This window comes from Microcebus murinus, chromosome 10 (assembly GCF_040939455.1).
Source record: "Microcebus murinus isolate Inina chromosome 10, M.murinus_Inina_mat1.0, whole genome shotgun sequence".
Classification (NCBI taxonomy): domain Eukaryota; kingdom Metazoa; phylum Chordata; class Mammalia; order Primates; family Cheirogaleidae; genus Microcebus; species Microcebus murinus.
In genome coordinates, this window is record NC_134113.1 from 31,590,430 (window position 1) to 32,743,862 (window position 1,153,433).

The 1,153,433-nt window shown below is 33.2% G+C and overlaps 3 protein-coding genes, 1 long non-coding RNA gene and 2 pseudogenes across 9 annotated transcripts; 3 read left to right on the forward strand and 3 right to left on the reverse strand.

The window, feature by feature from the left end:
- Positions 1–198,513: 198,513 nt before the first annotated feature.
- On the reverse strand, positions 198,514–199,823 carry LOC142873434 (kinesin-like protein KIF27 pseudogene; annotated as a pseudogene).
- Positions 199,824–202,352: 2,529 nt separating this feature from the next.
- MGAT4C (MGAT4 family member C) lies at positions 202,353–881,324 on the forward strand. 5 transcript variants are annotated; one of them, XM_012745562.2, is made up of 9 exons: positions 202,353–202,681; positions 291,754–291,786; positions 504,299–504,409; positions 587,432–587,494; positions 841,077–841,126; positions 867,522–867,608; positions 869,958–870,110; positions 876,977–877,124; positions 880,153–881,324. In XM_012745562.2, exons 7-9 carry the CDS (start codon positions 869,964–869,966, stop codon positions 881,292–881,294), a joined length of 1,437 nt encoding a protein of 478 aa, XP_012601016.1. In that variant the 5' UTR covers positions 202,353–202,681; positions 291,754–291,786; positions 504,299–504,409; positions 587,432–587,494; positions 841,077–841,126; positions 867,522–867,608; positions 869,958–869,963; the 3' UTR covers positions 881,295–881,324. The 5 variants fall into 5 exon arrangements, with proteins under 5 accessions (XP_012601016.1, XP_012601013.1, XP_075863242.1 ...); XM_012745559.3 differs by lacking the exons at positions 202,353–202,681; positions 291,754–291,786; positions 504,299–504,409; positions 587,432–587,494 and adding an exon at positions 663,186–663,219; XM_012745552.2 differs by lacking the exons at positions 202,353–202,681; positions 291,754–291,786; positions 504,299–504,409; positions 587,432–587,494; positions 841,077–841,126 and adding an exon at positions 862,371–862,614.
- On the reverse strand, positions 825,685–930,488 carry LOC105858013 (uncharacterized). 2 transcript variants are annotated; one of them, XR_012921420.1, is made up of 4 exons: positions 930,416–930,488; positions 922,094–922,255; positions 826,547–826,671; positions 825,685–825,843 (listed from the first exon to the last, which is right to left on the reverse strand). It is a non-coding gene; the product is annotated as an uncharacterized LOC105858013 (long non-coding RNA). The 2 variants fall into 2 exon arrangements; XR_012921421.1 differs by lacking the exons at positions 825,685–825,843; positions 826,547–826,671 and adding an exon at positions 902,955–903,025.
- Positions 930,489–953,282: 22,794 nt separating this feature from the next.
- On the reverse strand, positions 953,283–963,229 carry NTS (neurotensin). Its single transcript, XM_012740847.2, has 4 exons — positions 962,892–963,229; positions 960,541–960,602; positions 956,307–956,531; positions 953,283–954,051 (listed from the first exon to the last, which is right to left on the reverse strand). The coding sequence occupies exons 1-4, from the start codon at positions 962,962–962,964 to the stop codon at positions 953,899–953,901; spliced, it is 513 nt and encodes a 170-aa protein (XP_012596301.1). The 5' UTR covers positions 962,965–963,229; the 3' UTR covers positions 953,283–953,898.
- Positions 963,230–984,218: 20,989 nt separating this feature from the next.
- RASSF9 (Ras association domain family member 9) lies at positions 984,219–1,018,596 on the forward strand. The gene is made up of 2 exons (XM_076007128.1): positions 984,219–985,441; positions 1,013,641–1,018,596. Exons 1-2 carry the CDS (start codon positions 985,395–985,397, stop codon positions 1,014,899–1,014,901), a joined length of 1,308 nt encoding a protein of 435 aa, XP_075863243.1. The 5' UTR covers positions 984,219–985,394; the 3' UTR covers positions 1,014,902–1,018,596.
- Positions 1,018,597–1,025,622: 7,026 nt separating this feature from the next.
- On the forward strand, positions 1,025,623–1,026,167 carry LOC105858008 (TM2 domain-containing protein 3 pseudogene; annotated as a pseudogene).
- The last annotated feature ends 127,266 nt before the right edge of the window (positions 1,026,168–1,153,433 follow it).

Sequence of the window (1,153,433 nt, forward strand, 5' to 3'; positions counted from 1 at the left end):
CCCAATTTAATTTTTCCTCATAGCCCTAGGCTAACTGACTAGGAATGGAGAATATTTGATTACTTTAATACTGAAGGCCTTTTATAATAGGAATAATTATAGGACATAAAGTCTTGTTCATATATCATTTATTTCAGAGCACAGACATTTTTCAAAAGTGTAATAAAATAATTTCATAGAACATTAAAATGGAAACAAAGTATAAAGTTAATTTAACAGATAGAAACAAAGTATAATGTTAATTTAACAGATAGTTTTATAAATAACTTGTTGTCTTCGTTCAAAATGACCTCCTTAAAGGCCTTAAAGATGTTCATTTCTCATCTTTATTTTTCATCTTTCTCATCTACATTGAAAATACAAAAGATGATATGATATGTCCAGATATTTCATATTTAAATTTTGATTTCATGTGGTCATATCTTTTTACTCATGCACAGAATTGCAGGATGCGTTTGTGGATATATTCCTTTTGTAAGAAATATCAGGGCTTTATGTGAAAAAACAGATTCATATAATCAAATATTTCTGGGAAAAGCTGTATAAAATATAGACATAGTTGATCAATATAGTCAGGAAGTGGGCAGGGGGAAGGAGGAGGAGGGGAAGGGTATGTACTTACATGGTGGGTGCAGTGTGCACCACCTGGAGGCTGGACATGCTAGAAGCTCTGGCATAGTGGGGTGGGGAGGGGGGCAGGAGCAAGATATGTAACCCTAACAATATTGTACCCCCATAATATGAAGTAATAAAATAAAATAAAATAAATTTATTAAATTAATATATAGAGTGACCCTACAAAAGTAGAATATAGAATATAACGATTTTATTTCTATAAATTGTTTAACCATGTAATATAATAAGGGATTTGCTTTTTTCTGGAACACCTTTCTGAAATTATGCACTGTAATGTAAGTCACCTAAATAATAAACTAATTTTATAATGCTAAATTATATTTTTATACATAATATCAAGAATTTGAAACTTGTTTTGTATTTTAATCTTATCTGTTTTTGATTCCCCACTGGATATACACCTTCAGTTTAGTTTTATGAGAATTTCACCTATTTCCCATCGTCAATTTGCTTTGTAAACTTTTGTGTATCCTGAAATGATAGGCTTTATAGATTGTTGAATATATGTAACATTAGTTGCATGCTATTTTAAGATCAAAGATATTAATGAAAGGGGCAATAAGAAAATGCTACAGTTGAAGGAGTCCTTTTCTGGAATGCTCATTTACCATTTTAATATTTATGTTTTTCAATCTTTTATTTTAAATAAACCTTTTATTTTTAAATAAAATATTTTATATTTAAAATAAAAAATATTTTATTTTTAAATTATCCTTTCATTTTAGAATAGTTTTAGATTTACAGAAAAATCACAAAGATTATACAGAGAATTCTCACATACCTCACACCCAGTTTCCCTATTATTATTATTTTATATGTATATACAACATTTGTTACAATTAGTGGAGAGTAATAATTCATTATTATTAAGTAAAGTCCATACTTTACTTAGATTGTCTTAGTTTTCAGCTAATGTTCTTTATGTGTTTCAGGATATCACATCATATTTCTTAGTCATGTCTCCCTGTACATCTCTTAGCTGTGGCAATTTCTGACTTTGCTTGTTTTTGATGACTTTGAGAATTTTGAGGAGTAGCAGTTGGGTACTTCATAGAAGGTTCCCCAATTAAGTTTTGTCTCATTGTTTTTTGGGTTTTTTCATGATGAGAGTGGGATTAAAATGCCATTTTCATCATCTCATCTGTTAAGGGTCCATGCTATCAAAAGACTTATCAATGTTGATTTTGACATTGTTCATCTGGCTGAGGTAGTCCTTGTCAGATTTCTCTACCTTTAAATCACTCTTCCTAAACCCATTTCAAACTATAATATCTGAATGGAACACATTGCTGCACAGCTCATACTTAAGGAGTGAGGAATTATGCTCTTCTTCCTTAATGGCAGAGTATCTGCATAAATTACTTAGATTTCTTCTGCATGGAAATTTATCTTTTCTCCATCTATTAATTTTTAACTTATTTATATCAATACAAAATCATTGGCATGGATGTGGAGAGACAGGAACACTTAAACACTCCTGGTGGGACTGCAAATTAGTATAACCTCTATGGAAAGTAATATGGTGATACCTCAAATAACTAAAAATAGAACTATTATTTGATCCAGCAATTCCACTACTGCGCATTTACCTAAAAGACAAAAAGTCATTCTATAATAATGGCATCTGCTCTCAAATGTTTATAGCAGCACAATTCACAATTGTAAAGATGTGGAAATGATCCAAGTGCCCATCAATACATGAGTGGATTAATAAAATATGATATATGTGTATGTATATGTGTGTGTGTATGTATACATACATACACACACACATAATGAAATACTACTCAGCTATAAAAAACAATGATGAACAAGCACCTCTTGTATTATCCTGGATGAAGATAGAGCCCGTTCTACTAAGTGAAGCATCACAAGAATGGAAAAACAAGCACCACATGTACTCACCATCAAATTGATACTAACTGATCAACACTTATGTGCACACATGGAAGTAATATTCACAGGGTGCCAGGCAGGTGGGAAGGGCGTGTAGAGGATGGATAAATCCACAACTAATGGGTTCAGAAGGCATTGTCTGGGGGCTGGGCACGCTTATAGCTCTGGCTTGTATGGTGTGCAAAGGCAATATATGTAACCAAATTGTTTATACCCCCATAATATTATGAAATCTAAAAATTAAAAAAAAATTAAAAAAGAAAAAAGAAAGAAAAACATCATATTCTTTTATAACTTGGGTCATAGTTATTTTGTTTTACATTCTAGCACTACAAGGTCTTCTAAGATCATCTTCTCCATATCCTCCCCTAGGCTTAGAATTAGCCATTTCTTCAAAGATCCTTGCTCCTTTTATTTGAGAATAGAACTAGAAAGCAAGATTAGGGTATTACGTGTGCTTGTTCTAACTGAGGCTTCTTTTCTTGGAAGCCCTCTCAGCTGACAGAGATAGGAAATGTATATGTATATACTAACCAATGTATATGTACATATTTATAAATATTTCTATAAGTTACCATCTGTACCTATAGTAAGCTAAATATTATTTAATATTGATGTGTTCCACCCAAATCCATTACTATATGGTTCATTGTAAACTCCCTTGTTTGTCTGTAAACATCGGCTCTGTGAGATGCCTTACTCCCACCATTCACCACCCATTTAATTAATTGTTCAATTCCAGTATATATGCATATCATTATCAAAACTGTTAACCCCATACATCATGGGAAAGAATTTCATAAACCATAGTGATTATGTACAGTTTTTGTCACTTTTATTTTTGCTCAGTCTTACAAATTCTGTGAACTCCTGAAGATATCTAAACTAGTATCTATTTTTTCTAAACACTTCAGTGAAGCTGTTTCATACATTTATAAGACAGTTAGATTGATTTGTTACATTTTTCATTACATCCTGGAGTCCTTGGTTCTGCAAAATGATTTTTAATTCGCATATATTAAGGTTCACTCTTTAGGCTGTAAAATTCTGTGGCCCTAGACAAATACATACTGGTATATAACCATCACTACAGTACTATACAAAATAGTTTTGCCACCCTAAAAAGTCCCTTGCACTTTACCTATTCAAATCTTCCTTCCTTACACTAAACTCCTTGCAAACACTGATGTTTTTACCATCTATACACTTTTACTTTTCCATATATTGGGGATCATATAATATGTAGCCTTTACAGGCTTGCTTCTTTCACTTAGTGATATGCATTTTACATTCGTCAATGCATTCTTATGTCTTGATAGCTCATTTATTTTATCCCTAAATAGTAATCCATTGTATGAATGTTGTACAGTTTATCCATTTATCTACTGACAGACATGTCAGTCTCTTCCAGTTTTTGGCAATCACAGATAAATCTATGAACATTCATGTGTAGTTTTTCTGTAGACATACGTTTCAAATCAGTTGTATAAATACATATAAGTGCTATTTCTGGTTGTGTGCTAAGACTATGTTTAGCTTGATGATAAACTGCCAAACTGTCTCCCAAAGTGGCTGTACCATTTTGCATTCCAACTAGCAATGCATGATATTTTCTGTTTTTCTGCATTCTTACCAGCAATTTGTATATTCAAATTTTTGGATTTTAGCTATTCTCATAGGTATGTAGTGGTACCTCCTTGTTTTAATTTGCAATTCATAAATGATAATGATGTTGATCATCTTTTCATATGTTTATTTGCCATCTGTGTATCTTCTTTGATAAAATATCTATTTGGATATTTTGCCAATTTTTAAATTGACTTGTTTGTTTTTTATTGTTGAATTTTAAAAGTTCTTTGTATACTTTGGATAAGGTTATCATATTTGTGTTTTGCAAATATTTTCTCTCAGTCTGTGGATTTTTTTTTATTTACTTACAAATGTATTTCACAGAGCAGACATTTGTAATTGTAATAAAGTCCAGCTCATCCAGTCTTTCTTTCATAGGTAGTATTAATATTTTTGTTATTGTATCTAAAACTCATCACCAACCAAAAGTCTACCTCGTTTTTCTCCTATACCTTATTCTAGAAGTTTTACAATTTTTTGTTGTTGTTGTTTTTGTTTTTTTTACATGTAGGTCTATGGTCCATATTTAGTTAATTTATATGGAAGGTATAAAGTCTGTATTTATTTTTTTTTTCTGGCATATGTACATATAATTATTCCAACAACATTTTAAAGAGACAGACTATCCTTTCTCTGTTGAATTAGCTTTTAGTTCAATTTTTCACCATTTCCTTAGGAGGTCTTTAATAAATTGTCCAGGAAGTTCTTCTCTATTTCTAGTTTCTGAGAGTTTTTCTCATGAATTGGTGTTGGGTTTTGGCAAATGCTTTTTCTGTTTTACTTTGTATGATTATATATTTTTTCTTTTTTATAGCCTATTGATATTGTAAATTTTATTGATTAAATTTTGAGAATACAAAACATAATCCTTGTCCCCTTAACTCTTACAGACAAGTACAGGACTAAATTATATAAGAAATATGCTACATCTGTAGCATTTTTGTATTCTCAAGTCAAACATATGTTTTTTTAGTACTTTTAGGTACTCATTAGATGTTTGATCAATGAACCAATGTATTGAATAAGACTTATCTTTTGGCAATATAAATTTAACACACTCTTCTAACCTTCCTTTAAGGGTAGAGAATTTTTATATTGCAGTATTTGGGCCAAGAGTTAGAACACCCTGGTAGATCTCCTATGAATTATACAGGATAAACTGGGTAGTGTGAATTCAGGTCTAATTCTAGTGTGAATTCAGATCAATAGATTGTCATGTACTCTCTAATATAACTTTGCTTTGAGGAGTTCAGTTTAAGATTGGTCAATTTTTTTCTTTGCTTTGTATGTTTGATTTGGGCTTTTAACGAACATTTCTAATTTTTGCATTTAGTCTCTTTTCTTATATGCTCTTACCTTGTTCATGGATTTTGAGGATACTTTAGAAACCTGAATGAGAAAATAAAATATTGATGTATCTCCCTTATATTCAGAAAGATAGTCTAAACTGATGAGGAAAAACTGTTGGAATAGTGTGAAATCGACTGGTACCAAATGAAATTGGTAGAGGGAGGAGTAAGAACCACCCTGAGTCCTGGAAAGGAAGTGAAGCATGATGGAAGTTGATGGAAGGTAATGGAGAAAAGAAAGGCATTAGCCAAACATTACCAAGGTGATTACCACACTCTGGTGAAAGTCGTTCAGTGGAAACACTTTTCCCCATCTATTTCAATTTTCCATGCAATTGGTCATCTGACAGCTGTAGTATAGCTTCTCAAATTCTTTACTAAAGAGAAAAGATGTCTGAAATATTTCAAAAGCATATTAGTAAGGGTCAAGTAACATGAAATTAAAATTGCTTTGCTATTAATCTGTAAAAATAATGCTTGAGCATATATGATTTCTATTTAAAACAAGTTTAGAGCTGTCTCTCCCCTTATTTTAGGGTCCATGTACAGTACTGGGATTATTTCTGGAGTTCTCTGCCTAAACAGTTTTAGATAAAGCCCCACCATTTAGGATGAAAATTAAGATATGCAAAAGGTATACTGTTTTGTAAAAAATCAGTGAGAGAAATTGGAAAAGCTACTCTCTGACAAATGATGGATTGTATTTTTTTTTTTTTGCATAAGAGGGGCTGAATTTATCTGTCACATAATATCCTTTGATGAAGTGTGAAGTTATATCAATAGCTTTGTACACCAACGACATAGACTATGACTGTATCTCATTACTCCTAGAATTGGCCACATATGATGAATATTTACTTAGACTATGAACACTGTCTTCTACTACTGTGTTTCCCCAAAAATAAGACAGGGTCTTATATTTATTTCCTCAAGAAGACACTCTAGGGCTTATTTTCAGGGGATGTGTTATTTTCCCCTCAAAGCCTAGCTTGTAGCATGCACAGGATGGCCAGGAGCTGACAGGGGGAGCTGATTTTGTTGGTGGGGCTGTCTACACCTTTCTGGTCACCTGTGGGATTGTAGCTGTCACGATGGGGCAGATGAGAAGGGCTGTTCCTCTTCTTTACCGTTCCGCAATGAAATGCATGGGTTGTGCAGATAGACTGAGTAGCCACGCCCTTCACGAGGTCTTATTTTTGGGTAGGGCTTGTATTGCACAAATGCTTAGAAATCCTGCTAGAGCTTATTTTGTGGGTAGGTCTTATTTTGGGGGAAACACGGTATTTTATACATGGCTGGATCAAATAATACTTTAAAGGGTGCTCTCATATTAATGTTGATAAAATTCAATTCTTATGTTCTACAAGATCTTTGGCAAGAACACATGTATGTAAACTTTTAATATTCTATCTCATCTAGAAATATCTCTTTATATAGAAATAACTCCTCCCCAGAGGGGACTAGGGAAAGGCCTAAAAATAAATCAATTTCAAAAAAAGACCTCAAAGAAATGTTCAATTTTAGCCTTGAAGGTCAATAAAAGGGTTTTGAATTATTGTTCTTCCCTTTTCTAGTCCCCTAAAAACCACATGGACTGTACCAAACAATGCCAACTTTTCATAGTGGAGAATCTTGATATGGTGGAGTAGTGACTGCTGTCTTGAGCCTGAATGCAGTGTTGTTTACTATGCAACTTGAGCATATTGAGGAAAATGATAAAAGTTCCATATTTGTGTATAGGCAGTGCATTAATTATTGAAATCCACAGAAAATTCATAAACTATATTGGAGCAATTAAGTTTATAAATTACTCTATGTCCCAGAAAAAAATGGAGAATATAATATGATTAAAACCCAGAAAATAATATATATCTTTCAGCTACTTCAAATTTGATGATACATAACCATTGAAAAAAATTTGAATGATACAGAAAATTAAAAATAAAAATCTTAGAAGTTAAAATATAACTGAATATCTATTTGGTGAGAACTCCATACAGATTCATTACTCCAGAAGTATGTCTTTATACTAAAATTAAGATGACAACTAAAGCTATTTTGATATACCCTTGTAAGCTAGAGACATTAGTCTCATCTTTCCAAGGTTCATAAACCCGAATCCATACCAAAATAAATTTGTTTACATTAGGGAGCAAAAGCTTTCTCTGTCTTTCTCAGTAAGGAAGAAGGGACAGCTGTTCCTTTCCTATTCAAGACTCACATTAATATTTTCAGTGTTGTTTGACTATAGTACAAATTCAGATATATATTTGAATTTGTGTGTGTGTGTGTATATAGTGACATCTCATCTGGCTCTCATCACTTCACTTAAAGGGGAAATTTGGACATGGAGAACTAGAAAGATTGTTTACTATAAGTAAATAACCTATTCCACTCTAAAAATCTGTGTTTGCATTTAAACACATATATGTATAAAACACATATATCTTAATAGAGGTAAGTTTGGGTAAAATTTGAACTTAACTATTGTTTTCTGTCAAAGAAACTACTTGTTTCTAATAGCCAATTAATTATAGGAAGATTGGAAATGTGTGTGACTAAGAAATAAACTACAGAAACAACCCGACTACCAATTTATTACTATATAGATGCTTTTCTCTTCTGTATACCATAAAAAGGTAGAATCATATACCAAATATGATCTTGAAGCAATATCAAATTATATGACTACTAAGCTCATTTCCCTCATCTAAACTAAAAATTTTTTTATTCATTCTGAATTCTCTTTCACAATCAAAAGCATTAGCACTCACCTAATCAATTAACCTAGAAACAGAGTAGTCAACTTTGTTCCTGGAGAACTTTCATTCTCCTAAGTGTCTGTGGGTAATTGAAGGTGTCTAGTAATTCTTTGATAAATTTTCATTCAGAGTGTGATTCCAAGGTATGCTCTGTATCTTCTTTGATCAATGGAGAATAATTGGAAACAGCAGAAGCAATGCTATGCCAGTTTCTGGCTTAGACCAGCAGCTTTCTCTTCCTTGGATCCCTGTGTTTCCATGTAAGAAGCCCAGCTACCTTCCTGCAGAGATATTGTGAGGTCAGGAGAGCACAGAGAGAGGGAGAGAGCCCCCTAGTTAAGCCCAGTTTTTCTGCCATCACAAACAAGGGACAAGGCATGTGAGAGAAATCATACTGGACTGTCTAGACCATAACATGCACAACTGAGTACAACTAAGTGATACCAGTCAATGCACATGAAACAGAAAAATCATTCAGGTGAGAACTTCCATAATGTTTGGCCTACAAAGTACTAAGCTACAATAAAATTATTGTTGTTTTAAGTCATTAAGTTTTGGGGTTAGTTTGTTACACAGTAGTGAATAGTGAATACTCTTATTTTTTTCCAGAAGTCTCTGAGTAGATACATGAGCCCTGCATTTGTAATGTATTGTTGCATGACATATTACTACTAAACTTAATGCCTTAAAAAAAAAAAACAGTATTATCTCATTATGTCTGTGGTTCTGGAGTCCAGGTAAGGGTTAGGTGGGTCCTAAAACTGGATCTTTTGAATTCTGTAATCAATATGTTGACTTGGGCCAAAGTCATTTTAAGACTTGACTGGTGGTAGATTCCTTTCAAGTTTCTTAAAAAGATTGTTCATAGGATTCACTTCCTTGGTGATTGTTGAACTGATAGTCTCTGTTGCTCCTAAGCTTATGGTACAATGTTTTTCTCGATTTTTTACCAAACTGCCAAATCAGGCAGTTTACATTGGCTTCATCAAAGCAAGGAAGACAGTAAACAAGAAAGAATGAAAGAGAAGTGACGCTAGAAGTATGAAATTGTCAGTTTGTTGTAACCTAATCTCAGAAGTGGCATCCCATCACTTTTACTGCATTTTAGTCCTTAGAAGGAAGCCACTAGGTCCAGCCCACACCCAAGGGTATTGTATTACACAGGTAGTGAATACCAGAAGGCAGTGATCATTGAGATTACAGAGATATATAAAGGGCTTTCTTTTAGCCCCTCTTACTTCACAAAATTATTCATGAAAGTTGAGTTCCACAAATAATCCAGGATATTCTATGGCTTCTCAGTTTACGTATTCAATTTATACCAATAGTCACTCTGGGATGTATTTTCTCTCTCTTAATAAGGGTTTCACTCCTTGTGTTTTTAAAAAAATCTATTATAGTTTTAATAGAAATCCTTGTGTATAAATGCTCAATAACTGAATTCACAAAGAAAATAAAATTGCACACCATTCAGATGTATATTGGTAGTCATTTGATATGTTTGGATTTAAATGACACTTTTCATATAAATTGAAATGGCTCAAAGAAATTTCAGGATTTGTTATCTTTGATATGCATGCATGCTCACTATCTACACTCACCCTTGAGTTATCATATCCCACCTGTATAGGCATGATTTAATCATCTGTTCTAAAGCCAGGCTACCTGGTTCCAAGCTGGCTATGCATTTAACAGGCTTCATGAATTTGGCAAGTTATTTTTCTGTGTTTTGCATAATTACATAATAATGGCTGTGCCTTTTTATCCTTTCTATTAATATTTCTCATCCCATAGTAATACCTCACAGTCAATATATAAACAAACCTTACTGTTAGTAACTCAAAATATATTCTTAATCCAACCTTCCCCATTATTTCCATCATAATTTCCTTGTTCTAAACCACTGCTTTTCAGTTAAAGTTATGCCAGAGGCCTTATAACTTTTCTGTTTCCTCTCTTGACCTCCATCCTTACCTTGGGCAGCAAATATGCATTGGAATGTGAGTCAGATAATGTCATTAGTTTGCTCAGAAACTTCCAGTGGCTCCTTGTCTCATTAGGAATAACATTAAAATTCTTTACTATGGCCAATAGAAAAGTCTAACCCTTTGTTAGACAATGTTCCCACATCTAATTTCCTTTTCTCCTCTCATTCCCCATCCATACTTTCTTTCTCGCTGTTCGTTCATCATCTTATGTGTGTTTCTGCCTTTCAGCACTGCATTCGTCACTTCCTCCATCTAGAATAGTCTAAAGTGTTGTGTGACCCACTCAATTACTTTTTAATTTTATATTCAAATATCAACTTAACCGTGATACCTGCCCTATCTAGATATCCTATCCTACTGCACCCTTGAGTTCCTCTGCTGTCACTATTCTATTTAATTTTTAAAAATCTCTCATGACCTGTCATTATTATATATATTGCTTATTTATTTATTGTTTCTAAGTTTCACCCACATATGAGCTCCAAAATGTAAGGAACAGTATCTATTTTTTTCATTGCCTATAAAATAAACATTTTATGAATAAATGGATTTATTAACATATAGCTGAATAAAAACAATGAGGATGCATAAAATAAGAGATAATTAATTTGACAAAACCACTTAGCATTTGTTCTGACTAAAAGTGCAAAATTTATTTTATTTTATAATATTGGAAGTAATATGGACGAAAACTCCAAAAGCTAATTACATGATAATGGTAATGGCTTTTTGTCCTTTTTATTCATATTTCTCATTGACCATAGAGAATACTGGGATTCATAATAGAGTAACACATTTGGAATGTAAATTTGTACAAGTTGTGCTAATACAATAGTTAGATAAGCCATGCCCTAATATATAATAATATGGCACAGCATTTGTAAAAATGCCTATGATTCTTATATGAAGATAACTTAGAACTTTATATAGGTGATATGGTTTTTGAAATCTATTGAGGTATCCATATTAACAATATCATTTAAATTGTGCACAATGTAAATGAAAGTTCTATGCTTCTTGCTCTGTCTGTTTTTTAATGGCACTAATATGTGTTAGTCAATCTAGCCTACATTTTATATTTTTCAAGTGATATGAAAGTCTTTAATTTTCTTTAGTATTTTAGAAAGAGACGATTAAGAGCCACAAGTATCAAGTACTTTGCTCTTCAAGAATAGTAAAGAATGGATCATAAATTGACAAGTAAAGAAGGCTGATTAAAAGATATCCACAGATTTGATTAAACTTTCAAGATTAAATTTGATCTCGTGTCTTTATGATATTGGCATTGAAGAAAGAGCTCCCTTTTCTAGGGTATGATTTTACAAAGTGTCATATAATTTTATATGCTATTTAAATATCGTTATTCAATAATACATCTCTGATTTAAAAAAAAAGACTTGCACTGTAAGCATGTGGAAAAAATATTATCTGTACAATATAATTAATAGCCTGTCCAAAGATCAGTGATCAGGATGCATGCTGATATTTCAATCCTGAACACTCTATATTAAAGATGGACTGCTCAATATATCTTTCATGTAAGAAGTTTATGAGGTTTCTTAATAACTTAGCTGGTAGTGTAAAGACCTCACCACGTGAAATATCTCGCAATGCTTCATTTCAGATATACGACAATGGCCCTGCAACACAGTGTGGCAAGAGAATGAGATAAAGTAGCTATACTCATGCTCTCACGAGTGATTGTGCAAGTGAAAATAATTACTTTTACTGTATTTTTGACCTTTCGTCCTGGTTAGTATTTGACTAATAAATGAATTGGTATATATCTTGAAACAAACTATAATAACTGGTATTATAATACCTTTTTAATCTCAAGTTACACAACCTTTAGTGTTCAGCAAGTCAAATTAATGAAATTTATCTAGAGGATTCAACTCAATTAGATACATCATAATCCATCTTCCAAAGCAATCATCTCAAGACATTATTATAATTATGCAACTATAATATCAAATTACTGAAAACTCATAGTTTGTGTATTCAACCAAAACTTTATGTAATAAGGTCTCCTTCATTTTATAGATTCACTATCCTTCTGTTAAAAGGACAAAAATATTAACCTTTCAACAATAGGGAATAGTCCCCCCGCCCCCAGGAGTAGTGACCAGTTTGCACTGCTTAGTTATAATGTTTGGAATGAGCAAACTGGATATTTTCAAGAAGATAAATCCTAGGTCAGATTTCCTTTCTTTATCTCCACTTTTCCATTATCCCTAACTCAATGTACCCTAGGAATTAGCTGCTGTTCTGTCAAATAATGCTGTAATCCATACTGCCCTAGGACCTATATATATCTTTTTCTTCTGAATATCAGCCCTGGATAAATTGATACTGGACTGCAAATTTTATTCAATTAAAATAAGGATTGTGGTAAATAATTTTGAAAATAATAGTGAAATAATAATGAGTAATGAATAGGTTACATATAGAGTTAAACTTGGTAAAATAGAATTAAGCTCGACTTAAAAATATATGCTGTAAGGCCGGGCGCGGTGGCTCACGCCTGTAATCCTAGCTCTCTGGGAGGCCGAGGCGGGCGGATTGCTCGAGGTCAGGAGTTCAAAACCAGCCTGAGCAAGAGCGAGACCCCGTCTCTACTATAAATAGAAAGAAATTAATTGGCCAACTGATATGTATATGTAAAAAATTAGCCGGGCATGGTGGCTCATGCCTGTAGTCCCAGCTACTCGGGAGGCTGAGGCAGAAGGATCGCTCGAGCCCAGGAGTTTGAGGTTGCTGTGAGCTAGGCTGACGCCACGGCACTCACTCTAGCCTGGGCAACAAAGCGAGACTCTGTCTCAAAAAAAAAAAAAAAAAAAATATATATGCTGTAAAAAAAGTGACAAAATATACAAAGTATTTTATAGACCTGTATATTTTCTTTGCAGGAAACACCCCAAATTATTAGCACATAATGCAGCATGTTATAATTGTTTCCCTTGTATTCATTTACTGTAACTTCCATTTTTGTGAAAGTTACATAACAAATAAGTATTAATAGTAAAAGTAAAATTATCAAGTACCATTTAAATTTGAAATAATCAGAAGAAAGGGGAGAAAAATTAGACTATGATAATTCAGGCAAGAGCTGTCAAAAAAGATGTTTGTGTAGTCATTTGAAGAAAGAAAATTACTTCAATCCTGAATAATCCAAAAGCTATGAAAAGTCAAGATTTGGGAGAAAACATCAGCTATTGACATAATGGTTCTCCTTGTCTTCCTAAGGTTTTGGGAAATACAGGGAAAGCTAAAGTGATTCGGCTAACATGATTCCACTTGAAATATCTGGCAAAGGGAATATTCCAACTAGCATTATTGTGAAGCGAAGTGCTATATATAGATTTAGGAAATTTAAAAGGAGGTGTCAACGGCACTAGGAAGCACTCTGTCATCAATGGTAGTTCAGAGGAATGAAACCCATTGGATTCAGTGGTAAGTGGACAAATGTATAGAAAAGTAAACTATAGGAAATTAAATGACAAAGAGGATTTCATTATGTTGACTATTCTATGGATAAGATGATCTGCCTGCTTTTACATTTATGTGTTCATTCCACATCTATTATTCACACTATAAGAGTACCATATTTAGTGTCCTAAGAGAAATAGTCTGAGTTTCCAGTCTTAAAAGATTATGTAAAGTTACCCTCCATAAACTGATTTGTTCAACATTCCTTTCTGTGTCTATACCTTTCTTTTGTTCTATTTTCTTTTGCCTAAATGCCATTCTTTTTTTTTTTTAACAGTTGACTTGAGTAACAATACACTGAGTCAGTTTTATTTTTATACTCTAAAAAATTAAAGTTAGTCCCTTGTATGTAATCACCCAGGTGTGGCAGCGATAGCCATAAATTCCAGAATGTGTAGCCTTAGAGAAGCAGATATCCCCTGGCTCAGAATTTCAAGGTGGTTGCTCCAGGCACTAGGCATAGCTAAAGGACCGAGATTAGCAGGGATGGGCAAGGTGAGCCACCGAGGGCATTTCCTATCCCCAGCTTCTCTTAGGGTGACCCCCTAAGATCTTCAGCTGAACCCCGGTGGCTGTGCCTGGCTTAGGTCACCCCTCCCTTGAGGGGTCTTATCTGTCATTGACTAACCAGCCATCTTATGGGGTGTTTATCGTGTGGCCTCCAGACCCCCAATGCCGTGGGGTGGGGCTGCTCTTGCTACTTGCAGCTCAGGCCCTTTCTTACGCCTCTAGGCAACACCTTTGCTTATCACAGGGAGCCTGTCCGGAACACATTACTTTCAAACACTCTGGGCAGAACACGCACATTACTCACTAACTTTAATTCTTAAACTAGGAAAATATATGTCAGTCCCCTACATCCCCCCCTATCTTATTTAATTTTGAAGGCGAACATGCTGGAACACAGCCATGGCATTTTGTTTTTGCTGTTGCCGAGTAGCCTGCCTTTTTTTCCAGCACCTGTAGATTAAGAGTACAAAACATAATACAAGGAGGAGAACACCCAAATTACTTCCGATACTACTAAGCATAGTTTTTAATGAAGCCAAAGGATAGGCCTGCCACAATCCACTGGCCAGGCTAGAAAAGAACTCATCATTATTAAAATCTGGCAGATAGTCTTGAAAAGCAGAGGTGATTTCTTGTCTAATTTTTGGAGGTTGCCAGTTAGGTTTCAGCCTCCGTTTAACAGTTTTCGTAATGACAACCAATGTTTACTACTATTGAAGGGAATTGGAGTGACACAAAAACGGGAAGAATTCCAGTCACAACGGAGAAAAGATCGAGTTGTCAAAACCTGAATTTGGTCTCCCAGACACTGAACTGCAACAGCGACTGAGAAAGCAATAGATATTAAGCCAACTACTGGCGTGATTATCAGACCAATGACTCTTTTTGTTCTTTGAGCCAGAGAAATTATTTTATTTAAAAGAGTGGTGACCAGGGCTGAATTGCCCCAAGGTCAAGATAGGTTGACAGGCAACCATATCTCTGTACGAGCCTTGAGAATATATAGACTATGTAAGGATTTGTTAAAAGTAGCCCATGAAATGAAGTTTACACAAGTAAATAGGGCACAATTGCTAGGGCAAGTCAACTGTCCTGTAGACCTATTCCAATAAACAATTCCCATGAGTAAAAGATAAGGATAAGGAACTCATGCCAGTAAAGTTTTAGAATGGTGATGCTGGAGGTGTACTTTTATGCCTCCTTCTCATCTTAGAGGAGTTCTTGTTAAGGCACAAGGTAATAAACTCATTCATTGCTTTTTTTTGCTTCAACAATTTATATTTTATTTTCATTCTTGAATGGCTAGCTGCATATCTAATTCTAGATAAATATTTATTTTCACTTAGCATTTGAAGGTATTATTACATTGTCTTTGGCATACTGCTAATGGGAAGTCCATATAAATCTAATTGTTACTGCACTGTATTTTATCTCTTTTTGCACCTCATTGTTTCAAATTTCATTTTATAATTCAAATTTTGTAATTACACCATAATTGTACTATTCTCAACAATTACCCCAGAATGCAATATTTTCTTTTAGTTTACTATTTTTCTATGTAGTGACATATCCACTGGTTTCCACTTGGATCATCCTACAACATATAGCTTTTATCCTACGTGTCTGTGAGCCAATTGTCCATTCAGCCAGTTGCTGAGTAAGGCTATTTTCAACTCTATTCAGGAACTGGGGGGAATCAAAAGGTATGCTTATAGATCATTCAGATCCATTATAAAGTGGATTGACATCATGACTCTGTCGAGCACTTGACCTTTATAAGTTTTCTCTGTGCCTTTAGATCACCAGGATATTTAAAGTACCAGGGATTATTGTAAATTTATAGCCTGTGACCAGACATTCTGTTTTTCTGGGATTTCCTTCAGCACAGTTATCAGTCATCATGTTACATGCTACAGATTACTTTAGGGGAGTTGAGTAGGAATAAAGTACGTACTGTTGCAGTGCTGCAGGATCCTCTCTAAGGGTGATTCAGAGCCTTGATATCATTCAAGAGATTCTGCATATATGGATAGGCTCAAGATTAGAAATTCAGTGCGGGACATTGATTCACCATTTTGGTAACTCATGTTAGATCTCTCCCACCAGGTTTAGATTTTTCTTTTAGTATACAGATTGAGCAACGTTTTACTAAACAACCAATTGACAATAGAGTCAATAGACCATAACATTGTATATCATAATTTCCTCTGCTGCCTATTATTATAATGTTCTTATTTTATCTTAGGTTTGTGAATACTGTACCCTTGAATTGTGTGACTCCAGGATCTTATTACCCACTCACCAGAAAGCTAATTTCAATACTGACATTCCTACCATAATCTTTGGTTTTCATAATATAGCAATTATTGTGTTTTCTACAAATGCTAGAGCTCTATTTACTGATATATATTTTAATGTTTGGAAGGATGTCTTATGAACATTCAAATTTATATTTTTAATATGTGGTTGAACTTGTCACACATGACAAATATCCAAATTCCTAGCCTCCCAATTTTGAGTAAATTCTTTTACATTATGGTCTTATATCTTCATTTAATCTAAGCCACTGTCATAAATACAGCTTGATCCAATGTTTTGCTCTTTCTTCCCTATCCAAACACTGTTGGACTCCATTCTCATGCATAATCCCTAGGTTTTGACAACTTTTCTCCAAGGTAACTTTCACACATCATTCTTTGGGGAGTATTCAAGAAAAGAAGACTAACCTCAACAACAGAGGAGGAAAGATTGCTTTTGTTAAAAGATCAAGTTATTTAAAATCATAAAAATCTTCCCAAATATACTCAATCCAATTTTAAGACCCCCAATTTTAAGACTCTCTAGAAAAAATATTTTGATTTTCAATAAAAGACCCAGAAATACTTTGAATTCATGTGCTATAATTCTGTAAACCATAAGGTCAAAATGTGTGCCTGGTTTTCAGATCACTGGTCCTATGATTATAATAGATTAAAAAACCCTACCTAGGCAATAAAGCTATTGTCTGGTCTCTGACTTGTCAGTTTGAACTCTTGAGTCTCATTTTCTTTTCGTAAGCTCTCTAGTGCAGTAAAACTGGGTTACCTAAGTTATATTTGTGTTCATAATTTCCTCTATAATATTCTAATACACAAGACAGTTTGTCTCCAAAAGTGACTTGAAAGATGATAAGTCAAATAATTTGTTTTATAACTGAAGCTACATACCATGAATGGCCAATATTCCATTTTCTACTTTTTATGTTTTTGAATCTGACCCAATTAAACAAATAATCTCACATTTCTATCTTGAAGTTTTTAGGGTCCTTTTTCTTAAATACTGTATCAGTTATAAATTGGTCAAGAAAATAAACACCAGTGTAGATATTGTAAATACAAGGAGATTTAGTGCAGGAAATAACAGGCTTTCAAGCATGTTGGAAGAGCTAGAACCTATTCCTACCAATCTGAAATGGCTGATTCATGAGAGGGAGCCCAAAAGGTGTAAAAATACTGTACCTCTATGTCTTCATGTCCCAATGTAGTTTCTCTAATTGTATGGATCTATCCAGAACCCTGCTGGGAAGGAAGGGTGAGAAATGCAGTTTCCAATGTTTTTATCCTTTACACTGTTATGAAATACTTTGAATGGATGAGAGGGTACCAAGTATCAGCAAATGATATATAATACAAGTCTCTAGGGGTCATAAAAACAGTCTACAGGGCAGCCATTAAATTCATATTTTTACCATCATCCTTTTCAGGTACCTTTTTGACTCAGCTTAGACAATTTTTCTTTCTTGAAAAATGATGCATATAATACCTCTCTCTGTCTCTCTCTCTCCCCCATTGACTATGTCCCTATATTCCTCCATCTATTTATCAATATATATTCAAGCATTTTTAAGTATAGGTTTGATATAAGTATAGGTTGCTATAGGTTTTCTCTATTACTTTGATCTGGAATCTAAGATCGAAAGTATCTCATTTATTTCCATAGCAGTGGTTCTCAGCCACCCCTCATAGCTCCTGACTCTGCTCTCTGAGTGATCCTTTCTTTTTCATGAAAAGAAAGCTGAGCAGTAGCTGTAGCTGAGCAGTTTAATGAAGCTCAGGCAAATAGCCCACACTTCAGATGCTGTAGCAGTCATGAAATCATTACAAGAACAGATTAATAAAGCACTCTGTGCATGTTATGGAGTCATTCATATGGAAAATGATTTATTTTCTATTTTGATTACAAGAGAGTCATAAGGATTTTACGTCCATGTAGAATTGACAACAATTTTAGTTTGTAGTAACCTCATAATTATTTAAGTTCATACATACACTCTAAGATAGTATGAGGGTAACTGCACTTCCTAGATATCCCACAAAACAATATATTGATCAATTAAATCAGTGATATCATGCCGATCAAAGAGCAGGATGGCAGTAAGAAGGGGCTAGTATACTAGACACTTGAGTAAACATGTGCACTTCAGAGGGTGCAATATATTCTTTGAAGATTTAGAAATATTCCCATAAGTGAAATTTTTTTTTATGGTGGTTTTTATGGTCAGGGCATTTCAGGATATTTGTTCAAAAATATGACAAATTCCATTTCCTATTGCAGGGAAGCACCATTCTAGAGAATTTTTTGAGTTTAATAATCAACATATTTCATACCTATGAATATGCTGCTTCGGCCCCATGTGTTGGGGAAACAGAAAAGCTTCCTGTTTTGAATGATGTCTAGAGTAGGAAAATGTTCTGCAGAAGGTCCAGGCTACTATAAAAGCAGTTCTACCACCTGAACTACATAATATGACAGATCCCATTGCATTGGAGCTGTCATGGATGGAAATGATGCACTGTGGAGTTTATGGAAAACTCCAGTGTAAGAAACATAATAAAGGCCCTTGGATTTTTGGGGCATAGCCATGCCACCTATGGTGGAGAATTATGTACATTTTGAGAAACAGCTCCTGATGTGATACTACCATATCCTAGTATATATGAAATGTTTGAACATTAGACATCAAACAACTACAACTACATTCTGTTTTTTGTTCCTATAAAAATACCTAAGACTGAGTAATTTATAAAGAAAAAGAAGTTTGTGATGTAGCTCATGGTTCTGTAGGCTGAAATATTCAAGGGCAGAGCCCTGGTTTCTAGCAAGGGCTTTCATGCTGCATCAACAGCATGGCAGAGAAGGTCAAAGAGGAAGTGGACACATGCAAACAGGGACCATATAAGAGGAAGAAACTTGCTTTATAACAATGTACTCTCTGAGAAGTAACAATAGTCTCAGAGCACAGATCCAGTCTTATGAGAGCTGGAAATCTCACTTCCTACTGCATGAAGGCACTAAGCCATTCATGAGAGATCTGCCCTCATTACTCAAACACCTCCCAATAGGCCCCCATCTGCAACATAGGGAATCAAATTGCAACATCAGTTTTAGTGAGACAAACCATATCTAAACCATAGTACTGTGTAACTGTTAATGATGAGCTGGACTCCATCAGAATTTCCAAATCATAAAGTCTGATGGGTATAGCAGCACTACACCATACATTGGAAATGGCAGATAATAGAATTTGCTTCAAGAAAGACCAGAAGATATGAGTAAGCTTCATGAGCAGACCACCTAGAACTCTGAGTCACTAAATAAGTTGCATCACATCCTTTTTCCAGATCCCACCTATGTCCCTGCAAGTGTCCCATGTAATAAGCTGAAGGAGGAAGAAAATGCCAAAAGATGATTTGTGAATGGGTCAGCCCAGCATATGGGTGCAACCCTTAAAATTAATAGTGACTGCATTACATCCATATCCTAGGTTGACAATAAAAGTTAATGACAAGGAAAAATCTTCCCAATGGGTAAAGCTGATCACCTACTTCCTGTGGAAGGAAACATGATTGTAGATTAGAATATATTCATGAATGGTGAAAAATGGCTAAGGATTTTGTGTTAAAGACTTGAAAGTGGAAAATTTGAGGCTTAGGGACAAGATGTTCTAGGGTGGTTTTGTATATACAGACACATATAGTAGAAGGTATGAAATATCAAGTCTATTTTATTACATGTTAACACATATATGAAAACATCAACTGCAGAAATGACACAGAACAACAGGGTAGAAAAAATTACTTGGCCATTTGATGGGAGCACATGAATGGAGTGATCGCAATTGTAGTGATAGAGACTGCATTTGGGATCAATGGTTATGCATAGGCCCATCAGCTTCAACTCCTATTTATCAAAGTAGATATGTGTTTTGTTACCTCTGTATACCCAACCTACATAGAGACTAGTCTTGAGCCATTTATATGGTACTATTTCCTTGAGAAGAAAAAATTCTACTCGTGAGCAAGTTGATTGCATACAGCCCTTTTAATCCTTAAAGGGACAGTGGTTTGTTTTCACTGTGATACATGCCTATTCTGAGTATCAGTTTATATTTCCTGCCTGCAGAGCTTAAGCCAGCACTTTTATCCAGGGACTTATGGAATATTCATTTCAAAGATATGTAATACTGGATAGCATAACATCTGACCAGAGGGTCTACTTTACAGTAAAGGAGGTGTGGTGGTCCATAAAATCCACTCATCATATCACATACTGTACTAGTCAGAAGCATCCTGCATTATAGATCACTGAAAAAATCTATGGAAAGCAGAGCTGAAGCATCAGGTTGAGTCAATACTATGAATGGATAAGTCACCATTTTCTGGAAACAATGTATGCACTTAATCTGAGGAATTTCTTCCACCTAACAGGAAGAAAACATAAGTCCAAAAACCAATGATTTATTGGAAGAAACTTTGCTACCTGCCCCTACAACTATGACTATGTAGAGTTGTAATCCCTGTCCCTCACAAGACACACATTATTGCCAGAAGACAGAGCCTATGGAACTAAAAAACAATGGCTGCTGTTAAGGCAATTTGGTCTTCCTGTGCCAGAGAGACCAACAAACTAAAAGAGGAATTACCATCTTGGCAAGAGTAATTGACTCTGAACAGCCAAAAGGGCACGCAGGAGTATGCATGAAACATGAGTGATCTACTTGGGTACCTTTTGGTGTAATCCCTTGAGCAACTGTAACTGTGAAAGACATGTGCAGCAACATGAGACTGAGAAGAGCTCAGTCACCTCAGAAATGAAGATGCTGGTCATACCACTAGGTGATGAGATGATAGCAACTGGTGAGAAGAATTTATAAAGAACAGAAGAAGGAAGAAGAAGAAGATGAGTACCAGTTACAAACCAAAAACTACCTGCAGCAATGAGGGATGTCATTTTCACCATTAACTTCCATTTTCTAACTTTCTCTGTAGAAAGTGAGGCCCACAGGAACCATGGGGGAGCTGCTCCCTGAACCTGCATAAAGAAGTAGACTTCTGTGGGGAGGCAGAGGACTTTGGCAGTAACATAGGTCCGTTCCTTAAATCCCATCAACAGTGCTTATTATGGGGAGTATAATTGAATGACAGTCCCAGCTGCTGTCCCTTTCATTGCACCACAAATTTTCAGGCAAAGCCATGATTACTCCCTATCAAATATTGAGCTTGGAAGATTACTAAAACCAACCCATTTCTGGATCCCGAAAATAAATTGTGTTTGAGAATTCTCCATTGGTCTGAACAAGACTTAGAATTATACTTTTTTCTTGAGGTGCTTCCAATTTGATTCTTCCTTTACCTTCTCCTTTCACAGATAGCAGACTTGCATTGTAATCTGAAGCGTCTACTTGCCTATTCCTATTCCCTTCCATTTTATCATCTATAGTCATATTTACTCTTTCTTCTCCAAATCTCTTATACATATTATTGTGTCTTGTAATCTGCTTCTTGGAAAATCCAAATAGATACAAGAGAATAACATTCCAATCAGAGGGATAGTCATTTGCAAAAGCTTAATGTTGAAATAAAATTAAGCTAATAGTTCACTATAATCAATCCAAGCCTGATGTGGAAACACACACACAAAAAAAGTTCATAAAGTTCATATTCAACACACCTAGTGCTTTGTAAGACTTTTAAGGAATCGAGATGCCAGGATAATGAGTTGAAATCTCATTTACAGTTCATATTTCATTATGTTCTCAGACCAATAAAATTGATCTGAGCATGACATTTTCTTCAGTGCCATTGAAAGCTTTGCCCTTCAGTTAAAAAAATATGTAATGGATGTATTCCCTAAAAATAAGTAAAGAAAAAATCACCATATATTTTTTTACATTGGCAGTTTGGTTTATCAGGTGTATATATTATTCAAGGAAGGAAAAAAATAAAACTAGACTCCACATTGTAATGAAAAATGTTGAAAAGAGTTGTGGTCACTTTTTGCATTCTACCATAGCTCCTAAACAGAGGTCACTTAAGTATTGAGGCAGCCCTATAGAAAAAAAAATTTCATTTGTTTTCAGCTTCTTAAGAAGAATTCCATAATGTTTTTGCTTTTATTTTGTTATTACTATTGCAGTGCTAATTGTTATTGCCTAAATCTGTGAGGTATAAGAATTACTAGAGAAGCAATAAAGGTGATTCTCCTCTGCTTTCTATAAAGCTTACAGGAAGGAAATTTACTGACTTTCATAGTTTTCATGGTGTTATTTAAAAAAAGAAATCATTTTTCATCTAAGTGCCTTTTTCTATGGCTGTCTCCAAGCTCTATTCCAAATGGATCACTGATTAAAATAATAAAGGCTAAAATTTCCCACTTGCAATAAAGACTATATCTCCTTTTAAAAAGTGATGTTTGTTTCATGCACAAATGTTATAAAAGTCTGTCTTACTCTTGTGAAAAATATATTTACCTGTCTTATGTACGGTATATGATGTTAAATCTTTGCACTATTATTTTTGAAAACATTTTCTCTTAATTTTGGATTTCTGACATTGCACTGTTTTTAGTATGTATCTATTTTTCATTAATTTATTCTCTAAGTACTTCCTTTTCATCTAATTCGCTCACTTACATATCTTTTTTATTATTTTATGTCATCGCTTTTGTTGACTACTTCTATAAAAATTAAATCAGCACTCCTTTCTCTGCTGTATAAGGCATGCAATAATATCAACATACTCTGTGATTAAGATTTATTTTCAGTCTTACATGTTAATTAATGTTACCACCAACTTGTTATTTTTAAAAGAATCTTTCATGGGATTATTTTCTAAAGTAAAAAAGTGTTCAAATTGTAACTGTATAGTTGGACAATTTGTGAAATAAACATACCCATGTAACACTACCCTGTTCAAGAAATGATACATTCCAAACATTATGAGCACATCAGAATAAAAGAGGTGAGACACAAAGAGATTGTTGTATGATATGTTTAGTGACTGAAATAGGCAAAACTATTTTATAAAGTTAGAGGTTATCTTTCCGAGGAGAAGGTATTTGTTGGATATGTATACAGACCCACACACAATTTCTTTACTTGTGGTTTTTTTTTTTTGTTTTTTTTTAGAAATTGACCTTGACAACTTTAATTGACATACATGGAAACTGAGTCCCAAGAAGGCAACCACTCACAGTCATAAGGCAAATTGCACTTAAAATATATATACATGTATATGAAATGTTAGAGTGTATAAAAATCATTTGGGAGACACCACATATATTCACTATTAAATAGGAATAAATTGATCAACACTCACATGCACATATGGAAATAGCATTCATCGGAAATCAAGCAGGTGGTAGAGGGCAGGGAGAAGGGAATAGGTAAATTCACACCTAATGGGTACAATTCACACCATCTGGGGGATGGGCACTCATAACTTTGACTCAAACAGTGCCAAAGCAAATTATGTTACCGAAACATTTGTACCCCTATAATATTCTGAAATAAAAAAAAATAAAAATTAAAAAAATGTAAACAAATCACTTGGGGAAACTTGTTAAAATGCAGATTTGTAGGCCCTGTCCCAAAGTTTCTGATTTTGTAGGTCTTCTCTGAGGCCAAAGAATCTATTTGTTTGTTCTTTGTTATTTTTATTTTATTTATATCTTTGCAATTGTGATGATTCTTTGCAAACTCTTATCTAGACTAAGAAAAGAGAGAGAAGCCTCAAATAAATTAAATCAGACATGAAAGTAGAGACATTAGAATATTCTCAGGCCGGGCGCTGTGGCTCACGCCTGTAATCCTAGCTCTTGGGAGGCCGAGGCGGGCGGATTGCTCAAGGTCAGGAGTTCAAAACCAGCCTGAGCAAGAGCGAGACCCCGTCTCTACTATAAATAGAAAGAAATTAATTGGCCAACTGATATATATATAAAAAAATTAGCCGGGCATGGTGGCGCATGCCTGTAGTCCCAGCTACCCGGGAGGCTGAGGCAGAAGGATCACTCGAGCCCAGGAGTTTGAGGTTGCTGTGAGCTAGGCTGACGCCACGGCACTCACTCTAGCCTGGGCAACAAAGTGAGACTCTGTCTCAAAAAAAAAAAAAAAAAAAAAAAGAATATTCTCTGTTTTTGGTGGCCTCTAAGAGACTAGGATGAGTCATGTCCTGCCAGTACCCCAAGACATGTAAGTAAGGTCAAACCAGAACTTTTAGATGCAGCTGGAAACGTGGGCTATTAGATCCTTCTATCTTCATGTTGTAGTTGAGAGTGAGTAGTTAATTCTCACTGATCTGCATGTACTAAGCCAAGGAGAAGCTCTGAAGTAAATGCTTGCACATTTGTTCAGACTGTACCTTCTGATTGATTCTAGGGAGATAGCCACTGGAATTAGGCCTACTGTACATTCACCTTTTGTTTTCTGTGGCTGCAGGTATGCCGATGGTTCCTGTTAGGTCCAGAGCTGAGAGAGAGACACATGAAGGCTCATGTGTAGCAAAATGCTGTTTTATTTTGAACATCTGGGTGCAGATTAGTTGAGGCAAAAAAGTGTCCACACCGAGGAAGGGAAAAGCCTTGGGTTTTGTAGAGGGTTTTTTCCAAGGGGAGTGAGTAACACCTGCAGAGATAGGGGACAGGGGTACCTTCATCCTTATCAGGTGGGATAGGAATGCTGGCATGGTTGCAGCTGCCTGTAGTCAAAGTTAGATTTATAAAATACAAGAGATATTTTGTAAACAATCTAAATAAAAAAAATAGAATAATGCGTAAATAAATTAAGGTATAACCATACATATAATGTGCATGATATAATAATGAAAATAGTGCTTTCTGGAATCTTTAATTCCACAGGAAATTGACCAAATATAATGCTAAGTTTTAAAAAAATACAATTTTTTATACAGCCTGATCTCATTTAATTCAAAAATATAAGTATTCTGATATTTTTATAATAACAAATATTGAAAAGGAATAGTTATCATGAGAACAGTTAATTCCTCTAGGGATTAGGATTATGAGTGCTTTGTTTTTTCATTTGCATCTCCTATATGTTAAAACTGTAATAATGATATATTACTCTCAAGATTACAAAAGACAAAAATAGATGATGTTTTAAGAAGTAAAACACACCTGGGCTATGTGGTATAGCCTACTGCTCTCCTAGGCTACAAACTTATATAGTATGTTAATGTGTTAAATCCTATAGGCAATTTTAACACAATTGCATTTGTGTATAGAAGCATATCTAAATATAGAAAGGATAATTTTTTGTGCTAAAATGGCTATCAAGTCATTAGACAATAGGAATTTTTCAGCTCCTTTATAATTGTACCCCATAGATACTTTTTCATCCCTCCCACCTCCAACCCTTCCCTGTTGTGCGTCTCTGATGCCCATTATACCACTCTGTGTGCCCTTATGTAGCCATAGTTTAGCTCTCACTTATAAGCAAGGACATGTGCCATTTATTTTTCTGCTTTTGAGTTACTTCACATAGGTTAATGGCCTCTAGTTTTATCCAAGTTACTGATAAAGACATTATTTCATCCTTTCTTATCACTGAGTAGGACTCCAGGGTGTGTGTGGAATGCCCGTCAGTTGAGGGGCACTTAGGCCGATTCTAAGTCTTTGTGATTGTGAGCTGCATTGTGATAAACATATGAATACAGGTATCTTTTTAATATAACAGTTGCAATTTCTCTGGGTGGAACCCAGTAGTGGATTGCAGAATCAAACCACAGATCTACTTTTAGTTCTTTGAGAAATCACCACAGTGATCTTCAAAGAGATTGTACTGTTTTACATTCTAACAAACAGTTGTTCCCTTATTCAACACATCTGTGCCAACATCTATTGTTTTTTGACTTTTTAGTAATGGTCATTCCAACTGGAATAAGAGGGTATTTCATTGTGGTTTTAATTTGTGTTTCTCTGATGATTAGTGATGTTGAGCATTTTCTCATATGTTTGTTGGTCATAAGGATATTTTCTTTGGAAAAATGTCAGTTCATGTCATTTTCCCACTTTTTAATGGTGTTGTTTGCTTTTTTTCTTGCTGAGTTTATTCAATTCCTTTTTCATTTCTGATTTATAACCTCAGAATCTCCAGACTCCCAGGGATTTTGTTCACAGGCTTTACGAGATTTTTCAGGTTCCCACCTGGAACAAACCTAATGGTTCCCCAGTATCTAGGCTTTCGTAATGGTATCTGGTTCTAGATTTTAATAACTGTGGGATTTTGCATGTGTTCCCTTTCTGGAGTAATAACTCTATGCAAAGGCCAAGCAGCTCCCTATGTTAGGCCAAAGACTGCATGGGCCCTGGGGGTTCTCTTGTAGCCAAGATGATGAAAGCTTGTCTTGAAGAGTGGATCCCTGAGTGCTTCTCTCTTACCGTTTCCCTGCCTCCAGTCGCTTCTATTGGCTGTTCACCAGACCACAGCTGGGCAAATTCCCCTAAATCTTCACCTTACTCACTTTTAGTGCTACCTGTCACTTCCCTGGTGAATCCTAGGGTTCTCTCCTAGGTGATCTGTTCAAAATGTGAGAATCTGCTTACAATTCTGGTTCTCTGTGGAACAGGCCTATACTACATGTGTCTGGTAGCTATCTTGATTCTGTTGCCAGAATAATGCTTCCTTATAATGCTTATAATGCCTTATAATTCTTATAATGCTTCCCTATAAGAAATTAAAGCCATCCCTAAATTCAGCACTTACTAGTCAAGGGTGGATGAAAAGTTACTACATTAAGGAAAATTACATCCAACAAAATTCATTTACCTTATTCTAAAATTTCTTAACATATTTAAAAATCCTCCTCTTTCCTCCTCACCCAAACACCACCATGTATTGATTTAAAAACATAGCGTATATTTTAAAACATAGATTAATGTGAAGTGAGGTGGAGAGAGAGAGAGGGTGAAGTAGAGGATCTCTGTCCCTTCTTAATGTTTAAGAGATCAGGTATAACAGAACAATTTAAGAAAGAGCAAAACTATGTTTCATTGTGGAGGATAGCAAGGTTACTCAGTTTGATGGAAATCATAGGAACACGGTGTTTAGGCTCTTGCATTAAAGAAAGAAAATGATGACACTGAACCCTGACTCTGGACTTGACATCTTCATTGTGATTTATAGTAATGTCTGTGGAGGGGAAGGTCATCATGCCAAATAAGCTACTGGTGTAGCTCAGGAAGAAAGTCATTTGTGTATATTGTAACTTCTCATCACTTGAGGAGCAAAGAGAATTTGGAACCAGACCTTGACATTTGCAGAGAATATTTATAGTGCTAAAGAGTTCAAAGTGTTTATTCTTGATACTTGGAAAATAAAGTGCCTTTTGCTCTGAAGTTTTCAAATAGGATTGCTGTATCAATGTTTAATAAATATTCAGTCAAAAATATTCATGTTAAGGCTGAAGCTAGATAACTGAATTTATGATTCCTCTCCTTGGACCTTTAGTAACAAAGGCAAGTGAAAGTAGAATGTGAGGACATGAAAGAATTTAAGTGTTGTTTTGTAATTATTTTTTTCTCTTTGGCATAGCAAAACATAAATTGTGTTCATTTTTCCATTCTAATGCCTTTATTTTATTTGTCATACACTTCTAACTTCTTAAGAGAATCTCATTCTAGAGTTTTTTGAAAACACACAGACACACACACACACACACATACTCATCATATCACATTAGAGATAAAACTAAATTTTCTTTCCAGAATATCAATGGTCACTTGCAGTAGCTTTTCTGGCTACATAGTTCAGCACAGAAATCAAAAGGCATAAAAATCAAAGATAATAAAGGAAAAAGGAATAAAGAAAGGAAAGATCTGTATTTTTCCTCTTTATTGTATTTGTCTTGATATGTCTTCTAAATGTGTGGGATTATTAATAACACCTTATTTATTTTTTTCTGTTATTTTTAATATTTTTCCTGAGGCAAAACAGGTTTCTGGTTGGCTATACCCCACCTATATCTTGTTTCTTTTATATAACAATATATCCTCTAGTTTATATGCTGAGTTATGCCATATCAACCCATATAGATTCAATAAACAACATTGTTTATTCAACGTGTCATTGAGCACACTTGCAAATATATATGCAAGAAAAATTCCCAGAAGTGGGAGAGCTGATTCAACATGTATGGACATTTAAAATTTTGATAGACGTCAAATTTCATTCCAAGTTGTACCAATTATACTAACAGTGGAAGGGAGGTAACTATACCCATTTAAAATTACTTGCTTGTTTTTTTTTTTTGTTTGTTTTTTTTTTTTTGTTTATTTGAGACAGAGTTTCACTCTGTTGCCAGGGCTATAGTGCCATGGCATCAGCCTAGCTCACAGCAACCTCAAACTCCTGGGCTCGAGCAATCCTTCTGCTTCAGCTTCCCAAGTAGCTGGGACTACAGGTATGTGCCACCATGCCCAGCTAATTTTTTCTATATATTTTTAGTTGTCCAGCTAATTTCTTTCCATTTTTAGTAGAGACTGGGTCTCACTCTTGCTCAGGCTGGTCTTGAACTCTTGACCTTGAACAATCTTCCCACCTTGGCTCCCTAGAGTGCTAGGATTACAGGCGTGAGCCACTATGCCTGGCCTACTTGCTGTTTTTAAATATTCCATTTAGTATTTTAACATTTTATTTATTTTAACCAGTCTCTATTTACCAGTTTGATCAAAATAAAATGAAATTCCATACTTTTTCTTGCTGTTTACTTTTTACTTTTAAATATTCATTTAATTATTTTACTTTTAAACATTGTATGGTATTTATTTTTTATAATATGTGTTTTAAACACCATTGATTAAATAATATATATTTTCTTCAAAATTTATTATGCAATGTTAATGATAGACTAAAGTGTCACATATGTTTGGGTTCATTTCTGAAATATCTATTTGGGTTTTAAGATTTTATAGTCATTCATCAGAATTACACTTAAAAATTCTGTTAGCTTTTTTGTATATTTAAAAACATCTTGTAGAGCTATTCAGTGCCACTTTATTATAACCTTAATTTTGAGAATTTTCTCAATTTTTTCATGTTTATGTCCACATGAACATTAAAATTATCTTCTTTAGTTAAAATGTATATGTATTATTTGGAAATATGCCCATATAGATTAATGTATCAGAATGCTTTCTACTTTAAGTGTAGTTGATTAAATGTTCAAGATAAAATATTATACATAAAGGAGGGTATTTAGAAACCCATATGGTATGATATCCAAAGACACGATGTGGCTTAGATTAGCTAAATTACTAGTTCATATTTGAACTGGTAATATATATACATATACATATTTTCTGTTATTTTTAATATTTTTTGTATTCTTTTCTTTCTGTTCTATTCTGGCTGTTCTGACTTTTGATCTCAAATTTACTCCAATGTTCATGTGGCAGTTGTGTTCTTCAAGCACACCCAAAGTCCAAAATCAAGAAAATAAAATGTTTCTTCCTTATATTTAAAGTGAAGAAAATGTTTCCAGGAATTCTCCAGCAGGTCTTATCTCTATTTTGAAAATCCCATAGATGCCTTTTTTGAACTTATCACTGGCAAGTGGACTAATCAAGATTTCCCTTCTAAGATGTGAAAAATCTCAGCCTTCATTAAAGCACAGAGCAGCCCAGTACCTGAAGGAAACTGGTTTCTGTTTCCGAGGGAGAAGAGGCAAACAGGCTATTAGGTATCCTAACAACAGAATAGCAATACTTAATCTAGGGATAGGGAAATATGTAAATTATTGAGTTTTTCTATTCAAAGACATTTAGCATTCCACAATTTAAGTTCTTTCTATATATTCCATAAGAGGTTTTAATTGTTTTCTTCATGAAGAATTTGCATAGTTCTTGGTACATTTTTTTTCCTCTTAGAGGTTTATCTTTTAAGTTGTTTTACATTTATGCACATATAACACATAATAAATATTAAAATATATAATAAAATTTATAAATTTTATATTTCTAAAAATATAAAATGAATATACACATTCACATGTACATAAATATGTGTATATATGTCTGTATAAATACATGTATATAGGTATATATGTATATTAGTATAATGTATATTATGTATATTTTAGTGTAATCAACAAAATGTTGGGGAAACTTTTATTGTCTATAATATGCTTTTTTGTTGGCTAAGTTTCAAGTTTCTTCTAGTGTTACTTCTAATGTTGCTTCTGGCACTTTCTCGTAAGACATTTGATGTACAGATCCTAGTTTTAGGGATAAGCTTGCCTAGCTTTGAATTCGAGCTTCACAATTTACTAGATACATGGCTGTGACAGGTTACTGAATCTGTGACTCAGTTTATTCATAAATAATATGTGGTGACAATATTATCTACATCATGGTAGAGTTGCTACAAAGTTGGATAATCGTGAGGGTTAATTCTTATAAAACAGGAGCACAGTAAGTGTTAATTGATTTTTATTATCCTTGTCAGTAATAACACAAATTCTTGAGTTCACGTTCCTAATAGATCTTTATTTCTCAGTTTATAGGACTCATGAAAAGAATGAGATGCATAATTACAGTGATAGAGACAATTTTAAGATAACATATTTAAGATGATTCTAGTTGAATGCAACAATTACTATAATGGAATATTAACCAAGTGCTCTGGGAGGCTAAAGAAAAGATCAGCTTATTTTCTGGAGGGATCAGGAAACACTAGACAAAACCTGTGATATTTGAGCTGCTACTTTTAAAAAGTATATTTAAACAAAATAGGTCAAGTCAGATGTTTTCTATTTTTTTCCTTCTGCTTAAAGCAAAAGTATAATTTTCTCAAAAATCTGAAATTAAGAAGAAACAATGCAAGTTTTCCACTTAATAGTGGATATGAAATTCTTAAAATCGTCTGTTATTTCTTTGGTGGGTGAAAATATACAATGGATATGCTTGAGAACTGAATAAGAGAATATGAAACTTGGGACTTTAAATACAGTATGTCAGGATTTTCTATTCTGTTTACAGAGAGCTTAAAATAGAAGCTTTCACAAAGTGAAATGACAGGAAAAAATTGCTTAATCAAATTATTTAGGTCAAGCACTAGTATAAGCTAAAATGTACTTATATTGAGATTGTGTTGAAAGACTACATTTTGTGCTACTAATGATTGAGTGAGAAACAAAACAAAACTAACTGACTCTGCATCCTAATTTTCTTCTATGTGAAACAATTCTCATATTTGTTCTTTAGAGAGACAATATGGCCAAAACACTATAACTGCTACTGGGCTTTGGGCCCCAAATTTATGACATATCTTAAAATGTTTTATTTGTTAGTTTAATAATCTCTAGGCTATATCCTAAGAACAGTAAATCCCTAGAGAAGTATCAATAGGCTATCAGAGACCATATTCACTTTGTGGAAAATATATTTCAAAAAGCCCTTCTAAAAAAGAGAAAAAGAATCAAACTAAAAAGAAAACGTAAGTGGGGGGAGAAAAGGATGTTGGAAAGCTCTTGTTCTTTTTCTTTTAAAATATCAACCGAAATAGAGAAAGGGCAATATCACTACTGTGCTTTACACATCTATAAAACATTGCAATTTTTGATGTCTGTGATACATGTCAACAAAATAAAACAAAATGCAAAATAAAAAAATCTTAGACCTTTTAGAATTCTTCTGAAAATTTAAAAACTAAAACAAATACCTCTCTAGCCTCTAAGAGGAAAGTCTTATTAAAAGACTATAGTGGTTTCTGTAATATCACAGGAGTTTCATAATTTCTTAGGGTATTTCTTTTCACAAAGTCTTATCAAATTTTGCCAGAAAATATTTACTGTCGGCAGAATCTATTCATTGAATAGGACAACACATAGAAAAACTCCAAAATGTGGACACGATAAAAATGAAAACCAAAATAGAAATCAAAACAGTAGAATAGGCCAGGCGCTGTGGCTCACGCCTGTAATCCTAGCTCTTGGGAGGCCGAGGCGGGCGGATTGCTCAAGGTCAGGAGTTCAAAACCAGCCTGAGCAAGAGCGAGACCCCGTCTCTACTATAAATAGAAAGAAATTAATTGGCCAACTGATATATATATATATATATATATAAAAAAAACTAGCCGGGCATGGTGGCGCATGCCTGTAGTCCCAGCTACTCGGGAGGCTGAGGCAGAAGGATCACTCGAGCCCAGGAGTTTGAGGTTGCTGTGAGCTAGGCTGACGCCACGGCACTCACTCTAGCCTGGACAACAAAAGTGAGACTCTGTCTCAAAAAAAAAAAAAAAAAAAGTAGAATATTCTTGAGCAAAAAGAGAGAATGAGTAGGGTTAATCATAAAAGTATCTCATTAAAGGTGTTTAGGAAGAGTGAATACAGGACTGAGTTCTATTAATGTCACTAAAGATGGTTGAAAGAAAATTTGAAGAGAGACCTTGTGTTTTACTTACTTTGATGCATGAGAAACTAAAACTTCTGCTGAAGAAAAGTGAAACTGGTATCACACATAAGACTTGATATTTTCTCATGAAAGTTACATTGATAAGATGATTTAATGCTTAGGAGTACAACCTCATGAGAATAAGATGTCCCCCAATCACATGAAATATAAACTAGAAAATTTAGCAAAATTCCCTAAGAGTAAGCAGAGACCATGAACTCTAAAGAAAATGCATGCTATATGGATCCTTTACTAACTATAATGCCAAGGACAGTTATTTAATATCATTATTCTTATGTTTTATTATTTATATAAAAGAGAAAACAATTCCACTAAGCTCATAGTATCATCACAAAGATTAAATTATTTATTTTATGCAAAGTACTTAGAACAGTGTTTGGCACAGTGTGAACACTCAATCAATATTACCTATTATTACTATTTTCACTGGGATTTCACTTTCCCTCTTTTTTTGCCTTACCAAAAAACAAATAGAATGCAAATTACACAGACCTCTCATTGCAGCTGGGAAGAAAAGCTGACTTCTTTCTGTTATAGAAAGAAAAGCCAAGTTGTTATCATTAGTCAATCACAGAATATAAAACACTTGAGTGAAGCCTTCTAACATTCATAAGAGTAAAAATAATGGCAAATATACAGCAGTGAAAATGTAAAATAAAAAGGAATATAACATGTAAAACTCAAACATAGCTTAAGGAGAATAAAATAAAATCCTGTACATAAAATGATTCTATTTTATAGAATAATTTAAAAGATAGATTTCATTAAAGTATTTCAAGAATGAAATACTGAAACCATAAAATTAAAATAAAAATTGCTGACTCAAACACATAAAAGTCAAAACAATCTTATTGCAGAGCTTAAATTGATGAAAATGTCCCCTAAATTATTTAGACTTAGAGGTAGATATTTATTCAGATTTGCATGGAGAAAAAAATGAAAGTCAACTAGAGGAGGAAAAATCAGGCTATATTATCATTCAGTTTCAGAAGATAGAAGAGCAGTATCCCTATCTGAGAGGAAGCATGAGTTAAGAATGTGAAGACAAATAAACATGTAGAAGAAATAGAAAGAAAATAGTTAACAACTTTTAAACATGGAAATACAGCCAGCATATATTGCCCAGGAGCTCTTCTGATAGAGGTGAGAAGATAATCCTTCTTGAAGGATTATTAGCAGAATAAGGGATGAAATAATAAAAAAAAAGAGCTCAGGAATGAAGACTATTAAGAGAAATATGTTAATAAATTTGGGCATTTAATAAATTTACTATAAACTGTTGGAGGGGGAGTGATGTGATTTTGGGACTTTGCATTAGAAATCAGGGCTGCCCTGTCACAGGGGAATATAACACAGGGCAGACTTCTGCTTGTACTCACAGAAGGAGCATTTAAACCAGACCTAGACAAGGGGTTACCTCCACCCCAGTAGTAGAAACTTAAGTTTTTGCTAGCTCCACCACCGGTTAGAGCCTAGAATAAATCTGTAAGGCAGTCAGGCCACAAAGACTGTAGTCCTTGGGTAAATCCTCCACTGTACTGGACTCAGAGCCAGTGGATTTGAGGTGCACATGACCTGTGAGACACCAGTGGCGGCAGCCAAGCAAGTGCTTATGTCCTCCCTCCCCCAACTTCAGGCAGTGCAGTTCAGGGAGAATCTTCTATCAGGGGACTGCAAAAGTTGAAATGTTACTCAGCTTGGGGCACTCAATCATACTGATGTAGTTGCAGTGAGCAAAGACTTAGATCACAACACTCAATTCCCTTTTATTACCTAGAAAACCTTCTCAAGAAAGATGGGTTCAAACAAGCCCACATTGTGAAGATTAGAATAAAAACCTAACACTTCAATGCTCAGACATTGACAAATATCCACAAGCATCAAGAACATCCAGGGAAACATGACCTCACCACATGAACTAAATAAGGCACTTGTGCCATTTCCTATAGTGATGAAGTTATGTGACCTTTCAGGTAAAGAATTCAAAATAGCTATTCTAAAGAAGCTCAGTGAACTTCAATACAACATAGAGAAAGAATTCAGAAACCCATCAGAGAAATTTAACAAAAAGATTAAATTAATAACAAAAATCAGGCTGACATTCTGGAACTAAAGAATTCAACTGACAAACTGAGAAATGCATTTGAGTCTCTCAACAGTAGAATTGCTCAAGCAGAGGGAGGAATTAGTGAGCCTGAAATTAGATTATATGAAAATACATGGTATTGAAAGAAAAAGGAAAAAAAAAATATAAAAAAGGATGAAACACACCTACAAGATCTAGAAAATAGCCTCAAAAGGGAAAATCTAAGAGTTATTAGCATTAAAGATGGGATGGAGAGAGAGATTGTGGTAGAAAGTTTATTTAAAGAAATAATAACAAATAAAGACAAATCTCTCATATTCTCACTCATATGTGGGAGCTAAATGTTAAAACAATTGATCTCCTGAAGACAGAGTAGAATGATGGTTTCCAGAGGCTGGGAAGGGGAGCAGGGAGTGGGGGATAAAGTGGGGATGGATAATGGGCACAAAAATATAATCAGATAGATAGAAATATTTTAAAATAACTAAAAGAGTGAAATTGCTATGTTCTTGACACAAAGAAATGATTAATGTTTGAGGTGATAGATACCTCAATTGCCCTGTTTTAATTAATACATATTATCACATCACATGTACCCTATAACTATATATATATTATGTATCCATAATTCAAAAATAAAAATTATTGAAAATATAATAATAGATTTTATTATTATACCTACATATAAAGATCAAAACTTCCTTCAATTTTATTATTTTTCTGTTAATCTTAATTTGCACAAATAATCTGTATCTTTTTAAAACAAAAATAAAAATAATTTTACAATAACAAAGACAAAGCAGTTAGCTGGAAGCAAATTTCCTGGATATTGATGTTGGTAAATACTGGGTTATGGAAAGTCTCATATTTAACATGGCTTTTGGGTCATTAAAACTGTCATTTTCTTATTTGGACTTCATGCATTTATTTCATGTAAGACTTTTTAAAGTGTTATATAAAATAAATTTACTTGAAATAACGAATTAGTTTTTGTTACTAATTCTTACTAATGAATTAATTCATTACTAATTCTTAGTAATGAATTAATCTTCATAGTTATTGAATATCATAGTAAATATTTTCTAAAAATTTCTAGTTTTCTTTCTATCATATTTTTCACGTCTTCAGCCAAATATATAAAGTATCCTTGTCCATTTCTCTAATATTCTGACACATAATAGGCATCATGGCACATGCCTATTACTTTAACCTCATATTTAATTTAAAATATTATCAAAACATCATAATTTTTTCTGAGCATACCATAATATATTGTTCCATAATTATTAACATACTAGACCATGTGCAAAGAAAGATGATAGTTTGTTTTTTTTCTCATAAGCTCTCATCTAATGACATGTCAGTATGAAAAGTTTTAATCTAATTTAGAAAGCTTAAACCATTAAAATAAATCAAGACGTACCTTTAGGTTCAATGACTTAAGCAATAGTTTTATTTGTTTCTTTGTTTTTATGTTCCCAGTTCCTTAGAAAAGGAAGCAGAAGGACTTTTATATCACTATGGTGTTGAAGATAAAGGAGCATGCTTTGGTGAAATCCAGTTTGTTTGTTTGTTTGTTTGTTTGTTTGTTTGTTTTGTATATGTGACTTTTCTTTTAAATGTCAGAAGCTATTATTAATTCTTTCTATTTCTTTGTTTTCATACTCCAGTGATCTTTATCCCTTTAAAGCAAACAGAATATTTTGCCTTACTGTGGAATTAGCCAAATACACAGTTTTTTTTTTCAAATTTTACCTATACATTTGCCATGGTCTTAATGTTCTCCCAAAATTCACATGTTGTTAATTTAATCCTCAATGCAACAGTATTGGGAGATGTGGCTTTTGTGAGGAGTTTAGGTCATGAGGCTCATGAGTAGATGAATGCCATTATAAATAGGCTTGTTGGATGGAGTTCATCCCTTTTTGCTGTTCTGCCTTTTGCCATGTTTGGACATAGAGATACTCCTTTCCAGAGGATGCAGCTTTCAAGGAGCCATCTGGGAAGCAGAGAGCAACCCTCAGCAGACATCCAACCTGCTGCTGCCTTGATCTTTCTCTTCTCAGCCTCAAAAACTATGAGAAAATAAATTTCTGTTTTTTATAAATTATCTAGTTTTTAGTATTTTTTATAGAAGCATGAAACAATAAAGCAACCTTGCTTTATACTTTTCAATGGAGCTGTCACCTCATTATTTCAGTGGAGTCTATTACCAGTATGCAAGAAATAGGGCTGGAACACAAGGGAACTGAGACGAAGGTAAATGATTGTTATTCAAGTTCTCATTATGTAAGAGTGGTGCCACTACAGCTACAGGTAAAGGAGAAAAAAGACCAAAAAGGCAAAAAAAAAAAAAATGTGGACATAAGTTACACAAAACCTTGTAACTACAATGTAAGGTATAGAGATAATTTCAATAAAATACCTGACAATGATGAGAAAATAAAAATAGCATTACAAAAGAAGTAAACTGCATTCCTTATAGCTTTATAATCTCTAAGAATGCATTGCCTCAAATTCATCCTTATTTTGTGAGGTATATTAAAATTGAATTATGCGAATTTAAAAGTATGTAATGGGTGTTGTAACTTTTATTCATTTTATAACATGTTATTTTGGGAACATCAAAATGCTGTGCTTAAAGATACAATATTTAAAAGAAAATACTATTACCCATAAAGATTAATTCAAATCAAGGGCTGTAAATCAATATAGTCAATATATTTTTAAATAAAAATGCTTATAATTAGAACATTTTAAATTGAAAACAAATTTACTGTTTTCTCAAACATTAAAAAGTTTAGTCCATTCCTTTACCGGCAGAGCTCAAGCGGCTGGTAAAGGAATGGACTAAACTTTTTAATGCTTGAGAAAACAGTAAATTTGTTTTCAATTTAAAATTTTCTAATTATAAGCATTTTTATTTAAAAATATATTGACTATATTGATTAAACAAAACAAAACAAAACAAAAAAATCTTTCTAGGAGGTGGTGGGCAGGCAGGAGTGGGGAGCAGGAAAGGGATGTATGTTTCCATAATGTGTACAATGCACATCACTAGGGGATTGGACATTTCAGGGGGAGGGAGGGGGCAGGAGCAATATTTGTAACCCTAACAATATTTGTACCTCCATAATATGATGAAATAAAAATCATGTTCTAATATAAAAAAAAAAATTTAGTCCAGAAGTTAGGAATTGGGAAAGAAACAATATCAAATTACACAAATATAACATTACTTGGTGCTATACTTCCAGGTATAAAAAATGGATGCTGACATCCACCTCTAATTTGTGGAGATCACAAGGGAATAGTTATAAGACCAATTGTCATATGTAATTGTCTTAAATCTGTGAAACACTAAGGACTCTTCAGAACCAGGATACAGGTAGGACTGCTTTATCTGTATAAACAATAATTGGATTCAAGACTCCTTTACAATACTATTTGGAGAGACATAAAGACTCTTCAGTCAAACTGTTGACAATGAACAATTTCAAATGATGATTAAGGTAATGAGCAAAGGCTTAAAGTTTTCTAGTAAAGAAACAATGCTTCTATTATGAGGATTATGATTTCCAAGAATCATATTGGTAAAGATCAAGCATGCAAACATACTGATATAGAACTATAAAGAAACAGAAAGTTCTAAGAACAGAAAATATACTTTAAAGCAATGTTAAAGGTTTATTTCTGTAAGTTCTCTTTTTTTACCATGTCTTCTTTATAAGGTTATAAAATTTACATATTAGAATTCTATCTTTTCAAAATTTCAACTTTATAGTTTTATATAGCATGCCCAAACTAACTATAGTAGGACATACACACACACACACACACACACACATGCATATATATACACACACACAGATGAAAAAATAGAAAGTATATAACATACATATGTGGCATATCTGTATAGAAATACATAAAGATATACATGCATGTGTGTATGTGTGCACATGTATATATAAGAGGTCTTTGAAAAGTACGTGGATAATTCATATTATGAAACAAATATACCTGGAGTTCAATTTTTTCACTAAAATAAACTAGTACTAACTTGTTAAAACATGTCTGAATAACATCTACTTTGAAGCACTAAGTTTAAGACATCAGTTTGTAAAGCACCTTTTTCAGAGCAACATGAATTCTCCTAAAATTGAAGCATGTGCAAACATCAAATTTATGGTAAAACTTAAGTGGAAGATCGGTACAATCATTGATGCTTTACAAAAAGTTTGTGGGAACAATGCCCAAAAGAAATCAACAATTTTAAAATGGATAACTTGTTTGAAGAAGTGATGAGACAATCTTAAAAATGAAGCCTGCAGCACCAGACTACCCACATCAATTTGTGAGGAAAAAAATCCTCTTGTTCATGGCCTAATAAATGAGGACCAATAAATAACAGCAGAAACAATAGCCAACATCAGGGACATTTCAGATGGTTCAGCTTACACAATTCTGACTGCAAAATTAATGTTGAACAAACTTTCTACTCAATGGATATCAAAATCCTTGCCCCCAGATTAGCTGTAGACCAGAGCATCTCTTTCAATGGAAATTTTAAACTAATGGGATCTATCTAGTTCTTGAAGCACTTTTTCAAAGAGTTGTAACATGAAATGTGGCTTTACCAATGTGATCCTGAAGCAGAATCTTATAGGGGGCCAAGGTGGTGAACCAGAAGCAGCCTGGACATGCTGCTCTCATGAAGAGGACTGAAAATGGTGAATGGATATCCACATTCAGATTAATTGTCTATGAAAGAGAATTGGGAATCAACAGAGGTGATAGGAGGATCCCAAATTGAATGAGAAGGAAGTGGGGTGACTGACTCTGCCAGATTGGAGGTGCACATGGTAGGCACTTGCATGTGGGGAAAGGACAGAGGAGAGAATCCTGGGGCTCCACACTTCCCTCACAGACATTACAATTTGAGGTACATCAGGGCCCCTTCACCACAGTAGGCTTCTAGACTGACACAGGGAGTTTATTGGAGACTGTGCAGCCACATTGCTCCAGAGGGAAGGCACAGCAGGGTCTTCCTGGTTTACAAACCCTGGGCACTATAGCTGGTGCTATTCTGAAGTCCTAGCCCCAGACTGGTGCATTTATCTAGGGATCAGCTCTAGTACTACCACATTCTGATTACTCATGACAGGTTTAGTGGGTAAGCTGGGAGGCCAGGTGCTCTCATGCATCCCATAGGCAGGTACTGTGCACACCCACTGCCATCAGGAACCTGGGTAGAACAGGTGTTCACAGACTCTGTGCCCACTGCTGCCACCTGGGTGGCCCCACTCAGCCAAAGCTCCTATGGGACTCAGAGACTGCATCTGCAGCCCCAGATACCCACTGCTGACATCTGGGTGGTACAGTTACTGCTGTGATCAGCTGGATAATGTCACCACAGCTGGAGCTGGGCAGAGTGAATGCTCATGCCACCACACTCTGACCCCTTACCACCACCAGTTAGCCTGGGCAGAGTGAACACTCATGCCATCTGCTCCCACTGCCTGTTGCATGCTCCCAAGTGTGGCTACCACTTACTACCCATTGTGAGGTGACTGCCCATGACAACCACAAGGGAATGGGGAGATGCAAAAGACCAATAATGTTAAAAATTCACAGTGTACCCACCTCTCTACTGCCTGGTCAATCTTCTAGAGTAGGATTCAAGCATGCAATCCTTGGACCAACAAATAACAGCAGAAACAATAGCCAACATCAGGGACATTTCAGATGGTTCAGCTTACACAATTCTCACTGCAAAATTAATGTTGAACAAACTTTCTACTCAATGGATACCAATCCCCCTCTTCATAAAGCAACAGAGTTCTCAGCAGAGGAGACTAGGTGTACTGCAAAGATATCTGTCTTGAGCTAGGAGAAGAGGGTTCAGATGAGACTGAATCAGCATAAAAACTATGGCAACATGAAAAATATTGGCTGTTTTGACACCTCCAAAGGGTCATAACAGTTCTTCTGCAACAGAATCCAACAAAAAGGAAATTTTTGGAATGTCAGTTATGGAATTCAGAATATGGATGACAAGTAAAATCAAAGGGATTGAAGAGAAATTTGAAAACCAACACAACGAAACCTTCTCTCTCCCAAAAAATTCAGGACATGAATGAAAAACTCACTAAAGAGATGGATAATATAAGAAAATATATAACAGAACTTCAAGAAATGAATGTCATTTAGGGAATCTCAAAATACCGTAGAAGCAAAGGAAAGAATTTCAGTGATGTGGCCTAATTACAGGATGGGGGATGAACACAGAACATAAAATAACAACACAGACACACACATGGACAATACATGATTCAAGTGTCCAATGCACTGGTCACTTTATTTTATAACCCCCAGACCCAAGGTTAGTTCCGGTTAGTTCCTTGTATGTGAGCATCTGAGCATCTAAGGAGCACTAACTATTAATTCCAGAGTTGTTTCACAAGGGAACAATTCTCCCATAATTTCAGACCCCAAAACGGTTACTTAAGGTGCCAGACATAGCTCAAAAGCCAAGGCCGAGATAAGCAACGTAGAGCAATGCATCCATCTGAAGAACTTCTTGTTCTCTCTCCCAGCCAGCGGCTAGCCCCCACGGTTGTGTCTGTCTTAGCTTGCCCCTCCCTTGAGGAGTCTTATCCATCACTGACCACCAACCATCTCAGGGGCCAGACCTTGGGAATTTTCTTCTTATCTTTATGACCTCCAAACTCCCACCATGGGGCCCCATCATGTGGGAGCTGGGCAACATTTGCTTACATGCAGAAACTCAGGCCTCTTATCATGTCATGAGGCAGTAACTGTGTCTGAAGAAAATGCTATCGCTATGTCATGCAGCACACATACATTACAGGCTATAGTGAATGATTAGTATAAGGCATAACACCAGAATCAGCCCCCAACATTTCAGAGCTTGAAGACTTTCAAATTAATCCAGTCAGTCAAAAATGTAGAAAAAAAAGAATCAAGAAGAATCACCCAAATCTCTGAGAAAAATCGGACTATGTAAAGTGAACAAATTTAAGAATCATAGGTATCCTTGAGGGAGAAGATGATAAAGCAAAAAGCATGGAAAATTGAGGAAATAATTGAGGAAAACTTCCCTGGTATCACTAGAGATTTACATATGTGGATACAAGAGGGTTATCAAATACCTGGAAGATTCATGGCAAATAGGATGTCACCAAGGCACATAGTAATCACTTTGGCCAAAGTAAATTTCTTGTAGAAAAATATTCTATAGGCTGCAAGATAAAATTATCAAGTAACTTACAAAGGAAAAAACATCAGACTCACAGCAGACTTCTCAACAGAAACCTTATAAGCAAGAGGGACTAGGATCACATTTTTCATCTTCTTAAACAGAATAACTGCCAACCAAGAATTTTGTGTTCTTCAAAACTAAGTTTTACAAATGAAGAAGAAATAGTATTTCACAGACAAGCACTAAAGGAATTGTCACCACTAGATCTGCCCTAAAAGAAATGCTTAAAGTACTCTATCCATCAAACAGAAAAATTGATACCCAATGGTATAAAAATACCCCAAAGTTAAAACTGGCTCTTATAAAATAGTAGCACAAGAGAGAATACAAAGCAACTAGGCAACAGTCAATATGATGAACAGAACAATATCCCACATGTCAATAATAATATTGAATACAATCAGTCTTAATGCACCATTTAAAAGATATAGATTGGCAGATTGGGTTTAAAAACACAAAATTCAAATATATACTGCCTCCAAGAAACCCATTTATCTCACAAAGATTCTCATGGAATCAAGGTAAAGGAGTAGAAAGAAATATTCCACACAAATGCAAATCAAATGTAAGCAGTAACTATTTTCATATCACATAAAATAGACTTTAAACCAATATGATCGTGAAAACAAAGTAAATCAAAACAATGGCTACCAAGAGTAGCCATTCAAAAAAAAAAAGAGCGATCCAATCAAAGCAAAAGTGGACCAGTCAAAAGCAAAGGCTATGTCAATTGTTTTTTGAGATGTTTGAAGCATCTTGCTTGTTGACTTTTGGGAGGGCCAAAGAGAGATAACATCTGCTTATTATGTTTTGAGAAAGTTAGCCAAAGCTGTATCAGAAAAATGCCCTAAAATCTTTGCCAGAGAGTCCTTCTCCACTACAACAATGCTCTTGCTCATTCCTTTCATCAAACAAGGTAAATTTAGCAAGGGTTCCAATGGGGAATAATTAGACATCCACTTTAGAGTCCTAATTTGGCTCCTTCTGGTTTTGTTTTGTTTCTTAATCTTAGAAAAATTTAAATGGCATCTATTTTTCCTCAGTTAATAATGTAAAAATGACTGTGTTGATATGGGTATATTCCCAGGAACCTCAGTTTTTAAAGGATAGACTAAATGGCTGGTGTCATTGCTTACAAAAGTGTATTGTACTTGATGGAGTTAATGCTGTGAAATAAAATGTATATTTTAAAATTTTGTCTAATTCCATTTGTCCATGAACTTTTTGAAGGCTCCTCATATATATTCATAGTGTTCTGATTCCATATTATATATTCAATCATTACCAACAATTTATTTAATAACTTTCATAAAGTCATTATTTAAAAGCCTCTAAATGTTTATTTTCAATTAAAATAAATAGAAAGAGATTACCATTACAGGATTCTATTTTAAGCAACTTTGTTTTGCACAGGTGGGTTAGATAATAACATATTCCAGTCACCCATATGCATGGATTCAATAACTTATCTCACTGGAGTATAAATACTAACTCTCACATAGCCACGTTTTCGAATTATCTGCAAGTTTTTTTAACATTAAAATTAAGGGTTTTTTTTAGAATCATATGATAGATTTTAATTATCCCTTATTTTGATTGTGGCATAAGCACTAGTCTGGGAAAGAGGAAGAAGATATGGATTTAAAATGAACTCTAAAATAAATGGGAAGAATCTAGTGGCACTTACACCTAGCATGGATAGGTGATCATTTGCAAAAGAACCACATATTTATTTTCTGGTGGAAGTATGAATTTGTAAACCTATATTACAAATATTATAAAATACTTACTAATATTAAACCCTTGGAAAGAGACAAAGGGTGGGGGAATATGATTTATAATCATTATCACCTCTGAGATGCTATGCAAATTTATACAACTCCTTTATAAACCTTGGGATTTAGTTCCACATCAGTGAAAGAGGAGTGGAAGTTTAAAAGTTGATTTCTGTACAACTGGTCATTGTCATTAATTTGTTCTAAAGTTTTAAATTATATTGGTTTATGAAGTCTAAAACTTTGCTTTTACCATTTAAATGATATTAATCTACTTCCTTTCTAAACGTTTTTTAAAATTAATGGTTATTAAGTTGACTATTTTGACAAGTTGTTTATCTTCATGTAGTCTTACTTTTCTTTTAAACATAATGCTTGTAATTTTCACATCTTTTTATCATAAAATTCATAAAATATCATAAAATTCTTCAGTCCTACAAATTTCATCTAAATTCATTACTATTCCTAAAGATTTAAAGTATGTGTGAAGAATAATTTGAGTCTTGAATCTTGTTAAAGATTCCACATTTTGTGACTTGATTATATGCATTTATTACCATGATCAACATCATCCTCATTGGACCAAACATGTGTGTATAATGTTGTATATAGAATATGTATGTACATATATGCACATACATATATAGTATGAAGGATTTTTATGAATTATGTATATGTTAATTCTTTTAGTCTTTAAAACAAACTATGTGGTGGATAACATTGATAACATTGGTATTCTTCTTTTAGAGGTGAAAACACTAAAGTCCCAAAGGGTAACATATTTGTTCAAAATCATGCAACTAACAAATGGCAGCTATTCATTTTGAGTCCTCATTATATTTGTGGAAATCACACCAAGAAGGACAATCCTAATTATTATCATGAAATTGAAAGCAATGTCATTGACTGTCAGTGTCACCACTGGCAAATCACAAATCTATGTAGATTTCAGTTTTCTAAGCTATAAAATGTGGAAATTGTATTAAGTCTTTATAAATACGCCCTTTAGCTTGCATGTTATTATTTTAGTTTTGTTAATTATTTTAAATTCTAGTTAATAAAACTTTCTTACAACAACTTGAACTAGTTTTTTTTCCCTCTTATCTAAGGCTTTAAGGGACAGTCAAATCAGTAAATATGTACTTACCCTCATTCATATACTCATACATTAATTCTCTTATTTTTTAAACCTTCACTTATTTATTAAATGCTCATTTTGATTCAGTGTCTTTTCTGTTCACTGGAGTATACTTATATAGCACTAATAACTTGAAACCACAATATATGGAGGAGGCAAATAATGATTAAATAATTACACCAGTATTTTCACAATTATAAATTAAGTGTCATGAGAACAAAATGCAAAATATCAAGAGAGTATATTAAAACAGGGGGAATAGTGATGGATATGAGTGTTTAGTGATAAGTAGATGAACCCTACATGCTTGTTATGAGAAGAATCACTATAATATTGAGATATGCTATACAAAAATAAACATTTTATATATAGAAGCAACTTCTTTCTCACTTAACCACTTCATTTTGGTAGCAAATGCTTAATATTGATATGTTTAAAATCATCAGCAGCCATAATGGGCTAGGTTATGCTGTGGCAACAATTAAAAATGTTATTGATATACAAAACTGAATATTTTCCCTCACACTAAATGTCTATCAGTGAGCATGTTCAGTATCTGCTGATCATTGTCACTAAGAACCCAGGCTTAGACAGGTTCATGCTCAATATCTGTCACCATGACAGATAGAAGAGAATGTGGAAAATAACACATTACATAGTAAAGCATTTGCCTAAATATAACACACACTACTTCTACTTTCATTTCATTGATCAAAGAGTCACTTGTTCGGAACTACCATTTCTTCTTAGGAATAATCAAGTTGTCCAGGTAATGACAAGAATAGTTGTGTTTTTTCTATGATGCCAAACAGTGTATTTTGAAGAGTTTGAAGTATTCCATTATTGAATACATCCAATCAGCAAACCTATACAGCAAAATACAAATAAGTTTTCTAAATTATAATCTTGATAATTGCTCTTGCATCCAAAACAATAACTCTTCCTTCAAAATAAAAATATTGTAGTTCAGATTATAAAATTAACATATCTGATATACTTTCCTATATTAAGAAAGTACAATTCTACCATGTATCCAGAAGGAAAACCTGAGTGTTCATGAGTTGCCTGACAAATATCATGAAACACAGCTGACATGGGAGCTTTGAATAGGGGTAAAATAAACCTGAATTAGGGTGCAAATATCTCACTTGTGACATTAGCCTGGGTTCTATTATCAAAAGTGGTTGAATTTTGCACAGAGAAAAATAATCAATTCCTTTATTTCTTTGAACATTTAACTTTCATTATTTAAGACATCTTTTTTTTTTTATTTTTTTTTATTTTGGCATATTATGGGGGTACAGATTTTAAGGTTTCAATAAATGCCCATTCCCCCCCTCCCCCCAAAAGTCTGAGTCTCCATCATGACCATCCCCCAGATGGTGCACATCTCACTCACTATGTATGTATATACCCGCCCCCCTCCCCCCTCCCACCTGCCCAATACCCTATTACTGTAGCACCTATGTGTCTACTTAGGTGCTACTCAGTTAATACCAGTTTGCTGGAGAATATATCTGGTGCTTGTTTTTCCATTCTTGGGATACTTCACTTAGTAGTATGGGTTCCAGCTCTAACCAGGAAAATATAAGGTGTGCTATATCACCATTGTTTCTTAGAGCTGAATAGTACTCCATGGTGTACTTTTGGATTAATAAAATGTGGTATAAGACATCTTTTTATCCACCTGATACATATTTTACTCATTCTTAAGTCCCAAAACACATATCACTTTCTCTGGAAAGTCTTCTCTGATCCTTTTAAGTTGCAATAATCATTCACTCTCTAGGTAATATCTGTATGCTTTTCCTGCTTTGCATTTATCATGCTTAACTGTCATTTGCTCATTTATCTCTCTGACCCCCTTACAGGATGACATGTGCTCCCAGTACAGAGACGATGCCTTGTTTCTCTCTGTGTCCCCAGCATATGTCATGGTGCATAGAACATAGAATATTTCCAATTCAAGTTAAATTATTTATTGTGTCTTGTGAGTAATGTTTTCAATAGCAAAACATACGTAATTGGTTGGTGAAAAAAAGGATATTAAATATGAAAAAAGTTTTGGATTTAGAGCAGGGAAAAAGCTTGTTCAGGAAATTGTGACAGATGAATTCCAATGGATACAACTGCATCAGATATGTTAATTCTATAATCTGAACTATAATATTTTTATTTTGAAGGAAGAGTTATTGTTTTGGATGCAAGAGCAATTATCAAGATTATAATTTAGAAAACTTATTTGTATTTTGTTGTATAGGTTTGCTGATTGGATGTATTCAATAATGGAATACTTCAAACTCTTCAAAATATACTGTTTGGCATCATAGAAAAAACACAACTATTCTTACCATTACCTGGACAACTCGATTATTCCTAAGAAGAAAATAATTATATGAACTTTTTCTGCATCCAAATATATTAAAAAGTAAGGTTTCTCTAGGCTCATCTCAGATGAATTTTCCATTTCTCTCACTTATGGTTACCTCAAAATTTAAAAATATGACAATGTAGCTAACCACTGATTGTAATATGTAAACATGAGTTTTAACTATTGAGTTGCATCAACAATCTTTTTGAAAAGAAAGTTAATTCAATTTGAATTTATTAGCCTCTAGGTTAAAAAAGAGGGGGCATATATTTGTCTACTCTTTGTCTACTCTAAGATGGTACATAGATAAATGTTACATCACAAAGAAATGTACGATTTTTTAGCTTTTATAAGTCACCTCCTTTTTCACTGTAAAGACTATATGACATGTTTTTGGATCTATTTTAAAAAGACTCCTGTGTAAAATTAGAATTGGTGCTAGAAAACTTTATTTTTAAAACAGACTAGTAGGTCCGTTTACAGAACAGTTATGATGATGTAATTTGGAAGTAGATTACTTTGAAAGAAAGTTGTCTGGTTTGGACTTGATTATATCACAATTTCAATAAAATGAATATTGCCTTGGAAAAGCTTTAGGAACTTTTCTAAGTGATTAATAAAATACCCTAAGGGGAAAGATTTTGAGTTTGAATATATTTTTTTTTTAGTGTCTTGATAGAAAGAGCCAAATAATTCAGTTTACATTTAAAAATGAGCTAATTGCTTTATAAAAGCTCATTTGCTCTTTCAGATAAATGCTTGAACTTTAGCTATGCTAAGATAACTATGCCATTCCTGTGGCACAGTTGTGAATGAAACTATTAATAAATTAGGAGGCGAGAAAACCAAAACCATTAGTGTTCATGAAATACAAAGCATTGGCCAATAATTAAATTATAGTTCAGGGCAGATAAAATTATTTTGTTCAGCCATGTCTGCTAGGTAAAGAATGATGGATACAAAGTGAAATAAAACTCATCTGCTTTCTGTGGGCACTCTGTTAGCTCCCTGAAGGAGACAGATGCATCTGTACCTGTCAAATGTATTAACTTTATCACAAGCTGAGCTTTGGCCCCAAACTCCATTTAGTTGCCCAAAATTGTGACTATACAGGAATCACGGAGACTAATTTGGATCTCCAATCTCTGGATGAAAATAAAATCAAATTGAGTGACTTCTTTGACCCATTTCCTGTAGGTCTTCACCCCAATTTGGATTTCTAGATCTTACAATTTTGAAGACAAAGGCAGATGGAGAAAGCTTTCTCAAGGGGAAAAAGAACATTTATATCCCTATGGTTTAGGGCAGAGATTTAGTAGCTCTAAAAAGTGTCCAGAGATAAAACCTATTTATTAAGGATTATCAGAGAGACATACACTTTATTTATTTCTCTCTGAGGTATAAAATATCTCTTGGCTTAAGATAGGCCACCTGAGAATTAGGTACTTGGATCAATTCTTCCCATCTAATTATAATAAAATTGTTCTTTGATGTGAACACTTTAATCTCTATTGAAAGATATAATAACAATGTGTGTTTATTCCAAGCATGTGGTGAAAAATATTGCTCAGAATATATTCTTTATGGGGGCAAAGCCAAATAATAATTTTTGTATTTTTACAAAGATTATCTGTGCTTTTTTAAAACAGTTGATTTATATTCACCTCGGGTACAGTGTGAATACTATATTTGCTATAAAGTTTAAAGCCGTGTTTTTTGGCCCCCACTTGAAAAACTATAGTATCCAAGGATATACTAAGCTTACTCTCTAAGTCTTCATATTTTTCTTTAAATTTTCTTACATAATTTAACGTACTTTATGTTGCCATAATGAATCTTTTAATATAACCATACATCATTTTAGAACAAGACCATATGTCTGTGTATTTGTGTTATATTAAGTATTTTCTGCAGTTGAGAAACATGATATTTTTAATTTTATATTCTTAAACCAATATTTTTAGGTTTTTTTCCTACACAGAAATTACCTCTAATTATTAGTAAAATTTTCTGTATAACTTACTAGTTTACTCATTTCTTTTTTTTTTTATCCTTTCTATACATGTTGGATCTGATCCTTTAAAATGTAGGTAGAAATTTTGCATGTATGTTCATAACAGATACTTTTTTTTGCTTTTCTTTTCTTTTGTTTTATTTGTCTGTTTTTGTCATCAGGATAATACTACGTCATAAAATTAATTGGGAATTGTTTCCATCTCTTTAGTTGTATGAAAGAGTTTGTGTAGAATTACCCTTATTTCTTCCTTAAGCAGGCAGAATGGACAAGTGAGGCCATCTGGGCCTGGAGTTTTCTTTAATGGAAGGTTCCCAAATACAAATTCTATTTATTTAATAAACATGAAAATATGGTCATATGTATCTTCCTGAGCGATTGCTGGTAGATGGTTCTTTTAAGAAGTTTGTCAACTTCATGTAAGGTGTTGAATATATTGGCACTATAATTTTAATGTTAATAATAGTCCTTATAGTTCTTTTAATATATATAACATAAATAATAATTTCTCCTCCTTCTTTTATGATACTGGATATTTTTATCTTCTTTTCCTGATCAGTCTGGCTGGATATTTATCAATTTTATTAATGATTTCAAAGAATGTATTTTTGGGTTTCATTTATTTTCTGTATTTTTTATTTATTTATTTATTTTTTTGTTTATTTGTTTTGGTTGGTTTTGTTTATTTTTTTTATTTTATTTTTTTTAATTTTTTTTTATTTTGGCATATTATGGGGGTACAGATTTTAAGGTTTCAATAAATGCCCATTTCCCCCCCTCCCCCCAAAAGTCTGAGTCTCCATCATGACCATCCCCCAGATGGTGCACATCTCACTCATTATGTATGTATATACCCGCCCCCCTCCCCCCTCCCACCTCCCCAATACCCTATTACTGTAGCACCTATGTGTCCACTTAGGTGCTACTCAGTTAATACCAGTTTGCTGGAGAATATATCTGGTGCTTGTTTTTCCATTCTTGGGACACTTCACTTAGTAGTATGGGTTCCAGCTCTAACCAGGAAAATATAAGATGTGCTATATCACCATTGTTTCTTAGAGCTGAATAGTACTCCATGGTATACATATACCACATTTTATTAATCCATTCTTGGATTGATGGGCACTTGGGCTGTTTCCACAGCCTTGCAATTATGAATTGTGCTGCTATAAACATTCGAGTGCAGGTGTCTTTTTTGTAGAGTGTCACTGGATCATTTGGGTAGCGATACAAGTGAATCTACCATTTGATCCAGCAATCCCATTGCTGGGCATCTACCCAAATGTATTTTTTATTTTTTATTTCAGGAATTGCTATTATTATATAAATTTATTCTTTTATTGTTCTAACTTAGAGATTAATTTGCTTTTTCCTCCTTTTTCATGTCTTTAAAGGGAGTCTAAAAGTCTTGAGACCTTTCTTCTTTTCTGAAGTAAGTGTATAGTGCTATTAATTTTTTCCTAAGCATTGCTTTAGGTCTATGCTACAAAATTTGATATGTTAATTTTCTTTCATTTTCACTAAATTCAAAATAGTTTCTAAGCCTTTCTTAATTTCCTTGCAGACACAGGGATTATTAAGTAGTTTCCAAATGTTTGGGGATTTTCCAAATACCTTTCTGTTATTGGTTTTCATATAATGCTCTTGTGATCTGAAACCACGCTTTCCTTCTTTACACAGTTTAAAGCCCTTTAAATTTATTTATACTTAGTTTAAATACTAGAGCATGCCTTATATTTATAAATGTTCTATCTGTACTGAAAGAGAATGCATATTTTGCTGTTGTTGGGTAGTGTTTTATAAATATCAATTATATCAAGTTGGTTGATGACATTGATTATATGTCTGCTGTCACATGCTTACTCTATTTTGGTCTAGTTATTCTGTCAGTTATCAAGAAAGCATTATTGATATCTCTGCCTTACAATTGTGAATTTATCTATTTTTCTTCTCAGGTCTATTAGTTTCTGAAATAGTTTATTATGTGCATAAATGTTTAGAATTATAATACCCTTTTGCTCATTGTTACCTTTATCATTATAAAATTATCTTCTTTATTTAAAATCTCCTTTTCCTAGTATTAATACAGTCAATATGGCTTTCTTTTGATTAGTGTGAACCAGCTTATCTTTGCCTGAACTTTTGTTTTAATCTATTTGTCTTTATATTTAAATTGATTTCATGTAGGTGGCATGTGTTTGAGCCTTGTCTTTGTGCCATCCAAATCTGAAAATATCTTTTATTGGGATATATAGACTATTTAACTTTAACATTGTTATTAATATGGTTAAATTTAAACCTACATCTTGCTCTATTTTTCTATTTGTCTTTTCTTTGTTCCCTTATTTTTTTCTGCCATAATTTGAATTAGTTTGTCAGTTTTTATGATTTCATTTTGTCTTTTGTATTGATTTATTAATTATAATTTATTGTTTTATTATTGTATGTGCTTATAACCCATTTGTTATTAATGCCTTCCAACTAAAGGTCACCAGGAGCATACCTGGATCATTAATTTTATTTGGCAACTTTCCTGTATTGTGAGATGTCCAGATATTTGGTTTAATATTATTCTGGATATCTGTGAGAGTTTTTCTAGATGGCATTAATATTTGATTTGATAGATGGAGTAAAGCACATTGCCCTCTCCAACATGATGAGCCTCATCTAATCCATTTAAGGCCTAAATAGGACAAAAGATAGTAAGAGAGAATTTGCTCTCCTTGCCTGTTTTTGAGCTAGTATGTCTGTCTTCTCTTGAAGTTGAACTGGAATATTTATCATCAGCTCACCCAGTTCCCAGACCTTCAGACTCAGACTATCACTATACTGCCAGTTCCAGTGGGTCTGTAGCTTGCAGATAGCAGATTGTGAGATTGCCTCCATAATTATGTGAGACAATTTCTTATAATAAATTTCTCTCTTTGGAGAACTCTGACATACTCTCTTTAGTGAAATTTCTTATTTCACCAGTGGAAAAAAAATGTACCGTGGAGAACAAAGGAGCACCCCAATAAGGAGATGTTAGAAAAGACTTACTACAGAATTTGAGTTTGTTTTAGTTGATTTTAGGGAAGGCTTAATGAAGCCAGGCTTTGCTATGGAATAAAGGCTGACAGGAAATATGGAAATTCTATACTTTGTTATCTTAAATTTATATTTAAAGTGTGAGGAATTAAATAAAATTTAAACATATAAATCATTAAGTAAACAATAGTTATTCATATAAGACAGAATAAGGCATTTAAATCACTTTTGTTGTTTGGACAATGTTCATGTTTTGCTTGTATTCAGGCATGATTGATTTAGTTTATTTGCATCCATAAGGGTCATAGAGTGCTCTTGTCTGTTGTTGGAATTCTGTGATTTTCTTTTTAAGGTTCAGCAAGATAACACCAAAGCTTGATTGTGGTTTTATTCATCCAAACTCAGCATAAAATAAACTCTGTGCTCTTTGAGCCTTGAGAGTGGGGCTTTTCCAGTGTTCCTGTTCCTTGCACCACAGCAACCATATATTCACCTATTATCTGTGGTTTGTCTTTAATGAGAGATAATTTTCTGCTGTTGCCCTAATTATTGCAGGGGACTGCAGAGATATGACAACTAAGTGTCCTGTATCATATGTGATTGGATTCAAGATTTAGAAAACTCCACATATTTATGAATTATAGGACCAATGGGGGAAGTTTAAGTGTAGATTTTATATTGTGTATTTTATCAATTTGAATTTTTCTGAGTACTTAAATATATATTAGTTATGCAGAAAAATGATCATGTTTTTTATTAAATACAAACAAATAAATAAAGGTAAATATGACTTGTGGAACTCACTTTCAAATGGTCCCACCAAATAAAAATATATGCCTACCTGAAAATAAACAGAGAGAGAGAGAAGTGAGAGACAGAGAGAGAGAGAGAGAGAGAGAGAGAGAGAGGAAATAAATGTAGCAAAATTAATAACTATTGAATCTAGATAAAAGTTAAACAAGGTTAAATATACCATTCTTATAACTAATTTGGAAGATAAAATTTTTAAAAAGTTTATAAAAATATAATACCTAGTTCTCCTTTAGAAAATAATAGGTACTTCATGAACTATAAGGTGGTAAAATTCAGGCATACACAATAGTAATTTGTTATTTACAGTCATGAAAATACTGAGGAAATATAAGTTTGTAAAGAACATTCAGGAGAACATTAATTTATGGAGTCAATTTACATCTACAAAACTTGAATTCTTGGATTACCAATGATATCTACTTTCTATATATCCCATAATATTTTATTATAACTGACACAAAAGTGTTTTTCAAGATCAAATGACTAAAATAAAAAAATCATATTTATTAATTTATAGCATGTGATTTAATATAAATACGTTAAGTAGGTTTGCTGTGAATATATAATATAAAAAGAAGAGATTGTATTTAAAATAATGAAAGAACATTATGGGCAATGGAAATACTAAAATCCAAAAGCAAAATTAGGTGAATGCTGTTTTTTTGTTAAAAAATCCCAAGAAACTATTATTATCACAACAACAGCTGTTTAATAATTACCTACTGTGTGCAGGGAACACAATAAGGTAGGCATTGAAAAGTTGTAAAGATAAGTCACACTTTGCCCTTAAGGTCATGAATAGTTTATATTTATTTCAATATCTTGGTGAATTATTGAAACTATTTGCAATGCTTAGTTGAAAATTTAAAACTAATTATTTTGTTTTCCATTTTTTCTACAACAGTAAATTATATGTTTAAAAATATGCTACTCTGCTTCTTTGCAATTAAATATATTTTTGTGTTGTAATGAACTAAAAGGAAAGAAAGTATTTGATCCATTATTAAGCTGACATTGTATTCTTCAAGGAAAAACAACTCTCATATTTAGTGAGTCATTTTATATTCAAATTACTATTTCTGTGGACTACTGTTATCTGTTAAAATAAGAAGTCTACATAATCACAAAGAAAGCATGTTACTTTCAGACTAACTGAAATATATTTTAAATGCTCTTTTTTAAAACATTTTATTTCATTAAAGTTATTTAAATATATAAGATCAACATTTTAAGAACATTTTAAACTTGTGTGTTCAAATGATTATTAATAATGACATTTGGAATGAGTTGTTTATCTTTAATCATATAGCAGAAATTTGAGGTTTTCAGAGGATATTCTCAAGAAATAACTGAATATATTTTATGCTTGATTGAAATCTTTGCAATTACTCTTAAAAGCATAGGATAACTATAACTTAAAAGCATAGCAAAACTATAAACTATTGATGAAAAAATTGAAGAGGACAAGAATGGAAGATATTCCATGCACATGGATTGGAAGAATCAATATTGTTAAAATGTCCATATTACCCAAAGCAATCTACAGATTCAATGCAATCCCCATCAAAATCCGAATGACATTCTTCACAGAAATAGAAAAAAATCCTCAAATTTATATGGAACAACAAAAGACTCAGTAGATTATAGTAATACTGTGAAAAGCATAGCATAGAAAAATTTCAAATTATGCCAAGAATGGAGAGTAGCAATTGTTAAAATAAATAAAAGTGAAAAATCTGGGCAGACAATATTTTAGATACATATGCCAAGAAAGAAATACTGGGAAATATTGAAAGACATTAGATTACATAATTTGCATCACTGTGAAAGGGAACTTTTTACATATATAAGAAATACAGTATATATATATATATATATATATATATATATATATATATATACATATATATATCTGTCACTCTTTATGTGCTAGCCACACTAGATTCTAAAGACACAAAGAGACTGAGATATAAAATTAATTCAAAGCAATTTCTAGCTAAGTAGGGTAGATCTTCTAGATAAGAGCAAGTGTCTTATGGCAAATCAATGTACTTATGAAAGACAACCAGAAAATCCATTCTATATCTGAAAAACACAATGACTAAAACTAAGAGCACTATATTTGGTTTCAACAGAAGAATAAAACTAAGACAATCATAAGATATGAATAGAAAAGTATAAATCATGTTAATAAAAAATGCCCAAATGGAGCACACAAAAAAGAAAAGATAGAAAAATACAGACAAGAATATAAATGGAAGGTCTAACCTATGTATAATTGAAGCCTCAGAAAATGGGAAGTCACATAAAAGTGTGGCAGTAGCAATATTTAAAAAGTTAATAATCATGTTTTTAAAATTATTTAAAATATAACTCTAGAGATTCAAGGAGGATTGTGACTTGTAGCAAGGCAAATATATGTAAAGGACAACACACAATAGCACATTACAATAAAATTGTGAAGATAAGCATAGGAATGAAATAATTCTAAAAGTAACAAAAGGAGGGAAGAGAATATTTATCTTCAAAAGTACATGAAAAATACTGACTAATGATTCTCAGTAGAAACAATGGAAGCCAGTCATTGGATATTATTTGCTAATATAATTTTAAGGCTTTTGGTTATATCTTTATCCATCACCAGGTTCTATGCCATCTAAATCTTGGTGAAAAGTAACATCAGCTAAATTCTCACTCTAGGATATCATCTTGGATGTCCCTACAAGCAATTCAAACTCATTATTTTTGTCCCTAAACTCTGTTACTCATTCTTTGTTTTTTTCTCATATCCTACAATTTCAGCACAATAGAGTGCTATTGAATTCTGAATCAATTTCAGGTTTCTATAAAACCTGGCTTTTCAACTTCTAGGTGAGTTTCTTATGCTTCAATTTCCCTCATTGTATATGCTAACTTTACACTGTCCATTTAAGTCACAGCAATATTAACTATTTGTGGGACTATAAAATATAAAACTCTCCCACTAGAATATAAGTCCCTAAACTCAAGGTTGTTTGCTCTTTTGTATATCCCTAGAACTTAGCACATTGCCTGTTGCTTTATTGGTTCTCAATAACCATTTAAGAAATGAATTAACAATTCTTTGCTTCTATATATATTCTTCCAATAACTCCTGTCACATAAATTAATCTGGATCCATGGCTTCTTTGCAATGGGGAAAAGCCTAACTACATATTAGCTACTTGCAGTTCCCTCCAAATATGATTGTCTCTTTTACCTCCAAGCCTTTACCCCTACTATTACTTTCCTTGAAATGTCCTCCATCTGCTTTTTTATTTTACTCAGTATTGTTTATTATCTAAACATACATTGGTTGTACCTGTTCCTTGAGGCATGCTTGACTTCTGCAAGAGTAGGTTAAGTATCTCTATTTGCAATCTTAGAAAACAGGTTTATGATGGCTAATATCAGCTCAACCCTCTTCTATCATAAACCATTGCCTAAGGGACTATATAAATAAGTTAATAGTAGAAACAATTTCAATTTGCATAATTTGCAGCTAATAAACATTTTTTTTTTTTTTTTTTTTTTTTTTTTTTGCATAAAGAAGGTATGTGGCAAGTCCTGGTTTTGATTCAGGAAATCTCATTCAACTGTTATTTACACTGAAAAACAAATGTTACATGTTTCAGAGATCAGATGTCTCCATAAATTTTACTTTTTACAATTCATGTTACTACTCAGTCATTAATTTAATAAATTAAGTAATTCATTTTTTTAACATCACATTATTGAGCAGTTGAATATATGTTAAACATCAAGCTCTAGAGCATAAAGGACACTAGATTAGGCCCTAATGGAAAAAAATTTAGAAAAAAAATCCTGCTAATCACTTAAGAGCTGCTGATCTATAATATATATATATATATTATATATATATTATGATATAGTAACCAAAGTATCTATCAGCCCCAGTGTTAACATTGATGAGGCAGGTCCACTGGGAAAGAGAATTAAACAGATGCTTTTCAAGGGAAGCAATAGTAAATTTGAAAGTCAAAAATTATTACTAAGTGAAGTATCCCAAGAATGGAAAAACAAGCACCAGATATACTCTCCAGCAAACTGGTATTAACTGAGTAGCACCTAAGTGGTCACATAGGTACTACAGTAATAGAGTATTGGGGAAGGGGGGGAGGGGGGGCAGGTATATACATACATAACGAGTGATAGGCGCACCATCTGAGGGATGGTCATGCTGGAGACTCAGACTTGTGGGGGGAGGGGGGGAAGGGCATTTATTGAAACTTTAAAATCTGTACCCCCATAATATGCCGAAATAACAAAAAAAAAATTAATTGGTTTCCAAAGAATGAAGAGAAGAAAATTACATCAGAACTATATGTCTAAATTAATTGAGAGAAAGAATAAAACAGCACATTTAGAAAATTATAACTCTCTCAATACTGTTTTAGTGTAGCATGCAAAGGGAATGAATATGAAGACATGGTAAGCAAAGCCTACCCGTGGGGTCACGTGTTATGTCATGCTGAGAGTTTCCGACTTTCCTATACAGGTCATAGAAAATCTTTGCTAGGATTTAAGTAAGGGAGTAGTATGATCATTGATGCAGAATCAGCACCCTGTGAGCAATGGTTACACTTTGGAGAGCAAAGACTAGAACAGAAAGACCAATTTAAAAGCAATTCTAAGGATGATGGTGGTATGTAGGAACAGAAGCAAACACAGTTGAGACTGAAAATGGTTTTGATTTGGGGAAAATAATAGATAAAATTAGGTAGGACATGGTTACCTATTACACAAAAGCAGCAAAAGCACATGAATGTGAATAGCAATTATCTGATTTCTAGTTTAGACAGCCAATATCACAGTGGTATCATTAACAGTAATAGAGATAATAAAAAGAAATAGAATATATAAATCTTATTTTTATGTAGAGAAATAATCTGCTGGTATTAATGAGCAAACAACAATAATCAGATTTCACAATATTGCTTAATATTGTTTGTTCTAGTTGGTTATGCTCCTGTGATTTTTTAAAAGCCTTTAAAGAGAAAATAAAAATGAAAGTGATTTATTGTGAGACTCAAACAATGCTACTGACGTTCATCTTGGGATTTAAGTAGAAATACATAGCTTGTCAGTGGTATCCCCATAGAATAAGTCAGGTAAGAGATACAATATTCATATACTCATAGCTGTAGGAATCTGTTTGGGTCTTTTTCATTTGAATTATCCCATATCAAATTCACTAAGAACACATTTCACAAAAATAGTGTTTGTCCCAGAAAAAGGAGGGGAAATAATACATTCATAGTAATTACAACCAGAGTCTGTTTTTCAAAAATGGTAGGAAAATGGCTTTTTGCATCTGAAGATGAGATCTTAATTCTCTCCCTCTCTCTCTTATTCTCTTTCTTTCTCCTCTTCTTTTTCTATTTTTCTTTCCTTCTTTTCTTACCTTTCTCTCTCTCTCACTCTGTCTCTCTCAGGTTTTCAGTGTTTTTTTTTCTTATTGTACTTTCTTATAAAACTTAATAAGTAAACTGAAAATTAAAAATAAAATTAGGAACCCAACCAAGTCAATATTGTTGGTAACATTTATTACCAAATACTGTTAAAGAATTTAATATCATAAGCCCTTATTCAGTAAAGGCTGATGCAAATTTTTCTTGCATGCAGGTTGCTAAGCAACAGGCCTGAAAATGTTTTTGTTTGACCATAAATACAAGGCTGAGCAGTCCCCAAAAGCATAGGCATTTCCCTCAATCATTTCTGAACTATCATATCACATTATGCAAACTATGCTCTTAAAATAACAATGTTATGTATAAATTAAAATGCTATGTATGATATGCAAACACTTTCATATAATATTCAAAATTCTTTTCCTGTCAATAGCTATTGTAGCAGCACAAGCATAGTTAAAAGTAAAAACATACATAGCCAGGTGCGGTGGCTCACGTCTGTAATCCTAGCATTCTGGGAGGCTGATGCAGGTGAATGGCTTAAGATCAGGAGTTTGAAACCAGCCTGAGCAAGAGTGAGACCCTGTCTCTACTAAAAATAGAGAAAAATTAATTGGCCAACTAAAAAATATATAGAAAAATTAGCTGGGCATGGTGGCACATGCTTGTAGTCCCAGCTACTTGGGAGGCTGAGGCAGGAGGATCGCTTGAGCCCAGGAGTTTGAGGTTGCTGTGAGCTAGGCTGATGCCATGGCACTCTAGCCTGGGCAACAGAGTGAGACTCTGTCTCAGAAAAAAAAAGCAAAAATGTATAATATGTATTTAATGTGGATGGAGGTGGTAAAAAATCTTAATATATATAGACTACAATCAGAAATAAGTATGAAAATAGCTCAATCACATAACAAAGATAATATATGAATGACACTAGTCTTTCATTTGTTCAAAAATTCAAAGATACTACATATTATTAGTAATACTAACTTAAGTTGAAGTATTTTATATGGTTCATAATTTATTGCAGTTAATGCATTTCATGACTTCTCTATGTATGAAATTATCATAATATCAATATTTAATTACCTGTGGGGGCAAAAGTCTAAAGAGAAAGATGCTCAGAATCTTCCAGGAGAAATGGACAAAGGGAATGCAGGTTGCTTATTACGTTCTATATGTAAGATCACCAAATCAAAAGTTCAGAGTTACATATTACAGCAGATGGATCTGGGGACATTATATAAAAGAAAAACTTAGAGTTCTAGGGATGAACTGTGCCTGATACTTCTTGAACTTTCTCAGAGATAAGGAAAGTGGCCCACAATTTTTCTTTCCTGTAATTGATATCTTGATAAATAGGATTCTAACCCTTTGGGGAAATAAAAATAAATAAATACAATTTTCCTAATTTCACTTAAACTTTGTGAAGTTTTTTCATCTGTTCCTTAATCAACAGTGGACATTTCTGATTTCAAATTTTGAATGTAATTTGTCATTACTAAGACATGTATCTTATAAGAATGGGGCCAGAATTATGTTCAGGTTCAATACTGTTCAATACAGGTTCAACTGTATTTAAATAATTTAGTAAGTAACATTTCCAACATTTTTCTAATACCTATTATTATGTTTTATGAAAGGAATAAAGAGTGCAGATGTTTATTAGTTGTTCAGAAAAGCAATACGGGATAAAAAATAAAAGTTACATGAATGCGCACTAAAAACAAAGGAAATATGAAATAATTTTTGAAAGGTCTATGTATACACTACTCTAACTGAAGTGGAATTTCTAGTACATACACTGCAAAAGATCATAGTAATAGAAAATTGGTAACAAAGCATAAAGTACTAGCTTGATTTAGTTTTACTTGCTGTATAATAAATAATAGATATTTTTATTATTACTCCAAATTGTAGTCATTATTAATAATAGTCATTATTATGTTTACCTATTTGGGATCCAAGTTTTGAAATTATAAAAGAACCTGTATCAAATAGAATGAGTGCATTGTACTGGAAAAAAGCCTTAAACAAAAGGGATATTTCATTATTTGATCTAACAAGTAATCAAAATATAAATATTTCCAGTTTTTATGCAATAATTCATTGGTTAATAATCAAGCCCTTATTATCCTTCTAATAAATTGTATTATCTTTTTGCCCTTAGTGTTTTCACCTTGTTTTCTAAAAATGGCTGTTAAAGATCCATTACATCTTCATAAAACCAAATTTAAGGCAAAAAGAAGAAAGGAAAACATTCTCTCCTCTTGAGAAATAACTGTCTTTCTCAATATTCCATTCATCAGATTTCTATGACTCATGGATCAGTATCAGGTCACACTTCCACTCTTACCAGTAACTAAGAGAGGATATAACATTACCATGCTTGCATTAGATAAATAAAAATTCTTTCCTGGAGTTAGTTAAGAGGCTTGTGTTAATTCTGCATATTGTGCCTGAAACAAAATTTGAATTTAATGAACTGAAGAAGAGAAATTGTTTGTTAGGAAACAAATAGTGTCTGACCCCAATAATGTACAATCAGCTGCTCTGAATTAAGTGGCACTTGTTGACCAGGGAATGGGAAAAGAAACAGTCAGAATTGTTTATGTAATAACCAGATTCTGCAGAAGAGTTTGCTAATTATTTGGTAAATATAGTATCAACCATATTTTTGCATAGTTTTCATTTTTAAATTATGAAGATTACATGCTTTTAAATCTAATTATTTTTCAAGTCATATTCATTTTAATCTATGTGACAATATAATTTCTAATAGGTTTTCATCATTTCAATGAAGAAAATCTAGAGATTTTATAATAAAATAGTGACTTAAAAATCCAGAAAATTAAGTGTCTAAAATGCTTTATACATATAATATGAAGAAACAAATTAATAATTTAGAGCATAAAATACAAATTTCTAAGAATACAGCATCCGTAGTTCTGATTCTGTGTGTGCTACTAGATAAAAGCTTATAGAATTTTTGCTGATAGGTCAAATTCATTGCAGTTTTTTTTATTACCTCAGATTATGGGGTACAGATATTTTTAGGGTTACATATCTTGCCCTGCCCCTCCTCCCCCACCCCGCTATGCCAGAGCTTCTAGCTTGACCCTCCTCCAGGTGGTGTGCACCGCGCCCACCGTGTAAGTACATACCCATCCCTAATAACAAGAATCTATCTAGGACTTAAAAGAATAAACAAGAAAAAATCAAACAACCCCATCAAGAAATGGGCATTAGAAATGAACAGAAACTTCTCCAAAGTAGACAGAATAATGGCCTGCAAACATATAAAAAAATGTTCAACATCTCTAATCATTAGAGAAATGCAAATCAAAACCACAATGAGATACCACCTAACCCCAGTGAGAATGGCTTGTATCAAGAAATCCCAAAACAACAAATGCTGGCGAGGATGCCGAGAGACAGGAACACTCTTACACTGCTGGTGGGACTACAAATTAGTGCAACCTTTGTGGAAAAGAATTCGGAAATACCTCAAACAGCTAGAAATAGAATTACCATTCGACTCAGCAATAGCATTGTTGAGCATCTACCCAAAAGAACATAATTCTCTCTCTATTATAAAGACATCTGCACCCGAATGTTTATGGCAGCAAAATTCACTATTGCATGGTCATGGAAACTATCCAAGTGCCTGTCAATTCATGAGTGGATAACTAAAATTCATTGCAGTTTGAAAAGGATGCCCAATCCCTAGAATAAGTGCATGTGATTATGTTTAAAACATTCAAAGATGTTGCATGGATTAAAAATATTAAGATGTAATACTGTAGAGAAGCACAGAGATACATTCCTTAATGCAAACTACTCCACTTGCTTAGATAAATAGAATTCTTAATGCAGTAGAACCACAGATGATTGCAAGAGTAAATTTTACATTTCTTTCTAGATATTAAAAAGTTTGCATGAAATGAAATTTCTCTCCTGATCCATATCAACTTTTAAAGGTGAGCAATTCATTTTGCTATGAAATATATCCTTATGAAGCATAACAAAATTCAATTTACCAGTAAAATTCATTTAAATTAAAATAAAAGACTGATCTTCATATAATCCTTTACTTGTAATGATAAAAAATGAACAGGTACCTAAAATGAACACTTAGTTATCCTGATTATTTTTATTTCATTTTATAGAAATTATCTTCTACCAGGAAGAAAAAGTATGTGAAAAGGTCACATTACTTACTTCTTGGGACTAGTACACTTATTAAAGCTATAATAAAGAAGTAAAAGACAGTCTATATTTTCTCAGTCATAGAAAATAGAATTGCAGAATGATTTTCTTTAAAACCAAGTCTGAAATATATAAAATCGTTCCAGTTCCCATAAAATTTTCCTAAACAACTTTCCCAAGCTGCTGAAAGTGCCACCGTTCTGATGATCATATACAATTTTATGTATCATGGAAATTGACTTGATCTCTCTAAAATTTTTATTAACAGAAATAGCTACAAATAGGAAAATATTGAAGAACAAAGATGAAATTGCACTATCAGATATAAAATTTTATTATAAATTTGCAGTATTTCTTGGTTTTGAGTGGAGAATTGATCAGAACTGATCTATAATTATAAAAGGATCATTATGACTCCTTGTCAGGAACAAACTGAATGAGGGATTTGTCCAGCCTATGCTCCTTTCTGGCAATGTTTCAGCTGATGGAACATTCCCAGAACCCTTGTTGGTCTCCAGTGTAATTCACAATTGTTCATGCCATTAGGAAAGAGTTCTCTATAAATTCTTTCTGGATAAATTCATCTACATTTCTGGGTTGTGCACAGATGGCTAATTAAGTTTATGCCTATCAAATCTTCATTAAATGATTTTCTAGCCACATCTTTAGCCTTCCCTTCAGAGCACACTTTTCCAAAGGTGAATTTCCTAAATTTTAGCTTCCTTTGCAATCTGGATAGAATGAGAACTCCCCAAATTATTGAATGTTTGTTACTTTTTGCTCAGCAATTCCTTCCTCAATTTATCTTCCCCCCCCCTCACATTTTGTTATCAGCATCAGGAAGACACCAGGTGTTGGCTTCAACATTGCTTGCAAATATATCCTCAGCTAAATTATCTCATTTCATCTCTTACAACTGCCACTTTGTACCCAACAGTAGAAAAAAATATCAGCCAAGTTTATGGCACTTTATAACAAGGACTGCTGTTGATCCAGTTTCCAATAACAGGTTCCTTATTTCTTTAGAATACTCACCAGAGTCACCATTAACATCCATATTCCCACAATCATCTTTTCAAGAGAGTTTAGGATTTTCTATCGCATGCATCTAAATTCTTCCAATCTCTACCCATTATCCAATTGCAACATAACACCACTTCTAGACCTGTAAATAAATATTTGTTACCCTGCTTTTTAGTACCAGGATCTATCTTAGTTTCCTAAAGGAGCTGTAACAAATTAACACAAAGTTGGTAGATTATAAAAATAAACCTTTATTCTCTAACAGTTTTGGAGAAAAAAAAAGACAAAACCAAAGTGGCAGAATGGCTGGTTCACTCTGGAAGATCTGAGGGACAATCTATCCCATGCCTCTCTCTTAGATTCTGATAGTTGGCAGCAAGTCTTGGAATATGTTGACTTGTAGATATATCACTCCAACCTCTGCCTTTGTCCATAAATAGACCTCCACTGTGTTTCTCTGTTTTAAATTTTCTTCTCATTTTTCCTTTAAGTAGGAATCATTGGATATAGGTCACATCCATAATATAGAATGATCTCATCTATACATCCTTAACTTAGTTGTATCAGCAAAGATCTTATTTCCAAATAAAGTCCCGTTCACAGGTACTGGGGTTTAAATTTGGACATATTCTTTGAGGATCACTATTCAATCCATTCTACTTGTCACCCTTATGTTTCTTCTTGACTGAATCACTTTATTTTTTTAACATTTCTTTCAAGGTAGTTCTGTTGGCAATGAATTCTCTCATTTTTTTGTCTGAAATAGTTTTGATTTATCCTTTTGAAGGATAATTTTCTGGATAAAGAATTACAGTTTGGTGAGGTTTTTAATTTTTTTAAAATTTTAACAGCTTAAATATCTCATTCCACATTATTTTGCTTGTACAATTTCATCAAGAAGCTTTTTCTAATTCTTATCCTTGTTCACTATAAGTAAATTTTCCCTTTATTTCAGGGTTATCTCATTGTCTTTGGTTTTTTGCAGTTTGTATATGATATGCTTCAGTGTAGACTCTTTTTTTTGTTTTGTTTTCTATTATGCATGGTGTTGTCTGAGGTTTCTGAATCTGTGATTTAATGTCTATCATTAATTTTGGAAAGTTCTTTATTACTTCAAGTATTTCTTCTGCTTTGTTCTTCCTATCTTCTTCTTGTGTTCTAATTATGTATGTGTTATATCATTTGAAATTGTCCTTCCAATCTTGGATGTTTTTAATGGTTATCATTTCCTTTGGATTTCAGTGTGAGAAGTTCCTATTAACCCATGTTTAAGCTCAATGCTTATTTCTTTCTTTATTATAATTATTGTAATTATTGAGGTCTCTTCTAAAGACCTCAATAATTCTGTTCATTTCTGTTACAGTGTTTTAGATTTCTAGCATTTCCTTTTGTTTCTGTCCTTGAATTACCATCTTTCTGCTTATATTATTACCTATATGTTGTGGTTCAAATGTTTTTATTGCTCCAAAATTTATATGTTATAATCTTAACCACCAATGCAACCGTGTTCGGAGGTGTTTAGCTTAAAAGCTTTCTGTACTCATGAATAGATTATTGCCACTATATAAAAGTCTCGTGGAACTGGTTTCACTACCCCCCCCCACCCCCCACCCCCGCTCTTCTGCCATTCGGGAAAGCAGAAAGAAGGCCCTGCTTTGATCTTGGACTCTTTGGCCTTCAGAACTGTGAGAGTAAAAACTTCTGTTCTTTATAAATTACCCAATCTCAGGTATTCTATTATAGCAGTACAAAATGAACTAAGGCAGAGTTCTTCCAAATTATCTCCTTTTTCTGTTTGAGCCCTTATCATATTAATTATAATTGTTTTAAATTGCAAATATAATAATTCCAATACTCCTACCATATCTGAATCTAGTTCTAATTCTTTCTTTGCCTCTTTACAGTATTACATCTTGTCTTTTAGCATGATTTAAAATTATTCTTGAAAACAGGACACAATGTATCAAGTAATATAAACTGAGTTAATTAGGCATTTTATATGAGGTTCTATGTTAATCTGGCTAGGAGTTGGGCTGTGTTTAATGTTGTTGTAGCTGTAGATGCCCAATAATTCTATTTCCTGTTGTGTCCTTGTTTTTGTTTCTGCTGTTGTCTCTGGGATTCCTAACACCTCATCAGGTAGAGTGCAAATTTTAATACTATTTCAGCTGTAATCCTCTTTTATTATACTGAAGTTCTATTGGTGAGGTCATTAAGTGTAGGGGAGGGAAAGAGTTCCATGATCTTATTATTAAATCTTCATCTTTTAATTATCCTATGTCCCTGCATTTTTACCTTCACAAGTGTATCTTAGCATTTTTTTAAACCTTAGGTGAGACAGGAAGGCTAATGGGTTCTAGAGTGAAAGAAATGCCCTTTCGTTTGGCAGGATAACATTCTGATAGTCTTTTCACCTGGACGGTATGCCTTTGATATGTAGAACCCTCTATGTATATTTCACTATGTTTTTTTCTTCCTCTTCTGTTGCCAAAACCATGAGTGGATCTGTTTTGGTTCTTCACTGTGAGAACTTAGATGGGAAATAAAACCCATGAAAGATGCCAACCATAAAGACTATGTAGTTTCTCACCCTCAACCTAGTCTATATGCAGCCTCCAAAAATTCATCAAAACAACAATTTAAGGGAAACTCCGAGTTTATGGGTGTAGTGGGTTTTGCTGCAGGTAAGCAGATCTCAGTTGTAATGTTGTATTTGCCTGTCTGTCTAGATTTGAGGGTTGTGATTTGCCCTGACACTTCAGTTTCTGATGATTCAAGTAAAGTCATTGGTTTTCAGTTTGTTCACCTTTTTTGTTTGCTGTAATTCTTTATATGTTGGAGCTTAAACAAAAAAGTTCCTCTATTGCTTTTAAAAGCCAAAACTTTTCAGATAGTTGTCTACAGATAGTAGGCCTAGTTTTTACTTCACATTCACTTTCTTTTAGCATTTTATTATGAAATCATCATTTGACTTCAATATTTCTGAAACGTACGAGAGGAAACTGTGAAGTCTTTTCATATGACATAGAAAGTAAACTATTAATACACATATGACTAGGTTTGTGTCACACACTTAAGAATCCAATTTATAGAGGATACCAGTAACAAAAGATGAGGTAAAATGAGCATCACTAAGGACAATTACTGCAATAATTAAAACATTGAAAACATTTAAATTCATGATTTATAAAAATAAAATATATAAGAATTAATCATAATTTTTAAAACTGATGAATAAAGGAAAAGTTGAACAATTTATCCTGTCTTTACCAATAGTCATTTCTAAATATAAAATATGGAAAATTAATTTTGTGAAATATTTCAATATAAAATATAATGATTGACAGCATTAAAATATCACCACTTTGCAACCACTAATATCTTAATGAGGTTAGGCATTAACAGTCAATAGCTAATATTATAAAGAGATGGTATCCAGCCATTATGTCCTTCCTGGTAAAAGAGAATAAATTACTCTATGAAGTATTGCTGTTAAAAATTTATAATATTCTGCATATGTTATTACTGAGTTATAGGAAATATAGAATATAGAAGAACATGATAGTGTGCACTGTGAGGATGTAATCTGCAAAATTCAGACTTTGGAAAGCACTATATCAATTAACCCAGTTTCTTCAATAGATATGACAACAAAAATACAATAAATAAAATCTTAATCTATTCAGACATACTCAGGCACTTTTCTTGTATCACATCTGATAGTATCCCTTGGTGAAAACAATTCCTATCGTAAAGAGCATGGATAGATGGATACGTGAATAATTGGGAACCATAATGCAATCTACCACAATAATAGCACTAAACTTATGGTAATTGTTTACATTAATTGCCATAAGTCTATTTTAATTTAGTTCATTAAGAAATTATGCACAGTTTTGATAATAATGAAAGTAATTTCTTTAAAAATATAAACCAGGCTTCAAACATATAAACCTGTTATCTGATATACCATAAATAAATTGCTTACCAATTTACCAGTGGAAATATTATGTTCTTACTTATATAAACCCTTTCACTTTTGAACACTAATTTTGATACAACTTGTTCCTAATACTTATGCACAAATAGAAGAATCTCAAGGTCAATTTTGCCTGAAAGGAGACTCACATAGCATAGATTTTAAAGCAGATTTACTCACAGTTATAAACCTTAGTTTACAGTCAGTTTCTCCCTTGGGCACTCTCTTCAGGAAGGTCAGTGAAGACACGGTTTGCCTTATTTTTGCTAACAATCTCTTTCCCATTCACATTTATTTTTGGACTAGGAAACTGAAGATGCACATTCACATTTTTTATGATTATTTGTTTATCCTTGTTTAATTATCTCTTTAATCTTCTACTACTTACCTCAAAGAATCTTTTCACTTTCCCTTGAAAGCAGAGTTATGGTAAATCATCTTTATTCATTTCCTTCCTCTAAATTTGCAATGAAGGATTGGTGTCCCAGATACTAGAACACAGAGTGGAAATTATCTGAAAGGGATCTGATCTCAGGCTTCTACATTATCTTTGAGTTATACTTGCTTGCCTTTCCAGGGACAGAGGCCAGAGCTAATATGGGAGTACTTATAAAAGTTGACTGTTTTCATCTTCTAGTTTCTATAGACAACATAATGTTCAATGATCTTCCCATCCAAAAGTTATTTTGGAATGCCCCACAGGATGGCATTTGCTCTGTTTAATGATCACTGCTCTTCTTTTCTTCCACTAAAACAAAGATCTGACAGCACTTTTACAGCAGCAGTCTATTAATTCTGGTAATATAAGGAATATGATCAGCACAGATCTTGGTTATAACTAACTTATTGATTATGAGGTCTCCAGGAATAAAATGAATATACCATGCCTTAGTCAGTTACAACTGCTATAAAAAAACAAACAAACAAACAAACAAACAAAAAAACATCATAGTTCCTTAAACAACAGAAATTTATTTCTCACAGTTTTTAAGCTTGAAGTTCAAGATCAGGGTTCAATCATGGATGTGTTTTTGTAAGGGCCCTCTTCTTAATGTGTCCTTACATGGCAATGAGAGATTGGGCTCTGGTGTATCTTTGTCTTTGTCTAAGGGCACTAAAACATCCAATCCTGATTATGTGGAAGCTAAATATTAAAAACAATTGATCTTATGGAGACAGAGAGTAGAATGATGGTTACCAGAGGCTGGGAAGGGTACAGGGAAGGAGGATAAAGTGGAGATGGTTAATGGGTACAAAAATACAGTTAGATGGAAAGATAGAAAGAAAATAGTTGCTAACACAACAAAGTGACTATAATCAACAATAATTTAGGGTAGACTTCAAAATATTAAGAATATTCCTAACACAAAGAAATGATAAATGCCTGAGGTTATGGTTATCCCAATTACATTTTATTATTATTTATTTATTTATTTTAAATAAATAAAATAAATATGGACCAGATGGATTCACAGCTAAATTCTACCAGATCTACAAAGAAGAGCCAGTGCCCATACTGCAGAAATTATTCCATAATGTCAAGAAGGATGGAATCTTCCCCAACTCATTCTACAAAACCAGTATCACTTTGATACCAAAGCCAAAAAAGGACACAACAAAAAAGAAATCTACAAACCAATATCACTTTTGCATATAGCAAAAACTTGGGAAATTTGTATACAACACAAAAAGCTAATTTTCAAAGGCATGAGGTAGCTGTAGAAGAAATGAAATATAAAAAAATTGCAGTGAAAGAATAACTTCCTGAGTGACCTGAAAAACTATATTCTTTTTTAGACTCCTTTGGACATTTGCTGATTCTTGGCACAGACTTTGGAGCAGGCTTAGCTCAAGCAGAGCCATTCTGCTGGGAAAAGGGGAAACTACAGAGCTTTTAGTTGACGTAGAATAACAAAGCATATAAACCTTGAGGCCTTAAATGGTTGACCAATTTTCTCCACAGGACATTTATGAGTTCTGGAACTATGTGGAGGTCAGGGGAGTTAAGAAAAATGTTCTGAAATGTCCTGGAATCTACAGTGCTTAAGAAACAAAGTCCTGCTGAGGGGAAGTGGCTGAACTCAAGCACATGGCTGGATTCTCTTCAAGACATTTGTCTTTGAACCTTCATGAGAGGGAGAATGTGATGTTTGGCCAGGAAACTCTGAAGGGCAGAGCCTGATATTTTATTTTAAAACACCTCAGAGCTATTCCTTTTTTGTTGTTGTTGTTGTTGGAAAATATATCATGTTAATGTTTCTAGTTATAAAGAAAATAGATTTTGAATGTTTTTCAAATATTTTCAAATAATTATGAAACTCCGATTCGCAAAGAGCACAGGTGTTGCTAAAGCAGTCACTTTGCTCCTAGCTTGGAGGCCATTAGAAACTCACATAAGCTACAAATAGACACAAATTTCTGCTTTGCATAAAGACAGAGAGCTATTGTCTCCAGGTTCTCAACATCCAATGTTCACTTGGCCTAGAGTTTTCTTTTTCCCCTACTTTGATATACTTCAGTCCTTCCCATTCTTGAGATTTTTAGCTTGCTTAAAACCTCCTCAAAGAAGCTGTGATTGGTCAGATTACTGCAGGTAGACCACCCTTCATTTCTTGCCTGTACACTCTGTGTCCTTCTAAGAGCTTATAGCAATTTGTAGGTAATGTATATATTCTGAATTCACTTTCTCTTGCAATTTACCTCCCAAAATATTAGCTTCAGTGAAGGTAGGGATATTTTGCATGTATTTCTGCTTTTCATGTGTCCACAAGCCCTAGCACATGGCAAGTACACAATAATTACTGAATAAATATTGGTTCAATAAACTCAAAGAATCAGTAAGTTATTATTATTAGATATATGTTGTGACAGTCACTGTGATAAGTTCCACTTTATTTTTGCAAGATACTTCTTGGATGATTTTTGAACTTGCCCAGGTTACAAGTTGTATTACTCTGTCCATAAAAGAAGATATATGATCACAAGCACAATATATTATGCAACTTTTGACATGTTATTTTGTTAAATTATGATTCTACAAATAAGTGTACCCTGTCCTGAAAATAAGTGGTTATTGAATATAGCACTATTTTTATAGTCTTATTACTAAAACACATTTAATATATGTTGTTTTAAATGATTTTTATGATTAAAAACCTATATAAGTATTTTTCTTAATTTCCAATTTTTCACTCAATAGGAGATAATAGTGCATGAGATTCCAGTATGTTATTCATGCCTCGATGTCTGTTTACAGCTATCCCTTTGATAAAAACAAGTCAGTGTTAAGCTTCAGTAGGCTGAGAAATTTAACATGATTAGTTCTCATTAATGTCAGAGTTAAGCGTTTTCCTTATAATAAGGGCATATCCATTCAAACAAGATTCTTGTAGAAAACAAATATCTGTCACACAAAGATTGTCCTTTCTTGCACCATTAATTTCAGGTCAACTAATGGAATGTTAAAGGAAAAATAGCACAGAAAATTAAGTCCAGAGACTTAAAATCATGTATGTAAATTTAACATGTTTGGGGAAATATAAACATGTACAATAATGAAATCTGTCTACTATAGGTATTTATACTTTTTAAATACCATCAGTTTATTTTGTGATATCAGAAGCTATAGTCAGTTTAAGCGATAAGGAAATATGCAAGAAATTAAGAGCTAAATAATAGTTACCAACAAACTTAAAACCAAGGGAAAATAGCCACTATAATTTGTGTATATTTCTTTCTTGCCCTAACAATTGGCAAGCCTGAGGATGACAGAGAATAAATCACTCCCTTGCAACTCCCATAAGCCTTTGTTGAAGGAAACCCTAAAGGAAAATAGGAAGTTCTATAAAAAGGTAGTTTGGGGTGTGGAATTTTGATTTTGATAGAAAAAACATTATGACTCATAAGTTTGTGAAGCATTTAATAGGCCAGATAAAGCCCACTTTATATCTTGCATGTTAAAATATTTAATGACAATATACTTTCTATAATTATGACAGAATTTAATAATTAAATTTTTCACATATCCTGTATTATAAATACAATAAAAATAAAAATAATTGAACCTAAGTCTTTCTGGGAATTTCTGATTGTTTCCAAAAAGGGAAAATATTGATAAAATAATTATATTTCAAAGCGTATGAAAAGTTGGTATATATTGATAAATTAGCACCAAGATAGGTTTTAATTTCACATGTCCCCTAGAAGCTATAAGGGCAAATTTTTAAAAGAATCCTGGAGAGCACCAGATGCCATTTTTTTCCAGTTATAATCTAATTTGTCAGGACTTTCATCATATTAAAATTTGTGACATTGATTTCAATTTATACTATTTCTCATATGTGTATTAGTTATTTGGCTACTTTTGGTTACTTTGTTATTTATCTTACACCTTTCTATTATAATGCAACTACTCTAGCTCCAGGAACTGGGTCCTTTTACTACTAAATTGCGCTGCATTGCCTCTTTGCTTATAATGGATCATAAAATAACATGCAAGAGAAATTCTATAAGAAAGCAATAAGCAAAGCTCTATCAAACATAAACATAGTAAAATGAGCAGCAGAAATGCTAAATAGGAGAAACATAACCCATTGCAACAATCATCCTATGGGAAAAGAAGGTAATTTCTTATTTATTAAAGACATAAGTCACTATAAATATTTGGCTACCTGAATGCAATAAGCAATCTATAACTACACAAATCAGATGCCTTTTAAGTTAGAAACATATGACAACATATAATTGATATGCATATTCACACAGAAATAAACATACTAGTCATAACCAATGACCTTCAAGAATATATGTGTACAGTAGAACAAAGGCATAATAGCGGATTTGATATTACATGCTAAGGGGCAGAGAGTTATCACATGTGATGGTTTGCTTCATGGCTTCCACACTGGGTGATGGTCACTGGTAGAAGTTAGAAACCCATTGAATTTATGAAATTATTTTTTTCACTAGGGATGTGTGAATCTGTACCTCTAAGAAAACTAAATGAAGAAGTCAAATACATTGTTGAATATGTGGGAATGTAGCTCAGAAGAGAACATTAGACAAGAATTATATTTGAGATTAATAGAAAATGAATGAAATAATGGTTGTGTTTTAGATACCCAAATGAAAAAAAAAAATAGAAAGAGCAGTGATATCAAAATACGGGGTCTACATATGTGTTTTATTTGGTCAAGTGTTTAAAAAATCAGCATATATGATTTTCAGCAAGGTATGTATTCTCCAGTAGGCAGTTTTCTCCCATTTATTGTGACTTACCATGATTCCTCATTTAATTATATTATCTACATATCTTCTGAAGTCATTTCAGTTTTTAATATTTGTAAAAGATTTAAAATAATAGATAAGCTTAGGACTCAGCTTTGGTAAACTCAAACTGTATGCACATAATTTGTGAATGTAATACACTTTAGAATAATCCTTATCAAAATATCTGTGGTGAAGGACCAAGCTTTATTTTATATTACATATTTTTAAAAATTTTCAGCACTTTGAGGCTGGACATTATTATAAATGTATTAGTTTTCTAGGGCTGCCGTAGCAAAGTACCAGAAACTGAGTAAGCTTAAACAACAGAAATTGTTTCACAATTCTGAAATTCTAGAAGTCAAAACCAAGTTGTCTCTTTGTGCACCCTTTTGTCCAAATTACCCCTTTTTAAATGGACACCAGTCATATAGAATTGTGGGCTCATACAGGCTCATCCTAATGATCTCTCTTAACTAATTACATCTGCAAGGATCTATTTCCAAATAAGGTCACATTCTGAGTTAACAGAGGTTAGGACTTAAATGTGAATTTTGGAGCACACCATTCAATGCATAACAAGAATTACAATAATAATGACATAGAAATGTCAATTTGTTTTAAATATTTTTAAAGGCTTTCTCCAGTTTCAATAGTCATTTCATGGTAGATCTGTAGTTAAGAATATACACATTGTTTCAAGGCACAAAACATTGTTTAAAGAAAACATAAAAGAGGGAGAGAGTCTTAAATTTGGAAGGTTAGGAAGGGTAATATCAGGGAAAAAAATTAGCTTTGGTATTTTTAGGATAGTTCTTCTCTTATAATCTGAATATCTTCTCCCAAGTATGCTGTCAGAAGCAAACCTTATACCCTAGTGTTCTAGATTTTTTTTGTTCCTTTTGAAACTCTGTCTCCAGACTTTCACTTTTCCTGCTCAACTAGTCCTAGAAAATCCCTGCTACATCAGCTTCTCAGTATTTCATCGCTCACTCTAGATGGAAGTCACATATTAGGAACACATTTTGGTATCTTGGCTTGACTGCTTCTAATCTATCTTCATGGCTCTGTATAAGGAGTTGTTAATAGAGATATTTCTGGATCTATGCCATTTTTTTCAGATGTACTGCATTTTAAAAATTGGAAATATGAGTCATCCTGAAATATCGCTCTGTTTGGTTTACTCTCCACTCTAGCAAACATTCCTGTATGTTTATGATACATGCAAGATACTCTATTGTTCTGTTCACCCATTTTCCTACTAATTTTTTTCCTTCTGATTTTCATTCTAATGAAATCAGAGGGAAAAAAGGAATATCTATGCTCACATGACTCACACAAAATCAGGTAATTTTTCCTTTAAAGCAATCTGTCAAATCAATAATTTCTTAAACCACATTTATACATAAGAGTAATCTATTTTGTGTTTCAGAAAATATATAAGTTTGTATGCAACTATAGTCTTTCTAATAGGGTGATTCAAAAGTATTATTTTGAATTCTTGCAATGAACCTTGAAAGGTTCATTGCAAGAATTAAAAGAATATTATCATACAAGGGAGTAAAAATCATACATAACATGTAATATTCCAGTATCAAAAACGCTAAGTAGCACATAAGATCCATACTGAAGTGAGAAAATGACTAAAAGAGAATTACTTCAATTCTACTATGAAGCAACATAAGTAATGACACAGAGTACAGTATTTTCATTATACTAACTGTATGTTATACATATTGTTTTATACTAAAGTCTTGAAGATACTTTAAAATAGTTACTATATCATTAATGGAATTACCAGGACCATAAAAGAATAAAATCCTGTTAGTTTTGTGAAAAAAAAAAACAAAAAACATAGTAGTACTATATAAGTTATTAAAAGAATATAAGTCAATGTAGGTTTTATTATATATGAAATTTTGTTTTATACTTTCCTTTTGGTACTTTTGTTTAGTTTTGAAAATTGATGTTTAATGATGTGATGACTTGATGACAAATAATGAAACTGTATACTTTTTATAAATATTTTAAGAAATAAACTTTTTAAGGCATGTAAAATGTAACATATTCTAGGCACTTTTTCTTGTGAGATGTCTTTAACTAACTGGGTTACTCAAACCTACATTCCCTAAGGCCAAAGTCCCAAAAGTTCTGCTATTATTGAGTTGGAGATTTTTCATTAACTTTTATGTCTGGGCATAGATACAATAAGAGGTTCACCAGTGGACTTTTTAGTTCTAAATATAGTCATTCCTGCACTCATGATTCTTTGTTTTTTGATAGGCTAAAATGACAAGTCATGTAATGGACACCTATAAAATGTGATATTATACTAAATGTTAGATATAAGAATCAAGACAAAGCAGTTCCTCATAATTAGGTTAGTTATCAACATATAAAAACATTTCTAATTAATAGAGTGGCTATGATGATTGTAATGACAATAAGAGCCAATAAGGAAAGAACAAATAGAGGAAAAGCTGTAACTTTAAACAACATAACAATTAGCATACACCAGTAGCACACTCACTTTTAGAGAGCAGCAAATGAATGAGATCCTTTGGGTTTGAGCTACGGTCATGGTGTTCCACATTTACTAATATTTGATAATGCTGACTCCAATATGCAAAATAGATTAGAAAACGCAGCCTGTAAAGACTTAACATGGAGACACACACTCATGTTCATGAAGATCTTCAATACTTACAGATTTTCCTTACCCAGATTCACATATCCCACAGTGCAGTTTCAAATAAGTTCTATCAGCATAGACAGGTAAAGAGCAACTGACAGAAATGAAAAGATCAGGTGATCAGCTTCCATGTCATAGTCTAAAGTTTCTAATGTTTTCATCTTTGGATAATTGGAAGGGAAGAAAAGAAGCAGAACCACCAACAGTAGGAAGTGATGGCATACACTTTTTTTCCCCAAATCACTTACAGTAACAAATAATATAATATAGGAAAGATCTCTTTTGATATAAGAACATGTATTGATTCTGTAAGCTATTTTATTTTTCTCAACTTTTAAAAAAATCCTATCATCCAAAGATATGTCTTAGTAATTTTCAGAATGAGTACTGATAGAGGTGCTTTAGAAAATAACAGTGATGAAGAATCATGTCCTTGGAGAATATTGGACTTTGGATTAGACCCATCACCTCACAATAATTGCCATATTGTAGCAATTATATAACTATATAATTATTAACAATAAATGTCATGCATTAAAATGACATGCCAGATACTAGATATACTTATTGCATTATTTAATCTTTACAGTAAGGTAAGATTTGGGGCATCTTTTCTAGAAAGGACTGGAAGAAGCTATTGAGATTGAAAGACATATAGAAAAGTATTAACTATTTTAAAATTATGTTTTAGACTTTAATGGTAACTTCAGTGTGTGCATTAGTGAAAAACATTTTTCTGCCTCTTTGTCATGTTGGTGCTTTGCAAATTCTACTCTTCTCTCAAGTACTGTACTAGGCTTGCTGTTTCTAGAAAGCCCTACTGCCATTTTGCTTTTTATAACTCTCCTGGGCTCAAGTCCCTAGATTCTAGGGTCCAATCAGCAAGTTGTCAGGGATATTTTTCCTTTCATTCTTCTCATTTTATTCTGTCCATCTGTACCCAAATTATATTGTTCCTTTTCTTTTTTTCAATATAGACTTTTGCAAAATGAAGTAAAATAGACAATAATTGACAAGTCAACCACCCAACTAAGAATACCACGTTTATTTTCTGTTTCTCAAATGCAAGAAGTAATCAATTTTCAAATACAATCTGATAGCAAGGAGGATAGATAGAGGTGCTACTAACTATATGAATTTGAATCATTTCATAGCAGCAAGAAAAGAAAAACAAAATGTTAAGGCTTATATTAGAACATATTAATATAATGTTCTGCTATAACTGCCTAGGATGTACTGATCCAGTCATTCTTAGCCCAGTATCTCTGTATCTTGTCCAGGAATTACTTTCAGGGAAGAAAAGAAATGAACACAAGGAAAAAAAGAAAAGGGGACCCATGATTGAGCAAAAATAATTGTGCATTATACATAGGCATGGGGAACTTTTGAGTTCATTCCAGTAACTGTAGGGGTCCTCTTATTTACACAAATGACATTATCCCATATTCTGCACTCAATGGGATGAAAATGCAACAAGCATTTATCATAGAATTAAGTCGAGTAACAGTATTCCCTAGGTTATATTTAGCTTCAAACAATCTCAATATAAAACCCCATGAAGAAAAGCTTAGTGCTATGAAAATGGTTAAAAAATTGGTTAATAAATTGGTTAATAAAAAATGGTTAATAAATAAACATTATGTGCAGCACAAAATTAGAAATAGTTTATATTTCTTGATTTTTTTCCCCATTACACATCACCCTAAAATATATCAATGTTAGAGTCATTAGAAATGTCATGTGTGGTAGGCTGAAAAGTGGGGGAACATCATGTTCTGATGTGGGGGGAGATATGAGTTACCTCATATGGCAAAAAAAGTCTTTGTACATGTGACTAGGTTAAGGATCTTGAAATGGACAGATTATTTTAGATTATCCAAGTGGGCTCTAGATGCAATTGCAATTACGTGTATCCTTATAAGACAAAATCACAGGGAGATTTGATATACACAGAGAAGAAAGAAATGTTAAGGTGGGAGAGAGAGATTTTAAAATGCTGGCCTTGAAGATTGGAGGCATGTGACCACAACACAAGGAAGGCCAAAATCTGCCAGAATATGGAAAAACCAAGGAATTGATTCTTCTCTACAGCCTGCAAAGGGAGTGGGCCTGCTGACACCTTTAAGTTAAATCCAGTGATACTGAAGGTAATGAAAGTATGCTACAAGGTGTAGGTTACTCAGATCAAATAACAGATAGTTTCCAGAAGAGGCCATGGGATCAAGAATATAAATGAAAGAATCTATGTAACAAAGAAGAAAAGATGCTTCCTCATTTCTTTAGACAAAAATAATAGAAAAAAAAAGAAAAAGAAATAGAATCATTAAGAACAAGTGGGGTAGATTCTGAAGTCACCATGCCTAAATAAAAATCCTGGTTCTAACACTAATTTGTTAACTTTTCTACTATCATGAAAATGAATATGCTAACTATGTCTATGTTAAAGAGTTATTTAAATAATCACTTAAAATAATAAATATGAGATTTTAATGGCTGGCTCATAGTAACTGCTCATTAAATGTGGGTAGTTTTAATCATCATTAAGATTTTGAATAGAAGAAAGATTAATGAGTTTGTTAATGATTAATGATCTCAGTCAATATCCTTAATAAAATAGAAAACCAATGCTAATTTTCTGGAGGATTAGAAGCATAAGGAAATTAGACAAAGTTTAGTAGATGAGTATTTGTGATGTAATAGTGAATACAAAATAGGTGGAAAGAGTAGCTCTAAAAAGATAGTGTAAATTCATTTACTGAAAATTAGAAAATCAGTCACATATAAGACATGGTGAATTAAGACAAAATAAATTAAGGTAATTAAAAGGGTGGGAGAACTATATCCCTTTCCTTTAATTTTTGATTCACAAATCATGATCAACATATGGACACATGTAGGCCAGACATTTAAGGTTTGTGGGTCTTATAGTTTCTGAGGCAACTCTTCAACCCTACCATTGTAGTATAAAAGCAATGGTAGACAATACATAGATGAATGAGAAGGTATGTCTTCCAAGAATACTTTATTTATAAAAACAGATGATGAGCTATATTTGATGCTTCCTGATTTAGATAGTTGTGTGACTTTGGAAAGACTCCTACCTTAACAAATTTCAACTTAAAGATTTATAAAATTCAGAAAATGACATCTTCCTTGTTATCTTTCTTGAATGCCAAGTCATGCATTAGAAACATGTATGAGCTATAAAAACACATAAATTCCACAACTCTCCTGGACTTAGTGAATCAGAAATTCCAGGGTTTCATCTGTAGTTTTGTTTTCTTAAATGCTTTCTGAGTGGCTTGGTGCAAGTCATTCCAGCATCAGACTAAAAGCTAATTGAAATAATGACAGTAAAATAATTGTTATAGAATCTAGCACAGTATGTGCACTCAAAAATTAGCAAAGCAAGTATGTTTATACAATAGAATATAGACTTTTAAAAATACCAAAGACAACTGTGAAGAAAAGGTTCACAGAATGACCATGTTAGGGAGTCAGAAGTGATAGAAACTAAGAATGATAGTTGCTTCTACTTTAGTTAATGCTGGAAATTTAAAAGGGGCAATTTAATGAGCATGTTTTAGCACAAGTTTAATAGGATTGTTTTCTTTGTCTAACATTCTGTCTTGAGTACAGTGTCCCTTTGCTAGGGATGTAAAGAGCTAACAAAAGGATCAGTCTCATACATACAACATTGATAAACCTGGACAAACTGCACATTAATTACTTTTCTTGAACCCATCACAGAACTGAGGTGTTGCAGTGTAATTTAGTAACCTGAATTGGGAAAGTGAGCCACCTGCAACAAGAAACAGGACACTCTTATTTGCTTAACTGGAGTGGATAAGAAATACAGGTAAAATTTTGGAACGACAGCTAAAGACCACCTGTGGGCTATGTAAGTGTGGGAAGCCCATAGGGGCTGCAGAAAAGGAGTGTTCACAACATTTTGCAGACTTTCCCTTCTTGAATCTGACCAGGAGATCACAGAGGTCAGGGAAAAGCTAAGAAAGCTCTCTCCTGTTGCTTTCTGGGAAAGTGGAACAGCATTCATTCCTGAAACTATGCCCAGATTCCACCTCCAGTATCTCCCATTCAGGTTAAAAATTTAATCTGCAGAGAGAAAGCAAAATAAATGCTGCTGCCTTAAGGGACTTGTGAAAGCCCACCACAGCTGATGGGAGGGAAGATATTATAACAATAGTAAACAGTATATATATATATATATATATATATATATATATATATATATATATATATATTAGAAAGAGTATATTATATTAGAGTTAATATAAAGAGTATAATATAAAGAGTATAATATCAGAGTATAATATAAAGAGTATATTATATTAGAAAGAGTATATTATATTAGAAAGAGTATCACTCTGTTGCCCTTTCTAGAGTGTAGTGGCAACATCATAGCTGACTGCAACCTCAATTCCTGGGCTCAAATGATCCTCCTGCTTTAGCCTGCTGAGTAGGTGGGACCACAGGCACAGACCATGCCTGGCTAATTTATTTTATTTTACTTTGTTTTTAGTAGAGACAGGGGTCTCATTTTTGCTCAGGCTGGTCTCAAACTCCTGATCTCAAGTGATCTTCCTGCCTCACCCTCCCAGAGTGCTAGGGTTACATGCATGAGCCACTATGCCAGGCCAATGATACCTTTCAGAAATAGAAAGGGAGTAAACAATCTCCAACTCATTCTAAAAGGCAGTATTTAATACCAAAACCAGATAAAGCCATTAAAAGAAAAGGAAATGAGAGACCAATGTGCCTCATGAAAATGGTTGCAAAAATCCTCAACAAAATATTTCCAAATCAAATTCAGCAACATATACAAGAGATAATATATTATTATCAAGTAGGGTCTATCCCACGAGTGCACAAATGTTTCAACAATTTAAAAAAATGTAAATAACCATATTAACAGACCAAAGAAGAAATAATCTATGATCAGCTCAATTGATACAGAAAGAGCATTTGATGAAATTCAACATCCATTAATGCTAAATATTCTCAGCAAATAATAAATAGAAGAGAATGATCTTACCTTAATAAAAAAACACTCTTTTTCTGTAAGTTCAGAAAGAAGGCAAAAACATCCATTCACCACTGCCATTCAACATCACAGAGGAACTTCAAACCAGAGCAATAAGGCCAAAAATAAATCTATTCACAAGAGATTTGTTTTTCTTATAGAAAATTTCAAAGATTCAGCAAAACCTAATGTGTTTAAATGTGTTCAACAAGGATACAAGGTCAAGATATAAGCCAATAATATAGCTATTTCTATATCAGACATTTCTAATTAAACATTAATAGCATGTTTTAATGTCTAGGCTCTCTAAGTATTCCCTATCATGCTCCTTTTTGGGGGGAATTATTGTTAAGATTTTTTTGAGTATTATCTTTCCATAGGAATGTCATTATTAATATTTTTTTCAGAAAAAAACAAAAAATAGCTTTTAAACAATTGTATTGGGTTACATTAAGTATAGAATTACATCAGTAAGGCAAGAGATTTTTGCATTGAGATTATGTTGGTTTTATAGGTTTTTCTCATATTTCCTTAAATTCTATTCGAGTGTATCAGGATTGATATATACACGCATGCATGTGCATATATACATATATAAACAAACATGTGCATGACAATGTATGTGTGTGTGTGTGTGTGTGTGTGTATCAGAAGCAAATTAGCCAGAGATCTTTACATCTTTAAGATGTTCCATAGACCCTTGGGTAAAACACAAGGGGCAAGATGGCTGATGAGAAAAACCACCAGCCAGAGTGTCTCTGCAAGAAAGATAGATTTAAGAAGAAAGTGAAACAAAATAAACAGGCAGACAACCATAGATGGATGAGGGTCGGAAGGAAGGGTGCTTGCAACTACAGGAGACTGCACTGAAGAAGTTGCTGAGGAGGAAAAGAGGATTGGAGACCAGTGACAAGGGTAGGCGAAACCATTAAATTTCCCCTCCCTTGCATCTCAGACTGCTGATGTGCTCCAGAGCAGTTGGAGAGACCTGCTAACACCAGGCCAAAGACGGCTCCTGCCAGTGAGTGGTGAGCCTCTTGCTGACAGGGTACCAGGCTCCCAGGTCCCTCCGGGGACCTCCCAGCCCACAAACCTGAGGTAGTTAGCAGGCGCCATATTGCTTCATTCTCCCCTTCCCCTTCCTTACCTGTGGCTGCTGAGAGAGCAAATTTAGCCACTGTTAGGTCCAGAGCCCCAAGAGAGACACACAAAGCCTCCTGTGTAGCAAAATGCTGTTTATTTTGAGCAACTGGGTGCAGATGGGTTGAGGTGAAAAAGCGTCCACCACAGGAAAAGGAGAGCAGTGGGGTTTTTTTGTTTGTTTGTTTTTGTTTTGAGATAGAGTCTTATTCTGTTGCCCAGACTAGAGTGCCATGGCATCAGTCTAGCTCACAGCAACCTCAAACTCCTGGGCTCAAGCGATCCTTCTGCCTCAGCCTCCCAAGTAGCTGGGACTACAGGCATGCGCCACCATGCCCGGCTAATTTTTTCTTTTAAATATGTATTTTAGTTGTCCAGCTAATTTCTTTCTATTTTTAGTAGAGACGGTTGTTTCAGTCTTGCTCAGGCTGGTCTCCAACTCCTGAGCTCAAACAATCCTCCCACCTCAGCCTCCCAGAAGGCTAGGATTATAGACATAAGCCACCGTGCCTGGCTGAGCAGTGGGGTGTGTGTGTGTATGTGTGTGTGTGTGTGTGTGTGTATACATATATATATTAAGAGTCTGGAATATTAGGCAAGTAGCCTTTGCCAGACACCTATGGAGATAAAGGAATGGAATGCAAATACATCCAATATATGTAACCTAAACATTTGTACCCCTGTAATATGCTAAAATAAAAAAAATAAAAGAAAGGTGTATATGCTTATCCATGGCTAAAAGATGATTTTACATTTGTTCAAAATACTTGTAAGGTTTTCTCTAGTTTGTTGTTGTTGTTGTTGTTGTTGTTGTCGTCATGTTTACCTGTTTTTAATTCAAATGTTGCGCATTTTTAAAATTAATTCCCTGGCATTGTATATTTTTATTACTCTTTTAAATGACTTTTTCCCCCCTTCCATTACATGTTGGAATTATTTGTATATATGAAAGAAGTAGAACTGGACAGAAGAAACAACTACCTGTGACACCAGCCTGAGAAAAACTCAGCCTGCTTTGTAGGGAGCTCCACAGCAAGGATTGCCCATGGCATGGCCTCAGATGAGGTGCTTCTCTGCAGCTGACGCAGAACTTGAAGGTGCTGAATGCTGGAGTTTGAGGCTATCTCATGAGTTAACTCTCCATAGGTGAGACACAAGTCTATTTGTGAAAAGGAATTTGTGTAGTGCATCTGCCTACCGCAAAATGGGAATCACTGTTTGAAGCTCAGGAAGGTAGCTAAGGGTGTGAACAAGAGAGAGCTAGTAATAGAGCCTTATAGAACATTGAATGGAAATGCAGAAGAAGGAGAGTCTGAAAAAGTAGACTGAGACTAATACTAGAACTGGGGGAAAGTCCTGGAGTTATGTAAAAAATCTAAGGGTACAGAATAAGTATTGAAAAATGTTGATTACTTTAGCAGATGATTTATTTTGCAGGTTTTGACTGTACATTTTAAAATGAGGAAGAATGTTAGCTAGAGTGGGTTATAATGTGGAGTAAGAAAAGTTTTCTAATGTCAATTTTTAAGAAAATTGAATATATTAAATATTGAGAAAAAATCCAGAATAAAGGAATAAACTAAAAATACAGAGGAAAGGAAGGCTAATTAATAATGATAGATATCCAAAGACTCCCCCAAACCACATATGGAATAATTATTTTTGAGAGAATTAGTGACATTTTGTCCATTGTGATTGGATGGAAAAAAAAAAATGGTTGGTAGTTGTGAAGTAACTTTATGGAGTTTGTGGAGCCACTTAATGAAATATTTGTGTGTTAAAAAGTCAAAGTCATCCACTGAAAGTAAGGAATAGTTTGGAGGTTAAGACTAAAGAACTTGGGGAAGCCCAGCTCTAAGCTAGAGCATTGTTGTTTGAGAAAGAAAGCTAAGAAGGGGGATACTAAGATTTCTGTGCTGCATTAAAAGTCCAGTTAATTTTGGTTCCACACATGCATAATAACATCAGTCAAGATCTGTGGTGTCCAATATAGTATCCAGTAGCCACACATGGCCATTAAAGTCAAATGTAAATTAGTTCAAATTAAATAAAATTAATAACTTAGCTCTTTAGTTGTAGCAGCCACATTTCCAGTGTTCAACAGTGGCTAGTGCATACTCTATTGGACAGCACAAATATAAGATATTTTTATCATTGCCGAAAATTCTATTGAATAGTGTAGAATACAGTTGGATGATTTGTCTGCAATAGTATTTAGCAGCCTAGGAACAGCAACTGAGAGCACATAGATTTAAATGTCTCCAGGATTGCTCTTATGCTTTCCTGGACAGGAGACTGATGCTAAGAAAAAACAAACAAACAAACGAACAAAAAACAAAATGAAAACATTATCTTGGAAAGTCTAATCTGCATAAATAAAGACAGGAAGGATAAGAAAGGACTGATAAGTAAGAGGCACCTAGAGGTGTGAGGACTTTGGTATTTAATAAGATAGGCACAGAGTGAAAGAGCTAGAAAGATTGTGATTTGAATGAGATGACTTGATTTAAGATTTCAGAGGTGCAATTGTTCCTGGCAAGAACAAAATTCAGGGTGTGACTGAAGTGGAATGGACTTGAAGGTTTGCTGAGGTTCAAAGAGTCAAAAAAATATGGTGATAACAAATCTCTGATAACAATAACTAATTTGGATGCTGAAGTTACATAAAGAAGAGTATAGTAGTGTAACATACAGAAAATAGTTTGATAAACAATAAAAATGAGGAATAGGAGTAATATAGTCAGGGTGACAGATGACCTTTAAAGACATACAAATAAATGTGAAGTTATGCATATGTTAATTAGCCTAATTTACCCATTCCACAATTTATACATATTTCAAAACAAGCTCTTGTACATAATAAATGTATACAAGATGATTTTTTGTCAATTAAAATAAATAAGTGTTCATAAATGAGTAAAAATATAAAATAAAATAAGTAAGAAATAGGGACGGAGGGACATGTGAGCTTGGGATCTAACTTTAGGGTTAGGAATCTACCAAACTGGTCACATTTTAGTCTAACATTATCATATTATTATTATTTTCCCTGCATATGAATGAGAAGGCAGCAAAGCATAACTGAAAAGTCATGAGCTATGGAAGTCAATAAATCTGAGTTTCAAATACCAGATCTATACCACTTACCTGACATTTAGTTTGTAGCAATATTATGTAACTTCATTAAATTTAGTTTCTTCCTCTTTGAAATAGAGATTATCTTATTTATCTTTAAGAGCATGGTATAGATTCAACAAAATGATGCATAGGCCTCATCTTCTCCTTAGCTATTTCCATTCTCCCACTGTCCTCAAGCCCCACATTCAATTTCAGTTCTTTGAACACATCATGCTCATTTTTAACTTTAAAGCCTTTGCATTCCTGTATCCATCAGGGTTTCAGCAGAGAAACAGAACCAGTAGGTTATACAAGTATAACTGATTGTCACAACCCCTTAACACAATGCTTGGAACACTATCTTGCTCTTCCTGTATGTGCAGATTGCAGGCCTAGGTAGATCTTTCTTGACTGCTTTATAAAATATGCCTTATCCATTTACTATCTATCCCAGCAACCATGTTTATTTATTTTCTTTACACTTGTGACCACTTTCCTTATTTTGTTTCATTTTATTTCGTGTGTCTTATGTTATTAGCTTTAAGGACTTGGACTATGCCTCAACAGGTCACTGCTATTTTCCATGTGCCGCACAATGAACTTGGCATATAGTGTATCATAGAAGCTAAATAGATACATATTGAATAAATTAAAACTTGGAAAAGAGGGGGCATTTCAATTAGTATACCTTCCAACTTTCTCCATGAGCCAGCATTTATGCTATGACTAACAAATGAATTAATGATCATTTTTATTTCTTTGCTATGTGTTACTAAATTATATTTATAGATTTTCTTACATGTTAACTGGCCATAACCCTTTCCTACTCACACACATATATATATGAAGGTAGTTTACCTAACAAATTAGTCTTTTTTTAGAATGTCATATTATAAAATATGATGTATTATATTTTAATATTTTGGGTCATTTAAAAGTGACATTTAAACTATTATATATGTGTGTGTTTAAATACTTCATAAATGTGGTTAGGATATACAATTTGAAATCTTAAGCATACTTTATTTTCCTTTTTTGGCCATTTTTCTTCTTTATCCTCTTTACATTTTCTCTACTGATATTAGAGAAATATAATATCTCTAATATTACTACTCAGTGTATTCCTCTTCATTGAAGGAATATGTTTTTAATATATTTGTCCATGCTCCATGCTTTTGTATATTATAATCAAACTTACATGGTATCATATCTTATTATCTGCTGAGTCATATTTTCTTACTCAATAAGATTTTGTACACTCAATTGGGTGGTATAGTAATAATGTACTCATACTAGCCACATGAGAGTACATGATATGGATGTACCATCAATTTTTTAATGTTTTCTTTATTTGTGGGTATGACTACATTTTCAGAAACTGTAACTAGCACACACAACAATATTAAAAGATTATATCCAGGGAGACATTTGCTGTTTAAGATTATTGTGTCTTCTCTTCATTTAAAAATAAGAAACATGCAAATTGAAAATGGTCTCATCATGCTTCTTCTTCATATCATATACTATAAAACCAGTTTTTCAGTTTATTGCACAGGAAATAAAGAACAACTGGAAAACCTCTGTTTAATTTATGATGTCTCCTTTCACTTAAAAATTTTGCAAAAGTTTCAGTCGCTTTTCTCATGTTGACAGTAGCTAGAGTTGAGTTGTTAATTGTATTTAGAAAAACAGCCCAAGATAATCTTATAACATGCCTGAGCTTCAATATTTTACCTACCTTCCAAAGGATAACTAATTGGTAGGCAAATTCACTATAGTTTTTGATCAATCAGAATTGCTCAGTAGGGTACTGCAGGTAATTCCATGATACTGAAAGCAGATACAAAGTTCAGATATTAAAAATAAGGGTGATAGACAAAGGTTAATTCATTTGGGTTTGGCTTTCTCTAAACTTAAGTTCACACTACTATAACATGATGTGATGCCCAAAGCTGTCATGAAGGCAGATGAGAACTCTAGGAAGTCTCCTGTAGCTGAAAGTTGCATGTCATTCATTAATTACCTTTTGTTGAAGAATTTGGTTATTACTATTCTTGAGTATTGAATGTGAGATAATATATTTGCTTGAGAGGTTTATTAAGTATAACTATAAGTATTTTAACATATAGAATTAGTTTTTATTTTCCTTAAAAATAAAGACTAGCTAAGCAATTTTTTGTAATATTGTCAAGTGTGTTAAGTTATAAAAATTTGGATAGTTTTAAATGATTAAGGTATAACTCATGGCCTCAGTAAAAAAAGTGAAGTTTGATAAGTTTATACAAAAGACATATAAGGCCATCCAAAAGCAAAACAAAAGATATAAAAAATATCGGTGTAGCCCTTCAATTTCATACCAAAAACCAAAATGTAAGACCAGTACCTATATTTCATAATATGCATTTAATTATATTTTATATAATTCTAAAAGTCTACATTAGTTTCCCTATTCCTATGGAGTATTTTTATTCCTGTCAAATACCTATACTATGTTGTGAGCATGAAGCCTTACCTAAGCACTTATGACAATAGCTCCCTTGGGCCACATTTTCGGCTCCTTTTCCTTTACAGTCAATTATTCTCTTTGTAAATTTCAATACTTTAATTTTTATGTTCCAAAAAGTTTTTATGTAAGAAATCAATAGCTCTCAGTGTGTGTTCATGAGTAAATGTATTATAGTACATATGTCATGTTTCATTCAGATATCTCTTCAAAACCAAACCTTTTCCAAAGGTCAAGATTCAGGGTTTATGATAGGAAGGAATCATTAAGATAAGTGTGTCTTTCAACCCGTTTCACGCCACATTTTGCAATTCTGGCAAGTCTTAAAGAAAAAAAATTAAATATGACCATATGGATACACATTATCTGCCACATATATTGATAGATCGTGGGGCAATTTCTTTTAGTTTATCTGGTTCACAATTTCTATGATAGAGATCTAATGCACAAATTTGTATTGACTACATACACTGTGTTTTCTGTGAGGGTGAGTAAAGAAAGACATATAATAAAGCATTTTTGGTGCTAAAATGCTACATCAGGCACCTTAATTTGCTGCAAATAAGACCAAATTAGAGTTTAAAATGAGAACATTGCTACCTTGTGCTTCTGGTAGCAATGCAGCATCCTAACAGCATGTAAGCCATCACAAGATTTAGAGCTCAACTCAATCAGTGGCAACAAAATTAGAAATAAATAGAGGAGGATCAATACAAAGTGTTGTCTGGAATAATGAAACAGCCCTGGGCTGAAAAATCTATTTTATTTTTCTTATCTTAGGTAGTTGCTCTGGAAATTTCTGACTGAGCTCAGGAGAAACTAAGACTACTTTGTTTATAAAGAGAAAGAAGAATAAATGATGGACAATACTATATATGATATATGAATACAAACATATACATTATTATTTATAATAATTAAAAAATAAAGATTGACTGTAATATGTACACACACAAGCACAACAAAAACACCACCAAAAAGTCATCCTATTGTGACAAAATATTTATGTAACATATTGCCATATTTAGATGAAGAAATTTAGGATATTTTTAAATTTTTTAAAGTTTGATTTTGTACTATCTTTATGTATAAAAATGAAATAAGAATATAATAGACAGGTAAAATATATAACGTGATCTGTGTAGTGTAATAAAAATTAAGAAAAATTAAAGACATATAATTATTTTTCTTAATTTTTATAACACTATACAGATCACGTTGTAATATTTTACCTATTATATTCTTACTGGATTTACATTTGAAAAACTATAAAACCTCAAATACCTTCATTTAAATATCATTATATTCAAAGTCATTATACTAGAATGCCAACTATACTAAGGGGAGTTTGGTTGGCATATATTTATACTATGTGTGTGTTTTTGTTTTTTTTAAAGTTTTCAGAGAAAACAAGAACATAAAACACATTAATACTAGAACCTCATCTATTAATAGTTTTAATTTACACATATAAATTCAAATGGGCTTATATTTTAGTTAATCTACTAAAGCCAGATGTGTAATAAGTCATTTTAGAACATAAACAATTTGCCACTTTGCTAACTAGAAGTAATGCAATAAACAAGGTTGAATCAATGTTTTCAATAAGCTTCAGTGTTTATGATAAAAGAAGGATGCATACCTAATTACTACCTTAGCCCTTTGCAAAGGTGAAGAAATGTTACTTTTGTACCTCAAAGGTAGGTGATAATGAGAAACAGCTGCTTCATTTTCTGTGCCTTTGAGATGACCACTTGAGACATCCCCTCTTTCTCAGTTATTCAGAATTAGGTCACTGTTATCAGAGTTCTCAAACACCATTTGCAAGAAATTCATTTCAAGGATTAAACTTAGCATTACCCAAATTCTCTTGTGGATACTCTGAAAACATGTAAAATGAAATTCAAAAAATGTTCTTTTCCTAGCCAAAATATTGTACTCCAGTTGTAGCTTTAAATCCTCACTTAGCTGGGTCCCAAGTAATCAGACAAGATCAAGCACCAGACAAAGTGAGGAGAAATGATATTTCCTGGCTAGCATCTCTCTTTTACTTCTTTCTTTTCTTTTTAGAATTTCCTTTTATTTTTGTACAAGAGGGAGTAGAAGCCTGTTTCTATCCTAATTGCAGATTTTGAGGTGAATTTAGCAGCAGTCATGTTACTCTATATTTCTCTTTTTTAATACACATCATTTCTATCATAGCACATCAGTTCTACTATAGATTACTTTTTGCCTATTTTGAACATTTTATAAACAAAATCACTGTGGGTAGTCGGTGTTTGTTTTCTTTCACACATTATATTTGTAATATTTATTCATTTTGTTGTACATAGCAATAGTTCAGTTTTTTTTCATTGCTGTGTAAGAGGTCTTTGAAATTTTATATAATCTATCTACCCATTCTACTGTTGATAAATATTTAATTTTTTTAGAAAAAAATTGCAATTATAAATAAAGCTGCTATTAATGTTTGGGGGCATATGTTTCGGTTGATATATTCACTCATTTCTCTTGGGTATATACCTAGAAATGTAATTACTTTGTTTAGATTTAGTGGCAACAAATCTATATCAAATCAAATAATTGTCACTTATTCTATAATGTTAAAGTATCTCTCTCTCTTCAAGTTCATTTATTCTACCTTCTGTTGTTTCTAGATTGCTTATAATTCCATCTAATGAGTTCTTCATTTCAGATATTGTATCTTTTAATTCTTTACTGTCTTTTCAATACTTTTTAATATATTGAAATTCTCTGTTAATCTCCAGTTTTTAAAATTTCCTCCTTTCCTCTATTGACTTATATATATTATCACTATTTTAAAATAACTTTGATAACCTTGTATGAATCAACTGGAGGTCTGTTCTCATAGCCTATTTTTATTTCTTTTTGATCATCTGTTCATATTTTTACCTCAAGCTTTTGAATTTTCTATGGAACTCCAGCTATTGTGGATAAAAACAGTTTAGAAGAACTAGGTGATATAATTTTTCATACAGGATTAATTATTTTTTTCTCCCAGGTAGAGGATCAGTGGATTTCTTTGATACTAATTTGGGGTATTTTTAGACTATCATAGGATGATGAACCCACCATTCATATCGAAAATTTAATGGAAATTTTTCTCATTACACAGATTATTCCCAAATAGAGCTTGAAGTTAATCTTCCATAGGGATATTGGTAATTGCAGAATTCATGGATTTGTAGACTTTCAGAAGTATGAGTGGACTGACATCAGTTATATCAGTTGTTACCTAGACATACAGTGTTTATTAGTTCTCAAGCAGATGCATATTTTTGGAATCAGCTGATTTTTATTAGCTGATTATCATAAATGAGACATTGGCACTGACTGGTTGGCTTGTAAAGTGTGTTCAGTGAGTTGCCATTGATCAATTAAACACATGCCGATGGCTATTTTCAACAATGGCTATAGAATAATCAGTTTTTTGCTTAAATTTGTGGAAATATTTTTATTCTGAAGGGTTTGCTAAGTCTGTAGTTTTGCTTTACTTACAGGGTGTAACTCTAACACCTGTAGCATGTCTCTTATTTTTTAGCCACATCCCTTCTTCCTCGAAAGCTGTTTAGACCAAACCAAGCTCCTGTTTTCTCAGGCCAGTGATTCTGTTGCTTTCAGCTTGTGTACCATTTCTGTACAAAATGAGTTAGTAAAAAAAAAAAAAAATTACCCTCAAGAAAAAACATAGGATGTAAGCATACTTTATCATATATGCTTCACTTTTCTCAATGATTTTCAATGTTCAAGTCCTTCCTCTACTAATTGTTCTCCAAAACTTTTCACAATTTTTATATATTTATTTTGTCTCACATTTATAGCTATTTTCAGCAGAAAAGTCAGACCAATACAAGCCAATTTATCTTTGCTGAAATTGTAAGTCTTTGGAAAGAAAATTAATTTTAAATATTAACTCAAGAACCTGTAGAATTGCTTCTTATTGCAAGACAGCATGCATTCTCTAAAATTAACAGAATTTGACTATAATACATGGATATAGCATGCACACTTGAAAAAACAGGTACTTTGACATTCAAATCTTAGAATCATCAAATAAGTGGTGATTGAAAAGAGTTCCAATTTTCAAACAGACAAAGTAATACCCAATTCTGTTTGATTGATTGCACTAATTGCATTATTTAAGGGATCCTCTTATAATTATATCCTTTCTTCTATAACTTTTGACCAGCTTTCACTCTGACTTTGAGTACAAACATGTATTAATAACTTGCTTTGCCCAATGAGCAATTTAATACAAGCAAAGTCTCAAAAAACTATTTGCACATTTCAACTCTCTTTTCAAATTCTTCCACCGCCATGAGAACAAGCCAGGTTTAACTGAAGGAAGATGATGGATAACATGGCGGAGTGTTCTCTAAGTGAAGATATCCTAGAGCAGGCGTCCTCAAACTATGGCCCTCGGGCCACATGTGGGCCGCCTAGCACATTTATTAGGCCCTCATTTGACCCTCCGAGTATTTTTGCCGTTGCTGCCTGTCCTGCTTAGCAGCCGACTCGTCCCGGGCCCACAGTGCACACACTCCAACAGTCTGAGGGACAGTGAACTGGCCCCCTGTTTAAAAAGTTTGAGGATCCCTGTCCTAGAGGAACAGGCCTCCTTACACTCTAAGTAAAAAATAAGTTATTAAATCTTTAATTTCCAGAATCTCTAAGGCCAAATGGATTATTCCAACATTTTAATGAAGTGATAGCACTTGAACAAAAGTAATCTCTTAAGGAGTGTTTGCTTAAAAGTTCAAGTTTAGTGACTACTCATATTCTCCAGTCTCCATATTCAACAGTAGTCTTTGCTGTCACAAGTACCTCTTGATTTCATTATCTAATATTAAACATTTAATTGCATTTATATTTATTTTTCTTGGCTAACAGTTTTTAAATTCAGCATTCCAACACGTTTCATATGTTTACTTTTTAAGATTTATTTCTTTTAATATTTTGGAAATATTTCCTTAATTTCTTTAATCTCATTAATTTTATCCACATTTCAAGAAAGTGTACATTTTATAGAATATACTTTCCTCTTTTCTGTCTTTCTTTTGTTCTAACTTTAAAATTTGTAGGATAATTTTTTTTTTCAAATAGATGTTAATCCAGCAGCAAATGTTGAGTAACACTATAGGCAAGATGGTCAAGATCACAGTTCTTTAGGGCCAAGCTCTGTGACATGATCAAGATACATGTCAGTATAACTGCTATTAGAGAAATATTTTTTTCCTTCCATTAAAGTACGATGTTTGTATGCTAATCTGTGTTCCAAATGCTAAACTAGGCACTCAGTATATCAAACATGGCATCTTGGTCTCAGTGTACATACTTTTTATCAGGAAGCAATGTATATTGTTATTTACAGAATGGTATGTTTGTAAGTGCTACATCAGCCCTTTATATTTATGATGAAACATCAAACAATAACAATACCATGACAAACTTCTGCAGTGGTATACTGTGTATTGAACCATACAGTGGCAAGTGGAAAGCTACTTTCTGTTGTACTTTTATTTGTACACACACAAACACACACACACATACGTCCTTTTGGAGGGGAATCAAATATTTAATGGTATGTCTACTTGTTTTTATTTATTTTATATCTTTTATAGCAACTTTTAAAGGTTGTTTCATACCTAAGAGATTTTTCTTGAATTCCGTTTTTCTTGGACTTTAGTGAGACATATCTTATGTGTTTGTCTTCCCGAGACTTTTATTGTCGCTTTCCCATTTTTATAGTCCCCAAGTTGTTGTATAGGATTTTTTCATTATTTTTTACTAGTTTATTTATTTTAAAATAACAGTACCATAGACTCTTGCCATGATTTTCACCTTGAATGTGGCAAAAGTGTTGTCAAAATAATCATTTTACAGTAAGGTAGCATTTCAGTCTTTTTTTATTTTATTTCAACTTGAAAGTACCTATTGATCTTCTAAAATTTCTAGATTATAGTAAGAGATAAAAGAACATAAAATGTGCCATTTCATCAAATAATATCAATTTTTTTGACAGTTTATTGGGAAAAACTGTCTTGAATTCTATTTTTCTAAAACTTTAGTCTTTAGTGCATTTTCATTCTATTAATTCTTATCTGTATTTTTAAGCAATACTTACATACATTATTATAAAAAAAGTAAAATTTATTTAGCATTGGAAGTGGAAAATAAGTTGTGTTTATCCATCATAAAACCCACATTTATTGAGTATCTACAATATGCAAGACACTGGGTCAATAACTGGGGATAAGGAAGAACAAAAAGTATCTTTGATTAGACTGGCATTAGATGGGAAAATGATTGCTTTAAATAAAATAGCATCAAAAGACTTAACTTGGTATTCAAGGTGTCAATATATACCAGATGTGGTGAGTTACAGAGAGATAAGGCCTTCTTTTTTCAGTAGCTGCTGAAAGTAAATACATTTACTTGGTAACAATGGCTTTTCTGCCCTTGTTTTTTTGCCCTTCACTTTTGTCTTTGTCTTTTGACTCTTGTTTGATGAAGTCCCTTTTGTTTCTTCAGAGGGCAGTTGGGTTTTGTTGCCTTTTGTGTCCTCTCGCTCACTCATGTAATTATGTTGCTTTAAAGTCTATCTCGTGTTAAATATAATGAATTTATATTCTTTTGACCTTTTTTTTCTGTTGATTGATAACACTATCTTTTTTTTAGCATATTATGGGGGTACAAGTGTTAAGATTACTTATATTGCCCAGCCCCCCTCCCCCCTCAATAAGAGCTTCAAGCATGTCCATCCTCCAAACGTTGCACATCTTACTCGTTGTTATTGTATATACCCCTCCCCTCCTCCCACCCTCCCGACACCCGATAAATGTTTTTCCTATATGTCCACTTAGGTGTTGATCCGTTAATACCAATTTGCTGGTGAGTACATATGGTGCTGGTTTTTCCATTCTTGAGATACTTCACTTAGTAGAATGGGTTCCAGCTGTACCAGGAATATACAAGAGGTGCTGTATCACCATTATTTCTGAAAGCTGAGTAGTATTCCATGGTATACATATAACACTATCTTAACCTCTCACTTTTTAATTTAAAATTTATCAGATTATTTGGCCAAAAAAATTGTTATGCTTATTTTGACTTTTCTGGTCTCAGTTTTTAACTACTTATTGCTATACTAACTCTTTCCTCCTAGTTTGACTTTTAAAGTTCAGAGAAACTTGGTAGTTAGAGATAAGATATTCTTTCATCACCTTTTATCTACCAATAAATGCAGTTCGTTCCTTTGATTGCTATACGTTTTTCAGCAACTTTGTGTATATTATAGGATCTGTATTTTTGGTAAAATATCCATCGAACATGATAGATAAAGTCATTAGTCTCTAAGATTAAGTTCTTCTTTATGGAGGAAAGTACAGACAATAAATTAAAGCAAAATAAAATATTACACAATAGTGTTAACTGCTATGTTAGGTTATTGAGTATGAAATGTCTGATTTTCTTAAGCATTAAGTTTGACAGTTGATATCTCTGACATTTCACATTGACATTTCTTATGTTGTTTTTTTTTATTGTGAATGTAGTATATCTTCAGTCTTTCAAATGCACTGTTTGGCTTGTGACTGTCTTTCAAAAATTTTTAGAGCAATTTTTGTGAAACCATGCATAAGTCAAAACTTCATGTTATTTTTTAACATAAGTTCCATCATGGAACCAATGCAGCCCAGACAGCTTGAAATATCAACAAAGTGTTTGGGAAGATGTAGCTAATGAACACACAGTATATTGTTGGTTTGAGAAGTTCCCTTCTGGTGATTTCAATCTTGAAAATGAGCCATGTCGACAACCTGAGACCAAGATGGATAATGATGAGTTGAAAACTATAGTGGAAGCAAATCCATCTCAACCTATGGGTGAATTAGCAATAAGGTTTGATGTTACAATTCCAACAATAGTGGACCATTTGATACAAATTGTCAAGGTAAAGAAACTGAAAAGATGGGTTCTATATGAATTAAACAAGCATCAGAAGAGAAATTGTCTGGAAGCTTGCCTTTCTTTGCTGCCACAACATAAATGTTAGGTAAGGATCAAATCTCCAGGTGGCTGATACAGGCCAGGAAGGCAGTCCCTTGGGGTGGAGAAGCTGGGGACCAATCAAGGGAAGGGACTACAGGAAAATGCAGAACACCTGACAATTGCATATATCAATTATCTGCTAACATTCCACACCCCTGTAAGCCATCCCCTAAACGAGACTAGTAAAAGGAAACCACCTGAGAGTACTTAATATCTTTCACCACTCATGGAGACTGATTCATTCCTCTCTCTGGAATGTATTTTCACTTTTTTTTTTTTATCTTTATGACCTTAATTAGCACTGGTAGTCTTGCAAACTTTGGAATGAGCAATCAAGTTTCATGCTTCTTGGCTCGGGTAGGGAGCAGAATGGCTTAGAAAAGGACCCTTTACACGCTTCTGAAGGGAAGAGAGCATTCCTTAAGTTCCTCCACCTTTGCTCTAATGGGGAAATGGGCTTGTATTTATTTATTTATTTATTTATATTTCATCATATTCCAGATTGATCTATTTTCACTTTTTATAGCTTCCTTGTTTCCTCCTTCTTTTCTACAATGAAAGCTGTTGTGTGGAATTTCTTCCTGTCTGCAATTACTCTGTCACACCTGCTTGCTTGTGATTGTTCCAAGCAAAGAGCCAAAGAAACAGGACAACAGTCTGCCAAGAGGCTGGACCCGACAATAAAGGTGAATCATTTCTACACCATATTTTTATGTGATGAGAAATGGATTGTTTTTGACAATCACAAGTATTTGGTACAATTATTGGATAAAGTGCTAAAACACAGCACAAAACTGAATTTTCATCAAAAAGATGCTAATGGTGTCTGTTTGATGGTGCAGCGCTAGTGTTACCTGCTACAGCTTCAGGAAACCTGGTCAATCATTTACAGCTAATGTCTACTACAACCAGTTGGACAAAATGATGAGTATGCTTGCAATTAAGCAGCCTATATTGGTCCATAGGGACAGGCCAATCCTCTTGCAGGACGTTTGACAACTTTTTGCACAAACAATGCTTCTCAAACTACAGAGGCTGGACTTGGAAACTGTCATCCATTGTATTCACCAGACCTCACACCAACTGACTAACACTTCTTCCATGCTTCTGACCACTTTTTGCAAGGAAAAATATTCAATCCTCAACAAGCTGTGCAAAAGGTAAGTGCCTTTTGCAATTTCATCACTACTTGCTCTCTACACTTTGTCACTGCTGGCATAAACAGGCTACCATTAAGATGGCAAATTTGTGTTGGTAGTTTAGGCACATAGTTTAATTGTACTGCTTTTTGTTTGAGATATAATAAACTACACTTTTGATTCAAAATTGGACATTTTATATTTAGTGACCTAAGGCAGGATAAATGGACAGAGAGTGATGGAAGTGAGAACAACCTAATTCTTTTTTTAAGAATAGTCAGGTGATTCCTCTTTAAAAAGGAGCTAGCCCTGGAAAGGGCAAATATTCATGCAAAAAGCTGTGTCCAATCAGATTGAAGAGTATTTCAGCAAAAGAAAAATAAAGAACAAAGACCCTGAGGTGGGAATGAGGCAGCTGCTTATTGTATAGAAAGGAGACTTGTGAGATTGAATATAGAATGATGGTATGAGCAAGCAGAAAGGTCTTGAAATGACATAAATATAAATACCATTTTATATTTATATTTTGGAGATGTGAGTATGATGTCTTTGAATAAACTGTACAGATATTGTGCCTTCATTCATAGTTGTTATTTACTTTCCCAGGCCCAGCATATAATAATGTTAGTACAGCAATTCACATATACTATTTTCTTATTCAGTCATCAAAATATATCTGTGTCACTAGAAAAACAAACACGTCAGTGCGTTTTACAGGTGAGGAAAGTTAGGAGTTAGGACTAGGGTAACAAATTAATGCATCTGTCTAACAGAGTAATGCATTTGAAGTTTGTTGGGAATATTTGTACAATCACCTAACTCTCTTTATCACCGATTTCCACTATTAATTAATTAATTTTTTTATTATTTCAAAAATTATGGGGGTACAAATGTTTGTGGATACATGGATCGCTTATTTAATGCTTGAGTCAGGGTTACAAGTGTGGCCATCACCCAGATAGTGTTAATTGTACCAGTTAGGTAGGTTTATGCCCATCCCCTCCTTCCTGGTGCCCCCTGCTTGATTCCACCGAGTTTTACTTCCCTCTATGGACATGTATGCTCACTGGTTACTTCCAATTTAATAGTGAGTACATGTGGCATATGTTTTTCCATTATTTATCAGGGGTCCTCAAACTTTTTAAACAGGGGGCCAGTTCACTGTCCCTCAGACCATTGGAGGGCCATTGGAGAGTGCGGCACACATTCCACACTTGCACACTGTGGGCCTGGGACAAGTTGGCTGCTAAGCAGGACAGACAGCAGAGGCAAAAACACCGGTGGGCCAGATAAATGTCCTCAGTGGGCCACATGTGGCCCACGGGCCACAGTTTGAGGACCCTAGATTTAGATGCTTCACTTAGGATAATATTATATCCAAATTGTTACAAAAGGCCTTCATTAATCATTCTTCATGGCTGAGTAGTATTCCATAATGTACATATAGCACTTTTTTAATTTCAGAATTTTATGAGGATACATACATTTTGGTTACACAATTTGCTTTTGTATAGTGTGAGTGAAAGCTGTAAGTGTGCCTTTCACCCAGCTAGTGTGCCTTGTACCCATTAGCTATGAATTTACCCATCCTCTCTTCTCCCCTCCCACCTACTTGATTTAACCTCAGTTTTATGTCCATATGAGCACATACACACATGCTGATCAATTAGTTCCAATTTAGTATTGAGTACATTTGGTGTTTGTTTTTCCATTCTTGCAATACTTCACTAAGAATTATGATTTCCAGTTCCATCCAGGTTGTTACAAAAGATACTAGATCACCATTTTTTTTCATGACTGAGTAGTGCTCCATGGTATACATATATCACATTTTATTAATCCACTCATATATTGATGGGCATTTTGGTTGATTCCACATGTTTGTGATTATAAATTGTGGTACTATAAATATTCAAGTGCAAGAGTCTTTTTTATAAAATGTCTTTTTTTTCCCTTTGAGTAAATACCTAGTAGTGGGATTACTGGATGTATTTTTCCAACATTTTCTCTGGCATTCTTATGGTTTCATACCTTACATTTTTTATCCATGTTGAATTAATTTTTGTGGGTGGTGAAAGGTATGGCTTCTGTTTCATTCTTCTGCATGTGGCTATCCAATTATCCCATACCCTTTATTGAATAGGGATTCTTTTTCCCAGTGTATATTGTTGTCTTCTTTGTCAAATATCAGTTGGCTGTGTGTAGATGGTTTTATATCTGGGTTCTCTGTTCTGTTCCATTGGCCTATGTCTGTATTTTTGTCTCAGTACCATGCTGTTTAGTGTACTATAGCCTTGTATAGTTTGAACTCTGGTAATGTGATACCTCCAAATTTGATATTTTTGCATAATGTTGCTATGTCTTTTCTGGTTCCAAATGAAGTATAAAGTTATTTTTTCTATGTCTGTGAAATATGACATTGGCATTTTGATGGGGATTGCATTGAATCTATAAATCACTTTGGGTGTTATGGACATTTTAACTATGTTGATTCTACTAATCCATGAGTATGGTATGTTTTTCCATCTGTTTATGTCATCTGTGATTTTTTTCCTCTGTTTTGGGGTTCTCTTTGTAGATTCTTTCACCTCCTTCATTAAATATATTCCTAGGTATTTTATTTTCTTTGTGGCTATTGTGAGTGATATTGAGTCTTTGATTTGCTTCTCAGCTTGACTTCTCAGCTTGTATAGAAATGCTGCTGATGTGTGTACATTGATTTTTGTAACCTGAGACTTTGATGAATTTATTTATCTATTCCTGTAATATCTTGGGTTTTCTAGACATAAGATCATATCATCAGCCAAAAGTGATGTTTTACCTCCTCTTTTCCAATTTGGATACCCTTAATTGTTTTCTCTTGCCTGAATTCTCTGGCTAGGATTTCCAGCATTATTTGAATCTAAGTGGTGAGAGTGGCCACACTTGTCTTGTTCCAGTTTCTAGTAGGAAATGCTTTCAACTTTTCACCATTCAGTATGATATCAGCTGTGGCTTTGTCATATATGGCTTTTATAATTTTAAGATATGTTCCTTCTATGCCTAGTTTGTTGAGGGCTTTTGTCATGAAAGGGTGGTGAATTTCATCAAATTTTTTTTACTGCAGGTATTGAGATGATCATATGGTCTTTGTTTTTGCTTCTGTTTATGGCAGTGAATGACATTTATTGATTTCCATTTGATCAACGATTCTTGATCCTTGGGATGAAGCCCACTTGGTCATGGTGTATTATGTGCTATTGCATTTGGTTTACTAGCATTTTATTGAGGATTTTTGTGTCTGTATTCATAAGTGATATTGGCCTGTTGTTTTCTTTTTGTTATATACCTTTCCTGTCTGTGGTATCAAAGTGATACTGGCTTCATAGATTGATTTGAGGAGGATTCCCTCCTTCTTGATGTATGGAATAAATTCTGCAATATGGGTATCAGCTCTTCTTTGTAGAGCTGATAAAATTCAGCTATGAATCCATCTGGTCCATGGCTTTGTTATCGTTCAAAACTTCTTTATTACAGTTTCAATCATGTTGCTTATTATTGGTCTGTTCAGGAGTTCAATTTCTTTCTGAATGAGTCTTGAGAGGTTTTGTGTTTTCAGGAATTTGTCCATTTTCTCTACATTCTGAAGTTTATAACGCATAAAAATTTTCATAGTATTCACAGGTGGTATTTTGTATTTCTGTGGTATCAGTTGGAAAATATCCTTTTTAATTTCTGATTGAGCTTATTTAGGTTTTATCTATTCCTGGTCAATCTAGCAAGAGAGGTCTATCGATTTTTTTTAATCTTTTCAAAAACCAACTTTTTATTTCATTGATCCTTTGTATTTTTTGTTTGTTTGTTTACCATTTCATTTAGTTTTGCTCTGACCTTAGTGATTTCTTTTCTTCTCTTTTCTTTGTGTTTGGTTTGCTCTTCCTTTCCTACTTCCTTGAGCTGTGTCATTAGGTTGTTGATTTGTGATCTTCCTGTCTTTTTGATGTAAGCATGTACGGCTAGGAATATTTCCCTTAGGACTGATTTTGCTGGATCTCATAAATTTTGATAGCTTTTGTCCCCTTTGTCATTTAGTTTGAGGACTCTTTTGATTTCCATCTCAATTTTATTATTGAGCCAATAATTATTCAGGAGTAGGTTGTTTAATTTTAACGCCTTTGTGTAGAGTTGAGTGTTTTTCTTGGGGTTGATTTCTAGTTTTATTCCACTATAGTCTGAGAAGACACATGATATATAGATAGATAGATATAGATATAGAGAGATATTTTAATTTGTTAAGACATGTTTTGTGGCCTAAGATATGATCAATATTGAAGGATATTCCTGTACTGATAAAAAGAATGTATATTCAGTAGTTTTGTTCTGTACATGTCTGTTAGGCCCATTTGTTCTAGGGTCCTGTGTAAGTCCAGTATTTCATTATTTCTTTTTCAATGATTTGTCCAGTTCTGTCAGTGAGGTGTTGAAGTCCTCAGCAATTATGATGCTGTTTTCTATCTCTTTGCTTAGATCTAGTAGGGCTTGCTTTATAAATCTGGGTGCTCCTGTGTTAGGTGCATAAATATTTAGGATTATTATGTCTTCTTGTTGAATTGCTCCCTTTACTATTATGTAATGAAAATATTTGTCATCTTTTACTATTATTGATATAAAGTCAATTATATCTGATATGAGAATGGCTAGCCCTGCTTTCTTTTAGTTTCCATTGCATGAAATATATTTTTTTTCTATTTTTTCACCCTGAGTTTGGATGAATCCTTGTGGGATAGATGTGTTTCCTGGAGAGAGCAGATACTTAGACTGTATTTTTTCCTCCATTCAGTCATCCTGTGTCTCTTGAGTGTGGCATTCAAACTATTTATGTTGATTGATAGAATTTATATGTGGTATGCTATTCTGTTTATCCTGTGGAGTGCACCCTATTGCTTTGCTTTGCCTTTGCACTATTATTTTATTTGAGATCTGAGCTTTAGCTTTTGGGTGATTTTATACTGCTGAGTGTTTATTGTGCTGATCCATGTATAATATGGTTTGAGTATTTTCTGCAGGGCAGGTCTGGTCTTGACACATTTCCTCAGTGTTTTCTTCTCTGGAAAAGTCTTTATTTCTCCTTCATATATGAAACTTAGTTTTGCAGGATACAAAATTCTAGGCTGGCCGTAATTCTGTTTGAGAACACTGAAGATGAGGCCTCACTCCTTCCTGGCTTGTAAGGTGTCAGTTGAGAAGTCTGCAGTTAGCCTGATAGGTTTTCCTTAGTAAGTCACTTGATGTTTTCAACTCATGGCTCAAAGGAGTTTCTCCTTCATGTTTACTTTACCAAGTCTGATGACTGCATATTGTGGTGATTGCTTCTTTGCAATGAATCTCTCAGATCTTTATTGAGCTGCTTGTAACTGGATATCTGAATCCTCTAGCAAGACCAGGGAAGTTTTCCTCAGTTATTCCCTCAAATAAGTTGTCCAGTCCTTGTGTGTTTTCTTCTTCACCCTCAGGGATTCCTATAATTCTTATATTTGGCCATTTTCCAGCATTGCACATTTCTTGTAGGCTTTGTTCATTCCTCTTAACTCTGATCTTTATTTTTGACTGACTGATTTAATTTGAAATATTTGTCTTCAAGCTCTGAGATGCTTTCTTCTGCCTGGTCTAGTCTTTTCTTAAAACTTTCTGCTATGTTTTGTATTTCCTTAAATAAATTTTTAATTTCCAGAAGTTGTGTTTCTTTTTATTATTATTTTAATGTCAATTTCTTTAGTGAATTTTTTATTCATTTCTTGAATTGTTTTTATGGTTTCTTTAAGTTGGTTTTCCCTTTTCTTAGAGAGTTAATTGTGGCCTAATAACTCAAAAATTCTTAATTTTAATTAAATGCAAGATGCAGACCACAAATTCAAGCTGGAGTCAGAATGGGGGTTTCTACCAGAGTTCCAAAATCTATATACATTTGTAGTCTGTGTTTGGGCAATTTTGCTTTTGTATTAAGCCTCAGAGTTCACTTACCTGAGCATCTTCCTGTACCATCTCAGTTTTGCTTCACTAATTCAATTACCTTTCAAAGAGAGTATGTGAGAAAGAATGGAACATTTATACCCAGAAATTTAGATTCTGAGGACTAAGAATGTAACCAACGTGCAGACTTCCTGGTATCAGAAAGCAGAAAGAGACTTGCTTTTCTTCTATCTCATCCATCTAAACATCAGAGAGCATAACCCAGAGAGTCAGAGAGAGATTCTTTTTGCTGTAGCAGTTCAGTGACTTTCTACTTTGTTAATAATATAATCCAATGACATTTGGCCCTCATTGATTCAATTGACTGCTCTTCCAACCCAGAGGAAGTGCAAAGAGAAGAGTTGCCAAGCAACTCAGTTACCCTTTTGGAAATCCATCCTTGCAAAGGTAAAGGGACAAGGAAATGAGTGGAATAATTATTTTCTTCAACATTATCAACCACAATTTTTGAATGATATTCTTATTTTCTGTCCATTTTATTTATCCTTTAGAAATTGTGCACTATGTATATATAATCAAATATAATCAAAAAGAATAGTTAAGGAGAATGTGTTGGCAGGTGAATGACACATAGAGATTAGAAGCAGAGTCAAAAGATAATTCAAACATAGATTTGGAAGATTAGTTGTTATTGATTATTGCTAAATCATAAATTATTCTAAAACTTAGTGGTATAAAACAAAAATATTTATTATATCAATTTCTGTTTCTCAGGAATCTGAGCATAGTTTAGTTCTGCTGCTAAGGGTCTCATAGGCTTCAATCAAGGTATCAGCTGGGGCTGCATTCATCTTGAGTGTTGGCTAGAGAAAGATCTGTTTCCAAGTTCAATCACCTGGTTGTTGGCAGGGTTCAGCTCATATGCTGTTGCAATGAGCCCTTTAATTTCTTGCTGGCTTTTGGCCAGAGATTGCCTTTCATTTCTTGCCAAGTGATCCTCTTCATAAGGTAGCTCACAGCCTGGTGGCTTGCTTTATCAGAACAAGTAATGAGAGAAGAGTGAGAGACAGACAGACAGAAATAGAAGGAGATAACAGTAATTTATAACCTTTTTAAAGCGACATTTCATCAAACTTGCTGTATTCTGTTTATTAGAAACAAGTCACAAGATCCAGTCTATACAGAGGTGAAGGGGTGACACAAAGTCACAGCTGTTTGGGTATAGAACTTATGGGGAGCCCTTTAAGAAGCTTCATACCATATCTGGATGATTAGGGGAAATATGCTGTAATAAGATGTTTCATCACTATTCAGCTTCCAAAGAAAATGCTGTTTCCTCATCTGCTAAATGGGATCATGATACTTCCCTTGAAAACACTATCATGTTGTAAGAATCATGGCAAGGTATATATGTGAAATATGTTAAAAGTATCAGGTTCTGTAAAAAGCAATAAGTATTGCTGTTCTTAAGTATGGTATAAATAAAAATAATAGTTTGCTAGTGATATTGAAATAACATATATGAGGTGAGGTTTGATTAAGGAGCCTGCAGAATAACATTTTAGACCATATCAGAAGCTAAAGATAAAACCTTAGTTTTTAGAAAATATGTGGGTTTTAAAGTAAAGTATTTGCTAGAGTGAGGGAAACAGTTACTCATTTACTTCCCAAGTATTTTTGAATACATTAGTAGTGCCAATCAAACTAAATGTACTTTGGCTATAGATCTAAAGTGATTTTAATTTTTCTTTAGTATTATGAATAAATTTAAGTTGCAGTAGTAAATGCCTCAAAAGAATATTAGAATTAATCTAATGCAAAGCTAATGTTTTATATAGGTGAAGAGAGGAAGCTGCAGAGTCATTCCTAGAGTCCTGATCCCCTGATATCTAGGCCAATGCTTTTTAAGAAAGACAGTGATTTCTATTTTGAGATGCACTTTTCAATCACTATTTCAAGCACTATTTGTTATATATTAATATATAACAAAGGAAACATAGATATTACTGTCATTTTCACTTGCACAAAATTTATTTATGGCACCTAAACAAAGATACTTAATATGTAAATTTACTATTTATAAACAACTTTGGAAGACATAAGACTGACTCCATAATAATAGGTATATGTTGGTGTGGGTACTTAAGTGCTGGGTTAAAACTGGTTCTCATCACTGGCTTATAGGTAGAAAAAGTTGATTGCATAGAAGTAAAACATAGAATGATTAATAGGGGATAGGGGAATGGAGGATTGGCATTATGTTTGTCAAAATATACAAAATTTCAGTTAGCTAGGAAGAATAAGTTCAAGTGGTCTATTATACAATGTAGTGGACTATAGTTATAATTAACAATATTTTGAAAATTGCTAAGACACATTTTAATTGTTCTCACCACACAAAATATGTGAGGTAATGCACATGTTAATTGGTTGACTGAACCATTTGATAATATAGATATATTTCCAAATGTCACATTGTACACAATAAATATATGACACTGATGCCTTGGTTCCATACCTGACCAAATAAATCAGAACTGCTGGGATTGGGCTCAAGGTGTGACTATTTGTAAAGTTTTTTAGGTGATTCTAACACTCAGCTAGAATTGAGAATCTCTGAGTTCCAACAAAGAAGATATTGATATAAACTCTAGAGTTGTATGCATACACAGAAACTACCCAATTCAAATACTTTCTAAAAATGTACAACTTCTTCAGTCTTTAGTATTCAAAGGCATTTACAGTTACTTTCTCTTATTGACCTCTTTTGGATGAATATTTTTGATGGCTTGTAAAGAGTTCAAACCATCAAGTTATCAAATTAATTATATGTCATCACTTCCTAACATAAAATAGGTGTTATGTTTCTAACAGCAAACGCTAGATTAATGTCATTTTCATCACAAGGAGTTCAAAATCAATTTCAATGCTAATCAGTGGTTGAAAGAATAGATTAGTAATGCAGTGAATGCCTGTACCCTTTCAAGCAACTCTTTTATGAGATGCTCCCTGCTGAGGTGAATAAGGTCATTAGGCTGTGATGTCATACAGCAAGGTTTATCAGTTAAAAAAAAAAAGGAAAAGAAAAATACCCTGCAGAGAAATAAGTTAAATTAAAAACTTCCTTACTGGATTTATTTTTCCCACTTCACCAATAGAGAGAACATATTACTATTTAAAATAAAAATTAAAATATTATCTAAATTGAAAAATTCACTTGTATGATATTTGAAGATTTTCATGTTAAATTTTTTTTTTTTTTTTTTACATTTTTTTTTTTTTTATTTTGGCATATTATGGGGGTACAGATTTTAAGGTTTCAATAAATGCCCATTCCCCCCTCCCCCCAAAAGTCTGAGTCTCCATCATGACCATCCCCCAGATGGTGCACATCTCACTCACTATGTATGTATATACCCGCCCCCCTCCCCCCTCCCACCTGCCCAATACCCTATTACTGTAGCACCTATGTGTTCACTTAGGTGCTACTCAGTTAATACCAGTTTGCTGGAGAATATATCTGGTGCTTGTTTTTCCATTCTTGGGATACTTCACTTAGTAGTATGGGTTCCAGCTCTAACCAGGAAAATATAAGGTGTGCTATATCACCATTGTTTCTTAGAGCTGAATAGTACTCCATGGTGTACATATACCACATTTTATTAATCCATTCTTTGATTGATGGGCACTTGGGCTGTTTCCACAGCCTTGCAATTATGAATTGTGCTGCTATAAACATTCGAGTGCAGGTGTCTTTTTTGTAGAGTGTCACTGGATCATTTGGGTAGATGCCCAGCAATGGGATTGCTGGATCAAATGGTAGATTCACTTGTATCGCTTTAAGGTATCTCCATATTGCTTTCCACAGAGGTTGAACTAGTTTGCAGTCCCACCAGCAGTGTAGGAGTGTTCCTCTCTCTCCGCAACCACGCCAGCATTTATTGTTTGGAGATTTTTTGATAAAGGCCATTCTCACTGGGGTTAAGTGATATCTCATTGTGGTTTTGATTTGCATTTCCCTGATGATTAGAGATGTTGAGCATTTCTTCATATGTTTGTTGGCCATTCTTCTGTCTTCTTTAGAAAAATTTCTGTTCAAGTCCTTTGCCCACTTTTTAATGGGGTTATTTGATTTTTTCTTCCTAATTTTCGTGAGTTCTAAGTATATTCTAGTTATCAGTCCCTTATCGGATGCATAGGATGCAAAAATTTTCTCCCATTCTGTAGGCTGTCTGTTTACTTTCATGACTATTTCTTTGGCTGTGCAGAAGCTTTGTAGTTTGATCATGTCCCATTTATTTATTTTTGTTGCTGCTGTGATTGCCTTTGGGGACTTCTTCATAAACTCTTTGCCCAGGCCGATGTCTAGGAGAGTGTTTCCAACTTTTTCCTCTAGAGTTCTAATAGTTTCATACCTTAGGTTTAAGTCTGTTATCCAGCGTGAGTTGGTTTTTGTGAGAGGTGAAAGGTGTGGGTCCTGTTTTAGCCTTCTACAGGTGGCTATCCAGTTTTCCCAGCACCATTTATTGAAGAGGGATTCTTTTCCCCAGCGTATGTTTTTGTCTGCTTTGTCAAAGATGAGATGGCTATATGAGGATGGTTTTATATCAGGATTCTCACATCTGTTCCACTGGTCAATATTCCTATTTTTGTGCCAATACCATATTGTTTTAATTACTACAGCTTTGTAGTATAGTTTGATATCTGGCATATTAATGCCTCCCATTTTGTTTTTGTTGCCTAGAATTGCTCTTGATATTCGGGGTCTTCTTTGGTTCCATACGAAGCGTAAAATTATTTTTTCTATATCTGTGAAGAATGCTGATGGGATTTTAATAGGTATTGCATTGAATCTGTAGATCAGTTTGGGTAGTATAGACATTTTGATGATATTGAGTCTGCCGATCCACGAGCATGGTATGGATTTCCATCTGTTTACATCCTCTGCTATTTCCTTCCTCAGTGTTTCATAGTTCTCCCTGTAGAGGTCTTTTACGTCCTTGGTTAAGTGTATTCCTAGGTACTTTAATTTCTTTGTTGCTATTGTGAAGGGAATTGAGTCTTTGATTTGGTTCTCAATTAGATTGTTGTTGGCGTATATGAATGCCTCTGATTTCTGTGTATTAATTTTGTATCCTGAGACTTTACTAAATTCATTGATCAGTTCCAGGAGTTTCTTGGTTGAATCCTTGGGGTTTTCTAGATACAATATCATATCATCAGCAAACAGTGAAAGTTTGATCTCTTCTGCCCCTATTTGGATACCTTTGATTCCATTTTCTTGTCTGATTGCTGTAGCCAAGACTTCCAGCACTATGTTGAACAGAAGTGGAGATAGTGGGCAGCCTTGTCTGGTTCCAGTTCTAAGTGGGAATGATTTCAATCTTTCCCCATTCAGTATGATGTTGGCTATGGGTCTGTCATATATGGCTTGTATCATTTTTAGGTATGTCCCTTCTATGCCTATTTTCTTAAGTGTTCGTATCATGAAAGGGTGTTGAATTTTGTCAAAAGCTTTTTCTGCATCTATTGAAAGGATCATGTGGTCTTTGTTTTTGCTTCTGTTTATGTGGTGAATTGCATTTATAGATTTACGTATGTTGAACCATCCCTGCATCCCTGGGATGAAGCCCACTTGGTCGTGGTGGATTATTTGTTTGATAAGTGTCTGGATTCAGTTAGCTAAGATTTTGTTGAAAATTTTTGCATCTATATTCATTAGGGATATTGGTCTGTAGTTTTCTTTTTTTGTTGCATCCTTTCCTGGTTTTGGTATCAGAGTAATATTCGCTTCATAAAAGGTGTCGGGGAGGTTTCCGTTCTTCTCGATGTTGTGGAATAGTTTCTGCAAGATAGGTACTAGTTCTTCTTTGTAAGTATGGTAAAATTCAGGTGTGAAGCCATCTGGACCGGGACTTTTCTTTTTAGGGAGATTTTTAATTGCTGTTTCTATTTCAGCTGTTGAGATTGGTCTGTTCAGGGAATCTATTTCTTCCTGGTTGAGCCTAGGGAGGCTGTGTGTTTCTAGAAATTTGCCCATTTCCTCCACATTTTCCAGTTTGTGTGCATAAAGATTTTTGTAGTATTCATAAATTGTATCTTGTATCTCTTTGGGATCAGTTGTGATATCTCCTTTTTTATTCCTGATGGAGCTTATTAGAGATTTCTCTTTTCTGCTTTTCGTTAGCTTAGCCAACGGCGTGTCAATCTTGTTTATTTTTTCAAAGAACCAACTTTTTGTTTTATTAATCTCCTGAATAGCTTTCCTGTTTTCAATTTCGTTTAGTTCTGATTTGATCTTGTTGATTTCACTTCTTCTGCTGGGTTTGGGGTTGGTCCGTTCTTCTTTTTCCAGCTCTTTGAGTCGTTTCATTAGATTGTCTATTTGTGATCTTCTTGCCTTTTGGTTATAGGCATTTATGGAGATAAACTTTCCTCTCAGAACTGCTTTAGCTGTGTCCCAGAGGAGTTGATAACTTGTCTCTCCATTGTCGTTTTCTTCATAGAACTTTTTTATTTCCGTCTTGATTTCTTCATTTACGAAGTAATCATTTAGTAGGAGGTTGTTTAATTTCCACGTTTTTGTGTAGAAATGTGAGTTTCTGTTAGGGTTGATTTCTAGTTTTATTCCACTGTGATCTGAGAAGGTACATGGTATGATTTCTATTTTTTTAAATTTCTTGAGATTTTCTTTGTGTCCTAGGATATGGTCAATCTTAGAGAATGTCCCGTGAGCTGATGAGAAGAACGTATATTCAGTGGATTTTGGGTAGAATGTTCTGTAGATGTCTGTCAGACCCAATTGTTCTAGAGTTTTGTTTAAGTCCATTATTTCTTTATTAATTTTCTGTTTGGAGGATCTGTCTCGTGCCGTCAGTGGGGTGTTGAAATCCCCGGCGATTATGGAGTTGCTATTAATCCATTTGCTTAGCTCCAGTAAGGTTTGCTTTATGAATCTGGGTGCACCTAAGTTGGGTGCATATATATTTAAAATTGTTATCTCTTCTTGTTGGACTGTGCCCTTCACCATTATATAATGACCCTCTTTGTCTTTTACTACTTTTGTTGGTTTAAAAACAAAATCATCTGAAATTAGAACTGCCACACCAGCCTTCTTTTGGCTTCTATTTGCTTGGAATATTGATCTCCACCCTTTTATTTTTAGTCTATGTGCATCCTTGCAGGTTAAATGTGTTTCCTGAAGACAGCATATACTTGGCCTGTATTTTCTTATCCATTCAGCCAGCCTATGTCTCTTGAGTGGGGAGTTTAAGCCATTCACATTTATTGAGAGAACTGATAGGTAAGGTAGATTACTGATCATTCTGTTGGGTTGGATGTTGTTGCTATGATTTCTGTCTTGAGCCATTGTAATATCTGGCCTTTAATATCTTTGGGTTTTGGTTGTTTTTATATCCGTGGATTATTATTATGATGTTCCGTGCATAACGCTGTTTTAAGTACTTCTTGTAGGGCTGGTCTTGTCTTGGTGAATTCTCTGAGCCTTTGCTTGTCTGCGAATGTTTTTATTTCTCCTTCATATATGAAGCTTAGTTTTGCAGGGAATAATATTCTAGGCTGGGCATTGTTTTGTTTCAAAAGAGTGAGAATGGGGCCCCAGTCTCTCCTTGCTTGTAAAGTCTCATTAGAGAAGTCTGATGTTATTCGAATTGGCTTTCCCTTGTATGTCACTTGCTTCTTTTGTCTTACAGCTCTTAGAAGGGCCTCTTTAGTTGATACTTTGGTCAGTCTGATGACTGCATGACGTGACGTCTTCCTGTTTGCATTGAATCTCCCAGGGGTCCTCTGGGCTTCTTGAACTTGTATATCGAGATTTTGAGCAAGGCCTGGGAAATTTTCCCTATTATATCTTCAAAAAGCTTGTCCAGCCCTTGAGTGTTGTCTTCCTCCCCTTCGGCTAAACCTATGACCCTCACGTTAGTTTTTTTCACATAATCCCACAGCTCTTGTAGACTTTGCTCTTTTCTCTTGTTTCTCTGCTCTATTTCTGTGACTGATTTATTTAATTGGAAGGTGTTATCTTCAAGCTCTGAGATTCTTTCTTCTGCTTGATCTACCCTGTTCTTGAGACTTTCCACAGTATTTTGTAGTTCTCTGAGTTGATTCTTCATCTCCAGGACTTCGGTTAAAGTTTTCTTCACTGTGTCAATCTCTTTGTTGAACCTTTGTTCCATTTCTTGGAGGTTTTTTGTGTTTTCTTGGTGTTGGTTATTGAGTTGTTGTTGCAGCTGGGTGAGTGTTCTTATGATCCACATACGAAATTCCTTTTCTGTCATATTGGTTGCCTGATTTTGGTCGGTGTCCGTTTCTAGGGGGCTGGTGCTCCTCCTTGGGGGTGTGTTTTCCGTTTGGTTCTTCATATTTCCTGAGTTCTTTCGCTGATTTCTTCCCATGTCGATCAGTTGTTGTTTCTTTCCTTAGGTTATTGTTTGGGTATTCACACACCTTGTTTAGTTTCTGAGGCGTTAGGTGGTGCCTGTGGGTGAAATTGGACCACTCTCTGTATATTGAGTCAGTGGATGCCGTGGAAAGGCTGTGCAAGATGCCGTCCCTGTCAGTAGGTGGCGTTTGCTTGGAGGAACAGGCTATGGTGTTGATTTTGAGTCCTGTTATCAACTCTCTTTCTGGGCGGAGCTGGGTTGGGTAAGCCTGCCCTCAGGCCGTTAGCAGGGGTCAAAGTTCTGTTCTCTGCTGTCAGGGCGGGGCTGGAATGGTCCCGCTCAGCCAGAAAGTCTGGGTGTGGGGGTGGGGCTGTCTGAGACCCACAGTCTGCAGCAGGCCTCGCTTCTTTCCACCCTCCCCAACTCCGCAGCTACTCCTGGGCCTCTGCCAGCAGGCCAGACCACAAGCCTCCAGGCCTCCCCGGACTGTGATGCCGGCGGGGAGGTTCCCTGCACAGGAACGCCACCTGGGTTGGGCGCACGGCCTCCTCCTGGGAGGAGGGTTGCCCTCTAGGACGCCGATCCGCCCCTGGAGTCACACAGACCTCAGTAGGCTGTTCATGTATAATCCTTCTGTGCCCCGGGCAATGCTAGCCCTAGGTGCAGGGGATCTGGTCTGCAGGTCCGACCTCTGGGTCCCAGAGTTCAAACTGTATTCCCACCAGGGAGAGGGTTTCCGGTCCTAATTCACCCACAGGGAGCCCAAGCTGGGTCTATGTCTCTCAGCCTCTGAGTCGGCACCGTTTTCCTGGGAACACGGTGCCAGCAGCACCTGGGAGGGCGGGCGGGGTCCCAAACGGGAAGGTCCCGTTCCCTGGAGGTGCCTCCGGCTGGTGGCTGTATTGTCTTTCTGGGCAGCCGCGGGTAGGGTCGGCGGAGGGGAGGAGGAGGCAATATGGCGCCTGCCGCGTGGCTCTCCGTGCACACGGAGGTGCCCAGAGGAAGTTGGGAACCTGGTGCCACGTCTGCTACAGGCTCACCGTTGGCAGGCGGCGGCAGTCTCTGGGCTGATGTCCGCAGGTCTCTCCACCCGCTTGGGAGCCCACCAGCAGTCCCGAATGCAGGGGAGGGGAAACAGCGAATCCACCTACCCTTGCCGCTGGTCTCCGGGCTGCTCCGGTGGTCTCAGCCTCCAGTTCTCCTCCGCAGCCTCCTCCCGTGGAGTCTCCCGGGGTCTCAGGTACCCCTCCTTCCGGCCCTTGTCCGCTGTATGCTCGTCTTCTTGCTTCTTTCCTCTAGTTTCTGCTACAATCGGTCTTTTCTGCAGAGACCCTCTGTCTGGCCGTGTTATTCGTCCGCCATCTTGCTCCGCCCCCCCTCATGTTAAATTTTTAAATTTAATTTATTAAACTCAAAACTGTTATTTTCATCTCTACTATGTAATGTTTTTTTTTTTTCTGATATTGCTGTATTTATTCCACTATATTATTAAAGTAACCTAGTCAATAGGGAATATAACATCATGATAATATTCCTAACAGAAAATACAATCTTATTACTCTGGTTTAATGATTATATGTAAAGAACTCAAAGCAATTTTCTTCCTTTTTTTTTTTTAACTAAAACTCTCTTACTCATTTACATGGTAGTTTATTTTTATTTTTTTTTAATTTTGGCATATTATGGGGGTACAGATTTTAAGGTTTCAATAAATGCCCATTTACCCCTCTCCCCCCACAAGTCTGAGTCTCCAGCATGCCCATCCCCCAGATGGTGCACATCTCACTCATTATATATGTATATACCCACCACCCTTCCCCTTCCCACCTGCCCAATACCCTATTACTGTAGTACCTATGTGACCACTTAGGTGCTGTTCAGTTAATACCAATTTGCTGGTGAGTATATGTGGTGCTTGTTTTTCCATTCTTGGGATACTTCACTTAATAGTATGGGTTCCAGCTCTAACCCTGAAAATATAAGATGTGCTATATCACCATTGTTTCTTAGAGCTGAATAGTACTCCATGGTATACATATACCACATTTTATTAATCCATTCTTGGATTGATGGGCACTTGGGCTGTTTCCACAGCCTTGCAGTTATAAATTGTGCTGCTATAAACATTCAAGTGCAGGTGTCTTTTTTGTAGAGTGTCATTGGATCTTTTGGGTAGATGCCCAGCAATGGGATTGCTGGATCAAATGGTAGATTCACTTGTATTGCTTTAAGGTATCTCCATATTGCTTTCCACAGAGGTTGAACTAGTTTGCAGTCCCACCAGCAGTGTAGGAGTGTTCCTCTCTCTCCGCAACCATGCCAGCATTTATTGTTCGGAGACTTTTTGATAAAGGCCATTCTCACTGGAGTTAAGTGACATCTCATTGTGGTTTTGATTTGCATTTCCCTGACGATTAGAGATGTTGAGCATTTCTTCATATGTTTGTTGGCCATTCTTCTGTCTTCTTTAGAAAAATTTCTGTTCAAGTCCTTTGCCCACTTTTTAATGGGGTTATTTGATTTTTTCTTCCTCATTTATGTGAGTTCTAAGTATATTCTAGTTATCAGTCCCTTATCGGATGCATAGGATGCAAAAATTTTCTCCCATTCTATAGGTTGTCTGTCTACTTTCATGACTATTTCTTTGGCTGTGCAGAAGCTTTGTAGTTTGATCATGTCCCATTTATTTATTTTTGTTGCTGCTTTGATTGCCTTTGGGGACTTCTCCATAAACTCTTTGCCTAGGCTTTTATATACAAAATAATTATAATTTCAGGATATCATTCAAAACTACACTGTAGGAGAGGAAAAAGTTGGAAACACTCTCCTACAGTGTAGTTTTGAATGATATCCTGAAATTATAATTATTTTGTATATATAAAAATATTCTCTATGGAAGAAATTTAGATCAATATTAGTAGAATTTCTGTTTAAGAAAATTATTAAAAAACTTAAACAGAATATCTTAGCATAGTATTTCTCTACTGTAGAAAGGTTCAGCAGAAAAAAAAGGTAAAATATTTTTAAACTTTGTCATTTTACATGGAACTCTAGTATAAACTCAGTTTTTATGTTGCTAATATTGGGTTCTTGAGTCATTTACTATATTGTATACTAAGTTTTGAGCAATGTCTTCTTAATAGATCATTATGTAGGAAAAGAGCCAAACAAGGGAATATTGTCAGATAATACCTTAATCTATTTCCAGTTATAAACATGGGATCATATGATACTCATGGCCTTGTTTTAATTCCTAGAGTAAGGCTAGATTTTATTTTGTGGTCTTCATTGCTAAAAAGCAGCTCTCTTTCTTATCATTTCATTTTGACCAAGTATCTATCAGTTGTCTTTTTCATCCTGTGACTTGAATTTACTGACTCGTTTCTATTCCCTTTAATTCTTGTTTACAAAAGGCCTAATTCTCTGCTTAGTAGTTAGTTTCTTATAATGCCTTGTCAAACATAGCAAACAGAAAAAAATATATATGCTATCAACAAGCTGTTTATAACCTCTCAGTACCCAGTAATCCTGGGTAAATTAGGTGTATTATATGTCTTCTAATTTATTGCTGGTATATTGCACTAAATATTTTCACTACATAATATGGATATTGTTTCATTCACTGATCACAAATTTTTTCTTACTACCTATTCCTGGACTTCTAAAACACTGCTACCAATATTAGATTTTAGTTTTTAAGGTGGTACCCCAGTTGGGTACTAATTTGTATTTCAGACAGGATAGGCTAAATTATTTTGCTTTAAAAACAACACAAATATCTCAAGACTTATTTTTAATTAATATACTTTATTGATTAGAGCAATTGTAGTTCTTATAGAAAAATTGAGAAGTACAAAGTGTTTCTATATTTGCCTCTCTGATTTTCCAGATAATTAACATCTTGCATTAGTGTGGTACATTAATTATAATTGATGAACCAATATTTATACATTATTAATAAATAAAATTTATAGTTTATTTTAAAGTACACACCTTGTTTTGTACAGGTCTATGGGTTTTGACAAATACATAATATCCTGTATTTGTCATTACACTGTCAAACATAATAGTTTCACTATACTAAAAATCCTCTTTGCTCTACCTATTCATTCTTTTTTCTACCCAAGCTTCCTAGCAACCATTGATCTTTTTACTGTCTCTTTAGTTTTGTCTTTTCCAGAATGACATATAGTTGGAATCCTATAGTATTTAGTCTTTTCAGATTGGCCTGTTTCACATGGCAATATACATTTAAAGTTCTTCTATGTATTTCATGTCTTGATAGTTTCATTTTGTTTGCTGAATAACATTCTATCATATAGATGCATCAAAATTTGTTTATCCATTCACTTTTTAAAGGACAGTTTGGTTGCTCCCAAGTTTTTTTAGCAATTATGAATAAAGCTACTTTAAACATTTAGATGAAAGTTTTTGTGTGGACACAATTTTCAACTCATTTGAGTAAAGACCCAGGAGTGTGACTGTTGGAATATATGGTAATACTCTTTAGCTTTATAAGAAACTGCCAGATTATCCTTAAAAGTAGCTGCACCATTTTTCATGCACACCAGCAATGAATGAGAGACCTTGTTGCTCCTCAACCTGGATAGCAATTGGTGTTGTAAGTGTCTTGGATTTTAGCCATTCTAATAGGTGTAGTGGTATCTCATTGTTGTTTTAATTTGCAATTTCCTAATGACATAAAAGATGGTGTTAATCATCTTTTTATATGATTATTTGCCATTTGTATATCTTCTTTGGTGAGGTGTCCCCATATTTTGCTCATATTTTAATTAAGTTATTAGGTTTCTTCTAGTTGAGTTTTAGAAGTTCTTTGTATATTTGGATGCAAGTCTTTTATCAGATATGTATTTTGCAAATTTTTTTTCCCAGGCTGTGGCTTGTGTTTGTATTTGCTGAAAAGCTCATTGGCAGAATAGAAGTTTATAGTTTTAAATAAAGTAAAAATTATCATTTTTTCATTCATTGATAGTGTTTTGATGTTGTATATAAAATACCATCTCAAACTCAAGGTTAGCTAGATTTTTTTACTGTGTTATCTTCTAGGAGTTTTATAATTTTGTATATTAAATTAGGTCTATGATTCATTTTGAATTAATTTGCTTGATATATGTAGGTCCATGTCTAAATTTATTTTTATGTGCATGTTTCGACATTATTTTTCCTTTTAGTTTTCTTTTCCCATTGGATTGTCTTTCTTTCTTCATTAAAAATCATTCGACTATGTGTCAATCTATTTTGAGACTTTCTAGTCTGTTCCTGTGATCAATTTATGTATTCTTTTACCAGCACCACAATGTCTTTATTACTGTAGCCTAATAACAAATCTTGAAGTCAGGCGGTGCTAGTCGTCTAACTGGTTTTCTTCACATCATTGTGTTGGCTATTCTTAATCTCTTATCCTTTGGTATAAGCTTTAGAATCAGTTTGTCAATATTCATAAAATAATTTGTGAAGCTCTTGATTGAGATTGCATTGAAGACCTAACATCTTAACAATATTGAGTCTTTCTATTAGTGTTCCTAAAGCATCTTCATTTATTTAAAACTTTTTTGATTTATTTCATCAGAGTTTTATAGCTTTTCTCATATAGATCTTACACTTATTTTATGAGATTTATACCTAAGCATTTAAACTTTTATAAACTAAAAAACTTTTTTGAAATAACATTAATGATACATTTTTCACTTCAAATTCGAATTATTTCTTTTTTTTTTTTTATTTCGGCGTATTATGGGGGTACAGATTTTAAGGTTTCAATAAATGCCCATTTCCCCCCTCCCCCCAAAAGTCTGAGTCTCCATCATGACCATCCCCCAGATGGTGCACATCTCACTCATTATGTATGTATATACCCGCCCCCCTCCCCCCTCCCACCTGCCCAATACCCTATTACTGTAGTACCTATGTGTCCACTTAGGTGCTACTCAGTTAATACTAGTTTGCTGGAGAATATATCTGGTGCTTGTTTTTCCATTCTTGGGATACTTCACTTAATAGTATGGGTTCCAGCTCTAACCAGGAAAATATAAGATGTGCTATATCACCATTGTTTCTTAGAGCTGAATAGTACTCCATGGTATACATATACCACATTTTATTAATCCATTCTTGGATTGATGGGCACTTGGGCTGTTTCCACAGCCTTGCAATTATGAATTGTGCTGCTATAAACATTCGAGTGCAGGTGTCTTTTTTGTAGAGTGTCACTGGATCATTTGGGAAGATGCCCAGCAATGGGATTGCTGGATCAAATGGTAGATTCACTTGTATCGCTTTAAGGTATATCCACATAGCTTTCCACAGAGGTTGAACTAGTTTGCAGTCCCACCAGCAGTGTAAGAGTGTTCCTCTCTCTCCGCAACCACGCCAGCATTTATTGTTCGGAGATTTTTTGATAAAGGCCATTCTCACTGGAGTTAAGTGACATCTCATTGTAGTTTTGATTTGCATTTCCCTGACGATTAGAGATGTTGAGCATTTCTTCATATGTTTGTTGGCCATTCTTCTGTCTTCTTTAGAAAAATTTCTGTTCAAGTCCTTTGCCCACTTTTTAATGGGGTTATTTGATTTTTTCTTCCTCATTTATGTGAGTTCTAAGTATATTCTAGTTATCAGTCCCTTATCGGATGCATAGGATGCAAAAATTTTCTCCCATTCTATAGGTTGTCTGTCTACTTTCATGACTATTTCTTTGGCTGTGCAGAAGCTTTGTAGTTTGATCATGTCCCATTTATTTATTTTTGTTGCTGCTTTGATTGCCTTTGGGGACTTCTTCACAAACTCTTTGCCCAGGCCAATGTCTAGGAGAGTGTTTCCAACTTTTTTCCTCTAGAGTTCTAATAGTTTCATACCTTAGATTTAAGTCTGTTATCCAGCGTGAGTTGGTTTTTGTGAGAGGTGAAAGGTGTGGGTCCTGTTTTAGCCTTCTACAGGTGGCTATCCAGTTTTCCCAGCACCATTTATTGAAAATGGATTCTTTTCCCCAGCGTATGTTTTTGTCTGGTTTGTCAAAGATTAGATGGCTATATGAGGATGGTTTTATATCAGGATTCTCACATCTGTTCCACTGGTCAATATTCCTATTTTTGTGCCAATACCATATTGTTTTAATTACTATAGCTTTGTAGTATAGTTTGATATCTGGCATATTAATGCCTCCCATTTTGTTTTTGTTGCCTAGAATTGCTCTTGATATTTGGGGTCTTCTTTGGTTCCATACGAAGCGTAAAATTATTTTTTCTATATCTGTGAAGAATGCTGATGGGATTTTAATAGGTATTGCATTGAATCTGTAGATGACTTTGGGTAGTATAGACATTTTGATGATATTGAGTCTGCCGATCCACGAGCATGGTATGGATTTCCATCTGTTTACATCCTCTGCTATTTCCTTCCTCAGTGTTTCATAGTTCTCCCTGTAGAGGTCTTTTACGTCCTTGGTTAAGTGTATTCCTAGGTACTTTAATTTCTTTGTTGCTATTGTGAAGGGAATTGAGTCTTTGATTTGGTTCTCAATTAGATTGTTGTTGGCGTAATGAATGCCTCTGATTTCTGTGTATTAATTTTGTATCCTGAGACTTTACTAAATTCATTGATCAGTTCCAGGAGTTTCTTGGTTGAATCCTTGGGGTTTTCTAGATACAATATCATATCATCAGCAAACAGTGAAAGTTTGATCTCTTCTGCCCCTATTTGGATACCTTTGATTCCATTTTCCTGTCTGATTGCTGTAGCCAAGACTTCCAGTACTATGTTGAACAGAATTGGAGATAGTGGGCAGCCTTGTCTGGTTCCAGTTCTAAGTGGGAAAAATTTCAATTTTTCCCCATTCAGTATGATGTTGGCTATGGGTCTGTCATATATGGCTTGTATCATTTTTAGGTATGTCCCTTCTATGCCTATTTTCTTAAGTGTTCGTATCATGAAAGGGTGTTGAATTTTGTCAAAAGCTTTTTCTGCATCTATTGAAAGAATCATGTGGTCTTTGTTTTTGCTTCTGTTTATGTGGTGAATTGCATTTATAGATTTACGTATGTTGAACCATCCCTGCATCCCTGGGATGCAGCCCACTTGGTCGTGGTGGATTATTTTTTTGATAAGTGTCTGGATTCGGTTAGCTAAGATTTTGTTGAAAATTTTTGCATCTATATTCATTAGGGATATTGGTCTGTAGTTTTCTTTTTTTGTTGCTTCCTTTCCTGGTTTTGGTATCAGAGTAATATTCGCTTCATAAAAGGTGTCGGGGAGGTTTCTGTTCTTCTCGATGTTGTGGAATAGTTTCTGCAAGATAGGTACTAGTTCTTCTTTGTAAGTATGGTAAAATTCAGGTATGATGCCATTTGGACCGGGACTTTTTTTTTTAGGGAGATTTTTAATTGCTGTTTCTATTTCAGCTGTTGAGATTGGTCTGTTCAAGGAATCTATTTCTTCCTGGTTGAGCCTAGGGAGGCTGTGTGTTTCTAGAAATTTGTCCATTTCCTCCACATTTTCTAGTTTGTGTGCATAAAGATTTTTGTAGTATTCATAAATTATATCTTGTATCTCTTTTGGATCAGTTGTGATATCTCCTTTTTTTTCCTGATGGAGCTTATTAGAGATTTCTCTTTTCTGCTTTTCGTTAGCTTAGCCAATGGTGTGTCAATTTTATTTATTTTTTCAAAGAACTAACTTTTTGTTTTATTAATCTCCTGAATAGCTTCCCTGTTTTCAATTTCGTTTAGTTCTGATTTGATCTTGTTGATTTCACTTCTTCTGCTGGGTTGGGGGTTGGTCTGTTCTTCTTTTTCCAGCTCTTTGAGTCGTTTCATTAGATTGTCTATTTGTGATCTTCTTGTCTTTTGGTTATAGGCATTTATGGAGATAAACTTTCCTCTCAGAACTGCTTTAGCTGTGTCCCAGAGGAGTTGATAACTTGTCTCTCCATTGTTGTTTTCTTCATAGAACTTTTTTATTTCCTTCTTGATTTCTTCATTTACGAAGTAATCATTTAGTAGGAGGTTGTTTAATTTCCATGTTTTTGTGTAGAAATGTGAGTTTCTGTTAGGGTTGATTTCTAGTTTTATTCCACTGTGATCTGAGAAGGTACATGGTATGATTTCTATTTTTTTAAATTTCTTGAGATTTTCTTTGTGTCCTAGGATATGGTCAATCTTAGATAATGTCCCGTGAGCTGATGAGAAGAACATATATTCAGCGGATTTTGGGTAGAATGTTCTGTAGATGTCTGTCAGACCCAATTGTTCTAGAGTTTTGTTTAAGTCCATTATTTCTTTATTAATTTTCTGTTTGGAGGATCTGTCTCGTGCCGTCAGTGGGGTGTTGAAATCCCCGGCGATTATGGAGTTGCTATTAATCCATTTGCTTAGCTCCAGTAAGGTTTGCTTTATGAATCTGGGTGCACCTAAGTTGGGTGCATATATATTTAAAATTGTTATTACTTCTTGTTTGACTGTGCCCTTCACCATTATATAATGACCCTCTTTGTCTTTCACTACTTTTTATGGTTTAAAAACTAAATCGTCTGAAATTAGAACTGCCACACCAGCCTTCTTGTGGCTTCTATTTGCTTGGAATATTGATCTCCACCCTTTTATTTTTAGTCTATATGCATCCTTGCAGGTTAGATGTGTTTCCTGAAGACAGCATATACTTGGCCTGTATTTTCTTATCCATTCAGCCAGCCTATGTCTCTTGAGTGGGGAGTTTAAGCCATTCACATTTATTGAGAGAACTGATAGGTAAGGTAGATTACTGATCATTCTGTTGGGTTGGATGTTGTTGCTATGATTTCTGTCTTGAGCCATTGTAATATCTGGCCTTTAATATCTTTAGATTTTGGTTGTTTTTATATTCGTGGGTTATTATTATGATGTTCCGTGCATAACGCTGTTTTAAGTACTTCTTGTAGGGCTGGTCTTGTCTTGGTGAATTCTCTGAGCCTTTGCTTGTCTGAGAATGTTTTTATTTCTCCTTCATATACGAAGCTTAGTTTTGCAGGGAATAATATTCTAGGCTGGGCATTGTTTTGTTTCAAAAGAGTGAAAAGGGGGCCCCAGTCTCTCCTTGCTTGTAAAGTCTCATTAGAGAAGTCTGATGTTATTTGAATTGGCTTTCCCTTGTATGTTACTTGCTTCTTTTGTCTTACAGCTCTTAGAAGGGCCTCTTTAGTTGATACTTTGGTCAGTCTGATGACTGCATGTCGTGATGTCTTCCTGTTTGCGTTGAATCTCCCAGGGGTCCTCTGAGCTTCTTGAACTTGTATATCCAGATTTTGAGCAAGGCCTGGGAAATTTTCCTCTATTATATCGTCAAACATCTTGTCCATCCCTTGAGTGTTGTCTTCTTCCCCTTCTTGTAACCCTATGACCCTCACATTAGGTTTCCTCACATAATCCCACGGCTCTTGTAGGCTTTGCTCTTTTCTCTTGTTTCTCTGCTCTATTTCTGTGACTGATTTATTTAATTGGAGGGTGTTATCTTCAAGCTCTGAGATTCTTTCTTCTGTTTGATCTACCCTGTTCTTGAGACTTTCCACTGTATTTTGTAGTTCCTTGAATTGATTCTTCATTTCCAGGAGTTCGGTTACACTTTTCTTCATTGTGTCTATTTCTTTTCCCATATCCTGGAGACTTTTTGTGGTTTCTTTGTGTTGGTTATTGAGTTGTTGTTGCAGCTGGGTGAGTGTTCTTATGATCCACATACGAAATTCCTCTTCTGTCATATTGGTTGCCTGATTTGGGTTGGTGTCCGTTTCTAGGGGGCTGGTGCTCCTCTTTGGGAGTGTGTTTTCTGTTTGGTTCTTCATATTTCCTGAGTTCTTTCGCTGATTTCTTCCCATGTCGATCAGTTGTTGTTTCTTTCCTTAGGTTATTGTTTGGGTATTCACACACCTTGTTTAGTTTCTGAGGCGTTAGGTGGTGCCTGTGGGTGAAATTGGACCACTCCCTGTATATTGAGTCAGTGGGTGCCGTGGAAAGGCTGTGCAAGATGCCGTCCCTGTCAGTAGGTGGCGTTTGCTTGGAGGAACAGGCTATACTGTTGATTTTGTTTCCTGTTAATAGCTCTTGTTCTGGGCCGATCTGGGTTGGGTAAGCCTGCCCTCAGGCCATTAGCAGGGGTCAAAGTTCTGTTCTCTGCTTCCAGGGAAAGCTGTCAGGCCAGGGCTGGAATGGTCCCTCTCAGCCAGAAAGTCTGTGAGTGGGGGTGGGGCTGTGTGAGACCCGCAGTCTGGAGCGGGCCTCGCTTCTTTCCACCCTCCCCAAGTCCGCAGATACTCCTGGGCCTCTGCCAGCAGGCCAGACCACAAGCCACCAGGCCTCCCGGGACTGTGATGCCGGCGGGGAGGTTCCCTGCACAGGAACGCCACCTGGGTTGGGTGCACGGCCTCCTCCTGGGAGGAGGGTTGCCCTCTAGGACGCTGATCCGTCCCTGGAGGCACACACACCTCAGTAGGCTGTTCACGTATAGCCCTTCTGTGCCCCGGGCAATGCTAGCCCTCGGTGCAGGGGATCTGGTCTGCAGGTCCGACCTCTGGATCCCAGAGTTCAAACTGTATCCCCACCAGGGAGAGGATTTCCGGTCCCAATTCACCCACAGGGAGCCCAAGCCGGGTCTATGTCTCCCAGCCTCTGAGTCGGCACAGTTCTCCTGGGAACACGGTGCCAGCAGCACCTGGGAGGGTGGGCGGGTAGCTAGCTCATAGTCTGAGTTCTCCTGAGTCAGGTGTAGGGTCCCAAATGGGAAGGTCCCGTTCCATGGAGGTGCCTCCGGCTGGTGGCTGTATTGTCTTTCTGGGCAGCCGCGGGTAGGGTCGGCGGAGGGGAGGAGGAGGCAATATGGCGCCTGCCGCGCGGCTCGGGTCTGTGCACACGGAGGTGCCCGGAGGAAGTTGGGAACCTGGTGCCACGTCTGCTACAGGCTCACCGCTGGCAGGCAGCGGCGGTCTCTGGGCTGGTGTCCGCAGGTCTCTCCACCCGCTGGGGAGCCCACCAGCAGTCCCGAGTGCAGGGGAGGGGAAACAGCAAATCCACCTACCCTTGCCGCTGGTCTCCGGGCTGCTCCGATGGTCTCAGCCTCCAGTTCTCCTCCGCAGCCTCCTCCCGTGGAGTCTCCCGGGGTCTCAGGTACCCCTCCTTCCGGCCCTTGTCTGCTGTATGCTCATCTTCTTGCTTCTTTCCTCTAATTTCTGCTAGAATCTTTCTTTTCTGCAGAGACGCTCTGTCTGGCAGTGTTATTCGTCTGCCATCTTGCTCCGCCCCCACCTCGAATTATTTCTTTCTGGTATATAGGAAGGCAATTGACTTATGTATATTAACCTTGAATCCTGCAACTTTGTTGTAATTGTTTATTACTTCCAGGTGCTTTTTTAAAACAATTTTTGATTCTTTGGAATTTTCTACATAAACCATTATATCATCTGCAAACAAAGATATTTATCGCTTTCCCCTTAATTGCCATAATTTTTACCCCCTTTCATGGCTTATTGCATTAGCTAGGACTTCCAATAGGATGTTGAATAGTCATGGCAAGAAGGGACATCCATGTTCTAATCTCAGTGTGGAAGCGTTTAGTTTCTCACCATTAATATTATGTTAAGTGTTAGTTTTTTGGTGTACGTTGTTTACCAAGTTGAGAAAATTCGCCTTTGTTTCCTGTTTTCTGAGAGATTATCATAAAAGGGTATTGGATTTTGTCAAACACCTTTTGTAATCTATTAATATGATTGTATGATTTTTCTTCTTTAGCCTGCTAGTATGGTGGATTACATAAATTGAATTTTGAAAATTGAACCAGTCTTGCATACTGATGTAACTCTCAATTGTTCATGGTATATGATAATATTACACATTGCTAGATTCATAATACTTATATTTTCTTAATGATTTTTGCATATATGTTCAACAGAAATGTTGGTCTATTGTATACCTTTCTTGTAATGATTGTGTCTGGTTTTGATACTAGGGTTACACCAGCCTCATGGTATGTATAGTTAAGAGGTGTTCCCTCAACTTTTGCTTTTTGGAAGAGATAATAGATAATCTGTATAATTTTTTCTTTAGAATTTACCAGTGAAGCCATATAATCTGCTGCTTTCTTATTTGATTACTGGTTACTGATTCAATTACTTTAATAGACAGAGACCTATTCAGATTGTTTCTTTCTTATGTGAATTTTGGTAGACTGAATATTTCAAGGAATTGTCCATTTTATCTAATTGTGGGTATAGAGTACTCCTTAATATACCTTTATTATTCTTTTAATTTCCATGAGGTCAGTAGTGATGGCCTTCTTTTCATTTCTGATAAAAAATTATTTATTTTCTCTATTTTTCTTGGTTATCATGACTAATCTTTTCTCAATTTTATTATCTTTTAAAGAACAAGCTTTAAGTTTGGTTGATTTTTTTTTCCTTTTGATCACCTGTTTTTAATTTAATTGATTTCTGTTGTAATTTAAATTATTTTTTTCTTCTGCTTACTTTGGATTTATAGTTTTTTCCCTAGTTTTGCAATGTGGAAACTTAATTTTTTTTATTTTAGATCCTCCATTTCTAATATATGTATTGAATGTTATATTGAATTCCATGTATTGAATGTCATATTGAATTCCAATGTTATATTGAGTTCCATGTGAGTACTTTTTTCACTGCATCCCATAAATTTTTACATTTTATTTTTGTTTTCATTTAGCTCAAACTATTTTTAAACTCTTTAATAAAAGTATTATTTAGAAGTGCAATTTTTAATCTATAAGTAATTTTTGGTCTAGTTTAATTGTCAACTGAGGTCAAACTTTGTATGTTTCCTATTTCTTCTAAATTTATTAAGGTATATTTTATAGCCCTAAAATTATTTTTTCTTGGTGAGTGGTCCATACTGTTTTGAAAAGAATGTGTATTCTGCTGTTGTTGGGTGAAGTGGTCAATGATTTTTTTTATATATATACATTGAATGATGACACTATCCAGTTCATCTAGATCCTTCCTGATTTAGGGTCTGCTGAATCTGTGAATTACCCATAGATTGAAGTTGAAATTTCCAGCTATAATAGTGGGTTCATTTCTCTTTACACTTATATCATTTTTTCCTCACATATTTTGATGCTGTACTCTTAGGCACATACACATTAAGAATCATTATGTTTCCTTGGAGATTTAACTCCTTTGTCATTATGAAATGCCCCTTTTAATCTCTGATAATTTTCCTTATTGTAAATCTAGATTTGTCTGAAATTAATATAACTACTTAAGCTTTCCATTGATTAGTCTTAGCATGCTATATCTTTCTGCATTCCTTTATTTTCAATCTATGTGTCCTTGTTTTTAAAATGAGTTTCTTATAAAAACACACATAGTTGGATCCAGTTGTTTTAATTTTTAATTGACAAATAATAACTATATTATATAGTACAATGTGATGTACTACACATATGTATGCACTGTGTAATGATTAAAATTAATTAATATATTACTTCACATAGTTATCATTTTTCATAGTGAGAATATGACATTTACTCTTTTAGTAATTCTAAAATATACAACACACTATGCTTAATTATATTTACCATGCTAGGAAAATGTTCTCAAAAATTTATTTTTCCTGTATAACTGAAACTTTGTCTAATCCTTTGACCAATATCTCCCAATTCTACCCCTCTCAACCCTCACCTCTGGTAACCACCATTCTACTCTAGTTCTATGAGTTCAACTTTTTAGATTACGCATATAAATGAGATATGAAGTATTTGTCTTTCTGTGCCTGACATTTCATTTACTATAATGTCCTCCAGATTTATCTGTGTTGTAGCAACACAGATAAATGTATCTGTGTTTTAGTTCTTTTTTTAAGACTAAATATTATTCCATTGTGTATATATACTTCGTTTTATTTCTTTTTTAAAATCCACTATGATAGTTTTATTTTTTAATTGGTGTAAATAATTATGGATATAGTCGGTTTCAACTACTTCTAATTTTTAACTACTTTAAATTATCCTTTTCTTAACTACTTATTTTTAACTACTTCTAAGTATCCTTTTTCTTTATTTTTTTATTCACTTTTTTCTTTCTATATGATTACATTTTTCTTCTCTCTTAGCACATCAGTTATTCTTCTTTTAAAAATAAATATTTAGTAATTTCCCTAGAGTATAAAAGATGCATTTACAACTAGTAAGTCTAGTTTCCATAGCACTATAGTATTTCATTGGTAGTGAGGTTACTTATAACAGCATTTGCAATTCCTTTCTCCCATCTATTATAAAATCGCTGTGATTCATTTCATGAACTGTGAGGTTGGTGAGCTATAAATACCTAATGCCTTGCTATTATTAATTGTTAATAAACATTATTAGGAAGAATTGAGAAACATTGAGTATATAATGCCCCTTTGAGGTCTCTAACTTATTAAGTAGCTTAACATCTAGTCTTAGCAAACAACTTGGTAACTATGTACTAAACTGGTGCACTTTTAAACTGTCTTGGTTACCTCATCATTCTATTTGGCAACGTCAAACAACTAAAAACCATCTGAGTGTTCAATGCTATGATTGACATAAATATGATTTAAAATTTAAATCATATTTAAATTAAATTTAAAAATATTCTCTTGGTTTTTCTGTAAAAGCATTCAAAATATTGGAGATTTCATGGCTTACATGAAATCATTACTTGATTATTTCTTTCCAAAAAGAAACAAACTTTAATAAAATGGCAACAACATTTCTGTGTAAGTCTATATATATTTAGGATTTATTTTAGTCCATGTAACAAAGTGGTGAATTTAAAATTAGTCATCACTTTTAAAATTCAGTCACAGAACACATGAAAGACACTTGTAGTGAGATAAAGTTAGGTGTGATTCTCAGACATTTTTGAGATTACCTATATATTTTTTTAAAATCAGAGTATGAACATATTGCTCAAGGTAACTGAGAAAAGGAAAACCAGAGTATGGTCACAAGCTTTAAGAGTTATTCATAGCAATAAAATTTCTAACTCTTTAAAATCGCTTCAGTATCCATTTCCATTTTGCTTATTACCTGTTACTTTTTATTTTTTCTGAGATATATTTTGCTGACAGGCCATTGGAAAAACTTTACTTATTTTTATAAACCTTAGAATTCCAGAAATAGACTGAAAAATTCCACAGAAAATTTATTTTTTTATTTTTTATTTTTATTTCAGCATATTACATGGGTACAAATGTTTAGGCTACATATATTGCCTTTGCTTCCACCAAGTCAGAGCTTCAAGCATGTTCATTCCCCAGAGAGTGTGCACCACACCCATTAGGTGTGTATATACCCATCCTCTTAACCCCCTTCCCACCTGCCCGACACTCGATGAATGCTACTACTATGTGTGCACATAAGTGTTGATCAGTTAATACCAATTTGATGGTGAGTACATGTGGTGCTTGTGTTTCCATTTTTGTGATACTTCACTTAGTAGAATGAGCTCCAACTCTATCCAGGATAATATAAGATGAAATGCAATGCAATCTTACCCATACAATATCCAAAAAAAGGTGAAGTCTTAGTAACCAAAATGTTGAGTATGGAATAAAACTGTAACAAACATATATTTAATTTTACTTTTTATCTAGCTTCACAAACTGAGAAACCCAATTCATTCCAGTATTCCTCCTTGAAGTTCTAGCTTCCATTTAATTTATGGAGATGGTATTTCAACTTTGGTGCTAGAAAATGTAAAAATATTTACCATTCAGATAAAGAAACTAGTCCCAAAAAATTACATGTTACATGATTCCATTTATATGAAGTGGCCAGGGTTAGAGTTAGGGTCAGGGTTCTTAATTTGTTATATATATTCTTAATTTTAATGGTAGTAAAGCATAAGCCATTTCAGTAGGGTTTTTATTTTCAGTAGGGTTTATAAATATAACTTTTCATCACAGTAATTATGTAATTGTAGTTGTATTTCATCAATGAAATAAAATATATTTCAAATTTTATAATATTACTTATAGACAAAATACTAATGAAAGTGTAACTCTATTCCAAGCCATAGTGATAAAAATGTTCACTAGGGCAGGATAATCTATTCAGCCATATATATTGTATCTAACATATATATAATATTGTTCAGTATATACTATGAATTATAAATATACATGGAAGTTTATTTTCAAAGAATCATCCAAAACTCCTAACATATATATTTCCACAGACAATTTGTGATGAACAGGCCAAATGATATTTGTGTCTTAATTAGGTAGGAAAAGAGACAGTGTGCTTTCATTTAAAAACAGCTCTACATGAGAAAAAAAATGGATCATGCACCCTGCAATTATGCATATTTCCATCAGTAGGATGACTCTAAAAATTGATCTCAGTCACTGGTACAATGAAAATTTCTTGATATAAGCATCAGCCAAAAAAAGCTTTTGCTATGAGTAATATAGAGAATGAAAACTATATGATGTCCATATTTATCTGTAGATTTTTATAATTCAGAGAGTTTGTGTAAAAAAATCTGTTGCTTTCACACTTTACTGTGTGCATGAAGCCCAATTATAATATTGTCTCTTTTTCTATTTGAATGTGTCAGTTTTCATATTATGACTTTCACACCTGGACTAGCTAAGATTAAACAGCCATGTCTTCTGAGACCACCCAGCAACTAAACTGTGAAAATTAATTTCAATTTCACCTAAGCCCAACCACATGCTGTTTTCTTATTACTCTCATACCAGGATATCTGTGACTTTCACCTACCAAATGGCTTATTTATTATTATAGAAAATATTATAAAGGTTTGTGGTGACAAATTCTATCTCATATTTCACTATAACTTTAATAAACACATTTTATGTTTGATGGAAGGGTATTATAAAATTACTTTTTTTAGTTTCTCATTGACAATGTCTAACCCCAAACCTCCTAATGACAAATATTAAACTCTTAATAGTACTTTGGCTAGCTGGCAATATGTGTGGTAACATAAACTTGCATATGCCTTATTTAAGTATTTAGTAATTTTAGAAAAAGTGTTTCAAAATAAATGAAACAAAATTTGACAAAACTAAAGGAAGAAATAGAAAAATCACAATCACAGTTTGAGATTTAGTAGTACTGTCTTTATTAACTGAAATTTAAAAACCAGACTGTGACATTACAAGGAAACTACAGCTCAATATGAGGTTTTTTTGTGTGTATGTACATGTACATATGCATGTATAAACATATGATATATTGCATATATATGAAAATTTTTATAAAATGTTCAAATTATAATGCACCAATGTATTAAAATGATACCATACCAAGTAGAGTTTATCCCATAAAGACTACATTTATTTTGAAAACAAATCAATTCAATCCACCATATTAACAAAATTAGCTAGAAAAAAATGATTATTTTGATAAAATTCACTATTTTGTCACTATTCAGATAAGGAATTTTCTTTCTTTCTTAAGAGAATTCTTATCTCCATAAACAGTAGCTTGAATAAAACAAATAAAAAACCTAGAGATAATATTATACTTAATAAATATGAAATGTTTTCACCTGAAAATCAGGAACAAGGCAAAGATCAACACCTGAACCCCCTTCCATTTTTAGTCAATGTTATACTGTGATCCTAAAAAACAATGAGAGACAGACAGAGATAAGTAGAGGGGCGGGGTTGGGGGAAAGAGAGAGAGGGAAGGAGAGAATGGAAAATGCAGATTGGAACAAAGAAGTAAACCTCTTTGATTTGATTTGAGGATATGATTAGTATATAGAAAATTCTAAGGAACTTACAAAAAAAAGGTTATTAAATTTAATAAAATCCACTATTAGCTTAGCAAGTTATAAGAAGTTAGGTCAAAGCACAAAAACCAATTATATATAGTAAAGATATAAATTATATATAGTTTGTAGAAACTATAAAGAATTGGATTTTTTAAAAATCCAAAACTTAAGCAACATTAAATATTTAGGAACAAGTTTTACTATATATGTTCAAGATCTTTAAACTGAAAACTATAAAATACTATTGATGAAAAGAAAGAAGTAACAAAAATAAACCAAGATATATACCTTATTATTGGGTTGGAAGACTCAATATAGAGTTAAGATATAATTTTCCTCAAGGCAATCTATAGAATCCTTTCAATGCCAATCAAAATCCCAGAAAACTTCAGCAGAAATAGCAGAACTAGATGAGATTATTACATAATATATGCGAATTCTAAGAACATTTCAAAACAATTTTGAAAATAAAGGACATATTTAGAGAACTAACACTGCTACTTCACTGGCATACTATAAAACTACAGTAATCAAGACAGTATAGTATTGGTATAAGAATAGACACATGAATCAATGTAACAGAAAAGAGATTCCAGAAATGGACCCATACTTACAGAGTCAGTTAATTTAAGGAAATGTATCTAAGTAATTCAGTAAGAAAAACCTACTATTTTCAACAAATTGTGCTGTAATAACTGAATATTCATACAGACAAAATAATCCTCAAACCATACACTAAAATTAACTTGAAATTAGATCACAGAACTAAATATAAAGGCTAAGACTATAACATCTAGAAGAAAACATTGGCAAAATCTTTATAATATTAGGTTAGGAAAAGATGATTTTTAACCAAACCCCAAAACATGAACCATAAAAACATAGTTCAAATGCATCCATTAAAATTTAAAGCATCTGCTCTTTGAAAAATACTTCTGAGAAACTGCCAAAAGCCAAAAGACTTATATCCAGAATATTTTTTACTCTTACAGCTCAATAAGAAGAAGACTATTAACCCAGTTAAAAATAGGCAAATGCTTTCAACAGATACTTGACTCGCCCCCACCACAAAAAAATACACACACACACACACACACACACACACACACACACACACACAAATGGCCAATACCTATGTGAAAATAAATTCCATATCACTAATCATAAGATGGCCAATACCTATGTGAAAATAAGTTCCATATCACTAATCATGAGACGAATGCAAATTAAAACTCAATGAAATGCTACTGTAAACTTATTAGAATAGAAAAAAATTAAGGAGATCGCAATATTAAAAATTGATGAAGTTGTGAAGGAACTGGAACTTTCGGAAAAGAGTTTGGAAATTTCTTTTAAAATTAAATATACACTGGCCAGGCATGGTAGCCCACATCTATAACCTTAGCACTCTGGAAGGCCGAGGTGGCTGGATTGTTTGAGCTCAGGAGTTCCAGACCAGCCTGAGCAAGAGTGAGACCCTGTCTCTACTACAAAAATAGAAAGAAATTATCTAGACAACTAAATATATATATATACACACAGACATATGTATATATATATATGTGTATATATATGTATGTATATGTATACATATAATAGCCGGGCATGGTGGCACATGCCTATAGTCCCAGCTACTTGGGAGACTGAGGTAGAAGGATTGCTTGAGCCCAGGAGTTTGAGGTTGTTGTAAGCTAGGCTGATGCCATGGCATTCTAGCCTGGCAACAGAGTGAGACTCTGTCTCAAAAAAAAAAAAAAAATTAAATATACACCTACCATACAATCTAATAATCCTACTCCTAGGTATTTATTGAAAATATAAAGCACATAAAAGATGTTCTAAAATGTTTGATAAGGTAACACATAAAAAATTGTATTTTAATCCATGTAATGGGATACTACTCAGCAATAAAAAAGGACTATTGATACAGGCAGCTGTGGAATGAATCACATAAAACATTTGTTGTTTATTAAAAACCAGAAAAAAAATAGTACATACTGAATGAGTCCATTTATATGAATTTCTGAAATAGGTAAAATTAATCTGTAGTGATAGAAATGAGATCACTGGTTTCCTGAATGAGAGATCAGCAAATTAGTGGGAAAAAGGAATGTGGGGATGGTCTTGAAATGTGTCAAAGGGAATTATTTGGATTGATGGAATCCTTTATATGTTGATTTTAGTGGTGGTTATTTGGGTATATAAATCATTACAACTATTAAAAATACAATATATACTTAAAGGGGTCATTTGTTTCAAAAAGTGATTTAATATTTATGAAATACCAAACTGAAACCATATCTCAGTGAAGATTTTCAGAGGAGCCAGTTTCATAATTTTTAAAGAATAAAATTTTCTCATGTAAGGGAATAGAAAGACTAAGAGAATGATAAGTAAGAGAGCATAATTTTGTATTTGGAAGATTCTTTAAAGAAAATTGTTTGCATACCATAATTCCTCCCCACTACCATATTTACAAAGTAAACAGAGAATGGAGGTGGTGATGCCTGTCTTTAAATGTAAACTGAAGGAGACAATTCAGAAAGCTCGGTAAATATGGTGTGATTAGATGATTTAATGGGTTGAATTGTGTCTTCCAAAAAGTTATGTTGAAAAACTAACCCCTGGTACTTATGAATGTGACCTTATTTGAAATAGAGTCATTGCAGACAAAATCAAGTTAAGATTTTTGAGACTCTGAAAATGATATCATACTGGACTTCAAATTGTTCCCTTTGGGAGTAGCAAATGCAGGGAAGAGCTTTTCTGAAGTTCTCCTGTCTTTCTTAAATGCTAGATCCTCCAGAAGATACTCTACTGTTGTAAATCCCTTACCCAGATATCTCATCAGCTAGGAGATATGGATGTGTATGGAAGGAAGAAAGACTAGAGTTTGTCAATACAGCCAGAGCCCAGAGAAACTTCATTCTTCCAGCCCATTCATCTACCCTAAAAATCATTTTCTTTTCCTGAAAAATTGCCTACGTCTCCCACTTTTCTCTCTCTTCTGAAGAGGGCATATAAGCTTCTGGGTTATTGCATGGTCTCTTTTTTCCCCCGTGATGCCCCTGTACATGTAATAAATGCATGTGTCTTTTATCTTGTTAATTTATCTATTGACAATTACTCAGCTCCAAATATTGAAGCCCCAGGGGCAAAGAGAGGGTTCTTTCACCCCTACAAGATGAGGCCATTAGGGTGGGCCCTATTTTAATATGACTTTAGTCCTTATAAGAAGAGGAGAAAAGAAGCATAGATATAAGAGGAAAGAACACCATGTGACAACAGAGGTAGAGATGAAGTGCTGCAGATGCAAGACAAGGGACACAAAGTATTTCTTGGAACAAGAGGCAATGGAGGATTATCCCTTGAAAGTTTCAGAGAGACCATAACCTTGCTGATACCTTAATTTAATTTTGTCCTCCAGAACAATAAGACAATAAATTTCTGTTACTTTAAGCCACCTAGTTTATAGTATGTTGTCACATCAGCTCCAGGAAAGAAAGAAAAGACATTTTCATGAATTAGATTATAACTTTCATAGAGAAAATCTAAGAAGATGAGATATTTTGAATATTTATTCCAATGACTGGTATAAGGGGCAGGTTGCTTCCATGTTGGTGTTAGATTGTGCTCTCAGATTTAATCAGGCCCAAAGATAGTGTAAATACTGATGTTTCCTGTGGAGCACATATAATCCATTTGGGAGACAGCCAGGAGGAAGTCAAGTTCTGCTTGAGCCAAGAAGACTGTCTTCACGAAAAAAAGGGGATTTGTGTGGAGTGGATTGCTAGTAAGAGATCAAAACTTGAAAGGGAGTCAAGTATTCCCTGTCTGATAATTACATCATGATGAGATATGATGTGAAAACAATATACTAAGACTCCAAAACAACATTGCAGCTTATTCCTTCTAGAAAGCATACGACCTACTGACTGGGAGGTCAGTTTGCATACCTTTTACAGTATATACTGACTCAATCATACAGTGTGTGGTTTATGCTCACCCACAAGCATCACCTACTGCCTCAGCAATTAAACTGGGCATGCCATTACAGCTCACACTGTTAAGAAGACCACAGGACTGGGGAAAGAGAGACGATTTCAAAGATGTCCATTCTCTTTCATCAGAGAGAGGCAGTGAATATGCCCACGTAGCTCACCACTCCTACAGCCTACAAACAACTAGCAACTGAGAAAACCACCACACCAAGGATGTCCATAAACAAAGCAACCATTGAGAACCTAGATAGCCATCAAACACTCACAAGCAAAGTCAAATCTTCTGACCCAACATATGCTACAAACACAATTGTACAAGTGAGGCAAGAGGAAAAAACCCTGTCTAAAGAAAATCCAAAAATAAAAGCAGTAGCTGCCCCAGATGAGAAAGAATCAGTGAAAGAACTCTAGAACTCCAGAAGAAGCCCTATTCAATAAATATGCCAGGAATATTGGAGAGCCACATGTAGAAGATAGAAACAGGACGCATATCTCTTGCCATTCACTAAAATTGATTAAGGATGGGTAACAGACTTAAACCTAAGACATGAAACCATTCTAAATGAATGGTTTAGAATTCTAAAAGAAAATGTTGGAAAAATTCTTATAGATATCAGACTAGGTAAACAATTTATGAAGAAGGTCCCAATAGCAAGCACAGCATCAACAAAAATGAATAAATGGGACCTGATTAAATTAAAAAGCTTCTGCACTGCCAAGTAAACAATCAACAGAGCAAATAGACAATCTACAGAATGAGGGAAAATATGTGCATGTTGTATATTCGATAAAGGGCTAAAAACCAGAATCTACATAGAACTCAAGCAAATGAACCAGAAAAAATCAACTCCATTAAAAAATGTGCAAAAGAGATGAACAGCAGCTTTTCTAAAGAATCTAGACTAATAACCAATAAACATATGGAAAATGCTCAATATTACTAATCTCTGGAGAGAGAAATCAAAACCTGAATGAGATATCACATAACTCCAGTGGGAATGGCTTTTATCAAAAAGTCTCTACACAATAGATGTTGGCATGGATGTAGAGAGAAAGGAACACTTACATACTTTTGGTGGGACTGCAAACTAGTGCAACCTCTACGGAAAACAGTATGGAGAAACCTCAAATATTTAAAAGCAGACCTACCATTTGATCCAGCAATCCCACTACTGGGTATTTACCCAAAGGAAAAGAAGTCATTTTATAAAAAAAGACACTTGTACTAGAATGTTTATAGCAGCGCAATTCACAATTGCAAAGATGTGGCAGCAACTTAAGTGCCCATCCATTCATGAATGGATTAATAAAACTGTGGTATATGTATACAATGATGTGGGAGATGAAACTTTGAGTAGTACTTAAAAGAAGTTGAGTTGTTTAGGTGCAGTAAGTAAAAGTTTAATTGTATGTCAAGATATTGCCTAAATAGAAACCTCCTGGAGTCTTTCTTTATTTAACATAAGATTATGACTTTAACAGTAGAAATTTTATTAGGATATTTGAAGGAACATCCTGGAAATACTTTAAAATTACCTTAATAAAGAAAGATTTAGGTATTTTAAGACACTATTATGGTACACCCCTATTCTAATACAACAGTATAAATGATCTGTCTTAGAATGTGTAGGTGAGGGTAACCGAGGAGATTAAATTAACTCTTCTAGCTTCCTAGTTTTTATGAGATGAGATATTTGATTTTCTTTTACTGCTGTGTACAGAGTTTATTTCCTGAACCCTACCCACAATGTTCCATTCCCTCAATGATTCCTTTGGTGCCTTTACATTACAATAAGTAGGGCTTGCCACTTTTTCTGTAATAAATCAGAGAATAAAATTTAAGATATTTTAGGCAACAGTCTCTGTTATTTGTTTTTTTGACAAACTTTAAAAATGTAAAAATGATTCTTAGTTGATGTACCCACACAGAAGTCAGGTCACAAACTGGCCTATGAGTCATTGTTTGCCAACTCCTCCTGTAAAACATCATAATATTTGTGGCTGCCCTCTCGGCAGTGTGTTATGTTATTCTCTAATACATTCTTGCTTGTTCATTATTCATTTCTATTAATCAGTCTTGAGTACTATTTCCTTCTGACTATTCTGACCTTCTGACCAAGTATTTCCTACCTGAGCATGGTTTATCCTCCATTACTGAAATTTAATTTACTCTCTCAAAGTGAACTTTAGAACTTTGTGGACTCTATCATCAAGCCAAGTTTATCACTCCCTTCTCTATGTATTCACTGCACATTTTTGGTTATTATTTTTATTATATTTTAAAGTGTCTAGTAAATTTTAGGTTTACATTTATCTCTCCTATTAGACATTACCCAACTGAAGGCAAGAACCATGTCTTACTTTTCTTCTTCTACATGCCTAAAAATATAATCCTGTGTCAAGAGAAGTTACTTAATACGCTTCTGTAGATATGAATTAAATTAAATTTAACTGAATGTATTTGAATCTATTAATATCTGCTATTAATGCTAATGTATGGAGCTAATTGATGCTACTAAATTGTGAGAGGCAGCATGACATATATATAGCCTATTGGTGCAGACATGTGCCTATTGCATGAAGTTTTATTTCTTATGTGTTGTATAAACGTTAGCATTAATTTTCAAGTCTATTAAATGTAGGTAGTGATACTTTCACTTGTAAAGTGCTAGGATAAGACTAGTTGAAAAAGGTGCTGATGTTACTATTATTAAGTCTAAAATGTCCTCTTTTCCAAAAGACATTTGCATTTTAACTAGAAATTTCAATGACTTAGTTCAAATGAATTACCAAGTGAAGTACCATCATTGGTCATTGGATACAAAGTTTTTTGATCAAAACAATCTTCTCCCCCAATCTAAAAATTATTCTTCATGTTTTTTAGCTATGTAATAATACTATCACATAAATTGTAAATAAGTGACAGTTGAGCTTATTGTCAAATTTCATAAGGAGTTTATAACTGTACAATAACATTGTAAAAGTAAAATGTTGCTTGGTCTAAAAATACAAAGAGTAATTTAATTCAGGGAATTCTTAAATTTTAAAGAACTGTTCAATCTCTGCTGGCCTATAGTACACACATATCTACTCCTTGGGGAGTCGGTGGTTGTGAGAAGCTATAAAAGATCTAATATTTGTAAGGCTAGATTAGATTTGGGAAAGCTACAGGATTCTCAAATGTTTAGTTGATGTAATTATTCAAGTAACAAACGTGATTGTATCTAATAACAAAGTTTTCATCATATGATGTTTCTGCCATCGGTAATATATCACTATAAAAATTATTTTTCAAATCCATCCAAATAAATTATGTTAGAAAAAGATTTAGCGGTTGTTTATGTCATAAAAATAACCATAAATAAGTATCAGCTTACTTTTTAAGTATAAAATGCACATGACCAATAACATCATTTAATTCACTATGAAATATAACATCATGATAAAAAAAACAGTAAAATTACATTTAGTGACATGCTGCATTTTAATTAGGGCTAATTAAATTGAAGTATTGACAGTTGTGGCTTATTTGCCTTATTTAAAAAAAGCAAAGATTTAATTGATAATTGAAATATTTATAAGACAAAACTATTTTTCCATAAACTTTTTTCTTATAAATACAGATGGCTAATATTGTCATTCTGTAAATAATAGTGTAGATTTATTTTTGAATATCATGCATTGAACATAACTAAAGAACATGAAGAACCTAGAGTATAAATGTAAAATTTTATTTTAAACTAACAATTACTATGTTGATTTTATATATATATATATATATAGAGAGAGATTATTCCTAAACCCCAAGAGGATACTCTTTTGTTTTAAGAGCCTTTTGTCGGCATCACTGATCTGATCATAGCAATTGAGTTGTGCCTGCTTTTATTCAGCCCTAGTATTCTCTCCAATTCTTGGATTTATTTTATAGCCCCTTATCTCCTTTTCACAGATCTCAACCCAAATTTAAACTTCACCAAGCTCATGGCTACTGTCTTAATTGCTTTATAATTTTCCTGTTTCTATAGTGAGAAAACTTATTTTTCATAAGTTGTCATCTCTACTGCTTACATTTATCCCCAGCATTTCATCACCTCTGAGCAGCCTGATCTGGACCTGGCTAAATTATCTATTTCTTCAAACTTCTGTAAATAGCTAGCCATCCAACCATCAGCATAATATATGGTGGAAATTTCAGACTAGCTCAGGATGTTAAAATTTGAATAGTCACTCTACCATTTACTGGCTATATGATATTGGGTGGTATAATTAAAAACGTTTTTCTTTTTCTGAGACAGAGTCTTTTTTGTTTTGTTTTGTTTTGTTTTGTTTTGTTTTGTTTTTTGAAACAGAGTCTTGCTGTGTTGCCCAGGCTAGAATGCTCTGGCATCAGCGTAGCTCACAGCAATCTCAAATTCCTGGGTTCAAGTGATCCTCCTGCCCCACCCTCCTGAATAGCTAAGACTACAGACATGAGCCACCACGCCCAGCTAATTTTTTCTATTTTTTGTAGAGGTGGGATTTCACTTTCCCTCAACCTGGTCTCAAACTCCTGACCTCAAGCAATCCTCCTACCATGGCCTCCCAGAGTACCAGGATTACAGGCGTGAGCCACTGTGCCTGGCCGAATTAAAAACTTTAATCTTCAGTTTCATCAACTGTAGAATTGGGGGAGTATTCATGCTTTTTAAAGATTAATGAGATAATATAACTAACCCATGTTTTGCCAATTTTTATCATTGACTTTGGTCTTCTATACTTTGCTTTTCAGTCAAGTCTGAATATTCATTATCATCATGGTCAACCCATCAGTTCTATATGCAGAAACATGGTCAATCACTGAAAACTGCCATAGTGACATGATATCTTAAAATCCGCTTTAGGTAAATGTATTTAGTGTAGGAGCAGAAAGTATCTCTTTGACCTGAAAGACAAATGGTACATTGATGAAATGGCTTACCAGTTGTAAAGATATATTTATTTCTCTGCTTTTTCTATATCATATCTCTTATGCCTTGGCCACTTGATTCCATGCAGCTCTAGTTCAGGTAAATGTTCATTTATGGATACAAGTAAGCAAGGTCTTAGTAAAAATTGAAATCAGGTAGAGTTGGTACTTTAACCACTGAATATTGAAGTAGAACCTTTCATCAGCAAAGCCACAATAAACGAAGTGATTTTCTTTTGAGATGCTCTGAGCTGTCTTTGGCCAGATAAGAGACTGAGCACCTCCAAGATTTAATAATATAGCTAAGAACTCTGGAAATGGAAAATCTAAGCTTTAATTATGATCAGTTTTTGTTTAACACAAATCATATTCTAAAGTAGATGTTTCTTATTTTTCTGTGGGATAGCAATTACATTATATGATCCAAGTTCATATATTCATTTTTTAGTCTGTAATCATGCATCCCTGGATAGAAAACTTAATACTAACAAATACAGTGCTAAAATGTTGCAATCAATTTTTCAATGCCGATAAAACAAAATCTAATATTGCTTGTTTTGGGATTTTGTTTTATGAATCTTATAAATTAGAATGTTTTGGAAATATATTGGAGAGGCTTGCACTGTTAAAAGATAATCATTTCATTTCATATTATCTTTTCATGATGTCCTAAACAAAATTTTAGCATCATGATATCTGTTCTAATTTATTTTAGTGACTCTTCTTTCATGGTATGCTTTACAGATACAAAAATACTATTGAAATGATAATTAACATGTTAAAGATACTAAAAATGATTCTTTTTAAAACTGGGTTTCTTAGAACCTATTAGGGTTCTTTGAAATATATCTTTCTTATATAAGAACTTGAAATATGACACTAAAATAAGTTACATTTATCTAATATTGTTATTGTACTAATTATATATTCCTGTGTTATTTCATCCAAAGATATAAATAAACTTGCCATAAGAAGCAAACAATTGGCAATATTTAGAATAGAATTTCTTTCTTAATAAAATCCATTTAGAATTTTCTCAATGGCTTATTCAGCTAAATAATTATTTTAATGAAATTATATTTTAAAAGTGTAGGCTGGGCGTGGTGGCTCACGCCTGTAATCCTAGCACTTTGGGAGGCCGAGGCGGGCGGATTGCTCAAGGTCAGGAGTTCGAAACCAGCCTGAGCGAGACCCCGTCTCTACCAAAAATAGAAATAAATTAATTGACCAACTAAAAATATATATACAAAAAAAAATTAGCCGGGCATGGTGGCGCATGCCTGTAGTCCCAGCTACTCGGGAGGCTGAGGCAGTAGGATCGCTGAGCCCCGGAGATTGAGGTTGCTGTGAGCCAGGCTGACGCCACGGCACTCACTCTAGCCTGGGCAACAAAGTGAGACTCTGTCTCAAAAAAAAAAAAAAAAAAAAAAAAAAAAAAAGAAAGAAAAGTGTAGCTTTTAAAGTATGACATAATTTTTATAACTTAAATACAAAATATAAAACTGAATATATAAAATATTTACTTCATGGGCACATATGTGTGTGCATGCTTACACAAATTGATTTAGAATTATATAAAGTATATACAAATATGAAAGTGTTTTATAATTCATGTGTTTTAAGTAATTCAAATGTAGAAAATTATGGCCTTCCTTCATAATGTACCACAGATATTTTAGTGCAGCTCACACTTTTAAAATAACACAAAGTGATTAATATTCATCATAGGGATGTAGGAAGGAAGGCATCATTTTATTTTCAATTAATAGAAAACACGGCATTGTCTATTTTTAGTTTCCTAGCTATTTATCCATTCCCTATGGAAGTGAATGGTCTGCCACACTCCTTGTCTGCTTTCTTGCTGAAAGTGCTTGCTTGTGCTGCCAACCTCACCACACATTTTATATCTGGCATTGAAGCACTATCTTTTTCAGCCATGCAAGTCTGTGTTCTGTGATAAAGTTCAGTTATGTGCAGCCTTGCTGACTCTACTCTGCTATAGAAAGAACTCTCTCTTTCTCTAGTATTCCATTTGAAAACTGTCTTTTCTGAGGCTTGACTTTCTTCTGAAATTGTACTTGCTATTCTAATGGTCATGTCTTTAATATTTTAACTCATTGTTCTTGTTTAATATGAACGAGATATTTAATCCTAAATTGAACAGCAAAGAAAGTTCCTTATTGCTGCAGAGAGCAAGTTTTATAAGAGATAAGCCACAATCTATATACTTGATTTAAACCAGAATATATCATTTAAATTTAGGAATTTATTGTTTCCAAGCTATTATAGATGTAGTCTGACTTGTAATGTGTTGGTCTATTTATTTCAAATTCTATAAGATTGACAGTAATTATTTCAGTCAATGTGATGGCATAGTATGCTACATCTGCAAATCTTTTCAGCATGAGAAATGAATGGATCAGTTGTACTATCAACTTTTTATTTAATGGATGAAAGGGCATCACCTTAGATCAGTGTCCCCAACCTTTTTGGCACTAGGGACCAGTGTCATGGAGGACAGTTTTTCCATGGACTAGGGTCAGGGGGATAGTTTCAGAATGATTCAAGTGCATTACATTCTTTGTGCAGTCAAACCTCTCTGCTAATGATAATCTGTATTTGCAGCCACTCACCATTGCTAGCATCACCGCCTCAGTTCCACCTCAGATCAACAGACATTAGAATTTAACAAGGAGTGTGCAACCTAGATCCCTCATGTTGGCAGTTTACAGTAGGGTTCGAGTTCCTATGAGAATCTAATCATGCAGCTGATCTAAAGGAGGTGGAGATTATGTGATGATGTGAGCAATGGGAGTATTTGTAAATACAAAAGAAGCTTTGCTAGCTAGCCAGCCACTCACCTCCTGCTGTGAAGCCCAGTTTCTAACAGATCATGAGCAGTTACCATTTCACAGCCTGGAGGTTAGGGACCACAGCCTTAGATCATCCATTTATTTTTTATTATTTTTTTTTATTTCACCTTTTTTTATAACACTTTGGTTACATATATTGCCTTTGCACCACCTGAGTCAGAGGTACAAGAGTGCCCAATCCCCAGGGAGTGCACACCACACCCATTGGATGTGAATATGCCCATCCCCTTCAACTCCCTCACACCTGCCAGCACCCCATGAATGTTGCTTCCATATATGTATATAAGTATTGATCAATTGGTGCCAATTTAATAGTGAGAACATGTGGTGCTTGTTTTTCCATTCTTGTAATACTTCAAAGGATGAGCTCCAGCACCATCCAGGATAATACAAGAGGTATTAGATCACCATTGTGTTTTTTATGGCTGAGTAGCACTCAATGGTATACATATACCACATTTTATTAATCCAGTTTTGTATCGATGGACACTTGGGCTGTTTCCACATTTTTGAAATTGTGAACTGTGCTGCTATAAACATTCTAGTGCAGATGTCTTTATTGTAGAATAAGAAAATACTCAGTAGTTAGATTGCTGGATCAGGAAAATACCCAGTAGTTGGATTGCTGGATCAAATGGTAGTTCTACTTTTAGTTCTCTGTGGTTTCTCCTTATTATATTCCATAGAGGTTGTACTAGTTTCAGTTCCATCAGCAATGTCTGAGTGTTCCTATCTCTCCCCATCCACACCAACATTTGTTGTTTTGGGGCTTTTTGATAAAAGCCATTCTCATTGGATTAAGTGATATCTCATTGTAGTTTTGATTTGCATTTCCTGTAAGATTAGAAATGTTGAGCAATTTTTCATATTTGTTGGCCATTACTCTATCTTCTTCTGAAAACTTTCAGTTCACATCTTTTGCCCACTTTTAATGGGTTGTTTGATTTTTTTTCTAGTTAATTTTCCTGGGTTCTATACAGATTCTGTTTATCAACATCTTTTGCCCACTTTTAATGGGTTGTTTGATTTTTTTTTTCTAGTTAATTTTCCTGGGTTCTATATAGATTCTGTTTATCAGCCTGATATTGGATGTGTAGCATGCAAATATTTTTTCCCATTCAGTCAATGTCAGTTTGCTCTTGTGATAGTTTCTTTGACTGCAGAAGCTTTTTAATTTGATCATGTCCTATTTATTTATTTTTGTTGTTGCTGTGATTGCCTTTAGGGTCTTCATAAATTCTTTGCCTGGGATGATGTCTTTAAGAGTTTTTCCAGCAGTTTCTTCTACAACTCTTATGGTTTCATACCTTGGATTTAAGTCTTTTATCCATTGTGAGTTGATTTTTATGAGAGGTTTGAGATACAGATCCTGTTTCAGTATTCCTCATATAGATATTCAATTTTCCCAGTACCATTTATTTAGTAGGGATTCTTTTCCCCAGGGTATGTTTTTGTCGGCTGTGTCAAAGATTACATGGCTATATGAGGATGGTTTTACTTCTGGCATCTCAGTCCAGTTCCATTGGTCTATGTGTCTGTTCTTTTGCCAGTACAATACTGTTTTTGTTACTATAGCCTTATAGTCTTGTATCTTGAAGTCTGGTAGATCGATGCTTCCAAATTTATTCTTTTTGCTTAAGGTTGCTTTACCTATACGGGGTCTTCTCTGGTTCCATATGAAGTGTAGAATTATTTTTTCTATATCTGTGAAAAATGATGTTGGTATTTTAATAAGGAATGCATTGAATCCATAGATCACTGTGGGTAGTAAACACATTTTAACAGTGTTGTTTCTGTTTAACCATAAGCATGGTATGTTTTTCAATCAGTTTAAGTCCTCTGCTGTTTCCTTCCTCAGTGATTGGTAGTTCTTCCTATAGAGGGTTTTTACCTCCTTAGTTAAATATATTCCTATATATTTTATTTTCTTTGTTGCTGTTGTGAAAGGTATTGAGTCTTTGATTTGGTTCTCAGTTTGAATGTTGTTAGTGTAGATGAATGTTTTTGATTTGTGTACATATCTTTTGTACTTGAGATTTTCTGAACTTATTTAAAAATTCCAGTAGTCTCATGGCAGAATCTTTGGGGTTTTCTAGATATAAGATCACATTATTAGAAAAGAGAAATAGTTTGGCATTTCTGGTATTTTGTAGGCACTTAGATGCTCTGCTGCTTCAAACACCTAGAAGGATAAAATATCAAAACTATTTTTTTATCTCTGAGCTTACAAGAAAATTACAAGAAAATACAGAACAAAATATAAGTCCAACCTAGTCAACTATTGAGAAGTAGTAGATTAAAAAAATAAAGAACATTATTAAATTAAATGGTTCTATAAGTCCTTGGTATGATTGTGTTGATAGGTGGATGCAATTAAGATTGATGTTTTGCTGTCTACATAGAAAGAGAGTCTTGACAAAGAGCCTGCTTATTAAAGAGAATTTAGAGGGAATCTTCCACTTTGAAAAGTTCCAGTAAAGGCTATAAACTCAAAAAAAAAAAAAAAAACCCAACAAAACAAAAACAAACAAACAAAAAAACAACGTACTGGAAATAAAATTCCATTACCTATACAAGAGTATGTCAGAAAAGTTTATAAGTTGGTCTGACCTTTCACTGAAAATAAAAATGAGTCCACACATAATAGTGGTTCACTGTCAAACAGATTTAGCTGAAACATTGCAATCTGAAACATTGTTTCATGTTATTTGATATTATGCAAGTATAGGCAAATAGACCAATGGAATAGAATAAAACAATCATTTCCAAAATTTATTGGACATGATAATCACCTGAAGGGTGACACAGCAGAATTTGGAGAGGCGGTCCATTTCCATTAAGTTCTCAGGTAAAAACTAATGCTGTTGGTCTGGGCACCATACTTTGAGAAATACTGGAAGTAAGCAAGTCCAGAAATAGTCTGATACTTACATATTTACTGCACATATGACAAAGGTAAAGTTCAAGAATATTTATTTTAATAAATTTTACTGGGTTATTGAAAATTTAGTTGGAAAAAATGAACCCTAGTTTTAAAACTAGCAAAGAAACATGCAAAAACATGTCACAAGAAAGGATAACCATATGGCCTTTATAAACATGAAAAGTTATTGGACTTAATTAATTATAAGGGAAACATTAATAAAGGCCATTATAAAACACTCTTTTCTAAAATATCTACAGAATGATAAAATTTGATAATGGCAAGTATTGGTAAGGTTTTGTATATAACTCATATCTAGACACAAGATTGGGAGTACAGATCTTAAGATTATAAAAGACTGAAGAATAATGTCAAACTTGAAAAACTACAAATGCCTTAAGATAGAAAATAAGGACAATTAAATTTATAGCATACTTTTTAATAGCAGCAATGATAATACAATGTAGTTTCAAAGGCTGAGAGAAAATAGAAGTCAACCTAAAAAGTATTCCCACCTAAATTATAATTCAGGATAAAATAAGTACATTCTCAAACAATATCTGTTGATGTTAAAATAATGACAAAAATTTCAAAAAGAGAGAGTTTAAACTAAGAGTGATATATAAAAGAATTATTTGCATATCTAGAAACAAGTAAACATGCAGGTCAATGTATAGTTATATATAAGGATTGAAAGTATAAAATAAACACAAAAATAAGTTCTAATTTGTGATCTATAGAAACAAGATAGATGATTTACGAGAGCAAACCTGCAGCCAGAAGAGGTCTGTTAGCATTTTAAAACCTCTGTTTCCTGTATTTTTCATGAGTATGAGTAGAGTTCTCAAGTTGTTTTAGATTTTTATGTTAAGCATTCATTCAAAATGCTAAGGATAATGATTAATAGTAGTAAATATACAAATCAATATTTTAAAATAAATAAATAAAGGGAAGAAGGAAATCATGGTATCCAGACATCTCAAACAAATTAACACAAGGCGTAAAAATGGAAAACAAAAGAAGGGCAGATCTTTATTGATCTAGACTGCAGACCCTGCCCAGTGCCAAGCAAGGAAAATCATCACATGATAAAAGGATCAACTCAACAAGAAGATATAACAATCATTAAAATACATATATACAACTTTAACGCACCTATATATACAAGGAAAATATTAACACATATGAAAGGAAAAACAGATAGCAATACAATAACAGTAGGGTTCTTTATACCCCACTTATCAATAAGGGAAAAAACAGACTTGAACTATACTATAGAACAAACAGGCCAGACAGAAATATATAGAACATTCTGCCCAATAGCAGCTAAACACACATTCTTCTCCTGTGCACATGGAACATTCTCCCTGATAGATCACATGCTAAGTCACAAAACAGTCTTAACAGATTTAAGAAAATTGAAATCATTCCAAGTGTTGTTTTCAGCCACAATGGAATAAGCTAAACAAGAACATTAAAATGAAAATGGAAAAATTCACAACTATGTAGAAATTAAAAATATAATCTTCAACAATCATTGGATCAAAGAAGAAATCGTAACAAATAATCACAATGATCTTGAAGACAAAAATATGAACACAAACAACAAAACTTGCAGGATGCACCAAAGCAATACCAAGAGGGGTGTTCATAGACTTTAACTCCTACATTACAAAGTAGAAATATCTTAAATAAAAACATAATAAAAATAAAACCCCACAAAGAACAAATAAGCCAAGTTAGCAGAAGGAAGGAAATAAAACTTAGAGCAGAAATAAATGAAGTAGAGAATAGAAAAACATTTGAGGAAAACAGTGAAATAAAATTTGATTCTTAGAAAAAATGAACAAAAATTCACAAACATTTAGACTAAGAACAAACAACTCAAAATCAGAAATCAAAAAAGAATCATTACAACCAATGACACAAAAAAGTGAAAACACATACAAGGAACTGTTATGAATAATTGCATGTCCAAAAATTGAACAACCTAGAAGATATGAATAAATTCCTAGAAACATACAACCTACCACGAATCACTCAAGACAAAAATAGTCTAAACAGACTGAAAAGAGATTTAAGTAAGTAATCAAAAGATCTGTACAGAGACAATTACAAAGCATTGGTGAAAGTAATTGAAGAGGGAAGGATATCCCATGTAAATGGATTGAAAGAATAAATATTGTTAAAATGTCCATACTATTCAAAGTAATCTACAGATTTCATAAATCTCTATCAAAATACCAACGACATTCTTTGCAGAAATAAAAACAAAACAAAACAAAAAACAATCATAGGTTTTTACATGAAACTACAAAAGACACAGAGTAGCAAAAACTATCCCGAGGAAAAAAAGAAAAAGAATAAAACTGGAGGCACTACATTGCCTGACTTCAAATTATACTACAAAGGTAAAAATCAAAACAGCATGGTATTGGCATATTAATAGAAACATAGACTCGTGAAATAGAATAGAGAACTCAGAAATCAGTCCACACATTTACAGCCAACTCATTTTTCACAAAGGCATAAAGAACATGCATTGAGGATAGAACAGTCTGTTCAATAAATGATGCCAGGAAAACTGTATACCCATATATAGAAGAATCAAACTACACTCCTATAATGCCTCTTGACATATTAAAAAAATCAAAATAAATTAAAGAATGTAACATGTAAGACTTGAAACTATGAATCTACTAGAAGAAAACATTGAAGAAATGCTTCAGAAAATTAGTCTGGACAAAACTTTATTGAGTAATATCTCAAAAGCACAGGCAAAAAACAAAAATTGACAAATGGATTCTATTAAGCTAAAAAGCTTCTGCAAAACAAAGACAATGATCAACAAAGTGAAGGTACAATCCAAAGAATGAGAGAAAATATTAGCAAACTATGTACCTGACAGTGGATTAATAACCAGAATATATAAGAAACTCAAACAACTTAGTTAAAAACCCCCAAATAATCCAATTAAAATATGGGCAAAATATCTGAATAAACATATTTCAAAAGAAGACATACAAATGGCCAATGGGCATATGAAAAAATGTTCAACATCATTAATCATCAGAGAAATGGAAATTAAAACCACCATGAGATACCACGTCACCCCAGTTAAAATGGCTATTTATAAAAGACAGAAAATAACAAATATTGGCTAGAATGTGAAGAATGGGGAATGCTTGTACATTCTTTGTGGAAACAAAAATTAGCATAGCCATTATGGGAAACAGTATGGAGGTTTCTAAAAAAATCTCAAAATAGAACTACCATATAATTTGGCAACAAATCTTCTGGGTATATATCCAAAAGGAAGGAAATCAGTGTATTAAAGAGATTTGCAGTCCCAGGTTTATTGAAGCATTATTCACAATAGCCAAGATATGGAATCAATCTATCAATAAGTGAACAGGTAAAGAAAATGTGGTACATATACACAATGAAATATTATTCAGCCATAAAAATTTTGAAATCTTGTCAATTGCAGCAACATAGATGGAACTGGAAGAAATTATGTTAAGTGAAATAAACCAGGCACACAAAGATAAGTATTTAATATTCTTACTCATATGTAAGAGCCAAAAAAAAAATTGGTCTCAGGCCAGGCGCAGTGTCTCATGCCTGTAATTCTAGCACTTTGGGAGGTGGAGGCGGGAGGATCACTGGTGGCCAGTAGTTCAAGACTAGCCTGAGCAACATAGCATGACTTTGTCTCTACAAAAATTAGAAAAATTAACCAAGCATTGTGGCATGTGCCTGTATTCCTAGCTACTTGAGAGGCTGCGATAGGGGGATTACTTGAGCCCAGGAGTTTAAAGTTTGCAGTGAGCTATGTGATGCCACTGTATGCTAGCCTGGGAAACAGAGCAATACTCTGTCTCAAAAAATAAAAATAAAAATATTGATCTCATGGGCGTAGTGAACAGAATGTTGTTTTCCAGAGGGTGGGAAGGGTAGGTGGGAGGGGAAATGAGTAGGGTTTGGTTAACAGGTACAAAAATACAGTTATATAGAAGGAATAAGTTCTAGGTTTTGATAGTGCAAGAGGTTTATAGTTAATAACTTATTGTATGTTTCAATATAGCTATATGAGAATATTTATAATGTTCCCAACACAAATAAATGATAAATATTTCAGATTATGGATATCATATTACCCATATTTGATCATTATACATTGTATATTTGTATCAAATATCACATGCACCCCATAAATATGCACTACTATTGTTTCCATAAAATTAGAAATAAGTAAAAGCCAAAATCACCCACTGAACTGACTTCCATTAAAGCAGTTATCAAATTCATTATAATAAAAAAATCTTCCAATAAATAAAACACTGGACTAGATAACTTCACAAGTGAATTCTACCTAAGATTTAAGCAAAAATTAATACCAATTCTTTTGAAATTCTTCCAAAATTTACTAAAGCAGATGCTCCAAACTCTTTTTATAAGGCCAATATCATTCTGCTACCAAGCCCAAAGAATTCATAAGAAAAACATTACAGACTGATATCCTTGATGAACATGGATGCAAAAATCCTTACCAAAATCAATCAGTGTGATATACTGCATTAACAATGTATAAGATAAAAAACCACATTGTCACCTCAAAAGATGCAGTAGCATTAGGGAAAAACTCATCACCCTTTCATGATAAATATTTGTCAATAAATTTGTTATGGAAGAAACTTATCTCAATGCAATAAAGGTCATATATGAAAAGTGCACACAGGTAATATATTTATTGAAAACTGAAAACTTTCTTATAAGATCAGAGAAAAGACTAGGATGACTACTTTTCTCATTTTATTCAACATAGTGTTTGATGTCCCAGCCAGAGAAATTAGGAAAAGAAATAAAAATCATCATTAGGTTGAATAGGAAAAAACAAAATTATGTTCATAGGCGACATGAGCATATATGTAGAAAATGCTAAAGACTCCATAAAAAACGTTTAAAACTAATAATTTAAGCAAAGTTTTCAAATTCAAAATCAATATAAAAATATTTGCATTTATATACACTTATAATAAATTATCTGAAAAAGAAATTAATAAATTCTCATTCACAATAGCATCAAAAGGATAAAATAAATAAAAATAAGTTATAGGATGTTAAAAAATCTTTAAACTGAAAACTACAAACCACTGATAAAATAATTAAATCATGCATAAGTAAATGAAAAGATATGTCATGTTCATGGATTAGGGGATTTAGTCTTATTTAAATGTCAATACTACTCAAATTGATCTATAAATTGAATGCAATCCTATCAAAATACCAATGTTATTTTTTACACATACAGGAAAAACAATCTGAAAATTTATATGTAATCACAAAGGCCCCAAATAAAGCAATTTTGAGCAAGAAATAACTTCTTGATTTCAAAATATATTACAAAGCTACAGTAATCAAAATAGTATACTACTGGCATAAGGAGAGATATATAGATGAATGGACTGGAATAGAAAGCCCAGAAGTAAACTCATGCATATATGGTTAACTGATTTTTGACAAGGTTACCACAGGTACAGTCATGGGGAAATGATAGTCTCTCCAATAGATATTGTTGGAAAAAAATAGATATCCACATGAAAAAAGTACCCTGGAGGATATTATGCTAAGTGAAATAAACCAGACACTGAAAGACAAATACCACATAATACCACTTATATGATGAATTTAAAACAATCAAACTTCCAGAAGCAGAGGGGACTGGTGGTTGCCAGGGGTTGAGGAAGGGAGAAATGGTAGATATTAATCTGATTCAATGTTTTGGCTATTCAAGATAAATAAGTTCTAGATATCTGCTGTATAGTATAGTGCTTATAGCTAAAAATGTAGTGTACACTGAAAAGTTTGCTATGAGGGTAGATCTTATGTTAAGTGTACTTATCACAAATAATAATAATGGTGGCAATAAATAAGAATAGGAGGAAAGTTTGGGAGGTGATGGATAAGTTTATGGAATAGATTGTGGTGATGGTTTTACTGGTGTATACTCAACTCCAAACTCATCAAGTTGTAAGCAATACTGTGTTTCCTTGAAAATAAGACAGAGTCTTATATTTATTTTTCCTTAAGAAGACACCCTAGGACTTATTTTCAGGGGATGTGTTATTTTTTTTCAGTACGGTACAACAATCTACATTTATGCAAATATAGTTAAGTCATCTTCTTCTGGACATCATAACTCTCCAAACCCCAAATTCCATCCTGAATTTCTTGCGACTCTATTTCCTTTAGAACCATTAGCCCCAATCTCTCATGTCGAGCAATAGAGCTCTCATGGGGCAGATGAGAAGGGCTGCTCCACGTCTTTACTGCTCTGTGACAAAATGCATGGGTTATGCAGATATGCTCTGTAGCCAAGCCCATTACTAGGTCTTATTTTCTGGGTAGGCCTTACATTGCACAAATGCTTAGAAATCCTGCTAGGGCTTATTTTATGGATAGGTCTTATTTTCGGGGAAACACAGTATTTATGTACAGCCTTTTGTATGTCAAAAATTAAATCACAAAAATTACAAATAATTGAAAATAAAATAAAATGGATAATAATTATTCCAGTAAATGTTTTATTGATGAAGGCATTTTAAAAAAATAGGGGCAGAAAACACCACAAAAATTTAGGATAAATGAAAAATAATAGAAATAAATACAACAGTAAATAATAAATGTAAACATACTAAATATAGTAGTCAAAAGAGATGGTTTAAAGGCTTGTATAACATTTTCAGAATCATCCCAAAACAACAAATGCTGGCGAGGATGCAGAGAGACAGGAACACTCTTACACTGCTGGTGGGACTGCAAATTAGTACAACCTCTGTGGAAAAGAATTTGGAAATACCTCAAATAGCTAAAAATAGAAATACCATTCGATCCAGCAATAGCACTATTAGGCATCTACCCAAAAGATCAACAGTCATTCTATAATAAAGAGATCAGCACCCGAATGTTTATAGCAGCACAATTCACTATTGCAAGGATGTGGAAACAACCTAAATTCCCATCAATTCATGAATGGATTATTAAATTTTGGTAAATGTATGCAATGGAGTATTACTCAATTATAAGAAATGATAGTGATCTAGCACCTCTTATATTTTCCTGGATTGAGCTTGAGCCCATTATCCGAAGTGAGGTAACACAAGATCAGAAGAATAGGCTCCACTTGTACTTGCCATCAAAATGGTACTGACTGATTAACACTATATGATGCTCACATAGTAGTAATATTCTCCAGGGATGGAGGGTTGGGGGGTAAACTCACAGCTATAGGACACAGTGTGCATTGTGGCAGAGAAGGACAGACCTCTAACCCCACTTGGGAGAGGCAATGATATAAAATGTAACCAAAATGTTTGTACATTCACAATATCCTGAAATAAAAAAATGATTCTAAGGCACAAGATTATTAGGGATAAAGTGGACCACCAATTATTATTTTAAAATTCTCTAGTAAGGCATAATAATGCTAAAATGATATGCATAGAATAATATGGTTTTGTATATTTAAATATTTGATGCTAAAGTGCATAAAATTCTATACAATATGTTTCCAAATTTAGTTAATGGTATTTAATGCAACATGATTTTGGAATGTTTATAGGAAACTATAATATCTTTATATTGAACTTGTTAATTTATAAATATAGTGTTGTTTGAATATTTAAGTAAACTTATAAAAATTGTTTTAATGCTTTTATATATAGTAAATAATATTTTTAAGCAAGACCTTTGAATAATATAAATTAATTCAAATTAGACAGAATAAAATATCCTAAAATAAGCATTCTACAAAGAATTGTAATCAACAATATTTTTAAAACTTTTTTATCTACATATACAAATTAAATATATTTAATTTTCATTTTAGGCATCTCACAAGCATAACAGAGAAAACTTACAACTTTAACAAGAAAATTTCTCCCAGAATTTTAAAAGAATTTTCGTGACTACAAACTTATAAATGTATAAATTAAATACACTTATACACTTTAATACTGGTTACAAAAATCAAATCATCTTAGACATTTTAGCTCAAAATAAAGTATCAAATAGAGTATTCAAATTCTTCTAAATATCACAAGCACTTTCATAAAAAATCCTGATTGTTCTAAACTTTATAATAAATATTAGTGATTTATACTTAACTCTATTCATTATGTCTTAACTTAATTATCTCTTCACTTACTAAAGGGCATGCTGGGGTTACTTGGTGGAAAATTAAAAACCATTATACTGTTTGCTGTAGTAATTTGCTGTAATTATTGACACGATTGATTTATCATTCACAAATTTGAAATCACTTTACATGAACTTATTCTATGTCATGGGTTCCTCCCAGGTACTGATTAGACAGCCAGGACCATATTTAAACCTGCCTGATTTGGTAGATGGAATTTCTCACTCTTTTCTATTTACTTCCTAATTGGATTCTGCTTTGTTCTCATAATCTTCTCTGGCTAAAGTTGGAAAGTATTTTGATGTCTTCTCCTCTGGCTTGGCCACAATTATAAAGATATTTTAATGTCATCCATTGGATTTCAAAATTCTTCCTGTCTTCACATACATTTGTATTCTGTAGCTATAATTCTCATGACAGACTAATGATATTTTAGAAACAATGAAGGAAGGAATTTTATGAGTAGCAGGAAAAAAGGAGTGGTGTTTGGTTTTTTTTCCGTCTATTATTGACTTTCTTTTCAACCTGATATATTTATTAAGATGGTTTTCAAGTCCTCTTCTCATTGGATAATAGCAAGTTCAACAAGTTATTCATATAGCAAAATATAAATCTCAGTTATTATTTTATACTTAGACAATATTAATGCCAAATTTCAACTGAGAACATGAAGTTACAATGCAGAATACTGGGAGGAACTAGGGCAGGTATCCTCAAACTTTTTAAATAGGGGGCCAGTTCATTGTCCCTCAGACCATTGAAGGGCCGGACTATAGTTTAAAAAAAACTATGAACAAATTCCTATGCACACTGCACATATCTTATTTTGAAGTAAAAAACAAATGGGCAAAACACCCCCATGTGACCCGTGGGCCATAGTTTGAGGACGCCTGACCTAGGGTTTTAGTGTTAGACTTATTGCCAGACTGATTACTGGCTCTATTAGTTATCACCTATATGACTTCAAATATGTTACTTAATTTTTAGATATCAATTTCCACATAATTATATCTGGGATGATTGTATGTACCACACTGATTTGTTGTGAAAATATAATTAGCTCACATTTCTGAAGTACATTTTAAAGTTCCTGACCCATAGATAATTGTTATTAAATTATAGTTGCAATTATTTAATCTATCAAAATAATCTTCTTCATGGAAGGGTGGATTGGTTCATGACTAATATTAAATGTATCATAGTTTCTAAAATAGACTTTACTTTTAAGTTCACTAGTGCAAAAAATTTAATTTTAAATTTGCCATCTTTCATGCAGATGACAAGAACTATGAAGGGCCTGAGGTTTTACACTTCGCGGGAGCTAAATGTTAGCCTGCCACAAGTTCGTGGATTCTATGAAAGACACAAGACTCCTGTATAAGAGACAAAGGGCAGTATATTAGTCACAGCAACAGCAATAGTCAACATTACATCATTTGCACCAGTTCCCTACACCCCAATTTCTAGATGGTGACATGACTAAGTCCAGGTGATGCTTTCTTATACAATGGTTATGTTAAAGGCAAAACTCTGACCTTAGGAAACTCAAAATCTTTTTTAAGTAGGCTGCTAGGAAACCCACCCAACCTTTGAACTTTATTGTCATTAGTAATATGAACAGCAAAGCAATATGCCCTTTGCTCTGGAAAAAGACACAATAACTGTTTATAACAATCTTTGTAAGAGAATAATACTAATAATAATACCATGTGAATGCCTTTGCTCAAAAGATGTAGAAACAGGCAAGAAACTCATGGACAGGTGTGTGTCACAAACAGAATGATGAAAACTTGGGCCCTTCTAATATAGCTTAATCACAATCCAAACTCATAATCATTTTAAAGTATTTGAAGTGCTGAATTTCACTTAAATAACATACTCATAGTCACGGTAAAGGAGATCATTTATTGAGAATGTCTTCATAGTATTTCAGAGAGGGAAGGGAAAAAGTTGGGCTGTTTATGAGGTTTTGGGGGTAAAATTTAAAGCATGAATTTTAATTCAAGGGCTTAATTAGTATTAGGTCATGATATAATTGCTTATAATTGTTAGAGCAAGTTTAAGGATTTAAGAAAAAGATTCCGTGTGAGTACTATCTATTGAAAATGTAGCAGTCTGATGTTCATCTACATGAGTGTTTTTGTAGTTCTTGAAATGAACTACTATTTGCATTTTTTTATCTTTCTGGGCAAGGGTTTTCCAAAGCAGCAAAAGTAAGTTTAAGATTAGTGGAGTCATGCTATGATAAGATGGACATCAAGCTTTATGGGTATATATGATTTTGGTTCTCAAAGGCCAAATGACTTTCAGCCAAAGCCTATCTATCATTACTTGTATATGAAATGGAACTGGTGATAGGGAAGGGGGAGGGTTCTAATCATTTTTAGTAGACTAGTTTTACATCTTGAATACAAGGATTCGAAAAACAGTAATACAAAAAATGTACCAAATAAGGATATAAAAAATTGACCATGCTTTTCAGGGATATGACTTATTTATGATAAATAAAAATATTTGTAGTGAGAAATAAACAAGGAAGAAACATTAAAACACAGAAAAAACGAATGTTTGCAAAGTACTAGGAATTTACATAAAGATGAACTTATATTAATATATAAAAGATATCTTTCTCATTCTTGAATTTAGAACAATGGAGAAAAATAATTCTAATCATAAAGCCTATTCTTCTAAGTATTTACACATATTTATTCTTCTATACAAAATACTTGATTGAGTAGTGTTTTAAAAATAATCACAATGATTTACAATTTACAACTGGCAGAGAATTAATTCATGTCTCTCCAGGTATTTTTATTTCTTTCCTTTTTTTCTTTTTCTATAGATCTACTTTTTAACAACTCAAAAGTGGCTTAAATCCCCATAGACAAAGGGTGATTTATAAGCAAAGATGGCCATTTAGATTAGGATGGAGTTCAATAGAAGCAATAAGAGAGAAACCACTTGAGAAAACAAAAGTTATTTTATGTACCAATAAGAATTCCCTAAGCCTGTCATTCTCAAAGCAAGCTGTCTACAAAATAAACTATTTATTGAAAATAAACTTTCAGATTTGAAAAACATTTTTTCTTGCATATGACAAAATTAGAGCTTTTATAATCAATGGTCTTCCATTTCCCAGAGAATAATTATTTAAATGTGAGAAAAAAGTGGCAATAAAAGGTGTACATTCAAAACATTTACTGTTATTTTATTTCAAACAGAGAATTGGCATCTGCTCATATAGTTTGGTGAGCTGCTTTTTTCTTGTATTCTGGCTTGTATCTCAATTTGTGCATTGGAGATTTGCAGTTGGTGCATTACTGGGAAACTTATTATTGTAGCACACCAACAATCTATCCTCTAAACTCACCCATATCTATAATAAAGATGACATTTAATCTTCATTATTCTGACTCTTTTATCAAAAATTGTTTCTATATTTGGACATGGTAAATAGTATAGCAACATCTAATAATGAAGATACAAGAGATTAGAAAGAAATATGCAATGACTCTTTCAGAGGGAACTGAGAGCCAGTGAAAAATTGAAATGTGACCTCTTAAAGTAGTAGATTCAGGGGCAGTAACAACAGCAATTGAAAAACAATAATTTAAATATTGTGACCACTGTATTGAGTTGACAGAGGAAATCTGGACAAACATTATAGTTGATGACTAGAGAAATCAATGTAAAAACTTAACAATTATTGTGTGACATTCAAAGTGAACATTTATTCTCATTAGAAACACAATACTTTGTTTACTTATGAAATGTCTGATAAATTAATGCAATTTAAGTTCTAATGGAAGACACAGCCAAGATGACACATTAAATATTCCTTAGCCTAAGGTCCACCCTGAAAATAAAACCTGAGTCAAAGCTTGTATGAGGCCAGACTATATGTGAATGTGATCCCAGGTAGGAGGTGGAATGCAGGGCAAGGAGAGTGAAATAGGGAAAGATGGAAAGCCAAAATAAGAATGTGTTATTAAATTAGATGCCTTCCAAGAAACTGATTAGTTCCCACTTGGACCTTTAGAGAAGTCTTATACAATGTACCACGGAATTGTCCATCCAAAGAAAAAACAAGGAAATATTTACCAAACATCCTTTGTCCCCCCCTGGCTCAGGGTGGCCCTCTTGACATTGATTCCTTATATTTCCAGATTGCCAAAGCAGTCTGATTGAGTAGCATTCCCTACATGGGTCTTAGAGAAACTCCAGGGCAGAAATCACCTTATAAGATCCCTAGCCTTTAATAACATGCTATAAGATTATATCTATAGGCCAGGTGTGGTGGCTCACACTTGCAGTCCCAGCACTCTGGAAGCCTGAGGTGGGAGGATCTCTTGAGCTCTGGAATTCAAGACAAGCCTGAGCAAGAGCAAGATCCCGTCTTTACTAAAAATTGAAAAATTAGCTGGGTATCATGGTACATGCCTGTAGTCCCAGCTACTCTGGAGGCTAGGGCAGGATGATTGCTTGAGCCGAGAAGTTTGAGGTTGCTGTGAGCTAGGCTGATGCCATGGTTCTCTACTCAGGGCAACAGAGTGAGACAGAGAACATTCCATGTGCTAAGAAGAATAATATGTAGGCTGCAGCCGTTAAATGACATGTTTTCTAAATCTATTAAACCCATTTTATCTTATAGTACAGATTAAATGTGATGTTTCTTTTTTGACCTTCTGTCTAGATGATATGATATGTCTAATGCTGACAGTGGGGTGTTGAAGTCCTCAATATTATATTATAGTATTGGGGTCCATCTCACATTTTACATCTAATATTTACTTTACATAGTTTGGTGCTCTGGTATTGAGTGCATATATATTTATAATTGTTATAGTCTCTTCCTGAAATGACCCCTTTATCATTATGTAATGACCTTCTTTGTCTCTTCTTACAGTGTTTGACTTGAAATCCATTTTATCTGATACAAGTATAGCTACTCTAGCTCTCTTTTGGATTCCATGAGCATGGAATATCTTTTTTTATCCCTTCATTTTAAGTCTATGTTTGTCCTTATAAATGAAGTGAGTTCCTTATGGGCAGCATATAGTTTGTTCTTATGTTTTGATATCTAGTCAGTCACTCTATATCTTTTAATTGGAGTATTTAATCCATTTACATTCAATGTTGTTGTTGATAGGTAAGAACTTACAACAGACATTTTGTTATTGCTTTTCTGTTTGGTAGAATAATAGGGCACCTATAGTTAATAATAATTTGTTGTATATTTTGAAATAGCTAGAAGAGAAGATTTGGAATATTCCTAATACAAATACATGATAAATGTTTAAGGTGATAGATGTTCTAGTTACCCAGATGTGACCATTATACATTGTGTATGCTTGAATCAAAATATCACATGGACCCCATCAATATGCACAGCTATCATGAATCTATAAAAATTAAAAATAAAAATGTCTTAACTTAAAAAAGAGAAAAGAACATTGTACATAAGAAACATGAGAATTTGGGATTATTTCGTTTGAACTTTTGCTTCAAAACCATCATGCATATTGGTCACAGTTGTAGTGTTGTATCTTTGACCATTGTGCAGTTGTTTCAATATTTTCTCTAGAAGTTTAGTAGCATCTTTCTAAGAAATAGAAGAATAGCTCAAAATTAATTCTTGCATTTCATATTAACTACAAAGTTTTTTAATTTTTATTTTATTTATACAGGATATTATAGGGGTACAAACATTTTGGTTACATGTAATGCTGTTTGCCCCACCCAAGCCAGTACTATCTTCAATGCTGGTGTGTCTGATCAACTTGTATATATAATAAAAGTGTAAAGTTTAGAGAATACCATTAAAAATTTCAAACTATTTTACATTAGTAGTATCTTTAATTATCTGTTTTTCAACATATTATAATAATGTCACAGAAGATGAATGCTATTATTTATATAGATCTCTCTTCAAGAAAAAAATGACATACTCTTACAAAATATTCTTTCAAATTTCAATAATGATTTAAAAGAAATTACTTCAATTTCAGTATAATGTCCTTTATTTGCTGATAAGGAAGAGATTTTGAGATCAGAGAAAGAAGATTTTGTTTGGTCAAAAGTATAATTAAGTCCAAAATATGATAAGAATGTCATTTTTCTTTAACCATTTATACTTTATATATATATATATATATATGATGAAAAATATAATATCAATTTTCAGTTCAAATACAGAACTGATTTTTAGTTCTGTTGCCAAAACTTTCTGTGTTTGTAAGAAGAGAGCTCTCACTCAAATATTTCTAAATCAGGGGTTATAGGTTATTCCTTTCAACTGGTTTAAAGTGTGTATAAAACTGAGGAGTCCAGCTTTTGTCTCACTATCTGCAAAGAGATAAAAGAAACAACCCATGTCAATTCTCTACACTTTTTGACCATATGGTAAATATTATACAACCATAAAGTTTAGAAGACTTGACTTTGTTCTTTATGCTTTTCTCATTCTTACTCAACTGTATATCAATGTTCATTATGAAGTGGTTCACTTCTCCTTTTAACAAGATTTACTTTCAATCACCTAGAACCACTATTGATCAAGTAGTGGCATTATGATATCTTATAGGTTATGAAGTATAAAATCTCTGATTTCCTTAAGTACTAAGTTTGACAGTTGATATCTGTTACATTTCACTTTGACACTTCTTTTTTTATTTTTATTCCTTCAAATACATGTTTTGGCTTGTGATTATCTTGCAAATTTTTTTTAGAACAATTTGTGAGAAATCACAGATAAGTCAAAAGTTCACATTTTCAAATATGGGTTCCATCGTGGAACTAATGCAGTGCAGACAGCTCGTAATTCAACAAAGTGTTTGGGAAGGATGTGGGTAATGAGCACACAGTATGCCAATGGTTTGAGAAGTTCTGTTCTAGTGATTTTAATCTTGAAAATGAGCCATGTGGGTGACCTGAAACCAAGGTAGATAATGATGAGCTGAAAGCTATAGTGAAAGTGAATCCATCTCAAACTACACATGAATTAGCAGCGAGGTTTGACATTATTATTCCAACAATAGTGGACCATTTGAAACAAATGGGCAAGGTAAGGAAGCTGGATAGATGTATACCGCATGAATTAAAGGAGCATCAGAACAGAAATCTTCTTTGAAGCTACCCATTCTTTACTGTCAGGACATAAAGGAGAACCGCTTCTATTCCATATTGTTATATGTGATGAAAAATGGATTGTTTTTGACAATCACAAGCATTCAGTACGAAGGTTGGATAAACATGAAGTACTGGAACACAGTTGAAAACTAAACATTCATCAGAAAAAAGCTAATGGTGTCTGTTTGGTGGTCTAGACTGGTATTATCCACAACAACTTTGTGAAATCTGATCAATCAATTCCAGCAGATATCTACTGCAACCAATTGGACAAAATGATGAGGACACTTGTGATTAAGCATCCACAATTGGTCAATAGAGACAGGTCAATCCTCTTGTTGCACAAACAACGCTGCACAAACTACTACTACTACTGGATTTGGAAACTGTCATACACTGTATTTGCCAGAACTTGCACCAACTGACTACCACTTCTTCCAGTTTTTGGACACTTCTTGCAAGGAAAAATATCTAATTCTCAACAAGCTGTGGAAAACGCCTTTCGTGATTTCATCACCACTCGCTCTCCAGGCTTCTTTGCTATTGTCATAAACAAGCTACCATTAAGATGGCAAAACTGTGTCGATAGTTTAGGCACATACTTTGATTAATTGTACTGCTTCTTGTTTGAGATATAATAAACTAAACTTTTGATTCAAAGTTGGACATTTCACATTTAATGACCTTATATAATCTCATTTAGCATGTCTTTATTAAGGTCTTGGTCTTGGTAGTTGTAAGCGCCATTTTCTTTGATTATTGTTATTATTACTTTTAATACTTTTTGGTTCTTGATAACACTACTTTTTAACATTATCGGGACTTAGAGAAAATCATTGTCATCTTTCACTTGTATCATTTAAATCTTTTCTTGTTTCTTGTGTTAATAACTTGAATTTGCAAGATTGAATTTCCTACAAATCTTTATGAACTATGTACATTATTATATTTTGAAAATATTATACCTTCCAAAATAAATTCAGTGTATAATTCCATTATCTACATTTTTTGCTTTTTTTTTCTTTATTAGACTGCACTGTAACGATATTGTTTCATATTGATAAGGATATCTCACTTCACAATTCTTTACAAAGTTTAGAATTATGAACCACTAATTTAGGCTCCTCCAAATTCCTGCAGGAAAAACGCACAACTATGTAATCAATACTTTTATGGTTAGTGAACATCATAAACTTTGAACTTTTGATTACAGTCTGACATAATAACATATCAATTATTTAATAAGTACATTTATTAACACCAAATCATAAAATGTTCAATTTGGGTAACTACAATACTGAATTGCTCTATTCGTGTAACATTTTATTTTCATGATTTATTTACTCTTTGAAAACAAAGAAAACAATAACATAAAATAAAAAGTCTAACTTTAAATAATAATGTATATGTGAATTAATTTGAAGTTGTCAAACAAAAACTATATACTTCAGAATTCACACATAATTTCACTCTTAAGTTTTAAGATACGAACAAAATTTCCATGGTTACATATAATGAAATTATTGACATAATTCAAGTTCCATTTCTTCTATACAACTATGCTATCGTTGTTTGTTTTGTATATACCATTGAAAAATAGTAATATGTAGTACCACGTTGGTTGAGACCTACACTGTACCAGAGGGGGATTCAAATCATTACAAGCCATTACAAACTTACTTTAAATAAAAATTATTATCTCAGTTCTCTTCTGTCAGAGGCTTACCCTGTAACTGGCAGTTCTCTGAATTAACTTCCATGTAGTATACAATCTTTAATAATAAAAAATATGTAAATTGATGTCACACATACATAATTTTAAACTTAACTAAACTACAAAATTTTGTTGAACTTAGACTAGCAAAAATTTTTCTCAGAGTATTTTTTATTATCAACATTGCTTAAAATTATTGGATCATGGTGATAATAAAAATGTAGAACAACTTTTAGCGGATTTTATTTTTTTTATAAGTTATCTCCAGCCCTTCCATGCCCTTATCACTTGCTCTCAGGCAGACTGCTTCCACTGCATTTTCATCATATGTCAAAATGGAAGGTTATATTGAATAGAATTTTCTTTAATAGTCAATGCTTTGGACAAACTCAGTACTCATTGATTTTATATCTCTCATTATAAGAAGTCTATAAGACTGAATTTAGGGATTATTAAGAAATGGAAGTATCTGGGTTAGAAAGTAATGGAAAAGAAAAAGAAACAATGGCACCAGGTAACATTATCAATTTAACAAGCAATTTAGGCAGAATAATGTAAAAAGCATATCTAAGCATTGTGCAATCTGTTGATCTTTTCTAAAAGTATCAAGAGGAAGCAAAGAAAGAAATAAAATACTTGGGGGCTGTTTCTAGATTGTAGTAAAGAGATATAGAACAATACATGCTACTTTATCCCTAAAATGTCAAATCTATGGAAACCCAATGCTTGGGGGCTAATATGGAAGAAATACTGGTCACAATTATATCTTCAGGTAAGAAGTCTTGGTCTAGGAAACAGGATGCAGGCCTCTTAGGCCTAAGCAATTTCCATGTTAAGATACAATGGTGGTCATACTTATTTTGCTTAAATATGAGTCAGAAATTTTGTTTTATTAACTTGCCACTAATCTACTTCAAATAACATTTACCAAGTAGAATGTCTGATAATTGTTACAAAGTGATAGCCATTAATGCAATTACTATTATTATCCTTAGTTTTCAACAACACCTACATTATGTCAAAACATTCAGTTTTTTTAATCAATTTAAACTCTTTGGTGTCCTATACATCATAATCCACTTTTACTAATAACTTGTTTCTAGGTATATATCTCATTTTCAACTTTCTTGCTGAATTGTATAGAAGTATCTGATCAGATATTTTCCTGTTTCCCCTTCTTCATATGTCTGGTCTTCACTGAAATACACTGAGATGCTTCTGTGATATGTCTAAATGGAACTGGCACCTTTCTGACTTTGTTGACTGGCTCCTGAGTTTAAGAAGCTCTTCTTGGGTTGCCTTTTTTTTTAATTGTTGGTTCTGTTCTTAACTACTGTACTGTTTCAAAGCCTCCTCATAATCTATGTCTCTCTGCCATAGAAAGTGAAAGTTAAGCTCTAAATTTGGGAGTTTGCCAAACTTAGTTATGAGAAACAGGGAAAGACTTCAAAGATCCATTGCTGGGAAAAGATGGTGTGAAAATGGTATATTTTATAAGTTGCTACAAGATTATAGCTTCCAAATAATATTCTGAAAACATTCAGAGGAAAAATGAATGCCTATTATTTCACAATTATTGGCAATATATTATCAATAAGCCAAGGAATTTTTTCATTTACCTTTTGATTTACTCTTCACTATTCCATTCTTTATAGGACTAATTTCTGAACCCTAAGAACATGAAAACATATGAAAATTTTCATATAAGCTTCTTCAACTAATGTACAGAAAAACATACTTCTAAATTGTATAAACTCATAAGAATATTTTAATGTCTCTAGTACACCAGAGATGGAAGGGGAAAAGTTATATTTTTAGATAAACTCATAGTTGAGAGTTTGTACACTGCAGACTTAATGCAGCTCACTTTAATTCCGTGCATAGAGCATGTTCTTTCTCACTTCCAGACCTTAGCATTTTTTGTCTCTTCAGTTCTATAGGATCTTATTCCCCACTTTTTATCTAATGCTAATTGATTTTAAAATATATTAGGAATTATTTCCTCCTGAAAGTTTTTCAAAGCCTTTAGATCATTATTTCCTCCTATTTTATGTTTCTGTTTTACCCTGTCATTTTTTTCTATGTGTAACAGAGCTTTTTAAATCATCTATTGCACTTCTCATAACTTGTAAGCCCTATGAAGCCTGGGGTTTTACCTCCTTATGCTCTTTTTTTTGTTTTTTTAATTTGTTGGCAAAAACAGCATCTGATACATAATGAGCATCAATATTTTGTGAATAAATATCTAAACAAATAACTAGAGAGCTGTTTTAAAGAAAAACTTTTGACAAGTTAAATTTAACAGAGTTTGAACAACAAAAAAATCATGAATAGGCAGCTCTCAGAATCAGAAGAGGTTCAGAGAGCTCCACTCAGCAAATTCAGCAATGAGTATTCACAGACAGAATATAGAAGTAAAGTATAGAAATAGCTTGATTGCTCACAGCTAGACTGCTCGCCTTATTTGGACATGGTATGATCATTTGACGGCCTGTGTTTGGTCAAGCTCAGCTGCCTTTGATTGGTTGAGACCAGGCTATGTGTTACAAGAATTAGACTACTAATTAGGTTTTGGTTTATTTATGTACTAAGTTAGACTTCAGTTTGTTACATATGAACTCAAAGTACAGAGATAGCCTCAGGCCAATGGCCTCCTGCTTATTTAATTTAATAAAGTGAACATACTGAGTGTTATGACAAGGGCAGCATTGTGGGGTCAGATCCCACACTATTTTTACCACAGCACACTGCCTTAATTAATCATGATCTCTGATTATGCAAATTATATTATAGTAAACTAAGAACAAAAAGAAAGAATAGTTTTAACGAACTGCAGATTTTTCTTTAAAATCCATGTAAGGGTTAATATCTGTGTTCTTTTTTACTGACTTCAGTGATTCAGGTGCGTAAAACTTGCTCCAGAGCTATAACTCATTTGTTCTCATTTACATCTCTAAAGAGCAAGAATTCTATCAATGAATAATGAATCACAACAGCTGGACTTTTATTACTGAGCATATATATATAGTGCTAAAAATAAATCAGTATATTTTTATTTGTGTGCTATGGCCAGAGTATTTTTTGGTTTCTTTTAAATGAAGCTGTAATGAATTTTGTAGGCTATCTTGGAATTCAGTGAAAAGTTTAACAGCAAACTACAAAGGTATTCCTTTGTGAGGTATTAAAATAGAAAAGCAGCAAAGGTAGATGGCCTACTTTAAAGACAAAAAGCACCTTGATTTGAAAAACTCAATTTGATTTTATTGTCTCATCCTTCCAGAAAATTTTTGAGGGAAGAAATAGAATAATTCATTGACTGAGATGGGGCAGGGTGGGGACAAAGGAGGGAGATGATAGAGAAGTGGTGGTGGGAGTGGGAGTAATTAGAGAAATGACACAGCATCCTTCCAAACAGAGAAAGAACGTGAAACACCTTCTCCTATATCACCTTTTGGTGATACTTATGCTGGCTAATAAGTGCTTCCTATAAATCTCCAACTTCTCTAATGAAAAGAAGTTAAAAAATTATATAGTCCCAGAAAAAAAGGTCAGAGAGTATATTTTTTATTTTTCTTCCCTTGAGTTCTTCCTTGCAAAGAAAATATGTAAAAGTATTACTATTTAAAGATATTGGTTTCAGAAAGAATCACTAAGAGTCAAGGAGTTTTTTCCGTCACTACTCTCTAGTTAAAATTTATTTTGGAGGCCACACATGTTAGTTTATATTGTTGGAACATCAAAATATAAATGCCATTGTAGCACTCTTTTGTACCACTTAAATTTTACTACAAGCCATTTGATTACAGAGCTAAGTTTCATTCATTAAATGAATATACATCTAATGTATGCTTTGCTTTACAGAGAAAATTTAATGACAGTAGGATTACTACCTATATTCAGTTCTCTTTTTCCTTTTATTTTCAAAAGATCTTATATTACTCTGGTCTCCAACTTTTTTTCTGAAACTATTTTAGCAGAAGACAGTATCTTAATTTTGACAGCATTTTTGTGGGAAAAAAAGGCTTATTTCTCAATACTTATGTATCTATGTTCACTCTTGTTTGAAAGAATACAATGGACTCAGAATGGAAAGAAACACAGAAGTGATTGAATTCTAATCAAATACTTTATATTTTTCAAGTAATTATAATATTAATTTAAATTTGTTTTAATGATTATATTTTTATTGAATAATTCAATATTCTAAAGAATAAATACAGTGAAACTTGGCTGTAATAATGAAAACAACCTAACCATATTAAATTAATTAATTCTTAAAGGTGGTACTCCCAAAAGTCAATTCAACAGCCATATGTTTTTAAAATTGACTTTAACTATTGGAACAAAATATGTTAAAAAATGAATAGCTTCTTAGTAGAACATTGGGCGACTCAAGCTGTCAAGCTACAAATTATTATGTGCTTTGTATAGCTTAACCATAGCATTAACATAGTGAGAAATATACTTATCTAAATCAGTGTAGAGGAAATGCTCAACTGTATATGATACTCTGTCTTTGGTAAAGGCAATGCAAGGCTTTTCCTGGTTGCTTTGGTATCTTTTGTTATCACATTTTTCTTAAGCATCATGAGCTTCTGCCACAGCATATTCATATTTTATACTTTGCTACCCTCCTACATAATCTCTTGCAGGTGAAGGAAAATAATAAACTGAATTTATTCATTCTTTCAAAATATATTTGGCAATACCTACCCTATAGCAGGCATATTGAAGTATAAATGAAAACTATTTGGCTCTTTTCTAGATGAGGAAATAAATAATATATAATTACATGTAGCAATTGAAAATTTTAATATGAGCTATTCCATAAAGGATAGAAGAGGGGGACAGAATGGAAAATGGCAATGTGGTAAGGTGAGACAGAATCAATCATACTTTGTAATTTTCTAGACGTATAAACGTTTAAAATGACATAAAGCAGAAAAAAATAGGAAACTGTTTCTCTCCCCTTGCCATTAGATGACAGGAAAAGAGAGAAGCTATATTCATTTTGTACTTTTATTTGAATTATTTTATATTCAAAGGAAAGTGGTGCAAAATAAACATGGCTTTGAATTAAAATTATTTATACCCTCATCTTAGTATATGGAATATTTATTATCATTTGGTATCCTCTTTTTACACGAAAAAGTCATTTTTGCTGAGCTCTTTATGAACTTATACCATGGTTTAATGTACCAAAAATATTATTCATCACAAGATATATGTGTTGGATCTGGATGAGAATAGCCTCATAAAATGTTTGTAAATTTGACAAATTAAGATTTTTGTGTGTTACATTCCTAGATGCTATAGGAATTTCCAGTAGGTTATATATTTTTTTGAAAGGATCCTGTCCACTATCTCTTAGTTTGATAAATGGACATTTATGTCTATAATATGTTATGTATTTGAATTCTAATTGCATACACACACAGAAAAATGTGCTTTTACACAGTTGAAATTATTTGGCCATTATGTTAAATTATTTATGAGGTTATAGTTAGAGTTAAATTGTCTTATTAGTTTGAGCAGCAGCAGCAGCATTACAATGTGACTAACTTCTAGTGCCTTGAAGTTATTTTAGATCATACTTTCTACCTCCATCCTTTTTTTGATTTAAATATTTCATTAATTGGCTTTATTATATTATTCATTTTGCCCTTTTTCTGTGACTTTTCCATACATTCTTTTTAATTAGTAACTTAGGTTTTTGGACTGAAATGGACATGACTAATTTGCACACGTGAAAGAATCAGTGTGGTTGAATGAAGAGACCATAGGTGTCATGATAAGATCTCAGATTTTGTTCCTTATTTCTCACTTAATAGTTTTACAACTTTGGGCAAGTCACAATATATATTGACCCTCACACTATTTTGGTGAAGAGAATTTGATAATCAAGATTATGGAGAAACATAGAGGGTGTTACAGTTCAAGGCTATAAATGGAAATGTAATTTATCTATTAAATACTCAGAACTAACTTTCTTAGAAAGCATTTTTTTCTCATATAGAAATAGGCATCGTTAAGATTGGTGTAAGTCACTTACATTTGGGATTATTGTGATATGGATGGCTTTTATTATAAGTTGTTCTGAACTGAAAGAAAGATCATTTTTTGATATTTAGGATCAGCATGTTTGAGCTCCTACCTCAAAAGCTGAGAATGGAATGCAGTGGTCAATTGTGAAGATGCCACACTCGGGCTGCATAAGTTTGAATGCTGCATTACTACTAACATGTTTTGTAACCTTAGGTAAATCACTGCATTCTTTAGACCATAATCTGTAAAAGGGGGGTAGTGTTATTTGTAATTATAAATGTAGAGTTTCAAAATGTATGTCATAGAGCAACAGCCATTAAATTTTAGTCTGTTACTGTTAGTTTGTTGCTGTTATTGTTATACATATTTTTATCTGTTTGGTTTTTTAATATTTCATTTCTCATTATTATAGATACATAATATTTATACATAGTTATGGGGTACCTGTGATGTTTAAATACAGGCAAAGAATGTGTAATAGTCAAATCAGGGTAATTGGGGTACCCATCTACACCTCAAGAATTTATTATTTCTTTGTGTTAGGAGCATACCAATTCCATTTTTAGTTGATTTAAAATATACAATAAATATTGTTAACTAGAGTGTCCCTATTGTGCTACCAAATACTAGATCTTATTCATTCTATCAAACTATCCAGCAGAAGTATTCCACAACATTGAGAAGGATGGAATCCTCCCCAACACATTTTAAGAAGTGAACATAACCCTGATACCAAAACCAGGAAAGGATGCAACAAAAAAAGAAAACTACAGACCAATATCCCTTATGAATACAGATGTAAATATTCTCAACAAAATCCTAGCCAATCTAATCAAGGTGCTTATCAAGAAAATAATCCATCACAACCAAGTGGGCTTCATCCCAGGGATGCAGGGATGGTTCAACATACAAAAATCTATAAATGTAATTCATCATATAAACAGAAGCAAAAAACAAAGACCATATGATCCACTCAATAGGCGCAGAAAAAGCATTTGACAAAATTCAACTCCCTTTTATGATAAGAATGGTCAATAAAATAGACATAGATGGGGCTTACCTAAAAATAATACAAGCCATATATGACAAACCCACAGCCAATATCATACTGAATGGGGGAAAATGGAAAGCATTTCCACTTAGAACTGGAACAATGCAAGGTTGCCCACTATCTCCACTTCTATTCAACATAGTCCTGGAAGTCCTCGCTACAGCAACCAGACAAGAGAGTGGAATTAAGGGCATCAAAATGGGAGCAGAAGAGATCAAAAACTCACTCTTTGCTGATGACATGCTATTATACCTAGAAAATCCCAAGGATTCAACTAAGAGACTCCTTGAATTTATAAATGAATTTAGTAAAGTCTCAGGATACAAAATTAATACAAAAAAATCAGAGGCATTCATATAAGCCAATAAGAGTAAAAGTGAGAACCAAATCAAAGACTCAATTCCCTTCAAAATAGCAACAAAGAAAATAAAGTACCTAGGAATATATTTAACTAAGGAGGTAAAAGACCTCTACAGGGAGAACTATGAAACACTGAAGAAGGAAATAGCAGAGGACGTAAACAGATAGAAGACCATACCATGCTTGTGGGTTGGCAGAATCAATGTTGTTAAAATGTCTATACTACCCAAAGTGACCTAGAGAGTCAATGAAATCCCTATTAAAATACCATCATCATTTTTCACAGATATAGAAAAAATAATTTTATGCTTCATATGGAACCAGAGAGGACCCTGTATAGCAAAATCAATCCTAGGCAATAAAAACAAAATAGGAGGTATCAATCTACCAGACTTCAAACTACACTACAAGGCTACAGTAATTAAAACAGCTTTTTATTGGCACAAGAACAGGAACATTGACCAATGGAATAGAACAGAGAACCCAGATATAAAACCATCCTCATATAGCCAACTAATCTTCGACAAAGCAGACAAAAACATACACTGGGGAAAAGAATTCATATTCAATAAATGGTGCTGGGAAAACTAGATAGCCACATGTAGAAGACTGAAACAGGACTCACACCTTTCACCTCTCACAAAAATCAACTCACGCTGGGTAACAGACTTGAACCTTAGGTGTGAAACTATTAGAATTCTAGAGGAAAATGTTGGAAATACTCTTCTAGACATTGCCCTAGGAAAAGAATTTTGAAGAAGACCCCAAAGGCAATCACAGCATCAACAAAAATAAATAAATGGGACCTGATCAAATTAAAAGATTTCTGCACATGCAAAGAAACTGTCAAGAGAGCAAACAGACAACCAACATTTATCAGGGGTCAGGCAGGTGGGAGGGGAGTGGAGGGGATGGGTATATACAAACATAATGAGTGAGATGTGCATCTTTTGAGGGATGGTGACGCTTGAAGCTCTGTCTCAAGGGGGTGGGGGGCATGGGCAATATATGTAACCTTAACATTTGTACCCCTATAATATGCTGAAATTTAAAAAAACCCTCTATTTTTGTACCAATTAACAATTAACTATTTTGTACCCATTAACAGTCCTGTCAAATGCACTCCTCCTCAGTACTCTTCTCAGTCTCTGGTAACCATCATTCCACTGTTATCTTCATGAGTTCTTTTGTTGTTTGTTTGTTTGTTTTTGTTTTTTAGCTATCATATATGAGTGAGAACATGCAATATTTGTCTTTCTATATTTGGCTTATTTCACATTTCACTTAATATAATGTCCTCCAGTTCCATCTATATTGTTGCAATTGAAAGGATTTCATGCATTTTTATGGCTGAATAATATCCATGGTGTGTATGTACCACATTTTCTTTACCCATTCATCTATTGGTAGTTACTTAGATTGATTCCATATCTTGGCTATGGATATGGATATTTGCTGCAGCAAATTTAGGAGTAGAGTTATCTCTTTAACGTACTTATGTCTTTTCTTCTGGATATATACACAGCAGGGATTGCTAGATCATATGACAGTTCTATTTTTAGTATTTTGAGAAATCTCTATGCTATTCTCTCATTTTTTTTTCTTTCCCTTTTTTTTTGGCCAGACACAGGTGTATGCCATGCTATTTTTCACAGTGTCTGTACTAATTTACATTCCCACCAACAATACACAAGGGCTTCCCTTTCTCCACATCCTTGCCAGCATTCATTATTGCTTGTCTTTTGGATAAAAAACATTTTAATGGGTTAGATGGAGATGATATCTCACTATAGTTTTAATTTGCATTTCTCTGATGATAGTAATATTGAACATTTTTTCATATACTGGTTGACCATCCATATATTTTCTTTTGAGAAGTATATATTCAGATCTTTTGCCCATTTTTTAATTGAATTATTTGATTTTTTTCCCCACTGAATTGTTTAGGTTCTTAAAAAATGTTACTATTTCCTGGTGAGAGGGGTAGTTTGCAAATATTTTCTTGGGATTCTGTGGATTGTCTGTTCACTTTGTTATATTGTTTCAACTGCTGTGTAGGAGCTATTTAGGAAGAGCTTACCATGATCCTATTTGTCCATTTTTGCTTTGATTCCCTGTGCTTTTGAGGTCTTACTCAGGAAATTGTTACCCAAACCAGTATCCTGGAGTGTTTTCCATAGTATTTTTGTAGTTTCAGGTCTTATATCTAAATCTTTAATCCGCTTTAATTGCTTTTTGTATATAGTCATATATAGGGGTCTAGATTGATTCTTCTCCATATGAATAGTCAGTTTTCCCAGCAAGATGTATTGAAGAGACTGTTCTTTCACCAATTTATGTTCTTGGCACCTTGGAAAATAAAAGTTGACTGTAAATGCGTGGGTTTATTTCCAGGTTCTTTTTTGAGTTCATTGGTCTATGTATCTTTTTTTATGCCAGGATCATTCTACTTTTGGTTACTATAACTTTGTAGCATAACTTGAAGTCAGGTAATTTGATTCTTCTGCCTTTGATTTTTTTGCTTCTGATGGCTTTAACTATTCAGAGTCTTTTGTGATTCCATGTAAATTTTAGGATTACTTTTTTTTATTTCTGTGAAAAATGTCACTGGCATTTTGATAAGGATTGCATGTAATCTGTATATCGCTTTGTGTAATATGGGCACTTTTTTCAATTTCTTTCATCAATATTTTAGTTTTTATTATAGATATATTCACTTCTTTGGTTAACTTTATTCCTAAGTATTTTATTTTATTTGTGCCTATTGTAATGGAATTACTTTCTTCCCTTCTTTTCCAGAATATTTGCTGTTGGCATACAAAAATGCAACAGATTTTTGTATGTTGATTTTGTGTTCTGTAACTTACTGAATTTATCAGTTCTTATAGTTTTTGGTGCCATTGTTAGGTTTTGCTAAATACAAGATCATTTCATTCACACACAAGAATAATTTGATTTCTTCCTTTCTGATTTGGATGATTTGTTTTCTCTCTTGTCTAATTTCTCTACCTAGGACTTCTAGTACTATGTTGAATAATAGTGGTGAAAATGAGCATCCTGTTTAGTTCCGGATCTTAGAGGGAAGGCTTTCAATATTGCCAGTATAGTACGATACCAGTAATGGGTTTGATGGGTTTGTCACATGTGGCTTTAATCATGTTGACTTATTTTCCATCTATATCCAGTTTTTGAGATTTTTTTTATCATGAAGGGATGTTGAATTTTATTGATTTTTTTGGTCATCTATTGTAAAGATCATATAGTTATTATCTCTCATTCTGTTGCTGTGGTGTATCACATTTATTGATTTGTGTATGTTGAACCATCCTCGCACCCCTGGGATGAATCTCAGTTGATCACGATGAATGATCTTTTTAATGTGTTGTTGAATTCAGTCTCCTAAAATTTTGTTGAAATTTTTATGTATATATTCATAAGGAATATTAGCCTATAGTTTTGTTTTTTGTTATCCTTGTCTGGTTTTCATATGAAGGTAATACTGGCCTTGCAGAAGGAGTTTGGAAGTATTCACTCCTTCTTGATTTTTTGGAATAATTTGAATAGTTTGATAATTTTTAAAAATATTTGGTAGAGTTTAGCAGTGAAGCTATTAGTTTCAGAGCTTTTTTTGATGAGAGATTACTTCAGACTTATTATTGATCTTTTCTGGTTTTGGATTTCTTTGTGGTTCAATCTTGGTACATTATGTGTGTTTTTAGTTTATGTATTTCTTCTAGGTTTTAAAATTTGTTGACATGTAGCTGCTAATAATAGTGTGTAATGATCCTTTGAATTTCTGTGCCATCAGTTGTGACTTCTCCTTTTTTGACTTTAATTCTATTTGAGTCTTCTTTCTTTTTTACTTAGTCTGTCTAAAGTTTTGTAAATTTTGTTTATCTTTTTTTTTTTTTTTTTTTTTTGAGACAGAGTCTCGCTTTGTTGTCCAGGCTAGAGTGAGTGCCGTGGCGTCAGCCTAGCTCACAGCAACCTCAAACTCCTGGGCTTGAGTGATCCTTCTGCCTCAGCCTCCCGAGTAGCTGGGACTACAGGCATGCGCCACCATGCCCGGCTAATTTTTTATATATATATCAGTTGGCCAATTAATTTCTTTCTATTTATAGTAGAGACGGGGTCTCGCTCTTGCTCAGGCTGGTTTTGAACTCCTGACCTTGAGCAATCCGCCCGCCTCGGCCTCCCAAGAGCTAGGATTACAGGCGTGAGCCACAGCGCCCGGCCTGTTTATCTTTTAAAAAACAACTTTCATTGTATTGATCTTATATTTATTTTTTAGTCTCAATTTTATTTATTTTTTTGCTCCAATATTTATTTCTTTCCTTCTACTACTTTTGAGTTTGGTTTGCTCTCGCTTTTATACTTCTTTAAGATATATCATCAGGTTGTTTTTTTGAAGTTTTGCTACTTTTTTTGATATAGGTGTTTATTGTTATAAACTTCTCTCTTAGGATTCTTTTTTCTGGATCCCATAGATTTTGATACATTGTGTTTTGATTTACATTTGTTACAAGAAATTTTTTAATTCCTTCTTAATTTCTTCATTGACTCAGTGGTCATTCAAGACCATATTGTTTAATTTCCATGTGTCTGTATAGTTACCAAAGTCCATCTTTTTTTTTATTTCAGCATATTATGGGGGGTACAAGCGTTAAGGTTATGTACATTGCCCTTGCCTCCCCTCCCCCCCAAGTCAGAGCTTCAAGCGTGTCCATCACCCAGACGGTACACATCGCAGTCACTATGTAAATATATATATACCCATCCTCTCCTCCCCCTTCCCACCTGCCTGGCACCCGATAAATGGTTTTTTGTTGTTGTTGTTGTTGTTTTTAACATTTTGGTTACACTTTATATCTTTGCTTCTCCCTAGCAAAGGTTAGAGGTATGCCTTTCCCCTCCACAATGCTCACTATATCCCTCAGATGTGGGTCTACCCCCACAACCCCAAATCTCTGGTGAACACCACGACCCTTTGAGAATCATAATGTTAATCAGTCAGTACCAGTTTAATGGTGAGTACACTTAGAGCCCATTATTCTGATCATGTGTCACCTCACTTTGGATAATGGGCTTAAGCTTAATCCAGGATAATATAAGCAGTGTTAGCTCACTGTCGTTTCTTAGAATTGAGTAATATTCCATTGTAAACATATATCAAATTTTAATAATAAATTGATGTGTCATGAATTAATGGACATTTGGGTTGTTTCCACATCCTTGCAATAGTGAATTGTGTTGCTATAAACATTCAGGTGCAGATCTCTTTATTATAGAATATCTTATCCTCTTTTGGATAGATGTCTAATAATCCTATTGCTAGATCAAATGGTATTTCTACTGTTCGCTGTTTGAGGTATCTCCAAGTTCTTTCCCACAAAGGTTGCACTAATTTGCATTCCCACCAGTAGTGTAAGAGTGTTCCTGTCTCTCCACATCCTTGCCAGTATTTGTTGTTTTGGGATTTCTCGATACAGGCCAATCAGTCTCATTGGGGTTAGGTGGTATCTCATTATAGTTTTAATTTGCATTTCTCTAATGATTAGAGATGTTGAGAATTTTTTTATATGTTCACATGCCATTATTCTGTCTTCTTTAGAAAAGTTTCTGTTCATTTCCATTGCCCATTTCTTGATGGGGTTGTTTGATTTTTTCTTGTTAATTCTTTTGAGCTCTAGATAGATTCTTGTTATCAGACCTTTATCAGAAGTGTAGAGAGCAAATATTTTCTCCCATTCTTTAGGTTGTCTATTTGCTCTAATGATAGTTTTCTTGGCTGTGCAGAAGCTTTTTAATTTGATCAGATTCCATTTGTTCATTTTTGTTGCTGCGGTGATTGCTTTGGGGTCTTCTTCCAGAATTCTTTGCCTAGGCCAATGTCTGAAAGGGTTTTCCCAGCATCATCTTCTAGGATTCCTAAAGTTTCATGCCTTAAGTTTAAGTCTGTTTTATTTCATTGTGATCAGAAAAAATACTTGATACGATTTCAGGGTTTAGAATTTTTGAAACTTATTTGATTGCCTAACTTATTGTCTTTCTTGAGAATATTCCATATGCTGAGTAAAAGAATGTGTATTCCGTAGTTGTTAGATTACATGTTCTGTAAATGTCTTTTCGGTCTATTAGGTCTATAGTGCAGTTTAAGTATGATGTCTCTTTGTTGACTTCTGTCTAGATCTTTTCAAAGCTGGAAGTGGGGTTTGAAGTTTCCAGCCATTAATTTATTGGAGTCTCTCTGTCTCTTTATTTCTAATGGTATTTACATTATATATTTAGGTACTCCTGCATAGTGTGCATGTATATTTATGATTTTACATCCTCCTATTGAATTGGCTCATTTATCATTCCATAATGACCATTTTGGTCTCCTTTTACAGTTTTTGTCTTGAAATCTATTTTATTTGGTATAAGTATAGTTAATCCTGCTCTTTCTGTGATTGCCATTTGACTAGAATATTTTTTTCATCCATTTATTTTCAGTAAATGTGTGTCTTTATAGGTGAAGTAAGTTTCTTGTTGGCAGCATATAGGTGGGTCTTGTTTTATTGTCTATTTAGCCATTCTGTCAATTTTGGCTAGAGAATTTATTCCATTTGTATTCAATGTTATTATTGATAGGTAAGTACTTACTACTACAATTTTGTTATTACTTTTCTGGTTGTTTTGTCAGCCCTCTCTTTCTTTATGTCTTCCTTCCCATTTTCCCGTTATGTAAAAGTGATTTTCTCTAGTAGTATATCTTAATCTTTTGCTTTTAATTGTATTTTGTTACAAGTTTTTGTTTTGTAGTTACTATGAGGCTTAAAAGTAACATCTTATAAACAATTATTTTATACAGATGATAACTCTCATTAAGAAGAAAAGTTTAAAATAAGGAAATAAACAAGCAAAGAGAATACTAAAATCTCTACATTTTAACTTACTCTATCCCCAAACATACTTTTTGACCTTTTGCTGTCTCTGTATATTTTTGTATTGTCTAGCTCTTTAAAATTTGTTTTAGTTATTTATTTTGATAGATTTGCCCTATAGTCTTCCCACTAAAGATATGATGGGTTTACACACTACAATTACAGTGATAGGCTATACTGAATTTGTCTGTGTACTTATTGTTACCAGAGAGTTTTATGCCTTCAAATGATTTCTTGTTATTCATAAATATCATTTTCTTTCACATTAATGAACTCTCTTTAGCATTTTTTAAAGACAGGCCTAGTGGTGATAATATCCCTTGGCTTTTGTTTATCTGAGAAAGTCTTGAAGTCTTTATTTCTCCAACATGTTCAAAGGATAATTTTGCTGGATATAATATTCTAAGTTGGATTTTTTTCCATTTAGGACTTTGGATATGTAATGCCACTCTCTCTTGGCCTGTAACGTTTCCACTTAATAAGTCTGCTGCTAGATGTATAAGGAGTCTTTTATATGTTATTTGCTTCTTTTCTCTTGCTTCTTTTAGTATTCTTTCCTTTTCAATAACCTTTGAGTGGTTGATTATTATATGCTTTGAGGAAGTCTTATTTAGGTTTAACCTGCTTGGTATTTTATGGCCTTCTACCTGAATAATTATATCTTTCTCTATATTGGGATGTTTTCTGTTATTATTTCTTTGAATAGATGTTTGAACTTGATCTCTTTACTTCCTCTTTAAGGCCAATAACTCTTAGATTTGCCATTTAGAGGCAGTTTTATTGATCTTGTAAGCATGCTTCATTCTTATTCTTTTTTTTTCTTTACATATTTTCATATAGCCTGTCTTCAAACTCACATATTTCTTCTGCTTGATTGATTCTGCTGTTGAGAAACTCTGATTCATTTTTCAGTTTGTCAATTAAATTTTTAAGCTTCAGAATTTCTGCTTTATTTTTTAATTTTTTTCAATCTTTTTGTTAAATTTCTCTTATAGAATACTCAATTCCTTCTCTGTGTTATCTTGAAGTTTGTTGATCTTCATCAAGACAGCTATTTTAAATTCTCTCTCTGAAAGGTCACACATCTCTGCCACTTCAGAATTGTTCACTGATGCCTTACTTAGTTCATTTGTTTTGTTCATCTTTCCCTGGATGTTCTTAATGTTTTTTCAATGTTTCTTGATGTCTAGACATTGAAGAGTTAGATATTTATTCCAGTCTTCATAGTTTGGTCTTGCTTGTACCGATCCTTCTTGAGAGGGCTTTCCAGGTATTCAAAGGGGATTGAAGGTTGTGATCTAAGTATGTGGTCATTTCAGCTTTATCAGTACTAGGGGATACCCCAAGCCCAGGAACACCGCAATTCTTACAGAATGCTATATATACTGCCTTGGTTGCCTTGGATGAGATAAGGTAAAATTCCCTTGGTAACCAGGCAAAGTCACTCATTTTCATCTCTCTATTTTCCACCATTAGAAGTAGTATATCTCTGTGCTGGGCTGCCTGAATCTAGCTAGTGGTGACATGAGCACTCCCATGGCCACTATAGCTGGCACTGTGCTGGATCACAACTGAAGTTTTGCAGACCAGCACACTACTGGGTCTTGCCCAAGGCCCATGGTGACTACTACCTGGCTACTACTGATGTGTATTCAAGGCCCAAGCAGACTTTAGTCAGCAGGTGGTAAATCCTGCTGAGACTGGGTCCTTTACATTAGGGCTACAGATTCCCTTCTGGTCCAGGATGGGTCTAGAAACACTATCCATAAGCTAAGGTCTGGAATAGGAGGCTTCATAAATCTGCTTGGTGCTTTATTTCTCTGTAGCTAAGTTGGTATCCCAAGTTATAAGACAGAATCCTTTGTACTTTTTCTTCTTTCCCAGGCAGAAGTCTCTACTGGGGTTGCACTGCCTAGGGTCAGGGGAGGGGTGAAGCAACTACTTCCAAGGCCACCATAACTGGTATTGTACTGGTTTACATGCACCCCAAGTGCAGCATCAGGGTTTGCTCAAAGACTGTAGACTTTTTGACTTGACTGCCACTCAAGAGTTATTCTGTGCACCAGGCCACTTTAGTTAGCTGGTGGTAGAGCCAGCTCAGACTCAAGTTCCTCCCACTGGCACTGAGAATTCCCCTCTGGTTCAGGGATGGTCTAAATTCTCCTTCCCTGGGTGCCAGTAGAATTCTACCCTCTGTTGTGTGCCACTGTGACAAAGTAGCACTGAGTGCCAATGCAATCTCACACTTTCTCCCTTCCCAAAACACACAGATTCTACCTGCTGTGCTGCCAAGTAATGGGGGATGCATTGTGTAGACAATGCAAAACAATCTCCCCTACTCTATTTAATGGCTCTTTCCTTGATATTATGTTAAATCCAGGTATTATGATTGCTCACTTGATGTTTTAGTTCTTATGAAGGTGCTTTCCTACATGGGGAGTTGTTCAATTTGGCATTCCTGTAGGGAGACAATTGTTGAGGGTTCTATTTAGCCATCTTGCTCTATCTCCTTCCTCTACTAATATTTGTAAAGGAAAAAAACATGTGGACTTAAAATGACCTTCTTTGGAACTTTAGGAAGTCATATACCTTAGTTCTACAGTTTATTAATTAATAAATCACTAAAATTAATTAAATCCTTTCAAGTTACCATGGCTTATCTTGTTGAATTCCAAAGAGTAGCTTATAACTTGGTAATATATGACTAAATGTGAAACATTTTCTAAGTTTCAAGTGTATAATGAGGAAAGAGAAGATATTTAGAGTCTTTTATATATCCCTTGGTATTTTATTTGAAGAAATAATTAGTTCAATATTCACTTAATGTCCAGAACTTAAAATACTTTGATCATTCTTGGATTTAATGAGAGCTCATTTGGCTGTACTGCATTCAACTATATTATGGAGTGGAATATCTTTAAATTTCTAATTAGACAATAGTACAGATAATTACCCTTTAAAAGCTTATGTGAATACAGAATATGAATACTTGATTTCCTTTCCTAAGTATTCAAATCAAATTTTATTATATTTATAATAGTCATTTATAAATAAATTAGACATTGCATTTTTTCAATCTAAATGTTATATCTCTCCCACTTTATGTTTATTATACATGAGACTGCCTTTTTAAAATGTAAATATTTAACTTAATATCCAAATGAACATGCTTTGGATGCCATTTCTCAGTGTAGAAAGAAACTAAGATTTCTTAGTTTAAGAATATTAAAAAAGGAAATAATATAATTTTAAAAATGATAATTGTTCCTGAAAAGACTTTTCTCTCTGATAATGTTTTACTTTATACTAATTTTACAAAAGCTGATATCAATAGTGTCAACCAGCGCAGTAGCACACACCTATAATTTGTACTCAGAATGCTGAGTTAGGAGGATTGCCTAAGAGCCTGGGTATTTGAGACCATCTTAGATAACATAGTGAGATCTGTCTCTAAGAAAAATGGAAAAAATAATAGCCAAGCATGATGGCACATACCTGTAGTCCCAGCTACTCTGCAGGCTGAGGTGGGAGGATCCCTTGAGCCTAAGAGGTCAAAGCTGCAGTGAGCTATGATAGTGCCACTATACTCTAGCCTGGGCAATAAAGTCAGACTTCATCTTTAAAAATGATAGCTTTATAGTTTCATGTTTGTTAGTGAGAAATTGATGAATTTCTACCATGAACATAATACTATATAAAGATCAAGGAGATGATGTTGAATATTATCACTTAAATCTGAAGCCATGTGAACTGATGAGTTACATAGTTGGCAAGTAAGTTTGTAACATGGGCAGCTGGAAACTTAGGCCTAAAGAAGCAAGAGATGAATATAATAACTTGAAACTGGGAAAAGATACTTATAATGAGTTGAGGATTTGTTAATTATAGAAACAAGGAAAATGAAGGGCAAGCAATGAAGTGTTGCTATGGGGGAACAAGAGTTTTACATGGAGTTGAGGGCTGGACATGGTGGCTCACCCTTGCAGTGCTAGCACTTTGGGAGACAGAGGTGGCAGGATCACTTGAAGCCAGGAGTTGAAGATATGGAGTCAATTAAGAGTGTGAAGCAATATTAAGAAGAATTTAAAACAAGGAAAGACTTTTGGATATTGTCAATGGATGGTCAATAATGATACATTGTAATTATGACCCTTAAGCACTGGGAAATTAGGTTGCAGAAGATAGAAGGTCTTGGATTATTATTATTTTTATTTCAGGATATTATGAGGGTACAAACATTTTGATTACATTTTATGTCTTTGCCTCACCCAAGTGAAGATTAGAGTCATTCCCTTCCCCTCTACAATGCTCACCGCATCCATTAGTTGTGAGTTTATCACCCCAACCCTCCTAATCCCTGGAGAATATTACTACCATGTGAGCACCATAGTGTTGATCAGTCAGTGCCAATTTGATGGCGAGTACATGTGGAGCCTATTCTTCCGATCTTGTGATACCTCACTTTGGAAAATGGGCTCAAGCTGTATCCAGAGAAATATAAGAGGTGTTAGATTACTGTCATTTCTTATAATTGAGTAATATTACATTAGATACGTATACCAAATTTTAATAATACACTCATGAATCGACAGGCACTTGAGTTGTTTCCACATCCTTGCAATAGTGAGTTGTGCTGCCATAAACATTCTGGTGCAGATGTCAAAAAATTCCTATGTCAATCTGTCATAAGTTGGAAACTATCTGTAAATGGATTTTTTTTTTTACATATAATTTTTATCTGGAAGTTTCAAGTTTTCAGAAGCAAATGCCCACAATGGTTCCAAACCAAACCTACAGATGAAATGATGTTTTATGCAGAATCCTGATATTTCATATTCATAATAAAGCAACTTGTTCTTATTAAGTGGGATCTGTGTCGATATGGCCTTTTGATGCCTTCAAAGAACACTATGGCTCAGAAAAGTAGAATTTGAAATTTTACTCCTGTAGCACTATTAAAAGAGTTTGGTAATAAGGTGGTCGTCTCATTTGTAGATGTAGGGATTTTTTTGTTCTGTTTCATTTTGTTTTCTGCTGCTCCTTTTTCTTTCTGCTTTTTTATTCTTTTACTTCTGTCAGCATTTAGCTCTGTGACCTGCACACTTTTTAACGTCTCTTCTGTAGAGTGGTTTTATTTGTTTTTGCCTCAGGTTCATCATACAAAATGTGGGAGTCTAGCTTGTTCATTTCAAAAGTTGCTTCTGTGTCTTAAATTTTGTGACTGAAAGCTTCTTGTAGGAATTTTTATGTTCAAGGTTTCTCTCTTTGCTCAAAGCATAGATATTTCTTCTAGTGTTGACTACTATAAGGGAGGTATTATGAAGAGTCATTAAATCATAAAACTTTGTAATGTGGGACTAAATATATAACATTTTAAATGTATTTTCCTTTTGTTATTGGAATGCATATAACAAGAGTGTGTATTTTCCCCTTATTAGTTTTAGGAAAAAGAGAATAAAATGGTTGTAAGAGTGAATAGAGCATGGGGTGATGACATTACAATATTTCTCCCTTATCTGCAATTTTGCTTTCCATGGTTTTAGTTACATTTGGTCAACAACAGTTTGAAAATATTGAAAATTTTAAGAAATAAACTGCATACGTTTTAAATGATGCACTATTCTGAATATTGTTATAATAGTTTTATTACTAGTAATTGTTGTTAATATCTTAGGAGGCCTACTTTATAAATTCAACTTTATCATAGGTATGTATGTATAGGAAAAATATAATAAATGTAGGGTTAGGTACTATCTAAGGTTTTAAGCATCCACTGGGATTCTTAGAATGTATATCCCATTCATAAGGGAAAACTAGTGCATTCAGATAATTGTAACATGATATGATTGGAGCAAAATATTTATAATGAATGGTTATTTGTAAATTTCTTAATTTTTATTTCTAAGTTGACCTCAGATATGTTATTATTTATTTTATTTTTAAATTTCAGATTATTATGGGTGTACAAACATTTTGGTTACATATATTGCCTTTGCACTGCCTAAGCCAGAGCTACAATTGTTAACCTCGTACTTCATAAATTGCATTTCTAGGTATTTCCAGATTAGCATGAGATTTTATGTTAAGAAAATAATACATCATATTTGGTGGAAAATAAATCATTAAGCGTGATTTACAAGATGGTAATCTGATTAAAGCAAAGACCTTGAAGGGGGTAAAATATTAATACATCATAAAATGTCTACATAGTTAGGATGCTTTTGATTTGGTATTAGAAATTGATACTCCAACTCTGTTTCAGAAAACAAATTGATATTCTTATATCTTTAACTCTTTTATCTATTTTTTGTGCCCATATCATATAGCAAATAGGTATTGCACTGATAAATAAGATGGCTCATATAAAAGAAATATTTTAAATTTTAATTTTAGAACATTGAGGAAGATATATTTTATGGTAACTGAGATACACATAAAATTCCCACAAATAATTGATTATTCTATGTTCATATATAGAAGACAACTTATAGTACAGACTATTTTTAAGAAAACCAAAACTATAGTAATACAGTAATATAAAACTCATAGCAGTGAACATTTTTAGTATCACAGATAAGCCATGATTTCTTTGCTAAGGATGCCAAGATAAATTATATTGTTATGCAATTTGTAGAAATTCTCAAATATATTGATACAATCTGTGTATAGTACTATCTTATAATTTTCAATCTTTACTATAAATGTTTTTATAGTCTCATTTTATCTTCTAAAATTTGATTAATCTATGCTCTTTTTCTGAAGCATAATAGGAATACATTTTTAAAAGATATAGTAATACATATTATATGTATTTGCATAAAAATACTGTGGAATATTTATATATAATATGTACAAATAAATATCTACTGACATACTTAAATATAAATATTGACTAAAATTTACATATAAATATCTAATAGCATTTTAGCTTATAAATTCATATATCATATGATTTTATATACTTTTCAAATATATGCTTATAACTAAATATACATAACATTAAATAAGTACTCAAACATGCAATATACTTATAAAATAAATTCAATATAAGTATGTGAATTTATATACATTTTTACTTCTAAACTTAAAGCTATTATCTATGAAGTATAAGGATGATTGATATATATTAATATATAGGCACATAAAATGTACAAAATACAAGTGCAAATGAAAACTGTTTGCCTCAAAATTTAAAAGTTAAAATAATTAAATGCATTTGATTTATAAGAATATCTCAGTAAAAAGCACTTTTAACACTAGTAGTATCCATGTAATCATATTAATATTAAATAAATACATATACCTATTGCTTTCCTTAAGCATGGAAAGATGTCATTTTAATTTTAAGAGGTATTAGAGTTAGTAATTTTATAAAATTATTCATTTGGCTCTTAAATTTTTTTTTATTTTAGCATATTACGAGAGTACAAATGTTTAGGTTACACATATTGCCTTTACCCTACCTGAGTCAGAGCTTCAAGCATGTCCTTCCACCAGATGGTGCACAGCATACCCATTAAGTGTGTGTATTTTCAGATCACATAAATCTTTTGCCTTATTCAGCTTTGAAATATGTGATTATTACATATAATAATTATGGTTTATATAGTTTGGTTATAAATAAAATTATATATTTTGGTTATAGGCACCTAAGAGAAAATCCTCTAACATTCACTTTTTCAAACTTTTTAGTGAAATAGTCTGAAAGTCATACGTTTGACTGAAAACCCTTTATAAAAATGAATAGTTTTGGGACTAGAAGTTGTGGGTTGTAAAGTGATTACTAGAAATGAAGACAGAATAAATCAGATGGACCAACACATTATTTGAGGAAGCTGCTATGTGAACTCCCACAAAAAATATGTCACACTGACTTTCTGGAAAGAAATTATCTAGGCTTTGTGGGTGATAGCTGTAGTGGGTGGGTAGAGGAAACAATTTTCAAACATTATATATTCTACCAATAAAATTGTTCTACAAGTGCTATGGAATCCTTCTGGCTATGGTAATGTGACTCAACTATAAAAAATACTGAGCATGAAAGCATTCGTACTTTTGCAATTCTTTAGTGCTGTTTTCTTAGAATAAGGCATAAATTAGAATGTTTGAAAACGCTGTAACGTATGCGCTATATACCCGTAGTGCCATATAAGAGCACTTTGATAATGTTGCCAATAAGGCTATCACTCAAACCTGGCTCTCATCTGTACGGCTGTTTCCTCACATCTCAGTAGCAGAATTTTGTTTGCAATAAGTATGCAATGTATATTAGTAGGATTTTGGTGACTGCATTTAGAATTTTGTTGTCATTGCCAATGCTTTTTGGTTGTGAAAAATTTCAAATTGCTATTTAGGTCACATTTAATAAGTGAATATTTTCATTGGGTGTAACTTGTTTAAAGAAGCTTTTAAACATCCTGTGGAAGCATGCCTCTGTTGCTCTCTGAATTCTAATGTAGAGTGCCACAATTTTGTTATTGTACTCCTTGTTGTTTCTCTCAGTTTTTCGTGGCCTTGCTTGCAAAAACAACTCATTGTACTCTGTATATACAGACCAAGTGGAGAAGTGGGTAATTCAGCCTTTTCTCACAAGTGGGAGGTGGAATAATATCTTCAAAAGGTATAGTCAAGCAAAATTACTCTGTGAAAATTGGAGGCCCTCCCCCTTCTCATCAGCAAATATACTTTTAAAAAAATGATCTTAAAGTATTTCTAAGGAAGAAATCTTTATAAAGTGTAGCAATATAAGGTATATTTGATGCACTTAAACATATCCTTTATTAATAAAATGGATAGCAAAATAATAGTTTTCAGCAGCAGAGATATACTTAGCAAAATGCAGAATGACATAAACATACATATACACAATACTAACAAACTTGAAGTATGAGTGATAAAAATAATTCTCTGTATTAATCTTCATGAGAATTATCTTACCCATATAATTCACACCTAATGGGTGAGGTGTGCACTGTCTAGGAGATGGACATGCTTGAAGCTCCGACTCAGGTGGGGCAAAGGCAATATATGTAACCTAAATATTTGTACCCCTGTAACATGCAGAATCTCTTTAGAATTCCTTTGTAAAAACAATAAGTAGGGAAAAGTCAAAGGCCAAATTTAATATATTAGGTAATTTTTCATGTATCTTCATACACCCTCCCACATAAAACATTATATTAATAGTTACCCTCCTTCATGCAAGTAATATTCAATTCTATATAATATAAACATTTTATTAGTAAAATTTATTACTTACTAAAAGTATAATTTCTGGAATTTTATTTTAAAACTTTATAACAAATTTCATAATCTTGACCTGTGAAAATTCCTTTATATACTTAAAATTATAATCTAGTAAAAGTAAACTTGATGTGCTCACCAATATTTTATAAAAAAAATCACATCTTAATAAATGTCTTTTTAATGTATAATTTCTAATTGACATATAATGCTTATACATATTTATGGAGTACAGTGTGATATTTTGATACCTCTATATAATATGTAATGATACAGGGAACTTTGTTTAAAAGTATTTCTAGGCATTTGATTACAGAATTCACTGGTAAACAGTTCAATTCACTTTAATAAAGCAGCTCACAATGAATCTCTGAAGTAATATCCTCAGATTCAGGTTTTTAACATGTATATGTAAACACCTCCAATAAAACTATAAGCATACTGATAAAAAATTACTAAAAATTATAATCTAACCAGGGTAATTAGCATACTTCAACCTTTATCATTTATTTGTGTTGGTAATATTCAAAATCCTCTTTTCTAGCTATTTGAAAACTATGATAAATTATTTACTATAGTTACCCTAAAATGCTATATAGAACACTATAACTTATTTCTCCTATCTAGCTGTAATTTTGTGTCCATTAAACAATCGCTCCCTATCCCCTGACCACCTACCTTTCTCAGGCTCTAGTGATCATTAATCTATTTTATATTTCTGTGAGCTCATATTTTTAGCTTCACATGTGAGTGAGAACTTGTAGTATTTATTTTTCTGTGCTTGACTTATTTCACTAAATGTAATATCCTCCAGATTCATCCATGTTCCACAAATAACAGGATTTCATTCTTTTTTTTTAAGGCTGATGGCATTCCATTGTGTACGTATATATTTCTTTATCTCTTTGTCTGTTGGTAGACATTTAGTTTGATTCTATATCTTTGTTATCGTCAATGGTGTTGTGATAAACACGGCAGTACAGATATACCTTCAACATATTAATTTCCTTCCTTTCCTTTGGGTATATATCTGGTAGTGGATTGCAGGATCATATGGTAATTTTATTTTCAGGTTGAACAAATGTCTTTTTTATAAGCAGCACAAGGTAAAATTTTGAGCAAGGATTTTGGTGAAAATATAACAAAAAACCTAATATACTTTTAAAAATAAATATATGATATTTTTCAGTGTAAATGAGCATTATGCTTAATGGATTGTTATTGAAATTTTGGGTGTTCAAAGATGTGATTTAAAAGTGGTATATCAGATGAAAAACCTCTAATATTCAGTGATGAGTGTTATGCTAATTATACTACATAATCAAGTAATGTCAAGGATTTAAAGATTATTATGCAGCTGCATCAAAATGAGTGTGGGAAAATGAATGAGGATTAGTTACTGTTCACTCCTTTTTAACTCCTTTAAAACGTATATATGTATTCAAGGTGAAGGTGGCAGGCAAGAGTGTGAGATGAAATTACTGCAGACTAGCCCTTCTCTCCACTTGGAAACTCCTTTTTACAACTTAATCCAGTCTTCCCATTTGGGTCCGTTTGATTTTTTTTTCTGTAGTGTACACCTATTATTCCACTAAATGCTGTCATTGGCAATTGCTTCTCGGTTTCATACTCCAAGGATATGACTATTTCAAGGCACAAGGCCTCACATCCCACGCAAGCCTCACGAGGCCACCAAGAGACCTATAGCACAAAATTCCTTTATATGTATAGAATGCAATGAGACAGAAACCACAGTGAGAGAATACTATTTGGGTGTAATCATTGCTTTCCACTTGCTTTTGATGTTATAGTGAATTTTCTTTTTAATTTGGTGATGAAGGTGAGGATCCTTATTAGCTTATATATTATCTTTTAAAATATAAACACAATTGCTTAATTACTTATTTATGTCTTGAAAACATTTGGTTACATTCTGTCCTTGCCATTCAAGAATTGAGTATCTTTGCTTCAAAATATTTATGCACATTTTTAGAAAGGTGGAGTACAGTGTATTAATATATTTTTACCTTTTCATCTCTTCCCCTGAATGAATGGATACCAGAAATTCATCATAAACAAAGAACTGCTATAATTAGAAACAAGGCCAATATTTGATGAAAGCATATTTGTATACTGGACTTTAAGCTTTGCATGAGCACTCATCATTTCTGTCTTAGTTAATGTTACAATCTTTGTGTATAGTACAATACATGGAGTATGATTGTCACTCAAAATATATTTGTCATATTTATCATAAGACATATTTGTTATATTACATGACAATTGGTGATCTGAGATAAGGAATTTATTTTAGTGATAATATCTCATTTCTTGAGACCCTTTGGTGTGCTATCATTCTTACTGTTGGTACTGATGTTGGTAAATAATATTAATATATTAGAGTACTGTACATTAGGATATTATATACTAACAATGTACAATGTATTGTAATAATTCCTGGTGTTGCTAGCTAACACTAAGTGTGCTGTTGCATAGACTTTGATTTGAAGTTAAGGGAGGAGAACATGCATACATGTCTGATGGTGATAGTTCTATCTGTATTTTTTTATATAATTGCACTTTTTTGCATCTTATATAATGTGATTAGCAGATATTTATAGTATATATATATAGGATTACATATAAATGCACATTTTAATATAGTCAAAATAAAAACTGAGTACAGTTCTCTTTGAAATCCCTTTTCTTAACAGACCAATATCCATCTTATTCTATAGGCTATTATTTATCTTGCCAACATCACCTTGATACTAAAGCCAGGAAAAGACTCAATAAAAAAAAGAAAATTACAGACAAATATCCCTTATAAATACAGATGCAAAAATTCTCCACAAAATCCTAGCCAATCTAATCCAGGTGCTTATCAAAAAAATAATCCAACACGACCAAGTGGGCTTTATTCCAGAGATGCAGGGATGGTTCAACACATGCAAATCTATAAATGTAATTCACCATATAAACAGAGGCAAAAGCAAAGACCATATCATCCTCTCAATAGACACAGAAAAAGCATTCGACAAAATTCAACACCCTTTTATGATAAAAACGCTTAACAAAATAGGCATAGACAAGACTTACATAAAAATAATCTAAGCAATATATGAGAAACCCACAGCAAACATTATACTGAATGGGGAAAAATTGAAAGCATTCCCTCTTAGTACTGGAACCAGACAAGGTTGTCCTCTATTTATCTTAATATAAGGAACTGAAACAGAAGTAATGATTTATAATTAAGAAAGTATGCTATATATATATAGAGAGAAAATTATCATCCAATATGCTTTTAGTAAATTTATTTTTATTTTTAATTTTTCTAGAGACAAGGTCTTACTCTGTCACCCAGGCTAGAATGCAGTGGTGCCATCCCTTTCACAGCACCCTCAAACTCCTGGCCTCAAGCAATCCTCCTATATAGGCCTTCAAAAGTGCTAGGATTATAGGCATGAGCCAACATACCTGGATTTTATAAATTTAAATAGTGTTCTAAAATTTGTTAGCTATACCTTAATTTTTATTATTTCACCTTGCTATGATTCGTTTGTCACACTCTTCAAAATCTCAATAAAGAGAGATTTTATTCTGATGTTGCATTCTAGCAACCGTTCTAAAACTTGAAATGTGAAATATGTATTTAATGACTGTTGATTTAAAGGAAAAAGATTTTTGGTTTCAGTTCCAATATATACAAAAAGCTTAATAGTTGTCACTTCTATAATGACAACAACATCAACAATAGTTGAAAAAAAGTGGAAATGAAGAAATTTTATTTGGCCCATCAGATAATTGAGGTTGCAGGGCAAACCACCACCCAGAAATCTTGAGAGACAGGGAATGCAGAGAATCACAGCCAAGATTGCTTGAATAGAAGCTGCTGGAGCTCTGAGTGGTAAGAATACATCAATGGTAATTGGGATTAATTGTTAAGAGACTAGCTTAAAAGTAAAAATCTCCTGAGGGGCAGTGAAGGAGGTAAAGTCTTGAAGGGAACAGCTTTTGTAGTTTTGACCTTCAGGAATCCCATTAGCTTCCCACGGTGAAGCACCCGGAATAGGGAAATATAAAAATTTAAACTAAATGCCTAATAACTTCGGTTTCTATTACCCTGGATATCATGCATGTGCCAGATGATCCAGGTTATTGTTGACTATGACAAGCCTTTTATTTATCTTATGCTATCTTGCTATGATGGGATGAAAATAACACTTTACTTCTTCCTCAAAAAATAAATAAATAAATAAAAATAAGCTCAGGCTACTCATAAGTAAAACATAAGACAAATCTCAATCAGGGAACCTTCTACAAAATACCTGACTAGTACTTCTCAAAACTTTCAAGGTCATCAAAAATGTGGAAAATTTGAGAAACTGTAACAACTAAGAGGAGCCTAGGGAAAAATGAGTAATACATGTAATATGATATCCTTTTTAGGATCCTAGGAAAGAAATATTAGGTAAAAAGTAAGAAAATCTTAATACATTATAGAACTTTGTTAATAATATATCAATGTTATAATAGTTCTTTAAGTATAGCAAGTATAACATACTAATGTAAGATTTTAATAATAGGGAAATTGGTCGAAGGATATACAGGAACTCTAATTTTTTTCACAATCTTTTTGTAAATCTAAAACTTTCTAAACTATATTTATTTTAAAAAACAGAATTTACCATCTGTTTCAATAAAATTATGAAAACAATTTCATAATTTTAATACTATGATCTTTTCCATGCATTTGTGACAAATTAAGCAATGCGTATTTGCTGTAAATTTCTACAAGGTGGCTTTTGAATATGAGTTACATTTTGTCTTATTATGGCTATGGCTATATCAGTTATTTATTTTTAGAATGATGTTAAAGTACAGTATTAAATAGGATCTTTTGGACAACTTCAACTGAGTAGGCTATGTGTTTTTTTAGCAATAAATTTGAATTTGGAATGATTGGTGTCATAATTGAAACTTCCTATAAACATCTTAAAACATTTGGAATGACTACTTGGTAGTGTACTCAGAGTTAAAATGCATAGTATAGAAGGACTGATGGTGTTTAAAACCTAACTAGAGAGCATAAACTACATATGTGATGGTATATGTATATTTTTATGCTCTTTGAAATTGATTTGATGAGTCCAGATTTGGCATATTTCATAAAACCAACTATGTGCTTCAAAGTGAATAATGTACAAGTTTCACAAAATTTTCTGAGGTGAAGGGCGTATCTACTTGTATAGATTCTTAGAGAGTAGCTTTTCACATTTGGACACTTTAAGATGATCTTCTAAAGGATTTATTGTTAATAGCCTGTTGAATTTGTAAAATATGCTAGAGAACTAGATGCAACTTAATAGTTTCTATGTCCCTGGAATGGTTTGCCTCAATCTTTTTAAGAGTTCGAATGAGACTTCTCTAATACACAATGTTTCCTCACTTCACTGGTAATGAGGAATAGATTTGACCTTCCTTGCTCTTTTTATTTTATTTATTTACATATTTATTTATTTATTTTATTTCAAAGTAAACAAAAAGAACAAAACACTTGTCCTCCAAAACATTATTAACATCAAAATAATCATCGCAGCCCTTAGTCTTTTTACTATGGGTCACTGGAATCACTTCTAAGTTATAAATGCACTTTATATTTTTTTTTTTTGTTGAAATAAGATGAGGAAAGCAAAGAAAAATATAATGACCCTTTGATTTTATAAAATTTTAAAACTTGAATGAACATATATTGGAATTCAAATTTTGTAGAAAGTTTTGACTATTGCATTATATTTAACTTTTAATAGATTTGAAATAGTCTTTCAAATGTTTTAAAATTATGATGATATTTTTAGGATGGTAAATCCTAGTGATTAGGAACTATTAATACTTTCAGAGGTTTGGAACAATGCATAGACTATAAAATTAAATGTGTATGCTAAATTATTATAATTAGATAAATATGTTGCAGGTTTAATGTAGCTAGTGTTTGTAACCATCCTTCCTTTCAATGATAAGTGGATGTAATTGGCCAGGTTGAAATAATTTCTCATATTATTTTAAATCTATGTTGCATCATATCTGATTCTTCTTCAAATCAACACAAATTAATAATTGGCATTTTTATGATGAGGTTACTTTTAAGTGGAGCAATAGGAAATATTTCACATTTTATATTAATCTCTGAAAAGTATAAATGTATATATAATGCACACCCACTTGAAATAGCTCTGTGGAGGTATAATTTATATGCCATAAAATTCATGTTTTGAGTGTATAGTTCAATGACTCTAACAAATATATAGTGTGTTCAACTATAACCACAGCATATTCATTTACAGTCACTCTCAGTTCTCACCTGAAGCAAACAATTCAAGGCAACCACTAATCTACTTTCTGTCTCTACAATAAAATCATGCAATACGTGGTCTTCTGCATCTAACTTCTTTCACATAAAATAATATTTTTGAGATTCATCATGATGTAGCACCTATTCTGTATCCATAACATCCAATTCTTTGGACATATCAAATTTGCTTTCTGTATTAACTAGTTCATGTATGTACGGTGTTTCTGAGGTTACTTTATTTTTTTTTTTAATTTCAAAATTTGATGGAGGTACAAATGTTTTGATCACTTTTCCTTCCCTTTCCTTCCCTTTCCTTCCCTTTCCTTCCCTTCCCTTCCCTTCCCTTCCTTTCCCTTCCCTTCCCTTCCCTTCCCTTCCCTTCCCTTCCCTTCCCTTCCCTTCCCTTCCCTTCCCTTCCCTTCCCTTCCCTTCCCTTCCCTTCCCTTCCCTTCCCTTCCCTTCCCTTCCTTTCCCTCCTTCCCTTCCCTTCCCTTCCTTTCCCTCCCCTTCCCTTCCCTTCCCTTCCCTTCCCTTCCCTTCCCTTCCCTTCCCTTCCCTTCCCTTCCCTTCCCTTCCCTTCCCTTCCCTTCCCTTCCCTCCTTCCTTTTTTTTTGACAGAGTCTGACTCTGTTGGTTGCCCAGGCTAGAGTGCCATGGCATCAGCCTAGCTCATAGCAACCTCAAACTCCTGGGCTCGAGCCATCCTTCTGCCTCAGCCTCCCGAGTAGCTGGGACTACAGGCATGCACCACCATGCCTGGCTAATTTTTTCTATATATTTTAAGTTGTCCAGCTAATTTCTTTCTATTTTTAGTAGAGATGGGGTCTCACTCTTGCTCAGGCTGGTCTCAAACTCCTGATCTTGAGCGATCCTCCCACCTCAGTCTCACAGAGAGTTAGGATTATAGGCATGAGCCACCATGCTCAGCCTTGATCACTTTTCTAATGCCTAAGTCAAGATTGTAAGTGTGTCCATTACCCAGATATTGTTCATTGTACCCTTTAGGTAGGTTTTCGTCCATATCTTTCCCACCCCCACCCCCACTTAATTTCCACTGCGTTTTACTTTCCTCTGTACACATGTATATTCATTGGTTAGTTCCAATTTAATAGCAGGTCCATATGCTGTGTGATTTTTTTTTCCATTCCTTAGATATTTCACTTAGGATTATGGTCTCCACTTCTATCCTGTTGCAAAAGGCCTTAATTTATCCTTTTTTATGTCTGAGTAGTACTCCATGGTGCACAAATATCACATTTTGTTAATCCACTCATGACATGATGAACACCTGGGTTGATTCCACATTTTGCAATTGTGGATTGTGCTGCAATAAACGTTTGAAGGTGACTTTTTGGTGAAATGATTTCTTTTCCTTTGGGTACCCACTTCCTTTGGGAAGTGCCCACCCAGTAGTGGGTTTGGCGGACTGAATGGTAGGTCTACTTCTAGTTCTTGAAGGAATCTCCATACTCTTTACTATAGAAGTTTTACTAATTTCTAGCCCCACCAACAGTGTATAAGTGTTCCTTTCTCTCTGCATTAACACCAGCATCTATTGTTTTTGGACTTTTTAATAAAAGCCATTCTAACTGGGGTAAGCTGATACCTCATTGTGGTTTTAATTGGCATTCCCCTGGTGATTAGTGACATTGAACATTTTTTCATATTTATTGGCCATTTGTTTAATTTCTTTTGAAAAGCTTCTGTTCATGTCTTTTGCCCATTTTTAAAGGTGTTATTTGATTTTTTTTATTACCTCATATTATGAGGGTACAAATATTGTTAGGGTTACTTGCCTATGCCCCCCGCCCCCACCCCGCTATGCCAGAGGTTCAAGCATGTCCAGCCTCCAGGTGTTGCCCCACCACACCCACCATGTAAGTACATACCCTTCCCCTCCTCCCCCTTCCACCTGCCCACCTCCCGATAACAGGTGTTTTTTAGACATTTTGGTTACAATGTATATCTTTGCCTCTCCCTAAAAAGGGATAGAGGTAATCCCCCCCACAATGGTCGCCACAGCCCTAAGATGTGGATCAATCCCCCCCCAAATCCCTGTTGAATACTACCGTTTTTTGATTTTTGTTTGATTTTTTGAGTAGGATATAGCCAGCTATCTTTATGAAGTGATTTTATTTACTGATCCAAATTTGATGCTCCACAATATATTTAGTGAATATCAAATCCCTGCTCTAAATTCTCACTTCAGTAGAAAAGTGTCATACTGTGTTTTGTCTTACATACAATTTCTTCTTATTTGACTAGTTTTAAACTTTTCTACTGAATTGTTTTTAAGATATTAAAAGAATAGTTATTACATTTTTCTTCATTATTTTATTATCTGTAGTGTCTAAATAAGAAATTTTACATAATTATTAAAAATTATGGCTGGACAACACTATTAAGATATTAATCCTAGGGGTTTTTTTCTATAAATAAAGGCACAGTATGGTATGATGAATGAGTAGTAAATTAAAAATACTGGTATTAGGCCTTCTGACACTGCCTTTGTGCAGCACAACCAACCATGAAATAAAGAAAAGGGGGTTGATGTATATTATCTTTAAAAGTCTTTTCACAAATTTAAAGTTACATGATTCAAAAATTTTTTAAACTCTTACATTTTAGAACAGTTTTAAATTTATAGAACATTTGAAAAAGTTATATATACAGAGAGTTCCTGTGAACCCCACAGTTTCTGCTATAATTAATATTTTATATCAACTTATGATAAATTTATTGTAATTAATAAACCAATATTGATATATTATTATTAACCCAAATCCATACTTTATTTAAATTTTCTTGGTTTTGACCTAAAGTCTTTTCTCTGTTTCAGAATCCCATTCAGGTATGGATGTGGTAACATTACATTTTGTCTCCTCAGAATTTTCTTGGCTAGTGATAGTCTCTTGGACTATCTTTGTTTTGATGACCTTGACAGTTTTGAAGAATTCTTTGCCATTATTTTGTAGAATCCCAGCATTGTGGTTCATCTAAGGATTTTGTCAGGATTAAATTGAGGTTATGAGTTTTTGGTAGCAAGAACATAAAGGTAAGGTTCCCTTCTGATCATATCATATCAAGGGTACATACGATTAAGAAGACGTATTATGGATATTAACACTGATTATGTGACAGAGGTTGTGCTAGCAGGTTTATCCATTTTTTAGTGCTTAGTGTTTTCCCCACAAATTTGATGACATTTTCAGTTTTTGTCACTTTAGAGTTAAAAATATTGTTCGCTTTAATATCTGTCATAGTTAATTTAAAAGTTCATATCTAACATAAATATTAATGTTTATAATTATTTTTGCCCAGAAATGTTATCAAAATATTCCTCAAATAAAGCTCAGATCATTTGAATTTTAAATGGGGAATGGAAATTTGTCACCACAATTTTCTATATGCATTTATTTTAATTGAGATAATGAGTGTATATATATCTACATACGTCTTTAATGTAGTGCTTTAATAGCTTGTGTTACCTGCAAAGAGTATTGTTTTGGCAATGGAGTTTAAGTGATTTCTCAAATTGTGTTTATCTACCTCATAAACTACTTAACATTATGTAGAAAATATATTGAAGTATTTTAATAAATTTTTAAAGAATACCTGTTGGGAGAATATTTTATTGTTTATAATAAATTCATACTTTCTTGAATCAAAAATGTCAGTTCTAATAGGATTAGTATTCAATTTTGTCAAATCATGTGTAAATATTCTATTTTTAAGTAAATCAGTAATAATTTATGAATAACTGGTCAAGAGCTCTCATCTTTTGGGTTTTACTATACAGGACAAATAAAAGACTCATTTACTTTGGAAGAACAAGACATAGTTTTCTAATTCCATTACAGATTTTTTTAAAGTCAGGATTCATATCTTTAAGGAAACTTAAAATAACTCATGTCTTTTACCTTTAAGTTGCTTGTGCAGATTCTATCATTTGATCTATTGATGAAATATTGAAATATTAATAATCTGGCTCTCTTGAATACAAATACTTGTTTTTATGATCTTTAGTCTATGCAATGATGTAGAACATAAAATGTACCAAATGTTTAAAATAACTATCAATAAAATTTCACCTTAATTGTCAAAAAGTCCCAAAACAACAAATGTTGGCTTGGTTGTGGAGAGACAAGAATACTCATACACTGCTGGTAGGATTACAAACTAGTAAAAACTTCATGGAAAGTAGTATGGAAATACTTCAAAGGATTAAAAATAGAACTATCATTTGATCCAGCAATCCCACTACTGGGATTGTAACCAAATGACAAAAAGATATTCTATAAAAAAGACATCTGCACACGGATGTTAATCAATTACCTGGTCTTATATTATCTTAAAGATATTTTCTTTATCATTGCTTTCAGCACACTGATGAAGCCATGCCTTGTGTTTTCTTCATATGAGTGTGCTTAAGTTTTCTTTTTTATATATATATTTTGGCATATTATGGGGGTACAGATTTTAAGGTTTCAATAAATGCCCTTTCTGCCCCTCCCCCCACAAGACTGAGCTTCCAGCATGACCATCCCCCAGATGGTGCACATCCCACTCATGAGTTTATTGAGATTCCTGTGTGGATTTATTGTTTTAATCTTTCTAAATTATGTATAATCATGCCATTTCCCATAATTATTCCATAACAATTTGTTTATTCATCATCATCCTGGAGAATAATATCGACATCCTTAAAATGATCTGCAAGATATGACTATATAACTTTTTCAATTGTTAGCTAACCTTACCAGGTAGTGTCCACAGGAAATCAAGACTAATATGCCACATAATTTGATTTAACCCTAAAACTTTTACATATGCTATCAATTCCACATGGGGTTTTTCATCAGCACTATGTGATTGAAAACTCCCTAATATCATGGAAGATTTTCATTAAATTTTATTTTCTCTTTGAAACCGTCTTGATTCCCTCATGTAGAGTCAGTAAACAATGCTCATTTTTTTAATGTAATGATTTGGCAACTACTTTAATGAAGTCAATTCTCAAGTAAAGCATATTTTCTTTCAGAATCTGTCTGTTAAGTTTGTTGTGGATGTTGCATATTTCAGTTCTTCTCTTGTCAGCTATTATTTTCCTGAAACTTTCATTTATATCCCACTTCTCTCCTACTTTTTTTACCTTTCCCATTTATGGAACGTTTTTTGTTTTTTTTTTTGAGACAGAGTCTGACTCTGTTGGTTGCCCAGGCTAGAGTGCCATGGCATCAGCCTAGCTCACAGCAACCTCAAACTCCTGGGCTCAAGCCATCCTCTTGCCTCAGCCTCCTGAGTAGCTGGGACTACAGGCATGCACCACCATGCCTGGCTAATTTTTTCTATATATTTTTAGTTGTCCAATTAATTTCTTTCTATTTTTAGTAGAGATGGGGTCTCACTCTTGCTCAGGCTGGTCTCGAACTCCTGACCTCGAGCGATCCTCCCGCCTTGGCCTCTCAGAGTCCTAGGATTACAGGCATGAGCCACCATGCCTGGCCCCATTTATGGAACTTTTAAAAAATATTTTTCTTCCACTTTTCAAACCTTGTTCCATTATTCCGCAAAAGGCCTTGAAATTATATCTTACTAACTTTTGTAGAAATACCTTCAAAATTTCTCCAGTGGATGGACAGTCTCATTTCATATTGTCTTCAATTAACTTGATACAGTTATTCAGTTATTCACTATACAGAGGTAGTGCTATTCTAACATTGTTTCCCTGTTCCATGGAAATACATCCATTCTCCCTATTATGGTAGCATAAGGAGAGATATAGCAAAGGCAAAGGCATTTCATTTCAAAGAGATGAAACTTATATTCTTCAGTATTAGAAAACCAATGCTATAATATTATAAGTATAAAACAATTCCAGAAACAGAGCAGACACCCTGTTTTAAAAAGTCAAGACTGACTACTCAACTTCTGACAACTGTAAATGGACCTCAATCCATAAACCTGATAGGTGGTCTTAGCCCACAAACTGTATTTGGCACAAATTTTCAGCTGTGCCAAAGCACATGCAGCAGATGGACTCTCCCTCTGGCAAAAGCAATATTTAGCTGGATCTTTTAAAAATAATAATATGGTTGTATTTGAGAATAACAACATACTTGCACTGTAGTTATAAAATACCATTATAATATAATATGATTTTATATGATAATATTCACTTGATGGCTATTTTAGTCTATTAGTTTTGTTCTTCAATAATGCCTGGAAAAAATTTAGGCATATTGATAAGTAGAAATATTTAAATGTTATTAAATATTAGAAAATATGTATTTGATTATGAAAATATAAATTAAAACTCCACAAATATACTATATAAGAGATACACATTTATAGTATATAAAAGGATTAAGGATTCCTTCTACCCTTCTTTTATCCTGAGGGAAGAGATACTGAGCTTGAGCTTTAATTTCTAACACGTTAAAAAAGAAATCTTTTTATATATCTACTAAATTAAAATTGTGATGGTTAAATGCTTACTTCAATGGAATCAGCAGTCATTGATCCAACCCTAGCTCCAAAACTGGAATATCATAATGATAGTTCCAAGGCAGAAATCTGATATAATTGTTTGCAACACAACTTTACAGGTGTAACACTATGAAGATGTTGCACATTTCCCAGGTTGAATTTGGAATGATGGTCGACAGATTTTCTAAAATGATTTTCATGTTTCTGTTTTAACAAATTCCCACTGGGGAAGCTAAAAAGCTGTAAACTGGAGGGAAAATTCTGGGACATCTTCCTGAGCTTCTGAGGATTCGGTTGTGTTCTCAAACTGCTTGCTGAACTGTCTATTTCTCCTTCTATTCTGCTTAATTCCATACTTTCAGTTCTGGATGCTCTCTTTTTTTTTTTTTTTTTTTTTGAGACAGAGTCTCGCTTTCTTGCCTAGGCTAGAGTGAGTGCCATGGCGTCAGCCTAGCTCACAGCAACCTCAAACTCTTGGGCTCAAGCGATCCTCCTGCCTCAGACTCCTGAGTAGCTGGGACTACAGGCATGAGCCACCATGCCCGGCTGATTTATATATATATATTAGTTGGCCAATTAATTTCATTCTATTTTTATGGTAGAGACGGGGTCTCGCTCAGGCTGGTTTTGAACTTCTCACCTTGAGCAATCAGCCAGCCTCGGCCTCCCAGAGTGCTAGGATTACAGGCATGAGCCACCACGCCGGGCCTGGATGCTCATTTTAAGTCTTCTGAAAGCATGCCTGCTTCTTCTGGGTTTAGGACTCCATCTCTAGCATCATGACGTTCTGATGGCTGTCGCTTCCCCTACAAGTTCCTTGAATTTCTTCTTAAGATGTCTGCTGGTTTTCTTATAGAAATAAAGATTCTTTTCCAACTGCTAGATTTTATCTTCATATGTTTTTAAAGTTTCAATAATGTCTTCTCCATCTTGCTCTTTGAAATGATGTAACAGCAACTACATCTTTTGCTCATGTTCTTTTTGCTGGAGGGTCAAGTCAAGTCACACTGTAATTTCAAATGTTCCAGGGCAGATTCCAACTCTCAAACCATATTATCCCATTCCAAAACATTCATTTTCATTTCTTCATTATGCAACTGTTGTTTCCATTCACTTTCTCATACATTAAACACTTTATTGAAATATCTGAAAAGAATAGCTCTAATCTCAAGCGGACTCATGGAAGGTAGTTTTTCCAAGACATTTGCTTCACTATGAGAGAGGTTTTAGAATGATGCTCTCATCAAGTTCTGGCAACTCTGGATACTTTCATTCTTGTATTTGATTTCAGCGTCCACTTCTTCCATCCTTTCTTTCTTTTTTTTTTTTTTTTTTTTTTTTTTTTGAGACAGAGTCTCGCTTTGTTGCCCAGGCTAGAGTGAGTGTCATGCCATCAGCCTAACTCACAGTGACCTCAAACTCCTGGGCTGAAGCAATCCTACTGTCTCAGCCTCCCAAGTAGCTGAGACTACAGGCATGTGCCACCATGCCCAGCTATTTTTTTCTATATATATTGGTTGGGCAATTAATTTCTTTCTATTTATAGTAGAGACAGGGTCTCGCTCTTGCTCAGGCTGGTTTCAAACTCCTGACCTCGAGCAATCCACCCACCTCAGCCTCCCAGAGTGCTAGGATTACAGGCATGAGCCACTGCGCCCGGCCATACTTCTTCCATCCTTTCTTCAAGATGGAAAAGAATATCTTCATCAGGTGGTAATGTTCTCTTTCTGGAGGGATTCAACTTGTTCTGAAATCTTTATTTACTCCTCAGCTATGCTGCTCTGAAGCTGCACACTCTTTTTAAGATAAATCTTGGTCCAACAAATTCAGGCAAGTTGATATTTTCAAACTGTCTATGCTTAAGGCCCGACTAGATCTCAATGTCTTATTTTCCAGGTGGCTCTTCTCCTGTAACAGGGCCTCCTTCTTAGAAATGATGGCTTCCCCCCTTTCTTTAAGTCTTCTAGCTCAGAAAGGTGTGTGCCTCATTCACTGCGTAGTTTCTTATTATGCTAATTGAGATGCACAATGCATATTAATGCAATACATTTGGATACTCAATCAACTGTCAGTTATTGGATATACTAACTTTTACCTTTTTAATTTTGCTACATATATATATATATGAAGCACTAAACACCATGTGAATTTTAGAAAAACAAACACTACATGTACTCACCATTATATTGGAACACATAGATCAACATGTATGTGCACATATGGAAGTAACATTCAATGGAAATCAAGCAGGTGGGAAAAGGGAGGAGGCGATAGGTAAAATCACACCTAACAGGTACAGTGCACACTGTCTGGAGGATGGGCACACTTATAACTGACTCAAACAGTACAAAAGCAATGTACATAACCAAACATTTGAATCCCCGTAATGTTCTGAAATAACAAATTAAAAAAAAAGAAAAGAAAAGCCAATTGAGGCTGATAAATAGCTTTGCTTTTATTTTCTTTCTTCTTCCCTTCCTTCAAAATATCTCTTTCTCTCTCTTTTTCTCTCTCTTTCTTTTATAGTCTTTTAAAATATGCTAGATAATTTTAGTTCCCAACTGGAATACTGAAGTTGCTTCTTTTCAATTCCCTTGTCTTTATTTTTCAGAAATAGCTTCAGTGATGCTACTTCTGAAGAGGTAGAGGGGTTTGAGTCGTCTTGCTATGGTGTTTTATTTTATTTTTTCTATTTCTTCTTTCCACTTCACGGAGAAAAGTGATTAGCTATAGCTACAGGGTAGATGGAGGACAAAGGGAAATTTTGATTTACATTTTTGTTGGCCTTCAGTTGGTTGTATTGTCTTCGCTGCCCCCACCACGTGTAAACCCTGTTTTGTAGTAAAAGCAACAATTTGCTTACATGTCAAATAACCATAGAGCATTACAGATTGACATGTCAAAAGTTATAGAAAGCATGCAAAATTTTTTTATAGCCAGCAGTTATTTTTTTAAATACATATTCTTGTGGATTATGATGGTTTTATGTGTCCTTTCTGATCATGTAATAATTGTTTCATATGACAAATCTAAGTAAAAAAATGGAACTAAAGAGTTTGATGATCTTTCAGTGTTTTATTGGTTGCCAATGCACCATGTAAAGTATAACTATTTATGTCTCAAATATGGAAATTATTAAAATGCTAAAATAATTTTCTAAATTATAAGCAAAAACTATCATAACACATCACTCAACTAAAATCAGCAGAATTTAAAAATGGCTTGTTTTTATTTAAAGGAAATAATTTATAAACCTCAGTTTTATTTGGAACATCTTATATTCTTCACGAGGATATTGAAAAAGCCAATATTCACATCTGTGGTCACATATTAGGATTAGATAGTCCCCCTTTCTATTTTATATAACTTCTGTATTTTAACTGGCACTTAAAAATGATATACTTCTATATGGAATTGAATTAAAATAAGTGATGGTTAATAGAAGATTCAATTGTTCATATTGAGGTACTGCAATTTACAACAAAACCTTCTGTATATTATAGAATACAATAATATACCTTTTGTACCCAAAGAGGAAATTTCCTGTGCATACATGATTGTTAAAACCGCAACAAGATACACAATTTAATTTAACTGAAAACTTTAAATGTTCTCTCAGATAGAACTGTATATAGCCTGATAGTATGGATTCTAGACTGTAGTTTGAAAGAAAGCAATAGTGAAAATGAATTTTGTGCCAGCAGACACTTTAAAAACTAGATTTAGCAGCAGTCACATTAGCTTAGATAATGGGAGAATTTTTCTTCATTGAAAATGCTCTCTGTCGCTTAAGAAGAACTTACTGAGGCAGCCTGCCATCTAGCTTTTTCACAGAAAAACAGGCTTTCAGACTGCAGATGAGAGAGTCTGGAGCAGAGACAATTTTAACTTAGCCATTCCTAATTTATCTCAAGCATTTTCAATTCATCTTCACTGCTCTATGCACACAGGAACACCAGATTGCCATCCCTGGGGAACAGAATGCAACCCGGGATCTAGAGAGCTGTCACATTCCAAGAAATATTTAAATTGTGCTGATTTTCTTCTGGAGAACTGAGCCCAGGGAATGAAACTCTCCATCAAGTCATAGCTTTGCGGGCAATAGATCAGAGGATATTGCCTGTTTTCTAATGGATTATTGTTATCGGGCAGGTTTTCTCTGAAGGTACGTAGTTATTTTCTCAATTCATTACCCTCTCCTATTTATCAGGTAATAATCTAATGAGCTGGGGATCCAAATCTGTAAAAAGAGAAAGATGCTAAATAGTATTGATTGAAGAATGACACTTTATTGCTGCATGTTTATAGGTGAAATAATCTGATTCCTTTACTAAAGATTAGTAAGATATAGTTTGAACTGCATTGTCAGCAAAAACAGGCAAAACCAAAACAAAACCACCGTGCTGCAGGCTGCATTATCATAAGTTCATATTAATTCTCTTGAGATTTTTCCTTTTGTAGCTGCAACATAAAGTGAAGGAAAATACATACTTTGGAAACTCTCCTAACCATATATGTTTCTGAATCATTTAAAAATAATCATGATATTTTCTCTATATTTTATAAAATATAAACTTTGTTTTAAATGATGTTATTAATTTGGGTGTCATTTATATTTATGACTTATAAATATTTGAAAGATAAAAGTATTTAATTTAAGGAAACTTCTTAGAAGTCTTCTTGAGAATATACTATTGTACTTTACATTTCTTTATTTTTGACTATGAAAGTATTTTACTAAAATTGACTGCCACAGTTTTAATTGAACATACTATAAAATTTACTATTTAACTTTATTCTGATAATAAAACCCTTAATATATTCTATGTAAGTATGAAAACTGTTTAGTAAAGTAAAATGTTAAAAGCTTACAAACTTCTGAATATCAACTTAACCAACTAAAAAAGAGAAAGCCTTATCCTAAACTCAAATGTATCTTATGATATTTATGATATATTAGAACAGGGAAAGATGACTTCTGTGTCTGTTTCCTAAAAGTTAAAGAAATGTGTGTGTGGAGGGGGGATGGTGTTCTGTATCAGAGAGTCAATGGGGATGTGGGGTAGAAAGCAAGCACATAGTAATCACAGTGAGCTTATGAAAGCTGAAGACATTTTACAATGTGGCATTAGGGCTTTTGATGTTTTTATTAAATGTTTTATTCTTGTGTGATAGGGTCAGTGAAACATACCATGTTGTTGGCATTTTTTTCATGTTAAAATGACTATTAGAATGTATTAGGATAGCATGTATATTTGACCTGGAGCATGGTGTACCTGCTGCTGTATTTGGACTGGAACACAGAGTTTGTGTGTTCATCACTGTGTTAATCATGGGCTCAGGAGAGGAAATGGTGGCTGAGCTTCTCAAGAGCACTTGTTAAATGTGTTCCAGTTTCTTTGGAGTATTCAAGAGACTATTAGAAGAATAAAGGAAAGAGAAGAAGGATTGAGTCACCCAAATAGTAACTTTAAGTGCATTTTATCTTATCCTCAGAGGGACTGTAAAAGGAAAAGAGGAAAGAGTATAGAGTCCTCAAAGAGTACTTTTAAGTGCTTCTTTTTTCATGAACCTTACAAGAATTGAGGAACAGGGACTTAAATAAGGTTTCCCTATGGATTCTTCCATTTGGCAAGCTTTCCCTCCTTCGTGCAACCTTTTCTCTCCACTCCCTTAAAAAAAAAAGTTAGATTTCTCCAAACCTGATTTCTCCCCCAGTAACTTGCATCTCTAATTTAAATCTACAGAAGTTTGCTCTCTGAAACTGCATACATTCCTGAATCTCTCAGAGTTTTACAATTCAGTGGCTTATGGGTTCCAGAGGACATAGTGATTTAACATCCTTTTTCCTCTCTCTATTTTTTAAATTACAACTGGCTCTTCTAAATATCTCAGACTGTGTGCACAAAAAGGCATAGGTAGGAAAAAAGAGGAAAAACTCAGGGAACGGATTTTATGTTCTTTCAAAATAATTCCAGTGGTGATACCAATGGATGATGAAATATAGTTCCTTCATGTTTGGATATGGGGGAGATATCAGAGCAGCTTAGGAATATATCCTTTAATTTACCCTTTGAATGTCATATGAATAGAACAAATATGAAAATCAAAAGAAGCAGCTTCATTTGTCAAATTGCAATAAAAAATTTTATGGCTCTCACCTACTATTAACCTATTCTACCACAATCATGTTAGTGTCTCTTGCCTCCCCATAGGGTTCATTCACTAACTCAGCCATTGAAATCTGCTCTGCTTCCAGGTCTAATACCAAAACTTATTTTGCTTCATCTTATGGTGAGTTTATTGCAAAATATATTGCCATAATTTCATTTTATTAGTTGCTGTTAAATAACATTTATTGAGTACCCATGATATGTTTGTTGCTTCCGAGCAACATGTAGGAAGAAAATATGCAATGGTATTCTTTCATAAATCAGTTGTTTTATTAATATTTCAGGACCCCTAGTTGGTACACACAGAAGGAGGAAATTAAGTCTGGCTCTTTAGTTGTTACTTATGTGCATGTAAGGCATAAAATGTTCTATATTTAGTCAATGACTTGTGTTCATCTTTACCGATGATCCCAGACTGATCATCCAGTTATTTTCAAATTCTCTCTTAACTATATTCCATATGTCAAACTGTCATAGTAGAAAATTGGATTGAGGTAAAGCAAACTAGGCTTAAATCTGATAAGAAAGTTTATCTAAATTAATTGATACCTACACACCTCTGTCCCATCATCTGTATAATGATGATAATAGTATCTACCTTTTAGATTCTTATGGGTAGATAGGTAGTAGAAAGCACTTACATTAAATAAAATTTTGTACATAACCTGTATTCAATAAACAATATATATTTTCAAAAGTGTTTTTTTCTATGGAGTTTCACATAAGAATGCTCCAATTGAAACTACTTTGACTTTCTTGAATGATATGTGTGTGTTTGTGTGTACGTGTGTATTATCACAGATCTATTTATTAACCAGTTTCAGTAATAAAAATAATGTATTGAGGATGTAGTTATTGTTTAGCATTAAAGTACCTGTAGATGCACTAAAGCATTACCCATATAGCGATAAAATTGAAAAGTGATTAGTTTGAGAAATTAGTTGGCTTATTCTACTTGGGTATCAAATAGCTGAATTACCAACCATAACATACCAGAGAAAGCAGAGAAAACTTTAACTTATTTCCTACTTTTCCATTCTCCCAAAGGATATGGAAATAGGAGAGAAGACAATAAATCCTCTTGTTCATTATACTGTGCCCTTTGCCCCTTTCATTTGCATTTTATTTTGCTACAGTGACTTGTCTGGTGAGATGGCCTCAAATTCCAACTGCACAGTGTAGTTCAAGCATACAAATCTACCCCTCAAGGAACAAAGCAAATACATGAAAATTTTTATTAAAATAAAAGACAGCGTCTGCTTTGAAAAATGCTGAACTTTCTTTAATGAGAATGAAACTGTCAAATGTGAATGTTAAAATCAGCCAGATGTTGACCTTAGCTGTGAATTTAAATCTTTACAAAAATAGTAACCAATCTAGAAACAGCTTTCTTTGGGTCTCAAGACTATTGAAAAATTCTGTCTGAATTTCTCAGGTGCATCTCATATTAAGTTAATAATATACAGGAAACCTATTTAATATTCTGTGTTATATGGGGAGATATATTCAGCATAGCACATATCTGTCTTATATTTTTTGTATTGGAATTCAGAAACAGATGTACAAAAGTCCCCTACATGAAAGGAAACTGCCAAATAATTGTTTTGAAAGTGCATTGCAGAAAAGTATCTGGCATATTCTAGACAGATAAAAACGTAAACATAACTACCTGCTGATGAGCCTTCCAGTTTGTTTTTGTTTTTGTTTCTTTTCATTCAGTATCTGTTTTAAGTGCCAATCCTGTCTTAAACCTACAAATTCCTACCTACTCACCAATAAGGAGACAATTTAGGCATCTGACTTCATTTTCTAAAAGAGTCTTAAATTTTTTTGTTGTATTGCTTTTGACATTTTGACTCAGTGCTTTAGAAGAGAAGAACCTATGTTATAATTTCAACTCAGTTTCCCTATCTGTAGAGGTTATGTCTGGGGGAGGGTGGGAAGGAAATAATAATATTCATATAGTGGTGTGGATCAGATGAAAAAATTTAGTAAAATATTATTATAGGACCTTGTTCAAATAGCTACTAAAAAATGATAATGGCTATTGTTGTTTCTATCATGATTTCATCAGCTCCAGGCACACCCCTGATGTTGAGTTTGCTGTTATTCAGTTTGATTTTCAGACTTCCTATGGGGTCCCAGATTTGTGTTCATCTATTTTCTTCTTTTGTCTATGGTTAATTTCAGGTAAATATTTTAATCTACTAAGCCCTTCCCCTTTGATACAAAGTTAGAATTAAACACCTTGGCTTGACCACCAACCCTGCAAGGTGTTTACCTTCAGCAAATCCTTTTTATTAAATTATAAGATCTGAAAACAATCTAGGTGTCCATCATTGGATGAATAGATAAAGAAAATGTGGTATATATATACAATTAATACTATTCTGCTTTTAAAAAGAAGGAAATTCTGTTATTTGAGACAACATGAATGAATGTGGAGGACATTATGTTAAGTGAAATAAGCCAAGCAGATTCTTAGTGAGAAAGCACATCTCTAAGTTGAGTGACTCTTTCAATTTCTGTATAATACCAAATAAATAGTAAAGGAAGTACAAAGAAAATACTTGTTTGCTTATCAGGTGTACCCCTCCTCATGTTTCTATAACACCAGCTCATAACTATTACCTGCAAAAAGCCAGATAGTAAATCTTATGGGCTGAACTGTGTCAAAATCTATGTTGAATCCCTAAACTCCAGTACCTCAGAATGTGATCATATTTGTAGATAGAATTTTTAAAGAGGCAATTAAATTAAAATGGTGTCATTAGGATACCGCCTAATCTAATATGATTGGTATCCTTGTAAGAAGAGGGAATTTGGACGGAGTGAAGACCATGTGAAGACACAGAGAGAAGATGGACATGTACAAGCCAAAAAGTGATGCCCCAGAAGAAAGCAACTCTGCTGACACCTTGATTTCAGACTTCTAGCCTCCAGAATTGTGAGGAAAGTTTCTATTATTATTATTATTATTATTATTTTATAGATAAAAAGTGCTCGCTTTTTTTTTTATTTCAGCATATTATGGAGGTACAAATTTTAAGGTTTCAAATAATGCCCTTGCCCCCCCCCACACACACAAGTCTGAGCTTCAAGCGTGACAGTCCCCCAGATGGTGCACATCTCATTCATTAGGTATTTATATACCCGTCCCCTCCTTCCCCCTCCCACCTGCCCAATAAATGTAATTCCTATGTGTCTACTTAGGTTCTGATCAGTTAATACCAATTTGCTGGTGAGTATATGTGGTGTTTGTTTTTCCATTCTTTTTTTGGGGGGGGAGGAGGGGAGAGGGGGGCGGTTATATACATACATAATGAGTGACATGTGCACCATCTGAGGGATGGTCATGCTGGAAAATCAGACTTGTGGGGGGAGGGGGGAAAGGGCATTTATTGAAACCTTAAAATCTGTACCCCCATAATATGCTGAAATAAAAAAAAAAAGAAAGTTTCTATTATTTAAGCCACTCAGTCTGTAATACTTTGTTATGGCTGCCCTAGCAAATTAATATAATACACATTTTAGGCTTTGCTGCCCTCCATAAGTTCTCTATTGCATATTACTCTTCCTTCTCTTCCTCCTTCTTTTTCACTCCTAAAAAATGTAAAAAACATTCTTAGGTCAGATTTGCTCCAAGAGCATAGTTTTCTATTCTTTGTTCTAGAATATTCAGGGTTTTCCAAAGCCTTCTAAAGTTTGACCATATAATACTCCTAAATTTTCATTTTATGGCATAAGATAGTCTAATTTGCATATGGAGCATGGATTTTAGTCTAAAAAATATAAGTAGACCTATTCTTCCTACCAAACTCCCTCCAACTACCTAAGTTTGATGTGAATATCTACTAGAGTATTTCAATTTCACTGTTTATGGACACACAAAGTTTCTATGTTAAAATAACATGAGAAATTGATAATATTATTAATAGCAGTTTGTTATTGAATACATTATGTGAAGTAAAGACTATTCAAAGCACTTAAAATGTGTTTTTTCATGTTAATCTACCAACAAACTCACAAGGTAGTTGTCATTATAATCATTTTACTAATGTAGAAATCAAGGCACAGAGATTTAAAGTGACTGGCAGTGGTTACTTGGCATAAGTAGAGTAGGTAGTTAGCCAAAATTTGTGTCCAGAATCTTTGTTCCAGAATCTGGCATTTAACCATTGTAATATAATGGTTTTCAAAACATGGCAGGGTTTTATGTTTACTGTAGGAATAGCTGTGAAAATGTGGACAAATATCATGTAGCAATGTAGGTGAAAGAGAGAAAAAATAATACGGTACTTATTTTAATGAGATTTTTATGTAAATGTAGGTATCATGTTATCTAGTTAATTATGTAATTTCTCTGTGTCTTTTCTTATAGAGGATATGTCCGATATTTTAGGATATTTTTCTTCTTCAAAATATTACTGTGAGTATGGATAAAGCAGTCAGGTTTATTATAGAAACTCTAAAAAAACAAAGGGTATAATTTTGAAACTTACAAAAATTTTATATTTAATTTTGCAAGTAAATAAGTTAATGCTTAATTTAAGAATTCATATTATATAGAGAAATAATGAATAAACCAAACTAACAAGTAGTTATAAAAACTTTTATTATTTCAAGTCATTTTAGCAGCATCAACAGGGAGTAGACATGAACAGTTTTGTGTAAAGACCTATTGGAGTGAAATTTTTGCCAGGTGGCAATATTACTTTAATTCTAAGAAACATATGATGCTGTGTAAATTCCTGGGTTATTCTTTTTAAGTTCATTGATGATTCTGATCTGCCTTCAGTGTTTTTTGTAGAACTGAGTCATATTTTCTAGCCAAATTTGAATCTGGTAGAATATCTTTGAAAAGAAAAGTAGGCCAGCACCCCCATGTGATGTAAGTACAGTTGACCTACTTCGTAAATTATTCTTCTGTTGCCTCATTCGCACAATAGAATCTTTGTGATATCGTCAGATGTCCATATCTAATACAAGAAATATAATCACCACACAGTGAAAGTTGTCTATCACCTGCCAAAACTGAGCCAACGTAAATACACAGTCTTGGTAGCCCTAGCTTTTAATTATAATTTATATTATGTAATTAAAATATATGGTTCTACATACGTAGAATCATAATAAAACACTATTATTGTATAGGAAATTGTCTTAATGGACCCTGTTATTTTAGACTTTAGTAGGTGTGTGGACATAGTAGAGTAAAACCAAAATAAAATTTCTTTAGCTATTTTCATTTAGACAGGTGGATAACTGTCTAACAGGTGGATTACAGTGCTTTGAAATTATTTTTATTTAAAATAAACTTAGATTTATTATCTTTAAAAACAGTTTTATGTTCACATGTGAGTTAAAATGTGAATGTGTGTGTGAGGGTGTTTATGTGCACATTTGTGTCGTGTGTGTGTGTTTCAAGGATTATCTACACGCGATTTGAAAAGGAGACTTTTAGTATATAGGAAGAATATTGAGAAGCATCTTCTCATCTTCCTAACAAATAGATCTTGAAGTATATAGGATTGGAAGTATTAAATTCCAAGTGGATTATTTCACAGCTCTCTCGCGCCCTCCCTTTACACGGTATTAATATTATTCACATAGACCAATACATACAGCCTTACAGATATGCAAACAGGGACAAGCTGACAAACAAGCACATGTGGAGACAGAATAACAGATAGGAACTGGCAACAGGACAGGAATGGTCAGATCAATAGACAGGGGCAGGCAAAGTGAAAGACAGCCAGACACATAACACAGAGAGATGTGCATGGACACACAGGCAGACAGGAAACAGATAGGCAGGTAGAGTCACAAAAAGATTGATGGACTTGACAAGCAGAGAGACTGAGACACAGGCTGAAGCTCAAACATGGACATGCAGGTCCAGACATTGATAGGCAACCCAGCATAGATATAAGAAGATACCTATGTGTATGTGTATCACTTATACCTCAGAATTTTGCCCTTATACATTCATGAGGCAAAATTCATTAATAGACCATTTAATTGTTTATTAATGGCTACTTATAAAGTATATTCACCAATGCATTTTTTTGCTACATAGATGTAGATAAAAGAACTGTGGATATGTATAGAAGCACATCTTGTAATTCTCCTTAATTTTTTCTAGTACTACTGTCTTTGGGTAAGAAACAAATAAAAATAGTCAAGTTATTGTGAGGTTGCTGTTGAAATGTTACCTTAAGGTCTTTTCAAGCTCTGTAATGTAAGAGACAAGTAAGAAAAGAAAATGATCAATTTTCTTTCTCCAGGATAAACAACAGTTATAAAACAAACAAAAGAATAAACCACTTGTGCCTCCAAAATACTATTAACATCAAAACAATTATTGCAGCCCTTAGTCTTTTTGCTGTAGATCATTCAAATCACTTCTAAGTTTTAAATGCACTTTATATTGTTTTTGTTGAAATAAGATGAGAAAAGCAAATATATATATATATACATATATATATATATACACCCTGTCATTGTGTGGAATTTTAAAACTTAAATGAACATATACTGGACTTTAAATTTTGTACAAAGTTTTGACTATCACACTATATTTAAGTTTTGATTTATTTAAAATAGTCTCTAATGTGTTTTAAAATTATAATGATATTTGTAGGATGGCAATGCCTAGTGATTATCTAGGAGCTATTAATACTTTCAGACATTGGGAAGAATGTATAAACTATATAATTAAATGTGTATGTTAAATTAGTATCATTTGATAAACATGTTGGAAGTTATATCTAGGTAGTGTTTATAACTATCCTTCCTTTCCATGGTAAGTAGATATAATCAGCCAATTTGAAACAATATTACTTTAACTCTACTATGGTGCATCACATCTGATACTTTTTCAAATCAAGACAAAGTATTAATAATTGAGATTTCTATGTTTTCCTATGAGCTTATTTTTGGATGGAGTAACAGGAAATATTTTACATGTTATATTAATCTCTGAAAACATAAATGTATATATAATGCACACCCTCTTTAGATGGCTCTGTGGAGGTATAATTCACATATCAAAAATATTCATTCATTTTAAATGTATAGTTCAATAACTCTTAGCAAATTTATAGTGTGTTCAACTATCAGCACCATATGTTCACTTATAGTACTTTATAGTCTCATTTCTCACCTAAAGCAAACAAACCAAGGCAAACACTCATCTACTTTCTGTCTCTACATATATCCCTTTTCTGTACATTTCATATAATCATATAATATGTGGTCTTTTGTGTCTAGCTTCTTTTACTTAGCATAATATTTGTGAGATTCATCATACTATAGCACCTCTTCTTTGCTCAAAAACGTCCCATATTTTGGACATAGAAAATTTTCTTTATTTATTAACAAGTTCATGTATATATGGATTGTTTCTGAGGTTACTTTTTAATTTTATTTTAAATATCAAAATACTCCAAGGGTACAAATGTTTTTTGGTTACATGGATCTCTTTTATAATGCCTGAGTCAGGGTTGTAACTGTCCGTCACCCAGATAGTGTTCATTTTACCATTAATTAGGTTTTTGCCCATCCTGTCCTCCCCCTACCCACCTAATTTCCACTGAGTTTTACTTCCTTCTGTGCACATGTGTGCTCATGAGTTAGTTCCAATTTAATAGCGAGTACATGTGGTGTTTGCTTTTCTATTCCTTAAATATTTCACTTAGTTTAGTGGTCTCCACTTCCATCCAGATTTTTTCAAAAGACCTTAATTCATCCTTTTCTATGGCTAAGTATTCCATGGTACACATGTATAACAGTTTTTTAATCCATTCATAAATTTATGGGCACTTGGGTTGATTCCACATCTCTGCAGTTGTGAATTGTGTTGCAATAAACATTCAAGTGCAGGTGTCTTTTTGAAAAAATGACTTCTTTTCCTTTGGGTAAATATCCAGATCTTTGCTGGATTACTGGAGCAAATGGTAGATCTATTTTAGTTCTTTGAGGAATCTTCCTATTGTTTTCCATAAAAGTTGTACTAATTTGCAGTCCCACCAATAGTGTATAAGTGTTCCTTCCCCTCTGCATCCACATCAGTATCTATAGTTTTTGGACTTTTTAATAAAAGCCATTCTAACTGGGATAAGGTAATATCTCATTGTGGTTTTAATTGACATTTCCCTGATGACTATTGACATTGAGCATTTTTTTCATATGTTCCTTGGCTGTTTGTCTATCTTCTTTTGAAAAGTTTCTGTTCATCTCTTTTGCCCACTTTTTAATGAGGTTACTTCTTTTTCTTGCTGATTTGCTTGAGTTCATTGTAGATTCAGCCACTTATTGATGTATAGCATGTGAATATTTTCTCCCATTCTGTAGATTGTCTGTTTGCTGTTACTATTTCCTTAGCTGTGCAGAAGCTTTTTAATTTAATCAGGTCCCATTTATTTATTTTTGTTCTTGCTGAGATTGCCATTGGGGTCTTTTTCATGGATTCCTTGCCTAGGATGATACCTAGAAGAGTTTTTCTGACATTTTCTTCCAGAATTCTTTTGTTTTCATTCCTTACAATTAAGTCCTTTATACATTTAGAATTAGTTTTTGTGAGTGGTGAGAGACATTGATCTTGTTTCATTCTCCTGCATGTGGCTTTCCAACTTTTCCAGCAACATTTATTGAATAGGGTTTCTTTTCCCCAGTGTACAATGTCTTCTTTGTCAAAGATCAGTTAGCTCTATGTGGATGGTTTTATATGTGGGTTCTCTGTTCTGTTCCATTGTTCTGTGTCTCTATTTTTGTGTCAATCGTATGCAGTTTTGGTTACTATAGTCTTGTAGTATAGCTTGAAGTCTGGTGATGTGATGCCTCCAGATTTGTTCCTTATGCTTAAGATTGCTTGGGATATTTGGGCCTGTTCTGATTACAAATAAAGTAAAAAATTATTTTTTCTAGATCTGTGAAGTATGACATTAGTATTTTGACGGGGATTGCATTTAATCTGCAGACTTCTCTGGGGAAACCTTATAAGACAGAAGGCATTGGGGCCCCATCTTTAGTCTTATTAAACAGAACAACTGCCAGCCTAGAATTTTGTATCCTGCAAAACTAAGATTCATAGATGAAGGAGAAATAAAGGCTTTCTGGGCAAGCAAACACTGAGGGAATTTGTGAAGACCAGATCTGCCTTGAAGGAAGTACTGGTAATTGCATTATACATGGAGCACACAATAAAGCTCAGAGGGCATACAAAACAATAGCACAAAAGGTTAAACAAAGCAATAAGGTACCAATCAACAGGATGAACAGAACGACATCCCACATATGAATTCTTTCAATCTAGGAGGTTACTTTTATAAGTGTTTGCTCTCAAAGAAGATGGTATTTATTTTCATAGAATCTCTCTATTTACAGCATGAATGTGTATTTGGTAATAAATTAATTATTCAAATTAATTTACTGTATGTTGAGGTGTGCAACTCCTTTTTGTAATAGAAAATAATAAAGCAAAACAGACTAATCAAAAAAATTTTGTTATAGAATTATATTAATGTGATGCATAATGTTATATTCTAGCCAGATAAGCTTATGTTACTTATTTTAAATATAAATTATCCTACTTGTTTAACATATCTCAAAATAAAAATATAGATTATAAATATACAGATTAGTGTAAATTCCTTACTTGCTTTTTGGACTATTATTTAAAATGGAAAAAAAGAGGTCCTCTCATAAAAAATTTGATGTTTTCTGATTTGATAAACTATTATAGAAATATAAAATCTACAGACAATTATCATTACTCCACCCCTTTATTGTAATGGGTTTTTCATTTAAAGACTGTTCTTCAATTTTTAGAAATTTTCTACATTTAATTTTGTCTACTACCATAAGTTGCTATGTGAGAGTGTAAGTTAAGATTCTAAGTTTTGATCTTCAAAGATTGCTAGCTTAATAAAAACAATTTAGGTATTCATTTCCAAATCATATGGATGACTGAACCTCTCTAAGTTAGTCTACTTATCAATAAGGTTTCTATCATTTTTTAAATTTGCCAATTTCCTAGACAGCATGTAAAGTTTTTTGAAAGTTTATACTTCATGATAATCTAATTTATTCACTTATGATTAATTGACAATACATGCTGCCTTTCTAACGCTTTTGATTTTGAAATAGTGAACTTGTATGTAAAGCAAAACTTAGTTGATTTGTAAGTATACATTTTTTCTGCCACTCATAGTGTATTAGAAACATATAATTTACTATAACATCTTGTCTAAGTGTAAGAAATGTGCATCTTTCCAAGACATTTTTCTTTTGTTCATCTCTTAAGTACGTATTCCTCTAAGTTTTATTATTTGCCTTTTTAATTCTGTTTTTACTCTGTATTTGCTAAATCTGAGTAGTTTCATTCATTGTCACATCTTCAACTCTTTCTAAATCTACAACTCTAGTTATTTCTCTTTGATTCTGACCTGGTAGTTTAATGTGTCTATCCAACAGAAATTTTGTTTACAAAAAAAAAAAAAAAACATTATTAAGAAAAACTTAAGGAAAGTATAAATGAAAGCAGTGTCTATTTTGTTTTGTAGAGAATACTAATGTTTTTTTCTATTTTAAAAGGTTTCAGACCATGTATATTCTTGCACCAGAAACAAAGAGGTTTTGCATTCTAATTAAATGCTCTGTCTCCCATCATTATTCTCATGGATGCTATAAAAACAGCCTAGTTTCTTTCTGCTGTTAACATGGCCCAGTCTTTACTTGATTGTATTAAAAGTATTCTAGGGAAGATCTCATACTTAAACAGTTTTGCAATAAATAGAAATAAATGTCTTTTCTTATTTATTTATAGTTAATATTTTGTTTAATTATGTGAATAATATCCAGTTTTGCTGTGTATCTATTAGAATATGAATTGATTTTCTAAAACATTTAAACACTGTATTCTTGCTGTTATCTTAGATATAGGGGTTAGTAGCACAGATGATGAAAGAGCTTCTTCATTTCCCTTTAGAAACATTGTTTTGAACAAAAATAATTTTATTTTACTTTGTAATTAAAAAAAATAGACATAGACTAAAATTATAAAAAACCACAAAGATAAGATTTTACCTGAGAAGATTTGGCAGAACGTGCCCTATTCTTACTTTATTTCAATTTAACTCAGCCACTAATTCCCAGAAGCAGTCTAGGAGTGCATCAGCCTAAGGGAGAACCATACATGCTCTCACAAAAACTCTCTCGTTTCCACTAATGCTTAATGCTTACCCACCAACTACTATTTCTGTGACATTCTTTCATTATAGTTCCTACAGACCTATGAAAATGAATCATTTGGGATCAAAATACATTTTCTATTGGCTTTTGTTTTGCAGGAGTTATTTAAAACAAAAAGATTATGAGGGCACCATTGAAAGCATGGATATATCAATAAAACTTAGGGTATAATTTTTGAAGTAACCTGAGTCAATTATTTAAATTACCTTTAAATTACCATATTGGTAAAATGGGAGTAATACAGTAGACTTTTGAGGTTTCTCAATTGTAGCTGGTTTTTATAACCTGATCCTGCTCTGTATCCCACCAGATTACTGTGGAATGACTATGATCTGATGATCTAAACTATGTGATTTAGTTTCTCTTTTTCTGGAATCTGGAGGAACATCACAGAAACTGTAATTACTTTTAATAGGGTGACTATCCTGGGAGCCAAGTAATGCAGGAAGTGGAAGTAACTCAGCTATTAGGGAGGTATGTGTAAATGGAGCACATCAAGGAAGACCAAAGAGAACAATAAAGTAGAGGGAAACTCAGGCAAGGGGAGATGAGATATCCCACAGTTATAAGGTGGGGAGGCAGATGAAGTGATAGTCTGAGTGGCTTTATGGGTCCTGGATTCACTCACTTTCCATTCTTAGATCCCAGGAAACATCTAGTACTCCTGCTATATCATTGCAATTGACCTCAAGTTGGTTCTTTGAGCTGTTGCCAGTCACACCAACTCCACCTCATACTGTAGTCTTTCTGAGAAAATTATTTCAATAGTTTTTTTTCTTCTCAAACCTCCAAAACCCCTCATATTTACTTGTTTTTTTTGTTTTAATCAGAAGATATTTCTCATCTCACCTCTGAATAAATATGTTGACCTGCCTCAGCTAAGGGTATTATAGTATCACAGTAAAGTATGCTGGTAAATAGTTTCTAGAGCCAGTGATAATGTATTTGAGACCTCACTCCATTATTTATATATATTTTATATTTTTAAATATTCAGTCAACGGTCCAGAGAGGTATAATTAAGTATCCTCCAATAGTGTGTTTATATTTCTCTTTTTATGATCTCCCTTAAAAAATTCATCCACTTAAATGCTTTTGGTTAAATCATAAAATCTTGTCATTAAAAATTATGTGCAAATAGTTTGGTGAAAACAGAGGCTTACTATAATTTTAAATTACATTTATTTTAATATCAATGTGTTCCAACTTTATTTTCCCTCAAATACTTGTTTTACTAATATATTTTTCTCCTCTGAATTTTCTATTTCCTACAAATTTGTTTATGTATGTTGAAGCTCTTATTTGTATAGATATTCAAAACTATTTTAGCAACAGTATTATTGGCACCCCTTAATGTTATAAAGAACCTTTATTTGTCTCAGTTAATAACTTTTGGCCTAATGTTTGTTATTGATACAGTGAACTCTACTTCTTTATGTTTAAATTGCTTATATCTATGTACATTTTTAAAAAATTGTATGAATCACTTTGCTTCAGGTTTATCTCATATACAACAAAGAGTTATGATGGTTTTGCAATACAATCTGAAAATTGTTCTCTTTAAAAGTTTATTTTAGCCAACTTACATTTACTGATTTGAGAAACGTTCTTGAGTTCTACCTTTTTTGATGTTAGTTATTAGAAAAGAAGTGAAGACTCATTATTTACCCTCTTTTCTCCAACTTTGATGTTTATATCATTTCTACATTAAGGCATCAGATACATATCTTCTCTTTCTTCACCCCAAACCTCACATTTCTCTTTGATTCTGACCTGGTAGTTTAATGTGTCTATCCAACAGAAATTTTGTTTACAAAAAAAAAAACAAAAAACAAAAACAACAACAATAACAACAACAAACACTATTAAGAAAAACTTAAGGAAAGTATAAATGAAAAATAGTGTCTATTTTGTTTTGTTTCTTATGTCTATAGGTGAATGTATTGATATAAAATGGTTCCACCAATTACCCATCCCTCAAGGTTTTTTCTGGTAGTCTTCTGATTGGCTTGTTCATCTTTTCTACTTAGATAGAAACAGTTTGTGGAAATAGGCCTTATATTTTCAAAATATTTTATTGTTTTTCTTCTTCTTCTTTTTTTTTCTTCTTTTTTTGAGACAGAGTCTCACTCTGTCACCCAGTCTAGGGTACAATGGCATCATCAAAGCTCACTGCAAGCGGAAACTCCCGGCCTCAAGTGAATCTCTTGTTTCAACCTCTGAGTAGCTGGGACTATAGGCACCCCCCCCACCATCAAGCCCGGCTAATTTTTCTAGTTTTTGTAGAGATAGGGTCTTGCTCTTGCTCAAGCTGGTCTTGAACTCCTGACCTCAAGCCTAGGCCTCGGCCTCCTACAGTGCTAGGATTACAGGTGTGAGCCATTATGCCAGGCCCTGATTTATTCTTTAAAAATATTTGACTCAATATAAATTCCTTGCATCATAGTTCCTTCCTTTAAGGATTTTGAAGATATTTTTCCCTTTTATTCTAGCAATAAAGGCCCTTCAGAAAAATTCTGAGATTAGCCTTTTTCCCCTTTAATTTCAATGTAAAGGACTTGTATCATTTTGTCTATCTGCCTAAAGCATCTTTTCTTATAGGATTTTATGTTTAATGTCCAGTAAATTTAGTGGGATACAGTTCAGTATTGACAGTTTGGGGCCATTTTCTTCTGGGATATGACACTTTTTTCTCAAGACTCTTTGGGATGGCAGTAGTTTTTCCCCATCCTTGAAAGATATATTCTAGACCCTCAGTAATGCCTGAGACTGCAGATAGCAATAAACCCTATATGCATATTACATTTTAACTAAGGCTTTGTCATGTACTGTAGCCATAACTTTAGCAGTTTAAGTTGCAACAGTAACAATAATACAAATTTCTTTTTCCTTCTTTGCAATTTTAAAAATAGATTTGTTCTTACCACAGATTTTAGCAATCTCAATATACCATTTTTTCTTTCCTTTTTAAGTTCAGAATTTTGACCTTATCAGTTAACAGAAGCACTTTATGGCTTCTTTTTGGCATATCCAAATTGCCAGCATCACTATTCTTTGGGGCCATTAATAAGTCAAATAAGCATTACTTAAACACAAGCACTGACATACCTTAAGAGTCAATCGGATAAGATCTGACTGCTACTGAGGTAATCAGCTAAGTGACAAATGGGCAGGTGTGACTGGATACATTGGACAGAGGAATGACTCTCACACTGAGTGGAACAGAGTGGGACAGCATGAGATTTCATCACAGTACTAAAAACAATGCTCAATTTAAAACTTATGAATTGGTTATCTCCAGAATTTTCCATTTAATATTAATATTTTCAGACTGTGGTTGACCATGAGTAACTGAAACTCAAATAAGGAAAGACTACTCTATAAACTTAAAAAGAAATAGTTTTGTCCCATTATATCTATTTTCTTTCATGGGAATATTCCCATAAAATTGTTGTCTCTCCTTATCTGTCTTTTTCTTCTACTGTTTCCTCTGTAGCCCTTCTTAGCCTTTTAACAAATAAATTGATAAGTTTTTTCTTTCATTTTGCCCATTTTCTCTTCTCAATATCCTTTTGACTATTTTCTCTTTATCTCTCCTTTATGTCTATCATTTTATCCATAATCCTTTTAAAACTCTTTAAAAAATCAATTTTCTATCCTGGATATGTTTTTTGATAGTTTTATAATTTCATTCTATTCTTTCCCTGAGCCTAGCCAGACAGATAACACAACATCTCCTCCCATTGTCTTATTTCCTACTTGAGATGGTAAAATTATGGTTTGTGCTAATGCTCTATAAATGTAATCACCTGTTAATTTTTATACTTCATGAAAAATATTTGGTTACCTACTCTGATACAATCATTTTATACAGTGTATTATCTGTCATTTTTTTCTCATTCTCTTTTTTTAAAAAAAATTTATTTTAACTTTTCTGTCCCTTTCTCTTTTTAAAATCATTTCCATGGGTTGCATTATTTTATTTTACTTAATTTTATAGAATTTTAATTTCCTTAAACCATTAATTTGCAAGTAAATCGTATAGGTGAGAGTCCAGGGCTGTGTCCTAGACTAGGTGTAAGTTTACTTATGACCCAGGATTATGAGTGTTGGTGCATTTAGCCTTTACTTCTCAAACAGAATAACTAACTGTAAGATTTTCATGAAGCAATGTTTCTCCTGTTCACACAGTCATAGAACCTGCTATTTGCAAAAATTCCTTTTAAGTGTGATTTCTTATTTAGAAATACTCTTCTGCTTCTTATAATCATGCTGGTTCCAGAGTATCTCTTATGCCTAATAAATACTCGCATCTTTACTTTTGCAAGTAAGAGATTTAGTTTTTAACATGTAAGTGTGTGCTCTCATGTTTGAGAGATGCTTTGCTGTCATTTTCTCAAGTTTCTAGACTTTTAGTTTTCTTTTTGCCTTTTGTTTCATATACTACCTTTTCATCTTCACTGTATTTTGGAAGCCTTTGAATGATTTTATATTTAGGGTTTTAGCCCACGCTTAGTTTCACTAAAAGTGAACATTCTTCATTTTTTATCTTCATTGTTACTTTTGGACAATTTCTCTTGAGAGAGGGAGAGAGAGAAAGAGAAATGCCAGATCTATTCTTTTATATTCAAACCAAAATTATCTAAAATCATATTTTAAAATTATAAATCAAATCATGATCCCCCAAAAGAAAATTCTATAGTGATTTTTTATAATCTTTATCAAAAAAGACAAGTCCATAAAATGATCTCCAGTATCTAATATTCTAGACCCTGCTCTATCTCTACTTTCAGCTTCCATCTCTCTTCCTCACCCCTCTGTTGCTCTAGACATGCAAGCATTTCATTGACATTAATTATGCCAATTTCCCTTCCTTTTTTTTTTCTTGTGTTTATGCTCTAAGTATTTGCACTTGCTGTTCCCTGTGTCTAGAACCTCTCACCTCACATATTTCCTTGGAGTTCATTTTAATTTCATTTATGTTCCCACTGAAAAATTTCTTCCTCTGTGTCAAAGACAAGCCTATTGTTAATATGTCCTCTTTACACTATTTTTTTCATATTCCTTAGAACTTTCTGCTATTAAAATGTTTTGTTTTGTTTTGTTTTTTTTACTGGCTTCTCAGTTCAGTAGAAGGTCTAAGAGGCCAGTAAAATTTTTCTTTGTTTCACTGTTTAACAACAAGAATTTCCACATCTAGAAGTGCTTAGCATATACATTTTTTGACTCTGATCTATTCTAAATGTAATTAGAATTACTTTTTTTGAAGTTCATCTCAAAACATACTTTTTGACTTACAATCTTCCTGGCTCCTCATTGCTTTAATTTCTCCAGACTTTAATCATGTCTACTTGACTTGTTATAAGGCCTTTCACATTTAAACGCAACTACCAAACTTTAGTTCTGCCTTCATAAGCCCTCTGTCTCTGTCTAATCATATGAATTATTTAAACAGAGCCTGCCCTTTTCAGCCTTTACCTATTTTCTTACACTGTTGGATACACCCAGAACAGCTGTTTCTCTCAAATCTTTCTGCAAAGGTTCTACTATCTTTCACATTTCAACTCAACTGATCCCTCTTCAGTAAGCCATCTTCAATTCTTCTCTGTCACAAATTATTTTTTCTTCCTCTGATGCCAATATTGCTTCTTTTGTTCATTTATTTTGACATTGATCTTCTAAATTCTATTTCAAAAGCTGCATCATGATGTACCAGGTTCTTAGCAATCTGGTCTGCACTTGCACAACATTCCATTACTCTTTCACATGAGTGACATTATGACAGCATGAAATCTCTAAAATGTATCCCACCTTTTTCCAATGAAGCTTTTTTTGTGTTGTTTATGAAGACCCGTTCTTTCAGAATGTTCTTCCTTCTACCTTACAAAAGTTATATACATGCTTCAAGATTCTTGTCAAATATGACAGTTTCTATCAAATTTACACAAACATTTTTCCATTGCTTAAAATAATATCACATATTTTGCATCTTTTATTTCTTATGCCATTTAACTTTGTCATATGCTAGTGCTATTCATCTTATTCTTATATTCTTCAGAAAGATCTTCTCTGATGCTCCAAATTAAATTAGACCCAATCTATCTATTATTCTTCATCATGCTTTTTACAAATTATAATACAATTTTTGTAAAAAAAAATTATGTCTGTCTCTCCATTAAATTATAAGGTCTAATTGTCTGGGTAGTATTTTAATCAGGGGCCTAGCTATAATGTGTTTAATACTTTTATTTATTGAATAAAAGTTTATTTATTTATTGCATTACCTTATTATTTTTAAACCTCTTTATTTTAGGGAAGTGTGCTTTATATGTAACTCTTTGTGCCTTCTGCTGTACCTGACATGTATGGTTCTTCATAAATGTTTATGAAATTAAAAATTTGAAATGTCAAGAAAAATAAATATTACCAACATTCTCCTTGAATAGAGATTATATCCTCGGAAATGATGTTTATTTTTAATTATTGAACAAACACTAGAAAATATACATTGTGTCTTCTTAGGTACCAGTGTCAGTAAGAACGGTTATCTTGGTACTCAATTTTCCCAAGCTGGACCAGATACAAGAATTTCAAGAAAGATAGTCAAAGACTATTGAATATTGAATATATGAATATATTACAGGAGACTCAATTGTGTCTATGGTATCTATGTTTCTATCAGTAAAGTGGAATTTTGTACTAGAAATTATACAGAGAGAAATGCAGACTATAGGGTTCCACTAAAAATTACATTACTTATACTACTTAATTATTAATGATATCATTTATTTACTTAATTAATTATTTGTGTCTACTTGATATAGCAGTTAAAATATCTCCAGTATGGGGTAGCTTCATCTCAGGTATATCCCAGAGAGTTTGGGGTACCTTAGAATATCTCACAACAATCCTGCAATTCAAGAGGATTTGTAATCATTCTAATATTATCAATCTAAATTATTTTTATACTGTTAGTAAAAATAATTCAAATCTACATTTATTAAATACTAAATCATTGATTGTATAAAATAGCATAATGTCTTTTCTTCTGAAAACCTATAAGGAGTCAGATGCATGAGCAGATAATTAGAAAGTAATATAGTTGTGCAGGTATAAATAAGTATAGGCACAAATGGAACCACATATTAAAGAAAGCAGGTCAGCCTCAGAGAGAGTGAGTGAAGAGAAGTTTGCCTATATAGATGATGGCTGAGCTTAAGTCAAATTTCTTTGAAATTTACGTCTAAGCTACTTCTAAGATTTTAACCTAAGGAGATACACACACAAACATAGAAAGATACATGTCCAAGTAGTTTTGATGATATATTTTAGCAAAAACATTTTAATCAACCTAATGTTAATTGGTATAATGTAAATTATGTACTTAGTGTATCTTGAATGATAAAGTCATTGAAACTGATTATTTAAACCTATATTTATCAAAAGGCAATGTTTTCCAGAATATTGTTGGAGGGAAAAAAGTAGATCATATAAAAGTATGAAAGATACTATTTATGAAAAGTAGAACAATACTAAAATACTGCCTTTCCATGTGGTATGGTTTCTGATTATTTTTTAATTCTCTTTTGTTGTACTGACATTGTTCTGGTTTTATGGATTTTCCCACATCCAAAACAGTTATCAGAATGCATAAGAGTAATTTTTTGAAAAGACATTAAAGTATTGTGTAATACTCATCTTAGTAACTAAAGGTAGTACTTTAAAGAATATGCAAATCCTTGCTAATTATTGTAAGCAAATTAAAGAAAAATATACTTTTAATTAATATTTGTTATTAAGGTATATATAAAAATAATAGCAATCATTTCTATAAACAATTTTATTGCCAACACTATTAAAAAAAGAAATTCAGTCTTCCCAAAGTGATCTAAGACCTTGCATATTTAGTGAATTAGAATGAAATTATAATCTTTTTATTATAAATAAATAATTTAATTTTCTTGTTTTTTTCTTAATTCATTTTTATAATAGGAATATCATACCTGTTTTATAATTTTCTCCCACATCGTTTTGCAGTTGTGAAAATTTCATGCAAATGAATATATCATAAAAAGGTTAATGACTTATATATCATAGCATATTTTACTTTAATAGCATTTCATAAATTATTCCATTAGTATTAAAATTCCTAATATTTAAATGTCTTGAAATACACTTTGTGGTAAATGCTACCAAGCAACTTGAATAAATTTTTTATCAAAGAATATTTAAGGCAAATATAAATTAAAAATAGGGTTTATGTTTAAAACATTGATATTTCTATGAGTTAAGATATGCGGTTTAAAATTTACAAACAGTAAGTTCAATTTGATATAAAGTATTCTTTTTCCATAAAGAAATATCTAATTTACCATTTTAAAACCTTTTTTTAAAATTTTATTTTATTATAGTAAGAACACAATAAATTTTAAGTTTCCCAAACAGTATTTTTGACTGTAAGTGCAATGTCATGCCATTGAGCTCTAGAACTTATTCATCTTGCTTAACTGAGATTTTATGCCCATCAATTAATAAGTTCCTATTTTCCACTCCTGCCAGCCCTGGCAACCACCATCCCATATTTTGATTATATAAATATGACTATTTTGGATACCTCATATAAGTACAATAATGCAGCATTTTTCTTTGTATGACTGGCTTATTTCACTTAACATAATGTCCTACAGGTTCGTATGTTAAAGTTGCATAATTTACATTTTAAGGCTTAATAATATTTCATTGTATGTGTATACCACATTTTCTTTATCCATATCTCTGTTGATAAGCATTGAAGTTTTTTATACATCTCAGCTATTGTGAATAGCTGCAATGAATATGAGAGTCTTTTCCAGATGCTGATTTCAATACATTTGTATAAATTCTCAGAAGTGGGATTGCCAGATCACATGATAGTTATATTTTTAATTTTTTGAGGAACTTCCATACAATTTTTCTATAGCAGCTACACCATTTTCCACTAAAAGTGTTCAGGGTTTCAGATTCTCCTCATCCTCTCCAACAGTCTTCTTTTCAGTAGCCATCTTGAAATGTGTGAGGTGGTATCTCACTGAGGTTTTAATTTGTACTTCCTGATGATTATTAATGTTTAGTAGTTGGTCATTTGGTTACTGATATTGAATGACATTGACCATTTCATGTCTTTTTCCAGCAAATGTCTATTCAAGTGCTCCCCCCCAGCTCTTTTTTTTTTTTTTTTTTTTTGAGACAGAGTCTTACACTGTCACCCTGTGTAGAGTGTAGTGGTCTCATTATAGCTCATTGCAACCTCAAACTTCTGGGCTCAAGAGATCCTCCTGCCTCAGCCTCCCAAGTAGCTGGGACTAGAGGCACATGCCACTATGCCTGGGTATTTTTTTCTATTTGTGGTAATTGCTATTTTTTTTTTTTCTATTTTTGGTAGAGATGGAGTCTCACTCTTGATTAAGCTGGTCCTGACCTCATGAACTCAAGTGATTCTTCCCGCCTTAGCCTCCCAGAGTGCTAGGATTAAAGGCGTGAGCCACCACACCCAGCTATTACATTATACCCTTTTTTATTTGAGGTTTATTTTTTTCACTATCGAATTGTAGACTACACACACACACATACATGCATAAATACACACACATATATATATTTGAGATTAACACCTTATCACATTCTATGTGTTGCCCTTTCATTCTATGTATTGTTTTCTTTGCTATATAGAAACATTTTTGTTGAATGTAGCCTTACTTGTTTAATTTTGTTTTTGTTGTCTGTGTTTTGGGTATCATATCCATAAAATAATTGCCAAGACTAATGTCATAAAGTTCTCCTTCTACATTTTCTTCTAGGAGTTTTACAGTTTGAGGCCTCATATTTAAGTCTTTAATTCATTTTGACTTGATTTTTGTTCATAACATAAGCTACATGTTCAATTTCATTCTTTTGCATATGAATATCCACTTGCCACAACACCATTTGTTGAAGAGACTGTCCTTTCCCCATTGTGTATTCTTATCAACCTTTCAAAGGGTCAGTTGATGGCATTTGTGTGTATTCATTTCTGCATTCTTTATTCTGCTTCCATTGGTCTATATATCTGCCTTTATACCAGTACTGTCATGGTCTTGTTCACGGCTGAACTTGGAATTGTTGCCCCAGTTCTGGGGCTCTGGGCTTGGAAGAATCACAAGCCTTGGCCCGCATGAAGGAGAGACATGACAAACACTGAGCAAGTACACATGAAGAAATTATTATAAAAACAATTTAAGGGTACAAAACAAAAGGCATTTCTTAAGGGGAAACAGGTCTGTCTCTGCAAGTGGAGAAGACCCTAATTAACTCTAAAATTCCTCCTCTTACATGCCAGTAGTATATGTTGATGGTACAATTACTTTTACAATTACTTATGACTATATGTCACAGGTTTTGGAGTCTGGAGTTTTCCAGGTATGGACACAACTTAAGGGTTATATTCCAGTCATTCCTTTATCCTATACGTATGATGGGGAAAGTCACTGCTCATAGTGTTTTTCTATTTTCTGATTGGTGGTCACTGTTCCATGGTCTAATTACCCCATTCTTTAAGACTGAAATAACTGTTTCCCTGGTTATTTTTCTGTAACTATTTCCTTCTTATTGCTTTTCTTTAACTGTTTCCTCCTCCTCCTTATTTTTTCTGCCTCTACCATTCCATTACCTTCTGTTTTTCTGTCTCAAACAGTACTTATACAGTTTTGAGTACCAAAGTTTTGTAATATATTTTGAAATCAGAAAGTATGCTGCCTCCAGCTCTGTTCTTTCTACTTGAGATTGATTTGGTTATTTATTCTTTTATGTTCCCATGTGAATTGTAGATTGTTTTTTCTAAGTCTGAAAATAATAAGGTTTTGCTAGTGATTACAATGAATCTATAGATCACTTTGGATGTTATGGACATTCAAACAAAATTTTGTCTTCCAATCCATGAACATGATAGTCTTTTCAGGTGTTTGTGTCATCATTTCTGTCATCAATGTATTGGAGTTTTCAGTATACACGTCTTTCACCTCTTATTAAACAAATAAATACATTAAATTTGTTTATTAAATGTATAATATAAATATTTATATTAATATAATAAATATTAAATTTATTCCTGAGTATCTTATTATTTTCATTATTTTATTATTTTGTAGCTGTATCACAATAGTAAATAGATTTCCTTCTCAGATAGTTTGTTAGTATATAAATATACAACCAATTTTCATGTATTGTTTTTATATCATGCAACTTTACAGAATGTATTTGTTTATTTGTTCCAATAGTTTTTTTATAGAATCTTTAGGGTTTTCTCATATAAGATTATATTGTCTGTAAACAGGGACAATTATACTTCTTTCTTTGTTATTTGAAGGCCTTTTATTTATTTTTCTTGCCTAATTACTCTGGCTAGGAATTTCAGTACTATGTTCAATAGATGCAGTGAGATAGATAACCTAGCCTTGTTCACAATCTTAGAGAAAAAGCTTTTAATTTTTCACAGTTGAGTATGATATTAGTGGTAGACTTCACATATATGGTCTTTATGTTGTTAAGTTCCTTATATCACTAATTTGTTGAGCATATTTACCATGAAAAGATGTTGAATTTTGTAAAACACTTTTTTTTGCATCCATTGAGATGATCTTGTGATTTTTATTCTCTATTCAATGTAGTATATCACATTGGTTAATTTTCATAAGTTGAACTGTTCTTGTATTCCAGCAATAAATTCCATTTTATAACAGTGCATGATTCTTTTAATGTGCTGTTGGATTTGGTTTGCTAGTTTTGTTTAATATTTTTATCTTTTTTCATCAGAGAGATCAGCCTATAGTTTTCTTGTCTTATGTCTTATGGTGTCTTTATATGCCTTTGGTGAATTTAAAAAATGTTACTTTACTTTGTTCTCAGAGATTCATCCATTTTTCCCCCCTTCAGTCATTAGTACAACCTATATACAATTATAGAATACCTGGCCAGGAACTTTTATAGTTGTTTTAGCTACATAGCTATGTAATAGATTCCAAACTTTCTGAAGGTTCATATTGTGTTCTGACTTTTCTTACCATCTAGAATTTCTCTTTACGTATTATGCACATACATATTCTTTAATGACTAAACTTAGTAATTCTATTAATATGTTTCACAAATGTCTCATTTATTCAAATTTAACTTCAGTTATGATTTGCCAAAGCTAATATATGGATTAAATAAGGGCTTCCTGTATGGGCAGAGAATTGCTGCATGTTTCTTATCTTCTATACTGCTCTAACATGATTGAGAGTATCCACTATTGTATATTTTCAATAATTATATTCATTGCCCTAAACATGGTAGAAGTTGATTTAATGTGCAAAGCATTGAAAATGGAGATACATTTCTAATGACTATTTAAAAATAGTTACCAAAATAATTCCACTGTGACTTAATAATGAAGTTTTCAATACTACATATCTATTTTCTCACATTCAACCCCAAAGCCAACCTTATTAGATCTAAGATATTGTATCTCTTTTTCGTCCCCTCATAAACCAATATGTAGTGAAACTTTAAAAAATGTTTACATTGCTTTATTACTAAACTTTTTAAAAAATGTAACATGGAATAATAAAATTTAAAAACTTTTATAGAATAGTTTTAAATAAGTGTTGGTTATAGTTTGTACATATATACTGTGATTCTCCTCCTTCCAGGCAAATGATTACATGGCAATTGACTGACACTTGGAGACAGACATATTTATCAGATTTGTTTTGATCAATGGAATTAGAAGTTGTTGTATATGCCAATTGAAGGTTGAAGGGATTGATTGATGGTATCAAATTCCAACCCGTCCTTTCCTTGCTTCATAAATATTATTTGTGCAGAGATGAGGCCTTTGTTATACTGAGTCCCTGAAAGCCCATTATAAATAAGGTTTTACTGCCAACCCCATGGTGGACATATGGCATGAGCAAGAAATAACCTTTGAAAGATTGAGCCAAATTTTGTACAGTTTGCTATAGAAGTACAGCCTTGCCTATTATAATAAAGGTGTAGAAAAGAAAATCATTATTTTTATTTTATTATTAGTTTTCTTCTTATGATTTAGATTTGTTCATAAAATCCCACCAAATGATCTCTGATTTAAGGCCTCTTCATATTTGCTAGTAACTATTTTTCTAAATTAACAAAAATTAAAAAGGAAGATATAAAAAATACTTTCTTCAGAAGGATCTATACAGAGCATGACGAATTATCCCATTTAGTCTAATCTTCACAACACAAAGATTACACTCAAATAGTGTTTTATATTTTTCTGTTTTTAATTTTTTTGGATAGGTTGTTATATTTGTTAAACATTCACTTTTATGAAACAGGGTTCTGCTACTGGAGAATGAGATATTATGGTTATTTATTAAATAACTTTCTAAGTTCTAAACCTCAATAGTGCAAATTTAAAGGATTTTCAATACAATTATGATTTAGAGCAAAATATTAAAGATATCCTAAATTAACTCTAAGTTAGTCCTGCAAGTTGTTTTATGAAAAAAGGATTCTGTAGTTAAATACATATATGTATTATTGACTATGATATGTTATTGTCAAAATGTATGCTATTAATTGGGATGATCAGTGTTTTGAACATCTTGCATGAAGAAATAACTTTTATGCTATTTACTTCAGCTTTTCCCAAATATATTCCTATAGTTGACCACGTTTCTCATATTCACATCATACTTACTGACTGCCTATGAAACTAGTGTTTTGAATTGAATGATTTAGGAAAAATCTATTATCAATTTCTAGAGAAAAAATGAATTATGTATAATTTGCAGCATAGCATTTTTTAAAAAAAATCCATTTATATCCTTTGAAGGCTGAAAATCAATACTGCTGACAAGAATTTGATTAAATGTAGCATTCTATACCATACCATAGTTTAGATAAAAAGAAAGTTCGTATCATATCTGAACTACTGTGAGGGCTTAGGCAAATTATTTTAGTTTCACTTTTTTATTTCCTATTTTTAATAGTTAATGATAGTAATAATAGTTAAAAATTGAGATATAATTAAGGTCTTATAAAACTCTCTTACCTCAATGACTGGCATGTTGTATGTAATAAGTAAAATGTGTATTTTCTCATATATTTAAAAAAAAGAAAATAACTATCAATCTTAATTTGTTGTCTTTTAAAGTGGTTGTACCATTTCACATTTGCACCAGGAATGTGTGAGATTTTTTACATATACTTGACTGTACTTTAAGACTTTTAAGTTTTCACCATTCTAGTAGGTATGTAATTATGCTTTTAATTTGCATTTGGTAGTGAGTATTTATTCACATACTTATTTGCTATTCATATAATGATTCCAACCAAGTGTCAGTTCAAATATTTTTTTCATTTTTAAAGTGTTGTTTTACTTCATGTCATTCTTAAGTTGTAAGAGTTCATTATTCAAGTCCTTTATCAGATATGATTCTGTTCTAGCCCTCAAGATGACTACTGAAATCCAGTTATTGTTTTTTTCTAGTATTTGTTTGTTGGTTTGTTTTCTTTCTTCAGAACCTTTAAGATTTTTGATTTGAGTTTTATGGGTTTTTCTTTTCTCTATCAAATGTTTGAAATTAGATTTATTCTGCTCAGGAGTTGTTGTGAATCTTGAACTTGGAAAGGCAAGATTGCTATAAATTCTGGAATATCCACAATTACCTACATTAAAATTACCTCTCTCCACTTTCTCTAATTCTTATTATTAAATCACTCATTATAGTTTTCATGCCTCTAACAACTCATTTAGATTTTCAATCTTTTTAACCCTCCCTGTTTTTTTATAATTACTGTGTAGTTCACCAATTATCTTTTCAAGCTGTGCTGGAGAGTGGTTTTACATGTTCACTGATTTTTTAATCTGCCTTTTTAATTTCTTCATATTATTTAAATCTTAAGTTTTTTGTTATTTTACAAATTTACTTATTTTCAAAACATATTATTGATGTTCTTGATGATTATGTTCTGTTATTAGTCTTGGTGATGCTAATTCTCTTCTCTCATACTTTTGAATTTAGCTCATGGTGGAAAAATTTTTCTTGTGCTGTGTATTTTTGGATAAGAGGTGTCTCTGTAGTGGCACATTTCCCCCTGTGCAAATTTCATTCAGTTTCATTTATGGCACTATCCCATCAAAGTAGTTTGCATTTACTTATCTTAGTAGACCTTTTGGTGTTAATATTAATTTCTTGCCTTGTGATAAGTTTTATTTTTTTATTCTCTTGCCTGTTCTCCCTCCCCGCCCAAATTATGGCAGTGCCCCTTCTGGAAGGAATCAGTTTAAATCCTGCTTCAGACAGTTCAAAAGTCCCACATTCTATACTCTTGTGCAGATTAAAATCCATAGAATTGGCTTACCAAGACATATATCCTTTTCCAAAATCTTTGCAAAAGACACTACCGTGAATTTCTCTTTTGGCTTTATTTCTGCTAAAGGGATATTTCTTTTAATTTTCTGAAAAGACAGGCTTTGAAGGAAAAAACATGGTTAAAAATAAAAATGGGCATCTCTAAATGATAAAAGGAGAAATTTATTAAGAACATGAAATGATTCTGAAATTTAATGCTCATAACAAAGGTCCAAAATAAAGCCAAGATTGACCAAAATATTATGACTATTTCTGAGTGAAAACTAAGTTAAACTTAAAGAACAATTCTTAACGCTATAGGAAAAAAAAATCAACAACACAACTTGATTTATAAGCATGATTTAATGAATTTATTTCTGTACCTAGTAGTTGTAGAGAAGACATGGAACATTCAAATAATTAACCAAACAGTAAGACATAAAACAAGTCTCCAAAAGAACTAAAGAAACAATATGAAACAGACATCAAATATAAGAAAATAAAATTTGAAAACAATACAAAAAGTGGCTGGGCGCAGTGGCTCATGACTACAGTCCTAGCCCTCTGGGAGGCAGGAGGATCACTGGAGCTCAGGATTTGAGACCAGCCTGAGTAAGAGTGAGACCCCACCTTTACTGAAAAAAAAAAAAAAAAAAAAAGAAAAGAAAAAATTAGCCGGGCATTGTGTTGTGCACCTATAGTCCCAGCTACTCAGGAGGCCGAAGCAGGAGGATCCCTTGAGCCCAGAAGTTTGAGCTTGCTGTGAGCTAGGTTGATGCCAGGGCACTTACCCAGGCAACTGAGTGAGACTCTGTCTCAAAGAAAAAAAATACAAAAAGAAATAATTGAATAACCAAATTTTACACAATATATGGATCATACTAAAATGATTAATGTACACAATTTAAAATATTTTATTGATCAAAAGTGAACCAATGTAAATTTAATTAAAAAATATGTAGAACTGAATAATAAAAATATTAATTAGTTAATTGATAATGATAGTCATTATCAGTAATTACAAACTGTCTTTAATCTCAATTTCTAAATCCCGTTGTTTATTGCCAGTTCCTCTCTTCCGACTTACTCCATCTGATACCTGATTCCAGCAATTCTTCAGCACCACCCGAGCCTACATCCTCTGATCCTAGTGTCTTGCTGTCTCTTCCTATATCAAACAGAATCCAATAGTAAAACAGAAACCACTTGGGTATTTAAAACAAAATTTGATGCAAGACCTGATTATAAAGTGATGGAGAAGACAAGTAGTCTATCACAAACCAACCCAGAGATTAGCAACAGTAGGAAGCTACTACCAGACAGAAGGGACAAAAGAAGGAAGCTGCATGACTAGACATTAGGGGCCAGAGTCACCCAGTGGAAGCTGGCTTCATGATGGGTCTATTTAGTAAGAGAGTTGGAGCCATACATGTAAACCAGTACTATCAAAAATGTTACCTGAGGCTTAAGAAAATGAGAAATATCCTGCCTTTTTCATTACATTCATTATATTCAAACATTTGCATGTTTTTTCTCAGTTTACCACTAGTACAAGGTCTGACACTTAGTAGATGATCAATAAGTATTAGTGAAGAAATGGAAATAAAAGAAGGAAAGACATAATTAAAGCACAGGAGCGACAATCAGCCTGTACTGTGCAACAGTAATTTAGTGTGGCTGGTGGCACATCAAGTGTAAGAGTGTAGACATGGAAAAAATACAAATTACAGGAAGTTTTAAAGATAGAGTTTAGCTACCAGAGACTTATTTCTATTTCAGAATTATTGTACTGATAACCTAATACCAATTCAACTTGATTTTTTTTTTCATGTAGAGGATCAGCAAAGAATATTTAAGCCAGCATGTAATTTTTTTTCTGTTCATATGAAAATAGACATTTCAATGCTCTTAAAAATCACAAGTCTTGCATTATTCTGTTTTTAATTTTCCCATATGGCAATGTAGGATTTTGCTCTCAAACCTAATTTTGAAGAGCTTTGGAGGCATTCATACTAAGACATTCAGCAAAGAGCAGGATTTAAAATCTGTTAATCCAGGAAAACTGTGTCATCCTGTATAGACAAAAAATTCAAAGCAAATAGGCACCATCTTTCTTTTTTTTTTTTTTTTCTAGACAAATCAGTAAATCTTTAGAAAAGTTTCTGGGAAGTAAAGGGATAGAAGCAGGCTTATATCAAACAAACATTGAAAATAATCAGAGATGACTCAGATGTATTCATTGTCTCTCCTTTCTGTCCCTCTCCCTCTCCCTCCATCTCCATCTCCCATCTCCTCTATAATCTCCCTCTGTCTCTATCTCTGTCTCTACCTCTATCATCTCTATCTCTATTTTATCTCTATCTCAGTCTTTATCTATCATTTCTCTCTCTCCTTATCTCTGACACCCTAAATTCCTAAATGCAGTGACATCCCTGCTATTTTCAAGATTGGGTCTATAAATTAAATGAACAAATAAAGATGAATTTAAAAACCTGATGTCATTTATGGGGGCAAACATAATACTAAAGGCAAATGAAGGAAGTATTGCTACAATATGCCTAATATTATAGATATCACTGAAGCTATTTGGGGGAAAAGCCCTGAAATGTCATTGAGAACTAGTGCCTTAAAATTTCACAAGTTTAAATGTACCAGAAGTTGAACTCATCAAAGGCACCCAGGTTTTTTATTCTCTGCCTATTCGTAGTTATAGCACAGGACAAATTTGTTACTTTTCTGTTATCATTAAGCAAGAATCAAACTAATAATATTATAATTAGAAAATAATAAATGTGGAGTTTCTAATAGAAAATAATTTTCTATTCTGTTATAAGGGAAAACAACTTTTAAAAAATAAAACAGTTTATATATTTTGAGAACTCATTAATATATTAAATATTGTTAATCATGAAAATTGTAATAATAAATTAGCATTTAAATTGAACATTATAACATTTTTTTAAAAAATTGTGTGTCTATCACTAATATAGAGTCATTATTAGGTCAAATATATTTGTGAAGCAAGTATTCATAGAAGCATAGGGTGCAGTTGTTCTATTTTTATTGAACATTGCTAATTTTCACAATGATATTCATTTTTGTATCACTGAAACATAACTAGAACCACAATAAGGAAACTTCTTAATTCTGATGCCATATTTTATCATATCAAGCCACAGAGATTTTTTTATTTCTGTTTATACTCAGTTAATTTAGCCTTAACGCGTGGGCATATCGTATTAGGCTTAGGACCCTAAAAGAAGAGACTACAGAGGTCCCTCAGAGTAAGCATGAATTTAAGAGGACTTTCTCAGCTAAGAATATGATTTCTCTCTATGCTATTTTATATTAAGAACATTTTTTTCTATTTTGATTTTTTGTTGTTAAGAGTGGTATTTTGAAGCGGAGTGAAAGTTATCACTATTATAGTAATTTATTCTAGATATTAACTGCATACTATGCATTCACATTGGGTCAACTTCCCATTTTTAGAAAATAGATTGTAACTGAACCATGGAAATATGTTGTGGAAAGAAATTAATTCAATCACTTTTACTTTTCCATAGAAAAATAACATAAATAAAATAAAACATTTCTACAACTTATAATTTCTGATGATGTCAAGGAATATATAAACTAATTCCTAGTTTATGTGAGCAAGATTACTAAAACATGTTCAAAAAGTGTCAATTTGTAAGTAAAATGTCAAAAACAACCCTCAGACTATTAACCACTATATAAATATTTCAAAGAATTCTTTCGATGTTTGATTATATTATGTTTTGATAAAATCTATTAAACTCTAAGCATCCACATTAATAATAAATCATTTATGATGCAAATATATTAATCTGTATTATGCACTATATTGGAATAATTTCCACAGGTATTTATCTGTATATATTCATATTTACTCCTTAATATATGTTTGAATTTGAGGTGTTGAATTTATATAAAAACATAAGCCCAAATATCCATGCATTCCTTATGTGCTTCCCAAATTCTTGGCCTATTCATTAATTTTTTTTAACATTTTTATTAGTAATATGTGGAAGAATTTTTCAATATTTTGCAATATTAGCCAATAGCAGTGTTTTAACTTTTCAATTCAATTTAATTTATAAAATATAAATGACACCATCTAAGAGCTACACACTGTGTAGGTAGAAAGGGATTTGATGATCATTTACATTGTCCACAATTTAATGAATAATGTTTTAATAATAAATTTAATAAATTAATAATTATAAAGAAATTGATGTGATATATTTAAAAATAATTATTATTAATATATAGGAAACATTTCCAGGTACATAGATTTGTACTTGGAAATGTTTAACTAAAAACAAATGAATGTTACTGTATATGTATGTGATATTAAACCTTTATTTTCCTCATAGTTTCAAAAGCATCAGACTTTCTTCTGGCACTATACCTAATTTTAGTAAAAATGTCCAACTTCATTTTTAGTATATTTTTCTTATAAAATAAATAAAATTAAAATTAAATAAAATTTTTATTAATACTAAAACCCAACATTATTAAAATACTATTGGCAACAATATATTAGTAAATATTTTATGTTTGATAAAAGAGTAGAATGTTCAGATAAACTTAGAATTCACTTATGATTTACACTGAGATAGTGAATATTTAAGTTTTCCTTAATTACTCAATAAATCACTTCTTTTCTGAGTAATGACACTCTGTCCTCTGAACAGCAGTAGAATCTTTAGATAGCAGTGAGCAAGATTAAACTAAAAAAAAAAAAGGATCCCTGCATAATTATCTTTAAAGTAAGCATTAATCATTTCCAAAAATCACTAACCAATTAAATGTTAGATTTAAATGATTCAACAGTTTGAAGACAAGTTAGTATTTTCTGGGAGATAAGCTGTAGGGTGTTGTGTCACCTGCAGTAACCTCAAAGCCTGAGGAATAAAATGTCCTTATTTTTTAATAGTCCTTTGTTACCTTTATTTTTTTATTTCAAAATATCAAGGAGGTACAAATATTTTAGGTAACATAGATCACTTTTGTGATGCTTGAGCCTTGGCTAAAGGTGTGCCCATCATCCAAATAGTGTTCAGAGTACCTGTTTAGGTAGGTTTTTGCCCCTTCTAGTCTCCCTCCCTCCTGCCTGGTTGATTTCCACTGAGTTTTACTTCCCTCTATTGATGTGTGTGCTCACCAGTTAGTTCCAATTTAATAGTGAGTGCATGTGATGTTTGTTTTTTATTCTAGAAACACTTCACTTAGGAGAATGGTCTCCACTTCCATCCAAATCATTGTAAACAATATTAATTCATCTTTTTTACTCCATGGTATACATATACTATATTTTATTAATCAGCTCATGAATTGATGAGCACTTGAGTTGATTCCACACCTTTGCAATTGTGAATTGTGCTACAATAAATATTCTAGTGCATGTGTCTTTTTGGTGAATTTTTTTTTTTTCCTTTTGGTAAATATCCAATGGTTGGATTGCTGGATTGAATGGTAGGTCCACTTTTAGTTCTTTGAGGAATCTTCATACTCTTTTCCATAGAGGTTGTACTAATTTGCAGTTAGAATGGCATTTGTGAAAAATAATATCCTTATTATTTAGACTACCTGAGCAATTAAATTTTAGCCAGAAAAAAATGTTTATTTCAATCATCTTTCTAAAAAGTACAAACATGCTATTTTGTATGTGTCCATATATTCACTGAATAGTTTTCTAAAAATTGGGAACATAACATTCTATTAATGATTAGAATTCTAGATGTTGATATATAAGGGGTAATATATGTTTATGTGGATATACTAGCAGTTTAAGTTAATGTGGATATACAAGAGATTTACTCTTTTCTGATAACATCCATGATAGTAGCCTTTTACCTGGTAAAGTCTAAGGTGTACTGACAAGTGTCTCATTCCTCTCTCACTCTCAAACTTTGGTTCAAAGATACATTTTCTTTTATATTTAATGTTTTAAGCTATTATTAGTTATTAAAATCTTAATAGCTTAGTGAATATTAATAAATATTAATTAGTGAATATTCTTAAATTTAGTGAATATTAGTGAATTATTAGTGAATATTCATAAATTTAGTCCATCAATTCAAAGTTATATTTTGTATAGTAGGTGTAAATAGTGCTTAGGTATATGATAAATATGACTTTGTTTTCTTTAAATTGACCTGATTTTTGACTGGACTTTTGATTTCACCAGACTGGAAGAAAATACTTTAGTTGTTGTTTGTGGTACATTCACTTGGTGTGAAGGATTTATGCTATTTTCCTGTCAACTGTGGACATAAGAATCTTTGTTGGCTCTTGTAAGCACAAATTGTTATAGTCCAGTTTCTTTGTAAGACCATGCCCTAATTCCATTTGTATGTTTTTCCCTCTTCACTCTCCGGCTAATGACCCCCAAAGTTTGTGTCTCTCTTATTTCTGGGTTCCCAGTCCATGCTCTTTTCCTCAGCCATGAAGTTGGATACTTCTCCCTCTATTAGGCAAATTCTCTCTCTTGATGTCTCTTTTCAGAGGTATTTCTCTCTATAGTTTCCTCAGAGTACTCTGTAAAATCCCTTTAATAAAATTTAGACTTCTGGACATAATAGCTCAGAAGGGAATATTTTGTAGTCAAATATGCTTTCTTTTCAATGACAAACCAATCCATAGGCAAAGTGCAAAAAAAAAAAAAAATTGCTCACTCCCTGAACAGGAGATCACAAAGTCAAAAATGAATGTAGGGAGAATAAAAAAGGATTTTAGCATGTCAAAAAAATAAACACAAGGCCAGGTGAGGCAGCTGACACCTGTAATCCTAGCACTCTGGGAGGCCAAGAAAGGAGGATCGCTTGAGATCAGGAGTTCTAGACCAGCCTGAGCAACAAGACCCCCATATCTACTAAAAAAATAGAAAAAAATTAACTGGGTGTGGTGGCATATACCTGTAGTCCCAGCTACTGGGGAGGCTGAGGCAGGAGGATCACCTGAACCCAGGAATTTAAGGTTGCAGTGAGCTATGATGATAGATGCCACTGCACTCTAGCCAGGGCAACAGAGACTTGGTCTTTAAATAAATAAATAAATAGCACACTACCACCTAAATGTACAGCAGAAATTAAGCTTTTTATTATCTATAATTTATTATCTATAATTTATAATTTACATTATCTATAATTTATAATTTTCCCTCTTAAGTCACACAACTTGCTCACAATCTTCACCCTGATGTAGGTCAAGAGAAAAAAAAAGTAAAAACAAACAATAAGCTTATCAAGTTAGAGTATCAAGGATAGTCCAGTTTCTCTAATTAAAAAAAAATCTCATAAATTCTCAAATGTATATGACCTCTGATCTTTTTCCAAGATAGTATTTGCATATATCAAAAGAACTTCAGACATACATGAGATTCTGTTGTGGAGTGGATCCTCTGTTCTTGAGCCTACACTGGCAACCAGATAGTTGTTTTCTCTGGCTTTTCAGAGACATTTTTGGTACCTGTTGTTGTGGTCCTGGCCATTTTTTCTCATTTACAAAACCCCAAATTACCAGGGACTCTCTTAGTCCTAACCCCAGCTCTTGAACTTCTCAGCACCTACACGTCCACTTACCAGAACACATGGAAACTTCTCACCTATTATTGGCTCTATTTAGTCCAGGAGAGTTAGAAGAACTTCCTCAGGTTTATCTCTCTGGAAACTTTTCAATATCTCACTGATGCTATTGCCTATACAATGTGAGAACATATTATTCAGTGATTTCTTTTTCTTGAGTTTTTCTCAACATTGACTGAACATTAAAAACAATCAGTAATTGTTTAAAAATACAGATGCCCAGGACCTAGTACTAGAGATTCAATTTAATTAGTTTGTAATGGGGTTTGGTATTGATTAAGTTTGTCATATTATTTCCTTTTCTTTATCATTTATTTATTTATTTATTTGTGGCTTAGGTTTCTCCTCATATGCAACTTTTTTCTTTCCATGGGTCAGCATTAACTGTGTTAGTGAGACACCTTCAAAATCATGGGATCTAATGTATGATTTTGTAAACCAAAATTGACTCTTGATATGTGAATAGAAGCTAATAGAACATAAAATTCTATATCTATTTTTTTTACATTCTCCTTAAGGTTGCACCATATCATTTGATCCACCAATTCCACTGCTGGATTATTTATTTCCCAAAGGAAAACAAATCATATCAAATAGATGCCTGTATTCATAATTTTATCACAGTACTATTCACACTAGCAAAGGTATGGAATCAACCCAAGTGCCCATCCATGGATGATTGTATAAAGAAAATGTGGGCTGTACACACACATGCACACACACACACACACACACACACACAGTGAAATACTACCCTAGCATAAAAAAGAATGAAATTATGTCTTTTGCAGCAACATGGATGGAACTATGGAACTGGAGGCCATTATCATAAGTGAAATAATTCAGAAACAGAAAGTCAAATAACACATGTTCTCATTTGTAAGTGAGAGCTAAATATATGCAAATGTGGACACAGTGGAAAAATAGACACTAGAGCCATGGAAGAGTGGGAGGATAGGAGATGAGAAATTACTGAATGAGTACAACATACACTATTTGGATGACGGCTACACTAAAAGTCCAGGGTTCACCACTACATGGTAAATATGTGTAACAAAACTGCACTTGTACTCCCTAAATCTATAAATCTCTCTCTCTATATATATATATATTTAAATAAGCAAAACAAAAACAAAAGTACTCCTTGGAACTTAAATCTAGCCAATGATCCTTTTTTCCCCACATAGCCTCCTTTCATCTTCTCCATTGTTTGACAGCCTAACGATAGGTCTTGGACTATCAGGGAATATGATTAATGAGAGAGATGAAAATTCATCAAGACAATAGGCTTCAAGTATAATTCTGGTTACCATACCTGCCTACAAATAGATTCAATAACAATCATTATGTGCACATATATATTCTAGTAGTTAGAACTTCTAACTCTAGCCAGATCTGGTTTGAATTATATCTGAACCATCCACTGGTTCTTTAGTTAAGAGTAGCCACTGAATTTCTTTTTGCCTCAGTTTCCTTATCTTCTGGGGGAAATCACCTCACCTTTTCTGTGACATCACTTAACTCCTTTCAGCACTTGTTGTTTTCAAAGGAGTGAATCTACTATTTGTTGAAAGAATGAAGGATAGTCCAGCATATTTGTTAACTAGTACATTTTAGAGTAAGACAGCTTTTGATCAAACTCATGCCCTGCCACTTGAAAACCCATGTGAATGTGGTCAAGTAAATTAACCTCTGTGTGTAATTTTTCTCATCACATATAATGTAGGTAGTAGTAGTATATTATGTGTTTCACTTATTGTAAAGGTCTATAAGTAAATTTATGCAAAGTTTTAAGAATTTTGGAAGTACTATAAGTATTCTCTCCTATTATTATGCTTATTATCTTTATTATTACTGTGCATGCAATTATATCGTCACAACTAGTACAAATCCATCCATACATGTCATCTTGATTGTTACAGGAAGGCATACTATTCAGTTTAATCAAAGAGAATAAAGAATTTACCATGTTGAAAGATAAAACCTGATTTCTCTTTCCTCTGGGCTTGGTAGAATGTGCAGGGAGCTTACATAACAATCCTGTTACCATGAGGATTTAGGTAATGACAATTCATGAAAGACAAGAAATTCAAAGTAAGAACTTGGGACTGTAAATATTGTTTATATGTGCTGCCCTTTAAGAAAACCTCTTTCCAAGAAATGTTATTTATGTGAGCCAATAATTTTCCCATTTTCTGAAGCAAATGTAGATCAGGTTTTCTGCTACTGTGTGATTAAGGTGTCCTCAGAGTTGCAGAATCTGTCATATAGAAGTCTTGTGAAGATTGAATGACATAATCTATGTAATGTTCAACATAGAGTTTGACACTCAGTGATTTCCAAATACATTTCAGCTATTAGTAGCAAAGTTATTGTTGTTTAATGTTAGCAAGAGTGTGAAGAATACCTGACAAATCAGTTGACATTTTATATTATTACTAAAATAAGTTTCTTGCTTGATAGTGTTTGTATACTGTCTTTCCTGCTTTTAGTTTACTCTTAACTTTTTATTCTTTCACACAGAATTACTTGAACATGAATACATTTGTTGTCTTCTACACATTTTCAAGTAATTGAAAATATCTTCTTCATGCTCTCCAAGAAAAATCTAATACTTGTTTTCTTAATATAAAATGTTGATTTTATGGATTGGCTACAAAAGCATGAGACACTTACTCTTTTCAGGAATCTTTTCCAAGTCACAGTTACTTTGTACATTGATATGAGAGTTCCTGCAAAAGATAGCACAGCAGTTTCTACATAATGTCTTGAAATAACATCTGTTCTACAATAACTTTTCCACTGAATTTATCTTTCGATTTTTCATTCCAACTTTGAAAGCTACAAGTGATAAATAGAATATTGTTTCATTCTAACTCCTAACACCTATGTGAAAATGTCATATAATGTAATTCTTTTGATTTCTGAATAAAGCTACTTTGGTTTTAAGTAACAGAAATCAACTCTAGCCAACTTAAGGGAAACAAAAGGCATTTAGTGGAAGGATTCATAGTAACTCATGGATCTAAGGGAAAAGAAAAAGATTCAGCTCTTGCAACAGACAAGAAGCAGGGAATTTTGCAGAAATGAGAAGGAAATTTGTCCATGATATTGCAATTTGTTTGCTTCAGCTGCTTCCATTTTCTTTGTGTCAATGATTAAGGTTCAAATTTCTAGGAGAGAGAATCAAAATAACATGCAGTGTAAAAGGATACTTCCCAAAAATAATTCAGGATATTTTACCAAAAAAATGCAATAAATAAATAATAAAATAAAATAAAAGCAAGTAAGAGATGCAGGCCTAAAACAACCACTTTAATCTCCAATTTAAACTCTTTAGTCTGATATTCAAATCTCCCTCCCTCATGATCCTAATCTTTCTGTTGTCTTTTCTCATTGTATTTATCTACCCATGGTGTATTCTCTAGAAAAGCTTCAACCTTTTTTTTCTTTTCCTTCTAAACACAATCTGTACCTTCCTAACTTTGGTGGTTTTATAGGATTTTCCTCTGCCTTGACCAAGCCACATGGTTTATTGAAATTCTTCCTATCAAGTTCCTGTTCGAATTTCTTCTTCTATAGGGGTTTTCCCTCCATCCTTACTTAAACGTAAACATCTTGAGACTAGGATCCGTGTTTAATAAAATATTTCATAGCAAGTAGTGCTGTGCCTAGAACAAATGGAGTATTGAATGAATAGTAGTAGCTCAATGGTTGAAATCATACTTGTCAAATCCTGGCAATTCCTCTTTCCCCATCCCTTTTATATCTATCTCCTCTAATCTTCCAGTTTTATCTTGTCCATTCATATTCTTTTATTAGTTCTCTATTAATTAATACTCTATTAAATAGTCTCCATGTCCACAAATTCTCCTCACTCTAGTTCTTACTAAACATATCACTACTTTGCTGACAATTTTCTTATCTTCCTCTTGCTTATTGTGTGAGGAATCAATGTGAATCATACAAATTTCCAGAGTCTTTTGTTTTAATCACAGCCTGAATTTCTAGCCCTACTTACATGTTGACTAATTTAAGAAAATATTTATTCATAAATTATGTTACTGATTTCATATTTAATTTCCTTTATTAAGCCTACATTTCAGCCTAGCAAGAACTACTTTGTATCCCCTATATATTGACCAGGTGTTTCTACATTCATAACCAAAATTTGTTATTTCTTATATCTAGGAGAGCTTTCAAATCAGTATGTTCAAATCATACTCATGTATTTCAAGGCCTTTCCTGAAATTACTTTTTAAGTCAAAGTTTAAACACCACTACAAACTAACATTTAGGGATGGAAGGATGAATAATGTCCCGTATCTTTCCCTAGTTTGAGAGACCAGAAAGAAAGCGAGGAAAGCATTATAATATGAGGTTTTAAGTACCCTGTAGAGGTATGTTGTTAGCACAGTTAGATATGAACAGTGAAGAGGAATACCAGATGGATTTTATGGGTTACTAGGAGGTTTCTAGGAAGAAACAATGTCTAATTTTTTTTTTTTCATAAACTTCCTTGGAATTTGTTAGATTGCTGGAAGTAAGAGAATTTAATGTAGAGGAGTGAATAAGATGTGCAAGATGAGAGAGAATGACTTATCTTGAAAAAACACTTCATTTGATGGGTCTGACACCTGCAGTTCAAGAACCTAATTCTAAAATGAACTTGTTTGTTACTAAAAAGAGACTTAATTCAATTTAATGCAATAAATATTAAATTTGAGGTGCTCTGTGTCTATTCTAGATAATATAAAAAAAAAATCAAAGAAAATTTCCTATTAAAATGTTTACTAGGCCGGGCGCGGTGGCTCACGCTTGTAATCCTAGCACTCTGGGAGGCCGAGGCGGGCGGATTGCTCAAGGTCAGGAGTTCAAAACCAGCCTGAGCGAGACCCCGTCTCTACTATAAAAATAGAAAGAAATTAATTGGCCAACTAATATATATATATAAAAAATTAGCCGGGCATGGTGGCTCGTGCCTGTAGTCCCAGCAACTCGGGAGGCTGAGGCAGTAGGATTGCTTGAGCCCAGGAGTTTGAGGTTGCTGTGAGCTAGGCTGACGCCACGGCACTCACACTAGCCTAGGCAAGAAAGCGAGACTCTGTCTCAAAAAAAAAAAAATGTTTACTGACTAATTAGGGAGATAAAACAGAGAGCAAGCTCAGCAGTATGTGGACAGGATTAATATAAGTAATCCAGAAGACTATTGCTTTAAAAATCAGAGATGCCCAGGGTATGGTACAGCAGGGGAGATTCCATAGCCTGAAGCATTCATTGAGGTGATTCTATAGTTTCTCAAATTTGAGGACAATGTAGTGACAGGGTGCAGGATATTTTATTTTATGTAACTTCTGTTACTTTTGATAATATCTTATTTTTTTACTGGAATATTCCATATTCCAGAAAATTGTGTTGTGTAGCTAATCTAACTTATATATAATTTTTATAACATTTCCACATTTCTGCATTAAATTTGATTTTTCCTCAAGATTGGTATTTAAATCCTAAAAGTATTTATGTAATTTTCACATATGAACTTGCTAAATACTCATATTTTAATTGTATTAATATTTTAATACTCATACTTTATGAGTATTTTAATACTTATTTTAATACTCATACTTTAATTGTATTAATATTTTCTGTGTTTTACTTTTTTAAATACTACAATATTTCTCATTCAATTTAGAAGTTAGAAGAAATGCACACACACACAAAAAGAATAGATATTTTAGTGTCCAGAGCAAGGGAATATTGCTGTTCATTATCTTGGAATCAATATACTGCATTCATTTTTCCAGCAAATAGAGGCAGACATTTATGATAGCTTACTTTTCTCATATTCAAATGATAAATAGTGCATGAAATAGCTCTATAATTTAGCCACTATATTTATGAAGTTATTCCTGGCAGCTAATGCTGCCTTCCATGTGATCAAACTATGTAAAAAAGGATGATATTAAGAAGAATTTTTTTAGCAGTTAACAAATAGCCATTTTTCCAAATTTGTAACATGCATTGATCAGAAGGCCCAGGTCTGTCTAATTCCAAGAGCTTAATAACTGGTTTTCCATGTCAATCCAAGGCTCCCAACAATCATTGCCATTTTTCCATGATACTGTTTGAGTTATCTTTTTAAAATCATATTTGATATTTTCCTTTTTCAAACAACCTTAATACCACACCAGGGCAGCTTTCCTTTTCTCTAAGATTAAGATTAGCAAGGTCCCGTGTCATGACAAAGGCTCCACTTCATCTTGTAGTTTCCTGCAGGGCTACTTTCTGCTGCAGCCAGAATAGCCTCCTTTGAATCTCTTTTACCTATGTGACATTCATTCATTCATTCATTCATTCAGTTAATGAAAGTTTTTGCCTAGGATATGCCTCTGTCATATCTATTGTCATGACTGCAGCTTCACTTCGATGAAAGAGATAATTAAAGTTAATGAAATTGAAAGGATGAGGCTCTAATCCCCTGATTACCTTCTTCAAGTATGTGAACAGTTTTTGTTTTCCTTGTTAGCCTGGAAACTTCATGAATATATGCATGCCATTCTTTTCTGCTTGCCAATTTTGTCTTCTCTGTGCAGAGCCCAATTATCAACCCATAGAAAACAATTAAAATGTGTTTTCAAGAATAATAAATGAACGAATAAATGGTGGTCCACATGTTGTATTTACTTGTTATGAGAGAAAGCTTTTAAATCTAGTCACAGAAATTCTGTAGCACTCCATAGCTCTCTTGCCATCTTCCGTTTACTCTTCTTTAGAGACAGGTCTCCTGACTCTCAGCTGGTAGGAAGAATTGTTGTAGTATAGCTCTCTTCCTAATATCCCACTAGGTGAGCTATAGCATAATTTAATTGCAATAAATGAAATTTGCTAGTAAGACAATTAGGCATTATCCAAAGGTCAAGATCTTAATGTACATATACTTACCTCCTATCACTCTGTCACTACATTGTCCTCAAATTTGAGAAGCTATAGAATCATCTCATTGAATGCTTCGGGCTTTGGAATCTCCCCTTCTGTATTATAAAACATATTGATAAAGTCTTCTGTCCTTAGAAAGTAGTCCTTGGTACACAAAATAAATTTTCAATCAGTACTACCAATTCATTTCTAGCCATTTTGAGAATTAAATTGATTTTGTTTGCTTTAATACATGGCTGGAGCTTTATAATTGTACTAAAATATTTTTTCATGGAAATGATTAGGGTACATAAAATTTGATCCTACTTTCTCTGAAAAAGGAAAAGGAATGAAGCTTTTCAGCTGGTTCTCCAAAATCTTCAGGACCAAGGAAGAAAGAACAGTTAGTCATTTAGACAATTTGCATTTGAGTTGCATTTTAAAAACTTAAAAACAATTGTATATCAGGCACGGTATATATAATGAAAAGAGAAAAGAAATATGGTTCTTATAGTCTAGTGGCAGAGACAAATTATAAAGAATAACACAAGTAAAGATAAAATTGCAATTGTTGTATTATAATTTCTTGAAGGGAAGATAGATAAGATACTCTATGAGCATCTAATAGGATATTTCTGTTAATCTTTTTGTGGCTTCTGGGATTTGGGAAATAATTGAGATAATGCATATGAAATAAATTTTCAATTAAATTAAAGTATATAAATATATGACATCCATAATTATAAGCATTTTCCCTTTCTTAATCAAATTTTCTTTAAATATGTGCCTGCTTCAAGATTCATATTTTCATTTAACTTTTGTGGCGTTTTAATCTTAATCTACTAATTTAATCTGTATATATTATGATAATAATATCACAATCTCCAAACCAGTGTTTCAGTTTTGTGCAAAAAGAAAAGATGGTCATGGAATCAGAGACTTCTCTGGGTTTAAGAATAATTGATATATTGTCATTTTTCTTAAAATTATACCAGATGTCTTAACAAGATGCATTAAATTTCTTTCTATTCCACACCTAAGAGAGATAGTAAGATATGAAATAATGTAGATGGAAATAACATAAAATCACAGTCCTTATATGATCTGTTATAAATTATATTAGTGTATTGAGATTGCCATAACAAAATATTACAAACTCAGTGGCTTAAATAACAGAAATTTATTTTCTCACAATTATCGAGGCTAGAAGTTCAAGATCCTGGTGCTGGTATGGTTGGTTTCTTCTGGCTTGCAGATAGCTGTCTTTTGGCTTTTTTAAATTATTTAAAAAAATTTTTTTTCCTTTTATTTCATCATATTATGGAGGTACAAATATTGTTAGGGTTACAAATATTGCCCCTACCCCCCTGCCCCCCGATGTTTCTTTTGGCTTTGTCCTCAGATGGCTTTCCTCTGTGCCAGAGATCTCCCTATCTCTTCTGTCTCCTACAGAACACCACTTCTATTGGACTAGAGTCTCATCCTTATAATCTCATTAACCTTAGTTACCTCCTTAAAGACCCTATGTCCAAATAGACTCACAGACTCACATTGTGGGTTAGGGCTTCGTCGTATGAATTTTGAGGGAATATTTTAATTCAAAACATAAATCTTGCATTATTGTGAAAAATAAAGGCCATCTATACCACTAGCAACATATTTGAGACGTGACATTTTTATTAATCTTATTCTAAATAAATCCTAACTTCAAAGGCATCTGCCATTAAGCTTTAATTAAAAATGTAGTTTTTTGTTATGAAAGTTAAGTAAGACAAATAGAAAAAAAATTTGTTTTAATTTTTGCATAAAAACTTTAAGTGTGATAGGATAGCAAGCAAATGATTCTATACAAACATAAATAAGTTTATGTTAAAGCATCCACAACTACATGTATAACTATATGATGAATTTGTCAAGCTTTGAAAACTAATTTTAAAATACTTTATGTGCAACTCTATATTTATTATCTATAGGAAGAAAGAGATAACAAGATTTATGGTAGAAAATGCTAAATACTGAGAACATTATCATCTAAGATGGCCTCATTAGAGTGAAATTTCCATGAGGACAGGGATGTTTTTTTTTATTTTTATGTATTATTTTTGCCACTATATCATCAGTGCCTAGAAAATGCCTTTTTCAGAATAAGTAAAATAAGTGCTCTAAAAGTGTTTGTCAATGAATAACTCATATATCATTTAGCAGAACTAGCTTAATTTCCTATAGCACTTCACAATTCTCCTACATCCTTGCCATAATACCATAAGATAGCTAAAGAGATATGGTTTTAAAAACATATATGGTTTTTAAACAGATGATTTTATATTATCATGCTTTTCTTATTCTAAGGTATTGAGTTTTCATATCAATACTCCACATTTTGCATTTTCTAATGTTGACCCAAGAGTCATGACTTTTGAATTAGAGAATTATAATTATAATTAATACAGCCTAGATTCAATTCTAAAGTTAACACATTAACTACCATGTGAATTGTATTTAATTCACACGAGTTTTGAGCCCGGGGTCTCATGAAGCATATGTAACTCACATGTCTCTTCACCTTGGGAGTAATGAGAACTATTTTTCAAGTTGCATAAGACTCATGTACAGAAAACAATACAAAATAACAAATTGTTCATTAAATTAGAAAAGATTGTTTTGTTTCCATAGTTTTTATTCTATTTTCATAATAAAACACCATGACCCCAAAGAAAAAACATGTTTCTAGTGTGGCAGTCAATGTGTTAAGATTAAAGTCTTAGACAACAAAATGATTAATTTATGTTTTATAAACCTTCTTTTGAAAGTATTGTGGATATAATATATTAATATGGTGTATAATTTTAAAAATGGGGAATTGGTAATTGTGTTTTTATTTGGTTTTGTAAGAAAACTATTTCATTAATTTGGGCACACAATCAAAACTAGACCTTACTCTTTGTCAAAAATATATTTTTTAATTTTGATGATCTATATTGACAGATAATGAATATTAGTTTTCACAAAATTCCCAAAGAAATCCTGGAGCATACCTCAATAATTGTATGTGCTTTTTCACTCAGCCTTTTGCCATTATGTAATTTGTTTTTTACAGGGAGTAATAGAGTACAGAATGATGTAGAGAAAAGATCCCTGATTTTAGAATTAAATATAACTACATTGTAATCCCTGACAGTTAAGCTGCTTACTAGCTGTGTGTCCACTGGTAATTTATATATTATTTGTTTCCCCCTCCAGAAAATAGCAGTTTTTCCAGTGAAATTTTACATACACACACACACACACATATAATTATATGTAAATGTTTTATAAATATAAAATTATATGTATACATAAATTAAGATATCAGAGACAATAAGACGACTTCCATCCTATTCTTTTAGTGGAGGTTTTGTTTGCTTGTTTTATTTTGTCCTTTTGCCGCAGTTTCGTTTTGTTTTATCTTGAGCTCATTGTTTAAACTTTTAAATATTTGTCTTTGCATTATACTAAAGGCAATTTAGAATTTCTTGACAGGGAAACAATATTAATGTAGGTCTCTGTAAATAATACAACTAGTTGCATACTATGTAGGAGAATTTATAAGGTTTTGAAAACATAAAAATAAATGTTATATTTTAGTAAAAAAGCTGCCTCCTAGAGATTTATTCTCATCATTGGTAAATGTGCAATTTCAAAACAGGGATGAGTCAAATCACATTATCACTAACACACAACACTGGTGAGGATATTGGTGACTGGGCCATCTTTGCTCATTTTGAATATAGTAGGTGTCTCTTTCCTCGTATTTGTCAAATTAACTCTGGAGATAGGTTTTAGGTTGCCAAGTCTACTCTGGTAAATTATCTATGCATAGATATTTGGCTTTGTTTTGATGCCAATAAATTTAGTACTAGAGTAGAACTAGCTTTTATATTAAATTCTTACAAGTCTCTCTCCTACTAACTTTCATTTTTCAATTAAATTTCAGAAAGGAAAACGTTTTCATGAAAGAGTGTACCTATGTTTCAGGTGTCATTTGTAAAATGCATGTAAATATTTTTCCTAAAATATACATATTTTCTTTCTTTACACAGCTTATTTTCTCTCTCTCACTCTTTCTCTCTCTCTCTCTCTTTTCTGTTTCAGTCTCTCTCTCTCTCCCCTCCCTTACACTCGAATGAAGATTAAACACTACAAACACTCTTCAAAATTAGGACCTCTGGAATTGATCTTGATGCTCTACAAATATTATCTTTCAACTCTCTCATGAGGATGGTTATTATTCCCATTTGTATATGATAGCAAGTTGCTTTGAGGAAAAAAAAATGGCTTTATGCAGGGCATACAATTAGTAAGCTAGAGATGTAAGATTTGAATCACAGTTCATCTGGATACACAGCCTGTACTTATCTCCTTCCCTCTAGATGGAAGGTAATAAAAAAGAAAGAGTTAATGAAATAATTTTAAAAGAAATTTAAAGTTTTGAGTTCTATATAGAAAATTAATTTATAAGCATATAGGAAATCGGCATCCCTTGCATAGCTACTTTTTTCTAACTTTATCAATGTTTCTTTTATGACTTAAGGTAGTTCCTCTATTTCATATATGCAGAAAGCAGTTAAAAATATATTTCAAAGAACCTCTGGAGGGGGCCAGTGGTAGAAAGTCAACTTAAATTCTTGTATTTTCTCCTAAGCTGAAAGGCATAAGCTTCCTTTGTTATATATTTCACTTCTCGTGTTTCTGAATCTCAGCTCTCTGGTTTTCCAAAACTAACACCCTTGAATAAGAGGACATCAGTGCCAAAATCTACTTGGAACTTTTCCAACCCCAGGATTCACAGGCTCTGGCTACCTCTAATTCAGTGTCTCCAACATATCCATCAGCAACCCAAGCCAAAGAGAGACCAGGCCAGGACACTTTTTGATCTGCCAGAGCAATGTGTGAAATAGATAAACCAGTCCAACTCTGATAAATTATCTCCAAACAAATTAGATATTCTTCTAGCAAGGGATTGTGAATATTGCAACCAAGTAGCTATAACAGAATACATAAGACGTTCCAGTGGATACACAAAAGAAAATGTTTTTGTAACAATAATAATTGTATTAAACCATTTCCCTAGCATTATATTAAGCTCATATTTGGATTTAATAACCATTCCACAATGTACATATACTTCAAGATATCATCTTGTACACTATAAATACATACAATTTTATCTGTCAATTTAAAAATGTTTTTAATTTAAAAATGTGAATAGATTTGATCATTATATGTTGTAAGCTTATATCAAAATATCACATGTATCCTATAAATATGTACAACTATTATATATTCAAAATAATTTAAAATAATTAAAAATTTAAAAAATTAAATTTGAAGAAGAGTTACTAGACCACATCACTAAATACAATATAATGTTCTGGTTTGACAATTTGCTAAAAAAGTTAACTTTCTCTTCCTCCTTTCTATAGCTTTTACACACTGTTATGATAAACTTATCAATTTTAGTTTATTTATTCACTTATATTTCTGATATCTGCATGAAACTGTTACTTCTAAAGGAGTCAGGGTAATGCCTTTTTGCATCTATGTTTGTAATAGATATGCAACAAACATATGTTTGTTATAGAATTAAATCAATATGTATATATATTTATAAATACATTAAATTAATTATATATCATATATTATTAAACATCATATAATCATTATTTATATGTATAATTATTATTTGTGTTAAATGTAATATGAATAAAAACATGGATGATGTATTAAACTAACCATCAATAGGATGGTCAGTTCCTTCAAAACAATTACAAGTTAAAGAAAAGTGAGTTATCAGTTTCCTAATCCTCAGGAAAAAGTGAGTTTGTGTCTGTACCTGTGTGCAAATCATTGTAGAGAATTGATTACAATGTCCATTTCATGGCTCTTTTCACCAAATAGAAACATCCATTTACTAAAAGCCTGTGGCTTTCCTTTATAAAATGTATATATTTTTAAAAGACAATGCTTTGATAAATTTACAAAATTAACCACTAAACAATTATTTCTGTTTAAGAATACTGAACTTATAATCTATTACATTGATTCTTTTCTCATCAATAGTTCTCTCTTAAATTTCTAAGAATTGGTTGTCATCGGGGTTTTACTTTATCACATAATAAATTACTCATGAGATTTCATTATAGAACCAACTCAATTTTCAATCATTAAATTAGTGTTCTGATTAAGATGAAGTATGAAACTGTTTGAATTGTTACTTTCTTGAAAATGCTTCTTAAATATTTAAAAGTCTTTTAACTGGTAAATGAAGATCTTTTTGTAGTAATAAGGAATGATATTTCTAGGTTAAGGAAAGCTAATTAGAATTTAATTGATAAAGGTAATGAATTATTTTATATACAAACTGCATTGATGTAAACATGATTTCTTTTCATAAGGAGAAAATTCTGAGAATTATATAATTATAATCATTTAATAATGCAGCTAAGCACAACTGGGCAATAAATAACTCTTCAGAAATATATAAAGGCATCTATATTAGCTTATTTCCTTTTACCTATATTTAGTTTCATGATTAAGAATAAAAATATAAATAAAAAGGCACTTTAGAAGTTGCTTTTATTTATCTTGGACTTGTTAAGCTGACATGTTTTTTGTCAAATAGAGTTAATCATTTAATGTAAATTAAATAATATAGATTTAATTAGTATTTTTACACAAGCTTAGTATCTACTGTGGAGGCATTGCATAATATGTTATATCATGTATAAGTACAAAAAACAGTCTTTTCCCTGAAGGAGTTTAAAATCATATTATAAGAATTTGTGCATATATGTATATATATGCACCCATATATTTACCACTTCCTTTATAAATAAAATAGTTAAGAAATACGACAGTAAATTATTAGATTTATTATACAGAAGAATCATTAAAAACTATGGTACCTATAAATGTCAATTTTTTTATTTCTTTTCTTCTGAGCAGTAGGAAAGATTTTAAGAAATTTTATAGTCAGTTGCCTTCTTTATTAGTTTGCTAGGGCTGTCATAATGAAGTACAGCCACAAATTAGTGGCTTAAAAAAACAGAAATTTATTTTCTCACATTTCTGGAGGTTATAAGTCAAAAATCAAGGTGTTAACATGTTAGGTTCCTTCTGAGGGCCATACGGGAAGGTACTCTCTGGCTGACAGATGACTGTCTTCTCCCTGTATTTTCAAATGGGCTTCCCTCTGTACATGTCTGTGTGTTCAAATTTACTCTTCTAATTAGGGCACTAGTTATATTAGATTAGGACTCACCCTAATGGGCTCATTTTAATGTAATTACCTCTGTAAAATAATCACCAAATGCAGTCACATTCTGAAGTACTAGGGATTAGGACTGCAATTTATGAGTTTTGGAGGGGGACATAATTTAGCCCAGGACACTCTACTCTCTGCCTCCCTCCCCCCAAAAAATCAAGTCTTTCTCACATGTAGAATACATTCCCATCTCATCCCAATAGTCCTCAAAGTCTTAACTCATTCCGGCATCAACTCTAAGTACTCTAAGTCCAAAATTTCATCCAAATATCATCTAAATCAGGTATCGGTGAGACTTCAGATATGATTCATGTTGAGGCAAAATTAGTCTCCAGCTTCAGACCTGTGAACCCAGGTAAGTTATCTACTTTCAAAATGCAATAGTGGTACAGGCATAGGATAGATATTCCCATTTCAAAAGGGAGAAATCAGAAAGAGATTTAGGTCCCAAGCAAGTCCAAAGCCCAGCAGGAAAAATTCCATTAGATTTTAATGCTCAAGAATGATCCTCTTGGCTCAATACTATGTCCTCTGAGCCCACTGGGGTAACAGTCCTGTCTTTTGGGCCCACCAGGGTGGAAGCCCCACACCTTGGCCCTGGGTACCCATGGCCTGGCCCACTTAAAATTTAGGAGTATGCCTTGCCATTTAGAAGCAAGGAAGAAGCAGCCTTGTCCCTGAGCCTTTGTGGTAGTGGAAGATCTGAACTGCCTTCAAGATCATTCTTTCCTGTTAGTGGAGGATAATGCACCTTCACAGCCAATTAACTCTACTGCATCCTGTAGCATTTCACAAGTCCAACAATTGTCATTCATTTTGTCCCATCTCTGTTTTCTTCAGTACAGGCTGAGGATGTTCCAGCTTATATGCAACTCTCAAAAACCTTTCTGGCCTTCCATGCAACTCATAGGGCCCAAGTCATGAGGGCAAGAGAAGAGAGGATACTTCACAGATCTTTCGTGGATAATTGTAACTTCATTCTGGGATTCTGCTGAGATGATTGAGTGGGTGTAATGAATCACACATCTCTAGCAAATGGTTATTCAGCCTCAATCTTAATGTTCTCTCCAGAACAGTCTTTTTCACTTTTTGCCATGTGAATAGGCTGAGGATTTTTCATACCTTTAAGTTCCGATTCCTTTTTGTTTAGTAACTCTTTTTTCAACTTATCTCTCTCCTCTCACATTTTTCTATAAGCAGCAAGAAGAAGCCAGACTGTATCATTGACACTTTTCATAGAAATAATTCTAAGCTAAACATCCAAATTTACAAAAGTTCTATTTTCCCCAAAACACTAACACACCACTGGACTAAATTTTGCACCACTTTATAGCAAAGGCCATCTTTCCTCCAGTTTTCAATAACGTGTTTCACATTTCCATCTGAGATGTCACCAAAAGTATTTTTAACATTACTATGTCTACCAATATTCTGTACACATAATATATGTATTCTCTAAGATGATAGAAGCTATCTCTACAGCTCTCCTTTTTTTCTCTGATTCCTTATTAGAAGTGACTTTAACATCCACATTTCTACCAGCAATCTTTCCAGAGCAATCTCATGTTAACTAAAGGAGATCTTTATTTCCCGTGAAGGGTTCCCAGTGGCTATCCTGGCAAGCTGGAAAACACTGCTCCAGCCACAGGCCACAAGGGCAAGATAAAAGGGAACAGGATTTTATACTGAGCAGGGTGGCTAAATACACATATTTGACAAGCTGTAGTAGGAGTCATGAATATTTATAGACAGGAAACACACATGTGTAATTGTGCCATACAAGCCCCCTCCTGTCATGGCTGAAAACTTAGTTTTAAGGTTTTTCCTGGAGTTCTCTTGACGGAGACAGTGTCCATTCAGTTAGAGGTGGTGGCGGGGGAGGCAGGGATTAGTATTTTATTTTTAATTCACACTAGGCTTTTCTTATATACTTTAAAACTCTTCCAGCCTTTACTGATAACGCAATTCCAAACTACTTATACATTTGTAGATGTTATAGCAGTACCCCACTTCCTAGTACCAACATCTCTATTGGTTTTGCTAGGGTTGTTACAACAGAGTCTACAGACTGAGTAGCTTACACATCAGAAGTTTATTTTCTCACAGTCACACAGGCTACAAGTATGGGCCCATGGTGTCAGCAGGGCTGATTCCTTCTGAGGGCTGTGAGGAAAGGATGTGGAGCAGACCTCTCTCTTTGGCTTGTAGATGGTTGTCTTCTTCCCATGTCTTCACATCATCTTTTCCCTGTACCCATCTGTGTCTAAATTTCCTCTTTTTATAAGCATACCAGTCATAGTGAATTAGAGCACACCCTAATGACTTAATTTTAATTTAATTACCTAGTAAAAACCTATCTACAAGTACAGTCATGTTCTGAGATAATGAGGGTTTGGACTTCAACATGTGAGTTTGGAGGAGGGGACACAAGTCAGTCCATAACATCTTCCTTCAAGATAATGCCCTATTTACAATACTGTATCTTATAACTGAAGACTTCTAAGAAACCCACTCAATTTTTACTCTTAAACTATTCCAAAATTATTATTTTTCCCTTTTCATGATTTAGCACTTAAATTGTGAATAACACAGATTAAAGTCATTAACTACATTCAAGAGTGAATCTTTGGCCTTAATGTTGAAAGCATTGATACATAAGTTTGTCAGGGTTGATTTCTGAAGGGAGTTGTCCTGGATTTTTTGGCTCCTTTCTTGGAAAAATCGAAAGCTGGCCCAGTGTGATGGAGTGATGACAGACACTTAGCACTTCCAAACAAGCAGGTTTTGTTGCAGGCTTTTCAGTACAGAAATAGAAAGTGAACATACATTTCCTGAGGGGAAACAGGTCTATCTGTGTGAGTGGAGAAGACCCTGGGATTTTACCACACTTCTGTTTTATGTCTATACCTTATGATATGCTAAATGGTGGGTGGAATATTTATTATTTTCCTGGGAAAAGGATGGAGAGTTCTTAAAGCTAAGGGCCCTCCCCAATTTTATCCTTATAGGGGAACTTCCAGGGGTTGCCATGACATTTATAAACTGTCATGGCATGAGCAGGTGTGATTTTTACTATACTAAGTTATGTTAATGGAGAAAAGGTCACCTTTGGACTTGAGTTCCTAAGTTCTGTGCATACTCCTGGGTAGGAAATGTCCCTAGCCACAAATTCCTACCATGTGGGTTAGGTTCTATTGGCCCCCTCATTTTTGTCCCTTTCCTCTTTTCCTAAGGTTAATGCTGCCCACCTGCATGTTTACTGTGTTTAGCATGTATTCCTGAATCACCTGAAATTTATTTCCATATTCTGTAAGAAGTACGTATCTATTTAAAAACAAAACCAACAATTACTTTTAAATTATCTTTTAACTGCCTTCTTCCATCCTAGCCCTATGAATCATATGCATATTGGGGCACAGTTTTGAGAGGCCTAAAAATATAAATAAAGCAGAAATCATGGGTAAACATTATAGAATATTTCTTCCAGAATTTGATTATTCAACAAAATAGCAACAGAATAACATTAATTGAATATTGCTATTTAATAGTTTCTATTTTCTAGTATGATATTAATACTAGGAAATAAAGGGATTAATTAATGTAAACAATACATGTATTTTCAGAGAGTTTAAAGTCTGCATTCAGTCTGCATTCTGCATTCAGTGGCTCACACCTGTAATCCTAGCACTTTGGGAGGCCCAGGTATGAGGATAGCTTGAGGTCAGGAATTCCAGACCAGACTGAGCAAGAGCAAGACCCTGTCTCTACTAAAAATAGAAATAATTAGCCAGGTGTGGTGGTGCTTGCCTGTAGTCCCAGCTACTTGGGAAGCTGAAGCAGGATGATCTCTTGAGGCCAGGAGTTTGAGATTACTGTGATCTAAGCTGATACCATGGCACTCTAGCCCAGGCAACAGAACAAGACTCTGTCTCAAAAAGAAAAAAAAAAAAGAAAAAAGAAACAGAAAAAGTCTGTATTCATAGTAATTTGGCATATTAGGTATATAAATGCAGTTGCTGTTCAATATCCACACTACCATTGTCACCATAAATGAGTATCTATATTAAAACTGTTCTTTTCTCCCTACTTGTTCATGGAATACCAATATTCTATGAGAAATAGGCTCCATTTCTGAATATAAGCTAAATCATTCTCATTAGATAATAAATATTGACATCAAGTGCTAAAATTAGGTTATATAATTTTTAATAGAATGGAGCCAATAATTTAATTCTTAACTATAGTCTAGATATAGAGAGTTCAACTATATCCTAGATAAAGTGATCTGTAAGTATAATTATGATTACCAGTTACAGAATCACTATTATATACTTGGAATTCTGCAGTTACATTTGCATGTGTTATTGAGTATGTCTGTCTCTATGCCAATGAAAAAATTAACAATAATATTGTAAAAGGCTCAAAATCATGTGAAATAATTTAATCAAATTTTATTAAAATTGTCTATAGAATCATGAATTATTTTATGATAATATTAAAAGCATTATTATAGTGTTGGTGATACAAAGAAATATGAAATATTTTCTGCTTTCTAGTTGTTCATAATTTAGTACATAATATATATGCAAAATTCTAATTACAATCCAGTGGAGCACATTAATAGGATATCAAATGAGAACTATATTCAATCAGCATATGTTTAGATATGTTGTGATAAAATTTAAAAAAATTATATATTATGTATGACTGCAACTCTGAAAGGAATAGACTGGAGAGTTTTTACTCTATCTAGTTTCTGATACACTCTTGTAAAGGTAAAATTAATTAAGAATGGTAGAATATAAATAATTTTGTTTAGGAGTCAGAAACATAGATCTTTTTTCCTCCCTTGTCATTTATACACAAATTTGTTTTGAATCAAATTTCATACTTTTCCCTTGATAATTTCTCTTTGTGATTTCACTAAACTCAAACATGAACATGAGGATGTGCTTCACTGTGCTCTTTTTAAACCAATGACAAAGACCTAAGATATGCTTATTTTGTTACATTTTGTTCCATTCTTCTCAAAATATCAGAAAATTCAATAAGGTACATTTTGTAACAAAATGTCCTAAAGAAGTATAAATCCCATAAAGAGCAGAAACTTATGTCATAACTCTGATTCATATTGAACACCTGCAGACCAGAGTGTTTTGTATTTGCTTTTCATTTGAAAATGGCAGAAAAGAGCACTAAACATCATCAGTGTGTCTTTTTTATTTGTCTCCTTTGAGCTTGCTACTGCTTTACGATGACCTGTTTTTCTACTTTGGAAATGTGCTCAGTGTTTATTAACATGCTGTAGGTGGAGCCTTTAAAATAGGACAAAATGTTTTCAAATGTCAGCAATACCTTCAAAAGGCTTCTGCTTTTTCTTAAAACATATAATGAAAATATTCAATGGGTTTTGCATTACTTATGGAACTCGGGGGAAATTCTGAGTAATATAGAATTAAGGTTATGTAAGATAGCTTCATAGCGATGAGAGAAATTTTCTCTTGCTGGTTTGAAAGAATGAGTTGCCATGTTGTAAGAGAGCAAATTACTAGGTCCTGAAGACTACCTATATCAACTAATAGTGACTCCTTCAGCTGGAAATGAGACTTCAGTTCTACAATTTTAATTCTGGCAACAACCTGAATGAGTTTGGAAGAGGACTTCAAGCCTCATGGAAGAGTGTAGCCCTAGCGATCACTGTTATTTTAGCCTGCTATGTCCCTTAGCAGAGGACTCAGCTAACCTGTTGCCGTAGGTTGAATAATGCCCTCCCCCAAATATATTATGTCCTAATCCCTAAAAACCTATGAATATCTTATATGACAAAAAGATTTTGCAAATGTGTGTTACAGATTTTAAGAGGGAAGATTATTCTGGATTATATCAGGGGCACTGAATACAAACACAAAAATCCTTATAAAAGATAGAGAAAATGGTCAAGATAGTAACAGTGATGTAAAAATGGAAGCAGAGATTGAAATGATATACTTTAAAGATGGAGGAAGGAGCCAAGAGATACAGGTGACCACTAGAAGCTAAAAAGGGACAAGAAAATGAATTCTTCTCTGAGAGTATCCAGAAGGAACCAGCCTTGTTGACACCTGATTCCTTGACTTTAGTAAAACTAATTATAGATTTCTAATTTCCAGAAATATAAAAGAATATTGGGCCAGGCACACTGTCTCATGCCTATAAGCCCAGCACTTTGAGAAGCTGAGGTGGGAGCATTGCTTGAGGCTAGGAGTTCAATATCAGCCTGGGCAACATAGCAAAACTAACTCTGTGTGTGTGTGTGTGTGTGTGTGTGTGTATTTTTTTTTTTAATTAGCTACATGTGGTGCCACACACCTCTACTCTCAGCTACTTGGGACTCTGAGTCAGGAGACTGTCTTGAGCTCAGGAGTTTGAGGTCATAATGAGCTATGATCATGCCATTGTACTCCAGCATGAGTGACAGAGTGAGACCCTGTGTCTGAGCTCATTCTTCTAAGTGAAGTATCATGAGAATGGAAACACAAACAGTATATATACTTACTATTATTTCATACTAATTTATTAAAATTAATGTGCACATACGGAAAGTGACATTCATAAGGTATCAGGCAGGTGGGAGAAGAAAGGGAAGGATGGGTAAATCCACGCCTAATGGATGCAGTATGTGCTGTCTGTGGGATGGGCACACTTGTCAGGCAGTGCAAAGGCAACTTCTGTAACTAAAGTATTTGTACACCCATAACACTCTGAAATAAATAAATAAATAATAAATACAAATAAAATAAATAAAAATAAAATTTAAAAAGGAAGAGAATAAAAATTTGTTGTTTTAAGCCACTAAGTTTGTGGTCACTTGTTACAGGTATAATAGAAAACTAATCCATGCATATCAGGACTCCTGATCCATGGAAACTGTGAAATAATAAACTTGTATTTTTTTAATCTACTACATTTGTGGCAATTATTATACAGCAATAAAAAGCAAACATGATGTCTTTGTAGCTAATTGCACTTAACCAACAATAATATTTAACTCTAACCTATCTCTGTACTCTTACAATGACCCAAATTAATCAATAGTCAATCCAAAATAATAAAGTTACAGTCCTCCAAAAACATTTATTACACTATGCTTGAACTTGTACCATTCATCAAGCAGAAACTAGACTTTTATTTTCCTTTATTAAATGCTATCATTCTATGGAAGCCAATCACAAAAGTCAGCTTTCCCAAAACATTGTGCTCAAACCAGCAATTTTTTAGTTTTATTGAGGTACTATAATTGAGTACAAAATACACATATTTCAAGTACACAAGAGGACACATTTTGTCATATTTATAAAGCTGTGAAACTATGAAGAAAATTAAGATAGTGAATATATATCCATCACTTTCAAAAGTTGCCTTATATTCTTCAGTAATTTCTTCATACAAATCCTTCTCACAGTGTCCCTCCTCTGGTGATCATGGATCTACTATGAATATGAATCAGTTTGCATTTCCTAGTTTTTATCAGTGGGATTATACACAATGTACACCTTGGTTGTAGCTTCTTTTACCTCACTCCACATAATTATTTTGAGATTTATCTGTGGTGTTGTAGGTCCAGCCCTGAGCTGAGAGTACTTTCAGCAAAGTCTACTCTCAGGAAAGCTCTGAGGCTTCATCTGGGTTCCCCTTACTTTGCTGTCCCTGGATATTCTCCCAAGGCATTAAGCTGAGACATTGTGAGACTTGCAACTTAGTTTCTCATTTCCAAGAGATCTACTGTCCTTCCTTGCCCAGTGTCTCCAAAATTGTTATATATTTGGTATATTTTTTCTAATTTTTTTTCTTTCCTTTGGTTGTTTCAGGCAGAAGGATCAATATTAATCCATTTTTGATGGAAGTGGAGGCCCCAGACAGTTCTGAATTGTCATAGAATATTTTACCTGGATTATTTATTTTATATTTTACATTTTCCACTTTGAAAATATGCTTATCCAAAGATTCCTTGCTTAGAACAAAGTCATGGAGTTTTCCCCTATGTTTTCCTCAACTAATTTTGTAGTTTCGGGTCTTATGTTTAGGCCTTTAATCCATTCTGAGTTAATTTTGTGTATTATGAGAGATAAGGATCTAGATACATTCTTCTACATGTGGATACCCAGTTTTTCAAACACCATTTATTGAAGAGGCTATGGTTTCCCCAATGCGTGTACTTGGCACCTTTGTTAAAATCAGTTGGTTATTGAAGGGTGGGTTTATTTCTAGGCTATCTGTTCTGTTTTATTGGTCTATGTGTCTGTTTTTATCCCAGTCCCTTGCTGTTTGGGTATGTTTTGCAGTATGTTTTGAAATCAAGTGATATGATGCCAATAGCTTTGTTCTTTTCATGCAAAATTGCTTTTAAAAATATAAGAGAATTTTGGGCCTGGCAAAGTGGCTCATGCCTATAATCTCAGCACTTTGGGAGGTCAAGGTGGGAGGATCACTTGAGGCCAGAAATTCAAGGTCAGTCTGGACAACATAGTGAGACCCTGTGTCTATAAGAATTTGGGGTCTTCTGTGGTACCATGCAAATTCCAGGATACAAAAGCAAATACAGAAAAATAAGACTACACAAAATTAAAATCTTTTGCATAGGAAAGAAATAACTAACAGAGCAATAGAAAACCTACAGAATCGTGTATTTGAAAAACCTATCTCTGATAAAGGATTAATATTCAAAACATTTTTAAGGAATCCAAACAACTCAACAGCCCAAAACCACAACTCAATTAAAAATGAACACAAGACATGATAACACATTTCTCAAAAGAAGATATACAACTAAATATTTGAACAAATGCTCAACATCTCTAATCATCAGGGGAAAGCAAATCAAAATTACAATGAGCTATCACCTCACTCCAGTCAGAACAGCCGCTATTCAAAAATCAAAAGATAATATGTGTTGACAAAAATATGGAGAGAAAGAAGCCCTTACACACTGCTGGCAGGAATGTCAATTAGTACACCCACCACGGAAAACAATATGGAGGTTCTTCAACAAATGAAAAATAGAACTATCATATGATCCAGCATTCGCACTCCTGGATATATATCCAAAGGAAATGTAATCAGGGTGTCAAAGAGATCTACACACTCCCTTGTTTATTGTAGCACTATTCACAATAGCTAAGACATGGAATTCACCCAGATGTCCATCAACAAATGATTGGATAAGGGAAATATGATGTATGTATATACACAATGAAATATTATTCAGCCATACAAAGGAATAAAATTGTGACATTTGCAGCAACATGGATGAATCTGGAGGACATTATGTTAATTGAAGTAAGTTTTATTGCATAGTAGGATAACTAGGGTTAACAGAAAGACAGTATATTTTCAAAATATCTAGAAGAGAAATTAAAAAAATATATATATAGGTGATAGATATGCTAATTATCCTAATTTGATCATTATACAATGTATACATGTATCAAAACATCATGTTGTATCCTATATATATGTTTGGGAAAGTTTATGATGTGATCCTGTTACCAGTTTTGCCTAATAACCATATTTACTATATGTAAATTTAAATATGATTGAAATTTTTTCATACATGATCTATTATAATCATTTGAATTTGAAAATGTTAGTTGTATATAAATATGGTTACATGAAGAAATCTATGAAGCCAAAATGATTCTGCTTGAATTTCGATTTTGTTATTTGCCACCTGAATGAATTTAAGAAATTTACTAAGTCTCTCTGTGCCTCCGTTTCCTTATTTATAAGGGGATAAGAATGTTAATAAATGTACTTATCTCAAAATGTTGTGCAAGGATTTGATGAATTTAAAAAGTAATTAGAATTTTACCTAATTATGCTAAATGTTATTTATTTTTTATAAAAACTTAGAAATGAAAAATGCACTAGATTTGTTTTCTAAAACTGTGCAGCTTATCAAAATTCCTTTGATTCATGTTTATCCAAATATGCACTTCTCGGATAACCTGCCAACTTGGTCTAGTGAAACCTTTAGCAGCATATGATTGCAAGGTTTTATAGCAATTTATTTTTGTGACACCAATGTAAGACCAAAGGAACCTTGGGTAATTGAAATGCAGTTTGTTGAATTTCAGTAGAAGCTCATGATGCAAGATCTCAGTCAACATCTCTGCCACCTATCATAAGAAAAATGTAAAGTGTCTCCTGAATTGTCCTCAATATAAAATGTTCTTTGGACAATTTTGAAAGGAAGCTGTTAGAAAAAGACATTTTCTGATTTACTTTTTCAGTTCACCCTGGCGATACTATATGGGATATCTATTGGTTCCCTAGTAACTGAATTTAACAGGTTTTAAAAGTGACTAGATATGACCCATAGAGGACATAAGAATTTTAGCTGTTAAAATTGATCTAAGGGTATGGTTTTAGTTGAATTGGAAACTGAATTACTACTTACTTTAAGACAAATGTTTATCTTTGGTGCCTCGAGGTTAAAGTCAGCAGGAAGACAAGAATCAGGGAGTTGTGCTATATGTAGGGGGCTTTCTCTAATGTAGCAGGCACTCAGTAGTGCCATTTGTGACTATCTTTTACATATTTAAGCATGAATATCTAAGAAGAACAAAAATTCAGATATTAAAAATATTAAACTATATAGGTATCACCAGCAGTGAATGTTTTCAAGTCATTCTGGTTGCATGAAGAAACTAAGGGCTTCCTGGGTGTGCCTCCGGGGAAAAACACACACACCCTCTCACTTAAATGAGAGATGCTCTTTAATCTATTCAACCTATTGGATTTCATTGCAAGATTTTATTTGGAAAAAAAAATTGTCTAAAATCAGTTTCAAAGTCTCTGCTTTACAGCATTTTCCCCCTTCGGGTAGGGAAAATATATGTTATTTAGTGTAATGCACAATGTAAGTTTCAGGCTATTTTTGCCTATATCAATAGTATTTTATACAGAGTTTACAGGAATGATTCTAACTTTTAGAAAAATTAATATCAATTTTAATCAAATTCAAATTTAATAAAGGCTATGATTACAATATTATAAGTTGAATGAAACGCATACATTTTTTCATAGGAAACCTAATTACTGATAAATATTGAAAACAGTTATCTTTCAGGGCTTTGAGGGGAAAATCAGTAGAAATGCCAGAACCAGGGAGAGTTTATTTTCTACCTACCCTTATACTCTGTACTCCATACAGACATACAGTACTTTATTTTATGGATCTGAAGATATTTTGAGAGAATATGGTGTAGCAAAACACGAATAGTGCAAAAAATTAGAAAGAAATTGTTGTTTCTGCTATGACAGTGGTACTGGGAAAGTCATTTAGCTTTTTTAGTTTATTTATTTCCCTCCTATAAAAAACAGTAATAAGCTACCGAGTCTATATATTTAATACAGTGGCTGTAAAAATCAAATAAAACAAAATCTATGAGATTATTTTAAGAAATATAGAATTCCAATGAAAAGAACACATTAGTGTTATTTGAAGGAGAGCATTTATATTATATACAGGTATAAACTGAATTGTATCCTCCCTCAAATTCATACATAGCAGCCCAAGTGATGGAATTTGGAGATAAGGGTCTTTGGGAGGTAATTAAAATTGGATGAGGTCATGAAGGTGAGACCCTTCTGATAGAATTAGTACTCTTATAAGCAGAGACACGCAACAGCTTTCTGCTGTTCTCTCTCTCTCTCTCTGAATATATTCACTAAGGAAGAGCTTTGTGAGCATGAAGTGAGAAAGTAGCTATGTGTAAGCCACGAAGAGAGTACTGACCAGGAACCACATCAGCCAGCACCTTGAGTTTGGACTTCCCAGCCTCCAAAACTGTGAAAAATAAGTATTTGTTCTTTACACCACCCAGTCTACAGTGTTTTGTTATGGCAGCCCAAACTAACTAACACATATATTTCAAGATTAGATGAAAAAATAAATGGATTTTGAAAATTATAAATTAGTCTTTAAATGTTAGTGATTATGATCATCTAAAAATGATCTTGAAAATAGTTTAAGTGTTAAGATATATGTTATTATCTTTGTGGTGAGAAATTGAAAGTTCTACAAGTTCTGGAAATAATCAGGAACGATAGTTCTCCTCACAGTATGTCTATAAAATCAGTGAATATTATATTTGTAATTTTATCAGTCAGGGTGTCCCAGAGAACCAGAAAAATACAGATATGCCAAGAAGTGGATGTAGACACAGGTAAATATAGATACATTATGAGAGTTACTGTAAGGAAATGTCTCACATGAGTGTGATGGGCTGGCTACTCCAAAATTTGTAGGGCAGGCCATCCAGCAGAAAACTTAGGTGGGAGTTGATGTTATAGTCTTGAGGCAGAATTACTACTCTGGGAAACCCAACTTTTGCCCTTCAGACTTTCAACTGGTTGGATGAGGACATCCACATTGTTCAGGGTAATCCCCTTTATTTAAACCAATTTAAAGTCAACTGATTATAGATGTTAACCATATCTACAAAATGCCTTCACAGCAACACGTAGGTTAGTATTTGATTAAATACCTGGGTACTATTGCCTAACCAAGTTTATACCTACAACTAACAATCCCAGTGTTGTAAAAATTTCTTTAGAGACTCACCACAAGTGAAAACACACACACACACACACACGTCTTTATTGGATACATTAATATAACTAAAGAAAATCATATGCCAGTTATCGTTCAGACCATCATGGAAGCAAAGAAGGTTAGTCACAGAGGAAAATATTGACAATGCTCTTCTCAGCACTGTCTAGGGCAGAGAACATTTGATCATAAAACCACAAATTTTTAAATCCCTCTGAAGATCTTCCCTAAAATAGGTGGATATATCAGAATAATAGCCTAATTCCATTAAACAGTTAATTTGCCCATCTCTCCTTATTCTGAGTTCTTACTCAACGAGAAATGTAGTTATTTAGCATCCTAAATAGTGCATTTACAGGGAGAAAATATCTGCTACTCAAGCTCTAATCCATGTGGCAGTTTTATTTTTCATGTCCCTTTACAAAATTGCCATTCTGATTGTGTACATTCATCTTTTAAACAGCTTTATTGAGGTATAATTGAGCTATAATATTGCTACACATATTTAAAGTCTACAATTTGATTAGTTTTGCCATATGTATGCACTCATAAAACTAACATTACAATCAAGATAATGAATATGTATCTCACCCCCATTTGTAATGCCCCTATGCAATCCTTTTCTCCCTTCACTCCTGCTCCCTAGCAACCATTGATCAGCTGTCTAAAGTTGAGTTTGCTTTTTCTAGAATTTTATATTAATGATATTATACAGTACATATCTGTTGATATGTCTTCTCTTAGCATAATTATTTTAGATTTATCTTTCTTGTTGCATGTAACAAGAATTCCTTTTTATTAAGGAGTCATATTCCATTGCAAGGAAATACCACAATTTCTTTATCCATTCATCTATTAATGGATACTTTGGTTGTTTCCAGTTGAAGGCTATTATAAATAGAGCTGCTAAGAACACTTTTATACAAGTATTTGTTTATAAATATGCTTTTATTTCTCTTGCATATTTAGGAGTAGAATAGTCATAGAATAAGTATCGTCTACATTTTTAAGAAACTTTCAAATTGGTTTCTCAAAGTTGTGTGATTTTACATCCCCATCAACAATATTATGAGAGTTCCAGTTGTTTTGCATTCTTGCCAACACTTGGTATGGTCAATCTTTTTAAATCCTGGACATTGTAAAAGTATAGAACTCACTGTAATTTGCATTTCCTTAATAACTAATGATATCAAGCATCTTTTCATACACCTATTTGCTATTCACATATCTTTTTATAAAGTGTCTGTTCAAACCATTTGCCTACTTTTTAAATTGAGGTTTTTGTTTCTTTAATATTGACATTTGAGATTTCTTTATATGTTTTATATACAAGTCCTTTATCAGATATATGGTTTGTAAATAATGTCTCCCATCTGGTTATTTTTTAAATTTTCTTAACAGTATCTTTGGTAAGGCAGAAATTTTAACATTAAAGAAGTCTAATTCATAAATTTGTTCTTTATGGATCATGCTTTTGGTATTGCACCTATGAAATCTTTGCTTAATCCAAGTTTGTAGAAGTTTCCTCCTATGTTTTCTTCTAGAAGCTTTATAAGTTTAGGTTTGATGTTTAAGTATATAATCCTTTTGAAATCATTTTTTGCATATGGTGAGAAGTATGAAATGAAGTTTTGCTTCTTTTTCATATGGATAGGAATTTTTTTTCCAGCAAGATTTGTCAAAAACCCTATCTGTTTTTTTCAATACAGTGCCTTCACACCTTTGTAAAAAATCAGCTGTCCAGATGCATGTGGATCTATTTCTGGACTCTCTGTTCTGTTACCTTGAACCAGTGTTCTATCTTAACAATTTGTCTGAACCACTGAAGGAAATTAAGAAACAAATAGGCAGATATGTTATGTTTATGGTGTTGGGAGATTTAATAGTGTTAAGATATTGATTTTACTTAAATAAATCTATAAATTCATATAGTTCCAATTACCATTCTAGCAAAGAATTTTGTAAATTTACAAGCCAATTCTAGAAATATTATGAAAATCCAAAAGACCTAGACTAGCCAAAGCAAATTTGAAAAGTTGAAGGGCTAGTGTTATCTGATTTCAAGTCTTCTAAAACTGTAATAATCAAGAAAGTGTGGTATTTGTGTATGCATTTACTTTTTTAAAAAGTCTCTGTTTAATTTTCCAAGTCTAATAAATTCTGAAACACTCATGAGAATGAGTGCCACTAATTGAATGATTGAGAACTCACACAGGATTTATTTAATTCAACAATATAAACCTCATTTTATTGGGACAAATTACATGTCCAAAAGGCTTATGCAGGTAATATCTTTTCAGCACAAAATAACTTTTCCACATAAAACATCTATAGGCTTTTACTTGGGGATCATTATAATTTAATTATCTCATTCAATTTGATAATTCTTCATTATTATATTTTACACACTTCTATAAAGCTATTTGTGTCTTATTGTGCCCCAACTTATATAAAAGTAATATAAATAATATTTATTCTTAAAATCTTAACACGTGTTATTGAATACATGGTTTCTATCATTTAAGCCAAGAAGAAGACTTTTGAAATTTTGTAAGACTAATTTTGCAATATACTGTTCTATTTTCTCCTCCTAGTTGTAGTCTCACACTTTATAGCAAGCTACCTAACAAAAGCTGGAGGATAGACTTGTGTTGAGGTTTTGTCTTTCCTAATTCTTAATTTGCTCATTGATATGGTGTCATTTAACCTAAATCACCAATAAGTTAGGCAACGTGCCTTGAATTTCCTATATATCTATAATCTGGGTCCCTATAAAGAAGTTCAGGGAAAATACAATAATGCTAAAACTATTCCTTAGAGTGGTAGAAATAAGAAACTCAGAAAATAAAAAAAATGTATGATTTGGAAATCAAAACTATTCTCCCATGAGATGCTCATTACTTAGCTGAGTATAGAGGTAGGATTGGTGGAGTGAGCAGGAAGTGCTAACAGTTCAATAGTTTCTAGCTATTCTTAGTCCTCCCTCTTCAATTTTGTTCCAATTTTACATCTTCTTATGATATCGTATTTCTCTAACAATAATGTCTGTAGTCTTAACTGTTTAATATTCCCTAAAAGTACAGAAGTGTTCTCATAAACTGATAGACATATGAAATTAAGAAAATATTTTTACAACAATGTGGCTTTTTGTTTTTGGGGTTGGTTTTATGTGTTGTAACTGGAAGGTTGCAATAACACAAGTTACCAGAATGCTTCCTTATGCATATTCTCTAGTATATTCTCTAGCTGGGCCTTTTACATACCAGTTGCTTTTTTGGGAACTATTTTCACAGCAGTGCTTTTCTTTTTCCCTCCATTGGGCTCTCTCCGGGCATTGATGTCCTAATCAGTAAGGTCCATTTACTGCATGCTCCTCCCCCTGGTTTTTGATGTGCAAAATCCATGTTTTATGAGCTATCTAGGAAATCTATAACCCTCCCACAGCAACCTAAACACTACCTCTTACAGATGCTGGCTGGCTAGCCCACAGTCCTTAAAATTTACCCTTGAAGGTAACTTCTAACTGTCCAAGGCTGACATACAGGTCCAGCCTGAAATTTCTAAAAATTAATGCCTCCCATCCTCAATCCATAGGGCTTGAACAATTGTCTGACTGGAGTTGTTGAAAAAAATATACCACCTCTCTTACCCTCAGTTTAGGATCACTCTGAAGTTCCTTACTTATGGACTCCCAATGTTTCCCAGAAAATTAATCTCAATAACCCACATTGGTAATCAGCATAATAGCAAAACTTTTATTGCCTGTTTATTTCTATTGCATTTCTTTCTTACTCCCTCATAGACTTTTTAAAAGAATAGTTTCCCAAATATATTATTTGTATTTGAATTGTTGTCTCCAGACCAATTTCTCAGCAAAACTTGAATACTACTATGGGCAAGTTTTTTTTGTTTGTTTGTTTTATTTGCCTAAGCAAGCATTTCATAGTCAAATGCTTTAGGGACTCATCAAAAAATGTAAAAAATAAAGCAGATCTTACTTTAAAAATGATTGGGAATAGTGGGTAGAGAGCATAGCCCTTACATGATGATGTACAAGTTTACTTTTAAAACACCATATGGTACAAACAAGAACATGTCTTCAGGCTGAATTCAGACTGGGGACTTTCCGGTAAAAGTAATTAGTAGTTATAGCTTTTTCAGCTGAGCTATTACCTTCCTAGGAAATGGGTCCCTAACCTATGAGGCTCTACTTCAGCTCTTGTGAAAGGATTGACTACATTTGTATAGAGTTACAAGAGTCTTACTTAAACCAAATTATTTCTCCTATTTCTCAATAGGCTCTTCTCAGGAAGCCTACTCATTTATCTAAATTTTGACAAGATCAATTCCATCTCATTTTGCTCACATGGGAACCAGGGAGATAAAATCAACAATCCCACAAATACATTGATTCTTATTATGCTAGAACTGTATGCTAGGCACTTTTAGAGGTTTGAGATGACTGAAGTTGTTTCTATAACCAAACTGAATCAACCTTAATCATCACCATTCAACCCAGTGGCTCTTAACATATATGTGATACATTAGGGCTAACTTCCATTAGAATCTCTGCTCCTGCTACATGGGATTTCATAATTCCCAAAGGAAAACCCTCTCAAACCAGTAGAAGTCTTTAGAGTTTACACAGGACAGTCATGAGTTTTGAGCTTCACAATGTATAATCTCCAAAACTGACAGCATTCTTTGCCATGAGATGCAGTATTTTCCTCAGCCTACTTAACCAAGATGTTTGATATAAAAGCCATGTTTGTCTTGAATTATTTAGCGAGGAAAATAAAAAGATGTTGGCCATTTTTAAAAATCAGGAGACATTTTTGAAATTAGATACATTGTATTATTTTCTTTCTCTTTGCTATCAATTTTATGATCCTTTGAGGATAATGATTTGTCTTTAAAAAAGGAAAAGCATATCAAAAGAAGAGCTAGAACATTGACAGCTACTATTTATTTATAAAATAATGGAATGAAGATGTAGGTTTTACATTAGAAACCTTACCAAATTGAAAGTTTATATAAATTTTATGTGAACTAATACAATATAATAAAATTAACAAAAGACTGATCATCTGTTAAAGTACAAGAGAGATGTACATTGTCATAATTTATTTCTATATAATATTATATATTAAATAAAATATTAAAAAGGCAAGTCTATTAAGAAGAATAGAAAATTAGGAAAGAGGTATTTGAATATTGAGAAAAACTTCCATTCAAACATATCTGATTAATTTTAACATTATTCTAAACACATTTGTTTGCAGCTATTTTGGGTGACTAGAAAAATCATTGCTTCAACAAAAGAAGGGAGACAAGGCAGGTTTATGATGTGTAAACTAGATTGGATGTGTACCAAAATGAGTGTGTAGAAGAAAAAGAAAAGATTGTGTCAGCTACTGTTTAAAGAAATTCAAGATGTAATCAAAGAAGAAAAGGTTGAAGGAAAATATATTTCCTTCAATTTAAAATCTATAATTAAACATTCATACTTTTAACTATTAATAAACTAATGTGAACATCTGATAGCTATTTTGGCTGAATTCTCTATTGATGTCCTCAAAAATTTTAATTTCCTTTATTTCTTGATCATTTTGTTAAGATATGGCTTTGTAAATGTTAAGAAAAATATTCTGACCCTGGCAACACATTAAAATTCACATCTTACACTGGCTGTAGTCTCTATAGATACTGAATTGTTGATTATTATTCCTCTTCGATGTTTTTCTTTGGTTAACATGATAACATACACTCCATACTTCTGACCCTGACTACTCCTTCTCCTCTTCTAACTTCCAAAAATAGGCATTCCCTCCAGTTTTGTTCTCAGGACTCCTCTCTTCTCTTTTTATACATTATTTCTTAACACTCTCAATCAGTCATTTCCTCATCTAGTATCTTTACTCATATGATTCCCAAATGTTAAAGCCAATTATCCTCGAATAGATTGGCATGTTAGGTATATGAACCAAAATTCCCAGTGATTCAGCTTTCATTGAGAAGTAGACTTGGAAATAAATGTTGAATTCTTGGCTCTTTAATCATCCTTCTAGTTTCTCTATTACCCAGGGGCCAGAGGTCATCTCTAAGGAAATCCAGCAATTACAAATGTTTGTTACATTTCTAGCTGCTTATACTACCTGAAAGTGAGTTGATAACAATATCCTAATGTCTAAATCAGTATGCCTAATAGTCATTCATTTAGTATTATAGTTTAGCCTATTGCTTATTGATAGGTCAAAGTGCTCTTTTTTTTAGTGCTCTTTTATTAGCCACAGTTGCCTTGGTCAAAGGAATTTTGTATATATTGACATTCCTTTAACAAAATATCTACTGGTAGATAAATTGATAAATCAAATAGCAGTGAGGAATACAGGGTTTGCTTCTTGTTTAATTTTAAATCTACACAAAATTGATACTAATCAAATTAAATATCTTAGCTTTAATTATGATGACTATCTTTTGTGTTGCAGAGTTAACTGCCAAAGACTTTAGCATTCCAAATTTATTTCGTGGGTAGGAGTTTTCCTTCTGCTTTTTCACAGTACTTTATATCTTTCCTTCCCCATGTGTGTGACCCAGGTCTGAGATCTTTCAAATTGAATAGAGCAGCCAGTTATTACAAGCTCTTTTTTTTCAATTTCCTTTCCAGCTACCACTGAAAATAATGACTGCTGGCAGTTTTTAATTTCATTTTAGACAGCAAAAGACATGTCTACATGATTAAAATGCTAGCTAGATATCTCTATAACTGTTATCAATTATATTAGTTAAGAGAAAATCATAGTGAAATTTACTCTGAAAAAGAATAAAGTAGCATTGCCATTAAACCTTTATTAACTCATAGCTGTTCATAAACTATTGTGTTTCTCATGATTTGGCTTATATTTTTAAAATAAAATTTTTAGAGGACTTAGAGAAAATGTAGCTTTAAAGGGAAATAACTGTAAAATTATTCATAAGTAGCTAGTTTGATGTGATTTAAAACAACCTCCACACAAGTACAGGCTGATTAAATAGTTGAATTGACTAATTGTTTTGAAATACAATTGGACAGCCATTTAAATTCTCTAACAAGCTGCACAGTCCCGAAAGTTTTTAAGCCATTTAGGAAAATGAAGCTTCTGGCTCAACAGCATTTCTACTAAAATTTAGAATATTATAGTTTGAATTTAAAATGATGATAGCTGTACATCAGTGTTTAAAGAGATTTTTGCGTACACTACCTCATTTAATCCTCACCGAAATCCTGCAGGATAAGATAAGGATAAGATAAGGATAAGATCAGGATATCCTGCAGGATAAGATCATCAGAGGATGTTATTAATTTATGAGAGACCATCCATGATTATGCAAATAGTAGCAGAATACAGATTCAAAATCAGTTCATCTAGTTCCAAGTTCAGTACCACCCCCAATATTTGTATTTAAGCACCTAGTATGTGCCAGTACTTGCTAAGTACATCAGAGGGTGGAAACTGAGGGCATCCATTTTGAATAGGAGAATATTTTTGCTTTCAAGTAGCTTTAAATGTAGCAGGTGAAACAGAGAGTTAGACCACATTATATTGTTAAATTATCCTCATCCAAGGTAAGTATGAGGTGTCTCACAAAACAAGTAGGAAGGAGACATAACCCATATTTTGGATGAGGAGCCAAGAAGAAGATAGCTAAGGTGAAATTTGTTGATTTTCCTGTGAGTAGTCAGGTGAATGGGCATGAAGGACTGTTTCAGAAGGCAAAAAAATGAGTATTTAGAATTATCAAAGGTAAGAGAAAATGTTGCTTATGAAGTGAACCATGAATAACTCATTGTGATTGAAATTTAGTATTTCAGGGAGTAATAGTCTAAACTATTTGGAGAACAGGTCCTTCAACATTCTTAGTAACCTTTGGCAATCTCTGGAGATATTTTTTGTTTGTTTTGTTTGTTTTTTGTATGCAGAATGACTGAGAAGCAACATTACCAAGATTTAGTGGGCGTGGGACAAGATTTCATTGCAGGGTGATCCAGTACAGTGAGTAATTTTCTTGCCCTTCAATTATAATAGTGGTCTTCTGAACAACACAGATAACAGATCATTAAGAGCCTTGGAGGATAAACCAAGGCATTTGAGCTCTCTTCTGAGGTTCTGTTCTGGGCAACAAAATGGTTTTAAGCAGAGGGTGGGCACTAAGATTTTTGTTTTAAAAAGATCCCTCTGGTTGCTTTGTGGAAAGCAGTTTGAATAATATAAAACATAGACGATACCACAAGGTCCTGTTCTACCTTGAATAGTCAATCCTAAGAAAGCAACAGAGATTTGGCCAGAGCTGAGAGAACTTCACTGCACCAATTCTATCCACTGGAAAATGTGGATGCCAGCTTCCTGTGAGCAGAGTAAATGAGAGGAGATGAAGTCTGCTATAAGAACAAACCACAGTAATAGTCCCTACAGAGGCTGGAGTAAAAACCACATCAGAGAATAGTGATGTTCCCTTTTCCAGGAATAGACAGATCTACAATTTGGCCTCATTAAAAAAAGTTCTTCAAATCTTTGTTTAAATTCCTGATATTAAATTTCTGTTCTACAACTGAAGGAAATTCTTACTCATGTACATGGAGGTTTTTTCATCATTTCGTATCTTGATTCTGACACAAAGTCATTATCAGAGACAGGAGTTCTCAGTTTATATTTTAGTACTTTTATGAAAAAGAAGACACTTTCAGAAAGCCAGATTTATTAATTCATTCATTATGAATGAATCCTTCCATTCATTCATCATTAATCACAAAAGATATATTATAGGCATTGAGTTAAGCGTTTGATAGACACAAATCATGCTCAGAGTTTGGTTTTATAGGCCAGTGTTTCTGGAATTCACATATTTTTTTCTATATTTCCAACGATGGCTGTATTATCTTATAATTTAACTTCCTTTGAAACTTACCACTGTAAGACCCACACCTACAGTATTGTAAAGTTGGACTCCAAACTCAGAAGTAGAAATGCAAAGCATACATTGTCATCTATGCTTTGTGTCATAGAAGCATATGAGTATCTTCTGAAATTGGTACTTTGTTTGTAATCAAATATGTTTTTAGTTCTTCAAAATACTTTGATTACACAGAAAGAGAAGATTTGTTCCTTTTCTAGATGCAGACTTCTTCATTTATGTGACTATTTTTAATCTGAATATACATGTGTTTCTTTGCACCGTTCAGTTATTCCAGTCCTTCTGTGCCATTTTAAAAGATGAAATGTTTTCCAATAGATTGTGAAGACCCTTTAATTTTTGTTTTACACAGGTGTAACACAGGTGGTACGCCCTTTCCTCTCTGCCCCATAGGGTGTAGCTCTAACTACCCTCTAGGGAAGAGAAGGTTGGGTGAACAGCCTTACTATTTCTTCAGCTCAGTAATTATCTGCAGGTACATTCTTTTTACTGCTCAGGAGTTTTTAAGGAAAGTGCAAGCTGATGTACACAGAATGGGTTTGCATCATGATTCTTTTTTCCACAAAAAAAAAAAAATAATAATAATACACTCAGCTCCTTCCCCAAACCTGACACATTTTTAAGTAATTTAGTTTTAAGTATTATTTTAAAGATTTAAGTCATTGTCATAAAATTGTTCATGTTGTGGTGGAGGGGCCTTAGATGTGGTGATCCTGATGTAGCTAATTTTTCCTAGCAACACATGTGGAGGAGAGTGTTTACCACACAGAATTGCAGTGTGCCATACAAACACAAACCCATTCTTCCCTTACAGATTCATAATTCTTATTTTGTCATGCTAAGAATATCATGTATTTTATTTGAAAACCTACTTCAACATAGTCAAAAATGAATGATGAAAAGTCTAAATAACTTCTGATTTTTAAATTTTATATTTTTAATTATTATGGGTATATGATACTTGCAATTTTTATAGGGTACATGTGATATTTTGATACAGGTAAATTACTTCTGATTTTTTACCTAATTTTAAGAAGTGCTGAGACCTGGTGGGTTATTCACCACCAGTTGTTGTTTCAGTCCATTCAACCACTCCATTGAGAGGCAGAATTCCACTATGGAATTTAGAGGAGCTAAAATGTCCTTTGAACATGGGTGGGGTGAAGGAGAGGAAATTTATAAAGATTTCTTTCTTGAAATGCTAGATAGGTGTGCTACATACGCTTTGTGTATCCCTCCTGATATATTCATTACCCTTCTTCTCCCTGCTCTGGCACCAGAAGACCAACCTTTATTGTCTTTGTCAGTGGTCTTTCCTTTCTCCTTAGCATCCTGTTGAGTCTGGGTAAAGGAAGACATTGTCAAGAGAGGACGTGACAGAGCAGAGTGAAGTTGAGTTACTTATTTCTGTGCTCATCATCCTGCTCAGTCATGAATTAGCCTTTTCTGAGTTTCTCTACCAAATTCCACAGTTCCTGTGGAGTAGCACTCTCTTCTAGTTGTAGCTACAGCACCAGCTTCAGCCCACTCTGTTTCAGTAAATGTTCCTTCCCACTTCCTTGTCAAGCCAAGTGATATTAATGTTTCCCTGCTGTTACTCAACTCAGGGTGCTACAACCTGCCTTGTTGGTTTTCTTTGAACCTGTTCTTATATTATTATTAATAAACTGCCTCTGCATTAAAGTTTGCTAAATCACTACATTTAAGTGTGCCATCATTTTTGCTGACAGCAACATTCATACTACTTAATACTTAATAACAACTTAATTGAGTAAGAAATAAAAGAGAGCCACATTTAGCTGTGGAAAATAGAAGTGGATTTAATTTTACACCTGTCAAATTTCAGATGCCTGACTAGTATTCCAGAAGTCAGATGTCTGACTGGTAATCCTGTAGAGATGAAAGACAAAGGAGGTATCTGGGATGGCTATTGATTTGCAGATTAATTAAATTTGTGAACCTGGAAAAATCTGGGCTTTATTTAACAATCTGTAAAATTAGGGAAAAGCATTGGTTATTTTCCCTGTGCTTTCATCCCTGCAAGCCTTTATTAAATACCATGCAGCTAATTAGAAAGGCAGGAACTTTAGGGACCCAGAAATCTATCATAGCTAGAAAACCTATGTGAAAGATGAAATGTCTTACTTTGTGTACCAATACTTCACAACCATTTACATCAAATGTAAAATAATTTCTTCAAGAGAAATCTTGCCTTCCCCTAAGTTATAATATATTATCTCTTCAAGGATAAAATTCACATGTAGTCTAAATAAGCAGTTCCAAACCTTTTTGGCACCAGGTACTAGTTTCATGGAAGACAATTTTTCACTGACTAGAGGGGGATGGTTTCAGGATGATTCAAGCTTGTTACATTCACTGCGCAGTCAAACCTCTCTGCTAACGATAGTTTGTATTTGCAGTTGCTCCCCAGTGCTAGCATCACCACCTCATTTCCAACTTAGACCCCTGGCATGTGCAGTTTATAGTAGAGTTTGTGCTCTTATGAGAATCTAATGCCACTGTTGATCTGACAGGAGGTGAAGCTTATGCAGTGATGCGAGCAAGGAGTGGCTGCAAATACAGAAGGAGCTTTGCTGGCTCACCTGCTGGCTGCTCACCTTCTGTTGTGCATCAGGTTCCTAACAGGCCACAGAGCCCTGCTGGCCTATGACCCATGGGTTAGGGTCTGCAGCTCTAAATTATTAAACTACTGAAAAATGTGTTACTATTTAAGGCAATGTGTAATTGAGAATATGTTTTCTTTGTATGTAGCATATCTTTAATACTAAAATCTTTTAAAAGTTATACAATATGATTACTCTCTCCTAGTTCTTTGTGAAGAAATGCTTGTATTAACTCTGCAGTACTCATGGTATCTGAATGGAAGCCAGAGAGTGATTTGAGAATGACAACTAAATATACTTTCCTTAGTATAATGTTGTTATACTTTTAGTTAACTATGAATCGATAAATTGTTATCCCTTCCAGTCTTTAAAATATTCTTAAAATATTTTTAAAGTTTTATTCCCTTAATTTGAGAATAACTCATGTGTGAAAACTACTTAATCAAGTTAGATGATTTAAGATATAGTTTTTTTTATTATAACATGCTAAAGTGGTTATAATATTTCTATATTTCTTTATAGTCATATTAAAAGGCTCTGAATACACACTAGTTGGATATGCTAAAAAATGTTAGTCAGTTTTCTGTTAGGATCATGCTGCATAAACATCCTCCAGAACCTCAATTGTTCAACAAGTATTTATTTACTCTCAACAGTTTTCAAGTTAATCTCAGCTGGGCTAAACTGGGCTAAACTAGATCATAGGTTTGGTTCATATAATCATACCCTGGTACTCTGGCTAACCCAAGAATGGCTAACTGAAGCATGCCATACTCATGGAACAAGGTGGAGGCAGAAACAAGAATGCCACTACTGTTAAGGTGTCAACTCAGAAGTGGCATCTGTCACTTTTCTATTGGTTAAAGCAAGTCACATAGCCATGTTTAACATAAATCATTTATGGAAGTATACTCTAGAAATACTTAACTTTGGCAAGCACTTTGGAAAAAGAAAGAATTATTGGCAAATAATACCATAGGGATTGTATTAGGGACCAAATAGGGATTGCAAAGAGATACGTGTTTTCATTAGGTTTTAATCAAGCCATATTTATTATGCTTTTGTGAGATTCAGAAATGTGTACCAGGGAGTGTACAGTGTGAGATAAATAATGCATGAATTGTTAATATCCTTAAGCCCAGAAGGAGACACAAAAACACAATAGAAATAAGAATAAATTCAAGATAAATACATGAATTGGCCATCAGAACCATAGACTAACTCTATTATGCCTAAATCAATGGATAAACCTTAAAATATAAAGATATTTATTCAAAAACATGAAGATAATTTTGTTAAAATAGAATATAGGAAACATTTTTGGAAGCTGTTTTACTTGTTTACTTTTTAATGTATAATTTAAAAATATGAAAGAGTTAAACCAATATTATCGTTCATGATAGTTCCCTATTATGTTTAGTATTCTAAAGGGACATTCTATTCAAAAGTAACATCTCAGAATTGGAAGAGTCCTTAGATGACATGAGAACTGCAGGCAGTTGTATAGGAATAAAAGGAAGATGAATCATTGTGTACAAGCAAAGCCATTCTTTTATTGAATTTCTGAAATCTTCAGGGATACTTTCTATGCATAATGTCAGGGACTGTTTCTGACTAGCCATTTTGTATTCTGAGTGAAAAGTAAATTTTATTTTGGCTTTTACCAATTATATAAAACAATGTTTGGCATTATTTACTCTTCAGATATTTAAATTACACCAAATAAAACACCTTGGTTTTTCAATTTTTAACTTATTATTTCCAAGACATCATACTTAAGAACAAGACAGAGAAATCTGACAGTTACATTCTTAGGAAACTAACCTCAGGAAGGTTGATTCTCTGTTCATAATTCATTTTCTTTAGTTACTATTATGCAAAAAGTGAGTGAAATATTGCATTTAATGTTGTTATCTTAATGTAAAAAGAATTGCATTTTAAAATTTCAAAAGACAAAAACAAAAGAAGACCAAACACTATTTTTATGAAATTTCTTTATAATTTAGAACAACCTAAAATAAAATAAGCAAAATAAGTAACATAATATTAATTTATTTTAAATATCATGTATCTTATGTAATGTATGGAGACAATAATTTTCACTAAAGAACTTTGTGCATTCAAATAAAAAAATCCCAAGCATATGTTATAAAATCATGTGTTTGTCCAGATTGATGTTTCTTATCTAAGGAAAATTGCTCCTGTGAAGACTACTGAGACTTTGAGGTTTTTCTGAAAACTTGTGAAAGCTGAGAAATCTAATACAGAGATATTATTAAAGCATGCAATGATATTCTGCTACACAGATAAATACTGTAGGAGATATACTGTACAGAAATACCTCATGCATAAAAAACTATAAAATTGTGGAGGGCATTAAAACTTCAAATTATGCAGTTGCTTCCTTTTGTTTCAATTTTATATTATTCTAATAAATGTTCCATGTATTTTCTTTCTGATTAATAAAAAGCTTATATTTGGTCTTTCACTTTTTTAAGAGTTCTAAATACCCTTTTACAGAATTATTTTCTTAAGTTTAGCTTTAAAATTTTCTACTGAGCAAAATCTACACTAAAGAGCAAAAAACAAAGTACAATGAATCCTATTTTTATGACCATAATTATTTTACAAATTTTAAAATATCACAAAGTAGTATTTATTTCTCAAAGAAAAAAAGATTTAAAATCCACACTTGCTTATAATAATCTGAAATAAAATTAACTCTACTGTCCTCATAAAAGAGACCATAGCTTCAACATTGAAAATAATTTGCAAAAGTATTGAAATAATGAAGGATTCTTACTAAAATGGGAATTGAACATTTTGCTTCAGATATCTTTGCAACTTTAAAAATAATGATTGTGAATCAGCAATAGCTATGGACTTACGAGTAAAAATGGAACTTCTCTGTGTCCTTAAAGAAGACTTTTACCATGGATATCTCATAAGAAACATTATATTATGAACAGAATCTTTGAATTTAGGGAAAAATATGTATTTTTATTTTTTATACATTGGGATATATATGTTATATATTAATTATATAACATAATTAATTATAAATATAAATTTTATGATTTCTTATAAAAGTTATGTACATTAATTATATATATATAAAACTTATACTAATAAGTAGTCATCCCTCAGTATCCATGGGGAATTGGTTCTAGGATCCCCCTGCAGATACCAAAGTCCAGGATGCTCAAGTTCCTTACATAAAATGGTGTAGGATTTATTTATAATCTATGCACATCCTCCCCTATACTTTAAATCATCCCTAGATTGCTCATAATACCTAATACAAGGTAAATTCTATGCAAATAGTTGTTATACTGTATTGTTTGGGGAATAATAAAAAGTAAAAGAAGCCTGTACATATTCAGTACAGATGCAATCATTTATGTTTCCTCAATATTTTCACTCTGAAGTTAGTTAAATCCACAGATGCAGGACCTATGGATACAGGAGGCTAAGTGTATATACTTATTCTTCTTAAGTAGGAGTGTGAACTTTAAATAATTTGAATGTTATTAAAAGAGTAAATGATTAAAAAGGTTTTATATCTGAATATATAATTTTTAATTTAAAGTCAAATAAAAATGTATTTGAATTTAGAAGTTAACTCTTTAATTGTAAATAATAAATAGACTTACAATAGTTATAGTATCACATTCTCAGGTAAACAATTTGCAAATATTTGCTTTACACTTAAGTTTATTGTACAAAATTGACTTACTACAAAATTTGGTACAGTAATTTAATCTTCCCTTTTAGCTATAGATGTGGCTAAGCATTTGACACAATTTTATGTTAAAATAGTTTCTTTTATCAATCCTTTATGCTAACCTTCTCAATTTTAGAAATGTGTACTCTAAGCATCAGCTAATTTTTGTGGCAAGGCTGAAAATTCAACTCCAAAGGCCTAATTAATAAGTCTAGTCTTATACTATTAATCTATTTTACAATTAAAATGCACAGAAATATGTATCATATTCTTAGTTGTTTCTACAAGTAATCAAAGCTGAAATTTTATTGATATATAGCCTGAGTTCTAGAAGCAGTAATACAGTTGAAATATTCACACCACATTCCTTGTAAGAATTTGATGAATGTGAAATAATTTCATATTAATACTTGAAACTGATTATAAAACAGAATTAGTGACACTATTCATTCAATAAATATTGAGTACCTGCTCTTTATATAAGCCTTGTGGATCCATTAGTCAAAAAAAAAAAAAAATAGGCAAAAATCTCTACCTTTATGAAGAGAGGAGACAGAATAAATAAGAAACAATGTAAACTATAACATATCAAATTAGTGGCAAGTGGTAAAGGGAAATAAAGGTAGAGAGATACTTAAGTGTAAGAGTTGGAATAAAAAGTTTAGTTAGGGTGGAGTATGCTGGAATGACTCACTAAAATGTGTTAAAAAAAATAAAGATCTGAAAGCAATGCAGATATGTGTGGGAAGAGCATACTAGGAAAAAGGAACAGCAAGAGCAAAGCACTTAAGGTGGGTGAGTGGTGGAAAGTTTTGAAAATTATAGAGGAGGAATAGAGAATGACAGATGAAAAGTGTTATGGTAAATGAACTCTACTAGGAGCAGGGAGTCAGATCAATCTGACCTGAGTTTACAGCTCATTCACTTTGAGAGGTAAAAACAATAATCAGTTGAAGATTTTTGTAGAGTAGTATTGTGATCTGTCCTAATTTTTCCATGATCACTCTGCGTTCTCATTTAAAATAGACTAAAAGGTGGAAGGAAGAGGAAGAAAGAAACAGAGAAATAGAAGGTTATTCCAAAATCTAGGTAAGATATGATAATGATTTGGACTAGTGTGAAAGGAAGAATTGTTGAGACATATTTCAAAAGAAATGAATGTTGGGATTTGTTCATGAAAGGTGCGTGTGAGAGACGGGGAAAATAAAAGGAAGGCTCATTTTTTTAAATTAGATAACCAGAAGCAGAGAGTTGTCATTGACTGTTGATAAAGATACAAGAAGAGATTTTAGGGATAGGTGTAAAGGGCTAAGTTTTTAACATGTTAAATTTGATATGCCTAGATTAAGTAGTTGGATAAGTAAGTTTGGAGTTTAGGAACAGTTAGGAGATGGAGACATAAATTTGAAAGGCATTGGAATTAGCATGGGGTTTAAATCTGTGAAATGCGAGGAAATCACTTAGAGAATTCAATGTAGAGATATAGTTCAAAGGCTGACTCTTAAGGTAGCACACTATATAGGTGTTTGTTAGATGGCTTTTTTTAAGTAGACTGAGAAAAAATGATCTGCAAAGAGAGGGAAAACCAGAACTGCATGTTATTAGAAAAGAAGCCAAATGAAGAAAGAATTTTAAGTTGGCTAGAATGATCAATGGTGCCATTTGCTTCTGAGAGGTCAAAAAAGGTGAAGACTGAGGATTGACTATTGGACTTAATAATGGAGAAACTAATCTTGACAACAAAATGAGCCATCATGGTGAAGTTGTGAGGATAAAAATTTGATGATAATGGGATCAAGAGAATATGGGCAGAAAGAAATTTAAGGAACCAAATATAACAGCTATTTCAAGGAGTCTTACTCTGTAGATAGAAGAAAAATGAGGTGATAACTGGAAGGGGAAGTGGGACTAAGATGGACAACATTGCTGCATGATATTTTGGTGCTGATGGATATGACCCAGTTAATGAGAAATACTTGATAGTTTAAGAGAGAGATGGAAAAAATTGCTACAGCAATGTCCTTGAGAAGGAAGAAGGGACAGAATCATGTGCATAATGGAAGGGCTGCATTTACTTACAGTCTAGTCCATCCTAATTACAGAGGATAGAATATTCAAGTACAAATGCAAGAAAATGGATATGGAGGGGAAGCTGGTAAAATTTCTTTTAAATCTATAATGATGTTCTGTGAAATAGGAAAAATGGTCACAAGCTGAGAGTGGGAGAAATTTGAGACAAGGGAACATAGTGTAAAATCGTCCTATAGTATAGTGAAAGAGAACGAACTAGGGAAATACAGCATGACTTAGGGCTCATAAATTTAAAGTAAGGCCAGTCTTGATGGTCTGATATTCCTGCCAGGCTTTTACACTGATGGAAGTGCAGATGTATAGTATTTAGAGAATTGTATTTAAGCATGATTGTGGTTTAATTAAGAAAGACATAAATATGATTAGGAAACAAAGAAGTAGATGTTGCATTTAAGGGAGTGCTTACCATTTATAATGATAAGCAATGAAATTTAAGCTGGATAATAAGGGAAGTAAGAATGTTTGGTAATGAATGAAAGATAAGGAAAAATGGTAAGGTTTCAGTGGCTTCAAAAGATTGTTGAAATTGGGCTTTTAAAGGGAATAAACTGGAAAGATAGAAAATTGTAGTAAGACATGTTTGAAATCGAGGTTTTGGGAGAGTTGTTATGTAAGAGTAAAAGTCATGGCTATTATCACAGAAGTCAGTTCTGGAGTTAAGGTGGGGACTAAGATCATTGAGAAAAATAATGGAGAAGCTATGTCTTAGACTTTGAATTCACTACTACAGAAGTTATGTTGGAGGCAGTCGCAGTGAGACAGGAGTTAAGATTTTCAAAGAAGAAAGGTGAGGTGTTACTCAAAGTTATCTTCAGTGACAGCAATAAGTGGGGTGATTTAAAGAGGAGGGAGAAGTAATTGTCTAAAATAAGGTTATGAGTACTGAAAGACACCCCACATTGAGGCTAAAACTTATAAAATGTGTGGAAAAACATCTCTCACTGTCAGCAAGACAGTGAGAGAGACATTAAAAAATGAGGTTAAAGATATAGTCGATTTTGCTAATAACTGAACTTAAGAGGAAAATGTGTAGATGGCGAGTGGATGAAAAATCACTGGGAGTGGGGAGAAATTTCAGAGATGATATACTCTAATATTTTTTTATCTTGAAGCCTCTTCACAATATAACTAATAATCCTCCAATCTCTATTTGAATATTTCCTGTGACTGGCTCCTTATAAGGCAGCCTATTCCAAAAATGAGACATTTTTCTATGTTAAAAAGTACTTTCATTTACCTGAAAATCAAAGAGACATCTACACATCACAGGTTCTTCACGATCATGATTCTTTCTTGCTTCCTATGGCTGCTCCCAGACTATTATGTCTGCTCTCAGTTTTAACCATCAGATTCAAACTGTATGGCTTCCCTTCTCTCTCCTCCCTTCCTTTTCTAAGGATGGATACTTACAAATCTCCTAGTTACTTTTTTTCAAACTGTTGATGATTCCATCAGCTGAAATCATCACCTTAACAGTTAACATCATTATAAGCAATTTCAATAGGGAAGTACCCAACCCATTGATCACCATCTCATTACTGTTCAGCTCCTTTCTATTTCCACATTCTTTCACCACACCCAGATTATCTTCCTTGTATCATATTTACTAATACTCTTTTAAAAATATTCTTGACTCTCTTGTTTTAATCTCACACTCATTGGGCAAAACTGAAACTCTGGTCAAACCCCTCTGTATATCTATACCCCAACAGTGAAGCATCAACATTTATTTCTCACAGTTCTGGAGTCCAGAAAGTCCAAGATTAAGTCTCCAGTAGATCTGGCATCTGATGAGAACACACTTCCTGGTTCTCAGCTGGTCATCTTTTGTATCCTCACATAATGCAGAGCAGAGAGAGAGGAAACAAGCTCTCTCAGGTTTCTTCATATAGTGACATTAATCTCACTCATGAGGGCTCTATTCTCATGATGTAAGTACCTCCCAAAGGCCCCATCAAGTTAGGGGTTAGGATTTCAACATATGAATTTGGTGGGGGGGCACAGATGTTCAGTCCATAGCATGCCCCTTCCCACTACAATGAAAGTACTACTCTAATCTGAAACTAACTCCTTCACACACACTCCTCTGATCCTATTGCCCCTAGATCTTCTCGCTCCTAAATCTTTAACATCTCGGCTTCTGCCACATTATCCTTCTGATCGTTCAAACATGACCTGGTATCCATAATCAAATAAAGTAACACAAGCCTTGTCTTGACTTTATACCTCCCTTTAGCTATTATTTTTAAATCTCTTTTTCCCTATTTCCCTTCATAATTAGTTTTTCAAAATAATTTTATTGCTTATTTGTTTTCTTTTTTTTACATATACTACTTCAGTTTCCTTATATTCCATTTAATTTTCCAGCCATGCCGCTCTAGAGTTTTGCTTCCAATGTTACCAGTTAGTAGCCTGTTGCTAACCATATGCTCATCCTATTTTAGTTCTCAGCAGTATTTTACACAATTGATCACTACTTTCTTCTTGAAAGACTGTAACCTCTTGATCTCCAAGTGTGGTGGATACATATTCTCAGTTTTTAAAACTCAAGTGCACACCTACATAAATCTCTCTGTTTTAATTTTATTACTCTTTCATAGACAGAGTTGGCTTCTAATTGAATTCCCATTCTTCTTAGTGGCAGAAAAAGTTAATTGATTTAAAGTAAATTCAGTCACTTCAAAGTATTCTCAGGTATTTCAGGTTTTAATACAATTAAATCAAATTGGCCTCTCTCTCCCCTTCTTCCTTCTTTTCCTAGATTGGTTAAAGTTCTTGAAAGTTTACAAAATACAATAATATCAGATGGTGAGGCATCTGGGCTTCAACCTTCCTTTGTCCTACATTGGCATCTATTGCAAAGTGCAATCACGTCTCATATACTTACCACACTGGCAGCTGTTGAGGTTTTTGTATTCCCACATGATTTCTTGACATACATTGTACACTGTTTTTTGTTATGATTTCTTCTCATCATGACTACAAATCCCTTCATCATCTGCCTGCTTTCTTTCTCTCAGCCACATGTCTCGTCAACAGAAGCAAAAGGAAATCCTTTTTTGCTTTTTTTAAAATTTATTTTCTTGTTTTAAAAATATTCATAATATTATGAGGCTACAAACACTTTGGTTACATATAATGCCCTTGCATCACCCAAGCCAGAGCTATAAGTGTGCCCATCCCCCGTACAGTGCACTCCACACCCATTAGTTGTGAGTCCCATCCCCACTACCTCCCTTCCACCTGCCCTGCATCCAGTGAATATTACTTCCATGTGAGCAACTAAGTGTTGATCAGTTAGTACCAATTTGATGAAGTGAGGTATCACAAGAATGGAAAAACAAGCACCACATGTACTCACTCTCAAAAGGAAATCCTGTTATACTCTCCTGTGACTCAGGAACCACAGGACACTTACTCTGGCTGCCTTGTGTCTTCTCCATCTCTAGCAGCGAAGAGACATTTTAACCCTTTTGCTTCCACTTATTTGGGTTACTAGGAAATTATTAAAGGACATTTCTTCACATTTTTACAAAAAAGGATTAAGGGTAAATGCATCCTTATTTTTGGATTCCCAGACTGTTCGATGGGTTCTGTCAACATCCCATGAAATGTTCACCAATTCAAAAACAGCAAAGACAATGAAGAGAGCCTCTCCTTTGGTCCCACCATATTCTAAATAGTTCTATCTAATGCATTTTTCAAACTTTTCCTTACTAGAGAGTGTAATTATCTTTTTAAGGAGAAGAGTAATTTTTTTTATTCTCCCAACTCTTTGTCTATTATATCAGTAACATAATTTTCATTAAAATAAAAATGAAATACCCAGCATCTCTGCTCTTTGGTGTCTACTGTGCCTTCATTACAGCTGGCTGAGGCTGGATAAAAGGACCACATGTTGAAAATTAAGATATTTGATGAAGATTAGTGGCAGAGACTTACATTTCTGCAGTATGGCAGGATGGTTAATCTGCCCATCTATTTTGCTGGAGGGGAAAAAACTATAAATGCTGAATATATTAAAACATTTTAATGCATTGATGAGCTAAATAGAAAGTAAGATCACTCTGGGGAAAAAGTAAATGAAAGGATAAAATGGAAAATATTAAGCAGAAGGCAATGCTGATACTAGTTTCCATCTTGAGGGCAATTGCAAAATCTAGTGAACTTGAGTTTTAGTTTTCATAGATTTTCAAAGCATAGGTAAAAGGAAGAAAAAAGTTCCAGTGGTGCCTTAAATTAGAAAATCTAAAAGAATATAATTCAATCATAAAGCGAGGTCCAACAAATGGGCTAGCAGCTAGCCCCTCAATATAAGTGTAAAATGGAAATAAATTCATTCACTGAGGGTTTTACAAGGAGATATTCCTATTTTGACTTCTAGTGCTGATTAAAGGGGGAAAAATAAATGTTCTAGCTACAAAACACCCTTTATGTTGGATTGTAGCCTAAATTTACACTACGTGTGTAAAGTAAAAATCCTTACTGCAATACTAAAATTTAAAGGGCTTCTAGTTTGGTATAGCCCCCAGGCACCTGGCAAAAGCAATTTCAAATTTTCTATGGAAGAACCTGTCTTCAGTTCATAGCCCAAATAATTCTTACAAGTAAAAATTTAAGAAATAAAGGTTTATAATACAAAAAATCAAGAAACATCCAAGAAAACAAGGTGCCACAAGCTGGAGCCTCCAGAAATGAGAGACAGAATATCGTGACTGGATACATAAAACAAATATACTTCATAGATTCCACAAATAGATGAAGGTGCTGAAAAAATATTAATACAAAAGAGCAAGGGAGTTTTAAAAAGACCATGAAGATTTGATAAAAGACTGAAGACAATGGCTTGATATTGAAATCTATTTTAAGTTAGTGTCCCTGGAAACAGACTCTTAGATATAGATTTGCAAGCAGGAACTTTATTTGGGTATATTCCTGGGTAAAAACACTTCTAGCCCAGTAAGAAAGTCAGACTGGGCAAAGGCAAGAGAGATGTAGTTGCAATAGAAGCCTCAGCTGATCATATTTTAAACTCTGGAACTGATCACTCCTAAAATTATTATTCAAAACCAGATATATTTTTAGTGTCTCTGCGTTATATGGAACAGCTCTTGCTCCACAGATTGAATGTCATAGTTCTGGGGGAAAATGAGATTGATCACAGGCATGAAAATTATTTAAGAACTCTAAATATTCTATATAAATAGATTATTTTTACTATCTACACGATGACCAAATTAACAGCCACTGAAGTTAGATAATCTTAGTTTGCATCTGCATCTGATACTAACTAGTTGACCAAAACACATTGCTAAGTCTCTTTGTGCTCACTTTTTTCACTTCTAGAGTGGCATTAATAGTAGGCATTTTATAGAACTGCTATGGAGAATTAACTATGATGATTATATATAGAAAATAAGCAGAGTGTCTATTATATAACAATAGTTTATTAAATATTAGATGTTATAATAAAGATACTTTCAAAAAGGAAGAGGAGGCTCATAATCATAATCCCTAATTTAGCATTTCTAAGACATTTTCTGACCATGATACATGCAAAGCCTAATACCACTCCAAAAGCAAAAGCAAAATACCATTTTACTGAAAGTTTACCTTTACTAGAGTATATGCATTCTACAATAGCAGGAGATTCTAGACTTTTTCTCTGCCTCTTTATATGCATTTATTGTAGAATACAATTGCCTATCTTTCCTTATAATGAGACTATATCACATATTTGTATTGTGGCACTATTCCTGAAACTAAGTATTTTAGAATATGTTCGAGCTGATTCTTTTTATGCCACTACAACATTAACAAAACAACTATTGACTGTAACATTGAGATTTTTATTGGCAGAAGCATTCACTGTTAATCAAATAACATTGAAAAATACGGTTTTCATCGTTGCCCTATAAAAGACGATATGACTTTCCTCCCATGTTTATTTGTTGTTGTTTTTTCCTACCCTTGTAACAAGCTGAGTTACAGTTGCTTAATTAAGTAAATAACCTTTTTCCTGGCCCTTTGAAAACAGGAAAATTATAGCTAATTTCAATCCATTGAGTAACAATTGGCATAAATCTCATATGGAATCCAATCCACAAGTTGACTTCTTTGCAGCAATAAACAAGTACTTTTATTCTTGATGTTTGACCAGATTTATTATGTTCTTCTTTAATGAAAATCTAGGGGTGTTTGGCTCATACGATAAGCTGTCAAGATGAAAAATCCGCTCTGTAATGTCAATTTGCAATGCTTGTGGTTCAAAGAGTATTTACAGCATATGTGATTTATTTTTCAATCACCTAAGATTTAACAAAGAAACTATACCATGATTGATATCAAAAAAATTGAGAGGTAATTTATTTTTACAAATTTTGCTTGAACAGCATAAAACATGTCGTTTCTGAATGTGCTGTTAGGAATAATATAGCACAATAGCAATTGAAAATTTTATAGGGTAAATATTTTAAATTTCAAAGAAAAAAAAACCAACACCTGAGAAAAAAATTAAAACAATACTCTACTCCCATTTGGGGAAATGATTTCATGGATATTAGCTAAAGTGATGCATAACATTTTTTCAGGGCTGTTATGAGATTAAGCACCCATTCTTCAAATGCATGTCATCCTATTGAGTCCTTCTAACCTATGATAATTACAAGACAGATTTTTGTTTTCATGATATATACATATATATATATATATATATATATATATATATACAAAAACAAATTTGTTAAAATAAAAATTCAACAATGATATAATAGCTCCTATGTTTCACACATGTCCTAACTCCCAATTTTGGGAAATGACTTCTAGGACTAGTTAGCATCAACCTAGGAAAATTTACTTTTAAATTAATATCCCTATATTCACTTTTCAACTAAATTCTATTCAGAATCAAATCTTTCAAACCTGTTTTCTGCTGAGTAAATGTTTAGCTTCCTTAGTTACAAAATTTTATTTTCCTAAAGGAACATCTATTATGGCAAAAGGCACCTGACTTAAATTCTCCTTAAAGTCTTTTCTCTGTTTTCTTGAAAAATCATTTGTTCTGTGTAATGTTTTAACTGTAAAAATTTACTTAATAATCAACAGTTCTTGTTAAGTGCAGAATTATTCTATTACTGAAAATCCACATATAATTATTTTTATTCTTCTAGTACAAGTATATAATCATAAATAATTGGATGAATTTAACCAATATTGAAAGTTATCTAAGATACAGTGCTAAGACAAAAAGTTAGAAAATAGTGTACTTTAATAATTATATAACTATATATAAATATATTTGTACATTAGATAACAATGTTAAAATTTGTTGTTATGTACATAGAAGAAAATCTGGCACCATATGCAGCAAACTCAATAGTAGTGAGTGGGATTATAGCAAGTACTCATTCCTTACTAATTTATATATTATTTATTTTTGTTTTTCTTTAATAGCCAATGTTTTTGTAATAAGACCAGGGGAAAAGATAAGGCATGTAGTCCCACATATTAATAATAACTAACTTTAGGAGGTAGATTTATAAATCATCTTAATTTTCTTAACTATGTTTTAAAAATCTATGTTCATGAATAAGAATTATTGATTTATACAATAAAAGTTAAATTCATTTTAATGAAATAATATTTTTTAAATTTCTCATTATGGCACTGATAAACACATCTCACTCATAGACTTTTCTATGAAACTATGATTTTATAAAGATGGTTAACTTTTATTATTAAAAAAATTTTTATCAATTAAGTACCTTAATTGTGTGAGCATTATTAGATAACCATACTAAATCTAGTCTATCACAACTAATTATTGTTTGGCCTTCTCAAGAGCTTCTCCAGTCAATTGCATGGGGAGTGGCAATTAAGTGAGATTTTTGTTTCTTTCTTTTATTATTGTTGTTCTGGTGGTCATATTGATACTTTTATATAGTATCACAAGTAATGGCAGTGAATAACAACATAGAACAAAATAGTTCTTTTCATATATAATAGAAATGGTACATTAGGAATAATGATTTCTATTTAGAAGAAATATTTTAAAAGCTAAAAAGTTTTTTAAAGTACTCTATAAGCCTTTGCTTTAGATATTTCATTCTCCTATGTTTCAATAATGTGCCTTAATAATCACTCCTTTCTATAAATAGCATGAACATTTACATTTTATTAATTTGCTTTTAAAAATGTGTATCATTAAATGTGCATGCTTTATTTTCTAATATCCCTTTCAATTTTTTTTCACTTTTTCTGTCTTTTTTTTTTTTTTTTTTTTTTTTTTTTTTACTTCTGGCTAGTCTTTGCCTCTTCAATCATCTCCAGGAATATTTAAGACTTTCCTTAGCTAATGGTAAATCAGAGAACAATTTTTGGATCAAAGCCAAGCATAACATCTTTAAGTAACATTTATATGTTGCAAGTTTGTCAGATACTTAACCAGTGCATAACAAAAGATAAATATACGCTCCTCTACTATCAAGGCTAAAAGAAGCCAAGTCATCTTACAGCTAGTGACCTAATTTCTACATAGCTGTTTATAATTCTTATCATCATGTTATACCAACCTGATTTATTAATCCTTCTGGCATTTTTCTTCTTGACAGCTTCTCAGCTGCTGTTGCATTCTTCTTGGATGAGTAAGTACTATATGCTATTTTGAAACTGTGCATCAAATTTTATATGTTGAGTTCTCATGTGTGTTAAATACTTAATGTCCACTAAAGTGGAATAATTTGGATTTACCACTATCAAAGATAAAAAATAGGTTTGAGGGCTCAAAATAGATGAGAATGAAGAAAACATGTATTTGATTGCAATGGAACCTTTCAATGTATTTAAGTCAGAGTGGGTTAAAATATAACTCACATGTCAATTTTTCAGGCAATAGCACTTTGCTTGAAATTGAAAATATACTTTTAAGTCCTCTGTGATCTCTTATGAATATTCAAATATTTTGATTCAGGAATATTATTGCTATAAAATCTAAAAATGTGCACCTTTTTTAACAACGCCCTTACATTTTCAAATTAATTTTAAATTATCAATAATTAGCTATAACCACCAACAAAGGTGATCTTTATCTATCTTTTTCTCTATGTATCAATCATATTTAATTACTGTCAAGTTAAATTTGATGTTGCCGAAATATTATACATATTAAATGCAAACAATAAGAATGAAACAAAAACTAGTGGAAAGCAGTATATATATATAAATGAAAACTCAATTATGATTTACTTAAGCTGAGCTATAAACAAAGGTTGTTTTGCCCAGATCTATGGAAAAAAAGAAAGAAAAGGGATTTAGATTCTATAGCTCCCTTTGTCTAGTAAAATAAATCAATCATTTTTGTTTTAATGTGGACAGACACATTTCTTCATCCCAGTGAATCCAGAATGAGTTCAGGCATATAAAATACATTAGATAACATCATGCTTTCAACCACAAATTTGCACAAAAATTTATTCAGATGGACAATTTTTATTTTTGGATTTTTATCTAACTTGTTGCCTGCATATTGACATACCATCTCTACAGATTTATGTCTTAAGGTAGTGAAAAATTTGTTGTAGGAAATAAAGATAATGTGTATTCATGTGACTTCTTCATGAACCAATTTGATAGATTTATTTTTAAATTTTAAGAGGAAAATAGAATTATATTCATAACATAATCTCACTCCAACTTCATATGTTTCAAATTATCTCTTATCATGTGGTAGATGTTATTTTTGTCATAACTATTTGAATTTTTGAGATGGACATATAAAAGAGCATATTCTCTGGTTCATTTGGAGAAGGATCCATAATCTTTATGCCCTGGACATTCTGTGAATGTTTTTAATCCTGATTATATATTTCCTTAAGTGTGCAGATGTGTTCTAGCATATATATTCATAGAGGAAAAAACAAAAAACAAAAAACAGTCAATTCCTAAACATCTAGGAAAAATGCAACTGTAAAGCAACTTAGAATCTGTTTCAACTTTGGAAAGGAACTTGTTTGAAAATGAGGAATTCTTCACCATCTTCCTCGAAAGTCAAAATTTGTATGTAACGTATTTTAATCACAGCTGTGGCAGCTGCATGAAGGTACACAGGATAAGAAGGAGGCATTGGTGATTTTATTCTTTGTGTCTATCCAGTTTATTTTGGAATCTTTCATTCTGTCTTGTCTAGCTCAAAATCATTACCACTTACACTCAAATTGTTTAAGGATATGCATGATGGTATTCGTCACTGAGATTCAGAGAACTGGGACATAACTAACACAGAACCAAGTAATAATGAATTTTTACATAGCTCCTTGTTCATTAAAAAATGGGGGAAAAAGAGGGAAATTTGCCATACTCTAGCTTCTAAAGAAGTAGATTACTCAGTTTCAATCTCATCTTTTACAGCATATAATAATGTAAATAAAGTACTAGGTAATGCTATAATATTCAGATATTTTGACTTTTAAAATACTAGTTGCTAAACTATTAATCAGTGTCAGAGGTCCTTTTAAAGTCAGGTAGTGTTGATTATTTATTTATATGTATTTTCAATTGACATATAAAATTGTATATATTTATATACAACACAAGGCTTTGAAATATATATACATTGTGAATGGTTAAATATAGCTAATTCACATATACATTAATTCACATAGTTATCATTCTTGTGGTGAGAACATCTAACATCCACTCACTTACCACAAAAATAGACAGTAGAATGGTAGTTACCAATGATTCAGGTGGTAGGGGGAGGAGTGGTGGTGTTGGGAAGATGTTTTTTAAATAATATAAAACTACAGTTAGATAGGAGGAATAAGTTGAAGAGGTACTGTTGATTTTTAAGCTTTCAATATTTAACTTCATTAAATTGATATATCATGAAAAACAAACTATTTTTCAGACATAGCACATCTTATTTTCATTTTAAAGTCTTATAATTAAAATAAAATCCTAAGCTTCCCCACCCCCCAAAACTGAATAGACCCCTTCTTGTCCAAGGGATCCCAGGGAAACTGAGTTACCAGCGGTGATGGGATGGGAGATCAGACATGCTTTGTTATACCTGCTCCCACATTTACTACTAGTTAGGCTTTCTTCTCTAAGGGTTAAACAGAATCAGTCTTTTGAAATATTAGCTCCACCTCCAATTTCAGTCAACTATCTAGTGCTATTCCTCTCTTTTTGTGATTTTGGCACAACTGACCAGCATTCTCTCCTGATACGAGGTCTCTGACCGTACAGTGGTTCTGACCTAGTCTACAGAGAATGTACATTGAGGGTTTTTGTGTCCTCTGCTTCACCTTTTGACATCAGATGGCCAAAAACTCCACCTTTGCATTATGCTAATGAACCATTTTCTGAAGATGGATCCCATGAAGTAGCATGAAGCTCAATTGCACATATGCATGTTTCTCCTTTCATAAATATCCATGACTCCTCCCATAGGTTGTTAAATATATATATTTGGCTACCCAGCTCAGCAGAAATTCCTGCTCCTGTTGCCTTTCTAAGTATATGTATGCTCTCAGCTTCTGCCTGAGTCTATTGCTTCCTGGTCAGTCTGTCAGAATGGCCACCCTGCGGGCTGCAACACTACATGAAAAATAAAGCTCTGCTTTCAAAATTTATGAGCCTCATTATTCTTCAGCTGAAAAATGACATAAAGGAACTAACTAATGTGCAACTCTCACTACTGCATGTATGATGGGGAAGTTTTAAGAATTATTAACAGTTTTTTTTTTAGTTAAAACATTTTTTTTAAAACATAATCAACCTATGTATAAAAATGCAGCTTAAATAATCCTTATAAAATACTAGGTGAGGGAAAATAGAAGCCCCCCAAACAGCTCTGGAAGTAATAACAAATTTAAAGTATAGTTCAGTTTTTGAAACACTTGTTAATGAATAAAGATGTTTTAAAAAAATTATTAGAGATGTCTATAATTTCATCAAAGACCAATTACATAATTAAACTTTATAATTTAAGAAAGGGCAACAATGCTTAGAAAGGTCACAAGGATTGCTGCACTTTTCACATAACATATTCTGAAATAAAGAATTTAAGAGAATGGTTGTCAGAGTGTTCATTTGGCATTAACTATTTTGAACCTTAATGGATGAGAAAGTGCTCATTTTAAATCATAATGGCGATATATCATATTTTTTTTAAATACTATGTATAGTAAAATCTATGAAAGTGAATTTTTATCCAGGTTTGGATCTTTTCAGCTTGTTATAAAAGTTAAATTTGCAATGCATGGATATTGTTTAAAACAAATACATGTTCAGATTAAGAACAAAATTTTGCTTTCTTCTTTTAATTGTTACCCAAATAAGAAAAGACTTACACATACATGATCTGCAAATACATAATTTTAGAAATCTTTTCAGAGAGGAAAAGTTTAATTACATGCTTCTTGCATATTTACCAAGGAATTTTATTGCAGTGTTACATTTTATTTGTATTAGATCCTCCAGAGAACTAAAAACAGATTATAATAGTATTCTGAAAAATTTAATTGAAATCTTTCAAAAAGTAAATTGCCAGGTAGAGAAAATTATGTATATATAAAAAATTGTCATGGGTTGAATTATGTCCCCCAAATTCATATATCTAGTCCCCTCAAACCTCAGAATATGACCTATTAGGAGCTAGTGCCTTGACAGAGATAATCAAGATAAAATGAGGTCTTTAGGTTGGGTGCTACTCCAATATACTCCAATAATAAGCACAATAGTGTGCTTATCAGAAGGGAAAATTCTGACACACAGACTCAGTTGGAAGGAGGACAGTGTGAGGAGGACCATGGAAAAGATGGCCATCAACAGGCAAAGGAACACCTGTGGCTAACAAAGCTAGGAAATAGGCTTGAAACTGATCCTTCCCTGGTACCTTTAGAGGGATACCTTGATTTTGAACTTCTGGCCTCCTAAATAATGAGACAATAAATTTTTCTTGTTCCTAGCCAACCAGTTTGTGTTACTTTGTTATGACAGCCTTAGAAAACTAATATTAATACATTATCCTAACAAATCCTTTCCTGTCTAAGGGTAGAGATTTCATTTCCACAACACCTACAGTGGCTTAAGGGAATTTATGTAGGAAATTGAGCACTGTTTAAGTATTTAATTATGAATTTCTAAGGAGCAGTGATGAGCCTAGCGACCTTAGTGGTTTGAAATTCTTAAAATCTAAAGAGTAATAAGAGCCAATTCTTTTAGCCAATTGTTATAAAAATTACTGAACATTATGTGATGTGGTTATCAGTGTATAAAATAATTGTCTAGACTTTGAACATGAATTCAACTTCAGTACTTCACATGTCTCTATATTTTTCTCAAGAAGCAGGAATGCTGAACAGGACACTTGGATTTAACCTATGTCTGAATATTGTAGATACGTGTTATCCATATGAATATCCTATTCTCCTATTACAGTAATCCAGATCATTTCATGTGTATTAATTAGAGGGGACACAGTTCCCATCGCTTCATAACCTCCAAAAGCAGAATGAGGGATGGACATCTGACTCAGGTATGCAAAATTAGAGTTAATTACTTCCTTGGTCAGAGAGATTGGTTTAGGGGTATATGAATAAACTGAATTAGGTCACTGCTTTTGTCATTTTTTGCTACTCTGAGGGAACAGAGTTTATTCAGCAAAGCTGAGATATTAATAAAGACACAGGCGCTATGTCATGGTTTGAGACCCAAAATCTTTTCAGTAACAACAGCCAATATATTTAAAAACTCATTATTTGGGGGTTGATTCTTGATAAATGCACTAAAGAACCGATGATTTAGTGTAATATGATAATTTGGGACTTCCAGGTCATTCTCTGAGGTGACATTGATTATATGCTTGACTGAGTCCACATGTTGTGTGAACAAGATCTAGATAATTCACAAAATTTGTTAAACTAGGGGAAAATAAAGCATTTAGAAATATATTTTTACAGTGTGTGTGTGTAATTTTTCAATAAGTATAATAAGTTCATTGCTGAGAAAGACTTTACAATAGAATTATGTGTTTTCAGTATTTTCTTGGCACATAAAGAATGGACCTCAACTTCAGATGTGTAACTATTCTAAGGACACTGACTGTTTTTTTCAGTTTCTTAGGATCTTTGGAAAAGCTGCATGCATAGAGCCTATCTGGCTTGCAACAATGCTAGAGTTCTCTCTCTTTCAGTTTGCACCCTGCTTGCTTCCTGTCATGCACAGTTAACAGTGCCCTCCCTCCTGCTGTCATCCTCATTTCTCTAGTTCCTGAGATCACTGCTGGGAGAACAGAGCCATTACTAAACGATGACTGCAAAGTGCTAAAGTGCTCACCCAGCCATAACATTCTTCTATTTACTGTCCTTGTTATTTATGTTGATATTTGCTTAATCCAGAGTGTAAGAGCTTGACATATGGGGTGGAAATAAATATTATCCACAGTTCTTTCTATCATTGAATGACATGCGATTAATAATATCTGGGCTAATGATTTTACCCATACCAAATATGCTAATAACCGATTTGGATCTACTCTTTAAAAATAAACAGCAGAAGATGCCATTGAAACATGTGGTGCTATGTAAGTAGAATGGACTTACACAATTGAGGATCCAGTATGGATTCTCTGGCAAACCTCATGCTTTTTTGCCTAATCTTATGGTATCAAATGCCTTGTTTGTGGTCACTTTTAGGCAGGAACACAGTCCCTGTTCAGCAAATTTGAATAAACCACCACTTAGAATAATCAAATTCTGAACCTACTTTAAAGTTAAATATTTTCCTCTTCCCCCTCAGGGACTTTGTAGTGAAAAGCAGAGAGGTGGTTATTCACTCTTTCCTGGTTAGATTTCCCACATCCATACTCAGCTTTGTAGCCAAGGAGTCTTTTGAATCCATGCTCAATGTGGGAAAGGGAAGAAAATGAAGTGGATAAGAACACACTAAAGGTGAATTCATGCCTTCTGGGTCAAATGGATTGTTTTTGTTAAACTATGTTTTCTCTTATGGTGCATTTCTGTGGCTCTCTCAAATTCCTCTTGAGGTCCCCCTTCCTTGATATGGGCAGGGTCTATCTTGATTGTGCTTCTAATTAACCCTCAAATGCTTACATAATACACATCTATAGCTCTGGTTATGATCTCCAGATCTTGGGAGGCCATCCTTCTGGAAAAGATTCCTTTCTAAATGATTGCAGACTAACATTCTTCCTGCCAGATCTTCACATGGTTCATCACATTCTTACACTTCCTACCCACCATCAGGGCAAGTTTGGTTATTTTGAATCTGCTGCCTTTTCTTTTTCAAACATGAGTCAAGAACCATTCCAGAGTTCCACACCTTTTAGTGAACACATAGCAGACTCTTGATTGGTCTGTTACAGTTCCTCTTATTGACTTTGGATTAGTTTTACCCTCCATTTTTTGATGTGTGCATGTAAGAGGTATTATGGGAATGGGCAGAATATATAATTTCTTGCTCTGCTCTCTCCAAAGAAATCTCCCTTAAATGTTTTGTTTTTATTTTCCAACTCTTAATCATCTGTATCCTGATGTTAGTGAGGGGATTGCTTTTAATTGTCTGCTTGAACTTCCATACATGATCCATCTATTTTATGTTGATGACTAGGCCACATTTTTATTTTTAATAAATTGTATCAGTTGATGGTCTAGACTTGCATTTCATATTTTAGAATTTTCCTCTACCGACTAATGAATGCCTTAAAGTCATGAACTGTATCCTTTATTTCTTTTGTTTTTCCTATTGCTCCCTACACAGATAGGTCATCATTAATACTTTTGGATGGATGATTGAGTCAGGCTTGAAAAAGAAACAAAGGAGAGTCAGAAACGAGATCATGATGAGGAAAAGACAACTCATAGGCAGAGCATATAAATCTTTATAGGACCTAATTAAGGTAGTTGTTTAAAGCAGTGGGCCCAAATATTTTTGGCACCAGGGACTGGTTTCATGGAAAACAATTTTTCTCAGGCGCGGGAGGGGGCATTTCAGGCATGATGCAAGACATGGAGAGTGGCTATAAATATGCTCATTCACCTGCCACTCACTTCCTACTGTGTACCCCATTAAGTTTCATGGAAGATATTTTTTCCATGGATGGAATAGGGGTGTGAGGAGAGGGGCAGTGGAGCTCTGTGGCTAAGAGCCCAACAGGCCACGGACTGGTACCTGTCCAAGGTCCAAGGTTAGGGACCACAAGTTTAAAGTAAAGATAACATATGGAGCACTGTTGTAGTATTAAAATGTGTCACAAATTCTTTGACTCTTCCCCCATCAAGAGGTCAAGTCTGCCCATTCCCCTTGAACCTGGGAGGCTTTGTGACTGCCTCAATGAATGCATTGCAGACTCAGTGATATTGTATAACTTTGAGGTTAGATTACAAAAGGCTTTGGAGCTTTTATAGATCTCTCTTGGAACATGTGCTTTGAAACTTTAGCTACCCAGAAATGCAGCTACTCTGAGGATGCTATGTAGAGAGATAACAAAGCAAGAAAGTTGGAAAAGGAAACATTTAACTTTTAAGTCAAATTTAGAGAAAATGTAAGGAATTCAGGGTTTTCTTGGTTTATTTTCATCCAGCAAACTCCCCATCAAATATTTCTCGCTCTTAGTTTCTCTAAACTGCAAAGTATTTTCAACTAAATTCAAGATGACATAGAAAACCCAAAAGAATCTAATGTAATGTTTTAAAGTCTCTCTCAAAAAGACAAAAAGTCTTTTAAGGATTCTAAGAGTGTCTCTCACATATTCTCTATTAAATAATAGGACATATGAAAACTTTAATGACATTTCCTATAGCAGCCTTAAATGGAGCCCAAAACAGAAAAGAATTTTCCCTGAAGAGATTTGTGAGTGTGCATTTTCCCTGATAGAATGATATTTTAATTCAAGAAGGATAAAAGACTCAAATATAAGGCATGAAACCATAACAACACTAGAAGAAAATGTTGAAAAAATTCTTCTAGATATTGGCCTATGCAAAGAATTTATGAAGAAGACCCCATTGGCAATCATATAACAACAAAAATAAATAAGTGGAAATTGATTAAATAAAAAGCTTCTGCACATCCAAAGAGATTACCAACACAACAAATAGGCAACCTACTGAATGGAAGAAAAATATTCACAAGCTGTACGTCCATCTGATAAAGGGCTAATAACCAGAATCTACAAAGAACTCAATCAAAAATCAGCCCCCAAAATCAACCCCATTAAAAAGTGGGCTAAAGACATGACAGGAGGCTTTTCAAAAGAAGATAGACAAATTGCCAATAAACATATCAAAAATTCTCAACATCACTACTCATCAGAGAAATGCAAATTAAAACCACAATGAGATATCACTGTACCCGTTAGAATGTCTTTTATTAAAAAGTCCAATATTAATAGATGCTGACATTTATGCAAGGATGCCTCTACACTGTTGGTGGGACTGCAAATTAGTACAACCTATATGGAAAATAGTATTGAAATATCTCAAAGAACAAAAAGTAGATCCACCATTTGATCCAGAAATCCTACTACTGGGTATTTACCCAAAGAAAAAGATGCCATTTTATCAAAAAACACTTGCAGTTGCATGTTTATCACATCATAATTCACAATTGCAAAGATGTGGAATCAACCCGTGTCCATTAATTCAAAATGTGCTATATATACACTATGGAATACTACTTAGCCATACAGAAGGATGACTTAATGGCTTTTGCAACAATTTGGATGAAACTGGAGACCATTATCCTAAGTGAAGTATATAAAGAATGGAAAAACAAACACCATAAGCATTCACTATTAAATTGGAACTATTTGATGAGCACACTTAAACATAGAGGGATGTAAAACTCAACAGAAATCAAGCAGGTGGAATTGGGGGAGAGGAGGGGCAATAACCTACTTAATGAGTACAATGAACACTATCTGGGTGATAGATACATTTATAACCATGAGTCAAGCTTTATGAAAGCGATTCATGTACCAAAAATATTTGTCCAGCATAATACTTTGAAAATATTTTTAAAAAAATATGCATTAATTCATGAAAACCACACATAAGTTAAAATAAATTTTATCAGGCTGGGTATACAGACAGAGACAGTATAAAATTAAAAGACAAGTTGGATTTCAGAATTTCTTTGGGCAAAAAGCTGACTGAGAACACTCAACTGCAAACATCAACCATTTCTTATGAGAAAGGAGGAGACAACAGAATTAAGACCCAGAATGTAGACCCAAGGGCTATGGAAAATCCTCTCTAGGCAATATACTGAGCTATAATCAAGAAACTAGCAATATGTACTCAGCTGAATTTTAGAATTATTATGAGTCAGTGACTCTTTTTGTCTCCCATTTCACCTATTTTGAATGATAGTGTATCAATTATCCTATACTTAGCCATCATTATAATTAGCTGACTATATGGTAGACAGAAAACTTGCTTCTTCGTGTCTTAGGTCTCCAGACTCAGAGGAATAATACCAAAAGAGCTGTATTAGAAGACCCACACTCACATAGGTTCTCATGTACGTGGACCTAATTTAAATAGCAGGTTACTGAATCTCATATCTAAGTCTGATACTGCAATAAATGAGACACTTGAAGGTCTTGAGAGGGAATGAGTGTGTTTTACATGTGGAAAAATTATAAGTACTTGTAGCAAGAAGGTGGGCTTTGCAACTTCTTTGACATACTTTGTCCATTCAGGAGGTGGATCCTATGTTTATCCTCCATAAACCTGGACAGGATATTATGACTGCCTTGAAAAACAGAATGCAGTGGAAAGATAGCGTGTGACTTTAGAGAAAAATCAATTCAAATTCTGCCATCCTTTCCTGGGACATCTTCTCTGAAAGATAATAACCACCATATAAGGTAACCCAGCTACCCTAAGGCCACCATGTAGAGAGACCAAGTAGAGAAAACATATATAGAGAGAGGAGATGTCCAGGTAGCCCCAACTGTTCCAGCACTAGGTGTTTGAGTATTTCCAGCCCAGGTACTAGCTATGCAAATGATGAAGTATTTATGGTAACGTCATGCTCAGACATTGTGTGACTGATACTGCATGAGAGACATAAGCCAGACAAACAATGACTAGCTGAGCCTACTCAACTGATGGATTTTTTCAAAGAAATCAATGATTGATGTTATTTTAGGATATTGTTTTTTGTTTTTTGGGTTTTTTTTTGAGACAGAGTCTCGCTTTGTTGCCCAGGCTAGAGTGAGTGCCGTGGCGTCAGCCTAGCTCACAGCAACTTCAAACTCCTGGGCTCAAGTAATTGTACTGCCTCAGCCTCCAGAGTAGCTGGGACTACAGGCATGGGCCACCATGTCCTGCTAATTTTTTTCTATATATATTAGTTGGCCAATTAATTTCTTTCTACTTATAATAGAGATGGGATCTCGCTCTTGCTCAGGCTGGTTTCGAACTCCTGACCTTGAGCAATCCATCCGCCTCAGCCTCCCAGAGTGCTGGGATTACAGGCATGAGCCACCATGCCCGGCCTATTTTAGAATATTGTTTGGGGCTGTTACAGAACAAGAACTATTGAAATATTGAGATTTTTCTTTTTTCTATAGAAAGGATATAAGAAATGGGCCAATTAAACTGTTATGGTGGAGATCATGGTTTCTCAACAGTTGGCACTATTGAAATTTGTAGCCTGACAATTTTTGTTATGAGAGCTCCCCTATGCATTATAGACTGTTTAGCAACATGTATGTCCTGTGCCTACCAGACGCTGGGGCCTATAGCTCCCTACCCCTAGTAGCGATTACCAAAAATGTCTGGAGACACTGCCAAATGTCCTCTGGGGGCAAAATCATTCCTGGTTGAAAAATCATTGATTAGGTTAATGTAGAGAAAGAATAGAGACAAGAATCTTGCAAAAGAAAAGAGTATAAAACTTTATAACCTAAATAATCAAAATTTATATCAAATTCCCTAATAATACACTATGAAGTAGAGACACTACTGAAAAAAGAAAAATTCTAGAATTAGATTTTGTTTGCAAAGTCATCAAAATATCCATGCTACCCATATATTTGTAAATATATAGCATTAGATTTCCACTAAGTTTTGGGTTTATTTAGGCTCACCCTGACTTCATTTATTTCTCATAATTTTATAAGTCTCACTTCATGCTTCTGCTGATTTTTCATGTTATTTTTTATTGTTTCAATAAAAACACTTTTTAATAAATTAATGGAAGATTTGAGTTTGTCTTCCAGATAAGCTCATAATTTAGCATTTTAGGGTTTTAAGAATACTTATTAAGAAACAATCATTAATTGAGACTAATGTAGTATGCTATGCATTTCTGACAGCATAATCTACCTCTTCAAATTTTGATGATAATTATTGCATGGCAACTTACAATTCAGAAAGGAAATTCTATCAAAATTGCTGTCATGGAAAAGGAACAAAGGGGCTATAGTTGGGGTGAGGGAACACTAGGTCTTAATCTGAATTTTTGTTCCTCCTGCAGTATCAATGTGATAAATTATTGACATAATGTTCCTATTTTTTCAATTTTTGTTGAATCCATATTCTTATGTACACATTTAAGAATGAACTAAGTATATTTTGTTGTATTTTGTTACATTTGCTTTAAACTTTCCTTTCTAATCAACTAGGCCTGTTGTAAGACTTATAACTATGAGTTTTCTTTTCTTTCTCTCTCTCTCTCTCTCTCTCTCTGCCTCTCTATTATGTTATAAACCAGAGGAGGTTAGTTGGCCAAAAAGAGAGCAAAACAGTTGATTTTTTTTCCATCCTGAGGCCAGTGATGGTACTATTATTTCCTAACAGTTCTATTTCAAATGCTGTTTGTGACAAACCAAGAGAAATCATGAGTGTGTTAGAGCAAATTTATATTCACAATTATAGACAGTGCAAATCTATCACTATAACAATGAAAACAGCTTTGAGTATGGTACATACTGCTAGGAAGTAAGAAGAATCAACTGAATATTTAAAAGGCAGGGCATTCCCACACTCTTGTCAATATTAGCATATTTTGCACTGGAAGTCCAGGTAAGCTAGTGCCTCATTCTATTCTGGACTTAACTTTTAAATATATGAGAGGTTATCCTTTTCTTAGTAATTGGCATCTCACTATTACAAGGCAAATATCTGTCATCAGTTGACAGCTACCACTTATCAGAGGAATAGGACATGTGTTGCACAGAGCATTCAAATAGATTAAATCAATTTTTCTCAGTTCTAGAAACTTTACATAGTACAATGACATATGAATCAATTTATAAACTATTCATAACTTCTAGGTGAGTTTATCCCCTTCATTTTTCAGGAGGGAAAAGGAATTGTAAAGCTGGATAGATCTGGCATGCCAGCACATTTACCCTTATTCAACTGCTTTTCATTTTAATGTTATTTTTTTTCCCAAGAGCAAAATGCTAAATAAGATGAGATCATTTATATTTTGTCACATTTTCTTTCAAAGATTAATGAACATCAACACAAGGAATAAAAAAGATGCAGCCAACGTATGAAGCAGAGGCAGTAGTTATCATCTAAAAGTAAAACTGCGTTGCATGTTGTTTATCAAAATGGTTTCTTAATTTTAATGTTTGTTTCATTTAATTTGGCACAAATTAGTTTTATTTAATATTAAATTAATAGTTCATGCTGTTTAATTTCTATATATACCTCCTTAAGCAGATTGTTGATGGTTTATAAATGTCATTGGCAATAAGTATGCAGTTTACCATATCTTTTAGAAAATCGATAGGATTTTTATAATAATTACAAACAAAATGCTGTAACATATTATGTAGATACCTGCCTAAAACAATAAATCTCGGATTCTAAATATATTGATTAATTTCACATGAATAAGTTGAAGCATAGAAACAAGAACATAATTTCTAGTTTTGTTCACTATTTCTCCATGAGAAAAACATTAAACCTATTTGATTTAAACTACATTTTTGTAAAAGACCAATGTTTCCAGTTTTGACATTTATGTGACATTATTACTAAACTTTAAGCATTCACACACAAAGATAACAGCCTAAAGCTGATGCTGATTTAAGACATCAAATAAGTCTAAAGTATACTATATTTCTAAGTGAAAGGAATAATTTTCTAGGATATATGTATAACAAATATTGAACAGGAAAAGAAGTGAGCACAGGAATAATGCTGAAGAGCTGAGGTGTTGAAATCTGGCAGATTTGAGATTGAAGCTTGGATCTGAAATTTTATTGTTCTGTGATTACTTCTCCAATGTCTTTATGTTCACACATACCCCCAAATGGACCAAGATTGACTCTTTAAAAGTTTAAACTTTTTATTCAAGTATAGTGTACATAGAGAAAAATGTAGAGCTTGATGATTTGCACAAACCAAGCACAGCCATATAATCGGCACCCAGATCAAGAAACAGAACATTACTAGAAGCCAGAATATCTCCCCTATACTCCTCACCTATCAACCACTACCACCGCCCACTCCAAGAATAGTCTACCTACACTCTGACTTCTAAGTGCACAGATTTGAATGTTGGTGCTTTGTTTCTGTTTTCTTGGTGTAGTAGTTTACTTTAAAAATATTTATAGGATAAAGTGTGGTTATATAATAAAAAGAAAATTGGCTCGTATACCTGAATTTTAAAACCCTCTCTAAAAGGTTTTGTGTGGGGATAAACATGTCAGAATAAATGAAAGCTCTATTGTTATATTATTATTGCCCATGTTTAAAAGTAGAGGGATCTTTGTAAATTATCAGATCTAGTTATACAAGGTTTTATTCTAACATAATGAGATAAATTTTCCTGTGACTCCTGGTAGAATTGTCACAACTTCACAGTTATTCATCAAATATGCTATCGGTTATGAAGTAAACTTAATAAAGATGATTTTTGTTTCTTTTTGGTTGCAGCCATATTTTTTCTAATTTCTCATATAATAATCCTATTATTTTAATAGTTTTTAAAATATCTCCTTTTTCCCCTTCTCTTCACTCCTTTCTCCTACCCTCCCTCCCTGCCTTCTTCCTTCCTTCCTTCCTTCCTTCCTTCCTTCCTTCCTTCCTTCCTTCCTTCCTTCCTTCCTTCCTTCCTTCCATTCTCCCTCCCTCCCTCCCTACAGTTTCCCTCTTCACTCCCTCTCTGTCTTCCTCCTTTCTGTAAATGTACTACATATTTACCCTATGTCTAATACTGAGACAGACTCTTGGAGCATAACACCGAGAGCATTAGGGCACATGTCTTCAAAGGGCAACCTGCCAAATAGAGGCAAAAGAAATGTGAACAACCAAGAGTGAAATGCTAACCCATATTTTGGTAAAGATCCTGAAGAAATGTTTTCTCTCTGTCTTTACTTCATTACCCAATTCTTCCATAACTTGAATAGTTATCCTTTCTTTATTCAGTAAACGCCTATCAGATTTATTTTGCTAATAGAAATTTAATTCTGATGTTCCACATAAGAAATTCCTCCAATGCTCATGATGACTCACATGATGCAGTAAAACACAATAAAAATATGTAATCTATTTTCTAGTCTGTTTGTACCATTCCTGACTAAAGCACAGACCTCTAAAGTAACAAATATTTAAAATTTGAGTTAATAACTAGAAGGCGCTCTGAATTTAATACAAGGGTTTCTGTATGCTTGTCCATAAGACTATAGTATATAAGGGTGTAGGCACTAGAGTTAGGGAGACTAAAATCAATTTTTGTTACTTTATTTACAAGCTTTGGGACTTTGGGTAAGTTACTTCAATTCTTCGAGCCTCAGGGTCCTCATCTTTAAAACAGAAATAACAATGGTACTGATTTCATATGGTTAAGATAATTAAATGAGCTCATACACGTAAAGCTATTGATACTTTGTTAAAGTTCAGGGAATAAAGTTTAGCTAATAATTTTGCTTTTCAGAATTATCCATTACATACTTCTACTCAATATTTTGATGAAACTACCCTTTCCTATAGCAAATAGTCTTCCAAAAGTTATCAATTATATATCTTTATAATAGAGGTTCAGTGTCTTACAATCCTATAAATACTGATTTTGTAATAGTACCTTATAGCAGATGCATTCATTATGATGTGATAACCCAAGAAAATGAATGAATATAGATTTTCAGAGTAAGATGATACATCCTCAGAGGGTAGGGTCAGCCTAATACTTGTTGGTTGAATGTTCAACAGCTGTTTGAACATATTGTCATTTGGGAGGAAAAAAAGAACCAATTCATCAAAATCAACAACACTCACAGAGGGAGTCGTACAGTCTCATAGCTACGTTTATATCAAATCTATTCTTAAAAGAAACCCTTCATTGAAACTATCTGTTGTACATAAGAATACTATAGTTAGCAGTAGCACTATTATTTTCAACTTAGCCAGAACTGCTGAATGTAATAATATAAATGCCATTGTGAATGTGTGTGTGTGTGTGTGTGTGTGTGTGTGTGTGTGTGTGCGTGTGTATGTATTTCGGGCATATGTATTTGAGTAGAACAATTTCACAGTAATTAAATGGAATGAAAACTTGGGCTACAGAGATTTTCAGAATAAATATTAATAGTTGGCAAATACAAATAGACTAAAATGTTGCACTGCTAACCTTTTAACAAAATCTCTTTCCATAAAACAATTTTTACCAATGCTTATTATTACTCTCATTGGGGGAGAGGGTGGCTTTTTGTTTCCTGGCTTAATGTTAGTGGATCAATATCAATAGGTATTGGGTTGCAGAAAAATATAGACTCTGTTAGCGAAGGGAACCAGAGGAGGAAAAATTGTCTACAGCTACATTTTATGTATAAACTCAATAGAGCTTTTTCTTCCTGACGCCTGACTTAAGACAGTAAGCACCTTGGCTACTCCATTCTCACTTCCTTTAAAATTAATTTTGTTTCCCCTGTCACTAGAAGGTGAATATAAAAGAAAAACAATTTTAATGATTTATGCTCAAAGAAAAAGGCAGTTTTCAAAAATAATAGTTTTGTCATGAGTCACAGTGACATCAGATGGCACAAAAGCTTTGTCAAGTGGATCTTACTCAAGAGATTCTAGCCTTTCCTGAACGACTCATTTCTCCTGTGCTGATAATATACAGCCCAGAGCATTTAATTCACTCGGGTTTTATGAGTTTCCACTTTTGACTTATACAAACTGTCTTTGAAGGTTTTCTTGTTTTTTACAGTCAAGAATAGATTGTGTTCTTCATAGGTCAAGAGCTGGTAAACATCTTGATTTTGGAAAATACTTTTATTCCTATTCCATACTTTTATTTTTTGAGTTACAATATTGTATTTTATTGATGAAGGGTAAATAAACATAAACATATTTATACTTTTTAAAAATATTTAAACATTTAAAATTTTAGCTATTTTAATATATAATGTATTTTTAAATTATCTCTTTATTCTCCAGATTTTTCTTTTATGACAATCTGAAATGATTTATTTTATCATTTTCTCATTTTATAAATAAATAAAATAGGAAATTGCCACACATTTAAAATCTAAAGGATGTTATGTTATAAATAGGTATTTAGGTAGCATGAGATACAATCTCTAGCATATGGAAATATATCAAAATCGAAAGCTTCTCATTTACAACTGTAGTATCTGCTTGTGGAGCAGGGCACATTTCAAGGGCATACTAGCTGTGCAGTTGAATGGGCCCCACAATTAGAAGGATCCATGGTTTATGGCTCTACTGTTTTGTCTTAAATTCTTAATAATTTTTAACAAGGGGCTTTGCATTTTCACTTTGCAATGGATCATTCAAATTGTGTATCTGGCCTTGACACAAAATAAGAAAAATATAAAAAATACCAAATTCTGCGTTTGTGTAATTTAATATGTTAGCAATGTTAATGTAAAAATATCAGTTTAAATAACTAAATTTATGGAGTGAAAGCCTATCTAGTTTCCTTATTATTTATTTTTCCTATTCTTTTATCCAAATTACTAGGAATCTTCTACTACTAAACAAAAGAATTGTAATACCAAAAAGAAAAATGATGAGAATTAGGAACCAATTTTTCATGAGGGTAACAGTGCAGTGATCATCCATGCACAAAATTTTTAGTTCACATTTGTGATTATTTCCAAAATGAAGTGGTAGATCTGCTTTGGCACACTGACTTGAGTTCTCATTACTGGATCCATGTGTTAATCTCCCAGTAACCATGAGTGCTGGCCACTAATGTTCAAGTTCAGCCCACCCCCAGCTCCCTATACTGGCAGGCACGGGGGCAGCTCTGGGAGAGCCAGGGATAAACTTTACTTAAAATGCATCTTTACCTTTTTTTTTTTTTTTTTTTTTTGGCTTTTCCACCCTCCCTCTCCTGCTTCATTTCCTGTGTTAAGGTTCAATAAATTATTTTACCCAAATATCTTCTCAAGATTGATTTCTGATCAGTAAGAAGCACACTTAAGACAGTTTAAGTCTGAGAGAAGCTGATATAAGACAGTTCATATCCCAGGAAGTGGAACAAGAGACAATTACAATTAACTTATTTAAAAAGTTGGCTTCTAGAAAGATTAGATAATATCATACTGTTCACCTCAGATAATCAAGAGGATTTACCTCATCTTTACCAGCATTGAGTGTTAATATGAAAAAAAGAGAAGAAATTTGTCTGCTTTGATAATGAAAAATGACAGTTCACCTTTAACATAATTTACTATAGTGATTAGTGAAGTTGAAATGTTTTTAATATGTCTTTTGGCCATTCTTATGCTTTGTTTGGAATTTTATTGAGATCTAAGTAGGAGATAGCAATATTTATTCCAAAATAAAAAATAAAGATCTCATAATCACCTTTATTTGAAGGAGAGTTTTAGCAAGGTCAGTGATTAATAAATCTCAGTTGGCACTAAGATAGGGAAAAAAAAATAACTGGACTCAACTTCCAGAAAGAGGGCTTTTGTGGTGTATATATAAGAATGTTATGCCAACTAAGAATGCTCACACAAATAAAAGTAAGTTCTAAAATCTCCTCTCTTGTAGGTATGAAAAAAGGAAACCATATTTTAAGGGAGACTATAAGTAGGTCTATAAATCTCTCAAGTCCCTTTAGGAATTCAGAACCCATAATTATGAATACTTCTAAAAATGTTAAAAACATAACATATGTCTTCTATATCTACTTGTGTTAAAATAAGCATTTCTTGGGGTTTATAAATGTCAAGATGTTTTTTCTAATAACTCCGCTTCTAGGTACAAATGTTACCTGATTGTCTTATTTTATTACCAATATGAACGAATGCTATGAATATAAAATAAATAATGAAAAGACATTTCAGTAAAATGAAAGACTTCAAAAGAACAATATGGTCTAATGTTTTTGTTCTTTTTCTGTGCTATTTGGAATTAGTGTACTTCATGCGTTGGGAAATAAAAGTGTCATTTCTTGAAGAGATTATATTGAGGTTTGTTTTACTTCTATAGCTGCTATAGGAAATATTATAAATGAACATTTAATATTTTAAAGCTAATATAAAATAATGAAAGACTTTTTTCTTATAATTTGCTGGACATTTTTGTGAAAATAGCACTACAAAATCTCCAACTTGATATTCCTATGTTAAAACTTACTATCTTCATGCAAATTGGTACTCTCCTTCAAATTCCCTGCCTTTCAATAAAATCACACTTTGTTATTTATCTAGTAAGACAAAAAATCTGTGGGTTTCCTTTCTATTAACTTCTTTCTAATTCCTCTGCACTTATCCTTGTCTAGGATCATTACAGAAAAAAAAAAGATATATGTATATTTTTCTACCATACAAAAATATGTTTCTAATATAATATTCAGTCTTTCCATTTTGGGTCTTCATGGGAGTTAGGCTTGTCATACTGTTACTTTCAGATAATTTTAATCATAGCATCATACATTGAATACGAATTCTAGAGATTGTATAACATAAGATCCTCTTTTCTAAGATAAGGATATAGTAGCTGACAAAATTCAAACAATTGGTGCAATGTTCCTTGAAGTAGTCAGTATGGGGCCAAAATCTCTTTATTTCCATTAATTATTTTTTCCACTACATTGTATCTTCTTTTATATTCTGGCAGTCACTCTAAAGTAATTTCTGTTTATTTATTAAACATAAATCCTAAATTCCACTTTTTAAGAGTAATCTAAATTTTGTCATACTTCATCTATAAAGCTTAATTCTAGATTAGGCTTTAATTACATGACCATCCTGATCCTTGTGATTTTCATCCAGGCACATTTGTTCATCCACTGGTAGGTCACAAAAATTCTACATTTTTGTCTTTCATAATATCTCCTTTAGGTAGAATAGCTTTCCTTCTCCTAAATCCATTCTAAACTCCACCCATCTTTCAGAGGTCTCAGTAGATTTTCAGTTCTATTATGAAACCTCCCTTAACTTCTGACTTTCTTTTGGGGTTTGGTGATTCTCAGTAGTGTGTATCTTAAAATTTAGCACTTAATTATGTGCTTTCCCTTGACTATCCAGCTTTTTAGTGACAAATAACACAATCCACTGTATTTAGTTTAAGCATTTTAGGTAGATAGGTAGATAGATATTAATAGATAGATGATGAACATAAAAGTAGATAATTAGGTAGTATACAAAATCTTGGAAGCTCAAATTGTCAGTTTTCAAATTTTATGCTGACAAAAACAATGTATTAAACACATTGGACTGGGAAAGGCAACACTTACCTCCCCTGGATAAATCTCATAAGTAAATAAGAGTCTCCCTTTTTTTATTCTGATTGGTGGGACCTAGATAACATACTTGTACATTTTTCCCAAAAATGTTTGCAAATATTAACTGTTTCTAATTTGAGAAAGTAGGACAAAATTATGGGACATTAACTAAGCAAGTGTCTGTTTACTATGAATGAAGTACCACAAAATATGAAAAATATTCATTATAGTGACATGGTTATTATTGCAGGTATATTTACCTTGCTATTTTTAAAAATCATTTAAGTCTTAGAAATAATAAATAATGTATTATATTTCATGTAGGCCTGTTGGGTTCAAAAACTGTTCCACCAGTGACTCTGGGCAAGAAAATTAATTTCAGAGCATATTGTTAATCAAGTTTACTATCAACAATGTTGGATAATTTAATCTGCCTTATAAAATGATAGTTACATCTGAAGAAAATAGCTTAAGTATCCAATACAAATATTGGATACTTTATGAACTGTATTTCCTTTTTTCTCACTCATATATTATTCTATAAATATTAATTAATATGATGAGCACAGTTAACTAAAATATTTTCTCTATTTTCCAATCAATAGATTCATTGATAAAAAATATAGAAGAACTTCCAAGTTAATTATAGTAAAATATATTTGTTTTGTTTTCCATCATACAAAACTTCTTTCTAATAGTATTCAGTCTTCCTATCTTGTGTCATGGTGGGAGGTAAGGCTTGTCTTATTAATACATAACAGAAACTATAGGGGTCAGTTCCTACTGATCACTAACCAAGCACAGCCCAAGAGCTGACACATAACTTAAATTGGAAATAATTTCCTCTCCCAAGAAGGTAAAACTTGTTCTCCAAGAACAAGTTCCATGGGATACTTGAGAATATGAGAACTTGTTCCATGGGATAATATTAACTTTTCATAGATTCTTTAAAAAAATAAATTAAGTAATTCAAACAGCATGCTAAAAACCTTGAATATAGCAAAGATGATTAAAATTGATTCTATTATTTTGATTATTGCCTTCTTATTATTATAGAAGGCCATATTTACTGTCAAAGTCATATTGCCCCTGGGTTGCTTTAACCAAATTGTTGTCTAAAACAGAAACTTCTCTTCTGGAGTTTACTTGCTAGTTGTTTTTTCTAAGTCCCCCCAGAATTCTAAGAACTTTTGATATTCTCTCAATATTTAAGTTATTTGGTTAGCCAGAGTTAGACTGTTGCTTATGAACCAAGAACTCTAGGTGACAAAAACATGAAAGAAGTTTGAAATTTTAATGAAATTTCAATATGAAAGACATTGAAACTTTAAGTATAGGCCTAACTCACAGCCATTCTGGGGTCAGTTCCAGACAACCAACCACTGTAAAGCAAATATCATAATAAAGTGAAACACACCATTTTTTTTTTTTTTCTGTGCATAGGAAAGTTATGTTTACCTTATACTGTAGTTTATTAAGTATGCAGTAGATTATGTCTAAAAAACAATATACATTTCTTAATTTAAAAACACTTTCTAGCTAAAAAAAAATGCTAAAGATCATTTGAATCTTCATTGAGTCCTAATTTGTTTTGCTGGTGGAGGGTCTTGCCTCAGTGTAGATAGTTGCTGACTGATTAGGGTAGTGCTGTAGTCCCCGATCCCCAGGACAGGGACTGGTAGAACTGAGCCACACAGCAGGAAATGAGTGAAGCTCAATCTGTATTTACAGCTGTTCCCTATTGCTTGCATCACTGCCTGAGCTCTGCTTCCTGTCTGCTCAGTCACTGTCTCCCATCATTCCCTGGTGGGTAGGAAAACAAGCTCAGGGCTTCCACTGATTCTGCATTATGGTGAGTGGTATAATTATTTCATTATATATTACAATGTAATAATAATAGAAATAAAGGGTACAATAAATGCCATGTGCTTAAATATCATCCTGAAACCATCCCTCCACCCTGGTTCGTGGAAATATTGTTCTTCCCTAAAACTGGTGCCGGTGCCTGGTACCAGAAAGATTGGGGACTGCTGGGGTAGTGGTTGCTGAAGGTTGGGGTGGTTGTGGCAATTTCTTATAATAAGACAACAATGAATTTTGCTGCAACAATTGACTCTTCCTTCCAGAAAAGATTTCCCTATACCATGCAATGCAATTTGATGACATTTTGTCCACATTAGAACTTCTTTCAAAATAGGAGTCAATTCTCTCATAGCCTGAAGCTGCTTTACCCACTAAGTTTATGTAATATTTTAAAGTCTTTGTTTCATTTAAAAAATTTTCCCAAAGCTTTCCACTAGGAGTAGATTCCATCTCAAGAAACACCTTTCTTCACTCACTCATAAGAAGCAACTCTTTATCCATTCAAGTTCGATCATGGAATTGTAGCAATTCAGTCATATTTTCTTTTTTTTTTATCAGTCATATTTTCTGACTCTACTTCTATTAATAATTCTAGTTGGTATTTCCACCACATCTGCAGTTACTTCCTCCCTGATCTTGAACTCCTCAAAGTCATCTATGGGAGTCAAAATCAAATTTTTTCAAACTTCTGGTAATATTAATATTTTGACATTCTACCATGACTCATAAGTGTTCTTAATGACATCTACAATGGTGAATCCTTTCCAGAAGGTTTCAATTTACTTTGACAGATCCATCAGAGTAATTCCTATTGGCAGCAGCTAGAACCTTACAAAATATATTTTTTAAATTATAAGTAAATTTGAAAATCAAATTTTCTCCTTGATCCATGGGCTACAGAATGGGTGTTGTGTTAGTAGGCATGAAAACATCATTGATCTCCTTGCACATTTCCATCAGAGCTCTTGGATGATGGGGTATCTTGCCATTGAGCAGTAATATTTTGAAAGAAATATTTTTCTTTTTCTGAGCAGTAGGTCTCAATAGTGGGCTTAGACTTATTTAGTAAACGATACCGTATACAGATGTATTGTCATCCAGGTTTTGTTGATCCATTTATAAATCGCAGACAGTAGATTTAGCATAATTTTTAAGTGCACTAGGTTTTTGAAATGGTAAATGATCTTCCAGATGACATCTTCTTCCAACATAAGGCCATTTTATCTACATTAAAAGTGTCTTGTTTAGTGTAGCTCTTTTCATCAATTATCTTAGCTAGATCCTCTGGGTAACTTGCTGCAGTTTCTATACCTGCACACAACTGCTTCAACTTACATTTTTATGGTATGGAAGTAGCTTCTTTCTTCAAACATCATGAATCTACCTCTAATCCATTCCATTAAAACTTTCTCCATATCAGCAATAAGTTTGCTTCATTTTCTTCTCATGCATGCGTTCACTGTAATAGCACTTTTCATTTCCTTCAATATTTCCTTTGCATGCACACGTTGCCTAAATGTTTGCTGCATGAGTCCTATCTTTCAACTTATTTCACTTTTTTTTTTATTTTGGCATATTATGGGGGTACAGATTTTAAGGTTTCAATAAATGCCCTTTCCCCCCTCCCCCCACAAGTCTGATTCTCCAGCATGACCATCCCTCAGATGGTGCACATCTCACTCATTATGTATGTATATACCCGTCACTTTTGATGTGCCTTTCTTGCTAAAATTAATCATTTCAGCTTTCAATTTAAAGAGAGAGACATGAGACCCTTTATTTCACTTGAACACTCAGATCATTGTGGGGTTATTAATTGGCCTGATTTCAATACTTTTGTGTCTCAGGGAATGGGGAGGCCTGAGGAGAGGGAGAGAAATCGGAGAATGGCTGGTCAAAACACACACCACATTTATTGATTTTTCGTGTTTTACATGGGTAAAGATCATGGCGCCCCAACACAATTACAATAGTAACATCAAACATAATTCATCACGGTCACTATAATAGATATAATAATAATGGAAAAGTTGGAAATATTGCAAGAATTATCAAAATGTGAAACACAGACATAAAGTAAGCACATGCTGTTGGAAAAATGACACCAAAAGACTTGCATGCAGCAAGATTGCCACAAATATTCAATATTTTAAAAACACAATATCTGTAAGTTGCAGTAGAGCAAAGTGCAATGAATGAGGATATGACTATAATAGAGAGCCTTGGGTTTCTTTAATCATGAGTTGAAAGTATTGATTTTGCATTTTAAAACAATCTGTACAGAATCCTCAAAATGGATAGAAGACATGGAAAATACAATAGCAGGGATTGCTTATATTTAAAATCATAAAACAATATATATATATAAATCTATATATAATAGTATATATTTATATAAATATATAAAATATATATATAAGAGAGTATATATTTATTTATATATAAAAATAACAGTTCACCCTTTAACATCATAAATCTGAACAGCATGGGTCCAATTATATTCAGGTTATTTTCAATAATAATTACACCAAATGTGTCTGTTTCCTGCCTACCCTTTTACCTCTTCTACCACTTCTGCCTCTACTACCCCTGAGACAGCAAGACTAACTCTTCCTCTTCTCCTCAGCCTACTCAATGTGATGATCCACTTTTACTTAAGGAATAGTAAATATATTTTGTCTTCTTTATGATTTTATTAATAACATTTTTTAGCTTACTTTATTATAAGAATACAGTAAATAATATATATATGTATATCATACAAAATATGTGTTAATCCACTTTAATCCACTGTTTATATTATCAGTAAGGCTTCCAGTCAACAGTAGACTATTATTAATTAAATTTTTGGAGAATCAAAAGTTGTATATGCATTTTTACTAGCACAGGAACCGGCACCCCAAACTCCTGTGTTGTTCAAGAGTCAACTATGTACACACACACACACACACACACACACACAATGTGTGTTCTAAAATGACCTCTATTTTAGTCAAAATATTAAGCGACTTAGAACCAATATATAGGCTCTGATGACCTAAGTTGATATAAAAATTATATATCAATTTGTGATAGAAGCCTAATCAGAAATGGAGTGAATAAATTTTAAAAAATACATTTTTCCTCTTTGAAAGACCTAGAAATGATACTCTCCTGCACACTAGAAACAATCTCAGTGCTTATATCGCTACAGCATATTGATTTTCTGACTGCAGGATCCATCATAATTGGACAGTAAAATATCCGATTTAATTTGTGGCAGTGTTGTCAGAAGTATGTAATTTAGAATTATATATTAAATGAATTTAAATAAGTCCCCTGGACTTATTTATTTATCTACCTCATTTGAATTAAACTGCTCTTCTGTATGGTAATGACAAGATATAGAATCCGTACTTAATGATGAGGAATGATTAGAATTTTAACATTTCTTTTGGAATATAAATTAATCCTCTAGTTAGTAAAAATGGAGAAGAATGTGCCTTGTTGCGCTAAAGCACTTAACAGAGAATGCTATCTTGCCCATTAAGTACGAGCTTACTGCCTCTTTTTCCTTGCATGTTTTTCTAATCAAGGACATACTTTCTCCCCTGAGGCACGTGGGAGTTTAGCAATTACTTGCAGCTCTAACACTAGGCAATTTCTTCTGGGACTGCAATCTGTTAGAGTTCAATTTTCTCAACCACAGACAAAATGATCAGAATGAATTCATTCCTTCAGAATGAAACCAAGTGAATAAACTAAATGTGATTGAAATGAACTTATGTGGCACTCATACATAAATCAACAGAATACCCCCACACACATCCCAAATGTACATACTTCTGACATGTATTTCATATTCTAGCAGATTTTGAAAGTGTTTTGTTTTAATCTTCCAAAGAACATTTTTAAAAGTGCCAGTAAAGTTCAATATAAATGTAATAATTGCATTTATGTATAGATACCGCTATATCATTTTGTAAAGAGGTTGCCTTACATTACATGCCTTCCAACATAGGAGATTTAAGACAGCCTCCATAGGCCCATAACCAATGCTGAATGCTAAGAAATATTATTGTTTTTGCCAATCTGTTAAATTAACAAACACACAAATACACATATATATTTTTTATTTAAATTTGCACTTATTTCAGGATAAAGAAATTTAGGTATTTTTACATGTATATTAGCCATTGATTTAGAATGTTTGGTCCATCTATTCATGCCCATTTAAAATTTTTCAGTTGGATTGTTTAATTTTCTTTTTTCTTTGTAAAAGCTCATTCCCATTAAAGAATTGAGTCTTTTTTCATGTGCATTACACATTTCTCCCAAAATTTAGCTATTACCCAGATATAACACTCTTAGAATTTGTCAATGAACATATTGGGCAGGTTTATAAAATTATATCTATTCTATTATATATATAATATAATCTATTATGGGCAGATATTAGGAACTATAACCACACATATAACGTGAATAAAGTACTGATTGGAAAAAGTATGAAACAACTATTCAAAAGAGTTTGAAGTCATTACAAATAATGAAGCAGGTCTGTTTGTGATAGCCAAGATATACTATGGGAGAAAGGCAATACAGAAAAGTGATTTTAGGTGACAAGTTGACATTGGGCAGGGATGAGAATTTTACATTTCATTACATAGCCTTCAATATAATTTTAATTTATTACAATAAACTTGAATTACCTTTGTCATCACCATCATCAACATCATCATTGCAATTGTTAGTGCAGTTGTTGGTCATTATTCAAGTACAGAATAATTATTGTTTAGCTTTTAGTAACAAATTCATATTTAAATAAAATTTATCATGTACATTTCCTAGTTTTTCTTTTCTCTGAAGGAAAAGATCTGAAAGAACAATAAGTAATAAAAGGTAAGAATGAGTGGGAGATGATAAAATTTAATTTGTATAGAATGTTGGATAAATTCTTTTTTTCCCTTTTTTAAATTTCACCACAAGATGGGGGTACAAATGTTAAGGTTACACACATTGCTATTGCCTTCCCTCCCCCCTCGAGTCAGAGCTTCAAGTGTGTCCATCCCCCCGACAATGCACATTGCACTTATAATGTATATATATATATACCCATCCCCTCCGTCCCACCTGCCCAACCCCCGATAATTTTTTTTTTTTTTTAGTATTTTGGTTATATTTATAACTTTGCCTTTACCTAGCAAAGGTTAAAGGTGTGCCCTTCCCCTCCACACAGTTCACCACTTTCCTTAGATGTGGGTCTATCCCTCCAACCTCCTGAATCTCTGGTGAACACCACCACCCTTTGAGCACCATATTGATAATCTGTCTGTACCAATTTGACAGCGAGTACATGTAGAGCCCATATTTCTGATCTTGTGTCACCTCACTTTGGATAATGGGCTTAAGCTCAATCCAGGATAATATAAGCAGTGCTAGCTCGCTGTCGTTTCTTAGAATTGAGTAATATTCCATTCTTGTTCTGGATTTTTCTAGGTGTGACTTCGTCTCTTACCATGGAAATATAATTTCTATTTCCAAGGATCCTAGTCATACTATAGCCACGAAATGAGAAACTTAGATTTAGCAAAATTTAGGTTACCATTTTCTCAAGCTGTCTATGATTGCCTATCTGCTTTATTTTAATATCATCAAATAATTAAGATTGCAGAAACACCATGTATTGGAAATCACAAAGCTAAACTGCATGAGCTCATGAGACTATGAATAGACAAAACAGTTGCAGATAATCTCCACTTTAGTCAATACCTTTAGGAAATTCTAACCTGTGTTACACATAAGGCCATGAGCTTTGTTTTACCAATCACCTATGTAGAGTTCATGGAAATTTCCAAAAGATTGGCTGATTTACTAACTAAAGCAAATTTTCCTTCTTGTATATATAGGATTTATTACATCGATATGTACTATATCAACTCAGTATAACAAGGGTTATCAACTACATACTGTAAAATTTGAGAAAAATCACAGCTAACAAAACAATTATTCCCATGAAATAGAATTAGTGCTATTGGCATTTCTAATTTAAAAATGAGAAACAAAGGCTTAGTAAGGTAAAGGAACATGCCTACAGTCATACAGTTTATAAGTAACTAAATGTTATTGGGATTACATTGTCATATTCCAAAATCTGTTTTGGAATCAACATACATATTAATGGTATTTTGTATTCTATTGTTTTTATTTCAATATTATACCGCAAATATTTCTCTATATTTTATATAGATATAATTTTTATAAGCTATTCATTTATCATCAATTTGGTGTATATTTTATTTTGTTATATGTTTTTTTTGCTCCTAAAAATAAAGGTATTTTTAAAGTTGACACACTTAAAAAATTGAGAAAATCAGATAATGAATTCAAGAGAGAAAGAAGGGTTAGGTACAGGTCATCTTTGAACATTGGTTTGGTGATTTTCCACAGTTTAAAATATAGCCTTCTTCCTTATAGATTTGAAATCTGATTAGGTCTGTACACTAAAAATTGATTTCTCTTTGTTTAGTGGGTTCATATAAAACATTCTTGAGAATGTTGCTAAATGCCATATGACCAGTGTTATTTTGATCTAGGTAGACCTATAGGGGAAGCTGAATCAAAATTGAAAGGTTGCATGGATACCACAGCTTTGAAATATAGAAAGTGAATTTTGGCTTAATGCAGGAAAAAAAATATATATATATATCTCCTGTTAAATTCCTTTTTTATGAATGAGATGGCCATAATAATAGCAATGGGATTTGCAGAATCCTTTCACTGAATCTTTTGCATCCATCTCTAAAACAGGATGGGTGTGCCACCAAGACCATGTTTCTTAAAGTCCTTTTCTTAAAGCTTACTTATGGTGGAATAGTACATGAGTTGACTGTCCTGGATTTTACTTAATAATTTTTTATTCTATAGAATTGTGATTAACTAATCTGATCTTTTGATTAATAACTTTTTTGACATGTCAATACCCTTAATAATTCAAATCCTATTGAAATGGGAACATTACAATCACTTCTTAAGTGACCCTGACTTCTATGCTTTGATTCTTTTCAAATAACCTTTGAAAGAGATATCTCATTTGAATTATATTAATTAAGGGAAAAATGCATTACATCAGTCAAATATTGGTAATGTATTTAATACTAATTCTGAAGTTGTTACAAGAAGGTACAATTTCTGTTCTCTAATACCTCACTCCAAATATTTTTGCAACTCTGGTTACCTAATGTCAAAATAGATGTAATAATCTAAAAATTCTAAGAAAAGTTATGATAAGGGAAATAGAAATTTAATGATGAACTTGCACATTTTGTCATATTCAGACTCTATTTTGAACATACAAGAAAAGGCATTTATAAAAAGTACAATAGAAGCAGAGAAATGACTAGATTACAAAGAGTAATTGAAGTAGAGGTGGTGCCTAAGGGCAGAGAAAAGAAGATTCAAAATATCTGATTTAACATTCACTAAGAAAGAACTGGAAAGACACATCAGGTAGAATTTCAGTCAATGTATTTGGAAATTTATCATAACTTATTCAGCAACACTATATGTGGCAGAGGAATCTAGATGTTGAAAGTGTTTTCCACTCTCTTCTGCTTTGGACCTAGAAAACAAAATAAAACACATCTTCATTAAGTTTAAGTTTTAGAATAAAAGCTGGAATGTAATGGATGACATTATTGGCTGAGGCTCTCAGAGATTTGGACATTAGTGTTTGTTGGCAAAAGAGGAACAAACTGATGAATTTATGGAGAATATTTCAAGGGACTTCATGCCACATACAAGGTTCCTAAATGAAATATAAATTTTAAAAATTTACAGTTGAAATAATTAAAAATCTAAAATTTCTTTCAATTAAGATTTTTAGATAAAATATGACTAGATAGGCAATGACAGTAACATAAAATTCATTATGTTTTTTTAATATTAATTGTGACATTTTGTTTGGTCCTAATAATTATAATTACTATCTAAGTGATTTTTTAAGAATGATTTATTTATTCTTTATCCATATACCTAACCAGAAATTCACATCAAAAAATTAATTTATGAGCCCTAGCCCAATTAGCTAACACCTATTAGAGCTGGAGATTAAATCTAAACCAGCCTGACATCAAAGATGTCAGAATTAACCAGATACTGAGATATTTTTAACAACATTTACAATATACTTCATAGTTTGGCCTCTAATTAATTTTCTACCCTCATTCATTCATTTAAATATTTGTGGAATACTAGTTTTTGGCATAGTTCTTAGTACTAGAGAAAGGATAATTAAGAGATGAATTCCTTGCCCTAATTAAGTTTATTAATCAGTGAGTCAGTCAATGTATTAATGACAGATAGTGATAAATCATATAATAAAAACTAGAGTGAAGTAGAAACTCTGATGCACCTTCCAGTCTGCCTTTAATAGCCACCTCACCCGCTGAAAGTGCAGTCTGCACAAAGCCTTCAGCTACTAATATCTTCAGACATTAGCTCAAATGTAGGATGCTACCTCACCCTAAATTAACCCTTTTCCAAAGGTGGCTCGCATCCAAAGCCTGATCCATGCAAGAGTGTAAAGACCTAGCCATCTTGCCCTAATGGAGGACCACTTGATTAGGCCACTCTAGTTTCAGTGGGCCCAGGAAGTCATTCAGGGCTGTTGTTTGTCCTGAATCACAATTAATTATTCCCTCTGTCCAATTCTGCTTCATTTCCTCCCCTGCTATCCATGTTGATCCCAAGCACATTCCTTAACAAACATTCTGCATGCTGCAACATGTCACAGGTAGACAACTAATCCAGCACCCTTCATTTAAAAAGGTCATCCTTACCACAGGTCTCTACAGTGTCATCTTTCCATAAATCAAAAGACTATACATGTCTGGGTGTGATTTTGGATACACTGTTTTACTTTATAAAATCCTTGTGCCATTATTATTATATGAATTCTTGATTACTGCAGCTTAAATAGTGAATCTTGGTATGTATTTAATAGAATGGTAATCTGAATTTATTCTTATTCAAGATGGTCTTTGCCATTTGTAATTATTTTCATTTCCATAAGTATTCAATTTTCCCAAAAAATATGTTGAGCTTTTATTAGCATTGTATTGAATTTAAAACAATTTTTTCAGAATATTCCATAATACAAACCAAAGTGTACAAACACTTTGGTTGCCTGTGCACCACTCTAGTCAGAGCTAGAAGCATGCCTATCCCCCAGAAAACAAATTGTTGAGAAATAAATTATTTATAAATTTGAGTTATTCAACCTGTAACACACAACTTTCAATTTATTTATGTCCTTAATAATGATTCAGTTTTTTGTGTAGAAGTCTTATATATTTTTCATTTAACTTACTTCTAAGCACTGGTAGTTTTGATAATTTTTAATATAACTATGTGTGTATATATGTGATAACAATTATATAATGCACAGTTGTGATTTCATTTTTCTGTAGGTATACTATTTGTTTCTTTGGCTTAATATGTTTTCCATATTTAATGATTCTCAGATACTGTTTCTGAAAATATTGTTGCTGCTCCATTCTATCTATGCTCTTTTTTTGTAACTCCATTTACAAATATGTTTGATCTTTCTACCATGGCCCACATACCTTTTAGACTTTTCTTTTTTCTTTTTTCTTTTCTTTTCTTTTCTTTTCTTTTCTTTTCTTTTCTTTTCTTCTCTTTTCTTCTTTTCTTTCTTTTTTTTCCTCTTCATGCTTCTATTGAGGACTTGCCCTCTGAATCTGAATCATCTTTCAATATAATAGTTCTCTCCTCAAGTTGTGACTAATTTTTAACCAATCCATTGATATCTTTTTAAAATTATAATTTAATTTCAGAATATTACGGTGGTACAAACACTTTGGTTACATATATTGTTTTTGCGCTGCCTGAGTCAGAGCTACAAGTGTGCCCATCCCCCATACAGGGCATCCATTAGGTGTGAATTTACTCATCCCACTACCCCCCGACATCAGATGAATGTTACTTCACATGTGCATATTACGTGTTGATCAGTTATTACCAATTTGATGGTGAGTATATGTGGTGCGTGTTTTTCCATTTTTGAGATACTTCACTTAATAGAATGGGCTCAAGCTCTATCAAGAATAATATAAGAGGTATTTCACCATTATTTTTATGGCTGAGTAGTACCTCATGGTATACATATACCACATTTTATTAATCCACTCACAGGTTGTTTCCCCATCTTTGCAATTGTGAATTGTGCTGCTATAAACATTCTAGTGCAGATATCTTTGTTATAGAATGGCTTTTTTTCTTTGGGTAAATACCCAGTAGTGGGATTGCTGGATCAGATGGTAGTTATACTTTTAGTTCTTAGAGATATCTGCATATTACGTTCCATAGAGGTTGTACTAGTGTGCAGTCACACCAGCAGTGAAGGAGTGTTCCTATCTCTTCACATCCATACCAGCATTTGTTGTTTCAGGGCTTTTTGATAAAAGATATTCTCACTGGAGTTAAGTGATATCTCATTGTGGTTTTGACTCATATTCCCCTGTTTATTAGAGATGTTGAGCAACTTTTCATGTTTCTTGGCCATTACTTTGTCTTCTTTAGAAAAGTTTTTGTTCATGTCCTTTTACCACTTTTTAATGTGATTGTTTGTTTTTTTTTTTTTCCTGTTGATTTTCCTGAGTTCTATATAGATTTCAGTTATCAGCCCTTTATTAGATGTATAGCATGGAAATATTTTCTCTCATTCTGTAGGTTGTCTTTTTGCTCTAATGATAGTTTTCTTGGCTGTGCAGAAGCTTTTTAATTTGATCAGGCCCCATTTATTTATTTTTGTTGTTGCCATTATTGCTTTTGGGGTCTTCTTCATAAATTCTTTGTCTATGCTGATGTCTATAACAATTTTTCCAGCATTTTCTTCTAGAATTCTTATGATTTCATGACTTAGGTTTAAGTCTGTTATCCATCTTGGATTAATTTTTGAGCGGTGAGAGGTAAACTCCTGTTTAAATCTTATACTTGTGGCTATCCAATTTTCCTAGCACCATTTATTGAATAGGGATTCTTTTCCCCCAGTGTATGTTTTTGTCTCCTTTGTGAAAGATCAGATGACAATATATGGATGGTTTTATATCTGGGTTCTTAGCCCTGTTCCATTGGTCTATGTCTCTGTTCTTGTGGCAGTCCCATGCTGTTTTGGTGACTACAGACTTGCAGTATAGCTTTAAGTCTGATAAATTGATGCCTCCCACTTTGTTCTTTATGCTTAAGATTGCTTTTGCTATATGAGATTTCTCTGGTTCAACATGAAGCCTAAAATTATTTTTCTAGATCTGCAAAAAATGATGTTGGTACCTTAATAGGGATTGGATTGAATCTGTAGATCACTTTAGGTAGTATAGACATTTTAACAATATTGATTCTTCTGATCCATGAGTGTATACACAGAATACCTGCCTATTGAAATTCTATTTTTTCTTTTAAATACTTAAACAGAGATATTTTAAAATGCATAAAATAACTATTATATAGATTTACTTTAAACATGTCTGTATTGAATATATTTCTCTGCATATTTGGATATGTTGTGTATCTTATATGTTGTGCTGTTTAATAGCTGAGTTTCAGTCTTAATGCAAGATGGCTATTGCAGTTCACTCATATACCTAGCTAGGGTATATACCTTTAAGTTACAACCCAAATCTTGATATATTTACCAAGGTGTGTCTTTCTTGTCTCTACCTCATCAACAATTGTTAAATCTTCTGAAAAGCAATATTGCTAAAGGTCTGCTCATGGATCTCAAAATGTTACCCGCTGCTTTTGGAATCTGAAGCTCAAAGGGAAAAGAAGTTTCAAATTCTGGGCTTGCTCCTCTATTCAATCTTGACTCTGCTAATTTTCACTACCATGGTCACTCCACTGTACCTTTAAACTTACACTGTTTTATCAACTGTTCTGGTTATTCTCAAGAGAATTGTTCCAAAACATGCTAGTGCTTCATTGCCAGTAAATGGAACTAGTAAGATTTATAAATGGACTGAATTAGATTGATTACTGGGAAATTATCAAGAAGGCTCAAGTTTTTAGACTTGAATAACTCAGTAAGAAATTTTTCCATTTATTGCAATGAAAATACTGAAAAAGAGCAGGTTTAGTATCTTATAAATATCAAGGTTTATTGTCAAACACATTTAATTTGAAATATAATATGGACACAAATATACAAGTCTAAAATTTATGAAAACTAATAAGGTTACAATATACAAATTTCACAGTCATTAGTCTAAATGGTAATACAAAGCCATTACACTAGATGGGACTATGGACTGTTATAGGTAATAACCCCATTAAAAAGTGGGCAAAGGACTTGAAAAGAAATTTTTCTAAAGAAGACAGAAGAATGGCCAACAAACATATGAAGAAATGCTCAACATCTCTAATCATCAGGGAAATGCAAATCAAAACCACAATGAGATATCACTTAACCCCAGTGAGAATGGCCTTTATCAAAAAATCTCCAAACAATAAATGCTGGCGTGGTTGCGGAGAGAGAGGAACACTCCTACACTGCTGGTGGGACTGCAAACTAGTTCAACCTCTGTGGAAAGCAATATGGAGATACCTTAAAGCGATACAAGTGAATCTACCATTTGATCCAGCAATCCCATTGCTGGGCATCTACCCAAATGATCCAGTGACACTCTACAAAAAAGACACCTGCACTCGAATGTTTATAGCAGCACAATTCATAATTGCAAGGCTGTGGAAACAGCCCAAGTGCCCATCAATCCAAGAATGGATTAATAAAATGTGGTATATGTATACCATGGAGTACTATTCAGCTCTAAGAAACAATGGTGACATAGCACATCTTATATTTTCCTGGTTAGAGCTGGAACCCATACTACTAAGTGAAGTATCCCAAGAATGGAAAAACAAGCACCAGATATATTCTCCAGCAAACTGGTATTAACTGAGTAGCACCTAAGTGGACACATAGATGCTACAGTAATAGGGTATTGGGCAGGTGGGAGGGGGGAGAGGGGCGGGTATATACATGCATAATGAGTGAGATGTGCACCATCTGGGGGATGGTCATGATGGAGACTCAGACTTTTGGGGGGAGGGAGGAAATGGGCATTTATTGAAACCTTAAAATCTGTACCCCCATAATATGCCAAAATAAAAAATAATAATAATAATAAAAAATAATCTATAAAAAACCTACTAGAACTAATAAATGATATTAACAAAGAAAAAAAAAAGAAAAAGAAAAGAGAAATGATTAGATGACTACGTCCTGAGTACTTTAGATGTTAGGACTGAGATAATAAACAAACAAAGAGAATGAGAGGTAGTTTCCAGATATGTAAGTGAATGAATGTAGAGTGTCTCAGAAAACATTCACTGGGTGTCGTGCAGGTGGGAGGGGGGAGGAAGGGATGGGTATATTTAAACCTAATGAGTTCAGTGCACACTGTCTGGGGGATGGGCATGCTTGTAGTTCTGACTCGGGTGGAGCAAAGGCAATATATGTAATCTAACATTTATACCCCTGTACAAATAAAAATAAAAAAAGATGTGAGTCCTGCTTCAGCCTTCTACAAGTGGCTATCCAGTTTTCCCAGCACCATTTATTGAAAAGGGATTCTTTTCGCCAGTTTATGTTTTTGTCTGCTTTGTCAAAGATTAGATGGCTATATGAGGATGGTTTTATATCAGGGTTCTCATATCTGTTCCACTGTCAATATTCCTATTTTTGTGCCAATACCAGATTGATTTAATTAATACTGCTTTATAGTATAGTTTGATATCTGGCATATTAATATCTCCCATTTTGTTTTTATTGCCTAGAATCGCTTTTGATATATGGGGTCTTCTCTGGTACCAAACAAAGCGTAAAATTATTTTTCCATATCTGTGAAGAATTATAGGGATTTTAATAGGTATTGCATTGAATCTGTAGATCAGTTTGGGTAGTATAGACATTTTAATGATGTTGAGTCTGCCGCCCCATGAGCATGGTATGGATTTCCATCTGTTTACATCCTCTGCTATTTCCTTCTTCAGTGTTTCATAGTTCGCCCGTAGAGGTCTTTTACCTCCTTCGTTAAGTATATTCCTAGGTACTTTATTTTCTTTGTTGCTATTATGAAGGGTATTGAGTTTTTGATTTGGTTCTCAATTTGGTTGTTGTTGGTGTATATGAATGCCTCTGATTTCTGTGTATTGATTTTGTATCCTGAGACTTGACTAAATTCATTTATCAGTTCCAGGAGTTTCTTGGTTGAATCTTTGGGGTTTTCTAAATATTATATCATATCATCAGCAAACAGTGAAAGTTTGATCTCTTCTGCCCCTATTTGGATACCTTTAATTCCACTTTCCTGTCTGATTGCTATAGCTAGGACTTCCAGCACTATGTCGAATAGAAGTGTAGATAGTGGGCAGCCTTGCTTGGTTCCAGTTCTAAGTGGGAATGCTTTCAATTTTTCCCCATTCAGTATGATGTTGGCTATAGATCTGTCATATATGGCTTGTATCATTTTAGGTATGTCCCTTCTATGCCTATTTTATTAAGTGTTCGTATCATGAAAGGGTGTTGAATTTTGTCAAAAGCTTTTTCTGCATCTACTGAAAGAATCATGTGGTCTTTGTTTTTGCTTCTGTTTATGTGGTGAATTACATTTATAGATTTATGTATGTTGAACCATCCCTTCATCCCTGGGATGAAGCCCACTTGGTCATGATGGATTATTTTTTTGATAAGCGTCTGGATTTGGTTAGCTAGGATTTTGTTGAAAATTTTTGCATCTATATTCATAAATGATATTGGTCTGTAGTTTTCTTTTTTTGTTGTATCCTTTCCTGGTTTTGGTATCAGAGTTATGTTCACTTCATAGAAGGTGTTGGGGAGGTTTCCATTTTTCTCAATGTTGTGGAATAATTTCTGCAAGATAGGCACCGGTTCTTCTTTGAAAGTGTGGTAAAATTCTGGTGTGAAACCATCTGGGCTGGGACTTTTCTTTTTAGGAAGATTTTTAATTGCTGTTTCTATTTTGGCTCTTGATATTGGTCTGTTCAGGAATTCTATTTCTTCCTGGTTAAGCCTAGGGAAGCTGTGTATTTTTAGAAATTTGTCCATTTCCTTCACATTTTCTAATTTGTGTGCATAAAAGTTTTTGTAGTATTCATAAATTATATCTTGTATATCCTTGGGATCAGTTGTGATATATCCTTTTTTGTTCCTGATGGAGCTTATTGAAGATTTCTCTCTTCTGCTTTTCATTAGCCTAGCCAATGGTGTGTCAATTTTGTTTATTTTTTCAAACAACCAACTTTTGTTTTACCTCTCACAAAAATCAACTCATGCTGGATAACAGACTTAAACCTAAGGTATGAAACTATTAGAATTCTAGAGGAAAATGTTGGAAACCTTCTCCTAGACATCAGCCTAGGCAAAGAATTTATGAAGAAGACCCCAAAGGCAATCACAGCATCAACAAAAATGTATAATGAATGAGACATGCACCATCTGGGGATGGTCACACTTGAAGCTCAGACTTGTGGGAGGAGGGAGGCAAGGGCATTATTTGAAACCTTAAAATTTCTACCCCCATAATATGTTGAAATAAGAAAATAAAATAAATAAATAAAAATAAGAAAACATTTACAATGTTGGTAAAATATTAATATAGAAATATCAATTAATGATCTATTTATATTATAAAATACATAGATTTAGTTATGTCCATTAGATTTAGCAATGTGTTTATCAGAGTACCTTGAAAAAATAGTTTCAGGAGAGATATGAGAAGGAAATTATGGCTGGGATATTCAAGAAAGGAGAAAAAAGAAGAAATGTAGACAGCAAATACAACAGTTTTTAGTAATTTCCTATAAAAAGTAATGGACAATTAGGGGTAGCCAGAAGGATATAAAGTAAAAGGAGTTTTTTTTTTAATTAAATTTGGAAATTGTTTAGAAATAATTCTGCTCAAGAGAAAAAGCTGATGATTTGAGAAAGAAAAGAGAACATTTGCATTAATATAATTCCATTGCTAGAGAAGGGATTTGAAATACACGGCTCAAGTGGAGATTGGCATTAGATAAGAGAGTGGACATCTCATCAGCTGCAACAAGAAGGAAGTATATGGATGCAAATGCAAAAATTATAAGTGTTGTTGTGGTATGTTGAGGACACAAATGTTTATCAGAGCATGTGAATATAGGAAAAGGATTATAAATTTGAGAAGAAGAAAATGTGTGAAGAAATCTTCAGGGAATGGCAGAGTGAGTTAATTAAGGAAATATGATAGAAAAGTCTGATCAGGACTGTGGGCTTACTCCATATCTGTGGTCACAGATTTTTAACAAGGGACAAGTTAACATAGTGTTAGTCATGATAAGGTTTTGTCTTGCTTTGTTTGGTTTTTGTTTTTTTTTCATAGTAGTGAGTTTTTCCCCAGCCTCATTCATCTTCATAGAGGCACACATAATTCCGTTTGGATTTAACAGATGTTGAGCTTTTGACATTAGGGCAGATAGATTTAGTGGAGTGGGAAAAAGTAATTAAAAGGATGGACAATGAAATTTAAACTAATCAAGCCCAGAGATGAAGTTATGAGGGTGCTGATTAACTGTATAAAGTTCAGAATTTTGGGCAAATTTCCTGGGATATGTTTATAATTTGGGAAACAAAAGTACATAATTAGATAGATAGATGAGTAGATAGATAACTTTCTTTTATTGAATAGTTCTTTGTGCCACAAAGCATTCTGTTTCTTTCTTTTTTTTTAATCATGTAATATTTACAACCACTCTAATGAGGTATTCTTACATCCATTTAACAGACACAGAAACTAAGACATGGAGATGTCATATATTTACTCTAAAGCACAAAGATAGCCATACTATAGTCAAACTTAAACCCAAGCTGGTCATGCTCTGTGGCCTAGTTTCTTAAATTTCACTTTGTTATTTCAATGAGTGAGATATCCTGTTACCTTATAAGGGTTAGCCTTCAGGGGTATTGGGACAATCTTTCTAAGTTGCTAGACCTGTATAATAAAGAGAATTGGATAAATGCCAATGTTTAAAATGTGGGAGATGGTGATAGTGGTGTTCAGACAAACACATTCTTCTTGGTAGGGTCCAAATCAAAGTTTTTAACTGGAGTTTATTATAAAATACATTTGCTAAATCTTTGTCCTTGCAAGCCATGGGCTGTGGAATTATTCATTCTCTATGATATGTGTAAGTGCATTTTGCACCAGTATATTTGATAGTGAGCCTGAGATTTCTTGGTGAAATAGAAGCATAGCATTTCCGATTATAATGTGGCAAGCAACTTTTTTTCTCTAGTTTGGGCTCCTACGTCTCGTTGGCATGGCAGTTGCTGATAAGATGAAGACAGCTTGAATTACCAATGTTCAATTTATGGAAAACATAGCTACAGACAAATATACCCAACACCAATGAGAAGGTTCAAGATTTTTTTATCTTCATATTTTAAAGTTTTGCATTCTTTTTAAAATAATTTATTTTTAATTATTATGGGTATGTTATAGTTGTATATTTTATAGGGTGCATGTAATGTTTTGATAAACACATACAATGTGAATTAATTAAAACAGGGTAATTGGGATATCTATCACTTCAGGCATTTAACATTTCTTTCTGTTAGGGACATTCCAATTCCACACTTTTAGTTATTTTGATTACAGTCACATTTTGATTGGTTACAGTCACATTTTGGGGCTATCAAATATTGTTCATTCTATATAACTATCTAACTATATTTTTGCACCCACCAACCATCCCACTTTATCCCCACTCCCTCCTCACTACCCATCCTAGCCTCTGGTAACTCATTTTATTCTCTGTCTCCATAAGAACCAAGATTGTTTTTACATATAGATCTTATTTAATAATACAGAGAAGCAAAAAGTTATCTTGTAGTTTATTATTTACATGAGGTTTTATATTATGGCTAAAATAAAAAACACTTGCATGAAATACACTGAAAATATTCCAAAACTCCCTAAAATGTAAGGACTGGAGTCATAGAAAACATTGAGCCAAATGGTTTTACCTGTTATAATCATTTGCATAATAAACATCTGCTTTAAATTCTCTTCCTTTTACTTCTAGAAAAGTTCAATGGGTATTTATTCTAGAACTTGACATTGTAAAGATATCATTGCTGCAAGCTAATTATCTCTGTAACCTTAGACAGTTATTATTCAAATGTCCTCTACTATTCAAGGCCCTCTACTAGGTACTGGATAGACAAAGAAGGGTAAGAACCAGGCCTTTCTGTCATTGAATTTATTGTATAAATATCTATACTTCTTTCTTAAACAAGTTATCTCTTTACTCTGAGCCTCAACCAAGAATTTTGTTAAAATTAAATAAAATAATGCCTGTAAAATAAAATCAAATTTCATATTATTTAATAAATGCTAGTTCCTAACTACTGCCAGACTTTACTGCTATTAAAATTTAAAATTAACAAGTAAACTTACCTACATTACTTGCTCATACCATAAGGGTTGCTTGAGAATTGTTAGAACTGTGTTTGCAACTACCAATATTTTTCATTCTGTCTTACATATACAACCATGCCCCTGCATTCATATTTATATTAAAAAATCTTAAATCTATGTTTACAATCCACTGGAGATTATTTTTGGGTGCTTCAATTGCCATTTTGTGCATGCTCCCCTTCAAAACTACATCATATTTACATGTTAATTATACACTAAAAGAAGATACGGAGGAACAGCAGTGTTAGCAGGGAAAGCTGCCTGAATTTCAAGTCTTTGTTCAGTAAATTTCCACTTGCCAGGTTCTAGAATTTTCTGAAAGCTCATAAGCTGATTTTGCCTCCAGTCTAAGGGAAAATCAATCTTTTCATGTTTGAGCTCACATGTTAACCTCATAAAATTTTATGTCAGAATTTCAATATGTTAATTTATAATAAAAATTCTAATTAAATAAAATGAACCAAAATATAACTGTATTTTCAGTCACTGTTAGATATATGGAAAACCACATGATAACTTGATTTTTTTACTTGTGTCAATAAGCTATACACTTCTTTAGAAGATTGATCATTTCCTATCCATCTTTTTACTCTAAGGAACTGGTACAGTAGTCAATAAGTATACAAGTGCTTAATGAATAAGTAAGTGAGGGAGTGAGCAAGCGAATTTTGCCAGAATTATTTTAGACTATCATTTATAATTAAAATAAGATCTCACTAATTGAGAGAGCATAATGTAGGTAAGCTTTCAATACAGATAAACTATGCAGAGGGAAAATTTCATAATCCACCAAGATTGAAACGTCACAGCTTGTAAAGTAATTGTTATTAGAGACTGGCCTCCTTTAAATCAGAATAATTTGTTCCTTCTTTGATATATAATTTGTATTTTTTATATCATATCAATGGCAAGTTAGTCCTGACATGGCTAATATATAGGCTATTTCTCCTGTATTCACAATGAAATCTAAATTCTAAAAGATATGATGCTAGAATATTGCATGGATAATAAATATAGTATCTATACTTAGAGAGAACTTCATATATCATAGAAATTGCTAGGTAATATATATTTTCTTCTCTGTGAGTAATAGATCTTTTCTCATAATTTTTATTTAAATGAGTATGCTAAGGAGGTTTTGAAATAAATTACCAACATCTTGGAAATAGAATGCACAATAGTCCCATGAGCATGATGTATCACACACCAGAAAAAGTGCTTCCAAATTTATAACAAATAAGGTTGTTTTCTTTTCCTGTTTCTTCCTGAAGTCTTGGATTCAAACAGCTTTAAATTCACAACCATGGAAAGAATAAATGGTAAGAACCACAATATAGAAACCTAAAATTTATAAATTGCACATAATGGCTTTTCTTTCACATTCAATATCAATCTTATTCTGGCTCAAGTGCATGGTTATGAATTTACCTACAGAGTGCTGTAACAATGCATGTAACATTTCTTCTACACCAGGAAAATTAGATAGGCTAATTGTTATTTTGTCTCTAAGCCATTGTTTTTTAGAAGATAAGTTATTTGAAGAACTTGATTTTTAAAAACGCTGTCTTGTCTGGGAAACTATGCAACCATACGGCCAGGATTTATGCTCTATGCATCTTTGATGCTTCATTAAACACAAAATAATTACACATTAGTCCTGAAACTTAGCCATTTAAGGGAAAGTCCATCAGATCTCAGATTTTCCCCCATCTCCACCAATTCAATAGATGTGGGAGCTGGGGAGAACTTAACCTTTCTTAGCCCTATTCTCTGTATGTGTAAAGTGAAGATACTTGAATCTGCCTATAATATGATTATCATATGAGATAACCAGTACTTTATAAATGCAAGGCATTATAAAATTTACAGTTTGTTTATATGCAATAAGTCAACCACTGAGATGTTACTAAAAGTGGATTAGCAATCTTCAATTATAGTATGTCTGTGTATTCATCCATCCAAATAATATTTATGAATCACCTACCGTGTATCAAATAATCTTTAACATAGTAGGGATTTGGCCAAATTCTCCTCCTTATATAGCCTATGTTTTAGGAAGGGAGATAGACATAAGCAAGAAATATATAACTTCAGTGTGAGGGGATAGCAAGAAGGAAGGCCTACCTGATCAGTGACATTTTATCAAAGACATGAATAAGGTGGGGAAGGATATTGTATGCCAAAGAAACATCAATCACAAAGGGCCTGTCTTGGAGAATTGGTTCTGGATTCAGTTTAGATGGCAGATCCAAACTAGTTTTGCCCCTTTTTGGCTTCTATAACAAAATACTATAAACCAGTAGCTTATAAACAACAGAAATTTATTATTTACAGTTTTGGAGGCTGGAAATTTCAAGATCAAGCCTCCAGCTAATTTGACATTTTGGGAGGTCCCACTTTTTTTTTATTTCCGCATATTATGGGGGTACAAATTTTAAGGTTTCAAATAATACCCTTGCCCCTCCTCCCCCCACAAGTCTGAGCTTTAAGCATGACCATCCCCCAGACAGTACACATCTCACTCATTATGTATGTATATACCTGCCCCCCTCCTTCCCCCTCCCACCCACCCAATACCCAATTAATGTAGTTTCTATGTGTCCACTTAGGACTGTTCCTATGTGTTGATCAATTAATATCAATTTGCTGGTGAGTATATATGGTGCTTGTTTTTCCATTCTTGGAATACTTCACTTAGTAGTATGGGTTCTAGCTCTATCCAGGAAAATACAAGATGTGCTATATCACCGTTGTTTCTTAGAGCTGAATAGTACTCCATGGTATACATATACCACATTTTATTAATCTACCCATGAATTGATTGGCACTTGGGTTGTTTCCACAGCTTTGCAATTGTGAATTGTGCTGCTATAAACATTCAAGTACAGGTATCTTTTTTTGTAGAGCGTCATTGAATCTTTTGGGTAAATGCCCAGTAATGGGATTGCTGGATCAAATGGTAGATCTACTTGTATTGCTTTAAGGTATCTCCATATTGCTTTCCATAGAGGTTGAACTAGTTTGCAGTCCCACCAGCAGTATAGGAGTGTTCCTATCTCCCTGCATCCATGCCAACATGCATTGTTTTGGGACTTTTTGATAAAGGCCATTCTTACTGGAAATCAGTGATATCTCATTGTAATTTTGACTTCTTGCTGTGTACTCAAATGATAGAAGGGGCCAGCTAGCCCTCTGACGTCTTTTTCATAAGGGCAGTAAACACATTAATGAAGACAGAGTTCTCTCAAAGGCCCCACCTCCTTATACCATCACTGTGGATGGTAGGATTTTAACATATGAATTTAGGGAGAACACAAACATTCTGATGATACCAGGACTGATTATTATGAAAAAATAATCTTGTCATATTTTAATAACCACAAAAATTAGTGACATGGTTGAGAGTTTGCATTTCATGCCAAGTATGATAGGATGCCATTGGAAAATATTGAATAAGAAGAAATGATCTGGTTTGCATTTTAAAGAAGATAACATTGATAACTGTATTTAGAAAAGTCTTAAGAGAAACAAAAGAGAAAAAAGAGTGGTTTTCAGGTTGTTGAATTAGGTAGGTAATGGAAGATGCAACCAAAAATAGGCAATGAGTGTAGAATTGATGAGCTAAAAAGCTCACTGAACCATCATGTGTAGGGGTGGAGTAAGGTAAGCTGAGGAATAAATTGAAAGTCTTAGGCATTTGTGAGGATGGTAATGCTTTGACTTCAGTAGATAAGCTAAGTGGAGGAACAGCTTGTTTGTTGTGCTTTGTTCCCCCTTTGTTCTGGGGTGGAAAGCAAACAATCCAATATCTGCTTTGGATATTTGAGATTCTCATCAGAGATGTCCAAATAAAGAAGTCAAGTTGGTTGTCATATGAGCAAATGTGGAAATCAGGGTGAGTTCAGAACTGAGACTCAGCAGCATACATTTGGTATTTAAAGCCATGGGACTGAATGTGATTTCCTAGGAAGAGAATGTAAATATAGAAGAAAGAGGTCTAAGAGCTGAAGACTGAAAACTATTATATTTAGAGGTGAGGAAGAAGAATGATAGTCTCCTGTTTAGTAGTTTTAGTCATTTATTTTATAAAATATGAGGAAAGGTTTATTAAAAATTAACATGGCTAAATTAATAACCACATTTGTATTGTACTTATCCTATTTAGTATTTTTACTTTTTACCAACATTTATCTCAGCTATTTAATGTCAATTGAGTTTTATGTGAAACCCATAAACTTGTTATAGCAGAATATATTTATAGAAGATTAATTATTTGAGAATAACTAAAGAATGTTCATTTTTATATCTCTTATGTGAGAAAAATTATATTAAACATTCAATGTTCCTTAGTAAATCTCTGTAAATGGAACAATTCATGTCTTTAAAAGGTTTCTAAATGTTTATAAAGACATGTATTATCAATGATTTTAAAAACTGTTACTCTGAATATCTTGGAATTAGCAGCATGTGACCTCACTCCTTCATTCCTTAACTAAGCAGAAAAGTTAACCTAGTAAGTGTATTTTTGAGTAACCATTTTGTATATAGCTCTATAGCCATTGATTAGGATTTTATAAAAGAAGTTAAAGATACAGTGAATACTAACTCCCAATTGGGAAATTTGCAATGTAATAACTAGCAGGAGATGGGTTTGGTGACAGAACAGGAGGTATGATTAGAATTTCTACAATCGAAGAGGGATGGATTAATTAATATGAAAGAAGGTAACTTTTAATTTAATTCAGGAAGGTCTTTATGATTTACCACATAATTTTTAAAATAAGAATTTATGTAATTAAATGTTGGTTGACTACCACTTGATCCAACAATCCCACTGTTAAGTATTTACCCAAAAGAAAATAAGTCATTTTATCAAAAAGACTCTTGCACTCTAATGTTTATTGCAGCACAATTCACAATTGCAAAGAGGTGGAATCAACCCAAATGTCCATCAGTACATAAGTAGATTAAGAAAATGTGGTGTATATACATATATATACTATGGAACACTACTCAGCCATAAAAAAGTGAACTCATTCCTTTTGTAACAGCCTGGATGGAACTGGACACCATTCTTCTAAGGGAAGTATCACAAGAATGGAAAAACAAATACCACATGTAGTCACTATTAAATTGGAACTAATCAATCAACACCCATGTGCACATAAGGTAGTAAAACTCTCTAGAAACCAAGTGGGTACGAAGAAGGAGGAGAGGAATACATTCATCTTTCTAGTTATTTCTTTTCTTTTTCTTGACAGAGCCCTATTCCTCCATCTAACTCTTAAGTATTTATGCTTCTGAGAGATCTGTTTTGACATATTTATGTTCTCTGCCTTTGTTCTTTCTTGGGCTCAGATCTCTTTTATGTGCATATGGAGTATGTCCACATAATTATCTCATGGTGATCATATCCATACTGACAGTTGAAAGGGAGTTAACTCTTTCATCCTCCTAACTTGTACTCCCATACTTCATGCATTAGGAATTGTAAATGGCAATCTATACAGATTCTCTCAAAAGGTGGTGAATCATTGAGTGTTTTATTTATTATTGCAATGACTTCTAAATTGCTTATCTCCAGGCAGGATACACTATCAGTATTTTTGCAAAATCCATAAATGGCTTATGTTGCTAAAATATGAACATGTTCTAAAGTTTCTATCCTGAATGTAGAATGTACATTAATTGTATATGTTTAGTTTGTTTATTAATATTCTTCAATGCCTTTCTATTGCCTTTATAGTAAAAATTTAACATCCTTGGCAGGACACATGAACTAGCTCCAAGCTAATTATTTAACACTAATATTTCTAAATTTTCTTCAGTCTTTTTTTCTTTGGGGCATTTGTATTGAACTGGATACTTGAAATTACCCCACATATGCCAGACTATTACATCTTTTTAACTTTGCATATACTATCTTTCCTATTGTCTTTCTTTGGCTCTTTCCTTCTTCACCTATATGAGTGACCAAGACTAAGCAGAATCCTCAGCTCCTTTAGTATCCTTATCTCACCTCCACCCACAGATTGATTTAGTTGCCCCCATCTTTTCTGCTGTAAGGATGCATCTGCAGATGTCTCTATTACAGTGACTACCACTCTCTGTTCATTTTGTTAATGTTTTCACGTTCACCTATGAGCGCCATTGAAATACAGTTGTTGTATTTTTTTTTATCTCTGTGAATATCAAGTGCATAGCAATAGCAATGAAAGGTTGCAGAATAAAGAAAAGAAGGAAGGAAAAAGGACAAGAGGAAGAACAGAAGGAAGGAATAATAGATGCAATAATAGTTGCAATATTGAAAATAAAAATTAAATAATAAGTGCTTTGAGGATGAATGGTAAGCCTTTACCTAAATATGCAGAACTATGCATTAACTTTAAATTATAAAGTGAAGGGATACATATGTATATGAATATATATACACATATATGATATACAGTATATAATGTATATGAATATATATTACTATTTTATATACATGTATACACATACATACACACATAAACTAAAACCTGAAGAAAGCATAAGGTTTAGATCTTCATATAGAGACTTACTGATCCTTTTAACTTGTTGAAATAGTACATTTTCTATTTAAAGGTGCTTTAGAGATCATCTATATTATGTTTCTCAATTCTGGCTGCACATTTGAAAAAAAACCAAAATACTTTAGAAACATTTAAAAGATACCAGTAGCAACTATTTGTGGGAATGTAAATTACTACAGAAACTATAAAAAATTGTATGGATGCCCCCCCAAAAAACTAAAAATATAAATACCATATGATCCAGCAATCTTACTAAAGAGTATATATCCAGAAGAAAGCAAATCAATATAGTAAAGAGATATCTTCACTTCCATGTTTATTGTAGCACTATTAAGAATGGCCAAGATACAGAATCAACCTAAATGTCCATCAATGTTTGAATGGATAAAGGAAATGTGGTATTAATATTAGCACCCACGGTATATGCAATGGAATATTACTCAGCTATAAAAAGAATGAAATCCTGTCATTTGTAGCAACATGGACGAAACTGGAGGTGATTATTTTAAGTGCAATAATCCAGGCATAGAAAGACAAATATCACATGTTCTCACTCGTATCTGGGAGCTAATAATGTAGATCTCATAAAGATAGTTTTTTCGCACTAAAGAAAGTAGATTGGTGGTTACCAGAGGCCAAGAAGGGTAGGGGGGAGGTAGAATGAAAAGATGTAGATTAATTAATTAATTTGGGGTATAAGAATACAACTAGACAGAAGAAATAAGACCTAGTGCTCGATAGATCCGCAGGGTGACCATAGTTAACAATGGTCTATTGTATATTTCAAAGTAACTAGAAGAGAATAAGTCCAATGTCCCCAGTGTAAAGAAAAGGTAAATGTTAAAGGTGGTGGACATCCCCTTTTCCCTGGTTTAACCATTAAACATTATATGACTCTATCAAAATATCACATTCCCCCAAAATATGTACATTTATTATGTATCAATAAAAAGTCAAAACACTCTAGGAGCATTTAGAAATATCAAAGGCAAAGCCCCATTTCAGACCAATTATATCCTGCAAAGGAGTGTGATCACAGTGATTCAAATATGCAGCCAGGGTTGAGAACCACTGGTCTGGTATAGCAACCTCATTTTACAGTTGAGAAAACTGAGAATCTTTACATATAATCTTTAAAAGCTTTGGTCATCTGGTTCCCTGGCCCAGAATGATTGAGAGCAATCAGAGCGGAAGGCTGTTAGAGGCAAGCGGGATGATCACAGATATGACAGCTGACAGCCTGACAGGTGCTGCATCACCACAGGGTGTGATAATGGATGTTCATGATGAAGGGTGCAAGTCTTCAAGATAAGAGTCCCCTTTAGTGGCTTCTTATTAAGAAGGAAAAATAGTTCTCCAGGAGATTTCTATCAACAAATAATTAAAATCAATGTTTCTGTGAGACCCAAAAAGCAGTTTCTACTTTTGGAACATTCAATAGGTACATTTTCCTTTAGTGGGGTTATCTTTTGAGTAGTGGGAAGAGACCTGGACTAGCACTCAAAACCTGCATTCAAATTTTGACTATGGCATATATTTATGGCACAATCTTAAAGACATGATGCAATTTTTTTGAGTCTGCTAAGTTCTCTCACTTAAAGACAGAAAAAATAATAAACACATAATAGGTTATAATGAAGATAAAATGAGGTTAAGTGTGTTCTAAATAAATATTTAGAATATTAGAATATGTTCCTGTCCTATAAAGGATGTAAGGAAGCTGAACAAAATTATATGCAAAATAAACAATTCAACTGATCCGAATGAAATAAAAAGAACATTCAATAATATTCAGTGTATAATATTATAACTATCTTCAAATGTGATTATTAGTCTTAATTACCTCTTTTTATTATAATTCATATATTTCTATTAAATTAATATTTTGGTACTTATCATGTTAAATGATTAGATAAGAACTATGTTTGACTTTAAAATTATGCATTATGCCTGAAAAACTTTGTATTGGATTACTGAAAAACCTAGTCATGATAAATTTGTTGATAAGAAAATGCTCAATAAAAATTTGGAATATTCCTTCACCTTTGCCTAAGAAACCTGGATAGAAAAATGTTAGAAGATGTTGATAATCATAAAAAAATAAAAATATGTAATTTAATAATTTTAGAAAATATAACTTAGAGTTTTTAAAAAGGACATATTTTTATCTCTGTGAAAATTTAAGGATTTAATCAAGCTTATTAATGATTTTATTCACTCAAATATTTAGCATTTTATACCTAATCTATCTGGATTTTTGACTGCAGTTTTTTGTGTGGTTGTTTATTGTTTGTGTCTCAAAATTTGGATTTTTATGATGTTAAACCTGGAAACATTTAGTTTAGAGTTTATGTTTTAAAAGAACATAAAGACAAGGAAATAGAATGTTTTATACTTTAGTGGCAATGCTATCGATTATCATATATAAATATTACAACCAAATTTTTGAAATATTTTACTCTGAGATTCATTAATAAATATGAGAGTTGGAGAGAAGTTGCAGATGCTTCAATAACTTCCCTTATTGAATTTCTATGTAGCGTGAACATAAAATTTGCATTAAAATTAGAAATGTATATATAATGTTCACTTAGAAGTTCAGAATCATTTAAACCATATGATGAGCAACCTTTCAATGGAATAACATTATTCAATTCCTTTCAGATACAATTTTCAGTATGATTAAGGTTAGCTGATTGATAATGCTCTTTTTGTTCAAATCCATATACTTAAAATAGTTAAGTATCTAATATAAGACATAACTTTTTTTCTATTCTTCTACTGGCTAAAGATAATATCTTCCTGTATATTTAAAAATACAGTTTAATTTTTCTGGTTGAAATGAGGAATGTAACTAGGAAATTACTATTGTATTGAAAGTTGATGAAAATATATTAAAGTTCACCTAAAGCAAGTTTATCTTGATTAATTTATCATGATTAGCAAAATTATGTAATTATTATGTGATTAGTTTTTATATGTGGGTGTGTGTGTAATTGTATGTGTTATTATGCTTACTCAGGGAGTTTGTGAGAATAAGGGAATGATACATGACATAGGTGTTTTCTGATAATGATGATAAACCCAATAGTTCTATAAGACTTACTCTGCGTCAGTTAATATTTTACATATATTAACTCAAAGAAACACAATAGAATATATCCAGTTTGTAGATGAATACTGAGATGCAGAGTTTAGGTAATTTACACAAAGTTACACAGTAATAAGTAGCAGAACTCTGATTTGCACCCAGTCTGTCTATAGAACAGTCTCTTAACCATTGGTCGTACTACCTTGAAAATGTGAATATCCTCTTTAAAATTAGGTATGGATATGATACTCATCATTTTGGCACTAAAGCATAAAATTCAAGTAAATGCTATCTGATAAATTATATATTCTGCTATATTTATACATAAATCTATATGCATTTTATATAAAACTATGACTTTATTTTTAAAGTATCCTTCAAGTATCTAAGATACCTTTATAATATTCCTTGGATCAAGATACAAAGAAATAGAAGTAATGCTATGCACAATCTGCCAGTTATTTAAGTCCTTTATTTGTCAATAAATGAAGGCCATAAGCTCTTGTTTCAGAGAAATTGAATTTGAATATTACAAGTTGCTGATATTATTGACTCTTAGAAATAAATTTCAGACTAGAAAATTCCTGTGAAAACAATCAACATAGTTTTTGCATATTCCCCACAGCAGAGAAGCATTCTCACTTACTGTATAGATTTTATTTCCCTAGACCATGGGTCAGCAAAACTAGAATTCACATGTCAAAGTCAACCCTTATCTGTTTTTGTATGACCTAAAAACTAAGAAAAGTTTTCACATGGTTTTAAGTGATTGAAAAAATAGTCTAAAAATATTTTGAATCACATAAAAATTCACATTTTCATGTTCATAAAAAATTTTATTAAACACTGTCATACTCATTTATTTATGAATTGTCTATGGTTGCATTCTCACTGCAAGAACATATTCAATTAGTAGTAATAGAGAATGAATGGCCTGAGAAGCTGAAAATATCTACTATCTAAACATTTATGGAAAACATTTGCTGAAGCTTGCTTTATACATTGACATCTTTCCATTATCTAGTTTGCTTGCCTGTTCATAGAATAAGCATATGAATTCTAGTGATGTGCAGATCTCTAAGTCTCTGTATCTTACCATTTGTCCTACTGTCTCAAAATCAAAACCCAAACTCTTGCATATTAACCTGGATTTTCACTTGGCTACTGTGTCAATTCTGCCTAGGTTAGCATATGTCAACTATGTGACAGGCATGTTCCAAATCCCCTTCTCCTACTATAAGAGTTTCCTGTGACTTCACAGTGATTCCACTCTTAGCTTGTATGCCAGATTTTGCTTTTGCTTCTTACACTCCACTTCCTCTTAAAATTTTACCTTGTATTTTGCAACAAAATTTCTACTGTGTGTATTTTATAGACTATGCTTAAGTGGCCTGATCTCTTTTTGTACTATGGAAGTTTAATAAAATGTAAATAAGAGCTATCAAACAGTGGGATAGAGCAATTTCTGCATGTTCCATGGTCAAAATGCTTCCCAAATGTATACATTACATATTTCTTTCCCTACCCAATCATTCAGCACAAATTACTGTTGATTATGATGACAGCTGTGTCTTCCAGGAGAAATGATATTGGACTATAGTTCTGTACAAGTCAATTTGAATAAAGGTAACATGTTTTCAAAAACTGTGTATTTACTCACATGATATAGTTACTATTTGTTAGATTGATAAATGTTGCCCAATATCAGTTTTGGGGAAAAGCTGCTTCCTTGCTTAGGGATATCAGATTCAAAATGTGTCAGAAAGACTGGTTGATGTGCTAAGCTCATGACACCTCTGAGAAAACACTTAAAACGTTTTCCTCAAAGGTATCCTTACAGCACAAAGCTGTCTTCATGTTTCTAATTACCAAAACACTTGTGGAGAAACAAGGGAATTCCTTGTTAGGATTCTTGTTGCTTTTCATGAAATAATAATTTTGTTCGTGACTCAGAGCAGATGAGGGTCTGTGAAGAGTAAAGTTTAACAAAATAATAATTCTCAGTAATTGTAGCTCTCATTTTTCCATAACTTTTCTTTTGAAAAGAGCAAACAATGAAATGCTCAAAGATGTTAAGGAAAAAGTGCTGTGAACAGACAGAATCCTTTTCTAGATGTGGCATGATACATCAATAATATTCAAAGACTGAATGGACTACTGACTTGCACTAGAAGATTTATATGGTTGAGGATTTAACAAAATGTCCATTCTTAGCTATGAGTCTTTTTGAAGATAAATATTATTATATCATATTTATGTGTGCTATTTTAACTTAAATGGCAATGCTGATCTTAAAGCTATAAAAATAATTAGGCTAATGGTGTCAGAGTGCACGTCTTCATTAGAATAGCTAAAAATTGGAGGTTGGTAACTAGCTATGATCTAATTGTCAGCTTTAGAGGACTTCTCTGATGTGTAGTACCTTTGTGACATTGCCTGAAAAAACAGAGCACAATGTAAGGAAGCATGCCTTATGATTTTTAAAAATATTTTAATCCTAAATTGCATCAAGCTTGTTTTAAGAATTATAGTTTTGATTGACACTTTTCCAGTTTAATTGGTCAAGAGAAAAATGAAGGTGACTTTGTATAATATGAGTTTCAAAATGTACTTGTTTCCTTGAATTGTAAATTGTGGGAAACTATACAAAAAGATATAATGTTTTATTCTTGTGTTATTTTATTTTATTTTTGAAACTCCTTCCAATAGTTTCTTTCTAAATAAAGTTGCAAGCATAAAGAGACTCACTATTAGGCAACATAATTAGTCATCTCCAATTTTCCCGGAGGAAAACTATCAGTTGCTTGAACATCACTCTTTTTTACAATCTTTTATCCTTTCCCTTCTGTGATTCCAAACAGGGAAAATTGAAATTGTATAATTTTACACTATAGTATAATCTATATAAAACTTGTATAAGATTTCTAACATAATCACTTCTCTATAATGGGATTCAAGTTGTTTCACCCTCTTCCCAGAGCCAGACAGAAGAAAATCATAGAGAATCAGAGAACTACTTTTCAAATCCATTAAAGTTTTGTCACCTCAACAAAGGCTGGCTATCACTGACTACTGTATCCTTTAATTTTATTGTACTTTTTACACTGTGTGATGAACTTATTACTAATTTTGATACTTAACTCTTAATTAAAATAAACTAATTCTGTTTGTCATCTCAAAGTCATTTTTTAACTAAAAAATTAAAGTACAATGTGGAGTACATATAGAAAGGGGAATGGATTATTGGTTATTCTATTCTATGTGACTGTGAGCAATGTACATTGCCTTAGTGATCATCAGGCATAAAATGAGGGATATTAATATTAATATGAACTAAATTTTTTGGATAAAATCAGGCACATATTATTTAAATATCATAGATCATTTAATTAGTTGTGTTCTCACATCTGATTAGGACTATTGTATCATTTTATATACTTAGGTTATTAGATTTGTTATATCTCAAATAAGAAGCAGTAAAATTAATCAAAGTATGCAACTAAACTATTGGCACAGTATTACCGTCTTAATTGTAGCTTGTTTATACTAGAAGTGAAAAAGCCTGGAGAGTGAGTAGTGATGAAATTGCTAAAGGCGTTTTCCACAGTTTGTTGAGAATTGAATATTTTTCCCTACAAGAAGTGGTCCAAAGCCTGAAAGAAGTGGTAGTCAGTTGGTGCAAGGTCTGGTGAATACAGTGGATGAACAGAGAGTTTCCAAGTCCAGCTTCTGTAGTTTGAGCAGCTTTGTTTGTGTGACATGTGGTTAAGCGTTGTCTTGCAAGAGGATTGGCCTGTCTCTACTGACCAATCTCAGGTGCTTACTCACAAGTATCCTCATCATTTCAGCAAAGTGATTGCAATAGACATCCATTGTAATGGATTGACCAAGTTTCATGAAGTTATAGTGGATAATACTGGTACTAGACCACCAAACAGACACCATTAGATTTTTTTGATGAATATTCAGTTTTGGACTGTGTATCAGCACTTCATCTTTACCCAACCATTGTGTCAAATGCTTGCAATTGTCACAAAGAATCCATTTTTTCATCACACTTCATAATATAGTGTAGAAATGGGTAACCTTTATGTCATGCCGGCAAAGAAAAGCAAATTTTGAGATGATTTCTGTTCTGATGCTTATTTAATTCACGAGGAACCCATCTATCCACCTTCTTTATTTTCCTATTTGTTCCAAATTGTCCAATATTGTTGGAATAATAATGTCAAACCTTGCTGATAATTCACTTGAAGGTTGAAATGGATTCACGTCCACTACAGCTTTCAGCTCATCATTATACACCTTCATCTCAGGTTGCCCATGTGGCTCATTTTCAAGATTAAAATCACTAACTGGAACTTCCTGAACCATTGATAAATTATACGTTCATTAGCCATGTCCTTCCCAAACACTTCGTTGATATTTCAAGCTGTCTGCACTGCATTGGTTCTGCAATGGAACTCATTCAAAAATGACATGAATTTTTGACTTATCCATGGTTTCACAAAAATTGCTCTAAAAATATTTTAAAGATACTGAAGAGCCAAAATGTGCAATGCGAAGACTGAGGATGTACCTTCACAATAAAAACAAAACAAGAATTGTCAAAGTGATATGTCAAAGATATTAACTGTCAAACTTAGTACTTAAGGAAGTCGGACATTTCATACTTAATAACCTTAGTAATTTTGGCACAGTTAATTATAACATCAGAACAGAAACTTGGGATTTTTTTTTTCTATAGTAACATGTTTGGTGGGATCCCTTAGACCACATAACTACAGACTTTTAATAATAAAAAAATTAGTGTTCTATAGGTTAATCATTTGTCCAATTAATGGGTGTTTTTTTTATTTGTTTAACCTTTTCTTTTTTCAAGTAGTTATCAATGTCTGAAAATCAAATTGCTCAATGGAGCCAAAAAACATATCATTGTAGCACTCAATTACAGACAGTCCCCAACTTATGATGATTCCATACAAGCTAAAATCATGAACTGATTTTATAAAGGGTAGTATATATTGGAATGTTTACAGATTGTCTTCTTTGCAACTTTATTCTAGTTTGCTCAACATCTGATACAAATAAAATAATGAACTCTATTTTCAGACAAAACTCTTTTGCATAAATATCTAAATTTCAAGTTAAACCATTTCCTTTGATATTTCAAATTTAAATGAATAGAGACAAAGGGAATCCTGAAGAAAGGAAGAAAGAAAGGGATTGAAAAGATAAGAAAGCAAAGAAGGAAAGAGAAAAGAAAGGGAGGAAAGAGTGAGAGAGAAAGCGATAAAAAAAGAGAAACATAAGAAAATATATTGAGAGAGGAAATAGAAAGAAAAATAAAGACATTATCTCCAGATGTTATTTCTGGGTAGCTGTGTAGAAGTAGGTCTTTGAAACAAAAAGAACATTGGCTGTGCAATGCCAGAAGATAAACAGTTTCAGAATTCTGATAATTTGTTGTTGCTGTTTGTTTTCTACATTGACTGAATAAATACATTCCCAAATGTTTGAATGCCATGTCCCAATAGGTAATAAAATAGACCTGACTAATGGCAGCTGTGACAAACAAAGCCTGATTAAAAGAAATACAGAAACTCAAAACAATCAACCCCTCCAACTAATTTGAACTTCTTTTTGGCAGAGACTCAGAAATTCTTTGTCTGCAACCATAGGAGCTTTGAAACAGCAAATTCAGTTCCATAGTTTTTTAACTCACCATACAATTTCACTCAAACAACTAAGAACCTTGTTTTTTCATTTCAGAAGTAGATCTTTGAAATCATATCACATGTGCTAGATGGGAAGGCTTTTAGGTAGCATTTTTTTTTTTTTTGGAAAGCCTCATTTTATCCCATCTCCACTTGTAACCATCCCATTTCTGTTCTTTAGTTTTCCATTGGTTGCAATTATAGACAAGAATAGTGTATTAAAAGCCAAAGTTAAGGGTCTAGATGGAAAAATCAATAGGGCACCTTTTCCAAGTACAAATCAATAATACTTAAAACAACTTTTCTTACCTTAGAGGCAAATCCTATTGTGGTAAATGACTAAGTTCCACATGTACTCTGGCCCTGTCATGTCTGACTTACCATGTCTTATATATATATGTGAATGGCCATCTGATCAATTAATTCTGACAATGCTAGTTACTGAATAAGAATTTTTTAATGTGAAAGACACTTGGATGAATGAATTAGTCAGCATAGAAATTATTTTAACTGCAATTAAAACATATATTTTAGCACACTAATGACTACAACATAATTTTAAGGGAAGGTCATTCATATTTCTAAAAGGAGTTCCAGTGTTCATTTTTTGACACCAATTAATGAAGTTAATTGGTTGCCTGTAGCCTTTCAAACCTTGCTAGTGATGGAGTTAGTTTATGATTAAAGATAAATGCTGATTCAAAGCAGTGCTAACTCAGTAGCTACAAGTATGACAACTCTAATGAGAGTGACCATTTTCTCTTTGTCATACACTATGCCTGATGTTGTGTATGCATTATTTTTAATTTCCAAAATACCCTACAAGTTGCAGACTATTCTCATTTACATATTAGAAGCTAGAGGATATGTGATATAAGAAAAAAAATCATAATTAGTAAAGAACAGAATTTCATTTGTAAAATCAAAACTCTTTTTTACATTCTGCATTACAAATGCTCTTCTACTTTCTAAAATAATGGTGGAAGTATGAACCAAGGATTGATAATATACATAGGTCAGTGCCTAAACTTCTCTGTTTATAATCTTCATAGGTAGATTATTTTTCAAGTCATTATGAGATAAATATTGTATATAATATAAAAATATAAATTGTTCACCACAAGCTATGTCAAGACTATTTTCGAGGTTTTTATTTTTTCTGAAAATGTTTTAATTTTCCTTTCCTCTAAATATAATTTTGTGATTATATTCAATAGATGTGAATGGCTTATGGGGTACATGAGTAAATCTACTGTTGCTCTGATTTTCTGAGACACCTTAGATTTCTGAAAGCCTTGAACTCATTATTCCTGGATCTTAGTAGCTCACTTATGGTATTCATGTCTCCCTAAGTTAAAATGAAGCCTAAAGTAAAAAGATTATATGCCATTCTTTAAGCCATTTCTTAGGGTGATTGGGCCAGGTTATCCAAGGTGGTGAGCTGTACACCAGAGATCAGATGTACAGAAGACTTTTGTAAAAGTCCATATTCCTGTCTTGATTTTGTTTGATTTCTTAATTTTTACCCTGCCAACCTCTCATTCGAAGACATTTCAACTCATCTTATATCTATATCTTTAGTATTTATTTCATCAACTAGCATTTTTTGTCATTTTTTAAAAAATAAATTTTGTATTTTCCTAACTTTAAAGAAATATAGTTTTATATTTTATCATTATTTTATAATCAATTTCCAGAATGCATGTTCACATTTTATTTTAGACTTTTAAGATTATTCATTTCCTTTATATTTTAACCATGCATCTCATTTATTATGAGCTTTATTTTAAATCTCATTGTTTTAATGTTTATCTTTGATTACATATTTTATTTTTATTTGTTTATTTGTATAAAATTATTTGTCTTAATATTTCTTCATGTATTTTAGTTTTAAAAGTTGGCTTTAATTTTCTTTTCTAATCTTTCTATTTATACTCAATTTCATTTGGCACTTTCCTTTCTCTTTTCTTTTTGTCTTTCTTTTCATTATTATTATATCAATAGATTTAGGGGATACAAATGTCTTTTGCTACAGGGATGAATTGTATAGTGGTAACGTCAGAGCCTCTAGTGTACCTACCATCAGACTAGTATACCTTGTGCCCAACAGATAATTCTTGATTCCTCACCAACCTCCCACCCTCATTTTCACCTAGTTTACAATGCCCATCACACTTCTTTGTGTCCATATATATCCATCCTTTAACTACTACTTATATGGGAGACATGTGGTGTGCATTTTGTCCATTGCTGAGACACTTTGCTTCCAAGCTCCAGCTCCATCCAAGTTGCTGTAAAATGCATTATTTCATTTCTTTTTATGTCTTTTATTGCTCCATGAGGTGTGTGTGTGTGTGTGTATTCACATTTTCTTTATCCCTTCATTAGATGATGGGTAATGAGGTTGATTCTATATCCTTGCAATTGTTAAATGTGCCACAGAAAACATTTGGGTACAGGTGTCCTTTCCTTTTGATAAAATAATTTCTTTTGCTTTGGATAGATAACCAGTAGTAGGATTGCTAGACTGACTGGTAAGCACACTTTTAGTTCTTTGAAAAATCTCCATACTGTTTCTCATAAAAGTTGTACTAATTTACATTCTGACCAACAATGTATAACTATTCCATTTTTCATCATATCTACATCATTACCATCTATTGTTTTTTGACTCAATAATAATGGCCATTCTGACAGGAGTAAGGTGGTATCTCATTGTGGTTTTAATTTGCATTTTCCTAATGATTAATGATGTTGGGTATTTTTTCATATGTTTGTTGACTCTTTCCATATCTCCTTTAAAAAAATCTGTTCATGTCTTTTGTTCGCTTTTTGATGTGGTTATTTTTTTTCCTGCTGATTTGTTGGGGTTCCTTTGTAGATTCTGGATACTAGATCTTTGTCAGATATATAGTTCAAGACAAATTAAAAATTTAAATTGAGACACAAAATCACAAAAGTCATGGAAGAAAACATAGGAAAAACTCTTCGAGACTTTAGCCTAGGCCAAGTATTTATGAGTAAGACCCCAAAAGCAAATACAGCAACAACAAAAATAAATAAATAAATGGGATTTCATTAAAGTAAAAAGTTTGTGTACAGCAAAGGAAAACCTCAACAGAATAAACGGACAACCTATATTATGGGGAAAAAGCTACTTTTTCTTTTTACTGCACAATTTATTTCTTTTATAATTATTGACAGAAATGTGACTACACTTATGGTAATATGCAAAGATCCCAAGCCATCAAAGGGAGACTGAGGACCTTCTTACCTATAAACTTTTTAACCATAACCTTCCAACTTTCCCAGGGGATATTCCAACTTATTTAAGAATGGTTACCCAAGAAAATTCACCTGAGGAACTAGTTCATTCTACCCAGGGCTATAAATCACCATGAAGGTGTCACTCTTGATTTACTGAGATGGTATTGCTTTCTGACAGCTCACATCATTCACTTATTGTATGAGAAATTATTTTAAAAATTCATTAGATGTGAATAAGGTATACATGTCATGGTTTGCTAGAAAATAGAAAAAGATGGTATATGGAATATCCCAATTGGGGATAAACCCTCCATGTGCTACATAAGACCTGACCTCCTTGCTAAGGGTATAAGTGGTACTAAACATCCTAACTGACAGAAGCCAAGGGAATAAAAGAGTGACATTAAATATTAGTGTCATCTAAGATACCTGTCCCTAGCAACTTTCTCCTTTCACTCAGTGATAATCCCTGTTATAATACCTAGCTGTTCTCTACTGTTATCTATATCAAATATTTAATAATTATTATATACATAATATAAAATTTGTGTTCCAGGTTAGAGCTCTCTTCTGAGCTCCAAATCTTTATATTCAATTACCCAGAGGATACTTTCATCTAGGTATTTAATACATATCTTAAATTCAATGCGTCTACAAATTTACTCACTAACTTTGTACCCTACGAGTCTCCTGTTTGAATCCTTTTTTTTTTTTTTTTTTTTAATTTTCAAGTTTCCTGAATTTCACATCTTAGGGAATCAATCATTCCAAGTGCAATCTGGGGATTTTTTACTCTTCCTTTTTCTTCAATCATATATCCAATCTGTTATCAAATCCTGCCAATCTACTTTGTCAATGGCTTGTCATCTGACAAAAGTATCCTGTCTCCTTTTCAAGTTATTTGGAATGATCATCATGCTTATCAGAGTGTTTATTTGGATCCTTTCAGCTCCAAATTCATGCTGTATTGCTGACCTATGAATATGATTATTTTCCTTTTCCTTTAAACTATTTTATTTGCCAGCACGACTTTAAGCTTTGCAAGCAGAGCATGCTGGGTAAACATTGAAAGTGTAAAGGGTCTTTGCTTTCTTGTTCTGATGTGCTAACAAAAGTAGCTTCTTCACCACTCTGATCTTGCAGTTTATAGTGATCAGCATTTTCCTTGGAACACCCCCTTGGGTGATTTTGTAGCAGAATGTCATAATAAAATGTTGTCCAGTCAACAGCCTTCTGTCAGAGGACATATTTCTAGCAAGTTACACAGGCATAGAACCACAGTAACTTCTCTGTCATTCAGTGAGTCAGAACTATTCCCACTAACAAGGTTTGTATCTCAGCCATGGATGGGGGTAAAGGGACAAGCTGGATCTTGCACCTCAACTCTGGTGCCATTTACTCCTGTATTTGTGGCTGTTTCTTACATCTGCTATTCTTATATTCTTTAGAGTTTCCCTTATCTCTTACTGTCCTATTCCTCATTATTCCAATTCTCTGTTCTAATGTTTCTCTATATTAAACTTGCCCCATTCTAATTACTATATAGTTTCTCCCTCACAATCAGATCAAGAATACATGGATAACCATAATAATCCAGTCTAATTTCCTATATTTCCCACTTTAGTTCATTTCTTTTCCCTCCAGTTGGAAAAGCTAAATGAATTTGATGTAATTCAACAGCTTGTATCTTTCCTCTGGCATTTTGGAAAGATTGACACCTTAGTTTGATATGCACTTCCTCCTCCCATGCATCGTCCATCTGGAAATAATTACCAGAGTCACTGAACTAGGCACTAGGGATTCAGCAAATAAGAATGAAGTCTCAGCCCTCATGGAGGATACATTTCTATAAATGAAGACAGACAAGAGACAAATTTTATATATATATATGTGTGTGTGTGTGTGTGTGTGTGTGTGTATGGCACAAGAAGATATAAAAAATGAAGCAAGTTAGAAGAGGTATATCTACTGTCATATGTGAGATAGTATATCCCTGAACATAAGCTAGGTTCTACTGTGCTAACAATTGAACCCGAAATCTCAGAGGTTTAATACAATAAACGTTTAATTATGGCTAACATTAAATGTCAATCAAAGGCTCTTTCCCATGTGGTGTTCCTTCTGGGGTCCAGGTTGACAGGGCAGCTTCTGTCCAGATTATTAGAAGACATCCTAGCAAAGGGAAAATGTAACATCAGCAGCAATGTTAAGATGCTTATGTCTTCCACCTGGAAGAATTTGTGTCCCTTCGCTTCACATACTATTGGAAAAAGCAAGCCAGATGGCCAAACCTAAAGTCAACGGGGCAAGAAAGTATAATCTTCCTGGGGGAGTGAATAATAGTGAACAAGAATACAATTTATTATAGGTAGTAAAGAAAAATCTTTTTAAGAATGTGACATTGGATTAGTGTAATCAGAAGACCAGAAAGAAGTATAAGAAAGAGTTGTGAGGATATCTAGGGACAGATCATTCCATAATAGGCATATAATGACTACTTTTATTCTTTATGTTTTAAGTGAAAACACTTTAAGTGCAGAGAAAATGATTCTTTTAATAGTAACTCTCTTGACAGTAATTGCTGTGATATGTCATGCATTGTACAGTTATCGTGTGAAGAAAATGAATCAGGCATATCTCCTAATAATGATTATTCTAGTGAATGATCATTCATATAGACAAGAGAATAGAACATCCTTAAATGCTTATCTCTCTTGAAACTTAATGGTAAGTTTCGTGTTTTAAACAAAATATTCTCAAAGTACATTTTTTTGTGAAATACTTTGTCAGATTCATCTGATTTTGCTGTTGAGAAATTCTTATTCAAAACTCTGTTATTCAACTGATCATTTTTAAAACAAATTTTTCTGATTATGTAGAGACTGAACTTATGAATCTATATGAATTGAACTTGATTTAACACTGGATTCAAACATTAAATTTTGTAAAATACCTTCATAAAAACTATCCACCTATGTACATATACATCTCAAATGTGACCTAACAACATTCTCTTTGGTTGTGTTAATAATTGTGACCATTAATTAACCTAAATGTTATCTTCCCAGCTTTTCAAGGCAAAAATAATTCTTAATAAGATTTATTTATGATTATTAAAGTAGGCTATGTCCATTATATAATATTTCTAAGGTCCTGCACAGTTTACCAAAGATTGAATGCAATCATAGTAATCTATAAATGTAGGGAACTACTGCTTTCTGATTATTATATGCTCTTATTGTCATAAAAAAGCTTGAGTATGGTGATAATTTTTAGTAATGATATTTCTCAATATTTCAATTTACTTTGTTGATTTAAGCATTAGAATTCTTTGAAGATTTATGCTTTTTCAGCCATATTTTTCTACAAATGCATCCAGTAAATTTTCTAGTGTAGCATTGTTCATGAGATTCTCATATTTTTAATTTCTTCCATTCTAGTTATAATTGTTTTCATTCCCAATTTCATGAATCTTTTTGGTTTTTTGATTAGAGTTTCTGGAAATTTACCAATTTAACATATTTTAAAGAGCCTAAAACTTAATTTTATTTATCAACTTTATAGTTATCCAGTTTTTTGACCAATTATTTCCTGCTTTTACAATTCTAATTTTTCATTTTATTCTATTTTCTTTCTATATTCTTAATTTAAATACTTTGGAGTGCTATCTGAGGCTCATAAGGCTTTTTTTATTACCTCCTCATTATTTTCTCTCTTTTTATATATTTTATTGAGGAAATCTCATTTCTCCCTGTGGTCATAAAGACAATCTATTATCAAGTATATACATACATAACGAGTGATAGGCGCACCATCTGAGGGATGGTCATGCTGGAGACTCAGACTTGTGGGGGGAGGGGGGAAGGGCATTTATTGAAACTTTGAAATCTGTACCCCCATAATATGCCGAAATAAAAAAAATAAATAAATTAAAAAAAAAAAAAAAGAATTTCAGCATAAGAGTAATGGTATAAGAAAGAGCCCGTTACTTTTTGCCCTACTTGGTATATTGTTTTAATCAAAGCTTCATCTTTATGTCTCATACAGATTCCTTCTAGACATTTCTAGATTATTGACTTATATGCCTAGATTCCATCTTTATTTAATCTTGGTATTCTCCTTTTCTTCATAATTTTTGAAATGAGGATATACTAGAAGATAAGGGAAGTGTACTAGCTTTCTGTCTCTCACTTTCTATGATTTAAAAGTTGGTGGATGAGATTCTTCTTTGAAGTCAGTTAATACGTAAACAAATGTATACATAATTCTAGAATACTCAGATCATTAGCAATTTCTAATGTTTCAAATTGGTTAAAATTGAAATGTTTGAAAATATTTTCAGATATCCGAAATCAAAATAGAAAATATAATTTTAAATGTGATCCTAAAGTTTCACTGAGGCTATATTTATGAGGAAGTCAATTAATTAGGAAGGTGTTAATTAAACTCTCAGGTATCAAATTTCAAAAGTAAAGTCACACTTGGTTCAGAGCATATCTATCTGAATATCGAAAGATGTGCTTGCTCTACTACTCTACAAAAAAACACAAGGTTTCAGAATATTTTCAGATTGCAAAGCAATTTTCATACTCAAGCACACTCCCTAAAATGTTTCATGACACTGTTATATCAATTTTGGATAGTAAATCGAAGAAATAATAAACACTGTGAAAAGTTTCAATACATATATTTAAAGTATTCCAGTTTAGGAAGCTTATCTTCATGTTGATTGTTTTAATGCTTTTTCTGAGTCAGCCAAGAATATCGATTCAGAAATAAAGCATAGTGGTGGTTTAAGAAGAAGCAAAGTCATAGATTTCTTAGGATCTTATAGCTCCATTATCTCTCCTTTGTTGACAGCTGATTTTCCTTTTCTTGGAATTGATCCTAAACCCTCTGAAATATAGAAATTAGGAATAAACTTGGTCTTTTTGTTAAAATGTCTTTATTGTTAAATATCCTAATTTTCTTCATGTTGAAATACTCTTTCAACTTATTTCCAAAAGCGTCTATGTCCATATATGTCCATATCAGTAATATAGTATGTCATGATTGACCTCAGAAAGACCATTTGTTATTTTATACTCAGGTGCTAAATTTTTCTGATGATTTGCTTGATATGTTTATCTAGAATCTACACTAATGGGCCAGCACTATTCTCCTTTATGTCTTTTTCAGACTTCTTCTATAAACAATGAAATATCATCTTTTTTTTTTTTTCCTTTTTTTAGACTACTCCCAGAAAATACTCAGAATAAGATAAATGTGAGTAAAGGGCAATGTCTAATGTTGCTTATCCTGTAATGCCTAACTCTGTGCCTAGACCACAATAGGCAAACAAAACATTTGTTAAATGAATGTTGACCATTAACCTTGCATTTTTTTTTGTTCCAAATGTTACTTAAAACTCTTTAAATCTTCTTCCTCCCTTATTTTCAGCCTCAGTATATACAGAAGGCAGTAGTAGCTACCACTTATTTTGTGATGTCTGTGGACTAGGTATCACTGATTATCACAATTTTGCTAGGTTTAGAGTCTCTCAAATGTCCATACAAAGAAACTACTGGTGATAGCAAGTGATATTTTTCAAACTTACACAACTATTGAGAATCAGAGCTAATATTCAAATTCAATCTGCTTGACTGAACTTTTCTATTGTCTTCTGCTTCTAAAACTTTTCAACTCATATACCAGTAATAACAGAGGATACTTATTTTACTTCACTATCTAATGATAAGTGGCAGAGATAAGATTTGAAACCAATCAGTATGGCTCTAGAGTTTGTTCTTTACCATTTTCCTTAAATTCAGAGGAAAAAGTAAGCACACACAATTTATGGAAAGTAAGTTATTTAATATTTTACCTGTGGTTCAATGAACTAAGCCACAGATTCTTCTGCTGCTTCTTCTACAGCAGCATGCTTGAGGAGTGGTAGACAAAATACGTTTGTTTGCCTGAACAAATGAAGTTTTGTCTCACTGAATGTTGCACTCAAGTTGTAGAAATGAAGCTAAAATTCTGCTGCATAGGGTCTGTGTGAGGGGAGGAAAGCGTAGGCTGAGTTAAGAGGAGGCACATTGAATAAGGAGAAATATAGATGGCAAAAAGAAATATAAAAGGACCTGTAATGTGCAATGTTTTAGGTCTCTCTGTGTGAAATGTGCAGTAAAACCCATATTATCCATCAAAGCTTTCAGAATTGAATGGAGTTGAACAAGCGTAGGGAAGAGAAACAATCAGGAGCCAAATATTCCAAAATGGGCACAACCACACATTTATAATCTTTCCTTATACTTAATGCAAGCTTTTACTCATTTTTCATAATTCATATGTTTTCATAGGTCAATAATGGTCCTGCCTCCCACAAAAACTTCAAATAATTGATGATCTTGGAAGATCACTTGTTTATCCTGAGGATTTTTCTACTTTCTTCATCACTGCAATACTCATATACAATATGTTGCAGCTTATTTAATGAACGTCCCAGAGAAAAATCCAGAAACCATATTGATATACCATTTTAAAAGAAAAATATATATACAGGGAAAATAAAGTCCTTGCCCTAAATCACTTAACTATGACCTTGCTGGATGAGAATCTGGGACTCTTCTCTACCTATGTTCTTATAACTGAATTAAAGGCACATTTCATAAAGAAGCCAGGCAGATTGGGCTGTAACCACTCTGATTTGAAAAGCCAATTTTTTGCCTTTACACCACTTGAGTCATCACTACAAATGTGCCCATCCCCAGACAGTGTGTACCATACCCATTAGGTGTGAATTTACCCATCTCGTCTGCCCCCCTCCCTCCTGCCTGACACCCCATGAATGCTACTTGTATGTATGCACTTAAGTATTTATCAGTTAGTACCAATTTGATAGTGAGTACATGTGACACTTGTTTTTCCATTCTTCTAAACCTCTGAAGTTTAGAACTAAAATTTTTCCTTGAAATAAAAAAGATGCTCTTGCTAATACATAGATTATGCCTATTTTCTTGTGTTAATGTTTTTTATATCATTCTATTCTTCCACCACTGAAAAGAAAGGTAATTTCCATTGCTTTAACAGGGAAAAAAAACCATCAAACGTATTTCCATTAGTTTCTAACTTCTACTTTGGACATTTTTTTATCTTTTTCATCTCAGCCACATTGGTAGACTTTACTCTCCTTGTCTGATGCAATCAGTGTAAATGAAATGGAGACTTGAAAGGTCAATATCTTTCTAATTCAGGAAATACCATTTCATTTTTACTTTCTCCAATTTCTCCTAAGCCATGAGTCCTTGTTCTTCAGTGATTAAAACTTTATAAGCATAGTTCTTTTAAGAGTATAGACATTTTCCTGTTTAGTGTTTTCTAACATTATTAAAGTTTTTATTAAACCATTATGACAAATATGACAACTCGTTCTCTATGATGTTAGTTTTTATTTTTCATTTCAGAACTTGTACTCCTATTCAACAGAAATTACAATAGCATTATTTCTAATAAGAAAAACTATGTAATGAGAAAGATGGCCTTTAAAATTAATGAAAGATTTTACTTTATATTTTCTTGTGTTAAAATATAGTTGTTTTTCTAAACAAGTTTTATGCTTGTTAAAACATATATGCTGAATCAAATCTTTGAGTAAAAAATGTTCAATTGATAATTGTCAGAATCTTTGTTCCTGTCAACCTATGATTTCTAAATATTAATATTATTATATGGAAAAAATATATACAAAGGATTATAACAGAAGATTACTCATTGGCAGAGATTCTACACCAATGGTTATATCTTTCTTTCTTTTAGTAATGGAACTCTCCATATAGCTAAGTCTTAGCAGGTCTGTTGTCTAAAGCCAAAAGACTTCCCATGTAGCCAGGTATGACAATTGATAAGGCCCTGCTATAAAAATATGGACAGATATGATATTTTCAAATTGTGTGATATTTACATAAAATAAAATTGTTTTATTCATTCATTTCCTTCTTTATTCCTTTCCATTGGCTGTGGAATAGAGATTCCTGTAACTACTACTTTGGACCCAGAGTAGAGTAGAAAAAAACTTTTTTAGGAAAACAGAAGTTACTGCCAAACTGAGTGCCTGGAAGAAGACATAAAGTAGAACTTCCCTACATCACTTGTCTACGTAGAAAATTGTGTTCAAAAGAAACAAACTTCTACATAATTAACTTGAATACGCTGGAAACTCAGTATTATTAATGAATATAGTTATATCACAAATGTTTCAGTTAAGCATCATAATAGTCTATTGTCTCTAAAATAATTCTTTGGTGTACTCCACAAGCATAATATCAATGAATTTTTCATTTAAAATTAGGAAATATTAGTTTACTAAGGTAAAAAGCCCATATAACCTTCATTTCTTCAGAAAAGAATAATTCTGTTGTGAGTCCTCAAAAATGACAAACCTAGATTTAATTAGCTTTGTTAATGTAGGATCATAATTATAGATTTTATTATAAAATTATAGATACACACTCAAATGAGTTTAAGTAAAATAGCAATATATTATAATATGGAAAACATAAGACATTAATTGCATAAAATACAATGTGGCCACAGTAGAACGTACAGTTGCAGACAGAATGTCTTTATATTTTTGTGGGACTGAAAGACTTCTTTTCTTATCTCTCTATATGCATCTGTTCAATTTTCCTCCCTGAAAACTGACTTCTTAGGAAAGGTGTTTCATGTTTCCCCCAATTTTTACTTGACCATATCTTTAGCTGTTATTTGTACCAATGATAGTGCCAAATATATGGGCACTCTTAACATTGATCTCCTCATTTACCTAATTCAGTCTATCAACATTCCAAACCCTCTGAAGTAAAACAAAATGATTTGCCCAGCTTGGATCAGGAATTCATTTTCAGACTTCCCGATCCCCTCCCTCTTCTAAATAGCTTATCCAGGGAGACAGTAACAGGGATATCCAAAGATAAATAAAAAAGACATTTAAAAAATTGTTGATGAGCTGAATGAATCTGTTATTTCTTTTTATTATTATTTCAGGGTATCATGAGGGTACAAACATTTTGGTTACATTTTATGTCTTTACTTCACCCAAGCAAGGGTTAGAGGCATGCCCTTCCCCTCTACAATGCTCACCGTGTCCATTAGTTGTGAGTTTACCCTCCCAAGCCCCTAATCCCTAGAGAATATTCCTACCATGTGAGCACCATAGTGTTAATCAGTTAGTGCCAATGTGACGTTGAGTACAAGTGGAGCCTATTCTTCCAATCTTGTGATACCTCACTTTGGATAATGGACTCAAGCTCAATCCAGGAAAATATAAGAGGTGCTAGATCACTGTCATTTCTTATAATTGAGGAAGATTACATTGTATACACATACCAAACTTGGGTTGTTTCCACATCTGGCAATAGTGAAGTGTGCTGCTGTAAACATTCATGTGTAGATGTCTTTATTATAGAGTATCTTTTACTGTTTCGGTTAGATGCCTATTAGTGCTATTGCTAGATGAAATGGTATTTCTATTTTTAGCTTTTTGAGGTATCTCCAAGTTCTTTTCCACAGAGGTTGCACTAATTTGCAGTCCTACCAATAGTGTAAGTGTATTCCTGTCTCTCCATATCCTTGCCAGCATTTTTTGTTTGGGGATTTTTTGATAGAGGCCAGTGTCACTGGGTTTAGGTGATATCTCATTATGGTTTTGATTTGCATTTCTCTAATGATTAGAGATTTTGAGCATTTTTTTTTTATATGTTAGCTGGCCATTATTCTGTCTTCTTTTGAAAAGTTTCTGTTCATTTCCTTTGCCCATTTCTCGATGGGGATGTTTGATTTTTTTCTTGTTGATTTTTTAAAATTCTAGATAGATTCTTGTTATCAGCCCTTTATCAGATGTGCAGCATGCAAATATTTTCTCCCATTGTGTAGGCTTCCTATTCGCTCTAATGATAGTTTCCTTGGCTGTGCAAAAGCTTTTTAATTTGATCAGATCCTGTTTATTTATTTTTGTTGTGGTGGTGATTGCTTTGGGTGTGTTCTTCAAAAATTCTTTGCCTAGGCCGATGTCTGAAAGAGTCTTCCCAACATCTTCTAGAATTCTTAAGGTTTCATCCCTTAGGTTTAAGTCTGTTATCCATCTTGAATTGATTTTTGTGAGAGGTGAGAGGTGGGAATTCAGTTTCATTTTTCTGCTAGTAGCTATCTGGTATTCCCAGCACTATTTATTGAAAAGAGAGTATTTTCCCCAGTGTATATTCTTTTCTTTTACTTGACCTTTAGGTATCTGAAGTGTAAAATGTCTCTATTTGGTAAGGGAATACACATGTGGGTTTAATTATTCCATACATAATCATTATTTAAAATAAAAGCTGGGTTTGTGTATGTTCCACATTCATTGTCATTGTATTAATTATGATTATACATAATTTTAGTTTGAAAGAGAGTGTTTTAGAGGAGAAAATAATGTTTATTATAAACATAAGCAATGTGAATAAGTTGCAAGAATACTAATTGCTCTGAAGCTACAACTATTTGAAAATATTTCAGAAGCAATCATGTATATCTTCAAACAGAAACTAGCCTGGCATGGTGTCTCTGAAAAGCTCATTTTCAGCTGTTTTCACTTAGCCATTAAGTCACAGTAGTCTCACATAGATAATATTTTTAAAAGCTTTACTTGATTTACTATTTCTACTTTTTATGAAAAGAAATATCTGTAACATATTTTCTGTAATTCATATGGTTTTCTATGAATCTAAATGACTCACCTTTTACAACATCCTGTTCTATAATTGATCATTCATTTATTCATGAATTGCAGTGTTAATCTAAATGAAATCCACTGATTTCATTTATTTTAACTACCCATTCACCTTCTAAAAAAACAGATTATTAGAAAATAAAATTTTGGGATGCCAGGCTACAAAGATGTATTTGTGGAGCTATTTTTTTTTTTTTTTAACAATGTTAGGCATCTGGTGGGGAGGGAAAGTAATCAGTAAGTAATATCAAATTTCTATTTTTTTGTATTTATTGTATCTACTTATAAGTAATAATCAAGCCCATATTTGAATGAATTCTAGATTGTCTATTTAAAAAATAATATCTGAAATCATAATTAAGTTAGGTATTACATGGATCTTTGAAACAGAAGAATTCCATGAAAACATTAGTGACAAAACTGCTAATTTTAACTTAAATCTTCGAATTTTATTTGTCTAGCTTGCTACTATGTGGCTATGTGTGGTATTTGCTTTTTGTTCATACTGGATCTACCAATGATTTTTTAGATAAATAGATCTACAATCACATGGATTCTAGCTTCAATTACCATAGTATTTCATTTGTTTAATATACCATGAAATATAATCTGTGCTTCTCCAATAGATCATAGTAATATAAATGGGTTGGAACTTTTTTCTAAGGTAGCTAGCACACACAATATATAACCACATAACATATCTTAATATTACATATAATTAGAATGTTAAATGCCACCAAATACATTTTATAAATTATAGCTAATGTACCTTTCACCAAAGAGTTGCTCACCTGCTAAGTAGTCACATATTTAAAGTTCTTTTCCAAGTTTTCTTATGCCCTCAAGCATAAGACAGAATAAAGTAATGATACTATTGGAATTGCACATAATCAGCTCCTATAAAAACATCTAGTCTTGATTCCAATTATGTTAATTCATTGCAGCGGGACTGTACATTTCAATCACCAGAAGGTTCAGTGCTTCTGTGAAGCCCCTTGGCAGCACACAAGCAATCCCCATGAAAGTATTTAGCAAAACCCTTTGTGATGCATGAGGGGTTTAAAGCAGTAATAAACCAATCCCTTTACATTGATAAATTCTTCTTAAGTCAATGAGGGCTTTGCTGGGACTGTAGACTGAGGATTTTTCTTCTGCAGTTCAATCTCCAGAAGAATCTCAGATAATATATAATAATACAGACATCCATTTTCAACTTCTAGACCCACTGTAGGGCAAGAGGATCATAACTCACAGTAAAACAACAGTTTAAATCTGAGCCACCCAATTGTAGTCCCTTAGAAATGCTAGTGATACTTTTCCTGCAGCATTGGCATTTAAATGTGTCACTGCTGCATTCCTGTACACTTAATGGAGCTCTCAAGACACATTTGTTGTGGTGTTGTGGAAAGGGTAACATTGCAATATTATGGCTTTACCTGTAAAGCTCCTTTTGTAATAAAGATGTTGCTTTTAAGTCCATAGTGGAGTTTCTGGCATAGAATTCTACTGAAGCAGAAGCACAATTACATTTGAAGACCCAACAGGAATACACTTGGTAGAACTGTAAGCTTAATATGAGTATTAACTTGCTCTCTGACATAATCCTTTATTGTAGAGTAAGTGGAGATTTCCTTTAGAAGTTTTTCTTTTCTTTTTCCAAACATTAAGCCATTTATTAGTGACAAACATACCCAATGTTGTCAAAGGGAATATATTCTGAGAGGAGCAGCTATTGTAAAATATAGATTCCCATGAAAAAGTATATTAAAGTTTATAACTCCAAAAGCATTCCTTAATTAAGAATTGTGATCTGCAGCAGTTATTTAGCAAACTTGACTTTTTTCAATTTTCCGGACTGATGGTGCATTGCAATACGGGAAGTCTGGCAAAGGTTGTCCTACTGACTTTGGAATTCTTTTAACATTTTTAATATTTTAAAATACTTTAAATATTCAAATTTATAAACTAGCATAGGGATTTCTAATTACAATCCAAAATATACTAGGCAGAAGTTTTGACATATGTAATTTATCAATAACCTACATATGTTCTTTTAATATCTTGATATATTACAGGACCTTTGGCTCAATATACTAAGAGAATACCTAAAATAATGGCCCTTATATTTAAATGAGACCAAGTCTTTAGTTAAATATTATATTTTCCTTGAATCTGGATCTTGGTTAAGGATCAACTTAATGGCATACAACCTAACTTTATATGCAAAGTGCATGTTGTTAGGTAGGCTCATAATAACATCTACATGATTTACTCTTTTCTTAGGGCAGAGTGATATGTAGCTTTATATGCACATAAATTATCTATATCTGTATTTATACATATACCTACATTCTATTGAGATTTAAAATTCTTTCCTATATTATATAAATTATAATTCATTGTCTAATATCTAAACACGCTTAAAATATTTCTTAAACATCTACTATAGTAAAAGTTGTATATTTATAATAAGGAGAAATAAAATGTTCAACAATATTTTTCCCATATCACCAAAGAGCTTATAACCTACTGAGTGCACAGAGTCTATAAATAATTTCTATAGAGTATAAAACTGTTATTGAAATCCCCTGAGGCTTATAGACTCAGAGAAGGACACTCAAATTAGTCTGAAGTATAGAGATTTACAGAGGAAATAACACCTTTGTTGGTTCTCAAAAAAATGGTTACATGTAAATACTAAGTATATGAGAGCATACAGTTATCTAGAAAAGACCACTTGATAGATTGTCATTGTTATTATCATTATAACCATGGAAAAATGACATGTGTTTAAATTCCTGTGTAAATATGCCAGCCCTATATAAAGGCCCTAAAAAAATTGTCATGGGTTAAAATAAACTAAAAAAGTATACATTGAAATCAATAACTCCAAATTTCAGAGTGTGGATAAGAAAAAAAATAACTATATAGAAGAACAATTTTAAAACACAAGGAATTAGTAATACTTACAATTATGTAAAAATTTTGAAGAGTGACATTAATCACTACCAAAAGTAGTCTAAAAAATCAAGTAAGTTACCTTGGACACCATAGTATAACCATGATTGGATCAAAATGCTATCTTAGCTGATTTCTGCTGCTATAACAAAATGCCATTGATTGGGTGGCTTAAGCTGCAAACATTATCACAGTTCTGGAGGCTGGGAAGTCCCAGTCCAAGGTGCCTGGCCATTTGCTTCCTGGTAAGTTTCAATGGCTGGCAAGTGCCCTCTTCCTAATATGCAAATGGCTATCTTCTTATTGTTTCCTCACACGACCTTTCCTTGGTGCCCATACTTGGAGAGAGAAGAGAGATCTGGTGTCTCTTGCTCTTTTAATAAGCACATTAATTCCACCATGAGAGCCCACCCTCATGTCTTAATCTAACACTAATAACTTCACAAAAACCCCATCACCAAATAATATCACATTGTGGATTACAGCTTCAATAAATGTATTTTGGGAGATCACAAACATTCAGTCCATAGCAAATGGCAAAGACCAGATTAGAGGAAAAAAGAAGTATATTTGTTTTTGGTTTAATATCCCCATTTCACACAAAGTGACTAACAGGCAGTGAGTACTCAATATATCTCAGATAAATAAGGAGTCTTTCACATGGCAGGGCTGTCTCACAGGTCCTGTTGATATTGTCAAGTACTCAATTTCCTTGATTTCTTTCTCTTTCTGACTACCTATGCATATGCTCTGCTCTTTCCTTTGGAGATAAAGACTAATTCAGACCATCTTTCAACACAATCTCAAGATCCCATTCTCATGTAATAGTTCTACCAATATAGACAAAACATATTTTAGAACAAAAACTATATAAGTAAAAATTTCATGTGAGAGACTTAGAAATTATGAATGGTAATGCACAGATAACATTGTTTTAAAGAAGTAAAAATTGATAGAAATATGGATAAATTGACAAATTGACCTTGACAGATATGGAAACAACCAAAATGCCCATTGATACGTGAATGGATTAATAAAATATGATATATATATATATACCATGGAGTTCTACTCAGCCACAAAAAAACAATGGTGATTTAGCACCTCTTATATTATCAGAGATGGCTAGAGCTCATTCTACTAAGTGAAGTATCATAAGAATGAAAAAACAAGCACTATATATACTCACTATCAAATTGATATTAACTGACATAACTGACCAACACTTAAGTGCATATATAGTAGTAACATTTGTCTGGCAGGTGGGACCAGGGAGGAGGGAATGGGTATATTCACGCCTAATGCATACAGTGCACACCATCTGGGAGATGGACATGCTTGAAGCTCTGACAAACAAAGGAACACTAAAAGAATTACAAGACTATATAACTTGGAGATTCAAACCTAGTTGAGGGAATAAGGAAGTTTACATTTAAACTCAAAAGACCATATAGTTTATTATGATGTTGATAAAAGTTTATTAGCTTGTCAGCTATTTTTTCATATAGTAAGTATTTTATGTTCTTGCCACCTAAAAATTAGCCAGCCTTCATTCAGTAAAAATACTTTTTATCATTCTGAATAACCATATATATCAGGTGGAGCTATAACCCAGGTAATAATTATGAAATGTAACCTAGACTAAAGATAATCAGTACATCTCAAGGTCAGTTAAGCCCAAGAAGAATTTCCTTGGAATCATAGAAAATACATTCACTTAAATATAGGCATTGACTTAATTTAAAATTGAATATATACTACAGAGTGCAGAACTGAGAAAAGAAAAAAATCAGGTTCCATTGATCAGTGTCATTTGAAACCTTGAAACCTGGAACTGTTTCTCTGGATTTTAGAATTATGTGAAGCAAAATATTCCCACATTCCTTTTTTTAACAACAGATATTAAATATTTCTTCCCTTACAGTTATGAAGTCCATAGGTCCAAAATCAAGGTGTCAGCAGAATTGTTTCCTTTTGGAGGGTCTGAGGGATAATTTGTTCTACACCTTTCTTAGCAATCCTAGGTTTTTAGCTACATCGCTGTAATTTCTGCCTCTGCCTTCACATGGTATTCTTCCTTGTGTCTTTCCTTATTCCTCGAGCTAGTTTGGTTTAGGTTTGATGTTCGAATACAAAGTTAATCCTATTTGATGATACATGCAATGATCCAAGTAGTTGTTATCAGGTTTTTCCTGCATAAAAAGCACCCTAAAATTTAGTGGCTTAAAACAAGAACAACTTATTATCCCTGGGATTCTTCAGCTGGATGGGCAATGGTTTTCTGGTCTTATCTGTGTTCATTGATGAGGCTGCAGTCAGCTAGTAGGCCAACAAGGGACCTAGAATAGTTGGGATGCTTAGGTCAGCTGGGCCTGTTTTTGTTTGTGTCTCTCATCTTCCATGAGACTATTTTGGGCTTCTTCACATGAGAGACTCAGGGTTGAGAACAGTAAGACAGGGCACACCCTAAAGTGGACAAGCACTTTACAAACCTCTCTTTGTGTCACCTCAGCTGATGTTACTCGAGGGGTGAAGAACCTGTGGCCTCAGGGATATATGTGACCTCCTGGATCCTTGGATGCCAAATTTGTATTCAGTCAAGGGGCTGCACTCGGGTATCTGGAGGGCCACAAGTGGACCCCAGACTGAAGGTTCCCCACCCCAACACAGTGCAGGGTCAGTTAAAATAAAATTAAACAAACAAATAGACAAATAAATAAATTTGAGGGGTAAATAACTCTATCTCTTGATTGCAAGAGTGGGAAAGTAGTATTGTGAAGAGTGTGCATACTGGGATGGGAGAAATGTGTAACTATTTTTGCCATATACCACAATGAGTGTTCAGGGTAAATAACAGAAGTGCACACAGAAAAAAAATATTTACAGAAAGAAAAATAGAGAATATAAAATGGCCAATGTGGCATAAAATGATGACATTTGCTGGACTCACAAGAAAAAAATAGAAATAAGATGCCTTTCTTGTCACCTTGTATTTTCTTATTTCAAGAGAATTGATAGTCTAGTTATATAATCTTTAGTGATTGACTAGTGCTCAGATTGAATGAAAATGGTAGTGTCTGGATTTTTGTGAGATCTCATAGAAATTAGGTTTCATGGTCATATTTTCATAATACAAATAGACACTCAACTTTATACATCTTATTTTCACAAATTTTTATTATGTGTCTAGAATACAGTAGTCTCAATAAATATTTATTGAATAAATTAGGTGATTTTTATGCTAAGCAAGGCATAAAAACTCTGTAACAATAACTTGTTTACTATTTTAGAAAAACCTACTTGTCCCGATCTCTAACCATAACCATTTTACCTCTTTATTTGCCAATACTTCTTGGTTAATAGGTTATGTATGAATATTGACCACCTTCCATTTTTTTTTTTTACAATTAGCAGTCATTTTGATGGGCCTTGGTTATTTCCTATTATTCCAATTATTTTGAAGATAAATCTTAGAAATATTGTTGCAACCAATCAAAAGCAATGCTGCTTTTCCCCTTCAATCTTATTTCTAAATTTGTCACTTCAGATTCCAAAAATTAGTTATTCATATATCTTTAAATAAAGCTGATTGGGATATGACTGAATATATAGATTAAAAACAGAAATCCTTTTCTTTTGGGGGATACTGGTACGTGTAGAACAGTGTCAGGGAGCATAGATATTACCTATTTTCGGTAGGAAAAAAATACTAGAATATCACTAAATAATTCTGTTTTGAACTTTCTGGTGTGGTTACATTTCACTTTGAAAACAAGTGTAAAAGGCCATTGCTGTCAAAAAGAATGAAATGTAGAAAGTATCTGCCATATAGATTTGGCATAGGACCATAAAATATTGAATTGTAAAATTTTAAAACAGATTTATGAGGGAAATGCTTCCACATAATTCCACTGCCCTGAATACCTTAAAAACTTGCTGGGATTTTAAAGTTTTCAAATTTAGGGAGGTATAGAGGAGAGGGATAGAAATTATTACCAAGATTTTACTTTATTGCTTACTGAATATTGTTCACTGTCTGAAAATACCTTGACACAGGTGACTGATTTTTACCACATAGTATTTCCTCAATAATGGTCCCATATTATACTGAGAAGATTTAAACTGTAAAATTCTGAAAATATTAATGAGTAAAATTTATTTAAGATTGCTTATGATTTTTTATTTAAAAGTTATATGTGTAACTCATGAGTGATCTTGGTAAAATAGAATTTTAGTTTTTCTTAAGTAAATCATGAGAATCCCTGTTTGCCTCCTCCATCCTAGGCCAATACCCAGAGATACACACTGCTAACTATTGTGTTCCATCCAATTAGAACTTTTCCTAGTCATTTATAAATGCTATATTTTTATATGATATATATAAAAATGTATTTTTCAGCTATGAACATATATAGTATATTTTATAGTTTATGAATATGGTTTTGTTCAGAAGTATCCATATATATGAGATCATGTATGTGTATTATTTGTTGATTTGCATTTATAAAAATACTTATGTTGAAGTGCAATGCACAGAAAAATGCAGAAATCACAATTTGTCAGCTTAGTGATTGTGTAATCAATCACCACTTAACTCAAAATATAGAAAATTACCAGTAGGTGAAAGTTTCTATCTATGTCCTTTTCCAATGAATACATGTTCTCCCCTTCCCAAACTTAATCAAAATCAATATCATAGAGTAGGTTTGCATATATTTTTAATTAATTAATAATTTTGTGTCTTATACATTATATAAATGAGGTTAAATTTTATTTCTGTATACCCTTCATACATTTTTATTGTTAATGAAAATGTAACAATCTATTCCTTCTACAGCTGATAATTTCTGGGTTGAAAGAATGAGGCAAAGAATATTTTTATACATAATTTTTGGTAAAAACAAGCATTAATTTTCCTGGTTAATACTTAGAAGTAGAATTAATAGGTTACAGTATATACCTATCTCCCTCTTTAGTAAATAATACCTAAGAGCTTCCAAACCAATAGTACAAATTTGAATTTTCATCAGCAATATAGAGCAGTGGTCCCCAACCTTTTGGCACCAGGGACCAGTTTCATGGAAGATAATTTTTTCATGGGAGGCAATGATACAAGCTTCCTTCCCTCACCCACCTCTCACCTGCTGTGTGGCTTCCAGGTTCCTAAATTTCATGAAAGACACTTTTTCCACAGATAGAGGTGGGAATAGAGTTCTGCTGCCTATTCCTTAACAGGACACAGACCTGTACTGGTCCATGGCCAGGGGTTGGGAAGCTCAGATATAGAGCATATGCTAATGCTATACTATGTTGTTGCTGCCACTTGCTATTGCCAGTCCTTTTAATTCTATTCATTATGATTTGTATACAATAATACATAGTTTTGTAGTTTTCATGTTAACTTTCTAAGGATAAATGAGCATTTTCTATTAATACACTGACCATTTTAAAATGTATTTATGGAACATTTGAATATCCTCTTTAAGGATTCATGTTCAAATCTGTTTACCAATTTTTCATAAGGTTATTGGTCTATTCTTATGGATTTGTGGGAGATGTATTGTATTCTGAATATGTATACTTTGTTGTCAATATCTTCCACTCTTGAAATTATTTTTCACTCAAGCCTGGCTTATTCTGATTAATAGAACATCTTAAGCCTAATGTAGTTAAAGTATTCAGACATTTTAAGGAATTTTAAATTTATTGTACTGTTTGTTATCTTTTTGTAATTCGAGTTCATAAATATGTTTTAAATAAAATCTAGAATCTGAGTTATTTACCTATTATAGTTAACTTTAAAATCCACCTATAATTTATTAAATTCTATTATTCTTATAGAGATACAATTAATGTAATGAAAAATCACCTTTTTAATCACCTTTTAGTATATTCACAAAGTTGTGCAACATTGACACTATTGAATTCCAGAATATTTTCATTAACCCCAAAAAACAAAGGAACCCATTAGCTAATCCTCATTTCCCTAACCTACTCAACCCCTTGCAATCATGAAACTGCTTTCTGTCTCTATGAATTTGTCTATTCTGGGTGTGTCATAAAATAGAGTCATACCATGATTGGCCTTCTGTATCCAGCTTCTTTCATTTAGGATAATGATTTCAAGGTTCATCTGTGTTGTAGTGTATATCAGTATTTTAGTCATCTGTATAGCTCAATATTACTCCATTGTGTAGGTATACCACATATTATTTATTATATATTAACTAATAGATATTCAGGTTATTTGTATTTCAGACTATTATGAGTAATGTGGCTATGAGCATTTATGCAAATGTTTAGTCTTTGCATATGTTTTCAATTATCTTTGGTATTGTTATGGTTTGAATATGTCCTCCAAAGTTTATGTGTTGGAAACAATTCCCAATGCAACAATGTTGAAAGGTGGGGTCTAATGAGAGGCGATTAGGTCATTGGTGTTCTGTCTTCATAAATAAATTAATGTTGTTATCATGAAATGGGTTCATTATCACAAAAATAAGTTTGTTACGCAAGTGAGTTTGGCCCTCTGTTGCTCCCTTGCTCTTTCTCATGCTCTCTTTCCCTTCCCCCTTCCACCATGGGACAGCACAGCAAGAAGGCCAGATGTGGGCCTTGGAGTTCCCATCCTCCAGAATTGTAAGAAATAAATTTCTTTTCTTCATAAATGACCCAGTCTGTGGTATTATGTTATTGCAACAGAAGACAGACAAAGACAGGTATATAGCCATAAATGGAATTGCTAGGTACTATGGTAACTCTATGTTTAACATTCTGAAAACTACCAAAGCATTTTTTAATTAGCTGTACCATTTTACATACTATAATCATGCATGAGAGTTTCAAAATCTGCACATCCTCATCAAAACTTGTTTTTCCTTGTCTTTTTGATTGCTGCCATCCTAATGTATATGTGGTATCACTTAGATATGCATACACAATATATAGAAAACATAAAAATATTTGATATTGTCAAAATAATAATGATGTGATGAGCAATGTAACCTAAGTCACAAAATGAGAGAAATAAAGACAAAAATGTAAAAATTGAATGCTTAGTGAGTTTGAATGACTTCCCTAATGTCAATTTTTTAGTAACTAGCATAACTAAGTCTCCTGACTCCTTGGCAGGCTCCTGCCACAAGACTATTAATTTAAACATAATTTGCAAAATCCTCAGTTTTTGGCAAATGCTAGAACTTCAAACTATATTCACCAGCATTCAGAATAATATTCTCTCATGTATTATATAACACATGATATTCTATCATGTTATACTAACCAAACAAATTTCAATGTTGATGAATTAGGTATTCTCCTAACTTGTTCACAACTCTCTAACCCTCTCTAATCCTTTAGAGTTTTTTTTTTTTTCCCATATAGTATTTTCAATTGGAAAGAATAAAGAGGCAATGTAGATTCATGCGCACTTGGTCATTTAAACTGGTCATGAATATAACAGCAAGAGAAATGGCTGGAGAGAGAAACTCCCAACATATTCTTTAGCTAATAGGTTGAACAAATGTCTTTTCATCCATAGCTCAAATACTTGTCTATGTAATCTCAGTCTTTGTTCACAGCATTAGTTCTTCCTAATCTCTTTATTAATTACTCCTCTATTTTGTAGTCACAAGACTGACATAACGACACACTGTTTCTCTGTCATTCTCATTTTATTCTTGCTTGTAAAATAAGCTATATTCTTCTTGACCCAAACAAGGTCTTATGGACAGAATCTGTTACTGAGTGAATACATATTATTTTATGAAAATTATTTTTAAATAAAACATGCAAAATATTCCCAAACATGACCATATATAGAGCAACTGACAGGTTTCCTTCCCCATACATTATTTAACCTAATGATTTATATTTATTTAAACATTAATGTCCCTTCTGAATCAAGACTATCTTTTAATTATATATTGTTCTCCTTTTTTGTAGAGATTATATGCTTTCCTTTTCTTTCACCAAAAATTCTCTGATGATTTGCTGTTATTTTAGCAATCCAATTCCCAGCTAAACACAGTTGCCTCTATGCAATACTTCATTCTGTTCTTCAGTAAACTAGAGGAAAGCAATCAAAATCAGTGCTGTCACTCTCTTTCCTCATTCATGTCTATCAGAGATCAGTATCTCTCCTTAGAATTCTTAAAACTTATGGGCATAATGAGATAATGTTCCATTTATTTTAAGACTGCTACTTTAAAAATGTCTGACATATTTCTATTTAAGCTTTATTTAACAGAATAACACCTCTGTTTATTACCATAGCTAGTTATACATTGCTGTTGCTATATTTAGTTTGAGAATAAACAGTGAATACAGCAGTGGTTATTCAAAACTGTTCTACTGAAATGTAAAATACTGACATGTGGTAAGTAAATCTATTCTTTTATTCACATGCTAACTTTATTTTATTCTAATTATTTATTTTTCAGTATATTTATGGGGCACAATATGAGATTTTCATGTATGATTACATTGATTTTTTAAAAGCTATCTTTTTGAATAATTAAAAATGAGACAAAATTGAGCAGAGATAACCAAAATTGGTTTAATTACAAATGACGTTTATTTGAAAAATGATTGTAACTATACATAGTATAATGTATAATTTAGAATTTCAGAAAACATATATCTGACTGGGTCTTCCACTAGCTGATCAGATACCCGGCACCTGAAGCCAGTCAGAGGAGAAAAGTGATTAAAGAAACTTTATAATCTTGATGTTGCTAAATTTTCTCTTTTTGTGTTTGTAAGTTTGAGTTATTGATTTAAGTCAAAACCAAAAGAACTGGAAAATATTAACAGCTATTGGGTCCATATTATGCAATATCAATTTTTCCCATTTATGTTGGGAACTTTTATTTGAATGTATAACATACACAGATATACATTATGAGCAACCATTATGCCAAATGATTATAAAATGATAATTATGCCCAACTAATCTAGGAATGGACAATTTTAGGACCTTCAAAGAGCTTAAATCATTTTTTAGTTTTTTGTTTCATCTATTCAAATAAGTCTATTTTGTGGATGGTTCTAACTGTTTCCACTGGTATTTTTCTAAATTTTTGACAGGTTGACCTTGAATTTTCTCACTTTTTGTTTCACCTAAATTGACTCAGTAATTCAGGCAAAAGATATGTTTATCTCTCCATCAATAATGACCTCAAAACCAGTAATAAAATTACTTATACAAAATTTTCTTTTTAATAGATATTTTCAAAGGCATCTACTTCAAATGATACTTTGAGAGTCTTGTGATAAAGTAGCATTAGCATTAGACTGAAGAATAGATTGCAAGATATAAAGTGTAAATCAATACACAGAAACAATAAATAAGTTCAATTTGTTTTAAAATTTCCCTTTCATTATCAGATAAATATTTATAAGAAACCAAAATATCATCGTGTACTGAGTAAAGCAAAATGACTTTGGTGAATGACATTGTGCAACAGAGAGCAGAGTGTAGCAAAAGGGGAAGGGACTCCTATTAAATCTGAGTGTGAAAAAGGTCAAAGCGATTATTGAGATTTCAAATTGTTCTTTCTTTATGATATCCCAAGAATATTCTCCATTATTTTAATATCATACTGCTCTATAATGGAGAAATTTTAGAGCTCTCAAAGTTTACCATGAATATTTGGAGAAAGAAACCAATAGCTGAATATATATATATAAGTACTATAATAAATGTTTGGCTCTAGCGCAGAAATAAAGTCACTAATGGGTTCCAGGCCTGAGGGGAAAGCACATTTTCATAGTACATAGGATGTCTGAGGAAAAAGTATTTTTATATGATCATAGTATTGTTCACTATAAAATATTGTTCATGTTCATCTTTTGTTTCTATAGTCAGATTTCTTTGGTATCAGTCATGGATCCTACACTTATAGAGTTGTTGCTTGGTGTAACTAAATTCTTTGCTTTTTTCACATGTAAAGTGGGGACACTTAACTCACAGAATTGTGTGACTATTGATTGTAATGATGGAAAGAATTTAGAATTGCCTGGTATCTATCTAAAAAGCACTTAGTAAATGTGCAAACACGGGGCCAGGAAATTATGGAGGCCCCTGTACAATATTGTACTGTCATTGATCTATATTAAAAAAGCAATTCCTCTCTTTTAATTATACTGCAGAATAAAATCAAACTCCATTTTGCCTTTATATAATAATGTATGCAAGAATTTTTCATCATTTTGCTTTAAGGATACTTACTGTCAACGGGTGTCAGAAGGATGGGATTTACTGATACTAACACGCATTTTACTCAACTACAATGATGATATAGTGATTATTAAACTCATCAAAATTAGTTTTAAAACTGATAGTAGCTCATATTCCAGAGTAGAGCTGCCTTACAAGTGTAAAAAGACAGAAGGTTTAAATAAGGAAGAAAAATAAAAAGAGCTTAGTGATGTTGGATCATTAAAAACATTCTGTAATAATTTAATTTTTGGACCACTTCAAAAAAGTGCTTACTGGGTCTATCTGAATTCTGGAAAATTCCAACACATATTTGCAACTATTTGGAGGGACTGTATTAGTCAACTCTGGCTGCCACGATAAAAAAACCATAGACTGTGGAGCTTCAGCAAGGGAAATTTGCTGAATTCTCAGAGATCTGGAGGATGAGATGTCCGAGATTGAGGTGCTGACTAATTTGGCTCCCAGTGAGCACTCTCTTCCTGGCTTTCAGACTGTTGCCTTCTCCTCACTGTGTGTTCGCATGGCCTTTCCTTGGTGGATGCACACAGACAGAGGAAAAGAGCAAGCCTTATTGGTTTCTTTTCTTATAAAGGCAGTTATCCCATTATGAAGTCCCCATTTTCATTACCTCATCTAACACTAGTTAGTCCCCAAAAGCCCCCTCTCCAAATACCATCACATGGGAAATTAAGGCTTCAAGATATGAATTCGGGTGGGACACAAACACTCAGTCTATAACAGGGAATCTAGATGTGATGATTTATAGCTTTGAGGATTAGGATCAAATCTCCACAGTAATGTCTGAAATACTTTCTCATAACAAAGTCCCTGCTCAACAAAGCTCTCTTATTAAATCAAACTGATACCTTCAGGAAAATATTAGGGAGTAAAGAACAAAAGGCTACTATGTGCCCTAGGATCACAGTTCCATCTCCTGTAGAGATTTAATTCCTACTAAGGTATATGCAGTGAGTTCCACATTTGATTGGTTATCAAATTCAAGTCAAAAGTTAAATGGTTTATGGATAAAAGTAATAAAATGTTTTTAAAGAGGGAGGTAGTATAAAAAACTTGAACAAAGAGTCTGCTTATAGGTCAAACTACATGCTGTTTGGTTGTGTTCATTGAAGTATTAAAATAATAATACATAAATGGTGCACAAAGTCTTGGTCACTTGGTCAGATAAAAAAACAAAACGCTAAAAGAATGGATTATCCAAAGTCCTGTGATGTAGATAAAGGACTTACGAAAGTTATTATAGTTCTGTCAGACCAAGATTTATGAAGACAATGTGGATATGATGTGTCTGATTCTACAGAAAGAAGTGCTAGTGATTGAAATCTTTTGAGGAGGTTCTGAGTTAATATGATTTATGAAAACAAAAACATTTATTGATATATAAAATGCACTGACAAGATCATCACTGGAATTAAAAGCCAGGTGCCATTTTAACTGGAGGAGGACCATCGACAAGTTATACCTAATATATTTGAAAATAAGCAGTGGGAAGGAAAAAGTCTCCTAAGTCAGAGAGAGGCTCTTGGAGGTATTTTAATTTCAGAAATCAAGGTGGGAATAGGAATTCCATGAAGAGGAGGGAAGCTTCATAAATCTGGCCTAATTACAACCTCAATATTTTTGTTTACTAAGCTAGAACTCAGACATGAAAATATTCTGGATATCCGTTTATTCAGGGACAGGGTTTTAGGATGTTAAAAGAAATGGAATCATGGCCGGGCGCGGTGGCTCACGCTTGTAATCCTAGCACTCTGGGAGGCCGAGGCGGGCGGATTGCTCAAGGTCAGGAGTTCAAAACCAGCCTGAGCGAGACCCCGTCTCTACTATAAAAAATAGAAAGAAATTAATTGGCCAACTAATATATATATATAAATTAGCCGGGCATGGTGGCTCGTGCCTGTAGTCCCAGCAACTCGGGAGGCTGAGGCAGTAGGATTGCTTAAGCCCAGGAGTTTGAGGTTGCTGTGAGCTAGGCTGACGCCATGGCACTCACTCTAACCTAGGCAAGAAAGCGAGACTCTGTCTCAAAAAAAAAAAAAAAAAAAAAAAAAAAAAAAAAAAAGAAATGGAATCAGAATTGTGTAGTCTGAAATCCTAACATACCCAAGCTAAAAGAAGAAAACTACAAAAAAAATTATGGAACTAGAATACCTGAATATATAAAATGAAAGTGTAGCCTACAGCACAACTTCCTAGCTACTCATTACCATGAATAAATATTTATATTCAATATACAATTTGTAGAAATGATCCAGATTGTAGAAGATCAGAGGCTAATGCCCATGGGCAATCAATGGTTTGTAATTAATGAATGCTACTTTGGAACTCATTTCTGTACAGAATTTCCTTTTATAATCAGTCAATCATTATGACCCCATAAAAATTTTGGAATATAATCACTGAAGCTTGTGTATAATCTATTTTTTTACCTAGTATGAGGGTCAAAAGGGAAGCAAATACCCTTGATAATGACCACACTTAATATGAAAAAATTACTTAAACATTAAATTATACTGATAGAGGTATAATTATGACATTATTATAGGACACAATGAATTCATGTGGAATAAATATTTTCATAATATTGACTTTGTAACTGATTTACCTGATAAATTGAAATAATAACCCCTACTGCTCTCTAACATAGAAAAGAACTGTCCAATTTATACAACATAGATAATAAAGTTACAAAATAGCAATTTAACCTATGTGATAAAAGCAATACACATTATTTCAAAAAGGTGAAGAACAAATTATTCCATTGTTAAACAATATGAACCTTTATCTCTGAAGGAATATGGAAGACTACAATTTATTTACCTGATATTATTTTCCTCAATCCACTTATCCCATTGGATATTTGACATAGGCATTGACATAGTAATAAAAAATAGTTTGGTATGTTATTTGGGATATAATCATTATTTTGGAAAGTTTATAATTTAAATAACTAATGAGATAATATGGTGACTTGGAATTGGCAGGTCAACAAGTATATTTAACTACAGTCATGCATCACTTAACACTATATTCTAAGAAATGTGTCCTTAGGCAATTTTGTCATTATGCCTGCATCATATTGTATTTACACAAACCTACATGGCATAGCCTGCTACATACTAAGGCTGTATGGGATAGCCTATTATGTGTAAGATACAGAGCTCTACAGCATGTCACTGTACTCAATATTGTAGGAAATTGTAACACAGTGGTAAGTATTTGTGTATCAAAGCATATCTAGATATGGAAAAGGTAGAGTAAAAATATGATATTACAATCTTCTGGGACTACCCTTATATATGAAATCTATTGTTGACTATGCCTTACTGTACTGGATTTCAGGGGAGGATGAGACTTTAATTTTACTTATAAAAGAACCTCATGGGGAACCATTGAAGTACTCATCTACAATTCAACGTGGCCTACAATATCTGCTAAGAGTGGTGCTAGGCCTGGTTTAGACAAGTTACCAAGTTGATTAAAGTGATGGAGGGAATATTTCTAGAGAATTAATATTACACTATATTATTACAATTTATATATGACTAACAGCTTATTGCACTGACCAAGCAAGTTCATATCAGTTGGAATTGCTCTATGCCCTGCCCTCACTTGTTTGGAAGTGGTCACAGGTGTTTAACTCTCTCTTTTTACCCTAGCAGCCAATTAACTGAACTGGTCCTTCACTTTCATGAGCTTGTAAAATTGATATATGACTTTCCAGGTATGTTGTCCCATAATTCACTGATGCCCTGTTTGTTTGTTTACAAATTTTAAATTATTTCTCCATGTGTTTTATTTTGAATAATTGTTATTTCCCTAAGTCAGGGTGAACTAATCATTTATCCTGCAATGTCTAGTGACTTGTTAATCACACAAGGTAGTTTTCCTCTCAGACACTGTAGTTTTAGCTCTGGAAGTTTGATTTTATTCTTTATAGCTTTCTTGTTTCTGTTTAACTATCACACTGTTTTCTATAAGTATTTTTACCAAATAGAATACAGTAATAATAATATCTGTTTTAATATCCTTGCCTACTATTTCTTTCATCTCTGTCATTTCTTGATTTGTTTCTATTGATTTTTCTCCTCATTATGAGTTGTATTTCATTGCTTTCTTGAATTCATGGTGACATTTTATTGGATGCCAGGCATTACAATGTTTAACTTGTTTGTGCTACACTTTTTTTATATTCTCATTAATACTCTTGAGCTTTGTTCTGGAATATTGTTAAATTATTTGAAACTATTTGACCCCTTTGAAGCTTGCTTTTAAGATTTATTACATAGCACCAGTGCAACTTTGAGTCATGAGCTAATTTTGTCCCACTACTGGAGGCATAGTTATTTCTTAGTGCACTACCTGATGCTTCCTAAATTATTTTGTTTTTTTGGTCTTGCTGTTGGGGATAAGAATGATTTCCAGTCTTGTGTGAACTCTTAGGATTGTTTCCTCTAAATCTTTCACATGGTTCTATCTGTGACCCAGTGTAGTTCCCTCACTTGGATGGATTAATACAAAATTAGTCATGACTTAAGGGCAGAGCTTCGGAGCTCTCTCTGGACAGGCCTCTTATCTCCAGTCCTGTCTCCTAAATGCTCTTACTACCTCCCCTTCCTGGATCCATATATTGTTCTCTTCATCTTAGTCCAAGGCTTAGCCTCATTTCTATTTCCCAGCATTGTGGTGTGAATGTACAGATGCTCCTCCACTTCTAATAGGGTTACATCTTGATAAACTTCTAAGTTGAAAATATCATAAGTTGAAAATGAATTTAATACACTTAAACTACCAAACATCATAGCTTAGCCTAACATGTGGTAAACATGCTCAGAAAACTTACATTAGCCTACATTTGGGCAAAATCATTTGGCAACACAGTACACTGTAGAGTATTAGTTGCTTACCATCATAATTGCATGGCTGATGTGGAGCTGTGATTCACTGTCACTGCCTCACTGCTGACATTGTAGGAGAGTATGATAACACATATCATTAGCCTGGGAAAAGATCAAAACTCAAAAAATTTGAAGTATGGTTTCTACTGAATGCATATTGCTTTTGTACTATTGTTAAGTCAAAAAATTGTCAAACACATGGAAAAATGCTCAACATCACTAACCATCAAGGAAATGCAAATTAAAAACACAATGAGATAGCACCTTATCCCTGTTAGAATGACCATTATTAAAAAGTCATAAAACAATAGGTGCTGGTATGCATGCAGAAGACACTAACACACTGCTGATGAGACTGCACATTAGTACAACCTCTGTGGAAAACAGTATGGAGATTCCACAAAGAAATAAATGTAGACTTACCATTTAACCCAGCAATCCCACTATTGGGTATCTAGCCAGAGGAGAAGTCATTTTATCAAAAAGACATGACGCATGCACTTGAATGTTTATTGCAGCACAATTTGCAATTGCAAAAATGTTAATTCAACGTAATTGCCCATCATGTGATGAGTGAATAACGAAAATGTAATGTGTGTGCGCACACATACACATACATACACACACACACACACACACATACACATATACACCATGGAGTACTACACAGCCACAAAAAGGAATGAAATAATGTATTTTGCAGCAAGTTGGGTGGATTGGAGACCATTATCCTAAGTGAAGCATCTCAGCAATAGAAAAACAAGCACCACATATTTTCACTAATAAACGGGAGTTAAGCATTGGGTACACACACACACCCTGAGAAATGTAAAGGACATTGGAAACCGAGAAGGGGAAAAGGTGAGGGGAAGCAAATTATAAGAACTTACCTATCTGGTACAATGAATGCTATTTTGGTGATAGGCACACAAAGCCCTGACTTAAGCATTACATGAAGTATCTATGTAGCAAAACATTTGTACCCCCTTAATATTTTGAAATAAAAAAATTTGTAAGTTTAACTAGCGTAATTCAGGGACTGCTTGTTCTCTCAATAAAGCAAGCTATGCACACTCATAGGGTTCACCTCTTCCTTTTGCTCAGGGATCAGTGTCCTGTGCATGCAGCCTCTTGACTTAGTATCTCAAAATCATTGCTTCAAATATTGTCTATATTTTTATTTGGTTCAAGTAGGAGTATATACAGTCTATAATGTTATACCATCTTGTCCAGAAATAGACGTTCCTTCGTTACATTTACATTTATACTGAGTTTAATTTTTAAAAATATTTTTAATATGTCCTATACATCTAATGTCTTATTATTAATATTTCATGTGGAAAATTGTTGAATATTATGGAAAATTATAAGTTTCATTCACTAGTTCCTTCAATAATTATATATCACTTTTTCACATATGTACTGAATTCTCAGGTATCTGTGAGAGGATTTTTACAAAGTTTTCCCCTTAATAAGTTTGCAGAACAGTGGTAAAACCTGACAAGTGTATGAACAAGTATCTTTTGGTTACTCCTGCCAGGGGAAACAGAAAAAATCTATGCCATAATAATTCTTTTTATTTCCCCTTTCACTGGCTGGTAGGATTTTTTAACAGGTGAAAAATACAAAGAGAGTCTTTAAGGAGAATAAAATAAGCTGTAAACAAAAAGGCAAGAAATAAATGAGTATAAATGGGTGCAGGAGGTGGGGCATTATGGCAACCTAATGTTATTGTTGTGTAGACTATATAAAGGAAAATATAAGAAAGCAAGTCTTTAGAAGGAAGTAAAATAATATGGAAAGAGATTCATATCACTTTTTGGTAATGGGACTACATTTGTGGAGAGTTGAAGACTATGGAAAGAGAAAGAGTCAGAATTAGGCTGAGGTGTAAGTACTTCGTCAAATGTTTGTACAATGAGAGATGCCCATAGTAAGGAGACCAAGAGAGAAGTAATGAAATTAAGATTTCTTAAGGTTTTTATCCTGATGTTACTGCAGGAGAATAATTTTATTAATAATAAAATTTAAAAGGGAAAAATCAAAAGCTTAGTTATGGTAAAATCAAAACACAGAGATATAGAGATATAATTGTCCCTCAATATCTGAAGGGAATTGGTTCCAGGACCCCTGTGAATACAAAAATCTGCAGATGCTCAAGTCTGTTATATAAAATGATGTGATATTTACATGTAACCTACACATATACTCTCACGTACTTTAAATAATCTCTGGATTATTTATAATATCTAATACAATGTAAATGCTAGGTAAATGGTTATTACATACATTGTATTTTTAAATTTGTATTATGTTTTATTTTTGTACTTTTTTATATTTTATTATTTTCTTTGCCGAATATTTTTGGTGCATGGTTGGTTGAATCTTCAGATAGAGAACCTACTGAAACTGAGGGCCAACTATAATATGTAGTTACTATGTAGACAACGTTAGATTGTTAAAATAATTGTGTCAATAGGGAGTCTACCTAAACAATGGTGTGTCATTATTAGAAAACTAGTTAAGATTGTGGCAGATTGTGAGAAAAATGAGTACTACAAACTTACTCTCAGAGTTTAGTTTGGTCTCAGTTTTCTTCCTAGGTTTTTAGCTCAAATAAACCTTTCTGTTTCAGTTTATGAGGAGAAATAGGTGCTCTAAATAAAGAAAATATTAAATATTTTAGAAATGTAGTATATTAGAGTAGTCATCTAACCAATGAATTTTGTTTTGTTATTTGCTAATATTATTCCTTGCTAGACACTATTTTCTCCGGTGTCATGTTGTTGATAGTTGAACACAACAAATAACATGTTTTTGAGAAGTAAGCTTTGTACAGGTGACCTAGAAGTGAAAGACTAATGCTGCTCTGCTAGTCTTCTAAACATCTATTCCCCTGCCTGAACGGTTTGTAATATCAAAAGATTGATAGATGTGTGTTTACGTATGTTTACTTTTCTCCCTGGGCTTTTGTTTGCCCAAAGGTTGTGACAAACATTTTGAGAGAAAACTGTTTTCATTGAACTTGGGGAGAGAGAAAAAAAAGAGACCCTGTCAACTCTAATAAAAGTCAGCATACAGCATATAGCAATAAATGAGTAGCACGTTCTCTGTAAAATCTCGATATTTTTGAAAAAGATTTTTATTGTTTTCAGGATTCCAAGAACATCAAAACTGAAATAATATATTTTTTGGTCAGGAAATATCAACTCAGAAATGTTAAAATTCACTGTTTCCCATTCTGCTCTCTCTCGTTCTTACAAGGGTTTTAATTCAATGGCTACTTATGGTTATGCTGCTCTTACTGTTAATAAAATATTGATTGGAAGAGATGCTTTAATAAAATATGGATTTTTCTAACCCAGAATCATCTTTTTTGGAAATGATAGGGATTGTCTACTCAACAATCCAAAGTATAAAGAAAAAAATGTAATTATTGCAAGCACAGCAGAGATTTTTATGCTTAGACCTAGAAATTGTAAGGTTCCAAAGTCTCTAAAACTGCTAGTAACAAATATTGATGTTACACACTAAATAATGTCAAATCATTACTTTAGTTCTTTATGAATACTGGTTTCAGAACTAAATCATCACCATGTAAGGTATCCTGTGTATACTCTTCTTTTCTTCTCTTCTATTCTTGAAGTAAATGATGATTATTGGCTTGAGTAACACAAATGACCAAAATTTTGTAGACATTCTACAACCTATTTCTTCCAAATCATGGTATTTGTTTTTATTAACCATCCTACAACACTCTAACATATCAAGCTAATTTTCTTCTAATAAAATGCAAGGCTAGACTTCACAGCACAACTTGGTAGAAGACGAACAATTGGGCATTAGTACTATTCCTCCAATGTTAATTATTTTCATCACCTCAAGGAAATGGTGCAACATGAGATTATATTTTTCAACAATAGCACATATGGCAATAACATTGATCAGGTGTCAGGGAGATGGTAGAGGGGTAGAGGGAGAGGAGGAGATGTGTATATTCACACTTAATGTGTGCGGCGCGCACTGTCTGGGGAATGGACATGCTTGTAGCTCTGACTCTAATGGGGAAAAGGCAATATATGCAATCTAAACATTTATACCCTCATAATACTCTGACATAAAATAAATAAATAACCAAATATATGTATATATGTTCAATATTAGACTTAGTAGAAAGAAATTGGTTGTGGATAAACCGCATTATCGCATTACAGACGCTTGATCTGTTGATACTTTTGTAAATATCATACCTTAACATACATTATTATTAAATGTGAAAAATTCTTTCAGAAATTGGCTAATTTTAAGGTAGTATATGAGGAGTATTTTTAAGATTCCTTCTTTTTACTTGAATTCACTTTTAGAATAAGGTATTTAGCTTGTAAAGAACAGAAATATATGCATGCTGATGTGGTAAGCAGCCTCTCTGATGTCACGTAATGATCTCTGCTTCCTAGAATCCGTATTCCTGCATAGTCTCTTCCCACATGTACTACTGTACCAGCTTTAGTCTTTGCAAACAATAACATATGGTAGAAGTGATGGTATGCCACTTCTAATATTAGGTTATGTAAGTCCAGGGTTTTTTTCCTGGGGTGTTCTTCCATGCCCTCTCTATTTAATCAGTGACTCTGGGGGAAAATCAGATGGGTAACTTCAGGAAGAGGCCCATGCGACAAAGAACAGATGTCTGTCTCAGCCCAACAGATAGGAAAGACTGAGGCCTTACAGCAGCCACATGAGGAGCCTGGAAGTGGATATTTTGAGGACTGCCAAAAAGACTCGTGAGACAACTCAAAGCTTATCATTCCCAAGTCAATCCTGAGCTGACATCTTGACTGCAACATCATGAGACACTTTATGCCAGAATCATCTAAGATGCTCCCAGATTCTTGAGCCACAGAAATTAAAAGATAATAGATGCCTGTGGTCTTAAGGTGCTAATTTTGGGGGGATTTATTATACAAAAATAAGTCACTAATGTAGCTGTCTTCATAAGCACTCTCCAAACTCTTTAGCCACGGTGTAAACTGCTTTAATGTTATTTTCAGCATAATATTTTCATAGCCCTTCTCTTTAATATGAAATTCTGGGGGTAAGCTGTTGCTTTAGAATCACAATCATTTTCTGAGCTATATCCTAAGGGGAAGTGGCTTGATTGTCTTTTTCTCTATATATCCCTGTTATATTCATTGTAAGGAAAGAGCCTAAAACCTTCTCTGTGCTCACTGGACTGTCAAAATAATGTATTCTTCTTCACTTAACCATGTGTAACACTTGTATTCTACATAACATAATTTTAAATAATACTACCAATTTTTCCTTTCTCTTTTTAGATAAATTTTATATAAATAAGAGGATATGCTCTAATCTAACATACTTTATGAATAAAAGTAATAAAATTGATATCTATAACTCAACAGAAATAGAAAATTACTTGATAAGATTACTGCTTCTGATGGGACTGAATCTTATACAATTTAGGGAAACTTCTCAAAGAAAAGAAGTACAAAAGTTTCAAAACTAAATTATTTACAAGGATCTGAAAGAAAATGATCCAAGTGAGGTACTTTGTCAGTTTCATGCTGAATTTACCCAAGAACATCAGCAATACTGTTTAATCATCCCCACGGTTATACTTTATAATGGACTTTTCGTTTATACTTCCCCACTTAATTTTATACTTTTAACATAAATGTATGAATTCCCAAATATATTGTTTAATTTTGCTTATTTTTAAGCAAACAATGCTTTAAAAAGTGGTATTAAATTTATAGTTTTCTATTACTTGCTTTTTTCTCCACTCAAGATTATGTTTCTAAAATTGGCTCATGTTACTATATGATTTTAAAATACAGCAACTGTTTATAACTAATAATTATTTTAAAATATTATGATTCATGGAGATTGCCTGAAGCATATGTTATCAATTATTCCTTTAATTATTCTGACTTTTATCCCTATACCTACCACATCATCAAAGGTCAGAGTACAGAAATATTTTGTTTTCACCTTTCACACTGATGTCTTCATGTATTAAACCAAATGTGATTTTGTTCAGCCTCCAGTAATTTTATAAGAAATACTCATCAGAAACTCACATGATATTTATTTTAGGTATGCTCTGGAAGATGTTATGAACTTGTTACAGAGTGGCCTGTCATGTAACACACTGGAATTATTTCAATAAACATTTAGAACCAGCAAATATCTCCTGGCTTTTAAAATCTGGTCTATATTTTATGACAGGGGCACTATAAATATTTCATCTAATTATGCCTCTCTCTATTGCCTACTAGGAAGTTCAAAGCCCGATTAATAGTCCATTTTCAACAATTGTAGAGAATGTTGTGGCATATATTTTATGAACTAAAATCAGATTTATTTTCATTCATTGTTCTGTTCATATATCCCTTTTTCTCAATCTCCTCCTTTTTATGTTGTATTTCTACATCTTTCACTTTATGTCTAAACTATTTGTGGGAGATACAGAAAATTAAATTTCTTAATGTTTTAAATGTATTTCTTGTCTTGATCAACCCTTAGATTTGTCTGTTAGACTAAATATCTAGAATTTTGTAAGCATCCTATACTTTTTGTTTGATATATATGAAAAGCCGTGTGATACACATTAAATCTAGAATATGAAATTATTTTTTATTCTGTAGAAAATCATATTGAAGATTTTATTGGCTCATGTCTTTTTATTTAGGGTGCTTCTAGTTATATTATTCATTGGGTCTCTGAAATATTTTTAGTTAAAATGTCGAGAAAGTGTTTTAAGTATGTACTTTAAAAAGTCATATTTCAAGACTATGCTTTTTGACAGCTGTGAAATAACAATGTAATTGCATCATAACTGTGAAATATGACTTCTTCTTGCTTGTAGAAACTTCTTTTGCCAATGCTGACATGTATACAGCAACTTCAGGGTATCCCATGCTTCCTGATTAATTAAGTCCTAATACCCACCTTGACAGATTCATTGACACTTCATCCAATACTTGAGATAAGCAGATTACATATATAAAATGAGAGCAGATAGTTTGAAAAATGCAAATGTATTTTTTTACAACTAAATATTGGAAGGCCCTCTATATAGAAAAATGTATGTTAGGTTATTTTATGCTAATAAGCCGTTTTGCTAATTAATATATTTTTATTTTCTTCATTGACAATTGTGGTAGACAGCAGAGAGTTCATGTAAATGAATAAAGCCATCCTAATATATTAATTGAAAAGTTTTCAGTTGTCCCCAAATGGCAGTTTAAATCCTTAACTTACATATCATTTACAAGGAAAAAGATTATGTAAGTAATCATTTTAGAGAAAAATGAACTTTAGATACAAATCACTCAGTAATAAGTTTAGTTATGTTATCATCAAAGCAATGCAAATGCCATTGATTCATATTTTCTAATTCATTTGATAAGCACTTTAGATTAGAAAGTAGAACATTAATTGTAGCAGTTTTGTAGTTACATGAGAGCTTTTTAGAATTTTAACACAGTAAGCAATTTTTGAAAGCAGAATTTGATTTATAATTAAATTTTTCTTCTTTTTAAAAAAAGCTTAATTTGGGGGAAAGTATGTCACATCTACCTTTTACATTGTTCTTATTCTTTAGAACATAACCATAAATCCTCTTCTTTGACCCAAAAACTAAGGGATAAGATAAATATGTAGCAGGCATCTATGGCACAAGAAGAACAGAAGAGCATGTGCAGCCAACTAGTAGAAATGATAGTTAAGGCAAGACTTCAAGCAGGTATCTGATTTTACCAAGTTAAGAAAGATGGAAATATATGGGAGCATTTAAGCCATAGAGAATAATATAATTAAAAACATGCAAATATGAAATAGAATAATGCATTTAAGTTCTAGAGTTTAAAGTGTGAGATATAGAATAATGGAAGATGAGTTTGGCTGGAGAAATAGAAGTCCTAGGGTGAGATCTTCAAGAGTTTGAAACATATTCTGAGACCAGAGATTACTAAAACTTAGAGTTCCTCCAAGTTTCCATGGACCTTAAAAGAAATATTGGCTTTTTCTTGTTCCTGACAACTTTCCACATAAATCTAAATCCCAAGTTAATTTCTTAAAATGTATTTGAAACATTTTTAAAAATCTTTATATGTATCAAACTATCATAATAAAGCATAAAGTATTTAAAATATTATTTCCTGATCACTAAATAATAAATATGGTTGTTAACAAATAGTTGCATTCCAAATAGTAAATCTATGCATTTCTCACTATACTAGAAGATTTACTTTTAAAATACATACCACAAATAAGATATAACACCAATTAAATTTATTATGGGAGGATTCAGGAAATTTTAATAAAAATAAAACACTTTCCTATACTGAACCATTTAAATTCACCAAACCATTTAAATTCATCAAAAGTGTGATGAGACTGATATTAAAGAAAACTGAGATGGAAGGAGGCAATGAGTAGATAAGCAGTCAGTGTCACTAATTGCAAAAGGTGACATACAGAAGAATTGTTTGGTAATAAAGGGCAACTTCAGGTAAACTATTAGACCCAGAGGAACCGCTATTTTTTCCTTATCATTTTGCTACTTCCATAGACACTCTAGAACAGCAAGGTTCAGGGAAGATGCATGAGGCTTTGATATGGAAATTACTGCAAAATGGAAATCTGTTCCCATTCACACTTTTTTATGTCCTTAAAAATTTTTGTATGGTTTCTAAGTGTGGCAACCCTGGAAATGTATGCCTCAGACCTCCCTTCAGCAGAGAATCTTTCCAAGGAGTAGTTAGCTGACAGGTCTCAAGTGCTATAATTTTAGGATCTACTACCATGTTTACACTAAGGCCATACACCTTCAAGTTGCTTCTAGCCTATGAGTGAGCACAGCAAGGGAACTATAGTCAGCCGTTTCTGAGCCTCTAATGAACAGCCTGTGCTTTGGGGCTCCCTGTCAACTAGCCAAGCTTTTCTCAGAGTTTGAGGCTCTTTATGTACAATCTTTCTTCTCTTTCCTTCTTCATTCACAGGTGTCCAGATGTCAGATCTGCATTGTGATCCAAATAAAAGTGATACCCCCCACACACTCCTGCTCCCTCTCTGCTTTAGTTTTACTGGTGTTTCTCTCAATAAATCTGTTGCCATTCTTTCTTGGTGTCTGCTTCCTGGAGGATCTTAACTGTCACAGTGACATAAAACACAATATTAAAAGAAGGCTTCTTGCCATATAGCAAGCATGTTTGAAGATGATACTCTTTCAGCATTATATTTGCATAGCCCATGCATTTCTTCAAAGTAGACAGCAACTATTCTTTGCTCTATGCCTCTTAGAGTCATCACCTCTTTCTTCCTCAAGCCAGGGATGTATATCCTCCTGAACAAGTATGACAGTTAAATTTACCAGCATGAGAAGTCAAGAGCTATTCAGCTTCTTTTTATCCATGTCTTTAAAGTTAACATCCTTCTTCAAGAACAATTTTCACTATATCCTCGACCACCTTTACAAAGTCTTTCAAATCAACCACAAATTATGATGTTAGTTTCTTTTATTATATATCCCTTGGTGTTGGTGGAGAAAAAAATATTTGCCATGCATGTTCAGTGAATTCTAAAGCATTTTTTAAAGTTAAATATTGCAAAAAAATATTTTAGTAAAGGTTTATGTTTGACATCTGTACCCGACACCATGTTTTGCATAAGTAATTGAAAGCAATAAGTCTTAACAACTGTGATAACCTCATGAATTGTAAACTCATGGTTTATGGGTCACAAAAGCAATGCCATAGTTGGAGGGGAGATAATCACTTGGATGTTAGTCTATATTTTACATTCCTGGTTGAATGTTAAGAAATCAGAAATATCTAGGGCCTTGTCTATAATAATTTTTTTTCCTTTGGCTGATATATTCCTACCAAGGGTAAGATAAATAACTGTACATAATTCTCTAAAGTTCTGCTTTGTCAAGCAGGCTTTGAGAACCTCCAGTCACCTAGCAATTTCCTTTGGCCATTTCTTTGAGTAAATAGTTCTATGAGTTTTGTTTTGTTTTGTTTTGTTTTTAAGAATGATAGGCTATCCATACCCAGGTTTGTACAAAAAAAAAAAAAAAAAAAAAAAAAAAAAGAATGATAGGCTATATTGGTTTTTGACATAGTTTTAGCCCCAGAAACAGCAGGGTCAACCAGTTAGAAATCTTTGTAACCAAACAATTCCTTCTCCTGAGGAATAAACCTCCAGGACAGTATCTTCTTCCCAAACAATCCTGATTTATCTGCAATAGAATTTTGTTTAGCAGTATAGCCTTTTCTGAATTTTTTACTAGTTACAACAGAAAAATATCAGTATCCTAACAGAGAGTTAAAACTGCTTCTATTTTTATTTTAATGATATGAGCATAGCTTGAATACTGATTCTGTTGAACTTGCTTTGAAAGGCAACTCCATTGCCATCTTCTTTCTCTCTGTCATTGTCTTCACCTCTAACTTCTTAAATACTGTCATTTTCTTCTGAGTCAACGTGGTAGAGAATCTGAGTCTTTGATGTCTTGCCTTTCACTTCCAATTATTTTACATATTTTTCCAACAGAAAATGTTGTATTCTGGTCATGTAATAAATATGAATACTAATTTATAAGTTTATTTCATTATTTATAATTATAGTACATATCTTGATAATGCATTTTTCAGCATGCATCCAATTTCTTTAGAATGTTCTTCTTTGTCAGAAATCTTAATTTTATTTCATTGAAATTATTTTTTCACTTGATTTGCTTTCAATGCTACATTTCCTTCAAAATATTTTCAATTGTTTTTTGACTTACAGAACAATATTCAAAAGTAAGAGTCAAACATAAAAGACACTGTGGGAAAATGATTGAGGCAAGTGAAGAAAGGCCAAGAAAGTCTAACATTGTGTGCATCTTTGTGATGTTTTTCTTATTTCCAAAACATCATAGATACAGTAAGCAAATTTCAAATAGTTTCCATGTAATTCTGAAATTCTTTCAGTTGTATTTGATATATAACTCAAGCTGGTTTTCTTTTTTCCACAGACTGTTTTATTTAAAATACTGCACTAAATTTGAGGGAAGTAAATTAAATTTTTGCCACATAAAGTTTAGTCAAGGGTTTTGAGAAATATGCATGCTCTGTGAAGTATAAGCACATTTTAATAGGTCAAATTCTATTCATTCTTTTAATTTTTCCTGTGGCATTATAGCTTTTGTGCAGAATTCCCTTAGCCTCTATGAGACACATCTATTTTGAGTTTCTTTCCATTATGGACTTTATCATATGGTATGATGAGTAGATTGACACATTTGTCTTCTTTGTCAGATTACTAACACCTTGAAGGTGGGGAAAATGTTCTCATTTTCATTGCATGCTCAGTTTTTGTTATAGCAAATCATGGAAGACATATTAACCTCATGTTAATGTACATTAATCTAAACACAGAATACATATTAATATATAGATGATGTAAAGATATACAATGAGAGTCATAACGTTTTTTCCCTGACGTACCATGACTCTTAAGCTATTATACTAACCCTTGAGATGAGGCAAAATTCATCGATTGAGAAGGAGCATTCAAAGAGAAGCAAGAATGATGAATTAGGTCAAATAAAACTAAATCCACTTATTTTCAAAAGCTATCCCTGTCTGTAATTTCACCCTTATATTTTTTCTAAATGTATTTTTTTTGCATATTAGATAGTACAGATGTTAGTAACTTTCATGTAGCATAACTCAAGGGACCACTATTCACATTGTTTCCTGTGAACATGAAATAAAATTGAGCCAAGAAATAGCCCTTTGTGATTATTGAGAATAATATCATGCTAGTATAAATTTTCTTACTGACAAGACAAAAAGTGACATAAATACCAAAGAGACTTAAGAAATACTTATGGGATATTTTTATACAAGGGTAAGTATAATTCAACATATTGTGTATAAATTAAAAGTAACTTTTATTAATGATAAGAGAATATAAGTACAAACATTAAACACTATTTTTTACTCCTATTTTAATAATCATTGCTTAATATCTTATGGACCAAAAATGAGTTTAAACAAATAAATAATAAATATAGTTTAAAAAATGTTAGCTTCTATTTTTCACAAAATCATACATTATATGCAATAGGCATTTTAATTTGAATGATTTTTACTTCCAAAAGGAGCTAAATGGTATGTATTTCTAATGAAAAGAGGAAAATGTATGAGAATTTCTCTTTTCCTCAGTTATTACTAACTCTTTATAAATTAGTCCTCTGAAAAGATTCAGTATCTTTTTAGTTTTAATGCATTTCCAAAAACTGTATGCTTTCCAAAAATAAAGGAGAAATTTCATTACACAGGAGTGGTGTTAAATATTTAGTGTGTTTACTGTTGTAACATATTATGGATCTTTTGATATCTAAATAGTAATATTAATTGGTACACACAAATTAAGACATATTCAAAATCTAATATGTTACTCTATCATTCAATGTAGAGGTAATTTATACAGCAATCATGTGTTCAGAGTAGTCTGAAACAGAATATTTAGGGACAAAGATTTGTTTTATCCATGTTAATGTGGCCTTTTAATCCTGATAGTTGTTTGCCTTTATCACAAAACACTGAATTCCAATGAGGATGATGACTGTTAAAATGCATCTTTTTGAGGTGGTCATTCAGAGATAACATGCACAGCTGTGTTTTCTGAGTGAGTTAAGTTAACAGGGATGGGAGTTATGAAATTCTCAATCAGTGGAGCAAGCTGCTTATTCTCTGCTGTAGATCCTGAAGAGAATCACACAAGCCAAGCAATGTCTCAAATGTCTTTTACTTGGTGCAGTTCATTTTTAATTATATAGGAGTGATAGAAGAGTATGGTAATCTGTATTTTTGTTATTTTACAGATTTACATACCATATGGCATTTGAGAGGATGAAAGCAAAATAATAACTTAAATTTAAAAAAGAAATACATTTACTCTATGCCCACATTGCACTAAAATTTCAGTGGTATAAAAATACACAACATTGGTGACATATCGAGAAAGTTTATATTTCACTAGTATCTACATTTAATATGGAGAAATTTATGCTCATTATATATTCACCTTCTCTTAGCCCACAATTGTGATCTCAAGGGATACTATCTAACCAACAAAGTGAGAAAGATAACTTGATTGAGATTGACAATGATTCTCCAGGATATGCCAGCATTTGCCGGGAATGGAATGCTGCAGATTTTCACTCAAAAAGGAATTCCTCCAAGTGGTCAGAACTTCCAGAAGTACTTAGCATTGTTCAGTTTTCCTGAATGGATAGACTTAATGAAAGATCTGTATCTCTTCCAATGTAATGATTTCTAGATAATAAGTAAATTAGATACTCAAGTTGTTTAACTGAAGAAATTAAGAGTCAGCTTGGAAATAAACCTTGCAGAAAAACCCAGAGCTAGAAGTATTTTTTTTGACTGATTATTGAAAGATTATCATTACTGTCAACATTATTATTGTTACTATTATGGACAGGATGCCCAATTGGTCTGCAAATGACAGTGACAGTTTACTATCAAAAAAAGAGTACTTATTAAACAAGTGAAGAAATTATTACTGCAGTTTCAGAAATGGAGGAAATTCATCAGTTTGACAGCATGAACTTTCCTAACTGAAACTGACAAAAGTATATATCTGGCAAAAATAAAACAAAACAAAACAAACAACAACAACAAAAAGAAAACAACAAGGAATCAAGTACAATGGAATTCACCCTTCTAAACAAGCACCTTTATATTCAGAAACATCTTGCCTTATATAACAGAAGAATGTCATATTAAAAATTCAGTTATATGGTCAATTATAATGAGACCACGCCTTGTGAAGGTTGGCAGGTATTTTTCAGGATTCAGAATATTCACTGAATCAATGTCCCTTAATCAAGATAAATGGACCAGAATTATATAGGGACATTTCTCAGGATCACACTTAATAGGCCATAAAGTTTTATTTCTCATACTGTGGCATAGTTAGCTAGTGGTCTTAAAAAGGACTTTCCAAAGAAGCGTTCATCTGCCCCAGTCAGCTCGAATAAAAGGTGAAGGCAAGAAGTTGAACATGCTCCCTAGAGTTTTGTGACTTACAAACATGAGGACTAAATTTTCCTAGTATGTCGCATGGAATAACTTTCCCATTTTATTCTATTTCAAATAAAATATGTTTTATATGTTACTTCTCTTTCTTCACTATGTAATACAGAGAAAGGATTATGTTTCCATTCGTTTCTAAAGTTTTTGAGTAGCAAGACAGAATAAGAAGAAATTTGACTGTACTGATGACTCTAAAGAACTCTGACTACAGTGTCTGAAAGTGACTTCCAGTTATCTCCTATGGGGAAGAAGAATGAGTGTACAATATGCACTATGTTAGACAGGTGCTTTTTGGATAGACGGGAGTAACTTCATGTGTGTGTCTATACAAATCATTTAATTTGGCTTTTGTTTTATTTTCAATCTCCTGCACTAGACAGGAAGCTCAGGAAAAAAAGAAACCCTGTCTGTATTATTCATTGTGGCAGCTGAGTCCATAGAGCAACGTCCGGTGTTTGATAAATATATTTAGTAAACGCATGTAAAACTATGCATTTTTATTTCCCCTAAAAGTTATGCTATCATGCCTCTAATTCTGTTTTTCTAAGATTGTTTAATAATATTCTGCAATAGAAAGAACTATATTCTATTTCTGTGAACATAGGAAGAAATTTAACTTCCCTTTGTTCTAATTTGTTCAGTTGCAAAAGGGGATAGAGTTCAACTTAACACCCTTCCTTGAGCTCAGATATGTGACACTAATCTGTAATCTCTAAAGGTGTGGTCCCTAACCCCCAGGCTGCAAAGGACCAGGTACTAGTCTGTGGCGTGTAGGAACTAGGTCACAGAGCAGGAGGTGAGCAGAGCTAATGAAGCTACATCTGTATTTACAGCCACTCCTTATGGCTCACATGACAACCTGAGCTCTGCCTCCTGTCAGAGCAGTGGGTGCATTAAGATTATAGGATTATTAGGACTATAGGATCTATGAGTTTTACCTAAGTTTCCAAGGTTGGTAAGTCCAAGAGCTGGATTTCAAGACTACATGTATGGACACAAATGGAGAGCTAAAACTCTCCCCTTGCTACCTTTACCAGTTTATATGAAGTGAAGAAAGAGTGGCATATTTATAGTATCTTTATATATTGTAAACCATTGATTTTGCAATTTGAATATTTTTGAAAATCACCAAATAAATCAAAAAAGGAAAGAAGGAGACCTTTGTCAACAAAGAGTTTAAATTTGATTTCTTAAGCACTGTGGAAGCACTTAAGAGTTTTTGTTTTGTTAATACCATAATTAGGTTTATATTTCAGAAAAATCACTATAATAATACTTTTTAGGGGGGCTTGAAGAGAGTTAAAGAAAAATAATTTCCTTGATGAGCTTACATGATAACCCTGGCAACATACATGTTGTGTAAATAATTACACTACATATATACATACTATATGTGTAAATAATTACACTACAACATGTTTAGGTTTTGTGATGAAAGGGAGTTTTTGATAACATTTATCTGAAAAATTAGAGGAGTAGTTTTTCATTTGAAGTTTTAAAGACTAGCTCTTTCTAATCTTATAAGTAACCACAATTCATAGTTAACATATCAAATATGCTTTGTGTTTATATACTTTACTTTAAAATATAAGAAAGAAGTGTTTTATATATTAAACATGTTGTATATAAACACACAAATATACACAAACATAAGTATATAGGAAGTATATTAAATATTTTTCATTTCCCAGTAAAATAAATAAGTATACCTTGAGTTCATTTTATGATCTTTTTAAAATTACATATAAATTATACATTGTTAATCACTAATAAAGAAGAGATAGAAGTCTTTTTAAATAACTTACATACAAATAATGACAAATCTTTAAGAAAAATTGTTTTCCACAATAATGTATAGATAACTATCATAATGGCTTATGCAATAATTATAGTTATTTGAATTATATATCAAATAATTGCATGTAGAAATTTTCTTTAAAATATCAAGCCCCTTTGGAACTCCATAACCATTCATAATATGTTACATATGATGTTAAAATTTATATAGATAGTAAAAAAGCATTTAGATAGCAAAAGTAGTGTTTCGTTATTTCGTATGCCGGATCTGGAAAAAATCTCTTTCCTCTCTTTTATATCCATTTTCTCTATCCTATGATCCATAATTTGATTGTAGAATTTGCCATTACATAAGATTGCTTGAGTTCTTTTTTAAATAATAAATTAATGTATTTATTTTAATATGAAAAACATTAATAATTGTTATTATTTTTTAGTAATTTCTAAAAATAATCCAAAATCAGCAATGGAATTACTTATTATATGATCCATGAATAGAAAATTATTGTAGGCATTTATAAATCTTTTTTTTTGCATTTAAAAGTGTATATTTATGAAAAAGGTATCTTTGTATTTAAATATTTTTTCTCTAGTGTTCTAGCACCTGAACATGAGAAATAAGAATAATGTTTCAATATCTACTTATTGATATCTCTGACAAAACTTATAAGTAATATTTTATTAGATTTTGCAGTTTATACTTTTTGTATTGATTCATTTGAACCTTAGAAATGTTCAGAACAGAATATTTTTATCCTAATATTATTATAATTTTTACTGATGATAATTTACATTGTGGCTCACAATATAAAAAATCAAAGCAGAATAAAAAGGCAATTTTTTCCAATGATACTGCCAGAATTATGGCAATAGGACAAATGAGAATGTGCAAAACAGAATTCTAAACATATTATCCTGAAGTGTTTTCAGTTAAATGAAAATTAAAAAGAAATAATTAAAACATTTTTCTTGTGTGTATTGAGTCTAAATAATGAAGAATTAAGATTTGTTTTGATTGTTTGAAAAACAAAGGAAATATACTAACAGAAGACTATGAACATGAATTGTAAAGAAGAGGAGTGATTGAGGAACCACTGTAAAATCAAAAATGGGCAAGGTGTTCATGAGATGTGATTAGGTTGTTGTAGGCACAATTCTAAGATTGCTTTCAATGATACATGCCATTGTATAATATAAATATTCTAGAAAATTCTCCTCCTGGCTTTGAAGAAATCAGCGGCTGTGTTGTGAAAGGTCCACTTGGCTAGGACCTAATGGTAGACTCTAGATCCTGTGAGTGAACCTTAGCCAATAGCCTTCAGGAAAATAAGGACCTCTTATAACTACAAGCAACTGAATTCTGCCAACTACCTGAATAATCTTGGAAGAAGATCTTGTCTTAGTCTGCTTAGGGTTATTACAATACCTGACACTAGGTAGTTTATAAAGAAAAAAGGTTTATTTGGCTCATGATTCTGGTGTCTTGAAAGTTCAAGATTGGGCATCTGCATCTGGTGAAGCCCTCAGGCTGCTTCTTCCACTTTCCACAGAGTTGAAGCAGCCTGTGTATATGCTTATACCAGCATCATCATAAATAAGTTAGTAATGCATTGGATTATGATATCGTTAGGTGATAGAAATTTTTTAGCTCCCCTTATAATCTTATGGAACCACTGTTGTATATACAATCCATCATTGACCAAAGCATTATGGGGTACATGACTACATATAAGTCAGTATGAATTCATTTAATATATAATTAGTCTTAAGAAAGTGGCTATTTGAGATGACCCAAATCTTGCTACTTAAAGAGTTATCCACAGGTCAGTAGCATCAGTGTCACATGGAGATTGGAAGAAATACAACATCTTGGGCCCTAGCATGATTCTCTCAAGAAGAAAATTTATTTTTCCAAGATCTCTGGGTTATTTGTATGTACACAATATTTTGATAAGCACTGGACTAGAAGATACTGTATAATAGAGAAATAATCTGAATGATGATACCATGATATAGAGCTCTGAGGACCATATGTATGGAACAAAGACAGAGATTAGTGTTAAATAAAATTTATAGGAGGTCATTGATTTAAACCGGGCTCCTGCACTGGCCTCAACAGACCAAACCAATAAGGAGTTTAATCACAGTAGCTGAGCTTTGGAGAATCTGTAACCAACTAACTAATCATGCCACAAACAAGTTGTCTCTGTATCTCACATTTTCTGTAAATGCTGTCAGAACAGGCTGTTAGCTGTATTTCTCAGTATCTGTTTTTGTTCTGAGAGATGTCTGATTCATGAATCATTTTTGCTTTGTTTCATGTTGTTTTAAATTGCTCCAATAATCTGCATTGAATTTAATTGGTGTAATGATTTTTTCTTCCTTTTAATAGTAACAAAACAATGGGAGTGTACTTTTCTTCTCGGAAGTTTTTCTTAGCATTTACCTGATGTAAAGACATTATTTTATAGTGGATTTTATAAATTACTGGGTTTAAAAGCTGAGCATTTACAATGCTTCTGGCATTATAGCATGAGGCACTTTAGGGATTCCCTCCCAGTGAAACTGATGAACATCATGAAACAACAACCACCATTTAAAGTCAATGGCTGTAAAGACATAGTGCCAATGAATAAATATTTATTTGAAAAAGTCTACTAAAATTTAGTAAGAACTGTGAGTCTATGGTTTGAACCAAGATTGGCACCATCTCTACTTCTCCCAGTTTAGTGCAATGGAAACTCCATTTTAGGCTGATATAGCCAAAATATAGTGTTCCCTCTCCCTGCAGACTGCAGTCAGAGGGATATTCTCCCAGGAAGGTAGGATATCACCATCTCTCACCCTGTCTCAAGCTACATATTGCTGAAGCCAAGCTCCCGCTCAGTACAGTCCTGGGGCGGAGACCCCTTCAGCCCACTCCCTACTTATGGGACAGAGGCTCTATCATGGGTATAGCACTGCTGAATACACTGGAGCCCCGAATAACATTTCCCCAGCTTTTGTAACAGAGCTTACATGCTTAGAGAGGCAAGCCAAGGAGACCTGGGGATGCTGCTACCATATTTTCTGTTTCTAAAATGGAGGTGTCACTCTGAGAAAAGCATGACATACCTACTGCCAGCATCAGAGCATGTTCAGAGATTTTACCTGGGGAAGAAGCAGGGTATAGAACATAAATTCCAAATCCCTACCAACTATATCTAATGGATATCTGTGGAAGACTGTACTGACAATAGTAGAATACATACTTCTCAAACGCACAAGAAAAAAATCATGAGGCTAGACCATATATATGACAAAGAAAACAAATATCAATACACTAAAAGAATAGAAATAATAAGTATGTTCTCCAAACACACTGGAATGAAATTAGAAATCAATACAGGATACTTATAAATATGTAGAAATAAAAATTAAACAACATACTCCTAAATAATGAATAGTTTAAAGAAGAAATCACAAGATAAATTAGAAAATACTTTGAGTTGAATGGAAATGAAGACACAGTATGCCAAAGAGATGCAACTAAAGCAGTGCTTAAAAGAAAACTTATGGCTACCTATGTCAATATTGAAAAAGAAGGAAGATCTCAAATCAATAACCTAAACTTCAACCCATGAAAGTAGAAAAATAAGAACAAATTAAACCCAAAGCTAACAGAAGGAAGGAGGGAATAAAGATTAAAGTAGAAATTAATGAAACAGAAAATAGAAACAAACAGTAGATAAAATCAATAAAATCAAAAGTATGTTGTTTGAAAAAAATTAAAAATTAACAAACTTTTAGCTAGACTGACCAAGAACAAACAAAAGAAAACATAAAGTCCTAGAGTCAAACATGAAAAAGATTATATGATTATCTCAATAGGTGTAGAAAAAACATTCCAAAAATTTAGCACACTTTTGTGATTAAAGACCCTCTACAAACTAAGCATAGAAAGAACATGTCTCAAGATTATAAAAGCCATAAATGGCAAACTCACAGCCAACATCATATTAAACAGGGAAAAGTCGAAAGCATTCACCCTAAAAACTGGAACAAGACAAAGGATGTCCACTGTCACCACTTCTATTTGACATAGTGCTGGAAGTTCTAGCCAGAGCAATCAGGCAAGAGAAAGGAATAGAGTGTATCTAAATTGGCAAAAAGGAGGCCAAACTATCATTTATTGCTGAGAATATGATTTCATATCTAGAAATCCCAATAACTAAACTAAGAGACTCTTGAAATTGATAAACAAATTCAGTAAAGTCTCAGGTTACAAATCAATGTACACAAATCAGTAGCATTCCTATACACCAATAACAGTCAAGATGAGAGTCAAATTAAAGACACAATATCATTCACAATAGCTACAAAGAAAATAAATACCCAGGAATATACTTAACCAAGGATGTTAAAGATCTCTACAAAGAGAACTAAAAATCACTGAGGAAAGAAATCAGAGATGACACAAACATATGGAAAGCTTTATCATGCTCATGGATCAGTAGAATCAACATTGTTAAAACGTCTATACTACCTAAAATGATTTACAGATTCAATACAATCCCCATCAAAATATCGACGGCATATTTCACAGATCTAGAAAAAATAATTGTGCACTTCATTTGGAACCAGAAAAGAGACTGAATAGGAAAATCAATCTAAAGCAAAAAGAATAACTCTGGAGGCATCATGTTATCAGACTTTAAAGCATACACAAGGCTATAGTATCTAAAACAGCATAATATTGGCAAAAAAAAAAAAATACAGACATAGATCAATACACCAGAACATAGATAGAACCCAGATATAAAAAAATCCATATACAGCCAACTGATCTTTGACAAAGCAGACAACCATATATATGAAGGAAAAGAAGACCTATTCAATAAATGGTGCTGGGGAAATTGGATAGCCACATACCGAAGAATGAAACCAGATCCATATCTCTCATCACTCACAAAAACTAATTCAAGATGGATAAAAGACTTAAATGTAAAGAATGAAACAGAAGAATTCTAGAAGAAAATATTGAAAAAACTCTTCCAGATATCGGCCTAAGCAAAGAATTTAAGAAGGCCCCAGTGGCAATCACAGAAACAAAAAAATAAATAAATAAATAACTGGGACTTTATTAAATTTAAAAGCTTCTGCACATAATCAACAGAGCAAATAGCCTACAGAATGAGAGAAAATATTCTAAAGCTATATATCTCAAAAAGGGCTGATAACCGTAATCTACAAATAACTCAAGCAAATCAGCAAGGAAAAGACAAACAATCCCATTATAAAGTGGGCAAAAGACATAAACAAAAGCTTTCAAAAGAAGATAGAAAAAAGGCCAATATACAAATGCTTAACATCACTAATTATCAGGGACTTGCAAATTAAAACCATGATGAGATATCACCATACCCCAGTGGAATGGCTTGTATTAAAAAGTCCAAAAAAAAAAAAATAGATGCTGGTGTAGATGCAGAGACAAAGGAATGCTTATACACTATTGGTAGGACTGAAAATTAGTACAACCTCTATGGTAAACAATAAAGAACTAAAAGTAGACCTACCATTTGATCTAGCAATGCCACTAGTGGGTATTCATCCAAAGGAAAATAAGTCATTTTATCAAAAATACACCTGCACTGTAATGTCTACTACAGTACAATTCATAATTACAAAGATGTGGAATCAAGTGCCCATCGATTCATAGTGGATTAACAAAATGTGGTATATGTATATATGGATTATTATTCAGTTATTAAAAAGGATGAATTAAAGTCTTTTGCAACAACATGTACAGAAGTGGAGACCATTATTCCTAAACGAAGTATCTAAAGCATGGAAAAGCAAACACCACGTATACTCATTATTAAATTGGAACTAACTGATGAGCACACATGTGCACAGAGGGAAGTAAAACTCTGTGGAAATTAAGAAGGGGAAGAGGAAGGAGGGAATGAATGAAAACCTATCTGATGGGTACAATGAACACTATTTGACTCAAGGACTGCAAAATCTATACATGTAACTGAAAACATTTGTATCCCCATACTTTGAAATTAAAAAAGAGAAAAGAAAGATAGTATATCACTCCAAACTTGACAAAATAAAGTTATTTTATTTAATATAATAACATACTTTGAATGCTTATATGCCAATAAATTAATCAACAGAGTGAAATAGGCACATTCATAGAAAAGTCAAGAAAACCAGAGAGACACAATCTGAGGAGGGAAAAAAAAGCATAGATTTTTGAGAATTAAAAGAAGGCAAGCATGAAGGTAACTACAAGGTGGAAAGATTATAAACAGTGCCAAGATTTACTTAAGTTACAATGTCATAAAATTAAAAACCTCTTGATTTTATTGATTACTTCATCTTCAGAAATGACTACTATGCATTCATTCCTTCAACCACCAACAGTTGATATAAACAAAAAAAGTGAATGCATTATTCACGGTTTGGCTAGAAGAACTGAAGTCAAATTAATACATATTTAATATTAGATGAAAAGTGAATATTCGATAATAATATTAGATAAAGTAAAAAATATTTAGTATTAGAAAAAACAGACTACACAAAGTTTGTAAGAATTTGGAGTAGGAAAATTCATGGAGGAATGAGTTAAGCTTGGAGAAATCAGGAGCGAAGATCTCAGCCAGTGGTTTCCTAGAGCAGTTGGGGATTATTTCCCCTCTGCCACACTTCTGGCTACCGCTGTCGCTGGCTACAGATTTAATGGCATCTACTTCTCTTTCCGCTTCCAAGTTTTGGGTTTGTGCCTCTCATTGACAAAATCTGGTTAAAAACATATAAAAAGCGGATTCTGAGAATTATATAGAGACTTTAGAATGTGGTGATGGGGGCCAAAAAAAAGTAATACTTAACATTTATCATTATATAGTTTAATAAAACTTTTATATACATTATATCATTAACCTTTCATGACTATTTTGAGAGAGAAAAAATAATATTTATTTTATAGGTAGGGTTACTGAGTTTCAATGGGGCTAAAAAGAACATGTTCAAAATCACACAGTAAGTAGCTAAGCTGCAAAGGAAATTCTGGTCTTCTAATAAAAGGATATAAATTATGTGCTATCACAGCTGCTTTCAAAATGCTAACGATATCCCCTCTATTCTATTTTCTACAAAGAGTGAAACTGTGCTTCATTTGCTTCAATCAATTTCTACTGGTAAAATAAATGTGGGGCTTATGGTTACTATTTATCCTAATTTGCTTTCTCTGAGTGAAGCTTTTTTCTCTACAGAACTGAATTCTTACCATGTCTTTTCCATACTCCTATAGAAAGATAATTTCATTTAAAAATATGTACTTATTTATTAAAAGACTGTGCTTTAGTTCAGAAATAACACAGTACTATTAATTTGTTGACAATATTCTCTCTTGGCTATTTTTAACAATAGAGCAGTAAACACCTAAAATATGAAAAGACAATATATTATATTTCTATTTGAGAAACTGCAGATAAGTAAATAATTTAGATTAACAGGAAAGTTGAGATGATTGTTTAAATTTCATATTAGTAACTAATGTCTTTATAGAATTAAATTTGCCAGAGTGTAATATAATATTGAGAATCTGTGATAATTTTTTCTAGAACATTGTATATCTATTTATTAAAATGTATTTAAACTAAAGTCATAAAGATTGCAAGTTTATGCATATTATTTTAGAAATATTATCTTCATAAAGCATACTTTTCAACATAATGAGTTCATTAGTATTCTCTTTATTTTTAATACTTGTTTTGGACCCTTAATAGTTTATTGCCTTTTGTATCTCTTTTGTCTTATCTTTTAGTTAATGTATAAAAATCTAATGAAAGAAAATAGCAATGCATTGCAATTTTTTTTGACACAACGTCTTGCTCTGTCACCCTGGGTAAAGTGTAGTAGTATCATTCTAGCTCACTGAAGCCTCAAACTTGGGCTTAAGCAATCCTCCTGCCTCAGTCTCCAAGAAGCTGGGACTGCAGGTGCACGCCACCATGCCCAGCTAATTTTTTCTATTTTTCATAGAGATGAGGTCTCACTTTTGCTCAAATTAGTCTTGAACTCTTGACTTCAAGCAATCCTTCTGCCTTGGCCTCCCAGAGTGCTAGGATTACAGGTGTGAGCCACCAAGCCCAGCCCAAAATTTTTAATAATTTGATTGCTAAGTGGGAAAATAAAATTTGTTTTATTCAAGGCAAAGGTACTATATTGAAGACCATGATTTGATTCTATAATTGCCTATATTATAACAATGAATAACTGTATAACATTCTCTGAAAGTAAAATGAAAACTTCATCACTTCTCTAACAGAAGTGATGAAATTTCTTCTTCTCATACAAAAATACTATTCTGGTGTCCTACTTAATTTCCAGTGGCTGGATGCATGATGATCAATTCATGTTTGATCTAAAGAAGGTTATAGTAGATGGGAGCTTTATTTGTTACTAGACTCTAACATATTTTAAATAAGTGTTTATTAAATTGGATGGCAAAATCTAACTCCTTTTGAAACAGGAGTTAATTCTAATAAAAATGAATTTTGAGTATGAGATCACCTCTCCATCCCTATTTTGAAAGGATTATGCACAACTTCTAATAAAACTGCTGACACTTCTCCCCATATAATATTACATACTCAGGAGAAAGAGATACAAAGTAAAAATGTGCAACATATTTTACTTGATTGGCTATAAACTCTCTGATGCATTTCCAAGTGCTGAAAATAGGCTTTCTTGATGTATTACAGGAATAAATCCTTTGTATCTGATTAAAATGCAGATGAGCATCATAAACTATTGTAATTTGAAAGGACTGAACTCATGATGCAATCTGCCTCCATCTGCTTTCAGGTATAAAGCAGGAGGGAGTTTTGGTGAAAGTACCATTGAATTCAATTTAGGTTAACATTCAGGGAATTAAACATGCCAGTCTGATCCCCCCAATTTTTTTTGTTTCTACATTTATGTCATTTTGTTGTATGCCTGTGTGAGTTTAGGCCATCTGCATAATCATATTGCTGTTAATTATGACAAAATATGTTTATATATATATATATTTGCAAATATGAAACCATACATATATAGGGAAAAACAGATAAAATTATTGGCAGGGTTTTGAAAAAGCTTTGGAATTAAATTGACTGCCATAGGCTGATTTCTTCAATAAGTTGTTTGCCTTTTATACCATTTTGCAGCAAATACGAGAGCAGTGAAATGAAGCCATATGTAGTGAGCAGGAACCAGTTAAATAGCAGACACTCATCTGAAAGTCATTGCTTCAGGGCTGGCAGCAGAAAGACAGAAGCTTTGGAAAAGACACACTTAGGTCTAAAAACTAAGTCTCATGCCTAATAATTGTGTGGTTCAGGGAAATTCTTAAAATTTCTCTGAGCTTCAATTTCATTGTTGGTAAATGGCCATGATTAATTTGCATCCACAAGGTTTATGAGAGAATCGTGGCTGGAGTAGACCTAGGGGAGTGTTTGCATACTGCTGGTGTAAAATGCATATGGTCTGTTTTTACTCTGTTTTTTATCTGAACAGCTGTACTGTTTTTGCATTGTTAAAGAGAGAGAGAGGCACTCACCCATTAGTATACTGGAAAGTATTTCCTGGACTTATTCCTATGCTTCTAGAAATGTTCTACAATAAATTTTGCATTTTATATATTTTTTATTGTAATACAAATAATAACATGCAGACATATATTATGAATTATTGGATAGCCATCTGATTTAGGGCTTGCATTTTTGTTTGTGTATGGGAATTCACTACTTCCCAGTAGCATTATTTTAAAATATGCAGGCTATTTGGAAAAGTACAGAGACGGTCTTCATGATGCCTTGGTGAAAAGTGAAGTGCAAGTGCCATCACAATATGCTTTAGACTGAACAAAGATTTCAGAAGCCAAAAAGGCTGAGAATTTTGAGTCATCATGTGGTTCACTGAAGTATAAATAAGTCGGTCCAATAAGAAAAGGAACCACAGCCATCAGTACCAATTCCTCACTGCAAATGGCTTTTCCTTTAGGCTAAACCATCATCTGTCATGTTGAATTAATATGACTTGTGCTTATATTATGTTTGGTAAAGTTTAAATTTAACCTGTGAGCATTTTACATTTCACCTTTTGTAGTAATCATAATCAAGAAAACTGAAATACCTAGTTTTATGCATTGTACATATTTAAATAATGTTAAAAGGTTAAATTTACTCTAGAAAACTGAAAAAATTTTGGTTTAAATAATTTTCTGGTTCTACAAATAATTGGAAACATTACTAATAAATTAATTTTGAAGGACTAAAAAGAGCTACTTCTTTGGACAAAAAGTACTATTTTATATTATCTATGCAGCAATGAAACTATAAGGATATTAAAATAAAACATAAGAAAATGTATGCATAGTATAGATTACATGGAGTTAAATTTTTATTTGGTAAAGTAATTATAAGAAAGTTAAAGGACAAATGATAGATAAAATATTTGGTTGAACCATATTGTCAATTTTTATAGCAAAAGTTGTTATAAATTCATAAATGCATGTGACTTGATCTGATCTATGAGATATTTAACACATAAGTTCTGCTTTCTGTCAGAAATTAAACATGTCAATAAAATGAAGAAAATAGCCACAAGAAAAATGTGCAAAGAATATAAGCAGGAAATTAATAGAAGAAAAAATGCAAATGATCACCAATGAAAATAGTTTGCACTTTAATAGCCCTTATGGACATGATGGTTGAAACAATGAGTTCTATTGAAACATATCAGGTTGACAAAAATCTGCAAGATTGATCATATTCCGTGTCAAAAAGATGTAGCACAACTATAATCTTTTGGATTATGTAACATACTAATTGAACCAGCGATTTCATTTCTGGGCCTTGATCCAATAGAAATTGAAATGCCAACACATAGAAACAATGTGCTAAAAGGATTTTTATTAAGCTTTATTTGAAATATAAAAAAAAGGAAAAGTAACCTGAATATCCATCGATAGGGGAATATTACATAAATTATGGTGAATCAATACTCTGGGATCAAATTTTACATGTTTAGTTTCAGTAAAATATATTGTTAAGTAAGAAGAGCATGGTACAATATAATACTTTTATATAATATTGTTTTCTTAGAAAAACTTGTAACTACCTTCATAGGAAAAATTCCTTAGAGTAAGATTACTAAGTCAAAGAAGACATAATTAAAGTGTTTAATATGACCAAATTCCATTAAAAATATTGTACCATTTTATAATTTAATTGATATTATTTTAGATTTCCAAATTCTCTATGAACTCACCAATGTGGTACTGTTTTAAACATATTTTTCAATCTAATAGGCAACACTTTATTCCTCTATCTCTTCTTTGTGTTTCATACTACTTGACTTGTACATAGCACTCATAATATAAATGAATATTCATTAGATTATTAGCGATTTTAAAACTATTTTATAAAATGTTTGACTTGTTTGTATCTTCCTTGTGATTCCCCAACTCTGAGCCAGCTATGTACCGAGAATGTTTGACTTGTATATTCAAATATCTCAAAATAATACACATTAAACCTATTCTGCTATTTTATTAGTATACAAGATACAAAAGAAGAGATTGTCTGAAATTTAGCTGCCAAATAATTTGATATGATTTCTGAATATTGAAGATTAGAAAACAGTAAGAAAGACTGAGACTTTTCCAAAGGTTGACAGAAGTAATATATTTTACAATAATATATTTTTCCACATTGGAGAATGGTATAAAATTTTATGCAAATAATTCAATTTAATTTTAATTTTCATTCTTGAGGCTTTGAGCTATTCATGAAGGATTATAGAACTCAGATAATGTGCAGAATGTTTTCACAGAAAGACTGCTTAAATAAGCGAAAACTGCAGTGATACATATATTTTATTTATGCTTTCAGAATGAAATAAAGGAATAGTTAAACTTTTTAGTACCATTTAAGTACAGTATTAAACTTGAAAATGCAAAGCTTGAAAGCTGATGTTGGTATTTATTAGCAGATGTGTTGACCCTGATAAATAGAGTTCAGTTATTCAATGGCAGATAATGCCACTGAAATAAAGGGAGAGGAAAAATAAAGAGCTAAGCCTGAAAGGAGTTTTGCCTTTAAAAGAGGTTACTGTTGCCAATGGTTTTCTTTATTACTTCTGTTATTGTGAGGAAAGTCATTGAATATTTCACTCACTTTATTTTCAGATGTTTTGATAGCCTGAGTGTCCCTTTATGGGAAACTCATTTCCTTAAAAAAAAACAAAAAAACAAATCCACACTTTATAAAGGAAATCTATGAGATTTGAAATCCCTTGGGGTCTTTTACTTTGTTCTCTGGTATCTTAGTATGTTATGAGAAATATGTAGTCCTGAAGGCATAATGCTATTAAAAATACAACCTTTCTCAAAATTTCCTACAGAGGAAATATTCTGATTTTGATGTTCTAAATTTTATATGAAAGAAGTCATTGTATCTTTGGAATAGTTTGTGTAAGCCAAAGGTAATATAATTTTAATGTCCTTATTTTCTCTTATTTATTCTTCCTCAGTTTGTGCCATTTTCCTCTCTGTGTTTGTATGTCAGGAAAAGTAGTATGTTATTATTTACACTTATCTTTAACTGTAGGGAAATTCTATTCTTAAAATACCTTCTCTTGTTCCATTTTCTTGGTTAACCTGAAAGAGTCTGAATGCTAATAGGTTATATTCATTCTTTTTTCTTTTCTTTCTTTTTTTTTTTTTTTGCTATTACCAGAAACAGTCAGGGAATCACTTGGTCTATGGAGTCCATTGTCCCTGGACTCCATTTCTCCATTCCTAATTTAAGCATAATTGAATCAGCCTTTTAGATATCACAGAAAACTTGACAAGACTGTGCATCACATGGTTGCTCTAGTACATAGTAAATATTCAGATACCAGCATGTCATCTGGGATGAAATGCTAGGCAGAAGATTAATTTACTATATTTTTATGTGTTTATCATACCAATATCCTGAAAATAAAATTAAAATATTCCAAATGCTACCATACTATCAGATCAACTACAATAACAGTTCTGTTCCCTTCCAACTGTTATCCATTTGCATTCATGAATTTTACATATTTGTAGTCATAATGTAGGCACAATTGGATTTCATTCAATCCTCAAGCAAACAAATTGGCTCTAAACAGCTTTGTTCTCCTGACTGTGGGGTCTTAAACATACGCTATATTCACTTCTTATTGACTCAGCTTCACCTAAGGCTAAAATATTTTATTGAAATATTGAATTATTAAAAAGCCACTGCTCATCATTTCTCATTCAGAGCTATAAAATTCACAAAAATATAAACAGTCTCATAAAACCCCTGTTGTTTCTATCAACAGATGAGATATTTTTCTCAACCACAAACATCTGAAAATATTGCATTGATATTTGTATATATATGACTATTTTGTAATATAATTAATAATAAGCCTCTCTAGAAATGCTTCAGATTAATAAAATTTAATACATCCATACTCTCTTATGAAAATACCTTAATTCATGTGCATTATGACAACCTAAGCATTTCAAAATGTAAGCAAAAACTCTTTCTTATTATGGATAGCTACATCAATGATACCTATCCCAGAAAAATCTATAAGACATTGACATTGACAAGACACTGTATCTTTTCCTGTTAATGAAAGTGGAAGCCAGCAGATATCAGCCTGAGTCTGCTACTAATTAAAGATTAATCCTGTGGATATACAATGCTAACCTTCTAAAAGGAGAACATAGTTTTATCTAGACAGCACAGCACATTCATTCATTGTTAACGACTTCACTTCATTTGGACTCATGTATTTTCAATATCAGAAAAGCTGAGATTAGGTAAGAATGTTAATGAACACGTGTGGCTTAACCATGTAATTCAAGAGAATTTCTCTCAGAAATATTTATTTATAGCTGACATATTTGAGTTAAAACTTCCTACAGTGCAACCAGTTAGAGAGCATAATAATTTATCTATATCCATGACTGAAGTGAAAACATATTCAGCTTTCATTAGTATGCTTTTTAAGGAGATTGGCCAAGACTACTCACTCACTTATGATAAGACGATATTAAGTGGAGAAGCAGTGCAGTGAATCGGAGGCTCTGTAGTGCATCTTGGTATGTTAGTCAGCTTTCAGTTGCAGGAAGCAAAAACCTGCCTAAACAATTAATAGCAATTACTAACAGAAAGCATTTGATATGAAAATGTAGATGCTTACCAATCACTTGAAGCTTCTCTAGGCCTAACACTTAGAACCACTCCATGCAGAACTGGCTTTGCCAGGGAGCATCTTTCTCTATGTAACGTTAAGAAAATACCATTGTGGCCAAGATGCAGGGACTGGGATGCCAACACTGCAGCAGTTTCCTCTGAAGAACCACTAAGTGGCTGTACACTGGCCTCTGTTGCAGAAAATCTCAATATGAACATCACTGTACTAGTCTGTAGCAATAGCTGAAGGAAAGGAAGAACGCCTTTTCCTATTCCTCTACCCTCTGAATCACATACGATGCATTTATCTGGCAAAACTTAATTCGTACTAGAAACTTTGCTGCAAGGGTGTCTTGGGAAATGTTGTTTTTAGATTTCCAGCCTCTGGAAATGATACAAATGATACTAAGTGCCAACCCACTATGCCCAGCACACTTGGTGTGCTTTTAGTTCCTTTTAATATGTGAATTTATGTGTGCCTGTTAGGTAGGCCAACCATATGTTCTGGTTTGCTTAGGGCAGCCTTGATGTGTGTCTGCTGTCCCACTATAATTATAAATGTGCCGTCTTCCACTCTTAAATGAGTTCTGGTTTGGAAGATAAATTTCATGTTCATTTTACCTTTACATATGTGTGTCTTACCCTACAAGATATAGAGAAGAAAAAAAAAGAGAGGGAAATGTCATTAACTGGTACATTTCTTCTTATTCAGCTCTCAAAATAAATCTCTGAAGAAATTATTAGCATTTCCCATATTAAAGGACCCAAGGCTTGAAGAAAGTACTAACTATCCCTATGGTCACGTAGTGAATAAGAGAGCAGCGATGAATTTAATTTTAATTCTATCTTACTATCATGGACATGTTTTTTGGTTAATTATGTAGCTCAACTATAATCAATTCTGTGCTGATAACTACTATTTTTGTCTCATTTAGTATGGACTTCAGTTATTTTTTCACACATTACTAATTCACTCATTAATTCATTCCACAAATATTATTTGACTACCTACTATGTTCCAAACTATGATCTGTGTTTTAGGGATACAGTGTCAGACCAGACAATAATCACTATCCATATTAATTTAGCAATCTAGAGAGAGGACACACATTAAACAAAAAGACAAAATGTGTCAATATGTGTTTTAAACAAAAATACAGCAGATAAGTATGACAAGGAGAGCTGTGGGTTAGGTTTCCTATTTAAATCTGGGAAGTCACTGATAATTAGAAGGTTCAGTAGAGACATGAAATAGGTCAAATTATCATGAAGGTATGTATGCAAGAGCACAAGGCAGAAAGAAAATGTAAACCATGTGGCAAGAGTGAGTTTGGAGAGTTTTGAGAAGGACAGGGAAGCTAGTTTAGGTGACATAGATAAATGAGGGCATGAACTGGAGAGGATAAGTTTAGAGAGATTGTGTTTGTGTATGGGAGCTGTATGTGTGTGCGTGTTGCTAGGAGAAAGATAACAAACATAGCGCTGGCCAATCTCAGGCTTTGGCTTTGAGGTAAGATAGGAAGCTAGCTCACTGATTTAGCACTCTGCTATATTTTAGCCAACTATAGATAGAGTCACTTTATTATCTTTGTAAACCACCATTTTTCAAAGATGAGCTTTCAAGTGAAAATCAGAAGGATGATATTATGCATATTATCTAACTTACTTAATACTCAAATTCTCCACCAACAAAAATAGAATAATAAAAATGTTGTGGAAAGGATTCAAATAATTTATGAGTACATTTGCCTAGCACATATTAATTGCTCAATCAATGAAGGCAGTTATTATTAGTTTAAATGAGGAATAAATTTAATCAAGTAAGCAACATATATTGCTAATTGCATTCACATTGCTGTTTATGAACCAAATAACTGGATTATTAAATCTTATCCAAGATTTAATCATGCATCCATATATGCACATCACTAGTCTTAAACATTTTAACTAGCACAATAGAGGAGTCCAAATGACAAATAGAGGAGTGACAAATATAATAACTAAAAGAATCATTGTAAGATTGAGAGGATGATTTAATTGTAAAATAAATCAGGAAATTTGGTGTTGGGGGTGAAAATTGTATTCTTAAATCCAGGTAGAGAAATAACTATTGAGCATTTATGATGTCTGAGGCCCTCTGCTGGGTGCTGACATTGCAAAAATAAGTATTTCATCTTAATATGGAGGTGACAAACTTGAAGTTCTCACTGGGAGTTTTGTAAGCAGAAGAAAACATCTTCCCCAGCTGAATCTGGAACTGAAGGCTCTTGGATAGAAGTTTTCTGAGGAGAGGGATCACAAACAACTCTGTCTCTGTCTCTCTCTCTCTCTCTCTCTGTCTCTCTGTCTCTCTGTCTCTGTCTCTGTCTCTGTCTCTGTCTCTGTCTCTGTCTCTCTCTCTCTCTCTGTCCTAATGCATAGATAGCTATACCCTAATTAGGGCTGGGAAAATGAAGAAAGAAAGTGAGGTTTTTGGGGGATAGAGAAAAAGGAAATATACTAATTTTCATATAATTGGCTTTTTTAAAGAAATTTTAAAATACGCTTATAAAGTAGAGTTTTTAGAAAAGGATAATTCACTGTATTTTATGAGAGTCTGTACAAAATCTAGTATAGGTGCGGTTTCTTAAGAGTATTATGTGAGAGAAATTTGTTGGTTTGAAGATATAATGTCCATGTTATGGGGTCAAGGAATTATATTTTGTGAAATGCAATTAACTTTAGAGAATCAAGTAATCCTTGGGTTCTGGATATTGAAGACCATAGCTAATGATCTGAAAGACAAAATATATTAAAGTCAAACTATTAAAAATCAAATGTTAAATTCTAAGAAGCTGACTTAAATATGCACTTGAGGAACTCCTTTTTCTTCAGAACACTGAAATGAATATAGATGGTGTTTCTACCATATTTATTGAGCACATACTAATTTCCAAGGAACACTTTACAAAGTAGTCCAGAAAACTCACATCATTCTTGCCCTAAGGGAGCTGGATTCTAGAAAAAGTAAAAGGAATGATGGTGATAGTAGGGAAGTTCTACAAGTATATATTAAAAATTGGGTTATATGGAAGTATTGCAAATAGTTCAACAAGTATAATCAATCAATAAGCATATTTTGAATGTGTGTGAGAGTTCATAAAATCAAAAGATTACTAAGTAAAATGGATTTTAGTTCTCCTCTTTGATAACCCTGAACTATAAGATCAGTTACTTAAATTCTTTGTGTCTTAATTTCCTTATAGATAAAAATGAAAAGAATACACAGGATTCAGATAATCCCTTTAGTTAAATTGTGTTTCATATTCTTTAATTGTATTCTATATTTGGAAATACATATGTTATTGTAACCATATGTAAAAACTTAATTATTCAAAATAATAAAATGTCTAAGATTTGTTTTATGCATAGCATGTGCTAGGTTCTAAGATTTTTTTTTACTCATTTCAACAATCTGACAAGTTATGCACTACAAATACTACTTTAATAGGACTAAAGAGTAGGCTGGGGGAAGAAAACAAACACTCATGTTTTATCTACACAAAATTAGCATTCTAGTTTAGATGCATATGCAAGTATCTATAATTTTTTTAACTCATGCTTTTGATGGTTAAATTAGGAAATGCGGAGGACTCTTACCCTCAATGTGTCTCCTATTCTTAGAAAGGATATAGAGAGGTGGATGTAATGAGAGGGGTGGGAAAGAGGCAGAGAGAGAGAGAGAGAGAAAAATGATTTGGTAAATAATCATATACTTCGTTCAGGCTCCATGAGGAAGAGCACAGAACACTGCTTAATGAAGGGTGAAAGAAAGCCAGTGCTGATGTAATAGAGTAGGCAAATTTTGATCTGATTTGGACCATAATGATTAATTTATTGAGGTAAACAAGTTAGAGAAGGAACATTATAAATCAAGACGATGGCCTATGAAAATGCAAGGACCATATGAGTGAGCAGGACACATTTTAAAAAGAGGAAATAATTTAGTACGTCTACACAGCCATAGGATCCTCGTGAGTGAGATGTGGATGACGCACAAATGAAGGTAGGCAGACATGATAGTAAAGACCGTGTCCCTCAATGGCATCCTTAAAATATTTTGAGTAAGGAAGTGATATTATCAGGATTATTTATTAGTAAAAAAGTATAAGGAAATAAAACAAAATTTGAGTAAAATACTGTCTATAGAAACCACAGGATTACATGACTGATTCAAAACAAAAGGAATGGGAGGTGAGGAAAGAGATAATGGCTATTCCCAGAATTTATGGAAATATTTTCTGAATAGAAATGGACTGTTTTGAAGTTTTTATTTTATTTGTAAGCTAAGAACATATATGCTATTTTGAAATGTGTCCTCATCTTCTGTTTAACCTCACAATCTTCCTGTACATAAAGCGAATCTTTAAAGGAAAAATATTCTTCATGTTAAGAAATTCTCTTTATTTTCACATGGGCAATATGGCAAATTATCCATTCTTGTCCTATGCATATCTAGATTCCAACAAGTAAAGGTAAGGTGAGGTTCAAATGTCATCATAAACATCCACAAATTATCACTTTACATTTTTGAAAGAGGCATAATTTTATTGATAAAAGTAAAATTATAGAGATAAAATGAAACTTAAGGTGAGTTATTTTAAATAGGATTTATAACCATATGTTTAATGGAAACTGCCTTCTTAAAAGGGCTTCTGAAAATTTAGGTAGAAATCTAAGTTCCTTATCTATATTTCATCCCTTTGACCTTAAACTTACAGGAGAATGTTTAACATTTAACAATGTGGAGATTGTCTTTGAGTTTTCCTATTCAGATAAAATTAAAGTCTTTTCTAGTTAACTCTCCATTATCCATGCTAATGTGGAATTAAAGTGTATAATCCAAATATGATAAGCTCCCCTGCACACACAAAAGCACGTGCACACACATACATATACTTACACTCTATCCATGAAGAATTCACCCGATATTTTGAATCTACTGGAGATTCCCTCAAAGAGTATGTAAGCAACACTACTGCAACAGTTGCATTTCTTTGAATTTCAATTTTGACAACTATACAAGTTTTTCTTTAATGCACATATTTAAAAAGATATATATGTATATCTGTATATATGTACAGACATGTACATATGTGTAAACATATATGTGTGTATATATATCTGTTTTTTCTGGTGTATAGTGTATTTCTGAAAAAAGTGTTGTCATATGTCATATTCATCTTTAAATTTACTTCTGTGCCTAATAGCATAAATTTTTTCCACCAAAAATGGTTTAATATACCACTCTAGAAAATATTGAAAGTATAAATGTATTTTAAAATGTACAATAATCATTTTACACAATGCATTAGAATAACTAGCATATCAAACACAATGATAAATGAATATTATTGTTAAAATAAAGCTGGAAAAGGAGGGATTCAAGTAAAAGAAAAATATTAAGTAAATAATATGGTAGTAATACATGGATATGGCTAACATTGAAGCAGTTGAAAGCTATGAATCTATTTATATCTTCTTGTATGACTATAATGTATGAAATATTAAAAATTCATTTTTGACAAATAATACCTGATGTTTATATATGTGTGTGTATATACATAAATATAGTGGAATGGGATCAGTCTAGCTAATTATTATATGTATCACTATTTATGTTTATGTTTTGTGGTGATAAATTCTATTCTCTTAACAAGTTTCAACTATGCAATATATTGCTATGAACTATAGTTATCCTGATGTACAACGGATCTCTCTATTCTTCCTCTATAACTAAAATTTTGTATTCTTTGATCAGCACCCCCCCATCTCCCACCCTCAGCCTGTAATAATCATCATATTACTCTCTCCTGCTATGAATTCTACTTTTCTAGATTCCACATATAAATGCAATACTGTGGCATTTGTCTTTTTGTTCTGGGGTTATTTCATTAAGATAATATAATCCAGGTTCATTCATGCTGTCTCAAATGGCAGGATTTCCTTATATTTAAGATTTAATGAGTATTCCATTGTGTATATATACTACATTCTTTTATCCAATCATTCATTAGTGGACATATAGGTAGATTCCATATTTTGGCTATTGTGAATAGTGCTAGTATATACATGGAGGTGGAGATATCTATTTGATATACTGATTTTCTTTCCTTTGGCTAAATGGCCTGTAGTGGGATTGTTCAATCCTATGGTAGTTGTTTGAGTGCTTTGTAAATCTTTGATATGAGTCCCTTGTGAGATAAATAGTTTGCAAAGATTTTTACCCATTTCACAGGTTATCTCCTCACTTTGTTAATTGTTTCCTTTGCTGTACAGAAGCTTTTTTAGTTTAACACAGCCTCAATGATAGTCCCAATTTTCTATTTTTGTTTTTCCTATCTATGCTTTTGAAGTCTTAGTTATAAAATCTTTGCCTAAACCAATGTCCTGGAGTGTTTCCCCTAGGTTTTCTTCTAGTAGTATTAGAGTTTCAGTCTTAGATATTAGTTTTTAGTTCACATTGAGTTGATTTTAATACATGGTAAGAGATAAGAATCAAATTTTATGCTTCTGCATATGGATATTCAGTTTTCAAAGCACCATTTATTAAAGAGGGTGTCCTTTCCCCAAAGTACATAGTTGGCGCCTTTGTCAAAAATCAGTTGGCTGTATATAGACGAATTTATTTCTGAATTCTCCATTCTGTTCCATTAGTCTATGTGTCTGTTTTTATAGCAATACCATAGTGCTTTGTTTCATACAGCTTTGTAGTAGTATTTTGAATCATAATATTATAATGCCTACAGCTTTATTGTTCTTATTCAGGATTGCTCTGGCTGTTATGAGTCTTTGGTGGTTCCATATGATTTGTAGGATATTGTTTTCTGTTTATGTAAACAATGCCATTGGTATTTTGATAGGAATTGCATCGAATCTGTAGATTGCTTTGGATAGTATGGTCATGTTAACAATATTAATTCCTATTCATAAACATGAGATGTCTCTTAATTTGCTTTATCCTCTTCAATTTCTTCCATCAGTGTTTTATGGCGGCTGTCCCCAATCCTCCGGCTCCAGGCTGGTACTGGTCCATGGCCTGTTAGGGACCAGGCCACCACCCTGATAACCCTTGGTCTGTGGAAAAATTATCTTCCATGACAATTAGGAAGGGGAGTGCACACAGCAGGAGGTGAGCAGCAGGTGAGCGAGTGAAGTTTCATCTGTATTTACGGGTGCTCCCCATCATTCGCATCACCGCCTTAGGTCCACATCCCCATGTCTGTGGAAAAATTATCTTCCATGAAACCACTTCCTGGGGCAAAAAAGGTTGGGGACCATGGTTTTATGGTTTTTGTTGTATAGATCTTTCACCCCTTTGGTTAACTTTATTCCTAGGTATTTTATTATTTCATAGCTATTTTGAAAGGGTTGCTTTCTTGATTTCTTTGTCAGCTACTTTGTTATTGGCATGTATTAAAACTATTGTTTTTTGTATGATAATGTTGTATCCTGAAACATTACTGAATTCATTTATCAAATCTAGAAATCTTTTGGTAGAGTGTTTAGTAGATCTTTGGTAGAGTGTTCGGTAGATTGTCCATATACAATCATATCATCTGCAAGCAGAGACAGTTTGATATCCTGATTTCCAATTTGGATGCCTTTTATTTCTTTCTCTTGCCTAAGTGTTCTTGCTAAAATTTCCAGTAGTATGTTCAATCAGTCTGGTGAAAGTGAGCATCCTTTTCTCCTTAGAAAAAAGGTTTTCAGCTTTTCCCCATTCAATATGATATTAGCTATGGATCTATCACATACGGACTTTCTTATGTATATCTATTGGGCATCTTTCTATACCTAATTTCTTCAGAATTTTTATCATAAGGAATGTTGAATTTTATTGAATGCTTTTTCTTCTGTCATTGAGATGATCATTTGTGTTTTGCCCTTCATTCTGTTGATGTGTTGTATCACATGTATTGATTTTCATATATTGAATCACCCTTGCATTCCTGGGATAAATCCCACATGGTCACGGTGTACTATTTTTTGATTACCGAAGTATGGCTTTGCTGGACATAGTATTTTTGACCATAGCATTTTTTTTTTATCACCTTAAATATATAGTCTCATTCTCTCCTGGCCTGATGGGGATTCCCCTCTATGTGACTTATGCTTTTTTCTGGTTGTTTTTAGAGTTCTTTCTTTGTCTTTGCAATTACATAATTTGACTATAATGTGCCACAGAAAAGATGTTTTTGAGTTAAATCTATTTTAAGATCTTTGATGTCAATATCTCTTGCAAGAGTTGGAACATTTTCAGCCATTATTTTGTTAGGTAGTTTTACTATACCTTTTCTCATCTCTTCACTTCTGGAACTTTCAGAATTCAAATAATCGGTTGCTTATGGAGTCCCATATGTCACATAAGCTTTGTTCATGCTTTCTTATTCTTTTCTTTTGTCTGGCTAGATTATCAAAAAAACAAAAAGTACCTGTCTTCAAGTTCATAAATTCTTTCTTCTGCTTGATCTAAATTATTGTTGAAGATTTTGATTGTATTTTTATTTTATTTATGAGTTCTTCAATTCCAGGATTTTTTAGTGCTTTTTTATGATATCTATCTCTTTTTTGTTCTTCTAATTTTTTATATCATTTACTTGTTTTTTAATATCTCACTTGATTTTTTAAATATCATTATCATGCATTTTTTCAGGCATTTAATAAATTTCTCTTTCTTTGGGATCTGTTATCAAAGAGTTATTGTGTTTCTTTAGAGATGTCATGTTCTTTGCTTTTTTTTTCTTGTGTCCTTATGTTGATATCTGCACCTCTGGTGTAATAGTTGTTTCTTTCAATTTTATGTGTTGGCTTTCCTAGAGAAATACTTCTTTCTACAGATACATTTAAAGTGTTCATTGAGTGGGATGCTTTTGCTTTGATACTGGGTGTGTTCAGTAGTGTAGTCTTCATATGATTTTTTCATCTGTAATCAGCATTAGTAGTGTCTGTGATTTCCTCTGGCTTTGGCTGCAGTTGTTAATGAAGCCTACGATGAGGCTTTTTTGGACATGGGACACCAGGAAAGCCAGTCCTCAGGCACCACCTGTGGTGTTGGTGGTGGGCTTGTGCTCAGACCTTGGGTGATATGCATAGACACCAGCAGCCATAGGTGGGGCAAGCCTATCCTGAGGCCTCCTGATGGTGTGTGCAGGTACCAGCAGTGACAGGTAGGGCAGGTTGATACCCAGGCTCCTAGATGATGTGAGCAAATGCCAGTGGTAGGCAGGGTGGAACTTTTCCAAAAATATTTTGTTATTGTGATCAACAGGAATTCAGGGATCAAAACTATTATTTATTTATTTTGCCTGAGGAAAACTCTTCTGCTTTTAGATAAACAATTTTACAACAAGGTACTCTAACTTCCAAATCTTTAACATAAAATAATTTTTTGAGGAATATCCAGAAAATAAGGTCAACATGCCTCTTGTTAGAAATAGTGTAAGTTATTCTAAGGAAAACTATGATTTGAATAAAATTGTCTATAAAATTAATGTACATATTCTTTAATATTTAATATCTCAAAGTGGCTGTCTTTACCTCTTTTCTTTCTTTCCCTCAACTTTTTTTCATGATTCTTCCTCTAGTTTTCTCTTATCTCTTTCTATAGTAGCTTTCTTTTTAAAAAAAATCTATTCCCATAAAACCAATTGAAACTTTGGAAATATAAAGACCTTTTAATATCAATGAAATTTTCATTATCCATAATTAAATAATTAAGCTTTATTTATTTGTTTGCAGTCATTCACTTATTTATTCACTAGAAAATAACCGGCTACTTCAGGGAATGCCACCTCTATTAAAATATAATATTGTTTTTATTCCATGCAGTGGCTTAAAATAAATATAATAGGCTTATTCAGCATTCTCAAATCATGACAAACTAAAAAAAAAAAAAACTGTATTTAATGGGTTACTAAAGGGAAGATATTAGGAACAATTAATTAATGGTTACCTTATGGCTATTTCTTTATTTTGGAACTTGAGTATAATTTTTGGTGTCCAGAAACAAAAAGCAGTCAAAATTGCATGACCAATATCACTAGAATACTGAAAGATTCTTCACTCAAAAGCCTTAAACAATGAGTATCTTTTCAGCCTTTAGGCTGTTGTACTTTGCTGATGTGCTCTGCAAAATGTAAAAGATCAAGTAATGGGCAAAATCGATTATTAATATATTTTAATTAAGTATATGTGAAAAAAATTATAGATCACCATTTTGAAAGTTTTTTGAAAGAAAGAGTATAGCTAATTTAAATATATCATAGTCCCTTTCTTTCTTCATTAAGAAAGACTATACATTAGTTGTACTTAGCTTCTATCTTTGAGTAAGTACTTTAAGTCTAGGAATTTAGCAAAGGTCACCCCAATCTCTTTACGTGGTTAGCAGAGCAACATTGACCTTCAAAAATACAACCTTATGATAGTTTCTTGAGGGTCAAGTTTCTCTCCTTTAGAGTATCAAAAAAAATTTATAAATTTAAGAAAATGATTCTATATTATATGCATAGGCATCATGTATATCTCAATGAAAATATACCTTTCAATAATTATTAAACACCCCATTTATATTTATTTATAAAATGCTCCATTCATATTTATTTCTAATGATTCTAACTATAATACTTAAAATTAATAAATTACTTATAATACAAATTTGTCACAATTAGCATCATTTTTATAAGCAGTACCAAGATAAAAGAAGAGAAAAAAGCAACACTTTTTGAAAAACTAGAATTAATGGTGGCAATTTTGTCTACTTAATAATAACTTAAATTAATGGAAGGTAAGCATTTCATTCAGTTACTACAGACAGCAGGAAACAATTAGATACTAAAACAATTAGAGAATATGGTTAGATTTAAAATTTTCACTTTCTCAAAACTTCTAATGTGCACAGAGAGATGCACATGGCAAAACCATAAAGTTCAGAAAAACTAATGGGAACAGCACTTGTAAAACATATTCAATTTCATTGTCCAGGTCTAGGACAAGAAAAGGGCCATTAGTATGTTATCATAACTTCTATTATGAACCAATGAACAAAAGTTAGTGCAAATGAAAAGCAAAGCTGAGTGAGAACTTGAGCAAAATTCAGAAATAGGGATAGAGTGGGATTAGTTAGAAGATTGTTGTATTAATCCAGGTGAGAGGAAAAAAAAGCCTACATTGGTAGTGGTAAAGGAGATAGAAAAAGTAAAGAAAGTGGTAGGGTTGACAACACCTGGTGAACATTGGCTATTTAGGGCAAAAAGTGTGAGGAATTAAGATTAACTCCTATATTCCTAATTCAGAACTGGATAAATGCTGGCTTATTTCACTGCTATTGGAAAAAAGAAAGAGTAAAGGTTAGAGCAGTGGTTTTCAACTGGGTAAAATTTTGCCCCAGGTGATATTTGGCAATATCTGGAGGCATTTTGGTTGTTACAGCTACTGACGTTTTGAATAGAGGACAGTGATGCTGCTAACTATTCTATAGTGCACAGGGCACTCCCTTCTTCCCTACTTCACAATAAAGAATGATGAGCCCAAAATGTCATTAGGAGGTTTATAAACACTGGCATATGGACATTGTGGTTTACAAAATAAATCCACAAATAAATAAATCCACATCCTAATACCCCAACCTGTGAATATGTTACTTTAAATGCCAAAAGAAACTTTGAAAATGTGATCATATTAAGGACCATGAGATGGGGATGTTTATTTTGGGTTACCCAGGTGGACACAATGTAATCACAGAGGCCCTTATAGGCGAAAGAAGGAGGCAAGAGGGTTAGAGAAGAAATCCTGGCAACTGAAGCAGAGGTCAGCAAGAGAATAAAAGAGAGATTTAAAGTTGTTACAGTGCTGGCTTTGAAGGTAGTGAAAAGGACCATGAGCCAAAGAATTCAAGTGGCCTCTAGAAGCAGGAAAAATTAAGGAAATGGATTCTCCCCTAGAACCTCAAGAAAGAATGAACACCTGTGGACACCTTTATTTTTCACACGAGACCTGTTTCAGACAACTGACCTTCAAAATTGTAAGAATATAAATTTATATTGTTTTAAGTCACTAAGTTTCTGGCAATTTTTCCAGCAGCAATAGAAACCTAGTATAGAAATGGTGAGTTTGAGTTGGTTACCAGGTAGCAGTATCTGGTAGTGAGAAAGAGAAAATGTGTTTAGCAACATTGTTTGGTGGTCACTAACATGTAGTAGTAGTTGAAACTAAACGTATTGATGAGATTGTATCCATAAATAATATGCAAATTAAAGATGAATATTGCAAATGGGAGGAAATAGTAAATAATGACAAGTGTTCCTAAAAGTAAAATGACAGTTTATTGGATTTAACATGAAATTAATAGTGACCTCATTCAAAATAATTTCAGTGGCATGTCAGAGATAGAATGCAGCAATAGCTCAAGTAGTAAACTAAATATCAGAAATGGAGGCCAAGAGTTTTTCACTTTTAAGAAATATGAAAAATATGAATATTTGCTATAGAGTGACATGGGGTTTCCTGAACACACTGTGTGTGTGTGTTTGTGTATGTGTGAGATTGTATGCGTGTGTTTTTGAGATAAAAATACTTTGGGTATATTAAAGGTAGAGAAACTAATAGGTTGAAGAATATGGGGGAAATGGAAAACAAACAAACAAATATAAATTCCCTGAGGTGTGAGTTATATTAGATACAAGGGCCACTTCTATGCCAAAATGAAAAGAAAATATGGAAGCATGGGTGTGAATTGAAAGCTTTTATAAATGGGTAGGAGACCAAGATATTCTGCATATTTCAGACTGGATGTCTCACTTTTCTTTTCAACTTGGACTCAGGTGTTCATGGATAAATTTATGCTTAGATGAGTGAAGTGATAAAAGATGGTACGACTGAAAGACAAGCTTCTAATTAGATTTTCTGAAAATGAGCTTGCCTAGTGGTAATGCTTTAGCATTCCAAAGAACCATCTTTATGTGCCTCTACTCTCTGTTTTTGTGGTATAAGGGGAGACAGAAAAATGTGTAGTCATCTGTTCAATGAACTACAGATAAACTGTCATCAGTAAGAAGCGAGTTTTCAGCTAAAACAAAGAATTGGAAGATACAATATTAAGACAGAGTTTAATAGAACAAGATTCCAGGGGAGTATGAAGTTGATTCAATGTGAGTGATCACACAATACTGAGGAGGCTGGCAGAAACTATTTTTGAACAGGATCAGATTTAGTTTGCTATAGAAGTCTTGGTCAGATTTCTTATTATAAAACTTTAATGATGCAAGGTAATTTTATTTATTTATTTGTATATTGTTTAGAATTTATTGTATATGTGTGAGTTTAAATATTTAAAGTCAAAATGATTCTTACACTTTTACTGGTGACATGGCCACCCCTAAAAAGAAATGGCCCAAGGTCAGTTACAGACTATTGAATCACCCTTTCATTAAACCAGCAACAATTAGAATTAATAGAATTTTCTGAGCAACAACAACAACAAAAAGATTATGCCAAGGTTTTGCTGACAGGACTGCAACTTTATTGCCATGGATTAGATATAAAAATGATCTTAAGTAATTTTCCTGCCAATTGTATAATGGTACACAAACTTTTAAATTACTTTAGAGAAACACCTAGATAATATAATATCTTTAAAAAACCAAATTATTATTTAAGCATTCTTTTTCACTAAGGAAAAAGATTATGGCTAATATAAATTAGGGTGTGTATCATACTTATGCATATTTTTCATGCAACTCTTTAAAATTAAGAGAAGTGTTTATGAAATCTACTTCACAATAGTTACCTAGCAGCCATCAGGAAATCAATAACTTATTTTAAAGACTTTAAAACTCTCTCCATATTTTTTCATATTATCTACCTACATAATTTTATTTATTTTTTAATATTGACTTATTTATTTAATTTTTAATTGACATATAATAATTGCACATATTGATGGGAGCATTTAAGGCAGCGAAATCTGCCTTCCCTATAAAATACATTAGTGTGCTCTGAAAAATCCTAGAAGTTCCTCCTTTTCCCCACAGACAGGACAAACAGTTCAGCCATCTCTTTGGTGGTCGGCTTTGCCTGATCAGACAAGACTTGGCAAAACTCAGAATGTTTTGTTCCCAGTGATTTAATCCCATCACTTTTATTACAGTTTTTGACTGTGACTATATATTCAAATCATTTAACTCTGCTATAAATGAGTTTCCTTTTTCTTCCAAGTAGTGAACAAAAATTATCAAAGAGTTATTTAATTTTATGGTAAAATAATCAATGTGCAACAGATATGAGTTTTAACTGTACACTGTCCTAAGTGTTAAAATTTGTCTGAATATTTTTGAGTGCTTGCTATGAGCCAGACATTTTTAGAAGCACAAGTAAGATATCAATGAGATAAATGGTCATTAGGGCATGCCTGCTCTAATGAAGTTTATAATGTCTTGGAACATTTATATTTGTTATAAATACCATAGTAATATTAGACCTGATAAGAATAAAGGATGATGAGAAGAAAAGGAGGAAGAGGAGAAGGAGCAGGAGGTTAAGGAAAAGGAGGAAGAGGGGAAAGGGGAAGAAAACATAGAAGGAGGGGGTGAGGAGGGAGAAGGAGAAAAAGAAAAAGCTTCAATCTGGCAAAGTCTGCAATTATAAAAACTTGAAATAAGAAAAAAAAGTATAGATATGTAAAATTTTTTTCTAAAATTGACAGAAAAAAGTCAATGAAAATTATTACAGCTAACTTAAAAATGTAGAAAAATGAAAGGAACTTCAATTTATAGGAAATTAATCAATAATTTTTACTATACTATTTGATTTACCCTGGAAAATGTATTTTTCACAAAATGTGTCAATGTTGGCATACTAATGAATAAACACATTGTATTTATTAAATGTATTTAAATATCTTTGAAGTCAAAATTTCAAAAATAACAGCACAGGCATAAGTCACTCTGTTTTTCTCTTACATTTTCTCCAGTTTTTCTGTCCTTCCCAAGTCAGCATTATGTGGCACCTAGGAACTGGCTCTTTAGTTAAGACTATCTCCACACATAATTTTGTTAGTTATTAGTTAAGTTTTATTAATTATTAGTTAAGTTTTAAGTTATTAGTTAAGTTATAAGTTAACTTAATTATTAGTTAAGTTTAATTAATTTTATTAATTATTTGTTAAGTTTTATTAATTATTAGTTAAGACTATCTCCACACATAATTTTGGAAACTTTCCATGACATTTCAGCTTTCCAATTCAGTATATTTTTCAGGTAAATGTAGTTATGTCCATGTACTTATAGCTTATGGGGAAAAAACAATTTTTGAAGTGTTCAAGTAAATATACTTTTCACAGCAGGTAAAATTTAATCCTATAAACTATTCCAAAAAAGCACTTTTTAATTTCTCTCTGCTCAACTTTCTGACCTTTAAGTCAAAGGCTACTTTTACTTGAAGCCTACAAAGGAAGCCTTTTGTCAATTCAAAAATGTTTGGAGATATATGATTTCATTTATTTTCTTAGCACTCAACAGAACGGTTTTCTCCTACTAAGAAGTGACCACGTAGAGATGCAATAGAAAAACTGAGCTTCTTTTCCTTCCATATTCTATACCTATGCTTACTTAACATAAAAAATTATATATGGATTATCTTTTTAAAAAATTGTTTTTCTCTTCTACTTCAGGACACAGTGATAAAACCTTATAATCTTAGAAAAGGTAAAGAAAAAGTGTTCTTTAAAATAAATGATAAAAATTGCTGAATGTTAGATACTACAATATAGAAGATAATAGCAAAATACAGAAATAAGCTTCAAGCCTTTAAGTCTGAAATTCAGCTGTACAGATTTATACAGTTCCAGAATTATGTAGTTCAGATGAGATCAAAATAGGAATATGACCCTAATCAAAAATGTCAATGCCATGAGCATTGGGATCTATTTATTTAATTAATTTCTTTGTGGAAAACATGGCAAATACCTAATGAAAGTATTTCTGACTATTTTATATTTTGCTTTGAAAAAAAAGGGAGAACTTTCTTAAAACATTTTTATAAAAGCACTTTAAAGCTTTAAATTTTGCTGTTATTCACTGACACTTTCAAAAAAGTAATAGAACTTTCCTTCTGTGACAATGTTCTTACTACCTTTATTTTTTTCATGTTATTTGTGAGCCTAAGTGGTTTTTTGAGTTAATTCCAATTTTTTTCCAGGTTAAAATACTATAATTCCATTCTATCAAGCTGAGATTTAAAGATCATTTTTCTTCTGCTTGCAAGCATTTATGCTCTTTCAAATATTATCAAAATAAAGGTTTATTTTATTTTATTGCTTGCAGGAAAAAGCCACACTCTTTCCAAATTCCTAAGCAAACATTTAGAAACATATGGTAATTGAAAAATCATAATCTGGCACTATATAGTAACAACCTGTTTATACAAGAGGATTTTGTGATTTGAATATTACTTGTCATCTAATCTGGCAAGAAGATGTAATAGCAAATATGTACTTGATTTAGAAGAGACATAGCCTGTGGTTATGTAAAATTATTCAGTCTATATTGATCTATAGAAAGAATTCTAGTTAAAATAAAGATTTTGTAAAATGGCATCCACTTCAGGTTATCAAAATTATAATTCATAGTAACCATTTTAGAAAGGAACATTATATTGTATTATCCAATTGATACTGCATGTATTTTAGAAAAATGGATTTATATTTATTTCATTTTATAATGCAGTCTTCATGTCAATAAGTTGTATTACTCTCTGAGCAAGTGTATAAATCATTATTTATAAATTGATTCAAATTTTAATATGCAAGAGGGTAGCTATTGAAAGGAATTCTGTAACAAATCAATTTGTGAATTGAATGATCATCACTTAATTTATCTCTCTGTATACATGTAGAGAAATGTTTGTTTCTGAGTTCAAGGCACACTTTAGATCTTGAATTTTTGTAGACTCACTTAAAAGAATTAAAAGCCTGAAAATAAGATTAGGCAAGTTAACAGTGATTGTAGAATAATCACTATTAAATTTAAAAAGGGATACATGGCGATTATAACACCAAACTCAGATATCTCATTATTTATTTGACACCTCTCAGAATATATATCTATGTGACTATAAGGGTTTAGTGTCCTGACCACAGGCTAAAATTCACTAATAAGGCAACATATTCCAAGTTGCAGGAAATGACTATTTGTCTGTGCTTCTCTTTAATGCCTTTTTTTTTTTTTTTTAAAGAAAATGCCTTTTTTTCTTACTTGTAGCAAGATATATCCTGTAATATGGTACATTGATTTGATTGGCCAAGCAATGCTCTATTTAATATACATTATAAATAGGATAAACATATCATGTACACTGGAGATAAAGCACTAAATGGTTTCCAGGTATACATGTACTATAGTACACAAATTGAGAACCACAAACCAAAATGTTTGTATAGGCAATATATTTGTATAGGCAATATATTTCAATCAATAAATTTCTTTGACTATAAATGGCTTCTACTTCTCAATTAATATCCAACTAAAATTAATTTTCAGAAACATAAGACTATCCTTATGAAGATAAACATTGAAATGTTCTGGAAAAATAAATTGGAGGTTCAAATAATTTCACCAAGAACATAGATATTATTTTATAAATTATTATTAAATTAATATTGAATCGATTAGACATATTCCTGAGCAACTGTATATGTCTTCAATCAAATAATAATCAAACTTTTGGTCACTTGCCATGAGAATATTGAGTGACTTCTCAAGTACACATGCAGAAATATGATTGTATTCACAGTATGTACAATTGAGATTATTTGGAACAAATACAATTTGGACTTTGTTCTAAAAACTTCATAGCCAGAATTTCCTCCTCTGTTTGAATCTGGGCTTGACTGTGACTCCTTTGGCCAATGAGACATTAGTCAGGATGCAAGCAGGGGTTGAAAAGTATTTAGGAAATGGGGCTTGCACTCTGGCTGCACATAGAATCCTGATATCATCATTTGAAAACCATCAGCCAACCTGGTGGGAAGTCAATGTGGAAAAGAACTTGAGGCAATGTGGCTAACAGGGGGCCAACTCCAAGATACGTGAGTGAGACCCTCCTAGAATGTATGGCCCCAGGAAAGCCACCACCTGACCATAGAGATCGGCTGAACTAGCATGGAAAAAACAACCAGCCACCTATGGAATTGTGGAAAATACTACAGGTTAGTTGTTTTAAGCCCCTAGATTTTGGGTTGTTACACAGCAAGAGTTAATTGGTATATTATTGGAATCAAATAGACTTAGGTATAATTCTTGGGTAAAATACTGGCAGTGTTTCCCTACAGAAATATTGACATTTTCTAACATTTAATTTTCTATTCTGTAAAATAAGGAGGCTAACAATTATCTTAGAATTTTTGTATGTAAATTAATCCAATAAGATAGATAATATCTTGAGTACTATACCTGGAACATAGTAAATATATAATTCCACTATCTTTATTTTTTAAATTCTGTAAGTTGAATATCATGTCTTTAAAAAAAGAGGAATGAAATAAGGAATATATTTTTTAATTTTATAATTTTTCTTTTATATAGATACACATAAATAGGCAGATATTGTCCATTCTGAGGGTTAATCTTGAATGCTTCAACACTTATAAAATAGAAAAAATATGAAACCTAAACTTGTTATGAGTCCTCGTATTAAAATATATAAAACTATTAATGCATAATTACTATACTATTAATATAAATGTTGTAGAATGACTGTACTATTCAATATATCTGGTGTCTCGGTCTGTTTATATTGCTGTAAATTAATACTTGAGGCTGGTTAATTTATAAAGAAAAGAGGTTTATTTGGCTCATGGTTATGCAGGCTATACAATAAGCATGGCAACAACATCTGCTTCTGGTCTTTGGGTGCCTCGACTCAGGACAGAAGGTGAAAGGGAGCCGATATCACATGACAAGAGGAAGGAAGCAAGAGTGTAGAGAGGGAATTGTTAGGCTCTTTTAAAGAATCAGTTCTCACTGGAACTCATAGAGTGAGAACTTACTCATGCTTATGAAGACGTCAACAAACCATCCATGAGGGATCTGCCCCCATGACCCAAACACCTCCCACTAGGCGTCACCTCCAACATTGGGGATCAAATTTCAAAATGAGATTATAGAGAACAAATAAACTATATCAGCAATTATATAAAACTAATGCTATGTAAATTTTCTTGATTATTTTATCTCTTATGAACTCTTCAAGATGTGAGTGTGTGTGTGTGTGTGTGTGTGTATGTGTGTTTGTGGAAAAGTTACTAAACTTCCTTAATAATATATATGAAAGTTCTCCCTGTAGAGGTCTTTTACCTCCTTAGTTAAGTATATTCCTAGGTACTTTAATTTCTTTGTTGCTATTGTGAAGGGAATTGAGTCTTTGATTTGGTTCTCAATTTGATTGTTGTTGGCCTATATGAATGCCTCTGATTTCTGTGTATTGATTTGGTATCCTGAGACTTTACTAAATTCATTTATCAGTTCCAGGAGTTTCTTGGTTGAATCCTTGGGGTTTTCTAGATATAATATCATATCATCAGCAAACAGTGAAAGTTTGATCTCTTCTGCCCCTATTTGGATACTTTTAATTCCACTTTCCTGTCTGATTGCTGTAGCCAGGACTTCCAGCACTATATTGAATAGAAGTGGAGATAGTGGGCAGCCTTGTCTGGTTCCAGTTCTAAGTGAGAATGCTTTCAATTTTTTCCCATTCAGTATGATGTTGGCTATGGGTCTGTCATATATGGCTTGTATCATTTTTAGATAAGTTCCTTCTATGTCTATTTTCTTAAGTGTTCATATCATGAAGGGGTGTTGAATTTTGTCAAAAGCTTTTTCTGCATCTATTGAGAGAATCATGTGGTCTTTGTTTTTGCTTCTGTTTATGTGGTGAATTGCATTTATAGATTTAAGTATGTTGAACCATCCCTGCATCCCTGGTTTAAAGCCCACTTGGTCGTGATGGATTATTTTTTTGATAAGCGTTTGGATTCGGTTAGCTAGGATATTGTTGAAAATTTTTGCATCTATATTCATTAGGGATATTGGTCTGTAGTTTTCTTTTTTTTGTTGCATCCTTTCCTGGTTTGGGTATCAGAGTAATATTCGCTTCATAAAAGGTGTCGGGGAGGTTTCCATTCTTCTCGATATTGTGGAGTAGTTTCTGCAAGATAGTTATTAGTTCTTCTTTGTAAGTGTGGTAAAATTCAGGTGTGAAACCATCTGAACCGGGACTTTTCTTTTTAGGGAGATTTTTAATTGCTGTTTCTATTTCAGCTCTTGAGATTGGTCTGTTCAGGAAATCTATTCCTTCCTGATAACTAGAATCTACTTAGAACTCACGAAAATCAGAAAGAAAAAATCAAATAACCCTATTAAAAAGTGGGCAAAGGACTTGAACAGAAACTTCTCTAAAGATGACAGAAGAATGGCCAACAAACATATGAAAAAATGCTCAACATCTCTAATCATCAGGGAAATTCAAATCAAAACCACAATGAGATATCACTTAACTCCAGTGAGAATGGCCTTTATCAAAAAGTCCCCAAACAATAAATGCTGGCATGGATGCAGAGAGAAACACTCCTACACTGCTGGTGGGACTGCAAACTAGTTCAACCTCTGTGGAAAGCAATATGGAGATACCTTAAAGCGATACAAGTGGATCTACCATTTGATCCAGCAATCCCATTACTGGGCATCTACCCAAAAGATCCAATGACACTCTACCAAAAAGACACCTGCATTCGAATGTTTATAGCAGCACAATTCATAATCGCAAGGCTATGGAAACAGCCCCAGTGCCCATCAATCCAAGAATGGATTAATAAAATGTGGCATATGTATACCATGGAGTACTATTCAGCTCTAAGAAATAACGATGATATAGCGCATCTTATATTTTCCTAATTAGAGCTGGAACCCATACTGCTAAGTGAAGTATCCCAAGAATGGAAAAACAAGCACCACATATACTCACCAGTAAACTGGTATTAACTGAGCAGCACCTAAATGGACACATAGTTACTACAGTAATAGGGTATTGGGCAGGTGGGAGGGGGGAGGGGGCGGGTATATACATACATAATGAGTGAGATGTGCACCATCTGGGGGCTGGTCACACTGGAAACTCAGACTTGTAGGGGGAGGGGAGGAAAGGGCATTTATTGAAACCTTAAAATTTGTGCCCCCATAATATGCCGAAATAAATAATAATAATAATAATAATAATATATATGAAAAAAATCTACTCAGTTTGGTTACTTGACTGATGAATCCCAAATGAACAAAATAAAATTTCTTAAACCAGAAGTAGGAACTGATAAAAGAAAACAAATATAATCCTACTTATACTTAGGAAAAAAATAATGGAAGGCAATTTGATGATCGGAATTATGAAGAGACTTTCCAAAAGAGGACAAAAACTAAATGTGAATATGTAAAATCATAAAGTATTTGTAAGTTTATTTTTTTTAATTTAAAGGTAAATAACTGGTTGGAAAAATAGTTTCAATAAATTAGTAAATTTATTAATTGATCAAATATTTGTTATGTGTCTACCATATATCAGTTGTAATAATAGTTCGAAGAATACCATGAAAACTGACACAGACATGGCAGAGTTTATAATCAAGCATTCATTCACTTCATTTCTTCATCTATTAATTCCATGCATATTTAGCATATTTATTAAATTCTCAGCACATCAGGCACTGATAGTTTCAGATGTTCAATGGCAAGAAAAAAGGAATGGACACTGCTCTCAAGGAGCTATGGTAGGAAAGGATACGTATTCAATGATAAAATACATGAAATACATTGGAGGAAAATAGAGATAATTAAATGTCCAGCAACAAAATAATCTGAGAGTTATTAACTCCAGGGCAACATAGGCAAGGGACATTGAAGATAAATTGGGTAATGGACAATAGAGATAATGTTCACAGAGAGGGTTACTACTGAAAGTGAATTTTCAGCACAAAATGAGGTGTCTGGTAGAATGCACCTGCAGGAAAAATCAGATAAGTGTTAAAAAACTAAAACTTGATTAACATTGTTATATCTTTTCATTGTGTACAGATAGCTCTTTCATTATTTTAAGAAAATGTTCTTCAGCTTGTATGAATCTCTTGAATGGAGGAGATTAGATTTGCCTCTACCACATTCTTCTGTGATAAGGTGTACTTCAGTATTAATTTTTCTTTTTCCCTAATCAAACAAAGTCTACCATAATCAGAATCTCATCCTATCAGGATTACTGGTGTCACTTTCCAACCTATAATGCATTGCAATATTGCTGTGTGCTGGTCATTTACTCTCTGAATTCTTGCAGTAAGAAAGGTAATTTTAGGAGAGAAATGAGGTTAGAATTCTGGTTGCCTCAGAAGGTGGTATCTATTTTATACTCTCTTATGTCAATCTTATACTTGGTGTCCTTTAACTTGGACATTTAGTAGAATCATAGAATAACTTCAATGAAAAATGTCTTAGAACTTGACTCTCTGATGTAGCCTTTCTGTTTCAATCTGAAAATCTTGGTTTGGTGAGGTCTAACAGTTTGTGTTATGTATATATATGTATGGTAAAGACAGACCAAGTAAAAATATGACCACTTGACTATTTTAGATACCTCCTACCTCATATAGCTATAATGAATGTTATACTTGTTAACTATTGCTGCCTAACAAATCACTTCAAATTCAGTGGCTTAAAAGAATAATAAGCATTTATTATCTCAGTTTCTCAAAGGCACAAATTCAAAAATTTAAAATTCCAAATTTAAACTAGATGGTTTTGACTCAAAGTTTCTCATGAGTTTTCAGTCAAGATGTTGGCTCTGACTGCAGTCATATGAAGGATTAACTTGGATTTGTGTAACTGCTTCCAACATGGATTGTTTATTGCCTGGCAAGCTCATGCAAGTTCTTTACAGGAAATTCAGTCTCTCAACATTTTGACCTCTCCTTAGGGAGCTGGCTTTCTCCAGAGTGAGTCACCCAACAAAAGCCATGGTGGAAACTACAATCACTTCAAAGACCTAGCCTCAGAAATCATAGTTTCTTATTTCTGAAATAACCTATTTTTTGCACTTACCCATTCTATCCAGTGTGAGAGGAAACTACACAAAAGAATGAATACCAGGAGGCAAAAATAACTAGATACTGTCTTGGAGGATAGCTACCACATATTGCAAGCAAAACCCTAGGCAATTCTTTTATTTATCCTAATTTTGTGGTCAAAGGCTAGGATTACCAATTTATATTTTTCCATTAATTTTACTTTTGTGTAGAATAAAGATACATTTTCTATGCTTACCCTTTACTCTTCCCATAAGAACTTATCCTATGTTTGTTATTTACACCTAAAGTTTACTTATTGCATGTCCTTTTTCACTCTAGCCTCTGTTTTTGTTAGGCAATATGTTATTAGGCTAATATAAAAATTTCTTTTCATATATTAGTAAATTCTAACATACACAAGAGCATTCTGGAGACAATAATTTTATTGTTAATATTTCAAATTTATTGTGAATATTTCAAATTTATTAAATAAGAAGCGAGACATTCTGGTGATTAATAGAGATTCGACTACCCATGAACATTACCACAATTATGTTTAGATTCAGCTCCGTAGGGTAGGTTTATATGGGCTACCTAATCCGTGGGGAACTCTAACGTTCTATATTTTCATTCATAAAGTGTTCCTTTCCCTTGAGGCTAATAATTACATTGTTCGTCCTAAGAAATTTTATCTATAATTATGGCTTCAACTATCCTCTCTATGTTACCTTGACTCACAAGTCTATATTTCTTGTCCAGACATGTCTCCTGAGCTTCCAATCCAGTTTACAACTGCCACTTGGGGAGTATGATGTACTGAAAATAGAGTGCAGTTTGGAGTCAGATAGAATTAAATTTAAATAGTAGCTCTGTAACCATATTCACTTTGTGGCATTTGGCCCATTACCTCATAACTCTGAAGCTTCAGTTTCCCATTTGTATAATGAAAATAGTATCATCTCCTTGGAAAATCTGTTGTGAAGATTAAATATTGTAATACATGACAGTTGTTATCAATCAGAGGTGATTTTGTCACCTAAGGAACATTTGGCAATGTATAGAAATATTTTCTTTGTTGTTGTAACAACTGGTAAAGAGAGGTGCTACTAGTATCTACCGTTTGGAGGCTACAAATGCTGCTAAACAGACTCCAATGCATAAGACAGACTTCCAAATGTGATAGTTAATTTTATGTATTAACTTGCCTAGAACACTTGGTACCTAGATATTTGGTCAAATATTATTTTGGGTGTTTCTTTGTGGGTGTTTCTGGAAGAGATTATCATTTGAATCAGGAGACTAAGTAAAGCAGATTGTTCTTAATGTGGGTTGAAAGCCTAAATAGAAAAAAAAAAAAACTGAAGCTCCCCTAAATAAGATATAATTTTTTCCTGCTTGAGTACCTTTGAACTGGGACACTGGCTTCTTCCTGCCTTCAGATTTCAACTGAAACATTAGCTTTTCCTAGATCTTGAGTCACTGACTTGCCCTTCAGATCTTGGGACTTGTCAGCCTCCATAATTTTTTGAGCCAATTGCTTATAATAAACAAACAAATATACATCTGATTGGTTTTGTTCTCTGGAGAATCCTAATATACATAACAAAAAATTATCTGTCCTGCACTGTCAGTAGCACCAGATTGAGAAACCTTGATGTACGTAAGCATCTAATACAGTACCCAATGCGTGACAGGTAATCAGCAAACATTCAATGAATGAAAGTATCTGTAGTCTTCTAGACTGGAAAATCAAGTTAACTGTACAATTTTTAAATATATATATTCAATATAAATATATATTTCCAATATGATACCTCATATTAATTAGATAAATTTGATAAACCCACTATTCAAACAATATTAATCATAATTTATGGTCCTCATCAAATTCATATGTAGATTTGTATATAACATCAGCTGTAAAATTTTGGTTTTCCAATATTTTGGTAGTTCTAATCTTCACTTCAGTAATTGTCTATGTTTTCCATTTATTGATTGGATGGTGGTCTATTATTTATTAATATTATTAGTGTATTTATATCTGTGTTTGGTGATTTCAGGAAAGCATTACTTAACATTTACTTTCTCACTTGTCTTTACTATGTTTGATCTTGATAATACAATACTACCAATGAAATAGAACAAAATTTCAAATTCCAAATTTAATTTAGATATTTAGATAATGATTATTGCATATTTGCAGAAGAGAACATATTCTGATAGAAGTTACCATGTACATTCTATTGATATTTAATATTTTTAATTGAAGATGAGATAGTATTTTCTAATTTTTTAACTCCCAATACTCAATTATTGGGGACTGATTTTTTTTTAAATACCCAGTCATTTATATTTACACCAAGAGTAAGTTATCTAAGTGGTGAGAGTGACATTCTTAAGTGGTGTTAGAGACTTTATTTTAACTTTTATTTTACAAGAAAATGGATGTACTGAGATGTAGGGAGTTGTCTCATGTTAATGAGAAGGAAAGAAGGAAGGAAAGAATGGAGGAAGATGGAAAGAGAGGCAGAGTATGCTGAACAAGTAAATATTCTCTGTTTAAAACACTTAGTATTTCAACAAATATTTTAGGCTCTCTTCTTCTACTTTATTATACAAGCGCTGATACTTTTATATTTTGATATTTCTTTTAGATTTTATGGAAATTAAATGAGAAAATAAGAATATTTATTATAATTTATATTTAATAATATATGTATATTTTAGTATACATGAAAAATATAAACACAATGCAATAATCTATAATACACACACACAGTGGTATAAGAATGGAAATAGTTATCTCTTTATCTAAATGTAGTCCACTTGGAGTACTTATACCTTAAAGTTATATGAAATATTTTATTAGTAAAGAAAAATGTGTGAAGCCCTAGTTTAGGTTTTGACTACCACAGATGCCATAACTCCTTCTTTCTTCCAAAGCAGATATATTTATGCTCATCAGGCACTACTGGGAGATCCAGGCCTTCCATATGAATTCCATCATGAGGTCCTTTGGATTATAATGCAGGTGTCCAGACTTCTGTCTTTATAGATACTCATGAAGTCATTCTTTCTTTGAACTTCTGCCATCTCAAGCACAATGTATTTTAGAAAGCTTAGATTTATTCTATTGAATCTCTAATGCCTCTCCTTGTTCCTAGAAATTCACCAACATCCTTCCTTTCTACACAGTACTTTTGCCAGTTCCCTAATTACACTGCATCATGCTCCTTGCCATCTCAAACTCTGATATGACTTATTTTAAATTAACCTTTCAAATACAAAGAATTATTTTGATCTACCAATGCTTACATTTAAGTATGCATGCATATGCATATATACATTTCCAGAATCATCAATATCAAGAAAAAAGCAGTATTTATTCCTTGTCCTCCATGTCAGAGATTTCACTCAACAAATAGTAAGTTTCTACTGTATGCCAGGAATTGATCAGGCAGGGAAAATATTAATATAAGGGCAATCCAATAAGAAATGACTCATGCCCTCACTGGGCATACAACACAGAAATTAAACATCATTAATACTATTTATTTTCCTCATTTTATTTTCTGGTTTTTGGTTGACAAAATATATGGCTTGTAATCTACTGATAATTATCAATGTACTGTACATCATATACTATGAAAGAGACATTTATTTTGATAACCAAGTTAACAGATGTTAAGAAAATGTTAACAAATGTTAACATAAAGTCTTAACAAATGTTAAGAAAGCTTTGACTGTTGATTATTTCAATTGCTATTTGTTCTATTGAAAGAGTAAATGGGTGATATATTTCGCCAATTTATCTGTGAATGGCAGCTGTGGTGGGTAGAAAATTATTGAATGAGGCGGGCACAGTGGCTCACGCCTGTAATCCTAGCACTCTGGGACACCAAGGTGGGAGGATCGCTCAAGGTCAGGAGTTCAAAACCAGCCTGAGCAAGAGCAAGACCCTATCTCTACTAAAAACAGAAAGAAATTAATTGGCCAACTAAAAATATATAGGAAAAATTAGCCAGGCATGGTGGAGCATGCCTGTAGTCCCAGCTACCTGGGAGGCTGAGGCAGGAGGATTGCTTGAGCCCAAGAGTTTGAGGTTGCTGTGAGAGAGGCTGGCACCATGGCATTCTAGCCCAGGCAACAGAGTGAGACTTTGTCTCAAAAAAAAAAAAAAAAATATTGAATGATAATCATTTCTGCTTAAAATTATCTAGAGATTGTCCTATTGTTCTCAGATTTTATTTTTCTATGGGTAACTGATTTTCATTGCCTGAACACTTAAAAGTTTTATTTCATTTATAATCTTCAGTATAGCTTGCTTGTCACCTCTTAATTTTGTTTGATATGCAATGAATCCCTTGCACTAAAGCCTCACTTTGAGTTGAATAAACTTTTATGTTATAATACTTTTAAAAATATTATTTTATTTCTGTTTTCCAAAATATTAACAACCTACCTATTAATAAGTCACTATGCTTCCCCTAAGAACATGTTTTAACATGAATATATGACACACTTTTGAAGGTTAGACTACAGTTCTATGTCCTTTATGAACTGTGGAATTTGTATTAGGTAAATAATGAATATAGTTGACTGTTGTAGTATCCAGTGATGTTTTCTTTTTTCCTTTTCTAACACAGTTTCCTCCTTGGGAGATGCCATTGAGGGTATAATACAATGAAAAAAAATTAAAGGTCAGCTGAAAGTATAGGCTACCACTTCCATGAGACTGTGAATGGTCCTTTTAAAGTAGTCAAAGAACTTCTGCATTTTATGGGCATTTTACTCATTATAGTCTTTTAAATTTCAAATATTTATTTGTAGTTATATACAAATAAATTATATTTTTATTAAGAAGGTGACTTTATGGATGTTACATAAAAAATTCTGGAAAGATTACACTCAGTAAAAATATCTAAAATAAGTTATCCATTTTGTTCATGTATATAATATGATTTTATTTTACACAACTCTGTTGAATCCAAAATTTTATTTAAAAAAAGGCTCAAAGAGTACACTTACTAATGAAAGTAACCATTCTCAAAGATAGGACAAAAAATGTGATAATCCTAAATTCTGAATTCACATAGGAATAATTTATATATGTATTTGCATTTCCAGATGTCTTATTAGTGATTTCAGTGGAATGGTTCAGGAGGATTAATTGCTTGCATTTTTACTATTTATTTATCATCATTCAAAGGTCTGTTGAAGGAGTTTTTTAATGGTACAACATATCACTTACTAAAATTCTCTTTTTGGCAAACTGACAAAAATTATCTTAGATGTTATGCTGTCTAATTATATGGCTCCAATCTAACAATTATTTCCAATTTGTTGGTTTCAATTTATGAGGATGGAGAGTCTGAGTGAATCAGCTGTTAAATCTTTTTGAATGAGATCTATAACTACAGATAGTGAACACCGTGTTTTAAAAATTTTAACATATAATGTATTGAAGCTCATGCTAAAAATCAGACATGAGATTGAATTATCCTTACTGAAGGAAGAATTTGATTAAGAAAATTATAAACAAATATATTTATTTAAATTAACTGATACTTGAGATTTATAAAATAAAAATTATGTATGGAAATTAATATTGGTTAAATTTACACAATGTTACATGCTGAGGGATTGAGTTAAAATAGGTCACCCATTTTATGCATAAAATATACGGGTCATTGGCAAATCATATTAGTTTAAATAAATAGCTAAAGATGTTTCCAAGGTAACATAATTACTATGATATAAATAATTAGACTGAAAATATTTTCATTCTAAACTACATATTCACGGCATTTCATTTGATGATTGCTTTGTCTCACAATGTACTTCTAAGTCAAGGTGAACATATGCTTATAGTTTATTCTACCTAAATCCTTTTCTAGTTATTCCCTCTCTGTGTGTTTTGCTTCCAAAGAGAAGAAGAAAATCAATTGGATTAGAAACATAATTTGAATGGACATATTTTAGTCTAGGCATTAGGGAGGCCTTGCTTAAATTATTCACAAATATAAAGCAGCATACAAAACCACTGAGTAGAGCAAGAAAAATGTTTGAGCTCTTACAATTCATAACAAAATATAGGCAGAATAACCAGAATAAGACTTATAATTACAACTATTGTCAGACAAAATCCATTGAATTGTAGATTTGTAAGACTGATTCTCTAGAGCAAAGTGGATTTGGAGTCAGAGACAGTTGCTATCTGAGCTCTACCATTTATTGTTTCTGTAACCATGGGCAAATTATTCAATTTCTCTTAACCTTTTTAAATGAAATAATAAAAGTCTACTTTATACAAATGTAGTGAGGGTCAAATGAGGTAAGATGCCTATATACAAATACCTATCCAGTGCATTGTAGATATTCAATGAATGTTAAGAGAATCTGAGAGACTAGAAAAGTGGAGTGTCGGAGTAGAAGGACCAAACTGTAATTCTTGGGAAGAAAGTACAGCTAGGGCAAAAGTACCTTAGGAGAAACAACTTTCGCAAAGTACAAAAGAATGTTTCTCCACAGAATGGGCTCCATTTTAAGCTAGTGAGGCTTTAAGTGGAAATCTGTTTAAAGAGAATTGGGTTCCAGCTCTATCCAGGATAATACAAGAGGTGCTAGATCACTATTGTTTTGTGTGGCTGAGTAGAACTCCATGGTATACATATATCACATTTTATTAATCCACTCATGTATTGATGGGCACTTGGGTTGTTTCCACATCGTTGCAATTGTGAATTGTGTTCTCTGATGAGGCAAAGACAATATATGTAAGCTAAATATTCGTACTCCAGTAATATGCTGATATAAAAAAAAAGAAGTAAAAAAAATAATAAAGTAGTACATAGCATAAAAAATAGGTAACAACCTTGTTGAGATTATAGAGAAGGTTAATTAGATATTAGACTGGAAGATTGGATCATCAAGGTCCCCTCCAATCATGAGATTCAATGGTTTGTGAAAATGTTAGTTTGACTACTTTGCAGTTAAACATTTATTTTACCAGAAAGAAGCAAAAGAGCTGAATAATTAGAAGTTGGGGTTCTGGAATCCAAACTGACTGTGTTCACATTCTGACATAACCATTTTATGATTCTATGAATTTGTGAAAATTATATAACCCCTCTGAGGTTTGATCTTATCTGGTACATGGTGATCATTTTTCTTTCAAATAGTTAATGTGAACATAAAATAAAATAGTGCATATTAAAGGCTTAGCAGAGTACCTAGAAAGTAGGTAAGTAGTCTCTGTAATTGTCAGTCTTTTATCATTATTAATCTATCAGTTTAGTGGAACTGACAGGCCAAATTTAACTCTATCTAAATCTCTATGTAAGGAAACTTGAGAAAGTAAAGTGTAAAAATATTATGACTAACTGAACAATTAGACAAGATTGAGCAATAAGTTACTTATCAAAAATAAATACCTAAAATGCATTCATATTAAACACAATGTCTGGCCTTTATGATGCAGCCTTATCATAATCACGTTAAATGGGTATTTACCAAATTTATACTATGTCCTAAATGTACAAATATTTAAATTAAACTTCTTAAGGTTACAAATATTTTGGCAAATGGATTATTTCCACTGTTTTAAGTATGTTTTGCTAATTCACTAACAACAAAAATTATAATAATACATGAGACATTAATACCTTGGAGAATACAAGGAAGCTATTGGAAGTTATTCCTTGGATTCTTTTTTGCATTTTAACTCACTAACAGTTTCTTTGGTCTGTGAACCCGCATTAATTCATGCTTCTAGGAAAATTACTATGGTTTTCTAATTTTCTATATTATTAAAATAAATTTATATTCTACATTAAGAGGAATCCACTTTGTCTTTAAAAATTCCTTACAGTATTTTAATCTGGAAGGTTAAGCCAAATTTCTTTGATAATCAAATTTATTTGAATTCATTTTTCTTAGATTTAACACCAATGTTTGAGTTATCTATCAAAATATAAACTTTATTAGGTATCTATAACTTTTTAAAGTATTAGATGAATGAATCTATAGGTTGTCTAATAAATGCACAATTATTACTGCTACTTATTGCAGTTCTGTGCCCCCAAAATATAGCTTGTAGCTTCTTTTCGCAGTTAGCCTCAGGTAAAGTATAGGAATTTCAGTCACTTATTCTAATGGCTAAAAAGTTATCCTATTTCTAAGTCAAGAATCCATAAAATAGCTATAGTATCTTCACTGACATCATTATTTTAAAGTTCAGATGTTAAGAAAATTAGTTTAAATTTGCAATTAACCAGTTAGATGATCCCATATGGTTAAATAATCCAGATTAGCCAATTTGTAAAGCCAATTGTCCAAGTTTCATTAACTAGCATGCCAATGTATTATGAATTTTATGTTTATCAAAAATATGTGATTGATCTTAATTTTAAATTTTGAACTGTTACCAAAAACTGTAAGAACAAAACTCAAAATAAAATATTAACAGTTAATTTCAAAAGTAATTAAAATAAAATATTAAATGATGTACATTAAATAGAAAATTTTGTATTATGCTACCTAACAAAAATTTCATTAGGTTAAAAAAAATGAAAAGCTTCTGCCATGAGTCTACAATTCAAGGGGATAGTGGGAAGGATGAATTGGTAGAAAGTTTGAAAGAGTCTTCTAAGACAAAAATTTAAACTTGCCAAGTTTGAGAGTTAAATTTTAAACCTGCAATTGGTTGTCTTCATTGTCTCCACTACTAATGAAAGAAAGAGCAATCAGTAAACAAGTGAAACCCTTTACCAAATATGGCTTTAATGACCACAGGCAATACCTAGCATCACACTGGGAAGCAAATTGGTAGTCAGTGGAGACTGCTGTGCATTGGTGTGATATTCCCTGAGGCTAAAACCAATAAGTAGCCAAGCCATTCTGTACCCTGTGAAGTCTATAAGTGGTTTCCAGGGGTAACCTCTTTGAGAGCACATTTGAATAATCTAATTTGTAGTTTCAAAAGTGGGGGAAATGATGGACTGATCCCATGCTAACTGGCACCATTCCTTAAGTTACAATACAAGGACTCTCATATCTGAAATAGTTTATGATACATTTTTAAAAACAAAACCAGTACTGTGTAAGCTATTTGATACGGTACAAAGACAAAGTTTGTTTTCAATGTTCTACTCTTTTATTTAAATATAAGTTTACTTGGTCTCTAAATAGTTGGAAAGTCACACTTTCTTTTTGAGGATAATAGAAGGGGCTGACATCCTAATACTCAATGGTAATACACATATTTCTGATTTTAGAAGACAGAAAATCTACAAATTCTCATGCATTCATCATGTACAGGACTTGGCTGTCCATGTAAGATATATTGATAGAACACATAATAGGTGCTACATATCGAATACCTAATAGACATGATTTTATCTCTCATGGAGTGTATCTTTTATTTTCAAATGGGTTAAAACAACGTCTTTTGAAACCTTTAACACAGCCATGTTTCTTCTATCAGTGGCTTCCTAGGGATGGTACTCTTGACTGGAAAATAGGAAGCAAATTGTTTATGTGATATGAACTTGCTCAAGCTACCAAATTGCTTTTTGAAAGATGAGTCTTTTTTGATCCAATATGTGCCTCAATAAAGTACTATCACATAAATTTCAAATATTTAACCTTCAAGAAAAGTAGGAGAACTTAGAAAATTAAAGAGTACAACAAATAATGTATGATTTAGTTCACTAAGCTAACTGTAAGCTTCAGTGTTGCTTCTAAAAGCATGCTATTTATTCCTAGGGAGGACATTTATTTTATTTATTTCTGAGAAATACATAGTATGTCTTTGCTTCATCGTTAATGGTAGGAGAACTTCACTGGTGGTATATCTACTGGAGCAGAAGTGGGATAAAACTACAATTCAGAAGCTTTTAAGAGGCTGTCTTCCTAGGGGACTGGAAAAAAATGTTTCGGTTTAGATGTTTGAAAGAAAATAAGCAAAAAGTAGGACAATATGGAAAAATCTAGAAAATTTTGTAAAAGTGAGACCTGGTTGCTAATTCCAGGGTTTATAAAGGGCTAGGGTCTCAGGGCAGGAGTCTAGTCATAAGGAACAAAGGAGAATTGCACAGCAATGACCAGTCCTAAAGAAATGGATGTGTTTTACTAGACAGCTATATAAACTAATACAGTCAGCCCTTCATATCCACATGTTCCCCATCCACGAATTCAACCAAGCCCAACTCAAAAGTACTTTTTTTTTAATTTCAAGATATTATGGGGGGTACAAACATTTTGGTTACATTTTGGTTATGACTTTGCCACACCCAAGCCAGGATTGGAGGTGTGCCTTTCCCCACACAATGCTCACCGCATCCATTAGTTGTGAGTTTACGTACCCCAATGCCCCACAAACACCAATGAATATTACTACCATGTGGGTACCTTAAGTTGATCAGTGTCAATTAGATGGTGAGTACATGTGGTGCTTATTCTTTAATTCTTGTGATACCTCACTTCAGAGGATGGGCTCAAGCTCTACCCAGGAAAATATAAGCGGTGCTAGATCACCATTGTTTTTTTGTAATTGAGTAGTATTCCATTGTATATATATACCATATTTTATTAATCCACTCATGGATTGAAGGGCACTTGGGCTGTTTCCACATCCTTGGAATAATGAATTATGCTGCCATAAACATTCCATACTGCCAAAAGTGATCTACAGAATTAATGCAATCCCTATAAAAACTACCATCATCATTCTTTACACATCTAGAAAAAATAATTCTACACTTTGGAACCAGAGAAGACCTCGTGTAGTCAAAACAATCTTTAGCAAAAAGAACAAACTGGGAGGTATCAGTCTACCAGACTTCAAGCTTTACTACAAGGCTATCATAACTAAAACAGCATGGTATTGGAACAAGAACAGAGATATAGACCTTTGGAACAGGACTGAGAACCCAGAAATGAAACCATCCGCATATTGTCATCTAATCTTTGACAAACAGACAAAAATATACGCTGTGGAAAAAGAATCTCTTTTCAATAAATGGTGCTGGGAAAACTTGATAATTACATGCAGAAGATTGAAACCGGATCCCATCCTCACCTCTCACCTCTTACAAAAATCAATTCACAATGAATAACAGACTAAAACCTAAGGGATGAAACCTTAAGAATCCTAGAAGAAAATGTAGGAAAGACTCTTTCAGATATCAGCCTAGGAGAATAATTTATAAAGAAGATCCCCAAAGCAATCACAGCAACAACAAAAATAAATAAATGGGACCTAATCAAATTAAAAAGCTTCTGCACAGCCAAGAAAACTATCATTAGAAAATTAGACAGCCTACAGAATGGGAGAAAATATTTGCTTTCTACACATCTGATAAAGGGTTGATAACAAGAATCTATGTAGAGGTATCTCCAAATTCTTTTCCACAAAGGTTGCACTAATTTGCAGTCCCACCAGCAGTGTAAGTCCTGTCTCTCTGCATCCTCGCTGCATTTGTTGTTTTGGGATTTCTTGATACAGGCCATTCTCACTGGGGTTAGGTGATATCTCATTGTGGTTTTGATTTGCATTTCTCTAATGATGCTAGAAATAGAAATACCATTCAACCCAGCAATAGCATTGTTGGGCATCTACCCAAAAAAACATACGTCTCTCTATTATAAAGACATCTGTACCCAAATGTTTATGGCAGCACAATTCACTATTGCATGGTCATGGAACTACCCAAATGCCCATCAATTCATGAGTGGATAACTAAAATGTGGTATATGCTCACAATGGAATATTACTCAATCCTAAGAAACGACAGTGAGCTAGCACCGTTTATGCTATCCTGGATGAAGCTTAAGCCGGTAATACAAAGCAAGATGACACAAGATCTGGAAAATGGGCTATATATCTACTTGCCATCAAATTGATATTGATTGACTAAAACTACAGTGCTCAAAAAATGATAGTGTTCAACAGGGATTTGGGGGGAGACCCACATCTTAAGGAAGTGGCAAGCATTGTGGGGGGAAGGGATTGCCTCTATCTCTTTTTAGGGAGAGATAAAGATATATATTGTAACCAAAATGTCTGAAAAACAAAATCTGTAATGGGGAAGCAGGCAGGTGGAAGGGGGGAGGAGGGGAAGTGTATGTACTTACACGGTGGGTGCCGTGCGCACCACCTGGATGCTGGACACTCTAGAAGCTCTGGCATAGCGGGGTGGGGGAGGGGGGCAGGGGCAAGATATGTAACCCTAACAATATTTGTACTCCCATAATATGAAGTAATAAAAAAATAAAATACCCCCCCCAATAAAAGAATATATGTAGAATTCAATAAAATCAACAAGAAAAAAATCAAACAACCCTATCAATAAATAGGCCAAGGATATGAACAGAAACTTTTCAAATGAAGACAGAATAATCGCCAGCAAATATATTAAAAAATGCTCAACATCTCTAATTATTAGGGAAATGCAAAGCAAAACCACAATGAGATATCACCTAACCCCAGTGAGAATGACCTTTATCAAAAAATTTCAAAATAACAAATGTCGGTGAGGATGTAGAGAGATAGGAACACTCTACACTGCTTGTGGGACTGCAAATTAGTGCAACCTCTGTGGAAAAGAATTTGGAGATACCTCAATGAGCTAAAAATAGAAATACCATTTGATCCAGCAATAGCACTATTAGGCATCTACTTAAAGGAACAAAAGACATTCTATAATGAAGACATCTGCACTATAAGGTTTATGGCAGAATTAACTTTTTTGTAAAGGATAATGTACACTTCAGGATTTGTTTTTGCTATGTGAGTATATAATTAATCAAACTTCCTTATTAATGAGACTATTCTTTTTCTGCTGAAACCTTACTCATAAATCTGGTGTATGAAAATGGCTATTTATTAACTCTCTACAAAGCAGTGTGCCATGTGAACATCCATGGAAAAATAATCCTGAAAAACCCTAATGGAGAATTGTCTCTGAACAAAGACATTATTATTATCTTATTCCTGATGTTATAGTGAAAGTATTCAATGTTTCACAATTAAGTATGATGTTTGGTAAATATATTTTGTTTTTTCTAAGTAGACTTTTTCATATTAAGAAATTCCTTTCTATTCCTAGTCCACTGAACTGTTTTTTAAGAAATATTTTATCATAACAGGGAGTTACATTTTATCAAAAGACTTTCCATCTATTTTAATTATATTATTTTTCTCTTTTATTGTTTCAATTTGATCACTTATTTTGGCTGATTTTCAAATGATCAACTAAATTTGCATTCCAGGAATAAGTCCAATTAATTGTGATTATTATTTTTATATTTTGCTGAATCCAATTTGCTAATATTTGTTTGAGATTTTTGTGTTTGTATTAATTCAAGACTCTGACCTATACTTTTTATTTCCCATAATGTCTGTATCTGGTTTTGAAAAAAGGTTATATGGACATTATCTAATAAAGTAAACAATGCATCCTATTTTCTCATGTCTTGAAGAATTTACATAAATCAGTGGATTATTTCTTCCTTAAAACTTTGGGAAGATTAACTGTAAAGCAATCTAAGCTTGGAGTTTACTTTGTAGAATGATTTGTATTTATAGATTAATTTCTTTAATAGATGAAGTATTATTCCTATCTTCCCAATTTTCTTGTTTCAGTTTTCTTATATTTGGCCTTTAAGGACATTTTCCCATTTAATATAAAATTTAAAGTATTGGCATAATTTTTCATAATCTCTATTTATTTCAGCTAAAGGATAGTTACCCATGTACTCTTTTTATTCAAAATTGTGATGACATATGCTGTCATGCTCAGTGTCTCTCTGTCTTACTTTATTTCTCTCTTTTCTCTCTCTTTGGAGACACATTGCTTGGAATTTATTATTTATATAATTAAATCTGACCATATTTTAATTATTTAAATAATTACCTTTACCAGGGTTTAAATTTTCTATTTAATATTTCTAAATATTTTCTGCATTCTAATATTTTGGATTTAATTTTACATGTTTTTTTCTAACTTCTTGGTGTGTGTGTATATATACACACATATATGTGTGTGTGTGTCTATATACACACATACCCCTACACATTTACACAATGAATTCAACATGTTTTCCATTGATGCATATAATGTTACCTGTAAGCTTTAGATGCACTCTGCATGTCTTGATATGTTGATAAGATATAGTAATAGAATGCTGCTGCCTTTTACTTGGTCTTTAGCCTCTCCACATAGGAATTGGCAAGCAAAAGAAGAAGAAAAGGCCCAACTCACATCCATGTGTTTCTCTCCTCTCCATGATCCTGAGATCTTAATTCCTGGCTAAAGATTCTCTCTGATACATTCAAACAATTTTTAAAAGTATTTTTATTTGCTTTCTTTAGTTGTCCATGAGAATGTGATATTTTATTCTAAGTTAATGCATCATGATCAAATGCAGAAATTCTGATTTCGGACTGCCATGTGAAGATGGATTGTGATAACTAGGATGGAAAAATGAGAATTATTAGAAAGCTGCCATACTAGTCCAGGCAAAAATAGGAATGTAGCATTAACTGGCTATTTAAGTAGAAGGGTAACAAATAATTGTTTTGGGGATATACTTTCAAATAGGCCTGGAAGCATTTTCCAGATATTAAAAATAAAAAGAAGTTGCTTTTGATATTCGGGGTCTTCTTTGGTTCCATACGAAGTGTAAAATTATTTTTTCTATATCTGTGAAGAATGCTGATGGGATTTTAATAGGTATTGCATTGAATCTGTAGATCAGTTTGGGTAGTATAGACATTTTAATGATGTTGAGTCTGCCGACCCACGAGCACAGTATGGATTTCCATCTGTTTACATCCTCTGCTATTTCCTTCCTCAGTGTTTCATAGTTCTCCCTGTAGAGGTCTTTTACCTCCTTCATTAAGAATATTCCTAGGTACTTTAATTTCTTTGTTGCTATTGTGAAGGGAATTGAGTCTTTGATTTGGTTCTCAATTTGATTGTTGTTGGCCTATATGAATGCCTCTGATTTCTGTGTATTGATTTGGTATCCTGAGACTTTACTAAATTCATTTATCAGTTCCAGAAGTTTTGTGGTTGAATCTTTGGGGTTTTCTAAATATAATATCATATCATCAGCAAACAGTGAAAGTTTGATCTCTTCTGCCCCTATTTGGATACCTTTAATTCCACTTTCCTGTCTGATTGCTGTAGCCAGGACTTCCAGCACTATATTGAATAGAAGTGGAGATAGTGGGCAGCCTTGTCTGGTTCCAGTTCTAAGTGGGAATGCTTTCAATTTTTCCCCATTCAGTATGATGTTGGCTATGGGTCTGTCATATATAGCTTGTGTCATTTTTAGGTATGTTCCTTCTATGCCTATTTTCTTAAGTGTCCATATCATGAAAGGGTGTTGAATTTTGTCAAAAGCTTTTTCTGCATCTATTGAAAGAATCATGTGGTCTTTGTTTTTGCTTCTGTTTATGCGGTGAATTGCATTTATAGATTAATATGCCAGATATCAAACTATACTACAAAGCTGTAGTAATTAAATCAATCTTGTATTGGCACAAAAATAGGAATATTGACTAGTGGAACAGATCTGAGAATCTTGATATAAAACCACCCTCATATAGCATCTAATCTTTGACAAAGCAGACAAAAACATATGCTGGGGAAAAGAATCCCTTTTCAATAAATGGTGCTGGGAAAACTGGATAGCCACTTGTAGAAGGCTAAAGCAGGACCCACACCTATCACCTCCCACAAAAACCAACTCACGCTGGATAACAGACTTAAACCTAAAGTATGAAACTATTAGAATTCTAGAGGAAAAAGTTGGAAACACTCTCCTAGACATCGGCCTAGGCAAAGAGTTTATGAAGAAGTCCCCAAAGGCAATCACAGCAGCAACAAAAATAAATAAATGGGACATGATCAAACTACAAAGCTTCTGCACAGCCAAAGAAATAGTCATGAAAGTAAACAGACAACCTACAGAATGGGAGAAAATTTTTGCATCCTACGCATCTGATAAGGGGCTGATAACTAGAATATACTTAGAACTCACGAAAATCAGCAAGAAAAAAATCAAATAACCCTATTTAAAAGGGGGCAATGGGCTTGAACAGAAAGTTTTCTAAAGAAGACAGAAGAATGGCCAACAAACTTATGAAAAAATACTCAACATCTCTAATCATCAGGGAAATGCAAATCAAAACTACAATGAGATATCACTTAACTCTAGTGAGAAAGGCCTTTATCAAAAAGTCCCCAAACAATAAATGCTGGCATGGATGCAGAGAGAAACACTCCTACACTGCTGGTGGGACTGCAAACTAGTTCAACCTCTGTGGAAAGCAATATGGAGATACCTTAAAGCGATACAAGTGGATCTACCATTTGATCCAGCAATCCCATTACTGGGCATCTACTCAAAAGATCCAATGACACTCTACAAAAAAGACACCTGCACCCGAATGTTTATAGCAGCACAATTCATAATTGCAAGGCTGTGGAAACAGCCCCAGTGCCCATCAATCCAAGAATGGATTAATAAAATGTGGCATATGTATACCATGGAGTACTATTCAGCTCTAAGAAACAACGGTGATATAGCACATCTTATATTTTCCTGGTTAGAGCTGGAACCCATACTACTAAGTGAAATATCCCAATAATGGAAAAACAAGCACCACATATACTCACCAGCAAACTGGTATTAACTGAACAGCACCTAAATGGACACATAGTTACTACAGTAATAGGGTATTGGGCAGGTGGGAGGGGGGAGGGGGCGGGTATATACATGCATAATGAGTGAGATGTGCACCATCTGGGGGATGGTCATGCTGGAAACTCACACTTGTTGGGGGAGGGGGGAAAGGGCATTTATTGAAACCTTAAAATTTGTACCCCCATAATATTTCAAAATAAAAAAATAAAAAATAAAATGAAAAGGAGAAGATGGAGAATAGTTCCAAGTGCTTTTGCCTTAAATATAAGAGGTACATATTTTTTTCATTTAGGCTCCATCTGAAACTGGTTCTCCCATTATAGAGGCAATATGGCTATAGAGCAGTTTTACCTGCTATATCTCTTGTTATCATGCATACATACATATTGTGTGTATGTTTGCCCGTATGTGTATGTGTACACAGAGAAAGAAGGATATATATATATGTGTGTATATATATATGTATATATATATACAAATATATGTGTATACATATATATATATAATTGAAAATATACACACACATGCTACGGTTAACATTTGAACAATTCAAAAGTTAGGGGTGCTGACATCCTGAATAGTTATATAACTTTTTTTTAATTTCAAAATATTATGGGGGTACAAATCTTTTGGTTACATGGATTGCTTTTATAATGCTTGTGTTACAGTTATAAATGTGCTTGTAACCCAGATAGTGTTCATTGTATCTGTTAGGTAGATTTTCACTCATCCTCTCCTCCCGCCACCTCCTGCTTGCTTTCTATTGAGTTTTACTTACCTGTATGCACATATGACATATGTGCTCATCAATTAGTTACAATTTAGTAGTGAGTACATGTGGTGTTTTTCTTTCCATTTTTTTAGATACCTCACTTAGGATAATGGTCTTCAGTTTCATCCAGATTGTTGCAAAAGGAATTAAGGCATCCTTCTCCATGGCTGAGTAGAATTTCCTGGAATACACATTCCATATTTTGTTAATCCCTTCATGAATAAATGGGCATTTCTGTTGATTCCGCATCTTTGCAATTGTGAATGGTGCTGCAGTAAGCATTCCAGTACAGATGTCTTTTTGATAAAATGACTTCTTTTTCACTGGGTAAATACCAAGTAGTTGTGATTGCTGAATGAAATGGTAGGTCAACTTTTCAGTTTGAGGAATCTCCATACTGTTTTCAGTAGAGGTTGTACTAATTTGTAGTCCCACCAACAGTGTATGAGCATTTCTTTGTCTCTGCATCCATGCCAGCATCTATTGTTTTTGGACAAACAAATGAACAAATAAAAATCTACTAGAGAAATGATGATGAAAATGTTCTTAAAAAGAGATTGGAATAAAGATTATCAAAAACATAAAAAAGATTTTATATTTATATGTTGAGGAACTTTATGAAAAAATTTAAAACCTGGTAAAAGTAAAAGGCAAGTTTTCTGAGATAGAGAATTTACATGGAACTGTAAGAGTTAAAGGTGAACAATAAACATCACCATGCTGATTAGGAATAATGAATAATGAGTTCGTGAAAAGGTGATTTGTGGAAAGAACATGTACCTTCATAGGAGAACTATGACCTGAATCTTATGCATTCTGGAAGCTCCATGAAGTTATCTGGTATTATGTGAAAATGTTTCCAACATGCTCTAAGAGTGTCCTAAAACTTTCGTGTGTTGTATAGCTTCTAGTTTTACTATCTAGAAATGAAGGGGTTTAATAGGGTATGATTGGGAGCAGGGGATGAGAATCCATTTCTGGTAAAGAGAGATTTGATTAGTTCTTTATGCACCAGCACTAAATATTACAAATTGATTTATCAATGAGCATAATCAAAGTTACCATTTCCTTCTATTTAACATTATTATTCAACTACTATGATGTTAAACATTGATAAAGGCAAATTTTATATTCAATTTCTTCTTTTCTGGTCAAAGCATCAGAAATACTATATTAAATTTGAAATGACATGGCTCATAGGTATATACTCCTAAGATGCTAATTTATCAATGTTTAATTCTTTGGATTATTTTCTTAGTAGCAATCTGGTTTTGTTAATGACATAAATCATGCAGAAAGGAATTAAGTAATTTAAAGTCAATTATAAGGAAGTACACATTTTGAATTAATAATTGTAATTAAATCCTCAGCAATTGTAACCATCTGGATTTTATTAGAAATATTTGCATTTTGTTAATATCTGAAATGTAAAACACTATGCAATATGTGTTTAAAATTTTAAAGTCTTTTACCTTTAATTTAATACTGTAAATAGAGGAGATAAAGTTTCATTATTTTTTCTTTAGGAAAATAAATCCATTGGTATCTGCTCTCAAATTCAGATCTATTAGGATTACTTTAAAAGCTTCATCAATATGGTTTTACTAGACACCCATATGTTAGCAGGTACATTTTCTAGCATGAACTTCAATGCTTGCAGAAATACTCAGAGCAATTAAATAATTCATAAAATATTTAAAGGCATTTAGGGATAACGGTTTTATAAATGACAAAATGATGACCCCAATTACACTGAGCTAATTAATTAAAGAAGTGTTTTTCATAGTCGGTGTTTACCTTTAAATAGAACTTCATATGTATAAATAAATATTTACTGTGTGATTTTCCATGCAATCAAGTTTGTTAACAATTTTCAAATCTATAGCTTCCATTTCTTAAAAACAACACATTTTTAATGAATGAACAAAAACGCATTCACCTTATTTCATAGATATTCAAACATTCCTGACGTAGTATTATTAAAATTATTACCACACAATTTTAGATAGTGACACTGATACTTCTGTTTCATGTACTTTACTCTAAAAAAATTGAGAAAGTGAATCTCAACATTTTCGTCAAAGAGCTTATTTTTTCCTCTCAGGTAACATGTTGTCAGTGATCAGTCTAATTATTTTTGTTATACTCATTCCTTTCTTAAATGGCTTCACCAAGATAATTACTAGGCTGGCTCTACTTCATAGATAGAATAAGTAGTATAAGAAATGGGCTTAAATATTTGAGAGAGCAAGCCAATAAAATATTTTCTCTTGCTCATGTGGGAGTCAGCAGGAGGGCCACTCAAGACCCACTTTTGTCTTTACCATTCATCAAATGCATCTGCTGGAGGAGGCAACAATTGAAAACTTTTTAAGAGCCTAGTTTGGTGATGTCCCACATAATTTGTACTCACATTCTATTGGCTGGAACTCAGCTACATATCTCTGCATACATGTAAGCGAGGTTAGGAAATGAGGTTATTAAGCATGAAATGTCCGATTTCCTTAAGTACTAAGCTTGACAGTTGAAATCTCTGACATTTCACTTTGACACTTCTTTTTTTTTTTTTTTAATTTTTATTGTGAAAGTACATCCTCATTCTTTCAAATGCATGGTTTGGCTTGTGGTTATTTTTCAAAGGTTTTTTTTTTTAGAGTAATTTTTGTGAAATCATGAATAAGTCAAAAATTCGTGTTCAAAATTCAAAAAATTCATTTTTGAATATGAGTTCCATAGTGGAACTAATGCAGTGCAAACAGCTTGAAATATCAACAAAGTGTTTGGGAAGGATTTGGCTAATGAACACACAGTGAGTTGATGGTTTGAAAGTATCTTGAAAATGAACCATATGAGTTACTTGAGACCAAGGTGGATAACGATGAGCTGAAAGCTGCAGTGGAAGCAAATCCATTCCAACCTGCGTATGAATTAGTAGCAAGGATTGACATTACTAATCTGACAATATTGGACCATTTGAAATAAATCATCAAGGTAAAGAAGCTGGATAGATGGGTACTGCATGAATTAAACAAGCATCAGGAGAGAATCTTGAAGCTTGCCTTTCTTTGCTGTCGCAGCATAAAGGCCAACCATTTCTACAATGTATTGTTATGTGTGATGAAAAATGGATTCTTTTTCGCAGTCAAAAACATTTGTCACAATCGTTGGATAAAAATGAAGTGTTCATCAAAAAATCTAATGGTGTCTGTTTGGTGGTCCCGTGCTGGTATTGCCCACCACAGCTTAATGAAACCTAGTCATTCAATTATAGTGAATGTCTACTGCAACTGATTGAATGAAATAATGGGATGCTTGTGATTAAGCAGTTGAGATTGGTCAATAGAGAAAGACCAATCCTCTTGAAAGACAACGCTTGACCACATGTCTCAGAAACAATGCTGCTCAAACTACAGAGGCTGGACTTGGAAACTCTGTGACATCCACCTTTCACCATCTGACTACCACTTGTTCCAGGCTTTGGACCACTTCTTGCAAGGAAAAATACTCAATTCTCAGCAAGCTGTGGAAAACACCTTTTGTGATTTCATAGCTACTTGCTCTCCAGGTTTCTTTGCTGCTGGCATAAACAAGCTACCCCTAAGATGGCAAAAGTGTGTCAATAGTTTAGGCACATACTTTGATTAATTTTACTGCTTCTTGTTTGATATATAATAAACTAAACCTTTGATTCAAAATCAGACATTTCATATTTAATGACCTAATATCTGTGTGCCTGTGATAAAGGATTGTATATTAGTAGAGAGTTAGTGTTATCACCCAATGTGTGTGTGTGTGTGTGTGTGTGTGTGTGTGTGTGTGTGTGTTTAGAGACAGAGAGAGAAAGAGAAAAAGAGAGGGAGAGAGAAATAGTTCATATGCATATATGAATACTTTCTGCTGTCTAGGGATTCAGTTGTTAGTGGGAGGAGATGTTTGACTTAGCAAATAACCAGAAAAACATGAAGTAAGTGCTAAATTAAAACTAAGGTTTACATCAAGTTCTTTAATAATAACAAGGAAATGTTTAACTGTCCATAATAGAAAAGGACAGATGAAGTTTCACATTGGTGACAATTCAGTTTTTTAACATATTTATTGTATTTAATTTTTATATATAATTGGAATATGAAGTGATGTTTTCCTACACGCTTACATTGTGGAATAATTAAGCCAATATAAATAACATATCTGTCACTTAACATATTTACCAGTTTTGTAATGAGAACATTGAAAATCTATTTTCATGATTTTGAAATATATAATACTAGATGAACCTAGAGGACATTATGTTAAGGGAAATAGACCACACACAGAAAGACAAATACCACATGATCACATTTACATGTGAAATCTAAAAATGTTCAACTCAGTGCTTGACATTAGATGGTGGTTACCACAGACTAGGGGAGGAAGTGGGTAAGGAAAGGGGAGATGTTGATCAAAGGGTACAAAGTTTCAGTTAGGAGGAATAAGCTTTAGTGATCTATTGCACAGAATAATAATGAGAATTAATAATAATATGTTATACATTTCAATCTTGTTTTAAGGAATGAATACATTTTTCAGGTAGTAGAATAGAAAATTTTGTAAAAAGTAGATACAATCATAAAAGATAAAACAACTTGATAATAATTACTTATACTATAGTTAATTTAAAACTTTTAATATAATTTTAAAATACAGAAAAAAACAAAGTAATGCAAACACTCTTACACCCAAAAATCAAAATTAACAAATACTGACATTTCTCACATTTGCTTTAGATATAGTAATTTGAATTATCAGCCTCTATTTTTCACTTCTTCCCCTTTAACTTTAAACATGCTCCTTTGAAGTTCTTCCCACAGAGGCAAAGTGTGACCACCATCCCCTCCTCCACATGCCTCTTGACTTTGGACTGGGTCATATGAATTGCTAGGACCAAAAAGATGTTTTCAGAAACAATACTAGCAAGAAATGTACAATGGGCTTGTATGGTTGGTACGCCCTCTTGTGCCTCTGCCATCCCCACAAGAACTTCCTCTAGGTGTCTGATGCTCTTTCAGTCTGACGCCCAGATTATAAACATACAGAATAGAATTGAACCAGGCAGACCTGCAAGCTGACCTTGAAGCTGAGCTGCCTAGCTAAGCCCAGCTTAGACCCATAGAACACTAGAAAATCTTCAAATACATAAGTGAGTACAGCTGTGAACAACTGAGGCCCCAGTGTAACATATGTGTGAGAAATAAATTCTTATTTTTATTTGCCACTGAGATTTTGTGGTTGTTTTTTATATACAATAGCTGGTATGTGTATATAAAAAATATATATAATGTCTGTATTTATATAAAAGCAAATATTACACATAATGTTAAACTCCCTTTGCTTCTTCTTCAGGTCCTATTTCTTTCCATCTTTTCCTAGAATAAGCATTGGTATGCAGATAATGGGTCTTCAATTGCAATTTCTAATATTTTACTATCTACAATTTAAGCATCGTATATGGCATACAGTATATCTCCCCTTTAAGAGCATATCTCCATGTTCTATACATGCTGATATGTAAATAAACAGTTTATAAGATATTTAGGGTATTTCTAATGTTCAGACTGATCATCAGTTAAAAGTAACTCTAGTGCATATTCTTAAAAGTGGAATCACTAGATCATTAGATGTACACATTCTTAGAAGCAGAATTACTGGATTACTATATGTGACATTTTCCATTTTATTAAAAATGCATTGTATTCCCAGCTTTATTTTCTTTGACTCTTGTCAGTATCAGACTTTTCAAGTTTTATCATCACCTGGTTATATCTCATTATTGTTTCCATTTAAATTTCCTTGATTATCATAAAGTTGAGCATGTTTTATATTTTACTAATAATTTAATCTCTTTTTCTTCTATGAACTATTTTTATTGTTTTCTCCATTTTTCTATTTGAGTTGTCTTTGTGAGATAAATGTCAAAATACTTTATATTTTTTGAAATTAAAACTTTGTTTAAATACTTTTCTCCCTATCTCTACATTTGCTTGAAATTTCTGCTCTAGTTTTCTTCCTATAGAAGATTTTACAGCTACCATTTTTTATCATTGACATTTATAATTTGTGTTTTTTGCATCATTTATAAAATACTTTTTTTATTCTGAGATCACAAAATTACCTAAAATATCTAATTTTAAAATTATTTTTTTTATTTTGATTGTGTAATGAAGTTAGTTTGATGAAAGTAGAGATTGTGTGCGTGTTACAGTGAAGAAGTGGTGGGGCTAGGAAAAATGGAAATGAAACAAAACCTACAAGGTTCTTATTTTCTATACTAAATGTTTGGATTTTATCTTGTAGGTCATCACCTCCAAACATATGGGTGAAAATTTCTAGAGTGTGATATTGGTTTAGAAAAATATTTTTTTGCTGTTTATTTTTAAATAGCAGATTATTAGTACAGACAGTACTAATAATTAAAGAAAAAAGGATAAACCGTATTTTATCAGTGTTACAACTTTTGATCTTTATAGGACAAGGTTGAAAACAAAAAAATTGCAAGCTTTCTGAAAAAAAAATTTGCAAAACATACCTGGAAAAGGGACTAGAAGTCAGGGGATATCAATGACTATAAAGGGGCACAAAAGAACTTTTTAAGGTGAATGTGGTGATGGTTACATGACTGTATAAAATTACCAAAATGTGTCAATTGTGCACTTGCAATGGATGAATTTTAGTTTATGTCAAATGCAACTCAATAAAGCAGTCTAAGAAACAACAAAAAGAAAAACACCCTGAACATTTTCAGAGATTTTGCAAAGGATACAAAGTCTCAGCATATACACAAATCTTTGTAGCCTAAATGTATTTTGTTCCATATGCCCAGCTACTACTGTTTTTCAAATATCTGTTTGTTATTGTGCTGCTAAAATAAAAATGCACTTTAAGTTATTATTAATTTTATTCTACAATTTACAGCAGCTGGTATAACATCATTCAGTATAATAGACTCTAGTATTTCTTAATGTTTTAAAGGACTCTCATGGAAAAAAGTTTGGAAGCAATGCTGTTGTTAAGAATAGTGTTCAACTGAAAAATAACACAGTTTGTCATGATTTAGAATGGTGTTTCTGATTGAGAGAAAAATCTAAGGACTGAAGACTATTGAAACTCTCCATGCCATTCATTTGAAATGAAATCTTTAAAGGACATAATAAATGAAATTTGCTTACCTACTGGATATTTCAAGTGAGAAAGAAATCTAGGAATTTGTGGGAGTCTGCCTTTGGATAAATCACTGCATGATGTTTTGAATGTAGTGTTTATATTATTCTAAAGTTACTTCTGATTTCAGACAGCTAATTTTAACTTTCTTAATTTCTATTGTATGGGTTACGAATTAAAACAGACTCATAATAGTTTCAATTCTGGGTTCATTCCTAACTGAATTCCCCAGATTAAAAATAATTTTAACATTCAAAATACATTTTTTTTTGCTATAAAACTAATGATTTTAGGCCAATAATGTTTATTTTATACTTAATCCTTATGTAAACAGACTGATTTTTAAAATTTACATAAAGCCAGTAAAACTAGAGACTTTTGCCAACTAAAGCAATCCTCAAAGGAAACTTCTCAGGACAAAGAAATATTTAGAATAATACAGGAAGCTTGATTGTCTTTGTTGTTTTATTTGTAATTTTATTTGAAATTTCAAATGCCATAACAATGAAATTACATTGATAAGGATATATTATATAAATTTATTTAAACTTAACCTTTGTCAGTTAGAAAAAAATTCAGATATGTCTCAACCACTTAATAAATTCTTCAGCTCTAGGAAAATCAAGAAGTCCTAGAAGAGAAAAATATAGACATCAAAATTCAGAAATAATTGATTTCTAAATTTGTTGAGTTCATGACAGCAAAAGTGAATAAGCACTCCATACTTACATAACGAATACCACCTTCTGAGAGTTCAAACAATGTAAAAGACTAAATCTTGTCTGCAAAGTCACCTTATGAGACAAAATGATTTCCAGGGCTATGATCTAACTGGATAAATTCAAAGGAAGAATATATGTATCAGAATGGGAAGTTGAGAAAAACATTCAGGAGTTTATGTGTCAGTATCTAACTATGTACTAGTTAGGAGCAAGAATGCTCTGGTACCTGTGATTGATAACAGATCCCTTTCACAGAGAAGAATTATTTCTTCAAACATTGGAACCAAATGACTTTATTGCTTTTCAAGAAGTTATCTGATCATCCTCCAGGGACAAAAAAGGTCTGGCCACAATAGGACAAGGATTTTGATTCTTCTTTCATAGTTCTTCTTATAAATTAAAACATGATTTGGTACTTTTTATACACAAGTCTTCTGTGAGCATGCAATTGATAACAATCTTCTCCCTGATTGATGTATTTTAAGTATTAAGACAAAACTGCTTTACTGAACCTAAAAATTTAAAGATTGATTAATTCAGCAGCATAAAGGTCTCATGACAAAGATTCCCAGTGGTTAGCCATTGGGCTCAGCTATCAGCATATTGACTTTAATGCACCCTTTCTTTTAAATTAACAAAATTATTATAATAGTCTTAGTTTTTAGATACTTTATCAGATTCCCCAAATTAAATAATATTATATGATAAAAATAAGGGATTTACTTTACATATTGTTTATTATTTTTTCATGGGACAGGCACTTTAACATTTAATTATTGACAATATATCTATGAGTTTTTATTACTCCAAATATAAAGGAGCAAACTAAGTTACCTTCTTATTTCTCTGACTGATTCTTCATCAGATGTGAGGCAGACCTTCTGACTTTGAAATCTATTACCCTTATGTTACCCAAGTTTTCTTGTTATTGTGGATGTTTATCTTTTAATATTTTCATTCTTTTATATAATTTCATCTTAGAGCCCCCAAGCCTATGCTATCTTGTATCTAGTTATACTTTAGCTTATGTCTTTTTTATAAAAAAAAATTTGATCTCTGCATAAAAGGTTAAATAATGTAATGACTATTAAAATTAATCATCTGCACTAGCAACGAAATGCAATATTTAAAATTTATGAGCATTTCAGTTAAATGTAAAACAATACTTGATTGTGTATTTTTCTATTAAAAATTAAAACTTATTTTAATGTCTTCAATATATTAAAAATTTATTAAAATTCTGGTATGATTGTGTAAGAGCAGAGCTCTCTTTTAGCATATGGACCTTTCTTCCATCATTTTACTTAATAAATGGGATTAGGAGGCAATATTCTCAGTTTCAAGCACCTTCCTAGGAGGTTTAAATAATTAATATTATATTTAATATTTGAAGAAATAATATATTATGAAAATTTCCATCCATTGGTGTACAATGATTATGTTAGTCATTTACATTTTTTCCTCAAATATTATACTGTAAACTACTTAGGGAAGGAAGTATCTTGTTAAATGTTAAATTCCCAAAAGGTAGCACAGTGGCCGTCCTGTCCAAGGTCCTTAATGTAATAACTTGCTGAATGAATGAATGAAATATTTTGTTCTTACAGGCTATGACTATATTTCAGAATGATATGGCACAGATTTAAATTAGATCATTTCTTCCTTAATCTGTCTCAGTCAATCTTAGTCCTATCCTTGCTTTTCCTGGGAGAAAGATAAGGAGAAATTTGTTCAGACATAAGAAATAAGAAGAATGGGTCTTTGGGGAGAGAATGAGATTTTCAAGAATACAGGGCTGTCGATCTGAGACAATATTGGCAATGCCACTTAAATTGTTTAATGTAATAGCTAAAGAACATTTGTGGAAAGATAGAGTTAGACAAAATCTTTTTAGGATGTAATAACTGAAGTTAACTGAACAACAAGATGAGGAGAACATTCCAGGCAAAAGAACAATATGAGCAAAAGTCTCTTGAAAGAAGAAAGTCAGGGTAGGAAAATGAAAGATATATTAGTGAGGCTATCGTTTTGTAACCCCTCTGTCTCATCAATTCTATATTAAGTGCTACCACAAAAAGCTTTAAATAATTGTATTTTATTATATCAGTTATCCTTTTATGAATTCATTCAACATTTATTGAACATTTACTTTCTAGAAACTGTAAAAATCACTTGTTCTAATGACAATCATGACAAAAGTCTTCAGTAGTGCATGGGAACAAATATGTAAATGGCCAATTAAAATTTGAAAAATGTATCTTAGAAGTATAAAGAAAATGCTGTGGAAATATGACTAAATGAGTTACCAGTTATTCTTGGATGAGGACAAAGTTTAACAAAGACTTTTCAGAATTGAAGCTTTAGCTAAATTTTGAAGGAAGAATGGGTGGGAAAAGTTTTAGAGTGTGGCAGGAAACCTGTTTAAGGAATATTGATATGGTGTTGTTAGGCCGCAGAAATGTACAGCCTGTGTGGGGAAGAGATGACCGCTCAAAAAGACTCAGAGTCCAGAGACTTGATGCAAGAGCAAGAGGATTTATTTTCAGCGCAGCACAGGAGCGAGCAGCACCACCGAGCTAGGGAAGCTGCCGCGCCGACCTTTTTTTTTCTTAGGATTTTATAGGCAGAAACCACACGCAGGTGGCTAGGGATCACAGGGTGGGGGGAAATTCTATGGGCTTTGACCTTGCACAGACATGTACCAGATGGGCTAATATCGGGAACTTTTAATCTTGGTCAATAAATTCTAAGGACTAACGGCAAGTGGTTTTTGGGAAGTTATAGAGTGGCGCCAGAGGGGGAGGGAGTAGGGTTGAGTGAGCGGAGGGGCCGAAGCAGAACGGCGGGTTAGATTTTTCTCCACAGTGTGTTTATGAAACCAAGGTAGCTGGTTTGTTTATAAGCATAGAGTGCATGATACAAGAGGTGGATTGAGAACAACAGATGGGATCACACAGAGACAGTGGAATTTATCCTGTATGTAGGGAAAGGCTATTTAGAATTTTAAGAAGAGAAATTAATTGATTAGATTTACATTTCATAAGGATCACTTTTATGATACCATAGCGCAGCCGTCCCCAACCTTTTTGGCACCAGGGATGAGTTTAATAGAAGAAAATTTTTCTGCTTATGAGGTAGGGGGCAGGTCGGGGAGGGAGCTCACACAGTGTTGTGAGTAATGGGAGTGGCTGTAAATACACATGGAGCTTCCCTCATCTGCTGTGCATCGCCCCCTGCTTCTTAAATATGGAGGAAGACAATTTTTCCACGAAGGGAGTGGTGGACAGAGCTCTTCAGCCTGGTCCCTCACAGAGTGCCGATGGTACTGGTCCACCGCGAGGGAGTTGGGGACTGCAGTCATAGTGAATGGCTGGAGAGGCATGGATGAATAAGGCAAAAACGAAATCAAGCAGGAGATTTACAGTCTCTGCTAAAGATTAAACTTCCTAAAATAAGAAAGTGCCATGTAAGAATGGAAGAGTGGATTGATTCAAAAAGCAGTAGATAGAATCACTCTCCATACTGCAAATAAGTCCTTGCTGTCTAATGAATAAAATATATCATCTTTACAGTCACACTCAAAACCCTCATTTTCCGCATTCAGCATACTTTTCTAGATAAATTGTACTTGTAACAATATATTTCACTCCATAAACCTTCTGATTTTTCCTTCAAGAATCTTGATTTTTCTATTTAGAATATGGACAACACACATTTATATAATGACACTTTTTATATAACGTTTTAAGCAATAAGTAATTTTAGTGTATAATCTTTATTAAATAATAGCTTCTATTAAGGAGGAATCATGTCTTTTCTTTTAGTTCCTGATCACTCATAGGAAACAGTGCTATAGACTGAATGTTCTATCTCCCCTGAAATCATATGTTGACCCCTAATCCTCAATGTGATAACATTAAGAGCTGAAGCTGTGGCTGTAGGGAGGTGATTAGTTTACTAGGGTTCTGCCCTTATGAATGGGATTAGTGTCTTTATAAAAGAAATACAGACACAGCTCCCTCACCCTTCTGCCATGTGAAGGTACAGCAAGAAGGTGGTTATCTAGGGAGAGAGCCCTCCTTATTCTTGAACTTTTCAGCCTCCAGAACTGTGAGAAATAAATTTCTGTTGTTTATATAGTCTGTGATATTTTATTACAGCAGCCTGAGATAAAACAAATGGAATTCCTTAAACTTTTATGTATCAATATATATGAATGAATACGTGAATGAAATTTTGGCATTTAATTCAGTTGTTCTCCTTTAAAATTCTAAATAAGCAGAAATGGCAAAATCAAAAAAAGTATTACAAAGTTATATGCTCTGATAATAAATATAAGAAAATTGTAAATTCTGTGAGATAAATAAAAATATAAATTTTGTCATACATGATTTTGATTTCACCACACCTCTTCATTCATCTCTGTCATCCTTTGAAACTTCAACAGTGAAAATAAATAGACTTTATGACATGGGAAAAGTAGTTCTAAAAATTTGATAACTTTAAAAAAAGAAAACACTTCTAAAAATTCTATTATGTATTTGCAAACAGTCTATTTCTTTCTCAATACTTTCTTGAGAATAAATAAGTTTGGAATTCTCTTGAACAAAGATATAAATCTAGAAGTCAGAAAATGGAAATTCTTAATATCATACTCGTATAAACTCCGATCCTTTAAATTTTTCATTGCTTTTTATGAGATTATGCTTATCCCAAGAGTTTATGTATAATTAAAAATAAATATGCATCCACTTTGTCAAGCTGATTGTTGTAGAAAACATTATAACTATGACAATCTGCTGAGAATTAAAAACAGAATTGATAGCAGCCTTTTTATTTTCTTCTCAAAGAGTAACTTTATTAGAATGTGATAACATCTATAAATTTTGTCATTCAAGCATATTTACAGATGGTTATTTTCTTTTAGCTGATTAAAATTTTATATAAAAACAGAGTAGTGTTCCTCTAATGCATGTATGTTGAAGTAGAAATATTCTTCTCAAATCTGAAAATACTCGAAGAATGCTTTTGAAGTGAAAGTACAACTTACATTGATTTGTTTCATTCCCTAAAAGAGAAGACACTGTGTGTGTGTGTGTGTGAAATGACAAATAGTGACAAATTCAGAAAATAAAAATAAGAAAAAGGAGAAAATTCCTTCAGAACCTAAAGGTTATCACTATCAAGTATATTTTAATATATGCTCTCTTAATATTTCGTATGTATTATTCATTTTTTTAAAAGTATTATCCATATGTATCATCTTGTAACATTTTTTACTTAAAAAGTAATCTTTGGCTATTTTTCAATATGCCTTATTTTCTTTGAAAATGATTTTAGATTGGTAACTAGTATTCCATTTTTCATATATGTAATGATAAACTTAACCATATCCACATTGCTGGGCATGTAGACTTCTAATTCTTTATGTGTACGTGTGTATGCAGATAATGCTGCTATGGAGATTCTTATCTCTATTGTATATCTCTTTGGTAGTTTCCTTTTATATGAATTCTAGAAATGAAATTGCTAAATCAAAAGCTAATAAGTATACAAATTTCTAACTGTTAATCTATGTTGTTAGATTGAATTCCAGAAAGGTTGTACCAGAATACACTCCTACCAAATGGGTATGAGGGCAATCATTTCCCTAACTACACCATTAAGTTTTATAATTTTTAAATATCTTGCCAATTCAATTGGTTCTTGGTATTAAGTCTAGAAGACAATCATTCCTGACTCTCATATTATCCTCTTGTCTGAACTATAAAATAAACCTGTACATTTTCTACAAAGATGAGTTCAAAAAGGAAATTAAATATAAACATTTTCCATATAAAACACTGGAATTTATAACATCTTAAAACAGTAGGTGATTATTAGGTTTAACTTTTATTTAGAAGCTCAGATACCGTATATTGTCTCCTTGGGGTCTGTTACACTCTCGGTCTGTGATTATATTTTATTTTGCATGTTTTTTTTTTCCCCACTGAGAGATTTCATTTCTTAAATTCTAGCATTCTAACAATAATATTAATATTTGGTTAGTTGTACTTCAAGGGGGCTGGATATTTTAGAGTATGTGAAAGAGTTCAGGTAGGAATAAGAAAGAACACAGAGCATCTTTGCAAATTTGGATAAGGAGACAAAGCAATAACAATGCAAAAACTTTAGTTTCTAATATAGAAGAGCAGAAAGCATCAACAGCAGCAAAACTCATTTAGTACCAGTTATGTGTTAAGTGCTGTACTTAGGATGAGGAAAATGATAAGTTACAGTAGTATGAGTTTATTACATTATTGGTCTCTACAGGTTAGCACACAGGTTATATAATTTAATTATTACAAAAATCATAGGAGGCTTGTAATTGTGAATTTTGTTTCAAGATGAGAAAATTCAGGCTGAAAAATGACATTTTATTTGATGGAGTTCAAAAAGTAAATTATCGTCTAAGAATTCAATCTTGAGTGACTTAAACCCAAAGTCTGCTTCATAGGTCTAGAAGGAAGCCCTCATACTAGAGATTATCCTGAAATAATATCATTTCCCTTGCAGAGGGCATCTTTCTTTACCTTGCCTATGTTCAGTGGTCATCCTCCCACAGAACTAACAGGCCGGTGCCCAGCCTGTTTAGAAGACCAAAACTAATAGTAACTAAATTATGTTTTCATTCATTCTCATTTAGAGAATCAATGGAAAATCAAGGTGTAGTTATTTCTCTATGAAAACATGGAATATATATATCATTATATATTTTTATAACATATATTATAATTTTTATATAAGTAATTCATATATAAATATGATATATATGATATACATCATATTTATATATGTTTATTAATTATGTTTAATTAATATATGTTTATTAATTAATATTAATAAATACATTTTTAAAATGTGTTTATACATTTTATACTGCTACTGCTATTTATACATTTTATACTGCTACTAGTCTATAACAGCACTGTATAATAGAAATATACTAGAAGCTTACAAAATTATCATTCTATTTCAAAGGATACTTGGTCTATCTTTCATTTCTTTTAAAATATTTTCATTGTTTCATTTTTATTTATTTTATATTACTTCTTCACATTATATATCTATTTACTGATTTGTATATTTTATACTCATATTCAAGCTCCACAAGGACATATACTCCAGTTTTGACCATTGTATACCTAGAATGAAGAAAAGAATTGGTACACAAAAATTACTGTTGAGATTAATGAGTAAATTTGATTTGATTGTAGAATACAAAAAAATATAAACTTTACAGAATTGGTCAGAATAGTATCAAAACAAACAAACAAACTGTAACAGTAACAAATAGTATACTAAAAATCTTATAAGGATTTATATAGTATATTATTTTAAAATGGCCAGTTTTTGACCAAAGAAAATTATGAGACATGGATAATAAAAATTTATAGAAACGTATCCTGTGAAAATACTGATGTTGGATTTCCTGGACTAAGACTTTAAATTAGCTATTTTAAATACATACAAATAACTAAAAAAACATGGGCCTCATAATTCACCACATATAAATAATCAATAAAGACATAGAAACTATTAAATAAGTAGAAATTGTGAAGGTGAAAATTCAATATCTGAAATAAAAACTTCACCGGAGGAGCTTAAGAGCAGATTCATGATGTCAAGAAAAAACACTAACAAACTTGATGACAGATTACTTGAGATTATCTGTTTTTAGGAATAAAAAGAAAAAAATGTAGAAAAATGAAAGGATACTGAGAGTCCCATGGAACACTGTCAAATTAACCACCATTCACACATTTGAAGTCCCAGAAGAAGCAGATAGAAAACAATAGTCAAAAAGAATACTTAAAGAAATAGTACCCAAAATGTATAATTTTGATGAAAAATATTAATCTACATATCCAAGAAGCTCAACAAACTACAAGTAGGATAATCTCAAAGAACTCCAGAGCAGAACACAGGACAATTGAATCATCTTAAGCAGAAGATAAAGAAAGAATATTGAAAGCAGCATGAGAGAAGCTGCTCATCACATATTAGGGATTTTTAATAGGTTGAAAGATTTCTCAACTGAAATTATGGAGGGAAGAATGCAGTAGGATATATATTCAAAATGTTAAAAGTAAAATAATTCTATCCAAGAATTACATATCCAGAAAAAAACTATCCTGAAAAGTGAGGAAAATTAAGATGTTTCCAGATAAGCAGTGAGAGAATTTTCTATAAGCAAATCTGTACAAGAAATACTAAAAGGATTCCTTTAGGCAGAAATTTTAATAAAAAGTCATTAAAGAATAACGTTAGTCTACATGAACAAATAAAATATACCAGTACAAATATCTACATAAGTAAGTATAAAAGACAGTATATACAAGGGCTGTCCATGAAGTATCCAGCCATTGTTAATATAAATGAGAACATATTACATGGCTGTATACTTTTCAAACAGTCCTGGTATGTTATATTTTGTTTGAAATAGTTATTTTACCTGAATTAAAATAAAATGTATAAAGCATTAATAATAAATTTGTGTTGAGCACACAGTGTACATACAAATTTAATTTTTAAGACAAAAACCCAAAACAGAGAGAAAAAAAATAGAACAATGTAGAGCAAGATTTTTGGATAATATTGAAATTAAATTGGATTAGTCTAAAGCAGAGTATTAAGAATCAGAATGTTAACTGTAGTCCCTAGAACAGGCACTAGGAAACAACTCAAAAACTATAATTTAAATAGTATACTAGAAAATATGCATTTAATATAAAAAAGGTAGTAGCAGAGAAACAGAGGAACAAACCAGATTTTTTACATATATATATACATATATACATATCTATATATATATAACCAAATAGCATAAGGACATGCCAAATTAATAATTATATTGAATATAAATAGATTAAATGTTCCCCCAAGAAACAAAGATTGGCAGAATGGATTAAACATTATCTAATCATGTGTTGTCCACAAGAGATACATTTAAGATTCAAAGACACAAAGAGCTTGAGAATAAAATGATAGAAAAAGATATACCGCTCATAGAATAACCAAGAGAAAGATAGAAGGGCTATACTAATATAAGGCAAAATAAACTTTAAAATGCAAATTTTACCACAGACAAAGATGGTCATTTTCAAGATAAAATGGTCAATATATTAAGAAATATAATTGTAAATATATATATGCCTAACAACAAAAATAATTTTCCAAGATATCAAACCTTATTATAGTCAAGGCTCTGAATCCAGCTACCAATTTTCATGAAGTCTAGGACCAAGGAACATATTAAACTACTCTATGAGTTTGTAACCAGAAAAATCTGCCCTGAGGACAAGTTTATAGATCAAAATATTTTCAAGATAATTCAATGGAAAAATTATAAGACAAAGAAAGAATGAGAAGTTAGAATATCTCTAAATTGAAAGCATCTTAAAAATATATTAAATTAAAAAATGGGAAGGATAAAATTATAGTGTTCAGGATTGGTCACTTCAGTGATAACACCATAAACAAACACAAATATATGACTACTATTGAAATTTAGAATATTAGTTTTTTGAAGATAGCGGGCAGGGGATTTGATTGTGATGGGGCACATAGAGGGCCTTTTGGGGTGAATACCAAAGTTATTTTTATTGATCTGGATGTATTCCCCTAACATTTATTAATTATGCTATGTATTTGTGTGATTTATCCATGTTTCCATTAATTATGCTATGTATTTGTGTGATTTATCCATGTTTCATAATAAAAATTTAAAACCATTGTTTTAACTGATCCCCCAGAATTTTTCAAGAATAAACATGGAGATGCAACCTATACAATCTTAAACTGAACATATTGTGCAGAGGCAGTTCTAATTATCTACTTTCTCAAAATGGAAGCAAAAAAGTGAGTAATTTTTATGACAGAAAACTGAATGAAAATCATATTTATTCACCTAAAATACACACCACTCTGTAGACTACACATTGTATATATATAATGTATATAATGTGTATACACATATGTGTGCACATACATAAGTATACATACATGCATGTATATATATGTAGATATGCATGTGTATATATATATGTACACACACAAATTAGATAAGTGAATATCCCTTTAAATTGCTAGGCTTAGGCTGCATTTCTCAAATTTACCAAACTACTCTAAAAGCTAGACATATTTCCTCCTGTTCCTTTTCTGTCAAAAGCAACAAACCTTGATTCTTTATTACTAATACATTAAAGAATTCTTATATGTTCTTTAATGACAAGTTGTTTTATAATGCAATCTTTTCTGAGTGTATTGTTTCAGAATCTTTGTTCACATAAAATAAAAAAAATGGTGTGTTTCTTACAGAGTATGTGTGAATGTGAATCATAGATTTAAATTTTATCATAAAACTATACGCTTACCTAAATGACCAAGATAATCATTTAGTGTATTATGTATCAATATAAAATTGACCAACTGATTAACTTAGATTTCTTTCTCTTTCCAAAGTTAATGACAATAATAAATGTTAAAAGGCCTTATGTTGTTCAATTTTTAGTCAAAGTAATCACCAAGTTATGATCACTTTTCTATTCTATTCTCTTTTTAACTTGGATTTCCAGGATCTTTCCTTACTGTCAATTTCGTTTTGATGAGGCTTAATGATACCAACAATTGCAGCTAGATGTAGGTAACGTTTAAAGTAAAGAAATTGTGCTCTTGCTGTACAATGAAGTCATTTCATTTGCTAAGGATACCATAAATCGCTGGAGATTACTGATGACAGCTGTTATAGATATTCTGTATCACTGTAGTCATTCACTGATCTTTCCTTTTATCATTTAAATCAGATTTGGGAAGAGTTGTTATTGTCCAAGGTATTTCAAGTATAAAAAAATACAGCTAAGTGTAATGTATCATGAGACCTTTTAGAAGATAACAATTTCAATGAGAATACTTATAATTTTACCACTCTAACTCTTCTAAATAGCAGTACACAATTATGTGCAGGAGCATGCACACACACACATACACATACACACACACACAGCAGTCCTACTTTTCCCCAACAGTCTCATAATTATTTTTAAATAAGAAGACTTAAAAATACTAAGTAGTATTAAAAAAATACTGTTTTTTATTTCTTGATAGTATTTATTAATTTCCCACAGACCACAATATTTATTTCTTGATGTTTATTTTTTAATTGGCAGATTCTTTTTCTCTATGTAAACTCCTAACAAGAGAAATCTTTGTTTTATTTGTTACACTGATGTGTCTAAATGCCCGTAATACAAGTCTGTCTGGAAAGTATCCAGCCATTGTTAATATAATGAGAACATATTACATGGCTGGATACTTTCCAGACAGACCTTCATAAATACTGACACAGAATAAGTTTGTTGAATGATGAACGTAAATTATTCATAATTTAATAGGTCTGTAGAATAGGTTTTTGAGGAATAAAAAAGTGTTCATTATTTGATTATGCTATTGGTTTGTTTGTAATACTTTTGCTCATTCATTCAGATAGAATGCCACTGTTCAAACTAAGAAAGTAAGGAGATTGAGTGCATAGTAGTCATATGCCCATCAAATATGTGAAAACTCAAAATTAAAATTTTAATCTTAGGACAACATTAAAGAATAATTTATTCCAGAATAACTCAACATTTTTATTTAAAATTGCAAGAAATTAATTAATTTAGACATCCTGGATTTAATTCTTCCCATTTTTTAATAGGTGTATAGCTTTGGGAAGCTACTTCAATCCATGTCCCTCAGTTCCTTTAAAATTGGTGTAAGATTTGAATTAGTTGATATATTGATAAAAATTAAAAGTGCCTGGTATATAGTAACTATACAAAATTTCTTGGCAATGATAATGACAATGATTCAATAGTGTAAATTTCATGACAGCTTACTGTATCATAGTTATTTTATGTCAATTTGTATTTGGATGCCTATTTAAGAGAGAAAATTTCCATGAAAATTGCTGTGCTGAAAATACTAGTTCCTGTATTTCTTCTTCTTTTATGTTGAGATAGTTTATAAGACTATTGAGCAATATATTTTTGAAAATATATTTTATGATGTTAAGTATTTCAAGAACTGCTAAAATAAAAAAAATTAAAAAACTGTATGACCAAAACTAAATTTAAATACAATGCATACTTTCTATATGATATATAGACTCTATCTCACAAAATCATGCCTTTTTTCCATAAAATATTTTCATTTGACTAACAATTCACTATATTTTAAATTATACAGTTAGTCTAGATATTGTAATGGTAATAAAGTTAAGACATCAATTCTATAATGCAAAATTCTTCTCCATGCATTTTAAACTTTAACCTGCTTTTAAAGAATATGTAAATTTTTGTTAAGTATTTTTTTCAATATTCTACATTTTATTTGTGGTTATTTTACATCCAATTCCATTCAGTAATGATTTATAGAATCCTATGTCCTGAGTATTGTGCTAAGCACTTTTTGTTCTTTATTTCATTTAATCACTAAAACAAACCTTTGCCTTTGAGTTAATAAACATTTTCTTTCTATTTTACATTTTAAGTTTCATCAAGTTTGGGAAGTTTATAAAGGTCATGCAGCAAGAAAGTAGGAGTGCAGGGAATTTGAAAGCAAGCAATCTGACTTCTAGGTTAGTCTTTAATTTCCAAGTTATACCACCCCTATTATATGAGTTTATTATTTTCACAGTGCATATTGACATATATGCAGTTAAAAGCTAAATTCTGAACTTTGAATTTATATTTTTAATGTTCTTTTAGGACATTTTATTAGGTTAAGTGTCTATGTGTACACATAATTTTTATGCATATATTTCAATTATTTTCTGGTTAGAAATTAAAGAACCCCACTGTTTATTGCTTTGTACAATACATGAATAAATTAATATATTTATGAAGTCATCCACATCTTCCAAAAAAGTATGAAGAGATAGGGTGAAAAACTCATAATATTGAATCAACATTAATCTGGCCATGTCCCCATATGCCACACTGTAAAACCTTTGTTTATTATTAAATGGTGGGACTTCTTATATTAAAAAAAAAAAAAAGAAAAAAAAAAAACCTGAACGGCCACAATATGAATCTTCAGTACAATCTACAGTACAATGGAGAGCTCTTTCAATTATGCACGTCATAAAATAAGTTTAACCTCCCTAGACATAAGTGTGTGTATCTATAATTTAAGTACTTAATTACTTCTAGTCAAGAGGGAGGCTTAAACATTTCTATGCCTGACTTTCTGTTGGCTAACAACAACAACAAAAAATCTCATTATTATAGTCTATCCTGAGGAGACATCAGGAGACTTTGGGAGAGGGTCCGAAGGGAGTATAACATTATATAGCAGGCAATAAAAAAGAAAGCTGTGATGCAATCTTGTTTTTCAATCTATCCATTGATGGAAATTTCTTATTTCTATTGCACGGTAGACCCTATTATATAAATTCTTCATAGTCTACAAAAGATTTTGTGAACTATCACACCTCAAGTATATTTTGTATAAAAAGGCCCATTGTCACATCTGAAAATTCTAGCATTCTCTTCTGCTTGTACGTACTTGATAAAGGTAGACTTTACTCCTTAAGCCAAACAGGACTGAGTATGGCTTTGTATTAGGGAAACAAATTTAGAAAGTCTTGTAGAGTTAATGATAAATGATGCAGGGAGCAAATTACTTCTAAGCTCTTAATGATAATATTATTAACTAAAATCACTATTTCTGTCATTTTCATTAATTCTCCTAAGCCTGCTTTATGCAGTTTCTTAGGGCTCTTCAAGCTAGTAAATTGCAGACTTTTATTCCAAATGGTGTCTCTTTTCTTATGACAGGTAGAAGAGCTTGTCTTAGTTGTAACATTGTTTTTTCCCATCAATCTCTGGGCATGTGTAAATATTTCAGCTATTAGAAAATAACTACCAGTGATAAATGTTCTAATATAGGTATATATGAAGAAAGCATCTATATTTTAAATCTTTTTTTTATTTTTTTGAGACAGAGTCTCACTCTGTTGTCCAGGTTAAAGTGAGTGCCGTGGTGTCAGCCTAGCTAATAGCAACCTCAAACTCCTGGGCTTAAGTGAGCCTAGGTCCTCAGCATCCCGAGTAGCTGGGACTACAGGCATGTGCCACCATGCCCGGCTAATTTTTTATATATATTTTTAGTTGGCCAATTAATTTGTTTTTATTTTTAGTAGAGACAGGGTCTCACTCTTGCTCAGGCTGGTTTCGAATTCCTGACCTTGAGCTCTCCCCCCCCCCCCACTTGGCCTCCAGATTCCTAGGATTACAGGCGTGAGCCACCACACCCGGCCATAGAATCAGCTCTTTTGTAAATAATCAAATTGAATAAACAAAATAAATGCTTATTTGGAAAGAACTGACTATATTTGAGTAGATAGGGTTATTTCCCTGTACTAAATTCTGAATGATTGGATCTTTAGGAACATATTTTCATAAATATATACTTCAAGAACACCTGCTGAAATTTGAATGTCCAATTATCAAAGTAAAACTTTATTGCAGATGAGTTATGTGTATATTGAGAATATAGATGGATATTTGAAATACTGATGTTATAATCAAATATAAGCAGGTGCGCATGTTTGAATGCTCATGACTTTCATACGTAGTGATTTCAATACAAAATCATTTAAGAAGTATGAATGCAGTTTCCTCTATTCCCACTGCTTATTTTTTCTTGCTTAAATTCTCCAAAATGATGCTTTAATGTTTTAAGTAAACAGATTGCCTCTAACTTTAGAGAGCTTCATTAGATTCACAAAAGACTCAGCGGCAGCCGGGTATGACATTCTATATGGTTACACTGCCCCATATGCTCCAAATCACCTAGTAATCTTTGTTTGGAATCATCAGTGAGGCATCAGAGAAGAAATAATGTAAAGCTACTTCCCAAGTAGTATCATCTTACTGTATGGTAGCACCTGTGAAGAAACTAGATGATGAACCAAACTTAAAAAGCTGTCAGAGAGAAGGCTGGCTAAATTAAAAACTCATTAACTCTGTGGTGCTGCTTTCTTAAGTAACAGCAACATCTCTGAAATAGCATAAAGAAGTAGTTATAACTAGGGAATCACAAGAAAGAGTATAATGTATTCATTTAAGTGAGATGTTTTAGTATGCTTTTTCAATCTTAACTTTTGCATTCTTTCACACTTATCACTCTCTTCAGACCATATCTCCAACAGATACAGGTATAAGAAAGTATTAGGAAAGTAAGGAAGAGGGATAGTAAATCATAGTTATCTTTTTTACTATATTCATTAGGAACCTAGTTATTATGTTTATATTCTTGCTGCACATGGTAGATATTAAGCAAAAAATTAAAACAAAGAAAAATCAATGTTCTTAAAACACAATTAAGGGTTTTAAATGAAGATATGTCATATATCGACCTAAGCAAATTTGTTAATATAGGTCTGGGAAGATATGTTGGAATAAATGATCTTTAAATCAAATTCTGATGAATAAATAGAAGTTTGCAAAAAGGAAGGCCAAAAAGGATATTAGGGATGGTCGTTGGCAGTGTCTCTGGCAAGGACAATAGCATACAGAAAAGCCTAGGGGCAAGGGAAATTCCATATGAATGTCAGGAACTATAGAAAAGTTAGTAGAACTTGGGTTTAGTGCAAAATTTTTCAAAGATATGACTGAAATAGTCGACTTGGAGAAACATAACATGCAAGATAAGACCTCAAGCAAATAATATAAGACTAATAAAACATTTCATGATATGAAAAAGGCCTTTATTTTTTCAGATGGTTGATCAATGATCATTTAAAAATATTTAACATATTTTTTAGTTATTTGATGGTAAATGTATGAGTCATAAGTTAATTTCTTCTCAGGTATCTATGTGTACATGCTAGGGCAGAGTGTCCCAGCTCGGCTGCAGACCTAAGCTCTATTTGCTGAATTGTTGTAACTACCTGAATTGAAGGCCTAAATCCAAGAAGGTATTGAAAACACCACAGACCTAATCACTACAAATAGAGATGTTCTAAATGCTCCATATGTTGTCAATGTTGTATAATTTCTCCATCTCCTCCACCTGATCATGTCCTTATTTTGAATGTAGGAACCATGGCTTATTCATCATTCTAAGCAACTCTATATTAAGCACAGTGACTGAAAATAATAGGTGCTCAGTAAATATTTGTTGAATAAGTGACTGCATTTTTTAAATTCAAAAATTTTATGAGTAAATCCTAACAGCAAATTTCCTCATGTAGAAAAATTGTTGCTAAAGATACATTATGTTTAATATATTCTAGAAAGTCACAAGCCCATTTCATAGTGAACTGAACTTCTGTTATATCAAGGATTGCATGCAATATCAGTTATTTTAATGCCCATATTAGTTTAAACTGAGTTCTTCACCATCTGTTCCAACTCTTAAGCATGAATGCAAAAGAACACATTTCCCTATTACATTTGTAAAATGTAATATATAAATGATTTAAATACAGTTATACACTCATGAAGTAATGCTGCATGCAGCTGGTATGGGGCTCCCTTATGTTACAAACAGAAATAAAGGAGAAAGCCTGCTTATCTCTGACACAGAGAGTTTTATGCTGTATGACTTTTTTTCAATGGCAGTGGAAGGTCGAATATTCACCACAGCACAAAATTTATTTTTCTCAGTTAATGAATTTCATTTATATGAACTAAAATTGTGTACATGTTTGTTTTGTCTATTCATGAGTGTATTTTAATTTCTTTAAAAATTCATTAAATTCTGTGGATTTCTCAAATAATGAACGTTAATGTCTCTTAGAATTTTTAGTACATTTCATGAGTCTTTATTGATTTTACGGTAGATTCTTTGCATTAAGGTATAAAGACCCATCAAAAGAATTGTTTACTGGGATCAATTAAAGTATAGTCATCTATAAAATAATTGGAAAAAAGATATTTAAAAATTGACAATCATGCTTTGTTTGGCCTTCCTATATTTGAAATTTATTGCAAAAATAATTAAAAAGTAAGATAATATATACTTCCATACTGTTCATCAAATCTATAATCTATGATAAACACTTAAATGACTTTGAAACCTATAATTTTATAGACAGTCATGACAAAGAAATGAAGCATAATACATATTTATATTTTAAGAAGTATAGGAAACATAAATTGACAGGAAAAATGTGCCAAGACTTTAAAATTCTTGCATTGTGTTAAGATAACGTTTCCCTCACTACCTGAATAAAATAAAACATATTTGTTTTTTGAATAAAATTAAGAAAATGGGATATTTCTGTCACGACCTGCTATACTATTGACATTAATGTTAACTTTTTTTTTATTATTTAAATGACAAGAGCAAGACAATTAACAGTTATAGTGAATTAGATTAGTGGCTCTCAGACTCCATATTGATGAAATATATTTCTCAGTTAAAAAAATAATGGGCAATATTTTGATTTATTCCTGAGTTAGAATTAGATATTTAAATAATCTTTAATATCCTATTGTTTATTATTAAAGATAAAACCTCCACACACACACACACACACACACACACAACACACACACACACACACACACATACTACCCTGTCAGTAGGCAAAAATACTGTAAGACAACATGAAGTGGCTGAGTAAGAAGCCATGGAAATTCAAACAGAAGAACTGCTAAATGTTAAGTTGAAATGTGATGTTCATAAGATATTATCTTCTACTTAAATTTAATTCTAACAATCTGCCAACCTACTACAATGTTGGTCAAGTTTTGTTTTTTGCTGGGTTTCATAATCACAACCTTATTAATGTTAATCTATTGAATCAGGCAATATAACCTCAATATAGGACAGAGTTTGCCTAGTCTCATACTGTGACTTCTGCCCAGGGGGCTGAAGTATTTAGAGATAAAGTGTTTCATACATACTCAGCTGTTTTAGCACTCAATATTTATTTACGTATGTATGTATATATGTTTTTTTAGAGATGGAGTGTTGCTATATTATGCAGGCTGGACTCGAACTCCTGGGCTCAAGATGATCCTCCCACCTCAGCCTTCGAAATAGCTGGGACTATAGGCATGCACTCCAGATCATTTTAGGATTGAAAATTCAAGTTACAAGTTTTCAAAATTAGTACAACATCAATACTTATATAAAAATATCTGAATACATACCATAGATATAAATATCATACTATAAATATTTTATAAATACTACAAACTATAAGTGATGACATTTTTGAAGGAAAAAGTTATTGAAGAATAGATTCTTATTTACACCACAGTTGGCTTTACATAGTCTTTATTCAGATGAAATTATTAAGCTCTCTAAGTCTCAGTTTCCTTCCCGGGGTGAGAGTTAAAAAGAAAAATAAGAAAAAAAGAGTTTATATCTGTATATTAAATTGTGTATATTTCCATTTAGCTCAAGTTAGATTTATTCAAAACTGGGACCCCTCGCCCTGTGGCTTTCGTGTGGTATTTGGGGTGGAGAAGGGGGTGTAGGTGTTAGCTCCTCTGCTCAAGGTATCACCAGGCTGACATAAATTTGCAATTCTCATCGAAGGCTTTGGGTTCTTTTCTAAGATAACTTATTGTTGGCGGATTTCATTTCCCTGTGACTATATGAGTGAGGTCCTCCTTTTCTTACTAGCTGTTGGTCAGAGACTATTCTCAGCCTCTAGTGGTCATGTGCAGTCCCTTTCTATGTGGCCTATGAACAGTTTACAAGGTGGCTGTTTGCTTTCTCCAGACTAGAAGGAGTCCCTGTGATACTCACCCAAGATAATTTCTGTTTCGGTGAACTCAAAGTCAACTGATATATAAACTAATCACAGGAGTGATATTGCCATTATATGCACAGATTCTGCCCATATTAAAAAAGAAGGAAATTTTATCATGTGTCACACAAGGGGCAAAATCATGGTGGGCATTTTAGAAGCCAGATTATCATACTAATGGTACCATGAAGCCATCTTTATTACTATTTTTTTCTTTAACCTTCATTTCATCTTTTTAAAAATTCTATTTTGTATATACTATAATATACATATCTATTACTACAGTAATAATTATATAATTAATTAGCATATACACATATTTGGATATGTTATAAAAATACCTTCCTATCAGGCTACTTCTCTAAGAATTGAGTGCAACGATGAGGCTGTACAAGTGTATCAAAAATTACTTTTTAAAAGCTAAAAATCAATTCATTGGAAATAATATCTGAAAAATTACTTAATTTTATGCATTATTATATCTAAAATTGTGTGTCTTAAAAAACTAGAAAAAACAAAAGCAAAGAAAACTCAAAATTAGCAGAAGAAAATAAATAATAAAGACCAGAGCAAAATAAGTAAAACTGAAATTAAGAAAACAATAATGAAAGTTGGCTTTTTGAAAAGAAAACCAAAATATTATAGAAAAGCCTTTAGCCAGACTAAGTAAGAAAAAAAGAGAGAAGACTTAAGAAAATTAAATAGAGATGAAAAAGGAGAAATTCCAACTGATATCACAGAATTTAAAGGATCATTAGAGACTATTGTGGGCAAGTATATGCCAATAAATTTGAAAAACTAGAAGAAATTCCTAGACACAAGTAATCTTCCAAGATTGAACCATGAAGAGATCCAAAACCTGAATAGACCAATTACAAGTAGAAGAAGACCAATTAAAAGAAAGAAAAGCATGCCTATAATCCTAGCACTCTGGGAGGCTGATGCTGGCGGATTGCTTGAGGTCAGGAGTTTGAAACCAGCCTGAGCAAGAGTGAGACTCTGTCTCTACTATAAATGGAAACAAATTAATTGGCCAACTAATATATATAGAAAAATTAGCCAGGCATGGTGGCGCATGTCTGTAGTCCTAGCTACTCGGGTTGCTGAGGCAGAAGGATCACTTGAGCCCAGGAGTTTGAGGTTGCTGTGAGCTAGGCTGACGCCAGGCAGCACTCACTCAAGCCTGGACAACAGAGTGAGACTCTGTCTCAAAAAAAAAAAAAAATAAAGAAAGAAAAGAAAAGAAAAAAGAAAAAGAAAAAAAAAGAGAAACAGTACTAAAAAGTCTCCCAACAAAGAAAGGTCCAGGAATAATGCCTTCACTGCTGACCTCTACCAAACATTTTTAAAAGACCAATACTAATCCTAATCAAACTATTTAAAAAAATCAATGAGGACAGAATACTTCCAAACTCATTCACTGAGGCCAGTATTACCCCGATATTAAAACCAGACAAAGACACAAGAAAAAAACAAAACTACAGGGAAACATCTCTGATGAATATAGATGCAAAAAAACTTTCAGCAAAATACTAGTAAAATGAATTCAACAATACATTAAAAAGATCATTCACCAAGTGAGATTCATCTCAGGGATGCAGGGATTGTTCAACATACACAAATCAATAAATGTGATACTTTACATCAATAGAATGAAGGGCAAAAAACATATGATCATTTCAATAGATGCTGAAATAGCATTTTATAAAACTCAACATCTCTTCCTCATAAAAATTCTTAATAAACTAGGCATGGAAGAAACTTGCCTCAGCACAATAAAGTCCATATATGACAAACCCAAAGATAGAATAATACTGAATGGAGAACAATTCAAACTCTTTCCTCTAAAATCTGACACAAAACAAGGATGCCCAATTGAACTACTTTTATTTCACATACTATTGGAAGTTATAGCCAGAACAGTTGTACAATAGATAGAAATGAAAGGCAACCAAAGTGAAAAAAATATCATTAAATTATTTTTGTTTATGAAGAATATCATCTTATATTTATAAAAATCTGAAGTCTCCATCAAAAAATTATTAGAACTGATACACAAACAAAAACCTAAAGAAAAGAAACAACAACTGATTGACATGGGAAGAAATCACTGAAGGAACTCCAGAAATATGAAGAACCAAACGAAAAACACACCCCAAAGAGGAGTGCCAGCCCCCTAGAAACAGACACCAACTAAAATCAGGCAACCAAAATGACAGAAGAGGAATTTTGTATGTGGATCATAAGAAAACTCACTGAACTGCAAGAACAACTCAATAACCAACACAAAGAAATCACAAAAAGCCTCCAGGACCTAGAACAAAAGTTCACTAAAGAAATAGACACAATAAAAAGTTTAACCGAACTGGAAATGAAGAATCAATTCAGAGAATTACAAAATACAGTGGAAAGTCTCAAGAACAGGGTAGATCAAAAAGAAGAAAGAATCTCAGAGATTGAAGATAACACCCTCCAACTAAATAAAACCATCACAGAGATAGAGCAGAGAAACAAGAGAAAAGAGCAAAGCCTACAAGAGATGTGGGATTTTGTGAAGAAACCTAATGTAAGGGTCATAGGGTTACCAGAAGGGGAAGAAGACAACACTCAAGGATTGGAAAAGCTATTTGAAGATATAATAGAAGAAAATTTCCCAGGCCTTGCTCAAAATCTCGATATACAAGTTCAAGAAGCTCAGAGGACCCCTGGGAGATTCAATGCAAACAGGAAGACGTCACGACATGCAGTCATCAGACTGACCAAAATATCAACTAAAGACGCCCTTCTAAGAGCTGTAAGACAAAAGAAGAAAGTGACATACAAGGGAAAGCCAATTCGAATAACACCAGACTTTTCTACTGAGACTTTACAAGCAAGGAGAGACTGGGGCCCCGTTCTCACTCTACTGAAACAAAACAATGCCCAGCCTAGAATCTTATTCCCTGCAAAACTAAGCTTCATGTATGAGGGAGAAATAAAGACATTCTCAGACAAGCAAAGTCTCAGAGAATTCATCAAGACAAGACCAGCCCTCCAAGAAGTGCTTAAAACAGTGTTACGCACGGAACACCATAATAAAAACTCACGAATATAAAAACAACCAAAACCCAAAGATTAAAGGCCAGATAATACAATGGCTCAAGAGAGAAATCAAAGCAACAACATTAACCCAACAGAATGAACAATAATCTACCTTACCTATCAGTTTTCTCAATAAATGTGAATGGCTTAAAGTCTCCACTCAAGAGACATAGGCTGGCTGAATGGATAAGAAAATACAGGCCAAATATATGCTGTCTTCAGGAAACACATCTAACCTATAAGGATGCATATAGACTAAAAATAAAAGGGTGGAAATCAGTATTCCAAGCAAATGCAAGCCAAAAGAAGGCTGGCGTGGCAGTTCTAATTTCAGACGATTCTGTTTTTAAACCAACAAAAGTAAGGAAAGACAAAGAGGGTCATTATATAATGGTGAAGGGCACACTTCAGCAAGAAGAGATAACAATTTTAAATATATATGCACCCAACTTAGGTGCACCCAGATTCATAAAGTAAACCTTACTGGAGCTAAGCAAATGGATTAATAGCAACTCCATAATCACTGGAGATTTCAGCATCCCACTGATGGCACAAGACAGATCCTCCAAACAGAAAATTAATAAAGAAATAATGGACTTAAACAAAACTCTAGAACAATTGGATCTGACTGACATTTACAGAACATTCTACCCAAAATCCACTGAATATACGTTCTTCTCATCAGCTCATGGGACATTCTCTAAGATTGACCATATCCTAGGACACAAAATAAACCTCAAGAAATTTAAAAAAATAGAAATCATACCATGTATCTTCTCACATCACAGTGGAATAAAAGTAGAAATCAACCATAACAGAAATTCACATTTCTACACAAAAACGTGGAAATTAAACAACCTCCTACTAAATGATTACTTCATAAATGAAGAAATCAAGATTGAAATAAAAAAATTCTATGAAGAAAATGACAACAGAGAGACAAGCTATCAAATCCTCTGTGACACAGCTAAAGCAATACTGGGAGGAAAGGTTATCTCCATAAATGCCTATAACCAAAAGTCAAAAAGATCACAAATAGACAATCTAATGAAACAACTCAAAGAGCTTGAAAAAGAAGAACAGACCAGCCCCAAACCCAGCAGAAGACGTGAAATCAACAAGATCAAATCAGAACTAAATGAAATTGAAAACAGGGAGGCTATTCAGGAGATTAATAAAACAAAAAGTTGGTTCTTTGAAAAAATAAACAAAATTGACACACCACTGGCTAAGCTGATGAGAAGCAGAAAAGAGAAATCTCTAATAAGCTCCATCAGGAACAAAATAGGAGATATCACAACTGATCCCAAAGAGATACAAGATATAATTTATGAGTACTACAAAAATCTTTATTCACACAAACTGGAAAATGTGGAGGAAATGGACAAATTTCTAGAAACACATAGCCTCCCTAGGCTCAACCAGGAAGAAATACATTCCTGAATAGACCAATCTCAAGAGCTGGAATAGAAACAGCATTTAAAAATCTCCCTAAAAAGAAAAGCCCCGGTCCAGTTGGTTTCACACCCGAATTTTACCACACTTACAAAGAAGAACTAGTACCTATCTTGGAGAAACTATTCCACAACATCAAGAAGAACGGAAACCTCCCCGACACCTTTTATGAAGCGAATATTACTCTGATACCCAAACCAGGAAAGGATGCAACAAAAAAAGAAAACTACAGACCAATATCCCTAATGAATATAGATACAAAAATTTTCAACAATATCCTAGCTAACCGAATCCAGACGCTTATCAAAGAAATAATCCATCATGACCAAGTGGGCTTTATCCCAGGGATGCAAGGATGGTTCAAAATACTTAAATCTATAAATACAGTTCACCACATAAACAGAAGCAAAAACAAAGACCACATGATTCTTTCAATAGATGCAGAAAAAGCTTTGGACAAAATTCAACACTCCTTCATGATATAAACACTTAATAAAATAGGCATAGAAGGAACTTAATTAAAATGATCCAAGCCATATATGACAGACCCATAGCCAACATCATACTGAACGGGTAAAAATTGAAAGCATTCCCACTTAGAACTGGAACCAGACAAGGCTGCCCACTATCTCCACTTCTATTCAATATAGTGCTGGAAGTCCTGGCTACAGTAATCAGACAGGAAAGTGGAATTAAAGGTATCCAAATAAAGACAGAGGAGATCAAACTTTCACTGTTTGCTGATGATATGATATTATATCTAGAAAACCCCAAGGATTCAACCAAGAAACTCCTGGAACTGATCAATGAATTTAGTAAAGTCTCAGGATACAAAATCAATACACAGAAATCAGAGGCATTCATATATGCCAACAACAATCAAATTGAGAATCAAATGAAAGACTCAATTCCCTTCACAATAGCAACAAAGAAATTAAAGTACCTAGGAATATACTTAACCAAGGAGGTAAAAGACCTCTACAGGGAGAATTATGAAACACTGAGGAAGGAAATAGCAGAGGATGTAAACAGATGGAAATCCATACCATGCTCGTGGATCGGCAGAGTCAACATCATTAAAATGTCTATACTACCCAAACTGATCTACAGATTCAATGCAATACCTATTAAAATCCCATCAGCATTCTTCACAGATATAGAAAAAATAATTTTACGCTTCGGATGGAACCAAAGTAGACCCTGAATATCAAGAACAATTCTAGGCAACAAAAACAAAATGGGAGGCATTAATATGCCAGATATCAAACTACACTACAAAGCTGTAGTAATTAAAACAATCTGGTATTGGGACAAAAATAGGAATATTGACCAGTGGAACAGATCTGAGAATCCTAATATAAAACCATCCTCATATAACCATCTAATTTTTGACAAAGCAGACAAAAACATATGCTGGGGAAAAGAATCCCTTTTTAAATAAATGGTGCTGGGAAAACTGGATAGCCACTTGTAGAAGGCTAAAGCAGGACTCACACATTTCACCTCTCACAAAAGTCAACTCATGCTGGATAACAGACTTAAACCTAAGGTATGAAACTATTAGAATTCTAGAGGAAAAAGTTGGAAACACTCTCCTAGACATTGGCCTAGGCAAAGAGTTTATGAAGAAGTCCCCAAGGCAATCAAGGCAGCAACAAAAATAAATAAATGGGACATGATCAAACTACAAAGCTTCTGCACAGCCAAAGAAACAGTCATGGAAGTAAACAGACAACCTACAGAATGGGAGAAAATTTTTGCATCCTATGCATCTGATAAGGGGCTGATAACTAGAATATACTTAGAAGTCACGAAAATCAGCAAGAAAAAAATTAACCCTATTTAAAAGGGGGCAAAGGACTTGAACAGAAACTTCTCTGAAGAAGACAGAAGAATGGCCAACAAACATATGAAAAAATACTCAACATCTCTAATCATCAGGGAAATGCAAATCAAAACCACAATGAGATATCACTTAACTCCATTGAGAATGGCCTTTATCAAAAAGTCTCCATATAACAAATGCTGGTGTGGATGTGGAGAGAGAGGATCACTCCTACACTGCTGGTGGGACTGCAAACTAGTTCAACCTCTGTGGAAAGCAATATGGAGATACCTTAAAGCAATACAAGTGAATCTACCATTTGATCCAGCAATCCTATTACTGGGAATCTACTCAAAAGATCCACTGACACTCTACAAAAAAGACACCTGCACCCAAATGTTTATAGCAGCACAATTCATAATTGCAAGGCTGTGGAAACAGCCCAAGTGCCCATCAATCCAAGAATGGATTAATAAAATGTGGTATATGTATACCATGGAGTACTATTCAGCTCTAAGAAACAACGGTGATATAGCACATCTTTTATTTTCCTGGTTAGAGCTGGAACCCATACTACTAAGTGAAGTATCCTGAGAATGGAAAAACAAGCACCACATATATTCACCAGCAAGCTTAGATTAACTGAGCAGCACCTAAGTGGACACATAGTTACTACAGTAATAGGGTATTGGGCAGGGGTGAGGGGGGCAGGTATATACATACACAATGAGTGAGATGTGCACCATCTGGAAATGGTCATTCTGGAAACTCAGACTTGTTGGTGGAGGGGGGAAAGTCATTTATTGAAACCTTAAAATATGTATACCTATAATATGCCGAAATTTAAAAAAAAGCGGAAAAAAAGTACTGATAAACAAATTCAATAAATTTCCAGGAAACAAAATGAACATGTAAACATCAATGGTATTTCTGTATGCCAAAATTGAACAATATGAAAAAGAAACTAAGAAAGTAATCCTTTTTACAATAGCTAAAATAAAATGCCTAGGAATAAACATAACCAAAGAAATTAAAGATCTATACAATGAAAACTATGAAAGATTGATGAAAGAATTTGAAGAGGATGCAAAAAATTGCAAAGATATTCCTTGTCCATGAATTGGAAGAATCAATATTGTTAAAATGTCCATACTACACAAGATAATCTACAGATTTAGTAACATCCCTATCAAAATACCAATGACATTCTTCATAGAAATAGAAAAACCATTCTGAAATTTTCACAGAACCTCAAAACATCTAGAAAATCCAAAGTTATCCTGAGCAAAAAGAACAAAGCTGGAGACATCACATTACCTAACTTCAAATTATGCTACCAAGCTATAGTAACCATAACAGCATGATAATGCCATGAAAATAGATATATAGGCCAATAGAACAGAATAAATAACCCCAAAATGAACTCATACATTTACAGTCAACTTATTTACTACAGTGCAAAGAATATATTTTGGGGAAAGTATAATCTCTTCAATAAATGGTGCTGGGGAAAATGGATATCCATATGCAAAAGAATGAAGTTAGACCCTTATCTCTCACAATACGCAAAAAATAAATCAAAGTAAATTAAAACTTAAATGTAAGATATGAAACTATGAATCCATAAGAACAAAACATTGCAAAACAATCTAAGATATTGGCCTGGAAAAGATTTCTTGAGTAAGACCTCAAAAAGCACAGACAATCAAAGCAAAAATAGACAAAAGAGACTATATTAAAATAAAAAGCTTCTTCACAGCAACAGAAATGATTATTAAAGTGAGAAGATGATCTAGAGAATGGAAGAAAATATTTGTAAACTGCTCAACTGACAAGGGATTAATAATGAGAATAAACATGAACTCAACTCAATAAAATTATCCAATTAAAATGGTCAAAAGATATGAAAAGACATTTCTCAAAAGAAATGCAAATGGCCATTATATTGATGAGAAATTGCTCAACATCATTAATTGTCAGTGAAATGAAAATCACAACCACAATGAGATATTATACCTGTTAAAATGGCTTTTATCAAAAAGACAAAATACAACAAATGCTGGTGAGGATACAGAGAAAGAATGCTCATACACTGTTAGTAGGAATGTAAATTATTATAGCCACTATAGAAAACAGTATTGTGGTTTCTTTAAAAACTTAAAAATACCATATGATTCAGTAATCCCACTGCTTGGTATCTATCCAAAAGAAAGAAAAGTATCAGTATATTGAAGAGATATTTTTACTTCCATGTTTATTACAGCATGGAATAAACTATTTGTTATAGCCAAGATATGTAATCCACCTAAATGTCCATCAGTAGATGAATGGATAAAGAAAATGTGGTGCCTATACACAATAGAATATTATACACCCATAAAAAATGAGATCCTGTCATTGCTATAATGAGTACAGAAATAGAAGACATTATGTTCTGTGAAATTAGCCAGCCAGCCATGAAATAAGACAAATATTTCATGAGCTCACTCACATGTAGGAACCATAAAAATTGATCTCATAGAGATAGAAGGTAGAATGGTTGATATCAGAGGCTGGAAGTGTAGTTGATAGAGTAGGGGATAAAAAGAGGTTGGTTAATGGTTACAAAAATGCAGTTACTTGGAATAAGATCTAGCATTTGATAACATAATAGGGCAACTCTAGTTAACAATAATTTATTTTATTTTTCAAAATTTCTAGACATATGGAATTGTAATGTTCCTAACACAAAGAAATGATGAATGCTTGAGGTAATGAATACCCCAGTTATCCTGACTTGATCATTATATATTATATGTATCAAAATAGCACATGTACCCCATAAATATATACAACTATTATGTATCCATGATTTTTTTAAAAAGTTAAATGTAACATTTGAGTCAAAGTTAAATAGTGTGGCCTCAGCATTCATATATCCTAAAATTATTCTATATATTATAATAATTGTTCACATAGTACCTTTTGTAAAAAAATTATGCTAGAATTAACAGTATTGTGAAATAATTACAATTCACTTATAATTTACTCAATCTGACAGGAAGATCTGATATTCGTTCCATGTGCATGGAGCATACTTGTTTATGGTTTTCTTTACTCTTTAAATATGGCCTTCCAAAATCGTGAAGAGTAAATTGAGTTCATGTGAAAACACCTAATAAAGTGGCTAGCACGTATTGTGCACCCAGCAGCTACTTGTTTTCTTCCTTCCTGTTCCATTTCTCCAAATGGAGAATTATGATTGTCCTTTTGAATATAAATACTAAATGCAGATAGACCTTAGCAACATGGTTGAGGTAGATTCAGGACGATACCATACTGAAAACTAGGAAACTGTAGGAATCTGACATTACCAAGGAAAAGACTAGTTGCATTTTTGAGAGATTTTAGAGAAAAAATGGCAAGGATTATATAGAATACTTAGGCAATTGAGGCTGTGAAGACTAGAAATCTTTGTGGAAAAATAGAACAACATAAAAATTTTTAAATGAGACATTGTTTAGTTCCACAGTCTGTAATGGTTTTAAGTATTTTAAAAATACTTTGAAGTACTTGGTTTTTTTTTTTGTTTTTTTCAAATCCGCTCTTCTTGTAAAAGAAATTTTAAGGTAACTGCTAAAACACTTAGTTAGTTCATGACAGATTGCTCACTTTTAAGGGAAATATTTAATTCAGAAATTTTTGAGTTGTTTTCTACATTTTGCTGTTGGTAGCGATTTTTCTTTTAATTTTATTTTGTATTGACAAAACAAAGCCAGATATAGCTTATGTTTTGTTTAATCTCAAGCTATTTTAAATTATCAAATTAAAAATTTATCTTTAGAAGTATTTTTTAAAAACAGAAATTTATATGGATTCATATGGGGTTTTACACACTGGAGCACATGAAATGAGAGGAGAGAGAAAAAAATCTGGTGATTTATTTATTTATTATTTTATGTTTTCTTACAAGTTTCCGCTAAAACAATATGTTTTGATTTTGTTATAGCTACCATCATTCCTTTAGCAATGGAAATAGTAGCAATTGCTGACAGCTTCATTACCAGTCATAACCTCTAGAGTTTAAAATCTGTGACCAGAAGTCTCTCTTGCTGAATAAATTAACATGCTATTTTCTTTTGTCTTAAAACTAAGATGACATTTCAGCTAAACTATATTGAAACTAACTTCCCACATGGAAAAGTCTCTAGCATATATATTCTTTTTATCATGACCTGAAAGCAAATAGACAGCAATAAACCAGAAATAACATTATCTTCCACCTAGATTATGATGCAGCTTAGCTGAATAAATCTAGTCACAAAGAACATCAAGCATTTACATTGAGACAAAGAGAAAAATCTATTATTTTAAAATTATTGTTTAAATTCTGGCTTATATGCATTTTTCTAGTAGGTCAGTAGGATTATGTATTAATTTGCATGTTGCCTTTCATTCTCTATGTCTTTGAAAAAGCAACTAATGAAAGTTAAATAATGAAAAATAATATGTTTGAATTGGCAAGAAAGTACTTTAATAGACTATTTATTAATTCTATTAAAATGAAACCATAATATTCAATTAAGTAATTCAAAGGAAAAATTAAAATTAAATTTCCTTTGAATTTATAATCCTTCCATAGATATGGTTTATTATATATAAAGTTTTTATAAATCCTAGACCAGTTGATTCTAAAACTAGATGACTGTCATTATCGCTTAAGCTAATTAAAATAAGGACATCCTAGATCATTTTCTCTACCTGAGATGTCAACTCAATTTTCTGATCCAGAAATCTGGATTTTAAAACATTCTCCCCAGGATTTCCCTGTGAAGCTAGTTGAATATGTATCAGTAGTTTGATATTGGAAACCACTATTTTACCAGGTGGTTATAAAGATTCTAACAGGCCTTTCTGATCGGACAGAGGATAGAGTACTTATAATACAAAATTTTTCTAAGCTTTTATAATATGCATTTTTTGATGTGCATTTTTAGCTAGATCTACCTAATTTTCCTCAAGTGCTGTGTCAATATTTCCTGACTATATAGATAAATCTGCCTCCTCCCCAAGCTCTCCTCACTAAAAGTGTTAAGGAGAAGTTGACTAAAGTAGATATATCTTTTTTTTTTTTTAGAGAAAATCATCGTCTTATATTTTTATTTATTATAATATATATAAGCACATATGTTTTATGTACAATAACTGGTTCTGTCAAAGAATCACACCAAGGCATTCTACTGGTAATTTCCCCAAAATCAATTCAGGTAAAATTAAGATATTTATGCACTTCACAGGCTATCAAAACTTGAGACTTCATTATTGATTTCAGTTCTGCGGCCACATAGACAATTCAAAATATCCATAAACTGGGTTAAGGCGATAAATGTGGGCTGAAAGAAATTGCAGGATTCAGAACAATTAAACTGTGTATTTTGCTCTCATTAGAGTCACAATGTGAACAGCAAACCTTGTGCATATCTCAAAGCTCTTTTATGTAGTGGCAGGGGCTTTTGAACATCGAAGGTGACTGTGAGGCAGGTGGGCAAACAGCTGACATGATTCTGTCTTATATCTCTTAATTCATCAGATTATGTTCCATAATCAAAGCTCTTTGAAAATATCAGAATTCAAAGCCAAATGAAAATCTTGTCAACTCTAGATACTAGATTTTATGCTCTCTCCACCAATTTCCCTCCCCTCATTGTTCTGATCTGCATTGTGTCTATTTATCAAGTGGCTTTCCCAGGGCTGCTATAGCAAACTAGAAATTGCATCCTGAACAGATGTTTTAGAATATTCCATATTTACCATCTCATGGACTAGGCAGCCCAAACTGCCAAGAGCATGCAAACTTTTGAAAGCATAATGCTAAGAGACAATAGGTAAATCCTCCTGTGGGTAAACTTTGAATCATTTAGCCCCAAGAAGTAAGAATATGATCATGTTTATGAGGATGGTTTTTGAAAGACATAGATCTAAATCCCAGGCTGCCTTATACATAATTTTGGCCTTGTACATAGTAAGGGAATAGTTTTGAGTTCTGATATGATTATGTGCTTTCCTTTTCTCAGGAATTATTTATAACAATCTTATCCTTATAATGTCTCTGTAACAACACCAGGATGATAATGATGATGACGATGATAAAAGCAATAGATATTAGCCTCCTAAATTTCCATCTGCTTGATGACTTCGACTTTATTATTTGTCTTCTTAGCCTAGTAATTTAATTTAATAAATAAACCTAAGCTTTTATTTGTATTTACATTAATGAGTAGAATGAGGAATAGAAAGGTTATATTGAAATACTTTCTCATGCTAATCATGATTTTATGCAGCATTTTTTCTTACATTCAATTATCCTAGTATTTACTAGTAGTTGTATATTTTTCTTTAATGTTTAAGAACACTTAACAATTCAAGTATTATTCCATTTCTTTTCAAGCTCCTTAGAACTCGATTTGTTATACATCTTAGTCAGTCTTGAAAATTTTCCTTTTTGGTAGGATATTGAGTAAAAGAACACCAATTTTACCAATAAGGATAGGGACATGCCTGGATATTTCAAAACTAAAAGTGACATTGTTTCTGTAATTTTATTGAACATATTCAATAAATATATATGAATATATATGAATGAATATATTCAAAGAGTCCTTTAGAGTTTAAGTGTGGGAACCTCTATTTGATGGTTATACCAGGTTCTTTTCTTAAAGTCTGTCTTGCAGAGAATTACACTTAGAAAGACTTCATTGACTATCAAGAAAGAGTCTTCCTTTGTGAATTATTATTCATTTTTGTATTTTCAAAAATAGTGAAAGGTTTAAAAAGCACCATTTGTCTAGTAATACAACATGAAAGAAGTAAAACTTTCTGTTATATAACAAGGAGAGACATATTTGGTAATAAGAACTGAACCAGGGTCAACCTTATCCAGAAGAGCAAAGACTTCTCAAATATATATTCTTCACACAAGGGTTGATTCAATTAATGTGTATACATCCATTGGCTTTTGGAAAGAAATGAAATTGTATTGAACGGTTAGAACATGCCTTTGAAAGAAGTCTTGCATGTATGGCTGAATTATTTTGTACTGGAATAGAGCAAAAATAAATCCTTTTTCATTCAAATACATTTACTACCACCACCCTTTTCTTCCTAAAGTTATAGAAACTTAAGAAATGATACAAGGGCATCTTAAATTAAATTATGGTAAGAGGATTCACAACCAATCTAAAAAGGTAATCTTAAAATGGCATTTGAACCAGCATAATAAATAAAATAATTTAGTTTTCAGCTCAAAGGCAGCACCAGCCTCTGTACTATTGATTGGATTAACAATATATAAAGAAAGATGGATTAGGAGAGAAAAAGGAATAGACAAAATATGCTTAAGAGACAGAAACAACATAAAACATACTAAATAAAATATCTCAATTCCAGAACTTGAAGTCATTACAATATATTTAATATGAAAGTCTTCAAACTTCAGAAAGTTCATTTTTTTTCTGAATTTGTAATCTTAGAAAACTAAATCACCATTGCCATTTTTAAATCTTTCTCCATGTCATAGAATTTGCTTTTTGGTTAGTCCCCAGTGTCAAAAACACTAGATAGTCAATAAATATTTTATTCATTCATCACTGACACATAAAATCTATGTTTGAAATGATGAGCAAATACAATCTATGTGACTTTTGTCTAGCATGTGTTTATTTTTATGTTTATATAAACTTATATAAATATGGATATAATTACATATAAACAATGGCATATTCATAGGTTTCCAAAGTGTGTCTTAAAGATTAATAGTGCTGTATATTTATAGTATTTTTCCAAAAATAAGCCTGCTTTCTTACAAAACACTTCTGAGAAAATAGTTTTTTCCTACCATAATTTCCTGAGTCTTTTGTTGGCTCTTTAAAAATATTGTCATATAAACAATTCCAAGATGTATTTGGCCATGCAACCATTTCTTTTTATGGCTCACTATAACTTGAGAAACAAGGGTTAACTATCTAACAATATGTGCAGTAAGTGTGAATGAATTTGTGGGACAAATTTGATTTGGGGTGTAATATGTCTACCTAAAAAGCTACATTTAGCTACATTTCCCTACAGTTTTTATAGGTAAGGATAAAGTTCTTTCAAGAGTCTGGCAAACTGAAGTCTTTTCATAATTTCTGAAGAAGTTTGATCCCCTGCCATAAGAATGCTTGTCCTATCATTGCTACCAACTTCAAATTCTTGCATGTAATGTATACATGACGCTGGGGGAGAATTGCCCCATGTATCAACAAGAAGCAACAATGAAGACAGTACAAAAGCTGAAGACTATAAATAGTGGACCTGAAAGGGAGACAAGTTCCCAATGTCATCTTTGAGCCACCATGCTAGTCAAGCCTGCCTGCAACTGGACATATTGCTGAGTGAAAAAAAAAAAAATCTTCCCTGATTTGAAATTTCTTTTACTAGGAACTGAATGAGTTCCCACCAAACTGCTAAAACAAGGTGAAGTTATGTATATGATAACCTTCTATTTCTTATTAGTCCCGAAGATTTGGATAAGGAGAAGATATTTCAGGAACAGTGCAACTTAATGAGCAATATTCAGTATGAAAAATGGTTGTGCTTCCACTGAAAATTACAGCATACTCTGTTCTTGGTATTATAATTTTATATTTCTGAATACTATACTATATACTGCCTAACATTATTGTTCATGGTGTTAGTTGCCACTATTATTTATTAATGAACCAAATTAGCAATCATAACTACTACCCTTTATTAATCACCTATAATGTGCTCTGCAATGCATCCAACATAAGAAATCTTATCTGTGATTTAAATATACACTCTGAGGGGTATGTTCATTTACATTTAAAGAAAAAGAAACCATGAATTACAGAGTTTAAATAACTTTCCTGTACTTTAATTTCTATGATATAGTAACCAGATATCAGATTTACACTCTTACTGAGAGCAACAATAAGAATTTGAAAATGCAAATCTCACTTGTTTGAAAGTATGAACACAATAAGGACTTGCGAGAACACGATCAGAGAGAAGGAAATATGTTGTGATGAGTCTTGTATTTGCTTCCATTCTCTCCAGTCCCCCTCTGTGGGCTTTTGCTAATCCATGACTTGAACGTAAAGCCTAAACAGGGAAATACAGTCTACAGTTGACCACAAGTTTACTGGATAAGAAAGACAAATATTGAAGCCAAAGTTGCCAGACAATTAGTATTCAGGACACCGATATTCGAAAAGAAAAATAAAATATGGAGAATTAAGCTCAATATTCTATGTGTAGTTTGTTTCAAGACATTTATTCACCCCCTAAACTGCAAGTGCATGGACTAAATGATGAGAAATTAAGAAGAAATCAGTTGCTAAAAACAAACAGAGAACCTGGTAGTCACATAGCATTAGAAAGTGAACATCTGAAGTTCAAAAACTAATAAAAAAGAATGACTCTGGTTACTACTGCTCAATTTCAGTGGGGATGCCAGAAGAGTTACACCTAGCAGGAAAGCAAACAAGAAATATGTCAGTCTCAACTGAATCAGGTGATTTGCCCATGAGTTTCTGCCTGCAGCAAGTGAACAAAAATAATTAATACTTCAAAAAAATAGTATCAAATGATTTAAAATCAAAATCAGTAGAATGGTCCCTCAGATTATCTAGATATTGGAATTATCAGACACAGACTTTAAAACAATTATAATTTGTACATGCAAAAAGGGTGCTGACAGAATAGAACACTGAAAATTTCAATAGCGAATTGGAATAAAAAATGTGAGCATGAGCATTTGTGCATAATGTGAAAATCCTAGTGCTGAAAGTTTTGATAATTTCAATAAAGAGTTCCACAGATGGCAGTAAAAGGAGATTGACACTGCAGAAGAGAGGATTACTGTCTAATCTTCTTTTAAATGAATCTATTGAATTAAACAGAGAATATCCATCTTAAAAAACAGGGACAAAAATATAGGACCTATGTGTAATTAATGTCCTAGAAAGAGAGACAAAAATAGGCAAACACAAAATTCAAAGAGATGCTGTCAATAATTTTCCAAATCTGTAAAAATATATAGTATCAAAGATTGAAGAATATTTATGAACCTCAAAGGCAAACAGAATCTATCCACTTCATATTAATTCTGTTGGAAACCAAACACAATGTGGAGTGGAGAACATGCAGCCTTTTTATCTAGAATACATAAGAAATCCCTACACAGCATTAAGAAAAGGCAACCTAATGAAAAATAAAGCACTTCACTAAAGAACAATCAAATAGCCAATGAGCTTATGTAGAGGTACTCGACATCATTTATTATCAGAGTAATGCAGATTAAAACCAGTGAATATGGAAAGAAAAAAACCATGTTGGCAAGGATGTGGGGGAACTAGAAATCTCATTTACTGTTGATGGATGTGGAGACTGGCACTGCCACCTAGGACATTTACTTGGCAAAGTCTACCAAAGCTTAAATATGAATACCATACCATATAAACAGGCCAAAAAATGTGATACAATGTTCAAAACAATATAATTATTTTTGTCAAAGTGAAAATCACAAAACATAAAATGAACTATTTTAAACTATACAATTCAGTGATATCAAACACATCCACAATGTTGTGAAACTAAAACCTCCATCTAGTCCAAAAACATTTCATTACCCAAAAAGATAACCTTGTACTCATTAAGCAATAAAAGCAATGGTCATTATTAATGGTCAAAAATGCCTCAAATTTCCATGAAATTCAGGATGGGTATTAGATGCAGACATATAATGATTAGATGCTGATTATGCAATGTATCCAAACCCATGGAGTACTACTTAGCCACAAAAAACAATGTTGATCTAGCAAATATCTAATGTCATGCTATTCCTTTTTCACAGTAATACTTGAAGGCTAACTATGCTTTCTAATAAACTCTAGTTTATAATAAAAGAGACATTGTCATTTTATAATCATTAACATTAACATTGAGAAATATTGATTGTATATTTTTAATTATCATGTTACTTGTTTAGCACAGTATATTACATGCCACCCAAAAGGCTAGGAGGCCCCAATAATAGACATTGACTTACATATAATCTTTCTTAATCCAACTGACTCTTCTTGCTGTATCCATAATATGTGACTGTCCCAACTCTTATCAGTAAGGTCTTGTTAAGTTTATGGCTACACATCTGTTCATGAAATAATTGATTGAATCATGTGCTCCAAAATGACAAAGACTCAAAGCCTAGTTATTGGAGTATAAAAGAAATTGTTCCAATTTTTTACTTTTCTTGACATCTTAAAATTATATTTAGGCAAGACCCAAAGCTTTAATCAAATCTATATTTTTACATGCATTATTTTAGACTTATATTTCTCTTATCTGTCTGGGGAAAAACATAAAGTTCAGTTAAATATTATGTCCTTGCTAATTTCAGGGGGCTAGCTTGTCAATATCAGGGGAAATATTCTTGATTTTAGTTTAGTTTTTTTCAAAATTCATTTTAATCATTTATTACTTCAAGGATAATTCATTGAGCACTTTCCATTCAGCAGAAATTTTATAGTTACTAGAGGTACAAACAAACATCTCTATTTTCATAGCTTCACTTTCTAGTGAAGGATTTAGGTAATAAACCAAGAATAAATGATATAATTTATCAGTTCATAGCAATGCAATGAAGATTAACATAGGGTAGGGAGATAGCTCTGCTTGGTTTACAGTAGTGTAGCAATTTTAATTAGAGTGGTGAACATGAATTTTGCATCTAAGAGTGTGACTTAATTAGGTTAGGTTTACAGGAAACTAATTCTATAGCAAGGAATTGGGTAAAGTTGGTTATTTGCATGGTGATCACAAGAACCATAGCAGAGAATAGAGAAGTTTTGCTGAGAAAGAAAAGATTTCAGTGTAAAGTGCATAAATGTGCAGGAAGCAGCCATGGGCAACACAGGCTCAGTTCTCCTCTGAAATTCTGGGAAATTCTGTGTGGCCCATGTCTCAGATGATGTCATATAAGGGGCAAAGAAGCCAGGGAACAGCTAGCCACTAATTTCCCTCTGTCACTGATTGAAGGCTGCTGTGGGTATATCTTTACCTTCTGGCCTTCACTATATGCCTGTCAATCATACTCATGTGACCAATGAAAGCAGCATAAATCTCAGAGGCTTGTAGTAAGAAATCTCAAGCATGTAGAGGAATCAGGATTTCCAAAGGAGAATGGGCAGGGCATGGGAAACTCGGTTATAGTGAAATTTTGCAAAACCTGAAAGAATGTGAGGGGAAATGTTAGAAGGAATATACTTGGTGGAGAGAATAGTAAGTACAAAACACCTAAGGAGGCAAATATTGCTTGAAAAAGTGGTTTCATTCTATCCATATCTGTATCTATCTACATCTATACTATTGTTAATTCTTATTTGTTCTATGTATTGCATAGTTGAAATAATCATTTTGGAATACTCATTCACCAATATAAATATTGGAACAATCCCGAGTATATATGAGAAGATAAATAAATTCTTATTAAATAAATAAGAGAGCGAAAACATAATAAACCAATTCATTAAAAATTGGAGGGAGGTTTAATACACATTTATCTGAAATTCTTGAAAAAAAGTGTTTCTTTGAAAGCTAGCATTGTGGTTATTTTTCCATTAAGACATTGATTTTGTAAATCTGCCCCTCAAAAGCTAGTTGCTTTCTTTAATACAGAACCCTAAGAAGTTTCATAAACGGATAATGTGAAATGAATACAAAATAATATCTGTTTTATAATGATGCATTACTTTGAGAAAATAAATGCATTATTTACCTTGCCAATGCCATCTGGAGCATCTTTCCTGAAATGAGTGATTATTCAAATGGCTATTTTCCTACCAGAACATTTTAAACTCATCTATGTGGTTTGTTTCCATTATCAGGACCAAATGGACTATTGTCTTAGCAATATGTTTTCATAAATATTTCAGTTTATATATTTTCAATAAAATAATATGTTCTAAGGAGCATATATCACAATGAATTTTGTTAAATCTTTTTTATAGAAATATATTCACCCAGAAAAGTACATCTTAAGTGAACAATTCAGTAACTTTTCACAGTGAACACATCTCCATAATTAAGTATAACCTAAACAGGAAAGAAAACATTACCAATATTTGAGGGAATAATTTTGTATTTCTTCCTAGTTATTAAACCCAACCTACCCCAAAGATAATAAGTAGATCAACTTTCTTCACCATAAACTAGTTTTAACCATTTATGCTGCCTGTATAGATGAAGTCATATAAAACATAATCTTTGTGTGTGACATCTTTTCTCAACATTGTGCTTCAGACTCACCCATATTGTTGTCATATATTGCAACAGTTTGTTCATTCTCACTGATATATTTTATTATATTATGTGAATATTCCAAAAAGCATTTATCCATTTTACTACTCATGGGCAATTGGATAGTTTCCAATTTTTTTGTTTTGCATTTAGTTGTTGTGAACAATCTAATGTGCAATCTTTTGATGCCATATGCATATATATTTTGAATGTGAAACTAGTGAAATTGTTAGGGGTTATATAGAAAGAGTGTATTTTCAGCTTTAGTATTATATGTACTGCCAGTTTTTCAAAGTGCTTGTTCTAATTTGCTATCTTTTCAGTAGTAAACCTCCACTTGTTCCACATTCTTTTCACATTTTGAAATAATCAATTTTATAAATTTTCCTCAGTACGTTGAACATTTCCTGATGAAAAATAATGTTGAGTACTCTTTACTGTGGTATTAACCATTTGGATATCCTCTTTTTGAAGGTCCTGAACAAATGTTTGCCTTTATATATTGGATTTATTATCATTTTCTTATTAATTTTAGGAATTTTATTTATAATCTTATAAACATTAACATTGCAGCATAATTGACATAAACTACACATATTTAAAATGTATAATGTGATAAATTTTGACATATGCATGCATTCTTAAAAGCATCATGACAAGCAAAATGATGATTACATCTGTCACCCACAAAAATCTTGTGATTCTTGGCAATCCCTCACACCAGTTCTTCCACCCCCACCTTTCTAGTCCCCAGGCAACAATTGATCCACTTTCTGTCACTCTGGATAAGTTTACATTTTTAGAATTTTATATGAATGAAGTCATATAATATGTACTCTTTTTGTTTAGCTTATTTCAATATAATTTAGAGATTTGTCTGCATTGCTACATGTACCAATAGATCATTACCATTGGAGAGCTATTGCATAAGGGGCATAGAGTTTTAGTTTTGCAAGATGAAATAGTTCTGGAGATTTGTTGCACAACAATGTGAATATACTTAACACTATAGAGCTATACCTTAGAAATGGTTAATTTGGTAAATTTTGTGTTATGCATTTTTTGTCACAATAATAAAAACTTTAAAAAGTTGCAGGCCGGGCGCTGTGGCTCACGCCTGTAATCCTAGCTCTTGGGAGGCCGAGGCGGGCGGATTGCTCAAGGTCAGGAGTTCAAAACCAGCCTGAGCAAGAGCGAGACCCCGTCTCTACTATAAATAGAAAGAAATCAATTGGCCAACTAATATATATATAAAAAATTAGCCGGGCATGGTGGCACATGCCTGTAGTCCCAGCTACCAGGGAGGCTGAGGCAGAAGGATCGCTCGAGCCCAGGAGTTTGAGGTTGCTGTGAGCTAGGCTGACGCCACGGCACTCACTCTAGCCTGGGCAACAAAGCGAGACTCTGTCTCAAAAAAAAAAAAAAAATAAAAAAAAATAAAAAAAAATAAAAAAGTTGCTTTGAGCTTCAACAACTGGTGAATTTTACTAAAATATTGAAGACTGGAAAAGATCAGGTTTGCAAGGGCATGGTAGAATCAATTGTTCTGTTTTTGGTCATGTTTCAATTTTAAAATGTCTGCTAGAAAGCCAAGAATTGAGATCAGTACGCAGATGGAGAATCACATTTAAAGCAGAATGGATTGGTCAGGCTGCAGATATAAATTTGCTAGCCCACAGGAAATAATATTTAAAACTGTGGCTCTGGCTCTGAGATCACCTACAGGGAAAGTATAGATTGAGAAGAAAAAGGGGTCCAGGACCAGTCTAAAAATATTCTAAACCATTATGCAGGCAGAGGAAGAGAAGCCAGCAAATAAACTTGGGATAGAAAAGCTATATGGTATGAAAAACATTAGGAGAATGTGGTATCACTAAAGCCAAGAGAAGAGAATGTTTCAAGAGTAATCAGCCACTTGTTGGGAGAGGAGGTAAAATGAAGTCTGTTGTAATGGCTTGAGGCATATGGGTGATCTGTAAAAATGAGTTACGATATTGTAAACTAGAAAATGCATCTTCTGAGATATTTTCCAATGTAGGGATATGACTACAAGAGGGAAAAGTGGGGTAGTTGGAATTCTATCTTTAAATGCATATAGATGTTAAAACAGGATTTTACATGCTTTGGTCAAGAGAGAGTAACTGATGAGAACAAGAATGAACATAAGAAAGTTTCTTGAACATCTAAAAGAAACCGTGGGTGAAGTTCAAAAAGGTTTGGTAGATAATTGGAGTGGTTTGGGATAGTTGGGCTTTACTCTGCATGGGCTATTATTTTCTCAGTGACTTTTAAGGCAATACTATCCATTGTAATTAGGAACATTTCTGCAGACGTAAGTGCTCATTTGATATTCATAGTCAGCAATTTAAGGTAGTAACAGTCATCAGAATTTTGAATTTTTCTTCAGGGACATTCAATGTGCTTCCTAGACACAAAGTAGTTGAAATTTCAGTTAAACCACTGTTGGAATTAGTTTAACCACTGTTGGAGTTTACATCAAACCTACATCCACATTAATGGAAAATTATGTTTAAGAAACCTGTGTAATAATATGAAAAAATAATTATGCTGCAGACTTTAACATAAATGAACATTATATATATGAGATATATAGATAGATAGATTCAGTTTCAAAAGAGCACTTCCAATATGGAGGCTATTAGAGTAGTTCAAGCAAGAAAAAACAGCTAGATGCAGTATGCTATTAGGGAATGTGGAAATAGAAGGTAAAATCCACAAGACTTGGTGATGATTTGGATTAGTGGGAATGCTGATGTCCAGATGAAGGAAGTGGCAGGAATGACTCCTGGGTTTCTAGCATGAGGACTGAGAAGCCAGAACAGCAAGAAAGCACCAGATTCTACATAACCATAACCCTATCTTAGGTATGTGAATCTCATTTACGTATGCCCCAATTCTTAAAAAAAGGAAAAAAAAGCAGAAAAACAAAGAAACAACATAACAAAAAAGCAAAATTCTGCTTAATACCATACTGTTTCCTCCTAAAACTGCCCCTGCACCAGAAATTTTTGTTAGTTTGGATTATCTTTTTTTCAGTTTTTATAAAGATTTTGTTTACAAAAAAATGTCAGGAATACAGATATGCCTCAAACATATTGCAGGTTCTGTTCCAGACCACAGCAATAAAGCAAATATCACAACAAAGTGAGGCACATAGATTGTTTTTGGTTTTGCAAGCCATATACATGTAATGTTTATACTATACTGCAGTTTATTAAGTGTGCAATAGAATTATGTCTGAAAAAGAGATGTATAGACCTTAGCTTAAAAATACTGTATTGCTAAAAGTTGCTAAGGATAATCTGAGGCTTCTGTGAGCAGTAATCTTTTTACTGGTGGAGGGTCTTGACTGGATGTCAATGGCTATTAACTGATCAGGGCAGTTGTTCCTGATGGTTGGATGGCTGTGGGAATTTCTAAAAATAAGTCAACAGTGAAATTTGCCACATTGATTGGCTCTTCCTTTCACCTAACATTTCTCTGTAGCATGTGATACTGTTTAATAACATTTAATAACATACTGTAATACTGTTTAAGTAGAACTTCCTTCAAAATTGGAGTCGATTCTCTCAAACCCTACCACTTCTTTATTTATTGAGTTTATGCAATATCCTAAATTCTTTGCTGTCATTTCAACAATGTTCACAGCATCTTCATTAGGAGTAGATTCCATCTCAAGAAACTCTTTCTTGGCTCAACCATAGAAACAACTCCTCACCCATTCAAGTTTGATCATGAGTTTACGCCAATCCAGTCACGTCTTCAGGCTCCACTTCTAATTCTAGTTCTCTTGCTGTTTCCATCACATCTGCAGTTACTTCCCCGAAGGATTGAACCACTCAAAGTCATCCATGAGGGTTGGAATCAACCTCTTCCAAACTCCTGTTAATGCTGATATTTTTACCTCCTTTCATGGATCATAAATGTTCTTAATGGCATCTAAAATATTGAATCCTTTCCAGAAGGTTTTCAATTTACTTTATTCAGATCTGTCAAAAAAGTCACTCAATGGCAGCCATAACCTTACCAAATGCATTTCCAAAATAAGACTTGAAAGCCAAAATTACTGCTTTATTCATGAGCTACAGAGTGGATGTTATGTTAGTAGGCATGAAAACAACTTTAATCTCCTTGTACTACTCAATGAGCAGTAATATTTTGAAATAGATATTTTTTTCTGAGCAATTAGTCTCAACAGTGGGCTTAAAATATTCAGTAAACCGTGCTGTAAGTTTTTTTGTAATAGAGACAGAAAATTTCTAATTCTACAGATCGTTTTATCTATCTATCAATTTATACCATAATTTATGGCCACTAATATTCTCCAAACACATTTGCATCTTGGTCTCAGTATTTTAATTTTTACATTGAAAATTACATGAAAAAATTGAAGATATTTATCATATTTGCCACTGTATCTTCAGAACTTAACAAAATTCCTGTTACCTAGTAAATACTCAATAGATAATTCTTAATTTTTTAAAAAAGTATTTAACATAAAATCATAAATAGTATCTTTTTGAAGTTTATCTGAAAATCATTGCAATTATCCAGGATTTATTGTTTTCCTTAAAAGAGCACAGGAAGAATAGATTTAGCATAATTCTTAAGAGTCCTAGGATTTTTTGAATGATAAATGAGCCTTGGTTTCAGGTCACCAGCTGCATTAGCACCTAACAAGAGAATCAGCCCCTCTTTTGAAGCCTGAATCCAGGCATTGACTGGAATATAGCTGTGAAAATCCTATGTGGCATCTTCTTCTACTAGAATGCTGCTTCATCTATATTAAAAATCTATTGTTTAGTGTAGCTACCTTCATCAATTATCTTAGCTAGATCTTCTGGATAATTTGCTCCAGCATCTACATCATCACTTGCTGCTTCACCTTGCATTTTTATTTTACAGAAATGACTTCTTTTCTTAAGCCTTTTGAACCAACCCCTGCTACCTTCAACCTTTTCTTCTGCAGCATCTTCACCGCTCTCAGGCTTCATAGAATTGAAGAGAGTTAGGGCCTTGCTTTGGATTAGGCTTTGCCCTAGGTGAATGTTGTGGATGGTTGGATCTTCTATCCAGACCACAAACATTCTCCATATCAGCAATCAGGCTTTTGCTTTATTATCATTTATGTTTTCACTTTAGTAGCACTTTTAATTTTCTCCAAAAACTTAATTTTTTATTTGCATCTACCACTTAGCTGTTTGGTTTAAAAGGCCTAGCTTTTGGCCTACCTTGGCTTTAACATGCCTTTCTCAATATGCCTAATCATTTCTAGGTTTCAATTTAAATTAAGAGATGGGTGACTTTTTTTTTTTTTTTCACTTGAACACTTAGAGGCCATTGTAGGGTTATTAATTGACCTAATTTCAACATTGTTTTGTGTCAGGAAGTAGGGAGCCTTCAGCAGAGGGAGAGAGATGGTGATTGGCTGGTCAGTGGAGTATTTATCTTATTCACTGCTATATCCTCAGAACTTAACAAAGGGCCTGCCACTTAGTAGATACTCAATAGGTAATTCTTAAATTTTAAGAGTATTTAACATAAAATAAAATACAATCTTTTTGAAGTTTATTTGCAAATTATTTCCAAAATCATTTGGAGTAGAAAGATATATTTAGATTCCTCCATGAATCACAGCTGCGGATACATTATAATAAGTCTCTAAATGTTTATTCCTCATTTCAAATCAATACACTAAGTCACACAAGCTTTTTTTTAAATCTTAAATATATTGTGTTAGAAGAAAAGATGTTCGGACATAGATGGACAATATCAGAAGATCCTCCAGTTAAGAATTTTGTGAAGTTCTTATCCCTTTAGTTTTATTTATAAAATGGAGAGCAATAATGCTATCTACATTTTTCTGATAAAATAAAAAAATGTTAGTAGAAAATTTTATAAAGGCAAGTGTTATGTAAAAATAAAAGATAATTGTTGACTGATACCAACCTTAAAAAAATGGTATGTAGAGCTTTTCCCCCCCAAACCCTTATTTTCTAACATAATAAGACGGTTGAAGTCACCTGTTTTCTTAGAAAATTAGTATATATCAGTCTTCAGTGCACTAAGTTATAATGGAAATCTTTAAATAGCACTGATATCTATAGATATAAAGTAGAAATGTCCAACTTTCAAGGTTTCAAGGTTTTGTTATTAACATAATTAAAGATTTCATTTAAAAAGGATTGGCAATACATTGAATTTTACACTTATAGAGTATCTAAAAATTTAACTTGCATTTAGGAAACATATAAATTGTTGTAATTCATAATTTTTAGACTTTTGTAATCATAATTTGAATAGTCATAAAGTTTCATTATATGTTTCATATATACTTCATTATATCCAATGTTAATTTGCACACATGATAAAAAATAAAATCCCAGATATAAAAATGCAAAAAACAAAACCCAAAACCTTTTCTGCAGTTAATTTATATTTTTCAAGTGGTAACACTGCTGATAACTGTTAACCAGCTTTTATACACATGGGAAGCAAGGCAAAGATTACATCCTCATGTAGTTGAAAGATCAACGTATTGCTTAGATCATTATAAAGAGTGATACAGATTGAGACTGTGTTTTTTATTGAGCCTTAATTTTTGATCTAGTGTTCATATTCTCTTGGTAACAAGAATATGCCACTCATAGTTATAATCAGTTAATGCTCCTGTAAAAATCGACTGTTAAAAAATCAGAAAAAAAGCCCAGGCTGTGTGATCTCTTCATTGCTCCTATAAAAATTAAAGGATGTGATTGTGCCTGGGTCCCTTTGAAGGTTCGGGCAAAGGAACAGTGGAATATTTAATGAGACTTAGCAATCCAGCAGAGTTAGTCTCAGACTCTGGGGTATGTTGTAGGCATTATTGATGTGGCTTCTGTGCAATGTAGAGACATAGAATATTAATTTGACTTTTCTCAAAAAATAAATGAAAGAGATTGATAATAATATTGATATTTCATTAGCATATAAAGAATAGCATGAATATTGCCAAATTGAAAAATAAAGACATACAGGTGCTAAGTAAATTTATGTATCGGACAATGTTGTCTTGGTTGAAAATTGTGTGTGTATATGATTTTTGGTCTTGTTTTTTTTTTTTCTTAGACCACACTTTCAGAACCAAAAAAGGATGACATAGTAGCAGAGCTGACACTCACCAACTCATGCTTTCTTTAAAGATAGTAATCTCAGCATTGAACAGAGAAAACCAAACAGCTTGTATTGAAAGTAGAAATGTGATTGGCCTGTTTGGAAAAAGTCTAGTAGGGTTAACAGTGACTATATTCAACATGCAAGTGCCATCATGATGAATGTTTACAACACTTTTTTGAGAGCCAATTATACTGTTTTTTTGTGCAGGGACTGGAGATCAGCCAGATCACTTGTATGCACAAAGCCGCTTTGGATCTGTCTTTTCAAACAAGAGCTGCAGAAAACGCTATAGCAAGGTTGAAGCTTTATCCTACTCTGGTAAGAGAAGCTTTCTTTTTCTTTGCTATGGTGAGAGCTTGATAAGAAATCCTTTTAAACCATAATGTGGTCAGGGAGAGGAGAAGCTGTTCTATGTTACAAATCATAAAATGTTTTTCCTTTGAAATTTTTTTATAATGCTTTGCACCTTTATGTTATAGCAAAATAAAACTGAAACACTAAGTCACACTGCACATGTTAAATTTGTATTGGAGGTAAGGGAGTCTTAACTACTCTTCTATTGAATGAAATGTGGGGTTATTTTATGGTTATACTGTAGATCTCCTGTTCAGAAAAAAGGGAAAAATGATCAGTATTCAGATAACACAGCTGAGAATGAATTCATGTGTTTAAGTTTTCCCCTGACCAATGGTGCTGTTAATGCCAAGTGGCTCACCACCACCAAATTTGGCCTTTGATTTACTTGCACACATCACTCTAACCTCCTTTCCAAAAGCTGAAAAAGCTAGAGAAAATAATTCTGGGTGAGTTTGTTTGAATATAGTTTTCTCACATTAGCCTTAAATAACTGTGTGTGTGTGTGTGTATATATATATATATATATATATATATATATATATACACACAAAGTACAGAGTTCGTTTTTCACATATATTTTTCATCTTGTAATGTGCTTTAATATTTGTATGAAAATCTCTACTTGTTATAAACTCTACCTGAATTCAAATCTGTTTAAAATGACAAGAAATGGTTGAGAATATATACACATGTACAGATACACATACATGTATATATACAAATATTTGATATGTGCACAATTAATTTTTGACAATAATAAACTTATACATTAAAGCAATGTAATTAATTTCTTGGTAAGCATTAGTTCAGAAAATAGCGATACAAATATCAAAAAGATTTTACAACCAAACAGCTGCATTTGAAGATAAATCTTTTTTGTAAAATAACTTGTATGATAAAGTGTTTAGTTGTTCAATTATATCTATGACTTAATTCATATATCTGTGAGATTTGCATTTAACTCTTTTCAAGAATTTACTCCAGAGTAACATTCTCAGCTTGAAAGGTGCAAGCATCGTGTAATGCCTGTCTAATAGGTTGCTAATAAATATTCATCTTCATCTGATTATTCTAATAAGTACTTATTGACTATTTACCTTGCTAAATGCTTCAAGGAGAGGAAATATATTATAAGATAATTAGAACATATAATATCTACACAGATTTAATGAGTATTTAACAAATATGCTTGAAAATAAATAATTTATAGTGGGGGTTTGGCTAAGAATAAATAGGAATATACAGAGTAAGAGGGAGTCAGCAATGACAGTGAATGCAATGAGAATGAATTTTTCAGATTTAAAAAATAATTCTACCCTTTTATATTTGAGCTTATAGAACTATAACAATGCCGTTTTCCCTTCTGTCCTCATTTAAATTGTGTCTACATTTAATGTAAGTCATTTTAAGTGCTTACTTGTATATACTGCACTGAAAGAAATGCAAAGACAGCCTTGCTTCTGAAAGAGATTCTGGTCTAAAGGAAATATGAGGAAAGAAAATTTATTAATTTTGTTACCATGAATCCATGTAGTAAAAAATAATAACATTTACTTTAGCATTCTGTGGTTTTTGCTCTCTTGTTTGCTGCTAAAGGCACATGAAAAATGCAGCAATAACAACAAAAGTATCAATTCTTTTCATTTCTATCTTTTCCACTTTTGAAGTCAATATCAGGATATGATGCCTTTACAGCTCAATTCTATGAAACATTTAAAGGAAAATACCAATCCCTCTCAAACTCTTCCAAAAGATTAAAGAGAAGGGAATACTTCCAAAATCTTTTTCTGAGGCCAACATTACCTTGATGTCAATCCAGACAAGAACATTACAAGCAAAGAAAGTTACAGGCCAATATCCTTAGTGAATATAGATGTAAAAATCCTCAACAAAATATTAGCAAACTGAGTTCAAAATAACACATAAATAGGTTCATCCATCATGATTGTATGCAATGGGATTTATTCCTGGACCACAAAAACCATATGACATATGCAAATCAATAAATGTGATATATCATATTAATAGAATAAAGAACAAAATATCTATTAACCTCTCATTAGATGCAGAAAAAAGAATTTGACAAAATGCAATATCCTTTCATGATAAAAACTTTCTCTAAATTAGATATAGAAGAAATGTACTTCAACACAATAAAGGGCAAAAATGAGAAGCCCACAGCTAACATCATACTGAAAGGTTAAAACTGAAAACCTTTTTCCAGAATCTGGAATAAGGCAAGGATTCCTACTCTCACCACTTCTAGTCAACTAGTATTGAAAGTCCTTGCCAGAGAAATTAGACAAGAGAAAGAAATAAAAGACATCCAAATAGGAAAGATATAAGTAAAATAGTCAGTGTTTGTTGATGACATGAGCTTATATAAAGAAAACCTTACAGGCTTCACCAAAATATTAGAAATAATAAACAAATACAGTAAAGTTATAAAATACAAAAACAACAAATAAAAATCAGTAGCATTACTATATATTAACAACAAACATTCCAAAAAAAGAAATCAATAAAAAAAATCCCACTTACAATAGTTGCAAAAAGTACTTGGGAATAAATTTAGTCAAAGAAGTGAAAGATCTGTATGTTGAAAGCTATAAAATGTTCATGAAGAAATTGAAGAAGACATAAATAAATAGAAAGATAGTCCATGTTCATAGATTGCAAGAATTCATATTGTTAAATATTCACTACCCAAGCTATATACAGATTCAATGCAATTGCTATCAAAATCTCAATGTCATTTTTCATAGAAATAGAAAATTCTAAAATTCATATAGAATCACTAAAACTCTGAATATTCAAGATGATCATGACCAAAAAGAAAAAAGCTGAAAGTATCACACTACCTGATTTCAAAGTATAACCCAAAACTATAGGAAGTCAAACAGCAAGGTATTAAGGAAAAAAAGATATATCAACAAATGCAACAGACTGTAGAGCCCAGAAATAAACTCATGCATGTACAGTGAATTGATTTTTGAGAAAAGGGCCAATGATATGCAATGGGAAAAAGATGTTCTCTTCAATAAATGTTTTTGGGAAAGAAACTGGATGTTTTCATGCAGACGAAAAAAATTAGACTCTTATCTCACATCATATACAAAAATCAACACTAAATGGATTAAATACTTAAATGTCAGACCACAAATTGAAAAACTGATAGAAGAATACATAGAGAAAAAACTACATAGCATTGTTCTGGGAGTGATTTTTTGGATTTGATTCCCAAAATGAAGGCAACAAAAGCAAAAAATAGACAAATTGGATTACATGAAACTAAAATGCTTCAGTACAGCAGAGAACACATTTAGTTTATATAGACAACTTCTGAATTGCCAATAAATAGTTGCAAACCATATATCCCCTAAGGGGTTAATGTTGAAAATATATAAGGAGCTAAAACAACTCAATAGCAAGAAACCAAGAAAAGCAATTTAAAAATGAGCAAGGTACCTGAATAGACATTTCTCATAAGAAGACATGTAAATGAGTAACAGATATATGAAACTAAGTTGTCACATTGCTAATCATTAGGGAAATGCAAATTAAAGGCACAATGAGATATCTCACATTTGTCAGAATGGCTATGATCAAAATGATGAAAGATAACAAGTGTTATGTTGAGAATTTGGAGAAAAGGGAACCCTTGTACAGTGTTGGTGGGGATGGACATTAGTGCGTGTGTGTGTGTGTGTGTATATATATATATATATATATATATATATATATATATATCTTTTATATAAAATTTTATGGAGATTCCTTAAAAAAACCTCTCATTTATGATAGCATGAATGGAATTGGAGGATATTATGCCAAATGAAATAAGCCAGGCACAGAAGGACAAATACCACATATTCCTACTCATGTGTAGACTCTAAAACAACTGAACTCAGAGAAGCAGCGACTAGGATGATAGTTACAGAGGCTTAGGGAGAATGAGGAGATGATGGCAAAAGGGTACACAATCTTAGTTAGATAGGAGGAGGAAATTTTTTTCTTGAGTCCTATTGCATAGCATGGTGAATATAGTTAATAATACTGTATTGCACATTTCAAAATTGCTCAGAGAGTAATTTTCCAGTGTTTACACCATAAAAATAATTTAATATTTGAGCTGATACATAAGTTAACTAGATTCATTTAATTATTCCCCTTTGTTCTCATAAATCATACCATCATTTTGTGCCTATAAAATGATGAAATTATAAATTGTCAATTTACAAATTTAAAAATCAGGTAGGATGATAATTTCTTATATATAACACATACAACACCAAAAGCATGATCTATGAAGAAAGAATTGATAATCTGGACTTAATTCAAATTAAAAATTTCAGCTCCAATTAAAGACACTGATAAGAGAATGAAAAGACAAGCCACGGAGATAAAATATTTGCAAAAGTCCTATGTAATGAAGGACTGATATTCAAAATACACAAAGAAAGCTTAAAACTCAACAATAAGAAAATGAGCAACCTGATTAAAAAATATGACAAAGACTTTAACATATACATCACCAAAGAAGACATACAGATAACAAATAATGATATTGAAAAGATGTTTTACATCATAAGTCATTAAGTATTGTAAATTAGAATGGCAGTGAAATACCATTGCACACCTATTAGAATGGTCAGAACCTAGAACATTGACCATACCAAATGCTGCAATGATATGGAGCAACAGGAGCTTTCATTCATTGCTGATGGAAATGCAAAATAGTACAGCTATTTTGGAAGATAGTTTGGCAGTTTCTTACAGAAATAAATATGCTTGTATCATATGATCCATCAATGACACTCCTTGAAGCTGAAAACTTATGTGCAATCAAACACATGCACACAGATTTTTTTAGCAGCTTTATTCATAATTGCCAAAACTTGAAAGCAACTAACATGTTTCTTAGTAGTGAATGGATGAGTAAACTGCGATACATCCAGACAATGGAATGTTATTCAGTGCTAAAAATAAATGAGCTATTGAGCTATGAAAAGATATAGAGGAAACTTGAATGCATATTTCTAAGTGAAAGAAGTGAATCTGAAAAGGCTATATACTGTATTATTCCAACTATCTGACAGTCTAGAAAAGGCAAACTATGCAGATCATAACAAAGATGATTGGTTACCAGGGGACAGAAGGGAGGAGAATGAATAGGCAGAACATAATTTTTAGGGTAGTAAAACTGTTCTTTATGGTACTCTTATGGTGGACACTTGTTATCATATACATTTGTCAAGACCCATAGAATGTACAGCACCAAGAGTAAGCCCTAATGCAATCTATGGACTTTGGGTGATAATGATGTGTCAGTGTAGGTTCATTGATTATAACAAATGTCACACTCTTGAGGGAGATTTTACCCATAAGGGAGGCTTTGTGTGTGTGTTGTGGCACAGGATAAATGAGCATTCTCTGTACTTTCTGTTTAGTTTTGGTATGAATCTAAAGTGCTTTAAAAGTAAAGTCTATTTAAAAGAGAAAAAATGGATGAAGGAAAAATATGAGATAGCAAGTATAGAAAATATTTAAATTTTTTTTGAAACTCAAACAAATGTGCTGTTTCTCTCAATATCTTTTTTTTTTTTTTTTTGAGACAGAGTCTCACTTTTGTTGCCCAGGCTAGAGTGAGTGCCGTGGCGTCAGCCTAGCTCACAGCAACCTCAAACTCCTGGGCTCAAGCGATCCTCCTGCCTCAGCCTCCCGAGTAGCTGGGACTACAGGCATGCACCACCATGCCCGGCTAATTTTTTGTATATATACTTTTAGTTGGTCAATTAATTTCTTTCTATTTTTGGTAGAGACGGGGTCTCGCTCAGGCTGGTTTCGAACTCCCAACCTCGAGCAATCCGCCCGCCTCTGCCTCCCAGAGTGCTAGGAGTACAGGTGTGAGCCACCGCGCCCGGCCTTCTCTCAATATCTTTTAGGCTAAAACACCAACAAATCATTATGATATATATGCATATATGAATATTAAATTATTAGAAATATTTATATTTTGTCTCCATATAAAGTCTTTATTGTTTAAAGTAACAATAAGATTCTTCAAGTCCACTATTGATGGTATGTTACAAATCATATAATCTTGCCCCAAAATTTAATTTTCTTCCATGATTGTTATAATCAATGGCATACGAATGGAAAATGTTTAGTTAAGATTACAGTTGCATCTAACATTTATATAGTGAGGTTAACTATATCTGAGAATTCAGTCTTTTGGGATCTGTAAGTTAGCTAAGTAATTGCTCATAAACTAAATAAATGCTTTAAAGTTAAGAAAAAGAAATATTCCTTGCAAAAGGAACATAATTGTCTATTTCCCCTAGTCATTAAATTTCATTTCTTCAAAACATATAGTGGGACTTCGTTTCAGTGGAATAGTTAAAGGGAGGAGGGTCTCCAAATCCTGGTGCTTGCACTCTCTCCCTTCCAAACCAAAAGGAGTACCAGAAAACCCCAAGATCTCCATGGGGCAAAGTTTGAAAAGCAAATACCTAAAACTTTTGTTTCCTGGAATATATAAAACAACTTTACTTCTACACAATGATAACATGTATTCAATGTTAAAAAGATTTCATGGGCAAATACATTTGTAAAATATTGAGCGAAGGATGATTTTTCACTTTAGGACTCTTGATAATCTTCAAAAGTCCAGTATGTAATGTTCTTTCTCAGGAAGAGACATCTCAAAATATATTACCAGCACTTTCCAGATTTATTTAGCCAAAGAAGGCTTTTTCTTCATGAAGTTGATCATAAAAACAATGTTCTTGAAGTAACACACTTTTGGAAATAATTTGGTCCTGATTACTTAGACTTTAGAAAATGGGCTTCAATTTATGTACATATGTACATATGTGAATATTTACTCTAGTTCCAAAAGCAGTAAAGTACATAGAACTAATATATCTTATAATTTCTTTGTTAAAAATACCACGAGTCATTTTTCATTATCCTTAGAATGAAATCAAGATTCCTTATCAGGGACTCAATATCCTGTGTGAACTTGCTATAGCCAACTCTGCCTTTTTGTCTCCTACAATATTTCTTCCTGCTCACTCTGCTCTAGCCACATGGGTGTCTGCGCTATTCCTTGAGCACACCAAGAACCAGTTTGCCAAGTGTATTTGCATTTGTTATTTTGTCCCAGAAATACCATTCCCCCATATATCTTCATGGATCATTTCCCAATTTTATTTTTTTACCTCAAACATTAATTCCTAGGAAGAATGCTGCAGTTAGTTACCCCACCTGAGGTGTTTTATTATATGCTCTTATTCTACTTTTTCTTTATATAATTTACAACCACTTGATATTTTATAATTTATTTGTTTGCTTTATTTTTCTTAAAATATAGGATGCTAAGTCTAACAATATATGAGAAGTGTGTGGTCTTGTCAAGAAAAACACATTAATTATACTAGATTGATTTCCTTGGCTATTCTGTTTTTTGGAAGGCTTGCTATGTAATTATTATGACGTGAAAAATATCAATCACATTATTTACTTAGCCACAATGTTTTATGGCAAACACACACATACACGCAAACTCACATGCACACTGTATATATTAAGTAAGCCTGTGACATTTATTTGGAAGAGTAATAAATGGGATTTGTTTTTTACTAATCTATTTGCATAAATTTTTGTGAGAAAATGCTCTATTTCAGGATAAGAATGAAACAATAACTTTCATTCTACAAGTAATTGGTAGAAACTGTTTTTCATTCATTCCTTTTAATTCTTCAGATAAGGCGAATGCTTAAGACCAAGAGGTCCTATGTTTGACAACCTTGTTTTAATTCTGCCACTACCCTTTACTGTTTGTGAATTTGAGCAAGAAATTTAAGTTCTCTCTGACTTAGTTTTCTCATCAAAATAATAAACATACCATTTCTATCTCTATAAGGTGATTAAGATTAAATAAGAAAAATATGCATTATGACACTTACAAGTGTGCCTAGCACATGTTACTATGAGCAGGTAAATCATTACTGTATTAAGATATTTTGATATTTCTGATACCTCATGACAATTTCCCTATGTAATAATACACAGAAGGCAACCACTATTCTTCCACTGGTAATATTTCAGTTAGGTTATCATTGCTTTAACATTTTGCCAATTTTAATAAGACAGATTGACAGGGGACAGTCAATCTGTCCCCAAATGTAGATATATTATTTTCCCATTACATGTAACTGATACCACCCTATATAATCAAATATTAATTCTTATTATTTATTAGTTTCAAAGTCTCTCATACCTGAATCATCTTTTCCATTTCCATTAACTTACCTGTGATTTACACTTTCATTACTTATCATCTACCTGGTTGAAAACTCACTAACCTGTTCTCATTATCTTTTAGTGTTTGCCCCTACCCCATTGTCCCACATATGTACTAATCACATGAACCCTCTCAAAATAAGTCACTGGCCTTCCATTTGGCAGTGAATAGGTCTCTGACACTCTTGATTTTAACAATTGTGGTTTTCTATCACAGTATTGTTAATCAATTCTCATGGCTAGTGACACACTGGAATTTGTCACCTCTGCTGCACCTATCTCATTCTCCTGCTAGGCCAACAGGGTAGCCAGAATAGACTCTTTTTTTTCATGATGATGGCAAAAGTGTGAGAGATCAAGCCCAGGAACTTCTCAAGCTCCTGCAGTGGTCACTAACATTGTATTGGCCAGAGCAAGTCACGTGACCAAACCCAAAGTCATTGGTCATAGAGATACTTTTGTCCCATGGAAATGGAGTTAGAGAAAAATAAATATTATCAAACAATAAATTAACCCCTACTGTCCAAACAAATGCTCACAAATTCTATTATTATAAAAAAGCTGCATATCAATAATATAAATAATATAGCAACCTAAAAACTTCATGTGAAAAAAATAAAAGAACCAACATTAATATGTTGCTAGAATAAAATTCTCTTTTTATAATAAGGCAAAAATCACATATGCAGTAAAAATAAAATTAGGACAGTAACCCTTTGTCTATATATGTGTCAAGTATTCTTACCATAGTTTGCTTATTTTAATTTATATAAAGTATATTTCAAAGTATAGAGAATTAAAGTTTTCTCCAGTAATCGTAACATAGTAACAACAATGTAATTTTGTGTTTTGTGTGTATATATGTGTCTGTTTTGTTTTAGACCTGGTTAGAAATAACTTTTCTAACTAAAATCAACTGTTTGGGGGCATTTGTATTATTGTCAGTTTTTTTAAATAAAATTATAAGTTATCTTGAATTTATTTTACAGAACTTTTTAAAGTGAAGACTGATCCATTCTCTAAAGATTTAACTTTTCTTCATGTTTTATTTAAATACATATTTACTTCAACAATATACTTCCCAGCTGTTAAATAGAAAATATAATGATTTAAGAAGCTATTCATTGGAAAAGATAGAATATTATTAAAAGATAGAATAATTTGAAAGAGCCCACACATGCAAGGAGAGTCACACCTGTGTATATATGATTTTCAACTTTATTACAAAATTAACTGAGGGCTTTTTCCCATGAATAAAATTCTAATTTGGAATTTATCTTAGTTTTCCTACCACATGTATTTTGAGAATATGATTGTGTTTTCTCCGTTGCCTATCAGCTATTTTGATTAATTATACATTTTCTATAATTTGTGCTCACTCTAGTGCATTAAAGCTTCTAGCTTATGTTATAAATTCTAGAAGGTGGAGGAAATAATTTTGTTTTAAATATTAATTTTGTCTCTATTTCATTAATTTCTTGATTACATGTACACACACACACACACACACACAAACACACATTCCATTGGATAATATAAAGTACAGATTATTCAGGATTTGCTTTCCAGTTGCCTAAAGTCCAATATTATTATCTAATTACATTTTGCTTAAAGGAAGACATTACTAAACATTTACACCAGTAATGCTAAATTTAGGATGCAAAGACTTCAGAAAATAGCTTTGGAAAATGCTTTCAAACAAGTTTTTGAACATGAACAAGGGGGAATTTTATATTTATAAAATCCATTTTCCTTGAGGGAATTTTCTATCAGGAAGTGAAAAATGCATACTACAAGCTAAAGAGAACCTAAAATAGAGCAGGAATACATGGTGTCAAATCTTTTATCAGAAATTGCACAGCAACATCCTGAAGTATATAGAGGTGAAATGAAGGAGCACCAGTAAGATGTATGGAATGTCATTTTCGAAATACATGCAATTTGAAGTTCCCTAGGGTGAACACAACTTTAGGAAAGAACCATGTTTTTTTTTATTATTTTTTCTCCCCAAAAAAACCTAAATGGTGCTCTCATGAAACAATTTTGGATTTATTAATTTGTTGACTTAAAAATCTAGAATGAGAAAAACTTAGAAGTATTTGAGTCATTAGAATGAAGGTTAGTATTCATAAATATTAAGGGCCAATATTCAAATTCTAAAAATACAATTTTTATCGTGAAATACAACTTAAGTGGAATCCAAATATAACCCTAAGCTACATGGAACACGGTTTGAAAATCCCTATAGCAAGAAGATGAAGTTCTTTGATGACTGATTAGACAAAGGAAAGAAGCATCAAAAAAGTAATAACTGAAGGCCAGCCTGTAACTAGTATTCAGGGAGAGAAGAGGCTGGTGATCCAGCTTTTACTTATTGGAGTCGATAAAGTGAATAAAGACTGAGAAGCAGTTCTATGCTTTAGAGAGTCTTACATATGGGGGGGGATCTTAGTTTTTATACAAGGTCCTATCTTTCACTCTCACTGATTTGTAATCTTGATAAAGTTACTTAAACTCACGTTGAGCCTCACTTTATTCAATTGATGAATGAGAATAATTACTCTCAAAATAATTACAATTGTGTGCAAGGTCTTAGATACACAAAGATTTTTGATAGCTGTTCAAAATGTTAGTGAAATCTTGAATGGAACTATATGAAAAGGCAGAAAGTGATATCTGTAGATGTTTGAAATTTAATAGCAAAGTAAGTATGACTTTTTCCAGTTAGTAGTTAAATTTTAAGTTCTTTTGAACACCAAGTACATCAAATCATGTCTTCTTCTGCCAAATATATCTTGTAAAACCACATATAATTGCATGAATGAGAGTTTGAAGTAATGGTACTATGTAATACCTCTAGATAAACTCTTAAGAACTCTGTGATTATATTTTATTTGAAACAAGATATAGTGACTTTGTCAATATTAACAATTTTAGAAGGAAACAGTCTCTTCTTTATCTACAATTTTATTTGGCCAGATCACATAGAACAGTGACCTTCTAACCTCATAAGTATGTACATTTTATTAAGTTTATTGCTTATTGTATAATATTAGCAATAAATAATTTGACTTGGTCATTATCATTGAATCTAAATCCATGTGTTCATATATTCCTACTAATTGCCATACCTTGGGTTTTTGTATCATATCTGAAGTAAAGTTAAACAATTTATGCAAAATTAGAAAATAAATTTTAGCTCAAATTTATTTCAAAGTATCTCATTGTATAAAACAACCAACAAAATTGATCTAAAATGTACTACATTTAAAAAATATACAGAAAGAGATGTACAACACAAAGATAGGTTGTTGCATAGAGGTTTTAAAATTCCATATGTGTCCTATTGATTTTTCAATAATCCATTTTTACATCCTAAATTTAGCCTGGTGATAAATTATATTACATATTTCATGAATTTAATCTTGGAATTTATATTACATTTGAATTTTAATTTATTTTATTATTTCTTATTTTTTTAAATCTGAAATAAAATGTACCAATTATTTACTTATACATGCACATAGAAAGATAGAGTCTCAAATATTAGCTATGCTTCTGATAAAATGGTACTGATTTTATATCCTGGAAAGTAAAGAACCATGTGAAGAACACTGTCTCCTTCATTTCTCCTCAGATTGCATTTAATGCTAAATAAAAAAGATCTAGAATTTGTAATATCAGGATACTAGTACACTTCCACACTGTACCAAGCGAATGGCATTTCCCAGTGTGCTTTTGTGAATGAGCCCTCAATTCAACCTAGCCCTACTCTTCAGAGATTCCTTTCCATTTATGCTCCTAGCCCTGCTTTCTGTAGATGTCTGTTAATAAAAATCACATTAGAATTATAGAGCCTTAGTTCAAATCAACAATAAGTTAGGGTATACTTTAAAATAACTAAAAGAATAGAATTGGAATGTTCCTAACAGAAAGAAATAATAAATGCCTGAGGTGATGAATATCCAAATTACCCTGATTTTATTAATTCACATTATAAGCCTGTATCAAAACATTACATGTACCGTATAAAGATAAACTATTATGTACTCATAATAATTAAAGATAAAAAATATCCTAGTTTCATCACCTATTAGTTAAGAACTTGAGCAATTAACCTAAATTCTACATACCTGCATTTTCTTTAGCAGGGATATAACATCTATTTTTATAGAATTAAATAAGATAATCTAAGTAAATGATTATCTTGAATTATATATAATATATGCATTTTCTATTGCTATAACCTGATGTATTAATTTTAGGCAGGGATTTTATATTAGATTTTAAATATTCCATGTGAATGAATAGGTTCACCTTTTATGACATTTTAGAAAACATATGGCAATTATATATTTCATTGTCACCAATATAAATGGAATGAAATTTTCTATTATTGAAAAACTCAGAAAATAACTACTTAGAATATGAAAGTGTTTCGTCCTGAATGTGTGAGAGGGTGTGCACACGGCATGTGTGTAAGGGGGCTGAAGGAACAAAACAGTTCTATAATTTAATCCAATAGTATGCTCCATGTGGTCAAATACAGGCCCTATGATATGGGAAACCTTTCGTTTTCAAGGGATGAAAAATGAAAAGCAAAAAATATGTGTCTTAATATGTTAACACATTTCTAACTCTATTAATGTAGCATTATAATGATTATGTACAGCACTCCCTACTTCTCTAGGACCTGGACAAAGTTAGAACTGTATGTATGAAGTATATATGTCCATTTATGGTCCATACCCTTCCATGTGGAAATATAGAGTAGGAGCATCAGAGTTGTACTCTAAAGGGAGAAGGCAGCCCCTCTTAGGGAAACACAATGCTGTCCCCTCTAGGAAGCATGTATTAATAGAACAAAGCTGTAAGAATAATATTCCAAACTTGTGACTGCCTTTCTTTCCCCTATACCTTTTGTTTCTGTTAGCTGACATTAAGAATGCATGCACACTTGAATAGAACAATGGTGTAAAAAGGTCTGAGAAACATACTTATGTAGGCTTTTTGATGTTGTTGTTTTAGGAGACAGAGTCTCAGTCTGTCCCCCTGGGTAGAGTGGAGTGGAGTGGCGTCAAGGTAGCTCACGGCAACCTCAAACTCCTGGGCTCAAGCGATCCTCCTGCCTCAGCCTCCCAAGCAGGTGGGACTACAGGCACGCTTCACAATGCCAGGCTAAATTTTCTAGTTTTAGTGGAGATGGGTCTTGCTCTTGCTCAGGATGGTCTCCAACTCCTGAGCTTAAGGAATCCTCCCTCCTCTGCCTCCCACAGTGCTAGGATTATAGGCGTGAGCTACCCCACCCAGCCTGCTTTCTCTTTTTATCTTAGATCTGTAGTCATGTGTCCATATAACAGTGAGGAGAGTATGCATTAGGAGCAGAAGCTTTTGGATTAACGTATCTGGGGTCCAAAAACATTTCTGCCACAAGTTAGCTATATAAACCTAAGTAAGTTCCCTCACATCCCTAAACTTTTGTTTCCTCATCTGTATAAGGTGAATAATACTAATGAATTCTACATGTTTCTTACATTTTATATATGAAAATTAACTGAGATGATAAAATTATTTAGTATAGTTTCTGGTGTTTTATAAATTATCAATAAGGGATAATTATTTAGAATTGTATTATTACAATATATTTCTTCTTCTACTGTTCTCAAAATCTAGTAATAAGGCAGCAGGCTTAAGATCCAATGGGTGAGGAAATGGCAGCTTAAGATTTTTCATGTTCGTGAAATAAAAATGCATACTAACACTCTAAAGGCATTGCTGAAACACAGATCACCCAGAAAAGCAATCACTGTGGTGAACCACACATTCAGAAATTTTTCAAGGGGCAGATTCCATAATCCTGTGGTTTCCAAGCCGTGGGGCCCAGCAGAACTGATTGGGCTGCTCCTGCCAGGAACTGGGCCACACAGCAGGTGGTCAGGAGCAGTGAAGTCCCATGCTATGCGCATGCATAGCAGCTCCCCCATTGCTCGCATCCCTGCCGGAGCCCCACCCCCGGTCAGATCAGCAGCCTATCAGACCCTCACAGAAGCAAGAAACTGCATGCTGGGGCTTCAGATTGCACGCTGCCCATAAGCCAACGCCTGAGATCTGAAGTGGAGCCGAGGCAGGGTCTATGGAAAAGCTGTCTTCCTGGATACCCAGGTTCCTGGTGTCAAAAATGTTGGGGGACCACTGCCATAATATATTGTCTATTTGGATGAGTCTCAAATAAGCAGTATCCTTCTAATCCGGGGAATATAGTTTTAAAATTAAAGGGCCTCAATAGATATTTAAATGTTCATATTGCATTCACATAGCTTGCTTCTCTTATGAAAAGAAGTAAAGCTTTTTAATTTTTATTTATTTGAAATAAAATAAAATATATCATGAGTATGCTGTGGACCTGCGATACCCATCCCCAAGCAGGATCTTGTTAGGAACCAGGTGGGGCGTTACCACCTGAGCTCCATCACTCTCCCATCCTTCCATGGAAAAATTGTCTTCCATGAAACTCAGGAACCAGCTGCACAGCATGAGGTGAGCTGCAGGCAAGAAAGCAAAGTTTCATGTGTATATCTGTATTTACAACCACTCCCCATCACTGGCATCCCCGCCTAAGCCCCGCCCCCATCCCAGTCTCTGGTGCCAAAAAGGTTGGGGACCGCTGGAGTAGACTACATAATTATTAATATTGGCATAGATTATCATCATTATTAATTTTATTAACACTATTCAAATATTGAAAGTAAGACATTTGTAAAACAGAAGGAATACTCAGAATGAATCTTTACTTATACAAATGCAAACTTAATACACATACATTAATCATGGAAAACCCCAAGGTATTGATGAAGTTATATACATGCAATGCTTTAGTACTCTCACTGAAAGAAGAGATTATCATGTAATTTTCTTCACTGGTTGGTGCACGGCGGTCCAAATTTTCGAGTAGAAGACATCAGAGAATGATCTCAGTTCTTTCTAAAACTTGCTACTGCCAAGATCCATATGGTCAAATGGAGATATAATATGTATAACAGTTTTGAAAATATTAAGCCATTGTATTTCTCATTTTTCTTTTTTCTTTTTAAATTATGATGAAAGCCTGCATAGTGTAATGTTCAGAACAAGAAATCTGGGGCCACTACTTTGCTGCCTGGGCTTAAACTCAGGTTCTATTACTTAATGGCTGTGTGGCTTTGGGTGTTACTCTATCTCTCTGGCTCAGACCTATCATCCTTAAAATTAATATTATAATAATAGTACCTACTTTATTGGGTTCTCATAAAAAAATAAATGAATTAATAAACTGTTCTTAGAATAGTTCATAGCATAAGAGATTAAGCTCTATATAAGTGTTTGTAATGATGATGCTACTCATGCCCAGCCATTCTCTCTCACGGAATCAATGGATTTCAGTGCTTCAGGTTTGGGGGGCAGGTATTATCTAGAACAGTCAGTAAATGCTCAGTTCTGGCTCTCTAATTAGTTTGGTGAGTCAGTTGATAAAATGGCAAGCTTGAAGGCTAATACTTAAATATAATTTGTTTTTAAGAATCTGTAGCCTAAACTGTTTTTAGATGTCAAAAGAAAAGTAAGGAATTTTACTTCAAGCGAAACACAGAACACTGAATACAGCATAAGAGAGATTTTAACCAACTGGAGAAAGCATAGTGCAATTTCAGTGATTGCTGGAGGAATAAGGGGGCATATGCAAAGAGAAAGGTTGAACCTCCTAACAACAGCAAGTAGCACTATTACGATTCTTTTCTTACAGTTGAGTGAATGGAGAGCTAAGGATGTTAATGTATGACTGAAATGATTCTGGAAAATAGGCTCTTCTGATTTTAAACCCAGTGTTCCTAATGCTTACTTCCTTCTATTAAATTTTGTATTATATTTGTTGATTAACTGAGTTTAGCCATGAAGAGAAAATTCACTTGAATTTGCATGTTTACATGCTTACACAAATATCCAGACCAATTTTGTTGTGATTTTTAAACTACATTTTCTAAATATTTCCAGTGAAAATAGAAGGTTGTATCTCCAGGAAGCACAGGCACCTTATTTTCCCTTTAAGGGGAAATATATCTGTGAGGGATCTTGTCCTAAATATCCAGCTAGTATGATATATTGCCCTAAATGGACACTTAATTAAAACAAGATCTTCACTTTGACATTCTCATTAGAAGTCAAAGGAGAGAATACTAATTCTAATGTGAATAAGCATGCTGATAATGTTCAATACATTATGAATGATTATTTTACACATCAAGTTTTGGATTTTCTTGGCTTTTACTTTCCATTCCTTCTCTTATGAGGCATTTCCAGTAACATCAAACTTGTAATTATATTGCAATATAATTCAGTTATGTATGTTCCCTACACACACATATTTATGCATGTGCATATGCATGCAAGTATACACATATACTAAATAAGAGAAGTTATATAGTTGATAGTCAAATTTTTAGGTCTTCTATTATAGAAAATTCCATGAACGTTGACAGAATCGAACAAAATATGGGTACTATATGTTTTCTGAAACTTTATCTAAAAGATATTTTTTTATTTAGATTGAATATTTATAGTATAGCATAGTATTGAAACTCCAGCTTCAATAATTTTATTTTGTGTTAAATGGAAGTACAAATAATATTGCTTCAGAGATTTTAAAGTGTTTAATAGTAACTTATTTAATCAACCCTAACTCTAGGTTGTCATGAAACATAACATTTTGATACAAATAGAAAATAATGTCTTTTAGTCTTAAAACATTCATTAACTAAGTAATGTAATAAATTTGAAAATAAATTCAAGCCAACAGTACAAGAAAAGAGAGTTACTAAAGAAATCTTAGGGCCAGGCACGGTGGCTCATGCCTGTAATCCTAGCACTCTGGGAGGCCGAGGCGGATGGATCGCTTCAGGTCAGGAGTTCAAAACCAGCCTGAGCAAGAGTGAGACCCTGCCTCTACTATAAATAGAAAGAAATTAATTGGACAACTAAAAATATATAGTGAAAAATTAGCCGGGCATGGTGGCGCATGCCTGTAGTCCCAGCTACTTGGGAGGCTGAGGCAGAAGGATCTCTTGAGCCCAGGAGTTTGAGGGTGCTGTGAGCTAGGCTGACGCCACGGCACTCTAGCCCAGGCAACAAAGTGAGACTCTGTCTCACAAAAAAAAAAAGAAAGAAAGAAAGAAAGAAATCTTAGAAAACACAACTGATTTTCTAATTCTTATTTTATCTTTTATAGAGCTGTGCTCAAAAGGAGCATTTTATTCTGATGTTTGTGCAGATTTCTTTCTGCCCATTGTACATCTTTCTCCCTGCACTGCACAGCAAAATGAATAGGTGATAGTTCTCAGCATTTGACACTGGTGGGGAAGATTAGCAGGAACATTTACTTTGACAAATCAGATATATTAAGCCTTTGCTGGAGGGATGCACTGCAGAAAAGGTGGTTCATCATTGTAACTATGATACTCTATATTTTTTACAAAAGCAAACACCGCACTTTCAAAGTAGTATGTTGAAATGGAGCCTAATTGCCTGCACAACTAAATTTTAAATTATTTTACAATATCTTTATTGATTTTTTTCCTCTCTTTTTTTTTAATTTCAGCATATTATGAGGGTACAAACGTTAAAGTTACATACATTGCCCTTGTCTTCCCTCCCCCCTCGAGTCAGAGCTTCAAGCATTTTTGTCACATTAGCTAGAATATCGACCCATATTATGTTATAAAGAGAAAATAGAGATTTTGTTTCATTTTAAATTGAGAGTTACTATAGGGGTATAAAATTTGATTTTAAAATATTACTTCTTTGACACAGAAGTTGCTTGTTGGCCAGAAAATTTAGGCTACATTGCTCCCTTCCAACCAGAGATATTGATATGTTTGTATTTTTATAAGCTATACTAATTTTTAAGATTGTCAAGAATTGAAGATGATATTTTTTCCAAATTCACGACTCTTTCAGTGATTATGATGTTATTTAAACAGATCTGTAAGTTTTGAAAATAAATTGGTTTCTCTCAAATTCTATTTTTAATAGTTAAGGCAGTTATCCAGGGCTTCTCATCATTCCAAGGTTTTGAACATTAGCTATGTATCTGCTGATAGAATTTTATACCTGTTAACTTTGTTTAAACTAGAGTGAGGAACAGAGGAATGAAAAATAGTAATGGTAGAAGGACATATGTGAATAAAGGAAGTTTGAGGTGGTTGAATGTTTAATATAGATTCTATCTCCATTTATTGGAGATATATGGGTCCTTGATGTCCATCATTCTGTCATTCTATATCACCCTCTCTCTCTTCTTTGAAACTCCAATTCTAAGCCTTGATTCAAGGAAATTATATTGTGTACCAAACCACTAGTAAATAACTTAATTTCTTTTTCTATGCTGATCTTGTCCATCCAGTAAAGTAATTGAGGATGACTTATGAAATTGATTTATAGATTAAGAATAGAAATCTAAATGTCACTATATAAGCAGGTATACCTTTAAATTACCTTTAACATAAATATGTTCTAAACATCTTTTGTGTAATTGATCATCTGATCATTAATATTATTACATAAAAATGCTTAATTTTGCTTCTGCTATGTAGAGACACTCAGAAGTCAGGAGAAAGAAGATCCAAGTTTAAGGTATGTGTTCTATTATCTGAAGAAGCTATTGAAATTCTGACTCAAATTGCATTTCGTCGGGTTTACAATGTCTCAATATATTAATATTTTCTTGCTATGGAAGGAGTTTTGAAATATGTACCAACTTCAAAGGACATTCAGAGCTTCAACCTAACTCTGAATTCACTGTGATTCATATTTTAGCAGAAAAATTATATCAGGTAAATATTTATTCATGGGCTGTTTTATGGCCAAATGGTTCAAATGCTAGGCTATCAGGGATTGAATATAATCCTAAACTAGAGTTGTTAGAACCTATTGGATGACTTAGAATGTGAGTTGTTATATACTCCAAAGCACAATGTGATTCTTAGAGTATCATAAATTTTTTCAATGGCTTATTTCTTATGGAGAAGAACTGTTAATATTTGAAATTCATCTAGGCAGTGACTTCATATTATAACCTATATACGGTTAGTCCGGTATACATGGTGGTACTATAAATTTGCTCTAATTTAGAGAATCTATGAATGGCCTTGTTATCTATGAAATTAGTTTTAACACTAAACCTTTTTAAAAAGCATTTTTTTCAAAGTCTATGAACAATCCAAGGTCTTAGAATCATATTTAAAATAGTTAACTTTAGCTTTATTGCAATTTCCTCACAGAGGGGATGATAGTAACATTTAAGCTAAGTGTAGTTAGTGTTCTTATCCATCACTTTCTCCTCATATTTGCCACTTCACTCAACCCATTTATACAAAATAACCTCTACTCATGTTTTTGTCCATGCCCTGACACAACCCACTTGATACTTGGAGTTAAAATTAGCCTTCATTCTCCCAAGACCACCACACACACCTCTCATACTATCACAAATATATGGATTCCTTGAGTGTTCAGGGCTCATTTTTCTTTTATTACCAATCACCACAAGGAAACTTAATGAATTAAAATGGCCTTATCCAAAATATTGCTATCCATTGCTGTGTTTTGACTTTTCTTCCTAGTCCCCTGAGGACATTCATCTAAGACTAAAATGTCACTTTGTCCTTCTAGTTCCCTGTAAGATATCAAAATGGGCCTCTCACTTCATTCCTTCATCTAGGAATCTGCAAAACTGGCTAAGCTATAAAATCGTGGAAGTAAATTTATATAATTTATCAATTTAAATTTATATATATTTAGTATAAATTTATATATATAATTTATAAGTTATATATGTTATATCTGTGTGTACATATAATATGCACATATATTAATATGTATATACCTCTCAAAGAGGCTAAAAGAAAACTAGATTTCTTTGTTTCTTTTTAATATTACTGAGTTCAAGCCCTCGGGAAATAGGATTTGGGATAATGGACTTGCAGCAGAAATTCTTAACAGATCTATAAGTTTTAAGAAATTATCTGAAATTCACTATAAGAAACCCTAAAATTTAATTAAATTCTATGTACTATCCTCATATGTGGACAATAATTATATAACAGAACATGAAATTTTGAAAGATGTACAGAGAAATAATGTTATATTTTTTCCTGTATGGATAAATTTGAGTGAAACATACTGTATAGTACATGGAATTTGGGAAAATGTTTTGTTTTACTGTTCTTTAATATAAACCTTTTGCAATAACTCTTCAAACTAGAAAAAGGTTTGAAGATTGTTCTGGGTGAAACAAGAATTAGGATTTTTCTAGGAAGTCATTTCAGCAGAATATTTGACCTCAACTTTCTACCAGCATTATTTTACAATGTCACAAATGTTTTCTTGGCAAAATCCAATCAACTGTCTTCGATTTTCTTTCTTTCCACAGTTATATTTGCAATCACTTTAATTCTCTTTTTTCCTTTATATTACATGAAGTTTTACTTTTTTTTTTTAACATGATTTCTCCTTACTAGCTCCACTTTATAATCAGTTGCTAATGAGCTCACTTCTCTGAAGTATTCTCTAAATATTAATTTATACACTCACTTATTCATTTTTTCAACAAAAGTGAATACTTTCATATTGCCTGTTATGTGTTAAAAACTGAGGCTATCCATCAACCACTCTGACATATTTAGACTCATGCTTATATATATGAATATGTATGCTTATATATTCACAAATTGTATGTTCTGACCATTCAATTTATCTTCAGTTAGTTATAAGAAGGATTTGAAATAAGAATATCAAAGTCATATATTTTATCAAGTCTTTTAAAATGGATTTTATTTTTTAAAAGTGAAAAAAGTACAATGAATATATACTCTTTGAATATATACTTATGAAATGTATTCAAGCAGTATACTTATTAAACATAAAGGTTCTGGGATGTGACTGGATTCCACTCCTGTCTTCACCATTTCTTAGTTGTATGAGTTGGGCAAGACACTCAGTTTATTATGCATCAGTTTTCCCATCTGAAAAATGAGCATAATGATTACACCTAATTTAATAGTTTTATTTTTTTGCTTTTGAAAATTAAATGAGATAGTCTCATAAAGTCTATGACATAATAATCATTTCTTAAGGCCTAGGTCTTATTATTACCATCATCATCATTATTAATATGTTTATAAACATATTCATCTTCCTTTTTACACTACATATAATCTAAGGTGGCAATAAAATTACCAATTGAAAATAGGGACTATAAATATAAATATAAATAATTTATATACTTAAATTATTTAAATATTTTCACATTCAAGCATTTATAAAGCAAGATATATGTATAGATCACATTCACAGTCAGAGTGAATGTTTGAGTATAATACATTTTGTTTATTTTACTTTATGTAAGATATATCCTAAGTAAATATTATGTAAAAGCAGGTAAATAGAGCCATTCGTAATGTGTGCATTGTGTGATATAGAAAATGCAAATAAATTCTCATCAAAAAATTTTGCAATATTTAAATATATTATATGCTTACATATGTCAAATTGTACTTTAGCCGGAAAGAGCATTGAAAATTTGGGGTCTTTCAATGTTGAAGAACACTATTGTCATCTAATAATTCAATAGAAAACATTCGTTTCATTTTTAAGATTTTGGAGTATAAAAGGTTTTTCAAGTCACCTATTTATATTCTTATCATATAGCTCATAAACCAATCCATTATGAAAAATATAAAATGAGAAGCATTTTATGTCTGTCACACTAGTTAGTTGTCTCAGTATTCTAAAAACTAATTGACCCATGCAGACTCCTGTTGATAATTCTTATGGGGTGTACTATTTTCATAGAGCTGTTATAACAATATAACACAAATAATGTGGCTTAAAAGAATAGAAACATATTGTCTCACAGTTCTGAAGGCAAGAAATCAAAGTTTTGGCAGATTCATTCTTCTTTTGAAACCTGGGGAAAAATCTTTCCTTGTTTTTGCTGGCTTCTGGTGTTTGTCAGCAATCCATGGCATTCCTTAACTTATAGATGTACTACTCCAACTTCTGCTTCAATTGTAAAATGGCCATACATCTTTCGGTGTATCTCTAACTTCACTTGGTCTTACTACTGTGAATTTCTGTGTCTGCATCTAAATTTCCCCTTCTTATGAGGACATGAGTCATATTAGATTAAGTCTCAATCTAATGACATCATAAGGCCATATTTACAGGTACTAGAGGTTAGGACTTCAATATATCTTTTGCATAACGCAGTTCAACCCATAATATTGAGCATGTTGTTTCTTGTTAATTCCTTTTTCTAGTCTTTCACAACTTCCTCCCGGCTATACTTCCTTTTGTGTTCATTCAAAATCCATGAAATCTCTATCAAATCCCATTTCCACAGTACTCAGCCTCTGGCCAAATGCTTTCTGTTGTTTTGCACACATGTGTCTCTATAGTTCTGGAGGCATTTTTCAAACTGAGAAGACTACTGCCTTTATCCAGTGTCAATCCTCAACTGGGTAACCAGTGCCTCTTGCCAATATTTCTGAATGTCATAGCTAGCCCCTCTTCTTTTCTTTATGAAAATAAGTCATTTAAAATTTTTCAACATTTTCCCTAATTCTCTTACCATTTTAACATAAACTTTATGTATAATTAAATCAATTATGAATTTATAAAGAAAAATTTGTCTCTAAAAGGGTAAATTTTTCCACTCGATAGTACATTTATCCAGAAAGTTGCACCATATTTTTCCTACCTCATCAGAAGACGTTTTCTTCTCCTGAATAAGAAATACTTAAAATTGTTTTGCATCTTATCTGCCCTTTCTTAAGTATCTTGATTTAGTTAACATTTTCTCTCTTGGTTCATTTTCCATATCTGTCTCTGTTAGATTTTTGACCCTTAGCATACAAATTCTTTACACATATCCCTCAATATAAAAAGAAAGGGCAAAATGTCCTTTCTATAAGTCTATTTCTTCCTTTAAATGGCCTTTCATTTTCTTTTCTTTGTAGGTTTAGTATTATTTGTTAAAAATTTTTCCTTACCAGGTTATATTTGCTCAAATCCTATTTGTGTAATCAGAGTTTTACCTCCAATAATCTATTAAAACATCTATGTCAAAGATCACTAGTGATCAGCATTTGCTACATTTTAGTACACATTTAAACAGGATTTTCATTTGACATATAGACACACTCATTTTTCTGGCATTTTGTTAGTTTTTCTTTTGCCTCCCTGGATTTTCTAAGAGTCTTATAACATCTTCTCTGAATTATTTTTGAAAGATCCCTATCTCAAAGTTTTGTATATCCATTGATCCTCTTGGAAGTTTTGCTACAATGATATTTCTGAAACTCAAATATTGGGATATTATTCCCTAGCTTTAAAAGTCTTTAATTATTAATGATCAATCCATTGTGTACAGGAAAAAAAATCCAAACTTTAGATTGCCTTCAACATCCTTAGTATGGAGACTTTATATACCACTCTAAGCTCATGTTCCATCATATTTTCACTCATTCATAGTATGCCTATGTGTTCAGATGGCCTCTGCCTGATCATTATTTCTCTCTATTATTATCCCCTCCTCTCACAGGGACCATGTTGTAGTCATCTTTGTATGTGTAGTTATTAACATGATGTCTAGCACACCATGGGTATTAATAAATGTAGAATGTATGATAATTGAGGAAAAAGAGTCTGATTTTCATTTCATGTCAAGGAACTACTGCAATTTTGCACCAATTAAAGTACCTGAAATTGAGCTCTTTACTTAATTTAACTTTGCTAATGTAGAGAGGTAATTCTCCTTTGATAGAAATGCAGAGTAAACAAGTCCAGAAAAGACTTGAGGTCCAGGTTTCTGTCACTTTGCCTGTCATTCATGACTTTGTATGCTGCTGGAATTAGGGTAGAAATTTTAGTAGGGATTTGTCTGGCACCACCAGTTGAAACTGAATGTACATCTTGCCTCAGATCACTGTTGTAGATGCTTATTACTATAGTACAAATACTGCTAAGTCACACATTGGATTAAATTTGTTTTGAAAGGAGAGGGGACATTTTGGCCTACAAAATGAACTATCATTTATAACATGGACTACAGCTGCTTCAAACAGCTACTATTCCTACTGATGAAATTAGGGAAATGCCAGTTTGGGAAAAGTGGCTTGAATTAATAAGCAGTTTTTCCCAACTGGTTCAAAGTGAAATAGTCCCGTAACAAGTACACTTGTAGCAAAACATCTAATCTCCTATTGAATAATCAGCTATTAAGATACACTAGTTAGAAAAACCAGAAAAGACACAATGATTAGGATTATAGATCATCAACATGAAGTGAATTTATTTGGGCTCAAAAAAGTAACTAATGATTGTTTTAAAACATCTACAGTTAGAAAATCTTGTTATAGATCTAAAAAATGGGATTTTTCTGACAACTCATATATTGTCAAAATCAATAAAAAGTAACTAATATGTGCCCTGCATTTTATAAAGGAGGCTCTGGGGTTTGAAATAGTTCTTATGAGAATAGTATTAACTTGCTACATTTTGCTGAACATGCATAATATTGTAAACACTATATCCGTGAGGGGAATAATTAAAAAGCAAGAATCTATTTTTTCTGTACACTGTATCGACTAATGCATATGATTTTCTGGTTTGAGAATTTGTTTAACATGAATTAAAATCCATCCTTAGAATATTCAGGTTTCCTTTTTTCTTTTTCTTCAGTTTTACTTCCCACAATACTAAATTTAGTTCAAATTCTTGATTCTTAAAATTAATTTAGATGCATAACAACTACCAAACAAATTTTATTTAATTAATTAATTAATTAATTTTTCAGACAGAGTCTTACTCTCTTGCCCAGGCTAGAGTGACATGGTGTCTGCCTAGCTCACAGCAACCTCAAACTCCTGGGCTGAAGCGATCCTCCTACCTCAGCCTCCCAGGTAGCTGGGACTACAGGCATGCGCCACCATGCCCGGCTAACATTTTCTATTTTTAGTAGTAGTAGGGGTCTTGCTCTTGCTCAGGCTGGTCTTAAACTCCTGAGCTCAAGCAATCCTCCCACCTCAGCCTCCCAGAGTGCCAGGATTACAGGTGTGAGCCACCGGGCCTGGACAAACAATTATTTTTTATTTCAGCATATATAGGGGTATAAATTTTAAGGTTGCATATAATGCCCTTGCCTCCCCTCCCCCCTCAAGTCTGAGCTTCAAGTGTGACCATCCCGCAGACGGTGCACATCTCACTCATTATGTATGTATATACCCACCCCCATCCCCTCTCCCACCTGCCCAATACCCAATAAATGTAATTCCTATGTACCCACTTAGGTGAGGATCAGTTAACACCAATTTGTTGGTGAGTTATGTGGTGCTTGTTTTTCTATGCTTGGGATACTTCACTTAGTAGTATGGATTCCAGCTCTATCCAGGAAAATACAAGAGGTGCAAGATTACCGTTGTTTCTTAGAGCTGAATAGTACTCCATGGTATACATATACCACATTTTATTAATCCACTCATGTATTGATGGGCACTTGGGTTATTTCCACAGCTTTACAATTGTTAATTGTGCTGCTATAAACATTTGAGTGCAGGTGTCTTTATTGTAGATTGTCCTTTGTTCTTTTAGGAACATGCCTGGTAGTGGGATTGCTAGATCAAATGGTAGATCTACTTGTATCACTTTAAGTTATCTCCATATTGCTTTCCACAGAGGTTGAACTAGTTTGCAGTCCCACCAGCAGTGTAGCAGTGCTCCTATCTCTCCGCACCCACGCCAACATGTATTGTTTTGGGACTTTTGGATAAGGGCCATTTTTACTGGAGATAAGTGATATTTCATTGTGGTTTTGATTTGCATTTCCCTGATGATTAGAGATGTTGAGCATTTTTTCATATGTTGTTAGCCATTCTGTCTTCTTTTGAAAATTTTCTGTTCATGTCTTTTGCCCACTTTTTGATAGGGTTGTTTGATTTTTTCTTGCTGATTTTCATGAGTTCTAAGTAGATTCTAGTTATCAGCCCCTTATCAGATGTGTAGGATGCAAAAATTTTCTCCCATTCTGTGGGTTGTCTGTTTGCTCTCATGACTCTTTCTTTGGCTGTGCAGAAGCTTTGTAGTTTGGTCAGGTCCCATTTATTTATTTATTTAGTTAGTTAGTTAGTTATTGCTGCTGTGATTGCCTTTGGGATCTTCTTCATAAATTCTTTGCCTAGGCCAATGTCTAGGAGAGTGTTTCTAACATTTTCCTCTAGAATTCTAATAGTTTCATACCTTAGGTTTATGTTTGTTACCCAGCATGAGTTGATTTTTGTGAGAGGTGAAAAGTGTGGATCCTGCTTCAGCCTTCTACATATGGCTATCCAGCTTTCCCAGCACTATTTATTGAATAAGGATTCTTTTCGCCAGTGAATGTTTTTGTCTGCTCTGTTAAAGATTAGATGGCTATATGAGGATGGTTTTATATCAGGGTTCTCAGTTCTGTTCCACTAGTCAATATTCCTATTTTTGTGCCAATACAAAACTGATTTCATTACTACAGCTTTGTAGTATAGTTTGAAATCTGGCATATTGATACCTCCAATTTTGTTTTTATTGCCTAGAATTACTTTTGATATATGGGGTCTTCTCTGGTTCCAAATTAAGCATAAAATTATTTTTTCTGTATCTGTGAAGAATCATGTTGGGATTTTAAAAGGGATTGCATTGAATCTGTAGATCAGTTTGGGTAGTATAGACATTTTAACAATGTTGAGTCTGCCAACCCATGAGTATGGTATGGATTTCCATCTGTTTATGTCCTCTGCTATTTCCTTCCTCAATGTTTCATAGTTCTCCCTATAGAGGTCTTTGACCTCCTTGGTTAAGTATATTCCTAGGTACTTTATTTTCTTTGTTGCTATTGTGAAGGGTATTGAGTCTTTAATTTGGTTCTCAATTTGACTGTTATTGGCATATAGGAATGCCTCTGATTTGTGTGTATTGATTTTGTATCCTGAGACTTTACTAAATTCATTTATCAATTCCAGGAGTCTCTTGGTTGAATCCTTGGGATTTTCTAAATATAATATCATATCATCAGCAAATAGTGAAAGTTTAATCTCTTTTGCCCCCATTGGATACTTTTAATTCCACTTTCATGTCTGATTGCTATATCCAGGACTTCCAGCATTATGTTGAATAGAAGTGGAGATAGTGGGCAACCTTTCCTGGTTCCAGTTCTAAGTGGGAATGCTTTCAATTTTTCCCCATTCAGTATGATGTTGGCTGTGGGTCTGTCATATATGGCTTGTATCACTTTTAGGTATGAACCTTCTATGCCTATTTTATTAAGTGTTCTTATCATGAAAGGGTGTTGAATTTTGTCAAATGCTTTTTCTGCATCTATTGAAAGGATCATGTGGTCTTTGTTTTTGCTTCTGTTTATGTGGTGAATTACATTTATAGATTTGTGTATATCCCTGTATCCCTGGGATGAAGCCAACTTGGTCGTGATGGATTATTTTCTTGATAAGCATCTGGATTTGGTTAGCTAGGATTTTGTTGAGAATTTTTGCATCTATCTTCATAAGTGACATTGGTCTTTATTTTTCTTTTTTTGTTTCATCCTTTCTTGGCTTTGATATCAAACTATATTGGTTTCATAGAATGACTTGGGTGAGTTTGTTTCCTTCTCAATATTGTGGAATAATTTCTGAAGAATAGGCCAAACAAATTTTAATTTTATCTTTCTATATGTCTCTTTTCAAAACTTTATTTAAGGTGCTCCTCACATACATGTACAAAAAAAAAAAAAAAGAAAGAAAGAAAGAAAAAAAAGGAAGGAAGAAAAAGAAAAAGAAAAGAAAAAGAAAAAAATTACTTAAGAATTTGCTAAATAAATTTCTTCCTTGAAATGCTTTCTTATACCAGGCAGACAAAACCTGATGTTAATGATGTATTATGTCAGGCAATTCTGATTACCTACTAGAAATAGTTACTAAACATAATAATTCTCTCTTCTCTTCCTGCTCCTCGTCTCTCATTTTTCTTTCCCTCATTCTCTCCCATCCATTCTCATTATACTAAGTTGGCCAAAATCCAACTAGGTTAAATCCAATACTCATGTCAGTACCTGGGAAGCTGAAGATAGAATAAAAAACCACACTCCCTTGCTGGTTTCAGATTCAATTCATGAGTACTAATTTCAGTGGGGCCCTTAATTTAACACCAAAATCCTATTTTATTCCCCTTGAAAAGTAACTCTCATGAATCTTTTATTTTATAACATGTCAGTTCTGCTCAAATGTCAATACCTCTCATATCTCCTTATTTTCAGCTGCCTCTTCCTTTTATGGTTGACTAACAAGAGCTCTCAAAGAAAACTTCCACACAATCCAGTGTACATACCATCCACACCTCTTGGGCAATAGATCTTTTCCTTTCTCACCTAATTTAGAACATGACTCTCAATCTGTCATTCACAAATGTGTGTTTCTGGCTATGTGTACTCTCTTGAGTTCTAAAGTCTTCAGTTTATTAGGCATCTTTCCTTGAGGTTCAATATTTTATTTCATTCATTTTCATCTGAACAAATTTCTTTGCCTCTTATTATTATCTAGTCGATTAGTTTTTAGCTGAAACCCAGAAAAGTGAATTTATCCTTCACTCTATTTTCTCTCTCAGTAGCACTTCCTACATTAACTTTAGTTTTATGAATGTCTACAGTTGGTTCATTTTTCTGCCATTGTTATTTCAAGTACATTTTTTCAATATACAAACAAATCAATTTTAAAAACCACTGCTTTTTGCAGATGGTATGATCTTATATCTAGAAAATACCAAAGATTCCACAGAAAGTCTCCTGGAATTGATAAATAAATTCAGCAAAGTCTCAGGTTACAAAATCAATGTACACAAATCAGCAACCTTCCTATACACCAGTAACAGTCAAGCAAGCTGAGAGTCAAATCAAAGACTCAATACCATTCACAATTGCTACAAAGAAAATAAAATTACCAAGAATATCCTTAACCAATGATCTCTACAAAAAGAACTATGAAACCTGGAAGAAAGAAATAGTAGATGACACAAACAAGTGGAAAAACATATCATGCTCATGGATCAGTAAAATCAACATTGTTAAAATGCCCATACTACTCAAAGTGATTTACCGATTCAATATAATATCCATCAAAATACCAATGTCATATTTCACAAATCTAGAAAATAATAATTCTATACTTTGTGTGGAAGCAGAAAAAAGCCCTAATAACCAAAGCAATCTTAAGCAAAAGGGACAAATCTGGAGACATCACATTACCAGACTTCAAACTATATTCAAGGCCGTAACAACCAAAACAACATGGGATTGGCACTAAAATAGAGACATAGACCAATGGAACAGAACAGAAAACCCAGACATAAAACCATCTACATGCAGCCAACTAATCTTTGACAAAGTAGACTCTTCTAGATGTCTGCTGAGGCAATGAATTTATGAAGAAGACCCCGATGCCAATCACAGCAGCAACAAAAATAAATAAATGGGACTTGATTAAATTTTAAAAGCCCCTGCACAGTCAAGGGAATAATTAACAAAGCAATTAGTAACCTACAGAATGGGAGAAAATATCAACAAAGTGTATATCTGATAATAGACTAATAACTAGAATCTACAAAGAATTCAAACAAATCAACAAGAAAAACCATAAAAACAACTTAACATAAAATTTTGTTTAATAAAAACAAAAAATACCATTTACCTGATAACACACAGGCCAAATGCCCAGGAATAAATCTAAGGAAATAAAGTTGCCCCTTGGTGAATGCAGGGGATTGGTCCAGGACCCACCATGTATACCCAAATCTGTACATTCTTTAAGTCCTGCAGTAAGCCCTGCAGCACTGGAATATACAGTCAGGTCTCCCGTTCTCCACAGAAGCACGTTTTACATCCTGTGAATACTGCTAAGTACTTTAAAAAAATATTCCAATTCATTCCTGGCCTATTGGAATGGTTCCACATCTGATCTCTTTGCCTCTATTCTTGATCTTCTCCAGTACATCTTGCACATTATCATAAACAGTAGTTAATCTAAACACAAATATGATAAGGCAAATTTCATTACTAAAATGCTAAAGAAAAAAAAATATTTGGGAATAGAGTACTGCAGTGGGAATTTGCATGTCACATTAAACTGTGTGTATTCAGGGAGGCCTAAAGAAAGACAAATATTTTTAAAGTAAAAAATGAGGAGGATCACATAATTGTTTTGAAAGAATTATCTGTGGCTATGAAGATCAATAACAAGGGCAATGCCAATTGCAAAGCAGATAGCCTTGTAGAAATAATTTTTGTGTAAAGTTGCAATGGCCCTGGTGCAATGTTGTGGGTTTTGTTGTCTTTTGTGATAGTTTTTGTCATTAGGCATACAAGCATGAGAATCCTGTTTATGGCCTTTTCTGGCTCTATTTGTCAGGGTATTTTTGTTTGTTTGTTTTTAAAATTGGTGTCCACATTTTGATTCTAACAACTTTCACAGCTTCTATAAATGCCAAACTGCATTATAATTATTACTCTCTTGGATTTGTATTATTTAGGTGCTTCAATTATGGCATATTATTGTTGGTATTATTACTTTTCCCTACACCTAGCACAGTTCCTAGAACATAGTATTTATTTGATAAAATTTGGTTCACCTAATAAATAAACTTCAAGTTACTTTTTACTAATATTTGCATTAACTTATTTCTAGAAATAAGATAACTTAGAATGAGTACTCTTGAATTTAGAGTTCATTATAGAGCAGCGTAATTAAGTGGAATACTTTACTCTCTCTAAAATCACTTGCTCTCTTAGATGTTTAAAGAATTTATTTATAAACTTAGACCTGCTTTCTCTACTACATGGCTACATCCCAATGAACAAACTCACTTAGGGACATCATAGGAAAATATGCCAATAATAAAATGTATGAAAACTTTTTTCTGATCTTTGCACAAGTCATTGAATGGCTGAACCTAGACAAATGTGAACAATTGTGGAAGCAATTTCTAAAACTTAAAAAAAAATGGTATGTACTGTTTAGAGGATAGTAAAAGTGATCATAGGTATAGATAGATACATTGATAGATAGATCGATCTTTTTTTCTGGAAAGATGGGGACTGAATTTCTATCTCTCATTTTGGATAACAAAGTAAATAATGAGCTCTATCTAGTTACTTATTTAAAGAGGAAAAAAATAGATTAGCATTATTGTTTTACTGACTCACAAATATTACTTTGTGAGTAATTTACTTTTGATATGTCCCTGCCTAACAAAACTTGTTATAAATCTTTAAATGATAGCTATATATGTGAATTTCAGAGACAGACTCTAAGTTTGAGAGTCCAATTAGAAAAGCAAAAAATAAAATTTTAAATATGTAAAATGAAATAAAATACAAAAAGTTAAAAAGTCTCCAATGTATAAGAGGGTATGTGCATACTGTTTACTGTATGATAGTATTTAATTTATTCCAGTTATACAAATGACGAGAACAAAAGTTATTTCATTTTTTCCAGTTAATTTTTGCTTCACTAAAATCTTCTTAAAAACATGTGTAAATGCCCTAAGAACACTCACTTCATCTCAAAAATAACTAATTTCACTCCTTAAATATACTGAGAGTTATTGCAAGTCTATGATCACTCGTGTACTTGTTAAAGATTTACAAAATAAAGGATACTACAAAATATAATTTTATTTTGATGTCACTCATGCTTGCATTCAAAAACATTTGATAATCACACTATTTTGATAACACAAAAGTTATGGTCATTCCTGCAAGTATATGTGTGTGTGTGTGTTTCTTGAAGCCATCAAATTATAGGAAGTATCTTTAATTGATCCAAAAATGTTGCTTAGCAACAATATTATAGTCAATTGCATCACAAGGTGCAATATATACTCATGTTTAGATTGCCATTTATCTTCATTATAACCAAGTAATTTAAGTTGTCAACCCTCTTGTGACTATTGGATATCTGTTAACTATGCATTTAATGCTTGACTAGATTGTACTTTCAAAAAGAAAAAAGCAGCTATAAATATCTGTGTTGAGTTTACACCGTATGGCTGGCATAAAGATACAATATGCCTTCATCTTCTTGGGAAAACATTGTCTTTCTATCAAGTGTGTACTAAATGGACCTTATAGAGTAGTGAATGGTGTGATTTATTCACAAATTCATACAGAATAAACAGTTTTATGAAATTGAATGAAATTGCACCTGAGGGGATTCTTGAACTAAGCAGCAAACTGATTAAACTTAAAAAAGTCCAACTCTAGTAACTTCCACTTTAAAATGACATTAATACTACTGAACCACAATGAAGTATGAATTTTTAAACAAATAAGAACTGCACCCAAATGTTCTTTTCTTCCCCATAAATATGGAACTCTGCATACCCAATATTCTCATGAAATTGCTTTTAGACCATAAAAATGGTCAAATATGATATAATCAGTTTTTCATTAAACTCTTTAGTTTTAGCCTAACAATATAACCTTCAGTTGTATCCTCCCTTATAATTTGATATATATTGCTAGAAATTATAATACTGAGCAAAGACACTTGATTATGTACCCTATGAGAACATTTTGATAAATATATCAAATTCTACCATATACTTTAAGGCACAATATTGAATAATAGTGATAAATATTATGCACAGGGACAAAAGGTTGTACATTCTGGGCCCTTCCAGACCTTGCCCTGTGTACCTTTTCAAATGGCAGTTCATCTATATCCTTTACAATAAACCAGTAAATGTGTTTCCCTGAGTCCTGTGAGCCATTCTAGCTAATTAATCTAATCCAAGAAGAAGGTCATGGAAACCCCAGTTTATAGCAGCCAGTCAGTAAGAAGTATAGAAGACACCCTACTACTTACAATTGGTATTGGAAGTGGGGGCAGTCTTGTGAGACTGAGCCCTCACCCTGTGGGATCTGACATATCTCCAGCTAGGTAATATCAGAATTGAATGGAATCAGAGGATACCTACTTGGTGTGTGCTAGAGAATTACTTGATGTGTGTGGGAAACCCCACACATCTGGTCACAGAAATGTTCTGTGTGGAGTGCAAGCAGAGAGAGAAAAACCTTCTGGTAGTTTTCCTCCCTTTCCAGAGTACAATTGCTGGGTTGTATGGTAGTTACACCTTTAGTTTTTAAAGAAACTGCCAACATGATATCCAGAGCGGTTGTAGCATCTTACATTCCCACCAAAAATATATGAATAAACCAGTTATCCTGAATTCTCACCAGCACTTGGTGGTGTCATTGCTTTTTCTATTAGTTGTTCTGATAAGTGAGTGGATTTACTATGCCGTTTCCTAATTACTAATGATGTTGAACAACTTTTTATGTGTTTATTTGTCATTTATATATAATCTTTGGTGAAATGTTTCATCATGTCTTTAGCCTATGTTTCATCAGATTGTTTGCTTTTCTCCTGGTGAGTTTTGAGAGTTCTTTGTATATTTTAGATACTATACCTTTGTCATTTGTGTGGTTTGAAAGTATTTTCTTCCACTTTGGAACTTATCTTTTCATTTTCCTAATAGGAAATTATTCTTCATACAATTGTTTTTATAATGGTGTCAAAAATCAACTGGATGTATCTGTATAAATTTATATCTGGGCTTTCTATTCTGTTCCATCAAGCTATGTTTCTATTCCTCCACCAATACCTCATACTTTGATTACTACAGCTACATGTTACATCTTGAAATCAGACTGATTCTGACTACTTGATTATTCTTTTACAAAAGAATAATTTATTTTAGCTTTTAGGGATCTTAGTTTTTCCATATCAATTTTAGAATAATGTCAACATACAGAAATATATTTTGATAAGAATTATATTAAACCTGTGTATCAATTTGAGAGAATTGACATTTTTTTATGTTTAGCCAGTCAATCCATAAAGAAAGTATATCCCTCCATTTTTTTGATCTTTTGTTATTTCTTTTATATGTGTCATATAATTTTCAGCATAAAAGTCCTGTACAAGTCTTGTTATACCTATACCTAAGTACTTTTATGAACAATTCTAAGTAGTATTATATTTTTTATTTTGGTGTCTACATGTTCATAGCTTGAATACAAAAATAAGGTGATTTCAGCAAATTTATTTGTATCATTACTTACTTAATAGTTTTGGGAGCATTTTGTAGTTTTCTTGTAGATTTTCTACATAGATAAGCATGCCACATGCAAATAGGGACAGTTTTATTACTTCCTTAACTATTCACCTTATTGCATTGACTCAAACCTCCAGCATCATTTGAAGTAGAAGTCCTGAGAGTGGATCTACTTCTTTGTTCTGATTTTAGGAAGAAAGCATTCAATCTTTGACCATTAAGTATAATGTTATTTGTTATTTTTAAAACATATAGAGAGATGCTCTTTATTGAGTTGAGAGATTTCCCTTCTATTCTCATTTCTCTAAGAGCTTTGTTCATGAAAGGGGATTGAATGTTGTCAGATATTTTACTGCATTAATTAATATAAGCATGGTTTTTATTTTTTTGTTCTTTAGTCAATTCATACGTGGTATTGCACTGATTAATTCAAACCAACCTTTCAGCCCTGGAATAAACCCACTTGTGCATGCTGTATAGTTCTTTTGTATATTTCTGAATTCTATTTGCTAATATTTTGTTAATGATTTATGCATCTATATATATATGAAGGATATAGTCTTTTCATTTTATTTTTTATTGCCTTAGTCTGATTTTGGTATAATGGGAATACTAAATTCACATAATGAACTTGGACGTATTCTTGCCTTTTCTCTGTTTTGGAAGCAATATGTAGAATTGGTGTTAATTTTTCTTTAAACATAGTAGAATCATCTGGACCTAGAGATTTGCTTTTTGACAGTATGAATTCAACTTACCTGATATTTATAATGCAATTCAAATTATCTATTTTTTAGTTTGTGAATTGTGGTAGTTTGTGTTTTTTCAGCAATTGGACTATTTTGTCCAAGATGTCAGGAATAAGAAAATATAGATCTACTCCATTTCCCCATTGCCTTTTAAATGCCAGATTAATAACATTGAACCTTTCCCTGTTAGAACCACAAAAGGAAGAGATCAAATAAAGGTGAAGGGAAGAATGACAGTTTTAAAAAGATTGATGACAAGCAGTCTTTTCCACAGCCCCATTTTCTGTTCTTTTTGTTTTATGCTAAAAAGAAAAAATATATATATACTATATGTTAAAGAACTTGAAGCAATTAATATTTGCTTTTAGTTTACTGAAAACTAAATATAAAAATGGAAAGATAAAGGACAAAATGTATAAAACCAAAAATATGTTTGAAATCTTTACAATGTAGGCATTGTAAAATCCCTGCAATAATGGCTATAGTTATTGTAGGCATTTTAAAGGGAGGATGTATTTAATACTTGTGGGGATGTTAATATGCCTTTTTCTATATTGCTTATTATTAATCAATAATATTAATTTATAATAATAATGAAGTTAATTTTATTATTAAAATCTAAAATTCAATTCAATTTTATTATTAAAATCTAAAATTCAATCTAAAATCTAAAATTCAATTCCCTCCAAAATGTTCAGGAAAGCACTCTGCAGAATTTTTAATGGTTCTTAAAGCTTTCATTATTTTCTTGTTTTCTTTATTTATGTGATCTCACTTATTTAAAGACTGAGAGATAAAATACATGGCTTTAAAGGGAAATTAAATCTGTCTTTCTACCTGGAACATCCAAGGAAGTCAAATCATATAAAATAAATTATTACTTCCTCTCTTTTTATGCTTATACATTATAATTTTAACTGAATTAAATTTGATCTTCCCATATGATACTAAAAGAACATATCTAATTTTACTGTCAAGTGTAGTTTACAACTCTTTCATAGATGATGAATCATGTTTTGTATTTATTAGGTAACCTTCCTTTAAATAATTCAACAATTATTTTTACATAAAAGCTTTATTTTTAAAATCTTTTCCTTTTATTTTTTTAAATGTAGGTGTATTACTTTCTTTTGGCTGTAACAAATGTCCACACACTCGGTGGCTGTTACAATGTAAATTTATTCTTTCACATTTCTGGAAGCCAGAAGTTCAAAACCAGTATTACTGGACCAAAGTCAAAGTGTCAGCAGGGCCACACTCTTTCTGTAGGAGAAAATCCATTCTTTGCCCTTTCCAGCTTCTGGAGCAGCAGGCATTTCTTGACTTAATGGTCTCACTACTCTAATTTCTGCCTCCATGGCCACATTGCTTGCTCCGTTTCTGTGTATGAAATCTCTTTCTGCCTTCCCCTTGTACTGATGTATTTAGGGCTTCTATAAGGATCACATTTAGAATCCTCCTGGATAATCCCAGATAATCTCCTCATCTCCAGATCCTTAACCACACTTGCAAAGACCATTTTCTCTTATAAAGTAAGATTTACAGGTCTCAGGTCAAAATTTAATATACTTGGGATCCATTATTCAGCCTGCTACAGCAAATTTGCCTTCATTAATTTAGTTTCTTTTATTTTTCATGTCATTTTTGTCATAATATTAAACACTTTGCACCAAGTTTACAAAATTATAAAATGTTTTAATGTAAAGTCTTCATTATTCTCTCTGGAAATATTTTATTTTCTTATTATCACATATATCAAAGTTCTGCTTTTACACAGAATTTTAAAGAAATTCTGTTGTTTAATGTTTTATTGTCAAAGCTTCACCTACCTAATTTAATATTTTAATACATTTTATTTAAGATTCTATCCTTGCTGTATGAATGCTTTTATATCAACCAATCATAGAAATTTCTCCCAATCATCATTCTTTAGGGAAATAAAAAAGATATTTCAGGACACCAGTGGCAAATGTGGCTTGAGAGGTTTTACTCTTCTTTTGCTTCCCTCCAAAATATAATGCCTAATTAATATTTAGATATTACATATAGTGCTTCTGGCCTTCTTTTTTAAAGACTGTAAATTTCAAAATTTCACATGGCCCTAGGTTCCAATACAAGAATGGATTTAAAAAAATTATATTCAGGAAAAATAAATCAGATAGGACACCTTCTCCCTACATTGAGTTAGACATTTGGGCCACAGTTCTATCATATGAAATTATTTTCTTTGTAGTTAAGATTTCTGTGACCCTAGTGAATATACCACTTCTTCCTTAGCAAAATTCCACTACAATATTTGCTTTCCGTAAGAAAGCTGAAGCTGCTAAAGAGGATTTGCATATATTTTCCCTTCAGTACAGATGTGTTATAGGAATGGTTCCAAAGACCTCCATTGGCATTATATGGTTAAGGATCGTTGTCTAAATTTGTTAAAGCCTCAGTCCCTGGGATAAAACTTTCCCCAGGGAAGCTTATGGAAAATAATAACCATCAGTATCAATTGGTGGAAAGGAAGCCTTACTATTCATGTTACAAAATGTTACTGGAGATAACTCAGTAAAACAGATTGTTGTTTTAAATAAAGGCTGTCGTAGTGTTAATTTTACAACAGAAATAAGATGAGCACTAAATTAAAAAGTATTGGATTCATTTTTATTTTTTTATTTTTAATTATTATGGATTCAAATTTGATACTTTTGGCTTATATGGAGTTAGGCAAGTTATTTAACTTGCCAGGACTTTAGCTTTGAAACAAAACAAGTTAGTCAGTATTACTTAAACTCAAAGCTTAATGTGAAATAAAAGGAAAGGTTATACATGTAGTTTCTACTTGGAATCAGCTGGGTAAAGAAGCTAACAAATAATAATTCCATTTTTTCTTATATCAGTAAAGTTTGCAGTTTAAAATCACATTAAGAGAAAGAACTTCCATCGGTAATGCTGTAATTGCTCAAAATACTTGAAAAAATAGTCTTTCAGATTTGTTTTTTGACTAACATAAAATCTATTTTAAAAGTCAGTCTATAAATCAAGTGCCTATTTTATGTTAGCATCTGTAAATTGATAAGTGTTGAAAATTTGTGGGAAATATTAGAGTCATTCTTTATACTGAAGAAGAGCAATAGCAAAAAATATCTATCTGTCTGTCTATATTCCAGGGATACCAAAGTGTATACAGCTAATTATAATAATATTGATAATTGTCCTACTATAATTATAAACATTTTTTGAGAATATAGGGAAAGGAATGATTGATACCCACCTTTAGTATTTTTATTTTAACTGAAAATAGCATTATCCTGTTTGTTCTGTGTTTTAAACAGACTATACCTAAAGCAAAGTACATCCTCAAAGGACAAAGATTTTTCAAGCTTAATAATAATAGTCAAAAGAATGTGTCATTAACTATCAATGCAGGAAATGCAATTTTACAAAAATTATATTTTCAAGGAGTCAGCAGTCATTAGTCTGCAAGTTCTAATATAAGTGTTACAAAACCAAAGTGTTTTTTAGACTCTTCCAGGTTGCTTTTATACATTTAGGTTGATTTTCAGCCTGAGCAAATTTGACTATTTTAACTCTTTTTCATGTTTCATGTATTCAAATAATGAAATATTTTTATTAGTGACAAATATTTTAAAATGTAATAATTTTTTATCTTAAAAAACTTCATTTCTCAGAGGGATGTCACTAATGTCATAATATGCTGGAAGCTAGAAATATGTCACAAGATATGAAATGAAGACTTCTTTCTACTTTTGTCTCATCAGTCAGAACTGAAAACTGAAAATTCCTCTTACAAGATATAGGCATAAAAGTGAATAAACATAAACCAGTTTTAGAAATAGATTATATTTTTGCTTAATTTGATACAATCTTGGAAAGATAAATAAAGTTAAAATGAATTATTGTTATTTGCTTTACCTGAATTTTTTTTCAGGTTCTATAACAAATGAAACATGGTAATATTGAAAAATCCAGTGATTTGTTGTTGTTGTTCAAATTATATGTACTATTGTTATTCTGGGACCTTTTACTTATGCCATTTACTTTATAAGGGTTCCATAAATATTTGAGAATATGATGAGATACCATAAAAGAAATATATAGAATCTACAACTTTATTATGGAACAAGCCTCATAAATATGGGACCTTTAAAAGTTCTATAAAATGAATTTTGCATCTAAAAAACTAAAAAAAATAGTAATTTTAATAACATCTAAATTAACCATGTAAACACTATTATTTAGTAAATTGATTTAAAATACTGAAATAAGTTCAAAAGCTCTTTAAAAACATACAGCCTTTTTTATAGTTATTATTGCGATCATTTTGATCACACACCCTGCCACACTATCTGTGCATAGTGTGTTTTCTTTAATCCAGAATCTAAAAAACATAAAGTGTTATATGACACAAAATATCAAATCAATATCCTGATTTAGGATAGTTTTTCCTTGGCAGTCACTCCTAGTTTGCTGATGCAAGGAGGAAAACCAAAAAACAATAATATTTGTTGTTAGATCATTCCACGCAGGGCCAGTGATAAATACTCCAGATCCTATATAACAATTCTCTAGCTGTAGATAAATACCAGAATTCTAGACAGGCTTAATTTCTTATAAGTCAGGCAGCATTACGTGGTTTAGGAAAGATTCTATTTAGACCATTGATGTTATTTTGTCTGTCTCTACATTATCCTGCTGATTTTGCAACATTCCCCACCACATGTGAAGACATTCATATTGGTTGAAATACTCCTTAATATAGGTATGCAAAGAACACAAATAAGTGAAGTTTAAAGGTGATGTTACGTTCTCATCTTTACATTCAAGGGTCTATGACAGCTCAATTTGAAGAAGGCAGGAGCTGATGTTTCTCAGTTATTCTCCTATCCCTGGGGACTTGACTGGTTTTCTGAGTCTAGGAAAGCTCAGCACCAAATCTGCATTCTGACATAAGGTGGGAGAAAAGAAGAGAATTGCATAACTCTTTTTAAAGGAATGGTCCAAAAGTTGTCTATATCACACTGGCCACTGCTTTATCACATCTTTACCTGTGAAAAAAGGAAGCTGAGTAATACATTATTTAGCAAAAATCCTAATACTATGAAATAAATAGAGAAGTGATTACTGGAGGCAACTAAAAGGCTATGTATGCCACATTGTAGTAAGCTGAACAATACCCCTGTGAGAGGAAAAAACATAAACATTTTTCCCTCTGCTTTCAACCACAAGAATCAACAGAGAAGACTTTTGTGACCTAACGTGGAGGGAGGATTCTTTCATACACACCATTCTAGTTCTGCAGTGGACCCCAGCTGATTAGTTCCAAATTATGAGAGAGTACATGTGGACACCACCATATTTGATTCAGACTACAGCTCTGGAGGGCAGAGTCGCAGAGAGCAGAGTATTCTGCAAACACACAAAATACTCAAAGAAAGGGAGAGTTCATGGTCAAGTTAGCTGTGGAAAGCATGGCTTTTCTTCTGCACTAGTCATTCAACATCAAGAAAGCAATAGTTTCCTCTGTGTAAGCACTGACTACCAAACAAAAAATACACGTCAGTCCTATTTGGAAAGGGACAAGAGTAGTATTAATGAAGTCATTGGTCATTACTTCTCTGGGATTTTCTTTTTCAGAATATTACAGGGGTACCAATGCTTTGGTTACATATATTGCCCTTGCACCACCTGAGTCAAAGCTACAAGCATGCCCATCCCCCAGATAATGCACACCGAACCCATTAGGTGTGAATTTACCGATTCCCTCCTCCCCCCAACACACCTGCCTGACACCTGATGAATGTTACTTCCATATGTGCACATAAGTACTGATCAGATAGTACCAATTTAATGGTGAGTACATGTGGTGCTTGTTTTTCCATTCTTATAATACTTCACTTAAAAGAATGGGATCCACCTTCATCCAGGATAATAGAAGAAGTATTAGTCCACCATTTTTTATGGCTGAATATTACTCCATGTTATACATATACCACATTTTATTAATCCACTCATTTATTAATGGGCACTTGGATTGTTTCCACATCTTTGCAATTGTGAATTGTGCTGCTATAAACAGTCGAATGTAGATGTCTTTTTTTATAGAAAGTCATTTTTTCCTTTGAGTATATACCCAGTAGTGGGATTGATAGATCATATGGCAGCTCTACTTTTAGTTCCTTAAGGTATCTTCATGCTACTTTTAATAGAAGTTTTAGTAGTTTGCAGTCCCACCAGAAGTGTAGGAGTGTTCATACCTCTCCGCATCCACGCTACCCCTTGTTGTTCTAGGACATTTTGATAAAAGCCATGCTTACTGGAGTTAAGTGATATGTCATTGTGGTATTGATTTGCATTTCCTGATGATTAGAGATGTTGAACAATTATTCATATGTTACTTAGCCATTGATCTATCTTCTTTTTAAAAGTTGCTGTTCATGGTCTTTGCCCACTTTTTAATGGAGTTGTTTCATTTTTTCTTGCTGATTTTCCTAAGTGCTATGTAGATTCTAGTTATCAGCCCTTTATCAGATGTGTAGCATGCACATATTTCTCCCATTGTCTAGTCATTCTAATAATTTCCTTGGCTGTGCTGAAGTTTTTTAATTTGATTGTGTTGTGGGTATGGACTTATTTTTAAGTCTTAAGAGACATGCTTCTTTCCAAAACGATACATTTGAATTTTCGAAATGGAGTGTCGGCCTCAGTATCTGAAAATACACCCCAAGTGAGTCTAACATGAATCTCGTTTCTAGGTCCATCAGTTGAATATAAAAGCTTATACCCCTTTACTTTACCTTTGGATTCTTTACGGAATCCAAAATGTTTCTGTTGAATGCTAGTTATTAGCTGGGGAAAATATTCTGTAGGATAAAAAATAGCAAAAGAAAACATAGTACAGTAATATTTACTGTACATTTTAAATGTGAGCATAAGAAAACCACCAAAGAGAAAATTATACTAAACAAGTCCAGTTTAGAAAATGTAAAATTATGATTATATTATATTTCTACATATCAATATTCTATAACATTTTTGTTAACTCATAATACTAATATAATTATTTTTGTGAAACTCTTAAGATGTATTGTTAGCACACTCTACAACCATAAAATATATCATTGACAACAAACACACACAAAAAAACAGAGGAGTCTGTGTTGGGAAGACACTCATTTTAAAATTACATTATAGATTGCAAGGGAAAGAAAACCAAGGACTTATTACAGTATTATAGGTACTGTGCACTGAATTGTAAATCCAAAAGGCCACTGCACTTTTAAAATACAAGCTTGCTCAGTGCCACACATCAAAAACACACATTGGTTGACTGTGCATAACAAAGCACAAATTTTACTGGAGGAGTTTTCTTTGAATACAGTTTTGGAACATATAAGCTGAGCTTTAATAATTCACCTCAATTCTCTCTTACTTTTTGGGTTATACATAATTATTAAGTGCTTTGAGTATTTTCCATTTTTCTATGCTTATTTAAAAGTATGATTTTAAAATGTGCTAAATGTATACTGCTTTAGCCCTTAAAAAATTTCTTCTTTATGAATGCATAAATAGATTGGAAAGAAAAGTAAATCATAAATATATTATATTAACAGTAATAAGAATATTTTTAAAATAACCTAAAACATCTGTATAATGAAAAATATGATCTCTTTTGTTTTTTAAATTCTAAAATTTAGCAACATTTTCCATTATATGGGAAAGAAACTGGTTATATATGAAATCATAAATCTTAGTTATATATATTAGTCGGGTCACTGCTTTCTGAAAACCATTTATTATTTTCCATCTCTTAAAATTTACATCACTTCACTTAATTATTTCATGTTCTTATTTATCAATCAAGGACTACATTTTTTTCATTTCTTTTTCAAGCTCTTAGATACATAGTTTCTTAGCAAGAGAATATTGACAAAAATGAAGAGGGGGGACTCATGAGTGTACTCCTGATATATTATTTAAATAGTGATATAGGTGATTTTTTCTCTCTTTGCATACAGTATTCCTCAAAAAATGACATAACTCAACCAGAGTTCTAATGATATTTAAGAGCAATTAAAATATTTAATGAACTAATATCATTGGAGTATTCAGCCTCTTTAAAACAAGCATTAATTTAGAATAGCCTAGTAATAGCCAAAATATTCACATATCTTATTTCCAACTACCAAATGTACCCAAGGTATCTATTATATCAGTTAGCATGCCTTGAAGAGAAAATGACAGATACAGTGATGGTCAGTATTTGGCCCATGCAGCTCTGTATTTTTTATTAATTGAACATTATGAAAGTATGCATTTCCCAAGTTGATTCAATAATTCTTCTCTGCCATCCTGTTTGCTTTCCTTATTTTGCTGGTGACCAAACTGTCACATGGTGGCTGCTCAGCATCAACTACTATATCCTGTGGGAGGAGTGTACAAAGCAATAAGGAAGAGAATAGAAGCAAAGATGAGCTTTTCTCACAAATTTCCTTCTTTACACCAAGAAGGAAAATCACTAGAGTTCATAATAGACTTTGTTTTATGTTTTATTGGCCTAAACTGGGTAACATACCCATCCTCTTATGCTAATTCCTGGCAAAGTGGGACAAAATGGTCATGATTAGTTAAGCCAGTGTTTCTAATTGGTTGTATTTTAAATGAGGCAGTTCTTTGTAGTGCAGGATTGTCTCATGATTCCTAGGCACTAAATGCCTATGGTTTATCACCACGACAGGTAACATCATTCTTCATACATCATGGAGGAACAGCACTGCCATCCATTAGGATCCAGTGATTAGTATGCTACCAAGGCTGGGTATGTTACCAAGAGAATAAATTCACCTTTTGTTTATTAGATGAAAGGGAGTAGTGAGGTTGTGTAGGTCAACAACAATGTCTGCCAAACCTATGGAAGACAGTGAGCATGCCTTGATTATGATTTGATTATATTATGTTTACTTATATATTCCCCCTTTAACAGACAACATAGGAGGAAGTGCTTTAATCTCAACTTCAGTTTGCTCATCGTATTTTATAAGAAAAATTATTTCATCTTTCAAAGCTTCTGTTTTCTTATCTCTGAAATAATGGGTTAGGATTGCATGATCCCTTGTATTGTCTTCAATCCTAAAAAACCCCAAACAAGAGAAAAAACCTCAGGGGTACAATTTATTTTATATTAGGTGTTGTAGATTGAATATGCTATAATTAAAAAGTGATATAATCATATACTATAGAAAAATAATTCAGAGTTTTTCTATGAGTTTATGTAGCTTTCTACTGAAGAGTATTTGGCAAAAAAATCTTTGAAGAGTAAATAAGAGCATTCATTCATTTATAACAAATATATTTAGGAAACACTATATAATTATAATTATTAATATAAGAAAAACAAGGTAAATAATTATTTTTAGACTAATTTTCAGAAAATCTGGAAAAGTGATGCTTTCTCTGACAAAATTGACCTTCAAAGTTTTGGGGGGGGGTTTAAAATTTTTTGTTTATTTCAGAAAATTATGGGGGTACAAACGTTTTGGTTACATGTTATGACTTTGCCACATCCCAACCATGATTTCTATTTTCATGTTTCTGTGCAAATATGAACACTTTAACATCTTTTAAAGATGCACGTATTTTCTCAGTTCATTATAGGTTGAAACACTTCACAAAAGAACTGAGACTGTAAAAATTTAAATGATCTATCTATCAAATTCTGTTAATATTAGGATACTAGTAATATGATTATTTAGAGTATACAAACTTTTTCCCAAAAAATTATGAATTTCTTCCCACAATTATCATATGCAAAAAAAATTTGTCATCAGGTAAAGCATTCATTCAATTACATGATTACACATTTCGTTAACTTACGTATTTATCAGTCAAACATTTACTGAACACTTACATGATGCATATGCCAGACAGTGAACAATTTGGTTTCCTAACACCCACAGTCTTGCATGTCTAATTCCCACACATCCTTCAAAAGTCAAAAAGTACCACTTATTTTAGAAGCCATCCCTCACCACCTTGTCTTGATAAGATATCCTCCCTTGTGGTTTTGTTATACATTGTGCCACTTAGGTTTTTGGAGTTCTTATTACTCACTAAAATTATCTAATTACTTGCTCTTCCTCCACAAGACTATAACTTTTATCTTGATATCTCTAACACCAAGCACTGTGACTGTCACATGGTAAAGATTTCCCAACAATCATAACAATTAAAACACCATTTAGGTACATAGTATTTAATTATTACTATGATCTTATAAGGCAGTGTATTATCATCCTCATCCTGTGGGATTAAAAAGGATAGATAAACTACTCATTATTACACTGTAAATATATAGCAGAACTTAGAGTAGAACTCAAATTAACTTTGCTCCATAGCCTCTTTATAAATACTAAGTTTTTGACTGAATAAATTAAGTTGCCAAGTTCTTCAGTTAAATATTACCACTAACCTTATCAGCCAAGTACAAACACACACACCTCAATTTCATTCAGAAATCAATGGTCTTTCTTCCTCTCTGATGAGGCCAGTATTTGTATTTGTTTGTTATTACTATGTGCATCCACTACCCTTTAACATTCTGATTAGTCTCTTATTGTTAAAACAACAAAAAACCCTTGGCACAATTGTCCTGTTTTTCATGCTCAGTACCAGTCAGGTAGGCATAAAATGCTTTACTCTAAAAATTGAAGTTTACTACTGGTCTCTCATATGTTGAAAATTCTAACTTCTTTCCCTGAAGTGGTATGTTTTCTCAGACACAGTTATCTTATACTTTTCAACTGACTTTCACATTATCCAGAAATCTCTTAAAGATTTGAAAACTCAAGACTACCTTTACTGACAGTTGCTCAATAGCAAGAGATTTTTATAGAAAAAACAAATTTTGAATACAACATCCCACAAAATGAGAAAGAAAATTAAGTGATTTAGTAGCCCAACATTGTGTAACATTTTAAATCCTTCTAGAAAATAGATATCTTTATTCATAAGAAATATTGCATGTACAATATTTAGCATTACAAATAAAGCATGTACAAAAGTCATCGTTCCTTGTGGGAAAAGCATATACAATATAGGAGTTATGGAATCAGAAGAACTGATATCTACTCTTGGCTCTACTTTGTGAAATTTCTGTGTCTTTGAGATTGATATTAATCTTCCTGAGCCTCAATTTATCATATATAGTTCTAATTCTTTGTTCTGTAATTATTGTCCCTTATAACTAAATTTTGAAAGGTATAAAACTGGATTCGTTTTTTTTTTTTATCAATTAAGAAACACATGATAAAGAAAAGATTGTGAATACTTGTCACCAAGTTTATTTTGGAAGCCTTTGTTAGGCAGTGATTCAAATTTTGGGTTGAAACTGGCATTCTGAATGTTCACTATTTCTGCATTAACTGTGATCTTAAGTTTGTCTCAAATGTATTGTCTTTTGCAGATTGAATTGATAATGTGCATTTATATTGTTATTTAGAAATATTAAATTAATTTTAAATATATGAAGTATTTCTGCTATTGCTTATATATTTCTCATACTGTTTGCCCAGATTAGACTCCAATGACTCTCTATTCAACAATAAAATACAGAATATTAGACTAAACCCATGTAAATTTAATCTGATAATAAAATAAAATTTGTTTCTTAACCATAGTATTTAACAAAATACAAGTTTCTTAATAATAGTACTCTAGAAAATCATATGTATATTTATGAATTATATAACAGTACTGATGTATTACAAAACACCTCAAAGCCTGTGGCTTACAACAACGATTCACCTTATAATTCACAATTTCTTTCCATATACTAGAGAAAAAAATGTATGCTCAGGAATAAAGCCAAGAAATTTATTAATCAGCAAGTGTAATTGACAGTGTGGTTCAGTAGAAGAATCTCTTAATTCAAAGGCAGTTTTTATTTAGTTTCTTATATCTTTTTCTCTGATAAATTTAGTTGACCCATGTATAAAATAAACTGCATGATTTGGTGTCCAAAAACTGCTTTAAAAATTATATTCCTCTTCAAAATATTGCATCATTGCCACCAATGCTACTTTATATATGAAGAGGACTCCAAATGAGTTAGCTTCTCATTCTAAAACTTGAAAAAAATATGAGAAGTGAAGTAATTGTTTTCATTTTGGAAATCATAGTACATTTCCTTTCCTAGCAGGATGACAAAATTAAAAATTATGCAGTAGGTACTTGCTTATCACATTTATATTTTCTTTCATTTGTGTGTGTGTGTGTGTGTGTGTGTGTGTGTGTGTATTTCAAGCCAACTAAATACTAACTCCTAAATAACATTGTGAAAAGCTTCTGATTTTCTTCACATCTTCCTGATAGAATAAGAACTCTAATCTATTAATAATATATTATCATTATAGTCTTCCTGCTGCATTTATAAAACAGCTTTGCAGGAATCACTTAAGGTAGATGGTTTGAATATTTATATTACTGAAAGAGAAAAAAATTTAGCAGCCATGTCTGAATTATAAGCATCTCCTCTGTCTTGTGCATAAGTGTCTTAGCATTAATATCTTGAAACTACACTCTTACTGAATTTCATAGTACTGGCTCATGTTTCTGCTTCATAAAACAATAGAGCATTTTGTCATAGTGCCTTTGAGATATACACATTCATCAAATTATGATTAGCTAAGGTCAAGCTTGCAGCTACAAATAACATCCACAGTATTTGATAAATAATGCAATAAAATATCATTAACTGCTCAATGTAATGGATGATCTACTTTTCCCCCTTCTGCCGCTCAGCTTTAATCTTTAGGGTTGTAGAAGTCACACTATAGCTCCAGTAATAATGGGCTTGTTATTGAATCCATTAACTTAAATTTTTCTATTTTATTGAACATTCTAGATAAAGTAAACAATTGACAACATTTATAAATAATGTCATTGAACATTGGTTAAATAGATTTTTACTATGCTTCCTCCCTCACTTGTTATTTGTGTGTAGCTCATGATTTATTTATATATATATAAATATATAATATAGACATATAAATAATCTAACCATAAATATTTCCATAATAATTGAACAGAAAAAATCAATATAATTTTATAAATATATTTTCAATTATAGATTGATAATAATACCATAGGCAAAACACATATATGAAATACACATGCATAAACATATGTATATATTTATATAGCAATAATAGTAACATTATTAAACATTAACATATGTGAATCTAGAAATCAAATAGGCATAATCATTACTTCTGGGGGATTAGGAATAGTAAGTAATTAGGCAGTAAAATTTTCATTGCTGTGGGCTCAAGATCACTTGGAAATTCATCAAGTTATAAAGGGATTAATTCAGACAACTATTTACATTTTTCTATTTGGAAAGAGTCTGTTAGAAGGAAGACAGACTCATTACAGTGCTTGAAATGTTGACATTAAATATGTAATATTCATAAAATTATGCCAATATTTAAGCCAATTTATTTTATGAAGTGAGTAATAAATATGGAAAATAACATCCATGCAACTTGCTTCAAATTTTATTCATTTGGTATCTTAGATTTCTAGGGGGAAAATTATTTAAAGTGATATGTGTTATTAATCAGTTATGCAAACACAATAGCTGAATTGAATGTTTCATGAATCTATCTGTGCCATGTAGTTAACAAGTCAAATAAAAGAGACAGTTTCTATCAACATTCTGGTTATACAATAAGGCAATTCAGTTGATGCACCAAGATTCTTTAATTATTATCAACTTTATTCCCTAGTAACTTTTTTTCCATTGAGAGTAGTAGTCCAAAATATTAATTTGTTTGTCTATGAACAATTTCTTATTGTTTTTTGCTTTTGGTTACAACATGGAACAAACATTGAAATAAGCAAAAGTAATGTAATTGAAACTGAAAAAAATAAGTTATGTCTACAATTCTGTTTGACAATGTGCATCTGGGGTAATCTTTAAAAACAAAATAGGTTTCACTGTGATTGTGAAGTTCTGTAAATTGACAGATAGAAACTTCTCCACATAGGACAAAGGAAGCTCATTCACCAATGAGCACTTATTATCTACTGTGTGCCAGTGACTAGGAACAGAGGAATCAAAGGCAGGCCCATATCTTAAGATATCTTAAGGCAGGCATATCTTATTGCCCATGGTAAGGAAGTGAGAAAACACAGTACTTTTCCTAGCTAGACTCTGGGCTCTGTGAGCACAGGCAATGCAGGCATCTGTTTTTGCTACTGAATCCCCTGCATTCCCTGGAACTAGCACAGCACCTTGTACATAGTTGAGTCTCAAATATAAGTACTGATGAAGAAGAATAATGGTATTTTTAGTATAAGATTGAGCACATAACACTCACATCTAGGCCACAGCTGGAAGAAAGGAAGAATACTGTGAAGAGATGTTATCTGAACTTAATTTTCAGCAGTGTGCAGAAATTAGCCATGGGACTCCTGGTGAGATAGGAGTCAGTAGAGGATGCAGCATACAGGCAGAAGGAGAACAGTTGAACAGGCCAAATCTCATCAATTTCAAGGTGCATTTTAAGTAATTTCCTGTGGCCAGAGTGTAGTGCACCTAAAGCTAAGTAGCAAGAGATGAGGTGGATAAGATGTAAAGGCTTAGACCACAAAAGGTCATATATGCTACATAGGAGCCATGAGATTTTATCTTATAGATAACTGAGGAGTTGTTGAAAGATTTTAAGCAAGAATCATTTAAGGCTAATATTTTATTTTTATAAAACTCACTCTGGCATCCAACTGGAAGACAAGAGTTGAGAAAGGAAACTAGTTAGGAGGCAGTTACACTAATTGTGGCATGACATGAACAAGGCTTGAAATAAAGGGCAATTGATAAGAAAGGAGTATATAGATAGATTTGAAAGCTACAATTTAAGAGGTTAAAAAATAGGATTTATCCTCAAGGAAACATTTTAGAATGAAAGAGGCTCAGGTGAATTGATACATATATGTTACTTTATTAATATTATTATAAATTATTTTATCTTATTCTTATTTTAATTAGTTTATAAGATCTTGCCAGTTGCTGATTAAAAATTATATAATTGTGAGATTTAGTTTCAGCAAGCGCTTATTGAGTGACTGCTGTGTAGTGAGTACTGTGTCATGCTGAGGAATATTGGAGGACTGCACAGATGGAATTCAACCACTTTCTCTGGTTGTATTTTAAATAGTAACATATTAATTTTCAAAATATTATTTTTTTACTAGATAGGGGAGAGGCCAGTGTGGAGGAATCCTGGCAAAGGATAGGGGGTTAGGAGAAATTAAGTGGGCTAGAAATTAGTAAAACTTGAAAATATTTAATATAAATTAGCCATCTGAAAGCTACCTAAGTCAATCAGTTAAGTGGACAGGTATCTATAGTGGCAAAGAACAGAGGAGTAGCTGCTGATAAGGAGCAGAGAAACGACCATTTAAAAAGGAAGTTACAGTTATAAATGTCCACAAATGCTGAGACGCTATGCTACCCAGACCACTGGACACTAAGCAAGAAGTTAGTTCTATATACATGCAGTTAATGTGGCTAACACCTTGATTATGCTGACATGAAAAGGAAATGAGAAAGTGTAAATATTTTGTCAAACTTTAATAGGAAGTGAATAAAGGAAAATAATTATGTAAAATTGATTCTCTCAAAGGAAGAATATTTTCACAATTTATATTTCTTGCTCTGTCACATATTAACTAGTGAGTCAATGTGGGCAAGATATTTGATCTCGTTAAGCCTCAACTTAAAATAATAGTGATAAGCCCTGCCTTATTGGAGTTTGGCTCATAACCCCAAAAGATACAATTTGGAACACTATAATCCCAAATATTGAAATCCCAAAAGATCAATATTCTGAAAGGTTAAAATTTCTAAAATCTAAATCTCTAATGTCTAAAATGCCTAATATCTAAAATTCTGCAAATCACAATGATAGGATCATTGTTTCATGTTAGGTAGAACTAGTACCTTGTTATCATCTTTATTTGGAAATTAAGTATGGTTTAAAGAGATGCATATAGGTGCCTAGTTACCAAAGGGTGGGCATAATTTTAGGTATCAACTTGGCTGAGTTAAGGAATACCTAGAAACCAGATAAAGCATTATTTTTGGTGTGTCTGTGGGGGTGTTTCCAGAGGTGATAAGTGTCTGCATCTGAGTGGACTAGGTGGGGAGGATTGTCCCAAAATGTTGGTGGGCACCATCCAATTGGCCAGGGGACTAGAGAGAACAAATACAGAAGGCAAATTGCTCTCTCTCTGTCTCTCAGAGCCGGGACAGATTTTTCTTCTGCTGCCTTAGGCATCAGAACTCCAGGTTCACTGGGTCTTTGGACTCTAGGACTTATACCAGTGGCCCCATGGGTACTGAGGCTTTCAGCCTCGAAGTGAGGCTGCTTTCCTGGTTCTCACTGTAAAAACATTGAAATTTCCTCAATAAATGAAGAGCTGTCCTTTTTTTAAATCTGCATTTGTGAAAGATAAAAGTTCTTGAGATCTCAGCTCATTGGGCAATTGCATATGCAGTGGTGACCCATCCATCACGGTTTCTGATCTATCTTTTCAGAAGACTTAGGGAGTCAATCACTGTATTTCAGATGACCACGATTATAAAGCTAGGTGCACACAATTACCAACCATAGTGATATGAATTTATACATTTCACTTTTTGATATATGTATTTAAGAATATAGTTCATCTGCTCATAACTATTATGCTTGTGTGACTGTTGGACCTGAGTGTTTAGGCTTGCAAATATATGTAAGTTTTTATTGCCTATTTTTATCATATAAAATAGCCTCTGAAGTGTTTTGTTGTGTTTTAATATTTCTCAAATAAATTCTCTTTAAAAATGTAAATAAATGTCTTTAATTATTTTTATTACTGCTCCAGAATTTTATTATGGGGATTTTATACATTAGGAATTTATATTTTTTGACTTTCAACACTCAAGATTATAGGGTTTTGGATTGTGCTTTTCAGGATTATGATCAGCTGCTACTTCATTTGTTCTCATGAGAATTAAATGATAGGATGCATAGAAAGACCTAGCAAGTATCTAGTATAATGTTTAGGTTTAATCTAATCATGACTTTTCACCCTTTCATTGTTTTAGGCACTTAAGTGACAGCACTGATTGAAAGGGAAATCACACATGCCCTCATGGAGTTTACCTTTGACAGAATAAAATCATAGCCATTAATTTATTTCAGCATTAATATTTTGATCTCTAATATTTTAACAGTATTGCAATGTATGGCATGATTACAGAAACAACATTTAATGCCACAAAGTAGCAAGTTCAGTTCTTTCTGCTAAGAAGTATTAACAGAGTAAGTCTTTTTAACCAAGAAAAAGATAAGGTAGGTATAAGAGCATTTCAGAAAATTGATGAATTTTTTTCAACTTCTTCTCTTCTCTTCTCTTCTCTCCTCTCCTCTCCTCTCCTCTTCTCTTCTCTCCTCTCCTCTCCTCTCCTCTCCTCTCCTCTCCTCTCCTCTCCTCTCCTCTCCTCTCCTCTCCTCTCCTCTCCTCTCCTCTCCTCTCCTCTCCTCTCCTCTCCTCTCCTCTCCTCTCCTCTCCTCTCCTCTCCTCTCTCTTTCTCCTCTCAGGCATGTGCCACCACACTGGCTAAATTTTGTTTCTATTTTTAGTTGCCCAGCTAATTTATTTCTATTTTTAGTTAAGACAGGGTCTCACTCTTGCTCAGGCTAGTCTCAAACTCCTGAGCTCAAGTGGCAATCCTCCCGCCTTGGCCTCCCAGAGTGCTAGGATTACAGGCGTGAACCACTGTGCAGGGTCTTCAACTTCTTTTCAAGTAGTTTTCAATATCATTGGAACCTTCTGTAGTGGCTCTAATTCTTAGAAGTTTTTATTAATTAATTTATTTTTTTACTTTACAGAAAGAATGTGTATTGTGGTGTGTATCAAGAATTACTAAACAGAATATATTTAAACATATTCAGTATTACAGCACATTAGTCAATGTTACCATAAAAAAATAAAAAATGAATCATGTAAGAAATAATTGTACCAGACCTAACGATTTCTAGTCTTTGGCCTATACAATAATATCTAGGATACCTGATGATACTTGGTTGTAATATCCACTCCTACAAAAAGCCAACATGAGAATCCCCACAATTTTTCCATTTAGTGAATCACTCATTTGTTTATGACTTTATCTTGGGATATTAAAGGAGTACCTGTAACAAGAATCCCTTATGCTAAGTCAGGAAAAACAACAAAACAAAACAGAATTTTGGATTGGAGAATGGGAAAAAGAAAAAAATGACAGATGTAAGATCAATGGAAATTATAGTAGAAATTAATAGGCATTAGATCATGATGGTTGGAAGTATAATTTAATTAATTTTACCTGCTTTAAACTTTACAAAATATTATTTTATATAGGGTGCCTTTAGAATACTAAAACAAATAGTTTTTTTATTCACCCATTCACTTGCCAAATATTTATCTATTGCTTACTATATTCCACATACTCTTCCAAGTAGTGGAGATATATTTATGAGCCAGTCAGACATGTTCCAGCTCCCAAATAACCTATGTCAGGTGGCAATGGTGTTTAGTGCACATAAGATAAATGTTGCTGCACAAAGCTGTTTTCAGAGTCAAACCTGTTCATATACCAAGGCAGAATTTGGAATAAATATTCTCTGGGTCTACTGTATAAAATGTCTAATTTCAGTATTGAGCCATGTTTTCAACAGCAGCAAAGTCATGATTAAAGTGATATAGAAGAGGCAGGGAATGGTGGCTCATACCTGTAATCCTAGCACTTTGGGATACTAAGGTGGGAGGATCACTTGAGGCCAGCAGTTCAAGACCAGCCTGGGTGACACAGCAAGACCCTGTCTACACACACACACACACACACACACACACACACACAAATAGCCAGGCATGTTGGCATGTTCCTGTTGTCCTAGCTACATGGAAAACTGAGGCAGGAGGATCGCCTAAGCCCAATAGTTCAAGGCTACAGTGAGCTATGATGGTACTGTACTCCAGCCTGGGCAATAATAACTAATACTAATATTTTTATAATCATAGTAATAAAGAAGGATTTTTGGTCCACATGGGAGAGGACAACTGAGACCATATTTTGGTCCAGTATGGAAATAATGATAGCTTAGAGTTATGCAACACTCTCAAAAGGCCATTGTTCTATATGAGAAGCCAAAGTGAGAGGATTACTTGAGGCCAGGAGTTCCAGATCAGTGTGGGCAACATAGTAAATACTATCCATGTACTTATTCATTTAATTTTTCAACAAATCTATGAGATATATATGAATATTACCTTCATTTTTAAAATAAAGAACCCGAGAAACCTGAAGTTATACTATTTGGTTAGGGTGTTTTTTACTTTATTTTATTTTAAATTGACAAATAATAATTGTACATATTTATGGGGTACAAGGTGATGGTTTGATATACATTTCTGGTAAAAGACAGAGCTACTATTTCATCTTAAAATAATAGAGAAAAAACACTCAGTTTCTTGGGTCAAGAATGTGGATATCTAAACACAGAAAGAATTAACAAAAGGATTATATATTCATTGTAGATACAACTGAAAATAAAGTTTAATGAAAATAATAAAATACATAATTTCTACCAGTGTCAACAACATAAGGATATATCCCTCCCTTCAGTCTCTCTCCCTCTCTCTCTTTCTTTCCTTGCTCTTTCTCTCCTCTCTCTCTTTGATGTAGATATGGGGGGGTACTGGGGGGATGTCATCACTATTCAAGTCCTATTTATATTTTTCCTATTGAGTTAATGATGATTTTCTTAAGGATTGATAAGATGTCTTATAATTCTAAATTTATGGAGTTTTTTCTTTTATTTTTCATTTGTCTTGTGACCTATTTTTTTGTTTTTACCATATTGAATAAAGCCTCTCCCATTTAGTCATTCTGCAAACATTAATTTAGATTCTATTATAATGTGAAAATTGTTCTAGGCACAGAGAAATATAGAAATGCACATAATGTTTTTACAGTCTTATTCAAAAATTCTATGAATATACATAAATAATCTTTTTATTTCATTTTCAAGATTTAAATATTCATTAGGAAATTTGAGGGACAGTAACAATTTAATATAGATGTAAAATTTTATTTCCTAAACAATCATACAGTCCTCCCCAATTTGCTTTAACTTTTAATCTGTTCACAGTGATTTAAATAAAAACTTTATAACAGATGAATGAGTTCATTGACTTTCCATATTTTCCATTGATCTACATTTTATCTCTCATTGTAAAATGTCAGGTTTTGTAGTCACCCTTTTCAGTAGCATTGCTAAAGATATATTTGTTGTTCTATTGGTTGAACATATTCTAGAGATTTTAACATGCTAAGTTCTCATTGTTGTTCATTATAATCCTAATTTTGCTTCAGCTTTATTTATGTGAAGTCATTAATTTTCACTTGTATGATTTAGGTTAACTTTTAAAAATTATAATTTGAAAATATAAATAACTTTATATGCAAGTATACAAATATTCTCGTTCTGTAAATAGCTTAAAGTGATATGCCCTAGTTTGGCAGAAATCTGTCAAATATTTACTTATCCTTAAACAAATCCATCTTCCTTCTCTAAAAATTCTAAACTTTAGGAAACAAAATTATCAGATTAACAATAAAAGAAAAAAACTTGAACTACTAAGACCAATTTTAGTAAACTTCATATTAATAAGCACCATATCTATTCAAATCTTATTTTCTGTTCATAATTTTATAATTTTTGAGGAAACCCAAAAAGGATTTTCCCTACAGTTCAGTATGACACAACATAACATTTTTGGCATAGAATCTCCATGTCATCTCTCCACTCTTTCTCTGCTTTTATCTCCATTAGTGCATGCAACACCTTGAGTGCACTGTTCTTTTATATTCCATATTTCTTTGTCTTTTTATGCAAAGGTTCTTGAAATGGGGGCTTAGAAATATTGATTTTTTTTTTCTCTTAACTAAGCCGGCACTCTTTTTTTCCATTCCATTCATTAAGAAGTCATAATTGAATGACAAATAGCAACACTTAAAAGAATTTATTTTGTCTGTAAGGGAGAATGTTCTGTCAGTAGGGAGTCTAAACACAGGAAAGTGTTGCCAAGTGAAGTGGATTATCATTTCTTCCATTACAAAATATGATTGTTTCCTCCTTAGTTGTCATGTCCTGGAGATTATTGGTTCGTAAGGCCCAGTGCATTCTTCTAAAAGTCTGAGTTAGACATGTTACTATAAAAGCAAATCAGGCTTTACCTAATCCTTCCTAAAATTCTAACTTAGCTTTTTTAAAAAAAATATCTTTAATAATTAATGTCTCCAGTAGCTGTAGTAAGCCTTTAATAAATACACCATTAAGCAGAAAGCTTCTCCTCTATAAAATCTGAAGGTATGCTCCATTTTTTTCATGAGGAGCAAGTTCATGGTTAAGCATGAGCTGTGGACCCAGAAATACCTCAGTCTAATCTCAGCTTGGCAAATTGCTTTGCTGAACCTAATTTCTTCATTTATAAAAGTGAAATAAATAGTAAACACCTTGCAAGATGTCTATAAGGAATGTAATGACCATAATTCCAAAGTTAATATCTTGATTTCCAATATTAGATATTTAATAAATGGTAACTGCTATTGTTTTTGTTACTATGTCAACTCATCAAAGAATATAATACCCTCTTAAGTTACTTATAGCACTATGCCTGGCACCTATTAGACGTAAAACTAAAAGTCACTTGAGTACTGGATATTTTATGTTGTGAAAGCCTTATTGAACTTTCAACACACTTTTCCAGAGATCGACTTCCTTCAATTATTCAATATCACCTGTGGGTTAAAGTTCAAATCCATCATATAAAATTTAAATACTCTGTAATCTGTTTCAATACATTGTTCTCACCGCATACTGCAGAAACATGTACTACAGCCAAACAAATGTAACAATGAAAGTTACAGCTACATATATCAGTAGTTGTCAATGTGAAACTTCGCTAAATAAATTAATAGCAAGATGTTAAAGGAAGGTGGGTAAAGTGCAGGCAAGAAAAAAGCAGAATAAGGCAGTTTAACAATTTTAGTGTTGTTGTTCAATAGGCATTGTCCACTATATAACCTTAATATAGGCAACACCTATTAAGTTCAAGTCTCTTGTTTACTGACACTTTCACTATAAGTGTCCCAGCTTTCAAATCTGATAGGCTGGACGTGGATGGCTCATGCCCATAATCTGGGAGGCCAAGGCAGGAGAAGAGCTTGAGGCCAGGAGTTTGAGACTAACCTAAGCAACATAGTGAGACCCCATCTCTATAAAAAATAATATATATATACACACACACATACATACACATATTTATTTATATATAAATTAATATATAATATATATATATATATATATATATATATATAATAGCTGTGCATTGCAGCAAGTGCCTCTAGTCCCAGCTGCTCGGGAGGCTGAGGTAGGAGGATCACTCAAGGCCAGGAAATCAAAGCTACACTGCGCTATGATCACACCACGGCACTCCAGCCTGGGTGACAGAAAGATCCTATCTCTAGGAAAAAAATCCTATCCACTAGGGTTAAGTAACTCAGTAATAACAGAGAACTATGTTATATCCCAAAATATTATTTTCCTTTATAATGGCAGTTTCTGTTTTCCTATAATCAATATTTAGTCTGATAAAATACACAGAAATATTAAGCATTTATTCTTTGATCTGCTGTGAGATGTTATTTATACACAATGCCAAAGTTTAAACCAGTGACTTTTGCTATACAGATAGAGGCAAAAATAAAGACAACAAAATTACAATGCGAGGTATATATGATAAGGATGATACAGATTCAGTCTGACCTGCTACACTTTGTGAAACTCTCATGGTCTATAGCATTGTGCAATCCTGATAACTGTTCACAATGGGGTCAGTCCCATGATTGATCTCTGAATGGTAAACGATAGGTCGGTTTTGTTAAAGTTTAAAGAGCTGAATGTATTTAGTATCAAAATGTTACAGTAAAAATAGAGTTTGCAATCAGATGCATTCCAGATCTAGTTCCTCTGAAATCTTAACACTATCAGTAATCAGCATGAGCAATATACTTAATATCTCTTAACTTCAGACTTTTCATTTATGGGGTATGATAATGTTTTGTTCTTAGTGTTCCTATAAAAATTAAATGAGCTAATATATCAAAATTATGTTAACAGAAGTTATATAAATAATTTATGTTTTCTTTGACCTTTTATTATAATTTTATTATGATAACTGATTATTCATATAATTTATATAAGTACTTATGTAACTTTAAATTACTTCCAAATTGTAATTTGAAGTTGTTTAGTAATATAATTATTTCTTCATTTAAACTATATATTTTTGGACCACCTACAATTTGTCGATTGATATGTTGGATGTGACAAAGCTATTAACAATGGAAAAAGTCAGAATTAAACACAGGGCAGATAGAAAAGCTATAGAAAGAAAGTTTAGTTGATAGAAGCTATTGTAATTGATTGTAAAATTGCATGAAATATGACACAAGCTGCAGTTAATCATATATATGTGATTAAATGCAATATTCCATTGTCTATTTCTTTGTTATAGGTTGCCACTAGATAAGAAATTACTAGATCTAAATATATAATACTTTATATACACTTGAGCTTATTATCCATAGAAGCTTTCAAAGTAGAAATACTTATTCTTTCAGTAGATGGGCTGCATAATTCATCATTTATCTAGTTATATCCTAACAAGAAATTATCGTTGTATTTTCTTTCTATCCTGTATAAAATATGTAATAGTAGAATGATATAATTTTAAAGTATGAGTTTTGTTCTAGATTAATTGCTTTTTTCCTTTTTAATAAGAAATATGAGGCATATTATAGAATTAAGATACTCCGGGGTATTTTATTGATCCACTAATACATGATTTGGTTGGTTAAAGCACTTAGGCTTTAGGTTTGCAGCTTATAATGCACTCTAGGCATGAATAAATGGAATAATAAAATGTACCCTGGAGTGTCTTGATGTCATATTAAAAATCATAAAACATATGAACTATTATATTCTGAATTCAAATAAAAGGTTATCTATGCAAACATTCAGTACTCTGATTTGAATTAAATTGACACTTTTAAACCCTAATAATATGCTTACTATACATAAAATTTTATTCTAGATAGTATATTTTGTTATATTTGTTTTCAAAAAACATCTAATGGGCTTGAAAAAAAAATCTTGTTTAACTTTGAAGTATCCAAGGGCAAACGTTGAATACTTAAGTATAGAGGTATCCTCCAGGAACATTCTTAATATCATTGATTTCCTAAAGAGTGTTTCTTTCTTGATTTATTATGTTATTTAACTTCTTGGTCTTTTTTTCAACTCTGGGTTAATTTATTTTTATTTAATTTACTTTAAAACATATTTCATATATTCAGTATGATAAGAACTGGCCCAGGAACTTGGCTGAGTACTGAGAAATCAAAGATGAATAAAACACATTCTCCACCTTTAAATGTTCACAGTCCAGAGGTGAAACTGACATAAAAATAATTTCATACAAAGAGAAAAGTGCTATAATTCAGGGGCCTGTCTACTTCTGCCTTGGGATAGAAAGGGAGGCTCTACAAACAAGAACACATATCTTAAAAAAAATTAAAGGATTTTCAGGTGAGACAAAGAACAGCAAGAAAACAGATGAGGCTGGTCGCCATCACCTGGTGAGGGGTGTTCTTTGACCTGCATAGGGTTTTGGAGTTCTCCCTGAAGGCAATAAAAGATTGCTGAACCCTTTCATTGTTATTTTATTTTATTTTATTTTTTTTATCAAGGGAATCATAAGAGTAAATTTATCTTTTGGAAAGATCCCTCTAGCAGCAGTATGGAAGATTGATTGTCCTGGAGTGAAGTAATTACAAAAGTTTAAGTGAGAGATGGTGACGGACTAAAGAGAGTAGGAAGTAAATAGAGAACTGAATTTGAAAGAAATGTCTGAGTTTAACCATTCCCTCTTCATAATGCATACCAGTGGAAAGCAAGTCTTGGTGACTAATAAGATGTAGGATATTGGGAGTGAAGGGTAAGAAGAAATGAAAGAGGACTTTGGAATATTTATTTGAAGTGATATCTAATACTAGCCCAAGGGTGTGAGCAACTTTTGCAATGTTATTAATCTTGTAGGACTTGGTATAAATTTTATTTCCTGAAGGAAATATTTCTCAGTCTGCTGGTTTAAGATCCCAACTTCTCTGCAACCTACGCATGATTTTTTAAAATCATTTTGATATGCTATTGAAAGAGCTGCCCCTTCACCCACCAGACATGCCGCTAAAGGGGCAAACTTGGAGGGTTGGAACTCTGTATTATTTATCTTAGTATGTCTAGTGCTTAGCTTAGTATTTCAACATTTATCATAGGACATAGTCAATACTATTGAAATAAATTTAGCTGGGGAATTATGCACACAAATGGACTCAGAGTGCTTTTGGGGATTAAATAGGGAAAAAAAGACAAGCAGAAAAACAGTTTACGAGGGAGAAGCAGAGCTACTTTACTGCGTGATGAGAATCATTTATAAGCATTTTTCCCTTAGTACTCTCTTCTGCTCCCACAATGATTTTTTAAATCTGTAAATTTTCTTAGGTTATTTCCTTTGTTAGCACTATTCTATACTTTTCCATTTTTTTCCAGAGGAGATTCAATTTAGTAGAGTAACAAAGGCATTCAAGATCTGGTAACTTCATACATTTGGAAGTTCATTAAAGCTCATCAGCCCCCAAGCTTTTGCATAAAACCTGCACATTAGTAGTTATAGCAACATGCTTGCATTTCTTCTTACATACATATCATGTTTACTCCTTGATATTTTGTAAATGTTATTTTCTCAAGCTGAAGATTTATATTTATCAGTCTAGTGTTATTGCAAGTATCACTTCTTGGTGGAAGACTTCCCTTTCACTCCCTGTCTGAATAAAACGCTCTATTTTTCTATTCTATAATGTATCTTTATTCCAACATTTGGTACACTAATAATTGCCCCTTCACCTTTTTTTTTTTTTTATTTCGGCATATTATGGGGGTACAGATTTTAAGGTTTCAATAAATGCCCTTCCCCCCCTCCCAAAGGGCTGATAACTAGAATATACTTAGAACTCACGAAAATCAGCAAGAAAAAATCAAATAACCCTATTAAAAAGTGCCCCTTCACTTTTGACTATGAGCTGCACCTCATTCCTAGTGAAGTAAATGTTACAAAGTTGGGACCTAGTAATCACTTTTGCATAAAGAAAAAAACTTTCTTGTTGGTGCTGCAATTCAACTCCTTTCTGATGAAATATATGATGTATGCCTCTCCTATTTTCTAAATGGAGAATAGGAAATAAAAAAGAACAGGGAACTAAAAATATTTGAGTTAGGTCTCAAAAAGTAGAAAAGGAAGAAGAAACTATTAAGTAAGATCCAGAATGATACCTATTCACAATCTAGTCAGCTAGGATCAAAGGAAACAGTACAAAATCTGCATTTATAAAGTGAATTAAATAGCAAAAGAAAAAAATATTACAGATAAAGAGTCTATTGAAGATTAACAAGAAGTAGTTCTTAAAATTCAACAGCAGACATATTGCATTTCTTTCTCAAATCGGTGAGAAAGAAAAAAAGCAAAGTATTACGTAAGATGGAACTACAGAAATATATAAAACATTATATTTTACATTTTTTCAATGTTATTGTAAAAGGTTAATAATGATAAACATAAAATTTTGTTAAATAGCTGCATGTACAATTAAAAAGAGATAAATCTGACCTCAATAACTTAAAGTGTTATCTATGTAGAGGAAGTAAAAGTTTAGAAATTTTGTATATAATTGAACTTAAATTGTTATCAGCTTGAAAAGGTTGTTATAACTCTAAGAAGCTTCATGTGAGCCACATGTTAACCATGCAGGAAAATCCTGCAGTAGCTATAAAAAAAAAAAAAAAGATGAAAAGAATCAACGAATATTACTACAAAAAAAAACATCTAATAACAAAGGAAGACAGCAAGAGAGGAATAAAAGAATTGCAAAAGACACAAAAAACACTTAACAAAATGGCAATAGTAAGTCCTTATCTTTCAGTATTTACTTTAAATGAATTAAACTCACAAATCAAAGCATGTAAGTTTTTTTTAAAAGCAAGATCCAACTATATGCTGCCTATAAGAGACTCACATTAGATTTATGGAATGGAAACACATAGACTGAAAGTGAAAAGATGTAAAGGGGTATTCCATGCATTGAAGCCAATGAGAGAAAAAGTAGCTAAACTTATATCAGACAAAATAGACTTTAGGTCAAAATTTTTTTACAAGAGATATTACATAATGATAAAGGGGAAAATTTTAAAGGAAGATATAACATTATAAATACATATGCACCTAACATTAGGGTACCTAAATATATATGACAAAACACTGGCATCTGAAGGGAGAAATAGAATACAATACAAAAATAGTAGGAGACTTCAATACCCCACTTACAATGGTGAACAAGTTATTCAGACAGAAAATCAATAACAGCAACTTTAGCAACACTACAGATGAAATGAACCTAATATTAACAGATATATATATATATATATATATATATATATATATATATATATATATAGAGAGAGAGAGAGAGAGAGAGAGAGAGAGAGAACGAGAGAGAGAACATTTCACCCAATAGAAGCAGAATATATTTTCTCTTCACATGTACATGAAACATTCTCCAGGACAGATCACATGCTAAGTCACAAAAAAAGTCTTAATGAATTTAGGAATATTGAAATCATTTCAAGTATTTTTTCTGACCACAGTGGAATGAAACTAGAAATCAATGACAAGAGTAAAATTGAAAAATTCATAAATACATAGAAATGTACACACTCTAACAAATACTGGCTCAAAAAATAAATCACTGGGGAAGCTGGAAAACGTATCAAAACAAATGAAAACAAAAACAAACATACTGAAACTTATGAGTTGCTGCAAATCCAGTACTAAGATGCAAGTGATAATCACCTACATTTAAAGAAAAACAACCTTAAATAAACAACCTCATATAACAAACAAATAGCTATTAATAGAAAAAGAAGAAGCCCCAAATATTCCAAAACAGCCCATAATGATAAGCTTCACCTTTTGCTCTGATGGCTATAGCAGACTAGCAAATGCAACTTAAGAACGACTGGAAGATGTTTACAAATGAGGACAAAGTATGATGCATCTGTGTAATGGAATGCTATCTAGTCATAGAAGGAAATAAGAAAGCAAAAATTGGGGCTCATATGTAAAGATTTCCAAGAAATATTGTTAATTGAAAAAAAAATCTGCAGTAAGTTATGTATAACAGGTTTTCATTTTGTAAAAAGGGGAAATTGATATACATAGGTATTTGTATTTAAAGGAGGAGGAAAGGGCTGGCTGATGGTGGGAAGGAGAAATTTCATCACTGTCTATTATTTTACCAGTTTTGATCCATGTGTATGTATTACTCAAAAATTAAACTAATTTTTAAAAGAATTTCAAAGTTTTATAATTTTAAGATTTAATAGAAAGATATTCATCAAGAATTTCCCATGTTTAAGTCATTGTTTTAAACATTAAGGCATAGAAAGTCAAATAAGATATATTTAATATACAATTCAACTGCTTTCATTAAAGTTTTGTTATGAGCAGACTCTGTGCTAGATAGTGAAAAAAAGTGTTTAACTTTATATGCATTAAAAAAGTTTCAAATCAGTATCAATTGCTGAGTGCCTATAAGCTTTTTTAAATGTATTTCATAGTATTACAGGAGTACAAATGTTTTGGTTATATGAATTGCTTTTGTACCATTTGAGTCAAAGTTTTAAGTGTATCCATCACCAAGAGAGCATGACTTGTACCTCTTAGGAGTGAATTTACCTGTTCCCTCCTCCATCCTCCCACATGCTTAGTTTCCGCCGAGGTCCATAAACCTCTTATTACTGTGATATTATATAATTACACTTGCTTTTAATTTACTTGTAATCCTCTACATTTTATTTTTTCATGATTTTTTCACATTTATTATAAGAAGAGCAGTGAAAAATTAAAGAAAAATTATAGCAATCCAACTATCCTAACACAACTCTTTCATATATTAAGCCATGTTAAGCTCCTTTCATTTCTTGACCATAAAAATGAATAATTTTCCTTTTTACTGTGATGGTCTTGACACAACTTTTATACATTATATCAAATGGATTTTTCATGTAGCTATTGTCATTGCAATCTTAATTATAAAAACTGATTACATTGGAATGGAATAATTTACCATTTCCCCACTCAGATATTTAGATTAACACATTCACCATTAAAATTAAGGTTAACATGAACTTCTCAATGCACAAATCTGTATTTTTCATTTGATTTAATTCCTCAATATTAATTACCAGAAATAAAATTATTGAGTGAAAGTATATGCATATTTGTACTTTCTGATAATTCTTTCTAAACTGCTTTTCAAAATTACCTTAGTGGCAATAATTATGTTAGGATGATAAGATTATTTGTGATTTCATTTTAATAATAGATTTCTACTTGTCTTGTTATAATTGAGAATTTATTTGACAACCTCTCCCTTATTGGATTCTACTGTAAGCAAGTTTTAATTTTTCTTGTTTATTTCTGTACATAATCTCTGCACCCACATTTTTGATGAAATAGATAACATAAGCCATCTCTATTGATTATTTATAAAAGTTAGAAACTGGTGAATAGGAAGTGTATACAGTTAGTGTTAAATATGATAGCTTAAGAAAATTTCTTACAATACATTCAAAAAGAAATCAAAGAGTGTGAGGCAAATTTGGCCTAGGTTTAAAACTAAACAACTTCTAATACCTAAAGGAGCTTTTCCCTTCCAGCCAGAGATCTGCTTGGATGTGAAAGTATTATACTTGAAGTAAAAGTTCTTTACTGCTGCATATTAGAGAGAAGTTTAGAAATCATCCTCGTTGAATATGAACATTTTACTCAACACTATAAAGTTGTTACCCAAGGACTACTAAAACATTTCCATTATATGCACCCAAGCTTTTATTTGTTGTTTGTGAAATTTGAGTGAGGACTTACAGAAATAAGTCCAAAAAATCAGAAGGTTTTGTTAATTTGGACACATAACTCCCTTCCCCCCACATATATATTTAATATGCATAAATATGCAACAAAACAAAATTACCTTAAAAACAAAACAAAAGAATTTTTAAGAACAAATCTATATAGCCTCTAGTGGAAAAAAAACACAGAAATACTTACCACCAACAAAAAGTAAATAAAAAAATACATACTTCTTGAGATTATGTCAATTTATATTACCACCAGAAATGGATAATAATGAGCTCCACCATAATTATACACACATTAAATATTAAATATTTCAGAACATTTTAAAGATATATTAGAATTGCTAATGATGTTATTACAAATGTTACAATAGACTTTTTAGAATACAAATGGATTTCAGAATATTTAACCCATAATTCATTGTATGCTGTATACATGTATTTTTTTACAAGTAACACTCTTGTATTCTTGGCACAATCTAATAATCATGCGTGTTTTTTCGTTCATGTATAAATGGATTTAATTTGATATTAATATCTTAGAAGTACTTCTAGTCTATATCATGACACAAAGGAAGCATTGGTCCATAGTTTTTTTTTTTTTTTTTTTTTTTTCTGTGCTGTGTTGTTAGGCTCACACTTGCCTTGCAAAATAGATTTGAAAGTGTTCATCATTTATTTAGTTATTTGTTAAGCATTTATTGAGCATCTGCTTTGTGCCAAGCATCTACTACACAATTAGGATACAATAAGGAATAAAATTTAACTTGTGTCAAAATCTTAATGACAAGAAAAACCCATTAAAGAGAGCTCAACATTCAGCTGACTTCATTTTTTTTTTTTTGAGCATTTGCTCATTATTGCCCATGAGCAGATCCTGCTATGCCAGGCAAAGTGAGAGGATGCACAGTTAAGGACAGCAGAGCTTTTAGCAAAGATATGGGGCTTGAATAATACAAGTTAAAGTCTAAGGATCAAGAAATAGCCAAGAATAGAAGGGCTATAATTCCTAAAAGAAAGGCTCAGATAAGTAAGCTTTAAATATGGTTGTCTCCTTCAAAGGGTTGCCAAATTCTTAAGCTACACAGAACAATAGGTCAAGAAGCCACATACGTAAAGTTTCTGGTTTCATCTTCATTCTGCCCCATATGACATATTTTGCTTTCTAAAACCATTTACATAACCCAGGAAAAAATTATCTTTGTATTTTATATTTGAAATAATTTATTTCAAATAAATTTAATTTAATAGTTCCCATCTAATATTGATTTTGACTACAGATAATCCATATCAAGTAAAAATTGCCCCAGCAGATATGTGATAAATATGTAGTGGAGATGATACTAGAAGTTAGAGTTTAAAAGCAAAATAATTCTACATTTCATATGGAACCAGGGAAGACCCAGTATACCAGTATAGTCAAAGCAACCTTAAGCAAAAAAAAAAAAAAAAAACAAATTGGAGGGATGACCAGATATCAAGCTATACTACATGGCTATAGTAACCTAAACAGCATAGTACAGGCAAAGAATAGAGACACAGGCCAACATAACAGAATAGAGAACCCAGATATAAAACCATCCTCATATAGCCATCTGATCTTTGACAAAGCAGACAAAAACATACACTGAGGAAAAGAATCCCTATTCAATAAATGGTGCTGGGGAATTGGATAGCCACATGTAGAAGACTGAAACAGAATCTATACCTCTCACCTCTCACAAAAATTAACTGATGATGGATAACAGACTTAAAGCTAAGGATCAAACCATCAGAATTCTAGAAGAAAATGTTGAAAAAACTCTTGTGGACATTGGCCTAGGCAAAGAATTCATGAAGAAAAGCCCAAAAGCAATCATGGCAACAACAAAAATAAATAAATTGGACCTGATCAAATTAAAAGGCTTCTGCACAGCCAAAGAAATTATCACAAGAGCAAACAGACAGCCTATGGAATGGAAGAAAATATTTGCATGCTATACATCCAATAAAGGGCTGATAATCTATAAAGATCTCAGGCAAATCAGTAATAAAAAAATCAAACAGTTCCATTTAAAAATGGGCAAAGGGCATAAACAGAAACTTTTTTCAAAAGAAGTTAGACTACTGGCCAAAAAACATGAAAAAATGCTCAACATCTCTAATCATCAGGTAAATATGAATCAAAACCACAATGAGATATCACTTAACTCCAGTGAGACTGGCTTTTATCAAAAAGACCCAAAACAGCAAATGTTGGCATGGATGCAGAAAGATAGGAACACTCAAATACTGCTGGTGGGACTGAAAACTAACACAACTTCTATGGAAGTAATATGGAGACACCTCAAAGAACTAAAAATAGAACTACCATTGGATCCAGCAATCCCACTAATGGGTATTTACCCAAATTAGAAGAAAAAAAGACATTCTATAAAAAACAAATCTACACTCAAATGTTTACAGCAGCACAATTCGCAATTGCAAAGATGTGGAAACAGCCCAAGTGCCTATCAATACATGAGTGGATTGGCTGCGCACGGTGGCTCACACCTGTAATCCTAGCGCTCTGGGAGGCAGAGGAGGCGGGTGGACTGCTCAAGGTAGGAGTTCAAAACCAGCCTGAGCAAGAGTGAGACCCCGTATCTACTATAAATAGGAAGAAATTAATTGGCCAACTAATATATATAGAAAAAAATCAGCTGAGCATGGTGGCGCACGCCTGTAGTCCCAGCTACTAGGGAGGCTGAGGCAGCAGGATCGCTTGAGCCCAGGAGTTTGAGGTTGCTGTGAGCTAGGCTGACGCCATGGCACTCACTCTAGCCTGGGCAATAAAGCGAGACTCTGTCTCAAATATATATATATATATATATATATATGAGTGGATTAATAAAATGTGGTACATGTATACCATATAGTACTACTCAACCATAAAAATTGATGAACTAATACCTCTTGTATTAACCTGGATGGAACTGGAGACCATTCTTCTAAGTAAACTATCACAGAAATGGAAAAACAAACACCACATGTAATCACTGTTAAATTGGTACTAATCTATCAACACTTATGTGCACATATAGAAGCAACATTCATCAGAGATCAGGCAGGTCGGAGGGGGAGGAGATGAGTAAATTTATACCTAATGGGTGTGGTGTGTGCTGTCTGGGGATGGGCATGCTTATAGCTTTGACTTGGGCAGTGCAAAGGCAATTTATGTGACCAAAGTGTTTGTATATCCATAATATTCTAATATCAAATGAAAGAAAATAAAAGCAAAACAAAACAAAATTGAGTCATGTATGTAACCTACTCTTTACCAGCTATGAGATCCAATCCAACTAATTTGAATGTTATATAGCTGGTAATGTTCAGCGACCCAGTCAGTGCACTTTCCAATTGTACTCATAACGTCTAGAAAGAGAAGAGTTTCTAGCTGGTTGAAGCACTGGCTAGTTCTTAGCTAGTTAATTGAAAAAAGAATAACTGAGAGTGTATGAGAAGTTATGCAGTAGGTATGTAGAAAGCAGAGTAGAGGGTTTGACATTCTCTAAGTGATTAAGAGTTCAGGAATCAGCAAAAAGGAGGACTCTTTCTAAATGCCTCAGTCTCATAGCTGGGATTAATTAATAGCCAGTAGGCTATTTATTAGGAATGGAAATGAGCCATATGTACAATGAGCTTTTCAAACATTGACACCTAGCCTCAAATTACCTCATCCCCTAATTGGATTGAGATGACCTGGTACACGTTAGCACCAAAGGGTAGGGTGAATCTTCTCTTGAGGAAGATAACATCACGTAGAGTTTTTCTAATTGTCCACATACAATATGTGGCATTATGTGTGGAAACATATCCCAGTCCTTTGGATATTAATTTACAATAATATTCCAAGGATGTGGTTATCATATATCTATAAAATATAGTGGAAATAAATCCAAGTAATAAGAAATTTAGTTTCAAGGAAACTAAACTGAGCTGTTTATTGCTATTGAGTTTTAACCAAGTAATTCTAACAAAGTCCTTCATGTTAATCAGTAGATATGATTCATCTTTTTAAATTAGTAATAGGATAGTGAAAATTTTGAAAATATAAAATCTGAGAAGTTGATCTTAATTATTTTAAAGAAATCTATGAATAGAACAGTTTTAATTTACCAGATTGAATAGATGCAGACATCTCTAGATTTTAAAAAGTTGCTAAGTACAAAAGAGAATGATAAAAATTTCATATGCATCTAAGAGACATCATTGTGGTATCTCTGAAAACTGTGAATGGATAGAAGATCCAAAAGTTTCCAAAGAGGAAACAAACCAAACAAAACATAAACAACCAAAAAGATTACCTAATAATGAAAGAGATCCATACAGATAGCTATAACATTGGGTAAATGCTAAAAAGACAGTGATGAAAGGCCTTTAAAATTCTGAAATTCTATACCAAGACAAGCTATGATTCAAATGCCAGGGCCACATACATATAGTTATAGATAACAATGATGAATAACCTTTACTTTTCCAAATAAACCTTTTCCTGAGGAAATTACTTAAGGATATAATCCAGCAAAACCCAAGGAAGAAAAATGCATAGCAAAAAAAAATGATTAAACATTCTGAGGATTTACATGAAAAAAAAAATTAATGATGTAGCTGGCCTAGAAAACAATTACTTGAAATGAACTCAGAACATCAGTAGATTCTAAGAAGAATCTCTTTAAAAAGAACAATGCATGATATTTAAAGAAATGAAGAAAAAGACTAAGGAGTGAATGATATCAGTAATATAGTGAGAAAAGTATTTGAGTCCCTCTATCAACAAGTGAGGCAATGAGAAATAGCACACTTATTGCTGAAAGGTAAGGTAAATTAAACTGTGGGGTGGTTTTGAGCAATTAAGAAAGAATAAATAAAAATAGTTTATTTCAACTAGATGATAGAAATTGTTTTGATTGGTTCAGGGTTTGTCACAGTGGACTGAATGTGAAGAAATTTAATTTGAAGGCATCGTTCTGAGCTGCAATTACACATTTGTGTGTGTCTGTGTGTCTTCCAAATAATGCAAATGTTTATTAGTTACCTATGGGCACTTAGAATAAACCTAAGGAAAAAAGTATGAAGATACATTGCTACAGAATAAAATGTAATTTTATCAACTTGAATTAAATATTCAAATGACATAACATGAAATTTCAAAGGAAAAAAGGAGAGGGGGAAGTAATTTAAAATACTAATTTTACTTTAAAATTGTTGTAATAAAAAGTGGCAGCAATTGCTGACTGGAAATATGGGGACCACAATTAAGGTCTGATTTTCCTGACTCTTTGTAAAATTCCCTATCCCAAAGAATGAACCACAGTTTAAATGTTACCCATGCTTTCTGCCAGAACTCAAAGTAAATAAGCATCTACATGAGGTGACAAGTACTTAAGACTAAAAGTGTCCCATAAATTTATTGGCAGCTAAGTCAACATTGGCAAGTGAACTTCCTAGGGATACAAGTAATTGTGAATGTATACTCTTGGAGCTAAGTCAAATGAGACTGTTTCAAGGATGTCTAGATACTCTATCTTTTTTCTCTCTCCTTATTAAGCATAGAACTGAAAGGTATCATTATGTTTTTCTACACTTAATTTTCTCCATAAGTCATGAATTCAGTAATCAAATGCTATTAAATTTATAAATAATCTTGATGTGGTAGTGTTTTAAAAATATGCTATGCATGATACAAAAATGTGTATCCTTCATTGTGAGAATTGAAAGCATTTTAAGTGGTAGATTTTTGTTAACTCTTTTGTTATTCATTGTTAGTAATAATGTATCTCAAGAGGTGAAAACATAAACAAATTGTTCCATTAACTTTAGAGAATGAACAACACAGTATTGTATCCCATATTTACATAGCAAATGATAAATAGCCTGTTTCTGATGCTATATATTAAAATGCTATTAGAATGAAAAATAGTGAACATAATTTATATGAATAGAATTTAAATTTAGTTGAAATTTGGAAATAAAGTTAATCGCTGAAATCCTCTTTGGGTATTTCTCCAGGAAATACTATTTTTTTAAAGTAAGAATAGAAAGTAGAAAAATCAAGTAATTTGAGTACATCTGTGATTCCCCTTTATAAACTGCAGGTCTGTCACAAATTTATATATGGTGTTCTTAATATTTTCTTTAAAAAATATATTACATGATTTTGAATATATTGTATGTGGATTATATCTGTATGCCTGAAATTTTTGATAAAATTTTTAAAAATATATGAAAATATTACACATAATTAATGGAATATTTCTTCAGTGATTTTATCTGCATTTAATTTAGGAATGTTTATAGAACATACAAAGCTAAAAGAAGTGTACCTGTAAATAGTTATTTGAATAGTCACAAACCAAATGAAAGCAAGCCATTGTTTTGATGGGCCAAATATGTCACATAATTAATTCAATTGGCAGCAGCCTCCGTTAGGGAAATCTTGTATTTGGTTCTTTTGATCTCAAAATCCCCCTCCTATCCCAAGACACACACACACACCCACACCTACTGAGAAGAGAAAAAACTGTATAGCTCTGTATTTGACACAAAAGAAATGACAATTTTCTCAACTAAGTCTTTTATACTTTAGGAATTTTTAAATACATTTGTGTAGGTTCTATTCAATGTGAGTAAAGGTGCAATCAATTGGAATTTGTCTACTTCTTCTGACACAATAAAAAGAAATAGTAGAAAGAGAATTTAATTTTCTAAAACCCCATTGTTTAACAATGTTTGGCAAAAATATTAGAAGTACCGTTTTTCAGAAGTCAGTTAACTTTTCTATTTGCCCCAGGTTTGCTTGTCTTCTTTGAAATTGCAAAACTGTCATGAAGTAAAAAAAAAAAAAAAGTTAGTTTATTTAGCTTTCTTTTGCCTTACCTAATCAATTAAAAACAAATTCTCTTTTGACAGAAGCCTAAAGGTTAAAACCAAGCATAATGTCAAAATGATTTCATTTCAAATTATAGTTCACTCCTAATTCCTTGGACAGAGCATCTTCCTTTCAAGTTTATTAAGAGCATCCCTGCCCTTCGTAAGTGTTTGCATCTTTGAATTTTAAACTTTATCTATGCAGTTTTCCTGAAAAAATTCCTTTAGAATTTCAAATATCAGACTCTTTTCCTGGGGATGGGAGTGTAAATTTTGAGAGTTTGTAATTCTCATTTCATTCTGGCAGATAATTCTTTCTTCAATTTAAAACTAGTAACAGGAAAATTAAGCAAAAGACATAGGATGAGGTAGGATGAAGAAATGACACAGCTACTAAACTTTTCCAGATTGATGTCACCCTCGTGAGGATTAATTGTTTGGTGTGAAAAGCATAGCCAAACAGCAGGCATTCACTCATATGTATACACACAGACATGGAAAACACACACACACACACACACACACACACACACACACACACACACACCATTCAAATGCCAAAGAAAAAAATATTTTCCTGCTGCTGTGGTTTAACTTCTGTAGTTTTCAACATCAAGAATTCATTGAATGAGGATTCATAAGAGTTGAGAAGAGGGTAGTTGGGAAAATAGATATAAAGTCTCATCAAGTTGTTGATGGGGACATATTTGAAACTGGACAGAGTGTAAAACATAGGATCGCATCTTCATATTTATAGCAGGAATCCACATTAGGTTTGTTTTAGGCCTTGACATAATATTTTTCCCAATTTTTGATATTTCAAGCAATAAAATCCAGTGCTAATCCTGGACTTTCCTTGTTTAGAATTTCTGGGAAGTAGGCTTAAAGGAAAATATATAATAAAAATATATTTTTGCAAGACAGTTTTTCAAAAATGTTTAGTAAAACAAAACAAAACAAAACACAGTTTTATGATGCAATATAGTCAAATATTTAAAATGGACACTTTCCATAAGAGAAGAGAAAAATCTTTTCTATTTCTCTATTTTACTAACAGATCAATATATTGTTTGAAGTGAGAATAGATTTATTTAAACATCTACATTTTACAGTTTCATTTCTTAAGGTGTTTCCAATAAAATGTAGGATAATGCTGTTTGGTCAGTGTTGAGAACAACCCTTTTTATTGGAACTACTAAGATAGCATAAATATCTTTTTGCCCTTATCTTTTACTACTTTCTGCTTTCTGGAACCTATAAAGTTTTCTTGGAGCTAAAGTAGCAATATTCCAAACACCTTGAAGGTAGAAACCATCAGCTTAGAGTGGCAAAGAAGAAAATATCCTGGGTCCTTGATGGCCGCAAGCTACTAAAACAGCCCTGGACTTCCTGTCCCAATCTCATTTGAGTAATTTTATTATTATTATAATTATCATCATCATTAAATGTTCGCATATTTACATTTAGATCTCATCTAACAAAAACAGTCATCATGATGAGAAAACGTACTGTGTAATGCATTCTGTTTACAACAACTATTTCAATCAGTAGTTTGCATTGGCTGTTTCCTATAAATCACAAACTGCAAATATGTGGCTTACTGCCAAGTCACACTTCATTTATTCATCAAATATTTATTGAGGCTGACATTGTATTAGGTACTGGAAATATATACCACATTATAAAACCCAGCAAGGCCTCTGCCCTTGCAGGACTCATACCTAGTAATAATTCCATCAATAATTATAGAAACAAATGTAAAATGGTAACTTTAATATTTGCAAGGAAGGAGACTCTGTTCTACCAGATCCTTGTTGCTATGGGTTGAATGTGTCCCCTCAAAGATTCAGGTGTTGCCAAAAGGGATGCTATTAGGAGGAATTAGCTCATCATGAATGGGATTAAGGCCCCTATAAAAGAGGTTCCATGTAGTGTTAGTCTCTCTTGCTCTTCCTATTTTAACCATGTAAAGACAGTATTCTTCCCCACGGGAGGATGCAGGTATAAGGCACCATCTTTGAGGCAGAGAGTAGCTCTCACTATACAACTGAACCTGCTGGTGCCTTGATTATTGACTTCCCAGGCTCCATAACTGTGAGAAATAAATTTCTATTCTTTATAAATTACCCCCATCTCAGGTGATCTGTTATTGAAGCACAAATGGACTAAGATACTTGTTAAAGGAAGCAGGGATGAGCTTTGTCTGGTAGGTGACAGAATGTTCCCCTGGGGCAGTGATGATTATCTAGAAATGAAGAATGAGTAAAATTTAAGGTGAAGAGAAGTTAAACAAGAAAAAAAAAATATCCAAAGACCCAGTAGAGACAAAGATGATGGGAGTTCAAGAGACTAAAATGTCTAGATTGGTATGAGGTGAGAATGAAAAAAAAAAAGCAATACCAATAATAAAATTAACAGGAATCCTTTACTGAATCCTGAAGAGTATTCCCAATACCTCTTAAAACATGTCTTATTAACATGTAATGTATATATATACAGAAAAGTTCACAAATTTAGGTTCAGTAAATTATCACAAGATGAATACCTACATATCCTAACAACCGTGGCTAACACTTCACAGCAAACCTCAGATAATTATCCTATTACCAGTTTTCTCAAAATTAACTATTAATTTAACTTCTAACACCAAAAATTAGTTTCGCTTGTTCAATAACTTTTATAAATGAATTTATATCTATCTATTCATCTATCCTTTCTCTATCTGCCTAATCTGACTGATTTTTTTACACATTGTATTTATCAAATTTCTCCATATTGCTCATAGAACTAGTTTGTCCATTTCACTGATGTATGGTATTCTATTGTATAAATCTGTAATAATTCATTTAGTTACTGATAGGTACTTGCATAATTTCAGTTTACAGTTTATTATAAGTAGTACTATCTTGTAAAACATATATGAATGCATTTCTAGAGTATATGCCTAGAAGTATAACATAGGCAATTCATATATAAATTTTAATATACTGCCCCAAAGTTACCAAAGTTGTTGTATTAATTTACAGTCCTTCAAAAAATATATACAAACTTCAGTTGCTTCACAGTCTTGCCAAACTTGGTATGGGCTATTTTTTTAAATGATAGCCATTTTATAGGTTGTGCAGTTGTATTTCATTATGGTAGTGTTTGGTATTTTCAAGACTGAATAAAATTTAGGAAATTTTCATATATTTATTGGTTATTTGGATCTATGCTTTAGTAATCTATTTGTTTTATTCTCTTAACTATTATATAGGGTTGTTTGTTTCTTTTCTTATAAACTTTTAAAATATTTCTTTCTATATTTTTGATCTATATCCCTTGTGGGTAGTGTATGATGCAAATATCTTTCTTATTGTGACCTATTTTCACTTTCTTCATATCTTCAGATAAATGAAACTTCATAATTTTAAATGCAGAATAATTTATCAATTTATTTTATAAACTTTCATTTTTAAAATAAAACAAAATTTAAAATAATGTTATTGTTATTTGATCAAGGAAAATTGTTAGTACTATTTGTCTATTTTTTATCTTTACTGGATGCTCATGGAAATGTACAGTGATAAGTATAAATAAGTGTAGTGATAGTGGATATGTTTTCCTTGATTTTTAATACATTTATAGTCTTGTCTAATCATCAGCATAATAGAGATTTAAAACAATTCTATTGTGCCAAAAAGACCTTTCATGGTCAACTTTTGCTAAAAATTCTCACTTCTATTCTAAGCAACCATATCTGCTTTCTGTCTCAACATATTGACTTTCCTAGATATTTTATATAAATGTAATTAACAATATGTAGTCATTTGTGTCTGGATTTTTTCACTTAGCATAATGTTTTGAGGTTCATTCATATTTGTAATATATCAGTAGTATATTCCTATATTTTTGAACATTATTTTATTGCATAAATATAGCACATTTTGTTTATTCATTCTTACATAAGACTATTTTGTATCCATAATAACTAAAATTTTTTTAAAGATAGAAAAAATAAATTAGATCAGTCTTTCCTTATTAGTTTTAATGTGGCTACTTGGTAGATATCGTTCATTTTTATAGTATAGGCTTTCAAAGCTAAACATCTTTTAAAAACTGCTTTATTTACATTCATTTGGTATAAAATATTTTCTAATTCCTCTGGTGATTTGTTTTTTTCCCTTAGTATCTAATCAAGCCTTGACTTCTTTTTCACTTGATTATTTCTGAGTGTCAGAGGTTGTGTATAAAAATTATAGAGGTAATTTGAAGATCTAAATGATGTTTTTTAAAAGATGATTTACTTAATTTCTGGCTGAGATAAAGGACAAAAGCCCCTGGAGGGAAAATAACTTCTCTGTTATTTAGAAAGGCTGGATTAGAGAATGTTACTCATGTTGGTGGGCAAGAACCCAAGTGTTATGCAAAATTTATCTAAACAGTTATATTCAGTGTACAAGTTGAGTAAGCATCGTTACAGGGAGTAGAGCAGATGAGAAGTTGTAATCTTGACATACATGGTTTCTCTACAGAAAATTTATAAAAGCAAGGTGCTGAGCTATGCATGATAGTCCAGAAAAACCTCATGAGAAAGAGCTAGCACTGTAATATTTGGGAGAAGATTAAACAGAAAAATGAAACAGGTCGAAGTTTGATGTGTTCGAGGAAAATAAAAGCTGTTGTGGCAGTAGTATCTTGGCTATAGGGATTTGCTATGTATGACCATATTTGTGTTTGTGTACGCTATATGCTAGACTATAAACCAGAGGTGAGGTAAGTACTGTGAATTTTAAATTTTCATATAGATTGTATAACATAAATCCATCAGAATGTTGCTGATATCAGATTTATCTGGGGTAAACATATTTTTACATATGTTTAATTTAAGGGAATTTAGAAGACTAAGTGATCATATTTGATTGAGATAATCAAGGAAAATTGTGTACTATTATAAATTTTTATTTAAAGTAGACCATATTTAGTATTCAAGAAGGCAAATATTCTGTTCATTCTTTAAAATCTATCTGAAACATCATTTATTTTTGGAAGGTACTCTGATTTTACCCTCTTTGTGCTTTCTACCTTGTTGAAATGTTTTTTTCTGCTATTGCCCCAAAGTTCATTATTTGATTCTTTACTGTCTCCTCAGATTATGGGAGTCTTCTCTGAGCTTTATATACTCCCAAAACTACTATATTTTAGCACTTTTTGCATAGGGGTTAAATGCATAGGGGTTGAATTCATGTTCCTCCACTTGCTATCTAACTTGAGCAAATTGTTTAACCTTTATGTGGTCCAAATTTCTCATCTGTAAAATGGGGATAACAGTAACACTTACTTCACAGGGTTGTCAGGACTAAATGAGATAATACATGTAAGGTACATAATGTAGTATCTGTCAAATAAATGTTCTCAAATAATATTAGTTATTTCTGTTATCATTGTTGCTGTATTGAAAATGGCATCATTCAACTGCCTTGCTTGATTAAACAAAACTCCCTTATAAAGCATACTAATTGATTCCCACAAAGACTTCTAAAACAGAGTTTATCATCTAAACAGAAATTATTTTTATAAATGGAAGTCTGTACTATTAATTACATTCAGACAACAGTTAAAAACAGGAGGTATGCTTATCCTGTCGTTAGGCCATCCTATTATAAACCCATCATTTCTGTAGACATTGACTTTTAATGAACATATCTAGAAATATTAACTGACTTTTAGTTCCTACTATCTGTTCTCAGGCCACTGTTTTATCTGGCTTGGATTATGGTATTCACTTCCCAACTTTCAAACCATTCTTCTAAATCATTAGAATGTTATTTCTTTTCTTAATTTCGAGATATTAAGGGGATACAAATATTATTGTTACATGGATATATTTTATAATGCTTAAGTCAGGGCTTTTGGTGTGCCTATCACCTGAATTAAGTGTTCATTGTAACAGATAGGTATGTTTTCCCCCCTTCTCCCCCCCTGAACTTTTCTTGATTTCCTATGACCTTTACATCTCTTTGTGCCCATATATGTCCATCAATTAACCCTAAATTATTAGAGAGTACATTGGGTGTTTGTTTTGCCATTCCTGAGATACTTTACTTAGGATAATGGTCTCCAATTCCAACCAGGTTGCTGCAAAAGATATTATTTAATTCCTTTTTATGGCTGAGTAGTAATCCATATTATAAACATACCACATTTTGTTAATCCATTCATGATTTGATGGGCACTTAAGTTGATTTCACATCTTTGTGATTGCGACTTGTGCTGCAGTAAACATTTGAGTGCAGAAGGTTATTCAAAAATGTAAATTTGATAACATATCATTAATTTTAAAATACTTCAGTAGCTTATCTTTTCTTCTGACACTTCACCATGATCCCCAGGGCCTGTTAAGTAGTATGTATTCACTTCATCATCAATATTATCATAGATTGTTTTCTATCATCATCATCACATCATCATTTTCTATGTACCACGACTTACATTGAGTATTTATGTGTAATTTTCCTTTTAATCCTCACAGGACTTCATGAGGTATTTTATTATCCCCATGTATGAAATGGAGAATCCAAGGTTTTAAGAGGTTAGACAACTTGCCTCATATCACACAACTTGTCAAAGGTAGAGTCAGATTTCCAAGCCTAACGTTAGTCTGACACCTGAGCTCTTGGCATTAAACATTAAGTTATATTGTCTCACCCATAAGCTTACTGATTAAAAGAAAAATGAACAAATATATAATTAAATAATCTCCCTTCCCTATCTTCCTTCTGCTTAGTTTCAGCTTCATTTCCTGCCACCCCTCCCACTTCAGCACACAGGGTGCGTTCGAATATTTCTTTTCTTTGCACTACAGTGATCAATCTTGCCTCTAGGTTTTCACACATGTTGGACCACATTTCTGGAGCATTTTCCGTAATCCAATTTATTAGGATGATAGCATGAAGTGATGGCTTAGATGATTCTTACTCTATTATACTTTTTATCATCTGTTCCACTTTTATCAGGAGACTTCCTTTTGTTCTCCCAGTCATGGTATGATAACACTCTTTCAAATATCTATTTATTTGTCTCAGTCGCCACTAGATTATAGGTATTATGAAGACAAATGCAGTGTGTATCTTACCCCAACCTTTTTGACACCAGGGACTGGTTTCATGCAAGACCAGTTTTTCCACCCATGGGGCGTGGATTGGAGGGTGTGGGGTGGGCATGGCTGCCTGGGCTCCTCCTCAGACTATTAGGTGTTGGATTCAGCACAGCAACCTAGATCCCTCACATGCACAGTTTGCAGGCTCCTAGGAGCATTTGATGCCAATGCTGATCTGATGGGGCAGGGGCTCAGGGGTGATGCAAGATGGGGAGAGGCTGTAGGTACAGATGGGGCTTCGCTGGCTCCCTTCTCTGCTGCTGGTCTCCTGCTGTGCAGCGTGGTGCGGGTGTTGGATTGGGGGCCATGGTTGTATAGCACTGAATTACCAGAGTGCCTGCTGGCAGGTAATAGACACCTGGGAACGTGAAATAAAAATTGCACTCAGAGTTAAACAGACAAGGAAGACTTTACTCAAGATTTATTACAAAGGAGGAGAGGTACTGAACTTAACTCTGCTGAAACACAAGATGGGAGAATTTTTAAGAGCTGAGGTGAGCTAATGGAATACAGGCATCCCTATGGATCTGCAGATTTCTTATTTATAGGATTCAACTCACTGTGGATCAAAAATACTGAAAACAATGTTGATTATGCTAATCCATGTGTGAACTAAAATAGAATTTTAAGGCTCACCTCCTACAGGCTGACTAAATGGACCCCCTCGGGGCCAAAGGAATATCCTAAACCGCCTGCCAGGAGGAGGGAGGTCAGACATGACTTATCATGCCCCCCTCCCTTCTTGGGGACATCCTCTGCAACCCATTAACAGGCCTAAGGGTATGCAAGACAAACCTACGGGTCCTCAATTTACACAGCAAATCTATGACCATGGCTTATCTCTGAGAACAGCTCCTTCTGTTAAAACATTTCAAGCCTTTAGACAAAGCTTCATGTCTTTAACCAATTACAAGCCAAAAAGAATCTTTAAACCCACCTATAACCTGTAAGCCCCCCCCCCTTCAAGATGTCCCACCTTTTGGGGCCAAACTTATGTATGCCTCCCATATATTGATTTATGACTTTACCTGTAAGCCCTGTCTCCCTAAAATGTATAAAATCAAACTGTAACCCAGGCATAGTGAGTCCACTTGCTCAACGTCTCCTGGAAGTGGCTCTGGGTAATGGTCTTCAATTTGGCTCAGAATAAATCTCTTTAAAATTATTTTACAGAGTTTAGCTTTTTTCCATTGACACATGATAACCTTTTTCCATCTGTTTCCATCCTCTCAAAATTTTCTTCCTTAGTATTTCCTAGTTCTCCTATAGAGGCCTTTAGCTTCCTTAGTTAAATATATTCCTAGGTATTTTATGATCTTTGTTGTCATTGTGAAAGGTATTGAGTCTTTGATTTGGTTCTCAGCTTGACTATTGTTGGCATATAGGAATGCTACTGATTTACGCACATTGATTTTGTAACCTGAGACTTTGCTGAATTTTCTTATCAATTCCAGTAGTCTCTTAGCAGCACAATTCACAATTGCAAAGGTGTGGAAACAACCCAAGTGCCCATCAATACATGAATGGATTAATGAAATATATGTGTATACCATGGAGTTCTACTCAGCCATAAAAAATGGTGAACTAATACTTTTATGTTAACTTGGATGGAACTGGAAACTATTCTTCTAAGTGAAGTATCACAAGAATGGAAAAACAAACACCACCTATACTGACCATTGGTACTGAAATTGGTACTAATTGATCAACACTTACGCACACATAGGGAAATAACATTCATCAGAAGCCAAGTAGGTGGGAGTGGGGAAGAGGGAATGGGTAAATTCACACCTAACAGGGTAATAAGCACACTTATAACTTTGACTCAAACAGTACAAAAGCAATTTATGTGACCAAAACGTTTGTACCCCCATAATATTCTGAAATAAAAAAATACTGAACAAATACAATAAAAATAGCAACACAATGATAAAAAATAATATAAAGTTAAAAACCCAACATAGTATAACAACTGTTTCAAAAGCATTCCCATTGTATTAGGTATTAAAAATAATATAAAAATGATTTAAATCATACAGCAGAATGTGTGTGGGTTATATACAAACACTACTCTATTTTATATAAGGGATTTGAGCATCCATGATTTTCATATCTGTGGAGGTCCTGGAACCAACCCCAGGGGCCACTGTTGGGAGGTGGGGAAAGTGACCAATGTAATTAGGCCATTTGTTTTGTAATCATGCGTATCTAAATTAGACTCCTACCCTTTCATAGAGACTAGGAGATAAGGGCACTCTCTTCCTTGATGTTTACATTTCAAAGAAATGGCTCCCAGGTTGTAAAGAACATTACTGTTTGTTGTAAACAGGCAAGGGGCAGAGAGAAAATTTACATCTCAAAGGAGGAGAGAAAGAATACAATTAAAAGTGTTCTAAAGTAAATGCTCTAAGAAAAAGGAGGTGAGGGGCCTAGATTCAGAAAGAAACCATCTAAAAGTTTAATCAAGCAGAGGAAACGTTAAGAGCATCTTGGCCAAGTTACTGACTGGTTAAGTAGAAAATTTGAACACTCCATAATACAGCACAAAACTTTCGACATAAGTATCTGAGAACTATTATATGACTTTGTGGTTATATGGTTTAAATAAACTGTTGAATAATACACACAATATTTAGATTTTAAATATTCAAACTAATTATTCTGAATACATTTTTCTAATTCACAAAAAATAAAATGAAGTTATTATAAGATGGTGTTTCACAAATAGAGTTTAATGTTTTAATTGAACATCTTAATTCTGCAGTTACTGAAGGTTCTAAGAAATTACTGATGACTTTGAAGTACATTATAAATAGAATAACTCAATGTAAGCACAGTAGCTAGATAGAGCAGAAATAATAATTTTTATTGCCTCTTAACTGAAGTACTTGCATATTTTGAATGATGTTTAATGTTGTTTAAATTATTGTGTCTCTAAAGGAAATATTAATATATCCAATGTAATTAAACCTATGTAATTTCAAATAAGGTAAATTTAGTAGCTATATTTATATTTGCCAAAGTGTTATTGTATATAATATTAGAAATATTGTCAAAGTATTTTTGCCTTCATTTATTACGCACTTAGAATCCTATGAATCACCTCATATATAGGACAACAGTTAATTTAGCTAAATTGATCATATTGTACATTCCCTAAATTATCTGTTTTTTCCATTCCTGCATCGCCCATGTCTCTCCCAATTTCAGATGCCCAACCATTTTACATGTTTATGGAGCTAAATCCCAGAGCTGAATTTTATTAACTGACCACAGCCTTAGTTGAGTTTCCACAGTAATGAGTTCATTGGGCTGAAATTTTGCAAAGATATGGGGGGAGAGGGAGGAGTGAACATCATCTACATTTGAAAAGACCAAATTTACAAATCAGTACTCTTTAATGCAATTTTTTCCCCTTGACTAACTGAAAGTTTATTTGCATGCATTCTAAGTGGAAGTGGAATGAGAAACTAAGATTTTTGTCATTTTGGTTTAACAGACTCACCCAGAAAACACAGCCCTGATTTTGCCTGAGAAAGGCTATCTCTACAGAACCTAAAATGTGAGTCTTGTTGATTTGTGCTATTGAATTCTACTATACTATATAACTGACCTAATGATATGACATTGCATATATTAAGATATATAATGAAATAATTTCTCTTAAGTGTAATTGTGGACTGTAAGGAATGCAGAAAGTGAGAACTGATATGTCTGTTTCATTGTTTCGCTTAAAAGAATTCTAGTAAATAATAGATGCTTACTTTGTGTTCTTCACTGACATTCAATTTAAAGCATATTGTTTTTATATAGTTTGATATTTCAACTTATTTATGGTTGAGAAGGTATGTAAATAATATCCCTCACAAATAAATATTGTTTTTGTTATTATTTACATTTTAAAAAAATCTCTGTGACTAATATCCCTAAATGTTTAGAATGTATATTTAGCATCTCAATTTTTCTCTCGGTTTTTCCAAATGAAATAAGCTATCAGTTAAAGATGAAGGTTTAAAGTACCTGTCTTCCTTGCTCTGTCATAGCTCTGTCTTTCAGCTGCTTACTAATGGTTGGCATCTCTTCCTCCTCTTTGGCCTCTGATAAGTTGTGTTTGATAACCTGCTGTTTTGTTCTTGAACCTTGCCATGGCTACAACTCCGGGATATCAAAACTGTCAAAAATAAAAGTAAAAGAACAAGAGGCACAAAGCCTATGAAAGTTAGAGAAAACATGAGGCCTGATAATTGACTGATGCATTTTCAACTGGCAGATAGTTTTCACTATCCCATTTACTGTCACAGTACCTGAAATAATAAGGGAATTTTTCCTCCAGTAATGGACAATGGGGGCTGTTGTTTTGTGTGATTCTGCCAAGGCAACATGCCATGTGGCTTTATCTTTGAAAGTGAGAGTGAAACAAGCTTGCCTGGCTGCAGATAAGCGACTTAGAAGGAATCCTATTCAGATGTACCTGTCACTAATTTATCTGGAGGTTTTGTGATTCATACGTACTGTTCTGTGTGTGATGGAGCATTAAATTGGTTTCCTCTGGGAGCAGGTCACATTCAGGGGTCGTCAGACCCATGTTGTTGGACGATGCATGCTTGATTCATAAAACTTCTTGCTACTGAATTTTTTATCTATTAGAAGGCTGGTAACTTGAACATATGTTAGATCATCCCTTGGAACATTTGAGCAGTAAAGGGATTGACAAAAACTTGACTATCTCAATATGTAAGTGTTGGTAACAAAAAATTTGTCAACCCTTCTCCTCTTAGCACAGTCATTTATTCTGATAATTAAGTAGGTACAGATATGTTTCCATTTAATAGCCTAGACCTTGATGAATGTGCTTTCATGAGCCCTTTATTTATTCAAACAAAGGGATACGTTATTAAGCTCATTAATTTATATGAATTTATATGAAAAATGCAGTGCTTTGAAACCAGTCTCCCTGAAAACAAAGCTTTAGAAAATAAAGATTTTTGCCATTTACAATATGCTTTTATACCATGGAAATTTCACTTTATTACTCTACAGACTTTGAAAGACTATGGCAAGCCTTGTAAAATAGATAGATACTGTTTTAAATTTGAAAGAACATATAAGAAAAAGATGCTTATTTTTGTGTGTTTAGATTGTGCTGAGAGACTTTGGATTTTTATTTTTTGGATGTGGGATACTTAAGCCAGTACAAAAAGGCTTTTTTCACTTTATTATTTCCAAAATGGGGTGTGTAAAACTAAAACCTACTATCTTTCCTTGGGTTTTAAGTGTGCTTCATTTTGTGCAAAATTAAGCCAATAAATGGCAAAGTGGCAGTTAAGTGAAAGCAATCAGTGAAATCTTTCTGAAGTATTTTTAGCATGCCATGACAGTAGTCTTTACTGTGGGCAAATGAGCAACATAAACTGATATGTTTTCTCTATTTTTTTTTAATTTAAAATTGTTCATTATATTCTATATTGCAATGCAAAACAAATATGATCATTTCATGAAGTAGCAAAAGAGAGATTCTTCCAAGTGGATAAAATGATGACTTTATGCTACATTTACATGATAGGATTCTTTTAATTCTGTCCCAGTTGTGAAATGTGGAACATGCAACTTAAACCAGAATTTTCTTATTGATGAATTAAAGCATAATTAGATCATTACAGTGGGGAACCTATTAGATATTTCATGCATAATTCACCATAAATGTGATATTTTTTATATCTCCCACACATTAAATTAAACTGTGGCCTTAAAACCTTGTAAGGTCTCCTCATAAACAGGAGTGTGAATAAATATTTTTAATAATATTAGGATTTCAAAATGTTCTGGTAAGCATTTCTCTGAAAGAAAAAAAAAGATAAAGAAAGAAAACTAGTTCATGAAACTAGGAAAAAAAATACCATTATACCATCATCTACAAAGTACACGTAATTAGGCATACTTCTGCCTCATTCTCTCCATCATAAAATTTTATTTTTTACACAGAACGAAAAATGTTTATCTGAATTTTCCCAATATCTATTGTATATATCACTAGGTTACATTGTCTTTATAGCGTTCTTTTTTGTAAGGGAAACCATTAATAAAACACAGACTAAATTCGTATTATTTTTAGAGCAATTCAAACAAAGAACCATGTTGTTAGAGACATTTAATAGATTTAACAAACATTTTGCAAATCAGATTATAACAGTATTTTTAAACGGTTTCTATCTTTCAGGAATTTTCCTCTGTTTTGTGTATATACATGACTTGCTCCCAATTTCTCAGACTGCTTAAACATCCTGAAGACCTCTTTGGAAAGGTCTTTCTAACATTCCTATATAGCCATCATCACTTAAAAACATCTTTGACTTCATGTCACTTGCCATGGCATTAAGCGTTTAAAAATATATATTCATTTATTGTTTATTTCTTGTATCTCTTTCACAAAATTTTAGTATCATATCCAGTGCCTACCACAGTTTTTAAATATCATAAATAATCAATAACATTTGTCGACTGAATGAGATCAGACAGTGAAGATCAGATAATTCCCTCAATAAGAAAATCAGGAATATAATCTATATATTAAATATGTACAACCAAAAATTATCAATAATCACTGGTTTATTTATCAAAATATTTACCTATCTACTTTGTATTAAAACAGAAAATTCAGCAAATTTCACACCTCAGTAGTTTCTTTGCTTTACAACTAAAGCTACCAAAGCTTTTCAGATACTAAGTGCCATATGTAGAGGAGAAAAGTAATATCATATCCTCATTCATCACAAGGTTCATAGCTGACATTCCTGTAACAAAGATCGACTGACAAGAAAAAAAGTATGAGATTGATTGATTGATAAAAGTATCATACATTTATTTAACTAAAGCTTTAGGTGACAGGGTACCTTTAGAAATGAAGATCCAAAGAAATGGGGAAAACTGTATTTTATGCTTGAGTTTGATGAAGTGTAGACAGTCACATAAAAGTATAATTGGACAAAAAGGGTATGTTCTATTGGCAATAAACTTAGGAGTAACTTAGCAAGACCTGTTTAGTTTTTTGGCCTCTCTGTGTAACACTCCGTCTCTCCAGAGAATGGGTAGTACCTGTCATATGAGGGTCCTCAAAAGATAGAAGACAGAAGGTCAGAGAGACCATTCCACTTCTATGGTTTTCTCAATTTCCTTCAGCTTAAGATACTTAGGATGCGAGGATCCCATATTTTGGGTAGCATTTCCGGCATTCTATCATATAAAACATATAACTAGTATTACCTAGGAGGCATTAATATATTTTCTGTGGATATCTTTTTAAATAGTTTAAAGAAAAACAAAAATATCCATGATTATTCAAAAACACATGTCCACAGAGGGAAGTAAAAATCAGTGGAAATCAAGCAGGGGGGAGGGAGGTGGAGAGAATGGGTGAAAACCTACCTAACAGGTACAATAAACACTATCTAGGTGATGGGCACACTTATAGTACTGATTCAAGCATTGCAAAAGCAATCCATGTAACCAAAAATGTTTGTGCTCCTATAATATTTTGAAATTTTGAAAAAAATGATAGAAAAAAGAATACGGGAAGAATATAGTTTCTGGCCCTGAAGGTCAGTCAAATTCAAATTTAATTGAGTTAAATGTGTATGAGGAATTCTCCAAGGCCTTGGAAAGCATACATCAACATTTTTGTTTTGTGACTTAGCATTTAATTCATCTTGGAGAAGGTTCTGTGTACACTTGAGAAAAATGTTTATTCTGTTGCTGTTGATGGAATTCTCTTTTATCTGAGGAGAAAGTTAAATCACGATATACATATGATATTTAAATGAGAGACTTTAATACCTGAGTAAGTAATTAAAACCCTTGGACAGGAATTTACAGCTAATAAGCATATTAGTGGTCAATGTGCCATTTTATACATGAAAAATAAAGTGGAAAGCTGTAAAACTTGTCTCAGAACACAAATATTGTTAAAATCTAGACTACAGGGTCCTTTTTCAACATACTGCTGCTACTTATGAATAAGGTATTTGTGTATGTATCTAAAACTTAAAGAAATAAATAAAGGTATCAAAAATTTAATGATGATGAAAAATGGAAATAATCAATGGCATAATATCCTTAACCAAGTGCCTCCATCCATTATTTCTCAGGTATAAAAATTATCACAGCATCCCATGGGAAAAGAAATATTTATTTGTGTTTTCTTAGGGAAAAAAGGCTATTGTTCCAATTTGAGTGCTACTGGAAATAAAATATTTTCAAGAGTAAATGATCGACTGTTTACTTGTATAATGGAAAGATGAGAATAGTTTGAATAAATACCATTCATACTAAAACTAATACCAAAATATTCTTCTGAGAAAATAAACCTACTTCTATGGTTACATAGGGAGAAGTAATCACAACTGTTTGCCCATGTCTCTGTTCTTGCATGCATACTCCCAATTTGGCTATAATTTTCTTGAGTAACTTACACTATGACTCTCACATCCTTTAATAATTTAAAAAGCACGTGTCAAAATCTCTATTTTATTAATTGTTTTAATGGAACCAGTGAAGGGTTAATTAATCATGCATACATAGACAATGAGATGCCAGTGACAATTTCTTGGCAGAAACTACTGAAGTTCAGATGCCATTTTTAGCAGTGCACTGGGAAGGTGACAATTAAGGTACAGTTAGGCTCCTTAGAAATATGAGCTCTTAGCCATTTTGTTTTTAGCAGTAAGTAACAAGCAAAGCACTTAGCACCTAGGTATAAATATACTGTAATTTTTCTGAAAAACAAGACATTTTTAAAAATTCTATTCGCTGGTAATTCCTTTTGTTGACTATTTTTTCCATGATGAGAAGCTTAAGGCACTGAGATTGTCACTGCAATAAAAGGTCATGTCAGTTTATTAAAAAGCTGTATCAAGATTCTAGCCTTTGTATTTTAATGGAAAGTCAAGAATCGACTCATGCTCTCAGTGTTACTTTCTAACACAACAATGTATCTTAATATCAGGTCCACAGAAGGTAAAACAGAATTTTCTTTGGCATTTGTTTGTCATGTTTCCTTTAGGAGTTGCATAATTTCAAGTTTCTTGCATCTAGAGTGCATATGTCATAAATATTATACTCTTCTTAAATAAACCTAAAATCTAGGTAATGGCATACTATCTGGAAGGTCAGGTAGTAAGTTATCTTGCTTACACTTCTAATGTGAGTATGTAGTGTTCTTATTCACTAAAGACATTTTTAACTCAATAAAGTAAGGTATAGTTGACTTATCCCTTCAAGAAAGTATCTTGACAATCTTTATTCCTTCTGTCCTTTCATTCTGAACTTTAAATATACTGAATGGACTGAGGCTTCCCACATTGTCATGTTCTCACCCTTCTAGAATTTCACATGCACTGATATTTAAGATTATATTTAGCTGGAGCAGTCTCTCTATTCTCTGTCATTCTTTTATTACTTAGTTCCTATTTTTTTTTTTATGACTCAGGTTAGATGTTATATTTTCAGGGAGGCTTCCTTTTAGCTACTGGGCCATAGTCAAACTTTCTCTTATTTGTACCCATATAGAAACTTGAGATAAAATAGATTGTGGACCATGCCACTTTATATGTCTATTTTCCATTAAAGATTGTATGCTCAATAAAGAATATGTATTACACTTGGTACATAGTAGATGTTTATAAGCTTCTTTTGAGAAAATTTTGGCTTTAATTGTTCATTGCTTTCATTTCTGATTGTTCATATTCTGTGGAAAATTTTCTGTATGAAGTAGGAAATGGTACAATATTTGCACATTTGCAGAAATGTAAAAGCTTAAGTGGTTTTCTTTATTTTATCAATTATTTATACATTTATTCTACAAGTATAACAAAATTTTCCTTTTGTTACATAAAATATGACCCATATGTATTTAGGAAGTAAAAGAGTTATTTGCTCTTTAATAATTTCATCTACCTTTTGTGCATTAAAAATTTTATCATTTTATTACAAAGCCTAATGGATTTAAGGGCTTATGACTTTATATCTCTTTGGGATATCTCTTTATATCTCTTTATTTTCTTTCTTTACCTTTATTGAGGTATAAATAACAAATAAACTTTGTATATATACTCAAGGTGTACATGTGATATTTTGATATGCATATATGTTGTGAAATGATTGCCACAATCAAGCTACTTAACATACACATTATCACCTCATAAAGTGTGTGTGTGTGTGTGTGTGTTTGTGTGTGTATGTGTGGTGAGAATACTTAAGATCTAGTCTCTTGGAAAATTTCAAGTATACAGTACATTATTATTAACCATAGTCACCAACCTGTGCATTAGAACGCATGTTTTCTTTGCTGAAGGAACAGCATAAGGAGCAAAACTAATATTTATTGGCTACTTACTATTAATATAAAAACATGTAGTTTACCTCATGTAATCCCTCAATAACATTATGTAAAAGAAAATATTGTCCTCATTGCTTTAAATACTAAGCAAACTCAGATTAGTAATATAATCTGCTCAAAGTCACACGATCTATCAGCAGAGTCAAAATGGTCATCCTAACTTCAAATCCCACGCAATATTCATCGTACCATTTTGACATGAAGAATGTAATAGTAATAGAATAAAATGACTATGTAGAGAGCCCTGCATCAACAACTATTTTTGTTGCATTTAATGCTGTATCTTCTTTAGATCCTTCTACTTTACTCACTTTATGGATAAATAAGTTGAGCTATAGGGATCTTTGGATTTGCTTATGTAACAAAGCAGTCAAATCAGCATTGAATGTAATTATTGTAATTGCAGAGTAGAAATGAAACACTTTTTAAAATATTCTGTTTTATACTTATTTGTAAATTTTGGTAAGTTTTTTTTTTTTGCACCCTACATCATAAAACTATACTAAATTCTAAATAATTGTTTGATATGTCACTGGAATATGTGATGATTAATGAGAACTTCATGGGGAAGATGTGGAAAATGATCAATAAATGGCTACACTGAGGGAAAAACAACCTTGTATAATCCTCAGTATTAATAATTACTATAAATGAAATTATATTGAGATAATTTAGTCTAAAATATCAGCAAAATAAATGTGTGTCTGAATGTCTACCTATGGCAAATAAACATACATAGAACTGATCTGGTAACTTCAAACTGTTGTTCATCCTTGTGTGAAGCCCAAGTGAAAAAGCCAATGTTTATATTAAAATAATTGACTGCCTTTAAACATCTACCATAAATAAAAAATATTGATATTTATTTTGTAACCAGTATTAAAATAGCTGAAATAATTTCTAAAATGATCATCTAAAACTGAACATGTCATTTTAATACTGCAGGGCTGAATAATAATCATTAAGAAGTAGTTCTTTGGGAAAAACAAACAATTTTCATTAGATTTCTAAGACTGTTATGTAAGTGGCTCTAATAAGCTACATCTCTTGAGAATGATACAAACTAAGTAAACATCCAGACATAAATCTGGGGCTGAGAGCAAATATATCTAGAAAAGAAACATTGATTATTTTTCTAATTTGCTTTGTATAGGCAGGAAAATAAAAGAAAAAAACCCTTTTCTTTCTTTACAGATTAGTTACCAAAGTATGCATATGCTTACTACTTTACCTCCTAATATACAGTTAAAATATTTTAAATAGTACAATTACTGTTATTAATTCATTTTCCCTTTAAAATTCATACTTAATAATATGACATATTTGAAATATGCACTAATTACTCCTGGGCTCAAATCACATGTTTAGCAATAAAATCTACTGCTAAAGCAATTAAAAACAAAACAGAAATAAAGAAATATATCAAATCAAAATAAAATAAAAAAGATGTAAAATAAACCTTAATAAGTAACTGAAATGTACAAAAATAATTAAGTAAATATAAGAATATGGAAACTAAGTATCAAAAAACATTTCATAATTAAACAAAAACATTTGTCAATAAGTATTTGCTTTCTATATGGATGCATCACACAGTGCCACCTACCACTCTTTTGCCAACGAGAGAATCTGCATAAATTTGTAAGAGAGATAACTAAAATAAAGGGGCAATATTTAACTATAGAAGAAGTAACTAATTTGTTCTAACTGTGGAAATTTAACTTGCTAGTTAAGAAAAGATCAATGAGTTAACAATACACTTAATTTGCATTGCTATATTTAATTAAAAGGAAATAAATTCTGCTTCCAGCAATAAATCAAAAAAGTAAAAAAGAATAAAACTAATTGAGTCCAATTTCTTTCCAGTTTTCTTTTGATTAGTATAAAGACTTATATAAGCAATTTAACATAGTCTGTATTAAAATATAATGTTTTGACTTCTACTAATTTCAACATTTTATACACCTGAATGATTCCTGGGAACGAAACTATGCTGTCCCATTTAGTCTACTAGGGGAGATTTAGTAGCTTTAGGTAGTCCTCATTTTTAAATATCAAATTAGTGTGATGAGAATTGTTGGAAATATCAACAATTATATTAGAACAGTTTTCAGTCAAAAAACATAATGAAGCTAGAATGATATTTTAAAATAATTTTAATGGGAAAAATGCATTGTGTATTTACTGTGTGCATGTATAGATATATATAAACATATTTAATATTACAGTTATGTTGTTTTTGTTGCTGTAAAATATAACACCTATGAGGTAAGGGCAATATTATGCTTTTCTTAAATTATACTAACTGTGTTATGATTGTTTCATATAATTAGTTTTATCTTTGCCTAGTGCATATTAAAAACTGTCTTAATTATTTTATGAACCTAAATAATTATTGGTTCTTTTCATATTATCACTCCTTTAATATTATTTTAGAAAATAAAGATGAATTATGAAAATTTTACCAAATTAACCACCGAGTAAGAAAAAGTAAGTGGAATATTAAAATATAGGAAACTATGATAATTTACCCTGAATACATGTAACCTTAGACAGAGATATAAGTGATATTATCTCATGGGCCACTGACTTTTATGCATTAACATTAACTGATGCAAGAGAATGACAAATATGATAATAAGAGATATTTCCTTTATTATGTAAGTTTTTAGCCTCCATACAGGGGTCTTGGGCAAGGGCAACTCAAAGATGGCAAGAGACAGTGACCATATTTGAGAATGGCTCAAAAAACTTGCCAGGATCTAATTCAATGTGATAATTTTAATTTTAAGAATTTGTTCCTGGAGAATAGCAGACAAATCTGAATTTGTAAACCTCATCTTAGGATATGTCGGCATGCAATTCTATGATATCTATGTTTCAAAATAGAAACATTGCTAAAATGCAATTCTAAATATTTTGTTGATATTTAGCAAATTAAATAGGTATGGATATTTAAAGAAAACTCATATAGGAGCCTTCTGAAATGCTATATTAGCTTCCAATAATTATTGATACAATGTTTAAAAAGTATATTAGTACTTATATCATTTACTACAAAGTAGAAAAAGCAAAAGTAGATAAAGTAAAAAGAGAGAACCAAGAAAGCCTTTGTTAGAAAGCCTTTTTAATTTCTTTCCTGCTTATTTTCTCTTACAATACATGTTTACTGAAAACACTTTCTAAGTATTTAAATATGTACACATAATTACAGATTTTAACACATGGTTGCTTTATTATTTTCCTAACATGTGCATAGAAAAATTTACAAAATCATTAAACATATAATATAGTATAAATATCATACATATGAATTTGTCAGAAGTAGATCTGGATTTTATTGCCCAAAAAACTTGATATAAAATAAGACCTAATATTTAGGATTATGGAATATATTGTTTTCCACAATCATCTTTGGTTGATTTTGATCATAGTTGTCCATTACCATTCCCATTTCTCAACCCTGTTGCAGTAGGTTGAATAATGAGCCTCAACAATATGCAATTCATAATCCCTGGAACCCTGTGAGTATTACTTTATATGGCAAAAGGGACCATACATATGTGATTAAGTTAAGAATCTTGAAATGAGAGATTTCCCTGGATTCTTGGAGCAGGCCTTAAATTTAATAAGTGTCTTTATTTTTTAATTTTTTTTTTTGAGACAGAGTCTCACTTTGTTGCCCAGGCTAGAGTGAGTGCCATGGCATCAGCCTAGCTCACAGCAACCTCAAACTCCTGGGCTCAAGCAATCCTACTGCCTCAGCCTCCCAAGTAGCTGGGACTACATGCATGCGCCACCATACCTGGCTAATTTTTTGTATATATATTAGTTGGCCAATTAATTTCTTTCTATTTATAGTAGAGACGGGGTCTCGCTCTTGCTCAGGCTGGTTTCGAACTCCTGACCTTGAGCAATTGGCCGCCTAGGCCTCCCAGAGTGCTAGGATTACAGGCGTGAGCCACCACACCCGGCCCATAAGTGTCTTTATACAAGGGAGATAGATGGGGGATTGACAGAAGAAAGTGGCAAAATGAAGACCCAAGCAAGATGCTACACTGCTGAGTTGGAACTGACCAAAAGCCAAGGAATACAAGGAATGCAACTCTAGCAGCTGGAAAAGACAAGGAAACAAATTTTCTCCTAGAATCCCAGTTCTTTCCTAGAACTTCAATCCTCCCCTACAATTTCAGTTCTCCCCCAGAACTTCAACTCTGCCCTAGAACTAGCAAAGGAAATATAATCTTCTAGACACATTGATTTCAACCCATTGAAACTCATTTTGGACCTCTGGCCTTCAAAACTATAAGATAATAAATTTGTGTTGTTATAATCAACCCAGTTTGTAATACTTTGTTATGGCAGCAATAGGAAACTAATAAACATTCTATACACTACTTTCTACCCAATATAATGCTATCACAAGGCTGTTTCCTCTGTCCACAGGCAGTTTATTTAGATATCTGCATGGCTAAATTCCTTACCTTTAAAATCTTTGCTTAAGGGACAGTGAGGACATCCTGACCACTCCATTAAAATTAAATTTGCAGATCCCTCTACTATTTTGATTCCCTTAGCCTTTTCTATTTTTTCATAGTATATAACACTTTCCATTATATTTTATAATTTATTTACTTATATTTGTTTTTTATTTCTCTCCTCCATTAGAACATAAATTGCATGAAAGCAGTATTTTTTGCTATTTTGATATACTGATAACCCAAGCTCCTAGAATTGTGTTTGGCATAAGTATATATTTGCTTAATCAATTAATTCATAATCTTTGGTAAAAACAGCAACTTTCATTATATTGATACTAGGGAATTGAATGATTAATCTGAATAAGGAAAAGACTGAATACTATATATTTTCCTATGTGTGTTTTTTATCCTAATCCCATGGAACACAAAGAATGGAGGCACTGAGCATGAGAGGAATGAAGGGAATTTAAGTGAGGAAGAGAGACTGAAGATCTTCTACAGTGTTTTGTAGGAAAACTACAAAACATTAGTGAAAGAAATCATACAAGATACAAAAAATGGAAAATAATTCATGTTCATGGATTGGAAAAAAATAACATTCTTAAAATGTCATTACTGCCCAAAGTGATTTACAGATTCAATGCAATTCTCATCAAAATACCAAAGTCATTTTTCACAGATCTATAAAAACTAATCCTAAACTTCACATGAAACCAAAAAAGATCCCAAAACACCAAACTAACTTTAACCAAAAAGAAAAAATCTGGAGACATCACATTACCTGACTTTGAATTTACTACAAGGGTATAGTAACCAAAGTGGCATATTATTGGTACAAAGGCAGAGACATAGACCAATGGAACAGAATAGAAAACCCAGAAGTAAAACCATATAACTATAGCCAATTGATTTTCCACAAAACAGACAAAAATATACACCTGGGAAAGGTGTAAATATTTTTTTTTCTAATTTTATTCCTAAAGTTGAAATTAGCTAGCAGGTAGCACTGAAAATACACCTTCACTATATAAAACAGTGTAAACTGATTACACATTAATAAAGAATTTTAGCACATACACTTCTAATTAATAAATAATAATTTCTATTTAATAAATGGGACTGGGAAAATTGGATAGCCACATACAGAAGAATGAAACAGGATTCCTGTCTCTCTCCACATATAAAACTTTGCTCAATGTGAATTAAAGACTTAAATGTAAGACCTGAAACCATAAAAATTCTAGAAGAAAAGGCAGGAAAAATTCTTCTAGACATTGACCCAGGCAAAGAATTTATGACTAAAATTTCAATGGCAAATACAGCAGCAATAAGAATAAATGAGAATTGATTAAATTAAAAAAATTCTGCTCATCAAGGGAAATAATCAACAGTGTAAATAGATGACCTACAAAATGGGGGAAAATATTTGCAAACTATACATTCAACAAAGGACTAATCCCCAGAACCTATAAAAACCTCAAATAAGAAACAAAAAAACCCAAACAACCCCATTAAAAAGTGGGCAAAAGATAGGAACAGAGTTTTTTTCAAAAGAAGATAGACAAATGGCCAATAAACATATGAAAAAAATGTCCAATGTCACTAATCATCAGGGAATTAAAACCAAAATGAGATACCACCTTACCCCTGTCAGAATGGCCATTTTAAAAATCAAAAAAACAGTACATGTTGGCATAAATGTGGTGAAAAGGGAGCACTTATACACTTATACACTTGGTGGGATTGTTTATAACTTCTAAGGAAAACAATATGGAGATTCCTCAAAGACCTAAAAGTAGACCTATCACTTAATCCAGCCATCCCACTACTAAGTATCTGCCCAAAGGAAAAGAAGTCATTATATCAAAAAGACATCTGGACATGAACGTTTATCACAGCACAATTCACAATCGCAAAGATACAGAATCAATCTGAGTGCCCATCATCTTATTCAGTCATAAAAAGGAATGAAATAATGTATTTTGCAGCATCTTGTATGGAACTGGAGAACGTTAGCCTAACTGAAGTATAATCAGGAATGGAAAAACAAATACCACCTGTTCTCACTAATAAGTGGAAGCTAAATGACGGGCATGTATGGTCATATAGTGGTGTAAGGACAATTGGAAACTAAGGGGGGAAGGTAGGGGGGACAAACTTACTTATTGGGCATAGTGTACACTACTATAGTGATGGGTACACTAAAAGCCCTGCCTTCATCCTTACACAATTCAGCCATGTAACAAAAATACTTATACCTCCTTAATGTTTTGAAATTTTAAATTTTTTTTTTTTAAATTAAAAGTTCATAGTTTAACAACAACAACAAAAAAGCACTCTGTGTCAGATTGTTGTTAGGTAGGGATCAAATCTGCAGGTGTTGGTTGTAGGCTAGGATGGTTCCTAGGGGTGGAGAAGATTCAGAACACCTGATAATCATTGGTTAATGTCCCACCCCTACTGTAAGCCCTCCCCTGACTAGGCCAATGAGAGGAAACCCCTGGGGAGTCTTCAGCGTCTTTCCCCACTGTGATCCGCTCCTCTCTCCAGAATGTATTTTCACTTTGGGTAGCTTCTTTTTTTAAAATTTTCACTTTGTATAGTTTATTTATTTTCTGTAATACACTGTGTGAGATTGCTTTGTGTGTGAATTTAATTTGTATGCGAATTGCTTTGTGCTTTGTGTGTGAATTTAATTCTCAGACAAAGCAATTAAAATCTGTCATTGGCTCAACTCTGTACCTGTACTCATTCTTGACCCTGGGAACCAAGGATCAGAGAACATCAAGATAGACCTAACACTTTCTTAAATGATTTTATTTAATAAAGTCATTATTTAAGCTACTGCCTTCCTTTCTTACTATGACTGTCTAATTATCTATAATTGAAATTGAGTTTTCAGAAAAAAATATGTGAAAATTTTGCCAGATCTCTCCAGTTTTGAAGCTTTGATTGGTAATAAAAGGGCAGAAGTAATTTCCCTGTAATTTAATTATTTACTCTAAATATTTAGCTTATTATTTTTATAGAGAACTTAAATGTTGTATGTATCATATTCAGGATTGCTTTGAGAGATTTAAAGATTCTCCTTTTTTTTGCCAGCAGGAGTATAGCATTAAATGAAATTGTATAGTTAACAAAAAGGACAATATCCATGAGAATATTTCTGTGGAATTTATTAAGTCCTTCAAATCTCTCTAAATTTATATTACCTATCAAATCTCATGTTTTGCTGAGTTTTGCAATAGCATTTTAAGCTCTGATGGAAATCCAATAAAAATGAACAATGCTTGTGATGAGTTTATAATCTTCTTAATAATCACTTGAATAATGAATAAAATCTGGAATTAAACTCCCCTACTTTCCTACCAATAAACTTGACAACATACACAGGAACTAAAGCAAGCATTACTATAAATTTAAATTGATATTTTCACAGTCTAAATCTAAAGTGCCTTACCTCATGCTAGTACAATTTTGCATTCTAAAAAGTATATGTTCTGTCACTTATATATGAACACATTTTGGGGCTTGCAAAAATGGTAGAAGCTAGTGTTTGTGAAAAATGTTTTGTGTTTCAAGTCAAAGCAATTGAATTGGCATTCTTGTTGAGTGTTTCCACTGAATTTCAACAAAGTAACAGCAGTGACAACTTTACCAGCAGGAGCTTTAATGATAACAGAAATTAAAGGAATCTCTAAATTCGGTTTTTCTAAACAATAAATTCAATATAGTACTAACTTTGCTTCCATATCTTAATAAAAAATAAGGAAAGAAACAAAGCTGTTGACAAGATTATGAATCTAAAAAAGGAATAGTAATCATGTTAGTTCAATGTCTAAAATAGTGGTTTGGAATAAAGCATGTAAGCAACTTTGATCTAAAAAAGTATACTTTAACTGGACACGGTGGCTCATGTCTGTAATACCAGCACTTTGGGAGGACAAGGCAGGAGGATTGTTTGAGCCCAGGAGTTTGAGACCAGCCTGAGCAAGATAGTGAGACCTCACCTCTACAAAAAAACAAAACAAACAAACAAACAAAAAATTAGGCCAACATGATAGTGCACCCCTGTAGTCCTAGCTACTCATGAGACTGAGGCAGGAGGATCCCTTAAGCCCAGGATGTGGAGGTTACAGTGAGCTATGATTGTGCTGTGCCACTACACTCCAGCCCTTCGAGAGAGTGAGACCCTCTCTCGAAAAATAAAATACAATAAAAAAATTATAATTTAAGGACTTTTTTAAAAAAAAGAACATAGTGATACCTAAATATACTTTGGTAGTGTCCATTTCTAGCATTTTTAAGACATTCATCTAGTATCATTTTCAATATGTCCCAATTTTCTCATTAGTGCTTAAAAGACAGATAAATTTCAAACTATTAAAATACTTCTAAAAGAATTCAACTGAAAAGTTTCATTTAGTCTAGAACATAAAACTGGTTTCTTAAATCTGCAGCCAATAGTAAATGATCTATTTTATGTCATAATGAATCTCAAATTAAATCAAAATAAGGATCTGGAAATATGAGAATGTGAATGCTGTATGTATTTTAAAATAAACCTTAAATCAAAATGTTTGCTAATGAAACTTACATAACCTTTTATCTTAAAATAAAAATTGTCACATCATTTCATTTTTCTTAATTGTCAAGTTTTTAAAATAATTTTTCACATATAGATTTTAGAGAATGTTGGATAGTAAAATAGAAGGATTGATACCCTAAGACTCTTTTTTTACACAAAATGTATAGTACATTTCAGTGGATTTAAAAACATATAGATGACATTAAGATTTATCTAGATTTTTTATATCTATTAAAATATATGCATATTTTTCAAAGTAGGTGTTTTTTAAAACAGTCTTTGAGAGACCTATATTTGATTTTTCTTGTCATATTTGCTTAGGAATGATAGTAGGATTAAATAGTGCACATTATATAGGTAGTAGATTTTAATCCATTAAAAAAATGATGTGGTAATAATTACAGCTGGATAAAAATATAAGTTGCTGACTTATGATGTCATGAGTTTTTTTAAAATTATTCACAAAGAAGGGACTTTGCCACCTCTCAGGGCTATGAGTGGGAGATTCATGCATAGGCTTTAATGACAGATAAGATATCACCACATTCTAAAACTTCCTCTTTTTTTGTGAGAAGCTGTAGAACGTTACAATTCTGGAATCATACATAGCAAAACATGAGTGCCAGTTCTACCATTGACCTTCAGTGAGACCTTAAGCATGCTACTTCACCTATTTAAGCTTATTTTCCTAACTATAAATTTGGGTTGAAAGTGATTTTTATGTAGTACTGCTCTGAAGGGGAAATGAGAGAATGTTTGAAAAGCATTTTAGCATAATGTTTGCTACATGGTAAGTTCTCAATAAATTGTAGCTATCATTATTAGTATGTTACTATGAAAATATTTGAATATTAATAAACCAATAGTATTTAAAGGAAATACCTCTCTCTGCTTGGTAAAATAGACCATCTTTATGCAAACCACTTCTTTATATTGTATAATTTAAGGAGCTAAAAGAAAAATAACATCTTCTTTGCTGGGAATTCCAACCAAAACCTTGAATTATTCACTTCTTCCTTTAGGTTAATGGGTTTGTTTAAAAATACAAACCTTTGAAAAAAATAATTTAAGCTATTGTCATATTTTTGCTCAGACAGGGTAATCATATTAGTTTCCTTCACAAAGATGGGAATGAAGAAAAGAAATACGAGACTAAGTGGATTTAGAGGAAGGTGTGATAGAGATTTCCTAGTGACAGGAGGTGTGGGCTGGGTCAGAGGTTCCCATTGCAGAGCTGCAGATGTGAGTCTGTCCTTTCTTGAGGTTACAGTATCTCATGCCCAAAATAGAAACATTAAGGATCATACAGCAGGTTTCCCACAAACCTAAATTCCCTCTGTATATTGTAAATGTATGTCCTTACTACTTTTTGGGAATAGAAATTTCATTTCTTTTTTGAAATTATAGTGGATGGTTTTGTCTTAAAATTTATCATTCATTGAATTCTAAACTATCTGGCACTTTGAAAGAGAGAGAGTTTCAGATACTTGGTGCAAAGAAGGGGAAATACAAGATGCAGATCAACATTGTTTCCCAGGTAACTTAAACACTGATTCCTTGCAAAATAAGCATTCATTCATTCATTCACTTTACAAGACTAGCCAATGTTTTAGGTGTTAGGAATAGAGTAGAAAACAAGACAAAATCCCTGCTATCCTTATACTACTTTATAATGGAAGAAAACAGAAAAAAAAACAAAAAACAAGCATTACCATTTTTAACAGCAAAAATTCTAAGTGACATAAAACAGGGAAATGAGTGATAGAGTAGTCCATTTTATATAGGAGTTAATAAATGCCTCAATAAATATAGTAAGATATTTGAGCTTTAGATCTGAATGATGGACTGCCTCTTTGATGGACAAAGTGTAACATTTGATGAGTTGTTGGGGTGGTATGAGGGAGAATGTGGGATATATTTGTGATATCAATAAATTCACTAACAGTTTAATATAGAGCTAGTGGAAAGTGACTGCAGGGAATAAAGCTAAAGAAGCAGTCTGGGATTAAATCATGAAGAGCCATATATTTTGTGAGAAATGTCCTAATTTTTAAAAAATTTTATCCTAAAAGCAATGGGAAGAAAATATGGAAAATTTTATACAATTAAAATTGCACTGGAATAAGCTAGGACTGGCATGATGGAGAATGATTTGGTGTGTGGAGGATACAGGAAGGTCATCTAGGAGTCTGCCGTAATAAGTTCTTCCTTGAAAGATATGTGTGTGGGCTTCAGTAGGAGCACAAAGGAGTAGTGAATTATATCTGAGGTGGGTCAGAAAAACGCTTTCTTGCAGGACACATTTAACATGAATTGTATAAGAGAGGAATAGGTGTTTGTCACATCTTGAAAAATAGAGATTGGGTGATAGAAGTTAAATTCTAGGCAAAATGGAAAGAGTCCATAGACATGGAAAACATGTCTTGATCGCTAACACTTTACGATGAAGAAGTAAAAGTCAGAAACAAAGCTGCAAGTGTCACCTCTTGAGAGTGATAAAGAACAGCAGCCTATGAGCCATTAATAACAGGAACCTGGAATGATTCTAAATAATTAAACAATGGAAGTTTGTGCCACTTAAGAAAAAGATGTGTCATCAGCCTGTTGGGTGAATTCTAAGAGAGAAGATATTTTATATAAAATAAAATATATATATATGTGTGTGTGTGTGTGTGTATGGTAATGTAATACAATGCAACAAAATATAGTTAAACATTGTAATACGATATAGTATGATATAGTCAAGGAATTTTTTATTGGAGGCTTAGATATGAAAGTCAACTATATAGTAAGGCTTATGGTACCAAAAAAACCAACCCTGTTGATACAAAAAACACCGTGATATTTGAGGGAAAAGCCATGTACTTAATTTATATGGTCCAGAATTGGTCTCAATATGAGGAAGCATGTTACAACAGAGTTATCCAAGAATAAGGTGGCCTGGCAGGTGCCAGCAGGTACCTGAAGTGTTGACTTCCAGAAGGCTAGCTTGCATTTTAGGTGTTGTCAGACATCAGGGTGGTGATGTGTCACCCAGCTGTGTTATGGCTGCTCCCTCAGGCATGGGCAATACTGCTTAGTATTAATGTTTCAATTCTGTGAGGAGTATTTAAAAGAAAGTTCAGGCTCAACAGAAAGAATCAACATTATCTTGTTCTCTGAAGTGTGGATTCAAACTGAGTACAGGCAGTAAGAAAATCCTCATAAAATACATTATATATTTTATATTATCCAAAGAAAATTAAACCAAATAAATCTATCCTCACAGAACCAATTTCTCCTTTATAACTTATTTATGTACTCCTAAGCTTCTTTTTCCTTTGATTTCTCTGAGAGGTTTTCACAAAAAGTATCTTCAATGGAAATTTAATATAAGGTCTTATTTTGCCTTGAGTTAAATTTGTTGCTTTATTTCTAAAAGCTGAAGTTCTTTTAACGTAAGATGAACATAGAGAAGGAAGAGAAGTGTGAGATTTCTTATTGCAAAAATGCAGTTAAGATATTATATTTTAAGAAATAATTTGGTTTTACCATCTAGTAGCAGTACTTTGAAAATCTTTCTGCTAAAGGCACATTATAGCACAGAATCTTAGACTGGAATGTCTCTTACATGTGTTAAACATCCCTCAATTATCATAATGAGAACTCACTTATTTACAAGATGGCTCATTTCAATATTATTCATTAGAAGAACCTTACATATTTTCAGCCAAAGTTGCCTCACAGTTTGCACTTCAACTTCTCATACTAAATATCCTAATTCCTCAAACAAAAAACATAAAATATCTACATAAAATGTACCCAATGTCAAAACTTCTATCCCAGACACACTTCCTTCCACTCTCAATCTCATCCAGAGAAGGAAACATTTCTGCCTTAAAGTTGTATGTTTTTTTCTGACACATTCAAATCCCTTAAAAAAATGTTTATATTGTATCTTTATCATTTTAAGAGAATGTCTGCCTTTCTTCTACCAGGAATTTATATTCATGCCAGAAATTTATATTGCTATGTTTTAGTTCTAAACCTGCATTTCTTGTTTCTTCAACAAGTAGTATTATCTTTTGACTTTCCTCTTTAAAATTGTATGTCCTTCCTTCCTTCAGCACTCCCTTTCCTTCTGACTCACAACTTCTGCCAGCTGTACTTACATTTTTTCTTTGTTAACATTAATAACATTGAAATTCTTTTATGAAACCATACTTGTCTTCTAATCTCTTTGAGTAGATTGAGCATAAAATTTGAAAATTAGCACACAATATTAGCCTTATAAAAATTTGTTCACTGCAAAGCCAATGACTATTTTATTTTGCTTATTGAGCAGTTGTGTTTTTCTGGGAATTTTTTTTCTTTCCTTCTCTCCCTCTTGTTCTTTGTTCCTTCCTCTCTCCCTCCCTCCCTTCTTTTCTTTCTTCCTTCTTTATTTTTTTTTGACTTTAACCACTGTTTTAAATATGTTCAATCTTTCGATTCAATTATTTTTTCATTTAATTGCATCTCCTTTGGCTTTAGGGTTTCTCATTTTCTTGCTCCAAACCAGAATTAGTTCTTTCTAAACATGAAGCATATGTGATATTCTACAAAATCCCTTTCTTTCTTTTCTATACATAAAGGTATTCTTTCCCAAATTAGTTATCATTCTCTTTTTTTGGTGTAGCAATTCTAGGTTCTCCGGAAAACAGAGTCTGGTATATAGATTAGACTTTTTCAAGTTTTTAGGGCATCCTTTTGTGATCTACACCTATGAAAGGGAAGAAACTAGAACATGGTTGGACAGAGGAAGAAGCTGAATGGAAATGCAATATTAACAAAAACTTCAGCTAGAATAATCCTTCAAAGTTGTCCTGAGTTAGATCGGGGGCTGGGTCTTTATAACCCCACATTGATCATTACTTGATATGTACTACCGTGAAGCAGCCTTCTTCAGCCAAAGCAATAAGAGTAAAGATATTACAGATAAGGGATTTCTGCCACCTCGGCTAAAGAATTAAGTACTTTTTCCCAAAGAGGCATCTAAGCAGCACAACACAGTATCCACCACAATCTGCACTATGGTAGGTGGGATCTTCTAGGATTCTGGGTGTCCTCTGTTCCAGAAGGATGCTTGGGAAGGCAGTCCCCACCACTGCAGCTGATAACAGCTGCAACTGTTATTTATTATAATATTCCTTTACTATCCATTCTAAATGCTCTCAGCTTCAGCTGACACCTCTGCTGGCCTCAGTGACCTGCTTAGTTTCTTGACCTAGACTGTAATCTTTAAAGGTCTCAGTCCTTGGATAACATCCTTTTCTCAGCCAAGACTGGTACATTTATCTTTTTATTGTCCATATGAAACAAGAGACTATCAAGAAGTGTCCACGATTCAACCAAATTCTTCTCCACTAGCACTGTGTAAGAGTGGGCTTGCCTCATAAAGTTCAAGTCAATTATCCCTGCCAAGATGTGGTCCAACAGCAGCGATAGCTTGTATTAATACTTTAATGAGACTATGCCTGGTTCTTTTAACAAAAACATTCTCCAGTTAGGAATTTGTTCCTCTAAACCCTATTTCCACTTTTCTCTTTCCTGCAGTTTTCATCTTTCTGATGAATTTCTTCATCCATTCATTCATATTGTTCACTTTTTCCACTGGAGTCTTTAACATATGAATCATTATGATTTGCCTAAGTATGTTTTTTTGTGTGTGTTTATTCTATTTGTGACACTCTAAGCTTTTCAATCTATGGATCATTTTATTAAAATATAGGAAAACATTATTTCTTCAGCTTTCGTCTGCCCTTCTATACTCCAATTATATCAATGTTAGATGGCAGAATATTGTCTCACAGGTCACTGCATTTTGCTTTAAGTCTCTGTTTTTCAGTTGAGATAGTTTCCATTTATAGGTTTTCAGTGCACTGATTTTCTTCTATGCAGTGTCTAATCTGAGGTTAAGTCTATCTAGTGTACAATGTTAAATCTATATATCTTTTATTTGGGGTGTGTTCCTAATAACTGATTTTTCTTCTGTGATGAGTCATATTTTCCTGATTCTTTTAGTAGTTCCATACTTACATGATTCACATTGTGAATCTCTGCATTTTGTTGTTTTCCTTTTTAAGTGTTACTTAATTTTGTTCTGGCAGGCAGTTAATTTATGTTTAAATCAGCATGATTATTTCAAGGCTTGTTTTTAAAATTTGCTAGTTTGGTTTTGCAATAGCCTTTATTTTAAAGCTAGTGCACATTTTTTTTTTCCTTTAAGTTTATTCTTTCCAGTTTCTTCACTGAATGTTCTCCAATTCAATGAGCTCTTTCTGCTATGGTTGGTTGGATCCCAAATATCCCCCAGTTCTGTGTCACCTAAGAGAGTTGTTCAGTTTATTTCTTCCACATGTTATTCTTTTCACAGTAGTTGTTCTTTGCTTTTCTTTACTGAGTGTCACCCTGTACATCTGCAACTCAGTATTTAGCCAAAGACTCAAATGTGGATTTCTAGAGCTCTTTAACTGCATTGATTTTTTTCATCTGATAATCTCTTTTCAGCCTCTCAAAATTCTGATATCAGTCTTCTTAGTTTACCAAGGCTGCCATACTCAGAAATTAACCCCTTTGCTTGTGCTAGATCCTTGGTAGGACTTCCAGGCAGACAGCCACAACATGCATAGGGTTCAGCTCATTTATTACTCATTCCTCAGGAATCACAGTCCTGAGTACCATCTGTCCAATGCCAGAAATCTATTGTTTTAAATATTGTGTCCTGTTTTTTAGCTGTTTACAAAGAAGGGATAGTTCAGTAGCTAGAATCAGGGCTAGAAGTAGGAGTGCTTCTGTATTTTTGAAAACACCTTTACTGGAATAACATGGATATGCAATAAGCTACACATGTTTAAAGTGTATGATATTATAATTGTTTACATATACATGCATCTATGAAACCATCACCACCATCAAGATAATGAATAAAAGTTTCCTCACAATTTTTGTAATCCATTTTTTAATCTCTTGTTCCTTCCACATCTCACTCCCATCCATGGCAACTACTGGTCTGCTGTTTTCTTAATGTAATTTGCATGTTCTCTGGTTTTCTATAATTTGACTTACATAGTATGAACTTTTTGTCTGATTTCTTTTACTGAGCATAATTATTGAGATTCATTCATGTTGTTATGTGTATTCGTAGTTCATATCTTTTTATTGCTGAGTAGTATTTCCTTGCATGGATATAATATAATTTATTTATCTAATTCACCTGCTGATGAGCACTGGGGTTGCTTCCAGTTAATGGCTATTTCAAATAAAGGTGTTAGGAGCATTCATATACAAGTCTTTGTATGGACATATACTTTCATTTCTTTTAAATAAGTTTCTAGTAGTACAATAGCTGGGATAAATTGCAGGTGTGTGCTTAAAATTTTAAGAAACTTCCAAAGTAGTGTAGTTATACAGATATGAGTATGAATGTTCCAGTTTCTCTATTCTTGCTAGGACCTAGTATGTCTGCCTCCCTGCCTGCCTGCCTGCCTCCCTTCCTCCTTCCCTCCTTCCCTACCTTTTAATTTTGCAGTAAAAAACACATAAAATGAGATCTACCCTTTTAACAAATTTTAAAATATATAGCACATTTTGTTGATTATAAGCACAATGTTTTATAGCACATCTCTAGAACTCTTTCATCTTGGGTGACTTAAACACCAGGATAAAGTTTCAATCATGCCCAATAGCCTTTCATTTTAAATATAGAAATTTTAATAGCTGTATAATTGTTATGGACTGTAATATGCCCCCCCCTCCAATTCATATACTGAAGCCCTGACCCCCAACATGATGATGTTTGGGGATGAGGGTTTTAGAAGATAATTAGGTTTAAAGTAGGTCATGAGATGGAAACCCTATAATGGCATAAGTTTTCTTATGAGAAGAGACAACAGAGAGCTTGCTCTTTTCTTCTTTCCCTGCCATGTGAAGACACAGTTCTAGCCAGAAGGCCAGCCATAAGCCAGGAAGTGAACTCTCACCAGAAACCAACAAGTCCAGAACCTTAATCTTGGACTTCTAGTTTCCAGAATGGTGAGAAAACAAATTTCTGCTCTTTAAGCTTTCTAGTCTATGGTAATTCATTATAGCAGCCCAAGCTGATTAATACAGTAAACGTGTCTTATTCTGGTTTTAATCTTCATTTCTCTAATTTTTTAAATGAGGTATTCAAGTTTAATGAAAAGTATATTTGTATTGTGATTGGATTGCATTGAATCTATAGATCAATTTTGGGAGAATAAATTATAATATTGTGACTTCCTAATCCAATAAAACTGAGAATTATAAAGTTTTTATTTACAATATCTCTAATTTCTTCCAGTAATATTTTATAATTATCTGTATACAAGTCTTATACTTCTTTTGTTAATTGATCGATACTTCATGGTATTTTTTTGTATTGTAAATGGAATCAGGTAAATGGTGTCATAACATTTTTTTTCTGTCACATCAGAATTTTTTTCTTGAGAGTTAACTAATCCTTTTTATTTTTATTTTCTATTAAAGACTATTCAATGATATCATGCAATTGAAATGCTTAATGTTTGCCTTCTTAAATATCGAACTTTGGTGATGCTTAAGATTCCTCCTTCTCACTAGCACGGACTGTAGAAGATAAGCTGTATCTTTTCCAAGTTTATCAAGAGTATTACATCTCACCATGTCTCTGTTGAATATTTACTTTATAATTTCAAAAGATATCAAATCATTGCATATGTTGCTGGTGGGAGAAGAGAGTAAAGAGAGAAACTTTTTTGTTAAAAGAAGTTAGAGGTGTTTTTTTTCTGCTATTCTTTAGTATACTTTGTAAGTGAAAGCACTAAAAAAGAAGCAAAATGACTATACTTTTTCTTAAATTTTGACTCAGAGAGATTTTAGAAAATTTTGTGAATTCAAACACAATGGTTTTCATATAATCGAGATCAAATAGTTTCAGACTCAGTATTTTTCACTGATTCCACCTATAGATTTCAATGGTATTTCTTTCTGTATCTCTTATTCCTCTCTATCTCTATCTCCCTATTTTTATCAAATCAATGCTATGCTGTTAAAACATCCTACACAATTCTTTCTATTGTGTTAAGCTTTTTAATGACCTGTATAAGAAGGTGGAGAGTGAATAGGGCCAAAAGATGGAAAAAAGATACATAAGGAAGCTGAGAAGGATTTTATTGCTCTCTTGAAATAAAAAATATAGGAAACATGTGTCCATTTCTATTTGATACAGAACAAAAGGACATAGGCCTAAATTAGAGAGGATATTATTCAGTTTCATTCACTGAAGCAGAAGTAATTCATTTAGTTACTTCAACAGGAATTAATTCCAACTACTACTTAAGTCCCTCTAATTTCAACAATGATTTAAACTTGTTTCACATTTGTGCATCCCATTTCATGGTACTAGTTCTCCTTCCATACACATTGTAGGTCATTTGGAAAATGTTTTTTGGATATTTATAAAGCTTTCACTGCTTAATTCTGGTATTTGTCACCAACCAAATAATTATTCCTAATAAGCTTGCAATTAAAATTTAGTTATCTTTATCATTTTGCCTCCCGTGCTAAGATGTAATCTAGTTAACCTCGTCACAAATATCTGTTTTCTATTGATAGCATGTTTTATTTTATTTTTTTACAGGCTCATGAGAGAATAATTAAACATTTTCTCCTGGCTTTTCTCATGTATGAGAATGTGATTTGTTCTGCTTTTAGTTAACTGCCTTAGAGGTTTTTTCGGCTAATCTGTTAATCATTACGTGTCTATGGTTTTAATGGGTGTATAGACTTCACTTAGCCAATTTATGATATTTTTTAGTAGGTAGGATATGAGTTACTTAAGGCTAAATATGCTGATTTCATGATCTTAAAGAGAGGATCATGAAATTTTAATACAAGTAAAATTTGTCTCTGAAAAAATTGTATCTCCATACTCTGACCCGCAATGGGAGTTTTCATAATAACACTGAACAAATTAGTTGTTAACATATGTGAATACCCTCAATAATTTCTCACCGACTGTCTAAAAAAACCCAATAAAAAATTATGGCTTATTTGCAATTTAATTTTATTCTATTTTAAACTGTTGCAATTTCATAATTATTGTTAACTGCATACTAGTTATGAAAAAGATATCCAGATTCATGCTTTTACTAATTGTTGATTATTACAAACATTAGCCACCACTCTACTCTATTAAAGCATGCAGAGTTTAATAACATAGAGGCTAACATAGAGGTCCATTTCACACAAACTAAATGTTCACATATCCATAAACTGGAGAGGACTAGGCATGGTGACTCACGCCTATAATCCCGGCACTTTAGGAGGCCGAGATGGGAGGATCACTTGAGCCTAGGAGTTCGAGACCAGCCTGAGCAAGAGAGACCCCATCTCTACTAAAAATTCAGTAGGCTGAGGCAGGAGGATTGCTTGAGCCAAGTAGTTTGAGGTTGCAGTGAACTAAGATGATGCCACTGCACTCTACCTAGGGTGACAGAGCAAGACTCCATCTCAAAAAAACAAACAACGCTGTAGGACATTCTCATTCTCTAAGGAAAAAAATAAAATTTTTGGTATATTAAAAACCCTGAATACAGTACTTGGTGCCCCATGGTTCCAAAGGCCTTAAAATTAACTTTAGGCTTACCACCGAAAGGCATTCTACCCTCTCAACTTTTCCCCACAATGACAGTTGATGGGCCCATCCAGATTCAGTAGGCACAGCATTAGAAATGCCATCTAATGGCTTCTGATCATTTCAACTGACATTACACATTTATTGTACTTGACACAAAAAGTAAACTTCTGTATATTGAAATATTAAAGATTAAAAATATCATTTAATTGTACATGTATGTTTTTCATAAGGATGTACCTTTACTATATGCTAGGCCTTATGCTACATATTTGTTTCATGTTACACCAATCAATCTGAGCAACAGTGAAAGAACATTATTAAAATCATTTCATAGGGCTCAGTGCAGTGGCTCATGCCACTAGTCGCAGCACTTTAGGAGACCAAGGCCTGAGAATCACTTGAAGCCAGGAATTGGACACCAGCCTGGGCAACACAACAAGACCCATCTCTACAAAAAGATAAAAACAAACAAACAAACAAACAAAAAACCTTAACCAAGTGTGGTGGCACATGCCTGTAGTCTTAGCTACTTAGAAGGCTGAGGCTGAGGATTGCTTGAACCCAGAAGTTCAAGGTTACAGTGAGCTATGAATACACCACTGCACTCCACCCTGGGTGAGAGCATGACCTTGCCTCACACACACACAAAAATCATTTTATAAAAGAGTGAAACTGCCTAAGAAAGATTAAATAACTTGCCCAATGCCACCCACTTAGCAAGCTACAAAATAAGAATTTAGATGAGGTCTGTCTGAGTACATCACAGCTTTGCCTTATATGCACTATATATGCGAGGAAACGAAAGTGAGCAAGCAGGTGTGTTAACAAGAACAACAAAAAGTGATAGATATTATACAAGCACTTGCTTTTCACACTTTCCAGATTTGGAGCATAGTGTAATGCCTGCTTCTAAATAGAATTGCTTCCTGTTTCTCCTAACTAAGTTTTTAAAAAAATTTTAGGTTTTGCCAGGATGTTTATTTTGACATTGAATGTTTAAGGCAAAGAATAAGAGGTTTGTGGGTTGCCAGTGAAAGAGTAGGTAAACAGCAATAAAGTACCCTGGTAAGCAGGGCCAACTACATAATTTTCAGGGCCTAGTATAAAATGAAAATGTAGGACCGATTGCTCAAAAGGCAGGAAAAGTCTTTTTTTCTCCTTTACCTTCTACAGGCTCTCCTGAATTATCATGGTGTTTTTTATTTCTTATGTAATGACATGACCCTCAGGCATGGGGACACTTTCAGAGCAAGCATAGTGCCTCATAGGTGCCTTGCGCTCAGCCCCATGTCTCAGTTCCTAGGGTGCATGTGACTTATCCTAACTCTTCCAGTGCCTGTGACCAAACATCTGCTAGAGTGGACAGCAGCAGTGGTATCTGGGCAGAAATGGGGCATTCACATCCAATAACCCGTTCTAGGGAAGTGGGCGATAGTGGGAGGCAGAAGGCAGGGCACCCTGTGAGCAGAGGCTCTAAGCCCCAGTTCATGACTCATGTCCCATCCAACCTTCCAACATTTACAGAGTTTTATTAAACCCTAAGCACAGGGGCCCCTCCTGGGTGCAGAACTCTTCGCAACTCTATTGATCTCATACCCGTGAAGCTAGCCCTGCTATTAGGACATATTCCTTAGAATAAGGTTGGTTCTAGATAATATTAATAGATAACAACAAATGAGCCAGAATTGGATTCTGCATGGTTCCCATTAAAAATTTAGTTTAGACCCAAACAAAATACTAAAACCCTTTTTAAAACCAAATAACATGAAAGCAGAAAATGAGTGATGCTGTAGCCCTTGTGTGGAGAACTGCATGAGTCTCACAGCCAGGAAAGTCATCTAGAGACGAGCACAGTAAGCAGCAGGGCCCATCAGCTCTTGGGAATAGCTAGAGGTCAAGTTAGGAAAGGCATTTTCCTCCCCTGCCCTGTACCTTTTTCATAAGCCTGCAATCTAGTAGCCAGAGGCCACAGCCCCAGCTTGTGTAGGTGGAGTCAGTAAGGAGTGATGAGAGTGTTTACATTGATTTAAAACATTTTGGGAGGAAATGAGTTGTCGATGTTTCAGATTTCTCTTAACATTTGGATTTCAGCTTCTCTTTAAAAATCAGAATAGCTCTCAACCTTGGGCTAAGCTCAGTGATGCCTCTTGCTGCGGTCTCTCTTCCAGGGCCAGCACGAATACTGGTTTGCCACACCATTCTCTGTTGTTCTCCAGAGGCTAATGATGTCATTATTAGCCTTAGTCATTGCATTTTACTGTAGTTTATTTTAAAGAGAAATATTTATTTCTATACATTTCTCTAAAAAATGTGAAGGAAAGAAAGTCATTTTAAAAAAGAACAGCCATATTCTTCTTACAGCTGGCCCAATTCACTCACCTGCATTACTGTCTGGCTTCAAAACAGAAAATTGAGTTTGAGACACAAGCTTTGTACTTTGACTACTGCTTCATCTTGCCCTTAGTTCTTTGGTTTTTCTATTTAATACTACCCCTTTTTTACTAACTGCTCTTTTTCTATTATATTTATTTTTTCAATAGAGTCTTTTTGTTACTTTATCTTATCTTCCTTTCCCCCTTCTTCCCATTTTCCTCCCAATGCCTCTTTCTTGAGGATTACATACTTCTTTATTTTTATATTATTTTTTACTGCACAGTGTGCAAGAGAAAAAGATAAAAAAGATATAATTATTTTTTCATATTTGGAGTCTTCTGAGATCAAATCTACTGAAATCTGGTCAATTTACCAAAGAGTAATGAAATTATCAAAAAAGACAAAACAGCAATGTCTTTAATGTTTGCCTCTAAGTTTTATTGTTTCAGAGGAAGTTTTGAACACTGAAAGCACTGGTTTAGAGAACTCTTTCTATTTTTTTTTTCTTTTACTAACTTTTTCTATGGTTTGAATGTGTCCCTCAGATTTGGAAACTTCATCCCCAGTGCAACAGTGTTGAGAGGAGGGACCTTAAGGAGGTGATTATGTCCCGAGGTCTTCTCTGGCCTCATGAATGGATTAATGCTTTTTAGCTAGGAGTAGGTTAGTTATCACGAGAATGGGTTCCTGATAAAAAGATGAATATTGCCTCCTTCCTTTCTCTCTATTTTGCCCTCTCTCATCCTTTCACCTTCCTCTATAGGATGACACAGCAGGAAGGCCCTTGCCAGATGCTTACACCTTGATATTGGACTTCACAATCTCCAGAACTGTGAAAAATACATTTCATTTTGTTAATAATAAATTGCCCAGTCTGTGGTATTCTGTTATAGCAACACAAATTGGATCTGAAGATCCAATTTGATCTGGAGATCAAATCAAAAACTTGATCTGGAGATCAAGTTACCAGGTGGTAATGAGCTGAGTACACTTGCTTGGATCCAAGTTGTTGTTCAATTCTAGATGCATTAGAAGATCCATACCATTTATGGTTTTAGAAATAAAAGTCAGAATAATTATTTGATTCTGTTTTGAATTAGTAAGCAATTTAAAAATTAGAGGATTGGGATAATGGGATAGTTATCTAAATACTATGTTAGCATCTGACTGAAAACTTTTTGATAGAACCAGACCTCATAGTTATGGAAGCAAAATAGGTATTAATAAAGAATACATTTCACTTTTTTATTATTAAATTATATATTAACATTAAATAGTCTCTTCAAAAAAATTATGTCTTCCTGGTTCCAGATAATCAATTTAAAATTTCACTGGTGACTTCAGACAAGTCCTTTGTCCTCAAAGTCCTCTTTTTAAGAAAAACTATAAAACAGGGATATTAATCTAATATTACAGAGCTGTTGTGAGCATCAAATAATAGAATGACCCCAGAACACTTAGTGTATCAACAGTAATAAGTTCATACTAAACATTAATGCAAAAGAAAAGGAAATGTCATTATCTTCTGAGGACTCCTTTATTTAAGGCAAGAAAAAAATGACTTTCTCTGCATTAAATTTCCTTCTCAGTGTTTTTATATTTTGCCATTTTGATTTTCTGAATGTTCTGTTTACTGAAATCACTACCATCGTTGTTAGGCTGTTACGTGACCTAGCAAGCAATTAAGCCTTTCTTAAAACAATAAACAAATAAATGCCTAAATCCCTATTTGATTTTTTTTTTCTTTGTAAAAGAAAACTTCCTTTTATTTTTCTTTCCCACAGATCTCTTTTAAGTGAAAGATAATTTGGATTTGTTGGTGCTTATAAGCATTAAGAGATTTGTGTAAATTTGAAGCTTTTAGAAATTCCTTTGGTGAGAAATTGATGTAAAAACTCCGAACATAGAAAGGATAGAGTTGGTGTTTAATTTATATTTTTCTAATATGTCCTAGAACAATATAGGCAATTGAAAATTGGTTTTTAAATGAATCAAATAATCAATAAAACACTTTTTAAATGTGACATATTCCAGTAGATATGCAATGATCCTGTACATATTATATATATATATATATATATATATATATATATATATATACACACATATACATACATACATATATATAAATATGTCTGTGGGTGAGTATATATGTATATGTATGTACATAAATTTGTTTTCAAATACTTCTTCAGATGCCACATATTTTTAAAAAATAGATAGTACTAAAACAAGTAGCTAAGAAAAATTTCCCTTTAAAATATCTTGAAACAAAATAAGTATGAGAAAGATGTCTAATTTCTAAGAAAATTGTGTACTCCCTTTAACATAAAATTATTACTGAAAAACAGCTTCACAATCACAGATATCATTCTCCCAACCCATTTACCTTTGGGGGGTACATCTTGACTAGTTCTAGCTCATAGCAAGATGGCAGTGCTTCTTCTTATTTTGAGTGGAATACATTTATCTATGCTTTCCTTCCACAAACATTTATTAAAAATGCACTATGTAATAACTAGTATATTAAATGAGATTGCAATAAGATTATAAGCAATGTAGCAATGTGGAATTTAAACATTTATAATATGCAATTCACTCCAATAATTCAAATTAATAACTGTAAATTTGCCACAATATTATAAAGTTAATTTATCATGATCAGCATGAAACAACTGCCAATGTACAACACTGTATTCAGTAGTATTTAGTATACAGTTCTTGTAATAAATACAGACATTAAGTAGAATCTATTAGTAACAAAACTGTATTTTAAGTGGCAGTTATGTGTTTTGGGTTCAGTGAATATATGTTAAACAATTATGATGAATGGCTCTGGAAACAATATGATTGAAGAATTCTGGATATAGAAGTAACATTTTTCATTGTGACCACTAGAAAAATAAATACCCTGGAAAGTATTTGCACATATGTTTATGTGAGCTTTTATCAAAATATTTTTCCCTGAGATTCAAGTATTTGTTCTAATTCCCTGCCATGGCCCTCAAATTCAGATTCCTAGAAACAAATTTTTACTTTCACCCATATGTGGTTGCATTTCCAAGAGTCATTAGGTCTGATCATCTACTATTAATGCCAGAATGCTAGTTGACCTTGGTTGGTTTACAGTCTCCCATAGCTCTGTAAAGTTAAAAAAAAATAATCTCTGAAATATCATATGGGGCCATATTTATAAGTTATTAGATGTGTTGCTGGACCACTGTGAGCACTCAAATTTATTTTTGTGATCATGCTCACTTTCGTGGGTCTCTCATTTGGTCAACTAATGACTGTAGTAAAATAATAAGAAAATCATCTAACATCACTATTCCAACAAAATGATATTTTAATATTTAATGTAACAGTAGGATTACTTTAGAAAGTTTATAAGAAATGTTTTGAACATGCTTATCCATACCCTCTCCTTAGGATGTGATTTTATTGTTCATTGGCGTGTTAATGAGATAGTTAATCTAAAACAGGGGACTAGGGTTTTTTTTCTTTTTTTTTTCTTTCCTGTATACAGAAATTATCAGGTAATTTGTCTTTCTGTCATCACAGGTAAATGTATTAAGGGAATCAACAGTAAACATTTTTCAGTGATATCTTCATCTTCATTCTTGCTTGCTATATGAAAGGGGCTACTGCTGTGGGAAATAAGTATCTTAGAGAATGTTCCCACCCTTGGCACTTTGGGTAATTTCAAGAGCAAGAGCTTTGAAAATCTCAATGACTCAACTCTTTTCTGTATGTTTACTGCTGGCATTCAGTTGAATGAAATTAAACTTGGCACTTGCATCATCACATAGAGCAAAATTATAGAACAAGTTTTTAAAAAATGTTATTGCATTTAATTAAAGAGCGAATAGAATTCCAGTCTATTTCAATTGTTTGGTATAAAAAAGCACAACATTGAATAAAATGGGAAGCATTATGTTTCTATGATAAAAAAATATTTTTCCAATATTTTGTTATGCAAATTTTCAAATATACTGAAAAGCAGAAAGAATATTTCAGTAACCTCATACTCACATTAGCATATACCTAACATTAACACTTTATTATTAATACATTTTACTACACATACTTTGCCCTCCATTTATCTTAGTTCACTTATTATTTTCTACATTTCAGAAAATATTTGTAGATATTGCTACATTTTCTCCTTCACACCTTAGCATGTATATAATGTGTAAAGGTCATTATTTGTATGTAATTCATTTTAAAATGAAATTCCCATACAATAAAATGCACAAATCTTAGGCATATAGTTCATGAATTTTGATGACTGTACACACCCATCCGATACAACCCCTCATCAAGGTATAAAACATTACCATTGCATAAGAAAAACTTTCATGCTTTTTTATGGTCAGTCTTTTTCTCACCCAATCCCTGAGGCAACCACTATTCTGATTAATTTTGCCTCTTTTTAGAAGTTAATATCAATGAAACCATACTAAATGAACTTTCTTCATTTAGAATGTTTTTTTTGAGATATAGTCATGTTATTGTGTGTATTAAAATTTTCTTCATTTTTATTGTTGCACAGTTTTCTATCATATAAATGTACCTCATTTAGTTTGCCTATTTTGATGATAACTTAGGAAATTTTTGGTTTTTACCTATTTTGCTTAAATCTATTAACTTTCTGAGAAGTCGTGTAGACCTGTGCTTTTATTTGTCTTGGGTAAATGTTTACAAGTGGAAGTGCAGGGTTATATAGCAGGTATATTTTGAGTTTTATAAGACACTAACACATCTTTTTCTCAAAGTGGTTATAGCCCTCATTTTATTCTCTTATTAAGTTCTAATTTGGAAAGTAGACTTTCCTACCTAATCATTACTACTTGCACCTTATTTGCAATATATATCTCTTTCCTCCTTCCCTAGTAAAAGAGAGGTTCACATTAAAAATGCAATGTATTACATGGCAAGATGCCTCTGGAAGTAAAACAATTTATTTTGAAAGTGCATAAAGACTGAATATGAGCTACTTTATACAAAAGTAAGTATAGTGGGCCCTCTGTAGATGCAGATTTAGCATTGGTAGATTCAACCAATGGGGACCAAAATTATTTGAGGAGAGCTGGGTATGGTGGCCCAAGCCTGTAATCCTACCACTTTGGGAGGCCAAGACAGGAGAAATTGATTGAGCCCAAGAGTTCCAGACCAGATCACCATCTTAAAAAACAAACAAACAAACAAACAAACAAAACAAAAAAACGGCTGGTGATGCATGCCTGTAGTCCCAGCTACTTGGGAGGCTGAATCTGGTAGATCCCTTGAGCCCAGGAGTTGGAGATTGCAGTGAGCTATGATTGGGCCATTGCACTCCAGCCTGGGTGACAGAGTGAGACCCTGTCCCCCCCAAAAAAAAATTCAAGGGAAAAAATCGAAAACAATAGAATGTTAAGAAGTACAAATTTAAAAAATTCATAACAATTATTTGCATAGCATTTGCATTGTATTAGGTATTATAAGTAATCTAAAGATAAGTTAAAGTATACAGGAGGATATGCATAGGTTATATGCAAATACTATGGCCATTTTATATAACAGACATGAGCGTCTGTGGACTTGGTTATTCCTGGTGAGTCTTGGAACAAATCCCATGTGTATACCAAGGGATGTTTGTTTATATTATATTAAGATATACTTAATTTAAAATTACTATATAAAATATGGGAAAATTTTATTAAAATAATGGACTTTATTCTCATGAATATCACCAATCTAAGCATAACAACATTTCTTTAGTTAACACACAATCGTGTTAAACATTATGTACAATTTTGAACTAAACCCAATTTAAAACAGAAGTAAAATTGAATTTGTTTTAATATAGATCAGATGATGTATATGAATTGCCTGTAGCTGCTATAACAAAGTATGACAAACTAGAAGACTTAAAACAAAAGCAATTTATTACTTCACAGTTCTGAATGCTAGAAATCTGAAATCAAGGTAATGGCAGGACCATGCTCCCGAATTTTGTAGGGAAGAACCTTTCCTCGCCTCTCTCCTATCTACTAGTGGTGTGCTAGCAATCCATAGTGTCACGACTTGTGGCTTCAACACTTTACTCTCTGCATCCATTGTCACATGTTCTCCCCTCACCCGTCTGTGTCTCTTCTTTGTTTATATTGGATTAAGGTCCATCCTAATGACTTTATCTTAACTTTATTATATCTTCAATGACTCTATTTTCAGAAATGGTCACCATGAGAGGTACAAGGGGTTAGAATTTAAGTGCATTTTTTGGAGGAACACAACTCAATCCATAGCATAGGCCATATGATAATTGATTTATTTTTCATTATGAATAGGTATGAAATGAATACATTAAAATTTTAGTCATTTCTTCTTAAATGTATTAAGATGTTTGATGATCAAGAAAAGATTTGACAGTATAAATATATACTTATAAGTATATACTTTGGATTTTGCTAGTTACTTTTTCATCCTCTTAGTCTAATAGCTTTATAAATATGGAAAGAGCATGTAAATGATTGTTTCCTTCAAGGTCTTTCACAAAACCACAAGAACCAAAAGCAACTGGTTTTACAAACTCAGAAAAACATTACTGATTGAAAAAATATCAGCTTAAAGAGTTAGCTTATACAACTCTGCATCTAGAAAGCCAATCTGCCACCAAAAATAATTTTGGAAAGTTGAAAAAATAATTTCTATTTTTAAAAACAGATATAATGCAGCCTCAAATATTTTAATAATTAGTTATAGTTCTAGCACAGCCACTTTCTCATTTTGGACTAATAGAAATTTGGCATCAAGAAGTATGAAAACTACTAGCAATACTGAAATTCTATGAGGAAATAGAAATTCCTTATCTTATGTATTTGTGAGACATTTATCTATTATCAACTCAGGCTTTATTTGCAATGCCTACCTTCTATTGTAGTAGATAAAATAAATATGACAGAAATTGAGAGAGATTGTAGGAGAGAGAGAGACGAAGAGAGAAAGACATTGGTTTCAACAATACAACAAAGTGAAAATTACTATATTCTAAGGTATTTAAGCCTTTGAAAATTGATGTGTTCTACTAAAAGTAAACGTATTAATTAGTTTATTAATCTTGAGCAACATCACAATTTCAAGGCAGTAAATTATACCATTTTTTTTTTAAAAAAATCATAAAATTTTATTAAAGGGCATAAAGATCAAGATAAGTAGATAAACAATGATGTAATTTTCCTGGGAAGACATATTAAAATAAAATTATCAATTCTTCCCACATTAAAGTATAAATTATTTTTTTCTTTTTATTTATTTATTTCAGGATATTATGGGGGTACCAACATTTTGGTTACATGTTATAACTTTGCCACACCCAAACCATGATTTGAGGTGTGGCTTTGTATACAGAAGGTAGTAATGTAATAGCTTCTATTACTATATGCAGAAACTGAGGGCCAAAGTAATCTAATTTTTCATAGCTTGATGAGGCCAGAGAAAATAATTTGATTATTTTTTTAACTCTAGAGTATAGTAGTTTTACCAGTATTTCCAAGAAATATTTTTCTATAGCCATTCTTCAGGGTTCATCTATAAAATTTTTTGTTTTAAATTCCAGCTGTATCTAAGGGTCTGAACCAAGGTAGAGAAAGATATTAATACAATCTTCAAATACAGCTTTATTATAAGATTCTGCTTTTGTCTATTCCTCTAGGAACAATGTGGCTAATGGTCTTCTTTAAAATTTTAAAGGTTTACAAATATATCTAAGTAATTCTATTAGGTTGTAATTTTATGTTTTAATTTGAAAATTCAGAGAAGCCAGCCTTGATTCAGGGCTGCTGGGGGAGACTACAGACATAATCAATAAATAATAACAACTTACAACATTCACCCTAAAGGAATAGATATATGAGTCTAAATCAAATTCTAAGTTCTCCTGCCTTCATTTTTATTAGAGTACTATAATTGAAATTAGAGCCACAAAAGGAGATTAAAATATTAAGTTACAATGACAATACTGGAAAAAATGTGAGATAGAAATAGAAGTAAAATTAATATTAGAAAACTGGGGAAAAAATGGTTGAAGCTCTGCTTTATGAGCTCGTGGCAAAAATCTTGCATCTTCACAAAGTGTAGGATAAAAGTTAAATCCTGAATTTCTTTCCTCAGGGTAAAACTTGTCATTGTTCCTTGGAATCTTGGTCCCTTAGCTTTCATCTCTCACACCACCATACTTTCATTCAGACAGAGCTAGCAAAAGTATGTCAACTGCTGAAATTGCTGGTTGCCTTGGAGTCTCAGATTCCCTAATCTTCCTAAGGCAGAAAATAAATCAGTTTAGATAAATAAATAAATATAAAATGCAACAACAAACAAACAAACAAGAGAGACCACAGCTGTTGGCTTTGTCTCCTTGGCAATTTCCTACAAAATATAGATTCTCATACAATAGACGCAATCAAATTCTGCTAAGGTTTATTTATAATTTGACTATTTTTTCATATTCAACTGTTTTTATTTAATCAAATCTGTCAAAGCTTAGATTTATTTGAAGTATATTAGAAAATATATCTAAATCTTTTTCAATTACCAGAAAGTCTGAATTCATGTGTGCTTTACACATTGGAGCAAAACACTAATTCGAGAAAGAATAATTTCAATGACTGAATATTAATGCCACTTTGGGATTGAGATTTGAAAGAGATTTAATTTAAAAATAGAATCATCAATATGGAGATACCTTAAAGCGATACAAGTGAATCTACCATTTGATCCAGCAATCCCATTGCTGGGCATCTACCCAAATGATCCAGTGACACTCTACAAAAAAGACACCTGCACTCGAATGTTTATAGCAGCACAATTCATAATTGCAAGGCTGTGGAAACAGCCCAAGTGCCCATCAATCCAAGAATGGATTAATAAAATGTGGTATATGTATACCATGGAGTACTATTCCGCTCTAAGAAACAATGGTGATATAGCACATCTTATATTTTCCTGGTTAGAGCTGGAACCCATACTACTAAGTGAAGTATCCCAAGAATGGAAAAACAAGCACCAGATATATTCTCCAGAAAACTGGTATTAACTGACTAGCACCTAAGTGGACACATAGGTGCTACAGTAATAGGGTATTGGGCAGGCGGGAGGGGGGAGGGGGGCGGGTATATACATACATAATGAGTGAGATGTGCACCATCTGGGGGATGGTCATGATGGAGACTCAGACTTTTGGGGGGAGGGGGGGAAATGGGCATTTATTGAAACCTTAAAATCTGTACCCCCATAATATGCCAAAATAAAAAAAATAAAAAATAAAAAAATAAAAAAAAATAGAATCATTATAGAGTTTCATAAGTGATAAAAATATATTCAAGAAATATTATAGTAATGCAGAGTATAAATAATTTTCTCTTTAGAAAGTCAAAGGAGTTGTTGCCTTTTTTACCTATAGGTAAATATTCTTATGAATGTTGTATTTTACCAATTCTAAGATTCCATCAATCATAAGGTATATCATATACCTTGATTGCACATTTCATTTGGAAATTACATCAATGCACATAGCAATTTAGCATGAATCTTGATTTGATAAATATTAAAATGATAAAAAATATAAAGACAAATTTGGAATGATATTTTAGAATATGTCATTTTTTTATTATTAAAGTAGAAACACTTTAAAGTAGGATTATACAGTGATTCTATGGCATAACATAGCATTTATCATTATAGAGAGGGCAAATGAAAATAGAGGATACTTTGTATTTCAAAAAAAGATCTAAGAAATATCCACACAAGTACTGTGTCATATATTGGCAAGAGAGCATACAAATGTGTAAACAGAAAGATTTCTTTTTTTTTTTTTTTTCACTTCTGGCGTATTTGGCTAGAAAGATTTCTATACCAAGAAACATATCACTCAGAAAGTGCAATGTATTTTAGAGTGGTACTAATTTGCAGCTCATAATAATTGCAGTATGCTGGACTGGAATTTATCTTCTACACTCTAAAAAAATAAAAGAAGTTTTCGAAGCAAATTGATAATGTAAACAAGGAAACATTTATCTTACTTAACAGTGAAGGTCAGCAGACTTTTCAAGGTTTGAAATCAGTGTGGCTAAAAAATAAATAAGCTCATAATTAATGATTCTTATCATTACTTTTAAAAGTACTTACGAAATTCTCTCAGATACGAAGGCCAAGTTAGCATCATCTGTTTTCTTCAGCAACCCTTTGAGATGATCTGTATGTCAGACTTCTCATTGTTGGTGAGCTCCTGAGTGTAAATGGGTTAATGAGGACCAACATATTGCACTACAACTATATTAAATGTCTATAAAAAAAGACATCTGCACTAGAATGTTTATAACAGCACAATTGCAAAGATGTGGAAACAACCCAAGTGCCCATCAATACAGGGTTGGATTAATAAAATGTGGTATATGTATACCATGGGGTATTACTCACTCACATGAAACAATGGACATCTGGCATCTCTTGTATTGTATTGTATTATCCTGGATAGAGCTTGATTCCATTTTAATAAGTGAAGTATCACAAGAATGGAAAAACAAGGACCATATGTACTCACCATCAAATTGGTATTAACTGACTTAACTGACCAACACTTAGGTTTACATATATAGTAAGGTGTATCAGGTGTTGGGCAGGTGAGGGGGGAGGGGGGATGGGTATATTCACACCTAATGGGTGCAGTGTGCACCACCTGGGAGATGGACACACTTGAAGCTCTGACTCGGGTGGGGCAAAGGCAATATATGTAACTTAAACATTTGTAGCCCTGTAATATGCTGAAATAAAAAGAAAAAAAAATAAAATAAATATGAAGAAGAGTAGAATTAAAAAGAGTTAATGTCTCTTCCTGCTCCCTATTGCCATCACCAGATTAGATATGAGATCTGTCCTTTGTGTCACTATAGCACATAGCTAATAGCTAATACTGAGCAAGTGGTCCACTGTTTTGAATTGATTAGATTGTTCTTAGATTGTAAATGTCTCTAATATAGGATCATATCTAACACAACTTTGTATTTTTCAGTAGCTAGTGGCTTCCTTCGATATTGTGGGTGCTTAGAAGTGTTGAAATGACTTAAACAAGTGTTTATGAACAGATACATGCTTCTGCTGAGTTTCATGTAGATTTTGGCAAAAACGGAGCATCACTTTCAGTTGTGGTTAGTGATCATGCTGGTTAATATTGACATAAAATTAAATTGAATATATAAAAAAGTTAACAAAAAAGCAATAACATTTCTAAGTGTTGTTTTTTACAGATTTGGAAAAATAAATTTAATTATATATTATTAAAACCATACATATGTTTTAAAGTAATACACAATTTTTGTCTAATAAATTAGTGTGTTTTTCTCACATGGAAGCAGGAAATAGCTCTGCTTCTGTCTTGGACATGGAGAGGACTTGAGTTCTACATGCTGCATATATTTTCCTCTGGATGAAATTTCCATCTTTTGCCTAGAGGGACCTCAGATATCATTTGTTTCAGGATTTTGCTGAGATCTCAATGTTATGGATGGAGATAGCAGAAGCTCCCACTTGACTTGATTTGCTAGTTTTATACAATACAACTATATTTTATACACAGTCCATAAAATGCAAGTGAAACTGAATTTTACCAAAAATTCAGAGTTGGGGGACAGGGAGTGGGTTCTTTTGTTACATAGCAAATTATATCTTTAAAAACACTAAAATGCAAGCTAATGTTTTTTCAATGACAGAATGCTGACAAGCCGAGTGTATATGTAATTTGAAGTTGCTCAGTATTGCCATTATTTCTTGAATAAAACAATCACTTCAAATCTACCCTTTTAATAAAATAATCACTCTTCTCTACCTTTTCTCTGTCTTTCCCACCCGATGTCTAAACACACACTCTGTGTGTGTGTGTGTGTGTGTGTGTGTATACACACACACACACACATATCTAGATGGGGTTTTGATCAATTTCCAGTTAACAGATTTGAATAGCTGAATAGCCATGTTCAATTTTATTATTTTACTTTAAAGAATAATGGAGTTTCCTGAATCTTGTTGTTTTTTTTTTTTTATGACCATATTTTGATGGTCAGAAGCAGACAACCACTTTCTGTTATCATTTATTTTTTTAATATAAGAAAGTATGGTTTTCTTTCATGATAGGTATTCTTGATGACTTGCATCTCAGTGTGAAGCTTCTGTCAATTTCTAACTAACAACAAAGAAAGAGAATAGAAAAAATTGAACGCACAGGGAATAAAATGCCATTTCACACTGGGTGCTTTGTAAATGTGAGCCAACTCACACAAATCCTTTAGGCATCAGTAGAGATGAAGCTGAGCCAGAAGAGAAGAAAACATGTCCAAATAGAGAAAGTTTGCTCAGCAAATTGAAATTTAAGCCTGAAATTGATAAGTTTGAGTTAAATCTAGTGAAAAGGGCACATTTCATCCTTCACCCATTTTTTCCTTAAAATGCAAACTTTATTAAATATTGGTTTTGTTACAGATTCTTTGCATATTTCCAGTCTTTCTTTCCACTTGATTTTCTGACATAGTAATTATTACTCAGGAAAATGGGGATAAAAATGTAATGCTAAATATTTGAACAATTTTATCTAAGTTTGCACACAGAAGTAAAATGTACTCTGTAGGTAATTACAGATCAATATGGAAAATAATTTGCCATTATTGTCCCAAAGCAAACACTTTTTATTTCACTGTATAACATGTTTAATAAAAAGCAGTTTTATTGTAAATTAGAAAACTTTTACATTATCTATTATACAATTTAATTATTTGAGTTATAAGTATCAAGCTTATGAATATATAAGTATGGTATAATTCAAAAATTAAATATTGGAGGAAGGTTAAAATTACTGACAAATTCAAAAGAGAAAGTGGACTTAGTAATATCTTAAAAATTGTTTGTCCTTATTGACCCAACCTAAAACATAAACAAAACTCTCTCCATTTCTAATTCTAGTTGTCACATTTATTTACCAACATGTGGGAGAGACTTTTTAGGTAAAAATGTAGTAACAAAAATCACAGTACTTTGTAAATTTTCTGATTCTTTAACCACACCCCAACAGAGAAAAGCAAAGAACATATTTAGTTCCAAGCTTTTCAGGTAGTTGTGGTATATAGATAGTATTTATATGTTATTATAAAAAGAATACGTGCTCATTGGTGAGAATTTCCAGATTACAAAAAAATATGGGGAATACAAATACATAAATTCAAAATCAAGTTTATCCTCTTAACAACTGTTTATTGAGCTGTTAGTATGTACCAACTGCTGGATTAAGTGTTGAGCATTTAGAGGTAAAATACAATATCTTCATTTCTTGCTTGCACTCTATTGGTTGACTACCAGAACATATACACTATTACTATTTTATTTTGTTTTTTTCAGTACCAGAGAGTTTCTTATTATGTTTTCCCCACTGTTAATATAAGGATTTCCTTAATACATTAAAATTTACTCAAAACAACTTTTCACAGCTGCATATGAAACACCATCATTAATTATTTAAGCTTTGCCATATTGTTGAGGTTTTAAATTTGTCCCAGGGTTTACTATAATAAATAACGCTGCAAAAATGTATTTATGCCTGCTTTGATTTTTCCTTTATGATAGAATTCTAGATATAGAATTTCTAGGTCATAAATTATGAACATTTGAAAGGTCCATAATGTATAATATAAAATTGATTTTCAGAAAGTTTGCAGAAAATTTACATGACTCCCAATGCCATGTACAAGTTGCTGTCTCATCAGAAACTTGTAAGCATTGAATATTGACCTATTTTATAATATTTGATGATTTGGTATATGAAAAATATCTCTTTATTGTATTTTTGTTCTTCATGACTAATAAAGTTGAATATTTTATGTTTTTAATCTTTGTAGTTCCATATCTATGAGTTGTCTGTTACTGAAAGTCAGCTGTAACATATTGGTTTTACAGTTTGCACATTGAAACCAGATCTCACCAGGCAGCACACTTGCTAGCAACACATAAAATTACCATTTCTTTACATCCCCACAATGTTTGATTCTATTGAACTTTCTAATTTTCCTGATTATGAACGAGTTTGCCTTCTAGTTATTTCTTCTGTGAATTTCTTACTTGTAGCCTTTGTCCATTTTTATTAGGTTCCTTCTCTCTTCCTGCTTCCTTCACTAGAGATAGTCTAATGTTCTTGATATTAGGCTCTTGCCAGTTTTTATGTTGCAAGTATGTCTTTGTACAATTTGTCCCCCATGGAATAGAAATCAGTAATTTGATACAATTAAACCAATATATTTTTTCTTTAGCTTTTGCTTTTTACTCTTTTAGGCTTTTATTAAGTTTTTATCCAAACCATAACCACAAACATATTGCCCTACACTCACTTCTGTTAGTTGTATGTGAGTATTTATGTATGTATATATGCATCCATTTATCTTCCTATTATTTAGATCCACCCATCTTTATCTTTATACTTTTTGTCACATAGTGAACCACTTTTTTCCAGCATTATTTACTTTAAAATCTATTATATCTCCACTGACTTTTGGTGCTACGTTTATCATATATCTAGCTCTTATATTTATATGACCTCTCTATTCTGTTCCATTTATGTGTATTAGTAACATAAGGTTTGTATTAACATGGCTTTAAAGCATGTCTAAGTAGATGGGATAAGCAATTCTATGTCTTTGTTCTTCTTTTGTTAAAATTAAATTAGATTTTAACAAACCTCCTGTAATGCATGTGAGTTGGAGAACATGGTCAGAAGTACAACAAACTCTCAAACCTTATCAGAATCAATTCTGTCTTTTAAGAATAGACCCTCCTGGTTTCTGAGTGCTTTTCAGTGGAAATCCTTTCAGTCTCCCACACACATGTGCATCATCAGCCAGCCATAGATTCAGTGAGTCTGAACTTGGATCTTGGTTCTTAACTCTTCTGCACTTAACTTGCTTTCAAAATATTCCCCTTAAGTAACACACATAGACTGAAATGTAGTTCAAATAAAATGTTAGCATGTAGAGGTTGTTAAATTCTAAATAAAATGTGTTTAAATTTTTTGTAATAACAGTTTATATATCTATATAAATATATGTCCATTTATATATCCTATCAAATACAAAAAACGCAATATTACTGTGTTTCAAATATTAAGCTATATACACTCTTGCCTCCTTTTCTTTATAAAAACAAACTCTCTAAGACATAGTCATCATAATTCTTAAATATTTACAAGCTAATGTCATCACTCTTAAATATTCAGAGGGTTTTTTTTTTGTTTTTGTAGGATTCAAGAACCTAAGTCACCTTATCAATGGTGAAATAAAGTTTTACTTAGATTCCCTGTGTATATCTTTTCTACTTATTTCATTGGGGTCATATCTTCTGTAGAGTTTTTTTTTCATTGTACATTTAAACTTTCCTTTCCTTAGCTGGGAAATATTTTCTTTGTCTGAGAAAATTAGATATTTACAACTTTAATTTGTCTTTATCTGACCTCTTTATAGAAAAATATTTTAGTCCTTGGCTGTTACTTCCATGAAATAGTGTAAAATAAACAGTTATTGAAAATATCTTTATAATTTTAGAAATTGAGTTTTAAAATAATGCTATGGCTATAAGAAGAGATCCATATGTAATAGTGAAATATATTAATTAATATATATATATATATACACATATATACAATTTAAATAAATTATTTACAATCATTTTTCAGGAAACTGAAATACATTGAGGATAAAAGCCTGAACAAAGTAGCAAGTTGTTAAGGGATTTTAAGCAAATGAATTATTATAGGCCCATATTGTGTTTTAAAAAAATCTTTTTCCTTGCAATGTGATACCTTGGTTGTAAGTGAGCAAGGCCAATTGGGAAACTTTGGAATAATTGAAGAAGGAGATTTTTGTAACAAGTATTGTTAAAGAGGCAATAAAGAAGGGGAGAAGTGGACAAAAACATCTATGAGGCATCACTGTTAGCATTTATGTTTGATTTAGTGTTGGGGGTATGGGTGTGCAAGAAGTAGAGGAAGATGATGGAAAACTCCAAGGTTTGTATCTTAGGCAGGTTTCATGTTCTAAGATACTGCAGAGAGAAAGCAGCATGTTTTAGGGGTTAAGATGTTGAGTTCCGTTTCATACTGGTTCAGTTCATCTGAATATTAGCCAAAGAACTATATACTAAGAGGTTGAATACCTGAGTCAGGAAGTAAGTCTAACATAAAGCTAGAAATATTTGTAGGTAAAACCACCATTGTTTTTTACTTAGAATTCTACAAAAACCTTCTCGATGATCTGACGGCTGTTTAGATTTCTGAATCACCTCATACAATTCTTACCTTTCACCAAACCACGCAAGGTTTCTTCTGCTTTAGAATATACAAAGCTTTTTATCTGTCTTAGTTTTATTTTCCCCCAAAATTGCTCTTTAGGTATTGATTTCTTTTATAAAAATTATTTCTATCTCCCTCCCTATAAATTTCACCCCCTATTATTATAGCTTGTTTACTTTATATCACTAGTAAGTACAGTAGTACCTAGAGTCAATATACATTTATTGAATGAAAGTAATCTGTATCTGGATATAGGAATGGACAATAACATTAACCAGAGAGTGTTAAGAGAGTGAAGAGGAGGGCGAGTGATAGAACAATGAAATATACTGTTTCTTGGTAGACAAGAGTGGCAGAAGGAAGGCCTGCAAAAGCCTAAAATAACCTTAAATGCAGGAGAAAACCATGAATCCAAAAATAAAAAAAATCCATGTTGAAATCATTTAAAGGTGAATGGGAAGTGAGGAAGTGGTGACAGTGAGTATATATTATTTTTATAAAATTTATCATGTCAAGGGAAATGAGAGGAAAATATGCCATCTGGTAAAAGTTTTATATTGTAGTCATATTTTGTTGTTTTGTTTTAAATACAGTATAGGTTTGAGTTTATTAAAAATCTTGCCTAATATGAATTGGTAAAGTGGGAGAGATAAAGACTCTGAGTACAAGTAGAAATTTTACCTTAGGAAATACAGTTACATCTTCTATGTAACAAAAAAGAAGACCATGATGGGAGCAAATGTAGCAATCTTGAAGGTAGCAAATTGAGGGAGTTCTTCTAAATAAATATTTTTATCTATTAAATACGAACAAAAATAATCTTCTCAGATTGGGATAAGAGATAAAAGAGTCATTGGCTTGAGACAAGTGAGAAATTGATAGTATTAAACTTTGTATTCCAACATACGGTTGACTACAGACCAGAGATGATAAAAATTTACTAAATATTTCTCATTGCTTACAATTTTTACAATTTTGCATACTTGCAGAAAGGAGAAAACCAGACTGTGAGAAAGTGCAATAAAGTATAATGAAGTACTTTTTGCACCTTTTGTTTTGTTTTTCAGGATAGCGAAGCCCTCTGTGCATTTGCATGCAGAGGAGAACAGGCAGTTGAGGAGGCATGCAGTGCTAGACAGAGTGATAATAAATTTGGAAACAAAGTTCTGGAATAGGAAAAGTGATAAAAACAAGGATTTAGGAAGAAAAAAAATAGCTTTAGTAAGTGTGAATAACTTTTCCTTCATGATAGAAAAGTAGACAGAAGGGACAGATAAAGATATAAGAGAATTAGAGACAAGCCAGGAGAAGGATAGGAAAGGAGGCCCAAAGAAAGTTTCAGCTCCTATAGTGATGTGACTAGCCAATGGTTAGCTAAGGCCAACATTGTAGCTCATAATTTCTATAAAAATCTAAGATACACTAGATATACTTGGACTGCATAGCTTTTTTTATTTTTATTTTTTTGGAGACAAGGTCTTGTTTTGTCAAGCAGTGTAGAGTGCAGTGGCCCGATCATAGCTCACTGTAAACTCAAACTTCTGGGCTCAGCTTTCCAAATATCTGGGACTATAGGTGCATGCCACCATGCCTGGCTAATTTTTTTTTTTATTATTATTTTTAATTTTTAGAGATGGGGTCTTGCTGTGTTGCCCAGGCTGGTCTTGAACTCCTGGCCTCAAGCAACTCTCCCATCTTGGTCTCTCAAAGTGCTGAGATTATAGGCATGACCACTGTTCCTGACCCAGGCACTCTTCTATGTCCCGGAGTATCTTTCATGGTCTGTGTCTACACTCTTAGAGTTAGTACAACATAGCAGGAGATTTTATTGCCACAAGTTAGAGCAGAACAATTAAAGTAGGAAAGTGAGACAATATTTGGTTATGGATGTAGTGAACTACAAATACACCATAATGACTTAATTTTTAAAAAATTGGTTTAGAGAATAAGAATGTTTTCCAAATAACCAAAAAGAAAAAAATGACAACAAGGCATAGGAAATGCCTCAGAATTTCAGAATTCCTCAATGGAAAGACAGAGTTTCTATTGTTAAAATTAATTTTGACTTCCTATTATTTTACAAACTAGGAAAAAATCCAAAAACATGGTGAAAAAGGAAAATATCCAAAAAATGGTGAAAAAGGTAAAAGCCGCAATGTTTTCCTGGAATGATCAGCTCATTATCTCATAATATTTATGTAATATTTGGTAGGAAAAGGACTTAGGAGACTTGCTTTATGACTCAGTGTTTTATTAGGAACATATTATTCCACTAACAATATCTATTTTCTTTACTTCCAACCCTTTTCTTTACACTCATGCACACACAATAACACATTTAATTCAGTGAGAAATGAAGTAATCATATTTATAACTAGGTTAATTCTCAATCTTTACTTCAAATGTAAAATTAAACATTTAAATAATCACAGCTAAACATCATGTCTATCATAGAAATCTTGTTTACCAGGATTTGCACTAATGTTTAGAACATTTTTTTTAATATTCTCTCTTCTTCTTGGTTTATTTGTGTATATCTCTAACCAGCAACCAACCATTTTCTCATTTTTGTTTCTCTATGTTAACTTACATACTAACTAGCTTTCATTAATTCTTTAGAGATTAGCACAAACTCTTTAAATCCATTAGCAAATGGTCAGTTATGATCTAGAAGTCCCAAAGTTTCAGGTTAAAAAACTGTCATTTTTTAAATAAACAACTCACAGCAGCTATTTTATTTTCTTCTGTCATAAGATCTGTCCCTACATGATTAAAATGGCATGCCAAGATCTAGCTGTTATCAATTATACCAATTAAGGTCAAATAGAAAAGAACAATATTTTTCATGGGAAACAATACACATGATATAAACTGTTATTAATTTAAAGGCATCATGTTACCTGTGACAGCTTCTCCAGGAGTTATCATTAATTATTTCTAGACAATAACCCATATTCATGTCTCTAAAATTCACATGTTGTTTTGTGTTCCTTGAATTGTAGGGAAAATAGGCCTCTCTGAAAATCAGTGTTTGCCAACTAGAATAGCTATCCTGCTCTCTTTACTGAAAAAGAGTAGTAGAAATTGTTTTCTTACTCTTTAAATAACAGACTGTGAAAAATTGTGAATGTTGATGTCTTTGCAGAAAAAAAATAGCAAAATGTTAAATCTCTTTGGAATAAGTAAAAAAATAGTTATATCTTTATATCTAAAATATTTTTTAAAAGGATATTCTAATTGTTCATTATAAGAGTATCCTTTTTTTCATTATAAATATATTTGCTAAAATGTGTCAATATCAGTCAGGGTTATTAATGCTAATTGTTGTAACAACAATAAGAATAAAAAAAGAAATCCAGAAATCTCAGTGGCTAATATAACTGATGTTTATCTGTTGCTAATTCCTTCCTGAGTGGTTAGCCTACAAAACAGGATGCCATACTCCTACCACCTTCTAATGTCTCTATCTTTGTCTTAGTGTTGAGTGAATGTGGAGAAACAAGCAGGGGATTTTATGGATACAAGTTAGTCATATGATCTCAAACTTTTTGAAATGGAGAGTGAAAAACATAGCTTTAGCTATGAGTCCAGAAGGAAATGGAAATGGTTTGATAAGAATATCAGTATCCTTTTTACAGTCTACCCTTCTGATCACTATTCCTTTAAGGATATCTTCCATATTTTCTACTTTCCCAAATGAAAAAAGACCAAAATCCCATCCAATCACTGCATCCAGTTTATGGTCTAGAATCTTTGGATGATAGTTGTCTTCATCAAGTCCACATGTAGAACCACGTTCATGCTTCTAAAGTCTGCAAGTTGAAAATTCATGTGTTCAGCTTCCTGATCCTTCACATACAAATACTAACAGAAACAAAATGATACCAACAACACTTATTTGGAAAATGGGAGAATAGTAGGCACACAGAAGTCATTAATCCATGGCATTTATGGAATCTAGCTAGGCACATATTGTGAAGTCCCATTTCCTGGAGAAAAAAGAAAGGTCATCATTAGACCTGACTAAATCCCCTGGGAGGAACTCCCTTGTCAAGAAAACCAAATTAAATGAATGCTGTTCCTTCTTACTTTCATGGACTTATACCCTAAAATAAGCATTGAAAAATCTGTATTTCTTGACTGTCCAAAATTTACAAACCCCATCTAATGTTTGTGTTGATGATGTCCAAGAGTTCTTTCATGGATTGCAGAGTCTAAGACCAAAGACATTTTAATATGGATTTGTGGCTGTTTGGCAATATAAATCTGCTAACAACTTGGAAAACTACTTCTAGTCAGTTTGAGGTACAAGTAGCCCAAACCAAACAGACATTGTTCTCAGCTATGCTTTGTTTCTTTGCTACCTTGTCAGACCTCTATCTCATCTAGAAGGCCAGATAAGCTTGTGGCTGTCCAGCTTGAGGGGACAGACCATGCCCTTCAACTGATTTTTGGCACAAATATGAGTCACTGTTTAGCTGAGAAATCTTTGAGTCTTGGTTATTCAAAGGCTTTTAATCCCACTCTTACCTAATTATTTTTCTGAACTTCTGTATTTGTTTTCATATCTACTTTAAAGCTGTCAATTATTTTCTGAGCTCATCTCTTTCCTATAATACTGCTAAAACCATCAATAACCATAACATATACTACAAGTCCCTATCTTTGCAAGCACTGCTAGAGCTATAAATTCAGTAACATTTGGTCTGCTCTCTAAGTTAACACTGGAGGTTATGGTTTTAAAATATCTCTTCATTGCAATCACCAACTGACTAACCTGGCTAATACGTTTTATTGCCATTTGTTGATCTATTACTAAGCTAATGTTACTTGTTCTAATTTTTGTTGTGTCAGAGTCTCACTTAAAGGGACCAGTTTGTGTATTAGTCAGTATAATTGAGCTGGCTGCTGCTATAAGCAGTCTCAGAGCTTCTGTGGTATTTCTCATGCAAAGTCCATATGGATATTCCTGATTGTGTGGCTGACCTGGTCAGCTCTTACATACAAAGTGATTTATAGATTCACCCTCCTTCCATCTAGTAACTTTAAACATGATCCACGATGTATCTTTTTAAGAAGAAATAAAAAAGCATAGAGGATCACCGACAGCAGCAGTCCCCAACATTTTTGGCATCAGGGACTGGTTTCATGGATAGTTTTTCCACCGACCATGGGGGTTGGGGGGTGGATATTTTCAGGGTGATTCAAGGGCATTACATTTATTGTGAAGTCAAACCTCTCTGCTAATGATAATCTGTATTTGCAGCTGCTCTCCAGTGCTACCATCACCACCTCAGTTCCATCTCATGTCACCAGGCATTAGATTTTCATAAGCAGCATGCAACTAATTCCCTTGCAGTTTGCAGTAGGGTTCACATGCCTGAGAATCTAATGCCACTACTCATGTGACAGGAGGTTGAGCTTATGCAGTGGTGAGAGAGATGGGGATCAGCTGTAAATACAGATGAAGCTTCACTCCTGTGTCACTCACCTCCTGTTGTGCATGCCATTCCTAACAGGCCATGGACAGGTACCAGTCTGTGGCTGGGGGTTAGGAACTGCAGAGCTACAGAGTGTTTGTAGATGGGCCTGAAAGCCCACATTTCATTTCACAGTTGTATGTTTCCAAGACAAATGCAAAGAAGACTATGATATATCAATTAACCATAAAGACAGGAAAACAATGGCCTTAACAGTAAACAAATTAAAAAATGTAAAAGAAAATAGAGCTTTAATAAATGATCCTTTGGGAAATGCTCTTATTTAATTTTTTTCATAATTTTAACAGTTTTTGAAAAAAAATCACTTTCTACTTGAAACTATAGTCAAACTGTCATTAGTAGTCAACTGTAAAGGTTCCATGTATAATAAATGTTCACTTTACTGTCACATTTTAAAATGTACGTGCTTGCTTAGAGTAAAGAATATTGGCCATTAGTGGCATTATTTTCTATATTCCAGTTCCTCTTTCCCAAACAAGCACAAATATGTGCCAATTTTGAAACACATTTGCATGGAAACCTTAATGTGGAAATAGTGCGTGGCCACTTACTGCTAAAGATGGAGGTTTAATTAGGGCATCTCTAATGTTCTTTTTACTGCTAACATTTTATCAAATGTGACACCCTCAAATTTAAGCAAAAGTCAATCTAGGCCAGCATTTTAATGTGTATGAAACTTCACATCTTCTCTCCAAGTCACTATATATAATAATCAAGATTCATTTCCTGATGATACTGTAAAGGACAAAATATTTATATAGAAATTTAAAATAAAAAGTCTGTTAAGGCAATTATTGTTCTGATTTCTAAACATTATACTAAACTATTAAACTATTTCTAAACATACTCATTATAGAAAAAATAAAAAATAAAAAGAAGAATAAAGAAAACCAAACATATCTAAAAACTTATCACCATTAAAATTATTAATTTCTTTCTATGTTATTATGTTTCTTTTGTGTGTGTGTGAGTAGTTTTATAATAAATGTGATATTATAAATATACAGTTCAGTTTTCCATTTCTGGTATTTCCATGTCACTACATAATTTATTGATACTTGATTTAAAAGTCTGCATAATATCTCATTATATAGATGTCATATTATTTATTTAATCAATTCTCAATTACATATTTAAGAAATTTGTAATTTTTTTACTGACATGAATATATCTGTAAAAAGTATTTTAATTCATAAATCATTATATACATACATAGCTGAAGAATTCAGGGTATATTAATATTTTTGAGGCTTTTGAGCACAAATGATATTCTAAAATTTTGTCCTTCAGAATCAATGTATCAATTTACTCTTCTCTGAACAACGTACAAATGTGCTTTTTCCATCATTACTGTTTCAATAATTATTATTATCATTTTCTAAATTTTGCAAATTAGGTAGTTGGACAGTTCCCAGAATGGTTATTTGATGTTCTGTAATGTTGAATGTTTTTGTATGCTATCTGCATTTTGTATGTGTGGAGAGTGTTGTATAAATGACTTCTCTTCACTAAATATGTGTTGATTTGCTACACACAAGGCACAAAACTACACACTGGATATACGATGGTGAACACAACAGTCAAAATCCCTACCTTTATAAAGCTTAAAATTAACAACATAAATACACAGTGAATATGTGTATTAGAAGCTTTCTTAACAGATCTTTATGTTATTGACTTTCTAACTTAATCAACACCCTGTATTCCTACAGCAAAACATAGTAACTAAAATCTAAAGGAGACTGAATACTTGTAGCTGAGAGGCTAATATCTGGAAAAAATGCACATTCCTGCTCCCTCTACTTGGTTCATCTACCTGTCAAGATTCAAATAAGGCTACGCAAGGCAGCTCATGCCTATAATCCCAGCACTTTCAGAGACTGAGGCAGGAGGATCACTTGAGGCCAAGAGTTTGACATCAGCTTGGGCTACATAGCAAGACCCTGTCTCTACAAAAAATTTAAAAAATTAAATTATGGCATGTGTCGGTAGTCCCAGCTACTCAGGAGGCTGTGGTGGGAGGATTGCTTGAGCCCAGGAACTCAAGGTTGCAGTGAGCTATGAGTAAGCCACTGCACTCTAGCCTGGGCAACAGAGGGAGACACTGTCTCTAAAAAATAATAATAATAATCAAATGAATTTGATCTCAAATTTTCTTATCTAAGATGTTCTTGCTTTTGCTACAGTGGTTTTTGAACTTTGATGAATATCATATAGACTAAGAGAATATGAGTACAAAAGAAATATAGATTTTTCTATGAAATTTTGGTCTAATGTTTAGAAAAACAAATTCAGTTGCTAAAATTAATACTATTACATTAGGTAAAAAATACAGAAAAAAGAATGAATGTCTAGGTGACATATATACTCAGAATTTAGATTTTCTGATCTAAATTTTTCTTGCCCCTAAAAATTAAAAGAAATTGAAAATTATGTTATATTCATGATGTTTGTAGGTGAGAAAGACTGCATGGAACTCTAAATAGCCGACTATTGCCAAAACAAAAAGCCTTAGCTATAAACTAGGAAAAAAAGAAAACTATAATGAACAGTTATGTGGTTTACATCAAAACAAATGTTTAATACATATATTTATAATTTTTCATGATTTCCCTTTAAATTACACTGTTTCTTTTTAATTATCCAAAGGGTTTGATAAAAGAAGGCTTTTACTGTAATTAAGTGGTGATAAACATAGGGATAAGAAAGGAATTATGAAACACATTTGTGTTTGAGTACACTTAAGTCTTTAGAAAACTTTATGCCTATCTTTCATTCAGCTATATAAAGCTCTGTGCAACATATAATGTTGGTTATAGTAGTTCAATAGATGCGGCAGAGGATCAAATTGTAAACATTTTGAAGCAGCAATGCCTTAGCACAAAGTGTTGAACATGCTTTGAATTTCATATGGTGATATACTGTATCTCTACAGAACTGTCAGGGTGAAGAAAAGGAGTGTTGCAACAGTTATAAACATATCACATACAGACATTTATTCAGACAAATAGAGATGTAGCTGGGTGTCATTTTAAAGCTCAACTATTTATGTTCTTGGCAGATAGTTGAAAACAGAATGCATTTATAACTCAGAGTTTTAAAAAAGTGAAAACAACCAACAAAGAGTACATTACCTATGGTCAGGGTATCAGAATTAGTATAAGCATTTGAGATACTAAGAATTATTATTTGATTTCACATTTAATCATATTAATAAAAACTAGAACAGTGAAGAAGAAACTAAGCTTATTCCATTGTGAAGATTTTTTTTAATCTTTTTTTTTTTTTCCTTTTTCCAAATCTGGTCTTATTCTTTTAAAAGATATAACCAGATTTTTTTAAAACCTCCAAGCCCATCTAGTATTTCAAAGAAGTAAGAATAATTTCTAAAAGGAATAATGGAAATTGATTATATATATATAAATACATAATTATATACAGCATATTATACTTATATATACTTAAATATAATATAAAAGAATATAAATATATGGTTTTCATTTCTGTCCATGAACGACTGCTATTGAATAGTTTTTCTACTGTAAACCACTATATACCTAAGACCAGACAAAACAGATAAAGAAACAGTGCTTAGAATTTGAATAACAGACAACACAGGGCTGTGATAAATACAAGAGATGAACCTCACAATTACATCAATTTTCTACCTGGAGCAACTTTCCTCATCTTAATACCAGACAGAGAGGTAGAACTCAAGTAAAGCACAGTGGCCTCATTGCAGGGAGGAAGCAGATATAAGAGTGCTATAATGGTGAGTCAGCTGTAACTGGTGTTGCAGCATATGGAGAAAAGAAGCTGTAGGACTTTGCACAGAGTTGCTTTTACACTATTTGCGAAATAGCGAACTGCACATGCCCGGGTTTCTTAGGCTAAAAGATAATGATACCCTTTGGAAATTAACAAAGAGAACTGAATATGGTAAATATGTTTTTCCAAAAGGTAATTGATGATATAAATAATGATATATTATGGAAATACATATATTACATGTTAGTATATTAATTTCCTGTTGCTGCTGTAACAAATTACCAAAATTTGTGGCATAAAAATATACAAGTTTATTATCTTACAGTTTTTGAGGTCTCAAATCAATATCACTATGTTCCTTCTAGAGATTCTAGGGAAGAATTCTTGTTTTTTCTTGTTTTTGGAGGCTGCCTGAAATATTTGACTAATGGCCCTGCATCACTCCAACCTTTGCTTTCATCCACACATCTCCTTCTCTGAATCTGACTTTCCTGCATCCCCCTTATCAATTTTATAATATTGATGATCCCCTATGGCTTTACATGACATTGATTCAGCACCTTTATCACTATATTGGTTCCACCCAGATAATTCAAAATAATCCCTTCATCACAAAAGTCTTGGCTTAATCACATTTGCAAAGTTTCTTTTTCTAAGTAACATAGTTACAAGTTCCAGGGATTAGGACATGGATATCTTTGGGCACCACTATCTGATTACAACAGGCAGGTACTGTATTAATTATTTAACATTCATTTTTTCATTTGCCCTCATAAAATCCTTACTAGCTGGGCTCTATTCAACAGAGGAAACATATTTAGAAGGATAAAGGAGGGTGCATGGGGTCACATAGTGATTGAGTTGAGAAACTGAGAAATGAAACTTTTATCTGAATGACTCCAGAACTCTTACTCTTAACTGTTATGCTATATACTCTCATTAATATTATCAGACTGATTCATGATATTATTGTCCACCTGATAATTTGTAAAATCATATATTGATTATCATTTAATTTTCAAGTGGCACTTAATACTTATTCTAAATGGTAAACATTGTGTCATATCAAATTAAATCAAAATTAATGAAATGATGACTATAGATTAGCTTTGTTTTTCTTGAACAACCTTCTCAACTTTTTGAAGCTTCAGTTTCCCAAGACCCTATGGCAATTCCAAAATATGTGTGGGCCCCTTACCACATGTCAGGCAATCTTTGCTTTGTGATGACATGAAGCTTTGTTTCAGGAAAAGCTTTTGTTATTCTATAAATGTTCAGTTTTCTCACATTCTTCTTTTCACAGAATGGTGTTAACTTGTAGGCAGAAATTGACTCTCAAGCCCACTTATGTATTCTGTCCTGGCAAGTTTGGAGGCAAACAACTGACCACAGTATTAAGTTTTACCTTGATGTCTGTCATAGAATCACTCCAGAAAGTCTGGGTATATAATGCAGAGAGAGGATGGCTAGGCATTCTTATGCTAAATACAAGTTTTTCTCTTTATTTAGCTCTTGAAAACTTATTTTTGTATTATTCCATGTCTATATCAGCCTAAGATCTTTCTTATGGTCTAGTAGCCATTTTTTACTACATTATCAGTAACCAAATATGCTTTCAAGGGTTTATTTTATAATATTGATAAGAATTTTATAATACTGATGAGCTTCTATTGCTTTCCGTTATGTTGATTAATATTTATATTTAATGTATTCTCTAGCACAAAGCCAGTTTTATCAATGGGAAGCCTATATGTTGTTATTTAAATAATAGCCACTTCTTAAAGACTATAGTATCTTTGAGTGCAAGTTACTATTAAAAGGTTTTGAGCTTCAGAGCGGCATGAATATTTTATTGGATTAAAGCTATTTGTGGCTTTATAACATTTTGGAATTACTGGGGTCTCACTACTAGGCCTTTTTTCTTTTTATTTGTATACTCACTATAGATTATCATATGCAATCTATGTGTGGCATATCTTTACGTTTTGACTCCAGATCTGATCTCCCATCTCTGAGCTGCATATTTGTATATTTCAATCTTCACTTAAAATTTCAAATTATGTATCTTACATGCAGATCTAAAATTCAACATGCTCCCTATATATATTCTTTGTTATTTTTTAATTAGAGTAAATAGTACCAATTAATCATCTTACTGTAAACCTAGGAAGCAATATGCATGTCTTTTACTTCTAAATATATCTAATTAACAAATATCTATATAATCATTTTTATGTTCTCCTACTCTATGAGTAATATATTTTAATTTATTTAATGCTTATAAAGTACCAATGAAATAGATACTATTATTATTCTCATTTTATAAATGAGGAGAATGAGACACAAGATATTTAAATAACTTGCCTAAGGTCACACAGTTGGTAAATAATGACATCAGAATTTGAATCCAAGAATTTACCTCAAAAATTTGTTTCTTTAATCAACATCTGTGCTACATCCAGGAAATTAATCTTGCTAACTTTTTTTTTCAATTATTTTTTCTCCTAATTGCTAACATTCTATCTACATCACTAATATCTTTAGTTTGGAGAACTACAAAAGCCTTGTAACTTATCCTTTCTTTCCCTTGTCAAGAAACAGGAAATATTTGATGCTCAATACTTAAGAACAGCTTTGCTGCTATCTATGCAGCAGAGATTCATTATCAGGCAAACTTAAGATCAGGTCCTCTGTCTGCCATGAGTACAATGAATGCAAAGATTTTAGATGTCACCATTAGATTTGGGGGATTGTATCATTTCAAAAAACCTTAGCTGGGGATTGTTTAGTTTCAAAGAGATAAACCAACTCTTAGGTATCTTAGATGAAGGAATATTTGTTAAAAAATAATACAAATATTAATGTATGGTGGTTTCTCAAAAAAATCAAACAGAATTACCATTTGATCCAGCAGTTCTGTGTCCGGTAATATATCCAAAGAAATGAAAGCACAGATTTGACCAGATATATCTATATGCCAATGTTCATAACAGCATCATTCACAATAGCCAAAAGGTGAAAACGCCCCAGATGTCTGTCTATGGATAAATGGATAGACAAAATGTGGTCTACACAGCCAATGAAATATTCAGTCTTAACAAGAAACAAAATTTTTTTATTTGCACAAATTTATGGGATACATGAGAAATTTTGTTACATGTTTATAATGCATAGTGATTAAATCAGGGTGTCCATCACCCAAGTACAATACATTTTTGTAAAGCTTGGTCACTTTACTTTGCTATAAAACATTGAATTTATTTCTTCTGTCTCACTGTATTTTTATACCCTTTAACCCAGTTTTCTTTATCCTGCTCCCCGGCCCCCACTCACCCTTCCCAGTTTCTGTTGTCTATCCTTCTACTCCCCACCTCCATGTGATCAGAGTTTTCAGCCCCCACATATAAGTGAGAACATCAATATTTGTATTTCTATGCCTGGTTTGTTTCACTTAGGATAATGACCTCCTGTTCCATCATGTTGGTACAAATGACATGATTTCATTCTTTTTTATTTTTTAACTTTTTATTTTACCTTTTTTAAAAACTTTCAATAAATTTAGAAGGTACAAGTTGAATTCTGCTATGTGTATCTATTTTATAGTGGTGGAGTCTGAGCTTTTTGTGTACCCTTCACCTGAGTAGTGTACCATATGTACTTTTTCATCCCTCTCCTCCCCATTTCTCCCTTCTGAGTCTCAAGTGTCCATTATAGCACTCTGTGTGCCCTTGTGGGACAATAGTTTAGTTCCCGCTTATAAATGAGAACAGACAGCATTTGTTTTTCTGTTTCTGAGATATTTCACTTAGGATAATGGCCTCCAGTACCATCCAACTTGCTGCAAAAAACAATATTTCATTCTTTCTTATTACTAAATAGTACTCCATAGTCTATGTTCATTTCTGCTCTGCATCTAACCAATGGTTTTCCAGTCTAGGCCTACTTAATTGGCTTATGATTTCTTTAGATGTCTTTATATCTTTTAATTCTATTATTTTTCACTCTTCATTGAATTACCACAGTATGATTCATACACAAAATGCTAGAAAAGACAGCTCTTATTTATATAGTAAGATATAATATGTCTAAAATTTTATTTAAAATGTACAGGAAAATATGTTTGTCTCTCCCTAATCACATATATCTATACCTCTATTACTGATCTTTGTTTTTATCTGTCAATTTATGAGGTTGTTTCACAACCTCAAGTTACTTTTGAAAAAATATTTTCACCTATATATAGTAAGGTAGAAGCCACTATTTTAACCTCAACAACAACAACAACAAAAATAAAACCTTTTAAACCAATAACAAAGTTTTTACAAACAACATAACTATATCTGAGAGTAAAATTGAAAAAATCTCATTTTGAAATCCAATGGGTCAAAAATTTTGAAAGTACAACTAATAAATAAAACATTATAGTAAATACTATAAAATATATTAAAGTGGCTTATCTTTTATTCTGATATCAGGTAGAAATTACTTCCAAAAGGCTTATAAAATGCAAATGTAGAAAATAAGGAAGTTGAATACCTATGTCATGCCAAAGACTTTAAGCTTATATGCATATTTTGTATAGTACACTGAAATAGACATTAACTTAGTCTGCAAAAATGTGATGAATAGCTAAACTAGTAATCAAAAGCAGATAGAATGTCCTCTTTCAAGGGCCTTATACTCCAATGAAACATACAAATCTTTAAAAAGTCATAGAAATAATGTATTGCAATGATAAATGCCACAAATAATCATGATTTGATTGCATTAATGAGGCCAGAATGATTTTCTTGGAAAAGGGATAGCTTACCTGAGATAAGTAGAGACACCCAGATAAAGCAAACAGTGGAGTGGGTAGAAGAGTATTTAGATAAAATAGAAATACATCAAACAGCCTGTGGCTAAAAGATGCAACATGATTATGAGTAAATAATAGAAGGTTCAAATGACTTGAAGTATGAGAACAAGGAGTAATATGAAAAAAGAATGGGTAAAAAACATCCCAAGCAGAAACAACTGTTTGGGTATATAAGCAGGCTGTGTAGCTAAAGGAATTATGGAAGAAATGGGACTGAAAGCTGTCATTTGTTAAGGAGATGAGAGAGAACAAGTATGAGATAAGGCTAGAGAGATTGACAGCAGATCATACAGGACACTGAAAAACATATTAAGTGGACTCCCTTTCTCCTTTTAACAACAAATAGAATCCCTGAAGAATTTTAAACAAGGCAAGGAGGTAGTAGGGGGTGGGATGTTAAGAGTCTGCTTCATTTACATTACAGGCCCATTCACTGTGATTCTTACTTCCTTTCAACACAGAGCAAAACCCTAAGGTGCAACACACTTCTGCTATGGTCTCAATTAATCATAAACTCTATTACATCTAATCAATTCAAGATGATTCAGAAGGTACTTGAGTGCCTTGATATGCCTCTTGGTCTTGGTTGTGCATATTGAAAATCAATAGAGGACTTTGGATACACAGGTTGCAAAATATTGGTCTGAATCAGTCCTGACATTATTATATATCTTAAAAGTTGCTCTTCTCAGGAAATTGCTTCTAATAGCTTGCTGATTTTTTTTTATCATTAATTCAAGGAGAGAATGGAAATATTTGACATTTCAGCCTTCTAGGTAAACTTATTTTTATCTTAATGGACCAATAAGAAAATTGGTCTTCTATATTTATTTAATGTTTCAAACTCTCCCTTGACTAAGAATTCTTTGAAACCAAAATATGAGGTATATCCATGTTTGTGTCATAGCAATTAATGCAATATCTGGCATATATAAATAATTAATATTTTTGATTGAATGAATAGAAGTAAAATTGATGGAATTTTCTTTTAAATATGTTCTGTTGTAGATATTCACCAATTCCTAAAATGTCAAATCAATTCAATATATATTTAATGAGCTACTACTCTGTACAAGAAAGTACTAGACAGTATTTATAAATGCCCCACAACTATTTTCAGTTATTGTTCCTATCAGAGACAGGTTTGTTTTACCAAAAACTCCAATGTCCCTTCTGGATTGTTGAATACTTATGAGTAGCTATACATGCTGTTTAATTAAAATAACCTTCCTCTTTATATGATTTATAATTTTTTATTTTTTTGTTTCAGAGATATTAATAATTTATTACATAAAATTATAGTGTGATTTTGGGAAAATTCATCCCTCTCTTGAGTAATTGGCAATTAGCAAGTGCTAAATAATGATCTAAATAATTTACATAATTTATTTCTCTCTTTAATAACTTTAAAAACACTTTGAGATAGATTACAATTATGATTCCTTCTTAGATTAATTTAGGCACTACTGTTCAGAGAAGGTAAATAACTTGCTCTTTGTCATGATGACATAAAATATAGCCAATAATTGAACCCAAGAATCTGTGATTTATACTCTATGCTCTAATCCAATTTTATTACTAGAAAGATACCAAGGAAAGTACCAGTAGATAATAACTAAGTCTGCTTCAAACTAAGTTTCCTTCATTGTTCCAACATACCATGTGTAAAAGTAATTTGAGTTGGAGGTTTCTCTCTATCAGGAAATTGTTACTTAGTAGATTATTCAATGTTAACTTTGATAAATTAAAAAAAAAAAGGTAGTAGCCTTCTGGCTATTTCTGGCTGTTAGATTATGGCTGTGCCTGAATCAACTTCCAGTTAAAGAAAGCCCTAATTAGCCACGTGACTATTGGGGATGGTAAATTGGTAGACTACTTTAGAATTAACAACAGTACTTTAAGAGACAGGTACTTTTTTGGTTACATTAGGTAGATAGGACAAGGATTTCCTGCTTTGATATTATTGCCTGCAGCAATTGCTCTACCTGGGAAGAAAGATAAGGGTGGGCACTCCTTTTTTATGCTGCCCCACCCTTAATCCTATCCAGAGCAACTGCTACAACTGGGGAAGGAGGGAATACTTTATCAATCTGGGAATCCCCCAGCCCAGGAATGATAGGATGTAGAATGTGACCTAGAGTAATCTAAGGTAATTATTATGCCATTAGCTTGAATCTGCACTCATCTGGTTCATCCTCCCCAGGTGGGCTTTCTGGAGAGAGAGCTCCTATATGTAGAAAGAATTTTGAGGACACCTGTTGATCATTTGATAACAGACCACACCTGCCAAGAGCCCAGCCACTCCTGGACTCAGCCAATAAAAGGAAAACGATTCAAGAATTCAGAGAGTGTGGGTGAGTGGGTGTGAGGAGGGAGCTCTGTGGCTAGCTCCTGCTTCGGAAATTGGAAGAAAAGCCAGTGGCAGCGGGTAGGTGAGACTTGCTCTTTATTGGGGGGATGGGGGGAATGTGGTTGGGGGAGGCTGGGCTGAAAAAAACACTGTGGCAGTCATCTTAGTTTGGCCTAAGAAACCTATTGCCTATACAAATGCACTTTCTCTTACCGTGGGTGAATGGGTGAGTGGATGGGTGGGTCTGTCTCTCTCTCCATTCGTGGAGACAGATCATTTTGTTCTACAATAGAGAGCTGCTCCTGTGAAACTGCTTCCTCCCTGGGGTTGCTCTGTTCTATTTGCCCTGCTGGTGATTTTTCCAAGATAATAGTCTGGATTTGATATTTTAGCGTGTCTGGTCATTCTTTGGCCAAGAGCACACCAAGAACCAGGGGCAGATTGCCACTCTGACAGTTTCAGTGGGAGGCTTAGGACCTGGGGCTAGAACCCTTCCTCCAGAAGAGTGCCATCTGGGTCTTCCATCTAGAACGGTTCAGAAGGGAGCAAGTTGGTGAACCAATAAAAGGAGGGGTGGGAGCCAGCTGTGGAGAATGGGCATCTTCTCACATGTGTATTTTTTCTGTGTTTTTATCTTCCTATTGCCTTCTCTGCAAACATATTTATAAGGTTTTTGATGTCAATTTTAATTGATATGCCAATTCATTCTTCCATTTTTTGAGTAGATTTAACTTTAATGTACCCCAATGCCATAAGCCTCTTTATCTGTTAACTATGTATGTATGTGGTAAAATAATGCTAATGAATAATAAAATATCTACATTGAAATTGTTTAGCTTTTTCTCACCACATTCAACAAAATTTTTTATTAATACGGGTGTTATAATTTTAACAATGTTGTGCCAAAAAAGAAAAATTATCTCTAGAGTAGATAATCTGGGCTTTTTTCAGAACTATCACTGAAATAAGATTTTTCATACATGGTGTTGCATCTATTATGACATGGAACTATGATGTTACCAGTCAGGGTGCTAAGTTGTGGAAACCAGGGAAAGGATCTTGTCATACCGAAGCTACTCTATCTAAAATTCATGCATTTGTGGTTCAGAAATCCAAAACTAAGTCTTATTTTTAGAACAGCTTTATAATACTAGAGGCAAATCTATTCCCTAAATTGCTTAATGAATTGTCCAGAGTCACAAAGCTGACTTGTGTGGAAATATTAATAGATGTAAATATAATATAAATCACAGTTAACATTTATTGACCACTTACTAAGTGCTAGGTGCTTTGTACGCAGCATATTATAGAATTTCTATACTTTGATGAAGAAGAGAACAGAAGTACCTATTCACTCAGAGGTTAAGTATTATAACTTCTCAGAATATGGAGTAAGGCTTAACCTCAAGCATCCTATATAGTATCTGTTGAAGACACAACAAGCATATGTAACCATAAATTTGATTCCTCAGTTATTTTGTGAAATCCCAGATGCAGTATTTTGGTCCTTGGTCTCTCCTATCCTTCCAATATAGAATTTTTGCATTTTGACATTTAAATAAGTATTTAAGTAAAAATACTAATAAGTATTTTTAGTAGTAGTAGCAAATTCTCTTCCTTTAACTTTTAGTTTTCCTTTTTTTTAATTTGCTTAGTTTTCTACGTGTCTTTCTCTAATGTGAACTCAAACTCCCTCAGAAAAATAAACCTTCCCTCACTATGTTCAAATACATCAAGTAATCTGTCAATTTTATTTCTTTGTAGTTACTTTTTACTCAAATATCCTTTCTAGAGAATGCCATTTTTCTATTTCAATTTATATGGATTGCTGCCTAGACTTGGAGCCTAGCTGTCATCTAGAAAATTCATATGGTCTCTGTCAAGTTTAAGCACCTCTATTTTCCTAACTCATATTTTCCTTTTTCTTTGTTTTACCCATTTCTCTGGTGGAGCACATCCTGTAGCATCTTCCTAAGAAAAGGTGTGGAGAGTGAAATTTTTATGAGTTTGCACAGACGAAGATGTCTTGACATTGCTTTAAATTTAACTGGCAATGGGGAGGGGTATAACTTTGTGTGTTGAAAATCATTGTGTAAGTTTCCATTGTTTCCTTTCTCAGTTTAGCTGTTGAATAGTCTGGTAATGGTTTGATTCTTGAACATCTTTATAACTAGTATTTTTCTCACATCAGACTTGCAGGGTCTTCTCTTTATCATTAGTAATTTAAATTTTATAATGATGTCCTTTAACATCAATCTTTTTAATTCTTTTTGCTGCATTCTTCATAATGTTTTTAACAAAAAAAAGTATCTTTCTGAAACCTTTACTCTGCTAATTACACACAGTAGAAAAGTGTCTCTGTCTCCATTGTGGGAAGAATCATTGTAGAGGGGCCTGGGATAGCAAAGGATTTTGTTTTTTGTTTTTGTGGTCAACACCACGATTTTAATTTTTAAGATCTGTAGGCATATCTTGTATGGAATGAAACATGAGATAGTTTTTTTATGGGCTGTATAGGTAAGACTAAACAGAGGATGAGATAAGGTTTTAAATAGAACAATTTGGAAATCAATGAAAGACTTAGCTCTGTATCAGGGACAGTATTTGGGTAGAGTAAGTTATTTGAGCATAAGAAGAAATTAGCAGACCTGGAGCAATCTGGCCACAAAGAGGAAGAGCTCTAAGCCCACTTCTGCTCTCTACTTCAGAAAGGCTCAAGAGCCACAGCCCTGATCCATAAGAGACAACCACTGGTTGGCTCACTTTGAGATTAAGAATTTGGGGAACATTTAGGAGCCTGCCCAGGTACCTGAAGGTCACACAGTACCTAAAGGTCAGACTGTATACTCCAGTGAAGCCTGTAGTAAAAAATTGTGATGTACTCATAGTCCTGTGTCTATTTCCAGCATTTTCTCAATTGATTTTGAATTCAGACTGGTGGAGAAGTGAGAATGTCTTCCTTCCAACCCAGAAGCTGTTTTGATCCTCTATTAGTTATAGTGCAAAAAAAATGTGCCAGGAGTAGGTAGCCTCTGGCAGAAAAAAAAAGAAAAAGTTGTTATCTCCTACATTTTCACATTGTTTATAGAGCAATTATTTTTCTGATTCAACCTGGAGATAGCTAGTACATTTTCCAGGTCTACAATTTCAACCATGGACTGACAGAGATGATAAATATGTCAATTATATTATAGAGGCTTTAGTCACACCCAGATGTTGTTTGTCTTCACATGGCATAGTGATCATTTACTTTTGTTGAATTCATGGATTAAGTTTAATAATGTGGTCCGGACAAGAATCAACTAAGATCTGGTCTTAATTCATGCTGCCTCTTTACAGTGTTCTGAAATGAAAGCTTTAACTTAACCACTTTAAAAAATGGCTAATGGACTACCCAGGCATTTTCTATTTGAGGGACCCCATGGTTGTAGAGTACACTGCTACTGAATCATTTGAGGTAAAGTATAGTGGAAGATACATTACCTAATATTAGCTAAAAACAAAAATGGCAAAAAGGTACACAAATGCAAAGGAGGGTTATTTAACAAGGCTTGAAAAATTAACAAAATTAAAGTTATTCTAGTCTTATCTTGCTGAAGACAAGGAAGTCCTAAAAAAAGCTGAAATAATGTAGGATTTAAATAAATAGTGGAAAAAAACAAACTACTGCTGACAGATTGTCATAAAACAAAGACAATTTATTTAAAAATAAATGTACTGAAATATTTTTAAGGAGAAATAAACTGATTATATTTGTTATATGTATAAGTACTAAATTAGACATTTAAACAACTCTTAGAATTCTTTACAGAGTCTATAGGTAGTTTCCTTCTAATTGTCAGTTATTTAAAATCTTTTTGTTGAATTTATTTAATTATATAAAGATACAGAGATACATGCACTTCATTATAGAGGGTATAACAAATGATAATATTCTCACTTATGCTTTCAGAAATGTTTTATACTCCAACTTTGTTACAGATGATGCTTAATGACTAATGAAAATATCAGTGCTGGTATATATTTAAGCAGGTATAATTGTAAAGATGTAAAGCTAATGCAGATCTCAGATATAAAGCTTTGTTTATGGATAAAATTTTATGGAATTATAGATTCTATAGAAAATTTAGTCTATTATTCATGTCATAGAGTTGGTTTTCATAGGGTCCATTCCTATACAAATACAGATACTAGGATCTTTCCATTCCACACAACCACCATCCATTTAGATACCCCTCTGAATCAATGGGTTTGTATGCATTCTGCATCTTTGAAAAGGAAAGTATCTATATAGGGGATGTAGGGTGAACCTCAGTATGTTTTGTGACAAGATAAGACATCACTTGTGCCAGACGGTGTGCAGGAGAAGTCTTCACTCACATGGGGACTGATCAACTGTAGATGTCCTGGCTTCCATGGGATCTCTAGCACTAGAACTCTATTGCGGAGCAACCTTTGAATGCTGAATCAGCACCTGTTCATAAAGTCTGTTTTCTTACAGTCCTTTTGTCTTTCTCTACGCCTACTGACCTACAAGATCAGACTCTATTTCATGTTTTCTTCAAATTTAACCAGGGCAGTGATACTTACCATCCCTGGGTGAGATAGAGTTATCTAAATTTTCCTCTCTTCATCCTCGAAACATTTATTTGACATAAAAACTATGCTCTTCTTTCTTTAAAGCTTTCACTTTAGATTTTTTTAAAGATTGTCTTGTATTTGTTACTGATTGTTTTTAAGTTGTTTCCATTTTTTTAAACTTTCAGAATATTATGAGGGTACAAATATTTTGGTTACATATAATGTCTTTGCCTCACCCAAGCCAGGGGTATAAGCGTGCCTTTCTCCTATACAGTGCATTCCACATCCATTAGTTGTGAGTTTACCCACCCCCACTACCTTCCTCCCACCTGAACAGCACCCAATGAATATTACTACCGTGTGACCACCTTGGTGTTGATTATTTAGTACCAATTTGGTGGTGAGTACATGTGGTGCTTATTTTTTCATTCTTGTGATATCTCATTTTGAAGGATGTGCTCAAGCTCTATCCAGTGTAATATAAGAAGTGCTAGTTCATCATTGTTTTTTTGTAATTAAGTAGTATTCCATGGTATATATATATACCACATTTTATTAATCCCCTCATGTACTGATGGACACTTGCGTTGTTTCTACATCTTTGCAATTGTGAATTGTGCTACCATAAATATTCGAGAGCAGATGTCTTTGTTATAGAATGTCTTTTTTCCTTTGTGTAGATGCCTAGTAGTGGGATTGCTGGATCAAATGGTATTTCTATTTTTAGCTCATTGCGATATCTCCAAATTACTTTCCACAAGAGTTGTACTAATTTGCAGTCCCACCAGCAGTGTAAGAGTGTTCCAGTCTCTCCACATCCATGCCAGCATTTGTTGTTTTGAGACTTTTGTTTAAATGGTTATAATAATGTATTTTGAACTTTTTAAAAGCATTGAATACTATACAAATGGTTCTTTTGGTTGGCATGCAGAGCACTGTCCCTTAAATTCAGTCTGGTTCTGTGTTGAATGTCTTCAATTCAGATATCTGTACTTCATTTATTTTTTATATAGGCCATTCTCACTGGAGTTAGGTGATAATTTCATTGTGGTTTTTATTTGCATTTCCCTAATGATTAGAGATGTTGAGCACTTTTTTATGTTTGCTGGCCATAATTCTGTCTTCTTTTGAAAAGTTTTTGTTCATGTCCTTTGCTCATTTATTGATGGGGTTGTTTGATTTCTTATTAATTTTCTTAAATTCTATATAGATTATTGTTATCAGCCCTTTATCATATGTGTAGAAAGCAAATATTTTCTCCCATTCTGTAGGTTGTCTATTTGCTGTAATAGTTTCCTTGGCTGTGCAGAAGCTTTTTAATTTGATCAGGTTCCATTTATTCATTTTTGTTGCTGCTGTGATTGCTTTGGCAGTCTCCTTCATAAATTCTTTTCATAGGCTGATGTCTATTAGAGTTTTCCTAACATTTTCTTCTAGAATTCTTAAGGTTTCAAGCCTTATGTTTAATTCTGTTATCCATCCTGAGGTGATTTTTGTGAGAGGTGAGAGGTGGGGATCCAGTTTCAATCTTCTGCATGTGGCTATCCAGTTTTTCCAGCACCATTTATTGTATAGAGATTCTTTTCCCCAATGTATACTTTTGTCTGCTTTGTCAAATATTAGACGACAATATGAGGATGGTTTTATATCTGAGTTCTCAGTCCTGTTCCAAAGGTCTATATCTCTGTTCTTGTGTGAGTACAATGCTGTTTTGGTTGCTATAGCCTTGTAGTAAAGCTTGAAGTCTGGTAGACTGATGCTTCCCAATTTGTTCTTTTTGCCTAAGATTGCTTTGGATATACAAGGTCTTCTCTGGTTCCATAGGAAGCATGTAATTAATTTTCTTGATCTGTAAAGAATGATGATGGTATTTTGATAGTAATTGCGTTAATTCTGTAGATTACTTTAGGCAGTGTGGACACTTTAACAATATTGATTCTGCTAATCCATGACCATGGTACAGTTTTCCATCTGTTTACATCTTCTATAATTTCTTTTCTCAGTGTTTTGTAGTTCTCCCTAGTCTCTCACCTCCTTTGTTAAATATATTTGTAAATATTTAAATTTATTTGATGCTATTGTGAAAGGTGTTGCTTCTTTGATTTGATTTTTGGCTTGACTATTATTGGCATATATGAATGCCACTGATTTGTGCATTAGTTTTGTATCTTGAGACTTTACTGAATTCATTTATCAATTCCAGGAGTCTTTTGATTGAATCCTTGGGATTTCCTAGATATAATATCATATCATAATATCATATCTAGATATGACAAATCATATCATCAGCAAAGAGTGAGAGTTTGATCTCTTTTGCCCCCATTGCAACACCTTTAATTACCCTCTCTTGTCTGATTATTCTGGCAAGGACCCCAGCACTATGTTAAATAGAAGTGGAGATAATGGGCAACCTTGTCTGGTTCCAGCTCTAAGCAGGAATGGTTTCAATTTTTTCCCATTCAGTATGATATTGGCTGTGGATTTGTCATATATGGTCTTAATAATTTAAAGTATGTCCCATTTGTGCCTATTTTGTTAAGAGTTTTTATCATAAAAGTGTGCTGGATTTTGTCAAATGCTTTTTCTGCAACTATTGAGAGAATCATATGGTCTTTGTTCTTTTATTTATGTGGTGAATTGCATTTATAAATTTGCATATGTTAAACCAACCTTGCATCTCTGGGATAAAACCCACTTGGTCATGATGAATTATTTTTTGATGTGCTGTTGGGTTAGGTTTGCTAAAATTTCATTGAGGATATTTGCATCATATTCATGAGAGATATTGGTCTGTAATTTTCTTTTTTTGTGTTGTCCTTTCCTGGCTTTAATATCAAGGTGATATTTACTTTGTAGAATGAGTTGAGGAGGATACCATCCTTCTCAATGTTGTTGAATAATTTTTGCAGTATAGATATGAGTTCTTCATGTAAGTTTGACATCTAAAATCCAGGTATCAACCCATCTGGTCCAGGACTTTTTCTATTGGAAGATTTTTAATTCTGCTTCTATTTCTGTGCTTGATATTGGTCTGTTCAGGAATTTTGTTTCTTCCTGATTGAGCCTATGAAGTTTGTGTGTTTCTAAGTATTTGTCCATTTTCTCCATTTTCTGGAGTTTTTGAGCATAGAGATTTTTTATAGTATTCAAAGATAATGTTTTGTATTTCCATTATGCCTGTAGTCATCATTCCTTTTTCATTTCTAATTGAGTTTATTAGAGTCCTTTCCTTTCTACTTATTGTCAATCTAGCAAGAGGGCTGTCAGTTTTATCTTTTCAAAAAACCAATTTTTGGTTTTATTACCAATCTTTCATATAGTTCTTTTGTTCTCACTTTCATTTAGTCCTGCTCTGATCTTAGTTATTTCTTTTCTTCTGGTAGGTTTAGAATTAATTTGCTCTTCCTTTTCCATTTCCTTGAGACAGTTTATTAGTTTGTTGATTTGTGAGCTTTAGATTTTTTAGAACATTTTTTACTCATTTAAAACCTTTTGTTGAATATATTTAACAAATAATCACCAACCTCTCATTCTCAGAGATACTTTTTTGTCATTTGATTAGGGCCCTATATTTTGACATTTTCCAGTTGAGATTCAATTTAAGCAGATATGGTTGAAAAATACTGGGTGATAGTGTAAACTTAAGAGTTCTTTTGAAAGTCTTAACATAAATGTGTCTTGCAGAGTTGTAAACAAAAAGAAACAAATTCAATAATCAATGCTAAATGTTTACCATAGTGCCCCAGCACAAAATAAACACTCACCTAGTGATGATCATGATGAAAATAATCATGATTTTTTTTCCTTTACTATATTATACTAATTCTCCTTGTGGTAATGTCTATTCCTCTGAATGATTTGATGAGGCTTCTACTACAAAAGTATACCATTGTTAAATAGCATACAGTGCTATTTCAACTATTTTCTCACTGTCTTTCTTATGTAAATATCCACATGTCTTTCATATGTAAACATCCTGATGTTTTAAGCACAGTGGGTTTTATATAAATAAACCCATTTTTGTGTAATATAAAGTGAATGTGTTCCTTATCAAGATCAAATTTTGATTTTAAGTTTCTATGAGACTAATATTGTTCTATACATGTCAAGATGAAAGTAGTAGGCCTTAATTTGATCTAATTTGGGTGACAACACAAAAGACAAGGAAAATAAGGTGAAAGAGAAAAATCATGAATGAAGTTGTAAAATTTTATATCAGGGACAAAGCAAAATATGTTTTTATATTTCTTTTATAAGAAAGCAAGTAAGGTGTCCTTAATGAACGGTATAAAACCCAGAAGATATACTGATTAGACAGCACAGAAAAAAACAAATCTTTATGGTTGCTGATCTTTAGGTCTCTTAAAAGATTAACTTTGACATTTAGTAGAACCTAGTCAAATAAATTAGAGTGTATATAAAATTGGGGTATCTTCAATAAGTTAATGTTTTCATTTTACATTTAAAAACAGGGTGCTAAATCAGTAGAATAGCATTCTGTTCTTTCCTTCATGTCTAAGAATTCATATTTCTTTAACAGAGAAGAAGGGAAACCTTTCCTCACTCTTATTTAATCATTTTCTCCTTCTCCAGAGTAAAATTTACTGACACATAAACATAGTTAAACATCTTGGGGCTATCCATTCTCAGAAAAGAAAGGTGATATGACCTAATAATTCTAAGCATTTTCAAAATTTTATCTGCACAGAAAACAGAAATACAGATAATATAGTGAAGCTGCCACACAGTAGATTCAAGGTAGACATAAAAGAAAAAAAATGGCAGTGAAGATGATTAACTATGAAAAAGGAATTCAAGTGAAGTCAATAAATTGATATTCTTATGAGATTTAGTTATATCTATAATTTATTAGATGGAAAAAACAATTCTTAGATATCTCTTACTGTACCAGTGAGTTATCATTGGTACACAGTCACAGTTATTTTGAAGACTAACTTTGCATTTCTAAAAAGCAACATAGGTCTTTATGGAAATAAAATAATAATAATTTCTTATAAATAGACTGACCTCTGAAATTTGGGATGAAATGTTTGGAAGATATGTTGGCAAAACTTCAATGTTTTAAAGTCATACATTTTAAGATGATTTAAATAATTCCTGTTTTTCAGTAGGTTTTAATAGATATCTATCCTTCTCAACTTAGTCTTCTTAAACTGGAAATTTATCTAACTATGAGCATTGTCATACACTTGTTACTTATATACTTTACACATTATATTTCTTTAACTAATGTTCAAAAAACATTAGTGGCCATATAAACAGAGCTGCCATCTTGTGGATAACTAGGTAACCAGCTAGTCAATGCTGCAAGACAGTAAAATGCTATGTATTCTAAACTGCTCGAGTAAGTAATAATGTTCAGAACAGTTTAAATTTCCTTTAAATTCCTAAGTTCTGCCTATAAAATTATCACCTGAAGGACATGTTCATTTCTTCTGAAGTTAGTATTAACGTACACCTTATTAATATGTAAGTTAGGAAACATTGGAGGATGGTTTCTTCAGTTTAATTAGCCTCTAGTGTTGATTTGTTTTGATAATATAAATAATTAGTTTAACCACAAAATTGTTGTAACAGAAATATTTGTCAAGCAATTAAATATTGCAATGATTTCAGCTCCTGGGAAATATATCGTATGTAAGCACAGCAATAAAATTGATGTGTTTAGCTTAAACTGCAAAACATCTTCTACTTGATCTGTCAAAAATATTTTTATTGATTCCATGTTCTTCATATCAGAAAACATTCACTAATAAAAATTTACTGAGAATACAGTTCACATTAATTTCTATAAGGTAAGGTTTTTTCTTATATTAAGCTTTTACATGCTATTGAAGTTAAAATATTTTATATTCTTTGTAACACACAAATGCTAGCTGACCATTCTAGTTGGAGGAATGTAATAAATGGGACAATGTTGGTAAGTTAATTTTAAAATGTAGTGTTTGTTATTTTCCCTATGTGAAGTTGGAGATATTTTCAAAATTTGAAAAATATATATACAGTATTTTACTTCGTTCACATCACATATACACTGTCTGATTTTTTTACTTTAATCTAGATATATGTACAGACTGACGTTCAAGTAATGAGACTCTTCAAAAGGACATTCTGCAAATAAATTACTTAAAGGCCCTGACCTTTAGTATCTCTGCTCTTCTCATAAAAACACTACCAAAAAATTAGTAAAAACTTTGTAACTTCCACTCACCATTAATTTCAAATGACTACTCCCTACCATAAGATAATATATTTTGTATGTCCTTATGTATAAAATATTACTTTTACCAGACTGATTTTCATATATGATCCATTATTTCCTATATTTATCTGAAATTTCCCTGAGTGTTAAATGTAATTATTTAAAACTAAAATATAAATCCTATCTTAATTAATTACAATAAAACTTGAAATTGACTTATTAATGTATGAGGTAAAGACTCATTCATTTTTATAGGCCAACATTAATATGAAATATTAATATTTCTAGTACATTTTATTTCTCCCCTATTCATTCTCCTAGGAATTAAAATATATTCTAATAATTTTATTATTTTTTATATAATTCAGATTTTAAATATCAAATTCTTTTTATATTTAATAAGTGAACTCCCTTAAAATTTTACTAATGCCTTGATTAGAGCCTTCATCTTGTATAATATTTAAGCATTGAGATCTATATTTAAAAAAAATCTTATTTACATATATTCATACCACAAAACCAGGGTCCTTTACTAAGATAATCGCTTATTAATGTTTTTGTATGATGTGAGCAATTGATACAAAATGCCTGAGAGCAGGAGTATTTATATTTCCCAATCTTCAATGCGCCTTATTTCTCTAAGCCCATTATATGTGGCACTGTAACACTGAAATAAATGCAAAACAAAATAAGAAAGATCATAATATGCATGCATTAAAATCACCAGAATATACATTTATCTTAACAAAATAACTGAATGATATATATATATGTATATATATATCACTATGTTTTCTACATGCAACAATATATAATCTAATTTTGCTAGTTATCTATTTCTGCCATTAAATATTTATACAATTAACCTTTTATATAACATATAGAATAGAGGAGCATATTTAATTTTATAAATACTTTTTTTTCTGCTTGACATATCCATTTAGCAATTATCTTAGCCTTATCATTTGTCTACCAGGAATACAGTTGACATTCCCATTGTCCAAATTCATCTTTCTGATCTGTAATTCAATTTTATGTCACTTTGCATGGCAGTGAATCTTTCTTGTACACATTTCTATCTAAATTCCCATGTTTTTAGGAAGAAATAAATAAACAATGTCTTTCGTGTTAGTCTAAAGTTCATTTTGACAAATAGTCTTCTTGAGTCTAGGATCTTACATTTGACTAATATGATTCACTTTTGAGTAATTCTGAGAGGGGTAACAACTTCCAAGAAAAAGAGACCACTGAGTGAGTCAATATTCTAAATCAAGTTAATTTGCAACATTATTTTAAGTTGGAATTTTAAGAGTTTACAAAAATATTTCTTTCATTATGTTAAGGGCATTGAATTAACTCTACATTTTAAATCTCCCAAGTGTCTTTGCAATTAACACATTTGATCTTTTGCATAGCCAAAATAATAAATGTATCTTATATTTATGTAATATTTTTCATTTTATAACAAGCTTCCACACATTGCCTCATCCGATTTCTATATCAACCTTTTGCTGTGGGTAGCATTATCATTCTCATTGTATACATAAAAGATGTAAGTTAAGAAAGTTTTTACAGATAATAGGTGATGTAGAGAGAATTAAGGCTGAATCTTTGGAACTCCAATCCAGAACTCTTGCCCCGGTATCACACACTAACTTGTCACTCAGAGTAATCAAATAAACTAATGGTCCTAAAAGTCAGAACTTGGGAGAAAAATTTGAACATATGGTTTATGAAAGTGTCTTCTCGGATGTTATCAACTTTTAGAACTCTCATTGAAGTCATCAGTAAAAATATTTTTTTCTTATTGGAAATGCGGAGGGATTTTAACAAGTTATTTGCCCTGAAGCCATTATTCAGAAAGAATGAACCAACATAAAGGCACGCAAGAGCAAGAGCACTGTTGGTGACTTCCCTTTCTTTCCCTAAAGGTGAGAATGGATAAAGTGAATTTCCTTACTCCCTCTCCAGGTCCTTGTACTGTTTGCATGCTGAGCTGCACAGCTTTCAAAGGGCTTGCCCTGGGATATGGCTGGGCTAGATTTAGAAGGAACTGGTCATTGAATAGCTCTGGTAATTCTGTCTCACAGTGATGCGGCTGACAGCTCCTTTTGGTGTGGAAAGCTTGGGTATATTTCAAGGAGATTGTAGTTTTGTCTGCTTGACAGCAAGCTGTTGCAGCCAGCTTAGCCCATATCCTCCTCTCCCACTGGACTTAAACCTGGGAAGAAATCTGGGGCTTTGATTAAGATAGTAGGTAAGAGGTGCATACTTGTTCCTCATTTGTGCTCAAAGAGAACAGCACTATATCATAAAGTAACTTTCAATTATTGAAATGGGATTGTCTATATAGCTGCAGTGACTTATAAATTACTCTTGGTAAAAACCAGTATTTAACATTATTATTTTAATAATACTTTAGCTTTATTACATAAAACTTTGGAGATACTGTTTAACATTCAGATAGTAAAATGCATTTCTATTTTTGTGTTTTTATTAGAAGATTTTAAAAGTAAAAATGGCTGCTCTGACCAACATGATTGAAAACCCCACTGTACAATTGTCTACTTTATAACTTTTCTCAACTTTCTTAAATCTCATGGGGATAGTACTGTAAAATCAACACAAACTAATTAATAAATTTAAAATTCCAGATGTGGTTTCATTGATCTTATGCTGTAGTATCTAGTCAGTGAAATACCTTTTATAAATACTGTTATTTAATAAACACTTTTGAAAATGAAAATTTTCACAGATTCTAATTAGGTAGATTGATCTTAGTAGATTAGGGGGGCAGTATTTTCAATTTGTGATCCTTCAGTAGCTCAATATTACTTTCACTCTCCTTTTTAGCAGAAATTATAGTCAGAGATGAGCATTTGAATTTGCAGCTGACAGTTTAGGGTTAAGATATGATTCCAGGTAACAGAAGCCAATGAGAGTACACCCAGTTGATGTTTGTGACATCATCTTCCAGTCGGAGTACATAGAACAGCTGAGGTAGCGTTCAGTTTCAGCCCCAGTGCCATCATGATGGATGTTTACATCTCTTCATTGAGAGCCAATTATCTCGCTTTTGTGTGAGGCCCAAGGATCACTCATGCTGCCAGGCTGCACAGAGCACTGTTGGATCTAGCTGAACGAATTGTTTTCTCTGTCTATGGTAAGAGCCTCTTCTGTTTTACCTTCTCTTTCAAAATAAAGCTAGATGTGTCTAACAGAGAAAATAGTGTAAGGGTCAAACAGGATTGCTATCTGGTAAGCTTTTATTCAGAGCTATGTTTAGCATTATTTAAAGGTCTGTGGATTTAGCAAAACGAATTTAAAAAAGAGCTTGCTAACGTGTATCCGACAAACTAATTTGCAGTAGAAAATAAACGGCAGGTAATTCAGCTTTTCTTTAGAACAAGGAAAATAACTGCTGTTATAGGACTGCTATTTTGAATGTGTTCTTAAAATATACATGTGTGTATACACACCATCGTGCTTCATTTCTTTATATTTTGCTATTAGTAGTAAAGAGTAGAGGTAGAAATAGTCAACCAAGTAGTGTTGCTGTAGATATAAAATGAGTCAAAGTTTCTAATTGTTAAATGATAGTTCTTTGGGACAGTTTTCCAAAGTTGTATCTATACAGGAAAAACAAAATTTACCAAGTGAGAAAAAGCTTTAGCTTCTGAAATAAAGTTGTAGTACTTTGCATTCATATTTATGATTTTAATCTAAGGAAATAATAATACATAATTTTAAGGAACAGTGTGAGATTTTTTTTCTGGAATTAAGAGATATTAAAATCATTTATTGCATTAACTGCTTTTGAATGCATAACAAAATACTGTGTTCTGTAGATCTGTAGAAAATTTAAACACTGAAAGTTAACCTTTATATTATTGAATCATTTGTCAGTGGTGATACTTATGTCAGAGTATCTTTGTAATATTGTAGCAAAACAAATATATTTACAGGTGTTGAACTGCTGTGGATATAGGTGATTGAATCTGACAGGGATCCTGAAAAGTCAGATACACTAAAAGCTTTCAATCGACTGAGAATGTTCACATGCTAGCAAATAAAGAATTCAAAAATACTTCTAACTCCTCAAACACTGTCTGTTATTACTGTATAGAGTAGTAGACTATTGTTATTTTAAAAATTTGAATGCGGTTATTTATGCAATAAATACAAGAAAAGAGTATAATTAACTGTTATTTCATTTAACATACTCTTTTTTAAGAGTGTTTACATTCCTTCCAGGGTAATAAAACTTTTGAACAATGACTTGTTCATTGGCTTTGATATCCTTGTGCTTTTCAGATTGATTTTCACTCTGCCTTTAACATAGAATATTTCTGCCTTTGCAAACTAGTAATTTTGATAATTAGAAATCGGGGTTTGGAGGTGCTCAAGTTGTGCTTTAAGACAGCAGGGGTTTCTCAGCTATGTCACACTTATGTATCTTCTGCTAGCCCAGTCCTGTTTGGCAGCTCTTGACATTTCTGTTGTTCGATTTGTCTCCTTCGGTCAATTCAGGTCTGAACAAAACTGAGTTTACAGAAAGTGTCAGATATGTATTAATGGAATCTAAAGAACTGAGCTGCTTGTCTCAGTCAAAATAATATATAATCAACCAAACCTCAAGAACTTACTAATACACTTCTAGTGTTAATTTTTTCTTAGAAATTTTGAATGGTATATTCTATGAATTTCAAAATCTAAAAGTGGGCATCTAAAAGTTTTGATGATAGGAACTCGAAAACATAACAGTTCATTGGGCTTTGAAATGAAGTGTTGTGTGTTTTTTTTTTTTTTCCTTAAGTACTTTAACGTGGACTTGAATAACCCAGTGGTATTGACTCTATCATTTTCACAGGTGATCAATCTTAACCAAGGGAAAAGCATTTGTTTCCTAACAATTAATTCTCTAAAAACCTATTGATATCATTCTGCCAACAATGAAGAAAATCTTGCTCAGCCAATGAATGGTCCAGGCATTTAAATTGTATTTTCTTCTGTGCATGAGTGCTTCTCTCAGTATTAGCCTCCCTAATCACAATTCACTGCTTTGATAGTGATTGCAGTGTTAAATTGCTTATCTTTTTTTCCCTTTGAGCAACTTTGTACAACGTGGATATATGTGATGTGTTCTACCTGATGATGGACTTCATTGACAGAAAGTTTTTGCTTTTGCTTTTTGTTTTTTTATTGGACAGAGGACATTAATGGGATCGTAGTAATTTCCCATGCCACTAACTCTCCCTAGGAAGAATTCTCAGGGCAAGGTGACATAAATAAAAGATGCATGTTGCTACATGTACTGTTGTGGTTTTTTTGCCTCCTTTCCAATAAATGTTTTTTGTCTGAGTTGAGTAATCATTTTTATTTGTGTTAATTTTTCTTCTCTATATTATCTCATCCAATTCTTTATATGTGGTACACCGAGTTAAATGCTACTAAGTGAAAGGTTTTGCAGGAATTAAGAAGAGGTGGAAAAATACACAGTAGTGAAAAGAATCTTAGTATCTGTTCTGGTTTGTGCATACCCCATATGCTAAGGGTGATATATTATTTTCTTTTGAATATTGCTCCTCAAATTATGTTTTGCTTATTTCAAAATAACACTTTTCTGTATGCTTTAATCCTTTACTAGAATTTAGTTTAATGTAAACCCTTCGTTAGCTTCTTGTAATGATTGAATATATCATGGTTTTCTAGTTTCTAGTTTGTCAGTTCAAACAGTCGAATGTGTTATGAATTCTATGCTTGTTTTGAAAGTAAAATTCTGCACTTCCCAGGCCAACTTTTTACTTAAGTCAAAATATAGTAACCATGATGTCATCTTAGCTTGGACTTACATTATTATGTGAATGTATGGATGTTTAGGTGTATATTTTATGTGCATAAATAAATGTATTATGTGTATTTTAAAGCTTAAAAGATGTTTTTATGGACATTATGTCATACATTCTTAACAATTGATCTTGGATAAAGTAATTGATATTATGCAACTAAGGAAAGAGACTAATTATTTGTGCCTTCTTGTCAAAGCTGACCCACTCAGTAAGTCAGTAAATGGGGGAGTAAGAATCAGAAACGGGTTTACAAATTTCAACATACTAAATCAATTTTTCTTCTTCTTTCTCTCTTTTTTTTCTTTCTCTTTCCTCCCTCCCCCTCCCCCCCCATATATCTGGCTATCTAGTTACTAATTTTTTTAACTCTCTACTCTGTGTAGAACACTCTTCTACATTCTTGGCATTTTTAACTGAACGATGTAAATGATGCTGTCTCTTGTGTATGTTATTTTATTTCCCCCTATCTGAAGAGCTCTCATCTTTAAGTTACAAATATAGAATGTATTTTAGGGTTTGGCTGAGTAAAACCAACGACTTTCTAAGAAATAGGAAACGTATTAAAGGATAGACTTAATTGCAAGTCTTGTGTTGAATGTATCTTTAAATTCTCAGGAATGTTCTAATTTAAAGTAGATTTGTATATATATTATGTTTGGGATTTGTGAAAATGTCTATCAATTATTTTATAAGTTGTATTTTATTATTAATGTGATCACTGCAATATTAGAAAAATATGTAATTTGTAGTGGATTCTAAAAACATTATCAAGCATTTTTAGACAAAGTTACCTTGTATTGATAGTGTCTGTGCAAGAAACCTAGCTTTATATTCATCCTCTATTTTATGGCAAAGTCTTTGGTGGTAATATACGGAGTTTACAGTTGTTTGGCTTTACACAGGACTTAGATAGTATAAATAAGAGGATGAAAAAATTGAGGAATTTTATCTTTTCTTTTAGTTAAAAAATTTAATATCTTTCAAATGATAGTAGTTTGTATTTGAATATGCAAAGTAGAGATAATCCATAGTTTAAGATTCCCTTTTTCAGTAGTTTTGTATATATTAATGCTAGTTTCTAGGACAATTGAACTAAAAGTTATATTACTACCTATTAAACTTATTTACAGATGCTCAATGACTTAAAAAAAAGAAGAAAGCCTGAAATATAACCTCCTCAGAGAAAATCAATCTGACAGAGAACCTATCACTTGAAGATAAACCATTTTTAGATAGACTCTTCAGTGGCTAATTAAATGATACTATCTAGTGACATACATATACATTGTGAAACAAATCAAAGTTACCTGCACACACTTGATTTAACACAAAATGTTTTATTCTTGTAATATTGCATAATAATAAAAGCCCTGAACTTAGTCCCTTTAGTAATGCCCATTTGAAATATCCAGAAAGAGGGATTAAAATTAGAATTCAATAATTAAGAGTATGAATGTGATTTTTTTATCTTCTTTCTGTCTCGGCCTCAGAAGGCTTGACATAAGAATGTGCCCTTTTCAGGGGTTAATAAATTATAAAGACTTTCCCACTCCTTTCAGAATTAGAGACAGAGAATCTTGCCCACATTAGAACTGCATAAAATGAAAACACAATCCAGGAATATTAAGCAGTGACTGTTGTCAAGAAATTTCCAAGGTACTGGGCCTTGGATTTAGATATTTTTACCTACTAATATCCCCCAATTAATTTTGATAATGTTTGTGATAAAGAAAATATAAACTGACAACAAAGTGTTTTTTTAATGACGCATTCTGCTGATAGCAGATAATTGCCAGTTCTGTGATCTAGGTTTCTGAGGCAAGGACCTGAGCATAGTATATATACAGAATGTCTTGATCAGTCTTCACAAATAAGTGGCTATCTGTGTGACATGGTAAATAGTAAAACTCTCCAAGGTATACCACAATACTTGGATCAATGTGGCAAATGTATTTTTGCTGAAACTGAGTATACATATTGATACTGCGAAGTGACTCAGATGAAACACTGAGCTGGGTGAAACCTATGGTATGGGGAAGAGCATGATAAAATCTGCTATGATTGCTAGAGAGGCATGATGGAAAGTTAAGTTCCAGCAACTTTCCTCAATTTGAAGAATGGAAGAGACAATGATCAGGTTAGCAAGGAGTTCTGCTCAGTGGAGTAAGAAAATGGCAGATGCTTTATAGTCCCTTTTTTGTTTGTTTGCATGCACTGTAGTTAAGAATATGGTTTCTGGGACTAGACTACTGGAATCTAATTATCTTCTCAGACTTTCATAACTGCATATAAAAATAGGGTAAATTGGCCGGGCGTGGTGGCTCACGCCTGTAATCCTAGCTCTCTGGGAGGCCGAGGCGGGCGGATTGCTCGAGGTCAGGAGTTCGAAACCAGCCTGAGCAAGAGCGAGACCCCGTCTCTACTATAAATAGAAAGAAATTAATTGGCCAAATAATATATATAGAAAAAATTAGCCGGGCATGGTGGCGCATGCCTGTAGTCCCAGCCACTTGGGAGGCTGAGGCAGAAGGATTGCTTGAGCCCAGGAGTTTGAGGTTGCTGTGAGCTAGGCTGATGCCACGGCACTCATTCTAGCCTAGGCAACAAAGCGAGACTCTGTCTCAAAAAAAAAAAAAAAAAAATAGGGTAAATAAAAGTACTCACCTCATAGAGTTGTAAAAGTTGTACAAACTAACCTTATAAGCACTGAGAACAGTGTCTTGCATATAGTAAATTCTCAAGTAGCATTGCTTTTCTTTAATATTTTCATGGTTACTGACTTGCTTAATGTTGTGTGTGTGTGTCTTTTAAATGATTCAGTAGTCTTATTAAAAACTGATATTTACCAACATAAAAACTCTGTTATACTATAAACACAGAAACTTTGAGAACTAATTATGCTCATTACTTTTAAAACTTGATGCTAATTTCAGGAAATTTTGGTGGTAGAGATAGGTTTATCACTTACTACATATAAGAATTCTGATGTGTTAAGATTTCACTGTTGTGGCTGGGCGCGTTGGCTCACACCTGTAATCCTAGCACTCTGGGAGGCCGAGGCGGGCGGATTGCTCGAGGTTGGGAGTTCGAAACCTCCTGAGCGAGACCCTGTCTCTACTAAAAATAGAAAGTAATTAATTGACCAACTAAAAATATATATACAAAAAATTAGCCGGGCATGGTGGTGCATGCCTGTAGTCCCAGCTACTTGGGAGGCTGAGGCAGGAGGATCACTTGAGCCCAGGAGTTTGAGGTTGCTGTGAGCTAGGCTGATGCCACGCCACTCACTCTAGCCAGGGCAACAAAGTGAGACTCTGTCTCAAAAAAGAAAAAAGATTTCACCGTTGTAAGATGAAAAGAATGGGTTAAATCGCTTTTAGGAACTTTTTTCAACTCTAAAATTCTATGATATGGGCTATCATATATACATACAAATATAAGTACATAACAAAATGGAAAGTCTTCTAGCTTTATCTTTTATCTTTTACTCTATTTTATTCTACTACTTCTATATTTTATTCTATGATTTTTCATGAGTCAATGAGAGTTTGAAACCTGGAGTTATAACAGGTTTTATTTGTCTGATTATGAAGAGACCAACGCTCTCTTGCTTTCCAGCTGCTCATTGTCTCATATGGGTAAGAAAGTGGTGATAGAAGTTAAACTTCCTTAACTCACGCTCTTCTGCATTCTTAATACACTCTTAAAGGCAAGAATATTTTTACTTTTAAAAGCTATGTGTGCGTGTTTGTATGTAGATTGCTTGTTCATTTTGTTTTGCTTTAATGGAGCATCTCCCATGTGCCCAATATTACATCAAGAGGGATACAAATAGAAAAGGATAAAAAAGTCTCTTCCCCACAATATAATCTTGTAGAACCAAGATGTTAATGAATGTGTAAAATGTAAAAGGACAATCCTATCATTCTACTAAGATATTTTTTCTTTACTTGTAAATCCTCTTACTCATTCCACAAATTTTTAAAAGATTAGGCACTTGGTTGTTGAGCACCAAGACATGACATCAGTGAACAAAGTACCACTGCTACTCTCAAGGGGTTCATGGCTTAGAGGTCAACACAAAGTTGGAGATAAATGATTATAATATATGATAAGTTTGACATTAGATATCTGCACAGAGTGCTCGGGGAACCATAGACAAGGAATGGTTTATTCTATGAATAAAAGTCAGGAAAGTCTTAAAAATAAACTGTGATTTAGATTTTAAAAAGAAGTGAGAATTTTCCATGTGAAAATGGGAGGCAAAGTATATTTCAGACAGTGGGACCTCCAGTAAGCACAAAGTCAAAATGAGAAGAGAAAACAGTGTGTTCAGGTATGGCTTGTTTAGAATGAGTAGAGACAGGAGTGAGGGGAAACTAAAAATTAGCACCAAAGTATCAGAATAGATACTGGTTGTAAAATAACCAGTGAGGACACCTGGTCATAACTGCATAACTATAAGCTTTGACTGGACGTTTAAATCAAGTTGTTTGAAATCTAAATGCTACAGAAGATCTGTGATGAGATAGAGCACTATAATTTTGAGTAATTGAGAAATGCTTCCTAAAAGAGAGAGAAAGCATTATTGGCAACTATTTACAGCAGTCTGACACATCAAAGGAACAGGAAGAGCGGAGAATACACTTTCTTACATTTCAACTAACATTAGATTTCTCACTCTATTATTTTATTTTAAATAATGGATGCTATCCAATGGGGCGACTAATTTCTCAAGAATACAGAGGAGGATTACATATGACAGAATTGAAGGGAATGCCAGAATTTGGGAAAGAATCCTTGAAGTATTTACCCACTATTGATGACCTTGAGCAGATATCAGCTATGGGTAGAGAGTCTGACCCCCGAATAAATTAATGTTTTCATAGTGGGCTGAGATGAACTTTATGATCCAGGGGAATGAACTCCCCATCTTATTACTCAATTCATTGTACTTAATTTTAAAACTACTTAAGCAACATAAAAGATATTACATAAAATATATTTATTAAATAATTATTTTAAAAGAAAAAAAGCATTTTGTCATTCCCTTGTTAGTGTAAAATTGTTTTAAGTGGCATGTGATTTATGGTAAACACAAGTAATAGAAAAAGGAGAGGTATTGGTTGTAAATTGCTGATGTACTTATGTGGTTGAAGGATAGCAACTAGAGAAGAAGCTTTAAGGAATTTCACTATTCAGAGATTATGAAGAAGATACAGGAAACAAAAGAAACTCAGAAGGAGAGGTCTTTGTGTCAGTAGGAGAACCAAATGCAAACTAATATAACTTTATATCACCAAGGGAAAGATGGTGCTGAGGGTGGGAAATCCACTCAAATCTCTATGCAGGAAATATGAATCTGAACACGAAATTTCTTTCCCTTCTCTTCCCCATAGCCTCTCTTCCATTCCCTTGTCACTTGAAACTCTTTAGTGGCTTTTCATTACTTATAATAACAAAACTAGTATGGCTTATAAGGCTCAACATGGTGTTCTGTGTGTTTCAGGAACACTTAGCTCCTTTTCATCTCTCTTACAATATCTATTTTAGTTCTATCACTGAGCCCCAGCTTATGCCATCACCTTTGGTTAGCAGGTTCCTTGGAATCTTCTTCACATGATTACCTCAAATTCATCATTCAAATTCCAGTTAAAGGCCAGGAGCACAGTGGCTCATGCCTGTAATCCTAGCACTTTGGGAGACCAATACAGGAGGATCATTTGAGCCTAGAAATTAGAGACCAGCCTGGGTAACAGAATGAGATTCTGTCTCTAAAAAACAAAATTAGCCAGGCCCAGGCATACACACCTGTAGTCCCAACTACTCAAGAGGCTAAGGCAGGAGGATCGCTTGAGTCCAGGAGGTTAAGGTTGCAGTCAGCTATGATGACACTGCATTTCAGCTGGGGCAATAGAGAGAAATTACCTTAAAACAACAAAAAAATCTCAGTTAAAGAAATGCATCCTTAAGGAAATTCTCCTTGACCTTCCTAATGAGATCAGATATCCTTATTGTGAGCTCTTAAAACAATAGACTAATGGCCAAGAAATGTTTGAAAAAATGCTTAATGTCTCTAATCATCAGGGAAATGCAAATCAAAACCACAGTGAGATATCACTTAACTCCAGTGAGAATGGCTTTTATCAAATGTCCCCAAAAAACAAATGTTGGCATGGATGCAGAGAGATAGGAACACTCCTACACTGCTGGTGGGACTGCACACTAGTACAACTTCTATGGAAAGTAATATGCAGATATGTCAAAGAACTAAAAGTATAACCATCATTTGATCCAGCAATCCCACTACTGGGCATCTAACCAAAGGGAAAAAAGACATTCTATAAAAAAGACATCTGCACTAGAATGTTTATAGAAGCACTATTTACAATTGCAAAGATGTGGAAACAACCCAAGTGCCCATCAATACATGAGTGGATTAATAAAATTTGATATATGTATACCATGGAGTTCTACTCAGCCCCCAAAACAAGAGGTAAACTAACACCTCTTGTATTATCCTGGGTGGAACTGGAGCCCATTCTCCTAAGTATCACAAGAAGGGGAAAACAAGCACCACATATACTCATCATCAAATTGGTACTAATTGATTAACACGAGCACATATGTGAGTCACATTCATTGGGTGTCAGGCAGGTGGGGGTGGGGGGGGTTGGGTATATTCATACCTAATGGATATGGTGCACAGTGTCTGGGGGATGGGAACCCTTGTAGCTTTGACTCGAGTGGTGTGAAGGCAATATATGTGACCTAAATGTTTGCAGCCCTGTAATATCCAGAAATAAAAAAAAAAAAAAAACAAAAAACAATTTAACACTGTCAAAAGTTTAAATTGTAGGCTTTCTGGGTTGAATAAGTTATTACTCTTACCTTCCCCACAAAACTGTAATCTTTATGAAAGTAATGGCAGAGTCTGTTTTGAATTGCCATTGTTGAATCTCTAGCTTCTGGAATAAGAAGATCACCTAGATAAATAGATAAATGTGGTTAAAGTGAATGAATATGTGAGCAATCAGAAGCTTGCAAAAAATATATTTGCACCCGGAAAAAATAAAGCACTGAGACTCTAGTGATAATCATTGAAAGGACATTTTAACTGACTTTCTTAGAGTATTATTAAAATGCTTGCCCATCTCTACAGCCTTCTTCCCACTATGTGTATGAGTCCATAACTAATTATGCAAGTACTTAAGTAAAAGTATAGGTTGTTTACTTTGAGTTATGTGCAGAATAATACAAAAGCTATCAATATCTATGGTTAAACTTTGTTATAAATATAGTAATGATCATTTGGAACACAGATAGTTGAAGTATATGAAGAATAGACTGAATATGAAATATTCAGAATATGAGATATAGAATAGAATGTGAATAAAATATGAATAAAATAGAATAGAATATGAAATAAAGACTCAGCAAAAAATCTGAGAGTGTGTGTATGCACGCATAGGTATATATAAAACTTGTACCAAGGTATAACTGATGCTACAAAAACTAGAAAAAATATAATTGAGAATGTGGTACAATCATACGAAGGCCATGGAAATGCTCAAAATACAGGAACAAAGAAAACTGTACTTTAAAAGGAAGGTCACTTGTGGCCTTAAAGTAAGTAGTTTCAGATACTACAGATACTAGACAGTAAGGAGGGAGTCCAGCAAGAAATTGATAGTTAGGAATTGAAGTCATGTTCAAGCAATTTAGAACTGGAAAGAATAAAGACCTGCTAGATAAAACTGTCAAATAATGACTCTTTCAGAAACGGAAAACCTTATTTGGTGGACAGATCTGTGAATTATTAAATAACATTTACCCTTATAAATTAATCTTCCTAATTTATGCAAATCAGATATATAATAAATAGTTTATTAATCATTTAGTTGTTATTTAAAACTTCATCATAGAGAAAAGTGTCAATATATCCCAAAATATAAAAAAGTATGTTAATTTTTTACTCATCAATTTATTGATGTAAAAATGATTCTGTTTCAATACAAAGCCATTTATAAACATGTTTATACATGATAAAGTGTTTTTGACATTCTAGAAAAATAAATGTCATGGCTTTAAGACATGTACTTTCCTAAAGGCCACAGGATATTCTAAAAAGCAGTGGCGCACTAGGGAATATTTGCAGCCTGCTAAGTAGAGGAGCTCTTATACCTTAAGAAGTTGGAGAAATTAACTGGAACCAAAAAAAAGAAACATATATTGTGAATATAGATTAAAGAGTTTTATTAGAGAGAATACTATAATATATAAATATGGAATGCACAATAAATGTGTATGCATGTACAAATTATCTTTGCCTTTGCAACTAATAATGGAAAATTTAAAAATTTGTCTGCACATTGAACTTTTTGTTCTGGTAGCTCTACAATGATTAAAGAATTATTCATAAAAGATTTCTGATTTTCTTAGGAAAAACACCACTTTGATTAACTTATTTGTTCTTGATAGGAAGAACAAGACATCTTTGAATAATATAGGGAGAAAAATTAGATCCATCTTTTTTCCAAAATAGCCTGAAAAACAAAGTAACAGGATTTAAGAGCTAACCCTAACAGCTGACATGAAAAGAGGATTGGATGCATAATGGATTCAGAGAAAGTGAGGTGAAAAAACAGTTTTGAGATTGGAAGAGTTGGCCACAATCCTGTATCTGGGAAAAATTATGGCCACCTCTACATGACAAACATATTCTCTTGGCAATGCTTTGTAGTCAGGGTAGACTGAAGATCACTAGACCCCAGAAACCAGACAGATAGGCACAGAGATCCCAAAACACTTTGAGGATACCCATGGGACCAAAATATGAAGAAATAAAAAAAAAAGAGACAGAAAATAGTGTCTGAGGTCTGATAGGAGGGATCCAGGCAAGAAGATTTAACTCAGAGACAAGATTCTAGTTTCCAGGTGGTTGGGGGACAGAGCTTCAATCTAGAAGCCTGATATGCTAAACAGGGCCCTGATAACTGTAAGAGGAATGGCTGGGTCCCAGTTATTGGCAAGAACCTAAGAACTAGACAGAGATTCAGAGATCAGAGATGGTCTAGAACCTGGGGTGGATTTGGACCCATAGGTTGGGTTAGTGGTTCTGTTGGTGAAGGATAAGGAACTGATCTGAACCCTCACCATTAGGTATATTTATTTGAGTTACAGACTGGGGCATTATAGTAGGGGTCACAACTGTGAGCTTTGGAGCTGATTGGCTAGGCATCAATTCCTAACTTCACCCCTTCATTATTGTGACCACAGGCAAAGAACTTAACTTTTCTGTGCCTCAGTTGCCTCATCAAAGGGATGATGTGAGGACCAAATGAGATAGCCTATGCCATCCACTTAGTACTGCACTGACACACAGTACATGCTGGATAAATGCTGTGCCTTATGATCATTATTAGCCCACAAACTCTCTACTTTAGTCCTGATGCTCCAGAAACTTATCCGTGAGTTTTGATACATGTTCTCTCTGCTTGGAACACTCTGTTATGTCAATTCCTTCTGATCCCTCACATCTCAGTTCACATATCATTGCTGATGGTGTTTGGAGGTTTCTTCTAAGAACTTCTTCGATGGGTGAGGTGTCCCTCTTTTGTGTTCAGAGAGTGCTTGCACTTTTCCTATCATGTATTTTAATTGACCATTTCTTTCTCGGTGTCTCTTATTCAACTCTAAGCTCCATGTGTTTGGGGATTTCTTAAGTTGTATTCACCACTGTATCAGCACTGCTAGCACAGAGTAGAAGCTCATTAAATGTTGGTTAAATGAATATATGATGAGAGACCCCAGACTTAGCTCACTTTGGGGAGCTATAACCTAAAAGGATTGCTCTATTAGAGCTTAATTGTAAAGCCAGAACTATAAGGTTTGAGATGAGAAGTGAAGTCCCTTTCAGAAAGTGGCAGTGAAACCCACCTCTCCACTAATGCATGTCTGCTTCCTGGCCCAATAACGTTAGTAGGAACAGCTTTCATCTTGAGAGTATCTTAGCCCCTAAGGAGCTATATGGAAGTCACTATCTTTCCCAGTCTAGTTGGTTTAAACACATCTGGAGACTAGTCAGCACCAGCACCGTCAAACAGAACAAAGCATTCTAGAAAGTATCCTATAAGTGTTGCTACTTGTGTGCACATGAGTATCTTTATGCAAGATGTAGCTATTCTAAGTACTCATAAGATTTTTTCTTACATATCTTTTATCCAAATTCGCTTTTCTGTCTTGGTAAGAAAGATGGCAAATACCACCCACAGTGCTACCTGCTGGAACCAGGTTGGGGGCTTGAAGACTGTGGTGGGTCTGAAGACACAGACTTAGAAATCATGGGGACAGGCTGGATGTGGCCACTCTTTTCCCCTCCTAGACTCTTCTCACTGCATGGTGAATGTACTAGTTTTATATTGCTGTGTAACAAATTACCACAAGCTTAGATGCTTGAAACAACAGACATTTATTATCTCACAGTTTATTATTATCTCACATTTATTTATTATCTCACAGTTTCAACGGGTCAGTGAAAAAGGCACAGCTTAGACAGTTCTTTTATTCAGGGTCTCAAGAGACTGCAGTAAAGGTGTCCACTTGTCTGTCTGTCTTTGTGGAGTTCTGGATTCTCTTTCAGACCCATATAGTTGTTGGCATAATTCTGTTTCTTATAGCTATAGATCTGAGGTCCCTGTCTTCTTGTTGGCTGTCAGCTGGAGACCGCTGTCAGCATCCACAGGCTGTCATAGATTTTTTGCTGGGAGGCTCTTTCACAAGCAGTCTCTTATCACTGAAACTTCTTCGAATCCAGCAGGAGAATCTCTTGCTCAAGTCTGCTAAGAAGGAGTCTTAGATAACATAATGTAACCACAGGCATGGCATCCTATCACCTTTGCCATATTCTGTTGGCTGTACGCAAGTCACAGGTTCTGCTGCACTTGAAGGGATGGAATCAAACAAAGATTTGACTCATTGAGGATCACATTAGGGTACATCAACCCCAGAGAGCCATAACAGAACATCTCAAAGACCTCTAAGTGACTGCCAGCTACCGCTGCCAAACCATTTCTTAGAGACATTCTATCAATCTCTTTAAACTTGCAAGTGGCAGAACTCACCCAGGAAGAGATAATTTTGATTGAGAAAATTGTATCAGTCACCAAGAAATTGGTGTTTGGAGCGCTGCCTCCTCCTGTGAACTCAACAGAGAGAAAACTGTAGACACGAGTACTTGTCCTGAGTGTGGAAAGCTGGGGCAAGAGCTGTGGTGTTTGCCTTTACAAAGATAATTTGGAGAGAGTACATTTTGAGTTAGAGACCACTATTTTCAACCTGCCATCAAAGAGGAGAGCAACTGAGAGTCAAATGGCTGATATCACTTGGGGCCATCACTGCTGTTAGTATGCTTTATGAGGCAAAATATCTGAGAGGTATCTTGCTACTGGACTTTGTTAGTAGCTAGAGTCAGTTCCCCTAACTTGAATTGCTGAAAGCTCTGAGGGGCCAACAGAACCCTTAAGGAGCTGGGAGGTATATGCCATGGTGTGTGTGTGTGTGTGTGTGTGTGTAGATGGGGAGTAGGGGGTTACTGTCTTATATATGCCATTGTATAAAGATAAGTTTGGATGGTACAGCTAGTTTTTCAGAAGCCTTTCTTCTCACTTTTCTTCCTGTGTTATTCTTCCCATATGCTTAAAAAAAAAACCTAATATTTTTTCTACTCTAAAGTATTTTCCCAATCAAACCAATTTAGTAAAGGCTCTTGAAACTTCTAGTCCAAAGTCAATGTGTTCTGATAAACAGAAACTGCAGAATTTAAAAAGAAATCACTACATGTGGAATATTCAATAGAAGAATTAGCAAAAAAGGTATTCATTTAAGGTCCTCTGTCTATTCATATGGACAAAGTATCAAATTAAAGGAATCTGAGAGTACCACTGGGGCTTCACTCAGCCATTTAAATAAGAGAAATGATGTAGATTAAAGTGAAAGACAGATTGAAACTGAGGCAGCATCTGTGTTTGCTAAATCCAGCTTTCTAGCCAGTAAGCTAAGAGGGAAGATTGTGTATTTCTTTGCTTTTGTCTTGTATGATCCTACAAGTGGAGAGTTTTTGTAAAGTGTTCTTTGGAGATGGAAGGAATAGTTGCATCTCTAAGACCAACGTCTGTTCACAGCATAAAAGGGAACTTGTCCTACTTGAGACTAAGGTCATAGAGAGGAATTTAAATCTCACTCAGAGGCCCTTAAATATTCTTCCCAGAGTCTCAGCAGTATGAAAGGCCCAGCCAAAGAGAGACACCTGGGCAATGTGATACGATGGTGAAAAATTAGGGGTTGGCTGTAGAGTGGGGATAACTTCTGAGACCAAATGTAAACATGAGTGATCTCTTTTCAATTTCTTCTCCTCCCCTAGTCTCAAATGGTGTGGGGGTAGATAAATCAGGTTCAGGCATGGCTCAGAACTGTGGTTCAGACTGAAGCTAAAGACTTGTCAGTATTTTCAGACCAGGTTGTTTTGACATGTGGTTAACCACCTAAGTTAGGGCAGGAGAAGGTTTGCATGGCATTTAAGAGGCACTTTGTAAAGTGCTTTCCCACATGAAGAACAACAGGTCTGGAGTCTGAGCCCCAACTTTGCTTGTCTTAATCTTTCAAGAATGGGGCCACGGCCCAATCTTGGAAAATGTCAGAACCAAAAAATTTAGTACAATAATGAACTATAAGCTATGGAACAAAATAATAATTCATGAGTCCATATCAATAACAAATAGTTAATAAATGTATATTAAAATGGAGAGGCACAACTGGAAATGTGGAGAGAGAGTGGGAGCTGGAAAATTGTCATTTTGCTTCCATAATAGTAAAGACTCCATCAGTGAATACTAAATCCAGAGAGAAATTTTGATGTAGGGCATGATATATGTGTGGTCATAAAATGACTTCCTGAAGACTACTTATTAGTTACTAGGGAGAACAAAATTATTCACTATTGTCAAAAACAAAAAGTAATTAATTGCATTTTCAAAATTAACATCATCAGTGAGGGACAGATGAGTATCTTATGCCCACAGATTTGATTCCCAGAGAAGAACAAAATCACCTATGTATTTTTGTCTGGAATGCATAATCCAAAACTAATCATAGGCATCAGCAAACCCCCAATGAAGAACAGTCTATTAAAAAGAGAGCTGGGGGATTGTATTCTTCAAAATTATCAGTGGCATTAAAGACAAAGGCTCTGATATAATCCAGGTTAAAGGAAGTTAAAGAGGTATAATAACTAAATGCAACACCTGATCCTAGACTTGGTCCTATACTTGAGAGATGAAAATTCTCTGAAGAATCTTTTTAAATCAATAGGCAAAGTTGGAATGCAGACATATATTATTTTAAAGTATTATATCAATATTAAATTTAATGTTGAGATGTTGAGAATTTTGGTGTGGTTATGTGAGATAAAATTATTATTCTTACTAAATAAAAGTAAAAATATTTAGAAGTAAAATGCTACAACATGTGAAACTTCCCCTCAAATGATTCAGAAAAGAGTGAGCAAGTGAGAGAGAGGGAGGGAGAGACCATGGAGGGAAGAGCTTCAACAAATGATAAAGCAATGGATAAAATGTTAATTAGAGCCAAATCTGAATATAGGTTAAGGGTATATGAATGTTCTTTACACTATTTTTTATCTTTGCTGCCTTTTGGTAAATTTAAAATTATTTCCAAATGAAGAATTTATAAAAAAGTTACTTAAATATTGTTTTTAAAAAACCCACAAATGTAGTAATGTAGTAAAGTATAGTATGTTTATTTAGTTCCCAGTTGCTTAAAAATAAATAGAAACACAAAGACACATGTATTCATTAACATGTATGAAAGTATCTGCAAAGATATATTTGAGAAGAAAAAATTACAGATATTGCCCTGGGTCAGGGACTATATATCTAGATCTTAGAGAGACCTGCTTTTCACTGTGTAACCCTTTTTCAATATTTGAATTTAAAAAACCTCCACATATGTACTTTTAAAATGAAAAATGAAGAGTGCTTAATTTAATTCAATTTAATACACATTTATTAATTGCTTTCTGTACATTGGGTTAGGCTATAGAAATATACTTTAAAAATTATATTTTAAATATCTTGCCTTTGAAAAGCTCATGTTCTACTTAGAGAGGGATAAGATCTTTTAATCAATGAAAATAGGTAAAAGAACTAACATGCTATTATAAGAATGAAATAAAGGGGAAAGAAATACAAAACTTTGGTTGTACATCTAGGTCTCTCATTGATTTAACTGCAGCTCACCTAAACCCTTTATACTTTATTTTTCTCACTTTGTAAGTGAATGAGTAACATCGTTCCTACTACTTTCCACATGAAGTTGTTCTAAGGATTAATGAGAGAGCATTTTATGGAGATTTCTGAACTTGACTTGGAAAGAATATGAAGTAAATACAAAAAAATATATATTATTAATGTTGATTGTCAAACACACTTCTCTGAAACACCTTCAAGTTTTAACACAAACAGAGAGAGAGGGGTTTTCTTAAATTAAAACTTTCACTGGCCCTTGGGAATTTCTGTGTAATTTGGCATTTTACAGCATATGTAGTCATGTTCCTTCCTCCACAGGCTTTCATAAAGGAAAATTTTCATGTTATCAAAGCCAGATTTATTAAGACATACAAAAAGTGATGACTCTGAGACAATTACTTTGCAGTTACTCCACTGAAATTGAATCAAAGTGTGCCATTTGTCTCTGACGACTCTTTTGGAACATATCCAGTGTTAATAATGCACTTGCTGTGAAACATTTCCTAAAGATTTTGAAAAGGACAAGAACACCATCAGAATATCACTATATAAAAACAAAGCTAAAAGATTTTGTTTAGAAATGATGTTAAGGGTCAACCTCTAAGATCACACACACACACAAAAATAAATTCCAAGTCTGAGGTTAAAATATGGGTCTTGGAGTTTCCCATGGTACCATATATTGCTGTTTTTATTGAATAATTTTTAATGTGATTCTGATAGATAGCCCCAGAACCCATGAGATCTGCTAGAGATGAACATTTTAGGTTTTTAATATTAATACTGTGAGTTTGCATAATACTTTATCTTTTTTCAAAGGCTTTCACATTCATTATCTTGTTTGAGAGCCTTAGCTGCTTGTTCAGTGGCCTTTTCATTAAATCACATCACCTCTCTGGCAACTTTTTCATTCCTCTTATGACTGAAAGGTACACCTTAATTATAACCATAAATAATTCTATATTTTATTGTGCTGGATGAAATATTGATTATTGAGTAAAAAGGCTCAACAATTTAAAGATCGCATAAAATGCAAATTTAGATCTACTATGAAGCTGTATCTGTGCTGTCCAAGTTTTCTAGCACATTAGAGCTGTCCCTTCAGCTAACAGCTTTATAACTGCTGACCCTAAAACTATGTAAGCAGAATTCAAATAAACTCTATGACGGTGTTGAATGCATGTGCTCACATTTGCACAATAATGCATCTTCGAAATGTTTTGGTAAACTTGAAGATTGCCTTAGTTAATATCATATACTGTAGCATAATATGAAAATTACAAAAATGTTTAAAATAAAGCATGGTAACACTCAAGACAAGTAAATTTTTGAATCTATGGATCATTCTTTGCAAAGAGCTAAAAGCATCTTTTATGTACACAGACTTTTGTATTAGTTGGCTATACAACACACTGGCCGAAGGAGAGCTTTGCCAACTCTAACATTTAGGATTCACATACCCCTTAATAAGGACTCCAGTGCAGAAGGAAAGCCAGTAATGCATCTTTTCTAACCTCCTGATTTTATCATAGGTTCGCATTGCCTTTCAAACAGTAAAGATAAATGACTAAACTGTAACGTACTCAGTATATTTATTATTGGCTATGTATTGACTTCATAGTAAATAATACTACCCAAATTTTGCAAAATAATTCTGTATATTTCAAATGACTCTACAACCACAGTATGGATATTTTAAGCCCACTTATACAAGCTGCCAAGCCCACAGAATACAAAGAAAAAAATAGTGCACTTTGGAGCAAACATTTGTTCATAGGAAATAAAAAGTTATAGATGTATTGCTTTTGTTATGCAACGTATACAATTCATTTAAACTCTTTGAGATTCATTGAAGACTAAACTAGTTGATTGTGTTGTCAAGTACTTCACAGTCCCAGGTTATATCTGACTGGATACTTGTGATATTATTTATAATAGTAGCTAACATTATATGCTTACTGTGCTCTGGATGTTGATTGTTCTAAAAGTTTAAATATATTACACCACTTAATTCTTCAATAACTTTGAAGTAGATGTTATTCCTGAACTCATGCTGTTTGACTTCAGAGTGTGATTTTACTATTTCATGATACTACTAAGGAAGTCAATGGTGCTATAGTAATCCATTTTTGTGTACCTGAAATTGTGTTCAGGATATTTTGATGATGACTTTTTCAAAGGATGCATAATACCTAGTTTGTACTTCACTGTTCACTGAGATTACTCTTATTTAAGAGCATGATAAACAGCATGATGTTTTTATAGAACTTCATGGTCATCAGATAAAACATTATTAAAAACCACCTAGTTGCCTTCTTACTAATGTTAGAAAGTAGACCAGCCTTATGAATATAGGAAAGACAAATTCATTGCCCTTCAGAATTTCAAGATAAAATGCTGCTGCTTATGCTGCTACTTTGTCTCATGGTTGCAGAATAGTTTTGCTTATATTAAACTGTCTATTTCTATTACCACTAGCAATCAACTTTTATGTTTTTTTCAAGTTGAACTTTCGATGGTCCTTGAATCATTTAGTCAGTATATCTTATGGCAATTATATCATTTTATCTGACCATGTAAGAGGTCCCAGCTCCCTGTTCCCATCCATAATATTCATATATTTGTTTAGTAAGAAGCACCTTATATGGTGCCATTAACTTCAGAACATCTATAGTGGCAACTTTTTGACTTTTGCTTTTGTATTGGTTATTGTGGTTGAGTCTTGATATCCATTTATACTTCTTCCATTACTAATCTAGGCCAATTATCATAACTTCTTCTCCCTTGTCAGAGATTTAGAAATAGAACTGAGACTTAATCTTTGCCTATACCATGTAAGCAGAAACCTGTTGGGATGAGAGTGGAAATGATGAGATTTCTTTTTCCTAAAATAAAGACACAGAAATGAAATCTCTTTTGTGGAACTACTACAAATATCTTGCCAACTTTAAGTAGTCAGAGAACCAAGCCAATTAGCATGGGAGGGCTGAGAGCTGGAAAGAATCCAGGTCTTTGATGATTTTCTGGAGCTGCTACATCAACCGTACCTTTAGACTGTTAGATGAGACTGTATCTTTCATTATTTTCTTGTACATGCATCAAAAACATATGTGCTTTCAGTGACACATGAACCATGTGTTTCTGTGATGTTAGTATTATAGGATATCTGTGCTCACATTTTGAATAGCCATAAATTAGATCTTTCAGTAGGCTGCAAAGGCAGGTTAGATTTTTATCTACAGCTGTGACGTGATGCTATATCAAGCCCAGAATATACCTTAAAATATTTTAATATTCTATTAAATAGACTTAGGTTTGTGTAGTAGTTAGTGGTGGTGGTTTTTAAATCACACCACACATTTTTTTAAACAGAAACTTTATTCCAGCCACTATGATAAACTCTAAGGATAATAACAATAAATATGACCCAGTACTAGCCTTCCAGAATCACTCTTTAATGAAGGAGGCAGGTATTTACATAGAAATAAGACACTGTGCAATTCACAGTTAGGGTACTTAACCTAGTCTGCAGTGTTTAGGGAAGGATTTCAAGAGGAATACTTTGTAAGCTTAGATCTAAAACAGTGAGTAGACATTAGATGAGTAAAATGATGTGACATTCCAGATAGCACATACAAACACTTGGAGATAAGAGAGAACAATCCATATTGATTAATCTGTAAAATATAATCCATATGATAATAGCATTAAGTTAGGTGACAGAGGCTAAGAACAAGGAGTTGAAGGGGAAAGATAAGACTGTAGAAGTTGGCAGGAAGGAGAGAAAATATTACTAAATGAACCTTGTAAAGCCTTAGTATTACATTTATGTTATGACCTGAATGAAGGAGGAAGTGCCTGGAGAGATTTAGTTTTATTAGCAAAGTGACATGAATATATTTGTATTTTGGAAAAATAACCTTTTTGATTGTCTATTGATGGACTGGAAGTATATAATTTTAAAACAGATGTCAGTCAAGTTATGTTAAAAGTTATTGAGGAAAGAGATGATCTAATGGAGCTCAGAGTATGGAGCAAAAGAAAGGATAAATTTGAGCAACTAGAGTCAAAAGAATAAACATTATGCAGCTGAATATATAGGCCTTGAGTTCATGGGAAAAAGTTGCCCTGGGAACCATAATGATACAAATAAACCTATGGAAGTGGATAAACCATCACAGCAATAGAAGAGGCATTTTGTTTGTTTGGTTTTTACATAGAAAAGAGCAAAGGACAGGTCTTTTTAAAATATCATCATTTAAGAAGAGGCAGAAAGAAATAAAGATAGCCCAAACAAGTAGCCAACAAATTGAGAGAGATATAATATAATAGGAATTAAGAGAAAAGAGTATTTCATGAAGATGGGAGGAGTAATGGTGTCAAATGAAGTACCAGTTCATGTGTGGGAAAAAAATAAAAACAAAAAACTAAGAAGTGTCTGTCAGTTTTAGCAAAAAAAAAGAAAAAAAAAAAAGAGGCCTTCGGTGACTTTGGTAATAGCAGTTTCAATAGGGTAGTGTGGAAAGAATACAAATTAGAATGAGTTTAGGAATGAATTAGAGGTAAATTAGATGAGACAAAACTCAAGCTACTAATGTGAAGGGAGAAAGAGACGGCATTGAGTAGAGAGGGCAGCTAGTGTCGGCCAAGAGCTGTGCACTGATGTATGAGTTGTCAAGATTTCTGACTATATACCCAAGAACTGTCAGTGAAGACTGGAACTTATGCTTGCATACACTGTTTACCACACACAGATTGGTACCTATTTTGCATTTAGAATGATATTCAAACCACAACAGCTTGCTGACTCAGCAAAGTGATTCACACTTGATGGAGAGTTTCTCTCAAGTGTGCATACAAAGTGCCGTGTTAGGCATACAGTCATTCTTCAATAAATATCCACATGACACAGTTAAAGGACTGGGTATATTAATCTTGTGCTGCCTATCACTTTAAGAAAACCAATTCAAATCCTTAGTTTTATTTGCTTGTAATTTCTTCCCAAAATGCTGGTCCTCTATCAGTATAAGATGATGTTCTACCAGTTTCTATTTGAAATAATTCAATTTAAATATATTATTTTCATATGTTCTTTAGAATTCATTTTTAGAGAAATGTATATATCTTTTAAAAAAAACCATTAGGCCGGGCATGGTGGCTCACGCCTGTAATCCTAGCACTCTGGGAGGCCGAGGCGGGCGGATTGCTCGAGGTTGGGAGTTCGAAACCATCCTGAGCGAAACCCCGTCTCTACTAAAAATAGAAAGAAATTAATTGACCAACTAAAAATATATATATACAAAAAATTAGCCGGGCATGGTGGCACATGCCTGTAGTCCCAGCTACTCGGGAGGCTGAGGCAGGAGGATCGCTTGAGCCCAGGAGTTTGAGGTTGCTGTGAGCTAGGCTGACGCCACGGCACTCACTCTAGCCTGGGCAACAAAAGTGAGACTCTGTCTCAAAAAAAAAAAAAAAAAAAAAAAACCATTAAAGTGGATGGCTTTTCAAAGTGAACTGTATGTATTAAATAAGAAGTTTTCATCTTAGCTCACTTTCATGCCTCTTTATTTTATCACTTTTGCTGTCATGATAGCCTACATTGTTCTGAATTCATGAAGAAAATCATTTTTATCAAGTACAAGTGTGAGGGTAACATGTCAAGTTTCAGAAAAAACAATGTTATATAATACATATTATAAACCTATATAATATAATCACAAACTTTTGAAGTTATAACAAAATGAACATATGTAAGCTGTCTGTAGCTGATTTTGATAGTAAATGCTAGAAAATTAATTTATACATATAGTTATGGGAAGTTTATTAATATTTCACAGGGAAAACTTACTATTAAAATAATTCATACCAAAAGGAAAATAATTAGTTCTTTTCATGAGTTACTTTAACAAAAAATTGTGAATATTTTTAGAAGCTCATACTACACATATTTTGAAAGGGAATTCCTAATCAAATTAAAAAAGAATAAACTATAAAACAATAGAAGTATATTCCTCTGCTTTGCTATTAATAGGCACATGTAATTCACCCTCTCTCTAGTCATAGCAGAATGCACTTAATGGCTTTAAACTTCAATTTCCTATTACAAAAACATTTGTCTTAGAAGTTTGTTCTTTGGTAATAATACATAATAAAATTGATGTACTTATTCATTGTCATGTATAAATTTCTATACAAATGTAGAGCAGAACTATTACAATGTTACCAAAATGAAAATTAGAATTCTATAGTCTATATGAGCTGGGCAAATTTAATAGAATTTCTTTCTTTTTTTTTTAATACAAAGTCTTGCTTTGTTGCCCAGGCTAGAGTTCCGTGGCGTCAGTCTAGCTCACAGCAACCTCAAACTCCTGGGCTCAAGCAATCCTGCTGCCTCAGCCTCCTGAGTAGCTGGGACTACAGGCATGCACCGCCATGCCCGGCTAATTTTTTCTATATATATTAGCTGACCAATTAATTTCTTATTTATAATAGAGACGGGATCTCGCTCTTGTTCAGGCTGGTTTCGAACTCCTGACCTTGAGCAATCTGCCCATCTTGGCCTCCCAGAGTGCTAGGATTACAGGCGTGAGCCACCGCACCGGGTGCAAATCTAATAGAATTTCAAATGAAAGAGATATAAATACCCTTTAAGTCACTTATCACATGTTCAGAGGAAGTTAAATATATAGGTTCTGATGTTTTTTTAATTTTACTTAGTAACATAATATAACTATTAACATTAGATTATAATGATTGCTGTACATATTTGATTCCCCTAATTAGATTCTTCTTTGGTTAATTAAACCCTTTGTTTCACAATAACCTAATTTCCTTCTAAATGTTACATAGGTAGTTAGATAGGCAGAGAATTAGAAAAGCATCACATAATCCACTGGTTAGAAACACAAAGATAATAAGCAGGAGTTTTGCTCTACTCCAAGTATGAGAATTCACTAAAAAAATCAAAATATTTTTAATAGATTTAGCCTACAGATAAGTTATCTCTTTTAGCTTAAAAATTGCTTTGTGGCAGAAACATTCTCTTTTCAAATATGTGGAAAATATTCTCTGCCACTTCTTAAGCAAATAATTTGCTAAAGGCAATGCTTTAAAAAGCTTCTATTAGTGGGAAAAATCTGATTTATAATCTCCATAGATTTGTAACACATTATACCTGATTACCAGAACCATCGGTGATATTAAAACTTCAGGCATAAATTTTTAGGTAGGGTTTTATTTCAGTTTGACCAGGCTTTTCTACCACTTCAGCTATAGTAGACATCCATTACTGGGCATGATTATGTTGACCCTGAGAAAATGCAGTGAGGGAGGGGATGACCTATTCATAATGTAATGGAAATTACTTTTCCTGTTTGGCACATAAATTAGGAAGAGAGTTAAAAAAAATCAGGGAATGTTTGAAGTAGATAGTCATCTGTTAAATGTCAAATTTCCAGAGTCATCGTTGCTACAAATCTGGGGGGGAAAAGTACTCAAAATCCTTTGTTTTATCCTGCACATGGCAGGGGTGAAATTCTTTTTGTGTTGCTCAGAATTTTTCCTTTTGGAATGTTCCCATATAAACACATGAAAGCAGGATTTATTGTTCTCATGTTTTCATTTCCTTTTCCTGATCAGAATAACAAACAATATGTGTTGGTATCATTAGGTTCTTCTTTGTGACAAATTCTGATTTAAAACTTTATAATTCGATCAACTTACACTAGATACATTTTGTTTTCTCCCAAAGATGACTAGTTAAACTGAAATTTATTTATATAAGCATTGCAATTCAAGTGCTAATTATGCCTTTGAGTTAAAGGATGAATGAAATTGAAAAAAGGTCAAAACCTATTTGACCTCCTTTAAATGTTTGATAACTTGTTTACTTAAATTTATTTTATTTGAAATGCCAAGACATATACCTTTTTCATGTAGATTGTAGGACTCTTCATTAATATTTTTTCTGGCTTCATTCATTCTAAAATATTAAACATTGTCTAGTACATCTATGTGTTTATAAAAGTTAATTAAGAGGTAGTGCCTACCTTCAAATATCACCTAGTGTGATAGTCAGAAACAATCAGTAACAAGTGGTAACCACCATTTTTAGTATTTTCTCCTCATTCAGCACCCATTTATAAAGTACCTGTTATATACTGGGCACTATTCTAGGGTGTAGGTAAATGATACCCACAAAATCCTTGCTCTCTGGGGTAGCTTATATTCTAATGGGAAGGTAAATTACTATCATCTCTTCCCATGAGAATTTGCAAAGGTATAGGTGCACATAGATGATGACAGAGGAGTGGAAGCATTCTCTTCTCCCTGCAATAAGGACGTTATTTTGTGTTGTTCATATTGAAAGGATGAAAGGACATTTTACACAATTGTATTGTACCTTTTTAATACTATATTTTGCAACAAATTATATATGAGCTTATATTTTGCTTATGTAAGTAAAGTAAAATACTGTTTCCTGTTATAAACCCATTCTCCTTTATCACTTTCAACATGAAGCATCTCCTGACTGATCCTGACAGAGGTCTTATTCCTTTCTGCCCTTTCAAAAAGTGTCTTTTATGATGCCCATTTTATTGTTTGCCTGTATATAATTGTGTGCTTCCTTATATCATTACTAGATTGCAAGCTACTTACAAACAAAAAGCCATGTAGTAGTTATCATTTATTATGTCTGGGAACAAACACAGGGCATGGGTCATGCTGAATAAATATTTTCTGTATTAAGTTTAAATATAACCAATGTAAATTAATAATTATAATAAAGAACGCACACGTGCACAAACAGTATTTTCCATTATTTTTTTCCAATTCCCAATTTGAATTTTGGCATAATTTTGAGTCACATGTATTTTTGTCCACATATTTTACACTCCCCATCTTCTCCCAATAACTGAGAAGTTTCCCAAGAAGAAAGAAGTACCAAAATAAAATATTTATTCACTATAATAATATAAATATTTTAAGGATCATTCTTGTAATTCATGTTTTAAGCAATTATGCAATTCCAAGTTTATTCATATTGCTGTATTTTTGTGAACACATGTATTATATCATTATATGAGAGAGAATAATACAATTGATTATTCATTATAACTTTATTATTCACTTGCTCTCCAACTTATTTGAACTTCTATGATCATTAATATTCAGATTGCTCATTAATTTATACATAATACTAGTTATATTTTATGAGGCAAAATTAGGAAAAGTATCAAGCTAATTATTTTCTCTTTCCAAATCTGCATACATTTCATGATCCCTCCAGACATAAGAAGCCACAAATTCACATTTTCTTGACAATGGCTTTGATAAATCCAGATACCATTCACTAGCTAGTGAGATTGGTTCCCTGAGGAGCTAGTCAGTTAACAGGCTATGTTTGTTTACTTTGACTTTGCTGATCTTAACAAGAATTAATTCTCCTAGCTGTAGTGAATATGTAAGTATTGTAATGACATAGAGCTAACTGTTCCTTGCTGAATAATTTTTTAAAATTTTAAATTGATGTTTTACCCACATAAAGAGAAAACATTAGGATTTATCAAGATAAGACATATTTTAAAAATGCAATTACTTATTCCTTCATTACATAGAAAAAGTTAGGGAAATAATGCATTGTTCATCATATTAGAACACAGACAATCTGAAAATGTGAGGTTTTTCCTAATTCCTGGACCCCTCAAATGGATTTTAAGTGGTTCCCATGATTAAATAAAGGCTCTCAAAACCCTTTTTGTGTGTTCAAAGGGTTTTTCTTAGTTCAAGCTAAGGTATGTATTTCATTGGCTTAAATAAATATTTCTACAAAAGCATTCATTGTGTGCATTTTAAATTTGGTTATAAAAAATGAATAAAGGCATCTTAAATTTTTCTATAGCTAGAATGGGGTGCATTCAGATGAAATTTTAGGTTGCAGATCTTTTATGATTTTGTTTCTAGTCACATGGTTTCCTCTGGGGAATATTTAATTGATTTCCTTTGGTTTTATCCTACTTTTCATTAGATTTTCTTTGTTCCTTCCTCCCTCCCTCTTTCTTTCTCTTTTCTTTTCTTTGCTTTTCTTTTCTTCTTTTCTCTTTTCTTTTCTTTTCTTTTCTTTTCTTTTCTTTTCTTTTCTTTTCTTTTCTTTTCCTTTCTTTCTTTCTTTCTTTCTTTCTTTCTTTCTTTCTTTCTTTCTTTCTTTCTTTCTTTCTTTCTCTCTCTCTCTCTCTCTCTCTCCCTCTCTCTCTCTCTTTCTTTCTTTCTTTCTTTCTTTCTTCTTTTTTTTGCTATAAGAAAGTCAATAGATATAAGTGATACATGTGAATGTACAGTTTCCAGATAAAACAACAGCCATGTGGCTTGGAGAAGAAACTATGACTCATTCATCTTTTGTACCCCTATCATCTAATCCAGTGGTTGATGAATAATGTAGTTCAATAAATATTTGTTGAAGTTAACAAGCTATACGAGGATGCCATGGACAAAATCTACTGAAATAATACATACTTGTACAATATTAAAGGGTCATGATTCAGAAACCTGGAGTATGAAGTTTTAGCCTAATATTAAGATGGGGAAAGATTCTGGCTTATATTTCTACCTATACTACCAGCTGATCTAATTTCATTAGGAAATGGCAACACAAAAATATTTATCATGCTACTTCTTTCCTCTATCATAGATACAAAATGTTTCCACATCAAGAGAAAGAATCCTTGGTATCAGACACCTCTATTTTTGCATAGAATTCTCTCCAAATACATACACTGAACTATTAAAATTATGAACATTTTTGGAATTCTTAATAAAAGTCTTTCTAACAGGGTAAGGTTATATTTCCTTGTGATTTGAATTTGCATTTTCCTGATGATTAGTGATGATGCAGAGAGAAAGGAACACTTCTGTACTGTTGGTGGGACTGAAAATTAGTACAACCTCCATGGAAAACAGTATGGAGATATCTCAGAGAACTAAAAGCAGACCTACAATTTGATCCAGCAATCTAACTACTGAGTTTTTATCTAAAAGAAAAAAAGACATTCTATGAAAAATGCATCTGTACTCAAATGTTTGTTGCAGAACAATTCAAAATTGTAAAGATGTGAAATCAACCCAAGTGCCCAATTCCCGAGTGCCCAATTAACAAAATATGGTATATGTATATCATGGAATACTACTCAGCTATGAAAAAGATGGCTTAATGCCTTTTGCAACAATATGGATGGAACTGGAGACCATTTTCCTAAGTGAAGTTTCTAAAGAATGTAAAAAACAAACACCACATATACTCACTATTAAATTGGAACTAACTGATGAGTACTGAGAGGAAACATCAGGGGGAAAGGGGACTCTGGCTAAACCACCCAGCAGGAGTCTTGCTGAACACAGGCCAGCACGATCAGACCAGCACGATCAGACGTCACCCAGGGGTATAGTGGCCGATGGGGAACCTAATAAGATTTCGAGGGTGCAGGGTTCTTGCTAAGCTGATTTAGTAGGACTCTTTTGCTAAGACTGGATTTTACAAGGAAGTGCACCGGTGGGCATAGGCGAAGGTTCAGAAGCCTGTCTAAAGGTTGGCCAAGCAAAGAGTCTTTGTCACCCCAAACCCACTCATACACCCTCGTCCAAGGTTAGTCCAGCACTCCCCAGACTTCCTCTGGGTGTCCGTGGCACCGTGGTCATTTCAGCGTCAGTGTGCTGTGACTGTCCCCACACCTTGCACCTGAGTCTGAACTGTCAGCCTCTTGAAAGCTTAACCTGTGTCTTAGGTCACTTGACAGTCTCAGTGCCTGCCACAAAACCATCTCTCAAAAATACCTGTGGAAGGAACAAACTGATTTTTTTTTCCTCCCTGTAACTGTCCTTCATTGGTTCTACTTTGATCATATACAACCCAAACCAAGCCTGATTTCTTTTTGACACAAGAGTTGTTCATACATTGGAAGACATATATCATCTCATGTCATGTCATTCGCATATTCACTCATTGGTTCATTTGATCAGCAAATATTTAATAGCCTTCTTTTGTACATGTCAGGTCTGATTGTAGATACCATGGAAAAGAACAGACAAATGAAGTGTAAATCCCACCATTGGGAAGATTATAAGTTTGGGTAGTTTGCCTGGATCTTACCTTCTCCACTGCAAATTGCAACCCTCCCACCTCATCACTCTTCATTTATTTATTCAGTAGAGACAGGGTCTCACTGTGTTGCTCAGGCTGGCCTTCAATTTCTGGGCTCACGGGATCCTCCCACCTCAGCCTCCTGAGTTGCTGGGATGACAGGTGCCACCAGGCCCGGCAAATCATTAGTCTTATTTAAACAGATATTTTTAAAAACTTGGTAACAAGTTCACATGATCAAAATAAAATAAGAGTCAGTAGGATCCTCATCCAATCCCTGTTTTCTCCATTCCCACTCTGCCTGCCACCTTTTTTAAACTTATTTTTTGTTATTTTGGTATTTCTCTATGCAAATAAAAGCATATGATTATAAAAAAAAAAGGAGGAGGTAAAACTCAACAGAAACCAGATAGGGGAAGAGAAATGAGGGACTGGCAATAATACACTAAATGGGTACAATGAACACTATCTGAGTGATGTGCACACTTATAACCATGACTCAAGTATTATGAAAGTGATCCAGGTAAAAATATTTTTAGCCCTGTAATACTTTGAAATAATAAAAAAAATTATAAACATTACATTTAAATATAGACTCATAAAAGATACTAATGATGTAATGTTAAAACAATCATGAAAATTTATTATGATTATAAATACATTTTTCAAGAACCTAAATTTGAAAATCCATTTTATACTTGTGTTAAAATGCTGAAATCTGATGCACAGTAGTGGAACTGCCACAGTGGACCTATCAAGAATTCGCTTGCATGGAAACCAAGTAACTGGGAATGTCAGCTACTCCATCCTCAAGATATTTTTGCCTGGTTCCAAGTGGATATGTGCTATTATAAAGCAGAAGTATTTAGAAAATCTTTTATGAGTCATTGGGAGCACACACTAACCTTTAGAAGAGTACGGCAGTAATAGTGATAATCTAGACATGACATTCTCCCTCCAGATTTTCTACTAGTGCTCACTGGAATTTGAAGTAGATATTGTCTAAGCTCCAAGAGGGAAATTTTGCTGGGGGAGGTGTATTCAGAGAGCATCACAGCAACATTGCAGTTTCATTAGTTTCTGAGCAGGCTTCAGAAGCCATGGGAACAGAAAAAACAATGGCATAGGTAGTCTCAGAAGGTATCAAAATTATGAGCCAAAACTGGAGAGGAAAAGAACGATAGCCACATGATAGCAAAGAAGACTATTTTGTGATCGTACATGAAACATTTCCTAGGATAAACAAAACAATATAGGAAGGGATTTGAGACCAGAGGTCCTAAATGACTAGGTAAGAGTATTTCAGGGAAAGCCACTTTGATATATTATTCCCACATTAACATGATAAGCAGAAACATAAGTTATATATGCTTAAGCATTCATAGGAAAAAGAAAAATTTCCTAAAACAATAGCAATGTTTATGTCATAGTGGTAAATTTGCATGATTTTTTATTTTATAAGTTATCTGTACTATGGTTATTTTGATTTGCCCATTTTAAAAATGCAGGAGACCACTTGCAATATATTTTGAAAGAAAATCAATCAAAGTAGTCCAGACTACCCTGATCTAGATAAGTTTTGCTCTGACCACCTTTGCCTCTCATCTCTATTTACTGTCTCTCCATCCTGTTTTCCCCAGTCTTAAAGGGCGATTCCTGAGCTCATGATGGCTTTCAAATTCTAAATATAAACATTTAGAATAGCTTCAACAACAAAGAATTTCATTCATTCATTTGCTTGATGGTAGAGAAATGCCTAGAGTTAGGCAGTCAGTCTTCTACTTCACAATTAAATATGCCATGGGCTCAGTAAGAGACCCATGGGTCTCTTAGATACCTTCTTGGAACTCCCAGTCCCTTTGTATATTAGGAGCAAACTGAGCTTACAAAAATGTATTTGTTTTTCAATATCTCTACTGAGTTTGTTCATTCCTATTTTAATTTTTAAATGTAAGGTCTGAAGTAATTTGATTTAAATTCCAGGGAGTTGAGCAGCTGACCCTTCTTTATAATACAAAGGGAGCAATGCTCATCTGGTGAAATTAATGATACAAAGAATTACTATGAATGCAAAAATCTAGTCATCAAGTGATTCAAAACATTCTCAGACATATATATTGTGTGTATGTCAGAGAACTGGGATTGTGTGGGGGCTTGGTAGTATTTGGGTAATGAGTATTTAAAAGGTTGAAAAAGGTTTTATATCTAAAACACTTTGCCATAAGGAATCTGTTTATTTTCAGAAACAGAAAGGTACCATCTGCCATTCTTGCTAGGACTGAAGAAAAACTAGTTTAGCAATAGAAAGAGAAATAGGTAAACCCAACATGCTTTATAGAAAGAGCTGTGAAATTTTGAATGCTTCATTAGAATTCCATTGCACTAAATTAAATTGTAAGAAAAAGGCTGTTTCAATTTCAGTTTTACTTATTTTCTCTCTCCCCAGCCCTTTTGCAGTACCAAATCATCTTCCCTTGACCCCATTTTGTGAGACTTAGATCATAATTAAATAAATAAAACATTTTAAATGGCAACTTCATGCTAGGCAGTGTTCTAAACCCTGGAAATACAGCAGAAAACAAGCCAAAGACTGCTCTTGTGGAGCTTTATATTTTAATGAATCTATATGGAAAATAATGAGCAAATAATTTTGTCAGGTCATGCAAGTGCTAAGAAGAAAACAAATCAGTATAAGGAGGGAAAATGGCTATTTTAGGTAGTATGTTAAATCAATGCCCCTCTGATAGGGTGACTTTTCATCAGAGAAGTGAAAGTAATCATATCCAAACACCCAGGTAAGAATATTTCAGGCACAGAGTACAAATGACTTTAAGTAGACATATGCTGAAATTGAAGGAAGCCACTGGACATGTATGGATCAAGCAAAGGGAAAAGTAATAGGTTGGATGATATGTAATGGTCGCTTTGACTAAGGTATTGGCAATGGAGCTGATGAGAAGTGCTTAAATTCTAGGTATAATGTGTAGATACAGATTCTAGCTGATGACTCGATACTGGGCCACTCCATTATAGGAAGACTGGAAAAATGAGAAGGAACCTGGACAGGAAACTAAAAAGAAACATTTATTGAAACAAGGGGGAGAAAGAAAAAGACCTTTCTTCATGCCAAGATGGGGAAAGGATTATGTAGACACAAGATAGATTCAGGAAGACCACTGAAAGTAAAAAAATGAAAGGGTATCTCCATACTACTTTCTAGGGAGATTTTACTAGGTTGCAGTCCCATGTGCAGTGTATGAGAGAGTATGAGTGTTCCTATCTCTCCACATCCATCCCAAAATTTGTTGTTTTGGGACTTTTTGATAAAAGCTATTCTCACTGGAGTTAGGTGATATCTCATTGTGGTTTTAGTTTGCAATTCCCTGATGATTAGAGATGTTGAGCATTTTTTCCATATGTTTGTTGGTCATTGGTCTATCTTCTTTTGAAAAGTTTTTCTTCATATCTTTGCCCACTTTTTGATATGATGTTTTATTTTTTTCTTGCTGATTTTCCTGAGTTCTATATAGATTCTAGTTATCAGACCTTGCTCAGATATATAGCATGAAAATATTTTCTCCCAAGTTGTACGTTATCTATTCACTCTAGTGACAGTTTCTTTGGCTGTGAAGCAGCTTTATAATTTGATAAGGGTCTATTTATTTATTTATTTATTTTATTTTTTTTTTCATTAAATTGGAAAGGATTGTTTTTTGTTTTCTTTTGTTTTGTTTTGTTTTTATTTCAGCATATTATGGGGGTACAGATTATAAGGTTTCAATAAATGCCCATTCCCCCCCTCCCCCTACAAGTCTGAGTCTCCAGCATGACCATCCCCCAGATGGTGCACATCTCACTCATTATATATGTATATACCCGCCCCCCTCCCCCCTCCCACTTGCCCAATACCCTATTACTGTAGTACCTATGTGACCACTTAGGTGCTGTTCAGTTAATACCAATTTGCTGGTGAGTATATGTGGTGCTTGTTTTTCCATTCTTGGGAAACTTCACTAAATAGTATGGGTTCTAGCTCTAACCAGGAAAATATAAGATGTGCTATGTCACCATTGTTTCTTAGAGCTGAATAGTACTCCATGGTATACATATACCACATTTTATTAATCCATTCTTGGATTGATGAGCACTTGGGCTGTTTCCACAGCTTTACAATTATGAATTGTGCTGCTATAAACAATTTGAGTGCAGGTGTCTTTTTTGTAGAGTGTCATTGGATCTTTTGGGTAGATGCCCAGCAATGGGATTGCTGGATCAAATGGTAGATTCACTTGTATCGCTTTAAGGTATCTCCATATTGTTTTCCACAAAGGTTGAACTAGTTTGCAGTCCCAGCAGCGGTGTAGGAGTGTTCTTCTCTGACCGCAACCACGCCAGCATTTATTGTTTGGAGACTTTTTGATAAAGGCCATTCTCACTGGAGTTAAGTGATATCTCATTGTGGTTTTGATTTGCATTTCCCTGATGATTAGAGATGTTGAGCATTTTTTCATATGTTTGTTGGCCATTCTTCTGTCTCCTTTAGAAAAGTTTCTGTTCAAGTCCTTTGCCCACTTTTTAATAGGGTTATTTGATTTTTTCTTCCTGATTTTCGTGAGTTCTAAGTACATTCTAGTTATCAGTCCCTTATTGGATGCATACGATGCAAAAATTTTCTCCCATTCTGTAGGTTGTCTGTTTACTTTCATGACTATTTCTATGGCTGTGCAGAAGCTTTTTAGTTGGATCATGTCCCATTTATTTATTTTTGTTGCTGCTGTGATTGCCTTTGGGGACTTCTTCATAAACTCTTTGCCTAGGCCGATGTCTAGGAGAGTGTTTCCAACTTTTTCCTCTAGAATTCTAATAGTTTCATACCTTAGGTTTAAGTCTGTTATCCAGCATGAGTTGATTTTGTGAGAGGTGAAAGGTATGGGTCCTGTTTTAGCCTTCTACAGGTGGCTATCCAGTTTTCCCAGCACCATTTATTGAAAAGGGATTCTTTTCCCCAGCGTATGTTTTTGTCTGCTTTGTCAAAGATTAGATGCTATATGAGGATGGTTTTATATCAGGATTCTCACATCTGTTCCACTGGTCAATATTCCTATTTTTTTGCCAATACCATATTGATTTAGTTACTATAGCTTTGTAGTATAGTTTGATATCTGGCATATTAATGCCTCCCATTTTATTTTTGTTGCTTAGAATTGCTTTTGATATTTGGGGTCTTTGGTTCCATACGAAGCGTAAAATTATGTTTTCTATATCTGTGAAGAATGCTGATGGGATGATAATAGGTATTGCATCAATCTGTAGATCAGTTTGGGTAGTATAGACATTTTGATGATGTTGAGTCTGCCGGTCCACGAACATGGTATGGATTTCCATCTGTTTATATCATCTGCTATTTCCTTCCTCAGTGTTTCATAGTTCTCCCTGTAGAGGTCATTTACCTCCTTGGTTAAGTATATTCCTAGGTACTTTAATTTCTTTGTTGCTATTGTGAAGGGAATTGAGTCTTTGATTTGGTTCTCAATTAGATTGTTGTTGGCGTATATGAATGCCTCTGATTTCTGTGTATTGATTTTGTATCCTGAGACTTTACTAAATTCATTGATCAGTTCCAGGAGTTTCTTGGTTGAATCTTTGGTGTTTTCTAGATATAATACCATATCATCAGCGAACAGTGAAAATTTGATCTCTTCTGCCCCTATTTGGATACCTTTAATTCCATTTTCCTGTCTGATTGCTGTAGCCTAGACTTCCAGCACTATATTGAACAGAAGTGGAGATAGTGGGCAGCCTTGTCTGGTTCCAGTTCTAAGTGGGAATGATTTCAATTTTTCCCCATTCAGTATGATGTTGGCTATGGGTCTGTCATATATGGCTTGAATCATTTTTAGGCATGTCCCTTCTATGCCAGTTTTCTTAAGTGTTCGTATCATGAAAGGGTGTTGAATTTTGTCAAAAGCTTTTTCTGCATGTATTGAAAGAATCATGTTGTCTTTGTTTTTGCTTCTGTTTATGTGGTGAATTGCATTTATAGATTTACGTATGTTGAATCATCCCTGCATCCCTGGGATGAAGCCCACTTGGTCGTGGTGGATTATTTTTTTGATAAGCATCTGGATTCGGTTAGTTAAGATTTTGTTGAAAATTTTTACATCTATATTCATTAGGGATATTGGTCTGTAGTTTTCTTTTTTTGTTGCATCCTTTCCTGGTTTTGGTATCAGAGTAATATTCGCTTCATAAAAGGTGTCGGGGAGGTTTCCATTTTTCTCAATATTGTGGAATAGTTTCTGCAAGATAGGTACTAGTTCTTCTCTGTAAGTGTGGTAAAATTCGAGTGTGAAACCATCTGGACCGGGACTTTTCTTTTTAGGGAGATTTTTAATTGCTGTTTCTATTTCAGCTCTTGAGATTGGTCTGTTCAGGGAATCTATTTCTTCCTGGTTGAGCCTAGGGAGGCTGTGTGTTTCTAGAAATTTGTCCATTTCCTCCACATTTTCCAGTTTGTGTGCATAAAGATTTTTGTAGTATTCATAAATTATATCTTGTATCTCTTTGGGATCAGTTGTGATATCTCCTTTTTGTTCCTGATGGAGCTTATTAGAGATTTCTCTTTTCTGCTTTTCGTTAGCTTAGCCAATGGTGTGTCAATTTTGTTTATTTTTTCAAAGAACCAACTTTTTGTTTTATTAATCTCCTGAATAGCTTCACTGTTTTCAATTTCGTTTAGTTCTGATTTGATCTTGTTGATTTCACTTCTTCTGCTGAGTTTGGGTTTGGTCTGTTGTTCTTTTTCCAGCTCTTTGAGTCATTTCATTAGATTGTCTTTTTGTGATCTCATTGTCTTTTGGTTATAGGCATTGAGATAAACTTTCCTCTCAGAACTGCTTTAGCTGTGTCCCAGAGGATGTGATAATTTGTCTCTCCATTGTCGTTTTCTTCATAGAATTTTTTTATTTCCATCTTGATTTCTTCATTTATGAAGTAATCATTTAGTAGGAGGTTGTTTAATTTCCACATTTTTGTGTAGAAATGTTAGTGTCTGTTAGGGTTGATTTCTACTTTTATTCCACTGTGATCTGAGAATGTCCATGGTATGATTTCTATTTTTTAAAATTTCTTGAGATTTACTTTGTGTCCTAGGATATGGTCAATCTTAGAGAATGTCCCGTGAGCTTATGAGAAGAACGTATATTCAGTAGATTTTGGGTAGAATGTTCTGTAAATGTCAGTCAGATCCAATTGTTCTAGAGTTTTGTTTAAGTCCATTATTTCTTTATTAATTTTCTGTTTGGAGGATCTGTCTCGTGCCGTCAGTGGGGTGTTGAAATCTCCGGCAATTATGGAGTTGCTATTAGTCCATTTGCTTAGCTCCAGTAAGGTTTGCTTTATGAATCTGGGTGCACCTAAGTTGGGTGCATATATATTAAAAATTGTTATCTCTTCTTGTTGAACTGTGCCCTTCACCATTATATAATGACCCTCTTTGTCTTTCACTACTTTTGTTGGTTTAAAAACAAAATCATCTGAAATTAGAACTGCCACATCAGCCTTCTTTTGGCTTCCACTTGCCTGGAATACTGATCTCCACCCTTTTACTTTTAGTCTGTATGCATCCTTGCAGGTTAGATGTGTTTCCTGAAGACAGCATATACTTGGCCTGTATTTTCTTATCCATTCAGCCAGCCTATGTCTCTTGAGTGGAGAGTTTAAGCCATTCACGTTTATTGAGAGAGCTGATAGGTATGATAGATTACTTATCATTCTCTTGGGTTGGATGTTGTTGCTTTGATTTCTCTCTTGAGCCATTGTATTATCTGGCCTTTAATCTTTGGGTTTTGGTTGTTTTTATATTCGTAAGTTTTTATTATGGTGTTCCGTGCATAACACTGTTTTGAGTACTTCTTGTAGGGCTGGTCTTGTCTTGGTGAATTTCCTGAGACTTTGCTTGTCTGAGAATGTCTTTATTTCTCCCTCATGAAGCTTAGTTTTGCAGGGAATAATATTCTAGGCTGGGCATTGTTTTGTTTCAGAAGAGTGAGAATGGGGCCCCAGTCTCTCCTTGCTTGTAAAGTCTCATTAGAGAAGTCTGGTGTTATTCGAATTGGCTTTCTGTTGTATGTCACTTGCTTCTCTCGTCTTACAGCTCTTAGAAGGGCCTCTTTAGTTTATATTTTGGTCAGTCTGATGACTGTATGTCTTGATGTCTTCCTGTTTGCATTGAATCTCCCAGGGGTCCTCTGAGCTTCTTGAACTTGTATATCGAGATTTTGAGTAAGGCCTGGGAAATTTTCCTCTATTATATCTTCAAATAGCTTGTCCAACCCTTGAGTGTTGTCTTCTTCCCCTTCTGGTAACCCTATGACCCTCACCTTAGGTTTCTTCACAAAATCCCACATCTCTTGTAGGCTTTGCTCTTTTCTCTTGTTTCTCTGCTCTATCTCTGTGATGGTTTTATTTAGTTGGAGGGTGTTATCTTCAAGCTCTGAGATTCTTTCTTCTGTTTGATCTACCCTGTTCTTGAGACTTTCCACTGTATTTTGTAGTTCCCTGAATTGATTCTTCTTTTCCAGGAGTTCGGTTAAACTTTTCTTCCTTGTGTCTATTTCTTTAGTGAACTTTTCTTCTAGGTCCTGGAGGCTTTTTGTGGTTTCTTTGTGTTGGTTATTGAGTTGTTGTTGCAGCTCGGTGAGTGTTCTTATGATCCACATACGAAATTCCTCTTCTGTCATTTTGGTTGCCTGATTGGGTTGGTGTCTGTTTCTAGGGGGTTGATGCTCCTCTTTGGGGGTGTGTTTTCCATTTAGTTCTTCATATTTCCTGAGTTCCTTCTCTGATTTCTTCCCATATCGATCAGTTGTTGTTTCTTTCCTTTAGGTTTTTGTTTGGGTATTCACACTCCTTGTATAGTTTCTGAGACGTTAGGTGGTGTCTGTGGGTGAGATTCGACCTCTCCCTGTATAATGAGTCAGTGGGTGCTGTGAAAAGGCTGTGCAGGATGCTGTCCCTGTCAGTAGGTGGCACTTGCTTGGAGGAACAGGCTATGCTGTTGTTTTTGTATCCTGTTTTCAGCTCTTGTTCTGGGCAGAGCTGAGTTGGGTAAACCTGTCCTCAGGCACCACCAATGCCATTAGCAGGGGTCAAAGTTCTGTTCTCTGCTTCCAGGAAAAGCTGTCAGGGATGGGCTGGAATGGCCCCACTTAGCCAGAAAGTCTGCTTGTGGGGGTGGGGCTGTCTGAGACCCACAGTCTTGAGGGAGCCTCGCTTCTTTCCACCCTCCCCAACTCCGCAGCTACTCCTGGGCCTCTTCCAGCAGGCCAGACCACACACCACCAGGCCTCCCTGGATTGTGATGCCTGCGGGGAGGTTCCCTGCGCAGGAACGCCACCTGGGCTGGGCGTATGTCCTCCTTTTGGGAGGAGGGTTGCCCTCTAGGACGCTGATCTGCCCCTGAAGGCACACACACCTCAGTAGGCTGTTCACATATATCCCTTCTGTGCCCCAGGCAATGCTAGACCTCAGTGCACGGGATATGATCTGCAGGTCCGACCTCTGGGTCCCAGAGTTCAAACTGTATCCCCACCAGGGAGAGGAGTTCTGGTCCCAAATACCCACAGGGAGCCCAAGCTGGGTCTATGTCTCTCAGCCTCTGAGTCTTCACCATTCTCCTGGGAACACCGTGCCGGCAGCACCTGGGAGGGCTGGCAGGTAGGCAGCTCACAGTCTGAGTTCCTCTTAGTCAGCTGTAGGGTCCCAAAAGGGAAGGTCCCGTTCCCTGGAGGTGCCTCTGGCTGGTGGCTGTATTGTCTCTCTGGGCAGCCACGGGTAGGGTCGGCGGAGGGGAGAAGGAGGCAATATGGTGCCTGCCACGCGGCTCAGGTCTGTGCACACAGAGGTGCCCCGAGGGAGTTGGGAGCCTGGTGCCCGTCCACTACAGGCTCACCGCTAGCTGGTGGTGGCCATCTCTGGGCTAGTGTCCGCAGGCCTCTCCACCCACTGGGGAGCCCACCAGCAGTCCCAAATGCAGGGGAGGGGAAAGGTGACTTATCCACCTACCCTTCCTGCTGGTCTCCGGGCTGCTCCGGTGGTCTCAGCTTCCAGTTCTCCTCTGCAACCTCCTCCCGTGGAGTCTCCCGGGGTCTCAGGTACCCCTCCTTCCGGCCCTCATCCGCTGTATGCTTGTCTTCTTGCTTCATTTTTCTAATTTCTGCTAGAATCTGTCTTTTCTGCAGAGACACTCTATCTGGCGGTGTTTCTCATCCACCATCTTGATCCTCCCCCCTATTGATTTATTTTTGATCTAGCAATCCCACTGCTGGGTATCTACCCAAGGAAAAAATGACATTCTATAAAAAAGACATCTACACTCAAATGTTTATAGCAGCACCATTCACAGTTGCAAACATGTTGAAACAACTCAAGTACCCATCAATCCATGAGTGGATTAATCAAATGTAGTTTGTGTATACCATGGAGTTCTACTCAGCCATTAAAAAAATGGTGAACTACCTATCGTATTATCCTTGATCGAGTTGGAGCCCATTCTTCTAGGTGAAGTATCACAAGAAAAGAAAAACAAACACCACATTCACTCGCCATTAAATTGGTAAAAATCAACACCAATGTGCACATATGTGAAGTAACATTCATAGGGTGCCAGGTGGGTGGGTAAATTCACACCTAAAACTTAACAGATGCAGTGTGTGCTGTATGGGGGATGGGCATACTTGTAGCTCTGATTCGGGCAGTACAAAGGCACTTTATGTAACCAAGTGTTTGTATCCCTGTAATACTCTGAAATTTAAGAAAAGGTGATGGAGATTTAATTTTAGGAAGTCAAATAAAGATGAAACTTTCTCTAAAAGCTTTTTCTTTCTCTATCTCCACATAATTTTATGCTCATTTCAATCTGTTCCTATGGGTCTACCTCCTTAATATTTAACTTTGATTTCAATAGGCAAAAGCCCTTGTTAGTACATGCCATGAAATCCAACATGTATATGAAATATATGAATATTTGTGCATATAATTTTTGAATAAAATGGCTACAATCCCAATGCATTTTTAGATTGATTTACTGGTTTCTTTTGATCAATTTGTTAAAGAAGCATTAAACACAATCCCTTATGATGGTAGTGGTTATTTTTAAGTTTCAAGAATACTGAAATAACTATTACATATAATAGTGAAAGAACTCAGTGTGATATACACTATTTCTATTCACTGTAATGTTTAAAACTATTGTATGAAATCCCAAAAGAGGTATTTATTTCTTTGAATTACCATATGGTACCACCTTGACTTTACCAGTGTGCATTTTGCCCCATGTCTGTGAACCGATCAATCTATTGCAGTGATTCTCAGTAGGGGTGACCTGGATAAGAAAAGCAGCAGCAGTTCTTAGGAAGCAGCATTAGGTTTCAGACTCACTTTTGGAAAGGACCTGACAAGTGCATGTTTCTGTCCCCAATTGATCTGCCAATTTAGATCACCGATGCCAAAATCCAGAAAGGCAAAGTTATCAGGAAATCTCAAGTAAATTAGAACCATATCCTCCAGCCACAAATTCTCTTATCTTTCAGAACACAAAAGTTAATGTTCCAGGAATTTAGCTATTGAGCTGGTAAAGGAGATGTCACATCCCGAAGTCCATGGGGAAATATGGCAAGCTGAATCTACAAAACATTCCATTTAAAGCTTACTTTGAAAGACATAGTGCATGAAAGTAACTTTGGCTGCAATTTACAAAAACAATAATCTTGCTAACAGGCAATGAGTGCTTTGTGTTACTTCTGTTTTTCTTTTTTTCCTTTCTGTAACTATTTAAAGCTTTCCTATAACTATCTGTAATAAGAGTGGATATTAAAATATCAATTGGTAAAAAGTAAAATCCAATAAACAGCAGCAACTATTGAAAATCTGCTGTTTCTATTTTTTAAAAATCTTGGGCTCTGGCATATTTTCACAGTCATATATTTTCCCCTTCTCTTGAAGAATTGGTGTACGTACTTTTAAATGATCCTTTTTTTTCATATATACATATATCTTTTATGTCCAAAAGCTGTGATAAGAAAAGTATTTTTTATAAGACGTTTAATGTAATACACACTACCTTTGGGCGGAGTAGATTAGAATAATAGTAGGGTTGTTTTATAGGCAGCTTGGTGAGATGCTATTTGGTTGGAGGAAATCTATACTAATGTGATGGAAATGTTAGGAGGTAGCATAAAAATCTTTCCTCTTCTGAGAAGATCAAAACTCTGAAAAGACATTTGGACTATTGACTCCTAAATTGTCCAGCAGCTCCAAATTTCAGGAACTTAACATGTTTCAGGAGATAATCTCTGAAAGGATTCTATAGTATCTTGGTCAACAGTGGATATGGCTGAGATTACATTAGCAGAACTTACTTTTCAATAGGTGTCAAAAAAAGGGCAAGTCATATAAGAAGAGAAAAGAATTCTTATCTGGTTCAGCTCCTCTGAAAAGACACTAACAAGAAAAGAAGCAAGTAGAAGAACTTGAAAAGACATTGATAGAGACTAGCAAATTAAGATAAGAAGGCAAGGCTGAGATTGGAAGTAGCTATAAGACTTTTTCTTTCAAAGACAAATGGATGCAAAGGGGCATGTTGCCATGTGCTATTTTCAATCTTTTTGCATTTTCTGTTAAGTGCCTATTTATGATTGAATAACACTGTGCTGAAATATGTATCCCTTTCTATCAGAGTTGTTGTTACCTCCTTCTCCAATCAGATTAGCAGCAGACTAAGAGCAAGGTGAAGTCTATCATTTCATTATCCCCAGGGCCTAACACAAGATGTGGAATCTATTCTTCATCAACTTTCTGTTAAATGAATGAGCTAGGTTTAACACTATTATTCTGAGAGAGACAAAGTTGATCAACTAAACATCCAAAACCAAAATAATATGTATTAATCTAGGGTGAAATCTGAAGTAATATGAAAGTACACAATGTTCATGTACTTCCATTCCAATGCAGAGATGCTTGACACTTTAATTAGCCTATATGTAAATACTGTTTTATTGGTAAAGGATAATTATTTATTAGATATTTTGAAATTCTGAAAATTGTTCATGAATGCTTCCAGATAAATTTTCTAATTTCTAGTTGGAAGCCGTGAGGCTGGAACTGAAGATGTCCTTGTAGACCAAAGTCTGCAGTGTGCCCAAACCTGGACTAAAGCTAAGCTTATGGATGAGTGTCAGATGATGCCAATCTCAGGAAAGAAAAGTCATTAACATTGAAAAACAAGACAGAGGATAATAGCTTACCTCACAGTCTTTTATAGTGAAATGATGTATTATGCAGACTTTATGTTGTCAGGGAAAGCACTAAGATTTGCTGAACATCGCATGTACAACTCAGCATTTGCCCCATGGTGAATCCAGACATTTAAAATGGCTATACATTTAAGATAAAGATTAATGTCACAACATGATTAAGGAATATATGTTGAAGAAACTACTATACTTCTCCTGAGTGTATGAGTTATTTGTGTGTAAAATCTTGATTCAAAAAGCATTTTCTGAAATTGATAGGTCATGATGGTTTATGGGTTAGGTAGATAAGTTGGGGAGCAAAAACAAGTTTTAAAAAAAGAAAAGTGAAAAAATTAAGCCAAATTCCCAGTCTTTACCCTTAAGAGAATAACAGAATCATGATCAGTATGATTATTAAGAAGCAAGATGAAAGACAGTTCAGGGAGTGAATTAGAATTTCTATTTTTAAGAGTAGAAATAATATCCTAAAAACTTTGCCTAAGAGAATATTTTTATTTATAGAATGATAATTAAAACTCTTTCTCACTTTCTTCTTTTGTGATTGTAGAATAGAGAACAGAGACCTTTTATGAAGGTCTATGAAGTGAAGTTAAAAAATTAACTTACTTTCATTCATGTCAAACTAGATCTTTTATGTTTTTGTTTCACTTCTTTGGTAATGACGAGACATGAATCTGGATTCAATAAAGATTAGAATGAGAAGAAGGTCAGAGAGTGAGAGGCAGGAAGAAGCCTATCTAAATTTTAGTCAAACTACAGAAAACATTGAGGCCATCTTAGTCAATTATAAGATTTGTAAGAAAACCCCCAAATGAACTTTATCACTGATAGTCTTTGGCATTTGATGGATCCGAAATCTCACAGAAAAGGTAATTAGTATCTTTTATATATCTTTCCTCACAGGTATAATTAAGATAATAGTAATTATTTTATGGAGTTGTGAGGATTAAATGAGCTAAAGGAAAAAGTATCTAATGAAGATTCTGCATAAATGCTTGTCTCCTTCCCTCTTTCTTCTATACCTGTGAGGATTTTCTAGATTTTACATTACTGTTTAGTCCTCCTACTAAATACTCAAAATTCAATTTGCAATTCTCTTTTTATATTCAGTGCCATAGAAAAGCACCTGGAACATGGCAGTCATTTGGTAAATGTTTGTTGAAAAGGTATAAAAATAACTGACGTGAAGTGAACATTTTGTTTATTCTTCAGTGTGTGCTTTGACCATATATTTTAGAAGTGCTCTGCCAGATGCTGAATATGAACATGCCAATATGAAACTTAAAATACATTGTCTATATGAGAATCTCTCATGCCCTTCACATAATATTAAGTATATCTTCTATAAAGGTTTCTGAGGGGTGAGGCAGGGAAGACTGAAGGAGGAAGGGACTGTGGGAGGGAAGGGGTGGGGAGAGAGGAGAGAGAGAGAGAGAGAGAGAGAGAGAGAGAGAGAGAGAGAGAGAGAGAGAGAGCGAGCAGAAATTAAAGGAAAAGTGCAGAAAAGACCAATGAAGATTGAAAGAAATAAAGTGAAAGGATAGGAGAGGAAATGGAAGGAAATTTAAAAAATGCAACAAAAATGAAAAACAGTAACAAAAATCAGTAAGTTTCCACTTAAATATCACCTACTCTGTGATACTCTGAGCTTCCTGCCAATACTTCTGTTCCCAAAGCCCAATGCCTGCTATCAGGTGCTCAGCCCAGTCAGCCTTCTGCTTTCTTATAACTGTGCTTATCTAGATGTATATAGATATTTCTGACCAACCTTGGTTCAAAAATGCCTTAGGGTATTTTAAGTGCTTTATAATCCAAACACAATTTTATGAATCTCTTAACTATATTGTGCCTTTCCACAGCCTGTTACGCACCTCGTCTTTATTATTTCAAAAAGCTTAACAGGTATTGAAATTATTACTCTTTTCCACAAAAGAGTAATAATTATAATGGCTGATGCAAATCTGAGTCTACTAGAATTTAAAATAATTAGCATACACATATACATGCACATATATACTCACATGCAAATTATTGTGACTTGATAACTATATTTTTAGATATAATATGTATTTTATAACAAAGAGACACAGGTGACTACAAACCAAAGAATTTTTCACTGATAAATTCTGATTCCAATATTGAAATTATTTTAAAATATATTTCAAAATGTACTCAATCTTTTTCTCAAGGCTGTCACTAATATGGCATCAGTTAAACACCATTAAATAATGACTATTTTGAGAAGAATTTTACAGACTTAATAATTTCTTTTTTGATTAAGAAAAATCAAACTCAAAGCCTGTAGCTATATGATCCAAATAGACTGAATATTTCACGGTTAGAAAACAATATTTTTACACATAAAAAGTTTACCAATATTGATAGAATATATTGAAAGAATAATTCAATTCCTCATATTTTACAACTAGTGGTTGATAAAATTCAACATAAATATTCTATAATGAAAATTCAAGAAATTTATTTTTTCTGATTTTATTCCCTACTTTAAACCTATCTTCTAAGTGTGAAATGGTTCTTGTACACTTTGTACATATTAGGGCCTCTGCAGACACTGGAGAGAGTCAAGGAATTTGCAGTATTCAATAACTTGTCCCCGATATTTTTCAAGAACTGTATTTCTTATAACAGAATACCTAAATCTTGGTAATTTATAATGAAAGGGAACTTATTTCTTATAGTTATGTAGGCTAAGAAGTCCAAGGTTGAGGACCCACATCTTATGAGAGCATTCTTGCTGGTGGGGATTGTCTGTAGACTCATGAGGTGGTGCAGGGCATTAATTATATTGTGAAGGGGCTGAGCATGATAGTTCAGGTCTCTCTTTTGTTTTTCTTAAAAAGCCCATAAAAACTCATTAATCCATTAACCTATTAATCCATTAATTCACAAATGGATTAATTCATTCATGAGGGCAGAAATCTCATGATTCAATCACCTCTTAAAAGCCCCATCTCTCACTACTGTGGCATTAGGCATTAAGTTACAACACGAGTCTCAGAGGGACAAACGTTCACTCCGTAGCAGACTGGTTTCCTATTTATATTTGAGATAAAAGATATCTTCTGTTCTATTTCACTGATCTGCCCACATTTTTTAAGGGTAAGAAAGCAGTAATTGTTTAAATGTTTTCTTTGTACAAGTGTGCTGAATAACGCACATGTAAGAATATAACCTACCTTTAAAAATATAAGTACACAAATGTCAAAAACTGAAATAACATAAAACATGATGCTATTAAAGGATCACTGTAGGGAATTTCAAATTAATATTAGGTCAAAGTAAATAATTTCTTGATTCAGATGGAAATCTGAATTAGCATTTATGAAATTTAAAGTCAAGGAAAAATACTCATACACTATTTATTACAAATTAGGTAAAGCAAATTAGTAGTAGAAGGGCTTAATCCATTTTATAGGCAATTACATAGATTAAAAATATTCAAGTAATTATTACATCAATAGCTATATTATATGAAACTCTGTTATATGAAAAGCTATATTATATAAAAATTATGAGTATCTAGTTTTACTTATAAAATGGAAATATTACTTTTAAAAGATTAAAATAATGCTGATACTAAAATATGTTGAATATTATAAGTACTTTATAAGTGATTATAAGATAAAGTTACTCTTCAAATTGTATTCAAATATTGCATTTTAGGAAAGCAATTTTTCAAGAGACAGTGTTAATGTGATAAAATCACTTTGAAAAAATAATTTAAAACATTAATTATAGTCAAGAATCAAACTTAGAAAAAAAATAATTTTTCAATGTCTATATGAATACAAATCTTGACTATATCTGAAATAATTTAATCACACTTAATTTCTACCATCTGAAAATTTCATAATGAAACATTTCTGTTTGACTAAAATTGTATTTTGAGTTATGTAAACTGTTGATTTTTTTTTTTTTTTGAGACAGAGTCTCACTTTGTTGTCCAGGCTAGAGTGAGTGCCGTGGCGTCAGCCTAGCTCACAGCAACCTCAAACTCCTGGGCTCGAGTGATCCTTCTGCCTCAGCCTCCCGAGTAGCTGGGACTACAGGCATGTGCCACTATGCCCGGCTAATTTTTTTATATATATATATCAGTTGGCCAATTATTTTCTTTCTGTTTATAGTAGAGACGGGGTCTCACTCTTGCTCAGGCTGGTTTTGAACTCCTGACCTTGAGCAATCCGCCCGCCTCGGCATCCCAAGAGCTAGGATTACAGGCGTGAGCCACAGCGCCCGGCCTAAACTGTTGATATTTTAACAGCTTTAATATTTTTTGCTTTAGTAAATATCTAGTATCCAAATTTTTACATTTTTTAATGTACTTCTAGAACAGTTAGTATACTGTACTATGTACAAGAAGCAACATTTTTGTTTGGATCTGTGCCACTATGTAACTTTTAAGAATTATTTTTTATTGTGTATGATACTTAACATATAACTTAATTTACAGATGTAATAACTATATCTAAAAAAGCTGTGTTTTGAATAACAGTTGTTTTCCTTTAAAAAGGTGTGTTTCAATGTGTATTTTGGTTCTCAATTACATTTTTTTACTTAAAAGTTTACACATATGGTATTTATTTTGTTAACATTTTACGTATGTCTACATATCCTGTTATTCCAATGTAAATGGCAAAAACATTTACACTTCCTCCCTGGAGGAACCCACTATCATCCTGGGCCTTAAATGTTTATAGAAATAGAGTTACAAGGAAAATGATCAATTCAAAGTTAAAGTTATTCAGCATATAAGAAATAAGATACCTTGAACAGGAAGGAGCAGAATTTAACAGTCAAACAGATTCACAGGAATTTCCTTCTACCCATTTGAAAATTGTATCTCTGTTTCTAATAGTTTTTATGTCACTCTGCAATTGAAATCTATATGCTTAATTTTTAGAATAGCTATCAATCTTTTCTCTCCTTCATAATCTAAGATTTTAGAACATCTAAACCCCATTTGCCTCTTTAAGCTTATCTGCAGTTGTTATTTTTACCTTAGTTCTATATTGCTTTATTTTGTTTTTTTGAACTCCAAATGATACAGTGAGAACTGTTTTATATAACCAATATTTGTTGAAATTTATTCATATGCTCGACCTTTTATTGTTTTTCAAATTTTTTCTTATATCTTAACCATTTTTTCTAGTAAAATCTTCCCTGTGATTGAATATCCCATTCTTTTCAAAGTTTTCTGCAGTGAGAGTCTGTTTGTGGAAAAAAAATCTCTCAATATTTGGTTATCTGAATATTTTTTATTTGACTCTGTTTCTTGAAATATATTTTTGTTGAGAAGTTTGCTTCCATTTGTGAGTTCTTTGACGTAAACTTTTCTTTATCTTTCTGCTTCTAATGTTTTTATCTTTGTTAGTCTAGAAATTAGATATGATGCATTAAGAAATTTATTTATACATATTTCTTCGGCTTAAAACAAAATTCTTGAAAGAAGGAAAATAGATATAAGCAAGCCCCACATTCAATCTGGCATTCTGACTTGAGGACATTTTATTAACTGAAACACAAGATTTAGAGGCAGAAATCAAGAGTTTGAAGGTACTGAACCACCTAAAATTTGATCAGGGAAACAGGAGAAAATTCCTCAAAGGAGGAACTTTAAAATTCTGTCTGGAGGTGTTTTAGAGTCTTCAGCTAAGAGTTGGGCTTCACATATTGCTGGTGGCACTCTGCTTGTTACATGTGACAGTAGCAGCTTAGATCTGAATGGAAAATACCAGAGGTCATTGGAGTCTCAGCCTAGCCTTGGGAATTCACTTAAGAATCCATCAAATTCTATAGGAATAAAAAACACCACCTTTGAATTGAATCCTTAAATTAAGGAGTAAACGAAAATAAGTCCATCCTAATTACCCATAAATGAAGCTTAACAAAATGAGAAACATCAGTCAGAAATTTTACCGCCTACCAGAACAAAGCAAAACCATACAAAGAATCTATCATCTCTTTGTTAAGGTAACAATGACATTGTGCAGCATTAAAAAAGAAATTACCAACCATGTAAGAAAACAGGAAAATGTGACACATACTTAACAGCAAAAGCAGTCAGTATATACAGATGACTGGATGAGACAGATTTTGGATTAACAAAAAAGATTTTAACACAGCTATCAAAATATGTCCAGGAAGATGAATATTAATATCATAAAAATATGGACAAATGAGAGACTAGTTAGCGAAACTGCAAAGAAATGCAAATATAAAAACCAATTAAAATACTAAAGCAGAAAAATGCATTATGTAAAAGAAAATTCACTGAATGGGCAAAAAGCATATTAAACACTGAAGAAAAAAGAATTAGTAAAATCAATGACAAATCAATATAAATGATCTATTGATGAAAGAGAATGAAAAAAATTAAATGAAGATTCAGTAAAATATAGGAAAATATCAAGTAATGTAACAATAAGTAATTGTGAGAAATATAGAGAAGAAAAATATTTAAAGTAATAATGACTTTAAATTTGTCAAACTGGCAAAAATACCAACCTATATATCTAGAAATTCAGTAAAATATAAGAAAAGATAAAAAAAAGTTTTTAAGAAAATATTAATAAATTGAATCCAATAATAAATAAAAAGGATAATTCATCATGACCATGTGGACCTTATCCATGGGATGCAGTGTTGATTTAACATTTAAAGAGGAATTAATCTAAATCACAATATGCAATAAAAGAGAAAGATTATGTGAGTACATCATTCAACAATCTTTAATAGTCATGTTAACAACTCAGAGTAAAAAGAACAAATGAAAATTTCCTCAGTCTGATAAAGTACTTCTATGGAGAACCTAGAGCCGACATAAGTAATGGCAAAAATATTAATGCTTTCCCGCTCAGATTTTAAATAAGACAATAATATGAGTTCTCACTACTTTTATTTAACATTGTACTGGAGGTCTTGTCAGTGTTATCTAGCAAGAAAATAAGAGGAAAAAAACTGTATAATGATTGAAAAGGAAGAACTAAACTTGTCTTTACTCACAGATGACGTGAAAAATCCTGAGAAATATATAAAACATCATAAATATTAAATTTTTAAAATTCACAGGATACATGGTTAATATATGAAAGAGCAATTGTATGTAATAGCAATAGAAACAGACAATTGGAAAATTTAATTGAAACAGAATACTATTTGCAATAGCGTAAAAGGCATACAATGTTTACAATAAATTCAGTGAACACTAAAAACATTTCTGAGAGAAATTAAAGATCTATGGCAAGATAAATAATGCTCATGGTTTGGAACATTTAATGTTGTTAAAATATTTGTTCTCAAATTGTTCTATAGAGTCACAGAAATTACAGAAGCGGTCCCAACAACCAATTTGTTATAATATGACTACCAACTACAATAGAAATGCGAAGAATCTATAATACTCAGAACAACACTAAAAACAAGCATAAATTTGGAGGCCATGCACAGCTTGGTTTCAAAGCTTAAAATATGGCTTCTTAATCAAGACTGTATTATTGACACAACAATGGACAAATAGAACAATGGAACACAGTAGAGAATCTATGCTTGGCAAACTATGATAGACACACACATATATGTCCAATTGGCTTTCAACAAAGTTGCCAAAATATTCAATGGTAAAATCTCACATCATATACAAAATTATTTTGAGATGAGTCATAAATAAATATGAAGCTCTTAATATCATAGTTTCTACAAGAAAACATAGGAAAAAAAAATTTTGCATCCTTGAAATTGCAAGCCACAGCCTGAAAGAAACTATTTGCTAAAAATCTGTATTAGTCTGCTAGGGCTGACATAACAAATTATCACATACCGGGAATTTCAAACAACATTTTTTTTTTTCTGTAGTTCTGAAGGTTAAGAATACAAGATCAAAGTGCCACCAGGATTTTTCAAGTCAGGCCTTTCTTCCTGGCCTGTAAATGGCTGTCTTCTCAATGTATCCTGATACAGCTTTTTCTCTGTGCCAGTGTGGAAACAGAGAGAAAAATATCTCTGATGTCTCTTCCTCTTGTATAAGGGCACCAGTTTTATCATATTCAGATACCTATGTCCTTATTTAACCTTTATTACCTCCTTGAAGGACCTGTCTCCAAATACAGTCATATTGGGGATTGGAATTTGGTAGAAACCATTCAGTCCACAATAGCATCTCTCTGACAAAGGAACTCTATGTAAAATGCATAAGGAAATGTCAAACCTAGTGAAAAAAAGGGCAAAATCTACATAAATGTCTAGTAAGAACATGAATTTGTGCTTCTATTTATCAGTCACCAGGGAAATAAAATTTGAAGCCACAATGAGATATAACCATAACTTTATATCTAGTAGAAGGCCTGTAATTAAAATTACCTACAACAGCTAAAATTGTGGAGGAAGTGCAGCAACATAAACTCTCTTAATCTGGAAGAGATTAAAAAATTGTCAACTATTTTAGAAAATTATCTGGTAGTTTCTTATAAAGCATCATGATACAGCTAGGTATTTATCGAAAAATGAAAATGCATATTTATAAAATTACTTGTACAAGGATGTTTAGAAAGCTTTATAGATAATAGCCAAAGACTGGAAACTGCCAAATGTCCATTAACAGGATAATAGATTAAAAAATTATATCCTATTCATAAAATGGAATATAATAATACAACAATAAAATCAACAACATGGATGGATTTTATTACTATTATAGTAAACATAAGAAACCAGACAAAAAACAATACATCCTATATTATGCCATTTTTTATGAGGTTAAAGAACAGGCCAGATTTATCTATGGGGATAGAAATAAAAACATAAGAGTGCTTATATAGAGAAGAGTTTGACAGGTAGAAGTCATGAAGAAAACTCTCTGGTGATGGAAATGTTCTATATTCTGCTTTAGTTGTTAATTGCATCATGTATTTGTGTGTAAAAGCTGATTTTAATAGACAAGAGCTATACATCACTGTATGTAAATCTTAGCCTCACTTCAAAACATTTAAAAAATATTAAATGATAAATTTTAACAGGTAGTTTTGTGTTAAGAATTTGTAGCTCTCTTATATGGTGTTAGTAGTATACATTCTCGAAAAATAGCAGTGTTACATTTCCATAGAGATTAATACTTTTGTGTTATGTACTTTACTGAGCATTTTACATGTATCATATTAGTAATTATAACAACTCATATGCTTGTTCTATAATATATGATTTTATTGAATAAAATGCAAACTCTATGAAGAAAGACATTTTTAAAATATTTTTGTTATATTTTCAATACCTACAACGGACCCAAGACATATAAACATATATATAAACACATTAAATATATACTGAATGAATGATGAAATGAAATGTAACTTGTAAATTTCTTTTAAGACATCTTTTAAAAAATTAAAATAGACTGAGCACTAAAATCAGCTTATTCAGAACATAATTCCACCTTCTCCTAAACTGTCCCTTAACACTATCATTTTTCCCTCTAATCCTGCGCTCCTCTGGCTCCTTCCTTTTTTTGTCTCTGCTTCTACTTGCCGCTGCCTCCGCCATAACCCTTGATACTCCATCTGTTACTGTTTCTTCTATCCCTGAGGTTTCCATAAGAATCCTCACTCTTCTGTAAGTGACATGGTTCCTACTGACATATCAAAAGCAATAGCCACAATAAAGAAACATCTGGAGATACAACAGCAGCAGCAACAACAGTCTATCAGGATGTTTAAATCCTGAATAAATTTTAGAAGAGATCAATTCAGCATGAACATTAAGGTAACCATTATGAGTAATAGTATTAAATCCTTTAATAGTGTTTTATTTCACACAGATGGCATTTGTTCTTTGAAAGTCCCAGTGATGCAAAAATGAACAGATTCTGGCACAGGTTTGAGCATTTGCTCCATGTAGCTCTCTGTGTCTAGTGGTGAGCCATATGTGGTGTCCAAGCTTACAAAAATGTAATAGTCTTAGTGGCATACTCTTTAGTAGACCCTTGATGCCTTGGAAACAAGAATTTTCAACCAATAAATGAAGATCTGTTGGTACATTAAGCATTACAGGAAGGAAAAAAAGTGGAGTTGAAGCTAACACTTAAGAGAAATGCTCTCAAATCACAACTATGTCATATAAGCATCAGTCTATAGTGAATCACCTTTCATAATCAAAGTATAACTTTTACAAGTGTTGCAATTGGTAAAAAGAAAAATGTATAAGCTACTACTCAAACTGACTTAAAATAACATAGTAAAATGAAAAGAATTGATGGAATAGGAAAACATTTCTATGAATATGAACAACGAAAATGTAAAATAAATGTATCACACAATTTCATCAAAATAATTTTCATTATAAACTCATCTAAAAGAAGCAGTGCTTTATAACTGCAGAGAAGGTTACAAAAACAAAAGAAAGGACAAGTCAGAAAGTCAAACACCATATTAATTAATAGTCATCAGAAAACTGGATTGTGGAGAATATTCATTTGAGTTTTGAAATAGTGCTGATATTCTAGGGAAAAAGGTGACTGAATAGCCTATAGAACCTACAGACAAGAAGAATAATTTTGGTTGCAGAATTTTGTGATGGATTATATATATATAAGTGTATTTGCTTAGACTATCTAATCCAGTTAAATGTTCCAGGTCGTTTTTGAATGTTTCACAGTGACAACATTTTTGGTACTTCACATTTAAATATACATTACTAAGCCTTATTCCATTAGCCAGTTTATTTTTTGATTATGCATCATTTAAAATGAAGTTTCCCATAAAATTCTGATCTTATTAAATGAAACATAGGGAGCCATGCTCTGAGCTTCATGATTCACCTTTCCTGAGCTGTTTATTCTAACGATATTTTCATTTACATATTTTGACCTTTGTTTCTGCTCAATTGTAAATTAATATAAAAGTTGTATTTCTTAAGTAATAGATTATGCTTACTATTTACCAGATATTACACTTCCCTCCACAGAGATTCTCTTGTGAAAATTAGACTATAAATTTTAATGGCTAGAGACAGGTGTTTTGTCTATATCTAATAATAATTCTATTAAGAATGCATTTTTTAATTTTTTGAGTCAAAAAAGATTACAATGATTTCACTTAAAAATGTACTAATTATCCATCTATATATCTATGAATCTGTCTACCTGTCTGTCTGTCTTGGTCAGTTTGAGCTGCCCAAACTGAGTAAGAGTGCCATAGACGAGGTAGCTTATAAAAATTTATTTTCTCACAGTTCTAGAGTCTGGAAGTCTGAAATAAGGGTACCAGCATGATTGGGTTCTGGTGAGGGCCATCATTAGGTTGCATATTGCCATCTTCTTGTATACTCACATGGTAGAGGGAGGGCAAGAGAGCACTCTGGGGTCCCTTTTAGAAGGGTGCTAATTCTAATCATGAGGCCTCCACCTCATGATCTAATTACCTTCCAAAGGCCCTGACTTCTAATATGTCACACTAGGGCTTAGGATTTCAGCACATGAATTTGAAAGGGACATAAACATTCAATGCATTGTCCTATAATAATCTCTACATAAAGAGATTAGAAGAACCAAAAAATATATTTAAAATATATTTCAGATTTGCATAGATATTGTGAATATATACAAATTACTATTTTGTTGAATAGTATAGTTTAATCAAATAATCATTTTACTATTTTGCTTTTCATTCAACATTTTTCTGTATAACGTGCTAAAATTTGGACATCCTGTGTTATTATGTTAAAAATCCACTGAAATGCTCAATACATTGAAAGAATTATAAACAATTACACAGGTAAAACAACCTATCAGGAACTTGTCTATAATATGTCAAAAATTTATTAAAAATAATTGATGGACTTTATATCAATCAATGTCCTTTAGAAAATTGGAACCTATAGAGTGTGTGAGTGTGTGTGTGTGCGTGTGCTTGTTTGTTTGTTTGTTAAGAGAGAGATATTAAAGAATTGCTCATGTGATTGTAGGGCCTGGGAAGTCCAAAATTTGTGATGTAGGCCAGAAGCGGGAAACTCAGTTAAGAGTTGACATTGTAGTCTTGAGTCCAGAGTCCATAAATCAGGCTAGAAGTCTGGAAACTCAGGCAGGATTTCTAAGTTATAGTCTTAAGGCAGAATTTCTTCTTCTCTGGGAAACCTCAGTATTTTCTAAGGCATTTAACTAACTAGTAGAGGCCCATACACATTACCAAAGATAAACTCCTTTGATTAAAATCAACTTATCCAGGTGTGGTGGCTCATGCACATAATCCCAACACTTTGGAAAGCCAAGATAGGAGGATCACTTAAGGCCAGGAGTTCAAGACCATCCTAGGCAACATAACAAGACCTCCATCTCTACAAAAAGTAAAAACTAAAAATTAGTTCAATGGTGGCTCATACCAATAGTCCTAGCTACTCCTGGTGAGGCAAGAGGATTGCTTAGCCTTAGGAGTTTGAGGCTGCAGTAAGCTATGATCTTACCACTGCATTCCAGCCTGGGTGACAAAGTGAGACCTTCGTCTCTTAAAAAAATCAACTTAAAATAAATGTTAAAATTTAAAATATGCTTAAACTAAATGTTTATATCTACAAAATACCTTCACAACAACATATAGACTATTGTATTGTCAAACAACTTGGCACCATAACCTAGCCAAGTTGACGTAATATTAACTATCACAGAACATTTATTTAGAAGTAAAATTGTGAACTTATAAAATGACCATATATTCAAGTATATGTCACATGTACTATTGTAAACTCAAGCCAAAATTCTTATAAAAATATTATATGTAATGAGAGATCAACTTAGGTCAGGAATGGGCAGCTAAGACTGATAACTACTTCAGAGATGGTAAAGGGAATGATGTATGATCTAATGAAAACATTAAAAAATCTGTTAATTAACAGTTATTACTGTTATTTTAATGTTACAATTAACAGGAGAAACACATTTCAATTATTTCAATTTAATTTTCAAAGAAAATTTGAATCAGTTGGACTAACTTTACTTTTGATCAGAATTATTAGATGGCATAATATTTCCCTCCTGATTTTTAAACCAAAACAGTAAGTGAAGACTTAGAAAACGGTGAAAAGAAGTGTGCTTCCTTTCAATAATCTCTGGTGTAACAAAAGAGTGGATAACATCCCTATAACATTTTTAGTACTTTCTCTTTCTCTTAATTTTGTCCCTGTTTCTGCAATTATTTTTCCAAATTTATTGAGAGAGAAGTGCAAATCACCACTGATGTACTGCAACTTGGACATAAAAAGGAAAGGTGTCATCAAATTTCCTTTAAAATCAGAACTATAAGCAAATGAAACTCTTTGAAAATTAAATATCTGGCCTTCTTTTTGAAATGTATTGAGCAATTAAGCAGCAGTCCCCAAATTTTTTGATACCAGGGACCATTTTCATGGAATACAATTTTTCCACAGACTGGGGAGGGAGGGGACAGTTTCAGGATGATTCAAGCACATTACATTTATTGTGCACTTTATTTCTATTATTATTACATTGTAATAGATAATTAAATAATTATACAACTGATTTAAAGAACTAGGTAATCGCATAAATGTGACAATGTACAAGGAAGATCTGAGATTCTTTTCAGGACTATTACCTTACTCCAATGAAAGGAGCACATGATTTGCTGCCTGAATGTACTCTCTATCCATGACCACAAAGAATGGTTTTGGAGAGAATACAAAAAGAGTGAACTAAGTGTTTTTCCATAATTTGACTATTCTTTTTTTCTTTTTTTTGCTTTCAAATTAAATAATTGAATTTGTAATTTGAAATGTAGAGTTTAAATGTTTGCATATGGAGGTATTTTCAAAGGTGATGAGTTTTCAAGAAATAAAAGAGTTTCTAGTTGTTAGGAGCTCTTAGAAAAGACTATTTTCCTTACTTTCTAATTTATAAAAACCAGTGGTTTTAATTTCTACTTACAATAGGAAGAGCTAGAGTAAGAAAAATTTTTTAAAAGTTATAATATTTTTCAGTGTCATTTGATTTTCTGATTTTCATAGCATTACTTGTTTTTATTGTCACAGTATTAACTTCCATTTGTGCTTTTTGTTCAGGTTATTCTGATTTTTTTTTAACAAGGTGAGGCTGCTTCTGTAATATGTTACTGTATATGAAGGGTTATAGGTCAGTCATGGATATATTATACCCTTGAGAATTTCAGTTACTTTAATAAATAATTTATATTTAAATGTTTGTGGTGATATTTCAATATTAATACAATGTGAAAAAATAATTTTATGAGAAACATATAGTGTTTTGGCAATATCATATGTCATGAGGAAATCAACTTAGGTCAAAGAAGGCCAGCTAAGACTGATAAGTACTCCAGAGATGGCTAAAGGAATGATGTATGATCTAATAAAAATATATCATTCATATATATAAAAATCTAAAATGAGTTGGAAAGTTGAATAATGATGTAGGAAGTCTACTGTTCTCATTGGAGTATTATTTTTTAAATAGAAAAGACTACAAATCATCCTTACCTCTAGAAATGAAAGAATATTTTGATTCTTAATCACAAAGAGAAAAAGCTGAAATTATTACTTAACTCAAGTTTAGAAAGGAAGTCACTAATTTCTAAAATATACTCCTCTATCTCCACATAAAACATACAAATCCTCTCTAGTCATCCTAAACTAGCTTATTGTAAAACATATTCTTTAATATTTATTTTAAAATTGTTTATAAATATATTTAAAATTTACCATTTACTAAATTTATAATTTAGTAATTTACTTATAATAGCTTACTCAATATTCATTACCTAATTTTATTATCAAGTTTTAGGGACCTTTTTTCCTTCCAGTATACTCAAGTGAATGAGTTCAGTATCCCTTGCTCTTTATAATAGCTTAGGGAGTTTAAAAATTATACTTGTTAATGAATTCTCCTTAATATAAATGTAAATATAAACTACAATGCACAAAGCAATTGTGTAAACTTCCAAAATATCACATCTAAAATTGTACAGAGAATTACTTTTCCTTCACAGAATAATTGGAGGTTACATAACTTCTTATTTCTTTTGCACGTTCAAATTTCTTCTGGGGATAGTCCTCTAACACATGTGTTTATGCATTCTAAATCTACCTCCAGCATGTCTAGAGTGGGAATAGAGCAGAAGAATCGAAAGACCAAATTGGGACCACAGACAGGAAATGAGCATCTCTCTCCTGTTTGGCAGTTTTCTCTCATATTGTATGTGTGTTCCTTATGTTATACTCTGCTGCCCACAGGCAAAGAAGAAATAATATTCACACTCCTGAGGGAATTTTATATGATGTGTCAAAGAATTTCTTTTTTATTCTGCCAGCAAACTATCACAACATATGGGGTTTACAGTCCTATTTTTCCCAGTAGAAAATCATCACTATGCTTGAACGGGTAACATAAATTCTATTCCCCTAAAATCATTGGAATTCTTAATCATTTATCATCATCATTCAGCTTAGTTGTTTCGTGCTCTTCTTTGAAAATACTTCTTTCACATAACTTGGGCAGAAAAATAGCAAGAGAAAAGAGAAAGCTGCTCAAAGAACTTACTTTAAGACAGGCAAAGGCCCAGCAGGTTCTTATCTCAGCAGGACACATGCTTTATCCTCAATCTCAGTACACTTTGGATGTGAATACTTTGGTTATCTCACCTGGGAATCATCAGATAAAATTGCTACTTGATTACAATTTGATTTGTCAAGGTAATTTTTTCCTAATTCAAAAATTTCTCTGGGTTTCTCAAAATCGCCTATTCTTAGGTTGTACAAAACATTCTTAATGAAGTGCACCTTAGATAAATAACCATCATTTAATGTTTTCAAGCCTAGAGGTCTGAAAAATGGCATTTATTTGTAGATGGAAGGCAGGAAGACACAATGCTTCAGGGCAAAGTAGTACTACTCTATCTTATTAGGACAATTTTTTTTTTTTTTTTTTTGCCCATTCTAGGCCTTTTTGAGTAACAATGAAATAGTTACTATAAAAAGGAAAGTTTTACTATATGACATTCTAGGAAAGGCAAATCTAAAGATAAGGTAAATATATCAGTAGTTGCTAGAGGTTAGGGTAGAGAAAAATATCAGACTGCAAAGGGTATGGAAGATACTGTTTTAGAATGGCAATGTATTTTTATTCTGAATGTGGTGATGGTTACCTTATTGGTAAGTTCGTCAAGATTCACTGAATTGTACAACTAAAAATGACTTTTACTATATATAAATATTACCTTAAACTAAAAGGGAAGATTTATAAAACATTGAACTCATAATAATGGAGGGCTTCAGCTGTGTGGAATTAAAATAGAGAAATATCACAAAGAATCTTTAGAATAATTCAATTGTGTAATTAGACTGGCATATGGATTCAAGTTTTCATTTGCAGTTAATTGTTAGTTGTAGGTCAAACTAAAGATATTTTACAAATATTATCTTTAAGTGACATGTAGTCATCAATGAATATCCACAAATAGGATGGGGCAGAATTAGACCATGTTTGAAATTTCACTCTTTTTTGTTTCTTTCTTTCTTTTTTTTTTTTTTTTCTTTTTCTTTTTTGGAGACAGGGTCTTGCTGTGTTACTCAGCCTGGGGTGCAACAGCATGATCATAGCCCACTGCAGCCTCAGACTCCTAGACTCAAGTGATCCTTCCACCTTGGCCTCCTGAGTAGCTGGCATTATAGGCACACACCACCACTCCCAACTGTTTTTGTTTTTTATTTTTTGCAGAGATAGTATCTCACTATGTTGTCCAGGCTGGTCCTGCATGCCTGGCCTCCAATGATCCTCTCCTTCAGCCCCCAAAGAACTGGGATTATAGGCATGAGCCACTGCATCTGGCTTTTTCTTGTTTTTAAAGAGCATTTGTTTATGTGTATATACACAGAGAATCTGAAAGACTGTGCTTCAAAGATCAACTACATGCTGATTACTCCTAAAAATCTCATTTAAAATAAAGGGGATATTTTAAAATACAAGTGATAAACTGCTCTCAGCAAACTTTGAGAAATGCATACATTGGACATATTTTATATATAACATATATTTGATTGCCATTTAAAAAATAATGGAAAAGCTAAGTTATGTACCAAAGTAAAGATAGTATATATAAGAGCTAAAGCTACCCTACCTATGCATAGTATAAATAAACAAGGAAATAAAAATGAATAAAATCAGACAAAAGGAGGAAAGAAGTGTTAGACAAAATTATAATAAATTTTGTTTCAAGAACTAATTGGCTTTTATTTGTGATTCTAGAATTCTATAAAGTGGAATGAGTATTCTGATGGGCTGGGCAAAGGGCATTGGCTTTATGGACAGAAAATGACTGAAGAAAACAAACAGAAAACAAAAAGTTAACTGGTCATTTCAAAGTTATTTTCCTTAGAAAGTTAAAACAGGGGTCTGTCTTATCACATTGACTCAGGTTGTCTGGAATCTCCTGATTTTTTTTTTCTTTTTTGAAAACTGGCCATTTCAAAGTTCAGTTTGATTATGTGGAAGGAGCGTCTCCGAGAAAGCCTAGTGAATCATCAGAGAAGCAACTGGAGACACCTAAAGTGAGGAAAGAGAGGCAGGATGATCTGCTCGGCAAGATGGAGAGGAAGTGTCCAAATGCAGGGAAGGATTAGCGGATATATCCCTGGGGCTCTGCACTCCCCTAATGGGCACTGAAACTCAAGTTGCAAGGGGGCTTTCCCTCCACAGCAGTCCTCCAAACTGATCAGGAAGCTGCTTGGAGACTATAGCAGCAGCACTGCACTGAAGGGTCCTGCCAACTTCGGGTCCCCAGTTGTAACAACGGTTGCCAATCTGTGCTGTCGGCTCCAGAGTACCCAGTCTGCAGAGAGGTAAGCCCTGCTACAGCTGCCTCCCCATTACTCCTGCAAGGTCAGAGAGGGAGTGGAGAGGCTGGACAATCTCATGCACACTCTGACTGACTGCCATGAACCCCCAATCCACAACTGGCTTTCTCCCAGCAATGTGAGCAGAGCAGCTGCCCTCAGCATCTGCCACAGCCATTTCACCCTCTTGATAGCACCACTGCTGGCACCTAACACTGTAATAGCTAACACAGTCGGATCTGGGCAGAAGAGAGCTCCAGCCACTGCCATTGGCTATTGACCTGCATCTTTCCCAGGCACCAGTCAACACCCCCATCCTGTCCAGGTGCCCACCAAAGTCCCATGCCCTTCATGGGCAACTTCCAAGTTCCAGCAAACTGCCCCACCACTGGCTACAGTTTCATGACTTCCCAGACACCTGCCAAAGTCCTACAGTCTGCTCAGGCACCTGCCAAAGTACCACAGCCCATGCAAGTGCCAACCAAGGTCCTGTGACCCACATAGGCATTGTTCAAGTTCCTACAATGTGCCCAGGAACTCACCATAGTCCTGAGACCTGCTCTGCGGCTGACTGCAGTCCCATGAGGCATCCAGATGCCTAGGCAGCAGCCAAGGTCACACCACCAGCCTCCATGGAGAGGGACTTTCCCAGTCCCCTGCCAAGCTTTCAATAGTTGCTTGAAGACCAACCCATCAATACAAACAAATATTACTAAGCACCAGCTTGGACTGTGATAACCACAGAAGAATGGGACAATGCAGGAGAAGAGCTATGCTATAGGCTCTCAATACATCTGCTCCTCTCCACCTGGGTCAATCCTATAGAGTAGGATACAAAAGCACTACCCAGTGATTTCTCCTCTCTCTCACAAGTAGGAGCTATCCTAACAAAGGAGACCAGGTTTGCCACAAACATCATCAGTGAGCTGAGAGAGGAGGTTTCAGATGAGAAGAAACCATCAAAATAATTCTGGCAAAATGGAAAAACAAGGTAATTCAACACCTCCAAAGAATCACAATAGATACACAGCAATGGACCCCAACCAAAAGGAAGTTGTCAAAATGTTAGAAATGGAATTCAGAATATGGATGGCAAACAAGATAAATGGAATTAAGACAAAGTTGAAAGCAGAGACAAAAACAAATTTTAGTACATGAATAAAAAATAAAAACTAAAGGATATATAACATAAGAAAATTAACAGTACTTAAAAAAATAAGTCATTTAGAGAATTACAAAATATAACAGAAAGCTTTAACAATAGTCTATACCAAGCAGAAAAAGGAATCTTAGAGATTAAAGAAAAGGCTTTCCAACTAAACAAGGCAGTCAAAGATGCAGGAAAAAGAATAAAAAAGAATTCACAATCACTAAGAAAAATATGGGACTATGTTGAAATGAGCCAATTTAAACAGTCAAACACATTATAGGTATCCCAGAGGGAGAAAAAGAAAAACCAAGTAGCATGGAAAACCTATTTGAGGGAATTATTGAGGAGAACTTCCCTGGTATTGCCAAAGATTCAGATATCCGTATACAAGATGGTCACTGAATACCATGAAGATTCACAGGAAGTAGGACATCTCCAAGACACATAGTCATCAACCTGACCAAAGTCAAAATGAAGGAGAAAATTATACCAAATATGATATGTTCTCACTAATAAATGGGAGCTAATGATGAGTACACATGGGCACAGAGAGATATAAATGACACTGGAAAACAAGAAGAGAGGAGGGTGGGAGGAGAGGTGTGTGATAAAAACTTACCTATTGGGTACAATGAACACTATTCTTGTGATGGACACACCAAAAGTCCTGACTTAAGCATTATACAAGGTATACATGTAACAAAAACATTTGTACCCCGTTAATATTTTGAAGTAAATTTAAAAATTAAAAAAATATAGTCCATCACTCAAAATCAATTAAAAAATTGAACACTGAAAGCAAAAAGATCCATTACTTTCATTTGCTGCACCAAAATGCATGAGCAAAATTCCAAAACTTTGTTTTTTATTTTAATAAAGATTTCTTCCACAATCTAGTCTTTAGTTATAGTTTAGATCAGCAGTCCCCAACCCAGTGGCCATGGACCGTTAGGGACCAGGCCACAGAGCTCCACCACCACATTCCTGTCCATGGAAACATTGTCTTCCATGAAACTTAGTAACTGAAGGCCTGCACAGCAATGGTGAGCAGTGGGTGAGCAAGCGAAGCTTCATCTGTATTTACAGCCATTCCCTATTGCTTATATCACTGCCTGAGCTCTGCCTCCTCTCCCCCCCGCATCTGCGGGAAAATTTTCTTCCATGAAACGGCCTCAGTGCCAAAAAGGTTGGGGACTGCTGGTTTAGATGACTCTAATGTGCATAATAGAAGTAATGTTTTTTATGATAGAAGTTCCTGATAGATAGAAATAGAATTTCTCACATCAATTGTTAAATTTTTACAATTTATAGGTTCATATACTTAGGATCCTTAAAGCATTTTTCATCTGAAAGATTTCATAAAAGACTTGTTTATAATACTAATTACAGTAACCGTTAATAATAATTTTATCTATTACATAGTTCAGTGTCCTAATTGACTGCTTATCTATTGAATTTTGTCAAACTGCTTCTACTCCTTACCCTAAAGTATTATCATAACTCCATAGCTCCTTCAGATCTTATATTGATATTGGCATCAATGCTGGGATTGGGTAAATTTTAAGGTACTACCAAGACAGCCTTTAATGTAGAAACAAGTGTAACTCTAGGATGTGGCTAGAGTAGGATTGGAAAAAAAGCAAGCATCAAGGAAACAGGTTGGATATAAGGATCCAGAAGAAAATCAGGGAGCAGGATCTAACAAAAGTGAAATCACAAAGGCCAGAGCAGAATTCAGGGGCATTGGTCAAGAAGATAAAGAAATCTATGACTCAGGTAAGCTAGGCATTTTTGAGAGACATCCTGGCTAAAAAACAAAAAGCTCAGAACTTGAGTAGTAATGAAATGACAAGCTAGTTTTTATGTTAATATGAGTATCTTAATATTAATTTAATGGTTTCCAAACAAGAGTTTTAAGTATGTCCCTCTCCAGGCCCAAATGTAAAGACATGTAGCAATTGGCTTAACTAACACCACGATGGTATGAGCAGGCCTCTCTGATTAAGGGAGAAGAGTTTCAGCAGGAAATTTTTGCAAAGTTGGTTAACTATAAACAAAACCAGAAACAATAAAAATGTGATGAATAAACAAGATGTGGTAGGGCAAGAAATGTCATTTCAATCTTCTGAGAATAGTAAAAGCAAGAAGGAGAAAAAAAGTCAACATTCTGCTCTTAATTAAATTCTTGGCATAACTGTGAACAACCATGCCCTCAATCAAGGAGTATGGGGATTACAAGTGCTCCACCCAGCTAATACATTCTATGCAAATTGTGAAATTAATCTTCTTTCCATCAGTGTATTTATTATACTTCCATTTTATTTTCATATACTCAACTCATAAGCAAATATAAAATTCTTATTCAATGCCAAGTATAAGCAAACTGACTCCTATGTTATTAGTAGCAACTGTATGTATATTTAAATGACTATTCCTAATAGGCTAGCATTTTTATTCAATATTAAGTTATAAATCTAATTCGTATGGGCTAATTACAATATAAATATCTGTCCTTATAAGCATGAATGTAAAGCCATGATTTAGATGAAAATAATTAATAGAGATATAATCCAAATTATATTAGACACTGTAATCATAGGATTTGTTTTTGCAAATCCCTTTGCAGTATAGTAATTATTTTTTGAATAATACTTTCATTTTTCTCAAATCCTTTTTGCATATGTCTTATATGAAATGGTGTTGGTGATATAGAAAATAAATAATTTATTTTTATGAATTCTAAATGCATAAAGAGTTTATGGCTCGCATATACTTCTTAGATATTGGTAAAAATCTAATAATTATGAAGATAATTCTACTGTAGTTTGCAAGTGTTCTTGAAAGAATTCCTTTGAATATTTTAAAATAGTTTCTTTTTCAACTTTTTTAATGTACACAACTAAAATTGTTCTTATTTTACTATTAAAAATGTTCTTCATTTCTGGTTAACTGTAGAAATATTGTGAGTTAGTCTCAGAGAATATCTTAGGGAAGGTAATCCCAACACAATATCTATCTTTATACTGAGTGCCATCATTATTTTTCTATGTCTAACTATGTCTTCCATCCAGCTTCTATCTTCTGTATTGCTAAGAATTCCCCCACAGCTGCATCCTCCCTGCTAGAACCTGCACTTGGCATACACGTGTCTTGGGAGAGATGCAGGTCAATTTTACTGCATAATAAACTGGTATTCTGACACAAATTTGACCAACCACACTACACAGGGAGAAGAGATAGTAAAATAATAATGAGTCAGACATACTGACCTTCTGTTTCACTGTTTACTGTTATCTCTGAGCTTGGGAAAATTATGTAACTTCAGACAGTGCTTATTACATAGTAAGTTGTGATATATATCCCTTAATTTAGTGAATTAGTGAATGTCACTTAATACATAATAAACATTAACTCTCCTTACCACTTCAGTACATACTAGATAACACACTAAAACGGCAAATATTTATTTTGTTTCACCATAAAAAGACTATATATAATATAATGTATAATTTCATCAATATGTTTATGATATTGTTAAAATTCTCAACACACAAGAAATTATCCTTATTTATGAAAAATTAAGAATAGCCTTAAAGGACCTTTATTGAAAGAGAAAACACACAAGCATGCTATTAATCTAACATATATTTTTATTTGTGATTTTTCATATTCTAATTATTGATATGTGCATATTTTACTTTATAATAAATATATAGAGAGGTGAAATGCCAGATACTTTTCTGAACACGTAGAAATAAATAAGATGAGAAGCTCACAAAAATAGTATACAAAACAGAAAAAAAATGGCTAACTGTGTTTTGATAAATGCAGTGATATAGCTATGCACAGGGATTCTCTGACCTATGGGAAGGTCATACAAGAAAAGAGTTTGGGAAGGCATCCAAGCCGAAAACTGTGCTGAATCTTGAATTTGCTTATCAGTAGTCAGGTAGACAAACTTGCAGAGCAATGAAGTAGTGAAATAAAACATGTTCCAGAAAGCTTGAACCTATGATCTCGTGTAGAAATGTATGAGAGCTCATAGTATTTAGGCCTATATGAAATGTGAATAAGTTTGAGAATACAGTGAGAGATTAGATTTGAGAAGGAAGAAAGCAAGGTCATGCAGAACATTTTAGCTCACATTAATGTGAGCAGTGGTTCTCAAGATATGGTCCCAAGATCAACTATATCAGCACCACTTGGAAACTTGTTAGAAATGCAAATCACCAGGGCCCACCCAAAACTACCGAATCAGAGGAAGGAAACAGAAAAAAAACTTGTTAAATATGTTTTGATAAGTATAATGATATAGGTAGGCATAGTGATTCTCTGACCTATGGGAAGGTCACATAAGAAAAGAGTTTGGGAAGGTGTCTAAGCCAGGAAACATTATTTTTTTAAGAAGCCCTCAGGTGATCCTGTTGCACTTTAAAGTTTTAGAACCACTGCACTAAAATGTCTGGCATTGCAAAGTTACGTGCTTACAAATCTGAGAGAGAAGCCTAGTTAAGTACACTAGAATAATTCATTGGCAAATTCATTGTAAGAAGACACAAATAAAAGCAAGAGGATGAATTTAATAACATTTCAGCCATCCAGGTGAGAACAGATGAGGTTCAAAAATAACATACTAAATATGGTGATACAGAGAATGGAGTGGATTTAAGAGATGTTTAGGGTGTAAAACTGACATTTGATGAACAGAAGGACATAAAAGCATAAGACAAAGGAAAGAGGTTAAATTTATTTCTAGTTTTCTAGCTTTGAAAATCAAGCATATTATTCTGGCAGTTATTTAATATACTGTCAAGTATTATTAATTTATATATTCCTTGTTATGTAAGGTCTTTTTTAAAAAACTTCATTATACTCTTCTAAATTTCTGTACATTCTTTGTTTGATTTAAGGCAAAAGTGCCTACAATAATTTAGGTGACAACTGAGTTTCTTATTTATAGGAATTTATACTATATATGGCAATTGTACAGCTGACATACCTTGGAATCGTTTTTGTGGAAATATGAAAGTGTTTATGAACATATTCTTAATTTCAAATACCAAGCTGGCCAAATGTTAACATTCTTTTAAAGTCACTGAACTAATATAAGTTCTAAGCTTAGTGCAGAAAATATAAAAAAGGGTATGTACTGGACAATGTATTTTCTTTCTTTCTTCTTTTTTTTATTACTAAAATAACAAAGTCAGCCAGTCACAGTGGCTCATGTTTATAATTCTGCCATTCTGGGAAGCCAAGGAGGAAGGACAGCTTGAGGCCAGGAGTTTGAGAACAGCCTAGACAACACAGTGAAAACTTTTCTCTATAAAATATTTTTTTAAAAAAATAGCTGAGCATGGTGGCATGCACCTGTAGTCCTAGCTACTCAGGAGTCTAAGGCAGGAGGATCACTTGAGCCCAGGAGTTTGAGATTGCAGTGAGCTATGATGACACCACTGCACTCTAGCCCAAGCACAAGAGTGAGATCTGTTTCAAAAAATAAATAAAATAACAAATTCATTCTGACTTATCAAAATTTCAAAATCAATGATACCAGTTTTATCCTAAAACAGAGTTTTATAAAGTTTGTTATAAAATCATGTTATCATGAATGTTTCAGTTATAGGAATTACTGTATTTTCACAATAAGTGGGGCCACATACTTGAGCCATGGAAATGGAAGAAAGTAACGAAGGCCAGAATCTTAAGGAAAGCTTGGCTTTCAGCAGTAGAAAGCGGGACACAAGTCAATGATATTAATATCACTTGGCCAGTGATATCATCTGGCCAAGTACTGTAAGAATGTCATGTGTATTATCCAATCTAATCTTTCAATGAAGCACCAATTGGGGGCAATATTATTATCTAAATTTTGTGCATGACAAAATTAAGACTTCATTGATTTACTCAATTCACAGAACTGGTAAGATAAAAACACCAAAGACAGAAATAAGAAATATCAATAAAATCCTTTCCCCATTTTTTTCTTTAAGAGTACATTTGCAAAAAATTTATCCCAGCATATATATCTCACACACACATTTATATAAAATGTTAAATTATATGCTAATATTTTCCTGGCAAATTAATAGCAAGGTGTTCTACTTTTTAGAAATGATACCATGGAAAGTCAAAGAAAATATTGGATTTCTATTTTTGAGCAAAAGTATATTTTTGGAAAATGCAAATTAATATGATATATTCATAATTGTGTAAAATAATTACAGATCATTGTGACCAATTTCTGCTGATCTGTTGCATATCATTTTTAAAAGAAACAATAACATGTTGAATAAAAATAAAGTAGCTAATTAGAATATCCTTAAATAATTGTTCTATTATAGGCATTACTGCTTGAGGTATGACAATAATTATAATACTCACTTCAGCATTTCTAAAAATATACCCTGCTCATGAGTTAATCAATGAGAAAGTCATTGTTTTAGTGATCTTCAGAATATATAAATGTTCACATATAATAAACTTACTTACTCATATGAAAGTTGCTGATGCAGAGTTAAATTAATTGTTCTTGGTAATAAAAATCACTATTAGGTGAGGGGTAACAGGAAGTTCTTCTAAAGAATATATGCATCCCTATTTAGTTTATTCTTTTCTTTATATCAAGCGATTAAGCACCATGATCACAATTTGTTCCAGAACTAGAAGTCTCCCACAGAACGTTAATGCTTGCATAAATGCAGATTTTGCCAGTTAACATTTTTCTCTGTGACAGTTTCATATTCAAAATTGTATATGCATGGCCCACTATGCATATAATTTTATGATTGTATTTTAAAATCTAATAACTCTATAATTTTATACCTGGAAAAGTCATCAATGGCTCTAAAAACTTTAACAAATTTAATCATTGAAATTAATTATTAAAAAGATACATAGAATACCCTAAGTCAGAACAATTTTTGGGACTCTGCCTCATTTGAAGTGATCTCATTTTCTTTATCATTATTAATCTAAGAAAAAATTCAATTACATCCTAATCATTAAAAAAAAAAAAAACCTTGTATATGACCTGTGATATATATGAAGATGGTCTCTTTGGCCTTCAGTTAAAATCTAATGTATACCCTTAGTAAACTTATAGGATGTACAGACAACTGAATAAATACCATAAATCATGGTAAATGGATAGTAAACCATATGTGTCATATATAAACTCTGAGTGTTCTAGTTTAGTATGGATTTATTATATGTAATTACATATTTTTGAAAATTGTTATTATGTCTATTTTCCTCATTAAAATAAAAGAAAATAATGTGCTTTAAAAATCATTTAATCCTCAGTGATTAACAAAGAGCCTGGTATATTGTAGTTACTCAATATTTGTTAAAATGAAATGAAAAATAAATAAATTCTATTGGACAATTATATTGTATTAAACACTGAACATGTGTTTTTAGTATGTTAATTTGAAAATATTATCCAATTTACAGATGAAGAAATTTAGTTCAGTGAAAATAAAATTCTAAAGATCAAACAAGTGGCTGAGCCTGTATTAAATGTTTTAAGTTTTCTGAGTAAAATAATAATAATTATTATCATCATCATAATAGTAGCTGAGACATATAATGCTTACCAAGTGCCAGATCCTGTTCTCATATTAATTCTCAGCCTGTACTCATAGTAATTCATTTAATTCACATAACAACTTTCTAAGATAGGTAGGCTATTATTATTCTCATTGTATCAGAGAAGATAATAAGGAATAGAAAGATTATGATAAATAACATCCACATAGTCACATAGGTTGAGGGTTGAAAACTGGGGTTATAAAGCAGTCTGGCTGTTTAACCACTAAGCTTCACAGCTTTTCATGACGCCCATTGTTTTTACGAAGTATTGTGATTACTGTGCAGATCTACTCTATTGCTGGATATGGAAGATACAAATTCTAGGGGTGAGAAATAATCTAGAATTGCATATTCATTCCTCTAGCAAACATTTATGAAGTTTCAACACCATGATGTGACTGGGGTATGCAGACCACAAAGATCACTAAAATTTATGGGCCTAAGGGAAATATCTATAATGTAATTATTATTTGGGAATATGTATCTGAAGCAGCACAGTAACATAAACTGAAGATTAGCTGATAAGAAAAAAAGTCTTGACGTTTTAATACACAGGTACAATATGAATAGCCATTGAATAGTCATTTAGCATACCTGAACCTCAGATTCTTCATCTGTTAAATATAAATTATAAAAAATTAAATAGAAATTAAAAAAAAACTTGTATATGACCTGTGATATATATGAAGATGGTCTCTTTGGCCTTCAGTTAAAATCTAATGTATACCCTTAGTAAACTTATAGGATGTACAGACAACTGAATAAATACCATAAATCATGGTAAATGGATAGTAAACCATATGTGTCATATATAAACTCTGAGTGTTTTAGTTTAGTATGGATTTATTATATGTAATTACATATTTTTGAAAATTTTTATTATGTCTATTTCCCTCATTAAAATAAAGGAAAATAATTTAATCTGCTTTAAAAATCATTTAATCTTCAGTGATTAACAAAGAGCCTGGTATATTGTAGTTATTCCTGTTTTAAGGAGCTATTAGGATCATCAATTGACTTAATGTTTGTGAAGGGGTTATATACATCAAAGTGCTATGCTAATATTCAGTAATATCTATACATGTGTTCAGTCCCAACATAAGATAGTAAACATCTTCAGAATAGTGCATCAAGCATCTTGGAAAGTCTCAGAGTATCCAGAAAGATGCTTGATACTTAGAATGTCCCTCAGAGAACAGAATGACCAAGTATGCAAGCTCAGATGCAGCATGATTAAATTATACAATGATGATTTAAGAATAAACTTAAATCATTCATTAGCTCCACAAGTTTTGGCATATGACTTAATTTTTTAAACTTTACATTGCCCATATAAAAAAATCAGTGACCACTTCATCAGATTTTTAAATGACACATGAAACAATGTTTGTAAACCAGTTAGCACATAGTGTGAATGCATAATGAATATTATACACATAGATAACTTAATAGATTTTCACTAAAATAATTTATTAACAACGTATTAATGACATCAAAGCATAGATTTTCCAAGGAAACCTATACTTTAACATAGGGCAGAAACTCCAACAGAAGACTTCCTAAAATCAACAAGAAATAAACGGCATTATTTGGGGGCCTTTTTAGTACCTTTGTAAATATTGGATTTCCAGTCTAGCTCTTCTTATGAGGATTCTTGTAGCATGACCATTCATCCTTTTTTGCTCAGGGCTGTCCTACTCTTAGCATTGAAAGCCCTACATTCTGGAAAACCTCTTAATACCAGGCAAATTGGACAGTTTGTCATGAAAGTTCAGAGAACTCTAGCCACAGAGGAATCCTCAGGTCAAACAACTAATGATACTGTTAATATCTCTTCAGCTTTCTGTAACACATCATAGAGTAAAACATTCCCAATACTTCTTCCTTTCTGAGCCATTTGTTGGTTGTAGAAAGAACTAAATTCACATGAGAATGTCTCTGGCCTGGTAAGCAATCGCATGAACATTTTTGCTGTCTACATCTGCTTTCTAAGCTCTCATATGGGAAACAGTTCTAATATGAGGAGATCATTAGATATGCAACTCTGCATTTTTCACTTTTTTCATAATATTTCATTTCATGGATTTTTTCTTTATTCTGTTTTCTCCATATATTTGTGTTTCTGAGCTTTGGTGGGTTTTGGGAATGAATTACGTTCCAATTTTCTCCTCAAGGGTAAAAGTAGAGTAAATCAGAAGAGGCTGATCTGAATTGTTTATGTGCATTTTATCTCTAATCTCTATGTGTTTTATTCCTCTCAGAATCATTTATTCAATCATTTATGAAGCATCTGCTATATGCTTGGCTCTCTATTGTAGCAAGTATGGAGATGAGCTAATAATGAAACTTTACCAATTGGGATATCAAGAGGTCAACAGAAAATATAAAATAAATTTTGGAGTGCGAGTCTGCCTATGCAGGGAAAAGAATACAAAAACATTAAATGGAGATGAAGCTTGAACTTGAGTTGAAAAGTAAATAATTGTTCTTTAATTGAAAGAGTAGAAATGATCATCCCTAGGCAAAGGGAACCAGATGGAGGTTATAAGTTCACAGAAATGCAAGTGGTTTAGGGCAAAGCACAGTATAGGGAAGATGGTGAGATTCAACAAGAAATTGGGCTAGTAGTGAGGCAAGGACAAGCCTGTAAAGACTCAAAACATGGAGAGACCCTTGCTCTGTTCTTTGTCTTCATTTCTATTGCACTTGTCTGCTTATCTTTTTGCCTTCTTCAAGTTTGACAGTTTAAGACTAGAAACCACATAAGAAAGTGATGCATTCTCTTTCCTATCATCATTAATTTTAATGAGTGAGATACTCAGATAGTAAAAGATAGTAAAAACTTCTGGAAGCTAGATTTATCATAAGCCTTTGATTAACATTTTTTATGTTATGTCTCACATTTTTTCAGTGTTATCCTCATCATAAAACTCATTAAAAGCGAAGCAAAGCAATGCAAACAACCAAGAACTTTGCTGCCAAAGGCACTGAGTTGAGAGGTTCTTGATGCTGCTTAGATTTTACAAGATTACACTCAATAAACAATGAAAAGAAGCCATACTGGTACAAGGCCTGGACTATGGCAAAAAGAAAAGACTCATATAATGAAAATATTACTGAAACACTGCATTTCAGGTTGTCTGTACTTACTAAATCCCCACATGATTTTACCTCCTCTCATTGTCCAGGCAACAGGGACAGTTGAAAGCATTTAATCATAGTACAACTATCAGAATTGGAAAATTAACATTTTTACAAAACTATTAATCTAATCTATAGATTTTATTAATTTCACCAATTGTTTCAATAATGCCCTTTATTGTACAGGATAATCCAGAATCTTGCATTGGATCATTATCTTATTTTAATGTCTCTCAATCTGGTATACTTTCTGAAATTGTTATTGTATTTCTTGACTGACATTTTTGAAGATTAGAGCTATTTTATACAGTATCTTTCAGTTTGAGTTGGGGTGATGTTACCTCATAATAATTTTCTGCTTACAGTAATTTAGCAAATTTACTAAATAAGTGATGATGTATATCATATTGAAAGACAAATATTATAGATTTTTTTCATTACTGGTGATAATTGCTCATGGAAAAAATTAATAATTAAAAATAATTTAATATGATAAATTTGTGGCTGAGAAGTTTAGGTTCCCCAGATAAGAAGAAGACATTTGGGTTAATTTGGCTTGTGTTGTGTGTGTACATGAAAAAGAGACAATTTATACAGATTTGAACTTGACCAAAATGAATTTACAACTATGAAGCAGTGCTATTTTAAATATTGTGAATATTCTTGAATAAATTCCAAATCACAAATGATCACAAATGATATTTGGTAAAGTGAACACTGAATATTTAAATCCAGTTTGAATATTTAAATCCAATTACAATTTTATCATAAGAAGCCATCCTAGTTGTTCTCTTAGCTATCTATGTGAAAACATCACAGCACTTAACATACTTGAACTAGCTTGTAGGCTCACTGAAAGAAGACAATATATCTTATTCACAATTTGGCTCAAGACCTAAGTCATAGATTTTTCTAAATAAATGTTTCAGTAGAACTTAGTTATGTTTTTTTAAAAAGATATTCTTAACTTCAAAATGTTCCCTGGTATGATTTGAATGTAAGTTCATGTGTTGAAAATGTAATCCCAATGTAGCAGTGTTGATAGGAGGGAACTTTAAAAGTTGATTAGGTCGTGACTGGATTAATACCCTTATCTCAAGACTGGGTTTTAGAGAGTGGATTTGTTATAAAAGCAAGTTCCACCCCTTCTTGCTTATGCATGTGCTTTCCTTCTTCCCCGCACCCCCCACACCACCTTCTCTCTTTTTCTGTCTCCCCTGCATTCTTTCTCTCTTTCTTTTGCCCTCCCACCTTCTGCCCTGTGATGGTCCTCACCAGATGCAACTTCTCAATCTTGGACTTTTCAGCCTTCAGAACTGTGAGCTAAATAAATTTCTGTTCTTTATAAATTACCCAGTCTGCGGTATTCTATTACAGCAGCACAAAACAGACTAAGACATATATTAATTCTGATTAAGCTTTGTCTATTTAGTTTTAATTACTGAGGTTTCATTGTGTTGCTTAATTAAGTAAAATTATTAACTATATCAGTGCTTCTCAAAATATTTGTGATAAGTACTATCAACTGAAAAAAGAAAGCATAATCCCTTACCTCAAAAGTATATAATTTTATATAGCTGTAGCCGTCATGATTATTGAGTTATCATCCTGTTTGTCATATTTTTAAATTCTAATTTAACATTACTTAGTGAGATGTGTTTTTCAGCATCAAACTTGCCATCGAGTAAGAGTATAAGTTTTGGTGTTAGAAGAAAAAGCTTAGTTTCAGCTCTTGGATTTATATTTTTCTAGAAGTGTCACTTTAAAGACTTTACATGAACTCAGTAAGATTTGATTTCTTCATAACCAGGAGTTTTGAGTACTATCATAAATAAGATAATGTACAAAATTGTAAGTTATATAATTTTAATTCAAACTCAGTAAATGAAATTAAATAGATTATTTCATAATTATGTATACTTGCCAAGATAAGTTTACTATTTCAGTTGGCTGACATTTATTTTTATAGCCTTAATAAATATGAGTATTTTTACTCTTTTTCCTGAATTATTCTTTTAAATGTTTGAGTTATCTTGCTTTATTTAAGTAATTTTGCTTGTACATTATATAATATATTGCACCTATACTATAGAAGGATAGGAAGGTAGGGATTACTTAGATTTTCACATATTGTTACACTGTGTTTATTAAGGAATTTCTAACAGTAGTTTAGGACATCTAATAGTCAAATCTTATTTCTAGTACAAAGTTATTTTTTTCTTCAAAGGTAAAATTCATTCTTGAAAATGCTCTGTCATGTTTAGAATCAGTAATATTTTAGGATTTAAGATGCATTTTATTACTTTAATAATTTTGTAAAGGATTCATAACCTGTCAAAAGATATATTTATCCACAGTTAAATACGTAATCCATTGTAGTTGACTATAACTCCATGTCAAGTACCCTTGTTCCTCAACCTACCTTACATGTAGATAATTTAGGCTGTGGCACAAAGATAATAAAAGTAAGGAAGTTATATTCAGAAAAGTAGGATATAGATTTTTTAAGCATATTCTTTCTTGAATGCATGGTTTTCTTTTAAAATTAAGTGTATAATTCAGATACTACTTAATTTTAAAATTTACTAATTTTGACATATACTATTATAATTTATAAACTTAGTTAGTGCAAACCATGCTATTGAAGGGGCCAGGAACAGCCCTACAATGGCTACTAAACTTCTTTTTGTATCACATTATATACTTAGAAAAGTAGATGAAGCAACTACCAATATTATTAAATAAATAATGGATGCGAGTTGTTTATCATTATATTTTATAATTATAGTGTTTTTATATCAAAATGAGTTTGGAAAATAAAATATTAAATATTAAATATCCCTGATTCATGCCATAATTTTAAATTATTTTCAACTAAATTTCTGTAGGTCATTTAATATAAGTAGTTGACAATAAAATTCTAAAAGTGATTTAAATAATGAACCAGTTTAGGAAAACAGAAGTATTTTAAGAAGGAATAAGAATGAAGAAAGTATTGTCCTACCACATACTTAAATACATTGTGATGCTTCAATTAAATAGTTTCCTTTGTGAACTAATGCACAAATGGAAATATTTTTGAAGGAAAAAAATGTTTAGTTCACAGTTAGACTTGGATATTCATAAGAAAATACTGACGGATAATGTGTTAACAAAAACATGAAAAATAACTGTTCTAAAATACAAACAGTTATTGTTAAGTTATTGTTTAGAATACAAGTGATATTATAAAAGAGAACCAACAATTTATGTATCTATAGCATGTTCAATTTTTAGAGTATGTTGTCTACATATATTTGTGAATTTGTCAATAAATGCATTATTTATATTTATATTAAAATATTTTATCTATGTATTTTGCTGTCTTATTGGATGATGTCATCATCAATCTAATTATTTTGGCTAAAAATCTAGTTATTATCTTTGAAATTCCCTTGTTCCTCTTTTCCAATAGCCATTCTGGTACTAAGTTTTATTTTAAACATCCTTTAAATTTGCCACCATACTCCAATCTGCCAAATTATCATAGTCAAAATTTAATATCATTCTTAACCTGGATGGACTACTCATTTAAGCATCCAGATATCCCAAATATCAAATATGTCCTACCTATATTCTAGCCTCAATGAACTGTTTTAGTTCAATGTCAATCTTCTATTAAAATCCTTCAATGATTCACCCCCATTGCTCTTTTCAAGACCAGTCTTATTTAAATGCCCTAATTGGCTCTGCTGATTGGGCTTCTGCCTTCCTCTCTGGCCATATAGCTTGTCTCACCCTCACCCTCTGCTACACTAGCATTCTTTTAAATCAAATGTACCCTGCTCCCTGGCCATCAAGATAACTGTACATACTCTTTCCTCTGCCTGTAATGCTGTCCCCTATTCCTTTACTCACAACTGAGCTCAAAGTCACTTATTCAGGAAAACCATCCCTGCAACCCTAATATATGTTCATAAAACACTGTACACTTTTCCACAGAAGTCATCACAGTTTCCAGTTATAAATGTAGTTTATATTTGAAGATTTAACTAGTGACTATTTGATAAATGCCTATTAGACTTTTTTCAGTCTTATGTGTGTTTTTGCTCAACATTATACTCCTATTGCCTGGCAGAGTGCTTAGCATTCAAGAAACACATATTGATTAAATATATATGATTAAATAGCAAGATACATTCATTGAGGTCTTACAAAGTATTTTATTTTCAATTTTAAAGACAATGGGTATCATCTAATTCATATCATTCTGCTGGCCATTAACCAAAATCAGGTCAATACAGAGACTATAGGATAAACTTCAAATATTTTGGCTTGGTAGATATGTCTCTTAAAACACAGCTACCCTTTAAAACTTATTTCACAGTTGAACTCTCTGTAAACATGTTTTTGGCCAAATTGATTTACTCTCTCTCTCTCTCTCTCTCTCTCTCAAAAGCATTCCACATTCTTCTATTTCAGCATGTCTCTAAAAGCCTTTTCCATTTTTTGTTTATTTAATTCCCAACTATCCTTTAAAACCTGCTCAGATCCCTTCAGTTCAACAAAGCCTTCCTAAGGGGAATGTTAATTACCTCCTACTGTACATATACATAAAATTGGAAATTTGCTGTCTACTGTCTTGCATACTTTTCTATCTTTATGTGCATATATATCTTTTGCAATTAGATCTTAAAGTACCATATGAACAAGAGTCATGGTGAATTCATATTTCTAAATAAGGTTTTGCAAAATATTGATTGACTAATGAAATTTAAGGAATTATGAAATATGACCTTGGTACAAATGAGGTTTCAGTGGTTCATATGATGTCTTATTCTAATTCAAAGCACTTCACATTTATCAAGTTAGGATTTCACAGAGTTTTAATTTTTCTGATCGGCAGCCATTAAGCATTCTTATACAGAAGGTGATCTGATTAAAACAGTAATTTTCAAGAACTATAGTGATAACATGGATTTATTCAATAATTCAATGAATAAATCTATTATGTGCCAGGCAAGGGATTGATACTGAGAATATAAAAGTTTGTGAGATGGACAGGGTCAGATTCTCTAAGAATTTTCAGTCTTAAAGGTGATTAATATTAAATTTCAATTTAGAATATTATGGGCAAAGTCTGTATGCAGAAGTTGGTAAGAGTTGATAATCATTGCATTGAAGTAATGTTATATAGTAAAGAGGCTGACAATGGGCTAGAAATGAAAAACTGCTGCAAAAGGAAGATTGGCAGGATTTAGTCACTGACTGTAGAAATTTTGTTCAAAGAAAACTCCACAGAGTACTGGAATCAAATTTTTATGTGATGCTTATTGAAATGCTGATTTCTAGGACCCATCCCAGTCTTATTGAATCAGTCTCTATGAGTGTATAACAGACATGGAGCCATTCAATAGAGCTATACAATTTTTATCCTGAAAATTAAGAATATAGTATTAGGGACAAAATATGAAATTTTGTCTCTACATTTATGGGAAATCTAAGTAGAATATCTCACAAATTATTGCAGATAGAACAGACTTGCAGTTACTTTTAGTGTGGAAAAAGTCATTTAAACAATTCCTTTAGTCTCTGTGTAAATTCAAATATATTTACATATTTTTATAAATAATTACTTTCCTAGTTTATAACATTATCTTATAGGGCATTGGCTGTCAATAGATACTCATTGACCTGCCATCTTATATTAAAGGCCTTATAATCCAATATACTTCTGTGAATGATTGCAGTAAATTTTATTTATTTATTTATTTAGAGACAGAATTTTGTTCTGTCACCTGGGCTAGAGTGCTGTGGTGTCAGCCTAGCTTACAGCAACCTCAAACTCCTGGGCTCAAATAATCTTCCTGCTTCAGCCTCCTGAGTAGCTATGATTACAGGCATGGCACATGCCACCATGCCCAGCTAATTTTTCTATTTTTAGTTGAGACAGGGTCTGACTCTTGCTCAGGATGGTCTCAAACTCCTGACCTCAAGCGATTCTCCCAACTCAGAGTGCTAGGATTACAGGCATAAGCCACTGTGCCTGGCCTGCAATAAACTTTAGATATTCAATTTTATTTAATGATAAAGTTTGCATATTTCATTCATTGTTTTCATAAAATTTTCTAATTTGAACTTTTCACATTCTGTGTAATAGTTTTATAATTCTCTTTAAAAGTATTGTAGACCCTCAATATCTGGACTCATGTTATTGATTTTTTTTAAAAAAATAAAAGATATGAACTAAGAGATAGTTAAAGTTATATAACTTTTTATTATACTGAACATTCAATACCATTAACAATAATATTTCAATATTTTATTCCTAGTTTAGAGCAGTTAAATTCCAATCTTAATTTGCTTTGTTTTTCTAATAAGTAATTGTTTCAAGAACTAATTAGTAGACATCTCCAACAGGTAAAAATGGTCAAAATTCTAATTTTATTCTGTTGAAAATCATATATTTTTATAGTTTGAATAAGATTTAGAAGACAGTCTCATGATATAGAAAACATAGACACCGAATGAACACATGCTTCAATGTATACATACAAAAATTTCACCATGTGCTCTGGAAATGCACAGTTGAATATCATTATGATCCCTGCCCTCAAGGAGTTATGGTTTACCAGAGGAGACAGATAGCTAAAGTAAATGATCAAATATTGCATTGACCAAAATGTATCATTGTCGATTAAATTAGTATATTATAAATATTCATTTGGGCAATGTGATTTGTTCATTATTTTCAGCTTTTAGCCATTGCTGCTGCTTGAATAAGAAACATATTTTTCAGTTGTTTAATATTCTTTATCATTGAATTATAGAAGTCATATAAGTGGAGTTAGTATTTTTCTAAGCTTCTTAAAACTATTTTTATCTACCTGAATAGCAAGAACATGCATATTAAAAAATATGGTAGATAAGAAAGCAATAATGATGTTTATTTAATTTTCATTGCATGACATATTCTTTATGCATTGCCTTTAATCTCATTGTGAATTAATTAGCTCACTTGAAGAGATAATACTTTAAAATTATCATATTTTAAATTCCATATAGATATAATGGGTTATTATACTTTTAGATTCAGGACTAACCAGTGGTCATTTGCATTTTCTTATGATTACATAATAGAAAGTCTATGTTAAAAAGAGGAAAATTTAATTATCTACTTGGTTGATGAATGTGCTTTCAGTTAAAAATTTTTACAAATATGTATCTTAAAAATCGTACAGTATGCATAAGCAGATTTTTCATATTTTTCGTGTACCAAAATGCCTCACATCATGATAGCATTTGCATTTCCTACATGATCTATACCTACCAATTTTGAAGTGACTCCTTTGGGTGAGATAATAAGGTTAAGGGATAGTTCTGCAGTATTCACGGCCCAAATTACAGCAATCACACACACTAGGAGGGGGATGGGAATAAAGAGAAGGGAGATTACCTTAATTGCCCATTAGCTTTATAACAAATTAAGCTATTTTCATCTGGAGAATTATCTTGCTCTTGTGGAAAAAACATAAATTTTTCAGTCAGACTGACTAGGGCTATATTTGCTTTCTAACATTTTTTTAGTTGTAAAACTCTGGGATACCTATTCAAGCTTTCTAAGCCATAATTTACTCAATAGAAAAATGAAGATATCAAAACATCATAAAGTTTTTCTGAACATATAATGAAATTATATTTATGGGACTGGAACCTATACTCTGGAACCAGAAGCATTCTCACATATTTTCCAGTACTATTTCATTATGTAATCTCAGCCATTTCATAGCTATCATTTACATGTCGGTGACTCAGATTTATAGTTTTAGCACTTATATCTATTAAATTATAATTTTCAAAAAAATAAACTCAATAATCTCCTGTAAATATGAAATAAACATACACCAAAGATTTTAACTCATTAATTGATGACAAGATGTTAAAATTACCCCAAAGAACATATAAGACAGCTATATATATGTGTGTATATATTAATATATGTACATGTATATATAAATAATATCCAATTTAATAAAGGAATGTTAAGATACAAGCCAACGCTGGTTAATGTTTTATAGTGCAATAAACTGTAACATTTTGTTCTAGTCCACCACACAGAAATTAAATCCATACCTACTCAAGAACAATAGCAAATCTGTAAGTGAACCTCTGCTCCAACAAAGTTGGAAAATGGCCTAGTTAATAGAATGTCACAGCTAGCAATGCATTGAAAGAACACCAAGTATCTCTTTTGCCCATTCAGAAGTTTGTGATAATTTTTCTGACTCCTCACTCATCAGATTTTGAGTGTGTATGTGTGTGTGTATGTGTGTGTGTGTATACACAAAAAAATTATAAATAAGAAAACTTTCATTTATTTGATATTTCCAGTTGCCTGTCTAGCAGTGTCATCAGTGTTATGACATCTGAAACATGCATGTGTACTTGACCTGCTCCTTCACAGTTTTCCATGTCAATAAAAAATGACATCACCTCTCCATATGTTCAATCCCCAAATCTAGGCATTGTCCTTGATCCTTTGATTATCTCCTTCCCTTTATACCCATATACTACCATAATCATGTTCTATTTACAGTACCTAAGCCACATTACAATTGTATCTATTTTGAGCTATTTCTATTACTACACCTTTTAATCCATGGTATCATCGGCTCTCACCTGTATCACTGCTGTTGCTTCCAAACTGGTCACAATTGCTTCCAACCTTAATTTCTCCCCATTGATTTTCCAAACACATGTCACTAAAGTATTAAATGGATACCCATTGCACATTGATACAAAGTCATCATCCGTCCCCAAAGATTCTATGAGTTGACTCAAAACTAACTTGCCAAGGTCAGCTCATACGATTTTCTGCTACATACTCACTATACAGCCATGTTGATATTTCTGTTTTCCAAATTCTCCAAGGTCTTCCTCACCTTTAAAACAGTCAATTCCCTCTTCTCCTAATGCTCATCCCCCAGGATCATCTTCTATTTGGATCTTCACTTAAATATCACCTCTTAATACAGGCCCTCCCTGACCACTTAATTTAAATCATGACTCTCTCATTACACTGTATCATGCCATCCCACTTCTATTCAAAACCCAACACAGCTTTTTATAGCTTACTTTTTAATTAGTTGGTCCTATTTCCACTAGAACATAAGCTCCATGAGAACAGCTGTCTTATCTGTCTAAGTCAGCACAGTGTCCTCTGTGTCCAGAACAGGGCCAGTCACATAGGAAGCTCTCAACACATAACTGGAGAGAAAATGACTGAATAACACAGATGAGGTGCTAGATATGCTAAACTCTCAGTAAAAGTTTCCTGGTGCAGAAAATGGTTGGTGCACTAAACAATAAATTTACCTAATTATTTTTTCTTGCTCTAGCTATGGCTAAAGTTATAATTAATTAAACATATTGACAGAACTAATAGGTTACTTTCTGTGAAGCATATTCACTGTGCAGTTTCCCAACTTGTCTGAGTCTGGTAAGAGAGAATACCCATACACACAAGTTACATGAAGCAGGTTTATTACTTACAGATAGGCAGCAAGAGATAAAAGATTCATTGTGAACCAGTTCCCCATGGCTCAAGAAAGCTGCCCAGCATGGATGATCATGTCTGCACATGCCCCACCTAGTCCACAGATGAGGAGCCCTAAAAAGTAGCCCACTCTAGGTTATATACCTCAGGGGCAACATGGAGTCCTGAAGAGCTAAAGCATTGAGGGACATCCTGTTTCTAGGAGAGGACTGGAACAGAGCCTAGTTTGTTCTGGCCAATGTCACTTATCTCAGGATGTTTCATTCCCAGAATATCCTATATTATACTTGAGAACCTTAAGTGAGAAGGGGGGCAAGGGGAGAATTGGGCCAGTCTACAGCCACCCAGAGAACTGCTCTGTACTTTCTCAATTATTATTTGTGATAATGATATATGGCATTTACTTAACAAATGTTCAACGTCAAGTCCTGCTTCATGGTGGTAGATGTACTTTTTCTAAATATGAATTTCTGTAACTTGCCTTTTATTTTTTCAATGTGCTTTCTTTGATAATGTTGTTTTACATCACTAAAATGTATTTACCTACAAAATCATAATCTATATTTGCTATAAAGTTTATGCTCAGAGAAAGAAAAAATGTTCAAAATGAGAATGGAGTATGTAGAGCCATGTGGCTCTTTAGCAATGATTTTAGAGATAACATTTTGTGACTTGTAACTGAACATGTGAGACGGACTGTACACCAAATCTTCAGAGGATTTAATTTTATGTCTACCTTGTGTTTTTCTAGGGTTATACTTTTGTGACTTACCTCAGAGACAATGTATTAAATATTTTACTTTGTTATTAATATATTTGTCTAGTGTGTGTCAATATATTAATATTAATTTGAGAGAATTTTCCCCCAGTGGCCCAAATATCAGTGTATTCAAGAGATTTCCTCCAGGAGTAGGAGAACTAGAGGTCATATGCTTGTTGAATTTACAGCTGTTTGTATTGAGAGAGGCAATACAATTTTTTACTCTTTGTATTGTGAAGGAGGCTGTGATCCTTTGGCACTCTCTACCACATTTAGGGGCTTATAGAGACAGAGAATATTCAATTTATAATCAGTGGTGTATATCGAGATCTGTGAAGTAGAAAAGATAACAGTTTGTACTTTCAGGATCAGGGTGTAATATTATTAGTAGGATTGAAAAGTGATCTGAGTTGTATTGGACAAATTAGCAAAGTACTAAAAGACCCATGGAAGTCTGAAATGAAAGAAGGAAGATGGAATATTTTGAAAGTCTTTTCTGCATGCAGACATTTTTTTCACGTATTAAGAAAAAGACTGAAACTTTTTGTGTTTATGCAAATGCATATATGCATAAGCACATGCATTTTGGAGGTTATGCAAATGCATATATTTCAGCAAAGACATTCTTTGCATAGAACTACATATATACATATTTCTTGGTAATAGAACAGTGTCTGTTATTTAATGGCCACTTATTAAATCACTAAATATAATACTTACTGGATGCATGTCATGTGAATAAGGGATAAATTTCTCTATAACTAGAGTAGCCCTGTGAGATATACCATGAGAAGAAAAACCCATGTAAGGATCTGGAAACAATATAAATGCTATGTTTTGATGTTTTCCCCAATATTCAAGTGTTGAAATTAAATTACCACTGCAATAATATTAAGAGGTGAAACTTTTAGGAGGTGATTAAGACATGAAAGGCAGAACCTTATGAAAGGGCTTGAGGGAGTGGGTCTCCTTTCTTCTTTCTGCCATGTAAGAACACAGCATTTGCTCTCCAGTGGACACAGCAATAAGATGCTATCTCAGAAGAAGAGATCAGTTCCTCACCAGAGACCAAATCTGCCAGCACCTTGATCTTGGACTTCCAGCCTCCAAAAATGAGTGAAATATATTTCTGTTGTTTATAAATTATCCAGTCTCAGATATTTTGTTATAGCAGCACAAACAGACTAAGACAATAAGCTTGCTTACCACTGTAGGGTAAACGCTTGAGGAAAAACTATAGGGAATTGAAAGGAGCCTTGTCTATCAAATGCCATGGCAGGGGTCTAAGAAGTTGATGTGAGAATGGAAATTGAGACAGGCATTCTCAGGGAGTTCCAATAGCAGGGCTGTGTGCTGACAAGATTGCTGAGCATGACAGGTGTGAGCCTGGTGTGAGGTGTCCATCTAGGAAGACAGACTGAATCACATCAGTTAGGGCACTGAGCTGGGAGGTCTGGCACAGAGCCTGGAATTCATGTTTTTTAGGAATTTGAGGAAAGCAAGGTCATAGACTATCCTTAGAGGGACAAGTTGAGTCCCCATTTTAGGAACAAGGGCATAAAAACATAAATCAAGGCACAAACAACAGCTATTGATTGGCCATGCCTAATTTTGAAATGGGCACCCAGATTACTGAAATTGGCCAGTCAGTCAGAAAAGTAATTTATAATAAAACAAGAGATTATACTAGGTAACAATATTTTATGTTAATAAAACATACAGATCTGTTTACGCACTAATCTTTTTATGTAGTGCCAAGATTTATTTTCCCCCATGTGCTGAGGTACTCGTTTGAATTCCATTTTATAAGTCTAGGCAGAAAAGGGTTAACTTACCAGGTTTGGTTACTCAAACCCTGTACATTCCAAAGGGAGGATTGGCCTTTGGCTAACTCTTAGGAGATAATCTCATAGCATGTGGAATATTCTACCCGATACAAGTATTTTTATATGCCTAAAGTCTTGAGCCATGCCTTACCAGTGTGACCAGTGAAGTTTATGCTAACAATGTGATTTATGGTGAATGCCTATTTTTGATCTGAGGGAGGTTGCAGTCTGAGTAGTTGAGGTCAGTTGCATAGGCATTGCATGCTTACATTACAAACCCCCATAAGAACCCTGGATACCAAGGCTTGGGTGAGCTGCCCTTATTAGCAGCACTTTGCAACTTCTGTCACACATCATTGCTGGGAGAGTAGAGTGCATCCCCATGAGATACCACTGGGAGAGGACACTGGGGAGACTTCCATATTTCTACTCTCAGACTTTCTTCCATGTACCTTTTCCCTTTGTTGACTTTAACATCTATCTTTTCTATGTAATAAATCATAACTATAAGAGCTTTCCAAGTCCCTTGAATTTTTCTAACAAATGATTGAGCATGAGGATCATCTTGGGGATCTTTGCCACAATTTCTTGTGTAAACCACAGACATAATGCATCATCCAAGATTACTGAATTTTTTTTTTTTCTTTGAAGAAAGAGCACCTAATGGAACTTGGAATCTGAATGCAGCTTTTTTCCAAATTGTATGTGTTTTGAATTAAAGGAAAAGTGTGGCTTGCAAAAGCAAATATGAAAACTAACACAACTGATTCTTGGTGGGCATACAAGAGTACTAGAGGGAGTTGAAGAGCAGGAGTACTGCTTCCTGAGTAATAACTAACACTGAGCATGTATTATTTTTTAGGCATTATTGTATATCCCTTATATGTCTCAACTCATTTAATCCTCAATTACATCATATAGGAGACATATATCTGAACAGATACAATGAAATGAATGCCCATTAGTAAGCTAGAACTGTTCAAGAAATAGAAAAGAAATTTGAATTTCAACTTAGCTTATTATCTAAAAGTTTTTCTAAATACTCTCTTTAATTTATGGATGGTTTAATTTTTTATTTTATGAAGAACCATGATAGTTCTTCATAATTTTGCCTGTCTGTGGAGATAAAATTTGATACTGATATTCCAAACAACTACAAGTCATTTATTGGATGAATATAATTTGAGTTCTTATTAAAGAATTATATTCTAAGATATCAACTCACAAGGAGTTTATGTTTGGATAGTTTCTTTGCAATTTTCTTTCCCATTTGAGGATTGAAATAGAAATTGAGGTTTTATACTTTTTTACATTCATAGTTATGGAATGCTTAATGCTACTAGACATTGTATAAAATGTTTAGGGAAGAGGGCACTGTACCACCCTAAGATGCCTTGTTTTAAGTGTAATCTGTAACAATGAACTCACTTCAAAACCAAGTAACATAAGAAAATGAGTGACTTTAATATTAAACTTTTGAAAGTAAACTAAGGCACATAAGTTAAATTGAAGTATATCATTTCATATGTTGATTGATGTTGAAAGGAAAAAGCCATGACACATTTTTCTCTTTTAATGTTATAATTTAAAAATAAGGATTTGAGGGGAATATCACATTTCTTTTAGATAGAAATGTAATTAAATCTATGAATATCAGTCATTTTAACATTGAATATGAGCATGTTATTATATTTGTGGAATGTGAAAACATGTTTCAAAAATAAACATGTTTACATTAATGTAAAAGCTTTAAAGAATTTCTCATATTGTATTTAGCATCAAGAATCCATTCTTCTTCTTCTCCTCCTCCTCCTCGTCCTCCTCGTCCTCCTCCTCCTCCTATTTGGCACCAGAAGTAAGAATTTAAAATGCCATGTATTATAGACCTTCCCACTGATATATCAAGGCTAAACTTTTATTTTATTTTCTATAATTGTTCATAAAATGAAAAATGGGGCTTAGCACTGCTTGAGGAGAGATATAAAAATCAAACATTAATTTTATTCAGATGAGATGATTTGTATGCAAGCTGATCAGGCTACAAGTTTATCTCATTACAAGCTCAAGGCTCTGAGCATTGCATCATTTCTCAGATGGCATTAAGTTTAATAATATGACTGCCTGTATTGTGTATTAAAAATGTGTGTCTGTTCTGCAATTCTGTATACTGGTGAAGTGTTTGTGAATATTTATTACTTTGTCTTTAGTGCTCTCAACTTTATACTAAATAGCAAAGTTAATTGCCTATACTGCTCTAATTGTAATGTTTAGAGAATGCTGTCTCCTCTTCCTCCTCAGTTGCAGGCATATTAGTATTATGCAGATTTCTTGAAGTGTAATAATTGGCATATGAAAACTTGCACAGACATATAATTGCACCCCAAATTAAAACACAGTAGGTGGGTACAATTGGTCTATGTTAAAGTCAATTAATTCCAAAAGCTTCTCTCTGGGAATGCAAGTGGCCAGTCAGGCTAATTTTAAAGAGTTATAGAGGCATTGTTTTACATATGCAATTTGTTTCAAGAAATTATGATAAGAGCACAGTTTTTAAATGCCAGCAAAAGAGGATTTGAAAGAACTCTTTTAAAAATGAATCATTTAATTAGTTCACTTTATTATTATTCTCAAAATTAAAATCTCAAGATTTTAAATGAAATACTTCAAAATAGATTTTGTAGCCATTGTTTATATTTTTTATTTGGGTTCTTCAAATTTTTCTCTCTCCCTTGTCATGCTCTCACTGGAACCCAGTAAATATTTTGTTTGTAAATAAAACTCTGAAATCAAGAGGCTTGCTATTTAGCCTTAGTTTTGTTTCTCAAATATTATCTTAGAGCACTATATTTGCATATGTTTCTACACTCTCCAGATAAGAGGTCCCCTACCTATATAAGATAATTTGCAGTGCCTCCTCTCCAAATTACTAATGTAGTCATAAGTAATTATAACAATGGTTTAAACCCTTAAATAGGAAAAAAATCACTCAATATCATCTCCATCTTTCCCACTTCCCTAGTGATTCACCACACTACACCAATTTCTCTGACTTTAAAGGAGAGCCCAGTTTTCTTCTGTAAACATTGTTGATGCTCCTTCCAATGAGGCTTATACTGGGTCCAGAGATATGCTATTTAAGAGAACAAACTGTCCTAAATAATGAGGAAAATTGTACTATTTAAACATTTTCTTTTATAGATTTTTTGTTATCTTCTCTTTACACTCACTCCTTTCAGTCTTAGACATCTCATTATCTAGACCCACCTTTCTAAGACACACATAGGGCCAAGACACATATGCCCTTCTAGTGGAAAACAAATACATAAAAGTTACACACATACATATTCATATACACACATTTTATAATGTCCAGTGTTCTCCATCTATTTCTAGGCATTAGAAAGACAAGAAAGAATGCATCCAATGTTGTTTAGATGGTCCGATGGTTTAGTCTGTTTGATGAGTGGTGTACAGTAGAAAAGACTTAATGTTATGGAGTAAGTCAGGTTTAAGATAGGTAAGGTATTGCCAGGTGCAGAAAAAGCAAAGAGACATACAAATGGATATAAAAGTATGTTATGATCTGGAAAAAAGAAATGAGAGAATTAGAATGTATATAGGAAGTATCAAATAAGGTAGATTGTTGTCCATTTGTAAAGGCCCTGAATCTCAATGATAGTAACCTTTACATTATGCTGATTACTATTGAGAAGCCACCCAATTTTTAATTAATGTATAAAATAGTGTTATGGAATTCATGGGATGGAATGCTTTCAAGAAATAGGAAATGCTCAAAAATATCCAGTGCTACAGTGTATAGGATGAAGACTTAGAAGAGGCCATTGGATTGGATAACTTGTAAAGTCTTTGAGAGATTTAAATAGAATTGGAGAACATGGAGCAGAAATCAGAAGATAATATTCTACTAGAATGATTTTTAAAAATAACTTTTAATTATCAATCCAGAGAAGTGAATAAGGAATGAAAAAGCAGGACCAATGTAAAATAAAGAGAGAGAGCATTGTTTCTCATTTTCCTCAGAGAATGGAGAGCATATCTCCTGATTAATTGAATAAATTAATATTTGTTGAAGTTAAAATAAGATAGGATGTGTGAAGGAAGCACGGGTGTTCATGTTATTTGGAGTCTTCCACACAGAATAATCTGCCAGCACAATTAGAATATATACCTAATAGAATTTCAGAATGTGGAGTTTTGAGGATTTCTCTCTTACTCTCTTACTGTTTCCCCACATCCAAGACCTTCTTCCTGCTCTCACCCAGTCTGTGGCTACTTTGAATCCTCTCCTTATTTACTTTTGATGCTTCCTGTCATTTGCCTAGTGAATCCTAGTGTTCTCTCCTGGATGATCTATTAGAAATATATCTACTTACTATTCTGGTTCCTCCCTATGGAAAAGTCACATACTACTTGTGTCTTGTTGGCCATCTTCATCCTATCTCTTCATCTGTGTTTCTGATCAGAAGAAATGTATGTAACACACTTTTCATGTCCCAAAGAAAAGCCATAGAATTTTTTTCATTCACAATTGTAATAAAGTGTTTAATCTGTTAAATAATTTTTCATATGAATACTTTGTCATATCCCACCTGGTAGTAAAAGCCTGTTATCAAAATTATGGCTGGCAGTGTGCTATAACAATACTCTTCTGGGGTCTAATATTGAACAAGGTTTCTTTGTTTTGGTGGAGGATGCTTAGAGAAGGTCTGTTTTTGCCTTAAGTATCTCTTTCTGTTTCTACTTTTTAAATATAACCATCAATGAGACTTTGTTTTATGTACTCCTAAAATACTTATTTTTATGTCACTGTTTTAATAAGCAGTCAAATAAAGTAGGTAAGGTAAATAAATCACTACCAAAATAGCATAACTCCCACCTCAACAATTTTTCTGTAATTATTATATCATCCCCAAATATAAACATATTTAATTTCCCAACATGATAATCCATAATAAAACACAGTATCTACAGAAGGCACCTTCAGAATACCTGATTATCTCAGCAACATGGATGTTTTCACAACATTAAAATATAATTAGGTCTACTTTAGCCAAATTCAGAAGAAGGGTTTGAGAATCTGCTACTTCATAATTGATGTCTAATTGTTGGTAATTATGTTGTTTAGTTTTGTGCACAACCCAATTTATTTTTTTGCATGAGGGCCCATGCCAATTATACTCTGGCCACAACTGTTAAGGCTATCAACAAATTAAATACTGATTGCCAGGACTGCATGAAACAGTCTCCTACAAATTTGCATAATGTAAGTAGGCTCCTAAGCCAGAAAAACAAGTCTGTGTTGAATGTTAGATCTCCCATGTCACTTCTAATTATCCACTAATGGTGGGTTTCCAGGCCAGAATTTAACTCAGAAGCTTGAGGTGGATAGCCATATAAGTTCTAGAAATCTATATCTTATTATGTTTAAAACATGGCTTGAGAGAATATTTAGCAAGATTTTGCATTTTAACTGATTTTAGTTTCTGCAGTTGCTTGTGATATACTTTAGTATAACAGAATTGAGTCTTTAATATTTGTTTTCCTTTGTTTTGTTTTCTTGCAAAATAGCCACTTGGTGTAAGCAATGCAAAATGAACACCATATATTGAAATACTTACTTTCTTATTGATGAAATATTTTTTCTCATAAAAGACCTCTTCAAAATTTAAAATAATTTAAAATCTTCAAGGATTAATTTTTCAGTATAACCTATGAGTATTTTAACAGTTTGCAGAAGTAACCTAAATAATTTTTAAAATAGGAATTAAAACATAAAATCCCTTGCAAATCTTTACTGTAATGATAATTATGCTATTTCATCCTAGAGCACACAATAAAGATATGCCACTGAAAATATGTTACACATTACAGTGGTATTGTATATTACTGAGATCCGTGATAAGATGAATTCTCAGAGTGAAGGCATTCAGGGTTATAATTCATGGAAACAATAGCTTTTAGTATTCTACAGTATATCACAAGAGTGACAACCTTGTGATGAAATGTAATACATAACCCCCTTGGTCATACATACCATTTTTTTTTTCTGACCTGAAGAATATTTTGTCTCTATTTTAATAATAGTGCCATGATTCTTAGCTTCACATAGTAAGTAGATATAAGACCTATACTCGAGGTTATAACCAGCAATGTAATTTTCAATTAGGGGAAGCTATTGGCATTTTCACTGCATATAGGTTTTCTGATAAAAGAAATATTTCACTTGCTAAAATAGAAGACCATTCATCAACATTATCTATATTGACTGTATATTAAAGCTGAAATGAAAAATATGAATTCTAAGGCATAATATGGACTAGAACATACATGTTTATACAAAAAAAAATTAAGTATATGCAAGGTCCTTCCTATTTTATCACTCTATTTACATTGGCCCTGGTGATCATCCTGGATACCTAGTTTACCCTAGAACTTGCCTTTTAAACAAACCCCATGATTGGATTCTATTATGCTAAGTATTCTTGTCACTGGAACTTACTGAATACATACAATATGCTAGGCAATGTGCTAGGGGCTGAAATCAAAAAGAAAAATTCAACATGATTCCCATCCTATAAAAGGATACTATGGAAGGAGCCAATGACCTGAACCTATGTTCTTTTTGATTCTTCCACCTGTCACGGTCCTGTCCATGGCTGGACTTGGAAGTGTTGCCCCAGTTCTTGGGCTACTGTCTTGGAAAAATTGAAAGCTTTGGCCCACCTGACAGAGAGTGATGACAGACAATCATCATGTATGCATGAAGAGTTTATTGTAAGGAAAGTTTAAGGGTGCAGAGTGACAGAACGTTTCCTAAGGGGAAATGGTTCTCTCTCTGCTAGTGGAGAAGACACTGTATCCATCTATGTTTCTCCTTTTATATGCTGGTAGTACATGTTGATGTAAAGGTCAGTTATAATTACTTTTGACTATATGTCATGGGTTTTGGGGTCTGGATTTTTCCAGGTATTCCTTTCTCCTATATGTGTGATGGGGAAAATCACTGTTCATGGTGTTTTTCTATTTTCTGATTGGTGGTCCCTGTTCCATGACCTAATTGCCCCATTCTTTAAGACTAAAGTAACTGATATCCATGGTTATATTTCTGTAACTATTTCTTTCTTATTATTTTTCTTTAACTATTTCCTCCTCTTGTTTTTTCTGCTCCTATCATTCCATTACCTCTTGTTTTATGTCTCTAACACATCCTCCTCCCACTGGTTTCTGTTGCCTTCATTTCATGTGCTCAGTTCATCTCTCTCTCTCTCTCTCTCTCTCTCTCTCTCTATATATATATATATATATATATATATATATATATATATATATAATTTTTAGTATTTAGGGTTTGTGATAAAAATACTTTTACTTCTTTTTATTCTCCTTACTTCTATTTTCTCCCACTCAGATTTTCAAGTGTCTATGTTTTGGTTGAATATGTTGCATTTGCTTTTTGGTTCTTTTTTTTAGCATATTAAACTAAAATAAAAATATTTTAATAGAAAAGGATCTTAAATATCTGAAGTCTTATTTTTCAGATGAGAGAAGTTAAGCTTTATCAAAAAGAAACCCCTATGTATAAATTCTCTTTCTATTTCAAATTACTTATTCTCTTGTTCTCCCATAGCAAGTTATCCATACCTCTATTATGTTGTCATATCTTGCTGTTTATGAATTTACTTCTTTTTCTGCATGGCAATGTCCTCTAAATCAGAAGGGCAGACATATTTCTGGGTAGTAATAAATTAAATGTAAATTGGTTTTGTTCAGGGAAAATTTCACCTTTAAGCATGCTATGGAAGCATGTGTGCTTTTTATGGAAGATACACACCTCAGTGGAGATGTCTCATAAGCTATACCACCTCACAAGTTGCTCTGTCATCCAGCTTAACTATAAATTTTGGGGCATGCAGGTAAAAATTATTCCCCTTCATGTATAGGATTTATTAAATATCTGTATTATGTAGCTCAGACTGCCATAAGAAAATACTATAAACTGGGTTGCTTAAACAACACAAATGTATTTCTCACAGTTTTAGAGGCTGGAAAGTCCATGATCAAGGTGCCAGCAAATTTTGTTTCTGGTGAGGGCTGTTTTTCTGACTGGTAGACAGTCATTCTTTCACTTGTTCTCACATAGGCTTTCATCTGTGCATGTATAGAAAGAGGAAGTGAGCTCTCTGGTCTCTCTTTTTATAAGGTTGCTAATCTTATCAAAGCAGGGCCCCACCCTAGGACCTCATTTAACTTAATTACCTCTTCATAAGCCCTATCCTGAAGTACATTTACATTGGGAGTTAGAGCTTCAACTGACAAATTTTGAGGGGGACACAATTCAGTCCTCAGCAATATATCTTTTGATTATAAAAAAGAAAACCAATGTAAGTCTCAACAACCACCACTCCTCTACAAACAAATAGAATATACCACAATGTTTCTCTTCATCTCTACCTACATAGTTATAACCATCAATCTATACACAGTCTCCTACTATACATTCAACCTCAAAAATTTAGATTTTGCACAAAAAAAACAGCTACAAAACAGAAATCCAAATTACCATATACAGAGATGTTTTCTAGCAGCTGATTGCTAAGATTACAGATATTAGGTTCTGATGTAAAATATATTATTTGATAATTTGACAAATAAATGGACACCTCAATATCTGAGTTCTTTCTTCCCTTTAATTACATGAAAATAAATATGTGTGCACAGGCCTGTTGACATGGGAGAAAATGAAACTGAACTGAACTCTTCAGACCCAGGCAGGATGCTTCATCTTACATTTCCACTGTAATGGCTTGATTTTCTTCGCTCTGTGCCTGGCCTCACTTTATCTCTTTGGCATCCACATGACCAAATTAAAGCACTCATGTTTACATCACCTAAATTCCAGGTATATACCATAGATCTAATTAGCTAAACCTGAATTCCAATCCTCAGTTCTCAAGAGAGAATTAGCCTGGCTTAACTGGAGTCGTAAGTTTGTCCCTAGTGTTACTGACTATGGATAGGGGAAATGGTCATAAATTTTATGACGTTTCCTCAGAATTCCTGCTTGTGCATGTGAATAATATTTGGATCTTAATATAATTCCATCACCTTGTAAGAAGGAGTTATTAACTCTCCTAATAAAGGAGGCAAATTTTGACATCAAGCTTATATTGGGGCGAAGTAGAAAGACTACATTTTCTGGTCTCGCTCTCCTTGGCTTAGGAGATTAGAGACACTTCCAGTTCTGAAACTACCAGGAATAGTCTTAGTGAATATATTTTGCACTTAAATTGTATTATCTGCATGACTTAAATTATATGCTTTTAGTTGTGATATACTCACTACCTCGGAAAATTAAATGGTTCTTTTTTTTCCTTTATGACCAAAAAGCTAAACTTGTACATTAGGCATAACTGGTAATTGGTTAAGAGTATTTTATATTTCAGCTTTGAAAAGTAGGGGTCATTTTAAGAAAAGATTACAAAACCCTTTCTGTACATCTAATGGAAAATGTTCAGTTTAAAGCTGGCCCATAAAATGTTAAGAGAAATTGTCATTTATGGATCATAACAGCCATAGAGTCTTTACTGTTTTATGCCCAGGCACATGAAAGGATTTATGTGGTAAAAAGCTTATAATCAGAGTTTAAATTCCAGAAGTTCTCCACCTAATTTTCTCAATGTTTAAATTTATATTTTATTTTCATCTAAGTTATTTTGATAAAATGGATTTGAGCAGCTACTTATATTTCAACTTAAATTGAATTCACTTTTTATTGATAATTACTTGAGAAACTTGTCTCTGTTAAACTTGTGTCCTTTTAAGAACTGCATCTTTTTAAAAAAATTTGTCTGGTGTGTGTATTTTTGCTGCCCACAAATAACCACAAAAATCTTAGTGGCTTGCAAAAGAAGCATTTGTCTCTGAATCTGTGGATCAGATTGGCTTATCTAAACTGGTCTTATGTGACATTTAATCTTCAGAGACCAGTAAGCTAAAACATAGTCTTTTCATAATAATGGCAGAAAGCAAGAAACATGCCTAAAAACCACAAGTACATTTCAAACTTCTGATTTCATCATACTCTTCACATTCCAATGGTTAAAGTAGGTCATGACATCAATATCAATGGTGCAGAAAAGTATATGCCTCACCTGGGAGTTGGGAGAAATTAGTAAGATTCATAGTATAAGAAGAACATGGATATTTACTGAATGTTAATATGTCCACTCTTTTTTCTATTCCTGGCACTGAGGATGAAAAAAAAATCTTTAAATATACATGCCATGTAGGTAATAGCTTCTTTGCATATTTCTCTTCAAAAAACACTTTATAGCAGTATATAAATAGGTTACCTACACATTTAACTTTATAATTTTGTCCCCAAACTATAGATGTTTCATTTTCATAACATATCAATCTTTGCCCAACATTAATAAAGCTGACAAACTGTTGAAATGGAAATGCTTTTGTTTTCCACAAAAGAAGTAGCAATTTGACAGGAAAAAGAAAAAAAAAAAAAAACCTACAGTAACACTTGTCAGTTTTTTAACCTGAGAATTTGGCTTCCTGAGATTAGCAGCTTTTGTTTTCCTTTATGCATGCATACATCCACACCACCTCTGCACAAATACAGATTGGGCACATACTTTTTCAGAGGCTGATAGGCCACAGTAAGTTTCCTGTTTCTCTGATCAAATAGGAAGCAATGTAGCTAATGGTTAACCACACTATATACACAACTAGCAAACACCTTAAGGCAACCATTTCAGTGGGGGTTAATTTGCAGGATGGATTTAATGTTCTAAGTTTAGTCAGTCTGTAAAAACATATGTGTATGTAAGTCTGTATTCACATACATACTCATATACCTTTCTATTTTTTAACCCTCCAAGATAATCTTTTAATTTTTTTTGCATTTTGTGTAAATTTCTAAATACTCTACCATTTAAGTCAAAGAGTTTGCATTAAGAAAGGTCAGAAAATGGCTTATGTTTATCCAAGAGCATTTCACTTTGCATATTACTGTTTTTTTGTAAATATACACAACTTTCGAGTGTGAACATTGGATCCCTAATATCTAAGAAAACATTTCTAATGACAAAAGAAGGGCCTGTATTTGAATTTATTAAACATAAAGGTTATTAGGGGGCATGTTTTAAAAATGATTAATGCCTCTTAATCATTTTTGTGATAAATGTTATATTTAGAAAACACAATGTATAATTACAGCACTTAATGAGGGGTGCTAATTAATTCTAAAAAGTCAAGAAAAGCTTTTTTGCTATAGTGACATTTAGCATGAGACTAAATGAGAAAAGTTAATCAGAGAAACAGGTAGATTAAAAGAGTTCCAGGAAGAAGTTTATCATGTAGGAAGGCCTTGGGGCAGAAAAGAGAAACTTAAAGCCAGTGTAGAAATAGAAGGCAAGGAGAATGACATAAAATACTGAATGTTGGAGGGGTCAGGGCAAAAAGAATCCTTTGACAATGTTAAACGTATGGAATTTATTTTAGGATCATTGAGAAACCATTAAAGGCTTTTAGGCAGGGTTTGGGTGACTTAATCAGATTTGCATTTGTAAAAGGTCACAGTAACTGCTGGATGAAGAATAGATTAGACCACACTATTAAGTCTTAATGAAAATCTAGAGCAACTAAAATCCTCATACACTGCAGGTAGGATATGAATATGAAATTGATACAAATGCTGTGGAAAATTATTTGACATTGTCTAGTAAAGCACCCATTTTTCTACTCTTAATTGTTTGAAGAAACATGTGTATATCAGAAGACATATAGAAACGTTCGTGGAAATGCCTTTTTATAAATGTAAATCAGTTACTTAGTATTTGTTTAATTTTTTTAAATGGAAAACTCATGGATATCTGTCAACATTAGAATGGTTAAGTTGTGCTACATTTATGCAATGAAATATACAGTAGTGAAATTTGTTTTAAACAACAGCTTTATGTAACATATATGATTATCAGAAACATAATTTTGAGTGAAAAAAATAAAATCATAGAAGAATACAGACAGTATTATTTTATAGTTAAATATTTAAACACAAGAAAACTAATATATTTTAGGAATATAGGCCTAAATAATTAAATTTCAAGGAAATTGTAGGAATGAATGATAAAACTAAAAGTCAGGATAATGGTCATGTCTGAGTAAAGAGCAAACAGAATAAGATCAGGGAGAAACACACAAGCAGTTTTGTAAACTAGATACAGGATAAATGAGTATTTTGGTATTTTAGCCTTATATATTTCATAGGCTTTTATATTTTTATAATCACTAATTAATAAAACATTATAAAAACAGATGAGAGGGTTCAAAGAGACCATTTTAAAAATTATTAGAAAAATCCAATAGAAATACAATCAATTACTGTAGGGTGAGGCAAACAAGATAAAAGAAAGTCATAAGGACCTAGAAAGGGGAAGCTGTGAGAGACTGAAGGACTGAGAATTTTCCAATGTGGCTTTGACACCTGATCTTCCAGCTGGTCCTTCTCCATCCTCATCCACATGACATTAGCTCCTCTTGTTACAAGCCAAGTTGTCTAATGGCTGCTAATTTATAAGAAAAGTTCCTCTATTTCTAAAACTAGCCCAGTAGAACTTTCCACCCACCTCTTTCAAGTTTGAATGCCCCTTTGGTGCCTTCTCTTACCTACCATTTTTAAATAAATATCTATGCTAACAATTCTCTTGTTGATTTTTCTCCATAATGTGAGCACTTAATATATAGGAGATATATATTAGATGGTATATCGTATGATATCTGCAATGAGAATTGAGCTAGATCATGATTTCCTTCTGATATGTATTGAGTTTCGGTTGCTTGACATCCAAGTGGGAATCCTGAGGAGGCAGGCTGATATATTATCTAAACCTCTAAAGAAAAGACTAGGCTGTGAAAATCAACATTTCCTAGGTAGAGGATATAGAGTGCAATGAGAAAAGGGTCTGAGATTGAGTGTAGAGAACTCAAGATTTTATACTTTGGGGAAAAAAAGGAACTTATTTGTTGGATGAAGAAGGAGAAGATGGCAATACAGATCAATGAAGAGGAGCCAGGAGGTATGAAGGAAATAGGAGAGAGTGTGTATTAGGGCATGTCCTCAGAAGCAGACCTTGAGATAATGATTCATGTTGTACTGATTTGTTAGAAAAATTATTCCTGGAGAAACTGATGAAGGAGAGACAGAAACCTTGCAAGTTTGTGATTTCAGGCAAAGTCCCAACTGAAGCCTGATTCCTTAGGCAAGATCTGAAGGGTAAATTGCTCCTCAGAATCTTTTTCCTAGGCAAGCAAATGAGCTGGACTATTATATTGTCATAGGATATTTTCCAAAGTCTGCTCCAAGTGGCTATTGACTCTTAGGTACTTCCTGTTCTCTGGGAAATAGCTGCAGTTGCTGACAGGCAGTCCTCAAAATTTCATTGCAGATGCAGGAAGTTAGAAGTAGGGATCATAGGAGGGGAAGGATGAGTGCACAGAAATGGTTAAAGGGTTTGGAGGGAATCTGGCCATAGCATCTACAAGTGTCTGTTAAAAATGGCATCACAGAATCCAAAGAAAGTTTCTAGTCATGGTAATTGTGCTAAATACTTTTCTTGAGAGTTTAAGATGAGTAAAGAACTATTAAGAATCCATTAGATTTAGTCAAAGATCTTGCTTAAAGTTAGGGCTGATTATACGACAAATAATGTTTTATAAGGAACTTGACTTTATATTTAGGCAATAAAGTCACTGAATGGCTTTAAGAAGGAACCTAACAAAGTCATTTAGATAATTATCTCGATGAGGTCAGCATAAGGACAGATGAGCATAATGAGTGAACCCTATGAAACTATTTTGGAAGCTGTTCAGAGGTTGCTTCTTTTTTTATTCATGAAATATTTAAGAGGCAAAATAAACAGAGGCTATGATTCCATGAAGAAAAGATAGTCAAAAACAGCTAAAGTTTGCTGTATTTGGTTATTGAGTTAATAGAGAAATAGGAAAGTAATCCGTTTCAACTTGGAAAGGATCCGTATCAGGTGTCTTTGGGACATTCCTACTGAGATGTCTGTCAGGTGTTGAATATAGAAGTCTGAAGTCTAAAAGGAAGATCAGGATACCAGATAGGAATTTGCACATTACTATCTTATTACATTTGTCATAGTTATATATGAGTAGAAAAGAGGAAATGTTGACAGGGTAAAAAAGAAATAAGCTGATAGAATCGTGGGTAATATAACATCTAACGAATAACAGCTACATCAAATGTTAATTGGCTAACTCTTTCAGATTGTACAACATCTTTTGGATTTAACTGTTTTTTCTGGTCTTGTTGTCATCTCTATTCAAGAGACACACTTAGAGAGGCTCTTCCTAACCATTCTACCTAAAATATCTGTCCTCTGTCTCACTGTCACCACCCTCATTATTCTCTATATCTATACTTGCTTTTTTCTTCATAACACAACAACTAGCTGACATTTATTATATAGTCATGGGTATATTTATTTTGTGTCTTCTTCAGTAGGCTGTAAACTCCATGAAAACAGAGTTTTGTATTCTTTTGTTTCCCCACCAAATATAGCTCTGTTTTGAAAACACTGCTTAGTTTAGAATAAATAATAAAACATGTGTAAAAATCTTTAAAAAAAACACTGCTTAGAACATAAAGACTCAATAATTCTTAAATGAATGGATGAATGACTGATACATTCAACAGACTTACAGGGTGATTATTTTAGACACTCTACTTATCACCATTTTAAACAATACTGTTTGCAGAATCAAATTCCCTATATGTATTACTAATCTCTAGGAAAATGATTCTGTAGTCATGATATAAATTCTTGAATTATTCTTAAAAAGCCAGTAATACAGTTTTAGTGCCAGTGAACAAAATTGCTTTCTTCTATAATCTTTCCATTTTCAAACTGCATCCCTAAGCTAAGAGAGTCACAACTAAGAATCAGCAAGCATTTACTCAGTAATTAATTTGTGTCCAGATTCCACACGTTTTTGTTTAGCAATAATGTGTTGGGATTAGAGGTTATTGGTCACCTCAATCTGAAGAGCATACACTTTATTCTGCAGTTGGTAAATTGATATACTTCTGTGTGATATTAAGGTGCTGCAAGATCAAAAACAGTGCAAACATTCTATAAACACCAGATACTAATCAGTCTTACAAAGAGGTATGTAGCTTAGGGAATTAAGTAAATAGTCAGTATACTTTTGTGATTGTTACAGAAAAAGAAAAGAAAGGAAAGAAAATGGATCTGATGTTCAGAATCCAGGAATAGTTCATAACTTGGTTATCTTCCCAGCATTCATTTCACCCTCTCCTTTTTAAAATAATATTATCTAAATATTCCTTTGGGTAATTATACCAGTCAGCCTTTGCCTGCAACCATACAAATAAGGTCAGACATGCACTGTTCCCTGATTGTCACATGTCTGTCTCTCTTCAGAACTTGAACAGTGAACTGAAAAACATTTAAAACAAAAATGTTGAGAGGTGATTCCTACTAGTGCCATTATCTTGATGAAACTGCCCATTAGTTTCTCCTACCATACACACAGGAATACTGTCCTTCATGATACTGTGTTTCCTGGATACTGTCCGTCCTGATCATTAGTCTGGATACTGTCCTTCCTGATTGTTGGTCTTTATAAGGATTCTCAAAGCTACTCCATATTCTTCTAATAAACTCATGTTTTTATAAACCTAGAGTTTCTATTTCTCATAGTCAATGAACACCACCAAATGCAGAGGTCCTATTTATGATTCATTTTACTACCCACAACTTGAATAATATTTATGTGATGGTAGGAGAAAGGAAACTGTGAAGGTGTGGTTTGATGGCATTCCTTTAAGAGGCTATTACTTTCTGGATTTTTGGATTGTTTATGTGCCTTAAAAATATTCAGTTATCCAAAAGTCCCCTGTAAATTTGTCCTTGGTGATTTGAAATGCCGGGAATGATAACCTTACTTGTAAGAAAAGTTTCTTTTTCTAAGTTTAGCTAAAATATCTCATTGCAGACAACCCTGTTATTAGATCTTCACATATGACAAATGGCTTTCTCTTAGCGACTCTGTCCCTCTCCACTGTCCATCATCCCAGCTTTGGGAATCAGCACTCTTCTCCTTTGAATGCATTAGTCATTCATGAATAATGACATAAAAGCTTAGCAATGCTCCAGAAAGGGAGCCTTTTATTATACTTTTCTAACAACCATTAATATCTATAACACTCAGCAGTTTTCTAATTTTCTTTTATAAAAGGACAAGCTGTAACTACATGACAAAATGGGATGAGGTTCAAGACTATTACCAATTTCATTAGTGAGGGTGACAAAGAAAAAAATAGAAAAATGGGCTATACTACTATCAGGCACAAGAAACCCTTGATAAAAAAAAACAACAATTTGAGAGTAGAGAGTAGTCATTGAATTTATAACATGAATTACAACAAAAAAACATATCAAATTGGGAAAGGATTTATTTTTTCTAAATAAATCTTTTTTGGGGGATTTTGCAAGAAATAAAAACTTTAAATATTTATAGGCTAAAATTTTGAAGCTAATGTAGATAATATAAAAGTATTAATTATATATTCTTATAATATTCTTGACAAAGTTTCATCCAAGCAAAAAATATGGAATAAAAATTATTGGTTAATCAAATAAAATAATTACTTTTTGAAATTTGTGAATCATATTTTTGAATCATTTCAGCAAGAATACTAAGAAATAATATTATTTGAATCTAAGTGAGAGGCTATCATAATTGAAAATTAAAATGGTCAAAATTTTTAAGTTATATAGAATTATATATAACATAACTGGGATTAGCATAGCTAATTATATATTGCCTTCTCACCTCAAATTTAAGAAAAATCAAAAATTTTATGTAGCATTTCAACTTTTAAGCTTTTGAGATATTTTTATAGTGATATAAAATTAGAAATAATGTTTTTTAGTTTGAAATAAAATCTAGATTTAAGAATCAAATTGCATATCTATAAATTCACCACAGAATAAGAATACTTACTTTGTTTTTATTTCATCTTGTTTTTTTCCTAATTGAATATGATGCAACACCACTGAAAACATCTTTCGTATTTTTTTCTACTTAGGTAGAGTTCAACATTTTTACTTACCTGAATATTTATTAAAGAAGATTTACTAAGACTCAAACTATTTTCATTATAAATTGCAGTTCCTTTTTGGATCTTTACATATAAAGATTTTGAATCCATTTATAAGGGAGAAGCAACATAGGCAATAATCTGCATTATATTAATAGTAAGTGTGACAAATCAATGTAAGAAACACTGATTTAATTGTATTTATTAATCTTTTGGAGTAACCCTGATTGTAAGCTTATGAGGAATCTCGACAAAAAATAATCTGTCCATCTTGACTGTCATATGTTTTCAGTTAGAGAAAGTTATCAAATTGATCTCTAACTTGCAGTGCTGGATCAATAAATTCATTTGCACTAAATGCTTCTATTCATAAAAGCTTATAAGGCAATACAGGCAATAATGTCTTAATTTACAAATAAGGGGACTAGAAGTTTAAGAAATGACTTGATTTTGATGGATATCAGAATACCGCCATGCTTAAATATTTATTCCTCTATCTCTCTGCCCTGAACCCACCCAGACCCAATTAAAGAGCAATCTAATCAAATAAAAATGAGCAAATTACTCAACCTGTACATTCTGGGTACCCGATATCTGCTCATTTTTTTCTAATAAGTAATAATTGGAGCTGAACGAGACCTCATATCATGTTTGGATCAGAATCTGTTGGAGGTATATTTTTTTTACTGAGGTAATTGTATGGAGAAGTTAATGCAAAGATTTCTATAAGGAAAAAATAAAGGACTAGAACCTATACAATGTATGAGGTAGTAGTTAACTAACATAAATATGTGAGGTTTTTTTTTTCCAACATGTAGAACAATTAATATAACAGCCATGAGTTTATTCAGAAATATTATTTAATATAAACACATTCATTTTTTTAACATCAAACATATCCTAAAGCCTAAGGTTTTAAATCAATTTCCTATCATAACATATTTTTAAAATACAGTGGCCATTGTGAGCTTCATGGTTAAAGGTTATTTTCTCGGAGATTAAAAAGAAAGATGTGCCATTTAAGTAGTTGAAAAGCTTTGAGTCCTTCCGGCTTTTTGTTAACTATTAAAGAGAACATAATTATGATAACAAAAATGAAGACTATATAGTTTTTTGTTCCCATCTGTTTAGTATCCTTGCATATTATCTTATTTTGATTTGGTATGCACACAATTGTTACCTTCTCTTCCTTAACTTTTTGGGAAGGACAGGACAGGATTTTGAATTCTCAAAATATTATGTTAATAAAATGTTATCCTCCTAGGTTTTCACCAAATGCAATTTTAGATAGCTGCTTTATTTGATGTTTTCCTCAATGATGAGAGTTGACTTAATCATTGTCAAATTAAGATACTCCATTACTTATGAATACAAGCCTTCTTTACTGACATGCATGTACTGCCCTAGTGAGACTTACTCCAATTTTCTATTTTTCTTCTCTTTGTAAGAATCCACTTAGAGTAGTTAATATGTATGCTGAATTTGTATGAACTGGCCAGGTGCAGTGGCTCATGATTATAATCCTAGCACTCTGGGAGGCCGAGGCGGGAGGATTTCTTGAGGTCAAGAGTTTGAAACCAGCCTGAGTAAGAGTAAAACACCGTCTCTACTAAAAATAGAAAGAAATTAGCCAACAACTAAAAAGTATAGAAAAAGTTACCCAGGCATCGTGGCACATGCCTGTAGTCCCAGCTACACAGGAGACTGAGGCAGAAGGATTGCTTTAGCCCAGGAGTTTGAGGTTGCTGTGAGCTAGGCTGATGCCACGGCATTCTAGCCCGGGCAACAGAATCTTACTCTGTCTCAAAAAAAAAAAAAAAAAAAAAAAAAGAATTTGTATGAACTAACCAACATTGTTAAGAAAATGAATCTTTTGAAAGACTAATTTTAAGAGTTGAATTTTTTATGGAAGTTATTTATTAAGAAACATACAAGTTGTCCAGGAATCAGCTATACCTCGGGCTATAAGAATAAAACAAAATAATCTCTCTACTTTTGAGGGAATATAATTCCATCACTTTAGGCATTAAACAGGGGCTTAAATTTAAATGTACCTTCCATAACCAATTTTCATCACTCCTCAGAGTTAATGCCCCCTTTCTCTCAGTGAAATTACTCTGATTTTGGAGTGTCTGATTTTGGAGTTCACACAGCACATATGCTTTCTTTTCTAGGGGTGGACTCTGACTTTCTTAACTTGGTCAGCATATCTAATCTACCCTGATATAGGGATTTGTACAGAAACCCTTACTTGATCAAGGCACACTGATGAAGCAATATTTGTAAGGAACTTCTGGAGTCCACCTGTAGAGAAATTTCTTTCTGAAGATGGTATGAAATGAGGTTGTTAGGTCTAAAATTTCTGTAGCTGTTTTGCTATCATAAGAGATGCCAGTCTGAGAGCAAATGATACAGTGACCTGATAAAATCATGCCCAAACTTGCCATACCACTGGATTTTCCGTTTGGTAAAGCAATTAATTTCCCATAATGTTCAGAATTTGAAAAAGAGAAAGGGTTAGAAAACTAAACCCTAAACATATGTGCTCATCATTAGTAGCAAATAGTAAGGTAAATTGACAGCTGTGGGTGCACAGTATACAGGAAGCCAACCCTTTCAGAAAGCAATGAGTTGACGGTAATTAATTCTGCTGAGAATTTGAGTAATTTGTGGACTGAGAACTGACCACCGAAACTGTGGATGCCATTGGTGACCCTAACAAGTAGTTTAGGTGAAATAATTATGGCAAAAGCTTGATCAGTATGGATTAAGAGAAGAGGGGAAGAGAGAGATTTCCAACTGCTTCCTCAAAATATCTAACATATTTTTTCTGTCATGTTGACTCTAAATTTTTTATTTCAAAGTATTACTGGTGTATAATTTTTTTTGGTGACATGGATGGCTTTCTTAATGTTTGAGTCTTGGTCATAAGCATTCTCATCACCCAGATAGTGCTAATTGTACCCATTAAGTACGTTTTTGCCCATCCTGTCCTCCGCCTATCCCCTGCTTCATTTCCTCTGAGTTTTACTTCCATCCATGCACATATGCGCTCATTAGTTCTAATTTAATAGTGAGTATATGTGGTGTTTGTTTTTCCATTCTCTAGTTAACTCACTTAGGAGAATAGTCTCTAGTTCTATCTAGATTGTTGTAAAAGGCATTGAGTCATCCTTCTCCATGATTGAGTAATATTCCATGATATACATATACCACCATTTTATCAAACTATTCATTAATTGATGGGCATTTGGGTTGCTTATATATTTTTGCAACTGTAATTTGTGCTGCAACAAACATTTGATTAAAGGTGTCTTTTTGATAAAATGACTTCTTCTCCTTTGGGTAAATACCCAGTAGTGGGATGTTGGATCAAGTGGAAGGTCGACTTTTAGTGCCTTGAGGAATCTCTATGCTGTTTCTCATAAAGGTTGTATTAATACTAATTTACAGTCTCATGAACAGTGTATAAGTGCTTCTTTCTCACCGCACCCATACCAGCACCTATTGTTTTTGGACATATTAATAAAAGCCATTTTGACTGGTGATATCTCATTGTGGTTTTGATTTATATTTCCTTGATGATTAGTGACATTGAGCACCTTTTCTTCTGTTTATTGGCCATTTGTCTATCTTCTTTTGAGAAGTTTTTGTTCATGTCTTTTGCCTTCTCTTTAATGGTATTGTTTGATTTTTTTTCTTGCTGATTTTTCATGTAAATTTTTTTTCCATTCTGTAGGCTATCTGTATGCTCTGTTAATTATTTCCTTGTTTATGCCAACTGTTTTGAGGGTTTTATTATGAAAGGGTGCTAAATTTTGTCAAATGCTTTTTTTGCATCTATTGATTGATCATGTAATCTTTGCTTTTGCATCTGTTAATGTTTTGAATCACACCAATTTATGTATGTTGAATCATCCTTGCATACCTGTGATGAAGCCCATTTGGTCATGGTGGGTTATTGGACCAATGAAGAAATTAAGATGGAAATCAAAAGATTCCTTGAACTGAAATGACAAACTGGCTACTGGTTTTGCCTCCTGGACTTCTTTGTTCATTAGTATCAGTGAATCTAAACTCCACGTACTGTGAGGTTCTTCTTCATCTATTGTCCTCCACAGAGATATCTGATAAGTTCTCATTTGGCACTGTGTATCTTCCAATACCCACTTCCTGCTCAGGCAAGCTGAGGCACGCACTGTTCATTTTAATGTTCAAAAGCAAAAAAAGAGTTTAGGTTATTCTCCTAGCTTCCTTAGCAATTAAAAAAAAAAAAAACCTTTAAAAAAGTAAATTTCTTATCCATTTTCTTTTGATTATTTTAGTATGATTGACCACATTCAAAGTTATTTTCATTCTTTTCTTGTAATACTGTACTAAATGCAACAGAAGCACTGAATTCTGGCTCATATTTTTTTTCTTTTAATTTTTTTTCTTTTTTTTTTTTCATTTCAGCATGCTATGGGGGTACAAACGTTAAGGTTACATACATTGCCCTTGTTTCCCCTGCCCCCTCGAGTCAGAGCTTCAAGCATGTCCATCCCCCAGATGGTGTGCATCACACTCACTATATATGCATATACCCAACCCATCCTCCCCCCTCCCACCTGCCTCACACCCAACAAATGTTTGTTTTTCTTTTTTTCCTTAACATTTTGGTTACATTTTATATCTTTGCATCTCCCTAGCAAAGGTTAGAGGTATCACTTCCCCTCCACAATGTTCACCACGTCCCTCAAATGTTAGACTACCCCCCCAACCCCCAAATCCCTGGTGAACACCACCACCCTTCGAGCACCATAGTGTTAATCAGTCAGTACCAATTTGATCATGAGTATATGTGGAGCCCATTATTCTGATCTTGTGTCACCTCACTTTGGATAATGGGCTTAAGCTCAATCCAGGATAATATAAGTGGTGCTAGCTTGCTGTCATTTCTTAGAATTGAGTAATGTTCCATTGTAAACATATACCAAATTTTAATAATCCACTCCTGAATTGATGGGCACTTGGGTTGTTTCTACATCCTTGCAATAGTGAATTGTGCTGCCATAAACCTTTGAGTGCAGATGTCTTTATAATAGAATGTCTTATGCTCTTTGTGGTAGATGCCTAATAATGCTATTGCTGGGTCAAATGGTATTTCTATTTTTAGCTCTTTGAGATATCTCCAAATTTTTTTTCCACAAAGGTTGCACTAATTTGCAGTCCCACCAACGGTGTAATTGTGTTCCTGTCTCTCCACATCCTCACCAGCATTTGTTGTTTTGGGATTTTTTGACATAGGCCAATCTCACTGGGGTTAGATGATATCTCAATGTGGTTTTAATTTGCATTTCTCTAATGATTAGTGATGTTGAGCATTTTTTAATATGTTTGCTGGCCATTATTCTGTCTTCTTTAGAAAAGTTTCTGTTCATTTCCATTGCCCATTTCTTGATAGGGTTGTTTGATTTTTTCTTGTTAATTCTTTTGCGCTTTAGATAGATTCTGGTTATCAGACCTTTATCAGAAGTGTAGAGAGCAAATATTTTCTCCCATTCTGTAGGTTGTCTATTTGCTCTTATGATAGTATCCTTGGCTGTCCAGAAGCTTTTTAATTTGATCAGGTCCCATTTGTTTATTTTTGTTGCTGCGGTGATTGCTTTGGGAGTCTTCTTCAAGAATTCTTTGCCTAGGCCAATATCTGAGAGGGTTTTCCCCAACCTTTTTTTCTAGGATTCTTAAGGTTTCATGCCTTAGGTTTAAATCTGTTATCCATCTTGAGTGGAGTTTTGTGAGAGGTGAGAGGTAGGGATCCTGATTCATTCTTCTGCATGTAGCTATCTAGTTTTCCCAGCACCATTTATTGAAAAGAGATTCTTTCCCCCATTGTATATTTTTGTCTGCTTTATGAAAGATTAGGTTACCCTATGCCGATGGTTTCATCTCTGGAATCTCAATCCTATTCCAAATATTGATGCTTCTGTTCTTGTGCCAGTCCAAGGCTGATTTAATTATTATTGCTTCATAGTACAGCTTGAAGTCAGGAAGACTAATGCCTCACAGTTTGTTCTTTTTATTTAAGATTGTTTTAGTTATATGAGGTTAAATATATTGATGAAAATATTATATTATTTTGGTCTTCTGTAGCTTATTGAACTGTGTGCTCATTCTTATTTACTTTTTGAGTACAGTTACATATGGTTTGATATATACAGTCATGTGCTGCATAATGGCATTTCAGTCAACAATGAATCACATACACAATGGTGATTTCATAAGATTATAACAGAGATGAAAATTTCTATCACATAGTGATGTCTTAGCTATCATAATATCTTAATTAAAAGCATTACTCACGTGTCTGTGATGATGCTTTGTAAACAAACCTACCCTGTTGCCAGTATTATAAAAGTGTAACACACACTATCATGTACAGTACATAATACTTGATAATGAACGATGATGTTACTGGCTTATGTATTTATTATACTATATTATACTATATAGTATTATATATACTATACTATTTTATCTTTATTTTAGAGTGTACTCCTTCTACTTACTAAAAAAATGTTAACCATAAAACAGCTTCTGGCAGGTCCTTCAGGATTTATTACAGAAGAGGGAATTATTACCATAGGAGATGACAACTCCATGCATGTTATTGCCCCTGAAGACCTTCCAGTGAACAAGATGTGGAGGTGGAAGACAGTGATGTTTATGGTGCTGACCCTATGTCACACAAGGCTAATATATGTGTTTGTGTCTTAGTTTTTAACAAAAATGTTTAAAAGCAATAAATTAAAAATTGTTTTTAAAATTAAAAATAGACAAAAGCTTATGGAATAAGGATATAAAGAAAAAATATTTTTGTACAGCTGTACAATGCATTTGTGTTATAAGCTAATTGTTATTATGGGAGAGTCAAAAAGTTAAAAAATTAAAATGTTTATAAAGGGAAAAAGTTGCAGTAAGCTAAGGTTAATTTATTATTGAAGAAAGAAATATATATCATTTATAAATTTAGTGTAGGTTAAATGTAGGGTGCTTATAAAGTCTACAGTCATATACAGTAATGTTATTGGCTTTTATTCATCACTCACTCACTGATTCACCTAGAGCAATTTCCAGTTCTGGAAGCTCTGTTCATGATTAAGTGCCCTATACAGTTAAACCACTTTTTAATCTTTTGTACAATATTTTATTGTACCTTTATATTTAAATGCACTAATATTATTGTGTTAATAATAATAATATTATGTTACAAGTGCCTACAGTATTCGGTACAGTAACATGCTGTACAGAGTTGTAGCCTAGGGAACAATATATATGACTATATAGGTCTCTTGTTATTTCTAATTAGTCTGCATATTATAGCTTGGAGACTCTCTTTTACCTGAGTTATTTTAGATAGCAATTTTTAATGTGTACTGATCAGTATTTGTAGTTTTTATCTATTTATTAAAACTTGTATTACCTGGCTTTATCACAATGTCAGAAACCATGATATGCCATTTCCACATTGAACTTAGTGTAACTATTTTTGAAAATATTTTGTGACTTCTGAAACGAATGGTTATTCTTGGTGCATTCCATACCAAATTTAATATAGCCATTAAATTGGCTTTATTAATTGTGTAAATAAGATGCTCTATATTCTTTATTAATCTTTTAAGAACTGATAAATTATGAACTAGAGTCCTCTACCATAATTGCTGTATTAAATTCTCTTTTGTTTTTAATGTTATCTGCTGTGCCTTAATATTTTATAATTTGTTATAGTTTCCATTAGTTTTTCTGTATTAATATTTCACAGAAGCTTGTTTTTCTACAAATTATTTTTATTGAATATTAAATATTATACTGCAGTTACATATGGGGTGCTTAATAAAGATTTGTTTAAATTTAATTTTTAAACATTTTATTCCACTTTGTCACTAATAAATGACATACAGTTAAATTTTTCTTTGTGATTCAATCTGGAAATTTTTGTCATTTCATAGGTAATTCTAATTGATTCTTGTGTAGTAATATGAGCAGATTCACTTTTCCATCTTATTTAATGTTTTCTGATTTCAACTTGATTTTCTCATTTACTTTTTCGTTTATTTTTTATATGGAATATATTTTGTTTGAGTATATAAATGAACAAATTATTTTCTATATTCCAATAGAAATTTTCAAGCTCATATTTAACTTCATTTTTAATCTATGTAACTCATTTATTGCCTCTATTTTGGGTTAGTATCATTTTTATATTTGTTATGATTTTTTCTGTCTGCATAAAGTCTTTCCAATTTCAAGATTATAGTTCATCACATACAATTTTCTCTAAATTTCTTAGTATCTTGTCCTCTCCAATTATGTTTTCAGAAACAATTAAGCAATTTCTGAAATGCCCTCCTGTTGCTGACAATAATTCTGTTTCATAGAAAGGAATCTGTTCCCTTTCCATATTGTGGTCTCTCTGTTTTTATATAGCTAGTAAGTTTTCTCAGTTTGATATCCTTATTGTTTATCTTTATCTTTGCTTACTAAGTAATCTGATGCTGTGAGATTATCTGTAATACATAATATGGGTCAGGGAGGGAAAGATGGGAATGGTTACTTTACTTGGTTGAACTCCATCAGTTCAGAAATGCAGCAATATAAAATGAATGAGACCCAAAGTCACCATAAACATTGAACTTTTACTTTTTGCTATGCATTATTTCCCTGTGTGGGATGTAGCAGCCTAGAACTACTACACACAAAATCCTAGCTATCTCTGATTGGTCCAGTGTGTACGTCTAGTGTACATCCCTGTTTGGTAAGATCTCCAATATCTGATTTGTGTTCCAGAGATGTTAGTGAGATTCAAATGTATCACCCAACACCTTGCTCATACAACTTCTTCCCACACCTCTGGGACACTGTCATTTTCAGCCTTCAGCCTTCCAGGTAAGAAAGTTAATGAGTTTTAGTTGGAATAATGATACTCATCAGATACCAACATGGAGTTACAGGCTGTGTTAGTTCTTTCTTTATTCTGGTTCACATTTCCACCCACTCTTGTAGTGTTCTATATTCCTTCAGGTATATAGAATATGGATATTATCTTTTTCAGTTTTTAGGGTGGATACAAATTATTTCCACCAACTAAAGAGAATAGGTATGGTCCCATAGATATGCTCTCAACCCTAAAGGAAAATTTATTTCAGTATTATATCTTCTCCATGTCTGGTAAGATATAGCACTAAGGGGAATACACCAGATTTACTGTATGACCCTGTATCTGTGCCAGGTAGAAACTATAAGTCTCCCCAAACTCCATCCTAGTGCCTGAAGCAACCTCTTCCAGCTCTCTGAATAGCCTGTCTGCTATAAGACCACAGAGACCTCTCTATGCTACTATTTTCAAAGAGTGATGATCGTGGTCATATTCAGCCCCATATGAGCCACATCTGCTCCATTGGCAGTTAGCGCTCCCTCTACAAATTAGGATTGTTTTGTGAGCTTTGCCAGGATAGCACTTATTTCTTAGTGATGCTTTTGCTTCCCAGGATGGAAAATTATTTTTAAAAATCTCCTCATACTTCACACTTGTTTCATTATTTCTACTTCTTTTAGAAGTTCCTCAACATTTCTAAAATGTGAAATATACCTTTCACTAATTTGCAGTGCTATTGTGACTTTTCTATTACTTTGTGTCTTCTTGTTCTGTTCTGCACTTAGCACAGCACTTGGCATGTATTCAGTAGTCAAACTAGTAAATCATCATGAACATTTTTACATTTTATTATATTAATAACTTTAGTTTTAAGTAGACATGATAGATTAGAGAGATATAGATAATACAAATCTGTTTTTGAGAGCAGCACATGCTAATGACAATGAGGTGGTACAATGAGACTACATGTAATTCAGAGGCTGTATTTTAAAATCAGCTCTTAATTTTGAAAAAAGTGCATAGTCCAAATTATCTCTGAAAAATTTTTAAATCACTCTTAGGTGTTAGGAACTGGAAAAAAGGCTTCTACTCAATTTCTTTTTGGCTTCTTTTATTTTGGCTTTGGCCTGCTTATCTGTAGAGTTGTTGAATCATTTTGGGGATGACTTAAATGAAATTTAAGGGTAAAAAATGGGATTATTTTTCCTTCATTTCAGTTCATAGTTGAATTACATAAGTAAAATGCATAAGTATAAGGGATTTTCTAGTAATTTTATAATAGAAATTAAAGACTATCCTTTCTCTGCATACATTTTTAAAAACAACCTGATTGAAGTTTTTCAAAATATTCTTAAATGCATCAGAAATAGAACAAGATAATGAAGAATTGCTGGACCAAAATTGAGTGAAAACTGAACCAATGATGCTACCGGTAGGACTCAAATAATTTTTACTATAAAGCCATTTAAAGACAAAGAAGGATCTCACACTTGAATTTCACAGAAATCTGAACATCAACTTAGATAATTAATGAATGTCCTTAAAACAGTTGTAGCTGGCATATAGCAAGCACTCAATAAATGTTATGTATTTTTGTCATTGTGGACAATGGTAATAATCCTCCAGTATAGCAGACAGTTTAGATTTGGTATTGTATATACAAGATAAAAAAAGCTAAAGTCATAGATCTTTGTGATCAAAATACATTCAGATGGTTATGAATATATATGAAGCCCAACCACTGGGAGTAACAATTTCTTCCAGAGTTAAGCCTACCATCATATATCTGATATAATCTCCCATGAAAAATACCCTTAATAACTGAAATCAGATATTTTTTTGTTTCAAATCACTCTTAGCACTTAGGTTGTCAAGTCTTTAAAGCCACTGCAATCATCTGGAGCTTAACTGTGAATCATTTATGGACTCTTAGATTTTTCTTTTTCAGCTGCTATTAATATTTACATGAGGTGATCTAATGGGAAATATCATTCACTAAGAAATCCTAGGTGGCCACTAGAAAGTTAATTTCATGAGGGCAGGTGTTCAGCATACGTAACAGAGCTTAGAAGAGCTTAGCACATAGTAGGTATTCATTAAATGTCTGTGGAATGAATGACTAATCATGTCACAATATTGACTTCTCTAGATACAACTAAAAACAGTAAGATCCTACTGGGTATCTTTCCCCTAAATAGATTTTAATGCAGCTATCAAGTCAATATGAATCTCCCTTTCTTTTAAAAATTAGCTTGACATCTGTAAAAATAAAAATTTATCTGTTGCCAGAAATTGTACTATCTTTGATACTGCATTAAGAATACTATAATTTTGAGCACATACACACTCACACATATATATACAAGCATATATACACATACACATGTACTAAAAGAACTTTCAAGTATTTTCATTTATTCTTGTTTATTGGATTGTTGATTCCTCTTTTATATACTTTATAGCATCTTCTAGCAGATTAATTGGAAGCTTAATGGAACCATTTCCATCTGACTAGATCATCCTGCAGTGTTTATATTTCTGTAGCATAATGTTTACTTTCTTCATTCATATAATTAACTTAGATGAAATGCTTACACACTGCTTTAGAGATGTTATAGATTAATTACTTATTTAATTAGTTATAACTTAGCTAAGATGAAGTGTCATATAAATTTTAAATCTGCCAATCATAATAACTTTTGCATAGCTGTAAATTACATTAAAAGTGTATACGAAAAATATGAAGTTACCACATAAAAATACTACATATATAGAAGATAATAATAATAATGACATAAATTTATTAGATTTTACATGTCAGGATGTTGAAAGAAATGACCAAAAAAGCATGTTTCTAGGACGACCGATTAAATTCTTAAATTTTCTTTTTGACACACAAAAATAGTAGAATCTGGATGCTTACTAATGAAAAGCATGCATTTTAGAAATCAATGAATTTAATTCTTTATATCATAACTTTATAAACTTGAGTTTCTAAGTTATCACAACTATGCAAACATGATATTGATTTTCTAATGGTTATGAACAATGACATGGTACTTCAACATTTTATAATTATAATAGTGGCTACAGCTTAAAAACTATAGCTGTTTTTCAAATTTATAGTTATTTCTGAGCTATTTCAATAAAATGAGTCAACAAAGAATTAAAAAAGAATACATATATCTTAGTGTCTTACATGCATTATGCATTTGCTTTTCAATAGGATGTTTATAATCACAATTATGAAATGTTAAAATTAATATTAATAATTTGTATAATCCTTGAGGGGAATCCATTCCAAAGCTATAGATCACTTCATTAATTAAAAGGGAACAATTGGTTATAAGAACATAGGAGGTTAAAAAGGGATCTGCTTTTTTTTTTTTTTATTTCGGCATATTATGGGGGTACAGATTTTAAGGTTTCAATAAATGCCCATTTCCCCCCTCCCCCCACAAGTCTGAGTCTCCATCATGACCATCCCCCAGATGGTGCACATCTCACTCATTATGTATGTATATACCCGCCCCCCTCCCCCCTCCCACCTGCCCAATACCCTATTACTGTAGTACCTATGTGACCACTTAGGTGCTACTCAGTTAATACCAATTTGCTGGTGAGTATATGTGGTGCTTGTTTTTCCATTCTTGGGAAACTTCACTTAATAGTATGGGTTCCAGCTCTAACCAGGAAAATATAAGATATGTACTATGTCACCACTGTTTCTTAGAGCTGAATAGTACTCCATGGTATACATATACCACATTTTATTAATCCATTCTTGGATTGATGGACACTTGGGCTGTTTCCACAGCCTTGCAATTATGAATTGTGCTGCTATAAACAATTTGAGTGCAGGTGTCTTTTTTGTAGAGTGTCATTGGATCTTTTGGGTAGATGCCCAGCAATGGGATTGCTGGATCAAATGGTAGAATCACTTGTATCGCTTTAAGATATCTCCATATTGCTTTCCACAGAGGTTGAACTAGTTTGCAGTCCCACCAGCAGTGTAGGAGTGTTCCTCTCTCTCCACAACCAAGCCAGCATTTATTGTTTGGAGATTTTTTGATAAAGGCCATTCTCACTGGGGTTAAGTGATATCTCATTGTGGTTTTGATTTGCATTTCCCTGATGATTAGAGATGTTGAGCATTTTTTCATATGTTTGTTGGCCATTCTTCTGTCTTCTTTAGAAAAGTTTCTGTTCAAGTCCTTTGCCCACTTTTTAATGGAGTTATTTGATTTTTTCTTCCTGATTTTCGTGAGTTCTAAGTATAAAAAGGGATCTGCTTTTAATTAATATTTTTCTCTTGTTACAAGCATATAGTCTTGTCTCTTATTTATTTTTCTGTAAAGGTAACAAATATTTATTAATAATTGTAAGACTGAGGACATGAAGTTGAACTTGTATAGATGTTTTGCATTGTAAAACATAAGCAAAACAATGCTCAAAATCTTTTATGTATTTGAACAATTTTGAGCAGTTTGAATCATGAAATACAGCCAAATAAAGGTAATATTACTACAGTGCCATCATTCAAATGACATTGCTTTTTGACATTTCCCTAGGCCTGAGTTTGTATATCACTGTAACATATTATTAAAAAGAATATTTAATGATAACAGGACTTTATCCTCTCCAAAGATGGAGTATAAAATAAATAGATGTTAGTAAATAAAACATACTTATAATGTTATCTTTTTGGTAATTTTGTGCTGGAAGTAGAACTTTTTCACTGGATGCCTTGGCCCCATCTGCCACTGGTGTGCAAGTGTCACTGATGTAGAAATAAAAATAGGAAGATAATTTTAGACTCATTTTATTAAAAATAATTATTACTTTAAATTTTGCTTTTATTTAATTTTTTAAATTAAAGATAAAAGATATTTTATCTTTAAATTAAAATAAAAGATATTTTTTAAATATCTTTTGATCTCTAGTTTTGTTCATATCATTTAAAGAAAGCAAAACTGTGTAACATGATTTTTCATTATGTAAATTAACCTCTCTTGAGTACTACTGTTAATGTGATTTCTTATTTCATAATCACCACATTTTTCACAGTCAATTCTGAAGAGATGATGAGTACAATTTTATCACTCAAAATGACTCATTTATTGAAATTATACATCCTTTTTATACTACTAAATTACCATTTTGGATACATATAAAATATTAGGCAAAACATGGAAATATTTTTCCCAAGGCATATAACATAATTATATTGCTTTATAGTCATCTACCATTTTACTAATTTTATCACAATAAAAATAATGTGTTTTATTTGCTATAATTTTATTTTTATTACCTACAATAGCTCATAGTGATCTTTATTTATCCTCAAAATCTGTATAAACCATCATTAGGCAATCTGTTATACAAACATATCTAATGTCATTTTTGGTTTTAAAATATATCATTTTTTTCCGTAATAAAAAAGGGCTCGGTTTTCGCATGTAGCATTAGCAATGGCTTGGTGAGAAGAAGCCCTTAGTATTGGCCTTCCTTTCTCTCACATGTCTTTCTTTCCTTGGCTAATCTTTTCATGAGCTCATTGCAAAAGCACCGCATAGTCAAGGATAAAGACTGGCTGACTTTCACAAGATGTTTTACCTAGTCCACATTATTACCAAACAACTTCTCTGAGGTGGTTGCTTCCCAGTGGGTTCTAACATAAGATATGAAAATCCACATGCTTTATGCCTATCAGTGTGCCTCCTTCTCAGACTTTGTTGTAATCTATAACAGTCCAGTCGTGTTCCTTGCTGCACCCTGAACAAGAGGGCAAAGCATTGCAAACGTCTCAGAAGTCAAGTGTACCCATTTTTTAGACTACTTCTTCCTCAAATGCCCATAAAAGATCTAGATTTGTTTCCTTGTCCCAGTGCACAATTACAGTAGGACATGGTACTAGGTCCCTTTGGGAAATGATCAGGGAGAAATTGATCTTCAATATTTGTGGTAACTTGGCAGCCTTTTCTTCAATCAATAGGTTCTAGTTATCTGAGCTTGCTTATATCTATTACAAACTGGGTGAAGAATTTCAATTTTTCATTTTGCTGACTAATGTCTGCCTTCTTGCCTGTTGTGATTTTTTCTAGTTATACAAGCCAAAATCACTTGAGATGGCTGTTTATCTCTCTCACCACTAGGAACAACATGGTCTATTAGTCATCACCACAAATTCCTGTGTCTGAATGCACTTTGGCTGCCATTCTGGCCATGATGTCTGTTACGGTTATTAAGTCTACCTTATCTTTGATGGATGAGTAGTGTCATGTGATCATGGACATTCTGAAATCCTGTCAGCCCTAATTATAGTAAGAAAATGTAGGCATTTCCCACTCTCAACCTCAGTTCCTAGAGATCAACCACCCTGTGCTTTTCAGTGATGTCACCGCTCTTGTCATCAATGTATTTCTTACTGTTTTGGTGAAAGGAGTTTCCTACATTCCCTTTGGGGAACTTGGTAGAGTGATTGCTCTCCACTCATATAGTAAATTTATTCTAACACTCCTACATCTCTGCAATTTCTGACCTTGTTCCTAACACTTTGTCAAGGTACTTCATATATCTCATTTCATTTGCCAGAATCCATCATCCTGTATAAACTTCAAGAAAGCATTCCACAGACGTATTAGGACCAGCTCCAGGTGTCCTTAAGGCATAAGAATGGGAAAATGCTTTATTTATAAATATCTTTACACCTGTCCAGTCTTATTATTATTTCTCCTGCTCAAAATCCCCATAGTATGAAACTATGCAACATGTTTCTCTGGTTTATTTCAGTATATATTAGCAAGGTCATGCACATTTTTCTGGTGATTTTCTTCTTTAGTCGAAGTTGTAATTTCTTATTCAAGATAATTCATTACCTGGTTTATTTATTGGTCTAGAGAAAATAAGGAGGGGCAGGGTACATCTTTGAGTAGAATAAACATTTCTTTGTGAGACATAATGCCAAGTGAGTTTGTCGCAAAGTTTGCAGGCACAGGGACTCTATTCAATTCTCAAAAACAACTGAGGCAGTTGTTTCTGCCAGTCTGGGAGTCCAGACAAATCTACAAACTCATGATTCTCAGGACCATCCCCAGGAAATTTCCAACATTGGTCTCCGGATCCAAATTTTTCCTGTGTGAGACATGACTTTGGCATAGGGAGACTTGCCAGAGGAATGCATTTATTCCATCCATACTTCTACTACCATTAGGACAATCCTAAATATGAATATTTTCAAGTTAGTTTTCCTTGCCCCTGCAATAAGGATCTTTTTAAATGTTTCTATTGAGGTCTTCTGATTTTGTAGGTTTCCTAAAGTGTATTGTTGGCTTACCTGAGCATTATGTTCTCTAAGTCTTTTAATAAATGAACAAAAGCTAACCAACCCCAAATTCATGGTAATTGCCATTGCTCCTATATCATCCTAATGTTATTACTACTGCATAAGTGTGTCATCTTCCACCTATACTTTATCCCAATCTACTCTCGGTAATTGAGATTTTCTTAGTAATTGGGATGCTCTTGTTGAAAGGGTTAATACCACCCCACTTACATCAACAATGGGGTCTGTGTTGCTGCCTGACTGGTGAGTGACCAGTTCTAGAATCCTATTCTATAGGTTTGCTTTCTACAGCCACTTCCATCACCATGTCTCTTAATCTGACTTTCGTATCTCTTCACTTACTACCATTGAAAAACAAGTGTTTGTTGGCCACAAGTGTAAGAATTTATCCAAAGGAACATGAGAAAGGAAACAGAGTGAAACAGAAGAGGAAACCCAAGTGCAATGGTGCATTACTGAGCTGTCTGTCACACTAACAGAGGCTTTGTTCCACAGGTACCTTCTGATGAACCATATGGAATGTACTCTCAAAAGGCAGTCACAATTTGAATTTGTGGCTTCTGATTTTATGTCCCACAGAGAAATTAACTCTTTAAATAATACTTGATGTTTTTTGTAGGATATCCTATATTTCTATTACGGTTGATAAAGGGACTCCACTGTGGCATGATACTTGATTTCAAGATGGTTGTCCCAAGCATTCAGTCTTAAAATTCAAGTACTAATGTAACTAGAACATTACACTTTGGGTCCACAAAACCTCCGCCAACTTCACTGATTAACTGAGCCACATACATGACACAGTACAAGTTTTTAGCAGATTAAAGTGAGACACTATCATATATAGAGCCTCAGAGTCCTCAATAAATAATGTACTGTTGATACTACTCCCACAAATAAACTTACTCCCCTTACACTGACAGAAAATGCAAATTTACATAATAATTTTTAAATTTAAAACTGGTTTCTTATACTTTAGAAATTAACATTTTGATATCCTGGTGTTTAATTGCATTAATGATATTTATCCATTGAAAATGGTCCCAAAAGTACTGGTATTATTCGTTTGTTATAGATATTTATCTTCATAAGCCTGTAAGTCCTTGCCAATATTATCTCTGAAAAGATTTTCTTCAACCATACAATCTTTAAATTGGAAAGAAGTGGATTTGATCCAATCTGCCATCTTGCTCAACTGGAATTACAGTTATTTTCCCATAAGGCAACCCATTCCAACATTAGACAATTCTAGTTGAAAAAAGGTTTATAAACTCTTATTAGATCTACTTCTAAGTAACTTCCATACTACTCCTTATTAACTTTTATACAGTAATTTAGAATACCTCTTTTGTTTTCCAATTTAAGAGCTGAGGCAAATCTCAATGATTACTCTTAATTCTTCCATTTTCTTTTCATCCAGCATCTAATCTAACATACGTCCTGTTGGCTTTACCTCCATAAAATTAAAAAAAAAAATCTCTAATGTGACCACTTTTCACCAAGTTTACAGTTGCTTAGTTCAAGTCAGCATTTTTGCATCTTTTTCTATCTAGACTACTGTAGCAGCTTCTGATTGACCTACTTGTTCCTTCTGTTGCCCTATACTTCATTGTCCATAGGAAATCGGAGTGCCCTTAATGAATAATTCAGATTATATCCTCCTTTTACTTCTATACTTGTTTCCCATTGAAAAGAAAGTGAAATGCAGACTCCTTACCATGTCTTCTAAGGCCCTATGTGATCTGGCCCCTGACTGCCAATTCGATCTCATTATCTGCTATCATTTCTGCTATATTCTGGCCACAACACTCTTTTTGCTATTCCTTGATATGTCAAGCATATTCCTTTCTCAGGGATATTTCTACTTTCTGAAATATTACTGTACATTCTTCATATGGCTACTGTTATGGGTTGAATTGAGTCCTCCCCCAAATTCATATGTTGAAATCCTAATCCTTAGCACTTCAGAATATGACCATATTTGGAGACAGAATCTTTAAAGAAGCTATTATTTTAAAATGAGATAATTATGGTGGAGCCTAACCTGATAGCCAGTATCCTATAAGAAAAGGAGATTAGGACATAGACACACACAAAGGGAAGACCCCGTGAAGACACAGGTAGAACCGTCTGTCTACAAACCAAGGGGAGATGCCTCAGAAGAAACCAACCCTATTGACCCCTTGATCTTGGACTTCTAGCCTCCAGCACTATGAAGAAATAAAGTGCTGTTTAGACCACCAGGTCTGTGGTACTTTGTTATTGCATCCCTAGCAAGCTATCAGCTACTTTCTCACTAGTAACATGTCAAACGTACTTCTCAGAAAAGTCTTCTTTAGGTACAATAACCAACAGTCATACACCTTAGTCACTTGTTTTATTACCCTGTTGTACTTGATAACATATATTGCTGTAAAATTATGGTGTCTTTTATTGTTGTTAATGTGTTTATTTTATAAATAACTCTTTAAGTTTATTGGGGGTAATATTGTGGCTGTCTTGTTCATAAAACCCTATCACAAGGTAGATGCTCAGTAAATAACTGTTGAATAAATGTCATGCTAGGAGACCATTGTCTGTCTTCTTGCCATATTACATATATTGTCTTCTTCTCCAGAATAAGTATCTTGAATTTCTTTCATCTTCAGTCTAATGTCATTCTATCTAGACCTCTTTTTTTTTTTGAGACAGAGTCTCACTTTGTTGCCCAGGCTAGAGTGAGTGCCGTGGCGTCAGCCTAGCTCACAGCAACCTCAAACTCCTGGGCTCAAGCGATCCTGCTGCCTCTGCCTCCGGAGTAGCTGGGACTACAGGCATGCGCCACCATGCCCAGCTAATTTTTTCTATATGTATTAGTTGGCCAATTAATTTCTTTCTATTTATAGTAGAGATAGGGTCTCGCTCTTGCTCAGGCTGGTTTCGAACTCCTGACCTCGAGTAATCCTCCCGCCTCAGCCTCCCAGAGTGCTAGGATTACAGGCGTGAGCCACCTCGCCCGGCCTATCTAGACCTCTTAACATTCCATTTACATTCTGCTTTGAAATAATAAAATTATAATGAATTATTCTAAGATAACTTTGATCATCACTGAGAATATTGAGATCATTATTTATAGAGACCTAGATTAATTAACACTACTTAGAGTTTCATTTACCTTTTTTTAATTAAAAAAAAACAACTGTTAATGTGTTCTATAGTCAGTTGAAAAGTTAGCATTTTCACATAAACTGTAATACTAAAATAATAGATTTATAGTCTATTATTTTATTAATTTTTAAATATCTGAATGCAAGATATTGTATTATTTAACATTGTTTAATTAAATTATCTCTAGTTCTCCAAATCTGAAAGATTTGACCTAACTTATTAACAAGACTTCTTTAAATTTGTCCTCCTCCTTTTTCCACTCCTGAATTATTTTATTCTTAATCCCATTTTATGGAGTATCTTCCTTATCTATTATAGATATCTTCAAGTTGCCATACTCAGCTTTTCCTTCTTTCTTTATCTTTTTGGGTAAATTTATTAACTTCCTTGTTTTCAAATATCTTAGAAATTTGAAGATACATGCTAAATGTATACCCTACTCTTTCTTTCTCTACTAGCATCTATAAAATGGTACTCAAATGCTATTTCCAAAATCTTTGAGATTGCTACCAAGAATGTTCCTGATTTCTTCTGACTATACCATTTTCCCCATGAAGCATCAGTGCCAGAAAATAGTAAAATGGATGAATTTTGCTATGTTATGTGCTATTTCTTGGAGTGGGTTCAAAGATGAATTATAGTGTCTGGTTACCCTCAACTACCTCCATAAATCTCAGTAGCTTTCTTGTCACCAAACATTACATTATTTCCTTATGCTAGGTAATAGACTATAGTGTCTTTAAAACCATGATAAAAGAAAGAGAGGTTAGAGAGGTACATGGTAGGGAGAAAGAAGTGGAAAAGTAAACCTTGAGAGTCATAGACATGGGAGTTAAAATCTCAGCTTTATCTAATATCAATTACTTTACCTTGGGCACCCCAGAGAACCCATCTGAAACTGTTTCTATATTTCTTATATGGCATCAATAAAATAAACTGGTATAAGAGTTGCTACCAAAATTACAGACAATATATACTGAAGCATTTAACGTAGTTTCTGAATAATTATAAATGCCTAATACATGGTAGTTTTTGTTAATTTTTATTTTGAATGAAATCAAAAGAGCCCATACTAGACAGATCATATGATAGGCTTTCTTGTTACAACATCTCTTTTCTCACAAACCTCATGTTGCATGCCATACTCACAAACCTCTATGAAATAATCACTACATTATGCTTGTTATGCTCTGGAGAACATGGCTCCTCCACTCTGGCCACAATAAAAAGAATTTTATACTCATAAGCTGACACATTGACCTATGGCATACAACAAAGTCCAAGGCATCATTATGACTGACCAAACTAACAGGCTCCTCCTCTTTGGAGTTTGAAAATAAATAATACTCCCCAAAAGGTGATTCACATTAGAGGTTTGAGAAGAGAGAGGCACATTAAGAAGTATTAATAAAAGTAAAAAAGTAAATGTCGGGCAGTTGAAACCATAAAAGTGAAAGACCTCATTAAATAGAGTTCCCCACATAGAAAAAAAGACAAGCGAGTTGCTGATCAGGTACAAAAGGTAGACACAGAAGCAAATATGGAGAACTCATAGACTTAACAACCCACCAGAATGTTTATACCCCTGGTCACACAGTTACATAGACACAGAAAGGATACATATAGTATGTGTACTAGTGCAGTTTTCTTTCTGCTCTAAATTCTTGCCTATTTTATCTCTTCACAATGCCCAGTCTTCAAATTTTAGTAAAAATTGTGTACTTCTCTTGGCTTTCATGCTTTACTCACCTTTTCTTTTCATTTTTCCTGTTTCTGCTTTTATGCTTTAATAATTTTATTTTGTAACATTTTATATCTTACCTAAAGAGTTCTCATCCTTGAAGATAAATTTTTGCACAGCAAAAAAAGATTCCTACAAATCTCTTCTACCCAAAAGAACAATTTGCTTTTGAATATTTATGAGTAATAATCAAATTAGGCAGCAAAGCAAATATTGCACAACACAGAGTTTATGATAATGTTACCCCTACACTACTATTGCTTAAGTCACTCTAGAATAAATGATAATCCCTAAGGGTTTGTTTTTGAAGTTTCTTCTAAAAACTGCTATGGAATTATTTCCCACTGCTTCTGAATTTATATTAAAATATAAAAGTAAGATAATAAACTAGTTTATTTCACTTAGTTATAACTATATAAGTAAAGAATTTGGTTAGTAGCTAATCAAGAGTATGTTTTTCTTTCATTTTGGCAATTCCTATTAGTTCCATCTGAGGCTAAGATCTTACTATATCATGTCCACATTATACAATAGTCTCATGATTATCTTGCTTCCAGCCTTTCCCTATTCCGCTACATTTTGTCTTATACTCCTAGGTGAATGATGATAAAACTTATTATAATGTATATCACTATTTCACAAGAATCTTCATTAGCTCTGAATTTTCTCCAAAACATTTCTGCATTTCAAGCCCCTACATAATAATTCCTATCTTTGCCTTTCTCTTTGCTTCCCATAATGTGATGCTCCCCAATATAAGCTTTGTTTCAAAAGGCTGATCTCTCCATTGTCCCTCACAAATACCATCTTCATTACTTCTAACACCATTATTCCATGTTTCCTCCTACCTATTTTAAGAGACCCATGTAGTTCATGAATTATTTCATGGCTACTACAACCCACAATCATATTCCTAATTGTCAAACCTTTATTACATTTATCCTGTCTGTGACCCAGCTAATCCTTAGTTGGTCTTTATTTCATGTACATTCATTTGCTACAAATAAATACTACATAGTAGAAACCATGTAATAGAAACAATATTTTTATTTCTATTGTCGTCAGTGGTTAGCACAGTAGGAGGCATATAATAAATGTTTAATAAATAACTTCTAGCTAATTAATCAATATCAAGTTTTCCTGAAAAATGTGAATAAGGAAGGAATGCTCCCTGCTACTGTTGATCTTTCCCAGGATATTCATTGCATTTTCCAACTGTTTCTGTAGAAAAAGATGAGCTCTACAAGGACATTAAGTACATCTTCAGCATTAAATGTAGCTCCTCGAAAATGCTAGAAATGAAGAAGAGAGAAGAAAGAGTAAAGATTATATAGCACCACTTTGGGAATATTGAAATGTCATCCACCCTTTCAAGGTGATAGAGATTTTAGCTACAGAGAGCTAAATGTGGCCATAAACATGAAGCTCACTTCAATAACTATTATCCCTGATTACAAGATTTTTCATGCATGAATAATATATAGATGATATGTACTTCAGTTCTATTCTCTTCCGTTGTATTTAGACATTATTTGTTCACATGTTTGAGGGTGTTGATTCTAGTTATATATATATGCATACTTGTAGAGTATATACATATGCATATATATTTGGCCTTTTATGCCAAAAGCATTTTCCGGGATTTATAATTTTCAAATAATTACATTACTAAAATGACTAGTAGTACATTTTCAGCCCCAGGTGGCTCTCTCTACCATTCAGAAGTGATTACAGAAAGATTGAAAGGATATTTTGCATTCCATTTGTGGTTGTCTTTTATTGAACTTGGTTAATGTAACATACTTCTGTGACTTTAGGTTTTTAAAGTAAGTGCAGTCCCCTTGAAAGTGTTTGCACATAAGCCAGGGTGAAAAACATGTAGCCACTCTAGTTAAGCTTTCAAAAAGTGCTTTTAGGAAAGGGCTGAAATTGAGGCTTAGGTTATAGACTTTCTTTAACGTGCATAACCCCCACTAATCTTAACAGTAATTAAACACATATCTACAGGCAGTACAAGGAAAATAAATCTTTAGTTCTTTTGTTTAAAATATTTTTCAAAATTCCTTTCTCTAAAATAATTAAATAAAAGACTGTTAGATATATTTATAATCTCTCTGGAAAACTGAGAAATTAAATCCGACTTTATGTAAATGTTAAATATAAGCAGCCAAATTCTTGTTCCATAGTCTTATATGACATATACAGTACACAAAGAGATTTGATTTTATTTGCAGGAGACACAAATATCAACATTTCTCATTTGATTACAGAATCCTGACAAATGCTTGATAGACACTAGAAAAATTCCTGTCCTCACATTCCTATGCCATTAACTTTTAGGTTAGTTTACTGATACATTTGTATTTTTATACCTGTGTAATAAAGTTTCCTGTGCAATGTGGCAACATCACTGCTTTAAATATATAAAGAAAATTAGTCTCCCTAACATTTCAGAAACTTTCTATGGTTTAAAAGTATAAAAGTTACTTTGACATTTTATTAAATTTATAGAATAAATTAGTATTTGTTAAAGCAAAGTGCTCTACTGCTTATCTTAAAAATGAAATAAAAATACATGAAAAATAAATATCTTTATGATGGGGTTGTTTGATTTTGTGTGTGTGTGTGTGTGTTTTGCTTGAGTTCTTCATAGATTCTGGTTATTGGCCCTTTATTGGATGGACGTATAGCATGCAAAGAAGCTTTTGTATATATAGCATCGGATGTATAGCATGAACAGAAGCTTTTCAAAAGAAGAAAGACTAATGGCCAATAAACATATGAAAAAATGCTCAAGGTCTCTAATCATCAGGGAAATGCAAATCGAAACCACAGGGAGATATCACCTAACTCCAGTGAGAATGGCTTTTATTGAAAAGTCCCAAACAGCAGCTGCTAGTGTGGATGTAGAAAAAAAGGAACACTTTTACAGTGTTGGTGGGACCACAAACTAGTACAACTCTGTGGAAAGCAGTATGGAGATATCTCAAAGAACTAAAAGTAGACTTACCATTTGATCCAGCAGCCCACTGTTGGGCGTTTACCCAAAGGAAAAAAAAAGTTATTTTATAAAAAAGACATTTGTACTCGAATGTTTATAGCAGCACAATTCACAATTGCAAAGATGTGGAATCAACCCAAGTGCCCATTGATATATGAGTAGATTAATAAAATGTGGTATATGTATACCATGGAGTACTACACAGGCATTTAAAAAAAAATGGGAACCTTTTCTAACAACCTGTATGGAACTGGAGACCATTCTTCTATGTGAAGTATCAAAAGAATAGAAAACCAAACACCACATGTACTCACATATTTAACTGAAACTAATCCATCAACACATATATGCAGATATGGACGTAAAACTCAGTAGAAATATAGCGGGGAGAGGGAGTGTAAATTCATACCTAACGGATAAAATGCACACTATCTGGGTGATAGGCACACTTATAACTTTGAAACTGTACAAAAGCAAGACATATAACCAAAACGTTTGTGCCCCCGTTTAATTTATTCTGAAATTAAAAATAAATAAAGTCCCTCGTGTCTTTGCAGGGGCCTGAAATGCAGGGATGAGGGCAGAGCGTTGCTGGCACCTACCATGGGCCAATCAGGCGTGGCCATGGAGGCAGGGCCAGCACCGCTTAGCCCTTCAGCATCACCCAGGTTCTACCTTCCAGGAATCCAAGAGGAGGAACGGAGGGGTGTTTGTGAAGTAAGGGTGGTGTGGCATCTTTTGCCTCAGTTCCTCTCCTGCCTGCGTCTTCTCTGCCAGTTGATTGACAGTGGAAGGGAGGCAGAGGACAGGATGTATTGCCAAAAGTTGGGGGTTAGATTGGTATGGGGGGTAAAGCAAACACCCTCGGTTTGTAAGAGGGCAGAGAGGAAATAAAGACTCAGAGGCTAATTTAATGTGCTAGAACTTTCTTGGGAAGAACAAATGAAAATAGTTTCCTCAAATTTCCTGTGTGATGATTCATACTACTTAGCATTCTTAAATTGTTCCTTTTAAATACCCCCTGAAATCTATGAAATTTCATAGGTTGTAGAAGAATTAAAAACAGTTCACAAATAAGTGAAGAAAAACTAACTCATTCACTCTTAGTTTTCTAGGAAATTGCTCACTCATAAGGATTCTAAGTATCAGTAAGCAATGCTGGAAAAAGCAAATGCTCAAATATACTCTCAGCTAAATTAACGAGTAGGGGAAGTTCATACAGTTGTTTCTAAAGCAAAACACCTAAAGTGTTTACTCCCTCTAGTTTAGGCCAATAAAAATACACTGACTTGTATCATAAAAAATAAATAAATACCTTTAGTATCTTTACATTTTAAAAAGATATGGTATAACAAAAATGGTAATATATATTTATATAAATTCATAGTAATATATACATAATTGTTATTACACAGTTATTAACATTGTAATATAACTTACTCTTACCTTCAACTGAGTCCTGTAAATCCTATAAATGAGGCTTTGATTTCAGGGTTTCTTCAGACTTTTCAAATTTTTCATGAGCATATTTTTTATTATAACATCATTATAAAATATATACTTTTTAGATAAAAAACTGTGGAAATAGATTATAAGGTTTAGGGATTATGTTGTAGAAATGTTATTTATTAGAATTTCTCTTAATGATTAGTGTCCTAAGATGACATTAAAGAACCTTCAAATTTACTTAACATGTGTTCAGAAAACTGGGTTTTCTCAATCAAATGTAAATATAATTAAAGAGTTGGAGCACCATCATATATTATACTTTAGTCTTCTTTTTTTAAAAAGAAATTTCCCCAAATTCTACCTTTAGAATCATTGCTAATTTTCATTTTCAACTCCTTGACTGTGTGTGTCTATATATAAAATTTATTTTTTTACAGAGGTGCAATCACAATGCGTATACTTGCTTAAGATACTTCAATTGCTTCCTGTTACTTAGATATCAAAATCTATATGCTGTTTAAAAGACTTTGCTTGAGCTAACTCTAGCCTAAGGTAACAGAAGTCTTCCCTTGCTCTCTATTATGCATTTTGACCTTTCTTCCTTCAAAATTCCTGAAGTTACCACTGTTACTGGGCCTTTGCCCATGACTTTTCTTCTATTTGGAACACTTTCCATACTTCCTCATCTGAATAGCTCCTATTCATTGTTCAGGAACCCATCCCACAGAAGCTCTGTCTCATCTCTAGGCTCAGTTAGATCCTCTCATTCGTTGCTCAGAGCCCCTATGGCTTTCTCAAGGACCAATCAGTACTGTTGTCATTAACTCAGTGTGAGTATTTATTTCTTCTATGCATCTTCCACTAGTGTAAAAGTTCCATAAAGTCAGGGATTTTATACATTTTGCCCACCACTTTTTTTTTAAATGTGTGCGCTAGTCACACAGTGGGCATGCAAAAAGCATTCGTGGAAATAAAAGAACAAATAAATATAATTTGTATTCAGCTTTTTTCTATCTAGGATTATACTACAAATATTCTGACCTTATAGATACCATTAATATGAATATCTACATGTACATTTCTGCTGTCTTTTGTTTGATTCTTTAAGAAAACTCAGGAATAATAACTCATATAAGAATATGACATTTTTATATTGCCACACATAGCTTTCTGAAAGACTGTATTAATTTACAATACTACAGCTATATACCAGTTTCTCTGGAAACTCACCACAAAATGGGTTGAATTATTTACATTTTTGTTGTTAAAACAAATTTCTTGGAAAATAAAATAGAAGAAGATACAAACGGAAAATTTCAGTGGTAGTGTCTAATGACAAGGGTTTTTTATTATTATTTCAGCATATTATGGGGATACAAATGTTAAGGTTTCAAATAATGCCCTTGCCCCTCCTCCCCCCACAAGTCTGAGTTTCCAGCATGACCATCCCCCAGACGGTGCACATCTCACTCATTATGTATGTATATACCCGCCCCTCTACCCCTCCCACCTGCCCAATACCCAATTACTGTAGTTCCTATGTGTCCACTTAGGTGCTGCTCAGTTAATACCAGTTTGCTGGTGAGTATATGTGGTGCTTGTTTTTCCATTCTTGGGAAACTTCACTTAGTAGTATGGGTTCCAGCTCTAACCAGGAAAATACAAGATGTGCTATATCACCGTTGTTTCTTAGAGCTGAATAGTACTCCATGGTATACATATACCACATTTTATTAATCCTCTCTTGGATTGATGGGCACTTGGGTTGTTTCCACAGCTTTCCAATTATAAATTGTGCTGCTATAAACATTCGAGTGCAGGTGTCTTTTCTGTAGAGTGTCATTGGATCTTTTGGGTAGATGCCCAATAATGGGATTGCTGGATCAAATGGTAGATCCATTTGTATCGCTTTAAGGTATTTTTTAAAGAATATTTGATAGGAAGTATATTTGACTAGTTTATGGCCACTGATGATCTACAATTGATCAATAGTGGTGATCCGAATCCCATATCATGGATTTGCTTGCCCCACAGGCTCTGTATGCTTCTCTAGGAGTCAGATAATCATTTACAGTCATTTGTGTGGTTCCAGACTTTTCATCTGAGATGTGTAATCTGTTGTAGAGAGCTAATCTTTTTAAATTTTGCACACAGGGAAACCTATCATCAGTTGATTACCTCCTCCTCTTCTTTATCCAACTTCATATTGACTTGCCCTAGAATAAATTTATTTAATATAATCCAATCAGAATAGCATCTCTCCAATCATATTTGAAAGAATTCCCAAATCCAAAGGTACTTAAGACAATTTTAATGATATTAGATTTTAGTCATTTAAAATAAGCAGTTTCTCTATTAATCAATTTATTGGAAATCTCCTACTATGTAATTTGCATTAAGGACTCCATTCAGTAAATCTGTCATCAACTTCAGTTTATTCTGCCAGGAACTAGAAATGGTGATTCATTTACTAAGAGTGATTTTTAGATAAAATTCAGGTAATATAACAATATCAATAATAACTACCAAACTATAAATATATGACATGCTATTCAATACTTTGTTCTCTAGGTAGAAGAGAAACTAGCTTAGGAAAAAAACTATATTGACATATTTTGTATCATCTGTGCTAAAAATATGAATACTGAAAAACAGAGTATAAATTTTGCATTTTGGTCTGTCATATTTGGTTTGCTCGAAACAATATAATTGATGTCTACCTGTTCTGTCATGCTAAATGTATACCAGTATTACATATGAATAATCATCTTGTTCCTTAAAAAATGTAAAAGAATTATACATTGACTTTTAGGAGTTCTACTTCAAAAATAACACTTTCCCTGACTTTGTAAATTTCTATTTAGCCTTAGCCCCCATTTATCAATGCATATGATTTTTAAACATACTTGAAACTAGAATTTTCAAAATGCAAGCCTCATATAATTAGACTTTAAATTTGAAATTAATGTGACTGTGAGCTAGATTATCAAACCCTGTCAAATTCTCAATTTCAAGATACATTTATTTATTGAAGTAAAATCTCTAAGTATAAAAACAATTTTTAATTTTTTTTTTTTATTTTCCTGGAGAAAAATGCCTATGTTTCTTGTCCACAAATGTGGACCTTGAGGGCTTAGTAGACTTAACAAAGGAGTGCTCTTCATTGCGGTGACTCAGCCGATTGTCTGCAGAAGCCATGGACCACTCTACTTCATAAGAGATCTGCAGAATATTGATTCTTTTTCCTTTTCTCCATGGAAAAATGTATATTTGGGAAAAACGAAAAACAGTGATTACTCTTGATCTACATCAAATGCAAAACCAGGCATACTCATACTTAGAAGATTTATTACTTTTCAAGACCAATGAAAGAAATTGAACTTAAGAGATGTTGAAATGACAATGAATTTTTCTGAGACAACACCTCATACATTGAAAGAAAAACACATAAGCAAAAAATTACAGGAAAAATTTAAATCACTCAGAGGAAAAACACGAGCTTACCATTAATGCACTAAAAGCAGGTGAATGCTTTTTAAAATAAGAGAGAAATGCTGCTTAAAATGAAAAAAGAGACATATAATAATATCAAACACCAGATCAGATGGGAAATCAGTTTTAAAGTGAAAACTAAACCTTTGACTAGCATCTTCCAGACTTTAGTAAAATGGAGAAAGATAAATATAATGCATGAAATTTAAAACAATTTAGAAGGCATTATTAATAAGTATTTGATGTGTAAAGGAATTTGTGGGGTGTTTTGAGTTAAAACTAGAAAGAAGGTAATACTAAACATTTTTTCTTGAAAATCACGTTGGAGGCTACAGCTATCATTTATTTATACTTAGGTCCAGACATTTAGAGTATTTTATTGCCTTTCATTCCCAAAACCCATTGCAAATTACTTATTATTTGTATTAATAAGTAATAAAATATTTTTATAAATTAAATGCACAAATTAATTGGGTTGGTTATCTATTTTTGGCAGAACCTTTATGCTGAAAGAATATTCTACCATGTTTTACTTTCTCTGTTAACCATTCTCCTGGCACAGTAGTATTAGTAGTTTATTTATTGAGTTAAACAATAAATAATTATTAATATAAAAGATAAAAATATGAATTGTGTGACTCATAATTTTTCCTCAATTTTTACCTATATTAATAGAAAGTAGGGTATGGAATTTGTTTTCTAATAGACCTCTTCCTGATATTTCTTATGATTCTCTTCTTCTTCCCCTTCCTTTATAGCAAATGCCAGATAGATGCTTCACAATATATATGAATCAATATGTTATTTGAAGTAAAAATTTTACTGTTATTGATTTATTGTTTCTAATAATATGTATGCTAGTAATATGTATGTGATCTGTGTGAGAAGTTAGAAAACTGTACATATGATGCTTTTCCTATAAGATCATATACTTAATGTGATTTGGGAAGATTTTTGTGGTTTTGATTTTGTGGTACATATTGTTGTGTTTTATTAAGACATTATCTGTTATTCAGTAAGACCCTGCCAGAATTTATAAAGCTAAATTTTTATCTTATTGGAAGAAGTAAAAAGATTCTCTAAATTTCAAAACTATCATTCATCAAATATATAAAACAATCTACTCTTAGGTCAAACACGAAGCAGTTGGGGAACAGATTGATGTAATTTAACCATTTGCCTTGATGTGATTTATTTGATACATCAAATTTTACCTTCATTTAAATAGTAATTTTTTATGAAAAGGGAATGTAAATTGAAATAAGATGGTGTGACCTCTGTAATCAAGTCCATCTCTGTTCCAAATGCCATATTAGTAGCAAGGATGGATGAGGTTGAGGATGGATGAGACAAAGCTCACTGTCTAACTCTGAGAACTGTTAGAACTAATAGAGTCCATGAAGTATGAATCTATCCAGAGAAACACTAGGGCCTGTAAAATATCATGTTTTCTATGTAATTTTAAATTTAACATGTTATATAAGTGTTTGGGTTAACTAATATACAAAAATATATAAAACAAAAAATGTGCATGAATGGCAAGATTATTTTCAATTCAGAAAACATACTTTATTTTTACATTAACTCCCACTCAATAAACATTTATAGCTCATTTTGGTTTTCTGTAAAATTGAAATTTTATATTGCAAAAGGATAAAATGAATATCTAATTTTGAAAGTATTGTGAAACTGAACCCTGCATATACTAAGATTGAATACAAAAATTATCTTTTTCCTCTAGCTTATTATAACCTACCTCGTTGAGCCCATCTCCTGCTCCTTAGAAATCAATTTACTCAAGATTTTTAGGAAAGCAATATTAAAGATTATGAAAAATTTTTTTTTCGAAGTGTGTCTTATCCCAACTTTCAACTTTGGATAAGTGCCTCCTGATTTGTTATGGCTGGTAAAAAATAGTGTCCCAATAAAAATAGTGTCCCAGAAATTCATGTCTATGTTCACTTTTTGAATTTTGAGGTCATTTTAAAAGGCTTTCCAATAATCAGGCAAGCCCAGAATTCACTCTGAAGCAAGACTAATTTATACGGATAATTTTTTCATCAAACATCCTACTTATGGTTGGCATAACTAAATTCTGAAGATGCAAACACGAGTGAAAAATGAATAATGCAAAAATTTTTTTATTGGAGGATCTCTGATCCAGGCAGGTTTTGTATCCTGCCTAATCAATGACAGCTGCATGAGTGAGTGAGGAAAGAGTACTATTATTGGCACTGCTTGGGCTGGGCTTTTCCTCTATCTTTGATCTATAAGAAGTTCAAAACACAGGACGAAAGGGAATATTAGTTTAGGTAGCCAAAAAAAAAAAAAAAAAATCTGGATTAGTTTCCTACGGCTACCATAACAAATTAGTATAAACTGAGTGCCTTAAAACAGCTTAAATTTATTCTCTCACAGTTCTGGAGACTTGATGCCCAAAATCAAGACATCAACAGAGGCTTTAATGGAAAATATGTTTTTTGCCTCCTCCAGCTTCTTTCTGATATTGTTGACATTCCTGGGCTGGCACTGCAATCTCTGCCTCCATGGTCATGTTGCCTCCTCCTCTTCTGTAGGTGTTCTTTTCTGTGTGTTTTCCTCAAAATTTGCTTAGCCTTTATCTTAGAAAGATACGTGTGAGTGCATTTAAGGTTTACTGGATAATTCCGCATAAATCCCTCCTCTCAATATCCTTAACTGAATCATATTGTTTGCCTTATAAAATATTATTCACTGTTTTGCCTTATAAGGTGATATTCCTAGTTTCTCAGGGTTAGAACATGTACATCTCTTTGTTAACATAATTCAGCCCATTATGGGATCTTCTTTCCCAGCTGACATATATTACCCAGATCAGTCAAGATACCAGCTGTAATGTATACACTCCAATAAGAATATGAAACCAACACGGACATTATCAACTGCTTCAAAATGCTAAATATGATTAAAAAGTAGCTCTTTCTCTAAAAATAAAAAATTGTATGACATTGGAAACTTAGTTCTTTTTATAAACACTTATATTTGCCCTTCTTAGCCAAGATAAACAAATGCAAAATATCTCATACATGTGTGCTAACTTTCCTGTTTCTTTATTACATGTTGAAGAAAAAAAATACTAAAAATTATTGAATTTAAAGGGCTAATCTAAGGAAAAATATTAAATTCATAAACATTGGTAAATGTTAGATATTAAATCTATAAGAATTGTAATGGAGTCCTCAAAGTGAAAAAATAATATTTCTGAAAGACAGTTGGATAAGATGACTAAGAATAGTTTTAGGATGATATCTTTCACAACCTTCTCTTTTATGATAACCTTAACATTTGATTTTTTGATTAGCTGATACTATTTTAAAGATTTCTCTTTTTAGATATTAAACAATTTGCAGTATTAATGGATTCAGAGGACTGAAATACTTCATTTCCAAACCACTTTGATGGCCTAACATTAATTGATTAGCCTATTGCAATATTCCATCCATTAATTTTTACTTCCAATAGGTGTTACTTTTGAATTGCTTTTAAAATTGCTTATAAAGGCAATTATATTTTCTGGGATTTTTGTTTGTTTTGTTTTTCTAGGTTAATGATATGGCTTTAAATAATATCTATTACTGCCTTTACAGTAATGTTTCTTAGGTAAACAGAAGTATTTAAAACAACTAGGAAAATAGATAATGCAAACCTTGTTGCACAACTTTGGCTCTTTCATTTCTCTTAAACTTTAAAAAAAAAGTTTTAATTTGCTGTTTCAAAAATATTGTTCATTCCATTTCTACAACAATAAGCATGGTCCTTGTTGATATCCTATATTTTAGTTATTCAAGTTTACGTCAGCATTTGGATCCTTTCCCACTAATTGTTTTAATTCTAATGGAGTGTGATGGTTAAATCTTTTAAATGAGATATAAAATGCACTAAATATTCATAATTCTTTTGTTTCTCTTCTCTGTCACTTGTGATTAACTAAGCTGGTTGATAACACACATTCTGAGTAAGAAGCATTATTCTTTCCAAAGATAAGTTTTGATCAGAAAAAGGTTTTAGAAAAATATAGTTATATGAAATTCAGTAGGAGGTTTTCAACTTGGGGATTTAAGACTTTTATTTCATTAATTTCAGCGCATGAAGACTAAAACTCATAATATGCAGCCTGTAAAGCTATATGGCACACATAGTCCCATTAAACTCATAGTCAGTTGGTGGAGTAGCAGGGGGTTCATTTATTTTCCTAGGATTTAGACTAAATCATACCTCTCTCACACTAGCACCACTCTGAATAAACCAAATGCAGTTTTTATTGGAATAAAAATTCCAGTTTATTCTGGAATTTTGGCTACCTAATTATTAATAGTTGGTTTTGAAGTAAGTACCCACTGTGATTTAAACTGACAGGAGCAGTCAAGTTGATACTGTGTCTCAAAGAGCTAGGCATAATTAGAAATCTCTAAATTTAGAAAGATATCTTTAAAAGATGATTTCACACTGAAAATTATGGAGATTTGCTCTTTATCTCTGAATTATTTTCTCTCTTACTTTACTATGTCAACTCGCCCATCTAGAAAGAAATTCCTGCCCTCCACTGTTGTATTTCAATGAACACTTCAGATTTTTCTTCCAACACTCTATTCTTTATGGGGCATATGGTCTTGCCCTTTTTTGAACTACACTCATAGTTAGTTACTCTCTCTGTAACTAATAGTATGAAAGTAAATTATCAATCTTCACATGACCTTCATTGATGCTGTAAACCATGACTTAAGCCCTTGTTCATTAATTTTCAAAGTCGTATCTTTTATTTCACTAAAGTCTAAGCATCTTGAAAGCAGTAACTATGTCTTATAGAGTAATAATGAATATTTTAGATATTCAGCAAATATTTATTTTAAATAATTGCTGAAGAAAAAAATTAAATAAATGCCTTAGTAAGGAATGAAAAAGAATATAAGATATCTTGTTACATCACAGTTGATGAGTCAAGAAAAAAAATAACAGCAATAACACACTTCCATGTCATTAGTTATCACTGTTTATCAATGCTAATAACTTAATTTTTATGCAGTATTTACTGTTAATGCAAAAACCTTGGGGATCTTAAAATTATGTATACCCACAAATGTTGAGAAGTATATAGTTTATCTTTCTTCTCGATTAACACTCAACTATTGTGCTAGCCCAAGTTGTGGATATTTAAGTCAGGAAAGAAACAAATGGAAAACATTCAAAAATTTTATTTGGCCAGGTTTGCTTCAATATGACTATAGTATTTCTAACATTGGTTATAATTGGCTCCTTGAGGTAAAAATTGTCTAGTTGCACAAAAAATCTTAAATTTATGATTCTACACACTCAACACAAAACATAGTGGAGAGGAGTGAAAGCAGCAGATCATTGGTATATGTCAAAGTTATTGCTATAGCATTATATTTTTTAAGTTAATAAAAATTATAGGTGATCTCAATATGAGATTGGTGATGGGCATTGGGGACAAGAAGCAGAGGAAGGTCTTGTCTTTTTCAGAAATAGTCTATCAATAATAATCAATCTGAAATGTTGATGCAAAACCTATTTTAAAATGTTATGTTTAGTAATTTAATGATAACCAACAGAAGAATAGAAATCAGTTATAGAAAATCTAAATTATTCAAGTAAAAGAAAATATTACCTCAAAATTCTCGATCAATCAAACTAAATGAGGGTATTATTCAAGAAGTCCTTGCCCAAACCAATGTCCTGAAGCATTACCCAATGTTTTTCTCTAGTAGTTTCATAGATTCAGGTCTTCAATTACATCTTTAATCCATTTTGATTTTATTTTTGTACATGGTAAGAGATAAGAATATAATTTCATTCTTCTCCATACGGATATCCAGTTTTCCTAGCATCATTTATTGATTTAAGAGACTGTCTTTCCTCACTGTATGTTTTTTGGCACCTTTGTCAAGATAATCCACACTATATATGTGTGGATTTACTTCTGGTTTCTCTATTCTGTTTCATTAGTTTACATGTCTGTTTTTATGTTAGTACCATGCTGTTTTGGTTACTATAGCTCTGTGGTATTTTGAGTCAGGTAATGTGATTCCTCGAGTTTTGTTCTTTATCCTTAGGATAGCTTGGCTATTTTGGGTCTTTTGTAGTTCCAAATAAATTTTAGGATTATTTTTTTCTATTTTTGTGAAGAATGTCATTGGCAGTTTGATGGAAAGTGCATTAAATCTGTAGATTGCTTTGAGTAGTGTGGACATTTTAACAGTATTGATTTTCCCAATCCATGAACATGGAATATATTTCCATTTCCATTTTTTTGTGTGTCCTCTTCAATTTCTTCCATTAATATTTTATAGTTTTCATTATAGAGATCTTTCACTTCTTTAGTTAAGTTTGTTCCTAGGTATTTTATTTTGTTTGTAGCTAATGTAAATAGCATTTCTTTTCAGATTGTTTACTATTGGCATATGGAATTACTACTGATTTTTGCATGCTGGTTTTGTATTCTGCAACTTTACTGAATTTACTTATCAGTTCTGATAGCTTTTTTTGTGGAGTCTTTAGGTTTCTATAAATATAAGATTATATCTTCTGAAAAAGGGAATAATCAATAAAGTAAAAGAGACAACCCACAAAATGGGAGAAAAGACTTGCAAAATTCCAATCTAATAAGGAGTTAATAACTATTAAATAGAACATATAAGGGGCTCCAACAACTCACTGGGAAAAGACCAAAAAATCTGCTTAAAATATAGGCAAATGATCTGAATAGACAGTTCTCGAAAGAAGAGATTCAAATGGTCAACAGCTATATGAAAAATTCTCATCATTAGTCATTAGAGAAATGCAAATAAAAACTACAATGAGATATCATCTCACATCAGCTAAAATAGTTTTTATAAAAAAGATAGGCAATAATGAATACTGGTGAGGATCGGAGTAAGGGGAACCTAAACCTAAACTACACTATCAGTGGGAATATAAATTAGTGCAACCACTATGAAAAATATTATGGAAGTTCCTCAAAATACTGAAAATAGAACTACCATTTGACCCAGCAATCCACTGCTGGGCATATATCCAAACGAAGGGAATTCAGTATATTGAAAAGTTCTTCACTCCTATATTTATTGCAGCACTATTCACAATAGCTCCAATTTGGAATTAACCTAAGTGTCCATCAGTGGATTAACAGATAATGAAATTGTAGTACATATACACAATAGAATATTATATAAAACACAAAAAAGAATGAACTCCTGCCATTTGTAACAACATAGATGGAATTGCAGAACATTAGGTTAAGTGAAATATGCCAAGCACAGGAAGACAAATCTCATATGTTCTGACTCTTACGTGGGAGCTAAATATTAAAAACAATTGAACTCAGGGAAACAGTGTAGAAAGATGATTACCAGCAGCTGGGAAGAGTAGCAGGGAGGGGCAATAAAGTGGGGATGGATAATGTATGCAAAATTATAGATAGGTAGATAGAATGAGCAATATTTGATAGTACCACAAAGTTACTATAATCAACCATAAGGCTTTAAAATTTCATAAGGATTTACACTTTAAAATAACTAATCAAGTGGAAATGGAATTCTCCTAACACAAAGAAAGGATAAATAACTCAGATGATTTATACCCTAATTACCCTGATTTGATTAATTTGTATCATATGCCTATAACAAAACATCACATGTATCCTATAAAGATATAAAACTATTATTTACCCATTATAATTAAAAATTTAAATAATAAAATATCCAACAAAATGAGGAAGAAAAGATAAACAGGATAGAATAGGGAATAGGTGATATAAAAGAAGATGCTATTGCTAAATCTGATGCATTGTAATAGTAATAAATGAGACTGTGAATGAAATTTTTTTCAGAAAACATAAGTATCAAAAAATTCTAGCCTAGACTATTTTCTGGAAACATATATGAAATAAAGCAAAACAAATATTAAAGATAAAGGGAAAGAAAAAAACATGCTAATCAAATTGGATAGGATAAAAGGTACAAAACTTTATTAATAAAGAATCATTATGCACTCAAAAGTATAGCTTCAAAATGTAGAAACAAACTAATAAAAATGAAAAGAGAAATTGGTAAATGATAACTCGTGTTTAATATAAAAACTTATAATTCTCATAAATCAGCAGATGGAGAATATGCCTAAAAATTACAAAGTAATTAATGGAAAATATTCATTTATAAAATAAAACATGAATCCTTCATGAAAATTAGCCATATTCCAAACCACAAAATATTGCAAAATATCCTGAAATACAGAAGCCACATCTTTCATATTATCTGGCAAAAACTCAATTAAAAACTTAGAATTTGATAGAATTAAAAATAGCCAAAAAAATCTATGTGGTATAAATATTTAAAGGGAAATTTCTTTCTAAATAAATGCTAGTTTGAGTAGGAAAATGGAAAAATCAAGATAGCAGACTCTTTAGAAATGAATGACAAAAAAGCTTTAAATAAAAAGACACATGGAATTCAGCCAACCATGAAATAGCTGGAATAATCCTCAAAAAAAAGATGTAAGTTCTATATAAAAAAATACAATAAAAATTAAAATGTCAATCTTCATTGACAGACATAAAATACTCTTAAAATACTGTCTTACAGAATTTGGCAATTTGTACAAATTTTCTCTAAGCATAAACCATAAAAATATCTTATAATACATAACATGTAAGGAACAAATTGGTTATTGACAAATATATAGAAAACATTTAAAAATAATTAGAGAATTAAGATATAAACTCTCATAAATTATAATATTAATATAATTGAATTATATAATTTATTTTAAAAAGATAGAATAAATGTCTAAGTATTCTATAAGTGGTTTTAAGTAAGAAGAAAAGTTATCTGTCATTGAATATTTTAACATTTGAGTTTTATTGGCATAGGTATGCATGATTTTTTCTATGAAAAGTATAATTCATATAAAGCTGCTATTTGGGAAAAATATATAATAATTAATCTTCTAGTCTAAATACTTCTCACACAAACTTGCAATAATTTACAGTTATTCATGAAAAACTGCAATATATATAAGATTAAAGATTATGTAGTATATATAGATTAAAAACAGCAAAATGTTTTATATATATGTGCAGACATGCATACAATTAGTAAAATCTCATTTATATTTTAAAAGATCTATATTAGTTATGCATAAATGGGTGATCAAGGGCAGGAAATGAAAGAGGACCCAGTACTTAACATGTTACCTTAAACTGTAGTAGAAATAGTGGGATTTCAAAAAGTATCTAATATACAGTCTCTGCCTTCTGGCTATTCACACACTGTGAAAGCACAACAAACCAAAATGAAACAATGCGGGAAATAAAGACAATATATGAATGTGCCAGAACATGTCCCATTGGCACTCAATCACACACATGCCTCAATGGTTCCAACTTAATGTAAACTTCCAGTTAGTTACATCAAAATTTTTCTCATAGTAGGGGGTCAAATCATTTTAGACAGATGCATAACTGATTGCATGGAATAAATAAAAATAACAAATTGCTTTAAAAATACAGTACCACAATGCACATATCTCAATGTGAAAATTTAGAAATGAAAAAAAATTATGAGGGGTCACATAAAAGGGGAATGAAGGACGATAAACTGAAATTATTTTAATTTTTTCATAAGAATATTTTCATCTCTTAGTAGACATTGTAAATTACAGTTTATGTTACATACACTATGACTTGAATACAGGAAATGCTTCTCTTTGAAAATGTTTTGCTAAACACAGCTATTTGAAAAGTGTAGAAAGAGAATCTATAACTAATGTTGAGTGCCATTCAGGCAGGTGTTTTTTCCTTTAGGATAAGTATCAAGTGCACAGTCACCACCCTCTATTTTACTAAAATTCTTATTAGAATTATCTTGGAAATGAAATATTAGCTAATTGAAAAACAAAACAAAAAAAAGGTATTTTCATGGGAAGATGCAATAATGGAATATTAGGTACAAGCATTTTGAGATAGAAAATATTTCTTACTTAATAGGTACCTGGGTCTTTCCATTGTTGTAGGAATTCATTTGAATAAAACTTCCCTGAAATTACTCTTAATGAAAATAATAGGCTGATTTTAAATAAATTAAAAGTTTTAAACACACCTATATAATTTCTTTTTTCATTAAATACTAGATATCTCTGATAAAGCAAATGCTGAAATAAAATGAAATTTCTAGACCAGTAGCAAGTGTCAAGGATGCATACTCTCTAGCCCTATGGTAATTTTAAATATGTATCTCTATAAAAATCTTCCAAAACATCTGCAAATGCAATATTTTCATTTCATAACTATTTCTATTAAGCAAACTAGAAATACAATAAAATTCTGTGCACTATGATAGTGAAAAAGGGTAAGATCTAGAAAAAACATGAATAGTAAATAATTTCCATTTAATTTTAGTATCCAGGTTTGTGGCAATGATGCCAATTACATTGTTATTCTAAAGTCAATGTGGTGTCTTTCTGGCAAACAAGTGACCAATTCAAGCCAAATTACTTTCTACAAATTTTATGTTACATTCCTCTTCTCCTTGCCACTTTCCTCTTACCTATGACTTTTGCAATACAAACTTTAAATTAAATATCCACATAATAAAATGCAACACTATTTATAGTAACATACAGTTAAATCGTTACTTATTTAGTGGCAAAACAATTTAGACTGTGAAGTTCTAAGACCAAGATTCTATGTGAGCATCTCTAACTAGAGATAATTTAACATGCTTGAACTTGAAATAAAGCCCACAGTTTCATATAAAAGCTGGTACATGGATATATGCTCCATGGATATATGATCCTGAGTCAACATGGAGATATGGTCCCCCAATGTGTGTATAGTACATAAATTCGAAAAGTGGCAAAGAATGAACTAAGTCCAAGATACTACAAGGCAAATAAAGAGTCTGAGAAGACCAGGAAACTAGCATTCCAAATAGATGATTGGGGGTACTGAGAACCAACCACAAAGATATTTTGGGGGATTTAGGTAGAAGAATCCACTCTAGAGAGGAACTGAGATACTTGGATCATAGGATTATCTTAGTCAAGTTCCCTATGATATTATTATGAAGAAAAGAGAATAAGAAACAGTAGGATAAAACTATATTTTTCAAATGAGCTAAATTGTTAAAAAAATCATAGAGGATATAAAAGAGCAGCATAAGTCAGAAATAGAAAAACTCAATGATAAATTGATCAGAGAAAAAGAAAGTTAGAGAAAAAGAAAGTTTAAGAAAAACAAGTTATCAATGAAAGGGAAAATGTTTCACAAGTGCAGATAAAACTGGGAGAAACACACAAGGTACTTAAAACAGCAGACATGAATTAAGATGATTAGAAGATGGAAAGGGGTTGTTTTTATATTAAAGAAAGAAAGGAAGAAAGGAGAGAAGGAAGGAGGGAAGGAGGAAAAAAAGAAATCAATTAATTCAAGAGGAAGTAATATAGAACATAACAAAGAACGAAAGACAAGACCAAGGAGAAATCCAAAGTAAGGGAGCAAAATGAATATAAAAGACATAAATTGTTAAAAATCTGAAATAAGAAACTATATATTGACAATTAATGTCATGTACTTAAGAAAATCAACTCATAATGAACAGAATTAAGACCTATTCTGTAAAATGATTGTTAGGGTATTTTTTAAAGGGCATTCAAGCAAAAATCATGAAACTATAAGGGAAACAGAAATTGCTATCCAATCTTTTACAGCATTTTTTTTTTTGCCAGAAACAATGGAGTCATATCTTTAAGATAAAGAAAATGTAAGCCAAGAATTTTATAACTAGCCAAATGTAGTTCAAGTACAGAGATGACAGGAAAATTGCTATAAACATGGAAACTTGATTAGAGCAGTATCAAAAGAGGGAATACTGGTGAGAATTAAATATATATGTCTCTGTTTTTTAAGACTAAATAATGGTCACTATAAAACATAATGATTTTGTACTCTTACACTCTGGCTAAAACTATCAAAAATCACATGAGATAAATATAAGAAAAAGTAAAATAAACTTAATTCTTATAGGAATTAAATAGGAGTAAGCCATTGTTTCTAATTAGATGGTATGGAAAGAGAGAGAAGATGGAAAAAGAAGTTATTAGCTAATTTCAATATTGCTTGTAAGAGAAAAACTAGAAAAATAGTCCTCCCCCCTCAAAAGAATAAGAAACTAAAAGTATGCATAAACACTTGAGTGTGTAGGTAACCTCTAGAACAAAATGCAATGATTCCTAAATAATGTACTTCCTTACAATTAAAATTCTAATAGTAGTTGCCAAAAAGAGGAAATATGTTCAAACAATTAGAATGTCAGCTAAGATTTTGAAAGCAGGTAAATATTGCACATAATGATTAAAAAAGCAATTAAAAGTATTCTTTCAAAATCAAAAATATTATGACAAAATTTTCTTAAACATGTATTCAGAACCACACTAGAAGAAAATATTTCAATAGATTTTAAATATATTAATTTCAGTGTATCTATCCCTAGGAGAATATACTGAGGGCTAACATGTATCTTCAACCTCTTTAAAATAGAACATTTGTCCTTACACTCTCAAGATTTCCGCTGGAACTCCAAGCATCATTGCAGCGTTAAAAGAAGTGCTAGCTACCAAGTCCCTTTAAAGAACTTTTTCCCAAACTTCATTCAACAACTACCACTTATATCTTATTAGTCAGAAATTAAACATGTGTCATTTCTATCAGTAGGTAAATTTGGGAAATGTATTGTTCTTACATCTGGGCATAATGCCACTGCCTACACAAATTAAAGTACTGAAACTAAGTGAGAAGGGAAGAATAGCTTTGGGGGACATTAACTAACACTCTCTTTTTACTGAGTGAATGGCAGTAGCAGGTGTTTTGGGCTTCTCCTCCTGTCTCTTTTTAGGGAAATAATTGGTTCTTTAATCCTTTAATCTATAATTTAATGTATAAGGAAATTTAGAGGGATTTTAAGGCAATATGCTAATTGAGCCTTTATACGAAAAATAAATCCTCATCATTCTTCACAGGGGCAAAGCAACATGATAACAAACAAACCAAAATTAATAACCACAAATTTCAAGACCTCATACTCGAGAGAAAAGAAAAGAGAAAGATAGATAATTGTAAAAAATACATTCAAGACAATATTATCTTAGTAAAATTCAGCAGAGCAGAGGGCTTTGAAACAATCTTATTTTTGCAAATAAAAGTAATGAAAAAGATTAGAATGTCTGACAAAACATTAAATGCATAGCTTAGCTTCAGAGATGTTATGTACTTTATAGTTTTCTTTTTAAAAATAATATTTAAAATATTTAGCTGAGTATAAGACATTCATGTATGAACCTATTAACACTTATCAATGTTATAATCTATACTTGACATTCACAGAGATGCAGGACATTCATTGTCAAATTTATTTACTTTCAATTGAGAATCATTTATTTTGCATACTAAATTTCTTTTCACCCATTCAAGAACATTTAAAAATAATTTATGTACTGACATTTTCTGTAAATTTCTAGGAACAGAAACCATTGTATTATAGGGGCTTTTTTTTTTTGGCCAGTATTCAAGATTCTTTCCTAGTGTAATTTTACAACTTTTTTCCTCTCCTATTTTTTTATACATATCATCTTGCCCAACTCATTTTTTCTTTCGTCATTTGTACATTATTTAATTGACCTCTCTCCAGCATCAACAAATTACCCTTTTCCTCTTTTCCTTCAATGAACATTTTTTACATAATCCCTTTAAATTTAGCGTTATCCTATTCACCATGCAATTTCAAGCTAATAAATATGTTGAATACACATGAAACTTTAATGTCTATGAGGAAGACACAAAAGTAAACTAATAATTACAAAAGTATGCAAGAAATATAAAATTCACAGCTTATTGAAGAAGCACAGAAATAGGAGCAACTAACTTTGCCTGAGAAATTTAGGAAGACTACATTTAAGGAGGTGACATAGTAGAAGCAGAAAACATGACATGTTTCCCAGGTAAATGAGATAAATTCATCAGGGCATTTTAAGGACAAAAAACCAAAAGCATAAATTTATAAATTCATGAAAAGTCATGGTCATTTTGTAGACGACTTTAGCTGTAATATTTGTTCATGGAAGGTAATCACATGTGATAAAACTGGAAAGCAATAATGGAGCCTAATTTGGAAGGATTTTTTATGCTAGTTTGTACTGTCATATGTAAATAGACAACAGAGTAGGATCAGAAGTGTTTAAGAAAGCATTGCATGAGAGAAAATGGTTTGAGATCCACTCGAAAGTTGCTGTAAATGCAAATAAAAACCATTCCATGGTAACATTTTGTAACTCACATTGTCAGATCAGCAAGTTTTTCTCTTACTTTCTTAATGATGATGTTGAGGAACAAGGTGATCTCCATCACTGCTGATAAAATTTTTTTTTTTATATATTTTTTTATTTTGGCATATTATGGGGGTACAGATTTTAAGGTTTCAATAAATGCCCATTTCCCCCCTCCCCCCAAAAGTCTGAGTCTCCATCATGACCATCCCCCAGATGGTGCACATCTCACTCATTATGTATGTATATACCCGCCCCCCTCCCCCCTCCCACCTGCCCAATACCCTATTACTGTAGTACCTATGTGTCCACTTAGGTGCTACTCAGTTAATACCAGTTTTCTGGAGAATATATCTGGTGCTTGTTTTTCCATTCTTGGGATACTTCACTTAGTAGTATGGGTTCCAGCTCTAACCAGGAAAATATAAGATGTGCTATATCACCATTGTTTCTTAGAGCTGAATAGTACTCCATGGTATACATATACCACATTTTATTAATCCATTCTTGGATTGATGGGCACTTGGGCTGTTTCCACAGCCTTGCAATTATGAATTGTGCTGCTATAAACATTCGAGTGCAGGTGTCTTTTTTGTAGAGTGTCACTGGATCATTTGGGTAGATGCCCAGCAATGGGATTGCTGGATCAAATGGTAGATTCAGTTGTATCGCTTTAAGGTATCTCCATATTGCTTTCCACAGAGGTTGAACTAGTTTGCAGTCCCACCAGCAGTGTAGGAGTGTTCCTCTCTCTCCGCAACCACGCCAGCATTTATTGTTTGGAGATTTTTTGATAAAGGCCATTCTCACTGGGGTTAAGTGATATCTCATTGTGGTTTTGATTTGCATTTCCCTGATGATTAGAGATGTTGAGCATTTCTTCATATGTTTGTTGGCCATTCTTCTGTCTTCTTTAGAAAAATTTCTGTTCAAGTCCTTTGCCCACTTTTTAATGGGGTTATTTGATTTTTTCTTCCTAATTTTTGTGAGTTCTAAGTATATTCTAGTTATCAGTCCTTTATCGGATGCATAGGATGCAAAAATTTTCTCCCATTCTGTAGGTTGTCTGTTTACTTTCATGACTATTTCTTTGGCTGTGCAGAAGCTTTGTAGCTTGATCATGTCCCATTTATTTATAAAACTCTCTAGGGAGGACAATTTGGCATTATCTATCCAAATTTCACTTATAAATATTCTTTGATTCAGCAATTTTAATCTAAAAATTCATCTTTTAGATATATTTGCAGACATTACATGTGAAAGAGAATCTATTATGACATCTTAATAGCAAATGATTTTATCTAAGTGTCCATCTGTAGGTTGCTAGGTAGATGGTACATCCATACAATGGAATTACATGCATTGAAAAAAGCATGAAGAAGCACCTTGTGGCACATTCTTAAAACAATCTCTAGGATACATTGAGTGAAATAAAAATGGCAGAAAGATATATATAGCATAATACTATTTTGTTAAAATAAAAAAGTAGTACTTATTTGCTATTATGAACATGAAATAATTCTAAAACAAGAGTGGTTGTATCTGAGGAAGAAAGAGTCACTAAGAGAGAAGTAAGGAAAATTTTTCTTGATAAACCATTTTGTACTTGTTGAATTTTGAATCATGGAAATGTTCTACCTATCAAAATATTTCAAGTTAAATTTAAAAATAAATACTACATTATTTCAGGTAATAAATCATGCAGTTAGCAGCAGTGATCTTGGAGAAATAAGTTTGGACATTCATGATATTTTTTATATAGAATCAAGGCCAGTTTGGAATATATTGTAGGACATCCTAGTGGAGTTGAAATTATGACTATCCTGCATGAAATAATGAAGTAGATACATGTATATGAGATAAATATAGACACTTATAGATATCATCATCAACATCCGGATGTTGGTTAATGCAACATACAGATAGCAACAAGAATGCAGTCATCGGGGTTGTGTAAGTAAAGCAGGGGAAAGTGCAAGATATAAAACTCTTTACCAGCCACATGAAATGGCAGAAGATAGAGAAAAGTCAGGGAAATAAATTATTTAGAAAGGAAACTATGGGAATATCAAGATGAGAGTAGTGCTCTAGAGATTGACAGAGGAGTAAAGTAAGAAGATGGAATTCAACAGTATCTGATACTACTAGAGATTTGGACTCCATACAACCCCTTACAAGAATCATTTGCACCATAATATGTGTAATATCCTTTATTGGGTATTACCTACACATTGTAAGTCTCTTGCTCTTAAGGGCTGTGTATTATTTATAAGACATAGCAAAATGATTTTATATAATAGACTCCAAATATTGATAAATAGGGAGGGGCCATGAGAATTTTAAATAGATCTACAGTTTTCTATGTGGTTAAAAGCATCCCAGAGATACAGAAGAATGAGTATTGAGAAAAGATTTTCTATGGGAAACTTCAGGAATTAGTCACAAAAGAAAGGGGATTCTGAAAACGTACTGTCAAAGGATTAAATACAATCCTGGGTAAAGAGAGAAGTGCCGCTAATGCAGAAGCAAAAAAGTCAAGTGAAGATTTGAAAAAATGTGATAACATTAGCTATATGATGACAGAGTGGAAAGAGTCAGTAGACAGGGACATCCTGATAAGATTTCAAAGAATATTTAATAGTAGAGAAAGTGGGGTTTTAAAGGTGAGCAGAGGAGAGACCAGGGTTAGCTTTGAAAGGACATATTAATTTCTTTCTGACATTATATGGTAGATAAAAGCATGATAGAGATGAAATTTTGCTGAGGTTAAGAAGGTGATTGGAGGGATAACTTTAAATGTTCAGTTAAATGAACAATCATACGCCTCCTAGATAATATGTTCTTGACATAACTTTTTTAGATGCCTACACCCTGAAGACACTTAAGATTCAGTAAAACTAAATACAATGATTAAATGAAGATAGGTCTCAACCCTCAAGAATAACGGTTAAGGTTAAAGTTAAGATAGAGCATCCTCTTGGAACTCAAAAAAGCAATTACAAACATAGTTAACTGAGTTCTTAGTAAAACTTTTAGCACTTAAATCTAGTGCTAAAATTTTCCCTGAGGCATACATATTTTACATACACAAATTTCCAATGTTAATAATATATTTTAGTGCTATATTTTAGCAATCATTTTTAGTGTTTTGATTACTAATTATGACAGTGATCTTGGAAAACTAAATGACATATATATACTCTCTGAGCCTCAGTTTTACTATAAATAAAATAATAGGGTTATAATAATTTATTTCCATCCTCTTTCAGCTACTTCCAAGATATATAGTCATTGTATTACTCATTCACACATGTTGAAAGTAAAGTGTTAGAATAATATGATGATTGCCTTTTTATGTCCACTGACCAGGCTGGAATGTAGAAGCATTATCAGAGCTCACTGCAGCCTTAAACTCTGGGGTTCAAGCAATCCTCCCACCTTAGCCTTCAAACTGCTGGGATCACATGCTTGTGCCACTGTGCCTGGTTTCATCTGAAAATTTTAAAATTTTTGCTCATACCTTACCATCACTAATTTTTATTTGAGCATGAGGTGGTTGTGTGGTTATTTGAGAGAATTATGATCTCCAATGAAAGAACCAAAGGTCACTTGACATTTTGTAGATATTTTTATCCATTCACATATCAGAGAAGACTAAAAATTCTTGCTATAGGAGATATAGTTAAAAAAGAAAAGGAATGGCAATTTCTAGTTCTTTCTATGACACTGTGAACATGGCTTAGTGCTTTTGGGATTCTCTTGGGGGACCTGTTATTAGATAAAGGGAAGGCTAGCTTCTCTCTCATGTCTTTGTGTGTCTGGTGAATGCCAGAGGCAGGTACTTGCAGGTTATGTGAAACTCCTGTGGTAGCATAGAGATGTTCTGATATACTTCAAGGGCTCTCCATTGAGGTAAGAGTTACACAGAAGCACACCTTTGTGTAAAAGAACATCATTTTATTTCTTCTGCAATTCTATATTTAAGTCATTTTTCAATGGAATAGCATAAAATAAAAAAAGGTGTTATTAAGCTGTGACTTTCAATCCATCAGTATTTCTTTGAGTTTGCTGTTATCATTTGCCTGAGACCTTCAGCCATTTCAAGACAAGAACTAATATTCTCTAGATATTATCATTTGTGCCTTAATTCCTCCTGCCTGATTAGTCATTTTATGCTCTACTTTCTTTTGCATTTGGTTAGTGATATCAGAATGCATCAATGCTTCATATAAAACAAAAATACCCTAAGGTTTCTCATGGCAATATTAATATCTGAGGCCAGAAGGGAGAAAATGGTTAACAACCCATCACAATATTCATGTTAAGAAATTTTCACAATTACACATTGAGGTTTTGTGTTTCTGCCTCATTTACTCAATTCCTGGGAAGTAGCTGTTATTCAAGGCTACTGCTTTTGTTTTTTCCCTCCTAAAACATCCATTTTTTAAAAAAACATCTGAAGCAACACTTTTTCTTATAAAACATGTCTATTGAAGCACCAAGAATTTGAATATTCCTTGACTGGCACTTCATTTTATTTTAAATTCTTTCCTTTTGGTTTTTGAAATATTTTATTGTTTGCTTATTTCTTTTAATCCTTTATGTGGAATTTTACAGGAAAAGAGTAGGGGAGAATATATGTTTAATTTTTCATATAAATCATTGCAAAACTAAATTAAGTTGTGGATTTTTTGGTTTTTTGTTCTTAAATGTTAAATGAAACAATTAGTTTTGGCTATTGGGATTTTAAAATATATACTTTAGAAAGAATTTAGGAAGGCAGCCCAAGCATATGCTCGTTACTTCTTCTACTGCCCACCTTTCTCAAAAAGTACTGTTCAGTGTGATCTAATGAAGGGATCTAAAGGAAAAGTCCAAACACATTGTGGCTTTGGATTTTCAAGAAAGTTTCTGAGTAAATGGTCATCATTTAGAGATCTGTAAGATCAGCATGGACTTGATTTGAAATAAATCTGTTTCTATGGAAAAATAAATAAACTAGTATTAGAATTCTCATCACAACATTAGAATTTAGAAAAAAAGTAAAGAACATTTATAGAAATACCAGAGAAGAGAAGTACCAAGCTAGTATTTATACTAAGGAATATATCATTTATATTTAAGGGCTAAAAGTAGGTACAATATGACACTAAAGAATTCAGAAAGTATATAACTCCTGATGGCCTATGTGATAATTATTTGAAGATATACTCCATTCAAATGAAAATTGAATAATAGAAAATATCTCAAGGTGGAAGATATTATGTATGAGAAATAGTGATGATCAGAGAAGCTATTAGAATTTTTGGTTAAACCCAAATACATGAGAATACTATGGTTGTGAGCAATAATATTTGTAGAGATAAATAGAATTTAGAAAACATTATCAATCAGATGATATTTTCACAGTAAAGAAAAAACATGCATAATAAGTTTATAGTGCATTTTAAAAGATAGGAGCAGGTGAGTTGATTTTTATGAGAGGTAAGAGGTGCGGATCTTGTTTCAGTCTCCCACATGTGGCTATCCAATATTGCCAGCATCATGTATTGAATATGTATTCTTTTCCCCAGGGTATGTTTTGTCTGCTTTGTCAAAAATTAGATGGTTATATGAGGATGGTGTTATACTGGGTTCTCTGTTCTGTTCCATCGGTCTATGTCTTCATTCTTGTGCTAGTTTTATGCTGTTTTAGTTACTATAGCCTTGTAATATAGCTTAAAGTCTGGTAAATTGATGCCTCCCAATTTGTTCTTTTTGCTCTAGATTGCTTTTGCTATACAGGGTCCTCTCTGGTTCTGTACGAAGCACAGAATTAATTTTTCTAGGTCTGTGAAAACTCATGCTGATATTTTAATAGGGATTACATTGAACCTGTAGATCACTTTGGGTATTATAGACATTTTAATGATGTTGATTGTGCTGACGAATGAGCATGGTATGGTTTCCACTTGTTTACATCCTCTGCCATTTCCTTCCTCAGTGTTTAATAGTTATCCTCGTATGCATCTTTCACCTCCTTAGTTAAATATATTCCTAGGTATTTTATTTTCTTTGTTGCAATTGTGAAGGGTATTGAGTCTGATTTGGCTCTCATTTTGAATATTGTTCACATATAGGAAGGCTACTGATTTCTGTACGTTGATTTTTTAACTCTCACAAAAATCAACTCCTGGTGCATAACAGACTTAAAACTAAGGCATGAACTAAAAGAATTCTAGAAGAAAATTATGGAAAAAACTCTTATAGATATTGGGCTAGGGAAGGAATTTATGGAGAAGACCCCAGAAGACAATCACAGCAACAACAAAAATAAATAAATGGGACCTGATCAAATTTAAAAGCTTCTGCACAGCCAAGGAAGCTATCACAAGAGCAGACAGGCAACCTGTAGAATGGGAGAAAGTATTTGCATGCTACATATTCAATAAAGGGCTGATAACTAGAATCAATATAGAACTCAGGAAAATCAGCAAGAAAAAAAATCAGCTCAATTAAAAAGTGGGCAAAGGACATGAACAGAAACTTTTCAAAAGGAGACAAATGGCTGAGAAACATATGAAAAAATGCTCAACAAATCTAATCATCAGGGAAATGCAAATCAAAACCACAATGAGATATCACTTGACTCCAGTGAGATTGGCTTTTACCAAAACGTCCCAAAACAATAAATGTTGGTGTGTATGCAGAGAAATAGGAGCACTCATACAATGCTGATAAGACTGCAAACTAGTACAAACTCTGTGGAAAGCAATATGGAGGGCTAAAAGTAGAACTCTCACTTGATCCAGCAATCCCATTACTGGACATCTACCCAAACGAACAAAAGACATTTTATAAAAAAGACATCTGCTCTCGAGTGTTTATAGCAGCACAATTCACAATTGCAAATATGTGGAAACAACCCAAATGCCCATCAACACATGAGTGGATTAATAAAATGTGGTATATGTATACTATGGAGTTCTACTCAGCCACAAAAAACATTGGTGATCTAGCTCCTCTTGTATTTTCCTGGATAGACCTGGAGCCCATTCTACCAAATGAAGAATCCAAGAATGGAAAAACAAGGACCACATGTATTCGCCATCAAATTGGTATTAACTGACCAACATTTATGTGCCCACTTAGTAGTAACATTGATTGGGTGTCAAGCAAGTAGGATTGGGGAAGAAGGGATTGGTATGTTCACACCATGGGTGCAGTAAACACCATCTGAGGGATGAACATGCTTGAAGCTCTGACTCAGTTGGGGCAAAGGAAATGTATGTAACCTAAATACTTGTATGCCCATAAAATGCGGAAGTAAAGTAAATAGATTAATTAATTAAATATACGAACAAATACATAGTATCAAGAGAATGATATAAATTATATAAAGGAATGGTTTATATAAAGGAATGAGTTGATATAACCCATTATATAAAGGAATGGGTTGATATAACCTTATATATAAAGGAATGGGTTATATAAAGGAATGGGTTGAGTAATATACTATTAAAAGACAGACACTCCCAGCAAATTAAATAAATACAAACAATAATATTTGCTGGCCAAGTGTGTCTGCTCATTTCTGTAATCCTAGCACTCAGGGAGGCTGAGGCGGTGGGATTGTTTGAGCTCAGGAGTTCTAAACCAGCCTGAGCAAGAGCAAGACCCCATCTCTACATAAAAATAGAAGAATTAGTAGGCATCATGGCACATACCTGTAGTTCCAGCTACTTGGGAGGCTGAGGCAGGAGGATTGCTTGTGTCCAGGAGTTGGAGATTGCAGTGAACTATGATGACACCACTGCATTCTATGAGTGGGACCAAGAGAAACTCTGTCTCAAAAAGAAATAATAATAATATTTGCTAAGGAGAAACATATCTGAAACAAAATGGCAAAAGTGATTTAAAATTAAATGATAAGCAAAAAAGTGATGACTTTTTTAAAAAGTAATTTTAAATTAGATATTGCATTTAAGGACAAAAGCTTGAACAGTAAAAGGGTGGATAATTTGAATAATAGCACAACCCACTAAGATCATCAGCAGGGCAAGAAATGCATATAACAAAACACTTTTAGAAGTACATAGAAAAATTATTAAACCAATAACTATAGCAAAAATTTTAAAACATTTTCTTGAAAATTGACAATTCAACTGGTAGGAGCAGAGACAGATATGAATAATTTTAACAACAATAAAAAGGCCTTATCTAACACATATATGTGTGCATGCTCACATCCACCCACAGTTTAATTCTACAACTTACACCTATGGAATATACACAAAACTGATTATGTACTTGGCAACAAATAAAATTTTAATGTGTTAAAAATGTAGAGATGTTATAGGAGATCATTTAGTAAAAATGCAATAAAACAAAAAGTTTTACAGGGATTTTTTTCAACACTTCCTTAAACAAGCTATAAACAAAAGAGGGAAAGGATGAATTTCAATATATTTCAAAGACTATTTAATAGCATGTTACTTATAGTAGACTTTATATTTGAGAATTTTGTACTGAATTTAAAATTTGCCATTTATAATTTTGCCATTTTTTTCTCTTTTTCCTTAAGATGCCTAATTTTTTTTTTACAACATGCACCAACTATATTGAAAGACAGTTATCTAAAAGATTTTAATCTGTGATATAGTTATATCCTTGGTTTCTTTTTTTCTATTTCAGAATATTATGGGGGTACAAATATTTTGGTTATATATAATGCCTTTGCCTTGCCCAAGCCAGGGATATAAGTGTGCTCTTCCCCCATACAGTGTGCTCTGCATCCATTAGTTGTGAGTTTACCAACCCCACAACTCCCTCCCACCTGACCAGCACCCAATGAATATTACTACCATGTGAGCACCTTAGTGTTGATCAGTTAGTACTAAATTTTAATATATGTTAGTACTACATCTCTTTTTTAAAAATTGTTTTATTTTTAATTATTATGGGTATATAATATTTGTATGTCTTCATAGAGTATATGTGATGTTTTGATACAGACATAACAATGTTAATTAATCAAATCAGGGCACAGGGCAATTGGGGTATCTATCTATCACCTCAGGCACTTAACAAAAATATAGTTACAATGAACAATATTTGATAGCACAACAAAGTGACTATAACATCAATACAGTATAATTTAAAATACGTAAAAGTGTGCAATTGAAATGTTTCTAAATGTCTTTTAACATCACTGTGACATGAACAGGAGTATTCATTAGAAACCAGAAGCAACATTATATGAAATGGGTAAAACCTAAACTGCCCTTCAATGAAATTGAGAACAAGACGATACAATTGTTCCACTATTGGTTATAATTTGAAGGTTTTAAGTCACAAAAGGCAAAAAATAATACATAATAAATTCCAATGAAGAAGAACTAATTTGTCTTACTTACAGACTACATGTTGCTATATTTATAAAATAAATTAATCAAATACTAGAAATAGTATAAGCATTAGAATGTATTGAACACAGATAAATAAATCAAAGGTTATTTTATAATAACAAAAAACAAAAACTGAAATGAGAAAAATTCAAAAGATACAATATTAACCGAAATATAAAATAATTATAAAAATTAAAAATGTTTTTGTATGAAGTAAATGTAATAGCCCATATAATAGTATTTAATGGTCATAATCAAGACCTGAACACCAGGAGAAATGGATAATTGTTATAAATAGAAAAACAGAATTATAAATACATCTATTATTTTTCAATTAACATAAAAATAAATAAAATTCTAAGCAATTCCTAGTTGGTTGAGAATTTGTGTTTGTTTCCTTGCTTGCCTTTGGTTATATAGTCTAAATTTCATATTGAAAAATATATTTGAGAATTTGTAGGTATTTTAAAAGAGAGATTGTGAGAGAGGCACAGCTTATCAGATATTAAACACTCTTACATTCCCTTGCCAATGTACCTTTCTCAGAATAATTAGGGTGATATTTTTAATGAGCCCAATTACATTTATTGCTTTCTTAAATATTTCCAAAAGCTCTGTTACATTTATAACAAAATCCAAAATCTTAACCAAAGTCTATTGAACTCAGAAGCATGTAGTTTCTGGCCACGCTCTCCTACCATCTTTCTTTCTCTGACCTATTCTACTCAGGTTCCTCTGGCCTTAACCGCCATACTTAAACACTCCGAGATTATTTCTGTCTCAGGAAGAAACACTTACTTATCATTCTGCACAAAATCCAACCACTCCAGATAGTCTCATGACACATGATCACTTCATTTAGGGATCTGGTCAAGCTTCGTTTACTCAGGGAGATATTTCTTAACCACCTCATTTAAAATAAATGCCTGTCTCTTACCCCTATCAGGTTCTAACTGCTTGCCTCAAATTATTCTTTCAATTTAATGTTCATCACTATGTGACTTTATATTACATAATTATTAGTTTATTTTTATCCTATTTGCCTCCCTCAATAAATATGCTTCTTGAGAGTAGGGACTTCTTCTATCCTCAGTATCTAAGACAATGTTCCATACATAGTTGATGTTTAAAAATAGTTATTGAATGAAAAAATCATCTTAATTCTAAACTTCCATGCTTAAGCCATATGCTTGAGGATATTTCCCCTCACATTGTTTTTCTCTGGGTCTATGAGTATGCTACCCCTCTCTTCAACATGGGTAGAATTTCCCTCAGGGCAGTGAACATTCTCAATTATTCTGGGAAGACATAGATTCTAGACAGATGTGAAAATATCCCTCCTCTTTTTGAAACGTGTGAACTTTAGGTTCTGAAAATTCACATTGCTCTTAAATTACCAGAGAAAGAAGTCTTCCAAACATGAAAGTAAGATACGAATCAGGTAACGTGACAGCATGGAGCTGAGCAGGAAGACTTGGAAAAGAACATTATGGTGATAGACCACGATCTTTTTTTCTTTTTCAAGTTTTTATAATACTTTTCAATTGATGTATGTTTTAGGAAAAAGCATTCTACACAAAAGTAGGCATTACATTTGCTGCATTCTCATGCTGTCTGTTTACATCTCTTCATGGCATATTCCCACCCTTTCTCAGCTTGTGTTCTTTCATAGCACACAGTACATCTTCTGGCAGAGCCTCTGTTCCTGAGGGAACAAGTCACAGATGGCAATGGGAGGGACAGCCTACAGTAGGTGTTTCATCTGTCTGGAGCAGTTTTAAGCAAACTTGTTCTTTGAACTTTGTGATTGAGATCTTCTTTCTGTTCACAACTCTGTAGAAAATAAGAGAATTCACCAAAGCTGATCCTGTGATAGCTCTATTGCTAATTTTCTGAACCACTTTATGCCACATCTCAAAGAACGTGAATATGACTTCAGTTGATCTGAGAGGTCAATGAACGCCTTCAAATTACTATAATCTACAATTATATGTGTTTTTTTCTGCAACACCTTTTCTCATTTCAACTGCTTTAGTGTCTTTGCCATGCATAGTACTTAGCATCAGCACATCTCCCTTATCCTTCCATTTGAAGACAATGCCTGTGTCACTTTCTTGAGCAATTACTTTGTTCTTGCTCAGCTTCGCCTTCACTACATCTGGCAGGTTTAGCTTCCTGTTACTTCTCAGTAAGCCCACCAGGTACATAAAGTGCTCAAGGAGTCAATGAGCTAGGCGGACGCTGGTGTAATAGTTGTCAGTGTATAAAACACGTCCACTATCTAGTAACCTTCTACTAAGAGCTTCATGACAACTGAGGACAAAACAGGAATGCCAGATCTTGCTTCCTTCCCACAATAAACTTTCACATTCCAGGTGTAATCTTGTCTGTAAGCAAAGTTTGAAAAGTTTTATTCCAACAAGCACCATAAATGGTGCTTGTTGATGTACTATACGAAACTCAAACATTCATGAAATGCCACCACTATTTCATAGATACATATTTCCTCATCTGGAACTACAGCAGCTGATCAAGCAGGTGATCAAGAAGTGGCTGGATCTTGAAGAGATATTCACCAGAAGGATATTCTTCATGGTTAGAGAAATGCCACATTCTTAGAAGCACTTTGAAGCAGTTACATGATAGTAACTTTTCCATGGAATTGTCATATAAAATGTTTTTTGACCAATAGTCCAGAAGCCTTGGTTTCTTGCTAAGGTCCATCCAAAACTATACTCCCCAAAATCGATCCATTTCTTGAGAAGTAACATCATACCACTTTTTTAGTTAGCAGTAGGGTTTGATTTTACCCTTTTGTAAAGTCTGACTTGAATAGATATCAGTTTCCTTCACCATGTAGTCAATAACATCATCTGTTAGAAGAATTTGAAAAAAAAAATCATAAGGTGTATTTTCATAGAGATTTACTGCAATTTCAGTTGGAACAACAGAGTTTACTTTCAACAAAGTCAAAAATCTTCATGTTACTTACTGACACTGGACCCCAAGTAACAGAACTTACACTAGTCACGACAGGTTCTTCAGAAACATCTGATGAAGAATCACTCTCACTGAAATCAGCTACAACTGCTTCAATTGTTTCAGTAATTGATTTTGAACAACCTTTCCCACTGAAAAGATCTGCATGTAATGTTCTTCTAGTTTTTCTCGGAGGGCTGCAACTGCTATCAGAACTGTCACCCGCGATCTCCACTAGAATGGCACTCTGCTGAGTAATCACTAAATAAATGAACATCTTCATCATTCATGTCCAAAACTTTGTTCACCATTTCCTCCAATAATTCTTTATACTCATTTTCCCTAGATATTTTCTCTTGAGAAAAACAAATGCAAAATAAACATACATGGCAGCTCTCTTCACAGAAGCTACACTTGCTTCAGTGGCCCACCCAAGTGCGCCAGATCTGCTGGACTGTATTCTCCAATTACCATAACTTCTGATTGCGTATTTCCTCTTGAATGTTTGCCTGGTTGCTCTGTGAATGAAACTAATAGGATAGTATGTGACATTGTTGCACATACTTGGGGAGTATGATTCAGAGGTCATCATCCAGGACTACCCAAGGTCCACTCCAGACAGAACTAAATACTGAAAGGGATGGCTGGGCTGGGTATCCAAAGCCTAGAGGAGCCACCATGATGGGGGTGATGGAAGGTGGCCCCTCAGCTTGAGGATACACCTGCCTCCTGGCTGGGTCTCCTTGGCAGGGGCGTGGCGTTGCTCAGCAGTCAAGAAATGGATGTTCAAGAGGACCTTAAGGACCTCTCCAAAGCGTCATTAGGATCTTTTTATTCAGGATGTAGTGCAGATATAATTTACTCTGTGTATGAGTCCTTTCTGTCCTAGCCATTAATGCTCCTTGTGAACTGGTATAGCCCATCCTCAGTTGTATTACTTGTGATTGTCCTTGTATTCACAATTGGTGAGGATTTCTGTGTTATTGTGAGCTGAGTACAGGTAATTGTGAAGAAAAGGCAGGAAGGGTAGTAGAGAAGGGATAGTGGAAGAGGGACAGACCAGATCCTGATCATAAAGAACCTTGTGCACAATACTACAAAACTGAATCTTATCCTAGAGGTGAAAATAAGTCATTAAGCACTTTAAAGCCAAACTGTAATCATTTTATATTTTGAGATACTCAATCTGGCAGCAGTATTGGGGATCAATTAGAGAAACTTCAGTCCAGTGGCAAAGAGATCAGGTAGTTAAAGGCCTTAATTAGTTCAGATGAGAAAGTACAAATGTCTAAAATAATTTAGTGACTCTGTAAACGAAGGATAGAAGATATATTTAAAATATATAAATGAGTTAAAATTGACTTTGGGTTTTCAATTCAGAGGACAGCAATGAAGCAAAAAGAGGTTTATGATGACATGGAGCTTCTGACTAGAATGTTAGGTAGGAAATGGTGCCATTAAAGGCACCATTTCTTAAACATAAGAAAAAAGCTGCTTGGAAAGGAAAATTTGAGTTCATTCTTGGGTAGAGTAAGATTGAGTTGTCTTTGAAATAAACAATTATAGGTTTTATATGATTATGGAAATATAAATATATTACATGTTCTTGGAAAATAAATATTTTTACACTTACCAGTAGCACTGATTACCTAAATGTAAATTATTCCTTTGGAAAAAGATTAGAATGAAAAAAGCACAAGAGTATAAATCAATAAAACATTATTGTTTTATGGTGACTAAAACAATTATTTTTCTGTTGAAGGATTCAAAATAACTTTGAGTTTGTCCAAACCATTCCCATTTTTCCCACACCACTAATTTTTATAATAAACCCAAAAGAAAGGTATTTTATGGAGAGAAGAGTTTTAAATACATATCATATAATTTTTAATAGTTTGATACTTACATTAGACTTTCTGTTTAAAAATTTTGTACTGTAACTAACAATTTGCTATTTATTATTTACAACTGTGCTGGGTTTATTTTCTCTTTTCCCTGAAGAAGCCTAAACTGTGAATGATATGTGTTAGTACTAAATCTCTTTTAAGAAAAATCTCACATTTGACAAAAATATGTGCTTCAGATTGTCTCTGAAGAAATATAATAATAGAAATAAGTTGTTGCCTACCAATTCCTTTTTCAGTATAAACTTTTACCTTATTTCCAGTTCATCAAAGGAATCATCTCTCTGGGAAAACAAAGACATAGCAATGCTAAAAAGAATCACTGGATTTTCAAGGTGAAAAGACCTTAGAGATGGTTTAATGCAAAGCCTTCTTTTTTGCAAATGAGGAAATTGAGGCCAACCTAAATTCATATAGCTTGTTTAATGGCATTTCCAAGTTAGAAATACCATCTTCTGGTTCTCAGTGTAGTGCTCTTTTGATTATCCTGTGCTGTGGTCCACTTTGTGACACCTCTGATAGAGGGTTCTCATGAAGTGTCTATGTATGACTCACAGTGTTTCCAACAAAAATACTTTCCCTGCAGAAAAATGCCTGCTAAGGATTCTGTTATTAAGAGCTCCACTGGGCAAGGGGTCTCTAGACAGTATACTGCACAAAGTGTAATGAGCTATATAACACCTCCATTCTCTAGTAACATGGATGCTTTACAATGTAGACTTTTAAAATGAAGACTTTAAGCAAGCATTTCAGCTGTCTACCTTCTGCACCTCATCTCATGCATGAGACAGGATCTATACCCTGTCACATTCAGCAATGTTATGTTTTAGGACAACAGGGGATGTTTCCAGAGAGTTGGCTTTGGTTGTTTACACCACATTTTTTTTCTTTTTTCCTTTTATAAATCAGCATGATAGCTTAGGTCCTTTCTGTAACTGAGCAACTGAACAAGGCCTCAATGTACAAGCTACATTCACAGCAGTAGTACAAAATGTCACTGAGATGTCACCCCCAGACCTCATTCAATTCTTGTAATAAATATTCTCCATTTTATGTCCCAAAGGCTGTGTTAGGCATTGTTCTCTAATGTTATCAGTTGTGCTAGATGAACACCATTCTTTGAATATTTCAGAATGAATTCATGGTGAACTTGTAAATTTCTGTGGACAAAAAATAAAGCTAGCAAAGTAAATGTAATACTATAATAAACAGCATCTATAGGAGATTGAAATGAGATCCTGTAATTTCTGTACAATGAACATTTGTCTCTGGTTTAAATTTCAGACTCTCAAATTAAAATCACTTTGACTATGTTGACTTCCATTGATCCAAAAAGTCACCATACAACAAATAAATGACAATTAAAGCCAACTCATTATTGTTACTAAATGTCTATAGGTTGCTAGGATGTGTTTATGGAGTACAATCCATTATTCAATAATTTTTCAAATGTCTTCTATTTGTATTTCACTACTATTGCTTTCTTATCCACAATAACCAAGTATGTTTTCTCAGATATGGAATGCTAAAACTATTTTACATTAAAGTGCACATTTCTTCTGTTCATATTCTCTTGGACTACACAGAAACAATGGTGATTTCTATTCATATCAACTAAATGTCATTCACTTTTTATATTTTTTTTATTTTAAATGCTTAGAGAACATATGCATTATTTATAGCCTTGACTTAATATGTAATCTTTAAAAAGAAAACAGATATTTCCATGCTGATTACATAAGCCTATTCTAAAATTAAATACTTTAATTTTGTTACCCAAAAAAATTTTATAGTAATGGAAAACCATAATTGTGTTTTTAATCATACTCATAATTGGAAGCTAGCTTTATAAGATAACATATTAATTTGAATATGTACTTCTCTCAGTTAATAAACCCCTCTTTCTTTTTCTGCAAACCTACCAATTTTGAATAGACTAACTCCAACCACCTGTCATTGGTACAGCAATAGACATGGTTGCAATGTCTTGATATCAATTGAATTCGTGACACTGTGTGTGTATGTGTGTGTGTGTGTGTGTGTGTGTGTGTGTGTGTGTGTGTGTTCGCTGACATATTTTTATAACCAGATTGAAGCACAAACAGGTGGGGTGATCTTTTAAGCTCCTTCTGCTGCTGCTATAATAGCACTTCCTATATTTCCAAGTATTTTTGAATGTTCTATTTGATCATTTCCAATGTGAAAATATGTTGCCTATTTTCTATAATAATAAGAATAAAATGGAAAAGTGAAAAATATAAAACACAACTGTGTGATAAAAGCTGAAGTTAGTTACTGAGTGTTAAAATAAAACAAATAGATCACCCAGGACAATAAATATAACTGCTTTCCCAGACAAAGGAAATAAGTTGAATTGGGTGAGGCAAAGCAGTCATTTTAGCTGAAGCCAGAATATATAAATATAGCAGGTGACAAAATGCCAAAAAATAAAACAAACAAGCAAAAATGGGCAGGAAGTAAAGAAAATGAAGAGAGGAGAAATACATTTCACACTTTGGTAAGGAAGAGATGCCTTGTCAACAGCATTCATGACAACAGGAGTCAAACAATGGCATGACAACATAGCACTGGGAGTGTAAGCACTCCTGGTAAGGAAGCATCTGGAAGCTTAGATACATAATCTTATTCAAGACTCAAGTCGTGATAGATTTTAGCTATGAACACCTGGTATAAAGGATCTGGCAATATAGCAGGAAGAACTTCAGAGCCCTTCTGGGTGAGAGTGGAGTAGGGGATCAACTAGAAAGAAAAACAGAAAAATGGGAAGAAGGAGAGAGAGAGAGAGAGAGAGAGAGAGAGAGAGAGAGAGAGAGAGAGAGAGAGAGAGAGAGAGAACGGATGGGTTAGCCATTCCTTTCAATGAGCACACCCTGAGTGAGAGTGAGTTGAGAACTGTAAATCTGCTCTCATTGTCCATTTCATTTTATTCTTAATGTTTAAACATTTCTAGTGTTTAAAGATACAGAAATATTAATTGTAATTACAGTGCACATTTTATATATTCTATGTTTATACACATCACACAAATCCATTTAGCTACTCAATTCATTGTTTAAACATATATGCATAATCACTTATTCTATAGTTTTTAAGTAAATAGGAATGTTTTCAGGATGCTTTTTCAAGGAAATTCCCATTTTCTTACTTATAGAACTAACTCTTGTTCCAGCCCCTATCCTCCTATCAGACAAGAGCATACTACATAGTGATATTTAATGACCTTTAGGTGCCCTTAGATATTTTGAGGAGATTTCTGAATGTCCTTGAGTCATAGTTTGATCTTGTTCTTTTGCTCTCATAGTCCAGCATTCAAGGTTGTTGCATGAACTTTCAGCAAGTCAAGTAGGATTTTCTCACTGTGCCTTGATGTTGGCTGTATCTAGACAGAACTCAGAAATGGAATAATTGTAGAGAAAAATCTCTTGGGTCTTTTACAACTCTAATAGACACTAAGGCTGTTCTCTGTGCTCTTTTATATCCTTTAGTGAATTGATCTATTCTAATTTATTTGAAGAAAATATTAACTAAGTACCACCTCTATGCCTGTATTTGACTAGATATCCAATATACAAATGCTACTCCTGTCAGCTAAGGCATTCCACCTTTCCCCACCACTGTAACAACAATAATCTTTTCTCAAAGAAAACGGTGCCTATCTACCTCATATGTTCCTTATTAAACTTCTTCTATCTTGTGGGATCTTCCTTCCATCTGAGCCCTGCTATTATCTAGGACTAATTTAGCAAAGAAATTCAATTAAGATATCAATAAAATGAGTTTGAGTGCTTATTTGTATTGTAAGAAATAGATTCTATTAATATAATTAAAAGTGGTAAGAACATGCATGTCAGATTGTCCTCAGGGTTTTACAAACCTAACCCTTCAGGGGATCTACTCCTTATCATTTAGAATATCCTTGCTTTACCACTATTACTGAGAGAAAATTGTGCTATTTTTCAGGTACGCTGGAGTGGATAAATGTCTGAGAGCTAGTGCCCTTAGTAGCTCACTATGATGTCTTCATGTCAATTGGGAAATCATTTTGAGAAAGGCAGCTTTTAAGAGAACTGTTAAAATCATACCTTGCTATTTTGCTACGGGCAAGGTTGGTAGAAACAGGGTTGAAAAATAAGGATAACAAGATGATCAGGCTAAGGCCTGGTGGTTTGATAATACCCTGTGCAACTTCCTTTGGGTGCTCTTCAGTCTGCAGAAGAAAAAATAACAAGGATATTTGATCTAAAATTGTTTTTTAAGAAATAGATAATCTATCATTTAAAAAAATTAAATGCAAATTGAAATATAAAATCAAAGTAGCTGATGTCCATTGATAAGCAATTTGTCTTTTGTCTCTAACTGAATTAAATGATAGAGTCCAGAATAGAGATATAGGTTCAGATTGACCTCCACCATGGAATATGAGTTGGAAATTTGAAATGAGTAGACATATAAGTTATTATTTTCAGAAACTAAAATAACTAAAGTTAAAACTCCTCCCTTTATGTTTTTAGAAAGGAAATAATAATTGAAATAAGAGTTCTGGGGTATCTGTTGAATTTTACTTCCAGAAAATATTTTATTCTCATAATGGAATACATACTTCTCATTTGTACTAAAGGGGTTCACCAAAATTTCATTTCTACAAAAATATTTTCTAATCAACTAGAATCATTTACATAAATCTCAAGAACTTCATTAGCAAAAGTATCTATTGAGAATACTTGTTTTTACATCTCCATTACTGAATAGTATGTCATAATCAATAAACACTTGGAATGTTTATGTTGTAGAATAATCCATATTTTCATAGACGTATGTCAGTGTTGTCATTTGCGTATAAGAATACTCTGTGTAAGTCCTTTAGATGTCTCTTATGATTTCTTAGAGTCAGCAAAAAATGAATTACTGACTTTTTTTTTATCTTTTCATATGGACTTGTTTTAAAGTATGCATTGTATAAGGGAATGGAAATGTAACTCCTAGTCCTCTCAGATGTTGCAAATCATAATACTATTAATAATATGAGACATCAGGAGAGATTAAGGAGTCTCAGAAATTTTTCTTCCCCAAGAAGAAAACTAGCTGGGTGAGGACTGAATAAACTATATAATTCTCATAAATTCATTATCACATGACAAAAGGGAGTAGAAATATTGGCATATTTTTTATTCTCTTCAATTATATATTTATTTTATACAACTTGTAAATTCCTCTCTTTCCTGATTTTCTCTCTCTCCTAATCTCTCCTCCACTTTCTCTCCACCCTCTGTTTACTACCTATTTACACATCTAATCAATCCATGGATGTCTATCCATCTATCCAAACATACTTCCATGTGTCTTTTGCTTTGTTATTAAAAATATATGAGGTGAAAAAAGGAAAGAATACATGTGTGGCTTGTCTCTGTGTGTATCTATCTAAAATAAGATAGAAATATACACACAGATACATTGTGTACACTCAAACATATTTGGCTCTTTCATCATTACTTATTTGTAATTACATCATTTCTCCTCTTCTATGTGGAAAACAAACAAACAAAAAAAACCATATAGTTGATTGTGGTGGGAATAAAAACACAGATAATAAGAAAAAATTTAAAAAATTCTAAGAAAAGATCTGAGTTTATTTCAGAAAGTCTTTTCTGTATAATTAGTTTAGTAACAGTCCTTTATGTGAGAGTAGGGGAGATGCTATTTTCTAGCTCTGTACCCTTGGGCATGTCACTTACCACTACTGTCCTCAGTTCTATCCTCTGTAAAAGAGAGATAATAATGGTAATTATTTCATAGGGTCGTTTTGAGGATTAAATGTGTTAATATTTATAAAAAGCTTTGAAAAGTAGTTGGGATGCAAAACACACCTTATGCATTAGCTGTTAACTTATGGTCTGAATACTACACTCACAGAAATAAAAGCTCATGAAAAGAAGGGATTTGCTTTTATGTTCATTGCTGTTTCCCAGTACTAAGACTAGTGCCCTAAAATTGAAGGTATCCAATAATTATTGTTTTGGAGAGGCATAATAATGTCCTAGTTAAGAACACTGATCATGAAGACAGACTTCCTGCATTGAAATACTGGATCCAATACATATTGCCTGTTTTACTTTTGCAAGTTAGTTAGCTCTGTGCTTTATTCCTCAAATATCTAAAATGTGATAATAATAAAAATGCCCAACTTATACTATTGGGATGATTAAATAAATTAATATATGTAAAGCCATGATACATAGTGAGTGACATTGCTACCACATTACCTGATGCCAAAAGAAATCATTCACATAGTGTTATACGTGCATAGAATGTGCTCCCTGGAGTTGCACAACCCAGCAGCCCTTGCAAGAGCTACTTATATTTAACCATTATTGCCTGTTGATAGCCAGAAGTAAAGTTAATAAATATTTAATGGCCTAAATAATACTGTTATAAGCCAACTACAAAACACATTTCATAAATTATTTACATAGCTGTGTTATTCTTCAAAGAAAAAATTAATAAAACAGTTGGGTCTAACTCAATGAAATCTTTCTGCCTTGTTTGATCCTCTGGATTTTGCTTTCTGATGCCTATTTGATTTTTTCCCCCTTCTAAACATGATTACCTTTTTTAGCTTTGACTTTCACGTTAGATCTATATTTTTCTCATGTCCACATATTCCCAAGATACCTTGGTACTTTCCTACCTTCTCCAAAAATCGAATAGCTTCTGGCTGTAGTATTTTCACAATTAATTTAACAAGACTGAGAGAACTTCCTTAATCTCTTTGTGCTTTGTCATGTCATATTCTCCAGTGCCTGCCTATACATTTAAAAATAATATTAATTTGGAATTTTACCTTGGAACTATCTATATTATCTCATAAGCTTTGAATTTCTTCTTTAGTTTCAATTCAGAGTAAAAGAAATCTTCTACATGATAATCTTGGTCTCATCCTAGTTTAGAAACACCACAAACTCTTGAATAGGCAAATGAGTAACTTTTTTTCTTAAGCAAGATAATGAATTTGCTTCTTTATTGGTCAACTTTTTTTTTAAATTGATAATTAACCGCATTATTACAACTCAGTTCAAAATTAGGATTCTGATTTTTATTGCTTATGGAAATGGCAGAAGGGTAACTAACTGATCTATGTGTGTCCCAATTAGTACATCCCTGTATATTCTAATAAAATTTGATTATTTTTCTAGAACTCTCTTTAGAAATAGAGCTTTGAAATCCCAGTTCATTAAAAATTATTGAGAGAGAGAGCCATAACTCATAAAAACTATTACTATCTATAAAAATAAATATTACCAAGGAAAATTTTCACTATAGGCCATAAAATTATACTAACGTTGAAATTTGAGAATAATTTTTTTCTGAGTACTTTAAGGTCTTTAATAAGAACAAATATTTGTTGATGAATATCTTGGTTGAATCAATATACCAAAAGTTAGAATAGTGGACTATCTTTTTTCTCCCTGTTGATTCATTCCTTCAACAAATACTTTTGCTATTGTTTACCAAGTACTTGTAAATGAATAAAGAAAGAAAAATTCCTGTTCTTATAAAGTTTGCAATCTATTATGATAGGACAAAAAATAAATAGTAAATAAATAAGTAATTACACAGTATATTAGAAGATGATACATGCTATAGAGAAGAAAAATATAGATCGGTCAAGTTTAGGGATTTTTGAATGTCTCTTTGTAAGGAAGAACTTGCAGTTTAATAGTTAGAATAGACTTTGTTGAGAAGATTATATTTAAACAGTAACTTGAAACAAAATAAGTGTTAGAACCTTGGGAATATTTAGAAGATATATATATATATATATATATATATATTTTAAAAAAGCATCAAGTATAGGTTTCCTACATTAGGAACCTCACGAGCCTGTTCACAGAACACCAACAAAAGCAGTGTGGCTACTACTGAAGGAGATGAGATCTAGGCAGGGACCAGATCAAGGAGAACCTTTTATACTGTTGTAATTAGCATTTATTTTGAAATAAATGAGAAGATATCATTAGATTTTGTGTAGATAAACTTCATTACATGACTTTCATGTTAATAAGTTCTACTACTCTATGTAGAATAGAATGGGGGGATGGGAAGGAGGCAAGGTTAGGAGCTGGCAGTAGTTTCAGTGACTTATATAGTTATATAATATGTAATAGTTATATAGTTATATAATGGATGCATTTGAAGGTGAGGCCAGCACAATTTCCTGATAAATTGGATATGGATCTTAAGATAGAGTTAAGCATGACTTTGATTGGCCTGGGGAACTGGAAAGACAGAGTAGACATCAACTGAGAGTGAGAATATTGTATAGATGCATTTGCTTACCCAACCTCCAATAGTTCATGGGGTTCGTTTCCCCCTTAGCGCCATGTACATAGACTATTAAAATTGGAGATTTTTCAATGCAGATATTAGGTTTAAAACAAATGCATTAAGTAAAATCTAAAACTCATACATATACTTTATCTTTTTTCTAGTGAGGAGTGTTATTAACTCAGTCGCTTGTGGAAGGATCAGCAGTGCTACTGAATGCAGTATTTGAGGAGCAAATCTGTATTATCTCAGCTTTGACTTGAATCACTCTATTTGTAGGTAGGGTTGTCCTCATTCAAGAGAAAGGGAAGAGTTTTGTGGGGAGGTGCTTATTAAAATAATACTTAAAAATAAGCCAGATACACTATAGTGTCATATTTTTTTTAACTCCACAGAGAACTGAAGGCTCAAAATTAAATCACCAAATTCCAAAAAAGAATGAACCCTTCTCATAATAAAAGAGTCATATGACTGTTTTCATTCCTGAGGGCACTGCAGCAGAAGGAGGCAATTTGCCTGAGGAATGAGGAGGAACCAGTCCAATTTTTAACAAACTTAATGGCCAAATATGGGTTGGAGTGGTAAATTAGAATTCCAAGGAGTCTCTCTCACAAGGCAATTCTATACTGTCAACCAATCTTACAGAGGGACTTCACCAACTGCAAGGTCATGGTCTGACAAAGATTGCAATAAAGAGGAGACAAAGCTTCACACCAAAGCTTTTTGGACTTTCATCTAACTGTACTGCTACAGGTGACTGGGAGCAGGGCACCAATATGGAGAGACATCTTCAGAACCACAAAGAGCTGGAATAGTAAAGAGAATACCTCAATAACCCCACAAAGCCCAGAGATCCAGCTCACCTGTAAATTACATAGCCTAAAGCCTTCACACAAACAGAGGAAAGAGCAGGGATTTCCTAGAAGTGTGTGTGTGTGCGTACATACACCATATATAAATGTGTATATTTATATCTATATATTGATACCAAAATATATATGATATGTGTTTGATAGCACAAGCTTGTTGGAGAAATTTCTATGACTTAAGAGAAAAGAATACCACACAGCAGATCAATTAACTGAAGATGATGTTAAATTTGAAATTTTAGTGAGGTATCTGTGTAGCATTTAGAGACCAAAATAAAAAGAAAGGAACCCTCTGGATTTTTGGTAAATGGCATGCCAGTTTGAAAGGACTCCTGGATCCAGGGTCTACATACTGGGGTGATTGAATAGCATCTGCATTTCTATTCCAACTCTTGCTCTACATGGCAAGAAAATTTACTCCTGTGTTAGCCTCTGATCATCAACCGGAACCGTCAGGACTCATAATCCATTAGATGCTTTTTGTTATAGAAATGATGTTCCAGTATCCTCAAAAGTGGATCCAATGGAAAAAACACTAAAGAAGCTTTTGATCATTTGCATTTTCACTATCTGTCTCTTTACTTCTAATAGAACTGGGTAAAACTGAATAAGAAAAAGATGTCCTTCTTCCCCATACCTTGTTTCAAGAAGCATATGAAATCCCCCTTCCCTCTCTTACTTTCTGGAGTGGGGTTTTCCTGGCCAACCCCATCCCCCAGCAGCACTGAGAAATGTCTGTCCACCAAGGGATTCTTTTTTCTTTTTTGTCATCCTTGTTTAAACCAAAGATTTCACTCTCTACAAAACTACTTCCTGAAAGAAGAAATGAGTCTTCTTTGGAACTGAATTCTGCAGGTAAGTCTTCTGAAGATACAGAACCCAAGCCAGTTGGAACTAACAATGGTAATCACATTTAAAATCCTGTTTTATGTAATGGTTTCATTTTACCCAAGACTTCCCATTTGTAGAAACCATAGATTCTAATGCTTTATCAAAGTGATCACTAGAAAAATGTGATGTTCTTGGCATGTTGTAAATATTAGGAAATTTCCCCTATTACTCTTCTTAGTTTGATTTAATGTGTGTGTTCATTTCAAAATATAAGTTGAATATATACACAGTCAATGTGTATTAAAAATATAATATCACACACACACAAAAAGAATCCAAGAAATCAATGTTTCTGTCTTCTTTCGTAAGTCATTTTGTGTTCTCTCTCTTTTACTTTAACAGCTATGAATTGGATGATTATACATTTTCTCAATTTAAGCCTGGATCAAATTATAACTCCTAAGATAGGATTTTATAATTAAAGATGATCTATTAATTATGATTATATGAATGACTTATTTCCACTTTATTGAACTCTCTAGGTTTTATTGTATTGCAAGTAGTCCATCATGATGTGATCAAATGGACAACTATAAAGTAAGATATAATAGGCATTTTGCATAAGTAAACAACTAGATACATTTTAAACTATACAGGACATTTCTGTCTTCTAAAATTTTATGAAATATTTGTGAAAGTTCTTGCAGAATATATAAATATTTTTCATTGGTATAAATAAACAAAACAAAGAAATAAATAAATAAGACTTGGAGTCCCTGGAAAAATATTATAATGGAAAAATGATTCTTTATTCTTTCAGTAAAATGACAACTTAGAAGAGATCAGTTTGCCTAGATATATATCTTTGCAATTCAGAAAGCTTTTTAGAAGCATTGAGCTACAAACAGGTCTGTCATATCCCAGTCTCTAATTCCTTTGGAAAACCTGAAGCTCTAGTCCTCATTTTATATTATATCTAACTAAATTATTCATTGCATAGAGATGCATGTTTCTCTATCTCTAAGAAACTAAGAACAAAAGAGTTTCAAAGAAAGTGCTTTGTGTCTATTCTCTTTCTTTCTCCCTTATTTCTATTCTCATTCTGTTTAAGACCTTCGTCTCCCATTCTTTTGGTTAGTTTCAGTGTGCTGATATGCCTCATGAGTTAGCCAGTGTAGGGGTGAAAACTTACTTTATATAGTATTTAGAGTGCTTTTCAGGGGCTGCTGCTCTGGTGTTCTTGACACAGAGAGATGGACTAGTGAGAGGAGCAAAAACCAAAGGGACAGACACTACTCATTTTAGTTCATTGTAATCAGCTCAAATTGAAATTTCACACTTTGGTTTTGAGTTTAAAAAGTAAATACATATTGCTACTGCAGATTTTGTTACCTTTATCAGCTATATAGACCAATCAGACTTTCTGCTCTTACAGCATGGTAGTATCTTCCAGAAGGGAGGGAAAAGGTAGAATGGGCAGTTGTCTCACAGAAGAACAGAGGAGGAAGGTGAGTTTCCAACCAACAGAAAGGAAACTAGAAACATTATTCTCAGCCCAACTCCTCAAGAGAATTATGATTCCTTCAGAAGGCAGAAGAAATAAAGAGATAAACAAATATGTGAATAAAGAGATGAATAAATGCTGAAGAAAGGGCTAGTGTAAACACTGGAAGACACATTAAATCTTCCAGGGAAATGCAATGTTGTTAGCATATGAACTGAATAAGATTTTATGTAAAATGTTATATTCTTTAAATTGATTGGCATCCCTAAAAAACAATGTAGATACCTATGTAAATGCTTTGCATAAAGACTTTTTATTAATAAGATTGTAATTGGGGAGAATTTGAGGGCAAAACTTGAAAATATGATACTTTTTGCATCTAAAAGATAAAATGTTAAATTATGTGCTTAAGCATGTTTTGTTAGAGTTGAATTAACTCTTACTTTTTTATTTAAATTGTGAAAAAAATTGTGAAAAGACTGTCAAATAAAAGTCAGAAAGACATTTTTGTACATTATAAACCCTGAGTTAATTTCAATTCAAACCTACAAGACCTATTATATATGTTGCCTTGAGGACGTTACCAAATCTCCTGTGGTTACACTTTTCTAATATGAAAGATAGAAATAATATTAAAAATGATTGTACTTGCTTCATAAAACTATTATAGGAATCCATGAAAATAATATATTTAAAGCATTTTCTGAATTTAAAGAACTATACATTTTAAAGTATAATTAATTGTAAGCTCTATTGAATATTATGTAAACTACTAGGGAAAATATTTCTCACTATTAGCATATTATCAAGTTCATTTTTCTTGCTGAAAGAGGTCAGAAGAGGAGTTTGAAAATTTTATTTGGCATGCTATAAAATATTTTTATAGGATTATTATAAATAATTATAATATTATAAATTCTTAAGGAATTTATACCATTTACACAAGCTTCTCAAAGAAATGGCCAGAAAGAGAGTTGCCCTCTTTCTGAGGAGGCTTTTTAATTTGATTGCAGTATCTCTTTCTAGCTGATTTATTATAGCATTTATATGCATCAAGTGTTATGAAAGAATATTATAATTTTCTGGCTAATTTAGGCCACAAAATCCCATTAATAACTAAAATATCTAGATACAAAAAATGCTCACTGTGTTAATTAAGTGTACATTATTATTTACAGCCCCTTTTCTCTTATAAAAATCCAAAAAGTTTATTTTTAATCACTAAGCAAAGAAGTGAGGCAATATAAGTTAAAAATCTAGATTTAAAAAGCTTTTAAATTTAAGTATATCTATAATAATATATTATTTTGGGTTTCCAGAAATAGCTGCCAAATCAAAAGTACTTCCTCAAATAGCAGTGCATAAAAATTCTGTCTGCTAGAGAAATCTTGTTGAGTCAAAGTATATCTCTGAAAAGCTCCAGTTAATGGGAAGATGCCACATAAATTTGTTATATTAGTCTTTTAGCAAACAATTATTGAATATCTACTGTATTTCAAACACAAAGATGATATGCTATGATTTCCACTCTTTAGTTTACAGCACTGGGTAGATATTGACATTCACACAAAGATTGCAGTAAGATGTAGTTAGTCCACTAATTGTAGTCCCCAAAAGAGAGAATGACCAACGTTGCTGCAGGGGTCCCAGACATTCTTGCAGAGGTGACAGTTAATCAAGGTTTTGTCTAGGGAAATGGAATATATATTTGAAGGAACTGAAGCATGAAAATTCACATGAAATGTGTTTGGGAAAATGACAGGTATTTCACTGTGGCTGCAGCATAGAATTCTTGGTGGGAGTAAAATATATAGCTAAAAAGTGTATTTAATCAAACAATGAGGAACCAATAAAGAGATCAGAGTCAAGAGTGATCTCATCATATTTGCATTTTAGGACACTATTTTGGCAGCCAAGTTATCTAATTTATTAATAGAATTGGATAGGGATGTACTGGAAAGGCCAAAAGGGTAGGTGCTGTGAGAATAGAAACATTACTTGAAGACAGAATGCTTGGAGTAGAAATGAGAGCTTGCAAAAGTTATAATGAGAAAATATAGAAAATGTTTCCTTAATTCATAACTTTCCCCCAACATCATTGTTACATGTCATCGTGTCAAATAAGACTAATTTCAGCTGTTACTACCTCTTCTTCCACCCCAGATTTATCAGCCCTATTCTGGGCTTGACTATATGGTTCCTCTTTGGAATTTGTGGATTTAACATTCCTGGTTTCAGCAGGCATTGAGAGACTGTGAAAGTCCATATCAAGCAGTAATTTTTTACATGAATTTAAGGACTTTAAGGCCAGTAAACAAAAATGAATCACCAAAGGAATACTCCTAGCCAAATATCCCATTTTAATACTTCAATTTAACTTTTTAAAAAGTCCCATTGGTCTTTGAATAAGTTGTACCCATTGAAAAAGACACCTGCACTTAAATGTTTATAGCAGCGCAATTTGCAATTGCAAAGTTGTGGATAAAACCCAAGTGCCCATCAATTCATGAGTGGATTAATAAAATGTGGTATATGTATACCATGGAGTACTATCAGCTTTAAGAAACAATGGTGATATAGCATATCTTGTATTTTCCTGGATAGAGCTGGAATCCATTCTACTAAAGGAAGTATCTCAAGAATGGAAAAACAAGCACCGCATGTACTCACCAGCAAATTGGTATTAACGGATCAACATCTCAGTGGACATATAGGAATAACATTTATTGGGTGTCGAGCAGGTGGGAGGGGGCAGGAGGGGAGGGGGCAGGAGGGGATGGGCTTATACAAACACAATGAGTGAGATGTGCAATGTTGGGGGGATGGTCACGCTTTAGGCTCTGACTCGAGGGGGGAAGGGGGACATGGGCAATATACATAACCTTAACGTTTGTACCCCCATAATATGCTAAAATTAAAAAAAGGAATCAACAAGCAAACAAACAAAAAACACCTTTCTGTTATTTAGTAAAATATAGTCCTAAAAAAAAAAAAGCCACGCATAACTAGGGAATATATGCATTACCTCAAGTATTTATCTCTTGCTATACAATAGATCCCTTGAACTTATTCCTCCTATCTAAATGAAGTTTTGTATCCTTTGACAAACATCTCTCTAATCTCCCACCTCCATCCCAGCCCCTGGTAATCATCATTCTATTCTCCTCTACTTCTATGAATTCAACTTTTTAGTTCTCACATATGAGTGAGAACATGCAATATTTGCCTTTCTGTGTCTGGCTTAATTTCCTTGTGTATATTTACCACATATTGTTTTCTACTCATCCATTGCTGGATACTTAGTTTGACTCCATTTCTTAACTATTCTGAATAATGTTGCAATAAACTTAGGAAGGCAGTTATCTCTTTGACATATGGATTTTATTTCCTTTGGATAGATGCCCAGTAGTGGGTTTGCTGGATCACATGTTGTTCTATTTTTAATTTTTTTATGAACTGTTTTCCATAGTGATTGTACTAATTTACACTCCCACCAACAGTGTGCAAGGGTTCCCTTTTCTGCATATCCTCTCCAATACTTGTTATACTTTATCTTTTTTATAATAGCCATTCAGAGGTCAGGTGATACCTCATTGTGGTTTTAATTTGCATTTTTCTGTTGATTAGTGATGTTGAGCATCTTTTCACATACCTGTTGGGCATTTGTGTGTCTTCTTTTGAGAAATGTCTATTTGGGTCTTTTGCCCATTTTTTAATTGGGTTATTTGGTTTTGTGCTAATAAGTAGTTTGAGTACTTTATATATTTAGGATATTAACCAGCTATCAAATATACAGTTTACAATTTTTTCCTACCATTCCATAGGTTACCTTTTCATTTTGTTAGCTGTCTTCTTTGCTGTGAGGAAGCTTTTTAATTTAATCTAACCCCGTTTGTCTATTTTTGCTTTTGTTGCCTATGATTTTGGGTCATATCCAAAAAAAATTGTTGTCTAGACCAATATTATGGAGATTTTCCCCTATGTTTCTGGTTTTGAAAGTGGGGAGTGTCCTATAACACTTACTCAGTTTTGCTTTTCTGTTGATAAATACCACCATGGACTATTTATTACCTCCAGTGTCACAGATGAGCCTACACAAAATTCCTATTTCAACGAAGGTGAGCCACGCTCAACCAAAGGGCAAAACATTCTGCCTTTTCAGTAAGAAGTGTTTGAAGATTATTAATTTGTCTTTTAGTCATCTCATGTGTACTGAGGAAAATTTTAAAGACTGAGCTGTTGGTTTTTCAATGTTCTAGTCACCAAAGTTCCTGGTAAATGTTTAAGTAAAAAAGCAACTGTAGCTAATCATCTCATTTAAAAGTCAGTTTAAACACGTGATCATTCAAATGTGTAGCTGAAGTATATTAGCAAGGAACTGACACTCATAGTTCCCCAAAGATCTTTCGCTTTGCTTGGCTGACTCTGCAACTCCAGTAAAGTGCAGCCAGACTATAGGAAAAAGAAATAAAGTGAACACTTTTCCTCCTCATACCTTTGCTGCCGTTTGCATTTCACCACTCAGCTTATCGAGATGAAATCTATTACTCGGCAGGCACTGCTTGCACAAATGAAAGATAAATTTCTCTTCCAGATGGGACAGATCAGTGAGACTCATAAAATATTAATGATGAAAGCTCTGGGAATTAGATATATCCCTGACCATAGGTTTCTCTCAATAGTGAAGCACAATTTTAACCCATTTTTTTCTGTAAGATTCCCATCAAGAATGATATGAAGAGAAAAGAATACATGATTTAAGATTCATATGAGGGAAGATTTTTAGGAAAGGTAATCTGTCTTTCATTTTCTTTCATGTTTTGTGTTCCTTATCTGCCATAAATTTTGCTGTGTGATGTAGTGTGGTCGATTTGATTCTTGAAGCTCTTCATGTGCTCATAAAGGAAATTGCCTGGGAATAATGCAGGAAGTATACATTTCTTACCATATAATTTAACATACAATATAGCAGTAGCTAACATTTATATGACTGAAGTGTTCATTTATGCAAAAATTAGGTATGTGTTGAATGAGTATTCAAAATCTATTGTATTAATGAGGAACTTCACTTTCACTTGTTCAGATTTTGTTATCTTGCAAACTTTCCATAACCATTACAAATCTACAATGATTTTTAGGTTACTATTTCTGTAGAATGTATCATCAATTACCATTAATTTGAAACTCTTTGAACATGTGGTTTCATTTTATACAGAAACAAAGTTTACATTTATAAAATCTAAAGATGATAGAAATTTTAAATTGTCTTCTTATGGCAACCTGATTACTTGTAATGTATTACATACGTTTATAAAAATATATTTATGTATTATATATTTAGGTATCTACGATGTATTTGAATATTGGAAATTTGTTGAAAATATTAAATAATTCCATTAGCCAAGTTATAGCAAAATCTATATGAAATACCTTTTCAATTATTTTAAAAACTCTTCAAAATATTTGATGTTAGCATAATTATTTGTAGTGTGACCCAGAGTATTTTTAATTATGCTAAAGAACAAAAGTATATAGGACTAACCAGTGTTCATAATAATGCCTGAGAAAGGAGACAATTACCCCAAAATGAAAGTAAAATCATCTAAATCATGTCTATTATTATTTTTTGTCACATTGAAGATGTCACCTAATTTTGCTAAATATTAATAATCAGAAAAACTAAACTTTCTTTCTCATTCATACTCTTCATTTCTGTACATACATGGGGCACATTCTTATAGTAATTTTATTTGCTTTTTGATAGCAAAATATTTATAAAAAGAAAATACATGATTTAATTTAATCAGAGGAAATTATCATTGTTTCATTACTCTTCACTTGATTGAATGTCTGGTCTAACATGTATCTCTTCCCAGGTACATGATATATATAATAAATTATCAGTCAAATATAATCTTCATAAACCACTAATGGGATGCTAAGTTCCTTTGACTACAGTGTTTTCAAGTTTCTAGTTGAAGATATACATACAAGAATAAACCAGCAAATTTCATTTTGTTAATTATTCTTTATTTATTTCAACGTACATATACTTAAAGAAAATACACATGATTTTTTTTTGAGACAGAGTCTCACTTTGTTGCCCAGCTATAGTGAGTGCCCTGGCGTCAGCCTAGCTCACAGCAACCTCAAACTCCTGGACTCAAGTGATCCTCCTGCCTCAGCCTCCCGAGCAGCTGGGACTACAGGCATGCACCACCATGCCTGGCTAATTTTTTCTATATATATTAGTTGCCCAATTAATTTCTTTTTATTTATAGTAGAGACGAGGTCTCGCTTTTGCTCAGGCTGGTTTTGAACTCCTGACCTTGAGCAATCCACCTGCCTCGGCCGCCCAGAGTGCTAGGATTACAGGCATGAGCCACTGCACCTGGCCAATACACATGATTTTAAAGGCATGTTATGTTTAGAGAATTTCTTCACGTATCTATTGTATTATACCTGCACAGTTTCCTTCTCAATATGCTTGTTGATATAGTCTGGCAGACATTCAATAGCAAACTTTGTTCCAAGTAATTAATTTATAATATTGTAGCAGGAACCAACTCTTGAATGTTGTAACCCTTTATATGTGATAGAAAAGTCAATAGCATGGATAAATGTGTAACAAACTTGGTTGTGCACTTTTTAGGTGAAGTGAACCTCAATAATATTAACTGAAGTTATTTTCTTAGGGCAAGTAATCCTATGTTTAAGTGGAATATTATGAAATACATTTAATTTATTTACTAGCACAGATAAAATCAATGGTCAGGTTAAAAGAAAATTATATATATTTAATTTTGTATTATGTTATATAAGATATAATTCAAACATTTAATTTGACTATTCTTAATGAGAAATTTAACTTAATAGAAATATTCTGTGATATATCTTGTATATACTGATAAAGTATGTTAAAATGCTTATTCTATATTATTCTATCAATTTAGAAACATTTAATTAATATAAGCATAATGCAATTTGACTGAAAATAGCAAATTGTCTAGAATACTTTTTATTTTATTTTTTATCCATAATGAGCCAATAGATTTTATTAGTAATATTGGAATTTCTTTTTTCCAGGGTGCCAATGGTTTCTGTGCAGGACAGATTATGACATCATCTTTCTTAAGGTGAGACTGGGTGTCATCCACGGTAGTATTCTGAGGGTCTACAAATATTTTTATACATTATTAAAAATATTCTATAAGGAAAATTCTTTTGGAGTAACTCCACATGCCTAAATAGAGGGTATTTTCTCATTAGTTTTATGTACACAATTCTATTTGTTCTATAGTGCTACTTTCACAAAAATCTCTAGAAGTTTTTTGGAAATTTCTGAGTACAAAACATGTAACTTTATATTTTCATTAGAACCTGGAAATGTACTCTCTAAAGAAAATAAGGACACAGAACAAAAATAAAATATTCTAATACAACTAATACAATTAAAGCATCTCCTAGAGAGTTCACACACATGTGCAGACACATATACACATGTTATTATTTTTAACTTTCTACTAAAATACAAATACATTAGGCTGTTTTAATTCCCATGAGCCTTCTGGATTCTTGTGTTAATGAGTATTTTTGTTATATCTTATTAATCTATGAGTTATAAATTATTATTATTGTAAGATAGTTATATTAGATTTACTCAAATACTTGCTACTTTTTTTCCCACCATTTCTTCTTTTCAGAACTTGCATCTTATCTATCTGCTAGAAGTATATTCTTTAGAAATTTCTTTAATAAGGGTTTGCCCATTTTTCTTTGAGAGTGTTTGTATTTTGCTTTCAATCTTAAAAAAATAATTTTCATGAGCTATGAGTCTAGATTGTCAGTAATTTTTCTTGTACCATTGAATATTTTATTCTATTGTTTTCTGGCTTCCATTTATTAATGGAAAGTCAATTGTTAGTCTAATTCTTATATTGGTGTAGATAATTCGCTATTTCTCTTTGCTTCTTTTAAAATCTTCTCCTGATCTTTGGTATTCTGAAAGTGGTTATGACATGATTGGGTGTATTTTTATGTATCCCACTTTAGAATTGTTGGCCCTCTTGAAACTGAGCGTGGTTGTTTTTTGGTCAGTATCTCCTTTAATGTAACCTCTTTCGTGTTTCTTTATCTTCCATGTCTCTTAATTGTTTTCATATAATTTCATTTCTTCTTAATGCTTTGAATCTATGTCCAGTTCACTGATTTGATCTATATTTATAATTTCTTTTAAATTAATCTATTTTTATAATTTTAATCTTTACTATTTTGTATTAAAAATAGCATGAATTGATTCACAGCTCAGATCTTTAGTAAGGATTAATTTTAATTTTTAATTGTCTTAGTTTTGTTTTTGTTTTTCTACAAGAAGCACTAAGGACTGTATATTTCCTTTTAGACTCTTTTTAACCTGAAAAAGAGTTCATTTCAAATGAGGTTCATTTCCCATTTTATGAGGAGAGACAATGTCTTCTATTATACTTCCACAATGGGTAGGCCACAAGGTTTATCTCCTCACTTTGTTCCGCGTGAAGCAGTCAATGTAGAATCTATAGCATTCTAAGATTTGGTAGGAATTCTCACACTGAAAGCTGGCTTTGGGGATTACTTACCTCTCAGGATTCCTGCTTTTACTTTGATAGTAGTCTTTGCAGATTTTTTTTCTTTCATGCCAGATCATAGATTCTTATAAAGCATAAATATATACATATATGTATACGCAAATTTTACTTGTTTTTATTTTTCCATAGAGAAAGTTACTCTGGCTATACCAATCCAATATGCTGGCTTGAAGCAAAAACAAAACAAAACAAAAAAAAACTAGTTTTTGATTTCTAAAGATGCTAAAAGCTCTAATTTCTAAAGATTCTTCACATTTTACAGGCAGTATAAATAGTGTTATTTTTCTCCTTTGACTTAACTTCAATCACTGACCTCTACTAAAATTTTATTTCAAACTACTTTCCTGCCTTACAAGTCTCCAATCTTTTCTTTCCATTATTCTGATATGTTTCTGTTACTTCTTTCTCTTCCCTGAAGCTAGGCCCTTAACACATTAATCTCACTAAACTATTAGGCCCTGTCAACAGAGAAAATGGGTGTGATTTTTGATTGACTTTGAAGAAAATAAAAAGTATAATTTATGTTCCTCTTCTAATCTTTTAGACTCCTCAAGCACACAATATTACTTTTGTTGTAATATAACGAAATTATCATTAATACATACTATTTAACTAAGCAGGCCATTTACAGAATGTGAATTCAGGCTCTTTAATGAAGTTACCCATACAGAGTAATTGAAAAGGGGGGTTAAAATTGGATAGACATATGCACAAGTCTTCTCTTTACCCATGTGGAGGATATATATGTCAAGCAGCTGTTATTGACACTTCCTAGCATAAAAATTTCAAAAGCTTTTGTTGACTAAATTTGGAGACTGACACTTTTATATTGGTTTAAATCATCCAGAATCATCTATAAACACTAGTTTTATAACATTCACATGCTATCATTTTTAATATAAATCCTTTTTTTACCTTAAAATGCTACCTGCACTGTATTATTTTTTCAAAAAAATTAATATGAAAATGCCATTACAAAAAGATTCAATTCATAATAGGCTGTTTTTTGAGAGAAGTAGGAGGAGATTTTCAAACCTAAATTTCAATCCATGAGTACTGAGTTTATTTTCATAACTCGTTTTTTTTAAATTTGTCTAACAGTGTCCAGTAACAATTAGAATTCACAGAAATCTATCTTCCTAAATATTTGTAATGTATGTTATTCATTTTTTCTTTTACTATATGTCGGGTAGAACTCTTTAATTATATTTTCTACTTAATATATTTCCACTGTTCTAGCTACCCAAAGCTAAGCAAAAAACTTAATAGCAAAGTGCCAAGCAGAAGGAAGTATTTTATTCAAATACAGTTGAAATAACTACCTTTCTAGTCACACACTCACTTTTTGTTGCATGTCTTTACACAACATTAGAGCTGCGAGCCATTTTCAGTTCAAAATGACTTCATTTTTAATCTAAGTGTGATAAAATTTATGAGCAACTTAACCTCCCAAAAGCATCATTATCAAAACTATGGTGAGATTCTTCAAACTTTCAACCTCAAATTAAATTATAACAAAACCTTCAGTGGACATTCTCTTAAGTTAAAGTTCTTAGCTTCTATGTTTCTATGTGCCATAGAAACCATTGCTTTATATAAAATTGGCAAGTAAATTTTTGCTTAAAGATTAAATAAATGAATAGTAATAAATATTTGTGAATGCATACTGGGGATGGAATAAGCCTATTTTTCACTTATAATATAATAAGGCTGAGAATGACACAATACTGCTCGGGAAATAAAAGTATATTCAGTGCCTATGGGTTTCAAGTCTTTAGAACTGTACAGACACACATTATGTCATGAATGACAAGTTATAGTGATTTTTCCTTAGGTACAACTCCACTCTCAGAATGGAGAAATGTTGCAGAAAGAAAAAAGAACAGCAGTTCTTAAACATTTTGTTCTCAGTATTCCTTTACTTTCTTCAAAATTCTTGAGGACTCCAAAGAGCTTTGTTTATGTGGGTTTTATCTATTGATATTTACTGTATTAGAAACTAAAATAGAAATTTTAAAATATTTATGGTTTCCTTTAATAATAGCAAACACATTACTAGGAACATAAATAATACATTATTGTGAAAAATAACTGCATTTTTCAAATAAAATCAATATTAATAGGAAGCATAACATTGCTCTGCACTTTGCTAATCTCCTTAATGTCCAACTCCATAGAAAACAGCTAGAGTCTTATACATGCTTCTGTAGTCACTCTGTTTTCATATTAAACATCATGTAGCCTTTGGAAAACTCCACTGTACACTCTTGACAGATGAGAATTAAAAGACAAAGTCTTACTATCATTGTGGAAGTGGTATTGATATTGTAGTTCATCTTAAAAGTTGTTGGGGATCCCCAGGAGACCCAAATTACACTTTGAACACTGCTAACAATAGCTTAAGACAACATGTTTGCCCCATGAGTCTATAGTTGCCTGGGCAATTGTGCCAATCTGAGCTGGGCTTGGCTGGTCTCACTTAGTTTCCTCCTGTGTTTGTGGTCAGCTATTAGGTTGTCTAGAAGCTGGCTGCCCTAGGATGGCCTTGGTTAAGATGGTTAGGACCTCACTCCATATGACCTCTAGCAAAGGCATTTGGGTCTATTCCTGTGGCAGTGAGGGCAGGGTTTCACCAGGTAGAGTTCAAGCATGAAAAGACTCTTGAGTTCTAGGCTTAAAATTGCACACTATCAATTCTGCACTGTTTCAGCCAAAGTCTATTAAAAAGTCAGCCTAAATCTCTGTGGGAAACAGATTCCACCTCTTGATGAGGGAAGTTACAAAGTCATCTGGGAAGTGGAGTGCACACAAAGAAGGGTGAATAATACAGGAGATTTTGTCAGTCAGTCTACCTATCACAGCACCCTAGATTCCCAACACAAACATAAAGGTTCTTTGCCCCATCTTCAGTTGATTTAACTCCATTGTATATACTATAGAAATCTGAATAAGATCATATTTAGAAGAAATACTACTGTCATTTAAAATTCATTAATTTTGACCCTGTACTCTAAATGCTTAGGTATAACCAGTGCTTCAGATATAACCAGGCCCTGAGAGACAAGCTCACATTAAACAAAATGCATGATACATTGAAATTGATAACAACTTTGTTAATATTTTTTAATTCACAAGGAGAAATATAAACCTCACTTGAACTAGAAATATATGGATGGACATAATCAGCAATATCTCTCACTGTATTCAAATAATACCGAGTACGATATGGATACACCATCAAAAATCTTTCACAGAGACCAGAAATAGAGAAAATACACATTTTGAACACATTTCCTTTAAGCAGACAAACATAGAAATCAGAATGTTGCCTCTGATTGTCAAAGTAGACAATAGGTGGTTAGATAAGTATAGATTTAATGACATCAAGTTAAAAGAAATGTATCTAATGTTAAGATGATTTTTTGTTTTTGTTTTTTCCCTTTCTAATAGGGTGAAAAATGCTTAAAACCTGTATACCGCATTCCTTTCCACCTCAGAGATAATCATACCATTAAGAACAGAAACACCAAAAATTTTACAGCTTGGGTTCCTTTTCCCCTGAATCAGATGTTATACACTCAAATGTCATATGGATAATGTAAATGAGTGATGTAGTGTAGCAGTGAAATGTTAAGAAATTATCACATCTAATCAATTTTCAGTCTTGCTCCTTTAACCTTCTTTTAAAAAGTACCAATTCATCTGGCCAGGGTGGCACATGACTATAGTACCAGCTACTCGGGAGACTGAGGTGGGAGGATGGCTTGACCAGAGTTTTTGTCCAGCCTGGGCAACATAGCAAGACCCTGTCTCTAAAAATAAAAACAGAAATTTAAATTTAGAAACAGGACCAATCCAATGCTTCACACCAGGTGTCCTCAAACTACGGCCTGACGGCCACATGGGGGTGTTTTTGCCAATTTGTTTTTTTTACTTCAAAATAAGATATGTGCAGTGTGCACAGGAATGTGTTCATAGTTTTTTTTAACTAGAGTCCGGTCATCCAACGATCCTAGGGACAGTGAACTGACCCTCTGTTTAAAAAGTTTGAGGACCCCTGCTTTACACTCAACAGATTTTTCAACAAGTGCTTGATACCATATTCATTTATTTTGATGAAAAAAAGTCTTTGGTACCAGTGAACTTTTTTATTTATCCTATGTAGTAAAGTCTGTACTGGTAGTCATGCTCATTAATATTAAGATATAGTACAGGCTTCATTTCATATATGGTCCACAGTGTGAAAATTTCTGACAGAGGCTGTAATCTTTTGTATTCCACAATCATACTTATTTCAACTTCAGTATCATTTCTACAGAAACAAGCATCACACAAATTGTAAACAAGAATTTTTTTCTTTTAACCAGTTGGCATGAGAATTCAAGATGTACAAATCTACATTTAAATTTTTATTCTGTCACTTAACAGTTGTATGATCTTGGGCAAATTATTTAAATCTCTGAGTCACTTTTGTTTTCTTTATACAATAGCATATTATTTACACCTCTTGCCATTTCTTTTCTTCTTTCCTTTGCAAGTTATTTTCATGTAAGATGATATTTCCAACACAGGCAAAATGAAATTGGATGTACTTGTGCACTTTTTAAAAGCCACAACAAACGTTTGCCCAAGTCAATTACTACTTGTAATTAAGGAATTTGGTGATTATCATTAAATAGTTGTTTCTATACTATCCATCCAAATACAGTTATATGCAATTAAAATTAACCCCTAGATACTTTCTATTCTGTAATCATTATACTGTCACAGTCCTTTTTAATGTTTATGAGTTGCACACATTCATCAATGAATAAAGAGAAAACTCCAAGCCAGAATCTAATTGAAATACATCTATCCTGTAAAGTTCCTCATTAGGTGTAAATAAAGTGTCATCACTAATATGCCTATGGGCAACAACATTAAATTAGACAAGTGGCTCCCTTCTCGCTGAAAAAAATTAATCTCAAGAAAATAATAAATTAATTTAAAATCTTCAAGAAATATTTAAGCAGGCTTTCCTCTCTACTTTCCTTTTGAGATGCAGCCTCCTGACACTTTTTAAGGGAGGAAATTGTGATTAAGGAAAGAAGCTGAAGGGGAAGTTTGAATTCTGATACTGTTAAAAGATTCCACTCTGCTGGTTTTTAGCAGGCTAGATCTTTGTCCAAGTAGTTTAAAGTAGTTTGTGTGTGTGTGTGTATATATATATATATATATATGCCATTTAAATAGCATAATAAAATCAGCATTGTGTCAACGGCCTTTCTATTATAGCTATTCTCATAAGCAATAGCAGTTCCATGCTTGAACTGGCTATACTCCTTTCTTTCCCATGGCTCACCCTACTTTTCACCTCTTTTTTGACTTGATATTGACATATACATTTGCCTTAAACTATGACAAAGTCTAACAGGGCTGGTGAACACTTTTAATCTATTGAGTTATTATATTGATTGTTTGACTCTAATGCTATATAGAACTGTGTGGTATAGATTGAATATCCCTAATCTGAAAATTCAAAAACCAAAATACTCTAAAATCTGAAACATTTTAAGTGTTAAATGCTCATTGGAACATTTCAGATTTTGAATTTTTGGATTAAGGATGCAGAATTGGTAAATATAATACCAACATTTCAAAATCTGAAAAAATCCAAAATCCAAAACACCTCTAGTTCCAAGCATTTCAGATAAGGGATACTCAACCTGTATTATTGATATAAAAGAAGTTGAAAGATTATATACATGCAGAGTCATTAAACTCTTTATGACTAGCATAAAGAATAATAAAACTGGTTTGAGGTATAAGATTCTATGCTGAAATAACCAAGAAAATGCTTTCATCTCAAATTAAAAGAAGGAAGATTGTGCTGTGATTTAGAGTATGGGCTCTGAAATTAGCTCCCTACATTCAAATCCCACCTCTGTTACTTACAATTTGTACATCTTTGAAAAAATCATTTAATCTCGATAACCTTTTTTGCACATGTGTAAAATTACAATGATAATAATGGCTCCTATAGCAAGTTTATTATGAAGGTTAGAAGAATTATAGCATATAAAGTTTTTAACATACAGCCTGGATCATACTAAAATCTCAGTGTGCTGCTTATCTATAATATTGGCTTATACCATTGCCAATTAAGAAAGCATCAGGCATTTTACTATCTTGTCTTTAATTAGTCCAGTAGTTTAAGGTCTTCTATAAATTTCAGTCATCTGACCATCACAGTGTTAAACACCGCAGACAATACTTAGAAAATTAAAGATACAGTGCTTAATACTCCAGTTTAAATGATGCAACAATAAAATAATAAATAATAAGTACAATGTTTACATCTAGAATAAAAATATAGATAAATGAGAAAATGCAATGAGAAATATTAGGTTATTTCCTAGTTATAATGTGGACTTCCCCTACTTATTCCTTTTCCTTCCACAGAGCTTTTGTTTTAATAGAATACTCCTACTCCCAACATCCAGAATCTCCGGGCACCAGTACCAAAATCTCACCCAATTTTTGCATCCAACGTAGTAAACAGAATAGCAAAAAAGCGTCTTATTGTTAAAAATATTTCTGTGACATTCTACTAAAGGTTTCTCTAATTTTAATTAAAGAAATGATTTTGTCTATGTTCTCGAATGGCAAACTAATAAATATTTATTCAAAACTACTGATAATCATCTCTGAGAGAGACTTGGCCCTAATTCCTTGTCTTCAATGAGTCTACAGTTTATCATTTAAAAAGTTGTGTAAAAAAATAAGGGCAAGATGCTGTTAAAGGTGATATGATGAACAAGTTCCAAGTTATAGACCAGACTCAAATAAAGTACTGATTACTTCTACCTACAGGAAGTGTTGACACATCAGGCAATATTTCATAGTGGGAGCATCACTTGTGCTGCTGAGATGAGGTGTTTGGAGTATTTGAGCAGACATACAGCATGGTGTTGGGGATGGAGTGCTGTCAATTACTTGGGCAAGAGAAGGAGCTTTTAATAACAATGCAAAAAATTTTGAACTTTTTGCTGTCAGTAGATATAATCATGGAATGTTTCATGCTTGGGAATGACATGGTCAGATTTGTTTTAATAAAGACTACACAGAGGAGTCTGGCAGAGGGATCTGAAAGATGCAAGGTATTCTCTAGAGACAGTTGTTGAAACAATTTTAACAGTATATATTTTATACTTTCTTCAATAGATACACTGGCTTTCAAAGGCTGGAAAATGTAAATATCTCAGATCAATGAAGAATTATAAAATCCAATATTATGTTAATTGTAAGTTATTACTATGTATAATATTTTACATTGATGATAAAATATTACTACACATATACAATATTTTTTCTAGGAAAAATGAATAAGCACATTATAGACCATCAATGTTATTTTAAATATGACTTAGCAAAGTGAAATGAACTTTAGAATTAGTCATATTTCTGGAAAATTGTAGTAAAAGTTATAATGATGGGGCCATGTAGCACTGAAAGATTCTGAGCTATTTTATAAAGTATAACTATTTTATATTATATTATAGCTGTTTTATAATTTTATAAATTATAATGAATTACTCTTAACATACTTTGGTGTTACATGTATTTACATAAAATTCAGAAATCTGACTAATAATTGAAATGGATAGTTTCCCAATAACCAGAATATTTAAACTGGATCACAATTCCTAATCAAATAGAAAATAGTTAAAATGTGTAGTATGTAATTTCCTATATTTTATGTTAATGCTTTTGATCATATGAATTTCATAAAAGTCATGCATATATTAAAATAAATGTTTCTAGTCTGTTTCTGGGCCAGAAATATAGTATATTCTACTATAATATATGATGTAAGTAAATATTAAATATTAGAGTATCCAATGAAGCATGAATGAGAAACCAGTGATTTTCTAAATTATAATTTTCAAAATGATAGCTTAACAAAATTATTTAAAAATAAAAAAATGTCTAATTATCTTTAAATAATGCTTCATGCTAGGATATTTCAACTTTATCACAGCCATTGTTTGTGAGGATACATGGAATACAGCAGATGTTTTTTAATGCTTAGCATCAGGAGAGCCAATAAGCCAGGAAAATATTCACAAATATGCTTCCACAGGTCTCCATGCAGCCTTTTCCTCTTCCATTATGACACTGTCTGTTCCAATTGCTTATGAAGTAAGGTGTAGTGTCATTGTGATTAATCCTTTATTTCCTGAAGTTTTCCTAATAATGGCTCATTATAGCTATGTTTTATTACTTTTTTAAAAAAGAATGTGGTGATATTCATTTATAGTATACTGAGAACTGGTTAACAATGATCTTAGAAATCCAATGCAAATTGAAGCATGTATATTTTCTTTTTATTTTCTTTCTCCACCCCCACACCCACTCCAGCTGGGCCCTCTTGACTGTCCACTGGCCTGCCAGTCCCACCCCACCTTTCCTCCCCATGAATATTTTCTATGAGGATTACCTTTCGTTTAGTAAATGGCACCTCATATACAGATGTTTCGCTATTGCTGTTTTAATTGAAAAAGATTGCTTTTAGTAATGCTCTGGACTCTGAAGCAATTACAGACACACAGATTGGAAAAGCTAAGAAAGCTTGCTTAACTAAGTTGTCAACAGCAATATCTCAGATCTGCTTAAATTTCTTGGGAGGAGATCTATTGGAGATGCTGACAATAAACACTGAACAACTTATAATAGTGTTACACCCAAAACACAAGACATATATTAGAAGATTAAAGGAAGTTGGTGGTATCTGTCATAAAACAATTGGTCTTTGACCCAGCAATTTTACTTACAGGAATATATCCAAAAATTATGCACAAAGGTATATTATAAGAATTTTTTTTCTTTAGTTTATTTTGTTTGGTTTGAGACAGGGTCTCATTCTGTTGCTAGAGTGCAGTGGCTCCTCAGAGCTCACTGCAAGTTGAAACTCCTGGTCTCAGACAATCTTTCTGCCTCAGCCTCCCAGGTAGCTGGGACTACAGCAGGCACCACCACACCCAACTGATAGTTCTATTTTTTGTAGAGATGGGGTCTCACTATATTGCTCAAGTTGGTCTCAATTTCCTGGCCTCAAGCAATCCTCCCACCTTGGGCTACCAAAATGCTGCAATTACAGGCAGAAGCCACTACACCTGCCAAGAATTTTAATTGTAGCACTTTTGCAATACAGTACATTTGAAACTAACTTACATGTACATTTATTTATAGGGAGAAGATTAAATAAATACATGTTTCAAGTGGAAATTTAAATTATTCAGCAATTTAAAAAAATGAAGTATACCTATTTGTGCTGGCATGGAGAGATTTCCAAGACATGTTAAAAGACAAAAAGACACAGAACAATACACATAATATGGTTCAATTTATATGTGTTATTTTTAAACAAGAGTATGTTTGTGGGATGTATGCAGAAAAGGTCCTGAGAAATTAAATTTTGAGGGAAATGGTTATGTGTAGTAGGAACTACAAGTATGGGAGTAGTAGAGGACATACAACTGCTTCTATTTTTCATATTTTCTCACATGCTGTGTAATTCAAAAATAAATAAAAAATTATTCTTATTTTCTATCCCCACTCCTTATGAGTGTGACTTGGACACTTTATTTATTAAAGCATTTGTTTGTATTTTTATATTGGCAAAAATATGAAATTTCAGGACCAGTGACATAAATATGCCATCACAACTATAAAATGTATCTATAGTATTATAAGAAGTATTCCTCCAATTTATTATTGTACATTGACTAGTATAGGATATTTGGCAGGGTAAAAACATATATGCATGTATATGGAACCCTAAGCATTAGGGTTAAATTGTTAATGAATAAGTTTTACTATCTGAAGAAAGACAACAGACCATAAGGTCTAAGAGCATAGTCTATAAGTCAAATACACCTTTGGATTGGATCCCCACAGCTATGAGACCCTGGACAAGTTAATTAAACATCCCCTAAATTCTCATTTTTTTTCCTTGAGAAAAAGAATAAATATGATAATGTTTACTTATTGGAGTTATAGGATTAAAATAGATAATGCATGTAGAAAGTCCGAAGCACAGTGCCCACATCATAAGTTCCCCCCAAAATTTAGAATTCTAGTGCATTTTCTTAGCTTTTATTATTAGGTTATTAAGTATGGAATGTCCGATTTCCTTAAGTACTAAGTTTGACAGTTGATATCTCTGACATTTCACTTTGACACTTGTTATATTTTATCGTGAAGGTACACTCTCATTCTTTCAAGTGCATGGTTTGACTTGTGAGTATCTTGCGCATTTTTTTAGAGCAATTTTTGTGAAACCGTGGATAAGTAAAAATTTTGTGTTATTTTCGAATTTGAGTTCCATCATGGAACTAATGCAGCGCAGACAACTCAAAATATCAACAAAGTGTTTGGGAAGGAAGTAACTAATGAACGCATGGTATGTTGATGGTTTGAGAAGTTCCATTCTGGTGATTTTAATCTTGAAAATGAGCCATGTGGGTGACCTGAGACATAGGTGAATAATGATGAACTGAAAGCTGTAGTTGAAGCAAAACCAGCTTAACCTATCTCTGAATTAGCAGAAAAGTTTGATATTACTATTCCAACAATATTAACCATTTTAAATAAATAGGCAAGGTAAAGAAGCTGGATAGATGGGTTCCACATGAACTAAAGGAGTGTCAGAAGAGAAATCATGTGGAAGCTTGCCTTTCTTGCTGTCATGACATAAAGGTGAATCATTTCTACACCGTATTGTTATGTGTGATGAAAAATGGATTCTTTTTGACAATCACAAGCATTTGGCACAATTGCTGGATAAAGATGAAGTCTTAAATATAGCCCAAAGCTGAATATTCATCAAAAAAAGCTCATAGTGTCTCTTTGGTGGCCTAGTGCTGGTATTATCCAGTACAGCTTCATGAAACCTGGCAAATAGATTACAGCAGATGTCTACTGCAACCAATTGGATGAAATGATGAGGATGCTTGCAATTAAGCATCCAAGATTGGTCAATGGGGACAGATCAATCTTCTTGCAAGACCACATGTCACAAAAAGCAATGCTGCTCAAACTACAGAAGCTGGACTTGGAAATTCTCTGTCATCTACTATATTCACCAGACCTTGCACCAACTGACCTTGCTTCTTCCAGGCTTTAGACTACTTCTTGCAAGGAAAAATATTTAATTCTCAACAAGCTGTGGAAAACACCTTTTTAGATTTCATAGCCACTGGATCTCCAGGCTTCTTCATTGCTGGCATAAACAAGCTGCCATTAAGATGGCAAAACTGTGTCGTTAGTTTAGGCACACACCTTGATTAATTGTACTGCTTCTAGTTTGAGATATATATAATAAGCTAAACTTTTGATTTGAAAATGGACTTTTCATATTTACTGATTTAATACCAGCCTGTTTTTTCATAAATTATATAATAGTTGAAACAACATATGGAAATATTGTTCCATGAATTTCTCAACAATGAATAAATTTGAAAAACTGTTTAATTCTCTGCTGACATCTTTAGCTATTGAATATAGAAATATAAGTATTTTAGTATGAGACTGCTATAGGTTAGCCTTGGAGAAATGTATTTTATGTAATTCTTTCATTTTAATTGATTATCTACATAATTCCATGAATCAGTGATGTTTCAGTTACACATGGGAAATAATGCAAAATAGATTAGAACATTGAATACAGAAAAATTGATTTTCACTGTTGAAATTATTAATTTCTTTCTACAATGAGTTTTTCATTACAGATTTTCATTATGCACTCAGGCCATAACTTCCTAATCAATAAAGTAATTTATATCATGGGGGAATGAAAAAGAAGAGAAAGGTTGTTATAAAAATTATGTTTAAAGACTTGGTAATAAATCTAGATTAATATGTCTATTTTAAAATTCATTTACTTTTTTATAAAAATCACTTGATAATCTACTTTAAAAAATCTGTAACAGGAGGAAAAGACAAAGTTTTGATTCTATTTTCCTATGAGGTTAAACTAAATAAATCAACATTGTGATATAGCTGTTAATATAACTAGAATTAATAATAAGTGTAAGAGTCTGATAATTAAAAATATAAATTCATGTACAGGAAATTTTTAAAATTTGATGACTTAAAAGAGAATTTGGATTTTAAAATATATTTTTAATGTGAATTTTACCATTTCTATAAATATCTCTAGGCCACAGATACTTATGGCTTCCCATTTGGCCATTTAATTATAGAAATGACTGTTTCAATTTCACCAGAATTAGTTTGTAGGATGGTTAATGACATTTTCCTTTTTATATCTGAATTATCACCTCTAATCAACCTGAATTTATTTCTCATTCATGTTCTATGATGTACAAGTCTATGGCATAAGTTGTCTATTCAGATATCATAGTACAGTTTTTAAGTCTCTATATAAATGAAAATGGTACCTTCTATAAAACTAACATATGATTAGTAATTTTATAAAATATGAAAAGGAAAAGAAGAATTTAAACACCATTGGGCTCAGAACAAAAACATAATCAATTATTACCTTTAGAAATAGTCCCTTCTAAGTATTTTTGCCCCACATTTTTTGCATAAATTTGACAATATGATGTATGTAGAATTTCAGTTTTCTTTACATATGTAATGTTCTAAATATGTTTTATGCATATTTAAAAGCAGGAAATATAGAAGAGAGTAAAGAAGGAAGTAACAACCATCCAAAATTATATGAAACAAATCCTACCACTGTTATTAAGGCATGATAGTCATTTAATCTTTTTCTCTCTGCACTGTTACAGTTAAAACTTTACATATATTTAATAATAGTAAATACAGAAGAACATTTACAGGTATTAGATACAAGATAATATGTGGAGGTGCTTTATTAATACATATTATACATGTTCATTCAGTAAGAATTTTAAAGACATGGAAAAATATTTCTCAATTTTTTAACATACAAATGACCTTTAAGGTACCTAACTCAACTCTTACTTTTTGACTGGAATAAACAAGAATCAAAAATGTTTGACAATTATCTTTGTAAACTTCAAGCTATGTAAACGTTATAGCCATTGTTAGGAAGTTGTGAATGAAAGAAATATAGTTACTGATTCAAGTGGCTACAAATAACAGAATAATGTATTCTATTTGAATCTTGCATATAGTTTTATTAACATATATCTTGATTCTAGAAAATTTGAAGTTACAAGAAAGAATCCATGTTTTGTAATACTTAATACAAAGTCCAGCTCAGTTTCACCCCTTGGCATCAAAATCAACATGAGAATACCTAAATTCCATTGGTTTCTTGAATTTGGAATAAAAAATAAGTAAAGGAAGAACTGCAATCATTTTTCACCATAGTATCTCTATTCTTGGTTTCTATTAAATAATTCATCTAGAAAATAACTTGGTGGAAACCTTTAAGCATTTAAAAAAAATACACAATTATTTTATTTCCTAAAACTTCACATATCAGAATAAAATATTTTATTTTGCCCATAAAATAAAGAGAACTTTTGTGAACTGCAGTTATGAAACAGTGGCATTTGCCTTCAAAAGGTTCAAGATATTTTCTTATTACTTTTCATTTTAATAAAATTATTACAAAACAGAAGTGTAAAACTAGGTCATTCATTTTGTTTGTCACTATCTTTGTAGTAGATTAATTTGTACTGTCTCTGCTTAGATGGTGGTGAGATTTTAAGAAAACTGGAAAAAACATCAACTTAATAATACAGAAATGTTACACTCCTCATGCTGCCTTTTTTATTGTACTTTCTCACTGGAATCTTCCCCACCCTATCTTACTCCCTGGCTGCCATCACGTCCTCTATGTAATATTCCCTGAAAACATCCACTCCAAGTAGATGAGACAATTCTCTTATTTCCATATCTTGCATTTCTACTGTAACCTGTGCACATTTCTAACGTCATACCCATAAAGCTTTATGGATCTACTTTTTTGCATATTTACTTTCCATTTAACTTGCATTGGACATTATTGTAAGAACATAGACTTATTTATCTTTTCTTTCTAACACAATGTCATGTGCATAGTGGGGTTTCAATAAATGCAGAAATGACTAAAGCAATATTTAGCATCCAGAGCAACACAGACTAAACAATCACTTAAAAATGTTTCTACAAATTCTTGATAATAACTAGGGGGATAGTATTTCTAACCACAACATGTGTATTTATCATATTTCCTCTGTATTTTTTTCTGTTCTAGCTAAACGGTGTAAAAAATTGTAGTCATTGTGCATAGCACAGGTGCCTGGTCCCTAGCAAAAACTTAATATATGTTTGAATGAAATAATATATAAATGGTAATGATTTATCTATTAATATAACAGACTTATTGTTTTTTAAATTTAATAACAATCATATGAAAAACAATGCTTACTTAAAGGGGAAAACAAATAGTATGCTGAGTACATTATTTAAATATAGAAATATGCTTATGTATACATTATATCTATTCAAATGCTTTATTTGGTACTACTGAATTCAAGTTAGTTTACCTGATGTATTACCATACAAACATGTGTGGCAATATTTTTGAAATAATATAGTATTGCCTTTTAGACTAATTGTGCATAAATGCTTGTGCCACCCCTTTAAAGAAAGATAATCACTTTATGTATAATATCATCATTTCATATGATTGCTAATGTTCTTCATTATTAATATTAATATTATTGATTTAACCAAATTTTAACTTGACATGGAAGCACTTAATTTTATGTCTTTCTTATAAACTCTTTGTGTAGACTAGGATGCATAAAATGTCAGAGATTTAGAAAGAAGACCTATGTTTTAACCTACCATTAATCATACCTATATAGCCTACTTACTATTCATCATGACTGAGCATACCATAGAAACTATCTGAACTTTAGTTTTCTTATTTTTAATATATTAATAATAATAAATATATTCTTATCTACTTCGTGACCTTTATGCAATGTTTAACAAAGCATATTTTAAAGCCCTTTGAGTTAGTTATTATCATAATTATCATTATTCCTTTCTGTCCGACACAACTCAAAACAGCATACACAGTTATAACTTTCCCTTACCATGAGTTAACTCCTATACTCTTCCTAATATAGTTAGTATTATTGGTTCCACACTGGTCAGGCCTTTTTCAGTGCATAGAAAAAAAAGCTAGAAAGGCATAAAAGAATAATATTCTAAAAAGGAAGTTGGTAAATAAAGTAAAATATTTCTTGTCTTAGCATCAATATTAGAAAAGTTTGCTGTTTTTTTCCTCGTTCTCAGCTCAAGTTTTACTATTTTTATAATCAGTGGCAGAAAACTTCCATCTTGTCAATGCTAAACATTTTCTATCTACGATAAAGTTAAAGTGAACTAGAAAATAAATCCTGATGAGCATCATTGTGAACCCTGTGGGACAGTCTTGTGTCCATAATATTCCTCTTTGTTACCACCCATACTACAAATAGACATACAACCTTGGACTATAAAAGCGAAAAAAATATGAAATGCAAAAAACAATTACCTTTGCTCTTATCAGTATCAGTATTTGAGACTTTTGTACAAAATATAATGATAATGTTTTAGAAAATCTTTCCATTTTTATGGCTTCCTGAAGCTTTTGCTATGTCAGCAACATTCTTTCTATTCATCAGAAAGTATTGAATACTGCCCCGAGGGCATGTGCAGCCTTCCACAAAGCAAAGAAGCAAAGCAAATTGGGCAAGCATTAAAAAAAGCAAGCCAAGCAAGTCAGATACACATAGTGGCACATGTCAGACAAATGAACAATTGACTGCAACATGTTTTTCATGTTTTTCCAGATGCGAGGTTAAGTGCTGGACACAAGCCCATATGATTTTGGGAATGTAATTTACTGTTGAATTCTAACTGTGGATTTTAATATAGACTATTAAATAAAATATGTGTTGCATTTTAGTGCCTTGGGGTAGATTAATATAGACACATCCATTTAGATGGGTATAAATTTGTTTTTCTTTTTTTCCACTTCCCTATGAGGCCACAGAATAGTTTTCACTGAGGAAGTGTGATTTTACCCTGAAGATCTGGAGGGAGAGAACTGAGCTCATTAACATTTGGTGGTTTGTTTCACAGAGTCCAAGTAACATTTTAGAAATATGAGGAATTTCTGATAACATGCACAAGCATATGCATTCTAAGCAAAGAGCTCTACAGTGTAATAATTCACTTGTCATTTTATATCAACATCAATTCTTTCATAAATGAGCATTTCTCTTGAGTTGATGAAAACTAACAAACAAACTCCCATACAGTGTCTTCCCAAGAAGAAATGTAATAATGTTTGTACAACTAATACTTTATCTGCCTCCATGAGCAATGATTAGAGGTAAATAATACTTATTCATTGTGTTCCAATGACAGGATCTTTATTTTTATACATATACATCCATATGTATGAGGGAGTGAAGACAAGTAAATGGCCTAGGTCACAAAATATTTGTCCCCATATTTTGTGTGACTTCTAAAACTGTACCATATCTGACTTCTGATATTAGATCAGATTATATGTCTGAATCTCTGCTGGTAGAAACTTATTACCCAATCCTGCTATTGGTCTTCTAACCTGTCCATAGGGTCAACATTTACTTTTCCTGTTGCATTTCTTAAATGTCCTAAAATATTTAGGAGTTATAAAATATTTTAATCTATTCTGTGACAAAACTAACAAGTAGCATTATCTTCACTTCTCACTTAAGTTATAAACAAACAACAAAAAGGAGTCTATGGTGCTTTGGTAGTGGACAAAGTTCAGTTTGGTATGCTCATTTGTGTTTTTGCAATCAAAGAACTCAAAGATTACATTGTAGGCCTTGGTCATGGCAGGAAAGCTCTTAAGCAAGCTTTAAAGAGTGCTGTTTTATAGAAAAGAAATACAAAAGTTCATGGGCTAATAGATTTTTCTGTAGCTCCAAGTCTAAGAATTCTACAATGTAAGAAAAGCACACACACACATACACACACACACACACACACACACACAGACACTCAAATCAGGGTAGTAGTAATTTGCTATCATTTTTAAAAACACTGCATTAAATACTAAAGAGATAAAACATTTTTTAAAAAGTGTTCTACATTTAAGAAGCTCAGAATTCAAAGGGAAATAAGACATGCAGAAAAAATTCCAAGAAGTAGAACATATTAAGGAAACTAAGAGAAGTCTAGATAAAATGGTAAGAGAGTTCAAAAAGCTAAAAACAACTTTTGACTGAAAGTGGGCTTCAGAGACATCTTCAGTAAGAAGGCAACATTTTGGTAACTTAAAAGATAATTTTTTAAATGAAGGAATTGGTATTACAAGAGAGCAAATGTGAGGCAAATGTGGAGAGCTTTACTATTCTCAAGCTATTACACAAAATGTAGCAAGCCTCAGGGGGAAAAGAATTGTATAGGAAAACATGTCTGCATACAAAACAATTTATATAGGCCTTTGAGAAATATAATAAACTGTGTTGTACCACATAACATCTTTCTTGGCTTTGTGTACTTCTGAATAGTTCAATCTCTAAATTTCTCTAACGATGGGCGATGATTCTAGAATTAACACACAGATTGGTTTTCTCTTCTGTGTTATGCAATTTACCTCTAATATAGACTGCTGCCACTCAATTTTGAGATCCAAAGAAGGATCCAACAAAGATTTCATAGAGATATGCTGAATTTTCTCAGGAGATATCCTCAGGTCCTGGGATGATAATGTTGGTGTCAGGAAATTGCACAGCTCCCATGGAACAACCCAATCTACACACAATGTTGGTTTCTACAACTTGAGTCTGACTTCAGCCTTTTGGCATTTACCAAATAAATTTGATATTTACCAAAAAATACCAATACAAATTTGGCATTTACCAAATAAGTTCCAAGTCCTGCCAAGGCCATTTCTGCAGTTCAACTTGGATATTTGAAAATCTTCTGCCTCTGAAACTGCTGGAGTGGTGATTTCAACCCTAGGACAAAACTTAATGACATAGAAACATCACACTTGTCTTCTAATATAGGGAGTTCCAATAAACTCTATGAGTGTTTGCTACTAGAAAAGGAATTGTCCTACTTTGAGTGCATTTAGTTGATTTTTTGATGACATCTTATCAAAGATTTTGGACCCCATTTCAGGAAGGGTAATTACTTTTAAGTTGTGTTTGACCTTTTTTATTTTTCACCTGTCCATCCTACAAGCAAATCTAGTCCCTTAGCTATTTTATTTGGGCTGTCTTAAAGACTGTTAATCATTCTACTTGCATTCAATGTGAAATTACAATAATTTAAAAGCTGCATGTATAAGGAAGGGATATAGCCCATTTCTGTGGAGTGTGTGCCTACCACCACTCACAGCCTACTGTGTTCAAACCACAAAGAAGATCAACCTTACAGAACTTTAAGGGGATAAAGTTAGTTGGTCAACAGTCTTTGATTGTGATTACTTGCTTTGCATCTGCAAAAGATGTGGGACTGCATACAAGCAAGGCACTAGGAAAAAAAATTTTAACACCACTAAACATCAGAAGGAGACCATTGGAGTTGGCCACTCAGATACTCTGAGTTGCCATCTTGAAACTCTCTGGGAGAAATGTCTAAGGCTCCATATTTCCTTCTCTAGTTATGGCAGCAAATGTTAAAGCTTCTGTCTTCAGCAATCCAAGCCCCACTACGGTGGCAACTTTGCAACTTGCTTCCTTCCTCCAGCTACATGACATTGGGCAAAACCACTTGATCTGTATAAACTTTGTTGTTCTCAAACAGAGGATGCCAGGACTTTGACTTCCATACACTCAAGGAATACTACTCAACTACAAAAAAACAGTGGTGATCTAGCACCTCTTATATTATCCTGGATAGAGCTTGAGCCCATTCTTCAAAGTGAAGTATCACAAGCATGGGGAAATAAGCACCACATGTACTCACCATCAAATTGGTACTAACTGATCAACACTAAGGTGCTCACATGGTAGTAATATTCATTGGGTGCCGGTCAGGTGATGGTGGGGTGGGTGTGGGTAAATTCACAATTAATGAAGATGGAGCTCACTGTATGGGAAAAGGACATGACTCTAGCCCTGTCTTGGGCGAGGCAAAAGCATTACTTGTATCCAAAATGTTTGTACCCCCATAATATTCTGGAAAAAATATAAAAAGGAAAAAGAAACACTCCAGCTTCAACCATAGTGGACCCAGTTCTTTTTTATTCCCCAAAGCCTCTTTTCTTTTTTCCTGGAGGTAAAGTTTTATTACTATTATTGTTTAATATCAAACTACTCTATTACAAAATAGAACAAGTTTTGATTATTGCATCTCAGAAGCAGGAAGCAGAAGTAGGACACAGTATGAAAAAACTGTAGTTTCAATTCAAAAAAATTGTTCAGGTTCTTCATCTGCCCTACCTGCCCAAGTACTCCTTGCCTCTCTTCATAGCATCATTTTTTCATGAAATACAGATTACAAACAACAGTGTGGCTAATTCCAGAACTTGAAAAAATATATATATTTTTGAAGAGGCAATATGTTTCCTCCCCTCATTCTTGCAAAGAGCAGAGCTAAAACAGACGGACTGAGTTTTGCACAGTTTTCACTGAAAAAAATCTTGAGGTCTTGAAGGGCGGGGAAAGCTCGGGCCTGAAAGGACCTCCCCCTCGTGCAAAGTTGGCTGAGCTTTCTTGCTAACACGTGCTGCGGCCACGTTGGTGTATCCATTTGCCCTTGTGATAACTGAGATCATTTGCCGGCAGCCTTCTTGACTCAGCCCTGTGGCATGGCGGGCCCGGATTGTTACGTTTTCCCCATTAACATTGCCAAGCGGGCATCTTCTGGAAGACCCTAGGCTGAACATACATCCCAACCTCTCTTCAAATGCGGTTCATCCCAGTTCCGGTTTAGCGATGGACATTCCAAAAGTAGCTTCCCACTTCCAGTTTAGCGGCTGATACTTAAGAAACGAAATGGTGAAGAGTGAAAAGGTGGGGAAAATCGTTGGTAATCTAATGCTGTTGCCAAAGTTAAAGAAAGTATTAACCCGAACTTTGATTATGGCAGTGATATCTAAATGAAACACTGTGGCAGGTAAGAGATTGAGGAGAAAGAGGGCTCAGCATAGAGAGCCCTATGAGGACCCAGGAAGCAATCTGCAATCCAGTGTTTTTTGACTGGTCCATTAAAAAGCTAATTCTATCAACAGTGAGACTGTAGAAGGAGAAATAGGCTGGAAGAAAAAATTACTGTACAGTTTCAGCTGCATTGTGTTTGAGTGGTCAGAAGGAAACCTAAGTAGAAATAATCATCATTATTCGAAAACTGGGTCTAGGGTGCAAGACAGTCAAAGATCTAAGTTTGGAATTTTGTTCAAAAAGTGATTGTAGGAGAAGTCATGTAATACCAAAAAGACTGTAAAGAAGAAAAGAAAGAGCAATATTTATAGGAGTGGGAGAGAAAGGAGTTTACTAAGAAAGTCTTACATCCTTTTCGGAGGTGGTTCATAAACTTAATAGATAGAATTCAAGTAAGGTCAATATGGTGAGAAAAAATAGTATGGTCTCACTGATTTACTTGTTTCATTATTAGTGAATACAGCTGTATTTATATGTGTATGATTGTGTATATATAGGTGCATAGGACTATATGCCATACTATTTATAATTTCAAAATTATATGTAAATACATGAATATATAAGATAGATTTGTATACAAGTATACTTATCCATATATTTATATATAATAATGTTCATGAAAGATAGTATAGAGCGAAAATTATTTATTTCCTTTTAAAAATGAATTACTTGGTATACTGTCACATCAAAGTGACTCTAAACCTTTATATTTTTTTCATACACGTGAACATGCATAACTGGGGTCTTTCAAGAAGAATGTGATTCTGCCCTCAAACAAAAGCTAATTGTCCTATTGAACCAGACATGCCAGCTTTGCACATACTTGGGGCAGGGAGGTAAGGATTATATATCCTTATTTCCATAATTGTATTCTGCAATTAACAGCTTTGTATTATAAACTTGTGACAAAGCTGTTTTTGAAAACACTTGCAATAAAACTACTAAACAAAACATGTTCAGTATTTCCTATTGGATGTGAAAGAGATAAAATGTATTGTGGCATATGTTGTTAGCAAGTAAATCTTTGATGACATTTAGGGTATATAAAGATGATATATCATCTTGAGAAAATAATTCACTTAAAAGATGATTAATATGAGTTAGCACTTTTCAAATTAAACTACTCTATAGCAATCAACCTATGAACTTAAAAGAAAATCATGTGTGTCCTTTCTAATTTTATTCCAAGATAAAAGAGGAAAATTCTAACAGATAAAATATTATTTGAACATGGAACCAAAATACTACTGCTCAAGTAACTTGCCCTCATTGGCATGATTGATATTTTCAGGCAGTAACATGCTACATGGAATTATATATTATCAGGATGTGCTCACCTGTTTACAAATGTCTTTTAACACACAGAGTTTGTAAAGAATGATGGGCTTGTGTCTGCCATGTTCAATGTTGTATTTCTTCATGGTAATCAATATTGTTAGTGGATTATATCGACATACTTTTTTTATAACACTGGGTTCCTAAGTAGCTAATGTGTTTACAGTGCCTATAGATTTTGAATCTAACTTTAGATGGCATGATTAGCTACTCAGTATACCCAGAAAATCATGATTTCTCATTGTATTTGCTTAATATAGTTTGTTCATCCTTTTATCACTAGCCTTTATGAATCACTTTCTTTAGGTATATTTATTTTATACAGTTTAGAGTTAGGGGTTAGGTATTAATGTTTGCACAAATTTTTTACCTTTAAAAAGTAAGTTAAGATTATTTGCATTTATTGATATTACTGACATGTTTAGTCTCAAATCTATAATCTAAGGTGTGTTTTCTATATATATTATAGGATATTTAATATATCTCCCTGTGTGGTTGTTTGTTTTCTATTGCTATAACAGAATATCTGAGACTAGGTAATTTTTAAAGAACTAAATTTATTTACTACAGTTCTGGAGGCTGAGAAGTCCAAGGTCAGGTGGGCACATCTGCTTGGTTTCTGGTGAAGGCCTTGTGCTGTGTCATAACATGGCAGAAGGCATCACCAGTAGAGAGGGGCATATGCAAGAGAGCCAAACTAGCTTTTATACCAGACTCATTCTCATGATAACTAATTCTGCAACAATTTATTAATCAATTAAGCCTTTAATCCACTAATCCAGTGGTCCTCAACATTTTTGGCACCAGAGACCAATTTCATGGAAGACAATTTTTCCCAGAACATTGAGTAGGGGTGAGGTGGAGCTCAGGCTATGATGCCAGTGATGGGGAGCAGCAGCTGTAAATACAGATGAAGCTTCACTCACTGCCCACCACTCACCTCCTGCTGTGTACTCTCCCATTTCCTAAATTTCATGGAAGACAATTTTTCTACTAACAAGGGGCAGGGGAGAAGGGGAGAAGCTCTGCCACCCAATCCCTAACAGGTCACTGACCAGTACCTGCCCATACTCCAGGGATTGGAGACCATAGCACTCATCTATTAATGAATTAATCCATTCCCCAGGGAAGAGGCCTCACCTCTTAATACTGTCCTATCAGGGATTAAGTTTCAACATGGACTTCAGAAGGGACACACATTTAAATCATAGCAGTGGTGGTACTGCAAATGTTTTTCTTTTATTCATTTTGGTATTATATTTAGGAACTTTTGTATTACTGTTTAAGTAGTTACCTTTATTAATACCTTTAATTATGCCATTAGTTTCATTTCCTTACTTTGCTTCTGGTATTTGTTTTGTTTGCTTTAAATAATAGTCTATTAGATAATAGGTGTGAGTCAGAGACTATTTTTTAAAGCAAACAAAGTGTAAATGTAGATGAGCTTATTCTACTTTCCCCTTTCTATCTCCTCACATTTTTAGTTGGCTATATTTTGGAATTGTCAGAACATATAACATTTGCACACTATAATTATACTATATTTCCTATGTTTATTTAAAATTAGATCTACAATTAAATGTACTAAGTGATCCAGAGTGGTCTTGTGTTAAAGTTTCTCCAGTAATTCCTGAGTACTTGACCCAGACCAGAATGGATACCTTCCAGAAATACCTAATGCAGCCTTGAAGATAAAGAAAATATTTAGCAAGCCTCTAGGCTACAAAATCAATTCATTTCCATTTTCCAAGCCATTTGTAATGGAAATAAAAGCAGGTAAAATTAGATGTTTCAATAGCAACATAAAAAGCAAGACAATAATGAAGCAATATTTTTCAAGAAAATAAAGGAGAGAAAGTGTGGGCAAAGAATCTTATAACCAGAAAGATGCTTTGACCATAATAGAGCAACAGAGACCAGATTTACTGCTATCCATAAACAACTAAAAAACTAGACTAACAATATGAAACAGCATCTTTTAGCCATTGGAAAACAAGCACATGAGGGCAATGATTCCTCATAGAAGGAAAACAAATGAGATAATTGCTGTAGCTTACTGCCTAAAGTTTCTAGGTTGCAGCACAAGAAAGAATTCAGAGACAGGTTATCACTCAGAGTATGTATTAATGTATAAAGGAATTCCTTCATGTCTTTAGCTGAGCATTATTCAGTGCATATGTATGAAAAAAAAAAGTACTCAAGACTAGTAAAGAATCACTAGAAAGAAACAATTAGAACAATTTCTGGAATACAAAGACAAGAATAATTAATATTTCTATCAACCAGAAAAAAAAAGTCCTAATATATGGATCATCAGAAGTGTATTACCTTAGCAGTAAGGCAAAATTAGCCATAGACTTAAGATTTCTCTAAGACCAGCAATTTAATAGCAAAAGCTAACAAAGACAATAGAAAATAAAAAAGGAAATTACACACTGTATTTCTTTTTTTCTTTTTTTACTTTTTTGCATTATACATCAGTATTTCTTAATGTAAACACAGAAATAAAATCTTAGCAAATCAAGTCCAATAATATATGAAAATAATTACATAATTATTTTAATATGTAATTGTATTTGGTTTAAATTATACAAGCAGTATAATCCATCATATTAACATAATAAAGGAGAAAAAAGCTCTATCAACTCAATAAAGACAGAGAGAGAATATTTGACAAAATTCAACACTCGTTCCTGATATAGACTGTCATCAGTCTAGGAATAGAAGAAAACATCCTCAATGTGATAAAATGCATTTGTGAGATGAGTACACACAGGCACAAAGAGGTGCAAAAGACATTGGAAACCAAGGAGCAGGAGGGTAGGAGGGGGGTGAGGGATAAAAACTTACCTATTGGGTACAATGAACACTGTTCTGGTGACAGGCATACTAAAAGCCCTGACTTCAGCATCATACAATTCACCTATGTAACAAAAACAGTTGTATCCCCTTAATATTTTGAATTAAAAAAAAAAAAAAACACAAAAACCTCTAAAGTCGCAAGTTACCCAATGATTTTGGAAACTGTTTTTCAGCAGATATAATACCCCAAAAAGCTAGCTTTTAGTATGCCTGTGGACAGTTAGTGCAGCATAGGGTTAGTAGGGATTTGAGAAGGGAGTTTCAGTTGACTGAGAAGTGACCTTGAGAGAAACAGGGTCATAGAGGCCTCACAAAGAGCCAGGGGAAATTTTACAGCCCAGGAATTCAGGAAGTAAATTCCCACTCAAAAAAAGAGGAAGTTAAGACTTCCAGCCCAGCAGGTACTTTCTTAAGAAAGAAGCCTGAGACTCTAACTCAGCTTCTTACAAACAGAGAAACCTAGGACTGTAATCCAGCCTCTGTTTTTCTGGGACTCTAACCCAGCATGTATAATACACTCAGAATCTTAAGATTCATAATCTGCCCTTACTGTGGTTCAACAGACTGTCGTCTGGAACACTGGCTCAAGAGTTGAAACCATCAATGGATTCCCCATCAATCAGCCAGAAGTGAAGACAGAGGCTCCAAAGGTATGCACTTGGCATCCTAGGTGAGAGGTGTGGGGGTCCAGTGATGAATTTGATCCTACCCAAGTTACAGTATCAAAAACCGTTAAAGAAAAAAATTACTCATGACACTAATTAAAGATAGTAAGGTAAACTTTATTCAAGGGACTTCAAAAGCCTACTGCAATGGAGTTTTATGATAGGAAAGGGAGATTAGACTCAACTCTTTGAGTAAAACAAAGAAAAGTTGGAATTTATAGCCAAGGAAAGGGATACAAATCAATGGATTGAAAATCATTAAGAGGGGAGGGTAATTCTTTGCTAAACTGACTTAAAAGGATTCTTGCTGAAAGCAGGACAAGGTGAATAGATATTATCTGGGGGATGGTGGTGGATGAAAAATTTGATAAGATAATCAGGGATCAGATATGGAACCAACCTGACTTGAAAAGATATGAAAGTTGTTCTGTCATCAAGAAAATCATGAGCCATGCAAGTTCCCAAAAGTATTCTGTCTTGATGTTGCAAACACAAGAAGAACTCAAATAAGCATGAACCTGTTAGAATTTACTTGAAATCTGGAATCAGAACTGTCAAGATGGATATGTTCCAGGGTTAGGAATTATGGTTGGGGAACAATTGATGAAGTACTGTAGATTTTGGAGAAATATACTTTCAAAATTGAGATAATGAATGAGAAAATTTGGGTTAGCTATGTTTAGAGTCTTACAATATTTCTAATAAAGTTGTATTTTTACTATCATTTTTATTCCTGCAAATTATTTATATAATGATTCAAAAGTTATTTTCAAAAAAATTTAATAAAAATGTTTCATTAGATACAGACAATAAGAATTATTTACTGCCCTTCTAGTGTCTAGAAAAGCTTATGTAGAATTGGTACTTTTTTCCCTTCAAAATATTTGGTGAAATTCACTGGTGAAGTCATATGGACATAGAATGTTCTTTTTGGAGTATTTTTAACTACATATTCACTTTATTTAATACAAAATTATTCTGTTTATTTCTTTAATGAGCTTTGGTAATTTGTGCATTTCAAGGAATTTGTCCATGATCTAAGTTGTCAAATTTGTTGCCATATATTATATTTTTCAAAATATTTTATTATCCCTTTAATATCTGTAGAGTCTTTATTGATGGAACATAACTTGCTCCTGATATTATTTTTCTTACTTGCTATCTTTTTTTTACTTCAGAATATTTTATAGGGGTACAAACATTTTGGTTACATGAATTGCTTTTGTGCAGTTTGAGTCAAAGTTATAAGTGTGTCCATCACCTATATAGTGTGCATTGTACCTGTTAGGTGTGAATTTACTCATCCCTTCCTCCCTCCTTCCACCTTCTTGATTTCTGTTGAATTTTACTACCGTATGTACACATAAGTGTTGATCTATAAGTTCCAACTTAGTGGTGCTTGCTTCTGATATTATTAATGTCTTCTCTCTTGTTTTCTTAATCAGTCTGGCTGAAGAAGTATCAATTTTATTGATCTTTTCAAGGGACAAGAATTCAGTTTAATTGTTCTTTTTCTTATGCTTTGATTTTCATTTTTACCTGTATCACTTTTGTTCTGCTTACTATTTGACTAATTTGCTCTTTTTCTAGCTTACTTCAGGATTAGTTTGTTTTATTTTTTTCTAATTTTTCATCATTAATTTTTATTTGTAATTGACATCAAATAATTGTACATATTTTGGGGACACAGTGATGTTTCAATGCATGTATACATTGATTGTATAATGGTCAAATCAGAATAATTAGCACATCTATCCCATTAAATAGTTATTATTTCTTTGTGATAATAGCATGCAAACTCCTCTCTTCTGTGTACCTTGAAATATACACTGCATTGTGTATAGATGTCCTCACCCTACTGTGTAATAAAACACAAGAACTTATTCTTCCTCCCTAATTGTAAGTTTTTACCCATTAACCAACCTTTTCCTTTCACACACCCCCCCCCCTCCAGCCTCTGGTAACCACTATTCTACTCTTTGCTTTTATGAGTTTAACTTTTTTAGATTCCACATATAATTGAAATCATGCATTATTTTTCTTTCTGTGCTTGACTTATTTCTCTTAACATGATGTATTCCATGTTCTTCCATGTTGCTCTTCCATGTTGTTCTTCCATCAAGTGATAGGCTAAATAGTATTTCATTGTGTATATATATATATAGCACTTGTTTTATCCAGTCATCTGTTGATGGACACTTAGGTTGATTCCATATCTTGGCTCTTGTCAGTAGTGTGGCAATAAACAGGGTAGTGCACAGACTTTTGATGTCTATCATAAAGAAATATTTGCATCTAAATTAACTTTAGTAATTATTTGCCTCTTTTCCACAGAGGAGAATGTTTAAATTTCATCAAATGAAACATATTTTTGAAATACTGGATAAAATGAGATGCCTGCGAAAACGTTCTACAGTGTCATTCTTGGGAGTTCTTGTCATTTTTCTCCTGTTTATGAACTTGTACATCGAAGATAGCTATGTTCTGGTAAGTTTTGGAAAGTGTTTATTTTTTCTTCAAAATAAGGCTTAAAATTGTAATAGCCCAATTGTAACCTAACTTCAACCCCAGGCTATTGGACTACTGGTATTGGTATTGGTTTAAGTAAAATTATAACATAAATATTTTCTATCTACATTTTTCATTAGCCATATATTACCAACATTGCACTTATTTTGATTTACATTCCAATATTTTCTTTAATGCTGTCTACATTGTATATGTGTATGTGTGCTGTCTAATGCTGTATGCTGTCTAATGTATGCTGTCTTTAATGCTGTCTACGTTGTATGTATATGTGCTGTCTATACATATTTCAAATATGTATATCTAATTACAAATAAGTTAGCTATCATCACTAAGCTGAATTAATATTATATAAATAATTAAGATTTGGGGGCTTTAATTTGAAATATATAGAGAAAAAAATTACTTCAAAAGCATTCCTTCTTGCTTTCTCTACTTTTCTGTATTATCATTGAAATTTTCAAAATGCCATTTCAAATTAGTACTTTTTTTTTTTTTTTTTTTTTTTTAAGTTTTTTTTTTTTTTTTTTTTTTTTTTTTTTTGAGACAGAGTCTCGCTTTCTTGCCTAGGCTAGAGTGAGTGCCATGGCGTCAGCCTAGCTCACAGCAACCTCAAACTCCTGGGCTCAAGCAATCCTCCTGCCTCAGCCTCCCGAGTAGCTGGGACTACAGGCACGAGCCACCATGCCCGGCTGATTTTTATATTATATATATTAGTTGGCCAATTAATTTCTTTCTATTTTTATGGTAGAGACGGGGTCTCGCTCAGGCTGGTTTTGAACTCCTGACCTTGAGCAATCCGCCCGCCTCGGCCTCCCAAGAGCTAGGATTACAGGCGTGAGCCACAGCACCCGGCCAAATTAGTACTTTTTAATTGTGCATTTTAAGTAGTATTTTATTATCATATATAGCATCTCATTTGGATTTTGATAACCAAAGCAATTGTAACTCAGAAGTTTTCAGCTATGGGTTTGGACTTATCCCCAAAACCTTACCTTCTTCTGTGACTTCTCTACCCCACCCATATTCCCATAACTGTTTCTAGTGCCACCTGCTAAGTTCAATATTTGGCCCATACTTTTGGCATCTTCTATTTTAATTACATTATAATATGGAATATAGATGTTACCTTAACATTGTATTTCACTGATGACAATTAACAGATTTTTTTTTCTCTTGTATTCCCTAAATTCTCTTGTATTCCCATTTCCTAAATGACCACCATGTTATATATTTTTTATATTCACTGAAAAGACCTCAAGATATAGATATGTTTATGTGTAAACTATTCAGTAGTTAAAAAGAGGTAATAAATATTAGTAGATAATGATACATGAATGAATTTTTTTGTGAAATATGGAAATACGCACAAGAGCTTATTCTGGCTAATTTTAAGAATTTAGTTTGTTAGTTTCTATTATTTTTCTTGTTATAATTATTATATTATTTCATGACCAATGAGGGTAATGTGGACATGATTGTTTATTCACTTTTTCTATCTGAATTGAGGCTAAGATATCTATCCTGATTTTTATGTTATTATTATTGTTTATATATATTTCAGGAAAATCAAAACCTTTAAACTCACAGGTACTAAAAAGTGCTTCCCATGTGCAAGCATTCTGAAAGTTTCAATTAACATCTTAACAAGAGAGACTGTAACAATAACCACCAACAGCATTTTACAATAACATGTCTTTTTTGGAAATTGAACATTACTTATTAACTACCTACTATTTGCCAGATCATATCTATATCCTATGAGCAAACCATGTGGTCTTAGTTGGTACAGATCCTCCTAGGAGGTCCTCTGTAAAACATCTTGCTTCTATTAGCTCTGTTTTTTGATGGTGAAATTCTTCCAAAATCCTAGATCTTGATTCTGCCCAGGCTTTTGACCTTCAAGTAGAGGTCCTGAGTTTGTGGGACCTTTCTTTCTACTATCCGCAGTTAATTCACAATGGTTGAAATCACCACAGATTAACAGGATTTGACTAGGCAAGCATAGCAAACTAAAGAAACTTACTGATAATATACATTTTGTGATTTTTATAACCTAATATGTTTATGAGATGTAAGGAAAATACAAAATGTGTTCTAGCTAAGTTTACTTGATAGAATTAAAGGTCATAAATTAAGTAGAGATTCTCTTGATTAATGATTGAATTTTATAATAAAAATGTATTTCTTGACTCTGTGACCTCTGGTAAAAGTAAATCAAATCTTGTAAATCAAACACATGCTACTGGTTGGATGCTTATTGTATTCATTTATTAGGAAGTTTCAAGTGCAATTTTAATCTTTCACTTTCAAAATACCTGAAAGGCCACTGTGTGCAACAGAAATCCTTATGTCTTTTGAAATAGAACTTCTTTGATTCACTGTAAAATGTGTAAGAAGTAGTGAAGTATATGTAAATTAGAGAATCAACACTATTGCCTTGTTTTATGGAATTTTGCATAGTACTATCTAAATATTGGTCTTAGCCACTGAATGTACAAAATGTGATTTAACAAAGTAGATCTACTAATAGTACTTTTGCAACTGTATTTCTCTGACTATATTATGCACATATTTAATCAAATTTGCTAATCATTCCAGGTGCAGAGAATAGATTGCTTCTTAGTGTTAAAAAGTTACTATTTTTAAAATATTTACATTAAGTATGAAAAAATTGGTTCAAATGATTATTGAATGTCAGTACCTTTCCCTTAAAGTAAATTCAGTGACATTATTTTCATTATTAAATTTTCGCTATTTGCTAGCTGATGTTTTCTAACTAAATTGTATTTTTAGCTGAATTTTATCTCAAGCATTGATATTATAAAGATTTAAAACATTTTTCAATCATTAATACTAACTTTATTTTTCTAAAGTGTAGAATATTCATAGAAACTGGCCCCCTAGAAGAATATAATAAAGTTTCTTTTTAACACTTCTCCCTGTTGATCCTTTAACCTGTGTATATTTCATTTTTCAAAAGCTTATCTGACTTGATTTTCCTTCTGGTATCCAGAATGCCACAATGTGTGCAATTTTCTAAGCATAGACTTTAGAAGACATTTCTTTTTCTGTCTTCCATTTTTCAGTGAAAAATAATACTTATAATTCAAATAAATCAGATGAATAGTTAGAAGTATTGCAGTAAAGTCTCTCGAGTTACTTAGCAGATTCTTTTCTGCTCTTTTTGCTAGAAAATACATTTGTGCCCTGAAATCCTAGAAATATTAACAGTTTAGTGTATTTGCTTATGTATTAGAAACATATGTGCCTTTAGGTGAAAAAAAAAAAAAGCCAAGCTTAGAGTAAGAGACAAATAACATTACAAAGCAAACTAAGTAGAAGAGACGCTGCATGCCCAATCAACTTAGCCTCTTAGCTGTGAGCATCTTCAAAATAGCCACCAGGGTATATATTTGGTCTGTAGCTAGTCCACTGAATGGCGTTCCCATCCAGAAAATGATTGCATGAAGCCTTGTCTTATTACTGAGAACTATACTACATCATAGTAGCTACAGAAAGAAGGTGTCCAGGGAAAGCCTGGCTGTTCAGGTAGATGCCTCTGGAAAGCAGCCAATAAGGCTGACTCAGGTGAAAGTTACATTATTTATTTATGCTGAAAAGTGTAAAGAAGCTTGTTCTTGAGAATTGAATAAAGTGATTTCATATAAGTTCCATTTCCTTTTATATTCTGTTATGTCCTTTAATCAGGATGAATGCACTCCATATTACCACAGAAAAGGTTTCAATTTTTATGTGTTTGGGATAGAATTCTCAAAGAAGTATTCAATATCCTGCACTTCCCTTATTAATATTACATAAGAACAATTTAGTGCTATGATTACTGTGATTTTTATAGAAAATTTCTTCTAAGTGCTATTAAATGTGTACACCATTACATTTCTATTCAAGTAGTTGATGATAAACTGAGTCCCCAGTTACTTTTTGGCAATCCTAAATTTGTTTATTTTAGACTTTAATGATGCTTTATAGATTTGCAGACATCCTGATTAAAATATTTATGTGTAAAGAATTTAAAATGATAACTCAATAGATATTCAATTAGTATATTTCTAAGAAATTTATCATCTAAAGTTTAATTTCAAATATTTTGAAAGTTTATAGCTTTTACAGATGGCAAGTACATTATGAATGTTTTTTAAAAAAATAGAGTATTTTGATTTGTCCAAATTGTTAAGCCAATATAAAATACAGAAATATACTATTAAAGACCAAATAAACATAGAATTTTAGGTTCATCAACATAATTGGCTATGCAGAAAAGATATTCAAAATGAGTCTCTATTTAGTAGAGCACCATATTGAAAGCTCTTATAAATCTGCAGTCATGGTCTGCTATGCTCAATTTTTATTCTAAGAATATTCCAGTCTGGCCAATAGATATAACATTTTGAACTAATCATCCTTTCCATTGACATTTGAGTTTGACACAAAATACTGAATGTTTCAATGGAGGTAAAATTTGTATTTGAGTCTTGTCTAATCTTTGAGAGCAGGGGTTTTATTAACGTTTTAATGATCACTGCAAAATAATAATCAGAACCAAAGTTACTTAATGCATTTATTTTCTCTATAGTCTTAATAACTTGCATGTGCTTGGCCTGACATCTTAAACTGAATGGTAGAAGTAGATCCACATAACACAACAGAGTAGAGTGCACACCTTACCAAAAAAGAAACATTTCTTTCTAGTTAGTTTGCCCCCTAACACGTATTCTACCAATGGTAGCAAACCATGTACACAAGCCAAACGAATAGTCATTTTGCAAGTAAGATATATCCAATAAAAACTTGATCAAATGGTGATTAGATAACCAGAATTTATCATCAAACATATCAAAGAAGGGGAATTAGTGGCTAATGGGGTATATTTTAACTGGAATTTGAATGTTTTCTTTAATATAAACCTTCCTGGAGATTTAATGAGATGAAAAGTTCACCACTACATAGATAAGAGAAATCTTAAATGTAAAAGGATTAGACTTTACCTCCAACAGAATGCCATACACATACATACATTCACACACACACAAGCAAATATATTAATATTACCATGAGAAAGTGAGTACACACTTTCTTGACTTTGCACAAATATGTCCTAATTGAGGTTACTTTAAGACACTTGAAACAATTACGACCATGTCACAAGGACCATGGCTAGCCATTCTCAACAGCTAGATATTGGCCATATAAGTGATTTATTTAAACTTTCAATTAATAAATTATCCAAAATCCAACTGTTTTTTCCATTACTACCTTTCAAATCATTCCCAATGTTTTATAATCATAGAGATAATGTGTGTTCTTTTATTTGACAGTGCTTGAGGAAAAAGAGTAAATAGCATAATATGACCCACATATGGATAATTTCATGGAAATCAGCCTCAGATGAAACTACAATAGATTACTGTAATATTTTAAGATCCTTGATTTATTGTAAAAAAAATATATGAATCTTAACATGAAAGCAGTGTGAATTTTCATGTTGAGATTTTTTTTAACAAGAGAATGTCAGTGTGTTACTAGCATAAAGATAGACATATAGGCCAATAAAATAGATTTGAGAGCCCAGAAATAAAGTTTTACATTACAGCTACTTTATTTTCAACAAACATGCCAAGGTAATTCAATAGGGAAAGAAGTCTTTTCAACAAATAGTGCCAGGACTACTGATTAGCTGAAGACAAAAGAATGAAATGGAACTCCTTACCTAACACTGTACAGAAAAATTAACTCAAATTGTTCATAGACCTCAATGTAAGAACTAAAATGATAAAACTCTAAGAATAAAGGATAGGAATAAATCTTAGTGATCTTGGATAGGGCACCAAAAGCACAAGCAACAAAAGAAAAATAGTTATTAATAAATTTAATTTTATCAAAATTAAAAACTTTTGTGATACAAGAGAAGCCATCAAGAAGACAACTGACAGATGGATAAAACACTTGTAAATCATGTATCTGATAAAGGACTTATGTCCAGAACATAGAATGAACTCAATACTCAATAATAAAAACAAACCATTAAAAAATTAGTATCTGAAAAGACATTACTCCAAAAATGATATAAAAATGGACAATATGCACATTAAAAAATGTTCAAAACATACCAAAAATTAGCCATTATACAAACACAACTCAAAACTACAGGAGATATCACTTCACACCTCCTAGGATAACTATTATCAAAAACACAAATCATAACCAGTATTGTCAAGGATGTGGAAAAATTGGAAACCTTATCCACATCTGGTAAGAATGTAAAATGGTACAGCCACTTTGAAAAACAATTTGGCAGTTCCTCAAAATGTTAAACATATAAGTAACCATATGACCCAGGGATTCCACTCCCAGGCATGTACACATACACAAAAAATGAAAACATATGTCTAAACACTTGTATATGACTATTTGTAGCAGAGTTATTCATAACCCAATAGTCCCAACCCAAATGTCCATCAATTGAGTAAATACATAAAATATAGTATTCCCAAACAATGAAATGTCATTCCACAATAAAAAATGAATTAATTATAGAAAAAAATAGAAAGCCATTATTCATATATGCTGTGGTAACAATGTAACTGTAATATACAGAGTGGAATAGAGGAGAGAAAGCCTGGACCAGAAACTCCAGATAGGAAATCAGGTAAGTGGTGATGATCTATAGCTTATGATGTCAGTAATTAAGATTTATACAACCCACCATATTGCATATCATACTCATATATTCACTGTGTAAAGATAAACTTTATTTAACCCAAGGCCATCTATCGTTTTTTCTTCGCCTCTTTCCTGGCATTTAGGAGGGACACAAACAACTCATAAGGGAAACATCCACACATCAACTGAATTCAGAACGCTATGTTCACACTTTCAAGGATTTATCTAATTTCTCAGGAGCCATAAATGTCACCTATCGCTACCTAGCTGCCACGCCTTTACAAAGAAAGCGTAAGTATCTGTACAGTTTTAAATAAAGTATATATAAAATGTTTTGTTTTCAAATAATGAACATTTGTTTTATTTGTGTAGCAATAAAAGTTTAAGGGCTTTACTAATATAATATATTCTTTGGGAAGGATTTCAATATTTTTCACAAATTGCAATTAGTACTCATTGATCCATTTCCCTTAATAACAAAAATTAAATAATATCCCTAATCATAGGCGGTGTGATGGCTCACACCTCTAATCTTAACTCTCTGGGAGGCCAAGGCAGGAGGATTGCTTGAGCTCAGAAGTTTGAGATCAACTGGAGCAAGAGTAAGACCCCATCTCTACTAAAAATAAAAGAATTAACAGCGCATCGTGGCGTGCACCTGTAGTCCCAGCTATTGGGGAAGCTGAGGCAGGAGGATCGCTTGAGCATTTGTCAATTCTTTGTGCTGGAAACGTTCCAATTCCGCTCTTTTAGTTATTTTAAAATATGCCCTAACTTATTCTTGATTGTAGTCACTTTTTTTTGCTATGAAAATATCTATTCCCATATTGCTACATTTTCTAACCTCTAATGGTTTGGATTTTATGACTTGCCACAAGTTTTGAATAAGTGAAAGTGCATTCGTTTCCTTGTTCTGCTATAACAAATTGCCACAAGCTATGTGGCTTTAAAAGAACAATTTATTCTCTCATTGTTCTGGAGGCCAAGAGTTGAAATAAAGGTGCTGGCAGGACCACGCTCCCTCCAGAATTCCTAAGGAAGAATCTTTGCTTCTTCCAGTCTCTGGCAGCTCCTGGAATATTTGGCTTTTGGCAGCAGAAATCCAATCCCTACCTCTATCATTAATGGCCTTCTTCTTTTTGTCTTTCTATGTATTGTCTTCTTTTTATCAGGATATCAGTAATGGGATTTAGGGCCCACCCCTAAATACAGAATTATTTCATCTCATGATCTGTAACTAATTACATCTACAAAAACTCTATTTACTAATAAAATTGCATTTTGAAGTTCCAGGTAAACATGGATTTTTGGAGTAAACTATTCAACACACTATAGTCAGTTAAAAAAATGTTTGAAGCCAAGAAATTATATACTATATTTCATGGATTCTAAGACACCATATCTTATAAAAAAGTACTATTATTTAATTAATATACCACTAAGAAAATGTAAGAATTACCAGTTTTATTCATAAGACATCATCAATTGTAATGTGCAAGCTGATTTTTAAATGTTTCAGCATGAAAAATACAAATCTTGGAATCAATGAAATATAATGAACTTCTTAATAAATTATATGGGGACCACAAAAATTGACTTTGCTTTGAAGAAATGTTTATTTGAGTGAATTTGTGATCACCAGGTTGAGAAAATTATTAAATTAATTTGGGTTTCTTTATATCTTGATTTTTTTCATTCCACCATTTCAAATATCAGGTGTTCTTAAGCTTCCTTCTAACTACACCAGACTGCCACTATTTTTTCATCTCCATGTGTTATTCCACCTATGTTTAAACATTACCGATCCCTCTTTTCTATGCTAGATTTGCTAATTTCTATTGACAAATATGCCAGCTGCTCTATATTAAAGAAGCAATATAACACAGAGGATAAAAGTGGGGCAGTTGGAATCTTGTCATCACACTGCCTATTAAGTGTAACACTTTGCAAAAATTACTTCATCTCACTATGACTTTGTTTCCTCATATGAGAAACAAAGTGGTGATAACAGCAAACCTATCTCAAAAAACTATTATAAACATATAAGATGCATATTACAGATAAAATGCATGAACTCTTGCCTCTTACATAGAAAATGTTTTATTAAGTGTTGAGTATTATTGAATACTAATGAAATTTGATGGCTTAAAGTTTATGGTAGTAGATAACAACATATTTATGTTGCAGTAGAATCAGAGTTGGAAGCCTGGGCGTATTTTTAATATGTAAACCTCAACCATTCTTACAAACTACTAAGTTTTTCTACATAATATGCTTTGTATGATACTGAAAAATCCCCATTCAAGAAAATTTTTTCTTACTACTTGAAATGAGGCTTTTTCAGTATCATACAACCCACATCATGTAGACGTCTATATTAAAACAATGATCTTGGTACATATAAAAGTTTCCCCATTTTCCAAATAGAAGTTCAGAAATTTTATTCATTTCTGAGTCACATGAGAATGAGAGCTTCAAAGAGTGAAAATATTTCAATAAAAATACATCTAACACTATTCAGAGGTGAACTGTCTTTTCTCAGAGTTTTATTCTCTAAAAATATCCAATTTCTAATTTTAGATTTTAAATGTCTAAATAAAAGTTTTTCCAAGCAAAATCACTATAATATGTGTTTCAAAATGAAGAAAACAGTGATGCTAATCTCTTAGGACAATGTAGCATAAAAGTTTTTTGAATATATCTTATGATGTTTTTTACTTTATAATTAATAGACTAGCTAAATTTCAAAATAAAATTGTAAATTTCAATTGTGAATTCTTCTAGTACAAGTAAATGACAGTGATCTAAGAAAAATCAAAATATATGACACGTGTTCTATGAAAAATTCAAAGATGATTGAAGAATGAGTTAGCTTTCTTTTTCTTTTTCTTTACTTGAGACTAGCTCATCAGTCTTAACTGACAAGTCCCTTCCCCTTTTGCAGATTTTTTAAAAAAATAAATTGTATATTTTATAAACATCTATCTTTTCTAATAGACATAAAAGAACATTAAGTTGCAGGGCACTTTAAACCATCTTTTTGTATTTCAAAAGAAGCAAATGTTCACAGCAATAGGGCTCATACATTATCATGTTTAAAATGTAATTTATTTTCCATAAAAAATATAAATTATGTATAAAGTACTATAGTCTTTATATATTTAGCTTAGCACTTTAATCACAAAATGTTCTATGCATAATCATTCACTAGATTTACTTAATATAGTAGTAGACTTAACAAAAAGAATATGTTCTCATTTCTTTTTCTGTGTTTCTATTTCACATTGAATTTGTCTTCCTTCTGCATTCTTTTGCTCAGGGTATCTTACAATTGGACTTTCATCAGTAAAACGAAAAAAAGGAAACTATTTACTTGAGACAATCAAGTCTATTTTTGAGCAATCCAGCTATGAAGAACTGAAGGAAATTTCAGTGGTGGTTCATCTGGCAGACTTTAATTCATCCTGGCGTGATGTCATGGTCCAGGATATTACACAGAAATTCGCCCACCATATTATTGCGGGAAGATTAATGGTTATACATGCTCCAGAGGAATATTATCCAATCCTGGATGGCCTTAAAAGAAATTACAATGACCCAGAAGACAGAGTCAAATTTCGTTCCAAGCAAAATGTAGATTATGCTTTTCTGCTTAATTTTTGTGCTAATACTTCAGACTACTATGTAATGCTTGAAGATGATGTCCGATGTTCAAAAAATTTCTTAACTGCCATCAAGAAAGTAATTACATCCTTAGAAGGAACTTATTGGGTAACTCTTGAGTTCTCTAAGCTTGGATACATTGGTAAACTCTATCATTCTCGTGACCTCCCACGTTTGGCACATTTTTTATTAATGTTTTATCAAGAAATGCCTTGTGATTGGCTATTGACTCATTTCCGAGGTCTCTTGGCTCAGAAAAATGTGATCCGTTTTAAACCATCTCTATTTCAGCACATGGGTTATTATTCATCATATAAAGGAACTGAAAATAAGCTAAAAGATGACGATTTTGAAGAGGAATCATTTGATATCCCTGATAATCCTCCTGCAAGTCTATATACCAACATGAATGTATTTGAAAATTACGAAGCAAGCAAAGCTTACAGTAGTGTTGATGAGTACTTTTGGGGGAAACCACCTTCAACAGGAGATGTCTTTATGATTGTATTTGAAAATCCAATTATAATCAAAAAAATTAAAGTGAATACTGGAACAGAAGATCGGCAAAATGACATTTTGCATCATGGAGTCCTAGATGTTGGGAAAAATGTTATTCTTATCAAACAAAGGAGACAATGTACTACTTACTTAAGACTAGGGGAATTCAAAAATGGAAACTTTGAAATTTCAGGTGTAAATCAAAAAATTCCATTTGATATACGTTGTATGAGGATATATGTTACCAAGTCACAAAAGGAATGGCTAATTATTAGGAGTATTAGCATTTGGACTTCCTAGCCAGTAAAATCAATATGTTCAGTTACTGAAGCAGTTCTTCCTGTTTCTTCTTATGCTACCTTTGTTTTTTGGAGGGAAAACAATGGATGAGATGTGTTGAAAAAAACAATCATCTTGGCAGTTTTGATTTACACATTATCAACACATTTTGCTCTAATACACACTTGTATTTGTTTTAACTTCTGAAGTTGAATATCAGTCGATAGTTAATCCTATTTTAATTTATATTTTTTAATGTTCTTTCATAATTTCAACTGATTGTCAAAAGGGTGATATGAAAGATTTAAAATGAAAAAGAAAACTTTGTTGGATGATGATTCCTGAAAAATAGTTGCCGACTGTATATACTTCAAGAATTCATAATCCATTATATCATCAGATAGCTTTTATTGAGCATCTGTGTGAACATGCAGTTGGTTAGAATGATAATCTGGTTTATTTTTCTTGTAAACTTAGATTTCCTTTGACTTCTGTACATCTACAGTGAATACCTCCTTATAGAAGTGGTGTCTTTACATCGGAAATTTTTGTGTAGGTGGGGCTATGGAAAAAGAAAAAAAAGACTTAAAAATATCTCACAATTATTTTATTAAAGGAGACATTGTTCATTGTTTAAAAACATCTAATTGAGTACCTATTGTTAATAAATTTTCTGTGGGAAGCAGTCTTTTTCTAGTTTCCCTTTTACAAAAAAAAAAAAGAATAGTTTAGCTCAATATTTTTAGGTTACATTGGATGCCTGAATTTAATAGAAGAAATTAAAGAAGACCTAAAATAGCTCATTCTTACAGACATTTTAAGTATATGCAGAAAATTTTGAAATTGATTTTATATGCTTTGTATTAAAATTCATATGATTGAAATTATTGTGATTTATCATATACTTTTTTTGGAGTTTAAATGGATATATTATAAGGGAGAAAAGTAAGGACCTTAGGAATTAGTTGACTTTTCTAAAACCAATGAGGTATTTCCTAGCAAAGCCAGAATGAGAGATCTTATATTCTAATAATCAGACAATGCTCTTTTCCTCATATGAAGATTTCTTCTCACATAATTTATGCTTTCTGTTTTCTGTTTGCTACATAAGTCTTAGATAATAAGTTACGCTATCTGGAAATAGTTGTTATAATTCTTCCATATTATCCTAAATGGTGTCCTAAATGATGCTTTTGTGGTATATACATCCAGATAGTGAGAAAACTTGACTAAACTTTTACTAATAGGGACTGTACAATTGTGTCTCTACCATGTATCCATTAAAGCAATTCAGGACACCTTAATGTACCCTAAAGACATGTTTTTTTAGAATTTCCTGAGCTCATCTCATCCTTTTTATTTTTTAATAAACAGGTAAAAATGAAGGGGTTTATTATGAAGAAAAATGGAGGGTGCTTCATATATGTTTATGGAGAAACTCAAATACATGTTTATATAGATGAATGTGTGTGTATGTTTGTACAAACACTAGACTTTGTATAGTAAGAAGGAATAAGGAAATCTTTCTGTTCTTCCCTTCTATCCTGAAGCACAGTCCTTAGGACTCACTGGTATCCTATGGTCCAAACAAGGTTAGGATCTTTTTATTTTATTCATTCTCTCCAAATAAATCAAATAGGTAACTCAGATAAAAAAAAAAATTGAAATTTTTGTTCTTTTATTTATACAATAGCTATTGTGCATTTTCTTTACATCTAGTTATTCTTAATGTTACATAGAGAAAACTTAAGTCTTTTATAGAGGACTAAATATTAATATTTTGTGACACATCTAAGTCTTAAAGTCATAAGAAAATGTCAACACTGCCTCTAAACTATTACCTTGATTTGGAGAATATTTGCAAGGCACTTAAAATATTCTACTTTCTTGATTTTCACATCCCCTTTTATCAACTGGCTAGTTGTATTCTACATATATCTCAAAAGTTACAAATAATGTTTATTCTACACTCTTGATAAAAAGTACAAAACTGTATGCCAAAGACATATAATATCAAGACATAAGCAGACTCCATGAAAGTAGTTATCACTTTTTACATATTCTTCTGGAAGTATGTTTACAAAGATTAGCTATTGGCATATATCAACTTCTTGAAAATGCAACAAAGTTTGCTGAGGGTAGTAGTGAATTTGGATGTTTGTCAGAGAATTACAAACATAAATGTGACCTATAGAGGTCATTTCACATTTCATCTTAAGATCCTCTCATTACTAAAATTGGGATTGGATAAGTTGGTCAATCATCTAAGGATGTCTCTGTGTTTTCTTTACAGGTTGACCTTGGGTCAACTTTCTAAGGAAAAAAACCTTGACAAAGAAGGATTCTCCATTAGGAGTCAGGAAGGACAAATAACCATTCTCTTTCCAAAAAAAAAAAAATATGAGCAAACATTCTTTATGTGGCTTAATGCTGAATATTCTGTATTTAAAAACTCTGAATAAGGCGCTAATAATTTTGTCTCAGAGGCATTGAGCCAAAAATACAGTTATTAGGTTTAACTGTATTTAATCTGTCATTATGCATTATGTCATCTATCTCTTTGCAGTAAATTTGTGTGTGTGTGTGTGTATATGTATAATTTTCTTTGTTAAAAATATCTATTGAATAGGACTGTCATGAGACATACCTAATTGAATTATTTAATGGCCATGAAAATAAGATGCTGACAGGTTTCTAGCACAAAATATGTTATGTACCTTAAATAATGCCTCAGATTTGTATAATTTCAGCTGGCCTAAAAGTTTACTTATACCTAAAATTCTCCTCAAAGGAAACTTTTCATCATTTATGGACATCAAAGAAAAGCATCTTGTATTAGGTACATTACAATAAAAGCACAAAAAAAACTGAAAAATACATGTTTTGAAAATATACATTTTAGCAGCAATCACAAACATGAATATAAAAACATATATAAAAAGTGTTAATGCAAAAATTTTTAAATGCATTCTCAATGCAAACTATATCCTTTATAGAGGATACTTTATAAATTTATAAAGTAGATACTTTCCAGGTATGAAAATATAATTTGGAAATCAATGTGACATTTAGGTCTATTTTTTCTTATAGCTATATTTATGAGAGTTGAACATTCCATTTCTTACTGGCCCAGTATTCTCTGGAAATTTTTATAATGTGATCATAGAGGAACTGTGCTGTATAATAATCATGTATAAATGAAACAACCATTTACAAGTTACAATATGTGATGTGGTAAGGAAAGCAACTTCACTTCTGAATGCTCATGTGGTAAATTTCAGGTCAATATTTGCCAATTTGTAAACAAATATATGCATAGAATATGGTACTCAGGATTGACATTTAAAACACTGTACTGAATGCCCTCTAAAAATTGAAGAAAACAGTGTAATTCTCTTCCTTTCCATTGAATACATAGTTTAACACAGTAATAGTGCTACAATGTTGAGTAATAGAGCTCACACTTAAACTTCATGTTATATGATCTAGTCTGTACACATTAAATTGATTTTTGAACTTTTCTTTTAAGACAATACTAATTTCAAGTGAATTTCATCTTATTTCTTTTGAACCATGATTCCACACTTTCTAGATTTTAATTCTGTTATCCAATGTTTGATCATACTTTCTCAGCTTTGTATTTCCACAAATTTTATATGTGTGCCTTTTGTCTTCACAGGAGTTGCAACAGAAGGGGTCATGCAGATTTGAGTTCAAAATCTAGTTCTTCAATTACTAGTCTCCAGATATGAGGAAACTTATTTAATCTTTTTGGTAAAATAAGATTCACTCAGTTCCCACATGCGTGAAATAGGAATAATTTTACCTTGTAGGATTTTATTTTAATTTATTTTATTTTTGCATTTCAATTAGTTCCAAAGTTTATTTGAATTAAAATAATTCTTTAACCAAGGAGAGAGATCCATTTTCTTACAGGAAGCTTCAAAAATCAGAGACCAAAATCACAAAGAAAGATTATGGGCACTTAAAGAAAATCTTATTTAGATTAAATGCCAACTGGACAAGTCAGACAGAAGGATAAGTTTTTGATATGTAACATAAAGAAAACAAAGGAAAAATAATAAAATGAAACACCTGGTTGCTTTTATTGGGCAGTACACTATCACAGTTAGCTACACAAGCATATGTGATTTTATTTTTATTTTTTTTAATTTTTTTATCTCATAAAATTATGGGGGTACAAACATTTTGGTTACATGTTATGACTTTGCCACATCCCAACCATGATTTGAGACATGTCCTTTTCCCCTACAACACTCACCATGTTCATTAAGTTTTCACAGATGCTTTGAAGCTTTGGAGATTGGGAACACAAAATAAAATCACAAACTGGTATGCAATTTTATTTTATGTTCCCAATCTCCAAAGCTTCAAAGTATCGGTGAAAACTTAATTTGAAATATTTGTAAAATAATTCATGAGGACTATATTTCAGATAGAATTAAATGTGGTCTAAAAAATTTCCCTGTAAATTATGGAAAATTTTAGTTTTTAAAACAAAAAGAACCGTATTTGAAAAGAATAATCCTGCGATGTCTTAATGTGTTACAGAGATAGCATTTCTTCTTTATCATAGAACAAAAAGTAAAATACATTGTAGGACTTTAACAAGTAGCAAGTTTGTCCTTGTACCTCCTTATAGAGTTGGAAATAAAATAGCATAAACTGGGCACACAATAAATATTTATTTCCTTTTTACACATGTCATGTATATGTAAAAGGATATGATCCTGCAAAACACTACCGGAAGCCTTCATCCTAATCAATAGCAATTATGAAATTCACTGCCCATTAGAAATGTCATCGAGCCCACATTTTTATATTTTGTCCAAAATAATGTCACGTAGAATTATGTAAACATCGTTCTGAGATCAAGATATATTACATTCTTGTCATTCTAATATATTACTCTAGTAACCTTATCAAAAATATAACACTTGCTCTAATGTCGCCATCATAAATATTAATGTTCATTTATTATTTAAAAAATATAAATCCATTTACTTTGAAGAATAAATAAAAATAAAGCCTTCTTCTAATTTCTAAAATTTTGCTCAGATTCTACATTAAGCTCAGAGAGATGCAGTTTTCATAATCATTTTACTTTTTTCTCCAAATGTCTACTTCCTGTGCTCTAGAATCTTTTCCATTACTAGCAAAACTTTTCAGTGCAATGACTTTCAAATTACTGGGCATTGAGGTTCAAACTTGAAAACAGGCAGCTTTTCTCTTAGTCAACCTTGAGCTTCAATGTTTCCACTGTTTTGAATTTCTTCTGTGCTCAGTTTGGGATTATTCTTATTAGGAAGACAAGGGCCATAACAAAATGCAATTTGATTAGTTCTTGCTGTTTTTTGTTTGCTTTTAATGTTTTTATCCCAAACAGAGGTAACTTATCTTTTTTATTATATTTTTGACCTGGTTTAAAATGATTGCATCATTGCATATGTGTATCTACATACAGATAAATCTCTCACTCTATGTGAATGCATAGATACGTGATACGTGTATATATAGAGATATGTGAGTGTATATATGTCTACATACTCATTTATATGTATATTTATGTATGTGTATGTCTGAAAGCGACAGAGACAGAGAGATGTATAACCCTTGCATTATTTTTAATCTTCACACCTCCACTCATTCTTGGCTTTAGCTTTCCTGACACACTGTCCTTCTGGTTGTGTCTCTCTTCTGAGCTGGCTTTTGGTTGCATGTCCTCACTCACATATTTTATATGTGGCATCATCTGAAGATCATAGCACATTACAGATTTTTGTGTAACATTTTAGATTCTTTAAGTTTTTTAAAAGCATATTTGTTTATTAGAGGATCCCAGTCTCCCAAAAGAGAATTTTCCTTTCAGAATTTCAGGTTTATATTTATTTTTAAATTTCTTAATATTTATAGATCAAAATAAGAATTGCAAGGAATTATATTTCTAAACCATAAAAACATTATGGTAATAATACACTTTCCTAAAATTTTAGTCCCTTCCAACTCATTAATTTGTTCATCATAGTTACTTCAAAGCCAGTATAAAACTCATTTTATTAATCCCCAAATCTTCTCAGATGCTTAGTGTTCTACTTTACCATTGAAATTGAAATGTAGATTTGAGACCATTTTCTAGAAAGTTGAATCTGAATATCTATTCTGGAAAACATACATATTTGAGACCAAAGTAGTTTTTTATTTAATCCTTTGCTTTAGCTTTCATTTCATTCTGTCTAGTTACTCTCTTGGAAGATTTACCCCCAAATTAAATTCATTATGTGAGAAAATGATACATAAATTTATATCCTCAGAGAAAAGTACATGCTATATTAATAATTATTAGCATGTTCAAATTTTCACATCTTATTAGATTAAAAAGGATACCCTAAATTGCCATCTCTTTAAAGTAGATGAGTCAAAGATATAATGATAATATACTCAGTATTTTTCTATTAAATAAAAAATTCCATGAGGCACACTGTCATTAAATTCAATATTCAGGAAATTATAATTTTATTTAATGCATTTTTAAGGGTGAACAATGACAATTATGTTGGTAAGAAGAGCTTGCTGAGCAAAGGAGTGTAAAAATAACGGGAAATGTTGCATACATATGAGGTAAAAGGATATAGAGGACAGCTTTACTTCATGATTTTTGCCTACAGCAAGCTCTTATCTTTCCTGCTAGCATTACAGATTACCATAGCTCAACTTTCTAGTCTTTATTACTTCTCATATTTATACTCAAGCAAATCAAAATTTGATTCCGTGAGAATGTTAAGAGATAATTTAGGTACAAATCTAGTGTTTTTACTTACTTGACCATATAGGTCAAGCTTCTTTTTAATGAAGTAGAAATTTCAAATTAGCCCTGAAGCTCTATTTTGTTTGCCGTTACACTAAATGTATAAATTCTTTCCTGCCATGGGATGAACTACAATAAGATGTCTGAATTCATTTGACCAATGATGAATATGAGTCACATGTTTCCTATGAAACCAATATAAAATGTAAGTGCCCTTCTAGTTAAAGCAATCTAAACTGATCATCTTTGAAAAGTAACAACATATTTTGTAATATTTATTTTGAAACAAATTTCTCAGCTGATCAAACCAAGGTCCTACAGATAAAGCTACACATTACCAATCAGTACACCTTCAAATTAATAGGTGCTTAATAAATAACATCGATATGATGAACTGCTAAAAATAGCTACCATAAATATTTTGTTTGATAAAGAAGTGACATTTGCTAAAATTTTATAACATTTTATTCTATGAATATATTTCTTATATTGCTATAAATTTGAATTTTATTGTGATAAATAATTAAATTTATTATAAATATACTAATTTTTCAACATTCATCTGATATTCATCAGCAAATTTAATTTGTTACAATGAAATTTATTTATTTTTTATTTGTATAAATTTATAGGGTATGAGTGTAGTTTTACACATGCTTAGATGACTCAGTGGTGAAGTCAGGGGTTTTAGAGTATCCTTTACCCAAATAATGTATATTGTACCCATGAAATAATTTCTCATCATCCATCCTCCCACCTTTGCAAGTTTCCATGGTCTATCATTCCACCCTCTAAGTCAATGTGTACACATTATCTAGCTCCCACTTCTGAGTGAGAACATGCAGTATTTGTCTTTCTGTGTCTGACTTGTTTTACATGAGATAATGGCCTCCAGTTCCATACATGTTGCTGCAAAAGATATGATTTTGTTTTCTTTATGACTGAATGGTATTCCACTGTGTTTTTTTTTTTTTTTTTTATATATATATTTTTTTTATTTTGGTATATTATGGGGGTACAGATTTTAAGGTTTCAATAAATGCCCATTTCCCCCCCTCCCCCCAAAAGTCTGAGTCTCCATCATGACCATCCCCCAGATGGTGCACATCTCACTCACTATGTATGTATATACCCGCCCCCCTCCCCCCTCCCACCTGCCCAATACCCTATTACTGTAGCACCTCTGTGTCCACTTAGGTGCTACTCAGTTAATACCAGTTTGCTGGAGAATATATCTGGTGCTTGTTTTTCCATTCTTGGGATACTTCACTTAGTAGTATGGGTTCCAGCTCTAACCAGGAAAATATAAGGTGTGCTATATCACCATTGTTTCTTAGAGCTGAATAGTACTCCATGGTGTACATATACCACATTTTATTAATCCATTCTTTGATTGATGGGCACTTGGGCTGTTTCCACAGCCTTGCAATTATGAATTGTGCTGCTATAAACATTCGAGTGCAGGTGTCTTTTTTGTAGAGTGTCACTGGATCATTTGGGTAGATGCCCAGCAATGGGATTGCTGGATCAAATGGTAGATTCACTTGTATCGCTTTAAGGTATCTCCATATTGCTTTCCACAGAGGTTGAACTAGTTTGCAGTCCCACCAGCAGTGTAGGAGTGTTCCTCTCTCTCCGCAACCACGCCAGCATTTATTGTTTGGAGATTTTTTGATAAAGGCCATTCTCACTGGGGTTAAGTGATATCTCATTGTGGATTTGATTTGCATTTCCCTGATGATTACAGATGTTGAGCATTTCTTCATATGTTTGTTGGCCATTCTTCTGTCTTCTTTAGAAAAATTTCTGTTCAAGTCCTTTGCCCACTTTTTAATGGGGTTATTTGATTTTTTCTTCCTAATTTTCGTGAGTTCTAAGTATATTCTAGTTATCAGTCCCTTATCGGATGCATAGGATGCAAAAATTTTCTCCCATTCTGTAGGTTGTCTGTTTACTTTCATGACTATTTCTTTGGCTGTGCAGAAGCTTTGTAGTTTGATCATGTCCCATTTATTTATTTTTGTTGCTGCTGTGATTGCCTTTGGGGTCTTCTTCATAAACTCTTTGCCCAGGCCGATGTCTAGGAGAGTGTTTCCAACTTTTTCCTCTAGAGTTCTAATAGTTTCATATCTTAGGTTTAAGTCTGTTATCCAGCGTGAGTTGGTTTTTGTGAGAGGTGAAAGGTGTGGGTCCTGTTTTAGCCTTCTACAGGTGACTATCCAGTTTTCCCAGCACCATTTATTGAAAAGGGATTCTTTTCCCCAGCGTATGTTTTTGTCTGCTTTGTCAAAGATGAGATGGCTATATGAGGATGGTTTTATATCAGGATTCTCACATCTGTTCCACTGGTCAATATTCCTGTTTTTGTGCCAATACCATATTGTTTTAATTACTACAGCTTTGTAGTATAGTTTGATATCTGGCATATTAATGCCTCCCATTTTGTTTTTGTTGCCTAGAATTGCTCTTGATATTCGGGGTCTTCTTTGGTTCCATACGAAGCGTAAAATTATTTTTTCTATATCTGTGAAGAATGCTGATGGGATTTTAATAGGTATTGCATTGAATCTGTAGATCAGTTTGGGTAGTATAGACATTTTGATGATATTGAGTCTGCCGATCCATGAGCATGGTATGGATTTCCATCTGTTTACATCCTCTGCTATTTCCTTCCTCAGTGTTTCATAGTTCTCCCTGTAGAGGTCTTTTACCTCTTTGGTTAAATATATTCCTAGGTACTTTAATTTCTTTGTTGCTATTGTGAAGGGAATTGAGTCTTTGATTTGGTTCTCAATTAGATTGTTGTTGGCGTATATGAATGCCTCTGATTTCTGTGTATTGATTTTGTATCCTGAGACTTTACTAAATTCATTGATCAGTTCCAGGAGTTTCTTGGTTGAATCCTTGGGGTTTTCTAGATACAATATCATATCATCAGCAAACAGTGAAAGTTTGATCTCTTCTGCCCCTATTTGGATACCTTTGATTCCATTTTCCTGTCTGATTGCTGTAGCCAAGACTTCCAGCACTATGTTGAACAGAAGTGGAGATAGTGGGCAGCCTTGTCTGGTTCCAGTTCTAAGTGGGAATGATTTCAATCTTTCCCCATTCAGTATGATGTTGGCTATGGGTCTGTCATATATGGCTTGTATCATTTTTAGGTATGTCCCTTCTATGCCTATTTTCTTAAGTGTTCGTATCATGAAAGGGTGTTGAATTTTGTCAAAAGCTTTTTCTGCATCTATTGAAAGGATCATGTGGTCTTTGTTTTTGCTTCTGTTGATGTGGTGAATTGCATTTATAGATTTACGTATGTTGAACCATCCCTGCATCCCTGGGATGAAGCCCACTTGGTCGTGGTGGATTATTTTTTTGATAAGTGTCTGGATTCGGTTAGCTAAGATTTTGTTGAAAATTTTTGCATCTATATTCATTAGGGATATTGGTCTGTAGTTTTCTTTTTTTGTTGCATCCTTTCCTGGTTTTGGTATCAGAGTAATATTCGCTTCATAAAAGGTGTCGGGGAGGTTTCCGTTCTTCTCGATGTTGTGGAATAGTTTCTGCAAGATAGGTACTAGTTCTTCTTTGTAAGTATGGTAAAATTCAGGTGTGAAGCCATCTGGACCGGGACTTTTCTTTTTAGGGAGATTTTTAATTGCTGTTTCTATTTCAGCTGTTGAGATTGGTCTGTTCAGGGAATCTATTTCTTCCTGGTTGAGCCTAGGGAGGCTGTGTGTTTCTAGAAATTTGTCCATTTCCTCCACATTTTCCAGTTTGTGTGCATAAAGATTTTTGTAGTATTCATAAATTGTATCTTGTATCTCTTTGGGATCAGTTGTGATATCTCCTTTTTTATTCCTGATGGAGCTTATTAGAGATTTCTCTTTTCTGCTTTTCGTTAGCTTAGCCAATGGCGTGTCAATCTTGTTTATTTTTTCAAAGAACCAACTTTTTGTTTTATTAATCTCCTGAATAGCTTTCCTGTTTTCAATTTCATTTAGTTCTGATTTGATCTTGTTGATTTCACTTCTTCTGCTGGGTTTGGGGTTGGTCTGTTCTTCTTTTTCCAGCTCTTTGAGTCGTTTCATTAGATTGTCTATTTGTGATCTTCTTGCCTTTTGGTTATAGGCATTTATGGAGATAAACTTTCCTCTCAGAACTGCTTTAGCTGTGTCCCAGAGGAGTTGATAACTTGTCTCTCCATTGTCGTTTTCTTCATAGAAGTTTTTTATTTCCGTCTTGATTTCTTCATTTACGAAGTAATCATTTAGTAGGAGGTTGTTTAATTTCCACGTTTTTGTGTAGAAATGTGAGTTTCTGTTAGGGTTGATTTCTAGTTTTATTCCACTGTGATCTGAGAAGGTACATGGTATGATTTCTATTTTTTTAAATTTCTTGAGATTTTCTTTGTGTCCTAGGATATGGTCAATCTTAGAGAATGTCCCGTGAGCTGATGAGAAGAACGTATATTCAGTGGATTTTGGGTAGAATGTTCTGTAGATGTCTGTCAGACCCAATTGTTCTAGAGTTTTGTTTAAGTCCATTATTTCTTTATTAATTTTCTGTTTGGAGGATCTGTCTCGTGCCGTCAGTGGGGTGTTGAAATCCCCGGCGATTATGGAGTTGCTATTAATCCATTTGCTTAGCTCCAGTAAGGTTTGCTTTATGAATCTGGGTGCACCTAAGTTGGGTGCATATATATTTAAAATTGTTATCTCTTCTTGTTGGACTGTGCCCTTCACCATTATATAATGACCCTCTTTGTCTTTTACTACTTTTGTTGGTTTAAAAACTAAATCGTCTGAAATTAGAACTGCCACACCAGCCTTCTTTTGGCTTCTATTTGCTTGGAATATTGATCTCCACCCTTTTATTTTTAGTCTATGTGCATCCTTGCAGGTTAAATGTGTTTCCTGAAGACAGCATATACTTGGCCTGTATTTTCTTATCCATTCAGCCAGCCTATGTCTCTTGAGTGGAGAGTTTAAGCCATTCACATTTATTGAGAGAACTGATAGGTAAGGTAGATTACTGATCATTCTGTTGGGTTGGATGTTGTTGCTATGATTTCTGTCTTGAGCCATTGTAATATCTGGCCTTTAATATCTTTGGGTTTTGGTTGTTTTTATATCCGTGGATTATTATTATGATGTTCCGTGCATAACGCTGTTTTAAGTACTTCTTGTAGGGCTGGTCTTGTCTTGGTGAATTCTCTGAGCCTTTGCTTGTCTGAGAATGTTTTTATTTCTCCTTCAAATATGAAGCTTAGTTTTGCAGGGAATAATATTCTAGGCTGGGCATTGTTTTGTTTCAAAAGAGTGAGAATGGGGCCCCAGTCTCTCCTTGCTTGTAAAGTCTCATTAGAGAAGTCTGATGTTATTCGAATTGGCTTTCCCTTGTATGTCACTTGCTTCTTTTGTCTTACAGCTCTTAGAAGGGCCTCTTTAGTTGATACTTTGGTCAGTCTGATGACTGCATGACGTGACGTCTTCCTGTTTGCATTGAATCTCCCAGGGGTCCTCTGGGCTTCTTGAACTTGTATATCGAGATTTTGAGCAAGGCCTGGGAAATTTTCCTCTATTATATCTTCAAAAAGCTTGTCCAGCCCTTGAGTGTTGTCTTCCTCCCCTTCGGCTAAACCTATGACCCTCACGTTAGGTTTTTTCACATAATCCCACAGCTCTTGTAGGCTTTGGTCTTTTCTCTTGTTTCTCTGCTCTATTTCTGTGACTGATTTATTTAATTGGAAGGTGTTATCTTCAAGCTCTGAGATTCTTTCTTCTGCTTGATCTACCCTGTTCTTGAGACTTTCCACAGTATTTTGTAGTTCTCTGAGTTGATTCTTCATCTCCAGGACTTCGGTTAAAGTTTTCTTCACTGTGTCAATCTCTTTGTTGAACCTTTGTTCCATTTCTTGGAGGTTTTTTGTGTTTTCTTGGTGTTGGTTATTGAGTTGTTGTTGCAGCTGGGTGAGTGTTCTTATGATCCACATACGAAATTCCTTTTCTGTCATATTGGTTGCCTGATTTTGGTCGGTGTCCGTTTCTAGGGGGCTGGTGCTCCTCCTTGGGGGTGTGTTTTCCGTTTGGTTCTTCATATTTCCTGAGTTCTTTCGCTGATTTCTTCCCATGTCGATCAGTTGTTGTTTCTTTCCTTAGGTTATTGTTTGGGTATTCACACACCTTGTTTAGTTTCTGAGGCGTTAGGTGGTGCCTGTGGGTGAAATTGGACCACTCCCTGTATATTGAGTCAGTGGATGCCGTGGCAAGGCTGTGCAAGATGCTGTCCCTGTCAGTAGGTGGCGTTTGCTTGGAGGAACAGGCTATGGTGTTGATTTTGAGTCCTGTTATCAGCTCTCGTAGAGATCCGCCTGTTTTCTGGGCGGAGCTGGGTTGGATAAGCCTGCCCTCAGGCAGTTAGCAGGGGTCAAAGTTCTGTTCTCAGCTTGGGTGTGGGGGTGGGGCTGTCTGAGACCCGCAGTCTGCAGCAGGCCTCGCTTCTTTCCACCCTCCCCAACTCTGCAGCTACTCCTGGGCCTCTGCCAGCAGGCCAGACCACAAGCCACCAGGCCTCCCCGGACTGTGGTGCCGGCGGGGAGGTTCCCTGCACAGGAACGCCACCTGGGTTGGGCGCACGGCCTCCTCCTGGGAGGAGGGTTGTTCTCTAGTGCGCCGATCCGCCCCTGGAGGCACACAGCCCTCAGTAGGCTGTTCACGTATAACCCTTCTGTGCCCCGGGCAATGCTAGCCCTCGGTGCAGGGGATCTGGTCTGCAGGTCCGACCTCTGGGTCCTAGAGTTCAAACTGTATTCCCACCAGGGAGAGGATTTCCGGTCCTAATTCACCCACAGGGAGCCCAAGCTGGGTCTATGTCTCTCAGCCTCTGAGTCGGCACCGTTTTCCTGGGAACACGGTGCTAGCAGCACCTGGAAGGGCGGGCGGGGTCCCAAAAGGGAAGGTCCCGTTCCCTGGAGGTGCCTCTGGCTGGTGGCTGTATTGTCTCTCTGGGCAGCCGCGGGTAGGGCCGGCGGAGCGGGGGAGGAGGCAATATGGCGCCTGCCGCGCGGCTCGGGTCCGTGCACACGGAGGTGCCTGGAGGAAGTTGGGAACCTGGTGCCACGTCTGCTACAGGCTCACCGTTGGCAGGCGGCGGCAGTCTCTGGGCTGATGTCCGCAAGTCTCTCCACCCGCTGGGGAGCCCACCAGCAGTCCCGAATGCAGGGGAGGGGAAACAGCCGATCCACCTACCCTTGCCGCTGGTCTCCGGGCTGCTCCGGTGGTCTCAGCCTCCAGTTCCTTCCACTGTGTTTATATGCCACATTTTCTGTGTCCAATCTTTGGTTGAAGGACACTTAGGTTGATTCCATATCTTTGCTATTGTGAGTAGCACTGCAATAGAGTGCAGGTATCTTTTTTTTATTATTATTTCAGCATGTTATGGGGGGTACAAATGTTTAGGTTACATGTGTTGCCTTTCCCCACTTCCCCCCAGAGTCAGAGCTTCAAGCTTGTCCATACCCCAGATGGTGTGCATTGCAGTCATTATGTATGTATATGCCCAACCTCCTCCCCCTCCCATCTGCCTGATGCCCAATAAATGTTATTCATATATGTCCACTTAGGTGTTGCTCAGTTAATATCAATTTGCTGGTGAGTACATGTGGTGCTTATTTTTCCATTCTTGGGATACTTCATTTAGTAGAATGGGTTCCAGCTCTATCCAGGAAAATACAAGAGGTGCTATATCATCATTGTTTTTTATAGCTGAATAATACTCCATGGTACAGATTTACCACATTTTATTAATCCACTCATGCATTGATGGGCACTAGAGTGCAGGTATCTTTTTGATACAATGATTTCTTTTCTTTTCAGTGAATACCCAGTAGTGGGATCGCTGGAACAAATGGAGGTTCTATTTTCAGTTATTTGAGAAATCTCCACACTGTTCTCCATAGGTGTAGTACTAATTTACATTCCTACCAACAGTTTGTAAGTTTTCTTTTTTTCCTGTACTGTTGCCAACACCTGTTATTTTTTGTCTTTTTAATAAAAGAATTCTGATATCCCATTGTGGTTTTACTTTGCAATTCTCTGGTGGTTAGAGATGTTGAGCATTTTTCTTATGCTTGTTGGCCATTTTTTATGTCTTCTTTTGAAAAATTGTCTACTTATGTCCTTTGCCCACTTTTTGGGGAGTATTTTGTTCTTGTTCTTGTTGCTGCTGTTGGTGGTTGTTGTTATTGTTGAGTTGTTTGGGTTCCTTGTAAATTCAGTATTTTAGTCTGCCTTGTCAGTTGGATAGTTTGCAAATATTTTCTCCCATTCTTCACATTGTTCACCCTGTTAATTATTTCTATTGTTATGCAGAAGGTTTATAGTTTAATTAAGTCCTATTTGTCTATTGTTGTTTTTGTTGCCTGTGTTTTTGAGATCATAGTCATGAACTCTTTGACTAGACCAATGACCAGAAGAGTCTTCCCTAGATTTTTTTCCAGTTTTTTTATAGTTTCATTATATTTTTAATTCATCTTGAGTTGATTTTTGTTATTTTGAGAAATATGGGTCCAATTTGTTTTTCTGCCTAAGTCAATCCAATTTTTCCAGCATCATTTATTGAAAAAGATGTGCTTTCCCCAGTGTATACTCTTGTCAACTTTTCAAAAATCAGTTGGCTGTAGACATGTGGCTTTATTTCTAGGTTCTGTATTCTGTTTCATTGACCTATGTATCTGTTTTTATACTAGTATGATGATGTTATGGTTATTATAGCATTGTAGTATAATTTGAAGTCAAGTAATGTTATACCTCCAATTTTATTCTTTTTGCTTAGCATTGCTTTAGCTATTTGTACTCTATTTTGGTCCCATATGAATTGTAGGATTGATTTTCTAATTATTTGAAAAATTACATTGGTATTTTGATAGGGATTATATTGACTCTGTAGGTTGTATTGGGAAATATGGTCATTTTAATGATATTAATTCTTCCATTCCATGGGCATAGGATGTTTTTCCATTTGTTTGTGTCATCAATTTCTTTCATCAGTGTTTTACAGTTATCCCTATAGAAATCTTTTATTTCCTTGGTTAAATATATTCTTAGGTATTTTATTTTTAAGCTATTGTAAACGGGATTGCATTCTTGATTTGTTTCTCAACTAAAGTGTTATTAGTTTATACAACACTAGTGATTTTTGTATATCAATTTTGTAATGTGAAACTTAACTGAGTCCATTTATCACATCTAAGAGTTTTTGGTGAAGTCTTAGGGTTTTCTTGATATAAAATCTTATCATCAGCAAACAGGGATAATTTGACTTCCTCTTTTCCAACTTGGATGCCTTCTATTTTTTTCTATTACCTTATTGCTCTGGGTAGAATTTCCAGTACTATTTTGAATAAGAGTGGTGAAATTGGTCATACGTCTTTTGTTTCAGTTCTTAGAGAGAAAGCTCTCCCCTTGTTGATTTCCTCACATGTGCACATTGGTTAGTTCCAAATTGATAGTGAGTACACACGGTGTTTGTTTTTCCATTCTTTAGACATTTCACTTAGGATAATGGTCTCCAGTTCCACCCAGATTATTGAAAAGGGTATGAATTTATCTTTTTATGGCTGAGAAGTACTCTGTGGTATACACATACCACATTTTATTAATCCACTCATGAATTTATGGGTGCTTGGGTTGATTGCACATCTTTGCAGTTGTGAATTGTGCTACAATAAACATTTCGTGCAGCTGTGCAGCTGTCTTTGATGACAGGTCTTCTTTTACTATGGGTAAATACCCAATAGTGGGATTGGTGGATTTTATGATAGGTCTTCTTTTAGTTCTTTAAGGAATATCCATACCGTTTTCCATAAAGGTTGAACCAGTGTGCAGTCCCACCAAAATTGTATAAGTGTTCCTTTCTCTCTGCATCCACACCAGCATCTAATGTTTTGGACTTTTTAATAGAAGCCACTCTGATGGCGGTAAGGTGATATCTCATTTTGGTTTTCATTTGCATTTCTCTGATGATTAGTGACATGGAGCATTTTTTCATATGTTTATAGCCATTTGCCTTTCTTCTTTTCAGAAGCTTCTGTTAATATTTTCTGCCCATTTTTAATACAGTACCTATAATTTGAATGTTTGTTCACTTCAAATAGTCCCATGTCTCTCTCAGTGATTGCTCAGACATTTTTATACTCCTCTCTGCCTCTCTGAATGACTGGATGATCTCAAGAGCCTTGTCTTCAAACTCTGAGATTCTTTCTTCTCTTTAGTTTAGCCTGTTATTAAAGCTTTATGTTGTATGTTGAAATTCCCTAAATGACTCTTTCATTTCTTTAAGTTCTATTATATCCTTTCTTATGTTGTCTAGCTCTCTAGTGACTTTTTCATTTTTTCATTGATTTCCTGAAGTTTTGTTTTATTCTTTTTGTTGGTTTTCAACTTTTTCTCCAATTGCATTCATCTTATTTGCAATCCATACTCTGAATTCCATTTCTGTCATTTTGTTCCTTGTGGGTGGAATTCACTACCATAGATCCACTATGTTCCTTTGTGGGTGTTGAGCTATTTTATTTTTTCATGTTGCCAGGATTCTTTCACTGTTTTTTTGTTGTTTTTTTTTTTTCTCATCTGAATCCTCTTCTATCAACTCTGGGTTAATAGGATTACAGGGCATCTGTTCTTCCTTGCTGAGAACTCTTTAAAATCAGTTGCAGGAGTGATGGCTGCTCAAGGTTGGGGAGTCCTGAGTGAAGCATTGGACCTCAAGGAGGTTTTGCCAGCCCAGTAGTAATGGTGGGGACCCAGTGGTGGGGTCTTAGAGTCCAGGCACAACTATGGAGTCTCAGGGGTGGAGTTGCAGGCTCAAGAGGGACCTTAGAGCTGAAGGGGCAGAGCTTCAGACTCAGATACAATGAGAACTTCAGAGCTGGCTCTGGAGATTTAGGGGCAGAGTCACCAATATGGGGAGCTGTCCTACCAGCCTGGGGGCTGCTGATTTTCAGTCACATAGGCAGGGTTTTGTCTCAGTGGCTGTGAGTCCATGTAGGTGGGCTGGAGCTGATGGTCAGCCAAGTTTCTCCCCCAACACCTAGGACCCACTACGGCAGTCACCCCAGGCTTCCCAAGGGAGTGCCCAAGCTGTGCCCCTGTTGTGTCTGGGGCTTCTATTCTTCTTGGCTCCCATGCAGGGGAGGAAGTGTGCTTGGCCCCCAGTTGCAGGGCACAACACAGGGGAGCATCTCTCCCTCCAGCCCCAGCCCAGTGGAGATGATGCACAGGCTACTACTGAAAGGCTTGATCCTGAGCCAACCTGGCTTCCGTGTGCCAGAGTGATGAGAATGGATTCAGTTGCAGAAACCTGGGATTGGCAGGCACCAGATCTCTGCAGAACCTGCTTTCCAGTGGGCAGTCTCTGCACAACTCTGAGTAGGTCTCCAATCAGTGCAGAGGTCTACCGTGGAGGAGAGAGACCCCACAAAGAGATTGAGCTGCCTGTAACTTTTGTTTCTCTCCTAAAAAGCAGTATCTCCTCAGGTTGCTTGTATCCTTCTATTTTCACCTCTTCCCAGCAGTGCAAATTGTACTGGGACCCCCGACTTAATCTTTGAGCTAGTATGCGATGCTTTGAGGTAAGAATCAGCCATGTCCTATTTGACTGAGTTGGTAGATGCTGTAATGAGCTATAGAGCTGTTCTCCCTGTCAGTGGTTGATGCTTGTAGGAAAGAGTTAACAGAAGAGATGTTCTTTTGTGCCTGTGATAAGCTCTAATCCCTCAGGTGAAGCACTTGAATGCCCCAGGCCTTGGGAAAGGGACTGTAGCGTCCAGAGGGTTGCTTGATTTCCACTACAGCAAAGTTGGGTGGAGGAGGGTGGCTGGATGTGATTAGGTTGTGCAAATTTGGAAGGCTTGTAAAGACTTGGCAGGGCTCAGAGTTCATTTTTCTGGCCACTAGGGGAAGCTGCTGGGACGAGGGTTAAGTCAGGCTCCTGAAAGCGGGAAGGCTGTTAATGAGGGAGAGGTGGAAATTCCTGGCTATCTGGATTGAGCTCCTCCCCTCTTGTGTTGCACCTGCCCTCTGGTGTCTGAAAACAGGCGCGCACCTGAACGCACTGCACCTGGTTGCTAAGGCACAGTGTGCTGGGTTGGGATCTTCCCTGCTGGGGGTCACTCCTTAGTCCAACAGAGTGGCTTTTGAGCTTCAACAGGACTCCACGGGTCATTTTCCTAGCCGCTAAGGAAAGGCGCTGGAAGGAGAGGCAAGGCAGGCTCTCCAGACCAGGTAGGCTGTTCCTGGGGCCACAATTCCGTGACTGGCTGTAAGGAGTGAGCTGTGCCCTTGTTGCGTTACCCGCCCTCCAGTGTCTGGTTGCAAACAGGCACTCCTGAACCCGCCACACTTGGTTGCTATGGTGCCGAAAGCTAGGATCTTCCCCGCTGGAGGATCCACCCTAAATTGATAGCTTGGCTTTCTTGCGGTGGGGAGGGGCACTTCCCCAGATTGCCACATCTTGGACTCCCACAATATTCTCCTTTCAGTTCCACCCACATGGGCTCTCTTGCCTCCCGAATCCAACTCCCAAACCTCCACCCTGTGTCCCCTAGCAACTCGCTCCAGTCCAGAGGACCCGAGATGCAGACTGTGTGTCTGACTCGCTGGTGTGCATCTCTGAGAAATGCTGGTGGTCACGCAGCTCCCAGGCCCGGCATCCTGGGTCCATTTCACATCCTCAAGAGGAAAGACATGGGCCCCACTCTCTGTGGAAACCTCAGACTGGAGTATGCACCTGCTGGGGAGGGGCGGCAGCTGGCCAAATTCTCAGCTCAAACTGTTCTCCAGGTTGCAGTGGGTGGGGGAGGGGCAGGGAAGGCCAAGAATCTGAATGGAAGAAACTGGCTCTCCAGCTTCTCAGGCCACTCTGCTTGGAAGGGAACCCTGCACAGAATGTTCAAGCTCTGGGATCATGCAAGTTCTCCCCACAATTCCATGGTCATTGCAGTGCCTGAGCTGGTGGGAGTGGAAATCTTCTACCTAACTTGGTATCCTGCTGTGTGGGAAGAGAGAAAGGGATCCCCCTTTAGCCCCTCGCTGGGCTCTGAGCCTCTCTGGGTTTTTCCTTTATCTTCTTCCTTCTCTGCTGTGCAATTTTCCTCCATGAGGTACTAGCATGTTCTGACATTTCCCTCCCTCCCTCCCTCCCTCCTTCTCTCTCTCTCTCTCTCTCTCTCTCTGACCTACACCTGAGCTGCATCTCCTGCCCTCTCTCCTTTATCTGAAATTCTTCCTTTCCTCCGGGATGGTCCAGCAAGCAAGGTCTCTGGTCAGCCATTTTACCCCTCTCCAATAATCAATACCTTGCATTTTTATGATTTCTGTATCTTTCTGTTAATTTCTGCACATCTAGAGCAACAGTCACTTCTAATTTTTGAATTACTTTTATTGAGGTAGGAGAATTTTTTCTTGAAGATGTGATATGATGTATGTTGAGTAGGGCAATTTGGCTTTGCTTCTGGGTGGGTGCAATGGTGAATATTCTGTATGATTTCCTTGGCTATAAATAGCCATAGTGTGGTGGATTTCTCAAATGCCTGTTGTAGTAGAAATACCCTAGTGGACTCACAACCTCTTGGGCAGCAAGAGTGGTGATGGTCATGGGAGTCGCAATGGTCATGAGAAACTCTTCTTATTCCTGTATGCTGTGCTCTCTTATTAGGAGCTGTGAGAATGGGCTGCATGGACCAGTCTCTAAGCTAGTAGGAGGTGCTTGCAGGTCGGAGCCAACTGCAGTGGTAGCAGTAATATTTATACCTGAGTTCTGTACCCTGCGACAAATGTTTTGAGTGTTCAAAGTGGTGGGTTGGGTGGTGGAATGAACAGGAATCTGGTTATCATGCTCTGTCTGAGTAGAGGGGCAAAGCTGGGCAGAGCTGGACCAGACAAACTTGCACTCAGGCCTTGCAATGGTGGATACATACATCACCTTGACAGGGTGATGGGGCAGTATTCAGGCCCCTGGTAAAATGGTTGGTGGGAGACAACCTTGCCATTGCTGTACTAAGGTCTCAGCATGGGGAAGGAGGGCAATATCAGTGGCCCCAACTTTGGGCACTGGGAGTGGGACTTGTTTCCCTCTGAAATCTCGGTTTCATGGGGGTCTTTCCCCCATTTTGAGTGTGACAGCCACTAGGGCTATTTAGTTTGTTATGGCTGATTGCATAGTTTGTTATGGCTGATTGCATTTAATCCATAATGCACCCCAGGGCCATGGGAGACAATACCCAGCTTAATACCAAGCTTTCACAGCCATTTCCTCTTGCTCAGGTCCAGGGGAGCTGGGGGAACCCAGTCCCACCACCAGCAGCAGGAGCCCATGCCACATTATTTCTCAGTTCTGGTTGCTGGCACCCCTCACTTGCTCAAGCTCCAGTTCCCCAGGTCCCAGCCCAGGTCACATTAACATCAAAGATTGGTGCAGCCCAAAGATCACAGGACCACAACCACGCACAGCTTGCTAGGAGCTAGACTTGAGAATTTTGTCTTACTATAGTTGCCTAAGGTGTGTGGGAATCATGGGAAACTCCTTAGGGCAGTTGCTTCTCACAGTCTCCTGGCTGCTCCCTAAGTTAGATTCGGGGGTTGGGAGGGTCAAGAATGTGTCCTGTGGCCTTGATTGTACAGTTTTCCAGTGGAAAAGTGACTATAGAAAACTGGTAACTCACCCTCTTCTGTACTGGAGATTCACTTCTGGTTTTCAGCCAGTCCTGACCACTCAGGCTGCCGGTTTTCCTTCACCTTCCCAGAATTTGAAGTTTCCTTTCATTTTTCTATCGAACTTTTGTTTTTTTCTTAGGCGATATATTCAAAGTGTGATGGTCTACACAATATATTGATTGGTTCTTCTAAAGGGATGCGTGCTGAAAATGTTTCTAGTCAGTCATGGAAAAAAATAAAACAATGAAATTTACACATTGCTCAACAATAATATAAAATGTAACAAGGCATGATTTTACTTAACACAAACAACAATCAGCATTTTATTTTATTTTAATCTCATAATGTATGTGATTAATTTTGCATTTTTAGCCATTCATGTGTTAGGGATCATAGAGATCGACATTGGGTAAGTAGAATAACACATTTTTAGTAAGTTAGAAGACAGCTTCTACATACTATGTCAACATTTCAGAGTAGTCAGTATATTAGCCTTGCCATATAAAATGTGATTGAAAACACTAATCATTTTTATTCAAATTTATTAAAATTTCTCAATTTGATTTCAAAGCAAAATAATTATCTGGATTGTAAAGTCACTGTGAATTTGGAATAGTCAATTCAATTAGTACCTCACTAATTTTCTTCATAGTATGTTCTGCACAAATAATTTATTTGTGGAAATAAAGGAAGGTAGTTATTGTCATACAAACTTAAAAATAGCAAAACATATATCATAGAATTATAGCTGGATTATACTAAGCATTCACAGCTTATAAGGTATTCTATGGGGATTTTTAAGTAATATGTCTACATTCATAATCACTTTAACAGCTTTCACTGACTTGACCCAACAAGTAAGGTCATATTTCCTGATCATAGGAAAAAACTGAATTTTGTCACTTTTGGGAAATAGTTGTTTATTTTTCATGTAATTAATTATGTTAATTAATCTACCAGATAATTCAAAACTTATGATTTGATCCTTTCCTTAAAAGACTGCTTGTCAATCTATTGGAGAGAAATAAAATATAAAAAACCAGCTATTAGTTTGTACATAAACAAAACCACTAGAAGAATGAATGAATTTTATCTGATTTAATTAGTTTAAGTGACCAAGGAATGACATTCAGTTCCATCAGACACTTAATTAATCTTAATGAATTAATAATATTTCTTTAGAAATGGAGTGATTAAATCGTGATATTAATAATTCATATTTATTGGAGGGTAAAGACCACAGAATGAAATCAAGTTATCTAGTTTCAAAGAAAAGGCATTTTGGATGATAAGAAAAGGAAACAAAAATAACAAATCTCTTCTAATTTACAGATTATTTAATGTAGACACTGCACCAAAAACAGTGCTTAGCACATAAATAATATGTTCTGAGCAAATATAAGACATTTTGTGAAGACTTCATGTTCATTTCATTATCTTACTTAATAGGTAAAACAACAATATGAGGTAAGAGCTGTTACAAAAGCTAAAGAGCATTGAAGAAAAATGGGTTTAGTAACTTGTTCAAGGTCTCATAGATAATTAAGTGACAGAGAGGGGATTCAACTTCAGGGCTGTGTCATTCACAATCTATGCACCTAACCACTTTTATACATCATCTCCTAACTCTGATAAGAATTCATCAAAAACCCATAGGAATATTATGTAATTTTCTAGAAAACATGATTATATTAAAACATTAAAAAGTTTTTTAAAAGAATTTAATTAACTAGTAGTTTCTTCTATGAAAATTTTTAAAACTTGAACTTCTAAGACACTTGTTTCTACAATTTACTGAATTAAACCACAACCTAATTTAAGTTATTAAAGAAGAAAAAAAAAACCAACAACTCATGGACTCTGAGTACATTAAAATATTCCAAATAAAATATTCCAATAAAATATTCCAGTTGTAAATTTTGATTAATTAATTGTATGATTATCTTTCATAACACCAGCCCCAAGTCTGCCAAATTATTAATTTGGCAATATGTATGGAACATTTTTGGTTGATTAACTGAATTTTAAATTTCAGCTATTGCTTTGGAGCAGTTAGAAAACATTAAGAAACGCTAAAGTTGAATTTATTAGCTTACAGCTTACATGTACTAAGTACTTAATATGTACTTTGGTACTCTCCTAATGGGTACTTCCATTACCCATTAAAATAATGATTAAAACAAGTCATTATGCAAAAGAATCACCATTATAGTTTATTGAGAATACATATTCCAGACTACTCAATTCTTACTAGTATATCTGTAATGGTTCTAGAAATTGACACTTTTAATGTATTTTATTATAGTTAACACTAATGCAGGTAGTGCATGGACTCCTTTCAGAAACACTGCATTAAATTTTTATGACAACTGTGTGAAGTAGGAATGACTGTCATCTGTACTTCACTGATGGGGAATCTCAGGGTTAGAATTAAGTAATTTACTCAAGATCACACTATAAAGATACTTCATAACTCTGACCTTTTAGTAAAACCCTAGGCCCAGTTCTTTTGAACACTATTATTCTCTACTCATATTTATCTAAATTGTTAGTTTTTAAGTCCAGCTGCTCATTGATATCACTGGGGAAGCATTTTACCCATTCCTGAGCACCATGCTCAAAGTGTACATCATAATTATTCTGGAGTTCCCAGGCATCAATCTTTAAAAAAAAATCTTCCTAAGTAATTTTAATATGCAGTCAGATTTATAAACCATTGTACAACTGAGAAAGACTCTTAAAATTTTTTACTTTATAAAATTCTAAAGTTTCTCATTTATCCAGGTTAAAAAGGCCATAGATTAGGAGACAAGATGAAAAAATGTTATTCTTTGTTGCTTCCTACTATTTATAGGTATGTCAACTCTATTATTGTTGGACTGAAAAATAAAAACTCCCATCAATTTTCTTACTGCTTTATTGAATTTATATAGGATAACACACATGCCTCCCTGTTGAATCTGGGATTCTAGTTTTTAGAGAGCTACCTAAGGAATCTTTTTTCTAATATGGGTCTTGCCACATGATCCTTATTAATAAGAGATTATAAATCCACATTTTAATAAATACAATTTAATGATACCATCTTTTTAATTAGTTAAAATATAAAAATATAAATTGCATGCCTTTTACCCACTGCTGTTTGTAAGCTGAATTACCTTCCTCTTTCCATAAAGTTAAGTATATTTATTCAAGACAGAAGAAGAAAAACAATTACTTTTCCATAGTGGACTTTGCTTTGAAAGTCCTCCAAATGTCAGTATATATTTCCTTCCTCATTTAGTCTTAGCTCATATAATACAAATCCCCAATTTATTTGTTTTTCTTTTTTTAGGAATTGGGCACTTTAAAATGTATTTGACAAGCTTTCAAATTTTAGATAACTGAAACAGGGACAAATACATTAACTTGCTCTGAGTGTTTAGGAGGTTTGAGGTTATTTGATGTAGGCACCAATATATATTGCCACCAAAAAAAATGTTTAATTAAATACCTAGAAAGCGTCACAAACCTTAGAAATGGCTATTTTAGTCAAGAAGAGCAAGAGGTATTGCACTGAGTAAATTATGTCCATATACATACATAATTCACACACACACTCACACATATGTCCAAGGGATCTCCTATATCAATTTCAAAGCACAAATTCCCAATTTTATCTGGCTAAGGAAAAACATATCCATTTAATTAAATTCACTTCAAAAAATCTGGTCACCTATTATTTTTGAGATCAATAAATGCTTTATTTTTTATGTTTTCTCTTATTGAAAATAGATTTTTTCTGCACAGTGTCTCTAGTTAAAATAAAATATATTTTTGCAAATGGAAATATTTCAGAAATAACATTTTTTTTACTTTGGGCTTAAATAATTTTCAGATTTGATCTACATATAATTAAATTTTCAGGAACACTTTTATTAAATAGTCTCAAGAGAACCAAGTTTATCTTTAAACTTTCCATTAACCAATATAAAATAACATTTTTTTCCTGTGATGAAATAATACCTGCTCTTAGGCAGACACCACTTAAAGAATTTATAGTTGAATATAGATTATGAATATACAATCTCAGCAGGTTTAACAAATTTGTTCAAGTTTTACTGCTTGCTAATATCACAGACAAAAAGAAAAATTAATGTTATCTTTTCAGAATCTAATGCTCTGTCCAGCATTCAACAAGTATGTGAATTCAAACTTTTATGTTCAAAGAACTAAAATAAAATTATCTTTGGTTATGCAGTTAGGGTGCACAACAGAACAAAACATGTTTAATAGTTACACTAACATGATAAAAAGAGCATCTTGGTTAAATACCTCTGTATTTTTATTAAACCGCAGAAGTCGCAAACTAGGGAAAGGATAAGAGATAGTTAGAGTTATATGTCAGCCTTAAGAAAAGGAAACCTGCAGCTGTATCCAAAAATGAAGAACAAATAAGAGAAAGTGAGACACTATGGCCAAATTATATAGAGGGAAATATGAATGAGTTGTTAGAGACTGGCCTTCAAATTAAATATTAAATGAGAGAGTTATTTTTTTTTCATCTTGATATTTTTCTTGTTCAAGTTTTTCATAGTAAAAAAATAAATGTTTACAAGCTATTTTGAATCCATTCACAATGAATTATATCCATAATAAAAAATTTATCATAACAGGAAAATAATCTCCAATCCCTAAATTATTTAACATATCTTTTTTTATATATTTTATCAATATCATTCATTTGCCAGCTATTTAGAGAGTGTCCTCTGTATTTCAGGTATATCTTTTTTCTATGCATAGTCCTACAAATCAATTTTGTGTACCTTTATTAAGTAGAGATATTGTATAAAAGTGTGTCTGTTTTTAAATGAAGAAAAAATATCCAGATGAGTGAAAAAATGATTAATTTGATAATTTGAGATCTATAAAGTTGGTATAATCTATAGCTTAAACAGTTGGACAAAATTTGTCAATTTTAAATTAATTTATGTTAAGCCAATGCTGAAAATTTTAATTACTTAGAAGATAGAAAAAGTTCTGTTTCAACTTCAACTTTTCTCTTCATGAAAGGCACATTTGTTCATAATTACTTTTTCTCTGACTCTCAGTGTGGTCTTGTCCATTTGTTCAGAGTGTCTTTTTTTCCCAAGTTCATGATTATTATAATAGTGAGAAAGCAAGAAAAAATGTTAAAAGCAATAGATTTTTATAATCACCTTTCATTATTCAACTCTATTTTAACTGAAAAGAAAATATGTCTACAAAAGTTAATGCACATTCCATGAGCCTTAATCCTAGGTTCAAGAAAGGATTCATGACCTCCACACTGGACAGAGAAAATGAAGTCTGCAAGAACTTCATAATAATCTAAGAGAGATCAGTGATAGTTTATTTGGATTTCTCGAGAACTCTCTGGGGACTCAGTATCTTACCTAAGAGTGACTTAAATAATAGGAATTTCAGATATCAGCCCATGGATGGGATATCTACTTTGGGATGAAGAACTTTCAACAAATTATATTACCTAGGTGGCCACTCATTCTACTAATCCACATGGCAGATTCTGTAGGAAAAAAAAAATGCTGCTGATAATAGTTTCTCCTTTACCACAGAAATATCAAAGAATCAGCAGGGAAAAACTTAAAACCGAGCTACAGTATTAGGGAAAAATACATGCAGTTTTCAGAGGAGCAACCATTTTTCTTGCCTACATACAGGATAAGAGTATATTATCTTCCAAGTATATCAGTAAACATGATATATTTACCTTAACGTAGTCAAATTTTCTTCACTTGGATTCCCTTTTGTTTAAAAGCACGATTATTCAAGACAACTGCCTAGTCTTTCTAGTCTGGTGGTGGTGCTTAAGGCCATGAAATAGAATGATACTATTAGTTCATCCTGGCATAAAAATCTCTAAAATTTATTCCAGAATAGCATTCTGTGTATATCATGGCCAATGTGACCATTGAATCCTATGTAACCACAGAGAAAATATATTATACATTTGTCTTACAATTTCAGAGAATAGATAAAATGTTTGGTGTTAATTTTGAAGTCTGCAAATTTCTATGAAGAAAATTTTTCGGTAGTAAATTAGATGAGAAGGGTCCTACTACTTAGTATCTGGTTGTAGCATCTTTATAATCACAGAATCTAATCATTATATGATCTAAGGTTTTATAATCTTTACATAATTTTTCATATATTTGATAAAATCCTGATGTCGCCTTTCTTTCTATTGCAACACCAGTAATTCTTTTGTGTTAGTTTGACTTTTTTTTTCCGTAGTTTTTTTCCACTTGTCTGATTTTTCTAAACCATAATTTTTGTTGTAATCAGAGAACCAGACAAAACATGAGTCCTTAAGGCGAATTACTTTGGGGAGATTTTTTTATGTACTTAATGTGATTGTTTTTCAATTTTATTCTTGGATATCCAGTGGCTTTCTATCTTTTTTTAATACTCATACATTTTAAACAAATTCCATCCCCAGCGTTCTACTTTCTCTTATTTTACTTATTGTGTTAGTTTTACTATTTGTATATTTGGTGCTGTTTATGTATAATTAACACACATTTTTATTTTGTATTCTCTCTCCTATCACTCACTCCACTTACATATGAAAGCAAGGCCTTATCTGCCATCTCAGTGATTGTGGTTTGAATTACATCATCTATGCCATTAAACAACCTTGGGATCTTATAATGTCAATTCAGATTTTTTCGATGGACATTCTTTCATTGATAAGTAAGATCTGGGGACATGCCAGCGTCTCATAATTTCTCAGCCACAAATATTTGTCAAGAATCAAATTTAAAAGTCTCTGACTTGGTACTCATAATCTATGGTAAACCCAAGCTTAAACTTCAGCAGGTCTTTAAACTTCCTGAACTTAACAAGCAAACCATGTATGTGCGTGCGTGTGTGTGTGCGTGTGTGTGTGTGTGTGTGTGTGTACATTTTTCTGGATAGAATGTCTGTGCTTTCATCAAATTATCAAAAAGTTTCAGGACCCCAAAATGGCTAAAAACCACTGAGTATATGACAGTCATATTATAAGAATATTTTTCTACATAAAAATGTTGTTTTTATTCTATAGGCAAAAGATATGGGACAATCTGTACTTTTTAAATAACTATGCAGAATCAAAAATTTAATTCTTACAGTTCTTCCACTGTAAAATTTAAGGGTATGATTTTATAACAGCCTCCAAAAAAAATTGGAAGAACCCAAATAATTATATTGATAAAAGTTGCTTATAATTAAAAATTATCAGCATTTATACAATGACATTGTTCTGCAGATCTGAAAACAAATGATATGGTGGAATACTTAGACTAGAATATGTATGGTAATAAATATGTAAGAATATATTTGACATTAGTCTTAAGATGACAGTCTATAGTACTGTACTAACTACACTAAATCCACTCTCTCTTCAATATGTACTGGCTGGAGCATATCTAGCTCATTAACATGGGAGGTTATTTTTTCTCAAATAACTTTTAATGTCTTCAAATGACTTTTTAAAATCACAGTTTTAAAAGCTTCTAAGGAGACTGTAAGCATATTCTACTATTGTGTCTGCCACATGTCTCAGTCAGTTGTACAAAAGGAGTGAATAATACTGGACATAGCTCACAGTCTTACTATTCTGATATGATGATGGGCCATGATTTTTGACAGTGAGCAATCAATTCTTATTTGAGCACCATCATCACAGAATTACCTTAAGATACTAAAAAAAATTGGGAGTCTTTAAGTTGTCTTTAATAACTTCTAAATCCAAGCTTCCTGACTGTGTTAAATGATTATTTTAGGATCAATGAAAAATGTATATCAATTTGCCCATGTACAATATGAATTGGCAACTCTCATGAAAGCAAAATTAGGCTAAAAAAGAAATTCAAAAACATAGGAGATTGTGTTTTGTTATACTTTCTTCAGTTACTCTTACTGTATCTGACATAGAAGTTTTCTTAGAGTAAAGTACAAGCACATGAAATATTCCTGAGGCATTAGGATATAGTCTGAAAAGAGAATATGGGAAGAATTATATAGTGTAGCATGATTATAGATTAGAAATTAAAACTACATCATGTATATATAATTATGCATAATTGTATATATATTATCTTACTATAATCTAAATTATATAATCGCAATGTTTATTATTGTCATCCACAAACACATTCCCTTTGTTTCTTAACTTCCTTCTGAAATAGGATTCACAGAGAGAGGTAATGTTTAAATGTTCATGTTAGCCATTTTTTCTGAGCTCATAAAAGCCTATTTGATCATTTAATTTGTTCTTGTCTGTAATAAAACGTTCAGTGTTTTGAGTCTGCTAAACAATGCCCATACAGTTGACAGTCTCAAGAATGATTGTAAAATGATAGAGTTAGATGCTATAGGTCACACTTTATAAATCTGACTGAAGGAGAACTAGAATACTAATGAAAGTCAGCAACCATTTCCTTACCTGCTCTCAATTTGTAATTCTTGCCATGGTGGCACATATATTACAAGGAGAATATTGTTTTCTAATTTATAGTCAGAAAGTCATTGGAGTGACTATGTCTTTGTTCTTTAAATAGATAGTAAGTTTATTGTATTGTTCAAAAATGCATACTAAACTGGAAAGTTATATGAATAAAATGTTTTCTTCTAAGTTAACTGTAGTTTTATACAATAAAATGCCATACATTATATAAACAGATATTTAGAAGTTCAGTATCAATCAAGCCCGTGGTAGGAAGGAATTTTTTCAATGTATGACTTTCACACCAAATTATTATTATTTTCGGCAGTTCAATTTAATAGGAGTTCATGGTATAGGCTCATTCGTGTTATATCCAAAGAAACAACAAATATTGGAAGTTGTCCATCTAATTAATTCCTTCAGGACAGGCTTCAAAGTCGTTTCCCCACTATTCACTTTGAGAGGTATTTTCAAGTAGAGGATCATGCAGCCCGTTTTATGTGTAAATAATGAGCTGCACAAAGAACAAGAATCATCATGGGAATTGAGTTTGAAAATCAAAGGAGAAAGGAGAGATGAAGAGAATGAAAGATTGATTGACTTGCTGGAGATTGTCATATGCTAATTCTCGTTTTACATTTTTCATCTATTTCTTTCACTTGGTTCAAACTACATATCTGTAAGTACTGTTCATTCTTATTCTACCAATGGAGATATAGTAGTAGAGTTGGGATTCCAACTTAAAGTGCTGTCTTCTCACTCTGTCAGTTTCTCCCCAAAAATGAGATGTCCTGGATGCTAGTTCTGATTCTTTCACTGAATGAGAAAGTCACTTTTTCTTTGGTCACCTCTATCTTTGTCTGCACAAGGAGGGGATAGGACAAAGATGTTTCATGAAAATTTCTTCCAATTCTATCGTTTTTTTTTTTTTAATGGATAGTCCTTTAAAAGTCTGCTTGGGTCTGGGTAGTGACATGCCGTGGCCACCAAAACCAGAAAAATAAAATAACTGAAAAATAAAGCTATAGTTCACTAACATTGGACTCTAATCAATGCAGTCAGTGTAACAATTTTCTTTGATACTGAATTACATTTTATAAAACAATTTTGTACTGATCTGCTCAATAATACTGTAAGATAAGGAGAACAGGATATCATTTTTATAATTTTACAGAGGAGTGAAATATTGGCCTTGATCTAAATGGGTTTAGAGGTGAATTTTAATCCTTTAATAAGAAACAGACTTATAGTAAAATTGATAAATGACAATATCAACAATTTCTTAAAAGTAATTTTGTAAAATAACAAACTCCAAATTGATTCGGTTAACTTAAAAAAGAGTTAACCTAAAAGAAAATGATAAATATTGATCTCAAACCCAGCAAGCAGAAAATAGAAAAAATTGCAGAAAGCCATGAAAAATTGTTAAGGTGAGTGAGAGATAGGCAGAGTTTGCTCTGAGATACTACAATGCAACTTAAAGTTTGTATTCAAGTGTCAATGTCAGATTTAAAGATGTGATTTTAATAAATTTATAAAGAGATTCCTCCTTTTGTTTAAAGTAGTAAAAGAAATTTAGACTAAAGCTGAATATGGATTTTCCTTCTCAAATCCAATCTAATTCCAAGGTTTGAAATTACAGGAGCTGCTGAGAAGAAATGGCAAAAATAAAAGAGAGAGAGACTAAAGGGAGAGAGAGGGAGGAAAACTCCATAACTTGAAGCTTGAAAAGCAAAGATTTTCCAAACCTTAGGTTTCATATTCCTTCTTTTTTCAGCATACCCAAATAAATCAAAATGATTTCTTAGGAGTGTAAATCTTCTAATCCTTATGAGAAATTTTTAGATTTTCTGCCTTTTAGATTGATATTATTATGATATTAAGAGTTGTTTAAGGTTTCTTCTTCTAAGCCATCGGTATGAATCATGTGATTATAATTAAACAGTTAAAATTTCTCTTTATTCTACCATTTTATCAAGTAGAAATTGAAGGGTAAAAGTACTGTTTGGATACTGAGTCGGCATATGTTGTATCAAGTGGGTAGCAGAGATTTAATGACATAGCAAAAGTAACTGAACCTTCTCCTCTGCCCCATTCACTTGTATTTTTCTTATTTTAAAAACATGAGGAAAGGGCTGGGAGTGGTGGCTCATGCCTGTAACCCTACCACTCTGGGAGGCCGAGCAGGAGGATTGCTCAAGTTCAAGACCAGCCACAGTAACAGTGAGATCCCGTCTCTACTAAAAATAGAAAGAAATTAGCTGGGCAACTAAAAATATATAGAGAAAAAACTAGCCGGGCATGGTGGCGCATGTAGTCGCTTGAGCCCAAGAGTTTGAGGTTGCTGTGAGCTAGGCTGATGCCACAGCGCATGTAGTCGCTTGAGCCCAAGAGTTTGAGGTTTCTGTGAGCTAGGCTGATGCCACAGCACTCTAGCCCAGACAACAACAACAACAAAAAAAAGTGAGGAAAATAAGTGTATAATAAAACAGATTGTACAAGATTTTGTATAATGTAACAATATGACAATTAGATCATTGGTTAATTAAGCTTAAGTAAATTGAAAATTTATTCACTGCTACTTATTTTTAAGTAGAGAATACTTAGTTTTTGAAAGAGTTTCAATTTCATAATATGAATTAATCTATTTTAATAAAATAACCTATTATTTTTAATAACAAAAATGAATCTTCTTCTTTTTTTTTTTTTTGAGACAGAGTCTTGCTCTGTTGCCTGGACTAGAGTGCCATGGTGTCAGCCTAGCTCACAGCAATCTCAAACTCCTGGGCTGAAGAGATCCTCCTGCCTCAGCCTCCAAAGTAGCTGGGACTACAGGCGTTCACCATGATGCCCAGCTAATTTTTCCATTTTTAGTAGAGATGGGGTCTCACTCAGGCTGGTTACGAACTCCTGACCTAAAGCAATGCTCCCACCTCAGCCTCCCAGAGTACTAAGATTACAAGCATAAGCCACAACACCTGACCAAAAAATTGAACCTTTAAATGTTTAAAACTATGATTTCTAAATAAAACTTTCAAAGGTTAATTCATACTTGTCAATGCTTACTTGACAAGGAGATAGAATTACTCTTATTTATTTAACAAATAACTTAGTGTTGTCTAGTTAGTTTTAAAATATTGGCTAGGTGCAGTGGCTAACACCTGTAATCTTAGCACTTTGGGAGGCCTAGGCAGGAGGATTGCTTGAGACCAGGAATTTGAGACCAATCTGAGCAACATAGTGAGACCCTGTCTCTACAAAAAAGAGAAGAATCAGCAGGGCCTGATAGTGCATGGCTGTAATCCCAGAAAGCTAGGAAGTTGAGGCAAGAGGATCACTTGATCCCAGGAGTTTGAGTTTGACTGACATTGCTGTGAGTTATGATGACACCACTGCACTGTAGCCCAGGTGACAAAGTGAGACCTCATCTCAAAAAGAAACAAACAAACAAACAAACAAAAAAAAACAATAAATTGTTTCTAAAATACATCTGTGTCCTTCACAGTATATATTTAACTGTAGAAACTCAATATGAAGTGTTATGATAATTTCTATGTCTGAGGAAATAAGATTGATCTATGGAGGAGTTAAATAAGTTTGAGATATAAGTATATTTGGTTGCTTAAACTTACATTATATGAAATACCTAAAAAATTGTGAACAATTCAGTCTTATAATTGGGAGAATAGCAACTTGTATGTTTCGCTGTAGGTTAATTACAAGTCTCTCATTTGAATAAACATAATCCAAAAGACAGAATTTAGGTCAGGTGAAAATTTCCCAAATTTACATGGAGAAAAAGTGACAGAAGCCAATAGACAATGGTGGCTCTCATTATCCATTTAATTTTTTAATATCTTAAGCTATCATTAAAGTCCTGCACTCCCCTGAACTCAAGCACCATTTAGCCGAAGAATTTTAATTTGTAACCTTACCATGTGATCTGTCTGCAGTGGACTCATTAGTTTTAGGACGGACAGATTACTATTTTTTTGCTTTCTAATTCAACTCTTCAATAAAAGAAAAATTTGTGATTTTTCTTGACATAACACAGCTAATTTTCATCTATATTTAGAAGAAGAATACTAGGAAAAAGGTCCATTTTCTTCTTCATTTATAGCTATCTGGTATTTGCAGGGTACTTAAATATATCTCTTAAAAGCTGTTGTCCAACATCTAAATCATTAATTCCCATCCAGCTGCTACTAGAATTCATCCATGTAGTGAGAAAAAGGCTTGAAAGATAACTTGTATATGCATATTTCGGGCTCCAGTATTTCAAAGGGACAAAAATATAACTAATTTCTGAAATTTTTGCAATAAATAATGTAAGATGGCCTCATTACAGAATTAGGTACAAGATCTTTGACTTTGGTCATTCACAAATAATATGCTTTTATTTACAGATGAAAACAAAAAAAAAATAAAATTAAAATTAAACATGAACATAGCTCACCTCCCTGCCTCCAGTTAGGTAGTATGTTACTATTATTTCTTTGATAGAAAATTGAATTCTAACAGTCTTTAAGAGGAGTTGCTATAAGGAAATATAGATGACTACAAATTACAACTTTAATTTTTTAAGCTTTGACACGGACAAAAGTGCTTCCATCTATATTGCAATCATTTAATCTGACCAAACCACCAATGATTCTATGCCTGTCTGAAAGGCCTTTAACCATGAAATCAGTTTTTACAATGGAAAGAACACCACTGAGCAGTTTTGTAACTTATTTCAGAATTGATTGTGGTTTGCGCTTATTGCTATATTTCTGTACTTGTTTGTGTTAATTCAACAAAGCTTCCCAAACAAGGTTATTACAAACATTGTTTGGGCCACGGTAAGAAGAAAAATAAAACTCTGTGAATTCAGAATCATCTTCAATCTCATGTCATCAATTGTGTGTGTTTCCCTAGTCTTTGACTTTGTTTCATATTTGCATGATTAGCATTGGCACAAGATAGACTTGAGCCACATGAGACATTGTCTAATTTTATAGATTTCCCCCTCTGGTTTGAGTTAAATCTTACACAACAAGCTGAAAACTAAAACACTTTTGTTTTCTCTACATTATACCAAGTATTGCAGTTTGATTGAATTAAATCTTTTCTAAAGACTAAACAACCCAAAGAGTGTTCTGTAAATTTTCTCAATAGGTGTTCCAATATCATATTTTAGTAAGTTTATCAAACTGCTTCAGCAATTTCAAAAATTTTTCCTTGAGGTAACTAGAATACAAACATATTGCATATATTATCCACAAACAAAACAACAAAGTATTTGAGAATGAATTCCCGTGTTGGTATAAAGGGCTCATCTAGTTTCTCCTACAAAATTGAGTAATAAATAAATCTACACTTTCAGTTTTCTGCCAGTGTCACAGATGGCAACCAATTGATTTAATTGAAAATTTGATGCTTTCATGTTTGCATAGCAAAATATTGGGTTTTTAGAGAAAATTATTATAATTCCCACTGTAGTCCATACAAAGTTAAAGGTTATGTCCAAATTTGAAAATATAATCCAATTCGTTAAAACTACCTACCATTTAGGTAGATAGTTTGGATTTGGATTTCAGTTATTAATGGATTTGGATTTCAGTTATTTTTTTTTATTAATCTGGTTTTATAAAAATCAGACTTCCAATAAACCTCTTGAAAATCTCTATCTTTTATTATATGAGCTCATGGGCTTAATTTTGTTAATGGTACAATATTTACTGTGCCCTAAAGAGTGTTTTTATATTGATTTCGTGGTTGACATTTACTGATTGGAATGTATACATATATAAAGTATGTAAAAATATATGATCTAGTTTGTTTTTCCTTAGCACAAATAGTTTTTGTAAACCTTTGTCCTGTACTTTTTAAAGTCTGCAAAATGGTCAAGTATTATGCTTCATGGCTTATAATACCTGTGCTTGAAATTTATTATTAATTTGGAACAACAAATTGAGAATTGTTCAAAATTGTGACTGATGAGCAGCATAAAAACATTGTGTTTATTTTTATATAAATGTTTGCTTTCATCTTCTGAATCTTGTACTTGTCTTCAAAAGAAAAAAAGATGTCATTTATTTTAAGCATAACTTTAAAGGTGATAAATGAAAGAATCTTATAAACCGAAATGGGAGAATATCTATTCCATTCTTTCTATTTTTTTCATTTTAAATCATGTGAGCATAGAAATCAAAACATTCCGATGGGAATAAAATTGATGGAAAAAGACAACCAGAAATGGCTAATATGTTAAAATAAATATTACATTAAATAAAAAGTAAAAATTGACTCAAAATAATAAAATGATTGAATTTTCAAAAAATTAAGGAAAAGCTGTCAGGACTATTCAGTTAGAGATACTTAGATTATGTCCACCATCTAGTGGTCAAATTTTGCATCTCACAATATGAATGTCCCAAAGACTTTCTCAATCCCAGTGAGTTTTACTTTAAATGTATTTTGAAGTTCTGAAATTTGTATAAAGTATCTGAAAATATTTTAATCATATGACCAAATATTTGTTTATAAAAAGAAAAGCATACACACACACACACACACACACATTAACAATAGCATGATATAAAACAAAAATTTGATTTTGTTTCATTCCCATTACCATTTTGCTTTATGGGAGTATTAGGAAAGAAAAAAATGAAAAAGTAAAAAAGAATATTACCTGAGCAAAAATATAACACATTAAATTGTAAAGGCATACAACACATTGGTCCATGCTAGTAAAACTTTAATGAAAATGCTAATAGTTTGATATTAAACAATACTGTTTATCTAACTCCTTAAAGATAACTATGCCTAATGAACAGTAGGTGGATCCAAAATGTGTTTTTTATACATAATATTAAGTAATCTGACTTAAGCTACATAGTGACTTCTCATAATTCATGGACTAAACCTTTATGAAGCTATGGATATTTTTGTTGGAATTGAAATAGCCCTATGCAGATATAGTGGCAAACAAAATTGAATCTGAATTTTCAATACTATTTTAAATTTAAGTTGAAAGCTCAATTGCATCACTATTACCCCAGACTAAAAAGTAAATATCAATCTTGATTTTAACTAAGAAATTTCCAACTTGAAATTCCAATTATTTATTCTCATATGAAGTGATAACAGAAAGATAAATTTAACTTCTTGCCTAAATTTTCTTCCATTTTCTTTCTTAGCATATTCTAAAAAGAAATGACACAGTGATAAGGATCCTACCTAACTTAAATGTTAGACATACCTGTTCCTATTCTTCTCATTTTTGTCTTCAGGAGTCTGCCTTATTAAATCAAGCCAGAGTGATTTTTTTGCTCCACAAAATGAAATGAATAGAAAAATTAAGAAAAAGATGCACCACTGAGGCCACCAAGAGGCTGCACTTGCTTCCTGGAATTAGCAAATAGAGTAAAAGCCACCTGGTTCTAAGAAAGACAAAAGGGAAAACCAAAGACAGACAGAATACACACATACACAGAAACACACACATACACACAAACACACACATGCACACCCTTAAAGTCCCTTAAAGTTGCATGCCCCAGCAGTAACGACTCTCCCCATTTACCCTCAAGTTTTATGTTGTCGCCTTAACATTCTAGACCACAAGTGATATTTACACTCTTTAAACAATAACAAAACAAGTAAACAACAACAAAAACAGAAAAAAATATAAAAGAGTCACTATCCAAAGGCCTGATTAATGCATGATATTCAAATATATACATCTCATTAGTTACATTCTAAATGTGCTGGTAAAGGCTGAAAATATCAGCTTTAATATTCCAGGGTAAAATTTCCTACTCTTAGTAATTTTACAGAGCTGAGAAAGATTACTAATTAATGGTTGATCAAGTCAATAAATGAAATCTAACAAATCCCCAAATATATCTGAATTGGTAAAAATTTCACTAGTGTGTAGAGGACTATAAACTCTCTAGTTTATTTCAATACAACACAGTTAATTGTTAATGTAAGTTCAAAGAACTAACTTGTATATAATGCCAAAAGGAGATTTCAGGAAATTGTCAATGGGGATCATTGCTAAGGTAACCATACATCCTGGTTTTCCCCACATAGTTGTGAATGTTTCAATTTGTGATACATCCCAGTCTTCCTTCCCCCCTTTATGGGTCCTAATATTTATTCCTAAATAAAGATATATGATGGTGTGATGCCTTCACTATAAATGAAAGAAGACAGTAATCAAATTGAAACCTTTATATTCACTTCAAATTTTAGAAAGAAACAAAGTATTTTAAGAATTTTCTTAATATTTAACTTTTAATATGCCTTTTGGTCAGTTTTCATCTAACCAAGATTTGACAAATTACCATTCTGAGCAATATTCGAGTCTTCACATACTTTATATAGAGATTTTATTTTTTTAAAACAAAGTTTACCCATAAAGGGTGTTTAGTGTAAGTAAAATAAAAGTTGATAAACAGAATGCCTTATTTTTAAATTATTTTCCTGAGAAAAGAGATTATTATTCAAAGTTGACTATAGTATCTCTTATTTACATATCCAACATAGTTTGTAATAACTTGGAAAAGTCCAATGAAAAGAACTGTTTTTTCTTTTCTTTTTTGCCAGAAATGAGGAGTTAATGAGGTTAGCTAAACTATGAAGTAGAATCACCATTGTGATGGTAAATCTTATGTGTCAACTTGACTGGGTTACAGGATATCTAGATAGCTAGTAAACTTTATTTCTGGGTGTGCTGGAAGCATTTGAATCAATAGAATTAGCATTTGAATCAGCAGAATGGGCATTATACAATAAAGTGAGGGCCCAGATAGAAAAAAAACTTAGAGGAAGGAGAAATTTGCTTTTTTCTTAAAAGAACATCTATCTTTTCTTACCCTCAGACATTAGAACTCCTGAGTTCTAATGGGGACTTTGGACTCTAGGACATACACAATGCCTCCCACCCCTACCTGCAGCTCCTAGTGTCAGGACTTCAGGCTCAGACTGAATTACAACACAGGCTTTCCCAGATCTCCAGCTTACAGATGGCATATTGTGGGACTTTTTGGACTCCATATTCACATGAGCCGATTCCCATAATAATACTCCTCTTATGTATCTATATGCAATGTATTGGTTCTCTTTCTCTGAAAAACCCTGACTAATAGAATCATGTTGAAAAGTTTTCCTAATCAGTGTGTTTCCCTGCCATGTTTCCAAGCAAGGGAAGCCAGCTTGTAAATAAATAATAAGCAAAGAGCATCAGTAGAGAATCAGTAAATTGAAATAATACATGTTAAACTAACTGAGGCCCTTGATTGTAGCTCTACCATTGTATTTGTGCCGAAGGATTTCTTCCTCCTTTTTATCTTAAAATATGATTTATAAAATCCTGGGCTTGAAATAGCATCATATGTTATATTCTTATCTCTTGCAGTAAATCTATGTGTCTGATTGTATACAGGCTCTCTTACATCAAGGCGTTATAAAACTTTAGTTTTTAACACCTGATCTCTCCACCAGATGGCAATGTAATGCAAATAATAAGCCAGGCAAAAAGACAGGACTAATTTTATTCCATGAATTACTATTGTGTTTCTAGCTTTCTTTTCCTCACAAATAATTTTTTCAGTGTCTATAACAGTTGCCTACCCTGATGCTAAAATACCAATTGAAATATTTCTTCAGAATGAAGATGTTGCACATGAAATTATTAATCCAGGAAACTAAATGTTAATCCATTTCAAATTAACATTTTCAAAAGGCCTTCCTGACGGTGTTACCCACTTCTTTATAGGCAAATAATTTTAAAAATAGTTTTGGTCCATTGTGAAATGCTTCCTGCATGATTTCTCAGAAAAACAATGAAAGCTTAATACCTCTGGGAAAATGGGAAAAGATTTAGGCTCTGCTATTGTGATAGGCATAATTTGACAGAGTAATTCTCAGATTTGTTTTGTTCTGCTTGGTTTTTAAGTAGAGATCCAGAATATCATATATTGTAAATCTCAATTCAGTGAATACGTAGCATATATATAAAACAGAAACTAAAGTTTCACGAAACAATACTGAGCATTACCATGTGTGTTGCACTATGATCAGTTCTTCTCTACTCTCTAAGACTCCTATTACATATATCTATTCCTATCCACATATTCTCTGTGTCCTTTTTGCTCTTTACTATAAGTTTCAAGCTCTTGTTTTTCTGACATTTTTAAATTTTGCTAATGCTCTCCAAAGTCGTTTCTAATCTACTTTAGAAACCATTCATGTGTTCTGTCTCACTTATTGTTCTGAGTTCTAGGAATTTTGGTTTTCTTTTCTTATTATTTTACAGACCTCTGCTTAATTTCTCAATTTCATGTATTATATTACTTTCTTTAATACATACATAACATTTATTTTAAATATACTACTTAATTTCATTATCAGGATCTGCTATGAGTCTCTTTCTGCTGTCTGTTCTTCTCCTAGTTATTATTCATGCCTTTCCTTGCTGTATTTTCCTAGCTGATTAATGTTGCATGCTGGGCATTAAATATAAAAATTTTCAGAGATATTTTGAGGCCTGGAATTATATTGTCTTCCACTATAAAGGGTTTATATTTGGTTTTGGCATGAAAATAGGTCACTATAAATCCTAGATCCATCACCTTAGATCTGTGATACATCAAGATGTTTTAAAACTGAGCTTCAATTTCTGCAAAGGCATATCCATTTCAACTTCACCCTTTCTTCTGGTGTGCAGTCCATCAGAGTGCATAACAAATATCTGGGATATTTAATAGTGCCTATGAAAAAAAATTAAATTCCTAAAATAAAGTAACGCCGAAACCAAGCTTACCTTTCTGGGATTCTTTCTTCTCCTAAATCTTTGTTCTATGAGCTGAATACTCGCTCTTATACACTTCTGCTTTTCTTACTCCAGTCATTCTAGATATTTTCAGTGAACTTTCAGCAAAAATTCCCTAGTTTGCTTCTCACTTGAGCTTGAAACATGTCAATGCTGTGGAAAGACCAAATCAGAAATCAGAAAATATATTGCATAAATTTTCTAATGTCTTTAGATGTGTCCAAGCATCATTGAAATTTATTTGCTTATATTAGTAATTTTTAAAACTTTTCTTTAAACTCATTCTAAATATAAAATATAAACACACTGCAGATCTTATTCAGGTTGTTTTTCTTTACAAACCACATAAAAGAGAGGGTTCCAGCATGTTTACCGGCTCATTTGTAATTTTTCCAAATAAAGACATACTGGCAAGATTTTTACATCAGAAACCACTGATTGATTGATTAAATCTGACATTAAAAATCAGGCCAAAAATAATAAAATGAATAAACTTCACAAAAAAAAATAATCAGAGAGCTGTTTTATGACAGTTCTGTGGATTAGGAGTACCCCCTAGTGGTAAGAAATATTAATGCCGCCCTACTTTTTTTTTACTTTCAGAATATTACCCGGGTACAAACACTTTGGTTACATAAATTGCCTTTGCACTACCCGAGTCAGAGCTATAAGCATGCCCATTCCCCAGACAGCGCGAAACGCATCCATTAGGTGTGAATATACCCATTCCCTCCTCTCGCTCCCACCTGCCCGATACCTAATGAATGTCACTTCCATATGTGCACATAAGCGTAGATTGATTAGTACCAGTTTAATAGTGAGTGCATGTGGTGCTTGTTTTTCCATTCTTGTGATACTTAGTAGAATTGGCTCCAGCTCCATCCAGGATAATACAAGAGGTAGTTCACCATTTTTTTTTTTTATGGCTGAGTACTAATTGTTATTTTTTGTTTGTTTGAGTTTTTAAAATGACAGATTTATTGAGATATAATTCACACACAGCATACAATTAACCCACTTGAAGCATATAACTCAGTGGTATTTGGTATTTTCACAGAGTTATGTAACCATCACCACAATTTTAGAACATATTTATTACACTCAAAGAAACCCAAGACCCTTTAGTGGTCATTTCCTATTTCTCAATTGCCCTCTCTCAATCTCTGGCAATCTACTTTCTGTTTGTATACATTTCTCTATTCAAGGTGTTTCCTACACATGGAATCATATAATATGATGTTCTTTTGTTCCAGGCTTTTATTATTATTGTTATTATTTCAGACTATTACAGAGATACAAAAGTTTTGGTTACATAAATTGATTTGGACAGCTAAAGTCAAAGTTATAAGCATGCCCATTCCTCAGATGGTGTGCATTGTACCCATTAGGTATTAATTAACCCATCCCCTCCCCCCCCACCTGCTTGATTTCCCTTGAATTTTACTACCATATGTGCACATGAATGTTGGTCAACTAGTAGTGAGTATATGTGGTGTTTGCTTTTGCATTTTTGCAATACTTGACTTAAAGGGATGGTCTCCAGTTTGATCCAGGTTGTTACGAAATGTCACCATTTTTTATGGCTGAATAATACTCCATGGTATACATATACTACATTTTATTAATCCATTCATGTATTGATGGGCACTTGGATTGTTTCCATATCTTTGCAATTGTGATGCTATATACATTAGAGTGCAGGTGTATTTTTTGTAGAATATCATTTTTTCCTTTGGGTAAATACCTAGTAGTGGGATTGCTGGATCAAATGATAGGTTTACTTTCAGTTCTTTGAAATATCACCATACTACTTTCCATAAAGGTTGTACTAGTTCGCAAACCCACCAGCAGTGTATGCAGTGTATGAGTGTTCCTATCTCTCAGTATCCATACCAACATTTGTAATTTGGGGACTTTTTGATAAAAGCCATTCTCACTGATGTTCAGTGATATCTCATTGTGGTTTTGATTCGAATTTCCCTGATGATTAGAGATATTAAGCATATTTTCATATGTTTGTTGGCCATTAGTTTATCTTCTTTTGATAAGTTTCTATTCATGTCTTTTCCCTATTTTTTAATGGGATTATTTGCTTTTTTTCTTGCTGGTTTCCTTGAATTCTTTAGAGATTCTAGTTATTAGCCCTTTACTGAATGTACATTTAATGTAGATACTTCATATATACCTGTTCCTTGTTAAATTTAGTTACCTTGAGTACATTCTAAATGTTTTTGTAATACTATAGTCTCGATGTTTCAAAGTAAGGGGAGAGTAGTCTCAGCATAGGAGAGAACATTTACTTAAAAAGAAAACAGCAAAATATATAAGACTATTTGAAAACTATATATATTTTTAACCCTTTGTACTCAGATGTTGAGTGTGGATAATGTCGAGTGGATGATGAGGAAAAAAAGCAAGCGAGTGCAAAGGGTTAATTTATACATCTGGTTGACATGTTAATTTATGAGATAAAAATGAAATGAAAAAGAAAGTAAGAATTTAATAAAGATGTACTGAAAATGTAAGTACTTATGATTTATTAGGTGATATTTTGAACATTGTAATATATTAATATGGATAATTATCCATGTTCACAAATGTGTCTATAATTTGAATTGCTAACTGATCCTCTAAGTAAATATGCACAGCCTTTTACTTTAGATACATAGAGAGTGTAGTAGGTGGAATAATGGCTCTCAAGTACATCCTTATCCTAGTCCCAGGAACCTATGAATACTAATTTATGTGGCCAAAGGGACTTTGCAGGTACGAATAAATTAAGGATTATGAGAGGAGGAGATTATCCTGGATTATCTGAGTGGACCTGATGTAATCACACTGTCTTCTCAAAAGGGAGGCAGGAGGAGTAAAAGTCAGAGGAGATGACAACCTAATGAGGGGAGCAGAAATTGAAGTAACGGGCTTTGAGGATGGAGGAAAGGGCTGCACTATTACAAACTGAAGAATATAGGTGGCCGCTGGGCACTGAAAAAGACTTCTGGCTCAGAGACTCCCAAAGGAGTCAGCCTGTAGATACCTTGCTTCGTCCTTTGAAAACTGATTTCAGACTTCTGGCCTTCGGAACAATGGAGAATAAATTTGTTTGGATCAAGCCAGTAAACTCATGGTAATTTACTACAGCAGCAATAGAAAATGTACACACATACTTTGCTGCAAATCATGAGTTCATTCTTTGTAAAGCAATGATAGTTTTCATTAGAGCTGTAATAGCTTTGTTATTTCACCAAGGATTGTAGTGCTTAATAGATACACTGTTTAGTCATTGGAGTTTCATTTTTTTAAAAAAAGTTTTAACTAAACATTTTACTTACAAGTTTTTCATTTTGAAATTCTAGTTCTACATTAGTGCAACTTATTGGAAGAAATGTTGACAGAATTTTCCACTTAGCTATGTTTCAGTGTTAGTCAGTCAGTCAGAGGTCTTCATTAACATGTGCATCAATAGGTCATTAAACCTGAAATGTCTGATTCAAATCAAAAGTTTAGTTTATTATATCTCAAACAAGAATCAGTACAATTAATCAAAGTGTGCTCCTAAACTATCAACACAGCTTTGACATCTTAATGGCAGCTTGTTTATGCCAGCAGCACAAAGCCTGGAGAGCCAGTGGCAATGAAATGATGAAAGGCATTTTCCACAGCTTGTTGAGAATTGAATATTTTTCCTTACAGGAAGTGGTCCAAATCCTGGGAGAAGTGTTAGTCATTTGATGCAAGGTCTGATGAATATGGTGGTTGACACAGAGTTTCCAAGTCCAGCTTCTGTAGTTTGAGCAGCATTGTTTATACAACATGTGGTCAAGCATTGTCTTGCAAGAGGATTTGCCTGTCTCTATTGACCAATCTCGCTGCTGAATCACAAACATCCTCATCATTTCATCTAGTTGGTTGCGGTAGATATCCACTATAATTGCTTGACCAGGTTTCATGAAACTGTAGTGGATAATACCAGCACTGGACTACCAAACAGACACTATTAGCTTTTTTTTTTTTTTTGATGAATATTCCATTTTGGAACGTGTTTCAGCACATAATCTTTATCCAACCATTGTGCCCCATGCTTGAGATTGTCAAAAAGAATCCATTTTTATCACACATGACAATATAGTATAGAAATGTTTCACCTTTTTGTCGTGACAGCAAAGAAAGGCAAGCTTTGAGGGGATTGTTTTTCCAATGCTCAATTAACTCACACAGAACCCATTTATCCAGCTACTTTACCTGGCAGATTTGTTTCAAATGGTCCAATATTATTGAAACAGTAATGTCAAACCTTGCTGCTAATTCATGAGTAGGTTAGGGATGGATATGCTTCCACTCCAGCTTGGTTAAGGTCACCCATGTGACTCATTTTCAAGATTAAAATCCCCAGAATGGAACTTTTCAAATCATCAATGTACTGTGCATTCTCATCTTTCCCAAACACTTTGTTGATATTTCAACCTGTGGCACACTGTATTGGTTCCATGATGGAACTCATATTCAAAAATAACACCTCTTCTAGAATTCGTATAATTTCATGTCTTAGGTTTAAGTCTGTTATCTATCAGAATTAATTTTTGTGGGTGGTGAGAAGTGTGGATCCTATTTCAGTTTTCTACATGTAGTTATGCAATTTTCCCAGCACCATTTATTGAATATGGATTCTTTTCCCACGTATATGTTTGTTTTGTTTTGTCTGCTGTGTCAAAGATCACATGGAAATATGAGGATGGTTTCATATCTGAATTTTCTGTTATGATCCATTGGTCTATACTTCTGTTCTTGTGCCAATATCATGCTTTTTTGGTTACTATAGCCTTGTAGTATATCTTGAAGTCGGGTAAAGAGATGCCTTCTAATTTGTTCTTTTTGCTTAAGGTTGCTTTGGATATTCAGGGTCTTTTCTGATTCCATACAAACAGTAGAATTTTTTTTTCTAGATTTGCAGAAAAATGATGTTGGTATTTTAATGAGGGTTGCACTGAACCTGTAAGTCACTTTAGGTAGTATAAACATTTTAACAATGTTGATTCTGCTGATCGATGAGCATGTTATGTTTTTCTATTTGTTTACATTCTCTGCAATTTTCTTCCTCAGTGTTTCATAGTTCTCCCTGTAGAGGTCTTTCAGGCAATCATAGCAACAACAAAAATAAATCAATGGGACTTGATTAAATTAAAAAGCTTCTGCACAGACAAGGAAACAATCAATACAGTACATAGACAACATACAGAAAGGGAGAAAATATTTGTATGCTATACATCCCATAAAGGGCATTAACCAGAATCTACAAAGAACTCAAGCAAATCTGTAAGAAAACAACAACAAAAAAAGTATTAAAAGATGAGCAAAAGACATGAATAGAGGATTTTCAAAAGAAGATAGAGTAATGGCCAATAAACATATGTAAAAATGCTTCATGATCTGTAATCATCAGGGAAATGCAAATCAAAACCACAATGAGATGTCACCTAACTCCAGTGAGAATGAGAATGGCTTTTATCAAAAAGTCCCAAAACAACAGATTCTGTGATGGATGCAAATAGAAAGGAACACTTATACACTGTTGGTGGGACTGCAAAGTAGTACAACCTCTATGGAAAGTAGTATGGAGATACTTCAAAGAACTAAAAGTAGATCTACTGTTTGATCTAACAATCCCACTACTGGGTATTTACCCAAAGGAAAAAAAAAATTATAAAAATGACACTTGCACTCAAATGTTTATAGTAGCACAATTCACAATTGCAAAGATGTGGAAACAACCTAAGTGCATGGTTGGGTTCATAAAATCTGGTATATGTATACTGTGGAGTAATTACTCAGCCATAAAAAAGAATGGTGAACTAATACCTTTTGTAACAACCTGGATGAAACTGGAGACCATCCCTTTAAGTAAAGTATTGCAAAAATGGAGAAACAAACACAACATGTACTCACTACTAAGTTGGAACTAATTGATCAACACTCATGTGCACATATAGTAGTAAAATTCAAGGGAGGAAATTAAGCAGGTGGGAGAGGGAGGAGGGTATGGGTTAATTCACACCTAATGGGTACAATGCACACTGATGGGCACACATAGGTTTCACTTAAACTGTACAAAAGCAATTCATGTAATCAAAACGTTTGTACTCCCATAATATTATAAAATAAGAGAAAAATATTTTTTAAAAAATGAAACATCACAAATTTTTTTACTTATCCATGATTTCACAAAAATTGCTCTAAAAAATGTAAACGATAACCACAAGCCAAAACATGCATTTGAAAGACTGAGGATGTACCTTCCCAATAAAAATAAAACTAGAAGTGTCAAAGTGAAATGTCAGAGATATTTACTATCAAACTTAGTACCTAAGGAAATCAGACATTTCATAGATGGTAACCTACTTTCACAGCATGTTTCCACTGGAAATAACTCATTGGCCCTGGCCCTACCTTGCATATCACGAATACCAACTGTTATCCTTCCTTTGTTGTATTCTAGTGTCTGTCTTGTTAAATGGGGGGTCTACATCAATACAGAATTAATCGGTAGAGGTTTTAGGAAATACTACACTGTAAAGAGCACCTGGACACTGCAAAGGATTACCAGAATTAAAAAGTAGGGTAAATTGGGAGGTCCTGGGACATGGTTTTAAAAGACACAAGAAGACTATAAGAACACACCTTTACCACCACCACCTTTGGAACCTATAATGAATCCCTTGCAAAAATTTTCTCTTTTTATACCACTTTGCAGACTACCTGTTTTTAAAAAGATAATTTTGATAACAGGTTGTTATAAATAGAAAATTGTCCAGGTGAGCCACTAGGGACTGTTGCCACTTTAAGTGGCTCCCCCTCCTTTGAAGAATTTCTTAAAGTAGCATTATTGAGCCTTCACAGAATAGGAAGGGATATAAAAACAACTTTTTCACTCATAGGAGAATTAAGACATTTTTCTCATGTCTACTGTTTGAACTCATGGAGAGAAAACGCCTGTTTCTAGATGTTTGCCACTTCATCCTTCCTTCATCCATCCATTCAGTCATTCTTTCACTTTTTAAATAAATATTTAATATGGGCTTATTATGTATTACCAAACTCTACTTCTCTGCACATGTGCCAGGTTTTCTAAATATAATTTCCAGGGTTTCTTCCTCCACTAAACATCAGAAAATCATGCATAAAATATATGTACCTTATAGACTATTACGTAAGGAGGTAGGCAACTTCAAGATAGTTTTATATTTTATTTGGTATTATTAATCCTGTATTAAATAGAACGTTTATTTTTATTTCAAATTTGATATAAAAATACAAATAAATATCCAAACAGTTCTTTTAAAATTTAAGTATGACTTATGGTCTGTACTCATTCAACTCAACTTTTATCATGTATAATATTATGCAAAAAAATGGTGGTTCACAATGTGATGGGATGACTCGGCGATCTTCTTTTCATATAAGCCGAGAAATTTCACGATGGGAAGACTATTTGGTATTGGCACCATTCTTCTACTGGGGATTCAGTAGGAATTTTCAGCTAATATAAGGGCTTCTTGTAATCAAGGAGATAAATATTTCTTTAGCATAAAAGCCAGGGTTATTTAATAGGAAAAATATTCTTACTAAATTCTGTCTAGACAGTATAGTCTTTGTAAGGAAATTAATATTCATGACGAACATGTATGTTTGTCATCAAATAAGTAGAAATTTAGCTACGTTCACTGCTGGTAGGTAGGTTCTGAACCATTTTCCAGCCTACCTTCCATGCAATTAGTGCTCACCTCTCTAAGTAGATGGGTAGAGAAAAATGAAAAAAAAAATTAAAATATGTGCAAGAAACAAGAAGGGACATAAGACTGGTTTTCCTTTATCATGTGAAGAGGGATAATAGGCTTAAAAGGATGCTGGTGGGATTAAAGAAGAATGTGTGTGAAGAATGCTTGGGATGAGTTTTAGAAGAAAGAGAAAATTAAGGGAATGCTCCTATAGGTGGAACCCTTCTGAAAGCTTATTAGTAACACACCTCGTTTCCCCCCACCTTCCCCTCCCATGCATGGTTATGTAGCCCAAGAGGATATAAATAAGATGACAATTTCTACTCTGTACCTTTTTGGGTGATAATTTTGTGTTTATTTTTGATTTTTGTTTGTTTGTTTGTTTTTTTTTTTTGGCTTTAAATAATAAAACTTTATTTTCTTACAGTTAGGAAGGCTAGAAGTTCAAAATCAAGAAGTTGCCAGGCTCTGAAGGCTCTGGAAAAATATCCTTAATCTTTTTCTAGCTTCTGGTGAATGCTGGAAACTTAATATTCCTTACCTTACAGCTACATCACTCCAATTTCTGCCTTTTTCTTCACAAGACCATCTTTCCTCTATGTGTCTCTATGTCTAATTTTCTCTCTTGTAATAAGGACACCAGTCATTATTACACCCTAATTCATTATGACCTCATCTTAACTTGTCACTTCTACAAAGACCTCATTTCCACATATGATACATTCACAGGTACTGGAGGTTAGGACTTGAACATATCTTTTGAAAAGACACAGTTCAATCTTTGCTGATTTTAGTGTTCACATTAACCCTTCATTAAAGAACTTCTGTGTATCAATCAGAGGTTAGTGTGTGGTTGGAATGAGATACTGAGGACAGAGTTAATTCTCAGCATCATCAGCTAGTGGACCACTGGAGCCAGCCTCTTCCCTAGTGAAGCTCATGGGAGATCAGACACTCCAACGGAGGAGGGAAGAATCCTTTGCCTGGGAAACTTTAAGCCCCATTCCCTGGTGTTCTTTTCTTTGTCTCTGCTTGAGGGCAGCAGGGAAAACTTCTGTGTCCAATTAAAAATACCAACTCAATAATATATGAATGACAAATATTTCTTATTTTAAAAAAGGGCTAGATCAAAAGTGGGTTAAATATAAGTAAACTATGTGATTAGTTAACAAAAATAACAATTAGTCAAGCTTTAATTCTAATAAGCTCTCCACCAGAATGCTTAAGTTTGTCTGAAAGAGCATTTCATTCTTTGCCAAAACATGAAAGAGTTCACAGCAATTCACTGACCTTCTCATAAAGTGAGTTTTTCAGAAAAATTATAATACAAAAGCTTTAAGCCCAAATATAGTTATCACCCTGTTTGTAAGCTACCCTACTCTATTTTTCTGTCTCCCTGCTGAATCTAGCCAAGATTCTAAGGATCCAGTTTTATGAAAAAAGTTAAAAGTTGAACACAAAATAGCATATTATTATTAATAAACATATGTGGCCTAAAATGGAGATGTTGCCAACAAATATGCAAATACACAACCACTCTTTAATTAATTTCAGGATAACCCACTGAAAGGGATATAGATATTATACCTATGTCTTCTCTCCTTTCAGTGTTTATTGGCTTGCTATAAGGCTTTCTGACCACTTCTAACCATTAGGTGGCAATATAATGCAAAAATTAAAAATAGCTTTGAAAAGCTCTCTAGATTTGCTCTTTCTTGTAAATAACAGTCTGATAAATATTTCTGTGCTTCTCTGAAATTTGTCTTTAATTCAAGATTTAGATCCTATAATTCATGCAACTATCTTTATATCATTTTTATACTTCTGATCACATGCTTAAAATTATAAAATGTATAAGAAAAACCATCTGCTTTGTACACATGAAGATATTTCTTGATATACAATCACAACAGGAAGTTATACTAATGATAACTTTAAAATGTAACATAAAGTGATATAACAAAGATTACTAGAATGTGTAAAGATAACATAAGTTATTTTTTTCTGGTAAGATTAGGAAATGAAGTTATGCTTTTTAGTTTTTAAGGGATAATTATATAATATTATTTTTCAAGATAATTAAAAAGCTATATCTGCTCCTGTTAACTCATTTTTGAATATTCTAAAGGGGTACATTTGAATTGGGCCCCAGAATTTACAATGTCCCAGGGTAACAGCCAACTGAGGAGCAAAGATGAATTCCACAGTCAGGGAGCTCAAAGCTTTTAAATATACTGACAGTGAGCCCTTTAACCTATAATGTAGATGTGTTTAGATAACCTGCCACAGTTCTACTAACATTCTTCAAACTACCTTTAATTATTATCCCTTTAAAATTGTATAGTCATTTTAACCCAGTTTCACTACCATAAAAGTATAAGAAAACATAGAGACACATTCTGGGTAAATGATAAAATAATGTCACAGATTATTTTTAAATTGTTGTTAAAAATGTGTAACACAAAATTTACCATATTAACTATTTTAAAGTGTACAGTTCAGTGGTGTTAAGCATATTCACATTGTTGTTTGTGCAGTTTCTAAAACTTTTTCAACTCACAAAACTGAAATTCCATACCCATTAAACAACAAATTCCCATCCTTCTCTCCCTCCAGCCTCTGGAAACCAACATTCTACTTTCTGTTTCTGTGAATTTGACTCCTGTCTATACCACATATAACTGGAGTCATAAAGTATTTGTCTTTTTGTGACTGCCATATTCAAATAGTATAATGTCTCAAGGGTCATCTATGTTGTAGCATGTAACAGAGTGTCCTTTTTTAAGGGCCAATAAATTCCACTGTATGTGTATACTATATTTTGTTTATCCATTCATCTATTCATGGCTGCTGGGTTGCTTCTACCTCTTGACTTTTGTAAATAGTACTACTATGATTATTGGTATGCAAATATCTCTGTAAAATCCTTATTTCAATTCTTTTGGATATATATATACCCAAATGTGAAATTGCTATATCATATGGTAATTCAAATTCCTTTCTTTTTTTAAGGGGCTTCCATACCATTTTGATAGTGGCTGAACCATTTTACATTCCCCCCAACCATGTATAAAAATTCCAATTTTCCCACCTCTTTGTCAAAATTAATTGTGGTTTTGTGTTTTTTTTTAATGTAGTCATCCTAATCAATATAAGAGGATTAAAAAAAAAGTACATGGGGTTTCTAAACTTAAAATAGTAACCCCAGTAAGTAGGCATTTCATATCCATTCCAAGGATCTGACTATTCAAATTATTGTTGTCCTCCAAATTTTCTATTTCAACTTATTTTATATTTCTTCATTGACCTACTTCCCAAGTAAAATTCTTTTGTTAGTTAATTTGTCTCCTCTTTTATGATTATCATTTCTGTTCCCAGATCTAAAGAGAAACTCCTTGGGAGCAGTGATCTTGGATAGCTTATTCTCCTTGTATTCCTAGTACCTACAACAGTACTTGCCATACACCAAGAGTGTAGGAAATAATTAAGTTCATATTTGGGCAGGTGATAATTTCTTAAATTGTGTACGTAGACATTGTCAAAATATATTCCATTAAGTGGAGTTCTCTGGTTCCTTAAGTTTAAGAAATTTTATATCTTACATTTTACTCATGGATGTTATTCAATGTATATTAGTGTATTAAGGGCTGTATACTATCCTAAAATAAAGTGAATTTTAACTTTGCTTATCAGAGCATTTTCCAAACTTTGTGCAAAATATTTTCTCTTAGCAGTGAGTCCCAAGGCTTGCCCAAAATGAGCAGTCTAACAAATAAATCCTAAAGAAGTTAGGGCAGACTCAGCAAAGCACACAAGAGTTATAAAACTACAGGACTGTTTTATGAAAGTGGCTTCTCAGAGTGCCCTGTTTCTAACAAAAAGCACAATGGGGTAGCTGGCAATGACATGCTGCCTGCCCTGGAAGAGGTTCCTCGAATCATTGGAAACTTGGGGCTGAGGGCTGGAATTCAAGCTTCTTGCATCCCTAATCATGTCGCCATGAAACATCAGCATAAATAACCTTACAGCACTGCAAAAACTGCCTTTGCAAGCTGTATCTCCTGCATCTTACATCTGGGTTTGAGGTATAAGGGCTTCCTATCCCCAGCCATAGAAAATTACTTATAATTATGACCAGGCATTAAAATTGTGAAGTTACATCAGACTTACAATGTGATGAACAGTTCCAGGACATTACATTGTTTGTAAGCAGTACCTTGAAGAAAGTGATCACAATAGGCCTTCTGGGGCCTCATTCATCAGGGAAAAAAAATTTTTTTAAACAACCACTTATTATCACAAACAAGTACTGTTACATGTAAAAACTTTGGAAATGGTGGATGAAGCAATGCAATAAATGTGTATACATTAATAATGATTTTTACTCAATTATTCTATTTAAACACTGGGTGAAAGTACATCAACAATGTTTTGCTTTTCAAATATGTGTTTTGCTATCATATAAATATAGTCAATGCCAGGTAACTTGGTATTTTTTCAGGCCACTCCAACCTAGAGGTAAAAATTAGATCACTTTTATTATTTAGGAAAAAAACCTACAAAACATACCAAACCTCTTATTTCATTTAATTTACCTTTTAATACTATAAGATTGAAATCTTTCATCATTTTTTGTCACTGAGCTATAGAAAAGAGAAAAGCCTATTTCCTCCACTCTTGAATTGGCATAAATTTTCTTACTCCCTTGTAAAATCACAGAGGTTACTTTCCTTCATATTTATGGCAACTTTTCTGACCTATGGGCTAGAACATTCAGCTAAATATATGATTCTACCCCTTTCTTGGTTAATGAGTATGACCTTGTTACAGAGGCCAAATGCTGCTAGGAGCTGTTTGGCCTAGTTTTAAGTCACAAATAATGGAGGTAATAGGTTTTGCATCATTATGAGTTACTCCTCTGGATTGACACAGCATGCTGATTGCTTTAATAAGAGCTATTAATATAATGAGAATGATTCTCAGAAATCACCTATTGCTAAAAAGCACAGAGATGACCTAGGTTGTAATATAGCCCCCTAGAAAAAGATGAAGAGATTTTCTTTCAAAGAAGTAGACAAGGATGTTCTAGGCACTTTTTACCTTTGCATTTTCCTAAAGGACCTAAGTAGAACTGAGTACTTATTTCAAAGACTGCTTGGGTTTGCTAGGAAGAGAGAGAAATAAGATTTTCAATAGCCTCTTTGCATCAAATCATAGATTTTCTTCTTATTATTTTTTTTGAAGTTATCATGCTCCTTTGTAGTTCATATAAATAAATGTCCAAAAGACATGTTGTTTCTTTGTCCATAAATACATAGAGATTTTGACTTTGGTCTCAGCATGTTTACTTATTATATTATTTTTAAACTGGGATGAAAACATTGAACTAAAAGTGAAAATGTCACCAATGGCTGTCAGAAAACAAAATTAGTTTGAACTGACTAGCAATTCGCCAGCCTAAGGCTTTTCTGAAAGTTTCTATTCAAAATACCCTCATTCCAAATTTTCACCTCCATAACTCTAACCATCTGACACAGAAACATGTACACACTGTTATATGTATGAAGTGGATTTTTTAAATTGTTATTGGAATGAGAGAGAATGTTTATGACAATATCATAGGGTGAAGTTCAGCCTTACTTTGTTCTGAAAGGTGATGATGGTTCAGTATTTCCTTTAATTCGTGAGTTTCATGTGTCTATTGTCTTCCGTACAGTACTTTTCATACACCCTAAAATAGTGTTGAATAATTATTTTATGAATTAACATGAATCTAGTATTTTTTCTCCAATAAAGCTTAACATACGGTCCTAGATTCTCTTTATCTTCCCTAATTAAAATCAGCAATGCATATGACATCAATGACTATATATGAGTATGGTTCTTAATTTTATAAATTGTATCTCTAGCTTGATATCTCCTTTGAACACTATCTATAATACCTAATCACTTACCAGACAATTTACATTTGAGAATATTAAAGGATGCCTCAAAATATGTAAAAATTAATATAATCAACATCAACTTCTGAACTGTGACTTCTCTACTGTTATGGGTAGAACAATATCCCCCCAAAAAATCATGTGTTGAAGTTCTAACCCCCAGTACCTCAGAATATGAACTTATTTGAAAATAGGGTCATTGCAAATATAATTAGTTAAGACTATTAGAGATAGATGTAGTAAGATAAACAAATATTACTGATGTCCCTCTAAGAAGGGAAGTTTGGGCACAGACACACATAGGGAAAATGCCCTATGAAGATGAAGGTAGAGACCAGGTTGATGCTTCCTAGAGTCAAGGAATGCCAAACGCTGTTAGCAAACCATCAGAATCTAAGGGAGAGGCACGGAACAGATTCTCTATTACAGCCCTCAGAAGGAACCAATCCTGAGGACACGGTGATCTCAGACTTCAAACTGTCAAGAACTGTAAGATGATAGATTTCTGTTGTTTAAGCCACTCAATTTGGGATACTTTGCTACAGAAGCCCTAAGAAACAAATGTCCCTACCCATCCAACAAAATGAATCAATAACCATCACCAAAAACAAAACAAATATACAAATAAAGTAAAACATCATCATCATTCAGTGTCCCCTAATTCCCCAGGGAACTACCTAGTTGTACAGGTGAGAATCCTAAGAGTCATTCTGAACACACCTCTATACTTGACATACCAAGGACTGTTGGGTTTATCTCCAAAACAGCTCTCAAGTCTTCCCTTTATCATTCATCTGTAATACCTACACTGAATCCAAGCCACATCTCTGACCTAGAATATAGCAAAAGCCCCTAAAGTGGTCTCTCTAAATTGACTCTTGCCCTTTTCTAACCTGTTCTATGTGCAGACAGATCAATTATTTTACGAGGAAGTTTGTTGAAATTGCACTCACACTCACTTCATTGCATCTCATTCCTCTTGGGATTAAATCTCATTCCTCTTGGGATTGTAAAAGGCCTTGTCTAACAAGGCCTTTTGCAATCTGACTCCCCTAAGTCTTCCTGTGCCATTCTCCTGTTTCTACACTTTCAACACTGTAAATAGATCGGGTTTCCTCTTGCCTTGAGGTCATTGGAACACTGTTTTCCCTGACTGAAATATTTTCCCCTGGCCCTTCCCATTTTCCATCACTTAATCTACATGTCATGATTAACTCATATAACATTATATATATATATATATTTATATTTATATATTATATATCAAATCTCTGATCCCCACCAAATGCTCTTGTAAGAGAATTTGATTTTTATGGTATATATATTACAATTGATAGTTCATTTTTAATTTTATGTTGAAATTTCCATCTCTTACCCTCCATAAGTTTGTGAGTACAGTGACTGTGTTAGACTTGCTTAGTATAAGGTCTACATCACCTCGCTTAGCATTTACAGTAAACACACAATAACATTTAATAATCAATTGACTATATACTAACTATGTGCAAGGTTTTGTGTAATTCAGTTATAACAAATATGTCATTTTTAGCCTAAAGGAGTGCAAGGTTACTATGGAAGCAGATAGAGAAAAAAATGTATAATCAACTCCTGGACGAATGGGTATACTACACGGTGATGAAGAAAATGAACCTCGGAATCATTCTGCCTGTGTTTGTATCCAGATTTTACTACCACCATTTATGTTACATTGGGAAAGTTACTTAGTTTCTTTCTATCTCAATTTCCCTGTGTGGAAACTAGGAACGATGCTTTATCTCTCTCAGAAAGTTCATTTGAGAAGACAAGTGATAATCTGCATAAAATAACATAGCACAGTACAGGACACATATTAAATGCTCAGTAAATGAAGCTACAATTCTTGGCTGACAATGCCACTTTCTTACTTTCCTCCTTCACTGCATCTTTCACCCATACTAGTCTATTAGTGAGCAAAATTCCCACTAAAGTGGCCTTAATGCAAAATAAAATGGACACTTATTTTACTGAATCCCTACATTGCTTTTGAGACTCATCTTTTTTGATTTTCCTTTTCTCAGACTTGTCTCCCTTCTTGTTTTACACGCAATACCAATTTCTGGTGTTTCTATTAATCCTCCTCAGTTTCATTCAGGTTTTTTTTATTCCCTATGTGCCTTTAAATGTTGGTGCTCTAATGTTTCCATCTTCTAAGCCTCTTTTCATTCTAATCAATCTTCCTGTGTGTTCTCATCTACTCCAGTCATTCCCACCAGAACCTATTATGCTCCTTTTCTCAAATCCTACATCTCCAGCACAAAATATTTTCAGTGTTCTGTGGTCAGTATGAAGGTTTGAGGGCTGATCAAGGAAGAGATAGTATCAGAAGAGGGGAGTAACATACAATAAGCTTATTGAGCAGTGCTTGGACAGGGTTGCATGAGAGAGAAAGACTCCCCTGTAAGGAGACTGTCTAGCCATCACCCCAAAAGGGAAGAGGCCAAAGGAACCCCCAATAAGTAGGGAAACTGGAGAGAGTGTTTATGTGTTTAGGTGATATGCAGCAACAAAGTAGAGAGTCTCTCAATCAGAGAGCTCTGAAAGGCAACAGCAGTTTGGGGGTCAATACACAGGGACCATCTTTGGCCCATTTATATAACAGGCTCTAGACCCATATTTTTAACTGTTTACTGGACCTTTCCATCCCAAATATCACACAGATATGAGCAACACAAATTTCCCCAAACAGCATAATATGAAAAACTTGTTATTACTATTTATCCACATATACTGAAATGACATCATTATAGTTCTAGTTTCAACAAGTTAAAAACCTGGGCATTATTCTAAATTCTTACACAATCCATCATCTCTTCCTTATGTGAAACTAGCAAAATCTTTTTCCTGCCAACTTTTGTTGAATTTTTTCTCTCTTGTGCAACCTACAGTCACTGCATTTGGGTCATTTTTCCTTCATTTGTCACTGCTGAGTGATTCCTAATTTCTTCGTTTCCAATCAAAATTCCATCCAACATGTTATTTGTATTTTTGAATTGAGACCTTCTCAAAAGCCAAGTTATGCCATTCCTCTGTTTAAGATTCTTGAATATTGTTTAATTACTCTGAGGGGGAAAAAAATCACTAAGACAAAATTCTTAGCACTTAGCAAATTAGCCTTTTCATACTCTATTACCTGCACCTAATATTTTTATATTATCTCATACTGTTCCATGAATAGAAGCTATCCTCTATGCCTCCAATTCCATTAAATGTACCATAATTCCTTCATCTCATGTTCTTAATTCTTTTCCATCTCACTAACTTTTACAGGTTATTTTTTTGTAATTCAACTTAGGTACAATCACTCCCAGGAGTCTTTCATTAACATGTTTAATAAGATGTTCTTTCTTTGGACTCTCAGCACTCTGTATCTTTTGATGGTGCCTTTCACACTATTTTATCTGTCATCACTCAATTAGATTCCAAATTTGCTGAAGGCAAGGTCATTGGGTTTCTTCTATTTTTGCAGCCCTAATGACTAGCATTATGCCTCCCTTACTATATCTGTTGATTAGTTAACTATTAGTGCAATTAATTAATGTTTGACCCTAAATCTGAAGTCATTAGCTTGAATGTGGCTTTGAATAAACCTTATCCTTTCCCTATGTGAGGTTTTCATATGATCCTCCACACACATATGCTACTAAATAGTAGTCCGTCATGTATCTCAAATGATTTATCATAGTATCAAAATGACTGTCATTTGTTGAAATTAAATTAGGCTTATGATAATTTTTACATTTTTCCTGATTCTTCTCACTGAAGAAACAAAAGATAATTCAATTCTCTTCTACATGAAATCCTCTCCTGTATTTGAAGTCACTTACATGTCACTTAATACTTCATTTTTTAAAGGCTATGCCTCCCTGATTCCGTATGAAACATTTTTTAAAGTCCTATTATTATTCTTGTCTCTACCATCTGCAATTTTCCAGTTTTTCAAAGTCCTTAACTTGACACAAAGCAAATATGACAATGGCCATAAGAAATGTATTTGAAAGTACCATCAAATCAAGCAAGTGGGAATATTAATTCTGAATTTTGAGGAAAGTGGCAATGGAAATTGTATGGTTACATGAATCTCCCTTATGATATTAAGGAGACAGTATTTAAGAGGGTGTCAATCTTTGGCCTTTTGGTTGCCACCTCAAATTAGATAGGAACACTCTTCCACTGTTGGGGGGATTGCAAACTAGTACAACCTCTGTGGGAAGGAATATGGAGATACCTCAAAAACTACAAGTAGAACTACCATTTAAGCCATCAATTCCATTACTGGGCATCTACCCAAAGGAACAGAAGGCATTCTATAAAAAAGATATTTGCATTAGAATGTTTATAGCAGCACAATTCACAATTGCAAAGATATGGAATCAACCCAAGTGTCCATCAATACATGAGTGGATTAATAAAATGTATTATATGTATACCATGGAGTTCTACTCAGCCACAAAAAACAATGATGATCTTGTATTATTCTGGATAGAGCTGGAGCCCATTCTACTAAGTGAAAAATCACAAGAATGGTAAAAAAAAAAAAAAAGCACCACATGTACTCACCATCAAATTGGTATTAACTGATCAATACTTAATTGCACATATAGTAGTAACATTCATTGGGTGTTGGGCAAGTGGGAGGGGGAAGAAGGAGTATATTCACACCTAATGGGTGTGGTGTGTACCATCTAGGGAATGGACACGTTTGAAGCACTGACTTAGGTAGGGCAAATGCAATATATGTAACTTAAATATTTGCACCCCCGTAATATGCTGACATAAAAATATTAAAATAAAATGACATAAAATAAAAAAAAATAAAATAAACAACAAAACAAAGCAAACAAAAAGAAACCTTGTACCCATTAGCAATTACTTTCCCTCTCCCTGAGTTCAAAGCAATCACTAATCTATTATCTTTCTCTGTTGATTGTGTTCTATCTGCTGCTGAGTCCACCCAAAATAGCAACTTCTCCCCAGGAGGCTGGGAAAATGGAAACTTCCACTGTAATGTTGAGCCTAGCAGAACAACTCTTTGACATACAGAGCTACAGAGAAATGGATTCAGTTCTGAATTCCAATGACATGGCCTCCCCATTCTTAACAAGTTCTGAAGATTTGTTGAATAAATAACTTCCCAATTTGTTATAAACTTTTTTTTTAATTTGTTGAGATTTTGAATTAATGTTCTTCTGTAGTCTTAATTTTATAGGCCATGTCTCTTAGGAAGAGATTTCATAGAATACCTCACATCACCATTCCAAAAGTCCCATCTCCAAAGACTGATTTATTTTGCATTTTCTATTTTTTCTCTTTTTTTCCTCCTTAAGCTATTTTTAGGATTTAATGAGCTTATTTCCCACTTTATAACTCTCATTTCCATTTTTTTTCTTTACCCATTTTGATTTCTTTTAAACTATTATTTTGGTATTTAATAAAGTCATATATTAATCAGTGTATTTAGATCTTCCCAAATAATTCAAGGACTGTAAAAGTTTTAGCCTCCAACCCCCTTCTTTATAGTATGAGAGTGCTGGACAGAATTTTGATTCTATCAAAGGTTTTTCATTTTATTCATCCCTCAAAGTACATATTATTACTCTCATTAATGTAGTCTATTGGTGTTTTGATTTACCTTCATATTTACCAGTATCTTTACTCACCACGTCTTCCTACATCCTAGCCTATTTAAATGGGATTATTTCCTTTCTGAAACGATTTTCTATGATTTTGAAATCTTTAAATTAAATAAATTGTCTTTATTTCACATTTGTTCTTGAAAAGTTATATTATTGTGCATAGAAATCTAAGCTGAGAATTACTTCCCTTGTTATACTGAAGACATTATTTACTGTCTTCTAACTTCTTTGTTGTTATTGAGAATTCAACCCAGTTTATCAGCCATTTTTTTTTTTTTTTTGTGAATGATTTGATTTTGTGTGGTAGAAATTATTTAGTGCCTCTAAGTTCTTCTCTTTGTGTTCTGAAAACTCATAATTGTGCTTCTTGGAAATCATTAAACATTCTGTGAATTCTTAGAAATCTCTTCAAATATTTCTATACTTCCCATTTTCTTTTTTGTTGTTTTTTTTCATTTTGTTTTTGTTTTTTGTCTTTTGTCTACTTTAAGTTTATTAAAGAGAGAAAACTCAGATAAATAAAGATAAGCTATAGAAATCAATAGAATGTTTTACATGAAGACATTTGCATCAAACCCAATATTTATTGTTTATGGTTAGTTATCAGTTCTAATGGTTTTTCAGTGAAGTCTTTAGGTTTCTCTAAATATAAGATCATATCATCTGCAAACAAGGATAATTTGACTTCTTCTTTCCAATTTGGATCCCTTTTATTTCTCTTGTCTTATCACTGTAGCTAGGATTTCCAGTACTATATTGAATAACAGTAGTAAAGGTGGGCATATTTGTCTTGTTCCAAATTTTAAAAGAAAGGCTTTCAGTTTTTCCCCATTCAGTATGATACTTGATTTGATTGTATAATATATGGCTTTTACTGTATTGAGGTATGTTCCTTATATACCCAGTTTGTACTTCTCATTTTTGCAATCTTTGATGTTTCTTAGCTTCTGTAATATTTTCTATCTATGCTGCATGATAAGTACTTTATTTTACCTTACACTTTATCAGCTTTGATTAGTCCTTTCAGGAGAAGCTTTCTGGAAAAGTTATTTCTGGTCTATGATGTGAAGCATTTATGAGGCAAAAAGAGATTGGAAGTTGATTTGATCATGATTTTAGCTGTAGTAACAGAAAGCATTAAAATTACAAAACAAAAGACACCTGCACTTGAATGTTTATAGCAGCACAATTCACAATTGCAAAGTTGTGGAAACAACCCAACTGCCCATCAATACATGAGTGGATTAATAAAATGTGGTATATGTATACCATGGAGTACTATTCGGCTTTAAGAAACAATGGTGATATAGCACCTCTTGTATATTCCTGGATAGAACTGGAGCCCATTCTACTAAGTGAAGTATTTCAAGAATGGAAAAACAAGCACCACATGTACTCACCAGCAGATTGGTATTAATGGATCAACACCGAAGTGGACATATAGGAATAACATTTATCAGGTGTCGGGCAGGTGGGAAGGGGAGGAGGGGATAGGTATATACAAACATAATGAGTGAGATGTGCAACGTTTGGGGGATGGTCACACTTGAAGCTCTGACTCGAGGAGGAGGGACATGAGCAATATACATAACCTTAACATTTGTACCCCCATAATATTCTGAAATAAAAAAAATTACCAGCAGCTAACCAAAGTACAAATGTTCATTTCTTTCTCATATAAATATCCAGAAGTGCATCATCCAGGACTAGTAAGTTGGCTCTGCTTCTTAGAGACTCGAGCTCCCCCTAGATCACTGTTGTGCCTCACTTAGTGAGTTTCTTTAGACATTATGAATCAAGATGGCATCTGTGTTTCAAGAGACAGGATGGAGGACAGGTCAAACACAGGATACAGGGAATTTGTACAAGGGACAAAGCTCTCTGCTCAAAAGGATTCTGGGAAGTTGCCATAAAAACTTCTTTAATCCCATTGGCTAAAACTTAGTCATATGGACACAGTATGTAATGTAGAAAGGTATTATTTATACACAATAAGAAGCACATCTTTGTTTTGGTGTTTTGTGTTCACAATCCATTCACAGTACTTCAGAGAGTAGGTACACAAGAAATACGAGTTAACTAAAAGAAAAAAAATTTTTTTATAACTACACCTGGTCTTATATCTTGATGAAATAGCTTTCAAAATTCTTTAAAAGAAATCTGAAAATGAAACAAAATTTTAAGACTTTAAACCCCAAAGAATTATGTTCTCAGAAAACTAACCTGGCCTTGGAACTCCTAGTGTCATTTCCCAGAATTTCATGAAAATATTTTGGCAGCCCTTTTATTTGGGCACATATTAGATACCAGAAATATATTTTGGGAAGAAATAAATTGAACATCTCTAAACTGCTCTGTCTGTGGATATCTTTCCCTTGATTAAAAATTGGTTAGGAACAGCAAGTGAGTCAGGCTGCTCCCTGAAGACCATTAAACATCAGGCTACTATCTACTGGAAAAGTGGCAAGTTCTTAAGTGAACGGCAATTGGCTTTAACAGTATGACACTGAAGATATTTTAACACTCATTGAATTTACATGCAGGGACATAAAGCCTTTTCTTGTAAATGTCAGATACCTTGTCTTTCATTAGGCTGTGCTAGGTAAATCCAGTCACACATTATGTTACTTCACACTTCCTTTAAAAGTTACCAATAATAATATCACAATAAATCATTTAAATTCATCATTTATTTTCCCATAGGACTCTGCTGAGAACTCTTAAAAGCTCTTATTTAGATTTATTTGTACATATTTCCAGCAGCCAGTGTTTCATCACTCATGCAAATTATTCTCCTAAAGTGAAAGTCCATATATTGAATGCTCTATAAAAGTCTAAAGTAATTTAAATTGGTGAAAACCAGATTCAATCACTTGTGAAAACCTTGGAAGCACTAAAACATTTTATGTCACAGAAAACCTAACCGCATTTAGTTTTTGTTTTTAATCAGAGAAAAACTGGTTTGGGTTGGTTCTGGTCAAAGTAGCAATGCTTAGTGGAGGGAACCAATTAGTTAACTAGGATAGCTGGGCTTAATAAGTATTAAGCTTGGAATTTCTCTAGGATAGGTACCAGTATCAGACAGCTAGGGCTGCTCTTTCTCAATAACTCCCTTACATATTCTACTTATCACAATCTGAGCTGGATAAGTGAATTCTGCAAGTCACAAGTTCTATAAGATGTTGATGGCACTCCAATTTTTGGAAGAGCCTCATTACCATTCCAAAATAGGAAGCTGAAAATATGCTATGAATAGAATCCTTGTATCTGTAGGGAATGTTACAATTGGGTCTAAAAAGGGGCAGATCTGGTTCTTTCTTAAAAAAAAAAAAAAAAATCAGCTCTATCCGGGATAATATAAGAGGAACTAGATCGCCATTGTTTTTTTGTGGCTGAGTAGTATTCCATGGTATACATATATGGAATAACAAGCACCACAGTTATTCACCATCAAATTGGTATTACTTGATCAACACTTATTTGAACATATAGTGGTAACATTCATCGGGTGTCGGGCAGGTGGAAGTGGGAGGAGGGGATGGGTATATTCACACCTAATGGGTATGGTGTGCACCATCTGGGGGATGGACCCACTTGAAGCACTGACTTGGGTGGGGCAAAGGCAATATATGTAACCTCAACATTTGTACCACCATAATATGCGGAAATAAAAAAAAATCCCCACCCATCTGTACACTGATAGATTTGTTACTTTCATAAAACATTTGTCTTACAGAGTTATCCACAAAAGAGTTGAGTCAAAGTGAGTAGATGGAATCGCTGCCTACGTCAGCTAAGCAATGATTTGTTTATTTAATAAATATTTTCATGAATACATGCTATGTGCCATGAACTGAGCAAGGGAGACCGATACGAACAAGGCATAATATTTAACCTAAAGAAGTTTGTTTTCAGAGAAGCGTGAACTCTATTATTATACCATGTAGTAAACGTGCTAATAGGAACATATGTAAAATGCTATAGCAGTGCAGAAGAGGAGCACGAGGGAGATGTAACTGAGCTTTAGGTAGTGAGTTGTAGGTTGGAAAATACTTCCAAGTAGCGGTATTTCGTCTTAGTCTCGAGAGAATGGAAAATGATCAATTAGACAAAGGTAGAAGTCAATTTTAACTGAAAGAAATGGCACGGGGAAGAGTATATAGCAAAGAGCACAAGAAATAAACCCCTGTAAATAAGTGTGAAAATGAGGGAACATGAAATCAGAGATATAGTCCATACCACAAGTGTTTGTGTGTGGCATGTTAGAGGCCATGTAGTTTATTCAAATGTGTTTTTACACATAAACCAACTCAGAGAATAAGGCAATTTTAGGCTCATTTTCATATATTTTTAAGTTTTATCCTTGAACACAACTTGAAAAGGCCTTGTACTATTCTGATCCTGTGAAATGAAATGTCTAAATGCTTCATTATATCAAGTTCCCCTGACTTCAAGGGCACTTCTCTACCATTAACAATCATTCAGATGAAAACTGAAAAATCAGTTACCACATGAAATTAGCAGACTTTCCATCTGAGCGTGGTATTGAGTGTTTGAGAGGTAAAGAAATCAGGGGAGGTAAGTTAAAATACAATATTCTACAACAAATTCTCACATGGATGTGGAGCAACAAGAATTCTCATTCCTTGCTGGTGAAAATCCAAGTACAAAGTCCCGATACTTTGGAAGACAGTTTGGCAGTTTCCTATAGAACTAAATATATACTTGGAAACCATATATATAATCTAGCAATAATACTCCTTAGTATTTACCTAAAGGAGATGAAAATTTATGTCTAAACAAAAACTTATATGCAGATATTTATAACAGCTTTAGTCATAATTTCCAAAACTTGGAAAGAATCAAGATGTCCTCCAGTTTGTGAATGAATAAACTGTTTATTCATTTATAACAATGGAATATTATTCAGTGCTGAAAAGAAGTGAGCCTTCAAGCCATAAAAAGACATGGGGGAAACTTAACTGCATATTGGAAAGTGAAAGAAGCCAATATGAAAAGACTACATAGTGTATGATTCCAACTATATGACATTCTAGAAAAGGAAAAGCTATGGAGACAGTAAAAAGGTCAGTGGTTGTCAGGGGTTAGGGTTAGGAGAGGGTCGAATAGAGAGAGGATTGATTTTTTAGGACAATGAAAATACTCTGTATGATCTACTATGATTCTACTCTGTAGATCTACTATGATTCTACTCTGTATGATACTATAATGATGGATTCATGTCTTATATATTTGTCCAAATCCACAGAATGTAAAACACAAAGAGTGAACCCTAGTGTAAACTGTGGATATGGATGGGGAAGTGATTATTTTGTCAATGTAGGTTCATCTGTATAACAAATGTATCGCTCTGCTGGGGGATATGGATGATAGAGGAGGCTATGCATGTGAGAGGACAGGGGTATATGAGAACTATCTGTACCTTACTTTTAATTATGCACTTAAAAAAGTTTTAAAAATACAATATTCTCTTCCATTCCCTTGTCAACATATTTACATTTGTGTGTAGTAGTGGAGGGTAACAATAACATTTTATTTAGTGATTTTAGGATTTCTATGCCTTCACATATACCTTTTTATAACCCTGCAGTAAAAATTTTAAAAGTTTAATACAACTTCAGTTCTCTTTATCTGTTTCCTTATCTGAGTTAGTACTGCATTTTTTATTTAGCCTTGAAGTTGATACTGCCGCGTTTCAGAAAATGATACCTTAAAACAAAGGCTTCGGAAGCTACCTTAGAAGCAAAAGTTTCTCACAGACTTTCTCCTGCTTTCCTGTTTCTCTTCCCTCATTTTCCCCTGAAGCTAGTCATAGAAACTAGAATCCCTTTCCCCCAAAGCCAACCATAAAATTTAAAAATATACTCTTTCTCCCACCTTTCTGTAGAAAAACTAGCCATAAAGAAATTATCTGACCTACCCTGTTTGAATGAAGGTCAAAAGATCCCCATTCTAGAAAGTGTCCTGCCCCATACCCAGAAGGAAGGAATGCTCTACAAAGAGGTCAAGAAGAATCTAAACAGACAGGCCTTACTGGGTTTCCCCAGTGCTTTAGATTATACCTGCTATTGTGTCCAATCATATTTCTACATGACTTTCTATACTTCTTTGGACCTAAGCATAAAAATGGATAGTTTTCCCTGTATCTTTGGTTCTTCATTCTGAAAGCTCCTATGTCATATAAAACTACAATCAAATAAATGTGTATGCCTTTTCTCTTATTAATCTGCCTTTTTTCAGTTGATTTTTCACCAAAACTTTGCCCTTCAATAAGTTTTCTTTTTGCTACTATGGTACAAAGAAAAATTATTTAAATAAAACATAGATTATCAAGTGGAAATTGAGTTTCTAAAAATACCTAATAGCAAAATGTTTCCTATATATGACTGTGTATTCAAATTACCCAGCTAGTTTATTAAAAACAAAAATACCAAGTTTTACTCTCAGAAATTCTGATTTACTGAGTCTGCAAGAGAGTCATAGAATCTGTATTTTTAACTCAGATAAAGAAACTAGTTTCATTTGATAAACACTAGTCCAGAGTGTATGTTGCACAGTAGCAGCAAGTTCCACTTAAGTTTCCTGCTCCAACTTGGGACTTTTGCTCTTCATTTCTAAGTAAACTCAATCGGGCACAATGCTTTGATAGTTTATAATGGACCAGCCTTATTTGTCTCTGGAGGTTTTTCTCAGGGAAGAACCTACATAAAGGAATAAACACACCTTGTTTCTCACCTTAGCTGTCTAATAAATTCTGTGTGTGGCCCTAAAACATGTCACTTTGCTACTCTGTTCCTCAGTATGTCTGAGACAAAGTTAAATATACTGTATAGGAATGGCCACAGGTCTCTCTCCTCTCTATCCGACCAAAATGAACACGGCAATTTCCAGCACACACATCCCCCCTTCACCTCAAGATTACCAAGAGGACAGTGAAGGCAGAACTTGAAAGGTAGGGGAAGAAGAGTACTGAAGAAGAGGTTGTAGGCTTCTTATGGAGAGAAGCAGATGGTTCTGTACATTGTTTCATCTGCAGTACCTACCCCAATTCCTGTCCTATGGCGTAAACTCAGGAAATATTTGTTGAATAAATAAATAGAAAAGGCTAATCTTTTTTAATATTTTTATAACTGCTATGAATTATTTCAGAGTAGAAGATCCTTTACTGCAGATTAAGATTTGATTCTGAAAGAGTAATTGAAATCATGTTAATAAGTTTACCATGGGGGAATGAAAAGTCTGACAGCCTCATTGTAAAATTGTCACCTGGAAGAGGAGAAAAATGCTGAAAGATAGGTGTGGAAAAATAATTAGAGAAATATTGCTTCTTTGGAATTTTTTCCAGGATTAATTCTGACCAAAATAAGTAAAGCAAAAAGATATGCATGGAAATAATTTTCTTTCTTAAAATTTGTCATTTCATGGCTTGTATCAAGAAATCCCAAAACAACAAATGCTGGTGAAGATGTGGAGAGACAGGAACACTCTTACACTGCTGGTGGGACTGCAAATTAGTGCAACCTCTGTGGAAAAGAATTTGGAGATATCTCAAACAGCTAGAAATAGAAATACCATTCGACCCAGCAATAGCATTGTTGGGCATCTACCCCAAAGAGCATAAGACATTCTACTATAAAGACCTCTGCACCCGAATGTTTATGGCAGCACAATTCACTATTGCAAGATCATGGAAACAATCCAAGTGTCCCTCAATTCATGAGTGGATAATTAAAATTTGGTATATGCTCGCAATGGAATACTACTCAATTCTAAGAAATGACAGTGAGTTAGCATGTTTATGCTATCCTGGATTAAGCTTAAGCCCATTGTCCCAAATGAGGTAACACAAGATCAAGAAAATGGGCTCCACATCTACTCACCATCAAATTGGTACTGACTGATTAAAACTATGGTGCTCAAATGGTGGTAGTGCTCACCAGGGTTTGGGGGAGGGGGAGATACACATCTTAGGGTTGTGGCGAGCATTGTGGGAGGGGAAGGAATACCTCTAACCCTTTGTAGGGAAAGGCAAAGATATACAATGTAACCCAAAGGTCAGAAAAAGGAAAAAAAAACAAAAAAACTTTTATCAGGTGGTGGGCAGGTGCGAGGGGGGAGGAGGGGAAGGATATATAATTACAAATAGGTGCGGTGGGCACACCTGGGGGGTAGGACACCCTTGATGTTTTGGTAAGGTGGGGGTGGGGGGGAGGAATGGCAGGGGCAATATATGTAACCCTAGCAATATTTGTACCCCATAATATGATAAAATAAAAGGAAAAAAATCTGTCATTTCAGTCAATTAATCAATAAGTTAATATTTATTAAACACTAAATGCCAGACTTTCAGAAGAGAGCTCCATTTTTTCCATTAGTTTAACTTAAGACTCAAATTAGTATCCACCTGATTTTTTTCCATTTATTTATTTATGTATGTATTTATATATTTATTTATTTATTTATTTCAGCATATTACAGGGGTACAAATGATTAGGTTACATATATTGTCTTTGCCCCACCCAAGTCAGAGCTTTAAGCATTTCCATCCCCCAGACAGTGCTCACCGCACCCATTAGGTGTGAATATAACCATCCCCCTCCTCCCCTCTTCCACCTACCCAACACCTGATGAATGTTACTACTAAATGTTCACTTAAGTGTTGATCAGTTAATACCAATTTGATGGTAAATACATGTGGTGCTGGCTTTTCCATTCTTGTGATACTTCATTTAGTAGAATGGGCTCCAGCTCTATTCAGGATAATACAAGAGGTGCTAGATCACCATTGTTTTTGTGGCTGAGTAGAACTCCATATTATAAATATAACACATTTTATTAATCCACTCATGTATTGCTGGGCACTTGGGTTGTTTCCACATCTTTACAATTGTGAATTGTGCTGCTATAAATAGTCTAGTGCAGATGTCTTTTATAGAATGTTCTTTTTTACTTTGGGTGCATGCCCAGTAGTGGGATATACAATTACACTAATTTGACCTTTGTAAGTTATATAAATGTATTAAATTATCACATGTACCCCCCAAATATATACATCTATTATGTATAAATAAAAATAATATTTAAAAGGTATTATGCTATGTGGATGTACATGGATAAAATTGATAGCAGGGAGAGAGGCTAGGAAGAAATTGCCATAGTTCAGGGGGAAAAATAGTGGCTCAGGACAGTAGTGGTAGAAGTGGCAAGATGTATATAGATTTTGAAATATATTTTGAAAGTAAAGCCAACAAATCTTCTTAATGAATTGAATGGAAGATGTATATTAACGAAAGAAATTGATGATGACTATTAGATTTTTAGCTTTAGCAAGGCTGGGACCATTTAATGATATGGGGAAGTGAAGAAGTGACCCTGAGAAGAGTCAGTTCCTCCACTGAAATGGAAGGTGAGAGAAAGAATGGGAGATGGATGCAGAGAGGTTGTTACATTTGGTGGAGGGAGAGTAATGATATAATTTTTCTTTTTAAAAAAGTTTTTAGTGAAATAATTAGAAAGTCATCAGAGGAAAGTGAGGAGAATGAAGGATGTTGTAATTAAAGAAAGAAAAGATATGACACAATTATCAGTGAGACAGAGGTGAAATCTATTAGGCAAATGGAGTAGGAATTCTCAGCAAGAATAAGGGCCCACTTGAGATTTGTAATAAAAAAATTTAAGTGTAATTCTTCAGCAAGTTTGGGTGCTTTTATCCATCTATGCTAAGCTTCTTACATAAGGTCAGAATCTTGGGGAATTTGAGTTTAAATAGTAATATTTTATCAGGCCTATATGATATAGGACATGGGTTGAGGGTAATAAGGGAGTGATTTTACTTTCGGACCATAGAGTCTAAGCCAACTAAGAAGGAAAATGAAGGAATGATTAGAAGGTGAAGAGTAAAAAGAGGTGGGGCAATGTTGATTAGGCAGAATCATAAACGTTAGAGCATGAGTACCAGGTTATGTGAACTGGAAAAAAAAAACATGTTTAGAGAGTAGAGTGCTTAAAATTGGGTTTTGGGGGAAGGATTGAACTTATTGCTAGTTAAAATTTCTATAATATGACCATAGAAGTGATTGGTTGAGATGAAATGGACAAATGTTTATTATTGGAAATGAAGATGTTAAGAAACCAAATAGGAACATTATTGTACGGATCTTGTACATGCATGTGGACATTCTCAAGGATAATGAATGAGGCAAGCAATCAGAAGGAGAGTAGTTGTTAAAAACACAGAGGGGTAGTAGATGAAATTTTCTTATGCTCTACATTTCAAATAATCTGTAGTTTTTAAAAGGGGAAGGAAAAATGGCATGGAAGTAACCAGAACACATACCTCAAAAGGTCATTCAATTAAAGGCTTTTGGGGGAAGCAGTGACCACAAATTTTAGTGCAAACCAATCGAAAAATTTAGGGGTCTAGAAAAAGGTGGATGTTGGCTTAAAATAGAGCATTGGTGATGATGTATGACCTAGGAGGGTTGAATGTCTATTGGTTAATGAAATAAATAAGGAATTATATCATCTGTTGGGTATTTCCTTATCAGAAAGTTGTTACTACTGCTACTACTAAAAATAACTATTAAATTTAATGTTATTAGTATGTTCCAGGCACCATTCTAAGCATTATATATATATATATATATATATATATATATATATATATATATATCAACCCATATCACCTTCCCTCAAACCTTACCATTATCCACATTTCATAGTTGAGGATACAAAGAGATTAAATAAATTGTCCAAGATTACAAGTGAATAGTGGGGCTGAACCTGGGCATTCTGACTCCAGAGAACATGTTCTTGATCACTATGGAATAGTTTCCTTTCTTGGACACTTCGTAATGTTGAGGCTAATGGGATGGCAAAAGATGGTAGGGGAGTGATAGTGGTAACTCATGTATTAAAAGAAAAACTCAGAGGTGTGCAGGCTGCTCTTAAATCCTACTCTGAGTAGGATTAAACTGAGGGAACAATCTCAAATGATTGTTTGATGTGGAGTGTTTCACAGCATGTGAAAATGATGTGGAATTTTAAGGGTTCTTTATTTCCAGAACAACTCAAACTCTAATTTCATCCTGTATATGGAAGGAATAGGTTGCAGCTGTGTGAGGAGAGGTTTTCTCTAGAACCCTATAAAAGAGAGAGTCAAGAACATCACTAATAAGGCTGGGCACGGTGGCTCAGGTCTGTAATCCTAGCACTCTGGGAGGCCGAGGTGGGCAGATTGCTCAAGGTCAGGAGTTCAAAACCAGCCTGAACAAGAGCAAGACCCCGTCTCTACTATAAATAGAAAGAAATTAATTGGCCAACTAATATACATAGAGAAAAAATTAGCCAGGCATAGTGGTGCATGCCTATAGTCCCAGCTACTCAGGAGGCTGAGGCAGTAGGATCACTTGAGCCCAGGAGTTTGAGGTTGCTGTGAGCTAGGCTGACGCCATGGCACTCACTCTAGCCTGGGCAACAAAGCGAGACTCTGTCTCAAAAAAAAGAAAAAAAAAAAAAGAAAGTCACTAATAATGATGAAATGCAAAGGCTATGAGGGCTTATGATATCATAAATATGGTCTTAAAGAAAATTTAGGAGGCGTTATTTCAAGTATAGCTCAAATATTACCTCCTAGTAGAGAAAAATATCAGTCACACAAATACATCAGTGAAGTTAAAAATAAAGGTCTTATTTACTGGATCAAAATGTGAAAAGAGGAAAAAGTCAGTAAAAAGTAACTCTTCTAATGGAAGTAAATCTACAAAGATACATATGACTCTAAAGGCTTGTTGTCTTTTTATTAGCTATTAAGTTCATTTAACAGACAAAAAATTCAGTTGAAGCTCATGCATTAAAATAGGCATAATTAACAATAGTTCATTAATCATTCTTTCAGATGGTCCTATTTTACCACATTACTTTTCCTATATCTGAATGATAACCAAGTAAATCTTGAAAACAGTGTGTATTCTTTCAGTTCAATAAAACATTCAGACAAATAATTAAAGAGGTGCTATAGCTTTGTTTTGAGTTAATGATATTATGTATGCTAGCACTTCACTGTAGCACTTTGATGTCCTATAATTTGGTATAAAATGTCAAACATGTGACTTTAAATAATGTGTTTTGCAAAGTTACAAAACATTCCATATGTGACTTAACATCTACTCCAATTACACACAACACATCATGCTGAAGATCTAGATTTATTTGAAAACATTTAGTTGAATTTTAATTTATATTAATGCAGTAAAACCACATTCAAGAAATCACAATTGTAGAAGAAACAAAATGAGTGTGTTCTATCAAATTTTCACACAAATATAATTTGATATTTAGTTAAAGAATGATTGAAATCATAATCACATGGAAATAAAACATTAATCTTTTCAGTAGTAGTAAGAATCTCTTTTGAGTATATAGGGTCTTCTGGGTTTATTCTCATACAGCTGCCGTTTCAGAATGTAAGGAATTTTTCGCTTTATGACTGCTTCCTTCTCATTTTTGTCATTTTCAGTATCCAGAATATCTTCCTGAATTAACTGCAAGATAGAAAGAACATAAATGTAACTTATATGAGTAAAATTTTCGACTTCATAGCATTTTTCTACATTTTTATCTTATTTGCTGTAAAGATAGCAAGGCATATCTTGAGATATGAGATATGAGATCTCATAAATGAGATACATGAAGTTCAAAGAAATTAAGTGTTGTCAAAGGACAGATGGCTACCAAGTGGCTGACATGGCATGAGAACATGATCATTCTGATTCTGAGTTCAGTGTCCTCCTAGGTGAGTAGGCTAGCCTTTTATAAAAATTTCTGTATACTTCAAGCTATACACTAATCCCTCTAATGGAAGGAACATACCAAATAGACCTTTAAGTATTTTTTAGGCTAAATGTATGATAGAATGTTCAAAATTGTATGAAACACATTATATATTGCAACAAATATAGTTTTGAATCTGGTAAACCAAGTTTGACTGCAAAGGTAGCAGGATTTGGTAGTCAATTACTGTTTTGACTTGAAAGTCATTCCAAGGATCCATTTCTCAATAGAGGGAGAAATGCTTGCTCTGCCTAACTTCGTTGAAATCAATGTATGGGAAAGCTCTATTTAAATGATGAAAATCTCCTTCGATTGTGGTGCTTAATAATTAAAAGCAAGTTCAGATTCAATAACTTAAGGGGGGATTTAATTTCCATGCAGAATATTGCCTAATATTTCATTGAATATGTCCATTATAAAATTAATTATACTTTTTCTGATACTGTTCTAACTCAAAAAGTTCAACTAGCATAAAATATGTAAGAACTCTTTCCAGAATTTTACACACAATTTACATGAAATTTTTAAAAATGCTCAAGATAAGAATTTTCTTCATATTTGTGTTTCTCTTCTAAACTTTGGGTCACTATAACAAATATTGACAGAAGAATAAGTTTTAAATTATATGCATATGCATAAAATCATATCATCAAGTACTTTATTTCAACCCACAGCTATTAAATTTCAGAGAGGGAAAATCAGCTACTGTCAGACAATCTAGTTTCTTAATCTTTAGTTTCTTTGTGCATAGTCTATAATTACTTGTACAATGCTCAGAAGAATATTATCATTTTATTTTTAAATCACTCAATAACATTTAAAATAGAAAAAGTTTCAATTTTATTTGCACTTGATTTGTCTGCATAATAGTTTATTGAGGTTATTTTTTCTGGATTAATAGCACATAATTGAAATTTCCTACAGTACAATTTATACTTTTCAAATTTTATTGTGCTAAAATATTTTAAATACTAAACCATTTAGCTGGAATTGAAATTAAAGGATGAGTGATACAGCATGTAAAATTAAAACTGGCCTTTTCAGGTTTTTTGTTTGTAAAACATCTTTTTTATTTACCAGTTAGAATAAACACTAGAAATTCTGCTTGTGTTTCCTCTTGTCTACAGGGTACCTCTGTTGTAATCAGTCCCAAGTTTATTATATTAGCCAAGAAGGCACTCTCAAACCCTCAAGGTTGGTGTAAATCCAGAATATAAAACATTAAGCAAATTTCTCTTAGAAATTAATATGAAAGAAATGTTTCCCCTTGTGAGAAAATTTTAAAATATTTTTTTCCTTTAAGTATTTATTTCTCTTCTCCTCACCCCTTCTTTAGCCCAGAATTTTTCCATATCTTTTCAAAGCACCAATTTATCTTTTGGAGCAAAATATATTAAGCCAATTAATTATAAAGTGTTTTGTAAGTACATTATCACATATATACACACAAAGTTATGTGTACTTGCCTATAAACAAACACGGAGCACAACACTTTCCAAATAAAACTGGAATAAAACACAAAAGTTTTCATTTGTATTTTAATATATCAGGCAAATAAAAATAGAGATTTTATCTAAATAAAAATATAGGATAGGAATATGCATCCTTATCATTCCAGTTTTATTTAGAATCTTTTGTATTTGAACATTTTAGGCAAATGTTCCTTATTTCTTAGACATGCCACCACCACCAAAAATTTCCTAAGCATGTCAACCACTTAAGCACAATAAAAGCATATGGCTCAAATCTCCTTTTTAAGGTTGAAAAAAAATATTTTACTAAACTCCAAATATTTGAAGACACTTTGAAGGTTTGAAGGAATGTTGACCTCAACATATGGTTTATTCCTCTTTAATATTTATAGGTCTTCCTGTTATAATAATAAACAGGATTTTTAAAAATCAATATAAATGAGACCTATTAATAGTATATCTATAATTATATCCATATTTTGTTTTAGTTTTACCTCCCAATGTTGAAAAGCCCTGCTGTGACAGATTTTTTGGAGCTGGTATATTGTCAGCATTGCTTCCAAGCTAAAGCCATCTAAAGGAGTGGGAAATTTCCTTCTTATAAGGAGCTCCTCTTCACGAACCTCTCCTGTTTCTTCGGTTTGGGTATTCAGGTTATTTACAAGACTGCAAACATTTAGCAGGGTCATTTTCCAAGAGGGAACACTTGCTTTACTGATCTGAAGTATAGAAAAAAAAGTCTGGAATTAAAACTCTGTTATATGAATAAGAAATAAACTTTTGTGCTAAACCATTACATGTGAGGATATAATTATTACTCTAGTCTAATAAATACAGTGTTGTTAATTTAGCATAGTCATGTCACAAAGTTACATAATGTCAATATTTCAAATCCTCTATTTAATAGAATGCAATAAAGTTATATACATATACATATGCACTCACATAAACACACAGAGAAAACCAAGGAATTAAGAAAATAGAAGTGACAGTAGAAATATAAATGTATGTATATAAATATGTATTTATATATAACAGTTAAAAATTAAAAATTAAAAACTACCACTTTCTTTATGTTACATTTTTGCTTACTATGTAATGGAGCAGAGACTAAGATGATATTAATAGTTTTGGACAATTACAATAACGTGAGGCTATTAATATATTCCACAGATTAATAGTTGTCATGGGCAGCATCAGAGCTGATCAATTTATTTATTTGCAAATTAAAATATTTTGTGGAATTTTCTTTCTTTTTAATAATAACTTGTGTTAAATCATAATTACCATAATTAACAACTTTCTTACATGTCAACAATGATCAATAAGAAAACATAAGGAGGAAGGAGAACCAAACTGTGAAATAATTAACAAAAATGAACAGAAAATTAAAAAGGCATAGGGAAAAGAAAGCATAAATTTTTCCTGAAGGAATATTAAAAATAAAAGAAATTTAAATGATCACAAACACATGATGGGAAGACTTAATAAAAATAATATCAGGTCATGATTTTCTCTGACTTACCTTTCAATATAATGCAAATGCAAATCATTGTCCCAGTTGGGAAAGTATGAAGAGACTGGAAATTGGAGAAGGGAATTTGGCAAAATAATTATAACTAATTATTAATAATTATTAATTTGGAAGGATGAATGTGTGAGAACAACCAAGAAGAATTAGAAAAATTGAAAGGTAATAATAAAGGATTACTCTACCAAATATTATAATATGTTTTAAATTTGCAGTAACCAAAGAGGTAAATTAATAGAGCAATAATAAACATAAAACCCAACACAAGAGAATATAGTGTTCAAAAATTGATCCAGATACACATGGCTATATAGCATATAGCAAAATTTGCATTTCAAGTACTTTGGGGAAATTAGCTATGGGGAAATCTGGATATGGATCTAGTTGTAACCTTTCTTGATATATTGCAAGCTATGTAGACAAAGCTGCCACAAAATGTTAATATCCTTAATAAAGGTGGAGTTCTTCAAAAAGAAAATGGTGACATATCAATTAAAAAAAAACTTGAAAAATGTAAACCTTGAATAAGTGATATGAACAGAAAAATTACAGAATTGCCCATCAAAGAAGAAATATAGCAAAGAAATATATGGAATAAATTTCAATTTGACTATTATCAGATTGAAAGACTTTAAGAAGTATGAGTATACTTAATGGTAACAACATGAGGAAGTAGGTGTTCCTTTCCTATATATTTGTTGTTCTAGGTATAGTTTGGTATAACTTCTTGAAGGATATTTTAACAATATATATTAAAATTATAAATGTGCATACTCTTTGATTGAAATTTTACCCTAAGGGCATGTAAATTATGAGTAAAAATATGTTTGCTATAGCTACATTTTCAAACAGCTTGGAAATCTTTTCTATTATGCCCCTTGAATATGGTTATATAGCCATTGCTTGAATTTTTCTGCTATGGAAGACTATTATTGAAGCAATATGTTCCATTTCATGGCAGCAATATCGGATGCCCTGCCAATTAATGGGATACTATACATTTGGAAAGCTCTTTAGAGATCTGCTATTTTAATGGTTTTCAAAGTTGGTTCCTTAGAACGCTAGTTCTGTATTCATTAATTTCGAAAAGGAGTTCCACTCTCAAATAAACTGGAAAATTTGAGCTTAAAGGAAATTTAAAGTGGAATTTAAATTTAAAATTTTAAATTTAATTCTTGAATTTAGGTATCCTTCAAGCTTTTTACATGCAAATATTCATTGTGACTTTTCAATGGTGCTGAATATAGTATCCAATGTCCCCCAAACTAATTTGACCACAGAACACTGTATTTATTTAAAAGAATGTAAGGACTAGTGTTGCCTGGTCATTTATCTCAATTAAAAGGAGGACTTGAAATTAAAATTTTTTTCTTGATCTGTTTTAGAGCTATATCCCATGACTGAATGAAAAAGAAAAATTTAATTATGCCTATACTTTTGCTATGTATTTCTCATAAGAGGAAGTGAAATTCCTCTATATACTGGTATCATTTTTTCTTCGCAGTATCTTGGCCAGAGAAGGAATCACAACTCTATTCTCACATGTTTTCAAAGTAACTAGAACTCCCCAAATTATGTCACATTTTGGAGATTATTTAGGACCTTTATGTGTCCACGTACACTTGGAAATTAGAGGTAAAAATCTATACCAAGACTCCAAGGCATTCTAATATATTCCATTTTCCATCATAGACTATTGACTTCAATTGTCTTCCTAGTTTTGAGTTGAAGAGATTGTAGCCATTGCTATTCTGATTGAGTGTTAAACAAGGACTCTGTTAGCATAGGTTAAATATATTTACTCATGGAGTTTTAGTTACTAAACTAAATTTGTTTTATATTAAATCTACCAATTATGGTAACATCGGGCTTCAATCTGGTCAATTTTTGTAGCTCTGGGCCATTATAGAAATGTATATGTGCTTAAAGCTTTCAAAAATGTCTAAGTACCATAGTAGAAAATACATCTTTGTGAGCTTTCAGATAATAATGTCCTACACTCTCAAATACACATAAGAATGGATATTTTTCCTTCCCACTATCATGCATAATCCTACTTGTATACTAGGTATTATTGTTTACTATTACTATGCTATTATTGTAGCATTACTACAACTTGCTCTTTCAATCAAGGAAGAGGAATCTGAAATGGCAGAACTTGAGTTGAAACAACACTTCAGAAATCAGAAAGTTGTGTGTACTTACTTTTCCACCATAACATATATTGAGTACTCAGCCTTGGTACAGTGGTGCTATAACAACGATTGCATCAGTGGACTGCTTCATATTAGAATACAACGATTGACTTACTCTGAATAATCAATATTATATGGTAGAATGGTAATCATGTGTATTCTAATAGAGTTTTATTCCTATGTGCAGGTTGGGAACTTGTTTTCAAGATCCCAACAAAAAATAATAGTGCCCAGAATACCAAATTGTGTGTGGCTCAATTAAAAGAAAAAGAGAGAGAGAGAGAGAGAGAGAGAGAGAGAGAAAGCAGGTACAGATAACATGTCTGTTATAGGGAGAATTAAAATCTAGACAAACAATTAAGAATGCATTTCTATAATTTTTAAACACATTGCAGAACTGTAAATGTCTAGATCATGAACTCCAACCCCTGTAGTTAAGAGTAAGGAAATAAAGGTAAGCAGTGTTAACTAACCTACTTGCTTAAGATCAACTGGCTCATAAGCCATAGTTTCAGGATTAGATCTTAAGGCTCCTGTTTGCCAGTTTATTGCTTTTTCTTCTCTACCTCGTTTCTTTCACAGGTTGTCATGAACATTTATTTTTAATTTAGGCACACATTTTTCTTTCCCTCAATATAATAGAAATGACAAAAAGTTCATTTAGTTGCCATTTAAGCTGAGGCCAGTAATCTTTCATCATATCCAATTTTTTAAAAAATGGAAACAAGTTCCTTTAAATACATTTACATGTCAACATAAATAATATGTGACTACTTAATTAAAGTTGCAATATGATGATTGATAATTGTTATAGTTCCTTTCCCTGTCATATCAACACCCTTAACTTCTTTGAACTAAAAGAAAAGTTTCCCAAGAAAGGAAATGCCTCCCAAGGAACTTTTCAATCTTGATGGGAAGTTATAACTACAGGAAAAGGACATCATGTTTAGGATGAAAGTTCATATGTTTTTCAACCCAGGGTCAAAGAAAAGAAAAAGTTACCTTTGATGTATGCATATTGGTCAATAAATCTGCCTCTAATGCTTTCATTTCCTCTTCTGAATCTGAGTAAAATCAAAACCACATGTTTACTATATAATCACATACCATATAATTATATCATAATATACAGATTCTAGATTAATCTAAAAAAATAGTCTTGGACATTTAATGCCTTTTCTATGTATTTATTCTCTTTAAAATAGTATTTAGAGAAAACAAATTATAGTTTTATTTTAGGCTAATAGGAGGCAACTAGAATAGTAGAGGCACTTCTAAGAAAATAATCATATGATTATTTGCCAAGACAGCTATTAATTTGAAGTTGTTTAATCTCTGAAAGTCAGTAAAAAAAAATATGTCTTTTAATAGAGATTTCATCAAATATGCTACAGTGCTTTATTTTTATCAGCAATAGTTTACATATATAGGAAATATGTATATTAATATTTTTAAAACAACATAATAAAAATATGTGAACAAGAGACTTTTTCAAGAAAAAAACAGAGGGAATTGCTTACTGGTAATTTTAAAATAATAAAGATGTAAAGATACTGAGATTAATTTGAGATGCTATTTTACAAAACACACTTTGAAAGAATTGTTTTTGTACCATTAGCAAAAATTTAGAATTATGCATAGGCATAATTTTATCATAGGCAATTAAGGAAATTGTTTAAGCAAAAGTGGAGCTGTCCATCAACATATGTAAAATAGTGTTGAATACAGATCTCTATTTTTTAAGAATATTCTAAGTTTCCATTAATGAAAATATTACAAAGAAGGAAAAATCTAGAAAATATAATAAGGTAGTTAAAGTTATAAAACATGATAATAAAGTGGCTTAATTCATACTCCCTGACCTATATGTTATAAAACAAGGCAGAAGTTAAAAATTACTCTATCTTCCTTGCACTATAAACTCATTGAAAAGAAGCGTCATACTTGGAGAAACCATTTGTTAAATTGAACTAGAAACTAAATCATAACATAGATCTTTTTTCCCTATTTGTTAGAGACGTAATCTGTTTTTCAAAACAAATGGCATATTCTGTTAATTATTTATGAACAATATAGATCACAACCTCTATAACTTTTGGTTCATCATAGCAAGTAGTTTCAAGAATTAGTAAACACAGTGTTTAATCAACAGCTCAGTTTTTTTTCACATACTCTTAAGTATATCTTTAATCTCACATAACTATCAGATAAAGTCACAACTGTAGAAAAGTCAATGTTTGTCTCATCAAAGATTTGCAAATTTAGAAGTTCAAGGTCCTTTTCTAATGATTAAAATAAATTTTAAAATTTGCATAAATCAGTTTAATCTTCTATATTTTAATTTCATAATGTAAATAAAATTATAGCATTAGTTTGAATTAAACATTTCAATGTCATATGTATGAGATATACTCATAAAAGCATAAAACAGGTTAAATTATGTTTGCTGCATTTATCCCCTAAGTTTTTTTTCACTTTGATGTGATCATGCAAATATATTTTAAACATTAATCAGAGCATTTTGCAATGGTTTAATATTTCATGTTACTTCTTTAAACTTAAATCTGATATTCAAGGTGAGTTATTGATAGATATTTAGTAATATAACCTTTCCTTATTATCATATATATAACATTCTAAAGCCAAACATTCTAAAGCCATTAATATAAGAATACTAATTTTCCAATTAAATTTGTAGCAACTTAAATGAATGCCAAAAGTACCAAATGATTAAATTAATTGCATGCCTACTTTTCACACAGACAGACTATGTAAAATGTATTCTCAAAAAGACTTGGAATATTTTGGTATTTTTGGAGAAATAGTTTTATACAAATAATGCTTCATTCATTTATGTATTAATCATCAATTTTCACTTTATTTGTTATCTTAAGAAGATAATTTGGGAACAATTATAAGAGCAAGGGAGGGAGAAGCCACTGACTCCTAAGAGATTGAATAAGGATGAGAGTAAAGCATTTTGAATAGAATCGGTTTTAATGATGGGTTTGCACAATGACAGCCACTGCTTCTGTACTTCTCATTAGATAATGACCACCCTAAATCAAAGTTTGGTGTTTTCTTCTCTAGTGGTTGCATTCCAAAGGGGGGCATGCAGTATTTCATTGAAATCCCTTTTCTCTTTGCTTTGCAGATTTAAAAAGGGAAAATAAATCTCTCAGTTCTTATCATCATAAAGACAGAGAGAGAAGATATTCACAGTTGCTATCACTAAAAAGCAAATCCTGAATAAGAGGGAGTAACTCTTCTCCTTGGATACATTAAATAGCAACACACCACAAAAGAGGAAAAAGAAATCACTTCAGGGAGTTGTGAAATGCAGTTTCACTTACCTGAGCACAGACTCCAGGAGCTGAAAGCCAGGAGTAGCATGCATATCAGCTGGATTTTCATTGCTGCCATCATCTCTTTCAGCCGTCTAGCAAGCCAAGGCCATAAAAGTCAGAAACACAAGGAAATGGGCTCTCTCAGCTCTTCCTCTTGCCTTCAGCTGGCTTTGAAAGTGAGTGAACTATGAGGGATGCTCTAGCCATTCCCTATATATATATATGCAGGAGGATGATGTCATGACTGTACAGGGATTATCTTTTCAGGATGTGCCCTGCCTTCACCTTTATCCCTCCCCTCCTTTCCCCACTTCCTCCTTTGTCCCCACTATCCTCCCCCACTTCTGAACCTTGAGTGAAAATGACGATCTTCCCTAATTGCTACTGCTCCTCTGCGTTTGTGACGCACAGAAGGCATCATTCAAAAGCAGTGCTGTACACAGCATACTGGAAAAGAACTCTCAGTGTCATTCTTTCCCCATTTCCTCCCATTCCCCCACTCCAAAAAGTTGTCATTTTGATTTTATGAAACATGAGATCTGTTATTTCTAATATTTAAGCAAAATTTCCAGATGAATGCATGACATCAGTGATTTCTTAGGTTTGTAAGTCCTAAAAGAGTTAGAGTACTTTTCTTGTAATCCAAGCTTCTCAGCAAATGTTTTGTGGTTCCAGAACTAATATAAGTTTTAGATAATACATGGCAAAATAAGAAAGAATATAGGGATAGAATCAGTTATAATATAGGAATTAAGCAAAAGAATTTAGAGAAAAGAGAGAAAACCAATAAAAAATAAAGAACAGTAGCTCCAGGAAATAGGATATTATTTCTTAACAATCCAAGTTCTAATTGTCAATAATTGGGAGAATGACTGAATTTTATATGTTGACTTTTGATTGAATGTCTTAGAAATATAATTTCATGTTTATAAAATTCAGCTATAAATTATTCATATGCCAGCAGGTGAAAATGTGTATTGTATCACTGATTGCTTTTTTTCCTGCTTATTTTCTCTTTTTCTGTCTACATTGTCCTCCTCTTTTTGGATTCATTCTTGATGTTATATCACATTCTTCCTGTAATTCCCTTCTCCCTGGTTTTCACCATTCCATCAACTTTTTTTGTTATAGTCCTATTTCCCCCCAAAATGAGACTGTACTTTTAGAAAGAAGGCAATCCTAAATAACCACCATTCACCAGAATCATTTTTCTATGACAGAATCTTTACGTATTTCATGAGTTACAATGATACTCATTCCTTCTCTGAGTTCTCAGAAGAAAATTGCTCAAAATGCCTTTTGGGATGATGCTTTCTTCTTGAATTAGGTATTTCAGGATACAAGGAGTGATCTGAAAAGACAGTGCTGTTAGGGATGTGAATATTTAAAGCTAAAGGTGTCTCAGACTTGTTTAATTTTTAAATAAATCAATCATGTAGCAATTGAGAAAATCAATATTGATTTCTACGGAGTTGATTTATTTTCTATAGTATGTGTCTATGAGATTAATTTCATATTTACTTTAAGCTTAAGGAAAGGGAGTAAGTCCAAACATTTAATAATTATTTAAAATAACAAAGAATCCATCATATAATTCAATGTCAAGAATTTAACAATGGCTTATATTTTTATTACTTCTAGTTTGTTTTGTGAGCTTACATAAAACAAGATATTGAACAATACTCACTTAGGTAAAGTTTTCTATAAAGTGTGGTTAATTGACAAATGTGAAATATATACATCTAGATATTTTTTGCTTTTCTACCATTAGGGGGCACAATGGAAGTTTCAAAGGCTTTTATTTTATTTAACTGATAACCCCTGAAATTTGTGCTCACTTTCCTCTCATTATCAGAGCATCTTTGTGATAGAATCATTTTAAAGCCACTTAATGAAGAAATCCAGAAAATTAGGTATTCTTTGCATGATGCTTAAATTAGTTGTTTTCTCTGCTTTTGAATTGCAAATACAAAGAATGATGTTTTAAAACGTGTGATAGCAGTCTGTAAGTAAAAAGGAAGTGTGATTCCTATTTTCCCCAAGTGAATTCTGCAATAAGTAAAGCTCAGGGAAAGGTTGACAAAATTCATTCCTAATTATTAGAAAAAAAGGAGGAGAATGAATAATGAAAATTCATTTTGTTTTAGGTATGTAACATGAATATTAATTGTTAATGTGAGAATTGTTTTAGATATATGATAAATTTGAAAGAATTGGGAAAAATGTGTTAACTAAAGACAAATGATTCAAAATCAAATGCTATATGCTATTTTTCCTTTGGAGGAAAAAAAGATATATAACTTTTTCTGGTAAAATATGATATAGATAAACTTTGATGTCTAATTGTGGGTGTGTTTTTTTGTTAATGTGTTATCTTTTCTTCTTTAGCCCAAATCTAATTACTTTAAACTGCAGAAAATCCAACTAAACAATTTGTTTTAGGGATGGAGGCTGAGTGTGGATTGTTATACTTAAAAAGTACCATAAGAAGTACCCAACTGATGCCTTTAATGCAGGATATTAAGCAACTTTCAGTGGAGATGAGTGAATTATTTTTATTCTAAAGGCTTTTAACCTGAAATCCTTCTAAGGATACCTAGTTCTTAAAATAACTAATAAAGAATTTGAACATTGCCTTTTGATAATCTTCCTGTGTTGACCCTCAAGTTTGAGGTCACTAAGTGGGTGTTCCTTGTCTAGGTGTCTGTTGATTGCAACATTTCTACAATAGATAGATTTCTGAGCTTCTACTATGACTTGTGAGACCTTTATTAGATAAGTACTCAAACTAATGAACATAGACACCTGAAATATTAGTAACCAGAAAAAGATTTATAAGCTTATTTAATTTGGACATGAGAAAGCTATAGAACCAACCAATGAACAGTGAAACAGTGGTTTTTAGTTTCGTATGATTTCTTTTTATACCTTTGGAGGCTTCAATACCTAATTAACAGCTTACTGGGCTCTCTAATCTCTAAATAGCAAAAACTTGGCCTGTAGTGTGTCTGCCACTTGGAATCCCTCCTCCATCTTCCTTTGACCATCCTGTCTGTCATTTTTTGACATTGTCTCTCATTTTTGAAAGATTCTATTTTATGACCTTAATCAACATAAATCTTTCCAAGTTTGAATCCTGAAAGTAGTCATTTCTAATTCTACTCTTCTAAGTTTCTGCTAAATGCTCATCAGTAGTTTGTTTATACTATTTAAGGTAAACTGTAAACTGCCAGAAGGCAAGAACTCATTGTATTTCTGAAGTCTTCCAAGGTTTACAATCCATAAGTGCTCAATAAACACTTACTAGTTGAATTAAAATACTAATTATATTAAACTTCTAACATGTTTTCACTTTTAACATTTTTTTAAGCCACATCTGTTTAAATTCTTTTGTTTTCATTAATCTTCATATTTTACTTGAGTCTTTACACTCAGGTTACTCAGCTTTTTCTCTAGTCATTCTTTTTTTCCCTGACTGAGAAAGTTAACTTTAAAAAGTCATTCAAGAAGATTGCTGTGGATTCATGTACTATCTTCAGTTCAGTGGTTAGGATAAATTGTGAGTTTCCTCCATTTCTATAAATGAGTCAATGATTTGAAGCTGTAACTCTGATTCATCTGAACAAACAATGATGTCAAAGTCTTCGTGACCAAAATTGATTTTTCTGTTCAATTAAAGTTTATTTTCTAGGCATTCAGATAGATGAATGCACACACCCACACTCATATGCACTATCTTATATACAAAAGGTGCATAAACCAGACCTTGGAGATTTAGGTAAATATAAACCACATGTTCAATTTCCCAATCTATGTGTAACTATGCTTTGCCCATAATCTTTACAAATTCCCAGATCATTTCCTTTTGGCTCTTCCTGTCTCTATTCTTGCATCCTTATAGTAAATTAACTTGGAAAATTTGATGATGGATTTCCATAGTCAAACCACATTTTGCTTTGCTTAGCACCGTACATTACTGAGTTATCCTGTTTAACTAAAGATGCTCCCCATTGCAGTCATTGCTGACTTCACCTATAATCTTCTCATATCTAAAAAAACCTTGAGATACCCACAAAATCACTACCCATTATGTGAAAGTCTTAAGTATTTGTCCTTATAAGGACAAAAGTCTCCTTTTTGAGCAAGATGAAAATAAACAGAAAAATATGTTCCTGACAATTTTCTTCTTTTATGTTTCTTAGTTTTACAAATCAGTGCAATTATCTAGAGTAAGAAATGAGATAAATTTTTATTGAAAGAAAAGCTTTCCCCTTATTTTAAAATCTATTACAAAGTCTAAGAAAATTTCTCTAGTATCTGCAATACCTGATACTGAACAGATGTACTTGAGCTACCATTTACCAGGAGCAGATTCATTGAAACACCTTCCTTTTGTTTTTACTTCTTAAGAAGATATCAGACATTAAATTTGGAATATAATATTTTTATATTATTTGTGCTACTTGGTCATATTATTTTTTAAATTTGCAGTTTTTACCCAATAATCCTGATATGTCCCATGGCTTTAAAACTATCTATTCCTTAATAACCTCCCAATTTGCATCTCTGATGACCTGAATTGTATATACAATCACATCCTTAGCAGCTGTTCTTGGAGTTTCATTAGGCAAAATTATAATCCAAAGTAAAACTTTTGATTTCCCCATGCACCTTTCTGAAAATATTCAACTAGCATTTTTTAAAATTTTAAAATATTAACAGGGTACAAATGATTTTATTAGATGGATAGTTTTTATAATGCTTTAGTCAGGGCTGTAAGTGTGCCCATCATCTGAATCGTGTTCATTGTACCTGCTTGGTAGGTTTTTACCCCTCTCCTCCCTCCCTTCTTGATTTCCAACAATTTTTAGTTTTTCTGTGCCCATGTGTGACCATCAAGTAGTTCCAAATTATTAGAGAGTGCATGTGGTGTTTGTTTTCCATTCTTGAGATATTTCACTTAGGATAATGGAAACCATTATCCTAAGTGAAGTACCTCCTAGTGTTTTTCATTTCAGTTATTGGAACCATGATTTATTAAGTTACACAGATCAAAAAACTAGGATCCATTTACACTTTATTCTCTCCGCCATAACACTATCAAAAACCTCTGGGTGGAGGCCCGTCACTAAAATATATTTTAAATCCAACGATTTTTCCTTCCTTCATTATCATCATCGAAGTCCAAGTTGCCACCATCTTTCCCCTGCACTATAGCAATAGTTTGAATAGTCTGTCTACAAACAGTCTTCATCCTTTTAATGTAGTCCCACACAGTAGCCTGAGAGGTTTTTAAAAATGTAAATCTATTTTGTCATTCTCTGCTTAAAACCACTCTAAAGGTTTCCTTTTATACTTAGAACAAAAATACCTGACTCTGGCCTACATAGCGGAGTAGGTTCAGTCTCCCTCTGTACCATCATATTGTACCATTCTCCCCTTCTGTTCCTGTACTTCAAGCACATTGGCCTTCTGGGTTTTCTGCAGTTGTGCCAAGCTTTTCCCTCACAGTTCTTCAATGAACACTGTGATTATTATTCGGCAAATGCTCGTTCTCTTCTCCCCAGAGTGGATGAAATATACCCACTCACTCTTTGACCTTGACTTTGGCTATGCAACTTACTTGGGCCAGTGGGAAAACAAAGACATGACATGTGTTTAAAGCAAGGGGCTTGCACTCTTGCTCTGCTGCCATTGCCATAGAAAGAACCTTCCCTGGATGGTCCCCAAATGAGGAAGGACTCAGGGAGCAAACCTGTTCCAGCTGACATGAAAATCTGCAGTGTGAAGCAAAATTACCTGAGCTTAAAGCAGGGTCACCCTCACTAACTCATAGACGTACAAAAAATGAAATTAAATGATTTGTTTTAAGTAACTAAGTTTCCCTAAACTTATATAGCATTTTTGTGGCAATAGATGGCTGATATGAACATTAATTTTAAAACTCATCTCATTGCCACTCCATTCATTCTCTGTGGTCTTTATTTGTCCATTTATTTTTGCCTTTTGTAAGTAAATCAGGGATCTTTTTGTCTTGTTTTCCTAAGTTATCAGAACATAAGTAATTCTTTTACATTGTAAATATTGATAATGAGATGAATTAATGAACTAATGTAATTCCAGGAACCCCTTTCTGATGGTTATAGGACAGCTACATATCCCTCGCCTTTCACAAGGATATTTTTATTCTCCAGTCTGTGAACAATGAAACCTAGGCAGCAAATATTTTCTTTTTCTAAGATATTCCTAGCCAAATTAGGTAGTATGAGAGAATTATTCCCTTTAAGGGTCTTGAATATTGTTTTTAATCACAACTGACATTTTGTACATCGCCATTGAAGAAAAGTGGGTTAAAGCCACGTGTTAGTGCCTCCAGCAATTTATGCAGAAAGAAGAGATACTAGCAAGTTGTCGGAGGCAGAGGACTAAAATAAACAATACAGCATTCTGAGTCTAGAAACAGCCACTGTAACCAATACTACAGACCTTAGAGCAATCTAAAGATTAAATCTGAAATTCAATTATTTAAAACTTACTCTATGACAGGCACTATGCCAGGTTTATTTGATTTCATGTAACATAGCATACTATGGAGCAGGGTTCACAGAATGATATTATTCCATTGTGTAGGTTAAAAAATTGAAATGAAATGTAAAGAGTTTAAGCAAGGATAAGGGAACTTCTTGAGTAGAGCATGGATAGTATTGAAGAATGCTTTCATTTCCAAAGCAGCAGCTAATCTTTATAACATTAATACCAGTTCCAAGCAACAAGTCAAAGAAAATCTTGTTATAACATGCTGTAGAAAACATTATGCCAAGCAAAGGACAGGTGAATACTTTTAACTTAAAGGTACATTTAGCAAAAAAATATATATATATAATTTTGATTCTAATTCATCAGTTTATGTTTTTCTTTCTTTTCAGGCTTAAATGTGTTACACATCTTAAATGTACAGACTTTTGATTTCATAGTCCTTCTTATCACAAGGACTATGTGAAAGTAAATGGGTTCTGAGTATATTGAATTGTTTTAACTGGATAGACAATTAGAAAGTACAGCTGGAAGAATCAGGGATAAAGTGAGGTTGTAGCCTGAAGGAAGCTGCAGCCAGTGCCTGGGAAGGAGAACGTTTCCCACTTTGTACTCTAGGTGGAGACACTAGTATGCATAGAATGGAAACACCAGCTATGTATGAACTTTGCAGTGTTGGGCCATATTTTAATGCCATCATAATTCATTGACCCTGAAAATGTTAGAACTAAAAAGAGCGGTATACAAATAGTTTTATATCTTCATTTCACAAAGAAAGAAATACAGGCTCGGATATAATAAGTGGATTACAAATTTTCTTCACTTTTCCAACCTTAATTACATATGTTCTAACTGCTCAGAGTCTGACCTCACTTCTTTTCCCAGGGGAAGGTTATTTTCCAATATCAGTTAAGCTATTTTGAGAAATTCATTTATTCTCTGAGTTTCTGTATTATTAATACAGCAACCATATAACAAGTTGGAACACATCCAAAAGGTCACTATAAAATAGGCTTTCCTTTTGGACAAGTTTCTCTCTCTCTCTCTTTTTTAATTTTTTAATTTTTTTGTCTTTATTCTGTGTAATGTCTTGATTTTGACATGATCATTTCTGTTTCTATCTTCCAGTAAACACAAATCCATTAGCTCCTAGATCATGGAATTTGTACTCACATAATCTTTTGTTTTACTACGTAATATCATCACCTTTTCTCTATGTCCTCGCTGGCCCTGAAGTTGGATGGACATGGTCATAAGTCAGGGGACCATACTCAAATGCCTGCAAGGACCAGGCAAGTAACATGTCCCATTGAAGTCCTATTTAAGGGGGCCATCTGCTTGCTACTGAGTTTCAGATGATTTTTCTCTACCTGAAAACATAAACCCTGGAGGACAAAACTTCTGGTTGTTTTTTTATTTTAGGATTTTTCAGAAATCAATATTTTTATGGAAATCTTACAATCTTTAAATGCAATATTTAGTTCAAAAAATTTTTTCACAGTGTTATGCAGACAAATTGAAATGTATATATATTGAGTTCATTTAACCTCAAGACCCACCATTTTATTAGCGTCTGGTTTGAGTCCTATCTCTGTAACTGTCTACTTTTGTGGCTTTAGATTTTAATTCTCTGGGCCTCAAACCAGGGTGATTGGAATATCCATCACTTCAAGTATTTATTATCTCTTTAAGTTAGGAGCATTCCCATTCTACTCTTTTAGTTGTTGTAAAGTATACCCTAACTTATTATTAATTATAGTTACTTTGCTGTACTCTCAACTGCCATTCCTCCTATGTAACTATCTAATTATTGATATATTTTTGGATGTATTAACCATCCCCACTTTATCCCCAGCTTCTGATAACCACCATTGTGTTCTCTGTCTCTATGAGATCAATTGTTTTAATATTTACCTTCCATATCTGAGTGAGAAGCTCCAAGGTTCATCTTTCAAACCCTTTCTTTTATTAATACAAACATTTAAATCCATAAATTCCCATTGGATTCTGGTTTTAGCTATTTTCCACTAATTTTGCTAAGTTGTACTTTGAGTGATACTCATTTAAAATATCTTCTATGTTAAACTCTTATCAAGGATCTTCTCTGACCACAGTGGTATAAAACTAAAATTAAATAATAGGAGGAATTTTGAAAAATTCACAAATATGTGAAAATTAAACAACATGCTCCTATACAGCCAATGGATCAAAGAAGAATCTAAAAGGGAATTTAAAAAATATCTTGAGGCAAACTAAAATGGAAACACAACATACCCAAAGTTATGGGATGCAGCAAAAGCAGTTGTAAGAGGGAAACTTACAACAATGCACACTTACATCCAAAAGGAAGAAAAGTACCAAATAAACAACCTAAGGTTATACCTCATGAGCTAGCAAAAAAAAAAAAAAAAAAAACTAAGCCCAAAGTTAGTAAAAGGAAGAAAACAAAAATAAAGATCACAGGAATAAGTAAGATAGAAACTAGAGAAACAACAGAAAAGGTCAATGAAATGGAAAGTTGTTTTCTTGTAAAGATAAACAAAATCGACAAACCTTAAGGTGACTGACAAAAAGAGGACAAACAAAATCACAAATTAAGAAAACATTACAAATGATAATACAGAAATGCAAAACATCATAAGAGACTATTATGAGTAATTACATGCCAACAGATTGGATAATCTAGAAACAGTGGGAAATTTTGTAGACTTATCCAACCTATCAAAACTAAATCATGAAGAAATAGAAAGTCTGAACAGACCAAAAATGAGACTGAATTAGTAATAAATAGTATCCTATCAAAGGAAAACCCAGGAACTCATGATTTCACTGTTAAATTGTAAAATTCTGCCAAACACTTAGAGAACTAATACCAAGCCTTCCCAAACTATTCTAAAAAATTGAAGAGGAGCAAATACTTCCAAATTCAATTTATGACCCCTTCATTACCCTGATACCAAAGCCAGATAATGACACTATAAGAAAAGAAAATTACAGAGTACTATCCCTGATGAAAATAATGCAAAAATTCTCAACCAAATACTAGCAAACCAACTTCAACAGCACATTGAATGAACCATTCACTATTATAAGTGGGATTTATTCCTGAGATGCAAAGATGGTTCAACATATGCAAATCAATAAATACAATACACCACATTAACAGAATGAAGGACAAAAACCATATAATCATCTCTGCAAATGCAGAAAAGGCATTCTACAAAATTCAACATCTTTTCATAGTAAAAACTATCAACATATTAGGTATAGAAAAAAATGTACCTCAACACAATAAAGACCATGTATAACAAGCACACAACAACTAACATTTTACTCAATGATGAAAAGTTGAAAGTTTTTCAACTAAGATCAGAAACAAAACAAGCATGCCCACACTTGCCACTTCTGTTCAACATAGTACTGGAAGTCCTAGCCAGAGCAATTAAGCAAGAGAAAGAAGTAAAAGACATCCCAATTGGAAAGAAAACATCAGGTTTTGGTCTGAAAATGTCTTTCTTGGTGCACTCATGACCAAAGAATGACCAGACACACCAAAGTTAGGCAAGCATGAAAATGAGGTTTATTGAGGAGAGAAAGATAAAATTATAGGGCACAAGCAAGATATAGATTTACAGAGCATGGTAAAAATGCCACAGATAACAACTGGACCCATTGTCGCAGCAAAGGGAGAGACAAAGGAAGGGCACAAAAGAGGGGCTGGTTATGATCTGCATCTTGTTTTATAGTGTCTGGATTGGGACCTCCCTCATGGTCTAGAGTTCACCATGGAACCACTTTGATTGGACAATTGGGAGTCACATGACAGTCTTAACTATGCATGTAGGTTGTTCTAGGTCAATTTTCAGACTCTGTGGTACCTATGCTGCTTGGTCCAATGGTCCATAGGACCACTCTTGGTCCTATGCTGCTAGAGTCTTCTGCATTCTTTTGCAGCTGGCACACTAAGTTATGATTGGCATATTCATAGGGTATTTCCTCCTCCCTCAGATATGGAAAATTAGGGTTGGGCAGGACCATGATGGGGGCAACAGCACTGACCTTCATCCCTAGGAGACCTGGAATCCTTTGCTGTCCTTTACTGGGTATATATAAAAAGGAAATAAAATCACTACGTCAAAGAGATATCTGCATTCCTATGCTTATTCACAACAGTCCAGATATGGAATCAACCTAAGTGTCTATCAGTGGATGAGTATTTAGCCAAGAAAAGAAGGAAATTGTGTTATTTGAAACAACATGACTAAACTTCAAGGACATTATGTTAAGTGAAATAAATCACACACAGAAAGAAAAATGCTATATGATCTCACTTACATGTGGAATGTGAACTCAGAGAAGAGTAGGATGGTGGTTACTAGGGCCTGGAGTGGTTCAGCGGGGAGGGGTTGGGGGTGAGAAGATGTTGATCAAAAGATACAAAATTTCAGTTAGGTAGGAAAAATAAATTCAAGAGCTCTATTGTACAACATGGTGACTATTGTTAACAAATTATTATAATCTTGAAAAATGCTAAGAAAGTGGATGCAAAGTTCTCTCATCACAAAAATAACTATTTTAAATAATGCATGTGTTAATTGGCTAGATTTAGTCATCCTACAATGTATATACTCCAAACAATGTGTTGTACACTGTGAACACATATAGTTTTATCTTTCAATTAAAAAATAAAAAGAAATAGCAATTTATTTATTTATACCAAAATCTTTACCACAGGGTCTGCTCTCAACACCCTTAGACCGAGACATTCTTTTATTTTACACAAGTCTATTATAATCAGGAATTGTTTTGTGAATGTAACGTCAGCACAAAGACTGTTAAATGATAAGAATGGTTTCTGGCACCAGACTCTAGTAATCTAATGCTTCCTCTCCACATTAATAATAGTTGATATCTATTGACCATTATTTTATAACAGCATCTCTATGAGTAACTAGTAAGTGGAAGAGCTGGACTTCAAACACATCTCTTCTGGCTCAGGAGTCTAAGTACTCAACCCGATATATTGCTTCTCAGGATGGGAAATATAGTATTCAGACTGTTTGGATGCATGGCTTCTTTCTCTCCACTTTTCTATGCTTCATTAGCTAGTCAAGGTTGTTTTGACTAAGACATTATTTCTTTAGATATGATAATACAGTCAATCACGCTTCAGTGAAGTTTGATCAGGTGGCTTTGAATAACTGTCCTCAATTTATTATTGTTAATTTATAGAGAGTTCTCAACCTAGAACACAGTGGGGGGTCTCCATTCAGAAATGTCATATTTGGTTTTAGCATTTTTAAAAATGTAATTTGTTGCCATTCATTTAATATGGCAACTTTTCACTTCAAAAAAATCAGATTTTCATGGTTTCTTTTGAAAAAATCAGAAACTCTAGAAATAATGGACCCATGTTCCACATGAGGCAATCTATTAGAGCTATCTAGGTCACTATATTTATTAGTATAACCTGCTTAACACCCTCAAGCATTTTAGTTGGCAACCACTGGTATGTAGTTTTACTTGAAAGAAAATGATTGCTGATGTCACTTTGTGAAAATATCTATGGATCTACCTTGTTCTTTTAAATATTCATATCAAGTAGTCTATAATTGGGTACATTATTTATTTAAACATTCTATTAAAGCACATTCAATACATTTCTTTGTAAGAGGCAGCTTATTGTAATTTTGCTAAAAGCATGGCTTTCCATCACTGCTGTGCCACGTAGTCATTTTGTGACTTTGACCAAGTTATTTCACTTCTCTGTACCCAGTTTCTCTTATCCATGAAATGGATTTCAAAATGAGCCAATCTCATAGGCTCTTATAAGCATTAAGGAAAGTGCCTGACATATAATAAGTGGTTGTTTTACTATTGCACACAATGATGCAAAAGTATACCTTTTTAGACATTTATAATACTATATTCCTTTAGGTTAGATTTTTAGAAGTAGAACCATTAAGTCAAAGATATGTATGTGTTAAAGTTTTACAGATAACATGTTATTCTTCAAATTATTCTTCAAACAGGGAGTTTTAATTAAATATTCCTCAGTAGGGTGCACTTGGCAGATTTGGGAGATTATTACTCTTTTAAAATTTGGCCAATATAATGTTAAGAACTGACTTACTTTTGTTGTTTTATTTTGCCTTTCTCTGATACCTAGTGAATCTAATTGCAATGGTTATTTAACTCTGTGTAACAATTCACTCCAAAACTTAGCATCTTAAAACATTTATTAACTAAGTCAGTTATAAGAGTCAGGAATCTGGGAGCAGCTTTGCCAGTGGTTCTGTCCCAAGGTCTCATAAGATTTCAGGTAAGCTGTAGGCTAGAACTTGAGGGACTGGAGTATTTTCTAGACTGACTCTTCTGGCCATTGGAAAGAGGCTTCACTTCCTCACCGTGTGTGCCTCTCTACAGGCTCACAGTATGACTTCCCAGAGAGTGAGAGAAAAGCCACAATCTTTTTAAACCTAATATTGAAAATGATACACCATCACTTCTACCATTATTTGTTAAAAGCAAGTCACTAAGTCTAACCCACTTCTATTCATCAGAAATGTATTACTGACCTGTTTACACTCAAGAAAAAGAGAATCAAGCATTATCTATTGAAGTGAGGAGGATTAAAGAATCTATGGACATTTTTTTTCAACATTTTAACATTGAACTTCTTTAATCCCCCTATAAATTTTATGCTCACATCAGTGACCATATTTAAATTGTAGTTTTTAGGGTTCTGCTACACATTAAAATCAACCTTGTTACCATATTAAAATCTAAACCATTGTATTGGAGTAGCAATATAGTCACTTTAGAAAATTTCTATCAATTATTTAAGTAAATGCTTATATTATCTAATATCAACTTTCCCTCTCTTCTTCACTTCCATCCACCTTATCTACAAAAACAAAGCAGCCCTGCTTACAGAAAGTAGTAGGAAGGAAAAATGAAAAATGTGAGTAAATTTGAGACAAATGCTTGCAAGTAAGCATTTACTTAAATAATTGTTACTCCATTATAAAATGCATAAAAATAGTTTCTGATGAGGGCTCTCTTCCTGGCTTATAGGCAGCTACCTTCTGGCTGTGTCCTCACATGACCTTTTATCTGTTTATGAGTGGTGAGAGAGAGAACTTAGGTGTCTCTTCTTCTTATAAGGACCTGAGCTCTACTGGATTAGCACCTCACCCTTATGACCTCATTTAACCTAAAGGCCCTATCTCCAAATATAGTCACATTGAGGTTAGGGCTTCAACATGTGAATTGTGGGGGGAACAAAATCCAGTCAACAGCAATTGGTAGGAAGTAGTGCTCTACTACATATGAGGCTAATATGTTCTCCCTATCACAGGAAAGAAGACTGGTACAGTGCTAAATTCAGATTACATTAACAAATCTTTAATAAGTTTAAAAAGGAAAACAGTCCCAAATTTATTTAATAAAAGCAAAATACCAAGTAAAGAAAAATTTCCAAAGGCAATTTACATGATTATATTATAATTCTAAACCATTATTGTTGTTAACATCTATAAAATAGCAATAATACCTACTTCTTAGAGTTATTGTGATTTTCCTTAACTGTCGTAAATAAATGTAACTGCTTCCACCTCTCCCCATATCACCACAGTACTCTATAAATAGTTCAATTCAAGGAATGATATTTTATATTATAATTGTTTTTCCCATTCAACTCAAGATTTTGAAAGCCAGACTATGCTTTCTCATCTTTGAATAGCAGGCTTTTAATTCAGTGCCTTGCATGCTCTAGGTGTCCAATAAACATCGATAGTATCAAAGAACAGATTAGCTTCAAGTCAATGTTTATGTTAAACATGAACCAAAAATAAATGGTAAGGAATAATGAGTAGCAAATTCATTAATTAAAATTCTGTTTGCATGTTTTTAACACTAATATTTGAACTATTTTTAACCTTTGCTAAAAATTATCAGCAATTGTCATTACATAATATTTTCTTCAAATTCCCACAGATTCCTACTTCAAATTCCTACTCACACAATGCCTTACAAGGAAGAAAACTAGGCACAATGTTTTTATTTTTGGTATTAGTTAATATTTGAAGCAAACCCCAGGGTTTTAAACTAACAAGTGAATGACTTTTGCAATATTTTTTAAATGCTCTGAATTAAAAAATATTCAAATTATTTCCCCTTGTACAGATAGTAGCTTCTGGTGTTCTGCTTTTGTTTCTCTTACGTTTTCAACACTCTTCTACCAATTCTTTGCTGCCAACCTCTGTCATGTTGAACTACCTAAAGTAATGCCTAATATCCTGACATGAAACATGTGGTATTAGCTTTTCTTTCCATATCTATTGCCCATTTGTTAAATAATAGTTCTGAATTTTAAAATTATTAGTCTTTGAGACATTAAAATGTTAAGAGTAAATTTCTAGTAATAAGAACACCACACATCTCTATAAGACATTGTTTTTTTCAAAAAATTCCACTAGTGCTTCATGAGTTCATGAAATTTATTTTCTTTTTTAAAATTCTTATTTTTTATTTGACAAATCATAATTTCAAAATAACTACGAGTAAATTTCAAATGTCTTACTATAGAAAATGATAGGTAAGTGAGAGGATGAGTATTTTAATTAGTTTGATTTGATCATTCTACATTGTATACATGTATAAAAACATCACATTTTACCACCCCCACCCCATAAATCAAATTTCTTGACATTGGATTAAAACTATTTTGTTTCTTCATAAACCATGACATAAAGGTGAGATTTGAGCCCTAGGCATTTAAGTGATTGCAAATAGGTCAAGCATAAAGAGTTATAAATTTAAGAAGAACATTGCAACAGGAGAGTTGTTCTCCAACCTTACCACCGTGTGAAGATTAGTAATTAATTTATTCCCTCTGGACACAGAATTCTTAGCAGCAAAATGAGGATTTGCATGAATACATTCTAAGGTCTGCTTTAGTCCCTAGATTTTTATTTTGCTCTATTTTATATGCCAATTGAAAATAAGCTATAACTGAGTTATTACTATAATCAATAAGGTCTAGTTTTGGTTCTACTCCATGTGAATAAATATCCTTGAGTATTTATCTCTAGGTCTTATGTTCCCAATTTCTATAATGAGAGATTTGACATGGAGGGTATCTATGTTTCTTACTAACTGTAAAATCATCTTTGATTCTAGTTTGGCCCTGATTTTGTTTTCAGTAATTATACAATCATCACACAACTCTCAACCTCAGTTTCCTTATTGATATGATTGAGAAAGAGTTTTCTCTTCTGCTGACTGTACTGGGATTGTCAGGGTGGCAGTTGGCCCTCAGTTCTTGATGTGCTCTTGGCCAAAGAATGACCAGACACACCAAAGTGTCACGTCCAGGCTATTATCTTGGAAAACTCACCAGCAGGGCAAATACAACTGTAGGTAACCCCAGGCAGGACAGTGGAGAAAGACCAACTCATTCTCTGGCTAACTGACTGACCCACTCTCTAGGAATTCTCACATTGTTTCCTTCTATTAGACCAGTCTGAGGGGCGGAGTGGGGAGCAGCAGGGATGTTATCAAATGAACAGGTGTCCTTAAAATTCCATCTGCAGATATGATCTCCCTCTGAAAGCCCACCTAGGGGGTTGAACCACAATGCAGATTCAAGCTAATGACATAATAATTACCCTTAGATTACTCTAAATCACTTTCTAAATCCCAGATTGATAAAGCATTCCCTACTTACCCAGGTGTAGCAGTTGCTTGGGATAGGATTAAGAGTGGGACATCACCAAACCGAGTGCCCACCCTTATCCTTCTTCCCAAGTGGAGCTATTGTTTGAGACAGCTTCAAAGTAGGGCACTCTTGTCCCTAGTAGAGCCAGAGATCCTAACTATCTAACGGGATCAAATGAGATAGCAAATATAGAAAAATGCCTTGTGTAAAGCACTACAACATAATGCTATGATATTATTTGATATAGCAGGCAAATGTATATTTGGTGTGTTTATATACCTATATGCACATTTTTTATTTCCTGAAGTGTTTGTGTTTAACAGCTTTCAAATGTTTCTTTGAAGTTAAACAATTTCTAGTAGCAGTCAACCTGGTATGGATTTGTCAGTTTATCTTTTTGGAGTTAATAACAGCCATGGCTACTAACTAAACAAATCTGGTCTTTTATTTAGGACACAGGTATCTGGCCAACACCCAACCAGTCAGCCATTCAGACTCTGAGTTTAAATTGTTAAAAGCTGTTTTTAATGGAAACGCCTATAGACTCTGGATGACTAATTAGACACCTGACTATATTAACTCCTACAAAGCTTAGGAGTGTCATTCTAAACTTTTATGAAGAATCAAAAGAACATTGTCACTGTAGAATCCTAGACCTGAAATGGAATATGTTTCTGGCATTTACCTAAACCATTCAAGATAGTTATTTCTTCCACGTTTAAAACCTCTTAGAGAGGTTATTTTACAATCCATTACACCTACATCCATTATTTAAAAGTCTCTGTGAAAAAAGCCACAAAGCCACATCCATTTCAGTTTTTAGACATGGTTTCTATTACCATGAGCAAATTTAAGACAGGAAAGGACTGAAGAAGAGAGATACTCATTATTATAATAATTATAATAGTAGTAGTAATAGTAATAGTAGCAGCTCTGGAATTCAGTTTAACCATTTATTCTCCACTAACTTTTTGGGGAGTTTTCTACCTTCTGCTACAAATAGCTCTGTTTTACATGGTGTTCTTTTGCCACATCCTGATTCTCCAAAGATTCTCACCCAAATTCTGATCCCACGGTTCTAGCCAGCTCTAATTATTTCTGAGTTTTTCTCTCTTGTTTCATACAAACGAGGTTCTGTATCTTATTATTTTTCCCTTAATTGAGAATGAGGTTTTGAGTTAATCAGATAAACTGATTGATTATAACAACCCATATACTATGCTATTTCCTCACAGATTACCATGTAAGTGGTGACAAATTGGCTCACAGTCAAGTACCTGTGTAATCCAAGACTGGGGATTTCAGCTCTGCTGTTCTTTTTACGCAAGCCCTGGGGAAAACTGGCTCTTACCAGCACAGACACCTATGATAATTATACCAGGAAGCCAATTTAATCATTAAAATGTAAAAAGAAAATTTCTAGCAAAAAGAATACATCAGAAAAAATCATCTTAAACTTATATTTAATACAAAAATGAGGGTATTCTATTATTATTTTCTTCATTTTTCAGATCAGAAAACAGGGTCAAACAGGTTAAGTAATTTACCCAAGGTCTCTACTAGGAAGTGGCAAAGCTATGACGTGGATCTCTGTCTGTATAGCTCCAAAACTCATAGTCCTAACTCCAATGCCTTATCTGCCACCCTTTTAGTGGCACTGTATATACTAAAGCTAAAAATTAGAAAAGCTTGTCTAATAAAGAGCCTTGAATACCAGCTACAGAGTTTACACTTAATTCCTAAAAAGTATAAAAAGGATTTAATGGGAATGTGAGTGGTATTTTTAAAAGATTAGTTTTTATTATATACTGGAGGAAGAAGATAGTTGAGACATTGATGTAAATGGTTAGGATGTAGTACCAAGACTTAGCTTTCCATTCTGCTCATGCATGAGGTCAGCCCAAATAATTTTGAAATTTAGTTGTCAGAAAACAAATCAAGACTTCTTATTATAATAGGAAGACAGGCTGGGTATATATGTCTTAAAAATGAACTAGATCAAAAACTGATCCATTTATTTTCTTGATTATTCCTTCAAAAACAGGGTTTTCTATCAGAATATATGTTTTAACACTGTTTAGCTGTTGAGATCAACTCAACCACAGATTAAATAATTCTCATTTAATTCATTCATTCTTCCATTATCAAGCATAACATACCATTTTCAATGTTGATTTTTCCATATGTTACTCTAAACATGTAAGGGAATACAACTTATCTATTTTGGCTGAGTTTCATATTTGTAGATGAGAGAAAAAACATTCTATCTTCTACCAACATAACCCTTTTTACACATTTTATATTTTAAGAAAAATAGAAATTAATATAGATAAGTAACCATATTTCTTCTGTGAAGACTTCCTATTGGCTCAAAAAAGAATTGATATATTGTTATAGTTTTTCATGGCATAATTTTCAGGAAGCTAAAATTATGCATTTCATAGAAATATATAGTGGCCAAGTGTCAAAGATTGACTTAACTCATTAATGAAGAATGCACCAAAATTATAAAGCTAGTCCAAAAGTGGATAATGAATTAAAGACAGAATGCTGAGATAAAATTAAATGTTTTAAAATTAGTCCATGTCCTACAATGCAATAAAACCATAACCTTTGAGTTTTTTCTACTAGACAAAAAACATTTGTGTTGCTCCTGAACAAAAAAATTTCACCCATTTTTTGAATAATTTAACTTCTAATTTCAAAGTCTCAGCCTAATCAAAACATAGTAAGTAAAAAAAAAATGCTTTCTTTCAGAGAATTATATAATCTTTGAGAGGGACTAGATGATGCTCCATTATGTCTTTGTAAGAACATGCAGTCATTCATTTGTCTTATATTCAAGTCTGAGATAATTTTCCTTGACACTCTCTATCCCATAGTAAAAACAGTTAGTACTTAGGCTAATACTATGTGTCAGCACTTTGTATGTATTATTTCACTTAATTCTCAAAATGAATATCAATGAGCATAAGGCTTTTTATAAAACTTATTTCTTTGGGAAAAGTTCTTATAAGAAAAAATTTGGATGAGAGTTTGAATATTTTGAAGGTTACTGCTATACATAGCCAAATTTATTTCTAAAAATGACATGCCAATTCATACTACTCAGAGTAGTATACTCAACTATGATACTGACACAGTTGAGCATCATCATTTTAAAAATTAGCCAATTTGATAGATGCCAAATAAAATCTTGTTTCAATTTACCTATAGAACATCTGGTTACTAGTGAAGGTGACTTTTAAAACATGGTTTCAGTTGCATGAGGTGGCACATGCCTGTGATCTTAACTGCTGTGAGGCTGAGGCAAAAGGATTGCTTGAGTTCAGGAGTTCCAGGCTGAGTTCCAATGTTTGCACATGTAAATACCCACTGCACTCCACCCTGGGTGACACAGCAAGACCCTGTCTCTAAATAAATAAATAAATAACATTTTAAAAAAACACATGGTTTTGTTATTTTTAAAAATTGTTTGCTTCTTTTTCTATTTAGGAATCAATGTCCATTTTTTATTATTCCTTTCAACTTAATATCTGAGAGACATTAACCCTTTGCTTTTTCCCCCCAGCTTTATTGAGATATAATTGACAAGAATTGTATACATTTAATGTGTACAAACCCCTTTGTCTTCAATTCTTATACATCAAAGAGCTCGTCATGAAAAGTATTAATAGAACATTTTATGTGAAGATTAATAACATCCTACATAAGATTCATTTATGATAACTTGAAAGTCAACATAAAATTATGCTAGTAAAGACGTAATGTTGTTTCCTCTTTTTCCATTGAAACTCTTATTAAAAAATGCAATACACACACATACATAAAGTGTTAATAAGGGTGGAGAACCGAAACTGCAGTAAACACAAGAACATTTGTAAATGAAAAATTCTTAGAAACTTGAATACAATAAATACATTAATAGGCAAGCAGTACAGCTTTGGGGGATTATATTTTGAACAACTTAGAATAACTAGGTAAACTTCCATAATAGTTTAAATCATTTTTTGGAGGTGCTAGTAAAATAAAATCAAGAACTGAAACAGAAGTATACCAACATTCAGTAATTTATATTGCATCTAAAGTGCATATGGAAAATGTATATATACATACAACTTTAAGTTTATATACATGAAGATGTTTACATATATATTTGTATAACAACATATGCCATTCCTACTTTTCACATTTTAAAGATTTTCTCTGGAACCATTGCCCATCAATCCATTTTAAGGTGGGTGTGTATTTTAAAATTATCTTATCTCCCAGGAATATAAAAAGGTAATTGAATTATAACATTGGCCACCATAATGCTTTTTATTTCACAACAATTTGGGGGTATACATAGCTGTCATGTATAATAAATTATATAACATTATAAAGAAAAAGTTTAACATTTTAAATAATAATGTACAAAACATACATGTGTCTAAACATATAGAAATAGAGGTAAAGTATAGAGAACTAGAGAAGAATTATGAGAGTAATGAAAAAAATGATTAATCTGAGCGCTGTAGAACACTGAATAAATTGTTGTGAATAAAGATCATAGTAAACCTTTGAGATCCCTTTTTGTTGGCTGTTGCTGGGGGTGAGGGGTGAGCTCCTAAAAAAACGTACCAGCCATTTATATTCTTTGCCAAGGCACAGAGAGCCTCGCCAGCCAGAAGTGCAACTCAGAATGAACCCACAGTCTGTTGGTTTTCTTTTCCCTGCTTCCCTCCCTCACCGTCCACCGCTGCGGGAGCCCTTGATTAGAAGCTGGTGGGGTGGGGGTGGGGGTGAGAGTGGGGATGGGGGTGGGGGTGAGGGTGGGGATAGGAGTGGGGATGGGGGTGGGGTGGGAGTGAGGGTAGGGGTGGGGGTGAGGGTGGGGGTAGGGGTGGGGGTGAGGGTAGGGGTGGGAGTGGGGGTGAGGGTAGGGGTGGGAGTGGGGGTGGGGGTGAGGGTAGGGGTGGGGGTGAGGGTAGGGGTGGGAGTGGGGGTGGGGGTTGGGGTGCGGTGGGGGTGGGGTGGGGAGTGGTTAGGGGGCGAAATCCTAGAAATAAGGTCCCGGGAAAACTCTCCCGGCCCTCGGCCCTAGACAGCGCTGTCGGGGGCGGCGAGGGTCCCGGCACCCGGTCGGTGCTGCGCGGGGCCGCCCCCTCGCCCGGCTCTGTCCCCGCACGCGGCCCCGTCCTGGGTTCGAGCTCTCTCGGGATCAGGTGAAGGCCGCCCTCCCCTGGACTTTCACCGCACACTTCTGAGTTCCATGGTGTCCTCTAGGTGTGTCCTCTCTCACTTTACTACTCGAGGGCGGGAGCACGCAATCTGCTTCTCCTCTGAAACCCCCGTGGCCGCAGAGGCCCAGAGAACGCCAGGGACCAGGCAGGGTCCGCGTGGACGCGGCGCGAGTCTCGAAAACCGCAGCTGGTTCCTAGGCCAAGGTTGTGTGATCAGTCCCCCCGGCGCCCTTTCGTCCTTCAGGTCCTGCAACTTTTGGAAGGCGAACTTGGGAGTGTGGAGGAAGGGGCCGGAGGAATCTCTTGTAATTATGAATCCAGGGATTTGAAATCCCGAATGTTCTGTGAGTCCTCCTGGCTACAAACAATCCCCAGCGTCTTCGCTCCCCCTGAACGACTGTGAAAGCGCCGACACCCCGCTCAGGGGATTTGGGGGTCTCAACTGTAGGCAAAGATTTCTTGGCCCTCGCTCACGCTCGCCTTGATCAGATTACTTTTCGCAGACTGGAGCTGGCCTGGAGGTGGTGGGTAGTTACTTGTAACCCTTTTATGTGTGTTCAGTACACCTTGTGTGGTTGGGTGTGGAAGACGCGTGAAGGGGGTTTCCAAACCTAGTGAAATTCCTATTCCATGGGTATTACCATGCCTGTGGGGTTGTTGGCAGTTCTTAAAGTTTGGCCGGTCTGTAAATAACTGCAGAACACAATAGGGTCCCCCTCCCTTCCTCTCTCTTCTCTCTCTTTTTTTTTTCTTTTCCTGCTTCCAAACGCCTTCTTTGAGGCTGAAGCTGGGCAGGTCTCCAAAGGTGCAGCAGCCACAACAATCCCGCAGTTAAAAGTTAAGCAGCAGTTGCACAACTTCCAGCAACTCTCTCAGCGGCTACTAATGAGCTGAAAAGCCAGGAACATCTGAGGAGGTGAAGAGAAAGCTTCCAGCGCTCCTCCTGTCACCCTGGAAATCCAGATATCCCCACCCCCACCCCAGATCACTTTAAGATACGCTCCTAATTATTCTCTTGCCCGACAGACCATGGCTCCTTTTGGAAGAAACTTGCTAAAGACTCGGCATAAAAACAGGTAAAGTCAAGCGTGTGTGTGTGTGTGTGTGTGTGTGTACACTTGGGAAAATATGTGTTTTGTTACAATTAGATTCTGATGAAAACTGCTTTTGGGGGCCAAAGCTCTGGGGAGTTAGGCTCATACAAATACGCAGAGAATTAAAATCCTGCCCCAATATTGCTGATGGCAGTGGCCATCTCAAGAATCAGAAAATAATGCATATTTTTGACTCCTCCTGCCTTGACCAGCCCTGATTCCGCAACTAGCAACACCAACAATTTCTCTTTTTATTGCCCTGAATCTTTGAGGGTAGTAGGGTAACTAGTGTCATTTTGCTTCAGACAAAATGAATATTACAGAAAGGGTTAAAATCTTGATGGCATGACGACATAACTAGAATTCATAATCACTAATTAGAATGAGAAATAGGGCTGCTAATACAATCCAGAAACAATGGTTTGGTTCTCCTGAGAGTGGGGCATTCCTGAAATCTGGAAATCTCCCAAAATGAAAATATTCTGTGGAGAAACTTTGTGTGAAGTGATTCTTTGGAAAATCTTTGAGAACTGTATAGGTGGTTTAGGCATTAAAAGAGAATTCAAGCAGCTGTCTTCCCTAATCCTTATTATTACTATTTTACTTTTCTTTGATCCAGTATTTCAAGCCTGAAATGCCCAAAGTATAAATAAATGTACTTAAAACACACATACAGATTTTTTTCTTGAGCCAGTATGTGTGTTTCAGTCCTTAAATATTTTATTTACACCTTAAATGTTATATTTTCGTGCCAAAAAATGTGGCGATAATTTTAGACATGGGCTTTTTAAAAAGATATATATATCTGTTTTGGCATAGGGTCTTTTCCACCACTCTTCTCTCAATCATACCTGTTTGTACTTGTCATAATTTGCTTAGTGTAAGTTTAGAAGGATACAATTACATGGTAGGAAATGATATAATTATTTAAAAGTGTCTGCAGGACAATATAGAGTGATACAACTTTAAAATAAATCTCATACTTTATTTCGTACATAAATATCTATTTCAAAAATTCTGTTATTAACTGTATCCAAATGTATTCACAATTAAGTTGACTAAATTTCCTTAAGACACTAAAACAGCCATAATAAATACTGTAAAACTTTTGAAATCAGTTTTATTTTGTACTAACTTTATGATATATTGTAGATATGATATTTATGATAATTACAGATAGTGAAACTATCTTCATGTTAATATAGTTTGAGTATTTTAATAATATGGTAGTGGCAGTTATCAAAAATAGACTTGTGTCTTAATAGTGGTGATGTATTTAAAAATATTCCAGAAGAGTCTTCCTCCCCCCCAAAATTCTATTTTTTAGATGATTTTATGTAGCACTATTTTTGTAGTGCTATTTTGGCATTTGTTTAAATGCCATCAAAATATATTTTAAAAGAAACTTTTAAAAAGTTTATGGTTTTATAAAATAAGCTGTGTTTCTGGCATACTAACAGACACCCTCTCCCAGTAGTTTTTTTGTTTGAGTTTTGTTGTTTTATTTTGCTTTATTTTAGCAGTTCAAGAACTCTGTCATTGGTATACCAGATGACAGTGCAATAAAAATTTGCATGTACCCCTGTGAGTTTCCCTCTGGGAATTGCATTCTCCACTTTCCTTACATCAATTTTGCCACTGCCCTGTGTCCTTTACTCGTAAAACTACCTTTCATTCAAGGAGGTGAGTATATAAACATTTTTAATATAACATTTGCAATGCAAAATTATGAAAAGGTGGAAAGAATAATACAAATAGGGAGTTTGATAGTGTTTCAAGTTTCTCTGAGATAATGAAATGGTGCTTCTTGAGGATGATGCTTTATTACAAATGTAAATGTCTTGGCAAAGGCTATAATAGTGAGAATAGCTGCTCTAATAAATGAGCACTTCCCTTTACAGATTTGTATTTTTCCAATCTTTAAGAAAACTTTAAAACATATTATTGAAATAGAATTAATGTATTTTTGTATTTATTATTACTATATATGAGATCTTTTGTTTTTTCATCTTATCAGAGGTTAAACTACAGATGAAAATTAGTTACATGATTAAGTTTACTCATTTCTTTTAGTTGGTTCCCTAAATGATTTGAATAATCACACTCCAACATACAGGAACCAAATGTCTTTCCTTAAATGAAAAGTGATTTATTCTTTTATAGAAAATGTGATTGATCATAAGATAGCTATCTGATAAGAGCCAATACATTCCTCAAAAGAAAAAAATATATATGTGTGTATATATATATATATATATATATATAAATTCCTTATGGAATGTAAAGGAAGAATTTGAGTGATATATTTGTATGCCTTGTGATATATTTGTATGCCTTGTGATATATAGCTTAAACAACAACAACAACAAAAACTACTTGAGGATAATTACATCTATATTAATAGAAAAAATATGGACTGCTGGAAGGAATACTGGGGATTTGAGATCATTAAATTTTGAGTTTGCCAAATGTTTCTGCATGTTAATCTCTGTCCTTTCACTTTTGTTCCCTCTTAGAGTGCTATTTAATGACCCAGGATTGAACCTCATGACATAGTTCTGAAATTGTTCTCATCATAAATGGATATCTGAGAGTTTTAGAGAAAAAAACAGTATGCAAATGAAAATATGAGGCATTAAAAACTTTCAGACCAACCATAAAGTCTGGAGAGAGCAGGGCCATATCTTTCTAGATACCATTATTTTTTCATGCCTAGGACAGTGCCTTGCATGTGGTAGACCTGCAATACAGTTATTTATTCAATTTTGTAATCTAAAATTACAGTTTATACTCAAACTGGAAACATAGTAATTATTTTATTCTCTATTCATCATGTGACACCAGCTGGTATTATGCAAAAGTGAATATTTTGTAAAAGATTGGTTGATATTTAATATAATTCAAACCTAAGAAGGTAGACAATTATGTGGATTTGGACACCAAACTAATTTCACCCTACTGGATAATTTTTTCTGAATTTTAAGGTGCATCTAATTCAATGATTTAGGAAATAGTCTTCAGAAGATTTGAGAATAATACATGGTCACAAAATGATTATATTTGGGCATATAAACTTTTCAGGCTTTTTCATTGCAAACTTTCATGGAGTCAATATAAAATTCTTTATGTTTGCAATCAGAGTTAATCTTTCAAAATTTTCTAATTGTAGTAATGTTTAATTAGAAGAGTAGTTTTCAGAGGATCTATTGGTCTTAGGAGAGGATTGTTTACTTTGGTTCCAGAATAATTGAAAGTTCTGTGACTGAATCCCAAGGATTGATGATACATATCTTCTTAATAAGACTTTTGTTCAACATGAAGAATAAAATTGCTGGAGATTCCAGATATTTTTTCAACAAACTATTCACACTTCTGAATGTGTTTTCAGTAGGCAGTCACTGTTTCTCACATAAAATCCAAAGATATAAATAATAAAGCACCAACCCATTTGATATTTATATGGACATTCAATAATTGGATTTAGCTTATTAACCTATTAATATTTAGTTTTTCATATAGGTTCCATTTGTGAATATGATTGTTTTTATGTTAGATTGTATTTTCAAGGTAAGGATTGTCTTAAAGTTTAATTTGTCTAAATAATAATCAGGAACTTTCTAAAAGTTCTGAAAATGAATATCACTATAAAGCATTTTGGAATACTTGGTTGTGAGACATGATTTCTTGGTATTTTAATTAATAAAATTTGGGGACAGAGAATTGGTTGGTACTTTTACCAAACCTTGATAGAAGCAGAACACTGCCATAGTGAAACAGTGTCTCTCATATTCAATGAAATAGGAAATGAGTATTGTTCATGTAGGTGATTTGTAATATAAAAAAATGAATATAAAAATATCTAATCCAGTTAAAAAGCCCTTTATAATTATTGTTATGTACCATTTAGTCTTCTTTGGGCTTTCCCTGGAGTCATTTCAAGCCTCTCCCTTGGATTTTACTAAACATAATGGCTATATGTCTGTCCGTTACAGGCTATATCATACATCCTTATAATATTAATATAAAATTAAAATGCTCCCAAAAATGTACTTGTAATGAATATATTAAAAATATTACAGCTCCATTGTTCTATAACTGATACATAAAATTTGCATTAAAATTTGCTTTTCAGTCAATTATAACATATCTGGCCAATTTTTTAAAAACCAGGCACATTATATTGCTACAATAAGTAAATTATTCAATGATTGCTTCACAGGAAAGAAGAATTAAGTGTTAGGGTTAGGGTAAAAGTTGCTGGCAAGAATGATGTCTTCTCTCTGTTAGATGTATGGTAACTTATGAATTGTGAAAAATGAGAAATTATCATGTACTATTTTGTATTCTTTTCCAGTAAAGATTTAAAACGTTCTCACGATTGGATTGAGAAGTGCCAGATATTTGAGTGTGTAAATCTTCATAGTTCTCAGGAGCTCCTGAAAGAGATTTCCTCTGATGATACCTAGTAACTTAAGTAGTTATTAGTTGGCAGCAGACAGCCCATCAGGAACAATGACTGGAATGCTTTATCCCTGGCAAAAATATCCTGAGAGCAGTGGCAGGAGTGAAATTGAACTCTGGGTTAAAACCTGAATTGTCACTGAAAAAAAAAAACTCTAAGCCAGTTTTAACACTACTGTATCAGGTGTGATAACATTACCACATACGTACCAATGCATGACACACATCTAGGTGAGAATTTCTTAAATGGATCTTTTGGCAAATTTTTTAAAAAGTTTGAAGCTGGTTAACAAGTTTATTTAGATAATGTCTTTATTGGCTGACCTAAATAACTTAAAAAAGTTTTGATGTTATTTGATTGGTATGTAGTTCCAGGAGATCTGATGATAGCTCTAAATCGCAAATGTGTGGCTCCGTTCTTTTGATTACAGGTATGAAAATGAAAGAAAGTTGATGTGGGGGAGTGTGGTTTGCCTCTTCTAGTGTATCTGGCCTCTTCTAGGTGTATCTGGATACCAGTCCTTAACATGGAATTTCTTTGTCTCTAACATATTGGCTTTCTAAAATGAAACCTCATGGTATGTGTCGCATGTATATGTCAAAGGAAAAGTTCAGCTTACTTCTGGGTTCTAATGACTTACAGTTGCTTAAAGATTTTTTTTAAGACATCCAAACACAACATTGGACAAATACAACATTGCTTTCTTAAGAGTTAATTATTTACTATTATTTTAACAGATTGCGATTCTATTCCTGTGGAGCCTGTTGTAATACTACACCTTATAGAGAAAGTTTTAGTATTTGTTGGATATAATTGAAAGCAATTACTAATATAAATGATGACCCAAGTACAAAGTATTTACTTTCTGTGAATGGAATAGAGCCCTGGGAAGATGTTTAGCCCTGGCAGTGATAATGAAAATAAGAATAAGAATGATCAATGGATACTAAATGTGCTGATAAAAAAAGAAAATTATCTTAAAAGGTTTATATGTACAGGCTAGAATGCCCTCTGCTTTTATAAATAAAGTGACTTAAACATTTTTACACACAGCTACAGCAGGAACCTCACCTGTCTTTTTCCTTTCCAGATAAACAAAGAGTACATGCTCAATGAATATTTGTTGATTTAATAAAGGAATTCAAAATATACTCTCAAAATACACTTGTTCCCCATACTGTACCTGGATCAGAGTAGTAGATCAGTACCTTTTTGTTGAGTGGATACACATACGTAGCTTAAAGAATGAATCCATAAATGCAAGGTTGACTTCTCATCTTCTCTGTTCCTAGGCTCAACTCCTCCATTTCAAGGGGTGAAGGGCCATATCTGATGAATAGATGCTATAAGAGACTTTGCCAACCTTTTCATAGAAAAAGAAATCAAGGAGCATGGTCACTCCTTCTCTAGGGATGCTCTTACCTCCCTTCATGTCCCTCGAGCACAGCCATGTATGCATATGAGTAAAGCGATGGATGATTGTGGATGGCTACTGCAGACCCCACTGCAGAATGTGGAGCACTTCTATCTTTTGAGCTAAGAAAGAAATATGGTTGAGAAATACTTGTTTTCTCACAAAGGAAAGTGCTAGAAATAGGCAGAAAAATCTTTTGGCTAAGAATTCCAGCTCATCAGTCACATAGACCTTAGAACATATCCCAGATATGCTGTTATGAGTTTTGTGCCTTGGGGCAAATATTTAATCTTTCTAATACAACAACAACAACAATAATAATAATATGCAAGAGCAAATCCAAATTTTACAATGAGTATGTGAAGGGGTGCCCTTTAAGTAAAAAAAAAAAAAAAAAACTTGCAAGTATGAATTTTAAAAATTTGCTAACGTCATTTTGTGGCCTTGAAAGGTGACTATACAAATGAGAGAGCTCAGATGCTTAAGCTATATTAACTAACACTTTTTATAACACTGTGTGCCAGTCACTATTCTAAGTGATTTCCATAAATCAACTCATTTAATGCTTAAAATAGTGCTGTGAAGAAAGTACTATGATTTCCCCTATTTTACATGGAAGGCAACTAAGACACAGAGCAGTGCAGCAATTAATAAGTGATAGAAACAGGATTCAAATCCATGCTCTAAGCCACCCCCCCCCATGGTCTATTTAGGACTTCATTTTCTTATCTTTAAAATATAATTGATCCTAAACCATGAAGTGTTTGGATTAAATCTGATTATATGTAAAATTCTTAGCACACAGTCACAGGACATAATGAAAGCTCAATAAATATTCACTCAATAAATATTCATTCTTCAGGTCTGTCAGATTCAAAATGCTATACAATTTATCTAAGTTTTTCATGTTTAAGCACAGTGTGATATCTTGTGCTTTGAAATCCCAACCTTGATACACTAGAATTTTTGTATCATCACTGATCACTTTCCCCTCCAGTTACAAAGAGATAGATTATCAATTACTGAATGTACATAGAAATGAGTCCTGTAAATATTATATAGAGCTACTTTTGGATCTTACTTGAATTCTGACAACTTTTATGTTTTATTCTCACATCTCTTTTGAGTCAAATTGTGAGGCCAGTAATGATTTTGCAATATATAGCATAACATTGTATAGGGGCTATGTCCTTATGTGTCTTTATAGAGTTTTGATAGAAAGGATATATAATTAAAATATTTTATTCTTATCTTGTCTTATGAGAGCTTGAATAAGATCTTTAAAGTCTCTTTCAGGTCTGAATTTCTATGATTTTAAAATATCCTCTACAGAGTACAATTTAATTTTATTGTACTGATTATTTACTTTTTCAAGATAACTTTAGAAATAGAATTAAAAGAGGGAATTATATGCAGTTTTATGTTACCTAAAACATGATGTATTGCCATATAACCTCCACCAAGAGAGGTGACGTGGTGAAGGTCAAATGTGTTTATTTCCACTTATAATTTAAAAATGTGATTAGTTTATAAATGATAATATCTAACAATTGTTGAGTGTTTACTATTTGGTAAGTACAATTCTAAGTTGAGCAACAAAGATATATGAATGTAATGAATGGCTGTCTTTCTATTTTATTTCTTTAGGACTGGTAAACTGTATATTTGGTACTGTGCCAGACAGGCAAAGACACAACCCCATTCCTAAGAGATTAAACTCCTAATTGAGAAAACAGCATTATAGTTAAATAGTTCATGCAACAGCATTTTTTTTTAAATCACTCTTCCATAGGAAACTATCTTTGACAGGGCAGATAAAATCACAATCTTTGTAATACACTTAAGAAAACGAGAGTATAATCTTTTCACGTTTTGGAAGCCTGTTCCACTAGAGTAGGTGCTCAATACATGTTGTTGATTGTTTGTAAATGGAAGCACATAAAGAGGAGTAAATGGAGACAAAGGAAAATAAAAGCAGTAGCATCATAATTAGGTAGCAGTTATTAAACTCCCACAAGTGACAGGCTTGGACAAGAGAATGGAATGCAATAAGATATACAAAATGATGTAGGAGGGGGCTGAATCACACAGAGCTAAGACTGACTCACATAGGATAATCAAAAGGGAAGAATCCAAGAATCAGGCAGCAATCTGGTCAGTTTGGCAAGAATCCATAATTTTGTATGGGTTGGTAGAAAACAGTATTTTACAACTGAGGTTACAATGGAAGTGTTCCGAAAAATCTTAAGAATATGTTTATCTAACAGTCTCAGACTTAGGGCCAATTATAGTTGACTGCTGTTCATTCTAATGATCATATTAAATTGGTCAGTTTATCAGATAATGGAATTGAGTCATTTTACCATCTTATGAGTCTTTTAAATTTTAATTACATTAGTGAAGACAGTGGTCCAACTTCAGATTTTTATGCTTAGTAATTATGGTGTATATTTATAGAGGTTTTGTGTCTGAGGCCTATTAATATACTATGGTATATGTTTGCTGTTCTCAACCAATGACTGGGACATTTTGTAATTGCCTCAAATACCTTTAGTTAGTCTAATGCTCCTTTATTTACTCTGGCCTCTTTAAATCCCTCTAGAATTCTCTGCAGTTTTAGTTAACTGAAGGTACTTAGCAGCCAGTAGGGGAGCATTAGTTTGGGGATACTACAGTCTTCCACAGTAATGCCTGGGGATACCTATGTTTAGCTCTGCATATAAGACCTCACATTTGCCTGGAAACTAGTAGAGATACTATTGAAAGTCCATGGATATTTTCATGTGGTATACATATAATAACTACATTCTCAAATGAAGAAAAATGTTGCACATAATTAAAAAAAGTACTTAAGAAGCTACAGTAAACCTTTGAGATTTCATCTTTATTAATAGTGTAGGAAACTAGGCACATCATAGAGATATACTACAAAGTATTCACCTTCATTTCTTCACTGCCTATTCTTCTACTTTAGCAGTGAAAGTCCAGGAATTTCTTCTATAACTATTAATAATTGTCATGAGAGAGACTAAGTTACTTTTTAAAACCTGTTGATCATTTTTAGTGGTTCTGCTTCTAATTAAGGGAATTTGCTGTAATCACAATTTAGAGGATTAAGTAAAATGGTGGCTTGTGAAAATAATGCTTTACCTAGTGTGCACATATGACAGTATTGCTTTTTAATCTACTTTAGCATATAAGAAGAAAACATTCATGAGCTATCACACTCTGTCAGATTTACTATTTACATGTATACACACACACATTTATAGACACATATATACACTCATGTCAGTGCCCACACACAGACATATATAAATAATTCTCCCTTTTTGCACTCAAGATAATGGTTGATGATTCTTAAAAATCTAGAAATATTAAATACTAAACTCTTTGAGATACATTATATAAGATTAATGATAAATCAGATATGGATCATGATTTTAAGGAACTTGCTAATCAATAGACATAAATAATTAAACAATTAAAATATAAAGCAGGTATTTTAAATGTCATAATAAAATATATGTATTCAATAACAAATATTTATTTACATTGTATTGTATGCCAGATGTTATTCTAGATGTTAGGGATAAACTAATGAGAAAGAAAGTCAAGGTTTCCACTCTCATTGAGTGTATAAAGCAGAGATAGATAGACAATATACAAACAATAAATGAATAAGAAATTTCATGTAGTGATTACTATTGGAAGGAGAGAAACCAGAATGCTGTTCGGAAGAGTGTAAAGTGGTCTGGGAAAAAGAGACTTTTGAATTAAAACTGGAATGAACAAAAATAGGCATGTAAGGCTCTGCAAGAAGATTCTTTTAGCCATATTGACAAGAAAGTATAAAGTCAATGAGATGGAATAGGGCTTGGACTAGTGGAAGAAAAGAAGTAAGATTGTAGAGGATATATAGGGGATCTGGATGGGGTGTGATCATTTAGGTATTTGTGGATGTTGAGGAATATTAATTGTACTTTAAATGCAAGGGAAATCCCTTGAAAGGCATTAAGCAGGGGAATTATATGATCTTATTTATATATTTTTATTGTAATATTTTAATATATTTAGGGAATATAAGTTGAATTACATTTATTTATGTTTTTTAAAAGATCAACCTGGCTTCTATATGGAGAGGTAATTGTAGTAGAACAAAAAGCAAAAGATGATGACTAGTGTGGTGATAGTAGAGAAGGAAAATAAGTGACAGAAAGGATACACTTTGGAAATAGAACTTATATATGTCTTGGGTGAGGGAAAATGAAAAATGAAAGATGATTCTGAAGTTTTTGGCTTGAACAACTGTGAATGGTGGTGGCAACAGAAACAGAGAGATTGGGGAAATTAATGGAAATGCATGGGAAATTAATGATTCTGCTTCGGCCTTGTTATGTTTCAGATGCCTATTAAATATCCAGGTAGGGGTGTCCAGTAAAATATTGGTGGCTGAAGCTCAGGACTAGAGATGTAGATGGGGTGGTATATTAAGGTGATAAGGAGAGACCAGTACCCCTCGCAGGTTTCACAAAATAGCAGTTGAGCTGGACTCTAAATGAGAAGCAAGACTTGAGCATGAAAGGATTTAGGGAAGAGAACATTGCAGGTAAAGTAGAAACAGGAGGAAAGGACTGGTAATATCAGTGAATTTGGGAAATGCCAAACAGATTATTTTACTTTTTAAATCTCACTTAATTTTGTTTTATTTTGCAGTAGGAACCTTTAAAGGGCTATGAGTAAGAAAATGACATGATTATTATGCACCATAAATATGAATGTGGAAGAAATATATAAAAAATCTTGGAGGGGTTAGAGAAAGAATATTAGCGAGCCAGTTAGGGGAGAGTTAAAGAGATCTCTTCCATATAAACAGAAGAAGGATAGGAATCCCCATGGAGGCAGAATTTATAGGAATACAAAATTCAGTGCATGAGGGCCGTATCAGGATGGAAAAACAGAATCAGTGATAACTACAATTTTGGTTCTGAGTAACTGGAAATATGTGTGTCATCATAGAGAATGGTAAAAAAATGGCAAGGATAATTTTAGGGAGGGAAGAATATCAGGGTAAAGAGTGAAAAATTCAGGATGTCATTTGAATATTTCCAAAGATTCCACCTCCAAACACCTGGTGTTTGGACGCATTGCATCTGAGATAGGACTGTTAAAGCAGCCTTTCATCCAGCCTACTCTTGTCCCTGTTGACATCCATATGGGGCTGATTAATATGAAGACACTGCACCTGCAGTGGGGCTTTAAAGGCAGAACAGGCTGGTTTCCGAGTCAGGGCCTTCAGGCTGACTAATCCAACGTTAACCTCACTCAAGCCACATGAATCAGCCAGCTTTTTAATGATCTTTTAATCATTGCCTTTGGTTGAAATGACTTCCAAACATGGCTATTATTTCCCCTACATTGTAAGTTTCTTCTGTATAAAGATCATGTTATTTTACCTTTTAATCTCCTAGAGAACTCAGAATACTTGTATATATACTGAAGCTCAAGAACCATTTTATGATTTAAATAAATAAAATGTAGATTTTTAGTGCATGAAATTATCTAGGTTAGTTGTCAAACTTTTTGTTTAAAAGACCACATAATAAATATTTTACATTTTCCCAATCATAATGTCCCTGTCTCAATTACTCACTCTGTCACTGTAGTATGAAAACAGCCATAGACAATGCTTAATGAAATGGGCATGGTTGTGTTTCAGTAAAACTTTATTCATAAAAATAGGTGGTGACACAAGTATAACTATGAGGCCTCTAGTTTTCAGACCCCTGATCTAGACTACTAATGAGTAATTTCCTTCATTTACCCCTCTACAGCCTCTTCTCATTACCCCCACCAAAAAAAGCATTTAACACTCTATATTAGGCATTTAAGCTTCCAAGATGAAAGACTTAGTCCAGAATTTGACTGGCAAACTAGCCAAAAAAAAAAGCATTATGCACGGTAGAAAATATTAATACCGAGTGTCCTCTAGATTCTGTAAAAGCATCACACATAAGCACCTGTTTCTATCTGGAGTGTGGGATCGGGGTTATTCCAAGAAGGTCAGCAAATTTTCCTAGATGAAGTAACATGTGAAGCAAAGGAAGAGTTCAGTAGAGAAGGAAAAAAAGTGCTTCAGGACTAGGAAGCAGGTTATGAAAAAGCCCAGAATCCAAATAAAAGCATGGCAGATAGACTTCAATCAGTCTAGCAATTAGTAGAGTGATGTATGTGACAGCAGGTTGTTCTCAGATCTGTCAGAGATAAGCAATAAGTTAAAAATGGCTAAGTCAATGTATATATTAATGAATGTTTGGCTATGAGTTAGAAGGATCAGATCATTGAAGGAATCTTGGGAGCAGCTGAGAGAAAGAGGAAGAAGAGAGAGAATATGATTTAAAACAAAGGATTTGGGAAATCATTTAAAGATTTTAATCAAGGAATTACAAAACTGATCTGTGATTTACATGGGAAGAGGGCAATATTTTATAATAATACAATGTGTAATAGCTTACTACAGTGATATATTGTAAAAGAGAGTTGTCTGAATTATAGTGGTGGTGATAGATCTGTAGGCAGATATTTGGGGCATTTAGGAAAAATGGTAAAACAAACATAGTGACTGGTTGTTAAAGTAGGAGAGACACAGAGGTTAAGTCTAAGAAGACCCCTAGTTTTCCAGTTTGGGAGATAGGGTGGGGGATAGTGATTACATTCAGTAGGATGGGAAATCAGGAAATGGAATAGTTTGGGATTTTAGAGGAGAATGTAATGAATTAGACTTAGTAATTAGATTTGATGGATCAAATTTGAGGTGCCTGTGGATTATGAAAATACAAATATCAAGTAAAGATGGAAAAAATGAGGTTGAAAAAGATGGATCTAGAGTTCAAGAGAAAAATCATTAGATTTGGAAACTATTCTCACACAATTTGGTGAGTGTTGTGGATCTCATCGTAGTCACCCAGAAGAATGTGTATGGTGAGACAAGAAATGAGTCATAGAAATGTAGGGGATGCCAGTTATCACTTACTGCATAATAAGACACCCCCACAATTAGTGGCTGAAAACAACAATTTATTTTTTTCATGATTCTGTGGGTTGGCAAGAGAGATTCTTTGGCTGGTTGCAACTGGGCTTTCTCATGAGCAGATGGTTGGTAGGGCAACTGAGATGATTGGGTCTCTCTCTATTTCCATATAATCTTTCCTCTCAGGCTTTTTTATCAAACAGCAGCCTCAGGACAGCATTCCAAAAGGAGGAAAACAGAAGCTACAAAGCTTCTTGGAGCCTGGGCTCCAGAACTTGCACAACATTGTTTTTGTAACATTCTATTGGTAATAGCACATTCTGTTCAAGGGGTGAAGAGACAGACTCCTCTTACTGGGAGGAGCTGCAAAGAATTTTTGGCTCTGTGAGTTATATCCTGCATGACACCAACATCTACTGAATGTGTGGAAGCAGCAAGGTCCATGTGTGAGCTGGGAAGAAAAAGCTAGAAAAGGAAAGGAAGAACCATACAAAGGTGGCATCATAGAAATCAAGGAGAACTACAAGAATGGGAGGAGGAGGTCACAACATGTTATGTTACAAAGAGGTCAGGTCAGATCATTCCTGAAGATGGCTATTGGGTTTGGCAGTTAAGGGATTCCTGATAGCCCTAAGAAGTAATTTGTCTATGGGGGTGAGTGGAGGTAGAAGTCACTTTGTGGTGGGTTGAAGAATTCCTGGAAAGTGAAGAACTAGAAAGAATGACCATGGATTGCTATTTGTGTTTGTGCAGGAAAGATCCTTGAGGGGAATATGTGGTCAAATGAAGGTTGTTACAATATGGCAAGATAGTGGGAAAAAAGAAAAAAAACAGAAGAAAAGCTAGAAATTAAAGAGTTTATGAAGAGATAAATTATGAAGCAAGGTCCTAGAGAAGGTGTAAAAGTAAAATTCAGAGCATATTAAAGAGGTTAAAACCTTGGGAAGAAAAATGGACATGAAATACTTTTGATAAAACTAACTGGTATTTTTCTCCTATCAGTAATGTATTCAAGTATCTCTCCTTTCCCTTAACAAAATGGCATGACAGTCCCTGGTATATTCTTGTTTCTGCAAGCTATTCATTTGTTTTTGCTCTTTAGGTAACATATTTGTGGTTAATGTGAAGAGCTGCTTATTTTAGATGAAGCGTCCAATTAGAAGGCACATTTTATTGCATTTATTATACAGTATGTTCAGAAAATGAAAATGAGGGATAAAGGAGCTCACCTTGTGTTGTCAGTTATCCTACTATGTAATTAAAATTCTTACATATTTCTAATGCACTTAAATTTACCAGCATATCTCTGAATACATTCAGATAGGGGAGGGCAGGTAGCTGCAAGCTTAAAATTACCATTAGAAAATGTCTTCCACTAAGAAGGCAAAATCAATTATGGATTTGACTATCCAAAGGGAAATAATGCTAATAATTGAAATAACCATAGTTATCATTAAATAAAATATTCAGGCAAGGTAACTTTTTACAATAAATACACTTATGCTTTGTTATGAAATATTTCTATACAAAATACAAATCAGTAAAAACACTTTAGGTATTTGTCAGGTGCAGGTAGTACTGGGAAGTAAACACTAGACTTTCCAATGAGATTAGACATTTCTCAGCATTTCATCTGGTAAATACTGCATGTTAAATATTTACATTTTGATTATAATCAATTTCCGGAATCTGAACTATGAGCTAAGTTTACTTAACCTCCCATAGTCTCCAATACACATTCTTTACACATTCCCTTCCCTTTTCTCTGTTTATGGGAACTATGTACCATAGCTACCCTGCAGTTATGGAATGTCTAAGGTTTTTTTAATTCTGCATGACTGATTTATAGCATTACTTCCTAGAAATTAAACTGACGTTAGTGGAGCACAGAAGTAGTAAGTATATATGTATACACAAACACACACACACACAAACACACTTATGGACACACATATACATCAAATTGTAATTTTCAGAGTATTTTTTTTCTTTTATTGTTATTTTTTAATTGTTGCCTATCCTAATTTTTCATAGAACAATTGATTTTCTGAAGGACTCCAATTTTTAAACTATCTTAAGAAAAATATTAATGGTTTGTCTTTGGAGGAAACCATCTTCATAGCACTACTTTTTCATGCTCCATGCATTAAAACAGTGATTCAGATTGTCCTAGCAACTAAGAAAAGATATTATTGTATTGTATTATATTATTTATGAGTGAAAATTCTATATTCATCTCTCCAGAGGTTTGCAAACTTTCTCTGTAAAATGCCATATTTTAAATATTTCAGGGTTTGTGAGCCATAAGATCTCTGTCTTTCAACTACTCAATATTGTCTTTGCAGCATGAAAACAGCCATACACTGTGTTTCAACAAAAGTATGGACACTGGAATTTGAATTATATAATTTCCATAAGTCATAAAACCATTATTCTCCTTTTGATTTTTTAGAACTGTAGTCCCCAGCCCCCTGACCATGGACCAATACCAGTGGGCACCACAAACAAGCCAGCAAAGCTTCATCTGTATTTACAGCTGCTCCCCATCGCTGACTGCACTATATAAGCAAACCCTACTGTAAACCGTGCATGCAAGGGATCTCCTTGTGAGAATCTAATGCCTGATGATCTGCGGTGGCCCTGAGGCAGTGAAGCTAGTGCTCGGGAGCTGCTGTAAATACAGATTACCATTAGCAGAGAGGTTTAACAGCACAGTAAATGTGCTTGAATCATACCAAAACCATCCCCCTGCCATCCCCAACTATAGAAAAATTGTCTTCCCTGAATCCAGTCCCTGGTGCCAAAAAGGTTGGGGACCGCTGTTTTAAAACATTTAAAAATGTAAAAACAAGTCTTAGCTGAACTATATAAAATAAGTAGTGTGATCAAAGGCCCATAGTTTGCCAACACTGTTTTAGCCAAATATTTTCCAAATTTATTTGAAGGTCAAAACATTGACTTATTACCTATTTATTGCAGTATTGACAAGTCTTAATAAAACTACAAAATTAGTGGAACCATTTATCTCTTTCAATTTTTAGTTTTCAAAACTAGCAGAGACATTTCCCTTTGTATATTTCAATATCATAACAATGTATTGATATTTACAAATGTGAACTTGGTATTGTAGTGGTCTTCCTATAATAAAATTGTTGTTGCCTTCTTTCTTTTGGTTTTTCTAAAGCTAGAAAAGAGCTAGCAATTACTAAATCCTAACTACAGTATCAGTCACTGGCATAGAAACTTCACATACATTCTCATTTAATATTTATTACAATCCTGTGAGTTGTATGTTATATAAATAAGAAAATGGGAACCTGGATATATTAAATAGCTTTCTTAAGGAATTTTAAAATAAATAATAATTAGCCTATACAACAGAATATGATGTTGTAAAGGATAGTTAATATAATGAGGGAAAGATTAATGATCTAATTTTAAATAAAATTCAGTATGTACATAATGATCTCTACTTATTCCTTCATTCATTGGTAAAATGAGTATAATTGTAGTACATCATTCATTGGTTTGAGATGACGATTAACTGAATTAGAACATATAAAGCAGTTATCACAGGGCATAGCATATAGCATTCATTAAACGTTAGTATTATTAATATTGTTTTGTTAAAAATAACATATATAGAAAAAAACTATATGGAAATAATTAAATATTATCTCCAGGTGCTAGGATGAATAGGTCATTTTCAATTTTCTTATTTAAAATCTATATTTGCTAATTTTTATGATAAATGTAGTATAATCAAGAATAATTAAAATAGTAAAAAATTGTCTAGCATAAGAAAAAGCCAGTAATCAAACATACAGGCATCTGATTCCTTTCATTGTACTACATTATATGTTTTTGGGTTTCATAATACCATGGAAATGAGAAAACTTTGCCTCTTGGAAACTTTCTTTAACCCAATTTAAAAAATATTTTTAAAAATCTGAATTGAATGGGCAATCCAGTGTTTTAATCAGGCATCTACCAGGTATCTACAAAATACTTTTATAGTTGCTTCTAAGCAGTTGAAAAAATTAAGTCTCTGTATGACAAATTTCCTGATTGCCAAGAAAGTCAATTACTAAATATTGCATTGGTAGAAAATCTTATATGTATTGATAATATACTGAAGTAAGTGATAAATAATCTATTGTTTTATATTTTTCTTATGATACCAAAAAGGCCTTTTTTCTCAATAACTTCACTTCTAACTCTGATTTCATATCTTGTTTCAAAAAGAAGACTTAGTGAAACATTATTATATTAGCCTTAATAGAAAGTTTATCAGTGGTATGATTCACTTCTAACTCATATATCCAAACTTATTTTTCCATACTTACTAGCCAAGGTTAACATTGAAAAGTACTTAATCCCTTGTGGCTCAGTTTTCTAACCTGTAAAATGGATTTAATAATAGAACCTATTTGGTATGGTTGTGATGAAAATTAAGTGAGTTTAATTAAGTGCATAAAGCACTTGGAACAATGGCTGGCACATACTAAGCATACAATAAATATGAAATATTATTAACCAATGTGTTGTTTACCCATTCTCCATTGTTCTTTTCTTCAATTACTTACTATTTTTTAAGCAGCTGTTTCTCAATTACCAGGGCTACAGTAATTATGTTAAGCCATTTTGAATAGATCTTCCTGACAGTCAACATCCAAATTAGCATCTTTGTTCCATATTAAATCTCATGAGACTCTTACTTAATCTGACTTTCTACAAAGGGTTATGGGAATTGAAAATGAATTTAAGGCATTAAAGCCAACTTCTATGTTTTTTTTATTATTAATTAAATAATACTTAACTTTAATGGTTGTTGTTTTCCTTCTCTGAAATTTCGTAGTACATTTGTACAGAGTGCATCTCATGATTTCTGATATTGTTTAGTATGTCTTGAACTTTTAAAATCTTTCTCTAAATATATCCTTTATTCTTCCCAGTTACTTAACAATTTCTTCAACATAAAAATCATCTTATCTTACATTTCTTTTATATCCTCAGCATTTAATCATACTTTTTAAAAGTAAGTTCCATTAACAAATGAATGTTGAGGCAAAGTATAATAATTCACATCCCATAATTTAAAATGAACAATTTATTTGGAGGTAAAATAACTTAGAATGAATGCAATTGACTTACGTAGAGCTTTTATTTTTTTAAAAAATAATAATACATTTAAACTTTCATCTTTACCCAGTTTTGTCTCTAAATTTCTGCTTGTGTTTGGGTCATCTCTTTTCTGTAATACAAAGCAGTCCAATCATATTAAATAAAATATACATTTTTTTCTTTTACATAATAGCGATAAAGCTAAATTAATTTATTAACTAAACTAATTATAATTGTACTCTGATAACTTTGATTTTTGGAAAAAGGTACTATTACATTTGAAAATATGATCTTTCAATTTGAAAACAGCTGTTGCATTTTATTTAATTCGTCAGCATCCAAACCAATGCTTATGGTTCAACATTTAACCCTTCATAATTGGTATAGAGCTGGTTTTGCAAACTTAAATGCCAGTTTACAACCTCTGGTATAGAGCTTAATTTATAATAGAGCTTAATTTATAAGAGTAAATTTGCTCTTTATCCAAATCTATCTTTGTTCTTTAATGAATCATATGCTTTTATGCAAAGTAATATGAATTTCTACAAATTATTGCCATATTTGAGCCTGAGATAAATATAATAAAATCAGATCTCTTGTTTTATTGTTTTATAGTTCCCATTCCTAATTATTATTTCTGAAGCTTGCATTATCGAGTCATTCTGTCTCCAAGTGTTATTTGCTGACATGTTTTTAGTATGAATGCTGTAGACAGTGAGCAATTGAAGGGTTCTATAGGCTAGACCTCATTCCCTGTGAGACTCAATGACTTATTTGTATAAGATATTCTGAAAAAGGTCTAAGATGGGTCTTCATAACTGTTATAGTCATCTATATTTTCCATGAAAAATTAGACTATGATGACTCATCAAAATCTGTGTTTCCTGCTGCATCAGATTCTCTGAGCAGGAACTATTTTTTTTTTTCCTCTCTGTTATTATTTTGTATTTTGTTTGTCAGAATACTGAACACATATAGGTGAATAATATATGTTGTACTAATTCTGATTTTGTTTCTTTCTGTGACTTTAAATTGCATAGTGATATCAGGGAAAAATAAGCATCTATCTATTGAGGAGTATATACATGTACTGAGATTTTGTAAAGGCTGTTTCTGACTTATCTAGACCTATCTTCCATGCCTACAACTCCCCATCCTCAGTGATAACAGAATTTTTTTTCTCTTTCATTTCCTACAGTGGTCTGTGGAGGTTGTTTTTTCATCCTGTTTTATAAAGACTACAGATACTGTCTTGGCCTCCTCTTCTCCTAACTCTGAATGGCTAGAAACCTCCTTTCCAAATTCTGATCTTTGCTTGTCCCTCTGTCCAGGGCAGAAAAGACTACAACGAGGAGTATAAGAGAAATGCAATAATAACCCATTGTGATGACTCCCATCCTTCACCACAACCCTGGCACTGCACAGATATCCATGACCATTCCCCACATGTCATACCCATTCATTTTATGGTTACAGCACAGCCCATTCCCCATATTCAGTAGCCAGATTTTCAAATGCTATTTAATGAAGAAGAAAGATCAACTAGGCTATGATTGTAAGTTTTTCCCTAAATTAAGATTAACCTTATTCTGAATGCTAGTGTTTTTATAGCATCTAAATGTAAACATCAGTATTCCTTAGAACCAGGTCTGGAACTAACAAACAAAAGTCCAGTTGGACAGGATTGAAAAAACAAAACAAAAAAAAAAAACAGGCATAAAGATTGGCTATGGGTTGAAAAAGTGCAAAAAAAAATCAATTTATATATCATTAAATAGAATGCCAATTTTCATCATTTATTTTAGACTACTTAAGATTGATAATGTCTCCATTGTTTGTTATTTTTGCTTTGATATATTTTTGCTTTAGATTCCCCAGATGTAAGGGGGAAGAAAAGGGAAAAATTGAAGCTGTGATGAAAATATATTTTATTTTAAATCTGAAACAGGGTTTGTCAACAGTGCTACTATTGACATTTTAGACCAGACAGTTCTTTGATATAAAAGGCTATCTTGTGCACTGTAAGATATCTATATTCCTGGCCTCTACCAAGTAGATTCTGGTAGCACCTTCAGACCTTATGTGAAAACCAAAAATGTCTCTGCATATTGCCAAATATCTCTGGGGGTGCAAAATCACCCCTGGTAGGGAACTACTGAGAGAATATTCAGTTTAAAGAATAAGTAATGGTCATAAGAAGAAAACAGAGACTACTAGTCTTTGGGCAGCTGGCCAGGACTCAGCTATGCCTCCAAAGCTTCATAGTTCTTTGTCCTTAAACCTGATGAAGTCTTCTATCACGATCTCCCAGCATAGTGGCCACCAGTACCATAGAACTGAAAACGTTCTAACTAATTTTTAAACATGAAGTCTTTACCTTCATTTTTCTCTGCCTTCACACTGAATCCCTTTTATATCAAAACATATTTTGTTGCATCTTCAATTTGACATTGCAGCATTATAGTCAATAACTTGTTTTATCATAAAACTTCAAGGTTTAAGTTGTTAATTCATTCCCTGATGTTTTGTGCATAGTAGTAACTCAATGAAAGTATGCTAAAGGAATACTTGTTTGTATAAATGTTGTATTTTCAATTTTAAGCCAACTAATTTCAATTCTATATAACTGTTTTTCTGGCATTAAAATTAATTATCAGTGGAAAAATACTTTCAAACCCCTGATTGAAAAAAGAGTCAATGTAAAAAGTCCTGTGTTGAATTTTTCACTACTATTTCAGGGTGAATATGGAAAAGTACCTGAAAGTGAGGGTAACATATGTTTTTGAAAAGTTTCATTTAGCATATACATCCTCTTAAATTTATGAAGAAGATATTATTAAAAAGGTAAAACCTAAATAATGAAATAGTGGTAGAAGAATAATCAGGCATATACATACATTTTCAGTAAAACGTGCCTCATTAGTACAAGCTTAACCAAAATTACGGAGTTATAAGTCTGTTTTTGGCTTACCTTTGATCCAAAGTATATATGAATGATTTTTAAATTATCTCTTATTAGGTAAAGAATTATTTTGTATTGGTAGAATACATGCAAAAAAATTGACTAGTTGAAACTGCTAAAAAAATTATTGAGGGACAGGCTGGAAAATATTTTTAAAATAATATTGTTAACTAGTAGTAAGTTCAATAAGGTTGCTGAATAAGAATACTAAAAACATTCCACTCTTCTCTGTGTTAAATGATGAAAGAAGTAATTTTTATTGTTATTAATAACATTTATATAGCATAATTTTCACATTTCTCAAACTTCTTTTGCTCTTTGATATTTGCAGGAATGTGAGAAATATAAGTTAGACATGTGCATTGCAGTACTATAGTGAAGGGTACAGAGGATTAGAAAAAATGATTTGTCAGAATTCAGAATGTCTATTAGTGATAATTAAGATAAAAATCATAAATTTAAAATTTCAAGTCCAATTGTTCCTGCTATATATTCTTGCAGATATTTAGAAATGAATCTCATTGATGTTTCAGGGAAAAAAAGAATTTAAGGAATTAAATAAAAATGAATGTAGTAGCATTATGAACATTTTAAAATTTTCTTCTGTATATATATTAATACTCTTCAAACATATTTTTTGATTACAAACAAGTTTAAAATAAACACAGGTGTGCTAAGCAACAAAACAAAATAAACCTTAGAGTATTTTTAATATTATCAACTTTAGTAAAGTGGTAAAAACACCATACAACTAAGAATGGTATATGCATGAGAAATGTCATAAATGTATACTGCATAATTATAGCTGTAGTATAACGTGTTTAGAATGTGTAATAAAATCTGTTGAAATAATGTTTCAAATTACCTTTAATTCATTTTTCAATAACTAAAACATAGTAAAAGATAATTGTGTAAAATAGTTATGTGTTAGTGAGAGTCATAGTTTAAAAATGACTAAAAGAACAATTTTTTCTTTTGTTAGGAACCATTCTCGAAATAGACGAATGAGTTCAAATCAAGTCCAAACACAACTATGATCTTACTCAACTTTTCAACACACATTTCATTGTAAAATTTCTCAAGTTTTATTGATTGTTGTGTATTTTAATCAGAACTGAAATGTGACATATCTACTTAGCGTTATGTAAGGCAGTATTTTAAATTTTTATTTATTCATTGCTTTTATGTGTTAAAGTGGACATCTTGCAACAAATTTCCTTGTTATAAGTGATGATCTAGATAACTGATTCAAATCTGTCTATGCATATCCTTTATTTAAGAAAATTTATGAATAATAAGATATTAGGGATACTAAGTACTATACTTTGATGCCATGGCCCAACTACATTCTGACTTATAAAATTTCATATCTGCTTGAAAATTGTAGGAATGAACAATTGTCAAATTAACCTAAAATTTCAAACTGAAAGTGGAGTGAATTAAATGTGACTGTGGTAGTTATTTTATCTTTATAAATGTACAACTTTTGATGCATTTACTCTATAATGAATCACAGAAGTAATACATTTTTAATCCAGGCAATCCTGATTTTATAACCAGTATTAAATAATTTTAACTAACCTATACTTGCAAACAACTATGATATTCTTATGTAGCCTTCCATCAGGACATCCACTGGTTGGTTACTTCCTCCCAGAATACCTAGTGAGGACCACTCCTGGGACCACCATCCATATCACCGTTACTATCTGCCTTCAATCTCTTGGTCCCAATTTCCTTAATTTTACAAACTCAAATACATGAGACTCTCTCAATACTTTATACCGATGTTCAAATGGAAGAATGATAGAGTTGAAGGAAAGCAAATTTACACTTAACCTAAAAGCATTCAAACTGATAGGTTGATAGATTATATGGTTTGATAGATTAGATTAGATAGGTTGATAGATTAGATTAGATCGTTTGCTAGATTATATAGCAGGAAAAATATAATTTTATAAAGAAAACTGCATTGAGTTCCAAACAAGTAATTTAAAAATAACTACAGTAATATAATCAGTTCATAAAAATTAGGAAATATTTGTAATATTTGTAGTCATAATGGTTATTGTAATTTATTTTCAGGGAATAGTTGTAGTTAGCATGTATTGCCAGATCTAGAAGGAACACTCCTACTTCCTAGCATTGGGACTTTAGGCAAGTTACTTATCCTCTCCTTCCTCAGTTCTCTCATTTGTAAAATTGGGATAATATTAGTAAAAACCATATACATAAGTTCTTAACTTTAGGGATACACAAAGCCAAGAAATGTCTAAAATAAAAATAACTTCATTGGATCGGAAATAGTATCAACAAACATATTTCCAATACACAGGAAAAAATTAAGATAAGCTATGAAAAACCTTGACTAAGAGCAGAGTATGGTAAGCTGAAGAAAATAATATTAATCAAATTGACAGGTTGTTTATAAATGAAACTAAAACACTGGGATAAGAACAGAAAATAGAATTGAATTATTGGGATATCAGATTTTATAAATTAAAAAACAGAATAAAGCTGTATGAGTTTTCAGTTTTTGTGTGACTACAGCATGTTATCTGGACAGTTTTAAGATCTACTGAAACGTTTATCTGCTCACCTCCAACACACACAAAAGCCAAGTAAAGCAAAGCCAAACAAAATAAGTATTTTTAGGCATGCAGTATATGTATGCATTCTTATTTTGAAATGGCAATGCCCTCTTGCCTTAGAATTGGAGGTTATGTTTCTCAACTACTAGATTAGAATCCATTAGGTAAGAACTGTTTGTTACATTATATTACTTAAGAAACCAAGTTATTTAGTCTAGGTTTGTATTTTTAACTTTCTGTTTTGTTTGTGTTTGTAGATGTCATTATTTCTACTAAATGGTAAATTTCCAAAGGTTTGAAAGGTAACATTTTATTTAGTCCCAGTTCTAGTGTTAAATTCTTTATACCAGATGACTAGGTTTGCATGGGGCTGTAACCAAATGGAAATAATTATTTCTATAAAGTGATGATTATTTAAGATTTCTAAATTGGTTTAATTTTGAAGAATATTTATTCTGTATTCTCTTGAATGCTGTCTTTTCAACTTTATGAAATGATGTTGAGGGTCATAAATATGTATCAGTCTAACATTTGGGTACCACCAGTGTAATACAGAACTTAGCACTAGAACTGACACTAAAAAATGTCCCTTTCTCAACCCTAGCTCTGTTTTTCACAATAAGCCAGAGACTCTGTCTTATAAATCATACATGTCTTTATATCATACAAGTTTCCCATGACAATGCCAGCCACTGAAGAGGTGCTCAGCAAATATTTGTCAAATGAATGAATAGAAACTCAGAGCCATATTATAAAATAAATAAGGTTTTCAAAATTATAAGTCTACTATAAAGTAGAGTCTAGACATAATGAAGCATATACTAGTTGTGGAAGACGTATTGCCTATATTCCACAATGAATGGCTATTACCTTTAAAAAATGTGTTCAGTCAAGTGACAGGAGTTTTGAATATTATTTGGTTTGAATGTTGTAAAAATATCTCAAAATATTTACAAATAGCTGACCTGAGAAAATACAAGGATATTTAGGGCAGACCTAAAAAAAATTAAAAAGAAAAAGTTTGCATCCAGTCAGATTGTAAGGTTATTAATAAAGGCACTCATTTTTTTCATATATAACAATTAATGTACATTATGCCCATTAGTGGCTAGTGCTACATTGTCCACATGAACTGAAAGCTAGCAGATCTCCAGGGGAAGCCCACAATAAATAAGACTTTGATCCTTCCAAAGCAGGAAGGATTCCAGTGGGAGTAGGGGTCATGGAATTATTGGGGCATTGCCAGGTACAACATTATTATTATTATGCTCTTTAAAAGTATTCTCTGCTTCCTGTTTCCCAGTCTTCTTCACAGCTCTAATGTAGGCCTGAAGAATTTATAGAACATGTGTCATCCTTAACTGCAGACCCAGAACCACTGGTTCCCAACCAGAAAAGAGAACAGGACAGAGGGACTGCTCTAAGAGAGACAACAGTAAGGGCTTTTGAATATAAGAAAGTTTTATCAGCTAAGGGAGATCCCAGGCCAGCCAAAAGCCTTTTATTACTACATCAGCTCAGGAATGAGATTGATTTTTCTTAAAGCACAGAAGGTAACAATTCCTGTACACTTCTCTCCACGGCTGGCCATTGAGAAGAGTCCTTCCTTGAACAATTGTGTGCTCTAATGGGGCACAGTGTGTCCACTACTATCAAAGGCTAACTTATGTTATAAAGTTATTCTTTAAAAAGTAGTTTATTTGTATCTAATTTAATCCACATGTCTAAATTATCAGATTTATGAACTTGTTTTTATAGTATAGTGGTTAGAATTGCAGACTCTGGAGCTAATTTTCTGGCTTGATTTTGAATCTTCACTGAACCACTTGTGTGATCTCAGGCAATTTACTAACAACCTCTGTGCTTCAATTTCTTTATCTGTAAAATGGGGATAAAATTATTACCTATCATCCAGAATTGTGACAACTAAATGACTTAATACATGCCATAGATTTGAACAGTGCCTGGAACATTTTCAGTATCTTACAATTGACAGTTTCTATCTTTAATTCTATTTATTGTTTTTTTAATTTTTATTTTAAATTATTATAGATATATAATAGTTGCATATTTTTAATAGGACCTTTTAGAGTTTAACTTTAAACACTAAAACATAACATAAAATTAAAGATGTCCTTTGTTTTAAAATAGATATTAGCATTATGTTATAAAGTTGATAATTATGACAACTATTTAATTTTGTTATTTTTACCATTATTTAAAAAGTTTATATTGAAATTAGTGGCAATTTAACATGCAGTAAGTGCATAGGGAATGGTTTACTGCTTTTCAAATTATTCTATTTACAGTAAGTAAACCAACTACATGGTGTAAAAAAAGTTTATATTAATTTTGAGGATTGTATATACATGATTAAAATATATCAAATTAAGGAATTATTCGGAGCTTACTTGTGCCATACAGGCATAACACAGACAGTAGTTAGTGTTAGTTATTTTGAGGACTTACTTGTTTTTGTTTAACATATATTTGTGTATTTTTTTTCTGCTAATTAGAATATGAAAATAACCTTATTATCCTAAAATCTAACCTACTGTCTTGCTGCTTAGAATTATTAAATGATGAATTTTAAACATTGTCAAAATATTGCATTTACTTCAAAATATATTATTCCATACTGAGTCATTAAATGCAAAGTATTTTATAAGAGAATCATAATAATCACTTTTTGAGTGGCTTTTTGAGTAATCACATATAAAATTTTACTTGCTACAATTAAATACTTAAATTTTACAGGGTACTCTCTGTTAAAAACTGGACATAATCTTTTATGTTACATGGTGTCATTTTTTCTTTCGCCTTTAGTAATCACTTTTTGAACTTACGGAGTCAGTGATCAAAGAATAATAATTAGCTCATTTAAAATAAAGATAATACCATAGAATTAGTCATTCTTGCTACTAAACCATAAATACTTTACATTCTAAATGTTTTAAAAGATTCTAGAAGCCAGGGAAATTTTCTTTGGTATGTGCTTCGTGGAGTCATATGCTTTGATGGTACTACATAAAGTGATAAATGATTTTGACTTAACTTTCATAACAAGCCAATTACTACTCAAAAAATCTTGTCACCATAAATCATATTGCAGTATAATTCATTTCACATCATTAATTTTTAGCATTCTTTTAAAGATATATTACAAAAGACACACTCAATTTGATCTATAGCCATAAAGGAAAATATGATCTTAAAAATTCTCCAATAGGTTTAGCCTAGAAATCATGGAATTTCCCCTGCTTTTTTTACTGCCTGTTTTTTTCCTCCAGAAAACTGAAAACTGTTTTTTCCCCCCACTATCCCTCTACACCACAGAGAAAAGTACTATTAAGCCCATATACACACATATCTATATACACATATATGTGTGTATATATATTTATATATTTATAAATGTGTGTGTATATATATATATATATATATATATATATGCTAACTCTGATCACTTTTTAATATCTGTACTGCTAAAACCTAGTTGAGGAAATCATCATCTTCCTCCTAGAATGCTGCAATAGGCTTCCTGCCTCTACTTTTTCCTTTTTTATAGTCTATTTCACAAAAGCCAGATATATGTAAAGCATAAGTTAGATTCTATGCCTCCTCTGCTTAAAACTTCCTAATAGCATTCCATTAAAATTAGAATAAAACACAAATGCCTTATCACGGACTGCAAAGGTTTGACTTTCTCCTCAACCTCCCTTGCCTGGTGTTTGATCTCTCCCTCCCATTGCCAGCAACTCCAAACTCCACTATCCTCAGCCTCTAACTACATTCACTGTCCTTAACTACATTATCCTGTCCTTATCCTTCTGTTCACTTTTTATGAAATTCATCTCTTCGATCTCTGATTACCTCTTTTCAACAATTTATGTCCCTATTCAAATGTAACTTCCTTAAGGTAGCCTCTCTTAAACACTCTAAAATAAAATAGACCACACCTCTTCCAAGTCCTTTTGTATCCCTTAATCCAGTTTCATTTTCTTTATAGAATTTACTACTATCTGGTATTATATCAGTTACATATTCACATCTATGTTCCTTTTTGTTTATGATTATATCCTTATTATATTCAGATATGTCTGGCACATAGTTGCTATGCAGTAAATATTTGTTCAATGAAAGAATGACTGTTTTGCATATTGAACTGTTTTTGACAATATGACTTTAGTATCATTCCACCCTACCTACATATGCTTCCATGCTCCATTTCTAGTCTGAAGACTTCAGCAAAATTAGTCTTATTCAACTTCCTCTTATTCATCTCTTCTTTGATTATTGTCTCAACTCTAGCAGTTATAACTGTGGTTATATTGTGTCTGACTTCTAAAAATAAAATAGCCTCAGTTATCTTTGATGGAAATTTACTCTTTCCAGAGAACACTAGGAAATAAAAAGGAAATTAAGATACTTTCTATGTTTTTCCCCCTTGCTGTAAATCTTCTGCTTCTTATGTAATCTCAACACCAAAATGCCTCTCTTATGAATGGTAAAATCTAGAAAGGGTATTAATGTTAAACCATCCTTCTGAGTTTACAAAGGTGATGACAGAAATATAATGTGTTTTGTTTTTCTTTCAGATCTCCAACTAAAGACATGGATTCAGAAGAGAAGGAAATTGTGGTTTGGGTTTGCCAAGAAGAGAAGATTGTCTGTGGGTTAACCAAACGCACCACCTCTGCTGATGTCATCCAGGCTTTGCTTGAGGAACACGAGACTACATTTGGAGAGAAAAGATTTCTTCTGGGGAAGCCCAATGATTACTGTATCATAGAGAAGTGGAGAGGCTCAGAACGGGCTCTTCCCCCACTGACTAGAATCCTGAAGCTTTGGAAAGCATGGGGAGATGAGCAGCCCAATATGCAGTTTGTTTTGGTCAAAGCAGATGCTTTTCTTCCAGTTCCTTTGTGGCGAACAGCTGAAACCAAATTAGTGCAACACACAGAAAAACCGTGGGAGCTCAGCCCAGCAAATTACATGAAGACATTACCACCAGATAAACAAAAAAGAATAGTCAGAAAAACTTTCCGGAAACTGGCTAAAATTAAGCAGGACACAGTTTCCCATGATCGAGATAACATGGAGACATTAGTTCATCTGATAATTTCCCAGGACCATACAATTCATCAGCAGGTCAAGAGAATGAAAGAGCTGGATATGGAAATAGAAAAGTGTGAAGCTAAGTTCCACCTGGATCGGGTAGAAAATGATGGAGAGAATTATGTTCAGGATGCATATTTAATGCCCAGTCTCGGTGAAGTTGATCAAAAGCTAGACATGCAGTATGAAGAAAGCCAGATTCTGGAGGACTTGAACGAAAGTGATGGAATTGTACAGTTGGAAGAACGACTGAAATATTACCGAATGCTCATTGATAAGCTCTCTGCTGAAATAGAAAAAGAGGTAAAAAGTGTCTGCAGTGAAATAAATGAAGATGCAGAAGGGGCAGCTGCCAGTGAACTGGAAAGCTGTAATTTAGAAAGCGTTAAGTGTGATTTGGAGAAAAGCATGAAAGCCGGTTTGAAAATCCACTCTCATTTGAGTGGCATCCAGAAAGAGATTAAGTACAGTGACTCATTGCTTCAGATGAAAGCAAAAGAATATGAACTCCTGGCAAAGGAGTTCAACTCACTTCACGTTAGCAACAAAGATGGATCCCAGTCACAGGAAAACAGAGGGAAGGAATCTCAGGTTCCCAACAGCAGTGGGGAGATTCCTCCCTTTACTCAAAGAGAATTTAATGTGTATACAAACGACACAGACTCGGACACTGGTATCAGCTCCAACCACAGTCAGGACTCGGAAACAGCTGTAGGAGATACGGTGCTGTTGTCAACATAATATGAATGGCTTCTTTCTGACGTTTTTTAATGTTGTCCATGTTTTTTTTTTTTTTAATTTAATAGGAAACTTTATTTTAAATGTGACTCTCTGAAAAAGTGTAAAGCATGTTACAGTATTCAGTAGTTAATAAAAACTAGAGAAATTTGTTTGTTTTTGATGTAAGATTTCCAACAGGGCTTTAATTATTACAAGCTCAAACAATGAACTATTTATTAGGAATGCATTATAATAAATAGTTGTATAACACAGAAATAATCTGATGAGAATTATATGATAATCTCACAGCTTCTATGGAGAAGGACTTATATAAACTTAAAAACAATTCTCAATATTGGACGGTCAAAATATTCAAAGCACACATGAAGAAGTAAAATTAAAATGTGTTGCGATATCTTTTTTCAATACTGTATCATTAGAGTTTTTAAATCTGTAGAGTACATGACAACTACTGTGTTGTAACTATGTTAATCCAAATCTTAGTTCTTTTAATTGATCCTTAGATTGTCCAAAAGGTCATGCTTGTCACTTGCTGAACCCTTCTCCCTGTTTAAGCCCATGCAAAGGGCTGCTGTTGGGATATGTTATAAATACTGACAGGGAGTCAGAGGTATAGATGAGGCAGGGCCAAGTGCTGCATACAAACAGCAGTTTTTCTAAGAAGACTAAAATTATTAAGAGCTATGCATGAGCTTTGCTATCTGGCAATGCAGATCCTCTGATCAAATCAATATTCTGTGCAGGTTCATTCTTTGAGGGACAGTGTGGGTTACAGATAAAATCAGTGATTGTCTTGTTTATTTATGCCACATCTACAAAAGTTGCAGTGAGGAAATTTGAGGTCCTTTGTGTGGATTAGAGTTGTGTGTGCCCTAATTATTAGCATGGACTTTTATTCTGCTACCCTATAACTCAGATTGTCTTCTTAGTACTTCATCTAAGGTGCTTAATTAAAGAAGCTTAGTGCTTAAAAAAGTAGTAGAACCATCCCAAACATGCTAGGAAAAATCCAAATAATTGAATGAATTGTTTAGGTCATATCTTGACTGATAGTCATTATACTGACTGATGATGTTTGGTTTTGCTTGGTTTTTAATTAGGAATTTCCTTTCTCCTTTTTCCTTCTTTCCTTTCTTCTTTTCTGTCTGTCTGCCTTTCTTCCTCTTTTCCTACCTCCATGCCTTACTTCTCCCCCTCCCTCCTTTTCTTTACTTTTTTACCCATGAACTTATGATGCAATCATATTGAAAACAATTTTATCTTTTTATTGTGCTGTTAACTAAATATTGCTGCAGTTTATTTTTTTCTTTAGCTACACCTTTCTTGTATGTCAGTGCACGTGTAAGTTGAAATATTATTTTACTTTGTTTTGAGATGTGGATACTAGTTAAGATTTTCAGTATTTCTCATTTATTCCCTTTTATTATGCATACTGTAGTGCAGGTTTCAATGGATTTTTTTGACATTCAAAATTTGAAAGGTATTTAATTTTTAAAACCAACTTCTTAGCTGATCTTCCTTAATCTATTCTTTCTTAAATTTTCTTAACTTATTCTTTTATTCCTCCATCCTCAGTCTTTTCACCCATTTTTGGAAAGATATTTAGAATGTCATTAGTGTTTCACTTTGGGAGAGCATTTATGTTTTCATTTCTTCCACCAAGACATTTGCAGGCCAAATTGGAATTTGGCTGGTAAAAAAAGTAGGAATTTGTGTGGAAGTACAGTTACCAAGAGTAATAATGCTAACATGGCTTATACTTTTTCAAAAAGAAGGAATTGAATCTGTGAAAGGAAGTTCACCTGCCTAATAGCCCATAAAATCATTCAACAATATAGTAAGCTATTGACATACTCATTGTTCACTAATGGGGATTAAATTCAGAAGATCAAGATAAATGATAAACTAATTATAATGTTATTTTCCTAAAGCAAAGTAATCTCTTTGGATTACTCTTATCTTTAGCATGAAAACAATGAAAAGAGCATTGCTTATCCATTGGACTAATTATCTGAATTCAAAAAAGGTTTTGATAGAAATAGGACTGGAGAGATCATATCATTTTAGAAATTTTGAATTAAGTTTAGCTTTTGTACAGTTAAACACATTGATACATCTTAAAGGTATATTCTTCTGTATCTTAGAGTAAATAATGTTTAAAACTCTTGGTAGATAGCAAGATCATTGGTTTTTAAATTTATTTTGGAATTTCTATTTGCTCTTCAGTTGTATAAATGTATTTGCGCTTTTGATCATTGCATTCTTTAAGATTAAATTCCTTCACCAGTTACCATGGTAAATCTAATAGTTATATGTTAATACAAATAGAAATACTAAAATACACTGCCTGCATGTCTGTATACTGAGCTATTTGTTATTAAATTAAGTGACAATTAGAGTTAAAATATAAGATTTCATAGAAAGTTTAATGTTTTACTACCTAGAGAAACTTTAAAATATTTATAAATGCTTGAGTAACCTGACAGATTAACTATGAAACTGCCACATGCAGCTAAATGAAGCAAACCAAAGGCAACTATTCTTCATTTCTGTAACAAGACGTGAGTTCTTCCTTGTTCATCCTTCCACATGGAATTCCTCTTTATTTCATCTGCCATACATTGAAACCCTATCTTTTTTTCACAATCTTTTTAATGTGCTAGCTCTTTTGTTTGTGTTCCATTCAATCAATTATAATCTTTTATCTCTGAATCCACAAATAGTTTAGATACTTCTCATAGAGAAGCATTTACATTGTGGCTTAGTTTATATTTATTTATGTACTTATCCAACTTCCCTCTCTCAATGGATTCTTATCATATTACTTTATCAACTATCTTATTAACCTTACTCATTCCTATCAAGTTCTTTGCCCCTCTACTCAATTTTTGAATTGAATTACTAAATTTTAGAGGTTTGCAGCTTTGCGTGTGTATTTTTATACATGGTAAATGATGCTTGTGCATTTTGTACATGATTAGGCATTTTAGCAGACTTAAGACATCAGTAATTGTTTTGGGGGAGGCACTAATATTACTATGAATTTTTTCATGTGGCATCACTTTTTAATTTTATTTGTAATTCACAGAATTATGGATTTCAAGCAACACAAATATTATTTTTATTAGCCAATTTAATGGTTAAATTGTAGAATTTTTCTCTGAATTGTGTGCTTACAAGAAAAAAATATATTTTAGAGTTGGGTTTTAAGTGGTAGACACTCAAAATAACTTAGAAATATCCTCAATAAAATATCTATTTTATTTTTCTTCTTCAGTAAAATAATAAATGACCCCTCATCAGTGTGTAGAAGTTAATCTAATCCATTAAACATTTATTTTTATATTTATTTAAACATCTATATGTGACAAAATATATCTCTGTGGCTGCATTTTATAATTTTTCAAAGTAGGATTATTGTTCAATTGAAAACATTTTTCTAGTGACAAATACTTTTTAATTATGATATAGAGCTCTTAAATATTTAGGCTATTTTTTCATACTTCTTGATTGGTTTGATAAACCTGATGTGACAACTATAAAGTATATATCATTTCTTCAAGTTGTAACTGGTCCCAAATAATAAAAGCAATAATTGTACCTTTCATGTGATATTGTTTTTCTGGGTGTGTTACTTGGCTATATTAAAAATAAGTTTTATATTAGTTAGAATTATATAATTGCTAAGCTAACTCACAACTTATTTTAAGATCACTTATTATTACATGACAATATAAATGTATAGCAAGATCTAACAAAACTTTTTATTAGGTTTCATACATATTTGTTCCAATTTTTTGTGGAAGAATTCCCTAACTTTTATAATGAAGAGCTGATTTTATGTTATGGTGTCTTGCTTTCTAGAATGAAATCACTCTAATGTAAAAATATCAGGGTTGGAAATCCTCGTTGAGGGAATAGTTGAGGAAAATTTCCCTGGCCTTAGTAGAAGTCTAAATATCCACGTACAGGACGCTCAAAGGACTCCTGGGAGATTCATCGCAAAGAGGCAAACCTCAGGACACATAGTCATCAGACTGAACAAAGTAAACATAAAAAAGGCATAAGCTGTAAGGTGAAAGCATCAGCGTCTCACTATGTCGCTCAGGCTGGCCTGGAACTGCTGGGCTCAAGTGATTTTCCTGCATAGCTGAGACTACAGACACATGTCATTGTTCCCAGGACTATTTGATTTTAAGATAATAAAACAAAGTAAACATCATTATTAAAGAGCACCCTACTTTATCCACTTAGTAAAATAAGTTTCAGCAGAATCCCTGAAAGTATTATGAGTTAAAAAAGAAAAATCATGCGATGGTCATGTCCCCCTCACAAAAAAAAAAAAAAAAAAAAATCAGACAATGATCAAAGAGAAAAGCAAAAATCTAGTTGTCATACCTACTAAATATGTTCATAATGACTCTGCTCTGTAAGTATCATAGTGCTGGGAATTTAATATTTTGTTCTTATGTTCTTGATATCATTAGAATTTGTGCATTTTTATTATGTGCCACTCATTCATATTATTGAAGAACTTTCCATTTGAAAATAAAATGAATGAAAAAGCCTTCTCTGATAAGTATTCCCCTGATTTACTTATGGAGATTGGTATAACACATTGGAAAGTAATTTGGAAATACTAACATAGATCAGCAATTCTTCAAAGCTTTCAATTAGTACTCCTATAGCTCATAATGAATAGCAAGAAAATAGTCCAAAACTTGTGAAAACATATGCATGAAGGTATTGGGCTTAGCCTTATGTATACTAGCAAGTTAAAAGCCCAATTAACAGAAGAAGAGTTAGGTAAGTTCTGGGGTGTTATTTAAGTACAAATTATTAAAAAGTGTAAATATTATTAATAATATTGACAGTTGTAAGACCATACAATAGTAAAGTCTAATTTAAAATAAATTAATTTTATTAATTAATAAAAAATAAATCAATTAATTTGTATATAAACTAGCTATCTTAAAAAAAATTAAAACCTGAGTACCAAAAGGCAAATACATATGAAAATGGAAATGCAAAGTTTTTGCTACCAGTTTCATATTAAAGTAATGATTTGGGCCATTACATATTTCTTTTTACCATAAACATATTTCAAGATACAGACTTGTTATAATTTAAAAATATTAATAATGTTTCCTATATATGATATTCTTCTGAGCTCATTAGAGGTTTTCATAAACTTCAAACAGCTAAAGAGTGATGATTAATGACAAGATCAATTAACTGGAACTGGAAAGCCGAATGCTGTAAACAAACTATTTTAATCCCAGGATGTCAATATTCTTACCTATAAAATAATTTAAAAGAAAAAAAGGAAAAATTTTAAAAATTAAACTAGATAATCCTTTAAGTCCTTTTCAGCTTAGTTAAATTATGTAAGATAACACATTCAATGGGTTTGGTATGAGCACAACAAATATAGTTGTTTGCTTGTTTATGGCTCTATTCTTTCTATTTTATCCTTGGTAGAGCCTAAACAAGGTTAAATTTAGGTAGAATACTAACTGAAAAAGGAGGAAGTTAAAATTCAAACCTCTGCTTCTCTCAATGTTTTTACTCTTATCTCTCATTTCTTTCCAAATTAGTTAGGGTGAGGCTGTAGGGTTGTTATTATTGGCCATGATAAACAGAAGAGTCATGATTAAACACTATATGGCCATGGAAAAAAGAACATCATTTGTTTTTCCAGAACAGAAAAAACTATCCTGGAAATAGAGGTGGGGAGGCCAATACCCTGTACTATTTATTTTTATCTCTTGAGTACTTAACAGAGATTAGTACCTAATATTTGCCAATAAATGTTAGTAAAATTATATGTAAAGGGCAAACACAATTCCTGCCACTTAAGAATTATTCTATAGATGTTAATTCTTATTATTGGTAAGTAATGAAAAGTTAAACTTTTATCATGGGTAAAACATTGCTTACATACTATATTCAAAATAAATGCTACCTCTTTCCTTTTTCTCTCTCTCAGCACAAATACACTGGTACTCATACAAATATACACTCAAGATAATATTTTTCCATTCCAAATCCTAATTTTAAAGTTCAGCTTTTTTTTTTTAATCCTAGGTAGTATTTGTCATGCCTCAGATGAAAAACCAGAGAAAGTGTTATACCTTTTCAGAACTGAAACTAAGATTTTGAAATGTTAATATCATCTTGTACATATATGAAATTTGCATGAGTCACTGTCCTCTAGTAGATTCAGGTGTATGACATGGTGATTTTCAGTGATGTTTTCGTTTGCCATATATAGGTCTTTGACCAAAACTCTAAATTACCTTTAGGGGAAAGAGCCCAATGGTGGATAGCAGGAGCTATATATCCCTTTCTCAGCATCCACCCAAACCACCCTACTTCTGTGGTAGTCTTTCCAAGGACTATAAAAATGCAAAAATGTCACATACTGTGAGGATCGGCAATTTCACATAAAATGGGGGTAGTGATGCTAACTAGGATTTATCATTCAAAAGTAGGACCAACTAGGGAGGAAAATGTCCTGAGTTGGAGATTTAATTCTTGGGTCAATCCAAGTCATAAGTCTTTCTGAGATAATTCCCAAATCTGCCTCCATGACAGACAAGGGATGCTTATTAAAAATACAGATTCTTGAACTTCACCCTGGTGAATTTGATTGAGGAGGTCTGGATAGCAGTGCCAACTTTTGTGTGTTAAAATAGTCAAAAGATTTTAAAGCAACAGTGTTAGAGTGTAGTTTATGAATTCTAGCAAAGCTGGTGATTATAGCCTTTACCAAGCTAAAGTGAAGGAGTATGAAGAGCAAGCATTACCATGGTGATCACTAGAACTCATTGGCTTGGAAAAGACATAAAAAGTACTAGGTCCTCAGCCAAGGGTGATCTGGAAACAGAAATTTGTTAAAAGGCTGTTCCAGAGACTGCTGGTGCCCAAAGACAGAAAGCTTATTGTGTCATTTTTAAATAGTGTTTAATTCTAAGGTGAAAAATGAAAGAAAAAATTAGGCCATTGTGGGAATTCCTTTTGTCATATGAGTACTACAGATACTTTTTCTGTGTCTTATACACTTTTTGTTTAAAATGCCATTAAGAGGCTTGCATATTAAGAATAATAAACTGTCAAAAATTGTTTTTCTTGGCTCAAATTAAATGCAATTTCTTCTGCAAAATAGAGAAGAGAGGTCTCCTTCGAAAAGACAGAGCAATTCAGTTCAACTTTGGGTTGAAGCCCTTGTTACCTGCATGATTTTAGCCAAATTATTATTCAGTTATTCTGTGTATGAATTTTGTCAGCTGGAAAATTGAGATGATAATAATACTTGACTATTGGAATGCTTTAGTTGTAGCACATGTAGCATGAAAAATACTTAGCATCTCAACTTGTATAGAGTAGGTTTCATTATTATGTCAACTATTATTAGTACAATATTTTCTTGATTTTATTACTTTGTACTACATTAATGACAATAAAAGAAGGATGAACCATTATATTTCCATCAAAAGAAGTATAAATGCACACCTTGAAGAGTAGCTGTGTCAGCTCTTGGGAATTATTTATAGAAGATCTACCTGTTCATCTCATTGTCATTTCAGTTGGGTATTTATACTACTTACATTACATCATAAAAGTTCACTTAACATATTTTATTATAGTTCATTGCTGAAATAAAAAGTTTGTGTTTAAATAGAGAACAGAAATAGAGCTATAAGATGAAATATAATACAAGTTTCGTAAGTAATCCATACATTCTTCCTTGAAGGATAACCATGTGTTTATACATAATTTGGGGCAACAACCAAAAGTTTCATGAAACCTAATAAGACAAGATAAAATTGCACTGTATTTGATCATTGAAAAGATTTCCTATTCATAGAACAGACAGTGTGATCAAAGGCAGTAGAAATTGCCAAACATCTCAGAATAGACCACAGAATTTTCAAAGTTAAGAGAAGTTATTATGAGTAAATTAATGTGTCATAAAGACTATCTCTTGGCACCAAATGACAATTTGTCAAAAACACCTGTGTTATTTTTCAGGAAAAATTACTCTCCAGTAATATTTTATTATTTATGGCAAGAGAGAAGTACAGATTGTTTATATTCTATGTTTTTCTCAAAACAAAGAAATCAAGTTCATAAATATTTGTTATAAAAACTAGCATTTTATATACATATGAATTAACAATCATTGTCAATGATCAAAAGTGATCTAGAACAAGTTGGGAATTCTCAGGGGGAAGACATAGACTAAAACATCTATTATAATAGAAAAAGAGTCATATTGCTGGCTAAAAATACTATAGCATGCATGATTTCTTTTATTCTTTAAAAACTGTTTTGAGCAAGTATGCATTATTATCAGTATAGAGCATACATTTTATTGTTAACAACAGATTTTCATAACAAACAACATCAAGAGTGACACAATCAAGATGCCAATTTCCAAATGAAGCAAAAGATAGTTATGCAAATTTTTCCATTATATAAATGTATCAGGAAAATGTATCAGCTGAAACTGGCTCTGTAATTTTCCATCTCCAGGTTATTGCCTAGGCTCGTGGGTGGTCAGTACTTGAAACTTTACCCTACTATCTTAAAATCACAATAGAGGCCATGCTTAGTATTCATCATTCCTTGTAGATACAACTTAAATGAGGCTTGAAGAGTATATGCTTTCTTGATGCTAAGTGAGTAATCAGGTTTTATGCATAATGCCAGGAAAATTTTTCTAGTTGGTTAGAACAAGAATACACAAGTCAAGGAAAGGAAAAAGAAAAAAAGATTGATTTTAGCTTTCCCAGGCAATCAGTGCTCAGTTGTCAAATATGTGAATAACCCTAGCTGCTGCTTTTCCCTCATTTTGGCTACATTTTGAGAGAGTTAACAGTTAACTTCTCTAGAACAGTTAACCAGACATCATGTATCCAAATTGGACTCCTCAGAATCTCATTAGACTCCTTACTCTACCAAACCCTCATATTCAATGTCTTTAAGGCCCATTAATTTTTGCCATCCATGTATTTTTCAAAAAATTCCATCTTTCTATTATCATAGTCTCTTTCCAATTAGGTCTGGGAAGAATTTAAAAGTTTATAGTAGTAATATTCACTGGATGTTGGGCAGGTGGAAGTGGGGAGAACGATGGCTATATTCACACCTAATGGATGTGGTGTGCACCCTCTAGGGGATGGACACACTTGAAGTTCTGACTAGGGTGAGGCGAAGGCAATATATGTAACCTAAACATTTGTACCCCTGTAATATGCTGAAATAAAAATAAAAGTTTATGTACTCCAGACCCCTCAGGTTACAAAAGAGTAAAAAGAATTCCAGACAACTGAAGGTTTATAGATAGTTAATGGTGGAATTATTACTGAAGTTCAGACCTTTAAATTCCCAATAGGGTGTTCTTTTCTCTCTATCCACAAGTTGCCTCAAGGAAAGTGGATTCCTTACAGTTCTCTGCTAATGTAACACTTGCTGTCCTAACTCTAAAAAAAAAAAATCTACCCAGCTGCAGGTTAATTATAATTTTCTCACACCACATGTCCATAGAAACAACAAATCGACAGGTGCAGTATCTTCTTTATCTTTGTTTATCTATCTCTTCATTCTCAGTCAGTAGAAAAATGCATACAATTGACAAATGTTTAATGAATATTGATTGCATTCAAATTACGTTAGTCATTTGACAACCAGTGGCACAATTAGAAGATATGTATCTTCTCATTTATCCAAACAAACAGTTCACATTTTTCTGTGTATCTTCTACAGAAAAATACCAGCTGTCTCTAAAGCAGAAGAGGAATGGTTTTCCAAATATTATAAATATTGGCCAACCTTTACAGAAGCATCATTCCTTATATAGCATTGATTTTAAATATTTCAATATTTGTCCATTGCTTTTTTTGCAGTAAATATATATCACAGGACAGGTTGCTCATGATTTATAAGCAACTGTCTGAATGTGTCTCATTTAAGAGTAGCTTCCGTAGTTAAGAGTTTGCACTATCACAATGTTTCTTTGGTGAATACATTTATTCACTCCAAGCTTAATGATGGAAGAGAAAAAAAAATAAAAACACCTCTTTTTTATGGAAACCACATCAAGTAAATCCTATCATTTATTCATTTACTCAACAAATGTTTGTTGCTAGAGGCTCTTGGTTTTGTCAGTTCTTTCATCTTTAAGAGGGGAGTGACACAGGGACATTCCAGAAGTTATCTGTGAGGCTACCCTCTATAGTGTGAGTCATTGTGAAGAGTCAGCCTGTCTGTTTCTCTCATCTACCTTTTCTTCCACTCCCAAGAAACAACATGGGAGAGTTCACTCAAGGTGACAAATCTCCAAACCAAAATGTTTATCCAGGCTCTGCCAGTAACCAGTTATCATAGATAATTAATAATTGATTATAATCTAATCATAATAAAGACATCTTGAAGTTTAGTCTGAAACTTAAAGCACACAACTGTAGGGATGGGTGAGGAAGCTGAATTTGGATAGACCTGAACTTCAGGTAGTGCATTTAGCAAAGAGAGTCAAGGGAGGGACAGTAGATCATAGCATGAATAATGAATGATATGAAAACAAAAAATCATGACTAATAAAAAGAAATTATAGGTATCTGCTGCGTGGCCTCCATTGCCTCTGTAGCATGATGCTTTTCTTCTTACAGTACTACCTCCTATCAGACAGTTAAAGTACTAAAATCCCACCTTATGTGATGCCGAGGCCAAGCAATGGTTTGTGTAGCAGGTTTCCTACAGACTTTGTAAACTATACAACAAATTTCTCATGCAGGAAGGCTGCCACTTTTGAATGTATAGTGAAACCTTCTGTTACCTGTGTTGATCAAGAGTTCAGATCTCATAAGAACTTTATCATCAACATGACTTGCAAATTTTGCTGGTAGCTTTCATAAACAGTTTATGAGTGTTTCAATTCCACTGGCTGCATGAGGTGTCCTGTCCTCAGCAGCATTATATTGCCAACTGAACAGTAGGGGAATACTTTCATTACTTGTGTAACTGTACATTTCCCAAAATGTTGCACTGCAATTGGACTGGAGGCTATAAGTGATCTACCACCTGCTCTGGCTCTAAGCATTGCCCTCAGTGACTTTGGAACAGGTCATTTCTACCTGGGTAGGTGGCAAGAAGGCCTCGGCAGGCTTATCAGCTTCAGTGACCTGGAAATATGGATACTAGTAGAAGTCTTGCTAATTGGAGTTGCCTACACTGGACCACAGATGGCTCTTTATACATTTAGCTGTGATTATGTGCTTCAAAGAGGAGCAATGCTTAGCAAAAGTCCTTTTGCCTATAGGCGTTGATGTGGTGTGATTGATATATTTATATGTTTTTAATGTACAGCATCTGTAATTTGCTTGCCTTGATGAAGGTAAAACAAAGAAATGAAACATTGAAAAAGAAAGACATTATAAGAATAAATTGAATATTCTAAATCTGGGAAGAAACACACCTGCTCAATATTTATAGTATATACAATGATGATCTCACTTTAAAGTTTCTTTGAAACTTTACAAAAACTTCAAAATATTACATACTTTCATTCATGACAGCAGCTTACCATCATATCTCATATGAAAGAAAGTTAAAAGCCAATTTACCTATGTTTTAAAGATGTTGAAACTAAGGCACATCAAGTATTTTTCTCCCAGCATTTCCTTATGGTTAAAATTGTAGTCAGAGAATAAAATTATTTCTCTGGCTCTCTCACACCAGTATCTAGTTTTGAATGATTATATGCATTTTGATTTTCAGAAATTATTTTGTTATTTTTATCTTTTCTTGCTTTATTTTTATTCCTTTCTTGTTTTTCTTCTGTGTGTGCATGTGTTTTAAATATCAAAAGTTACATGGCTTTTTTTTCAGACACAAATTAGGAGCTCCCATGAAATCTTTCACAATTTAGACTTGCAAGACTTTGGTTTGTATTTCAACAGAAGACTTCATAATTTATGTAGCCAAATCCATTCAACAAATATTTAATGAGCCCTACAACGAATGTAATACATATTAAGTAGTGTGGTAGGTACAAAAGAATATGATTCAAGATAGAGTTGCAGTCTCTAAGAGCTTGCTGAGAAGGGAAAATACACAACTATAAAAAAGTTAAAGAATAATATAGAAAGTAACATGACAAATTTTTAAGAAGGTTTATATGGAAGGGAAAATCAGTTATGGAAGGTAGCTAACATTTTTGAGGACCTATTTTAGCTAGGAACTTTGCAATTATTATCTTATTTCATATCACAACTATGAGAGATAGATATTATCATCTCAACCTTGCAGATTAAAAAACTAACAAACCAACCTGAGGCCAAAATAGGATAAGCATATTTACAAGTATAACATTGTCAAATTTAAAATGAAATGCATGATGACTAAGATTTTATGTTGGACCCTGAAGGACTTGGAAAGTTATACATAGAGAGAAAAAAACTAGCATAAGCAATGAGATAAAAAAGATGGATGAATGAGCAAAAGATGCAAGGGATCTAGTCCTTTTTAAAGGAAAGTGACTTGGGAAAAGTGAGAAATAAGCATTGCATAAGCTCTCCTTTAATTTTAGGAATCAACAAATTGGCAATAACATGAAGACATCCTTCTGAGAATATTATTCTAGAAGGACATACTGAATAGATGCTATTATAAAAGTCTAGGCAGGAGGCAATGAGGTGCTACAGTGGCTGCAGCTAAGGTTATAGAGGAAAAGATATGATATGATATGATATGATATGCTCAACAATATCATCTGTAGGAAAGTTGTCTGTTTTTTTAAAGAGACAGTGTCTTGCTCTGTCACCCAGGCTGGAGTGCAGTGGCAGGATTTTTGGGCTCAAGTGATCCTCTTGCCTCAGCCTCCTGAGTCACTGAGATTATAGGTATGAGCCACTGCAACCAACTCTGTAGGAAAGTATTTGAAAATTTGGCTTATAGTGGAGGTAGGAGACAAAAGAAGAATATAGAATTGTATATTGATTGGGACTTAGCATAATCAAGAACATATAAAATAGTGAAGATTCTGATTTGCTAATTTTGAGGCATTGTTTGAATTGAAAAATTAATTGCAAAAACCAAGAGCAGGGGACTTAAACTTCAAGAAGATTATGAAGATCCCAATATTCATGCTACATCCAGGCCAATTAAATCAGAATACTTGGGGGTAGATTTAGCCATTAATAATTTTTAGACCTTTCCAGTGTGAAGCCAAGGTTAGGAAACTCTGCAGTGAGAATTGAAGCTGTGGATATGGATGAGATCGTCAAGTGGTGGAATAAATAAATACACACAGTAGAATGCTGAGTCAACAAAATAAACATTGAGGAAGAGGCCACAGATTGGTAGAAACACTCAATAGTGTAAGATCCTAAAGGTTAAACAAGAAAAGAAGTCAAATAAGACTCAATAGGCCCACTGTTCATACACAATTAGAATGAGGACTGGAAGGTTTCAAGTTTGTTGATAAGGACGTTAACTGCTGACTAGAGGATCACTCTCAAGAATGTGATGAAGATCATATTACTATTGATTGAGAGAATGGACGTAGAAAAAGGGAAGTTAGTTCGTGTCAACTAGTTTTTGAAAAAGAAGTTGTCTGAGAGCTAAGGAAGAAAAAAATGAATTGATGGAATTTGATATTTAATATTATTGTAGAGCTATGAACATTTTAAGCTGAAGGAAAGGAAGTATAATGTAGGAAAAGACTAAACATATATATGAAAGAAAAGACTAATGAAATAAAGTCCTGGAGAAAGTAAGAAAAAAATAAAATGCGAAATGCATGTGAAGGATTACTTCTGGCAAATAGAGTAGTTTTGTTCTTGGAAACTAAAATGAATTAGGAAGAATAACTGTGGATTCTCTACAAATTAAGAGTCAAGGTTGAATTCTTAGAATTTCAAAGTGGGATATATACCTTCAGGAGAGTCAAAAGGTGACTCTGACACCCTGGGTTCCTCCATTGTCTACTTAAATAAACTCTTTAAAATTTTAATGTGCCAAAATTTATCTTTTAACACTATGATGATCATATATACTATATGTACAATGTTTTTTTTAAAAAAAAGTCATTTGACCATATGTTCCATTGATGGCAAGAGAAGTTCAGTCCTGGCTTTAAAAGGTTGATTCATATTTTCATTGGTAATGGTAAGCAGACAACTGCAACACAAATGTGAGCCTGCCTCAGCTACAGGCCCACACCTAGGTCAAGAAATAATCTAGTTGGTGTTACATGTAAAATTTGTTATCTCAATCTGGAGATATGCTAAAATATTAATATATGGTTATAACTGAGTTCAGAAAAGACAAAATCTCTTCATAGACAAAAGGTGTTCCATGGGTTTTAAAACAATGTTCATTTGAAGTGAATAGGTTGAATAGTAACCCAAATGTAGGTTAAAAACTCTTAAAAGAATAATTTCAAATCAGATATCCTTCTAGGTTAAGTAATATAAAATTATTGCTTTAAATCATTTTTCACTTGTCTCCAACTAACACTTGAACATACATGAATTCGGGATGTTGATAATTTACAATAGAATATATCTGCTGAATTGAAGGTTAGCTCCTTTGTAGGAAATAACTTGAAAGAAGAAAATAACTGATTTTGTTGTTTATGATTGCATAAGTCATTCTATTGTTTTTCTTTTCTTATTTCCTTATATGTGATGATGGTAAGGAGTTCCAAGGACAAATATTATAATTAATAGTTTGAATTGCATTATATTGAAGACACATAATTAAGTTCTAGGTTATAGTTACACACAGAGATGTAACTTACTAAGTGACAAGGGGAAAGTAATACAGTAGTTTTCTTTCACAGATCTAATGAAATGAAGTGTTGGGCTAGTTACAGTAAACATTTAATTACACAGAGATTGAATGTAATTCACCAATAGCAGAAAAGGGCACAGTAATTACTTTCTATGATAAAATTATTCTAAAATAAAAATACTCTCTATTTCACTCCTCACCTACTAAAAACTGAACATCTTTACTTGATATCATAATTCCCTTCAGAGTCAAAATATTAAAAACCCACTTGTTTTCATGGAAGTTTAGAGTCAGAAATTCTAGGTTAATGAGGCTGGTTTTGTGGCTTCTAAATTCTGTTAGCTTTAGCTACAGCCAACTCTTTTCCCATAACAGTAACTCTTATTGAATTTCTTGTTTTACAAATGACCGACTATTGTATTGTAACACATATGTGCTAAATTATTTTTGCTGAAGTATAATAGCAACCCCTAAAGCCTTGGTGATCTTTAACATTGTTTTTTTGGTATACAAGGTCTTAGTTAAATAAAGTAAAAGAGAAAAAGTGAATACGGTGGAGAAAAAAATTCCAATTCATCAAAGAAAAACAATAGTGAGTCAGAAAGAAAACAAAATGGTCATAAAATTAGGTGAGAGATTGTGTAGGCAAAGAATAATCTCTGGGATGTGGGTGTACCAAAACCAAAATGAACAGAATCAACTATCAAAAAGGCTCTATAAGAGATAGAAATTTGAAAGTTCCATAGATAAAAAACTTCTTTTAGAAACAATAAAATAGAATATGTGGGAAACCAATTGAGCATAATAATCAAATCAAAGCATATTTAATCTTTACATATATGTTATGGGATATTTTTTCTAACATCTCCTTATATTAAAAAAATGAAAAAGCTTTAAGAAATTTTGATTGCTCTTAGATCTGAGTCATGATGCCATTGAGGACCAAGAAAATTTTATTTTGATAGGGGAGGGGGCCAAAATTGCAGACCAGAAGCAGCCAACACACACAATTCCCATAGAGAGTATCGAAAGTGGCAAGTAGATGTTTGCCTCTCTAAGAGAGAGCACTGAGATTCACCAGAGAAGTGACAAGAGTCATGTAAAGCAATGCAAAAGGAAGTTAAATGACCTGCTTAGCTGGATTGCCAATTGCCAGGAGAAGTGCCCACATGGGGAAAGGGCAAGTGAGAGACCCCTAGGGCTCTACACTACCCCCATAGACCTTGCAATCTAACTAGCAAGAGGGTACCTCCAGCTGCACAGGCCTATGGACTAACTCAGGGAGCTGCCTAGAGATTGCAGAACAGCATTGCTCCAGAGAGGAGACACAGTGGGGTCCCAAGGGCTTCTGAGCCCTGAGCACTACAGCCAGCACTATTTGGAGCTCCAGCCCCTAATGTGCTGCATCTACCCAGCATGCTGCTCTTGGGCCAAGGAAAGTGCAGGGATAGGCTCTCCCACATGCTCCTGGGATAAGTGCTGTTGCACTGCAGCTGCTGTTGCTAATGCCAGGGTACCCAGGTGGGAGCAAATCCCCATGGCCACCCATATATGCTGCCATAACAGAGAGGGACCCACCCTGCCCCTACCTGACATGTTAGCAACAGATTGGGGAACAGCCCACCCATCCACATGAACATCCCCCAGTAACTATTTGGACTGTTATAATCACAGGGGAATAGGGAGATGCAGTGGAACAGCAGTGTGAAAGCCCCACAGAGTATCCAAGCCTCTCTTGCCTGAGCATCTTTCCAGAGCAGGACTCAAGCATGCCATCTGGGGTCTGGGAACTGGAGATTACCCCTAACCTAGTCCACCACTGCTGGCACCTGAACACTCTCCCAAGAGTCTGAGATCTAACTGACCCAAATTGCCAGCAACACCACAGTGGGTACCACTCTGCATGAGCAGAAGGACAATGTAACTGTTCTTCTCTACACTGAACAGCAGAGTTCCTGGCAGATGAGAACAGGTGAACCACAAAGCTATCTGTTCTGAGCTGAGGGAAGAAGCTCTAGATTAGAAGAAACCAGCATAAAAACTCTGGCAATATGAAAAAGCATTGTGTTTAGGCAGCCCAAAGGATAACAATAGCTCTCCAGTAATGCAGTACAACCAAAAATAAAATTTTTAAATGTCACATATGGAATTCAAAATATGGATCACAAATAATCTCAATGAGATTGATGAGAAAGTTGAAAACCAATGCAAAGAAAGAACAACAACAACAATAAAAACTTCAAGACATGAATAAAAAATTCACTAAAAATATAGATACTTTAAATGACAAAAGTGTCATTTAGGAAATTTCAAAATACAGTGGAAAGTTTTAACAACAGATTAGACTGAGAAGAATGAGGAATTTCAGAATTGAAAACAAGACTTTCAAATTAATTCAGGCAATCAATAATAAAAAAAGGATTAAGAGAAATGAAGAAATCTCTGAGAAATATGTGGTAATGTACAATGCCCAAATATAAGAAGTAGAAGTATCTCTGAGGGAGAAGAAGAAAAAGTAAAAAGCATAGAAAATCTATTGAGGAAATAATGGAGGAAAACTTCTCTCGTCCTGGTAAAGATTTACACACCTAGGTATAAGGTTGATGAACTCCTGGAAAATTTACTGCTAACAATACATCGCCATGGCACATAGCTATCAGTCCGAAACAAGGACAAGTTCTTCCCTGGCAGCCACTGATCTCTTCTCCATCTCTACAATTTTGTTATTTTGAAGATGTCATGTAAATGGAATCATATAGTCTATGAGCTTCTGTGACTGGCTTGATGTATTTGGCCTAATGCCTAAGTTGTACCCAAGCTGCTGAATGTCCCAATAGCTTCTTTTTGATTGCTAAGTAATATTCCATGGCATGGATATACCACAATTTGTTTAACCAGTCACCCACTGAATGACATTTTGGTTTATTCCAGGTTTGGGCTATTAAAAATAAAGCTTCTACAAACAAAAAAAAAGAAAGAAAGAAAAAGAAAAATTTATTTTAAAAGTAACTACACTTTGCTAATGATAAATTTCTATACTGCCTTCCCCAAATGTCTTTAGGAAATACCAGAAAATTTTATCTTTCAAGTTCTATGTCCAGATAAATTCAGGCACATTTATCCAATCCATATTAGTTATCTGTTGCAACATAACAAATAACCCCTAAACTTGGCAGCTTAAAAACAATACAAATTTATTATCTTGTGGTTTCTCTGGATCAGAAACCTGGAAACAACTTAGGTGGGTTTTTTTCCTTCAGAAGTTCTCACAAGTTTGTAATCAAGGTGTTGGTTAGGGCTGGTGTCCCATCTGAAGGTTCAAATTGGCAAGGACACACTGTCAAAGTCACAAACCTGAAATATAAATATATAAAATGTTCTCTTTAAGTCAAACATTTAACTCCCATTGTTGAATTTGTAAAATATATTTAGAATTAAAACTACAAACTCTGAAATGAAAATTATTAAAGTAATGACAATAGTTAGAAATGATTTTAAATATCCTTAAATGCTTCAGTATAGATTATAAATATACTATTCCATTCTTTTTACATTCATTTATTCTCTTGTCCAGTACATATTTTTGAGCCCTCACCTGTTTCTGAGGATATAGTAAAGAACAAAACAATGTCCCTACCTTGATGTACTTTACATTATAGTGAATGGAGATAGAAAATAAGGCAATAAACATTCAATATGTTAGCTGATGACACTGGCTATGAGAAATCAAAGCATGTTGCAAGAGCATGGCTAATTTTATATAGGATGGTCACTCAACGTCTTGCTGAACAGGTAACATTTTTTTAGATATATGAAGAGAGTAAATACATAACGTGTAAATAACAGGTCATAGAACATTTCAGGCAGAGGGAAGGAAAAGTACATGCCATGAATTGCAGGCATGTATGATGTGTTCACAGAACAGTAAGGAAAAGAGGTGACTTGGAACATGCTGAGAGTGATTTGGTAATTGAAACTCTGGTAGGTAAACTTGGGCTAGATTGTGTAGTCCTGATAGGTCATAATGAAGGTTATCATTCCTCTGAATAAGCTGAGAAGACTTAGGGGAGACAAAACATAAGTTATGTTTTAATGGAATCCCTCTGGATAATGTGTATAAAACAGAAAATGGGAAGTGGGGTGTCTAGGACAATAAGACACAGAGAGTGCTACTAGTTAAGACTCTATTGAGCTATCTACCTGAAATAATTCAGGCAAAAGATGATGGTGGCCAACTGAAGGTGATAGTAGTGGAGGTGGTGAGAAGTGATCAAATTTGGGATATACTTTGATGTTATGATGAACTTTATTCTGAAAAATTAGATATGGTGTATGAATAAAGCAAAGGTGTTTTTTGGTAGATACTAAATTAAATAGATTAAATTAATCCTTCATTTTGCTTGATAGAATTTTCACATAAACAGCTTAATCTTGATATTTTTTTAAAGGAAAGAATATTTTTTACTGACAAAAAGAAGAGTGAATATTGCCTTTTTAAATTTCACATGCTCTTTATCTGATTTAGAATTCTTTACAATTTGAAGACTAAAATATATATGCACATTTCTGAAAGATTTCATTTCTCATGAAGTTTTCTGTGAGAAGCCTGTCTCAGAGACATATTGTAAGGTTGATTCACATCAGTTTTCACTGTTTATTTCTACTATAGGAAAAATCTTTAAAAAGTTTTGATGGATGGTGCTCAGGGTAAATATTTAGGACAAATGTCAAAAGCTTAAGAATCAATTATGTATCCTGCAGTGCCATATTGACAGGTTTTTACTATTGATTTACTCTCTGCTGGATACACATAAATACATAAAAGAGAAATAAATCTATTTTTATAATTTATAGAGTTTTAATTCCTGGAAAATTCATTGTTAAATGCAGAAATAATGAACACAAATAAAGGAAACTACCAGTAATTGAAAGCAACAGCAGGAATAAAGCTGAATAAGTAATTGTATCAAATTCAACTCATTAAATTACTTTTTTTGGATATTCCTTCTCTACTTTTTTTTTTTTTTTTTGGTACTCTTGGTGTAATTACATTTACACTAAGAGTAAGATTGAGAAGGTTCATCTACCAACCACGTGATCTTGATGAAGTTTCATCATTTGGGGGCCTATATATTTTGTCAGCAAAATAATAACATTGGGATATACGACAACTGAGGTAAAATATTATAATTTATAATTTATTATGAAGAAAAATACAAAAATTAATTTATAAAAATTCATTGTTTTAGAATTCCCAATTGCATGTAATGAAATTTAATTTGCTTTATTTTCAAAGCTTTGCTAAGTTAGTCATTAGTTAACATATTTATTCAATAATCATGTATTTTATTTTGCTAATATTTTACAGAATCTGATATAAACACCACCTCCTCACCTCAAAAAGTATTCATTATTATTTAGGGAATGTGTAAGAAAATAAACAAACACAATAAAATAGAATATGAGAGTTCCCTGATAGCATGTGTTCAAGGGTGGGTATTCTTATAAGTTAGGGCTTTGTGGTTACAAGTGACAGAAACCCAATTAACTTGCATATATAAAAAAAGGAGTTAGATTGGAAGGATAACAAAGAAGTTCTCATAATCAAAGGAAGTTCTATAGGAACCCAGGTATAACTGATGACCTCAGGGTTTATAAAAGGAATTCAACTCTGCCAGTATTACCTTTCTACCTATCTTTTCTCTCTACTTTCCATCATTTTGATGGGCTTTCTCATATGATAGAGAATATAACCACCAGGTCATCCAGGTTCATGTTTCCTGCTCTATGTGCCAGGAAGAGAGAGTTTCCAAGTTGGTACAGTAAGAAAAATCTCAGAAAAAATCTCTTATTGTACAGGCTACACCAAACCTAGACCGATTACTCTTGCCAGAGGAGTGGGGATACTGTGAGTGGTGACGCTGGGGCTATGTATCCTCCCACTTTTTGTAGGAAGTAAAGAAAGAGGTCTGAGCAGAACTAATAGCAACAAAACAATAATTACCCTAGTAGCTAACCCAGAATATGGAAATTCAGAGGAGGAAATATTTGTATCTGATCTTAAGGAAAGAAGAAAAGGAAGAAGAAAATAGCATTTTAGGCCAAGGGAATAGCAAGTATAAAGGCAGGGGAATAAGACTGGTACTATTGACAGTAAGCTAGAACACCAGAGGAGGAAATGTAACTGACTTCAGAAAGCACAGTTTTTAATGACTTCAGTATTAGAAATTTTCTTAGGAATTTGGATTACAAATTGTGCCCTGAAACTTCAACCTGGACAGCATGGTCAGTTTTAGTACTAATAACTTTCCTTTTTGTATTGTTCATACACTTCATTATGTTTTTACTGAATTTATCCTTTATTAGTTTGATATAATGGGATTCCAAATAGAAGTATTTCAATTTATGAGTTTTATTATTCATAGCCTTAGAACAGAGGAAGGGTTTGAAATGAGAATCTGAAGCTTGACTGTTTAATTCTACTATACGGTTACCTGTTATAATTAGTTGCATGACCTATGGAAGCTCAATTAGACATTTTTAAATTGAAGTATTTTATCTGTAAAATGATAATTAAAATTTATCTTCCACATTCATGTATTTTGTATTTGCTTGAAAACATACTGAGAACTGAGACTATAAATCCAAACTACATTGAAAGTAGTCCCATCAAATTCCACTCTAAAAATATTCTGTGAAAAAGGGAAAAAAAGAGCAAGAAAATAATTGCAACCCTTAATTGCAGTCTGCTTACATGCTCATGGAGGTTGGATATGGATGGGTATTACTACATTTCTTATTGAGTCTTTTTCCTTGACATACTCAAATTAGTCAGCAGTCTCCCAAATTTTTTTGTGTGTCCCATATTTATGTGTTAAACTATGTTTAAAGTATTTTCTCCATAGAAAGATCCTAAGGACACCTAGAGCAGGAATAAACAATAACATGAACACACATTTACACAATCCATACTATGAACCAGGCACTGCTTACTTGCTTTGCACACACTCAACCATGGAATCATCACAGCAATACCATAAGGTGGGTTTTTATTTATTTGTGTTATTTGAAAGGTAAATGCACTAAGGTAGGTATTTTAAATGATTTGTACAAAGCTAAAGGCAATGAGTTGTAAAGGAGAAATCTGAACCCAAGTAGCTGTCTCTAGAATCTGTGTCTTACAACTATGGAATTCTTGCTCTTGATCAGCAAGAGAATTTGATGTCACTGGGTTTCTACAGAAGCAGGGAAGGCTGGGGACTATGGTGTCCAGTGTCTTTGATGTTACATTTTAAATTTTATATTTGGGTGAAGCAATTAATAATACTCACCTGCTGCATTTATTTCTGGGAGGCTCTCACCCAGGAGAGAAGATACATTTAAATTTACTCTTATAAAGAATTGATTACTTGGTCACAAGCATCCTACTCCAGATAAATTGTATTGTATGTTATCAATTTAATCCAATGATGGTCAATTGTGTTTGAAAATTATGGAAATAGCTTCCTAGGAAGAATAGCATTATACATCACTTTAATATTTATTTAAAATATGTATTGACATTGAAATATTTACAAAGTAAAACATTTATGCTTCCAAGATTACTCCAGTCTTTTGGCAGAAATGAAGTTACTCATATATTTTAAGTTTTTGTTATTATCATAGCAAAGATATTCTCTGTTGTAGGAATGTATTTATTATTTATACAAGCACTCTGTCTTCCAAACCAGTCTGACCAGTGGGTCTGATACACTGGGTCTAATGAACACTATGCGCATAGACAGGTACCTCTTGCTCTCTTTGCTTTTCCTTCCATGTTGTTTTTATGATGATGAGTGGGACTCTTTAAATGTTGGTTAAACCTGTTTTATTGCCATGTAAATACATTTAAATATCCAGCAGATTAAACATATTTTAATTACATTGTTCGATAAAGCAACAAATTGGTTCAAATGGGGCTGATATATTGAATTATTATCTTGCATTACCCTCGTAACTGTTACAAAAGAAGGTGAATCAGTTGTGCATATTGCATGATAAACAGCACTGCATTGATACTTGATTAGAAAATAAATTTCCAAAGTGAATGTTTTTCAGCTATCATACATTTGCAGGGTTCCTGTTACATGGTATCCAGTGAACAGAATGCTGATGCTATTTTCCAAGTAATATGTTTTAAAGGTTCCAGAAGAATTAGAATTAAATTAGAATATCTATTCATCCTTTTAACTACTGTATTAATTATATTAATATATAATACTTATGTATTAAGCAATTCTTATCATATAATTATAGGTCATATTAGTGCACAGAACAAAATTATCAGGAGAATATTCTATTTTTGTAATGGACAAATTTAAATTTTTAAATATTTTTTTGTAGTTTTGTGATTAGGTTAAGTACAAATAATTTATTTGAAAAGGAATCCATAAAATTGGATCTTCTCATAAAAAATAAGAAGGTGTAATAGTGTTCCATTTAGACAATATTACCCCAGAATAAGTGAGGGGAGATGAGTCCATACTCTGTAAGCTAGAATACAATTGTAAGAGACCTTGAAACACCGAATTTCCCACTGTTCCTTCCCACCTACTTTCATCGTGTATACAGGTGAAAGTAGATGGGCCTAGATATATAATGAGGCAAATTTACAAAAAAACTGGAATGAAAATAATTTAATTTGTGTGGATATACGGCAAATGAATTCTAATGATTCTCTTGTCTGTTCACAAAATATCCATTTCAGTCTTTCTGTTATTAAATTATTGAATTATTATAATATTCTTAACATTGTAATTAACTCATTTGAACAATGTAGGAAAAATAATCTTGAGTAATATTAGGTTAATTTGGAAAGGATGGGTGACTGTATTCCTTACAATGTCTTTTTGGCATATTTGTCTTCCTCAAACTTGTCCTTAACTGAGACCTTTTTTAAGGTCTATTATGTGGCGTGCCATATTTATTTAGATTGACTTACAAAATACAAACTTACAACCAGAGTGCATGTGCTGTGTTTTATCAATGACATATGGAAATATTATCTTTGAAGTGCTAATTTAGTAGTTCATCTCATCTCGCAGTGAGCAATCCATCCCCAGAACATAGAACTCTCACACACAAAAGTAATTACAAACATATTTCTTCATTATTAACATACCATGTTGACTTAAGGATCACTGACTCAGTTCATCAATCAAGATTATCTTGCAAAACCAAGTTGTGTGGAGGCTAATTAACAATACAGTTTGTCTCTGTAAGATTTTACAGGGCATCATTATGTAGTGTTCTTTGAAGGTTGACTCAATTCTGACTTTATACTTTCTTATAAGCAAATCAACATTTTCCATTGTGATGATCTCAGCAACCCGTGATCTATATCCTACAGAACATAGTACATCATTTATGATGTGACTCTCTTCAGAGCTATCTTTCACCTTTCTTTTCTGTGGCCCACCCTGTCCTTCAAAGACACCTAATTATTTTTTTCTTTTATAGAGAAGCACTTCTGCTAGGTTCTTACTTTGTATTTGCACCAGAGCTCCTTAATAACTGAACCCTTTAGATGAAACTCAATTTCTCTGATAACTATTTTAACAGTCTTTATAGCCTAAGCTCATTTTTGACTAAGTTACCTATTTCCTACCCAAGTCTGTTTATTGGTTGAAGTCCTTGAATCATGAATTCAAAGTTTCTCATAGCCAAGTCATTAGTAACTGTAAGATGACCTTAAGGGCCCCCCTGATCCATCATAACTTATGTGAATCGCTTCTCTTATGTTCTTAGAAACCTTGAGTTCAGACTTCATTCACAAATTATAAATCATGTTTATATGCTGCTTTTTCTTTTATCCATCAATTAAACTATGTATTTTGTGCCCTTTCCTGGGCTTTTATGATTACCAATCTGTCCCTAAGATAACTGAACCCTAGTCTCCATCATAGTCAGCCTCTGGAGCCATTTTCTTTCTTTCTGTTCTCGCTCTTCCTTTCACTCTTTTCTTCTCCCTCTCTCTTTCTCTCTCTCTCTCCCTTTTTAACATTATCCCAATGGATACATCTACTCTAATAGCTTCAAATTTTTAGGTCTTACCAAATTAATATTAATATTTTATCACCCTCCCTCTCTTTGCTACACCTACATTTCCTACTACCTATGATTAGTCTTTGCCAACTGAAAGTAATGAAGACACTTGAAGCTTATCAATCAAAATCCACTCTCATTATTTTCACCTATAAGCCTATTGTTCCTTCTGTGTTGGTTTCTTCTAATTCATCTAAGTTTGCCCCTTCCAAACTTCTAAACACAAGGGGCTTATTTACCAAACTGTAAAACACAGTCATGCTTGAATTCCATGACTCCATGTTCTTGGTCCAGGATCGTATCAAATATAGAATCACATAAAAATTATTTTCCCTTAGTACTAATTTATAAATATTTTGTTATTGAATGATCTCAAGGCAGATCTCAACCAACAAGTGTCAGTATTGAACCTAGATGTACATGGAAAAGAAATACTAAGATGACATAAAATTATTTAATCTAGTTTGAGAATCATTACATGCAATCAGAAAAAAAATTCGTAAAGAATGTGAAGCATTATGCAATAAAAGTGTATGGAGAATATTTTGCTTCCTTTTCATAAATCTTGCACACCAATTTGATAAATTTGATAAATTTAGTCTCCATAAATTTTGTGATTTTTTAATGGATTTTTACTATATGGAATTTTAGTTTTTATTGCAGAATAACCACTTTTAACTAAGAAGACAATAATTATGAGACAAGTATCTGATACACTTCAGTGTAGCCTTACAAAATATTGCACTTCCGAAAATGCGCTTAGTGGGCACAAAATATTGTTTAGTTTCTTAATAATTCTCACAAATTTTGCATGGGACTGGAAAATCATTAGAAAGAATCATTCCAGGGATTTCAAAAATATATAAGGTGATTAATATCAAAAGTGGATAATGCTATTGGTATTAAAATATGTGTCAGAGAATAAAAGGCAACTAAGGGGAGAGTTAGGTAACATGTTGAAACAAGGCAATGATAACATTAGGAGTAGGTGTTGATAACAGAAAAAATATAGGGCAGGGTGAAGTAATAAGGCATAAGGTATCTTACAATTCTTTGAATAAATGTGAGAGGCATGCAGGTCATATTAGGAATATAAATTTTATTATATTATTCAATATTATAAATTAAACATAGGCCCCAGTATATTGCTTAATTTTTCTTAAATCATTCATAAATTTAAGCATAAATAAGATAATGCAATGATAAAAAAGAATTGGAGAGATTAAAGAGATTTTTTTAAAGTTTAAACTTAAGAAATCAAAAGAAATAAGGAGTAAGTAAAAATAAAAGTAATTTAAAATAAGCAATTTATGTTAGATTCTAATCAAATCAAAGAAATTAAATTTTGTTATGAATGACTTATTAAATGCCACATTATATTAAAGATTTCTTAAATATTGCTATTTAGATTTATTGTTAAAAGCTATTTTTTATCATTAGAATATCAAATAGTTTGAGCATTTTTTTTTTAAAGGTCAAGTAAAAAATGGAAGGCAGAAGAGAGATGAGAATATTTATGAAGCCTTATCAAATAATTCTGTATCAACCTCTGATTGCATGAATGTAAGAAAAAAAGAGGTTAATTTTCTCTCTTTCTTTAGAACATGTAAGTAAAGGATGTATAAACAATAATGTAAGCAGCTATTTTTTTTTCCTTTATGGCAGAACATAGGAAAATATTCTAGTGTTGAATCATGAGAAGGAGAGAAAAATTCCATCTCTGAAAATAAACATGTGATCTTAACTAAATAATTTAATGCTTCTTGATTGCTGCTAAGTTTCTTTGAAATTCCTAGTGTACTCTAAGTCTATAGTGAATCAAAATTCCAATCTCTGTGCACAGAAGAAAGATGATTCTCTTTTTCTGTCTTTGATTAGTGTAAACAGGGTAATCATTTAATCACAGTGCATCCACACATACATTGTAGCAAGACATTTTATACGTATCCCATAGGATTGAAAAAGTTCTAAGCCAAGACGCATGTTTTTCCTCACCTGTGTATCATCAGTGTCTAGCACACCTAACATTAAAAACATATTTGTAGAATGAATGTATGAACGAATTAAAATGATTTACAAGATTCTCCTTCTCTTCTTGTTTGCCCTTATCCCCTGATTATCATGACTCCACCAATTTTACTTCTGAATCCCATTCTTTTTTGTCCTGAACAAGACACATTTACATCTTCTACCTCAATGTAGTAAATGAAGACAGAAAAAGGTGAAAATTATTTCATAAGAAAGAAGAGATTTTGGTGTCATGATGATAAATGAGAAAAATTAAATATTAGCAAAAAAGTCTTACTGATTATTTTTATACAATAGAAGTTTTAGTAAAATAAATATAATTTCAACAATAATTTTTTTATCTTTCTAAAAGCAAAAGAGCAAAAGAGGGTTTATTAAAAATTTAATTTTATAATCCTTAATGGCAATGCTTTTACTAAATCATTCTTAGTCATAATTACCTGTTGAAAGGCTTATAATACACTTAAACTTATCAAACATAAAAGTCTCTAACTTAGTAACAGAGGGTTTTAAGAGCTATCATTTTCTGAGTTGGCATATAAAAGTTTTGGATTCTATTTTAATTTTCTAAAGAATGAAATCACCACTTTAAATCAGTCATGCATTTCAGAGAGCATCATTATCACAATACATGTAACAATGATGAACAATAGATCTTTTATCATCTTGGTAATAAGAAAGTGATTCATTTTTATTAAAAAGGCAATTTATGTAATTTAGCAATTTAAAATTTTAAATGCTCTTGAAAATAAATAATAGGATAAAATTAATTTTCATTCACCACAGTATAAATGCACTCTACTAATTTTATAAATTTAAAAATCTTTAATAAAACACTTCATAATATAATCATCTTTTTAAAATTAGCATTTTATGAATGCTTAAGAAATAAATCCAATGAATATATGTGTTAATACCATTTTCTATAACTAGTTTCAAGAAAATGAGAAATGAAACATATACCTTGCTTATGGATTTCTTAATATCCATGAATATAAAAATGCTAAATAAACATAAGTAAAACGTTATAAACCGATAACTTATTTTTTTACTGCAATCTAATTTTATTATTATTTGAAATGAAAAATGATTTTTCCATTATAATTTTTTAAAATACAGTGATTATTTTTATTGGATCATGATTCGTCTGACTGTAAAAAATAAGAGGAAAAGTTGGGATTTGGGCTTTTTTTAATAAATTCAATTACACTGATATACATCTTGCTTAAGAGTTTGCATTTTTCTATATGATAAAGAGAAAATTTGTTACCAACTTATGCATATGTTACCTCTCCTTTATACTCATCAGCTGATGAGTGATATTAAAATATTTAAATTGATATATGCCAATGTTGCTATAGAGAGAGAGAAAAAGGTGCTGGTACACAATATTAGTATATACCATCATAAAGAAAACACTTTCACTTTTTTTTGTTAATGAATTTGTGCTCCCATGTTAAAAAGGCAAAAATAAATTAATGGAAGTGGTGCAGCATCAGATGCTAGATGCTCCTTGATAATGCAAAAGGAATGCAGCGCTGAAGAGACATTTTCCTGCAAAACTAAGAAGAAACAGATGTTTGAAAATATATCTTTTATGAAGTAACCAGAGTAGAGAATATTAAGAGGAAAGGAAGAAAAATTTAGAAAAATCATGGGCTATCAAAGTCAATGACTTATAATATATGAATTAATACATTAAAGAAAAATATCTTGAGACCTTGGAGTACAAAGTGGTAATGTGAGGTGGATTGCTTGGCATTAGCAACTTGGCACAAATATTTGATTATTAATTAAGGTGATAGTTGCTTCTCAGTAGCTCTGGGTAATTATTTGTATACACAAATGCAAATATAACAGCTGAAATTAATGGCAGAATTTTGTTATAAATTGTTTTCTTGGTGCAACAGAATATAAGCACATTAATTTTTTATGTCATCATTCAAATGAAAACACAACATTTAAAAATTCTCAGTAAGAATAAAGGACATTTTTAAAAATAAATTTTGAATTTAAGAACAGTTTTAGAGGCTGGGCATGATGGCTCACACCTGTAATCCTAGCACTCTGGGAGGCTGAGGCGGGAGGATCACTTGAGCTCAGGAGATCTTTGAGACCAGCCTGAGCAAGAGTGAGAGCCTGCCTCTAAAATTAGAAAAAATTAGCTGGGCATGGTGGTGCTTGCTTGTATTCCCAGCTACTTGGGATACTGAGACAGGAGGATTGCATGAGCCCAGGAGTTTGAGGTTGCTATGAGGTAGGCTAACGCCACAGCACTCTAGCCTGGGCAACAGAGTGAGACTCTGTCTCTTAATAAATAAATAAATAAATAAGAACAGTTTTAGAGTTACAAAAGATTTGAGATGTTAGTACAGAGAATTCCATTATAGATCACACCAGTTTCCCTGATTATTAATATATTACATTAGTAGTATACATTTGCTCTAATTAACCAATATTCATGTATTTTAATTAATTAAAGTCCATACTTTATTTAGATTTCCTTTGTTTTTATTAATATCCTTTTCTGTTTCAGGATTCCATTCAGGAAATCACATGACACTTAGTAGCTATGTTTCCTCTTAGCTGTGACAGTTTCTCAGTCTCTCCTTGTTTTTGATGTCCTTGATAGCTTTGAGGAGTACTCATCACGTATTTTGCAGAATGCCCCTTAATTGAGATTTCTCTGATCTTTTTACTACTGATTAGACTGGGGTCATGTGTTCTTAGGAGGAAGATCACAGAGGTAAGGTACCATTTTCATCAGATCATACCAAGGGTACATATTATAAAAAATGAATTATCACTTTTGATGTTAACCTTTATCATCGGGCTGAGGTAGTGTTTCTTAGGTTGTCAGAATTTTCTACTGTAAAGTTTCTTTATCTTTTCCCATTCCATATTGTGCTTTTTGGAAGGAAGTCACTATGTGCTGCCTCTACTTAAGAAGTGAGAAGTTGTCCTCCAACTCTTTGAGGCAGAAGTATCTTCATAAATTACTTAGAATTCTTCTACATGGGAGAGATTTGTTTAATCTCTCCCATTTATTTATTTATTTATTTATTCAATTATTTATTTTAGTATGGAATTATAGGTATTTATTTTCTATTTTGAGCTATAATCCAATTCTACTTTAATTTCTTTTTCTTTTCTTTTTCTTTCTTTTTTTTTTTTTTGCTCAAGTTGTTCTACCTTTGGGTACTGGGAACCTTTCAGTTGGCTCCAGTTGTCCCTTTGACATAGCCCCCTCATTGTGTTTTGTTTTGAGCATTTTCTTTTTTCTTTTTCATTTTTTTTTTTTTTTTTGAGACAGAGTCTCGCTTTGTTGCCCAGGCTAGAGTGAGTGCCGTGGTGTCAGCCTAGCTCACAGCAACTTCAAACTCCTAGGCTCAAGCAATCCTTCTGCCTCAGCCTCCCGAGTAGCTGGGACTACAGGCATGTGCCACCATGCCCGGGTTATTTTTTGTATATATATTTTTAGTTGTCCAATTAATTTCTTTCTAGAGACAGGGTCTCGCTCAGGCTGGTTTTGAACTCCTGACCTTGAGCAATCTGCCCGCCTTGGCCTCCCAGAGTGCTAGGATTATAGGCGTGAGCCACCGCATCGGCCAACTGTTTTGAGCATTTCCTTACTTTCTGACACTACAAAATGCTCCGGTCTCAGCTTGTATATTTTCTGTCCCTATAATCAGCCAATTCTCCATTTATATTTGGCTCTGGAAGTTACCTGTTTGCATTTTGTATTTATGTTACATGTAAGCATATTCAATGTTTTGTAAATTCACTTTGAACAAGATAATGAGAGCACATGGTGCAGCTCTGACTCAGAATCTGAGACAGCATCAAGTTCTCTTCTTCTATAACCTTATTTAACTTCTTTGTCTAAGCCAAACTCCTGGGAGCAATAAACAGATGTCTCAGAGGGCCAACCTCCTTTCAAACAGGAGTTTAGATTCAGTGGACTTTCCTATGGCACGGAAAAATACCCACAGAAAGACCTGCTAACAGAGCCATTAATTAAACAAGGCAGAGGTAATCCGTCAATGGAAGAAAAATGCACTTTAAATAATTGTTACTAGAGATAGAAACAATGGTCTCAAAGCAAACATTCAAACTCTAACTAAATTTGATACACTTGAATAAGCCCACTTGAAGAGAATCAATAATCAGCTTGGTGAAATAACAATTCTCAGTGATTTAGTATTTAAGTAGAATTATTTAATTTTATAAAAAGTTACTTTGCACAATCTTAACAACAAAATGAAAATATTTTAAAAGCCATCTAATTTAATTTCATAATTTTACAGAGAAGACTACTGAAGCTGGTAGAAAAATCAAGTTAACTAGAGTAGTTAACAACAAAACTGGAAGCTGGTTATGGAGTCACACACACTACCGTTGTGCCATGAGGCCCCTAAAGCTGTGGTTATGAATTTCAGTTTATGGTATTACTCTCTACTATCTCTTGGCTGAAAATTATAATGCTATGTTAAATGACTTTATTTTCCAATTTATATTACCACAATCTTTCTTCTAAAGATAAGAATGTATATGGGCATAATAGTCGGAAAAAACAGGGTGACATTAAGATAATTTCAGAAATTTACATTGCTTTCTATAATAATATTTCAAATACATTTTGAAGAGTAAAATACGATATGCATTTGCACACTTCACATTAGAGGTAAACTCCTTTGGGAAAAGCTGTTTGTTAGTAAAGTATTCAGATTACAAAGTGCCTAAAGACCACTATGTGAAGCATCTTTGGTGAAATACAAGTGTATATGGTAGTACGTCCTAACAGAGAGAAGGCTTTGCTTGGGTCTGTTCTAGAAATTCTTCTGCTTACTTGGTTTTTACACAAAATGAGTACTGAAAATATGATTGAAAATTCAATTAAATGAATATTCCTTATGATTATCTTTTATCTCTTGTTAATTTATTAACTATAATTCTTTATTTTTTTTAAATTTTAATGATTATACATTAGTTTTTATAGTTTACATCTTTAACTTATGACAGTTTAGCTTCTGGTTATATTTTACCACTTCACACATAGTATAAGAACCTTAAAATCATGTCATTCTATTTTTACCACTTTCTAGACATTGTACTATTGTTTTAATTTTAGTATTAAACCCACACCAATAGTGACAGTCAAGAAGCTAAATTTAAAAATTACTTTATTGATTTTGTGATAGGTATAACTTAGAGCTCTGGCTGAATTTATTTCTGTTGAATTTAATATGGTTATATCCTCCAAACTGAGTTGTGCAAAAATTATAACTCAGAAGGAGAAGTCTAGAAATCTGTGTGTGTATGTGTGAGTATGTGGTGGGCCCTCCCTTCAACCCAGTAGAAACAATTACCACATTTAGGTCACATCATTTGGACCATGCTTGATCAACAAAAGTCATTTAGATCTTTGAAATTGTTCTTAATTTTATTGTTTTTATTTCTTTTTCTTTTTTAATTTGTTTTAAATTTCAGAGTATTACAGGGGTACAAATGCTTTGATTACATAAATTGCCTTTGCACAGCCAGAATCTCAGCTATGAGCGTGCCCATCCCCTACATCCATTAAGTGTGAATTTACCCATCCCCTCTTCCCTGTCCCACTAAAAGGTGAAGTATAATATAGCAGGTGTACTTCACATTATATCAGTTTCAGTTAAAAGTAACTAAGAAAGTATGGAAAGCTTGTTTAGCAACATATCTTCTCTTTTACAGAATAAAAATAACAAACAGAAGGCTTTTAATAAATAGTTATTAGGCAAGGATTTTCAAAATAAATCCTCAAAGAAAATTACTCCACATCAGACCCTGTGCTGAGAGCTTTAAAAACGTGTTAGTTTTATTTAATCCTTAAAATAAACTATAAAAGTAAATGCTATTTATTCCCATTTTTGTAGATGAGGAAACTGAAGTGGTGAAAAAAAATGTAACTTGTCTCATCTTCTAAACCATATTGGACATGGAGATATAGTTCATATACAGTGGACATAAAGAGTCCAAAGGCTTTTTTAATCACTAGTGGAGGGCCAAAGATTTGATGATAGCTACTTTTTAGTTTTGTGAGTGCTTTAAAGGAAGGAAACCAGGAAGCACCATTAAGAGAATGTTTGTGTAGCATCTGTGAAGGCAGTAAGATCTTTTTGTGACCATCTGCTGAGTGGGCAGCCTTTTATACACAGAATTTCTTATGGGAAGTAAATAAAACCTCCCAGGAGTCAGGAGCCAGAAAAAAATTAAAAGCAAAATTGATCATCTAGCCCTAGGAAATAGTGGTAACACAAATATGGCTAAACAGAAAACCAGGAAGCTATACATAGGGGGAAAAAAGAGCTGCAGCAATGAAAATAGCAGGTCATGGAAAGCTTGATGAACGTGAAATAGTTCAAAAGAGAAAAGAGCAAAGCATGTAGTAATCCATGTAAAGAGCTAGACTGCGGAAGTGAGCAGCAAATTTGAGTTAGAAGGTAAATGGATATCAAGTTGCAAAGGGAGTCTGTAAGACTTATGCAAATAACATAAGAAAATTGCAGATCAAAAAACCATACTGAGATAAATATATAGCCTTCCTAGATTTATAAACTAAGATATAATCAAACAGCCTAAGTATACTCACTGTTTTTGTTTATATGTATTATATAATTAGTTCTATTTTAATTTACTTACAAATCTACTTTTTCCCCTCCCAAACACGTTGTCTCGTATTCTTAAAGAGCTCTCTTTGGAAACAAAGATCTTTTGGTAGAAGGGCAGTTTTTTAATCTAGGTGGTACCATCTTCATAAATTTATATTAGGGCAAATCTCTCTGTACCCCATTACCTGCTCATTAGGGCTCACAAAAAGGGAAACTGAATACAGGGCCTGCATTAAACAGAGCACAGGTTTTGCAAAGGTAAGTTCTAGTATGGACGTGCAAATATAAATGGGAACACATTGTGTTTTACAAAGTACTATTCAACCTCATGCCTCTAAATTTCTCCTCATGTTTTAGTTATGACAGTTAGTGCTTTAGCTACTCTATTTGATAGAGATGCCTTATAAATCATAATTAATCAAGTTCTAAGCAGTTTTTAAAGCTCTCTTGCTCAATAACTCACTGTACCACATTGATAGCCCTTGATTAATTTAATTACACACTATAACTTTCATACAGCTTTCATAAAACTACAATTGTAGAATATTCACAAAGTAAAAAAAAATTAAATGCAAAAATATAAGAGAAATAGTTCAAGAATATTGATAGCATTATACTGCATAATATGAATAATTCTAAAAATATCTAGGGAAGACATTCGTGTGGCTGAGTTACAATGTAATCTAAAAGAAAAGTTTAATAAATTTTACTTGCCTCTCAACATATTTGAAAAATTTAAGTCAAAACATCAACCTGTAGTTGGGTGGTGCAAGAAGACCCAATAGAACCCTCCAGTGATTGTTCCTCCTCAGGAAAACCAAATTCAACCACCATGCATGGAAGAAGACACTTCAAAAACAAAAAATCAGGTGACTGATCACTCTACCTAGTTTTAACACTGTATGGAGAAACAAGGCACTGAAGAGGGCAGGAATGACAATCTTGCATTGCCTACCCCACCCTTCCTCCATCCCCTGGCAATGCTGAACCAGTACTTTAGGTGGAGGAAGAATCTGTGCGCCCAGGGGAGGAAGAGTGGCGTGATTGTGGTACTTTGCATTAAAACTCAGGGCCACTCTGTCACATGGGAACATAATACAGGACGGTATTCTGCCGGCGCCCACGGAGGGAGGATTTAGACCAGCCTGGCTAGAGTGGAATCCTCTGCTCCAGTGGTAGAAACCTGAGTTCTGGCTAGCCCCACTGCAGCTGAAGAAAGTGGCCTGGGGCCGAGAATAAATTTGTAAGGCCTCACGCCACGAAGACTGCAGTCCTTAGGCAAGTCCTGCAGCTGTGCTGGCTCACAGCCAGTGGACTTGGGGTGCATGTAACCCAGTGAGACACCAACTTTTGTGGCCCAGTGCCTGTGTCACCCCTCCCCCAACTACAGACAGCACAGCTTGAGGAGAGTCTCCCACCTCTCTAGAGCTTTATATAAGGTATAACCTTATATAAGGTATAACCTTATATAAAGCAACCTATCTTAATTAGAATACAAGAATTATCTGATCCTTCTAAGATCTTTATTTAAAACACTCCCACCCTGAAAAAAAATAAAATAAAACAGAACTCTGTGAGAATAATTAAGACCTGTTAGGTCCTAAGGAGCTCATTATTAAGGCAGCAAAACTTTCTTAGATGGAAATACGGCAGCCTGTTAATGTGGTCCCGCTCACAGTCTAAAATAAGAGAGGGAGAGAGAGAGAGAGATTATTTATTTCTGAGCTCACTTGGGCTCTTTAATCCCTAAATAATATTCTCTCCTATTTTGGAAGTCCTCTTAGGAAAGGACTTTCCAAGAAACCCTATAGAAATTCCTTCTCAGCCAACAAGAAGTATCGATTTCCCTATGATGTGCTTCTTACTCAAATCTCTGTGTATCCTGGGGTTTAGCATTTGATATGAAATTCAATAATCAAAAATATTTTGTCTACTTCATTAAGTCACAGTGATACTCGGTTGCATCTATGGAGTTAAATGCTTCCTTTCCTCCCCTGTCTTGTGATTTCCACTGTCTGAAATTTTTCACATTCTTAGCAAAAATTATGCATATCCTTTTCATTTGACTTTAATACAATCGAGACTCAAATGGTATGCCAGCCTGACTGATCCATTGATTATTTCTACTAACTCTCTTTCAATTTGCCATACTCATTCAAAATTTGAATGTTTTCCATCCACTTGAATGTTAACATGTCCTCCTGTGGTTCTCACTTTAAAGTCAATAGGAAGAGCTTTATGTGAAAGAGATGTCTTAGGAGAATAAAATAATTCAAGTTTTTTCTCATTTAAACATAAAATATTTGGCACAGCCAATAAATTTGAGATACAGTCTGCCCTTTCTTTTCTATTATAGAAGAAATAACTTTCAAATATGATTTTTCATATTTTTAGTCAATACTGTATGGAGTGGATGTCTTGATATTATACTTAAAAATGAAAATTGACATTATTTTGCTATACAAAATGGTAATTTGAAACCATTGTCTATCTCTTAGACTTAACAGTTTACTTTTTTCCCATGTCCTCTTTCAATTTTCATCATTAGTATTTTAGTTAAGTACTTAGACATATTTTCAACAGAAAACATGGATAGAGAAAGTAGACACTATTTTATTCTGTTGCAGGTCAAATTCAGTGCAATTATTAGAAATACTATGCTATGACTGCAGCAAGTTTAAGCTCAATTTACTCAATAACAGAAATAAATGGAATAATCATGTCACTAAAATTAAAGTTAAAATTGAATACAAAAGATATTAAAGATATAAATGTACTTCATGCATAATACTAATATTACTTATCATTTACCCTTGTATGTGGCATGGTTTAAGTTTTATATGAAATAAAAATTATTTTTGTATCTGTCATTAGCATTTAACATATTATTATTTTCATACTGGCTCAGAACACTTCCTTTGCAAACAGGCATTAAATGAGAAAAAAATCTGGAGTATTTAAAGTCAAAAGAACCCCAACTGAAGAAGAAATCTGCTGTCTCTGTTAAGTGCTACCTCTCCTTTAAGCATTTTTAGTATGCCAAACACACCATCTGTGCTCAATTACTCATTACTTTGTAATGTCAACATCTGCTTATGAGAAAATACATGCTTGCATATATTAAAGACTTACTATCTATACAAGAGTTTGAAAGTTCTTTATGTCAAGCCACATGTAATTCATTCATTAGATTTTGCATGTTGTTTTTCTGAATGGTTATTTACTATGGTTGATGCTTAGCTGTCATCTCGAAGATTTTCTGTTCTCCTAAAGTAATGGAGTAATGGAAGTGGATGGATCACCTGTCCTCCAGAACCTTAGCATTCATCCTCAGGTTACTCCTTGTTTTGTTGAAGATCATCTTTTGGTAGCTTCCTAAGTGCTTAAAAATTATTAATAAAACTTGTCAGTCCTCTCTCATGTCAGGAAAAAATGTCACAGACTTCAAAATGGGCAAAAGAGTACCCAGTATTGTTTTAGTGGAGTGCTGAGCATTCTTTAGCAAAGCCTTCAGGGATTGCCTCAGCTATAGGGGCGTAGTCTCTTGAAAATCTTTCCATTGATTAAACTATTTTATAATTTTTGTAGTAGTTGAATTCAAAGTGTAGAAAACCAATAGTTGTTCAAATTGTCTTTTCCACAGCAATGAAAATGAGTTTGTCTAGTAGGTAGAGCTACAGTTAATTTCTGCCTGGAAGAAAGATAATCCCAAACATCAACTCATAATGCTCTATTGGACAATAATTTTGCATATTATGCAAACAACATTTTACTATTATACAAATGTATATTAAAATTATCCTTTGAACTGGTTTTAAATCAATGGGTAAAATAAAATCATTAACTTATTTTATATATTCATAAAAGTCACATTGTATCATTTTTTAAAATTTAACACAGAATTGAAAAAAAATTTTTTTTGAAATGGAGTCTCACTATGTCACACAGACTGGAATGCATTTGCACCATCTTAGCTAACTACAACCTCAACTCCCAGGCTCAAGTGATCCTCCTGCCTCGCTAATTTTTTAATTTTATTTATTTATTCTTTATTTTTTTAAATTTCAGTATATTACAGGGATATAAATGTTTAGGTTACATTAGAAACAGAGATGAGGTCTCACTATGTTGCCCAGGCTCGTCTTGAACTCCTGGGCTCAAGCAATCCTCCTGCCTCAGCCTCCCAAAGTGCAGGGATTACAGGCATGAATCACTACTCCCGGCCTCAATTGAAAATGTTTTGCTGTGGTCTCCCACTATTGATAACTATAAAGGTAGAAAATTTTATGCTACAAGTCATTTTCTTTCAGTATTGAAGGCATTATTTCACTGATTTCTAACAGATCAGAAACCTTGTATTTTTTCCATCCATGTGCCTTGATATACCATATTTTTAATTTATCTTTCTCTCTCTGGGGCTTTTAGAGTCTTCTCATTTTTCCCAGTGTAAAATTCCAGAATCTACTGCATATTCAGTAGTTCTTTCAGCCTGGAAATTCATATTTTTCTCAAAAATATTCATATTTTTCTCAAAAATATTCATATTTTTCTCAAAAATATTCTTTTTTTTTTTTTTTGAGACAGAGTCTCGCTTTGTTGCCCAGGCTAGAGTGAGTGCCGTGGCATCAGCCTAGCTCACAGCAACCTCAAACTCCTGGGCTCGAGAGATCCTTCTGCCTCAGCCTCCCGAGTAGCTGGGACTACAGGCATGCGCCACCATGCCCGGCTAATTTTTTTATATACATATCAGTTGGCCAATTAATTTCTTTCTATTTATAGTAGAGACGGGGTCTCGCTCTTGCTCAGGCTGGTTTTGAACTCCTGACCTTGAGCTCTTTTGTTTTTTTGAATCACCATGGAGTAGTGGTTATAAGTGCAAACATTAACATTACACTGCTTATTATAGTTATTTTTAAAATTTCTGTAACCATATTCTAAATTTCCAAGAATTCTTTTTTTCAGTCTGATTTTCTTTCTCAATAGCATAGTCCTTTTATGCTAGAAATATACTATCCAAAGTTATGACTAGGACAGTGATTATACAAAAAAAAAGCAGATACAAAGACTCAGCATCAAGATAAAGTTCATAATTTGCAGATGTGCAAAAATGCTCACTTTAGCTACAGTATCAGGGAAGAGAAGTGGTAAGAAACAGGGATGAAGAGATAAGATGTGGCCAGATATTGAATGAGTTACCTCTATTACGTCACTATCCCTGCAATTTCTCAGTCAACTTATTCTCTCATGGTTTGTTTCTTCAACACGATTTCATCTTATTATGTTTTTCCTTCCTTAAAATTTAGTATTAAAAATTTATGTTCTGCTTCTCCAAGCTCAAGATTTATTCCTAGCACACTTATCCTACCCTCTGAAAAATGTTTTCTATTTGAAAACAAACTTTCACCACTGTCCCTTTCACCAAACCCCACCCTGCACCCCAGCTTTATATTCTCTGGCATTTACTGAATATTCTAGCACTTACACCAGTTTTGTGTGTCCCTAACGATGTGATCAGGCAAACTACTTTAACTCCCTGGGCTCATTTTCAACATCTGTGAAATGTGGATAATAATTCTCACCTTACAAGATTATAGGTAGTATTATATGAGATAATGGGCATTACATTAACACATGATCAGAATCACCATGGATTCTGCACATTGTTTAGCAAAAGATGAGGTTAATCAATTGTATTTCCATAAACATTGCTGTAATGAAAATAGAGAGTCCAGAACGAAGGTCCATTTTGAAACAGATTTAGAAAATGTTGGTTCCATTAGCACAGAGTGCTGAAACTACATAAGACATTTTTTTCTTTTGAAATGTCTGCACAACATGGCAGGAGCCCAACATGTAAAGGCTGTGAAGAGCCTTAGAAATTATCCTGCCTAACCTCTTTTATTACCTTTATGTTCTATACCATGCAGTTTAGCAACTAATTATATACCGTTTGCATCTTTCTCTAGGTTCAATTGTATGTCAGTCTCGTCTTTTTAACTCTTTAAAGACAGAGACCGCCTAATCTTTATTTCTCTGTCTCTGAGTGCTTTGCAGAATATTATCTGAGCACGTTAGTTAAAATGACATTTATTAATTGGCAGGTGATAAATATTCATCTGAATTTAATAAAAGCAATACATTGTCCTCTCTTTAAGGGCAGGTGAATGTTCATTCTATAGTCTAAAGCAGGTGTGCAATATTTCTGTTGGTAGGGAAAGATTAGTCTGACTTTAGTGAAAAATAGTTGCAAGTCATTCAGTTCAAAGAAAGGTCCTGTGTGTTTTTTTGGAACAGAAAATAAAAATGGTATGTTGTCCTCCTTAAGTCCAGAGTGATGGCAGCAGTGGCAGTCATCAGCTAGTTTAGTTTGTCCAGCAGATAGATGACCTCATTAGCAACATTTGCAACAGTCAGCATGAGGAAAGACCTTGGAGAAAGACATTGTGGGAACTGTTCTAAGCATTTCTCATTCTGAGAAATCTCAGAAAAATATTGAAAATCACTTGGGTGGATGAGTAATTTCCAACGATGACATTGAAAGAGTCCAGTGACATAATTATAAAGAATATAAAATTTTATATCTATGGCTGTCTATTTCTATTAACTCTAGAGAAATTAATGGATGTACAGGTTGTATCCTGGTGTTTTTCTCATACTATGATAACATGAGGATGTTCATTTATTTTTAAGCATGGTATCAAAAATTGTATAATATTCAGTTGAGTAGACTATTATCACTAACAAAATTTGTTATTGTAAAACTAAGTTGTAACTAGGTCATTGATTATATTAGTAAGTAAAAGTTTATGTGAAATTTTGAGGTTTTCAATACATAAAGAAAATGGTTTTCTCAGAAAAGTAGATTGTTCCAATTTTATTTTCTCTCCTGTGTATGACAATATCTAGCCTTCAGAACTGTGAGAAAATAAATTTCTGTTATTGCAGTCACCCAGTCTATGTTATGTTGTTGTGGCAGCCCAAGCTTACTTGCACTGGTCTCTAGCATTTTAGCCTTCTGACTTGAACCACACAATTGACTCTTCCCTGCATTTCCAGCCTGTTAGCCCACCCTGCAAATTTGGGACTTTCCAGCCTTTGTAATCATTCCAGCCAACTGCTTCAAATAAATATCCCTCTCTCTATATACACATCCTATTGATTCTGTTTCTTTGGAGAACCCTGGCTAATACAACGAAGGTAAAAAGAGAAGTAGAAGGAGATAACGGAAAAGTCACTGAGACCATTGTGAAAACTTTGCATTTTAAGTTGAGAAGATCAGCATCCATTCTAAGAGCTCTGAAGAATGATTTTCAACCCTTCAGATTTGCACATATTTTTTCTAGCAGAAGCAGGCCACTTACCATTCCCAAATATCTTATGTATAAGCTATTTATGACTGATACTCTATGTGCTTTTGCCTCTACCCAGGTTTTATTTTTCTTATTTCTCCTTCGCCTAATCATCAGATCTCCCTCAAATGGCAGCCTTTTTCTAAGACTTTTGATCAATTCTGTGAAAGAATTTTTTCTTTATTTTGCTTTATCATGTAGCCTTCTCTTCTCTTTCCTTCTCCATCTCTCTGTATGTGTCTATGTATTTCTCATTTCCACCATAAATTATATTACTTTTGTAATGTACCAAGTTTTATTTTTCTTATCTTTTTAATATTTAGAGAATGACTCAAACATCCAATGATTCTTGAATTGGAATAATGACAAGCTCTAATTAAAACTTCAAGAGCAAATTCAGTTAGTTTCTAACATAATTAAAGTTATTTGACTTTGGGAAGTAGGATGGGTTGGCATCTGAAGAGAGAAAAGGCAGGAAAATCTGTTAGAAATCCAAGAGATGAGTCCAGATAAGACTTACTAAAAGTCTAAAACCAAGTGACGGTAATGAAAATGGAAAAGGTAAGAGGAACTTTCTGAAGTTGGAGTAAAGGACTCTGTGACAAATTAATTGCAGGATAGAAGGTTAGAAAAGGAATCAGGTCAAGAATGATCTATGTTTAGATGACTTCATGCCTTTATAAATGTTATTCCTTCTGACAGGGAAGTTCTCTTTCTTTTCCCATACCCCTTTTTGCTGACAAATTCAAGATCAAATTCAGTAGTCCTCTCTTCTAACACCACCCGGTTTGAGTTTAGAGCCATCTTCCAACACACCAAATGGGTTTCCTGTTAGACTTATATTCATTTCTTCAGCATGTTTTTATAGAATTTATCATTTAGCATTATAGGTCTGGTCTGTTGTTAAATTACTCCTTAAGGCAAGGCTCAAATTTCACTTGTTTTTGTATCTTCCATAATAGGTTGGCTCCAGGCATAAAACAGTAGAATAAAATAAGACAGACTAACATGTGAAAATGATTAAATTCATAAAAGAATATAAGTGCAAACGTATCATTAACATAAAAGAAATAATTTAGGGGTAAAAACCAATTTTATAAAAATTTTGACTTCAATTTTATTTTGTTGAGTTTGACATGATAAAAAGATACAAAGTACAAGTGTCCAGCCCTTATATTAACTTAAAAAAATCCACACTGACATAACAATTTAAAAGGCCTGGGACTTCAGATGGATATAGTTTCTGGAGGGAATAGTGTAAGTATAATTTATATTGACATGATGATTGAAGCAGAAAAAGAGAATGTGAGATAGGTAGAGGTCAGGAATACAGCCTTGATTGATACCTACATTAAGAATGTCAAAGACAGAAATGCACTAGCCATGAGGAGCAAGTTTGGAGAATCAGAATAAAGTAGCCCCAAGGAAGTTGTAAGGAAATGTTAATATTGAAATTTAACTGGGGGAAAAAAAAAACACTCTAATGATTTATAATTTGGGGGTCAGTGGTAATTTTTGAAAGAATTGTTTTTTGGTATAATGAAGATACTGTATTTTCTCTTTTGGTAAAATCAAATCACTTTTCATTGGAAAAATAACATAATCATATAACAGAAAATATAAAATAAGAAAAAAGGAAAAATATCCCCAATCCCATAACTTGTACATAGTTATATTTGATTTTTTCTGGATCCATTTATTTGATCCCTTTCTGTCTCATAGTCTTGAAGTTATTCTAAACATGTCATGGTTGCAGACCCTAATGTAATTACAGTATTTTAACTGCACTTTTTCTATGTTTTGATATGTTTAGACACACAAATATTTATCATTGTGTTACAGTTTCCTAAATCATTTAGCAAAATAACATGCTGTACAGGTTTCTAGCCTAGGAACAATAGGCTATGGTCCAGCAGTCTCCAATCTTTTAGGCACCAGGGACTGTTTTCATGGAAGATGATTTTTCCATGACAGGGCCAGGGGGATGGTTTGGGGATGATTCAAGTGCATTACATTTATTGTGCATTTTATTTCTATTATCATTATTATTATGTTGTAATATATAATGAAATTATTACACAACTCATTATAGGTTGGGCACCCCTGCGCTATACCATACAGCTTAGGTGCATAGTAAGCTATACCAGTTAGGTTTGTGTAAATATACCCTGTGACTATGGTTCCCAACCCAGGGTGCCTCCGCCAGTCTGAAACTGGGCTGCACAGCAGGAGGCGAGCGCCAGCAAGGGAGCAAAGCCCCACCTGCACCCACTCCCCTGCCCATCACTCTCGCATGAGCCCCCTCCCCCATCAGATCTGCAGCAGCACCCTCCACAGGAGTAAGAACCCTACTGAAAACTGCTGCTGCTACGCATCCATGTTGCCCACTCTGAGATGGAGCCGAGGTGGTGACCTCCATCCTGCACCCCGTCTGTGGAAAAACTGTCTTCATGAAACTGGTCCCTGGCGTCAAAAAGGTTGAAGACTGCTACCCTATGATGTTAGAACAATGACGACATTGTCTAATGATGCATTTTTTGAATGTATACCTGTAGAATGTATATACGTTCTCAGAATGTATACATGACACTTGACTATTTATACATTGGTGGATAGGTAAATCTGTGTATTAACTCACATAGACATCATTTTTTGCAGTAAAAACACCATTACTCTCAGCATTTTTCAAGAGTACAATATCTCATTAACTACAGTCATCATTCAATAATTGCAGCCATTTGATAATCAAAGCTGAGGGTCCAGTTAGGTTGTGCCTGGACTCCTGATCCTACCTTTTATCCATAAGCAAGGGTATAAAGCTCCCTGTTATGTGGATTTAATTGGACTGTGAAATTTAAAAACTGTTTTTTTTCAATAATTTACCCAATGTGCATTATGAGTTTGTTTTGTGTTTATATTACATTATAATACATTACTTTTATTTTATATTAATTTTTTTCATAGTATTCATAATCTGTAGGATTATATTTTGTAATGAGAGAAGATAACTATTTTAGAGTTAAATCTCCATTAATTCAAAATAATGTTGCATATTAGCATATTATTTGTTAATTATTATGAAAAAATGTTTCACAAGACCATATTATTTGTTCCTTATTGAAAGTTAACTCATTATCCTATTTTTTTTTTTTTTTTTTGAGACAGAGCCTCACTCTGTTGCCCTGACTAGAGTGTCATGGCATTAGCCTAGCTCACAGCAACCTCAAACTCCTGGGTTTAAGCAATCCTTCTGCCTCTGTCTCCTGAGTAGCTGGGACTACAGACATGTGCCACCATGCCTGGCTAATTTTATATATATATATATATATTATTATTTTTTAAGTTGTCCAGCTAATTTCTTTCTACATTTTTTTTTAGTAGAGATGGAGTCTCACTCTTGCTCAGGCTGGTCTCGAACTCCTGACCTTGAGCAATTGGCCCACCTCAGCCTCCCAGAGTGCTAGGATTACAGACATGAGCCACCATGCCGGCCTCATTATCCTATTGATATTGCTATTTGAAGTTTAATTGTATTATTTCATCAAATGTATTCATTTAAAATCTTTGTGTTTTTTTCATGAGTTCTTATCAAATTGGTGAAAGAGATCAATGGAAGTGAAAATATCTCAAAAATGTTCGATTAAATTTAACCTTTATCGAAGGATCTGAACTTTAAGATGCACTATTAAAATTAAATTTTGAGAGGTATGAAAGGAAAAGCAGTAAGTGCTGATCATACTTTCAAATCTGATTAGTATGTTAGTATAAGTAAAGTTAGAAATTAATGTAAAAGAGAAAATACCTGGCAGTTACTCCCACTTGCAAGGAAAAAAAAGAGGAAGATGTTTGTCAGTAGCAATTGTGTTATTACATAAAACTTTTCAGTGCAAGAACTGATTTTGAAGCATTTTTCCCAACATCACAATTCTTAGTTCCACTTCATAATTTCACTAAAATTATACAGCTGTCACAAGTCATGGTTTATGAACTACAGTATTATAATATGTGCTAAGAGTACATTGCCATCATCTTGCCATTAGCAATCATAGGTGGCTGATATTTTTTTCATAAGTAACTTATTTATGTAATTTGAGACTTTAAAAATTCATAGGACTATCTAAAAAGACTTACATTACATGAATAGTTCCAATGTCTGAGAATTTGATTTTTTATGATCCATCTTCTTTCACTTCTACATATCCATACATGTATATATATATAAACACACATATATGGATGAGTATATATACACACTTATACTATATACATACATAATACAACACACACATTGTGTTGTGTGTCTTATGTATGCATGTTGCCAAATGTTTAGCTTTAGCTAAAAACTCTCTGTTAAGTTCTAGATATTATGTATGCCCAACGTCTACTGACTGTTTGGACCTGGGCTTTCTACTTAATCCTCAAACTTAGCTTATTCAAAAATGAACTCATTGTTGCTGGCTATTCTTTACTCTCATGATTCTTCAGTCCAACAAGTCATACAAGTCCCCTGAGTCTTCACTTATTTCAGATGCCAGTATTTTGCTCATTATCAACATTCAACCAGATTCATATCTATGTTTCTCTTATATCCATCTCTTCTTTGTTGCAGTATCATTACTTTAATAGGTTACTAAAATGGTATCCTAATAATTAATTGTCCTTGCCCCCACTCTTTCATGAGACTTGAATCAGATCAGGCTACCAAAGTTTGGCTAGTATTCAAAATTGGTGAGAATGAGAATTTGTAATTGATTTAAGTTAATTGATTTAAGTTGACCAATAAAGGATAAGATACAAACAAATGGATACCACTCCCAGTATTTAACTATCTTCCTATTAAAGCAGGGACAAATTCAGTGATCAATGCATGAAGAAAAATACATGAGATCAAAAATTAAAACTAGTAGTTGAGATGGGTAGCAAAACCATAAAATAACCAGCACAATTGAGTATAATTATAGTATAATGTACAACTGAAGAATTCTACTTAATTACATGAAGAATTATAACAAAGAAGGTGGCTAAATATTTTGCACCTCTACAAAGTATTAGGTTTAAAAAAATGCATGAAAAGATCAAGAAGAGGGAGAAAAAAATACAGTGGTAATGACTTTATAAGATATAACAAATAATTCAAAAGTGTTGGACTGAAATAATAATACATAAGTTATATATGATAAAAATTCTATAAGAAATATATTGTTGACATTTCAGAGGCTATAAAACTGAGGCCCACAATTGCACAAACTGCAAGGAACGAAGAGGTATGAGGAGAGGTCTGAGTTTTGAATCACAGTTCCATATGTGAACTTCATCAAGTCACTTAACAAGTATTATACAGATCAGCAGTTCTCTACTGGAGCGACTTTGTTCTCCAAAGAACATTTGGCAATGTTTGGAGATACATTTTTTTAAAAAAATTTTGATAGATTGAGGGGTACAAGTGGTTTTTAGTTACATAGGTGAATTGCATGTGGTGAAGTCTGGGCTTTTAGTGTTCCCGTCACCAAAATAATGTACACTGTACCTAATAGGTAATTTTTCATTCCTCATGGTCTTCTTGTCTCCCCACTTCAATACTAGGTGGTAGTTTGTCTTGAAAATTATCTAGAAACTTTTGACAGATATCTCTTCAATGCCTGAGTGAGAGATTTTTGTGACATATTGATAAATTATCAATCTTCCCAAGTTTTTAAATTATCTGATGGTTTGAAGGGATTTGGCTCTTTGTAATTCCTAAACTGAATTGCTGGGCTTATGACAGAGAATCATTGGCATATGCAATAGTTTTTGTTTTATGAATGCTCAATAGTGTAATCTTTGAAATAAATTTTCAGGAACACTTAGGGATTCAAGTTAACTTAAATTAAATTTTGCCACTTCTGAAAACAATTCAGCTGAGGACAATTGGATGAGAGTACATCTTCAGTATCCTTCTCTTCTAATTCATCTGTACACACACACACATACACATGCACACACAGTGACAATGATACAGGCCAGAGTCAACATTGACTTTTTAATCTATAGATAGGCTGATGTAATTTTACTTTGATTCCAGTTTCAAAAACATTTTAAAATAAGGATCTAGAAATTGAGCAAATAAGTTTCCTTAACTTTTTCCATTAAATCAAAATAATTTTAAAAGAAAAATATTGTTGGTTGAAATGATTTGTTACATGATCCTCTAAATTATTAAACTATATGATTTGAATAAAAGATATAATTTGTATTAAGCATTAATTTATTGTATAATATACAATTTTACTCCAAAATAACATACATTTTACATCATTTAGAAAACACAATAGATCATCAAGTGTTTTACAATCTTGCTTCAAATACTGTAAATAATGAATCAACAACTCTATTTAGTTAAAAATAAAAGCACATTAAAGTAATTCTTCTGGTTCAAACAGTTTTGTTGGGAAAATTAAAACTATTCTTAGAATAATGTTAACAAATTAACACAAGACTCACACATTTCCAAAATGTTCTCCTTTCTTTTTTTCATAATATTATTAGAAGTAATTAGATAATTATTTTCCAAATTTTTGAGTCTTTTTAAAAATTCTAAACCTTGAGATTACTTTTCTTGGTTGCTATTAGAAACACTGACAGTTACTATAGTATCAACCTGATAATTACATATTTTCAAGAGATACTAGCAAATGGAAGGTGATTGTACTTAAAATTATTTAAATTATACTCTTTTAAGGTTATCAATAATTATGCTTTTGGCATATGTATTATTGACATATTTAATATGTGGAAAGAGATGTAAAATTATTAAGTGATTCATAAAATCTATACACACAGGCTTTGAAGATGAATGCATATGTTTAAATAATTGAATGATTTTAGTGTTATATGACCTGAAGAGTATGTCATTAATAATTGCTGACTGTAAAACATTGTCTCCAGTTCTAGGGCCAATAAATCTAGAAACTTAGATCCATACAGATATCTCAAAAGGAAAAGCTTCTGCCTTATCTGTTTTATTAACACAATTATTTAAGCTACGTCTAAAGTCAAATTTGAAGTTATCAGTACAAATTTTCTATTAATCATAATATACCATCCTGCCTTGTTATACTGCCTTTTTAATATTTCCTTATAGGCATAATATACAGAAGTAAGAATTATTTGAGGACAGACAACATAATACAGTTAAGAAACACCTTCCACAGTATTGAACAAATACTTTTGCACTAACCTGAGTAATTTGCAGACTGGCGATTTCAATTATCTTTAGCCCATCTATATGTTTCTAATAAATTAAGTACCCTTTATATCAGACCCACTCAAAAGGTGTGGACTGAAGAGACTTGGCCATTTATTTGTATGGTAAACAAAGAAGACAGGTATGCTAATAAGCTACCCTATCTTTATTCATCATTAGTTACAGGGAAGAACATTGAATTATATGAACATCATTTCTCTCTTGATAGATAAGGCTGATAGCAAATTAGTGGTGACGGCTCTTCTTGCAGTATGAAAAAGACAAACTGGTCCAAGAATAGATTTGTATGTCAGGTGCCATCCAGATATGAGAGATGTAATGCCAACTATAGCAATCTACATTTTTATTCAGGACTTACACCATTTAGGGCAGCTTTTGAGGTATAGGGTGCAATTGGGGTTGGGGGTAGATTAAATTTTGTTCTCCCTCCTGTTACCAAAGAAGATTATTCTTTGTCCTCCCTGCTGTTACCATGAACTCATCTATGTGACTTGTTTTGTCCAATCGAATTTTAGCAGAAGTGATAAAAGCAGGGATTTGAAAAGTGCATCATTGGTACCCCTCAGTTGAGCATCACAATGACAAGCATATTCCCAACAAGCCAAATACTGCAGAAGCAAGAAAAGCAAGTGGGACAGAGCCCAACCTACCTAAGTCTGTCTTCAGATGCATGAATCCCATCAGCTGAGGTCAGCACGAGCTTTCAGCTGAGTCCAGACATATCTACTTTCCTTCGCTTGATCTTCATACTGTGTGAGAGAGAGAAAAAGAATTATTTTAAGACATTTTGTTTTGTTCAGTAGTATTATACGTGTGTGTGTGTGTGTGTGTGCATATGTGTGTATGTGTGTACTGACATAGGGCTGAAAGTGATTTGAGAACTTATGGAACAAAAATGTGGGAGTGGGATATAGAATAATTTGCAGGTTAATGACTATAAAACCATTCAATATATTTAACTCCATATGCTGTGGGTAAAGAAACATGGTAAAAAAGGCAAGATATGCTTGAGAGGATGAATCAGGAATCAATCAACAAGAACAGAGTTCTGTTCTAAAGCAGGATAGTCTTGGAAACAATACTGAATTTGAAAACTAGTTTTACATTTACCAGAAAACTAGTTTTACATTTACTAGTTTTACATTTACTAGTTTTACATTTACTATAATGTCACTCCAGCATCACTGGAGAAGACCTTTGCAACAGTATGGTAAAAGGGAAATCATTTTGGATGCATTCATATGCTATTTTAAATTGTAAAAAAACTAAAGGAAACCATGTCTAAAGAACTAAAGGAAAGTATGATAATAACATCTCACCAAATAGAAAGTATTAATGAGGGGATATGAGTCATTAAAAAACAAAGATACCCAGGAATTGAAAAGTATAATACCTAAAAGGAAAATGCACTAGAAGGACTCAACAGAAGATTTGAACTGGCAAAAGAAGAGTGTCAGCAAACTTGATAATAGATCAATTAAAATTATTCATCATGAGGAACAAAAACAAAAAACTTAAATAAACAGAAGCTAAAAGAACTGGGGATATCAACATATGCATAAATGACAGTCCCAGAAGAAGAGAGAGAAAAGGGCAGAAAGAATATTTAAAAATAACTAGCCAAAAAATTCTCAAATTTGGTGAAAAACATTAATTTATACATCCAAGAAGTTCAACAAACACCAAGTAGAATAAACTCAAAGAGATCAACATGTAGACATATAAGAATCCAACTAACCTTAATAACATTTGTACCCCCATAATATGATGAAAAAAAATCCAACTGTTGAAAGCTAAACACAAAGAGAGGATCTTGAAAATAGCAAGGAAGAAGTGCTTCACCACAAAAGAGAGATGCTCAATAATAATATTAAAAAATGGTTTCTCATCAGAAACCTGGAATTCAGAAGACACTAGGATAACATATCCAAAGGGTTGAAAGCAAAAGACCATCAACCAAGAATTCCATATCAGCAAAATTATCCTTAGAAAATGAAAAAGAAATTAAGACATTCTCTGATCAACAAAACAGAAATTTTCACTAGTAGACCTGGCCTCCATGATATTCTAAAGGGAGTTCTTCGGGTTGAAATGAAAGGAAGCAATAGAGTATCTCAAAACAAAATGAATAAGGAGAACCATATAGGGCACAGCATAGGAAAATAATAATATAAAAATCAGTATAAATGGATTTTTGTTTGTAACTTTTTTCTCCTAAGTTTTAAAATAACTGTATAAGGTAATAATTATGATACCATCTGAATGTTTGTATCCCTCAAAATTCATTTGTTAAAACTTAATCACCAATGTGACAGTTTTAGAAAGTGGGGCCTTGAGAGAAAACATGAACGTGAGGTACCATGAGATTAGTGCCCTTATAAAAAGGCAGTTGTCTTGCCTCATCTACTATGTGAGGTCATAGCCAAAAGGTACCATCTATGCATCAGGAAACAGGTTCCCACCAGACACCAAATCTGATGACACCTTGATCTTGGACTTCCCAGCCTCCAAAAGTGCAAGAGATAAATTTTTGTCTTTTACATACTACTCAGTCTATAGTATTTTGTTATAGCAGCCCAAATGGACTAAAACAAAGTGTAAATCTATGCTTATGGGCATACAATATGTAAATATCTAATCTGTATCATAATGATAGCATAAAAAATGGGGAGGGAGTGGAGTTATAGAGAAGCAAAATTTTTGTATACTATTGAAACTAGTTGGTATCAATCCAAACTAGGTTGTTACAAGTTTTAATTATAGTCCCCAGGACAATCACTAAGAAAACAACTTGTAATAATAAATATGTAATAATATTTAATATTTAATAATAAATATAAGTAATAAATACATATTTAATAATAAATATGTAATAATAAAAATGTAATAAAAGAAATGGCAAAGAAATTAAAGTTGTATACATGAAAATAATTACTTAGACAAAAAGGCAATGATAAGAAATAGAGAAACAAAATGCAAAGCATATAAGACAGAAAATAAATAGCAAAATAGCATATGTAAATCCTATCTTATGAATAACAATATTGAAAGAAAATAGATTGAAAATCCCAATCAAAAGGCAGAAATTGACAAAATGGATCAGGCAACAACATGACCTCACTTCAAATATGTATGAGGGCTGTCTGGATAGTATCCACCCATTGTTAATATAATGAGAACATATTACATACCTGGATACTTTCCAGATAGCCTATATATAAAAAAAATAAAAGGGTGAAAAGAAAAGATCTACCATACAAACAGTAACTGAAAGGGCTGGAGAGGCTATACTAATATTAGACAAAGTAGACTTTAAGACAAAAATTGTATCTAACAATTACTAATGAAAGAACCCCAAAATATATAAAGTAAAAACTGACAGAATTAAAGGGAAAAATATAAAAAAATTAAAAATAATGCTTTGAGACTTCAGTACTCTGCATTTACTAATAATCGTGAATAGAACAACTAGAGCGAAGACCCACAAGGAAACAGATGACTTGATAGTACTGTAAATCGCTAGAACTAATAGACATTTATAGAATATTCCATGCAATAATAGAATACACATTCTTTAAAAGTGCATTTGGAACATTATGCCATAAAACAAAACTTGATACCTTTAAAAAGATTGAAATCATACAAAGTATATTTTCTTCTTTTTATAATTTCAAAATATTAAGGGAGTACAAATGCTTTTGTTACATGGATATCTTTTATAATGTTTAAGTTGGGGCTTGTAGTGTGCCTGGTACCAGAATAGTGTTCATTGTGCCCAATAGTTTTTATCCCTTACTCCCACCCTCCATCCTTATTGGTTTTCAATGTCTTTTACATCTTTTTGTAATCACGTGTGCCCATTGTTTAGCTCCCAATTATTAGTGAGTACCTTTTCTGACCATGATAGAATAATTTTAGCAATCAGTAATAGAAGGAAATTCGAGAAAGTCACAAATATGTGGAAATTAGACAACACAATTCTAAATAACCAATGGATTCAAGAAGTAATCACAAGTGAAATTAGAAAATACTTTGAAATGGTTGGAAATGAATACTAAATGTACCAAAAGTTATGAGATGCAGCTAAAGCAGTGCTTAGAGGGAAAAGTACAGTTATAAAAGCTTACAGTATAAAAGAAGTTCTCAAATCAATAACCTAACCTTCTACCTTAAGAAACTAGAGAGAAGAAAGGCAAACTGAACTCAAAGCAAGAAAAACAAAGGAAATAATATAGGTCAAAGTGAAGATAAAGTGAATAGTAAAATAATAGGGAAAATCAATATATTTTCAAAAGAATAATTTTGGCATTTTTAAGAAAGAGCAAGAGCAGGGTGGCAGAGTGAACAAAAGGTGGAGTAAAAGGAGATATGTTTAAGAGCTGGGTGATGTCATATGTCTTGGGATGTTGTAAGCAGTTTAGATTTATTCTAACTGTGGTGGAAGTAGGCTGGAGGAAAGCAGAAAGGCAGGGTAAATAACATTTTGTGGGATATAATGGACTTACATTATTTAAAAGTTAGAGTTTGAATGGACATAAGGGGAGAGAACAAAGTTGTGACATTATTGTGTCAGCCAAGATAAGAAATAATAGTGTCTGGACTATTCAAATAGCAGAAGTGATGAGACAGGGTCAGAACTACCATTCTTCATGAGGAGTGTTAAGAAAGGAATAAAGGATAATTCTTAGGTTTGGGGCCTAAGTACATTGTTGAATGGAATGAAAAAATCTTGGGTATGAGAAAGTTTTGGAGAGAACATTATGTTTTAGATGTCTAGAATTATTTTAGTAGAAATATCAATTAGGAGATCATTTTAGTAGTCTGGGCTCCATGTGATGATGGCTAACTGTAAGACTTAGATTGGTGCCAAAATTCTGAATGTCATAGAATCAGAGGAAGAAAAACATTTTTTAGAAAATGCTTACTAAATTCCTGGCTAAGGAAAACACATTTTTATATTTTATATTCATAAAAGCAAAATGGATTGGTTAATAGTCTTTCTGGATGGCGAAATCCTTCAAGAAGGCACTTTGAGTAATTCATTTCTGTTTTTTGTCTCCAACACAGTACATATGGAACAGTAAGTTTCAATAAGTCAGTATTAAATAATTTAAAAGAAGACACATGTACAAAGGAATAGATTCTATTATGATTGCCAATATAAGAGCTTTCTTTGCATAATTCTTTTATAATTCCATGTACAATTCAATGCAGTTGCAATGCTTTCTGATAACCTTAAAATTTTGTTTTACATTAAATTTACTTTAATCTGATCTTGTAAAAATAAGAAACTTGTATTCTGTGAATGTAAAACTAGAATACTCATATTTAATGAGCAGAGGCATCATAGATAACACACAAACATTTTGATCCTTCCTGATAGTGTCTTCTAAGAGTAATCAGTTCTCATAAACTTTGAGTGTAGTGATTACATAAATATTTTCCCTCCATGCTTTTTAGGAGTTATGGTACACAGAAATTCATAATATTCAGTTTGGGAGAGCTATGGAAATAATAGGTAATGTTTTCTGCTATAATGTCATATTTAGTTAACTCTAATAATAAAAAGAAAATTAAGGTATATCACAGAAAATCTTAGATTTAAGTCTGTTATCCATCTTGAATTAATTTTTGTGAATGGTGACAGATAGATCCCCTTTTAATCATTTATATGTGGCTATCCAATTTTCCCAGAACTATTGATTGGATAGGGATTCTTTCCCCCAGTGTATAGTGCTGTCTACTTTGTCAAACATTAGATGGTAATATGTGGAAGGTTTTATATCTGGGTTTTCTGTTTTGTTCCATTGGTCTATGACTCTATTTTTGTGTCAGTCCCATGTTGTTTTGGTTGCTATAGCCTTGTAGTATAGTTTAAAGTCTGGTAAAGTGATGCCTTCAGGTTGTTTCTTTTGCTTAAGGTTGCTTTGGCTGTTCAGACTCTTTTCTGATTCCAAATAAAGCATGGAATTATTTTTTCTAGTTATGCAAAAAATGACATTGGTATTTTGATGGCGATTGCACTGAATCTGTATATCACTTTTGGTAGAATGGACATTTTAACAATGTTGAACATGACATGTTATGCCAATTGTTTGTGTCCTCTGAGATTTTTTTCCCTCAGTGTTTTGTAGTTCTCTTTGTAGAGATCTTTCACCTCCTTGGTTAACTATATTCCTAGGTATTTTATTTTGTTTGTAGCTATTGTGAATGAAATTGAGTCTTTCATTTGGTTCTCAGCTTGACTGTTGTTGGCATATGGGAATACCACTGATTTGTGTGCATTGATTTTGTAACCTGATACTTTGCTGAAGTTATCAACTCCAGGAATCTCTTGGCAGCATCTCTGGTGTTTTCTTGATATAAGATCATATCATCAGCAAAGAGTGATAGTTTGACCTCCTTTTTCCCCATTTGGATAGCCTTAATTTCCTTTGCTTTCCTATTTCTCTGGCTATGATTTCCAGCACTATGTTGAATAGAAGTGGTGACATTGGGCACCCTTGTTTTCTTCTGATTCTGAGTGGAAATGCTTCAACTTTTCCCCATTAGTATGATGTTGGCTGTGGGTTTGTCATATATGGCTTTTATGATTTTTAGATATATTCCATCTATGCCCATTTTGTTAAGAGTTTTTATCATAAAACGGTGCTAAATTTTGTTCAATGCTTTTCCTGCATCTACTGAGATGATCATATGGAATTTGTTTTTAATGTTGTTTATTTGGTGAAAAATATTTATGGATTTACATATGTTGAACTGTCCTTGTATCCCTAGAATGAAGCCCACTTAGTCATGGTGGATTATTTTTTTGATGTGCTGCTGAATTTGGTTTGCTAGAATTTTATTGAGGATTTTTGCATTTATATACATAAGTAATATTGGTCTATAGTTTTCTTTTTTTGCTGTGTCCTTTCTTGGCTTTGGTATCAAGGTGATACTGGCTTTATAGAATGAGTTAGGGAAAGTTCCTTCCTTCTTGATGTAATGAAATAATTTCTGCAGTATGGGTGCCAATTCTTCTTTGTGGGTCTGTTAAAATTTGGCTGTGAAACCATCTGGTCTGGATTTTTTTTATTGGAAGACATTTTATTGCTGCTTCAACTTTGTTGCTTGTACTTGATCTGTTCAGTAGTTCTATTTCCTCCTGATTGAGCCTTGGAAGGTTGTGTATTTCTAGGAATTTATCTATTTCCTCAACAATTTTGAGTTTTTGTGCATAGAAATTTTTATAGTATTCACAGATGATACCTTGTACTTCTGTGGTATCAGTTGTAATAGTAATATCTCTTTCTCCATTTGTGGTTGAGCTTATTTGGGTCCTTTCCTTTCTATTAATCTAGTGAGAGGTCTAACAATTTTGTTTATATTTTCAAAGAACTAACTTTTTCTTTTATTAATTGTCTGTTTTATTTTAAGAAAATAAATCAGAATATGTATTAAGGACAAGGAAGCTTACTTGAGGTTATGAGTTATTTTATTGTAGACTGTTGTGTGCTTGAAAAATTCTTTTTGAGTTGTTATTTAGTACATTGTTTCGATCTGTAAATAAAAGCTAAGAAAGAAACTTTGTTAAGTCTGATTTATCTAGAATAATCAGATACTATTCACTTTCTGAAAAATAATACCCATGTAAAACACTCACAAAGCTGAAGCTGAAGGAACTTTTATTTTGGTTACCTTTTTAACTACATGCTCAGATAAATGTAGTGGGTTATCAAAAAGAGGACCTGTATGTCTCTTAGAACCCCTGGGAAAGGAAGAACTTGGAACAAATGGGTGTTTCTTATCCCAAAATTTCTGTAACAGAGACACACCAAACTGAATATATCCACTCTGAACTCATGCAATCAAATTTCAACTGCATTCTTTTGTCCCTCAATGGGAGTATTAACTACCATTTTAAAATTATTTACCATATACCAGACAGTCCTACATGTCACTACAGTTAATCCACAGATCCTTGAGTGATGGATGTTGGTATCCTCATTTTGCAGAAGTAGAAAATAAAGCCAGAAAATTTAAATACCTTGCACATGATCACATGGTTACGTAAGGCCAAAATCCCTATGCAGGTCTCTCTGACCAAAAAATAAAAATACTTTTTTCACTACTTGAGACTACCTTAAACTATTTTTAACCCTGATTGATGGGTTATCTTGTTATCCACAGCAGCTATTTTAAAACTTCATCTATTCTCTTTCAGATCCTTAACATCCTCCTTCACCTCACTCTAGGCAAAGAATTTTTTGTTTGTTTGTTTTGAGACAGAATCTCACTCTGTTGCCCGGGCTAGAGTGCTGTAGCATCAACCTAGCTCATAGCAACCTCAGACTCCTGGGCTCAAGCAATCCTCCTGCCTCAGCCTCCTGAATAGCTGGGACTACAGGCATGTGCCACCATGCCCGGCTAATTTTGTCTATATATTTTTAGTTGGCCAGTTAATTTCTTTCTATTTTTTTTAGTAGAGATGAGGTTTCTCTCTTGCTCAGGCTGGTCTCAAACTCCTGACCTTGAGCAATCCACCAGCCTCAGCCTCCTAGAGTGCTAGGATTACGGGCATGAGCCAGTGCACTAGGCCAGATTTTTACTCACCAAAATCAAATCTTTCTCTTAGCTTCCCACTACATAACCTCAAATTACCTGGAATTCCCAAGCACTTTCTCATTCTTGGTTTTCTTATATCCAACTTATCTGCCTCTCATTTGTGAGGGTTGTCCTTAAGGTCAACAATGACTTCTCTGTCCCTAGTAACATTTATCCTTTTGAATGTTCTGTTTTCCTTTGGCTTCTCCCAGAAGCAGACTCCAAGGCAGATTTGAGTTTAATAGCACAAGACATTTATTTTGTCAATGATCTCAAGAAACACTAGTAGAGTCATATTAAAAGAGAAGATGGTCAATAAAGCTTTTGTTATCAGGCAACTTTTCTTTGAGAGTAAAGTCAAGCATGCTGGGAAACTGGCATTGCCAGTGTAGAAGATGTGCCTCAGAGTTATTCTACCTGAGGGTGGAGGGAGCTGGAGTGTTTATACACTAAGTCTCATTAACTATTGGAGGGAAATTCTCTGGTACTGCTAGCCTGTGGTTTACTCTCAAGCAAAGTAATGCAGGTGCTAGAAGTTGGAATTTGGGCAGCCAAGCACTAATCTGGTTAGTGGGAGAGGAAATGGGTACAGCACTGACAATATGTGTTTATGCTGTTTAAACATATTTAGTGTTTGTAATTGATTTTTTTAAAATAAAAACTCTTTGTTTCCCTTTCTACTTCTCTAGTCATTCCTTTATTTTCATATCTAAATTCTTTTCCTATTTCCACTTAAATATTAATATAAATATTTTTCAAGACTCTGTCCATGATTCCTCTCATTTCAGTTCTCACCCTTTGCAACCTCTTGGTTTCCATTAATAGTAAACCAGTGCAGATGATTTCCACAATTCTTAACCCGTTTTTCCTGTTCTAGGATGCAACCTTACATTTTAAACTGCCCCGTAGAGCTCTCTCTCTACATTTGGCATCTTAGGCTGTCCAAACTTGAGGTCACAATCTTTCTTAGAAAAACTTCACATTTGAAAAACTACTCAATGTTTTTTCAAGATGAATTGTCAGAAAAAATATTTAACACACCTACTTACTTGCCCCAACATTCAGTTATCCTGTCCTGTCAATTCTCTCTCCATAATATCTCTTTTCTATTTCTTCCTTTTCAATTTCCAGTTACCACTTTCATTCATATCCAGAGATTTCATTATTCTTGACTCAGGCTATTTCAAAAGTGTCCACACTCTTCTTTTTAAAAATTTCCCATGTCAGCTGCTGCTAAATCAATTTTGTTAAAGCACACTTTTGATAGTGTCATTTTTCCACTGAAAAGCCCAAGAGGTAACCTATTGCTTATAAGATACTGTTGTAATTGAAAGAACATGAGCTTTTGGTCAAGCAGAACTATTCTAAGTTTCTACCCCACAGCTTATAAATGCATGTCATTGATAGAACTATTAAGCTTTGTGGGTTTCAATTTTCTTATTTATAAACTAAGAATAATCATATCTTGTTAACAGTGATGTTATGTTAAAGAAGGTTATAAACGATACCTATAAACGGCCCATAACTATGTCACACACGCTGTAGGAATTCAGTGAATTGATTGTTTTCCCATTTTCTTTCCAAGATTCATTAGCCCACAATTACAAGGCCTTTAGAAATTACAGATATAATGTAAAAATCAATGCCCAAATTAAAAACAAAGAGATTCAACAAATATGCAGTTGAGTGTTCTCTAATAATGAGAAAGAACTTACTAAACACAGAAGCATTGAAGAAACAACAGCAACAAATTGATGAGTAATAGCATATGTACTACATATAACAAGTAAAAGTTGTTGGCTTTCCTTCACAAAAGGTCCTTATAAATTAATAAAATATAAACATCACAATAGTGAAATGTACAGAAAATCTGCACTGGTAATTCATAATACAAGATAATACATTATCAATTAATATTAAAAATGCTCAGATTTAGTACTAACTTAGATGTTTCTTATAAAATTCTTATAGTTTCATGCCTTATATTTAAGTATTTTATTCATCTTGAATTAATTTTTGTGAGTGGTGAGAGATAGGGGTCCTGTTTCATTCTTCTGCACGTGGCTATCCAGTTTTCCCAGCACCATTTATTGAATAGTGATTATTGATGCATAATGTTATAAAATCATACATGAATAAAAGATCCATTCATAGTGCAAGATAGAGCATTGAATTTTACTATAACAGAGAACAAAAATTCATTCATATTATTTTAGATTCCATATTACAGTGAAGCATCAAGAAAATATAAATAATCAAATCTTTATGTGACATCAAAAAAAGAATGGTCATAATTTTCTGAAAAGACTATTAAAATAATCTTCTCTTTTACAAGTATGTTTCTCTGTGAGGACATAATTTCTTCATGTACTAAAACAATACTTTGCAACCAATTGAATTCAGAGGCGCACATCTTCTACTAAGTCAGGCATCAAAGAGATTTGCCAATCTGTAAAGCAGTACCTCTCTTCTTGTTAAAACTTTTGTTTATTTCGAAAAACACAGTAACTTCTCAAAAATGTATTATTTGTTTTAACCTGTCGTGGATTTATTATTAATATTTTCATAAATAAATAAATATTTTAAAATAAAAATAATACCATAGGCCTTCATTTAGTTAATTTTGTTGCTGTCTGCTAGATCTGACCATACTAATTCTTACCTCTAAGCCTCAATTTATGTTTTTCATCTTAGCCCAAAATAGTCCTTATTTTTTCTGCTTGGGGAACTCTATCAATCCTTTAAGAGTGACCTACTTTTACTTCCATGATGACTTATTTACGTACTCTTATACTGTGCAATTCATTCATTCAACACATCTTTATTGAGCACCTGTTATTCTGTATTCTGAGATAAAGCTGTAAAGAAAAACAAAAAGTCCTGATATGAGGGGGCTTACGTTCTAGTAGGAGGAGATAGATTTTTTAAAAAAAACAAGATAACCAGGTAAAATATATAATATATTCACTGGTGATAAGTCTTAAGAAGAAAACTAAAGCAAGAAAGGGGTATAGTGCAGGTAAAAACTTAGAATTGCCAAGACAGCATTTCCTAAATGTGGTCTTGAAAATCTTCTGAAAGTTACTTTCTCCATGCTCTTCTAGATCCAACACAAGAATTAGAGCAATTTCCTTTTTTCCTCACTCTTACTTTTTCTACTTTATGTATTTATTTTTGGTTCTTTAAAAAAACAACAGATTAAAAAAAAAAAAAGAAGTAAGTGTCTGGAAGTGAGGAGGATTGGAATTTCTGACTCGATTGTTAGGGAAGGTGACACTGAGAAGCTGGCATTTGAGGAAAGACCTGAAGGGGGCGAGAGGGCGTGCTGTCCATACACAGAACACTGCTTCATCTGTGGGGGCAGCAGGTACACAGGCTCTGCTGTGCAAACATGCCTGACACATTCATGGAACAGCAAGAAGAGTCAGAGTGGGAGAAGGAAATTGAACCAGGTGAAGAGTCACAGGGGATGAGGTTAAAGAGGTCATGTAGGGAACCTTAGACCTTATAGGAACTTAGACTTTGACTCTTAGTGATTTGGATGTCAATGGAAGTCTTTCAGCATAGGATCTAACTGTATTTTAAAAGGATAACTGCAATTTCTGTGTGGAAAACAGACAAGAGTGGCAAGGAGAGAGGCATGGCTACAGTCAGGAAACTTGCAACAATCGAGGTGGATCAAAGTGGAAGTAGAGAGGGTCAAGAAGAGTGGGGAAGTGATGACTATATTTTGAGGCAAAATGAGATATTCTGTGGGATGTATGATAAAGCCATCAGACATACCAAGATGGAGTTTCCATATAATAAACTTCATGTAATTAAGTGGGACAACTATAGGTTGAGTAGCTTGATGGGTGAGGGGGTGTTGTAGGATGGTGAGAGTGGGAACTGGGCACAAAGGGAAAAAGACCAAGAGCTCTGTTTTGAACCTGTTAAGTCTGAGATGCCTAATAGACAGTCAAGTGCAGATGTAAAGGAAACAACTGGACACAAATGTTCACAGGTCAGGGGAGAGGTAGAGATTAGAAACAAAATTTGAAAATGATCTGCACATAGACACCAATAGGATATAAAACTAGATGAAACTACATAAAGAGTGGAAAAATATAAATACAAAGAGAAGAGGTCTAAGTACTGAGCCTTGGAGCATTCCACTGTTTAAAGGTTGGGGGATACTAGGTAGGAAAATAAACTAAGGTAGAACTGCCTGAAAGTTAAGTAGAAAACTGAGAAAGCAAGTGAGGGTCACATCCTAAAGGAAAAAGTAACCAATACAAAACCAAACCAAAAACTCACAGTATTTTAAGTATTGAAGCTGCTGATGAGTCAAGAAATATAACTCAGAATTCATACATTCATCTCTGGATTGAGCAATGCAAATGCCAATGGTGGCACTAGTAACTCATTTTGATGGGGTACTAGGGGTGAAGACCTGATGTGAGTTCAAGAGGAAATCTAAGCAGATAAATTGGAGATGATTAGTATGGAAAAACTCTTTACAGAAGTTCTACTATAAAGACTCATAGAAAAATAAGGTAGTATTTGCAAAGGGAAATGGGGAAAGGAGGGTTTACATTTTTTAAAATTTTTTTACAAAGGAGAAATTATAGCATATTTGTGAGATGAAGTGAAAGATGAAAGACCAAGTAGGAAATTAAAAAAAAAAAAAAACAATATGCAAGGAATTGGTTATGATTCACTGTAGGATTTAAGCTTAGTGGCTTAGTGGAAAGGACACATGGACATGGGAATATAGGGGACTCCCTCCACACCTGTCAGCATAAAATACCATTAAGGCCCAGATCACCTTGTTTGGATTCTAGCTCTGCCACTTACTAGCAATGTGACTTAAGCAAGTTATTAACTTTCTGTGTCTTACTTTCCTCAGCCTCTAAAATGATAATAATTGAAATGATAATAATGATGACAATTAAGTGTAGCTTAGGAAGTTGATATGAGAACTATATGAGTTAGTATTTGTAAAAGGTTTAGAAGAGCAAGTGCTCTAAATCTTTATTGAATGTATACATACAGGCAGGCATTTATACATACAAAAATAAATAAATAAATTCCCAGTGATCTTCCTCATCATCTGAACTCCTATTGTTCATTCAGTCCAAATAACACTCCTGACCATTTGCTAATTGTCTCCCATACCAATAAGACTTTTGTAAGATAAGTATAGGTTAGACTGCTGAGTTAGAAAGCAACAATTAGAATTGTGGCTCATGTAATGACCTGCTGCATGCTCAATTTTATTATAACTCAGACTCCTCATCTGTAAAAAAGAGAGTAAAAATAAATCAGTTTCCTAGTTTTTCTGAGAAAGAAATGAAATATGGCATATAAAGTACTTTGCCCAGTAGATTTGCCCAATGCAATATAACTTGATATATGTTTAATTAAGGATGACTCTTAATATTTTTATGTTGCCCTTAGATTTTGGCAACTTGTCTGGCACTTTGACTGAAATGGATGTGCTATGGGAAAGAGTGAAATCCACTGAGATTAAGTTTCTTTCTTTTTCCAGCCTCTCCCATTCTTCTTATCTGTGTTTCATATTGATAGATAAAACTTCAAAAACCTGATATTGGTCAGAGAATGAAAGGATTAACATCATAATGAGACCAACAGACTTAGTCAAAAAATGATTATTATCAATGACTCATTCTATAATATTTTTGGCAAGTGAATTGGCACAGTCCGAAACATTTATTGATAACAAAATTATATTAAATATTTGGGTGTTTTTTTGTGTTTACATGGGATGGTTTATATTTGTTGAAGCCAAACATCTACATATGATCTTAAAAATCTGAAAAAAGAAATAAGATTGAATTAATAAATGCATGTGTGTGGAGATGATGAAATATAAGGGAAACAAAGTACCTACAGAGGTAATCAAGTAGCAGAAAAATAAGTGGCTGATAAAAAGCCACTCAACTATTTGTTTATACAAATAATTAGTGCTAAGAGTCATCATACTCAAAAACACATGGACTAATTGAGCAGTGGCTTCCAGATATTCCAGTAGTATAGCCTGCATTCTTCCTTATTGGAGTTTCCTCAATTTGATAGTTTAGAGGAGAAATTTTGAGTTGACTAGGTAATACATAATTAGGAAGTAAAAATAAATTCTTTTAGTTAAGGAGGAAATTTACATTTTTTTTTACCTAGTTGTCATCTGAAAAGTATTTTCAAAGATTTCTTAAAACTGAAATTCTTCCTTGTATTCACAAAATAACCTTATATTGAGTGACAGCAGAAGAATTTGGAATAAGAAGAATGGGCAGTGTTCTTTATAGAATAAAGATATGAATCGAAAAATAATTCTGCAATTATTCATTACAGTGAACACTGGATGGAACCATTCTTACAATGGAGAAGTTGAAATTATAGTTCAATATAATTAATTTTTTTATATTTAAATTTTTTTCTGAGTAGTAAACAAAAAGAAAAAATATAGCAACTTGAAGTGGGATTGTTATAAACTTCAGTTGATTTTCATGCAATAGAAGGTAAAAGACTTCTGTATTAAACAAGCTTGGGTCATCACTATATGATATTCAGCAAGGTATATAAAGTCTTTAAATATTATTTTGTGCATCAGTAAAATGATTGTAACAACATCTTTCTTAAAGGGTTTTCATAAAGATTATAAATGACTCTAACGGGTCTAGCATAGTATTTGGGACATACATGGGTGACTCCATGGTTATTTGTTGTTTTTGTGGTCCAGCATTTGAACACAATTCATTTACAACAGAGGAATCCAAGGTAGGTGGGAGTCCACCGGCTCCAACAAGAAAAATTAAGCAGAAGAAATATTTTTCCTTTACTCTTCTGGGAATTAGACCCTGGTAGTGTGACCAAGTACAAGTAAATAAATGCCCTGGCCCTATATTTGAATTTTGAAAGAGTGAAGCAAAGGTTCAAGTCAGTCAGAGATATTTGCATAGTACAGTGGTTGTCAACTGGGCCACTTTTGCAATGTCTGGAGAAATTTTTGACTGTCAAGACCCAGGGAGTGCTATTGGCATCTAACAGGTAAAGGTTAGTGATGCTGTTAAGCAAACAACAATGTACAGAAAACCCCACATGTCAAAGTCCAAATGTCAGCAGTGCTTAGGTTGAGCAAGTCTGGAATTGCACTGGTGGCAGAGTGGACGATACAATATTACACAGCCATTGTGTGAGGTCGCAGAATGTTTAGCTGTCTGGTCAAAGGGAAATGTCCTCAGAAAACATCTTCTGTGGCAACATTTTGGTATCGTGGATGTGCCCTCCCTCTCAGAATTCCTGCTTGATCTTGGCTCCCTAGTTTTTTATTCATTTTGTAAAGTGTATGGCACACACTTCCAAAAATTCCTTAATGCTTAAGTTAATGGATTTTGATATGAACCATCAAGAAAACCTGATTAGTACAGATAGCCAATAGCAATTATTATTATCATGATTAATATCATTATTAACAAAGAATTAAAGAATTAAGAATTAAGAATCTAACCTACTTAAAAAAATGTCAATACCTACTATGCACTAAGTACTTCTAATTGCCAAGGGAGTGTACACGTGATGCTTAATTTATTTCCTAATGCCAATTTGTAAAATAGGTTCAATGTCTTTGAGAAATGATGGATCTGAGGCAATACAAATTCATTCAGCTAATAAATATTAGACCTCAAGTTCAAATCCAGGTCTATTCACCTCTAAACATCTTTATGCATTAACCAGGTCTCTTTTGCTACCTGGCTCTCCTTAAATACATCAGCCAAATCTCTCTTTCTTTTCAGAAACAAAATTCTATCATTCTCTGCACTTAACTTTCTCTTTTCCTCATGTATATTTAATTTCCATTCCACTCTATTCTGGCTTTTTATTTTTAACATTCCATCACAGCATCTCTTCACAAATCACCAGTGGCACTCCAGGTCTCAAATCTGACCAATTCAGCTACTATGTCTTTCCCAAACTTCTGTTACCACTCTATTTTCAGGATTTCTCTTATTGCTTGGTCTCCTCCTCATTTTAACTAGCGAGCTCTTTTAACTCTGTCCAACTCTTGAAAATTGGTGCTTATCTGGTTTTCATCTTTGTTTTCTTTCTTCTCATGCCACACACTCTCCCTGGTTACACTGGATATCATTTTAGAATGCATTATAAGTTTAACTTATATCAATACTAATTTAATAAAGAATTATATTAAAATAATTTAAATACCATAGTTAAATTTACAAACCTTCAGATAGCTACCTGGCTATTTGTCTAATAACTTAAAGAACTACATCCATGTTCAGAAACAAAATTATCTGAACAGATATTTAGCTTCTACGGCTTTACCTTATCAATTGAAATCACATTATTTATTGCCTGCAAAGGTTGGTTTAGAGTTTGCTATAACATATTCTATGCTGCTCTACCTTAGGATAGCATAATATGAGATTATTCAAATTAAATTATCCTAGTCTCCAATTTATATGTAGAGAGAATGGCTTTATTTGCTTGCTTGCATTATTTTTCCTTCCATGAGGCAAAAATTGGTTATTATTACTTAAAGATAGAAAGCCTGTTCAATTTGTCAGAGAATCCTGTTCTCTTATGCTATGGCTAAAATTATAGCTATACAGTGAGAACTACGTGCTGAGAACTATTAAAGCTGCAGAGACCTAGATATTCCCTTCATTTGTGGCCTGCAGCAGTTTCTCAGAGAATGGGTCATACTACGGTAGAAAAATCCTCTCCCTCCATACTACAATTAGAGTGGTTATTCTATGACAAAGAATATACAGGCTTCTAAAATAATATTTCAATATCCCCTGGCTTTCTAACTATACACATATCATTTTCTTGCAGGCAACCTATAGAGTACCAGCACAGCTAGGACAGAAGGGCAATTTAGTCTTAATTACAGTGTTCTAGAAATCGTTTTTGATCCCAGGTCTCCATTCCACACTTTTCCATGCTTTCAGTGAATTTCCCTTCAATAGGACCTGCTGCCCATATTTGACAATTGACCTCAGTCAACCCTTCTCCTTTCATTAAAGTTCTTTTAATAATGCTGAACTTCAAAAAGAAAGGGGGTCAGGCTCTATATTGCTTTGCTGTGAGTAAAGGGATCTGGTCAAATTAATTCTGATACATTCACTATGAGAAAAATAAATGCCTGGCAATATTTTAATAATCAATTATCTCACTTGGCAATCAACCATAACACAAATCATCCCTTTGAAAGAAAACAGTTGTGTTTAGGGCCTAATAAATAATAGTACATAGAATTATGATCCTTGATTGATATCTTCCCATGAGCTTTGGTTGTATAAAATAGGCCTGTGAACAACATACTCAAAAATAAACTCTATCTTCATAAATATTTAAATTCATTTCCACCAGATTATTTGAAATAGGTTGAAATATGCTATTTTACATGGATTTCATCTGAGTTCTGACACTATTTAGGGATAAAAAGAGAATGACATTTGCATTTAATATCTAGGGTAACACATGTTGTGAAAAGATGTCATGTTGTAACATTTATAGTTTTATCCTTTATCTGAATATGAACTGGGTAGTTCAGAATTATTATGTCAAATGACATTTTTGTATTTAATTACGTTTTATTTCTTCTAAGACTCTAATTTCTCTTAATTGGAATTCTTTCACTAAAATAATACATTATAATCCTTCTCTAGAGTTAGAGGAAAATCTAACTCTGGAGAAAGAATCCTAAATTGGTTATCGTCATAATGGAGAAATGAAAAGAAACTCTCCTAGATAAACAGGAAAACACAAAATAGCCACATTTGTCAGGATTTTTCTAATTTTATAAAGCATAGCTAACAAAAATGTGTTGTGAACGTTAGATATAATGTTAAAGAGAGAAACAAGCAAACCTAATATCATTGTCATTATTGACCATTGTATTTGACATCTCAGACAATGTAACAAGATAAGCAGAAAAAATGAGATCATTAATTACTGATGATATATTCACCTACATATAAAACCAAATTAATTAAATGACAAGATATTGAAATTAATGAAACATTTTTTCAAAGTGGTTAGATACAAGTTCATCATACAAAAATCAATCACAATAGCTCTACTAGTTAAAAGAATAACCAATTAGAAAATACAATAAACTTAAAACTCCCATTCATGGTAAGTGTAGTAAATTTGTTAAAAATGTGAAAAATATTATAAAACTTTATTTAAAAATAAAAAAGCTAAATAAAGGGAAAGATATATACTATATTCATGGGTAGAAACACTTATAAAAACAAATCTTTTAAATTCAAGGCAGTCCCAATGAAAAAGAGTTTTTTTATGAAATTAAATTAGCCAATTTAAATATTTATATAGAATAGTAAATATCAAACATATTCTATGAATTAGAGGTAGCCTGTAGTTGGAACTTGGAAAGCAGAGAGCTGACACATAGGCTCATACACACTGCTTAAGCCCAATAGCAAAGGTGCACTGTTTGTAGTCTGGAGAACTAGTCTTGTGCCTAATTTGTCTGATGTGAGTGAGAGTCACCAAAACATCAGCACATCAGCACCATTCTAGTGACCTGGATAGCATCTCACATGAGCTTCTGAAAGAAATACCATGCCAACTAGTGGCTCTAGGCTATCACCCTGGAACTGAAGCTTGCCTAAAACCCAAGAATACCTCCATAGGCATGAGTCTGAGCTTCATGAGACATCTAGTTTATCACAAATAGAACAGAGGCTGGGGTGTGGGGTTGTGATACCTTGAGGAGAGGAATGGCAACACCAGTGTTTGAGACTGGGATACTATGTACAGATGACTCTACTGACCCCAGCTAGTCTCAAACACTGGAGAGAGATTTAGAAACTTTCATGTGTACCTCTTGTTCTCTACCATGTTGACTCACTGGCATCATGAGGTGTGTGGGACCAGAGATTATCATAATATGAACATTTCCTATGCACTCAACAACATAATTATGAATGTAGCATCTGCTTTTTCCTTTTCATGGAAGCATACAAAATACATTGTATCAGAATTCTTGTATTCATAGGGCATAAATCTATAGCATCTGTGTGTGAACTCATAGTTTCCATGTATTACAATTGTCTTTTAGTATTTCTGATGCATAATATGGTTGCAATTTCATACATGTTATTAACATGACTTTCCCTTTGTCACAGTTCCCTTATGATACTTGGCTTTAAAATGGTGCAGGTATTTTTTTAAAATATGGATAAAGGGAAATTGAGTTGAACTGACATTTAATTGGGTTCCGTGGATTTTGTTAAAAACTTTAAAGTCATTTTAGTGTTTAGTTAAGTTTTTGAAAGCCGCAGTTAAAATGGCCTTCAGGAAGACTCCCATCACTCACCACATTGACTTACCAGGTGCAACACATTGACTTTCAAAGGTATTGTGTCAGACGTAATTTTGCAATATGAAAACATCTTATATCTCCTAGTATCAGAAATATGTGGATACTGGAGGAGAAACTAGGTTTGAAATGTACAGAACCAGCACTAGTCTGTGGAAGATTCTTCCAGTCATTATACTTGTAAAATTCTAATCAGATTTTTATTTGCTTCAATGTCTAGAAAAAAGAGAAGTCCTCTCCTGTCAGGAATATGCTCACTGAAGCATCAAATACAATTATATTTATTTGTTTATATTATATTTGTTTGTTTGTTTTAATGGAAATTGTGCACAAGAGGAGTTATCAGAATCACTTTTTTTAGGATACTGACTTATAGCAGCATTACAATCTTTACCTATGACTGTATGTGAAGTCTCATGTTTTATGTAATAGGGACCATTTGTTAGCATATTTAACACATTTTGTCTTGATGAAGTCTAGCAGTTGCATTTAAAATGATGTGTAAAATTGACACCAATGCAGCAAAACAGCCTGAAGAAATATGTTCCAGTGATAAAATTTCTACACCTTTGTTAATAATTCAAACTATGTAGTACAAGAGTGATTTGTTAGATCAAAGAAAGGTCAATGCAACATAGAGATAATTTAAATATGCATTTGAAGTGCTCTTGGGTAGGCCTTAATTTCAAATTAATTTTGTATATTTTTTGAGGATTATTTTTTTTTTTTTTTTTTTTTTTTTTTATTTATTTTTTTTTTTTTTATTTTGGCATATTATGGGGGTAAGGTTTCAATAAATGCCCATTCCCCCCCTCCCCCCAAAAGTCTCCATCATGACCATCCCCCAGATGGTGCACATCTCACTCACTATGTATGTATATACCCGCCCCCCTCCCCCCTCCCACCTGCCCAATACCCTATTACTGTAGCACCTATGTGTCTACTTAGGTGCTACTCAGTTAATACCAGTTTGCTGGAGAATATATCTGGTGCTTGTTTTTCCATTCTTGGGATACTTCACTTAGTAATATGGGTTCCAGCTCTAACCAGGAAAATATAAGGTGTGCTATATCACCATTGTTTCTTAGAGCTGAATAGTACTCCATGGTGGACATATACCACATTTTATTAATCCATTCTTGGATTGATGGGCACTTGGGCTGTTTCCACAGCCTTGCAATTATGAATTGTGCTGCTATAAACATTCGAGTGCAGGTGTCTTTTTTGTAGAGTGTCACTGGATCATTTGGGTAGATGCCCAGCAATGGGATTGCTGGATCAAATGGTAGATTCACTTGTATCGCTTTAAGGTATCTCCATATTGCTTTCCACAGAGGTTGAACTAGTTTGCAGTCCCACCAGCAGTGTAGGAGTGTTCCTCTCTCTCCGCAACCACGCCAGCATTTATTGTTTGGAGATTTTTTGATAAAGGCCATTCTCACTGGGGTTAAGTGATATCTCATTGTGGTTTTGATTTGCATTTCCCTGATGATTAGAGATGTTGAGCATTTCTTCATATGTTTGTTGGCCATTCTTCTGTCTTCTTTAGAAAAATTTCTGTTCAAGTCCTTTGCCCACTTTTTAATGGGGTTATTTGATTTTTTCTTCCTAATTTTCGTGAGTTCTAAGTATATTCTAGTTATCAGTCCCTTATCGGATGCATAGGATGCAAAAATTTTCTCCCATTCTGTAGGCTGTCTGTTTACTTTCATGACTATTTCTTTGGCTGTGCAGAAGCTTTGTAGTTTGATCATGTCCCATTTATTTATTTTTGTTGCTGCTGTGATTGCCTTTGGGGACTTCTTCATAAACTCTTTGCCCAGGCCGATGTCTAGGAGAGTGTTTCCAACTTTTTCCTCTAGAGTTCTAATAGTTTCATATCTTAGGTTTAAGTCTGTTATCCAGCGTGAGTTGGTTTTTGTGAGAGGTGAAAGGTGTGGGTCCTGTTTTAGCCTTCTACAGGTGGCTATCCAGTTTTCCCAGCACCATTTATTGAAGAGGGATTCTTTTCCCCAGCGTATGTTTTTGTCTGCTTTGTCAAAGATGAGATGGCTATATGAGGATGGTTTTATATCAGGATTCTCACATCTGTTCCACTGGTCAATATTTCTGTTTTTGTGCCAATACCATATTGTTTTAATTACTACAGCTTTGTAGTATAGTTTGATATCTGGCATATTAATGCCTCCCATTTTGTTTTTGTTGCCTAGAATTGCTCTTGATATTCGGGGTCTTCTTTGGTTCCATACGAAGCGTAAAATTATTTTTTCTATATCTGTGAAGAATGCTGATGGGATTTTAATAGGTATTGCATTGAATCTGTAGATCAGTTTGGGTAGTATAGACATTTTGATGATATTGAGTCTGCCGATCCACGAGCATGGTATGGATTTCCATCTGTTTACATCCTCTGCTATTTCCTTCCTCAGTGTTTCATAGTTCTCCCTGTAGAGGTCTTTTACCTCTTTGGTTAAATATATTCCTAGGTACTTTAATTTCTTTGTTGCTATTGTGAAGGGAATTGAGTCTTTGATTTGGTTCTCAATTAGATTGTTGTTGGCGTATATGAATGCCTCTGATTTCTGTGTATTAATTTTGTATCCTGAGACTTTACTAAATTCATTGATCAGTTCCAGGAGTTTCTTGGTTGAATCCTTGGGGTTTTCTAGATACAATATCATATCATCAGCAAACAGTGAAAGTTTGATCTCTTCTGCCCCTATTTGGATACCTTTGATTCCATTTTCCTGTCTGATTGCTGTAGCCAAGACTTCCAGCACTATGTTGAACAGAAGTGGAGATAGTGGGCAGCCTTGTCTGGTTCCAGTTCTAAGTGGGAATGATTTCAATCTTTCCCCATTCAGTATGATGTTGGCTATGGGTCTGTCATATATGGCTTGTATCATTTTTAGGTATGTCCCTTCTATGCCTATTTTCTTAAGTGTTCGTATCATGAAAGGGTGTTGAATTTTGTCAAAAGCTTTTTCTGCATCTATTGAAAGGATCATGTGATCTTTGTTTTTGCTTCTGTTTATGTGGTGAATTGCATTTATAGATTTACGTATGTTGAACCATCCCTGCATCCCTGGGATGAAGCCCACTTGGTCGTGGTGGATTATTTTTTTGATAAGTGTCTGTATTCGGTTAGCTAAGATTTTGTTGAAAATTTTTGCATCTATATTCATTAGGGATATTGGTCTGTAGTTTTCTTTTTTTGTTGCATCCTTTCCTGGTTTTGGTATCAGGGTAATATTCGCTTCATAAAAGGTGTCGGGGAGGTTTCCGTTCTTCTCGATGTTGTGGAATAGTTTCTGCAAGATAGGTACTAGTTCTTCTTTGTAAGTATGGTAAAATTCAGGTGTGAAGCCATCTGGACCGGGACTTTTCTTTTTAGGGAGATTTTTAATTGCTGTTTCTATTTCAGCTGTTGAGATTGGTCTGTTCAGGGAATCTATTTCTTCCTGGTTGAGCCTAGGGAGGCTGTGTGTTTCTAGAAATTTGTCCATTTCCTCCACATTTTCCAGTTTGTGTGCATAAAGATTTTTGTAGTATTCATAAATTGTATCTTGTATCTCTTTGGGATCAGTTGTGATATCTCCTTTTTTATTCCTGATGGAGCTTATTAGAGATTTCTCTTTTCTGCTTTTCGTTAGCTTAGCCAACGGCGTGTCAATCTTGTTTATTTTTTCAAAGAACCAACTTTTTGTTTTATTAATCTCCTGAATAGCTTTCCTGTTTTCAATTTCGTTTAGTTCTGATTTGATCTTGTTGATTTCACTTCTTCTGCTGGGTTTGGGGTTGGTCTGTTCTTCTTTTTCCAGCTCTTTGAGTCGTTTCATTAGATTGTCTATTTGTGATCTTCTTGCCTTTTGGTTATAGGCATTTATGGAGATAAACTTTCCTCTCAGAACTGCTTTAGCTGTGTCCCAGAGGAGTTGATAACTTGTCTCTCCATTGTCGTTTTCTTCATAGAAGTTTTTTATTTCCGTCTTGATTTCTTCATTTACGAAGTAATCATTTAGTAGGAGGTTGTTTAATTTCCACGTTTTTGTGTAGAAATGTGAGTTTCTGTTAGGGTTGATTTCTAGTTTTATTCCACTGTGATCTGAGAAGGTACATGGTATGATTTCTATTTTTTTAAATTTCTTGAGATTTTCTTTGTGTCCTAGGATATGGTCAATCTTAGAGAATGTCCCGTGAGCTGATGAGAAGAACGTATATTCAGTGGATTTTGGGTAGAATGTTCTGTAGATGTCTGTCAGACCCAATTGTTCTAGAGTTTTGTTTAAGTCCATTATTTCTTTATTAATTTTCTGTTTGGAGGATCTGTCTCGTGCCGTCAGTGGGGTGTTGAAATCCCCGGCGATTATGGAGTTGCTATTAATCCATTTGCTTAGCTCCAGTAAGGTTTGCTTTATGAATCTGGGTGCACCTAAGTTGGGTGCATATATATTTAAAATTGTTATCTCTTCTTGTTGGACTGTGCCCTTCACCATTATATAATGACCCTCTTTGTCTTTTACTACTTTTGTTGGTTTAAAAACTAAATCGTCTGAAATTAGAACTGCCACACCAGCCTTCTTTTGGCTTCTGTTTGCTTGGAATATTGATCTCCACCCTTTTATTTTTAGTCTATGTGCATCCTTGCAGGTTAAATGTGTTTCCTGAAGACAGCATATACTTGGCCTGTATTTTCTTATCCATTCAGCCAGCCTATGTCTCTTGAATGGAGAGTTTAAGCCATTCACATTTATTGAGAGAACTGATAGGTAAGGTAGATTACTGATCATTCTGTTGGGTTGGATGTTGTTGCTATGATTTGTGTCTTGAGCCATTGTAATATCTGGCCTTTAATATCTTTGGGTTTTGGTTGTTTTTATATCCGTGGATTATTATTATGATGTTCCGTGCATAACGCTGTTTTAAGTACTTCTTGTAGGGCTGGTCTTGTCTTGGTGAATTCTCTGAGCCTTTGCTTGTCTGCGAATGTTTTTATTTCTCCTTCATATATGAAGCTTAGTTTTGCAGGGAATAATATTCTAGGCTGGGCATTGTTTTGTTTCAAAAGAGTGAGAATGGGGCCCCAGTCTCTCCTTGCTTGTAAAGTCTCATTAGAGAAGTCTGATGTTATTCGAATTGGCTTTCCCTTGTATGTCACTTGCTTCTTTTGTCTTACAGCTCTTAGAAGGGCCTCTTTAGTTGATACTTTGGTCAGTCTGATGACTGCATGACGTGACGTCTTCCTGTTTGCATTGAATCTCCCAGGGGTCCTCTGGGCTTCTTGAACTTGTATATCGAGATTTTGAGCAAGACCTGGGAAATTTTCCTCTATTATATCTTCAAAAAGCTTGTCCAGCCCTTGAGTGCTGTCTTCCTCCCCTTCGGCTAAACCTATGACCCTCACGTTAGGTTTTTTCACATAATCCCACAGCTCTTGTAGACTTTGATCTTTTCTCTTGTTTCTCTGCTGTATTTCTGTGACTGATTTATTTAATTGGAAGGTGTTATCTTCAAGCTCTGAGATTCTTTCTTCTGCTTGATCCACCCTGTTCTTGAGACTTTCCACAGTATTTTGTAGTTCTCTGAGTTGATTCTTCATCTCCAGGACTTCAGTTAAAGTTTTCTTCACTGTGTCAATCTCTTTGTTGAACCTTTGTTCCATTTCTTGGAGGTTTTTTGTGTTTTCTTGGTGTTGGTTATTGAGTTGTTGTTGCAGCTGGGTGAGTGTTCTTATGATCCACATACGAAATTCCTTTTCTGTCATATTGGTTGCCTGATTTTGGTCGGTGTCCGTTTCTAGGGGGCAGGTGCTCCTCCTTGGGGGTGTGTTTTCCGTTTGGTTCTTCATATTTCCTGAGTTCTTTCGCTGACTTCTTCCCATGTCGATCAGTTGTTGTTTCTTTCCTTAGGTTATTGTTTGGGTATTCACACACCTTGTTTAGTTTCTGAGGCGTTAGGTGGTGCCTGTGGGTGAAATTGGACCACTCCCTGTATATTGAGTCAGTGGGTGCCGTGGAAAGGCTGTGCAAGATGCTGTCCCTGTCAGTAGGTGGCGTTTGCTTGGAGGAACAGGCTATGGTGTTGATTTTGAGTCCTGTTATCAGCTCTCGTTCTGGGCAGAGCTGGGTTGGGTAAGCCTGCCCTCAGGCCGTTAGCAGGGGTCAAAGTTCTGTTCTCTGCTGTCAGGGCGGGGCTGGGATGGTCCCGCTCAGCCAGACTCCTGAGCCTCTGCCAGCAGGCCAGACCACAAGCCACCAGGCCTCCCCGGACTGTGATCCCGGCGGGGAGGTTCCCTGCACAGGAACGCCACCTGGGTTGGGCGCACGGCCTCCTCCTGGGACGTTCCGCCCGATCCGCCCCTGGAGGCACACAGACCTCAGTAGGCTGTTCACGTATAATCCTTCTGTGCCCCGGGCAATGCTAGCCCTCGGTGCAGGGGATCTGGTCTGCAGGTCCGACCTCTGGGTCCCAGAGTTCAAACTGTATTCCCACCAGGGAGAGCGTTTCCGGTCCTAATTCACCCACAGGGAGCCCAAGCAGGGTCTATGTCTCTCAGCCTCTGAGTCGGCACCGTTTTCCTGGGAACAAGGTGCCAGCAGCACCTGGGAGGGCGGGCGGGGTCCCAAACGGGAAGGTCCCGTTCCCTGGAGGTGCCTCCGGCTGGTGGCTATATTGTCTCTCTGGGCAGCCGCGGGTAGGGTCGGCGGAGAGGAGGAGGAGGCAATATGGCGCCTGCCGCGCGGCTCTCCGTGCACACGGAGGTGCCCGGAGGAAGTTGGGTACAGGCTCACCGTTGGCAGGCGGCGGCAGTCTCTGGGCTGATGTCCGCAGGTCTCTCAAATCCACCTACCCTTGCCGCTGGTCTCCGGGCTGCTCCGGTGGTCTCAGCCTCCAGTTCTCCTCCGCAGCCTCCTCCCGTGGAGTCTCCCGGGGTCTCAGGTACCCCTCCTTCCGGCCCTTGTCTGCTGTATGCTCGTCTTCTTGCTTCTTTTCTCTAGTTTCTGCTAGAATCGGTCTTTTCTGCAGAGACCCTCTGTCTGGCGGTGTTATTCGTCCGCCATCTTGCTCCGCCCCCCTTGAGGATTATTGATCTTGCCAAAAGTTAAATATGACAGGAATAAAGTATGTTGTTGAAAGCCAGATATTTAAACTTAAAGGAAAAAAAAAGAGTTTCAACATGTCAAAAGTACTTTATCACAATGGAACTTAGATGATTAAAGTCACAAAGAACCTTTTTAAAATTTTTAATAATAAAAAATAGAATTTAATTATGCTAGAGAAAAGACTGAATTATCTTTTTATTAACTCTATAGAAAATATGTTAAAATTGCAGTTTTGTGAGGAGATGATAAAATATTATGCTGGAAAAATAAAGAACAAAAATATTATACAAGTGAGTCTGGTAATTAATTAAAATATTGTGTTATTTTTCTTTTTCTTTTTTTTTTTTTTTTTTGAGACAGAGTCTCACTTTGTTACCCAGGCTAGAGTGAGTGCCGTGGCGTCAACTGGCTCACAGCAACCTCAAACTCCTGGGCTCAAACAATCCTTCTGCCTCAGACTCCCGTGTGGCTGGGACTACAGGCATGTGCCACCGTGCCCGGCTAAATTTTTCTATATATATTAGTTGGCCAATTAATTTCTTTCTATTTATAGTAGAGACAGGGTCTTGCTTTTGCTCAGGCTGGTTTGGAACTCCTGACCTAATCCGCCTAATCTGCCCGCCTCGGCCTCCCAGAGAGCTAGAATTACAGGTGTGAGCCACCGAACCTGGCCTATGTTATTTTTCTATTTAAAAATTTGTGATATTTTCTGCACATGTGTAAATTGATTTAGTTTTCTGAAAATGTAATTGTTAGCATTTATAACATTTCTGCCCAGAGCCTAAACAACGAAGGCAAGGTAAATGATCTGTGTATTACGGCATAGTTTAAAATAGAGAAAATCAATTGGAGAATAAGTATCATATTCTCCTTTCAGATATTATTGCTTGCTTTTGTGAATGATATTCTCCATAATATTTGAGTAAATACTGTTCGGTAGTATGGAATTACTAATAGCATAGTAATTCCAGTATAGTTTTCAGAAGTGATTTGCTTGATTCTTGCAATACAAATAATATACATTCATAATAGGTTGAATGATAGATAGTGCCCAACTTCTATCTTCGAATGGCTAAGTCCAAAATCTTTGGAAAAATTCTTTACTCATCTCTTTTTCTCACCCCCTTTATCCTGTCTATCATTAAATCTTATTAACTCCACCTTCAAAATATATTCAGAATCTGCAGAGAGATGCTGAAGCCAAGACCACAGGAAGCAGTAATGGTAATACATGTGAGAAGACAGATAAAATACAACCTGACTTGCACGCACAGACTGCTTTTTAAAAATCACTCAAAAAATTCCCTTTCAATTAAGAAATTAAACAGTTCAATTCAAAATAGATGACAAAAGCCCATAATAGGCAGAGTTTAAGTATACAGGTCTTTGAGTTTGTTGCCATGCAGTTTTTCTTGACTCTCTCTCTCTATTTTTTTAATTCAATTCCATTGTCAGTGTCTTGATCAAATTTGCAGATTTTGAGAGCCTTGAAGTGTGTTATTTCTGGGTCCTTGAGGGCACAGTGTTGGTAATTACCCCTAAGAATAATAACTTTAGTTAAAGCTATTTTGCTTTCAGTGGTAGAAGGTGAGAAGAATTTCACCTACTGGGACAAATGTATGATGAAAAAAAGGATCCTCTCTGGCAGGCAGTAATTTTTGTTCCTGTTGTTTGTTTTGTTTTTTTTGTTTTTGAGACAGAGTCTCATTCTGTTGCCCAGGCTAGAGTGCTGTGGCATCAGCCTAGCTCATAGCAACCTCAAACTCCTGGGCTCAAGCAATGCTACTGCATCAGCCTCCTGAGTAGCTGGGACTACAGGCATGTGCCACCATGCCCGGCTAATTTTTTTCCATACATTTTTATTTGTCCAGCTAATTTCTTTATATTTGTTTAGTAGAGATGGAGTCTTGCTCTTGCTCAGCCTGGTCTTGAACTCCTGAGCTCAAACGATCCACTCTCCTCGGCCTCCCAGAAGTAATTCTTAATATAAGAAGTACATGAACAGAATTCTGAGGCAGATCTCTTAGGAGCAGAAATGGTAGGAAAGGGAAAAGATTTGAAATAGTTAAACATATATTCATATCAGAGTTGTAAAAAAAACAAGATCATGGATTTAGCTTGTGATTGCCTATAATAAATTTGTGTTATCCAGCTCACTATTGAATAACACAATGCAGCTAAAAGTTGGTAATAAGTAAGTCTGTGACTGGAATGTCCTCTGGGTCCCTTCAGACTTGTACCAGCAGCATATGGTTTGTTAAATATTTATACATCTTTATACATTTCTTTGCAGTCATGACTAACTATAATCAATTGGGAAAACAGTGAGATTCTTAGTGATTCATTTAACTTACAGACTCAGGTTCCAGAATTCTAAAGCCACTTGAATTTCAACACAGCCTTTTGAGAGAATGTCTCATGATAGTCTTGCAGATATGAATGGTGAGGGAAAATGATGAGAATTGAAGAACATGGGGAATCAGATCACCATGTTAGAATCCTGGCTTTGCTACATACTAGTGATGTGATTTTGGGAAAGTAACTCAGGTTCCTAATTTGTAAAGTGGAAATGATAATAATGCATCCTCATAGGTTATTGTAATGATTAAATAAGGTAACATGCATAGTGGCTGGAGCTGTCTTCAATATAGTTTGTGTTAGGTATTTTGAAAACACTAAAAAGACTTAATGACCAGATCCTAATATTGTTAAATCTATGAGAAAGTTCTGTTTTGTGTTTAATCTATAGAACAATGATTTCAGTGAGGATACAGATAATATGTTAATCAGAATATTAATGAAAGACACTGAAAATAATGGTAATATCCAAAATTGAAGAGATGAAATTCAAGATAATCCTAGGTGATTAAAACTAAAGGGAAATATATGAAAAGGTAAAATTCAGAATAGAAATAAGACCCAACACTAAAATTACAAAACAATTAAAAAATTTTTGCAAGTATGGTATTGGAAAGGTATAGCTAACCAGAAGTATATGTAGAAAAGTCTTAAGGGTTATGATCTACTGCAAATACAATGACTCAATGACATAGTGAAGATGCCAGCAAAACTAACTGGTTAACAAAGGTACAATATCCATGGGAGTTAAGAGTTTTGCTTTACTCTTAAGAGTTTTGCTTATCATACCATACCTAGAATAATACACATAGTTCTTTATGAAGGAATACATTTGGAAACCATGACATATAAGGGATTCCAGTAGGAACTAATACATTTAGCCTTGTGAAAAAGAGATTTCAGGATAAAATAAAACTTACCTAACTTAAATAACTCTAAATGGAGTTAACATTAGACTTATTTTATGTAGCTCCAGAGAGCATATTTTGTACATTATTAATGAATGAGAGTCAGAGGAAAGTATTTTCCATCAAAATGTGTCAGTTTGGCCTTCTCAAATGCCACTCAGTTTCTAAATCTATCTCATTTAAATCACTGAGCATACTGAGAATTTCTTGTTGAATGCTCATTGCATTCTATAATAGTGAATCTACAATTTTCTACTAGTTGTCTACAATGCCTGGGAGGAGCTCGAAGTAATTTCATGTCCTTCTAGTGGAAGGACATGGCACCAGCATCTATTCTTTTCTCTTTTAATAACAATACCTTGAATTGCTTGTGCAGACGTACCCCTTCCACAGCCTTAATTCACTGTGATTTTTATGGAGTTGACTCAACAACAACATACTCTGGGTATGGACTCTGTGATTGGCTTAGGGGTGATCATATGCCCTGATTTTGTCCAGTGACATTTAGACACAGGATTTTTGAATTATCAGGAGAAAATATAAATACACAAACTTTAATTAATTCAGGGAAGTCTTTGCATGAAATCTTTGACAAATCCAATATGAAAAAGAGCAGAATTAAGATAATGGTCTTAAAGTGAATCCTAATAATCTAATTTGAAACCCTGGTACTAGTACTGCCTTGGAGATTTAAGTTGTGGGAACCAACATGTTTCCCTTTTTATTTACTTTTTAATTTACTAAAATTTTGTATGTTGAAATAATTGTAGATTAACATAAAATTGCAAAAATAATACAGAGAAGTTCTTTGTACCCAATACCTGCTTTATCCAATGGTGAAATATTACATAGCCGTAGCACACTATCAAATCCAGGGAATTGACTGATTGATACAGCATAATTAACTAGACTACAGTCCTTACTCAGATTTTACCATATTTTGCATATACTCATTTTTATGCCATTGGATATTCTATGACATTTTGTTATATGTACAAATTAATATAACTGTCATTATAATCAAGCCAAAGGGTTATCTTTATGTCCTTATATCTTTACAAAGCAACTCCCTTGCATTGCCCCTTTATATACCCTCCTCTACAGTTTCCTTAACCCCTGTAACCACTTGTACATTCTCTTTCTCTATAATTTTGTCATTTTGAGAATGTTATATAAGTGGAATCATACGGTGTGTAAACTTTGAGATTGTCCCTCCTTTTTATTAAAGCAAGTTTAGGCATTAAATCATTTTCATCTGTGTTCCAATTGACCCAAGCATCAAGATAGAACTTTTCTCTTAACCTCTGTTGTATTTGCTCATTCAACATAACTGAGTTTCCCATTCTGTTTCTTTAATTAACTTTAATCTCTCCATTGGGAATGCAATCTTGCTAAAGGCCAGCTGCGTGTCTGAGACCTCAGTAACTTGCTTTCTCCTGCCTTCTGCTCAGGAGCTGCAGTTATGTACAAATAGTATGTATTTGTCATTCTGGAAATTAGTAGACCATGTGCAAGCTGCCACTTTTCAAACTTCTATTTAGCAGCTATCATGAAAATACGACTTCTGTATAAATTTCTGAATAGATTTCTTTCACAAGAAGAAATAGGAAATCCTAAAAGCCTTAGATCTGTTAAAGAAAAATGAATTCACAAATAAAAGGCTTCCTACAAAGAAAATTCCACTGTCATATGGCAACACTGGTAAATACTATTAACCATTTAAAGAAGATATAAAAGGAGAAAGCATTTTCCAATTTGTCCATAAAGTTAGCAGCATAAATTTGATAATGAATTCTGATAAAAACATTATAAAAATATCATTACAGATTCATATTCCTTATGAATATAGATGTAAAAATATTTAACAAAACAATTTATTTCATAAATATAAGGTTGGCTTAACATTTTAAAGTCAATTACAATAATTCACTACATTAATATAACAGTAGTCAAGACACTATGGTATTAAAATAATAATAGACAAATTAATCAATAAAGTAGAATAGAATGTAGAGAAATACAGTGATACATATATAGTCAACCAATTTTTAACAACGATAACAACAATGTAACTCAATGGAGGAAAGAAAACTTTCTGAACAACTCGACATTCCTATGGGAAAAAAACCAAAACCCCCAAATTTTGACCTCCCCTACCTAACTCATGAACATATTCAATTCAAGAAGAATCATGGACCTAAATGTAAAAGCGAAAGCCATATATCTTATAGAAAAAATATATGAGAAATATTTCATTAACTTTGAGGAGGCAAAGCTTTCTTAAATAAGACTCAGAAAGCATGAGCCATATAGAAAGATATTTATAAATTCTACTTTATCAATTTAAAAACTTCTGTTCATTAAAAATAAGCCAGGAACTGGAAAAAAGTAATCCCAGTACACTTATATCTGATAAAAGACTTATGCCTAGTCTATATTAAGCTATAAATATACAGTCATGTGCCACATAGTGTTTTGATCAATGGAACAATCATATAAGCATTGCACATACAATTATGTACAGTACAGCTTTGTTTCTATGTTGCCAATTTACTACTTAAATTGAATAAACTTAATGCAAAACTATTTAGCTTGTTTTCAATAGTTCTGGATATGTTTTTTCACTGAATTTTGCTTTTGTATGTTAATACATTGTATACTATCAAATGTTTACTTATAAATATCAAAGTAAATACTATCTAAGGAATTGTGTGTTTACCAAAAATTTTGAATAAAACTTAAAATATTATATTGAAATTATTTAGAAATATTTAGTGTGGCAGACTTCAGAATTATTTGTAGTCTTATATTCAATGAAAATAATGTCTACCTTTTTATCTACTATGAAACTGTCTAATTGCACATCAGTTTTTTCCAGTACATTGTGACTTAGCATAAAGAGAAAATGTGTAAACATATATTTTGAAGACCACAGCTATATTATTAAGTGTTATCAACCTTATTTCCAAATGTAAATTCATATTTTTTCTGGTTATTGAAATTATTCTAATGGAAAAAAAGTATGCTTTACCTTAAAACAAAATATTTAAGCTTCCATTTTAGGATTTTCTTGTCAGTGGCAAATTTAAGCATGATTATTCTAGTTCCATCAACATATGTTTTAATCTGTTTCATCTTAATAAGAATTTCTTTGCTACATAAAGTCTTGTTTCTTAGGACAAAAAATTTAGCCAAGCTTTTACCTGCTTAACAAGTTCAAATTTGGCAAGCATAAAGGACCTACTCAAGTCTCTATCTAAATTTATAGTACAAAATGACACAGGTAAAATTATGAGAAATGTGTCAACGAAGCACATCAAATTACTGACTGAATTTATTTGCCATCTGGGTTAAAATTAGTGAAAAATTGGCAGCAATGCCAAACCTGATTAAACTTCAGTTTTCTCTTTGAATAACTCAATGGTTTTCGGATGAGAAGGAAAGTAAAAAATTACAGGTAAATAGTATTTTGTTTATTACATTTTTGAAAATTCCAACAAATAAATGAGATTGTCAAGTGTCAGAATTTTTTTTTAACTGGAAGGCCTGACATTCAAAATTTCTCTAGGAAACAAATTGAGAAAACACTGAACTTACACATGTCAAGTATTTTTTTTTCTTCCTAATTGAATGAGTTTTATTGCAATCGTGTTGTGGCATGACTCTCACTCTCCGAGCTATGCCTTACATTGTCACTTTGAAAGTGCAATTAGCAAAACATTTCTCTTTAGGACACTGCAAGAGAGCCTTTCTACATATATCTGAGTACATTTTTAAAGTGATCTACTAATCAGACTGGATAAAAATTGCACAATGATTTACTTCTAAAATTATTTGATTCATTATTGTATTGTTTATCACTTTTATATTGAAATGTTAAGGCTATCTTGAGATATGACCCATCACATAGCAAGATATGTCAAAGGTTGTGAACCAGTGATTGTAATAAATGGAATGATTAGTTAGTTCAAAGTGAATAGAGCATATTTTGAGATACAGTTTTCTTGCATGATGAAAAAATTGAAAATTTTGAATATTAAAAAATTGATGCCCCAAATTCTAATGTAAAGTATAAGACATAACACAGATTTTTGTTCATACTTGGAGAGAAGGAACAGTACATTGATTTCCATATAATTTTTCTGATATGACAAATATTTATTAGGTGACTACATTTTTGTTGAAATAACTTGGAATCACTACCAATCAATTTAATTAATTTGGTCAATCTGCATACCCTACTCAAGAGGTACCTTTCCTTTCACACATTGGAAAGAGGGTTTCCACTGGCCTCTTTGTTACAAAGTAACCACAAAAGTATTAATGAATATTTTAAGGACATAATATTTCCTGTTGCTTGTGGTGTCCCTGCCTAAATGAATCAGGATTTGAGCACTAGGATGAGACAGAAAAGAAAGCACGTTGTTTGCCAAGACATTGTGAGTTTATATTGATGTGTAATAATGTGATTTGGAACACTGGAATTTCATTTTATTTTATTTTTCTGGATTTTTTTTTGTTTGTTTTTCTTTTGTAAAGGAAATTAACTAGTTCCAGGAAAAGTCATTCAGTTATATAAATTTTTACTTTATGAACTGTCATGGCTCAATTCATATTTGTGTCTTGTTCTTCAAGTTAGTATATGCAACTTTTAGAGTTCTTGTATTTGGAAGACTGGAAGGGCCCAGATTTTGAAGGTGTCTTGGTTTCACTGCTTCCATTTTTGTTTTTGTTTTTAAACTAAAACTATATAAAGCGTATGGGTTAAACAGAATACATTTCTAAATCTAAAAAAGAAACATATGAAGGTAACTTTTCAAAACAAAATTACACACATACAATAGGACTATGTCTATGCTTTGCAAGAAGATTATTATTTTCTTAACAGAGATTGTTTTCAGAATAGTGGTTTTGTTTGTTTTTGTTATTTGTTTTCCAGCTGCAACTTTAAGTCCTTGAATTCATGTTCTCTTCCATTCACTTCAACTCCCTTAACTGTTCCTCTTTGCATGGATCATGAAGACATTCTGGCTTCAGCTGCTTGCACTCCACTGCTTGTCTTTGCTTGTCTGACTGATGAGCCAATGGTCCCTTATTCTCTATGTGGATAATCACTAGAGCAAAGAGAATGCACTTCCCCTTCCCTATATTATCTTCTTCACTGAATGTGCTGCTTTCCTCTCTTCCTTCCCCTCTTTATTTCTTCCACATGTTCTCCACTCATTTTCTTATTCTTTCATCCTTTGTCTAGTTTTGTATTTACTGAATGTTTACTATGCGCTAGGTGCTAGATAAGTGAATACAATCATGAAAAAGACACTGTAGGAAGACTGATGAGTAAACCTATAATTATGAAAAGAGTAGGTAGAGCATGCTCTGAGAGCACAAGGGAGTGGTACATACAGAAGTCCTGGTGAGTCAGAAAATAGATCACAGTTTTTACAAGTGAAACCAGAAGGATAGGCAAGAATTATCCAATCACCCACTACAATATATTTCTTGTCGAAATGTTTCATTCACCAGCCAGATCAAGTCTGTATTGCTGTATTCTGTCTTTTGTTATCATTATTATTATTATTTACTCTTGATTTTTCCCCTGCTTTACTGGGGTATAATTTATAAATGAAAATTGCATATGTTTATGGTATACAGAATGATGTTTTGATATATGTATACATTGTGAAATAATTACCACAATCAAGGTAATTAACATACTCGTCATCTCACAGTTATTGTGTGTGTGTATGTGTGGTGAGACATTTAAGATCTTCACTCAGCAGATGTCCAGGAGTCAATACGATATTATTAACTGTAGTCACGATGCTATACATTAGATCCCAGTACTTATTCATCATGCCTAACTCAAACTTCGTACCCTTTCACCATCTCCCTGTTTTACTCACTACCCCCCCCCCAAGTCCTTGGCAAATACCATTCTATTCTCTGCTTCTATGAGTTTGACTTTTTAAAATTCCACATATAAGTGAGATAATGCAGTATTTTTCTTTCTGAGCCTTGCTTATTTCACTTTGCATAACATCCTCCAGGTTCATCTACGTTATCACAAATGGCAGGATTTCTTTCTTTTTTAAGGTTGGATAATATTCCTCCATGCGTGTGTGTGTTTGTGTATGTGAGTGTACCACATTTTCATTATCCAGATATCCATTAATGGACACTTAGGTGATTCTTATCCTGGCTGTTTGAATAATACTGCAGTGAACATGGGAGTGAAGACATCTCTGACAACCTGATTTCTTTTTCTTGAATATATACTCAGAAGTGGAATTCTTGGATCATATGATAGTTAGGTTTTTTAATTTCTTAAGGAAATCCATACTGTTTTCTGTCATGACTGTACTAACTTACACACCCATCAATTGTGTAAATCCTTGCCAAAAACTGTTCTTTTGTTTTTTTGATAATAGCCATTCTAACAGATGTAAGGTGGGATCTCATTATGATTTTAATTTACATTTTCCTGATGATTAGTGCTGATTAGTGCACAGTTTTTTATGTAACCTCTGGCCATTGGTGTGTCTTTTGAGAAATGGCTATTCAGGTCCTTTGCCCATTAAATACTGTGGTAAAAATCTCATTTCACTTAGGGCCTGGGTAAACTAGAGGTACAAGGTAAGTTTGTTCTGAATAACTGCTTAAGTCTCCAATATTTTCTTTCTATAAAATTGTACTTCTGTCTTTTTCTTCATAGTATTTGATGTCCTAGTTTTTCACAATACTCTCTCACTTTATCCTTGAATGTTTTTAAAATAACACTATTATCCCTAATAGTATTACTGTACTGGGATTTAAATCTCCAATTTTTGAATTCTGTATTTAAAAATGTATTTCCTGGGAACTTGATTGACTATTAATTGATTAAGGAATCAAACATATATTTTTCTCTTTTTTTTACTTGATAGTAATTTCTTGATAGTAATTACTTGATGGGTAAATTATATTAAGGAAGAGGGGAAGGAGAAGAAAATAAAGTAAGTTATAGAAAATGTAGCAGAGTTTGAAACACTTTGTTTAGATATAGGCAATGACAAAACCCATTCAACTAGAGGAAGTTTTTATGTCAATGACATTCATCTGTTATTTGCTTAGCTCATAAAATATTATGAATATTTTAACTCAGCCATTCAATGTGGACAAGAATAGTATTTTGATCCCCTTCAGGCTTAATTCTAAACTGTTTCTATCCTTGTATACTTGTTATTAATTTTGGAAGGCTGTGAAAGTCTATTTATATAGTCAAATTTTCTTAAATTAAAATTTAAGGAGACTTTTGTATTTATTGCTGGATTTGTAAAAACTGAGTTTTTGAATGTTGAATTAATTATTTAATTAACAAAATCAATTTTTTGTTTTATAATTTCTGTAAATAAAGCAAAATAGAAATTTTAACTCAGTGTGAATACTCTAAACACAATAACTATTTTCCAGGGGCCAGGACATTTATATGAGAGAGAAACAATTTTAGTTGACTGACCAATTAGGTGTATAATACCTTTAGGACAGCCTTTAATAGCTTTTTTAATAAAAGTAGAAGAAAAGCTACTGAGCTCTTATTAGTTTTTATCAATAAACCTTGTTAGAAATTGACAAAAAATTTCACATGAATTATTAAAAAATATAAGTAAATATATAGGTTCTATGCCAGCAAAATCTATTCTAATAATGATATTGTCTTTTGTAAATAAAAGTATTTTTGATTCAAATGTATTAAATTAATTTAATAGTTGAAATGATATATTTTTATGTGGTAAAGGAAAGATTTTTGACATAAGATATTAATCAGAGAAAGCCAATTTTAAATAGTATAGTTAATATTTTATGAAAATTTGGTTATTTAAATTATATTTTGTATCTACATACAAATAACTGGAGTACAATACAATTTTCTGAATTTTCTTTTTAATTCCAATTAAGTGACAACAAAATTTTTTCATAATCTAATTGTTTTATTCAGGGTAATAGCTAATTCATATTATTGAGTTCTGAATCATTTCTATCAGTCAAAGGATACAAAGCCTTAGTTAGACAGGAGGAATAGGTCAATTGCACAGCCTGGTGAATACAGCTAATAATTGAGTTCTGTACATTTCAATATTTCTAAGAAAGTAAATTTCTCATGCTTTCTTCACAAAAATGTCAAATATTTGAGGTAATATGTTAATTAGCTTAATTTAATTCTTTTACATTGTATTCAAAAATCATAATACTACCTTGTACCCCATAAATATATACAACTATAATTTGTCAATATATAATAAAAATTAAGAAAATTATTTAGTATTGCTTTCTACATAACCTAAAATCAACATATTATTTCTAATTCTGACCTTTTATATGACTTGTTTAATGTAACCATCATATAAATCAAAGATATACAGTAGCATAATTACATAAACGCATGTGGAATTTCTCTGAGAATAAAGATATTTGACTTTAGTGCATTGATACATACTTTGAGCATGAGAGAATGCCTTGAGGAGCCCCTAAAATGGGTTGCAACTGTGTGTGAGAACTACTTCATATCTGGATGTCCTGTGAAACTAGATGCTACACAGAGTTATTTAAAATACATGTATATGCTCTCACCTTGCTCTAATAGATTCAAAGTCTCACAAACTGGGCCGATCAGAAAAATTATTCCATTTTTTATCAATTCAAATGTGTTTGTTTCAGTAAATGTCTAACTTAATCTATAACTCTCTTTTCTATAAAATAAAAGGATAATTTATCCTAGAAATAAGATATTTAAGATGCTTAGCCCCCTGCCCATATGATTCCTTGCCCATCTTGAGATTCTGCAGAATTCCTATCAGCAAGAAGGCCCTTGGTGAATACAGCCTCTTGACCTTGGACTACCCAGCCCCCAAAACTGTGAGAAATAAATTTCTGTTCTTTAAAAAACAAACAAAAAAAAAGGATATCTAGAAAAGTACTTACGACTTCAGAAGGAAATGCACAAAATCCTACAGCACCTTGATTTCCATCTCTCATGATGAATACATAGGAAACCATTTCCCAATGTTTTTGTTGGGAAATGCATATAAAACATTTATAAACATTTTCTATACTACAGAATATGTTATATAGTAAATATACTACATTATAGTATATACACCTGTATAAGAATAAAAGATAAAGGAATTTCCTCAAATAAAATTATTATACTAATTATGGACAGGTTGTTCACTGAGGAAGGAAGCAAGATAATTAGAGGGATGTTTGGAGGTAAGTTATGGGAAAGACAAATAAAATTTTCATTCATTACTCAGAAGAATTATTTGGTGTGAGAACTCAGCAACTAAAAAGTTTCAAGAGAGACTAATAAAGTAATGGGGTAATGACTTCAATTTATACTGGTTTCTGTGGTGAATCTCCCACCTTCAAAGCAAAGGGAATGAAATAATATGATAAATTTAACTCTTCCTGAAACCAGGTCAATAAGCTTCTTTCAAAGTGAATCTCAGTGAATGACCAGCCCAGCACATTAAATAACAAATGTAATTTCTACAAGTCCAGGTTGGAAGGGCATTACAGTATTGAAGAAAAAAAAAGGGAGTTTGCTTTTTTATGAAACTGTCACAAAAGACAGTTATATGCCTCAGAAATTAGTTACGTTTCTCAAAAATGAATAGATAATATTCTTTAAACATTCTAATTGTGGTAATCTTAGTGAATTCATTTCAAAAGCATAAAATAACTTTGGATTTAAGGAACTATGAAAATTCTTTTAATAGTCATAGTCTTAACTATAAACATGCTAGTTTTAAAAACAAACATCTGTCCTGATTAAATGTGTGAATGTGTACTTTCAAAAAGATTGGCTCACTGCCAAAAAAGTAATGATGCAGGGAAAGAAAATGTATAAGGCATTAAAAAGGGCAGTTTTCTATAAGGAAGTAAACACTGAAATTGATACATTTTAATTAAAACTTCCAATAAGGAAAAGCAAAATGGAAGCATATTATTATCAGTTTGACTTCCTTATATATCTCTTCTGTATTTCTTAGAAGGCTATTGAAAGAAAAACTCTTAAAAAGGTTTGTGGCAAAACAACAATAGAAAAGAAAATATGCTAAATAAAATGGTGTTTTAAAAGGTTAGAAGAGAAGCCCTATTTTCCAAGCAGATATAGATAAATTGTGTTACAATTGATCTCTTTGGTTACTATAGCCAATAACTGGATAAAATGATACTTTCCTTCTTGCCTACAAAACATACTAGAACCCCTATTAAGAAAGACATTCATTTTTGATACATTCAACTACGCATTTAGTTGGAATTATTGGTTTCATTAAGATGTTTCTTTGATTACATGCTGTATTCAATTTTTATATCTGAGTTAAATTCCTGTGGGTTTTTTTGTTTGTTTATATTTGTTCTGTTTTGCTTTTGTTTTCTTAGTGTACATCGAGTACTAAGGTGATTAGTAATTTTTCTGATAATTATATGTGCCCAAGAAATTCTAAGTCAAGTTGTTTATAGTTCTAATCCCCACTAACTTAATGATTCTTTTTCTTTCCTTAAGGAAAAGGATGCAAATATAAAACTGTGAGTCTTAGAAATTCTCAATACATTCAAGTAAGATTTTTTTCCTTAAAAAGATAAATTTCACATTAGTATGACAAATGGAATATGTAATACAAAAATCCAGGGAGAAAATTGTATACAAACATTATGCCAGCTTGCTGTTTAAAGTTTTTAATAAAAACAGAGGGACCTGTTTTTCAAATCCACCTTAAGAAAAGCAATGAATTAGTAGTGGATGTCTCTACATCCAGTTACTTTTGCATGAAGAAAAGCCATGAAAGCAATAGTTTCTTTGAAATTCACACCTAATCACAAACAAAATGCTCTGTGTCCATCCCACAAAATAATAGAAGTGTTTTTGTAGAAGGGGGTCTAAGAGATATACTTGGACTTATAAAAATAAAAACTCATAATATGCATTTAGATATTACTACATTAATTCTATGTTCTATGTGATATTAAATGTTATAAATGTTATATGATATTATTTTAAATAGAAAATGCTCAACATCTCTAATCACTAGGAAAAATGTAAATCAAAACCACAATAAGATATCACCTAACTCCAGTGAAAATGGCCTTTATCAAAAAGTCCCCAAACAACAAATGCTGGTGTGGATATGGAGAGATAGGAACACTCTTACACTGCTGGTGGGACTGCAAACTAGTACAACCCCTGTGGAAAATAATTTGGAGATACCTCAAAGAGGTAAAAATAGAAATACTATTTGATCCAGCAATTCCATTACTAGGCATCTACCGAAAGAAAAATAAGACATTCTATAATAAGGATGTCTGCTATATCATGTTTATGGCAGCACAATTCACAATTGCAAAGATGTGGAAACCACCCAAGTGCCCATCAGTACATGAGTGGTTTAATAAAATGTGGTATATGTATACCATGGAGTTCTACTCAGCCACACAAAACAATAGTGATCTAGCACCTCTTGCATTATCCTGGATAGAACTGGAGTCCATTCTACTAAGTGAAGTATCCCAAGAATGGAAAAACAAGCACCACATGTATGCACCATCAAATTGGCATTAACTGATCAACACTTAAGTGTACATATAGTAATAACATTCATCCAGTGTCAGGCAGATGGGAATGGGGAGGAAGGGATGGGTATATACACACCTAATGGGTGTGGTGTGCACTGTCTGAGGGATGGACAGGCTTGAAGCTCTGACTCGGGTGGAGCAAAGGCAATATATGTAGCCTAAATATTTGTACCCCTGTAATATGCTGAAATAAAATAAAATTAAAATAAAAGCAATTTTAAAAAAGACAATCTGGTATAACAATAATGAAATAAATAGCTCTAGCTAGGAGTCTGGAAAAACTGGTGGAAAAACTGTAAAACTCAACACCATTAGAGCAAATGTGCTAAAAGAAGTAATTGCACAGCTCAAATTAACTCACCCTGTTATTACAAATTACTTCATATAATCCACATGCCTGAATAACTGATACTAGTATGCATGGATGTCTTCTTACAAGTCTCCCTTAACCCTCTCAAGAATGAATAAATTTGTATATAGTTAATAGCAAGAAATAAATATGAAATCCTCTGTTCATGAACATCAACTAAATGCTCTATTCCTCCTCCATCTCATAATCATGCGTCCTGATTATAGCAAAAATCTCTGGACAGAAAATATTTTCTCACTTAAGTTTTATTGCTTTAATTTTTTTCTTGACCTTTTATTATCATGGGGCCAAAGTGATGCTAAAGAAATCATTTAGAGATGATTTCTTATAGAAAGACAGTATAATCTCTTCCCACCACTATACTCTCTCAAGGAAGGAAAGATTATTCAAAGATAAAGGTTAAAATATTGCTCCCTTGTATCGCTTTAAGGTATCTCCATATTGCTTTCCATAGAGGTTGAACTAGTTTGCAGTCCCACCAGCAGTGTAGGAGTGTTCCTCTCTCTCTGCAACCACGCCAGCATTTATAGTTTGGAGACTTTTTGATAAAGGCCATTCTCACTGGAGTTAAGTGATATCTCATTGTGGTTTTGATTTGCATTTCCCTGATGATTAGAGACGTTGAGCATTTTTCCATATGTTTGTTGGCCATTTTTCTGTCTTCTTTAGAAAAGTTTCTGTTCAAGTCCTTTGCCCACTTTTTAATGGGGTTATTTGATTTTTTTCTTGTTGATTTTCATGAGTTCTAAGTATATTCTAGTCAAATCCCCCTGAGTTTGGATATGCATTCTCTGGTGCATGCATAAGCTAATGTTTGGTCACATAGATACTACAGTAATAGGGTATTGGGCAGGGGGGAGGGGGCGGGTATATACATATATAATGAGTGAGATGTGCACCATCTGGGGGATGGTCATGCTGGAGACTAAGACTTGTGGGGGGAGGGGGGAAATGGGTATTTATTGAAACCTTAAAATCTGTACCCCCATAATATGCCGAAATAAAAAAAAATTAAATAAAAAAATAACATAATAAAAACATAAAAAAAAAATATCCCTCCCTTGCTTCCTGATGCAGGCCACTGCCTGGATAATAGCTTCTTTTTTTTCATTAATCAAGTATAAATAAGTCAGACAAAGGTGAACTTAGAAAATATAGCTTGGTTGGGGAAGTCATTGTTCCCCTAAGTCCTTACTCAGCTAATAAGAGAAAGGAGACCATGGGTCACAGGCAGATGAAAGCAGCCCTCATGTCAAGCCCAAAATTTCTGGGCAGAATAGTCTGAAGTGGTATCTGAAAAAAAGAGTATGGCCTGGGGAGTTAAAATTTCCCCCATAATCTGGTAAAGAGGAGAAAAATTGGGGGAAAGGAGATCTTCCATATTTTCCCTGGTACCATTGTATTCGTTCCTAAGGTTGCCGTAACAAATTATGATAAACTATTAGATAGTTTAAATCAACACAAATTTATTCTCTCATAGTTCTGGTGGTTAGATGTCCAAAATCATATAGTGCATAGGGCTATTCTCTCTCTCTGAAGGCTCTAGAGGAGAACTTTTCCACGCCTTTGTCTTAGCTCCTAGTGCTGGCGACAGTCCTTGGTGCTCTGTGCACACTCCAATCTCTTCCTCCATAAGCACATGGCGTTCTCCCTGTGTATTACTGCCTCCGTGTCTCTTCTCTTCTTCTTATAAGGACATATGAGATTAAGGGCCCACCCTACTCCAGTATGACCACATATTAACTTGATTATATCTGCAAAGACACTATTCCAAATATGGTCCCTCTCATAGGAACCAGGGGTTAGGATTTGAAAAAATCTTTTTTGGGGGGACTCAATCCAACCTACAGTATACTACCATTGGAAACAAATTATTTATTGATTGTATTAGTGATACTATCTTCCTTATTAATTTAACCTTAACATTGTTTTTTTTTTTTCTTTCACTTTAATGATGTTTAGTGTTTCAGTTATTTCAACAGACATTTGGCTAGCATCCCTAATACTTGTCACTAACTGGTATATTATATGCTAATAGTATTATTTATCTAGATTGAATATAAGCTACATGAGAGGATAGGTTTGTATCTGTTTTGTCCCAAATTATTCCCCAGTGCTTGCAATAATTTTGGACACACAGTAGGATCTTAGTATGTATTTGGTGAATGCATAATTTATCTGAAAACCTAGCTATCATTTATAACATTGCTTTTTTAGGTGAATTAGGTATATCCTGAATTCCAAATTGCTAATTACTGAAGTTTGGGAAACTGGTCTATATATGAACTGGAAACTTTCTAAATTTTTTTGAAAATTTAATGGAAATTCTAACAGTTACTCATACAAGCCCCTTAAACTGATCATAAGTAACTTGATTGCTTTGCTTTTTTTAATATATATATTTTATTTTTAATTATTATAGGTACATAATATTTATATTATCATTCTAAGGAACATGTGATGTTTTGATAGAGGCATGCAATGTGAATTAATTAAATTAGAGTAATTGTGGTATCCATCACTTTAGGCATTTAACGTTTCTTTGTATTAGGAAGATTCCAATTCCATTCTTTCAATTATTTTAAATTATGCCCCAACTTGTTGTTTTGATTGGTTTTGAAGGTATTAGATAATTGCCTATTAAAAACAGTTACAAAGTTACTTTGTTGTTAATATAATCAATATGTATGTAACGTAAGTCCACAATAAAAAAGTCAGTAAATAATTTTTTTGTAAAAAGTATAGAATGAAATATAATTAAAATCAACCTTTGCTTTCTTGCACATAAAGGTAAGCACTGTTAACATTTGGTATGTATACATTAAGATAATTTTGATGCATTTACTTATAAAAAAGGAGATCTTATTTTACATGTCTTGCAATAAATGTACTGTTTTTACTCAATACATTTTGTTTATTTTCTGTCACAAAGTGTAATTACACAGAATAATGGTTTCATATTTTTCCACCAAATAGGTATTTTATGCCTGACTTACTTAAATAACTTTCTATTGTTATACCATGATTATAAACAATATTTTAATGAGACTCGTGTGGCAAATTCTTTGTTAGTATTTTTTTTAAGACAGGATATTGCTCTGTCACTTGGGCTAGAGTGCAGGGGTGTCATCCTAGCTCACTGCAACCTCAAGCTCTTGGGCTTAAGCAATCCTCCTGCCTGAGCCTTCTGAGTAGCTGGAACTACAGGAGTGTAGCATCAGGCCTAGCTACTTTTCTTCTATTTTTTTTGCAGAGATAGGGTCTTGTTGCTTCCCTGGTCTTGAACTCCTGCCCTCAAGCAATCCTTCTGCCTCAGTTTCCCAAACTACTAGGATTACAGGCCTGAGCCACCACAACCAGCCTTTTATGTTCTTATGATAAACTCCTAGAAGTAGAATTACTGGGTCTCAGGATTAGTGCAATAAGTTATTTATTTTATTTGCTGTTTTAAAAAAGATTAAGTTATTTAAAACAAAATAATTTTTTAACTATTTGAAAGTAGTGGTGAGAGCAACAGCTATCCAACTAACGTAGATGTGCAGACATGATAGCGTTATTTCAAGTCTGCTAGTAATGAGTCAAAGTAAGTTCAAATATATATATCCATATATAGTCTATTTTTTTATTTTACTCTTTTTAATTGTGACAAAATACACATAACATAAAATTTACTGTCTTAACCATTTTTAAGTGTACAGTTCTGTGGTATAAAGTACATTCATTCACATTGTGGCACAACTAAACCACCATCCATCTCCAAAACTCTTTTTGTCTTGTGGTTCTGAAACTCTGTAACTATTAAATAACTCCCCATTTCCCCCTTTCTCAAGCCCTGGAAACCTGTATTCTACTTTCTGTCTCTATGGATTTGATGGCTCTAGTATCACAGTACAGGTGTAGTTATATCTAGGATGTGCCTCTCCTCATGTTATTTATTTACATGATGAAAACTTCCATCCAAACGTCCTATAAAACCCACCACTCTCCCCTTCCTAGGGGCATATTTGGTATGTAGCTTTTGCACACCCCCCAGGGAAATAAGGGAATGACTTTCCATGATATCCCTCCTGATAATGACTCAGTTTATCCCTCCCAGGGTTGTTCCCTAGGGAGATAAAGGAATAGAATGCAAGAGGGAAACTTTCTTTCCTTATCCCTCCAGGTTGTTTGAAAAGAATTTGCTTACTCCTCCCAGAAAAACCCTCTATAAAACCCCAGGCTCTCCCTTTTTCTCTGTGGATGCCTTTTTCAGCCTCCACCCATATGCACTCAGATGTTTAAAATAAACATTTTGCTACACATGAGGCTTCATGTGTCTCCCTCTCAGCTCTGGACCTAACAATTATTTCACTTTCTAAACATTTCATTAAAATAAGTCAATTTCTAAAAGAAAATATAATGGGTAGCCATAAATAAATCAAAGAAAATATATGCTACATCCTAGCTTTTGAATTTTTTAGGAAATAATTTTTTTACTCTCCAATCATAATTGATCACTGTGTCTAAAATGGATCTGGGTGAACAAAGCAAACATTCTGAGTGTAATTTTACTATTTTAGTTTGTAATGTGCCACATAAATGGCAAAAATCCAGCCACCCACATAAATATGCAGCTTAGAACTCACTTAGAACCCAGAGAAGCATGGATCACGGTTAGTAGAGCAAGCCTGATTTCTCCCCAGCTCATAACTTATGATTTTGGAACAGTGTGCCCTTGGAATTTGGATAGGGGACAGGGAGAGATGAGGTACAAAGTCTTAGACTGGGGGAATAAGTTTTAATGCTCTACTGCACTGTGTAGTGACCGTAGTTAATGTACCATATATTCAAAAATTGCTAAAAGAATAGATTTTTAATGTTCTCACCACAAAAAATGATAAGTTGGTGAGGTGATGGATACTTAAATCAGCTTTATTGCGTCTTTCTATAATGTATACATAGACCAAACTCTACTACCACAAACATTTTAGAGCTTTACTATTATCTACCAAAAACAAAAAGACTTAAGCGTTATTGAATGACTTTTAGATTTTGGTCTGTTTTCACCATAGCCTTATTGGGGATCCCCTTGAAAGGTGTAGACAAGCATGTTTGGATGTAGAAACTGGAAACACATAAATTTTCATGCAAAAGAGGCAGAGCATTTGAGATTGGAGATGTTTAGAAAGAAGAAGACAGGAGTCAACAGTGCTCAAGGCTATATAGAAGACATCAGAGAACATGCTTGTCTACTGCTATAGAAGGAAGAAGAGATTGGATGGTCAACACATGTGATGAGGAATTTTAAGGCATTTGCTGTGCAGGGTGTAATATAAACCCCCTGTTCCTCCTTTTCTTCTATGGAATTGCTGGTAAAAATATAAATTACTCACTCATGTTTTTGGAGCTGGCCAGTATTTTCTGAAGAGTATGAAAGGTACTGAGTTCTACATGATATGTAGCAGGAGGTAATACTCGAAACTATGCTCAGGGCAGTTTACATTTAAGATACAAATGTACTTAAACATATACTCTTAGGCAGCTAATGTCATTCTTTTATGGTCTATGTGTTTATACTTGATAGAACCTTGAGTGTATTTATTTTTCTACATAGATATAGGTTAATAACTAATGTGGGGTGCTGGATTACATAAAGAACCAAGAGACCTGAATCCTTGGCATCATTCTGATAAAAATTAATTGGGTAGGAAATTTATTTAATTCCTAAAGTCTTCTGTCTTAACATATGCCGAAAATAAGACACCTGACTAGCTGATCATTAAGTGTTTCTTACACTTCATCCACTCACCCCACCACCATTCTGTATATGTCTGTGTCAGTATGTAAACTTAGTAGTTCAGGTGGTTAGAGTGTTCTGGTTTTTTTAAGCTCCAACATTTAATTTACCTCTAGAATAGACTATAAATGCATATACTTGTTCATCTCTTATCACAGTGAACTACTTATTTATCTGTAAAATAAATCTAAGGGGGTAGCTGGAAAAAAATCTGAAAATTAAGATGGAGGACTGTATACTTGCACTGTCCAATAAGACTTTTGCAATTATGGAAATGTTCTATAACAAAGAAGCAGTCAAGTGTGGCTATCAAGAACTTACTTAAAATATGGTTAATGCATTTCTTTACCTCATTATTCATATCAAATTGTTAAATATTAAACTGTCAAATATTTAGATGTTAATAATGAAAAATTAAAGTGCCAAAAGACTACTTTGTTGAACTAACATTCTTTTAGAGTTATGAGGAGCTTTTTCAAGTGAAAGAAAACCAGGTACAGTAAAATAGTTTATGATTTTGTTTCACAAAAACTTAGAAGTTCTATATATAAAAACTATAAAAAGTCATTAATAAAGCAAAATGTGAATTTGTATTGACAGTACATATAATAAGTCATTCTCTCAGGTTAAATGATATATGTACAAAATCACACTAAGATAATATTTATAAATCCAGAAATTAAAATCAGAAAAGATTAAAAGAATTGCTTTCAGAAAAAAAATATAAATATATTGAATACTACATTAACTTCATTCATTCACAAAGATATGAAAATAAAAGATGAGATTCTATTTTCCTCATCAGGTTGACAGATATGAAAATCTGGAAAATATCCAGTGTTGATAAAATGATAGAGAAATAAACACTAGCTTATGTTAGCAATGTAAATGTAAATGGGTGTAATTGTTTTGAGGGGACTTGGCCATCCTTATCAAAATGTATAATGTGTGTGCATATCATATTTATTAGTGTGATCTTGGATAGGCTAACAGAAATATATCAAAACATATGTTCAGAGTTATTAATTGTAACATTGTAATTAAAACAAACTAGAAATAAATTTAACAACCAATAAATAGGGAACTGGTTAAATGATTTATAATGTATCAATAAATGAGATATTATATAGCTTTCACTTTCCATTTATAATTTCTGAACCATTTGACTGATATATACTGTTTTTATTTTAAAATAGTAATCATATTTTAAGTGTGCCAATAATAGAAATTATGAAAAAATATATTATGCAGTAGTACACATTTGATAAACTTGAGAAATATTAACATTTAGGAAATTCTAGCACCTATTCTAATATAGGTATTAGTTATATGATAGTTCAGATTATAATTGTTTCACTATTATGCCTAATTAAAATAATAGTAAATATAAAAACATGTGAATGTTAGCCTTAAAATGACTTATAAAAGATATTCAAAGAACATACATTAATATGGTAATAAATATAAAACTATAAGTTTTCCCATGGATTTAACATTAAACAAAACCAAAACATTGATGATAGTAAATAACTATCATAATTTTTTCTAGGTGTGTACTAGGGTTAAGAAGTATCCAGGTTAAGAAGTATTTAGAGGAGAACCAGAAGTTTTCTTATATAAGGATTATTGGACTTCAAAGAACACAGAGGCTATTTTAAAATATGGGACTAATAAACACCTCTAGATTATTTGATTTACCAAGAGGGAAAGAGATTTACAGCAAATATTTGTTTTCATTTGAACTTAAATATAAAACCTGACACTAAAAATTCTAGAAGAAAACCTAATAAAACTCTTCTAGACATTGGCCCGGGTAAAGAATTTATGACTAAGACCACAAAAACAAATGCAACAAAAACAAAAATAAACAAATGGGACTTAATTAAACTAAAATGCTTCTGCACAGCAAAAGGAATAATCAACAGAACAAATAAGCAACCTACAGAATGGGAAAAATATTCACAAACTATGCATGCAACAAAGCACTGATATCCAGAATCTATTAGGAACTTAAAAAACTTTACATGAAAAACATAAAATAAAACAACCCCATTAAAAAGTGGGCAAATGACATGAGCAGACATTTCTCAAAAGAGGACAAACAGATGGCCAACACACAGAGAAAAAAATGCTCAACATCACCAATTATCAGAAATATGCATACAAAACCCATAAATAGACATACTTTATCCCTGTCAGAATTGTTATTATTAAAAACTCAAAAACAATAGATGTCGGTGTGGATGCAGGGAAAAGGAAAGGATTATACATTGTTGGTGTTAATGGAAATCACTACAACCTCTATGGAAACCAGTATGGAGATTCTTCAAAGAACTAAAAGTAGACCTACCATTCGATCCAGCAATCTCATTACTAGGGATCCATCCAAAGGAAAAGAAGTCATTATATCAAAAGACACATACACTGGTATGTTTATCGCAGTTCACAATTCACAATTGCAAAGATATGGAATTAACCTAAGTGCTCATCAATTCATGAGCAGATAAAGAAAACACACACACACACACACACACCCATGGAGTATTACTTAGTCATAAAAAGAATGAAATAATGTCTTTTGCAGCAACTTGGCTGGAATTGGAGGTCATTATCCTCAGTGAAGTAACTCAGGAACAGAAAATCAAATACTGCATGTTGTTATTTATAAGTGATAACTAAATATTGGATACGCATGGCTATACAGAGTGGAATAATAGACATTGGAGACTCTAAAAGGTGGGAGGGTAGGAGGAGTGTGAGGGCTAAAAAATTACCTGTTGGGTATAAGGTATACTATTCAGGTGATGGATACACTAAAAATCCAGACTTCATTACTACACAATATATCCATGTAACAAAACTATAATTGTACTCCTTAAATTTATAAAAATAAAAGAAATTTAATTTAAAAATTAAATTGAGAATAATAGTTTATTTATCACATACTAGAAAAGAAAAGGTACTCCATAAATATTTGTAGATAGTATGAATAAATTCATGGATGAATAGATGATCTGAACTTAATTTTCAAAATGGCAATTTAGAATTTCTGATTATAGAGTACGGAAATGTATTGGTGAGGTTAAAATATTAGCACTCATTCGTGTCCATGCAGACCTGACATACACACACATACACATACACACACAATCAAATAGAAAAAAATTGGGAAACTTTGATATCATTATTTAGAATAAAACAAACACATACAAAGTGAGTTGATAGCTAAATCTAGGCCTAATGCATTTCATAATCAAAAAATAATTGAAGCGTAAAATAGATGGAACTCACTGATCTGTTAAACTGTGTCCCTGTACAAAATAAAATTAATTGAATACTCAGTAATAACCATGCTACTTTTATCAGTTTAAGTGAAAATTTTTAAAAACCAATAAAACGTACACTTTTCTTTGGTCTGAATTTTTCCATATTGAATTTTCCATGGATCAAATTAATTAAATTATTGGTATAGCTCCATTTACCTCGTGTAGAAAAATCCACAAATGCATATTTAGTGTTTTTAACTGAACTTTATATAAAGCTGAGCGTATTTGAACAGAATTGATAATGCCGCACTGCATACAAAGAGGACCACGGTGAATAAAATGACTTCTGAATACAAATAAAATATTTGTATTTAGAAGTCTGACATTCTCTTTAATTCTACTTATAAATGTTCCTAACTCAATTGAATTATTTTCTTTTTGTTTATTCCATAAAGTTTGTGTACCACTGTTAGCTTTCACTTGGGAATATGCCTGATCTCTATTTAGTAAGACACAGATTGCATATTGTAACATGAGAAGAACCATTGTTTAGCTGAATAAATATTTCCAAAGATTAATGATATTTTTGCAAGTACAAATGTGTTATCTAGTACAAGGAAAAAACAAGTTGGAAGCAAACATCCCGTTTTCATAGTGGTAATAACCTAGTGATAATAACCCAGTCCAGCTTGCTAATTAGCTACCCTGGAATAAAAATCCCTATTAAATACCCATATAATCTTATACTACATTAACACTGTCAGCCTGAATTAAAATGCCAACAACAGATTTAGTGTGTTGAAAATAAGAAGAAAAAGTAAATATAAGAATGAGAGACAGTTGGGTCAAACTAAAATTTTACTTGTCTGGGCCATTTTCATCATGTCTGTTAGTCTTAGTAGTAGTAGGAAACACCTTTTAAACCTAGAAGGTATACTAGCATATGATTTAGGGATATGTCTTGAGCTTTCTCTAACTGAATTTTTTTTTTAAAGCTCAGTTCTTAAAAACTGTAATTTAGGAACGTAGCCATAACAACTTAGGTTTCAAGCTGTGTGTATGGAGCACACACATTTAGATTAAGGAAGAACATTTTTATTTGTAAAAATATCATATGCCAATAAGATATGCTTTAAAAACACATTAACAAACCATTCTATCTTTACTTATGTTAATATACTTATCAGAACATTCAAAAACTTACATAAGTTAGTTGTCATGTAAATACATAAGGACATATAAAATGATTTTCCAAATTAAAATATAATGTTTTTAATAATTTAGTTGTTTATTCAAAGATCCAGGCTACAGCTCTGACTAAATGATTATTAACATCAAAAAGATTAAGATCTGTAGGAGAAATTAGACATGTAAAAGAAATAATTGCAAAGAGTATAATAAATGCTAAAAAGAAAACAAAAGAGAAAAAATGAAATAGGTGAGCAAAAAAAGTTGCATTTAATCAGAGTGGTAGCATTTGAATGTGTCTTATGTAAATTATACTTTACTTTTTAAAAAAATTCATCAAATATAATTGTTTAGAAAGGCTTGTACCTTTTAAAGAAATTCTTATTATAGTCTTTATTATGAAAAGAAACTTTTAACATAACATGACTACAAATAGCTAAACCTTTCAAGAGACTACCATATAGTTCTTTCTAAATAATGTCTCTCCTTAGAAAATTTTTTCTCAAGATTTAACAACACATTCATGAAACAGCATGTGTTTATTTCAAAGTCTGTCATTCCTGGGAGATACAGGCCCAAGCCTGCTTTGTTTGTGACAGCTAATAATATCCTAGAATTAAAAAGAACTATTATTTTTATATTAGTTATGCCCTGTCCCTGTTTGGTGAATTAACTATCAAGCTTTGAAAGTCTTACTTCATGAGCAAGCTTAACTTTTGGTCATCAAAGGCACTTTAGCTGCAGAGGAACTGAAGTAGCAGTGAAGTAGCAGTGGTTGTCCTTAAAGCCATTGTTGATGCCTGAGGAAAGAGGGAGAAGGACACAGTTTCTCATTTGAGTGAGATGTGGATGGTGGACAGGAGTACTAATGTGAAAGAAGGAGGCTTGGAAGAAAATTTAATTTACTAAACGCAAAACTTAGTAAGAGATTTATTTGAGAGGGTGGAAGGTTTGACTTGAAGGAGAGGCCAAATCACCCAGGTAGTAGTAATCCTGGCTCCTGAGAATAATCCTTCACTGGGAGGAGTGGATGAGAAATAATATGCAATGAAAGCCCAGTTGGGTAAGTTTCCTGGGAACAATGTTGTTGATGCCCCCAAGTTTCTAAATACCTGGGGAGACCGGCCCAAATCAAGGAGATAGTTTCAATTGGCATAGAAACCCAAGAAAAATGATGATCTAGTCCCTGGTGGCTACCTAGGCAATCCTATTTGTTCAAAAGCTCTTTAAAGTTTATTGACATTATAAAACACCAAAGGCAATTCACTTAGTTCATGTTAAACTTGGAAAGAAAGATGGGGGGGGGGCGGGATAATTTGAGCACCTTCATCTCAGTGGGGACTTGTAAATCACTCTAGTACTTAAAACATGAAAGGAACTTATTTCATTGCAGAGGCCCTCTTAATTTTGTCATTCTGTGGATGAAAGGCCTTTCCACAGAAAGTGAAAAGAATATTGAAATAAAGCCACTAGCATAAAAAATATATAAATTTAATTCTTTCCTAAGGCTTTTTAAATGTACCAATAAAATTGGGTAGCTTTTTTACTACCTTGTAAGCAACAGGATTGCAAATGGGACTAATTTAAAAGTTGTCATTATCCAGTCCTCATGATCTTTAAAGGTTAATAAAGCAGAAGGTTTCAAAAAAAAACAAAAAACAAAACATCTTAATGGCTAGGTTTGAAAATTGCAACAAACGTGATAGGACTGCAGGGATGGCAAAAAATTCTTAGCAAGATGTAACAGGGTAGAGTGAGTGTTAGAGCAATTACTGTATCTGTATGCTCATTTTGTTTGTGTAATTTATGGCCTTAATCACTTGTAGGCAAATTCAATCATGAGGCAATGCCCTGATAGCTATACTTAGCAATAGTGGCAGTGCACGGTGGATGAAAACTCGTCACACATGGCTTCTTCCTCCACAAAGGAAATTTCCTACAGCTTTTTATTTGTTTTTGATGTTTCAGCTCCACAAAAGGATGGAGATCTGGCTTTTGAAAATAAGCTCATGGAAAGGAGCCATATATAGGCGTCAACAAGCTTAGGCCTGCTTTCTCATCCACAAGGCAATGACTTTATTTGCTTTTGCTTTATGCTGAACAATATATGTAGGGAAATAGACCCCAGGTTCATGTGAAATAGAGACCAAACTGGATTGTTAATCAGCATTCTGAGTTATGCCCAGGAATGTTCTAACTGTTCTATACTGAGCCCTAGTGCACACACAAAAAAAGATGCATAAAAGAATTAGTTGATGAATATGGGTGTGGGAGGCAGTTTCATGTCAGTGGGCCAAGATTGGTCTTATGAAATGCTTCATTGAAATGTTTGCCTCAAAACAGAATGCTCTTTAGAGTGAAAAATGTTTTGGGCAAAATCCTATATCAATAGTATTAACTTAAGAACACTATATTTTCTTCAGACTCAGATTCCAGCTGGCAGATGCTTCAGGTCTTCTAGAGTCTCATGTAATTTTATTTATATCTTTTACCATCTAGTATTATCTCTTTAAGTATCTATTTCTGTCATTATACTGTGAGCTCCTTAAGGATAAGAACTAACTTGTATTTTGCATTTCCAATATCTGCCCAATGCCTGGTATACACAATATTCAACAAAAAGTGACCTCATTATAAATAGGACATAGCGAGCCCTCTGCTAAATAAACGACTTCACTGAGTCTTGAGGGGCAGAAAGATATTTATTGTCTTAGGCCATTTATAAGTTAGGCATTATCTTTTCTATTTTCCAAAATATTCCACAGTCTCTCTAATCAAGAGACACTCTAGAAATCTTATACTAAAAAGATAAATATTGAGCTTTATTTGGGAGTTAGTTCAATTTAAGTCATAGCACAATGCCAAATGAGGTAACACATTATTTCCCTGTGTCATGTATTCATTGTGGATATCTTAGTCTTCTACTCTGTTTAGGATAGAACATACTGTGAATACTACTAATGTCTGGGTGCCACACCAGGAAGGATATTGCCAGAGCTTGCTGAAAAGAGATGATCTGTAAAAGGAAAACCATGTCATCTGAGGGTGTTTAGTGGCAAAAAGGGGAATATCTAATAGCTGTTTGAAAAGGCAAACACCATGTTCTAGATCCAGAAGCAACAAATTTTCTCACTCTGATTCCAAAAGTTCTCACTCTGATTCCCCAGAAAGGCCTACCACCTACAGAGGTTGTGAATCTACAGGAACACTTGAATATTTATGGAACTATCCTGAAGGGTCCTTAGTGGCTTGAAGTAGAATCATGGGGCCCTTACTAGAAGCACTAGCAAGTACTGTTCTGAAGACTGATGTTAGAGTTTTCTTTTTAGGTCAGCAGGACAGGTGACCCTACAGGACGGCATCTCAGTGGGCTGGTGGACTGACACGCTGCAGTGCAGGTACACCTGTCCCTCCAGAGCCTGCTTCGCTGACGCAGGGTCTATGAAACTGAAGGTGAAAATGCTGAAGCGCCGGTGGTGAGAGGGAAATAGCAGATTTGAGGCTTTCTGGACCGAGATCAGCTGGGTCTGATAATTGTCTCCAGTGTAGGGACATCCCTTCACCAGTATAGGCCACTGTGGCTGACTCAGGGGATTTGTGCCGGGCGTGGCCCAACACTGATGTAGAAGCTGCCATATGAGATTCCTTTGCTGAGACACCACCAGGAGGCTCTACACCCATGCTGATATTAGAGCTTCAAACTTTATGGCCACATCATTGCAATATGCTTGACAACCTTGGTCTTTGCATCTTGCTCACCATAGAGGGTTTCACTATGGAACCCTTGCTCTTTACATGCTATCTACCAAAACGTACTCTCTCATGGCATTGTGCTTCTTCTCATCTTCCTTCCCACATCTTTCAAACATGCCTTTTGAATTACTATTATAATGCTTTAGAATACCCATAAAACAAAAAGCCAACCCTTCTCAACAATGTTTCTAATATTTTCTTTCTGTTTAACTTACTAGAAGAAAATTATTCTCTTAAATCTTTCTTTCCCAAGAAAAAATTATTTGTTTATTTACCCATATACTATAAGGACTGAGAGTGCAATTATCATTCTTGATTTTCAAAGTCTTACTCTCTACTTTTTGTAATATTCTCTCTTTATTTGAAGTTCACAATCTCTTACCATAACTTTTTAAAAAAAAATTTTACCTCTTTACAATAATTTAAAAATCTTTTGATCACTCTCTTGTATTGATTCAATGTCTTGGTACCTGAATCAGGGCTTTTCTCTAGCCCACATTCTATAATCAGTAACAGCTATTTTAAAGTCCAGAAGACTTAACTATGGATATAATTTCATATATCCTTAATTGCTTTAAATTCAATCAACCTCAGGTCAATTCTATTTCTTTCTTTCATTTCAAAGATTTCACCTTGGAATGTATTATCACAGAAAACATATCTCAATGGAAACCATAAAACCCAAAATTTCCATCTCCTAACATCCTAGTTCTCTCATATCTTCACTTCTACAAACTTCTTGTTGATCTCATAGAAATTTCCGATCCTTTTTCTCAGTATATTAGTCTTACCTTGAAGTTTCTTCTCTGATCTAACTTGTTACTTGGCTAATCACTGGACTTCATTTTAACAAGAATTCCAAACCTTAATACATATTTCTTATACTACTAAAGAAAATCCTGGAATTACCTAGATTTGAGCCCCTATTTATTAATGGAATCTCATTTCAGCTGGACTCCAAAAACCTTCAACCATTTTTCTATTTTCCTTGGCCACCTACATTTTCCTTTCAGTTCAGCATCATTCTTATACTCCTCTTTTTCCTTGGACTTTCTACATAAAGCTATAGCTCACACTTTTAACAACCTTACCTAACATTAAGGTCATTGGGCATGAATTATGTCAACTCTCTCCCCCTTTCATACAAAATTATTTATATCTGCATATATTCTTACCTACTTTTTCCAGGATCAGGATATGAGGTTGTCCTCATCCTTTAAAAATCAAGCAATTTATCACTACCCATTAACTCTTAATCTCTTCTAGAATATTTGTTCACCAAGTTTATTTTTATATATATATATATATGTATATATATATATATTCCTGTGATCTCTATTGATTATTTGTCTTCAGTCTATACAGATATCCTCAAGGCTCATAATCCTAAGCACTCTTTCCAATGACCTAATTGATAGCAACCTACCTCTCCACAGTTTCTCAGTGACGTCTTGATTCATCCTTTTCAGTCTCTGTTTGACTCTGTCATCAGGTTTCTATCCCTGAATTATCAGTCTTCTTTTCCCCATTCACACACTCTGTTTTGCAGTATCATTACTCCTGGTTTTAACCAAAGTCTATAGGCTCAATAATCTCAAATGTGTATATCCAGGTTAGATATTGAATTTAGCTTCCAGAACAGTTAATAGTATCTTAAACTCAACATGATCAATGATGAATTTCATATCACCTCCTGTTTCCCATACTTAGTACTCATGTACAAAACCTCAATTAATGAAACCTTTGTGTATAGAGATACTAAGTCCTGATATCTTTGAGTCAATTTAAATTCTACTTTCTTCCTCATATCTAATTCATCAAATCCTAGAAATTATGCTTTTTATCTCTCCTTTCCTTTTCTATAGTAACTTCCCTAGTACTATACTATCACCATATCTTACTTGGGCATTGAAATAGCACCTAATTGGGTTCCTTCTTTTTTATTACAGCATATTATTGGGGTATAAATGTTAAGGTTATGTATATTGCCCATGCCCCTCCTCCCCATAATTGGGCTCCTTGACTTCAGTCTTTCCTGCCTTCAATCCAGCTTTGATACCATTGAACAATAACAGAATGTAAAAGCATGTGTGACATATAAACACAATGTGATTTGATTATAGTTTGAAAGTAGCTTCAAGGAGCTACTAAATAGATTTCTATACTTAGTGAATAATATGGCAGATTGTTCCTCAGGTTACCATGAATAGGATATGATTGGTTGATAAAATAATAAGTTCATGACTCCCATAGCTATACTTTTACAAGCTTATCCCTTGGAAATCTAGCTCTGTGCAAATGTTCCCTGACTTGAAACAGTAAGGCATGCTTTCTGAAGTGTTTTTTAAAGAGTTGTCATTCTCTGTATCTGGCTAACACGTCAATCTCAGGGACTATTCCCACACCTGCCATCACTCCAACAAAGTGAAACTAATGCTGGCTTTCATCAGGGATCCACTGGTATACACTGTCAGAGAAAATATGTTTGAACTCCCTTCCCACTCTCTCTTGGATCCATTTGACAGCAAATAAATTTACCCTGGCTCACAAAAGAATAACTAAAATGGCTTCTGGATAGGGAGGTTATAAAGGAAATATAATGAGTTTCTGATCTTGAAAACTAGAAGTGCCTTTGAGTGCATTTCAGAGATTGGGCCTGTAGTTTAAATCAAATCATGAATCCTTGGTGGCTAGAGAAGCAGAGAAAGGAAGGTATAGCTTTGACTTAGAAAAATTGAGCTCAGAAAAGCCACAGAATGACAAATTCCTAAAAGTCCCCTACTAAGTTGAGTGATTTTGGTATTTAGCTATACCCTGAACCAGTATGTTTCACATCAAAATTTCACATCCTTAACCACTTCGGTACAGCACTCACCAGCCTCGAAACCTTGCCCACAGCTGGCACTTATATTCCGCATGACAGTTTGTGCTGTGCATTGACGACAAATCCGTTTTGCTCTTGTGTGATGAGGAAAGCTTTAAAGCACTGAAAGCTTGTTTTACTTTACAGGCAGCTTTATTTGTAATGTAAATCAGAATAGGTAACATACATATACTTGTTTTAATTACATTATTATTAAATGTTCACAATTTTATTTTGATAAATGAAAAATTAGAAAAGTCAAGTTTTGTTATTAACGCTAAAGTTCACGCTTGGCTGTGTGCCTTCATATCACGGCTGTCGGCTAAAGTCGACACTGCGCTGTGCGTGTTTATCTGTGGCTGTAGTCAATGCTTGTACCAAAGTGGTTAAAAAATAAATGACACGGTTGAATAATCTTTTTTTTTAAAAAAATACACTACTATAGGATGCAGTTAATCCTGGAAAAGATTAAATGTCAAGATCACATATTCTGAATACTAAGCACATGGGGAGGAGGCAAGATGGCTGACTCAAGAGAGACATTGGTGACCAAATCATCCCAAATAGAAGAAAAGTTTCAGGTAAGAAAGTATAGCCTAGGTGAAATGCTGAGGGAAAGGCTCCAGAACCTACATTTACCAGAGATCCCATGGGAAGGAGTTGCAGAACCAAATAAAAATGAGAAAGATTTGGCAGAGAGTGCCCCCCCAATTGATTTGGAGCCAGGTGGAAAGGGTAAATGGGAGTGTTTACTTTTCCTCCCCTCATACCTGTGGCCAACTCTCAGTCTGTCTGAGTACCTTTTTACCCTGAGGAATCCAGGTGCTGCTGCCATCAGCAAACTGAAAGCTTCTTAGGAGTAGAGCACCTGCCTGTGGGTCCATGTAGGGTAGCTTTTCCTCGCCACAGACCTTCACTGAGACAGTAGGTGCTATATTGGCTGCTCACATGCTAGGTGCCTCTATCCTTCCAGGGAAGTCACAGTACTTCAGACTTCGTCACTGGATCTCATATGAACAAACCTAGTACCCACTTGGATTGTGGCAACCACTAATGAACAGGGAGACATAGGAGAGCAGCAGTTCTGACCTATAGGGTGGGCTGCCCTAAGGGCACTGGGAAGTGTTGTCTAAGCTTGTTAGGACAGAGAAAGGTAGAAAGTGCATTCTCCTGCACCAGAGAGACCCTGACTTGTGCTCCAAAGTTTCTGTGCCCCTCCCAGTGGAGATGCTCCTCACCATTTGGGGGCTTCTCCTCTTCCCCTCTCCCCAGTAGCTGCTGCTGAGGCAGGCACTGGTGAAAGGCTGTTTCCATTTGGGACCCATGAGGGTTCCATGGGGGATGATTAAGCCAGGGCACTTGGGAGCAGCTGCCCCACCTCTGACAGAACACCTATGATACTCAGGTTTCCAGGGACCTTGAGGTTCAGTCGTTTTCTCCTAAAAAGCCACAGGAAGTGCATTTGTGTGCCCTAAGGACAAAGTTTACCACCTTCTTTGAGGGAGGGAGGGACTAGCAGTTCTCTATCTGACCTGCCTGTCTCTTCTGGGAGGAGCCTAACTTCCCTGGAGGCAAGTCATTGGCACAAACACACTTCTCCTGCTGGAACATTTCAGCCACAGCCCATGGCCAGGTTGGTAACAGCAACCTTGGTAATGTAAACAGCATAAGTTCCCTACTAAAAGATGTATGTTGATGGAATGGATAAAAAATCATATCTACTGTCTCTAAGAAACCCATTTGACTCATAAAGAGTCTCATAGACTCAGAGGAAAGGGGTTTCCATGCAAATGGAAACCAGGACTGAGCAGAAGCAGCTATTCTTATATTAGAAAAAAAAAAAAGGACTTCAACTTCCAATCAACAATAGTAAAAAAAAGACAAAGGTCGTGATTGTATAATGATATGGGATCAATTCAACAAGAAGAGATAACAATCCTAAATATATATGCACCTAACACCAAAGGTCTTAGATTTATAAAACAAATACTACTAGATCTAGGAAATAAAATAAACAGCAACATAATAGCAGTGGACATCAAAACTCCACTGATTGAACCAAACAGATCATAAAGGCAGAAAATCAACAAAGAAACATTAGACTTAAACTGGACTCTAGAACAAATGAACATAACAGACATTTATAGAACATATTAATCCAAAACTGAAGAATAGACATTCTTCTCATCAGTTCATGGAACATATACCAAGGTAGACCATGTTAGGCCACAAAACAAGTCTCAGTAAATTAAAAAACAAAAATTAAAATTATACTATGTATCTTCTCATACCACAGTGAAATAAAACTAGATATCAACTCTAATAGAAATTCTCAAAATTATACAAATATGTAGAAATTAACCTGCTGCTGAACAATTTTTGGGTCAATGACAAAATCAAAATGGACATCAAAAAATTTTTAGAATTGAATGACAATGGTGATACAGCAACCAAAATATCTGGGCCACAGAAAAATAGTGCTAAGGGGGAAGTTCATAGGATTAAATGCATACATCAAAAAGACAGAAAGATCAGAAATTAATAACATCATGTCACACCTCAGGGAACTAGAAAAACAAGAACAAAACAAACCCAAAGCCAGCAGAAGATGAGAAATAACAAAGATCAGAGCAGAACTAAATGAAATCATACCCCTACCCCCCAAAAAACAACATAAAGTAGCAATGAACTAAAAGTTGCTTTGAAAAAATACACAAAATTGACAGACCACTAGCTAGGTTAACCAAGAAGAGAGAGGATTCAAATAAGCTCAATCAGAAATGAAAAAGGAGATATTACAACTGAGACCACAGAAATATAAAAGATAATCTGAGACTACTATGAACACCTGTATGCACACAAACTAGAAAATGTAAAGTAAACACATAAAGATTTGGAAACATAACCTTTTAAGCTTCAACCAGGAAGAAGTAGAAATCCTTAACAGGCCAATAATGAGTAGTGAATTAAATCACTAATAAAAAATCTTCCAAGGAAAAAAAATCCCAGGACCAGATGGCTTAGCAGCCAAATTCTATGAGAACTAAAAGAAAAACTGGTACCTATGCTACTGAAATTATTCCATAAAACCAGAAAGGAGGGGATCTTCCTTAAATCATTCTATGAAGCCAGTATCATCCTTATATCAAAGCTGGGAAATGACACAAGAAAAAGAAAACTACAGACCAATATCCCTCAAGAACATAGATGCAAAAATCCTCAATGAAATACTAGCAAATCAAACCCAAGAGCGCATCAGAAAAATTATTCACCACCATCAATTGCATTTCATCCCAGGGATGCAAGGACGGTTCAACACAGGTGAGACAGTAAGTGTACTTCGCTACATAAATAGAACTACCATATGACCAGTAGATCCACTTCTGGGTAAACTTCAAAAGAATTGAAATAAAGATCTCAAAGATATCTTTTTTGTAGAGTGTCATTGGATCATTTGGGTAGATGCCCAGCAATGGGATTGCTGGATCAAACGGTAGATTCACTTGTATTGCTTTAAGGTATCTCCATATTGCTTTCCACAGAGGTTGAACTAGTTTGCAGTCCCACCAGCAGTGTAGGAGTGTTCCTCTCTCTCCACAACCACGCCAGCATTTATTGTTTGGAGATTTTTTTATAAAGGCCATTCTCACTGGGGTTAAGTGATATCTCATTGTGGTTTTGATTTGCATTTCCCTGATGATTAGAGATGTTGAGCATTTCTTCATATGTTTGTTGGCCATTCTTCTGTCTTCTTTAGAAAAGTTTCTGTTCAAGTCCTTTGCCCACTTTTTAATGGGGTTATTTGATTTTTTTCTTCCCAATTTTCGTGAGTTCTAAGTATATTCTAGTTATCAGTCCCTTATCGGATGCATAGGATGCAAAAATTTTGTAGGTTGTCTGTTTACTTTCATGACTATTTCTTCCATACTACTAAGTCAAGTATCCCAAGAATGGAAAAACAAGCACCAGATATATTCTCCAGCAAACTGGTATTAACTGAGTAGCACCTAAGTGGACACATAGGTACTACAGTAATAGGGTATTGGGCAGGTGGGAGGGGGGAGGGGGCGGGTATATACATACATAATGAGTGAGATGTGCACCATCTGGGGGATGGTCATGCTGGAGACTCAGACTTTTGGGGGGAGAGGGGCAATGGGCATTTATTGAAACCTTAAAATCTGTACCCCCATAATATGCCTAAATAATAAAAAAAAAAATCTCAAAGATATATCTGTACTCCCACATTTACTACAGTATTGATTGTAATAGACAATATGTAGAACAATCTGAATGTCCATAGATAATGGATCAAAAATGTGAGATATATATATATATATATATATATATATATATACACCTTTCTGTAGAATAATAGGCTAAAAGAAAAAAAGTGATATCTGTATATATATTAATACAAAAAATGAAATATTATTCAGCCTTAAAAAAGGAAATCTTACCATTTGCATATACATAGATGAAACTGGAGGACATTATGCTAAGTGAAATAAGATAGTCACAGAAAGACAAATATTGCATGATTCCAGTTATATGAGGTATCTACAATAGTCAAACTTGTATATCATAGAATAGAATGGTGGTTGCCAGGGCTACGGGAAAGAGGATATGGGAAGTTGTTTCTCAATGGGTATGAAGTTTCAGTTATGCAAGAGGAATAAGTTCTAGAGATCTCCTATTTAAAATAGTGTCTAAGTTAACAATATGTAATAATGTACTTAAAATTTGTTAAGAGAGCAGATTTCATGTTAGGTGTTCTTACTACAAATAACGAACAAACAAACAAAAACAAATAAAAACCAAAAGGACACAAGGAAACTTTCAGAGGTGATGGATATGTTTAATACCTTAATTGTGGTATGCATGTCTAAAATCATCACATTATATACATTAAATATCTGCAGGGTTTTAAAAAAATATCAATTATACTTTGATAAAGCTGTTAAAAATAAAAGAACAGAGATAAGGGTGAAAAAAATTATAGGAGGAACTTGGAACACACACAATATAGGTTGTGTTGGGAAATGCCAAGTATCTAGTTTTTATTGTTTCTTTTGTTGTTTTTTTGCAGTGAAGGATATGTTGAGGGAAATAGAACAAAATGGTGCTTGGTCCTTATTGGAAAGAGCACCAAATGTGACATGCAGATGTTGGAATTTTACTACAAGAGCCACAGAGAACACTCTAAATTTTTTGAGTGGAAGTGATATATGATCAGAACCATACTTTAGGTAGATTATATTAGCTAAATATTCATAAAAGTCATTATGGTGAGTCAAGACTGAAGCTAGAAAGAACCATTATGAGCCAATTCAATGTGGAAGTAAAAGGTAAAAATCTAACCTCCATTAGTTTTTGTGGAAATAGAGTCAGTTTGTTTCTGAATTTTAAGATGCCAGTATTTTTGTCTTTCAAAATGAAATATAATTTATCAGTTTTTACTTATAGACACTAACACAAGTGAACTATATTTTTGCCATTATTTTTAAATTGAGTCTGGTTCAATTAATAACATGAAAATGAGCTTGCCATGTTTCCTTTTAAGCAACTGTGCTGATTTTTTAATGGCCTTTTGAAATTACAATCGGTATATGTTTTAATTAAAGAATTTGTTATATGAGCATAATAATGCTTCACTCCTACCATTTCATAGATCTGAAAATAAAGAGTAGATTGAGTGCTTTATAAAAGGTTTAATAAAAAGTCTCCTTAGGACTCTAAAACAGTCTTAATTTGAATTTTTCTTTTTAATACTAACTTTTCTACTCTTCTGGATATAAATTCTACTCAATGTGCTGAAAGCCTAGTAAAAATTTGGAGGTCCTATTATAAGTCAGGACTATAGTATGTAAAAGACTGACTCCAGGAGAGATTTAAATAGTTTGGTTTTTATACCCTGTTTAATGTCATCCTCTGGAGACATTTTGCTCCCTCTACGGTAAAGGTGTTTATTGCAATCAATCTGTAAATATTTACTGAGCACTTATTAAGTAGTAGATCCTTGACGTCAAAGATGACCTGGTCTCAAGAAACTTACAGCCTATTAAGAGCTGCCATTTATTGAAGGCTCATTCTGTGCCAGCCTAATTGTTAAGCAAGCACTTTATATGCATCGCTCATTTAATCATTACAAGTACCCTAGAAAAGGGTTAGGATGTTTAAATAACTTGACAGAAAGCACACAACTTAAAAGTGGTAGAACTGGATTCATGCCTTGGTATCTGAGACTCTGAAACCTATGCTCTATGGGACTACCCTAAACAGAAACTCACACAGGAAAGATAGCTGAGTTTTAAAGAGTGACTCAGATGTAATGGGTAGAGGATGGGATTCATCAAGAAAGCGATCAATGAGCTAAGCCTGACACTTAGAAGATAAAGAAATTTTCTCCTAATGGGGTAGAAATTTCAATAATTCTGGGAAGCAACAGGAACACTCTAGGTGTGGAATAGCATGGCAACTTCTGAAAACTTTATGGAGCAACTAAGGAGCCTAGATGAGTAGAAGCTCCATATTGATTACTGAGCCTTGGAAGACAGAGCAGCCAGAGGCTTCATATCCTGTTTGAAGGAGTTTTAGCTTGTGGCAAAAAACGTGGAAGGCCTCTGAGTAGAGTCATATTTTGAAATCGGCAAAGTCTCTGCCTAATGAGAGGTCGTCATGTAAGTGGGGAAGCAAGAAACAAATTAGAAAATAATGAGCACTAATATATCAACAACATATTAATAAGTTTGATTTAGTGACGTTCACAATGGTAATCTTAGTGCTTAAGAGAATGCGTAGAAAAGACTGATTACAGTCAGCTATGGTTAGTAGGAAAGGCTTTCTAGAAGAGGTTAGCTTGGAGCCCGAGTTTGATATAAGAAACATGAATAGATAAAATCAGGGCAGAAAGAAGCATCACAGTGGAAACAGTAAAATAAGGAAGCGAGGAGAAGCAAGTTACTCTAAAGATAGCAAGTGCAGTTGCGAAAATGTGTTACAATATGAAAATAAAAGGTGAAATTATTGTCTATGCTCTATTATAGTTTATTTAGGAATGAAGGAGAAAGCATTGTTGCTTTATTCCAATAAAGAATTAATGTTTTCAGAGAAATTTTAATAAACGTTATAACCACTTTACTACATTTATTAGCCCACTGAAAAAATTCTCAAGATATATATGTAAACATATTAACAAAAACCAGTTCAATTCAGTTGAGAAACATAAAATATTTATAATAGATCTTGATTTTAAGAAGTGTGTTAAGGAAATAAGCTTATTACACATCAAAGTATATGACAATGCGAGCTGATGCAAGTATCTATTTGCATTAGCATGTGCAAAGTAAAGGTCCAAATAAGTACAGAAAAAGCAGTATTAGTTCTCCTGAGAAAGAGACATATAGTAAGCATGGGTGGTGATTTTCTCTTGAAGTATATAGAGTTATTTATATAAACATGCCCCATGGCTAATTGGGAAGGGTACTAGCTTCCAAGAAATTCTTATCTGAGATGAAAAGGAATCTGCCAAAACCTATAAAAAGCTCAAGCTGTTTCCTTTTTTGCTGATTCATGAGAAAATGAGCAATAGCTCAGGAAGGAACCTCAATTGTATCTCTAGATACTTTGAAAACTTAGGTTAAAATCTGAAGGATTTGGGGCAAGGAAATTGGATTGTGCAGGTGGAGTTGTTATCACTTGATCTAATTGAAAAATGTATTTTGGAGAAAAAGGAGCATTTGGAATTGAGTCCACACAGATGGCGTAAAAAAAAAAAAATGATTGTGTTTTCTGGGCTACGGCCCATCATTTCAGAATGATGAATGCCTGAGAAAGGAAGGGAACATTTCACAAAGAAATAAAAAGATCTAAAGCACAGGCAATTTCCATATGCTGTTACTCACAGAGAGGCTCTTCATTTATTCTTATCATCCTTATCATTTTAACTTATTTTTTCTTTAGATAAAAGAGAAAAGACACACTTTTGTATGTATCTGAAAATATTACAAACACAATGATGGAAGGGTTTGATAGATATAGATTCATCAGTATCATTTGAAATGTAGAATTAATTAATAGTATGAAATATATGAGCTATTAACATATTTTCCTACACTTAGGTTCAGAAATTATTAATAGTTGGACAAGTACAGGATGACAGAAAACTGGCTTAACTGCATTTTAGGTAAAAAAGAAAAAAAAAAACTGGGTGGATAAAGTTGGCTTTACAATTCCACACAAGTCAACTGTGTGATGTGGCAGCCAAAAATATCTAATAAATCCTTAAACTGCATTAGCAAAATTATAGTGGCCAAGGAAGCAGATAATCATTCTCTGGCACTTTGCTCTACCCAGACCACATTTGGAGTTAGGTGTTAATTGCTGGAGCCCAATGACTGTTAATTATCATGTACCCACAGGAATATAATCAGTTGTTAAGGACTATAGAGATCATGGGATATGAGGAACTGTTGGAAAAATTGTTGTGCTCAACCTGGGAAAGAAGACATTCATATTAGCTGTGTTAAAGTCTTTCAATGGCATTGGCAAAGTGTTTCTATTTACACTGTGCAGGTTTTGAATTGTGATTCATGCCAGTTTAAGGGTAAATTTCGGGGAATAAAATCTTGGATGGACATAAGGGAGATCTCTTTTATAACTTGAACTCTCCATCAATTTATGGGCACTTCATGAAATGTTAAATAATTGCAAGTCACAAAAGATATTCTAGATAGAGGTATCTAGATACCTGCAACATGTGCTTGAATCAGTTCAGACAGCCTTATGAAAATTGATTGTTACGTATTCAGAAATTTTGCCAGTTGGTTTAGTAGCTTGATATCAGCAACCTGTGAGAATATTTACACTAGAGAAATCACCAAACACTACAAATAAGAGCTTTATTCTTTTGAGAACCAATCTATTAGCACACCATTGGATTTTATAGGTGATAGGTGCAATGGTAAAATATTTCATCCTGCCAAATCCAAAAGCTTATGAATGTATTTATTTGTAGCAGAATACAAACTTTAAAAAGTAAGTAATATGGGCAGTAAAGTCAGGAAAGTTTGTAAAGGAGATTGGAGGTAAACTGACAAGAATAAAAAAGAATAAACATTGGGGAGTGGGTTATATTTTATAGGAACAGGAAAAATTAAAACTAAGGATAATTTCTAAATATTTTTAATTAAGGCATTTAAGAGATTTGCCATTATTGGGAGAAAAGTATAATATACTAGGAATGTTTGTTCTTTTTTACTTTTACAGATAGGTATCTTAAGGAACAAATGAATTACATTTATATCCAGAAATTGCTAAATGGATTATCTATGAATTTTGAGTGTAAGAAATTAGACTGTCTTTCAAAAATGCAAATATATTTTCACTGTGTTATTCATAGTTAAATGTAAATGCTACATGAGAACACTGCTTTCTATAACATGAATTCATATTCTTCACTCTGTAATTTAAGGATGGGCTAATTATTCCTACTTTAATCATAAACATAAATTACCTTAATTTCAGAGGTATTTAAGATTCTTTTCATATGGGTGGCCTTTTTCTTTTACTTTTTCTCTCTTTCTTTTTTGAGACAGCGTCTCACTATGTTGTCCAGCCTAGAGTACAGTGGCATCATCACAGCTCACCATAACCTCAAACTCCTGCCTTGAGCGATCCTCCTGCCTCAGCTAGATGAGTAGCTGGGACTAGAGGCACACACCACTGTATCCAGATAATTTTTCTATCTTTAGTAGAGATGGGGTCTTACTCATGCTCAGAGTGGTTCTTGAACTCTTGAGCTCAAGCAATCCTCCTGCCTCCCCTCTTTGGCCTCCCACAGTGCTAGTATTACAGGTATGAAGCCCTGCACCCAGCCAGCCCTTTTGATATCCACTTAATTAGCCCCTCCGACTTGGATGATTTTTGCTGAAATAGCCACATTACAGTGTCCAATAAAAATATAGCTCTTGTAATTCTTTATGTTGTAAAAATTTAACCATCCCATATTTCAGAGTGTAATAATTCTGAAATTAAAAAAGCATAATGCTTTCGAAATGTCTTTAAGTGCTATATGAAATTTTCATAAACTTTTATAGATATTTTATCTCAAAGAGGAAAGGTAAATTTGCAGTTTGAAAAATGTCCTCCCTTCTCTTCATTTCAATGACATAATAAAAAAGTAAAAACACAAAACTCCATATTTATCTCTTCTTTCTTTGCCTATAAACTATGTATTTGTTCTTGGTATAATAATAATTGCATTATGACTTGCATATTATAATTGTTTTATATGAAATAAGATTCTACTGTTTCTTAGATCTTTAAGAGCAAAGCCTGTGTCTCATTCATTTTTGTGCACACACAAATGTGCATACAAAACTGTGTACAATTACATACACAGAGTCCATATTAAAGAAATGTTTTTGCGTAAAGGAATTATTCAGCCATTTTCCTGTTAAATAACATGAGCAACATGCTGTTTTTTTGTGAATATATTCATAAATGACAAAAACCCAACTCTCTGTTTTTCTCCCTGTAATCTATTTGAGGTGCTACTTTTCTATGGTTTTCATTCAAAGTATTGATGTAAAATTTATAGATACAAGTTAAGCCATGATTTTTTTTGTTGAAGGGAGTTTTGAAAGAACAAAACTCATGTTTAGTAAGATCTAAAATAAATATATTTCTAATCATTCCAGCAAAAAATTTCTATGTAAACAATATATACAACAGATATAAACGTATATGTTTGTGAATCTTTGTGTACACATGTACACATACATATATATTTAAAAATACACATCATTATCGAAATATATATAATATTTGAATACATCTAACAAAGACTTGATGACTGAATGAATGTTTAGCCTAACAAATATACGCAAATATATATAGACACACATATAAACAGAGATCCCTGCCCTAGTGGAGCTTACACTGTACTAGAGGAAATGGACATTGAATAATATATATAATTTAAAAAGTAAATGATATTTTATGTAAGAAGGTAATATTCACTGTTGGAGAAAAAATAGTAAAGGGCAAAAGTAAAAATAAGGAAACCAGTTGAGTAACTATTTCAGATGACAGTTTGGACTAAGGAAAAGGCTCAGATTCCACACATATTTTTGGCAATTGAGTCAGCAGGACTTCCTAACAGAACAGATGTGGAGTACAAGAAAAAGATAGAGGTCATGGATGATGCTAATGTTTTGGCCAGAACAACTATAAAATGATAGTGTCACTGTCAACTGAGATGTGGAGAGCTGTGCATGTAGCAAGTTTGGAAAAGAAGTGAACCCAGAGCATGAATTAGAAAATTCCAGAATAGATATGATCAAGGATAATCCCTTTAGGCAGGTGAAATGATTCAGATTTTGGACCACAGAATGAGTATGAGTAAGAGCTAACAGATGTTGTTCCAGTGGAATTGGAAAGGAAAGGTATTCTTCTCCTTTGTTACCACAAATTTGTAATTTAACATATACTTTATGTTAACTTGTATAAATGACATATTTGACAACATTTCTCTCTGCATCTCACTTAATAACATTACACATGCAATTAAGAAGTTTTTCTTTTTATGGTATAAAATTTCAAAGAAAGACATTCTTCAGAAGGCTGGAGTTAAGGATTCAGTGTAGCCAACATTTAATTATGCTCTTTCCAACTTCTGCTGGTTTGTTAGGTTTGTATGGACTGTGAATCTTCCCCATTGCATAATGAAATGCCATTGATTTTGTTTTTAATTGAGTGGAAATGATTATGTTATTGACCAAAATTGGAATTAAACTGACCTTTACATTGCCAATATAAAATTGGACTTGTTGAGCAAATAAATTCCATACCTAGTACAAAGAATCTTTTAAAACTGCTACAGGGAGTAAATGTTTCCCAAAACATTACAGTACAACTATATATAGGTGAAATGATATGTCTTGTTCTAAGCTGGGAAGCAGTACAAAAAAATAAACACTCTGCGATTCCAACCCACAAGAGCTTACAGTCTGAGGAGATTAGGCAATCAAGAGGAAACCCAAGGAGGCGTGTGCTAAGAATTTCGTTGGAGAAATAATCATCTTTGGGGGTGAGAGGTAGTGATTAATTATGACAAACTGATTGATTGTAATAGAAGAGCTTAGCCCAGTTAAGGATGGGGTTCTTTTTGATAAATGGTTTTTTTATTACAATTGTATCTCTTCTACCGTATTTCTCTGAAAATAAGACAGGGTCTTACATTTATTTTTTCTCAAGACACCCTAGGGCTTATTTCCAGGGAATGTGTTATTTTCCCCTCAAAGTCTCAGCTGGCAGCACGCACAGGATGGCCGGGACCTGACAGGAGGAGCCGACCTTGTTGGTGGGGCTGCCCGCACCTTTTCGGTCACCTGTGGGATAGTAGCTGTCACCATGGGGCAGATGAGAAGGGTTGCTAGTTTTCTTTACCACTCCTGGACGAAATGCATGGGTTGTGCAGATATGCTGCGTAGCCACACCCACCACTAGGTGTTATTTTGGGGGTAGGGCTTATATTGCGCAAATGCTTAGAAATCCTACTAGGGCTTATTTTATGGGTAGGTCTTATTTTCAGGGAAACACGATAAGCATTCATTCTTATTTCACTTCATATATTACTTATAGAACCAATTTATTGAACTAGTTAAGCCAGGTTGGGCACAGGCAGAATGCAATTTTACTGTTCTTCACCTCTACCTTTCAGATTTTATCTGAAGATTTTTTTCCCTTTTCCTAATGAAGTGGGGTAGATTCCATAGTTTTTAGGAAACTTTCAAATAACCAAAAATTCAGTCTTTCTCTATAAAAATACCAACCATACTCTAATTTAAAACGTCTCTCCTACTTCAGCTCACACCTGCCACATGCTGCACTAGGGGAGTAAAGCACAGTTGACAATTTTTTTCTCTTCATACACTTTTTACCTTACTTTCTGTCACATCTCACTTTACAATTTACCCCACATTTATATCTCTTACCTAACATTTCTGGTCTGTACAGTGTCAGGTGCAGTGACATACAGAAATTGTAAGGAGGCAGAAAAGGTATAGGCAACAGGTTCAGTTGTAATTTAATGTTGTATATTTATGTTGGATGTTGGCTTTTTTTCTTGTGGGTACTTTTATGGTTTCCTTTGATAGGCTTACTGCTGGAACTATGACTGATAAAGGTAGTGTCTATTATGAAAATGCAACTTGCTCCCAGTGCTCATGAGAGTTGATAGTATCAATTCCCAATTCTGTATTCAGTGACTTCATGGTGGTAGCTTAAAATTGGCCATAGTGAAATATTTATATTGTATTAATTGGCAAATGCTACAAATCAGAACTTTTAAATATTTTTTGAAGGGAATGGTCAGGCAATTGTTAAACATGTGTTATATATTAGGTCATCATCTTATATATTGCTTCCTCAGGCCTCTTGAAATGGCACTTTATATAGTTGGAACCAAAAACTCAATTACATATATCACATATGAAATTTATTAATCAGAAGACACTTTTATGTCTTTAGAATAAATTAGGTTTTAACAGCTTTGTAAATTGAAATCCATACAGAAAGAATTAGGTTAAAGTGATCATAGCAGTAAAAAAAAAAAATGCATTGAGTAAATTATGTATGAGTAGTGTACTCAGCAGTGTAGTAGGCATAATGGTAAAAAGAAATATAAGCCATAGCTCCTGTCTCAAAGAACCTTAGATTCGGTGTCTAAATTGAAATAGAACATAAAAAATTTTATCTATGAAAATTCTACTGTGCTATTTTATTTTATTTTATTTTATTATTTTTTTTTTTTGAGACAGAGTCTCGCTTTGTTGCCCAGGCTAGAGTGAGTGCCATGGCGTCAGCCTAGCTCACAGCAACCTCAAACTCCTGGGCTCGAGTGATCCTTCTGCCTCAGCCTCCCGGGTAGCTGGGACTACAGGCATGCGCCACCATGCCCGGCTAATTTTTTTTATATATATCAGTTGGCCAATTAATTTCTTTCTATTTATAGTAGAGACGGGGTCTCGCTCTTGCTCAGGCTGGTTTTGAACTCCTGACCTTGAGCAATCCGCCCGCCTCGGCCTCCCAAGAGCTAGGATTACAGGCGTGAGCCACAGCGCCTGGCCTTACTGTGCTATTTTAAATTTACATATTCTTTTGTGATAGCACAGTAACTACACATATGAAACTAGATATGAAATTCAATTTAGCAGTGGGGAATTGTGAAAAGAATGAATTTTGGAGTTACATAGGCTTTGGTTTGAATCCTAGTTTCTATGTACTGACTGTGTAATCATAGGCAAGTCATTAAACTCTCTAAACTTTGGTTTCTTCATTTGAAAAAGTGGGCCTAATTAAAACAACCTCATAGGATTGTATCAAAGATAACATGTAGGCCAGGCGCGGTGGCTCACACCTGTAATCCTAGCACTCTGGGAGGCCAAGGTGGGCAGATTGTTCAAAATCAGGAGTTCGAAACCAGCCTGAGCAAGAGTGAGATCCCATCTCTACAAAATTAGAAAAACTTAGACGGGCATGGTGGGGCTCGCCTGTAGTCCCCTGTGGTCCCAGCTACTAGGGATACTGAGACAAGAGGATTGCTTGAGCCCAGGAGTTTGAGGTTGCCATGAGCTAGGCTGATGCCATAGCACTCTAGCCTGAGCAACAGAGTGAGATTCTGTCTCAAAAAAAGAAAAAAAAAAAAAAAAGATACATGTAATACTATATATAATGCCATGATTGGCACTCAAGAAATTTTAACATACTTCATCAATCTACTACAGCTAGTTTTTTTTTTTGTTTTATTTTGTTTTTTGAATTGTAATTATTTTAGACATATTTTAAAAATTATTTTCTTACCTCTTCTGTGAAGAAGTTATAAAAAGTTTAGCCTTTAAATACTAATAGCTTGAGCAATCAGAGTTATTAAAATGAATAAAAATTACAACTATAAGAAAGCATAGCTTCCTCCATTTTTACAGAGTAGTCCATGTATATATATGCAGTAGAAGAAAAAAGTTCTGAGAGTCCCGAAGGAAGCTAGTATATCAAACCAATAGGCCAACGGGGATGGCAGGGTGGAGAACTGTCAAAGAAAACAAGAGCTGGCCAGTCACTAAGTAAGTAAAAACACATTTTATTTGGGACTATTGCAACAGGGAAAAGAGACTTCAGTATAGAACTGGGCTCAACTCTGAAGTAGGAATTTATAGACATGAAACAGGCTGAGGGGCAGTGATGGGAAAATCACTAAGAAGAAACATTAAGAATAAGAGGAGATTCTCTCTTTAAATTTGGTCCAATACCATATAGAGGTTGCTTTGACACTGAAAGATCGGGGAGTCTCACTAAACCAACTTAGCAGGGTTCTTGATAAAACTGAGTGATAGAAGACAGACACAGGAGTCCAAAAGTCATGGCCTAGTTGAAAAGAGGATTCAGAAGAGCCTGACCCAAGTCTGGTCAAGGAGAGAATCTTTATCAGAACAAAGGAACTCCTGTCTTCCGATCTCTTTCTAGTGCCTCCTATTGACAGACTCCAGCAGGAAGCCAGCCAAGAAGGATTTCTGGGAAATGTAGTTTACAGACCCCCAATCTCCAACCCCCCATCACAGAAAAGAGCAGGGTGAATTTGAGCTGAGCACACAGATAAATTAGCCTACGTAGTTACTACACCTCCAACTACTTTCTACCTTCCAAAATAAGGCTCCCATCCCTCCTATGGGTTTATCTATCATTTTTTTGCATTGCTGTTGTAGATTTATTATTTTTTAATTCCTCTAATTTTTGTGGACTCTGAGAGGGGAAAAAATAAACCACTTTATTAAATGGTCATTCTGATTCTCCAAACCTGAATTTCCTTGCTTTAAAAATAAGAACAATTTAATCTACCTTCTGGGCTTGTTATGAAGATTGAAAGCTGTGAAGAATTTAATACCATGCCCTGAACTGCATAAAGCTGGTTTGTGAAAGACTTTTTATAGTGCCAAACATTAAGAATATAGTAGATGCTATTTGTCTTGTTTGTGCCTAATAGTACTGTTTCTTGGGGCAAGTAATAGCACAATAATAATTATTATTGCTATTATTATTGTCAAACAAATAGTTCCCATTAGTGCCAGGACTGCTTCAAGAGCTTTATCAACATTATAGATTTTAACACAGTCATTACAGCAATTACAACAAATATGTATTATTATTATAATACTCATTTTATAGATAAGAACACTGAGGCACAGGGAGGCCAAATAACTTGCCTTAGGTTAGTCATCCAGTAAGTGGCAGAACCAGGCTTTAAGCTTAAGCAGGCTGACTCCAGTGTCTGTGATTTTAACCACTGTGTCACAGATAAATTTCACTGATCTGTAACATGGAGACAACAATCATAGTTACCACAGAGTTTTTGTAGGAATTATGTAAAAAAAAAAAAAAAAAAAACAAAAAAAAACCATTAAAAACGACAACAACAATCATCTAGCAAAAGACTGAGGACATTCAATAAATGTTACATATTATTTTTAAACTGTCACAATTTTGCATATCTTTCTGAAGCTAAGTTTGCATATATTAAGAGTTTGTTTTAAATCTCCTCTAAGATTTATTTTATTAATCATTGCTATCTTGCATCCACCCCATGCTTAGCATGTCTCCATCATATGGATACACTCTGATAAAATCTGTGATTATTAAACTTGAGTCAACTTGACTGGCCATGGGGTGCCCAGATACTTGGTCAAACATTATGCTGGATGTTTCTATGAGAGTAGTTTTGGGACAGATTAACATTTAAGTCAGTAGCCTGAGTAAACTAGAGTGTCCTCCCTAAAGTAGGTGGACTTCAATCCAAAAAGGGCTGAACTTCCCCCAAGTAGGAGAGGATTCTTCCTGCTTGACTGCTTTTATATTGGGATATTGGATTTTTCCTGTCTTTGGGCTTGGACTGAGACATTAGCTCTTCCTGGGTCTTGAGCCTGCCAAAATTGTGACTGAAACTATACCATCACCTCCCCTCACCCACACACCCTGCAGATTTGGAGACTTGTCAGTCTCCATAATCACGTAAGCCAACTTGTTATAATAAAACTCTTTCTCTCCTCCACTCTCTCTCTCATACATTTATTTATTTATTCATTTATTTACTTATATGTATATATGTGTGTGTGTGTGTGTATATATATATATTCTATTTCTTTGTAAAACCATGACAAATACAGAATCCAATGTAGTTCTAGTACAATTTTATTTAAATCAACATTCAGTATTTGCATTATTATGGCTATGTAAACATTGTTCCCTAATAAAACCTCAGCTGCCAGAATAAAACTCTGTTGAAGGAAGGGATATTATCATTCTGTGTAGAGACTTTCTCATCCCCCTATTTTAAGTTCAATTTCCAGGATTCTGCTCCTGAAATACCACAGAATTTTTCAGTGAAACATGGGTAAGAAGCAAGAGAGACTATGAAAATACTCTCCTAATCTTCTTCAACCCACTGGGAATCAGCATTCATTCCATAGGCTTTATTCTACCATATATGCTGTGCTGTATGTTATAAGAAATACAAAGATAACCTTCAAAAGCTGATCCTAAAAACTCAGTTAAGAATTAAGAAATTAAGAAATTCCTTTCATAGATGCTGAAGTTAGCTCAGGTTCTTCTATGTCATTAGAAACTTCAAAAAATGTGTGTGTGTATATACATACATATATATACACATAATGCACATAATTCTTTTAAAATAATGCACAGTTTCAAATGGAGATATTATAAAATTAGCAATTATCTGAAAAGTCCATAGGTAATTATTACAGTTTAATGATAACCTGTCCAACTAGTTCTTAAATGTCAATTACTTTAAAAAATTGAGGGTCATGGACATTATTATGCTAATTATCTACTGCATTTGCAATGATTTTTATTTGTCACATTGTTAAAGTTTGGAGCAAAAGAACAATGCTAAGAAAATGTCAAAAGAAAAAACAAAAGAAACCAAATCCTCAAATATAGAGAACCTAATAGTTATTCCAAAGATATTGGTAAAATTTATATAGCAAAGTTAACCATTTAAGTCCTGCATAATCAAGAGTAGCTCCTGAAGAGCTAATAAATAGAAGTCAAACAAAGAACAATGATTTTTTTTTCAAGGAATGCTTTTATACTATTTTTCTTAGTATTTGTCCTAGTTTATTCATTTCCTGGAACACCTGCTTGTGTGGATTCTATCTCCAAAGGTTTCTTTATAAGAGGAGAACCAAGAGAGGTCTTTAGGTTTGCCTGGGTGGATCACTATAACTTTCAGAGAGCAGTTCTAATAGAGTCCTGGGAGTAGATGAGGAAAGAGCACATAGACCTGGTAAAAGTTGACAGCTGGCATGGACCTTGTCTTCATCAAGTTCAATATGGGGGAAAAAAAATCTGGTGGGGGGGCTGGGGCAGGGAATGGAATATTTCTAAGGCATTATCAAATTAATCAAAAGGTTGCATTTTTTTTATTTCAAAACCAAAGGAAAGATGGTTGTTTGGGAAATGGGGGGTGGAAGGAAATAAAGATACTTGAAAAGGAGGAGAGAATTACGGGGCAAGTGGTCATGGAAAGTAATCAAATCAAAGAACAGGTGAGAAGCTCAGTTGAGTTAAGGATTGGAATGAAAGAGCTGAGGCACAGAGATAGGATAATGTGAGAACAAACATAGACAGCTGTGTAGAGAAGCGGTAAAGGGTGTGGACCTGGAGCCAGACAGCCTGGGTCTGAAGCTGAGTTCTACCAGTTATTAACTATGTCCTCAGAGGACAATAGCTTTCACTTTCTATGCCTCCATTTCCTCACATATAAAATGGGGACAATATTAGTATCTTCATCATAGGATCATTGAGAAAATTAACTCTGTCAATACATATAAAATACTTAGAAAAGTGCCTGCTACATGGTGAATACTAAATGTCAGCTATTTATTATTCATTATTTTAAAAAGTCATCTGCTGTGCTGGGAGAATAGACAGACAGAAATTGGAATTTTTAGAGCAAAAGGAGGGTCTGCAGTAACTGCTCTGCAGTGCTATCTACACACAGTAAATCGTATTAGTCCATTAATACCAAAAATAACAGTGTGTAACCAACAGAGTGCTTTGTTGTTTCAATGTTTATGCTTACTCATGAAATTCTCACAGCACATCTGGGAGACAAGTACTATTATTATTCCCATTTGCAAATGAGACAACGGAGCCTAAATAACAAAATGGCCAACAGTAATCAAATATAGAAGGTTATCCTGGACTGCACTAAAATATAATGGACTCTACAGCCTCTATCATTTGCTGCAAATCTTATTCTTACATTAGGATGCTCAGTTTGCTGTGAGCAAATTAGAGCATTAGCCACATCCTACAAAGGTGCTCTATTTATTAATAAGCTTGTATAATTGATATAGATTCATGGTGAGACAGGAAAAGAAACCCACTGGGATTAAGACAGAAGAAAGGAAAGCTAGGCTGAGTACAGGCTCGATTGTGTAGGCAGAGGCCAGCCACTTACTGAATGCAGTGTTAAAATATGTTCAGTGATGAACACATGATGAGTCCCTACTTGCTTCATTATAAGATTTTGTATCCATGCTGCACTCACCCTTCTGATGGTGTGCAGTATGCAGCAACAAAATTATCAGATGCCTTTAGTCTCTCCTTGGGGAAGAGTAACAGGCCCACACCACCTGCCGCATTAACCTTTCCTTTTTGTATTAAGGTTTTTGCCTCCTGTTCACTTTTCTTTTCCTTATTGCTCATGAACATTTAATCTCTCTATAGTCTTTGCGGAAATTTGTGGAAAGTTTTTACGGCTGCAATCCCAGTTGGTATATCACTAGTTTTTTCCCCCTTCTCTGTGATATGCAAGTAACCATCTGCTGTTTGAAATGGCATTGTTGCCAGTATAAACTGCTAGAGGTAAACTAGGAAGATTGAAATCTGTTACTACCTTGCAGAGGAGAAAACCTGTTTTAAATATTCTATTCCTAAAGTTTGCTTTATATCAAATGCTTGACTTATTCCCATTTGAAGAAGTTAAATAAAAAATGACTAGGATTTAAAAACACTGATAATCCTATCTATAAACACCCAACTTAGAGATAAATACCTTACTGGAAGATTTGTTTTCACTGGTGTTAAGGCTTCCAAAGTTGTATAATAGAAGGAACTCTGTATTTTAAATTCGTTATTTTTTATGTTCACAATTGTAGTCAAAGTAGTTCTTGATTCATTCACGTACTATTTTATTGTATTTTATATGTTAGATTCATTGTTTCTCCATAGCTGCTTCAATTTTACTTTCTTTCTACATAACCAGACAACTAGTTGACCTAATTAAGTGGTTTTAAATTTTGAATCTTTAAAAAAAAATATGTTGTTCTTATGACAAAGCTTTGAGGTATCTAGATGAAAGGGTTACTGTTGCTAAGTTGACTTCACTGCTGGACTACAGTGGAAGTGAATATCTATCTTAGGAACCGAACCTTGAATATGTCTGATCCTATCTTCATCACTAGAACTGCAAAGCAGTTTTCAGTCAAAGCTGGAGTATATCAGTGTAATACAGATACCAATGTAGTTTATTATAGAGAAGATTATATTGAAACTCAAAACTCAAATGACCTGTTACCAAAGATTAGATGGTGATTTCCTTTTTCTTTTCTTTTTCCTTCTTTTTTTTTTTTAAGATACTTACAGAAGAAAGCTAACCCTGAGGGGCAGAGAGTAAAAAGTGACCCTCTGTCTTTCGCCTTCAAAATTCTCTAGCAAAGTCAGTCTTTGACAAAGAAAACAAGTATCTTTCTGAAGCAGAATCCCAGTGTCCAAAGTCAATTACTGAATTTCTTTCTCTAGACTAGCCATTAAAAGGCTTTAGAAAATCATTTCCAAGAAAAGTTATAGAAGATCATCAAAAGAAGGAAAGCCAAAATCATCAGGGAGTCTTCCAGAATCCATATAGTGAAGATATTTGAAAGGGGATATGGAAAAAAAAATGTTATGTAACATAAAACACTAAGTATCCAGAAGTCATTTAACATGTAAGGATGCTGGGGCAGTAATGAAGATAAAGTTGACTAAAAGGAATTTGTGTGTTGAGATTCTTTGCAACTTTGGAGTCTGTGAAATTTAAAGGGATTATGGGTGTACAACTCTCTTACAAACTCCTCCTAGGGCAGGAGACCTGCCTTTCTGGTCCAAGGGTAGTACTACACAGTTGAGTGTAATTACTGGTCAAGATATCCTGAGTTTATTTTGAAGCAACTAAACGTCCCATCTCCTCTAAGAAACAGGAAGTTGACGTGTAAAATATTTGCTCATCTGTGCATTTTTGCTGAAAGTGTACCAAAATGTGTCCAGCTATGCTCCTCTCAAGTGCTTAACTTTTTACTCTGGGGACAAAAGGAAAGAAAAATGTTTTTGGTTCTGAAGTTCCTACTCAGTATCTTTGTGAACATATGCTACACAGTAGTTCCTAAAAGTTTTTCATGAATGATTGCTAAATGAATACAAGTACCATGTGGTATAAACAGCTGTTTCAATAGAATGATGGGAATGAGTATCTGATTGTAGCAGATTAAAGAAAACAAAAAGAAGAGAGCAGAGAGACAAAAGAAAACATTGCTGAAGTGTTTTGCTGTAAAAGGGATAAGAGAAATGGGATAGGTGCTCAAGAGAAAAATAGGGTGAATTAGATTTTTATTAAAATAAATTATTTGTCTTTTTAGAATTGGATGTGCTACAGCATGCTTCTATGCTTGTGTTTTGATAGGAGTCATCCAGTAGAGAGTGGAAAATTGAGTGTGTAGGAGAGAGAGACAAATTACTAGAATAACATCTTTTATTGGATGAGAAGTGCAGATGTAAATGAGGGGAGAGGCTGGACATAGGTAAGAGCACTGGTCCTGACTTTTTCTATTGTTTACAGGAAGATAAAGAGTTTATTGTTTACAGGAAGATAAAGAGCCAGATGGATGCTGGCTGGTGATGTTACATTGTAAAAAAGCTTTCCTGATTCCTTCCATTTTCTAAATTAGGGGTCCTCAAACTATGGCCCCGCAGGCCACTTGCGCCCCGCAAAGGACATTTATCTGGCCCACCGGGTGTTTTTGCTGCCGCTGCCTGTCCTACTTAGCAGCCGACTTGTCCCAGGCCCGCAGTGCGCATGTGTGGAATGTGCGCCACGCTCTTCAACGGCCCTCCAATGGTCTGAGGGACAGTGGACTGGCCCTCTGTTTAAAAAGTTTGAGGACCCCTGTAAAATAATCGAGATCATCAACACAGAAAAAGAGGCCAGAATAAATATTTCAATCTTAAAGAAGAGAAAAAGGGTATGCAATAGTGTAGGAAGGTGGGAGATTGAATGGACTACTGAAATATATTAAAATTTCCAGGTAGCATTAATAAAATTCTGAAGTTTTTCTTTGAAACTGATTTTCTGATCTTCTCTGTCCCCTAGTTTTATTTAGCACTTGAAACTAGGAATACAGAGTAATTAAAACTAGTTTTACAGGGTAAGTAAAATTTTACTCTGTAGGAAAAAGTCATATCATATTTCCAACTTCCCATGATTATAGATTATATATTTGTGGGGAAGCAATGTCACTATAACCTTTATAAATTCTATTTAACATTTTATAAATATAATAGGGTTGGTATATATAAATTTACTGCCACTGTTCCTAGAGAATAAGTGGCTATTCTTTGCTACTTTACCTTGACCTAGGTTATAGAAATCAGTGGAATGATATATACACTTAAATTCAATTATATCACCTTTGGAGTAATATGGTATTGCAATTTGTCATTGATTCGTAATTTTGTACACTGATGAGTTTCAGGACATATTACCCCAAAATATGGCACTTTGATTGGAATTTGAGGAAATGGCAGAAGCAGGAAGGTCACTCTCTCCTTCCCCTCACCAGTCTCCCCTGAAGCAGGCCATAAAAGAATTCTTTGACCTTCCTCTGAATTAGGTCATAAAACCTTCATTCCAAATGTGCTCACTCTATAACCGGATGAAAGGATCATCCTTATCCTTGAAGACACAGAGACGCCAAGAGGAATCTGAACAAACAGGCTCTGCTAATTTCCCCCTAGTTTATTACCATTAGATCATACACTTCTATCCTCCACTCATACTTGTGCATGACTGTCCATAAAATCCCACACAAATCCCCTGTTTTCTCATTTCTAAAGGCTCCATAATCATGTAAAACTTATATTAAATAAATTTGTTTGCTTTTCTTTTGTTAATCTGTCTTTTGTTATAGGGGTCTTTTGTTATGAACTTAAGATGAGAAGAAAATATTAATATATTACTTCTCCCCTACAACATTATGTAAAATATATTTTGATTTTAGTATCTTTTTTGCAAGTATAACAAGAAAAAAATCTGGAAACAGTATACATTTATGTGTCTTGGGCTTCTAGGAGTGAATATACTAAATTTTCTGAAGGTGTTTCCTTCAGGGTCTTACTGTCACCATCAGAGAAAACTAAAGGAAGAAAAAAAATGGAGAATATGGTTAAAAGGTCTTCATATAGGTCAAAATTTCTGCCCAGTGAATTACTTTATGTATTGTTACATAAAATCTTAACTGTAGAAATTTTCTTATATGCTCAAAACTGTTTATGAAAATTTGGGGAACTGTAAAAAGATTGATGTGGTAACCAAATTTTAGAGATGAAGAACTTTACAATTAGAAAAACACATTTCAGCCCCTGTCTCCTGTCCTAAATTACTAATCTTTCTTTTGGCTGAAGTTGGCTCTGGTAGTTTTTGGCTACAATAACTACAATTGTTTTGTAGATTCTGTATAATGGGAATCTTTATTGAGAATGTAACTATTATTTTCGTTAGTGTGTAGAATGCATACAGGATTTATGCTAAACTCTTATATATTCAAGGTCATTACTACTATTGGTTAAATATGATCTACACTTTGAGGATTGTTAATTATTTGTCTGGGGAAACTGAGGCATAAAACTTTTTAGGCAGTGAGTGATGGAGCAAAAAATAAATAACAGCTGAGTTTTGCAATTCTGATCCCAGGGAAAACTAATTTATGGGAATTATTTGATTTCTACTAATTTTTTACCTTTTATTGATATTCTTTTTTTTTTTTTAAGACATCAAGATACTTTAGAAATCATTGGATGTACGCTGAGATTGTCCTGTGAATGCCTCTCAGAATTCTTGCCTTGGTACAGCTTGACATATGTCAGTAAGGCAAATGATAGGCTGCCATCAGTTGAACATGAAATAAATCACAGAGTTTATCTTAGTGCACAGTTTCAGGGAGAGACTGAGCATCCACATGGTTTTGTGTCATTGTACCCCAGTAGGTATTAAATTTTTGACCTGGCAGAAATGGCAGTGGCTTAGTAAGAGATTTTCCACTGACTACTCTCTTATACAAGTAGGAGACAAGGACATTTTCTCCCTGTGAAGAGAAGAGTTGATATCAGAATATAGCAGGGAGACTGTCAGCAAAGAACTTGAAAATGAACATTCAAAAAGTTTTATGTTGCATATTGCAAAGGAGAAGATCATAAAGCTAAATGAAATGTCTCCTGAAATAATATTCTGGTTGCATATAAAGTAGAACAAAGCAATAACACAGGCAGTGGGAAATATACACACATTAGTTTAAAAATTGAGTGAGAAGGCATGTAAGAGGAAATTCCCTGTAAGGAAATTTTATTTGATCAGGTTGATAATTTGTTACGCTGGGAAAATAGGAGGGTAAACATTTATAATTTAGTCCAATAAAATGACTTTGATACATGTAATGGAGTGTGATTTATAGGATATATCTATTCAGATATTTCAACTTGACATGATTATTGGTGATAACTTGCTAATCTAATTCCAAAGTAAACATGCCTAGCATTATAAGAAGCTCAAACATATTTATGGCATGATGTGTATGTTCATTTTGAGGATCATATTCTCACAGCTTTCACTTTGTGAGAGCAGAATGAAGAAGGAACACAAAATATGCATTATTTTCTCTACTTTGAACTGAATTTTGTCCCCATAAAGTTCATATATTGAAGCTTTAATCCCTAATGTCTCTGAATATGACTATATTTGGAAGTAGGACCTTGAAAGATGCAATTAAGTTAAAATGGGGTCCTTAGGGTTGACCAATTGAATATGACTACTGTCTTTTTAAAAAGAAGTGATAATGACAAGGACCAGACAGGCAGAGGGATGCCAATGTGAAGAAGCAGTGAGAAGGCAGCCATCTTCAAACCAAAAGAGAGGCCTCCAAAGAAACCAAACCTGCTGATGCCTTGATTTTGGTCTTCAATTTTCTGTTGCTTAAGCCACCCAGTATGTGGTATTTTGTTATGGCATCCCTAGCAAACGAATACATTCTTCCAGTGTGCATTTAAATTGTTTATTGCTGAACAACTAAGAAAAAAGGAAAGTCTAGGGGAAAGGAGAAAATAATAAAGGCTTCATGGAAGAAGTGGCATTTGGACCTTGATGACATTCTGCTTCCCCATAACAAGAAAAAACTGCACACTACTGTCATTTAGGCAGCACTATATACTAAAACCCAATCTATTAAATTCTAAACCTACTTAAAAAAAAGTCCTTTTGCTTTGGGGCAAAAAAAGATTCAGATCGTGGGACTCCTCCCCAGTAGCAAATATTGGTTAGAACTTACTGGGGAATAAACAAATCTCAAATAATAATCAAGGCCCTTAAGAGAACTATTGATTTGGCCTAAATGTTTTCAATCAGTGAATCATAAACTACAGTATCACACCATAATCATCCAAATAGTTAAAATTTAAACATAAAATTTTCATGCCCAGGTTTAGTATATGCAATTTTATTTATCTTTACTAGAGCCTACTGGAAGGCAGCTTTTCCATTTTAGCTAAGGTTCTCTCTGTTATACTCAACAAAACATCTGGCCCAAAATGGCTTAGACAAAATAGGGAAAATTTATTGGTTCATATGGTATAAGATCCAGGGGTCATGATGCACTTCCAAATGTATCTTGAGTTTTGTCTTAAATTCTTAAATGAAGTTACAAGAGTTCATCTCTGTCCTCTGCTCTCTCTGGGTTTCTCTCTTCTTGGGTTTAGAGACTACACTTTTAATAAGTACACTGTTTTTTTGTTTTTTGTTTTTTTACCACTTATTGAAGTTCAATTTATGTACAGTAAAATGTACATATTAAAGGGTACCATTTGTTGGGTTTTGATACATGTATGTATGTATACATTTAAAACCATCATAATAATCAGGATAAAAAGTATCTCCATCACCACTAAAGTAGATTTATGACCTTTTGTAATCTATCCCTCCTGCCACTCTGATCCCTTTTGGTCATTATAGAAAATCATTAATTTGCTTCTTGTCATTATAGTTTACTTTGCAATTTCAAGAATTTTATAGAAATGGAATAAAAGAGTATGTATTGTTTTGGTCTGACATTTTCACCTGACATAATGATCTTGATATACATCCATATTTTGGATGCTTCAATAGTTTGTTTTCTTTTTGCTGAGTATTATTTCATTGTATGGATATACCACATATTGTTTATCTCTTCCACTGTTGATGAATATTTTTTTCCTAGTTTGAGGCTATTATAAATAAAGCTATTTTTAAAGTTGTTTTTCTATAATCACTATATTTTTATTACTGTAATAGGCACTGTAGCTTGATGGTTCAAATCCTTTCTTCATAAATAAAATCTTTTTTTTTAATAACATTGGGCAAGTTTCTTACAAGTCCTAGAAATATTTTTGTGTGTCTGTGTGTGGTTGTTTTGTTTGTCTTTGTCAACACCAGAGGAATAATTAATTTGCCATTACAAGTGAGTTTCTTAGGTGGAATGAATAGTGTTCAATGACAATATTATATTATTATATAGTACGTGCAGCAATATTATATAGGCACTCCTGTCCTTGCATAAGTGAATATAACAATGTAGCGTGTTTAATAGTCTACACTCATCAGAATGATGTTCCAGGCTAAGAAGACTTCTGATGGTCCTATGTTAAGACACTTACTGAAGGATTTCTTTCACTTGACTCCAAATAGAAAGTTAGCTAATTTCTGCTGTTCTGGCTGTAATATTGTTTCTTTTGCCTTGAATGAAACTTTCATGATATATACTGCCCAAGTGCTTAAAAAGATAGAGAGCTGGGATTTAATCTAGCATACGGAACAGATTATATGACTATTTTTGTACCCATTTGCTGTTAATGAGGCAAAATTCACTTGGAGACTTGAGTTCATTATAATGCACACCATCTGTAGCAAGGTTGATTCCCAGTGATCTCTAACTACAGTTACCTAAAAGAGCCCAATAATTGTGAAGAATCAAATTGATTTAATTTTATTTACAACACTCAGTTACCTCCTATGTAAGATGGGGTAATAATAGTACTGAACAGATAGTATTTGTGACAGGTAAATAAAATTTTATATATATATACATATATATATATATACACACACACACACATACACACTACTTAGAGCAGTGCTTGACATTTGATAAGTATAGTAATGAATGATAAAATTGTCCATATATCTCTTAGGGTTCTTCCAGGCTGAACATTTTATAACTATGCCAGAAAGTTGATCTGATTGAAAACTTTAAGCTAAAAGCATAAAGCTGTATCTAGGAAATCTAATTTTAGCACATACAAAGATGAGATTTTAAAAATAAAACAAGTCCAACTTTAGCACAATATTTCCAGTATTTCCTAATTTATGAAAGAAAAGTAACTAAATTTTAGAAATATCATTTTCAATGGGTTTCTTAACCAAGCATTTTTTTTTTGAGATGTGAAGTGATTTTTTTTTTCATCATATTATGGGGGTACAAATGTTGTTAAGGTTACATATATTGCCATTGCCTCCCCTCCCCCGTCAAGTCAGAGCTTCAAGTGTGACCATCCCCCAGGTAGTGCGCATCACATTCATTATGTAAGTATATACCCATCCCCTTCTCCCCGCTCCCACTTGGTCGACACTCGATAAATGTTTTTGGATTTTTTTTTGACATTTTGGTTACATTTTTGATTATGCCTCTATTTAAGTGATTTATCCTAAATTCAAATTTATTTTCTGATCTTCGACAATAGAAAACTCAAATAGACATCAGATTATGATTGAAGATTTTAGAAAATTACATTAAAACATGTATTTTGTACTTTTTTTTCCTAAAAAAACTTTACAAAGATTGGACAGTTCATATAGTGTCAGAATAAAGTTTGCAAAACAAAAGTGGAATAAATGCAATTCTAATTGTTTTAAGAAGGAGAATATCATTAATTTAAAAAAATATCTCCAAGTTGATTAATTATTAAAAATATCACAGTGAGTCATTATTATTCATAGATACTGAGAAACCGAACAGACAAATGGAAAATGGCCAGGCCATATATAAAAATAAAATTCTGATCCACAATCTGCAGTGACAAGCCCAGAAAACCACCCTATTCTCTATAGTAACCAGACCAGGAAGTGTCTGCTATCCATAAATCAGACTGATGAGAAATGAGGTCACCATCTCTGGTAACAATCTAGGAAGATAAACAATAACCCCTGTAACCATCAGCCCTCAAATGGCCAGCACTAGATTAATAACTGACAGCTTCCCTAATTTTTGCCCCAACTTCCAACTTAGAACCAACCAGAGAAAGCCAAACATGCACCCCTAAACAACCACAAAGTAGGCCCTACTTCTAGTTAGCCCAACTACAGCTTCCCTGTGACAACAGCCTCCAATCAGAACATAGCAGAAGTCTTCCTTTTCTTCCTCTATAAATCTTTCTCACTCTTCTGCCTGCCTTCGGGTCTCCTCAAAACATAAGTGATTGTGGCTGACTCCCTTGCTATATAGCAAGCTCTAATATAAACAGGCTTTGCTTTTTCTCATATAAACTTTGCTGATAAAAGAGACAAATAAAGCATGAACTCCTTAACACTAGTGGCTATTTCTACGAGTATACTTCCAATAGCTGAGTATATGCAATCTACAAGTGCTCAATATAGGTAACTTGAATAATTTGTTTACAATGAATATTTAAACTCATACAACCTTTATTCATTTGCTTGTGGAGATAATATAGCTAGCGTAAGATATATTCCATGATGAGCAATAATTGTGGTGTGTGAACATGTTCAGTTTGGCATAGAGGGAAGACACGTCTATGATTCTTTTCTAAAGACAAAAAATCACAGCAATATTTTATTCTAGTTCATAAAAGGTGTGGAAGCAATTGGTGAATAAGTACAAATGTGTCACGTATGCTTTCAACTCACTCTTAATTTCATCTGCAAAGTCAAACAGGCAAACTTAGATTTATAGTTCTCACTTATACTTGGTTCAGGAAATAACAATGAATCATATATTTATTACATAAAATTTTTTGAAGTAAGAATTTTCTTATATATAATTGATATGATTCTCTGTTGGCAAGTTCAAACTAAAGTTCTAGCTGCAATTGTGTCATTTTCATTATTATTAAGGTGATTTATATTCTTTTTTAAATTTAAAATTTTGTATTTTAGCATATTGCAGGGGTACAAATATTGAGGTTACATATGTTGCCTTTGCCCCACCCATGTCAGAGCTTCAAGCGTGTCCATCCCCCAGACAGTGTGCACTGCACTCACTAGGTGTGAATATACCCAACCCCTCCTCCCTCCTCACCTGCCCAACATCTGATGAATGTTACTACTATATGTGCACTTAAGTGTTGGTCAGTTAAGTCAATTAACACTAATTTGATGGTGAATACATATGGTGCTTGTTGTTCCATTCTTGTGATACTTCTAAATTTTATTTTTAACTTTTTTGCTCATTAGATTTGATATTTGCCTGATGAAAGTACCATCAAGTACTAATGTAATACAGTAGTTTAGTAGTTTAAAAAATTGGATAATGCCTAAGGTAAATGCATTAAAATTGTATGTATAGGTTCTTTGTCTCACAAAAAAAAAAAGAGAGAGAGAGAGAGAGAGAGAGAGAAAGTCTCGCTTTGTTGCCCAGGCTAGAGTGAGTGCCTTGGCATCAGCATGTGGCATATAGCCTCACAGCAACCTCAAATTCCTGGGCTCAAGCAATCCTTTTGCCTCAGCCTCCTGAGTAGCTGGGACTACAGGCATGCACCACGATGCCTGGCTAATTTTTTCTATATATATTAGTTGGCCAATTAATTTCTTTCTATTTATAGTAGAGACAGGGTCTCGCTCTTGCTCAGGCTGGTTTTGAACTCCTGACCTCCAGCAGTCCTCCTGCCTCAGCTTCCCAGAGTGCTAGGATTACAGGCGTGAGCCACCGTGCCCAGCCTGTATAGGTTCTTTATTCAATATTAATATTATATTAGAGTCCTATTTGGCCTGGTAGAAAAAAACGCTATCTTCTGGATCTAGATTTGACTAGATTTGAACCCAGCCTTTGTCTTCACTGAGATTTTTGACTAGTGAATAGTATTGTGTGGATGTGGCTTCATCAATGTCATATAAATTGGACTAGTTGATATCTAAGATTTCTAATATCTAAGATTTCTCTGCACTCTTGCACAAGGATTTTTTTTTTAAAAAAAGATTTGAAAATGTGCTCAAATTATACTCCACTCCGGATTTGTATGTCGGCATAACTGGAAAAGGCTGAATATTGAGCAAGTAGATTTTAAGAGTCATCACTGGATTACTTCCGATCTGATTATCTAGCTTATAAATATTATACACCCTGCCCTTTTCTCTGTTTGTCTGGCATTTCATAATGCTTCCTTTTCCAGAACTGCCCTCGCCAGCTTAAGCTTCTCAGTTCACAGCTGTGCTGTCCAGCCTGGGATCCACTAGCCACATGCAGCAAGTGTGACTGGAAACTGAAAGTTTAATTTCAATTAACTTAAATTTAAGTTTTAAAACTAACATCAATTCAGTTATTGGGAAACTAGTACAACTTAGGCATATAAATCTACTTTTGCAGCTGTAAATATATGACATCTAGATATCAAATACACATTTTTGATAAAAATTTGGTGTCTGAAAGATGAGCTGTATGAAACACCAGATTTCAGAGATTTAGTATGAAAAAAAAAGAATGTAAAACATCTCAGTGATAATTTTATATTGATTACATGTGGAAATGATAATGTTTTTGACACACTGAGTTAAATGTTATTAAAATTGAGTTTGCTTGTTTCTTTT

Excerpts from the sequence above, each read along its gene's own strand:
- MGAT4C (XM_076007127.1), top strand. The coding sequence starts at position 849,559 with ATGGTGTTGGGGATGGAGTGCTGTCAATTACTTGGGCAAGAGAAGGAG. Across the intron at positions 849,754-869,957 it reads AGGGATCTGAAAGATGCAAG|AGGAGAATGTTTAAATTTCA; the intron begins GTATTCTCTAGA and ends TCTTTTCCACAG. Across the intron at positions 870,111-876,976 it reads TCGAAGATAGCTATGTTCTG|GAGGGACACAAACAACTCAT; the intron begins GTAAGTTTTGGA and ends CCTGGCATTTAG.
- NTS (XM_012740847.2), bottom strand. The coding sequence starts at position 962,964 with ATGATGGCAGCAATGAAAATCCAGCTGATATGCATGCTACTCCTGGCT. Across the intron at positions 960,603-962,891 it reads CTCCTGGAGTCTGTGCTCAG|ATTCAGAAGAGGAAATGAAA; the intron begins GTAAGTGAAACT and ends GATTTTACTCAG. Across the intron at positions 956,532-960,540 it reads CCAATATGCATACATCAAAG|ATCAGTAAAGCAAGTGTTCC; the intron begins GTAACTTTTTCT and ends TCTATACTTCAG.
- RASSF9 (XM_076007128.1), top strand. The coding sequence starts at position 985,395 with ATGGCTCCTTTTGGAAGAAACTTGCTAAAGACTCGGCATAAAAACAG. Across the intron at positions 985,442-1,013,640 it reads AAGACTCGGCATAAAAACAG|ATCTCCAACTAAAGACATGG; the intron begins GTAAAGTCAAGC and ends TTTTTCTTTCAG.